The 973,752-nt window shown below is 38.9% G+C and overlaps 1 protein-coding gene across 12 annotated transcripts; it reads right to left on the bottom strand.

Moving 5' to 3' along the window:
- Positions 1-69,142: 69,142 nt before the first annotated feature.
- On the bottom strand, positions 69,143-915,969 carry GPC5 (glypican 5). 12 transcript variants are annotated; one of them, XM_075423644.1, is made up of 8 exons: positions 915,801-915,969; positions 888,575-888,736; positions 780,090-780,784; positions 759,190-759,317; positions 754,934-755,059; positions 654,022-654,142; positions 486,987-487,149; positions 69,143-69,215 (listed from the first exon to the last, which is right to left on the bottom strand). In XM_075423644.1, exons 1-8 carry the CDS (start codon positions 915,964-915,966, stop codon positions 69,160-69,162), a joined length of 1,617 nt encoding a protein of 538 aa, XP_075279759.1. In that variant the 5' UTR covers positions 915,967-915,969; the 3' UTR covers positions 69,143-69,159. The 12 variants fall into 12 exon arrangements, with proteins under 12 accessions (XP_075279759.1, XP_075279804.1, XP_075279750.1 ...); XM_075423635.1 differs by lacking the exon at positions 69,143-69,215 and adding an exon at positions 128,596-135,285 and having other exon boundaries at positions 486,987-487,098; XM_075423620.1 differs by lacking the exon at positions 69,143-69,215 and adding an exon at positions 128,597-135,285.
- Positions 915,970-973,752: the final 57,783 nt, after the last annotated feature.

The following is a 973,752-nucleotide window of genomic DNA, read 5'->3' as shown; positions in this document are numbered from 1 at the left end:
AGAGTTAAGATTTTGCAACGCATCTACTTGCCAAGTTTACCACAAGTGTGCCTTTTTTTTTTCAAGTTATTCCAAACAGAAGGTGTTCATTCGTATCAAGTTCTACGGACTGAATTTTTTGCAAACTTTTTCCTAAGGTTGTGCCAAAAATGTGGAAGACAAATGATTTTTAAGCTTTGTTTCCAAATACTTCTACTAAAAAATGGATTAAAAGTAATCATTTACACTACATCATAATAAAAACATCAACATAAAGTGGAACAGCAGCCAGTGTTAATTCCTTCAACCACTGGAACACTTTGCCCCACATGGCTGAGGCAGTTTTATGGGGTGCAGTAAAGGAGCTATGGACTCTCTAAACAATAAGGACAAAAATAAATATTGAATTGCTGCATCATTTGCCAAGCAGCCGACATCTTAGGCTCTGAACAATTCAAGGACATGGAAAAACACATGATTATGGATTTTCAACATTATAACTTGTAGTACATAGGAGTTAGACTGAGATTGTACAAGGAAGTTTTGCCTGTTTTTTCATATTTTTTAGTTATTTCATTTCAGAAACAGGATATATGGTGCTATGTTGAAAGATACACTGATTTATTATCAGGTGCTATCAAAAAACCCTCACTGATGTCATGGGTATTAAGGGGACTGCATAGACAAAAGCATCTTTCACTTGACTTGACAGTAAAGCTTTGGCAAATGTCAAAACGCTCTATAACTCAACTTCACAAAAAAAAAAAAAAAACCCACGCAGCTGACTTCTAGGTTCGCCGTTAAATCTGTGTGCTCCGCAGATTTGCAGCTTCCACGTAATGGATCTCTAGTAAGAAGTTTTCACGGGTGAAGGCAATAATCGGTGAGATTCTCGGATGTCCAATAGCTTTATTGCTGCTGAAGTGGCCATGATGTCATGATGTTGCAGTTGATTTCTGTGGGAGGAGAACGGCTTCTGTGCGATTACCCCCTGTCGGCACTACCAGGCCCTGAAGCACCGCAGCAGCTGTAGCTCTGTAGGGACTGGCAGGATCCTGACTTCATCTTAGGGTGCAATCCACTGCCACGCACGTTTCCAATGCATTTTTTTAGAGACCAGAACACATGCTTGATACTGAGGGCCAAGTCACCCACACTGCATGCTGTATGTCCCAGACAGGGAAAACTCAACACCCTCCTTTTTCTGTAAAACTGTGTGGACTAATATGAAGAAATTATGTGAAGAAACAGTCTTAATCGAGGTCTACAGTGTCTATTCCAGGTGGATGTGGTTCTTCAAAAGCCCAGAAAGCGCTAGTTGTGTGGTGATGAGGTGACACTCTGAATGAAGTTGAGTATGAGTTTGTCCCAATAAAACTTTCCGGAGACCAGTTCAGTGAAGCATCAAAAGGTCCCTTTTAACTGGTTTTTTTCATGTTGTGTCCAGAGCCTTCATAGAAAAACTTCCTCCGCACAGCACAAACTGCTCTTCCTTGTCACTCTACCCTAGAAGAGGAAACATTTTTTCCTCCTTTGCATTGCATGGTATTTGCTGCAAAATTAATGCAAAGCCCGGTTCTTTCCAAAAAGTAAGCTCTAGGGGCACAGGTGTGAAGAACTCATCTTGCTCTTGAAGTTGTACTCAAAAATAGAATAGTGAGCACAGCTGCTAGATAAGTCCGCTTAGAAAAGGTTTTCAGACTCATGGCCAAGAAAACAGACCTGCTAAATATACAGAATAATGAAATACAGCTAGCTTTCTTTCCTCTGAAAATTTTCAGAGACAGAAGGTAAAAAAATGATCTAAGATTCCATATGTTCCGTTACACATGATATAGGAGGCTTAGGCTCCCATAAAAAAGGTTTATAAGTGGTAATCAGTGATATCATATTAATTAGAAGCAGTAGTGGTTGCTCTTGAAATCTGCAGGCTATGCTATTTTGGGCAAATAGCAGCATTTTATTTTAGCTGTTCATTTTATGAAACCTTTTGTGAACAAATGCTAGAAGTTTATGCATAGCAACTGAATGGGTGAGTCGAAATGCTTGGGCTTTGCAGCAACAGCACATGAAGGCTGGACAGAACCATTGCTCCTTTTAGGTGAGGATTACAGCAAACAATCCAGGGCTGTTGTTCATAATAATAATTTTTTTAAAAAGGTTTTTTTCTGTCTATTTATTCAATGTAGCATCATTTAACCTGCCCATTTTTAATAAAAACAATGGCCCACAGCTGCATTCTCTCTGAAATAAAACGTTTACAATTTGTATTTCCTTAGAAAATGCCAGTTCCAAAAAAAGGGGGAAATGAAATTATTTTTAAGACCATAACTTTTCATTGCAATAAACAGTGAAACCAGCAGACTGAAGTGCACATATGTAGATGAGTTCTGTTCTTATGCTCAATTTCACTGAAGTCAAAAACATTTTTAAAGCTTGAATAAATGTTGGCAAAGTTCCAAAATCCAACTCTTTATATATTTGTGTAGATCTTACATTGACCAAAGAATAGTATTTTAAATATTATGTACTCCTTCTTTGGTGCCGTTGTGATGCTTTCCTTCTAAGTGACTGGTCTCCAGCTCAGGCAGGATTTTGACATTATACTAGATCTTTCAAGAGCAAATGCCATTTTTCAGAAGAACAAGTACGTACAAGATCAAGTTCATTTTCAAACATGCACTTTTATGAATCTGCTCCTCTCTGGTTAATCTATGGATAAGATGCAACATCTGTTCTGATTCTTAACTGTACAAGAAGATTACCTTAAAGATTCCTAAAAATGGCCAAACATTTTTTTATCCTTGTTTTCCTGCATCATCTCACTATCATTAGAAAGCAACAATTAAAACAAAAGAGAATTTCATATATGAAGTCAAATTGTTAGCTTCCAAGCATCATTTAGACTGTAGATTAATATTTTTGAGAAATGTTACTTACTTCTAAACATGCATATATAAGACACCAAACTACAAGGTATATTGTAGCAATATTACAGAGTTTAAAATATTCAATATACAATATAGTATCACTAGAGAAACTAGCCTTATTTAGATCATAGGTCTGAGTAATGCAAAGCCCAGCAGGTGTCCATTGGTGACAATTTTCTTTCATATCTTGTCAGTTTGCAGTATCATGTGTTTTTTCTGTTTGGGTGAAAGCTGAAGCAATGTTATACAATAGACAGAACATGGACATTATTTTTAGTAGAAAAAGTACAGTCTAATATATGCATTAAAGCTGTGAATGTAGGGTTTATAGTTTTTAAATTATTATTTCTGAGCAGTGTGTTTAAAACTATATGACATGTTCCCTGTCAAAGATCAAAGGGCTTAATATGTTTTGTAAATTATAGCTGTAATGATTCCATTTGCAAAAGATGTAATTTACTGGTCTACTTTCACAATGAATGGGAGCCTAATGAATCACACAAACTTATACATTCAGCAATAATATAGGATATCTTAGACTTGACTTGGAATATGCATTATGATAACAGTTGAGATTTTATTGGAGAGTAAATTTTCTTTTCATTTCTTGGCATGCTCACCTTGACAGCTTTTCTTCAGTGTTTTAGTTTTCCAAAACAAACTATCTTTTAGGAATATCAGCGAATGAAGTGCAGGAGGAGGTGGCAAAGGCACATTTGTTGCTGTGCATACACACGTGTACTGGAAGGTGCTGAGAAAAGAAAGGCCAGATTCTTAGGTAAAGATAAACGAGAAGCCTCTTGTGAGGCGTTAAAGGATAATACACCTCAGGCACAGTTATTTCAGTTTTTTGTGACACTTTTAACAGAATGATGTAATCACCTTCTTGTCATGAGGTGGATATGGTGTAGGTAATAATAGCAAATAAAGTATTGTATAGCATGTAAAGGAATGGACAATTTGGTCTCTTTCTCGTAAATGTTTAATACAGATTTACGTGGGTTCATGATGAGACTAGACAAGCTAATGGGAAAGAAATTAGCTGAGAGTTGCTAAATACACAGAGTTGACTTCTGGCTCAGGAATAACTTGAGAAACTAGTTGCTCAGGATGACAGATTATCTCTGTAAATTTGTCCTTTTCTGTACTTTCTATCAGCAGGTGCTTTGGGCCACTGTCAGAGAAGGAACAGCCAGCTAGGTCTACCCTTTGCTGAAACCTAGTATGGTCATTTGTATTGTATATTCTTAAATTTGGTTTTCATCTTGTGTACCTAAAATGGAAGATAACCTAAATAAAAAGCAAATGCTTATCTCTTTGCGTCTGGAAAAATATACCAGTTTCAAAAGTGCATTCAGTGAACTCAGACCTCCAGCAGGAAGCCATGCAGATCCCCCCATAAACATGCATGCCTTGTAAATGCCTCATAAAACTCCAGTTTCCCAACTGTACCCGACAAGTGTTACAGAGATTGCCAAAATCTGACTTTTTTTCCACTTCCCACAGTCAGGGCATTTCACAGGAATGACCATATTCTGCAAGATCACTGGCTGGACAAATACAGTATCTTCCTTCTAGAAGTATGTTCTGCATCACAGGGGGAGGCTCAGTCCCTCTCTCCCTCCCCTCCTTCACTTCCAGTAAGTGCCCCTGACTTGCTACTGAGTGGTATTCCATGGGAGGGAAATTTTTTCAGTCCCAGCAGTAGCTTCTACTTTGATTCAACAGAGCTCATGTCCGTTTGACCTTTAAATGGCAAAACTGCTATGATTTTATTAATATCAGTGTAAAAGTCTTAGGTTTTTTTATCCTCAGGACACTAAATTCCACACATTTAATTGAATAAAAGGATCGCTTCTCCTAGGGAGAAGAAAGCTCACAGAACCTCTCTTCTGTATTTACCTGCCTACTGTTCAGATAAATATCTGTCTGCTACAGCCTCATGTTCGTGTTCAGCAAGCTACAAACCCAAGCTTGGGGGTGGGGGGAAGTTTTTTTTATAAGAAGTCTACCTCACTCCCTTAAGGACACTTCTTGCAGATATTACAAAATAAAGGACTGTATTTTTTTGACGGTACGCATGTTCAGGGAGCTCTCTTGACTTACAGTTTTGATACAGAAAAATCAGATATGAGTATTGATCTGTCCTTATTCAATTCTTTGTTGGTTAATTTAGTGGCAGCTAGTTTTTCCTGTGCTGCTTCACTACTGCTTTGCAGTTCCCAGTATTACCTTTAACTCTTCTATGAAAGTTGGGTATCGTTTCGGCCTCCCTCCAATCTTCAGACAGTAGCTGGCTTTAATTATAAAATGTCTTTGTTAAGTAGCTCAGATGCTTTATTTTTATTTCCAGGCTCACAGGTTTTAGGAGAATTCCTCCTTCTCTGGAGATTATTTTCATTACCCCCACGTGAACCCGTCATCACGATGCTTCAGTGTATCTTCCTTTGATACTTTTACTTCTGTAAGCAAAATTATCATTAGTGTAATCATATCACCATCCTTCTTTTTTTGCAAAGCTCAGTCTTAATGTTAGGATTTCAAAGAAGTGCTTGGAGTGGGAATGGCAGGAGTTTATTTGCAGAAAGCAAGAAAAAAAATAAACAGGACAGTTTCTTTTCCTACTGCAAGAACTTCTTTGCAGTTTCCTCTGCAGCAACTACAAAACTGAGACCCTTAAAAGTAAATCAATTCCCAAGCAGATAAAACACAGTAGAGAGACTGTGGGAACCCAGCAGATAAAGGTGTGCGCGTTTGTACAGGGTCCAGCAGTCTACCTGGTCCTTACGCGTGGCTTGATCCCCAGTGATACCGAAGGGCCCTGTGGGCACGTAATGCAGCATGGCAGGTGGGCAGCTGCCTCCAGGCAGCCTTTGAAAGACATTTGCCTAACTTGGCAGGCTGCAGATAATTGGCTAAAACATTTCTGTTGTCTGATAAAGTCTTAGGGTGGTGCCTTTGTGAAGGCAGCAGGCCTGTGCCCTGCCTTCCCTAGAAGAGAGAAGGTGCTGAGGTGAGAGAGAGCCTGGAAATCAGTGGCTAGGGAGTCACTTTCAGCCTCAAATTTTTGAGGGTAAGTTTCTCTGCAGAGTCAGAGCATGAAGTCAGGTATCCTTTAGAACAAATAGAAGAAATGTAAAATACATTTTTCTGTGTTATCTGCAATTCCAATGGGAGTTCCATATACGAAGATCACGGAATATGCATAAGGTCATTTTTAAGTCTGTTTGTACTGTTCTCTGATTACTAGAAAAAAATCCCTTGGAATTCTTACACGTTAGTATCACTATTTTCAGTAGTGGTGGGACAAGATGACATTCTGTCATTTACTAACATGAATTATTCTATGACTCTGTGACCTCAATGTGATATGCTGGGTTTTGGGTGAGAAATAAAGTGATACAAAGAAAAAATAAAAAGATCTCTGAAAATAACTTGGGACCAAGCTCCACTGTTCTTTGTGGTTCTGTAGTACAGATCTCAGCTGTAGGAGTCATGAGCTTGACTATTGACAGCAATGATTCCTTTCTTGCTGCTTGTCAAAATGGAACAATGAAGCTGGCTTTGGAGGACTGAAACTGGGATGCACTTGTCTGAGGCTGAGCAGAACAGCAACTCTGCAATGTTTATGCTTAGAATGCAGTCTTCTGTATTTGTTTCTTCCTGGACATTTTCATCGGCTCCTGATGTCTTTCAGTGCACATGTGGAAACTGGACTCATCTAGGCTCAAGAATAAGCATTAGCTCATACCCTTTCTATGTTTCTTTAATTAGAACATTCTTCTGTGTAGCTAAAATGGCTTCCTGCTGCTTGTTTTCAAGCTAAAACATGTATAAATCCTATCACTATAAATATTTACAAAATACACATCTGACAAAACTCACAAGTCCCAGGGTGCCTTTGGAGACCTTCTTAGAAAACACAGGTATCTTAATGGCAACTTAAGTGAGCCTTGATATCTTGGCACATACACTATGTGGATCCCTTTGTAAATCTGGTTTCCTTTTTTTCCAGCAAAGAGATATATCAACAGTCTCTTGATGCTTTTCCTACATCAAGTACTTATTTTTTAAATGCAAAGATCAAAAAACTAAGCCAAGCTCTTCCAAAAACCATGAGTTAAAAAGAAAAAGCTTTAAATCACTCTGATCTCAGTAGAACAATTGCAACTGATCTCTTCACACATACCGTCCCTGATTGTACCTTACTAGGTGTATACAGATTGCATATGTTTAAACTGGTATGCTGAAAATTGTGTAGTCAGTCCAGCCATGTGCAGTAGACTGCATTTAGACATGCATAGTCCATCCACATGCAGAGTCCTTTTGTCTGGATTTGAGGTTAGAATTACTGAAGTCCCGTCACACTAGCTGCTGAAAAACTCCAGATGAATAGCCAGAAAAATCAACTTGGGTCACTGATTACACATTAAAAACATATTGCCAAACAACAGATGCTAACAACCATAACAACTGACAGATACAGAATGGACTAATGCACCTTAAGGTATCTAACCAGACAGTAGAATAAAATATGCGAAGAAAAGAAGTAAAGGAAAACCCCAAAAGATTCCTTGCTATGGCTAGAATTTGCACATTCCTCTTTCTTTTAAGTCTGTGCACTCTTTCAGATTATTTAAGGTTAGTGTTGCAAACCAGTCCAAAAGGCAGCCCTTGTTGCTGTTGGGGAAGAAGAGTCATGCCCTGAGTACCCACTGCTACAGCTCAAGAACTTCAGGGAGCCCCTGAAGTTGTGTTTGTCCATGTCTTAGTGATTCCTCTTGGTCCATCTGCTCAAGGTCTTAATTTGCATGCAGGCTAAAATTTTTGTACAATCTTGTCAGAGAAGTTTGGGGTAAAGCTTTGCTGCATCGTATCTGTGATCTACAAGTCTGAACACCACTTGAATACTAAACCACACACATCTTGCAAAAATGCAAGGATAAGCAGGAGACTCAATAATTTAAGTCTTAATGCAGGGGACATGTAAGGCACATGCAATTATTTAGCTGAAGAGCATGTTTCCATGCCCAATACGCAATATGTGCATCACATGATCCTCTAATTTTTGTCGCTTTGTAATAGTTACAGTAGCATTTTGAAATACAGTGTGATTACTGGAGTGACAGAGAGCAGCATGAATACTGTGCAGTGGTACATCTTCTGCTGTGGTACGTAAGAAAGATTTTACTCACTAACTCCATTACCATCTTGAGTTCAACCCTGAAATACCCTTGAAAATATTCTAGAAATATGTTTATATGTTGTCATAGAACTGGCAGACCAGCTGAATTTGAAAACCACAACTTATTTCGTATTTTTCAAAGTGTATGTGGAACTAAGTACTGATAACATGAGAAAGTAATCTGCTTTGCACCTGCAGATGTAGTGTAAGGTTTCTGAAGATTAAAACAGGATAGTGTTTTTAAGATAATTAATGACAAGACATTGAATACTGCAAATAGGCGTATGTGTCTTTATAGAAGCTATACTCATATCCCCAAGAAATTTATGCTCAAGTTGCTAGCTTAGATTTATCAATGATTTTATTTTTATGAATGATAGTTTATCATGAATTTATGGGATAGTACATAGATGTATCATAGTTTTATCCCATTTGATTAAAAAAAAAAATCAAGAAAATATGGGATCCGTTCCCTGACCATCAAGAGCAATGGTGCCATTCCTTGCTTTGAAAGGAGATTTGAATGATAAATTTACTTCTTTAAAATGATGCTTTAGGTTTAGACTTTTCAAATGTGTATTCTACATATGATGCACATATACTTTGCATTATGACCTGAGTTTAGGCATTTGTTACACAGACAGATTTATTATTAGATTTATGGCTAATAAAGAAGTCAAGACAAATATCCTGGCTCTTTTTTTCCTCCTGAAAATCCTTGACAGCTTAATGCAATTTCCACAAAAAAAAAAACAAAAGAGTTGTAACTCAAAAGCTCATTTATCACATTTAATACTTCGGAGTTTTGTTTGATTTTGTTGTTGTTTGTATTTTGGGTTTTTTTCCTCTGAGATTTACAAAAAATTAGGGGAAAAGAGAAAATTCAGTTTTAAGAATTTTACGTAACATAGAGGAATTAGATTGTAGTTTTTTAAAAAGGTTATGTACTGTAACATTCCCAATAACAATAAATTTATCTGTTAATTGGAAAGCAAAACAAAGATGTTCAATGAAAATATTTGATCACTTTCTAGAAATGCTTTAAGATATGTGGTTACCTGAAATGTTAAGTTACAAAAAAATTCTAATGAGGAATGATGCAAACTTCAAATGAGTGTGCATAAATGATTTGTCTACAAAATAATCCCATAGTAAGGGACATAAGAAATACTTAAAGAACAAAATACGTCAAGTAAATAAAAGTAAGGTTTAGGAAACATACCTGAGAGGAATTTCTTCAGTGGTTTTTTTCTTGGCAATGTTTGATAATAATCGGCCACTCAGTTCTGCAGGATTCTGTTACCAGTAAAAAATATAACAGCTGAAAGTCTGGATGGGAAATAATCACCAGATTTTATCAATAGACTTTTAGTCCCCATCTATATTTCTTCATTGTATCTGCAATTTTATTGGTTACATTTCTCTGTTTATTGCAGAGTGTGTGATTAAAGACAGAGCTAGCAAAGGTGACCAGTGTTAATCAGACCCTACCTCTCCGCGCAGCGATTACTGCAAAAATACTCTTAGTGTAAAATGACTGTCAGACGTGTACCAGGGGCATAGTTATGGGGGTATTAGTTTAGCAGTAGGCAAGATGTTCCGCACCTAGCAAATCTTGGCCAAAGTGTTAGCACCTGAGAATTTTACAAGATAGTTACTTTCCAAAGGAAATAGAATATTCTAAGCTCAACATGGGAGGATGATGTTTAAAAAGTCTCGAAATAGATAGATGGTGACCTCAGTTTAAACGAATGTTAACAAAACATTAGTGACCTATTCAGTGACCCCATATATTTCTGCTTTACTTTATCTGTTTAGCCACTAAATACATCTTAATCTCCAAAATGGCAAATCCAGAATGTTAGTGATTGTAGCTGATGAGTTAAGCCAGACATTTACAACTAAAAGATCCCACAAAATATAAAACTGAAAACTGTTTCAACTTCTGAAGCCCCCAGTATTGGTTATCGCATCTGCTACTTTGGGAAGGTAAAGACTGCACATAATATACCAGGAACTAATATTCCTCCTGGGGGCCACTCCTGATTATATTAGTGTTTTCACTTTTCTGATTTTCCTATGTACAGTATTCTGTGAATGCCACAAACCATAAGGTACACAGCACACCTATACAAGTTTTATCCACATCAACTCAAAGAAAACAAAGTTAGCTGCTCTTTTCTGGAAGAAAACACCCTCATAAAGCTAACTGGTTTGAATTCTCCCAAGACACTATTTCTCACTAAGGATTACGCTGATGCAATGAAATGTTGACAGAGTAATAACGATATTAATTTTAATATTACAGTTGAAAATATATAGAATGAATATTCACAGCAAGCAATCAAAACCTTGCATAACAGGAGAAAAATGGGGAAAAGTATATTCATTCCACAACAATAACACTATACAGGATGAATAAATCCTTTTCTTTACTGAACTTCATAGAAAACAAGGAAGGAAATAATCTTCTTCCAAAAAAAAAAAAAATGCTTAAAGTAGATGTTCTTTTGATACAACTTTTAGCATCCTCGCAATAGATATGTTCCTCTAACACATTCATTGCTAGAATATGTTTTTATCATCTCAATCTCTCTGTGAATTCTAAGCAAAAACTGTCTGTGGGTGTTACAATAATGCCGTCTGAGTCACAGCATAATTCTCCAGATGCTGGAAAAGGACAGAGTTTTACTGACAAATATTTACCTATTTAAAGAAGCCAACAAAAGTACATAGTATTTAATCATCTCAATTTTATCACTTATCTGAGATGGTTTAATGTACTGATTCCCAGCCTAGAAAGCATTTAGAATTCCAACGCAGAAACCAGTCTCAAAAATCACATCCCATCTCTGTGATACAGGAGATACACTATGTAAATTTTACAGTGGCATCAGTCTTCCCGCTTTCACCAGTGTTCAAAGGTCTTCTAAGTCAACCCTGAAAAAAACAAAGAACAGGAAAAGGAGAAGATTTGAAAAGCAGAAATTAACATTCCTATTTTCAGGAAAATAATTCCTTATCTTTCATTTAAGGAAAACCCACACTTGCTAAGCTATGCCCGCTTTCCTGTACCTACTTACTTTTATCAGATTGAAAAAACCCAAACCCTAAGACATTATATACAAAGGAAATGGAAATATACTCAATGTATGTTAGCACAAGTTTTAAGGCCCCTTTTCATAAAATGAATACACTTCAACAGAACTTCAAGACAGCCGTTTTTAAACATTGGTAACAGCTTTTGTGTCTCTAACCATGCAGGGTAGGTTATTAACAACGCTTGATCCAGTCATTTACAAACATATCTTATGCCATGAATCTCTGGTGAGAGTTACCAACAACTGTTATTTGGAATAAATGACTCTGACTGGAACACCATCTGCAAGTCTGGTATTCACCCATCAGGATACCTATGGAATCATTAAAGCATGGGGGAGGACATGAAAAAAAATCTCTCATAATAAAAGATTTAAGAAGCTTAATTTCTGTCAGTTTACCTAAGAGAAAGTTAAGAGAGTGTTGGACTACAGTCTACTTATACCTGTATATGATAAGACTTCAGATCAATTGCTCAAAGAGACAAAGGCATTACGAAGTGCAATGCTGCGGAACTGAAGTTGGACAAATCTGAAACAGAGGACGTCATAGATTTTTCTTTTACAATAAGGTTATTTAATCCTCAGAAGCTTACACTGGGAGGTGGTCAATTCCTTATCACTTGAAAATCTTTAAATCAGTTGTATACGTTTAAAAATACGATGGAAGTTATAGACTGGATACAGAGATTATTAGGTAGGTTCTTATGCAGTTATGAGGTTAAGCCAGGGTCAGGTTGTTGATATTTAAATATGTGTCCTATTTTTAAGTGTTCATTTGCATATAACTGAGCTGGGGCAGAAACTGTCAGTGAACCTTGTAGTCCTCTTCATGTGTAGAAAACATAGCTTGTCATATACATGTGATTTATCAGGCTGAATGCAAACCCATTCTGCTTCCCTGATGCACCTATCACCTGACAGAGCTTGCAGTGAGCAGGTGGGAGCTTCAGTGACTGGAAACATGCTGCCAGCAGCAGAAAGCTCTAGACTTTTTTTTTTGTACCTGTTCAATCCAGCATGATGCAAAGTGATTTTTACGTAAAAAACCAGTTCAATGTCCTTTCTCATACTTTTGCCTGGGAGACAGAGCATGGTTTATACTGGGAGATGTCCCACTTTTTAGTGTCTCTTAGAAGAGGCAGTTTTTATTTTTGTCACGTTGTGTACACTTTAGAAAATTTGGACAGACTCCGCTAGATATGGCTTTTTAGATATTTAAATCTTTCTGAAGTGTCTTTTTCATCCTTCCTGAGTATGTAACCATATAGCTTGCTCTACCTCAAGGTGAGGATTAACAGAGGGAGTTTTCATTATTTCTACCTCATTTACTCTTGTGCTCTTTTCACTCTGTGTGTCACCAACACAACTTGCCCTCACCGCTGATGTCCTTCTCCAATTCCATAATATCACAAACCAAATGTAAAATGTAAAATGACCCAAACTTTGACTGTGCTTTGGGAAAAGAAGTGGTGGCAACCCAACAACGCAGGAGGAGGGAAGCAGGCTATTAAGATAGCAGAGGGTGGGGCTGCATCCCATTTTTCTGTCCAGGAGACCTTGGATGAAAACTTGGGGAATGCATACACCCTACTGCAGTGGGTGCATCAGAATTTATGTAGGCTGGATTTCCACAGCATTTTTTCCACAGCAAGAGGCTCCAGGTCCTCTTTTGTCACCAAATGCAAAGCAGAAGGAAAATGATAGACAGTAGCCATTATAATGGGAGAGGGGACAATTCCTCTTCCCAGCCAAAGCTCTGTAGCACACGTTACCCCTCCTGCTCTTGGTGGCCTGGTGGAGGGACCGTGCTCCAGACATGGATGCCTTGCCTGCCTAACCTGCTCCCCACAGAGCAGCATCTCTCCCTGCTGTAACCTCAGTGACTGCAGCTTGCACTATCAGACAGTATTAATGTGTCACATATTAATGCACTAACCTCTACAGGGTTAAAGATAATAGGTTAAAACAGCAAGTACCTATCCTTTACAGAACAGATCTTAGCAGATTAATCAGTTCATGGCATACGGTTTTACAGAGATTCAGTAGCTGAACAGAAGTGTGATAATCAGTATATTAAAAATTTACAGGAAAGATTTTTTTTGGGTGACCAATAATCCCAAATCAGAAAACTTGATATGCATCTTTCCACACCTGCTCTTTATCCTAAGCAGTGCTGCTTCCCTTTTGTCTGCAGAGAAGAGACAGATTCAAACCACCCAGCTTCAGACTGTCTGCTTCATGACACCACACTTTTTTCAGACAATATTCCATACTCTCCGAGACTGGGATTTCTTTATCCTGTTTCTTACCATTTGGGATTCAAATACGTGGCCAGTACAAGAAAAACAACAAAAACAACAAAGAGACTATTCACTCACCTGATCCAGTCCGACATGATAAAATTTTAATTCAGCCCTTGCTATGTTTCAGTCAGTAATAAAAAGATAACAGAAAAGAACACAGCTCACTGGGCGGTATGTAATGTAAAAATACATCAGTAGCATATGACAATGTACAGAAGCAAACCCTTGAGAGAAACACCAGTAACTCATTCTTGCCATAACAGAACAATGTTTCAAATCCATTTACTTTATATCCATGCAACTTGTTATCGTTGACTATTGCAAGGTTCTGAAGACTGTCAGTTGTTGACAAAAAATACATTGTGGATTCAGTTAAACAGACTAGGGGGATTTAAAAGATATAACCAGAACATTTTGAAATACTTCCTTTTATTAACAGTTTGGAGTTGATTTAGTAAATGGGGAGATAGAATATTAATCAAACAGCACTGAAAAATATAAGATGACCTTAATAAAAACAGGTAGGTGACATTATAAATTAGTTTAATTAGCAGAAATTTAATATTAGCTGATTCAGACAACTTACTGTGCTGACCATTCAAGCTTATTTTACTAATGGAGATGGAATATAAAAAAAAAAATGCACTACAGCAAAATAAGTTAGTATGATTTCATAATTTTCTCCAGACCCCGTTAGCAAATTGCAAATCTTCAAATGAAATTCCATTTTGCATTCACACAACAGCATTCAAACAGCACAGAAGCTTTGAGATTATCAGTGACCTACTTGCATAACGCAAATTCTGTAAAAATACACAGGGTCTGTAGTGAGTAAAACCAAGGACTTGATTTTTTTTTTTTTGTTGGGACAGGTAGGGAATCGGAGAACAGAGAGCTACATTTTTCATGCTTATAATTGCAAACATGCATTATTAAATCACCTCATTATACCAAGTAAAGCTTCTAAAACTTTGTAAATCAAACACCCCAATGATTTTGCTCTACAGCTCAAGGCTCACTCTGGGCGCCAAACTTGCAGCCACCTCAGTGTATACCAAGTTGTAAGAAACAACTTGTCAACCACAGTTGACAGCATGGTTTCTGTGTAATTTCCAAGCAAATGTATGGGAGCAAGTCACACACTGCATGCATGAAATTATGATACTGAAATCAGTAAATGAGGCACTAATGGATGCCTCATGTTTTTAAGACTAGAAGTTATTCATAAAATGATTCGTATTTCTTTTGTCTTTTTCTCTTAAAAGGGTAGTTAATTGATATGGTTTGAAAGCTTACATTTGCATTATTTCTCATGGTCTAAGCAGCCTTCAGGTTTTATAGAATTCAATTAAATCTGAAATTTTCAGACCTCTTCTCACTTGTTTTCTTCTTTTAAATAGATGAAACAAAAATTAAGGCAGTATCAAATGTAAAATTAACATTGGCATTCTTGCTTTCTTGGTTTTTACCATGCTTCTCATCCAAGGACCATAAGCATCTTTTCTGGCTTTTGGACCACATAGGTCCTGTTTCGCACCTGAGAATTTCAGTATCTTGAAGCCTTCTAGTCATTCTCCTTGCAGCTGCCGCTCAGGGACAGTCACAACTGTACCATCCACATTCACAAGCAGAGCGTTGTTTGCTAGCATAATGTATACACATCCTTGAGAGCGTTCGCAGCCCAACTGACATAGATGATGACAAGTTCCCAGAAATGTCTGACAACATCAGAATTGTCAGGGAGAGTTTTGGAGAACAGAATGAAGGTCTGGCCTGCCTTGGTTACTGTGCTGCTCTGTACTACCCTGCAGCAACCTTTAGGCTCAAAACAAGACAAAACTTTGAAAGTGTTGTAATTTAACGTTAAATAAAACTCCAGAACTCCATGACTACAATGTTCGGAGTTCCTCCAAGGAATCATGAAGCTGTGGTTGTTGTTTATTTGTTTCTTCAAATAATACCATTTAAAAAATTTGATAAGCATAGAGGTCTTTGTTTTCGCTCTTTCATTTTAGCATATAATGTAGAAAAGGACCAAAAGTTAAAATTTCTAATCAATTAAAGCATGACTATAATTATGGTTAAAAGGAACAGAAGAAAATGAATCTTATTGAAGCTGAATCTTAATCTGTCCTGTTGGTATTTGACAACATGTTATTCATCTTCGTATTTTATGAAAGTTTGGGCTTCAGAAGCTGTGGCTTTTCATGTAGTGCAGGCTGAAACTTCACAGAGGCACTTAAATCAAGAAACAAAAATGGCAGACCAATAAGCAAGCTGAGGTAACGTTTCAGAGAAGTGTACAGCATGCGAACATTAAAATTTATCTGCTGCATGAAAAGGCATAGCTTATAAATAAAGCCAATCTTAACTCAAAATCCTTGATGCACTTTTATTCTAATAAAATAATCTATATTTGTTCCAAAACAAAGTAATTTTAGCTGTTTTCATTCAACATTAAACTAAATGAAAAATCGTTAGTAATTTTTACTGAGAAGACAAGAGAATAGTTTCTTGATAAACATTGACCTACTCCACAGTGCCGTATAGAAAAATTATTAACTAGAAAACTAGTTTATTTGCAACATAATTGCCAAAACCTGATCATTCTTCCATCACCTCCTACCTCTTTCTGCATTAGTCTATCAGAAATAATGCAGCACACCTATTTATTCAGGGACCTGTTCCTGCTAAAAACTAATTTCCTCACCTTACTTCTGAAAAAATGCCAGCAAAAGGGAGGGGTCTGGGAACATTGAGAGGGGACAGGGGACATGACACGTCAGGGAGAAGAGTGCACCATCTCTGAAGGACCAAGACTGAAATGCCATGATACTGCACATGGTATTGAAGTGAGGCAACAAAAAGTTCAAGAAAACAGCAGGAATTATAAGCTTGAAGAAGGCCATACAAGAAAACACACTTGGTGTATTTAAAAGCAAAGGAAAAGCCAAAGACTGAGGAGATTCACACTTCATTGCCCAAAAAGCCACGTGAACTGGTTTGGCCAAAGAAGAACACTGTCCAAAGAAATCAGTTCACCTTTAAGGAAAGAGAATACAGCCCTGTACTTCGATACTTCAAGCTTTTTGCTTGTTTTCATGTCCTTAGGAATCCTTGTTCCTACTGGCGTTAGGACAGTTGCCTCATCAGTCTGCTCCAGCATCCTTGCAGAATCCCAGGTGCCAGACCCAGACCATCACAGTAACCATGGGGATGTAAGGTACAAGAGACAGTACATGAGGTCGTACCCAGAAGTATGGGAACTGGGAGATTTTGTCCTAGTGGGCAAAAAGAGGAAGCCTGCCATCAAAGCAAATGCAGCTAGTGCCACCACAAATAGTACACTATACAGCTAGCCCTTTGCAACTGTTCCACCTCTATGTTGTGATGAAACATGATGATTGCTTTGTATTTAAGACTTGCAGCAATAGCAAAAAATCAGGAAAATTTACTTATTTAGCCATAGTAATTGTATTGTACCAGGAAAGGGATGAGAGATCCCATAAACCCACAAGACTATGTGACCTGTGTACCACATCGAAAAAAGTTATACCACAGAACAGAAGAATTGAGTTATATGAATTTATGCCCGTACTTATAACTCAAGTAACTACTCACAGCTGATCTGTGGAAATTCCGTCCTTGCCACTTTCCTTTCAGTTTGGATGCCTATAGGAGAATACAGCAAAATATGCTGTTATTCCCTTTTGTTTTATTTTATTGACATATCATACCCTCTGTGAAAAACTTTTCTGTTTTAATGTTTAATAGTTGTAAATTATTTATGTACGCCTTTTTTTCATATGTGTCGCCTAAGGATAAAACTCAGGGTTATTATTGCTGGTACTGGGAGAAGCAGTCCTTTGGGTATGATCTTTGTTTTCACTCTCTCCAAAACCCTTTAGCTCACCGACTACAATGATGCTGCGTGCGAAGAATGTACCTGTCAATCATCTAGGGATTTAAATCTACCAAACCCTGCTAGCCATGCAACTAAGAAAATACTTCTTCACTCTCACAAATTTTAAAATAACCTTGCAGCTCCTTTTTGGAGAAGAGAACATGAATACAGAGATATCCAGAAGAGTAAAGGTAAAGAAAAAAAGAGGAATTCAGCGTTAAAAGGCAAACACTGCAGTGGGGTTAACCTATTCCACAAATTTCTCATTTATGAGCATGCATGTGAGAATATAAGACTAAAGAGAAGGCTATTTATAGTGCTGAGAGTGCTCAGGGCTCCAAGATTTCATTTTCAGCTGAATGGGTGCGTGGTATCAGTTAATATCCAGGGGATATAAACACTGAACAATCCATTTTGAGGGAACTGAGCCCTATATTAGAAAAATTCAAACAACATTTATAGGAACACAGTTCTACAAGGGCACAGAATTTTACTATGGTTAAAAAAAGGAAAAATAATAGAAAATTATCTCAGGTAACCGTCTTTATCCTCATGTATATTAGATTAATTAGTATTTTTGCAATCTTTTGGGAAAAGCTGATAATAGTAGCTGCATTGCTTATGCAAACAGTATCAAAATATGCAAAACGGACATAACCAGATTATATATTAAACTTCAGCTAAATGATTAACCTGAGGCTATCTCTAGAAAACAGAAAACCTCATTAAGAGCATTGACTTTACACTAGAAAAAAATGGACAAAACTTCTTATTTCTCTTTTATAATGTGTGGGAATAGGACATACAGAAAATTAATCTTAACATCACCTTAAATCTTCATTTTTCTCTCATTTGGAATTGATTTTGAATCAAGGAAAGTTCTTTGACAGAACCTGTTTTCCAAAAGGACAAGCAGTTTACTGTTTAAATAAAATAAACCAAATCTTCCCATGAGCTAGAACTCAACAGAATTCTAAGTTCATTATGTAGCAATATCCCTTTTCCTGAAGAAAAATATGAAAGAATAGCTGTACTGGATTAATTCTGTGGCTTAACAGAACAAACATATTATCAGGGAATATTCACAGAAGCTCGTCAGGCTTGTTTACTTATGCTTTGCCTTTAGTTGGAAGTGCAGAAAAATTAGGAGATAGTATTTTACTCAGTTATGAATTTTTGTGCATGTGTTAAGTTTTGTAAAGAGTAATGATTTTGCTTGCTGAATACTGATCTTTTTAAAAGCAATAGCAAAAAAATCAGGAAAATTTCTTCATTGTACTTCAAAAAGTACAAAATCAGTATTTTGAAAGTGTCATTTCTCTGAAGATTTGAGTGAAGAACTCAGCATATCAAGACAGATTATTGAAACTTGAAATGACCGTAAGATCGGCCTTCAAAAATCAAACTTACTGTCCTACTCCCTTACATCTATTATTTTATCTTTATAAATTTTCTTCATTTGTCCCTCACCCAAAAAAAGATGAAATATAGAGGAGTAAATACATCACACCATGATCTGAAAGAGCTGGAAAAAAAAAATCAGCATGAAAAAAAATGTGTGACACAGTGAACAATCAATGTGCTACCCAAACTTGCATCAACAGTGTGCCACAACTACTTGCAAAAATCAGTTCAAGTTCCAGTATCAATCCTGTGTTTCTGGAAAAAGTGTTGATCCCAACTCAGAACTTCCAAAACCCTTAAACAATAAAAGTACAAGACACAGCTTGATCCCCTTCATCTTCATACGCAGTCTCATAGACGTGCCCTAGGAATTTCATTTTAATTTTTGCAGGAGGAGATAGAATTTTTCACTTAGTTAGAACAGAAGGAAGGGTAAACTTACTTCAAAAAGTGTGCATAAAATAAGTAGTCTGATGAAATAATTCTGTGAGCTTCTGAGGTCGGCAGGTTTAAAATAGAGTGGTACAGTTGTGTATTCCAGCAAAAGAAAAATAATAAAAAAATAAAAGGAATCTTGTGCCTATGATAAGCTACCCCTTATTTCAATTTTCCATTTTCCTCAACTTAACTTTTAACTGGAAAATAAATTGGTTGTAAGCTTCTGGGGTGTTTTTTTTTTTTTTCTACTCACAGTTCTGCATTGATTTTACACCTAACTAATACATAAAAAATTTTAGCTGGAGAGTGAATTATTTTTGGTTTGTCAAGCTAACAAGAATTGAAATCATGTTTTTCTTTCATTTTTGTGCAGTCTGCATATGCACATTCTTTTTTTAGAATGAGAGTGGTTTTTTTAGACAATCATGAAATGTTGATATTTCAGATTTTTTTTCATCTTGAACTGGGAAAAAATCCCAGACTACCTGCCCCCAAATCAAAGAAGGGGGTGGCAAAGATCTTTTCCCATCTAAACATGTTTCTTACGATGATTATGGGACCTAAGCATTTGCAACAGAGGATCAGTACGACTGCCATTATATTTACATATGTCTTTGGAAAATGTGGCTGCTTTGAAGGAAATGATAGGCAAAAAGACCATAAAAAAGAGAATTAGATCTAAATATGTTTGAGTTATTATGGGATGTAAGTGTTAGGAAGCTCTGTTCAATGCTGCTAATATTTTCGCCACCGTCTAGCAACAAAACAACAAAATAGGAGTTAAAAAGGCAATATGAAAAGTAACGATACTTCAGCAATTAAAGTTCTCAGATGTTAGAATATGCAAGTGTTTCTCAGCATAAACACAAGTTATGTGTTCTGATTTATGGCTGGATGACTTGGGACAAGTCTATTTGACTGTTTTTGCATAATTCAAGTACTATGTGGTTGTACTGTTCAACACACACATCAAGTAAACGTATAAACAGCAAAGATCAGCTTCCACTCTGAGTGAAAGACAGCTAAACCAAATATATGGTAGTTTATAATAAGATCATGTTTATCCATAACAAGCAAAACCAGCAAGGATCAATAGCTACATTATACTCAGACTTACAGGCAAGGAAAGAAACAGCAGACCCAGCGTCCACTGGAAGCTTTCTGAAGTTCACAGTATCAAAGCCTCCAAGCACTAGTCTAACTGTATGTAACGTTACTAACTTCAGCTGTATTCCAGGAAAACAAGCAATGTACAAATGACTACCAATAATTCCCTCACAACACAGCTTCTGACCTCTTCAGGCAACATTTCTGATCTACATCTCACTCTCTCTTACTGCCCAGCCTAGTATTCTTTATCATTTTTTCTAAGCAGGCTTGTTAGCTAGACTTGAGGCTACCTGCCCTGCCTGCCTGCCTGATTTGGTAATAAGGCTCAGCTGCCCTTTGTAAATGTACATCAGCTGCAGAGAGACTGATAAAATCTAACCATGCTTGTGAGGTGTGAGAGCTTCTCTTGAGTCCCTGGCTGTATCTGAGGACTTCATCCAGGCTGGAAAAGGAGAGCTTTCCTTCATGTTGAACATGGCCAGATTGACTTGGCAAATCCCGCAACACCTTTCACGTTTGCTCACCAGAAGGATACAACCAGCCCCCAATTCTTCAGGGGAACATTGGCACAGAAAAATACAGGATATGAAAACATTGTGGGCAGCTTTCAGCACTTTGGAGACTCCACCAAGTAGGTTTATGAGGAGTGATTCACAAGAATGTGACGTACAGGGTTTCTCAGCTCATCTGTAGGGTAGGTAGCTTGTACTCACAGTTAGGGGGTTTGTGTTTACATACAGAGTTTATACGTTCTCAGGGTATAGGGGCTTGCAATTTGGGTTGTTGGTTTTTTTAGTTCTAACTAGGCTCCTTGTTAGCAGACTTTGTCCCTGTGTCAGGAAGGCGAGGCTGATGCCGTCCCAGAGCACATCACAGTTTTGATCCTTTTGTACAGATCAGAGGACTCACCTGAATGCAATACAACACCACCTTCCCATAAAAATAAAAATATTAAAAAACACAACACAAAAAAAAGTCTGTGGAGAAGGGAGATGGTATGCACATCTGAGGTGAGCTCAGAATGTAGCTGGGATGGACTAGGAAGAGGTTCCAAATCTCACAGATTGGGACAGACGTGCATGCAGTGACCTGCTGATTTTAACATGCATATTGGTCACAGAGACAGGCTAAAGGGAAGTTCCCTTTCATTCAGACAGAGTATTAGTCATGCTTTCAAGTACTGTATGACTGCTGAATACTCCTTGAATCCATCATTCCCAGAGATGGAGGCCAAACGCCATGAAGGCCTGTTCTCTCCTCTGCCGGAGAGGAGCTCTGAACAGGAATCTTAATACAGCCAAGAGGAGACAGTCCACTCCGTCAAAAAAGAAAAAAATTTATATTTAATCCAGTGGCAGGCCTAAAGGTAGTCAATGGCTACCCATACCTGAATTTCCAATTGCTTCAGAATTGTTGGTGTCTTAGGAAACTAAAATTCTGAGAAAAAACCACGAACACCTTCACCACTTAGAATCCAGATCCTGGGAACCACATATATGACTATGCGCTGAAAGACTCAAGTGAGCTGATGAAGGATCAGGAGAACACAGCTGTGATACACTTTCTGCTTTTCAGGACTTGTTTACAAAATTAGTAAAGCATTCAACCACAAAATAAAAAGCCTGGATTCCATTCCCTGCTCAGCTAGAGTGAAATCGGAGCCTCATCTCCCAGTGGACACATTGATTTTCTTGTTTTCTGGCCTCTGGAACTTTATATTCTTCAACACCCGCTGCCGCAACCTCATCACGTAGAAAGGAAACTAGTTTCTATCTTGATGCTCTCATAGTGGCCTTAAGATGTAAATTTATGGTTCCTTAGCCTGAGGAGGGACAGGAATCTAGATCACCTACATCTATTTGATAAGATAGAGGGCATATTGATCCTCATTATTTTAAAAAGAAAATAATTTACCTTTAGTAAGGCCTGTACACTAGATGTGTTTAAAGCATACCTACTTTATCAGGCTTGCAAAGATCTAAAGCGCTGCTGCTGCAAAGCAAACTTGATGGTGAAACCACCCGAGGCAGACGAAGAAGTGCCCATCTGTAAATGCTTGTAGAGATGGCTATCTGTTAGTTTGGCACCTGGGCATTTAAAATTTGCCGTATACTGACGTAAAAAATCATAAACCTTTCTTTAAGCTGGTCCAGATTTGTCTTTTTACTCAACTGTTTCTAGTCTGGCACCTCAGATTTTTGTCAAAGACAAACATACATTGAACAGGTCAATGCTTTGTTTAACCATCATAAGATTATTTTACACTACTCCAGTTTTGCCAATGAAGCAGTAAAAAGGCAGATTTTCTGTACACTCTGATTTAGAAGCTTACTGGAATTGTGTATAAAATCCAGTGACAATTGTTTCAAATGTGCAGAAATAAACAGAGTTAAAATGCTTTAGAAAATTCTACTGTTTCTTAGGGAATAATCTGCATAAAAAGAAGAAATTAGAATATGAAAAAAGCATTCATCATGGAATTACTAGCCAACTAAATCAGATTAGAGGCAGTGATAAGAAGAGGTGGGTAGTCTTTGGAAGTCATTTACTGATAGTCTTTTATTTTTCTCAGTTTCGTGACAACTAAGACATCTAATGAAAAGTAAAAGACTCTCAGTCTTTGAGCATTGGGATTCTGATGGAAGGATGTTTTTATTTGAAAAGTAATGGCAGAAGCATCTGTCAATAGTGTAAGAAATCATACATGTGAAATTGAAGAAGAGTTCAAGACATAATGAATTTGTGATTAATATTACAAATTGTATTACAAAAGTAACTCCAGCTTTGATGAAAGTTGAGGCCACAGTCCGAATTAAGAACTTGTACCTTCCAGTGTTTTATTCCTTCTGAAATAATTCACTAGCTGACATCAGGGAGAGCATCTTTGGTGATCTAGTACATATTCTGCCACTGACAAGTTAGCTGTCTCCGTAGCCCTCAGTCACCTGGAAAAGTGGACTTTCATGTGGAAGTTACATGAGTACATAAAATTCGTAAATAATGTAAGGTTCTTGCATAAAAAAACCCCTCTGTAAATGCAAAAATAATTTCATTTTTTGTAATGGCCATCTCCTTTCTAGCTTTCCTTTGCTCAAAAGAGGGAAAAGTGGAGAATCTTCCCATAGATCAAATTTTATCAGGCTTCCTCAAGGCTGTCCAGTTTTTACCAGCTGAAGATTTCAGTGGTCTCACTGTCAGGTCCAGAGTCTCTAAGTAACAGTTTACTGTTACTGTAACAAGCGACTATTATACTACTATAATAAGTTATTCTCATAGTTAAAGAGGATCTCAAAGCCAAGTGACGCAGACTGTCTTGCTTACAAACTGCTTGGTTCTGTCTCTACAGAAGCTGTGTCTTGGAAACGGCTAGCTGGAACAGTCCATAATAGACATGAAGGAATAAGTTCAAATATAAGAGCTGTGGATGGTCAGGGATCCAGGTCTTGAGTTCTGTCTTGACAGTGTTTGTTAGCAGTGCCCAGAGTTTTGACCAGTGTGACATTCAGCACAATACCAAACTTGAAAGTGCCAACCTTGTAGCAAAATTCAGCCTCTGGAGTATGGTAGGACCTAAACCCAATCAAAGGCCTAAAGTTAGGTAACTTGACACTTGATTTTCAAGTATCTGACATCTTCAGTAGAACCCACATCTTCCTACCTAAGCAGCTCTTCACAGGAGCATAAATTCAGGATGATGACAGGGCACGGTAATTCGGACAGTTTTCTTTCATCTACCCAAAGGTTCAGTATTCTGGTTTGTCCTACTGGGCCTCTAATGAGGAAACGTCACTGGTTTTACGCCTGACATTATCCACATATTGCATCTGTAGGCAGTATGAGAAGTATAGAAATAGACAGAGTGTGGCTACAGCCATTACCAGGTGTCTGTACATCTCAGTTAGGTCCTTGATGCACAGTACTAAGGGTTCTTTGGAGCTCAAACTGCCCTTTCTCCCCCACACACAATGTTTTGAAGCTTGCTCAAAGCCTAAATACGAGACAAATTTAAGCTTGAGCACAGGAGGCTAAAAAATGGAGTAGTCATAGCAACAGAGTATGAAAAGAATTGAAGTATGGTTTCTTGGCGGGTCAAGGCCACAGGAATCATATCTGACACTATCCTCCTACCTCTTTTCTTGAGCCCTTGTGCTTGTGTGGCCTGACAATGAATTGATTCAGGGACCTGACGTGGCTTAAAACTTACACTTTTGCCAGGCTACTTTTTGACTGGTCATTCACAAATTCAGATGGCAAGAATCCCGAGGATGCTCTTCTTTCTCACTGTCATGACTAAAAAAAGACTGTAACACTTCTCTGTAAGGTACACGCAGTCTCTGGACAAAAAGGTCTGTTATTGCATCCAACTTTTTTGAAAGCTAATTTTGAGGTAACAGACCTAGGAAAATGAAAGGACCAGTTTTGATATCTGAAGGTAAATTGTTAAAATACCAATATATGGAACACTATGAAGCTAATTAACTTTTACAGCCAATATATAGCCAATTAACTTTTTCACATTTACCATATGTTTATCTTCCTGCAGGGAGTATTTCCAGGAGGAAATCATAATGGGAGATAGTTCTGCCTTTTATATGGGAATAAGATCTGTTGACGATAGCTACAAATTTTTACATAGCTCATGGTAGCTTCAAAAGAGGGTGCTGTTGAAATCTGAGAAGTGAAATGTAGGAATTCAGCAATTAACTTCATGGTTTCATGATGTTCATTTCCATAACTGGTTAACTTTAAATGGTCCTTTGTCTTTTTCCTGACAGCAATCCAAAGCAGTCAGTAGCAGCAACACTCAAAAAAGAACAGGACATCAATTCAGACATGACAGTAGCTGGAAAAATTATTGTCACACAGTGGTACAGTGTGTCTCCAAGGTCCCTGACTGCTCCTTTTAGGAATAACCATATATTACTGTCTGTAATACAGTAAATGCACAGTTCCAGGTCAAGTCTTAGCCTGTGTTACTGCAGTGAAGGCCTTTGCTCAAGCTTTTATCTGAGAAATTGTCCCCTAAAATCTTGGTAAACATCTGCTCTTGTAAACAAATTGTAGTAAATTTTCCGTTCTAGACTATAGTGATAGTACTGGCTGGTGCTGTTACAGCCTTCCTCTCTTAACTGTCACCAGGGAGAAACATTACAGTCCTCTTGCAAACATCTGAAACCTATTACATGCAGACAAACTTGGCTGGAATTTCAAAAGCTATCTTGAAATTATAAAGCTAAAATACATAAATTAATACATTGACCAACTCCAAAGTCTGCAATTGCTTTTGAGTTGTTTGGTAGTGTAGCTCCCCAGTTCATTTTGCAGTCCTCGTCTTTTTCCGAAAGAATTGTTAAAGCACACTGAAGACTTTTTTGCAGCTGTGGTTGCAAAAGGTGGTCCTCCAATGGCGATCGTAGGGATCAGGAATGATGAATGCCCTAACTCTTGGCCAGACATGCAATTGGAAGATGCTGGACTCCTGGGCCCCACAGCAGGGTTGTAGCCTACGTGACTGGGTCACTGGTGTGACAGTGCTCAGATGAGGGAAAAGCACTGTTGTCCTTTGCCAGCCAAATAAGCCCTTGCTGATCTAACAACAATAGTGGAAGGAGAGATGGTTTCTTGGGTGTTCAGGCAGTTAAGTTCTCAGATCAGAGGAAATGCAATGAAAGGAACTAATGAGGAGGAATTAACTACTGCTGTGGTGAATTGGTTGTTGTTTATCACTGTCCAGAGTTGAATAGTCAGCCCATAATTAAATAAGACTTGCCAGAAAAGGTGCAGCAGTGTTTACACACTGGGCTGATTTTATTATATTTTTTCAATTTATTCCAATACAATTGCTTATACATTTATTTGATTAACAATTACATTTATCCTGCAGGAGCAGTGGTAGAATATTTATTGGGAGAACTGAGGAGAAGAATATGAAGGATTATTTTAGTTACGTCTGGCTTAGTCTTTGATCCTAGAATTGAATTTTGTTATTTAAAATGTTATTTGAAGTATCTGACATGGTTTTTAATATAAGTATATAAATAACTATTAAAAGACTAATTTTACAATTATCATTGTTTTAGACATGAAATATTCTGATTTCAACACTGTAATCTGACAGTGAAAGCAGAATATCTAACATGAATAAGATGACAGGAAAAAAATATTTTTGTTTAATGCTAGATACTTCCCTTGAATAGCTGTGGGAAATACACTTCTTGTTGGTCAAACTACCATACCTCCTCCCTTTTCTTTTTGAAACATGAAAACTCTGCCAGTCTTTCTAATGTCAAACACTTAATTTTTGTCATATGAAAGTATTGGTTCCATTTTCAAGTTATGGAGCCCTTTTTGGTTTTAATGAATATAAATATCCAAAGGAAACAATATATTAAAAAGTTTAATTTAAAAATATCAGAGAAATGTTTTTCATTTTGAGGACAGAACAACTCATTCTTGAAATACAAATTTTAATATTTTTATTAAAACTCTTCACTAAATTTGTAATTTATTTTGATTACTCCAAAATGTCACTTCTACTGAATTAAATACTTTGGAAAACATGTCATCTAGCACTGACAATGATCATATCTTAACACAATAATCCATTAGTTCTGCAAAGTTCTTTTTAATTCATTTTTACCTCTGTTATTGACAATCTTCTCTGAATATCTAATTTTGGAAAAATAAATTCTCAGTCCTAAGTGTTTACATCTGAATACCTTGAAACACCTGATGATGGAGGAGAATATATCTGTATCACCTAGGAGGTACTCCAAGCACACTATTGGATAAGATTAAAATTAAAAATTATCTTGATAAAAGGGATAAATAATCTGGAAAAGATCCTCAATCTGAACAGGTTGCAATTCTCCAAACACAAATGGAAAGGTCTGCCCCACTTCACAAAGATAAGAATGATAGGCTTGATAGCATTGTGCAAAAAAGTATCCAGATGAAAGCTTAACAACAGTGCTTAATGTCATGCAATTGCAAAAAATGTAATTATCATTATTATCAACATATATAAATAGGAACAGTCTATCAAAGGCACGAGATGTACCCCTTTCTGCTCTTTTTGGCAGAGTTCCTTCTTGCATGGTCTTGGCTGAAATGCTTTCACCTGCAATGTAGGGTAGAGAAACACCAGGTAGAGTGTCCAGAAGGTTGCAGTTGTAATGTTCCTGTAATGAAATGCTCTTGTAATGCAATGAAAACGTGGTAAGGTACAATTGTGAATGCTAGATGTGAAGAAAACATTCTCCTTGTTTGTTATACACAGACTATAAGGAGTTTAATTTCAGAAAGGGAAGATTTATTTTATATATTATGAAACTTTAAACATTCAGGAGACTAAAGAATTTCCATTCTGGAAATTTCAAAGGACATATGTTGGTCAGGAATTACAGGTAGAGTTTATAGAAACTACCATTTATTATCATGAAAATCAAGAATAAAACCTGAAATATTTCCAGTTATTTGTAACTGGATTTATTACCACACTTTTCTTCTGTGAATATCTTTTCAAAGGCAGCACATTAATCACATTAACAAAAAGCAGGCATTTAAAACTGCCTTGAGACACACTGAGAATAATTTTTGACATTTCAGTATGCGGTTACCCTTTTGTTCCATAACATTTACAATAGACTTATGGTTTTGTCCTCCAGTTCTGTACATACAGTCACATAAAAGCCAATTAATTTGTTAATTATGCATTTGTTGTACATGTTTTTTAATTAATCTTCAAAATAAAATAGTAAAGAAATTTAATGTCTGCAATAAGGATGTTTGCAAATTAGAACTGGAGCCATCAGAGAGCAACTGTCTATATGACAGTCTTTTTTTCAATTTTCCAAGCTGATTTTAATGTCTGTGTTAGAATACAACCTATTCAACTGCGAAAAGTGCTTGTGAGAGAACTAAATTAGTCAGTTATCCTAAATTTTCTGAAATGAACTGAATGAGTACGAAGCAGTCATGGATGTTAAGGCCTAGACAGCAACTACAACACTGGAGTTCCAAGTTCAGGAGTTGACTGCTGTTCACTTGCCATATAACTTGGTGCAAATATTTATTTCTTTGTATACTTTTTCCATGAAGAGACTAAACTCTCTTGCGGTTCTCTGCCGTGGCAATTTGTTTGGCTCAAAAGTTCTTGATGGCTGTTGTCTCAAATACCAAAGTGAGACTTTGCACTAATAAAGCAAAATTAAAAGCATATATTATATTTTTCTACTCGTGTTTCATTGAAAAATAATATTTTGCAAAAGATAGGAATATAGCTGGCAGACGAGTAGTCATGTCATTTTGATTGATGTAATCTCCAGTCTTTGGGCACAAAATTGTCTGCTCCACAGAAAGCACAACAAGTGAAGATACATTTTAATTATACATTTAGCAAGTGTCTGCATACATGCTGTCAATGTGCCATTAATGGACACTTGGTTTCCTGGAACGATTCTTCCATTTCTCTTTTAGATGACATCCAACCCTGGGCATTCAATTGCATCAACAGCTTTGGTTCTGGAAGCCTTATTCCTGTATTTATTTATTTCAAACCATCTAATGATGAAACATCTTAATTGCTTGCAGCCTTTCTCACTATTTTGCTTTAGTAACTATTTGAGAAAACTGATCACTGAATAAATGTTTGTTATTAATAATAACAAAATACACTGAGAAAGTGCATCTTTGTTTTCTATTGTGTGGAAGATATGCACGAGACAGGTAGAACTTTATTTAGGAAAACAAATGGCTAACGACTTTGGAATGAAATGCGTTTTTCGCATTAGCACTTGGCTTGACAAAACTAAGAGGTTTGGCGTGTTGTTGTACATCCTGTTTTCTTCAACCCCCAACATTATAACCTTTGAAGATTCTGAGTACAGCCACTCTTTTTTACATTTGTTTCTCAAATTCTTCCATCAACATGTCACACTCTTCATATGACTTCTGCTTACAATACTCCTCAAAAACTAAAGCCTTGGTGTTATATTACCCTCTATTGACTCCATCACAAAGGTCTTGCAGATTAGTTGGGACAGTAGAGAGGAGTCATTGAAAAAGGATAGAGGTACATACCTTTTGCACTCAGATTTTGCTGATTTTTTTGTTTTACTGTGGTAAATATGTTTTAAACCCACGCATATTATATTTATCAATTTAAATTAAAGACTAATGAGCCTAGATGTAGTATATCTAATCCTTTTTTCATCTTGCTTTCCCTCTTTTAAATTTTAACATGTCATTCTTATTCATTAGCTTGATCACTATTTCTGTGCTATGACTTTATAGCAGTTCACTAGTTAAAGACTTTATCAGAATTATTTCTTCATATTAAACTTATTTTGATGTAATTTCAATGTGGTAATTTATAGGTGTGTTACTATTAAAATAGTGGTGCGAATAGTATAAACAATTTTATCCCAAATGTGTGGAATTCAGTTTTTTTCATGTAAAAGCAACATGTCTATGTTTGTTTTACGACAGGTAGTGCATCACAGGAGCTAAAATCTTTGTATTTGGCTGTTACTCAGCTCTGTTTTCTTCTAAACTCTCTTGCCCTGATTTTACTTTATTTTTATTATTCATTTTTGAATTGGTTGTATTTCAAAAATAATTAACTGCTGGTTTGAAAGCTAGACAATGTTAAGAAACAAACAGAAATCTCCTAAAAAGTTTAGTTTGAGTCATCCAAATTTATTAATGGATGCCTATTCAAAAAAGCACAATATGCAGTTGAGTGAATGTATATAACCCTTTCAAAGACAAGTAGCTTATAGTTGAGCTAAGAATGGGCAGTCAAATAAGGGACTCGGAGAAGCAGGCAATACGATCAAGCTGAGCACAAGGAGAATAATCTTTGTAAGAGCATTTTGAATGGATAGTTTGATATTGCAATTTTCAAGGCAAAATATTAATTCAATTAAAGTGAGAGATGAAAAAAATGAAATCAAGCTGTTTACTTGTTTTCTTTTGCAGTGGATAGGAAAGGTTTTAACTTAGAAACGTTATACATAAGAAATCTGTAAGCCATCAAGTCAGTCATAATGTATTAGCTATAGCTGACACTATATCCACTTCTCTTGCAAAAGTTGTGTCAGAGATTTCCAGTAGTGCAGTTGCATTGCTTTCTGCTGCCTTTTTGTACATCTAGATTTCATATTTTTTTCCTGTCTTAAAACATTCCCTTTTGATCTTTCTGTTGGCCAGGTGACCTTCAAGGTTCATGGAACTGGCAGAGGTAGTTGGGCTGAAGTGGGAGCCGAAGAAGAAATGTAGGCAGGGACGGACCTTGGAGGCAGGACTGGAGCCATAATGGGCCGGTGCCAGGGCGCGCTACGCTGACTGCATGACAATTGCCTGGGAATCGTGCAGAATGCATATTCTCAAAATTTTCCTCGAGGTGAACCAGGGAAGTCATTTAAAAGCAGCCTGGGAAGAGATATGGCTTAGAGTAGAAATGAAGACTAAATCTGGTCCAGGGTGTGGATTAATGTGAGGCAGAATGTATTGCTTCAAGGCTGACTGGACTGTCCTGGGGATCAAATGCCAGTCAGGGCTGTAGTTAGGCAGCTGAAGCTACATCTACAATGCTCAAGAGAGAGATTAAAGATAAGTAAAGTCTGATTTATGTTTCAGTTAGGGACATGGTTATTTATAATACAACATTCTTGTTTGATGTTCCTGTCTACATTTAATTTTATTTCTGATAGTCATATCTCTTGTTGCTGTTATTCTTCCAAGCCTGGCTCATTTTTCCTTTCCTAGTCATATATAATATATTTTTGTGAGGTCCTGCTTACACATAAATATTTTCATTTCGTCAGTGTCCATTTTACTTAAAGGAACAGCTACGGAAATATTCTACAAAGGTAACAGTAAAGCACTATTACCTTTGAAAAATAGTTCTTGATATCATAAGAGGAAGTAGTTAAAATAATTCGTATCTAAAATATAGCTAACCATGCTAATTGACATCTTTTACTGTTTTAGCTATGATGGGAAAATTCCAAATTTATTTGGGTAGTTGATCAATGCCAGTTTAAGCTTATTGCAGAGAGAATTTCCTTTTCAAATAGAGTGTGAAGACAGATTGTGTTTTAATCGAATGATGCTAAGAGGAGAGTGCTATAGATCGAAAACTATTATTTCAGATGTAGTAGTCCTGCAGAAAAAAAGACTACGTTTATGGGGCAAGAAAGGAAAGATATAGAAATCAGTCTAAAAGGTAACCAGGCAACTTGCCTAAATAAATTATGAAAATAATGGGCTAGTTAAAATACTGGGAGTATATATACTATAGAATGCTTATGAAAGGGAGTGGTTCTTACTTGGTTGATAAATATTACCCTCAGCAGCATGAAGAGAATCAGTTCAGGAAAGCTGAATAATTCTGAAGGCAACATTTGCCTGTTTCACAGTTTGGATGTCTGAAAGTTAGGTTGCTAAGCTGGAAGCAGTCATGATAATTTTTTTTTTTGTGAAGATGGAAAGAAACAGACACCTTCAGATTAATCTGGCCTGTCTTAGGTATCTATGTTAGGGTGAGCTAAATTGTTCTTTGGAACTCTGTTTCTCCCTACCATCAAAAAAAATTGGTGATGACAGACTTAAATAACATTTTAGATGTCTCTAGTCAGGTGAGAATAATACCTTTCCTCCACATCTCCCACCCATATTCATAAAAAAAGACCTGTATGCACACCAGTCTCTTTCTTCGAAGTGCGACATTTTCCCTCACCAAGTACATGTCTGCTTTCGATTGTTCCAAAGCTGGTTGCACCACGAAAGCACAGAGGAGCAGAACTCTGAATGAAGAGCTTTAACAGGACTCAGAAGAAACAGCTTCTAGTTCTTCTGTAAACCAGAAGAAAGGAGTAGAACTTGAAAAAATAGATAAGTCATCTGTGAAAATGAGATAAGCTGAGCAGGTAAGAACTGTTATTTTAAAGGAATATAAAAAATAGAAATATTTATAAAATACATAACACAAAACTAGTATTGAGTTAGTTTGGAAAAAAGGTTTTTTCTCCCCCTCTCTGAAGGCTGTTTTTTTTTTAATGCAATTATTTTGTCTAACTTATTTTTAATTGTTATTATTATTGTTTTCTGTCATTTGTGGCTATGGAGGGAGCAGAAGGAAAGGGTCGTCAATAGATCAGTCAGCCAGACGATGATTATTAAGAGCTGATACGTCCTTGAAGACAGCTGCATAAGATGAAGGAGTTTTAACAGTGTTAGAGAATGTTGCTCTTACTAAGTTATCCCTTGGTTTGGTAAAATATGTGTAGCATATGCATCTGGATTTTTTTCACTTTCTTTTGGGTGTTTCACTTTGTAGAAAGGCTTGATTATGTTCTTCAGTTACAAAGAAAACTGTGTGATCCCATGAAGTCTTCTTTCCATCAGTGGAGGTTAAAATGACATGCACATTGCTAAATCCCAATAGGCTTTCGTACCAGTTGGACTGTGATGTTTCAGTGGTGTGCATTAGTCTGAAAGTTATGTGTCAGCCAGAGAGTTTAAATACATGAAAAAGTTCCCACAGGGTAAAAAGCTAATGAAAGAAGGATAAGATATCTTAAATTACTTTACCACAAGCTAAGAGTGTGTGTACAGGCAGCTAACACAGATCAGCTAAGGTGTGTGAGGCTGTTGCACCAGAACGGCTTGTTCTTTTGTAGAAGCCCTTGAATGCGCTTTGAAATCTACTGTATTTTGACATAGTAAGCATCTCAGGTTGTAAATGCATAGTTAATAGACTATTTCTCTGCTTACTTTTTACAGTTCAGTTTCCTCTGGCTGAACTACATTAAACTACTACATTTAAAAAAAAAAACAACCCACACTCATGATTGAGTTATGTTGATTTCACTTAAAGTTTTTAGCTGATTTATATTATTGATTTTATTTAGTATTAGATTACTAATGTGTATGTAGAATGATACATAGCAGTGATACAACATTAATTATTAATAATGAGTCAGGTTAGAAGAAGTTAATTTAATACTCTTTAGATGGTACACAACCCACTTTTTCAATTTATTCTTTCTTTAGTGCACAGCCTGGTAAAGTTCCATATACAAGTTGTATGTAGCAGGTCACCAGTGGTAGCATGAATTATTCCTTAACTCCAAGCTTGCTGCCTGAGCAAATTTTAGAGCTTTAGGACATGCCTTTCTCACACTGCTCTGATCCTGTTTGCTCAGTGACTGGAAGAGCCACTTGTGCCTTTTGTGCTGGCTGGCTGTGCTACACTTCATGTGAACATGTTTTGTGCCTGCCAGTTTTACCCTAATAGAGACTGAAGAGTCGTTTAGACTCCTACACTTGCACCACTGGACTGCAAGGTAGCTCAAGCAAGCCCATTTTCCCAAAGAGCAGCATGATGACATGTTCGTTTGTTTTAAATGCTCCAGACTTTCAGTCATGATTCTTTCAGTGTTATGAAAGGGAAGACAGGGCTGTCCTGTAAGTTATGGTCCTGCAGTCTGTACATACAGTCTACATATATGGTCTACACATACAGTCTGCACTGCCTCTCCTTCTCTTTCCATTAGGAGTGTCTGAAATAATGCAGGGTTGTGATGCAGCTCAACAGAACGATGTCTTAGTGCGAAACTAAGGGTGCCAGCTGCATGCCTTGGGGAAAAAATATGGGTCTTCACATGTGTTTGAGACTGCAAGATGTCCTTGGGTTTTGCTGGAGGAGGTGGGGAGCGGAGGAAAGCGATCCTGGTGTAGTCTTATCCTTATGCTCTTGGGAATTGACTATTTCCCTCATCCAGCTCAGGTTTAATCTTGGAAAAAGCTAGCAGGGGCAGATGAATAGTGAGCTAGTTGGGAAGTTAGAATTATGTGGTGTGATAATCAGGGGCCAGTGCTTGAGTTTGCTCCCTAGCCTTTTTGCTTTGCTATGTGGACAGCATGAGGTTCTTCTTTAGGACTTGGGAGAATATAGGTGGCCTCAATCAAGCTATTAACCTATTAACCATTTGTAAAGAGATCTGCAGACCTTTTAGGCCAACATATTGATTACTTGATAACTTTAGCATACACTTTCACACTACCACAGGGATTATTATGAGTCATCCCTCTGAGGGCGTGAGACATGATAAACAGGGAACGCTCAGCGGATTCAGTGCAGCAAACTGATACTGTCAATAACCTACCCCAAGCAACTGTTGCCACAGTTTCTCTACTATTTGGTAAAACTCTCCAATGTTTAGGCAAATGTCCTTCAAGGAGCTCAGGATCCTACTCCTCTGCCAGAGGACTACAAAGCCTGTCTCTTCTTCTTCCTCATTCCTTCTCTTCCTCATTCTTTTTCTTTCCCTCTCTTTCTCTTTGCCTCCGTGAGGTTTCTGGAGGACATTATTAACAACTCAGTTGCTTTGTTGAACGCTGAGAGATTTTCTCCAAATTGCCACACCTGCGAAGAAGCTGGAGCAAGCTGTTCTGTCCAGCTTCAGCTAGAATAGGTTATCATTAAAATTTGACTGGCATTGCCCTTTTCTAGTAAATACAACACTGACAGCCCATGGTGTATTACACTGTGTGCTCCCTTCTTCCTCTGTAAAACAGATGATTTTTAAACACCAGACGAACACACAGACCTTCAAAGGCAGATTCCCTTTGCAACACAGTGTATGTTGCCCTCATTATCCTCTCTGATATCACTTCACTGTGATACAGATATATATAAGACATTTAACTGCAGCAAAAAAATATTTCAGAATTTTGGTTATGAGTCATAGGTTACACCAATAAATTCCACAGACTTTGGGAACTCTCAGGAGAGACTGAGGTCAGCTGTAGTACACAGCATTAGGAAAATGAATCACTCCCATCCTCCCATTTATCAAGGCTGATATCCATGACAGGCTGAAGGAGAACCAACAGTTGTAGAAGAATACTTAGCCCTGGAGTTAAAAGAGCATTCTGAATATTTGCTATCAATGCCTAAGCCTACCCAAAACTGCCCTTCCCTTGCTCTGTCTTTTGTCAAATACTGATGAAGCACCAGCTAGGTACTGTAGCAGTGTTTTCATGTAATATCAGCATTACAGACATACACTCTGTTTAGACTTGTGAGACTTTTTCAGTTAATCTCAGAATTACACATCTGAATTATTTCTGTAAATCTTAGAATTCCTAAGTGAGGGAGACTGGAACTTAAATGCTATAATGAAAGAAATTTTGGTTGGTCCTAGCCAGTGAAAACAGACCAAGTGATCAAATTCTCAAATGATTTACACTTGATCTTGACATGGGGTAGGATTATAGATACTGCTGCTCATTGAATGCAGCCTGAAATCTCTGTAAACATTCAACTTGTGGACAAGAGAATACCTTGTACCATTAAAGGGTGGAGTCATGCTATGTATGAACCTTAAAAAGAAATCCACAGAGCAGGAAATATATTTCAGATCTGAATTCCTAAGTCTTGTTGAAAGACAGCCTGTGTTGAATACTGTACAGTTGCAGGTGAATAAGCACCAGATGAATCATTAACAGATTCTTTGTTTCTTTTGATTTTGGGTTCCCCGATGCAGGTTAGGGGAATTTTCGTTGGGAGAAACAGGTCAAGAGTTATCATATGAAAAAAACACAATAGGCAAGCATGGCGTAATTATTATGTTACCAGTCACACAGTAGCCCTCCCTCAAAGGAGAATACACTGCAGTATTCATTTACAAGATCTTTTAACAGTCTTGTAGGATAAATGTCATTTTGATTTGGTCTGGTATCCTGTTTTGTTTTGAGATGATTCTTCTTTGCAGTTTAATTTTATTAACGTAGCAAGTTAGAGAATGATGTTCTGGATCCACATAGTGAATTATTCATTACATTTCAAATATTAAGTTGCCATCAAATGCTTTCTGATCTGCATTACATAAAGTCATGCTGAATCTGTAATGTCTGGACTGCCTGTGTAATGAAGAAGCTCTCAGGCAGTGTTCAATCAAAATACACTTGAGAGAAAGCAGACACAGTGTTTTGATAAGCATCATGACTACCCCATAGTTTTGTTTTGTTTGGTTTTTTGTTTCCTAAGCAGGAGAAATCCTCAGAGATCTCCACATCTCTTCCTCTTAAAAGTGCCTGCTTAAGCACAAAAGTTTTTATTTTAAAGCTACTAGAATTGCATCATTTAGTGAGTTTCTAGGGCTGCTGTTACTGGTAAAGCAGTTAAAATAGGGTCTTACAGATCTTTAATTTCTGAGAAAAAGACCGTACTCTCATGATTGTATGTAAGAAATGTGATGCTGTGTTCAAAAATCAAAACACCTCTGCAACATGGCCTTAGCTTGCAGCCAGAAAGAGGCACTCTCTTCCAGTTCCTGTGTTCTCTTAGAAAATAAAAATGTACAAACCCAGAACTCATATGAATAAAACCTTATTGCTTGAACTTGTAGCAAATATGCTATCTTACTTTTTTTTCATTATTTGTTTTTGTGGTTTTGTGTTTTTTTGTGTTTTTTTGGGGTTTTTTTTTGTATTTTAATATCTGAGTGACCTGATCTCTGTTTCAGCATTTCAGATTCACGGGCACAAACAACAGAAGACAGGATTTGGATTGTTCAGATACATCTGATTTTTTTGTTTTGCTTCTTTGTCCTTGGAGATCTGTGAGAGAAATTGTGCTCAGAAGTAAAGCTGTGCTTCATGCTGTGCCTTTAGCTGTTTCCATGGCCGGTTTTATGCCCTTAAACGTTCAGAAACAATACCGTCCTTGTGATACGCTGTGATTCCCGGTCAGTCTTAATAGCTTTTAGGCTGTGATTCAGCGTTAAGTCACTAGGTGGCATGTGGCAGTGAAGGAGAAGGAAGTTGGGAAATTCTGGTGAGCGCAGCTGGCACTGGGCGCCTTGGAATAAACTCGTTCGTGTATTGCCATCTGCCTCTATTTTACTCATTTGTTGGACAACAGACCATAGTTTTCTATTGCTCAACGTGCTTTTTCTCATAAATGATACTAAAATGTGTTCAAATATCTAATTTTGGTTACTTTATGAAAAACCATTCTGTGTGCCTGATTCTTGTAGAAACTGAGTCTCTCCCTTCTCTCGCATCCTCTGCCTACTAAAAGCAGACATAGTGTGCTTCTTGGTAACAGCACAAGTAAAGTATACAGAAATAAAGGGATAAATCAGAGAGATGTTGGGAGCAGTGAGAAAGAGATGCCAGTATTCTACTGCACATATGGCCACATTATTCTGTGACTCTGGTATGATTATCACAGAATCACAGAATGGTAGGGGTTGGAAGGGACCTCTGGGGGTCATCTAGTCCAACCCTCCTGCCGAAGCAGGGTCACCTACAGCAGGCTGTAGAGGAACTTCTCCAGGCGGGTCTTGAATATCTCCAGAGAAGGAGACTCCACAACCTCCCTGGGAAGCCTGTTCCAGTGCTCTGTCACCCTCAGAGGGAAGAAGTTCTTCCTCATGTTCAGATGGAACTTCCTGTGCTTCAGTTTGTGCCCATTGCCCCTTGTCCTGTCACTGGGCACCACTGAAAAGAGCTTGGCCCCATCCTCCTGACACCCACCCTTGAGATATTTATAAGCATTTATTAGGTCCCCTCGCAGCCTTCTCTTCTTCAGGCTAAACAAGCCCAGCTCCCTCAGCCTTTCCTCGTAGGAGAGATGTTCCAGTCCCCTCACCATCCTTGTAGCCCTCCGCTGGACTCTCTCCAGTAGCTCCTCATCTTTCTTGAAGTGGGGAGCCCAGAACTGGACACAGTACTCCAGATGAGGCCTCACTAGCGCAGTGTAGAGGGGAAGGAGAACCTCCCTCGACCTGCTGGCCACACTCCTCTTGATGCAACCCAGGATGCCATTGGCCTTCTTGGCAGCCAGGGCACACTGCTGGCTCATGGTTAACCTGTCGTCCACCAGGACATCCAGGTCCCTCTCCACAGAGCTGCACTCCAGCAGGTCCACCCCAAGCCTGTACTGATGGATGGGGTAGTTCCTCCCCAGGTGCAGGACCCTGCATTTGCCTTTGTTGAACCTCATCCAGTTCCTCTGTGCCCAGCTTTCCAGCCTATCCAGGTCACGCTGAATGGCAGCACAGCCTTCTGGTGTATCTACCACACCTCCCAGTTTGGTGTCATCAGCAAACTTGCTGAGGGTACATTCTAACTCTTCATCCAGGTAATTGATGAAAAAGTTGAACAAGACTGGGCCCAGTACTGACCCCTGGGGGACACCACTAGTTACCGGCCTCCAACTAGACTCAGCGCCACTGATGACAACCCTCTGAGTTCTGCCATTCAGCCAGTTCTCAATTCACTTCACTGACCACTCATCTAGCCCATACTTCCTGAGCTTCCCTAGGAGGATATTATGGGAGACTGTGTCGAAAGCCTTGCTGAAGTCGAGGTAGACAACATCCACGGCTCTCCCTTTGTCTACCCAGCCAGTCATGTCATCGTAGAAAGCTATCAGATTGGTCAGGCATGATTTCCCCTTGGTGAATCCATGCTGACTACTCCTGATAACCTTCTTTTCTTCCACTTGCTTGATGATGGCCTCCAGGATAAGCTGCTCCATCACCTTTCCCGGGATGGAGGTGAGGCTGACCGGCCTGTAGTTCCCTGGGTCCTCCTTCTTGCCCTTTTTGAAGATTGGAGTGACATTGGCCTTTCTCCAATCCTCGGGCACCTCTCCTGTCCTCCAGGACCTCTCAAAGATGATGGAGAGTGGCTCAGCAACGACATCCACCAGCTCCCTCAGCACTCGTGGGTGCATTCCATCAGGGCCCATGGATTTGTGGACATCCAGATCGCTTAAGCGATCCCTCACACAGTCCCTCTCGACCAAGGGAAAGTCGTCCTCTCTGTGGGCTTCTTCTCTTACCTTCAGGGCCTGGGATTCCTGAGGGCCTGTTTTGGCACTGAAGACTGAAGCAAAGAAGACATTCAGTAGCTCTGCCTTCTCCACATCCTCTGTCACCAGGACACCCGCCTCATTCAACAGCGGCCCCACATTGTCCCTAGCCTTCGTTTTGCTGCTGATGTAGTTGAAGAAGCCCTTCTTGTTGTTTTTGACATCCCTTGCCAGCTTCAATTCCAGGTGGGCCTTGGCCTTCCTCGTCGCATCCCTGCACGCTCTGACCACATTCCTGTACTCTTCCCAAGTGGCCTGCCCCTCTTTCCACATTCCATGGACCTTTCTATTCCACCTGATCTCCGCTAGAAGCTCCTTGTTTAACCATGCAGGTCTCCTGCCTCCTTTGATAAATTTCTTTCTCAGGGGGATGCATTGCTCCTGAGCATGGAGGAAGTGACGTTTGAAAAGCGACCAGCACTCTTGGACCCCCCTGCCTTCGAGAGCCCTGGCCCACGGGATTCCTCCCAGTAGCTCCTTGAAGAGGCCAAAGTTAGGCCTCCTGAGGTCCAAGGTTTTGATCCTGCTTATCGCCCTGCTTCCTCCACGCAGGATCCTGAACTCGACCATTTCATGGTCACTGCAGCCGAGTCTACCTCCAACCTTCACATCCTCCACCAGTCCCTCCTTGTTTGTTAATACAAGGTCCAGAAGAGTGCCTTTCCTTGTTGGTTCCTCCACCACTTGCATCAGAAAGTTATCATCGATGTTCTGTAGGAACCTCCTGGATTGCGCCTGCCTAGCTGTATGGTCTTCCCAGCTGATGTCAGGCTGGTTGAAGTCCCCCATGAGAACCAGGGCCTGTGATTGTGAGGCCGCTTATTCCAAGCATTAAACTTCCAGAAGAAAAGTTTCTGTCCTAGCTGCACAAGAGATTGAAAGGAAATGGGTCTACCAGTTAACACAGCTCTGTAGCATGGCAATCTGTGTAAAGGTGGTAGTTCTGCATGTAGAAGCACAGGTATGATACATATCCCTATCGAAATAAGTTATAGGAACAGCAGCCAGCTACAAAAAACACATTTCTTTTACTCCTTTCACCCCTTAAAAGTTTCTACCTGTGTTCTAGGATAACATTGATTATGCATTGCACAAAGGTCAGAGACAAAAAAGTGGGGTTTTTTGTATCTTTGCCTTAGTCCCTTTAAAAGTGGCAGTCTGTGGTGGTCTACGCCAAAATACGTGGGGAAGTTGTGGTCTAAAATTTTTGGTCCTGTATGCCATCCCTTGTCTTTAGAAGAACAGCCTTCTTATTTCTAAAGTTAGTGCGCTATTGGTCTCCTGGTAACTGATGGCAGTCAGGTGTTTTAGCATTTTTGGCATCCTGCCCTGTGGGCTGTGTTCCCTTCTCCCACTACCCCAGAACACTCTCTCTTTGCAAAGACTTACAGGTGTGAGAGTCTCAGATGGTGTCTCTGGCACCACAGAGATACCTCTCCTGATTTTGGTTTCTTCATTTGCTGCCACATCAAATTGCAGGTGGAGATGTGGCAAGGCTTTGAGGTACACAAGAGATAAGAATTTGGGGAAATGATATGTGGTGGTACTGAATGCAGAGAAATTATGAATTCCAAAAATAAAACCAGTGAAAGCGCCTGTGATAGATGTGTATAATGCTTTGTCTCAAGCAAAGTGTCAAAACAACAGCAAAAGACTAATCTCCATTATGACTGTTTGAAAATATCAAGTCCTATGGAACCGTAGCAAAACCATATGTCATCAGACAGTGCCGGTGGACCTCAGCACCAATATGATCCATTTCTTGTTTCTGTGCCTTGTGTCCCTGTCAGCAGCACTGCTAGCTACGTGGCATTGAAATGCACACATTCTTACTTTATTACACACAAAGGAAATGAGTATTTGCACGTTGAGTGCCCTGAACATGCAGCAAGAAAGGCCACAATGATGCTTTTATCAAAAGAGACTCTTACTGTGAGCTAAATCACTCAGTTAAATGCACTCTGATAGTGCAGACACAAGAAGAACACGAGAAGTACTGCATTGTTTAATCTACACTCACTTGGACAGTCAATTTTGTGTGTAAATGTCATCATTAACCCCAGAAAATGGGAAAGGTGATGTGTTTACCCTTTGCTTGTGAAGCCCGTTCGTCCTCTAGGATTATCTCTGATTTGGGCTCAGCCAGGAACCTCCCAGTCAACCAAGCTGACTTTCTGGTCTGCCTTCCTTCCTGCTGGCAAATTGAGGTAAACCATTTTTGTGCTTTGGGGAAGCTGTTCTGGAAGAATAACCAACTCTCTGGGGCTCCTTTGCCCTTCAAGATAGCCTCCAATTGCTATCACTGCCTACCAGTTAACTGAATAAGTCAGGCAGGTCACCTAAAGTCCAGCTTTTTAGTCAGCTACTCGGTTTCCTTAGTTTTCCCAGGATCTAAAATTCCTCCATTTCATGATGACCACAGCCAAGGCTTACAGTGACTACCACATACCCAGACAACTGTTCCTCATTTGTGAGAACCAGGGCCTGTGATGGGACACTTTTTCTGCTGGTTTAAGAAGGCATTATCCATGTTTTCTTCTTGATTTGCTTAGACTATATGAGATGCCCACTACAGTGTCTTGCCTCTTGGCTCTGTGGTGGATTAATCTTGGTTTGCTTCCAGGTGCCTACCAAGCCACTCTATCACTGACCCTCCTCAGCAGGACAGGGGGAGAATATAAGAAGAAAGACTCAGGGGTTAAGATAAAGACAGTTTGATATAGAAAAGCAAAAGCCGCGCAGCAAAACAAAGAAAGTAAAAAGAATTATTCTCTGCTTCCCACCAGCAAGCGATGTCCAGCCATTTCCTGGGAAGCAGGGCCTCAGTACATGCAGCTTTTGCTCTGGAAGACAAATGGCTTGATAACAAATGTATCATGTCGTCGCACCCCCCTGTCCCCTTCGCTTAGCTTGTATTGCTGAGCATGATGTCATATGGTATGGAATATCTCTTTAGTCAGTTTGGGTGACCCTTCCTGGCTATGTTCCCTCCCAGCCTCTTGCCTACTCCCAGCCTACTGGCCTTTGGGGTGGGGGCTGCTGGAGAGACAGCCTTGATTCTGTGTGAGCACTGCTCAGCAGTAACCAAAATATCGGTGTGTTACCAACGCAGTTCTAGCTACAAATGCAAAGCACAGCACTATGAGGGCTACTATGGAGAAGCGTAACTCCTTCCTAGCCAGACCCAATACCGGCTCTTCTCTGATCCTGAATCGTAAGATCTCAGTAGGCTGCTCCATAGCAGAATTCCATGCTCCATAGCTGCTCCTTTGTGTTTGCACAAGTCTACACTGTGTATCTTTTCCACCTATGTCCATGTAAAAGCCTGTCTATGTCTATTTATTGCTGCACTCCAGGTGATAGAGCTATCCTGCCACGTCATCCCGGTGGTGTCAGAGCTCAGTGACTGGGTGCAGGCTTCTGATTTCTTTTGTTTACATCATAGGCTACTGACACTTGAGATGAGTTTACAGCCACCTTGCCCTCTCAAGGGAAGTCTGAGACCCTTTTCCATCATGTTGTCCCCAGTGAGCTTCCCCTCATCCCTTTTCCCCCATTTCTCTGAGGTTCTTTTGCCTCCATCCCCACCGAGCCTAGCTTAAAGTCCCTCTCACTAGGTCAGCAATGCTGCTGGTAAAGATAATCTTGCCTCCTGCCTTCGTTGGGTGGATCTTGTCTCTTCTCTCTGCAGAAATTCTCAACCATTGAAGAGGACTCAATGGTTGGAGCAGATAAAGACCTGCCAGTGACCCCCAGCTGAGCAGCTGGGAGTTGACTTTCCAATCCTTTCCTTTCGACCATTGAGGAGGATGCTGTCTGAGCAGCTATACCTTTCATGCTAGCCCCTAGAGCTATCTTTTATCTGCTCAAGTTCCCTCTTGGTAGTATTATTAATGCCCACAAGGATTATGAGCAAAGAAAATTTCAGATTTTGCCCTGTATCACGGAGCACTAATTCTTATCCATCACCTGATGTGTGCTTTTTAAATACAGATTAAGAATCATTAGAAAGATTTCTTCTGAAGCCACCTGTACATCAGAGGTGGCAAATCATCCTATCGGTTTGGCATCATTAAAGAAGTAGATAGATGATATATGAAGTCATAAAAAAGGAAGAAAAATGGAGCTTCCGTTAGTCAGAAGGGAAGAAAATGCTTGGAATTTAAGCAGATGACTGAAGTAACTGACTATTTCTCAGTACAGGCCTTATCATTAACATAGCCCAAAAAAATCCATCTTATAATGAAGTAAATATTCTTTCTTTCTGGATAATTTAAGTGTGAAGTCAGGAGGTCATGTAAGATTAAGCAAGAGATTCATAAAACATAGTCCTGCTCTGCCTATATTGAGACATAAATTACATCTGTGATTTTCACTTTGACTGTTTGTGTGTAGTTATTTCTGCTCTTGCTTGATCTGATACATTTCTTTCTGAACCTGACCTTGATGAACTGCCCTGAGTTTTTATTACATACTATATCCCAGTTTTTGGAGATGGCTAAAATTAAATTTCTCTTTAATAAGGTGATCTGTCTTAGCAGACGTTGATTATCTACTTAAACTAGTGTTTAATCACTTTTAATAGGACTGCAAAGTATCTTCATAATGTAGTGAGGAGTAAGAATTGTGAAGGGAGAGAAAAGGCAAAAAGAGCTGTGTTTGGTTGTCACTGAAAACATTGTATCTAGACTTAGCAATGTATTTTAGGACTCCAATAAGTAAATTAGGATGTCTACATTTGATTAGTTGTCCAGACTGTCTTCATAGACAGTGAGTCTGATTCAAGATGCCTGTTTATCTCTATTAACTCTAAAAGGAGCATAGGAAAGTAGTTCAATTGTAGTTGTCTAAAGTTAAGTGAGATGTATCCTACCCGTGAGGACAAAATATTTCACTACTAAGGAAAGGTTCCTTGTTGGTAGATACTCAGGAACAGCCTAAACAGAATCTGTTTCAGAATCACTTAGGATGAGAAATATCTTTCTTAATTTTGGATGTCTAAGTCCAAGGTGGACACTTTCAGAATTAATTCACTTCACCTGGTTTTGACATTTGTACTAGGGTAAGTTGAATCATGTCTTGGAGATGTGAGCAAAGAGATTCATGCCATTATTGTCTTCCCTTATAAGAACACTATTGCTTGATGTGAATGTGAGTGGTTGCTTGCAAATGGTTCATCTTCATGTCAGCAATAGTCCCGACTATTTTGACTCCAGTCGTAGAAGAATTGATACCCGACAGTAATAGCAAAGGGAGTATTTCTACCATTATCAAGGGTAGTTCAGTAGAGACAGAAGCATGGCCAAAGTACTTCTCTTGTGCATCTCCAAATGTTTCCAGCATGTGACCACTTGAATTTGTTCTTAGTTCAATGTAATGTTTGTTGCATTAGCTTAACTTTTACTTATCTCCACAGATATGCTCATGTTTTAGTATCTTTATGATTTTTCTGTGCTCATAAATTCTTAAAATGTGGCTTGTGGCTGCTATGAAAAGAGAAGATAGTCCAGGAAGAGCTTTGATATATAGTCTTTTTAAAGTTTGTTAAAGATATGCTATAAAATGTTTCATATTTAGAAAAAAGTGATTGTCTGTAATACAAATATTAACATGCAAATTTACAAATGGGACAGACTGCTACTTCTAATACAGTCATTGTCACAGCTCTTGTTTTGGATTGGGATATATCTGACAAAATAACCAAGGATCAAATATCATGTTATATTCCTCCTTTCTACTTACATTACTTCTAACTTTATTGTTATATTTTTTCCCAGTTACACTCATACAAACATATCCAGATTTCAATGAGTATCTTCTGTATCAGAGAAATGGGAATTTAGCCCACTGATTTCATAGTCTAAAAATTACTTCCTTTATTCAAATGCTGTTTAATTTCTAAAAAATGAAGTGGTCGTTAGATCTTTGAAATAAATAAACAAATCAATGTCCATAAATAAACTCAGAAAATGTGATTGTGCTAAATTTCAATGAATTAATCTTAGTTAATCAGTTAATCATGAGCATTATCTCTTTAGAGGAGGACTATTTTTTGATGTGCAAGGCTTCCCAGTTTTATCAATAGTTACACACTTGGATTAACTGACCAACTCCAGTCAAATTGAGACATTAATAGGGAAAGTTCACAATACTGCCATAAGTATAAGCATTACTAATAACTGAAATTTTAATCTGAGATTTCTTGTAGGAGTACATTTACTGTTCAGCTAAATGCACCCAGAGTCTGGTTTTGAATTTCAGCCACAATTTTTGTTTTAAAATCATAATTTCTAGTTTGCTACAATGTTTTTTCTACTGGTGAAGGTACAAACATCCTACCATAAGCAAATTAGGGATGTACTGGGGAACATAAAGAACTGCCTAATGTAAGTCCCACTCCAATGAGATAATTGTAATTAAATTTTAGCACCCTTAGTTATATCTTTACACTTATTAAGACTGAAGTGTGATTTACTTGGTCTTTTGTTAGATAATATCAAAAGTATGTAAATAATCATTTTGTAGTGTATCTATTTCCTGTAAAATTAAGAGTTTAAATAGGTATAAAAATAGGTATAGAAGTGTGCTAAATAGCTGTGAATGCAACCCCATTTCCAGTCAGAAAGAGCATCTTACTTCTGGGCAGCGGGGAGTCCCAGCTGACGCAGAACCACGAGTCTAAAACATCATCCTCAAGTGCTGTGGGCTTGACATTTTGCTTCTGTTTTCCTCAGCGGGTGGCTAGAAGCCATAGCCTGGTACGGTGGGACACCCAACTGCAACATGGCTTGTTTGGGTATCTGCTTGGCAAGCAAAACTTTCCAGATGTTGCCAGTAATGATACAGCTCCACAGGACATTTTGGTTGGTGAATCACTGATACAATGATCTGGCAAATTTGTTTTACTTTAAAACTTGGCTGCAGTAGATTTGATTAACTGAATATGGATAATTGCATGCATGTAACCTTGCTGTTAGTGAAACGATTATTTTCTGAAAGTAAGTCATCGGTGAGTGTCTTGACAGGATATATTAACAGAGAAAAATATGTATAAAAAGTTTTGTGTCTATCTCAGAGACGCAGAGACTGGTCATGGACATCAAGCATTTACCTCTGTATTTTCATATGAATGCAGAGTTGAGTGCCACTGGAGAAAAATTGCTTCCATTTGAAAGCAGCTTTCACCTCTCTGTGCAACGGAGTGCATGTTCAGTTCATTTCCAAATACCCGTATCACTGACTAGCAACGCATCTGATTCCAGCTGTCTCAGAAGAAAACAACTTCCAAAGCAGAGCTTTTTAAAACTTTCCAAACATGTAGGAAAACAAAACCTATCTCCACGCAGCTCCAAGTTCATGAAATCTTATTGAATACAAATTTAAGATTATCAGCTGTCTTGAAAATATTGGCCATAAGCCTATGCAATTAATTTATATTTGATTGGATTAATTTGAAATAGGAATTGTGTATTTCTTCTGTGCAATACTGGTTATTCAGAAAAAATATGTTCACAGTCCTGCTTCTCTCTACACAGCTGGAATAAAATTGCAGAAAGGCTTAACAATCTGGAGCAAGAAAATTCCTGTGTTTCTCAATGAGCCCTGTGTTCCAGAGAACTCTCTTGTTCTCAATCTGAAATATCCTGTGTTTCTCCTTTGCTTTCTATCCGTGATATAGCTCGCCAACTGTTAGCTTTAGCCCCTGCCTTTGCAGCTCTGCCCCTAGAGCCAGCTATCACACGGGGCTGCCTGCATTAAGAAAGAACCATCCTGCAATATGACGTCATCTAGAGGCCTGATTCAATTAAGTGAAAGATCTTCTTAAGGATTGATTTGTGCTTAGAGAGACTGGTCTTCATTTCTTCCTTAATAGTCAATGGAGAGAGACAAAGGCTTCTCAGCTGCTAATTTAGTCTGTAAAGTTAGTTTCTTCCAGAGGATGATACAAAGCAGGATCCTGCCTTTTTCTCAATCAATTTTTCAATGGTCTGGACTTTGTTAGTGCTATTAAAACTCTCCCTGAAGACTTCCTTTTGACAAAAGCGAACGCTCCATAAAATACGAAAGAGGCTTGTCCAAAACCTCCTCCTGATTCCAGCCTTTATGTAAACTTCAAGCTTTTCTCTTTTCACCTCTTATTCTGTGAGATATTACCTCCATGTGGACAGTAACAATCGCTTGTGTCATCACTGTACATATTCATCCTTCAGGTACAAAAAGGTGCATACTCTTCATTGGAGAGTATCATTTCATGTTACAGAGTCAAGGGGAATAAAACATTTAAGGGAAAAAAAGGATCAGTGTAAACTGGAAAATTTCAGTCAGCTGTCTTAGCTCTCACAATCCCTTCTCTCTTGTATTGGCAAAAGAATTTTCATACCCTAGGATCAGATAATCGTGTAAACAAGCTTACATTACTACACCACCTTAGTTTCATCTCCTTGTCCATCTTTTTTATTTGCTTTCATTTTTTGTCATATCTAAAATTTAACTGAGGGAAGATTTTTATCTTTTTGCTTGTTCCATACTTTACAGAAGTGCAAATATACAGCTTATATTGTCAAAGTGAGTAGACAGAACTTAGATGCCAGAAATGAAGGTGTAAATGTTAAACCACAATGTCAATACAGAATGTTTGGGCACAGTTTCTCAGAAGTTACTGCGGAGTCCAAACCTAGAGTTTTAGTTGAAACCAGATGTCAATTTACTAGCCCCTAAGTACCTTACCGTTGTTCTTTATTGCTGGTCTTCCCAATAGACAGAGGAATACTATTTTGTTACAAAAGTTCAGAAGTTTGTAATGTGCTACCTCTACAAATGATGAAAATACCTAACTCTTAGAATCATAGAGTCATAGAATGATAAGGGTTGGAAGGGACCTTGAAGATCATCTGGTTCCAACTCCCCTGCCATGAGCAGGGACATCTTCCATCAGACCAGGTTGCTCAGAGCTCCATCCAACCTGGCCTCGAGCACTTCCAGGGAGGGGCAGCCACAGCTTCTCTGGGAAACCTGTTCCAGTGTTTCACCACCCTCATGGTGAAGAATTTCTTCTTAATCTAAAATTGATGCTACTTTTAAAAGGTCAAACTATGTTAGATTGTTTGTATTTTTCAGCCTGGCAGTATCATCATGATCACTCGGAGTAATAGTGGTCTCAGTATACATGCACAGTTAAAGGAATAGAGAGGGAAAAGTTTTTCAAGGAAACACATTAGACTCTTCATAATAAGGCACAGGTTTTCAGAAGTGATTAACATTTATTTTAAAAGTCCATAATGCTCTTTAGAAATCATGCCCATTCATCTTGATTCGATGTCAACACAGTCACTTCTGAAAATGGGGGTTCTTTCACAGTTGTCAGACTGTGCGCCTCTCTTGTTACTACCAGTGTTATGAACAGCATGAAAAACTTGACGTTTTTTTATTATTCTATCGTCGAAGTCTTGTTAACCTAGCAAGGTGGTAAGTTCAGAGGTGCCCTAAGTGAACAGATAATTGCACTTCAACTGCAGTCTGTGCCAGCAAAGACTATGTAAACAGAGCTAAAAGGAGAAACAGATGATCTAAAGTTCCAGTGGAAAAGCTCATTAAATAATTTGTTATCAGCAAGAAAGAAGCACACTTGTAACATACTAATATCACCTAGCTGGCGTATCATACCAGATACAGTTTTTAAGCAAGCACCTTATGAATAATATTATGTTTCAATAAAAGTATAGGTTCTTTGCCTAAGAAAAAAGAATTTCCATCAAAATTATTCGAACTGTGTGACTGAATAATTTATTGTGCATTGGAAACAGAACAAACTCTAGGACTTTGAATTAACCTTTTAAAAATCTGCTATCTAAAACTCTAAGGTTAATCACTAAATTAAAAAATAAAGATTTAGGTATTCTACTTCTGAAGGGGTAACCACCCAAAGGAAGTGTCTTTGAAGGGTCTAGTACAGTCCTGTCACAATCACTGAGTGTCAGTAGACACTTCAGAAGTGAAACGGGTTAGGTAATTTAATGGAAAAAACAGTAATATTTATTTTCTCTGTCATTCCTGATAGGAAAAAAATGGATCAAGTTAAAAATACATGGAAAGTGACTGTTAAAAGGACGTAATTTTAGGATTATGCTAAGGATTGAAGAAGATTTGTAATCTAAAGGTAAAGAGGAAACCTAGCAGGTTACATCTACTAATCTCATCATTCCCATACGTTTGCTCAGATAAAATGGTTCATGTCTATGTTCATGAAGACAGGAAAACTTTTCAGTTTCCTGTATGAGTGTATTTGCAGGTTAAGAAAATTAGTATAAACTTGACCTTGTGAAAAAAAATATTTTGTTTTTGTTTTGGGTATATCTGGGTATTTTTTTAGTGCTCTGCACAGTCTGAAATTTATTTTCAATAAGTAAAGGAGTTACAGGTTAAATTGAAAATTACCTTTGAATGATGGCATAATTTGACTCAATTTTCTTTAAAAGAAAGAAATCAAGATATATTGTTCCAAGTATCTTGAAAAATGTTAATAGAAATGTAAAAGGAGAGTTGGCAAAATTCACAAATATCAAATTAATCAGGAAAGGTCACTCAATTTTAAATCCCTGAAAGTGCTGCGTTTATTTTAGGCTCTGTAAGAGGCTTACCTGCACAAGTGATGCAAACACAGAGGTCATCCAGAATGGTGTATCCCACCTATGGGATTTGAAAACTATTGAATACTTCATGAGGATTTTCACCTATGTTATGAACAGAATTTGGTCAGCTTTAAATAAATACGAAGGACAAAACAACTGCAGTTATAAGATAATTAAAATGAAAAAAAAATTTACTTTCTGCTAAACAGTTCATCTCAATGACTTTGTTGCCTAACATAAGACAGTTTAGACAACTGAAAAGAAGTGAATAGTTTCATTTATTTTAGGGCCTAAATATCCAATGTATTTACAGATATTCTGTTTTCTAAAATACATATTCAGCCCCAAAAAGCATCAGGTGCCTTGTTGAGACTGTTGGCTGGAATGCACTAATTGCAGTAATTTCTGTTTTCCAGCCAGATGTCTCCACCAGACTATGGAATCCTTACATATTTTCTCTTATAGCTGACTTCAAAACTTGAGGTAATTGCTTTATCACAGCAGGTTGGGAAATCTGTGTCTGACAGAGGTTGAGTCCTGAAAAAAGTACAGGCTTATGTTTTATATATCTCTTGAAGATAAGTTAGCTTGCTTCAGGAATTTTGATTGTGAAAGATTTAGCTCTGGAAAATATGGACACTCTTTTATCACCTATTCCAACTGATGCTTCTGTTAAATATTTCTTTTCCTTTTATCAGAAACTCTCTTACAGGATTCCTGCTTGCCATAGAAACATCAGCACACAGAGCGTGTGAATAGTGGACAATCTTTTGAGAACAAAACAGAAAAAAAAATAATGGAGATTTTACTGTTTGGTTTTGAGAGTCTTCTCTTGTCCCTTGAGCTAGATTTGGGTATGATGACCAACGTGACAACCATGCACACCACAGTCATTTTGGTACTCTTTTTTCCTGTTGCAGCAGCAGTCAAAACCCTCCACAACTTAGATATTTGGGAGTTCCCATCCCAAAATGGGCCTTTGCAGCGGTATGCAGATGGGCCAGGTCTCTAGCACCTCCATTTCTCACGTAAACCTGCAAGCACACAGTGAAATAGATTACGAAAAGACTCTTAATATCATGATGTTAAGGAAAACTTTACAAAAGAAACCTTAGGGCAAGAAAATTTAAACACAGACCGTCCTTGAAGTACTGCCTGAAATGCCTCAGTGTCTCTTAGCTAGTTTAGGCTAACCAGGCTGTCTCTGTTTTTCTTTCTAACAGATTAAAGCTAAAGACTTCAACTTGCTGTTATGAGAACCTGATTCCTAGTTCGCTATGATTGGTCTTTTGGATAATCCTACTCTGTTTCTTGGTTCTTTAGGCTGAGTCTTTTAGTTTTTTTCACCAGCATTTCCTGATTTACAGTTTTTTTCTGTGCTCTTTGTTTACAATCTTCTAAAAGGCTTTAGGCTGTTTTCTCACTCTTATCTTTCTGAAGACACATTTGTGAAAATGTATAGCTGATGTTTCAAGAATCAGTAATTTTTTAATCACCATAAAAGACTTCGATATTAATTTGCTCTAAGTGTTGTATAAAGACCAATCATAATTCAACAGATGGCAAATTGGGAAGGGTATCATTACAGAAGTGTTTAACTTGTTAAATGCAGTGTTGGAGAACAAATGCGACTAATAATGGTATTAGTGCTGAACAACCTCGGCTATTCAGATTTGTGACAGATGTCAGATTTCTCTGCTAAGTCATTGTGAATCAACAAGAAGTGGTGTTAAGTTTATACTTATCTGGATATCCATGTGTCCTGGTTTTGATTAAAACAGAACCGATTCTCTTTTAGTGAATCTTCTTTACGGCTAAGTTCTTCTAAGCAACTCCAATTTTCTGAAACTGGCTGTGTATTTTTCAGACAGTGTCTGCTCCAAAGCTGGGAACACCTAATGTTTATAGTTATACTGAGCTAACGGTAGGAATGGAAGGCAGGAAAAGGCCTCTGTTTATAATTATCACTATAGCAACCAAGGTCACCGACTGATCCCTTAGGTCCCACAAGTGAGGGGTCATGCAGGGTTGCACTTGCAGGGAGGGGTGGACAGGACAGGTGACCCGACATTGACCAGCGAGGTATTCCATGCCATGCACGTCACACTCAGTTTAAAGCTGGGGGATCACGAGGGTCTCGCTCTCTTAGTCCATGGCCGGCTTCTGAAGAGGACCCTGCTCCTTCTTCTGCCTGGGATCCTGATCCAAATCCTGATCTGTGCGTTCCTGAGTCCAGTCCCCATCTGCCGCTGAGTCTGGTCCAGGACTTCCTGGTGCTGCCTGGCAGCTGCTGTAGGGATGCCAGTGCCCTGGCACCCAGCTCTGGGAAACTCAATATCGGTTCTCTACGTTTTGTTTTATTTCTCTTACCATCAATTTTATTAGCATTATTAATGTTATTAGTAAAGCTGTTTTAATATTCAGTTTGTAAGTCTCTCTCCCTTTTCCTCCTTTTTCCACTCCAGTGGTGGTGGTGGGGTGGGGGTTAATAGAGAGCATCTGCCACGCTGTTTTTTGCCACCCTGCTCAAAATGGTGACACCTTGTAAAGATCCAACAGAAAATAACCTGAAATCATTCAATTTAAATTAATTAAAAAAAAAACACAAAAGGAGTTCTGTAATACATGTTATTTGTTCGAACTGGTCAGATTTCAATGACTTTTGGGAATTAGTGATACTGCACTGAGAAGATTAAAGGTATTGATTCATAGAAATTCCAGCACTCCTTCACTTTTAAAAGAATGATCCATATCCTGGAAAAATCTTGTAGAAAGCCATTGTGGCCTTTCCTGACTGAAAAATCAACTGTAAGGTTGTCAGGAGTAAACTCTGAGGGAGAAAGAAAGAAAATACTAGTTAGGAAAGAAAAGTCGAAAGTGCAGGTATAAATTTCCCAAAGTAAGTCCGAGTTAGACTGCTGGAAGAGAAGTAAGAACAAAACCCAAAAGCCATTTTAATTTTATAAATATCTGTGAATCAAAAAGAATCCAGCTTGAAAGATCTACCTCATACACCAGAAGCAGTATAATCACATTAGCACAGCACTCTGCCAAAGCTGATATACTGTCCTCCTCCATTTTCTCTCAGGAAGGTGGCATAGAACATGGGGAACAGCTTACAGAAATATGAACATGTCCATATGGAAAGGGAAAGTAAAACTCAAAAATTCAATGGCTGAAGTCAGAAACACATGTTTATTTCTGTCACAGGACCCTGGAAAACCCAGATCTGGAAAAAAATACCTTACATGGATCTACAGAGTTAGGAGAGAAATTTCTGAAAAAATCTTTTACAAAAAAACAGGAAAAAAAAGAAAAAAATCCCTCAAAACTCCCCTAGTCAACTGCAGTCCTGTTAAACAGAGTTAAGTGGCATGACAGGAAATGGAGAAGTATGAATACAGCCATCCAGATGGTGATTATTTGCAACTATGAGCATTATTGCTTCTACTGTACAGGTTTTGATCTATGTTTGTACTTATTGTAGCTGTTTACTCATGACTTTTAGATAAAAGTAGGGGTTTTAGGTCAGAGTGGAAAGATATTGAAATTATATAAAGCTTATACCTGAATCTAGACATGAAGGTTTTGGAAAGGTATATCTTCACTGCTAACTTGTAGAAATGGGACAGCTGCTTCATATTTTATTGTATCCAAACAGCAGTTAGAATAATTTTCAAAGATTTTTGTCTTGGCCAGTATATTTAAGTAATATACTTTCTGGGTACAGTCCAAACTCAGCATGCATATACAGAGATTAATGACTTTAATTTGTATCTGCTGTCATCGACTGATTTGTAAGCAAGTAAATCGAGTCATTTGCTAAAGGTTTCCAGGTAAAATAAGATATTAAATTATCCCTAAACTTTTTATTATATCAAAGCTATGTTTCTGGTAAGAAAAATAAATTTAAGAGATCAAATAAAACTAAGATTATTAGTCATACAGATTACATTTCTAAAAGTCACAGGGTCAGAAACTTTCTGTTACATATTTAAATCAGGTTTACATTCATTAGGAGTCTTACAATGGGTTTTACTTGTATTAAGGAAAAAAGAGCTCAAACATTCATCATATGGAATAAATATTCCAATCCTTTCTCAATTGTACTTCCATATTAGTATTATATTGCTGTTAGGTAATTTCTAAAAAACAAATAAATTCTAAAATACACTATAAAACAGTCCTGTAGAAAATGGAAAATTCTCCTGTAGTGAAAAACAAAATATAATATTTCATGAGTAACCCTGAGATTCAGCTACTTTGGACCATTCAACAAAAGAAAATCCCAAACATCAAAACAACTCAGCCCAACTCCCAAATCCTCACACGCCCCCCCCAATCAAAAAAGCCCATAAAGATTAAAAAAAAAATAAAGAAGACAAAACAGCTTAAACAGATGCAAGCGTTTGCTGGAATAGATTTTGTACCTCAGAAAAAGGTACATAGGCAGTCAGCTTCCTTCTAGGCCAAGAAGTACCTCCATTCTTTGTTACATGCTGGGGGAAACTTAGTGACAAAGGGTGAGGAAAAGGCTGAGGTACTTAATGCCTTCTTTACATCAGTATTTGACAGTAAGGGAAGTTATTCTCTGGACACCCAGCCCCCTGAGCAGGAAGACAGGGACGGGGAGCAGAAGGAAACCCCCAAAACCCAAGGGGAAATGGTCAGTGACCTGCTACGCCACACAAACACACACAAGTCTATGGGGCCACTTGGGATCCACCCAAGTGTGCTGAAGGAGCTGGCAGATGTGCTCACCAAGCCACTTTCCATCATCTATCAGCAGTCCTAGCTGACTGGGAAGGTCCCAGTTGACTGGAAGATGGCTAATGTGACACCCATCTTCAAGAATGGCTGGAAAGAGGATCCCGGGAACTACAGGCCTGTTAGTCTGACCTCGGTGCCAGGGAAGCCTGTGGAGCAGATCATCCTGAGTGCCATCACATGGCACACACAGAACAACCAGGTGATGACGCCTAGTCAGCATGGGTTTATGAAAGGCAGGTCCTGCTTGAATAACCTGATCTCCTTCTATGACATGGTGACCTGCCTAGTGGATGAGAGAAAGGCTGTGGATGTTATCTACCTGGACTTTGGCAAAGCCTTTGACACTGCTTCCCACAGCACCCTCCTGGAGAAACTGGCTGCTCATGGCTTGGATGGGTGTACACTTTGCTGGGTAAAAAACTGGCTGGATGACTGGGCCCAGAGAGTTGTGGTGAATAGAGTTAAGTGCAGCTGGTGGCCGGACATGAGTGGTGTTCCCCAGGGTCAGTATTGGGGTCAGTTCTGTTTAACATCTTTATCAATGATCTGGTTGAGGGGATCGAGTACAACCTCAGCAAGTTTGCAGATGACACCAAGTTGAGTGGGAGTGTCTGCTTGAGGGCAGAACGGCTCTGCAGAGGGATCTCGACAGGCTGCATCGATGGGCCGAAGCCTTCTGTATGAGGTTCAACAAGGCCAAAGGCCGGGTCCTGCACTTTGGTCACAACAACCCCATGCAACGCTACAGGCTTGGGGAGGAGTGGCTGGAAAGCTGCCTGGTGGAAAAGGCCCTTGAGGTGTTGGCTGACAGCCGCTGAACATGAGCCAGCAGTGTGCCTAGGTGGCCAAGAAGGCCAACGGCAGCCTGGTTTGTATCAGGAACAGTGTGGCCAGCAGGAGCAGGGAGGTGATCGTGTCCCTGTACTCGGCACTGGTGAGGCTGCACCTGGAGTACTGTGTTCAGTTTCAGGCCCCTCACTACAAGAAGGACATTGAGGTGCTGGAGCGTGTCCAAAGAAGAGCAATGAACCTGGTGAAGGGTCTGGAAAACAAGTCTTATGAGGAGTGACTGAAGGAACTGGGGCTGTTTAGTCTGGAGAAGAGGAGTCTGAGGGGGGACCTTATTGCTCTGTACAACTGTCTGAAGGAAGGTTGTAGCAAGGTGGATGCCAGTGTCTTCTCCCAAGTAGCGAGTGACAGGACCAGAGGCAATGGCCTCAAATTGCACCAGGGAAGGTTTAGAATGGGTATTAGGAAAAATTTCTTTACTGAAAGAGTGGTCAGGCATTGGAGCAGGCTGCCCAGGGAAGTGGTGGAGTCACTATCCCTGGAGGTATTTAAAAGATGTATAAATGAAGAGCTTAGGGACATGACTTAGTAGTGGAATTGACAGTGTTGGGTTAATGGCTGGACTTGATGAGCTTGAAGGTCTCCTCCAACCTAAACAATTCTGTGATTCTATTTCTCACTAAAAAAAAAACGAAAACAAACACTTCAGTCAGGAAATTCAGCAATCTGGAGCAGTGTTTGGACATTTGATATTGTCTGGAGGAGATTGCAGTGATAAAAAATCATGGAGACAACACATGGCAATATAAATATTTTAAATACAGGCCACAATGGTGTTGCAGAAAGTGGGTGCACCAGTGGATTGTACAGGAAGCTCCTCTGCTGGCCTCACAGTCCAGAACACGTTCAGTGCAGACTTGGTTTGAACCTCCCAGTCCCCTGTGTGCCTTGAGTATCTGAACCCAGCTCTCTCAAAGCAGTCCAGGATGCTGGGTTACTGTTACTGGTACAAATAAAATATGAGCGAGAAGGTTGCTGTTGCTTTTTCTGGGCATTTTTAGGATAAGTGAGAAGTTTCTACATGTTGTGGGAGACATGCTGTTTTCCTTATTAATTTTTCTAGATCTGCATGATCAAGTAAAAATTTAACTGTTCATTTGCTCATAAAAACACAATTAGGAAAACATGAACCTCTACATTGTATGTATGCCTTTATTGTAAAAGAAGAGAAAGAGGGTGAATGCTTTGTTCAGGATGACATATTCACAATGGATAATAGTAGTGTTTGCAAAGTTGAGTAATTATATCTACAGTGTTTGTCTGAGTTTTAATACCATTATATGTTTTCTTTTTATACTGCTCCGGGGAGATGAAACTGATACATTGTATGCTCAAATAAATGTAATGGAAGCTATTTAACATCTCATTTCTGTGTGTATCTTTTCTTGCTTGCAGAAGGACATTTTTAAGGCAATTTTACACTTCTTTCCAAGACATTTGTATTGCCTGGCAGAGCTGCTGCTACTTCATGCGTGAGGTGAAGCTGAAAGCAAAAATAAGTTTCCTTGTATCAACATCATCAGCTGGTCTACATGAATGTGGTCTACTCAACTGATTTGTCTTCAAACTGAATTGAAGAGACATAAGGAATCATTTGCAATACCAATCGTTGTGCAAGCTGAATGCGAGTGCGTAGGAGAGCTAAGTACTTCAAAGAAAATTTTGGAAGGTTTCTCAGGTATTCATTCACAATATTAATAATATGACAGAGGAGATTGGGAAGCATTGTATAACTGCAGGTAAAGGATTTTTCTGAACTCACCATCACTCACCAGCAACATTGGTTCACATGACAGTCCATGAAACCATTGCTCAGAGTCACTAGATTTCACAAAATCAATGATTTTCTTTTCAGATGTCCTAAGTTCTGTATCATTACCTGAGAATGTGAGCTTTTAATTAAAAAGAGGCAAAGAAATATGAACTTCTTACATTGACAATACTGAGGGCAAAGGGAGAACTAACAGAGATGGTTTTAAACTTACCTTGTGATTCAGAATGATTTTTGAGTGCCAGTGAATGACAACCCTGTATCAACAATAGCAACAGGTGCTTTCATCCTGAGCTGAGAAAACAAGCACAGATCTTCAACAAAGGGTTAAAAGAAAAACTAGTAACTCTGGTGAATCATTATGGAGACAGAAGGTGATCCCCAGTTTTGGACAGTGAAGAAGCTACCTGCCAGGTAGCCTGTCAGGGACTCCCAATTTCTTTGCTCAGGACCTGCGTTTAAGCCTCTGCCTTTGTTCCTGGCCTGTGCTATGTTGCAGTTGTGCCTGTACCCAGCCTTAAGCTGAGGAGCCCCTTTGTTCCAGGAAAGGAGTCCTGATCCCACCTGTGCTGCCCTGCCTGAGGAAGCTCAGCAGCAGTGGTAGCTCCCTCTGAACGTCATCATCTCCACTCCCCCCACGTGATGCCAAAGAAGAAAACGAGGTGGACAGAGCAGTGGGCTATTGCTGGGAAGAGCACTGCCCTGCAGTATGTAAGTAAGAAGAGAGAACAGGACCAGTGATGGTCACCATGATCAGCCAAGAGTCCTGTGAGCACTGAGTAGCCAGTCAAGTCTGAGCAGGAGCCAAGAAGTTGAGTCAGGGGGTTGGGATCAGGTGGGGCATGGTCTTACCTACAGCATAGCTTAGGCAAGGGCCAAGGCTGTGTGTCTGAGCGTAAGTGCAGCTTTGGAGCTATGGGGCAGAGGCCTCCAGCAAAGCCTCCATGAGGTCCTTCTGCCACCCAAGCTGTTCTCCCAGCCGTTTGTTGCAAGGTTAGATGGCTGCGCCACATCAGCACTGGCTTTGAGCATAGGCAGCCCGACTCCAGGAGCGAGAGGCGCTGTAGAACCCCCGTGCGAATTCAGGCCCATGATGCCAACCTTGGCTTTTCTCCAGTAATGCCATTAATGAAACAATGAAACAATTGCTGTGAGGGGCAATGAACTCAGAGTAACATTAAAGCACAGGAAAGGCTGGCACTTAACACAAGTAAGGGGCAAGTAGGTACCTTCTGGCCCTCGTCCTATGCTACCTTCAAGAAAAGCTGAGCAAAAAACTCAGGAAAAATCAGTAGGTTAAAAACACTATGATTTTATAAATATCTTGAAAAATCGAACTTTACAATAGAAAGTAGACATGTCATGTCAGAAGGTGAACTCTCTGATACGTTCATTTTACCTACAGCTTGAGATAATGCTACCAAATCTGATGGCAAATTCAAACGAATGTTCATCTGTGTTGAAATTTTTAGATTGCAGGTGTTTATCTATCTACCTAACACATGATGGGCAAAGTTCATGTTTGCTGTTAGGAACACAAAAATACTGAACTGTTTTAAATGGCTGCTAAACTTTTCTGATCTTCACATTGCAAACCTATTAATTTACAAAGCCATTAATTTGCAATTGTTTCCATGTCTTTATTTTAGTGTTGGTTAATAACAGTTTTTACTGCAGTGAAGAGTATTAATTACTCTTCTGACCCATTCTGTAAGGCACATAGTAGAGATCATGGAATAGTTTAATTATAGACAGTTGTTGCGGGTATAAATGGTATTCATTTCAGAAGTGCTAAGTGACCCATAAGTTTAATTCAGTGCAGTATTGGAACAGCAAGATCAAATGCTGAATTTATTGTGGCAAGGAATCTGGTCGCCTTCCTGCTAAAATTCACAGGAAAGACTTTATTCTCAGTTGTCTCTCCACAAGTGCAGTTGCACAGACCTAAATGCTTACTAAGTTTGATACATCATTCTTATCTCTAATTTTCAAAGGGACCTCATTTCCGTGTTCTTTCAGATCTGTAATTTTTTTTTCTACAGAAATAGTCTGTGCACGTTTCTCCACAAAGTTGGTAATGTATATAGTCACACAAGACCCTACCACACATCATCCTGCATATTTGAATAAAATCTATAGGAAAACTAAGTGTTAAATGCATAAAAAATGCCCATAAATTTTTTTTTTATGGTAATTCTTTTGAAAGTATGAGATTGTGAGAGATTTTAGCTTTTAAATCTTGTTTTGAAACTACACTTATTCAACTCTTTTACATCAATGACAAAGCTTTTAACTAGGGACTCTTTCAGGTGCTTAAAGATAGGTATCTGGGGCCTTTTTTACAATCTTAGAGCATGCTGCCCAGGCTGTTGTTTCCACTCCGGAGAGGCACAGGTCTGCTATACATCCTCTACCTTCTCATCCTTCTGTCTGCCAACTCTGTGCACATGTTTCACCTAGTCTCAAGTGGTAGTAGTTGTTGACATTTAGACATAAAGAAAGGCATTCAACTTCCTGGAAAAACATGGATTTAAAAAAATGGTACTTCGTGGCATTCTGAGAAACAGTTGGGAAACTTTTATAAAGGTTTTAGTACCTGCTGAACTATTTATTGTCTGAAATCAAGTACACAAAAATCTATTATATAATCATCAGTATCCCATTCTTACATTATATATAGAAATTCCAGCTGCTGGAACTAAAAGCTATGAAATATGTTTCCAATACTAGTGGAACAAGAACAATAATCCATCAGTGTGAAAATAAATAAAAAACCACAGATAACTCTAGAAACTGAATATTAAATTTAAGGAATTGTTATAAGAAATGATGCCTGAGAGAGAATATTGAAAGTGAGTTATCTGAAATTTTATTGTTGCAATTCAAGACGATACTGACTATTTCATATACAGAGATAGTAACAAGGACAATATCCAGAAAGCTGTGATTAGAAGAAAACAAATCAAAATCCTCTTGTGATACAGAGGTTGTAACTGGCCAGAACAGACAGATAGCTGAGTCTAATAAAGTAATAAAATTTAAGAAATAGAAAATATTGATTTCGAAGATTCTTCTTAATGTGGCACATCTTCATTTGATAGCCGAAGAGCAATGTCCATCCACAGAACTCTCATTTCTGCTTTCTAGGAAGAAATTGCATTCAGCAATACTGTAACCACTATAGCATAACATTGTCATTGTAGTGAATAGAGGCATCAGCTATCTCAGATTAATTTATTTCACTCTAAGCTCTTAGGGCTTTAAGGACATGCTTACAAGAAGCAATACAACAGTCCGTTAGAAACACCTCAGCTATCTCTAAAAGATGCAATGTGCATGCACACTGCAGTACCATACTATATTTGCAGATTTATGCTCCATTAGATCTTGGAAGCAACAGAAGCATGCTAAGGTAACCCCTGGCAGGTACAGGCACAGCATGAAGGTGCCTCCAGTTTCAGAACTAGCTGGAATACAGCCTCTGCCTGACATTGTACTATGCTGCATTGTCCAAATACCCTTACAAATTCTCACATGTGGGGACATCTTCAGGAGGACCCTCCTGTTCAGCTATTTCAGTAGATTAGTAATGTATAATAAATGCCCTTTGTGGTTATGTGTTTAAAAGCTGTAGTGGCAGTGTTCACAGTCTCCAAACACCAGGAGCTCCTGATCTAAGGATAGCCCTTCTCTATTCTTTCTGCCCCCAGGTTCTGAAAAGACTACCTCAAATCTTCTCTTCTTTTTGTGTAACTTCAAAACCAGACCTGGAATGAAGGCCACAGCAACTTAATGTTAGTTTTGGTGCACTGGAGATTTTATTGATGTTGAAACCATTGATAAACCTAATAAAAAGGAAGCACCTATACACCCCTGAAGAAGATTTGAGCTGTGCGAGTGCTGAGTCTTTGCTAATATAATTAGTTTTGATTATCATTTCATTAAAAATATTATACATTAACAATAAAAGCAGTATTATCTAAACTGCTGCAGTAATTAATTATAGATGAGAACTAAAAAAAAAATAAAGTCACCTCTTTTAATCTAGGAATATAACATAAAAAAATATAAGGAATGTTACAGATTGAATAGCTGCTACAGTAAAATAAAAATTTTACCCAAGGCTTATAGGTATTGTATTCTACACCATACACTTCTCCTGAAAGGCAATAATTTCTTGACAACAGTATAATAATTTAACTGGATGAATACTACAGTTTAGTCTCATTATATGGCACTATACAGTATATTCTGTCAGCCAAAGGTGAGATTCATTTATCTATCCAGACACAGGCATGAGGAACCTGTAACTAGGTGATGATTCAGACCGCAGATGTTCTGTGTTTAGCCTCTCATCTACAGGCAAAGGACAGACCAGGGAGCCTCCCTCAGAGGATGCTGGAACTCCTCCAGCTGAGGAAGGACCTCCCACACCCAACAGACAGGACTAGTGGAGCACAGGCTTGTCCCAGATTCAGTATCCGAAGTCACGAGATGTCTACTAAGCACCTGTCATGTTGTAGAGAATTAGGTCTGCCTGTCAGTGTCTGAAATAACTCTCACAAAGACTGTAAGTTCCCACCTTTTGAATAACAGATTTCCCTAGAGGAGCCTGAGTTTCTTCTTTCACCTCCTAAGGCACTACCCTAAGTATTAGAATATTTTGGAGAAAGAACTTTGATTTTCCACTTTTTAAAAAGTGTTTTTCCCTCTGTAAGCAGCGATACAAGAGACATGGAGCCAGAGGGATGGACAGCAAGGAGAGAAGACCTGATTATATGGTCTGACTGGGGTATTCAAGCAGAACTAGTAAAAACGACCTCTATACAACTGGGCACTGTCTGAAGTGAGGAGTGCTTAGTGAGCAGGAATCAGAAGCCTGATATGCCTGTGAATCAACCAGAAGACTCTTAAGAGAAGAGCAATGAAGATAACAACTGCTCAGGCAACAAATCTGCAGTCCAGAAGAAAACATAAAAAGAAGAAAACACACTAAAGCCAGAAAATCTCAGCTGCTTACTGTCTGCATGATAAGTTCAAGTTCATAAGGTCAGTTACCTAGTTGCAGTAATCAAGTGTATGTGAATTGCAGATAATGCAGCCATGCTAAATTAAATAAATACAGATAGTTAATAGGAGGCACATGAAGTCAAAAGCAAACACCGGAGAGAACTGAAATTTGGAATGAATACTATGAATAAAGCAGTGCCTTATAACAATATAATTAATTACAAACTATATTTGAAAACAATGAGGGCAAAATGCTTGAACTTTGCTAGAATTATTCCAGGGATACTTTAGAAGTTTAAAATTGAATGTAACAGATGAGAAGAAGTTGTCCAGAACTTAGGCCTTGTCTTCATAAAGAAGTTGTACTATCTTGAATATACTGGTACAAGACCGTATATCTGGGTATAATGTGAATATATAGATGTATATGTTTACATATACTATATAGAGTATAGTGTTATATATTAGATCTAGGTATATATGTACGTGTATGCATGGTATCGAATGCACATTATTTACCTATATTGTTATGTATCCATTAGAGTAGCACATTTTTGGTAACTGAGAAGAGAAAGGTATGAAATACTATCATTTCTCATGTTATTCATAATAAATTCAGTTCATATTACAGAGCACTGTCACTGACATTGGACTAAGAGCAGTGGCAACAGGCCTAGTAGCATCCTACAGAAAGCAAAGGAAAATAGCCTCCATTATACAGACTACTCCATAGAAACATCTTTCCAGTATATCACCGTACAGAAAGTGGCATCTTGATAACCACATCATAGATTAACATCACTGCAGTCCCCAAAGAGTACTTAGTTCTCCCCAAACTCCCTGACATCATCTTTGAATGAGGGTGACATGAACACTTAATTTTAGAGCCCCACATCAAACTCATCGTGATGTTATCCTTCTGTGGCTCACAAATCCTGCTTCTGCCATTCTCAGCTTTTCCTCCACACAGATGCAAAGGAGAGAGGGTTCTTAGGGATTTTAATGCTGAATTCTTATTCTTGTAGACTTAGTCTAAATTACACTCAAAATTTTTATCTGTAGAGCTTTCGTAGCCGAGCGTGTGAAAAAAATCTTGCCCTTTACTGACATTGCTATGTCAGAAAAATACCTTATGCAGAGACATGTATGCTGATAGAGGAGAGTCTTTGTCAGACTTAGTTTATGTCATTCAGAGGATTAGTGAGACTATGATGTCAGAAGACCCTTTTCTGCTGCCACGCACTGCATATGCGCTAGGGGCTCTGCTGACAAAGCGCTTGGTGTAGCCAAGCCAGTGATGAAGACATCAGCTCAGGTTTGTGTCATCTGCTCACTTTTAATGCACTGACACTGCAACACTGTGTTTTCACCCTGCTGTGGGTGCTGAGGAGTCTCACACAGCCAAGGTGATGCATAGAAACTTACAGAGTGTAACAACTGATAAAAGAGAAGCAAGACATAGTCCTGGACTAGCTTTCCATCTTAAATCCCTTTATTTTTCAAGATTTTTTTCATTCTTTTAATCTGATATTTGTCCAGATCTTGACAATTTATTCATGATTGTGTCTATACAGTCAGGAAAGTGGAAAGGATAGAAGATACCTTTAGATCTCCAAAACAAATGCATGGTACACACTATTGAAGGTAAAAGTTGTCTTTTTTATGTAATTTATTTACTCACTAAAAAAATAATGAAACTGATAGCCCTTATCTAAGCAGTGAATTGGCAGAGACATTATAACATGTCCTTAGCAGTATCTAGAACACATTCTACTTTGATTACCGCCAGGATTTTGGGTTAGCACCTTCAACACCTTCATTTATTTGTGATGAAATCATGCCCTCAAAATTCTTGCAGACACCGTATTTACTTCCTGAACTTCTGGCTTGATTCGCCTTTGACAATTCAGTTGGAGGCAACTGTTTTAATAAACTGTTTCACTTGAATGCTTCATGCTTGACATGTAAGCATCTGATCATCCGCACCTTTCCCAAAATGACACAGATGAAATGCCTATTAAGGTAAATAGGTATTTCCTTTCTCCCCACACTTTCATGCGTGTTCTTCCCCTGTCATTTGTCCCCAGACCATCCTCCATGACTTTTTTTTTTTTGATGGGAAACTTTGATAAAATCAGAAGACTATACATGTATGACGTATATAAGATTATATACATGGTTACGTACATATGTATATTTATCAATGTGATGAGGTCCACAACTCTAAATTATTGTAAGTTTAGTCCTACACTTATGGAGTGAATTTGAGGATAGCAGTTCTTCTGAACATTGAATTTGTATTTGTGTCAAAAAGATATTCGTAGGGATTATTTAGCTGACTGGAATGAGTTACTTTCTAATGAAGTATTAACTGTACATTTGAACATCTCAGGTACCTAAAGAGTCTCAAAACAAAGTTAGATGATGAACTTTGAAGAAAAGCAAATAAAAGATCCCAAATAAGCAGAGTACATTTGGATTCTGAAGCCGTCAATATGTCTTGTTATTCCTCTTAAGTTCATACACGCTAGTACATGCAGGCTTTGTGGAGAGTTCCCTCTGGAGACCAGTCAGGAGGAAAACAAGCATCCGTTGAAATGGCTAGCAAATAACTCCTCTCTGACTACAGCTGGGCAGGAGGGGCTGATAAAAATTCAAGGAAGAAATGACCCAGAAGAATGAGCATTAACCAGTCCAAAAGTTAGGATTCCTTTTATGTATGGCAGCATTTTAGAGCCTGTCCTGGCAGACCATAACTTACTTGGGTGATCTGAACAAAGTCAGTGAAGACCCTCATAGGAAGGAGCCAGTAATTCCAGGCAGTTCATGTAGTTTGTGGTTGCTAAGTGAGTGGAGCTCTGCACCCGAAACAAAAGTCTTCTTGTTAGGCATGTGTCACCATTTAGAGCAGGGTGGCTGTAGTTTCAAAGGCAATATAAGCTCTACTCATCTCTTTATGCTGTTTCATCTCTCAACAGGCCGCACCTTTTCCAGATCAATCAATTTCAGAGAACTGGTTACGTTTCTGTGTGTGCAATGAATGCACACCCACATATACTAGAAAATAATGAATACATTGTAAATGGGAACTTTTTGGTGTACTTGCTAATTCACTAGACACTGTCTTGAAACCACACATTCACCTCACTTCTGTCAGTTACAATTTATAATCACTAGCAAGCATCTAAAGCTGGTGGTGGTGGTAGGAACTGTCTGGCAGAGACATTTTCCGGCTTCATGCTCTCTGTCTTCTGCTCACAACTATCCAACTCACCTACGCATTGTGGAAACTTCTACTCTTAACTATCGAACTCACCTATGCATTGTGGAAACTTTGTGAGGAGAAGTTAAAAATAGCACTTCTTAGGCTCAGATGTTTAAGGGAAATACAGTTTCACAGTTATCAGCATGCTTATTTTTGAGGCTCTTTGCTGTGTTGCCTAGAAGGGATGAGAGGAGGATTTAGATCACATGCTAGTCCTAAAAACTGACTGTTATTGCTAGATAGCAAAGGTAAACACCCGTGAGTCAGCTCAACGCACAGATGCAAATCAGACAACATATGAATTTCTCTGTTATGATAGGTCTCAAAGGGGATCTATTAGAGCTCAATTAAGAAACAGCTTGATGTAAATTTTCTTCTTCCATTTACTTGTTTATGTTTTCCACACGTGCTGCATAGGAGAAAAAGAGGTATCTGTGAATTTTAGAAGCAAGTACGGTCTCCCTTTGACCATTTCATTTTTATACAGCTTTCTGTTTATTTTTCTCTTGCACATTTTACTTGCAAGGGTGCACTTTGCCTACTCCCAGGTCTTTCTGGAAGTTTGTTAAAATAAAAAAACCCACAACCACCAACTCATTCCTGACCTCAGACCTTGTGTGTATTACACAGTCAGCAAAAGTAAATGATATGGAGACTTCCTGGAATGCCTAACAACAAAACAATAGAAATTACATGCATTTTTTTGGGTCTAAACAATCTTAAAGGTGAAGGACAAGCAATATTTGAAGATAAAGAAAAGAATTCTCAAAGTGAAGTGTTGTTCAGATATTTTAGAAGTGTGATCTCCTTTTCACTCATTTGTCTTTTGTGACCTCTTAAGAAAACAGCAGCTCAATGCCTTCAAGGCAGGGTGGTGAAAACTGGCTGTAATTACTGGTGACAAGTGTTATTTTCTTTACCTTGTCCTGAAGTATTTGAACTGTAGCTTGCAATTAAAGGTACTGAATAGTAATTAACTTCTATCTTGCCTGTTGATGTTAAACTCTAAGTCAATATACTTCAACAAAAGAGTTTAATAAGCCAACAAAAACCTCTCTTTCTTATTACCAAAGCCAAATTCACTCTGAAAAAAAACTCTGGGTCTGCAAGACTTCTATAAAATAGTAAACCAGCAACATCAGATATAGTTGTTTCTTTTAAACTTCTTAAGCTGTGTTTTTCTTCACAGATTTAATTTAATTTATAGGCACATTAGGTGGAATATTATGCAGACTAAACCCAGGAACATTAAGTTTCAAAGAAAGCTTATGCATCTGACAAGAAGGGAAATGATTGAGACACACTTTTATACTGGATACAAAACCAGCACAACCTTTTTCTTTTTAGCAACGAGGGTTTTGGTTGGACACTGCTTATTTGTTGTACTTACAGAGTGGGCAAGTATCCTAACTGGAAATTTTGAGTTTTAGGCACAAACATGTAATGTCAACACAAGAATGGCCCCTGTGTCTTGCAGCAAATTAATCTTATCAAACAAAACAACAAAGCCTTAAACCCAAGCTGACACAAGTATGCAATTTAAATGGAGGGTGAACGCATAGATGTACTGGAGGGTGAGTGCAGAAGACTAACAGAGAGGAGGCAGACCAGCAACAGTGATGTCTCCTAGGCATTCAGTTAATCTTGCCTGCTTCATCATTTTCCAGTTCTTATTTAAGCTGCCATAAAAAGCTGAACTTTCCATTAGTGTTGTGGAAGACAGTAGTAATAGAAAGAGATTTATATCCTCAATTTAGTATGCTGTATTACTTTCTATATTCTGTTCATTATTAGAGTTAGGTAGGTCATCCAATCAGTTATTACTCAAGCACCCATAACAATTTCAGAGAAGCATGTTCGAATAACAGTCTGTTCCTACAGAATGAAATTATTCAGTGTACTCTTAGACAGTGATGGGGAGATACAATGCAACAGATCAGTGTGGTTTAGTGCTGTTGTACAAGACAGTAAACTATGCCCTTTACATTCAAACAGCATAACTATGGTAGGTGCTTTAAAGAAAGGAATATTTCTGTTACATTCATCATGTTTTGAAATTCCAGGAGCAGATTAAAACCTAAGCTTAGGCCTTACCTTCTGGTTCTGCAGGATTTTTGGACTGTCTACCTTTAATTAAAGAAGACAAAGCAAAGGTCTGAAGAGAAAAGAAAATCTCCCTTTACCACGCTCAGGTTCTAACTCACACAACAGTAAAGAAAGCACTAAAAACCTGTGCCAAGAGCAGCCAGTGCAGTGATGTCTACTTACATATTTGGAAGCAGTAATCTTGTGTTTGTGTGGATTTATCAGTGAAATAACAAGCCTGACAGCTTTCAGTAGTCCTGTCACAAGATGTTGCACTGCAGTCTGCCCTTCTTCCAATGATGTATAAGTCCTGAATTAAGTAGGGGGCACTTAATGACAAAATTTTCCAGTTGGAAAAATTAGTCTTATAGCTCACTCTCCTTGCAACCAGTCCTCCTGATTTGTGCATGAGGAGCATTGCATGATATAGTAGTATGGTAGTTTTTCTTGTTTTGCTCTGATCCTTATTTTCTTTCCAGTATGGGCTGTTATGACCTGTCTTCAGTTCAGCCACAAACTCCTTGAAAGGTAGAACAGGCTTTAGAATTGCAGATTCATAGGATTATTTACTTGGAAGGGACCTCTGGAGGTCATCTCCAAAACCCCACTCAAAGCAGGGGCATGTTTTCCCAAGAGGTAGTATAACAACTGTCTTTAAAAGTACCTCTTCCCAAATTGTGTTACAGCAGCTTTCATAATGGAATTCTGATCTTGATTTCTCCATATGTTAGGTTAGTTTATCTTCTTGGTGGGAAGGGAGAGGAATAATTCAATTCTCCAAACAACTTTAGAATGACTACAAATGATGCTGTTGAAACTAGAGAGATAGAATTAAGATACCTTGGGTTCCAGCTAGCAAGATATTATTCTATTTAATAGTCTGCATGGGAGAACTGGCATTAAAGCAAGCACGTCACCTGATATTTTATTTAGTATGATTTATAGATCTTATGACTCCCTCTCTTTTATGATTTTCTTCCACCTTTACTGTATTTGTCCGACCCTCTACTTTTGTATGCTACAGACTCGAACAAAACAGCTGCAGAATTTTCATTTAGAGCTGCTCCCTCCATTGTCCTTTCTCATGACACTCACACTAGCTTAGACTGCATTAGAACTAATTGTAAAGTATAAATGAGAAAGGGAAAATACTGTTTACAAGGGTGGCAACAGCAAGCCTAAGGCTGCCTAATGTATCTGCCAATCAGCCTGCAAAGTATGATTGTTTTCTAAGATACTTCTAAGACACTTCTTAGATAATTCTCAATTTATTCTAGAATCAAGTGGACAGCTGATTAAATAAACTCTGATTAACAGAAACTATATGTTAATCAGAGATCCATTAAGACTTCACTGATATTTGCACTTGGGATACACTCACTTTGCTCTTAGAAGGTCCTAAAATTTACAGAGGTAGAACACAGCTTTTTAGAAGTAGTTGTCTCCTTGTACTTCATATGACTTCTGAATGCAAAGCCTCCAACAGTTCCTTCTTCAGGGCAGTGCAGAAATTAATGACCTTCAGCAAAGCTTTAGAAATTGAAATTGCCAGACCTAAGCAGTTTTCTCCATGAAGAGCCTACGAAACCTGCGCAAAGAACAGTAAAGGAACTTCAATGAAAAGATGTTTCTTTACAGTTTTAGCATAAAAACCAGGGTGATTATGAAGCTAGATATTAGTAAATACACTCTAATGGGAGGGTTATTTGTTGTTCAGTTAAAGATTCTTAATGACTTGCACTGGTGTGCATACATATATAAAGTTTTATAGGCAGTTGTGCGTTGAACTTCATTGGGGAAAAAAAAGCAACTACGAGGACAATATTTTTTTGATCTGCTTTAAATGTCATTACTGATCAGCAGTGGACTACCGACTATACATTAAGAAACCTGTAGAGCAACACCTCGTAATCTCGGAGTCCCTCCTCACTTCCATGAGGAATGGGCTAGAAGTTGTCTGAGGTAATTTGGACTTTTTTACCTCAGTTTCTGGCATTCCAGATGAAGTGAATAATTTTTACATTTATAGTATGCTTGGAAAAATCTCACCTGATTGCTATATTCTTGATTTGCAGCCTTTCTTCAAACGAGATTGAAATATTTGTAAATTTTTTGAGGCTGTGAAATGAAGTCTTAAGACTATCTGCATAAGTTTCCTTCAGAGGAGAGGATGTCTGCAGGAGGTACATACAATGCTAATTCAAAACCTATCAAGCAGGAGTCTTGAAACACACCAAAACCGAAAAATCTTAACCAAGCCAAGGAAATAGTATGATGATGCTATATGGAAATTCTAAGGCAAAGGGAAAGAAAAAACAAATTATGTATCCTAAAATGGTCAGTGGGTGGTTTTTTGGTTTGGTTTTTTTTTTAATTGGGCCATTGAAACAAGTACTGTGCATTCGATAGCAGTAAAAAAAATATCGGATGCTGACTATAGCCTTCTGCTACAAAACAGCTGCAGGTACTTACTCTACTAGCTTTTAAGCATATAAAGTGGTGACTGTCTAGAGTAATGAGTAAAAGACTTCTGATTCCTATCTACTTTAAATTACGTGAGAAATTTAAAAGGTGAATTGATGACTTTTATATTTTAATTATTTAAAATTAAAAAGAAAACAAATACTGATACAAGACACTTTTAAGCACAAATGCCATGAGCTACAAATAGGGACTTCAAGGCAAAGTAGCTGAGAAGTTTAATGCAATGTAATTGAGAAGATCTCCATGTTTAAAGGTTCTTGTTATCTTGGATCTGTAAGCAACAGTATCTGAATTTAGACTGCATTACAAGGAAGCTTTCTTGTGCAAAAGAGATACTTTTATTAATAGTTTCTATTATCTTTTATTTTTGATATTACTATAATTTTTGTCCTTTAAATAATTTCATGCAAAGTCAGCTCATGCTCTGTTTTTAATTCATAGGGTCTTGCTAGCCAATGACTCCACAAAAGTAGCACAAACACCATGCGCTGTAGGGAAATTAAATTGAATATCCTCAATTTTAAAACAGCTGTTGTATGTGGTCTCCTTTATAGCAAAAGCAAGACAATTGCCAATGTGGATAAGCTGCAAAGCAGATTTAGACACCTACATTTAGGTGTCCACTTGTAAGCTAGTGTCTAAGATGCCACTGCGTTTGTGGAAGTTTTTAGACTTTATTCAGGTGCCCACTCAAAGACTTCTGGTGCTTTTCAGATATTACTCATTGGCAGATCTTACACAAGATCTATGAAAGTCCCGTGTCCTTCTGGAAGAGTATGGTCTGAATAGAATAACATACGGTATTTCAAATGGTGCCAGTCACCAATGTCTTTTCAACTGCTTTGTAGCCAACAGAGTCTACAGAATGATGTAACTGATGAAGTGATACCACCTCTCATTGGACTGTAATGGGAAGGTAGGCACTTAGGTGAATAATAACTTTGGAGTAGGAGTTGAGTGCCTGTACGTGGACACCAAGTACAATTTTAGATACTCCTGGACATTTCAGCTATCTACACAAGGCTAGCTGATACGAGATCTATGGATAGCCCATGTACTTTTAAGGAAGTGTCTGTAGACCAGAAGGAATTTCGCAAAGCTTCTGAAACGGCACTTGAGATCTATGTTTGGTCAACTGGATCTAACCCTAAAATTCTGTGTTTTGCACTTACAGAAAATCTATCAATACGTGGATTTAGAACAAGAGTTAATACTCTACTACATTAAACAGAATACATTCTTAGTATGTTAGTATTAACTGATCTCATTTATCATTGGTTCCGTTAGTGATTATAGGGAATTAATTTTTATAGGAAATAAAAAGGAAAATGTACACTTAGATATGGCTAAGCATGTTGAAACCTTCATTCATAACCAGGTAACTGTAATGCAATGTAATAAATACAATTTTATATGCAATGGATAAACCATTTATAATTAAGCAAAATACTCCCATAACTGATTCGGAAAAGTAATCTTCATAAGAAAAAAATGATCATTTGAGTAAAAACATTTTTTACTTTTTTCCTGTGTTGATTAAATGTATATCTGTATATGTAGAATGGAAATATTCACTATCACATTAGCTGCAGAAATAATTATATTAACAACAGCAACACAGTGTGTGGATTAGTTGAGCCTACAAATATTGACACCAATTCAGAGGAAGGCAGATGAGGGTTTTGCTTGCCTTCCAAAGATCATATAGTTGCATTGTAAGACTGACTTTCATCTCTCCTACATTGCTGCAATTCAGGAATCTCTTTGTGTTAAGTCATTATAAGGGTTTGAGGCAAGGGAATGGGGCTGGGAGACTGTGGCATTCATAAACTGTTTCTCTTTGCTGAACAATACTTCACTGCTCCATCGGAGTGAAAATACTATGCATGTACCCTACCAAACACCGTCTGTTATGGAGTTGGCAGGCATCTTCAAAATAAGCTACACTGCCTAGATACTCACTTCTTTCTGAAGAAACAAAGTGAATGACACCAATCTGATTTCCCTCTGAACTGTCCTTACAGTTAACTTGAAGAGAAATTAAAAAAATAGTATTCTGTAGTTCATTGACTTGTGTGGTAAAATTTTTAACCACAGAATCACAGAATAGTTGAGGCTGGAAGGGCCCTCTGAAAGTCATCTGGTCCAACCCCTTTGCTCAAACAGGGTCACCTAAAGCCAGCTGCCCAAGACTTTGTAACCAAAGTTACAAACAGGAAAAAAGCTTATAAATACTTCACACTTATCGTCTGAGAGTTAATTTTGTGCTTGAAAACTTCTACAGGACTTTTATTTTCTTTTTCTCATTTTGTTCCTCATACTTAGACATTGTGGCTGCAAGAAGGATCACGTTTTTGTCAAATTACCTAATGAGAGATTTCCTGAAGAGCAACAAGAAAATCCATTTTTCCCCAAAATATCAGTTCAACTCATTGAGTTCTATTACACTTCTCTCAGCCTTTCTGCTCTTCTCCAGATCCTCTCTGACACCACAAATAAGTTTCCAATGACGACCAAGTAACAAAAATGTTAAAATGCAATAAAACAAAAGCATACTAAAAAAAGCCCTAAAACACACGGCCAAAACCCGTGTGATATTCACTTTTGTTTTCAGCCTAATTTTTCATTGTTTTTATCAGTATTGTAATCAATTCATCTTCATAATGAGTTCCATGGGGATTTTAACTGTGAATATTTCCCTCATACCATTTCTTTCATACTAGTTAAAACAGTACAAAACCCCATCTCATAATATATTGAGTATAGAATGAAATAATTATTAGTTTCTAGTTATCTATGAATTCTCATGAATGTCAGTCTTTCTGCCAACCTTGTTTACTTCGATACAAATGTACAGTTCAGTTTCCAATGAAGTCAGTAGGAAAAATCACAGATTTCATGGCTGCAGAAATACACTTCTAGACACAGAATCAGGTGTCATATGATATGAATGTGTTTTAAGCCCTTAGCACCTTCAGAGAGATCATTAGTATCTCAGGATCAAACCACAGAGAACACCTTTTTAACTAACCAACTTCCATCGAACCTCAAGAGAAAACATCGTAAAATGAGTGCATGTGTGTTTGTGTATGTGTGTGAAGATGAACAGTATACATTAGTGATGTACCAGAACACTGATTTTGGTCCCTTGCTTTATCAGACAGCTTCTAGCAAAAACCAGATTAACTCCTAAAGATTTATAGCAGCTAGTGTTACTTGTGACATTTCATCTGAGTAGAAGGACTAATCAAAGAAACGCTTGGAGCAGCCAGATCAAAGGCTGTTTCTCAACTCATGATCTCTGGATTATCAGCAATCTGTAGGATCTGAGAAAGTAGTTCGTGAAAGGATACCTGTTTACAAGCAGGCAGGGAAACAATCAAAATGGGAAAACACAAAAATAATAAACTGAGCATTCCATGCTTGGTTTAGTTTTTTAATAGTATGTAGATGAAAACCATTCTGCCAACATTGCATAAGATAACCTTTGTATTTTTAGAAGAGTAGATTGTTTTCTGATTTAAAAAGGCTGTGGTTTTGAGGCACTGGTCTAACAATTATAGCATAGTGTTTCTGTACTGCCATCTTTTAATCTCTTATCACCTTTCTGTTAACTGAATTGCATCCTGGAAGTTTTATATTGCGAATTCCTCAATGTATAGCTTTCACAGGAAAGATTTTGCATTTTTGCACTGTTTTTACACATTTAGTTTACTAGAGGTTCAAATTTGTTTCATAATTTCTACTCAGATGATAGCAACTCCTAGAAAATTTCATGTCTCTCTCCCAGACTCCTTTACCTATCCTAATTTGAGTGTAAGGAGCATAATGAATTATTCAGGAAAGTACAATCTAACATACGAGCAAGCTCAATAAATGCCAAATGTAGGTAACTTTATTCATTACCTGAGAAACAATAGGTGAAAATATGTTGTACAGTGTGAAATTACTTCCCTTCCATTTTACCTGACACAAAGAGAAAAAATCCAGCAGAACACATATCTTGACTGAGTAGAAAAGGAAGTGAGCTAAACAATACCGAGAAAAAAGTATCTGGAGTTTTCTCTGTGATACATTACATCCTCTTCCACATCCCTGTATGCCCTTGTGAATCAAGGTCCTGCAGAATATTGACTGAAACTACTTTATAAAAGTTGTAATAATGAGTGCTGAGCTAAGGGGAAAATGAAATGAATTGCTTAATGGTAACAAAGATTATGACTATTGTAAATTATTATCTCTGTAGGACTGAGCCATGTAGGATCAAAGTTTAAAACTTAAAGAGTCTGTATTGTTATTTAACAACAGTCCCAGAATACTTCATTGCCTCTCTTCACAGCTAAAGTCCTAAAGTTTTAGTAACTATCCTAGCGGCTAGGAAACCCAGTTGGGAATCAGTCCTTTACACTACTACAGGTGTTTTGAAGTCAGTGACTCTTAAATGTAAAACACAAAACAGGGAGCATAATCCAGGACTGCACAGCCTGATGGAGTGCTGTAAGCATTAGACTGTGAAGTCAAGATCCCTCTTATCTTCTAAATCTTTTCTACTTAGTAGTTGAGTACGGAGTTTTCAACAGGAAACTTCTGTATGTTTGTCTTTCCCTTCTCATACAACCTTCCAAATGGGGGGTGAGGTAGAGGAAAGAGAAAGTTATATGGGCATGTTAGCGTTTGGCCCTGTCACAAGAACACAAGAAATTGTTGATGAGGGGAGCTGCTCTGGAGCTGGCCCGATCCACAGCAGAACGGCAAATCTTGCACACATGGGGGTTTCCTGAGACTGGAAAATGCCAGGGCAGCAGAGAGACCCTCCAGGAGCCAGCAGCTCTTTTGGGAGATGCTGACAAGACCTGGGCTTTGCCAGAGCAACTGTGACCACCCCTACGCCTATGAAAAGCAGCCTAGGGAGTGTGAGCGACCAGGAGCGCTGCCAACAAAGCGGGTGGACAGGGTCTGGTGCTGCAGGGAGGTCCTGGCGTGGCGTGGCGTGGCATGGCAGTTTGCACGGAAGGGCATGCAGGAAGGGTGTAGTCACCCTACCAACTGAAGATGTGAGTTCAGCTGGGGGTCACCACCCCTTCAGAAGGAACGTAGCTACGATTTCCACCTGACAGAAAGCCATGTCCTCGCAACTCACCAGAATGGATGTGGCAACCCAGACAGAGCTCCCACAGAAACATGCAACCATCCAGGTCTCAGGCTGCAGCGAGTGCCACAGGCTTTCACTGGCAACAGTAATGAGAATAGCTGTGTGAGATGTGACCAGGTGGATGATCTGCTCAACCTGGTGGCAGAGCTGTGAGACGAAGCAGAAAGGTTAATAAGCATCAGAAAGTCTGAGAAAGAGATAGACTGGTGGAACCAAGTTCTACCCTTCCTGAGGCAGAAACAGGAACAGCCATCAGAAAAAACCCAAGACCAAGGGGATCCTGTATCCTCCCCCTGCCAGACTGAAGATGGTATCTTAAAGGAAGGAAGTGAATAGAGGAAAGTCCATGCTCAGGGTGGCAGGCGAACTCCCTCCTTGCCTACCTCGCCTTATCAGGTGCCTCTCTACGACAGCTATGAGGTTCTGGATGTGGAAGACCAGTCAATGGATGATGTGGATGATGGTCCATCTACACCAGAGGTGTTGCCAGAGTCAGAAAGGCCTATCCCCTGTATCCCGACCACCTCCACAAGGAAGAAAAGATGGGTTATAGTTGTAGATGACTCCCTTCTGAGGGGAACAGAGGGTCCATTGTTCTGGACAGGCCCTTCTCTTAGGGAAGTCTGCTGCCTCCCTGGGACCTGGGTTAAGGACATCCCTGGGAAAACTCCTAGCCTGGTACGGCCCTCAGACTATTACCCATTCATGCTCTTCCAAGTGGGTGGTGATGAAGCCACAACGTGTAGTCCAAGGGCTATCAAAAGAGACTTCAGGGCCTTGGGATGGGTGGTAAGAGAATCTGGAGCACAGGTTGTTTTTTCCACTCTCCTTCCAGTTGCAGGTGTTTGTCTAAGAAGGCGACATGGTCTACAACCCAGCTGAAGTTCCTCTACACCAATGCATGCAAAATGGGCAACAAACAAGAGGAGTTGGAAGCCATCACGCTGCTAAGAAGCTACAACCTAGTTGCCATTACTGAAACTGGGTGGGATGAATCCCATGGCCGGAGTGTGGCTATTGATGGTTACAGGCTGTTCAGAAGGGACAAGTGAGGAAGAAGGGGCAGAGGTGTTGCCCTCTACATCAAGAAATTGATAAAGTGTGAAGAGCTGTCTCTGAAGGGTAGCCACAAACAGGTTGAAAGCTTATGGATAAGAATCAGACAGTAAGGCAATAAAGGCAACCTTGTGCTTGGTGTCTACTACAGGCCACCCTCTCAAGGGGAGCCTATTGATGAAGACTGCATACTCCAGATACAGGATGCATTGCACTTGCAGGCTCTTGTCCTGCTGGGGGACTTCAATCACCCCGACATCTGCTGGAAAAGTAGCTTGGCAAGCGTAGGCACTGTAGTGCATTGAGGACAACTTCTTAAGACAGGTAATAGACAGCCCTACCAGAAGGGGTGCAATACTCGACCTGTTGGTCACCAGTGCAAATAAGCTCATCGGTGACGTCAAGCTTGGAGGTAGCCTGGCCTGCAGTGATCATTCATTGATGGAGTAGGGAGTCCTGAGGGATGTGGGTCAGGCGAAGAGTGAAGTCAGGACCCTGAATTTTAGGAGAGAAAACTTCCAGCTCTTCAAGGAGCTAGTCAATAGGACCTCCTGGGAATCTGCCCGCAGGAGCAAGGGAGCTGAACAGATATTTAAGGATGCTTTCCATAGAGTGCAAGAGCTCTTGATATCCAGGTGTAAGAAATCAGGCAAGGCAGGCAAGAGACCTGCATGGCTAAGTTGAGACATGCTGGTCAAACTAGAGGGCAAGAAGGAAATGAACAGGCAGTGGAAACAGGGACAGGTATCTTGGGAAAAGAATTGGGACACTGCCCAGTTGTATAGGGATGGCATCAGGAAGGCCAAGGCATAGATGGAGCTGAACTTCGCAAGGGATGCAAAGAATAATAAGAAGGGCTTCTACAGGTATGTCAGTCAGAAAAGGAAGGCCAAAGAAAGTGTACTGCCCCTGATGACCAAGAATGACAAACTGGTAACAACAGACAAGGAGAAGAGTGAGGTACTCAACAACATTTTTGCCTCAGTCTTCAATGGCAATCTCTCTTCCCACACCTCTTGAGTGGATGGACCACAAGACAGGGAAAGGAGGAGTAAAGTCTCTCCCACTGTAAGAGAAGATAAGGTTCGTGACCACCTGGGGAACTTGAACATACTTAAGTCTATGGGAGCTGACGAGATGAATCCCACAGTCCTGAGGCAACTGGATGATGATGTTGCCAAGCCACTCTCCATGATATTTGAAAAGTCATGGCAGTCAGGAGAAGTCCCTGGTGACTGCAAAAAGGGAAACATTGTGCCTATTTTTAAAAAGAGTAGAAAGGAGGACCCTGGGAACGACTGACCGGACAGCCCCACCTCTGTACCTGGGAATATCATGGAATGGCTATGCTAAGATGCATGTAGGACAGGAGGTGATTCGAGACAGCCAGAATGGCTTCACCAAGGGCAAGTCCTGCCTGACCAACCTAGAGGCCTTCTATGATGGAGTGACTTCATCAGTGGACAAGGGAAGAGCTATGGTTGTCACCTATCTGGACTTCTGCAAGGCCTTTGACACAGTCCTGCACAACATAGTTCTCTCTAAACTGCAGAGAGATGGATTTGATGAGTGGACTGTTGGGTGGATTAGGAATTGGTTGGGTGGTTGCATCCAGAAGGTAGTGGTCAGCAGCTCAATGTCCAGATGGAGGCTGGTGACAAGTGGTGTCCCACGTGGGACCAGTAGTCTTTAACATCTTCAGATAGTGGGATCAAGTGCACCCTCAGCAAGTTTACAGATGACACCAAGCTGAGCTATGTGGTCAACACGCCTGAGGGATGGGAAGCCATCCAGAGGGATTTTGACAAGCTCAAGAAGTGGGCCTGTGTGAACCTCATGAAATTTAATAAGGCCAAGTGCAGGGTCCTGCACCTGGGCCGGGGCAACGCTTGGTATCAATACAGGCTGGGGGAGGAAGGAATTAAGAACAGCCCTGTCAAGAAGGACTTTGGGGCACTGGTAGATGAAAAGCTGGACATGAGCTGACAACATACACTCGCAGCCCAGAAGGCCAACAACATCTGAGGCTGCAACAAAAGGAGCATGGCCAGCAGGTCAAAGGAGGTGATTCTGCCCTTCTAACCTACTCTGGTGTGACCCCACCTGGAGTACTGAGTCCATCTCTGGAGCCCTCAGCACAGGAAAGACGTGGACCTCTTGAAGTAGGGGGACAAAAGTGATCAGCGAGATGGAACACCTCTTCTATGAAGAAAGGCTGAGGGCGTTGGGCTTGTTCAGCCTTGTCCTGCGTTCGACCAGGACAGGGTTAATTTTCACCAGAATCCAGGAAGGGGTACAGCCGGGTGGGCTGGCCCAACCTCAACCTAGCCAAACAGAGCCCGGTATTCCATACCACGTGCCGTCATGCTGGGTTCCGGTGGGGGGGGGGGGCAGCGTGGCGGGAAATCTCTTGCGGCTCGGGAGCGCGCGGCGCCGGTCCTGTTCGGGAGAGCAGCTCTCCGGGTTGTGCGGTTCGTGTTGTGTTTTCTCCTTTTCTGTATCGTTATTGTTCCTGTTCCCTTTTGTTTGCTGTTCTGTTAAACTGCCCTTATCCCAATCCACCAGTTTCTGGCTCTTTCTTTTAATTCTCCCCTGCACGCCAGCAGGGGGAGGGGCGACCGTGTGGCGCTTTTGTTGCCAGCGGCAGCAGAAACCAAAACAAGCCTGGAGAAGAGAAAGCTCTGGGCAGACCTTATTGCGGCCTTTCAATATATAAAGAGGGCTTATAAGAAAAATGCGGACAGGCTTTTTAGCAGGACCTGTAGCAATAAGACAAGGGGTAATGGTTATAAACTGAAAGAGGGTAGATCCAGATTAGATACGAGGAAGAAATTTTTTTCAGTGAGAATGGTGAGACACTGGCACAGGTTGCCAAGAGAGGTGGTAGATGTGCCATCCCTGGAAGCATACAAGGTCAGGCTGGATGGGGCTCTGAGCAACCTGGTCTAATTGAAGATGTCCCTGCTTATTGCAGAGGGGTTGGACTATATGACCTTTAAAGGTCCTTTCTATGATTCTATTCTTCTATGATAGTCACAACTATTCTATGATTTTATAGCTCTTTAAATGCCCTCTCAAGTGAAATCAGTGGTTTGTCTTGCCCAGTGTTTCTCTCCAAGATCAGTAGGAATTGCCATTTAGGAAGACCTTACAAACCAACCCATTTTTTGTAACGAGTGGATTCCCTTATACTCCTCTGGGATTCCACTGTTGTATTGGAGATGCTGGAGGACACATCCTTACCTAAATGCTGCAAAGAGTAGCTAGTGCTAGTGAATGCCATTTTGTTCAGGAACTCTAGGAACACTCTGGCATTACTTACTAAAGGCAGCATGGATGTTTTCTTAGACATGATCTAGCAGATGCCTCAGTGACAGGTACTTCTTTCCAGAATGAAAAACTCCATAACAGTCATGAAGCATATTCAGGTAAAAAAACATTAGTGTCAATAATCACTGTATGATGTACCCCTAATCCCTATATTTTGCATTATTTTCTCAGTTGCTTTCTGTCGTTATCTATCACATGTATTGCGAACAGTGCCTGTGGGTTCCAGTGCGTCTTAGATTATTCAAGTCAGTATGGACAAGTTGAAGAAGCCAAACACTGGAAGATATCTTTGTGCAAGAAGTCATAACAGGAGGTTAAAAAGACAGAATAATGTAAGGGAGAGGGAAAGGAAAATAGTAAATTCAGACATCTTTGCACAAATTAAACAACAGAAATAACACATTCCTTCCACTACCATTTAAAGTGATTTGCAAGTACATCAAAAGCAATTATAACATAATGAAGCCAGTTGAAATAGTGAGAGCTGTACCTTTATTTTGTAACATGTTCTAAAGTGGGCAGATGTATTGTGGCATTGTCATACAGTCATCTTGGGTTTTGTTTCATTTCAGCATTAATTTCATTAACTGATAGTCTCCAGTGCAGTTGTCCACACATAATGAGACATGAGGACAGGGCAGGAGCTCTAACAAAATGTGACACTTCTGCAGGCTGCTCAGCAGAACTTGGTCTGTGAAGACACTTACCAGTATCCACTTTTAATAGAGTGTGTCACATTCCTGACAAATCAGGAATGCATTGTGTTGGAACGGAAGTGTCTTCGAGTCAGTTCTGGAAGAAAATACTTCATATGACAGGGCAGCTCTGTGGGCAACGTGACTTCCTCCATTTACCAAATCTCTTGTCTCAAACTGACCTTCAAATTCTTCAACAAGTTATTTCAGTTACAGTACATTTTTAGGAGAATTTGTTTGTCATTACAGACATAACTGTGCACATTGCCAAGCATTTACCCTTTTATTGCTCACATTCAAGATTTTTTATTATTTTCAATGATGTGTAAAACCTGTCACAAACGCTAGTAGGGTTGAAACTATGTTCTTCTGATTAGAAAAGGGGCTATATTTACAAAAAATTATTTGTTTTGAAAATATGTTTCTTTTTGTTGTTAGTTCAAAATTAGTGAAAATCTCTGAATATATCTCTACCATGAAGTCTGCAAAGGGAGTTAGACCTAGAGTTGTGCTGCGTCCTCATTTGTCCAAAGCTGTAAAAAGCTGAGATACAGAACTGTGAGTTGGACCATGATGGAGATTAAAAACTATGTTTTCAATTTGCAAATCTACGTAAAGTGAAAGTGAATACATATTAACATCTGGGATTTTAGTTCAGAGCAATCATTAATTTGAATGAAACAAATCTGGAGGAAGCACTTATATTTTTGGTGCATAGTTCACTGGATCTCCTCAAACTGCTCAGGAAAAATAAATGTTAAAAAAAATAGTATTTTTTTGCAAGGAGTCAGAAGAAAAAATTAACAAATTATTCACATTTTGTCCATGTTTTTCATACTTTCTCTAGCTCTAAGGCACTATAATGCTGGTCTCTGCAATTACATTATTCTCCCGAGTTAACCAGATTCTCTGGGGATACTGTTGTAACTCTAATTACACTGGCTGTAAATGTTTTACTGAGGCAGTATATGTGTGTCCGTGTCTGTATTTGAGATACATATATATCCAAGAAGAAAGAAAGAACATGTTTAGATCTAGGTTTAGATAAAAGCCTTAAAAACAAAGTAGCTTGAAGGATAAAATGAAAACACGCTTTTACATTTTATGTTATATTTATATTACATTCTACTTTGCTGTGGCTGAAATATGAGTATTGGTCTCAGGCAACCTGGATTTGTAGCAATCATAAATGTAAGCATAAAATTAAAATTTTTTAAAATGTCCCAATTTTAGTTTTGTATACTCATAAGGATAATAAGATCTATGAACCAAGGATCAGAACACTAACCACTAACAACCAAAATCCCAGTTAATTTGTTTTTTTTTCCTTGGTTTAATGCAAAAATTTCTACTGCTTTTTCTCTGTATAAACACCAAAGAAAGGTCCAATGTGCATTCAAATTTTGTATTTAATAATACCGTATTATGGATAGATATGAAATGTAAAATCAGAGCAACACTCTTCAAAATAGTTTAGCTTCTTTTTTTCTCTTTAATTCCTGTTTACACTCTTACTTTCTAAGGAACAATACTGTGAAATGTGAAAGTTTCCGTTTGCAAATTCTACCCATCACAACCTGGGATCTATAAAATTAACTTATTAAAGACAAACAAGCAACTGAAACTGTTTGTATGGCTTCTTGTAACTTGCATGATCAGAGTAGAAATAGGTAATATTTTTGCAAATTCCCTTGTTTATTTCTCATTAAACTTACAAAGATTGGAGTATTTCATTTGGTTTCTGACAAGAAGCGAAGATCTTCAAAACTTCACTAGTTGAACGTGAAGATGTTTTTACACATGTTCACCAAATAATTTGGGCTTGCACAGTCACAAAATACAGGAAGCAGTTGCCTAAACATAGACATACAGGATTCTTTGAGGTACCCATCTGTTGCCCGTCGCCTTGGTCAGATGTGCCAGCTCCATGCAACCATCTGAAAAAGCATCAGAGCATCTGCAATGGCGTTAGTTGCCCATTTTTAAGCAACTAAGTTGCTTCTTTCTGAGTCAGAAAGAAACACTGAATGTATGAGAAATATATCTTAATGAAATGTAAGAAAAAAACATCTGTAAAGATTAATCAAAACATTCTGCTGCAGTGATTTCTACAACATTTCATCTCAGTTTTGGCTTTTATTTCTCACTTCATAAATGTATTTATATTTTAATTTTATTTTAATAATAGAAGTCTTTTTATTCTGAAGAACAGAAAATTGATTTTTAAAGCTGTAAAAGCTCTGACAGTTATAAATTTATTTTTACCCAACAAATTCAGTCACACTGTCTTACTAAGAGATTGTTTCAATAAATCATGACTTTTTAAATTGAAAAATACCACATGAAAGTTTGTGACTATTTCCATCTATGATATTTCTTTCAGAGGTCACAATATACAGTACTTCTATGAGATGCAAAGGAGTTTGCATATCATGGAGTTGGCATTTGCTATATTAACCTGGACATCAGCTGCTTCTCATAAATCTCAGCGTAATACATGTGAAATATACACAGCTAACATGATTTTTTTCTAACGGCATAATAATTATTACTTAATTTAATAATTTACTTATCCAAAGAAATTGGGGTTTGTCCTAAAAACAAGTGCTTGCTTGCTGGCTTCCTGCTGTGCTTTTCTAACCACTGTGGGCGGAAGAACTCCCTGATAAGCTACTTTGCAAGGAAATTTGTTGTATTTGTCTTCTGTAATTCTCTGTAACAAGTTGCTTGATCTTTCTTGATAGGGAATAGTTTTTTTAGCATGCCAGAAAGTGAGTGATTTAAACAAGTCTATGTATTCACAGTACACATCACAATTGTCATCATTCCTTTGAAAGTTGTCTTGTCTCAAGCTTGTGGTTTAAACAAAGATTATCTTAGAATCATAGAATGGTAAGGGTTGGAAGGGACCTGAAAGATCATCCGGTTTCAACCCCCCTGCCATGAGCAGGGACACCTTACACTAGACGAGGTTGCTCAGAGCTTCATCCGACCTGAACTTGAACACTTCCAGGGAGGGGGCAGTCACAGCTTCTCTGGGCTACCTGTTCCAGTGTTTCACCACCCTCACGGTGAAGAATTTCTTCCTAATATCTAATATAAATCTTCTCTCTTTTAGTTAAAAGCCGTTCCCCCTTGTCCTATCACTACACACCCTTGTGAAAAGTCCCTCTCCACCCTTCCTGTAGGCCCCTTTCAGGTACTGGAAGGCTGCTAGAAGGTCACCCCGGAGCCTTCTCTTCTCCAGGCTGAACAGCCCCAACTCCCTCAGCCTGTCCTCATAGGAGGGGTACTCCAGCCCTCTGATCATCTTTGTGGCCCTCCTCTGGACCCGCTCCAACACATCCATGTCCTTCCTATGTTGGGGGCTCCAGATCTGGACGCAGTACTCCAGGTGGGGTCTCATGAGAGCGGAGTAGATGGGCAGAATCACCTCCCTCGACCTGCTGGCCACGCTTCTCTTGATGCAGCCCAGGATACGGTCGACTTTCTGGGTTGCAAGCGCACATTGCCAGGTCATGTTGAGCTTCTCATCCACCAGTACCCCCAAGTCCTTCTCCTCAGGGCTACTATCTTGTCTTCTATCCTTTCTCTTTCACTAGCAGGGAAAAAATGAGTAAATAGTGGAGCCCAACCTTACTACAGGTGTCATTTTCTCCCAAAATTATCTCAAAGCTGAGCCATATGATTACATGTACTAACATGTACAAGAGAGTTTTAAGTTCCCTGAAGAGCACATCACAAGTTCCCAGAGTAGGGAGTGCTTCCCAGTTCAAATGCTTTGACATTGTCAGAAGTCATATGTATACCAACTGTATATTGGAATAACAATGGAGAAAGTGCACTGTCCCATGCTATTCTCCAGATGAAAACCAAACATGCAGACACAGAAGGAGACATGGGACTTCTAATAACTTGATGTGCAAGACCTAAATAGCCTTTAACAGCCTGGATAAGGAAACGCTGTTCACAGTTAGAAATGCTTTATACTTTTCTTACAGTAGTGTCATGATTTCTGAGTATCTATCACATATTATGCATCTTTCCAGTCTTTAACATAGGGCAATATTATTGTTCCCACTTTTCAGAGGACTGGGACAAGGAGAGGTAAATGTCTCCTTCCAGACACATGTACCAGCTGTGACAACAGTCAAGTACTTTGCTTCAACTCTTTTCCTCTTAGGCTCTTCTTAAAATGAGCTAGATATTTTTTCAGGGAATGGCTCCTAGCTCGCAGCTAAAGCACTGGCCCTTGCTGACCTTCCTGCTCCCAAGCCTCCCAAGCATGTTGCTCACACCCCGAGTGCCACATGTTTCCGATGTGACCAAATAAGCTTTCAGTTTTCAGTATTGGGAGTACTACTTGGAGTATGTTAGGTTGTTCTATCACAACAGCCACTAAGGCCTGGTGAGAAGCAGAGGAACAACGACAGGCCAAGGACACCAGTAACTCCATGAGTGCAAGAAGACGCTATTTATCCCAGGGCTGCCCAAGAGTAACAGTGAGACCAGTGTGTGGGTGTTCATCCCCCAAGATAAGTCAAGGAAAGAAGCTTCCTCCCCAGATGCTTTGTGGAGTGAATGGGGGTATTGCTGAAGAGGTGTATAGGATTAATTATGGGATGCAGAGGAAAAAGCATTTTAGGACTGTCTATAACTTGTTGTGGAATATATTCAGAAGACTCCAAGAATGTGAAAGGTTTATTGTAGAACCTTTATTGGAAGGACTTTTCAGATACAGCAAGTGTTTCAAGCTTTTAAATACACTACCTGTTAGTGTGTAGCAATTGTATTTTAGAGGATTCTTTGGTTAAGACCTTGAACTGGGGAATTATTCTTCAATATTTCACAATTCTGGTAAGCTGTAGAAAGTATATAAAGAAATTAAGAACCTGGTGAGACTTTTTTATTGGCCTCCGTATGTATAGTTATTTGAGGTTTTATTTATTTTTAATGAAACAGAGAAGGCAGAAATTATTTATGGTGTACTGTGTATCTATGATCTACATTCTTCAAAATTTTAACTGCTTGAGGATGAGATGATTAGAAATCTTACAGAAAATTGTCAGTGAGTTGCTTCCAGTGTGTGTGTCAGGCAGCAAAATATAGTCATCATTTTTTACTAATCACAATCCCTTTACAGTTTAATCCAGGACTGACACTGTGTCTCTCCACTGCATTTTCAGTTCACTTGCTATCAAGCTATCTACATATTGAATATTGCAATTAGTAGTTGCTTCATAATGCCATTTCCAAAACGGCTGCAGAACAAGTTACTAAGGTGAAATTGCAACTAAATTTTGGAACTGAAATTTCTGGATTTAATCTTGTAAATGCTTGACACTGAGACCAATACATATTAAGGAAAGTACACTTAATGCTGATGCAGCTGCTCAAATTAGCAGTCAGTAAGATCAACAAGAAATATGGTTTGGGATTTTTCAGTTTCTTCTTGCATCATAATTATGTTTCTTTTTTCTGTTCTCTCAGTTTTCACCTGTACTCTGTCTTTTCAGAAAAAAACTCTCAAAGATCTGTTCTTCTTTTTTTCCTTCTTTGCTTCTCTTCTCTCCTCCTTAGCTTCTTATCTGCATTTTCCACATTTTCTTCTTCTGCAATTATAGTTCATAAATTAAATTAAATGAAGTAAAAGAAAAGAGAAACCATGCAATATCAGTTTGATCTATAGCCAAAAATAACAATACGTTCTAGAAGGTCTTTTTTTCAGGGAGCTCCAACTTTCATTTTGCAAATGGGCTTCTATAAATATAGCATACTTTTTCTCAGTAAGAGTCCTGTAAACTTATTGATAGTTTGTGACTTGGATAGGATGTATTTTTTTCCAAGAATGCATTTCAAGGAAAAAAAAATTTGGAAAACCTTAAAAAAGCAAGCTCCAGAATTGGAATTGATGAATATTTTCAGTGATGTATGTGATTCACGATTTTGCTGAATGACACCTTTTGGAAGAAAGACTGGACATAACTCCTCATTACCACAGATGAGTGAGTAAATGCAGGCTTGTCTGCAAAGTTGAAGACAATGTGTACAGCCCCAGGCCAAAATGAGCAATTGTCACAAACATCCGACTTGAGAAACTGAGACAGAGAAGTACGAATTAAGCAAACTTCTAAATCAGGCATTGCACTTTGGGAACTTCCTCATCTTGGTAAGGGAGCATGAAGATGAGCGAAACCCTGTGGAGGCAGGGTGCCGACTTGCAAAGCTCACCTCTCCCTCTCTGAAATGTGAAGTTGGCAAGGAAGTTAAGCACTTGCACAAGGCAGTGACCAGCCTTACAAGGGGGTGATCTGCGAGACCACCGAGACCACCAACACCACCCCACATCCACCGACTCATTTTCAAGAACTTTCGGGAAGCTGTGAGACAGGTGCCCAAAGGGTATAAAATGGGAGGGGGCCAGCCCCTTCCTGCACGTGCCCAACAGCGGAGGATTCCGACCACCAGCTCAGAGACCGCCGCTAGAGCCGAGGGTGGTGATACCTGTTCTCTTATTTTTTTGTCATATCTCTCCTTTCCTTTTCCTCTCTTTCTCTGTCTCTGACTTTCTGGGCACATAAGGGGGATGTTGTTGTAGGTTTTTCTACCTGCTGTATTCTGTGGTTTTGAGAAACCAGACTTTGTGTTGTTTTAAGTTTGCCAAGTCAATATCCGTTCTAACCCCACTGCACTACAAGTAATGATACGAAGTTGCAAAGTTACCAGCCTTTGTAATTCCGCTGCATTCCAAGTAAAGCTTTGTTTTTAGTCAGGCTTCTTTGGGTCATTGTTGTGATTCCTGGGTACTGCACAGAGAACTGAAAATCTCAATTTCTGCTTACCCACTGAGTAGGACGGGACACAGTGCTGACAGTTCTCATAAGCGTGTGCTGCTGAAGTGGAACTAGATCAAGAGGTGTCAGAGGAGGATGTATCAGATGTAAAGAGGACTGTGTACAGAGAAAAGTCGAAAGCCAGAAAACATTTCATAGAGAGCTATGAGACACATGAACCTTTAGATACTTCAGTTTGAGATGTTCTCTCTGAAGTAAATCAACTTCATTTTCCAACCTAACAAATGTGCAGAATGAAAGGCCTACCAGTGGAGTTACTATGAGACATAACTTTTTTGATATCTGAAATTCACTGATGTGTACAATCAAGCTAAATATTCTTGACACTTAGATGAATAAATACCTAGTCATTATATAGCTAAAAGACAGAGTATGTATGTAATGCCACCTTGTTAAAAATTAGGTCTGTAAAAAAGTGCATTGCTGAGTTATACATGATTTAAAAGCATTCAGTTTCCTTTAATACATTATGTAAATTCTGTATATAATATAATAAATTGTTACAGAAGTACATACATTTTAGTGCAGCTCCTTAAATATTAAAAATATAGAATAAGGATTTTTCCTAGATTGTGTGATTCTTGAGGTTGAGAAGGTCCTTGAAATGAGCTGAGGTACTGATGCATCTACAGATGTCCTAATTGTTACTGATGCTTTTACTCCAAATGTCCATTAGAAAAATAAGTTGTAGGGCAAGGCTCTCTTCACTTAACAATGCTTCATTTTTTGTGATTTTTTTTTTTTTTAGCCATGGCTTCTAATGGACAGAACTTACTTGTGTTGTGTTCTGTTCATGTGTTTCCAAGGTTACCAGAAATGGCTCATTCACAGAACAAAGTGGAACTTTCTGAAACACTGGTTTTGCTATTGGGGTAGCTCTGAAGATCAGCAAAATGTATCAGGAATTCCTGCTGTATTGAAACCTATAGACCACAGGCTCTAATGTTGAAATCAAGAGTTTAATGATGTTTACTGCTAAGAGTCATGTCCATTTTTAATTCTAGTTAAAATCCGTGTTTAATCTTGAAAGAGGAGGAAAGGTATTTTCTTTGGTACCTTTCCACAAAATGTTTCTGCATAAAAGGGTTTCATCAAGACTAGCATACAGTAGGAGACTTTGTAACATCAGACAGAGAAACGAGAGGCTTTCCTCTCACCTTTACTATCACCTGCAGGAAAAAAGAGGGAGAAATCAAGATTTTATATTTTATGATTTTTTTGCTTGTAAATAGTTTTTAATAGGGCTTTGTTCTTGCAGAATCAGAAAGGGCTTCTGAAATTTTAGAAGGTTTTAGTAAAGGAAAACTTTATAACATCAGAGCAGTGATCAATACAGGGCATTGGGGGCTTCTGACTCACATTCCTGGGTAGCTCAGATACGACCTCTGGGTCTTCTAAACCAGAAGTACAAGCTTTCAGATAAAATTTTTATTTTCTCTTTTTTACTTCAGTATAAGCTGCTTGAATGACTACACTATTTACTTAGTCAGAAGTATTTGTTGTCCTGATTCTGCCTTTTATATTCACAAGTTTCCTACCTGCCAGTCACAGGATCTTTAAGTAGAATTCCAAACCCCAAATTTTCTGGAGATCTGATAGCCCTGATCTTTTAACAGATACTGCTGCAGAGAAAAGGCAGAGTAAATCACACAAAACAATGTTTTGTTCTATCACATAGCTATGGTGTTACCAGATATTTTAAAGTGTGGTTGCCCACAGGGGAGGTTGTTCTAGTTAGGGACCATTCCAGCAAATCAGTGGACTGAAGGGAATACACTTGAGGGTGCTGAGGGACCTGGCTGCCATTGCAGGGCAACTATCAACTCCTTCAAAGGTAATTGGTAACTGGGGGAGGTCTCTGGTGATGGGCAAAAGGCAGACATCACTCACACGCCTTTCAAGATGGTGAGAAGGAGGCCACCAGCCTCACCTCAATCCCTGGGAAGTTTACAGGCTAAATTCTCTGGGGAACCTTGCCCAGGCATGTGGAGGACAAGAACGTATCACGAACAGCCCGTATGACTTTACCAAGGGCAAACCATGCCTGTGCAGCTGTTTGTTAGAGCCAGGACCAGTTACAACCCTGTACCTCCAACCACTTCCCTGCAACCAAGCTGGAAATGGCCTCGTGAGAGCCTTCCGAGGGGCGGGAAGAGAGTAGCCGCAGTGACAGCCAATTGCCAGGGGTGGCAGAGCCCTGAGCCAATCACAGTCTGGTACCCTCTGTCCCGCCCACGGTGCTGAGGCACGAGCTTTTGTTCACCTAGCTGAAAATCAGGCAAAGGATCTTCAGCATCCCGGCACAGCTGCCACAGCCTCTTCATGCAAACAACAGTTCCTCTGAAATTGTTTGGGGAAAATAGTCTCATGAGGGAAAACATATTTGCTTTCCCTAGAGCTAACTGAAGAAAATTAATCAAGGCACAGACTAAAAAGGGTTTTTTAAAAAAAAATTCTATGAAACTCTTTAACTCATAAGTTAACATATATAATTCTATATACAATTTTAATTTTTATAACTATATGAACTAGATTATGATAGAATAAAATTTTATTGAACATAAAAAATTTTCTGTAAAGATATTTAGTAATTTTTGTTGACATATTTTGTAATTTTTTGAAGCCCATCATTTTTTGACTTGGATATTAATAACAGTTTCGCTTCCCAACAGCAGACTTCTGCAGAGAGTATTAAATTTATTTCTTAGCAGGAGATCTGGATAGTTGTAAATGTCTTCTTTAGAAAGGGGAATTGCAAATTAGGAGGCAATTTGAAGTACATCCTACTTTCAAAACTGCCTTAAGTTACAGTGTTACGCTTTTTTTATAATTTCTTTGCTACTTCAGCCAATTATCAGAGTTATTGGGCATATTTTGTCTCATTTCCTCTGCTCTTCACCTGGTTGATCCTGTACAGAAATACTAATGCTACGAAAATGTGTGACATCCTACTTAAAAAATACAGATTGCTCCTGCTATTGAATGCCTTAGATTTTTAAAGCTTTGCTCTTTTAAACAATATGTCAGTGTCTTAGGCAGCTCCTGCATGAAACTGTAAATGTCTTACCACAGGTGCAATAACAATATCTTGTAAGAAGAGTAATTGGAGGAGTTTTTAATAGTTCAGATTACTCATTTAAAAAAGCACTGTTTGTAATAATTGAAGAGCTGCCAATAATAGAAGAGACAGAAACATGCAACAAGAGCAAAGGTAGCTATAACAATGTTTTAAAATACTGGATTGAGTGATGAGTTTTCTCGGATGCTTACAGTATAGAAACTGGGAAAATGCATGAGGAATGCATAGTGCATATATTAATTTTTTAAGTATTTAATCAAATTGCTTGTTCTGTATTGCCCTCTTGTTTCTTTATCAGCTAATCCCAGTCATCTTCATATATGTTTCCTGGAAACAGAAGTAGGTAGGAAGACTTTATGGAAGAAAACTTTTGAACTAAACTTGTAACTCAATTTATGCACAAAAAATTATTGCTGCATATATTTACTCATATTTAAGTCACATGCTGTAAATAGAACAAGTTGCAATCGATAGGACTAGTCTCAGCATGTACAGTTTTACATAACAATAGAGTAATAATGATAGAACAATTGAGGTTTGAAGGGAGCTCAGGAGGTCATCTAGTTCAACCTCCTGCTCCAAACAGGGTCAACAGGAAATATACTGAGATTAATGTGAGTCTTACAATGGATAAACGGAAGAAATAATATATGAATTACTTGGGTTTTTTTGAGGGGAAAAAAAATTCTTAGTGAGTCTCTCCTGTCAAAACTTAGTCAGTGAGGTCCAAATTCTTAAAAAAGCCTATTCAAATGGAATCTACAGACTAATACCTATCTACATTAAGTAGCCTACAGGTAAGCTGAATTAATTTAATTTGAAATTATGAACTTCCAGTTGATACTATGTTAAGTTACAGAGAGATTAATTTTGCAAGTTTTCGGTATTCAAGTAGGAAACAATTTGCTTAGGGAGTCTTGCATAGATCCTGAAAAAGGAAAGGTGTTATGTTTATATGATACTTAAGGAAGCTGCCTTCTTGTTCCTCTGACAAAACTGATTTTAACTAGTGTTATTTGCAGTCTACAGGAAGTCCCATGATAGCCAGCTTATATATAGGATTTCAGTCTTGTGTGATTGCTTCACTGCAAGACCGAGCAAAATAAGAACAAGCAGGTAGTGCAGTGAGATAGAATGCTCCAAAAAACACAGATATTTCTTGAAGCAGAAATGGGAATAAAAACCAAACAGCTGCTTCATTTGTCTAATCACTTTTTACAAAATTCCTTCTTAGTGTTAATCTCTCTTTACTTATGTATTCCCTCAAAATGATAAGATAGCATTTTCTGCATAATAAAAAAGTGATCTAACATAGAGAAACAAATTTTTATTGAATAAAATAGATATGATTACATTAAAATAAAATCAACATTCGATAAAATGTCAGTCACTTTAAGTGCTTTTCTTTATTTTTTATATTTATATCTCAAAATTCATCTGTCAATAAAACAAAAATAATTGAAATTCCAGGAAATCTCTGAAATGGGGCTACAGTGGAAAAGGCACGAAGACTTTCTTCATAAATAAAGCAGTCTGACTGATTTAGGTTTTTTTTCCATCTTTTATCAGTAATTAGATATATAAATGATCATTTCAGTATGAATGTTAATTATTTAAGCCACTGAATAATGACAGTTATCATAGTTTTAATAGGTATATCATCCACAATATTTTTTTAATTAAACTTATATTGTCAACCTTGACTCAATAACCTAATATTTAGCTATATCAAGCCTTCAACTTCCTCATTGACTGCCATTAGCTAAGATCTTCAAAGATTAAATACTGGGCTTTAATACTGTGCAACTAGTTTAGATATTTCTCCGATGGGAGTGGCTGCAGTATAATCTCTATGGAGTCACTGCAACATAATGTCTTCTTTCTGTACTTAATGACTTGTCCTTTCTAAATATGAGATGGAGAAACAGGTGGTAAAAAGAATGAAAGGTTTGCTTCTCTCAAAGGAAATTCTGACTCATGTCTGAGGATTACGGCTCTGAAATTGCTGTATATCCAGATGATTCCATCATTTCTTATCATTCCTGCTTTCATTTCTTAGTCTCGTGAAATACTGTTGGTCTATGAATTAGAGATTGTTCATTTCAGTCTTAAGAGTAAGCAGAACATGTGAAGATGTGTGCTTTTATTATACAAACTGTACTCTTGAAACAATTTTTTGAAGAAAAGTTGAATTGAGATGTCCTTTGATATCCAAGACCATCAAGATTTTACGCAAGATCCCTAAACTTCTACTACATTTAATTTTGCTTTTCATGTTGTTTTTCTAATTTCATTTCCTAGAAATTGAACTCTTTTGACCTCTCTTAGATGAGTCTTGTCAACAAATCATACTGTTTTGGGTTTAGTGTTCTGGGCTCCACCTCTCTGTCCAGACCACTGAAGAAAAGCCAAAGGTAGTTAGCGCTTTCTGTTAGCATCAGATTTGTGCTCCTTTCACGTATAGTCATGAAAAGAATCATCATCATCTAAAGTGGGAGCAACTTGATTATCTGCCCAAAATTAGACGTGATGCATCACAGTCTTACCACCTATAATGACTGGATAGATATTTCGTTTGCACAAAAGTTATTGCTTGACGGTGCTTGAAGTTTCTGTCCAGAGAAGAATGTGACGTAGAAAAAAAAGACGTTGCCATTATAGATTATTCAAAGCTTGACCAAGTAGGAAGATACACTTTTTTTGTAGTTTGTAAACAATGTTTTCAGTATTGTTCAGGTTTTTTTTAATATTTCATTTTGCTGATGAATCATTTGTGTTTCCTGTTACTGAGGAGTGAAACCTTATGCCTGTCTTCAACATATATTAAGATCTAAATCAACCTTTCCGATTTTCTACGGCCGTGTGAACACTTTGAAGATCTTCTGCTATGATAGATAATACATGTAGTATTATCAATATAATATTTAATTCATTGTCAATATTTAGAGGTTTATAATCAGTGATCAAACTGGCATATGGTCTGCGATACTGAACTACAATGAAAGTCTCATGGAGTGATGATACTACTTCATTGTCAGATATAGTGTCTAACATATTGAAAGGAAGCTAAGAGTCATTAAAAAAAATGCTTCTTTTCTTTTTTAATTTTCATGCAGGCAACAATTACAGAAGTAGAATCAGTTAATAAAAAGACAGAAACAATCAGACTATGAAATTCAGAACAAAATTTTAAGCATCACTTCAGAGACAGTAACACAACAGACAGTAGATAAAAGCTTCAACAGAAACTACAGTAGAAGTAAAATGAATTCTTATAAATGTGAGGGTCTAAAGTCTAGCTGCATTTAAAAAAATGAGCAATAAATATATTTTATAAAAACCTCATCTTCCTACTGCATTACTCCTACTGGAGTAATGGATAACTGATACTGTTCATAGAAATGTTATACAAATTCTACAGAAGGTAGATATATGACAGGACTGATTGTTTGAGGCTGTATTTGTAAGTAAATGGCTCACTCAAATTGTCAGAAGAGCAACAGAATATGAGAAAGAGGGCTAACTAGAGAGACATTTCAAAGACAGAAACACCGGAATCAGATTTATTGCATTTACTTTGAGGTCTTTAACTGAAGAAATTATATTTGAAGCCTGTACCACTGCATGTGCTAAACACCTGAGTGACTTTTAAAGTAATTTACATTATTACTTAAGCTGCCATGCATTATGCTAATCAATTTCATTTATTTTATGTCTTGAAAGAAGACATAAAATATTTAAGACAGAGCAACTAGAAAACAAGCCTGGAGATGAGTTTTAGTCATCTAGGTGTCTTCTGTTATTTCAGAGGCAGTGAGGCACCCCACCTGGTCTCCAGCAGCTCTTCCAGCAAGGCATAGATCTCTGGGAAGTCCAGGAATCTGGCTGCAAGTCTTACTCACAAAACTTGAATACCTGTGGCACCTCAGATCACAGAATCATAGAATCATAGGTTGGAAAAGACCTCTAAGATCACCAAGTCCACCCATCCACCCAACACCACCGTGCCTATTAAAACATATCCCAAAGTGCCACATCTACACATTTTTTAAACACCTCCAGGGATGGGGACTCAACCACCTCCCTGGGCAGCCTATTCCAATGCCTGACCACTCTTTCAATAAAGAAATTTTTCCTAATATCTAATCTAAATCTCGCCTGATGCAACTTGAGGCCATTGCCTCTCATCCTATCGCTTGTTACTTTGGAGAAGAGACCAACACCTGCCTCACTACAACCTCCTTTCAGGTAGTTGTAGAGAGCAATAAGGTCCACCCTCAACCTCCTCTTCTCCAGACTAAACAGCCCCAGTTTCCTCAGCCACTCCTCATAAGACTTGTTCTCTAGACCCTTCACCAGCCTCGCTGCCATTCTCTGGACACGCTCCAGCAGCTCCATGTCTTTCTTGTAGTGAGGGGCCCAAAACTGAACACAGTACTCCAGGTGCAGCCTCACCAGTGCCGAGTACAGGGACACGATCACCTCCCTGCTCCTGCTGGCCACACTGTTCCTGATACAAGCCAGGATGCCATTGGCCTTCTTGGCCACCTGAGCACACTGCTGGCTCATGTTCAGCCGGCTGTCGACCAACACCCCAAGGTCCTTTTCTGCCGGGCAGCTTTCCAGCCACTCTTCCCCAAGCCTGTAGCGTTGCATGGGGTTGTTGTGACCCAAGTGCAGGACCCGGCCTTTGGCCTTGTTGAGCCTCATACAGCTGGCCTCAGTCCATTGATGCAGCCTGTTGAGATCCCTCTGCAGAGCCTTCCTACCAACAAGCAGATCGACATTCCCATCCAGCTTGGTGTCATCTGCAAACTTACTGAGGGAGTCCTCAATCCCCTCATCCAGATCATTGATAAAGATGTTAAGCAAGACTGGACCCAAAACTGAGTCCTGGGGACCACCACTCATGACTGACTGCCAGCTGTATTTAACTCCATTCACCACAATTCTCTGGGCCCAGCCATTCAGACAGTTTTTTACCTAGTGAAGCATGCATTCATCCAAATCATGAGCAGCTAGTTTCTCCGGGAGGATGCTGTGGGAAGCAGAGTCAAAGGCTTTGGTAAAATCTAAGTAGACAACATCCACAGCCTTTCCCTCATCCACTAGGCGGGTCACCTTGTCGTAGAAGGGGATCAGGTTATTCAAGCAGGACCTGCATTTCCTAAACCCATGCTGGCTGGGTCTGATCCACTGGTTGTCCTTCACATGCCTGACGAGCGCACTCAGGATGAATCGCTCCATAATCTTGCTCGGCACCGAGGTCAGGCTGACAGGCCTGTAGTTCCTAGTATCCTCCTTCCGGCCCTTCTTGTAGATGGGTGTTACATTGAGAATCCTCCAGTCATCTGGGACCTCCCCTGTTAACCAGGACTGCTGATGGATGATGGAGAGTGGTTTGGCCAGCTCCTTCTCCAGTTCCCTCAGCACCCTTGGGTAGATCCCATCTGGCCCCAGTGACCTTATGACCTTAGGTGCTTATCTTTAATCAACAGAACCCAACCTGTGATAGCCACTAAAGCAGAAATGCAATCTTTTGTGCAAACCAAACCCTTAGTCATCAAAATAAAAATTATATTTTACATGAATTTAGGGTACAGTTTTTTTTTCCCTTCAAAAAAACCTTGTGAATACCTAGAGTAATTTTTGTGAATTTGTGACATCATAAGAACTATAAATAATTTTTGCTCTGTTTCTAGCAAATCAGTTTATTATTCTTATAAATATATTGAAATACAATAAAAGTAAGCAAAGTCTCCTGAGCGTGATGCAATATTTTTCCTTGCATTAACAATCTGCCATTTAAAGCATAAGAGCATTCTAGGCATGCTCCCTGTTTTGATATTTGAAATCACAGTCCCCCAGACGACTGTTTTAACTGTATTAGTGAATCTTTTTATGTTGAACTTCTTTTCACACGAGCTTTCTTCCTTTGAATAATATCTGGTTGTTCTCTTGCAAAATAGTGTATGTGTTTATAATCAGATAAGGGAGGCAGGAGACCAGCATCGATGAGTAAGGACCTCCTGGTCAAACTAAAGCATTAGAAGGAAATGTACAGGCAGCGGAACCAGCGACGTGTTGTGGGAAGAATACAGGGTTGCTGCCCAGACAGGTAGGGATGGGATCAGGAAAGCTAAGGTGCAGTAGAGCTGAATTTGGCAAGAAATATGAAGTATAATAATAAGGACTTCTCCAGGTATGTTGCTCAAAAAAGAAAAATTAAGGAAAACATACACGCTATCCCCACCCCTGATAAAGAAGACAGGAGAACTAGTGACAAACGATATGGAGAAGGCTGAGGTACTCAACAAATTTTGCCTCAGTTTTCACTGGCAGGCACTCTTCCCACGTCTCTCGAGTCCTTCAACCTCAAGGCAGGAACTAGGAGAATGAAGTCTCTCCCGTTGTAAGCGAAGATCAGGTTCAAGACCACCTGAGGAATCTGAATGTACACAGGTCCATGAGACCCAACAAGATTAATCCCAGGGTCCTGAGGGAATTGGCTGATGTGGTTGACAAGCAATTGTCCGTCATATTTTGAAAGTCAGTAGAAGTCCCCAGTGACCAGAGAAAAGAGAAAATTGCACCCATTTTCTTAAAGGGTAAAAAGGAAGACCTAGGAACTACCAACCAGTCAGACTAATCACTGTACCCAGTAAGATCATGGAACAGATATTCCTGGAAGACATAACAAAAGATATGGAAGACAAGCAGGTTGTTAGAGACGGTCAAAGCTGTCTGACTAATCTGGTGGCCTTCTACAACGGAGTGACTGCATCAGCGGACAAAGGAAGAGCTACAGAAGTCATTACCTAGACTCTGTAAGGCCTTTGATACTGTCCCACACACCTTTCTTGCCACTAAATTTGAGAGATAAGCATGGACTTTCAGACGGGTAAAGAAATGTCTGGATGGCCATGTTCAAAGAATTACACTCAATGGCTCAACATCCAAGCAGAAACTAGCAAAAAATGATGTCCCTCAAGGGTCTATATTGGGACCTATGCTACTCAATATCTTAATCAATGACAGATAGTGGAATTGAATGCAAGTTTGCAGTTGACACAAAGATAAGTGGTGCCGTTGATACGTTTGAGGGAAAGGACCTTGAAACTTTTGAGGAGTGGGCCCATGTGAACCTCAAGAAGCTCAGCAAGGCCTAGTGCAAGGTCCTGCACCAGGGTCTGGGCAATCTCCAATATCAATAGAGCATGGGGGATTAGTTGATTGAAAGCAGCTCTGCAGAGAAGGACTTGGGGATAGTGGTGGACAAAAAAGTTGGATATGAGCCAGTAATGTGCACTTGCAGCCCAGAAAGCTGATCATATGCTGGGCTGCATAAAGAGAAGCATGGCCAGCAGGAGATTCTGCCCCACTACTCTGCTTTGGTAAGACTCCACCTGGCCTACTGCATCCAGGTCTGGAGCCGTCAGCACAGGAAAGACATGGACTGTTGGAGTTGGTCCAGAGGAGGGATCAGCGGGATGGAACACGTCTCCTATGAGGAAAGGCTGAGGGAGCTGGGGTTGTTCAGAGAAGGGAAGGCTCTGGAAAGACCTTATTGCGGCCTTTCAATATACAAAGAGAGACAGAGAGAGACTTTTTACTAGGACCTGTAGTAAAAGATCAAGGGGCGAAGGTTTTAAACTGAAAGAAGGTAGATTTACTTTGGCTATAAGGAAGACATTTTTTGCAATGAGGGTGGTGAGGCACACCACCCTCATTGCCCAGTGAAGCTGTAAATGCCCCATCCCTGGAAGCGTTCAAGGTCAAGCTGGACTAGGATTTGACCATCCTGATCTAGTGAAAGATGTTCCAACCCATGGCAGGGGGATTGGACTAGATGATTTTTAAGGTCCCTTCCAACTCAAAACATTATGTGACTGTACGATTCCATTCTATAATTTATGAAGTCTCATAACTCATTACATATGCCAAGCGTTCACAATACAGAAATCTTATAGAATGGGAGTAGAGTTTTGATTTAAAGAAAAGTGATCATTAAAATAAATTCTGACTTGTGAAAAGGAGTCTTTTTTAGTTGTTCTCTGTTTTGCATTTTGAGTAGACAGGTACAAATAATTTTTTTTGTAAGGATTAAGATATGATGCTATAAAACCCCCATTGCTTCAGTGTTTAGTTTAATACCAGGGCTAAATTTAGAATTAATGAACAAAGTAACCTAAGCTATAGTCCTTCATTAAATTCTGGCTCCAAGGAGTCTGAGCTATTCTAGCTTACTTGCACTCGAAATAAAGGAAAACACAAATTAAAATTGTCCATATATGTATGCATGTAGGGAATAATATATTCTGCTCTATAGACCTAGCAACTGGAGAATTAAAAATATACCATATTAAGAGAAGCTACTAAATCATCACAATATGTTCAAAATACTTATTGGTGCGATTGTTCCAATAGTTTTATGTGACATTTGTTGATTGTATAATAATCAGCCTGTGACCTCTTTTCTGCTAGAGGGAGTGACAAGCAGAGTATCTTTCTGGTACACAATCCAGGATGCAAATGAAGAGTGACTACTTTCTTTGTATTTTCTATTAAGAAAAAAAAACTGCAGACATACATAGCATGGGTCAATGATTCATACCAGGCTCTGTTCATAAAGCTGGCATAAGGAAAAACATTTAGGAACAAGATCAGCAAGGGGGTACAAAGATTGCTGAGGGGACTGATCCATATGTCCTGTGAGGAAATGTTGAAAGAATGGAGCTTGTTTGGCCTGGAGAAGAGGCTAAGGGGGATCTTATGGCTACCTACAAGCACCTAATGTGAGAAAGTAGAGAAGACAGAGCCAAACTTTTCAGAGGTGCAGAGTAAGAGGTAACAGATATAAAAGTTGGGACACAGGATAAGGAAATGACATAAAATCTTTCTATTTAAGAAAAAAAAAAGCCATTAAGCTGGTGAAACAGGGTAGCAGGCTACCCAGAGATGCTGTGGAACCTGCATCTCCAGAGATATTTAAAAATAGAGTAGACATGGCCTTAAGCAACCTGCTGGATGTGCGCTGAGCAGGAGGTTGGACTAGAGGACCTCTGGAGGTCTTCTCTGATCTATATGAGTCAGTGATTCTGTCTTCAGTATAAGAAGAATCCTTCAGCGACATGAGAGATTTTAATTTTATTTCCTTTCTTATTGCACTGGGTACGTAAGGAAGGCAATGCAGTGTAGAAATATTAGGCCAAAATAAGGCATTGGCTAATCTTTTGCCCATCCATCCAGTTTCTTAAAAGATAAATAATACAAATCAAATTCCCTGTAAATGGCTGGAGATCTTAAAAAAGATTCAGAGCAACTCCAGATTAGCAGAAGAATTCTAAACTGTCAATTGCTTCATCATCAAATGGAATAATTCCAGTAGGCTAGATTCAGGCAATTTAATTCTGGCTGCACAGAGGTCAAATGTAGGAGGTCAACCTGCAAGTAACAACAAGTAATGTCCCCTCTTCAGACATAGCCTGGTCTGTCTTAAAATTGTCTTGTTGCTGTGGGGCATTTGAAGTGTACAAGTCAACTGCAGCGTAGGTTTTTTTCGGGTGATGACATGACTAACAGTCTGTAGAGCAACATAATCAACAGAGTATCACTTACATGCTGTGCTGAAGCAGCATAACTATATCTCAAAATATAAAACCTTCAGTGTCAGGAAGAGAGCAAGATACACTCCTTTGATGAAAGAATGTCACATCCCTCACTGATGCTTTAACTTTATGAAAGAGTCTTTTTCCAACCATAAAGAAGTGAAAAAAATATTTTTAACAAAATGCAGTATTTCAGCTTGTGATTTTAATAACCTTTATATTTCTGAGTTTTAATTTATTAGATGTGTTTATTCAGGTCATTCCATTTGAACAATCTAACTTAGGTGCTTAGGCTCCCAAAACAAGCAACGATCAAAACTATATTTTCGGCGTATTGACTCTGTGGGGAACCTAGGCAGCAGAGGTATGTTGTCAGAATCACCACGGCTCACCCTAACACCTATTTTTCAAATAGGTTGGTACCTAATTTAGGAACATAAAATGGACTGCCCTAATTTTTTATCACCTTAGCCCATTCTTGTAAGCAGAAAGAAAGCTTTTAAATGAGGGGCATTTTTATCAATGACTTGCATTGCAATTTACAGGAGCCAGAGTGCTAACTATACAGCCTGAACTAATTATAGGAAATGTTGATGAGAAGAAAGCATCTTAAACCCTTCTCTTTTCATGGCTGTGAATGCTCTCTGAACTGAACTCTGAACTCATGGCATGGAGGGCAAGACAAACAGGACAGAAAGGGGAAAAATGCCATTCAGTTACAAACCATTTAACCCTTGATTTTAAGGTTAAAGCCAAATTTTTCTTGGGTAATGTTATGCAAAACCTGAATTAGAACATTTTGATCTAGACATTTACATACCTTCCATAGCTGATAGACTGATTTAAGCACTTTCAGAAGATAGTTCTCCCTACTTGTCCTAGGGTTTTGTTTCACAGTTAGCTTATGCTGAACTAGGACAGTGATCCTACTGAGAGAACTGATTCAGCCTTCGTTTCTGCCTGTTTCCTTCTGTCTGCTAGCACTTGTTATTGTGGTGCTTTGCAAGGCATGAGAACAGTATACCCGTTGAATCCAACTGCTTTCAGAAAAAAAACCCAACATTTTTGTAGTGATTTTTAGCAAGTTCCGCTGCTTTTGAATCTACTCCCTGAAACATGTCTCTCAGAATATAATAACTTCAGTTGCATTAAGGCTTTTCAACAGACAAATATAAATGAGATTGGTAGCATAATTAATATTATGGCATCAAGTATACTTTGATGTTTATTTCTGTACTTCCTAAATTACTGTTCAATCTCAGATTATCCAGAAGTTTGAACCCAGGCCAAACTTCTACAGCAGGGTTACATAGGAATGGCAGTTTTGGCTCTTTCATTTGTAAATTATTTCCTCATTGCTAGAAAACAGTTTCTTTCTCTTTTTCTTCTGCATTCCTGAGCAACATCTGGAGAAAACAAGAGTCTGGATGACTTTTAATTTTTTTTCCCTATATGCTTGCCATGCTTGCTTCTTTATAGCACAAGTAAATGCAAATGGAAAAGAACAAAACTTTCCACATTGGGTCAGATTCTCAGGTACTATAAATCAACAAAAATCATTACCTGTCAATCATTTCAATATTTTGAATGACATTTATTTCAGGGAGATAAAATTTAATATAAAACCAACATTCCTGAAGAACAGCAAAGTACATGGTATATAATTAAAATGTTTTTATTTTTCAGGAACATTGACTAATTTACACAAATTAATAGTTTATACAACTGTACTTGCATCATGAAGTTCTCTCCAGAAAAAAAAATTTACAGGTTTGGAAGAGATAGGCAGAGAAGAAGGAGTTTTGGTGTAAAATGAAAGTATGTTGATAGCACAAGAGGCAATGGCCTCAAGTTGCATCAGGGGAAGTTTAAATTAGATATTAGGAAAAATTTCTTCACTGAAAGAGTGGTCAGGCATTGGAATAGGCTGCCCAGGGAGGTGGTTGAGTCCCCATCCCTGGAGGTGTTTGAAAAACATGTAGATGTGGTTTGGTTTAGTAGGGATATGGTTTAGTAGGCATGGTGGTGTTGGGTGGATGGGTGGACTTGGTGATCTTAGAGGTCTTTTCCAACCTATGATTCTATGATTCTATGATTCTAAGATCCTATGATAGGTTGTTGCGTGGTGGGTGTCAGCCTCTTCTCCTAAGCAACAAGAAGTAGGACAAGAGGAGTAGTGTCAAGTTGTACCAGGGGAAGTTTAAATTGGATATTAGCAAACATGTCTTCTCCAAAAGAGTTGTCTAGCATTGGAACAGGCTGCCCATGGAGGTGGTTGAGTCACCATCCCTGGAGATATTTAAAGCTGTGTAGATGTGGTGCTTAGGGAGAGAGTTTATTGGTGGACTTGGCGGTGTTAGGTTAATGGTTGTACTTGATAATTTTAAGGGTCTTTTCCAACCTAAAATATTCTATGGTTCTATGATTTTATGATTTTATGAAAATAGCAACTGTGATGTCACTTATATTCTTTGCCATTAACATATTCAGTTCACTTGCTATCCTGCTTGTTTCATTCTGCAGTGTATTTCTAAGATACACATACCTTGTCATGTTTTCATTCTGTACTTTAACCTTCATTGTCATTTATATTTAGTGATGTATGTATCTTCCACATGACAACATGTATTTTCACTAATACATGCATTTTATTACTTCTATCATTACTACAAAAGACATATGTATTTATATGCAATTATTAGTCAGCATCTCTACCTTACTTATTAGGACGTGCAATGGCTCATAACACAGGATTCAGAATCCTATATTCATGCACACCCCCTGCAGTGTAAAGATAACTACTCAGAAATTAAGTCCTTAGGTTCTAATTCTTTCTGCCCCTTTCGAATTATAACGGGCATATTTAACTTCCATTTGGCAATAATATCTGCAGTTTTAACTATATTGCTAAAATGATATTCCATCCATGTTATTCTGTACAGCATGTGCCACAGTTTCTTCAACCTTGTAATTCACCATACAGATGTCTAATTCACGATTTTTCCTCTCTAATGAGGTCAGTGTGTCTTGTATAGTCTCAAATAGTACATGAAATTACTTCATTAGATGTACCTTGTTATGTGCAGAATGCAAGCAAAGTAGAATTAGAAAGCAATAGATGTTCCCACTTAGAAAAGACACTCCCTTCCCTTCCCTTCCCTTCCCTTCCCTTCCCTTCCCTTCCCTTCCCTTCCCTTCCCTTCCCTTCCCTTCCCTTCCCTTCCCTTCCCTTCCCTTCCCTTCCCTTCCCTTCCCTTCCCTTCCCTTCCCTTCCCTTCCCTTCCCTTCCCTTCCCTTCCCTTCCCTTCCCTTCCCTTCCCTTCCCTTCCCTCTTTTGCTTTAGTCATATTGTGCTTTCAGCTGTCAGAGTTTCTCATTACTTGTCTATCATTTCAATATTTTCAATGACATTTATTTCTGGGCGATGAAATTTCATATAAAAACAATATTCCTGAAGAACAGCAAAGCAAACAGCATTTTGCCCCACTACTTCTTTTCTCGTGTCTGTCTCTGACCCTAGCCCTATTTCTTTTTATTGTTTTGATACGCACAAGCCTCCTTAAAGGTAAAGCAACTTGTTCTACAGATTACTGGTTTCATCATTGTTAGCCTCAGGTTTGAAACGTCTGCACAGAATGTGATGGGCAGATGAGCTCAGAAATTGATTTGAATTTAATTTAAACTCCATGACAAGGAGTGAAAGATGTTTTGAATCAAGTTTATCCAACTGGTTTGTTCTTTTTGATTCTATTAGACTTCTCATAAAGAAGACTTGAGATTTTATCTTTATTGGAGTTTATTGCTGTTTGGATTATTTGTGTGTGTGCTTATTATACTCAACCTATTGTTCAAAAATATATGTTTATAGATGACCTGTGACTTTCACTTCTTTAAAATTTTGGAGGAGTTTATTGCCTGTAATTAAGCCTGGACTTTGTCATTCAATCTCTAGCAAAAATAATAAATCTTGTGTGGTGCATTTGAGCTTTTGACAGCATTTGGGGTGATCTGCACTAAGCAAATAGTACTCGAGAACATGCAATGAGCGTTTTCTTCCACTGGACATAATAATGAATCCTGTTCTTGAAATGACTCATCTAGTTGCAAGAAATAGCTTAAAGGTTAAAGAAAAGATTTTAAGAGAACCATTGTCAATCAGTGTGCATTGTACCTAAAACTAAATATATTATTTAAGGTGATTTATTGATAAAGACTCCCTAAATTGTAACCTTACCTGAAATATGGGACTGTGTTCTGGATATCCTACAAGCCCTCAAAATCAGAAAGCAGAAAGCCCAACAGCAAGAAAACCTGACTTGCAGGTTATTCCCCATGGCAAGTAACCTGCTACAGACCTGTGAAAGAATGGCTACTCATTTAATATCTTGCTACCTTCCAAAGCCATTACAAATCTGTGATTTTGAAGTTCTGGGATTTCTGGGTACTGCTGTACTTACCAGTTGTTTTTGCTGTCATTTCATGACTCCCACTTGGAGCTGTCGTGTTTATTAGCTGACACTCATCATCCTACACTACATGTTCTTGAAGCCAGAGAACATAAACAGCACTGGAAAGTAATTTCCAATATTATTTTAGACACTGAGCTCTGCTGCTTCCAGAGTTCATCCTTTCTAAACTGTTTCCCTAATCTGCTCCTCCTGCAAAGAGAAATTGTCTGTCTGTTTCTTTTCTAATAACCTTCAGATTCCAGGGTAAGGAAACCAGTAAACTACTGAAGCAGGAAGACTGTTAGACTGGAAAGATTTTGCAAGTAATGAGACATTATTTAATTGCAGCTTTACTATGATAGATTTTAAAGAGTAGACAACACCACTCTGTGTTGTTGTTCTGTCCGCAAATTTTTAATATTTGCGTAGAAGAAATCTTGGCTGGATAAAAGACTATTTGAAATACATTGCCTGTTAATAAAACAACTGTAAATGGAAAAGGGTCTTTCAAAGAGTACAAATTCTGGAACTCTTAGTAAGAAAACAGGAAAGTCTCACATCATTTTTATGAAATACAAAATCTCAGCTTTGAACTCCTTTGTTGTATGCTTTCCTTAGTCGACTATGACATGAGTTATCTATTCATTTTTGATGTGCTGATCATAAAACAGCATTCCCAAATTTGAATGACTTCCCAGAATTGCATTATACTGAGACAGGACAGCTCAGTTTTTATATACTTATGTGGGCCAAAAAATGTGTTGATATGTTCAAAAGAAAAAAATTGTACATTGAGGTATTAAGACTGCTGGGTATAATTTATATTATTATTTCAACAAAAGTCAAGAATGAAAAAAATCAGCTTCACTAATTTTGCTGCAAGATTCATATCAGGATTATCTAAATACTTCTACATATGTTGATGACATGAAAAATACTCTTCGATTATCAGTTGTATAGCAGTGAAAGGGATGTTTATTCATAGCAGAAAATAAGACTATATGGGGCTTTTTTTGGAAATTCTCCTTATAAAAAGTCTGATATTATGGTTATTTGAAAAATAAATTTCTGTTATGATGTTTCTTGTACCATTTCAGTAAGATTCTTTCAAACACTTACCTTGTCAAGGGTTATTGACATAATCTTTGAAAGAGTTTGAAATAGACCGTCACTTCCCCCTTCTAAATTTTTTTCATTACCTATTTGTTTTTTCAAACAAGGTTTAAACTTTCTGTGGACTGTAGCAGAGCAATACAACATATTATTGTAAACATTTCCCCTAATTGGGTTGGAAGTTGGACTGAGAAGTTAGTAAGTTGTATATAGTCTGAAATACTTAGCTCTTGGTAGATTAGAGTGACAGTCCCTCAGCACAGTGTTAGACTGCAAGAATTGTATTCTGCTAATCCAGCATTGGAATGGTCCCTACCTGAAGGGCAGGGGTTTATCATTAACTGCTATACAATAGTGTAGTGTTGTTGGCTGATAGAGTTCGGCTAGAGTTAGTTTTCTTAGCAGTATCTAGTATGAGGCTATGTTTTGGATATGTGGTGAAAACAGTGTTGGTAACAAACCCATGTTTCCGTTACTGCTGAGCAGTGCTTACTCAGAGTCAAGACTTACTCTGCTTCTCAAACTGCCCTACCAGTGAGTAGGCTGGGGGTGCACAAAAGTTGGGAGGGGACACAACTCAAACAGCTGACCTCAGCTGACCAAAGAGGTGTCCCATACTATGTGACGTCATGCTCAGCAGTAAAAGCTGGGGCAAGAAGGAGGAATTGGGGACACTCATAGTTATGGAGTTTGTTTTCCCAAGTAACCATTACACGTGATGGACCTCTGCTTTCCTGGAAATGGCTAAATACCTGCCTGCCAATGGGAAGCAATGAATGAATTATTTAATTTGCATTTCTTGTGCACGCAGCTTTGGCTTTCCCTGTTACACTGAATCTCAACCCATGAGTTTTCTCCCCTTTCAGCCTTCCGATTCTCTCCCCCATCCAACTGCACGTGAGTGGCTCTGTGGGGCTTAGCTGCCTACCAGGGTTAAACCACAACAAGCGATGTTTGAAATGCTGTGATTATTTTTAAGGGTAAAAACAGAGTCTCAAAATAGTCTAGAATAAGTTAGAGGCAAGCAGGAACTTCTTTCCATGATTGCTGCAGTGGTGAGAGATTATGAATTTTTCTATATGAATACTTAAAAATCCAAGGAATATGAGAACAAAAAAAGGAACAGCAGCATTTTGGCAGCTGATGTTTGTTAGACAGCTGACAAATATTAGGTTGAAAAAGATGACTATTGAATAGGACAAATTTGGACTAGGACACATTTATTTTTCAGCTAACCACATTACAGCAAAAATAATAATATAGGTATGACATTCATACAGTGGGTCCTCTTTGAAATGGTTTCTTACCTGATAAAAAGCATCTGAATATTTTTCACATTCATGCATCTGGGAGACTTTCATGAGAGAAACCTGCACTGCAGAAATACCACAAAATTCTTGACACAGTCTGTCTAATTTATCAGTTTACTAATTGAAGAATCTTTGACCAACAGTTGTTGACTGCTTTGTAGAGTAGATGAACTTTTGCTCTTTGTCATCTTATATCCGTTCCCTGTTTATTTTCAGACGGAAGCTAATTAAACCTGAAGTTGTGAAGAGCTCCTGTTCTCACTCTGTCTTACAATAGACCCAAAGATTCTATGTAGAAATCCTGAAAAAAAATGAAAGATTTGTGGTTCTCAGCATTGGTTCTTGTCTTTGGCTTTCTATGGTTGTCGCTAGCATTGTATCCTAGATATTCAGATCTGTAGTCATTTATCAAAAGTGATGGCTCCTGTGCTCCAAAGGTCCGCTCTTGTGTAACTGGGAGTACAGAAAAGGGCTATTATATAATTATAACTTGTCCTAATGTGTGGCTGGGATGTGCCTTGGGCATTTACCAAGATGTAGGAACCACAAAAAAGATGTCTTGTAAGCAGTGTAAACATGGCCTCTATTTGCTTGACAAAGATGGAATCTGGTGATGAAATAAATGAAAAATTTGTAGTTCAGGTCCTTTATCACTGTAACACAGGCAGATGTGTTTACAATACAAATAACAAGCAATTTTTGCCAAATTATCTCAACCTTGAATCAGAGAAGCAAACTTAGCAAATTATTCCATCAGTCTGTTCAGCTTTTAACTTTTCTTTTGTGATTACCATTAGTAGTGTCAATTGTGATAGTTACTTTATAACATATATTCTTTCTGGCTTTTGTAGAACATCATTATAGATCACACAGATCATAGCTCTGATAACACACAGCTTCTGCTTCTTTACAGTTTTCCCCATCTAAGATCTGCTAAAACCTTTTGCTGTCTTCCAGTAGAAGAGGACCACTTTGTGTGCATCCCACTCAAGGATTCTTTATCTTCAGCACATTCTACATGACACTGACCGATTTGTTTTAAACACATTGCCTAAAGGATTCAAAAAATGAAGGAAAACAAATAAATAGTTTTCAGAAACATATGGCATTGAACAGGAAACACTGGTTTTTCATATACAGCTTTGTCAAAGTTCTATGGAACAAAGTGAGCTTAAATAGAAAAAAATAAAGATACACCCATCCAGAAATGAAACGCTAGGTGAAAAATGTAACCTGAAATTGTCCTTCATATTATCCTCCTTTTTTTTTTTTTTTAAACTGGATAATTTATTTTAGAAGTAGTAGAATATGGGTCATGTGAAGTGGTTGAAAAAAAACCATAACAGGTGAAGTTGCACCAGCATTTCCACAAAATAAGTAAATAAATATATATTTATCGTTCATACTAGGAAAACTGTCTTCTCACCTTTCTGTACCCAAATGCAGTGTTTCACAGATCACTTTGATCTCTATCATTTTAGATATAATCAGTTTTCAAGGTGATTTACAGAGATCACAAGTTTTTGTCAAATCCTCTCTACTGTGGAATATGAGTTATTGACATGCCCAAGGCCTGCCGTGCTGGCTATCTCATTCAGAGTAAATAGGCAATGACGTGCTTATGTGTATAGAGAGCACACTGACAGAAATGAGAACAAAAAGATGAGGACAGAGAGTGTGGTGATAAATATCAAAACAGAAAAGACAATGACAGAAGAGTGTCACACGTGGTAAGCCAAAAAAAAGTGTCTTGCAAACCCAACATTAAGTTAGGTTTCTTTGAAGTATGTTCCAATTTACAAAAAATAGGAGCCAAAATATTTTGAAATATTTGAAATTTGAACAAACGGTTGTGGGATTTTAACAAGCAACCCACAGAAATTAGTGAAAATTGTGTTAAATTTGTACTAAATATGAAAACCTCAATTTTCCTATTAATCTAGCATAGCAAGTGTGCATATAGAAAAAAGATGGTCTGTGTAATGGTCCCTACACCAATGCTAAGAATGAACATCTCCAGGATAAGGTGTCTCTGGTTAACAGAATTGAAGATGAAACATACGTTAGTCATTACATAAGACATTAGTTTATAAAAAGATGTAGTAAGAAAGGCTGTGCGATACATATATGACAAGAATACTCAAACTCTATTTAAAATATTGAGAATACATATTCTTGAGATAGTTTCAGTATAAATTCTGAAATAAGCGGCATACCTATCCTATTTTTCCTCATGGTCCTGACATTCATTATTATTTTCCAGAGAGGTTATAAAAACTTTTGTAGTCCATAGAAGAATTAATATAGATTGTCTCTGTGTCCTTTTCCCCCCCTGTCAGCATAATTTTATATTTAAGTTTTTAGTTTAATTTTTTGTAGTTCTCTGGAGTATGTCTCTGCTTTTAAATGCCACATTGGAAGGAGAAGAGTCTCCCGTATGTCTTTTGTCATAACTGTTAGACCCATACAGAAGTCTCAGATACCCTTTGGGCAAAAGATGATAGGTTTCTTTTCAGGCAAATCAATTTCCTATGAGGTCTTTGTGTTCATTTTTAAGTTAAACCAGGACAGTGTTCTGTGTTTCTTTCCTGAAGTAAGTTTCTTTTAGAGGAGCTCTTCAGAACAGCGTCTTCCAGATGATGAAATTCTCAAACACGAAAGCTAGTGAATAAAGAGGTTCTCCCTCAGGTTTGGATCCAGAGGGGTTATTGGGTACTGGGCAAAACCCAGTCTGTGGGTACAAAGCCTTATAAGACGTTGTCTTCCTTTGCTTCTGTGGTTGCATATAATGACCAATTTAAGTGCTATTCGCTTTGGTTGATGTACCACTATTTTCAGCCATTCCCTCTGATACTAAACTTCGATATTCTAACTACATCACTTAATGAAATGAATAGGTCTTATATATTGATCCCTCTTCCCTTTCCTTGTCAATGATGCACACTAAAACTGAGGAATTCTACTGCTTTGGTAACAGAAAACATAACAAAACACTATAACCATCTTATTTCATAAGGAACAAGTTTGAGCATTCCAATTTTGCGTCTTATATCTGTTTTGAAGATTGTTTCCCTTCCAGTGATTGTCCAGCATGGCAGATGTTTAAAATGCACGTTGCTGCTTTCATTTCCAATTACGTGCCAAAAGAGGTAGTGTGTCTTTAATGAAACAACACACAAAATCCTACAAAGCTCTATTTGGCAAATACTATATCTTCATAATTCAGCTCTTTAGACATTTCTCAGTGCTGCACATTAAGTTTATTATCACAAATGAAGTTTGTAAAATCATTGTTTTGAATGCTGTGTTGTCTCACACATAATAGAGTAAGAAATGTCTAATAGTGATGTAATCCCACAGGAATATCTTTTTACTTTTGAAGTAATGCAAATAATATTCTGTGTTGCATTAAATTAGCATGGAGCTGATAAAGGACAAAAACCTATCAGCTGTATCATTCCCAGTTTCGCTGTTCACTGGTAGTGCTAGCAGTAGAAGTAGCAAATTCAGACTGATAAACATGATGAATAAGTCCTTTAATAGAAGCTCTATATCTGACAATAGTAATGTCATGCCAGAACACCAAGAAAACATAAATAATCCAAGAAGTCATTTATGTATGCATCTTGATGAAATGAGATGTTAAACGTGGAAATATTATCAATCTTTAAGCACTATCTGACATAAGCCTTGTCTATCTTTGGCTGGCTTTTGTAAAACTACTTATTTTGGAGTATTTTTGCACAGGTTATATAAACATGCTTTTGTGTTTGTTTTGGGGTTTGTTTTGTGGGGTTTTTTTTTTTCTTTGAAGATAAATTGTAGGGGATGAGCTATATTAAAGGACAGCTTTAGATGAAACAAATTAATTATGTGTATGTATGACAACCAGTGGTTGATGTTGGGAGAACGTAGTGTTTACATTACAACTAAATAAAATCAGTGATCCAGTTATTCTTGACTAAGCTTGATTAATCATGAAGTAGTTGTTCAAGTAGGCGTTTTGTTTATAGATTTTAGCTTTATTAAACCTGTTTATTAATTTTAACTTTAACATGGAATGAAGTTCTGTGCATTGTTCTTCCCAGTTTTCCCATGTGTTTTGGGTAGGAATAAATGAGGTTGTCTTTTCCTGGTCTAATTAACTTTCTTTGAACATTGTACCAGCTACACCTTCTAGTGTTTATAAGGTTGGTTCCTATCCCCTTCCCATCCATTACCTGTCAAACCCACATCATCTTCCTCACAGTGGAAACAGAAGAGCTATTTTCTCAATATTCCAGTCCAAGCAGAGGACTATAAAGAAATCCTCTTTTCCTTAAATGTCCGTAAGAAAGTGTATGTTTATTCCTACATGCTTTCATAAATATAAATTATGTTACTAATTTCACCTGTAAGTATAACCGTCATCAGAAAACTCCCAGGCACTTTTTGCTTTAAGCCGTCTTAGAAAGTCTAAATTCTTTACTTCTTTTCTTCATCCTCAATGTTCACTGTATCTCTCTGCTTTATTAGGTACACTTTCCTTAACCTTTGTGAAGAAATAACCTATTTAGGAAGTTTCATTTTCAACCACCACACAAGTAAATTTCCTGCAATATCAAGGGACTGGAATATCCCTGTCTTATATTCCTATCTAATGAGAGAATTGATAATACGGCAGACAAATAAAAGAGATCCATCCTTTATTTATAAAATGGGATTATTGAATAAACCTGTCTTGATTTTTTTTTTTTTTAATTCTAGTAACTTTATTTACCACTCATAAATACAACCTTTAAATATTTTACATGGTTGTGTTAAAAGAATGCTGAAATTAAGAAACCGAGAACTCAAGAAGATACAAATAGTTAGAATTAAAACTGCCTGTGGGTCATCATTTTGTTCTCTGCACTGAGGTATACACTTAAACTGCTGGATCATACAGAGAGTTTTCTATTATTCAGAAAATTTACCACTCACAAAGAAGCTTAAAATGAAATACAGGAATTTAAAATTGGAATTTAATGCCTAAATTCCAATTCAAAATCCCACTAAAAATCCCCAAATCTTCATGATCAGGTAGCAGATCTTGAAATTATTTGAGGAAATGTGCTTATGGGCTTGAATACACATGACAGGCAGAGGTTTGGTCTTTGCTTCTGAGGTATAACCGTACTGTATTCCATCACTGTCTCAGTGAGAATCAGTTCCTCTCTGGATCTGGATTTTATTCTGTACTCTTAAATCTTGCACTCCTAATGCCACCATGACTTGACTTCAGTGGTAGAGATGGCAGATGATTTGGAATAAAACTGAAGTTTGGGAGAAAGAGTAGTCTCCTCAAAATTCCTGAATGACTTTTCCAATCTTATAACGTTCATCGCTATCCCTTAATCCTTCTTTATTTGCCATATTTTTCAGAGAAAATTAATGAGTTAGGTTAGGAAACTCATTTTTACAAAGGCATTTATGCCAGCGCTATGAATAAGCACCTAGAAAGTTCTCACCGTGCTTGGCACTTCCTCTCAACTGTCATAGTCACAATAATACTGTATAACTGCAACAGCAATAAATCTTCCTAATGACCATTTGATAATTTATCTTACTCTCACTGTTCTTCAGAGTGTGACCTGTACCTCATTTACTACTTATTTAAACCTTGTTCTGAAAATGGGACAATTTCTTTTTGGTAGAGTTTATTTCTGTGGTTGCTTCATTATTAGCCTGTCAGTTGGGATATTATAATCTGTGCCTCAAAATGCAGAACTAAAAAACACCGGTTGAGGGCCAGCGTTGTCTATTTATGTGAAATATCCGTGAAGAACCCTAAAGAGGTGAAAGATCACGTAAGGTTGTATTCCTATTGCCTTGTGCTCTGTAGCAATATCAGCTACTGATGCAGAAAAGCAAAAGCTACATAATCCATAAAATGGTGCAAATACTGTTCTTACCGCAGGTGGAGGACAGTCTGGGATCAAATCTCACATTGATCTATGGAGATGTTCTCTTTCTTCAGAAAATGGCTCTGGTCATGATCTTGTTTAGTTCATTGATTGTAAGCTTCTTAGAGCATGAACCATGCCCTCTTTCACACATAACTGAGGATAGAGTCAATATATAACGAATGATAATGTTTTATTTTACGTTCTAACCTTTTAGCTTAAAACTGAAGTTGTGAAAAGAGTTCAGAAAATGCATGTGCAGGTGCCACACAGGTGAAGTCTTCTCACTGGCATCATCACATTTTAACATTATTTTAAATAATATAAATGAAAATTATACATTGCCGTGAAGCATGAAAGAGCGTTATAGATCTCAGAATGTGTATCTTTTTCTTGCCAATGAATCCGAAGAACATATGAAACAAAATTTGTAGAACCACATTTGTAAGTTCATCTGTCTCTAGTTTCAGCATTCCAGGAGCTCAGAAATTTCCTCTTTACATCCAAAAACAAATCACATGACAAGTTAAGTCTCTTGACGGTTGTCTAATAAAATAATGGAATGAATTAGAGTTGCTTACAAACAGCCTGAGTGGACTATTTCTCACCTAGTCCGTCTGGCAATATGAAAATATTCCATCTGCTTCCAAAACTAAGTGGACAGTTTGGCAAAAGGTATATCTAATTTATCTGATACCAACACTATTTCACATAAAATCAACTGAAATCTGTCCTTCCTTACATGTAACCTGCAAGATTTTAAAGTTATCTTTCTTTTTTATTATTTCATTCTCTTCTGCTTATATAGCCTGACAATCATCAAGTTATTCATATCATCCACTTACTACTTCTCAGTGGCTGGAACCAGTCTACTTTTTGTAACAAAATGGAAAAGTGCATTAGATTGGTTTAGATGAGATAGATGGCATGCACCTGACTGCGTACAGAATAATCAAGTGGTGACATTTGGTTGTGACTTTGCTTGATGTAAATGAAGTGTATACTTTCCTTGATGAATCAGACTGAATAATAATGATATACTTCACAGTAACTAAAATCAGTGTTCCCAGGACAGCACCATGTGATTTCGTCCTCCAAACCAAACTGGAAAAATGCTCCACGGCTCTTACAGCTAACAACTTTATTTTCACATGTTCAATTTAGCAAAGCTGAAAAGGAATTCTGAAAGTTGTCTGTCTCATAAAATATTAACTAGATCTCTCTCCAGCAAAACTGTTCCACTATAATGTTCCCAAAGACTGGAAAATAAAATAGATGAGGAAAACAGAGTGATTTGGATAAACAATCGTATTCACTAGAGATTGCTTACAGGCACACACGGTACAATAAATTTTTCTTTGCACTCAATTTAAATAAATGATTGCTATTGTACAGAGGAAGAAGCTGTCTTGCAGCACTGAGCTAATGCTTAAGCCTAGTCTTAAATTGTTCTAGAGTTAAGTACAGTTTACTTTGGGTCTTTAAACTGTTTTCCAAAAAAACTCCAAATAAAATCACACATTCTACTAAGAAAGGTTTTAAGGAAGCAAGATTTACCAGGTGCCAGTCCAAACCTTCTTAAAATGTGTGTAGGAGAACAAGCAAAATCATAATACAAAATAAACCTTTCCCAAATATGCACTTAAAAGAATTTGTAATTATTAAAACTTGACGGGCATATGCTAGGAATAGATACCAGGCACAGCTCCTCTGTATTTTGTAAACAATTCTAGATGACGTAAGCAGAAATTGTTATAGGTAAAATCATGATTACTATTAAATCACTTGTTTAAGTAATTATTTAGTTATTGAATTAATATTTTTATTAAATAACAGTTCTTTCCCCTTCATACATTTTTTCTCCTTTCAGTCTTTTCCTGATAAACACCTTTCTTTTTCATGGTGCAATGTTGCAAACAGTAGAACTTAAGGGTAATACCATCAGTATTATATTAATGGCATCACCTCAATGAACAGCAGAAAAGACCCAGTGGTACCAGCCTGATATATCAAGAAGATACTTAACATTTACGGAGACTGTTCTCTTCTAAAGTGGCTGCTGTTAACTTGTATGATATTAAATTTTGTCATCAATCATTCTTATTAACCATATAGCACTTTTTCATATTCTAAGATCCTTACAAACCTCCTGCAAGTTCAGTTGTTTCTCTAACAGGGTTTCATTCAAAACGTGGAGAGAATCATTGCTTTTCCTTCTTTCTTATTGAGATGACCTACGCCTACAACACTGGTGACATGTGCAGTGTTTAAAAGCACACTGAGTGTAAATGTCATATCCAAAAGACAAAATCACTGTTCATAAAAACTCAATGTAGGGTTCTAATTCAAAACCCACTGACGCACTAACATCCCTCGAGGAAAAAAAAAAAAAGATTTCAGTGACCATGGAGAAAGTCAAGAAATGCAGAAAATATGTTCATTACAGTGCTCCTCTGTACAGCATTAAGGTACATGCATTGCAAGGAATGCAAGTCATGGATAAAGGAAACCCGTAACAATGCACTTAGCAGCGAGAACAGTCCTCACAGTGTAAGCGGGGTTGAGGGAGCAATTTGACAAAGAAGGAGGTCATACAGCAGATGATTATCAGCTTGCTCTTACAAGCACAGAGTGTTGTTTAATAGAAAATGCATGGTGGATTGTGTCAGAAGGAAAGATTCTCTACTGTTGATAGAAAGAAACAAAATGAGAGATAGCAGAGAAGGTGGAGCGATAGAGTGCTTTAAAGAGGGTAAATGCAAAATTAAATTAGCGGAGTCATTGACCAGATTGCAGAAAGACAGAAACCAAATTTTGAACAATAAAACAGAAGACAATTTTAGTAGCAGCATGTCAGATCTCAAAAGATAGACACTGATGAAAAGATCACCATTCTTAAGACAGAAGATAGCTACAGCATCCTTGAAAACTTTAGTTGTGATGTGTTTTCGTCGCTGAAGTTTTGAAGGAACTCTAAAAGAAAATTGTACCACTATCTATTAAAGAACTGTCATGAGGAATAATAAATGAAACAAATCAGAGATAACATCAAGTTCTTGAATCTGGGAGTTAAATATCCAGTTAGTGATTTAGAAGTTCTCTGTAAGGCCTGACATTTAAGACTGCAGGTTTTGTTGGGTAGCTAATTTCCCCATGTAATATACATGAAGACCTCATATCCCACACATTGTGCAGGGAACTGCCTGCCAAGAAAGACGAGGACAGAGATATATCAGAAACCCCAGTGTCCTCTGGGACTGTAGGTGTATACATTTGTGTGTGCACTTTCATCTCTTCATGAACCACAGAAGAGAAGTGTATTTTGGCCACCACCTGGCTAAACAGCCTGTGGTGAAGGCAGATCTCTTCATTCTTAAAAGACAGTCAAGTGATTAGAATGATTGATCAGTGAAGTATCCCTACCTTTACAGGCCAAGAAGTTTTAATTTCACATCTCTGAATATCTGGGAGAGAGTCCTCATCACGCTAATTTTCAAGCTACAGTCACTTCTAAGATGGGGATACCATGCATTTCTTGATCTGAAGTGGTGCTTCTCCAAGCAGTTGCTGCTAGAGCAAGTGGCACCGAGACTGAAAACAAATGTTGATTTTTGCTGCATAAATTTCCAGTAGGATAGACACATTGATCTACCTCACTGTGCAGTCAGCTGAAGTGCAGGAGGCAGTGGGAATGTGCAGTTACAGACATGGGGGGAGGTTGGCACTTGTAGCATAGCACTGTCCCACGTGGTCTTGAGGCACTCAGGAAGCCTCACTGCCAGTGGGGATGGAGAGAGATCGAATCACATTTTATCGTGCTGATCAAATAGGGAAAGGAAATTAAAAAAGAACAAATGAGGTAAATAGTAAACCAGAAATAAAACAACAAAGCAAATATTAGAAGTAGGTATTTCAACCAATGTAGTTAACAAAAATATTTTGTGTTATGCTTTACTAAAGAGTAACTGAACTGCATGAGGGAGTACATGTGGGATTGTTGGAAAGTTACCAGGAACAATTGCTATGGCTCCAAACAGAAGCAAGCACAGAAGATCGTGTAAATAGCTTGAAATGTTTCAGTAATGAAAGCTTGCAGAGAAAAATATCTAGAAGTTTTTATGTTTGTGTATCAGAAATTGAGAGATATCTGCAGAAATATATACCTTGCTGTATTCTGACATGTGAAGAAAAGACAGAGAATAGAGACTTTCTTACACAGTGCAACAGAGATACTCAGAATCAGAGTGTAAGGAAACCTATGAATGTGCGCAAGTATGTGGCAGTATATGTACCAGATCCATGAATTTTTAACACCTGAGACACTGGTGTTTAATTATTATTGAAAATCAATTTTATTTTATTTTTTTCTTTTATTAAAGAATAAACTTACGTAACGTTCATTCTGCATAATGCATTGATAGCATTTATTTTTTAATTCTAGAGAAATAAAGGTTTACTTCTAGCAACAAAGGTGTTGAGTTGTAGTTTTTCCACAAAAGATGGGCACTCTATGACTGCCTAGAGTCCATTTAGTTTTTATGAAATAGGTACATGTACATCATTTAAATAGATGAGAAACTGGAAGTAATATAAAAAAAAGGATTTTCAGATGTTGTAGGAAATGGCAGCTGTCCTGGAAATCCTAAATATATCTCTTTAGTTTTGATGAAAAACTTAGTGTATATCCTGTCTAACAATCCTTTTCTTTTTAATTTGCCACTTGCTTTTAACGGCTGGCTTTATAAATAGAATGCAAATTTTCCTTCTGAATGACACTTGAAAGAGAAAAATTTGAAAGAAAAAAGGAAGAAAAGCAAAGAAACACCACATACCTTCATTGTATGCCAATACTACATTTTGGTTTATGTTTCATTTTTTCAGAATCTCGTAAAGACAGATAGGTGTTAGCAGAAAAATATAGTTCCTAGCACTGAAAGTCAATGATGCAGATAACAGAAATTCAGAATATCTTTGCAAAATGTACACTGTCCTCGTCAGACCCAGATGTTTGCAAAACCAGGAAACTGTATTATAAGACAAACAAACAAACAGCTTGAAGGAAAGGTCTCCTTCGCTAGATTTGAGAAGTAAGATCTTTGATATTCCATATGGCTGCTTGGCTCTTCCAAGAAGCACAGATCTGTGGATGAATGTAGTGAAGCGTGATGACCAGCACTAGTGGAAAAATTGATGTCACCCAGGGGAATGAAGTGCTTTCAGCAGTATTTTTCACTAGTGTCACTTGTGATGCATTTCCAGGTAGTCCGTTTTGCCCTAGTATGTTTTCAATCAAACCAATGATCTCCATTTACACTGTTGTTTAGAGGGATCCCTAGACATCTTGGCTGAAAGAAATGGAGGACATATATAAGATTCATCATGTTATGCAACACAACTTGCTTGTGTCAGAATATTTCATGCAGGAAATCCAAACAAAAGGATTTACAAATGTTTTAAAAGCTATTATTCAAGTAAATGGAAAATAGGCAAAGCATATATTGTTTAAAGTGTTGAGCAACTCAATAGAAGTTTCTCTTTTGCCTGAAATTAAGTGAATATAGATGTTTTTTATTTATTAAAGTTTTCTGCCATCCATGGATAAATGCTTTTATTGCAGTGATTTCTGGCAGAGCTTTGTGCTTCCCTTTCATTAGGATACTGTAGGATTTTATAGTTGCTTTTCATAGGAGTTTGGAATATGAACTGTAAAACATATACTAAATTAATTCTTAAGAATACTAAATATAGTCTTGCCTTCTCTCTACAAACTGCTAGACCTTATTTTGTATTATTATGTGCCTTTTTTATTATGACATTTTCTCTCAACACCACATTACTTGACATCTTGTAACATCAACCAGCCAGTGAAGATACAAAATAGAAATACTTAAAAAATTCAGCACATGTTTATTAAGATGTTTATCCTGCCTGTGAAGGCAGCAGTGAAAGGAAAATGGAGGTCTGACTTCCTTCTCTGGCCATGCAAAAATGTAAAGAAAAGTTACTGTTGCCTATAAAATTTCATTAGCTTTAAACAAATGCACTATCAAACAATGGAATTCATTGTCTGTAATACCACCAGGATGAAATCTTAGCAAATCCAGAAAGAGAGTGGGATATTTATCGGAACAACAATATTCAGAGTTCTGAAATACATGGTCAAGAGAAAAGAAATGTCCTTCCTTCCTTCCTTCCTTCCTTCCTTCCTTCCTTCCTTCCTTCCTTCCTTCCTTCCTTCCTTCCTTCCTTCCTTCCTTCCTGTTTTTTTCTTTTTCTTTTTCTTTTTCTTTTTCTTTTTCTTTTTCTTTTTCTTTTTCTTTTTCTTTTTCTTTTTCTTTTTCTTTTTCTTTTTCTTTTTCTTTTTCTTTTTCTTTTTCTTTTTCTTTTTCTTTTTCTTTTTCTTTTTCTTTTTCTTTTTTCTTTCCTCTTTCCTTTCCCTCTTTCCTTCTCTCCCCCATCTTTTCTCTCCATCTTCCTCTCTCTCCTTCTCCCTCCCTCTGTCCTTCTCTCCCACTCCTTTCATTTGTAAACAGCTGTTTTCACATGTTACAAAGAAAATTTCCCTGGAGATATGGTAACTTTTACAGTAAGGAAGAAATCACATTATCAAATGTACTCTTTGGCAGAGATTTTTCTCTAAAATTAGACTTAAAGCAAGCTGGTTTGATAGAAAAACGATACCTGACAAGGTGTCATTAAATTCACATCATGTTTGTTATCCAAGCCAACTGTTTTCAGAGAAGAGTTTTTGGAGATAAAACAGAAGCTAATGCAAACAAACACAAGGCTCCATTTGCTCACTTCTACTCTGTCATAGTAAACCAACAATTGTTCAATTTAATCAAAACTTCCTGCCATTAATTTTTATATTCTTCTTTAAGAGGGCTTCTACATCAATAAAGATAACAATAGATGACAAAAATATGTCCCACAGAAATAAATATTTTATTTACCCTTTGAGCATTATTAGAGGATATTTGTATAGCAGTACTTTCAGGAAAACACTTGTGTTTATAAGTTGGCAAGCCATTAGATCTTCCTCTCAAGCAACAAAACTAGAAATCACTTGAAGATACTACAAGAATCTTGGCTTGTTTATTGCCTTTTAGTCCTCTTCAGTGTTCATTTCTAAATCCAAGCAAACAGATTTCCTTGACTCAATATTTTAGAAAAGTTTCTTTCATATTTTCAGTGATATATTTGAATTTCAAATATTAATAATCCTGTCACAAAACCACTTAGAGTTATGACATATTTATATGCCTTTTCCATAGCAATAGATTTTTCCCTAGAAGCAACACTGTTGGAATTTATGAGCTAGTGAATGAAGAAAAATAACTGGCAAATTAGTGTTAATATATACTTACTCTTAGTTTTGCCATTGGCAAATAGTGTTTTCAGTACTGGCAACTGGCTCATTAGCCTTTGTATAAGGCATCTGTGATACTGGGTCATATCCTGAGGCATCATTACTCTGTAGTCTTGCCTTCAAGCAGAACTTTACCAACAAAAGCCTTTTCTTATTGCTGTTTTGTTGTTGGTTGTAGTGGATTTGGTGCTTTTTATATTGCAATTTGGCAAACAAAATCAGAGATGTTCAAATCTTCAGATTGCTAGTCAGTCTTACTTGTCAGTTTTAAATATCATCTGAAACAAGCAAGGAATTCATAAATCCTTTGGAAATGGACTGCTAATGTAATATTTAATCTATTAAATATTATATCTTTATTCATTAATTTCATTAGCAAAGATCTAAAATGCACCAACCTTTCTTTTTAGGTCCAGACCGTCTCCATTAATATCCTTTGGAAACGACTGTTGCTTTTGAAGTTTACAGCTAGTAGCAGAAAGCTGAATTTATGTGTCCTGTTGCCAAATTTGGTTTGTAGCAATGGTAATTGCTAGATGGAAGGACAGGTTATGATACTTTCTGCTGCCTAAGAAATTTTTCTCTTTCCCTGGTCTCATCGTGGCCCTATGGATATAACCATTCCAAAGTCCTATTGCCAGTTCGTTCCTGCCACAGCTATAGCTGCAGTGTTGATTGGGTGGAATAAACACATTGGAAAAATAAATGTATTGATGAACTTAAGGCTATGCTTTTTATTTAGTCTCCAGACCTTGGAAAGGCATGACAATTTGTAATCTGTGTGTTTAACACCAATTTATTTTCCTTTTAATTTCCTTACATAATAATAACAGAATCACAGAATCACAGAATGGTAGGGGTTGGAAGGGACCTCTGTGGGTCATCTAGTCCAACCCTCCTGCCGAAGCAGGGTCACCTACAGCAGGCTGCACAGGACCTTGTCCAGGCGGGTCTTGAATATCTCCAGAGAAGGAGACTCCACAACCTCCCTGGGCTGTCTGTTCCAGTGCTCCGTCACCCTCAGAGGGAAGAAGTTCTTCCTCATGTACAGACGGAACTTCCTGTGCCTCAGTTTGTGCCCATTGCCCCTTGTCCTGTCCCTGGGCACCACTGAAAAGAGCTTGGCCCCATCCTCCTGACACCCACCCTTCAGATGTTTATAAGCATTTATTAGGTCCCCTCGCAGCCTTCTCTTCTTCAGCCTGAATAAGCCCAGCTCCCTCAGCCTCTCCTCGTAGGTAGTTCAGAGACTCACTGTTCTGAAGCTTTTTGAATAAATGAGATTCAGCCTGAAAGGTAGAGAAATAAAGGGCAGAGCTAGGTCTGCAAGCAAGAGGTTTGTTTCTAACTTCACAATTTGAGAGACTCTCCATGTGCATACATCATGTAGCAAAATTATAATTTGGTGAAAAGCCAGTGTCAGGCTTTGATGAAAGCTATTCCAATACAATGCACTGTAGATCACAAATCCCCAATAACATTTTATTTAAACCAGATAGCAATATTTGAGAAATGATAATTACTAACCTTCATGAAAGGTAGATTTAATTTTGTCTTAACATTTGATAGTTTTATGGGTCTTTCCTACAAGCCATTTTTGTGTTTCTGAAATGTGTCAGAGTGACAGTGCAAGAATCTAACATCTTTTATCTAGACACTGAACAAACAACACCCCCAGCAGCACTGCGGGCTTCATGACATTGCCCTGTCAAAGCATCATCTTCAGCTCCGTTTTGGAAGAATCAGTGATAGATGTTGGTGCAGTTCAGCTTCTGCTTATTCAAACCTCAGCCTCTTTGCTGAAACTGCCAATCAAATATACTAGCTGCAACATGCCTAAAACTGCAGTGTTCTTCAGTATAGTCCAGCAAAAACCTAGCAAATCAAGCTATTGGTGTTGCTGCTTATTTGCCTAAAATTATACAACCAGTCTAAAACTGAAGCATCTCAATAGCACCTTATCAATTCCTTGGCTTATTGATCTCCTGTGATAATTGGGCTATATTCCCTGGTAAAGGTTGGCATATCATAGAAGTAAATTTGTCCTTCTGGATAGTAGGTTCTCTGATAAGATATGTCTTACCATCCTGTTTTGTTTTGGCCTGGATAAATGTCATGTGCCCACCAAAGCCGCTCCATCACTCCCCCTCCTCAGTTGGACGGGGGAGAAGAAATATGATGAAAGGCTCGAGGGTCGAGATAAGGACAGGGAGAGATCGCTCACCAATTACAGTCACGGACAAAACAGACAGAACTTGGGGAGAAAAGGAAAGTTTAATTTATCACAAATCAAATCAGAGCAGGACAATGAGAAATAAAAGTAGATCTTAAAATACCTCCCCCCCATCCATCCCTTCTTCCTGGGCTCACCTTTACTCCCATTTCTCTACCTCCTACCCCATCCCCAAGAAGCACAGGGGGACATGGAATGGGGGTTATGGTTAGTTCATCATATGTTGTCTCTGTCGCTCCTTCCTCCTCAGGGGGAAGACTCCTCACACTCTTCCCCTGCTCCAGCGTGAGGTCCCTCTCATGAGAGACAGTTCTCCACAAACTTCTCCAACAAGAGTCTTTCTCACGGGCTGCAGCTCTTCACAAACTGCCCCAGCATGGGTCCTTCCCACAGGATGCAGTCCTTCAGGAACAGGCTTCTCCAGCGTGGGTCCCCCACACGATTACAAGCCCTGCCAGCAAACCTGCTCCAGCGTGGGCTCCTCTCTTCGTGAGTCTGCAGGAGCGGACACTTTCTCCAGCATAGGCTCCTGTGTGAGTGTGCGAGTCCTGGCAGGAGCCTGGTCCAGGACAGGCTTCCCACAGGGTAACAGCTTCCTTCAGGCATCCACCTACTCCGGCATGGAGTGCAGTATGCCCTGTTCACAGATAGGTCCTGTTGTATTGTGGGGAAGCAGCGGAGGTGGAAGGATGCTCTATGGAGCCCTACATGACAAGGCGCAGAAACTACAGAAGGAGAAAGTGAGTCGAGCCAGTTTGCAGAGGTGAAAGCCATCCAGCTGGCTTTAGATATTCCCAGTCAAGAAAAGTGGCCAGTGCTCTATCCTTACACTGACTCATGGGTGGTGGCCAGTGCCTTGTGGGGGTGGCTGCAGCAATGGAGGAAGAACAACTGGCATCGCAGAGGCAAACTCCAAAGAATAGAGTTGGACAACGGGACTCACTTTCATAACAGCCTCATAGACATCTGGGCCAAGCAACACGGTACTGAGTGGGTGTATCACATTCCCTACCATACACCAGCCTCTGGAAAGATCAAGCGGTACAATGGGCTGCTAAAAACCACTTTGAGAGCAATGGAGGGGTGGGACTTTCAAAAACTAGGATACTCATTTAGCAAGGCCACCCGGTTGGTTAACACCAGAGGATCCACCAACTGGGCTGGCCTTGTCCAATCAAAACTTCCACGCCCTGTAGAAGGGGATAAAGTACTTGTAGTGCACATGCGGAACATGTTAGGGAAGACAGTTTGGGTTAGCCCTGCTTTGGGCAAAGGTAAGCCCGTCTGCAGGATTGCTTTTGCTCAAGGACCTGGGTGCAACTGGTGCATGATGTTAAAGGATGGCGAAGCCTGATGTGTGCCTCATGGGGATTTGATTTTGGGTGAGAACAGTCAATAAATGAAATTTTATCATGTTAACTGCTAAATGACCCTGTCACTGTCTGTTATCACTACTATAGTTGATATATGTTATATCAAGGATATTGTAGTCAGAATCACCCAAATGAAGGATGGACTTTGATGCAACCAAACAGAGCACAGTGGTGATGGGACTGGACCTGGCTTCCACAACTGGCACCCAGCAACTTCATCAAGATCGACATCTTCAACCCACAGACTGTGGGCACGGGCCGCACCAAATAAACCATCCGTGAGCTCCAGATGCAGCATGTGACCGCCCATCACCACACATCATCTCTCCTGCCCTGAAAGGCTGTTACGACAGATGGAGCCCGAAGTCATGGTTTAAATGAATTCAACAGACATTTTAGGGGGATGATCCGTAGACTAATATTACACACTATCTGTGTGTAATATTAAAGACAGGAAAATTGGTGGTGATCAACTGGAAAATGGGGGACCTGGGCACGATGTACATGGTATAGAATATGGGGCGGATGATGTCTTGGGTTCATCCAGGACAGGGATAATTTTCACCAGAAGCCAGGAGTGGACACAGTGGGCAGGCTGACCCAAACTGGCCAAACAAAACTGGGTATTTGATGCCACGTGCCATCATGCTGTGTTCCGGATGGGGGAGCTGGCCGGGGGGAAGGGATTCGCAGCTCTGGAGTGCGCAGGGCATCGGAGGCTGAGAATCGCTTTGTGCATTTCGCTTTTTGTTTTGTATATTCTCCTTATCAGTATTATTGTTATTACTATTTGCTTCGTTTGCTGTTCTGTTCAACTGCCCTTCTCCCAACCCACGAGTTTTTTGCCTTTTTCTTTCCATTCTTCTCCCCACCCCGATGGGGGGAGGGGTGGTAGAGCGACTGCGTGGCCCTTTGTTGCCGGCCACAGGCCAAAACTGTAACGCATTCTTTTTCATGTTAATTATAACTTTACACCAGTGTGGCTTAAGTTTAACTGGGAAAAATAAGAACAGTGCATACTGATGACATTAGATCTTTTTCAGAGTCAGATTATGGTCTTTGAAATCAGATGTTTTAGTGCACAGCTAACCAATGTTTGTCACTGAAGATTGGTATATTGACACCTGATAGAAGTAGCTATGAAGTATGCTTATTACTTTAGAGATCAAAATGTGAAAGCGCATGTTTATGTTGTCTTTTGTGATTGCTTAATCAGTTACATGTTGCCTTTTTTTTTTTAATACAGAAAGATGCTTTTCCAAAGTCCTCTTGTAACTCAAACGAAAAGAAACCACGTCTGTTAAGAAAAATAAATTAAAGAAAAAAAAGAAAAGAAGAGACACTGCTGGTGATTCTTAGCTTATATATTAGTACATGCATGTTTATGCATAGATGCGTGTTTATATATCATAATACAAGTTAGCACACAATTTTTCTTTCCTCATTTCTGCTGAAAGTGGCACTTGGCTAGAGTTTCAGCACTCAGAATTCCGATTCCCATTAGCAGAGAGTTTCCACTAGGGCCAAGGAAAATATTACTGGTCTTGGCTCTTCTCTCAAGATTACTGTCTTTTCAGCAGTGATATGATTGTTTGTCCTCGCAGAAGCAATTTAGACCCTAATGTGTTGTTGCAGATTTTCCAGGCTGAAAGCTGTGGCAGAAACAGACATGATGCTTCCTAGGCAGACATTAACATCTTTTAGAGGCACATAACAAAAAAGCTGCTCCACCATCAGATTTACTCACAGACTGTCTGAAATCTTACTGTCTTCTCTCTGGATTTTTTCAGTATTTTATCTGGGAACAACTACATTCAAAACGAATAAACCACTTAGGGAACAGGAATTAAATTTCTCAGGACTTCCATCAAAGTTTTCTAACTATTGGACTAGTATCATGTTCTCCCTCTTTTTTCTTCTATTTTTTTGGTCTTTTTTTTTTGTTGTTGTTTTGGCTTTGATTTTATTGAGTGACAATGAGTGAATTTGGCTTCAAGCTTTTGTACTAAATTAACAGAAAACTGAAGAAAAAATCTCAGTAGACACAAGAAAATTTCATCCACATTTCTCTGATAAGCCACAAAATTTGACCTTGTCTATTTTCTTCATTATTACACTATCTAAATTTGAAACAATGATGACCATTGCTCAGATTAGCAAGTATGTTCATGGTATTGTAAACTCTTCAATAATATTATCTGAAATTCCAGTAATTTTCCAGAAACATAGAAGCCAGTGGGTTTTCTGTGGTTTACAGCTTTGACACAAATACTTTGTACAACTTTGTCATTGGAGGAGCCTTGTTTTCACATTAACATTTTTTCAAAAGTTGAAATGATTTCATAGAGTTAAACCACAGTGTGCTCAATACAATATGTTGATTTTCCAAAGTTTTCTTATCTTCATCTTAATTTAAAAATTTGGAGTGAAAAGAGAATAAAATTATCTGGAATTCTTTCTCTTGCTCTTTATTGATAGGACTGTTAAAATTTGTACCTCCTGCTGTCATGTGTGTGGTGTCTGATATGCTCCATTCTTAATGCAATAAATCCCTGGTATTAGATGTGTTTTATCTCTGTATGTGTGTTGTCCATCATTGCTGGAAGGAGAAAAAGTCTAAGAAAAACACATCAGAAAGCATTAGTGTGAGTACTGAACTGTGATTTGTATGCTGAAAGCTGTCATATAAGCAGTTTCATGAGCAAAAGGTGCAAAGATGGTCATCAAAATACAAAACTAGCTGAGAAGGATACTTAGGAAAGTGGAGCGAGGAAGAAATTTAGTGGTGAAATAGGAGGAAATAACTTTAGCACTCATGCTGTTTATAGCAACATTAATCCTGGAAGAAACAGGTTCCAAATAAAAAAGTTCAGATTCAATTTATAGTCCTCTTCATTAAACATGTATGCAAGTGTGGCTAAAAACCCACCCAAGAGAATGGAAAACTCATTTTCACTCTCTGTGAGCCCAGTGAACAACATTTATCTGCTCGAGAGTGATGTTACGTAAAAATTTACTTAAGCAGTACTTTAACAAGGTCAAGGTGGAAATAAAGGATAAATAACCTATCAGTTTGTCATGGCTCAGAAATCTTTGAAAAATAAAGTTACTCTTTGACAAAGTTCCTCAAAGTACGCTTGCAAAACCATCTAAGGCAGCTAAGGAAGGCAGACACTACTCTCTCTATCCATTTCTGTCTTATTCACAGTTTATTGACTAGCCTAGTGCTCCAACCGTTCGTCTTAGCAAAGCCCATCCATGAAGCAAAGGGGTCATTACTGCCACCGAAAGAGGTGGTTTGCAGGACTTTCCTACTACTATCAGCTTCTACAGTGCTCGTCTTCCCACTGAGCAGAGGTCTTGTGGGCAGTAACAGCCTGAACTGCTCATACCCTCTTGTACTAGTATGATCACTGTTAACTGTTCGTGAGATGTGAGATATTGTCAGTAAGTAAATTCTGTGGCAATCTTTCAACCTAGCTAACTCAGTTCTCCTCTGGCCCGTAACTCTCCAAGGCCACATCTGGCTAACCAGACCTGTGCTGCCTTCAGCCGTGCTTGTTCCCACAGCTACTTCTCTACTTGTCTCTTCAGTGACCCTCGGCCCTCTCAGTACTTTGCATGCTCCATTCTTCTTTAAGAAAGGACTGACATACAGGCTTTATTCAGCAAAAATGGTGTTTCTTGCTGGCTTTCTCCCCCCCAAATTAAGAAGAAATAAACTGGGGGTACTGGTGGATGAAAGGCTTGGCGTGAACCACTAATATGTGCTCACAGCCCGGAAGGCCAACCATATCCTGGGCTGCATCAAGAGAAACGTTGGCCATCAGATTGAGGGAGGTGATCCTGCTCTTCTTCTCTGCTCTAGTGAGACCCCACCTGGAGTACTGTGTCCAGTTTTGAGTCCCTCACTACAAGAAGGACATTGACTTGTTGGAGCATGTCCAGAGAAGAGCAACGAGGCTGGTGAAGGGTCTAGAGAACAAGTCTTATGAGGAGCAGCTGAGGGAACTGGGGCTGTTCAGTCTGGAGAAGAAGAGGCTGAAGGGAGTCCTTCTTGCTCTCTCCAACTACCTGAAAGGAGGTTGTAGTGAGGTGGGTGTTGGTGTCTTCTCTGAAGTAACAAGTGGTAGGATGACAGGCAATGGCCTCAAGTTACGCCAGGGGAGATTTAGGTCGGATATTAGGAAAATATCTGTACTGAAAACGCTGTCAAGCATTGGAACAGGCTACCCAGGGAGGTGGTGGAGTCACCATCCCTGGAGGTATTTAAAAGACATGTAGATGTGTTGCTTGGGGACATGGTTTAGTGTTGGACTTGATGGTGTTAGGTTAATGGTTGGACTCGATGATCTTAGAAGCCTTTTTCAGCCTAAATGATTCTATGATTCTAAGTAGGTTATGTATTACAATATATTTGTATTATCACTCTTATTGACTGTTTTTCTATGTAGAATTTTTCGAACCAGGTAATTATGATTTCTGTCCTTTTATGTAATAATCAAATCTAGACTAATAATTACTTTTGAATTAGATTGTCAAGGTTTTAATTAAACTAACAATAAATTCTTGGCTTTATATGTATACCGTGTTTCCTCTTTGTCCGTAAACAAAAGTTTATGGGTAAAACTAGGCACCTATGTTTCAGCAACTGTACTAGTCCAAAGTGCAGAAAAGGGTCAGTCAATGAGAGTGTAAGTTCTAGATGCAGGCGTTCAGACTACTTTTCACCCCTGCCTAAAGAAACAGATCAGTCTAAAGCAGTTTTGCTTTATTCTGTTTTTTTCAGTCAGTGGGTTTGTGGTGTTTCCTGGGATTTGAAATTGCATGGATACTTAACAGCCTTCCTTAAAGCTGATCTTTTGCAGTTTTTTATTCATAGAACTCCAAGACTGAAGTAATATAGTTTACAAAACCAGTATGCCTGTCAAGAGTACACTTCAACATTTCTCATGGTAATTCCATTGTCAACAGCTGTCATCGGTCTTAATGGTTTTCTGTAGTGTTACAGAGAAAAAGGATTTTCAGGGCAAATGATTGAAATCAAAGAAATTAAGACATTGTTTCAAAATACTCGTTTAATCAGGGATTAGTGTGCAAGTCTACTGACATATTGCAGCACAAGTGGTTTCCTCTTACCCTTGCTGTTTAGACTGTGAAAATGCTGAAAATTTTAACATCAAGTTACATATTGCATAGGAAAATGCATAATTTTTTCCTTAGAGTCATATAGGTAAGAGTTCACAATATAAATTTTGATTTGCTAAATTAAATTTTTATTTGTCATCGTATACATATAACCAGTATAGAACAGAGAAATACAATAACTATTACCTGTAATATAGTGACACCTTTCTTAAACAGTCTTCTTATATTAAATTTATTAATTTAGTTTTGCATGTATATAATACAAAGCCAATCTATTCTTGCAGTTATATCAATGGATCTCAGTAGTATCACAAATGTTTAAAAGAAAAACCTTGCCCATGCACTAATTACCAGTCCTACCAATGCTCTGAAACTACAAACACAGTATTTTTTTATAGCTTACTAAAGATATGCATGAGAAGCAACATTTATTCTTCAATATCATGTTGCTTTTTACCTTTTTGAAGGCCTGGTATCCCACTTTTTGTTTTACTTGATAAACATCTGATCTTTTTAAAAATAAAAATGTGAAAGACAAGGATTTCACAAACAGTTCTGTCTGCCAAAACCAGAAATGTGAACAGACATGAAAAATATTTTAACAGCCAGTACAAAGGTGTTAGCTAGATATATAAATAAACTGTAAGTAAACAGGAAAGCACATTTTCCTACTACGCAACCAGTCTCCTATAGACACAGCTATAGGGGACAGAGAAAAGGAAATGGCTCAGGGTAAGGTATACTGATGTATGTATTGGGCATTATGATTTTGCCCATCGGCAAAAGAGATCTGTTGTAGTCTTCAATGTGTGCCGCGTGTATGAATAAAACCAAACTTTGCTATGATTTTTTTAATGGCCATATCCTGCTTTATATACCAAAGTATGAATCCTTACACAAGGTGCAGCTGTGAAAACAATTTTCTACATTATGTGTTTATGCTATTAAAATGTTTGTTGTACCTAACATTGTGTCCACTTGCTATAAATGCGTGACTTTTAATGGCCATGAGCACTATGACCACACTGCCTGTTGTACTGGTGCCATTCTCTGTGGAAATGCAAGGTGAACTGGATCAGGGAGATCCTTTGGGACAGAAATACCCCGACCACTTTCAGTGCATGGTCTTGTAAACTCTTGTGCTAGCACAAACAAGAGATACAGTGACACTGAGAGAAGCAGAAAAATCAGAAACTCCACGTGACTTAAATTCAAGAGACTAACAATTGATTTAGACTGCCTGATGAAGCTGGAGAGACATAGATGTGACACCTAAATTAGGTATACACAGCAGGTGTTCTTAGCACAGCCCTCTGTGCAGTCAGAGATGATGAGATGCATCGACCGAGTCCTCCTAACCACAGAAGATCAGCATGTTATTCCTCTTCAGTGTGAGCTGCTAAAAGTGCTTCATGGGGTACCAGGCATAGTGTCTCTAGTATTTCACATACACAAGTTCCAAATTAAAATAAATGATAAAGCTTCTAACTACGAGACATGCAAATTTTCTCTGGCAAAATCTGTCGTCAGATTTTTTGTTCATGCATCACCAGGAAGAAAGAATCAGGAGTAAGAGCTTGATTAATAACTTGCTGAGATTTGCAAGAGTAGAATCTGGGTTTTACTAGAGCTACACTAGCTTTTTAGTCTAATGTAGTTAGAAACAACTTTTATCTAATTCCTATTATAATCAGTTGTGACCTAGAGCACAGAGAATACCTCATGATTTGCTGAGTAAGATTTCTGTTCACACAATTATTTTAGAGTAGAACTGAAATTAAAAAAAACAACAACTAAGCAGAGATATCTTGAACCTCTTATTTTAATTCATGCTCTTGAAAAGATGCTGTGAAAATACTAAGGTTAATCTGAAATCTTTGATAAATTAATCTAAACCCCTTTATAATCTGGACAATAATAATATTTTAGTAAGCATATAAAAATAAGAGTATAGAGAAATAAACAATGTATATGTGTAGCTACCTACGTATAGAAAGAGAGGTATCTATCTATATAGAAAAACAAACATAACCTGTTACATGGCTATAGTTAAGCTTCATCTTTTATCAGTCCTGAAAGAAACAATGATATTTGCTTCCAAAGGAAATAAATGCTTTTTCTTCTGTTTCACCAGGTATACTCAGGAAAGTTGTCACCTTAAAATATGTATTTAAAGTGCTAGCACATTAGTTATGAGAAAAAGTACTTCAGTACTTTTTTCCTAGGAGGTACAAGGTGCATTTAAACATACAGGTACATCTAAAGAGAATAAAAAAATGGATGCTCAAGAAGAATAGCTCAACGTTACCAAATAAAAATATAATGAATTTTTGAAACATTGTGTTTTTAGAATTCTTCTTTTTTTAAAATATTTTTTTACAGGCAACTACGCTGTCCTCCAATAAAAAGTTACACAACTTTAATAGCCATATCCATTGCAATTTTAGTATAAACAGCATTTGAATGAGCGTCTGCCTGAAAAATTGTATACATTGAATAAAGAATTCCTATTTTAAACCATATCAGCTATAATACATAAAAGGCTTATTTAAAAGAAAGCAAAACAAAACCAAAATCTCATTCAACAAAGGTTTGTGAGATATGGAGAAGTTTTAGACTGCTAAAAATGTCTGAGTAAAATCAAATGACAGTACTCAGAGTAACCCAGACCCAGGTGCCATTTCTCAGGTCATCTGTGGAGCTCAGTGGCAGCCCTGTGCTGCCTGTATGACCTGTTGTTGGCACTAGCCTCTGCATCCCAAGGCAATTGATTCAGAGTGACTCACATACATACTGCATATGGTCCACCATTTTATGTGGACACAGAAGTTTTTACACTGTATTATCATGATGTCCAGTTTAACCTTTTTTTTTTTTTTTGTCCTCCTGGTTTCTCTAACATACTCTGTATTTTTCTGCTCAGTGCTATTCCTCACTTCATTGCTGGATTTAACACAGGCAACGTTGAAGTGTTTTTTTATTTCCAGTTGCCAAACTTGGAGCTACACTTCAATATCCTGCCATGTTCTCCCAGCTTCTTGCAAGGGTACCTCCTTTAAAATGTAACCTGGAGACAAACTGCCAAACAGCCTCAGCTTCCTGTGAGGCAAATGTCCTCTCCTTGCTCTGAGACTATTTAAAGATTTTTAAATAGTTCTTTAAGAAACAAGAATATGTCTTTACAGCATGTTAGATATGCTGAAAAAAACCTGATGCAGCCTGGCAGACATACAAGTCTAGGCAATGACATGGAGTGTGTGGTGGTGCCGAGAGATGGATGGGACAGGAGGGTAAGTGAGTTCTTGTGGCTGAGGCGTGAGTGAGGGAACTCCAGACCTGCCACTATTGTATACATATTGCCTGTGTGAGTGGCCCCAAAACCTGAATTGTTCATATGTATCTGGGAGCAAAAGACCTCATTTTCCACTCCAGAAGGAATTATGGAAAGGATTTTACGCATAGGTGCAGTGTAGACAAGGAGGGAAACAGGCCGTGAAAAAACTGAGGAGTAGAACAGACTAATTAACATATATCTGAAGAGGTCTTAGGACCTAACTACTATCATTATTTGAAAATCGGACTTCTGTTTCCAAGGTGCTGTAGAATAAATTATTATCTCCTTGACTACTTGGAGCCATCAGCAAGGTCTTGAATTACACACAAACATAAGGAATGAAAACAGAGTGCTTTAGGATATAAATAAAATTTTAAGTAATGGGTATTTGTAGAATTTTTTTCTGCTCTGAATCTCCTGCTCAAAGATTTGTTCTGTTTTTAGTGAAGTGACTGGTACTGGTCATTGTCCAAAAAACATTTCTGGGCTAGATCGATTACTGGTTTGAGCTGGTGTGAAAAGGAAAAGAATGAAATCATACTTTCTTTCGCTGAATTACCGATGTCCTAATTTCAGTGTATGCTGAGACAACAAGACAAGTGAATTAGAAGGACTGGTTTACAAAACCTACAAAAGAAAAAGAAATCAGGTAAAATGTACACACCAGCACGCATGCCTACTAGTGATGTTTATCTGGGCATGGAATTGCTCTTAGGAATGTTCACGTGCTTTTTAAAGTTTTATATGTGTTTACCTCTATGTTATACTGTGTGTAATAAGGACTAATTCATTCATTTGGGAATAATAATATTTACATATGTTTCTTTATATTAGTCTCACATAAAATTAATTTCTTTACAGTCTAGGAGGAGATTTGGGTGCAGTATGTGCACGCAATGCAGTACCTTTTTTTTCTCGTAAAGGACTGTAAAGGAGAAATAACTAAAAGTATTTTTAAAAATTTTCTGGTCAGAATGACATAGGAATTAGTCATGGCAGGATAATCAAATCTTACAGCAGTAATATAAAATGTATCTTTAGTACTGTGGAACACTTTAGTTTACCTGGCTGTATAAAGCATAAGAACTTGATCTGGGATTCCTGTTGTGATTCAGATTTGCATTCATGTGTCAGCACTTCAACTAGGTATGTCAGATCCCCATAATACTGATGGAGACCCTGTGTATGGTTTATGGGCTTACATATGCATGCTTAGATGTATTCGAGATACACAAATGTGCCACAGCTACCAGCTGTCACTCTGGATGGCTCCTATTTAAGGAAGCCTCTGGAGTTTCCCATAAGTCCTGTGTCATATATGCCAGTCGCATGACTACGTCTTGGATACTCTGAGAAATCTTAGCTGGCACAGGACACTTTTGGACAACTGAGTTGCTTTCCTCAGTGTCTGTTTTCATAAGAGCTGAATAACTCACTGGACTTCGTTGACTGTGTTGACAAACAACTCAGGTCACTTGCCCACAGAAAGACCTGAGACCATTCAGAGCAGTAGCTGTACACCAAGTGGGTTTTCTTACAACACCTCAGTGGGCACTCATTGGTGGTATTTTAGCAATTGAAAGTTACCCTGTATTTCCACTGACTGCAGTGACACCTTAGATAAGTCACGCATATGTAACAGATACGTAGCACATATGTAAAAATTTTTATGTAGACATACAGATAGATATCTTCATCCAACACTGAATCCTAATCTTGCTGTTATCTCTAGATAAAATGCAGTTATATGTATATCTGTGTATAAGCACACAGTATTTAACCTGTAGTTTTTCTGAACTGTGAAAAGCAATTCCTACTAAGAGTAGCTGAGTTTACACTGGAATTTTTTTTGCTTTTTGGAAAAGGGAGAAGGGCAAATTCATCATTTTCTGTTTTACAGGAATTACATCTCGTAAGGCAGGACTTCAAATACAAAACTGATGAAGTGCTAAGCAACCGTTTCATCAGTTGCTATCAGTTGTATGCAGGGTTGTGAATAGTAGCACAAAGTCCACATGGAGACCAGTTACTCTTGGTTTACCCCTGAGGTTGATAGTATTTGACTTCTTCGTTAATGACTTAGAGGATGCAACAGAGTGCACTCTCAGCAAGTTGCCACAGAGGATACAAAAGTGGGAGGAGTGGCTGATACAGTAGATAGTTGTTCTGCCATTCAGAGGGGCCCTGGCAGGCTGAAGAAATGACTTGACAGGAACCTCATGACGTTCAAGAAAGGGAAATGTCAAGTCCTGCATCTGGGGAGGAATAACCCTATGCAATCATGAAGATTTTTTAAGGGATGGGAACATGTATCCTATAAGGAGAGGCTGAGAGGGTTGAGACTGTTCGGCCTGGAGAAGAGAAAATGCAGCGGGGGTCTTACCAATGTATATAAATGCCTGATAAGGGGACTAAAGAAGATAGAGCCAAACTTTTCTCAGTGGTGCCCAGTGACAAGACAAGAGGCAATGGGCACAAACTGAAATACAATAGATTTAAATGTAAGACAAAACTTTTTTGCTGTGAGTGTTCAAGCACTGGAACAGGTTGCCCAAAGAAGCTGCAGAGAGTCCATTGCTGGAGACTTTCAAACACCAACTGGACTTGGCCTTGGGCAGCTTGCTCTGGCTGACTCTGCTCTGCACAGGGTTGGTCTAGATGATCTCCAGGGGCCCCTCCCAAGACTCAGTGATTCTGTGATCTCTTTTTTACACATTGCTTCTAAGAGAAAGATTACCATAGTCAACTTATTTTTAACATAAAATATTATAGAAGGAAACACGATTTTGCATGAATAAATGAGTGTTAATAAAATCCACAGGAAAATTTATGCAGACAACTTTGTTAATATTCAGGCCTAAGATCAGAAAGGCTGATATTACACAAGCTATCATAAATATTATTATATCCACCAGATCCCTTATTCCTGGCTTGTGAGTGGGGATAAACAGATGACAATGATACATATATATCAAGCCAGAGCTAAACAGTTATCAAAGACTGAGAAATAGTGTTACCAAACTAATCAGCATAAATGTCATATAATCAGCCATTGTTGTACATCCTGCTCCAGTTGTGTCTAAAGTGCTGCCATCGTTGTTTTGATAGATTTTCTTTACGTCACTGAGGTTCATCTTGTCTGGCATCCCTGCTGAGACAAATAAGAAAATGTAGTATGATGCATGCCTTGTCATTACTGGCAACATGTTATAGCTAGAGCAAATTTAAATATCCTCAGCACACATACTGTCACAGTTTGGTTTCTAATTCTCATGTTACTGCCAAATTCAAAATCCTTTATAACTGCTTCTAGAAAAGCACACTATACTATACGGCTATTCATCATTAAAAGCAGTTCAGAGGTCTGCCAGCTCTGAACAAAGTTGTTCTTGTAGAAATATATCTCAACAAACATTTGCAGACTGAAGTGAACAGTTTTGCAAGTCCCAGTAGTACCTAAAAGTCCATTGCTCACATCTTTCTTGGATTTGAAGGAAAAAGGAAGTAATTTAATGTGAAATTGCTTGTGTCTGAGTCCCAATATTATTCCAAATTAACGTATACCTGATGGAAGGTGTGCATCAAAGTATACTTGTTGCTGTATAAAACCTCCATTTTGGCACTATTTAAACAGACTTTAAAACATTGTAAGGCAAAATTGTAAACTAACTTTAAACAGGAGCCATTTTACCGAGTTCCCGGCTGAATATTTGCACTTTTTTGGTCTCAAAACATTTTCTGTCTCAAAACAGTGCTTTGTATGGAACAAGTAATCATCCATTGTATTTCCTCTGCCTGGCTAAACAATCAGAAACAGAAGGTCTTAGAGACACATTCACATTTGGTAGCATTGTCAGCTGCTTGTGTTTGCTTTGAATAGTTCTAGACTAACTGTCTTATCCCATATAATAACTTGTGGCATGCCACTATCAATCAAAATTAACAAGTCTAAATTTGGTGTTATTACGTGCAACTAATATTGACATTGTAATTACACTGAAACTGAAAAAGGCTTCATACAAAGCAAAGTCAATATTTATTTAATTAGGTCAATACATATATAATTCAGAAGGTAAGTTCTGCTATTGGAACAGCAGCATTAGAAAAAAGTTCAGCTGTGCTGAGATGACATATTGATTTTACAGTCTGAGTTTCTGCATTATTATTCCTTGTTTAGGTACTTCTTTCCTCTCTGTATCATTAGGAAAGACGAATAAACTAGTGATTTTTTTTTATTATTATTATTCTAGGGGACCGTGATGAAGTATAAATATTTTAGTCATGATATTATCCTCTTTCTTAAGCTGGTTTGATGGAAGCTACAGAGAATCCTTATTTTTAGAAGTAACAACTTTTTTGGTGCTTAGGTTAAAAATACTCTCTTATCTAAAAGAAGTTTTAAAGCTCCTCTTTGTGAACTTGCTGTACGTACTCAAATATCCTTCCGGTAGCTTTGAAAAAATGCATTAAGGGAAGAGTCAGCTAAAGTCAATCCTGTTGTCTGAAAAACCTGCTAGAATGAATTCGTCATCTTTGCTGCTGTACTTAGACAGCAGAATATACTGCTATTTTGTGTGGATTTATCGATCCAGAGCTCTTGCCCGGAATTTGTGAACATTAGCTGTATGAGTACAATGCAAGCGGACAAAGAAGTAGAAAGAGTGACAACAGATGTTGAGAAGGAGGGAATACAACTTCTCCTTATGCACATGCAGCAACCTGTCTAGAAAAAGATCAGTCACTCAACACTTCACTGAATGGATGTTTGGTGGATCATCAAAGAGGGTGTGTCAATGTGTTTTTTTCAGGGAAGATTTGAAAGTAGATCAACAACAAAAGAATGGTTTGGGTCATTTCTCCAGAGCATTAGTGAGGATTTGCCATATTAAAAAAGCTAATTTCAACAGACAGTAAAAAATTCAATTCTCACCTATACATCAAAGCAGTTCACCAGGTGCTATAGGTATGACTAAGCAGATTTTTTCCATTTTATTTACAGATACACTATTACAGTAGTGAAAGGTATGGCCTTATATTAAACATACAGGATATCACTCATTATAAAAGATAATCATAGTGAAAAGAAAAATATTCCTAGATCTTGCAGTTAAAGAAATATCTGGCTGCAGTTAGAGTATGTGATCTGAATCTGATGACAATGTGACTAGATATTAATTACTGACTGAAGAGTTCAGATTTAATTTCTAGTGAAAATTTTATTGACAATATTATGGAAAATAGAAAGAGAATTGATTTAATTTTATGGGAAATGTTGTCTCTTTTTTTTTTCTCTTTTTTTTCCAGGCTCAAATGAGAACTTCACATTTTGGAAGTTCCTATGCACAGAGTGTTTTAAAAAAATGTTCCAACCCACCAATACATTTTTCTTTGATCGATCAAAATGCCATAAAGAATTGAATATAATCTCTGGTGCTACATGCATGTACTGTTAGGATTGCAGTGTAAACACATAGCAAAACTTTCACCTATTCAATCAGTCCCACAGGTCTATGCCAGAACTTTGACTTTATTGAAATGAGAGGTTCAAAAAATAAACTTAGACATGCTCCTTTGAAAAAATCACTGAACAGAAGAACACTCCTAAAAAAAAGCCTGCTTTAACAGAACTGTGCTTTTTTTCCCCACAGAATGCTAGGTCTTTTTTTTTAAATAGTTCTAATAAGTATAAATTTATTTTCTTCTAGGCTATACTTTCTATTCAATTAATAGGTTCTGTTGCACATTATGCATCAGGATTTAAACATATATGTCACCTTTCCACATCATTATCAGTAATGGAAGTGATCACTTCCTCTAAATGAATTTAACTTTCGTAGTTCACAACGAATTTGCAATGAGAGCTATCCAAACATTTATAGCAGAAGAGACTAAAACCAAAAGCAGACTTGTTTCATTTTAGTTTCCCACATACTAGAAGCTGAATTATGTTATAGAAAAGGCATTTAATTTTCCCAAATATAAATGTCTTGTTTAATATAACAATCTTCTAGATTGTTACTAGAGCTAATATTTTGACTGGAAAATGGTAAAATGCAGATGTTTCAGATGAGATTCAGAGTTTTGTTCTCAAAAAACGTTTCTGAAAAGCTGGAATTGCAGCAGAGCAGAAGATAAATCTCTTAGGAGTTAAAATGTTTGCACAAACACAAAGCTGCCAAGCATCGCATACCTGTCCCCAGCATCAGCTGTGAAACTCACTTAGTGGCTGCAGTTTAAAGTAATGTCCTGCTCCATCTCAGAAAAAAATTAATTAGTAAAAAAATTGCACCAACCATTGTGATAAATATGACTATCTCATTCTAGTACAAAGTTGCAGAGTATTTCTAACAGTCTTTAAGATCTCCTAAAGTTATTTAAAGTTTGTGAGAGTTAAGAGTACTGGCAGGCTTCAGAGTTGACCTGTTATGTTTGCCAGAATAGCTCCAGCAACAATACAATTTCCTTCTAACATTCAGCAAGAGCCTTTAACATTGATTTGAAATGTCAGATCTAAAGTCATGGAAGATTTTCATTTGACATGGAGTTTTCTACTGAGATATTGTCAAAATATTACAAAAATGTGCGGTGACTTTTGAGCAGCAGATTCTTGCCTACCATGGACCATACTGGGACTTCAAGCATTTTAAACATTTTAAATGGAACATCCTCTAATAATGACCTGGTTTGAAACCAAACCAGAAAGTAAGTGTGTAACTGTAGTCTGACCTCAAACACCTCGCTGTATCTTCTTCTGTCTGCTGAGTAACTTATATTGGAACTAACAAGGCTCTTCAAGGAAATTTGAAGCTGCCAAATAAGCTGCTGCGGGAATCCTGTTGGATATGAACCCTGTCAAAGATTTAGAGAGGAGTAAGAACTGGATTTCACTCTGTGAATTGTTCTCATGATGTTCTGGGAGATTCAAAATACAGCTTTTGTGGCTCAAGTATTTACCTTGAGCCTCAAATATGAGAAAGAATTTGCATAAAGATAGTACAGTGTTTCATGCAGGAAAAAAACATGGAATGTGACTTCTACTAGACAACACTCCTTTGAAGTTATATGCAAAAATTCTTCTTAGAAGGGCAAAAAATTATTTCAATCATTATATGTAAGTTAAATTTCAGGATCGTATAACACACAGGCTGTGAAGAAATGCACTGATAACTAGTTGAAGTCTGCCTCAAAATTTGTGAGAAAGATCATGAAGAAGATTTATGAGAGGTTAAAAGAATAAATAAGATCAGGTGAATAGACCAAAAACCTCATGTGTTGTGGGTGAATGTTTAAATACTAAGTTGGAAATGCAATTTACAATAATGAGGAAAAGGATGGAAAAGGATGACATGTAGGCATCCTGTTCATTAATTTATATTATCAGTAAGAAGAAATAATATTTTGCGGAGGTAGAAGATATGTTTGGATGCAACTGATAAAGTAATCTGAAGAATTTGTAGGCAAAGGCAAAAAGCAGAATAGCGTAATGATTAAGAGGAAGGAAGGGACAGAGATTTCAGAGCAATGGGTTCAGGAATCTACAGCTAACAAGAGGTAGGACAATCTCCTTATTGTGGCAAGTAAACACCAACACTGACTAATAGTGAAATATTTTTGTAGTATGAAGGAAGACATAATATTAGTTTGATTCCTGCAATTCACAGTGATGAGGTCTCAATAATGACTTTATGCAGTTAAACTTTTAAAAATGCATTAATTGATTTTAACAAAAATGAAGAGGAGGAAAGAAATTATTTACTAGGCATTATCATTCCATAAATTAAAATAACACAGTAGTTACCAAACTTTTTTTTTTTGATTGGTCAATCTTTTGCCATCTGGAACTTTTACGGCTTCTAATGGATGTCTCCTTCCTTTCTTTTACTGCTCTTTTGCCAGGTTTTATTCCAAACTACATAATATCATGAAGATGTTTCAAAACATAGCTATGCTAGTTGGATCACAGAGATATGTTTAAATACCTCAGATATACTTCAGTTTATATGTAGTGGTTGCTGTGAAAACTTGTATTTCCTACTTTATATAGAGTTCTTCACTGAACAATAGATGCATGTGAGAAAAAAATATTTGGTATCTGTCAGATCCTTTCCCAGCTAGTGTGTTTAAGCCATTAATCACAAAAGCATCACAAAATACTTAAAAGTATCTGGTGTTTAGAATGAAAAGGAAAAAAAAAAAAACCTGGACTACCTCTACTATTATTTGAAGAATATGTGAAGTTCATGTGATGTTGGCCATAAGGCCTCAATAAGGAGAGAACAAGACACCTGAGGAGAACTATATTATGAAGGGTACCTGGCAAAGGACTAATTTCTTGTGGCCATTTTCATGTCTTTAAGACTACATCTGTACTTGGAAAAGCTAAGGGATGTCCCTGAAAGGAAAGCATATGCTGTATTGTGCTTGAACATATACCCTTCTTATGTTACACATATAGCTGTGCATATATTCACCTTCTTCAGGAAATCACTGTGTTATTATGACATAGTGCAACTTCTGCCCTTCTGGTCTCAGAGTTCCCTTCCAACCTCAACAAGTCTGTGACTGTGATTCTAAAAGTATTAAAATTTCACAATTCAGCACTAGCCATGAACAAACAAGCAAACAAAAAACCCCCACTGGATTTCACTGACAAGTAACACAGAGGGAAGGTACCTACATAGCTTTGCCATTCTCTGACTACAACGCTTTTGAAGATGTGAACAATGATATAAAAGATAACTCTGCTGAGAATTAAGTCAGGAATCAGCCTAGTGAAAAATGTATCTCTGCTTTATTTTGTTCAGTTTTCTTTTCATGAAGGAGAAATTAACAGCTGATCCACAGAGACTAAAGAAATGTCAAAATTTTCAAGCATTTTTGCAATGAAGCTTTGGGGATTTTTAGGCTTTAATTTTAAAGAAAAATAAATTATCTAGCATTGCACATTTGTTTGCCATATCTGAATTAGAAATCAGTTTACTCAGATGAATTTCTTAATACTTCAAACTTCTGTTTTTTGGTGAAGCTCTGTTTGCTACAAGGTTCATGAGAAAAGAACATAAGAGTCAAAATTATTCATTAAGAATGTATGAAGGCTTTTGCGTTATGGAACTTCTTATTACACAAACATACATATAACTGTGTATCAATGGAATTAATGAATTAGCACAGAAAACAAGCTTCACTGATACTAAAATTTTGTGTTGTAAAATGATTTCTGATTCCTGTCCCCTAGTGTCTTTCTGTGAGATCTAAAATCTTAATTTGGGTTCAACAAATTATTGTGTCTGATTGTGTAAATTCCAATAGTTTATGGGTAAAATGAAGGTGAAAGAGAAAAGAAGTTTCAAAACCAAAATGAACAGATTTTACCAAAACAGTAATGTCTCTGTTTCACTATTTGAGTCTGCCTGTGACCACTGCCTGATGCTTTTGAGGTGGGAGAAACAAGAAGATACAGTGAAGAATTTAAATAATCAGTCCATTGGGACCCATAACTTCTGGCATCCAGTGATTAATATATGCCTTGGAACATAGGGATACATATTTATTATCCTTCTGAAGTAGAGTGAATGATTCTCATAAATCTCATAAATTCATGCTACTTTTTCTACAGCCACTTCACCTTATGCAAGAAGAAACCAAACAAAAAGCAATGAAAAGCCAAAATAAAAAAACAAAAGTGCTTACGCTTTCTCAGTTGTATGAGATCATGTTTAACTATGAAGGCCGGAATCCTCAAAATACATCCATTGAAAACAATTCAGTACAGCTTTTTTAAAATAACAGATGAGCTCATATTTTGGCAGAATAGAATTTAATGTGCTGTGCTGTAGTGTTGGTATGGGTCAGTTTGTGTCAGAGATTATAAACTTAAGTGTGAGCACCATCCTGAATGCAGCATAAACTAGCATCATTCTGATGCTGAAGTGGTCAGCTTAAGAGCATAATAAAAGATGCTGTATAAGGTGTGATTAATTCCATTTAGTTCTTCATACCTCTACAGTCTACATCTACAGCTAGGGTTCAGTTGGTTAAACATAGAAGTCTACAGACATTTCTGATGTAGGGAAGGGGTGTATTGCAGTTGGCATACAGATGCCCATCCAAAAGTAGTGTGATTGTTATAAAATCATTCAAAGATGTCTTGGACATCCTAGATCATCTCCAGTGGCTTTTGGGCACTCTCTTTAGACAACTGAATCCTGCCCTGCATCAAAGTTAGTTACTGCAGCTCCCATTACAGTGAATGTAGAGAAATAAGTAAATGCAGAAGAAGGAGATGGAGTACTCAGATGTAGATATTTAGTCTGAATTTGAGCAGATGAATCCTATACTTAGTCACATAACTGTTTCACCACTGAGTGACCAGTGAACGTTTTCAGACATGTTTCCTGTCATTATGCTTTTTATCTTTGGTGCAACAACAGAACTAAATACCGAATCATGTAGTTCTGGCAAAAGGATTACCTTTTAGAAATTCTAGGTAGGGAAAATAAAAATATAAAAAAAGAAATTGTTTCACCTGTAATCTTCTATTTTCACTTTTATACCTAAACCCCGGCCGTTAAACATTTTTTGTTTCAGCATCTGGAATTGAAGGGCAGGATGAAGGGCTACCATATTGCTATGAAAACAGTTAATATCTGATGTGTGCAAACATCTCTGAGAAGCCAGTACTTTATGAAAGTGTTTCCTGCTAAAGTACAGAAAGAGTCATTGCAGCTATATTTACACAGCTAAACACACATCCCAGAAGGAGATCCTTCAGGCAAAGTGGTGTTGAGTGGCTTATGTCTACTGTGTTCAGTGATAGCAATATCTATAAGAAACTGCTAAACAAATCTCCATTACGTAGTACAATGTGCTGATTCTCTTTTAAGCCATACACAATGGTATCTTAGCTCAGAGACCTAGTTATCATTTTGTTTGTTTGGTTTTAGTCTAAAGTGCCTGAAAAAAACACAAGGGCTGTCCTGGAACCCACCAGGTGGTGTTTTTATAATATGAAACTGAAGGAGAGCATTACAGGCTCTGGGATGTGATATTCAGGAATGGGGAAGTGTTTTGTAAAAAAAAAGCTTGCTGTTGAGGGACTTTGTAGGGCAGAGAAATCTGAGCGTTTGGCCGTCTGGTTTGTGTTGCCACTTGGAAGCAGTCCTTGGAATGAATAATCCACAGAACCTGAAGTTTATTTTGGAGGGATGGAGATGGTTGTCCTTAATGCTGAGCCATGGAGTGAACTAACATTTATGCAATGTGAAATCACTGAAATTTGGAGAATTGCTTAGTCTCATAGGGAGGTTCTGTACTGTGATATAATTCTAGGAGCAAATTCTTAATGTCCTCATGACTGTCATCTCTGTAATTGGCCAGTCATTTCTTTCAGTGAAATGCAATCACGTGTGTTTTCAAGGCTGCTCCTAAAAAAGGTAGCTCAGGAAACCTGTATCTGATCCCAGGCAGGACCTTGAGTAGGAATACCAAAGTTATGAATCTGGTCTATATACCGCAAGGCGATGTGGAACATGGAGATGAAGCTCACACAGGAGTCAAACCAACTGATAATTTACGTTTATCTCACCTCCACATAGGGCGATCATCAATGAGTGGGATTTTTGTGTCTATATGTGAATTGTGGTGATGATCAAGCCATCGTGAGATTTCTTTATCTCTCAGAGTAACTTTCCTGTGCTTTATCCACTCTATTCTTAAGTGACAGAGTTTTCACCGGTTTCCCCAGGGAAAACTATGTCACTGTCCATATAATGTAGTATGCTGTACCGTGATGCGGGTAAGAACTATTTGAAAAAGTGTACTGAGCTGTTGTCAGTTTTTGCTCTCTGTCTATGCACTAAGCATAGATACTGTTGTGAAGAAAGTTGCTGGAATAGGTAATTGATGTTTATTTGGAGGAAATAATTTGATCTAAAATCCTTCTTTTTGACCGTATATGTTCCAACAATCTTTGGTAATAATACACAAATCGAAACAAATAGCGATTATAAATGCACAGGGAATATCAAGATGGAAGTAATCTCACCTACAAAGAAAGGAATACTATTACTTTTATTGTCAGAAAGTAATTAAGAAGTCTGCCTAATGGCATTAGCTAAGAGAATTCTGCATGGTTAACCATATATTGGAAAATGAATCCAAGATATCATGTTTAACTGCACATATTTAATGAAATCTGTATATATGAGAAATACAGTGTATCCATTGGTCTTAACATAAGTCTGGCAAGTCGTTTTAACTACAAGAGCAGCAGACATTAAGTCTCTAGTCTAGTATTTGAAAGTTTTCCTTCAAAGTTAACAGTGGCATTTGTTTTGCATTATGCATTAATGAACTCAGTATTTCCATTTAGAAAACAAAGCTTTTATGAGTTAATATAACACAAACAAATGGTGTCACAAACCAAAACATTTCCATTTATTGTAAATTCTTAAGAATCAGAAAGAGATAATGTTTTTTGAACTGGTTAATGTATACCTTTTTACTTGTAGGTCAGTTCTAGCTTATAGCAAAGTATTAGATATCTAAAAGACTTGGTTTTATTTTGCATACAGACACTAAAACCTAACTGTATTTTTCATCTAAGGTAGAGAGAACCAGAGTAACGCTCATTAGATCTATTCCTATTGCTTTCTCACTCAATAGCTTCTAAATCCATGTTCATTAGAAGACATGTTCATTAGAACTTCAGTGCTCTAGGGTGCTGGAATCAGCATTGTCAATAATGCCTGTTTTAAATGAAGAAATCCATCTTTTCAATCCTTTTCACTCTCGAGGAACTTCTAGCCTTTATCATTAACCTATGCAAAGGCTTTGTAATCAATACAAAATTATAATAGGACTAAAGTCCCATAAATCAGATTAGGTAAAAGTAAGCAAATTCTTCATTATTTGAATTTTCATCTAAGAAGTACTAATTTCCTTCCTGTGAGTCAGATGTCCCATATAAATTACTGTCCTTTGGAACACTTTACCCATGTGTTAATTTTTTAATCCTTTTTCAATTTGCTGTAGGAGATTTATAATCAACAGTTCTGGTTTATACAAAACTACTATCTAGAAGAGAGAGATGAACTTGAACTGAAACTCCTGGAAGTAGTGTGTGAACTTGGGTTGAGACAGAATGTTACAAATTAGGCCTATTAAAGTAATGAAATATTTTTCAATTTTTTTTAAAATCATTCAGATTCCCAAGATTTATGGCCCAATTTCACTGTAGCAGTTCATTATTTTACTGTTTGTGTGTCTGCATGTTGTTTTTAAAATGAAGGTATAAAATCAGCCTTTTCCAGAAAAGAAATCTGAGCTAAATCAATTCCCATTGTTAAGAAGATGAAGTTTGGTAGTGTTTTTCAGGTCAGTCCACCTAGTATTCCAGTCATTCCATTTTCTGTTAAAAGAAACGTAGCCTCTAGATTAGCTTGAACCCCCCAAATACTGATATATTAAACTGTCATTCGTAATTTTTCACTGTAAATTTTATTTAATGACATATTTTCACAATTTAAGTTGATATAAGGGAGAACTGCTTGCAGTCATTTCCTCGTCATGTTTGCCAGGTCAGGGCTATAAACCCACCTGTTGCCATGCTCTGGCATGTGCAAGATCCCTGTAGTGAACCTGTTCCCAGAGATGAGACATCAGATCTGTGATTTTTCTTGCTGAGTTAGTTTTACTGCAGCTTGAGCTTACTTTTAGAACTGCCCCATGGTGAGTTCAGAGAAGTGCTTGCAGGAGGAAGAAGGATCATGCTGTTACAATGTGGGAAAGGACTTAAGCTGTCAGCTGACCGTAACACCCTAAAGCACCCAGAAACAGACTGAGAAAACCGTATAATCCACTGTTGATATCTGACCTGATCCATATGAAAGACTGGATTGCTGACAAAAAAGGAAGTATGGAACAGTAAGAAGGGAGACATCCTTGTGTCCATGCCTTCCCTATAAACAAAAGCACAGCTTTTCTCCTTATAAATAAGAATTCAACACAGAGATTCAGTTCAGTCTCTGATTTCTCTTCCTTTCTGGGATGACTTTGGTTCCCCAAATTTTAGCTCAGCTATTATGCTGAAAACATATCAAAAGCATATGATTCAAAAGAATCTAGTGTCTAATGTCTTCTTAGAAATGCATTTTCTGATCAGATTACGAGGCTTAAAAAATACGATTTTTCATAGACATCTTTTGCTCTTCAATTTGAATTTCAGAGACAGTCCTTTCTGGCAGAGCATTTCATTTTTGTTGAGGCTAGATGAATGTCTGTGATAAATACTGTGGTGCTTGCAGTTGAATATTGATCTCCATCCCTCAGTGTTTAGTGTTATGAAATGCCATAGGAAGTCTTGTGTCTCAGTGCATCCAACAATTAAAAGATCTTTGATCTGAGGTCACTAAAAATGGACAGTTAAACATCAAAATAAGTGTATTCTTTAAGTTCATAGATAATCATCAAGCAATTCAAAGACTAAACGTTGTACCTGTAGCAGTTTTACCTCTCCCTAGGAAAGCTGACATTGCAGGATTTGTATCAAAAGGCAGGTTTCATACAAATATACGGTTCCCATTCAGCAACACACGAATAGTGTGGCTTCTGTTTGGCCCCCAAGCATCCGTCCCTGAACAGAAAAAAAATGGCCTCCCCTTCACGCTCCCGCAGTCTGACAAGGCTGACCATTGACTTGATTGGCTCTGGTCGACTGGCTGGGGGAAAGCAGTTTCTAACGAAAGCAAGATATCGGTCTCCAGTCTTGTAACAAAAAAGCGAGTAATATAATAACAGGTCTCAAGATAACATGTGGGGAAAAGTAAAAGAAAGATCGAGGAAAATAGATTATCTCTTTGTTTTCCAGATCAGTAGTATGGATATGAGGGAAGCCAAAATAAAAATAAAAGCTGTATGGTTTCAAGGATTTCTTCTTAAAAAAAATACATAAGCTCTGTCTGCTGCTTACTTCTAACTGCAGGGAAGGCCCATCTAACTTAACTTACTTGACTAACCTAAGTATAAAGAAAGAAACTGAATTGCTATTTCTGGTTAACTGGATAATTTAGACGTATTTTCAAAACAGGCTTTTAGTCACAGTGCAGCTTTTCAGAGAAGTACAGATGGATGAGAAACTGCTGAACTTTCATAGTTTAGGTTTTTAGCCTGAAGATATTGATCCAAGAGAGAAAGAATTGAGTAAACAGTGAATAAGGGATGAAAAGCAAAGAGAAGAGAAGAGAGAAAGGTGACTTCTGTTTAAAGTAACTCTGTGTGGACCCGTAAGTTAAAGACACCATAAGTTTGCACTTTTTTTTGTTTGGGAGGCACTAATTTTGGCTTTAGAGCTACTTCCAGTGCGGCATGGTAAGTAGAGCTGTGCCATTGTCAGTGAAGAGTCACGTGAAAATGTGAAAGACACTAGTTTTTCATGCATGGGTGAGTCATGGGAACGGATGGGATACACTGTGGAGTCATTCTGTGAGCTTCCTTTTCATTTGAAGCTACCAAGGTCTTATCCTGACCATTCACTGTCCTTTAAGCATAAATGTTCTTCTTGAGCCTAACTAAGTATCAATAGACCAAGACCATCTCCTCCATCACACTCTTGTTCTCTGTTAAAGCATCAGCATTTGTCAGCAGAGGGGGAGATGATAACAGAGTGACCTTGGCAGACAACACTACTCCTCTTTTTCTTCTTTTAGATGATGAGAAGGAAGGTTAGACTCAGATCCCACAGGCAGTGCAACAGAGAAAGCTTTGCAAGAAACTTGTACCCAAAAGCTGGTGAATGTATGCCAGACAGCATGAGAACAGTAATTCACATCCCTGTCCTTTGTGTATGTTTCCTGGAGGCTCTTTTAGGTTGACGAGCCTACCTTAACACAGCTGTCATTTATTGGGAACTAATAGTGAGGGGAATCCTTCCAGTGGAGTAGAACCTGGATATGAGACAGTTTAAAGCACATGACAGCTCTTGGTGCCCTGAAACTGTTTTTGTTTTTAAATAGACCACTTCCAGAAGATGGCAGCTGAATAATGAGAGCACTGCTTCACAGACCACCAGAGGGTTGTTTTTCAGCCTGACACGTGGGATTTGTGATTTTATGGAGTGATTAGAAGCCATGAAGTTGCTGGCATAGGTTTGAGTGATTGTTCAGGGTGCAGAAAGCAAAATCTGCTACAGATCGTATCTATTGCTAGCAAAAGAGTCAGTCGTTAAGCAAGCTATCTTCTCAGGACGATTGAACCTTTCCCTTTTGAGAGACTCCAAATGGGAGCTCTGAAGGAAATTGGCATGTAGATTAGAGTGCATGGGTCCTAAAGTAAAAAAAAATGTTCACTATACAGTGAAAAATCCTACATCATTGGAAAAAGTTATTTAGTTTCTTAGATCTCCTCTTATGCATTCAATGTTAAAATAACTTCTTGTATACTTTAAAGCATTTGATTTTGAGATCTATATCCAAGTTTGGTTTATTTTTATTTTACCACTGGTGTATATTTTTTAAAGGCTTATGGCAAAATTGGCAGATGATGTCACACCTTAAGGTAAGGCAGAAATGGATACATGAAGAAAAGTAGACTACTGAACCACTACTGTCAAAGTCTACAACCAGAGTAAGAAGATCAAGACTGAAGTTACACAAAGTAGAAAAGATGGAAGTTCTTACACAACTAAAAAGGCAGAATTGGAGCAGAATGAATGAATACACTCAAAAGCTAATGTAAGTTTAACGATGAAGGAAATATTCCAAAAATGGTTCAGCAGAATAAGCAGATGAAATAAACTGCTGAAAAGGCAGAATCTGGCTTTTTAATAAGTCAATAAAACTATAAGCCAGGGAATGTCAAGTAAGATGAAGTGGTAGTCTTGACATGTCTTTGCTCCCTTGTGATGTGCCCACCTCCTGTGTGCCCTCCCTTTCCTTCAGGCTCAGGGATGAGTCATATCATATCTTGCTCCCCCTCCACAGTCCCAGGACATTTTCAGTAAACTCTGGTCATGCTCCAACAGTTTCTACAGTCAGCAGGGAATTAGGGAGCAGCAGAGATGGTCAATGTGTATAGCAGGAGAACAGTATCGAACTCCAACAACCTCCCATACACTAAATCAAGATGCTGTCTCCTCTCTTCACCAAGAAAGCTATCAAGTAACACAGCTCTGAGTTCAGGAGCAGGGTTACAGAAGGTTGAGAGGTGAGATTAATTCTCCCAGGGTTAACTGCTGTATCTATCTGGGCAGAGGGTGACCCTAGCACAGGCTGTGCTTTTGCTGTTGGGGTGCAGTCCTACAGCACCTGAGCAAGCCTGGGTTGGTGACAGTAACAGTTTCTGTCAACTGTCCAGCGATCCCCAGGCAAGGTGAGGTGTTGAGTCAGACCCAGGTCCATTCAGCAAGACCTGTCAGGAACAATAGCGTGAAATGTGGCCAGAGACAGGACTGGAGAAGGTTTCCTTCAGCATTGTCCTAGAGCCATCCAGGAGACAGCACTGGACTTAATTATATTTATAGTATAACTCAAGGAAGGACTAGGTATGCAGAACTGAGCTGAAACTGGGCTCTTGAGTTCACGGCCAAGAAGGCATGGGTGGAAACCACAGGTGAGGCTGGTCAGGGCCATTAAGGCTTAGAATAGGGAACATGGTTATACCTCTGTAGCAACTGTCTGAAAATAGTTCTTAGTTTGCGTAAGTGTCTCAGCATCCCCAGCTCCCAAGGAACACCCCAAGACCTCACCCACGTTCCAAAGGGCTATCTAACACTGCAAAAGGTTCTTGTTCCCCTTTTTCCTCTGAGCATGGCACAGGCACACAGTTTGGATGAGTGATTGGTAGTGTCACTCATACAGCACAAGTCTCCCTTCATTCCTCCTATTGCATGCACCCATCTCAGCCTTCTGCTGCTGCAGTACCAGCTATGCGGTTTAGAAGAGACAGGCAGGTTGTTAGAGCCAGACCCATGGAGTTTCTGATGGCATTGAGGGTACATGCTGGTAGGGCACTCTTTGGGGATTATCTCTAACCTGTTTTTCTAGAATACAATCTGCCTGTGAATGACTGTGGTCCACTCATCTATATATATTGCTGTGAACTTTGTCCTCCAGATAAACATGCTAGGAGGAAAGTGAGAAGGCATCTGGGGACAGAAATACAGCAGTCAGTCATTATGAAGGACTCCCATGCTGGTTTTAATTCTTCAAATATATGAGGACAGATTCTGTATCCAGCTATTCATGGACTGAGTCTATGTTCCTAGCTGACATTCAGCAAAGGAGCCTGAGGAACACAGTCCTCCCAAAGAAATGGAGGCCTTTGACATACTTGTCTGCTGCCAATGTGCAGTGAGTTGACACCTCTTTCCAGGAAAATCTAGGGGTAAGAGAATGGAGACTAAGAACTATTTCCAGCCATTCTTCTGAAAGCTATGCTTTATGAACTCTTCCTAAGAAATAGGATTGTGTGTGTTTCTGTGAACTTGTTGGTGGGTCTCTCTGCCCCCTTGCTTGCCCCCAGATATCTCCTAAGGAAGGGAAACCCAAACATTTTCTTTCACTCTTCTAGATGTCAGCCTCACAGCAGTGTGGTTGTATTGGGACTACACATCTTTGAAGGAGGAAAAGGGATTAGTCAAGAGCTTTCTTTTAAATGGATGGCTAGTTTTTTGTTTCCAATTCTAAATTATCCATTGGATATATAAAATAAGCTAAAATTTTCAGGGATGTGTACCTCTTTGTTTATGGGAACAGAGTGGAGCACTTTCTGTGTGGCTCTGTTCTCTGCAGTATAGACTGGCTGTGTGGGAAGAAGGGTAATAGCATTAGCTACTAGAGAGGACAATATCTGGAGATGACCTCAGTGTAGGAATGTAGCAAGTTAATACAGCCAGCTCCTCTGACAGGGACTAGGGCCTGACCCTCTGCCTTGCAGGGTCTTACACTGACTTGTTGATTCCATCAAATGGGCAGGAGAACACAACCCCTATCAGAAGATGCTAATCCATTTGAACAAAACCACTGAAATGACTCAGATTTATGCATAAGAAAAGATTATTTCAATAGCCTGACTGTTTAGCTAAATGTGTGCTGGTAGCATCACTGAAACATGCACCTGTCACTTGATCCAGTCATTCCATGGTGTGGTCTTCTCATTCCTCAAGTCTCTCTTTAAACTACTCAGTCTAGCTAGCTCTGATTTATAGCATAATGTATCTTTTGCTGAGATTAAAGGTAGATGAAAATATTGCAAATAATATAATACTTCTTGCTGGATCAGTATCAGTCTTTTCCATGGGCACTTGTTCCTTTGTTCAATCAAAACCTTGAATTTCATATTAAAATACAAGGAAATGAGATCAGCCAAGACTACGTAGGCTTCTGCAAACATTTTTTTATATGTACTACTATTAAACAGAAAGGTGTAAATAAAAGAAAGAAAAATCTCACAATTATTTTCAGCATAATCAAGAATTATGACCCTGTTACAATTTTTGGTTTACAAATAGAATTGTTCTTAACAATATGATAGAAAAAAAAGTATGTGCTGAATGGCTTTAAAAAAAATATATTGGAAAAAAAATTGTGTCTGAAAGATTGACTGTTTTAAGCAAATTGTGTAAGCTTTCTGCATTCTCAGTGATGTTTTTTATTTCCCATAAAACATTATCTGTCATAAATTTAGTAATAATACTGTTGGTTTTCAAGGGAAAAAAAACCTGTGTGGCAGTCATAATGCTTGAAGACATTGAATGATATACACATAATAAACAAAATAGATCCTCTGTCTTGCTAGACATTACTGAACATAGAGCAATATCTTGCTGTGTAATCCTTTTATTGTCACAGTGATCAACTAGCCAGATGCAAACTATTTTTGGTGACTTTCTCTGCTTACGGACTGTGAAAGCACACATAAAGGAGATGGTACAACAGTTTTCTCCACACAGGTGGTCTGATTTATAAATAGGCAAGGAATAACTAATGTATTTTACACCTTGTATCAATCAAAATCCTAAGGAAGTGAGATTAGGCATTGTTCTAAAACTGGGACTTCAAGGACTGATTTAACACTGAATGTAAAAAAAAAAAAATATTTCACTTCTGTATTCAGTGAATTGAAACCTTAGTATTCTTTTAAAATGCATCAGTAAACCAGATTTTCTTTTTTAATCTGGCACACAGAAAACTCAATAAAAAAGTATTACAGATGCATTCTATTTTGACTGTGTGGTATTTTTAAACTGTCTGTTGTTTTACAATTGGACTGCAATATCCAAAATAGCTTGTTAGGGACTGCTAGTCAATCTCATTCAAATTTTTGTCTGACATGAAAAGAAATTGTAAACAGGAAAATGAAGACACACAGACCTAAATTATACAGTCCCAAGCATATTTTTAGATGACACATCTGGAATGTGTATGGATATCAATAGTGTGAAGCTGGTGAAATTGAGTGGCCTGCATTATGCACGACATCAGACTAAATGATCAAAATGGAATCCTTTTGGCTGCAGACATGTTAATCTATGTGCAGACTGAAGCCCTCTTGAACTGAAATTAATACTTATTAGCCAGACTTCCACATTATCTCTCCAACTGAAAACTCTCTGGTTATATGAAATCAGATGTAAATGCTCACAAACAGGACAGCCTGACCTGATGAGCTTGTCTTGAGCAGGCTCATGGAGCTGATTTTTAATTCTTGAAGTACTTTGAAAGAATTTTCTTTTCTAAAATTGAAAGCAGTGTGGACTCAATGTTTATCAATAATTTCTTAAGTTTACTCCCTTTGCCGTATTTTGTTGAACTTACATACTTTGCAAATGACAATCATCTTTCAAAGCCAGGCAAAATTAAAAATAATTTAAAATATTTCCTATGATGAGACATTATTTATGTCAGGAACACTTTTGTGTCAAAATGAATCCATAAATTCTAAAGAGATACATTTCTGAGAATAGGGCTTTACAAGCTGTATGCTGACAGACGCTTACCTGAAGCACTGCACTCAGCACTGTCATAGCCAAGTCCCCAAGCACAACCTAGGCACTAGAAATTCTGTACCTAGTCTCTTTCCAATGCTTTGTATGCAGATAACATTTTTCAAAGTGTTCCTCTGTGCAAATACTTTCCCCAGAAATCTATTGTACCTCTGGGAGTGTAGATGGTTTCTGTGGGTTCTTTATTGGTGCTAAGAACCTGAGGAACAGATGATTAATTATGAGTAGCCTTCCTCCATGCCTATTGTGTAACTGTTCTACATCTTTCTCTCTATTTTTAAAGGAGTATTTTAAAATAGTTCATGGTCTAAATGTTCAATAATAGTAATAAAATTACAGCTAGACCGTCCTCAGCATTTTTGCCCTGTGGCATGAGTATGAAGGAAAAAGAAATGTCTACTGAAGTCTGCATGTCCTAGACCAAACTTTCAGCTTGTGTAACAGAAGGTACGTGATTTTTTATTTTTAATATCTTTTCCATTATACTGTGGTCTTAGCGCAACAGCGTGATTCTGGCCCAGGTTTTCTGAAATATTTGACTCGAATTGAAATGCCACTAGAGGTGATCATATGGCTGAAGGAGTTTCATTGTTCTAAATACACAATTATTTTACAGTTTTATTATTTAAAAAAATAGAAAAAAGAAAAAAGTACCTACAATTATCAAGTTAGGCATGTTCATGTAAAGTCAAGATTACTATTAAGGATGGTATACGTTGGAAAGGTGTAAGATTTTCATGGTTGCCTAGTTTGTCCATTTTCATGTCACTTGGCTTATTCATGGCTACCCCCTACAACACTGTCCCCATAGAGAAACAGTACAGGCGTTTATGGACATACTGCCTCTAACATTTTTGCATGACATTCAAGAGACTGAAAACCCAGAAAACCTCACCCAGTGGTCAGTCTACATCCACAGAAAGTCAGGAAAAGCAAAGCATGTGCCAGCAAGTCTACCATAAGATTCATTATACCCACTTTTGAGTCTACCAGTGATGGCAAGACTGGATTTATAAGATCAGTGATGTACTGGCTGCCTCTGAGCATTAAATGTGAAAATGCTGATATTTTAGCAAAGCTTGCTCTTAAAAGAAATATATAATTACTTTCTGGTGAGGTGCACTGACATTCCTTCCCTGAGCAAAATTGTAAATTTGCCATGGGGTGGAAATACGGTAAATTTACAATTTTTTTAATGCGTGCATTTTTCAAAGATATATCAGTAGCAGATATATTTTTGTGCCAGTATATACACTTTCAATACCTACCCTTCTGTAACTATTGAAATATTAACACTTAAGAGTCTTGATTATTGAGCCCTTTCTGTGCACAGTACAGGTTTCTATGTATCTGTATTTATTGGATTAACTTTCTTATAAGCTCTGCAAACAAAGAAAAAAAAATATAATCTTTTCACCATAAAGCAAGCTAGAAATTCAACACCTAAGTATTTTTATTATAAATTATTTAAATATGAAATATTTTACTTTTTTTACTCTTTATCCACAGAAATTTTTACTGTCCACTTTAAAAGTATTATACTGTAAAACTTTATAAGATCCATTCTGATTTATGTTCTTCTAATACACATAACAATATGTGTGGAGTGTTCTTATAGTTCTCAGCCTGAGACATCTCCATACATGTGTTGCTATACTTCCATGTTACAGAAGTAACATTCTGTGCCAGTTCTTAACAGACAACAGAAAAAGGTACTAAGAGAAATATTTTGATTAAAAAAATAAATGTAAGATCACAAAATGTAATGAGATAGATGCTTTTCTTGAAGTATTTTGGGAAGAATTGTTAGTAAACCGAAGTAATGTTAAAATTAACTTCTTTCATTGTGGATTCACTGTAATTAAGAAATACCATAATGTAACATGTAACTCTCCATTGTATTGAATCTGAGTAATTTAAATCTATTAGGGATTATGAATTTCTCACACTACCTGATGAATGGAATTCTCCTTTCCATGCCAAACTGTAAGACAAATACTTCTGATGGAAACTTTACAGCAGAAGTATTTCAGTGTTCTTTGTAATGACTTTTTTTTTTTCAAATGACCCCTTCATCTACAGAATGAGATTAATGTCAAGATCTAAACCTAGAGCAAACATGACACTTGAAGAACTGTCTTCAGCTTTCTAGACAAACAGAAGTGCTGTGAAGCTGCCAAAATACAGCTTAGTGAAACAGAAAACTTTTTTTGAAGTAAGATTTTAAAACTTTTCTGTATTAAAGCAACTTCATAGTTCCTTGCCAAAATTTATTTCTGGTTTACACAGCAATGACTAGCTGATGTGCAAGAATTATTAACAGCTGGTATTTATTTATGTATTTAATTTATTTATTTATTTATTTATTTATTTATTTAGAGATGGAGTGATTGCTTTTTGTCTGTTATTGAAATCTAAACAAGAGAATTTCCTGACTACATTATTTCTGTTAGATGCCAATAAAAAATGAATAAGAAAATTTTTATTTATATGCAACTTTTATGTAATTATTTATGAACTGACAATGTTGAAAAGTAATGTATTAAAAAGAACTGTTGCCCTGAATATCTGCTGCTACCAAAATATTTTCCAGTGCAGTACATAGCGGACTTCTCTCCAAGATCGGAATTCTTCTGTGATCTTTTAAAAAATGTGAAGTGTAGTAAAAATCAGTAATGTCTGGAGGTTTTCAGAATCCACTTAATTATTCAGAGAATCATTGTTTCAAAATTGTTTAGATTTTATCAAGTCTGCAGTAATATCTAGCTTGAGACTGTACTTGCTATCCAAACCACTAAACTATCCCAAAGGGAGAAGAACTGGAAGAATAGAAAACTGTCATGAAGCAATTATTACTGGGCAAACTGCTTCATGTCCCTGTACTCAGCACATCTATTTCAATTTGTTTCTGGCACAGAGGAACACAAAATCCAGGATTCACACAGAGGAAGAAACAGGAATAATATTCAATGATTTCAAAGTACCCAATAAACCAATTTAGCCAACAGAACAAGTATGGTTACTTTCAGCTGAATGTAATTATGTCAGAGCATCTGGAGAAAAATTCTGGGGGTAAGAGGGATTTCTAATATTTAGTCCAAGTAATTGTGTAAATCTATGTATTTATACCTTGCCTTCTGGGAGTACACATGTGCATTAGGCAAATGATACACCTGGCAGAAAAATAAACAGATGTGGGGAAATGTTTTTAACATATTTCCATACTAAAGTGAAACTGGATGTAAAATTCCTTCCAACTGAAATGCAGATTTTGTAATTTTTCACCTTAAAAAACCACTGTGGGGTTTTGTTTGGTTTTTTTTGAGGGGGAGTTGCATTTTGCATTTTTTTTTTTTTTTTTTTTTTTTTTGTCTTGAACAACACAGATTTTCAAACACTTACAAACCGAAACTGATAAGCTACCTTTGAGCTTGCTGCTGAGCACCTCTGTATGGATACAGAGATACAGACCAGACTGCTGGGAGATGGGTAGCCAGGAAGAGCGCGAACAGCCCCAGCGCTGCCTGCTGCCTGTGCCGAGTTGATAACGGGGACAAGAGTCCACCTACACTTAAAAGGTTGCACGAACTAGGGATACAGCTGAACAGCCAACAGGTTCAAAACTTCAGACCTTCAAAGATATCCCAAATGCTGGGATCAGTTGTGCCTAGAGACCCTGGGCATGGAAGGCACCTTTGCAATTGATAATAAAGAGATGTCCGCGTGGTAGAATTGCCTTGGGACCTTGGCTACAGTCTACTGTTTTTTAAAGCAATTTCTGACTAAACTGCAGGCACTGCAGACTAAGGTGGACAAACTTCCAACAGAAGATCACCTAACAGAAAAACGATAATAAATTGAAGCTTTATGGTGTTCAGCTGGAAGAGATGTTCAGCTGTAAATAAGCCCAGCATTATCTACATAATTTCTAGGGAACAAGAATGGATTCAGCTTCCTGTGTCCACAGGTCTCTTCCATGACACAGGTAATTCCTGCGTTTCCATCACAGCACACTCAACCCAGTACCTGTGAATTTACTGGGAAAGCTTGGTACAGGCCAAAAGTGTTTTGGGTACTGTTCAAACAATTTACCAATACTGATCTCCAAACTCCACTGATTACTGCTGAATTTACCGGCAGCCGAAGAATCCACATGAGAAAACAGAGCCCTGGAGCATTGCTTCTCAGTGCATGAAAGATTTTTTTATCATCCCTTAGACTTTTAGAGGCAGTATGGAAAGACCACACTGGTCAGTCAATGTAATAAGAAGAAATGAATTGTCAGCATATGCTGAAGTAAAGCAAAGTATCAAGATAAGAAGGAAAGCCTCGTTCAAGAAAACACATACTTGTAAGCATATCTGGGGCTGAACAAAGGGAAATAATTTCCAGGTGGAGTTGGTTTGGGATGAGAATAGTTTAGATGAATAGGGTCTTCAGAAATTATTTCAGGCTTTTGCTACCAGTCTGTTTGTTCTCATACCTCGATGATGAACAGTACCATGTACCTTACTGCCAGAACTCTATAGCAGTGGAAGCTTTCAGCTCTTGAGATTCCTGAACAAAGATAACAGACTTAGTGCTTTTAAACAATCCTCTTGGTGTTTCATCCATATGAACCTGGACACGACATGCTTTTATATCTGCTCCAGCTATACTCAGTTTCCCTGCAACTCATTGCTAGGTGGGTTTTGGATTTGGTTTTTTTTTCTCTTTCTTTTTTTCTAGTATATCTCCTGGTGCATTCACTCTCTGCCATTTCCTGTGTGAGTATTCTAATTGCATAAGCAGCACCTTGAATTTTCCTAGCAGCCTGTTGTGGTTAGAAAGAATAGTGATGGAGCTGATGGGACATGGTTTCTGAATGAAGCTCAGAATGGAACCAGACAGAATGTGGATTCCCACATCCCTCATGTGCTTTTGCAATACAGACCTGGACACATAGACCAGCCAGCTATAGAGGGATGCCTCTCACATGATACCATAGAAAGTACCTGGCATATAATAATCACCCTGGAGAGTGAACAAGTCCCTAGGGCTTTCTGATCTTCTGTGCATCCCAGCTGTGGAATCACTTGTTCTGTAAAATAGCAGCAGCATTCATCTCATCATTCATTTAACAGATGGACCACTTGGTGGAAAACGAATTAGCTGGATGATCGCACTCAAAGAGTTGTGGTCAATGGCTCAATGTCCGAGTGCATAACAGTGACGAGTGGCATTCCTCAGGGCTTTGTATTGGGACCAGCACTGTTTAATATTTTTGTCAATGACATGGACAGTGTACCCTTAGCAAGTTTGTTGATGACACCAAGCTGTGTGGTGCGGTCAGCCCACTGCAGGGAAGGAATGCCATCCAGAGGGACCCTGACAGGCTTGAGAGGTGGGGCCATGCAAACCTCATGAAGTTCAACAAGACCAAGTGCAAGGTCCTGCACATGGGTCAGGGCAATCCCAAGCATAAATATAGGCTGGGCAGCCCTGAGGAGAAGGACTGAAGGACTTCGGGGTGCTGGCTGACGAGAAGCTCAACATGACCCAGCAATGTGCACTCACAGCCCAGAACACCAGCCATATCCTGGGCTTCATCAAAAGCAGCATGGCCAGCAGGTCCAAGGAGGTGAGTCTGCCCCTCTACAGTGCTCTGATGAGATCCCATCTGAAGTACAGTGTCTGGCTCTGGAGCCCTCAGCACAGGAAAGACATGGACCTGTTGGAGCATCTCCAGAGGAAGGCCAGAAAAATTACCAGAGGGACGGAACATCTCTTCTATGAGGAAAGGCTTAAAGAACTGGGGTTGCTCAACCTGGAGAAGAGAAGGCTGTGGGGATACTTTACAGCAGCCTTCCAGTACCTGAAGGGGGCCTACAAGAAAGCTGGAGAGGGACTTTTTACAAGGGCTTGTAGAGATAGGACAAGGGGTAATGGTTTTAAAATAAAAGAGGGTAGGTTTAGATTAGTTACAAGAAAGAAATTCTTTCATATGAGGGTGATGAGGCACTGGAACAGGTTGCCCAGAGAAGTTGTGGATGCCGCCTCCCTGGAAGTGTTCAAGGCCAGGTTGTATGGGGCTTTCAGCAAGCTGGTGTAGTGGAAGGAGTCCCTGCCCATGGCAGGGGTGTTGGAACTAGATGGTGTTTAAGATCCCTTCCAAGATAAACTATTCTATGCTTCTAAGATTCTATGATCGCCTGAATGTAGACACACTATGATTCAATTGCCTACATACAGATATTAAGGATTATTTCAGGCACTGCCAGGCATCCTACTTAGCTACTTGTTGTCAGTCTAGAAGACTGATGACTCCTGTAAGACGTGTGTTGTAGCTATCAGCCTCACATCTTGGATAACTTTCGTGCCATGCTTTAACCGCAGCTGGCAACTCGCTCACTCCCCACCTCGGTGGGGTGGGGGAGAGAATCAGAAGAGTAAAAGTGAGAAAACTTGTGGGTTGAGATAAAGACAGTTTGATAGGTAAAGCAAAAGCCACACAGAAAGTAGAGCAAATAAGGAGTTCATTCACCACTTCCCGTCATCAGGCAGGTGTTCACCCATCTGCAGGAAAGCAGGGCTCCATCACATGTAACGGTTACTTGGGAAGATGAACGCCATCACTTCAAAGGTCCCCCCCTTCCTTCTGCTTCTCCCCATTTTATATGCTGAGCATGATGTCATATGGCATGGAATATCCCTTTGGTCAGTTGAGGTCAGCTGTCCTGGGTATGTCTTCTCCCAACTTCTTTTGCACCCCAAGCCTGTTTGCTGGTGGAATGGTGTGAGAAGCAGAAAAGGCCTTGATGCTGTGTAAGCACTACTTGACAATAACAAAAACATCTCTTTATTATCAACACCGTTTTCAGCACAAATCCAAAACATAACCCCTTACTAGCTACAATGAAGGAATTAACTCTATCCCAGCCAAAACCAGCACACCTTCTATACCTTGGAAGAAGCTAAGTACCTACCAATATAGGCATAGAAAAATCCCACCGTAGTTGTATTCCACTCTAGTATTAACCAAAATTGGTGTGAATCGGCATCATGACAATACTTGTATTTAAGATGCATTTTCTGCATGGTCCGTCTCTGGTTACTAATGTCTATAGGTATCATAGATATTCCTGATTTTTGGCAAGATTAGTTTATAGTTTGTCTTGCTCTTTGCCTATGGACAAAGCAATTTCACCAAATGACAATTAAGATGAAATGAAGAGATGCCTCATCCAGATGAATATTAAAATGAACATTTATCAGAGGCAAAATGTTTCTAAATTTCTTCCAAGTCTGACTACCAGGTGCAGCACACATCTGGGAGAAAGTGCAGTTCTGTTGATTATCTGACTACCTGCTCTCCATGGCCTTCATAAATGGGATGATAACAGAAGTTGATGCAGCACTCATGAAGTCATGAGAGAAAATAATACACTGGTAGCCTGAAAGAGTTAAGGCAGTTTCCTATTTTTCTTCATTTCACAGATTGCATCATACTTTGAAGTTATTCACTTGTATTCATATGCAAGTGTGTACAAGAGGACTTTTATCTTTTAATGTTTCATACATAAAATGTCTGTTTTCTTTCATATCTTTTTAGCTCATATTTTTCTCATTCATGGATTATAATGTATTTATATATTATTTTTCTATGTCTATAGCTTATGATCAGTTGCTGTAAATCACACTTCACACAGTTACAGTTATGATCATGTAAGTTTGGATAAAGCACTGATATTAATTAGAAACTCAGGTTTTGTTGCATCTTTCTAAGTGGTGTGTGATGATGATAAGTTGAATAATGATGTTCTGATGTACATATGTTAGTGGTACCTGAATTTTATCCCAACACCCATAACCAGCTAAGTAAGTCTAATTTTTTCTGCACAGCTACACTGTGTTTAGTTAGCAAAGAAACACATGAAGGCATGTATTTAGGCACAATAATCGAGGACTGGCAGAACCTTCCATCTGTAATTGAAATTAATCCTACCCAGAATGTCTGGAACCAAGAACTGTTGAGACCTGTATCTTGGTCATAACGACCTTCAGTCAAAGTGAGTTTCAGTTGCAAAGAACTGGATAATGGATGCTTATGTATCAGTCCAATTCTATAAGTCATATGGCACATTAATGCTGCATTCATCCCCTTCTGCAGGTTGTACCTTTCGGAACATAAAGAGAACACTTCTTTTGCAGGTGTTTTCAATCTCTGTGTTTTCATGAGTACACATCTAGTACTATACAATCCTATCTCATGAAAGTTCAGAACATATGTTGTAATGACAAGACTCCGCTCTTTAATCTACACTTCATTACATGTTCTTTGATAGTTTTATAATCCTTTTGAATTTTATACCTGCACAAGAAACATCTGTTTCTTCTTTGTTTTGAAGTACATTGCGACACATATATTACAGTAACTGATTTACTTCCTGCTTTCACCCTCTACAGTGCACACAAAAATATTGCGTGCATCAAGAACAGTGGAGAGTAGGACTATTAGGAGCAAAGTGAGCATCTGAGGGTCTTGTTTTATTTCTGCTCCAATTGCTTCTACATACAGGTCAAACCTGTATTTATAGTATTTTCTTCAGTATTTCCTGTAAATTTAATCTCTGCAGGGGGTAAAAGTGATTTCATTTTTCACAGTCTTGCACACTATTTTTCTAGAATCGTGTGCTGATTTTAAGTGTATATGACATCTCAAGTTTAACAGAACTCCTTTATCAAGATACCAAATTTCACATAGTTATTAAAACTGAGTAATAATATCTTTCTTGAATACATATCGAAAAAGATTGTATGACCTGAAGAATTCCTGAACAGTAATATATGTCTTGAAAGGAGTTTAATATTTTCTGCCATCTGATGTTCACTGATGCTAGCAATATCCCCTGTAATTAAAGACTTCTGGACCTTCATTCTTGCCAGAATTGAGTTATTCAGTCTCAAAAAATCTCTGAGAATCAGCTGTAGAATTAATTCCAATTCAATTATTTATTTGGAATTGTTCAGTCATAACTATTCATAACTACATACCTGAGAGACTAAAGAAAACATACATTAATTCCCCAACATTTACATCTTTTGCATTTATATCTTCTGTTGTGGGATCATCAGTCAAGTTTTGTTATGAGGAGGTTCCACTGGTTGTAAACCTGCACTTTTCGTGTCTTGTAATGTCTTCTTTTTCCCCACTGCAAATCTGTAACTATGCCCAATTAAATAATTTTGAGTATATTTATGTAATAGAAAGTTGACTTATCACTCACATTTCTGAAGAATCCATTCTCTTCAGGTTCTCCTTGTTATGACTAAAATCTGCCCACACTGTTAGTCAGGTAACTGACCATACTTCCTGCTTAAAGTGGGTGCAATTTCAAAACTTCCCTCTAGAATTTTTTCCAAAATTACTATTCTTAGATGTCGTTTGCTGAGCTGGAATTCAAACCGCGGTCTGAGCATCATCAACGAAAACAAGGATGGTCTTCTCTCTATAACAGTGGTGACATCAGACAGCATAGATGTGTGGCAAAGAAATAATCTGATTCAAATGGAGTGGAAACAAGTATCCTATTGAGAAGGGAATCCACTTGTTAAAGGCATTAACTGATACCAAGGCTGTGAAACTATGGAAGGGGAAGGAAGAACTTGGAACCTGAAGAAAATATGGGGAAGACTGGAAATTGTTTGGGAAAGGACATTCAGTTCAAAAGAAGAAAGTGACAAGGAAAGTGGTGGGACTGACAGGAAAGTAGCTGAGCAACCAGTGATAGACCAGAACCTGGTGAAAGGGAGTGGATCAGCTGGTGGAGCAAATTGACTTTGACATGAAGCTGGAAAGAAAAAGGTGAAGGAGTGGGAACAAGGTGGAAATTGAAAAAGACGTACATTAAAAGTGTCAAAGTTGCTTCTACAGCATTGATTTGGATCTTCTTTTACACATTTATTACTAATTAAGCACTGTGAGGGAGTGTTCTGAGCTGCTGAAAAGAGAACATTTGCAATACTATATTGTCAGAATGGCCCCTGGCAATTTTTGCTCTGAGCTGACCAGAACTCTCCAAACCCACTTCCAATCACAGGCTGTAAGGCAGTATAGAAGAGAGACATGCAATCAAATCGTCATTTTGGATATGGCCGCCCTGTCTTTGGGGGCAAGAGGGTTTAATTTTTCCATGCCAGTTGGCTTTAGTGCTAAGTAGAAGTCCTACACACATTTAGCTTACAGGTATGGACAAAACCTTATTATCTAGCCAAAGAGTCTTTACAGTTCGACTTCATATACTACTTTTTTTCCTGTCTGTCCAAATTCAGAAAGATATGTAGTGTTATATATTCTGAATTAGTAATCAGTTGTATATACAGCTTACCATGAAAGTGCTTCTAGAATTTTCATTGTTAACAAACTAATTCAAGTTTATTTTTAATAATGAAACATGCTCAGAAGAACAAGGAAAATTTTATTTGCAGTAGTACTGATCAGACTAGTTTTTCAGATGTGCATGACAAGCATAAAGAATCCTAAAGATCCAGATGTAGGATCAGATTTTGAATTTGGGAGTTCCTTTATATCACTTAGAATATATCTGCTGCTCTGTTATGTGCCTTTTGTAACAGCCCACTGTGGACCATTACAAGGTGAAAATAAATTACACCAGTCTGCCTGAAAAAAGCCTGCACCTGGTTTTAATATGTCTGCAATAGTGACAGAAAGCATGGATTGTACATTCTCTGCAAACTGCAGAAATTGAATGAAAGTCTTTTTCTAAAGTCAGCGAGGAATAGTTGCTCATACCTATCCCATTGAGTCTGTTACTTCAGGAGAAAAGAAATCTAAGATAGGTTTATAAATTACATAGCAACTCTCCCCTACAGGCATAGCACAGTTCAGGCATCTAAATGCCTTTAAAAATCTGGCTATATCCTCTAGGCGGACAAAAAAATGTAGAGCAGTCTCTACAAGAAGAATATTTTTATTTAAAAAATATAGAAGCTTTACACTGTTTTTGTACTGTGCTATGAGAGAACTACAAAGATTTTTGGGATCTGGACAGGCTGGGTCAATGGGCTGAGAGCAGTTGTATGAGATTCAAGAAGATCAAGTGCCAGGTCCCGCACCTGGGTCACAACAACCCCATGCAATGCTACAGGCTTGGGGAGGAGTGGCTGGAGAGCTGCCCAGAGAAAAAGGACCTGAGGCTGTTGGTCAACAGCTGGCTGAATATGAGCTGGTAGTGTACCCAGGTGGCCAAGAAGGCAAATGGCATCCTGACTTGTGCCAGGAATAGAGCGGCTGAGGGAGCTGGGGCTGTTCAGTCTGGAGAAGAGGAAACTGAGGGGGGACCTTATTGCTCTCTACAACTACCTGAAAGGAGGTTGTAGTGAGGCAGGTCTTGGTCTCTTCTCCCAAGTAACTAGTGATAGGACCAGAGGCAATGGCCTCAAGTTGCAGCAGGGGAGGTTTAAATTAGATATGAGCAAAAATTTCTTCACTGAAAGAGCTGTCAGGCATTGGAACAGGCTGCTCAAGGAAGTGGTGGAGTCCCCATCCCTGGAGGTGTTTAAAAGGTATGTAGATGTGTTGTTTGGTGACATGGTTTAGTGGTTGACTTGGCAGTGGTAAGTTAGTGGTTGGACTCATTGATCTTAAAGTATATTCCAATCTAAATGATTCTATGATTCTATGCTCTGGGTTTTTTTCCACAAAAAGTAACAAAGGCATAAATGCCAGGATAAATATAGGTAGGTAGATTACTTGAAAAGAGGCAAACCCATGTTCAATTATCTGCCCCAAATAAAACAGGGACTTGCAGCGTAGTATCAATCAGCCCATATGGAGCCCTAATCTGTAAACTATTACTCTTCCAACTTCTGTGTCTCTTCTAAACCATTATGAAATCTCCAGTAATACCGTTTCTGACATGTTCTCATTCATAACAATAGCATTTACCATGGACAATAATTTTATCAAAACCAAGGCAACATGGAAAATCTTAAATAACTTTTCTCAGAAAGTAATAGGGATGGTAGGCCTAGATCTCCTGTAAAATGATCACTGATAACAGGTTTCTATAAATAATTCACTTTACTTCTGCTTTTCATTACTAATAGAGGAATACTTAATTTCTTAAATAAATAAATAAATACATAAATAAAAGATTATTATATTATATTACCTATATTTCAGAAAATAGAGGAATGTTTTTCATGCCCATTTGAATTGTTGTATTTTTTTTACGTTGGTCTTCAAAAGTCGTGTTGTGACACTTGCATTAACACAGCAGAAAGTAACTTCTCATGTGCGAACCATCATTTCCCCTGTCACATTGTATCACTTTATTCCAGAAAGAGAAGTAATCATTTTTCATCTTCCTAACTGGTCAGCCTGTCCTGTAAGCAAGTCACAAGCTGAAATATCAGCACATTTGGAAAAAACTAGATTATGATGGCGTTTCCTTTGGGAACAGAATGGTGAAACAGTCAACATGAGCAGTACTGTTGCATCTAAACGCCACAGAGCAACAGATTACCATGGCCATGACATCTTAAGAATCATAATGAAATGGCAGAGACTGATTCTCGTTGTCTCACCATTTCTAAGCAGGCTCATAACCTGAAACAAATCCAGTAAAAACTGATGAATTTTAAAAGTAGATATTAAATGTAAGTAGATATGCTGGAATCTAAAACAAAGATTAAAGCAGAGATTTAGAAAAACAAAACAACAAACCACACAGCAGCAGTAGATAGATGTGATGACAACATTCACAAGCCTAGACCCTCAACAGAAAACCCAGAATCACGAAAGCATCTTTTTTCATTATCAGCCACTGAGGTGAGTTAATCAATGCAGCTTTCTTTTCCATTGCTTTTAGAATGATGGCATTGTACTTTACCCCATCTCCAAGGCTACAGGAAAGAAAAGACAAAAGATTGTCCCAGATGGGGAACTGAGGAAAAAAAAAGCTGCGCAAAACTTCTTTCTCTGTACTTCAGTCCACCTTCATGGAACAGTAACAATAAATGTTCAAAGTTTTAGTGTAGTTTGATGCATTGCTCTCAATAATATAACTTCATCTCTGGTGAAAATGAAAAATACACAGTACTTTCCTGAAAGGAAACTTGTGTACTTATAATGAAAGTTTCCTTAAGTTTCTGTGGGTTTTCTTCTTGTTATTGTTTTATTATTCAGGAGATGAAATAGGAGGCTAGAGGAGAAATAGGAGGCTGGAAGAAGTCTTAATTTAAGATTTTTACATGCTCCAAGGCTAGAATACTTGGTTACGGTTTTGGAAAAGTACATTGTTTTTTGAATTATTCTTATTTGTTCTGAGAGTCTTTAATACTTCTGATTCTGCCCCAGTCATATTCTTGACTGGAGGAAGCTCTACTATTTATCAAATATTTCAAGCTGTTGTCTGTCAACTTTCTCTGCTCATTTACTGAGGGTAATCCTCAAAATACAGCTAATCATAATTCTGTGTCAGCTAAGAAAAAATCCTCAAAATGAACATTGAAGACAGGTTTCTATATACAATAATAGATATTTTGCAGCTGTGCAAATCTGTGATTTATTATATTTTTTATCTTTTGTTATACAAGTGAAAACTATATTTACTGTCAATTAATTTTACTCATCAGGAAGAATCCAATTTGCATGTGGAAATTTAAAGCAAAATGTTTACAGTTCAAGTCAAGTACATTCTCCAGGTATATATAGACATTCATGTGAAAGATAAGTGTTTCTATTGATTTCAGTGCTGCAACAAACAGAATGTTAGGTGAGAAATATTTTCAGCACTGGTCAAGAGAAAATCTCATTCAAGACTAGAGGACTTATTCATACACTTTGCTGTACTTTTTTTCTGAAATATTTTGGTACAAAATGCCAATGAAGACACATCTCTAAGGAATTAGGCGTAACTGTGTTTTCTGCCTCTTCAGGGTAAACACTGCTTCTTGTGAAGGGCCCTTAGAATTCTCCAAATTTTTATGCTACAGAGGAAGATGAATAAACCCCCACCCAGATTTAATAAACAAAGCCTCTCTGTCTCTCTTAGCAATGAGATTTTTTTTTGCATCTACCTGCCTACCTGCATACCCACTTAGCTATCTGTCCTGGTTTAATTGGAATGTTGGAAAGCTTGGGACCTGGGCATGCCGCAGATGGTGTAGAGTAACGGGTGGATACTGTCCTGGTTTTGGCTGGGATAGATTTAATTTTCTTCCTAGTAGTTGGTATAGTGTTGTGTTTTGGATTTTGGATGAGAATAATGTTGATAAAACATTGATTTTAAGTTGTTCCTAAGCAGCCAAGGAATTTTTATCTTCTCATACTGGCCTGCCAACAAGGAGGCAGGGGGTTCACAAGAAGCTGGGAGGGGACACAGCCAGGAGAGTTCAGTCAGACTGAATTCTTACTAAATCTCTACAAAACTTGGCAGGTGTGATATTCTGAGTTTTAACTCTTTTTTTTTTCCACTCCTTATCACAGTTTCTATGGATTTAAAGTTCAACTTTTGCTGTAAGTTTTCTAACTATCTGAATACAAGGCTTCATGAGAGTGCCTAACGATTTCCTTGGGTTAATTTCTTTAGGTTTTGCTGGCCAGATTTCTTTTAGGAATCAATGTCTTGTTTTCAAAATATATGTTCCTTCAAAGAGGCAGAAAAAATGTTTTGCTTAGTTTGGTCTTCCACAAAAGATCATGGGTTCCAAATTTTTTGTTTAAACTATGCCCATTAGCTAGCCCATATCTTAGTCAAAACTGAGTTTTAAATGATTTCCAGTTTCATTTGAAATGTCTTTCTAGCTTTAATATTTGTGATTCTAACAATGATTTTATTGAAATAAATGAACTCATAGAGTAAAATTACAAAAAGAATCATGTCAGTTGAGAACACTAGCAGTTTGGGCATCATTTCAGAAAAGCAATTAAATATGTGCTTAAAAGGAAAATAACTTCATTTAAGACAGACAGTAGACAGTGCATGAGACAATGTAGACAACTGTCTCAAAAGGTAAAAGATCCCAAGACAGTGAGAATTTGGCGTGAGAATTTGGCAAGAGGATAAAGCCTCAGTAATCAAGCAGATGGAAATTGGCCAAGACTGAATGAATGGAGTTTTGGGGCAAATAAGTTGTTTGGAAAATTGCAACTGAACCTGTAAGATGTGTTTCAAAGTTTATAAAAAATTATATCTAGGGTATTCTAGATACAGTCATCAATGTGAAGCCCTAGTAGCTGGAGAGGTCACTAGATAATAATGCAGTCTACAAAATCATGATTAATTGAATAGAAAATGATTGTTCAATCTTCCTGTTACATAAAGAGTCAAAGACAATGACATCAAGTCAGCAACTGTTAGATGCAAAACATAGTAAGGTGAAACAGAAACAAAAAAAAAAGCAAACAAAGCATATCCTCACACAAAACATACGTGAGCTGTGTGGAACACCTTGCCACAAGATGTTGTGAAGTTGATGTATTACTGAAGTTCAAGAAGCAGCTGGGTAAACCTGATGCAGGAAAGTCCAGATGGAACTATTAAATACAAAAGTCTCAGCTTATTTGTTTTAACTTTGGCATTTAGTGTCATCTCAGACACCTTGCAACCTTGCAGGTGGATGTTAAGCCTGAAAGATACCTTTCCATTCTTGACCAGAGCTGGTGCGATAAACTTGGGTACTTCATATGACACCAGGCATTCATGCTTATACATCTGAACCCTGGATGTTTAGTTTAGCATGAACTCAATCTCTCTTGAGGTTCTATTGACTGTCTTGACTAGGCAGTTCATTAACTTCATGTCAGTTTATTAACTATAATTAAAGCTCAGACATCTAGCTCACATCTAAGCAGCTGCATGGAGACATACAAATGAAAGTGTATTAATGATTTGCTAAATACCAAAAGCAACTACTTCTGGCTCAATAAATCCCTGAGTTGCAGACTGACAGGAACTGGGTAAATATTCCAGGAAATGATCAATGACCATTGTATTCTTGTTGTTTTTGTAAATGCTTGTCCAAGCAGCTAATATTAGCCAATAGAGAGAGGTGCTAGGTAAAGTAGACGAGATCGAGACTGATGCGTCCTGATCTGCTTTAATACAGCAACATAGATGTCCTTATGTTGTTCTCCATGAACACAGTGAGATGTGTGTTGCTAGGAGCTAGGATCAAGTCAGCATAGTGAGAAAAAAAAAAAAGGATTATCAAGCAATCCAATGAAATTCAGGTGAGATCAGAAGAGAAGTTTTTAAATGTGTGCTCTATGAAACAAACTGTTCCTCTTGAAAGGGTTGGAGTCTTGTTAAAAGACCTACTTGCTCCAGGTAGTGCCTTGACTTGTTTGATCTACTTCATAGGAAGGCATGACCACATGTGAAATACCAAGGTACTACTAATTCTTCATATCTGAAATGAATTATTTTCCTCTTTCTGTCTCACAAGTCACCTCTGTACTGAAAACCTTTGCATCTTTACCTCACAGCTATTTCTAACACTTTCTTTACATGTTCCCTCAAGCTCCATATATAGCACCAATTTACACAGACTGAGAGCACAGGTTTGATCGCTGACAGATGGGCATCTGTCCTCAGTAATGGCTAGCACACTTCCTGGCATGATTTTGACCCTCTTTTCCAGACAGAGCCTAGGAGTTGTTTAAAGAAGAGAATACACCACAGGCTGTTCTCAACAGGCAGGACGAATAATACCTTTTTCTTCCAGGGGTGAAAAGGAGGAGTTTACCTATCTGACTTCAAAATGCCTTGACATTCATCTTCCCATCAAGACCTATCATGTTTTATTTACTAATACAGATGTAACTGAGTGGAGTTTTTTTCCCAGAAATTATTTAAACCACTCCTCAAGCAAAGCTCCAAGATACCCCAGGATACCAGAACATAACACAGGTTTATTATCCTTTTCTCTCTTATTTTTGTGCTTTCCTTGTGCTTATTATCACACTTATGTTTTAAGTATCCTCTGTGGCTGATCCTACAATGAGCTTCAGGTGATTAGGTCAATCTTAGTGTCCGTACAAAACCCCACTGTGTTTTCTGTGAAGTAACTAGTTCAGACGTAGATCCTATGAATTCTACTGCTGTAATCCTCTCTCCTTGCAAAGGTAGGCAGTTTTTAATAACAGCTATGTCATGACGCAGTACAAAGACAATGTATTTCCTGTAAATAATGCATGGATTCTCAGAAAAGAGTGTACCAAGAAAAGTTTTAGCTTTATCTCTAGAAGTATAAAGAACAAAGTCTTTGGGGAAACAACGTATATTTATTCCTTTCTCATAAATTGTCTAACCCACTGATTTCCACTGGAATGGAGATGAAACAAATCAGTACAGTTACTGTATTGCAACACCAATATGTGCACTGGGTATTATGTACTAATAGGTATGCTACAGTGATAAATCTGATCATTAATCTGTTAAATAGACTACCATTGCCTGTGAATACTTATACTTTTGCAATCATCATGAACATATTTCCCAGTAACAAAGAAACCTTTACATTTCTAACAAGTTTTAAAGTGCAAAGAATGAGTTAAAATCTTCAAAACCTGACATAGTGGAAGTAATTTCTCAGGTTGCTACTAAGAACACTCGCATAAGCCACAAGTTGTTCACTCAAGAAACTTGGGAATTTGTGATTGGCAGATCTAAGACAACCGTATCTAAATTCACACTGAAGGCACTATTACATGACCATTTAATTTTTTCCTAAATTATTTTTCAAAAGTTCCCAACTATATGCAATAATTTTTATGGTCTTCTGTGCCCTAAAGGAGAAATGTTAACAGGGTCCGTGATTGACCCTGCATGATTAATCGATTTGAACTATATATCTCACTTGATTGCAAGTAGCAAATATTTTAGAAACAGATGCAAAGGAAGTTACAATCCTTTTTTTTGTTTATTATGCCAATAGTTATTTAAACTACATGCAATTTTTAATTCAGCAAGGTCTACAAACCCATGCAAAGAAAAAATTTCAAGCAGGTATAACTGTGAAATTCTGAGATAGAAAATCTTAGTGAACTGCAAGTTGACCTTCATTTACACCACAGGAATAATGATTTTCTTTGAGAAATTATGTGGGTAGACTAATTAAGTGTACATTTAGATCCACAGGGAACATGGGTTACTTTTGCTTTCAAGGAATCAAATATTTTCAAAGCGACTTAGCATGTCTTCCTTCATGAAAGTCACGTTACGGAAAAAGAGATTTCAAAATAAGGAGAAACAATATAGAAAAGTAGCTAAATAGTATTTCCTTTAGACAATATCAAGTACAAAAAAAAAATAATAGGAAATTTAGTGTCAAGGAACTTTGCTCCTAGCATTTAGTTGTGTTATTGGCGTAGCTGACAGGTAGGCTACAGTACACAGTCTTTTGCTCTTCAAAATAAGTAAGTTGCATTTAAATAATTATATCTAGCAATTTAACTCCATCATGTCTGGGTTCCTTGTAACAGACCACCTATTAAGTCAACAGATGAGTGGACATAAAATGAACTAGAGATGAATTCCAAAGGAAATAGAAAGCTCTAATTTACAACAAGGCTTAGCAGAGTATATGCAAAATTGCTTTCTTTTTTTTCAGTGCAAAATATAAATAGGCAAAATACATCAAGTCACAGATGAAATTACATTAATTAATCTGTCACATGTTAGTTTACATAAAGATCTGGATGTTAGTCATAGAAAACCGTTTTTGGAGATGAAAGTAATCAGTGAAAACTGATGCAGTGTGCGTATGTGCCAAATAAACACAGCTTGTTCTTTGATATGTGTCAGAAATATTTAAACAGGCTAAATGTCCCCAGTTTAAAAATACATTTACTTAACTTGCTAAAGGAAGAAAAAAACTAATTTTAAATTGTACTGCGTATTATTTTTTTCTGTATGCTGTATTGATTGTCCTACTCAGTATGTGGAGTTAGGACATTTTAGAAACGTTAACAGTCTGAACCTCTCTCATCAAACAGAGCTCTCTGAAAATAAACACACACAATGGATAAAATATTAATAACAGATTTCAATTTAATTCCTCCCCAAAAGTTACAAAAAATGACTAATCCTAAAATAAAGAATGCAGAGAAGTACAGACATGCCATTAGAAGGAATTCTGGTCTATACTGTTCGCTTCTGTGCAAAGTTTTTAAGGGATATATAAAACTACTTGTACTTTGTCTCCCATACCAGTGAAAAGAAACAGTTGTTCTGGTTTTTTTTTCCTCTCTTTCCTTTTTTTCAGAATGAGTAATCATTTCTGGAATAGCATTTTACTCTGTGTGTCACCACTGGACATTTTATCATAGTATTAAGGTAAAGACTTTCCCTCTGACAAAAGAACAGCTAATCAACCCACCTAATTTTTATCAAAAGAGGACATAATATGAAGATCTTTACTTCAGTGTACTGTATTTATAGAAAAATGGGTTGGGAGAAACTTTGAAGGTGTGTCCATAGAAGTAAGGAAAATGTCTGATTCCTGACTATTCCTACTGTTTAATTCCTGACATGGTTTCTGTTAATGGTTTTGGTCTTTGCCAGCTTCTACAATTCCAGATGATACCTGGGCATAACTCTTAAGATAACTTAGGTCAGGAATATTTCTCGTAAATTTGAGCACAGTCATCATCTCTTTTGGCTGCAAGAGGGTTTAACTGTGTGGATGTGAACCAATCTGTACCTACGACATAATGCCTTGCTCATACTGTGTTTCAATTTACAGCACAAACATAGCCAGAGGGATGATCTTACCCATTTTTACACCCCAAGAACAGCTAAATCTGAAATATCTCTTGAATATATTTGTGTAAAATCGTGTACAGGATCTGGCTGGGGTGAAGTTAATTTCTTTCATAGCAGCCCATATGTTGCTGGGCTTCAGATTTGTGACCAGAACAGTGCTGATAACACACCAGTGTTTTAGGTACTGCTGGACAGTGCCTGCACAGCATCAATGTTTTCTCTGTTTCTCACTCTGTCCCCTCAGTGAGTAGCCTGGGGTCGGGGGGGAGAGGCTGGGTAGCAGCCACAGCTGGGACAGCTGACCCCAACTGACCAAAGGGATCTCCCATGCTGTATGACATCATGCCCAGCAATAAAACTGGATGCATGCAGGGCAGGGAGTACTTCCCAAGTAGCCATTGCTCAGAGACTGGCTGGGCCTTGGTGGTCTGCTGGTGGGAGGTGGTGAGTGATTGTCTTTGCATCACTTGTTGGTTTCTCTCTTGTTTGGTTTTTTTTTTTTCCTTTCTTCTTCCTTCACTTATTAAACTGTCTTTACTTTGACTCACAACTTATTCTCACTTTTGCCCATCTGACTCTCCCCGATCTCACTGCAAGGGGATTCAGTGAAGCAGCTGGGTGGGGGCTTAGCCAAAGTTGTTTGTACAACCTCACTAGCAGCCTAGATTAGGGCTGGCTTTCTAGAAAGGTTTTGGTGGTTTTTTTTTCCCTGATGTGTAGTTCAACTATTCCTGCTGCAATTTAAACCCCTTCAACTCTTGCCCTATTCACAGTGAGCATAAATGTAACCTTATTACTACCTGCTGTAAAGATTTTTGTAGAGCAATCTGGAGGTTGTCATGAATGAAGTAGGAATGGAAATACGTGTTTAAAAGTACCAAAAGAGACTGCACATCAGAGAGTTGTAAGAGTGGCCTGTATTGATAACAGATGTCTCGTCAGTGAAGAACTTGCATACAAACTCCAGGAGGATGCCAACAAGATTTCAGCATATCATATATATCAGTCCTTTTCTTTTTAGCCCATCAGAAAAACTCAGCATATGAATGAAGGAAAAACCCATAATAGGCAGCAAAGTTTCCTAAGATTTAGGGAAGCTGAGTTAAGCAAAGTTCTGGGAGAAAAAAATACCCAGCTGCTGACTCCTAGAGTGTATGAATGAATTGTCAAAAAAATAGTTTGTTGCCACCAATTAGAGAAAAATAGAGACAGGACTAGGACTTGTCGCTTGCTCTCTGTCTTGTGCACAAGTGATCCAGAATAGACCACTTTGAGAATGTGAGTATGTTGAGTGAATGAAATCTATGAGAGTATGAGTGTGAAAAATCAGTCTATTTACATATTTTGAGAGGGAAATAAAAATCACTTTCCTTTTCTAGAAGACCTTGCTTAGAGTTTTATTACGCGAATTTCTCTATGATTCCTCTGTGAGCTACTGTAACATATTTGAAAGCTGTTGTCACAGCACCGTCCAGGCTTTCCTTCTCTGACTCTTCAACACAGATGTTATAATTTTTTTCCATAGGTTACATTGTCTAAAGATTTTTGGTTCCTTTTGGACAGTTATCTACATGTCCAAGCCCTGTCCAGCTGATGCCCATTCTTAAAATCGCACCACCTTGGACTCAGAATAACGTAAGGCCAAGTGGATAAAAAGCCATCTGGATAATAGGGCTAATGGGTCACACCCTACCTTTGGCCATAACAAGTAGAGTACTGCAGAGACCCTGCTTTGAGCAGGAGGTTTGATTACAGATACCTTCCAATCTGAATTATTCTATGTTTCTTTGGCTCAGTGCTCAAAATAAAGAATTGGCAGGGAAGGAAAGGAAGTGAAAACTCTTTTGGAAAAAACTTGTATGCCATTGTGGCTTGTATGTCCCAACAGAGAAGCTGTTTCTTCACAATACTACAGAAAATGGTGGCAAGTGTTTATTTTGCAGCCCATAATAGCCCTCAGGTCCCTTTCTGCAGAACCTGTTATTTCTCATTTTGCATTTGTGTCATAGTTTATTCCTGCCTAAGTGAAATAATTTCTTCCTACCAAGTTACATTTTACTCAAGCGCATTACTACCACAGGTGAATTTTTTTTTTTAATTTATTATCTTATCTTCCAAAGCACTTGCAGACCTAGAGTTTCATAACATCTGAAAATTTAATAAAGATGCTTTTTCTTCCACTGTCATGAGTGAAAAATATTGCCGAGCCTTGGATAGACTTTTTTGATATCACACAATAAACATCTTTTTACTCTCACAATAAGCTACAGTTAGTTCTCTCCTAAAATAGTTTTCCACCAGTTTCATGTTCATACTACAGTTATTTAATCTGGACAGTAATTTCCCTGACTGTTTATAAGACTGTCATGTGATAACTTCCAAAGCCTGTCTAAAATAAAGGTGTATGACAACACTACTCCCCCTTTATCGACTGGATGCATTAAAATGTAATGGATGTTTAATTGGAGAGGTCTAGTTTCTGCCCATATCTATATTGTTGCCAATTACAGAGTGACAGTTAAGTATTTCTGGAAATTCACGCTTTCTGAAGGCATTTAATGGAATTCTAAATTTCACCATTATTTGATATGGTAAAGATTAATTGAAAGTACTGCCTGTCTCTTTGAATTAAAAGCAATTTGGCAGTACAGAGTGCTGACACCACTTTAATTCACTTCATATTTACTTTTCACTTGCAACTAAGTGGATTTTTCTCTATGAGGTACTTTCAGTTTAACATATTGTGTGAATCAGTACTGGCACGTAACTCCAGGTAAGTGATATGTTTGCTATGACGTGTGCTTTTCTTAGCAGTGAAAAAGTTTAGTTGTACAGTGTACTGGAAGTAAAGAATACCAACAATATCTACTGACACTACGTAGATATCAGCACCCAAGGATAAACCACCATTTATACTGGAGGCAGTCTAAGACAAGTAAAAATACGAAAGACAGATGTCCCATAAACTCATTTAACTGCAGAATCTTTGGCTAAAGGCCTGAAACAACTTCCTGCTATCACATTAAAGTCCAAATTATTTTATTGTACAATGCAATTCTGCCAATGATGAGGTCCTATGTGTCATTTTTCCCAGCTACATTATTATTCCTGAAGATTCAAAGACAATACATGTCGTAGCACTTGATGTCCATGTGCACCACTAGCTGCAAAGCTAGTTAGTGCTCAGAAGCACCTGGAAGAAAAAGCAAGAGTGTGTCTTCAGTCTTTTACTGAACTATTCCTGCAATACTGAAGGCAACTTCTGTAGTAAAAGAGAAAGGGAAGCTGTTTGCAACTCAAAGCAACATTTTGGTAAATAAAGTCCTTATCTTTAAAAAGCACATGAAAGACACTGTAAAGCTAGGTGGTGGCTCTGAGCAGACCCATAGGTAGTGAGTAAGTTGAATCATTACTGGTGCAGCTGTACTTCAAAGAGACTTTGCTGAGGGTTTGTTTTTTTTCCCACTCGAACTTTGGCACAAGGAAAGGCACGAGGAAGCTGGTTGCTGTTGGATTAAAACAAAGGGCAGAAGGAACAGAGCCTTATTATTCCCTGGTCTTTACTCCCCTGATTCCCTGGCCTGCTCCATGTCACTTTGGTAGGGAGCTAAGGGCATCGTGCCTACAGCCCAGCACTACACTCCCAGACAAAAATGCTACAATGAGCTGACCCTTGTTGGCCAGGAACATTGCTAGTATGTTTTCCCAGAGCTCCAGCTCTTCTGGAGCTGTTATGAAGCTTACCAGATCTGTGTCCTACCCTATTTTGCTAGATTCAAATGCTGCAGAGACTGAGAAAAGATACTGGCAAGTAAGGTAAAATTCGTTACCCTCCTGCCTAGGCATATCTAAATGAGAATTTAATGCTTTCGAAAAGGCTTTCTAGAGAAAACTGCCATCACAGAAAGAACAGGATGAAAATGTTGCACATTGCAACTGGTGGCAACCTACCTTATTTCCCAGGCTTTGCATGGGGACTAGACTTGTCTCTGTGGTAATGAAAAAATGTGAAAAGCCACACCTTAAACATAAGCATTTTTAGAAGAGTGCTGGGAGTTCTGCTGGTGAAAATACCAAATTGAATGGCTTATTTTGGGAGATTGTTAAAAAAATCTGAGGAGAATAATTATTTTTCTTCTTGTTTTCAGTCTGTTTCTGTTTAAGAGTTGACAAGCACACAGCTACAATTATATTTTTGTCCAAAGAAAGCAGATACTTCCCTATTTGCTTCCTCCTAAGTAAAAGTGATCCCACCAGAAAGGAAGAAAGATGCTCCTTTCATTTCATTTTCAATGAATGGCTTGCTTATGCTTTGCTAGGAAGAGGTCAATGCCTGCCCCAGGGACCCCAGTCTCATAGTGCAAGAAACATGAATCTGAACAAGGTGGGTAACAAGGGCAAAGGTACCTGAAAGTATGTATTTTTCTGGTGCTCATGGGATGCAGCTCAGCATTCACACGTCATAGGGTGCTGACACATGCAGGAATTCAGTTAATGATGTGGGGTTTTTTAAAACTTCTCATATAGACACAACGATATACTAAATAAACAAAGGGAGAACTACTATTAAAAGTCTGTTCCTGATGCAATGTAAAAAAAAAGAAAAAATTAGCTATAGATATAGATCTGCTTTGTACTGTTCAGTTTCCGTAATAAAAAGAAAATAGAGAACGCTGTAATTTCATCTTTGTTCAGATTTTGTTGATCAGCTGCAACAACAGTAAGTATTTGATAGTGTAACTTGGAAATAATCAGTCAGAACCATTTAAATTTTTATTCAAACCTATTTGAGTAGGTGAGGACATAAAAACTCACACCACTGAATTTTCCCTGGTTATTTGGGGGACCACAGTAAAGCTCCTTATCCCCTTACTCTCCTCCCATCACAGTTCTTGCTCTCTTTCTGACACATCGGCAACCTGAAAAGCCCTGAAATCTCTGTCAAGATTTGGAACAAGATCCACCCACCCAGTGGTCAGGTGGTACTGTGCATTGCTTCCATAAGAGCCTCATTCACCTCTAAGGTTCACGGGCAAGATGCAATGCTGAGAGCTGTCTACTGTCTTCCTCCCCATAGGACAGAAAAAGCAAGTTCCACAGCAGAAAAATGAAAGCTGTGGCATTATATATCACCACTGAGTGGTTTTGGTAACGGTTTTTGAATTCAGACATGAATTTTCAGAGCCGGCGGGTGCAATACAGTTGCGTCCTGACAACATTTAAAGACAGAGCATTAGACAGTCCATCCCATGCCTCAGTGTCCTTACTGAAAGAACTAACTGAGTCACACCAGATATAGGCAGTGCAACTGACTCAAAAGTAAGGTTTGTTTGAGCTTAAATGCTTACTGCATCCAGTCCTGTGATCCCTAGTACAATTAAACATAGACGTTTTAAAACAGGTCCAGAGGAGGGCCTCAAAAGTGATAGAGGGGTGGAACACCTCTCCCGTGAAGAAAGGCTGCAAGAGTTGGGGTTGTTCAGCCTGGAGAAGAGAAGACTCCAGGGAGACACGATTGTGGTCTTTCAATAGTTAAAGGGGGCTTGTAAGAAAGACAGAGAGAGACTTTTTGCCAAGCTCTGTAGTGACAGGATAAAAATAAATTATTTTAAACTGAAATATTGTAATTAAATTGGACATAAGAATGAAATTTTTTATGATGAAGGTGGTGAGAGGCTGGCACAAGTTGCCCAGAGAGGTGATAGATGCCCTGTTTCTGGAAACATTCTAGATCAGGTTGGATAGGGCTCTGAGCAACCTGATTTAGTGAAAAATGTCCCCGCCCATGGCAGAGGGGTTGGACTAGATGATCTTTAAAGGTTCCTTTTGACCCAAACCATGTGATTCTATAAACATGATGTCATAGACATGCTCCAAGAATGCTATAAGAAATAAGAATTTCTTGAATAGAATAGACTATTTCAGTTGGTAGAGACTTACAATGAACATCTAATCTATTGCAAACAAGATATTCCTGGATTCCAATGTCAGTTACGTGGGGGTAAAAGGGCATGTAACCCAGACTTTGTTTCCAGTAGCCATTGGATGAAATACTAGTACTGGAATGGGAGAAGGGAATTCTTCCTATGTGGAGTCCTGGTTGGACGAGAAAGGATGTAGTCTGGTGTATTGAGCAACCCAGGCTTTGCCCCAGAGATGGACCTGGAAAGTAGCGAACGCAGAACCCTGCTGAGAGAGTAAAGTGGCGAGCACGGAACACTGGTGCCGCAGGGCTGCCGCATCACCATTTCCTGCCGCTTCACTGCTTCCTGCCACAGCGTTGCATCCAGCCACGTCGCCGCTTCCTGCCACAGTGACACTTCCTGCCACAGTGCTGCTTCCGCATCAAGAAATGAAGCTTTGCACCAATTGCAGCAGTTTTGACTATATATGGTTAAGAGTAACTAACCAATTAGAAGCCGTAATTGCTTTGCTATATATACCCTGTTTTGATGACTAATAAAGCAGAACGATCTTACTCACATTGGGATTGCATTGTTTCTACCAGTTCCGAGTTCCCACTCCGACAAATGGTAGCAGAGGATGGTTAGATGATTTATGGATTAACCTCTCTGCGGCAGAGGATGGGCGATTTCCCTGCCTGGGTCTCCTAGACTGCGGTAAGCAGTGAAAGGAGGGGGTGGGAGACGTCGGCTGGGAGTGGGGGCTGCCTAAGCAGGCAGTCACGTACGGCCGCCTCCCAGATAAGGGCCTGCTGGTGCTGCCTGGCGCAGGCACAATTTAAGGTGGAGGCCGAAGCCGCAGGCATGGAGGTGGACGCTGCGGCAATGTTGCTCGTTGGTATACTCTCTAAAAGAGGAATAGACGCAACGGCAAAGCAACTCGTGAAGTTAATTAAGTTGGGGCAGCGATGGGGTCACTTTGCGGACACCCAGCTACAGTTTTCTGTCTCGGAATGGCAAGAGTTAGGAGAGATCATGTGGGAAAAGACAATAACGGGAGAGGAAAAGGAAGAAAAGGAGATAAAAGCTGTCCGGGAGCTTTGGCGAACTCTATTAGGGACCTTAAAAGCTATGAAAGCGGAACGGGAAGTAGCTTGCGCAGTGGCACAGATGCTGGCTCCTGAATCTGGAAAGGGGAAAGTATCTAAGCCTGGGACATTAGCGCGGGTTTTCGGCTTAACCGCAGTAAAAGGGATGGCTGGAACTACCTGTAAATCGATTGCCGAGATTCGGGCGAGTGCAGAGGGTAATTCAGACACTGTGAAAAGGGGTGGACGTCTTGCCGGAAGTTGCTGTTAGAGAGACCAGGCAGAGGACTGACCTCTATCCGGAAATGCCGCAACCCCCAGGGAGAGGGGAGGAGTGGCTAGTACCACCCACAGAGGGGGCCGGGGAGGAGGCGCGGCCTGACCTGTCGGCCCTCCCTCTCTATCCTCCATTGCCACCGTCCAGCGAGGCGTCTTCGCCCTCTACCCCATCTAGTGGCGAGTGAAGCGAATTGCAGGAAAAGAAAGCGTGTGATCTTTTACAAGCGGTTTTGGAGCGTCTCCAGGAAGTGAGCTTACAATTGCAGCATACGTCACCCACCGCCAGCTCCTCTCGGCAAACAGATGAGACTCCTTTTCCCAAATGCTTAATCAGGCCTCCAGCTTCGGTCAGACCTAACCACTGGAGCGGTGTCATAAGGGATGCTATCCTAGATGGACAGTGGAACGTTGCTTCCTGTATTGGGGATATTCAGGAGTCAGCCTGTCCTGTGGTACAGGTTAATGGGCATGGCAAATGGGAACCACATGACTGGAAGATTTTGCAACAGGCCCGTAGCGCCATAACGCAATATGGGGTGAAATCTGAGGCCGCTCGACAGATTGTTACTTGGATTTTTTCTGCTGACTTGATGTGTCCATATGACTGTCGGAATTTAATGCGATTGTTGCTAACCCCTACTCAGTTCTTATTGTGGGGATCGGGGTGGCAGCAACAGGCAATAGATGAATCAATGCGACATCAGAACCAGCAGAATCCTTATCATGGAGTAACACCAGAGATACTCATCAGACACGGCGCATACACTAGCTTGGAAAGGCAGTTAACCTACCCTGCCCATGTGCTTCAGTTGTCGGCGCATCTTGCTCTGGAAGCTTTCCTGGCGCTGCCTGGTTTGTCTGCTCCACCCTTTGGAACCATAGTGCAAGGAGCCACCGAAAGCTACAGTAATTTCATCGACCAGCTGTGGGACGCAGTAATGAATCATCCAGATTTAAACGATGAGAGCAAGCAGCAAATGCTTCAGGTACTGGCTTTTGATAATGCCAACAAAACTACAAAGCAATTACTTGCCAGTTTGCCAAAAGGAGCAGGAGTTGAAGAGATGCTGTCCAGAGTAGAGAGAGCTGGTGCACAGAAGCAACAGGCGACAGTTGCTGCTGCCGTGCGAGGTGCAGTTAGAGAAGTTGTCCAGCAACGACCCAGCGCTCCGCAGATGAGACGGCCATACCGTGGTAGCTGCTATCGATGTGGAGAGGTGGGGCACACCCAACGTAACTGCCGTAGCGCCGTCTGGTGTGAAAAATGCCAAAACACTACCCACGCCACAAAAGCATGCTCGGGAAACGGGAGGAGGAGCACAGAGAGAGGCCGCGTGCAGAAAGAAGTGAATCCTCCAGCCAGAACAAGAGTTTTTTGCAACAGCCTCAAGCCGCAACCAGAGGCAGACTGGGAACTGACTTGGAAATCACAACAGACGTCACCCTTAACGACACCACCATGCATGAGATTCCTAGCAGTATGGTCGGGCCATTGATTAATCAAACCAGCAAACTAGAAGGACTTTTGGTGGGACGTTCCTCAGCAGGCGTCGAAGGACTACTTGTCATTCCTAGAGTCATCAACATCGACTATGCGGGGCAAATTCACGTCATGGCCCATACCCTTTGTCCTCCTCTGTTTGTCCCAAAAGGCAGCCGCATAGCACAAATTGTAGGGACAAGTAATTCACTCAACCATTCTTCATCGAAAACTCTCCGTGGGGATCAGAGCCTCGATTCCACGGGTCCTGCTGTATGTTTCACTACAAAGATGGACCACCAGCCCACCATGCGCATCATAATGAGTCAGAGAAACGAGTCAGTACAAATCTACGCCATGCTAGACACTGAAGCTGATGTCTCGATTGTAAGTACAATTGTCTGGCCTGAAGAGTGGCCAGTAAGTGCTCCCACAACAGCTATCGCAGGTGTAGGGGGACACTCTACCACCATGATGAGCAAACACCCTGTGCAAATGACTTTTCCCGAAGGGCAAGAAGTTAATTTGAGGGTCTATATTATGCAACTGCCTGGAACCCTTACAGCCCTGATTGGGCACGATGTTTTAAGTCAAATTGGAGCTGTGCCAACTACTAATCCTTTTTAGTCATGGGCACTGGCGAGCAGTCGCCCAACCCACCATTAACCTGGCTTTCCAACGAACCCGTGTGTGTTGACCAGTGGCCCATGACAGAAGAGCGACTGCAAATAACAAGACAATTAGTAGCAGAGCAACTCGATGCAGGCCACATCAAACCTTCAGTTAGTCCGTGGAACACTCCCATATTCGTCATTCCAAAGAAGAGTGGTAAGTGGCGTCTTTTACACGACCTGCATAAAATCAACGAACAAATGCAACCCATGGGAGCCATACAACCTGGAATGCCATCACCTGCTATGCTACCGTTGGGTTGGCACATAATCATTGTTGACTTAAAAGACTGTTTTTTCACTATTTCTTTGCATCTGCAAGACACTCAGCGGTTTGCCTTTTCAGTACCAGTTACCAACGAAGCAGCGCCTTCAGAACGATATGAGTGGGTTGTCCTGCCACAAGGCATGAGAAACTCACCCACACTGTGTCAACTCTATGTGGCTTGGGCCTTGGCCCCACTCAGGAAACAGTGGCCGAACACGATCATCTATCATTATATGGATGACATCCTTTGCTGTCAACAGGAAGCATTCTGTGACAATTCTTTGATGCAGCTGACTACTGTTTTAGCCAGAAAAGGCCCTGTTGTCACTCCAGAGAAAATTCAGCGATCCACACCGTGGAAGTACCTTGGATGGCGTATTTCTGACGCCAAGATCCAACCACAAAATGTGGAGCTGGCAACGAACTTGTGCACACTAACTGATGTGCAGACTCTACTCAGAGATATCCAGTGGGTGCGCAACTGTGCTGGTATTTCCAATGCTGAGATTGCACCGCTGACGTCGCTACTACGCGGCTCACACCCCAGCACTAAGGTCACACTATCAGAGATACAACAGACGGCTTTGCAACACATCGTACAGAAACTTCAGACAGCCTGGACTGCTAGACGACTTCTAACACTACCCGTCTCCTTGCTTCCTCACAACCAAGAAGGGTCACCCTGTGCCCTTGTTTGTCAGTGGCAAAACAAGAAGGGGGAGACACAGGACTGTGTAGTGTCATCGAATAGCCTTGACTTTGCCACTGACAAGCCTGCAAAGGGCAATGATCCATTTTACATACTAGAATGGGTATTTTTGAGTGTGCAGCCGAAAACTAGGATACAGACACGGTCAGAGGCCATAGGAGAGCTAATCAGAAAAGGCAGGACGCCGGTAGTGGAAATGACAGGACAGGAGCCAGACGACATCAGCATACCTGTCAAGACAGCAGATTTAGAATGGTGGTTGAGGCATGCCCTACCTATACAGGAAGCCTTATTAGGCTATGGTGGGAGGATACATTCTCAGCAACCGAAGGGGAAATTGTGGCAAGTCTTGAAGCGTAATCAATGGCTTGAGAAACCCAGAGTTCAAGAGAAGCTGCTGGCTGAAGGGGTTACAGTATATACAGATGCAGGCAAGAGGCTGCGTAAGGCAGTCTGTGCCTGGCAGGAGGGGGGCCAGTGGTGTCACCACATGATAAAAGGACAGGATGGGGATTCGCTACAAACCTTGGAGCTGACCGCCGTGGTCTGGGCCTTAACTAATTGGCTAAATGAGCCTTTGAATGTAGTAACCAACTCCCTCTATGTGGCCGGAGTGGTGCCACGGGTAGCAGATGCCCTTCTCAGGGAAATGGTTAACCCTGTATTAGGTAAGATATTTATCCACTTGCGGACCGTACTGTCCCAATGGGCCGCGCCTTGTTGTGTCATTCACGTGCGTAGTCATCAATGGGATCTGGGACTAGGGCATGGTAATCAGATTGCTGACAATTTAGTTAGTCCCACATGCCCTATGCCTCCAGTAGTTTCAGCAAGCCAGACAGAGTCATGAGAGTTTCCACCAAAATCCGAAAGGTCTGCGAAGGCAATTTGGGCTGACAGAGAATGAGGCTTGTTATATTGTACAGGCCTCTCCCAAGTGCGGAAATCAAGGTCCAGGGGTAGGCCAAGGGGTCAATCCAAAAGGTCTGCAGGCACTTGCGTTATGGCAGATGGATGTGACGCATGTTCCAGAATTTGGGTGACTGAAGTACGTCCATGTCACAGTAGACACCTTTTCAAAAACGATATGGGCTACTGCTCTACCTGGGGAGAAAGCACAACAGGTTTGTAAGCACCTACTTGCGTGTTTTGCGGTACTGGGAGTGCCTGAAGAAATTAAGACTGATAATGGACCTGCATATGTCAGTCAAAAGCTATGATCGTTTTTATTGACGTGGGGAGTTAAGCACACCACAGCGATCGCACATTCCCCAACAGGGCAAGGGCTCATAGAGCGTACTCATCGTGTGCTGAAGGACTATTTAGACAAGCAGCGAGGGGTTGAAACAGAAGCGCAACCAAGGTTGCATTGAGTTCTTTTCACATTGAATTATTTGTGCCTTATGGGTGATCGGGAAGCACCGCCGGTGGTTATACACCACCAGAACCTAAGGTTTAATAGCACCACGACTTTGCTGCGGTTTAAAGTAATCTATAGAGACCCGACTACTGGAGAATGGGCTGGCCCAGTACCAGTAATCTTTAATGGTCGAGGATATATGTGTGTTTCCACAGATCGCAGTCCAGTCTGGGTGCCTAGCCGAGCCGTGAAGCCTGCTTTGAGTCAACAAGGACAGTTAGCCGAGGAGCAACAAGCAGACTCTCACGAACAGAACAATCAAGTAGAAATAACCTGAATCAAGGGAGAGATATATGAACGGTCACAAGGAGATATTTGTTGCCAATATCAACTGTGACGTTTGTAAGACCTGTAAACCTTGGATTTTGTGTGTTTGCTACACTTGCCAAGGACAGAGGTGGTGTCGAACATCGCTTGCAAGGCGCTGGTGTGATCATTGCTTTGTAGAAGAATGCAGCGTAGCTCGTATTTTAGTTGTTACAGGGCACGAGGTGGAAGGGAGTGATAGTTACTTTAATAACTGTGCGGACTGGGAAAGATTAACGAACCAAAGAGCTAGAACTGTATTGGTAAACTGTCTTGAATGTAGTCGAAGTAATCTAGTACCTGCTATTTGGACCGTCCCTAAAGCAGAATGGGAAAAAACGAAGGTACAATGTTTACGTTGGTTTGGATGGAAACGACAAAAGAACAAGCGGTTGTCCTGTTAGTCGTGCCTTTTGCTCTTTGCCAAATAGCTGTAGGAGGAGGAGTCCTTCACCGCATTGAGCCCAGACAGAACCTATGGGTTACTTGGGCGAACAGAACGGGTCAATCAGCATTTTGCTTATCTCTTGCTTCTGCAACAGAACCTTTTCGCACTTGTTTAATAGGTGTACCTAGTTATGATGTTAGTCATTTTGCTAACTATAGTACAGGCAGATGTGCGAAGGAAACTCAGGTGAGTAATTGTAGTGCAAAACTCAAATGAGGTCTAAACCGTACATCACCTTGGGATCCTCAAGAGTTGAACTTGTTAGGGTCAATGAGAATTGGTAATACGACCAACAACTGGACTCAAATGTGTTTTGTGTTCGCAGGGCCCGCCTTTACTGGAACCAATCATTTCCGTTCCTTCAGCTGGTCAGGGTGGACTAATGTCACTCCGACTGCTTCTTATTATGACTACCAAGGCCGTTCTGGAACTGTCACCTTTTGCGGTACTAATGATACAAACAAAAAGAGCCCCCAAAGCTTAGGCACCTATGGAATGGAAATGAGAGGTGGTTTTCCCTTGTGGAATAATGATACGCCCAAGGCCCTGCCTCCTGACGTGTTCTTAATCTATGGCGACAGGGCCTGGCAAAGAATTCCTCGTAAAGTCTATGGCGGTCCGTGTTACTTAGGTCAGTTGACATTACTAGCTCCAGATCAACAGTGGTGGAAAAGTGTAACCACGCACCCTAAGCGAAGCATTACAGGTCTTTCTCCTAACTGCGATGATCGAGTTACCCTTTCAAGTGCCACGGAGCACATATTCATGGCGCTGTTCGTGCCTGGTGGCGCCGCCGGCTCAGCATTAAACCAATTGGGAAAATTGGCATGTTGGGCAGCAAAGCAGGCTAATGTTACCACAGAAGTCTTGTCATCTCTGTTAGAAGATCAGGACAGTCTACGACATGCAGTGTTACAAAATAGGGCAGCAATTGATTTCCTACTATTGGCCCAGGGACGTGGTTGTGAGGATTTCGAGAGTATGTGCTGTATGAATTTGTCTGATCACAGCGAGTCCATCCACAAACAGTTACAGTGGCTTAAACAGCACACCAACCAAATACAACAAAATGAAGGGTACTTTGACGGATTGCTCACCTCGATCTTTGGTAATTTGCCTGATTGGCTTAAGGCGTTAATTGTAGAAGGCTTGCGTATATGTATCGTGCTGATTGTAGTTGGAGTTATAATATGTATTTGCTTTAACTGTCTTAAGAAGGCTCTTTCCAGGATGATCGACTATGCCTGGCTCGCTCATAAACAAGAAGGGGGAATTGTGGAGTCCTGATTGGACGAGAAAGGACTTAGTCTGGTGTATTGAGCAACCCAGGCTTTGCCCCAGAGATAGACCTGGAAAGTAGCGAACGCAGAACCCTGCTGAGAGAGTAAAGTGGCGAGCACGGAACACTGGTGACGCAGGGCTGCCGCATCACTATTTCCTGCCGCGTCACTGCTTCCTGCCACAGCGTTGCATCCGGCCACGTCGCCGCTTCCTGCCACAGTGACACTTCCTGCCACAGTGCTGCTTCCGCATCAAGAAATGAAGCTTTGCACCAATTGCAGCAGTTTTGACTATATATGGTTAAGAGTAACTAACCAATCAGAAGCCGTAATTGCTTTGCTATATATACCCTGTTTTGATGACTAATAAAGCAGAACGATCTTACTCACATTGGGATTGTATTGTTTCTACTGGTTCTGAGTTCCCACTCCGACATTCCTACAGTGTTGGTTTTTTTTTTACTGCTAATCCCTCACCTCTCTATCTGCTCCTCTGAGCCATTTCTTTTTATGTATTTTTGTATAGCTTCAGCAGGCAAGTGTTAAAATCTTCAAGGACACTTCTTTTTCACTCCCACAAATAGCAGAGAGAAGTTCTGTCTGAAGAACTAGTGTAATTTGCTTTTAAGACCTTGCCATCACCCACCTTTTAAATAGAAGCCCAAAGCTACCTTTCACCAGGTGAAAGCTTTTGGTAGTAAACGCACATGTGACTTAAGTTCTGGTGCCTGTATTAGGAAACAAATCCTTTTCCTCATTGTTCTCGCTGTTGTTATTTGCAGTTCATCTTGCAGCAACCTAGCTACTGCTAGTCTACTGGAAAAGGTATAATTCCTCCAGCTCCTTTTTTTTAGGAACGTTAGTGCCTAAAATGGGCTTAAGAGAAGCCAGACACTAGAAGACCTCATATTTAGAACATCTCCCAGCTCACTTTCTGCTGTATAAAAGTTACACATTTGAGTATGAGCTATGAGCATAACCCAGGACAGACAAGGAAAGAAGGAATCATCCTTAGACAGCCCATTAGGTAAGTGGCTTGCATCACTCTATAACTTCGTTTTTATTTTTGCTATAATCAATGGCTTATCAGTGTAGACTGAGGTTACTAACGTTAGTAGACTGAAGGTGGGTGAGGTGAATCTCTTCTCAATGTCTCATAGCCAAACTTTCTTTTTGGATCTCATCCTAAATGTTTAATTTTTTAACCATGCATTTAAACTTGATTTAGACAGTACAGATGTTTTCCTTTTTCAGAGCATCACTTGCAAAATTTGAATTGTTATTCATATTTGTTTAAAGACATGCTTATCATGACCTGCACACAAAACAAAAGTGCAAAGACAGGAATACAGCAATACCCCATTATCCTGGGTTCAGCCAGGACAGGGTTAATTCTCACCAGAAGCCAGGACGGGACACAGCTGGGTGGGCTGACCCAAACCGGCCAAACAAAACATGGTGTTCGATACCATGTGCCGTCATACTGGGTTCTGAGTTGGGGAGCTGGCCGAGGAAGTTAATTCTGTCTCAGAAGCACACTGGGCATCGGGCAGTGAGAGTTGCTCTGTGCATTCTGCCGTTTGTTTTGTATATTCTTATCAGTATTGTTGTTGTTACTGTTCACTTCCTTTACTGTTAGTTAAACTGCCCCACGATATCTTCCCACGCCCCACTGGAGTGGGGAGGAGAATGGAAAGAGAAAGGCAAAACTCGTGGGTCAGGATGAGGGCAGTTTAACAGAACAGCAAATAAAGCAAATGGTAGCAACAACAATACTGAGAAGGAGAATATACAAAACAAACAGGGAAATGCACAGAGCAACTCTCACCACCTGATGACCAGCGCTTTCCCGAGCCACCATTAACTTCCCCCCAGCCCCGAGTATGATGGCACATGGTATCGAATACACTGTTTTGTTTGGCCAGTTTGGGTCAGTAAAGCTTTAAAGTGCAAGGACATTGGATTACTGGCAATGAGATATCAGGATAAACTGGCTTGATACCATGGAATATCTTCCTTACTCATAGCAAGTTGGGCAGGGCAGAACAATAGATATAGCACAAGTCTCACCCCTAGTTCCGTGTAAAAAACGGATGTAACCTCCTTTTAGGCAGATACAGCAGAAAGATGCCAGATGGGTAGTCTTGAGTGGCTCTAACACTCAGGATGCTGCACAACTGAGGTTTGATTCCTGCTCCAAATTACAGAAGCGTAAGCACAGAATAATTCCAGAAAAGTTCACAGCCACTGTTAACTCAATTTAGCTGAAATAAGCCAACATTATTATACTGCTAGTTCTCCTGCTCTGCTGGAATTTTCAATGTTTTTTCATGTCTCAAAATCATAGAACATTTTTGAGATAAGAGGACTCTGTTAGCACTGTCTAAGGAATTGATACTTGCTCCCACGAAATAAGTCACAAAACCTTTTAAAAGGACTGACTCCTAAGTGGAAATGTTTTCCCTTCTAAAATTATTTGTCATTTCTCTACTGATTCCTTTGGATTTCAGTCCCAGGATATCCTTTCCTCACTAGCAGAACCTTTGGAAGAACTGTTAAGTCAGATTGTATAAAATGCTTAATTTAATCTAGGATCCTTAAACTTGGATTTTGTAAAAGTGAGCCATAGATATACCTTGAAAGCTGAGATTTTCCTTCAGTGACATAGTGTTTTTGCTCCAGGAAGTTCTTCAAAATGTGAAGAGCTTTACCCTGATGTTTCAGGAAAGCCTGCTCATAAGTTTTTTAAATACCAAATGATCCTTTGGAAAATTTTATATCCCTGAAACTTGTATGTATCATTTAACAGTCAAATGCCATCTGAAACAGACAAGAAAGAGCTCTAACCTGTCTATCCAAGTTATTTAAAAAAGTAGATGTTTTGTTCAATCAAGATGAATTATCCACTTTTTTTAACCTTTCATCCTCTAGTCTTGTGTCTAGTCTGCTGAAAACTGTTTATTTTAAACTAAACCTTGAAGTGATTACTCAAGATTCAGATCAATTAATTTTAATTTCAAATCCAGTACAAAGCTTCTTTCAACACTGTGAGACAAAATTGAGGTTTGCTTTCCCCAACGTGAAGGCAAAACAAGAATTTTTCTTTTATCCTTTTCTTGGAAACCGCGTACAAATCTGTGACAGCAGACCAGGCATAGAGTTGGAGAGTGGGCAATGGTGAAGGCTGGCTGAAATGAAACAGGCAGATTTTGAGAAGCATTTGGCCGGGCTGGAAAGCTGCTGTGAAGACTGAGGATGTTTGTGGCAAGGAAAGAGGGCATTGGGTCGCTGAGGGCACCAAGATTCCCCTGAGACTTCTGTTATAGAATCATAGAGTCGTTTAGGTTGGAAAAGACCTTTAAGATCACCGAGTCCAACCATAACAACATTCCATAACCAAGGGGCTCCTTTAAGCTCAGCCTGAGCCTCCGGTCCTTCCAGTCCTCCAAGACATCCATCAAGATGCTTTTTTGTTGCCTTTGGCAGCAGCAACAAAAACAGAGGACCATGCCAACGGGAAATAGAGATCAGATCTTTAGGCAGTGTGCAGTGCTATAACATGTGATACATGAAGGTTCTGGCTAAGACAAAAAGGGCAGATTTGGGGTACAAATCCTACTATTGACAGCACATATGTCTTGGTATTCGTTAAATGATTTTGACTAGGGGAAAGTCAACACTTGCAAAAGACTTCTGTTCCCAATATTAATATTTGAAATAGAGGTTGGCAGCAGCAAAGGGTGGACTCAGAATTTCTAAAAAAATATTAAACAGCTTATTTTTAGTGGTGATTCATTTATTTGATGGTAGAACACTTTTATGTATTCTACTTGTTTTCCTGAGGATACTTCCCTAAAGGTAGATTTATACCTATGTTCCCTGTAAACAGTGCTTTCTTAATCAGCCTCTTGCTGGGAGTGGGGTTGAGAGAGGGTGGGTGACGCAGGGAGGGGGAAAACATTGCCTGCTTAAGTGTAAGCAGCAAAATTTCTGAAAGTACAAAAAACAAATACCAGCCCAATCAATACGAGGTAAATGAACTGAGAAATCATGCCCGAAGTCAACAAAAGGAGTTAACTGTTCACAGTCTCAAAGTGAATCCAGTCATAGTGTTCCTAATTGCACACTGTATCCCAGAGCAGTTAATTCACAAAAAAATGTGATGTTGAAGTAAATATATTATACTGCAAATAGTGCTGTTTGCCTAATTGATGTACACAGTATAGTCTTCAAATTGTACTGATAAAAAAGCCATTTCTATAAATTTACCGCTTGTGTAGGAAGCTCAATCCTAGGTACTATTTCCTTCACATGGGACTTGAAAAGCTGCCTTTGCTATTTACATTTACTGATCATTGAGGACAGTGTTAAAAGGTTAGAGCATGCAGTTGCTTGCCAGTCACTGCTGGCATCTCCTCTGAAGGTTCCTGCCACCTCCTTCCCAAGTGCAGTTGTGAAGTTCTCTGTTGCAAATTGTGCTGCTGCTGCACTGCTCATGGTCTTCTATCAATGGGGGCCGTGTGTCCTCTCTAAATTTGTAACTTCTGGCCAGTTCAAAATTAACTAAAGTAATCATACTAAATATTTCCTTGGCTATCCAGGCACATTCTGCAGCGTTTTGGTATTTGCTTTTCTTCTCACATATTGACGTCAATTCTGCCATTTTAATACTTGCTCTGGCACTGCAGTATTCACTGTACAATTTTGCTTTTGTGACACTTTGATCCTACTGCTATGGTCTCTGCCTTATTGTCTAGCACTTTCCAAAACTTTGTATGACCCCATGGACTAATCTGCTTGCCTGTCTGCTTTCGATGCTCCCAAAAATTGATGTACATGTTCTTTATATATGTTATATTCTCAGAAATCTCAACACATGCTACCTGTTTCATGTACCTGACTATTTTGATCTGATTCATTCATATTTGCAGCACCTAACATAGATCCCTATGGCAGCAATGTAGTCACCCACAACTCCATTTGTAGTTAATGGGAGGCAGTCAAGACCTCACCAGAGCAAATCAGGAAGTTGTAAAAAAGTGTTTTAGGCAACAATGCATTTCGTTTCTCCATTGCCTATATAAGAACCTAATGTGACTGGAGTCCTAAGTGAAATCCCTGCAGTAACGTGGTACGGATGCACTAGTTCTACTTGATTTGGGTTTTCCTCTGATTTACCCTCGTATGATGAGGAAGGACCTTTATGCTCCCAGACCTAAGCTATATTTATGAGGGACAGCTACTCTTATTTGGTTGTTAGGGATTTTCTTTGCAGGTGTCATAGCATTCTCCAAAATATACTGGAAGTATACCATGTCTTGTTTGAGCCACCTCAAGGAAATTTCTGTAATCTAACTGGATAATGCATCAGTACATGACTAACAAGAATACAGGAGAACATGCATAAAAAATATATTCACATATATATTACTTGTTCCTACTTTACTTGCATTAGTATTAGTATCCCTCTTTGTCTTAGCATTAAATATTAAAACATTGCAAATAAAAACATGGGACATTTATACTGTTACATAATGGGAGAAAAACAAGCATCTGCCATGGATTTATGTTATATTTTTGTACTGCTAATGTCTTTTAGCAGAAGCTGATTCAATCTAAAGTATGACATTTTCAGGTACAGTAATGACAGACATGAAAGTCACAATAGTTTATACAGTATTTCTAGTAGAGATTTTGATGAAACTATATCTTCTTGAACACTGCTGGAAGAATTTACCTGAATATATATTTCCTGAAGAAATCTACTATATTCCTATATTTTGATCATGTGTGAATACGCTCAGACACTTAAGTGTCTGAAATGTATTTAATAATGTGTAATGCCATTGTTATTCAAAATAACGAGGCTGGACAAATAGAGGAAGAAAATTAGTTCCCTGGTTCATATCCACAGAAAGACTTATTTGATATAATCTGCACTAACCTATGAATAAATACTTCTGTATGCACAGCGATAATCTTTGGTTCACTTCCTTTTTTAAATTTAATTTATGAATTTATGTTTTATGTTGCTAAAAGCAAGACATCTACCATAAACTGCCAGGCTAAATGCAAAGTGTCACTGGACATCTGCTTTGTTTCACTGTCTGACTGCCAATGTGTGTTAAAGCCCACCACCTCTTATCTGAAGCATTGATTTATGTTCAGGAAGTATATGACTCATCTTAGGCTGTTAAACTTAGGAACTTTGCTCTTCCTTTATTTTCCAAATAGATATGTTTGGCAAGTTATAAGAAGCCTAGAAATATCTGGGATATGTTAAGTGGGAGTGTCGATCTGCTGGAGGGTAGGAAGGCTCTGCAGAGGGATCTGGTCAGGCTGGATCGATGGGCCGAGGCCAGCTGTATGAGGTTCAACGAGGCCAAAGGCCAGGTCCTGCACTTTGGTCACAACAACCCCATGCAACACTACAGGCCTGGGGAGGAGGGGCTGGGAAGCTGCCTGTTGGAGAAGGATCTTGTTGTGGTGTTTGACAGCTGGCTGAACATGAGCCAGCAGTGTGCCCAGGTGGCCATGAAGGTCAACAGCATCCTGGCTGGTATCAGGAATAGCGTGGCCAGCAGGAGTAGGGAGGTGATCGTGCCCCTGTACTTGGTACTGGTAAGGCCGCACCTGGAGTACTGTGTTCGGTTTTGGGCCCCTCACTACAATGACATTGAGGTGCTGGAGCAAGTCCAGAGAAGGGCTACAAGGCTGGTGAAGGGTCTGGAGAACAAGTCTTATGAGGAGTGACTGAAGGAACTGGGTCTGTTTAGTCTGGAGAAGAGGAGGCTGAGGAGGGACCTTATTGGTCTCTCCAGCTGCCTGAAAGGAGGTTGTAGTGAGGCAGGTGTTGGTCTCTTCTCCCAGGTCGCTAACGATAGGACCAGAGGCAGTGGTCTCAAGTTGAATAGGGGAGGTTTAGACTGAATATTAGGAATAATTTCTTTACTGAAAGAGTGGTCAGGCATTGGAACAGGCTGCCCAGGGAGGTGGTTGAATCACCTTCCCAGGAGGTGTTCAAACAACGTGTAGATGTGGCACTTCGGGATATGGTTTAGTAGGCATGGTGGTGTTGGGTTGACGGTTGAACTTGATGATCTTAGAAGTCTTTTCCAACCTAGAATTCTATGATTCAGTGATCTCATTAGTAGAAAATGGTTCGCAAATGTAAGTTTAAATCCCCAGCCAGAATGTCATTAACGCTGTTCACTGAGTGTCAAAGACTCACAAAGAAATTATTAGTTCAGCAAAATGCAAAGCATCTTCCGTTCCTTTTGAATGTGGTGGAAAATGAAGTTACTCAGCAGATTAATAGAAATATTCAACACAGATAAACCCCAAATGGAGGAATTTCAATGGTCTGGTGACCCATTTTACTTGTACTGAGATTGTTTGTTTCCTGGTACCCCTGAAATTAGCTTCTAAAAAAGTAGAGAACAATCCCAGCTTAATTAGTAAGTCAGCACCACAAAGGAGTAAGCTTTTCAGAAAATGTATAGAATGAGTATTCTGATCCTTTTGCCAATCTATTAATTCTCCAATTAAGAAGAATATGCTGGGGTGATACTTCATTAGAGCTTAAAAGCAGCAGAGAAAAAGCTGCAAAAGATGAAAATCTTGCCTTGAAAATCAAAGACAAAACATTGAAGTAGTTTTGTAAAATAACATCAATGTTCACGAAATATGCTTAAAGTGGAAATTGCTTTGGGAAGTTGGGAAATGTTCACATAGCTCTGGAAGTCACACACAAGATGCAGACCCTAACAAAGTTTAAAAAGACACAATGGGTCAAGAGCAGAGTTAAAGAAGGAGGCACAGTATTAAAAGAATGTCAGGAAAAAAAACACTGAAAGGCTCCCCAAAAGGATATTTTGCTTGGTAACTGCAAGATCTTTTTCCATTGTCAGTATTGCGCTTGGTTACCATCCTCTTTGACCCTTCTCAAAACAAACAACAAAAGAAGCATTTTAATCTGGGATTACTCATATTGGATTTATTTCAAGACAGGTGTTTTCTACTTCATTTATTTTGGGAAGGAGGGTGTGACAGTGGGATTTTGAAACTAAACAATATAATTTAAAAGCCTCTTTTTTGGAGAGGAAAAATTTTGAACGTTTTCCCTTTTGCATTAGCTGTAATAACTTGAAATTAATATAATGGGCAGGTGATGTTTGCATGTCCAGATTCACTAGGATTCTGGGAAATCAGTAAAACACACTGATTGAGGGCAGCTTCTGTCTTCTGGCTATTTTTTTTTTTTTTTCAAATGTAGCACCTGGTATAATAATACATATTCCCCCTACAGCCTTCCTTGCTTTTATGTTTATGTTATCACAGCTAAGACAACATTATTACCAGAAAATATTACAGTGCCGAGAAAGTTGTTGAGATCCTCCCTGTTGTATGCTATTTAGGCAGCCGAAAACAACAGGCACTGGTGTAACATCACCAGTGGAGCATCGCTTTTAGACATTAAGGGCCTGGGCAAACAGGGCTCTTGGTCTCCCCCAGGGAGCTGCATCAGCTCTGCAGCAGAGGTGAAGGGGGGCACTGGCTGGAGGGCCCACGAGATGAGCTGCTGGTCGGGTCGGAACTCACCATAGCTCCTGCTTGTTTCAGAGGAGCAAGTCTCCTGCTCCTACAGACCTGCAGATCCACCTTCTCAGTGGGGGCAAATGCACCCAGGTCCTGCTTATCTGGCCTTGCACCAGTGCAGACCACAGAACTGGTGTGTGGGCCAGTATGGGAGTGGGGTTGTCCACAGTCATCATTATTTACTGGCAAATCTTTAATTGCTCATAAATTATAAATTATTGATAGATCTTCTGTTAATCATTGGTAGATACCCTGGCATAGTTTTGGCACATGAAACGAACTGTCCTCCAGGAATGGCTAGGCACAAGGAAAGCTCTGGTTATCTGTTCCTGATAGCTGTTTGGGTGCAGCCATCCTCTTCTGATAAAGAACTGTATGGGATGTGAGGCACCCTGGCACTTAACTCAAATATGATCCTGGTGTAGTCTAGGTACAGCCAAAACAAGGCTAGGACTGTGGCTGGATGAACAGTTTCCAAGCTTACATAACAATAATAAAAACCCCATCCTTCACACCAGAAAATCCACACTGCACTAACCCATGCTGTTTTCAGAATGACAATCTCTCTCTCATGCGTACAGCACACATTATGCTGTGTGACAAACTCTGAAATGTATTTGTGGACGGCTACACTGTGCCACCTGGAGTTTTAATAAACCAAAACAAATTATTTTCTCTCCATCTCATATCATTTTATTTATGAATAAAGTATTCAGATTTTGAGCAAGAGTTTACTTCCATGAATCATGGATAAGGAATTCATGAATAGATTTGCAAGTGTTCTGAGGAAGGCTCATCAGCTATCCAGAAAGCACTATTAACTGTGTAATTTGTCAGTATATTTTGGGTGCTGGGGAAAAAACAAAAAAAAAGAGAGGTAGAGGTGGGTGTAAGACCATTACAGAAGTGGGTCTTCCCGAATATTTTAGAATGCTAATATTGTGGGTAAGAGTCATGAGAACTACCACTACAGGGACATCCATAACAATGACTTTCAGGCATTTTTTAATCCCTTTCCTCCCTCTCATTCTTGCCTGCCTGAACAGCTATTTTGGCTGTTGCACAGCTTTACTGTGTCTTTAGGATTCTGTCTGGCTCAAGTACATTTAAACATATAAGTACTATGCTGCTCCTGGTGTAATTGCCCTTCTTTAGGGAACACTTACTCTTTTTTGTCCTGTCTTTTCACCTGGGAAAACCACTGTCTGAGATGAGAAGACTTCTGTTGTGTAAATGTTTCTATAAATTTTTATTTTATACAGAAAGAACAAACAGCTACAGCTATTTTGTCAGTTAAAATACTTCTACACTTACAACATAGAAATGTAGCAAGTACAAACATGTCAATAGAAATCACATTCATTTCCTTAACAAGATGTTTCCATTTTCGTCACCTGAAGAAAAAGTCCTACTTTAGCAGTATGAACAGCTCTTGAAATTGATAAAGGCTTTCTAAGATAAGAAAGTTTCCAGCCGAACCTGGATAACATCCGTATATTCAGAAAATTAATACGGTTTTGAGCTTTGCCTATCTAGTAAACACAGAAAATGAACTACACAATCTGTGGGGATCTACAAGCATAGAACCATATATTCTTGCTGATTCTGGGAGAATTAAAAACTCACTTGAACTGTCAGTTTACATATTCTATTCCTTTCTGTCCTTGTGAAAGTCAAATTACTACTATCACTAGGTTCAGAAGAAAGTTTAAAAACCTTCACTAGATCGATTTTCATTTCTTTCTAGTAAAATAGTAGATTAATTTATGTGAAAGTAAAAGGGATCAAAACTTACACACACAAACATTTTTAAATATGAAAGGTTTCTGAGGTACAGTTACCATTGAACAGTCTGACGAAACCATGTATTGCTGCATGGGGACAAAAGTTTTGAACACCAGCAAGTGCTTGCAGTAGGATTCAGTATTAAATGAGACCAGTGAGTCAGCTGTGTGGGTTGCCATATGGAGTCTCACGTGTTTACTGACATGGATAGAAAAGAAGAAATACTACTATGTCCACTATACAATGCCTGAATTTAAATTGTTCTTTTTGTTCAACACTGTATAATTTTAGTCCCTGGCCATGAGTCTACCTCCTCTTTCTTGGTCTGTAGTCCCAAATGAGTTGCTGTGGCAAGGCAAAGGTACTCCATGGGGCAATTATTTGTGCCCTAACCCAAGTACTGAAGCCTGCGTACTGGGGTCAGAGCACCAGTTTCTCCTCACAAGGCAACCGTAGTCTGCTTTCCTAATAGAAATACTTGCAAGAATACATGGATAGGTGACTTAGGAAAATTTTACAATAATGGGATTTCATATAAATATGAAGGTTTTTTGTTTGTTTGTTTTAATTTGTTCTTATTTTATTTGAATTGCAACTTAGATGGGGATCAATTTGGATGATTTCCAGGTGTAAGAAATCAGGAAAGCAAGGCAAGTGACCAGCATGGCTGCGTGGAGACAAGCTGGTCAAGCTAAAGGGCAAGAAGGAAATGCACAGGCAGTGGAAGCAGGGACAGGTATCCTGGGAAGAGTTTAGGGACACTGCCCAGCAGTGCAGAAATGGGGTCAGGAAGGTCAAGGCATGGAAGGAGCCAAACTTGGCAAGGGATGCAAAGAATAGTAAGAAGGGCTTCTACAGGTAGAACATCCTTCTCTCTAAATTGGAGAGCCATGGATTTGATGGGTGGACCGTTCAGTGGATAAGGAATTGGTTGGATGGTTGCAGCCAAAGGGTAGTGGTCAACGGCTCAATGTCCAGATGGAGACCAGTGACGAGTGGAGTCCCTCAGAGGGGTCCGTACTGGGACCGGTGCTGTTCAATATATTTATCAATGACATGGACAGTGACATCGAGTGTACCCTCAGCAAGTTTGCAGATGACACCAAGCTGAGTGGTACGGTCGAGACACCAGAAGGACGGGATGCCATCCAGAGGGACCTGGACAAGCTGGAGAGGTGGGCCTGTGTGAACCTCGTGAGGTTCAACAAGGCCAAGTGCAAGGTCCTACACCTGGGTCAGGGTAATCTCTGGTATCAATACAGGCTGGGGGATGAAAGGATCAAGAGCAGCTCTGCTGAGAGGGACTTGGGGGTACTGATAGACGAAAGGCTGGACATGAGCCGGCAATGTGCACTGGCAGCCCAGAGGGCCAACCTTGTCCTGGGCTGCATCAGGAGAAGCGTGGCCAGCAGGTCGAGAGAGGTGATTCTGCCCCTCTACTCTGCTCTGGTGACACCTCACCTGGAGTACAGTGTTCAGCTCTGGAGCCCTCAGCACAAGAAGGACATGGAACTGTTGGAGCGGGTCCAAAGGAGGGCTACGAAAATGATCCGAGGGCTGGAGCACCTCTCCTATGAGGACAGGCTGAGAGAGCTGGGCTTGTTCAGCCTGGAGAAGAGAAAGCTGCGGGGAGACCTGATTGCAGCCTTTCAGTACTTAAAGGGAGCCTATAGGAAATATGGGGACAATCTTTTTAGTAGAGACAACAGTGACAGGATGAGGGGTAATGGTTTTAAACTAAAACAGGGTAGGTTTAGGCTGGATATAAGGAAGAAATTCTTTACAATGAGGGTTGTGAAACACTGGAACGGGTTGCCCAGAGAGGTAGTGGAGGCCCCATCCCTGGAAACATTCAAGAGCAGGTTGGACAGGACTCTGAGCAACCTGATCTAGTTAGCGGTGTCCCTGCTCGCTGCAGGGGGGTTGGACTAGATGACCTCTAGGGGTCCCTTCCAACCCAAAACTTTCTATGATTCTATGATTCTAGGTATGTCAGTCAGAAAAGGAAGGCCAAAGAAAGTGTACTGCCCCTGATGACCAAGAATGACAAACTGGTAACAACAGACAAGGAGAAGACTGAGGTACTCAACAACATTTTTCCTCAGTCTTCAATGGCAATCTCTCTTCCCACACCTCTTGAGTGGATGGACCACAAGACAGGGAAAGAAGGAGCAAAGTCTCTCCCACTGTAAGAGAAGATAAGGTTCATGACCACCTGAGGAACATGAACATACTTAAGTCTATGGGAGCTGACGAGGTGAATCCCACAGTCCTGAGGCAACTGGCTGATGAAGTTGCCAAGCCACCCTCCATGATATTTGAAAAGCCATGGCAGTCAGGAGATGTCCCTGGTGGCTGGAAGAAGGGAAACATTGTGCCCACCCATTTTTAAAAAGAGTAGAAAGGAGGACCTTGGGAACTACCGACCTGTCAGCCCCACCTCTGTGCCTGGGAATTTCATGGAATAAATCCTCCTAGAAGTTATGCTAGGGCTCATGGAGGACAGGGAGGTGATTCAAGACAGCCAGTAGGGCTTCACCAAGGGCAAGGCCTGCGTGACCAACCTAGTGGCCTTCTGTGATGAAGTGACTAGTTCAGTGGGCAAGGGAAGAGCTATGGATGTCATCTGTCTGGACTTCTCTAAGGCCTTGGATACGGTCCTCCACAATGTCCTTCTCTCTAAATTGGAGAGACATGGATTTGATGGGTGGACTGATTGGTGGATAAGAAATTGGTTGGATGATCACAGCCAGAGAGTAGCGGTCAATGGCTCAATGTCCAGATGGAGATCAGTGACAAGTGGTGTCCCTCAGGGGTCCACACTGGGACCAGTACTGTTTAATATCTTCATCAGTGACATAGATAATGGGATTAAGTGCACCCTCAGCAAGTTTGCAGACTGGTGTGGTCAACACGCCTGAGGGAAGGGACGTCATCCAGAGGGACCTTGACAGGCACAGGTCTTGTGTGAACCTCATGAGGTTCAACAAGGTGAAGTGCAAGGTACTGCACGTGGGTTGGGGCAATCCCAAGCAAAAATACAGGCTGTGGGGTGAAGAGATTGAGAGCAGCCACGCTGAGAAGGACTTAGGATACTGGTGGATGAAAAGCTGGACATGAACAATGTGCACTTGCAGCCCAGAAAGCCAGCCATATCCTAGGTCGCATCAAAGGAAGCATGGCCAGCAGGTCTAGGGAGGTGATTCTGACCCTCTACTCTACTCTGGTGAGATCTCACCTGGAGTCCTGAGTCCAGCTCTTGAGTCCTCAGCACAGGAAAGACATGGATCTGTTGGAGTGGGTCCAGAGGAGGGCCACAGCAATGATCAGAGGGCTGGAACACCTCTCCTATGAGGGAAGGCTGAGAGAGTAAGGGCTTGTTCAGCCTGGAGAAGAGAAAGCTCCAGGGAGAACTTATTGTGGCCTTTTAGTACTTAAAATAGGACTTGCAAAAAAGACGGGGACAAACTTTTTAGCAGGACTTGTAGCGATAGGACAAGAGGTAAAAGTTTTAAACTAAAAGAGGGTAGATTTACAATGGATGTAAGGAACAAATTTTTTACAGTAAGGATGATGAAACACTGGCACTGGTTGCCCAGACAGGTGGTAGATAGCCCATCCCTGGAAACATTCAAGATCAGGCTGGACAGGGCTCTGAGCAACCTGATCTAGTTGAAGACGTCCCTTCTTGTTGCACGGGGGTTAAACTAGATGACCTTTAAAGGTTCCTTTCGATCCGAATTATTCTATGATTCTGTATTTAGGACAAATGCTCATTAGCATGCCATAGTCGAGGATTTCTGGGCTACATCAGCAGCAATAGAACAGCAAAGCCTTTGGGATATGAAGAGAATCCAGCAAGACACTTTTTGTCTTAGGAGCTGTACTTCCCAGTACACTACATCTGAAGTATTCCCTGAGCTGGGTAGCACATGCTGCTGAATGAAAGTACCAGTCCTAAAATCTTAACATCCCTCCAGCATACTCCCAGACACCATGAAGTGACTTAGAAAGAAGTTTAAAAGTAGTCCTCAGTCAAAGTCAGTAGCCCTTAGCATCTGGGTCAGTAATTTCCCACACATGCAGGAGACGTCTTCACCAGCTGAAGTTGCCGTGTGCTGGGGTCACTGAAAGGACGTAGCTCTGCCAGCCCCTCCATAGGTGCTGCGTCACAGGGCAGGCTGAGCAAAAATACTTAGAAAATATGAAGATGAAGCTACTGCTGATGACATGTGAGCTGCTCTAGTGCTTGTCACTCAGACTGAAGACCTGCAGTCTGAGGGACAGAGGCCAAGAAAGTCAGCACTGGTGGCAGACACACTGTGCATGTAACCATTTCTTCCACAGCGTTAAACTGTTGTCTCTGCAGAGCAAGGGGGTTGTCTGACAACATGCCACAGTAAATTCCCATCTTTGATACCCAGCAAGCAACCCAGCAAAGTGTCTGCAAGCAGGAGTTCAGGGCTGATCAAACTGCTGTGAGCAAGTGCGACGGGAGATGAGGGATGATGGATGCGTACAAGATCGGACTTTGATAAAGAGGTGCTGAGGAGAAATCTCGTTGGATTCAAGAGGAGACAGCTGCATTTCAAGTGAAAGGCAGGCTGTTTCCAACGGCTAGCTGTGAGTGAGGTGTTTTGCCATCTGTCAGGATTACGGGCACATGAGCTTTGGTTCATTTATATGTGAAAGAGGCAAAGTGAGGAAGAAGGAAGGAGACCACACTGTGCCCAGCTACTATCAGCATCTTCTGGTAGTTCAGAGTGCTCTGCATTTTGGAGCTGCACACCTGGGCTCCCCCTTCCTTTGGTTTCTCCCCTTATTTCTTACTCCTTTATGCCTGGATCCTGCTGAACCACCCAGACCAAATGGAGAGGGAGGACTCTCACTTGTCTTCACCTGGGTCCACCTGTGCTGTTGATGCTGCCATTCAAAGCTGTTGTCCCTGCTGTGACCTCGCCCCTAGTAAGGCATGGTGACCCTGATTTAGGCATTGCTACTGCTATTCTCTAACAGTGTTCCCCAAAATAGATTCTGTGTTTCCAAGAAAAAGTGCAATTTTAAAATCTCCACCTGTAGACAAAAGTACATAGAGCAATCAGCTTAATGGTTTGGCATCATGGATGGAAAGCCACTTTTCATCACTCTTGTGTCAACTTTGATTTCTTCCTGTCATAAAGCAGCAGTAAAAATGTTTTATTGCAAAGGGCTTCAATTAATTTTTTCAGCTGAAAAAAAAATTAATCAGGTATTTTTAACCGAAAACAATGTTTTTGACAATAGGTCAAACAAAATATTTTCTTCTTTGTTTTAAACATCAGCTATTACCTATCGAGGTTAGTGGTTTCAAACATAAAAGCAGAAATACCACATAAGTTCTCATTGCCTCATATACATTTCTTGTTATTTTCTCTGGTCCAAGTTTGACAAACTGTTTAGCAATCAGTAAAACAGTTTGTTTTTTCTTTGGAAGTAAAAGCAAGTGCATGAATGTGAAAATATGGAAAGTCTCACCCATATTTTATTAATAAATGTGCTATTACACCTTCTTTAGGGAATTTCTCAGTGTAAAAATATGCAAATGCCATTATTTTTAAAAGCACAGAGAGAACTTCAATTACACTGATCAAAAAAATAAAGCCTTTAGAAAATAAAAGGCAACTCACTTGGGCATCACTGACCTATTCCTTTCTCACTTATTAAATGAATCTGAGGATGGTTTCAGGATTGTATTGATTGCATTTTTAAAATGACAGATGACCTCCAAATCAGTTCACACACCAGTGTCTCTTCATGGAGCACAGAGCTGCTTGTCAATGGTGCCCTCAGAATTGAAATAGACGTTGATGGACAAGACCTTCAACTGGCTGTTTAAAACATGCAGAGTTCCCTGATTAAACTGATCTTTTTTTGTTGGGTTTTTGTTGTTGTTGTTGTTTCAGTTTTTTTAATGAGCCTGTATTGATTAGGTGTTTGCTGCTACAGTAAATTCAAAGAATATGTGCAATGCCATAGCTAAAAATTTGTTAAACACTGACCTTCTAATACAAAGATTTTCCTGCAGGTTTATGAAAAGGGTTATGAGTTACTAATGTATCCTTCCTTAGCACAGTACTAAGTGTAAAATCTTGAATCTTTTTTCTGTTTTGAAAAAACATACATGAAATTTCTGTAAATTAAGCAGGGTGCTCTATTAAAATATAATGAGTATTTTACTACTTCTAACACAGTTCAGCAAGATTAGTTTTAGAGCTGTCAGTGTAATTATGGTATCTTAAAATATGCTGCAGATTTTCAGTCTTTGAACGGTGAAACCAAAACAAAATCTATCTTTTAGGCAACATCTATGACATTTTTATATATGCATGCAAGATATATGTTAAACAGAGCAACAGCGTAAAACAAGTGCTTGCTTTAGAAAAAGTGGGTATTACATGCATTTTCTTGGAGCCTGATTTTACTGTCGTGGTATCCATTGTCTACGTAGTACTTCACTATGAAGTGCTATTCAGAAAACGAAATCTTGATCACAGTTACAGCAAATATTTTTAAAATATGGGTGGAGGAAGAAAAAAATCAGTTTATAATTATTCCTTTCTTCCTGAGCTACCCTGCAATGAAGTTTTCCTGGTTTTGTTTTTCCTTTAAGATAAAAGTGAGTGTTATCAAATTGTAAATGAATCTAGGTTGAACCATGTTACCAATTCCTCCAGCTTACCAAGATAATACTTCTCTAAATTTCTGTTATCAAAAGCATTTTCTTCAGAAGTATTTCCATTTTCTCTCAGTTTTTTTCCTTTTTGAATTAGATTACTCTGCTCTGTGTTTCACCCAAAAAATCTGTTAATGAAAAAGGTACTGGACCCAAAGTGGACTCCTATGTGAGGTTATAGCACAGCTCTTTCTGTCTTGACAATTTGTATGTAACAATAATTCTCTGTGTGATTCTGCCTTATGTCAGTTACACACACTTACTCTTTCACACGGTAGGTAAATCTGAACTATTTCAGTACTTTTTTCCACATTTTAAAGTTCAGCTCTCATGAATTCTAAGTGAAATTATTCACACCATTTGGCATGAATCCCATTTATCCTTTCCCAAATCCCATATTTTTAAAAGTTTAAGTAGAGCCATGGATATTGTATATTAATTCCAACAAAGGGAAGAATTTAATCCCAAAACTCTAGAGGTGACATTTAGAATTATCGTATTCTGCCCAAGACTAGTACAGGCAGACTTCAGACACATTTGCCCCAGCTACATATGGGTTAGGATGGACACAAGCTTCTTTCTCTGCAGTTTGAGCTGAACAGCCATGGCCCAGCTCAAAAGTCGTACAGTTGCATTTATCCTGCCCCTGAGCTAATGCATCTTGCCTCTCAGTAAAGAATATCCACTCTGTTACAGCATGCTGTTAATGTGTGTGGAGCATGAACCAGACCCAATTTAAGTTCAGCCAGCTCGGAAAACAGACAAAGCAAATTCAGAGCTGCAGAAGGCAATTCAGACTATTTATTTTTCAAACATCACCACTGAAAAACATCTAAATCAGTTCTTACAAGTATCCTCAGACAAATCTGTTCAGGTGAGCACTCTAGAAACAGAAAATCTGTGTTCTGCCCCACCTTCTTTCTGCTTGAGAGAATTTGTATTCTTAGCTACTGAGACTGCATTGAACTGCATGTGCAGAGCCTGAACGCTTTCGTTTTCTTATTCCAGGCAAGCATAATTTCAACCCAGGATGGGTGGGTGACCATGAATAAGGAGCCTGATTCTGTCACCTGATGGTTAAGACAAGTTATTTGGAGGAAGTCAGCACCAGGTCCTGGCCCTTGCTCCAGGTACTGTTGTGCATTTTACATTGCCATTAATAGGTAGAAGAGATTTTGAACAGGGATGGGAAACATGATATTCATTCTCCTTACTCCCCTAGAAAACACGGTGATAAAGTGAAAGAAACAAAATCACAAGAATGTCAGAAAACAAATGTTACTCTAAACTCAATGATTCCTTACCTTAATACTATTTGTAATGCATAGCTGAATCATTATCAGTCGGTAAATTTCTTGCTAGTCTCATAATGAAAGTACAGAAACAAATTTTGGAATTTAGAGAGTGACCCTGAAATCCAAACTGCTCATAAACTCAGCAGTATTAAAAAAGGAAAACATGCAAGAAATAAACCATCTCAGAAACCTTCAAACAGTATCCACAGTGCTGGAAAATAATTCTGTGTCACCAGGGTGCCAAAATGATTGCCCAGTAGAAGTCCTCTGACAAAGTTTTTTAAAAGCATGTGTTTTTTTATACTTTTCCAGTTATGAGAAAACAATGCTTTACAATTTTAACATAGGTGAATCAACTAATTGATTTTCTTTTTCTATTATTTTAAGGGCTTGAAATAGGTGAAATATTAATTTGAAAAATGTTGTTTTCAATTTTTAAAAAAGAACAGCAACTTTTCTCAGCTGTGTTTATTTTCATGACATTTCCATATAGAGTTTTTGAATTTGGATTTATAAACCCTACAATATTTTCTTGAGCAAAGAGCTTCATCCAAGGTCTTGGCAGTAGTTTAAAAATTTATGCTAGGTTTTGCTTAATTCTAAGGTGATGACCAAAGAGTAAAGGCACTTTAACATAAAAAGCAAAATTCACAATGGAATTGTGTAAGTAAATTAATTTTAATGGTTACTCTGTCTTTTATTAGAAGTTATTCCCACACCAGTTTTGCATATTATTATGCGATTTAAAGATATTTTGATTTACCTTGGAGTTTTGACTGTTTAAGAGGGGAAGGGTTTTGTTTAAAATGAAATCCCTATAGTTATTCTCATGAGTTCTAAGTGTTAATCAAAAGCTGCTATGTCTAGTGACATAACCACTTCATTCTAACTAATTTTTTGAAGTGAAGGGATGCTATCTATTGAAATGCTGACATGTTAAAAAAAATACAGATTCAGAAAAGTTCATGTCAAAGTACTGATGTTATTCAAGTATGTCTTAGATGTATTTACAAGATCACAATGAAAGTAGGGGAGGGACAAAGAGATTTCCTAGCTACCATTGCTGTGTACCTGTGAATAAAATTTTAAAGGTCTTACTAGCGAGGATTATAATAAATACAGAAGGACTTGGGGAAAAAGGCAGTCCACAGCAAAGGCAAGTTTTCTGGTGGGTGACTATGGCTTCACAAGCTGACAGGAAAAAAAGAATAAAAAATCTAACGTGAAAATAATAATTATTCTACTTTTACTTTTAGAAGAAAACCTATTTAAATATCCCTTTCCTTAGGCTGCTCCTTAATACAAGCAAGCATCTATGGAAAAGCAAAGCAAAACTAAGGAGGCTGCCCAAAATTTGTAGCTTCTGAGGTAACATCCCAGTACACTTCATACAATAAAGTGACATCATTGTTGTATCTGTTAGGGTTGTCCTTCTCATTGCATCCCTCATGTTTACTAATCTGCTGCATACTTTAAATGGAAATGTAGTTTACAGAACAATCTGTTCATTGTCTTCATTGGTTCATTTCCCACAGTAGAACTTTTGGGATGAAATCCTGCCACTGTTAGTATTTAAGCCTTTATTACTGACATTTTAAAAGTCTCATATTATGAAAGCATAATGAGAAGCTGATCTACTTGTACCATTAGCAATACAATCCTAGATCAGTGCTTTATTCTAATAGAAAGCTTTGTGTTGACTTCACTATTGAGGTTTCCTTGTATTTCAGTGAAATAGAATATTCCACAGATAATAATATAAAATATCCCATATTAAGATGGTGAAAATGAAACATGCTTCTGTTACTTCAAGGACCTAAGAACCCTTTAATTATTCTGTAAATACAATGGGTACATGATTTAAATGGAATATGACTGTATAACACAGTGCGCTAAGACTTTATATTCACTTTTGTCTTTAAAGTCTTGGGGTAACATTGACTAAGTACCGTAGGTATGCTGATAAATTTGCTTTAAATGAAGGAATAGCTTTTCTGGGAAGGACTAAGAGGGAAAATTGACATGATAATGTGAGCTATGTATAAGGGTCAAAAATGAAGGCTCTAGAAAAGTAAGATGAAGAAGTTGACTTTAGAAGAGGAAAGAAAAAAAAATCCAGACAAGAGGATTATACTTTTCAGCTAGCATAGAGTTGGTGATATTAAACATTAAAAAAATGAGTGGATAATTAAGTGTGAGAGAAGTAGTTTGAGCAAACAAGAGAAAAAAGTACTATTTAGAATTTCAACACTTCTGTTCATAATAAGCCCTGTTAAACATCTGAGTGCATTAACTTCAATTCCCCTGCTTCGTTTACACTTCTAGCTCTTAACATTTGTTTGTTTCACTTATATTTATACGTCACACCAAATGTCATGGGTCTCATCAGGAAAATCTTTAATCACAGCTTTGTTGCAGCTTCACATTGACAACTTCAACCACTCAAAAAATAGGGAATCTGACACAAAAAATCATAACATTGTCTTTAAATAGTCAAGAAATGACATAAATAAATTTGAGGTCTCTGTGTAGGCTGCCATCTCATTTCTGAGCTGTTATATTACACTCGCTTTACACATCAGAGTTTTTTCCCTAATCATGAGATCTCTGAGTGTATTTGAAAAATAAACAAACAGATAAAAGATGAGATTCTTGGATTACTGTGTCAGCATCTGGGGTTTGAAGAAAAACAGTTAAATTTATTGACACACCATAATTCGGAGTGTGGATAATACAGATTACTGAAAGAATTATCTTTACTTCTGGGTAGTTCTTTAAGTTATTGAAGGTTTTAAAGATCAGGAAACTGTGAAGACTCAGGTTAACAGCTGGCCAAGCATACTTGTTTGAAAGGACCAAGGTCAACAAGTTCCGCTAAACATATCTCATTCTGAAGTTGTTGTGCATCTGTGTATAATTAAATTCTAGTTATTACTGAATATTAATATAATATTCCTGAAAACTCTATACTGAGATTGATTATTTTAGAAAGAAATGCTAAAATAATATCTATTATGTTGCGCTTTTTAATTAGTTCTTCCAGAATACAATAAAAAATGGAACAAGCCGTGCTAAGTGATTCAGTGATTTCCCCAATGTCCTAGTGTGTGTTTTGTTTACAGCTAGGCATTGCAGCAATCAAAGCTTTTCTTCTTTTTTTGTGTGTGTCTTTTTTTTTTTTTTTTCTGTACAAAAACATTAGAAATACTGAGCTTTTAGAGACGATCAGAAGACATCCCGTGGTCCAGGTTATAACATTTCTTCGTCCATTTAGATTTTATAGAATTTAATAAAAATGGTTTCAGATTGTAAAATGTAAGTTCTGAATCCTCTTGTGATGAAAACCATAGATGTGCAATGCGTAACATTGATCCACATTAAGCATTTAATTATTTACTTAAATAGCTACACGCCTGGATTCAGGCAACTAGTGATACAACATATGATAGCTAAGAAGTATTTCACAGAAGTGTCTCTGCAGCTTTGAGGTGGTGCAGACTGCAGCAGCCTAGTAGAATTCTACATTCCATGAACAACACTCACTGGACAGTGGTTTCCCGATTGGAGCTGAAATTTTGGGGTTTGCTCTGTAAATCCCTAACTGGATTGGCATTTACCATTTCAGAACTTGCTACTTTGAGCTGGAGAAAATTCCAGAGACGGACTAAGCAATCACAGCCACGTTTGCTTCTACTTTCTATAAAAACACATTCTTATGCAAAGGACTGCTCATTTGACATGTTTCTTACCATGGTCTGTAATTTTTTTCCAACCAAAACAAGAAAAAGCTTTTGTGCTTCAGTGAAAGTGCAGGCAACTGAGTGTAGGGATTTATGTTTGCCAGGGAAACACAAATAACAATTATAAACCATGCTCAAATTCTCAGTGGAAAGAGGAAAAAAAAGAGGTGTTCTCATCTATTTTTAATTCCCTCATCTCTTTTATGTTTTAATATGTCCAATGTACCAAAAGTTCCTGGTAGCACTGTGGCAGCACGCCTTGAAATATATCCGAAACCAGAACCTAAATAAATATAAATAAGTTAGCATTTTAAATGCATTTTTGAATTTAAATTTTAGTTTACATAATTAGTAGCTTATGTATGATGGTAAGTCAATCACTAATTCTGAACAATATCACATTTACCTGTAGTAAAATGTTAATTTTAATATTAACTGCAGTGAGATAGTCTTCTATAAAATACTTCTATTTTCAGCCATTCTTTGAAGTATAATATGTTTATTCAATTTAGCAGCACAGAAGGCAACTACTGTAAACACCACAATCCTTTTAAGAAAAGTAAAAATAATTCACAGAGTTTCTATTTCAAGAAAGCAAGCTTCAAGTGTCCAAATGGAACTACAGACTGACACTTGGCTACTATAGGTCATGCTGTGTTAGAGATTTACTGTAAAAAAAAAAGAAATTAAAAAAAGTGGTTTAAATATTAGTTACTGGTCTCCTCAAACATTCTGCCTGCCAGGAAATTTGTCTGGGGAAGCTGAATACTTCCCAGTTAAGCTATATGGGCACAATTCCTATCTTTTGAAATCAACCATCTATAGGAGTGTCTTTGCAGAAAAAATCTTTACAGTGATTAAAATGTAATTGCTCACTGGGAACTTCTTGCATAATTCAGTATCTGTCTCTATAATGGGAACAAACTGTACGGTTTGAGCATACTTTCAGATGCAGATTGAGCTCTTTTCTATATCCAAGATGAAAAGCAGCCTTGGACTTGCCTGATAACTGCATTTGATTTTAGAATGAAAGTAGGCAGACAAATGGGGAAAGTAAAATTTCAAGATCAAAGCTCCATCACAGAATCTTTTACAAGCCTGAGAAACAGAATACAATGGTAAGGGTGCTTTTATTCAAAGGTGTATCAAAAGTAGATGCTTGATTTTAGAGACTATTTCTCTTTATTCTTGGGCTAGCACAGAGTGGATGCAACCTAGAAGTCAAAAAAACTAGATCAGAGGAGAAAAATAGCTGTGCTCAGAAAAAACTTCTGCTTGCCCCTGCCTGAGGTCATTGAAGTAAACTTCAAAGGAAAGTATTTATAACCCTTGTACTTTAATATATTAGTGTTTTCTTTGTATTCTATCTGCCAAAGGTCATTAGAAGGCAAGGCCCAGAAATGCTCAAAGCAGTTCCACTTAAAATAAAAAAAACAACCAAACATTTTATTAAGCTCAGCCTCAGTCTAACATCTTTAATTTCTGTTCCAAAGCTTTAGAAAAGTAAAAAAGCAAAAAGGAAAGGGAAAGGTAAGGGAGCTCCAAAAAGCCCTTTTGACCTAGCTGATCCATATCATTATTAAATCAGTGTTTAGATAACCTTAATCACTCACTCTTACTGCTGTTATTCCCTTGTTAGACAGTTTTAGTGAACACAAAATAATTTCTTTTGTTCAAATAAAAATGAAATTGAGAAATAAAATTTCAGAGAAAGAAATGCTTAAGAACCTAAGCATATACATGCCATACATTTATGAGGATCACAGCCTATTGGACCCAGTGCTCTTGAAAAATTCACGGCTTCTCAGAAATGCTGTCAGAATCACTAACATATAGACTCAAATCCACAACTTCACATCCACAAAGACAACTTTGCCACTTAAGATCTATCAACGATCAGTCACTGTATGTTCCCAAAAGACTAGTTCATCTGATGCAGTGGCTAGGAGTTACTGCTTACATAGCTCACCCTCCACCATATTTCAATATTCTGAGAAAGCAAAGATGAGATAATTGGGTGTGTTTGCAGTTGCCAATTCATTTGGTGAGAGGATGTGCCACAAATTGTGAAGCATCTGGAGTTTCCTACAGACTGATGGTTTCATGCCCAGGTATGTTGCATTGTCTTAGTCCAGCTTGTAAAACGCATATATGTGAGAGCAGGTCATAACCTGCTAGGCTTTGGGCAACTGGCTGTAGCTCATTCTTAGAACTGACGACGCCTCTTGTAAAGCGATGCAGAACCCCTCCCAATCTAATTAATTTAGGCCATGGAGCATCAAGCTCTAGCTGCAAGCACTTTGAAGTGTTTTCTGCACTTGACATAACCTCTGTCCTGTATGCCGTCAGTATCAGCTGCTCAATTTTTTCATCTGGGAGCTGGTAACTGATAAGGACGGGTTTATTTTAGTGGTGCTGGTTACGCTGGGTGAAGACCAGACAGAGGGGTATCTTCGGTGCGTGAGAGATGCTTGAACTGGAGTCCAGAGTACTTCTCAATACAGATTATGTTAGGTGTTATACAGAGCCAGACCCACTCAGTGCCCAGCGGTGATATCTCTGCTGCCACGCCGTGTGTGTTCATGCTTGTGAATATAAATGTATGCAGGTACAGAGAGTCTTTAAGATGACGAAAGATATATGCAACCCCTGCTGCCTCCTCCACAGAAAATATTTGAATTTCAGCTTCCGAAGTGTAGTCACTGAGCATATGAAATAGTCCAGGAAGAAAGAAAGCATGGAAATCAGTTCCCTTAACCTCCTTGATCTTAGATGGAGAAGTTTAACAATTGAATATATAGCCTCAGCATAGGAAACATGATTCAAGCCAGCCTGAGGGAAAGGAAAAAATAAGAGAAATGTGGAACAATACTGATCAACTTCTTCCCTCAGGATTTATTTGTTCTGCTACGTGTTTTCCATGCAATTGACGGCTGGTTGTTCAGGCCACCTACTGGCAATTTTTTACCGCTCTGAAAAAAAATTCTGATGTAATTATTTCATGACTTTGTAAATGTTAGTTGTGTTAAGGAACTGCTGGGTTTAGGAGCATTTCAGGGAAATAATCATAGTTAATTTTGGCTTAATAAAATGAACAATTTATTTAATTAAACAGTAAATGTGGTTTAGACAATACAAAGTACATGGCAAACAATATAAGAAATCAGAGGGTTTTCTTCCTAAAGCAAAACTTTTGTTACTTTTTTGACTACCTCTCAGTCTGAAGTGTACTGTTTACACAAATGTATCCTTTCCTTTTAGTTTTACTCCTCTCGATGTAACAATAATGATTTGAGCCACAGCTGTTTCACTGGAAAAGCCTCCTCCATTTCAATGCATAGGAGTAAATTTATTTAAAACAGCTTCAGTGGTAGATTAAACTAATCTATTTCACTTCGCACAGAAATGGACTGGAAATTAACATGATCAGTTATGACACCTCAGCTGTGAGGCTGGTAACAAGTAACTGTGAGGGATAACTTCATAAAATATTTCAGCTGGAGACATAAAAGCATTTTTGCTTGTGTTCTGACATATTGAGGAGTCCTGTAAACTCCTAGTACGTGGGCTAGTTACAGGGAATACGAATTTATTTATGTCTGCATATAATTAATAAGGAAATAGCCACAGACCTATTGTGAAAGTAGGTTGCCCCTTGCAAATGACTGTGGATATCTGGATACTTAAGGAGAGCATCTGCAATAAAATGCATCTGGCCACAACTGAAGAACAAGTCAAGAAAGTAGACTGTAAGAGGCAGAGAACAAGATTTACTTGTAAAAAATGCAAACGCATTTCCAACAAGGCAAAAACTATTAGCACAAGGAGTGCAATAGCATGAAGCAAGAAAAGCAAAAATCACTGAGTGATCTTCCATCAGCCATTGAATTTGCCATTTGGCTGCTCTTTACCAACTTTATGGTAAAATGAAGACGTGAAGGACATGTCTCAGTTATTGTCAGATAATTGATGTCTAACTACAAGCATCTAGCGATTTGAGATGCTGTAAGATATCCTCACTGGCTTTTCAGCTGCTGCTTTCAAAGGGTGCAGAACTCCCGTGGCTTATGCGTCATTTTTACCAGCCTTGTGTAACACATCTGAAGTGGTACATGGCAGATCTGTTTAGGTAACTGAATTTAGGGATCTGAGCTGAAATCCATCCACATGCCTCTGATCCTGACAAGGGTTTGACTTTGGTAAATGTTTTATCTCGGTGATGACTCAGCTTTCAGTAAAATGACCTGAACCAGATTTTGGATTGTCTTTTCTGTATAGAGAGTCCAAGAGTCTACAGTCTATTGTTCTGAGCAAATATTGCAAAACATGCAAAACTAAAGTGAATCTATGAATTTCCAGCTGTGTGAAAAAACACCTGTTTGCTTAATACACCCACAGAACAAGAGTCTCAAAAAGCTTGGTTTATGCAGTTGAAAGAAATGCTGAAAAATTAAACTTCAAAACAAACACAGTCTGACATAATCACAGCTTTCTTACAGATAAAAGCAGACACAGTGACATGCACATGGTCCCTGTTAACATGTTATTAAATTGTTTATCTTAAGGCAATAATTCTACTTCTATCATAAAAAAATAGAGCTTACTGGTGGTGACTAAAGGTTATATTAGAATCAGAAAAAAATTAGTTGGCAGGAAATGCAAGTAATCATGTAGTTCATCTCCTGTCCCCACAGAAGGCTCAGACATGCTTAAATTGTTCCTGACAGACTTGCCTAGCTTGCTTCCTAATGGTGGAGGCTACACAACCTTCCCAGCCACCTATTCCTGTACTTCACTGGTCTTACAATTCAAAAATGTGTTTGGTTGTTTTTCCTAATATGTCTTTCCTGTTTTTTGTTTGATCAGTTATATGGAAAAAGAAAATTCCCTTACTCTTAGCTTGTTCCCTCCTTGTTGAGATGAGGATTTTTTCCCTATAGTTTAGTGCTTACTAAGCAAACAGGAGTTTATCAGGCAAAGGTTACCATTCCCTTAGAAGTACACTGACTGTGTCTATACAAATGCAGTCTTCTTTTCACTGCAAACACTGAACATTGTCCACCACTTAAGGCTATGAGACAACTAGTACAGGTACAGAGAAATTCAATAGTAATACTTTCCTAGGGCACATGACTACCTGTGCCTATTAATGATGTTCAGGAATTATTTTGTCAGGAAGTAAATCATAACTTCATACAATCTTATGATATGATTTTCCTGCATTCAGTAACTGTACCAGTATATACCTACACTAAATGACCTTTGCTTAAGATACCAGCCTTCAAATATGATGATTAAATTTTGGAAGAAATACCTGTACTTGCAGGATTGCTGCATTGTTTTAGAAAACAGTAGTCTTGAAACTGGATAATTCAATAAGTATATATTTTAAATCAGTTGAGACATATTGGAATGAAGCCTTGAACGCCACATAATTATTAACTGTTATTGTCCAGCACTTTGTCTTGAAAATTGAAGGTTCAGCTGTCTTGAAAAGTTGCTATAACAGCAGGATATTGCATTGACAAAACAGCATATCCCAAAACATAAAGTATTATTTGGAGCCAGTATCTGTGGTGGGATTTAGCTCCACAGTGGATGCTGTGTGAACTATTGAATCAATACGAGCATCTCAAAGTTTCTTTATCTTCCCCAGATCTGGGGGACTGTGGTGAGCTGACCAGCTCACCAGGTACTAGTGCTTATATTAATTAGACAACCTTTAACTACAAGGGCATTTAGTTACCTCACTCACAGTTAGGAACCTACATTTAGGTGCCCACAAATTGGAGCTGCATCATATCTCTAGAGTGTGGATAAGTACACCTGAGCTAGGTGCTTGATTCTTCAAGAAGTTCATAGAAATAACTATTCAAAGAAAACTATGACAAGTTAAAAAAAACACCGCCCAGTAAGGTAAGCCAAAAATTACTTTGACGAATACCTTGTTAAAAGTGTGAAGCTTAGAATTTGACTTTTCCATATACAGTAATTAATCCTCTAAAGAACATCAAACCCAGGAAATCCAATAGATGATTAAGATGTAAATGTAATGCTCAGATAGAAAAAGGCAGTAGCTGAGAAGCTAAGTGAATTCATTACACTGAAGTTCACCATGACAGAAAGAAGGAAAACACCCAGACTTCCAGCTTTCTTACGAGTAAACACAGAGGATGTTGGCCAAACTGGAAAATTGGGAGAAATATTTTAGGAAAAATTGACAAAGTGAATTCTAACTAATAGCTAGGGCCTCAGAATGTTCATCCACTTACAGATTGCAGTGTGTAACCCAAGCCTTCAGGTGACCGTTGGGATTAGAAGAATGGAAGGTGATAAGTGTAACCCCACTTCTTTCAACCAGAGATGATTCACACTTACAAATCAGTACAGCTGAACACTCTTCTATCCTACTAATGAAAATCACAATAAAAACTATGTTTGAACAGGAATAAATCAACAAGAAGGAGGAGATCTTGCATAACAAATCATACAAACAAAGATTGACATCATATACTTAAAATTTTCAAAAGTAAATTTTGTGGAATCCTAGAAAGGCTATTAAAAAAAAAAACCCAAATGAAAACAAACACAAAAATCTTATTTTGTCAGTCACAGCAGATAAAAAATTAGGAAACAAACCATAAAATAAGCAGTCTTTTTTCCTAGTAGAAGGCATTCATATTAGGTGCCTCTTTCTCCTAGTATGTGTTGTTCAGCATACTAATTAATTATCTGAAAGAGAAGATAAGTAGAAGGTAGAGAATAAAATTTGCTGATAAATTATTCAGGATAATAGAAGTAAAAAATTACTGTGAAAATGTGCAGAAGGATGTCAAAATATTGACTGACTAAGCAATAAAGTGGCAAATTAAATTCAATGTTGATTAGAGCAAATTGGTACACATAGGAAAACAAGCCAAACTATATACAATGACTGATTCTAAACACTTATTGCCACAGAGGGATGAGAGGTATGATTTACTAAAGATAGTTCAATGAACACTTTGATTCAATGTTTATTGTTTAAAAAAAAAGCAAATTATAAGCACTATCAGGCGATAAATGGGAAAGAAATCTGAAAACATTCTTATATCACACTGTGTTTATATCTTGAATGTATGGACTTCTGATTCCCCTTCATGAAAAGAGTACAGTAGAACTAGCAGAGATACAGAGAAAGTAAACAAGTTTTATTGAAGATTTCTGTACAATGATTTCTGTATTAGGGGAAATTAAATACACTAGAACTCACAGACAGAGATAGCTGGAAAAAAATTTAAATAGAATCACCTATATGAGTTATTAAATTGGAAATGCTTATTCAGTTGCTTACAGTGCAAGAAGTCAGGTCAACATGATATTTTTGGAATAGTGGACTTTTAAGTATACATAATTAATCCATTGCACCCATCATTCAAAGATGTTAAGAAATTTTTAAACTCACGAAAGAAAAGCACATTGACAGCTATGAAATATTAAGATACAACATTGGACTCGGCTGCAGATCACCAGAAGCGAGGACTGTTTCATGCAGGCAAGTATCACTGTATGTTCTCCTCCTTTACATCTACTTAAATTTTGTGTAGGAGATTCCCTTAAGAGATGAGTTACTGGATTAGGTAGGCAGGGCTATGAACTTGGTGGAACTGCTGTAGAAGCTTTTATATTCTCGTATCAGCATTCAGAAAATAATTCAATGATGACAACAGTAGAGTTAGACCAAAGACGCATCCACCACAACACCCTGTCTTTGAGCAATAAGTTTCAGGGGAGGGAAAGGGTGCTGGTGATGGAGTGGTCACTCTTGGTTCATGTGTTTTGTCACATCTCTGGACAGATCCAGCACCCTTGTGGCCTTAAGAGAGTGAAAGACAGCTCTGTTTGGTGTCAACCTCAACCTCCCTGTTTTATGCTTTTTGTTGCTTGATCCTCATCCCTTTTTCATTTCAGGGCACAATTGATTTTAAGCCGCCTTCATACACCAGTACTCTGTTCTGAAAGTGTGTCTAGCACATCTGAGGGCAGCTATAGAGCATTAGAATGTCCACCAACATCCATGCTGGTGCTGAGGCTCAGAGTGCTGTGTAGCCTCACATCACTGGCTGTGTGCTATGGGAGCAGAGCCACCATTACAGGGCTTCACTAGCCCTCTTTATGAACACAGATAAAAATATCAAGGTGCTTTGGCTACCACAGTTTTCTCCTTTTAGGAAAGATACTAGAACTCATGTTAGAGACTGGATGTAATGAGGTCTTCTTCCTTCTTTTGAAGGATGACAGCGTTTGCAGAAAGCGATCAATACCAGCCTGCCCAGTGGAAGCCTCCCAAATTACGGTAGCAATGAATTTGGAGGAAACACAACAGATAGCAGACTGCAAACATAGTGAGAAGCTGCTTGTATTTGCAGTACTGGTTCTTTTAATGAAAAGCCCATTTCAGAAAGAGTGAATGCTCTCACATCATTAACCAGGAGGTGGTACATACAGCAACACTATAGCCTAGGAACGGGAAGAAAAGAGCAGTCTTTCTTGCTTTGTGAGAACAACTGATGGCCCTTGCTTTCTGCCTGAATTTAAACTGGAAAAATATCTGAATTCAGAATTGCTTTAACTGTACTTGCTACAGGCAGAAGCCAAAGCAGGAAGCCTTACTTTTGCTTCTGTTTTAAATCTGCCAGTTAATTCCTCTGTTTCACTGACTCAGTTTCACTATGTTTTTTATACAAACACTGTTTTACTTCAACATGAATGATGTTTCATTTTCCTACTTTTCCATTTTAGGATTTTTTTTCTATATATGTTTGATTGTTGAAATAAATACATAGATATAGAAAGTGAAACATAAACAAATAAAACTCCAGACAGTGAATCCATGCTCGTATTATGTAAACGCTCTACTTTGGAGTAATTCTGCAACAAAGCTGTGGTAGAAAGTTGACCTTGCTGAATTTGGAGACTAAATTCTATTACTGAATCTGGAGACTAAATTCTATTACTTGTCTGTTTCACAGATGCCAATTTCTAGGAAAGTAATGAAAAAATCCCTCTGTTTGGACTACATCTACTTTGGTAGCTGAAAACATCTGCCACAGCTTAGGATCTATGCCCTTTTGGGTCAAACAGTTCCTTAAGGACAAGATCCTCTGGCCTGACAGTAATTTTGCACTGAGGCTTGGTGCAAAGGTTTTGCATGATGTTTTGGTTTACACTGGTCTGTTTATAGTCTTACTGGTAAAAAGTAGGGAAAGACACCCCAGACTGAAAGTATAAAACTGTCTATGTAAAACCCAATCTGTTGCCATTATGCGAGCCAGCTATCATCCAAATATAAGCTATACATACAACATACTCATTAACATGGTAGAAACCTGGTGTAGCGCCCAGGTAATAATGAATTCAATGTGTTTGCCAGGGTGTAGCAACAAGTTGGTATAGCCAGGACAAATTGAATGTGCACGCTGCTAGGTCTGCCTGGTGTAACACTGAGCCTAACAACTTCAGTCTGGTCTGTGTTAGCTCAGCTGCTGTTGTACTGCACTCTGTTGTGCACTGTAAGCGTGGCTGATGTTTCTTCCCAACAAACAAGAATTACTTGTTCTTGAAATCCAAAGTAATGTACTTTCACATCCTTGGTTTTTTTGCACCATCTTGCGTTTATGTTCCTAGTTTATGTACTACCATAAAACCTGTTTGTGTTATGAACCATTTTTATGCACCAGATTCCTTGTTTATACATCATTGATGATGCCCATGTTATAGAAAAAGGTTTTACTTTTATTTTTAGTTTTTTAAATGTTACAATATAAAACCGAGTCAGTTATTCTATACTTAGTATACTCTTAGTTGAGCTATGCGTGCAATACGTCTGAAACTGAATCTCCTGTATTGATATGGCAGTAGCAACCCGCACTCTATAGAGTATAACACAAGAATACTGTGTCAAAAAAAACCATGCAGAGAGAAGTCCATATCATATCACAGGAAAAAAAGGGGGTGTTTTACTTAAATATGAAGAAAATCAATATAGTTTCAACATTACAAACCAGGAAAAGGATTACAAACCAGGAAAGCAATACTTGAAATAGTTAATCTTTTATCCCTGTTCTTCTGTAATGTTACATCTGTTAGGGCAAAACTGCAGATTCATGACAAAAAATTGAGCCCAGGGAGGTGTATAAACTCTTATACTTTACGCCTCCTATTTCACAAGTACTTTCATTCTGAAACGAGAGAATTGGTACACCTAAAGGTAGGATGAAGAACATGATCACAATCAACCCCTCTTCTAAGGATAGCAATACTATGTCCAGATATCAAAAGGCTGATATTTGGCATTTGCTTAATGCTCCAGATTCCATAGTCATGACAATCTTATCTTTCATTAGAATAAATCCCTAACTTTCATGTGACACAATGCTTCTAACATCAGGATTTTTTAAAGAGGGTTGTTTACATTCTCAGAGTTTTTGAGAACCTAATCCGTGGTTATTGTATGTTGTCAGGTTAACAGTTCCTGTATGTTTCTATTTTCTCTGTTTAGCTTTTTAGTTTGTCATTAGTCATTACAAACTAAAGCTACAGCTGTGTTTTTATTTGGATACAAGGCCCTGTGCTGTCTTTGGAATCCAAACTTTGTCTCAAGAGAAGTTTTACAGCTGAGATGCTTGCAAAGCCCTCAAATAACAATTCCTAGGTCAAACAGAATGGTACATTCATAACAAAACTTACAATAACTGAAAAAGAAAGGGATAATCTCATGCACAACTAGTCAATGAACTACAGTTCCCACAAAATAGCAGATATTCCAGTAGTACCTGAAGGTCCTGAATAATCAGATAATTATTAATTCAAACCTAGCAAGTAAAAAATTAGGACTTTCTTCACGTAAAAAAAAAAAAAAGATTGGACATTCTCTGTCAAAAAGGCACTAAAACTCAGATGATGAACTTGCTGCTGTTTTAACATGACTTTGAATAAAAAATGGAGAAGATGGCATATATGACTTCTCAAATTCTCTAGCAAAGCTTTTCAAAAGATTTGAAAATAAAAGATATCCTTTCTCAGAATACTGACAGTTGGAAAGCAGAATTTTTAGAAAATAAGGCATGAAAAGAACAGCAGACTTTTTTAGAAAGATGTAAATGTATACAGCTGTTACTTCTTTAAACATTTTCAGCATGCAGAGGTGCACTATACTGGACCAATAAAAGCAGGTGAAATATGAATAAACACACCAATCAACTTTATGTCTAATCCTTTCTCGCAGAGGACTGTACATTCTTTTAAAGAGCAACTAGTGAATTCTATATACTAAACTTTTGTAGTATTTTCCATGCCAGCTACTTACAATGATCACTAAATTATTGACAAACAGTATGGTGCTTTGCTCTGTGACTCTCTTACTCCAGCTGACTCTGAATTTTTAAACCATGCTTATCAGAGTTTTATGGAGAGTAACCCTGGAGGTTAACTTCGTGTAATGCTTCTCATAAGCCCTGAAAAGACAGAATTTTGGCTTGTCTTTTGGCGCAGAATTAAGTAAGCTGGTGTTAGAAAACAGGATTTAAACAGAGCTATGCCCAAATGTGACTCATCATTGACCTTGCCCATGTACGAGCAACATAAGGTGAGTAAACATGATTATATACTCCCACTCTGGTTGGTTGTGTAGCAGATAGTTCAAATAACAGCATCTTAGCTCAATATATTATTGCTTGTTTGTGCAAAAAAGGGAAGGTTCTATAAAAGGGGATAAAGGGAAAAGAAAATCGGCTCATGATGCAATATTTTTCCTTAATCCATCGGAGAGTCACAAAAGGGTGTCAGGCTTCTCCGCAGGATGAATTCTCCTTCCCAGGGCTCAAGGCATTCCAGCAGAGAGCATGGCACAGAGACCTGGAAGAACTTGCTCTTGTAAACTGTATTTCCTCAATCACAGTGAGATGCCTGACTGTTTTATGTCCGCTAAACTGCTACACAATCTCCTTCCTTTATTTCTCAATGTGATGAAACATTTTCATAATGCACCACATAGTGTTAGTGCAGTCTCTACCACTGTGTTCTGTATTTTACATCCCAGAATGGACTCTGCCAAATGTAAACAAAGAAAACAAGCAAACAAAACATCCTTTTATCCTCTGCCCTTTTTCTTTCAATAGAACGTAAATGCCACATTTTATTCAAGCAAAACTGAAAACAACATTGTCACTAAATATGCTGTCTGTTGTAAAGCTCAGGGTGTTTTGAGCTAAGCGCAAATATAATTAAAACCAATAATGTAGTAAAGGAAACCACAGGGAAATTTAAGATGAAAGTAAAAAGCAATGCAGAATCCTGCATATCAGATTTGTAATGGAGTTTGCTTTCTCTTCAGGGGAATAAAAAGAAAGCCATACAAAACATTTACACAATGTGCTGAAATTCATTTTTGTAAAGATATGTGCATTGCAACAGTCTTATTCAGTATAGAAACAGCTGAGTCTATCAAAAGTCTCTAAAACTGTGCTTAGCTTTGGCAGCATAAGTCAGAGTTCTCATCTTTTAACAGATACAAATATAGTCAATAGAATTTTATTATTCGTTCCATGATCAGTGCGATCTCCTCTAACACAATTACATAATTCCAGCAAAGATGGTCCTTCTTTGAAATGCCTATAAACAAAAATGAATATGTATTCAGGACTGCAGGATATTATACTTGTCATGGAGAATAAAACAGCAACCTCTGGATATAACAGAAGGATATAAGTGAGGTGAAATTTGTAGGGAAGAGTAGTAGGAATCTAACAAAGCTAAAAAAAGCTCAGAAAGACATTAGACTTGCAAGACCTGGCTCAGGTAGAAATTCCTTAATGGCAGATTGCAGAGCAAAGCTCCAAGCTCATTATGATAAACGAGCAAAAGAAGGTACCGTACCAACATGAAGACACTACAGGCTCAGTTGCATTGCCTAACCAAAGATGCCTAGTGCTGTTTGGGCTACGCTGGGCTGCAATTCCAGGACACAAGTCTCTTACACCATATCTGCCAACCCTTTGTGAGGTCCTAGATGCCTTAAGGAATGTCACACAGCACTAGATTCCTGTATGTGGTCAACTGTGTTGACAAATTCATTGTTCTGTGTATGTTTTAATACGTGCAGTTTAATTCCTTTTCTTAGTATTTCATCATATCATAACCATGGAAAATTTGAATTTACTCTTCCTGGACTGGCTATAATTCTGCTCCATAGTACATTGATAATCAAATAATAAAGGAACAGAATCTTGAAAATAGGACAAATATCTCAGCAAACATAAGTGAAGTAGGTCAGACCAAAGTTCACGTAGCAAGGGACATTTCATCTAATAAGGGGTTGTAGGTGATATTTAGTGAAAAATACAGAAAGTGTGATACTTCTCAGGCCATTTTCCCAGCTTTAAACAATCTACAGTTTCAGGACTTCCTCCGGCATAAGTGGTATCTTTGTGTTAATAGATTTTTCTTCCACAGCTATCAGAGGTCAACCAATCATTTATTCCAAGCGAGTGACTTGATGGTTTGCAAGGAGTTTATTGACAAGAAAATAAATTCTACTGTTAAGGTTGAGAATGAACTAATTGAGCAGTTCAAGTGATCGAATCAGTTTCTAGATAGTTCCTTTGGAGGAAAAAAATGTTTTTCCATTTCTGAACATAATGTGCTTACACAATGTGACTCGGAATGCGTAATTTCAAATGTCAGGATGCAAAGGTGGCAAAATGTTCTTGGTGTTAGTTTCACTGTCCAAAGGAGGATGCATTGCATTTTCTCAAAAAGGACTCTAATGTCAGCAAGGTGAATGACAGTATCTGTTCAAGTATGGCCCATCAGAGAAAGAACTTCAAAAAAAAATTTGAAAGTGCTAGAAAATTTAGTTGAAATATATATTGGTAGTGACAGTCAGCTTCTTTTTATGTCACGTCAGAATAAAGTTGCCTGGCTATTAAGAAAAAGCATACCAAAAGGGGATCTAAATCCAGGATCAGTTCTGCCCCACAGATTACCTCAACAACTTTAGCCTCATATGGAAATAAAATGGTATTTGCTCTGTGTTTATGCATAGTTTATAGAATCACCTAACAAAATCATAGCATAATACATTTTTTTTAATGTACTATGGGGATTGTTAATAACTAAACATATTTTTTACATCAAGAATTTAAATCCTGAAGATCACATGGTATAAAAACACTGAGTCATCACACTTAAACATTAATATTTAACTGCCACATAAGTCAGGGAAAAATTTTGCTTAGTTCATTTTAGATGAATCCGTTTGTTTATGCAAAAAGTCTCACTTTTCCATGTCTTTCCCCCTGGAGAAGCCTAGGGTGTAACTCTTACCAATCTGGCTCACCTACCTTCATTAAAGCTGAAAGAAAGAATAAGTGAAAGAAAGTATACTGTGCTTTCCCACGATCATGCACTATAGCATATTGTTTCATCCGTATGGCTTATAGCCATATCTCAGGAACGTATACATTGGTTTGACCTCTGGATGACCCAAGATTAAACTGTTATAGGAAAAGATAGTTAACAAGGGACAGCTTAAAACTAACCATTCTCTGGGATAGAGAGCCTGGCAACACATGCAGAGGAAAGCATCTGGCTGAGTAAACCTCTCATGGAGCACACTGGTGGAACCTTTCTCTCCCCTTACAACAAACCACATAAACTTTCATCGTTCCTGCAGACATTGTGCTCATAAGCAAATGAGCTCTTGAAGCGTTTTAGGGTTTTTACTTACAGAAACTTTGTAGGATATTTACCCAGAGTATATACACTCTGCTTTAAACACGATGCGACTGCATTCCTGGCACACCCAGTGTACCAGCAAGAGGTTTGCTACCAGATCTTGCTCCCACTGACAAATGAGTAAGAAGACATGACAACTCCTTGAAAGTCTCACTGAGGAACAACAATTACATTTCAGGATCTCTATGCTTGAAATCTACGTCATAGAAATAAAACCATGACGACAATGTTTTTACTGTTGAGTTTTAGTGTATAACAAATCATGTACCAGTTCTTCCTTGGTGGACAATAGAGTGGTGTCTGAGTGTCTAGATGTACCTCAGAGCTATAGCCTGAGACCAGTAAGAGTTTGCTTGTGGTTCATTTTCTTCTTTTTCCCTGTTAAAATTTAATTTCTTCAAGTTTTCAGTTATTTCTTTACCTATTTATTTATTTTTAATATTTTCACCTCTCTTTTTTTGTTTTGTCTTTTTTCCTCCTAGATTCCTACTTTGCTTTTCTCAGATTCTTCTTTTTCTTTTTGTCACTGAAAAAGGAACAGGAATCGATGCTGGTGAAAAAAAATACAGAAAGTATTCTCTGGTTTAAAAAATTAATCCTTTAATGGTTTTTTTTCGGTAATATTTATTCCTGGTTTATACTGCATCTTATTTTTGCAGCAGGCTATACTAGCCCTCTCATGTTTTCCACCTCATACAATGTGGAATTTGTACTATGCTGGAATGTTTTTAGAAATAGATAAAGTTCTGAAGCCCATATTTTTCAAAAAAGCCAACATACCTTGTCTGAAATACAGCGGGTGTTGAATCTATAAGTGAAATGTTGGCATTGCGCAAGAGAATGGCAAAGCTGTCTGATTTCAGCAGAGTGTGAATTTCATCACTACTTTAATGAAACAGCTAAAGAGCATTGCATTAAACACATCTTTTTCTCTTCACAGATGCAGGTTTCAGACTTGCTTTTACTTATCAGTATTTAACCTGTCCTTGTTTGATCACCTCAGAATATATTTCACTGAATGCAGCACTAAAAGGAAGTCTAAAATATTGGGTGGATTATAAAAACAAATGCCAGAGAGAAAAGTAATATTTAAATTAAAAAAAAATGTATTTTTTAACAAAGTGCTATTTACACCTCTTTTTCTAACATTTCTGGCTGTTAGAGCAGACGTTGGTTTACTAAGATAACTTCCTCAGTGGTAGTGAAAAAGAATGAGTGACTATGAGTTTAAGGAACACTGCTCTATGCCACTTGATTTTCATATCACAACAGCAAAGGGACTCTAGGAACTCATACGTACAATTGTCCTCTTGTTCCTTGTTTTTAACAAACTTGCATAGGCAGCATTGTCAGCTCATGCTGCTGTCGTAATTCTCTTAATAGCTAATGTTTTACATAAATATCTAGCTCTTGAAAGAGATGACTGTGTAAATATTTCAGATTTCATTACAGTGAAAAAGACTTGTCTAGTGTCTAATCTTTACAGTTTTAAAGACCGAAATAGTCCCCACCTCACAAGGAGGAAACAAAGACTTTTGCTAGCTCTCAGGTCTCACAATTTTTGGACATTTAGGATCAGAATTGCTGAATGTTTGGGCAGAATTCCCTTATATCAAAAGGTTTATTTCAGTAGGACTCTGGCTTAATTCTTTTTTCTTGGATACCTTCTTTCTCTGCCCACAATTCTTTTTTTTCTCCATACACAATATTCCTTCAGCAACACTTCAAAAACTTGACTGGGTGCCAGTATCCACTTCCACAGAATTATTCATCTTACATTCACACTAGTGTTAATAAGATATGGAACACGTCATGTGAGATGACAGTTCAGAGAGAATGGGAACACCCAAACAACTTCTCTTCCTTCTCTGTCATTTTTTCACCTTATTGGTACGCCAGTTCCATTGGTCCAAGGAGATATTTTTTCTAATTCACAGGATGTCTTGTAATTAAAAAGTGATTAAAGATTCTGTAACCAATAAGTTAATAAGCTGTCTTCTGCTCTTTTGAATTCAAGGCAGTAGACTTTATTCCCTATAGAAACTTGTTTGGAACTTACATGGCAAATTTTAAAAGAGAACAGGTAATTTTTTAGAGGTTAGGTCATAAATCTTATAATAATAACAATAAAGAGTCTAACAAACTAAGAAAAAAATCCTGTTGTACTCTATTCTCAGATGTGTCTGTGTATAAATTGACAGAAAGAAAAAAGCAATTTAGTAGCAGGGAATTTGCAGTACACAGTAATGCAACAGAATCATCTTACTATAGATTGTTATTGGCAATAAAAAGAGAATAAAACTCAATAAAAGAGAAAAAGTGATAAAAAAAAATCTTATGAGTTCTTTTATTTTTTTGTGTTATCTTCTCCAGTAGCATTAGAGTTTTCATTTTTAGAGAACTAAAATGACTAAGGAACACTTCATTTTCACATGGGTCAACACTATTTTGTCATTACTATTTCCTGGTTTTATATTAAATTATCTGTCCATTTTATTAGATACAAAATCTAGATTATTGCTTAGAATGCACTTCTGCTTTGTCGAATAATATATTTAAGTAAATTAAGGAGCAATTTCTCTTTTTTCTGTTCCTATCGTTATACATGCATGCATGCATACATACATACATATACATACATATATGTATAAACACAGATAATCTTTTTTTCAATGGCATTTCAAGACATTGTTCTGGGAAGACTGTTTTCTTTACCCTTGACTTATGTTAAGTATTCCACTCAGGTTAGGGGAGATGGTTGTCTGATTACCTGCCCTATTTTTCTTTGCCTGAGCAGATAGAGTATGCTTATCTATTAAAGACACTCCAGAGCTACATTAAGCTTGGATACCTGTGGAGCTTGTCTGCACAGGTTCTCACACAGGTCACTAGTTGCTGGGGCAGCCTCAAGAACTGAATAACAAGCATTATTTGATGTGGGAAACACACATCTCTGTGTCTTTTTCTTATCAGCATACTTATAAAAACTCCTTTGCATAATGAAAGAAAATCTCTCTAGACAAATTTGGTGCCTTTTTTCACTTTTCTAATTTTTGTTGTCTTTGATACAATTATTTTTGTTCTTCAATCACAGAAAGATTTAAATCTTTGTAGTGGTTGGGTTATTTATGTATGCACTCCAGTTCTTCTTGGACAGATGTCTCAGTTCAGAAAATAAAGCTCACAGACACTCATAAGTAATTGGCCATATGAAAAAAAAGGGAGTGGAAATAGGAGCTATCAGACATGATTTGGCATCAAATCATACTATGACTGTAGGTTTATAAGAGTTGTATTCAGTTGTGCAAGCATAGGTGCCTACTGACTTAGGGCATCTGAGAAGCCTGTTTAGATATTTGCTACAGACCTGAATTGTCAAGTTATGTGTACATCTATCCATAGAATGTCACAGAATCACAGAATCACAGAATGGTAGGGGTTGGAAGGGACCTCTGTGGGTCATCTAGTCCAACCCTCCTGCCGAAGCAGGGTCACCTACAGCAGACTGCACAGGACCTTGTCCAGGCAGGTCTTGAATATCTCCAGAGAAGGAGAATCCACCAGCTCCCTGGGCAGCCTGTTCCAGTGCTCCGTCACCCTCAGAGGGAAGAAGTTCTTCCTCATGTTCAGACGGAACTTCCTGTGCCTCATTTTGTGCCCATTGCCCCTTGTCCTGTCACTGGGCACCACTGAAAAGAGCTTGGCCCCATCCTCCTGACAGCCACCCTTCAGATATTTATAAGCATTTATTAGGTCCCCTCTCAGCCTTCTCTTCTTCAGGTTGAACAAGCCCAGCTCCCTCAGCCTTTCCTCGTACGAGAGATGTTCCAGTCCCCTCATCATCCTTGTAGCCCTCCGCTGGACTCTCTCCAGTAGCTCTTCATCTTTCTTGAACTGGGGAGCCCAGAACTGGAGACACAGTACTCCAGATGGGGCCTCACCAGGGCAGTGTAGAGGGGAAGGAGAACCTCCCTCGACCTGCTGGCCACACTCTTCTTGATGCAACCCAGGATCCCATTGGTCTTCTTGGCAGCCAGGGCACACTGCTGGCTCATGGTTAACCTGTCGTCCACCAGGACACCCTGGTCCCTCTCCACAGAGCTGCTCTCCAGCAGGTCCACCCCAAGCCTGTACTGATGCATGGGGTTGTTCCTCCCCAGGTGCAGGACCTTGCATTTGCCTTTGTTGAACCTCATCAGGTTCCTCTCTGCCCAACTTTCCAGCCTATTCAGGTCACGATGAATGGCAGCACAGTCTTCTGGTGTGTCTACCACTCCTCCCAGTTTGGTGTCGTCAGCAGACTTGCGGAGGATACACTCTAACTCTTCATCCAGGTCGTTGATGAAGAAGTTAAACAAGACTGGGCCCAGTACTGACCCCTGGGGGATACCACTTGTTACCAGCCTCCAACTAGACTCAGCGCCGCTGATGAAAACCCTCTGAGTTCTGCCATTCAGCCAGTTCTCAATCCACTTCACCGACCACTCATTCAGCCCACACTTCCTGAGCTTCCCTAGGAGGATATCATGGGAGACTGTGTCGAAAGCCTTGCTGAAGTCAAGGTAGACCACATCCACGGCTCTCCCTTTGTCTACCCAGCCAGTCATGTCATCGTGGAAAGCTATTAGATTGGTCAGGCATGATTTCCCCTTGGTGAATCCATGCTGACTACTCCTGATAACCTTCTTTTCTTCCACTTGCTTGATGATGGCCTCCAGAATAAGCTGCTCCATCACCTTTCCCGGGATGGATGTCCTCCATAAAGAAAGTAAACATTGTGAAGATACAGGTAAATTCTTTCAGCAATAGTAGAAGAAGATACTCTCTACCATTCTCAGCCACTCTTGTATAACAGGAGGTGTGGGATATTGCACTCATTTCCCACGATTCTGGAACTTCAAGATTCCTTCTTAACTAAATGCTTTTATTACCCTTTTCTACAAAAATTCTAAGGCAAACAGAACTGCTGTATCATCATGTAAAGATCAGTGTATACATGTTTCTATTTTCAGGGTATACTTGAAATACCATGACGTTTTTCTTTCATATATGCCTGCTGTTTTAAACCCTTGACCTTTCAAAGCAAAAAAATAACTATAAATTTACAAATTAATGTATTTTCTGGCACTTTCCTTTTAACTCTTACTTCCACACTGTTCAAGTTTCAAAGTGTACTAGAATTTGGTTGTAGATAAATGTTTATCCATATAGCTATAAACCGTAGCAGATGTGCTATTAGACTATGCTGCATAGCCCTTGCCTCAAACAATCACATAAAACAGATTCAGTAACTTGCCAGTATGCATAGTGCCTGGTTATTGTCTGCATGACAGTCCCTCATTTTATGTGTCTGTTTCTTGATTCACGAAAAACATTCTAGGAAGCTTTTTACAAACTCCAATTGCATTAAGCAGACGATGGAAAAATTATGATTAATAGAAGCAAGTGAATCTTCACTACAATAGTTTTGAACTAACTTGTTTTATATTTTTTTCTTAACTTTTTTTTTTAAAGAGCTAGCCAGTTTGACTCCTTTCTTCTCTTTCTTACAAAATGATCCCCCATGAGGATGGGGCCAAGCTCTTTTCAGTGGTGCCCAGTGACAGGACAAGGGGCAATGGGCACAAAATGAGGCACAGGAAGTTCCGTCTGAACATGAGGAAGAACTTCTTCCCTCTGAGGGTGACGGAGCACTGGAACAGGCTGCCCAGGGAGCTGGTGGATTCTCCTTCTCTGGAGATATTCAAGACCTGCCTGGACAAGGTCCTGTGCAGTCTGCTGTAGGTGACCCTGCTTCGGCAGGAGGGTTGGACTAGATGACCCACAGAGGTCCCTTCCAACCCCTACCATTCTGTGATTCTGTGATTCTTAGACTTGTTCTCTACTATAACATTTTTTTCTTCCAAGGGCTAGGTCAGAGCTGTCCAAAACAAAAATAGAGAGGGAGTTAAGAGTTAACAAGTAAGTACAATCAAGCATCCTGTGCTCTAGTTCACTCCCTGATGCTCTTTTACTTAGCAGTATAGGTGCATACATCCGTGAGGAAGCTGAAGGCGCCACAAGTTGGTGTCAATCATTTAAGTGAAAAAAAAACAAGAGAAACTAAAAATTTCTTTGCGTATTCCTCACCCATGTCTCCAGATTTATGTAACAGATAATTAGATGTTTGGAATAGCAGATTGTTGATCTTTTTTGCAGGAAGTGATGGTTTAGGAGACCATTTTGTTTCCTGCCTACTCCAAAGTTATGTGCAGATAGTATTTTAAATTTAAGTTTTGCAACAATGTTTCATACTTAACATTAACCAGTGACCATGTGCTGGACATGATATCTGGAGAAGCAAAGAAATAACTCTATCACACCAACACTTTCCATCAACTTTGCAATAAACTAGTACAGAATTAAAAGAGAACTACTAACTAGTAAGAAAAATGTTGAAAACTTCATAACTTGAGTAATGCACAGTACGACACAGAAAGAATACAAGCATTGTTGCTTTCTCCTGGGCTAAAGATTCTTGCCATACCTCATATGGTTGTTACTGCATTCTTCCATTTCTCTACATTTTTTCCTCCTAGCTGACAGACTTGAAGGTCAACTGGAGGCTAGTCACTTTCTAAACAGTACGTGAAGCAGCTTCTGTGGAACAGTATTTGCTATGATGAATTGAGGACACCTAATGTTTTTCCAACACAATAATAGCATACATTGATTTACTAAGCATCTGTTAATATTCACGCCAAATATAAGCTAAAATAAAGATAAACTAAACCTGTTAAAATACTTTTAAGAAAGCAGGCTGCAAAACCTTAGTTTGGAATTCAAGCCTTCAGGTCATCAGGTCACCATAGCATATTTGAACTCCTTTTCTCACTTAGTAGCTAGATTTTGACAACAGTGACTTACCTTATCTCTTTTTTTTTTTTTTTTGAGTTGTGTTTTTTTTTTTACTTTTCATCCCATACCAATACTTCATATTACATTATCAGTCTGGAAAGTGAGAACTGTAAGACCCAAAATCTATTTGAATCAGGAAAGGAACTTGTGAAGTGTGCAGTATGAGATGCAAAAGTTTATAGAGTAGTCATGTGACAACAATGTTTCATACAATTAGCACCTTCATTAAGTGACATTAAACATTTTGTTTTGGGATGCAATGATGCACAAATGTAAACAGCAACAGTCCACTTTACCTTTTTTCTTCTCCAGCATATGCATCCTCAGTGAAGCACAGGCAAAATGCCACCAAATAAGAGCAGTAACAACAATTGCTCTAGGAATCTTCACAGAAGGAAGACATTAGTCTTCTAAATAGCACATGCAAAACAGGTTACATACATTAACTCTGAAGACACAATTCGAAAAAATTGCGATTGGAAGAGTGAAGAGACATTATATATTAAGAAATTTCTAACATCGTTTTTGAGAGCCTTTGTCCCTTATGAATGGATTTGATCTGAAATATGTCATGCAAATAATTATAGGACCCTATTAACAAAGTCTATCTTTAGTTGTACATTTGTTTCTTCTCCTGATTCTTTGGGACCTGTATTTCATAAATGTCATGTCCTAGTTTCTGGTATTGTCAGAAAAGTGTTCACCTTCTATGATACTATTCAAAAGTGCTTAGCACTCAGCTAGAACAGTGTGCATATTGAATTGGAGATAATGAACAATTCATATAGTCCAATTTAAAGGTTTTTTTTGGCATTAGATTACAATTTGGCATAGGGAGTAATTAATGATTTCTAAGATACTGACATTCAAGGTTATACTTGGTAACATCTAGAAAATGTACAAAAACATGCTTTCATAGTCAATTTAATGCAAGTAGATACTCTTTGTCACTCTTATGGTATACGAAATTGGACTGCATGTGTTTATAGTTTCCCTAGATACTTAGAAGGCGCTCAGTAATGCTAGCATGGAAATACAAGATGAAACATTTCTTAATATGCCATCAGCAGGTTTTGACAACCTTGGCATTTTCATATTGGCTTTGGGAGGACTTCCAGACTGGTAATATCATTTTATGTCTGGGTATACTGCCTTTTCCTTTTTGCATAATGTTTTTACATATTATGTCATATACAGTCTAAAACCAAGGGCTGGGACTGAACTGAAGGAGACCTATTATGAAATACTAATAATAAGCTTATTAAAGACTATTGATTTTTGCCACTGTTTTAAAAAGAGTCAAGATATCACTCCTTTGTTCTGTGCCAGATTCTGCTGTAGATATTTGCACATAACCTTGAGAAAGCAACTTAAGGTCAGTCTTTCTGTATTGAGTGTGAGGGTATGTGTCTCTTGTGCTGATTTCTTTCGAGTCAAATGGTTTTAATTCCTTGTGCCCCAGAAGGTGTGAGACTTTCAGTGTTTAACATTCATTTGCATCAGACTGAACTGAGGCATCACAAGTGGTCACTCCAAGACACATTTGTTCCTTTTCTCTGTGGGAAGTAGTAGTAAATCTTGTAGCAAGGAAAAAACCTGGTGCAAATTTACTTAGACTGCTGTGAGAATGAATTTTCATCTGTAGTTTGGTTGTCACCACCACGAGGGCCACAGTCACTTCGTGTGTGGTGGGGGAAGCAGCTTGGGTGAAAACTGCTCCAGATGGTCTAATGTTTTTATGATGCTGAATGTATGTTAACTAGACTGTCTTGTCACTTTTACCAAATACAAAATTATATTCTGTTTCTTTTTTTTTTTTTTTCTTCACAATACTCAGAACAGGCTTAGTAGTAGGCACATGGAAATATCAGGTAAGTGTTCTTGTAGAACACCTATTGTCAGCAAGCTCAGACAACCTTGGGGTTCAAAGATAATACTCAAGACAGCTTTGCTCTACTTCCACAGTTTTAAACCCATTTCAGTTATCTGATTTTCATGTTGTTGCTAATGAATCCCACTAGCAGGGTTAAGAATTGTGTTTAAAAATACACTTCATTATTACTCTCTAAAGCTTTCTACTCTGGGAGGTGACAGTGGACAGCAAATGTTCTTGAAAAACAATACCTGTTGTGTTGCATAGGTCAGACAATCATATTGGTTTAGGGAGTGTCACTGATCCTCATTTTTTCTTTCTGGAGACTCATTTATCTTCTAGGAGTCAATCCCTTTCTGAGCTAGAGTCAACCCATTAGTGATTGTCATCAGAATGCTGCTGAGCCAGCTCAGGTCTGCTGTCTCCTTGTTTCACGAACTGTGATGAACAAAATGTACTTTATTACAGTGAGTGTAATAATTTAGGGCTGGAACTGCTTTGGGGGTTTCCAAAATAGTTAATTTGTGAGTTGACTTTCAGTATTATAAACTACAGAATCTCTGAATTTATTTGGTGAAAAATCCTTCAGTCTTTATTCTACTCTCAAGCAAAATACTGAAATACCACACTTTTTCTTACTTATACTCACTTACATTGCATGAAAAATACAGTTAATTGGAATATAATAATTTGTATTAGAATGGAGTCTAAGAAGGAAATAACTTAGAAACCGTCTTGTAGTTTAGACAATAAATGAAAAACAAAGGTGTTACCCTGGGAATCATAACTTCTAGCACTGTGCTTGATATAGCAACACTTTCTGTCAAAGGAAAGTTGAAGCCCTGCAGAGAAAATGAACATATTATACTAGCATAGAAATATTTTTGGTTAGATTTTACATTATTCATTAAAGATGCTTTTTCCTCCATTTAGAGAAATTTCTTATCCTACCCTACTGTTCAGAATAACAACAAACTTAAAATGTCATATTTAGCACTTTTTTTGTAAGTCAGACAAACATAGGGTTGAGTGAGAAATAGCAAAATTAACCTTAAAAGAATATATAGTGCATTTTATGGCCTTTTTTGCACTTCAGATGCAATTCGTAGCCTGACATAGGAGCCAAATGCTTTTTGTCCTTCTGCAACCTGACTAAAACCTGAGTTTTGAAAAGCTTGCCTGGTTAGGCCTGTGAGAATCAGTTTTCAGTACCTAAAGCGTAAGTACTAGTCTCCTGAATTTCCTAACTTTATAAATCTAATGAATGTGCATAATTTAGCACTGTATTTGCTCTAAGTTCTCTTTATTACCACAGAGTAACAGGCATCTCTGAGTGATTTAGAACTTCTTTGGATAATTTCTCTCCGTTGACTGCAGTAGGAGATATTACTACTTCACGTGAAAATCATAGTGCTGTACATAGTGTTTATATGCACTTTGCTGCTATGCTAAAACATTGATAGCTCCTTGTGCTATAGACAAATACCTTTACACTAGTAGAGGCACAGAGAAAGACAGCTTGGATTGTCCAGAAGACTGAATGTCTGAATAAGGAGTATCTTTAAATGGACAAAAATAATTTCATTTATATAAACTAACAACAAAAGATAAGGAATATTTGCTGTTTATAGATGTTTTGGAATGCAAAAGAGGTCACTTCAGATAAGATACATTGTTGTTGAAGAACCTGAGGAAAACTGGACTGTGCACAAGATACATTGAAACAGGAAATTAGAAAAAAATTCTTAACTGCTAGAGTACTGTGACTGTTACAATTTTCCAGCAAAACATCTACTTTCAGAGAAGAAATACATTCAAATATTTATGTAAATGAATTTGAAGCCGCTATGCATTATTGTGGTAGAATTTGAGTACTATCTGCCCTATAATCCCCCCAAAAACCCCACTTTGTGTTACACTGGATACTAAAATAACAATAAATTTTTTTCCACTGGCAAATTAATTTGTGATTTAAAATGTAGTCTTTAGGCTATATGTGTGTATCTTTTATTAACTGCACATTATACCTTATATGTTATATAGTATTCATTATAAAATTCTCATATAAAATGAACATGTGGGTTTTATACAGTACATACACATATTTTTCCAAAATGTTGAAAAATTACTCTCTAGATTTTTTTGAGTCACATACACACATATATATTTACATGCACATACAGATATGCAGACTTATTTTTTACATAATCCCTCAAACTTCCTGATTTTAGTTTTCATGATTTTACACCATACCATCAGCACAGTGAAAATTATCAGTTTCTTTCCTTGTTGTTCCATCTTTTATGTTGCCTACCAAACTAGCAGGGAAAACAGGAGAGAAAACCAATTACTGGAAAGCAGAAGATACTTAAGAGAGAAGATCCAGTTTAACTAGAAAGGAATTCTGAAGGAATTCTACTTTTTTCATGAATCAGCAGGAATTTTTAATCTTCTGTGAGGGACCAAAGGCAGGTGGAAGTTTATATTGCAGGTAAGCAATGTAACAGTTAAAATGAAGGGACGGAATTAATTAAGTCAAAAGCAACCAAAAATTAATTAAAAAATAAATCAATAGTTGAAGTTTTTGAAGGAACTTTTTATATTAAGTCTGCAATGACTTGTTAGATCTTCAGACACATTTATAAACTTCAGTTTTGGCCCAGTCCAACTTTGTTCCCTTTTAAATATAAAGCAGTTACAGTGTCAAAGTCTTTTAAGAGCAGAGCGAAAATAACTAGGGGGAAATTAATATTAAAATATGTGACCTCATTTAGTAATAAAAGTGAGAGCTCATGTAGGTATTCGTTACATTAAATAGTACCAAGTGGAACTAAGTTGACTTACACAAGTGGACAGAAAATATAATTGTTGTTTGTTTTAATGACTTACTCAAAAAACATATAGTCATGCTCTAAACTGCAGGTCAGAAATATAGTTGGGGCAAACTTTTAAATCTGTAAGGTTTTGATCACATCATTGTCATTTATTTTAATGGTATTTGGGCAGTGACAACCCAACAGACATCCTCCAGACAGTGGTAAGAGGTGGACTGCATCAAGAATTTCCAAAATCCTTTGTAACAAGTCTACTTCTTGTATTTTAGCTGAAAGTCGAATAGTATAACTAAAATAGCTCAGTGGGTATCATGAAGAACATTTCACACGCTTCATATATTCCAGAGCCTAATGGAAGGTACAAGAGAGGATAAAATGTATTATAGAAAAAGTAGTCTGATTAAAATAGAAGTGACAGGTTCATTTTTGTGAGGCATACCCTGTGCCTACTGCAGACAATATTTTGAGTTATTATATACATCTAATATTATAAAATCTTTCCCACTACTCTTTTCCATTCACTAAAGGTCTCAAAAAAATGCTCTATGTACCCGCCCAGGAGGCTATTTTTGCTGTCCTGGCAAGTTCCCAATATAGTTGTTTTTTTCCCAGTATAGGAGAAAAAAAGTCTAAGCAGAAATACAGCAAAACTTCTTCAAGATCTGTCTTATAATGATACAGATTGACAGTGAGAAAGGAAAAAGGTGCAAAAAAGAATTCCCCCGTCCATTAGAAATCTTCCCAAGCAACCTGCTCTATTAGAATACAGCTAGTGAATGAAGTCTGGCTAAAATTAACTCTAATGTAACCATAGAAGTGAATTGTAGAAATCTATGGCTTTGCTCTAAGGAGAATGTGTCACCAGCCCCATGACATTTAATCTAAATATAGAAGCTGTCAGTTTAAATGTCCCAGCTGATCAATTACTGATATAAAGCAAAGAGACAGGTCTTTAAGATACCCAGGAGTCAAACATTAAAAGGTTTTATGGGCAAAATACAGTACCTTGAACTGTACTTGAAAAAAAACGGAAATAAACAGAAAATGTTGTAGGACTGGTGCAACTGTTCTTTGCACGTAAAACACTGCTAGTAGAAGAACAAGTGTACTTTTTTGTAAATATATTTTTTGTGTGGTTTTCAGATGCAGATTTAAAAAGTGACTCTGGTAGCATTTTGTAAACAAAGAAACCCCAACACATACTTGCATCAAGACCACATACATTCTGATAAAGGCTGATTCAGACATTGACGATAATAAGACTTGAAGTAATAAAACAAATTGAGAAGAATTACTTTAACACACTTCTGAAAAGATGCTTTTTATTTTTGTGTAATTAGATATATGACTGCTGTTTGTTTCTGGAACAAGACCCAGGTGTATTTATTATATCCACACAAATCTCATGTCTGTTGTATTTGTATTACTTCAGACATATTCTCATGTTGGAATGAGTAATCAGACGAACAGAAAACTCTGATGTGCAAATATTTAGATAACAGAGTATCCATTCACCTCTCTAAAACTACAAGACAAATGTCACATATATACAATGAAACAGTTTTAATCCCATAAAACTATTTATTTTAAAAAATCAAACAAAGAGAAGGCAAATACATTACTCATCCTTCAGGACTTCATACATCCTAAATGATATTATAACTTACTGCTGTTTAGCTGCAAAAATTACTTCTTTTTAAGTAGGTATTAAAAAAATCCACTTTACTCTTTAGTGTATATTTAACTGTTACAAAAAAATTGTCTGTTTTTTTCAAGCACATTTTTACACTTCTAAATTTTAGAAAAAAAAATAAAACTAGCTATTCATTAGGTCATCAAATGCTTATCAGCTAGTGCACTAAAAAGAGCAGTCTTGCAGTGTCTGAAAATCCTTCAAGTACTTTCTTTAAAAATTGCAGATTTTGACTCTAGCTCTTGTTGATATGCTAAAAAGCGCTTGTTTTTTCCATATGTATGGCATTCTTTATTAGTATGTGCTTAATAGACCTGCTTATGAATAAACATCTTTGTTTTTCTGATGAGAAACCTAAAGCATAAAAAAATCTTTCATCAAGTCTCACATCTTATTAGCAGGAAAAATAAAACAAAAATTCCTACAGATATCTTGATTTCTCTTATCCTAGCCCGACTAAAAAGCAATCTTTCTTTCTCCTTTGCAAATACATTGGTGAATAGTAAATGATAACTGAAACAAAATAACAGATCTCTTCAAATCTCCGTACCTTGAAGTGTGTACTTTTGAAAAAATTCAGCTTTAAGCATTGTTTTAAAGGGTATTTATGTTTCTTAATCTCCTAGTTAGTGAGTCCTGGTTGTTGATTATCTCTGCTCATTTTACTTACGTGACTAAAGGTCATTGAAATGTTTCTTTCCTCAAAAAAATAATGTAGTCTCCATAGAGTAATTCATGTTAATTCATGGTCATATGGCCCTTCAATCCGTTAATTAAATTAATGAGACTTCATTGCTTTCACCCATGCACTCTTAATTAAAAACTCTGAGAGGGAAAGGGGCACAAAGAAATAACATATGGCATTATCAGTGTGTTGCCCAAGAGAATTATTTAATAAGAGCTCAAGCTAATTTATTGTTAATAAAATCTAGCCACTCTCTCAAAACACATACAATAATATGGACAAGCTGTGAATATTCCAACTTATAATATTTGTTTGCTATTCTCTGCATCAGCCTTGATGACTAACAATTCATACCTTTCAGTAGCAGTAGGGTGGAATATTCACAAGCCAGAGTGATGTATCTGAATTTGATCATAGCAGAACAGATTTTGATCAGAAGTCACGGTGTCTACTTGCTCTTTATTACTGCTGATGAGTTTTGGGTTGCTAAAACTCGTTGCAGAATGAGTTAAGCATGTATTCCTGACAGATCTGCCTGAAGTCTATTGAAGAAAATATTTACTCGGTGTGTGATGTACTTTGTTTCTTACTGCATCATTTTCTGAGGCTGTTGATGTAGCATAAATAAAATACTAAATCTTAGAGACCAAAGGAAAGAGCTAAAACTAAGAAACAGACACTTCTGTTTGTCATGCAAACAAAAGGCAAGTGAAGGTATCTGGAATAAAACAAATGGTATCTGGAGATTCTGGGAAAGTGAAATTAAGAGCTTGTTCCCTTCCAGTTTCCTGAGTATGAAGAGAAATGAAGGTTCTGCACAATCAGTACTCTAGTCTGTAACACTCACAAGCCACCATCCCAAACAACTTCTGCGACGAATCTACCAGGAGGCTGACGCTGAAGCCCTGCCTGAGGAGCTCTTCAATGCACCTGGTGCACAGCAGCAGGCAGAAGTCAGCGGTGGCACAGCCCTGAAGGTACTTAGATAGCCAAAGGAATAGGGACAGAGAAGGAACAGCTAGAAATGCCAAGTCTCTTATTCACAAACATCTAAATTATCTGAGCTTTGCAGTGGTTCCCTGTATGCAACTACAGCTCAAGAAATGTTCAAATTTCATTCACAAGAAAACCTCTTAATTCTTGCTGTGTCAAAGCTGTGGAATAGAGCTAGAAGTCCTTCCTTTCAAGGACAGCACAATCAATCATTTCTCAGTTGTCCCCATTCACACAGAATCATCTGACTCCCTCTTTGTAGGATTTGCTAGGTTTCCCCTTTAGGAACTAAGTTAATGCTCTGCAGATGGATTTTAGTGGCTCAATTCCAAAGTTTTTGTGTTCACAGGCAATCCATTATATCAGTATATGTCCAGAATAACTTAAGTGAACTCCAGGACTAGTTTTCAGTGAATGCTTTAAATATTCAATGCTACATTATATTTCTACTAATATGAAAAATGTGCAAGTTGTTCACATCAAATAAATGTATTAATGCATGGAAAAGGAGAGACATTTTAATTAAATGAATCTCTATTTGAAGGCAAATAGTAACAATTATAACAATTAATAACGGATGCAATTGGCCCTGTGGTGGATATATTGCAGTATGTGTTTTAAATTTTTTCCCTCAGGCTCTTATTTAAAAGTTTTTCGTTATTACTGACAGAAAAGTTGGTTAATGGCAGTTTTTAGAACTGAATGAGAGAAAACTTCTTCCCACTTTCAACTCCTTCAGCAGTTTTCTAGTGGTGGGAAATATCTAAATCTTGCTTATTGTTTTTCTTCTTTTCAAATAATAAAAGTTAATAAAAATGCCAAGAAAGTATGATTTCATTCCACAACAAATGTGACATTTTTCTCCATATCGAGTTTACTTTCTCGTGTTAAAGTTTAACGTATCCTGGATGAGGAGATTTCCTGACAATAATCTGCGTCATTACTTAATCCTGGGTGTTTTAAAATTAAAACTAAACCATAATTTATTTCATTAGATTATTCCAAGATGATCTTCCTCCTTCCCAACACTTTGTTTATCATTCTGGCCTTTCAGAGTGTGGGGGTTTTTTTGCCACCCAGAGAGATTAGGTTTCTTCTGCTTTAGTTCTCTGAAACACCCACAGGTAAGGATAGAGGAGCATCAGCTACTTCAAAGGAGAGTCAGAAATGCACAAAGAAGTAGAGGAGGGAAGAAACAATTGCAACAGCACCACTTTAAATCCTCCTGAACTGTTGTAGAACTGTACTTTCAGTTGTTTCAAAAACCTGTATTATACATGTTTTACATTCACTTATAACTGTTATCTTCAGAAGCTAGACACAAGAAGCCATTTTATCTCTTTGTTCTACATTCATTTCTTTCAAACCCTTAACCGTGTCCTGGTTCTTCTTGAAACTTCATTTTACTTCTTTTATGCAATTATTGCTTCCATTAGAAATGTTCACAACTATGGAATTTCCTCTACAGAAACTTACTAATACGTATAAAAGCCCTGCCTAATTTGCATGACATTCAAAACAGGCCACCTCATCACTTGTGGTTTTAGGAGGAATTCTTTGAATTATGTTAAGAAAGCAAAAGAGAGAATGAGAATAGTAATTGAATTGTTTTGGATCCAGGAAGAGGATCAAATTGTGCCTGCATTACTGCTGATTTTTTTATCTGATCACTTTCCTGGCACAAAGGTTATTAGTTACACTGACTTATAACATTTTGACATGGATTTTTTTACCTCCCTTTTCAAACATCTGTTTTGAAATAATATTTATTGTTTAATGCAAAGCAAAATTAGTGAGAGTCCACAAACAAAACTTTGAATAAAATAGCACCATCTGTTTGGAGACCTGGGACTGTTGTTTTAGGAAAGAACTCATGCTACACTGTGAAAACCCAGAATAATCTTTCTGACAAATGCACACTGTAGAAATTCGCGCTATGCAATATATGGGTAAGACAGCAGCCGTTTCCAGCAAACACCTTGAGCAAATCAACTGGACAGTCCCAGAACTACCTTCTTCTTTACCATGGAAGGAAGCCAGGATCCTGCTACTTGCCTGCCTCCTTTTCCTCCCTCGTAAAACATGCACACACACCCCCGGCAGCTCACTGTTACCCAGACTTCCACTAACATAATATATTTGCCACGCAAACTGGGAGATTCCACCCAGATTCTAGTATCTTGAAACGCTGTCTCTTCTTATTTGACTGGAGATAAGTTTGGTCCCATGTAGTATACAGTAAAAAAAAAGGAAGGCAGAGAAAGAGACTCTAACATTTCACTGGCAAAGAGACAAAATGCAGTGAGCCATATGGAATATAAAGGCAAGGGGATTAAACAACAGTTTTTCCTTTTGTACTGGTAGTTTTCTGTGCTATCGGAAATGTTTCTTCAGTTGTCTACGTGACAGTAAACAAAAGCATTTCAAGCTAGCTTTTGGCTTCTGCTTCAACACAGCCATTCAAACTACACAATAGCTGTGTTTGACTGGCTTGACTAGTTCAGGTCACTAAAGACAGGTCTCAAAGATGCATTATCAGTTCTTAAAGAGGCATAATAAATGTGTCTGAGGAGGAGAACAAACAAAGAGTAGTAATGTTCAGTGCTAATCCACAAGTGGAAAAACCAGGATGAAGCCAGGACAAAGACTCAGATGAGATGATTTTTAAGCCTTTAACTAAAGCTGAAAGACTATACAAAAATAAACACCACATGCAAAAATGCAGGAATATAATAAATAAGCACAGATTTGCTTCTACTTCCCAGTTACAAAATTATTTGTTTTCATGTCTATGTTCCAAAAGCTCTCTTTTTTATTTGGTAGCAAACACTAAACACATAAGCAGTATTTATAGCACGGAACAGGATGTAAAGAATGGAAATATATTGCAAGGACAGATCAAAAGCTTAATGATGTCAAGAAATCTTTTTTCCACTCTTTATTGTCTGAGATTTTGAGCAAGGCCTCTCCAAAAGGGTTCAGATTCTGTGAATTTATCATCTCAGATATTCTCAGTGTTCAGATCACAAGATATTGCAGTATAGAGAGATAAATTGATATTTTTGGTGTTCTAAATGTATAAACACATGATTTTATGTTCTTTTTCCCAGTGCTGGCCTTAGACTGAGACATTTATGTAGTCACTCACTTGAGCTTTTATAAGGAGCTGTTCAGTTTTCAATCTATTCAGGTGTTAATTTTGTATTTAAAAGGTAATTATGATATTCCTAATCCCAGGTGCATTATTTTCTCTTAGTTGAGGATCATAAAAAGCGGAGAGTGGGGGACAGCAGAATTTTATTTTTCAAATTATAAGCTTAGCAGGTCACCTTTTAATAGATTTATCTACACACAGGGAATTATATATATTCAGTAAAGACATAAAAGTAGAGATAGCAATTAAGAATTGTCCTGAGGGATATTATTACATGCAGCCTTCCTTCCCCATATATAAAAAGCTAAGTGTTTCTTATCAGATGTCAAACACCCTAAGCACCACTGTCAATAGACATTAAAGGAGTAATCAGTTTGTAAGGCATGCACAGCTCCACGCAGCATTGGATCCTAAATACAATGAATAACCTTCTTGGGTTTCAAATTATACTTGACATCATACAAACAAAGCAAAGATGAAAATAATTTTATTGTTCCTCTACACGTGGGCAAAGGATGAAAGTGCTGGTACTGTAATGAAAATTCGGCCCTGGAACACCTCTGTCCAGGGAGCTGGGTAGAGGGGGACAACTGATCAAAAATGTATTTGGTCAAGCTAGCCTGGGATAAATGATTCAGCAAAAGAAGATGTTTGAAAGACCAAATCCTTTGGTTTCTTAAAATATAGCTGAATGATTGTAAAGCGTGAAATAAGTTGTCAAGGATAGAGGATGGGGAATCACACATCATGTTAGAATAGATGATCAACTTTTAAATTAAGGCTAGGTGAGGTTAAATCTGCCTCAGAACAAGGCAGAACAGAACTCTACTTTAATTGTATCTTTAGCTTTGTAAATCAGTCCTTTAATTTGCCCTTTGCAAGCATTCTGGATGGTACCTCAGAGAGGGAAAGCAGACCAGTGATTTTTGGAACAATGCTAATTTCAAGAAGTGATGATATCCAGTAAAGCATCAGCATAATGCCTGTGCTCTTAGGATGCGAGTCATTCTGACCTTTATGAAAATTGCCATGGGCAAGCCTTCAGTCTTGTAATTACAGGAGCGGTTGAAGAATTGGCCTTTCTGACAAAGCTCATAATTCCTTTAATCACTAGTCTTCAAAATCAACAGTGTTCTTTAGACTTAAGAAGGAAAAAACATAATAATTGAAATGCAGGTTTATTATTAAAATGCTAATGAACTCAAAATGAGGAAAATTACAAGTAATGAAAATGTTTTCAGGTTTTTTTTCCTTAATTTCTTTATTTCAGGACTCAACCTCATTATTAATTTAGGAATATTTAAATGCTTATTTTGAGTGATTTATATCTCTATAACAGTATGTTTGATACATCGGTTGCCTCAGCATCTTCCTTTAAAGTGCCTTACACAAATGACAACCTTCTTTGACGTTTTTTTTTTCATTAGAGCCAGGATACTGGTATTCAGAAAGGTATCTGAAGTAATTCTGAACAGTAAATAGTTGTACAGGGAGTTAATAAAGAACTGTGAAGTGGAGCACAGATACAATAAAAGATTATATCACAATAGATAAAAGGTGCAGGGGTGCTTTTCTCACTGGGTTTTAAAAAGGACGAGTTCAATTACAGTGTTAGGTACTTTAATCCTCTTTCTCTATTTGATATAAATAAATCAAGAACAAATTTACTGAGTCAATTGATGAATATAATGAATATTCATTATTTTAGACTACATTAACCACCAAACTTCTACAGGGATAGGAGTGATCCACCTAGATAGGTCATGTCCAAATGAGGCCATTTCTAAGAGCTTCAGAGCAACATAAAAGAGAAACACATATGCTTGTGTGTGGAATATTGGCTGTTGATTCCTGTATTACACAGAAGACAGAGAAAAAAGGACGTTTTCTTTGCTCAGTATTCCTTTTTTCAAAATTCAATGTTTTATACTTTAACTGTAAAGGATTTTGTTATTCTTATCATATCAAATTCACCATCATCACTCTCCGTACCTAGCTAAGGGAATAATGTTTGAAGTCTAGAGTATTGTCTTGGAATACTTTTACAGTCACTGAGAGAGATGTGTATCTCTAGAGCACAATTTTGAGTATCCTCTTGCATTTCCCTGTAGAGATATCAATATAATAATGTAAGTGTCTAGTACATAAAGTGAAATAAATCCATGTGACAATGATTAACATAGACTTTTGTTCTGAATCTTCAAAAGCACTTGGCCTCCGCAACCTTATGACTGGAAGTGATGGATTCCACAGGTTCTTACTGTGCAAAACCATGCCGTGCTACCTGCAAGGGAAAGGCAGGCAGGTTGGCTTAACTCTTCCTTTAAGACTGATGAGAGCAGAACACTTCCCCAGGATTTCTGAAAACGAATGACCTGGCCTGAGCAGTAGCTGCAACTTTGATCAGTGGCCAAGTATTTAAAAGTTCTGGATAACAGACTGCTGAGCATATGCAATCAATGGAATGCATCCAGAACACATAAAGCGTACTGTATATGTTCTGGCCATCTGTGTGGCTCATAGGCAATTGCTCAAGTACATCCCGATGTGTCAGGCTAAGTGTACGTGCCTTGTACATCACATACACCCAGCTTTCCTGAAAACAACATTCACAGAAACGGAAGAGATACTTATAATATAATTAGATGTAGTTACACCCATGTTAAAACACCCTCTCCTCAGTTAGACTGGACATCACTAGCTATTGTTTAGCTGCTATGAGAAAGGGACATAGAGCAAAGACTGTCATATAACCAAAAATGTACCTTGTGTACAGTTCACTCATCTATCAATTTTTTTTGCTTCTCTTAAGTTAAACAGTCCAAGTAAATAACCTAAATATTTCCTCCTAGCAGCTATGATAAGGTACATGGAGGACAAGGAGGTGATTTGAGACAGCCAGCACGGCTTCATCAAGGGCCAAGTCCTGATGAGATGCATTCCAGAGTCCTGAGGGAATTGGCTGATGTCATTGCCAAGACACTCTCCATAATATTTGAAAGGTCATGGCAGTCAGGTGAAGTCCCTGGTGACTTCCCTTGGAAGAAGGGAAACATTATGCCCATTTTTAAAAAGGGTAGCAAGGAGGACCCTGGGAACTACCGACCTGTCAGACTCACCTCTGTGCCTGGGAAGATCATGGAACAGATCCTCCTAGAAGTTATGCTAAGGTGCATGGAGGACAGGGAGGTGATTCAAGACAGCCAGCATGGCTTCACCAAGGGCAAGTCCTGCGTGACCAACCTAGTGGCTTTGTATGGTGGAATGACTGCATCGGTGGACAAGGGAAAAGCAACGGTTGTGACCTATCTGGACTTCTGTAAAGTCTTCAACACAGTCCCCCACAAAGTCCTTCTCTCTGAACTGGGAGAGATGGATTTGATGGGTGGATTGTTAGGTGGATAAGGAATTGCTTGGATGGTTGCAGCCAGAGGGTAGTGGTCAATGTCTCAGTGTCTAGATGGACACCGCTGACAAGTGGTGTCCCTCAGGGTTCCGTACTGAGACCGGTGCTGTTTAATATTTTCATCAGTGACATAGACAGTGGAATTGAGTGCACCCTCAGCAAGTTTACAGATGACACCAAGCTGAGTGGTGCAGTTGACACACCAGAAAGATGAGATGCCATCCAGAGGCACCTGGATAAGCTCAAGAAGTGGGCCTGTGTGAACCTCGTGAGGTTCAACAAGGCCAACAGCAAGGTCTTGCACATCTGTTGGGGCAACCCCCGCCATCAATACAGGCTGGGTGATGGAGGACTTGAGAGCAACCCTGAGAAGAAGGACTTGAGGGTACTGGTGGATGAAAAGCTGGACATGAGACACCAATGTGCACTAGCAGCCCAGAATGCCAACTGTGTCCCAGGCTGCTTCAAGAGAAGCGTGGCCAGCAGCTCAAGGGAGGTGATTCTGCCCCTCTGCTCTGCTCAGGTGAGACCACACCTGGAGTCCTGCATCCAGCTCTGGAGCCCTCAGCACAGGAAAGACATGAACCTGTTGGAGTGGGTCCAGAGGAGGGCCACAGAAAAAATTCGAGGGCTGGAGCACATCTCCTGTGAGGAAAGGCTGCAAGGGACGGGATTGTTCAGCATGAAGAGAATTCTCCAGGAAGACCTTACTGCAACTATTTGGTACTTAAAGGGGGATTATAAGAAAGGTGGAGACAAACCTTTCAGCAGGGATTGTAGCAATAGGGCAAGGGGTGATGGTTTTAAACTTAAAGAAGGTAGATTTAGACTGGATATAAGGAAGATATTTTTTACAATAAGAGTGGTGAAACACTGGAACGGGTTGCCCAGAGTGCAAGCCCTATCCCTAGAAACATTCAAGGCCAGGTTGGATGGGGCTCTGAGCAACCTGGTGTAGTTGAAGATGTCCCTGCTCGTTGCAGGGGGATTGGGCTAGATGACCTCTTGTGCTAGATGACCTCTAAAAGTCGCTTCCAACTCATAGCATTCTATGATTCTATGACTCCCTTGGAATCATTTGTATCTTTCTAAATAGTTCTGTAGATTCTTTCTGGAAGTGTGCAGTCTGGAGAGCTGCAGGGAGGTGGATTGCCATGGGTAGAGATCTTGCTTTTCAGAGCAGGCTACTGAGAACATTTGCCTTGTTCTCAGCAGTGTCTTTTGGACCCAAACCCTGATTGCTAAGACAACTGTTTCAGTGGAGAGGTTGTGAACAGCCTGAGAATAAGAAGATAATACATCATTAATGTATCTTGAGGGTTGCATTGGTTTCTGGATCTATTAAGAATGAGGCCTTTGGGTGTGATAGGAGATGATTTGTGTGACAATTCATCTTCTTCTCTCAGAAAGATCCCCTGCTAGACTCACATCCAGAGCAGTGGTATTAAAGTGGTGTGTGCATACTGCTAGCACAAAGCATGGGGGGACAGGTAAATACTCTCTTGAGAGCAAGATGTAAATACCCACCACATGCACTGCAATGAGTGATAAAAAGCTTGTCACACATATTCAACTGATGAAAGCTAATTTATTAAAATACACATGAAAACAAGCTCTAGTATGTAGTATGCCATACATAAAAGAAAACTCACATCTCTCTCTTCTTGTGTGACTGAATTCTGTGTTTTGATTCAGATACGATCTTTACTGGTCACCATAATCTTATAAAATAAAAAGGTTTTATCTACAAATCCTGTATAAGAAAAGAATGTAGTTTGTAAAATGAAATTACTTTTTATAATTCCATGCTGCTTGCTTACCAGAACTTTATGATCTTGGAGCTGTTTGTGCCCTTGAGCATTGGTTCTAGTATTGCTGGAATGGAAGTCAAATGTGTGGGACTCTGCACACCATATTCACTTCTTCCTCTTTTTAAAAACAAAAAGGAAAAAACAAAGTACCTAGGTTTGCATTTAGACTGCTGCTACTGCTCCTCATTATTTATGACTCCTCAGAAACAGAATCATAGAATCACAGAGGAAGGGACCTTGAAAGATCATCTGGTCCAACTTGTCATGGTGAAGGGAAGTTAGATGAGATTATTTAGCATCATGTCCAGTTGTGTCTTGAAAACCCCCAGTGATGGTGACTTCACCACATTCCTGGGGAAGTTGTTCCAGTGATTGACTGTTGTCCCTGTCAAAAAATTCCTTATTATATCCAGATGAACCCTCTCATGTTAATTGTACCTGTTGCCCCTTGCCCTCTCCATGTGGCTTCTTGTGAAGAAAGAGCCTCCGTCCTCTTTGTAGCTAACCTTTAAGTACTGGAAAATTATGATGAAGTCCTCCCAAGCCTTCTCTTCTCTAGAGTGAAAAGGCCTAACTGGTGTCGCCATTTAGTAAGTATACCAAAATATACAGTCATTGGACTCTTGGCTATTGCTGACTTGCAGAGAGTAGGATACCATTTGTCCTTCACACCTTTGAAAATCTCTTCTACCTATTAAACAGACCCATTAATATCTTGGGAAGCACAGCATCTCAGCTGACTTATTTGCACATGTTCATACTTACCTTTACAGGGTTTTTTTCCTTGACAATTATTCATATTACTTCTTTTCTGAAGAGAATTTTTATATGAAAATAATGTCAGCTATTTTTAAATTACTATTTGTTTCACTTCTTGTACTAATTTATCCTTTTAATAGATCTACTTTCTCCCCAGTAATTCATTTGCCACTGATGTATTTGTATAAGATTGTCTCTTTCACATTGACCTCTGTCGTTAGCCTGAACACATTTTGATTTTTTGCTGCCTTTATCTTATCCTCAACACCAATAATGTGCATAATATTACCTGGAAATTCAGATAGCATTATTACCATTGCAAGTCAATGAATACTTTCACCTTAGATAATAGTTTTTGCTGGGGAGTAAAATCAACGATAAGTGTGTTAAGAATGCATAAATTATTTTGCTTGAAGCCTCAGCAGATACTGAGTCACAACCCATTAATCTTTTCATGTACTCCTCAGCACGAACAATGACTATCCCATTATAATGAGTCTATAAAAATAAGTCTAGTGATGTTAAATATTAAAACTTAAAACAAGCATGCAAACAAAACTTTAGAGAGTATTCAGTGAATCGTAAGTATTGCTAGCCAGAACAAAAATCAGTTCAATACATCTACACAGTATCTTACCATTAATAAGAGATAATGCATTTTCAACTCTGAGTACTATCCCATAAGATCTAAATTACAAATTTGAGCATAATTCACGGTGATGATAAACCAGATTTATATTGATGTAATTTCATTGACAGCAGCAAGGATACATCTGCATAAACCTAGAGTGATGTGGTATTATGTTGTTCATTTTACTAGCAATGGATGTAGCTATCTATATAGCCACTGGTTCAGTTGTAGAAAACAGAACAATGGAAGAATTATATCCAGAAAGATGATTTAATATTACAAAGCATAATGACTACCTTGTAAAATCTCATGACAGCCATTGCTGCACTTTTCATAAAATCTAGGGCCAGTGTGGGTCAAAAGACTCTGTTCCATAAAATGTTGTTAGATAATTTGGGCTGGCTGCTGTTGAAAAAATTAAATTATATACTGTGAAGCGTCTGTGGATTTACAAACCTTAGTGAACACTTTCTTTAATTATGTCTATAAAAAATCAGACTCTGTCACTATTTCAAACTGGAACATCAATCTATCTACAGTAGGCGCGCAGCAGCAGAGACACTGGTAAACATGCTCTGGAAATAAAGGTTGCCATTTATACTTATGGCCCTGCAATATATTATACTTCTGGAAAATAGGAAACTGAGTCTTGTCTTATCTAATTCTGTCTCTTAATTGAACTTACAATAAATAAATATAGTATCAACATGAACGAGTTCCAATTACTTGGAAGTTGATTCGTTTCAATTCACACATCACAGTTATTTTGACAACTGTAAGAAGCTCAGTTGTGACAGTATTCAATGTTCAAAGGCAGCAGGAGATCTCGAAGAAAAGCTCCATCCCTTTACCATAAGACAATGAGTCATTCACCTGAATTTATGCCTTAATGTTCATTACTTTTTCAATTGTAATAGCAAAGGCTATAACAAATAAAATGAGGACTAAACACTAATAAAGTGAAACAAAGTTTTTAGTTAAGACAAATCTATGCTTCAGGTCTTTTATTTTCTCTGTGAGTTCTTGCTGTGCAGGAAAATGGAAGCTGAGTTTCAAGTCAACAAGTTTTCTTCTGTTATGTCTGAATTGTCATTAAACTCATATTAAAAGATTCAATATGGAATCATAATGCTGTTAGATCAGGTCTACATTCAGGAGTGAAAGACTCCTTTTTCCTCTAACTTAGTTTCCTGAAATTATCTCTCTCCCATGATTTAGGGATGAACTTATGTAGGTTTTGGACTACACATTTGTCCTCCTAGCTGGCACTCCTGAATAGACCAGCTTCCATTTAAGCTTTATGAAAGCCATGCTGCAGCAACTATCTCTATTGCAGCAGTGTGAAAACAGATCTTACATATGAATGTAGATGAACTCTCCTAGAAGAGTGGGCAAAGAAAATAGTAATCTCAGCTATTTTGGGGATAAGGTAGGAGATGGGGAAAGGAAAAGAGAATCAAGCACAGCACGGATATTACTCATCCTACTCTTGCCTTCTCTTACAGCTGAGACCATGTCAAGCCTTTCTGCAGAACAGAAAAAGAGCGCCTTTCATTAATTTCACAGGAATGCACTTAAACTGCAGCTGAGATTCAAACTTAACTCAGGTGTCTACAAGTCAGATATCTGAGTGAATTAGTCTAGGTTCATAGAGGCCTTTATCTTGCTGTAGAGAAAAGTGTCTCCCGGGACAATTCTTCTCCAGAAATATGCATGAGATAGGTTAGATGCCTTTTCCGCTGGCTGTAGAAGCTTAAGGTGACCAATCTACACATCTAAAATTAGGTGAAATGAATTGCAACATGTATCAACAACCTCTGGAAATCTGTAAAATTTTATTCTTCAAGGCAAAATGTACTTACAGAAAAAAAAGAGAGATTGTATTAAAAATGTGTGGTTTGTTAGGTTTTCTTTTCGTAAAAATAGAGTTCTTGGTTTAGCAATCTGGGAACATATGACTTTAATCAAATAGCATATTAAGTTAGGTCAGATGAATAATCCCAAAAGCATGTTTTGCAAATGTCACCATTTTGCTACATGAGTCATCTTTAATTTTTTAAGATATAAATTATTGGAAATCATCACCCAAAGAATTTAGAATATAGTTCTTGCACTGTCATTTGTGGGAATTACAGCAAGTGTCTAGGTTATTTTGGACAGATTAGATAGATCTCATGGAATATTTCTGTTCTCTGGTGAGATTAATATAAATCCTGGGATATGACGTGTTAATGTATCTGAATATGAATTGGAAACTCACTTCTTGCTTGATTTATACAAAATAGATCCAAATAGGTCAGAAATATGTCTGACAATTTTTGCTAAAATGAAGACATAAAATTCAAAGCATTTGTGCTCTTGAATTTGCTTCAGTGAGCTGGGCTGAAGTTATTTTTCCTTACCTACCTCACAAAAAAGGTAGCAAAATGAGAAATAAGCTATAGGCCAGAACAGATATGGTGTCATGGGAAGAAACATATCTTTACCTGCAGGTGCTGCAGAGTAAGTGCTGTCTGACCACTGCTCTTATTCTCCCTTTTTACCTCCATACCTTCTGAATCCTTTGCTGCATGCAGCTCAGCTGCTGCCCAGCTAGTGGTTGCAACATCCCTCTGGGTGACCCAAACATCCAGTCTCCTCTTCCTGAATCAGTGCTCTCGCCAGAGCAGTTTGGCATGAGGAGAAGTTTTCGCTTCTGTCTCCATCAGATAAACTGAAGCCTTGTCTTTGACTCCATGGGACCCAGATAGGTGGCTGCAGGTGCTGTGAAGACCCCAGGCCTGCCTCCAGTCAGACATGCTCCTGTTCTCACTGTTTGCTGTTGATAAACTCATGGTGGCCATACACAACTGAACCACTTTTGAGAGGTGCCTATTTCTCTGCATTAATCATATCACACTAACAGCTTTGCATCCCTGTGCTCTGCCAGATCCTGTTATTTATGAGGGGGCTACAATGCTCAACAAGTCACTTCAGCATTCTGATTACAGCCATATGATCTTGTTGACAGTTTCAGGGTTGAAATATTTTTCAGTCCCACAATTGAATACCTTGCTGAGAAGACCCCTCATAAGAAAATTTTCAGTAAAAAAGATGAGAGGTAGACGTAAACCAGCAAGACATAGAGAAGAGAAATTCAATGACAAGAATTTGGAGGCCCATCAGCAATCCTGTCTATGCCCAGTATTTTCTTTCCCTCAGTTACAGAAAGCCAAACCTTCTCATCTGTGGCAGTCAATCAACTTTAGTCTCAAAGGAGTATTTAGTGTACATTGGAGGTGAAATTTTGAGTCACATAGTTTTGTTTTCTTATAACTTTTTTTTGGCCAACAAATCTTCATAAATTTAAAAATGAGATTAAATTTTGAGATTAAAAGCAACGAAGGTTTTTATGTTAACACAAAATGATACACACAGAGGTAAGTAGGACTGTAACTACTTAGTATTATAGACCAGGTGTTAAAATTTTATAAGTTTATTAAGCACAGAAATCAACTGGAAAGAGTTAATTTATTTTGAAAAATAGTTTATACTCATTTAGCTACTGCTTAATCATCTATGTTTTACCTATATTTTCCATGAGATTTTCTGCAATATTTGTTTTATCTTCGGGCAGAATTAAAATGAATATTGATGATGGTTAATTAATGACTACATATATAAAATAAAGCTCATGCAATAGTATAACAGCTGAATACAAAAATCATTCAAGAAGTATAAACAAAAATCTTCTCTATATGAAATATCATATTTCAGAAATACATCACTTGTTAATTGAACAGACAGCTGCTTTTAAATGCTATACTTACCAGTGACAAAATATCTCTATTGTTCTATCATTTTAAAATTTCTTATGAGATGTAACTCAAAACAAGTATATACAAAGAAAAATCATGATATGCCAATGATCAATTAGTAGAATTTGGATTGGCCTTTGAAAAAAAGGCTAAACTTAAACTTACTCTTAGCAAATATGCCTGTTTCAACATTTCTATATTTTCACCACCCATTCAACTGGTAACTGATTGAAATAAGCTGATTTTCTAAGTAAGCCTCACCTTTAGGGAAATGAACACCATGATGGATAAGTTAAACTTTGCATTACACGTAGTGACTCATCTCAAGACACAGCATACTGGTAATTTATACCTCAATTTATGCTATCCAGGAAAGTCCTTTGCCCAGCAAAAAGGAAAACCTGTTTTTAGGTGTTGGGTTTTTTTTACTGTGATTTGTCAGAGAATTGTGCTGGGTGTTTCTGTATCCTGGGTTCGGCCAGGACAGGGTTAATTTTCACCGAAATCCAGGCAGGGGCACAGCCGGGTGGGCTGACCCCACCTGGCCAAACAGAGCAGGGTATTCCATACCATGTGCCATCATGCTGGGTTCTGGTGGGGGGGAGCTGGGGCCGGGAACGCTCTCGCGGCTCGGGAGGGCACAGCAGCGGTCGTGGAGGGCGGCTCTCTGGGTCCTGCGGTTCATGTTGTGTTTTCTCCTTATCTGTATCTTTATTGCTCCTGTTCCCTTTGTTTGCTGTTCTGTTAAACTGCCCTTATCCCGACCCACCAGTTTCTGCCTGTTTCTTTCCATTCTCCTCCGCACCACGGCGGGGGGGAGGGGCGGCCGCATGGTGCTTTTGTTGCCTGCTGCAGCCAAATCAGAACATTCTGTAAGTCACTTCACTTTGTTTTCTTATACAAAATATAGGTTATATCCATAGGCGGGAAGTTTCATGCAGATGCTAAAAGTCCACAGTAGTAACAAATGTTATAACCCTCAGCAATGCTCTGTGCATGCTTCTTCATTGTTAACAATGCTATGTGGAGCAGAGATCGCTACCGAACGTCTAGAAAGCAGTCAAAGGCACAAGCAGAAAGTAAATTCACAGGGCTGGCTGCTGCTGTACAAAGCATTTGAGATAGATGCAGAGAAACCTGCCTCCACACTCAGGCCAGCTGGCTGAACAAGGGAGGGAGAAAGCGTGATGCTCTGCCAGAATCAGACAGTCCTGGGGAAAACAGAGATGGAAATATTCACAGGAAACCCAGCCACCTCACTGAACAGACTCGGCAAAATGGCTGTGATTAGTGGAAGTCATGAGAGGAGAGCTGGAAAATGGTTAAGAAGGTGGAAAGAAATGTCAGTCACACTCACTCAGCTGGTTACAAGCAGGTTACGACCAGTACAGAAACCTTCTGCTCATCATCTTACTCAGGATCCTTCAGATTTGTTCAAGGCTACAAGCTGTCCTCCCAAAGACTGCTCGCTTTCTCAGGTACTGGCATAGCATTCCTAGCAGTCTGTCCATCCTTCCTAGCCCCCTCAAGTGCAGGATCAAGTCATAGGTGTACTTTTTCCCTCTGCTGGTTTGCCTATTAGTCCGTTCACATCGATCTTCCTCCAGTTCCGAGTGGCATCAAACCGCTAGTATTTTTTGCTCAGCTGGGTCTCCATAGCAGAAAATTCCAGCCTTTTCAATCGGCTGGTGCAGCCCTTGACACTGCTGGCCCTAACTTAAAAAATATGAATAGATTAATCCTGGGATGGGCAGGGAACCTGCCTATGAAAGAGAAAGGGTAGCGCAGAGCTGGGGCATAGAAGAGACAAATAATAACACTCACTGTGGGCAAAATGTTTAAACAGAAATAGCTCCTGGTAACTTAATAATGAGGATACGCAGCTCATATGGAGCTTTTTTTTGCTAAAAGCTCAGAATTACTTTGCCGAAAAGGATAGGGAACGCAAAAAGTTTAATTACTATTTCCCAGCACAATAGGTAGAAAGGTTGGGCTGATGTTTAGGTCTTCTGAATCGCTGTCCGGTGGTCACACTAGATTGCTCTGGCAATGGCACAGATAAAAGCTATATACTAATTGGTGCTTAACAGGAATTTATCCCCAGTAGCTAATTTCACCACCTTTAAACTAAGGGTAATAATAACTGCTGTTCAGTTCTGACATACGTAACAGCATTACACTTAAGAGAGATTCATTTGGCTGGTGTTATCATGTTAAATGGTGTGTGGCCATTGGTAAACAGATGTAAAATTTCCAGCCTTTCAGTTGGAAAATGAAAATGGAGAAATAAAGATGAAGTTAAGTGAATGGGATCATTACTCCTGTGCCCTTATTTCTGAAGTTATGTAAATGCAAGATACATTTAAATTTTGCAAACCAGGACACTCCATTCATTGGAAAAAACAAGTGTGGGGAATCCAAAAATCCTAAAATCATAACATTTAATACCAGACAGAACTCATAACACCAATACAAACTTCAAAAATTTCACTTAATATATGGTCTCCGTATAAGCCCTGTGACAAAAGGGAAAAAAAATGAGGACGTATGTCAACTGTCTTTTGAATATGGTAAAAGTAAGCCTAGAAAACTTAGGACTGAGGTAACGACAGAAGTCCTATTTTTATCCAATGGCACTTGGCACTTATTTCTAATAACAGTGAGAAGCCAGGGGTTTTAACTCCCTGTTTTACCCCTTTACTCTCCCCACTACTTTGACCTGAAATGTACCATGTATGTGAACAGTGTAGGAGTTTCTTTAGTATGATGACTTTAAAGTATGTTTTTGTGTTGCCAAAATGAGAAAGTCTAACAGAGGGAAAAGAGGAAAAACCTGAAGTTCCCAAAGGAAGGAGGCTGCAATTTGTAAATAACTTTGTTGACAGAAGTATCACGTTAATTCAAAAAGCAAATTGCACCAGAAATACTCTGACTTTGTGGCATCATTTTTTCCCCAATAGAAATACTCTCAGTAAAGAAGAAAGGACTACATCGAGTATGTGGAGTTCAGATGCTGGATTTTATATATAGACAATATCAGCTTGTTTTCATGACTGAAAATGACAGCAGAACATGCCATTTTATGTGGTATTATTAGAACAATTGAATAGAAGCACACAGTGGGAGGTCTCTTTGAGGGCTTAGCAGGATTTCACCAGCTGAACTGGTTTTCCAGTTTTTGCAAGAAACATATGTAAATATATTTCAGCATGTGCAGAGGCATCCGAAGCATATATACTTCCATATGGACCAATATAATAGGAAAAACAAATAGACTTGATTGTGACTACATCGGTAGCCTTTGTCAAATATGGAACTTTTATTGCCTCTTCTTCACTCCTTGGATGAAAAGAGCTATTTTCACATCATAATCCCACTTGTTCCCACTGAGGAAAGAAAAGCATTAAATGAAAAACAGGCAGCCTACCCACACTTAAATATAAACACTGTGCTTCATCCAGCAGAAGCAGTGAAGGCAGTGTTGAAAAAGGAAGACTCCTTCTTCCTGACCCAGTCTTCACTGTTCCCTTAAAATATTTTCAAAGCAAAGTGAAAATAAGCTGTAAGACAATAGGTCCAGATTTATCTAAAGAAACTGCATGAGAGCAATGATGTGTTCTATAGAAATTGCTGTACTGTTCTAACTGCTTTGATCAGTAAAAAAAACCCCTCTATTTTTTGCTGGATATATTTTAGTAGGAAAAAAAGTTTAAGGCAGCTAAAGAGTCCATGCCACAAAGACCTTCCAAATTAAAATGAATGCTGTGACTTCACTAAACAAATACTAGGAAAAATGTATTCTGTGCAGTTGCCTTACACTCTAAGCAGCTGCTCTTGAGTCTGTGGGCTGCTGACGCTGTAATGAAGATATGATATATACGTTTTATCTACTGAAAAAACTTTGTAAATATCTCCACTAACCCTATATAAACAGAATTTGCAGTGCAAAAGTTAAGTGTTCACCCTCACCTTCAAAAAGAAGGTGTATTTGTGAAGTCACTAAATACCTTTTCTTCAGTGTTTATGGCGGTATTTTTAGAAAACAGGATTGGCTGTATAGTTTGCTGCAAAATTTCCTTATAACCAGATGCTCTTTTGAGACCAGAGTCCTGCTGACTGGCACAAGAAACATCTGGCCAGCTGTCAGGACTGATTTGGCTCAGTAGAAACTGGCAGCAATAACCGAACAGAGGAAGACTGCAATTACACTAAGGCAGTACCCCTTCTAATTTCAGTAGTTAGGAACACAACAAAATACCCATGACACCTGATAAAAAAGAGCTGATACAATGCTCTCTTCCTGCATTAGTGAAAAAAGATTTCATATAGTTTCATTGGCACTGCGTTGTCAGCACCCTACAAAAATCCCACAGGAGGAAAAAGTGGAAACCTGAGAAGAAGCACATTGACAGAAAAAAAAATGCTACTCTTCTTCCTTAATCCTTTTCACCAGCTGCTCTACGCATAAGCCTCCACATGTTTTATGTCTATTAATGACTCAGATTTGCAATGTCCTCATAAGACATTCTTTTTGAACTTTCTGGACTTTGCTTAAAGTACAGGAACTCCCACAGGATGAAAAACGCAGACCTTAAAGAGAAATGGGCTGGAAGGAGTGTTTCTGCTGCCTTCAGTGAGAGCTGGCGCGAGCTGTAGTCAGCTGGCACATAACAGACTCCATGGCAGTTTGCATGTGTCACTTGTGTGTTGTCAGCTCACACTGACATTAACCAGACAGCAAGGTGAGAAGAAGGAAGGGGAGAGGTGAAGAAGAACATATCTATAATACCTCTGTCTGTTACCTTATTCAGCTGCTTCTGTTTGTACTGGTAGGTCATTCTATACCCTGGTTTTGAGAACACCTGTGTAAATATATGGCTATTTCATCAGTAAGACTGCAAGATGTTGAGAGGATTTTAAAGAAAGAACAGAGCTTCTACAGACAGCAGAGAAGTAAAATACCACCAAATCATCTTTCAGAGACCTACCTCCACAACCCAAGTTAAGTGGATTATTTCATGCTTATCCAGGTTTCAGTCTGTTGCAGAGCCAACAGTAGCATAATAATCTCACTGAGAGCATGTACTAAAGTGCAAGAGACTGCAAACTTCCTCTTCTCCTACAGGAAGGGAGTACTACTCTTTCAGTAGAAAAACTACATTTTTTTCTGAGTAATATAACCTGGAAGACGTTAAATTCCTTATAGAACAAACAGAATATTAAAACTCCTGGAAAACTTAGATAAATATGCAACTTGGGTAAAGAACAAGATTTTCCCCTCTACACAGCTAGTTTGCATCTGAAAAAAAAAACAGGTAGCTTTCAAACCATAGATATTTCATGGCAGAACTATTTCCCTACTGCTGTTTATGCAGACTGTTTTAACTTTAATAGATGTATCTCTGTTATGCAAACAACCACACACCCCCATACATCTCCACCGAATGTGTAAACAGCACACTAGTACTTTTCTTTGCCACTGTTGAATATTGCTTTTCATTAGAACAGCCTGGACTCTTCTAAAAAACTCTTCCTTTGCACACATACATGCATCATTCTTTGACAGTCATACTGGGACAAGTATTTAAAAAAACATTAAGGAAGGAGGTGAATCAGCCTGCGTCCCTGAGGTCATGTTAATGGAGAGGGTGTGCTCTGCTGGTTCCACTGCCATTGTCATAAAGACTTTTTTTTTCCCATGGCTAAACATGCAAGTGCTCAGATACTACTTAAAACCTTATTACTTTTATTAATTTGTATTAAAAAGTTAAAGAAAAATTACTACTCTCTTGTTTACTGCCGTCTCTTACTATGATTGTTTACTTTAGCTGCCAAAATGCTCATGGCAGGAAGCTATTGCATTTCTTTCTAAGGCAGTACACGCTATAACTTTGGATTGACTCTGATATGTATTGTAACTCTTATGGAAAGTATGCATTAAAGAAAGACTTCCCCAGACAGGCAAAAATCAGCGTTGTCTTGAACAAACAGGACCTCTGAGCTTTCTCCAAAGATTTATCAGTAATACATGTTCAAATTACCTAAGACTTAATTTTCATTAACTCCTTCACGGAATCACAGAATCAAAAGTAATTAAGGTTGGAGGGGATCTCTGGAGGTCATCTGGTCAAACCCTTCCTGTGCAAGCAGGTCCATCAAGAGCTGGATGCCCAGGAAAATATCCGGATGGCTTTTGAATACCTCCAAGGATGGAGACTCCACAACCTCCCTGGGCAAGCTGTGGCAGTGCTTGGTCACCCTCACCGCAGAACAGTGTTTTCTGATGTTCACAGGGAACCTCCTGTGTTTCAGTTTGTGCCCATTGCCTTTGGTCCTGTCACTGGGCACCAGTGAAAAGAGCCTGGCTCTGTCCTTTTCTCACCCTCCCTTCAGGTTTTTATCTACATTGATGACATTTCCCCTGAGCCTTCTCTTCTCCAGCCTGAATGTTCCCAGATCTCTCTGCATTTCTTCATAGGAAAGATGGTCCTGACCATCTTTGTGGCCCTTCGCTGTAGTCTCTCCAGTAAGCCCTTGTCTCTTTTGTACCGGGGACCTCAGAACTGGACACAGCACTCCAGGTTTCTCCCTCTGGCTGGCAGCACGACTCTCTGGTGTATCAGCCACTCCTCCCCTTTGGTGTCATCCACAAACTTGCTGAGGGTACACTCTGCCCCATCGTCCCGATTATTCTTGATATCCTTATGTAGAACACGCTCTGTATTTGAAAAGCACTATCACAGGATTATGGTAAATGCTATCACTGTTGCCTTGTTGTCTGGAAACATATAGATCCTGATCCATATAGCCCATAGGAAAAGTTCAGTAGGTTTTGAGTATGTAGTCTTATTTAGAATATTAAAACTATTGCAACAATATAATATGTTAATTTTAATAATCTGAATAAATCACTTAAAGATTAACAGACAAAAAACCTAAAGTATCGATTAAAATTACATAACAGCTACATATTCTGCAATCTACCATTGGTCTCAGGGTTTACAGAAACAAAATAAAGGTGTAGAATACAGAATTCCATGACCTGTGTTTCCTAGAGTGGATTCTATTAAGCAAATAAGAAAGTGTCTGTTCACACCCTCTTAATGGATTTAAACCATTCGATCAATAGTAAAGGATAAAACTAAACCACTTAAGAAGGTATTGCATTAATAAAATCCCTTGCAGCTGTCTCTGTAAAAGAGGATAAACAGAGCAGTTTCAGGGGGTGATTAATAGAGCATCAGGTCACAGTGAAAGTCTTAAAGGGGACAAATTAGTCTTTGCTGTACATGGAGATAAGGCAAAGGGCTGCAAGGCTGAGCTACACATTACAAGCATGTACAGGCAGATTAAAAGGTTTCGGGTTTTTTTAAAGATGCAATGGGGATATCATATGACAAAATACCTTGAGGCTGTTTATGTAACTAATAAAAAAGATGGTGAACTGCTGTGCTGGAGCTACCCTTAGGGCTTCTTGTTGATCTTATTTATGGCAGCCAGAATTATACTTGATTCATAGCTGTTCTTGTATTCATTCTGTAGAATGCCTACTGGGACATGTGGGGAAAAAATATGAAGATTCAGTACGATTTTATTGTGTTTTAATAATAAAATGTACTAGTTGTAATACTTTTATGAGCTTGTTAGTTTATACATACGATCCTCCTTTTCTTAAGCCTCAGTGACTGAATCCCTTATGTTTATGCCCTTCCCATTCTTTTTCATTCTCAAATGGCAGCTGCCTTCAGAGTTTCACAGAGCTCTGGGACAAGGAAGCCCTTATATCAGCTGGCCTCACTTCTTTGAGGTGGATATCCACACTATTTCATTCCTATATTGTCATTGGGGGCGATCTTTTTAGTAGAGGCAACAGTGACAGGACGAGGGGTAATGGTTTTAAACTAAAACAGGGTAGGTTTAGGCTAGATATAAGGAAGAAATTCTTTACAATGAGGGTTGTGAAACACTGGAACGGGTTGCCCAGAAAGGTAGTGGAGGCCCCATCCCTGGAAACATTCAAGACCAGGTTGGAAAGGGCTCTGAGCAACCTGATCTAGTTAGCGGTGTCCCTGCTCGCTGCAGGGGGCTTGGACTAGATGACCTCTACGGGTCCCTTCCAACCCAAAACTTTCTATGATTCTATGATTAACTTTCTGTGGTTATAAACAAGCAAGTGCCAAAGAAGATCTGGCTGACTATGTCTATCATCAAAGATTACTAGGTAAGCTACAGAGTAACAGGTCTTTGAAAATATTTGAAGATAGTTATAAAAGAGAATCAGAAAATGGCAGTAAGTGGCCAGTTTTCACTGTGGATGGAGGCCATCAATGAAGTTCCGTAAGAGGTTGTGCTGGACCCCATATCATTCAACATGCGCATGAATGACCTAGAAAGAGGTGCAAAGCAAAGTGAAAATATTGCTGATGAGACTAAGCCATCCGAAGTCACAAAGACCAGGGCCAACTATGAAGGATCCACCAAAGAGTCTTATGGGATTTGTGAAGAAAATAGCTAACAAAATGCAGTGTAGATAAATATAAAGTGCTGTTCATGGCAAAGAATTGTCACCCACTCTGAGCTCAGAGTCAACCACTGTCAATCAGAGGAAATATCTTGAAGTCATAACAGTGAAAATTATGAATATAGTAGATGAATCTCAGTAACAATAACTACTGAGTTATTAGAAATGAAACACAGAATAAAATGGAGAATGTCACTATAAAGCTGTATAAAGAACTTTGCTTACTGTGTGTGGTGTAGGTCCTCAGAAAACAAAAGGATATAGAAGAAATGGATAAGGTTAAGAGAAGGGCAAAAAATAATATGAAAACTATGAAAAAGTGTCTGTACAAGGAATAAGTAAGTAGTCTGGGACTTTTCTGCTAGAAAAAGAAATGACTGAGGGGGAAACGATAGACCATGTAGAGAACTGATCTATTGTCCTCTGCCCCTTGACAGCAAAGAAAGTAGTAGGCATCAAATGAAGCCATCAGCTGTCAGGTTCAAAACAGTCACAGATAGACTGTGCACCACCTTGACACAGAGTTTACATAAAAATGTAAATGGACTCATAGGAAGACAGACAAATTCATGTCAGAAAAATTCATACAAACCATTTATCCCTCAGGTAGTCTTGTAGGCTGGAAGAAGTGTTACCATATGCTGTTGTGTTTTTTCTCTGGACATTCACTTTTAGCTGCTGTTGGAAACAAGCTCTTATGCTAACATAAGCTTTAGTTAATCTTGTTTGATGTCCTAGCATTAATTACCCCAGCAATGCCAAAATCTACAAAATCTAACAAGACAGCTGCCAACAAAAAATGAAGAAAATCAAAGTTTATACTGAAAACAAAACAATAAACCACATCTTTTCTCTCCCTTCTGAACTATCATTGGTGAAGTTTTTCACTTAAGGTTACCTTCAAATCACTTTATTCCTATAGGATTTCTTTAGGGACAAAAGTTTGTGGTCTAATGTAGATAATTACTATTACCCAGCCTATTTTTTCAATCAATCATCTCTATTGTATTTTATGAATTTGGGAGATTAATGATAACATAGTATTCATGGGGCAAACAAATCTAATATCTTCTAACTTCAGCTGTAGGTGAATGGGAGAGTACAATCCTAGAAAAATGACTCAGTGGCAAACAGTGGGCATGAGGTTCAACAGGCCCTAACAGCAAAAGTGCAGATGTTTACACATGAGCTATACTTGTCTAAATTAACACTATAGTCCACAGAGACTCGATGAATACCTCCATGAGCAGTAAGGGAATGATTCAACCAATGGTTGCTTTCTTCAGATATATAAGCAAAAGCATCTCATAGCATTTGAAGTGCCCCAAAACCTTTGCTCAGAGGTGACAGATATTATACTAGACCTACACCAGGACTGTTTTCTTCTGGACTCACAGCTGGAGGCCTGGCAGTATGCATTAAATCATCTCAAAAGTTCAAGCAATTTAATTACATGCTGTGCATTTCACTGAGGAAGAGGTGATCAGTCTCTACACTCCATCAACAACACCGACTATATTTTCATTCATTAAGAATGGAATGGAATGGAATGGAATGGAATGGAATGGAATGGAATGGAATGGAATGGAATGGAATGGAATGGAATGGAATGGAATGGAGTGGAGTGGAAGAGAAGAAGAGAAGAGAAGAGAAAAGAGAAGAGAAGAGAAGAGAAGAGAAGAGAAGAGAAGAGAAGAGAAGAGAAGAGAAGAGAAGAGAAGAGAAGAGAAGAGAAGAGAAGAGAAGAGAAGAGAAGAGAAGAGAAGAGAAGAGAAGAGAAGAGAAGAGAAGAGAAGAGAAGAGAAGAGAAGAGAAGAGAAGAGAAGAGAGAATGAAATAGTTCCTGTTGGAAGGGGCCTAGAAAGGTTACTTAGTCCAACTACCTGATCAATTCAGGGTTGACCAAAAGTTAAAACATTTTATTAAGGGCATTTTTCGTTACTCCATTCCAGCTGCAGAATCCAGCATTTGAACTTGTTAAACTTCGTGCCATTGATAACTGCCCAATGCTCCAAACTCTCTGGATCCTTCTGCAAAGCCTCTTGTCCCGCCAGAGAGTCAACAGCACTTCCCAGTTTGGTGTCATCAGCAAACTTGCTAATGGTGCATTCAACTGCTTTATTGAGATCATTGATTAATATATTGAACTGCACTGGCCCTAGGTTTGAGCCCTTAGGAACAACGCTTTGTCATTGGTTGCCAGCCACATGTGAGCCTATTCACTACAACATTTTGAGCCCTGCCATTCAGCCAGTTCTTCACACAGCAGTTACAGTATTAGTAACATGTAAACATTTACAAATAAAGTTAAAAATAGACAAAACTCTAAAAACTATAATTCTAAATATCTTCAGTGCACTTACGGTTGACACAAAATTCCACAGTGATAACATAAAATGCATTTTCGTATTTCAAAAGTCATTGTATCTATTTTAAATATATTCAGAAGCTGTGTGTAATGAAAATGGTGTTTCCTGAAATTGAGGTAAGAGTGGTAGTGGTTGCTGGCAAGTTAGAATAAACCATAAGACATTCAAAAATAAAGAAAGACACATATAAACACCATCTCATGATTCAGTAAGTCATCTACAATGAAATATGCATCTTTTAAATAAAGAGAATTCATTAGCAGTAGTTAACATGTTAAAATTATTCCTTTCTGTAAGTCTCTTATATTATGCATGTTTATAAATATAGTAACTTTTCATAAGTTGTTGACAGACAATCCTTTAAGACAGTTTGAGATATGTATTTCTGATTTAAGTCTATTGTCTTTTGCAGTTAAAGCAAGATTGTTTCTTGTATAACACTTTAAATTGGCAAATAGCTTGAAACTAATACTCCTTATTTTAAAAATCTATGAGATATGAAACTTAGAACACCCTTTTGAATTATTTCTAACAAGGAAGACAATGCATCTGTAATTTGAAAACAAAAAATTTTTCTGTCATAAGTTTCCCACTTCTAAAGGATACGTAGAATGATGCTAAATTTTGAGATTCTGAACTTAAGATACTCTGGAATATCTCCTTCTGAATTCTTACAAAAATACAGAACGTTTGCAATGTTCTTTATTTGGACATAACATCTTCCTAGCAATAAACCCACAATATTTGTAAAGCTGCCTTGAGAACCCTGCAAAATGATACAGAGATCTGGAATATGTCATACTTTATCAGTTGACTTAGCTGAACATATCCCCAAGTTCCTGTCTGTTTTTATGGCACATTATAATTTATGGCTTTTGCATTTTACTGTAGACATTGTATATTCATAGGACCGGCGAATTGTTTCGTGGATTACGGTGGATACAGAATTTCAGGAACTAGTTGTTGTGCAAATGCTTCAGGGCTAAATTCCTATGATATGGTTGCCTGCCGTGGGAGACAGATCTTTATTCTGACCAAGCCCCAGAAGTGTTGAAATGCTGTTTACGAGGCTCTGCAGTCAAAGGCTTGTCTGCCAGAGTGGCTGCTTGCCTCTAAACGACACAAGCATCTCAGAATTAAGACCAAGGAACTTGCAGGAGTGTGGGGATGGGCAATCATTATACTTTATGCTACCAAAAAGTAGCATAACTTATGTTTGTTGCATGTAAGATATAACTTTACCTAGTGAGCTGCTTTACCTGTTTTTTTCTATCTTCTGTTTTCTGTCTAGAGTCCTTTTTATGCCTGTTTCTGGAATTGTGAGATAAAGGCCACAATAAGGCAAAGAAGACTGAAGGAACAGAAGGGAAGTTTATACATTTTGAGAAAAGCGTTGTTGCTGTTTTATAGAATAGCAGACACAGATTTATTTAAAAAACAATACCTCAAACCTTTCAGCCAACATGGCAGAATAAAGGGGTATCACACAGATATAAAATGCATGTTTTTTCACAGTGCTGGTACTTTCAGCCCTATTCCTTGTTAAACTGTCATAGCCTAGACCTGGTGTAATACTGGTTTTATATATTTAAGTCATTTTTAATAACAGGATTTACTCATAGGACGAGCACCCTTTGTGTTCTACACTTCTAGCTTCTTGTAATAAATTGTGCCTCTGATCTTGTTCTCCATAAATTCAGTCAAAATTATGTCTTCCCAATTTCTTTCTTCCTACCTCAAAGGCCACTGAAGGAAATGTAGGGTGTTCATAGCTTTCCTGTTGCCCTCTGAAAATTGCACAGGGACTGGCAGTTGTATTTATCTTCTGTAATATATCAAAAAATCAGGGAAGTAACTTTCCTTTTAGACTTCCCTCAGCAGAAGTCTGAAAATTAAATCACAGCAAAGGGATACCCAAGAATTTTATTACCAGTTTCACCAGTACAATATTTGCATAAGGACTTCTCATTTATTTTCACTATGATAGCAATTTGGGAAAATAATTCCATACTTCTGTATCTCTTTAGTCATCTTGGACTGGGTACGTGTCTCTGAGTTATGAATAATGTGGTTTTTACTTACATTGCTCTTTCTAATAGGATGATATATATATGCCAAAAACACACATTTGTCTTAGCTAGGTCTGTAACTACTTGAATACTAGAGAAGGAGGGGAGTTAATATTATTTTCTAGGATCTTAATTATCATATAACTTCATGCTGAACTTCCAGAGCATCAGGCACTGCTGTGACTGCATTACAGCCCTTTTATTGTATCTGTGTGATGGAAGGTGGTAAAAAAATCAGATACTTCTTCTATTTCAAGTGATTATTTTTTAGGGAAAGATACATTTGAAAAGTTCAGACTGACTGAGCTCCTCTTTAATGCAGGTGATCAGGACCTGTTTGAAGCATATGCAGGGTGTTAATCTATAAGGACTGAATGTACCATAATGATACTTAGAGTATAAAAGGAGAAGCTAAGAAAACAGTGAAAGGTGGGATTCATCTCATCCACTTTCAGAATATGTGTTATAGACATAATATACATCATTGACATTTACATAGGAATTAATTGTTTTGATTCCATCTACATTCAGTGAAAGAAACACTTCTGGTCACAGTTCATACCATGTTAAGATAATAAAGTGTCTTGACATCTCATATTAGAAGACACGAATCGCATCCAACAGTCTCACTAAAATTTTGGAGGTCAATGCATCTAGGTTAGGATGACAAGTGAAAGTGGAGAATAAGTAACTAAAACAATAAATAAAATAAGAAGATCATCTAAATTACTCTCAGAGGCATTCTCTGCATGTTTTGCCTCAGCATGCGGGGGACCATGGGCCAAACCCATTGGACATTACTTGAGCCTCTTCACAGGCCCTGATTTATGTACTAGTACAGACATAGCTAAATATTCTTCCAGACTAGAGCTAGACTCATAGGATGCCAAAATGCATTGCCCAAACAAGACATTTGGAAGTTACAACAAAAAAGAAGTCTTCTGATTCCTCCTTTCTTTGAATTCAACAAAATCCAGCTGTTACCAATGTGGAGTAACCTAAGCCCGATCTCCAGGGTGTGGACAGTTCCCTGCAGCCTGTACAAAATTTCTTTCACAATGTCCGATCACTTGGGTTTTCACAGTATGTTATGAAAGAAGAGTTTAAAAGATTTCCATACATTTTCTATTACAGACTAATTCTTCTTGATTATCTGAGGTACAGATCAATGTGATAGTAGACTACCATCAGGGAAAAACACAACTGCAACATACAGCCAGGTTCAGTCTGATCCTGTCTACCATCTCCCAAGCAGACTTACAAAGGATACCAGCCTGGGGAAACGTTATATTGTTTCCTGACCCAGTGAAGAAGGCTGCATGGCACTGCACAGCCTGGCTCAAATACAAGTCAGAGGAATAAAAAAGGTTTTCATTTTGTGATGCGTACATGTCAATGGCTCCTTTTTGGAAGTTAGACTCTCTTATTGTTAGTAAAATGGCCTTTCCTTTTAGGAATGGACTCAGGCCAAATCCAGATATTTGAATAGCATGGTCTTAACTCATTCTTTTGGTTGCCTCTGATACAAAGATATTTCATTCCATTTCGTTGACCTTATTTTGCAACTTACTTTCCTTACTTGCATGTTCGTGTTAAAAAGAAACCAGATACGTATTTGGAAAATGTTAATGACTAAATGATATTTCTATTTGCTCAATTCTGAAAAGTAGATAAAGAAAATATAGTGCAGAGATAATTACCAAATTTCAATATTTATAGAAACCAGACACTTGTGCAGATAATAAGACAATTCTCAGTGTGCTTTGATGATGATGAAGTGTCAGTTTTCTGTAAATATTGAAATTAGGTAATTATCACTTGCACTATTCATTATTTATCTCGTTTGAAATCACAATGAATACAGTCAAATTGCCCTTTTTTTCATAGGAATGTGACACTAAAAATAAGTATGATATTAACCCTTTATATACTTGCTTTTTGGAAATAGCTTGAAAAGTATTTTACAAAACGTAATGAGAGAGAATCTCTACATACACGAGCAAGGACAAATTTATTAATTTACTCTTGAAGTTAAGACAGCAGGCTTCCTATAAAATGAACTATCCAATAACTATTTAATCTCTGATTCTGCAAACACTGACATCCAAAGATAAATCTATTTGACATTCATACGCATAAGTCTAGGTAAATAAGAACAGAAGACATATCCTGAGTCACTGAGTTTTGTACTTTACATGCCTGTGTAATTACATTAGTCAATCTGAAAAGCATCTAGAATTTTTTTAAAACCAATTGCCTTTGTTGTCTCTGCTAATTTGATAAGAACACTGTATCAGAACTTGTTTCAAAAGGAATCTTCTGATTTGCCCTTAAAATTAATCTTGAGTAGCTGATAAATATTTGCGCTCATGCAAGTATTGCTAAACACATATGTAGACATTTGCAAGAAAAAGTCTTGGCTTGTACTGTGTAAGGACTACATATTTGTTCTGTGCTTTATACGGTTTAAAACACAAAAATACTCATATACAGTATAATTTTCATAGAGATTAAGACACTACATCACTCTCTAAATGTATTTATTTTCAAGATTTCTGACAATGCATCCAGTGACACACAAAACTCTTAGCAAAAGAAATATGGTAATACTTTGGAAATACTGGAACAAGTGAAGCACTGAAATGCAAATTAGCACATCAAACAAAAAATTCACATATTATAAAACAATGCCTACAAAACATTAAGCTTTATGGTATTTTAGTAGCTGAGTGTACTGCACTTGGGATTATATTCTGTTCATTTAATGCCGTAAGGAACATGTATTTCTTTAAGTCCATATCCAACAGTATATTTTGCCCAAAGACTGGAGGAAGGAAAATGTCACCCCCTGTCTTTATGAAGATCAAGAAGGAGGACTCAGGGAACTATGCTGGTCAGCCTCACCTTGACGCTGAGGAAGATGATGGAGCAGCTAATCCTGGAAACCATTAAGAACAGGAAAATCATCAGGAGTAGTCAGCATGGATTCATCAAGTGGAAGTCATGCTAGACTAACTTAATAAACTTGTATGATGAGGGGAGAGCAGTGGATACTGGTCTACCAGGACTTCAGTTAGGCCTTTGACAGTGTCCCGTAAAATCCTTGTAAAGAAGCTGTTCATGTACAGGCTGGATGAGCAGACTGTGAGATGGATTGAAAACTGGGTTTACAGCTGGGCCCAGAGGTGGGTGATTGGTGGTGCAAAGCCCTGCTGGACACTTGTTACTAGTGATGTACACCAGAGGTCAATACTGGGTCAAAACCTAACTTCTTCATTAATAATCTGGACAATTGTGCAGAGTGTACCCTCAGCAAGTTTGCTGATGACGTCAAACTGGGAGGATTGGCTGATACACCAGAGAGTCGTGGTGCCAGCCAGAGGGACCTTCACAGGCTGGAGAAAAGGGGCAACAGAAACCTCATGCAGTTCAGCAAGGAGAACTGTAGAATCCTGTGCCTGGGAAGGAACAACCCAAGGCACCAGTACAGGCTGGGAACCAAACAGCTGGCCAACTGGAAAGCAGTTTGGCAGAAAAAGATGTGGGGGTCTAGGTTGGACACCAAGTTGGGCATAAGCCAGCGATGTGCCCTTGTTGCGAAGAAGGCTAATGGTATCCTGAGCTACATTAGGAGGAGTGTTGCCAGCAGGTCCCATGAAGTTGTCCTTCCCCTCTCCTGAACACTGGTGAGTCCACACCTGGAGTTCTGCGTACAGTTCTCTGGTCCTCAGTACAAGATAGACATGGACATACTGGAGAGATTTCAGCGAAGGGCCACAAAGATGATGACAAAGAGACTGGACAATGTCTCCTATGAAGAAAGGTTGAGAGATCTGGGAATGTTCATTCTCGAGAAAAGAAGGCCTGAGATGGATCTTCTTAATGTTTTCAGTGGTGACCAGTGACAGAACCAGAGGCAATGCGTACAAACTGAAACACTGTGAAAACTGTGAACATCAGGAAACACTTTTAGGTTGTGAGGGTGACCAAGTACTGGCATACATTGACTGGAGAGATTGTGGAATCCCTCCTTAGAGATATTCAAAAGCTGTCTGGACATGGTCCTGAGAAACGATGTGCATTGACTGGAGAGATTGTGGAATCCCTCCTTAGAGATATTCAAAAGCTGTCTGGACATGGTCCTGAGAAACGATGTGTAGGTGTCCCTGCTTGACCAGGAGGGTTGGTCCAAATGACCTCCAGACGTGCTTTCCAACCTCAACCATTCTGTGACTCTGTTTCTGTGATTTTTAAGCAAGCAAGTGGAACAGTTCGCTGTGATACCAAATACAACAACAAAAGAAAAGGTTATCTGATTTCGCCCTCTCTTTGAATATCAAATATAACCACAATCTCTTAAAATACAGTTGTTCAGAGGTAAATTTGCAGCAAGAGTGACTGGAGGCTGGATGCCCAGGAGAACTCTCTCAGTAAGGCATTTAACTGCTATAGAGCCTGGAGTCCTGGGAGTGATTCCTCTGCAGGAGCTGTACATCAGCAGCCTTTGTGAACTTTCCTGAACTCAACAATATTCCCCTTTTCTCATCAATATGCTGCCCTTCCTCTGGTTCTCAAGCACACCAGTTAAAAAAACTGAGAGCTTCAAGCTAATTATTCAAAGTGTTACTACTTTATTTTATTTAGGTAACTGTCCTGGGTTCAGCTGGGATAGAGCTAATTTTCACAACAAACTGGTTGGGCTGACCCAAACAGCCAATCCAGTGGGATGTTCTATACCATGTGATGTCACGCTCAGTGTTTAAGTGGGGAGCTGGCTGAAGGAGGGGCTTTTACTACTCAGGAGCAAGCTGAGCATCGGGTGGTGAGAACACTGCATGTTGTATATGCTTCTTATCAGCATTATGGATTGTTGTTTTCTTCTCCCCTTTGCCATTCTGTTAAACTGTTCTTATCCCAACCCAGGAGTTTTTGCCTTTTTCCTGCTGATTCTCCTCCCCATCCCACTGGGGAGGGGGAAGGAGTGAGAAAGTAACTGCGTGGTTCTTTGTTGCAAATTTAGGCAAAAACACAGCAGTAACAATGACCAGAGTTTTAACCTACATTGAAAAGTAAAAATGATCAGTTAGTTAAGCAACCCATGGGATGGTGTGCAAAATTATGTCTACAAAACAATTTCCACTTTGTTTCATTGGTCTTACACACTATGATTTTTATAATATGTGGCTTCATCATAGTTTTTCTGTTTGCACCTTGTAAATGTGTGTGTCATGGCTTATAGGCACTCAGGAGTGGTAGATACACCAGAAGGCTGTGCTGCCATTCAGCGTGACCTGGATAGGCTGGAGAGTTGGGCAGAGAGGAACCTGATAAAATTCAACAAGGGCAAGTGCAGGGTCCTGCACCTGGGGAGGAACAACCCCATGCATCAGTAATGGCTTAGGGTGGACCTGTTGGAGAGCAGCTCTGCGAAGAGGGACCTGGGTGTCCTGGTGGATGACAGGTTGACCATGAGCCAGCAGTGTGCCCTGGCTGCCAAGAAGGCCAATGGCATCCTGGGGTGCATTAGGAGGAGTGTGGCCAGCAGGTCGAGGGAGATTCTCCTCCCCCTCTACTCTGCCCTAGTGAGGCCTCATCTGGAGTCCAGTGTCCAGTTCTGGGCTCCCCACTTCAAGAAAGATCAGGAGCTACTGGAGAGAGTCCAGTGGAGGGCTACAAGGATGATGAAGGGACTGGAGCATCTCTCCTATGAGGAAAGGCTGAGGGAGCTGGGCTTGTTCAGCCTGAAGAAGAGAAGGCTGCGAGGGGACCTTATAAATGCTTACAAATACCTGAAGGGTGGGTGTCAAGAGGATGGGGCCAAGCTCTTTTCAGTGGTGCCCAGTGACAGGACAAGGGGCAATGGGCAGAAACTGAAGTAAAGGTATTTCCATCTGAACATGAGGAAGAACTTCACTCTGAGGGTGACGGAGCCCTGGAACAGGCTGCCCAGAGAGGTTGTGGATTCTCCTTCTCTGGAGATATTCAAGACCCGCCTGGACAAGGTCCTGTGCAGTCTGCTGTAGGTGACCCTGCTTCGACAGGAGGGTTGGACTGGATGGCCCACAGAGGTCCCTTCCAACCCCTAACATCCTGTGATTCTGCGATTCTGCGAGTCTGCGATTCTGTGATTCTGTGATTCTATTATTCTGCGATTCTGGTATTTGTTGGTGTGCATGAGGGTGTGCATATCTATTTAAAATTTCAGGGGGGGCAAAAAATATGTATGTGCGGGTGGCATAACAATGCTGCAAGTATGTGTACCTCAAATCCAGAAGTGAAGAACATGTAAGGAGAAAGACTCATTGTGGATGAAGATGTGCATGTACTCAAGTAATAGCCAATTATATATCAGTATTAACTCTGCAATGCTACCAATAGGAAGTAGTTCCTTACTACTGTTCAAACGGTTAATATCCTGGTTCCACATGGACTGCCTGTATCTGGAATTAATGCCAGAACCTACCATCTTCAGACAAGGATCATAAGTGTTCATAGTATATTTGTAACACTACAGTTTGCTCCAGTGTGTGTATTATTAAAGAGCACACAAAGCATACCATGTGTCCACCAGAATCAGAACAATTATTTTAACAGCATGTTGGTTTTAAGTATAGTATGACAAATAGCAGCTTTTGGATAGGTATAATTAAGTGCATTAAAGCAGATAGGTAGCACGGTGACTTGCTCTTACCTGTGCTTCTTTCATTGTTATTAAAACAAAATTTGATTTCATAATACTTCTGCAATTGTTTCAAGCCTTACAGGTGCCTACCTACTTTTCTACCTCAGAAAATGCAAGGCTTGAGAGTTCATAGAATAGTATCATACTGTGACTTGGGAGTTTGCATAACACTAAGCAGAAAGGATTACTTTTTTTTTTACAGAGTATTCCCAAGATGTGTATTATTTAGATGGATCCAAGTTGCTACATTTACATCATTGCCATTTGCCAGATGCATAGCTGACCTTTTCGGTTTCTACACGTGCATATGCTACATTCAAAAATATGAATTTTCTAAGCATGTACCAGAGGCAAGTTTAATAACCAGTGTTTCTCTGGTCTCACTCATGGGCATATAAGAAATTTTCTGGCTCAGTTCCATCCTTTCTCAATTAGCAAATCTAGATACCGTCATATATATAGGCCTAAGAAGTGAAAGGGCCCATCGCTTTCATCTCTTTCTAGATGAGGAACCTAGCAGCATAAGGTAGGTGCAATGTGGACCGTTTGATGGAGCTGAGTATGCAGTCTTGCTACAGGCAGACTTCAGAAGAGAGATGAATATCATCTGTAAATTACGTTTCTTTAAAAGAATGGTTTTGAGTCTATAGTAGCCTCTATCTTTGAAAAATTAAGCATAAATATAGTCAAATCCTAAACCAAAGTTTTCTGTGTCTAATTTGTTGTAACAGAAATGTTGTAGTTATTATGTCCTACATTTTTATTTTAAAGCAGATTATACCTATTGATTTGTCAAGGTTAATTTTTAATCGCAAGTTTCTGTTTTAAGAATAAGTGTATGGTAAGGAATAAAATTTTCTCACTGCTTACTTCACTGAAGACACGTGAAGTTAAATAGCTTGTGCCTTAGCTTGATATTTTTTCTGACTAATAACTTGCTGAATCAAATGAATGCATATACCTTTCCTGACAATTAAAAAATTCGGTCTCACTGAAACAGGTGATCTATTCTCCATGTCCTTCCCTTTTGCCTATGCATACCGTGACAGTTGGAGGTCACACTACCTATTTATCTATTCAGACCATGCTGTCTAAATAGGAAGTATAATACCTACACAAGGGATTATATTTCTGAAATAGTTACACATATTTTCCAGGATTAATGTAACAAAACTTCAAACTGACTTTTAAAACTGGCTAGTAAAGGCAGAAAGGTAGTTTGTGGGTTCTTACAGGTAAAGAGCCATAGATAATGACCAAAAATATGTGGTTGTTGAGAAAGCTGGAGGACAAAACAGTGAAAAGGAAAAACTAAGCAAGTTAAGGCAGAAATGAATGGTGTGGTAAAGAATTCGGGGAGCAAAAATATTTCTGCTGTTAATATGGTAGAATGAAAATGTCCTGGTTTTGGCCAGGACAGGGTTAATTTTCACCGAGCGGTACAATGGGCTGCTAAAAACCACTTTGAGGGCAATGGGGGGTGGAACTTTCAAAAACTGGGATACTCATTTAGCAACGGCCACCTGGTTGGTTAACACCAGAGGGTCCACCAACCGGGCTGGTCCTGCCCAGTCAAAGCCTCAGCGCCCCGTCAAAGGAGATAAAGTCCCTGTAGTGCACATGCGGAACATGTTAGGGAAGACAGTTTGGGTTAATCCTGCCTCGGGCAAAGGTAAGCCTGTCTGGGGGATTGCTTTTTCTCAAGGACCTGGGTGTACCTGGTGGGTAATGCGGAAGGATGGGGAAGTCCGATGTGTACCTCATGGGGATTTGATTTTGGGCGAGAATAGTCCATAAATAAATTGTATAAAGTTAATTGTTAAATAACCCTGTCACTGTCTGTTATCACTGTTATAATTGTTATATTTTGTACCAGTAGTAGCATAGTAAGAATTGTCCAGATTAAAGAAGGATGGACTTTTTCGATGATAACCTAGCAGAGCACAGCGATGATGGAACTGGACCTGGTTTTCAACAACTGGCATCCAGCAACTTCATCAAGATCAACATCTCCTGCAGACTGTGGGCACGGGCCACACCAGATACATCAGCCGTGAGCTCCGGATGCAGCAAGTGACCGCCCATCACCACACATCACCTCTCCTGCCACGGAAGACGATTACGACAGATGGAGCCTGAAGTCATGGATTAAATGAACTCAACGGACACTTTAGAGTGATGATCCATAGACTAAGGGAATGATATCTGGAGACAGGAGAAGTGGTGGTGATCAACAGGACAATGGGGGACCTGGGCATGATGTAGATGGTATGGAATAAGGGGTAGATAATGTCCTGGGTTTGGCCAGGACAGGGTTAATTTTCACCGGACTCCAGGAAGGGGCACAGCTGGGGGGTGGGGGCTGACCCCACCTGGCCAAACAGAGCCCGGTATTCCACACCATGTGACGTCACGCTGGGTTCCGGTGGGGGGGGGGCGGCACGGCAGGAACTCTCTTGCGGCTTACGGGGGGCGCGGCGCCGGTCCTGTTCGGGAGAGCGGCTGTCTGGGCTGTACGGTTCGTTGTTGTGTTTTCTCCTTATTTGTATCTTTGTTGTTCCTGTTTCCCTCTGTTTGCTGTTCTGTTAAACTGCCCTTATCCCGACCCACCAGTTTCTGCCTTTTCTTTTCATTCTCCTCCGCACGCCAGCAGGGGGAGGGGCGGCCGCATGGTACTTTTGTTGCTGGCGGCAGCCGAAAGCAAGACAGAAAAACAATGGAGTTCTTTGTGACTTGACAGCTTTTATTTTATTATGAGGCCAAAGGCAGACAAGATCTGGTTTGGAAAGTTATGTACATGGCCAAGAGACTACAACCAAAACATTTCCCTTGGAAAATGCATATATAGCAAGAAGGATCAATAGAGATGTGTAGCTCATTTTCTGAGCTGGTGTTTGCTGTAGTCTGTTTGGCACCTTCTGTAAAATTATATTTGCGAATAAAATGAACCCAAGAGTGGGTTCAGTAACCTAAGAATAGGTTTGAGTGCCATTTTAGATGCCCTAGGGTGTCCATATGGCCTCCATCTGTGTCTCTGGAAGGACATAAAAGGAAAGTTCGTAGTCATCACAGGGGAATATTAAAATAAAAATCGCCTATTTTCCAGCTTATAGCATTATTTAAAGTTTAAAAAACGAACCAAATACCAGGAGCTTCTCAAATACACATGGATATCTATCATCTTTAAATTGTGTAGAGCATATTCTATTTCTACACTGCTTACTTGGATTTACATAAAATGCTGAAATCATCATGGCCAAATTCAAGACCATGTCTAGTAACTTCAGCCATCTCCTATTCAAAATTGTCCCAGGGATCATAGCTCTAGTGACAATATAGACAGGGGTTTTGAAACAAGATATAAAAAATTACTGTTTCCTTGAACTTTAGCATGCTACTTTTGATGGCTGAATTAGCCAAAAGTGTAAATATGGCCCTGCTTCCTTTGTGGTAAAACAGAGGATATTATAAAACCGACCTACCCCATAGGATAGTTATTGTGAAGTTAGAGTAATTTAAGTTTGTTAATAACATAATGGGGTTTTTTACATTTATTATTTATGTAGGTTTTGAGGCCAGCTCAGAGAGGTGAACAAATATATGCAAATGTTGTTCCTCACAGCCAATGGAGAAAGACAGACACTTTTTGAGATTCAGAATAGAAACCTATTGTAAATGTTCTGAAATCTTGCTTCTTTAATCAAAGTAGGAGCCTGGGTAATTAGCTTATTGAGATTAGCCGTAGCCCGTTTAGTCATGTCTGTACTTATACATAAAAGAGGAAGGAGGAACCTCAAGCAGGGGTTGCCCATACTGACTCTGTCAATGTTCCTGGCTAAATCCTGGCCCTTCTGGTCAACATGCTGCTGGGGAACACTCATGCACAGTTCAAGGGAAGCTACTTGGAAAAAGTTACTGCCTATGGCCAGTTTTGGTCAAAACTGATATCCTGTCACCCTTGCCAGTCCTCCAACATTATTATAGCAGACTTTGCACCTTCAGCTGTTCCAGCATGTCTCATGCCATAATCAGGACATCCTGCACATGCCTATCCTCAGTTTCATGCTGTGAAAAATCTCCTTGTGATGAGCTACAAGGCAGTCTTCATACTACCTTAGAAACGACACAAAAAATAAGCACAAAATCTAACTGGCATTCTTCAGGGACAGAGGAGGTCCAGGACTAGATGTTATGAAGGGAGAACATGGCAACTCTGTTTTCCTTCTGACTTCAAGGCCAAGAAAAAGCTCATGGGCCTTATCTAACAGCAGTATGCTCAAATGCTGTTGATCCCCTGCTTTAGCTTCCAGTCTGCTCTATTCTTGACAAAGCAGCACCTTTTATACCATGCTTGTGTCCGCCCTGTTTATAATGTGAATTAAAACACTCATGCTGCACTGATATCAGATCTTGTGAAGGTGTTTGCAGGGCCATGTCCAAAATTACTGGTATCAAACCTTCCTAAATAATTCACTTGAAGCTACCTTCTTCAGAAGGTTTGATTTGGCCCCCAAAGTATTTCAGATATGAGTATGTGTGTTTATAATATCTCAGATTTCTGTTTTGAGAACAAATGTATAAGCATCCGTTAAAACTCAGTAACAGAAGTAATATAGCTTATCAAGACAATTTTTAAAACCTCAACAGACATGCACTTCTTCCCCCCCCTTCATAATATCTCTTTTCCTGTTAACATATTTACTTCTGTAAGACACATAACATTTCTTGAAGTTTCGTATATTTACTATCACAATGGATCTATCAGAAGTCAACATTTCCATCCTTCCTTATTGGATTTTTATGAAACAATAAACATACGACGCTGGAAATAGACAAGACATGCATTTCACCTTGTAATTCTTCCAAAACACACTAGATTCCCTTAATCTCCTCTGAAGTCTTCTCTTCACATGTCTGAGCATATCATTATTGGTAATCTTGTTAAGTGGAGTATGCTTAATGCATGACAATCTCTTCAGCGTCTCCCCTCCATCTGGAATTTCTTACTATGGATTTACCTGAAACTCAGTTTCAGTTTGTATCTTCAGAGAATGTTTCTTCTTTAACATCCTTCACCAAATAGCAAACATTACTTTTCTGCTTGATTTTTTAAAAACTTATACTGAATAAAAAAAATTTTTTTTAAGTGAAATGTATTGTGTTTACTAAATTTCAAAGCTAGAATTGTAAGTGGATTATGCACACATGGGCATGTTTGACTAGCAAAGCCTTATTTCCAACAAGCTCTTAATAGAGTGAAATTATCCTTACTGGATTTAAAAATGAAGATGAGTTGAATAACTATGCTAGTCACTTGTCTTTGTTGATCAAAAATCAGATTAGTTATATAATTTCTTTGGAATTTCTGTGAATTTTGAAGTGTTGGAATTGGTTTTATATTCCTGTATTGTCACGATGGTGCAGTTTTACAAAACTTTACAGTTAGCAGAAGATCCAACTGCTCATTTGTTTTGCAAGCCTTTCTGATAAGAAAATGGTTCTGCAGGAGAAGTAACAGCAGGAATTGTATTTTACTGTTTGTGAAATGCCACTGCCTTGCCAGACAGGTTGAACTCCAAAGCCTGACTAAAACCCCGTACATAATTTATTTGTTCGGAAGTTACAAAAATAAAAGCCAGATCTGGGGTTGCTACAATGGTATTTCAAATAAATTATAGTGACAGCCAAGTATTTGTCAAGGGCTGAATAAGCTTTTCATCAGCCAAACTACTTCTCTGTTCCTGAAGTTAGTAATTGATAGCTAACTTAACTGCTTTATTGCTGCTCACACTGTCATACTGTATCCAGAGCACAGAAAAAAAGAATTCATATTTATGGATATATTCCATCTTTTTATTTTCTTTAGTAAGCAGTGTTTTTAATGGTTGCCTCATCATAAATTCTAGTCAGACTCTTTTAATTGGTTTTTGACCTACATACTATTATGGGCCTGATTAACAATTCCCTAATCAAAGTTGCAAAACATTCTTCTTTGTGTTCAATAATTTAGAGATCCATGTGGGAGATGTATTGTTGCTTTTAGTCTCAATGTGAATTTAGTTCATTCTATGCAGGTAGACGTGAGATTTACTTGAGCAAAAATAATTTCAAATTCCCAGAAAAGCCCCTAATACATCAAAGAATGAAATGAGTCTGTAAGCTGTATTTCTTTTTCATTGTTAAAGACACCTACAAATTCAATTGTCAAGTATTTTGCTAATTAGCAAAATGACGTATTTGTTCTACCAGAGGCACCTAGGACGAAGTCAGCATGATTACTTTGAACCTTGCTGCCAGAATGCTTTTGGATTATCAAGTTGTAACAGATAGGTTTAGGAAGAGCATTCCCATTCACAAATGAGGCACAGAAGATGACATATAACCTCTTTTACCATCTTCTTTCCCTGGTGTTAGGAAAATGGGAGCAAGATGTGGAAATATGTCCTGGCCACAAAATACTGAAGCATTGTGACTAAAGGTTTTTAAGGCCAAAGGTCTGCCGAAGGCCCATTGGCCTGTAAATCACAGAATCACAGAATGGTAGGGGTTGGAATGGACATCTGTGGGTCATCTAGTCTAACCCCCCTGCCGAAGCAGGGTCATCTACAGCAGGCTGCACAGGACCTTGTCCAGGTGGGTCTTGGATATCTCCAGAGAGGGAGACTCCACAACCTCCCTGGGCAGCCTGTTTCTGTAGCCTCCAGAAAGAAAGACAGTGATGTATGCAGCTTAAAGGCCGCTCAGTCTTTTCCCAGAGGATCGAATGCCCTTTAGAGAGGTTCTAGCTTACAGTACAGGTAAGGAGCAAGCCTGGAAAGCAAATCATTGATCTTACAGGCCTCTGTGACTTCTGCCCTACTGTGTACTTCTTGGTCAACCTAAAGCTCTTCCTAAATCAGGGACCCTACCACAGCTAGAACCTCCTGCTTTCCCTCCAGCCCTTTTCTTTTCCCCTTAATCCACACAGAAAATTGCTGGCTTCATTTCAGAATTGTTTTAAATTTAGGGAATTCTTTCAGATTACATATCAGTTGTGTTTCAGTTTATGCCATGTTCAGCATAAACACAGGCAAGTATTATGTATCTGATCACTGTCCCCTTACATGCTTACAGTGATTCAATCAAACAGTTGGACAAGGACTTTCACTACTCACTGGAAAAAAATCTCAGTGTTGTAACTCAAACTGCCCCTAAGTACACTGGAAAATAAAGAATTTGGAGAATAACACAGTGCTAAGGACATAAGATACATACCCAAGGCTAAGGCCAAAGTATTTCAGCTAATTTGCTGATGACCTTAGTTAGCTGGTTGGTGAGTTAAAACAGCACTCAAACCTTAGAACTACTTAATGAGCATCCTAAGACTGAAGATGAGGAAATAAGCTCACTTGTTGATAAACCTGTGAAATCTTCTTCACAGTCAGGAAATTTTATGTATCAGAACAGACTTTTTAAGGAATAGAAAATCTACCTTACATGCATATTCAGCCTGATGCCTGATGCTTTGCAAGGCACTTTTTCCTCTGGGAACTATGCTGAAATCCATTATAAATATTCAGCTTCTGACATGTCTGCAGATAAATTAATGCAATCCAGTAACTCCCTCCTTTTTGCAAGAATCAGACAAACTATTTTCATCACCAAGAAGACAGAAGAGTAGATTTAAAATATATGCCTCCTGAATACTGCGTTAGCAGCAACACTATGTGATTGAATTTGTTTTAAACAGTTATTAGTCCATAACATGAACATGAAGAGCTTTTGTCTCACATTGTTTTATAGTCTTAATTTTCTATAAAGTTAAAAAGTGCAAGGAGTTTCTTCTCACGATGTACTTCTGTACACAAATGTACACATCTATATTACAAAAATGCATTTGGTCCTTAATGTTATTTCCCTACACTATGGCAGAAGTAAACTTTTTCACATTTTTAACAAAACTAAAACTCACATCTTGCATAGCTATAGGGATTCTGATGCTATTAATAGAATCAACAGGCATACAAAATAAATATGATATGAAATTCAGAGTAAATCTTAAATGCAGCAGAAAGAATACACTAATGAAATTTAGTCCCTATCAGATAGGCATTACCAACACAAAGGTTATCAGGATGCCATTTGAATGTTTATGTTAAAATCCCCAGACTGCATGCAAAAGATAGAAACTGTTAGAGAAAATAAGTGAAAAACGAAGCATGAAAAGTACTTTTATGTCAAGGTTACAAAAGCTACCCTTTTATGTACAATACTCGCTATGTACCTGTAATAGATTATATGCTGTATAATTTAATCTAAAACACACATTATAATTTTTGAAGCTAATGAAGGATCTGGAAAAATAACTTCAGAGACCACACATGGAAATTTTCAAGAAATCACTAGGGGTCTTAAACTACAAAGGAAAGTGAACTGTATTTGCTTAAAATCTTTATCTAAATGTTTAGTCAAGATAAATGGTGAAGATTGCTACCTAAAAGGACATTCTTGCCTATCTGGTTTAAAGGCAGTCTTAAATGGCAATGGTATGATCACTTCGGAATAGCAACAGTAATAATATGCTCTATTCAATTACAGAATGAGAAAACACTTGCTCCAATATGTGCCAAGTTTCAGTTAATGTTTTTCACACAATGCTATTGAGCTTGTCACAGTATAACCTTTCATGGAAGAAAGTTACAAAATATTCAGACTATATAAAGATAAAATGGAATTATAAAATATTTAATAACAAGAAAGACAAACATCTGAATTAAAACCATGGAATGTGACTTTATGAGATTGAATGCTGAGTATTTAAATAAAAAACAAAAAACAAACCAAACCTAAACAACAGAAAAAATTACTTATTTTCTTATGATTGTGCTAAAATAACCAGCTGCTCCCATTTCCTTATGTATTTTTCAATGAGTACCTAAATGACAAAGCATTCAGAATTTTGAAGGAGGAATAGCTGCTGCTTAGAATGAGTATATTAAGTAGAGAATCTTAATCTGTATTGCAGTACTTTCTTTATTCTTCCGCAATACTCTAAATTTCCTATGAATATTGTAACAAAGTGATGGTAAATTTGTACAGATGCAATGGGTTGTCATCTATTCCTGACCCTGTTTTTGAAGTATATTACTGTCTTTACAGATGGAGAGATGACAGAAGAAAAAGACAAGGTAGGTGTAACATAGCACAGATTGTCCTATCTTTAGGCATAATGGCCAGTTTCAGCCATGACTGTTTCATACCTTTGTGAAGACAGATGATATCAGTATTGATCAAAGTTGAAACTAGAGGTGTATTTCAGTGGGTTCTCCAAGAGCTCAGTATCTAATATTATTCTGCTGTTTTCCCCTCACAAATGGTGGACTTTGCAGGTAATGGCATCCTTGGTAGTATCTACGTCAGAAATGTTTCAGTCTCATTTAAAGCTCAGAGATGGTTCCAAGCCTGACCAGTTAGAGACATCAACATCAGAGCTTCTGAAAAATGACAGCTGAGAATTGACTTCTGGTAAATAACCACTGTTGCTTAACACACATATTTGACGCTGTAAGATGACACCCTAAATAGCCGTGCTCCATCTGCTTCTAGAGAGTGGGCCATTGTATCGTGGAAGTGTGACTAGATCATAGATAGTAGAATAGTTTGGATTGGAAGGGACCTTAAAGATCATCTGGTTCTAAACCCCTTGTCATGGGCACGCACACCTTTCACTAGACCAGATTAGTCAAAACCCCATGCAACGTGACCTTGAACACTTCCAATGATGGGGCATCCACCTGTTCAGTGTTCCACCACCCTCATTGCAAAAAATGTCTGCCTTCTATCCAATCTAGATGTATCACCTTTCAGTTTAAAACTGTTGTCCCTTGTACTATCACTACACTCCATGATAGAGTCCCTGCCCCTCTTTCCTGTAGGCCTCCCTTCAGTACCGGAAAGCTGCTATAAGGTCTCCCAGGAGGCTTCTTTTCTCCAGTCTGAACAACATAAACTCTCTCTGCCTGTCCTCATAGGGGAGATGCTCCAGCTCCCAGTCATCTTTGTGGCCCTCCTCTGGACCCACTCGAGCAGCTCCATGTCTTTCCTGTGCTGAGGGCTCCAGAGCTGGACACAGAACTCCAGTTGGTGTCACACCAGAGTGGAGTAGAGGGGCAGAATCACCTCCCTCAATCTCCTGGCCATGCTTCTTTTTGGTACGGTTGGCCTGGGCTGCAAGTGCACATCAGTGGGTCATAATGAGTTTCTCATCAACCAGTGCCCCCAAGTTCTTCTCCACAGGGCTGCTTTCAATCCATTCTCTGCCCAGCCTGTATTTGTGATGGGATTGCCCCAACCCATGTGCAGGAACTTGTACTTGGCCATATTGAACTTCATGAGGTTTGCATGGGTCCACCTCTCCATCCTGCCATAGTCCCTCTGGATGTCATCCCTTCCCTCTAGAATATCAGTCATACCACTCAGTTTAGTGTCATCCACCTACTTGAGGGTGCACTCAATCCCACTGTCCATGTCCCCAGCAATGATACTAAATAATACTGGTCCCAATACAGACTCCTGAGGGACACCACTTGTCATTGCCGTCCATCATATGATACAAAACACATGGTAGAATTTGTGTGCTTACTTCAAGACACTTTCTTCTCAAATGAAAAAAAAATATTTCAAACTGCTGGGATTTATAATAAGTATGAAGTCTATTATTACAATAAAATTTTACTTTTCTTCATCTTTTTTCAGAGAGAGGAAATAACCTTTACTGAATTCTTTCTGCTCATCTTCAGGAATTCAAATTCTTTTCTGACAATTTACTCTTAAAAAAATATTAATTTTATTCTAAATGGGAGAAATCTAAGTTTAAGAATGCTGGATATAAAAGTTCATTTAATATTTATCTTTAAACTTCAGTGACTGGTCTCTGGGAATCTATTTAAACAGAAATAACATTAGTTTTATATTAGAACTAGTGCTCAGGGAATTGTGTATTTTTAAATGTTTTGCTGTTGTTTTTTTCTTAGAATCAATAACTGGACTTCCATCTCACAAAAACTGAAGGAAACAAAATATTTACTGCTCAGTCCAGCTATAGCACTTTTGCACTGGTGCTGTAATTCCCTTTGATTTAGCAAGTAATGCTGTCAAATTTCACATAAGTATAGAAATGATGAACAGAAAATCTTCTAGCTTTCAGGAAGATTAAATCATAACTCTGCTTGGACTGTTCTTTAGTTCCAGCTATTTCACGCTAATGGGTACATTTTATTAACTCCCTATAGTCCAGATGGGATACCTCATACCACTGGGATGAAATTGAACATGGAGTCTATTTGCAGAAATGCTTTCTGCTTGGGATTGGTAGGTAGCATATTTTTCACAAACCATACACAGGCCACTCTGAAAATTTTTTCCATGCTACAATTATTTTTCCATACACTTATAGATATCTTGAACTCTAAAAAGAAGACATCATGTACCTTGTGTTTAAGTGAGAAAAAAAAAAAAGAAATACCATCAAAGTTCTAGACTAACAGTCAAAGGGTCTGTTTATACTTTGATAAAAAGCATATTGGATTTAGTATAATAGCACAATGAGAACATTTCCCACTGAAGTTTAGATCATAAAGTGATATCACAGAGTTCAAATGAAAGAAACAAAAAGTTAAAGATTTATCTGATCAATTTAACTAATGTTATGTATTTTTATAGAAATTTTATAACAGATTGAACAGTTGTGGAAAAGCCATTTTTATGAAGGGTGTTCAGGTGTTTAGGAAAGAACTCCTGCACAGCCAATTTCAATTCCTTGCTATTAAAAGCAAACATATGAGATAATTGTTGTTCAAAACTGGTAAATATCCTTCTTAGAATTGCTAAACACTACTTTTGTGAGAAAATTTCTGTTTTCAAAACTAATATACATGAGTTAATATCAGCATACTTTTAAAAATTTTGGCAATCCACTAAAGTCAATCAGAAAGGCATACTTTCCTACACAGTTGCACAAACTTTTCTCTTTCATTAATGTTAGTGCATGAAAACTTTTTGAGACCTAGATATGAGTCTTCCATGCTAAATGTACTACACAGGTAAATGGAAGGGGGTCGAAAGCAATGTCTTGCCTAATTGAAACTGATGATAAGAAGTACATTTCAAATGCTGTGGAACTAGTGAAGAAGCATAAGTTAGAAAGGTTAATTCTTTAAACATTAAAAGAAAAGCTGTTCAATTTCAGATTTTATTGACATATAATCATAAAGTGTATTAATAGCTGGAGTATTAAAGAACTGGGAACTAGTCTCATTGTGATATGCAATGATATCTTCAATAATACGTTCCACATCAAAAAGAGTTCTGAATGTCAGAAAGCTTTGCATTCAGTGAGTGTTTCCTGGACAGATTTATTTACAGCAAATCTTTCTCTTTATTGAGAGAACTGTCAATGGTTTGTGGGCAGAAGACAGAGTGGGAACACAGCTCATGGAAAGACATATGTATTTTTGCTACAGAAAAATAAAATAATAATAAGAAAAGTTGTCCTCAAAGTTTTTCATACAGAAACAGTCTCTCTTTTCCACTTCTACTCAGTGTTATAACTCAGATCTCATAGTGGAGTGAAGCAGTGTAACAGTCAGCATGGATTTAGCCTAGTTACCCTTACAGTTAGCATAGAGTAGTGTACGAACCTTTTAGTGTAGTAGAGATAAACAAAATATGATCAAACATCTGTCCTGAGCAACAGGATGTTAGTTTTCTGAGCTCAAGGAGATAGACAGCCAAACTATAAAATCAGCCTGCTAATCATCATGCTCAAACACGTCCTAGAGTGTCCAGAACAAGCAGACTATGTGTGCCAACCACAGTGACAGCAAATTGGGAAAAGACAGCACAGTTTGATCAGACTAATCATCAATGACATATTCTCTACCCAACCCTATAAAAGACAATACTTAAGAATACTCAGAGACACCAGAGAAAGAAATTCAAGAGGAGACCCAGGAAAAGAAGAACTTTGATGGGAATCCATGACCAGGATTTTGGACCATCTCTCCAACACCCCAGCCAAACCTGTAGCCCAGATCCAGAAATACACATCACATGGCTGGGACTACTGCACTAACCTGCCTGACTTCTAACTGCACCGTATCTCCCATGGAACGGGTACATGGTGTAATTCATAAAATTACATATGTCTGTGATTAAAGCATTTTGGTATCCAAGTCCATTTAGTATCCACACTGTGATTTTGTCTTAAACCACAAGAAACGAGTCTCTGTTGTTTTCATTTTGTTTACACTAGCAAGAAAAGCAGAAGGGAGTTTTATAAGTAATAGTTCAAGGTGTTTTGGGCCCCTGCTACATTGTGAAACATGTCCATTAAGTTCTGGAGAGGCTCTGGTCTTATGACCTGTTTTGGAGGCTGAAGAAAAAGACCGAGCAGGGCCAGAGTATGTAGAACTACATGTTCACCAGAGCACTGCTCTGGATGGTTGGAACTTCTGCACCTCATCTGTACTACAAATAGTTGTCAGTATGCAAGCTTAACCTTGTAGAAAGCATCTTATCATCCTGCTCAGGACTAGGTATTTCTCTGTCGTCTAGCACTTCCTCTGCGTCTTTTGTGGGCTCAAGATATAATAACTATTTCGTGTGCTTCTCCAAATACTCTGTTACTCTGGGAGCAGTGTGCTGAAACCTGCCAAGCTGAGTTTTACTGCATGAAACTGGAGATATGAATGATATATTGGAGACATGGCATGAAGAGATACCATGTATTTTGAAGGCCTAGGGGTATTTCCTGGAAACCAGAGGACATCAGTGTTGTCTCATTCATATTGACTGTAAAAGACAGGAACAAAGTATCCTCAAAGTCTTTTGGCACTTTGAATCAGGGACAAAATTAGCAGCTCTACTCCTTTTTCTGGGCATCTAGTTTTCTGACACATCCAATTTTTCCAGAACAGTCTAGAACTGAACAGTTATAAAGGTAGTTTATACATGATCATAAATCCTACAGATTGTGCCTCTGCAGGCATAGAACTTATTTTCACTCTGCTTAAAAATCACAGCCAATCTCACTCCCATGGAACCATGTCCTATCTACCTCTAACACCCCATTAAAATCTGGTATGCCTGGTGCCCTCAGACTATATCTTCTGGCAGTCCTGCACAGCTACTGGGTTATTGTGTTAAATAATTGTCTTTTGAATTGAGAACCATGTTAGGCATTCAAGTCCAGAACTAAACTGTCACTCTCTATACTATTTTGTACTGTATATGCTCTGTCTTTTTCAGATAACAGAGACATAGGTCATATCCTACCATGTGACAAATTCTTGTTTGCTTTTACAGAAGCCTGCACTTTTAAAAAGTAGAAGTCCCCTAAAAGTTATAGCAAGTATGTCCATACAGAGAAATACCCAGTTCTTCCACATTTGTTTAATTCTGCAGCATACTTATTTCCTTCTATCTCCTGAGTAAAAAAAGGTACCAGCTGGTGCAAGTCAGGTCTGATTGCTTTTAACTGGCCTATCTGGATTTTAAAAGTAACCAGACAGATGGAATCAATTTACAGAAGTACTTAGATAGCTATTTAAAAATAATAATACACTTATTAAAGCCTAATAAAGAAAATCTGAAAAGGAAAATCACGTTTATTGTATTTTCAGAATCTATATTAGTAGTTTGGCTATATTGAAAAATATTTTTCAGTGAATTAAAGTGTCACCGATACCCCAAAACACTGGAAATGTAACTGTGAGCCTAACAACAAAATTCTCCAACAGATGTGACATTTTAAAACTTTAATTTAATTATTTAAATAGCCACTGGAAAGGTAATTTGAATATGTCAGAATTTTTCCTTCTTCATTTAGCAGCACACTGAAGCAGCTGAAGTCAACAGAACTAGTTATAATCTATTTCTATTGGAAACATTTCTCAACTTGATTATAAAATGAAGACTTTTATGCTTTTGGAATTATATTCCACAGATATATTTATCTATTTTGTATCTACTCCTGATCACATAATTGTTAATTAGGAAAAGAAAACATGCACATTTACCTTAACTGTAACTTCAATGATGTGCAAATTTAGATTGATAGCTACAAAAATATCAAGGCTGGAACACAATTATTTGGGATGCTGCAAGTTTATTTGCTGTTTAACCATGGAGCAAGAAAAAGAAACAAATCAGCTCTATGAAAAACAGAAGCCACTGACAGCTTCTGTTCCAGAGTCTGATCTGCACTTAAATGCAAAATTTCTCTATAATGGGAGAACAAAGGGGTATCTGTTAATTCCTTGAAAGCTGAAAATGCAAACTGCACGTTTCCGAAACACCAGTTTCTCTTTCCCAATTTATTAATCAAGGTACAAGATTTCTGTAGAACGGAAGAACTTTAGCCTGAAGAAACCACCTTTTCCAAGAGCAGAGACAAAGTCCTTTTGATCAGAAATATTTTGACCTGATTAGACAAATTGATGCAGCATCTGCTTCAGTTTTGCAAACAGGTATGCACTCACTGGTAGTGAAGGTGACTCCAATTTTTTCTTCTCCATTTTCTCCCCACCCTTTACTATCTACATATCCAACGAAAAGGAAGTGTTAGTTTAGAGAGCAGGGACACTACACAGTGACCCAGTAAAAATGCAAACAAAAGCCTATGCCAGCTGTGCAAAGACTCTGTCCTGACATTTTAAGTGTGTTATCAACTTGTTAAGAGAACTTGCTGTGTAAACTGGAGCTTGGTACCAGGTGTCTCTTGTTATGATGTAGAGTTTAAGCATGGGATAATAGCACATACCTTGAAAATATAGTGGAAAACAGAGGACCTAGACCAAGAAACAGCCCACAGATGGTCAATTAATTACCGGTTATTGAAGAAATACAACCTTGACAGTGGGGAAAATACTGCTTTCAGCATTCTAAAGAAACAGGTAAGCAAGAAAAAAGAGCTGAGCAACAGGACAAGGCACCTGCCTGGGAAAGTAACGCCCTCATTGTGCAGTGTATAGTCTAGGGTGCAGAGGCTAAAGGCTAAAACTGCCTAGAAGCACAAACGCTGTATAAAATAACAGGATTCGGAAAGGGGGTGGGGAGGAAGAAGAAGTAGTTATGACAAGAACTGTTTCTGCAGAAGTGGTGTGAGATCACTGGAATAGCAAGGGAGCTGCCTACTTTCCCTGCCAGCTCTCCCTCTCTCTGCCTGCTCCAGAAGCCTTTCATTCCTCAAAAACCTTTTGATCTGCTAAGACAATTGTCCAAGATTGTGCATGGGGGGGTGTGTGTGGATGTGCATGTTCATGCGTATGTGCATGTCTGTCTTTCCCTGCAAATGCTATGTATTTCTTCTCTGTTACTCTCTTGCTAGTAAAGCCTTATTACACATAAACACAAATACAGTTTTATTGTTTCCTCCATTGCCTTTTACCTGACTGTTTTCTTCCTGTAGCCTTACATTATATAGTTTGACAATGACTAGGCTGGTTTACATCCCAGAAGAAGTATTTTCTTGAATCCTAGCACCAGTCAAATTATTACACACACTGTATGCCAGGAACGTGTTAGGAAAGGATGACTTTACGTATACCTGTCAGTCATTTTGGTATCTTCTAGCTAGTGGTCTAATAATGTGTGTAACCACTAATCTCATGTTCGTCCCCGACCTGTTAATTTGAAAAATAGCCTATCTTCCTAAATCCTTCTGTGTAAGTCACAGGTCAGTCAGAGACAGGACTTGTTCTGCTGCTTATGGAAGTTTGTTCCCTCATTGGGGGCTGAAATCTGATGCCTCGTTAAGGTTACATCTTACTACACTTAACAAGTCTCTTTATTTGTCTCAAATCCATTTTCTCAGTTTTTAATAAATCTGTCTTAGAGAGATTTGATGATTGTGTGGATATTTCAGTAGTTCATTTTCAAGAGCAAGACAATCTTGCAACTACAAAGAGGAAATGCTAAATGAGAGCTAGATGACACAGTCAAAATGAACAGGTAGGATTTGTCTTTACCTCAGGAAAATGTGATGAAAAATGCAACAGCAGATTTCACACTACAGGTAATTAAATTAGCATCATAGAAGGAATGAGCTTATAAGAGAAGTAACATCCCTAGTTTGTAGTGAACTCTCTTGCTAGCTTCTAGCCAATAAATGTTATTGCTTTTGTTATGTTTTTCCTCTTTCCTATTTCTGAGAAGGTGAAATATCTTCCCATGATTGAATAGAATAAAGATTCCCAATGGTGAAATTTACGTTGTGACATAGTCTCCAAAGGGAAGTAGTAGAAGCTTTATTGCTAAGTACATTTAAATCTAGATGAGACAAAGCACTGAAACATATTCCTTAGGGAACAATCAAGTGACTATGTGAAACAGAAGACCAAACAGGTATTTTCACCTCTTATTTCTACCATTACCATCTGTGTTATCCTATGAATCAAAGGTTATTCAGAGAAAAACGTGTTACAGAGCTGCTAGATGAGACATTAATTATGTAAAAATTCTGGTTTTTACAACATTTTGCTCATTATTATAGATTCCAGGGTTAGTAATTTAACCATAGTTAAAAAGAAGCATACATTAATAAGGACTGAGATGCAGCCAAAAATATTCACCTGACTCTAAGTGGTTGATTTTCACATAGCAACTATAAAGTCATATTGCTAATCTGGCCTTTCCTCATAATCATAGATATTGCCTAGGAATAGCAATTTAAACAGCACGTCAATGAATACATCTACTGATGTTCTAATAGGGTGGAAATAGACAATGGAGATGGAAACAAGGAGAAATGTAAAATTGTTGTCTGATGAATATCTGCCTAAAAAAGAATATTTTTGAGGGCTTGTGTAACTGAAATACTTATATGGTTATAAGCTGTAATTAAGGAGTATAACAAGGGCGATATGGTATAGATTTCTTCTTTAGATTTCTTTTCAGAAATGCAGCCAATTCAGACAGAATTGAGTACTCCTGACACAACTGAAGGAGTTTCCCAAATACCCCCTCCAATAAACAAGAAACCTATCTGCCCATTCCTAACACTTAGAACCAGGTGAAATGGACTGAAGTCTCACATCTCAGTTTCAGATCCAGAAACTAATTTCCTCACTGTTTGAAAGACACTTTATTTTGTTTCTTTTTTTCGTATTTATTTTGTTTCTTTCTTTTTTTTTTTAGAAGTATGGGCAGTGGGGATCTGCTTTTGGGTCTGTTTTGGCACTAGTCTTTCCCTTTGATCCTTCTGCACATAAAAGATGTAACCTTATATATGAAAAGTGGCAACTGAGAAAATCAGTCTTACCTTTTTGGTGCTATGTAGTCAGAATTATTATAGCTTCAGGTGAGTAGTAATTCTTGAGCATGTTATAGGAAGAGACAGATGGGTAAAAATCAGTGCAATACAGTACCATTATACTGACTCTGACAGTGAAAGAAGAACTTGAAACCATAGTAACAGCCACCTATAGCTTTTCTAACATTAGAGAAGATCCATGGCTTGTAAACTCTCCTTTAAATCACATAGAAATGCTTTAATGTTTAATGTAGAACACTGCTAACAGAATGTTAAAGATAGAGCTAGAAGAGATGTGGCCACATGCTAGCTGCTGTGACAACATGAAAAGTAATTCAGTAATACACCACGGAACAGGTGAAGAGGGGAGGAGCAAGGAAAGGACGACATTAATTCTCTCTGCAGGTTGCAGTCTTGAAACCTGGAAAGAGGTTAACACTGCAGAAAGAATGTGCTATTCTTACAGGACAGAAAAGGCAGAAAATTTTGGATGGACTTGAATTCATGCTTTGAGGTTTTCAGACATATGTTGACCTGCCCATGTTCCCATGGATTAGCCTTCCTGATGATCATTTGGCAGGTTACCTAATGTCTTTGGCTTAAGCCTTTGTCCATACCTCCTTCCCCTTCACATCCTCCTGCCACTGGCATACACATAGCAAAGAAAAAAAAAAATGCCTATAAGCAGAAAGAAATACACATTACAGTGTGGCTTACCAAGCTGTCTAATTCGTGTTGGTTGAAACACAGCCAGTGAGGGAGGAAGAACATTTTATTAGACTAGCAATCAAATTATTTAAACTAGAATGAAATTTCGTGTTTCACTTGCTATCATTTTTTCTTACAGAGTGAGTTTTATTAATTTTTAATGTTTAACTTGCAGATTTTAACTTCAAAAAAAGTATTAAAGGAATATTCTGCACCTTTTGTAGAAAACAACTTCAGCTGTTCTGGTTTCCACTTATTATCATTTGTAAAACTCTGCTGATTTGCAGGTGGCTTATGACTCCCATAGGGAGCAACTAAAAATCTTTCTATTTGAATAAGGTTCTTACTGAAGGCTAAACCTGAAAGTGCCTTAATAAAAAATAGGTTATGTTATCAGTCTCTGCGTCCCTGAATGGCTTCTGCATTCACATAAAACATGTTGATTTACCAACTTAATCCTCTGCTGGCAGAAATGTAATGCTAGCCTGTATTAACTGCAGGGGTAGTGGTGAAAGAACCTGGAAATAGCACTGTCGGAAAATGCGTAGATCTCATCCAGAAGGAGCAATGTTTAAAATTCACCTTACAATGGGGACTTTAACCTTTTTTATTGTAGGGGGTTTTTGCTTTCTTTTTTTTTAACTTGTGATTTCCAGCTGTATTTGAGACTGGGGCTGAAGTCACTACAGTGTTTCATCTGTGCTTATAAATAGTAAGGTTATGTTACATATAGGAAGTGGAAAAGTAGGGGAACTCAGCATTGGAAATTTGCTAGCTTTAATTTCCTGATACATAGAAGTATGCCAGACACTTATCCAGCTGCTCTCTCACTCCCCCTCCTCAACAGGACAGGGAAAGAAAACAGGATGAAAAGGCTTGTGGGTTGAGACAGACAAAGGGAGATTACTTATCAACTACTGTCATGACCAAAACAGAGGTCACATAAGGAAAGGTTCATGAAAATGATCAGAAGGCTGGAACAGTTCTTTGAAGAAAGACTGAGAAAGTTGACGTTGTTCAGCCTGGAGAAGAGAAGGCTCTGGGAAGACCTTATCCCAGCCTTTCAGTGCTTAAAATGGGGCTTAGAAAGATGAAGAGAGACTTTTTTTACCAAGGCCTGTAGTGACAGGACAAGGGGCAACAGTTTTAAACTGAAAGAGGGTACATTTAGTTTAGACATAAGGAAGAGATTTTTTGTGATGAGGGTGGTGGGACACTGAACAGGTAGACGTCCATTCACTGGAAGTGTTCAAGTTCAGGCTTTGAGTAACCTGATCTAGTGAAAGCTAACCCTGCCCATGGCAGAGGGGTCAGACTAGATGATCTCTGAAGGTCATTTCCGACCCATACCATTCTATGATTCTATGAAAATTGATAGAATTTATTGTCAGTTAAACCAGATTTGGATAGTGAGAAGTAAAGGCGAAAGTTAAAACAACATCTTCCCTCCACCTTCTTCTGGATTCAACTTCACTCCTTCATTCCCATCTCCTCTACCTCCCCCTGCCTCAAACGCCAGAGGGAGATGGGGAATGGGAGCTCGCAGTCAGTCCATAGCACCTCCTCTCTGCCACTCCTTCCTCTTCACACTTTTCCTCTCCTCCTGAGTGAGCTCTCCAGGGACTGAAGTCCTTCAGGAGATATTCATGTGTTCTGGCATGGGGTTGTCCACTGATTGCAGTGTGGACATCTGCTCCAGTGTGATCCTCCAGGGGCTGCAGGGGAATCTCTGCTTTGGCACCTGGAGCACCTCCTCCCCCTGCTCCTTCTCTGACCTTGGTGTTCATACTGCTGTTTCTCCCTTTTTGCCTCCCTCACTCTGCTCTCTGCCTGGCATTTTTTCCGTTTCTTAAATGTGTTTCCACAGAGGAACCACACACTTGACTTATGGGCTCATCTGTGTCCTGCAGTGGGTCTGTTGTGGAGCCAGCTGGCACCAACTGCATCTGGCACAGGGCAGCCCCTGGTTTCACAGAGACCACTCTGCAGCCCAGCTGCTGCCAAAACCTTGCCACTCACACCCACTACAAAGCTACATGAAGTGGGGTAACCAGTCTGGCCTTCTGGCCAAGTATTAATTTTAAAGATCTACCTAAACTAGTTTTATTTCCTTTCAGATCATCCTCTACAGGTCAGAGGAAGTCAGCTTGTGAAGTCCGTCCCTTGGAAAGGACGTCACAGTGTTTCAAGGTCTATTGGCTTCTCAGAGCTATTTCTCATAACAGATGGTCTTGATCCTGCCTTACATACGGGTAGACAGAGTTCTGAGGAAGGCAGACACTGACATTTGTGATGTTCACAGCAGGATTTGTTTAAGCACTGGTCATGCACATGTATGTGACTTTTCCTAAGAAAGAATGACTAGAATGCTGAAAAAAATCTAGAGATAGATTTTTACCCTATATTACCCAGTTACATAATGCACTGCGACCTAAAAACATTCCTGAACTCAATGCACAATTCAAGTCTGCAATCTGAGATACCAGAGAATGTCTCTATCCAATACTGCTAGTAAGGATTTGGTGTTTTGGTGGCTATTGTTACGAAGGAAAAGAAGAACAAGTATAATTCAGCCAGGAGCTTTTAATATTCCTCGTCATGAGTTGGTAAAGCAAAAGTTAATGTAAATTTTATGTCTATTGCCTGGTTAAACTCTTTTTTGTGTTCAGATAACTAAGACACTTTTGAATTCAGAAAATAACTTGAAATATGCTGTTGTCTTGCTAGACATTTGCAAAAATAACATCATTAAAAAAATTGTTGGCTTTTAGCTCTCAAGGACAATGCAGCAACAGAAGTAAAAGTCATAATCCAAAAATGCAAGAGTTTGTATATGCATAAATTATGACATCATTCCCAATCATATTCTGTATCATTTTGCTTCACCTTTTATAGAATACTGCTGTATTCTTTTTTTAGCTCATTGAATTGCTATTTTTAAGATAACCATTCTTGTTTTTGGTATAATAAAATGCATTATGAGGAGTTGTTTAAAATAAAAAGTTTAGGGAAATTGATGTTGCTTGGGAACGTGTTGTTCTTTTAAAGTAATTTGAAAATGTACAGTCAAATGCCTTATTGTCCTGCTAAGATTTATGTTGAAACTGTAATTTTACAAGATAATGAAAGGATGAACTAAAACAAAGAGATACTTTTTTAGAAAGAAAATATTCTCTCTGTACCAGTTTACCAATACAGCTATAAAACGAAGCATTCAGTTAGACTGTTTTTTCCACTCTCGTGACTTTATCTTTGCAAGACCATGGATTTAGTGGGAGAAACTTTTCACTGAGCCTTACCTTTTTTTTCATTTACATTACAATATATACACTCTAGGCACATTCAGAGCACATAAATTTGTTCATTGATACCAAGGGAAGCTCAGTTTGCATACTGGTTACATAAAGACAATCTGAACTCAGAAAATATAATGTATGATGTGACAGGGTTGTTTTTGTTTTGTTGTTGCTGTTATTTTAAGAAAACCATTAATCCATATTTCTGAAAGAGATCTGGATAAAAAAAATCATTATTACCCTTAACATGAATCCTCCAGAAACACTTTTTTGTACATTTAAATCACTATATGGTAACTCATAAGACAGAAATAACCTCTATTGAGTAGCTAAGTATTTCACAGTCCTTGGAATATTTGCAAATGTACATTTAAATCTTCCTAGGAATGATAGGAATTCTATGCTATAAATTCCTCTAATACTAGAACTATAAATATTACTTTATGAAGCCTGCTCCTGCGTGAGATTTGCAGCTTGCCCTGATTTGGCTTTTCTTTTCAAGATTTCAGTTATAACCTGTGAAAGACGTTAAGCTTTTCCTTTGTAAAACCATATGCTTAGAATCATTCCAGACATACTTAAAACCTTTTTATTAATAGTTGTGTTTGTATGAGATCAGTCACTTCTGAAACAGAGCTCATTTTCAGTCAAAACAGGAACAGAATTAAATTAGAAATTAATGAGAAAAGTTTCCTATAGTAGAAAAAAAGAGTTGTGTCAGAAAAACATCATCTGAAAAATGGATTTGTCATTTCCAAAACAGATTATTTCTAGATTCTGTACTACCTAAGCTTTACCAAGTTAAAAGTATAAAGCCATAAGCACAGGTGCAGTAAAGTACAGCACCTCTAAAAGCAAGCCATAACTTATATGTAGGGAAGAAGATAAAACAGGATGTGTGTAGGGCTGGCCTTGCTCTTCTACTTCCAGCAATCATCAGTGTGGGACTGTTATAGCTGGAACTTGTAGCTGAAGTGTGATGTCTGATGGCCACAGATAGACCATTCCTCCATAAACTTGTTGAATGCTGTTGAATGAACTTGTTGAATGAGCTTCTTGAATGTTGACTTTTTTAGAAGGTGTAATATCTTGTGCTCAGTGAAAACCCATTAAAGTTGCTTATTTTAAACCTATTACCTGAGAATTTGTTTAGATTTTTGCAAATTCTCATATTCTAAGACATGGTGATAATATTCCTTTTTCATCTCCATGATTTACAGCACTCTTGTATACCACCAGAGTCATGCAACGTTTTCTAAAGGAGTGACAGAAAAGAAATATAGCATAACAGTTGCAAAAGAGAGACTTTATACTCAACTGAATGGAGAGGCTTCACTATGTGTCTTTTTTAGATTGCCTGGGAGTAAGTAGTAGCTAGTCCTTGTCAGCATTCTTCGCTAAATTCTAATTGTGTGATTATAGAATCTCCCTTTAGGAAAAAAACCCCAAACAAACAACAAACCGAAAACCAGCTGCCTAGCATCTAGCATGCAATCTCTTCAAATACTTGTAAAATATTAAAATTTTTATTCTTTCTGTTCATTATCACTCCATGAACTCTCAGCTCCTGAGTCCATTTGCCATTATCCCCGATTCTCTTCAGTGTTAGGTAATGAAATCTCTTCCCAGAAAGCACATTTTATTTTTCTGATTCATTTATTCTACAATATTTCCCTCATCCTCCAATATTTTCTCTTCCATCTCTGTTATCACTTGATAAGGGTATAGTGTTATCCACATGCTTTTGTCTTCACTGCAATTGCCCTCAAAATTTTCACCATTACTCCCATGCATCTCAGGTGTATTCAGAGATATGTGAGTTGCCTCCAAGATTTTTTTTTCTAGATTTTCTGCATTTCTCATCAATTTCCTAATTTCTAGTTCCTGGAGAATCCATGACTTCTGTCCACATCCTTTTGCATGATACTGTCTCATCTTTGTCGAAGTACTTTGCTTATCTTCTTTAAGCAGAGACTAATGATGTCCTCAGATATTTTGGAATCATAATGCCTACTTTATTCACAAGCTCCAGCCAGATATACTGTAAATATTATCCTGCAATTCATTCTTTTAGAAGCCATGTCAAAAGTGTCTTAACAAAAGGAGCCGAACAAAGGTATTTTATTTTTATAGTAGGTTTCAGGGTCACTCTTCAATTTCTAATACTAACTAAATCACTTCATTTTATTTACTCAATTGCTCATCATTTTGTATTTTGAAATTGAGCCAATGTAACAGAGTAACATCTTATTATTCCCTTTTTACAAGAGTTCAAGTACTGCAGGAAAGCATACAGTTCAAAAAGCCAATACTAGATATTAAAATAGAAATTTAAGTTTGATGGTGTGCCATGTTTTGGGGTTTGCCTTGGAAGAATGTTTGAGATGTGCTAGTACAATAGCCATTAGAAGTTAACTTAAAGAGAATTTTGTCTTCGAGAAAAACATGTCTCAGTTGCCTGGGAAGTGTAGTTGCAGACTATTGAAAAGTCATTTTCTCCCTCCTCTACAGTTCTGCACTGAGTGGCAGGGTTTTTTTGTTGGTTTTGGTTGGATTTTTTCCCTAAAGAAAGCTAGAATAAGGAGAGATTTTGTTCTGCATATTAATAGCTCATTGAAATACTCATATAACTCACCATAACAGTGCAAGATTATCGTTCCTCTATCCCTCTCCCTTTTACGGTTCCTTGTTTGTCTACTCAGTTACAGGTCACCATTTTTCAACAACAGTGGAATTATTTCAAGTTTAATTCAGACTTTTTCTAGACTGCCAGTAAACTTCTGTCCTTCTGGTTGTGAAAAGCATGTGGTGCATTATCATATAATTCAACAACCTAAATAGAAAAATTTATTTCCTGTGTTTTACATTTAAACATGAGAAAATAATAGTCACTTGTACAATTTTCTGAATAAAACACCTGATCCTGCTGTTCCCGTTGTCATTGAAATGTTCTCTATCTGCCAGTAAGACCCAGTAGAGTTGTTAGCACAGCCTATGGCAACAACACTGAACTAGATGCCCTTTCTATAGCTCAGCCATAAAGACCACCTCATTGTCACCCTAAGTAAAGAACATACTGCCTTCTCCAAAGAACTGCCTGAGAGTCTGAAGCAGAGCATAGAGTGGAAGGATTACTCTGTGTTGACTTCTTTATTTCCCTTTCTGCACAGTTATTTTTCTGAACAACAAGGGATTTGTTCCCTCTGAGGAAGATTTTGATGTTTTCCAATACACTGAAGTACTCGGTACATCAGGATATTCTCAACATGGAACCACTTAATTAATACTGAATTGCTCTGGAAATCCTACCAAGGTACTTACAATAATTAGAGTAATACCAAATGAATTTATCACTAGTAATGTTATCACAAGACGGTTATCACCTATGGAGAAGTACGCAAATTTAAACTTGTAGCACATATGTGGCAAAATATATCCATATTACTTGGTGAAGGAGCTAATGACAGAACAGAGTTTTATGCAAGGCATTTCCAGTGGTAAAGATAAAGAGGAGCTAGAAATGTCACCTTGGCATTTCCTTAAATAAGGGAGTACTTAAGAAAATGGGAATTTCTCATTAATCTACTTCTGTTGTTTATAGGTGTGACTGTAAGAAGAGCAGCTGGAGTCTTGTGGATTAAGAATGCTAAACTTTCCAGTAACGTTTTGAAATTGGAGATACTCGATCTACTTTTGGTCTGTAGAAAAAGGTTTGTGTAGGTCAGTTGTCTGTCTGTGTCTTTAATGTGGAGGAATAATACATCAGAAGGCCAACAGTAATCAAGTAGTTCACAATACAACATTGCCACAAGAAGGGAAGATAAAGTGTGAAGTGGTCTAAGAATACATTTTTAGTGCTTGATGGACAGGCACATGTATTTTTGATAATTCAAATCTTGTCTGCAATTGCCCGTAGATAAAAGTTACTTCACTCCCGAAAGCAGACATGTTGTCTTATTGCAACTTCCCAGAAGTAAATTTTACCAGACATCTATTTCCTCTCTACCCCCACCCCAGTATTAGTAACACAATATTTAGAAGAGCAGCTGGCTATGTAGGAAATGGGTAATTTGCCAAAGAGTTCTAGGCAGAAGCAAACTGTTTGGAGCCTGTCGTCAACAAGGGACAAAATTATAGTCAAAGTGTGTTTTGCAGTGCATGTATTGTATGACATTTATGGTAGGGGTGAAAAAGAAGGTGTGGGTTTTTAAAATCTAACTCCTTCAAGAGGATTGGTATGAATGAGGACTAAAATAATTCTAAATATCCTTAAAAACAAACAAAAAAATCTCACTGGATGCCTCAGAGGAACAGTTTCCAACTGTTTTGCACAGAAGTTGTATGTGTTTATTGGTCAGCAAAGTAAAGAGGGAAACACTAAGCTTAAATGTAAATACTGAAAATTGGAAACACAAAACTATGAAAAAATATTAAGTCCAATGCCAGATAAAATAAGCCTATTAGGAAAGTTCAAAGCAGTTCTTAGGATTCCCCAATTTAAGCCCATTGTATTATGATGTGCTAACTATATAGTAATTCTGTTATGTTGAAAGAAGAGTTTTGTTAGGTACCTAGATGCAGATTAGTTACCTAAACATATACCATTCATGAGAAGAATTTGTTAAAAACTGAGATTTCTACTTTTTTTAAAGGCACAGTTTGACTTACATGATAAATATTTTCAAGTAAGCTGGATTCATTATCTAAGCTGAATGTTTTATACCATTTAAATGAAAAAAAATCTTTAAAGTAAATTTACATTTGCTTATTTGTTTTTTACTACTACAATTACCACTAAAATACAAGCCAGATAAATTCTATTACATTCTTATTCTTTCTTATCTTTGGATGGAATAATGAATTATAAAAATTTAAATCCTGTATCTTTGCTGGGTTGATTAAACTTCAGCTATATACTTTCAATTTACCATGCTGGTTTGGTGCCAAACGAATTCCAAACTTACCACAGCACTTCTTATCACGGAAACTTCTACCTGTAGTATAACATAATTTAATAAAATTGTATTTTCTTCTAAATTGTATAACAGAAACAGATAGCTTAATACAAATATACCACTACCAATTAAATAGGTAATACAAGACCAAAACTCCAGGTATTTCTTGATAATGAGGACACCCAAGAATTCTCCAGGTCGTTTGTGATACAAAGTACTTTTCTTATCAAACAAACAGGGCATCTATTTCACTCAAATTGACTGACACTGCTCAAAGGGGAGATATTGACCTTTATTAGTCTCTTTTTCTTCTAGCTTTTTCTTTGACTCTGAAAATCTTCAAATAAATTGTTTCAAATGACGCATACAAAAGGAAATAAAACTCCTTTGCCTTCTGATAGATCCTTTGCTACAAATAATATTCCCTGCAGTCATAATGTGCAAACTCCAACAGAGCAACAATTCACATAAAAGTATTAATTTCACAATGCCCAGAAAAATTAAAAATTACAAATTGTGGATATAGAAAGAAACAGACTGAAAAGATGCTGTGGTCAAATGGAGCCCTTACTAGAGATCTACAAAGTTTTGAATACCATTTCCAATTTCCTCCTAACATAGAAACAAAAAGATGCCTTTTTTTTTTTCCTCAAGCAGATATTGTAGTGGAGGTGTTCATAAACATTAAAGAACTAAAGAAGTAACTTTCAAGTAGGTGTCCTTCTTGAGCTGCACTTGGCTCAATGTTTATGTCATTTTTATGCTGCAGCATACGTAAGTGATTGGCAATGACAGCCTCCCGTATGCTTTCTGACCATTCAGAGTCAATTCCTTAAAAATTAAAAGGTTACTAAAAAGATTGAAGTTTAATCTTTTGTTATGCTAATTAGGTGTACCAAGCAGTTAAAAAATAAATTCTATATGTGTAAGGACCAGATTTTTATACTCTTACTGATAATGAAAACTGTATTTACTTCAGTGATGATTTCATTGATGCTGTTTACCAAGGGTGATGCTCCTCAATACAAAAAAAACATTAAAAGTGTCTCAAATAAGTCTCTAAATGAATGCAAATATTTTTTTCTAAAACATACAGAATTGTGAGGGCTATCTGGAATAATTTTGTATTGTTTTGTTTTAAGTACTTTTGTTTTTTCCTAACTGTATCAAACCCTACACCCTATGATTTAGTAGGAATGAACTTAATGATAGGAGACCAAAAACAAGTCTAGTTATCTTTTATTAATTAAAGAAAGCTGAAAAGGTCAGAACATGACAGGAAGAAGCCTTGGGAGATATGTAACAGGAACAAGAAACTGATGTATTTCTTGCTGGTATTTGTATCTATTTGAATGCCTTCCTTGCCACTGTAAGAACCTCTGATAAAATTGTGAGAATATGAATGACTGCAGAAAAGGTGACCTTATGCTCTGATGAGTCCACGTTCAGTTCTAGTTACCTTATCTCCTAGCATCTCCTGGAATAAGATTCAAAAGAACATCTGAGGAGAGAAAATGTATTTCAAAATACAACAATCTTTTTAGTCTAAAACATAGGTAAAATCCCGTTTTTTTCCTTGTGTTTTTTCACCTTGTGTTTTTTCACCTTGTGTTCTTTTCACCTTGTGTTTTTTTTCACCTTGTGTTTTTTTTCACCTTGTGTTTTTTTTACCTTGTGTTTTTTTTTACCTTGTGTTTTTTTTCCTCGTGTTTTTTTTCCTCGTGTTTTCTTCATGTGTTTTTTCCTCGTGTTTTCCTCATGTTTTCCTCGTGTTTTCCTCGTGTTTTCTGGTGTTTTTTTCTTTTTTTTTTTTCTTTTGGTTGGAGAAACAGAAGACGTAATGATGAGAATTTGTTAAAAAAGTAGGGTCTGTAACACAAGAAATAATACCTGATGGTTCCTATGCTATCCTTTCAAATATCTCCTTTTGAAGAATGATAATTTCCTTTCTATGCTAGAGAACATAAGTGTTTCTAATAGTTAAATGCAGGCATAATCCTCAAAATAACAAATTTATATACTCCCTTATAAAATAAGTGTTACTGATTGTAATAGTCTTAATATTGATAGAAATCCTTTCTGAATCTTACCAAATTCTCCTGTAGCAATGCATTCCATAGTATAACTAGACACTGAGTTACCTATTAATAAGAACTAAAAAAATTAAAAATTCTGATTAAAGTGTTCCTCCTTCTAGCAAAATATTGCATAAAATTGTCACAAGTCCATTCTAACTGAAATAAAAAGTGTCACAAACTTCTTTCCTTTTGAATTCCTTTTCTAAGTTTTTGCATAAAAATAATCTCCATTTATCCTTATTCTTAAGACAGTAATTTTTAGTTTTTATTACTAACTTATTTACAGAATTTAAAGCCACACAACAGAGTTTAAAGTGTTTGCCAGATGTTGGCATAACTGATAAATTATAGTTATTTGTGCTTTCTAAATGTTTTTTTTTCAGTATTGGGGAGAGATGGAGCTTCTGTTTCATTGGATGTTAGAGCCTCCTGGGTAATTTCAGCCTGTCATCATCAAAGTAGCATAAGGCTCCAAATATATTGTTGTATAACTTCCTGTGTAATATAATAAAGATCTTGCCACTGTAACAGAGATAGAAATGTACAGATTAGAGTAAGAGACTGATATGACTCAGAGCGATCACAGGGAACAGCAAAGTAGCAGCAATGGTAGCGCCAATGCAAATATAAATTACAGTAACTAAACTTTAGGTCAAGTCAAAGGAAGCAGTGTAGGCAGTACTCTGCAGCTGCTTTAAGAACATCTCTATGGATAATTTAGGGTTCGTCTAAATGAAAGAAAGAAGTTCCCACCAGGAGTTAGTTTTCCTATGTACTTTTGTAAAACCTTGTCTTATTTCTTCTCTGTTGCTTTTTAGCTATTCTAACCTCATCTCTTCTTTCATGCAGCTCTTACTCTGTAATGTCAAAGGTCAAAGCTGGGTTCACCTACTGTACTAGTTGTCGTGGTTTGGCTCCAGATGGCTACAAAGGGCAACACGGTCGCTCTGTCGCCCTTCCCCCTGCTGAGGTGGGGAGGAGAATGGAAAGAAAAAGGCAAAACTCATGGGTTGGGGTATAGGCAGTTTAACAGAACAGCAAACAAAGCGAACAGTACCAACAACAACACTGATAAGGAGAATATACATAACAAACAGCAAAATGCACGGAGCAGCTCTCCGATATCCCATGCGCTCCCGAGCTGTGATGAACTTCCCTCCCAGACAGCTCCCCCACTCAGAACCCTGCATGATGGCACATTGTATCGAACACCTCGTTTCTTTGGCCAGTTTGGGTCAGCTGGCCTGGCTGTGTCCCCTCCCATCTTCTGGTGAAAATTAACCCTGTACTGGCCAAACCCAGGACACTAGTTGATTTTTAGCTTTACCCCGACTCTCCCTATGAGCTTTAAATCCAGTTCAAGCCAAAACACATTCTCCAATTGATACAAGTGTTGATCATCATAGAATCATAGAATGCTTTGGGTTGGAAGGTACCTTTAGAGGTCATCTAGCCCAACCCCCCTGCAGTGAACAGGGACATTTTTAACTTGATCAGGTTGCTCAAAGCCCCGTCCAACCTGACTTTCAGCATTTCTGGGGATGAGGCCTCCACTACCTCTCTGGGCAACCTGTTCCAGTGTTTCACCACCCTCATGGTAAAAAATTTCTTCCTTATGTGCAGTCTAAATCTACCCACCCTTAGTTTAAAACCATTACCTCTTGTTCTGTCGCAACATGCCTTATTAAAAAAATTTTCCCCATCTTTCATATAGGCCCCCTTTAAATACTGAAAGGCTGAAATAAGGTCTCCCTGGAGCCTTCTCTTCCCCAGGTTGATGAACAGCCCCAGCTCTATCAGCCTTTCCTCATCAAAGAAGTGTTCCAGCCCTCTGATCATTTTTGTGGCCCTACTCTGGACCTGCTCCAAGAGGTCCATGTCCTTCTTGTGCTGAAGGCTCCAGAGGTGGACGTAGTACTCCAGGTGTGGTCACACCAGAGCAGAGCCCAAGGACAGAATCACCTCCCTCAACCTGCTGGCCATGCTTCTCTTCATGCAGCCCAGGACACCACTGGCCTTCTGTGCTGCTAGTGCATATTGGTGGCTCAGGTCAAGCTTTTCATCCACCAGTATCGCCAAGTCCTTCTTCTCAGGGCTGCTCTCTATCTCATCATCCCCCAGCCTGTATTGATAGCGGGGGTTTCCCTGACCTAGGTGCAAGACCTTGCACTTGGCCTTGATGAGCCTCAGGAGGTTTACACAAACCCACTTATTAAGATTGTCCATGTCTTTTTGGATGACATCCCGTCCTTCTGGCATGTCAATTGCATCACTCAGCTTGGTTGTCATCTGCAGACTTGCTGAGGGTGCATTCGATTCCGTTGTCTATGTCATTGATGAAGATGTTAAATAGTACTAGTCACAATACAGACCCCTGAGGGACATCACTTGTCATTCATCTCCATCTGGACACCAGATTGTTGAACACTACCCTTTGGCTGCGACCTTCCAACCAATTCCTTATCCACCTTACAGTCCACCATCAAATCCATATCTCCCCAATTTAGAGAGAAGGACATTGTTGAGGACCATGTTGAAGACTTTACAGAAGTCCAGATAGATGACATCAGTTGCTTTTCCCTTGTCTGCTGATGCAGTCACTCCATCACAGAAAGCCACTAGGTTAGTCAGGCAGGATTTGCCCTTGGTGAAGCTATTCTGGCTGTCTTGAATCACCTCCCTGTCCTCCATGATCCTTAGCATAATTTCTAGGAGGACCTGTTCCATTATCTTCCCAGGCACAGAGGTGAGGCTGAAAGGTCAGTACTTCCCAGGGTCCTCCTTTCTACCCTTTTTAAAAATGGGTGGACATAATGTTTCCCTTCTTCCAGCCACCACCTGGCTGCCATGACCTTTCAAATATGATGCAGAGTGGCGTGGCAGCTCCATCATCCAGTTTCCTCAGGCCTCTGGGATGCATCTCATCAGGTCCCATAGATTTGTGTACATTCAGTTTCCCCAGGTGGTCACAAATTTGATCTTCTCTGACAGTGGGATGAGCTTTAACCCCCTGGTCCCCATCTTGTGGACCATCGGCTCAGGAGGGGTGAGGATAGAGGTTGCCAGTGAAGACTGAGGCAAAAATGTTAAATACCTCAGCCTTCTCCTCTTCTGTTGATACTAGGTCACCATTCTTGTTCATCAAGGGGGCTAAAATCTCTTTATACATCCCATACCTATATGTCCCTGCTTCAACAGCCTGTTCAGTTCCTTCATGCTCTTTAGTTTGAGCAGCAGGTCTTGACTCAGTCATGCAGGTCTCTTCCCTTCCTTGCCTGATTTCTTATACCTGGGGACCGAGAGTTCTTGTACTCTATGGAAAGCATCCTTAAAGATCTACCAGCTCTGTTCTGCTACCCTGTCCCTGAGGGTGGTTTCCCAGGGTGTCCTATTGACTAACTTCTTGAAGAGCTGGAAGTTTGCTTTCCTAAAATTTACAGTCCTGACTGTACTCCTCACCTTTCCCATATCCCTCAGGACAGTGAGCTCCATCCATGCGTTACCACTGCAGCCCAGGCTGCCTCCAATCTTGACATCACTGATGAGCTCACTTGTATTGGTGGCCATCATCAATCGATGCATATTATTTAAATGAGATCACAGACTTAGTCCAGGTACATAAAAGGAGAAATAAAATGCAAAGTACAGACAAGCAAACATTTTATGTCCTCCCTGTACTTCAAAAATCATTGTTGAATCAGATTCTAGCCCACGAAATATCTGATTCAACAGTTTAATCAACCAACACTGGTAACACATGTTTTCTTTGTCAGAATTTATTTCATCTCATAATCAGCAAAACCGATATTACAATGACAAGTCAGAGCTATCATTTTAAAACTAACACAGTTTCTTGGTGACAGCCACAAAACTACAAAGGTTTTTCATTCGAACTTTAGCTTTATTTCTTTTCAGTATTAATTTGAGACCAAACTTTTTAAAAACTGTATAACTAAACTCCCAAATAATTTGTTTCAAAATAAGGAGGTAATATTATTAGAAAAATATGCTAAGTTTTACACATTGTAAAGCTGTGTCTGCTCAACAGATAATAGAGTTTCTTGAGGATATATAGAGCAGTTGACACAACTGACCTCTTCCACAGCTGTCACAGCTTGCAATGTAAATATGCATGAGATCCACATTTTTAGCTGATAAAAGGCAAATTTAACATATTTGAAAAGTAAGGCTCAAAGGTAAGTGCTGAATCAATGAAAAGGCAAACATCATCACAAAGCACAATGAGAGAAGAAGAAGCCTGGAATTTGCTCAAGGACAAAATTTCAGAAAAAATGAGAGTCGTTATACTGGTACTGGCTAATTAAAAAAAAGACATAAAGAGTACACATTGCCATCTAATTTTATTCACAAAATATTCTCTCAGTTGCTCAAAATCATCTTAACAGAGAGACTGAACACATGAAAAAGAAAAAATCGCATCACTGACAGCACAATGATAAAGGTATCATAATCAGAGAAATAAATAATATTAACCTCATTACTACTAGTTCCTGCTGAATTTTATGCATTGTGACAATGCTTTTTCTAAGTGTCAGCTGTGTGGAATCTCAGTGACATACCAGATGGACACGGCATTGCAAGTGTGGTTTTCTTATTGGTGTGGTTTTGCTAATAAAGAAACTGCAATAGGGAAAGTAAAACTACAGGCTTGTTGTTGGAACCCAAACAGCACTAGTAAACCAAGCATAGTTGCTGTCTAAAAACACATGAGAACTATAAACAGATAAAGAATAAAGACAGTAAGAATATTGCATGAACACAGCAGCCCAAACAAAAAGTGGAAAAGATTTTCTGTATCCTTGTATTTATTTTCCTTTATCTGTGAAACAAAACAGAGAAGAGGTAATAGAAGAGAGGGAAATGGCAGAATATGATCAGTTGGTAGAGAAAAGATAAAAAATAGTAAAGAATGAGGAAAGAGAGTTTGTGATAGAAGGAAAGACAAGAAGATGTTAAGGAGTGTAGTAGATAAATGTTCTGATTTTTGCATAGAGAAATTAAAGAGATTAAATGATCACTAAAACAAATGCATACTATAAAATTACAACCATGAAACTGGATCAGAACAAAAACCGTTCTTTGGTCAGTTGCAAATATGTTGTTAAAGAATATAAGACACAGGATGTGTATAAACTGATCCTTCCCTAGACTACCTCTCAAAATCTAACAAATGGTAGTTTAAGAACTTGCTAGGTGGAAGCATAAGTATGTGTAAATTTCATGCAATAAACTATATGCCTGACATCATTGCTGTGCAAGAGGCTGCTGGTTTTGTGATCCTAAACAATGGGGGAAAAGTGAGTGGGAAAAGGAAACCATGCAAATCTTTTCCTCTAACTTTCATTCCTTCTATACCTGCCATGTAGGAATGAAATTTTTAATCAGTAAGTGCAACTAACAACAGGCTGTGTGAGAGTGATGACAGGTGATGGGCAAGTGTTGTGCTGGCAAGGACGGTGAAGATACCAGAAGAAACAAATTAACTGGGGATCCGTAAGAACGTGGAACCCAAGAGCCATTGACCGATGTTTTTTTGTCCTACCTGCCATGTAGGAATGAAATTTTTAATCAGTAAGTGCAACTGACAACAGGCTGTGTGAGAGTGATGACAGGTGATGGGCAAGTGTTGTGCTGGCAAGGACAGTGAAGATACCAGAAGAAACAAATTAACTTGGGATCCATAAGAACACGGAACCCAAGAGCGATTGACCAATGTTTTTTTGCGAACCAGTTTATCAGTCTAATCACTTAATGAAAAATAAACTTCTTTCCCACAGTACGTTTGATGTACATGATTACTTAACTTTGCTGAATCCATGACTACAGGATGATGTTCCCTGAATTTCTGTCATACTGAATGAAACTCAAACTCAAAGCTGGATTTGTCAGAACCCACACAATTAACACTATTTCTATCTGTATGTTTTTTGATAATTCTGTCTGTGAAACTCCATAAATTTTTCACTTGATTTTCATATTAGTGATTTAAAATTGTAGAAGGTTAAATCTGCTTTCTAATCTCAATATATGTCTTTTATTGTAAAGATAGCATGTTCATGATATTTGTAGATCCAAGATGCGATACAATTTGGCAAAATCCAGAGAAAAAATCTGTAAGGGTGACAGAGTTCTAGCTCTTATGGCTTAGTAAGAGAGTTTTAGTAGCTTGAAGAGAAAACTGAAGACGATAGCAGTCTTAATGTATGTAAAAAGGTTCTGTGCTCAAAGTCCATAGTGGAGAGGAGAAGTATCAGACTTAAAATAAAGCAAGAAAAATTTAAGCTAGACTTTAAGAATTATTTTCTATTGGAAGGACTTCTAAATACTAAAGAGGTTACTGAGCTAAATTGTAGACACTCAAGACTGGCAGCCCTTAAGAACAGATTTAACAAAATCTGTCAGGAATGACCTTCCTAGGGTTGATGAAGATTAACTCAATGAAGTGGAAGGATATCCCTCCAACTGCTGTAACTCTGGCTGTACCTCATTATTTCACCAGGGAGGAGATTGTACGTGTCTATTAAGCCACAAGAAAAAATGGTGTTAAGCATGGCTTGAAGGACATAAATGCTTAAATACTGCCAGACTTTCAGCTTTCATGAGAGAGAATGAACATATTTACATGAAGATAACCTTTCAATCTCATTTACATTAAAAAATCAGTCTCTTCGAAAAGAAATTGCTACTTGTAAACAGGTTGACCATCTAGCAAAATTTACGGAATGAAACTTATAATTGTATGAAATGGAAATTCATGTTACATTTGTGGAGTAGTGTGGTGGCAGGTCTCTATCTGTGCATATCCACAGCACATTCAGTCATCAATTCCCTGAGTGGTTCGGGAACTTCACGTTAGTCATCAGTGAAGATGAGACAAGGGACTGATGTGAGACAAGCTGGTTGACTGAGCTGCTACCTGGTTTCAAAACAATGTGTTTGACTCATTGTCACAGGACCTCTTCAAGTAGGAATTTCAGACAGTCCTGACATCATCATCTTCTTCTAGGAAGCTCCTGCTGGACTTGAACCATTTGGTAGGCACCATTTGTATGGATAGAGGTACTGATAATCGTCCTGGGTACAGTGTCAGACAATCACAGGGGCTCTCCCAGACAGGTCTAGCTGCACATAGCTAAGATATTTCTAAACAGTCAGCAGAATTTTTTCCTGCAGATAAGGAAACATTTAAGACAGTCTTTTGTGCACAGATAATTGACATGGTTTTTTATGCAGTTGAAGATATTCAATAGAAACAGATCATGTATATCCTGTACCAATCATGTAAGACCTCTGACAAGCTGGACTGTAAGAATTCAGAAAAAGCAGGCTTGAGGAATGTCATTCAGTCAAGCTAAAAATCTGGTTACAGGGATCCTTGCAATGGAGACTGCTGTCACATCCAGACAGCAGCTGAATGTCCTGTTCAGGAGATTAGACTTCTCATATAAGCATTACCTTCTGTAGAAGATGTGAATAAATTAATTTTCTTTCAGCAAATATTCTGTTAATAAGTGTCTGTGTGACTGACCTGTTAATCTAAAATTTGCAGATTAAATTGCGAGGTTTTTTTTTAGTTTAGTTAAACACTTCCACCAATATTGTGATATAATGGGGAATGAAGCAGACACGATACCTTCTCCAAAGAACTTTGACATATGAGCTATTTCTAAAACCAAGAATGAATCTTCTTTTAGCAATGCTCTAGAAGGCATTTTAAGTTGTCTTTAAATATATCATTGATAAAAAAAAGAAAGAAATACAGCTTATTGTTACTCTTGGACAGTATATTCTGGGTTATGTTTTTAAAAAAAGCTTCCATCTTAAAGCTTCAGCTTGTTGTCTAAATTATTTATTTTCTTGTGCTTTCAATGAGCCACTCTTGAAAGTATTCCCCCACTCAAGTAAAGATGAATGTAGTTGGGCAACAACACATTTGATACTTCAGTTACAAAAGGGAGAAGAGTGGTACTTGGCTGACACTGAATGCTGTCAGTCACACAACCATGCCAAAAGAAACTGTGTGTTTGACAAAGAAGTCTGGAAGGTCATAGTTTTGCTAGCAAAAGAAGAAAGTAGATTTGTTTAGTCTATAAAGCAAACCTAGAAACAAACACATACCCTGATACAGTACAAAATAATCAGCTCTGCTGACCTCGTACTTCTAGGATCAAAGAGAGATCTATGTATACCAAATAATACAGCAATGAATGTGAATCCAACAGGTAGCAACTATGAAAACACCCGTCAATAATCCCCAGCAACATACTAGACTACCTCACCCCTCTAAATATTCAACAGACTACCTATGGAAATGAAAACCCACTCTTAAGTACAGTCATCCAAGCAATAAATGAAGAAATAATGTGAATGAGGGGGTGGAAACAACATGCCAGTAGTTACCTGCCACTAACCATACACTATGGTTCCTTTCTCTTGCTCTTTTTTGAGTCACTTCTATGAACTGAAAGCTCTTCTCAGTGTCACACTCTTCTGATGTGCTTTCATTCCATTTCAGCGTGCAGCCAAGCCATGTGATGGCAGGCTGCAGGCTGTTGAAGGCAATCTAAGGAGATGGACAGACAACTGGTTGTATGTGTTGCTGTCATGGTGGTTGTGGACAACAGGATCGCCTACCCACGTTGTCTGGAAAGCTGCATCCAGCCCCAGCTGGGTCTATGCCATTGGGATGTGTGGGACAGGCACCAGCTCTCGTGGTGCCCCTCTGATATCTCTTTGGTCCTCACTGTCCAAAGCTGCAGAAAGAACAAATGAGCTTCAAACTGAAATATTATAGAAGAAAAGAACCAGGATTGGGTAGTTGCCTGACAGTCAAATTTGTGTTAATGGACTCACTCCTCTTTGTGCATCATAGTTTTATTGAGACTTTATATTTTGTGGTATACTTTGAGCATAAGCAAGTTTGCTCTCTTAAAGTAGCATACACGGACAGACTCTTAGATTTAGTATTGTACTACTTTTGGCTGGGATAAAGTTAACTTTCTTCATACTAGCTAGTATGGTGTTCTGTTTTTGATTTGTGCTGAAAACAGTATTGATAACACACCCATGTTTTAGTTATTGCTGAGAAGTGTTTGCACAGCATTGAGGCCTTTTCTGCTCCTCACACTATCCCACCAGCGAGTAGGCTGGGGGTGCACAAGAAGCTGGGAGGGGACACAGCTGGGGCAGCTGACCCTGACTCACCAAAGGTACAGTCCATGCCACAAGAGGTCATGCTCAGCATATAAAACAGGGGGAAGAAGAAGAAGGGGGGGGGGGGAGATTTGGAGTGATGTCATTTCTCTTCCCAAGTAACTATTACATGTGATGGAGCCCTGCTTTCCTGGAGACAGCTGAACACCTGCCTGCCAATGGGAAGTAGTGAATGGATTCCTGCTTTTGCTTTGCTTGTGTGAGAGGCTTTTGCTTTACCTATTAAACTGTCTTTCTCTCAAACCAAAAATTTTCTCACTTTTACTCTTCTGATTCTTTCCCCCATCCCACCAGTGGGGACTGAATGAGCAACACTGTGAGGCTCAGCTGACTATGGGGTTTAACGCACAAGTGTAATGAAAAAAAAACAGGTAATAAAAGTAAACAAAAAGTTCAGTTTTATGACATGTTTATGTATGTGCATATATATATATATATAAAACAACAAACCTTGTATTTGATCTAAAGAGTGTTGGAGAAATTCTTGAGTTCTTAGGATCATATGATAACCCCTTTCTTTTGTGTGCATTATCTTCAACATTTTGACACTCATAGTTTATATATTTATACTTACATTTTAACTTCTTATTTGGTTTTGTAAATAGTGAATATATATCTATTCCACTTCTAAAAAAGTAGTATTATTTCCAATTACTTCAAGCAGTACAGTAACAGAATGTATTGTAGCTCTTGTAATGTAGCTCTTACAACTGTTGTTGTATTTTAAACTTTTTTGATTCTTTAACCCTGTTGGGCTGCAGTAAGTCATGGACTTGTTATATAAAATATTCACATGCTTAACTTTGAGCACAAGTAACGTCATAAAAATCAATGAGCCAAGCAGATGTTTAAAATTAATCATGACAACAAATCTTTGGAGACTCAAGGCCTTTAAATTATATGGACTAAAGGTATTATAGTAACTTGCAAGGAATTACAAGAATTTTTATTTAAAAAAAAGCAGCAGCACCAAATTACAAAACACTTCTGTATACATTATTGAGTAATAACTTTGGACATTAATTTTTTCCCTTAAAAATTCAAACCCTAGGCCAAAACAAATGAAGCTTGTAATTTCTGTAATGAAGAGCCCTAATTAAAAACTACATGTGGTGGAGGGAGGGAAAAAAGAGGGGAATAGTACTCAGAAAATCATAAATAACTTAAAGATAATTTCTGAGCAAAATTTTCTTCAGAAAAATTTTAAGGTTAGATTCAAATGTGTGTTATAATCAGGTAGTGCAACTTATGCAAAAATTTAACACTTTAAAATGTGATCCAGACTCCTTCACCTTATGTTTGGTCTGGGTTTTTGCAGATGCCTCTGATCCTACTGTGTCAAATTACTTTCATAGTTTCCACAAAAGAGCCACCAGATAAAATTCATAAATGGATTAAAAGAACCAGTCATAACACAGGACCTTTTCTTGCTCCTGGTACACCCACAAGGCCTGTCTACAGTGTTATATTTATGCTTTCCTACTTTTCTCCCTGGTCCAGACTTTCCTGTTGTTATTGGTTGCGCAATATGGCCCAGCTTCAACATGAGCTGTGCCTCTGTCCCATCCTGTATTCCAGCTGGAGAGGTAGGAATTGCATGCATTTGAGTTGAAGAAGGGATAGGACCCAGACCTTTTGATTCCTCAGAAAAAGTGGCAATACAGAAGGTGAGAAGTAAAGGCAGTTTGCCCTGTGCACAAACTCCTCCTTCTCCGTGGGCATATAGTGAAGGCAGAGAACCGGCTGTCTATATCTGAAGAGGTTATCTGAAGTGCATCAGTATGGATCAAGCTGAGTTCAGATGCCAGCTGCCCATACTGGTAGAAGACAAGCTAGTGTCGGTCTGGAAACCCTGTAGCTGCTCTCTTACAGGTGATAGCCCCAATAGTGACCTCTTAAGTTCAGTCTGATTGATCAATATGCAGGCACAGGCTTGGGGTAACGTGTATACCTATTTTTGGACTGGACCTGTCTTCTATTCTGCCTTCTCAAAGTGCAGGTGGAGACCATGTGCCGTGCCTGTGCCTCTCTGTGCTAACACGTCGTTAGGTGCTAGCTACTATGAAACTTCCTGGGCAAGGATTTTGGGAAACATATGGATTCCACTTCAGGATCCTAAATACTACATGCGGGCACGCTATTTCACTATACACAAACCCTCAGCACCCCATTTTCTTACGAATTCAAAAAAGGCATTTTTCCATGACTTCAATAAAGACATTTTCCCTGACCATGCTGGGAATTAGAGATTTTTGCTAAGGCCAAATATAAGACCAAATTTTCACCTATTTATACATTAAAAATTCTTCTAAATGAACCATCCTAGAGCAAACAGCCTGGTAATCAAAATTAGAGAGGGGAGCAAGTCCTGAATTCTTAACAGACTGTAAATCCTGGAAAGACATCTTTTTCCTTTAAATGTGGACCACAACAACTATTATGGCAATTATATAGTACCTTTAAGATTACTTTGTTATGACTTTGAAGATGGCAAGTCTTTACTCCCCCACCTCCTCGTTTTATAGCAAAAGACACAGTAACACTGGCCTTCATCCTTCAAATAAATCAACAGGTCAGCCTGTGCTGTTAAGTAGCATGGTGTTAATTCCTACAGTCAAGAGATAAACTGGTAAGTTTGGAAAGTAACATTAGGAAAGCAATTTCAAATTCACAGAGTGCTATTTGTTCTTTTCTGTTGTCAAGGCAATCCTGATAATGTGAAGATGTGTGCTACTGCCCTGTTAATCTGTTTGAACAAAGAGCTGTCCATCCTCCAATCTTGCTCAATTTAGTGAAGGCATTCCGCTTCTTCTCTGCAAGAATTGCATTGTAGACAGACCTTGTAGGTCAAAACGGAGTTCTTGGTACTATCCTTTTACTTTTTCAGTGATTTCTTGTCGTAATGGTTGTACAAAAATCTAACACTAATTGACTGGAGTATGAACATCACTTAACTAATGTATTATCCTTAAAATTCATGGCCAGTTTCCTTATTTTTTTATATACATACCCACATGGAGACTCACATAAAACACCTTCCATAACGTGCTGAAAATCAGAGAAAACTCTCGATGTCCAAGCTCCCTGTAACAGAACCCAGAGCCCAGCTGAAGTCTGTCAAGTACTTCAAGTTCCCATCTCCACAACAAAAAATGTTCTGATATTCCTGGCTGTATTAGACATATTTGCTTCTGGCATCTTATAAGCAGTTAATCTGACACACTTCTCCAAAATTATCTTGTTATGTTGTCTGCCCTAAAGGCACAGGTCCAAAATTATTCGGTTGCACAAATCAGGGACTTGTGGTAACCAAACACCTCCCAGGCTGAAAAAGGTGGTGAGTCTCTGGCTCTAGGGTAGCTAGGCAAGAATGTAACCGAGAAAGACTTCAGGGAATTATTATAAGATCCATAGAAGTAAATATGGTAATAAAATGTAAAAATGAAAATAAAATATTTTGGGCTTAGCAAATAGATTTTCTGCTGAAAGTTGTCTCAGAAAATGTCCATTTAGTACTGTTTGTTATGGAAATCATCATGAAGCTGTATGCCTCCCAGTCATGGGATACATAGCAAATAAGTCTATGTGTATATATGCATATATATGGTATATGTATCAGGCACATTTACCCTTTTTGTGACAATTTCCTGTGCCCTTTAATGTGACAGAACTTCTCCCAGATATGGAATTCTCAAGGTCAGTAGGAACAAACACACACCTGAAAAGGTGAATATAGGTAAATGATGTGTTCAATCCGGAATAAAATAGCAATTAAATCAGAGATCTGAAACAGGTCTTGCATCTTCAGAAAAGGTAATGAGGTCCCAACTGACAAAAAGTTTTGAGATGCTTGACCCTGCTTGCCCAGCATTAATTCATTCAACTGTGAGTTTACTAGAATAATCTGCTTCTCACTCAACTGTTCATTGCAGGTCCACTGAACTACGCTTGCAGCTAGAATTATACAAACAGAGTAAATTAATTATTAAAAGAATTGGCATATGAATGGAAGATATTGCTCATTTCTAGTGAAGAAAATTGTATAGCCAGTTTCTCCCAAATTAAATTATTCATATGTATGCACCCTTAAAGACAATCTACAAAATGATCTTTAAACCTTATCTGTATTTTGTGCTTGCAGCAGTCTACGACGAGACTGCAAAGTCTACAAAGGGCCTTAAAAGATTATTTCCTTCCTCCGTTCTTCAGAATATTTCTGAAATTGTCATACTCTTCTCCAGATGCGAGTGTAGCCACTAATGCTTTATATACATTTCTATGATACAGCTGGTCTATACAACTTTTTGCTTCTCTTTTGATATTAGATTATTAGCACATCTGCAAAGTCTGTCTATAAACATTATAAACAGTGTTAGAACAAAAGTAGATAAAAAAAAAAATATGTTAGTTCTTTTCACTAGATTGTTCTTTTCAAAAGCTTCTTGAAGTATTTCATTGAACAAAGATGGCTTTCACCTTCACACAATTTCCAAGATTTTATAAGAAGGAGCGAGTTCTCCAACAGCAACAAACTAGCAGTGCTGTGGCTGGGGCACATTTTAGCACATAGAATCTGTGAAAGCAGACTTTGTCCAGATTTTTATCCACAGAACTCTAATACTTTACCCTTTCATTTTTTTTCAGTTCCTTGGCTCTGTTCTGCCTCCTCTATCCTAACAACAGCTAAGAGAGCTCAGCTGCCTTCTGGTTCTTTCCCTGGCTTGCAATTGCACACTGCACTCTGTGTCTTCTGATCTGTTTACTGACCGACAGTAGGTGTTGGCATTTTGTGGCTTTTGGATAGGATTTGTGAAAATATTTGCAAATATTCCTGCATCAATGTTGCATAACCAACTGTATGAGGAACTATTTGCATTTACAGGCAGAAAAATTATTTCATTTGTAACTTTTTCAGCTCTCCTGTTCTGCTTATTCATTAAGACCATTAATCATTTCTCCCACCTCCCCTTTTTTTTTTTAAAGGTCACGTTTGGTTTCACATCAAAAAAGACCCTTTCTTAAAAATATATATATATTTACATATGTAAAATTTGTTAGAATCTGTAAGTAACATGTTTCAAGTCATCCACTTCACTAGCAAAGACCAAGCAGTACTTATTTACCTTTCCACTCTCTCTCAGACCATACCCTTTTAAGACCGATTTCATGGTCTGTGTGACACGACTCACAGTGGTAGGAAAGAATGCCTACAATAACCAAGTAAGAGGTATTTTACAAATTAGGTGAAAAATCTGGTACACATACAGATACAATTTTTAAAATTTTGGCAGCCTGAGAGATCTCTAAAATTTACACGTTGTGCTTATATTAGGAAAAAACTTTTCCATCGAAATGAAAAAATTTTCAATTGATGTGTATTTTGTCACATACAGTATCGATACCTGCTCTTAGCTGTAATGTTTTATAATTTTTTTTTTAATCTCCTTAACTTGTGTGGAATCTTCTTAACTGAAGTGTCTAATTCAGAATCTTAATTACCAAGGTTTTCCTTTATAGCCAGTCACACCTTCGGGGAATAATTTAGCCCACCTAAAAACTCTGGAGTGGTTTATCACTTCTAATTAACTGTTGAGGTAGCTGAAAGAGGAAACTTTTCTAAATCACATGCTCTATACAAGGAGTAGCATGAATTCTTGCTTTCATATGAAAAGGAAAACATGAATCTGTTTACTCTGATTGAAAGAGCTTTGTGGTACAATGTTCAACTTATATTTTTCCTTGTCAGCTGGGGAAAGGCACCTTCCTGTTGTCAATAACCTTCCTCTTTATTCTTACTACAACAACTGCTTAAACTTTGCTCATGAGAGTCAGAACGGAGCAATACAGGGTATTTAAGCTAGCCTTCCTAATCACCTTCAGGTGGCGCTTCTTTCCTTTCCCATTGATGGGAGCCTGAATATTGTAAACCTTGTAACTGAGACACTTCTTGTTAGATTCAACTTCCGACACCTAGATTTGAGCATCTGTATCTAGACCTGAGTACCTTCCCTGTCTTAACAGAATGTCATCTTTATGCATTGATCTTTGGGCAGAGATCTGCCAGATTTCTAGATGTCCAGAGGTTGCCCAGTTGTCTAGGTTTCCACTGCAAACAAGGCAAGCAGGTTTCCAATAACCTCAAGTGAGTGAACATGGTTCAGAGCTGGAGAAGGTACCTCATGTGCTTCACAGGCGCTGACATGCAACCTCACCTCAAATATGATAGGCAGACTTGCTACAGAGTATTCTGGGTTTATCATACTTTTGCAGACACTTGGTCAGATTGCCAAAGATGCAGAAGTTCTACTGTGTTTCCACTTGTCAATGTTGGCAGGACAGAGGTAGGTGCTAGAAGGTGTCTTCTTTATACAGTTCAAACACCAAGGGGTCCTTGTTTGCCTTAGATATAGATACATCACTGAAATCTGGTTAACCATTACTGTGCTTTAGAAACTCTCATACTGAAAACCCTTCTGTCATTTGACATGTTTACGTTGTTTGTGAATACAAAGTTTAAATTTCAAATTTATTGTATGCTCAGAAGTCTCTTTTAAATTTAAATTATAAATTAGAAAATGGGATCTTAGAATATATTTAATAAATCATTCTATGCTGGGCTGAGACATCTAGCTCTTGTGAAATAAAAATATGTTTTCTATAGTTTCTGTTAAAAAAAGAAAGTAACAAAGGATCAATATTTTTCAAATTAGTAGATCTTTAACCTCTTTCTACCATTTTTTTTCAGCTTTGTGTTACAGTTCTTCTCAATTCTAAGCAGGACTGGAAGTGAGAAGCTGCGCTAGAAATTTTACAAGCAAGAGGGTTGACATGAGAGCTTTAGATCAACTGTGAAATCTCAGAGGACTGGATTTTCAAGTGTGCTTAGCACTGTCAACAAGGCAAATATCTCCAGTGTCTCTCATCTCCTTGTTTTCTTTGGGCATGATGTGTACTGCAGCCCAAGGAAAAGCTTCCTGTTTCAATTAAGGGAATAAATGGGAAAAAGGAGGGAGATTCTGTCTTTGAAAATACAGCTGAAGAAGCTTTAAAAAATTGCTACTGTGTTTAAAGTCTGACCTATTGGGCCTTTTGCAGTTTTATGATAAAGATAGATGTTAGTTTTTTATATTGCTAGTAAGGAAAAATATTAAAAATTAACCCAGTGTAAAGAACATGGTTTCTAATGATGAAGTTGGCCATTATCACTTTTTTGTCCTTGAGAAACGTCTCGTAGATAGTGCTAACTAGAGTCAATTGCTACCCACTGTCTTGTGCTGACAGATAGCCACTCTCCTCTGGAGGGCACTTGTACAGAGCAGAATTATTTTTAGTTGCAGATACTTGGAGCCTCAAGTCATTACTATGAATCATGTGACATTAAACACCTGCGGTGAACTGCCACCTCTGACAATCTCTTTACTGTGACCCATGAGTATATGCACAATTAATATCAGATTGTATATCATTAAATTATCCTGTCTGACTTATGAATGAGTTCTGTCCTACAGGTGCAGAAAGAAGAAATAACAGTGATCCTGCTTACCAACCCAGAAACAGCTAACCTACTTTTGATATATCTTCCCCCAGACTTATAAAATGACTGTTAATTACATTGATGATATATCACTACACTTTTTTTTTAATAATAGGGATATCAGTAAAAACTTACAGCTATTTATATCAAATATTACTTCTTCCATCACAGACTGAAATTTATGTAATTTAATTAACTTATGCCTTGGTGATATTTTGGAAATGAAGTAGCTCTGAAGTAGGCATTGAATGGAATCTGCTTAGTATTCCATCAGAGTATACTGCAGCATAAACCTAGTTCTCTTAATAAGATGACACTCTGAGTATAAAAAGGTAGGAAAATTGGACCTTAGGAAAATTGGACCTTATTGCATAGTATGAAAAAGAACATGCAGTTCAGATATCCTGGCAAGATAATTGTGCTGAACAAGAAAGACTCCTGGAAAACTAAAATTTACTTGAGAGTAGCTGGCTTCCAGAGAGGGTACGCTTAATGGCAGTGGTGATACTGCATCTTTTGCATATTCAGTCTCTCAGAATCGATAGATGCAACCATTAATTCTCATTATTTTTTGGCATATGTTCAACAGAGCTAATTTCATTACCTTGTCATCCATCTATTGTCAGGATTCAAAATATTCTTCTCAGTTTTCTTATTTCTTTATAATATGCTCTTTTATTTCTCTAAACTCAGACCTAGCTGTCCAGGCTGCATATGGACTATTTCCACTAGCTAGTGATCTTAACTTCCTTTTCATTCATCCTGTCATATGGGCCTTTTCTCTGAATTTACAAGTAACTGTGTATGAATCTAGATAACGACTGCAAATTAACCTTTATGAAACTTTAATGACAAAAAATTCCCCCTTTTTTTAAGATAAAGTAACTCCTGCTATACATGAAACCAATTTTCTCTGATTTTAAACCGACATTTCCCAGAACAGAATTTTGCAAATAGAAAAGTGAAGTTTCTTGTAGTAGGGGAAGCAAATTACATTATCTTTTGTAAAGGTAATTAGATATTTCCCACATAAAGAGAAGTTTGAATAAATGAGAACATGATATTAAAACCTGAATATGTAGACACATACGTAAGCAAAGACAACATTTTTTTGTCAGATGAATGTATCTAAATATTTCAGGGAAGGGAAGGTATTAATTAGCATTATAGTGACAATTTGTGAGTTGGATACCGTGTAGTTTTTTCACTTAAAAAAAGTATTGGTCAGTACAAATTTCTATATTAATAATATTGAATATGAGTCTCCTAATTAATGCAACTAAATGTAATATGTACAATATATGTCAAATAAAGCCTCTTGTTCTTCTGCCTTGTTAAATAACTACAGAGTACTATCAAAGTGATGCAAGTTCCACCAACAGTAAAACCGTATACAATTTAATTTCTATAATTTCAAGTGATTATATTAATGTTTATATAAAAACAATGTATATTCACACAGAATCAGACATTTTGGATGTTTGTGCAGCATATCCACTCCACTTGATGACCAACATCAACATAAAATGGATACTCAATGTTATTCCAGACAACAGTGGGCATGGTGCAGCACGAGCCTTCTGCTACCATGATTCAGAAAGTCAGGCTATTACTCCTTCTCTTCGACATGAACAGGAAGGTAAGTACATGTTTAAAACAAAGCAAGTGCTATGAGATCTCAAAGAGTCATAGAAAAGCTGGGGCTGAAAGAGACCTTTAAAGATTGTCTAGATCAAATCCCCATGCAATGAGCAAGGACATTGTCATATACACCAGGTTGCTCAGAGCACCGTCCAACCTGACCTTGAATGTTTCCAGGGATGGGCATTACCACCTCTCTGGGCAACCTGTTCCAGTGTTTCACTACCCTGATTGTAAAAAATGCCTTCCTTGTATCCAGTCTAAACCTACCTTCTTTAAGTTTAAAACCATTAACCTTTGTCCTATTGCTACAGGCCCTGCAAAAAATTTTGTCCCGATCTTCCTTATAAGCCCTCTTTAAGTACTGAAAGGCCACAACAAGGCCTCCCAGGAGCCTTCTCTTCTTCAGGCTGAATAACTCAAACTCTAACAGCTTGTCCTCATAGGAGACATGCTCCAGCCCTTGGATCATTTCTGTGGTCCTCCTTTGGACCCACTCCAACAGGTCCATGTCTTTCCTGTGCTGAGGGCTCCAGAGCTGGATGCAGGACTCCAGGTGCGGTCTCACCAGACTGGAGTAGAGGGGCAGAACCACCTGCCTCGACCTGCTGGCCACACTTCTCTTGGTGCAGCCCAGGATATGGTTGGCCTTCTGGGCTGCGAGTACACATTGGTGGCTGACGTCCAGCCTTTCATCCACTAATACCCCAAGGTCCTTCTCTGCAGGGCTACTCTCAATCTCTCCATCCCCCAGACTGTATTGATATCGGGGTTGCCCCAACCAATGTGCCAGACCTTGCATTTGGCCTTGTTGAACCTCATGACATTCACACAGGCTCGGTTCTCGAGCTTGTCCAGGTCTCTCTGGATGGTATCCCATCTTTCTGGTGTGTCAACTGCACCACTCAGCTTGATGCCACATGCGAACTTGCTGAGGGTGCACTCAATTCCACTGTCTATGTCATTGATGAAAATATTAAATAGCACTGATTGCAGTGTGGACCTCTGAGGGACACCACTTGTCAGCGGTGTCCATCTAGACACTGAGCCGTTGACCACAACCTTCTGACTGCGACCATCCAACCAATTCCTCATCCACCAAAAAGTCTACTTATCAAATCCACATCCCTCCAATTTAGACTGAAGGAAGTTGTGGTGGACCATGTCAAAGGCCTCACAGAAGTCCAGATAGACAACATCTGTAGCTCTTCCCTTGACCACTGATGTAGTCACTCCACCATAGAAAGCCACTAGGTTGGTCAGGTAGGACTTGCCCTTGGTGAAGCCATTCTGACTGTCTTGAATTGCGTCCCTGTCCTCCACGTGCTTTGGCATAACTTCTATGAGCATTTGTTCTATGATTTTCGCAGGCATAGAGGTGAGCCTGACGGGTTGATAGTCCTCCTTTCTATCCTTTTTAAAAATGGGAACAATGTTTCCCTTCTTCCAGCCACCAAGGACTTCACCTGACTGCCATGACTTTTCAAATATACTGGAGAGTGGCTTGGTAACTGCATCAGCCAGTTCCCTCAGGACTCTCGGATGCATCTTGTCAGGTCCCATAGACTTGTGTATCTTCAAGTGGTCATGAACCTGATCTTCCCTTGCAGTGGGAGGGACTTTTCTCATTGACATACCTGTAGAAGAGCTTCTAATTATCCTTTGCATCCTTTGCCAAGTTCAGCTCCATACATGCCTTAGGCTTCCTGACGCCATCCCTACACAATCAGGCAGTGTCCCTACACTCTTCCCAGGGTACCTGACCCTGCTTTCACTGCCTGTTCATTTCCTTCTTTCCCTCTAGTTTGACCAGCATGTCTTGACTCAGCCATGCAGGTCTCTTCCCTTCCTTGCGTGATTTCCTGCACCTGGGGACTGATAGCTCTTGCGCTCTATGGAAAGCATCTTTAAAGATCTGCCAGCTCTGTGCTGCCCCCTTGTCCCTGAGGGCAGTTTCCCAGGGTGTCCTATTGACTAGCTCCTTGCAGAGCTGGAAGTTTGCTTTCCTAAAATTCAGGGTCCTTACTTCATTCTTCGCCTGACCCATATCCGTTAGGACTGCAAACTCCAGAAGTGTATGACCACTGCAGCCCAGATTGCCTCCGATCTTGATGTCACTGATTAGCTCACTTTTTTTGGATGTTTCCAAAAAAAGATGTTTTTTTATAATTATGTGCTTTCTTGAATCAGATCTCATGGTTTGTGACAGAAGCAGAGCAGAAAAAGTGGTAGTTATGACCATTATAACAACTGCAAGTATTGCCGTTGGTATCTGCGGTGAGAATTGTTCTGTACCCTTTTTCCATCTAAATACTACACAGAAAATGTTAACACAAGGGGAGTCTGTTTTTTATCCTCTCTACACCAGGGTGAGAAAATACTGCTCCCTTTAACCTTTCTTACAGGATTTTTGTGTATTTTTTTTAAACAGTGACATTGCTGCATATAAGTTACCAATGGCTGAGTTTTCAGAGCGTATAGAATAAGACATAAAAGGGTTTCATCATAACAGACTTGAACAGGAGAAAAGTTGTGTATGGGTCAAGTGTGGGCCATATGCACCAGGCAGAATATCACCAGGTGTGAACAGGCTTCAGTGTAACTGCTTCTTGGCACCAACTTTGCAATGAACCCTGCTGAGGTCATTTCAGTGCATTTGACAACTGGGAAAGGGCAGCTTCCCTTCAAATCAGGGAGCAGTTAATGAAGTCTATTGCAAAGATATCAGAGCCAGCTTGGCCATGGGAGGAAATAAAACATGCAGTCATTTTTGATATGACTCAGGTTTTAAGTAATTGGTAGTTACCCTCTAAACTACCTGGCACTCAAAATACAACACATTCTAAATTTCTGCCAGCCATTAGAATACAAATGTTTAAGGTTGGCTTGAATTATACCTACTTGAGCCAATCTATTACATGCTACTCTTACATGGTTCGGCTGAATGGTTCAAGGTTTTGTTACTATTTGTTGCAGATTGCCATATTTTCTTTATTTCTGTGCTCCAATACAAGTGATTTTTGTTTTAATTAAGTCATTACTGCTATTTTGTCAATTTGTTTAGCACTTTCAATGTTTAGCTGTTATCTACATGTATAATCTTTATGTCTGTAATTAATGTTTTTTTATGATATGTTAATGTGAATTCAGTTTGAGAAAGACATCCTTTAGCTGCTAATACAAGATTTAAAGAGATAAAGCTCTAAAGGCTGGAAAAGGCTGTGATCTTCAAGGCTTGGTAATGAGACCAACACACTTAGAAGTGTGCTTACATATTCAGATATTTTCAGATAATCTGAATTGAGTCTCCAGGCCATACAAATTCACATATGAGCTTCAAATTTCCAAAAGCTCTCAATAAACTGGCAACCTGGTGGAATAACATGAACTTGAAGTGACACACGAGGGATGATACTGAAGTTTTAGCAATCTGGAACAACACGTGTTCACTTTTTAACTAATAAAAAGAATGAAATGTGGGCAGATTTTGAAATAGAATAAAACAAAGCATGGAGGCAAATAGCTGTCATAGGATCTGCAAAAAAAATGCAGAAAATTTAGTTTCTTATTTTGAAAAAGAAGTTTTGCCTTCATAATCAATTCAAAATTGCTCTGCTTCGCATAACCACTAAACCATTCATTCAGTTATATCTGATTGACACTTACTTTGTAACTATGCAGCTGAAATTCACTCAGGGAGAAGGTATGTATAAAAAGACAAGAAACAGGGCGAACTGCGCATGTTCTCATTGCCACAAGCATAAACGATGCAAGAAGGTGTCCACCTTTTGCAACTAGTTCTTTTGACTCCTTGATGATTCTTCACAACAGTCATTTTCACTTTCATTTACTTAGCACCATATGCCTGGGGTTCTTTTCCATACCCTTTGAGCAGCTATAATTTTTTTTTTCTAAAATATTCCCTGGCTCCCTCACCTTTTGATTAAATTAACTAGAAACCAGATTGAGCTTTAAAACTGGTATGTAACAACCAAATTCATTATGTGTGTTATGTGGCAGTGTAATTTCAATTGATTTTATACTGTAGCTGTCCTAGAAGCTTTAATCAGGTTTCTTTTTTCCATTTCTAATATAAAACTGTCTATTAATAAATAAGAGAAGGCAAAACCACAACAACTTAATGTCACACATTGAAGTTCTTTGCAACCAACATATTATTTTTGAAAGAATAGAAAGATATCTTACATTATAGAAGATTTCTTATTCTTTCCTGCTGGCAACTGTTGCAGCTTACATTAAATTGCAACCTCCTGTAAGTAAAAGCCCCTGAACAAAGAAATGTAGGGTGTTTTCTTCTGAGAATAAAGGAGGCATTTTCTAGGCCACTGCACAACCAGGTATTAATACACTGTTACTTAAAAGCTTTGTATTTCTGTGTACTTTTTTCATCATTATTATTTTCATATAATTTTCACTCTGGAATTTAAACATTATGAATAAATAGATAACAGTTTTTAATATATCAAGAAAGGTGAAACAGTTTCATGTTAGAATGGAAATGAAAGCTTGGAAAAAATATGAATATTCTTATTCAATACTACCATAAAGAATCTAATTCCAAATAATTATTAGATTAATAGAATTCACAAATTATTTTGAAATTAAATATTAAGTTGATTGATAATTTTCAAAACTATAAACACAAAAAATATTATGAGTTGTATCTCTATAAATGTTTTGAGCAGCTTATGTAAATGATATATTTGGATTTTTTTAATGACCACATTTAAAGACAGGAAAACTGCCTTTACAATGGAACAAAAAAATAACTTTATACCACTTAATTTTGTTATTAAGCTTTCAAAATAGCAGCTAAGTAATGCAAAAGCTTCTGCAATTGTTCTCTATATAGTAATGAAGACATGTTGCCATTTGTTACTCAAATAGATTGTAATAATAATACATTCCTTTGGCAAACAAAAAACCCAGATATCCTACATTCCTTCATAAGAAATCAAACTGAGATTTAAGTCTTACTGAAGTGCACTATTGAAATAAACATTAGCAATTTTTGCTATCATAAGAGCCATTTACCAGCATGAGAGCGCAGTTCATCGTATTAATCAGTAACAAACACGTAACTGCTCTCTACTACTACTTAACCGGTCTCATTTTGAGTATTTGTAGTAAGATGCAGCAGGTGTTTTGAAAGTTAGGTGGCTCAGTCTGCTTGACATACATTCAGATGGATAGACCTATTTTAGTCTATCTGAACAGGAAGCCAGGTCACTCAGTAAAGAATGGTCAATAAAAATGGTGAAATAGGTTTTCTCCTGAGGACTGATAGCTGGATAATTTGTGAAAAGGATGGAGAAGAATCATGAAATACCTCTGGATCAATGGCTATTAATTTAAGAGCAGCACATTTCCTGGAATGAAACAGTTGATGATGTTACGTGGAACAATTACCATTTTCAATTAACTGATATTTCACATAGCTTTGAGACTAGAGGAAGACAATAACCCTCAGCACCTAATCTCAGCTCTGCTGTTAGGTGAGCCTTTTGTCAATAGTTTTGTGGCATTATTTCAAAGGCAAACCCAATACACACTGAGCAGCTACTTTCTTTGTCTTCAAACATTGAGAACCACACAGACACAGTTCAGGCAGAGTTCAGATGCAACAAGCACTATGACAGAAAAAGTCTTTCATGCTAATGTGTATAAATACATGTCTATATAGCTACATATGTGTAAAAATACATGGTGTGGGTGTGTTTGTGTGTGTGGTTTTATCTATCTATGTATGTGCTAGTTTTTCTTCCATTTCACTACCATGAGCAGCTCAGTGAGCTGTTGTGGTTGTTATGGTGTGTCACAATAAGAAGGCAAAATAATTATCAGTGCTACAGCACGCTATCTTGTTAGAATCAAATGAACTTGCCTGCTCATCATCACTGTGTTTTATATCCTGCTGAATAAACCACCATTTAATTCTCTTAAAACACTAAATACAGCTATTGGGATAATTCAATGAAATTGTCTCAAATGGCTTTCTTTTTCTTTTATTTATATGGATGGTAGATTAAAACCAAACCAAAACAAACCTGTGTCCCAAACTGTAAAATGTATAGAAAGAGATATTAGGAGGTTGAAAACAAACAGTATAAAAATATCAATTATACTGTAAACTTTCTGCTAGTAAGGCATCATCTATTACTTGTATCCAATTATTCTAATACTGGTATCGAATTATTCTGTACCTACACCAATGGAACAAGAAAAGATTGGTTAGTCAAAGGTTTATATATTCAGTAATTCCAGTGTGTTCGCTTTAAGTCTTTAATAAAATTTTTAATAAAGTAAATTGGTATCTCTGCTACAATCTCCCCCCTGATCTGAGCCTAGATGACTCATGAAAGCGAAGGATCAACTGTTTCAGATCAATGTTTTCAGCCAGAGTGCAGAGCAGCACTGTGCAAAGCGTTCACACAGTTGATGGCTCTCGCTCCAAAGGTCTCTTGAGCAACAACTGCAGCTCATCCCAAACTCAGGATTGTTGTTTGTTTGCTTTGAGAAAACACAGGGAAGATTTGGATAACTGGGCTGAATTAGGTACCTAAGTCAGAGAGATATGAAGAAAATTTACTGACTGGTTTCTTATAGTCCTGGAGGAGATTATGTTCAACTGGTGCCAGTTTCATTTGGCAGCAAAACTGAGCATCAGGCATTTAAGTAAATAAGCTCCATAATGTCTGAGAAGAGAGGTGCTCTCATGCAAGCCATGATGATGCTCAGGCCCAAAGTATGGGTACAGATCTAAGTCTCTGAAGGGACATAATCCACTTAGCATGCTCTGAACAGGCTTAGCAAATCTGACAGCACAGAGTTCAGCACCAGACATAGCTCTTCTCATTCAAAAACTTGGTGGGGGAAGAAGAGAAATCATCAGTCTTTTAGATGATAAAATAAACTAAAAGTAGTCACTAGGAAGAGGAAAACATACGCTAAATTCTTACCGTAGTTTAGGGAGACTCAGATAATTGTCTCGAATGACATAGAATATTACCCTTTTTGGCTTAAATGACATCCCTACAGAGTCAAATATCTCAAAGGGAGAGAAGAAAAATCCAGAAGTAAGAGACTGATGCAGGCTACGAGCCCATAGCCGCCATCTGTTGTAATTTTGTGCTAACCAAAATCTCGACTGTGTGTTGATACATCTTTCTTGGTACTCAGTTCAGTTATCTTTGGTTCCTCCTGAGAGTAAAGCAGTCATTTTTGTGGCATTGAACACAGTACAGGTGAATGAAGGGCCCAGCAAACCCCAAAGCCAGTTCAAGAAGGGAGGTGGATCACATGAACAAGAAACACAGCAGAGGATGGGACTGCAGCAGTCAGTATTTATATCCGGTTAGGCTGCTGTGGAAACACAGGTTTACTAACACAATATTTAAACAACTCATCTAGAAAAATGCAGCACTGTGTTAAATTCCTTGTGCTTTCAGTTATTTCTGTTTTTTACCAAGTGACTGTTTCGAATAAAAAGGATAAACAGTCCAAGGCTCAAGCCAAGCACACAGAGTCATTCTCGCTTATTAGTTTCAGCCACATTAAGAAGCAGTATGGGCTTTAATTTTGAACAAAAAGTGCTCTGTAACATTTTTAGATGAAAATAAAATAGTTAAGAGATATATCCAAAGTAAGTCACAAAGCGAAAAATAAAAACCACCAAACCCACAACCAACAACTTATAATATATTACAAAATTATGAAAAAAACCCATAGTTGGATTGTGAAAGAGGATGCGCTCACCTTATCAGCTTCTGAATAGAGTTCTGAAGAATTCAGATATCCACTGATGCAAGGTTTGACTATCAAGAGATAAGAATTTTTTTCTACGATGTAATTGAACAACTTAAATGTCTTTTTGATATGTTGGGCTTTCTTAAAACTTGCTAAAACATTAGCTCTTGGTGCAGTGTAAAAATCATAATTGGTCAAGAATTTCATGAGGAAAAGTATAAAATAAAAAGATTAAAGAATAAAAAGGAATAAAAATAAACATACCTCTACTTTCCTAACAGGTGAAAATGTTTTCATTTTTAACCTATTTCCCTGTGCGAGATCGAATTTTACTCCTAACCACAGATGTTAGTTTCTCCTAAAAAAACCCTGCAAGTATTGATACTTTCTTCACATGTGTAAAATCGACTTTGCAAGAAACTGTTAGATATGGAATTGTCAGAAGGTATTGCAATTATTTATTTAGACTGGAATTACAGCTTGGATGAAATTTTGTGAATAATAAACTAATTTTCATGTAAGTTCAATAACCGGCATTATCTTAGGTTTTAAACGTGTAGCCACTGGTTGTAAAAAAAAATTTACTGAGCAGTAATGACAACAGCTTTATTTTTTCTATAGTGTAGAAATTCCTATTTTATATTTTTTTTGTTTGTAACGGTGTGTTCAATAGCATCCTAAGCAATGGTGCTAACATCTGTCACAAATGTGTTATTTACAGATGTGTTCTCATCCTCTCTTTAAGGAGAACACAAGTGCTGCTTTGTTTTAAATGTTTCTAGTTCTGTTTTTCTCTAAGATCAGCAGACAAATGCAATTCTACACTGGAGAAGTCATGCTGGCAGGCAGGTGATGTTCATTTTCAGGAAGGATTGGCATGGTTTGTGATGATTCCTAACTCCACTAGGTGATAATTCTAGAATATCTGGAAATTTTATACACAACAGGAATTATTTCCCATTTTGAAAGGTTTGTGAGTCCCAGAATTGTTAAAGTATCAGCCCTGTTTTTCAGCCTGGAACTCTTAGATACCATTGGCTTGGTCCACTGAACAGGTGTTCAATATCATTTAATATTTGTAACAGAAAATGTTTTCAGGAATTTAAAGACACGTTAGATTTACTGTAATCCATGTATGGTACAAGTATCCTTATAATAAGGTTCTGTGGAGATCTATCTTGCTGCAGTTAATGAAAATGAATAATGATCTTAAGATTGTTGGCTTCTTTCACAATGGGTGGAGTGCTGTTCTTGGGAATTTTGTACAATTTATAGGCTTTCATATTAAAAACAGGATGTCATATGCCTGAGAATCAGAAGACCTCTCTTCAGAAGTCAAGACAGCATCAAAGCTGTGGTATAATAAAAAAGTTGAGCACTAAGCTAAATGACAATCTGTTACTGTATATCAATCTTAATCCTAGTATTTCCCTACTCTATGTTCTATTTCTCCCCTAAATTTGAGAAAGAAAAAAAAAGTTTGTAGCAAACTACAGCACAACATCTCCCTGCATGCCACTCTGTTTTCTTAGTTGTTGCTGATCTTCTGACATTCCGAATTTGTATAATGGCAGATATACAACTGGCCAGTGCAAGGGAAATAAGAGAGGAAATATTCTTTGAAAACTATTTGAGTTCTATGGAAACTCTACTAGATAAAGTTACTTGTTTCTTGTTAAAGTAACCTATACTTCAGCTACTTGGCAAAATGTCCAAGAAGCATCAGTTATAGATTTATCAAATTCTTGCATTAGAAATGCTGTTGTGTAATTACAGTAAAATTATTCCTAATTCAAACTAAATTAATGTCAACTGTAAATTAAACTAATTATCCAAAACATCTAAAATATATCAGTGTTACAAATATATATGGAAGGCATAAATTGAAAAGTAGAAGAGCAATAAAATTGACCTTCATACACTCTGTCTCCCCCTTATCCGTACGACTTTCTGCCAATTTTCATGGCTTTCAGATATTCCCTGTTTCTTCACATTTTACAGTAACTATAGATTAGATTTTCTTCCTGGACTGTGGTAACCAATCTCTCTTTTGAAATCCTTCGAGGGTCCAGACACATTTAATCTTTCTGCCTGAAACTTTTGTTTCCTCCTTATCCAGGACATAGTTTGCTTATTCTTCTTAATTGAAGTAAGCCTTATTTTACTTACTTAGGGATCTCTCTTTGTTAGATTAGATAACACCTCCTGTAATGTAGTGACTAATTAATGTTTTCTTAATGAGTTGTAGAAAATCTCATTTCTCTCTTTCTACTTTGCCATTGAAGACTAAGTTCCACAAAATAGGTTGAGACAAGTGAAGTCTATGATTTTGTGTACGTCTAATTCAGGCACATGGGTTATGAATGACAAAAGAGTTAATCATTCTTGAACCCAGCTCCTTCCTTTTCTCTGGTCCTCATTCTTCCTTCTCCCATTCTAGTCTCTTCCCCTTGCTTCCTACCAAACAACACTCTTCCTTCTTTTATCTTTCTTGGGCCCTTGTCAGACCCTTCACTGAGCTGATTTAACTCACTAAAACTGTACAAAACATCTGGAAAATTTTCAGAAAACTAGGTCAAGTCATATGAGAAAGTGAAATTGAGGAGAGTGGAAGGGAAGAACAAAAGCTCTCCTCTGTAGTTCCAGTGAACCAAGAATCCTTGCTAAGCATCAGGAGAATCAGGCCTCCGTGTTAAATGAAACCAGCTTGTCCTCCTCTCCTTTCTTTTCCTTTCCTTTGCCCTGCCTTGCCTTGCCTTGCCTTGCTTTGCCTTGCCCTGCTCTGCCCTGCCTTGCCTTGCCTTGCCTGCCTTACCTGCCTCTCCTTTCCTTTCCTTGCCTTGCCTTTGCTTTGCCTTTCTTTTTCTCCCCCTAAGCTGCTCTATCTGACTATTTTTGGACTCTGCAAATTTGTTCAACACACTAAATCAATGGATAAGTAAACTTCAAAGTCAAAACTGGATTGTTTTCAGCTGAATTAGTAATTTTGATCAAATCCTGGCAGCGTCTGGTTGTACTCGGCATGGAGGAGGAGGTGAAACTGCACTGCCAGTAGGGGAAGTAGAAAGACAGAAGAACAAGGAAAGAGAGAGCAGGAACAAGAACCCTTGCTGTTGCCAGCAGCAAGCCATTAGATTGACCCACGGTTTTGTTTTGCTGTTTCAGGAGTAAGATGTTCTTGCACTGAATCTTACTTTGTGTACCATCTGGACATTAACAATATATACCATGTAAACACCTAAGTAAGACAAGCCTACGTAACATGAGTGGCTCTTGCTTAAGATCACCCACAACCAGTTTGAGGTGACTGTTCCTCATTACCCGTCTTCTAAGTTGGCTATAAGTATGGGTGGGATTTCCCTTGCTTTAATATATATGTCCACAGTGTAGGTGCCTACATGTAATGAGCTCAGTTCAGCCACCTGATCACAGGTACCTAATACACTTTGAAGTGATATATGGTGTCTGAGATAGCCACAGGTAGCACACATGACATAGAAGCTACAGAAGTAATACCCACATCCTAAGGCACTAAAAATGGTACTACAGACTTACAGTCAAACAGCTGAATCTCATCTGTTACACCCTAATTTGGACACTTTCTTGAAGACTTGGATCCGCATTTTAGAAACTCCTATTTTATAGGCCCGTCTAAGTCTTGTATTTCTTATAAACAGGGCTGAATCAAACAGCAAAGGAGGGAAATCTGAAGATATTCAAACCACGCCTGGACAGAGTCCTGTGCAACCTGCTGTAGATGAACCTAGTTTAGCAGAGGGGGTTGGACTAGATTATCTCTAGAGGTCCCTTCCAACTGCTACCATTCTGTGATTCTGCGATTCTGTGAAAGAGATGCCAGATAGCCCTGTGAAAATTCTAGCTAAGGACATGTATTTACGAACAGAAATACAATTATTGTATATGTTATATGCAAATATACTGTGTGCCAAATCGTAACTCGGAATCTGACCCACTGTACTGATTCAGGTCTTGATCTGACATACATACACACATATGTGTATTTATATGCAACGTGAGTAGTAATAAGCCTGAAGCTAATCATGTGTGTAAAATGTTGCAAGATTTAGATCTTGGGTAATAGGCACTACCATCTTGGAATCCGTTATGTTGAAAGCTAAATTAAGGTAACTACTAGACTGAACTACTACTTTAAAAAGCCACTTTTTATATGAATGTCATGTTAAATAATGGGGTCAAAGTTCTTTGTGATATATTCCTCTTAGCATCAAGGACCAGTGGAAATCCCATGAGACACAGTCACCTATTTCACTTCTTAATATGAATTTTAATTCCATATGTTCTGTAATTATGTGAAATAAGTTTAAAAAGCTAGTACATTTTCAAGTCTTCTCCATATTTTAAAAGGCATCAATCAGCTTCTTAATTAGTTAGACACCCACTCGTGTGTTGGTTTGTCAGGACGATCTGATATTCTTGGTACGCCATCATTTTTCAGAAGAGGAATAATAATCTGCCTTCCTACACTGATATTTAAGTTCTTCCTTATTTCTCTAACTAAACAGTCTTCTTAACACTCGAATTGTTTGGATGAATGTTCCTTTGAATTACGTCTTCTTTATTGAGACTCATACTCTGAGTCTTTTCTGAAACTGCTGGTTAAAGACTGTATATTGCCATTAATGTTATGTCACAAAGGTCCTGATTCTATCAGGAAAGCCTCACAGAGTTTACACAGTCACAAATGTTCTACATTATTTAACTGCCTTTTCTGAAAGTTCTTCTGCAAGGTTTTTACAGGCTCAGATGTTATCTTTTCCAAGTATACACTTTGGGCTAAATCTTCCATTGGGGCCAAATCAACCAAAAGGTTGTTACACAGTGTGAAAGGAAACATTTCCAAGGCTCTAAATAATGGTATAGTTAATCTGAACATCAACAGAATTGAATGTTGTGTACACACATGATTCCAATAAAAATGTGGAGGCATTTTTTATTATCAGAGGCAGTTACATTTAGCTGCATGAAATTCTCTAAGATGATGTAGTTGTACTGTTGGAACAGAGCCATATCTAATGTTACAACTGCACTCCAGGTGTTAGAGGGAAAATTCATCTCAGGAATTTACCCAGAACTACTAGAAACAAGAGGAGATGGATAATTTCCTGTGTTACTTGGACAGATGTTTAGGTATGGATGTTCTGGAAGCTTATAATTTTCATTCTTGCCACCACAAAGGATATATCCTCAAGGGTACACAAAGAATTACTGGCCAAAAACTAGGAAAATTAATTATCAGGTCAGTGCTCCATACTGAGAATTAAGAGAAAAATGTGCAGATCTAATGTCTAGGACCCTTTCGAGAAGCGAACAGCTACTACTAAGAGCCTCCTCTCTGCAAAATTCCTTTGAGAAAAAAATTGCAAATATTATCCAAAACCAAATGGATTCCTGTTTATTATTTTAATACACTTGTGAGTTGGAGAGATTAACTATTTCCTCACTTCTGTAAGGCAGTGGTGAAAATTTTGGAAAGTGACACACTATCTGCAGAATATAATGATGCAATCTACAAGTGAGTGAGAGGTGGAAAAATACATAGCAGTGTAAATATTGATTGATTATCAGCTGCTCCATATGGTACATTATATTACAGAAGTAGTCAAGCTCTACACTGTAGCTCCAGTTCATAATGGCTATTAAAATACAATAGGCACTGTTATTATGTAGGGTTCATCTTATTGTACAAGTTTATATAAAAGGCACATGATCATAGAAACAGACTGGCATGGCAACTGTAATTTATTGCAAGCCTTGGTACCTTACAAGAAACAGAGCCTTTCAAGAAACTGTCCAAAAGTACCTTGTATGTAAACTGTCACTTTTCTATCATCAAGCCCATGAATTACTGCCAGAGGAAGAAACTCACACCTTTATTCATATTTTCAGAGGACAAAACAGCATATGTACTGTGATAACAAAAATTATAGTTGTACTATATGTATATTATAAGCTGTATCTTATATGAGTCTCCTCTTTTCACTTGTATGTATTGGTCTCATTTTTTCGTCAGTGGCTGAGACTTTTCATATCAGTCTCTTGATAATGGATATACAGCCAGTCTAGGACATCGATACCTAAAACGAACATTTCATATTTTAGACAGTCAGCCACTGGGACAGACTCTAGAATCCTGCATTAGGCAGTTAATTCCCTCTGTAGTGTATTGAGAGAGTAAGGCGCTAGCTAATAAAAGCCTTAGAGAGAATTGAGTCCAAAACTAAAGTCCAAAACTGTATCCAAAACATTTCTCACACAAAAAACTCTATTTACTAAATACCTGCCCATTTCACTGAATTTCCTAAGAAACTTTGAGTCATGCTTCTGAACATGCCCTGAGCTGTCGCAATTTAAAAGTCTCAATATTTATTTCCCATCTAAATGGGTTCCATTAAGATGCAGCAATAGAGAGTAGAATACTGCCTAACTTGTGTCTTCATTTTAGGGACCTCATGAAAACAGTTATTACAGCCAGTTTTTACATTCCTTGCATGATCAGCTTAATGGCTTCCCGTTAAAGCTTCCAGAGGAAGGTTTTATTTTCCTAACAGATTTCTAAAATTAGGTGGACTGGATCTCATTGTGGGGATGACTTATCTGTCATCATCTATTTGTAAATACCTATTTTATCAGGAGATTAATAATGCCTTAGACGAACCTATTTCTTCCTTTGACTGCAAAGAGAACTTCAGGTAGCTGACCTTGATGTGGATTCCGAAACTATAAATTTGGTCAATTAATATCACTTTACATGTTATTCTGCCTCCTTCTCTTAAGAATGCCGAATACTCATCAGTAACACAGTTTCCTGTAGCTGTGGGTATTTTCTTTCAAAATGAAAGGTAGAAAGGGTGTTTTACCCATTCATTATTAGCAATATAAATTGCTATATCTGAAATAGATGCCAAATGAGCTCTGTAACTGCAATATTAAATCTCTTTGGCAAGTCAATGTTTCATTCTACGTTATATCTTAAAGATGGATGAGGCATACCCCATAATCAATTGGAGCTCAGGGCATACAGGTAAGAACTAGGAGACGCAAGTTTCTACATACTGAAGACAGTGCTGAAGCAGGAAGATCTCCTCTTCATTTTCTTACTACTCTGACCACTAGGGTACTATCTAAAAGAGGAGCACCATCACATCACCTGGCCACCTTTAGAGAAAAAAAGTGGGAACTGCAACATTTTGTGGAGCCTGATCCTGCCGACTTCATTAGGCATTCTCAGCATATGCAGCATGCAAGGCATGTGAGCGGTAAACCTGCTGATTCAGACCCCAAACCTAGTTGTCGACAAGTTGCCCAGATATCATATTCCTGTTCTATATCAATGGCTGTTGCCTAAATGCAGTGATATCTAAAAGCTCTGTGCATTTTCAGACATCCACATAAGGCTGCCAGGCTTGTTGAAGACCTATGGGGGAATCAGCCTTTTTAAGTTGAGGACTGGAGGTTACCCTCGGTCTAAGAGGTTACCTTAGGATTTCTCAAACGGAACTAGATGCCTAAATCAAGGCTAGTGCATCAAGCTGTAGATCTCAATTGATTTCTGCACCTGGTTTACATGTAGACACCTAAATTGGAACATCTTAATCTGGCAGGTTAAACTCTCCCTAGATTCTGAAGCAAAGCAAAAAAGTCATGAGTTTGTTTTCAAATTTAGATAACATCTGTACAGGCTCGCACTGAGTCTAATCCCAGATTCTTGCACCCTAAATGAAAGCTTTATGCCTGGTTCAGATTCTGCATTGAGGTATGGTCTATGACCTTTCTAAGAACACTTATGGATCATTAGGTGGTAATAATACTTGATTTGCCTGCAAAGGTGATGCAGAGTGGCAGTGTTTCTAGATGGGGTATGTACAGGACTTTAACATACATATTTGTGATTGCAAATTTGATCCAAATTGTAGCTTTCTAAGATCAGTCTTTAAAAAAGCTTCCACTTGCTTTCAATTCACTATCAATAGGTGAGTCTAAACAAAAATATTGAGGGGAATATTATGGAAAGGGTAAGAGGAATTTGTTTGCAGACATGAGTATCACCAACAGAACTGTTAAAAAATCTAGAAACATTTATAGCTTTTCTTGGGGGAGCCACTAACAAGGCCCAAAAAAATCAGATCCCATCAACTGCATTGGAATTTATTGAAACTTAATTATACTTGGTCTTAGTACCACACAGGTTGTATGAATTCATGAAGAAAACAGTGCAAAAGAAGCTGGACAGTCACAGATTATGATTCTAGGCGGAGAAGCTTCCTCTAAAATATATGGCCTTGGCACATTCTTACTGCTCTTGGCAAAAACCAGTATCTTCACAGGGACTTTCTATCAAATCGGTCAGGATTTCAATTTACCATGCTTTCCCTAACTCAGCTTTTGTATTGCCCTTTGAGAGAAATTAATACATCACGACCTACACAAACACATTTCCTATCTTCTTCTCAAGGTTAATTCCACAAAAATTTGGTGAGAACTGGGCTGTGACAATGCGTTCCGCAGTCCAGATAAAGAAACCTTGTCCTTATTTTCATGGGAATTGTGACATTTCCTTTCCATTTTCACTTTCTTCATTTGTGGAAAAGGACTTTAAAGGTTCTCTGAGGAGAAACAAAATAGCTTTCATGCCATGGACTTTAACTCTTGCTCCTCTAAGCAGAACAAGCAACACTAACATTGAAAACAGTGTTAAAGCACTTCAGCACAATGTTTAATGTGCCAAACATTTCACTACCTCGTTTTCCACTAAAATTAATTAGAATTTGGCAATGTTTGTTAGATTAGGAGAATGAAGAACACTTTTCACTTCTCACTTTCAAACTCTTGTGTTATTCTTTTACTTCATATTCTAATTTAAATTATAAGGACCAAATCCTGGTTATAGGCTCAAATACTCCTGTCAAATTCTCCTTTTGATGGTAATAAAACCTAATTGCATTTACCAGAGAGACAGTTAAGTATTAGGACCAGAGCAAAACCAGCAGAATTCATATGTGGAACTCCAGATGTACTTCTTCTCAGAGAGCTTACTCCTAATCTTCTTTTGCCCACAAGCATTTACAAGATTTTATCAGGAAAAATTTCTATAGCTGGAGTACAATTGTGAGGAAGGCTCACTTTTTATTTGGTATCATTCCATTTGTCTATCTTCATATCATTCTTGTCAAATAAATAAGCAAATGAAAGTCTTGTATTGACACAAGGAATACTGCTCCTAGCAAAACATGAACCAGCAGGAAATTCTTGTCTCATTGGTAGGCCTCTATGACAAACATATGAGACTGGTATAGTTTCAACAACATCAACATCTGTTTGTAAACACTCTGTTCATCTCGCATAGAATTGCATTACTCTAGCACTTTTCTTTCTCCTATTTTTCTGAGTATTTGGTTTAGAAATCACAGCTGTCCTTTTAAAGAGAAATACCTGTACCTAAGTAATAAATGGTGAAATCGAGTCAATATCCACACTATGCACTCGACTACTATAGTCAATATCATAAGTATCTGTAATTTAAACATAACCAAGTGTTTCTTTGGTAGTTTTTGTGTTACAAAGCCTAAAATCAATTTTATCCATCAATGAGATAGTGAAGAATTTCATATGAACCATTTCAAAGAAGATGTTTATTTGAGTTTATTTTTTTAAATAAGTGTAATTAAAATCTTTCTCTAGACGCAACACTTTCTGCAGGAACTTCCTCTGCCACGGATAACTATATACCCATACTTTTTTTGTACAGTAAGGTACTTGAATTTGCATGTTCCTTTGAACTCCATTTCTTTGTGTTGCTCAGTTGTATGAACAGTTTTCTGGATGGAGTAACATAGAGTTTTTTGGTTACAGAAGATTTTTAGACCTGTATGTGGAGTTTTCCACCAACAAGTGTTAGGTTTAGCAGAAACAGGAAGGTAAGTATTAGATCACAGTGAGACATATTCTGTTTTTTTCATTCACCATCCAGCTTTGCAGACTGGTGTCATACAGAAACTAGGTTCATACAGTTGTGTTCTATGTGTGTGTGTGTGTGCGCAACGCTTTTAGCTGTGTTGTCCACAGTAAATTTTTAATCCGAACCTAGCTTTAACAAAAAAAAATGTTGAAAAAGTTTTTAAAAAGGTATTGTTTATGTGTTTTGTGAAAACAGCAAATGGAGAGAAGAGGAGGAGCCTATACCTGCCCTGTCTGATAGAGAAGCTGATGTGTGCATAAATACTTCATTTGCGAGTTCACACTTTAGGATATATCTCAGTTGACCTTCGATGCACCCTGGCACATACTCCTGGGATTCTGATTCGCAGGTAATTCATGATGTAAGGTCTTTCCGATGCATAACAAGATTTCATCTGTATGGATTACAGAGTAAAGAAAGGACATAGCCATGACAAAGGCAAATGAGGAACCCAGGTCTGAAACTTTGGAGGCCCTCCTGGCTGCTGGACCAGATGTCATCTAGACACCTTAGAAACAGTTCAGCCAACAACAGAAACTTCAGTCAGAAACTGCAAGCAGCCACAAGATGCAGAATTGTGGGAAATAGGCTTCGCTATTTCTGATGGTCATAGAAAAGAAAATTATCTGTATTTTCTTTGTGAGAAGTTTAGTATTATTGCGTTTATGGAAACATGGGTTAATTATCCCAGGGGGTAATATTTTCAAAGGCCTTTTGTAGCAATAAGCTTAAGCAAGTACCTCCCTAAAATTTTCTGTATAACAGGTATAATGTGAAGTAACATTTTAATTCTCATTACAATCCTTTGTTTTCAGCTCTATAAAGAAATACCAGGTTTCTATTCCTGTGCTAAAATAGTTAGGTCAGTTAAGCAGTTTGATTGTTAACATCATTGTCATTCAAAACAAAGGCAGTTGTTTTTCTCTGCAGTAGATATAATAAAAGACTGTAATAGCTATAGACTCTGTGATAACTATATAAAACCAAATTAACTCCATCTATGTTCTGTATATTCTTTAGACCATACACAAAAAGTTTTCAATTTTTTACTTTCTGGGTATCACATGGATATTAATTCTGATTAGAGATGAATCATTTTCTAACAAACTGATATTCTGCTTAGTACTTTGCATGACCATCATCAATGAAGTATTTCCATGTTTTACAAACAGTAGTTCATCTATTATTACAAAATCCCAGGAAGACAAGAAAGTATCACCTCCATTTCTACAGATGTGGCCGAAGACCACACAGTTAAGGCTACATCAGACCCTGGAACTGAACTGAAGACCGTAAGTCCTAGCTAAATGTCCTCCTGTTAAGACTATCCTTATAAATTTCCTTACAGGCTCCCTTTTTAGTTGTCTTTTCAAGCAACACTGTACAGCATGAAGTGATAATTATGTAACCTTATTTACAGCTCATCAAGAGTTTCCACAACTTGAAACACAAAACATTTTCTTTAGTATAAAGGAACCCAAGGTCAGATGTTTTCATCTTTCCTTAGAGGCTGAAGTCCAAGTGAAAACGCTTTCAGTATTGCTGTGCGAGATTAATGCAACATAGTTGACTATCTGGAGTGTGTGTAGCACAATATGACTTCTAATAGGAAGAAGAGAGAACATTTTAATATATAGACCCTTTGGTATAGCCGCCAGTGTCCTCACTTTCCAAAGTCTTTCATGCCTGTTTTCTTGTGGTTGCATTTAATAAAAGGATCTGTTACCAGACTGTTGAGACAAGGTGTTTATTAAGGAAAAAAAAAGTAAGAAGTCACTCTCACTGTACAGTCTTTTGTTAGTTTCTTCCTTATTTATAGTTTGTGCACTTTTTAATGGAAGAATTACATTTACATCTATTAGGAATTTGCCAATTATTAGATATGCAGTAATTAGATGTTTAAGTCTGAACAACATAACGGTGTCCCATTTTACAGTCAATGGAGAAGAATCTGCAGTAGATTGTTCATCTGACCCATCTGGGAAAGAAATTTATTCTGGAAATGGCTGTATCTTTCTACTAGGTAAATAAAGACATTTTTGATGACTCAGATTTTGACATCCAACCTTTGGATACATGAATTAGGACAGATTAATTCTATGCCTACCTGTGAAAATAGATATGTCTGATCTGACAGTAACACCCTCATGTTTTTCCACTTCATTGCTGTTTTGCAGAGCAGTATGTATCTTGGTACTGAATAGAAATACAGTTTTTCAACTGTAGTCCTTGGTATCACATAAGCATTTTATTTTAGAGAAAAAATTCAAGATAGTTTTAGTTATTTCAACTTTTTTATGTTATGTACAATGCTTTAAACATTTCTTCTGTTTCTAAATTGAGAACTAACACTCTTTTTATTCTGTCCAAAAGATTCTACTGCTTCACAAAACAGGTTTAAGAAAGATGATCCTCCAAACTGCATCTATCATATAATGTAGATAACTTCATAGTTCACATCTATTTCAACAAAAATATAAACCAGAAACTCTTTAAAGAGTGCACTTTCAGAGCAACACCTAATTTCTAGATTTCGTTATCTTTCTGTGAGAATAAGAAACACTTTATGTTTCATGACTTGAGTCCATCAGGCAATATTGAAAAAATGCTTTCTGTGGTGAGCAGCTAAGACCATGGACGCTTCACTGTGTTAAGATGCAAGATGCACAGACGCAAGTCATCCAAAGAGATATGGCTTATACCTCTAATTTGATCAGGAACTCCCATGAATTTGTCAGTAATTCTTGACAAAAATTTATAGAATGTTATTGTATTTGTAGTTTAGAGTAAGTCTAAGGGACGACCAGAGCACTACCAAGGCAATTCAAATAAATGCATTTTATTTGCAGCGCAGTAGATCAGTAAGAATCCCACATTTGGTAACTGTTCTTTCAGGAACAGTAGTAATCAAAAGATGTTATTAAATCGTATTATCAAAACAAGTCAGCAGTAATCTGACCGCAACCTAAGCAGGGGAAGCATGTACATTAGGATAGAAACTGGAAATTCAGGCCCATCTGGCTTTTTCTGGGCATTGCCACAGGAATAACCAAATTTTTATGACAAGCCCTTAAGTAGTGTATTTTCAGTGGTGTAGAGCAGTCAGTACGTTGGACTCCCAAGACTTAATAATATAAACAGAAAGCGTCCATCAGTGTCCAGTGTCACTTTTTTTACCTCATTCTGGGCTTATGCAGATACTGAAATACTCCAGTGGGAGTAACAAGTGGGAAAACTACAAAGCAAATAGTTCTCACTCTTTAAGGCAAATTTGAGTATAATTGGTCCCATGAAAAATATGTCCATAGTACAGTACATCAGTATTTAGATATACTTCATTTACTGTTTGATCAGCTTTCAAGATGTTGTTTTATAGAAAGTCTGAATTGTATTTTCAGTCTTTCTGTACATTTACTATACAATTCTGCCTGTTCTCAACACTTGGAAGCTGGGTTAGTTTAGCATCATATTTAATTAACACTTTGAGGTTTTTTCCTGTGACTCACCAGTTCTTAGAAACTAGTAAATAATCTAACTACTTCTCAGATGTAATTAAAACTGATATTGCATCTGATAAAAGCCAGCTGCTTCCAGCTATCACCTTTCCTATACATGCCGTGAGCACATACCTCTAAAGTGATTTTATAAATGGTATTCCTACTTGTGTTATGCTTTCAGGGTGTCAGTGCCAAGTAAATTATGAAATGAGTTTCTTAAATTGTGATAGGGTAACAGATTCCTGGTGTCTTGGATGGAGATTTCTAGGTAGGCTTACCAAACCTTGCATTTTTTATTTTAAATTATATTCCAAAAAGTATATTAGGAACCACATAACTCTAAGGCACTTCTGCTCCATATCAAAGTATTTTACCTCTTCGCAAGATCTGTCAGAAGGCAGAACTCCAGAAAGGAAGGTGACTGTGCAATTCCCAAGGATTTCAAGGGCATTTAGGGTTCTAAAAAACTTCAGGTATCTGGGCCTTATTTCGTAAACTATTTAGGGATGTACTTAGGTATTCTGCTGACTCAGCACCTGAAGTCTGAGTTTTTCCCATTCATCTTTTTGCCACTCATTTGTCAAAGGCAAGAATAAGTAAGGTATTCCAACTTTAAGCAAGCTTAGTTATCTTTTTGTCAAATAAGGATAGCACAGAAAGAGACTGAACTATAATAGGTAGTTACTCAAGTGTCAAAAGTTACGCAGGATGAACCAGCTGGCATAAATGTCAAGCAATATGGATCTACTGAGTTTGGTATGTTTTTAAGTAAGCCCTTCATCACCAGAAGCAAACAATTTTGTTTTGACAAAAGCAAATAACTGACCCTCTCCTTTTCTTTTCATACAAAACAAGGCTACCCTTTTAAGTAAGGAAGAAAAGAAGGAGCAAAAATTGCTTAGGAATATTCATTTTTGTTAATGAAAAAAAGTAGTTAGATAAATATCTTTCCAGAATAATTGGACTTTAAACAGGTTTAATACTAGTACGGGTTTGTTCTGAATTGGTGAATATATCCTTTTCTACAAAGTGCTATCTTATTTAACACATTCATTTATCCTCCCCAATTTGCTCAGCCTACAGAGTAGTGAATACCAGATTATTTTTCCACAGTATAATATACACGTGATTAGTTTTCATTCACATTTTACTAACAATGTAGTTTTTTGATGTAAACTCCAAAGAACAACCTTGTCAGTTTATCTAAGAATATCAGTTTACACAGCTCATGACAATAACCTTACTCTTTTAAAAATTAACCCTTCACTCTAAAAAGTTTAATTCCTGTAAACAGTATGTATTAAGAACATATTATCATAATCCATGTTAGTTTAAATACTGGCAAGGCAAGAACTGCAGACATACCGGAATACTATAAAATAAATTTTTACGTTTATTGTCTTCTTAGAATAAGAAATGAAAGGAGCTTTTATAAAAGATTAAAATGGTCATTATTTGGTTCATAACACAACATTACACTCAGCAAAGGTTTTATCTTCCAGTATCTGAACTGTGATGAAATCATTGTGGTACTATTAACATCAATATTTATTTTGCTACATTTCTAAGGAAACATCATATAAAATTTAACAGAAAGGGGGGTCATTTTTCTATATGCTTATCATGATCATAGAATTTTCAATGATCTCACGGACTGCTGAATTCAGTCCCGTTATGTTACAGGTACATCCATCAAAATTTTTTCAGGCATTACGTGACAATGAATTAGTTTTCCAGTTGCTACTCCTTCTATTGCAAAGATATACTGGAATTTTGCTTACACATCACTAACAAACCATTTCCTAAAATTCCAGACTAAATTTATTCATGACCAATGACAAATGCTTGTTCTCTTTCAACTCCATTCTTTAGCTTAACATCTTCCTCTCTCTTCAATGTTTACTCCCCTGATGTCATTGTAACGTAATTGTACCTCTTCTCCTAAACTTAATTTTTGGTAGGCTAAGTAAATTAAATTCTGTTACTCTCCTTTTATAAAATAAAATATTCTTCATTCTCCTGATTGTGTCAAGAGCCGTTTTTGCTTCTGTTCCTTCTTAAATTAACCTTTTTTGAATGTGAATGACCAGAAGTGCACACAGGACTCTAGATAATGTCTTATGAATACAATGCCTTGTGTCACAGTATTGACGTTTTTAATACAAACCCTTCAGCTAATAACTTTAAGACTGCACTTTGCTTTTCATCAGATGCACCACCTTGCTCATATGCTTCAGATTAATCATCATAACAAATCTTTGACTGACAAAGTCCCATCTTATAGCAGAACATCTTCCTTGTAGATGTCTTAGTTTTGTGTTCAATATCATTAGGTTTCATGACATTGTCACTGCTCCAGTCCTCAAGGACAGTGATATTCCTCTTTTCTTATACATGAATGGTGCTTCCAACTTAGTCAACAGTGAATTTCTTCAGAGTTTTCCTGTATCTCATGTTTAAATTCTTACTGAAAATATTAAGTAATATTAGTCTCAAGGGTAACGCTAAGAAACACCACTGTTCACTTTCCAGCTCCATATTTCTCCTGATGGACCAGTTGCTATCACTCATTTTCTCAACCCTTCACCACTTTTATAATACTTGAGTGAAATCCCATTTTTCCAACCTTGAGATATGAAATCTTCTGTGACACCAATAAAGCGTATTGCTGAAATACAGCTGATAAAGTTTGCTGTACTTTCTTGCTCTGGAGGGTCTGTTCATATAAAAAAGAAAAACATTAGATTACTCTGGCATTATTTATATCTGTAAACCAAAACCTTATTTTATTTTTTTTCCAGATCTTTGATTATTCTTTTCTTTCTAATGTAATCTAAGTCTTACAGAGGACAGCCTAGTGAGATTGCCTGGATTGTTTTTCCCAACTTCTTGAGTATTTGCTCTTCTTCGTATATATGATAATACACCAGATTCTAAAACAATTGTATTCAAACTGATTTTGGTTTCAAATGTCAGTTATTTCTGAAGAGTCAGTAAGATATAATTCAGTTTTTGAGAAAACTAAATTTTAGTGCATTGCACTTTTCAAGTTTTATATCTGTGTTAGCAGTGGTAATTTTCATTTCTCTACATCTTTTCCTCTTAACTTTCCTGACTTTATTTCCACATCTAACATCAATTCCTTGGTGAGAATTGGGACATATTTAAGGTAGGAATAAATGGGCACCGATTTCCAGGTTACACAGCATGTATCAGATGTCAGTCACCAAAATCACAAGAAAAAGGAAATCACGTAAGTGAAAAGTGGAGGATCTTGAAGCATTTACAGCACTGACCTGAGGGAGACCATGAGGGAAGGGAGAAAATAGCCGGAAAGAACACATGAAGAAACATATGTATAGAAAAGGTGAAGATGATTTGGCTGGTATAAAGATTAATATAGACATTTATTTGACAGATAGAAGAGGGAGAGATTTTCAGACACTAAGAAAAATCTTGCAAAGACCTGTTTCTGTGTTTGACCTTGGGTATAACAAATAGCCTTATAATGATGAGTACTCATGTTAGATGAGACTCTTTAAAAGCAAATTACATCAAACAAATTACTGTGAAAGAAGACAATGTCCCTGTTGTTAGCATATAGTAACAATAACACATGTAAATTACTTTCAGATTTTACTTTCTTTAATTCTTAACAGCGTTTGACACATTGTATCCTCTGAAAAACAGCTTGAAAAATTATTTGTGTTTTAAATATTTATCCTGAGGTGTTTTTATTTCAGAAATTGAATAGTTATCACAAACTGCTGGTGTTTTGTTTGCTTGCTTGTTTTTTCTTTGTCTAGTAATAATAGAGTGCTTCAAACATCAGCAAATATATTTTGTACAGTATGTGCTTCATTGCAGATTACTGGTTACATGACTGTAATTTAAGTATTAAACAATGCCCATTGGTCTTTGTATATTTTCAGAGAGGATGTTTGTACCTGGGCTAGTTCCCTACACAGAATGCAGAATGCATTTTTGAGTTGCATTTTCCTGACATATTCCAGACACTCTGTTTAGGATAAAACAGGTGGGTGTTTTTTTATCTTCCCATTTCCTATAAAGCCTACAGGGGTAATTCAGTCCCATATTCTCAACAATCCTGTTTGAGTATATATGTACAGGGGTTTCATGTGAACTAGAAGTCTAATCTTCCTTTACAGTAAATGGAAACTTACCCAGGAAATTGAATGCAGCCTCAACCGTGTTGAGCTCACAAAATCTAGGTGTCTACTTTAGGATGAACCAAATAACTTCCACTTCTGGTCATACTTTACACTGTGTTGCATAGATATTTATAATCTGAAGAAGCGAACGCTAAATGACTACATTGGTCATGTATATCCAATGCGGTGCCTTCATGTAGAATTGCATCATTGTTTTGTTTAATATAAAAATCTTGCCCAGTCATGATCATGTCAATTTATTGCAGAAAGAACAAGATAGAAGCAGAAAATAAAATATTATTATCAGCAGGTTAAAGTGTGTGGAGTGCCCGTGACAAAACTTTAGTGTCAGTGTGAAGTCTGAATTACAAGCTCTGATATTTATTTGTATTCCCTGAATAAACAAATGTGAACTGGAGAGCCAGACTGGCAGAAATGAAGCTCACAGAATCAGAGTCACAGAATGGCTGAGGTTGGAAGGGACCTCTGGAGGTCATGTGATCCAACCTTTCTGCTCAAGCAGGGCCCAGGATCATGTTCAGATGGGCTTTTTTTAAAATAGAATCATAGAATCATAAGAATTTTTTTCATACTTTTAATATTTTATTGTGTTCTGACTGCATAAAGAACATACTTTAAACTGGCTTATTAAATTAATCTTTTGAATTTTGTATACCTGATTTAGATTTTTATTATTCTATCTAAATCAGGAAATTTGTTGAAGCTTGCGGGTATGCTGTGGATGTACATGAATGACTTATAAAGGAAAGTCAGTTGTAATATCATGAAGAAATGAAGGCCCACTATAGAGAATTGGTGAAAGAACTTTCTGAAATAATGCGTGAACAAGTATGTGCTGAAATTAAATTATACATATCAGCATTCAGAATGTAGCTGCAATGTGAATTCTGTAGGAAAAGTGTATTTAATGCTTTACATTAAAAGACTGGGGCTTTTTTGGGGGGGTAGGTTGTTCGTTTGTTTGTTTGTTTCTATTGGAGTATGAGCATATAATGGAATTCTGGAACTTCATAATTTTTCATTTGTTTGTGAATTTTCTTCAGATGCTTTCTGAGAATCATAGAATCATAGAATGGTTTGGGTTGGAAGGGACCTTTAAAGTTCATCTGGAACAACTCCTCTGCAATAAGCAGGGACATTTTCAAAGAGATCAGGTTTCTCAGAGCCCCTTCCAATCTGAACTTGAATGTTTTCAGGGATGGGGCATCTACTACCTCCCTGCGCAACCTGCTCTAACACCTGTTCTACCCTCTTTTAGTTTAAAATCACCACCCCTTGTCCCGTTGCTACAGGCCCTGTTAAAAAGTTTCTCACCATCTTTCTTCTAATCCTGAAAGGCTACAGTCATATCTGCCCAGAGCCTTCTATTCTCCAGACTGAACAGCACCAACTCTCTCAGCTTTTCCTCATAGCAGAGGTGTTCCAGACCTCAGATCATTTTTGTGACCCTCCTCTGGACCCACTCCAACAGGTCCTTGTCTTTCCTGTGCTGAAGGCTCCAGAGCGGGACGTAGGACTCCAGGTGGGGTCACAGCAGAGTGGAGTAAAGGGGCAGAATCTCCTCCCTCACCCTGCTGGCCACGCTTCTCTTGATGCAGCCCAAGATATGGTTGACTTTCTGGGCTGCAAGTGCACGTTGTCAGCTCATGTCCAGCTTTTCATCCACCAGTACCCCCAAGTCCTTCTTAGCAGGGCTGCTCTCAATCCCTTCATCCCCCAGCCTGTACTGATATCAGGGGTTGCCTCAACCCAGGTGCAGGACTCTGCACTTGGCCTTGTTGAAGTTCACAAGGTTTGCATAGGCCCACTTCTCGAACTTGTCTGGGTCCATCTGAATGTCATCCCGTCCCTCAGGCATATTGACCGCAACACTCAGTGTCATCTGCAAATTTGTTGAGGGTACGCTCGATCCCACTGTCTATGTCACTGATGAAGATGTTAAACCACACTGGTCCCGGTACAGACCCCTGAGGTACACCACTCATGTCCATCAGGACATTGATGCATTGACCACTACCGTCTGGATGTGATCACCCATCCAATTCATCATTCACCAAGCAGTCCATCCATCAAATCCATGCCTCCCCAACTGAGAGAAAGGGATGTTGTGGGGGTCCGTGTCGAAGACATTGCAGAAATCCAGACAGATATCAGTAGCTTTACCCTTGTCCACTGATATAGTCACTCCATCATAGGCCATTAGGTTTGTCAGACAAGACTTGACCTTCTTGAGCACTTGGTACACTGGAACAGGTTGCACAGAGAAGTGGTAGATGCCCCATCCCTGCAAACATTCAAGATCAGGTTGGATGGGGCTCTGAGCAACCTTACCTAGGGGAAGATGACCCTGCTTATTGCAGGGGAATTGGACTAGATGAATGTTAAAGGTCCCTTCCAATCCAAACCATTCTATGATTCTATGATTTTATGATTCCAGGATACGATTAGCCGTCTTTGTGGCAAGGGCACATTGTTGACTCATGTTCAACAAGCTCCTCCATCACGTTAGTGAAATTAGGTCTTTTAAACAGGGACATCAGATGCTGATAATAGGGATGGATGTAGGAGCAATCAATGAGATACTAGCAAGATGAAGTTAATAAAGCAAGTCAAGAACTTCATGAGTTAAAGGTAAGCAGTTTAGTACTGAGTAGGAGAACTGAAAGGGTTCATATCACTCACATGTGGGGTTAAGATGAGGGTGTATTGAGACCAGTGTAAGTTTTGAAGAGCTAGTAAAGGGTATGGAGACTCTCAGTGGGAGAAAGAAGCTGTGTCAGCAGATTTTGGGGCATGTGAGAGTAGAAGTATGGCATTAAAATGGGAAAACATAGATCCTGTCATTTATGTGCTTCTAGGGAACTCCAGAGCTTTGGGAACCTTAATCTCCTTTAGCTTATCTGTCCTCAAAACCCCTTTCACAAACTCACTGTAGGTATTGGAATGACTCTCCATCTTGGTACTGGAGGACTATTTAATCCCATACACCCTTTAATAAGCAATTTCATTGCCCTACTCTCTCCTTCTGTGCTACAACTATGTGAGCTGATTGGACAGGAAAGAGGCAGTTGTCACCATTGCACATCATGAACATGGAAAAGAAAGAAGTTCTACTGAGTTAAACAAACTTTTAAAAAGTCTGAAAAAATGAGGCCTTCTTCTTGAAAGGTTATCTCTTGCAGTGGTATTTGTCACCCTGTTTCCCAGCTTCTCACTCAGCACTAAAGCAGAAGATCATGTTGGCAAGAACTAAAAATTAGCTGTTAATTTTTGTGGTAGTGGGCAAATGTGCTCTGACAGCAGAGACCTGAGGGGGTAGTGGGATTCTCGGTAGCACAGCTGACTTCCAACTCCTCAGACATATAGAACAGGCAATCTTAATTTTTATTTTAGTACTTTCCCCTCTCCACTGCTATGACCTGGCTCTGGGGACTAAAGCAAAAAATGACATAAAGAAAACGAGGTTTAGATTCTGGAATTGCTTTCTGTTGTTTTATGTTTCTTCAGATAAAAAAAAAATATGTTAAGATCTTTCAATATATTTTTTAGAGCATAATCTCTTCATGCTTTTGACTCCCAAGTTGCAAATAATAAAACGTATTTCAACAGCAGTGTGGGTTATTTTATGTCTGATTATCAGAGAGATCTGTTTATGTGAAATTTATTTGACTGGGATTGATTTATTCAAGAGCTCTCTTTCCCACCTAACATTCTTACTTCTACTCTCCATAGCATGGATTCCCTATATCAATCCCTACCTTAGTACACTTTAGCCTGATGTAACCCAGTAACTCTCAATCTCTGATTTTGCCTGGGCTCCTGAATAAGGTATTTTAAAGCACTACTTCTTTGAAAGAAGGTCAAGTTACTTTAGCTTGAAGTTATATGCATGGCTTTTAAAGACAAATATAAAGTTAAGATCAGAAGTACAAGTAAATCATACTGAACTCTTCTAGAAACAACAGTCAAAGCAATATTAGGAGAATATAAATGAAAAAGTAATATTAGAAAAATATAAATGAAGACCCTTTACTCCAAAATTATTTGATTTCAGGTTTTTTTGTTTTGTTTTGTTCTGTTTTCAAGTATAGGAAGCATTCCACTAGGACAAAGTCATTTAATAACAGTCAAACTGAAATTCTCATCAAACGCCATGGAATTTTAACGTATATAGGGATTAAATAAGCATGACATTTGGCCCTGTTTGAGACAGGAACTCTGAGGTGTGAATTAAAACAAAAATAAATGGATATGACAGTATAGGAATATGACAGATACTGAGAACAAAACAGAGTCTTGGAAGATAAAATTAATAAAAAGAATATGTATTTAATACTTAAAGTATATTGTATATTTCAAAAAAATCAATTTATTTCATTGATTTTCATATGGGTCTAAGTACATTCATTCTTTCTTGACAGATGAGTTAGTCTTTTTGAAATAAGTATAAAACAGAGCATGTTCATGTTGAGAATAATTTCACGGTTATAGAAAAAAAAATAACCACAGAGTTCCTAGAACCAATTCCTGAAGGATCATGACACACCTTTTTATCAGTTCCTTGGGAATTGAGGAAAAAGAATAAAACAATGAAATATATGTTTTGATACATTCTAATATCAGAGGAGACACATTCTAAAAGACTGGTAAAATACACTTTTGATAAGGTTAAGATGTGCCAACAAAACTGACCCAATACATTCCCAAGGTAAAGAGAACTCCTGTATGCACCTGTTAGGTGCATTCTTGGGCCACAGCATATTGCCAGAATAGATATGTTTTTTCAGAAGTAGTAAGTTGTGAAAAGAACATCAGTGAAGAATAGCTAAGTGTACACAGCACCTAGATGACAGGCAGACAGCTCACCAACCTTTTAGACATTTACAGAACTTTTTATTTGGAAAAACAGTAACACTTTAGCAGACTGTATAAAAATGCAAATGATAAACCAGGAAAATATACAGCTGAGGAAGTGTATAACAGCTAAATTTCTGCAAGACCCACATGGGTTATCAGGATGTTTCCCTAGCAAGGAAGACATTGCTTCCCTCTAATTTGCATTTAGTTAATGGAAGTTTTTCCCTGATAGAAAAAAATTTTCTTCAATTTACTTAAATAAATACCGTTCCCTTGACCTCCAGTGTTTCAGGAGGGAGTACTTGTATTGATTTCAGAAACTGAATTAATCACAATGATTTACATGCATAACTAGCTTCTAGTGTCATTTTTGTTCGATGTGTTTGTAGTGTGCCCTGTCCTTTATGTCAAGCTTCACCACAGAAAGTATGTAGCAAGGAACTGACTTCAAAAATGTTCATGTTGCTTAGATAATATTCGCTGTTCAGCACTTGGTTTATGTGGTAGCTCACTGTCAGGATGGTGATTAGAAAATGCATAATCTACTTGAAATATATGTTGTCTTATCTAGAAATACATACCAAGTTAACCTCTTTCAGTTTTACTATATTTATAAGCAAGTTTCAATATGAAAACATAATCAGATGATAGGCAATGATAATATATATTTCTTCCACTGTAAAATGTATCTCATGTATTCTAGCTTTTTTGTCCATTATGGAAACATATAATTAAAAGATTGTGAAGAACAAAACTAACATAGCCTGAAGATATTTTGGAGAAAAACACAACCTGTCACACTCTTCCTGTCACCCCATGTTCAAAGATGAATAAACAAATTATTTTATTTTAGCTGACATTAGTAGTTTCTGTAATATTCATATAATTGATGTTTTGGGTTGTTACTTTTTTTGCATCTTTATTCTCTCTGGCTGGAGTGATCATAAGCATTTTCTGTAATGATCAGTTGGAAGTCAACATAAATTACCATATACTTTAACGTAACTGGGTTATTTAAGCTTGCAATAGACCCAGAAAGTACATTAACAGTCATGTATTTTATGAAAGGGACAAGAGCCTCCTCAGACTTTCAGTCTTCTTTATTCTCTCCTTTTGTTGGTTCGTTGTGCCCAAATTTGTATGCTCTAATGCTCTTCACTTGTTTTTGTAACCTGGTCTCCCTAGCGACCCTCATCATCTCACACCTTTGTAAGTCTATGTCCACCAAAATCCCATCTGTATTCCTAGTCTTTAAAAATCCTGAAGACTTGCTTGTCTATTTCCCAGCTTGTCGTTTAATAGAGGAGAACTTTTTTTCCCTTAGAGATTTCCAGCATCTATTATTTCTGAGCTCCTTAATCTGTGTCTTTTGAAGTGCTGCTCAGGTATTTAAATACCTGTAGAAGAGGCTGCTTTGCACCAGTGATTACTTTTCAAAAGAGATTCAGTAGTGGTCCCTAAAATTACATAACACCTTTGCCGTTTTTGAAGTGAAAGAAATAAAAAAATCTCACAGTGTTTGGCCACAGCTGAGAGTAAATCATTAAAATTTCAGCACTGACCTAAGATCAAACTCTATACAATGGTCATAAATAGATATCCTTTGATACAACAGGAATCTGTGGAAGAATCATGAATACTTCGAAATGCTGCCGGAACACTTACGTACCTCAGTCTGGCACTGAATCCCACAGAATAAGGATTATATTTCATTAACCTCTAGATCCAGAATCATTCTTCCTAGTTCTAGATAAGTGATTTAGGTGACTAATTGAGGACATAAACTACCTGAATTATCATTACGGAGAGACAGACACTCTTTATCAAAATTAATTCCCTTCCAAAGGATTCAGAAGTACAAAGAATGTACGGATATGCATAGGTTGCCTCCATACAGTGTCTCAACAGAAATGAGATGAATCAGTACTCTAGGTATCATGATGCACGTACAGTCTTGTTTTAAAATAGAGATTAATTTTTAATGCAGTCTCCAAAAATGACTATTCGACTAAAGACTGTCAGTTTAAAGTAACCTGCAAATGTAAGCTGTGGTATTGTGAAGTAAGTTAAACAGGCATTAGACTGGTAAATAAAAATAAAAGATATTCCAGCTCTAAAATGAAATATTTAAATAGATATTTAATCAGGGTAGTTAACCAGTAATGACACCAATTAATCAAGAAGTGAAAGCACATTCACCTTGTAACCCTTCCCCCACACCAGACCCATTACATTTTGAAAGAGATTGATTGTGTTTATAAAAAAGCCAAGACTGTAATTTAATTCTTACAAGACAATGTCAAACAGCTTGTAAATTCTGTGAGTACCAGAAATACAGTCCTCGCTCAGACTAAAGTCTTGTACAGTCAGTAGATATTTTGCTATGTAAGGAGTACAGGATCAGGCACTACTTGAATAAATAGGAGCTATAAATTATCATAGAAGGATAGGAGAAGGAAAAAAAACATTTTTTTTCCCCCAAAGAAAACAGAAAAGTAATGGTCTTAAAGTATTCTAAAAACAAACCACACAAAACACATATACTTGCCAAAAGACAGATTTCATCCTGACACTCATTTTTATGCAGATAATCAAAAGAGGTTTTACAACAAGGTAAGATCAATTTTTCTAAGCCAAAGATGTCAGAAGATGGAGAAAGCTGGAATTGTACAAAAGCAAAAGAAGACTTGGCTTTACTAATGAGTCAGATAAGAAAATAGGCATACCAATAGAAAATACAACAGCACCACTTGTCTCTGACAGAAAGTATCAAGCTGTGTTAGTAAGAAACATAATTTTTAGATTTTACTTTATTGCCACAGTGACTTGCTGGGCAATATTTAGTCCTTTTTCTCTTCTACACAAGTTAATTACACTTATTTGTTTGCACATATCTCTTTTGTAACAGAAACAGTGATGACTGCTCAGCTCCTTCCACAGTGTTCTATTTTTTTTTTATAACCACTTGCGATCACAGTGTAGTCCTGCAATGCCAGCAAGAACAAGCAGCACACAGACACATGCAGGATTTTGAGAGACAGAAGTAACCAGGAAGGGTCAAAAAAGAGAAAACACAGTTGGGTTACATCTGACTGATATGCTGTTAAGAGAAAAAAGCAATCTGAGAACAAACACAGGACTGAATTATCCTCTCCTCTATTTAGAAAATTTCTGCAATTTTTTATAGTTTGAAGCATCGTATTCACAGAGTGACAGATCTGATAGGCAATGCTTTTAGAGAGAGGAAACAGCTAAATGACTGATGTGTGTAGTAAAGGTGAAGATCTGCGAGCTTCACAAGAAGATCAGCTGGCTTGAATCTAAACTGCACTGAGTGCCTCAAAAAATCCCAGTAATTTCATCAGTGTTGTATTTTTAAGCAGCTAATGAAGCCAGAGAACGCAACACTATATAGTTTCAAATAACTATGAATGATCCCTAGGGAATCATTATTATTAATATTTAAGATCATTATGGCTTAAATTTCCAAGATTTTTTAAGATATTGGTGAGCCATGATTTTTCAGATGTTTAATTCATCACATTTAAGAAGTGTATATTCAAAAATTGCCCACATTCCCATACTTCAAATACCTTTTGTATCTTGACTTCATTCTAACGGAAGTCTATTTTCTGAAGGAGAATGGAGGCCCTATATGAGAAAAGACTGAAGAAAGGTCTCTCCAACTCAGCATTGTTTTGATATGACATATGGTGCAGCAGATCATCACTGACCACTGTTAATGATCAGAAGGAATGCTAAAACCCTTTCCTTCTCCCACCAGTAAATTTCCCACCCGTAAATTTTGAATTCTTAGCTCACATATGTAAATCAGACGTAAATGACTATGTTTCCTTGATGGTTTTGGATTTTAACAAAGCTTTTGATATTGTCTCTCACAGTATCCTTCCACACAAAATGGCCACCATATAGCTAGAAAAGTCCGTAATACATTGGGTGAGCAATTGGCTGACGGGTTAGGCTCAAAGAGTTACAGCAAATGGGGTTATATCAGGCTGATGGCCAGTTACCAGTGGGGTCCACTGGGGCTCAGTTTTAGGACCAGTGCTCTTTAATGTTTTTATAAATGATCTGGATGCAATCTGGATGTGTCTGGATTATGTTCTTAGTCATATGGTTTAGAGCAGGGAGTTGGACTCCATGATACTTATGGGTGCCTTCCAACTTTAGGTATTCTATGATTCTATCACTTGACTTTGTGCAGTTTTAGAATTTGATGTTTCTGGGGAACAAAATGTGTTTCTTATTGCATCTGGCTGAACAGCAGTTATTGCATGCCACAAAACTAATTGATAATTGCTAAGGATGAAGAATCAGCCCTTTGAATACAGATTGGCAAAAGTAAGCTCGAAGACTGCCTCAGAAAAAACTTAGGAAAGACACTGAGCAGGTAGAAAGGCTCTTTCAACCCTTAAAAGAACTGGACTGCTGCTAAATTTAAGATCATTTCTAATAGCTCTTGGCAAGAAGCTTGACATATTCTCCAGCAATTACAGTAATTTAATTGTAGTTATCTTACAGTATTAAAGTGTACTAGGCAATTTCCTGTAATAAGCTTGATTAAGATACCTCTCATACATCTGCTGTCAGAGTTTTAAGTCTACTTTAGAAGAAGACGAATCACGCCCCATAGAACCTGTTTCTTTTCGTTGCATGTAAAGAGTGCCCAGATGGCTAGCTCTTAAGTAGAAGACTACTTTACAGATACATGTATTTGGACAGTTGAAGATTATCCTTCATGTGTACTATACATGTTTGGACAGGAATGATTCAGACTTTGAACTCATATTTTGCCTTTTTTCCATATGAGAAATATCAGTGTTACACTCCAACATAACTTCCTGAAATAGGAACTTCTCTATTTACAAACGTAACACTTCAAGCCACAGCAATAATAACATATAAAAGCAATCTCTAACAACAAAAAAAGAAACAAAAAGCTTCAGTGTAACGTCACACAGCACACACAGGTAGCAGTAGGAGGCATAAAGTCATATCAGAAAAGTAAAAGATCGCTTACAGGCATTAGGTACTTGAGCTCCTGGCTTATCTGTCATGTTTCCAAAGAGTAAATTATGGTACCAACCTAACCACAGAACCGTTAGGTAAGTCCTAAGTAATTTATCTAAATATCCCAAGACTTCAGAGGCCAGTCCTTTTTAGTTGTAATGAAGTAGTAAGTCTTGCAATGTCTGACTGAAATTAAGACCTTTCTAATGAAATTAATTATTAGCTGAACCACAGCAAAATTCCAGTCCTGACAACACCAAAGGATAATATTTTTGTGTATAAAAGCATATACACTGAAAGTTTAATGAATGCAAGTTTTTATGTTCTTCTTACAAATTCCTTCATCTACCTATCAGTCAGAGTTACCAGTTAGGGGCTATGTAATAAGCAGAATCTCTTTGTTGAGATTATACTTGAATTTTGTGTTGATACTTTTTTTAGCTCTGTGAGATATAAATCATTAGACAGACTTATTTAGAAATGTCCAGGCTCTTTGTTATTAATGTCTGAAGATAAGAATCTTAAGGTGCTCTCTTTTCACCAATTCAGGCTGAATGAAAAATCTATGTATTGTATTCTTGAAAAACGTTTCCTGTATTAAACCAGCCATGAGCACAGGAAGAGGACTTTTGTTAAAATTGTCTCAGGTTTTAATATCCTGGAGCCTGAGATGAAAAGTGACTTTGTTAAAGGTCAGTTTCCTGTCCATCAACCCATGAAGTTACCTGGAGATTCCTGAATTTCTATTTGTCTTGTTTCTCACATTGTTATCAACTTTATCGGTTTTCTAACTGTTATGATTTTGTTTCACATTCTGTTTCCAAATGAATAATCCTTTGACAAAAGTGTTCATATCCTTGAGATGTAGAATGAAGAGATATGAACGAGGCAAAGGTTGGATTTGGTGCCTCTACCATTTGTACTTCGCATTCACAATGACAAAGGCTGAAACACTGAAAGTCTAGAAATACGCACTGTTGTTGTTACAGAGACACAGCACATGGGAAACAGTGAAGTAAAAGAACTAACAGTCACTTATGGGCAATAATTCAAGGACTAATATGGTTCATAGGTATCCATGGCAAATGGCATTACTCTTGTTAGCAATGCTGGTTGCTTTCTTCAGGTGTTTACTGCAGATGGCACACTGTTTTCTCTCTGATAATGGTTCGATCTTGTCCGGATATAAAATTATTTGACAAAGGCCTGAAATCATTGTAGCACAGTTACTCCAGAACTTCTCTGTTCCAGTGTGAAACTGACAGAAAATCTTGAAAGAACTAAAAAATCTAAATAAAAATGTTGGACACTCATCTTTTTTTCTTTCACTAATTAAAACTGTCCATTCAGTTCTTCTGTTGTTGGTACAAGTTTGGCCTACCAAGGCTTTGACAGCCTAGGACTACGCATTATTTGTGCAAGTGGTGATCCAGGCTGAGACCTCTTTGGAGCTTGCTAAGAAGTTAAGGAATGCGATATTCTAAATATGAACAACTTTATTAGCTGAACTAATATTTTTTGCTTGGGTAGCTACATTAGCCAGAATTATATTGATCACTTAAGTCTTTTTAGCATGTTTGCATCACAGATGAAAGCATGAACTACAAAATAGCTGTCATAAGATACTTGAAAAGGAAAAGCAAAGGAATTAGCTGTAAGTCAAACACGGCATTTTTCCCTATGGGAAATGCTATCATTTACTATAGGTCAGCCACACATTTAATCTCAGATATGCTTCTGCTAAAACACGCAAAATATCTGTTTCCATTCAGCTGTCTCAAGCCTGTCTGCAGTATGGCAGAATAAATTATGTATAGAAACATAGAATCATAGAGTAGTTTAGATTGGAAAACACCTTTAAGATCATCGAGTCCAGCTGTTAACCTAACACTGCCAAGTCCACCCACTAAATGAATCTGTAAGTGACACATCAACACATCTTTTAAACACGTCCAGGGACGGTGACTCAACCACCTCACTGGGCAGCCTGTTCCAATGCTTGACAATCCTTTTGGTGAAGAAATTTTTCCTGATATCCAATGTAAATCTCCCCTAACGCAACTTGAGGCCGTTTCCTCTCATCCTATCACTTGTTATTTGGGAGAAGAGACCAACACCTGCCTCACTGCAACCTCCTTTCAAGTAGTTGCAGTGAGCAACAAGATCTCCCCCTCTCAGCCTCCTCTTGTCCAGACTAAACAGACCCACATCCCTCAGCCGCTCCTCGTCAGACTTGTTCTCTAGACCCTTTGTCAGTTTAGTTGTCCTTCTCTGGACACGCTCCAGCACCTAGATGTCTTTCTTGTAGTGAGGGGCCCAAAACTGAACACAGTGTTTGAGGTGCGGCCTCACCACTGCAATACAGGGGGAATTCCTACTCCTGTTGGCCACACTATTTCTGATACAAAGGGTTATGCATATAAATAGTGTATGTTCAAATCAGCAGTGGTCATACTTTATATTCCTTTGCTGTCCTATAAAGAAATAGGATCAACATTTTAGAAACTGAAAGAAATTTCAGTGTCCAGGTTGGCTCTTCTCGTCTTTTCCGAGTTTCTGACTAAAAGTCCTGAAATAAACAAGGATTTTATTAAATGAAGTATTCAGGAACCAAGTTTTCTTAATTTTATGGTCTATGATTGATTGGTAATACAGATAAAAAAGGGGAAGGAAATAATGTAGTACATATGAATCTAATAAGTATGAATACAACATATTCATATATATGTATATATACATAAGTATATGTATATATATACAACACATACAAAGAAAATGTTGTAATGTATACAAGGAATCCACAGAGAATAAGCAAGAGAAACTAAAAGAAACAGAAACATGATGACAGAATCTTTGGAAGGTGAAGATTACTTTGTGTAACATTTAAATAAAAATACGTTTTTAATGAGGACTCTTAAACACATCGTGAATTGAATTCTTAAGTATATAACACCCCCAGCATTATGAGCTCTCTCTCCATATTTGGTGCCATGATAATATTTCCTACCTCATTATAATGCATTTCTATTTTCATGCAGGTAAAGTAACAGGTGGTATAAGATCTTTTCACATAGAAGACAGAAACATCATTTTTGCTGTGTAGGTGTTTAGATTTTATTAAGAAAATTGGTAGATTCAAGCTCCACTCCTTGAAGTCTTCAGATCACAACTTCAAACCTTCTCTGAATGTATGCTTTAGTCAAACATGGTTAAGAGTTAGTATGTTAATTGCTGTTAGTAGTTAATTAACACTATATGTATGAGTAATGTACAGTTATGCCTTTCTCCTATGTTCAGTGCCACTCATGATTTTAGAGAATCACCTGTTTTAGTCTTCTTTCATCTCTCCCTTTCCCTCCCTCCCATTTTCTAGTGTATTTACTGATTGCCTCTGCAGAAATGTGCTTTGATTACCTACTTGCCCTTATGAACCTTATCTAGACCTTTTGCAATGGGAAGGGAGGAGAAGTTCCCTAACTACACTCAGTCATCCAATGGGTTAACAGAATACCTTTAAGGATATTTTCTGCTTTGATCTCCATTCACATCCTAGTTCTTAGCATTTGGTTTACTTTCACGCTCATTCCTACCGAGCACTGCTAGTTTAACTGAACCACCTATCACAATCTTAACATCTAATTCCCAAGTAATATTACTAGTCACTTTGCCCAGGGAGGTGGCTCAGTCACCATCCCTGAAGGTGTTCAAAAGAACATGTAGATGTGGCACTTTGGGTTATGGTTTAGTAGGCATGGTGATGTTGGATTGATGGTTGGACTTCATGATCTTAGAGGTCTTTTCCAACCTATGATTCTATGATTCCCTTAGTGCTGTGTGGTCCTTCTGCATCTCTCAACTGTGAGAATAGTTTTGTATCATTAATAAATGTGTTCACTTCAATACACATGCTTTTTTCCATATCTTTTATTAATATACTGAACAGCATGGGATATATACATCCAGATCCTTAATGACCTCCTCATCTTGAAGAACTAGTCATTTTCTCCCTATGTTTTTTGTTGTTGTTCTTATAACTTAATTCCTAGAGCTTTTAGAAATCTTTATTGTGGACTTGACCAACTGTTTTTTAAAAGCCAAGTGCACTCTAATAGGCATTGTGAGTCTTGGGTTCTCTTTGCAAAAGGCATTTCAGCTCTTTATCAGTGTATCACCTTAGGCTGTGTGCTAGTTAATCTATTCTTTTAAACAGTCTCTACATTTTCCTCAACAAACTCCTCAGGCTTTTTTGGCTGTATGTCTTGGGATTTCCTTTGAAACTCCCTTTAAAAACTGGCATTTGCCACCTTTGTGACAGTATCTTGGCCACTGTCAAGATAGTTTCAAGCAAAAGTGTCTATGCCTATTTTATCCCTGAAATGCTTTAAAACTCTTAGGTGACTACCATGTGGTCATGGTAATTTGCTATAACTCTTTTTGTCAACCTGTTCTGCAGTGTCTTCCAGCAATGTTTTCTGATCTGAAACAATACCTCTATTGCTTTTCACATTGGGTTGGACTAGATGACCCACAGAGGTCCCTTCCAACCCCTACCATTCTGTGATTCTGTGATCTCCTTTCGAACTCCCTCCAAGCTTCTCTGTGTGTACCAAGGACTAAAAAAAATTGTATTTTTTTTTGCTGTGGCCTTGGATTATTTGAGTGCTCCGTTGTACTTTACTTGTATATTGATCTTAAAAGTTTCGGATGTAATTAGAATGGCCAGAAGTCATTTGCAAGTGAATTTTGTAACTCTTCAGTTTAAAAAAGATGAAAAATTTATGAAAATGAGGATAAGAATTATTATTTTACAAAAGAAACATAGGATATAGACTTACTGTGATAATGTATTTTTTCCTATAAGGCATTGCTGTAGTTTAACCCTGCAGCTAGCAACTGAGCACCAGACAGCTGCTCACTCACCCCTCCCCTTCCCCCACTTGGGATGAGAAGGAGAGTGGACCATGAGAAACTGCCAAACTCACGTTAAAAAGACTGAGCTCCTGGAATAGTTCAAACTCCCTGAAAAGAGTATTCCTGCCACCTGGCCAACCCCCATTTATAAACCAAGCACGACGTCTGTGGTATGGAATATTTCCATTGGCCAGCTTGGCCTAGCTGCCCCCTATGCTCCCTCCCAGCCTTCTCACTAGCTGAACAAGGGAGACTGGAAAAACTCCTTGATTTCTTAGCAGCAACTAAAACCATCAGTGTATTATCAACATTCTTCTCATACTAAATCCAAAACACATCAGCTACTGGGAGAAAAATGAACTCTATCCCAGCCAAAATCAGGGCAGGCATGTACTTGTTTCTCCGTCAAAGCTGAAAATGAGACATTTTCTATTGAATTATATGTAACACCTGACATTGGTGATTAACATTGCAGTCCAGGACACACAAACTAGCATTCTGTGATTCAAATGCTTCTGGTGGGGAAGAAGGAAATATATATCTCAACATTTCACACCCATCCCTAAAGAACACACCAACCCTAAATAAGTTGTAAAAAATGCATTACAAACACATTCCAGGAGATGAAAATTCACCAGAGCATTCAAAGAAAATAAAACACCAGAGCAAGCCCTCTGACTTTTTGACCCACATTCAGTCCTGTCTTGTGTAAACAAAACTTGATGTAGGTCAAAACATTGAAAATTCTATTCTGAGTAAGCTTCTTTTGGGTAAACAGGATGCTTGATTTGAATATTTTTATTTTTTCCTCATATAATATGTTCTCTAAACATGCAAATATATATGTGGGTTTTTTTTATAAACATAATATCGATATTTTTAATTTTCACTAACAAATATTCTGGTGTTATTTTAATACTCAAGCTCTTCAAGGTAGTGATAAGAATCTCCTATCTTCTCTTTATTATTGTAAAAATGGTTTTTCTAGTCATTCTGCCCTTTTTACATTGTGAGCAAAGCTGAGACTAGATTCCAGTAACAGATATGTGTCAGCTCTTTTATCTTGCTAAGGTAACATAAAAATCTCCACGCACAAATGCAGCAAACATTACTATTTTTAATAAGGTAATGGAAAAAAAGAACAAGCAGTCTCGAATGAACTTGCATGTGAGTAAGCTAATTTTCAGAAGCACTAGCCTTAAGAATTGCAGTTGAACAGACCTACTTCTCTGAATCAAGTAAATATTTATTTATCAAAGATAAATTGTGAATGTGTGATTCCTGATCATGGGTGTATTACAGTTCAAAATCAGTTTCCCACAGGATCTTTCTCACTGCATTCGGACTACCGAGCATCTTCACAGAAATACTCCTTTCTGCCTGTAGCAGTAGAATAGAAAAAGGTAAAAATTGAGCTTGCACTGTATTTTAAAAGTACTCTTTGTGACTACAAGACCAGCTTTAATTTGCAGAACTATGACACAGATACATGAGATTTTTTTTAATTTAAATGAGATTTTAAAGATGTTACTGGAAGTCAATTAATTTAAAACAATTCTAATCAAAATTTGATTTGTTATGGTATGTGAATGGGAAGTCAATTTTTCATCTCCGTGATTTTTCCTCAGAGACTATGATAATTCTGTTATACATCATTATAACTTTGAACACTGCTGCAGTTTGATGAGATCAAACAGAATGATACAGAACAAAACAGAACACTGTATGGTGTGTTGTGGCTCAATAAAACAGCAAAATATTTGTCTAGTTTTCAAACTGTTTAAAAAGTGAATGAGAAACCTTGTTTAGAAAGCTTTCAGGTGGTTCTTCAAGAATTTTTTTTAAAGTATTGATATATTTTTTAAAGCATTCAAATTTTTTTTACATAATTTTACATAGAGATAAAAAATCCAAAGACTAAATATTTTTTTAAAGATTCTCTAGAACTGTAGAAGGAGGTTTTACCTTGACAGATTTGTAAGCAAGTAATTTACAGCATGAAATGTACTCTGCTAGTACTTTACATTGGTAATTTGTAGTGAGCCAATATTTGAGGTTCATCCCACCTAATCTTGGACAATTAATTAATTGGCCTACCTTTCCTTAGTGACCATAGAGAGAGTTTGACATTTTGCCTTCATCTGAATGTCAAGGGTAAAGCCCTGAGCATCCTTGTCTGACCTCATGGCTGGCCCTTCTTTGAGCGAAAGGTTGCGCTGGAGAACTCCTGAGTTCCTTCTAAATTGAACCATTCCACGTTTCTGAGAAGAATGATAGTCCAAACTACATTATGTGAGGTTCCTTTTTACACTTTGGCATTTATTATGCTTCTGTTTAGGTTTCTCACCCTGAAGATGGTCTTGTGGCACCACAGTCACATGACTGTCGGTATGAAAGGTGGCTGATTTAAAACTAGTGTTATTACACCATACATTGTCACAACAATGAGTATAATGGAAACAAAGTGCTGGGAACAGAATGGGAGAGGTTTTGGGTGAAATAATAGCTTTTAAACCATCACATACATCACAGAGTATTGGAAATTATTACAAGCAGAGGTTTTGAGTGCATTTTTTCTCATCTAAATATCGCATAGTTGAAATTGCCCTTAATTTTGAAAAGTTTTGCTCCTTAAATATGGAAAACAAGGTAAATATCTTAGAAAGTCTTTATGAAGTAATTGAAATTACCTAAAAATATTTAATTCACTGTCTGGTAATACAATAATTTTTTAACAAATCTACAATTATTTTGCTACTACCTATTAACATGTATCACTTTGATTCTCAGAAGACGTATTAAAATCTTGTAATTTCTGTTTAAATGTATGCCTGTATACAAAACTGTGTAGTGCACTATATGACAATTATTTTCCCTGCTAGGCAATATGTGTCTATTCATTTTAAGCAACTACCTCTGAAGGAAACAAATGGTAAACAATTTATGTGAAGAGGACCTAAGAGCTATCACAGTCCTTTGGAAAATATGTTTTGATCACAGATTTGTTTAATGGTTGTAGCTTATAAGTTCATAAAATGAATGTAAAACATTTAAAACAGAATAAAATGCTCTTATATAAGAGAATATATATTGCAATTCACATTTTTAAGAAAAAAGTAAAGGTGCTTGGACCTGTCAATTTTGATCTTGGATAAGGATGAGTGTATGTAGTTGCTGGTAACTGACAGTGCCTGAAATAATAACAGTAGCAAACCCATCAGAATCTTGAATCACAGATGCGCATATAAGCTATGGAATCTTTATGCATAAAATTTTGGGGAATTATTCATGCATATAAATGGCATTGTATATTTATTTATATTTTGGCAGTAGAAAGTTTTCAGTCTGGCTTGATTTTTAAGGTTGCTCTTAACCTAAAAATTGCATGTCTGTTTAGTTCTTTTTTGCCTTTTATTCTTTTAATAGCTCATCCTCTTACAACTGTAAAATATCCCAACAAATACATTGGAAGCACAACCTCAGAACATTTAATATGAATAAGCTGTAAGAAATACATCGGAGTTTTTAAAATAGATTATAAGAAGAAAATCTCAACTTACTATTGAATTTTTACGCAGACTGAATATTGAAAACTGTCCTGAGTTCGGCTGGGATCGGCTTAATTTTCACAAGCAGCCAGCTGGGCTGACCCAAACTAGACAGTCAAATGGGATGCTTTGTACCATGTGATATCATGCTCCTTACTGAAGCTGGGGAGATGTCTGGAGCAAGGTGATTTGCTACTTAGAAGCAAGCTGAGCATCGGGTCATGAGAAAATTACACCCTGTATATTCTTTTTATCAGTATTACCGTTGTTCTTTTCTTCTCCCTTTGCTGTTCATTTAAACTGTTTTTATCCCAACCCACAAGTCTTGCTTTTTCCTTTTGATTTTTCTCCCCACCCCACCATGGGTGGGGAGGAGTGAGAGAGCAGCTTCGTTGTTCTTTGTTGCTGACTGGGGCTAAACCATGGCAAAAATGAAAGACAGTCTCTTTATTTTGCCTGCCATTTTTCATTTTTTCCCACTGTGCTTCATAAGAGATCTTACAAAGCACAGGACAGAAAACAAGTTTTTGTTTTTATTAAAATTTACTAAGTTTAGTGAAATTTGTATATTGCTCTTTGCGCTTTCCAGGTATTTTTCCTCGTTGTTTTTCATTCTATGTAAAAAACTGGGTGACTAACATAAACAGATGTGGGAGTAAATGTGCATCCTACAGATAAGTTGTAAGATCTTGTATGTTGTTATAAAGACAAAGCAGAATGTCCAGTAAAAAGTCCAAAAGCCTGCTGTTACTCGAGAAATTGCAGTTGAATAAAATTCATTTGGTGAGGTTTTTCATAGGTGGATTACGAATAATATACAGTGTGTACACACACAGCATATCTAAATTACTCTAATTTTTCTTCAAGAAGGTTCTGCTGTGATTTAATCTATATTACAAAATTTGATATTTCTAATGCTGGTTACTGAATTCCAGTACTATCAGAGCATTATCTGAAAATGCAATATCACAGCGCCCTTTGCCTGCAGTGGCAAGCTCTGGCTGGGATCCAGTGCTGCTGGATGATCTCAGGTGTGCCTATGTGTGTGCAACATGTGGTGGAGTGTGTGACAGGAAGAGCAATTAGGAAGACTAGGGGAAGTCCATCCGTTTTCTTTTGGTACAACTGTTGGCTTACGCAAGCTTAAATGGATTGTAAGTTTAAAACTCTATATTTGTGAACACTCATGCTATTTTCAGTGGTAAGAAATAGCACTTCCAGATGTGTCAGGCCACTTACAGTCTAGAGGTATATAATTTCTTCATCGATTGGGAAACAAATATGTTCCCATCTTTGTAGTTCAGTTAAGTACTGAAGTTAGCTGAGATGAAACTGAGCCTACGTAACTGACAGAATTTTCCTTCTGAATGCCTATTTTTCTATTTTTCTCCGAAGAAAAGGTAGACAATTTGTTGATAGGCATAAACAGTAGTCACCTGAATTCCAGCATAATACAAATATTATGCACATTCAGTTAGATTTCAAAGATTATAACGCAATACCAGATTTTAACTGTTCTGGATCTAAACAAAAATATTTTAATTTATTTCTTAAAGTCTATTAATATGGAAAATAACATTAATTTAAGTGATAGGATTAGGGTTTTTTTAAAAAATATTCCTCATTATTTTTAACCACTCAGCCATTGCCTCATTTCCCAGGTACAGAGGTTGTGTTTATGTCAGCAACTTGTATCACGTACTGTGTATTTTTTAATATTCTGTAGTGCTGAATGAGCATCAACCTTAAAGATTCTCCAGCTGTCTATGGCCCCCTTTTTGCCTTAGCAAAACAGAACAATCTGAAGGAAAAAATACTACATCATACTATGTAATAAGTACGTTAAAGAAATTTGAAGTGCAGGATAGGAACTTTCCCAAAGCTACATGAAGCACATATCTGAGGTTCGCTATGGTTGATGATAAAGTAAAATTCAAAGAATTCCAAAATTTATACTTCTTGGCATCTGAAAATTCTCCAGCACTTTTCCCCAAAAATTACAGCATAAGGTTAGGAGAAAAAACTTTCTTTTCCCATCTACCAGAGAACCACCCACTTAAAACTGCCCAAAGAGAAACATTACAAATCTTTTGGTGTTTCCAGGGTTCCATTTCCTCCAAAACCTACCTATCTCACACACAGCTGCTTCCCCAGTCTCCCCAGTGAGACTCTCAGCTTCCTTCTCACTTCCCTGGCAGAGCAGACACTACAACTCAGTCTTCTTACTCTAAGACAGAGAAGAAAAAGCCTTACTTCTTTCTTTGAATGGGTAATGGCGAGAAGAAAAGTTATTTTAAAGAAACAGAAGTAAAACATACATTTTTTAAATTAAATAATACAAATAATACATATAATACTTCTGTCTTACCCCTTCAATATCAGTAGTGGCACAAATCACCAGTGTCACTGACACACTTAACTGTGTTAGTACTTGATTTTTATAGCTGGCTGCATTGATAATAGCACTTCGGATTAGTTGAAACGCTGTATGCTGGTGAAAGCAGAGCTATTCCCTGGAAGGCTATCAGTACATTGAGCAGATTATGATTACTACTTTAAAATAAGTTGCTTTCTGAAACTCCCTGTATCTTCTTCCCCAGATTTTAAAATACACAAACAAATAAGTCTTGTCTCTGAATTCCATACTGGCATGCACAGAAATATCAAGCAAGAGGATGAGACAGAGCAAGGGATAACTATAGTGGAAATTTTACATGTGTTACAGAAATGAGAGTCTATCATGCCAGTTCATTTAAGCTCCATTTATACTTGAAGTACTTACCAAGAAACTAAAAATGAACAAACGCCCTGTAGGGTCTATTCAACAGCATTAGCAGTAAACTAGCCCCCACTGCATCAGTTAAAAGTTACGAGTTCTAAATTCACGTGGGAGTTAGGGAAAGTTTATCTCTACTATGATTATATCAGACTGATTTTATCCCCTCATCATATGAAGTCTCCATTCTTTTTCATGCATAATTGTCATATTATCGTGGATATGTCACTAATCTGTACAATTATCCACCTACACTGCTTTTCAATTAAAGGATCACAGTACGCATTGTGATAGCATATTCTTGAAAGGCCACAGTTTCTGCCTGCAAGCTAAGAGTTTTGCTGTTAGAAAAAGGGTATGCACTGATTTTTACCAGACATTTCATCTTTGGTATAGCTCAGCATGTACAAGAAATATGAAAGAGGCAATCCTCAGTCTCTTCCGCTGACAAATATTTAATAGAACAGCAGTGGCTGTAAGTGTTGGTGGCCTTGGTTCTGAATTGAAATGTCAGTAGCAGCAGTATAATGCAGTGTCTATCTCTTCACACACTTCAGAGAATGAGATCTGAGTGCTATCCTTCTAACAAGTCACTTTAACAATTATCAGTGCACACAGGGACACACCAAAGAAACTAACGGCACAAAAATGTTCGAATCATTGCAAGAGGATTTGTGATACACCATTTGCTGCCTTTTCAAAATTCAAAAAGTTATGCATATTGAACATGGAATTACATACTGCAAAGTACTACATGTTAAGTAAATTAAAACATTTTTAGTAAGATGGATGTTGTCCCTCCACAGATAAAGTGTAGATTCCAAAGAGTCAGTAATTACATTTTGGAGGAAAAAGGTAACAAATTCTGCTTAATTTTTTTTCAGGGAAAAAAAAAAAAAGTGCTAGATGTTTATAGGTCTAGGAAAAGAAAAAACATTCCAAACAAACAGAAGTTGTTTTAGTATCATCTTGCTTTTTGCATGTATCTTCATCTTGAAGACGAATAACAGTTTTCTGTATGGTGTCCAGATCAAGAGTTAATTCCAGTTGATTTTTCCTGTCTAAACAGACCAAGAAGGCAGAATTTTACTCACAATCCAGCACATCAAATTCCAATCTGTGAACAGACTCTACAGGGTCTGTGAATGAATCCACAGGGAAGAGTGTCTGGGAGCCCATCTATGTTGTCAGTTAGGTAGTAAAAGACACAGTCGCTGTCTCCGATGCACTTGCCTCTGTTTCCACAAGTGATCTACGTGGTAATTTCTTGCCCAATGCACTCTTGTGCATATACAACTATTAACTTATTCATTTCTGCTTATCACTAAAAAAACCCCATTGTTTAATTTCACTGTTTCTCTGTACATTCACAACATGCTCATGTGCTTTATGGATTACTTCAGTTTCTGCTATCTAACCTATCATTATTTTTTCACCTTTCATCTGAGCTTTAACATTTCTTCTGCTTCACCTCACCAGTAAAAAAACTCTTCCTCCACATTTCTGGGTAATCATCTGGGTCAAAATCATGTACCCTTTCAAAAAAATTCATGCCATTTTTCATATTGTCTTCTCTAGTCTACTATTTAATAAATGACATACCCATGTCTTAATTAGGTCTGGATGCTTTCAGACCTCAAAGGGCTAAAGTGGGGTCTGGGGTGTTGATATCACACTAGCCACATACAGACTGGAGTACTGTGTGACTGTCTCATCCCTACTTGTTTTATTTGTCTTGAAGATATGAGTTAACTCTGCCATGGCCACTCTTCTACCCAGATTGTTATTCAGCTGTGTTACTGTGATCATTTAATGACTGAGTTTATTTCCTCTTCCCCCACCTACCTTCTCTGATGAAATTACCTGTTATATTCTCCTATCTATACATTTAGCATGGACTTTCTCCAGGAAAAGGTCATGAAACAGTCTAGCAAATATTACTTTCCTGTTATAATCCCTTCACCTGTTACCAATGTCAATGCTTCTCATCTGCCTTTTTTAAGCATTTTTTTTTGTTCGGCTGTATCAAAGTAACAGATTTTAATACACTGTTAAAAAAAGGGCAGATGCTTTGGTTATTCTTCCATCTTGAATCCTAGTAGTAAATTCTAATGTATTAATTCAGTACTACTCTGTGACCCAGAGAACAGATATAGATTATGTACATAAAATATGCATAGTTATCATGTCATCCTCTGAAGACTTTTTCTCCAATTTATTGTGCTGTATATATTGTTGTATATTAGTGTGCATTGAAGAAAGAGAGTGCTGTAACTTTCTCCTTGTAGAGGGCTTAGTAAAGTAGATTTTAAACCTTATAGGCAATTCTAGCTGTTACCTCCTTAAGGTTAGTATTAAATACTAGAAAAGAATACAAAGCCTATACTTTGGCCCAGATGAACAGCGATTATGTGAAAGAATAGGTTCCATTCTGTGCTGTCAATATCTAACTGCCTGGAGGTTGACTATATGTGAATCATCTATGCATCTATTGCAGTCAGAGGATGTCTGGGGATCTATTCCATTTCTTAAATATAAGCACATAGTGTAATTTGAAATGCTTGGCCAACACCATAGCTTCTTTTTTATTTCTGGTATGTGGCACTGGACCACCAAATCCAGGCTCATTGGCTCAATGGATTCCAAAGACTCCAGATTCAGGTGACTTATTTTAGGGATGGAGGAGTAGCTCTCCAAACTCTGCTATGCCCATCTGGCAATATTTTCTTAGGCTCCACTAAAGAAAACCCCAGGAAGAGAGAAAATGGATAGGAAGAACTATGTGATAGATATGACAGCGGAGATATGGCATGCTTATGTCTTTCTGGAAAGCCAGCAGGGTCTAGACAGGATACCTTAGGGCATCTCAAATAGTACATTTGTGTAACTAAATCCCACCTTACACTGTTGATCTTCATTGACTATAGCAGGATAGAGTGGGTTGACCCTGGCCAGCAGCTCACTTAGTCCTGCTGATCCCAGTGGAATGGCAAAGAGCATCAGAAGGGCAAAAGTGAGAAGAAATCAAGGGTTGAGATGAAGGCAGTTTAAAAAGTGAAAGAAAGAAGAAAGAAAGAAAAAAAACCAAACAAGTGATACAAAAGCAATCACTGAGAGCACTTCCCACCAACAGACCAATGTCCAGCAGACCTCTGAGCAACTGCTACCTTGGAAAGACTACCCCCAGCTTTTGTTGCTGAGCATGGTGTCATATGGTATGGGATATCCGTTTGGTCACTTGGGGTCAGCTGTTCCAGATGTGTCCGCTCCCTTCTTCTTGCCCACCCCTAGTCTGCTGTTGGGGGGGGGCAGAATGGGAAACAGAGAAGTCCTTGGAGCTGTGCAAGCACTGTTCAAGTAACAGTTAAAACATCGTTGTGTTAGCCACACTGTTTTAGTCACAAATGTAAAACATATCATCACAGAGGCTGCTATGAAGAAAATTAACTGCATCCCAGCCAGACCTAGCACACAGAAGCTCAGACTAATCTTGATCTCTAAAATCTGGAGTTGAATCACACCCACATAATATTTTTTTTTTTGTTTTTTCACCCAGCTCTTACTAAGTAAGAAATTTTACTCATTTTTGATGCAGGCAAGTGAGCTGTGGACCTTTTCAAGAAAAAAATTCAGTAGTGTGTGCTTTGTCAGAAGGCAAGATGTAACGCTAATGCTTTTCCAATCCATATCAAATGCAATCTACATAAAATATGTCTTTTACTGGTCCTTTCATTAGAAAAATATTTTAAAAGGGGCAAAGGAGAGAGATAAATGAGTGCTAAGCTGTCTTAGCAATGATCTCTCCCGATTAATTTAAGATCATATAAGCAGAGGTAAAATAAGATTAAAAAGAATGAGTAAATTAGCCAAGTGAGCTGGGGAACAGAGAAAGAGAAGTAAGCTTCACCTGCCATAGGTATCATTGGTTTCTGATGATTACGTCACAAGAATAATAATCAATACTACATTTTAAAAGAAAAATCAGTTCTTTTAATTGTAGGTCATCGTCAGAGTGTGTCTATAGTGGTCAGAATTGCATAATTTCTCTGATTGCAAACAGGAGTTAGATTACTCGGAAGAAAAAAAGTTAGATTCTCAGGAGAGAAATATACCATTATGAGAAAACTTCAGATATTTCTGTGTCTTTTTCTGTGCGGTAAGAACACTGAATTTTATCCCAGAGCTAAGATCATGGTTAGATTGACAAATGGTACTGAAGTAATCTGTTCTCCTGACAAAAAATTATTGCAAAAAGGAAAGAGAAAACCACAACCTTTATTTGTCCTTGTGACTATAATAGCATGACTACTGTATTCAAAAGGAATTCTTGTTAAAAAGACCTGTTATAAAGACCATAATGAGAATGAAAAATGTTAAGGAATCAACCAATTTATCTTGCAAGCTTTATATCCTTTTCTCATGGTGCTTTTCTTTGACTCTGGGCGTGGGATTTTCATGACACTACTCCAAGTTATCTTGCTCTTTTGTCTGGTTAAAGATGAGAGACAAGAATTTTTTGAGCAAATCTATGCTGCTCCATTTCAAGGGTGGATGTGGGGAAAAAATGCATCATACATTTCACAGAGCGATTAATCAACATTTGGTTTGAGATCTTCCAGTGAATTTAAAAACTGAACAAGAGTAATGAAGTGCAGGCTAGAGGGGGAAAGTAAAGTCATTATTTATGTAACTGAGTGAAATATGAACACGTTTATTGGTTACTTTCATCTCCAGAAAACCTGTATGTTACTTATCTTTGCTGGGATTTATCTTAGGCAACTTTATCAGTCTAAAAAGTAAGTCACTGTGTTAGCGTTTGCCTTAGGTTCTCTGGAGATTCAGTGGGGAAAGCAGGTATTTCCAGCTGAAGAAGACTACTCCTAACTCAGTAGGAGCTCAATAAAATTCATTTTGTTTGTGCTATATGGCTACCAATATAGTTCACACAATAAGTGCTTTCAGAGTATAGCTTCCATTTCTGTCTTTTCATGTGCCTTTCACATTTGTTGCCTCGGTAAGCACTGCCTCAACCTCTAGGAATAATTTTAAATTAAACAATTCTTTATTCTTTATTTATAAATGTCATGGGTTTGTGTCTTAAGAAGGTGGCAGCGTGATTCCAGCTCACCATCTATCTCACAGTGTAGTTTTGTAACAAAGCTCTCACATGTTTGTCTATAGCAAATGTGATTAATGATCACTTGGCAAAACTATCTGGGTTGATGAATTTGAGGTTTTTCCAAAATGTCACTTTTAAATATGATAAATATATATTTAATACAACAACATAACTAGGTTTAATCATGTATTTTAAGAGTGTATTTACATATTTTAATTTTGTGCTACACAGAGGACCGTCAAGATATAAACACTCTTATTTCAAGTTAAAAGTACATGATAAAAAGTAAACATGCAATTTACAGGACAAGTTGTCTCAAAAGAAATCTGCACAAAATAAATACCCAAAGTTATATAAATACAGCAATGAAGAGACCTGGGTCATGAAACTACAGCTTTTGTTTTTTTTTTACATGTCTCAAGAAATAACTGGTGGCTGTAAATTTTTAAGACCGGGATGAAACTGTTGTGGTAAGTTGAGAAATTGGAAATCAAGAGGAATCAGACAGTACCTTTATAAGTATCTGTGTTATAATATCCTTTTCAACCAAATATAACATTTTTGAAGAAAAAAGTTTCTGCTTCTCAACAAGGATTTTATAGTCAGATCTTAACAGAAAGATGCCATCTGCATCTTTTCACCGGATGAAAATGGCAAAAGTTGTATGTTTTAATCAACACCAGAACTCTAAAGAAAACATTTATTGATAATTATTAATTTTTCAAACACTTCACTTTATTTTTGCAGAATACAGTCGGTGAGTTCATTTTGACTCCCACCTGCCATGTGGTGGCCCGAGTAATCTTTCCATCTACAGGTAACTACAAGGTTGCATACATATATTAGATACTGACCTTTATCCAGGCCTATATTAACAGGAATTAATTACAACAGTATTTAGTTGCTGAAGAATTAGTAACCTGCTTTAAACCTATTGTTTGGCTTTTGTTAAGACAGAGAAGCACCTCCAGAGGGTGATTCATCCCTTATGATGACAAACATCTAAAATAATTGGGAGGAATCATCATCTCAGAGGGTCTATTTCTTCCCTATGACTTCAGAGCAAGCTGATGTGACTGTGAAAGGGATGGAACAGATAGTGAAAGGAGTTCTACCCATTGACACCTGAGTGTAAGAGTACCACATAACTCAAGGAAGAACATACTGAAATACCTGAGCATCACAGGATGGGACTTATATCCAAATTTAACCATCTGTTCTAAACTTGCCATCCAGGTTTGCTCTGTAGACAAAACCACTAATACTTTCAGTGGCTCACTTCTGAGGTGGTGTTTTATGATGTGAAAGTACTAAAACCAGTAACGGTCTCCAGGTAATTTTGAAATACGGGTACACAAAAATCATACTGGCGTGGCCTTAACACCTAGGAGATTGCTTCATCTTCCAGAATGCACGGCTGACATCTAACAAGTACCAGCGGAAAAATGTTCTTGGCATGGACGAATTTTCTTCTTTCCCAAGTCAGTAACAACCTGTGCATTTCTCCTTTAGCTTTCAGGAAAAATAAGCAGTATCAGTGGTACAGTATTCCAAGGAATTAGCATCAGTTAATACCTACACTGATGCTACCTTTCAGTTACTTAAGGAACATTAAATCAGTTCCATTTTATTATAATTTTTAAATAGAACAGTGAAAAATTAACCAGTCATGTCATTTTCCAGGGTAAAATAAGTCTAGGTCTAGATATAGGCGTAGGCATAGGTGTAGGCGTAGGCATAGGCGTAGGCATGTAAGACTTTGAATTTTATGACTCATATTTAAGTAAGTACTTAATTTTACACACACACTTACTCAGTATTCGAATTCCAGTTTAGTATTATCTTGAACTGAGACCTGAATATTGAAAGGTTGTCTATGTGAATACATTCTGTACTGGATTTTTGAAGACAAAGACTGTCATTAAAACACCTCCCATCACCACCCAGTCTCTAAGAAATTAGTACTAACTTTCTTTTAATTCTTCTGGGCACAGTTTCAAATAAAGCCAAAAAACAAAAAACTATTTGCCCAATAAGTTAACTTAACTAAGACTGATTCATTTTTAACTCACATTACCTAAATTTAATTTCTTCAAATAGTCTGCTGAGTGTAATGTAAAAGGAAATCTCAAAATTTTATACTTTTATGTAAGCAGGTTTTTTTACAGATGGTAAATCATTCTACCTAATGAAAAGTTTACTGTCTACCTATAATTCCAGACAGTAACAAAACATCAAGAGTAGCAAATCAGGTTATATCTAGACAAGATAAGAGAGCATGAAGTCCATGTTTGTGTGTGGGATATGGAGAACCACTGTGACGAAGAGAAGCATAGCTAGGCAAAAAAAACAGTTGAAGATTATGCATCCATCTAGAAGCTAGACTATGTGGTAATGTAAAGAGGGACAACATTCATAACATTAATGAAAGTCAAATTTTCATACTAGATTCCCTGGTCTGATCCACTCCGCATATAGGAATCTGGTCATTTTCTATTGATTTTAGCTAGCCTTCTGAAGCCCCTGCATTACCTGCACAGTAAAAGTGACCCAGATTTGGCCCAATGTTTCTGATTCAGAACTGTATTGTACTGTTATGACACACAGAGTTATCAGTAAGCACTGGAGAAGTAACTGAATCTGTTTCTCCACCACACTAAAGCCTTTTTTAACTCAGTGACAATGAAATAATTAGTTCATCTGATAACCTGATTATCTTTGTACAAAAATAAATAAAATTGGGTAGGTTATTTTACAATTTTCATTTTCAGAGTTGATTTTAAGGAAATCTCAGACACACCATCTAAACTCAGCTGAAATGTGATCTGAAATTAATGAGCAATAAGGCTATTGCTGGATTTTGATGTATGTTAATATTTCAGTATAATTCATTAGTTTATGTAATCAAAGAATCTAATTTTCATGGTAATATTTCAGGTCATGAGATATCCCCAAATTTTATTTTAAAAAGGTAAGTTTGTGTTGAATACAGTGCAGTAATGAAATATTAGCCTACTTAAGGCTTACTTACGAAAAAACATTTTTAAAGGAAAATTTGAGATCTAAGAGAAGGAAATAACTGCAAAGAATATGTGCAGCACTTAAGCAGTTACAACATTAATCGTTTATAACTAAAGCAGCTGTGCTGTGTCAGTAAGAAATAAATATCAACCGCACTTCTAAGGAAATGCATGTAAATTAAGATCTATGGATCAATGTGTATCCATGGAGCTTCAGTGTCAGAAGAGTGCCCAGCCTATCACATAGCAGGGCTACTCAAGAAACAAGATTTTCATATATCAAACAACAGAAAACAAGGACAATCATACAAAGAATCTTCTATCTGCAATCATTAAATAAACACTCCCCCCCAAAAAAAAGCATTTTGCAGTTTAGTTTGATAACGCAAATCTCCAGCAAATCTCACAGCAGTAGTGAAACAAAAAGTGCTCATTTTCCAATGGCGGAGAATTTCATGCGATCTTCTGAACTGCAACACCAATAAGCAATTTCCTACCTTCTATGGCTCCTGGGATGAAGAGGCAGACATATTGATCTAAATGTTAGTAAAGCATCAATTGGCAAGAGAAGTCTGAGTGGTATTTCAACACTCTGCCCTTTTCATCAGATGGAGGGGGAGGTGAGAAAGGAAAGGATTTTCCTACTAGACTATTATTTTTCTGAAATAAACATACATATTCTCCTTCACTCCTTCATAGAGAAGGTAAAAAGAGATTACAAATATAAAATCTGTTCATTACTTTTCATACACAAAATCTTACATGAGATACACACCAGAGAAGAAATTCTAAACAGTATTTTGTATGATTTTGTCCTTCAAAAAGTTAAGAACTGCAGCATAGTTTTTACGATAAAAATTTCAAGTGATTAAACAGTGGGAAAAATGTTATGTGACTTTTTCCATTACTCTGACTTCAGAGGCAGAAGACAAGTGTAAACTATAAACTAGCCTTCTGATAAAGTCAGACTCTGAAGCCCGATAGCCTCAAAATGCAGTCTTCTCACTGCTAGCAGGTCTCAAGACTTCCTGGGGTTTGTCAGGGATATTCTTGGTCTGCTTGGAGAACAACTAGAGATGACTATTGCCCAACTTGTTTTAGCTTTAATTTAGCTTTGTACAACTGTGTGGTGCAACATTTTTTGTTACAATAATGTTGGTATATTTCTGTAACTAAGCAATTATAAAAAGTAGTATTTATTCTCTGTAGCTATAACACCATGAACTGCACAAATAGTAAGTCAACAATGCCCAGTAACAGCTGGGCCCATCTGAGTTAAGGGATCCTACCTACCACGACACGTTTCTCACTTGTTGCATAGCATCTTCTCGTGTTGAGGCTAGATAATAAGGTAAATTTTCCATCCTGTTTTGAATGGACTATTGCTGAGATACTTCTGATAGGGAACTTCTGGACATACCCATTGGGAGTATTTTAAGAGTCCCCTGAGAACAAAGCAGTGTTTACTCTCAGCTGTTTATTTAACCTGGTAATACAGGTGTCAGGGAAATAATTCCCTGCAATTAAGGCACTATAATTTTCAATGTGTTAAGTACCTGCTATTTGTTAGGTACTTTAAGAAAGTGCCCAATTACAGAACTAATGAACTCAACTCCTTTTGTATAAACTTTCGATGTTAAGCTCCACAGTAACAAGAGACAGTTCAGAGACCAACTTATCCTGTCCCAAGATTTGTCCATTCTTCTCTTTGTTTATACAGGGAGGCTACAGATGTAGCTGAGACTGGCTGTCTGTCCTTGAGATCATTAGTTAAATGAGATGTATTATATTCATAACAAAGAGCATTCAACACCCAGCTTCCCCCTTCCTTCATGACAGGAGTTTCAGTGTGCTTTTGAGTACCACTGTGTGCATTTTATTTGAGCATTCAGAAAAAAAACAGGAAACGAATAGCTTTTTCAAAGCTGGCCAGATGTTAATTTTATTATTTGTATCACAGTATCAGTAACAGCTATGTCTTTCTCTTTGTTGACAAAGGGCAGAAAATAGCCTCTAGCCCAGAGATTTTTTATTATTTTTATTGGATTTTATAGTATTTTGCAGGACTCAGATACAGAGTTTGCAGAAAGGCTTCTTTTTTAGAAGATTTTTTTTTCTCAGAACTGCTAATGCTCTGGAACAAAATGTTTCTCAGTTCTGATGCTGTGCTGTAAGCACTTGAATTTGTAAGAAGCATGACATGATACACATTTTTGTATATATTATATCAATAAATTCACCCTTGACTAAAAATATTCCCAAGTTGCAAGTTTAAATCAGATTCTTGATCTTCCCCATGTTTAAAAGGTTCTGATATAACCATTCAGGGCAGTCTCATCTCCATCTTTAATAACAGAATGATTAATCTGGAAGAGTTGAGAAAGCTGAAATTGTTTTACATGGAAGTGAAAAACCACAAGTAGTAGAGCTAGTCAGAATGTATTAATCTGTCGATCATCCACTAGGAAATATGAAGTCAAATTCATAGTATTACTAGCGAGAAATAATATAGAAATAAATTTGGAACAAAGTTCTGTCTATAAATTTAAGATATAGAAGAAAGATTACTTAATGTTCAAAAAATTTGTTATCTGATAAATTTTCATAAAATCATCAACTATCAAATTAAGGAATTTTACAATTCTAATTTATAATTTTGAAGTACCAATCATCATTTCTGCATATGGGTCTGTTTTATTCTTTCTGCAAAACTTCATGCAGCAGTAATATGCATGATGTTTAATTTGTTCAACAAAAGCATGAGTTTTCAACAGAAAAATTTAGACAGCGTAAGATGGAAGTTATTAACAAAAATTAATTATAAATATGAGAAATGCACTAGCAAAAGAAATGGGGAAGATTTGAGTCCACAGAAGAAAAAACTGTGCATACATTATTTCATTTTTCATTATTGAGTAGTCTATCTGAAGAGACTTCAAAACCAGGAAAATACTATAAGGCTATTTTCCTCTCATTACTTTCACCCACTAAGCTCAAATTGTGGTTGTTTTGGGGTTTTTTTAATATTTATTTTCCTGGATACTCATATGCAAAGATTTCATTTTGTAAAAATGGATAGACAACAGTTTTAAAAAGTCAATACATTCTTGTATTTAATTTCATATTCTGATGGATTCATATCAGAACTTTTCACCAGTACAAAAAAAACATGATTGACTGATTTAAAATTATTTGCTAGATTATCAAAAAAATGCTAAAAATGCAAAAAAGTTAGACATTACACACACTGTATTCTACTAAATTTAATTCCCTTTTTCCCTTCCTAATGGTTTTATTTCTTAAAGTTCATTATTTACTTGGTTTAGAAAAACTGCTTGAAACAGTAATAAGTTGCAGGAAATATACAAATGTCATGTAATGAAACACGTGCTTAGTAAGCCCTTCCTCATTTACGAACATATTTTAAAAAGTATTAAAATCACAGATTACCAAAGGAGAAGATTTTGAAGTATATTCTGTTTTTGAAAATGCATATGTAAAATACACGTGGAATCAAAATGCCCTGTTGTTACATAATAATACTGCTATTCTTTGGTGTTCCAGAGTTTTCCCCAGAGATAAGAAAATAATTTTGCGTGTCTTCATTTTATTACCTTACCTGTTTCTTCTTCATTTCATTCCATTTGTTTCATCTTTTTTATTATGCTGCAGAAAAAAGTAATCCCCTTCGTATTATGTGTCCAGAACATTTACAGATGCATTCAGAACTCTTTTTACAGCACCTTAAGGATTAGACAGTGTTTTATTTCTGCTATTTTAAAAACCATTCTTCCAATATCTGGCAGATATTCTGCTGATCAGATTCAAACAAGCTGAATAAAAATATTCCCTCTGTTGCAATGACTTACAAGTTTTATCACCCAACTCAATAAACTCAGAATATATCCTGTATGTTGTTGAACATTGGTGAGCTGTATGATATAAAACGTTTTCTCCTAGCTAGTTTTATAATACCCAGTTTAGAGACAAGAAAAGTCCAGTTTTACCATCCTGGTGATTTTTACTTTATTGAAACTGAACAGTATTCTTGAAAAGTATAATGTTGGAAAATTTGGAGTCCTACTTTTAAAGACTAACAGTTATCTATAAGACTAATAAATAAAATGGGAAAGTGCTGTCATACCAATAATGCTTCCCCTCCCATATTACTTTACAGTGGGTCCTAAACAGAATCGCAGAATACCTATTCCAAATTTAACTCGCCTTAAAAACCTGCTCTGAAAGTAATTTTTAATGCTAACTCAATATCTAAGTCGATTCACAAAATGATGGTTACTTCAATTTGGCACATTTTTTAAATGTAATTCTGTTGATGAGGCATATATATTAAGGCAATTAACTTATTCAACATTACCTATTAAAGACTTGCTACTCCTCCTGAGAAGTGCACCTCAACAAAAATCTTGCAGCTACATAAGCACCTGAAAACCTGGATACCATACTTCAGTTACTGAAAGTATCAAGTCTATAAAGTTGATTACTGGATTCTTGATCAGCACAATGGTAAACAAAAAGATCTTAAGTTCAATAAACTCACTACTCTTCTATTTCAAATGGAGCAATGAAGTCAGTAAGAATTACAAGCTGATAAATGTCACCTGGATCCCTGGAAGGCGATGGAACAACTAATGCTGTAAACCATTTCCAGGCATATGAAGGACAAGAAAATAATCAGGAATAGTCAGCATGGATTCACAAAGGGAAAATCACGCTTGACCAACCTGATAACCTGCTATAATTCAATGACTGGCTTTGCACACAAGGTGAAAGCAGTGGATATTGTCTGGCTTGACTTCAGTAAGGCTTTCGGTACTGTTCCCACAAGATCCTCTGTTTCAGTTTCGGCTGCCGCCGGCAACAAAAGCGCCACGCGGCCGCCCCTCCCCCCGCCGGCGTGCGGAGGAGAATGGAAAGAAAGAGGCAGAAACTGGTGGGTCGGGATAAGGGCAGTTTAACAGAACAGCAAACAGAGGGAAAACAGGAACAACAACGATACAGATAAGGAGAAAACACAACCACGAACCGTACACAGCCGCTCTCCCGAAACCGGACCGGCGCTGCGCCCGCCCAAGCCGCGAGTGCGTTCCCGCCGCGCCGCCCCCCCCCCCCCCCACCGGAACCCAGCGTGACGTCACATGGTATGGAATACCGGGCTCTGTTTGGCCAGGTGGGGTCAGCCCCCACCCCCCGGCTGTGCCCCTTCCTGGAGTCCGGTGAAAATTAACCCTGTCCTGGCCAAACCCAGGACATTATCCACTCCTTATTCCATACCATCTACGTCATGCCCAGGTCCCCCATTGTCCAGTTGATCACCACCACTTCTCCTGTCTCCAGATATCATTCCCTTAGTCTATGGATCATCACTCTAAAGTGTCCGTTGAGTTCATTTAATCCATGACTTCAGGCTCCATCTGTCGTTATGGTCTTCCGTGGCAGGGGAGGTGATGTGTGGTGATGGGCGGTCACTTGCTGCATCCGGAGCTCACGGCTGATGTATCTGGTGCGGCCCGTGCCCACAGTCTGCAGGAGACGTTGATCTTGATGAAGTTGCTGGATGCTAGTTGTTGAAAACCAGGTCCAGTTCCATCATCGCTGTGCTCTGCTAGGTTTTCATCGAAAAAGTCCATCCTTCTTTAATCTGGACGATTCTTACTATGCTACTACTGGTACAAAATATAACAATTATAACAGTGATAACAGACAGTGACAGGGTTATTTAACAACTAACTTTATACAATTTATTTATGGACTATTCTCGCCCAAAATTAAATCCCCATGAGGTACACATCGGACTTCCCCATCCTGCCGCATTACCCACCAGGTACACCCAGGTCCTCGAGCAAAGGCAATCCCGCGGACGGGCTTGCCTTTGCCCGAGGCAGGACTAACCCAAACCGTCTTCCCTAACATGTTCCGCATGTGCACTACAGGGACTTTATCCCCTTCTACGGGGCGCTGAGGTTTTGACTGGGCAGGACCAGCCCTGCTGGTGGACCCTCTGGTGTTAACCAACCAGGTGGCCTTTGCTAAATGGGTATCCCAATTTTTGAAAGTCCCACCCCCCATTGCCCTCAAAGTGGTTTTTAGCAGCCCATTGTAACGTTCGATCTTTCCAGAGGCTGGTGCATGGTAGGGGATGTGATACACCCACTCAATACCGTGTTCTTTGGCCCAGGTGTCTATGAGGCTGTTGCGAAAATGAGTCCCGTTGTCCGACTCAATTCTTTCGGGAGTGCCATGTCGCCACAGGACTTGTTTTTCCAGGCCCAGGATGGTATTCCGGGCAGTGGCATGGGGCACAGGGTAGGTTTCCAGCCACCCGGTGGTGGCCTCCACCATTGTGAGCACATAGCGCTTGCCTTGGCGGGTTTGTGGCAGTGTGATGTAGTCAATCTGCCAAGCCTCCCCGTATTTATATTTTAGCCATCGTCCTCCATACCACTGAGGCTTTACCCGCTTGGCTTGCTTGATTGCAGCGCATGTCTCACATTCATGGATAACCTGTGCGATAGTGTCCATGGTCAAGTCCACCCCTCGGTCACGAGCCCATCTGTATGTCGCGTCTCTTCCTTGGTGGCCCGAGGTGTCATGGGCCCACCGAGCTATAAAGAGTTCACCCTTATGTTGCCAGTCCAGATCCACCTGAGCCACTTCAATCTTAGCAGCCTGATCTACCTGGTGGTTGTTTTGATGTTCTTCAGTGGCCCGACTCTTAGGGACGTGGGCGTCCACGTGACGGACTTTTACAGCCAACTGCTCTAGCCGGGCAGCAATATCTTGCCACAATGGGCCAGCCCAGATAGGTTTGCCTCTGCGCTGCCAATTGTTCTTCTTCCATTGCTGCAGCCACGCCCACAAGGCATTGGCCACCATCCAAGAGTCAGTGTAAAGATAGAGCACTGGCCACTTCTCTCGACTGGCAATGTCTAAAGCCAGCTGGATGGCTTTCACCTCTGAAAACTGGCTGGACTCACCTTCTCCCTCGGCAGTTTCTGCGACTTGTCGTGTAGGGCTCCATACAGCAGCCTTCCACCTCCGCTGCTTCCCCACAATGCGACAGGACCCATCCGTGAACAGGGCATACTGTTTCTTATCTTCTGGCAGCTGGTTATACAGTGGGGCCTCTTCAGCACGTGTCACCTCCTCCTCTGGCGATGCTCCAAAATCTTTGCCTTCTGGCCAGTCCATGATGACCTCCAGAATTCCTGGGCGACTGGGGTTTCCCATTCGGACGCGCTGGGTGATCAGAGCGACCCACTTACTCCACGTAGCATCGGTGGCATGATGCGTAGAGGGGACCCTCTCTTTGAACATCCAACCCAGGACCGGCAATCGTGGAGCTAGGAGGAGCTGTGCTTCAGTGCCGACCACTTCTGAAGCAGCTCGAACGCCTTCATATGCTGCCAGAATCTCTTTTTCAGTGGGAGTATAGCGGGCCTCGGATCCTTTGTATCCCCGGCTCCAGAACCCCAGGGGTCGACCTCGAGTCTCCCCTGGTGCCTTCTGCCAGAGACTCCAGGTTGGGCCATTCTCCCCGGCTGCGGTGTAGAGCACGTTTTTAACATCTTGCCCTGACCGGACTGGACCAAGGGCTACGGCATGAACTAACTCCCGTTTAATTTGTTCAAATGCCTGTCGTTGCTCAGGGCCCCATTCAAAATCATTCTTCTTCCGGGTCACGTAGTACAGAGGACTTACAATCTGGCTGTAATTTGGGATGTGCATCCTCCAAAAACCCACAACACCCAGGAAGGCCTGTGCTTCCTTTTTGCTGGTGGGTGGAGACATAGCTGCTATTTTGTTGATGACATCCATTGGGATTTGACGGCGCCCATCCTGCCATTTTATTCCCAAAAACTGGATCTCTTGCGCAGGTCCCTTGACTTTACTTCGCTTAATGGCGAAACCGGCTTTCAGAAGGATTTGAACTATTTTCTCCCCTTTCTCAAAAACTTCCTCCGCTGTGTCGCCCCATATAATGATGTCATCGATGTACTGCAGATGTTCTGGGGCTTCACCCTTTTCCAGTGCAGTCTGGATTAGTCCATGGCAAATGGTGGGACTGTGTTTCCACCCCTGCAGCAGTCAATTCCAGGTGTACTGGATGCCCCTCCAGGTGAAAGCAAACTGTGGCCTGCACTCTGCTGCCAAAGGGATGGAGAAGAATGCATTAGCGATGTCAATTGTCGCATACCACTTGGCTGCCTTTGACTCCAGCTGATATTGAAGTTCTAGCATGTCTGGCACAGCAGCACTCAGCGGTGGTGTGACTTCATTCAGGCCACGGTAGTCTATTGTCAGTCTCCACTCTCCAGTAGATTTTCTCACTGGCCATATGGGACTATTAAAGGGTTAGCGAGTTTTACTGATCACTCCTTGACTCTCCAGCTGGCGGATCAGCTGATGAATGGGGAGAAGGGAGTCTTGGTTGGTACGATACTGTCGCCGGTGCACCGTTGTGGTCGCGATGGGTACCTGTTGTTCTTCAACCCTCAGCAACCCCACAACGGAAGGATCCTCCGAGAGACCAGGCAAAATGGACAGCTGTTTAATTTCTTCCGTCTCCACAGCAGCTATGCCAAAAGCCCACCGATACCCCTTTGGGTCCTTGAAATAGCCTCTCCTAAGATAGTCTATCCCAAGGATGCACGGAGCCTCGGGGCCAGTTACAATGGGGTGCTTCTGCCAGTCCTGCCCAGTGAGGCTCACTTCAGCCTCCAGTACACTCAGCTCTTGGGACCCCCCTGTCACTCCCGAAATGCAAATGGACTCTGACCCTTTGAACTCTGATGGCATTAAAGTACACTGTGCACCAGTGTCCACTAGAGCTTTATACTCTTGTGGATCTGACGTGCCAGGCCACCGAATCCACACCGTCCAATAGACACGGTTGTCCCTTTCCTCCACCTGGCTGGAGGCAGGGCCCCTCTAATCCTCGTCAGAGAAATTGCTGCTCACCTGCTGTAAAAATGACTTGGAGGTCCCCTCCAGAGGATCAGAATCAAGGTCAAACTTTCTACCTGGTCTGGAGAGCTGGCTTTTGGAAACAGGAGCGGCACTTTTCCTAACAGAATCCCCTTTGGTGATTGTTTTACCTCGCAACTCACGTACTCGGGCCTCTAGACTTGAGGTGGGTTTTCCATCCCACTTCCTCATGTCCTCTCCGTGGTCACGCAAGTAGAACCACAGGGTGCCCCGGGGTGTATAGCCTCTGTATTCCCTCTCCTGAGCAGAGAAACGCTTGCCCCTAATAGCTGAGACACTGGCCCGTACAGGTGGGGAGTAGGACATACTCTGTTCGAGTCGCTGGACCTTCTGGGACAATTTATTTACAGCTGAGACAAGGGAGGAAGAGAGACTTTCCTCATATTGGCGGAGTCTGACAGCCACCTCGTCCACTGTTGGTGTGTCTTTACCTTTCCAGTTTACAACTGCCAGTGAGTTGGCATGCGAGGAGGGTGCACTCCGCACAAACTTCCTCCACATGGATTGTGAGCACTGGAGTTCATCTGGGTCTGTGGGTACCTGCTCATCGTCTGTGTCACAGTAAACCAGCTCCCGCACAGCTAATTCCCTCAAGTACTGAATACCCCTTTCCATATTGGTCCACTTGCCAGGATAGCATACAAAATCGTCACTGAAGGGGTACCTCTCCCTCACGCCTGATAGAAGTCTCCTCCAGAGGCTGAGGACTTGTTCCTTTTTCCCAATGGCCTTGTCAATGCCCCCATCCCTGGCCAGGGATCCCAGCTGCTTGGCTTCCTTGCCCTCTAATTCCAAGCTGCTGGCCCTGTTATCCCAGCACCGCAGCAGCCAGGTGGCAATGTGCTCGCCTGGGTGGCGGCTGAAATCTTTCCGCATGTCTCGCAGCTCGCCCAGGGACAGGGACCGGGTGATGATCTCTGTCTCTATCTCCCGTGATGACCCTGGCTCATCATCATCCCTCCCGGAGCGATCTGCTCTCTTTGCGTCTTTCTTTAGTTTTACAGGGGCGACTGCTACCAGCACAGGTTGGTCATTGGGCTCAGTCACTGTGCCTGTGGCTGGAGCTGGGGCTGGAGCAGCTGCTGTGCCCGCTGGGGAAACCGAGGCAGACCCTGCAGCTGTGGCTGCAGCAGCCGTGGTGCCGGTCGGGGGGGCTGGGACTGCCTGCTGGGCTGGAGGGGCTGCAGGGCCGGCTGGGGAGGCAGCGCCAGCTGCAGTGCCTGCCGCTTCGTTTCCCCCCCTTTCCCCTTTAAGGCACTGAACAGTGTTGAACATGGCTCGGTAGGCGTGGGCCAGACCCCAGCACGTTGCAGTGATTTGTGTCTCTCTGGAGTTCCCCGGGTGGCAGCACACTCTTTGCAGATATTTTACTAGACTGTCTGGATTCTGTATTTGTTCAGGGGTGAGTTTAAAAAACACCGGTGGTGCCCACTGCCCTAGGTACTTGCCCATGCTGTCCCACTCACCCAGCCACTCACAGCTATCCGGCCCCGGGGCAGGTCTCTGCACGATGTTGTTAACGACTGGCTTAACCCTAAACAAAACCTGCAACCCATTCAGGAGGCATAACAAAAGGAGAGTGCTGCCCTGAGCATCCCATGGGTACTCAAAATTCTCAAAAGCCGTTAGGACCAGCCTGAGGGAGAGAGGGGGGGCGAAAGAGTGGGGGAAGGTATCCCCTTCGGTTTTCCCCACAGATTGGGTTTGATTACTAACAAAATCTAAGACATAGGACCCGAGGTACGGAAATGACCGTAGTGCCGCATGCAAACACAAGCCTAATTTCATGCACATTGACGTTATCATGTCATAAGTCGACATCATACAGTATAGCAAAATCATCACCCTGATCCTTTTCCCCGAGGTAATGAACAGCACCACAGGGAAAACATAGTGCAAGTACGGATTCAAAAACCACAGCCATCTGATCACAGACAGAAACATTTTTACCGGCGACTTTAACTAACACAGTAAATGCGTATGATAAATTTTAACAAAATCTATGAAAGCAGTTTTAACACCCGCTGCTCAGCCCTGCCGTTATCCCCGCTCCACGTCTGGCGCCAATTTAATGTTTCGGTTTCGGCTGCCGCCGGCAACAAAAGCGCCACGCGGCCGCCCCTCCCCCCGCCGGCGTGCGGAGGAGAATGGAAAGAAAGAGGCAGAAACTGGTGGGTCGGGATAAGGGCAGTTTAACAGAACAGCAAACAGAGGGAAAACAGGAACAACAACGATACAGATAAGGAGAAAACACAACCACGAACCGTACACAGCCGCTCTCCCGAAACCGGACCGGCGCTGCGCCCGCCCAAGCCGCGAGTGCGTTCCCGCCGCGCCGCCCCCCCCCCCCCCCACCGGAACCCAGCGTGACGTCACATGGTATGGAATACCGGGCTCTGTTTGGCCAGGTGGGGTCAGCCCCCACCCCCCGGCTGTGCCCCTTCCTGGAGTCCGGTGAAAATTAACCCTGTCCTGGCCAAACCCAGGACATCCTCGAAGACAAGCTGATGAAGTATGGGATGAATGGGCAGACAGTGAGGTTGACTGAAAATCGGCTGACAAATGGGTCTAGAGGATGGTGATTGTGGTACAAAATCTAGGTGGAGGCTGGTAACTAGCTGTGTACCCAAGGAGTCAATACTGGGTATAATCCTATTCAACATCTTCAGGAATAATCTAGATGGTGGGGCAGGTTTGTTGAGCACGCAGAATTGGAAAGAGTGACTAGTACACCAGCAGGTTATGTTCCCGTCCCTAAGGACTTTGACAGGCTGGAGCAATGAGCCAAGAGGAATCTCAGGAAGCTCAACAAAGGGAAGCAAAAAAGATTCTGCTTCTCCTAAATGATGATAATCCAAAAGATCTTCTAATCCAATTTCAGATATTCTGTAAATAAATAATATTTTTCTCTTGGAAACCAGTCATCATATTATCATCATATGCTTTTCATATGTGATATTCTTAACTGTTCCTACTACTGGACTGTATACTTGAACTTATCTGTGAAAATACAGTGATCTAAATTACCAAAGAGAACCATTGATTTCAATCTTCTTAAAATAAATATTACAGGAAGATCTCTGGTGTTTTCACACTGAGACACTTATCTCATTTTTGACATATGTTGTTTTTATATGATAAGGTACTGTATATCAGATGGACCAAAGCTGAAATACTAATGAATTACAGCCTGAGCCAAATTCAGAATGCATAGCTTTGTTATGCAAGAATTCAACATGTAATTGTACATACTCTACACACCTACACGATGATAGCATTGTTGAAAAAAATTGTCTTCTTCACAAGTATCAGCGAAACAATATTTGATGTCTATGTTAGTTTAAGAACTTAAAGACATTATGTGCCAAAAATTCCACAAATTCACATTGCTGTAAAACTCTTCTGTTAGTCATATTTCTCAGTAAATATAGTTAGAACTTTAGAAAATTAAATAATACAAGAGTTTTTTTCAGTGCATTTTGATCTCTACAATTGAAATCCCTTTGATCCCAATTTTTGTACTATTTTGTATCTCAAGATTCAATGACTGCGTAAATAGACTATAATCATAAGCTTTCAGTACTTTACCACTCTATTTCTTCTGATATACTGTGCTCCACAATCCAGCTTGCTACACCCTATACTACGTTTCCATCTCCTGGACTTAGACCTGCATATCTTCTCCAGCTGATTCTCATATTTGTTAACCAACACACCACTTTTTCGGAGTTCACATTCCTTTCAGATGCTCACTTATGGTGTATAGCACTAAAAAAAAAAAAGTGTGAAAATCTTATTTTTAAAATATCACTTTCTCACTGCCTGTTGCTCCTTCTTCTAGTAAGGTCGTGCCTTCTCATTCCATAAAGCATGAAAAACACCTGAGAAACTTGTACTGAGATGTAAGTGTCTAGAGAACAAATGACAAACAGGACATTCCACATTTCTCTGTGCTTTTGGGGGGTTTCCTTTTGGTAAGATCTGATATGAAAACATGGATAATTTAAGAAAAAGCTTAAATCACATCTTATGTAATCTTTTTTGTCTTAGTTTTAAAAATAATTTTTAAATGCATTTTAAAAAAAGGCTTAAAAATATTTTACTTCTGCTTCTTAATCTTTCATAATATTTCAATAACTACAGGGTATGGCAAATTAGTTTGACTTTTGACTTCAAAGCTCATAGTTTATAATAAATCTAAGAATAGTAAATTATAATATGTCGAGCATTCTTAAGGTCTCGTACACATATATACATATATGTACATACTTGCACACATATACAAATATATATAAAAATAACTCCATGTTTTGTAACTAAACTGTTTGCTTGTATGCTTTATGATTATTTTTATGTATTTTCTGGATGTCTGGTATTTAGGCTTGTGTTCAAATTTACTATTTGACCTTATTGTTATCTGTCAGTCTACTCTGTAGCAATTAATATAGAAATATGCTGATAATTTTCCAGTTTTGTTCGAGAAAGATTAGTTCCCTTTGTACTTGCAGTCTAGTGTCACTGTAAATTCTACTTCACTTTCAGTTTAAAACTAAAACAACATTGAACATTTTTTTCAAGCACTTTGCCTCCTGTTATTTAATCCCTTTGATTTAAATATTATGTCAGCGAACATGTACAAAATAATAAATAAATAAATAAAGATCGTACTGAAGTTCTTGTATTACAGTATTATCCTATGTCCAAAGTTAGGTTTGCAGATTTCAAAAAAAGGACCATATAGTTCCTTTTATTTAAAAAATAGATCTCACTATTCTTGATAACCAAATTGCATGTAATATACTCTTCATTCATGAGAAGATGACTTTCTAGGAATAAGTAACTGTAGCAAATACTTGATAGGTGTTCTACCTCCTAGGCATTCCTGTTGTTATCTGATTCCTATTTTCTTCTTTATTCACAAAAATCAGAGGAGAGATGCATCCTATTATTTGGTAAAAGATGCATGATCTCAGCACTCTATTAAATCCTCATCGTTGTCACAAGCTTCTTCATTCCACTGAAAGGCACTACAGAACTTTGCAGTTTTTCCTCTGTGTGCACTAAATGGGAAACTGTGTCACAAGGCAAATGCTTTTGCTACATCCCAACAGAAACTCCCGGAACAAACTCTAACAAATTTTCAAAAGAATAGTACATTAAAAATCACTTTCTGAATCTTCTTTTCATCTTGTCATTGTTCTACTCCCTCAAGCAACGACTAGTGGCATCACATCTTACTATGAAACTCTAGCAGAAAAGATTCACACACATTCGCCTGTGCATTGTTGACCATCTCAGTGATCCTTTTCCCAGTGCTTTGAATGGCCCTGCAGACCTGAGAAAAATGTAGTTTTTAAAGAGGCTGAGTAGAGCAGGTTACGAAGTATCCTTCTCCTTCCACAGGCACTCAACAATAATACCTGTGCCAATATTTTTTGTTTTGCTGAAAAGTAGTGCCAAAAATGGCTGACTGCACAGAATATGGTTTGGTAAATTTCTGTTACCAAAAAAACCCCGCTAAACCCTACAAAACTCAAAAAGACTTGAGCAAAAAAAGCCTTTGGACTGGGTCTGGCAATGGTGATATGCTTCGTGCTGGCAGGAAGGAAGCCCAGCTGGGAGGGGTTTGTCAGGGATTCCTCAGGGACTGGCAGGGGTCCTATTTCCAGTTCCAGAAAAATAAAATGGGAGTAGTGAGCTTTGCTCTCCCAAAGGCTGAGTTACACTTAGTCTCATGCCTAGTCTTAAGAATGCAGGACTTGAGTGATTTCATGGCCTGTGTAAGAGAGAGCTTAGCAAGACGTTTATATACAAAGTGCAGTACGCACTGTCAGGCAAGAAAATGGGTGCTGCAAGATATTAGCTGACAAATGCAATGTGCTGTGGAAGCTGCATGAAGACTGCCTAGATTTGCAGAGAGTTTTCAGGATTGCTTCTAGTAATGTTGCCTATAACAGAGGGAAACTAGAGAACCAGGGGCTCTACTGCAGGACCGAAGACGAGGAAGGAAGGTGGCAAATAGACTGGCAGTCTTCCACTCTTCTTTTTCTTACAGTGCTTAGGATTACAAAGAGGGGATTCTTATAAAGCTTTCCATCATCTTTGTGGTTACATCCAGTCTGTCATATTCATCAAGCACTTCAACGGTAAAAGGGATGAATTCTTTTAAAGAAAAGAAATGTTCTGTTACCTCTATAGTTTCACAGTATCAAAATATGTATTTTCTATTCAATTCAAAATTACCATTTTAAAAAACAAAATGTGCAGGTGATGGGCTCTTTTTAACATTAAAAATTTGAAATATTCAAAAGACCCTGAGGTTAAAAAAATAAAAAAATAATGAAACAGCAAAGAGAATTCTTTTCAGCAAATCTTTCTTCATGAAATAGTTTCCATGTTTCCGTAGGCATTGTATTTTGGCTGCTAGGACAATCTGTGCAGGTGAAGTAAGAAGTCTGATTTTGCAAACTGTCTCTAATTGTAAAGCTTAGAAAAAGACTCATTGCCTGTTTCTCTGCATAGAAAGCAATTACTGTTTTTACCTTAATGATTTTCTCTTGCTGTGCTTGATAATGTATTACATTTATTTATCCCTTCTGGAGTTCATCTTAAGATGTACTGCATTCTTTAGCCTCGTGTTATGTTGAAGTGTACTGGATGTTAATGAGATGTGTTATCATCATTCATCCAGACAGATCTGATAATTGTTGCAATGTCTAAATTGTTCTATCCTTGCACTATGTTTTTATCTTTTTATTTTTCATTAACATTATCCTAAAGTATTAAACAGGGATCATGGTCCTAAATTCATGACTCTGAAATAATTAGGTATTTATAGACTGATCTTTCCTTAACATTAAAATTGTATAAAATGCACAAACAAAGGAATAGGTGTGAAAACATTAGGTCTTGTCAGCTACAGCTGAGAGTCCTAATTACCAGCTGCAGAAACTTGTTACCTCATGCAGTTTTCCCCGGGGTTCTGTGAATCTGAACTTCCTGGATGCAAAGAAGTTTGGCTTCAACAGGAAACAGAGCGGCAGCTCTCGTGCTCCACCCTAACCTACAGCAGGATTTTCCAACTCAGTCCTGATTTAGGCTGAGGAGAGCCAAAAGTCAGATCCCCAGTCTTGAAAAACCGCCCTATCAACAAAGCTACTACACATTTCAGCAATGTCAGGATCACAAGGCTGCCTTTTAAATGTAAAGGAGTAAAGTCAGAAATGGTAACAGAGAGCATAGCTGTCTGAACATAGGAGTGTGTTTCAAATACTTCCAGTTGAAAGTTCAGAGGCTAAATCCAAGTGAACCACCAGAAATACCTCTCTCTTCTGTCCCTTTTGCACGCACCTCTGTACCAGGAGGGGTGCAATGCCACTCCCTGATATTCCCTTTCCCCAGTTACATTCGTAAGGTGAACTTAATATGAGGTTGCAAGTTCATTTTACCATTTTCACAACCAGAGCCAGACACCAGCATCTTACAAGGACTTTAACATTATAAGAAGAAGGGAGTCAGAAGGAGCAGAAAAGGAATTGATGTTCTTGTGAAACAGTTCTAGACATGAGAGGTCTGATTCTCTTACAGACATGAAAATGGGGTAAATGCGACTTCAGTGTACTTGAGAATTAAGGCATACATATGAAAATCATTTGATCACTGCCCACCTTTAGAAAAAATTTTGAGACTCCTTCCTACAGAAATTTATCATAATTATTTTGACAAGATAATGATATCTGACTCAAGAAGTATGTTGTGTTCTTCACTGGTCATTTTCTAAAACTGTGATAAAAGCTCAGACCTCTTAGCCCACTTAACAGCTTCTCTGGCTTGAAGTTTACTAGCACCACGCACATGAAAACAATTAGGAATAGAGTTTAATAAGAAGACAGACTGGTGATCAGGCCCAGGGCTTGGCCAGAAAAGAGAAAAAATGAGCAGCTGGTTTAGATGCTCCTGGCCACCTTTATCCCTTCTCCTCCTGCATTTTTTTTGCTCAATCTACCTTGACCTTTCCTTCACCTTGCCTTCGGCTTATCGCATAAGTATCGTATAATGAGTTTTGTTCAATCAAACAATCTCCTTCAAATATCCCAAAATATTACTTTTCCCATAACACCCGTGGTATTCATGATTCCCCCTTTTATAACCATTGCAAAGTTATGGTTAAAGCTCCTCAAGGTTGGGTGACTCCTTCGAAGGCCCATCAGGCAAAGATCTGAGAGCTCTGGTCTATTCTAGTATATCTGTTCTCTCCTGGTTCTTAGAGTTTGTGTGTTTGGCTTCTTAATTATTACTTCTCATGCCTCCTGCCCTGGTGATATGTACTGAATAGTCATTCACAAGTTAACCTCACAAACCAGATACCCTTACATAGCACATACCCTTACACTCTGAGGCTGCAGATCATTCTGCCCACCTGTTGGGACTGAATCATTACTCCAATCACATACCGCAGGGCAGTGTTCAAAGAGAAATCCAATTTAACTAAAAGCAAGCCAAGAGAGTTAATGAAATAAGCAATACTGTCCACAGGTTCAAAACCCATACAACATGAAAATCAAACCATAGAAGGGTCCCCAGAACTGAGTCCCGATTAATTTTTTAATATCTAAACAGTATACTATTTTGAAAAGAAAAAAAAATCGACTGCTTTGTCAGTGACTATTTGGTTAACAAATCTGTATAATACATCACAAATCAATATTCATATCTCATTAATAAAGACAACTGTTACTTCACTTACATCTCTTTTTACTGAATATTTATTTTTGGTGTGTAAGCATCAGTTTTGAGGAGAATTCTAGCAACAGTGGAAAACAGATACTATTCTTCTATTTGTACTTCTGAAGGTTCATAAAGTTTCTACGGCTTCTAAAATGAAGAAACTAGAGTCAAAGACCTGGGAGATTTCCCTGTTACTAAGTATATATATATAAATACTCACATGCACATATATATTCAAACATTCTTGTGTAAATGCACCTAGCTGAACACAGAAGTGCAGAATTGACTCTTGGGAGTCCTCTATTGCTATAAAGCTGAAAAAGGCAAATATTGTGTTTTCTCCCATGAGAAACTCGTTTATGAGATGCCAAAAGCATAACACACAACAGGAGTATTTCTACAGCAGGGCATGTGTGGGAGTGGAGAAAGAGAGAGTACTGCTTCATTAAATTCATTCTCCCACAAAGTAAGGTTCTAAGAAAAAATATAAAGAACTGAACAACAAAAAGCAAAGTAAAAATGCACAAAAGACTGCATACTGTAGCCTAGTGAAAAAAAATCCTAAAGATTGTAAGAATTAAGCATATAAAGAGGAACAATAAATAACCAGAAAAGAGAGGTATGGTCTATTATAGCTGTGCCATAAATGTCTGTGGCTGTTAGACAGAGGGACATGGGTTGACTTGTGTCCAAACTGCTCAGCTAGCCCCTGCAACTAACCTCACTTATTGAAAGTCAGCTGAAAATGTCCAAAATAACATCATAAACCTAAAAATGAAGCAATGAAGACCATCAGGGATTCTTCTCTACACTGGCTCCTGAGTTTTAGGATTGTCAATAAGCAATTCTATTTTTTCAAGCAGTAACCCGTATTTTAATCCATGAGAAATTAGTAGCTCTTACTAGCATTTTTTCAAGTAACTCCGTTGCTCCAAGTAGCACATGTATAATAAAATGTGGATCTGTTGATTTATAGTTACTTTGACAATCAGTCAATGACTTCTACCTGCAATACCATTTTTTACTTCTAATCCATAATTTCTAAGGCTATGCAAACTTCTAAATATTACTAAAAAGTAGTACAGAAGTTATATTTACTTCTCTAAAATAAAAGCAAGACTGCTGCCAACCATTAAAAAAAAACCCCAATATTGAGTATCTTTATATATGTATTTGTGTAGCTAGTTCAAATTTATTAGTTGCAGTTTCTCTGAAATCATAGTTTAATTTTCCTCTTTAAAATGTGCATGATTATGTGGGAGGAAGCTAAAGACAGAGTAGTATCTCCCTGCTGCACATTAACCTTGACTTGCATACCATCATAAAAGTTGTATGAAGAGAATCTGAATAATATCAGATTAAGTTATGATTTTGCAAAATGAGCAGAAAATACAAATGCTACAGCTGTATTGTAATTAACTATACTTATCAAAGATATGGTGCTCTTATGTAGTTCAAGTACACAGCCGGGGAATTTTAAAATGTCACTTGGGTTTCCCAGTAAATAAACTCAATAAATGCTGTTCTTTTGAAATAAGAGACATTGTCTTTCCACTAGATTGAAGACTTCTGTTCAAACTCTAGGAATTAATCTGCGCTGTAAATTATGATCAGTAAATTATGCTTCATATGCTTCCTACTACGTATAGAGCTAAAATCTAAAGACAAATACTTATTTTAAAAACGTTTTATAGACAAGTATAATAATAACAATTAATTTCCTAAAATAATATTGAACTCAACAGAATTTTCGTGAAAATACATAAGGCACAGGAAATAGTATTATGGGGAAAATACAGATTTGAAAGAGTACAGTGGAACTAGCATAAAATATGGTTTCAAGAAGTACCTGTTGCACTAGAGAATTAGCTAGGAAATTATAGTGAGCATTGACCAATTTATTACTGTAAAAGAAAAATAGGCACTTGAGTACTTCAATAGATATTTTTTTAAAGATTTTCTTTATGTAATGCTTCTATTTTTCCCTGTTTTTAAAAAGTGTGACAGTAAGAGATCTGTTTACTTATTGCAGAAGCTCCTAAAGGTAACTACAAATACTTTGAGCAGGCATAATTCATGAATTTCAGCCCTTCATGTTTAACTATCTTAAGTTATATTACTTCTGTGTGATTATCATTTAGTTCAGTGTGGATTGTAAGCTGTGTGGTGATAAAACAAACACACACAAGTCATATTTGCTCTGCATCTCCAGTCACTAGTAATCTGCTAGAAGGGATTTAAGTGTCGTTCACTGCACAGTTACTCATGTGGTGTTATACTAATAAAAGCAAAACAGAAAATGTTCACCTGAAAGCATCATCTATTACCACAGATTTAGTCTGAGTGTATGATCTACATTGCAATAGTAGAGGAGATAGCTGTGTCTTAGTGTTGACTCAGCTAACAATAAAACAGTTATCTTGGGTACTGATAGTGAGGTAACAAGGATGGCACGGAGCCCTTTGTGAGCTAAATTATCGTCATTGTCTGATGGCTTTTAAGACCACACATCCTGACTTAAGGTGTTCCCTTATTTAAGGTCATAGAATCGTGCAATCATAGAACCGTAGAATGGTTTGAGTCGGAAGGGACCTTCCAAGATGATCTAGTTCCAACCCCCCTGCCATGGGCAGGGACACCTTCCACTAGACCAGGTTGCTCAAAGCCCCATCCAGCCTGACCTTGAGTACTTCCAGTGAAGAGGCATCCACAGCTTCTCTGGGCAACCTGTTCCAGTGTCTCACCATCCTCACAGTAAAAAATGTCTTCTGTAGATCTAACCTAAATCTACACTTTTTCAGTCTAAAACTGTCACCCTTTGTCCTATTTCTTTATATATTGAAATGCTGCAATCCAGTGTCCCCAGACCCTTCTTTTCTCCAGGTTGAACAACTCCAACTCTCTCAGCCTTTCCTCATAGGAGAAGTGTTCCATTCCTCTGATCATTTTTGTGGCCTCCTGTGGACCTGCTCTAACAGGTCCATGTCTTTCCTGTGCTGAAGGCTCCAGAGCTGAACGCAGGACTCCAGGTGGGGTCTCATCAGAGCAGAGCAGAGAGGCAGAATCACCTCCTCAGCCTGCTGGCCATACTTCTTTTGATGCATCCCAGGATATGGTTGATGTTCTGGGCTGTGAGTGCACACTGCTAGCTCAAGTGGAGCTTCTCGTCAACCAGCACCCCAAAGTCCTTCTCGGCAGCTCTGCTCTCAGTTCATTCTCTGCCCAGCCTTTATTTGTGGTTGGGGATTGCCCCGACCCACGTTCAGGGCCTTGCACTTGGCCTTGCTGAAGTTCACAAGGTTTACACAGGCCCACCTCTCAAGCCTGTCCAGGTCCCTCAGGATGGCATCCCTTCCCTCCAGTGTGTTGACCACATCACAGAGTGTCATCAGCAAACTTGCTGAGGGTGCACTCAATCCCATTGTCCATGTCCAAAGATCTTAAACAGCGCCAGTCCCAATACCCACCCCTGAGGAAAGCCACTCATCACTGGTCTCCACTTGGACTTCAAGACTTTGACTGCAACTCTTTTAGTGCAACTATCTAGCCATTTCCTTGTCTGCTGAGTGGTCCATCCACCAAATCTATGTCTCTCCAATTTACAGACAAGGATATCATGTGCACAGTGTCAAATGTCTTGCACAAGTCCAGGTAGATGATACCAGTTGCTTTTGCCTTTCTCATCAATGCAGTAACCCTGTCGTAGACAGCCACCAAATTCTTCAGGCATGATCTGCCCTTAGTGAATCCATGTTGGCTATCACCAGTCACCTCCTGATCTTCCATGTGTCTTAGCATGGTTTCCAGGAGGATCTGCTCCATGATCTTACTGGGCACAGAGGTGAGACTGACTGGCCTGTAGTTCCCCAGGTCTTCCTTTTTACCCTTTTTAAAAATGGGGGTTATGTTTCCCCTTTTCCCATTAGTGGGAACTTCACTGGACTGCCATGACTTCTCAAATATGATGGAGAGTGGCTTATCAACTTCATCCACCAGTTCCCTCAGGACCTGCAGATACATGTCATCAGGTTCCTTGGGCTTTTTATTCACATTCAGGTTCCTTAGGTGGTCTCCAATCTGATTTTCTCCTACAGTGGGCAGTTCTTCATTTCGCAGTCCCTGCCTTTACTGTCTGTGACTTGGGCGGTGCGGCTGGAGCACTTGCCAGTGAAAATTGAGCCAAAAAAGTCATTATGTACCTCAGCCTTCTCTATATCCCAGGTAACCAGGTCTCCCATTTCCTTCCAGAGAAGGCCCACATTTTCCCTAGTCTTCCTTTTATCACTGACATACCTATACAAGCTTTTCTTGTTTCCCTTCATGTCCCTGGCCAGACTTAATTCTATCAGGGCTTTAGGTTTCCTAACCTGATCCCTGGTTGCTCGGACAATTTCTCTGTATTCCTCCCAGGCTATCTGTCCTTACTTCCACCCTCTGTAAGCTTCCTTTTTGTGTGTCTGAGTTTGTCCAGGAGCTCCCTGTTCATATTTACATTGTCATATTTTTTTTGTTATATGGGTGATATTTACATTGTCATTTTAACAGACTATCAAACAAAAAACAGTATTTTAGGCAGTATCTACATTAGCAAAGACTGTAGCCCATCAGAATTAGGATATTTAGAGAGCAGATTTGTGGAACTGGTTCTCTGTATCTAAAGTTCACATTATACATTTTCCAGAGTGTTTTATTTTGGATGAAGTTTGGTTTGCCCTGTCTTTCTTCTAGCTGCTGAAATGTATTAGGTGTGCTCTTGCAGAGTAGCTTCCAGTTTGATTTATTCTAAAAGGAATCTAGTTTGTGTATTGTAAAACAGCTCAACCATAAGAAAAAAAGAGCACTCTCTGGGGCAATCAGGAGATATGTTTTAAGTGTGCTTTCCTGATCCAAAATAAAACGTTAAAGTAGGTGAATTCTTATGACACCTTGCACCTAAAAATACATAGCGCTACTACAGGAGAAGGCTGAAACTTTAACAAAGATAAAGTAGAAAACCAAAGCTCTAGTCCTATGACTTGTTAGTTACAGTCTAATTTTCAGCTGCATTTATTTTACCTCAGCAGAAATATGAAACCTGTATATTTTAATGCAGCAACCTGTATGTCAGGGCAAAACCAACTACAGCAAGAGCAATTTAGGTTAGCCCTGCTTGACTTACTTGGGAAATACATAAAAAACCAGTCCTACAATCACGACAGCTGAGTGGCTGAGAACCTAGTGCCTCTCTGCTGTTAGTGAGAGTCTCTTAACCTAGACTAGGCAAATGACTACATAAGCATTTCTAGTCTGTATCAGGACAAAAACAAGGGCATTTATTTAAACCAGGAAGTCAATCTTGCCTTCACATGAACGAAGCAAGATCATACAGTTACAGAAGAGAGACATTTCAGAACAAATTCCTCACTGCCTCTCAGCAACCATCTCTTAGCTGAATTCCAGTATCTGAATATAACAGTGTGAATGGTTTTAGGAAACACTAAGATATTAAATAAGGATATAAATTAGTGCACTAAAAAAAAGTGCACAGAACAAAAAGCATGGTCTTGCATATGCCCAGATTTATTCTCAACAACTCAAGAATCTAACTTGTGCCTAATAATAATACAATAATAGTAACTATTTAATACTGTGCCTAAGTTACAGGTATTGTCCCTTTGGAGTCTAAGAAATCTTGCTACCAAAATTTTCTGTACAGTCAGTAAAGAGAAACGGGCTTTTCGTAAGATTTCTAGATGACAATGCAATCAAATTAAGTTAGGAATCTCCTTCTACCTATTAACCCTAAGACTGACTATAAAAATGTCTTACTTTTACTCAAAATTTAAATCTTTAACTGAGGGTCAGTAACCAATAAATCAGGGCTGATTCCTCTAGAAAGAGGAAAGAGCAGCAATGTTCTCTCTCCACAACATTTGTACAACTATTGACACATTCACTCTAGTAGTGGGCCAGTAGGTCCTCCTTAGCCTCACAAAGCTAAACCCAACCTCTGAAGAGTCTCCTAGCACTGGGCACTCTCCACTCCTTTTGTTGATATGGCCAGCCAAGGAACCAGGAGAATAACCAAAAAGGTTTTGTGCCTTTTTACAAGAGAATACACAGAAGTGGGGTTCCAGTCTTTGCTCTTTGGAATCTGGATGTGACGCTGTCCTAGGAGAAGGAAATTGTTGAATTCAACCCATCTTTCTTTGTGTTTATTCATACTTAGCAACTCAAGATTTGGATTCTTGCCACAGAGCGTCTGCTATAATTATTGTAGCAGACATTTTGGTAGCCCTTACTTAAATCTGGGCTGAAAAGGATCAGGTTATATCTGCACTCTTAGGTAGTGTTTGAAAGTTGGTTTCTGGGACACTTTTGGGTCAATGAGGTAAGTGCCTTCTGATCTAAGTGCTTAAAGAGTTGGATGCTGCTGACAAGTACACAGAATGAAGTGGTGGCTGAGACCCAAAAGGAAATTTAGCTACCTGGTGTACAAGGTAGGCAGGATTTAAAGAAACCAGGTTTACTCCTTTCTTCCTGTGAACAGGTAGAACACGCATCCCACAACTTAGATTTCTCACTTTAATTTCAACACTTAAAATCAGTTTTGGCTGGTTTGGGGCTTGTGCGTGAGTGTGTGCACGTGTGAGTGGCAGTCTCCGAAGAACTCTCTCAAGTTCTTTGATGGAGGCCAAATATGTAAGAGCATCTGTCTCACGCACTAGCTTCAGGCTAATCTGGCTGCTGATCACATACGATTATTTGGCAAATGACTGGATGAGAAGGCCTCTACTCTGATTAAAGAGAGATTCAAGACAATGTGATTTTGTGTGTTAATGGTCAATATATAAGAAAAAGCTTCTTACAGCACTCAGGCTGAAACTCATTACAACCCTAATAAAATACTTATGAGGGGAAAAAAGAATCTATTGAAGTAAAAAGAACATTTCCACAGTCTTTTCAATAACTAAACTAACCCATGCAATACAATTTAAAGATAATATGGAGGAAATAATAAAGAAGGAAAATTAACTAGGAAAACCACATACACAAAATTTACCATACTCCAGAAAGCATATATCCAGAGATTTAGGGCAACCAAAATGTACCATATTATAGATACAACGCTTAGAGAATGCTCCTATTTAAGCCAATTTGAGTAGTTGTGTTTTTCATACATCAATAATATTTCCTGTTCTATAGAAAAATGACATGCTAAGTTGTTCACTGTATTAGAAAAGAAGATCTTTAAAAACCATTTTCCAGTTGGCAGTTTTAAGAAGGAAAATGATATCATGAAATATCAGGCTTGCCCCATACCTGGAAGGAATTGCTTTGAGTCCAAGAAGGAAAAAGTCTAAATGATTCTGACTCTAATCTAGGCGCAATCAAGTTCATTCACTCTATGTAATTTTTTCTTGGAGGAACATTTTTCTGCTGAAAAGCAGAATACAGCTAATTAGATTGGAATGAAATCTGTGTGTTTTCATCTGCTGGAGAAGAACTGTAACTCAAAGTGATGTGAGAGAAACTGACAAGGTGAGTAAAACGAAGCAGGGTGGTTCTCTGGGCCAGATAGCACAACATCCAGAGGAAGCTAGGATCACTTTTTAACACATGGACATTCATCATAGGAAGGGTAATTCCTAATATCTCATCTTGTAACTAGATACGTTTCAAAAATGAGAAAGTGATTATTTTAATGCCAAACAAGCACAGTAGATTTATATGTGTTTCAAAAAGCAGGAAAACAAGGAAAATTCATTAGTTATATGCAGGACACTGACAATTGCTATAAAGTCTATGAAGATGTGGAAAGATTGGTAAATGAGAAAAGAAACTCATTTATTTACAATGATAAACTAAGAGTATAATTAATGACTATCTTGCAATTTTAACTGAAGAAATAAGCCCTTTAATTTATTTATTATGTATCTGGTCTTAACTCACCAGGGAACAGCATCTCATGCAAAAGTAATTGTGATGTAAGAAGTTTTACCATTTTTTTCCCCACATTTGGTGTATTATTTCATTATTTGGAACATTAAAAAAAATCAATTATACACCAAAAAAGCAGAAAGGTCATTGAGAAGAAACATGTATCAGCCATTTACTTGGCAAGCTGAAAATACCTAGAGTTCAGACTGAATGGGAGTTTATGTTCAAATGTATTTTAATGTCATATATTTAGGAAACCCTCTACTGCAACTTCTATATAATGGTGGTTTTTTACAGCCACTATTTAAAGAAAACAAAATGAAACCGCTTATAAATATATCACTACCTCAGATTTTGTTATAATGATTTATTTTGAATTTCCACTTAACGTGGTATATTTGTTCAAATTACTTAGCTCTGTATGTTCTGTTTCTCTCATGGAAACACTTTTTTCTTCTCTAAGTTTGATATTCTCTGCCTCCAAGCTAACAAATGAGAAATGTTCTTCTACTGTGTTCTTCCACAACTGTCAGTATGAAGCCCAACTTCAAAAATGCCCAAAATACGAGGATTTTGGTTGAACTTCTGGGACTTCATTGCAAGCCTTATTTTTGTTCTTTCTGGCTAGGCAAAGTTATCTGCAAGTAGAAGTAAACAGGTTAGGAAAGTTTTCCCTGCTAGATTAAGAGTTTTAAGGAAAAAAGAAAGCTATAGTAAGGTTTAACAGGTTAAAATATTGATTACAAAACCCCTCTCAGTACAAGAACAGAATAAAAGCAGAAGAAATTAAGCTCTTAAGTTTCTCAAAGTTAGAATAAGTCTTGAAGGAAAAACCTTGATGCTACATACATGAATGAATAATAGCACATGAATATGCAATGCAGTATCACAACAAGCAGTTACTTTGTGTGAAGCATTAAAAAGTAGATGGATGGAATATTGAGGGGAAATTGAATCAGTATCAATTTTTCATTGGCAAATGAATGATTAATTGTCATATTTTTTCCCCCTCTTTCTTCTGCAGTCTAACTGCACACAGGGAAATTCAGAAATTAGGTTAAACCAGTCAAAACAGGACATTACAGTCAAAACTTTTTAAATATTTTTTTCTCATGCTGATACACTATGAACTTCCATGAGCAATGATTACAGGAAAAAGTCTGCCTAACTAAATTGCTGTGGACCATTTATTTTTACTGCAGTAACTAAAAAAAATCCAAACTGAAAATATTAAGAGGTTATTAGCTCATGTGTCTTGGCATTTAATAAGTTCTAAGTATGACATGAAAATCAAGCTTTTATGAAACATTTGCAACTTAAGCTGTGCTGTGAATAGTGCAGCCTTAATTCTTACAGAAAGAAAAACAGACAGTGGTCAGTATAAGGAACATTGTAATAATGCTCTGGCTGGAAATACCTGGCAAACTTCTAGTTGGAAAATCCTGTTTCCTAGGCCTAGGAAGAAAGCTTAGTTAAAACTAATGAAGGCAGAATGGGAAGGGCAAAAGAGTGACTCTAGCACGCTCTCCTGAGAGCTGAACGAGGTGGCTCTTGGACCTTTGGTCTCTCACATCTCCAGCGCCTGCTGTGCAAACAAGGGTGCTTCCAGCACTGCCTGCCTCACCTACTCTTTTGAGAGACTGTTTTAAAACAAAACATTATTCTCCTCCCATGAAAGGGCTCAAATTCTTAAACTAAGGCGAGGAATAAAGGTTATATATGATTTGCTGACTCAGGTCCCTGGAGAGAAGCTGCAAACACTTCTGTCACCATCCTCATAATTTCTAATAAACTAGTTTTGGCAGCTCACTGTCCTGTGCTGGATTTTGTTAATATTATTCTATCAGCTGTCAAAGGCATAGGCTACTCTGCAGCTGCTGCATTCTTCTAGTTTGCATCTGTGGATGAAAGCAAGCTTCTATCTGTTCAGCTTCAGTCCAGAGTAGGTATGTATTCAAAGACAAAGATGTGAGACTCGGATAGAATGCAAATTACTCTTGCCATGGCAATTGCTGATGGCTATTCCTGCAGTGGTGATAATGCATCTCTAGGCTGTGGGAAAGTCCTCTTTGGTTATAAAATGGGATTTTCATGAACATTTTTTAAGGAAAAGTCTTAAATATTAACTACTCTATAAAGGAAGAAGTTAAAAAATTTCTTAAAACTTCTAAACAAAAATACTCTAAAATGTTCTGAAAGTTATGAAAAAATGTTTCCATTTACCTTACAAAATTCTATAGCATGAAAGCAAGCTGCATTTGAAAACTATGTTTTCTCTTGCAACACAATTTTCAATAAGCTTCTTGTTGACTAGGTAGTATCAGTGGCCCATTAACCAGCATTTTATGATAAACTGAGCTGTATTTGAAACCCGAGCTGGACTGGAAATGAGAAAAGTGAGATTACTGCATTCAGTTGCAGAAAATAAAGAGGAATATTGCTGTGTTATCTGTGGAAAGGTGTTAAGACAATTTATAATCCTTTGCTATAAACTAGTAAATGAATGCAAATAGTTCAACTTGTCTCAACAAGGACAAATCAGACTTTTCAACCTTCTCAAACCATTTTACGTGTTTGTGTTTATCCTGAAATACTAATACTCTACTATTAATTCAGACCAGGAAATACAAACTATAATGGTCATTTTTAATAGAAGCTTGCAGGAAATTTTATTTAAAGGCTGCCAGCCAAGGGAAACAGTGCTGTTATATTCCAATTTGAAGTCTGTTTCTGCCTTTAAATTAATCTGATTTTGACTAATTCTGATACGGGTTAACAAAGACACATGAAAAATTTAATTACAAAGCATATAACAAATGCCTTCTGTCGTAGCCCTTCTTCTTCTTCTGTCACTTAGACTTTGGCAGATCTAGAAGGAGCGCAAAGGGGAATGAACCTTGCCTTTTAGAATCTAGGATACATATGACTTGCATTCAGTTTAAAGGCATAATAAAGATTTTGTTTCTGAAACTGTTCTAAAATGTTGAGAATTTATAACTGCATCTGTCTTGAAAGTACTATTGTATTGACAACTGAATAATAGTGACCAAGTTAGATTTCAGACCACTTTTACATTGGGGCAAATCAACAAATACTAAATACAAATGTTACATATTATACTTAAAGAAGAACATCATTAGATGTCTCCATAGACTCGTCTCATTGAATTGAATCATTCCATGCTGAAAAAATATTTAAAAGTATCATTCACTAGAGAAAATGAAAAAAATTTGCCTCGTTATATTACTGGCAGCTTTACAGATTTTGCCAGTTTAAACTTGTAAGCAGAGAATCCACAACATTTTTTTATCAACTCATGAATGTCCTTAATGTTTATATAATGATTTCTCTCCAAAGATGAAAGAATGCATGAACAATAAATAAATAGTGACCTTCCTGCTAAACAACTTTACCTTTAAAGACAGATCATGTAGGGTGATGCTTGGCTGCATCCAGTACATTAGTATTTATTAAGCTGACAGAAAGTCAATTTCACCATAACTTGATCTGTACCAGAAAGCAACAGGAGAAGATGTGCCAGGATTTAAAGCAAAACAAAACAAAACAAAACAAAACAAAACAAAACAAAACAAAACAAAACAAAACAAAACAAAACAGAGGTCATTCAATTTATGCTTTCTGTAAATGTCATGGTACATATTAATAAGAAAAAAATCTTCACAGACTTTAATGAATAAGTTGTACAAAAAATGAAAAAAAACCCCTATATATTTTCTTGTCATGCACTGGTTTAAGAGTTTACTGATTTACAATTTCAATGCTCTTTTGAAGTCAAGCAGGTCAAGTGTCTTAATAGCCAGCAGTGACTGATATGAGTATTGTTTCTGCAACTCCTAAAGCAGTACTGGGAGAATGTGAAATCATATAGTCATTGCTACTAAGCATAATTTAGAAATAACTGATAATAAAGGGCAGCTAATATAATTTGTCATGCCAATAAGTTACTTAGATAGTTACAAGGGTATATGAAATAAATAACATTTGAGAGAAAACAAAACCATCATGGAAGCATTCCTCAAGATAACAAAAATACACAAATTAATGTGCTAAGAGAGATAACCCAGAAATGCAGAAAACAGGATGTTTTGGACCACGAAAATGAAAAATACCATACAGATTTATGCAAGGATTGATTTATCATGGTTTTACTGCACTGAGATTTAATGTAAGTATACGATGAATATATGTTCAGCCTCTCAGTCATTTTAGATGAACACACACATGAGGTGCAAAAAGTAACTGTTACATGACATGGTCATCTAATTGTCTAGTGTATTTTATTAATGGATTCCAAATGATAGAAACTACAAAACCTAAACATACTCTGTAGGCTACAGTCTCGTATTATGAAGGCATTAAAATTAAACAAGTGACAGCAAGAATCAGGCATAGATATTCAGATCCTACTTTAACTGTTCCTAAAACTATAATCTAAAACTAATCTTTGCATCTGGTCTTGAAACACCAGTGTTTTCACAGCTCAGTCATCTTGGAGTTGTTTTCTTCTAATGAGATGAGTAACACAAGCCATTCACAGACATCATGAGAGCTGAGTTTATCCATATGGTGACTTTAATGTGCTATCTAAATACACCTTGATGCACATTGCTGTTCCAGGGGGTCCAGAAATGCCTTACAGAGAAGGGAGAGAGAAGTATTTCCCAATTCAGTATGATTAAGCACTCCATAAATCTCCTCTGTTTGCAGAGATTGACCATTTTTAGAGTTTGAGCTGAAGTCACAAATGCTATCCCAAATATGCTATTTCATAACTGCTTCTTAAAGCTTTACTCTTTCAGGATGACTTTTTTTGGTGCTGACTTTTAGGCATCCTTACCATAGCCTCAAATTTTCATTCTATAACTGGATTTAATTAAAAATCCAGTATCAGTGGCTTATTGGAAACATGAGTACCTACCAATTTTCTTCTTTTCGTTGGATCTGTCTAAACAAGTAGATAATACATCAAGAAGACAACTGGGTACCATAGGCATGCAAAGCTTTGCCCACAAGGAATTGTTTAGCAAAGTTTCTCAGCAATCATTCTTAGTACTAAGACATTAAACAACTTTGATTAAACGACCTTGGCACAAAGACCACTACTGTACTTATGAGATCTGCTGATGATGTTCACATCAGTATGGAGAAGAACTGAAATATCTCAAAGGAATAACTGGATATTTCTGAGACTGAATAATAGTAACTGGATGAAAATCATCAGTAGTATAGACTGACAGAAATACTTGGGGACCGAGAAGAAACAATAAAGAAATATTGCCAGTATTAGCTAACTGCAAGATGATTATGAACCATCAAGACAAGGCAATGATGGAGAATAACAAGTATTATTCTGGATGCATCACATGAAGTATTTTTCCTGTAGTTCTACAGGACTTCCGTAAAACAACATGTGGAAATGTAAAAATTATTACTTCATATTGGACTTAGTACAGTAAAGGTACTTTGCTGAGGAGGGAATTAAAGAACTTGTTTTAAGTAAAGAGATAAAACAAATTTGACTTCCTTAGTCAGGTAGAAGAGAGGCTGATATAAAATACCACTTTCTATAAGCATATCTAGTGGATAAAAAACAATTAAAGGCAAAAATCTAGTTAAGCTAAAAATAAGTTTTCTTAACAAGTATAAATGATTAGTAACTGACCAAAATTTGGGAATCCAATGCATCTAGCAAAGCAAAATAATTCTGGTACAATCTTCCACTACAGGTGGTACATGCAAAATCATATTACAAAACCAATTCATCGTGAATATAAGGTAACCTTTAGCTGCGTCCAGTGTCTCTAACTGATTTCCTACTTATACATTTGGAAGTAAATAGACACAGACTGGTTCTGATCACAGCAGGTGAGGCACAGCTCACCTACACACAGTGAAATTCTCTTCCCTTGTCCCAGAAATACGTATATGCAGGCGACCTATTCAGACTTACTCTGCATTTGTGCCAACATGCAAAGCATACCCAGAGTATTAATCGTTTCAGACCAAAATTGTGCCATCTCCATGCTAGCAATTCAATATCATGGATAGTCAAGTGACAGTGCCGCAGCCTGAGCTTTGACTTTCTTTAGTGTAACAGCATAGAAATAACGAGTAGAGACTGTGAAGCTTTGTAGCTAACATTGCAACACAAAACGGAGCTGCTACTCCACCAGTGACCTATTCAATGGAGCGCTGGTAAGACACTGTATGTCTGTTGGGACACTTACTAAACCTTTTCAGTTAAGCAAGAAAGTTCCAGGCTCTAAAACTAAAGCAAACCAAGCAAAAACCAAATTAGCATTTGCATATATAAACCACCAAAATTACAGATCCATACCTTCAAAGTATGTTTACTAGACTCTTGATTCAATACCACTGAATCTACACCATGATGAGCTAATGCTGCATCACTGCGTGTTTCTTGGCTGCATTACATAGACATTTGATCTATGCTCTTCAGTAATCATTACCTGAAGTGTATCATACGTGGAGTTAGTTGAAATAATGAGAAATACACACTTCCAGATTTGGTTATGCAAATTTACTGTGACTGTCCCTACTTCTAGTGCCTCTTTGACATAGGAAGTAGCTCTCTGAAATCGTTTCTCTAACATTTTAGGGGTGGTGCTGGGGAAAATACGAGTGTTTATATATACAGTTAATTTAGATCAGTAAAAGCTTTCAGACTGATAGAAAAGCCTGGCTTTCTAAATCAGTTATAAATTAAGTACAGTAAATGTTATTCTGCAGAAAAATAATGCTTTCTTCAGTTTTGCTCATGGATTAAAATATTATTAAATAAGAATATTATCTGTGGTAGAAAAAGTACTATTAAGCTGACTTTCGTAACAGTGAATGCTAATTATAGCTGTTAATCCAATGAGACGTATTTCAGAGGTGTGGATAATCACCACAAATTTCACCTTTCTGTGAATACATAATGAAGCATCAGAGACTTATTTCTAAGCATATCAACTTCTGTCAAGAGATTTTCATTACATCAAAAGTTGATTAAGTCTACCATGCAATAGATGGCTTTGAAGTGCTGATAGGCATCGTTTAAAACGTATCTTTGCAGAGACCTCTATTACAGTGTGTGAGAAGAAAAGAAGGGAATATTGTCAACTTGCATAATGTACGTGGAGAAAGATTTTGTGCTCTTTGATAATTTAAATCTGGAGACTGGGAAGAAGTAAAGCATAAGGAAATATAGAAATTAACACCTTTGATCTTTGTTTTCTTCACTAATGAAGAACTGTTAACAAACTGAGATAAACTTGTCATGCTATGATCTGTGTGGGATCCTGTGTATGGGGACAAGAGTTTATACATATACATACACTCCATATACAGAGGAATGTATATACACTGTGCATATACATACACTGATACAGAAGAATGCTTTCCTTTAAAGAGAAATTCTTCATTGTTTTATGCAAGTTTTATCTACTACAGACATAAACAAATGCTATCCTAGTAATATAGTCTTAAAGCACATACATATAGCACATGTATATATTTATATATTTGTGTGTGTATTTCTGTTTTCAAAAGATTTTTTTTACATTCATTTCAGTAAGTTCAGGAATATGCACAGCAATCATCATTCTGCTCCATGAGCAGCCTAGTGAATTCGCCTTTCAACCATCAGTTATATAAAGTGGATGCATCTCTTTTAACCTCTGTGCCATAGCATGTACATTTCTGTCACAGCAATTTCTGCTAATTAATTTACTGAATAAAATATATAAATACATATATTCCAACATGCTGTGTTGTATCTTTATCCAGTTCTCAGTGAAATCAATGAGAGTGGAAGCACATTCTCAGTACTTTGCTACACTATACATGTAATCCCATATTTCTATTTTTACATCACTCAGTTTACTGTAGATTTCGCTATTATTTTCAGTATAAATTAAAAACCCAAAGTACACAAAAATCCTACTCAATATCTCATTAATTTGTAAAGAACCTCCTGTCTGCAAATGCAATAAATCTTTTGGAAAAAGAAGAATGATCCTTCAGTTTGTAGGAGAATCCTGTGGTAAGTTGAGCTCATTTCTTTCAGCACAAGGAGACCTTCTTGTTTCACTAGTTCCAGTAACTGTTCAGAGCACTGTGTCTTGCAGGAGCCGCTGTTGCAGTGTTTATTAAAAGTCTGTTCAACACAATACTGTGCTCCAAAGAGTCTTACGCTCTCAGTACAGTCAAGAGAAAAATGAGGTGCTCAAAACAAAGTCTTTAATGTAGTTATTATCAGGTTGAGGCCACATGTGTTATTTTTCATTTTGAATAAGCTGGGCCTGTCCTGTCACTATTCTGCTGAACAGCCACACCACCACTTTACAACTACAGAAGGTTTTTAGTACTAGGGATTTGCATACTCCAGGTTAACACTAAGTCCAACAGTGTTAAGGAAGGCCATTTAGCAGCTTCCAAGGATGATTCATCTAATCAAATATACATCCAAGCTAACTCTGAAGGCTCCTTCCACAGGAAATGGAGAGAAACGGGTTCATCTAGGAAATGTTTCACCTCAATTCCAGGGACTCAGTTAAATCTGCTAAACAGGTAAAGTGACATCTGAGGGGATCTAGAATATCCTACGTGGCCTTCCACTGGTGTGCCAGAGGGTAAAAAACTGTTGTAGAACCTATAATATCTGGATTTTTTCCAAGTGTCAGGAAAGCAGTTTCAAACACCTCCCAGTCCCCGCGTTTTGGATGTTTTAGTGCATCTCAAATGTCTTTGAGTCTTTAAATTCAGGCAACTGTGTTAAACCCTAGATGCCTATATTAGAATGAGATGTGCCCTAGGAATATCTATCTCTTTTTCTGAGGTGTGTAATTACTGCATATTGTTCTTTTTTAAGGAATGGTTTTATTAAGAAAACTACATTTGCAGGTATGTGAGAATAGCAACAGCAAAACTATGAAATTTCAGTCAGAACATTCCTTTGTCTTTTGCACCCCTTCCTTACCTATTTTAACTTAACTGCAAATCAGCAGCAAATGCAATGCTTCTCACTTTTGCTTTGAATAAGTACTGTATTTTAATGCAATATTGTTGATCTAATAAGATTGTCTGGCGAGCTGTTAACAAATAATACAGAAAGGAGAAAAAAAAGAAAATAATTCAACCAGACCCAGTTTAATGAGGCTGCTTACAGATAATGTTGGAATTTTTGGGTTTCTACTATTTTTAAGACTATAAAAAGACATGGTAAAGGACCTTTTGTGTCTAGTAAAACATCAGAGGGTGGCCTGGAGTGGTATGTATATCACAATTATTTGTGCAACTCTACAATACAGGAATCCATAACACATGCCCTTCAGAAAAGGAAGCATTCCATAATCTGTATTAAGTTTTTGGGATATAATTTAAGTTACGAATTTTGAACAGCAGAACAAATTACTAGAGACTTCATGTCTACTCCGTGAAATGTTGCTACAGCTGCAACAGAGAGCATTGTTGAAACTGAATACTAGCTTTAAAGTAGTGGGGCTCCTGTTTGGCAGGACAGTTTCTGGAGCTTCAGAACTGTTGTACTTAATCCACAAAGGCAAAAACTCAAGACTTCCAAATGAAATTTCCAGAACGTTTTTTTCCTTGGACTTTTTGGAGATGGGACAATAATGAAGAAGAACTATAAATAACTTAATTTTAAAATTTTTTAGTTTCTTTAATTATGCCTGTAACATGGGGAAGTTGCAACCACATCAGGTTTTGCTGCTGAACTACTTGTTTGTTTCTACCGTCAGTCCTACCATTCACGATCTGGAATAAGCAAATTCATATTTTTACGTAAATCTAAATACACAATTTCCTCCAATAAATCAATAATACACTATTCTACTAGGATTTACACTACCATGACACAGTTGAAAATCCCCCTGAACAGTAAAATGTATTTTTTTTTCAATGAGCCAGTACCTGAAGAACAATATCTCTGTTAACAAAAAAAAAAGTTAATTAAAATCTTTAAAAAGCATTTGTCATCCAGCTATATTGACTGGGGATTATAAAAGACCATAGATTATAAGAAGAAAAAATAAATTTAAAAAATGAGAAGTTCACACACAATAAAATAGAAACTTTAGAGTAAAAATAGACAATGTTCTGACCTTCAAAGAAATGCATGGATGTACTAAACTGAAAAAAAAAAAAGAAAACAACTTTAAGTACAATTTTGATGTGTAAACAAAACAGTCACCATGTAGCATTTGCAGAGAAAAATCAGAATGATGAGATACAGTGTGGATCACAGATTATTGCACTTTAATTTCTAAATGAGCTTAGACATCTGTGAAATTAAAACCCCAGGGTGGACAATTTATGTGACACTATGTTGAGAAAGGAACAAAGCTTTGAGATGCAAATTCCAGCTTTCCATTGCGTCAGAGCAGGTAACCTTGCAAACAACCTTCACAGAGACCAGTCCTCTCCACTCTGACTGATGTCTCCTGTATGTATCTATTTCTCCTCTCAGTTTTCCAATCAAGTTGACAGCAATTCCCATTTCATTTTCTGAAGGGACTGATAAAAGCCAGGCTGGACCTGTACCTGTTATTAACCTCTCTTGTACCATTATTACTCATTTTTCTCCTTGGAGATAAGCAGTTACATTGCACTTGCTGATCTTTGCATGTGATGTGTTATTGCATAAAAACAGTACTTCAAATGTCAGCCTGTTACTGGATCATTAAAGTCAGGTCATGATATTTGAGAATTTGATGTTCTTAACCTTTTCAGGAGTTAACCAACATATATTATGAGTTTATTTGTCTTTGTTTGTTGGTTTTGTCATTGTTGTTGTTGTTGCTTGTATTAATTATTCATGAATACAAGGGCATATATCGTGCTAGAAAAAGCTGTAAAATTTAATTGATTTATGTATGTTATTGAATAAACCATGATTTAATCATTAACAGTATTTATATAATTGTTTTCACTGGCCAGTTTGAGACTCCTTCATTATATTGAAGGAATAATTTTGAATTCTGTATATATATGCACAAATAATTAGTCAAATCACTTCCATATATGTACTACAAGATGAGATGGGACGAGATAGGAAATGGCATCAAGTTGCACCACAGAAGGTTTAAATTGGATATTAGGAAAAAATTTCTTCACCAAAAACTATGTAGATGTGGTGCTGAGGGACATGGTTTAGTGGTGGACTTGGTAATGTTAGGTTAATAGTTGGACTTGATGATCTTAAGGGTGTTCTCCAACCTAAATGATTCTATGATTTTATGATACATGAATAGAAATGCCATTGTTTTTTCTGTATGGAAATAGAGCTTTCCTGCCTACCAGTAGCATAACTGAATCTTCTTCTCAGTTACATGCACCTTTGTATTTGTTACAAAACAAGGCTAAAGAACTTTGAGCTAAGCAGAAAATGGATATTGCTCACCTTCAATTACAAATTAAAATATTTGATTAAATATATATATAAAAATGGATCTGTAAGATATTTTGCAGGTATGAATTTACTGCAAATCTCAGCTGATGTCTGAAATCTATTATGTGTCAGAGAGGTATTCTAAAATGCCAAAAATTATGATACTTTCTTATGTAGTTCCAAAAGTCAAATATCTCAAAAGTTGATTAGTTTTTGCAAGAGTGGCATCACATTGTGCCAACCTCTGGGAAAAAAAAAAAAAAAAAAAAAGGTGGGTTTCAAATACTTGCCATGTTTCATTTGACAAGGAACCAAAATTCATCTGGGAAGCCATTCAGAACAGAGTTCATGAACCCAGACTACATCTTCCACTCACTTACTCAAATCAGAAAGTCTAAATAAATCAATCCAATACTTTTTTTTTTTAATTATTATTTCTTCACTTGATTATATAACACAGGAGTCTGGTTTCTACAGACAACATATTAATAAGAGTTATCAGGTGCCTTCTTTTAGGTATCATATTGAAATTATTCTTAAGTAAACAAGGTACAGAGAATATGTTTTCTAAATGTATACCTAAAATACATGAATTTATATGCATATATTTTAAAAAATGTTAAGTTTTATTACTTTGTTCAATGTACTTGATAAAAAGATGTCATTTAGAAAGTCTTCTATGAGAACCTACTTCAGTTTCCAGTATGATAATTTTTAGGAAGTTACTGAAGAACCCTGTGTACATATTTTTTACTAGATTTTTATATATACTTTTATAGAATAATAATACCAATGACCTGCTGACCATCTGCTGTCCAGCTTGAAGAAATGAATTGTCATTCCTCAACACTAAGAAGATATCACTCTTTTCCTGATATATCGTTCACGGTCAAATGCTCTTGAAAACTTAAAACAACTCCCAAAGGCACAAGTGATTTTCTATAGTGACAATATTCAAACTCACTTAAAATATGCAGTTGAAAATACCACGCTAGAAAAAACGGTTTGTGTGTCTTTTTCACACTGTTGAGAACCACTACTGAGACAAATTCTTCACAGATAGAACAAAATAATAGGACATTTTAACAAACTAATGGTTAAAACAATCAAGCAGTTTTTAAACTCAAAATACAAACTGCACAAAATTGTCATATGACTATTGCAATAACTCTTATTTATGACAAAAATGGCACAAACCTACCATAACATGTAAGCCAAATAAGCTGTATGAAAAATCACATGATAATGACTCCAGCAGTTAGGAAGATCTAAGCTACCGAAGTGCTTTATTACTTTCTTGGGAAAGTGAATGGGCATCATGTGATAAACTAATTCTGAGTATGAATATTTTTATGGAAAGCTTTTGCTTCATGTTAGCACAATAAACTGTTGCCTCAGTTGCTGGATGTGACATAACCAACAAGGAACAGTTAGATCTGCATCAGAAGGTCATTCACACAGTGAAGTACATTATTTGTCCTGGTAGTACTGGGGTGGAAAAGCAGTATGGCTCTTCATAGCAGGGAGGTTATGCCTTCAGTGATTTTTCTGGGGCATTTTCTATAGCAAGCTTCTTTTGCCTTTGGTTATTGTGTTATTCTACCAATGAAATCCAATATCAGTGAAGTGCTAATGACAGAGACTCGGATGTTTGAACTGGGGTGGAGGTATTTAAGAAATGCTCATCTTCTTCGTGTTGGTCTTAGATCTATGGACCAAGGCTATATAGTTTACTGGTGGCTTGATCCCACCCATCTACAAAAGCTTTTATACCTTTGATTTTTTTTAAAGACAGTGCGTGTCTTCACTTTACCTTTGCTAGGATAAGACTGCATAATCTATGTTTACTTTTGAAATAAACATTTCTCCAGAGTTTTGACCCTTCCTTCAGGCAAAAATTCCCCTGACACATTTGAGAGATAAAATGTCTAAATGAACTTTTTAATAACTTTTTATACAGTATCTAATTGTGGACTAGCCTAGCAGGCAGCCTCCGCAGGTGCATTTCTATCAAAAATAATTTCACTACATCTTCTGTATAATTGAATTGACTAAGTTCTGCTGCATCATGATGTTTTCTCTTATTATAATGACAGCTGTGATATATTGGAAGTCAGTTGCTTGAGTAGAAGAAAAAAGTGAGGCCAAAAAATATATATCTCAACCATAATTCTTAAATCAGGAATCTGAGGAGAAAAAAACCCAAAACCAGCAAATCACTAACTCCAAGAGAAATGGCAAATAATATGGAATATTAAATATTTTTGTTCAAAAAGTACATATACTATTTTTGGACATTCACCATATTAGAAGTCAAAAAAATCTTTTAATGTTACTACCCATCCTCAAAATATTATTCCTTGTGGAAAAAGAAAAAAAATACTAATGCCTTAAAAAGCCTCACACTGTTCTTCAGTTTCTTAGCAGGTTAAACAAGCTCTGAAGTTCTGCATGGTAGTGTAAATGGGTTTTTCTTCCTCTTTTCTCACCAGGAACATCCATTCCAAAAGATTTGATTAATATAAGCAGAAAATATAACATAAATCATTGGAGTGTCATACTGCAAATGTAGCAAATCACTCTTTAAAAAAAGAACTTATTAAAAAAAAAAAAAGTAAAATAACTGTGTCCCTTCAGTTGTTTTCAAAAAAGTACAAGGAGTGATTCATTGTCATTGAGAATGAACTACTGAATGAAAGTGTGTTCCTATAGTAACAAAATTATAAGTAGCTTTTATACTCAGCTGTATTGCAGTGTGTTCAGTTTTCTAATGATCAGAAATAACCTTGCTGAAATAGGATTTATTACATTCCATAATGGTTATTTCTTAGTCTGAATATTATTTTCTCTTTCCATTTGTAAGCATATGTCATACGGGTATATACCGTTGATGAAACTACTGGGCTATTGAGTAACAACTAATTCATTTGTCGTTACCAGCTCTCAAAGATTTCACCTGAACTGAGAAATTGCTATTGTTCCAAACATCTTAATGCTTATCAGAAGAAGCATTTGTATGCTTATACTATACCCCCCAAAAAAAAAGAATTTCACCTTTTTCGAAACCTTTTAGATACACAGAACTACTATTTTTCACTACTCAGTCCAGTACATTTCAGAAAGAGAAAGAAAGATGAGGTTAGATACTTAAGGAAAAAATTCAGTCTTTAAGGAAAGACAGGCCCAAATTAAAAAAATATAAATTAGTATCATGCATCCTGTGTGAGGCCCTTCACATACACATGGCAGGTGGGGCGTGTGTGTACGTTTCTTTTACAGTCCTTCATAAGAATGACGTAGAGACCATACGATCTGCCCAGTGGTCAACAGCCTGCTCCCAGCTGCCAAGTGCTCCTCTTTGCGTCTAATGCCAGCTAAAAGTTCAGGCATATGACAGTGGAAGGCTAGAGAAACCTCTCAGGATATAGAAATGCATGCTTGTAGGGAAGTTGCTGCCCCAAGGATAATTCAACAGATTTACTGCTTGTTCACTGCACTGACTGATATTTTTTTGGAAAAGATGACAAGCAGGAACAGACTGCAACATCTAGGCTGTAACATTGGCTTCAGCGGAAAACCCCACTCCAAGCTGCAGAGTGGACTAAGCCCTTGATGTCTACTGACTTTGCTAAAAATTTATAACCCTAACTCATATGTAGACACAAGCATCAAATATCATTTGAGAAACCAGAAGTATCCAAAACCTCCGCTGGGGTTGGCGTATAATATAGAAGTCTTACAAGAGATCTGTGTACATCTGTACTGCTATATGTGGGCACTACCTGATTATACTGGGACAACTGAATCAAGGGCCTGCATTTAGTTACTTCTTTGTAGATGTCTACAACCTGGAGTTTTACTTGTGGCACAAGTTAATCAGTTACTTAACTGATTACTGATCTTACTTTCAGAAAACATGATTTCTGGCTAATCTTTCTTAGGATTCATTGAAAAGAAAATTTGAATACTATAGAAAAGCAGAAGGGAGGTATGACGAAGGAAATGTATTGAGAACAGCATTTTCATAGCGTCATAGAATAGAATCGTAGAACAGACCTTTACTATCATCGAGTCCGACTGTTAATCTAACACTGCCAAGTCCACCAATAAACCATGTCCCTAGTGTCACGGTTATACGTCTGTTAAATACTACCAGGGATGGAGACTCCACCACTTCCCTGGGCAGCCTGTTCCAATGCTTGACAACCTTTTCAGTAAAGAAATTTTTCCTAATATCCAATCTAAATCTCTCCCAGCAAGACTTGAGGCCATTTCCTCTTATCTTATCGCTTGTTACTTGGGAGAAGAGACCAACACCCATCTCAATACAACCTCCTTTCAGGTAGATGTAAAGAGCAATAAGGTCTCTCCCCCTCACTCTCCTTTTCTCCAGACTAAACAGCCCCAGCTCCCTCAGCCGCTCCTCGTAAGGCTTGCACTTCTAGGCCCTTCGCCAGCCTCGTTGCTCTTTCCTGGACATGCTCCAGCACCTCAATGTCTTTCTTGTAATGAGGGGCCCAAAAGTGAACACAGTACTCCAAGTGCTGCTTCACCAGTGCCAAGTATAGATCACCTCCCTGCTCCTGCTGGCCACACTATTCCTGATACAAGCCAGGATGCCATTGGCCTTCTTGGCCAGCTGGGCACACTGCTGGCTCATGTTCAGCCAGCTGTTGACCGACACTCCAAGGTCCTTTTCTGCCAGGCAGCTTTCCAGCCACTCTTCCCCAAGCCTGTAGCATTGCATGGGGTTGTTGTGACTCAAGTGCAGGACCCAGCACTTAGCCTTGTTGAATCCCATACAGTTGGTCTCAGCCGTCAATCCCTCCTGTCCAGATCCCTCTGCAGAGCCTTCCTATCCTCCAGCAGATCAACACTCCCACCCAATTTGGTGTCATCTGCAAACTTACTGAGGGTGCACTCAATTCCCTCATCCAGATAGTCAAGAAAGATATTAAACAGAACTGGCCCCAAAACAGAGCCCTGGGGAACACCACTCATCACAGGCCGACAGCTGTATTTAACTCCATTCACCACTGCTCTTTGGGCCTAGTCATCCAGTCAGGTTTTTACTCAGTGAAGTGTACATCCATCCAAGCTGTGAGCAGCCAGTTTCTGCAGGAGGATGTTGTGGGAAGCAACCATCAAAGGCTTTGCTAAAGTCTAAGTACATGACACCCACAGCCTTTCCCTCATCCACTAAGTGGGTCACCTTATCGTAGAAGGAAATCAGGTTAGTCGAGCAGGACCTGCCTTTCATAAACACATGCTGACTGGGCCTCATCATCTGATTGTCCTGTTGACCTGGTGCTCAAGGTGACCTGCTCTATAACCATCCCCAGCACCGAGGTCAGACTGACAAGCCCATAGTTCCTGGGATCCTCCTTCCGGCCTTTCCAGTAGATGAGCATCACATTTGTTAACTTCCAGTCAACAGGGACCTCCTCGGTTAGCCAGCACCGATGAAAAGTGGTTGAAACTGTCTGGTGAGAACTTCCTCCAGCTCCCTCAGTACCCATGCAGCCCCATAGACTTGCATGTGTCTAAGTGTTGTAGCAGGTCACTAACCATTTCCCCTTGGACTATGAGGGTTCCTTTCTGCTTCTCGTCCCTGTCTTCGAGAGCAAGGGGCTGGGTGCCCCAAGAACAACTGGTCTTACCACTAAAGACTGAGGCAAAGAAGGCATTAAGTACCTCAGCCTTTTCCTCATCCTTTGTCACTATGTTTCCTCCCACATCCAGTAAAGGATGGAAATTTTCCTTAGCCCTCCTTTTGTTGCTAATATACTAACAGAAACATTTTTTGTTGTCTTTTACAACAATAGCCAGATTAAGTTCTAGGTGGACTTTGGCATCTCTAATTTTCTCTCTGCACAACCTCATGACATCCCCGTAGTCCATCTGAGTTGCCTACCCCTTCTTCCATAGGTCATAAACTCTACTTTTTTCCTGAGTTCCAGCCCAAGCTCTCTGCTTCTTCAGGCATATCAGTCTTCTTCCCCACCATCTTGTCTTTAGGTACATGGGGTCAGCCTGCTCCTGTGCCTTTAAGATTTCCTTCTTGAAGAATGTCTAGCCTTCCTGGACTCCTTTGCCCTGCAGAACTGCCTCCCAAGGGACTCTGTCAAAAAGGCTGCTAAACAGGCCAAAGTCTGCCCTCCGGAAGTCCAAAGTGGCAGTTCTGCTGAACCCCCTCGTTACTTCTACAAGAACTGAAAACTCTGGCGTTTCATGATCGCTATGCCAAAGATCATCACATTATCCACAAGTCTTCCTCTGTTCGTAAACAACAGGTCTAGCACGGCACTTTCCCTAGTTGGCTTACTCACCAGCTGAATCAGGAAGTTATCTTCCAAACACTCCGGGAACATCCTAGACTGTTTCCTCTCTGCTGTATTGTATTTCCAGCAGACATTTGATAAGTTGAAGTCACACAATTGTGAGACTTGTCCCAGCTGCTTGTGGGATATTTTGTCTACATATTCATCCTGGTTGGGTGGTCTGTAACAGGGCTCCACAATGAGAGCTGCCTTGTCGGCCTTCCCCCTGCTTCTTAACCATAAACACTCAACCCTATCATCACCATCACTAAGCTCTAGACAGTTAAAGCGCTCCCTAACATACAGGGCTACCCCACCAGCCCTCCTTTCTTGACTTTCCCTTCTGAAGAGTTTATAGCCATCCATTGTAACACTCTGGTTGTATGAGTCATCCCACCCTGTTTCCATGATGACAACTGTATCATAGTTTTCCTGCTACATGATGGCTTCCAGGTCCTCCTGTTTGTTGCCCACGCTGCATGCATTGGTGTAGTTGCACTTCAGTTGGGCTATCAATCCCACCACTTTCTTTGTGGTGGAAGCCCCAGATCCTAAGTGAACATTCTCAGGTGCTTCTGTGATTTCTAACTCATCAATAACCCTTGTGTCTTTGCTTCCGCATGGATCTCTATTCCCTACCTCCACTGAGATTACAGATCGAAGACCTCGCTACCACACTGTCCCTCAAACCCTGCTGTGCTGACTCCACGCTTCTCTCTAGTGAGCCTGGTCTTACCCCTTTCCACCTTCAAATCTATTTTAAAGCTCATTCAATGAGCCCTGTTAACTCCTGTGTAAAGATCCTTTTCCTCCTTTGAGATGGGTGCACCCTATCTGTAGCTAGCTGGCCTGGTATTGTGTAAACAAACCAATGATCAAAAACCTCAAACTTCTGCCAGTGACACTAGGGTTGGAGACAGGTATTGATCTGCTGTCTCTTCCTGTTTCTTCCCTCATCATTCCTGGAAACTGGAAAGACAGAGGAGAGCTCCTGATCCCCTAACCAGTTGTCCCGAGGCCCTGAAGTCTCTTTTGATTGCCCTCGGATTTCTTGTTGCAACTTGGTCACTGCCTGCATGAAAAATCGGTAATAGATAATAATTTGAGGGCCATATCAGGGTAGGAAGCTTTCTCTTCACATCTTTAACACAGGCCCCAGTGAGGCAGCAGACTTCCCTAAGAAGTGGGTCTGGTCTGCACATAGAGCTTTCCATTCCCTTCAGAAGGGACTCTCCTATGACGAAGACTGCTCTTTTTTTCTTTATGGAAGGAGTTTTGACACAGGGCATAGGCCAACGTAACCTTGGCGACACCTCCAAGCTGGATGAACCATTGTCCTTGTTATTATTCAGTTCCACTTGCGGGGCCTCATATCCATTCTGCAAGGGTACCAGTGAAGGTGGGGTAGTTGCAGAAGAGACGTGCCTGCTGCGCCAGACAGGAATTTGTCACCATTGCCCCCTATCCCTTAAGTCACTGTGTTCAGACAGGTGGAGAGAGGATAGGGAATCCTCTGTATCCTGTGTCTTGTCTGCCTCTTGGCCTGTCCCAGGGAAGGCAGGGTGCAATTCCAGTAGCATAACTCTCTCTCACACTCCCTGATTCTCCTCAAAGGTTCAAAGGTTTTAGGAAATATTTCTTCAGGTAGGTAGCCTTTTGTTTCCAAGTATAAACAAAATGTTTTCACAGATTTGTGGAAGGACTTTGCACAGGAATCTCTGCAAACTTCAAGATGTTCTTTACAGGAAGCATTGTTCATCTTTTACAGACAGCAGAATTTATACAAGTTGCACATCAGCACTTACTCTAGCAGAACTTTAATGGACTCAAGAAGCAGAAAAATACATTTAAGTTATAATGCAAATTTGATTTAATAAAATGTTGGTGCAAACCTTAACATTCTACATAAAATTTATTATAATCAGATAAAATATAGAATAATTCAAAACCTCTATTTTTCAACATTGGATGGGATATTAATGTAACAGCAAATTATCTGTCAGATTCTGAAGCTTTTCTGTCCAGTGTTATTATTGCTGAATCTTATAAAGGAAACTACCATTCTTTCTTTTTTGTCTTTGCCACTGACACTGTTGCTGTCTCTATTTCCAGCTATTATCACAAATAAATTGGTATAATCTCCATGAATGTTCAGAATAATTTGTATTCTTTCCTTAGCATTGCATATTAAATATTATCAATTAAAAAGAAATATTTATTTAAAGGCAGTATTTCTTCTAGTATCTCAGCACCTAATTTTGATTCTTAGATAATAAAAGCATTATTTGAAATATACCTGCTAGTATAATGTCATCTTGGAGGATATTACCTCAAAAAATGTGTATTTACTATTTTTTCCAAAAGTATTTACACAACTGCAGTCCTATTTCAGGTGTGCCTTTACCTGTATTTTGTGTAATTTCTAGTTCCAGATCTTATGAGGATTTCCAGAGATGAAAAAATCACTGCAAAATAGAAGTTCCACTTTACATGAAAATTTCTGACTGCACTTCAGAGCAAAAGTTTTACTTGTCCTGAAAATTACTGAAGACCTAAGTAAGTCAAAGGATTATGGGAATTGGTTAGGCTCTAAGGGACCTAATATGATCTTAAATTGGAAGTGGGTTTGTGTAAAATTCAGTAGACTAGACTCGAAGAGTTCATCTTCAGCTAACCTCTGAGACAATGAGCTCGTGATTCATCCGGTCTACAACAAAAGTGTATAGATCTGTTAGTGGGAGGCTGATGAAACTCCCTGAGTGGAGATAGGAACAAGCTGATCTCTGTGACCCTATCAACCTATCTTAAAAGCTGATGTGCCGTTTCTTTTCACATTTTGCCACAGACCAGATGTGCTTTGATATAGAACATGTTTAAACAGCTAATTAATATTTAAAAGTGTAATTCTGGCATATTCTATATAAACATACACTTGGAATACACAACAGCCTGTCAGCAGGCCACAACAAACTGTCATATACAGTTTGCCAAAAAAATCCAGCTAAGTGGCTCATGTTCAGTAAAATGGCTATGAAGGCCTATGTAGTTGCACGTGATGCATATACTTCTGGCTTTATTGAAGAAAACACAAAATATTTCTGTCAGTTTTGCTATTTCCTTCCTCAGAAAATTCGATTCACCTTTAAGCATTTAAATACAATGAAAACATACTTCCAGTTATCAGCCTTTGGAAAACTGTCGGTTACACCTCTTTTTTTCAAAATAGTAAGTTTATTCTTCAAAGTCAAAAGCCATGCATAAAAACTTCCTTAGAATGGTTTCAATATTTTAATTCATATACAGTTTTAAACTTTAAACAGTCTCCTACTGAAGAAAATGAATATAGCAGTATGTTAGATTTGTAGAAAAGAAAAACAAAATTATACATTCAGTTCTGAAATAGTACTTAGTCTGAATAAATGTTTAATAATTATATAATTATATTTTGAGTAAAATATAGTTAAATGAGGAATTTATAACCTCAGTGGTACCGTTTTCTTCAACGGTGTTTGTCAAAAGTGTTCCAGCTACCAATTGTACTAATACCTACTCAGAAATGTAAATTTTACTTTTTTTTGGTGTTGCCACAAAAAAATGGACCATCTGCTTCAGGTTACAGACCAAATTTACCAAACAGAATCATCCAGCTCCTGTACAATTCCAAACCAGCAGCCTTTAATCATAGCTGCAGCTAAGATTACAGAAGCACAGAGCGCTGAGGAACTAGGCATGATCTTCTCTGAAGCTGATGTTGTTTTTATCTGAAATTTCAAAAGGGTGGGCAATGCCATAATGCTCAGTGGTTAGTTGCCATTCTTCTTTACCAGTTCTTTGAGTTTTAACAGCTCATTGAGTGGAAGAATGGGGATGTTCAATAACATCTTAACTTTTATAGCCAACATCATCAGGACCTTTTCTGCAACACTGGATACAGTACAGCTACAATCAAAGATGATGAACCATAACATATCCTTTTTAATTAATTAGTTAACCTTGAATATGATAAGCCATTTCCTGCTTTGTAACTTTTCTCAGTCAGCTATATGCAAAATTTCAGCATACTTAATAAATATTTACATATCTATAGATATAAGCTTAATCACAAATAACTTTGTGAGCAGCAACTAAGCTGAGAAAACATCTTTTTAATCCAACATTACTAATTAGTATTAGCAGTAAATTACAAAATCTGAAAGTTAAGGCACCTAGTAGCTTATAATCAAATTAGGATAGTTTGTGGAACTGCACATGTGGAAATCGTACTTTGTAATGAATAGATCAATGGTGTGGGAAATAGAGGGTGGTCAGACTATTTTAATCATAAATTGGTCTCTCTATTCAGATCATGAACACTGGCATTATACCTGAATAGAATCATAGCTTAATAGTTTTGCAAGTTAAACATTTCCTACAAAAGACCACACAAAAGGCATAGACAAAGAAGGGTGAAGAGAAAATAAATATAAATCCAAGATAATAATAAACAGTTGCATTTTAACAACTTATCCTAATAACAAACCTATACTTTGCTAGATTATTTAGTAGTACAGTAGTAATACGTATGACTTTTTACAAAAATACTAAATGGCAAGTAGTGATGTACACTTTTTTTGCAGGAGAAAAACTAAGGGTACAAGTAATTTACCCCATAGCACACAATATGTAGGAATATTAGATTTTTGTTTCCAAGTAAAATGCTAAACTTTTACCTTCTCTTCAGACGTTGAATAGGTCAGATGAATCATTCTCTAAACTGCTTATTTATAAATCAGAAAATTATCTAGTTTATTTCAAATATAGATATTCTAGACTACAGGCAGTGACTTAGAGAATTAAACTACAATCAGTCTATCCATTTTCTCAGGCAGTGAGTCTTCTTTAGTCAAATCTTTCCATTTTATTTTGGTTGAAATTAGCTATGCAATCAGATATTCCTTAAGAACATCTAGAAATCAAACATGGATTCTTCTTGACATAATTTCAGTATTTTCCAAAGCCCTGCTTGAAGTTGGTCATCTGGTTTGTATTTCTGTTAAGGTACTGAAAGCTATGTTGCTGAGTCTTCTTCCAAGTGTATTTCAAAACCATTTTTTTCCTGCCCCAAACACACTGTATCTAAGCAACTTTGTGTGACTTCCGTATTTAATAAAGAAGCAGTAACGTGTTGCGAACAATTGTCAACAGCAACATGTTGATTTTTTAGAAATCAGACATTATTGCTGACTTGCAGAGATGCATTTGGTTATATTATCATTCATTAAACAGTTAAAAAAACCTCGGCTGCAGAATTTCAATGTTTATCCAGTCACAGTCTGAAATAATTTTTAGGATGCAGAGATCCTGGGAATGATGAGGCTTTTAACTAATAGTTTTCATTGTCTTTTAAAACTCACAGACTACTTCTGTAAAAACAAGCATCATATCCAAGATCACAGATTGCTTATTAATATGAGCTTCATATTCTGCAATTTGTATATTTCTTATTTCTTGCAGTGAGTAAAGAAAGGAAGGGTTTTGGGAGGATTTTTTCCCCAGTGTATTAGTTGGAAAACTTCCATGAAAAAATGAAGACAAAATTTTTCCCCATGTAAAGAGAAAAATTATACATTTTTGGTACATACACACACGTGGACAATTCCAGTCTGAACAAGCTATATATATATATGGGTGAAGCAAAAAGCACCAATAAAAAAAATTCTCATAAGTGACAAAAATCTATTTTCTTACTGACTCCAAAAACTCCAGGTACAAAAAGCTCTGAACTATAAATAAAGAAAAAATGTTGAATCACATCTTCTGTAGAAAATACATGATAAAAGAAGAGAAGCTCACATTCAGTAGACTCTTTTCTATCTGAATCTGCTGTTGCAGCAATGTGAAGATAGCGTTAGATCAAGAAATATTTCAATAGCAGTCTTTCAAAGGAGATCACTTGTGTTTATTAAGGACATTGACACTGTCCTCAAAACAGGATTTTCCCCACCAAATTATGATTTAAGTAGCTTTGTCATTGAAATTATCTGTGTGTTTTCTGTAGTAAAGAGTTATGTATTGCTGGATTGCTATGCTGAAAGTTTATACCTTTTATCTTTGATGCACTTGCATTTCAGAGAAACATGAACTCTGTTTATCATATGAAGTTTCTAAAGCCCTTCCCTGTGGAAGGCAGATTGTACATAAACATGAGATGCTATATCATAAAACAGGAGAATTTTTCCTTTATTCATATTCAGCTCATATTTCTGGGGGAAATCCTGACTCCCAATGAAGGAAATGGGAATGTTGCCATTGACTTTGTTAGAGCTGGCATTTCACTCCTCAAATTTGTCTCCTCTTATCTTCAAGAATCTCAGATGATTCTTGTGCATTTTTCTCATACTCCTGCTTTACTTATTGCTTATTTTCATTCCATTACAAATTGCCCTTCAGGTAAAAAGGAGGCAGTGTATCTGCAAACTCATCAAGAGCTATGCAATAGGTAGGCACATAGCAGAGCTCGATCACAGCCCAATTCTCTTTTGTATCCTCACTTTTCCAATGTCATTGTAGCTAAATATAATATGAAATTTCATATTAAATATTAGGCAAGATATTTGCCTCTAATTTCATGCTATAAAAAATTCTGGGATAGCTCAGATGAAGATCCTGGAGAGGTCAGACCTGACATTTTACTGTATGTATCTGGTAACTTGGGAAAGTCTATGAGTGGTAGGGGCTGAAGGACCCTTAACACTGAAAAGGAAATCATCTGTGTTCTTCTGTCACCAGACACATGCCGGATGCCTGGCTTTGGTAGTCAGATACTGTGAGGCTTAATTGACAATGAATTCTAACATGAGATATTATTTAAGGAACACATGTTGAATTGTACAGGTAATGAACTTCCAAATCCAAAGAACATGAACCAATTCAATCTCTTCCATTACAGACGAGACTACTTCTGTTGTAAAACAAATAACAAATCTCTTTTTAATTTCTTGAAGCCCATTAATTCTACATGCATGATTAATATTTGCCCTTTGTGTGTTAAAGCAAGTACTCCCAATAAGTGTTCGAGTTACTATAATACAATCCCTATTAAGAGAAGTATGAGGCAATGAGCAAACCGACTTAGATAAAACGTATGCTGAAAGTAGATGCTGGATAAAATATATGCTTGATATCCTTCCCTCCGCTCCGTGTTGTACTACGCTTTGTAATATCAATAACCTAAGAATACAGAAGAACAGATGAGAGGCAGGAGACCCACATGGATGAGCAAGGAACTTCTAGTAGAGCTCAGGTGAAAGAGAAAGGTCCATGGAATGTGGAAATAGGGACAGGTCACTTGGGAAGAGTACAGGAATGTGGTCAGAGCATGCAGGGATGCAACGAGGAAGGCTAAGGTCCACCTGGAACTGATTCTGACAAGGGATGTCAAGGACAACAGGAAGGGCCTCTTCAAGTACATCAACAGCAAACGGAAGACTAGGGATAATGTGGGGCCACTGCTGAACGAGGTGTGTGTCCTGCTGATGGAGGATGCAGAGAAGGCAGAGCTACTAAATGCCTTCTTTGCTTCATTCTTGTGGAATTATTAGTAAAATTAAGATTTTACATCTGAAAATTAAGGTTTATATGAAAAACGTAGCAGTGTTCACCCATCGAGGAAAAGCAAAAGCAGCTCTGAGGATGGGACACAGCTGCAGCAGGCATGCGAGGAATCCACTAACACAGCAGCTCCCTGCAACGTACCATAGAGGATGGAGCGGAGTGGAGGCTTGGTGGCCATGCTGCGTGATGATAAAGTGGGAAGAAATGGTTCTCTAGAACTGATAAGCAGCTCATCCGGCCCCCTGAGCCAACAGGTTTTCAAAACCTTGGCAAAATGCTATCCTCTCGTGATCTTTGTTTGTTTTAATATCATTTTAATACCAAAACACACCTCCATCCCAAAGGCTACCCACCTCCGAGGTGCGACCACCCCTCTTTGAGTCTGCGCTCTCGATTTTTCGTAAACTATACCTTTAAACGTGAAGCGAGAAAATTTTACACCAATCATGATAAAAGGTATGTATGTCTACAGTCACTCAAAGTCCACCTTAAATGTAGAAAGGATATAAAAATAGCCAGGGAAATGGGGGAATTTTGGAGAAGAAGATAACACTGTAGATTTTCGGAGGAGAAGAAGATAACACCGTGAGCAAGTCAAGGGAAACTCCACCTCAGACTGCCTCCGACAGCCGGGATTGGCCGACGGGCTGAGCCTTGATTCTGCCCTCCTTGGAACACCTTGGGTGAGACTTAAACTAAGCACTTTTCTGGGGAATAGTTACTCCCTAATGTTTATCACCAGGCTGTATTATTTATAACCTTTTCACGCTTTTTATATTTGCACGTGCTTTCTTGCAGACAGTCACTATCACCGGCAATTCAAAAAACCTATATATGTGTTGCACAAATAAAACTGCACTGTTTAAGTAGCCAGTCGTCACAGTTTCTCACTGAACACGACCAAATGCAGCCGTGCTAGTTCATGAGCACGACTGGACTGAAGGTGCAGACTGCTATTAGTGTATCCAGAATCGTGGTAGTTTAATATACGTATTAAACGCGACTAGGACTGGTAGTGGTAAATTGGATATCACTCAGAATTTAAACCTAGTCACACCTAGCGTCCCACTCCGGTGAAGAGAGTTAGAACGCAAGGAGGTTTATTTTCTGCCAAATTCACGTGACAAGTCTTCAGTGCTAACACTGGCCCTCAGGAATCCCAGACCCTGGAGTTAAGAGGGGAAGCCTGAAGAAAGCATGAACTTCCCTTGGTCTAGGAGGATCTTGTGAGAGATTATTTAAGCAATCTGGACACCCACAGACCCATGGGTCCCAATGGAATGCACCCACGAGTGCTGAGGGAGCTGGCAGATGTCATTGCTGAGACACTCTCCATCATCTTTGAAAGGTCCTGGAGGACAGGAGAGGTGCCCGAGGATTGGAGAAAAGCCAGTGTCACTCCAATCTTCAAAAAGGGCAAGAAGGAGGACCGAGGGAACTACAGGCCACTCAGCCTCACCTCCATCCCAGGAAAGATGATAGAGCATCTCATTCTGGAGGTCATCATCAAGCAAGTGGAAGAAAAGAAGGTTATCAGGAGTAGTCAACATAGATTCACCAAGGGGAAATTATGCTTGACCAATCTGATAGCTTTCTAGGATGATATGAGTGGCTGGGTAGATGAGGGGAGAGCCATCGATGTTGTCTACCTCAACTTCAGCAAGACTTTCGACACTGTCTTTCATAACATCCTCCTAGGGAAGCTCAGGAAATGTGGTCTGGATGAGTGGTTGGTGAGGTGGATTGAGAACTGGCTGAATGGCAGAACTCAAAGAGTTGTCATCAGCGGCACTGAGTCTAGTTGGAGGCCTGTAACTCATGGTGTCCCCCAGGGGTCAGTACTGGGCCCAGTCTTGTTTAACTTCTTCATCAATGACCTGGATGAAGAGTTAGAATGTACCCTCAGCAAGTTTGCTGACGACACCAAACTGTGAGGAGTGGTGGATAGACCAGAAGGCTGTGCTGCCATTCAGCAAGACCTGGACAGGCTGGAGAGTTGGGCTGAGAGGAACCTGATGAAGTTCAATAAGGGCAAGTGCAGGGTCCTGCACCTGGGGAGGAACAACCCCATGCACCAGTACAGGCTTGGGGCGGACCTGCTGGAGAGCAGCTCTTCAGAGAGGGACCTGGGAGTGCTGGTGGATGACAAGTTAACCATGAGCCAGCAGTGTGCCCTGGCTGCCAAGAAGACCAATGGGATCCTGGGATGCATCAAGAGGAGTGTGGCCAGCAGGTCAAGGGAGGTTCTCCTTCCCCTCCTCTCTGTCCTAGTGAGGCCTCATCTGGAGTACTGTGTCCAGTTCTGGGCTCCCCACTTCAAGAAAGATCAGGAGCTAGTGGATAGAGTCAAGCGGAGGGCTACAAGAATGGTGAGGGGACTGGAACATCTCCCCTACAAGGAGAGGCTGAGGGAGCTGGGCTTGTTCAGCCTGAAGAAGAGAAGGCTGCGAGGGGACCTAATATATGCTTATAAATATCTGAAGGGTGGGTGTCAAAAGGATGGGGTCAGACTCTTTTCAGTGGTGCCCAGCAACAGGACAAGGGGCAATGGGCACAAACTGAAGCATAGGAAGTTCCAGTTGAAGATGAGGAAGAACTTCTTCCCTCTGAGGGTGACGGAGCACTGGAACAGGCTGCCCAGGGAGGTTGTGGAGTCTCCTCTGGAGATATTCAAGACCCACCTGGACAAGGTCCTGTGCAGTCTGCTGTAGGTGACCCTGCTTCGGCAGGAGGGTTGGACTAGATCACCCCCAGAGGTCCCTTCCAACCCCCACCATTCTGTGATTCTGTGATTCTGAGTAAACCCCTTGTTCCTGTGTACTATTCAACTAGATAAATATGAAAATTTGAATTTGTTTCCAATATGTTGTAAACCAAACCTGTGACTGTTACAAAGAAGTGAAAAAGTATATATTTTTTAAAACAGACATGTGTTAAAAACAAGGCCGGTTTTCACAGGATTCTTTCAGTATTCTACCCATTAACCATTTATTTTCATCCTGTTGTCACTGACACTTTTGCCTTCTAATTCTTCTGTAAAGTTCAGTGTTTTCATACTAAATATTTTTCCCTCAAGAAACAAGAATTCTTCCAGTTCTAAATTCTGTAACACACTTCTTAATTCATTTTATCTGCTCACCCTCACCTCAGGTCATCTCAGGTCAGTACTACTCACCTGCCTAGCTGGCCCACCCTGACTGTGAGGCACAGCAAAAGCCTTACCCACCTAACTGTCTAGGCTTATATTGGTAGATGGAACACGGACATGGTCCATTTTCTAATTTTGAGGCCAAATCTATGGCTTAACTGGGCCATATCCACACTAGGCTTGATCCTGCCTGTCGTAGATATCCCCCTTAGATTTATCATATAATTAGAAATTTCCTTATTCTTTTCGTTGTTGTTGTTGTTAAAATGGACAGAAATAGTTCGAAGGCTGTGCTGACACCTACAGGCCCAGCTTTCTCATAGCACGAAACCAAGGATGTGGGTGAATGTTTGTAGCAACATTTCAAGGTGCAAAGCCCATAGGGATAGCACTGAGTGACTAGGCAGGATGCACTGCAGCAAGGAGCTAAATTTGCCTCTGCTCCCCACTGCTCACACTGCCCAAGAGAAGCCCAGCATAGCCCTTGCCCACACTATGCCTGAATGGGATGCTGGAAAGGACAACAATTGCTTGCTTCCTATAACTTTTTTAGCAACATAGATATATTCCCTGAACCCACACAATTTCAGAGCTTACATTTGTGCTTAGGGAGAATAACCTGAGGTTCTCTCTTTTAAGATGTTCCAGATCATAGATCATAGATCATAGATCATAGATCATAGAATCATAGAATGGTAAGGGTTGGAAGGGACCTTCAAGATCATCAGGTTCCAACCCCCCTGCCATGAGCAGGGACATCTTCCACTAGACCAGGTTGCTCAGAGCTCCATCCAACCTGGCCTTGAAGATCATTTGCAAGATAAAATGTCTGTCCTGCAGGAGAAGAGGAAAGGACAACTCTTGAAAACATATAGAAAGGCTGTCAGGAACTGTCAGCTTTCCTGCTGCTTTACACTTTCTCTGAAAGTAGCTGGCTCTAAAATGAGCTCAGGCTCTGCCTGTAAGATAAGAGCTTAATTCTTTGTTCCATTCAGGCAAAACAGAATTTGGTCAACTTTATAACTCGGAAGACAACACATTCTCTTTAGGTCTCCCCACTCAAAAAATCATTAAGGCAATTTCAAATACAAATTAAGAAAAAGTAATGCAATATATAAATAGTCAGAACCTACAAAATATCACATTACAAATCAGAGGTCTACCCCATTTTCATGTTTAGATCACATAAATTTTGAACCTAGGAATTCCAAATTATTAGAATATCCCATGGTTCATCCAACATTGCTAACATACAAAAAATATTGAGCTGTCACTTCCATATCAGAATTCAAGTAATCTCTACTACTAAATGTAAAATTTTAATACACAATTGTCTATGCTGGCCTTTATGTGACTTAATCACAACAAATCTCATCTCTGTACTTTTTTTTTCAAGTAAGCTGAGGTTAATCAGGTTGATGTTAAGTACTTCTGTAAATCTCTTGGAATCATCATGGTTACCAACTTTCATGTTTTTTAAGAACAGACATTAATGGTGATGTTCTTTTAATAAGGTCTGTATAGCACATACATAAACCTTTAAATACAGATTGTAATCCTGATAATTCACTGACCTACCTTATTGCTCTAACAGGCTCCTCTACGCTTAAAAAACCATTGGCATCCGGTAAACAAGTAAAGCCAGCCTGCAGAATTGGAGCTGAAAATGCTACGAAATCATAGCAGTGAAGGCATCATTTGATGCTGGCATATGCATAATCTGGTATGAAAGGTTTACTCATTCTTCAAAGACCATCACCATATCACAGGTGGACAGATGTAGGTACCAAGATTTTTATCGCATTTAATCCTAGCAGCCCGTTTTCCACCGTTTGCTTATCTAGCTTCTATTTTCTAGTATTCAAGTGCTAATATACCTCACTAATTTAACTGAAATGTGCAAAAAGATTTAGTGTGATGGAAAATAAATTCTAATTTCAACTTGCACAGCATATCTGTTTTATTAATAGGTAAGCAGTTACTAGAATATACAGGCTCATCATTTATTCAGGAACATACAAAGGTATATGAATCACAGAAGGAGGTAGGGATATAGTTCCCATTACCACATTTTCAGTATAAGTAATACTTCATCAGATTTTATAAATCTAAGCTCTTCCATGTTTTATTTCTGCTCAACTGTTCATAGTTTTCCGGAATGAAATTTTTATTTCTACATGAACCTCCTAGCAAGTTTTGTTAACTTAAAATATAAGGGTTGCCATATACCTTCATAAACAGAACTAGCCACACTTCTGTGTGCTGTTATTAGTTTGCTGCATCAACACAGAGCAGATTATTTTTGTAAGGTACAGTTTCATAATGCCAAAGAAGCTCCAGAGAAGAATATAACATTTCAAAACTTCTGTCTGTTTCATGAGGAGCGAAGGGCCAAATGCAAAGTTGAGACTACAGTCTAGAAAATGCTTGGGCTCTTTTATTACCCTCTGAAATATTTTTCACAAAAAATGGTATAACCAGAAAAAGATGCATATATTATAGCAATAAACATATTGAAGATTATCATATCAAGCATACTGAACTGTCTTTCCTTTACCTGCTTTCTTCCCTGTTGCTGTACATTTTTATTTGCAATATCAAACATTGAGCTCAAGTTCTCTAGATTCTGGAAGTTATAGAAAGTTGTTCAATACAGTATCAAGACAGATGATAGTATACACATACAAAATGGATATTTCTAACTACTAGATTAGATTTTCAATGATCTTGCCTGAGTATAACTGTCTATTCAGAATGCAACATCTCATAAAATGAAACACAGCTTCAGTGATAATTAGATTGATAAATATTCTTATCTCTTTCTCACAGGTAAATAGTGATAAATATAAAATGTTTGCCATTTAGCAATCTGAATTGCTAATTTCAGTTTCTTTTCCAGTACTTACAGTAATATATTCTTTATTATTTTCAGTTCTTTGCACAAGGTAATTTTGGTTAATAACAGCAAAGTAATTCAAAATTGAATGAGGAAGATATGATATGCCGTAATATCATTCCTCATAATACCTTGTTTTTTACACAAATTTCTAAGATACTTAAAACAATCATTGAAGAGATATGCTTTTTTATTTTTTTAGCAATCATAAAATTAGAGTACAGAAATGAGAATGTTTAAACTCAGGGATAATTATATTTGTTATGCTGGCTGCGTTGGCATAGAAGCACCATGAAAAATCACAGGTAATATAGTTTCAAATATTCTTGATACATATGAATTAAACTGAAGTAAGACAGTTTAACAGACTATTCAGTAAAACATCCTTACACAAAGGGAATATTCACATCATACCACTGTCACTGAGAATAAACTATACACCAGACACTGACAATTTTAGCATTGCCAGTTAATGAAAAGATAAGAATTAGTGTACCGAATCTTCTACAATTAGGATGAATTATTTAAAAATCAGTGATGAGAAATAATATAATAAACTTGAGACGTAGTGGAAAATAGCTTTTTTCTATCCAGAGATTTTATAAATTAACATTTTCTGAACACTTATCAAGAGTTTTTAGGGAGTTTAAAGATGTATGTGCAACACTAAACAAAATGTTAATCTTAGTTTAGGAAGAAAAATTACCAATTTTTAATTTCTGAAATGAATTTTTAAGCATTACATCGTATTGGGAGTTAGTGAAAATACAAATAATTCAAAATTTCTGCATGTAAATAATATGAATAGGATTTTTTACTGAGCCTCTAGAAGTGACATCAAGAAGAGCAATGAAGTATAGAATGAGTACTAATAACAAACGCTTATGATATTGGCACATTTGAATTTTACAAACCTAGAAATTCAAAATTCTCTAGATGTATCCTAGGTGTTCCAAAAAAGTAGGTTTACATTCAGTACTAGTTTAGATAGCTGTCTCTTACTTTCATCTACTTTGGTGACATGCCCTACTTTCACCTGGAAAAGCCGTTTGTGTGACTGTACAGAAAACTTTTTTTCACAGTTTTCATTTCAGATGGCTTAGATGCCCAGTCTAGAACTATGCACAGCTGCAGAAATGCCCATGCTAGCACAGAACTGATGCAGGAGCAGGAAGAGGTAGCTGGGGTGCAACAGGGATTCACAGGATGAAACCAACACCAAAAAAAGTTGATGATAAGCCACAGCTAGGATCACCTGAAAGCCCCATGAAAATTACAGGAAATTAGGGTTGATAATGAAGGTATCTGTTAGATACATACAGGTAAGTAGTGTCAGTTTTCCTGTCCTTTCCTCCTCAAAGTATATGTTTAATGTCAGTAAATAGCATAAAAGTGAAGAAATATAAAATCTACAAGTCTCGCTGTTTGTATGAACTAATAATTTTACTTCTAAGGAGCACTCCAGAGAAATAAAAGGAATGTTTTCAGGTATATCTACCAACAGGATTAAGAACAAAAAATGTTTCTTTTCTTCCTATTTAATACCATTACAGAGCCTGTACCTTTTTTTCCTCTCTGTTTTTCAGCCTAGTGAAGAAGCTCATTTTGCCAATTTCTTTCTAGAAAGTCACAAAAAAGAAAGCGGTAACATTTTCTTCATTTTACTGCAGTGTTGCTTGGAGAACTAACCATAGGCCTTCTCTTTAGACCCACATTTCACATCTCTACTGTGAAAGTCTTCTGTGTTTTGCATGAAGATCCTCTGCTAGAGAGATGCCTTTTCCTCCATGATGTTGTGAGATTTTACTAAGATCAAAGCAGTTAAATTGCCATCTTTTTTTCTTGGTCCCTGTACTAATAGAAAAACCTACCTGTCTGCCAAGTAACACCAAATATATTATGGTTTAGGGATTCAATTTTCATTTGCAATAAAACAACAGCAGCAGCATCTAATACAGTAGAAAATGTGAGGGAGTGAAGGTGCAAAATGAACACGATGCTCTTTCCAAACTTCATAGGTCCAAGTCAGTTTGCATCTGTATTTTCGGAAGCTGGAACTCCTCTAAATCTTAGGTCAGAGAAAAAAACTATGTCAGACTGAAATTTTCTTCCGATCATCTTGCTTCTGTTGCTAGGATAGTCCTTTAGTTCCAATACTCAAATGGTAGGTGCTATATTACTGTTATATATGTGAAAAGTAATGTGGTGTGGAGGGCAAGGGGACTCTTAAATTACACATAGGAAATGTTTGCTTTTTTTCCTGAAAGAATAAATGCTAAGAAATTGCCCTGAAACCCTACTTTATAAAAGCTATGCAGCACAAGGTAGTAAGTTTCCACCTTATGAGCATTTCTATGGGATCCCAGCACATTCAAGCTCATTCAAGCACATAGGACAAAAATTAAGATTCACCTCTATTATTTCCTAACTTCCAGGTGCTTGACTTTGCGAAACTAAATTAAATTCTTTTAATTTCTTTTTTATATACAGTATTTTATAAAGGAATTAACTGGATCAGAAAGGAGTTAATAACTACATTGCTGCAACTTGTTTGCTCCTGGGCACTCTTCGCATGTAAAAGTGGAAATAATTTAATTAATTTTTGTTTCATTGCAGCAGCAGGGACAGCTGACCCTGTTACTGAATGAAGCCTTCTATTAATGAACAATTTATTTGATCAAATTATCATACAGGCTTAAAAATCTTTACGTTTGAATGATATAATGTTTCCTTTTGTATTTGTCTTCTATTTCTAATACTTAGTGGGGGGGGGTGTCTTCCAATAACAGACAGAAGCTTTATTTCCTCTCCCCTTTACTTCAGATAAAAACTGATTTTTCTTATGTATTCTCAGAAGAGAGAAATTAAGAAAACTCCCACACTTCGTGAGATCCAAAATAAAATCAACAATAGCAATGACTGATCTTTTTCAGTGGTAGACTAGCAAGCTATACAGACACATTTTGGGCAATTAAATGGTTCTCTGGCAGAAAATGCAATAATCACATGACTTCTGGATGGACACTGATTCAGCACAAGTGAACCATTAAGTGAAATAAAGTCTTCACTAGACTCACATGTTCAGGATGTTGACCTCAGTTTGCTCCCTCAATTATCTGAATACAAGACAGGCACTCACACACCAGAGAAAAAAACCCCGCAGCTAGTAGTAAGATGGACCCCCATCTTCCCATGCATATTTGAAGAAGGAAGCTTTCTGTCCTCACCAAGTAAGATAGTACCAAGGTCTAGCTACTTACTGGCTTCAACAAATCTGAAACTACTCCTCTTTGGAAACACAGTAGATCACAAGGTGAATCCTTGCTTTTATGTTATCATCCATGTGCAAACTAATCCATAACTTAAAAAACAGATCTAATTAAATACAGTATATCTGCCCACAAATCTGTCTTTCTTATGCCCTTAGATCACTAGAGCTGTAACAAAACTACACCTTCAGAGTTAAGTTTTTGTTGAATTAAGTCTGGATGACAGCACTGGGCCCAAGATATTTAGGGGAAAAGAATAACCTGGAAGTGTTACCCAGAAACACTGTTTTTTTCTTTTTCTTCCCCACACCCATCCATCCCCCCAGTCTGATCAAGTAACAATTGGGTTACTTTTCTTCCTCCCTATGTTTGGAGGAAGGGTGCAGGATCTGCCTGCAGCCTGGATGCCCTGGAGAGAAGGTAACTATATGCATTGACCAATGTATGGTAAATGCTACTTATTCCTCTGAAAGATGAGATACAAGTCATCTATATAAAGAACATATATAAATAAATCAAACATCTTCTAAAGAACATGTGACTTAATTGAAATTCATGTAATTCCATTAAAAGATATTTTGAAGGCCCTATGACTGAGAAATGACAAAATGGAAGGAAAAGGAAGACAGGCAAAGCAAGAACTGCACCGCTTTAGCACCCTTTGTAATTGCGGGTACAGGACTGCCTTAAACTTAGCTCTTTCAGTTCTTACCAAACTCTCTTAATTTTGGGGAATGGGAAGGCCAGATTCTGAGCTCTATTCTAATAATTTGTCACAGGGAGTTATGCTGGGTTTTTTTGCGGTTGTTTTTAACCTTTTATCTTGCTGGACTTCTGGTCTTTCTTTTTACTCTGTTGCTGTCTCTTCCACTAATGACTTCAGTTGTTATTTGTGTGAGGATATAATTTAGGATTTGATTAAAGGATATTCAGGCTTTGATAAGAAATCCTCTGAAAGTAAAAATTAAATTATGATGGTCTAGAAATTCAAGTACTGAAAATGAGAATAGCCATTGTTTCCTATCAAGTTTCATATTTAAGAAAAGCTCACAAACTCTACTACGTGTTTAAAACTAACAGAGATATAAGTTCTGTGGGGGTATCTGGGGAAACTTCTCACACTTCAGTAATGCAATACAGGAATGCATACACAGGTAAAGTGTAATTCTGCACACATTTCTATGGAGGCAGATAAATGTGAGGTACAGTACACAAGGCATTATTGAGGGAAGTAATTGTAGTCATGTAAAAGTAATCAGATGCTGTACTGAGGGAAACTAGAAGCAAGAGCTTGAGCCTGAAAGACGAAAGTGGGTCTTGTGGTGTTTGTAATCAAAATGTCAGATGAATTAAATGAACATTTAACAATTTTGTTTCCTTCAGGAAGCCCAAAGAACTTTGCAAGCTTAGAAAAAGAAAGAAAAAACTTCAAAAAATAATGACTCTTGCTTCATTATCTCTTTTTCTTTTTTTGTCTCCTATTCTTTGTGCCCAGCATTCATGAGATAGAAGTGAAAATGCGCTCTGTAATTTAACTGGTGAAACAGGGCCATTACCTGAGCATAACTTCCTTTCTGTACATCATATGTAAACTTACAGATGTCCAAAACCTAGAAACTTTGCTAGAAAGCAGAATTTTGTCAATGAGGTTTATTTGGCTGTAACAAGGAATATAATCAACAGATACTCTGGAAGGTCTTGAACAAATATCTTCATTTAGAAAGTACTGTGGCTAAAAAAATGAGAAATGCTTCTGCTACATTAGCAATAGGGTTCTATTCCTATAGCAGCAAAAATTTATAAAATTGGAGACTGCTACTTGCCTGTCTCCTCAAATGAGAGATGATCTTTTGATGAGTAGTAAAAGGGAGTAATGCAAATATAATTTTCTTATTATCCTGTTCCAGCCTCCTGCTTCTAATCCAAGAAGTATTCCCCTAGATCAAGATACAGAAATATTTCTACTCAAGTTGCAACGTGCTCTGTGTAGAGAATTAGATTTGCACCTACATGCATATTAAGAGTACACCACCAGGAAACTCATACTATTGTGTTGAAAATTAGTGGTTAGAGACTCAACAGGTTTTAAGAGTTTAAGGTTTCATATCAGTCTGATGTGGATGGGTTGACAAACAGAATCTGGTGACAGTCAACGCATGAGCTACTCCAAATTGTAGAGATTCTTCAACTGCATGAAATTCAGCAAGGCCAAGTGTAAGGTCCTGCACGTGGGTCCAGGCAATCCAAGTACAGGCTGGGCAGAGAGTGGCTCAAGAGCAGCGCTGAGGAGAAGGACTTTGGGGGTGCTGGTGGATGAGAAGCTGAACATGAGCTGGCAATGTGCGCTTGCAACCCAGAAAGCCAACCATATCCTGGGCTGCATCAAGAGAAGTGTGGCCAGCAAGTCGAGGGAGGTGATTCTGCCCCTCTACTCCGCTCTCGTGAGACCCCACCTGGAGTACTGCGTCTAGCTCTGGAGCCCCAACATAGGAAGGATGTGGATGTGTTGGAGTGGGTCCAGAGGAGGACCACAAAGATGATCAGAGGGCTGGAGTACCTCTCCTACAAGGACAGGCTGAAGGAGTTGGGGCTGTTCAGCCTGGAGAAGAGAAGGCTCCAGGGTGACCTTCTAGCAGCCTTCCAGTACCTGAAGGGGGCCTACAAGAAGGATGGAGAGGGACTTTTCACAAGAGCTTCTAGTGATAGGACAAGGGGGAATGGCTGTAAACTAAAAGAGGGCAGATTTAGATTAGATGTTAGGAAGAAATTCTTCACCATGAGAGTGGTGAGGCACTGGAACAGGTTTCCCAGAGAAGCTGTGGATGCCCCCTCCCTGGTAGCGTTCAAGGCCAGGTTGGATGGGACTCTGAGCAACCTGGTCTAGTGGAAGATGTCCCTGCTCATGGCAGGGGGGTTGGAACCAGATGATCTTTAATGACCCTTCCAACACTTATCATTCTATGATTCTATGATTCTGTGTTTGTATGATTCTGAGGGAAACAAAAATTCTCTCATGTTTTCACTGTCTTGGAAATGACTGAGATATTTCTTTTTCCTTCAGATTTCCACACACAGAAAAAACAAACCTTAATCAGAGGAGTAAAACATTTGGCAAGGCTATAAACATGTAAGTGTAATGATTTATAACAGAAATGACTACATAACCTTGATTACCTACAATTTGTCAAAGGGAAAACTATGGAGATTTGTAAACAATTGAAGTAAATAAACTGTCTTCCCCCTCTTAATCTGAACATGTTCTGAATTAAGAGTGCACATTGGAAGCAACAAATGGTTTATAAAGTTTAAAACTGCAATCATAACTTGTTTGTATAGAAAAGGTTTTTCATTTTGAGTAACACCTTCCCCTGCAAATCCTTAAAATTAATTCCATGGGATTATGGTGGATTAAGAGATTCTTCAGGGTACGATTGGCAGAATTAGGTCCTAAGAGACTTCTTGTGCTATTCTGTGATCCCTGAAGAGAAGGAGTAGTAATTACACTACTAAAATTAGTGAAGCTAACCAGGGTTTATTATTCAATATGCACTTTATAAAACATTCCCACATGGGCATAGGCACAGCCAAGATGACACAGTACTGCATATTTTTCTTATGGCTAATCCATTTGATGTATTTAACTTGATCCTCGTCAAAGGTATTGCTATATAATTTTATTTTGAAATCCAAGAAAATATAATTACTTCCATTACTGGAATATATTAAATTTATCAGCTCTTAAAATGACTCCATTTTCAGTTAGGTTGAGTTTTTTTGATTGCTTGTTTTCATTTCGTTTTTTGGGAGGGAGTTGTTCTTGGGGTGGTGGGGTAGGTTGACCATGAGCCAGCAGTGTGCCCTGGTTGCCAAGAAGGCCAATGGGATCCTGGGGTGCATGAAGAGGAGTGTGGCCAGCAGGTCGAGGGAGGTTCTCCTCCCCCTCTACTCTGCCCTAGTGAGGCCCCATCTGGAGTACTCTGTCCAGTTCTGGGCTCCCCACTTCAAGAAAGATGAGGAGCTACTGGAGAGAGTCCAGCGGAGGGCTACGAGGATGATGAGGGGACTGGAGCATCTCTCTTAGGAGGAGAGGCTGAGGGAGCTGGGCTTGTTCAGCCTGAAGAAGAGAAGGCTGAGAGGGGACCTAATAAATGCTTATGAATATCTTCAGGGTGGGTGTCAGGAGGATGGGGCCAGACTCTTTTCAGTGGTGCCCAGCAACAGGACAAGGGGCAATGGGCACAAACTGAAGCACAGGAAGTTCTGTCTCAATATGAGGAAGATTTTCTTCCCTCTGAGGGTGACGGAGCGCTGGAACGGGCTGCCCAGGGAGGTTACGGACTCTCCTTCTCTGGAGATGTTCAAGACCCGCCTGGACAAGGTCCTGTGCAGCCTACTGTAGGTGACCCTGCTTCGGCAGGGAGGTTGGACTAGATGACCCACAGAGGTCCCTTCCAACCCCTACCATTCTGTGATTCTGTGATTCTGTAGAGGGGACAGTAGAAAACCATGGACCATGTGAAGGGAAAAAGTAGAAACTGGAAAATTATACTGTGATTTATTTCATGAGAAGAAAATATAACTCCTCACCGTACACTGAAAATGAGACATCTGAGTTACTAAATAAAGTGAAGATGCTTAATACATCAATCGCATCAACAGAGAAACATCAAATCAAATAACTTGAAAATCTACCCACTGTAAATATTTTTAGTGTTCAGTAACTTTCATTTCCTTTTATTTTGTCTGCTGCTGCAGTCCCCAGTTTCTTACTGAAATATTACAGTGTTCAAAATTATTCAAAATGCTTCCTGTAAGATTTTTTAGGAGAACAAGTAAAGCATTGTAAGTGTACATCAGGAGCACTGTAGAGACCTTTGAAACTATAAATACTCTACCAAATTGTGATCCTGATTTCATTCATATTTCTTCATAATTATAGCTAAAAGACGGAACAATACATACCTTTGTCCTGTGTTCAGCTGGGATAGGGTTAACCAAACCAGCCAATCATATGGGATATTCTACACCATCTGATGTCATGCTTAGTATTTAAGTGGGTGAGCTGGCTGAAGGAGAGGGATTTGCTACTCAGCAGCAAGCTGCTGTTATTTTCATCATTTGCTGTTCTGTTAAACTGTTTTTATCACAACCCATGAGTTTTGCCTTTTTTTCTTATTGTCCTTCTAATACCACTGGGGGGGGGGGGAGTGAGAGAGCAACTGAGTGTTTTTTTGTTGCCCAATGAGGCTAAACTACAACAGCCTTGCAACCTGAGATATCTGTAAACAGCAAGTCTATGAACCTAGGTGACTTACAGTTTCCTTACGCTTGTCTTCTCTTATTTACTTTTCCTTTATGTTACTAGTTGTGTTTTGCTTTGTTTTGGGGATTTTATTGTCACTCTTTAAATTTGCCTAGTAGTATTTGACACTCTGTTATGGTTTTTGTCTCTGATATAATCTATAAAAATATGTGTAATCTATAATGACATACTAAATCACATTTAAATGTGAGATGGTGTTGAAGGGTAGCATTTCTGGAACCACCGTGAACTGGAGGGCATTACTTACCGAGTTCAGTGGTGTGACTGAAGGAGTGGAATCTGTGCCTGTGAGAAGCAAGAAGACTGGCATGTTTAAGAGCAGATGCTTCTTCAATAAATAAAAATGACAATGAAGTAGCACAATGATGTCAAACTAGGAAAAGCTAACCTCAAATAACTTTTGCTTTTATTTAAATTTCCTTTATTTGCCTTAGTTCAACTCTGTTTCCCAAAAACTAACAATAATTATATCTAACTGGAGGAATTTGTATAATTCAGAAAAAGTAGGAGAAACTGAAGGAGATTAGTATAATACAGAAATAAAACATGATGTATAAAATCATTTGCTCCTGCGAGGAAAGTGTTCAAAAAAACCTAAGAGTTAGTACATCATCCAGCTAGTAATATAGGTAAAATACTGCCTATAATAACATGTGTATGACACCTGGTATGTGTTCAGAATCACTGTTACTGCATGCAAATCAGTCGTTATACAAACACACTCTTGAGTACGTAATTTCCTCATCTGCATGGACAAACTAGGGTCTCAAACATACAAAGCAGTTTTTCTTTCAAAATGCAAATTTGATTCTCACACCTGCTTGAATCTGTGACCTTCTTTAGAGACCTATTCCTTTCTTTTCATTGCCTCTTCATTTATTTATTTTATTCTGACCACTCATTATTTACATTCTTTCTCTAGGTCTCTGTTTCTGGTTTTTGTTTTTCTCTGCTTGTTTCTCTTGCTTGTTTATTTTTACATCTTTTAAAAACTCTGCCATCCCATGTAGCTTCTACTGATTGTGCTTCCTGCTTTCCCTTAAGCATTGCTTGAGGAAAGCGGGACATGATGTAGCTATGACTGGTGGATGAGAAGCTGAACATGAGCTGGCAATGTGCGCTTGCAACCCAGAAAGCCAACCGTATCCTGGGTTGCATCAAGAGAAGTGTGGCCAGCAAGTCGAGGGAGGTGATTCTGCCCCTCTACTCCGCTCTCGTGAGACCCCACCTGGAGTACTGCGTCTAGCTCTGGAGCCCCAACATAGGAAGGATGTGGATGTGTTGGAGTGGGTCCAGAGGAGGACCACAAAGATGATCAGAGGGCTGGAGTACCTCTCCTACAAGGACAGGCTGAAGGAGTTGGGGCTGTTCAGCCTGGAGAAGAGAAGGCTCCAGGGTGACCTTCTAGCAGCCTTCCAGTACCTGAAGGGGGCCTACAAGAAGGATGGAGAGGGACTTTTCACAAGGGCTTGTAGTGATAGGACAAGTGGGGATGGCCGTAAACTAAAAGAGGGCAGATTTAGATTAGATGTTAGGAAGAAATTCTTCACCATGAGAGTGGTGAGGCACTGGAACAGGTTTCCCAGAGAAGCTGTGGATGCCCCCTCCCTGGTAGCGTTCAAGGCCAGGTTGGATGGGACTCTGAGCAACCTGGTCTAGTGGAAGATGTCCCTGCTCATGGCAGGGGGGTTGGAACCAGATGATCTTTAATGACCCTTCCAACCCTTACCATTCTATGATTCTATGATTCTATGATTCTATGACACTTTACAGAGGTATTAGCCAGATCTGAGGCTATGGGATTTCTTTCCCCAGGCTACCCTCTTTCCAGAACTGTTTCTGCCTCCTTCTGCATCTCCAAGGTATGTGTTTCTCTCATCCTCTCCTCCTCTCCTGAGATCCACTTCCTCCCAAAATCCTGCTCCTCTTCTTCAAAACCTGTCCTTCTCCAAAAGCTGCCCAATAGACAACACTGATATTTTTCAGTTCTATTTCCCACTACAGAGCTGTTCAAATGAGGCAGACACAGAGGCAAGGTCTTGGTTCAAGCTGTTCCACTCAAGGAAATGAGAAGGAAGAATAGGCTGGACCAAAGACCTGGTAGAAGGATTAATGAACATTATACAGGGCTGAGAAACTGTGATCATGGCAGCATCAACTAGTCACCAGTCTTCCCATGTATGTAGCTGCTTATGCAGAAAGTGTCTGTCTTTTTTTTGGATTGCAAACACTTTGTCCTCCTTCCCTTGGATAAAGTCCTCAAAATAAGCACAGGATTATTGCTACCTTAATCTAGATCCATCTTGTCCCTATGAGCATGAGCATGTTATGCCTAGACATGTGGTGGCCCTGGCTGAACCAGAAAGATTTGCCACAGCAGTAAAAGAGGGGGTTTTTTTAAGGTTGATTAATCTATTTCTGAGGCAGCAATACAAAGAAGAGCTGATAGTTATTCCGCTGACATATATGTGTTTACCCAGAAAAAAGCTGTTATTCTTTCTGAGATCTATTATTACGCCTTTTCTTTTAAAATTAAGTTAAACAAACTATACCTAAAATACATTTGCATAGATTAATGAACTACAGTCAAACACAAAGTGGCCTAAGTTGTACTTTAACATATTCCTATTTCAGTAATAAAATCAAAATCCTGGCAAGGGGAGGAAGGAATAAAGGCAAAAATTGTCTTTGGAGAAATTACGCAGAATTTGGGGAGAAAAGTCAATTTTAAAACCTGTGAGGAGAGTCACTGAGCAGATGTGAATTGCCTATAACTTATGTGTACTTTTTTCTAAATACCTATGTCTTTGTGTCACTCTGGCCATCAGTGTCCCTTGGACTGTACTTTGAAATATGTAGGCAGAAACAGTAATGAAGTATTACTGAGAGGAATGCTTTGTACCAGTCCTGTGACTGATCATATATACCACAAGTTCAAGTCATCTGCCAGCAATGAGGTTTACCAGACCCAGTGCTTTCAGCAACAGACACATGAAAAAGTTAAAGAAAATTAGTTCTGTTTTTACTTCCAAGACTGGTTAACAAGATATCCAAAATCTCTCAACCACTATCAGAGAGATTTGTATCTTTATGGCTGATTTCCCCTCATCTTCCTTTCCTTCTCCCGCTCAAACACCTTACTGGCCACATAGTTCCCTCCAGAATTATTCTGGCACCGTTTTCGTTTTTCTTTTTGTTCTAATTTTAGTTTCATTTGCCTTTAGAGTACTTGTTTTGAATCAGTGCGGACTGGTTAATATAATAATATGCATTCCAGAAACCAGAAGAAAACCAGCAAAATATGTGTGAGAGAAAAGCAGTCAGAGTAGTTAGAACAAAACTTGGTTTGGAAACAACTTGCAATGTACAATTAGCACGTACTACATTCTAAAATCTAAACAGGTTATTAACTCTGTAACTTAATAAAGTAATTAATATAATTCTGAACTACTAGGCATGGGTAGTGATGGAATAGGGTAGCCTTTTTGTATTTAGGCATGAAGAATACAAAACACTGCCTCTCTGTTACATAGCTTCACCCTTGTCCAAATTAAAAGATCAGTCAAGTTTTTACACTATATCATCCAGGATGATATAAATGCACATTTCATGGTAAAATAGTCTTTCCTACCACGACAACATGCCTTAAGCTAGCCAAGTTACGACCTCTAAAAAGTGTTTTTTCTTACGTCTCATAAAGGAAAGAACTGCAGACATATGTGTTGTGGTATTCTAACCAAGCAAGCAGATGTAAAGGCTTCTAAGCAATCTCATTATATAACATAACAACTTACTTCTGGTCAAAACATACAAGAAGGTTAGTGATTAGGAAAAACAACTATCAGGAAACAATATAAGGAACATCATCATTTAAGAAAGATGTGTCTACAGTTTGCAAGCTTATTAAGTTCACAGCCTTGGCCCGCAGTCCTTGGTCTGCTACCTTTACAAATGTCTTGGGAATTCCTTTAAAGGATTTTTATCATGAACAAAATTATAAAGAAATTGTTCATACTGCTGCAGTTAACCTTGCATCAGCAATTTTACTGTTACCCTTGGTTTCACGGGTTCATAACTCTATGGTAAACTTCTGCTTCAGACAGAAGCTTGGCATACCAAAGAGTAATCATGAAAACAGTAATTCAAATATCACAAAAAATGTGTTCATTCACTTTCAAGTTTTGAAAGGAGTTCAGATAAGTATGGTAGTCTAAAAATTATTTTACTCTTTGAAAACTAAGAAGCGTGTTAAACTATAATGTGCCTTTTTATGATTGTCATGGTTTTTAATGAAAATACGTTCATCATGACAAACTGACGGTATTTACAAGTTTTCAGAAGTATTTTAAATTGTTCACAATCCTCTACACATGTCCACAACTTTGTGTCAGCAAATATTCTGCAGGGATTTTTAGCCTTTTAATAAATGTCCATGTGTGCAAAAGGTACGTTGTCAAGGTTGACCATAACATCTTTAAGTCTCTATTGTATATTTTGTTGAGTTATTCATAAAATAAGATGAGTAACGGTAAGTAAATGCAGAGATAAAGAAGTAACAGTTTATAGAAAGAATAATGGCTTATCAAAATTAATATTATTGTTCTGCCATATTGATCCTCATAGAGCTGTGAAAACTTCATCATACAACAACTGTACCACATAGAAAACATAAATAAAATCAATAATTACCTTAAAAGGAATTAGATATGGCCTTGACCACTCACTGAGTCCAAGGAGTGGATGCCTTAACTGCACTAGAAAGACTCTACTGGGCAGGAGGTGAAGATAAAGGATCTGGTCCTATTGCTTACTCTCTGACAACTATGAAGGGACATTTTCTGTGGCAAAGAACACAATTTGCCAAAGCAAAAAGCGTAGTAACTTCTCTGTTTTGGTCAGTAACACTGGGGAGCTTCTTTCAGAGTGATGCACCTCTGTCCTCCTGTTAACATCAAAGCTCAGTGAGGGTTTTATTTACAGAATCACAGAATCACAGAATGGTAGGGGTTGGAAGGGACCTCTGTGGGTCATCTAGTCCAAACCCCTGCTGAAGCAGGGTCACTTACAGTAGGCTGCACAGGACCTTGTCCAGACAGGTCTTGAATATCTCCAGAGAAGGAGACTCCACAACCTCCCTGGGCAGCCTGTTCCAGGGCTCCGTCACCCTCAGAGTGAAAGGCCTTGCTACAACAGACCTGTGTCTGCTGCAGGACTTCAGATGAGCTTCAAGCTTTTTTTGCCTAGAATTTAAATTCTCATATCCTTTATGGAAGACAATCTTATTTCTGTTGAGATGCCTTATCACAACATACTAGTCATTGCATCCTCAACGATTTTCACTTTGCACTGTCCTCAAATAATTAAGTGTCTTCACAATTATAAACTGGCTCCTTTTAGTTTATTTATTTATTGTGTAAGAACAAAGAACATTTTAAGCACCGTACAAATGCTGAAGAAGGGACATTGCTTCAAGTACTTCTTAATTTAAAGCTACATTATAAGTTTCCATTTGAAATATTGCATTAAACTAACTGTTCAAAAATCACCGTAAAGAAAGGCAGCAATAATTTCTTCTGCTAGCAATACAGACAAAAAAATTTGTAAAATACAAAGTTAAAGGGACACTGGCAGGATAAATGTCATATTTTTAAAGCAGATGTCATTTCCTCTATTATTAATAACACTAGATTTAGAAGACTGAGAAAGGAAAACATAATTTAATTTTCACCTTTTGTGTTGTCCATTGGCAAAGGTCAGTCTCTTCACAGTGCAGTCTCTACCTGCATTTGGTAGTATGGAAATCAGCTCATAATAAATTCCCCCAAAAGAACTAAAAAAAAAATAGCATTAAAAAAATCTAATGACACAATTTATACATGCTAGGAGGGATGCAGTTTTGTGAAGAACTGATCTTTGGAGTGATACTGAAGTTTGCTGATGACACCAAACTGGGAGGAGTGGTAGATACACCGGAAGGCTGTGCTGCCATTCAGCAAGACCTGGACAGGCTGGAGAGTTGGGCTGAGAGGAACCTGATGAAGTTCAATAAGGGCAAGTGCAGGGTCCTGCACCTGGGGAGGAACAACCCCATGCACCAGTGCAGGCTTGGGGTGGACCTGCTGCAGAGCTGCTCTGTGGAGAGGGACCTGGGACTGCTGGTAGATGACAGGTTGACCATGAGCCAGCAGTGTGTCCTGGCTGCCAAAAAAGCTAATGGTATCCTGGGACGCATCAAGAGGAGTGTGGCCAGCAGGACGAGAGAGGTTCTCCTCCCCCTCTACACTGCCCTAGTGAGGCCTCATCTGGAGTACTGTGTCCAGTTCTGGGCTCCCCAGTTCAAGAAAGATGAGGAGCTACTGGAGAGTGTCCAGCAGAGGGCTACGAGGATGATGAGGGGACTGGAGCATCTCTCCTACGAGGAGAGGCTGAGGGAGCTGGGCTTGTTTAGCCTGAAGAAGAGAAGACTGAGAGGGGGCCTAATATATGCTTATAAATATCTCAAGGGTGGGTGTCAGGAGGATGGGGCCAAACTCTTTTCATTGGTGCTTAGCGACAGGACAAGGGGCACACAGTTTAGAAATCCTGGATTAATGTTTATTAATTTACCCTAGACTACCTTCTCAGGTTACAACAAATGCATTTGGGGCTGAAAGAAATCTTGTTGCTGTCTGGCTACTTATCATTATTAGTGTTATGGTATGTAGAGGATGTTAACTTAATACAAAGAAAATAGTTCACTTTGTTGTTCACTGCTTAAGTAGTAACCCTGAAGAGAGCAACTAAAATCTGTTATAGTAACCAGTAAATCTGTACTGTGTCTCAGATCATTGTCCAGAAGCAACAAGCTGCTACCACGTTAAATATTGTCTTCTCCACTGAAGAGTTAAGGCAGTCATTACAAGTAGCAGAAAAGATGACAGCACGACAAGACAGTTTTGAGAGCTCTTGGCAGCAAGTGCACTTGGCTAGAAAATGGAAAGAATGAATATAGAGAGACCAATAGTGCTGGAGTGCAGTGAGAGTGCATAAGCAAGGCACACACACTTCAAAGATTTTTAGTTTCATTTCAGAGTATAGCTGGCTCCAGTCAAGACCAAAGGCACCAGAACAGAGCAAATCCTAATATAAGAATACAGAAGACAAGTACTGCTCTAAGCAGGTGACAAACTAGAAGTCTTCTGCTCCATAAAATTTTTTTACTTTTCCACAGAGCACTAATGTTTCTAGTAACAAATATATCTCCCATAGGACACTACTGGAGAACATGGGCATTTCAGTTCATTTGAACAGACCATTAGAATAATATACTTAAAATGCGACCAGATTTTTAGAACTTTGTTAAATGTTATCAGACTTCTCCTTACAATAATATAAAGAAAAATGGTGAGCTAGAAAAGGTTTTGAAAATAGAGGTACAAGTGGAATCACATCAACAGATCCAAACAGAGTTTCATGAATAAACACTGAACTTCCAAAAGAAAAAAATAATACCTTTAACTTTATGAGCTTTGTTCTTACAGATGACTAGAAAATATTTAGGATTGAAAAACAAGATTCCCAGGTAAGTTATTGGCTAGAGTTAAAAATGGCAGTGCTTCACTCCACAGTAGACTAAGCAAATCCGTGATCTCCACTCTACATTTTCATTACACAAAACCTGGTCAGCTTCCTGTGGGTTACAGATCACTGAAGTTTTTCTAATCCATAACAATGCTGTAGACTTGCTCAGAAGGGATGAGGGGTTTCATGCCTATATACATTTAATAGGATCACTGAGAAATTCTGTGACCAGTCCCAGGGAGGTGGGGCTGGAGGACTGCTGTTAAGTGCTTGGGTGTTCAAAAGCACCTTAGTCAATACCTCACTTTAAAATAGATCACTGAAGGAAGGTGCCTAGAACAATATCCTCAGAGCCACGGTTTGTGAAAGACTAAGTTGCATCCATCCAGAACAAGATACCTTAGCAAACCTTTACAAACACAGTAAAAATAAAGCTTCTATCCAGAAAATCACTCTGATTCTAAACACAGAGTCCCATTGCTGGTTACAGAGGAACAGCTACAAAAATCTGACTGTGGTATAAATGATACAAATAAACAATCTTTGTCTTCTAATCTCATAGTATGAAATTATTGGTTGAGGTTTTGCTTGGCTTGTCAATTGTATAAGGTTCAACAAGGTCAAGTGTCACGTTCTGCACTTGGGTCACAACAACCCCATGCAACGCTACAGGCTTGGGGAAGAGTGGCTGGAAAGCTGCCTGGCGGAAAAGGACCTTGGGGTGCTGGTCGACAGTCGGCTGAACATGAGCCATCGGTGTGCCCAGGTGGCCAAGAAGGCCAACGGCAGCCTGGCTTGTGTCAGGAATAGTGTGGCCAGCAGGAGTAGGGAGGTGGTCGTGCCCATGTACTCAGCACTGGTGAGGCCACACCTCAAGTACTGTGTTCAATTTTGGGCCCCTCACTACAAGAAGGACGTTGAGGTGCTGGAGCGTGTCCAGAGAAGGGCAATGAGGCTGGTGAAGGGTTTAGAGAGCAAGCCCTACGAGGAGCGGCTGAGGGAGCTGGGGCTGTTTAGTATGGAGAAGAGGAGGCTGAGGGGGGACCTTATGGCTCCCTACAACTACCTGAAAGGAGGCTGTAGTGAGGCAGCTGTTGGCCTCTTCTCCCAAGTGACAAGTGACAGTATAAGAGGAAATGGCCTCAAGCTGCATCAGGGGAGGTTCAGACTGGATATTAGGAAAAATTTTTTTCACTGAAAGAGTTGTAAAGCATTGGAACAGACTGCCCAGGGAGGTGGTGGAGTCACCATCCCTGCAGGTGTTCAAAAAAGTGTAGACGTGCCACTTTGGGACATGTAGGTTTAGTAGGCATGATGGTGATGGGCTAACAGCTGGACTTGATGATCTTAGAGTTCTTTTCCAACCTTAATGATTCTATGATTCTGTGATTTTAGATACAGAGTTCAACAAGCAAGAAATGTCTAAGTAGAAAGATAATATATTGCTGCTTTGCAAAAGATAATACAAAAATTTTTCAGGATGTTAGAAGTTCATCATGTCTATGTACCAAAGCAACAATTTCACTACAGGCTCAGTTTTACATTTAACAAAAACTAAATTAAAAAAAATTCATGAAAGTAAATTAAATCTTGTAGAAAAATAAACACATTTTAAAAGATAATTTCCTTCGTAGTTCAGTTAATTTACGTTACTCACAGAGGTATGTTTCTTTTCACTGTCTCCATTGGGCATCCTAGCTCTTAAGTAGAGACAGATGTTTTCTTTGAGGAACTGTTTTAGAAAGTGCATAGTTTGCAGGTAACTGACAGGTCATGTCTGGAGGATCCCCTCAGATGTTGAAAATATTCTTCTACATTTGTAAAGTAATGCCTAGTTTATCCTTGCACAGAAGGAAAGACTGTTTCCTGTGTAAGCCAGAAATCTCTTTTCCAATCAATTATGTGAGAACTTTGAGTTCTGAGCATAGACTGGCATTGTCCAGGGTAAGAAATGGAACAGACTGGATTTGATTTATTAGGTAGTTGTAATAGTCATGTTTACTGGAACAGACAGAACGTATGAATCTTTAGACTGTGAAACCAATCTTGAAAAATTATACGAGAAGTATGAAGAAAATGACATGCAGAAATTATTGTACTACATGAAACAGTCTCGAGATATTAATAATTTTCCATCTGTTTGCTTATGTTCCTAGAATTTTCCTCATGAATGTACTAGAAATTCAGCTCTCCAGTGCTGGTAAGAAAATTTGCATAAACAGTGAGTTCTCAAGGACTTCTCAGATGTTAGTAATGAAAACTTGGCAAGCATGCCCGCTATCATAGTTTAGTAAAATTAATACAAACATAGTTGTTTTTTAAAAACAGAAGACTGAAATGTCATGTGCATAGTTGTGTAAAGCACTGCTTGCAAGGTATTAGAGTCATTATTTTTAGAAAACAAGAATTATTTTTGGCTAAAAAGCATACATCGTTATTAGCTGTATTGTCTTCACTGTCCCAGTAGGCAGTGTACTGAATTAATTTAATTTTCACCAACATCAACTCCATTGACAAAAAAATCTCAAACAGTCATATGTATCGCTAACTTTGTCATACATTTGGAAGTCCAAATCTCCCAAGTCTTGTCTAAAAATGGATTTCTATGTTATATACCTATAATCTGTGTTTATTAAACTCGGCCTTTTTGCAGGTTAAACTTTTATTAGATTTCTTTGGTTCATCAGAAATTAAAATACATTATTTCCAGTGCTTTCTATTATTTTGCTATACAATACCTGTTAAATTACAAAAAGAAAATTTTCAGAAACAAATTAGATTACTTTTCTGAAAAATAAATAATGTTTAGACACATAATTATCTTTGAGGATGAAGTCTGTAAGATTCCTAATTTCCATGAAGATAACCAAAAACTTGTGCATTTAGGAATCAGGAGAAGTTTGGTTAAAGTGCCCAAGTTATTCTTTGAAAATCAGGTTTATTCTTAAGGCTGGATTTTCGTCTGAATGTATTTAGATATCTGTTACTTGTCTGAGTAATCTAGAATATCTCTCTTGTCATCAAATTAAAATAGCTATATATGGAGAAAATAACATCCCGGTTTTCTTAATTAGATAACCCGATCAAGCAAATTTTGTTTGGAGTTGTCCAATTTTCTTGATAGAATATAAAATGAATATAAATTGCTCTATATTCCAGATTTAGGAAATACCTTTTAAAGTGAGACAAATGCCATTTTATATCACTTACATTCATTGTTTGAACATTAATAGAGTAAAAAAAAATTTTACATCTTTCAGACTTGAATTGAAGGTTACTTATACATAAGCTGGCTAATAAAATTTGGACCATATATTTCAGTCATATATTTGGAAAAAGGATTAATAAAAATTTTGGTAAATGAAAAAAATAAAACTTATCTCTCAGCATAAATGCTTTGGACTGTTTATAGTGTGATGCATCGCAACTTTGGAAAATGTCTTTATATTGTAGGCGTACATAAGGGCATGGTATCTTAAAATTTCTTTTTCTGTGGCTACACAAATTCAATAGGGATACAATACATGGCCTTATTTACTCAGTAAGCCAAATAAAAACTGCACAAAAATTGTCTTTTCCCTGTAGCCAAAGACATAGCATGACATTAAATAGAATGTTAAGTCACTCTTTAATAACTCACGCTTCATTATAAATACAAATACATCATGCAACAAGAATGTGTAGAGCTCATGCAAAGCAGGTCAGTATTTTATTTGTGGGACAAATGGCCTTACAAGCTAAGTAGCAGATAAAAAAAAAAGTTAGACATGTCATAGGACTGGAACTTAGAGATTAAATGTGTAGTATTCATAGCTAGCATGTACAGGTACAAGTATCTGTCAATGTATATGCAGTGAGTTGACCTCAGCCAGTAGTCAAAACCCTCCAAGCCTCTCACTCACTCCCATCTCCCACGGGATGGAGAGGAAATAGAAGGAAGGCAAGAAGGTTCTGGGTTCAAGGCAATGACAATATATAGCACTGGTTTCTTTGAACACAGTGTCTGAACAAGTCTACATGAATACCTAGTCAACAAACCCATTTTTGTTGTTATTTCAAGTTTTAGGCAACCCAATCATTATTGACAGAAATGACAGTAACTAAAAACTGGAAGAGCCATCAGTAAGACTAATATAATAGAGTGGCAAATACCAAGCTATTTGACAGCCAGAAAATTCTGTCCTAGGAAGGATTTAGTTTTATTTGATTCATAAATATTTCTTTTAAATGAAAAGTAGATTTTCAAATATATTTAAATTATTTTGATTTCTTTTTAAGTTTATGGTGTTTTAAGAGCACAATAAAAAATTTAAAAAAGGTAACCAGTTTGTTCAAAGACAATGATTTAGAAAAGAATCCCGACAGATATTAAGCAGCAAATAGAAAACTTTCTGTAATAAAATCTGAGACAATTACTGTACCTGTGATTTAATAACCTATTCATTTACTCCTTTAAAGGATAAAAAGAAAGAAAAGAATTTTACAAGCTGAACACTCTTAGATATTAAAAGTAGCATATAAAGTCAAGATGTCCCCTTTCAGAGTCCAAAACGCCCAATGGCAAATGCTCCATCTCATTCATATTTAAATTATATGGCTTCATAGCAACCTCAGAAAATCAGAATCAAGGGGGGGGGGGTGTTAATGTTTGCAGAATGTGGATTATATCAGAGTCCTTAAATCTATTAAGTCTACAGATCAGCATGACTCCAAATGACAAGCAATGTATTTATACCAAACTTCATAAGTGAAAATACATAATTCCATCACTGACTTCAGTTTGTCATATATTTCTAAGTCTACTATTACATAATCTTTCCTTTAGCACTAGCACATGCAGTTCATACACGTTACAGTATACTCCAGGCCAAACTGAAACAAATACAAACAAAATATGACACTTTCTTCAAAAAGCCTACAAAAAAATTTTCTTGAGCTGTGTCTTTAGGTTTAAGAATGAAACACAGAATCTAAACCATCTTGTACAGAAATAAGAGTACTGTTTGTCACATCACACTTCTACAATGTTATCCACAGCACCTCAAAGCTAAAGAAGAAAAACCTATAAATGAAAACAGGAAAAATTCCCCATTTATGATTTTGTGTCCCTAATAGCCACGTACAAATTACTTCTATACTTAAATTTATATTTCTTTATTGTTTTAATGTACTTGTTTAAATATTTATAATTTTAAAACATTATGTAATAATTGTTTCATTTCCAGTTTTCTTCTCATGTAATTCTTATGCTCAGTTAAAAATAAGAAAGAAAAAGAAAGTTTGAGTATATAATGCTCTTCGAGTTATAAGGTATAATAGGTCTATTATGTCTGATTACAGCTTTGAAAATTTATGGTTTCTTTTCAAATAATTTATTTCATATCAATATGACTTTCATAAGTCCTTTCAGATTATCCAGGCTCAAGCAATTTTTTTATTCTAAAAGCAAATTTTTATATTTCTTCATATGGTTGTCAACATATATTTTTTTTTTTCTGGAGTTTGATTATTTTAGAAAAATGTTAGTGGCATTGTATAGCCTGGGATATAATTCAGGACTTCAATAAGTTCCTTTATTAGAAGACCTTTCTCTGTGATATGGATACATAACAAAATTTCTGAAGGGATAAAGATATATAGGAATATACCAAAATAAGATAAACCGCATTAATTTTCACCGATGCAATTACTTATATTTAGGAGATTTCTGCTGCCTCTCAAACTGATATATGTGTCTAATACTGTTTGGTCTTGGGGATGGGCCAGAAGATTTTACCATCACAAAAACATGCATTCAATCCCATATCTACTAAATATTCGAGATATTAATCCAAAGTTCTAGTATAGGAAAAAAAAGCTTCTAAACTCACTTAATCTTAGTTACCAAATACATTTTCTGGAGGCTCTTGTGAAAGCATCATCTTCATATTTTTTAACTATTTAGCACTACGAACAGGTACAACAATGCTGTATCTTCACTTTCCAAAAATCACAGAAATAAATTCCTGCTACTGAAGTTCACTATAGGTTTCTTTTAGAGTGTTGTAATTTAGTTTATCTAATCAAATAAATTTGAAAGATAGGGTGGTTTTTGGCAGTGGCTTCATTCCTTTAAATGTTACATCTGATTAATCTGTAAAGGCTTACTTCTTTCATAGGATTCTCTAACTAGCCATGCTTTAGCAAAACAAAAATGGCAGAATGCCAAAAGCACGCCAGCTACCATGAAACTGAGATAAAACAAATGGGAACTTAGATTTAGTTCTAAGGAGAAGACTTTTCACAGGATTTAAGAGTAAGAGCTCTTTTGTTAAGAGTAAGCTAGGACATAGTAAGAGAGCCTATCAACGAGGAAGATAGGTAAGGAAAAGTCTGGGAAACACAGAGTAGTTTATTAAGAATAAGGCAGAGTAAAATCATATAAACGATGCAGGATTTGTAAGCATTAGGTGATTCATAGAAGTTTAAAGTAGAAAACATGATTTAATACCGTGAGAGTACAAGATTGGCACTAATTTACTGTACTTGAAAAAAAAACAAAGGCGTAACAGCCTATGTTCTGACTAGAATGTTGTTCATAACATTGAAATACATTGCCTCACTTGCACCAGTGCCGTATTGCACATCCTATGTTAAATAAATAGACTGAAACAGCCCCCAAGAATAAAACAATAAATAAAATAACAACGGCTTAGAGACCTGATAATGCTGGTTGAATACCTTCTGAAGACACTTTCTTACGGGATAGGGCAGAGAAAATTTACTTCATCCTCTAGAAAACACAAAGATTCCTCTCGAAAAGCCAGAATTTCTGGTCTTTGGAACCATGCCTTGTTGGTAACAGATCCACGTGGAAAATTTCTTCTTGACTGATAAAATATGCTATACCAAAGGAAGGACATTTCTGAAAGTAGCCTAGGTTCAAAACAAGTTGTAATATCTTGTAATTGGGAATGGTTTAAAGCCTACACTGACAAATACCTGCTGAGACTCAGCTGGGAAGTGACAACACGTCAGGCTGCTAAAACTCAGTTGTGGCTTATAAATTTAACCGAAGGAAAAGACGTATGCTGATTTGGTTAAAAAAATTCATTTAACCTGTTCTGTTCTTGTATTTTCATTTGTAGGCATGTTATTTCAATTATTCAACAACGGAAGGTCAGTTCTTAATTTTATAGCCAATGAATGTTAACACTTGTGCAAGTGAAGATTTGAAAATCTCTCCAGATCTACTCAGAATAGGTAAAAATAAATCTAAAATATATTATTCAAGACTGTATTTCTTTAATTATGTAGGTTAGACAAGTCTGAATCACACTACATTTGAATGATCTGGTGGGGTTTAGTTTTGAGTAGGAAGCTCACTGGCAGGAACAGTCTTTCACTGAAACAAAAAATTGTTTGGCCTTAGAGTTTCCTCAGATCCATTTTTACCCATGTTCTTGTCTAATGATCTTATCTGAATGTCACTTTTTCTGCAGTCATCTTTCTGCTACGGGAGTTTAAAAACATATGGGTATCTTCTGTTTGGAAGGTAAACTTTATACTCTGCTTTTCAGGGTCCTATGAAGAGGTGATGGGTAGCGTGCCTTAGTATACTTTAAGTATTTTTATTTTAAATGTTGCATACATACACTGGGGATAGGTATAAATTTATCTTCGACTGAGAGAACTGCACTAAGCACATACTTCCTTTGAAAAGTTCTCTTTAATGGCAAGCCAGAGCAAAATTACAAACCATACATTAATTCCTATCAATCCTTGGGCTTTCAAATTATCCATATAAACATTGTAGCTAACTGGGGAAGGTAAAGGAAGATAATTACATTCACTAAGAGAGTAAATAGCTTATACCTTATACTGGTGTTGTAGTCTAACCCTGACCAGCAGACACAACCCCACACGGCCACTCATTCACTCCCCAGTGGGACAGGGGAGAGAAAGGGAATGGTAGAAGTTCAAAAACTCGTGGCTTGAGATAAAGACAATTTAATAGGGAAAGCAAAAGCTGTGTGCTCAGGCAAAGCAAAACAAGGAATCTATTCACCACTTCCCATCGGCAGGCAGATGTTCAGCCATCTCCAGGAAAGCAGGGCTCCATCATGTGTAGCTGTTTCTTGGGAAGACAAATGCCATCACTTTGAACATCCCCTCTTCCTCCTTCTTCCAGTCCCCCCAGCTTTTATCATTGAGCATGACATCATATAGTGTGGGATATTCCCTTGGTAAATTGGGATTAGCTCTCCCAGCCGTGTCCCCTCCCAGTTTCTTGCCCACCCCCAGCCTACTTGCTGATGGGGCAGGGTGAGAAGCAGAAAAGACCTCGACTCAGTGCAAAAACTGCTCTGCAATGCCTGAAATATGGGTTGTGCTATCAACATTGTTTGGGTCACAGATCTAAAACATAACACCATACAAGCTATTATGAAGAAAATCAACTCTATCCGAACCAAAACCAGTACAGCAAGTAACTTTTTTCTATTCTGGTCGGGGGAGAGATGTTTTAGAAGGAAATGTGCAGTTGTATCTTGGTCTCTCAATAGCACAGATATTTCTGAAGTCCTTAGCCAAGCTAGATAAAGATCATCAGAAGCACAGCTTCTTGCACTTCAGATAGAAGATGTAATTCTTTGACCTTGGTTTGTAGTAAAATAAAAATTCTAGTGCACACATCCTTCTTCCATGAGGAGAGAAGGGGAAAACAAGTATGATGTGACAGTCTATTAGTCATGTTGCTTAAGGTAACTAGTGACCCTGTGATGATAACCATGATATAAAAACCTTTGTAGAAGATAAAATCATAGCAAGTTCTGCTTTCAGTAATGAGCTAGTAGAACAGAATTATCTTTTATCTATTCTTAGCATCAATTTCCTCTTCTACAGCTTCTTCAGACACTATGCATTCCTAGATGATCAAAACTAATCCACATAATTTTTACAGTACAGAAGAAACAATTCTCATTTTCAGTCTTTGACTGCCTTCTCTTATAAAATACATTCCTGTTCAGTGTGGGTCTATTCTTTCACTTGAGCAACAAAGTCATTTTCTTATTTTTATTACAAGGCACCATACCAGATTTTCCTGTGTCTTTAGTTAAGCTGTATAAAGCAGAAAGAAGGATATATGTAGTTAGTCAGTCTATGCTATTGTATATAACCTGAAAAATCACTACTGTAAATTGGACATAAATTTCAATGCAAAGAATAAAATAATTCCAATAAATACTCATAGTTTATGTAATTAAATCTTTATTAGTTTAGTTATTTATATTTTTATGAAGTCTTATTCTTAAAAAATAAAAACCTTGTAGCTGGAATGAATTTAGCAGACAAATCAATATTTGTTATTATATGTACTAAAAAATTTCATTTGGTTGCTTTTTATACAAATAAGTGTACTCAGACCAAACAAGCTATGTTCATAGCCACACTGTGTGGCTCACAGCCAAATACTCTACTAATAAAAGAAAAATAAAAGAACTGGTCTTTTTCACAGAACCAGAGTCTGGCCTTTGACTGCTTTTTCACTCTTCATTTTGTCAAAATAATCAGGAAAAAAGGGAACAGCAGCCCATTCGCTATGTTTTAGGGGGGGGTTGAACTCTTGGTGGAAACCTGTTATCTTCTGATACAGATTAAGAGCAGGAAGAGAGCAGATGTGTGTGTTCTATAGTCACTGAATTCATCAATATGATCAATACAACCTAACTTTTTAAACCAATATTTACTGAAGCTGGAGATGGAGTCTTTGGCTTAGGAAACAAGCTTACTGCCCACACAGGAATGCACGGTAATACCACAGTATGTAATATCCCCTTCCTCCTTTCTTGCCTTTCCTCTCACTCATTGTAGAAGAAAGCTTGGAAACAGGAATAAATGCAGTAAGGATTATGGTGAGGACTATATTTCTCTATGATCCCAAAGTCTGAAATCTGTTGAAAGCATTAGGGTAGCTAAAGCAGTGTCAGCTGTCTCAATTTATCACAGTTTCTGGATATTTACTGCCCTGTTAAAGACAGAGCTCCATGAGTAGTGGGATTAGATGAAAGTGTCCTTTAATACATTTTTAGAATTGCTTATAGTTGTGGAGAAAATTCAGAAAATTTTGCAGCTTAAAACAATAAAAGTGGAAGAAAAAGAAATAAAATGCATTAAAATACTCAGGAGGAATTTCAAACCTATTAGAAATTTGATTTGTGAGCTGTTCATTTTTCCAATGCATATTCAGTGAAACCTTGTTAAAGCAGAATGAGGGACTCCTTGTTCAAAACAGGACAGCAGTGAGATTATGTCCTCAGCAAAGGGGACCTAGGGACTGAAATTTTCTGTACTGTGAACAGTCAGAAAGGGCAGTAGGAAAGCAAAGGATATGGTGAGAATCACCAAATACACTGCAGAAAAAGAGACAAGGGATAGAGTACTTAAGACAGCCCTTCTGAATTATGAACAGAACAAGCAAATAAACAAGACTCACTAAATACTTAGGTCACAGTGAAAAATGAAGCACAGACAATGTAACGAAAATTGACATGTCAAAGATTGCAAGACAGGATTTTCAGTTTCCCATGGTAAGAAAAAAATAAAAGATTCATATTACAAGCAAGAATAGACAACTGGAGAAACTTTTTATTTTTAATATTTTAATATGAGAATAGCCATTTTCAATACTAAGGCTCATACAACCTACTAATTGCTAAATCTGCTAGTATACTAAATATATTATTCAATCACTTCATTGATATTTACAATTTTTAATCCTGCTTTAGTTAATTCCTGGATTACAAATAACTGGATACAATCTAAGTACATGCTAAAAAGATATGTTTCAATTAAAAAAAAAATCCTTTGAAAAAGAAATTCTTGGTGAAAAATGAACCCTTTGTAAACTAACAGTGAAAAAAATGAGAAGGAACACTGTCTGAAAAAAAACAATATGGTTCCCTACATAATGCCAAGAGATATTGACCACACACAACTTTAATGAAATACGCTATATGCCAGTTCGCCTTTGTATGACTCTTACATTGATGTGCTGAAAAACTCTGCTTCAGAGAGTATAATATGCTGATACTTCGGTAGACGTCCTGTACATAAACTACTAGTTCACTTGTAAAATGTCTCACTATTGTGGCTATTGTGAATTAAAAGGATGGAAAAAAAGAATATGCAGAAAAACTATTCATTTTCATTACTCCTTGCCTTTGGGAACTGTGATTAGATTGATATAGTCCCATGTTTAAAAACAGAACACATGGAAGTTAAAAAGGTTGCAATGATGATCTGCTTCCTATTTCTCACATCTATATTACCTTTCATGTGGTAATAGGTATATATTGGAATAAGAAACAAGAAAGGTGTGATAAAATGAGGCAATTTTTTTTCATTTCTTAATTTTAGCCACCTTAACCTCACCTCATGGGCCTTCAGATATTCTACTTTCAATCTCAGTTTTAACTTTTTTTCCTAGCTACATGTAAAAAGTATCAAAATCAAAACACATGAGAGGAAACACTCCCACTCAAACTGAAAAATGAACTAAAAGTACATACATGTTCTCTTTCTTTCTGCTTTTTATCTCTGCTGTAATTTAATAAAATATTAGTGAAATGTAGATAATTTCATAACAAGGAATACTCAAGAGTGGTCTATCAAAGAGGTTAATTTTTATTACTTCGAATATTTTCTCACATTATTAGCTAGTGCTGGTTTCCAAAATGAGAAAAGACTGAGAAATGGGCACAGTTGGGACTAAATGCTTTATCACAAATCACAGAATCACAGAATGGAAGGGGTTGGAAGAGACCTCTGTGGGTCATCTAGTCCAACCCCCTTGACAAAGCAGGGTCACCTACAGCAGGCTGTAGAAAACCTTGTCCAGGCGGGTCTTGAATATCTCCAGAGAAGGAGACTCCACCACCTCCCTGGGCAGCCTGTTCCAGTGCTCCGTCACCCTCAGAGGGAAGAAGTTCCTCCTCATGTTCAGACGGAACTTCCTAGGCTTCAGTTTCTGCCCATTGCCCCTTATCCTGTCGCTGGGCACTACTGAAAAGAGTCTGGCCCCATCCTCCTGACACCCACTCTTGAGATATTTGTAAGTATATATTAGGTCCCCTCTCAGCCTTCTCTTCTTCAGGCTAAACAAGCCCAGCTCCCTCAGCCTTTCCTCGTAGGAGAGATGCTCCAGTCCCCTCACCATCCTGTAGCCCTCCGCTGGACTCTCTCCAGTATCTCCTCATCTTTCTTGAACTGGGGAGCCCAGAACTGGACACAGTACTCCAGATGGGGCCTCACTAGGGCAGAGTAGAGGGGGAGGAGAACCTCCCTCGTTCTGCTTGCCACACTCTTCTTGATGCATCCCAGGATCCCATTAGCTTTCTTGGCAGCCAGGGCACACTGCTGGCTCATGGTTAACCTGTCGTCCACCAGGACACCCAGGTCCCTCTCCGCAGAGTTGCTCTCCAGCAGGTTCTCCCCAAGCCTGTACTGATGCATGGGGTTGTTCCTCCCCAGGTGCAGGACCCTGCATTTGCCTTTGCTGAACCTCATCATGTTCCTCTCTGCCCAGCTTTCCAGCCTGCCCAGGTCAAGCTGAATGGCAGCACAGCCTTCTGGTGTATCTACCACACCTCCCAGTTTGGTGTCATCAGCAGACTTGCTGAGGGTACATTCTAACTCTTTGTCCAGGTCGTTGATGAAGAAGTTAAACAAGGCTGGGCCCAGTACTGACCCCTGAGGTACACCACTAGTTACCAGCCTCCAACTAGACTTAGTGCTGCTCATGACAACCCTCTGAGTTCTGCCATTCAGCCAGTTCTCAAATGTTTTTGGATCCACCATACTTTTTTATAGATAAGCATAAAAATTAAACCTATGCCGTAAAAGCAGAAATTAGCAGTTTTTCATTGCAAAATTGATGTGCACAGTGACATAATATTCATTTGCCCTACCTATGAGTCATCAGAAAAGTCTCTATTGAATATTAAATGTTTCAGCCACACAGTAGTGTGACTCATACGTGACTAATATTTGGGGCTTCTGAGTAACACATGGGTCACTGGACAGCAGTAAACATGGAACCCATAGGCTATGGTAGAAATTGTGTTAGATGTTTGCTAGTATCAAAAATTGATGCTGGGGATTTCTATTTTATTTCTAAATATAACTTTATTCACGACATTTTTAGCTGTATATAAGGTAGAAATACTTTGAATAAATTGATTTTTTCCAGATAAAAATGTCATAATTACTGGTAAGAAGACCCTAAGTTTGAAACAGATTGGTGTCATGGTTTGACCCTGGCTGGCAACAAAGGGCCACGTGGTCACTGTATCGCCCCTCCCCCCACTTGGGTTGGGAGGAGAATTGGAAGAAAAAGGCAAAACTCGTGGGTCGGGATAAGGGCAGTCCAACAGAACAGCAAAGGAAGAAAACAGTAACAACAACAATACTGATAAGAATATACAAAAACAACAACACGTACAGAGCAACTGTCTCACTGTCCAATGCCCCGCGTGCTCCCAAGCCATCATTAACCTTCCCCTGGCCAGCTTCACCACTCAGAACCCAGCATGAGTGCACATGGTATCGAATATCCCATTTGTATGACCAGTTTGGGTCAGCCCATCCGGATGTGTCCTCTCCTGGCTTCTTGTGAGAATTAACCCTGTCCTGGCCGAACCCAGGACAATGGGATTTAAGATTTATTTACTTTATCTTCTTTGTCAAAATGCAATGTTATTGTGCATCAAAAAATTTCTGCTGGTGCATCTATGTCATAATTTTGCCTTTTAATTATACAAATATAACTTAAGAATCTAAGTGTATTTTATAGCCTTAGCTTTATGGTGTGTACTTGGTATTCACAAAAACAAAAGCTGCAAAGATCACACACTATGAAGAAGTAAAGAAAAAAGAGTTACCAGGATAGTAAGTAAAACAAAAAGTCACTATGTGTTATGGTGAGTCTAGATAGGCTAAAGTTCAGTCCATAGAACTGCCATCAGGTAAGATCATTTGCTATTATTAGACCAACTTCAGAAGAGTATTCAAGTAATTTTACTGTTCGAGCAAAAATGTTTGATGTAAGAATATTTAATCAAATTACAATAGGCAGATGATACGTGAATTGTGGTTGTGTCTCATAGTAATTAACTGTTCAATATTCTGTCACTTGATTAAACATCCTTTCTGGTTCCTCCCTACATTTTGAAAATTTGAAAGAAAGGACAGAGTGGTCAGCTAGTGTTTTATAAAGATAGCTAAGAAGGCATAAATTTCAGTTGTGTAAAAGGCATTCCCAGTTTCCCCACCATGTGGCAGTGCTCAGTGCACCTGGGATAGTGTGTTCCTGGATGGACAGGAGACAGGAGTGCTTCCCTAGAAAAGGGATCTGGGAATTTTGGTTGATGGTAAGCTCAATATGAGTCCACAATGTGCCCTGGCAGCCAAAGAAGCCAATCGTATCCTGGGGTGCATGAAGCACAGTGTGGTTAAACGGTCTGAAGAAGTGATCATCCCACTGTACTCAGCACTAGTGTAGTCTCACCTCAAGTACTGTGAGAGGTTTTGGGCTCCAGAATACAAGGATATAAATATATCAGAATGTGTCCAAAGGAGGGCAACAAAGATAGTGAAAGGACTACAGGGCATGATTTACGAGGAGTAGCTGAGGATATGAGGATACTAGACTTGATAAGCCTAGAGAAGAGGAGACTGAGGAGTGACCTCATTGCTGTGTACAGCTTCCTCATGAGGGGGAGCAGAGAGTGAGGTCCTGATCTCTCTGGTGTCCAGCAACAGGAAGGAAGGGAATAGCTTAAAACTGAATCAGGGGAAGTTCAGATTGGATATTAGGAAAAAGCACTTCACTGGGAGGGTGTTCAAGCACTGGAAGCTTGAACAAGCTCCCCAGGGAAGTTGTGATGGCCTCAAGACTGTCAGTGTTCAAGGAGCACTTGGACCTTGCTCTGAGATATATGGCTTAAATTTTAAGTTGCCCGGTGTGGAATCAGGAGTTGGACTCAATGATCCTCATGGATTCCTTCGAACTTGGGATATTTTGTGATTCTATGACTGCCTGGAAAACTCTCCCTTTTTCCCCCCAATCTTACACAGAGTTAAGGTGGGCCTGCTTCTAACCAGGCACAAGTATCATAAATTCTAAATGTTAGCTGATAAACCTGGTTGATCTCGAGACCTGAAGTCTGTAACAACAAAAAAATTCTTTTTCACTGATAATATGTGGCATAGAATTTGCATTGCACATTGTTTGTGATTAATTAATGTTTTCCACATTTCATATCAGAAAACGCTGCATAGCTTAAGTTTCAAGAATGCATTCTGGTGGTCTATTTGATGGTACTCACATTTGACAGTGCCCTGCAGCGTGCCATTGGAAAACATATGTGCATACACACTTTGAAAATATTTGCTTGGTTTTTTGTGTAGGCACCACCCTGTCTCTGAGGACAAACAATTAATTAATAGAGAGCTTGTTCAAAGGAAGTGCTTTTAAAGTTCTTCCTCCTATTGTATTTCTTTATAGATTATAATTTTGAGATTTTTTGACCATCAATGAGGCACAGTAAGCTTCCTCCCTCTTCTCCTGTCACCAGCAAGTAGCATAGCTGTCAAGAGATAAAATGTTCAAATTGTTCCCAAAATAAAAGAAAATAAAGCATCTTTTTAGATAGACTTCTTGGGGAAGTATTTTTTGGCTGTCCTGTTTATTGCCTGGGGAAAAGCCTAGTTTCTAAAGCTAGTGATGGACTGCTCACTACCAGCATTTTTTAAAAAGAAAAAGAAAGAAAGAAAGAAAAAAAAAGAACCATGACACTGCAGTAGACAGATGATTTCAAACCTCTCTGCGATTAACTAGGTGTAGAAGAAAATGAAATAGTAACCTAGGGAGGTCATTTTTTAAAAGTGATTTATACAGTATATTAAACAGTGGGGAAATCCTTTCTAGAAAAACCCTTTGGAGAAAGAACATGTACTCATATTGATGTTTGTTACAAGGTTGTAGCACATAAATATTGGCAAATACTGTACTTGGATTTCAGTTAATGAAATGATGCCATAAAATCCCTATTTCCTTTAATTCACATTATCTAGATGCTTTTATTTCTTTTTTGTAAAAATCAAAAATATTGCAGAATCTCATTCTCTTACCAAATTAAGACCTTGTACTTTTAGGATGCTCACAGTAATACCTGTTCAGGAGCAATAAATCAGGTGCTGTACCTCATAATATTCACATTCTTCTCCCCTGCCATTAGTCTTTGCTGTTTGTCAGTGAGTGTTACAGTGGCATCTTCTGGCATACACACAAATTAATTGCCTTCTTGCTGTGAAAGAACATAGCTATTAAAAGGGTAAGGTAAGAAACAAGCTTAAAGAACTGAAATAAAAAGCACTTGCTGTTCTTCAATTATTCTGTTCAGACCAATCAAAACAGTAATGAATGAGGAGAAATAAAAACCTAGTTCTTTGGTAGTGGCCAGTTGGGCATGATAGTTTATATGTGAGGCAACTGCTTCTAGGACTGCTAAGTATCCTAAAAAATGACTTATAATTGTATCAGTTGACTTAATGGCAGTTAATTAGAAAAAGGAGGAGCAAAAAAAAGGAAGAAAGGCAATAGATAGGACTGACAAGAAGAGAAAAAAGATCTGATTACTCACTTTTTTAATCCATCTCTCTAAACTGTTTCTTTTACATTTTATGACTTACATATTGTAGAAGTTGCTGTACAGTAAAATAAATTAATGTTTATGGATTTAGGGATAATGAGAGCTGTTAATGAACTGAATATTATGTTTGATACTTTACTAGAAAACTACTTTATAACTTCATAAAAATGTTACTGAGTTCACAGATTTTATCACAACCTCTGTAATTATATATTTTAGTTTCCTTTTTTGTGATATATGCTATGACATTACACATCACACATCTTGCTCAGTGCATTCGAAGAAGTGAATCTTGAGAAACAAAAGAAGCAACTTCCTCAGTCCGCAGGTGAGAGCCTTGAAGTGTGATCACTGGCAGCTCAGTCCTGGGCCACTGTCGCTCAGCACAGGTCATGAGAAATTCACATTTATTTCTAGCATCTATTGAGTTTTTCCATTTCTGTGGATGTTATTTACAAAGGTATCAGTCACAGGACCATTTTTCACAATGTGAAGCTACTGGGATTCTGGTAGTTGGTGACTGTCTTAGAACTACTCCTGAATCTGTCAAAAATACTTGGCATAGGAATGGGAGCAGATGAAGTCCTGACTATACATAAGCAGGTCTACAAGCAAAATGTTATTTTTGATTTTTACTTTTAAAAATCTGATCAAATTAAAAGCAAATAAAAATAATAATTAATGTAGCAGCAAATTTATTAACTTACACCAGACAGAGCTGTAAAAAATCTAACAATTTTTGCCTTCTGACAGGCCAGACTTTCCAAATTTAACCCTTTGTGGAGTATGACTACAGCAGTGGACTCACAGTTGAGGCCATGGGGCTGTCCAGAGCACTGGCTCATGACCAGGGCTGGATTAAGCAGCAAGTGATTAAGCAGGGCTGATTACTTCCTCAACCTGTCCACATGGCCCCACTTCCAGAATTAATTCCCCCTTGATAAGGACAGAGAAATCCCCTGTGGTACCTGACACAGCAGTGCCTGGTGTGCTGTTGCAGCAGGTTTATGTGGCTGGGGTGCTGGCAGCGTGGGGATGCAGGGGTGGCCTCTGTGATGAGAGACCGGGGCTGCCCCATCAAAGACACAGCCAGCTGCAAGGTACCCACCACAGGGCACAGCTGAGCCCCATCGGTCAATGTGGTGGTGCTTTAACAAAGGGCAAAATGCTGCTTGGCAGTGTGAGGAGTGAGGGGAAAAAAAAAAAAAAAAAAGTAGAAGTGAGAGAAACAAGCCTGTGAACACCAAGCTGAGAGCAGAAGGAGAGAGAGGAGGTGCTCCAGGTACTGGCGTGGATACTCCCCTGCAGACCATGCAGAGCACCACGCTGGAGCTGATAATCCCACTGCACCCTGTGGAGGACTCCATGCTGGAGCAGGTGGATGTGCCCTGAAGGAAGCTGCAGCCTGTGGAGAGGAGTCAGTGCTGGAGCAGTCTTATCCTGAAGGACTGCAGCCTATGTAGACGACCCACGCTGGAGCACGGAAGAAAATAATGAGGAGGAAGGAGCAGCAGAGAGGAGTTGTTATGAACTGACTGCAACCCCCATTCCCTGTCGCATCTGCGCTACTCGATGAAATTTTTCACTTTATCATATTTTTTTTAATCACTTGTTCTGGAGGAGGAGTGAGAGAGCAGCTGGGTAGGTATCTGGCAACCAGCCAAATCAACCCACCACACCTATATTAATATATGAAAGAAGCACATTCAATTTGCCTTAAAGTGTTGGTCTCTGAATAGCTATGGTGTGGTGCAACTACACTTGCGAGAGGAAATACAGCTCCAGAGGATGAGAAACGTGGGCAGCAGAGCACACCTTCTCAGCTAAATTAATTTGAAAACAATAGTCAGTGCTCTTAATTTGGCTATATTTAAGATGTGTGTAGGTGCCTTATGTGTCAAAGTCTTGGAATTACCAGAGACCAGCACATTGTAACTGGAAACCTATTCAAGTTCCTTAATATCTTTACTTAAATATATGAGCAAGCTTGTTTAATTATTGAGTACAAAATCCTTTATGTGCACTTTTAACTCACCAACATTAATAAGCAATAAATGTTTTAATAAATCTCAAGTACTTCTGCAAGTCATAATGTACAATAAATATTTTTGTCTATGACTAGTTTTTGCTGAACAATTTGATTAGCAAATCTTCACTTTAGTTTATAGTTCCTTTTTTTTGTTAAAGACTGAATTTATTTATGTAAGGTCTCAACACAATGCGTACAGTGATTATTAAGTAGTATTACTTTATTATTTTGTAGCTATTTAGCTCATACGTGGCATCTTCATTTAAGACTAACTGTCATACTCTGATTTTGCTTCCTGGTGTTTCATAGATAGTATTTTTAACAGCTGACTGTCTCCGCTATGTCTAATAACTGACAGATTGTCCAAATGTCACTGTTACAATCTATAAGACTCTCTTCAGGTTACTGTGCTTTCCATATCACTATCATCTATGCAAGTGTCCCAGACTGTTTTTCTCATATCTTAAAGCTGGTCACAGGATCCACGCTTTGGCCTTGGAGCTAAAGTTTACACATATCAGCATTTTTCTTTAAGCTTAGAAACATTGAAAAAAAAATGAAAAATGTGGAATAGACACAAGAAAGGTAGTGAACAAGGACATTTCTGCCTATTTCTCATACATCCTTCTGTATTCAGACTTCTTCTCATTCAGACATCTCAATCAGACTTTTACCTCAAAAAATTCCTTTCTTCAGGACTATTTTCTTATTCTTAGGCATTTTATTTCAGTCTACCACCTTTTGTCAAGGTTACATTTTTGCTCCTCCAGGTTGGGTCTGAGACCTTTTGTCCCTGAATTAAAATGGCATTGATTGATTCATATCCATAATGCTTAGGACATTATTTATAATACAATAAAAACAAGGGGTCCGTGCCCTACCCAGAAACCTGACACACTTTTCCGTATGATCTGTCCATACTCACAATGTTCATAAGAAGCCCAAATTTTTTGTCTGAATGAGAAATGTACCAGATACAGGCGGGGGGGCGCTTAATTTAACCTTTTGCTATAAAAGCGGTTACCTGAGGATGGCTGCATGCAACGTATGATGGGAGAAAAGATCCATGTTTCAGAGACCTAATGGATTTGACATAAAAAATTCTAGTGACTGTATGATGCCACAAAGGATGCCTTTGATGAGGTCTGTGTCTATTGAACTGTGGCATAACCCTCTGCAACTGATAATCCCACCGCACCCTGTTGTTTCTGCAACTGGGTAAATCACAATGAAGGAGGAGATTTTCCCTTCCTTAAGCACTTCTACTGGCCCTGAGCAGAATCTGGGTTGTTCTAGTTAGCCAGCCTCTGAAAACACAAAGAGTGAAATTTGTCTCCAGATTCACTTGTCTAAATGTAAGTGTCTACAATATAGGGTTTAAGGCCAGAAACCTCCTGCTGTAGTCACTGGAAACACAGTTCATAGTCAATAGAAACTAGTGAGCACATACTGAAACAAAATACTAAAATGATCTGCTAAAATTACAGCATGTCTAGGCAACTGAGTCTCATCCCTACTCTAAGGTGTCTGATCTAGAGGGGAATCCTTCCAGGAGGATTTGAGTATAAAGAATATTTTTTTCCCTTGCGTTCTCATTTTCATGCATTTCTTCCTAGAATGTAAAAAACAGTACTTGTTCCTGTTAGCAATCTAATTCTAGAAAAGAGGCATCACATTTATAGGCCAGATTGAAATTATACAGAAGTCTAACCACTTCTGTTTAGAAGAACTGAAGAAAAAGGAAACTGAATTGCTGCCTTGCTGCATAGAATACAAGTCATAACTGAGTGTTTTAGAATAAATTCACCCTTCTCTGGGAATCTTGCTGCTGTTTCTTTTTTATGTTCACAGGTTTTGCAGATTTTAAGAATTAGAGCTTGCATAGTCACACCTCCTTTTTCCTTTTTTCTAGGAAAAAAAAATAGTACTGAACTTCCGTAACAAAGAGAAATTAATTGATTCTTTTTTGTTTAAAAATTAAAAAAATTGCCTGAATTACCAAGAAGCAGATTATTCAAGGCATTGGAGTAATAATCGTCAATAGTGTAAGACACAAATATGAAATTAATCTAATTTAAGTCTCTGCACAGGTTGCAATGGGAACTCTCAGGAGATCACACAGTTTGATTTTTTTAAAGAATATAATAAAGACTGGAGACACATGACAGGCAGAGGAACTACTTTTGATTATAAACTACCTTTGAGTATAGAGAATTGTGACATTTATCATGGCAACAATCTGTTTAAAAAGAGATCGAAAGATAAAGTTCTCATGTGATTCACAGTTTTGAAAAAGAAGTAGAATCTCTCATAAGCAGATTAAAAAAGTGTTTAACTTTTTAATTCAGTGAAATAATTCCTTTTTAATACAATGGTCATGAAAGTTTTGCTTTTTTTATAATTTTAACACTTATTTTTCTGTGTTCCAATTCTAAAAAGAGAAACAGATAAAACAGATACCAAGACAGTTTGATAACCAAACACACCATGGGATTCACAGCCATTCCCACATCCTTTTGCACCAGTAACCTTTTTCCCCATTATAGATGACAGAAAAAAGGAATTATTTCTTCTCCTAGCAAATGAGGATTTTTAGAGAACGTGAATTCCATTTTACAGGTCTTATTGTCTGTATTTGCAAGTAGCCCCTCTATTTAATATATTGTAACAAATCATTGGTGATAGTGACAATAAGATTGTAAAGTAAAATGAAAAATATTTAATGCTTTTGGGTGGTAAAAATGAAAGGTTTTTACTGTCACATTAAAGTAACTAACCTGATGATTTTAGGGAATTGTTATTAGAATATTATCATACTTTCAAACTGCATAGAGGTTAGCTTTTTATTTTCTTTCTCTCAAAATAATAAGAAGAGTCAATTTCTACCAAAAAAAAAGCCCTCTTTTTTTATTTAAAAATTTTCATAGAGGCTTTATGTCGGTAGAGTAGAGTAGAGTAGAAATACACTGGAAGAATAAAAATGTCACCAGAATTGGATAGTAAAATCTATCAATCACAGACAGTACAAGAAATCTGACAGCAACAATGGGATACTGCTCTTCCCACCCCGAGATAAAATTATATTAAAATATGGAGTAAAAATACAGAGAAAGCAAAATTCCCAAAGCAAATATTCAGATCTTCACTAATTTTGCCTCTAACCCAGCCTCTCCGAAACATGAATGAGAATTTAAAGATCTATTCACTAGTGGCAGACTTTAAATGTAAAAATCAAAACTGTGAGTTAAAGAAAGATCTCATAGAGATAATAAAATCATACATGAGGCCAACTAGAGACAAAACTGACTCTTCAGAATGTCTTTTTTTCAAAAATATCCTGAGTCTTGGATGTTTATCTGAAGAAAAATCTCATAGTTTTTTGAGGATTAGACATAACTACTTAGAGAAAAGGATTGTTTTAAACATGATTGCTTGAAGAGAACGTATTTTTGTGGGAAGGCTCATGATCATTTTTGTTTTGTAGAAAGGAAAACAATATAAATCATCATTCACTACATTCATGGAAGAACTCGATAGAAAAATAAAGGTGATTTCGATATGGTGATCATCTCAACAGTCATTAAAAATGTTTTTTTTCAGATCATCAGTACCTTACTATTATAAAAAATTGTGACATTTTTGTTTTGTAGAAAGGAAAACAATATAAATCACCATCCACTACATTCATGGGAGAACTTGATAGAACAGTAAAGGTGATTTCAATACGGTGATCATCTCAAAAGTCATTAAAAATATTTTTATTCAGATCATCAATACCTTACTATTATAAAAAACATTTCAAACAACACATTAAAAAGAAAAACAAATATAGCAGCCTTCCAGTACCTGAAGGGTGTCCACAAGAAAGCTGGAGAGGGACTTTTTACAAGGACATGTAGTAGGAGGACAAGGGGTAATGGCTTTAAACTGAAAGAAGGTAGATTTAGGTTAGCTACAAAAAAAAAAAATTCTTTCCTGTGAGTGTGGTGAGGCCCTGGAATAGGTAGCCCAGAGAAGCTGTGGATGCCCCTCCCTGGAAGTGTTCAAGGCCAGGTTGGATAGGATTTTGAGCTACCTGGTCTAGCTGGAACTGGGTGATCTTTAAGGTCCCTTCCAACCCAAACCATTCTATGATTCTATGATTCTATATTGATTCACTGAAATATAATCAATGAATAACTAGAAATATAAGTAGAATATTACACATTGATTCAAGGAAATAATACATGCCCTAAAAGACTCCAGTTTTCTGACAATTTCAGAATTACTGTGGCATTATAAGGTAATTCCTGTTAAAATATAATTAGAAATTTATAACTCTTACTAAAGTCATTATGTGGTCTCTCTGGAAAATACAAGCTCCTTTGAAGTCAGTGAAACGATGCCCACTGACTTAATGAAGAACTTAATACTAACTCATTTAAAATGTAACATGTATTAGCCTTATTATTTAAAATTAGCTGGACTTTGCATAAACCAGCAGTATATTTTGACCTGGTTTTGTGTAACTCAGATGCACGTGCAAACATAAATGATACATAACTTAATGTAGAGTAGATAAAGAATGTTCATATTTTGTATTAAAAAATGCATAAAGGCGCACTCCCTTTTTTCAGAGTGGGACACAGTATCTTCTTTTATTCCATGAAATCTTCAAAGTTCTTATCTGTTAATGGGATGAAACCAAAACCTTTGTAAAGTTGTTTTAGGACAACAAAGACCTACATTCAGGTCAGACACTAATGAAGTGGTCATTCTGTTTTTCACCCATTTGCTAGCTGAATGACTTTAACCACAGCTTCAGATTATTCAGATTATTATCTCTCTCCAGTTTTTCTAACTCTATCCAAATAACTAAAGTGTCTTTGGACCAGAGACAGACCAACTTATAATAGGTAAAGACAGGGATCAATGTACTTGGGCATAATCTGCTGCTTTTTGAATGGCTAAGCTTAACCAATTTTCCACTGGCTCATTTGAGGGGACTGGATTAGTAAGTCACACAACTTCAATGATATCACAAAACACATTGATAATGTTCTCATATGCTAATATTAATTAGGAGGCTAGGGGTATCCCACCCTTCCTTCTCACAGGAAGACTATCATAATCTGAGCTCTTCTCTCGTTCCCATGTCCTGTGGGGAACTGGAAATCTTTTAAAGAGAAAGATTTATTGTAATCAATAAATTCCTGTGGAAAATTTACATTTCAATGAATCAGTATTTTCTTTCTGCAAGAAGATATATATTATCAACACATATGAAGTTCAAAGATTCTTCTGTATGCATGATCAAGTGTTGGCACGGAAATACATGACGATATGAATCATTGAAACATGAACAAAGCCGCAACGATACATAAGTTCTAATGACTTCCACAAAATAATTTTCTTGTGGATTCCTATGTATAGACCTTCACCAGCCTATGAAGTTTGCACAGGTAAAGTTGCTGGATGTATAATGATATGAAGCAGTGAGAGAAAAAACAAAGTAATTCCATATGAAGTACCATGTAAAACCTGAGAAAACATATAAGACAACTTCCTTGTATATTACTTTGCAAAAAGGTGTGACTTGCATATTCAAATCATGTATTGGAAAAAACACATGTTGAAATTTCAATTTTTTAGTTGTTTCCTGTTTAAAAAGTATCATCTCTCTCTCTTGAATGCAATCTTTTTTTAGGAGTCAACATCTGTACTTCTTGAGGGATGAATTTATCCTGAGTAATGGATTAAAGCTGTACTGTCAAATTGGATCATTAATTCAAAAACAAATAAGGGGAAGGTTTGCCTAAAATTTGCAGAGGGAATTCACACAGAGGCAGAAATAAAGTCAGCTAATATAAAATTTTGTACTTTTCAACAGTGTATTGCATGTTATTAAGATGTTACACTCAACAGGAAGATTGTTATAACAGCCTACCACAAACACAAACAAAGAAGCACAATTACTCTTTAAAGGTTTTAACCTATCAAAAAGCATTTAATGAGGATACTCACTGGTCTAAAACACAGCATATGAGAGCAGTGTAATTATTACAAATTACTTGCATTAATAACATGAGGTTATATTTTAATGCGAATTAACTTATAATAAAGCAACTAATTCTAAAGTTACCAGAAAACTGGAGTCTTTTACTGCATGTATTATTTATTTGAACCAAGATTTAAATATTCACACTCACATTTACCAGTAAAGAAACAAATTTTCCAGCAAAGTATCAATTTATATTGCTTTCCTATTCATGCTTTTATATTTCCTGAGGAAAAGGAATAAAATAATAGACATTATAGTTATTTATTTGACTGGAGAATGGCCTAAATGCTTTCTTATTTCCACAGCAGTAGAAGGAAAGTAGCTATTGCCAGTCTTACAAAAGTGACAGTGTACAGCACCTGCCTGTTGAACAAATTCAAACTTATTATTTCTCAGTTTTTAGCAACTTTCCAAAAGAAACTACTGCCTATGACTTTATGCCTCCTGAAGTTGAAGACAGAGGACTTACTTTGCTATGTCCTTTTATGACCTGGATTCTCCTGTAAAAATTAAAATTTTCAGGAGCATCTTTTTTGAATAATCAGAGAAATACAGAATACGATATTGTGTGGTCAAGGTATAATCCACAAAGTTGTGTATCACCTGAACTGCCTTTAAACTAATTAGCTACACATAGGAATAAAGTTGGCATCCTGGAGGAGATGGCCACTTTGTGTGGTACTGGAGTAATAAAAGGGTAATTTACTAGCCTGGAGAATACTGGGATTCCAATTAACGGGGCAGGAAGGAAAGATCTCTCATCTCCATGGGTTCGTTCACTTCCATCTAACTTTTCCTTCTCCCTAGCAGGGGGGTCCTTCAAGGTGTTTCCTTGGACAAAGAGGGGAAAATAACCCAAATTCTTCTGACTGGTCTTCAAGGTATGTAGACACTTTTGAGCTTCTTGAACCAACAAGTTATAAAGTAAGTGAAGAAGTAATATGCCGTACGCTTGTTTCACCTAATTTTGGGCCAAAAAGCACAACAGCAATCACAGAGGAACCAGAAAGCTAATTAAAGATACAGTCCTTGCTCAGACAGACATGATGGTTAATAACATGTCAAGCCTCCCATTGCAGGCTATAAACTTGATTCTGAATGGTACTCCAATGACATAGTGGATAAAAACACCTTCTACGCGAAACCATGTTTTTGTCTGAAATTAGTGCAAAAGTCACAGTGGGTGCTACAATGGGGCAAGGCACTCTCTTGTCACATTTCAAAATGGGATGAATTATTCTGTAGGATCCTTCATTTCCTGCTCTCCCTCCACGATCATCTTTCAGACATGTTCTCTCAAAGACAGACCACCATCACTAGACAGACTTATGAGACAGGGAATACACACAGTCTATTTCTGGACAATTTTGCAAGGTTAAAAAAAATCTGCATTATATTCCATTAAAATACATCATGCATCATCATTAAACGTCAGTTCTTCTGGCTAAACAAGAAATGGTTAATCCATTCCACAAAACACTGTGTAAAATCTGAGTATAAAAGCAAGAATTAAAAGTTAGGGCAATATTTAGACAAAATTTGAGGTTCACAGCAAGAACTTTTTTTTTTAGTTCTTTTTTGGTAGAATTGAGGCATCCTGAACCGAGTGAACATATAAAGAGTGAAGTCGTGTAGTCCTTCCAAAGACACCTGAGCAAGAACACTTTGCATTAACAATGGGGGATTAAGAAGAATATTGTTGTGTGTAAAGAAAATAGAACCTTAAATCCTACTTAGGGTTCTCTTCCTTTACTGAGGTAATACAGAATTCAGATGAGAGTTTAAAACAATATAACAGACAACAAATATCATAAAGGAGGTCTTTTTGTGTTTACTATCTGGCGCATTCCACCTGTCTTCTTAAGTCTTTGAATCCTGAGACACTCACAGACAGCAGAAATCTAATGGGAAACCCTTCACATTGCTTCCACTATGGTGTGGACCCCAGTGCTTTACTTTTGGAGCTGAAGATGGTGAATGGCATAGAAATAGCTGAAGAGGTTTCCCAGAGCACACAGGAACAGATTAACTGTGTTACTTCTTACCATGTTGACAATTTATAAGACTGAAAGTACAACTTTCAGAGTTGTTTACTTATTAGTCTTTGTCTTCTTTGTTTAATTAGACAATAAATGACTAAGCAAAAGGGCTGTGAACTGTGCTAGAGACTAGTTTTGGACCATATTTATATTACTTTAATATGATTTACTTTCTGAGACGAAGATAGTGGCCTTCCAGTGCACTGGGATAAAGGTGTGTCAATAACAAGCCTATTGTTAAATGGCTGTGGTAGAAGCGTTGAAATATGTTGAAGTAAATCAGCAGATCCAGACTGGATTTTTCAAATACAAAACCCCCCAACATATTTTGAGGGAATATCAGTTCATTAAAGAAATTATTATTATTCATTTGAATGTTTAGTCTATTTTATTTGTATACATATATTTTAAAGTTTGTTTCCTAATGAGTTAAAATAGAGATTAAGACTGCTTAAAGATTAAGTTGTATAATTTTTTTAAGATGTTTAAAAGTAATCCAGGGCTCTTCATTTAGCATTTGACAGTCTGTGTGGTTGTATATCACCTCCACTTCAGACCGTGAATCCTCATTCTTCATATTCAACTCCTTCAGTGAATCTCTCTCAATCTGTCTTGTGATGATTCATTTAAGTCCTATGTGCCTAATAGCAGATGGTTTTTTATAATAAACACAGTTCAAGATAAATTCACTCTTTATGTCACATTTAGATTTTCTGCCTAAAACAGTCTTTTCCTCTTCTTGTGTCCCAGTCAAGTACTTTGAATGACCATTACCTGAGTGCAACCATGTGTTATAGCATAGCTAAGATTTGTACTCAGACTAGTTAATTTGTTCAGTGAACAGTAACAGTTCAATCCAGCACATTTAGGGTGGGAAAGGCTGATGAAGTAACAGAGAGAAGCAGCTACACAAATGAGCGATACCATGATCACTGTTGCAATTGCACTTTCTTCCAATTCCACCTGTTCATGTGAATTGGTATGACTGAATTGATATTACTCTTCTAATTTGGGAAAAGATTGTGCCCTGACTTGCGTAGGCCTGTCAGTGGTGAGAAGCGAGATGGAGAAGTCTCTACAGAATTTGTACATTTTCAGGTTGTCCTGGGTTTGGCCAGAACAGGGTTAATTTTCACCGGAATCCAGGAAGGGGCACAGCCGGCGGGTGGGGGCTGACCCCACCTGGCCATACAGAGCCCGGTATTCCATGCCATGTGACGTCACGCTGGGTTCCGGTGGGGGGGGCGGTGCGGCGGGAAGGCTCTCGCGGCTTGGGCGGGCGCAGCGCCGGTCCGGTTTCGGGAGAGCGGCTGTTGTACGGTTCGTGGTTGTGTTTTCTCCTTATTTGTATCGTTGTTGTTCCTGTTTCCCTCTGTTTGCTGTTCTGTTAAACTGCCCTTATCCCGACCCACCAGTTTCTGCCTCTTTCTTTCCATTCTCCTCCGCACGCCGGCGGGGGGAGGGGCGGCCGCGTGGCGCTTTTGTTGCCGGCGGCAGCCGAAACCAAAACATTAAATTGGCGCCCAGACGTGGAGCGGGGATAACGGCAGGGCTGAGCAGCGGGTGTTAAAACTGCTTTCATAGATTTTGTTAAAATTTATTATACGCATTTACTGTGCTAGTTAAAGTCGCCGGTAAAAATGTTTCTGACTTTGATCAAATATCTGTGCTACGTAAATCCTTACTTGCTGTATGTGTTTACTGCCATGCTGTTCATCATCGCTGGGAAAAAGATCAGGATGATGATTTTGCTCTACCTTACGATATCGACTTATGATATGATAACATCACTGTGCATGAAATTAGTCTTGTATTTGCATGCGGCACTGCGGTCATTTCCGTACCTCGGATCCTATGTCTTAGATTTTGTTAATAATCAAACCCAGTCTGTGGGGAAAGCCGAAGGGGATACCTTCCCCCACTCTTTCGCCCCCCCTCTCTTCCTCAGGCTGGTCCTAACTGCTTTTGAGAATTTCGAGTACCCGTGGGATGCTCAGGGCAGCACTCTCCTTTTGTTCTGCCTGCTGAACGGGTTCTGGGTTTTGTTTAGGGTTAAGCAAGTCGTTAAGAACATCGTGCAGAGACCTGCCCCGGGGCTGGATAGCTGTGAGTGGCTGGGTGTGTGGGACAGCATGGGCAGATGTCTAGAGCAGTGGGCACCACCGGTGTGTTTTAAACTCACCCCTGAACAAATACAGAATCCGGATAATCTGGTAAAATATCTGAAAAAAGTGTGCTGCCACCCTGGGAACTCCAGAGAGACACAGATCACCACAATGTGCTGGGGTCTGGCCCATGCCTACCGAGCCCTGTTCAACACTGTTCAGTGCCTTAAAGGGGAAAGGGGGGGAAGCGAAGCGGCAGGCGCTGCAACTGGCGCTGCCCCCCCAGCCGGCCCTGCAGCCCCTCCAGCCCAGCAGGCAGTCCCAGCCCCCCAGACTGGCACCGCCGCTGCCACAGCTGCAGGGTCTGCCTCGGTTTCCCTGGCAGGCACAGCAGCTGCTCCAGCCCCAGCTCCAGCTGCAGGCATCGCAGCTGAGCCCAATGACCAACCTGTGCCCGTAGCAGTCGCCCCTGTAAAACTAAAGAAAGACGCAAAGAGAGCAGATCGCTCCGGGAGGGATGACGATGAGCCAGGGTCATCACGGGAGATAGAGACAGAGATCATCACCCGGTCCCTGTCCCTGAGCGAGCTGCGAGACATGCGGAAAGATTTCAGCCGCCACCCAGGCGAGCACATTGCCACCTGGCTGCTGCGGTGCTGGGATAACGGGGCCAGCAGCTTGGAATTAGAGGGCAAGGAAGCCAAGCAGCTGGGATCCCTGGCCAGGGATGGGGGCATTGACAAGGCCATTGGGAAAAAGGAACAAGTCCTCAGCCTCTGGAGGAGACTTCTGTCGGGCGTGAGGGAGAGGTACCCCTTCAGTGACGATTTTGTATGCTATCCTGGCAAGTGGACCAATATGGAAAGGGGTATTCAGTACTTGAGGGAATTAGCTGTGCGGGAGCTGGTTTACTGTGACACAGACGATGAGCAGGTACCCACAGACCCAGATGAACTCCAGTGCTCACAATCCATGTGGAGGAAGTTTGTGCGGAGCGCACCCTCCTCGCATGCCAACTCACTGGCAGTTGTAAACAGGAAAGGTAAAGACGCACCAACAGTGGATGAGGTGGCTGTCAGACTCCGCCAATATGAGGAAAGTCTCTCTTCCTCCCTTGTCTCAGCTGTGAATAAATTGTCCCGGCAGTTCCAGCAATTCAAAGAGGATATGTCCTACTCCCCACCTGTGCGGGCCCGCATCTCAGCTATTAGGGGCAAGCGTTTCTCTGCTCAGGAGAGGGAATACAGAGGCTATACACCCCGGGGCACCCTGTGGTTCTACTTGCGTGACCACGGAGAGGACATGAGGAAGTGGGATGGAAAACCCACCTCAAGTCTAGAGGCCCGAGTACGTGAGTTGCGAGGTAAAACAATCACAAAAGGGGACTCTGTTAGGAAAAATGCCGCTCCAGTTTCCAAAAGCCAGCTCTCCAGACCAGGTAGACAGTTTGACCTTGATTCTGATCCTCTGGAGGGGACCTCCAAGTCATTTTTACAGCAGGTGAGCAGCAATTTCTCTGACGAGGATTAGAGGGGCCCTGCCTCCAGCCAGGTGGAGGAAAGGGACAACCGTGTCTATTGGACGGTGTGGATTCGGTGGCCTGGCACGTCAGATCCACAAGAGTATAAAGCTCTAGTGGACACTGGTGCACAGTGTACTTTAATGCCATCAGAGTTCAAAGGGTCAGAGCCCATTTGCATTTCGGGAGTGACAGGGGGGTCCCAAGAGCTGAGTGTACTGGAGGCTGAAGTGAGCCTCACTGGGCAGGACTGGCAGAAGCACCCCATTGTAACTGGCCCCGAGGCTCCGTGCATCCTTGGGATAGACTATCTTAGGAGAGGCTATTTCAAGGACCCAAAGGGGTATTGGTGGGCTTTTGGCATAGCTGCTGTGGAGACGGAAGAAATTAAACAGCTGTCCATTTTGCCTGGTCTCTCGGAGGATCCTTCCGTTGTGGGGTTGCTGAGGGTTGAAGAACAACAGGTACCCATCGTGACCACAACGGTGCACCGGCGACAGTATCGTACCAACCAAGACTCCCTTCTCCCCATTCATCAGCTGATCCGTCAACTGGAGAGTCAAGGAGTGATCAGCAAAACTCACTCACCCTTTAATAGTCCCATATGGCCAGTGAGAAAATCTACTGGAGAGTGGAGACTGACAATAGACTACCGTGGCCTGAATGAAGTCACACCACCGCTGAGTGCTGCCGTGCCAGACATGCTAGAACTTCAATATCAGCTGGAGTCAAAGGCAGCCTAGTGGTATGCTACAATTGACATCGCTAATGCATTCTTCTCCATCCCTTTGGCAGCAGAGTGCAGGCCACAGTTTGCTTTCACCTGGAGGGGCATCCAGTACACCTGGAATCGACTGCCCCAGGGGTGGAAACACAGTCCCACCATTTGCCATGGACTAATCCAGACTGCACTGGAAAAGGGTGAAGCCCCAGAACATCTGCAGTACATCGATGACATCATTATATGGGGCGACACAGCGGAGGAAGTTTTTGAGAAAGGGGAGAAAATAGTTCAGATCCTTCTGAAAGCCGGTTTCGCCATTAAGCGAAGTAAAGTCAAGGGACCTGCTCAAGAGATCCAGTTTTTGGGAATAAAATGGCAGGATGGGCGCCGTCAAATCCCAATGGATGTCATCAACAAAATAGCAGCTATGTCTCCACCAACCAGCAAAAAGGAAGCACAGACCTTCCTGGGTGTTGTGGGTTTTTGGAGGATGCACATCCCAAATTACAGCCAAATTGTGAGTCCTCTGTACCACGTGACCCGGAAGAAGAATGATTTTGAATGGGGCCCTGAGCAACGACAGGCATTTGAACAGATTAAACGGGAGATAGTTCATGCCGTAGCCCTTGGTCCAGTCCGGTCAGGGCAAGATGTTAAAAACGTGCTCTACACCGCAGCCGGGGAGAATGGCCCAACCTGGAGTCTCTGGCAGAAAGCACCAGGGGAGACTCGAGGTCGACCCCTGGGGTTCTGGAGCCGGGGATACAAGGGATCCGAGGCCCGCTATACTCCCACTGAAAAAGAGATTCTGGCAGCATATGAAGGCGTTCGAGCTGCTTCAGAAGTGGTCGGCACTGAAGCACAGCTCCTCCTAGCACCACGATTGCCGGTCCTGGGCTGGATGTTCAAAGAGAGGGTCCCCTCTACGCATCATGCCACCAATGCTACGTGGAGTAAGTGGGTCGCTCTGATCACCCAGCGTGCCCGAATGGGAAACCCCAGTCGCCCAGGAATTCTGGAGGTAATCATGGACTGGCCAGAAGGCAAAGATTTTGGAGCATCGCCAGAGGAGGAGGTGACACGTGCTGAAGAGGCCCCACTGTATAACCAGCTGCCAGAAGATAAGAAACAGTATGCCCTGTTCACGGATGGGTCCTGTCGCATTGTGGGGAAGCAGCGGAGGTGGAAGGCTGCTGTATGGAGCCCTACACGACAAGTCGCGGAAACTGCCGAGGGAGAAGGTGAGTCGAGCCAGTTTGCAGAGGTGAAAGCCATCCAGCTGGCTTTAGACATTGCCAGTCGAGAGAAGTGGCCAGTGCTCTATCTTTACACCGACTCTTGGATGGTGGCCAATGCCTTGTGGGGATGGCTGCAGCAATGGAAGAAGAACAACTGGCAGCGCAGAGGCAAACCTATCTGGGCTGGCCCATTGTGGCAAGATATTGCTGCCCGGCTAGAGCAGTTGGCTGTAAAAGTCCGTCACGTGGACGCCCACGTCCCTAAGAGTCGGGCCACTGAAGAACATCAAAACAACCACCAGGTAGATCAGGCTGCTAAGATTGAAGTGGCTCAGGTGGATCTGGACTGGCAACATAAGGGTGAACTCTTTATAGCTCGGTGGGCCCATGACACCTCGGGCCACCAAGGAAGAGACGCGACATACAGATGGGCTCGTGACCGAGGGGTGGACTTGACCATGGACACTATTGCACAGGTTATCCATGAATGTGAGACATGCGCTGCAATCAAGCAAGCCAAGCGGGTAAAGCCTCAGTGGTATGGAGGACGATGGCTAAAATATAAATATGGGGAGGCTTGGCAGATTGACTACATCACACTGCCACAAACCCGCCAAGGCAAGCGCTATGTACTCACAATGGTGGAGGCCACCACCGGATGGCTGGAAACCTACCCTGTGCCCCATGCCACCGCCCGGAATACCATCCTGGGCCTGGAAAAACAAGTCCTGTGGCGACATGGCACCCCCGAAAGAATCGAGTCAGACAACGGGACTCACTTTCGCAACAGCCTCATAGACACCTGGGCCAAAGAACACGGTATTGAGTGGGTGTATCACATCCCCTACCATGCACCAGCCTCGGGAAAGATCGAACGTTACAATGGGCTGCTAAAAACCACTTTGAGGGCAATGGGGGGTGGGACTTTCAAAAATTGGGATACACATTTAGCAAAGGCCACCTGGTTGGTTAACACCAGAGGGTCCACCAACCGGGCTGGTCCTGCCCAGTCAAAACCTCAACGCCCAGTAGAAGGGGATAAAGTCCCTGTAGTGCACATGCGGAACATGTTAGGGAAGACGGTTTGGGTTAGTCCTGCCTCGGGCAAAGGCAAGCCCGTCCGCGGGATTGCCTTTGCTCAAGGACCTGGGTGTACCTGGTGGGTAATGCGGAAGGATGGAGAAGTCCGATGTGTACCTCATGGGGATTTAATTTTGGGCGAGAATAGTCCATAAATAAATTGTATAAAGTTAGTTGTTAAATAACCCTGTCACTGTCTGTTATCACTGTTATAATTGTTATATTTTGTACCAGTAGTAGCATAGTAAGAATTCTCCAGATTAAAGAAGGATGGACTTTTTCGATGAAAACCTAGCAGAGCACAGCAATGATGGAACTGGACCTGGTTTTCAACAACTGGCATCCAGCAACTTCATCAAGATCAACATCTCCTGCAGACTGTGGGCATGGGCTGCACCAGATACATCAGCCGTGAGCTCCGGATGCAGCAAGTGACCGCCCATCACCACACATCACCTCCCCTGCCACGGAAGACCGTAACGACAGATGGAGCCCGAAGTCATGGATTAAATGAACTCAACGGACACTTTAGAGTGATGATCCATAGACTAAGGGAATGATATCTGGAGACAGGAGAAGTGGTGGTGATCGACCGGACAATGGGGGACCTGGGCATGACGTAGATGGTATGGAATAAGGGGTGGATAGTGTCCTGGATTTGGCCAGAACAGGGTTAATTTTCACCGGAATCCAGGAAGGGGCACAGCCGGCGGGTGGGGGCTGACCCCACCTGGCCATACAGAGCCCGGTATTCCATGCCATGTGACGTCACGCTGGGTTCCGGGGGGGGGGGGGGCGGTGCGGCGGGAAGGCTCTCGCGGCTTGGGCGGGCGCAGCGCCGGTCCGGTTTCGGGAGAGCGGCTGTGTACGGTTCGTGGTTGTGTTTTCTCCTTATCTGTATCGTTGTTGTTCCTGTTTTCCCTCTGTTTACTGTTCTGTTAAACTGCCCTTATCCCGACCCACCAGTTTCTGCCTCTTTCTTTCCATTCTCCTCCGCACGCCGGCGGGGGGAGGGGCGGCCGCGTGGCGCTTTTGTTGCCGGCGGCAGCCGAAACCAAAACACAGGTATAGCAGTTAGTGACGTTTGCCCTCCTTGAATTAGAGAGGCTAAATGTAGTTTCACACATGTGCCAGCTTTAAGTAGCTTTGCTCACAAATGAAGCCATTAGAATCAGATTTGAAAAAAAGAAAAAAGCAACTATACTGAAGTGGGTGAAGAAGTAGAGAGAGGAGAAAGTATGTATGAGATTTGAGAACGTAGTATAACATCAGGTAAGAGACACAGATTGGTTTATTTAATCACAGTACTCTCTTTTTGTATGGAGATCATAGCATAAAGCCCTTTCAAAGTTATTTTCTCTGTGTCACATAATCTGTAGAAAAAAATAATCTACTGCTTAAGTAGTGCTACAAATACAACATTTTGGAGACTTTTTTTCCCTAAGACATCATGAGTATCAAGTGAGAGAGATAAAAATCAGAGAAGTGATAGACAACATTTGCCTGTGTATACCTTAAGCACAAAGACACCCTTGATATTTCTACATATATGAGCCCCAGACTAGAAGATCTCTGGCTATAGTAAAGAAACACCCATGTTGCATGTTAAAATGAGAGAAGAAAGACAAAGCAGTGGTATAGCACTTTTCAGAAAATTAGTGGTTGGGCTATAAGTCTTATGAGAATTTTCGTAGATGGTGTTGAGTACCTTAGAGGAGTGGTACCAGGATTAGTCCTTCCTCACAGAGCTATTTGAAAATAGATTAAAATCAATAGATAGGTGATAAGTATTTGTTGTTATTACCTCTTGCATTCTGCAGGGGGTTTTGAGGAGGTAATTCATTGTGACGCATGAAATAGTCCTGCGGGAGCTCCTGGGTTAGAGTAAAATAAAACTAGCAAATGAAGTGTCAAGACTTTATACTACTGTTTATTTTATAAATTTAAAGTGCACAATCCTTTCTAGTACCATTTCTTCAAACAACAGCACAAATTTACTGTATTTTAAAGGCACTTAGGAAGAGCGAAGCATTCAGATCAATTGTTGGGCTTTGAAATATTGACTGTAATGTAAGGATTGACTGCTTGGTATGAAAACCAGAATTTTTCAAAGTGCAACATATTTTAAGCACTAGTGTAATGCTAGGGCTATCACTTCTGAGTCATAAATACCAAATCTCTTCACTGGCCTTCCAAAGCCTAAAGGCTGTCACCACACATTTGTCAGTCTCCAACACTAAGTGAAAACAATTCTTACCACTGTAGCGCTGACTGTAGAAATAAGTCATCTTTGACTTCAGAGGCTATGTGTTCACATTAAATTGCTAGAGGTTTGTCTTGGCAGAAACATATCTCCTCCCTTTCCCTCTGTTCCTTTCAGGTCTGAGGATCATAGACATGTTCAGAAGGCAATGACATGGTGCCAAAAAAAAAGCAGATGTGTCTTTACGCTTTATTTTTATACAAAGCAAGGTACTTTAAGGGCTGCTTCTGTATCATATTTTATCAGCTTGTTGAAAATGTCTGGAACAGCTAACAAAAAGAAGCCTGGACTTTGGCTAGGACCTCCAGACTCCTTTATAGTACAAAATAGGTAGCATTCCCCCTTTCTTTCCTGGATGATGATGAGAGAATGCAAAGTTGCCCAGAAGAAGACTGTCAAGAGTTTCTTTGGTCAGGAAAAATAATACTATCTGTATGTCTCCCTGTATCAAAAGAGTACAAGGTAAAGTGAATTAATCGTGGGCAAAATGGATAGTTAAAATGTGTATGTTACTAAACCCCATAAATAATCATTTTTTCATCCTTTTTAATGTGACACATTAAAAGGAAATAGATATGAAATAACTTATCTTTTGTATAAGTTGCAATTCTTTTTTGAGCTTCAAAAAACATAAATGCATTATAAAGTCTTTTCAAACTATTTGGTGTTTCAGTTCAGTCTTGGTGTCATTTTGTGTCTTTTACAAATTTACTGTCACCCATCTAGCAATACAGATAGAAGACTACATCATGGTACTATAGAGAAAAAGGAGTACGACCCACATTTATGTTTTCCTCGCCCCACCTTATTTCTGCCCTCTGTCTCTATGATTTTCTTACTGTTTTTCACAAATTGATTATTACCAGCAATGAAATACTAGGCCTCTGATATTTGTAATGTGTGTCATTTTGGTTCTGCCATGATTCCTAAGTAGTTATGTGGACATTGGCCAACTCAGTCCATTGTGCCTCTACCTGTCCAGTTCTACTGCGAGATCTGTTTTTCAGTTTTAAAATGTGGTCATGTTACGCTGATGAGCTAGCGTTTTATAATGGATAGAAGCAGCATGTAACAGTGGAAAACCTGAATAATGATCTGTTACATATCAGAAGAAACAAAATAATATTGTACAGATGTACAACAATTCTTGAGCTTGACTTCTGAGTAAGATTACAAGCATTTGCAGATCACAAGCTTATGAAGGGTTGGATTTGAACAAATCTAACTTTTCCATCTTGTTCACACTGCAAGTGTGGCTTTTTTTTTTTAATATCAGTTTATTGAGGACTACAACTTAAAGTTTCTATACCGCAAATGAAGTTTGGTTGGTCTTCCATCACACATATGATAAAATACAAACCATATATATGTACAGGAGAGTACTCAGACATGTCTGGCTATTTGGATGCAAATAAAAAAAACTGGGATGTACAAAAAAGGACTAGAACTAACAAACCAATATTGAGGATCAAGCTCATTGTGATCACCCTCCAGGTTCAGCTGAAGTTCAGTCGTGCTTTTCAAAGACCAGTAAGCAATATCAGCAATATCACCAGAGTACATCTAGCTTTTCAGTTTGAAAACAAGGAGTTCAGGATCTGATTTAGCTTGAAACTGATACCAGTCACCTGAAGCTATGAAAATTTCACCAGCTAAAGTCAAGATGATGTTTACCTTTTAATTTTTTAATTCTAGTTCCTCATGTGAAATCATAAATCCTGAGAAGAAAATTTTGTTTGCTTACTAAAACTTTTTTCACTTTCAGTTTCACTTTTAATTCCCAAAGTCCTACTCATATATCACAATGATGCAAAAGAAGAATTTTTCAAGCTCCTGTTTCACTTATCTCAAATATACACTGCAGCAATTTCTGCAGAAAAAGATCTTCCTGACTCATATTGTAACAAAATTCTTCCTAATTGCAATATTTTAACAGTTTTATTGGACAAAAAGTCCACATCATTAAGCATGTGTGATACCTCAGAACAAAGTAACATTGTCTAGGACTCTTTCTGGTATGCATTCAAGACACCTTTTAAGGTGCATTCCAGACATTAAATGCACGCCAGCTTAAATCTGTAAAATCACAATAGCTCATCGAAGGTGCTAGTAACAACAAATATACGAACAAGTCATAATATTAAACAGTATGGACTCATATTTTTGCTAAGTAATAGCTTAGAAAAGGTTCAAATGAAGCAGCATTAAGTGTAAAATTCAGTAAGCCTGATAGGTAGTTTGCAATTCTAGAGATTTATAATACATGTAGCATAAAGAGAATATGAAGGCTAATTATATTTTGACATTTTGAAAAGATTACACTAAATATGTCAATATGAAGAAAATTCTAATGCAGTAGAAGCAGGTGAAAGAAAATGTACTATTCTCACCATTTTTTTTGTCATTTAATACTTGCTTAATAGCCCTAGTCATATTCTAAGACTATTTTACAGTCTTTCCATAAAATAGAGTGTCATTATCAGATTGATGCAATACACTCAGTATTCCAAAGTACATCTGTTCTTAAATATTTGATTTCTAACTTCTTTTTTCAAAGTTAAATCTTCAAAGGCACTCTCATGAAGTAAGAGTCCAAACCTTTTTGCAGATCTCTTAAAATCCCACCTAGAGAAGTACAGCAGGACTTGAAAATGTGTAGACTATGTATCAGTGCAACACCATTTAAGGCTGAATCCAAACTGACCTAATAAGGTGTGCCCCAGGATGCTCAGAGTCTCATTTCTACAGTAATTCAAACCAGAACTGGGCACGCATACATTGCAGCTTCTCTATAGCTTCATTTCCAAACTGTCTTTTCACCGTCAGGTCAAGAAGGACCTGGGGTTCTCACCTAAGCTTGGAAACTTGGAGTATATTCAAATCTAGTAAATATAGGTAAATTCAGGGATTGACACCAATCTTAACTTCTTATCTATTAGTAAGGTATTTTGCAATGCAAAATGCAGAAAAACACACAAAAAAAATTCAATATGCAGAAAACAAAACATAAAAAAGCAAAACAAAGAAATGCAGTTTTGTTGATACCAGACATCCATTCCCATCATCTCTGCTTGCATTTCTACACAGGCAAGAAAAGTAAGAGATGCAGAATAATGTCCTGATGCAGACAAATATCAAACTTACTTGTGCTTCATTCCAGTTGCTCATGCTCACAGTTCCATGCCACTGACATGCACAAATAAATGATTTTTTGAAGTAAATTGTTACAAATGTGGTTCGGGAGAAAAAAAAAGATAACAAGCAAATAAAAAATACCCCACAAAAAGTGAAACAGCAAGAAAAGCAGAAAGAAGTGTAAGAAGTAGCAATGACGTTGATGCTGAGTGGACTACAGTACATTGGTTCCAGTACTGCTCTATGAAATTCAGCTACCACAACTAAATCTTATATTTTCACATTATTCCATGAAAAATTAGAAGAATTTCTCTGCTTAACTGCCAAATTTTTTATGTTTTAGTGGTAACTCACAGGAACATGTCATTGTAACACCTTTTATTTGAATATAATACTGTGTTGAAGTCAGTTTACATTATGCCAAATATGTGTTAATATGTTTTATGGTGTAACTGTTACCCATATTCATACCATGCTCATAGAAAACCTATAATTGTAGTCCCATTTCTGTAAATCTTGGAAACATTATGCAGACAACTTTTCCATACCTTTTCCAAGATAACTCAGTGGTATTTCTTAGTGGAAAATATGCCAATTCACTGTTTAAATGCACAAAGGAAACAGAATCATGGACTTACAGTCTGTAATTTTCAGGACTCTTTTAACTTCTCCACTTCCTGAGCCTCCACAACCATCTTCATCATCACAGTCTCCACTGATTTGTTCATCCATGCCTCCACCACTGCCTGTCTGTTGGAGATTCCATTTATAATATTTAGGAAATGATTTGCCCTGTAACAGCTGAAGACAAGATACAGTATACAAGTTAGCAGTACAGATGCAGAACTTCAGTTAGTGCCCAAAATTGCATATATCTCTCTCTAGTAATTATCTGATTTAAAAAGAAAACTCCAAGATCCACAGAATGAGAATTATCTTTTTTTTTTTCCTGCTTATAAACAGATTTAAGAGAGTGGTATCTGGAGATGTATACTTCCTTTTTAATTAAAAAAAAAAAAAGTCTGTGTCTTCATTGCTAGATAGAAGAAGATCAGGCTCTAATTGCTGGCCCAGAGGCCAAGTGGAATGGACAGGGACATGTCCTCAGTCTTTCAGGTTAATCCCATTTAGAGCAGACAGACAGCAATAGCAACTGGCCCTGAATCTTTTCAAGACCCATGCAGTGTACACATAGCCTTCATATACAGTTATTAATTTGCATGTATTTTTCAGTCTGCAATATCTGGAATAGTATGAGACCTGTGCTGCAGCTCTATATTGGTGAATTCAAAACATACATGTTGTGTGCGCTGGGTGTGTCACACAGGCATCTGGTAGAACCTGAAGGAAAAAAATGTGTTGGGACAATATAAAATGCCTAATCAGGAGCAACAGACCAAACTAGTACAGCTGGAGCCAGTACTAGCCTGGAGAGAACGATTTCCCAAAACACATCCAGGCTTTGTTTAGGGGGAACTAAGAAGGGTGACCAAAAACAAAGCTAAGGGATAGCTGATCCTGGTCTAAGAGGTGTGGGTGATTTGGGTCCAGTACACAACCTTGTTCTCCAGCTCCTTTTTATTTATCACTATAGACATGGCCAATGATGCCAGCATGATCTACAAGGCAGCAGGTAGAGAGTTCAAGATTTGACTCATTTCTCCGTTCTGCTGAGCAGAGCTGAGCAATCACCTGAATAATGTTCATCTCTCTTCTATCAAATGTACAAATGCTGTCATCCCACTTTTTAAGTACTAAGTGGTAGGACAGGTAGGTGTTTGAGTCCCCATCCCTGGAGGTGTTTAAAAAACGTGTAGATGTGGCACTGCAGGATATGGTTTAGTAAGGATGGTGGTGTTGGTTGGATGGTTGGACTCAATGATCTTAGAGGTCTTTTCCAACCTATGATTTTACGATTGTATGTTTCTATGACTGTCATTCATACATACACAATGTGCCCTCTGCCACATCCAGATTCAGTTCAGTTTATATGTCAGGTTAGTATAAACTTCATAATCTCAAAAGGAACAGGTTCTTACAAATGTTAAGAATTCTTACAATTTTATCTGGTCCCAAATATCAACTTGTGCAGGCTCGTGCATTGTACTTGCTTCAGTCTAGCAGGATTTCTTTAAACTGGCCAAAATTTCAGTGGCTCAGATTCTTTAATTCAATAATCAGGTATTTTTTTCTCCTAAAAGGAGCTACTAATTTCTGAAACAGACTTAATTGTTTTATACGTTCAAAAATTTTGTTGCTTTCTTGTTTAAGCAAGATGCTGGGCTTATGTTTTTAGATAATACATTCAGTTTATTTATGGAGTATGGAGTCACTTACCAGACTACTCGATCTGTTAAGTGCTGTACAGCGTGCAGCAAAAATATTTTAATCACTACTACAAAGACATCACTCAGATAAATCTCAGTAGCTTAATAAAAGCCACTTGCAACAAACACTGTGTAACAGGAGAATGCCATTCACCACTGAATCAGCAGAACCAAATTATGCAACACTTTTGAATCAAAATTCTTATTAGACCGTAATAAGCTACCTGAAAGACAAACTACCTAGCTAAGAGAAAAAAAGTTTCTTTGTACAGTTTGCCCTCCTCCTTGCTCATTGTGTAATCCATGCCATACGTTTTCCAGCTTAGTATTTATGGAAAAAAAAACACAGCCAGTTTAATGAACTACACCCAGTTAAACAGGACATTTTTCTTATTATTTTGGCCCAGTTCAAGTCATGACACAGTTCCAAACTCAGCTCTATGACAGGGTACTCTTTATCTCTGAGCTCTGTGGCATTAATTTGGGAATGAACCTCCAACAAGACAGTTTTTCATACAAGAATTGCTGCCAACATTTCCACAGTATAGTATATGCATATATAAATACACACACACACACATATTTTCAGCCTGAAAACGTGCATCCCCCTCTACATTCTTTATCTCCTTCTCAGCCTTTAAATTGTATTGGCTTTATATTTTGTCACTTCTCTAAATTTAAGCCCAAAGTAATTATGTTCTCTTTCTTTTTTATCCCTTTCTACTTATTGTACATTATTGACGTATGACTAGAGATCTGAAACCCCAGATGAACCCACTAAATTGCTTTAAAAGTAGGTTCAACGTAGAAAAAGTATTCTATTTTTTCCAAACTTTTCACTGTACTTGAAAGAGTAGAGATTAAGGAATGAACAAGCTCATTTGTAATTTGGGTTTTGTTGTTCTCTTCAGTCTCCTTAACTGTACAAGAAGAAATATTGTATCCATATAAGTTCACAAATATCAGTGCTGGTTCTCTACTAAGCATGGCTTAGATCTAATATAAAATCTTTATTAAATTTATACAATCCACGTACTTCTTCAAAGCTAGCTTGATTCACACTAGAAATAAAGATAAAATGAATTTAAAATTGTTATTCTGTTGTACTGTGATTTTTATAGATCTATTATTTAAGAGGAAAAGAAGCACAGGTTATAACTGCAGGATTTGGTTGTAGACACTTACCTAGTCTTCCAGCTAAATAAGGAATATTACTAGCTGTATACTGTATGCCTAAAAAAAATAGTTCAATGAATGTTCTTCCCTTCGTATTGCAGGCTAAAATAACCTCTTTTTCTTTTAGGTGCCCAGAAAGGATTTCCATTCTATCAAATTAGTGTCTTAAAAAAAAAATACTGTGAGTTTAAACATGCATCATTGTCTTTCAATTTCAATCAAAATAGCAGCAAATATTATTGCCAACCATGTTAGTTAGACTGAGTTATGGCAAGGGTGAAGTCACACATGCTGTGAGATTGCAGTAGGCACTCCTATGCTCCAGGCCAGATTTGCTGGATATTTCCCCTGATTTTGGTGAAAGTCTGTTAAACTAAGATTTTTGTATTATAAACATGTCATCTGCTGATGTCATTTTATTTTCACAGAAAATATGTGTTTTCTTGCCACTGCTGTAGTACATATGCACACATGCACAGGTAAACGATTCAGGTGTAAGTCGGCTGAAAGGTCTTTGGGAATCTCCAACTTCACACCTTGCCTATGTAACTTTGGGACACTGGGCCTCCAGCTTAGATCTTTCACTGCCAAATCACCTAAAAGCCCCTTGGAATTTTCACTGATGCGTTAGTGGAAAGCTTTCTTTAACACAAACAGCATTTCTGAAAAAGGTTATAATACCAAAAAGAATAATTAATGATTGCTGTGATATTTCATCTTTTAGGACGAAAATACAGGTTTGTGTGGCAGCAATTACACTGTTGTAATGAAGTAGTTAAAGGGTTCTGTAAATATATGACTCAGTATTATATAACATATCAGTACAAAAAAGAACTGCTTACAGCAACCACAAAGGTATCTATAAGGGTATTTGAAGCTTCCTGACAAATCTTGGAGCATGTAAAGCATATTCAGGAAAGTTATCACTAAGAACATATGTTTCTTGTACAGTCACAGAATCACAGAATCACAGAATAGTAGGGGTTGGAAGGGACCTCTGTGGGTCATCTAGTCCAACCCTCCTGCCGAAGCAGGGTCACCTACAGCAGGCTGCACAGGACCTTGTCCAGGTGGGTCTTGGATATCTCCAGAGAAGGAGACTCCACCACCTCCCTGGGCAGCCTGTTCCACTGCTCCGTCACCCTCAGAGGGAAGAAGTTCCTCCTCATGTTCAGATGGAACTTCCTGTGCTTCAGTTTGTGCCCATTGCCCCTTGTCCTGTCCCTGGGCACCACTGAAAAGAGCTTGGCCCCATCCTCCTGACACCCACCCTTCAGATATTTCTAAGCCTTTATAAGGTCCCCTCGCAGCCTTCTCTTCTTCAGGCTGAACAAGCCCAGCTCCCTCAGCCTCTCCTCGTAGGGGAGAGGTTCCAGTCCCCTCACCATCCTCGTAGCCCTCCGCTGGACTCTCTCCTGTAGCTCTTCATCTTTCTTGAATTGGGGAGCCCAGAACTGGACACAGTGCTCCAGATGAGGCCTCACCAGGGCAGTGTAGAGGGGAAGGAGAACCTCCCTCGTCCTGCTGGCCACACTCTTCTTGATGCAACCCAGGATCCCATTGGCTTTCTTGGCAGCCAGGGCACACTGCTGGCTCATGGTTAACCTGTCGTCCACCAGGACACCCAGGTCCCTCTCCGCACAGCTGCACTCCAGCAGGTCCACCCCAAGCCTGTACTGGTGCATGAGGTTGTTCCTCCCCAGGTGCAGGACCCTGCATTTGCCTTTGTTGAACCTCATCATGTTCCTCTCTGCCCAACTCTCCAGCCTATCCAGGTCACGCTCAATGGCAGCACAGACTTCCGGAGTGTCTACCACACCTCCCAGTTTGGTGTCGTCAGCAAACTTGCTGAGGGTACATTCTAACTCTTCATCCAGGTCGTTGATGAAGAAGTTAAACAAGACTGGGCCCAGTACTGACCCCTGGGGGACATCACTAGTTACCAGCCTCCAACTAGACTCAGCGCCGCTGATGACAACACTCTGAGTTCTGCCATTCAGCCAGTTCTCTATCCACTTCACCGACCACTCATCCAGCCCACACTTCCTCAGCTTCCCTAGGAGGATATCATGGGAGACTGTGTCGAAAGCCTTGCTGAAGTCCAGGTAGACAACATCCACGGCTCTCCCTTCGTCTACCCAGCCAGTCATGTCATTGTAGAAAGCTATTAAATTGGTCAGGCATGATTTCATCTTGGTGAATCCATGCTGACTACTCCTGATAACCTTCTATTCCTCCACTTGCTTGATGATGGCCTCCAGGATAATCTGCTCCATCACCTTTCCCGGGATGGAGGTGAGGCTGACCAGCCTGCAGTTCCCTGGGTCCTCCTTCTTGTCCTTTTTGAAGATTGGAGTGACATTGGCCTTTCTCCACTCTTCGGGCACCTCTCCTGTCCTCCAGGACCTCTCAAAGATGATGGAGAGTGGCTCAGCAATGACATCCGCCAGCTCTCTCAGCACTCGTGGGTGCATTCCATCAGGGCCCATGGATTTGTGGACGTCCAGATCGCTTAAGCAATCCCTCATACAGTCCTCCTCGACCAAGGGAAAGTCATCCTCTTTGTAGGCTTCTTCTCTTACCTCTGGGGCCTGGGATTCCTGAAGCCCAGTCTTAGCACTGAAGACTGAAGCAAAGAAGGCATTCAGTAGCTCTGCCTTCTCTGCATCCTCCGTCACCAGGACACCCGCCTCATTCAGCAGCGGCCCCACATTGTCCCTAGCCTTTCTTTTGCTGCTGATGTAGTTGAAGAAGCCTTTCTTGTCGTTTTTGACATCCCTTGCCAGCTTCAATTCCAGGTGGGCCTTGGCCTTCCTCGTCGCATCCCTGCACGCTCTGACCACATTCCTGTACTCTTCCCAAGTGGCCTGCCCCTCTTTCCACATTCCATGGACCTTTCTCTTCTGCCTGATCTCCGCTAGAAGCTCCTTGTTTAACCATGCAGGTCTCCTGCCTCCTTTGCTAGATTTCTTTCTCAGGGGGATGCATTGCTCCTGTGCATGGAAGAAGTGTTGTTTAAAGAGCGACCAGCACTCATGGACCCCCCTGCAATCGAGAGCCCTGGCCCAAGGGATTCCTCCCAGTAGCTCCTTGAAGAGGGCAAAGTCAGCCCTCCTGAGGTCCAGGGTTTTCATCCTGCTTATCGCCCTGCTTCCTCCACGCAGGATCCTGAACTGCACCATTTCATGGTCACAGAATCACAGAATCACAGAATCACAGAATCACAGAATAGTAGGGGTTGGAAGGGACCTCTGTGGGTCATCTAGTCCAAACCCCTGCCGAAGCAGGGTCACCTACAGTAGGCTGCACAGAACCTTGTCCAGGCGGGTTTTGAATATCTCCAGAGAAGGAGACTCCACAACCTCCCTGGGCAGCCTGTTCCACTGCTCCGTCACCCTCAGAGGGAAGAAGTTCCTCCTCATGTTCAGACGGAACTTCCTGTGCCTCAGTTTGTGCCCATTGCCCCTTGTCCTGTCCCTGGGCACCACTGAAAAGAGCTTGGCCCCATCCTCCTGACACCCACCCTTCAGATATTTGTAGGCATTTATAAGGTCCCCTCGCAGCCTTCTCTTCTTCAGGCTGAACAAGCCCAGTTCCCTCAACCTCTCCTCGTAGTGGAGATGCTCCAGTCCCCTCACCATCCTTGTAGCCCTCCGCTGGACTCTCTCCTGTAGCTCTTCATCTTTCTTGAAGTGGGGAGCCCAGAACTGGACACAGTGCTCCAGATGAGGCCTCACCAGGGCAGTGTAGAGGGGAAGGAGAACCTCCCTCGTCCTGCTGGCCACACTCTTCTTGATGCACCCCAGGATCCCATTGGCTTTCTTGGCAGCCAGGGCACACTGCTGGCTCATGGTTAACCTGTCGTCCACCAGGACACCCAGGTCCCTCTCCGCAGAGCTGCTCTCCAGCAGGTCCACCCCAAGCCTGTACTGGTGCATGAGGTTGTTCCTCCCCAGGTGCAGGACCCTGCACTTGCCCTTGTTGAACCTCATCAGGTTCCTTTCTGCCCAACTTTCCAGCCTATCCAGGTCACGCTGAATGGCAGCACAGCCTTCTGGTGTATCTACCACACCTCCCAGTTTGGTGTCATCAGCAAACTTGCTGAGGGTACATTCTAACTCTTCATCCAGGTCGTTGATGAAGAAGTTAAACAAGACTGGGCCCAGTACTGACCCCTGAGGGACACCACTTGTCACCAGCCTCCAACTAGACTCAGAGCCGCTGATGACAACACTCTGAGTTCTGCCATTCAGCCAGTTCTCTATCCACTTCACCGACCACTCATCCAGCCCACAGTTCCTCAGCTTCCCTAGGAGGATATCATGGGAGACTGTGTCGAAAGCCTTGCTGAAGTCAAGGTAGATAACATCCACGGCTGTCCCTTCGTCTACCCAGCCAGTCATGTCATCGTAGAAAGCTATCAGATTGGTCAGGCATGATTTCCCCTTGGTGAATCCATGCTGACTACTCCTGATAACCTTCTTTTCTTCCACTTGCTTGATGATGGCCTCCAGGATAAGCTGCTCCATCACCTTTCCCGGGATGGAGGTGAGGCTGACCGGCCTGCAGTTCCCTGGGTCCTCCTTCTTGCCCTTTTTGAAGATTGGAGTGACATTGGCCTTTCTCCAGTCCTCGGGCACCTCTCCTGTCCTCCAGGACCTCTCAAAGATGATGGAGAGTGGCTCAGCAATGACATCCGCCAGCTCTCTCAGCACTCGTGGGTGCATTCCATCGGGGCCCATGGATTTGTGGACATCCAGATCGCTTAAGCGATCCCTCACACAGTCGTCCTCGACCAAGGGAAAGTCGTTCTCTTTGTAGGCTTCATCTCTTACCTCCGGGGCCTGGGATTCCTGAGGGCCAGTCTTAGCACTGAAGACTGAAGCAAAGAAGGCATTCAGTAGCTCTGCCTTCTCCGCATCCTCCGTCACCAGGACACCCTCCTCATTCAGCAGCGGCCCCACGTTGTCCCTAGCCTTCCTTTTGCTGCTGATGTAGTTGAAGAAGCCCGTCTTTTTGTTTTTGACATCCCTTGCCAGCTTCAATTCCAGGTGAGCCTTGGCCTTCCTCGTCGCATCCCTGCATGCTCTCACTACGTTTCTGTACTCTTCCCAAGTGGCCTGTCCCTCTTTCCACATTCTATGCACCTTTCTCTTCTGCCTGATCTCCGCTAGAAGCTCCTTGTTTAACCATGCAGGTCTCCTGCCTCCTTTGCTAAATTTCTTTCTCAGGGGGATGCATTGCTCCTGTGCATGGAAGAAGTGTTGTTTAAAGAGCGACCAGCACTCATGGACCCCCCTGCCTTCGAGAGCCCTGGCCCAAGGGATTCCTCCCAGTAGCTCCTTGAAGAGGGCAAAGTCAGCCCTCCTGAGGTCCAGGGTTTTGATCCTGCTTATCGCCCTGCTTCCTCCACGCAGGATCCTGAACTCGACCATTTCATGGTCACTGCAGCCGAGTCTACCTCCAACCTTCACGTCCTCCACCAGTCCCTCCTTGTTTGTTAACACGAGGTCCAGCAGCGCGCCTTTCCTTGTTGGTTCCTCCACCACTTGCATCAGAAAGTTATCATCGATGCTCTGTAGGAACCTCCTGGATTGCGCCTGCCTAGCTGTATGGTCTTCCCAGCTGATGTCAGGGTGGTTGAAGTCCCCCATGAGAACCAGGGCCTGTGACTGTGAGGCTGCTTGCAGCTGCCTGTAGAAGGCCTCATCAACCTCCTCCTCCTCCTGGTCAGGTGGCCTATAGTATACACCCACCATAATGTCACCCGTGTGAGCCTGTCCCTTAATTCTAACCCACAAGCTTTCAACTCGTTCCTCATTTGCCCCCGGGCCAAGTTCAATGCATTCCAGTTGCTCCCTCACATATAGAGCAACTCCCCCACCTCTCCTTGTTGGTCTGTCTTTCCTAAAGAGTCTGTAGCCATCTATGACAGCATGCCAGTCATGCGAGTTGTCCCACCACGTTTCTGTGATGGCGACCAAGTCGTAGCCGTCCTGCTGTATAATGGCTTCCAGCTCCTCTTGTTTATTGCCCATACTACGTGCATTGGTGTAAACACACTTGAGCTGGGCTGTCAATCTCACCCCTGGCCTTGGCACTCCAAGCCTAGGCTCATCCCTAGTGAGCTGGGCAATATCCCCTTCCCCCTTCGAAGCTAGTTTAAAGCCCTCTCAATGAGCCCCGCCAGCTCGTGGCCAAGAATTCTTTTCCCCCTTTGTGATAGCTGAGCTCCACTTGTTGCCAGCAGGCCCGGTGCTGTGTATACCTCCCCATGATCAAAAAAGCCAAAATTTGACCGATGGCACCAGTCCCTGAGCCACCTGTTAACCAGGTGAGTTTTCCTGCCCCTTTCAGTGCTGTCCCCTGCCACTGATGGGATGGAGGAAAACACCACCTGCGCCCCTGATCCCTCAACCAGTCGCCCCAGTGCCCTGAAGTCCCTTTTGATGGCCTTGGGACTTCTTTCTGCTACCTCATCCCCGCCAACCTGCATTACCAAGAGGGGGTAGTAATCAGAAGGCCGCACCAGACCAGGGAGTTTCTTCGCAACATCCCTAACCCGGGCCCCAGGGAGGCAGCAGACTTCCCTGTGGGATGGGTCCGGTCGGCAGATCGGGCCCTCTGTTCCCCTCAGAAGGGAATCACCTATGACAATGACCCTCCTTTTTTTCTTAGTTGAGGCAGTTGTAATACGTGGGGCTGTCTGACTCGTTCTAGGCAACCCCCTGGATGGAGCCTCACCTTCACCCACATCCTCTGTGGCCAGTCCCTCACATTCCAGAGCCCCATACCTGTTGCTTAAGGGCAACTGGGCAGGTGAGGGAGGCCGGGGGGAAATTCGCTTGCCCCCCCGAGATGGTCACTGCAGCCGAGTCTACCTCCGACCTTCACATCCTCCACCAGTCCCTCCTTGTTTGTTAATGCAAGGTCCAGCAGCGCGCCTTTCCTTGTTGGTTCCTTCACCACTTGCATCAGAAAGTTATCATCGATGCTCTGTAGGAACCTCCTGGATTGCGCCTGCCTAGCTGTATGGTCTTCCCAGCTGATGTCAGGGTGGTTGAAGTCCCCCATGAGAACCAGGGCCTGTGACTGTGAGGCTGCTTGCAGCTGCCTGTAGAAGGCCTCATCAACCTCCTCCTCCTGGTCAGGTGGCCTGTAGTACACACCCACCGTAATGTCCTATAGGGTCTGGTAATTTTTCAAGATTATTTAAGACTTTTATCAATGACCTGGAGAGCAGTATAAAACACAAAATGGTAATGATAAATCTTTCACAGCTATGAGAACTGGAGAACTACTAAATAACAAAGAGAAATTACAGAGTACCTAAGAAAATACCTCATCTTGTAAGCCAGGCAATCGAATGAATTTTAAAATGCATACTATAATAAAATAAAGACTAATGTAAATTTGCAAGTCTAAACATTGTATTACATGCATATTAGAAGACAAAATATTCTGTACTGTAAAATAATTGTGAGTGTCCTAGATAGCCGGAAGACTATGAATTATCAAGAGTAGTGCTCTAGTCAAAGATTGTAATGGAATATCTTTGGGGACAGAAATAGAAATACTAAGTCAGATTAGGGCTGTTCTATTACTCCCAGAACCAGTTCCTGTTTCCTCTGTTCAGAAAGGATGGCAAAGAAGTGAGCTCTATTTATAGTGGTTAAAAAGGAAGAAAAATTTTTTGTTTTTAACCAAGGAGCTCATCCTTCTGTGCACCAAAATAAACCCCACCTCAACAATTTATTTAACCAGCCTTGCAAGCACATACATGGCAAACACATATTTGACAGGTTTGTGTAGCAGGCCAAAGCATGTGAAAATAACAAACAAATCAAGCCCTTTTATTTACACATTCAAAGTGAATCAAACAAATCTATATTATCAAAAATGTACATTTGAAAAAAAAAGAGAGTTGTTTTATATCAAAATAATTTATTAACTGTTCTGGTCAGGTTTGTGAAAAAAAAAATACATATATATGTGCTGGATCAAGCAGTTTTTGGTCTTAAAGCATGAATTAATTCAGGGGTTCAAGGAACGCATATGCAGGAGGTTAGACTAAATAACCAAAAAGGTCCCTTCTGACTCTCAAGAATCTATGAATTCACGTAAGTAATCTGGTTTAAATAAGAAGATCTTTTTACTTTCTTGTGCTTGCATAAAGTTACAAGTGATTTCATCTCTCATGAGTGATAAACACTGAAAGGCAAGGGAACTTTTGCTTACACTACTGAAACTGATATGATATTGGTTCTCTTTGAACAAAAATCTAGTGTCCTATTTACTTATCTTACACATCAAATACCTTCAGGGCAAACATTGATTTTCTATGAATTTTATTTTATTCTTTTTCAAAAAAAATATCTTGATGATACTCCGTTGCAGTCAATGTGAACTAAGCTCAGTCACAATGTTTCCTCTCTTTCATTTATGTGTGTATCATAAGTACTTCTGGAGTGAATCCCAAAGGAGCCCAGCAGTGAATTCAATTTACCTAATCAAATCAAACCTAGAAGAATTTTTTCTAGAAGTATGACTATTATGAACTCTTTCAAATGAAAGGAATAAACTATGCTAAAGTTTATTCCTCTGCTTAACGTTACATATCTGAATACTTAAAAATACAGCATTTCTCTTTAGTGATCTCATTTAAAAACTACTCATGCCTCTGCAGGCCATGATCTCCTGCAGCGTTTCATTTCCAATAACGCGAAAGATCCTTAACATAAATCTGTATTCAAATTTAGCAGTCCTGCTTATACTGGAGACTGGTATTTAGATAACTAGTATTACAGCACTTTCATGATAATGTCCTGTGGCTTTTTCTGATAAAAAGCTGTAGTTCTGCGTGAAGTATGTCAGCCTCTTTTTATTTTTTTTCTTTTTCAGTGTAATTTTCAAAGACAGAATGAGATTTCTAATCAGCTATAGCCTTTACGTCCCTGAGATGATGCAGAAAGTGCAAGCAATGCACACACTGCTATGTCAAACCCACTGCTTTCTGCCCAAGATCCAGGGCTAAAACTCTACATTTCAAGCCTGCAGACTCATTCCACTCCATAAAATCACCAGCCAAACAGCACCCTGAAACTCTGATGGAAGTAACACATCTCTCTACTCTAAGCCAACTCATCTGAACACAGAAAGAAATAGAGATTCGTTCTGCCCACTGAACACGAGCAAGAACCAGTACGTTGGCTGTGAACCAGCACTGCACCACACAACCTTTGTGCTTTTGTGATATACCTTTACTACCTCAGGATCAAAACAGTTGCTACTTGAATAGTAGAAACAAGAATTACTCCAGTTTTTTATTGTAATACTACTTCAAAATCCAGGCATTTCTTCTCAGTAGTTATTCAGGTAGGATTCAAAACCACTTAGTAAGCAAACAAAATTTTCACAGGCTGCTCCAGTGCGAGTCCCCCATGGGGTCACAAGCCCTGCCAGCAAATCTGCTCCAGCGTGGGCTCCTCTCTCCATGGGTCCACAGGTCCGGGCAGAAGCCTGCTCCAGCGCAGGCTCCCCACGGGGTCACAGCCTCCTTGGGGCACATCCACCTGCTCTGGCATGGGATCCTCCACAGGCTACAGGTGGATAGCTGCTCCACTGTGGACCTCCATGGGCTGCTGGGGCACAGCTTGCCTTTCCATGATCTTCATCACAAGCTGCAAGGGAAGACTATCTGCTCGGGTGCCTGGAACACCTCCTCCCCCTCCTTCTTCACTGACCTTGATGTCTGCAGAGTTGTTTCTCTCACATAGTCTTACTTCTCTCTCCAGCTACATTTGCTGTTCCACAGGGGTTTTTTTTCCCCATCTGAAATACACTATCACAGAAGACCTACCCCCGTCGCTGATGGGCTTGGCCTTGGCCAGCAGCTGGTCCATCTTGGAGCTGGCTGGCGTTGGCTCTATCAGATGTGTGGGAAGTTTCTAGCAGCTTCTCACAGAAGACATCCTGTAGCCCCCCTGCTACTAAAACCTTGCCATGCAAACCCAATACACCAAAAGCATACCAAGGAAGCTTCAGAATGGAAGAGAATTCACCGGCCTGCAAGATATCATGTGTATGGACATGAGTACACGTCTATTACCTCATTATCATGCACTGGTTTGTACTGACAACATTATCAATCAGTTATTAGTCTGACTGTTTCTTAGAAATAGATATCATGACAGTAGCAAAACAACAAATATTTTTTTATTCTTTTAAGAATAAATTATGTATTTAATGCTTCAGCAGCCATGTTTATATAAAATTGCTACTGTGAAAGTAAGCTAGGATTGGGCTTTACAGCAAATTGTCTACACTACATCACTTGTCCATCTGTGTATTTCCAGTCTCTGGAAATTCTGAGCTAATATCTACAAAAGCAGAAGTTCCTTCACTTTTATGACATGGATTGTTACTTAAGCAGAGTTAATGATCTGCAAACCCTAATTTCCTTTCAGCATTGCTGAAAACATAAGACTAAAGTTACAGCTCAAGTGACTTAAACAGCATGACAGATAATGAAAATTGCAGATAAACTGTTGTGTTTGATTTCTCCTTATACTTCACAGACCTGCAGGTGAAAGGGCATGATATTAAGCCACTTAAAGGATAAATTTTTAAAATATCAACACTTTCTGGAATGCTTTTCACTTTATAAGAACAACATATTACTTGACATTTCATCTGGAGCGCCATTCAGAAGACATTACAGAAAAAGATATATTATGATAATCATTGGTGCCATCACGAGCAAAATTATTACCAGATTATTAGAGGTACATTATATTCCCTATTGCTACTCTACTGTGAGTGGATAAATTGGTAATTTACCCAGATAACCAATTTCAGTGAATGTAAATCAGTGGATGGTCAGTAGAAGTGAGTCACGAGCAGTGCTGACTCACAGAATTCTTTCTTTTATCCACCAGCAACATGATAAATCTACTTTCTTCATTCCCTTCAAAACATTTCCAGCCCTCACACAAGTGGTCTCTGGAGTCAGTGAGGAAAAGCAATAGCTGCTGTGTAAAATACATGAAGACTAAGTTGACAGCAGGGCTAATACTGCATTTAAGGTGATGTTTGAATGTTAATAACCATGCCTCTAACAGTTTGTGCTCTATCATTCAAAGACAAATTTGGGAATCAAAAGGAAGAGCTTCACAGAATCACAGAATAGTAGGGGTTGGAAGGGACCTCTGTGGGTCATCTAGTCCAACCCTCCTGCCGAAGCAGGGTCACCTACAGCAGGCTGCACAGGACCCTGTCCAGGCGGGTCTTGAATATCTCCAGAGAAGGAGACTCCACAACCTCCCTGGGCAGCCTGTTCCACTGCTCCGTCACCCTCAGAGGGAAGAAGTTCCTCCTCATGTCCAGACGGAACTTCCTGTGCCTCAGTTTGTGCCCATTGCCCCTTGTCCTGTCACTGGGAACCACTGAAAAGAGCTTGGCCCCATCCTCCTGACACCCACCCTGCAGATATTTGTAAGCATTTATAAGGTCCCCTCGCAGCCTTCTCTTCTTCAGGCTGAACAAGCCCAGTTCCCTCAACCTCTCCTCGTAGGGCAGATGCTCCAGTCCCCTCACCATCCTCGTAGCCCTCCGCTGGACTCTCTCCTGTAGCTCTTCATCTTTCTTGAACTGGGGAGCCCAGAACTGGACACAGTACTCCAGATGAGGCCTCACCAGGGCAGTGTAGAGGGGAAGGAGAACCTCCCTCGTCCTGCTGGCCACACTCTTCTTGATGCACCCCAGGATCCCATTGGCTTTCTTGGCAGCCAGGGCACACTGCTGGCTCATGGTTAACCTGTCGTCCACCAGGACACCCAGGTCCCTCTCCGCAGAGCTGCTCTCCAGCAGGTCCACCCCAAGCCTGTACTGGTGCATGAGGTTGTTCCTCCCCAGGTGCAGGACCCTGCACTTGCCCTTGTTGAACCTCATCAGGTTCCTTTCTGCCCAACTTTCCAGCCTATCCAGGTCACGCTGAATGGCAGCAACCAACTTCCTGAGAGTTGAATAGGATTCATGTCATTGAATTATGAATAATTACATCTGAGCTACTCATCCTGATATCTTCTGGTCAGCAGAAAGAAGTAGGAATCCTTAAGGCCCCTTCTCTAACATGCTTCACGTTTATCTATAGGATGAGGTGGAGTGCATCCTAAAACCACTTATTTCTCTCTATTGGTGAGAAAGATCAGTTCAGATATGACTAGATATATGACTACGTGAATCCTAAAACTTGATACGACTGAGAAGGTGTGCACAGCAGTTAAGGCATCTCATAAGGAATGCAGTTTTTCTGTGAAATCATGCCAAAAGCTAGCCACAGCTGATTCAGCTGGAAATCAGATCTCATCATTTGACCCAGGGAGTCAAAAACATCCAAACCTGCTGCTAAGATGTAATTCTTTTGCTCCTGGCTTTAAAAAGGCCATGAAAGCTCCGTGAGCTGACTAAGCTTTCAATGATATTTTCCACATTGTAGCACACAGCACAGAACGTTGCCTTAAAGCAAAAAAACTTCAAGCTTCTGTTTTATCTGTACCATTATTTGCTTATATGAAAAATGAACAAATAAATTCAGGGGAATAGAATTATTCCGTTTCCTTCAGACAAAGAACTAACTGAATTTTGGTCAGCTTGAGGTCTTTGCACTCTAATTTAGGTTATTGACTAACTTTTAATAATCCTTTTTAATTATTGTATAGAGCTTGAGAAAGAAAATTCTTTCTATTTGTTTTGACATGATAATTAAGCCTCACATATGTACACCATTTTATAAATTGAATAAGCTCTTGTGAAGCATCAAAAGTATATTACATTCAGCTGAGGTACTGTGTGTGTTTAACACGCAGTAGCAATGAAGCTGCTTAGAGCCTGGAAAATGAAAATATATCCTGGAAGAGGATACAGATATATTAAAGAAGCAGTTACATAATCAATTTTTGCCACTTTCTGAAGCTAAAGTTCTTTCTACAGTTCTATGACATTTTCAGAGATACCGCTTATCCAGATTTTTGTGAAGAAACAAAAAATCAAGACAGTATATTTGTTTAAATGAAATGGAAGCTGATTGTCCAACAATAAAAAAAAAAAAGATTACTTATCTGAAAGATTAGTGTTAGAATTTGGACAAACTCATTTGGACCATGACTGTTAACAAAACACAATATGGAAGATGCAGATATGAGGAGTAGCAGCTCCTTGTAAGACACACTATATGGAAGGACTCCATTGTCCTGTTTCAGATATGAGGATCTCACAAAGCAGTCATGCTCACTTTATATCTCTCAAATTATTTTTTATAAAAAGAAAAAGACTAAAATAATATTGCAGCAGGAAATAAGAGTCAGAAAAAAGTAAATAAACCAGTTTCTGTTCACATATCATGCCAATCTGATATCATACTCATTTGCAGGCTCTATGCAGCTGAGTTATTCTGTCAGGTATTCTGTGTGACATAGTTCAGTTATGTCTGTAAGTCATTAAGACAATGAATGGTTATAAAGCCTGTTCTCTGACAACTGATGATGACATTGTGAAATAATTCACACATGGTTTATCAGGGCAATCAATGATAGATAATAGAGACCATTATCATTGGTGCCTAGCACATAACAGGGAATAATCAACAAGTTATTGACAAACAGGATAGTAAATCTCTAATTCCTTGATGAGACGAAAACATCTTTCTTTTAGCCCTGGGTAATGCATACTGGAAGTAAGTTAGAACAGCAAGCCACATATGAAAGGTAGACTTGATATGCATACACCCTACTGATCCCCACAGCAGAAGAGTGGAAGTGACCAGTTCAGACCTACAGTCAGCTCAGCCAGGAGACATGTTTGCGGAGTTCTCAGCATTTCAGAAATCTCACACAAATCATAGCATAAGCCTCCAAGACACTTCTCTCTAACAGCTAATAACTACTGCAGATGGTAGGTCCACAAAAGACCTTGTGGCCTGCACTTAATCAGTAATACAGATTTTTTTCCTAATCTATCTGCACGTAAATTGTTGATCCATATAGTCTCTAGGTCTAGAAGTGGAACTACAGGATAGTATTTTATGTAGACTTCAGTTATCCCCAGTAAAACTGAGGCATATACAGATAACAAAAGTTGCTACCACAAGTGATTTATTCACCCAGACAACCAACTCTTATGCACAGTTATCACTAAATTTTTAACATCAAAGTATGACATTGCATCCCATTATGACAGAATTTTATAGGTTTTGAAACAAATGGTAAAAGTCTTTCAGCAAGAAAAAAAAATATTTCAGGCTTAATATATCTTTATAAAACTAGTACAGTCCCAGAAACATTTGAAAGGAAGTTAAATACATGAAGAAAGACGGAGACCTTTACTTTTCCTTTAGCCATTGTTCTGTAGATAATACAAGCTAAAAATGGTCTCTCGTACTTAATAAAATGTAAACATAAAAAATACATTTCCGTCTTCAGCAGCTGCACATGTACTTTTTCCTTAGATCAGAGCATTTTAAATTGATCTAGAAGATGATGTAGGAGTAGACACCTATAAAATTTAGTACAGAACTCAATTACTATGAAACAGAACCTTTCAGTATTCATTTGTCGCACAATGGACCATAAGAATGTTGTCTACAGCACTGTTTCAGTGCGAAGAGATTCTTTACGCAAAAGTAGTTTACCCCTCAATAGAAAATAAATTAAGCAGGACCTTAAAATAATTTATAAGCAAGAATCTCCTTAGGTTCATGGTATCAATTGTAAAAGCATTCCACCAGCCCTTATCTGTGACTTCGTCTGGCCCAATCTTATAAAAGAAGAGCTTGCACACAACACACCACAGGAAAAACGTACATCCAGAGTCTTCTGCATTATTTACCAAGCTTTTCTTAAGGTCCTATATGTATCTTCTTTTCATTTCCAACATATCTCTTTCAGACAGAAAGCCAGTACAAACTCTAGTACACTATTTATGCCCCACCTAAGCTTTACACTGAAAGTTTTCCAGCTGCTGAGATTGTGTGCTGGCACTCTTCAGAAGGCAAGGGAATTCTCAGTGAGGTTAAAACAAGGCCTTCCTGCCACACAATTTACCCCCTGTTCCCACTCTTGAGTTGTCATTTACTTTCATGACTTCTGTATTTACTATACTCTTCTGATCATTCTCATTGAGTAGTAAGGCTGCTTTGCATAAATTGAGACGCATGTATGGAGGGCTATATTTTTAAATCCTTTTTGCCTCCAAACTGTTCTTAAAATAGTTGCTACTGCCTAGTCTTGTCAAAATGAATCATGCCTGTTTTTCAAAATCTTTAAGAGAATTAAGGTATCCTTGAAGTATGGAAGTGATGGAGGAGGGGACACTTCCATTAGTTGAGAACTTCTTTCTTGGTGCATAAGGAAGTGGACCATTTACAATCAGACCCCTCTCAGAAAGGTTTGATAGAACTATTCTTTAGACCCCATTGAGTCTTTTTATGTGTGATAAGATTACAACTTTTCTCAGAAAAGCTAGCTTAAAGTATCTGGCTACGCTATTTCTCTGTGACATTACTTATTCGGATGCAATCAAATACCAGGCAGAACATTATTAAATAGAAGAAGCATTTTTTAAATTTCTGAGAAAGCCTGGCTCATCCATTTTGCAGCTGTAATACGTGCACAATGAGTCTAATTATAGTAATCCTAATCTATGCAGACTATGTTATTAAACGTGACATACACTTTAGTTGATGACAGATGGCTTTGAACCCTGCATAAATATTTATAATGTCACATGTATTCCTATAGCTAGCACACATGAAAATTCCAGGTACATTAGTCAGTCTTTTCTGAATTCTTTTATATGCACGTGCAAACTGAGAATTTACATTATGATAACTATTGTATTGTTTAGGTTGTCTGAAGACTTAAAAAGATCATTTTATTTTTAAGTGACACGAATAGTGCATAAAATACAGACAGTTTTGATTACTTTGGAAATCAGAGTACTTTTTCAGCAGTACTTTATATTGTTTTAGCCCACATGCTCACAGTTTTTACATATTGCCATCGTGCTATTTATTCATAATCACCAATCTCCACTGATCACCTACATAGGAGATTATCAGTATAAACCTTCAAATCTCTAAGAACAGTGCAGAGAAACAGGATTAATCCAGCAACACCATTCGTTGACATGTCAGTCTAGTGCACATGTTCCTTTTATTCAAAACCTAGAAATCCTTGTTTAAATCACATCTAATGGAAAACCTGGTTATTAAAAAAACACCCAAAACATGTACAAAATGGGCAACATTTACAAAAAGTATCATATAGACAATTGGTTGAATTACTTGAGATTTTCAAGGATGTCCTAGGATAGGCTTAAACTAATGAATAAGTTGAAGACTGAGGGGGTCACACAAGTCACAAAAACTGCTTATGTATCTTTTTAACTGTTAGGGTGGGAGTCACTTCACATAGCCTTATCAATCTAAACTTAGGCACCTGTCTCTGCAGAAAGACAGGCAAGTCCAGTGAGTAATTCATCTCAGCCTAAAGTTAACTGAAAGGTGTTTATTGAAGTAAAAAGTCACATTCCCTGCCCATATTCTCAGTTTTGAAAAAAATAAGCATCTGTGCATGAATGAGGTTTATTTTTTTCACTGTAGGATTTATCTACTCAGTTTAGACATCTGCAGTCCAGTTAAGTGATACTAGTCACCTTTTAGAGTCACTAGACCTTTTACATTCAATGGCAAGAAAAAAGAACCTTCAGAAGACTGACCTCATCCTAAAAATCACCATGTAAGAATGCGTGGACATACACATTACTGATTTTGGAAGGGTGTTAGCTGGTACTACATATTCCAAAGAGGGTTGATTTTTTTTCCCCTGAATTCTTGCACTAAAAGCTCCTTCTGGCAAAAATGACTGTCCTTCAGAAAATGAAGGGATAGGGTGACTATTTAAAAGAATAAGTTGAAAACAAAAAACTTTAACATTTAACTGGAAAAACTGTAACCATGAGGTCATAGAATGTTAAGTTCTTTCCACGGAGTGTGACAATTTCTTCCTTGAAATTCTGGCGAAGGCATCAATCAGAAAGGAAGGAAAAAAAGAAAATGTCAGCCATTTGATGACACTTTTCCTACTGTCTCAAAAAGACAGAGAAAAAATATTCTAAAAGTTCTAACAGAGAACAATTTGTAAAATAATTTGTTGTATTCATTTTCCTTACAATTAATATAGATATTTATAGTAAGTCTTATGCATTTCTTTAGCATAGAAACAGTAAGCTTTTAATTATTTTCCTCATATCAGAAATATTTCACTCAAAGCATGCCAAGAAATAAACATCAGAAATAGATGAGTCAGCATACTAAAGCTTTTGTAAAACATAAAAAATCTTGAATTCCTTTGAGATAAGCCATGTTTATTGTACTATATTTTCTCTCACACAGAGCACCTCATTAGAAAAATAGTAGAAACTCCTATTCAATGCAGTTATATATTTTTCATTTTATTGGAAGTATGAATTTTTAGCATTAAAGACTTTAATACAAAATTAAGAAATCACTGTTAAAGCCTAGAATAAATATCATAACACTTTTTATAAGAAGCATTGCGTGTTCAATTTATCATAATCCCATTATACACGTGTATGTCCTAACTGCTCTGGAGATAATATATGACAGATGGAGTTTGAATTTTATTTCAAATGCTAGTAGAATTTATATATTGAACTTAACATTATCGCAATGCATTCATTTCTGCATGGTTCTGTAATGCAAATTTATGTAGAAATGAGAATCATTAAGAAATCAAGTATTAATGCAGAAAAATACAGAATACCTTTGATAACATGAGTCAAAATACACTATAATGTTAAGTCTGATGTTAGTTTCAACAGTTCAGTGTTCCCATTTCTCTTTATATCTTTTAAAAAATGAATGATTGTAACCCCAGAAGTTGTTCAAGTCAACAGTGTTCATACAATATTTGGAGCCCTCAGCACAGTAAAGACATGGACCTGTTGGAGCAGGTCCAGAGAATGGCCACAAAAATGTTCAGAGGGCTGGAACACCTCTCCAGTGAGGAAAGGCTTAGACAGTTGGGGCTGTTCAGCCTGGAGAAGAGAAGGCTCCAGAGACACCTCATTGTGTCCTTTCAGTACCTGAAGGGGGGCGTACAAGAAAGCTGGAGAGCGACTTTTTCAAAGGGCTTGTAGTGACAGGACAAGAGGTAATGGTTTTAAAATAAAAGACTGTAGGTTTAGATTAGGTATAAGAAAGAAATTCTTTCCTATGAGAGTGGCGAGGCACCGGAAGAGGTTGTCCAGAGGAGCTGTGGATGCCCCCTCCCTGGAAGTGTTCAAGGCCAGATTGTATGGGGCTTTGAGCAGTCTGGTCTAGTGGAATGTGTCCGTGCCCATGGCAGGGGGGTTGGAAATAGATGATCTATAAGGTCCCTTCCAACACAAACAATTCAATGATTGTTCTATGATTATGATAATACACTACTTGGATACTTGTAATATAGACATTAATAAAATGCAGCTCTATTTAGAAACCAATACACACTAACAGATCTCTGATCTATAAGCTACAGCAAAAATTGATTTTTTTGTTTAATTGTAATGTTCTTTTACATCCAAGTCTGGGCTATACTACTCTATAAATTGCAAAGAAAACAAAGCAGTTCTAAAGTGAGCTGATATAGTGTAGTACAGTACTGGCACTACTAGTAGCTGTGCTTCAACTTGGGAGAAAAATAACCCCCATAATGCCCCCAAGAGGCAAACACTATCAGTACAATCACAGCATTATGGAAGAAGATATGCGTCAGAAATCAAGAATTCACACGTCTCATGCTTCCTTAAATTTCCGTCAATAGAAGCACAGACACCACTCATTTTCTTTGATATAATACTTTAATTATTAGGGATCTCATGCACAAAACAAGAGATTCAGACTGAAGCTTTTTCCCTATCCACAGTGATTAATCATCTCACTTTCTTCTGCTGTCCTAACTCTTATGCTATAGTCTAGTTTCATTAAGAAAAAGAAAGGCATGTGCTCAAGATATTCTTACAAAAATTCATCAGTGAAGAACAAATTCTTAATATTTTATGGGCCCAAAGTGCTGAATAGAAATCACAGATTTGTAACCTCACAGTTAAAGATCTGAAAATTATACTCTCTGGAGGATAAATAAAGTTATTCCTCCTCAAAGATCCTGTAGCTTTGACATAGAGGCACTCTCACTGGAGGAAACTAAACTAGGATCTCTCACCTTGCAGGATAGTACTTTAATCATCAGGTTGTTATTTGAGGGAAAAGAAGAGAAAGAGTAGCAGCTTATTCTCTCAGACTAAGACTAAAAGACTATACTGCTCAGAATATGTGATTAAATGCTCATCTTCATCAATATGGAGGAGCACACAGACACAATGGCTGGAAGGGAACCCAAATAAGCCAGTTAGATATGAGCCCCTGTCCCATCCCTCCCATAAAAGCCTCAGTCCCATGGGCTGGGGGGACACCTGTCACCCTGACTGAGTTGAGGAGGATGTCCGCAGATCACTTCACAGACTGAATCATAGAATCACAGAATCATAGGTTGAAATGACCTCTAAGATCATTAAGTCCAACCATCTGCCCAACAACACCATGCCTACTAAACCATATTCTGAAGTGTCATATCTACACGTTTTTTAAACACCTCCAGCAATGGGGACTCAATCACATCCCTGGGCAGCCTGTTCCAATGTCAGACCACTCTTTCAGTAAAGAAATTTTTCCTAATATCTAATCTGAACCTCCCCTGACACAACATGAGGCCATTGCCTCTCATCCTATCACTAGATACTTGGGAGAAGAGACCAACACCTGCCTCACCACAGCCTCCTGTCAGGTAGATTTAGAGAAAAAGAAGGTCCCCCCTCAGCCTCCTCTTCTGCAGAGTAAACAGCCCCAGCTCCCTCAGCCACTCCTCATAAGACTTGTTCTCCAGACCCCTCACCAGCCTTGTTGCCCTTCTTTGGACACACTCCAGCACCTCAATGTCCTTCTTGTAGTGAGGGGACCAAAACTGAACACAGTACTCCAGGTGCTGCCTCACCAGTGCTGAGTACAGGGGCACGATCACCTCCCTGCTCCTGCTGGCCACACTATTCCTGATATAAGCCAGGCCGTTGGCCTTCTTGGCCACCTGGGCACACCGCTGGCTCATGTTCAGGTGACTGGCGGCCAACACCCCAAGCTCCTTTTCCACTAGGCAGCTTTCCAGCCACTCTTCTCCAAGCCTGTAGCGTTGCATGTTGTGATCGAAGTTCAGGACCCAGCCTTTGGCCTTGTTGAAACTCATACAGCTGGCCTCAGCCCATCGATCCAGCCTGGCCAGATCCCTCTGCACAGCCTTCCTACCCTCAAACAGATCGACACTCCCACCCAGCTTGGTGTCATCTGCAGACCTACTGAGGGAAGACTCAATCCCCTCATCCAGATCATTGATAAAGATGTTAAATAAGACCCGACCCAAAACTGTGCCCAGGGGACACCACTTGTGACTGGCCATCAGCTGGATTTAACTCCATTCACTACTACTGTCTGCACTCAGCCATTCAGCCAGTTCTTTATCCGGTGAAGAGTACACCCATCCAAACCATGGGCAGGTAGTTTCTCCATTAGGATATTGTGGGGAACAGTGTGAAGCGGTTACTTTCTCGAAGATGTGGGACACAGTATGGGATGCAAGGGAAGAGCATTTGGGGATCGTACAAGACTTAATATGGGATGCTTAGGGGCAGAAATAAAGATGGAGAAAGGAAGACCTCAAGGGGGCCTGGGGATGAACAAGCATGGGAAAATAAAGGGATAAAGGGATGAATAGGGCCAGGCATTTTTTAACAGGGTCTTATATGTACACTTGTCTGGCTATGCCCTATACGTGACCTGCACAGCCTGCCCTGTCTTCTCATTCAACTCCATCTTTAACTACTATTTAGGGTGAGAGACTCTATAATCTGTGTGTACATGCATGTATGATGGTCTGAGTGCCATCTTCTGATGTGGGGACTGTCAGTCGTGCAGAAACATGTGTCCATGATGCTAGCACCTGGAGGGACTGGAGTGCATTGATATTGTGTGGGTCCATATGTTAGTGTGTAATTGCTGGACTGGACTAGTTCAAGAGTCAAATAAGAGGCCTTGGAGCTAGGTATTGAAGCAGACATAGGTCTGGGCTGGGTACTGGAGAGATCAGAGATTCTGTGAGTTGGCTAGTGGAGGGGACAGGGGGCCATTTGAATGTTCATGTTGGTGTGTGAGGCCACTACAGACCAGAGGATCCAAGGCTGCTGCATAGATGATGAGTATCTAATGGTAGTTACTGAAGGGATGTGTAGTGTGTGGGGGGATGTGTGTGGAGAAAGGGCCTCTGTACCAGTAGCAGGAGTTGGCAGTGGGGTAGCACATCAAAGTGTCAGCAGCCAGGGAGGCCAAACATCCAGGGTCGATTAGTGGACAGGCTAGATGTCCAAAGGCCAGTTATCTGAGGGACATTGTACATATACATGTATATATATACACACACACATATATGTACGTATTTTCTAGTAATAGGCTTTCATCCTGACCAGTCAGGGAAGTTAACAGGATCAGGCAATTGATGTTGTTTGTGTTTACATGAGCATTGTGTTTTCTGTCTGTGTTGATATGTTGCATATACACCTGTTGTGTGTATATGCAAGTGGGATATTACAGACTCACAGAATCATAGAATGTTAGGGGTTGGAAGGGACCTCTGTGGGTCATTTCGTTCAACCCCCCTGCTGAAGCAGGGTCACCTACAGCAGGCTGCACAGGACCTTGTCCAGGCGGGTCTTGAATATCTCCAGAGAAGGAGACTCCACAGCTTCCCTGGGCAGCCTGTTCCACTGCTCCGTCACCTTCAAAGTGAAGAAGTTCTTTCTCATGTTCAGGTGGAACTTCCTCGGCTTCAGTTTGCACCCATTTCCCCTTGTCCTGTCACTGGGCACCACTGAAAAGAGTCTGGCCCCATCCTCCCGACACCCACCCTTGAGATATTTATAGGCATTTATAAGGTCCCCTCTCAGCCTTCTCTTCTTCAGGCTAATATTGTGAACAATTGTTCAGCTTTGGTGTTGGCTGGACCTGGGGACATGATGCTGCAGCAGATTTGACAACCACTGACACATGACAGTTGCATTCACATTTTTTAGGACACCTCACTCTCAGTCCATGTGTGTTCAGCGGTCTTTGAGAATGCTTGATAAACTGAGCTTTCCAGGACAGTTATGCAGAGGAATGTCTTATTTCTGTGTCTGCATTAGGAAAGCTTTGTGGTAACCACAATGTTCTTCAGGGTACGGTGACTTCAGAAATGTACAAAAACTTAATCTTGGAAACCTGAGAATCTTTGAAGTGTCAGTGCAGCCTAGGTGCTTCTGCAGCAACCAGAAAGTGATTATGGGAAACAAAGCTTTATTCAGATTCTCAGCTTCTGTTTCATCTTTTTCAGGGTGAGGGGAGGTCTACCCTTTAGGAAAGATGAACGGAGCTGTCAAGAATGGCTACGATCACAGCAGATACACATATCTGGTCAGCGGGCTGTGCAAGTTCTATGATTCTGTTAGAGCCCTGTGAATGCCAGCAAATACAGGACAACAGTACCAAGTCAGCATCAGAAAAATGGCTGTTGTTTGTGAGGCACATTACCTTCCCCCTGGCTTGATGTCTAGAGATTTTGTCGGACTCAATTCCACAGAGCAATTACTTTCCAGACTCAAAGTTGAGATTGAAGTTCAAAACTATTTTTTCCTTTTTTTTTTCCCAGTTGATATAAATAAATAAGCAAGGGCTGAACTTCAAGATAAAATGCATATACAATGCTTCGTACAAACTGTTAGTGTGTCTCTATGTTGGCTAGCCCCATATACGCTTCAATATAACTCTACGGTTTTAAATCCGTTTTGATAGAAGTTATCACTCTTGTTTTATTATGGCTTAGTGTGAGAGGAATCTTTATCCCCTCTTTGTATACAGAACAATGAAACATGTAATATAAATTAATGTTAGAGTTCTAAAAGCTTCTCTTTTCTTCCAGAAAACACTCTCACCATTTTCTTCCTACTTCCCAAGCAAAATCTAGACTATGCACTATTTGATACAGATACCTAAGTCAATATAAATTAGGGTTACTATCTGGCCAATTAAGACTTAGAACTAATAATTTACTGGTTATATAATTTTAAGAACACCCTTTACCTTACTAATTAAAATGTAAATATTGGCAGAGTAGATAATATTTACTACACAGATCTGAAAGACAAGTTTGTGTTTCAGCCTATATTTCAGCCTTACTTATGTGAAATTCAACTTTTCATAGCTCTTTTTAACATATCATATACTATGTAGATTATCAGTGAGAATTTCCTGATTTTTGTCTATGTCCTGTATTATACAACATACAGATAATCTATTCTTGATTAAAAAGGAGTTGTTAATGATGGGAAAAAAACACTCTCTGTTTAATCAAATTGAAATTAAACCTTGTCTTTTGACTTTTCAACACAACTATTTCAAAGAAGAGTTCTAGCACATATTTCTACCTAAGATATTATATTATCGCACAAAGATACAGCATTGTTGTCAGTTATCATCTACGTGTAGATTTGGACCAACTTCGCAAGTCATTTAACCATAAACTTTAAAGTGAAATCTTGGGTTATTACTCAGTCAATCATGAGATCAGACAGTTGGCATATGACTAAAGACATTATATTCAGAAGATCTTTCCATCAGTGCCAAGTGAGTAAGTTTACAGTATTGCTAATTATTCAAGGCTATAAAATAAATATACATCCAAACTCATTTTCCTTAGTAGGATTACTGGAGAGTCTCTTTGATGCATGGACCCGATCAGCTGTTTGACTCAACATAACAAAATGGAAAAGAAACATATGGCATATAAAAGAAAAATTTTGGTTGTTCCTAGTATTCTTTCCTCTAAGTTTGTTAGACATAGTTCTACCAAAACAAAGAAGGATATATCAACAGGTATTCAGCACAATTTCATTGAAACATTTCAAAGATTCACAAAACATCTTGAAATATTGGTCTAGCTATACTTTCCAGAAAGAAAGAAAAAAAGTAGCTTTTCCTTGAAACTGTATCATAACGGTTTCTGGGTCTGCAGGTCATGTTATAGCTGTCAAAGTCAGGTGTTTAATGGGTTCCTTGTTTCAACACTCTTTTCTCTGGTTGTTTGCAAAATATTCTTGGCATGTGGAGCCTGGAAGATTTCTTCCTTGCCTAAGAAAAAATATTTCTCTAAACATAGATTTGTTTTTATAAATTTTCTGTGAGGATGTGACTTCATTGAAAAGCCAACTATTTGTAGTTGGTAAAAAAGAAAAAAAAATATAGATCTCTTTGTGGAGTAGGATTGCATTATCAATTTCCCTTCCTCTGCCCCCGTTAATGAAATTGAGCTCTCATTGTTGCAAGTAGAGGATGATAGGGTTCAAATGAAGGAGACAGGTCTAATCCATATCTAGCTCTTCATTTTTTGGGGGGAAATACAAAGAGAGTTCTAGAATTAGCACATTGCTGGGAAAAAAGCTGAAGATCTCAGGTTTTACTTGGTTCTGCAAGTCTAGTTTTTGCCCTTCCTGACTTTTACAATAGATGCTCTACTTCCTTGCTTGGAGCTTCATGATTCCAGCCCTATCAGCATTTGGAAGAAGCATTCTGCATCCTTTACTTTTTACTTTCCTTTATATTAATGACAGCTGAAGGGCATCCTTTAAGTTGAACTTTTATGGCAGATGTTGTAAATGCAGACTTTAAGTCTTTGTTTTCAGGACAGATCACATTCCCTTTGTTGCTCTAAGAATGCAGTCTTCTCCCCAGGTGTATTCCACTGGTCTCCAGAAAACGTAGATTAGAGGATATACTTACAGGTTCTGCTACATGAGTCCTAAAGAGTTCAAGTATTTTCTTTAAGCATCAAAATGCATTAAGACCATTTTGAAGATGTAATAATATGCAAGAAAGTCTACTATTCCATATTCAACTTCTGTGCACAGTGGCTACACATTTTTTCTTCTATCTACAAATTGCATAATTTGCCTCACTGTTGGATTCCTAACATTTACTATAGATTCCTTCCCTTCCCTCCTACACAGAGATTTAACAGATGTAGCTTAAGGTAAATGTATCCTAAACTTCTGGTGTGCTCACATCAGTTCCTAAAAGCTTTGACAATCAGTTAACTCTAAGTAGTTCACGAAGTATATTTCATGTGTTTCATGGTTAAATCATAAGTTAAAAATAGAGGAAAAAGATGTGGTTACCATAGAATAACAGAGCCATAGAATAATTTGTGTTGGAAGGGACCTTATAGATCATCTATTTCCAACTCCCCTGCCATGGGCACGGACACATTCCACTAGACCAGACTGCTCAAAGCCCCATACAATCTGGCCTTGAACACTTCCAGGGAGGGGGCATCCACAGCTCCTCTGGACAACCTCTTCCGGTGCCTCGCCACTCTCATAGGAAAGAATTTCTTTCTTATACCTAATCTAAACCTACAGTCTTTTATTTTAAAACCATTACCTCTTGTCCTGTCACTACAAGCCCTTTGAAAAAGTCGCTCTCCAGCTTTCTGGTACACCCCCCTTCAGGTACTGAAAGGACACAATGAGGTGTCTCTGGAGCCTTCTCTTCTCCAGGCTGAACAGCCCCAACTGTCTCAGCCTTTCCTCACTGGAGAGGTGTTCCAGCCCTCTGAGCATTTTTGTGGCCATTCTCTGGACCTGCTCCAACAGGTCCATGTCTTTACTGTGCTGAGGGCTCCAGAGCTGGACGCAGGACTTCAGATGGGGTCTCACTAGAGCAGCATAGAGGGGCAGAATCACCTCCCTTGATCTGCTGGCCAAGCTTCTCTTGATGCAGCCCAGGCTACGGTTGGCTTTCTGAGCTCCGAGTGCACATTGTTGGATCATGTCGAACCTCATCAGCCAGAACCCTGAAGTCCTTCTTGGCAGGGCTGCTCTCAGTCCATTCTCTGCCCAGCCTGTATTTGTGTTTGGGATTGCCTCAACCCATGTGCAGGACCTTGCAGTTGGCCTTGTTGAACTTCATGAGGTTCACACAAGCTGACCTCTCAAGCCTGTCCAGGTCCCTCTGGATGCCAGACCTTCCCTCCAGTGTTTTGACCACACCAGACAGCTTGGTGTCGTTGGCAAACTTACAGATGTATTTTGATGATTATCAATGTATTAAGTAGTTAGTTCTTTTATATTTAATGGCATATGTGCAATAAAATGTCTTTCAGTAGTATTTACTAGTGTGATCAAACAAAGTTCTAGTTGGATAAAATTTGAGATTTAGAGATTACATAGTCAGGTGTACAAATTCACTACTCATGATCGAAATACATTACACTGACTGACTCAAATGCAACACAATTTCTAATTCAAGAAAACAAAGAACAAAATAATTACAGAGGTCTCCAGAGGCTTTTCTTTTGTATTTTCTGCCTAGTTAATTATAAAAGAATATATTGAGATGTAAATTCATGTTGTTCAAGACAGGCTTTCTAGTCCTGTAATTTTGTCAGTGTCCACAGTTCAGTTCAGGCACTGATCTATATTATTGCACATCTAAGTGAAATTAACATACATTAATGAAGCATTGTTTCTGTTTTGGAGAGTCCTTTGATTATGCAAACATGAAGAACTAATTGCTTTGGCTCCTGTCATAGAAAGAATGATACTACCATATAAAGGTAAAGTCAAAGATAGGAAGAAATCTAAGCTTTTTATCAGCCTTCCAATTAATGTGCATCTTACTAATATCTCTACTTCGTCCACCAAATGAGAAATAAATAATATCAACTTTATAATAGTAGTTACATTAGTTTAGTACATAGTTGGTTTTTAGTACATTAGTTTAGTACACAGTTTTTTATAAAGCAATAGAAGACTTTCCCTTGCTTGTAGTAAGGCATTAAAAAAAAATTTCCTAGATGGCTATAAATGTAGAAATGCCATGGTATGTTCTCAAACTTACGGACATATAAAGAAAATATATTTCACAGAGCGGGCCTGAAAAAATACTATGATCTTTTTTTTCCCTGTGGATATTTATTCTGTCTTAAATGATGTAACATCTTTCATATTAGTTATTTATGAATGCCTCATTTATTGAAATAATATCACAAAATAAATAATAAATACAAAACGAATTTATAAAAAGGGTCACAGTAACTTTTAAAAAAAATTAAAGCACATTACGACCACACAATGAATTCTGATAAATGTTGACAATACTTTATAAACTGTCACAAGTTCTGAAAGATACTGCATTTAAAACAGGCCTCTAATCCCAGTAGCTTCTTTTAAGATGCTGGGAAGATGTACTGCGTGGTGCAACCCACAGTCCTGGTGGCCTGATTGTCCCATGTCTAGTAGAAGCAAACAATGGTACGCTACGGTTACATCTATGGTAGTACTCATCTATAGTACACATCTTTAGCAGCTCGGGAGACAATCTTGGGCATTAGAATGCAATTGTTCATATATTATAATTGCTAGTATGGCTTTGGAGCATGACAATCACCAAGTATTCCCTTTGGTAAGAGGTTGAATCAGTTTTGGGATTCATTCAGAAATTACAGCAAGACAGAAACCAAATTCCCGTTGTCAGTTTGGGTGCAGCTTCCCTATTTTGGGGACCACAGGAATATCTGTATGAAACCAAGCTGTCCCATGGCAGTTAGCCTCAGCACTAGAGAACAAGCTCAAGCATGTCAATTTTGTTAGAGTGCTTACAGCCAGAGTGTCTCTCCTATCAACTTTATATCTTCAGAACTCTTCCTGAACATTTTTTAGCTTTGAAAACTATAATCTACCTCCACAGCTTTCAACATTAATGCAAGTCCTCTTTAATATGCTCATGAGCAGTGCATCAACAGAGTAGATTAGGCAATATTAAGAGCCTTTTTCCTTAGGTAGAGTTAGTGTCATCCCATTTCCTGATAAACAAGAACATAAATAAAAAAGCAGTTTCTTCTTACCGAAGACACAATAGTAGAGAAGAAACAACGAAAAAAGAAAAAACTGTGGGCAATTATCATATTCAGATCAGCAAAGTGATAATACCTGAATGTTTTAGATTTGTATCCCCATTACAAAGATTATAGCAGTAGCAAGACCAAGAGCTGCAGCAAATGAAGAGATTGCATCTGTTTCTTTTAAATGGTAACTGCTGCTGTAATCAAGGCCTCCATCTCACAACAATTGCAATATGCTGAATTGAGATGAATCCCACTCTAAGTATCAAAAAATCTGTGGTAAGGGTCTATGTGAATGATTTCAGGTGATACAATATTACTTTAATTGGGTTAGTTTTCTATCACTAAAGGCTATACTAACACTTTATCTCACTCTTGTCAAGTATTAAAAATGTGTATGCTGATAATCGCTGCATACTGTAAGTGGTTCAATTGGCATATAGCAATTCAGTCCTGTTTTTGAGCCTTAGGTCCCCAACTTGGATTATAGTTGCTGATATAAGTCTTTACCTCCATTAGCAAGTTCTGTGGATCAGCAGAAACAGACTCAAACAGCAAAGAAGTTGGTGCTGACAACCTGCTCCACACACTTAATATATTTCATTTTCGACTTTTGAAAACTCTAGTGTAGTCCTTTGTACTGGATAATCCTTTGTGGCTGCATTACATTGGATTTGCTCCAGGACTGCCTCTTCCACGTGAATTTCATCTAAGAGAAATCAAATTTTTGTGTTCTGAGACTCTTCTGCATGTTCGGTGGTGACAACTAAGGGGACTCCAGATAGACATTTAAACACTAACGCAGCTGCACTTTTAAACGTCTTAGAATAACATCAAGTGTACACCCATTTGTGATATTAACACGAGTAGCCATGAAACAGATATATGTGGATTTTTACAGTAGCCATTCAGGTTGGTAGAGGGTGTTTTTGCAATACTGAATGGAGCAGGAAGAGAGCAAGAGAGGGAGGAGAATGGTATGATAGCGCAGTTATCCAAATCTTTTATGTGTTCCAATAACAGGTGTAATTTGGAAGGAATGAATATCTGTTTTACCATCTTTTACATTGTTTAAACAAAAATCCTATACTCTCCAACTTGTAGTCACAGAAGATGATGAGAATACACATGGTAAAATACACAAAAGAATTGTTCATTTGGGGCGGTTTCAAATACTCAGCTCCAACAGAACAATCAGAATTGTGGGAAACAATGAAGCATGCAGTAGCCCACCAGATTTTGAGATAAATATTGTTCTGGTATGATAAAAACCATCTGCTTTCACACTATTACTACTTCTGTTATTAAACTGAGTCACTATCTTATTTTCTTTTACAAGATCTTTTTTCTCTGGTTCACAACTTGCAAGTAGCATAGGTCAGGAATATCAAAATAAAGGCCAGATACTAGTACAGACGTATTTTCTATCAAGAGACCTCAGAGCAATAGATGATGTAGAAGAACATAATTTCACCTATGTAATTTAGACACTGGGGCCTCATTTTATGATTTTAATTATTCTGTTTAGCTATTACAGTTTTAAGTGTTTTGTGGTAATCAGCAGAAACTAATTAGACATAAAACTATAAGACATTCATTTTCAAACACTTTATCTTAATTACATTGTAAATGCTGATATTAACAGATTACACAGCAGTTTGTTTGGCTGCTTCATTAAATGATTGCTAGAGAGCGCAGCAATAAATGCATACTAATACCCTCAGAGTCTGCAATAGATGTGGACAATTGAGGGAAAAACACAGAAATTATGTACATTTACTTTCAAGAGATAGGGAAAGGACCATTACTTACATCCCCAAAGTTGCTACCAGAACCAACTTTCATCAGTAAGGACAATAAACTATTCCCGGACATGAATGGATTAACAGAAATGGGTCTAGCGTGTTAGCTCTGAATTGTTAATCCTCATAATTAAAAAAAAAAAAAAAGAAAAAAAAAAACACACAAAAAAACCACAAAACATTAAGCAAATAGAAAAAAACCTCAAAACAACTAAATAGCAACTAAATACATCAGTGGAATATTTCTTTCAACAGTGATAGTACTACTTCAAGGGCAAATGCAGCCCAAAACCTGAGAGAACATATATTTTAATTATATTCAGTTATTTCTAGGTAATTACTTGGTTTTAAAATGCAGACAATTTGCTTTGACAGTATCTCTGTGGCAAATTACTATCATGCTAGTCAAATTTTTCTTCCTGCTACATGAGGATTATAAAAATACAGACAAACATACCAGTGTGACATGCTATTAGGACAAATCACACAGAGAACCTTGGCTTAACCCTTGCAAATACTTCTTTGGGATACTGTGTTTATTCCAGGACTCTGATTTAACAACAGAATAAACTCTTGGCAAACAAAAGAGAAGACAAAACAGCTGGCTGCATTCCTGCCAGGCAGTTTCATAGTTCATAAACCCCCAAAAAACAAATGAAATACAGTAACATCAAACAATTCTTGGATTTTACCAAAAATCTTTTTCAATTTTGAACACTATAACCTCATTTTTATTAAACTGACCCATGTTCACTTCTAAGTCTTTCTGCAAAACAATCAGCATGCTGAGAGATTCAACAAAAAACAGTAAGTACAGGGCTAATCTTACTCTTTCAGGAAATCATGGGAAACCATTAAAGACTGCAGCCAAATTCAGGTCACTTTATTTTCTCTGCTTTGAATGCAAGACATGAAAGTGAATTATCATATTTTTGTGTGAGACAAAAGTCGAAAGTATAGGCAATGACAGCATGTATAGAATTTTATGAAAAGTTAGTGTTTGATCACTGATACTAAGCAATTATACTATTTATTATTCTAAATATAAAACTCTCCACATATAGACAAAGCAAAATTTTAGCTGTATCAATGGTATTTTAAATAGTCTAGACACTAAGGACTTCTTTTAATGCTGGCACAGATAATAAGCAGAACACTTTCAAAGACTGCCATGGAATCTACGAAATAGATTTTGCTGAAACCAGTAAAATAGGAATACCTTCTGTGTTATATGAACAACTGTAATAATATAATGAATAACTGTGTAATACAACTATATAATAACTATATAATAATGAAGAAGAATAATAATATATGTGAACAACTTCTATAACTTCCAAAAATATTTGGAAGACTGGGAAACAGATGTTGTTTTGACACTTCTTTCACTTCTGGGTTTAGGAATTTTCTCCCAAGTCAGTGTCTTGCAAGGATTTACTTGTGTAATTTACTTGTACTCTGTAGATTCCATGTAAGGATGTCCACACCATTTAAGAAATGAGCTGTGGCCATTGCTCAGTTCTCAGCCATAATCATCCCCTCTTCCCCTAGAATGCTACTTTCTTGGACAGTCCTTCATCTTCATTATCGTCCAGTCTGCATCAGTTGACAAGGACCACAACTTCCAAAGAGCATATTAACCTTTAAACACCGTAATTGACCTCATGTCAGTGCTTAGGTTGTCCCTGTGCAATTTCCTAGTATGGATGCAACCATCCAATCTAGCGGGGTGATATTTCATGTATCAACATGAATCCCATATTACAAAAAGAGCATTGACAAACAGATGACGAAGATACTCAGTAATGATCACATAGCTCTTGATACCAAGGATTAGACTGCCCAAAGTTTTGAACCTCAATTTCGTAAAAAAGGGGATTTGATAAATTTGAGTAGCAAAGTCTGCAACCGCAAATTTTGACATTCTCTATTGCAATACTTAGTTTCTTGCGAATCTATTCCTAAAAAATTAAAAGCAAAAGGCTTGATACAAAGCTTGTTGAAATCAAGAAGAAGACTTTATCTGATTACAGAGGCTTGCAAATCCAACTCCAAAAGTGTGAAATAGTAGTCCGACACAGTGAAAATTTTGAGTAGAATAGCCTAATTGTTTTAAATCTATGCTCTGTAAAAAGCAAATGAATGTTTTAGTATGCAGAACTCAGACTGGAAGCAACTGTCAGAAATAAAAATCAATAAACAGGAGAGGAATCTCAGAAAGACATTCCAGAGTATGACACACATTACATTAAAAATGTGCAACAGCCTCCTTGGAGAAAAGTTGAAAACTGAATTATGTGAAACTTCTTTCTGCAAAACACAAGGAAATACCAGTGAAAGCTGGTTGGTTTGTTTTTTATTTTTTCTTTTTCAAATTCGTTGAGCTCAAAGTAAGCTGCAGCATAACTCAGTTTGAAATTCATGATTCATGTTGTTCTCAGTGAAATACTTTCTAATCAACCATTATTCCCTATAGGCTTGAAGCCAAAGAAATCAGCAGAGTAGAATGTATTTATTTATTAATTTTAATCAGTACAGCTAATGCCAGGACCTTTAAACCATCTGCTTCAGTTAAGGAAAAACTATGGACCACTGGTGATGTTACTACTGAAAAAAACATTTAGAAGAGAAACATATGTTCCAATGGCAATTTGCCTCCTGAGTGCAGAGGGAAAGAAGCACACACTTAAAATATAAGAGCAGGCTCTATGGTTACCGTTTCAGAGTTTTGTACATTCTGAATCACCTCCCAAGATATTGAGGGTTTTTTCTATATGTCTGCTAGTGCTAAAAGGAGCAGGGGGGACAGAAAAAAACCCCACTGTATGCAACCAAAAAATCTCATTATGTACGTATATGCACATTTCAAAGTGAACAGACAAGTGTTTGTATGCTGAGAACCAAAAAAACTACCTAATCATTCAGTCAGACACAGACAGAACGAGCACCCTAGAAAACTGAACTTGCAATTAACATTATGGTTTAGTGCAGATGCAAATTTTTAACTTAACCTCTGTCACTGCTGTTTTTATTATTTCCTGGTTTATCCATACTTTAAATTCCCCAGTTGAAATGATTGTATAAGACCAGAGGGCACATACTCTTTTTCAAAGCAGACAGAATTACCCTCTTTCTCCATTCTGAACTGAGTTGGTTCTGGGAACCGCATGCACAGTTAGGTATAATGTGGGCGACCTGCATGAGATGCCTTGCCAGCATCTTAGCTGCAACTCTCACCCTTCCTACCGTACTTTGCTATGACTAAGAAGACTGAGAGCATTTCTTCACTTGTGATTACTCTGAGGCATGTCTCCCAACAGGACATGTAAGCAGGCAAGCATAGAAAGAATCTCTCATGGAAAGGGAACTGACTGAGAAAATTATCTAAAAAAGAGATGTCTATGACTTTGGTATGGCTAATTAAATGGGGACAAAGAATCAGTCTCTCCTCTGAGCTTCATATTGCTTTAAGATGTAACAGTTCTTTGATGGGAGTTTTTTTACTTCAGTGTCCAGAATAACATGAGCGAGCTGTGCCAGCCCATCAGATTTGTAGGTTTTATGAATGAAAGAGCAAATATGTGTGGCAACTTCTTGTGGCATGTGACTATGTGGTGGTGCCTGGTGGTGGTGCCTAATGGTGGGAAGCCTGCTGAGGCACTGCTGAAGGTCCACACAGACCCAAGGAGCCAGACATAGGTGAATAGCAGAATTGCCTAAACATAGAACTCCCTAGAGTGAAGTAATCTTGGGCTAAGCATTGGAGAAAGACTGCTTTTTACATATGTAAAAAATACATTCATGCAAATGGTATTTACATATATATTTGTTATGTTTAACAGTCCTCACACACAGCCTTCATAATAAATCAGTACAGTGCAGTAGGCATCTGAGTACCAGACCAGTTATCGAGAGGATGTCCATCTGAAATGAACGGGGTTTGGTCTTCATTAGACAGCACACTCTTAGACAGTATATACATGACATATTGTGGTACAAGTTTTTTTTTGTAAGAAAGAATAACTTTGGACTTCTCAGTTTCTACAGCTCAGGAATGGTTTATGTGAAGAACACAGCTGCTATCCATTCTTTAAGAAAACTGACCTGAGATGACTGTACACCTTGTTAGGATCTACTTATGACATCAGAATTTGCTTACCTTTTATTGTACCCATTAGGCATAATATGAAGTACCTAAGGAAAAATTTCTTTCAAAAGGTTTTCTGAAGGAAAATATAATCAGAATCCTAGCTACAACAATTCTTGTGAAAACTGCTAAAGAATATGGTCCTTTCAAAATTAAAACTCTAAGTGCAATGAAAATTCATTGGGAGTATATACTCATGCCTGAAATATAAAGATAGAAACATGTATCTGAGATATGCCATCATGTAAAACTAAACCGCATTCAGCATTTATGTATTGCAGAATCATATTGCTTCATCAAAACATAAGAGTTTGCAAGTATCATCCTACTGCAAAAAAATGGCAATTTGGGGTGGCTTTTTTTTCATTCAGTCAATTCCTATAAAAACAACTAATGTAACAACTACCTAATTTTCAGTTCTGTAGAGAGTAATAAGATTTTTCTGGCATTCAAGTGCAGTGTCAATGGCAAGGCATTCCAGAAAGACTGTAAAAGACTGAGGAAATGGCAGATATGATTCAATCTAGGTGAAAGAAAGTAATGTCACTAGAGAAAAATCTTCTAAATCATGCCTACATGGTGCTCGGAACCTGCAGTTACAATTCAAGAAGAAGATCTTGAAGTTAATTTTGACTATTCTTGAAAATTTGCTGTCTCAAAAAAGTTAGCAAAATTCTAATGATATTTCAAGTACCATCAGAAAGCGTCTTGAGACCAAGGTGCCATTTTGTTGCCATATCAAATTTTGGCACTCCAGCATCTTGCATGTGTATAGCTCCGGTCTCCATATCTCTAGAAAAAAAAGAAAAAATAGAGGCAGAAGAAGGTACAGATAAGGACAAATAAGGGATAAAGAGGATGCAGTGACTGCCCTATCAAGAGACAGCTTGGATAAGTTGGAACTGTACAATTTTCAAGCAGGGCAGGTGAGCAGAGATGTGACTGAGATGCTGTCAGGTGACAGATACAGATGTAATTGAGATGACAGAAGCAAAAGAATGGTGGATATGCTGAATGCAAAGATGTTTTTCACCAAATCCTGCAATGTTAGAATTGCACAAGAATGCAGTTGAAGGAACTAGTAATAGATAATTTAAGACAGATAAGAGAAAGTACTTTGGGTAGAGCAGGAAGTTAATTTGTGGAATTTTTGCCATAGGAGATTGTGAAGGTGAACAATATGAGAAGTTTAATAGAGGAATTCAACAAATTCAGGAGTCCCCTGAAATGGACAACATGCCCATATAAAAAGGGACAGACTTCTATGTAACTTCTAACAGCTCTAATAGAACTATCGTGGTTCCTGGCAGAGTAGAACAGGAATGGAGCACGGATGGTGACTGGGATCTCTTTCTCCCTAAACAGCATCTCCTATTGCTACTGCAAGAGATAGAGTACTGGACTCAAAAGAACACTGATCTAAACGGAAAGGATATTTCTGGTGTTCTTAATCATTTGGCACTGAAGCAATAACCTTTGAGGGGAAATAACAAAACATACAATCCTATACATAAGATTAATTAATATTATATTAGTTTGTGATGAAGAAAAAAAAAGTAGAAGAAAATCTTTGAAAGGCAGAAGAACTGCTCTGATTCATGGCTAGAATAAAGATAATGCTGTATTTCCATATATTTTAAAGTTGTCAGTGTAATTTGCCTATTTCTGAGTAACATCACGTTCTAGTTCCCATCCTAGGCATATAAACAGGCTTGATATAGTGTGTTTCTCCAAATGCATACAGCAACTGATGACATAGACATCATTGTGTATAAGCACCTTACTGAGTTAAAGACATTTGAATTATAAAAACGAGGACACAAATACAAGGCAAACATTTGCATAGGAGTGACTTGGTAAGAACATATGTATTTGAAATAGCTTTTGAGCATTTGGATTAAGAATCCAAGCTGAGTGGGAGGGATGGAGACAGATTAGATCAGAGACAGTTGTCTTTCAGCAATATGCCTTGAGATGCATAACCATAACATTTGTGAATTCTAGGAAGAATTTACACTGGAGACATTATCTCTCGAGAATACCGAAAGAAAAGCTCAGATCTTAAGTAATTTCATTATTTGAATCCTTTACATTTTTCTTCATATTGATTTGTCCATCTCCCATTCTTAAACTGAAACTTAAAAAAAAGCAATAAATCTTGTCACTGCACGACAGTCACAACTGCATTAATTAGCAGAATTATTTTTAAGAAAGCATTATTTATTCATCTCTTTGGGCACCTACATTACACAAAAAGTCTGAATTAAAGGCCAGCATAAAGGTTAAGTTGCTTGCAATTTTTAAACACGGTCAGATTCAGTGATATTCCAACAAATTTCTGACTAGTCATACTCAAAACCAATATTTTATTTTCCTACATAGATGTCATGATTTAACATAATGCAACAATGAAGAAAGAAATTATCTCTACAAGAATTTCTTCTTCCATCTAGAATTAACTCTCGTGGTACAGTAATGATGAATTAACTACTCCTTTTATTATTCATTGGGAATAATGAAGGTTCACACTCCTTTCTGTAGGCTCCTTCTTCTGGAAGATTCAGGCATTTGGCTGCAAGGCCAAATACAGCTGATCCACTGACAGATATCCTAAGCTTTACTATTCCTAAGTACCATGTGAACGTGTTTCAACCACATTAAAACTAGCAATATGGATGGAAATATTCAAATCCTGATTCTCGCATCTTTCAGTTTGCTGTTGGTCCCTGGATTCACATACACATATCATATATAGCAACTAACAACACAAAACATTGCAGTATAAAATCAAAGCCTTTGCAGTCTAAGCCTTATAACCACTGTGGTGGTGTCTGTGAGAGCTGACCAAAGATCTTTTAGAGGTAGATATTGATAGTAACGTTAGAAATGCAGACTGATACTGATAGTAATACTGAAAACGCAGAGAGAAGGTGCTGCTGCTATTCCTGGTAAACTGTTTAAAGTTCAAGTAGACCTTTCAAACAGGTCTACTGCTGGGTGGCAGTATTGACATGTGAGGAGAAAATATGGTTATGCTTTTGATAAAATATTTCATGTATAAATCAAAATATTTCCCCTAACAAATATCTTGTCAGTAACATTACAATAGTAGTTATCCATGGAACTAGTAATATCACAAATGAAATTTTTTTTAAAAAAGGAGTAAACCCAAACACCTGCCTTTTTTCAAAACAATCCAAAGGAATGATATTCTGGATTCCATGACAAAACTTCCATTGTCTTTAATGATGCGTAATGGGGCCCTCAGTCATAGAAAGATGGCCACGTTACTGTCTGGTACCAAGAACCCTTTTACCCTAACAAAAAAAATAGCCACCTAAAATTAAAAGTTTGTGTGCATAATAGCTTTTTATGGAAAAGACCTATGACCCAACTTCGTTTTGACAGAAACCACACAGTGAAATGGCCATCTGAGGGAAAATGTTTCTATTAAAATTCTTTTGTGCTGTGAGCTTTAATTCTTACTATAACTTGGGCTATACAGCATTTAGGCACTAATGCAGTAGCTCTTAGTTCATGCAGAACTTAGCACAGAAGTGATAGTTAGAATTCTTGACTTAAGGAAAGAAATTGTCTAACACGATATTTTGCTGTAGTTAACTGTGCAACTGAAAGGCCAAAACCTGCTCTCCTTCCAGGCAGAAAAGAGAACAAGTCTGGAAGAAAACAGCCACTTGGTAGTTCTTTTCAGGGCTTGATTTTAAACAGGCTGAATACACACCCTACTCTAGCAAAACATCTATCTACATATTTAGCTGTTTTAATATTTCCATCAAAGTCAATGAGATAATTCAAATGTTTTCAGGATGAAATAAGCATTTTGAACATTTTATACCACCTAACAATCAGTTAGAGCAACGAATAAGTAAGTGTAAATTGCTGTTATCCCCTGAGTTTATTTTAACTACACAGATTTACAGCCATTGAAGAAATAAGGGTCTAAAAAATGTTTCAATTCAAGATATGGAAGAAATGTAACCATTTAATCATTATTTTCTCTCTGAGAAAGTGGAAAGATAATTTAGAAAGTTATTAATAAGGTCATGGTTACATGCTGCTTTGTGAGAATATTCCATTCACTTACAGCATATAACATAAATATCCTATTAAAAGTGAGTTAATAGATTCTGTAAATTTCATAACGTAGTAAGATCAAGAAAAATAGTTAAGCTATTAACAAATAAATAGTCATCTTACAGTTTTCCTCAAATAAAAGGGTTTTTAAAATGACAGTATTTAAGCATTGAAATATACTGTATGCAAAACCACCCTAGAGAATATAATCTATTTGGGATTTGTTTCTTTTTTCTTTTCTGATCAAATATACGAACTGGCTTCTACTGACATTTTAAAATGCTACTTTTAGAGTCATGCCATGCTTTAAATTATTCCAGTTTGAAAGAATTCATTCATGACCAGTTTATCTGATTTACTTCATTGCCAGATGAGTACAAAGAGACAGAAATGCTCTGTGTCACCAGCTGCGCTACTGGGTCTGGGTAAAAGACTGGATTATTTTATGCATGGCACCTGTAGTGGATTTCAGTAATAACTCTGTAAATCAGCTTAATAAATAAATTTAACCTTTAGCTTGCAATAATGATTGATTTTTAGACTACAGGGAAAGAAATGTGTTTCTTGAGTTATGTTAACAGTTATGTTATAACAGGTTCACTCCTAGGTGTCATGGACATACACTTTGAACAGAGACTCATTTAGTGTAATCAAATACAGGAATGCAAGCAAAACCCTAATTAATGATTTCCCATATGGGATACATAAACTGAATAGTCCAAAAGATTAAGATATGACAACAAAAAAGAAAGAACCTGCCTCAAATTCTGCATTTCAGTATTCAGTCTGAAAGAAAACTTAATTTGGCATCAGTTTTTGGACCATCATAAAGTGCCACATTAAACTTTCCTTACCAAAATTATCTACCATCAAACACAGTAATGCTCTGAAACAGAAAATTAATCAAAAAAGATGAATATTTAAACTTCATGCAGTTAAACATGGATTTAAATTCTTTCTCTTTTTCTCTGTTCATCACTTAACTACTTCATAATAATTTACAAGATGAATACAGGAAAAACAGAAAGAACTACTCTAACTAGGAGAAAACACACTTCAGTATTTTATCTCCATCACTATGTACGCAAGCGCTCTTTAAAATCTTCACACTTATCCATAATACTCACTTCTGATATGCAATACACACTTCTGATATTCAGAAAGATTTCATTTTTTGTTATTTTAATTATAAATCTGTGCTCCTTTTCCAATCTCATGCATTATTTCTGTATCTTAGTCATGCCTGTAGATTTGAAATTATTGCCTTTATTGTAAAATTAGAAAGGACCAAGTAAAAGTCTGGGGACTAGTAAGTGAAAATCCAGGGACTACTAGTGTATAAATAATATTAGTCATTGTAATAGGAATCTTCATTTGTATCCTCTCTTGGCTTTGGGGAATTTGAGGATTTACTCTGTTATTTTCTGAGTAGGGTACTTTCTTATGTGAAAGTAATAATGACAATTAGACCAATTCAGTGAAAAACCTAGGTTGGCAAGGAGAAGAGATAGAAAGAATAAGTAGAGAACTTTCAACAGACTAAAACCTCACTGTCATTGATTTAGCTGTTTCAGTCCACAACCCTGGAAGAAAAAGCAGCTAGTTAGACTGTTTTGGACACTTTATGTATTCAAAACATTAAAGAGACTGTGCATTTTTTTCTAAAGCTGCACATATCTGAGCATCTTCCTGGCATCAAGGTAAACATACTTTCGTTATCCAACTAGTGATCTAACCAGGAAAGGCATGCTGCACCCAGAGAAGTCCCCTCCTGGAAAGTTCAAGAATGAACTTTTTTGCAAAGTTCATCTATTAAAAGCTCCTGATGGAACCTGCCATAATGGAACTGCAGCAACCTTTAAAAACAAAGTCGCTCACCCATGTCATGAAAGAAAAAAAATTACAAAGTGTCTTTATGCCCAGTGCTGTAATTAGTAAGGAAAGTATCATTTTCTTTAAAAATACAGTGTTGTGCACAATTTCAAATGAATCATAGAATCACAGAGTCATAGAATCTTGGAATGGTTTGGGCTTGAAGGCACCTGAAACATCATCTATTTCCAACCTCCCTGCCATGGGCAGGGACACCTTTCACTAGACCAGGTTGCTCAAAGCCCCATCCAACCTGGGCTTGAACACTTCCAGGGAGGGGCATCCACAACTTCTCTGAGCAACCTGTTTCCAGTGCGTCACCACCCTCATAGGAAAGGATTTCTTCCTTATATCTAGTCTAAACCTACCCTCTTTCAGTTTAAAACCACTACCCCTTGTCCCATCACTACATCCCTTTGTAAAAAGTCCCTCTCCAGCTTTCTTGTAGGCCCCTTTCAAGTACTGGAAGGCTGCTATATGGTCACCCTGGAGCCTGCTCTTCATGCTGAACAGCCCCAACTCTCTCAGCCTTTCCTCACTGGAGAGGTGTTCTCTCCCTCTGATCACTGTTGTGGCCCTCCTTTGGACCCACTCCAACAGCTCCATGTCTTTCCTTTGCTGAGGGCTCCAGAGCTGGATGCAGGACTCCAGGTGGGGTCTCACCAGAGCAGAATAGAGGGTCAGAATCACCTCCCTCGCCCTGCTGGCCACACTGCTTTTGATGAATCGCAGGACACGGTTGGCCTTCTGGGCTGCAAGCACACACTGCCAGGTCATGCTGAACTTCTCATCAGCCAACACCCCCAAGTCCTTCTTGGCAGCGCTGCTCTCAATTCATTCTCCGCCCAGCCTGTATTTGTGGTTGGGATTGCCTCGACCCATGTGCAGGGCCTTGCGTTTGGCCTTGTTGAACTTCATGAGTTCAGGTCCCCATGAATGAGCTGAGAGAAGGTGCAAAAACTTTTGAGGTAGATCCATTAGTACTAAATCTGTAATCATCACAAATATTATCTTTATGAACCGTGATTTGCATGCTGATCTGTGACGTATGTTGGGGTTTTTTTTCTCTTTTAATCTAAAAAAAAGGGAGAGCAGCAACTGGGAAAAAAATAGTTTTCTGGTGACTTTTCTACCCACAATCTGAGAGCAGTGGAGTAGGTCTCAAACTGGGGCCAGGGGTGAACTGAAAACTGAAAACATGGCAACATATCACTAGATCCTGTTACTTCTTCCCCACAAGGCGAACCACATACTAAGCACAATCTGGAGGTGAAGAAACCAACAGATGGAAGTTATTCAGAGAGGAACTGCTTTGGGAAATCCATATCAGGCATGAAGGTTTCTTACTACACCTCTGAGGTTTGGAAATATCAGTAGCTCTGTCTCAAATCATGCAGATAAATTTCTATTATGGAGATGTCCCCAGTGGTGGAGCAGCTGGAGTTCAGTGTAGGGAATGGAGGAGACTCATACACCATTTTGTGATACCAGTGACCAGGTGATGTAGAACTGATGTGTGGGAGGCTGAACTGCAGATCCTGAGCCATCTGGTCAGATTCCCTGCTTGGCCATTTGGGTGGCTCCAGGGACAAGGACATCTGGCAGTACCATACGTACAGATTGTTGAGGAGCTTCTCAGGGGGATCAAGGAAAGCTGAGGGACTGACACTCATCCCTATGATATCGATGAAAAGCACACATTTCTGATACCAAAGAACAGAGAAGTAATCTCTGTGAAATCGAAGTGTTAAGTGTTGGAGTATGCTCTGAGGCATGTGCTCCTGTTGAAACTACGAGAGCAACAACTAACGAGAATAAATTCCCCAGTTCAAGAAAGATGAGGAGCTGCTGGAGAGAGTCCAGTTAAGGGTTACGAAGATGATAAGGGGACTGGAGCATCAGTCCTATGAGGAAAGGCTGAGGGAGCTAGGCTTGTTCAGCCTGAAAAGAGAAGGCTGCGAGGGGACCTTATAAAGGCTTAGAAATACCTGAAGGGTGGGTGTCAGGAGGATGGGGCCAGACTCTTTTCAGTGGTGCCCAGTGACAGGACAAGGGGCAATGGGCACAAACTGAAGCACAGGAAGTTCCGTCTGAACATGAGGAAGAACTTCTTCCCTCTGAGGGTGACAAAGCACTGGAACAGGCTGCCCAGGGAGGTTGTGGATTCTCCTTCTCTGGAGATATTCAAGACCTGCCTGGATGAGGTCCTGTGCAGCCTGCTGTAGTTGGCCCTGTATTGGCAGGGGGGTTGGACTAGATAACCCTTCCAACTCCTAACATTCTGTGATTCTGTGAGAATATATAGTGGTAGAAACCAATGACAAAATTATGATCATTGAATGACAGCTATGTAAGAAGATTGCATAGATATTTCAACTAGGTGTTTCAGGTGCTTTTTTATAGGTGAAGATTAAAGGACATTTACATGTCATATATGCTGATCTTTAAGAAATGTCATGGTGTGTTATCTCAGCAGTTGAACCCTGTAGCATTTTTTAATCACTTAGAGAATTTTGACCTATACTTTACCAGATAAGCAAGCTGAAGAGCACCAAACTGTTTTATTTATGTTATCTTATCTCCTCAACACAGTCCACAGGCATTTAGGAATTATCAAGACTACGTAATGTAGGAGCACTTCTGATTTCCTGGATTTAGGCATTAACACCAACCATACTACCTCCACCCTTGGGAATAAAAAGGGGTCATATCTGATGTTGAGATCGTGCTCCAGAAGAAGGAAAACCTTTTCACAGAAAAGAAATTTATTTTGAATCATCTGGTGAAAAAGATGTGTTCTGGCTCTGCCAGCTCCAGCATATAAACACAACCATAGTCTTAATTTTTTTCTGCTTTTAGACACAAGACTTTGTCATAACACAGGTGATACCGCTGCTGTTAGCGCACAATAACAATACACTCAGATTTGGTTTCAGTGGAGTACACTTGTGCTTGTAACCTTCTACGTGACAATACTCTGGCAAGGTGTATTCAGAAATTATACTGACTGTATATTTACTTTAAAAATCTAACTACTTCTTCCAGATATCATACTTCAAACAGCTTACATATTCAATGTCAGGTGAGAATAGTTTCCATATTTCATTGGCAGATTACAAATTTAATCTTCATGATACGGGGATTTTGTTCAGGGATCTGCCAAGCAACTATACATCAGGATTATATTTTCATGTATTATAGTTCATTTTAAACTTCAAATAATACCTATGATTAAAAGACTGAAATTCTGACAATATGTCTTTGATTGTACATTTGTTCCGTGGTGTTCTTCAAGGCTGTAAAGTATAGCTCAATAAAAAGCTTGATATAATCATGTTATTCATCGTTTAGAAAATCAGTAAGTCTAACATTTTAAAAAAATTAAAATGATCCATTAACCAGTTCCATAAATTTTTCTTTACCAAACTATTTAGATTTTTTTTTACATTGTTATTACTACTACTATCTTCAAAGACATGGAAGAGCAGATCTGGACTGTTATTTCAGTTTATGCGGAAAACTGCCTTGTGCAACAGATAGCACTCCTGTGAATTTTAATTGATTTAGTCTGCTATACTTCCAGAAGACTAACACCATTATACAGATACTTTGAAGAGCAATCAATCAGCCAGTGCTCCAGCTGAGCTGGAGCTGTGCTCTGGACCCTTTCCCCAGCAGGATCACAGCTTATGCGCTTCTAAATGAAAAAAGGGTTCTTACTGATTCTATTGAGCAAAACGATAAAACTAAAATATAAAATACAAAATGGAAACCAAAATCCATTCCAACTGGACTAAAGGGAAGGGAAAAAGTCAGCAGATTATTCAGTGAGGTTCTCTCTCCTGCTTACGTCTTCTTGCTCTGAACAATGTAATCAATCTCTGCATTATCATATTCATTTTACATTTTCCCATTTCACTGATTTTCAAATGGAATCACTGTCACATAAGGACACTAGACAGGATTGCTGTACCTTTTCTGCTAGCTACAGCATTACCTTTACAATGTAATATCAGGTCTCCTTTTTTTTTTACTTCTTCATTGTAGCTGGTCTTTGACCAGAGCCACCACTATTCCCAGCTACACTCAATACTTTGTGTGCACTTGAGGATGGATTTTCACTATTTAACAGTAATTTATCTCCTAAGTGCTCAAAATTTACAAGGTAGCTTCACAGCACACTGTGTACAGTAATATGCATATAGTAGTATAATAACACTTTTTGAAGCATTTTCTTCATGCTGTCTTACTCTCTCTGACATCTTTGCTGCATTAGTCTTGACTCAGGACAAGAAATAGATAGGTCTACTATTATCATAGTTTTTGAGAACTTCCTCTTATTCCATGAAGAACAGTTGAAATAGTTGATTTTAGAATAGCTTTTATAAAGTAACCAGCAGCTTTTACAATTATTTGGCTTACTCAGCTTTGTTATCGAAACTGAAAACCGCAAAGATTACATTTCAGCATGTCAAAAATTGTTGACACCAAACCATGAAATAATCAGAAAAGACACAAAAAAAGCTTGTTAAATTAAATAATTTGAATGCATGTTTCCAAGTTTTCCTCTATATTATAAATTCACATTAAATATTACAGTATTCCTAGGTAACACTGGTGCTCACAGCTCTTGGTGCTAGGAGGTACGAAGCATATGGGTCCCAGACAAGTTCCTTCTACCATACAAGAGGAAAACATAACCTGCTTACCCTGCACTCTCCTATTCCTGCACTAGGATCCTAACCATCCGATTTACAGTTCTCAAGGAGGAGTCAAACCCCAAGCCACCAGTTTTTCCTACCGCTTCTTCAAACAGGTACCCTTTCCATCCATTTAACTTACTGCCTTCTTCCTTGTCACTGATAGCTGTAATCATCTATGGGAAGGTGTGTAGTCCCACAGCCAGAAGTCAGCACCTCCAGACAGTCAGTTATTACTCTGAGATTGCTGAGTCTCAGAGGTTTAGATTTAGTACCTTCACAAATGCAATTGTCTGATCTCTATTATCTGGGGGATCTACCCTGCAACTAAGGTGAGCTTCTCCACATAGGCAGTGGGATCGTATGGATATGGATTGTATGGACATGTTTCCTGTAATACCATTTCAGGGCTAAAATAAGAATGGAAGTTTGTAGGGTGGCAGAACCATTAGCTTTTATGAAAGATCTGTAAAGCAGTGATGTCATATGTTCCAGAATTTCAAAATCTAATCAGGATACTGTTCCTGAGAATCATGCCTGGACCATACTAGTCCAATCCAGAATACTGAAAATAACAGTATGTAAGTGATTTTTTGGGGAATAGTATTTGCATATTTCAACTTATCCCCAAACACAGGAGAGCTAGAAATTTTTTTGTCCTGGAAGACAAAAAAGCAGATTGTGCTGTTTCATTGCCTGCCTCCCAGTACAACCCTAATAATTTTTAAAAGCATTAGTGAATTGCAGACAAATTAGATAGAGGGACTGGAGCCCACCATTTCTGTAAACATCTTTGGAAATCAATGATTAACAGCCATTTCAAAAAGCAGAAAGGAAAGTTTAATTGTGTTTAGCCACGGCCAGATATTCAGCTAGGGGAACAGCAACCTAACAGCACAGGTGTTAGGTGAAGTAAGTGGGAGTGTTCAGAGGAGATGTCTGCACTATACACTAGTAACATGCCCATGATGGTCACGGGTTAGAACGGTGCCTATATTATTGATGAAAAGTTCTTATAGACCAAATTAAAAGTGTAAAAATAATCAGAAACTTTAGCCAACCTAACAAAATAATGCATTTTATTCCTTCCTGCTGAGGTCTAGAGGGAAGAGACATAAAAATATGCTGAGAAGTTGTAATTCAACTAAAATACTTAAATTTTTAATTTAGTAATCTAAGTTGGTACTGAAATACCATTTTCTTTTGAAGGAAATATAAAACCACTCCGACTAGTAAAGGCTCACAGAGATTTATTAGACATGGATGCCACCTACTGGAAATCAATAAAGGCAGAAAAATTTCAAATCTGAACAGTGCTCAAATGCTGGAAAGAAAATGAGTGAATTACTGTCATGTATAATCTCTAAATGTATAAGCCTGGGGTTAACATGAGGGCAAACTCGTTGACAGAATTAAAAACATGATAATATCTAGGTCAGTAACCTTAAAGAGTTCTAGCAATTGCATGTACCAAAGCAAAGAAATCTGTCAGTTCCCAACTTTGAACTCTGAAATAAACGACAGAAATGATCACCTGTACTTACAGGATTCTGAAGTATTAAGTGTTTTTTGTACAAGGGACAATCATATAAAAAATAATACCATGTGAGACTCCTTGTAGATATAGACCAGGAGAAAATATATTTTCTTCGGAGAGAGCTGGAATAGACCTTCCAATCACATACGGTCAACAATACATTAGAACACATAACAATATCTTTTTGTAGTAACTCAAAAAAGCATGTAGCTGTAGACTCTGAAAAATTAAGTCATGATATTACCTCAAAACTAGAATTAGTAAGACCTCTAGCCACCTAAAAGCAGCAATTAGACCAAAATACAAACTTCCTTGAATTTAACTTTTTAACTTGAATGGCAGCTAGTATAGCTGCTTAATCAACAACCTAAGCTGTAAAGCAAAAAGGGTAACACTACCACTCAGGTGATTTATGTCTTTTGTTCTTTTTTCCTCTCACAGATAAATTTTATTTACACACACACAGAGACACACACACACAGAGTGCACGCTAGGCATGTATACTTTGTGGCAGTTCGAAGTTTTGGGGCAGTCAAGACACTCTGAGCATCCTAATGTTATACCCAGCGACTAACACCATTCAGATCCCACCTGGCAAACTTCAGAACAATTTTTCATGACAAGCAAAACAGTGAAAGCACAAATTGTAACTGAATAAATTTATCTTGGGTATTCTTAAAGGAAATCAATTTGAAGTCATTGCTGTTTCTAAAATAATGTTTCATGGTTTTGTGTATTGCAGTCTTTTTGACAAAACTAAAACTTAAAAGTTATACTTGATTCATAGTGTCTTAGCTGTTCTAGTCTCCTTAAACTATTGCAGATAACATATACAAATGTAATACTCTAATCAGAAACAGAACTGGCAAGAAGCAAGAAAGGACAGTGTAAACTTGATGTAATAGCTTGTCCTGGTTTTAGGTGGGATAGAGTTCATTTTCTTCACGGTAAATATTGTGTTTTGGATTTAGTACAAGAGAATGTTAATCATAGACTGACTTTTTTAGTGGTTGCCGTGAAATCAAGGACTTTTTTCAGTTTCCTGTGTTCAGCTAAGGGGCAGGTGTACAAGAGCTGGGAGGCAGCTGACCCAAGCTGGGAAACAGAAATATTCCATACCATAGATGTCATGCTCTGTATGTAAGTAGCTTTGGCCGGGGGGCAGGAACTCTTTATCTGTGAGTTCGGTGAAATCAGCAAGTTCATCAAGGTCTGCAAAATCCATGAGTTTTGCGAAATCTGCAGTTCCAAGATTGCTGCCTGGGGACAGGCTGAGCAATTGGTTGTCAGGCAGTGTATTGTGTACTGCTTGTTTTGCGTAGTCTTTATTATTATTACTATTATTACTACTTGTTTATTTGTTTGTTGTCTTATTAAACTTTTTATCTCAGCCCACAAGTTTTATGTTTGTCCTCCTGACTGGGGACATGGGACGAGTGAGCGAGCAGCTGTCTGGTCCTAGTTGCCAGCTGCTGCGTTAAACTGTGACATAGTTCAACTAAAATATAAAATTATAAAAAAAAAAAGTGAAGTAAAACTTGACAGAAAGAAATCCTATATCAGATGTTTAGTCGATTAAGAGTTAAATTTGTTTTAATAATGCACTACAACTCAAAATTAAATAATTATATTCACTGTATGTCAATTCCTTACCAGCCTCATCTAGAGGATTCTTGTCAGACAAGACTTTATTAATTTGATACAACATATATTTCAAGAAATGTAGACCTACTCCAAAGAGAACTCTTCTTCCCTTAGTCTCAAAAAAATTCAATATTTATGCAGTATCATTGGCAAAAGCAGCAGGGAAAAAATATGAAAAGTGATAGTATCCTGTTAAGTTATAAGCACATTCTAGTGGTTATTGCACAGGGAAAAGCCTTGTGAAAGGTTGTGTAAGATAGTTATATGCTAAACAGAAAGTGTAAAAAACAATATGTCTGGCCCTAAAACTATGCAGAATATACTTCTGAATTACTACCTGATCTCATACATGCACATTCTTGCCAGTGTAAGGGAACATGTGTCCAGTTTCCATAACCTTAGCATAGTTACAGCAACAGCAAAATAGCTTTAAAACAAGCGCAGAGTGAAAGTCCTTTTCTCACTGTGGCTGCATTCTCTGTGCATCAGTTCTTACTGATTTCAGAAAGAATTTTAGAAACAAGTACAGGAAAGTTAAGCCCCATGTCTCCTTATATGTTTTCAAGTACTACAGATGAGTAGAACAAGTCTGATGAGGTACAAGTACCACTGAACATAGCGGATGCTCTGAGGCATAAAATGAGGTCACAGTAGTTCAGAAAATTCAAGCAAATAAATAGAGCTGCGAAAAGAAAGAGGGAAAGGAAAATTCCAAGAAAATAAAAAAATACAACTACTGGACTGGAAGAAAAATTGACAGCTCCCTGCTCTCGACACTCAGACACTACGCTCATAAGTTAGACTTCCCTCATCACCAAGCATTTTCATATTCTTGAGTTGTATAAACAATGTGTAAGACTTTATCACAAAACTCATAACCATAGTTAGTGGGACAATAATGCAATGTGACCTACTAGAGAATTTCTCAGAACTGTATTGCTCCTTGCCTTCTTCTTCATCTTAATTAGCATTTCAAGTACAGCTTGTGACTTCACTGTAAGTCCCCAGTAGTTACTAAATCTGCATTTACTTACACAGGAAAAAATCTGAGTCCATAAACTATTTTGTCCTTACTGCTTCTTCTTGTCTTCAGATTTCAAAATGGTATATAGACTCTCCATTCAGATTTCAAAATTCATTCATTTTCTTCCCTATTTCTTCTGTACTCTTCTCTCAAAGCCCCAGCCAGAAAGCTCCAGTTGTCCCAAACAGCTCAGACTAATGGTACATATTTCTAAGTCTTTGGTATCTTCTGTTCGTCTTGTCTTTCCTTGTCGTCTGTGTTTTTTTAGTTTATTTTTATCCCCCATGTGGCTCCTCTTCCTTCCTTCCTTCCCTCCTTCTCCCATTTTTTCCTTCAGCTTTGTTTTATTTCCTATTGATCCTTTCCCAGCCCTTTACTTCCCTTTAAATACTTCTGTATTTCGCATTAGTGTTTGCATACCTGTAGCTGTTATCCCTCTTTCTAAAAATCTCAGACAGTTTTTCTCAGTTGCTGTAGAGGGAAAGCTGATTGATAGTCACAAACACCACACACTGTAAAATACGTTTATTAAGATTGTATAACATCATTGATATGCTGCACATGATACCAGTGGTCTTTCTAGTAAACAATATAAACTTTCAGTAAAAAAATCACAAGAAAACAAACATAAGTTGGCAGTTGGATTTCAGTGGTCATATGCCTGCTTCAAGCCCTCGCCGTGTGTACTGATCTGCATAAGTAAACCTGGGTAGCAGGGCTGGAGAACAGTGATTTTTTTCATCTTATCTTTCAACAGATAGCTATGGCCACTGTGCTCTAAACTTCCCTTCGGAAAGAGAAATTTCTGGCTTCCTGTCAATGGCTACACAAACAAGTACACAACATTAACAGCACATCTATTTCTTAGAGAATAATATTGATGTTTTTGATCAGATGAGATTTGGGACTCTTTAACTGAGGTCTTCTGAGAGTAGGTAAGAAATACATCCAATGGCAATGCTTTTGTTTTGAAGGTCTTTCCCATAGCGTTGTCTTCTAGGATCCCACCTGTGCATTTTTTCACCCATCTAAATTTTAGGCAAATCACTATTTCAGCTATAAAAAGAATAACTTTACAACAAAATAATCTAAAACCAAGAAACTAATACACATATCACAACACATACACATATACACATACATTCAGGGATCTCTAAAGATATCATAGAAAATACATAACAACCTGGGTCAACTGTGTCTGCAGAGATCTCTCACTACATCAGAAAGTCATTGTTTTAGATTACTTAATCTTTCCTTCATTTCTTTGTTACTTCATGTCTGATTCTACTCCTGTTTCCTAACCTCAGATTTTTCCTTCAATGTACATTTCAATAGAAAAAAATGTTTTCAATTAAAAGATTTTACAAATCCCAAACATATTTTGAAGACCAAGAGCACCAAGCAAAATGAAGAATTTAAATATTTCAGTTTCATTATACAGCAGCACTGTTTTATCAGAAATAGAGTTTGATTGCCTCATGTCTCCACTATCCAACATAAAACTCTATTTTCCCAAAATGAAAAAATAGACCTCCACACCATACCCTATTTCTACAACGACTCAGACCAGAACTGAAAGTGTAGCCATAATAGGCAACAGAGCCAACAAAGAAAATGACAATTGTAGACACCTGACTAGCAACTCCTCTTGTTCATTTCTGTATCAAAATAACTTTTTAAAAATGGAAAACAAATGTGTAATTTACAACAATTAAGTTATTCAGGTTTCACTGTGGAACTTAAAAATGGAAATTATGATAGTGAATGAGCTGATAACTATGGTGTTTAGGTAGAACTTGGACTAAGGCTCCAGACTTCTCTGAGATGAACAAAGCACAAACAAGAAAGTGAACAGCCCACCTTCAGCTGAGTGGTTTAATAATTAGGATAACTGATTGCGAGTCAAACATTTGATGTCACATTGCTAAAAACAAATTCCATTAAAGGATTCATTTTATTCTAATATAGAATGAGAAAAAATTTTAGTGCTGAAAATTTACCTTCATTATTTTATACTGAAGAGTAGATTAAGTGATAGCAACTTTCAGTATCATCCTGGACATTATATCATTAAGTGTTTCAGTCTCAGTAGGTTATTAATAAAGTCTACATTTGCCATAGGACCAAAATATTCTGAAGCATGGCTCCTCCTTCTCAGTCTCGAACAACACATACAGAGCCTTATGTCACACAACCCTGTTTTGATGCTGCATGTGCATTGTTTTCACTGAGCTATGTTGTTTGGACAGTTAGCACTCAATTTCTAAGTCTAGCCTGCTGTCATTCTTTAATACTCCTGGTCCCGAGAACCAGAGGTATGTTCAGTTATATTTAGAGCATAATTCAACAAAATATTTAAGTGCATGTTTAAATCTACTGCTGTAAGTTCTGTACTTAAATAACTTAGAAGACAGATTTTCAAAGTATTTCTTTGCTTTTATATGGAGAGTAATATTCATCTTTTATATAAAAAACATGCTTTTTTAAAGAAATGTATTGTCAAATCTTGTGCTCTCAGTTAGCACTGTGGAGAAGAAAGTGTGAAGAGTAAATAATAGCTGACATACTGTCAAATCACAGTCAAAAGCTAGACTTTTTAACCTCAAAGTAGTCAACTCACAAACACTGAATCATGATCAGCCATAAAAAGAACAGATGTATAAACTAACGAAGATTAAGTCTGGACAACTATTAATTGTGTTGCATTTACACCTATAGACACCATTATTTATCTTTCATTTTGGTACCTACAGCAAGGAAAGGAAGGAAAAAGTCGCTGGTCTCATAAGTTTGACAGTCTAAACAGGGTGCTATAAAAAGTAATTGGAAGCATCTGTAAATTTATAGAAAACGATATCCCTCTCACAGGATTCTTCTGATTATACTGTTAATAGAGTTCAAGAAAAGACATACAGTGCCAAATCAAGTGAAGGTCCCTATGTCTCCAGCAGAATGAACACCAAGCTGTGTAACTGTGCTCTACATAGAGCTAGTGATGATAAATCAGTATTTTAGACACAAAGCTTGGAGAAGTCCATTGGCAGAAAGGAGAGCTCATAGAGGAAATGCACAGAGAAAAACAGAAAAGGTTGAAATCCCATCATTTTTTCCAGACTTTAAGCATCCATTGTGGATTCCATTACCAGGAATCACAACCGTTCTTTCAGATAAGTAACCAAAGCATCCACCCACTCTTAGGTTGTGACTGTGATACTGCATCCTATGTACACAGGGCTTCTCATTCTCTTATTGGAACTGCTTTTACTGCTCAACAAAGAATTTGAGGAACAGAGTGAGTAAACACATGAAAAGGTCAGTTGGGTAGCCTAATGGTTATGGCTGAGAATATACTTGGTATGAGTTCTTGCTGCAAGGGCTCCATGTACATTTTTATGCAGTGCTATTTTAAACAAGAACTAATAGTTCCTGAAAAAAAACACTGGGCATTTCCATGTTGAAAAGTTGAGTTGTTTATCTTACAGTCCTTATGAACTGCCCGTGGTTCTTAGATTTGACACATATGTTACAGCCACATTCATGAATGTAGGAGAGAAACTCATCTTTATTTTTTTCATAGAAGGCAATGTCTTTACAACGGAAATTTTACTGCTGTCGATATCTCTGCTACCATTGTTGTCCCTAGCTTATTAATTAAAGACTTCTGAATTGTCCCTCTGACTACAAATTGTGGTTAAACTTGTTTTGCCATGGAGTTACGTCCACCTTTCCATATGTTCCCTCTGCCTATTTTCATTGAAATAAAATTGGATCTCACCTCCATCCTATGCTTACAACAACCTCCCTGCAAATTTTCTGTTCTCTTCTGGCAGTTACCTGTCCCATAACAGTAATGTCAGGTTCTCTCTACATCCGCATCCCCTGCTTTTCATAATGCAGCACACTTCGATCACTATTTCATCTCTGCAGTGTCCTCAGTCCCCTTTAGCAGTAGTTCCTCTGGCTTCAGTACTACTAGCTCCCTTCCTTTATAGTACATGAATAAAGTTAGTCAAAATCATTGCAATGTCCTGTGGGTGAGTGACATCTGTGCCTTTGTTAAATGTGGCTGAAGAAGGCTATCAGGTCCAGAAGTTACTAGGAATACTGGCAGACGTCATGTCACTGCACAGGCTCCAGTTTGTTAGAAGGCTACAAAAATGTTCACTACTGATCAGCAAATCTATGCGACTGGAAGCATCAACATTTGTATACTCCTGTTTCTCTAGGCAAAAACTCTTTTCTGTCGCAAAGGTTCTTCGGACTCATGGTACAAATGGTACAAATGGATTAATTCAAAACATTTTGATGCAGTGCTGCTGGGAAACTATCACGTTGTATTTAATGAGGTCAGTTACTGGCATATATCTGCACTGTAGTCAGAAATACCATATTTTCTTTTTTTTTTTTCCCCAGCAACAATCATGTGTCTCTCTATACACACATATGCATATTGGTGGTGCATACTCAATTTTCATACTGTAGGGATGCACACTACAGGCATATCAATTTTAAAGTAAAAAAATTCACAGATTGACTCCATCTTGAATCCATCGTGTTACTCAGACATGTTAGTCCACTGAGTAACGCTGCCTGCTGTTCAGGTTTGGCTTGCAATGTGGTTTCGCGGCATTTTAAACCCCATCTTTCTCTCATTTGAATAGGCGATTTCCTCATCTGAAAATAAATTACTCTTTGAGATATTTTGGTGAGAGAAAAAAGTTTCCAAGCATTTCTCATACATAAAATATATCAAGTCCACGCAAAATGTCTCAAACCGAACACTCAGCTTGTAGCAGAGGCTTTCAATTTTACCTTTTATTCTCTGTAATAGTTACAAGCAGTTTTTCCCTTCTTTTCTGTATTTGAATGGCATATTTCATTTCACACATCCATTGCTTTCTGCCCAGCACTGTAATTCAGCTAGAGGAAAAAGCTTAGTATTTTAAAATGTCAGCTGCCCAGAAGATATTTGGAAGTCTGTGAATGTTAACCTTTCTAACAGTTGCTTAAAGCCATCTGAAATTAATTCTCCTCTCTTGCCTTCCCGTATCTAAATAAGGAAAAAGAACTATTCTAAGATGCCTATTTAAGCAGAAACTGATAAAAAGTGTATAATCTCTTTGGGTAAAATGGGCCTCTTAATACATGTAAATAACTCCCATTCACATTGCCAGAACTGCAGAGGAACAGATTTTCTCCCAAGATTGTTATTCAGTAAATTAAAGTCATGCTCGCCCCTCTCAGTTCCTCTTACTTATTCTCATAAAAAGTATTTTTTTTTACATCCTGTGCACACCTTCCGATCAGTTCACTGTGCATAAATTTAAATGAATAGACAGAGATATATAAATAGACTTAAATCATCTTGGAGTTCAGGATATTTGTTTTAACCACTGATTATCAATTCATCAAGTCAAGATTACTGGCAAAGACATAAATCCTAAAGAAAGTTTTAAAATTGTTATAATTTCAGATAGGGCTTTACAGTTTAACCACAAAACACAACTAAACAGAGTAAAATGCCTCAATTTGCTGGATCATCGTTAACATAAATCTAAGACTGTGTATTCTATGTTTGATTGCATCCTCTCAATATAAAGTAAAATGAAACTGCAGATCTGATTTAAAAAAACCCACCATGTAATCATTTAAATGAAACACAACAGAGCTACAATTGTTTGTAAAAGACAATAATGATCTTAAAATGATTTATGCTTGAAGCAAGTAACTTTTTGCTACTGATACAGTTTGTTCTCTCTGTCACAATAGGATTTTTAAAAGTCTGCTCCCAAAAATAAATAGCATTTTCTTGACATTAATCGGTGCCATTTGGATAAAATGATACACATCTACTGAGGAAAGACTGATTTTTTTTTCTTTTTTTTCCTGCTATAGTCTTGAGAAAAGGAAAAGTTACACTGCCTCCTGCTGATACGTAATCATAGCCTTCTGCAGAAAAACTGCTCTGAGCCACATAAGTGGAAAAAGGACCAAGGCAATAAGGGTCAATATTAGACAATGTGAGGTCACAACCAAGACTGACATAAAGCTCTACTTTTTTTCTTCTGAAATACTTGTCTTCCTCTTTTCCTTTACAAATCACATCAGAGCTCCATTGACAACTCCACATAATCCATCGCATTTTCACAAATCATTATCTTTCCAAAACATGCTAGAGCTTGACGTCTAGCCTCCCAACTCCACTGTCTTGGCACAGATAGAATCACAGTATCATAGAATGGTTTGTGTTCGAAGGGACCTTTAAACATCATCTGGTCTAACTCCCCTGCAATGAGCAGGGACACCTTCCACTAGACCAGGTTGCTCAAGGCCCCATACAACATGGCCTTGAACACTTGCAGGGAGGGGGCATCCACAGCTTCTCTCGGCAACCTGTTCCAGTGTTTCACAGCCCTCATCGTAAATAATTTCTTCCTTATATCTAGTCTAAACCTACCTTCTTTCAGTTTAAAGCCGTTACTCCCTGTGCTATCACTACATGCCCTTGTAAAAAGTCCCTCTCCAGCTCTCAATCCATTCTCTGCCCAGCCTGTATTTGTGCTTGGGATTGCCCCATCCTGTATGCACGACCCTGCACTTGGCCTTGTTGAACGTCATGATATTCGCATGGGCCCACCTCTCAAGCCTGTCCAAGTCCCTCTGAATGGCATCCCTTCCCTACAGCGGGTCAGCCACTTCGCACAGCTCGCTGTCGTCAGCAAATTTGCTGAGGGTACACTCAATCCCACTGTCCATTTTGCTCTTAAAGATATTAAACAGAGTCAGTCCCAATTCTGACCCCTGAGGAACACCACTCATCACTGGTCTCCGCTTGGACATCAAGTTCTCGACCACAGCTCTTTGAATGTGACTGTCCAGCCAATTCTTTATCCACCAAGTGGTCCATCTGTCAAATCCATGTCTCTCCAATCTAGAGATGAGGATTTTGTGCAGTACAGTGTCAAATGCTTTGCACAAGTACAGATAGATGACATCAGATGCTCTTCCCTTACGCATGAACATAGTAACCCCGTTGTAGCAGACCACCAAATCTGTCAGGCATGATTTGCTATGTCTCAGACACAACTCATCCATGACAGTCTCTTTCCTTCCTTTCCTCATTGCTTACACCTGGGGACTGAGAGCTCTTGCTCTTTATGGAAAGCATCCTTAAAGCTCTGTCAGCTCCATTCTGCTGAGGGCAGTTTCCCAGGGGGTCGTATTGACTCACTCCCTGAACAGCTGGAAACTTGCCTTCCCAAATTTCAGGGTCTTGACTTTACTCTTCACCTGACCCATATCCATCAGGATTGCCAACCCCACCAGTGCATGATCACTGAAGCCCAGGCTGCCTCCAATCATGATGTCATGGATCAGCCCACTTGCATTGGTGACCAACAGGTCTAGTATCACATCCCCTCTGGTAGGGCTGTGTATTACCTGATTTAAGAAGTTATTCTCAATGTACTCCAGGAGTATCCTGGATTGCCTGCAGCCCACCATGCTACTTTTCCAGCAGATGTTGGGGTGTTTGAAGTCCCACAGCAGGACGAGAGACTGCAAGTGCAATGTGTCCTGCAGCTGGAGTACAGAGGCTTCATCAATAGGCTCCCTTTGATTGGGCAGCCTGTAGTAGACACCAGCCACAAGGTTCCCTTTGTTACCTTGGTCTCTGACTCTTGCCTATAGGTTTTTAACCTGTTTGTGGCTACTCTTCAGAGACAGGTCTTCACACTCTATCCATTTCTTGATGTAGAGGACAACACTTCTGCCCCTTCTTCCTCGCAGAATCACAGAATCACAGAATGTTCGGGGTTGCAAGGGACCTCTGCGGATCATCTAGTCCAACCCTCATGCCAAAGAAGGGTCACCTACAGCAGGCTGCACAGGACCTTGTCCAGGCGGGTCTTGAATATCTCCAGAGAAGGAGAATCCACCACCTGCCTGGGCAGCCTGTTCCAGTGCTCCGTCACCCTCAGAGGGAAGAAGTTCTTCCTCATGTTCAGACGGAACTTCCTGTGCTTCAGTTTGTGCCCATTGCCCCTTATCCTGTCACTGGGCACCACTGAAAAGAGTTTGGCCCCATCCTCCTGACACCCACCCCTCAGATATTTGTAAGCATATATTAGGTCCCCTCTCAGCCTTCTCTTCTTCAGGCTGAACAAGCCCAGCTCCCTCAGCCTCTCCTCGTAGGGGAGAGGTTCCAGTCCCCTCACCATCCTTGTAGCCCTCCACTGGACTCTCTCCAGTAGCTCTTCATCTTTCTTGAACTGGGGAGCCCAGAACTGGACACAGTACTCCAGATGAGGCCCCACTAGGGCAGTGTAGAGTGGAAGGAGAACCTCCCTCGTCCTGCTGGCCACACTCTTCTTGATGCACCCCAGGATCCCATTGGCTTTCTTGGCAGCCAGGGCACACTGCTGGCTCATGGTTAACCTGTCGTCCACCAGGACACCCAGGTCCCTCTCCGCAGAGCTGCTCTCCAGCAGGTCCACCCAAAGCCTGTACTGGTGCATGGGGTTGTTCCTCCCCAGGTGCAGGACCCTGCACTTGCCCTTGCTGAACCTCATCAGGTTCCTCTCTGCCCAACTCTCCAGCCTGTCCAGGTCACGCTGAATGGCAGCACAGCCTTCTGGTGTATCTGCCACTCCTCCCAGTTTGGTGTCATCAGCAAACTTGCTGAGGGTACATTCTAACTCTTCATCCAGGTCGTTGATGAAGAAGTTCAACAAGACTGGGCCCAGTACTGACCCCTGAGGGACACCACTTGTCACCAGCCTCCAACTAGACTCAGAGCCGCTGATGACAACCCTCTGAGTTCTGCCATTCAGCCAGTTCTCTATCCACTTCACCGACCACTCATCCAGCCCACACTTCCTCAGCTTCCCTAGGAGGATATCATGGGAGACTGTGTTGAAAGCCTTGCTGAAGTCCAGGTAGACAACATCCACGGCTCTCCCTTCATCTACCCAGCCAGTCATGTCATTGTAGAAAGCTATTAGATTGGTCAGGCATGATTTCCCCTTGGTGAATCCATGCTGACTACTCCTGATAACCTTCTTTTCTTCCACTTGCTTGACGATGGCCTCCAGGATAATCTGCTCCATCACCTTTCCTGGGATGGAGCTGAGGCTGAGTGGCCTGTAGTTCCCTGGGTCCTCCTTCTTGTCCTTTTTGAAGATTGGAGTAACATTGGCCTTTCTCCACTCTTCGGGCACCTCTCCTGTCCTCCAGGACCTCTCAAAGATGATGGAGAGTGGCTCAGCAATGACATCCGCCAGCTCTCTCAGCACTCGTGGGTGCATTCCATTGGGGCCCATGGATTTGTGGGTGTTCAGATCGCTTAAGCAATCCCTCACGCATTCCTCCTCGACCAAGGGAAAGTCATCCTCTCTGTGGTCTTCTTCTCTTACCTCCGGGGCCTGGGATTTCTGAGGGCCTGCCTTGGCACTGAAGACTGAAGCAAAGAAGACATTCAGTAGCTCTGCCTTCTCTGCATCCTCCATCAGCAGGACACCCACCTCATTCAGCAGCGGCCCCACATTGTCCCTAGCCTTCCTTTTGCTGCTGATGTAGTTGAAGAAGCCTTTCTTGTTGTTTTTGACATCCCTTGCCAGCTTCAATTCCAGGTGGGCCTTGGCCTTCCTCGTCGCATCCCTGCACACTCTGACCACATTCCTGTATTCTTCCCAAGTGGCCTGCCCCTCTTTCCACATTCGATGTACCTTTCTCTTCTGCCTGATCTCTGCTAGAAGCTCCTTATTCAACCATGAAGGTCTCTTGCGTCCTTTGTTCGATTTCTTTCTCAGGGGGATGCACTGATCCTGAGCATGAAGAAAGTGATGTTTAAACAGCGACCAGCACTCATGGACCCCCCTGCCTTCGAGAGCCCTGGCCCATGGGATTCCTCTCAGTAGCTCCTTGAAGGAATCCCGTGGGCCAGGGAATCCCATCGCCTGTGCTTTCTGAACAGTCTGTAGCCATCGATAGCCACACTCCAGTCATGGGATTCATCCCACCAAGTTTCAGTAATGGCAATCAGGTTGGAGCTTTCTAGCAGCATGGTGGCTTCCAGCTCCTCTCGTTTGTCACTCGTGTTGCATGCATTGGTGTAGAGGCGCTTCAGCTGGGCTGTTGACTATGTCACCTTCTTAGAGGAACACCCCTTCATTTCTCCAAGCTATTTCACTGGTGTTTCCTTGTTGTCCCCTATTACCTCAGGAGCCCCTGGTACATCTCCATAAGACTTTAAGTATGCTGCAGTGTAGCCAGCACATCTCAGAGCAACAGGCTGAGGGGCCTCTCTAGCACCCCGTCGTTCTTGGCATGTCATCTCACAGCTGGTCACAGGCAAGCCTGATATTATCCCCCTGCTCCTATGTTAATGCATAGGTAGTCTGAAGACATCACCACTGTAGCTGACATTGATGGCCCTGAAATTTTACACTCTGTTATGTTTCCATGAAACAGGAAATCCACTCTTATTTTCCACCCAGGGAATAAAACCAGGTTAATAGAACAGACCTCTGCATCACCCAAACAAAAGGCTTTGGGTTTTGTTTTTTTTTTTTACATCAATGCAGATGTGCATGCACACAGCTAGATGATGTGAAGTCACTTGCATCCCCTCCCATGTGCAATATAAGCTGGGTACTCCCTCCAAACCCTCAAAACCTCACAAGGGTAAAAGGTTGATAGTATTTTGGCCTCTCCACTACACCCAGATGTTGACCCAGTCAGACCAGAGGTGGATTTCAGGTCAATCTGATGTGACAAATATTGGTCAAACAAATGACAACAAGCCCAATCAGACAACCCTGAAGACAGGCGGCCATCACTTCTCTGTGGCTGCTTACTTCACTGTCTATGAACCTATGTAGCTGTGAGCCTGTGAGGGCTCATGCCTTCCAAGAAGACTGCCTGTGCCTGCAGAGAGATATAACTGCAGGGAGAAAAAGAAATGTCACAGAAGTTTCCAGAGAAAAAAAAGCACAGCACATGCCTTCAAAAAGCAAATTGGTTTACAATAAACTATTCTAAAAGGCTACTGTAGCTCAAATTAAAGGTACTTGTTAATCTGTCATTGACTTACAGGATCAATCGCTCTGGATGGGAAAAAATAAAGGGGAGGGAAGGGGAAAGAAAGCACAGCCTATCTGCCTGTCTGCATCAGGCACATAATGCGTCAGCCTGACTGCTAAAGTGAGGTGAATGATAGTGTCCATACATCTGTCTTGCCCCTGCGTCTCATGAGATGCTTCACTTATAACCCAGATGTTTCTAGGCCTTGGCAGGGGTTTGGCAACTATTTTACAGTCAAAGGCCTGAGGAAGGTCAATATAGCTATAACAAATGGATAATTTTTAGAGACTTTTTTCTGTAGCCCTCTACTATTTTAGATTTTGGAACTGCAATACCTCGTCCCTTGGACAGTGACCATTAGGGCTGAGCTTACAGATGCCAGGAAATCTTCCATGTCATAAAACCTGAGAAAGGGTTAGATTTCACCAGATAAAAACCAGTGCCTTGATCCTTTCTGGACCTCAGTACTTCCTCCCTGCCATGACATTATTCAGTGAAGTTCTCTTCTGCACCCACAATGTGGAAATTAAATAGCCACTCCAGATTGGAGCCAAGGAAGAAAACTACTCTAGATGTAGGGTGAATTATTTGAGCCCCACATCAAAAAGTAAAGCAGAAAATGATTCATCTTGTAATAAACGCTCTCAAAGCCTCAGACACTTAACCTGAAAATGTACAGGAATGATTGATACGTAAGCCCCATATGCAGAACTTCAGCTAAGTCTGACCCCACAAAGTCCCTGAGGTGTGATGACTTGTCAGAATAAAAGGTATCATCCTATGCAGCTTTATCTTTCCTTCTCTGTCACATTTCTTTTCTCATCCAATACAGCTAGCTCTTCTGTATATGTTGCCAGTTCTTCTTCCTTTTTGTAGAGTTTCAAGTGATGCTGTCTAGAATAAATATTGTAATTCTTCTGGTTATTTGCAAAGTAAATGGTGTTTAATCATTGGCAGAGATGATTTGGCCTGACACTTTCAAAACTGATTTATTGAACATTTTACACTAAAACTGGACCAGTTCTAATCTCTTGCATGCAAAGACTCTGGTGATTATGATCCTATATCTTACAGTCTACTCTGCTTTCTATAATCATTGTTTATCACCTGTTTCTCAGAGAAATTGCATCCCCAAAGCAGAAGGTTCTCTTCACCAGGAGCCTGTATGTAACCTGTATGTATGAATTCAATAAAACTCTTAAACAGACACAGTATATATAAATTCATTCTGTCAAAATCGCTGAAGCTGTACATGGCAAGGAACTACTAAATCATTTATTTTTTCTTTAGAAGTTGACAAAACTTCTGCACTGGAGTCTATTCACCATTTGTTGATTCTTTGTTTGAATCTAATGCCTGTAAATATGTTTAATTAAAAGTCACATAAAAGGACAGTATATCAATGCAATACTTACAGATATGCCTATCATCAATCACATGTTTGTATGAAACAAAGATACTGGCCATTCTATTTTAAAACACTTCAGTTTTAAAATAGCTCTTTAAAAGACTGTTATCTGTTTTTTATAAAAAATATTACTAATCATATCTCTGTGTTATGATTACTGGCCTTTTTAAAACTTAGCTTAGATGGGACAGTTATGTTTCATACTGGGTAGCTTCAAGATGTATGGCTGTTTTTATTCAGGACAGAATAAAATCTACAGGTTCAATTTGATAAATGACACCAAGCTTTCATAATTAGTATTAGAAGAAGTTGAGTCTGATTTACTGTGCCTTATTTTCATCTACTTTTCAAATACATGGGGAAAATGAGAAAAAATTGCTTTTTGTACCACTGAGAGAAACACGACGTTCCCTGATGGCGATGGTTCAGTGTCACATGGGAAACCTGAAATTCCATTCAGGTCATATTGAGCTCAAACACAAAATGTGACAAAACTCTGGTTTAAATGGAAGAAAATACCATGGTTTTTTCCTCATCTAAGGGAAAAGTTAACCACATCACAAGTGCAAGTATATACCGAAATGACTTCAAGATACCAGGTGACAAAGTAGAATCGTACAAAGGACGTTAGAACAGACAAACAAAGTCCCTTTTTTCTGTATTATATTTTTATTAGTATTTTATTATAAAAAAACAGGTGTCGATGACTATTCACCTTATTTTTTCTTTCCTGGTTTTTGAGATCTTAAGCTGCTTTTCTCAGTCTGTAAGTCGGAGTGGTATCAGGGAGGTGCCCGATGTCCAAGGCTGGGGCAGTCTGAGTGCCTGGTGACTGCCAGGCTGCCCATGGGGGACCCTGCCACTCCCAGCTGCCCAGCCCCTGGAAGCAGGTGGCCCACGCTGAAAGAAACCTTTTTTTGGGGGGTGGTGATGAGGGTTTAATCAGCTGGATTTACTCTCTCTGGAGGCCTGTGATCATCAGCTCCAGAGCCAGGAAAACAGGAGGGCACACAGGCAGGGTCATGGTGCTGCTCTGAGAGCTTCTCAGCTTCGCTTCCTCTGAGACTTGAAATAAAAAAGGTACAAGATATGCCTGAGCTAACAGTCTGCTCCCATAAAAGAAAAAAGATTTAAAGCCCTAGCCTCCCCCCAGCCCTTCCTCACTGCTTTCAGCCATGTGCTGCACCTACTTTCTGTTGATTTTGCAGCTCACTGTGTCCCTACACAAAATTGATATAGTTGTCTACACAGTGAAACATAAGAGGAAAGGAGGTGAAAACAATATAGATCATGTAGATCTTCATGCTGATACCAGTATCACGAACTCTGTAATCATCATCTTGCACTGGTGCCGAGTTTCAGCATCCATGCAGGGACAGGAATGACTCTCACACATTGATACAAGGCACAGCCAATCCCCCTTTATTGGTCTGCTTGCGTGGTTATATACATTTTTCATATCTGCACACACGATCATGCTTATTCGGATAGGCTACAGACATAAATCACACGCTGTTCACACACCCCATATTCCCTTATGATTGGTAACTATGCACTAACGCCAGTAGCAACAGACCGCCTCCATGTCCTTGAACACATCTTGTTTTTGCTAACCCACTTCATGTTTATTCTTAGCTGTCCTTTCCAGCGGCCTGTCCAGCTATGCTAACTGTTTCGCTTAAGCGGCCTAGTCATGCTAATTCTCAAGCTACATCGACCCCAACACACTGGTACTGAAAGAAGACCCCCTGTCTCTGCCTTGTCCCTAATATTCCAAATTTGTTGTGTTCTCACAGAGCTTGTGCAGACAGACAGGGAACTGAATCTGAAATTTAACTACTGCTAAAAGAATTCGTCCAAATATGTCAGTTTTAACTTGCATCAGTTGCCTGATCCAGTTCACCGCATGGTTGGGTAGATGTGCATCCAGGTGCAAAAGCTGCAGCTGTGTTGGGCAGGGGAGGGGAGAAGCTGTCTCTTTCAGAAGCCATCTCAGTGGATAACACCATAAAATGTGACAGTCCAATGAAAGGTGGGGTAGAAGAATACTAGCCAGGTACTTTCAAAGAGCAATTGGGAAAGATACATATCCAAGAGGTGTAGAAAAATGTGGCTAGATGTCTGCAGCTCATTACAAGCCAAAGACAGGAAGACCAAAACATGAATTTCAAGTGTGAAAATCTGTGCAGTCTATTGAAAAAAGATCTGTGATTTAATCACTCTGATATCACGGTGATACTGACAAGCTGAAGTGTGTGTTGCTTATTTTATTAACTAAATGTGTAACAGAGATTGTTATGGGCACTAGAAACCCTCTAAGTTCTACTGACAAAATAATACTTGTAATGATGGTGGAAGGCAGACATCCTATTATCCTCTGTTGACTCTTCTTGCTTTTTGAAGACTGGACTTCTATAATAACAGCAATAACAAGATGTTTAGAATACTACCCTCCTTTCTGCTCTTTTATGATAAAATTAGATTTTCTATAAATGACTTCAGCAAGATTTTGTTGTAAAATGTAAGTAAAAGTTCTCATGTCCTTTCTCAAACTGATTTCTTCTAGAAGTTCTCTCAAAGATTTTTTCACCCAACATACCAAAAGCAACTACAATTTTGCATCCTTTCAAGTACACTTTCTTGTGTGGTGAAATGTCTGTCAGCAGGCCTTGCTTTCAAACAGTTCAGACAGAGCTCTTACCTGAAGTCAGTGCATGTTCTGCTGTGCAGACAAGGCCAATGAATCAGATCCTGAGAGAGAAACTTCTTTGAATAAGAAAATTAGTTATGAAACTAATATTATGTGGGAAAAAATATGACAGAGCAGAGTAATATTTTTAATATGTAGGGTGTTTTAGTTATTTGGAAATAAAGTGAAAATGCTTTAAAAAACTGCTAAAGGAAAAAATCCCTGAAAAAAGTATGCAGAGTACTTTGACATCTATTGTGTGGACAAAGTGAAATTGTCCGCAACATTTTGAGTTGTATGTGGGGTTTAGTTAAAATTAATAAATTTAACTAAAACTGTGAAACAAAAGTCACTTCAAATTGAGAAATTATAACCTTTAATTTTGAAACTATCAAACTATTTTTATTCCTTTTTTTCAAAAACACAGGTTTGGTCACATTCATAAATATTCACAAAACTGACTACTATTTTTTTTCTTGTTTTGTCAGAAAAAATTTGAAACAAAAATTGCACTTTTAATACTCTGTTGTATTATTGTATCTAATACTTCATCTTATTAGATATAAATTACAATCTTGTACACTGCAATAATACATGAATGAAATAATTCAGTAAGAGTGAAATGTAAAGTGTCAGTATGAACTCTGCACCAAATGATCAACTACTTTGTATAACTAAAAGTGAATCAGCTTTTCTCCATAAAGCACACAATTATACTGAATGAGGTAACTGACTGGACACTTGGAGACAGAAAATAAAACAGAGAATTACTTCATACAGATTGTGTGTCAATTTCAGGCATTTTCAGATAGTCTTGTCTGAAAATATGGGCAATTTTTGTGAGGTTCTTCTTCAGTTTTGTCTTAAGAAGATAATCATCAAATACTACATCATATAAATGAACAACAAATTCTGTTTTATGTAGTCTCATTTCAAAGCATTCAATATGTTAGCATTTTGTTTGGCAACAAATTCTGTCTCCTAACTTCTGGTAATGATGTCACATGAAGAAAAACAAAATAAATGACAGAAGTCCACAGCTGTTGCCTAAACTTCAAAGCACAGGACTAAACATACTGCATATTTTAGATCATAAAAATCTTCGCAATAAATTCATGCACTCACTTACTTAGAAACACTAGAAACTAGAAATTTCTACAAAGGTTTTATTAAATTCCTTACCGACAATGATGAAAAAAACCCAAACAACACCTTAAAGAGAAATGAGGTGGTGCCTGTGTTCATCCATATATTTGTGCACACACTGCTTTTTCATATCTGAACACAAAGAGAAATGAGGTGGTGCCTGTGTTCATCCATATATTTGTGCACACACTGCTTTTTCATATCTGAACACTTGTGAATAAAAAGTAAAACAAAATGATCAAAGCTTTCACAAGTTAGGATGCCTCAGTTAAAGATTTTCCTTAGACTGTGCAGAGGTGTAAGGCAGGCTCCGTGCAGCTAAAGCCACCTGTTCATGCTGTTGGAACAGAAGTTTGCACTAGCACTGCCTGTAAAACCTAAAGCTGTGTGATTTGTATTATTTGGTTGATGATAAGGAAGATAAGCATCAGAAGGTCTAAGAAGTAAGTATGTTTTCTCAAATGACAGAAACTTGGTTAGTCAGAAGCAACCCAGTCCAGTTCCAGCTGCTGGGGAATAGATTTGTGTTTTTAAAGATATAAGAGTGCTGCTCTCCTCAGAGTTTTAGGAAAGAAAGCATTCACATCTAATATGGTATTAGTGTCCTGTGGAGAGTGGAACAGATGTTCTGTGAGGTCCTTCTAACCAGGCATCTCTTGCATGGTTGTGGACTGGGGGCATCAGGACTCAGTGATCCACACAACACCTTCCTAGCCTATATTTTGATACAAAAATAATAATAATAGCTCTATAGTCAAAGACTGAGCAAATGTCATGTAAGTAGTAGTACTGAAATTTCTGTTACTGTCCAAAAGATGCAATTTTTGTAGATTTGGCTGTCAACAGGGAGTGGAATAGAGTTCACACATGAAAGACCTGTAATGCTTTAAATGAGTACATACAGAAGCAAATTACTTGCAGATAAAGAAGTAATACATCTGTTCTGACTTTCAGTTTTTATGTAATACATATGGGACACTGAAATTTTAGAAATTCGTCAAAAGAAATTAAATCAAACATCTCACAACAGATTATTCCCATCAACTTCTCACTTTTTAATTGACCTTTCATGACCACAAAGTCTTAGTGTAAAAGTTTATAAAAACACTGAACCACATATCTTGATTTATGGCTTCAGGAACACTGAAAATTAGTTTAGATGACAGTGATGCTGAATTATTTAAGTTGAAACCCATTTCAATCGACATTAGCATACAAAAATTATTTCTACCACAGACATATTCATAATGTACTATATAGTACACGCACCTCAGTGTGAATGGACGCAGCAAATAAAATTTTAGAAGTGTCTGTTGGGGAATCCCAGTCTTTCTGATGGAGTATTTGGAGGAATTCATATCAGCTGAGCTTTATTTGTAAAACACTGTTATTTGATCATGACATACGAAAGCAGGTTACAGAACTTAACTGACGCATTTACTTATAATGCTCTTAATTAAACCCTGCTGTCATAGTTTAACCTGGCAGCTGACAACTAAGCACTAGACAGCTCCTTGCTCACCCCTCCTCTTCCCCTCCAGCAGGACGAGGAAGAGAAATGGACAAAAGGTAAACCTCATGGATTGAGGTAAAAACAGTTTAGCAAGAAAACAAAGGAAATACTACTACTAAAATTAATAATAATGATAATGATAATGATAATGATAATGATATTGATAATGATAATGATAATGATAATAATAATAATATAAAATTTACGATGAATAAGCGAAACTAGCTATACGCAATACAACTTTTTTTCACCACCTCATGACTAGTTGTTTAGACAGTCCCTGAGCAGTGATCCTGGAACCCACAGGCTTCCCAGAACTCACAAATTTCGCAGATTTCACCAAACTCGCAAATTTCACGTAACTCACTAAACCTATGGAAAAAAGACCGAACTCATTAAAAAGTTCAAATTCCCAGAAAAAAAGAGAAAAAAATAAAAAAGATTCTTGCCCCCCAGCCAACCCCTCTTTATAAACTGAGCATAACATCTGTGGTATTCCCATTGGCCAGCCTGGGTTAGCTGCCCGGCTATGTTTCCTCCCAGCTCCTGCACACTCCAGCTGAACATGGGAGACTGGAAAAAGTCCTTGATTTCTTAGCAACAACTGAAAATATCGGTGTTATCAACATTCTTCTCGCACTAAATCTACACCACAGCATCTACTGGGAGGAAAATGAACTCTAGCCTAGACGAAAACAGGATATCTGCCTACTTAATAGGCAGATTCTCGTGACTTCATTAAGTCTACACAAGGGGAACTAAAGTGATGTAACTGGTATTTACAGATGTGGGCACATGTCTACACTTGACAAGAGGAATAATAGGCTAAATTGCTAAATAGTATGCATCATTTATTTACTTACTAACTATTAATAATGATTTTTTTAAAGTAAGTTTTATCTTTGTAGTGCCAAACTTCAGATCAAGATTACAGTTCAATGGGTAGGAAAAAAGGAAAACCTAGGGAAGCGCCTAGCAATTGAGGATGTGACTTTTTAGGATGAAAGCTGGTTACTTACAGCGTAATTTGAACTGACCTCTTATAACCCCTAGCCTTGAAACCTGTTCTACAATATCAGCCTATACATATGAAAAATGTAAAATTCCTTAATCACAAAGAAGCTAAAAGCAGAATGACATTATAGAGCAGCAATTGGTTTGCTGGGGGCCAAAGAGAAATGTCACAGTTAAGCTTCTGAATTCTTACTCTTGCCTCCTTGCTAATTATTTTTTAACTTCACTACAGTTCTGTGCTTTACTCTTGCAGGCTTCCTAGTGGTTTAAAGTTTAGGTTAGATCAACACATACCGTTACTCATAATCGCCATGGGGTTCACATCTGTGTTGAGAGGGAAAAAAGTCAAAGACCATCATGTAGAAGGCTGTCAAGGTAAAACCTAGCCTGTAGGCTACTTCATAGACCAAAGAGGCCTTACTTTTCAGCTGTATGTTGGAGGATAAACTAACATGTATTTCTACTGCAGAAATCTCCTTTCTGGTGTCTTGATTAAAGTTTCTACTTGGAAAATGAAAACAACAAAAAACCTACCACAGAAATCTCAGTTTGCTCTTTAGGCCACAAAATGTTTCTGTCTCTCTTTAAATGATATAGTTAACAACTAATAACTCATAACAAAACATTTCCCTTAAAAACAATTTGTGCAGTGAAACAGCTAGCTACAACAACGCTTTAGCTAAAGACAACTGGGACTCAGGCTCCACAGTTTTAATTAATAAATTAGCAAATGTCATGTAAAATATGTTAAAAAGATGTCTCACAACTAAAAGTAATTGCATTTATTCGGAAAGATATTTTTCCCAGTTAGTAAACTGAAGAGTTTATCAAAAACTAACAGTGTTAGACAGCATGAGAAATAATGTGTCCCATTCAGTTGCAGGAGCTTTTTGCACAAATGAGGTCTGAATATAAGGAAGAAATAAATATGGCATATAGAAGCTCTTAAAATTATTATGAGGAGAGATCCCTAAGTACCCCTAGCAAATTTTCAAGTGCAAGTCTCACCAGAAAAAAATAACAAAGATATTTAGTTCAGCATATACTGAAGGAATAACTAGAGTCTTCAGAAACAGTGTGTCCCTGTTGATTAGAGGGGGAAAAAAAAAAGTGTTGATGTATTAAACAAAAGGCCAGATCATAGCTTCTTTGGGAATAAAGAACATTTACCTCTGATGTTCTACATCAAGCTGTTGAGAGCCACTACTTGTTTTGCCATTTTACTCTGAAATTAATAATTTTTACAAACTTACGAAAAATAGATATTACATGGAGTTTTCTGCAATTACAGAAAATTGTTAGATCAAACAGACAACTAGAAAAAATCTATAGGAAAAAAACCATCACTTGAAGAATTAAAAATAACCCAAGTTGTAGATTTTGGAAGTTATATTTGTGTCTCCATACTGATACAGTGTAGGCACTCCAGACTACAGCAAAATTCAGTCATGAGCAAGCAATACTTTTAGTCATTTCCATTCACACTGCATACACAACAAATACCACTCCACAGTTGTTCAAAATAAGGCTTCATCTTTTACCTAATTGCTGAATATCTCTAATTTGAAATAACATTCTACGTTATCCCTCCAAAGGGAGCCAATTCATTCTGGTTCAACTTTCCTCTTTGAAAAGTTCATTATGCAAGAAAATGGCAGTCCTTCAGAATTTTAACTTATATCTACAAGAAACAGCAAAACTAGGTAAAATGTTTTCATTTATCAAATTAGATCTGATCTTTTTAAATTATTGGCTTCAAAAATCAGTAATGAAATATGTTTCCAGCCCTTCTGCAGCACTTTCCATCAAAGAATGTGTTCTTACGCTAGCAAAGTAACAGAAATGCAGCTGAAGTCTTCAGACAGTTAGAAAAAGGTTTATTCAACACACCTTTTGAATTTGCGCTTAGTAATGAAGATATGCAATTTCATAAGTGGATAATGCATTTTCATGACATACATGTTGCTTCACTAGTTCCAGCTACCTCTATAGGTGGCCTTTAACAACAGCTTTTTTTGTTTTTTTTTTTTTTCACTGACTTTCATTCTGTGATTCTGTGACTTGCTGTGTAAGAAAAAGATTCAGGTTCTTATTCCTGTGTAATACACATATCACTTGCTGTTACCAATGGCTTCTGAAATTGAAGATATAAAGTAATTATTTGTCATCACTCCCACCATTCAACACGCTGCAGTTGTAGATCAACAGCAAAATTGCACTTGTCTGTATTGTCCTAAAGTAAAATTAAACCATGGGTTTATCAGTAAAAGGCTAAATTTTAGTTTTATTTTAGAATTTCCTACTTAAAATTTATTGAAATAACCTGAAAGGAAACTGGGGGACGAGAAATCCACAAGGTTCTCAAACATAAAATATATATTTTAGGTTTTTGAGTGGTATTTTCTGCATATAATTTCAGGGCATGTTGCTACAAACAGACCTGAAATCACCATTATCAACTCCAGAAGATAAAAGAGGCTGGGGAAGGAAGTATAACTCCCTTCTTCATGACCAGAGAGAACAAAGATTCTATTTGTTTTAAAAGGACATTTATACAATCTACAAGGTCTCTCTTTTGTTCTCAAAATTCGCAACTTCGTGGTTTTTGGTGGGGGTTATTTTCTCTATGAATTGTAGTAGTCCCTATAAACTCAAAGACAGAATGATAAGCCTATAAATATATCTCACAGAAATGCCAGTGAATCATATTATATCTTCTAACAATGCATGTTTTGACCTCAGGATATTTCCATTTTCTGCAGAGACCTCTTCTACACAGCATGCTCCTTTTAGAGGCCTCAGCATATAAGTTGAATTTATAGCAGAAGCGTGTGGGTTTTTTCTCTTAAAGACTGTGATACTGTGAAAGAAAAATGTAATGAGTAAAACATATTGCAGACCTGTGCATAACTTCATGCTGCTTCCTTGCCTTTAAAGTCCAGTCTAATTAAAAAAAAATCCTAAACCGCCCTCTAAAAGGAAATCAGTTTCTATTAGATTACAAAGAAAAAAAATAGACTTTTACAAGAAGCATAACAGGGCATAGTTTAAAAGGTCTTTATTACAATTCTTGATTGCCATGAAACATAACATCCCAAAACCAAGCACATAATGTAGGTTGCAATTTCAGGTGGTGGTTTGTATTTTGCAAAAATTTACCAGAAGATCACAGTTTTAACAACAGCATTGGGCTGAATACTTCTCTTCATTAGTAATTTTTTCTCTAATGGCTGTACATTCTCTTGCTGCCCAGGGGAAAAATGAAAAAAAACTCTTTATTTTTTTAAAAAAATCTGTAAATATACCACCTCACAAAAGAAAGCAATGCTTAGGGAATACTCAAATTACTTTAACTGTGTACTGATTACCTCATAAGACTATATGTTTCTCATACTATGTTCATACAATAATTATATCTAAAAAATAAACACAAAAAATACACTAATCTGTAAAATCACTTAGTTAAATGTAATTGTTGGGAATAAATTTCCAGTGTACTCAGAAGAGAAATTAAATAAATGTGAAGAAATCATTTAACTCTATTGCATTTAATTAGATATTAGCAGATCTCATTAACAATTTTGAACTACTATTCAACTCTGGATGGAAAACAAACAAACAAAGTAACAGTAGTGATTATTTCTTAGTATTCAAAGGTAGAGTAAGTGTCTGTTGCCTAGGCATTCAGGATTCAGCTGATTCTGGTTTTGTACCTAGAAGAAAAGCAGAGTATTTCTTCTTGCGCATACAGGAATGTCTGGACTTTTTAAAATATAATGTTTAGTCATAAAGTAAAGGAAAAGAATAGTCTTTCTTCAAGCAAATTATTTTTTGAATTATAGTTAAAATATGCAACTATTCTTTGGCTAAACGCATGTAGAGAAAGAAGGGCATTTAGTACTATTTAGTTGTATATATATTATATATGCAAATACATTTAATTTTTTAAATAATGCATAAAATATTTGTATGTTTTAAAAATAATTGTTGCCTTATAATCAGAAAAGCAGCCCTTTTTTAAAAAATTTACTGTACAATTAGCCACATGTGTCTCCTTTGGAGTTTGAAAATTCTTCAAATTTTGATTGAAAAACATGGGCAGTACTATCATAATTTGAAAAACCTATTGAAAATTTGAATCAGCTAATTTGATTAATGTAGGAAGGGTACAGGATTTTTAAAACACTACGTGTTCTAGTGTAAAACTATTAAACTGAGAAATGGCAAAATATTTAGTATCAAAATATTTAGTAGTCACTTGTTTCTTCATTTTTCTTTAACTGCTCAAGCCAAAACAACTGACTGTGAAAAGTTTCAGAAGATGTTGAAGATGGTGAATTATCAGGAGAACTAAACAGCTAATGAAAGTGTTGAAAAATGTAAAGTAATATGCATTAACAAAACCCTGCTGCAAAATCACGCTGAGATCTGTATTAGCTATTATTACATAGAAAACTGATTGTAGAGTAATTATGGATAGCTTGATTCTTGAAATCAAGAAGACAAACAGCATTATGGCATTATTAGAAACTGAAGAGGAAAAAAATATCACTAAAGAATTACAGAATTGTTCAGGAAAGGACCTCTGGGAATGTCTTCCCTCTGCTAAATGTAGGGTCAGCTAGAGCAGGTTGCTCAGCACCTTATCCAGTTACATTTTGAATACCTCTAAGGATACCAACCAACTTTAGCAAAAACACCAAGGATACAAATCCATAGCCTTACTGGACAATCTGTTACAGTTTTCAACAATTCATTCAGCAAAAGCTTTTTTCTTATGTTTAAATAAAACTTCCCGTATCTTACTTCATGCACATTTCCTATTGTTCGGTCACTAAGTATCACTAAGAGTCTGATTCTTTAGTAGCCCCGCATCAGGTATCAATACATACTGAGATGATCCCCCTGGGCCTTCTCTTCTTCAAGCTGAAGAGTCCCATCTGTCTCATCTTCTCTTCATACGACAGATTTTTAAATCATTTCATCAATTTCATGGCCCTTTGCTCTGGAATTGCTCTGGTGTGTCCATATTTCTCTTGTACTGGAGAGTCCAGAACTGGACACAGGACACAGCAGTCCAGGTATGGCCTCACCTGTGCTGCTTAGATGGGAAGAATCACCTCCCTTGACCTGCTGGCAACACTCGTACTAATGCAGCCCAGGAGGCTTTTTGGCCTTTGCTGCAAGGGCACACTGTTGGCTCATGTTCAACTTGTGTCCACCAATACCTTGAGGTCTTTTTCTCCCTGTCTGCTGGCCAGATGACCTTCCACCAGCATGTACTGGTGTATGGGGTTATTCTCTGCGAGGTGAAGATATTTGTCTTTCCCCTTTTTGAACTTCATGAGGGCCCTGTCAGTCCATTTCTCCAGCTTGTCGAGGTCCTCCTGAATGGCAGCACAAACATCCAGCATATCAGCCATGTCTCCTAATATTTTATCATCATCTCAGTTGAAAAAAGCAGGCCTCTCCAAAGGCAGTTCACCACATCTGTACTAGAACAAAATGAACGGTCTCCTGAGGATGCCTATCTCTCAGCACTAATTACTGCTGTGCCTAGATGACTAGCTTGTACTATACACAATAAATTTCCAACTGTCAAACTTAGGCAAGGTGAATTTATGCTGATTGCTTATATTTTGTGTCAAAATGAAGAACTATGGGAAATCCAGAAGTGTATAGTAAGCTCAACAGGAATGTGCTACACTTTTCTCAAACTTTCTCTTTTTAGTAGTGGAAGTCTTGGATTCAATTCTAGGACAACATTTGTCATATATAACATATTAACATTTCACATAGTGAAAAAAAAGAAACAAAAATCCTCCCATTCTTATTTACTTGGTGTGACATTTGTGTATTTGTTCAGTAATTCAATTCAGCTTCTTTTAAATTTCATTAACCTGATGGTAGTCAAATACTTATTTACTGAAACTTTGCTTCTTCAAGAATGTCCAAAGGAAAGTAAGCAGATGTGTCCACAGTGTAAAACTTATGTTTGTCATTTAGCTGCACAGAATGAATGATCTTCAAGACCTGAGGAAAATCCATACACCATGGGAACAGACAGCATCCATTACAGTCTACATATTCCCACAAGTAAACAAGTTTTTCTGTTTAGGTATCTGGATTACACCTACTCAAATACAATCAAGGTGAGTATTGGCCTTATCACCTTTTACATGTTCTGTTTGATTTTATATTATATTTTTCTAGTACTGATACCTTCAGCAATGTTAATCCTTCAGACTAAAATTCCAGACTAGAACCAATAATGTCAAAGTAAATAATAAAAAATGGTGAAGTTCAGTCTCAGACTGTCACAATAAGCCTTACAATCATCAGATACTTTAAAGTTTAAATCATTAATACCTAGCTGCCTTCTAATTTTCAATTAGCTGTACTTGTACCACATCAGAATGAACAATACAGCATTTTGTTCTGTACTTCCCCACCACTTCATTTTGCAGCTTCTTCACTGATATATAGAATGCTACATTTCGTACAGCATCATACCTTCTCATGGCCTTTCTTTTTACTTCCTCTCTTTCCAGTTGTATAAATGACAGTTTGGTGTGTAAGGATAGAAAAAAATGAAGGTGGCAAGGGAAGAATAGCAAGGGTCTGAATAACTTTTCAAAAAATGGAAAAGGAAAAGAACCATACTGCTCCATAGGGTCCTTGCTGCTGCTTCTCTTTCTTAGGAAAAAAAAAAAAAAAAAGAAGCTTTTCAGTCACTTTGCCTGCATATTTCTTTGTCAAAAAACTGCATGGTTCCTAAAAGATGAGTTTCACTTTAAAGGATGTCTGTTCTTTTCTGTGAGATGAAGTTAAAAAAAAAAAATAGGCTGTTCATAGACTTGACAGTCTGAAGACCATGTTCAAATTTCTAAGATCTACCATAATTTGATGACTAGAATCGTTTGAGGCCCTGATCACTTCTAGGAAAAGACTGTCCTGAGTAAAAAGGGAGCTAGAGCATCTATCGCCGTTGTTGCAGGCATCGCCTGATACAATGCATTTTCTCTCAGTCCTGCAATGTTCTTACAGCCATTCGACTGCATAGCTTCCTCTTCCCACACTACCATTTCAGAAACCCTCCTTCCCCTCCGGAAAGCTCAGCTCAAACTAGGATTCCTGGCTGTAACTGTTCCTCTACTTGCCAGCTCACTCCTTAATTGTGCAATCATTTAGCAAAGCTTAAGTCTTAAAAGTATGCAGAGAAGATGATAGCCTACTGTCTATTGCTGTCAGTTATTTACTTCACCGCATGAGAGGCTTAGAGAATCCACCATTGTTAATCTGAGGTGATTTCTAAGGGGAGGCAAACGCAGCTGTTTCTGTTTTCTTTTCCAGAAATAACTGTGCTATAAAGCAACTTTGTCAAGAGTTGAAAAGGCAAGAGAAGTCAGACTTCAGATTGACAACTTATTTGCGAATAACACAGCCTGCCCAAGTGCTGTAGTAACAAGTGGTGTCTGCAAATATGGGATTTAGTGTGGCAATTTGTCTGGATGCAGATGTGGGTAAAAAAAATACAGGCATTTTTGCCTAGCTTAGAGGGAAAAGTTACAAAGAATTTCTCCTCAGGAACATATGTAGGAGGCAAACTAGTTGAAATCGTGTCATCCTCCTATCTGCCCTGTTAATAGTGAGTTGTGCGTGCTCTGGATAACATCCTATGATCCTGATTCTATGACTATGCAGACCTCACTCTACATTCTGGATGAATCTTGCCCTGCTTCCCACTGTATATCTATCATATGTTACAGGGTACAGGATGTAATTTTTGATAGTAACTTTTTTTTCTGTTAAACAGTATTTCATATTGTCCATAGTAGCATTCAAACATGATTAATTGTTGTTTGTGGGTTTTGGTCTTTTTTTAAAAAAGTAGGGGATATAAGCGGGTGATTTTGTGGCCCTTCATCTACATGTCTATCAAGGACTTGCATCACTTGTATGAAAGTGTCGCTCCATTCCTCAGATACAATCAGATCATACTTTAGAGATGTATCCAATCTTGATTGCTAGTTAGCAAGGACAATTATAATATATGAAAAGCAGGAAGTTGTAGGGTACATTGTTAATCAGGAAAGAACACAATGCTGAAAGGTGCTCACACTGAGGTCAGAGATAGTTAATGGTAGAGGTCACACTCTGAATGGTCCTAATGGATTTTTGTAGAAAAGGTCACAAAAGAAGCTGCAAAGGGCTCTGCATGAGATCCTTTGGATCCGAGGTGAAGAAAGAGATCAAATGCTCCTTAGTCAAGGGTGGTTAGCAAACACAGTGACAAATATCCATCAGACATACAAATGTCAAGAAAAACTGGCAGGGAGACCAAATTATTTGAGACAGAGTTATCTGGGTCTGAAGGGATGTAGGAAACAAAAAGCAGTGATGTTAAGATTTTCTGGAACACTTCTTTGCTGGGAAATAGAAAAGCTGAGAGAGATAGCATCTTTTTCCCTTCTTTTAAACCAAAGAAGAATTTGGTTTGGATTATGCAACCCAAAAGAAAACCAGCTGTGTTTAAGAAAAGTTTTGGGGACAATAAGACTGCACACCGTAAAGTATCCATTGAACTAAGAGCAATGATCAATCAGCAGAATGAACATTTGCTCCTAGCCTTGGATTCCTGGTATATTGCCTCAATATAATATGGATACCATGTCACAAATCACAGAATCACAGAATGTTCAGGGTTGGAAGGGACCTCTGTGGGTCATCTAGTCCAACCCCCCTGCCAAAGCAGGATCACCTACAGCAGCTGCACAGGACTTTGTCCAGGCGGGTCTTGAGGAGACTCCACAGCCTCCCTGGGCAGCCTGTTCCAGTGCTCCGTCACCCTCAGAGGGAAGAAGTTCTTCCTCATGTTCAGACGGAACATCCTATGCTTCAGTTTGTGCCCGTTGCCCCTTGTCCTGTCACTGGGCACCACTGAAAAGAGTCTGGCCCTGTCCTCTTGACACCCACCCTTAAGATATTTCTAAGCCTTTATAAGGTCCCCTCTCAGCCTTCTCTTGTAATCTCTGAGAATCTGGGAATCTGAGAATCTTTGTTCAAGTCACGTCTCTGAACACATTTTTGAACGAAAATATAACCACTCTAACCTAGCACCTATATGGAGTGTTTGGCATATGTAACAAAACAACGTTGTCCAGCAGTGATATTAATCTCCGAAAGTACGCCAAGATCCTTTTGAAGAATTTTTTTTGTTTAAAACCTACTCATTCTTATAAGTCATTTGAATCAGGATTTTTTAAAAATGTATTTTCTATATCTTTTTTCTGTCTTTCAAGTCTTTGTCCAAACTCAGTATCAGAACAGTTGCCTACAGGACCCAATTTATTTTTTTGAAAAATATTGGTGCAATGTTATCTATTTATCCTCTTCTTTCAGTACAAAAATATGCTCTTAATATAATTCTCCTTTTTCTACTCACAGTTTCAGTGTACATAGCCCTCATCATGCTGACTGCGTATTTCTGAAGGTTATCTGTAACCTCATTAAAGGTATTTTTCAACTCATGATTTACATTAATTTCTACCTTTTGTTCTTTTTATGTATTTACATACACATTTCTGCTCTTGTATATACGTACAGAGATTTTGAACTTAAACTTCAAAATGATGGGTATGATAGTAGCATCATCAGAGGAAAAAACACAATAGTAAGCAATTCTCTATGATTTTGTGGCTTGGATGACTGGCAGCGCTACATGGCATACCAGTTCACATAGATTTTTTTTTATCGTCTTTTACAAATTTTATTTTTATTTCTTAGTGGCTGAATCAGATTATTTTTTAGGTGAAGAAACTTTCTTACATGCAAAACTGTAATTTGTTGTTATAATAATAAAGCTCTCTTAAATTAATTTAAAACTACGTATATCTTTTCTTGCTCGATTTTTGTCATAATTTTTGACACTGTTAAAACATCTCAGGTTTTATTGTATATATTGTTTGTCTCCCTTTTTCATTGCTTGTCACAACAACTTTCTCTTGTGTCTCAGCATCTGAGGATACAAAATGCTAATATGTGAAACTGCTGTACTCCCATGCTGAAAATGTTTTTATGTTTTTCTGTTGATTAAGAATTCATATGACAAATACAAAGGAAAAAAAAAATTGACCGTGAACTTCCAACACTCAAAGAAGAAAGATTTAGCTGTTTTAATCAACAGAAAAATGCTGGTTTGGATGATTCAATGAGTAGAAGTAAATAGAGGAGATTTATTTTCACTGGAGGCAACGGTGAGGAATGACAGCTTGGCTACCCACTTGCATATATATCCACCTAACCGACATGCACCTGTCTAATTCAGATGCAGGTCCTTTTTCTGTTAGTACATTTGCTTTGTTTTCGCAGGTGAAGGAAACCATAGGGGAGATGTTTAATTGAACTCTGGTGTGGAGGACAGACACAGAGGAAGCAGAATGGCTTCCAGCTTTCCCTTACAAATTAAACAAAATCCTCAGGGATCTTTAACTGGCAGACATTTGGAGGAAATTAAATGCTAATGTGTGCAGTTGTACTTTTTACACCCTCAGACATCAAATATATAAAGACATTAACTTCTCTTCTGTTGCAGCAAATTCATAATATGTGCACAAGGTATAAGGTTAAATCTTTTGAAGTAAGGTAAGAATTCAATATCAAATCATGCACTTGCAATACAACTTAATCCCAGACATTTTCAGCCTTAAACTGTTTAAATAAATGACTAACACTTTTTTATGTGCAAAAATATGGCGCTACTGCAGAATTAGACAAGGTCCTTGTTGAATACTACAATGTGAATTATGCCCATGAGAATACAGTAAATGATGTTCTGGGATGGCATGAAAGCTCTTGTGCATAAGCTCTATCTAGAGAAGAAAAATGTTTTAAGTATTTCCCACTTAAGAGCTTTGAAAAAGACTTCAGCAGCTCAGGAGAAAGATTATCTACCAGTAATGGTACAAGGTGAGTGCTGGTCACAGTGATTAGAAAGTTCATTTGCTTTTTTAAACTCTTCTTTTTTGTAGATTACGACAAATGTGTGCATGTGTATAAATGACAAATTATGGTTTTATTATGTATGTCTGGTTACTGTCCTAAACTGTCAGAAGGCTAGTATATTCAGAAGAGTGCAGTGTGTAAACAGTTCACTTAGGAACTAATGGTTTGGGGAAAGCGTTGGATAACCACATGAACGGACTTTTAGAATCTAGTCAACAGCTGAATATATAAAGAGATGATGAATTATATAAAACAGATGCTTTAAAATAGGAGGGAAAACAATGGAATTTAAAAGGAAAAAGTTAATCCTGTGGTTTCGGTTTTCTGCAAAGAACAAAAATATCCAGATGTTTCCTTAGAAACATAGTATTGGATATTAGCCAAATTCCTCACTGAGTTCTCCCTTAAGCTTAAGGGTTGCCTGAAAGTGGGATTTGTGTGACCTGAATGTTATCTATACCTGATCATGGCTCATTTTGTAGTCAGTGAAAAGAAACAGCTACTGAAAAGATAACTTAGATGACTAATCTTTAAGGTTTTCATGCTGAGATGGATGATGTCCCAAGTTCTTACCAACACTAGTGCCTGACATTATTGAATTGCTTGGTATGGAAGCTTGTAGCAGTGAGCGTGAGTTAGGCCTAGTTGAAAGCAGTCTTCACGTATGTGGATAAGCTTTAATAGACCCTATAAGAAAAAGGAGTAGCTAAGCAGAGAAGTAACTTGAACGTAAACCTTTGAAGCATCATGAAAGTTGTGGTTGTTGATGTCCTTTGAGACAGGAAGACTGAACACCAGCACCAGTCATTTGTTGGGCATCCAGTGAATCTGAAAGGGCCAGTTAAGATTTGAATATTCTCTACCCTATCTCAGCATGGAGACCGTCCAGAGTTGCTCAGGGAGAAACCCTCAGGGACCCTACAGCCCTGCAACAAGGCCAGGACCATCTCTTTGACTTCTGGAGGTGCCAGAGAGGAGAAGAGCACCTGAAGTTAAAGGAGCATGCATGGCACATCTGGAACCCTTGTGCTAACCCATCAGTCTCTCTGGGACTTCACATTCTCTCACAGAGAACAGGAAAGTCATGTAACTTGTAAAATTATGTATATCTGTGATGAAAGTGTTACATATCTGAATCCACTCAGACTCCAGACTATCATTTGATGTGAAACCACAACAAAACCACAGCTTGTTTCTTAAAACACATCTCTTCCACATTGCTGCAATATAGAATACAGACAGGCTATAATTTTGAGCCTGGTAGAAAGTATGGACAGAGATGGGATTTGTTTGGTACTGCACATATATGATCTACAATAGATTTATTGCAATTTATATTATATAATCTTGAACAGATTTTTAAGACGGCTATCTTTAAGTTAGTATACATAGCTACATGGTATTACCTACAGACCTGAGTCAGCAGCTCCTGTTCTTATGTGCATATCTTTCCCACTTATATTTCCTACTTACATTTCCTGTATTTTGTAGCCTTGAAATCACTGACCTGAAATTTCAAACAGCATGACAGATAAAGGTTAGGTGTTTTGATGTTAAAGTTCTTTTTTCAATCTAATCTTTTGTAAGCACAGAAAACTAAAATAGAAACTTACGGTAGAAGCCTCACCAGATGTTAAAACAGTCTGACAAAGAAATAAATGGGAAGCAAAAAAGTGTACTGAAAATGCCATAGGCAAAGTTAACAAATAGTGCAAAGTACAGTCAATATCTCTAGACTCAGAAACATCGAGGACAGGTATATGTTAGTAATTCTGCACAGCTTTGTTGGATTTCTGCCTCAGCTTGGTCTTCTCCCTGCATCACTGTGTGATATGAGTCTTCTAATTATGGTTCCTTGCATGTCTCTCCTCTAGCCTCAAATGTCTAAAACACTTCAGTCTGTCGCTCTTTACACCCAATGAGCAGGGCTATAACACTTCTATTGGAACTGTAAAAGAGCATTTTCTATAAAATAATAATAGAAAATCTCCTACAATTGCAATGTGTTTCCCTATTGGTATAAAAAAGCACAAACTTTGGTTAACTTTTTGCTTTTCTTATGATTTTGAGGAATGTGAGGATCACTGCATGATTTTCTTTAAATATAGAAAATAATGATTCAGATTTTAATTTTTTTTTTGTATTTTTTTGCCCGATATGCAGTGAAGAGAATTTAGTAATTTAATTTCTCTATGCTCAGAATTCTGAAAACTGTAAAGAAGAAAAACAATTCATTTCAGGACAAACAAAAATTTCTTTTTTAAAACTTTGAAAAAAGGAAAAAATTTACTTAAAAAATCTGAAATTAATGTGTTTAATTTTGAAAATATTATAGAAATTCTAATTTTAACTTGTTGTATCACCTATATTTTTAAATTTATTTGGTCACAGGTTTAAAAAAAAATGATCAAACATGTTGCCCAGATGAACTTATAAAATTTTTTTTATAGCAGCAATCCTTACAGCTTAGAAAACACAGAAATACCTAGTGCATTCAAAGCATATTGTTCTCAGACTCTGGGGTAATGTATCAATGTATATAAATACCTGATGGGAGTGGGTAAAGAAGTCAGTGACAGACATTTCTTGCTACCACCGTGTCACAGATGAGAGGCAACAAACACAAACTGAAGTTCAGTAAATTCCATCTAAGTACAAGAAAAAACACTAAACAGTGATAGAGACCAGAGACTGGAGCAGATTGCTCAGACCAGTTTGGAGTCCCCATCTTTGTAGATAATTTAAACCGAACTGGACAAAATTCTGAGCAACCTGTTATAGTTGGCTCTGCTTTGAGCAGAGATGTTAGACTAGATGATTGCAGTGGCTCCTTCCAAACCCAGCTACCTGTCATTCATTGACTGAAAAAGCAGTAAAGCAGCTAAAGTGTTAATCCAGTCATTTAAATGAAACAAACAAACAAGCAAACCCCTGAAACAAGAAATTACAATCAAGACATATCTTCCTGCTGAAGAGTTTCTTAACACAGATGATCTAACAACTGTCTCAGTGGAGCACTTTTCATTGAATCAAAGCGGAACCAAGTAAGGTTCCAATTTTCCATTTCTGGGATTAATTTGGTGTTCAAAATTAAGTCTCTAGATGCATTGGAAGAAATCCATTCTGACACCTGCAGTCGAGTACAGTCCTTGTGGTTTCTGAAAGCTGTTGTGAAATAGTAGGCCAGAATGAGAGTTGTACTCACAGTGGCACAAAGAGAGAGAGATAATTACAACTCTGAAGATAATTTGATTGATTGGCCAAAAATTATCTTTGCCTTGCTGGTAGCACATCTTTTATTCTGGCCTCCCACTCCTGCTGCTGCCAGACTCAAATTCTTGCAATATGTGGAAACAGAACCCTCAAAGTGGTCACTGTTCCTTTTGTTCTTGTTTAGTAATAGAGCATTCAGTTGCTGGAGATGTTTGTTTTAGGTTAAGTTCAGAGTTTAAAGTTGAAATGCACTAGAACAATATTTCTTAGTGCGAGAAATATATATGCTACTAAAAATACAACACATTTTTTTATACATATATATTACACAGAAAAAAGTGCATGAAACCAAAGCACATCAAGAAAGCAAATTGTATGAACACCAAGGATATTTTTCCTCAGCAACGAGGATACTGAGTGGCACTGCTCATTCACTATCTTTCAGGTTAATAATTCTGAGAATTGTTTCATCAAACAAAGTTAGCAGCAAGACTGAATGCATTTCAAAGCTTTTAAGAATACACTTGGTTTTCTCTGCAAATTGAATCTCCCACCACAATAGATTAAACGCTAGCCTGCTCTCATGAGGTATATTTAAATACTAGACTAGTATAACAAAATTAAAGGGCTCCTATTACTTTGGATTTTAAGCCTAGTAGGTAATGAGAATATTGTAGAGCATCTTTAATTCACTGTGTATAATTAGCTCATCCACAATCAGGAACTTGAGAAAAGTCTTTACTTTACAGGAAAACAAAAAGACTTGATATGTTTCTTTGATACCAAAATATTTTCTTGTTCACAGAAAGATATCAACTTTACTAAAAGTTCCCAAACTCCCCATCTCTTCCAATATTCAAAATATTTAATAGTTTGAGTAATTGTTCTCCCATAGTCATGCTGAATTGTGCCTTCATTGAAGCAGAGATGTTAGCCAGATGGCTGGAAGCTATCCAAGGGCTACTTAGGAGAACCCAGCCAAGATTTATGAAAATCTATTTCTTATAGTACAGTGTTCATTCTTGCGAAATGTCAGTGAGTTAACTGGTTTATATCAGAAAAGTGAAATTCATATTGCAAGTCGTAGCGTATTTCAGATATAGTTACAGCCATGTACTCGCATCCACCATCATTCATTTTCAGGTCAGGCATATATGCATTGACTTTACTTTTGTTGAGGGATCTTATTTCCCATGGTACTTGGCGGTTGCTATAGAAAAGTATAGAAAAATTGCTGAGGAAGTATCAAATTCTGGTAGTTCATGTACAGTTTAATTACTTTTCAGGAACTTACAAAACCAACTTGTTGCAAACCTAGTCAAGCAGGGTACAAAGAATACTTCTAAAGAAGACCTTTCCATTTCAGGAGTTTATCTTTCATGAAATTCTGGAAAAAGCCTAGGACTCAACATATAGAGAAGCTTTGAGAATTATTTATTAACCCACAGCTCTGAAGAGAATACATATTTCTCTGGACAAAGGGATTAACATTCATGACTGTAGAAGTATAGTCACTTACTAGAGTTTGCATGCCAGAGTATGCAAAGATGAGTAATTCTATTGAAATTCATCTGATTAAAGTGCAAATAGTCTAAACGTACCTTTTCATCTTTGCAGGTTGCAATGCATTTCGTGATCCAGAGGATTAAATAACAACTTCGCCTACAGAAACCCAGAGGACACCTCCACACAAGATAAGTTGTATTTTAGAAGAAAGGACCATTTCTCTTTCTTGACTTGAAAGACAGAACAGACATTATCTCCAGGGCAGACTTTCAACCCATAAATATGGTTCCCCAGGCTGTGAGAAAGACTAGAATCAAACCAAGCTACTGTCAGCCCACATATTCTGCTGTAGGTAGTTTGAGGCACTTCTGTCTCTGTGCTGCATATGACAGGGCTTATTCTGAGGCACCTAAGCATCCACAGGATACATGTTTTGCTTAAAGTCCAATGATGGAAAATTTAGGAGTTGCAGTATCAGCTCAGGATTCCCCTCCTAAACCACATGAAAATGAATGTTTTCTTCCAAAAGCCCTGTTTTGATATGGCCTGTCTTATTTGAATCAAAAAACTGCATTTTCCTACCTCCAGAAACTATCCCACTCCCAAAGGCATTGAGCTGTCTTTCCTTTCTGTTTGGTGTTCCCTGCATCTTCTGGAACAGGGAGACGTCTAAGTAAATGATCTAACTTCTGAGTGGCAGCACCTTTTTCTCCCTTTCAGACCCAATACATGTATTTGGGATGGCGACACATACATGTACTCACATAATTTCTAGCCATGCATTGCTTTCAAAATTCCTACGGGAACAAGCCCCACTAAAAATGAATCTAAAGAAATTCATACACTAAAAATGAATCTAAAGAAATTCATACACTAAAAATGCCACTCTAGGTTTATGTTTTGGTTTTTGTTTTAATATAAGCTTTGCTGATTCAAGTTACTTAGCATGCCATTAGCTGTTGATATTAGTCTTAGGAAGAAAGCTATTACCTACTCCGATTTGGGGACTCAAACTACTACTTCTATGGGATCCTGCACAGCCCTGTACTGTACAGATTTATCAACTACCTCAGAGATCTTGGAACAGCACTACACACATGTTACTGTTTGCTTCACAAAAAAAAAAAAAAAAAAAATAATTCTTCTCGGTGATTAGAACTGCAAGCAGAACTGGCCCTGGCACAAGGAGATGAGCTATGGATGAAGGAATGACAGGACTAGGGCTGTGAGCTCGAGGCATAAGGGGAAAAAACTCTGAGCAGAATCTACCCGTGATGCTGACTGGGCATACGCGTTACAGAACAGGCTTTACCTCCGGAGTGGCCCTGTATAGTAGTCGTGCTGTTACGATTGGGGTTAACAATTGGAGTTTATGAATATTGTTGCCTTAAATGTGGATTCAGCAAATATACTGACATAGCAAAAAAACTCCATACTAGGTTTGTATATAAAACCCATTTTGATTGCTTTGGCTTAAAATATTGTTTTCCATTTATCTAAACTGTTGACAATTGCATTGGAAAGATTTTAAAGAATAAAAGATATACTTCAAGGAAAAAATATTTTTTAGTATCTCGCCCAAACTAGCCTTACACTGTTACAAGGAAGAATGTGTTGCTTTCTGAAGCACCTTTTAGAAGCTTAACGCCTGTCATTCTGTCTTAGATTATGGGACTGGATAAAAAATGTGCAAGTTGTGAAAGACATCGGTGAATACTATGCTACAAAGTGTAATGAAGAAAGTTCACAGACCATTGTTAAGATACAAGCAGTGTTGGAATAAAGAAAGCACACTTTATAGCAGTGTAGAACACTGCTTTTAGAAAGAAAAAGTCTCAAGTTTCAGTTTACAAGCAAGTATTGCAATGGAGCATCCTCTTGCTATTGGATAAAGTGAAAGCAAGTTACAATTAGAATATCAGAGTTTCAGAATTAAAGCTGTAATGCTGAATGTCATCATTTTCGTAGGATCACAGAATGTTTGTGACGGAGCTGTACACAACATATGGAAGACAGATCAAGAATAAGCGCAGGAACACAGAGCTCTGAGCAGGCCACATGGGAAATAGTTATTCTGTGCATAAGTGGATGAAAGGGTCAAGCTGGAAAACCACCTGGAGCACCTGGATGGTTGTTTGTGACTGAGGACAGTCACCAGGGATGATTGTGTGAGAAAGCTAACTCTCTCTGATTAGCAAGTGTGAGAAAGGAGGGAATCATTCTGTTTGGCCTCATAACTCAGACTCATATCTGTGGATATAAATTACTTTCTTGACTGTTTTGTAAGTTCACTCACTTGTTAATTCGCTTGCTCACTTGCTTGCTTGGCTTCGGAATAAAGGAAACTTGCCTTGGGAAGAGAGAAAGTCCAACTGATTTCTTCACCACATTTGGTGATTTCAGTCGCCACATTGGGCTGATTTCTTTGCTGCATATTTGAGGTTGAAAGGGACCCCTGGAGGTCAGCTGGTGTCCCCCCCTGCTCAAGCAGGGCTACTTAGAGCAGGTTGCCCAGGGCCATGTCCAGAAAGATTTTTAATATCTCCAAGGATGGAGACTCCACAACCTCTCCAGGCAACCTATTCCAGCACTCAGTTGCCCTCACAGCAGAAAAGGGTTTCCTGGTGTTCAGAGGGAATCTCCTGTGTTTCAGTTTGTGCCCATCGCCTCTAGTCCTGTCACTGGGTACCAATGAAAGGAACTTGGCTCCCTCTTCTTTGCACCCTCCCTTCAGATGTTTGTACACATCGATAAGATTCCCCCCAGGCCTTCTCTTCTCCAGGTGGAACAGTCCCAGCTCTCTCAACCTTTCATCATACGACATATGATCCAGTCCCTTCATCATCATCTTTGTGGCCCTTTGCTGGACTGCTTCCAATACGTCCATGTCTCATTTGTACTGGGGAGCCCAGGACTGGACACAGTACTCCAGGGGTGGTTTCACCAGTGATGAGTAGAGGGGAAGGATCCCCCCCACAGGACCTGCTGGCAACACTCCGCCTAATGCAGCCCAGGATACCATTAGCCTTCTATGCCATGAGGGCACATTGCTGGCTCATGTTCAACCTGCTGTCCACCAGGACCCCGAGGTCCCTTTCTGCCAAGCTGCTTTCCAGCATGTACTGGTGCCTGGGGCTATTAGTCCCCAGGTGGAGGACTTTGCACTTTCCCTTGTTGAACTTAATGAGGTTCCTCCCAGCCCATTTCTCCAGCCTATTGAGGTCCCTCTGGATGTATCAGCCATGCTTCCCTGCTTTGTGTGATCAGTAATCTTGCTGAGGCTACACTCTGCCCCATTGTCCAGATCATTAATGCAGTTGTTGAGCAGGATTACATTCCATATTGACCCCTAGGGTACACCACTATTTATTGGCCTCCAAGTAGACTTCACGCCACTGATCTACACCTTCTGGGACTGGCTGTTTTTCTCTTCCAGCCCAAATACTTCAGTTTTACATCAAAAGAAAAAATGACAACAGTGAGTGAACTGTGTCAGATACTTGTAAGCATGGAATTAAACCTTTTAAAATAAAACCTTTTAAATGATTTCACACACCTATATAAAATAGAGGCGGAGAAAGCAAATACAACTTTTATTAAAACACATTGTTGAAGACGTCATTTGTCAGCATTCGTAGAATCATAGAATCTTAGAATGGTTTGGGTTGGAAGGGACCTTTAAGACCATCTAGTTCCAAATCCCGTGCCACGGGCAGGGACACCTTCCACTAGACCAGGTTGCTCAAAGCCCCATCTAACCTGGCCTTGAACACTTCCAGGGAAAGGACATCAGCAACTTCTAAAAGCAACATTTTCCAGTGCTTCATTACCCTCATAGTAAAGAATTTCTTCCTTATATGTAATCTAAATCTACCCTCTTTCAGTTTGAAGTCATTACCCCTTGCCCTATTACTACATACCCTTGTAAAAAGTCCGTCTCCAGGTTTCTTGTAGGCCCCTTCAGGTAGTGGAAGGCTGCTGTAAGGTCTCCCTGGAGCCTTCTCTTCTCCAGGCTGAAAAGCCCCAAATCTCTCTCAGCCTTTCCTCACAGGAAAGGTGTTACAGCCCTCTGAGCATTTTTATGGCCCTCCTCTGGACCCCCTCCAGCAGATCCATGACTTTCCTGTGCTAAGGCCTCCAGAGCTGGACGTAGGACTCCAGATGGGGTCTCACCAGAGCAGAGTAGAGGGGCAAAATCACCTCCCTTGACCTGCTGGACACGCTTCTTTTGATGCAGCCCAGGATACTGTTGGCCTTCTGGGCTCTGAGTGCACACTCTCAGGTCATGCTGAACTTCTCATCAGCACCCTGAAGTCCTTCTTGGCAGGGCCGCTTTCAGTTCATTCTCTGCCCAGCCTGTATTTGTGCTTGGGATTGCCTCGACCCACATGCAGGACCTTGCACTTGGTCTTCACAAGGTTTGCACAGGCCGACCTCTCAAGCCTGTCCAGGTCCCTCTGGATGGCGTCTCTTCCCTGCAGTGACTTGACCACACCACGCAGCCTGGTGTTGTCAGCAAACTTGCTGCGGGTGCAGCAAGTTTTCAGCTCTCAGAATTTTCTGAACCCAAGAACAACAACAAACTATAGCAAAAATGACAGAAAGAAAAGACTGGGCAAGGGGAAGTTTTCTGTGTTGATATCTGACTTGGGTAGCTCTGATATCACTCACCGCATAAAGTTTCAGTCTCAGGTGTATATACAGACCTCATGACTATCTAACTACAGTAAAAATTTTCTTTTAATTTTTTTGTTGCTGTTGACTTTCTGTATATTCTCTACTGTAATCTTATGAAAATAAGCTAACAAATCAAATAAAATCCTTCAGTTCACCTTAAAAACTCTTTCCTTTTGAATGGAATTAATTCATTTTCAGATATTTGTAAGGACACTATAGCATACTTCTTTGTCTTGCCCTCTTTAGCTAGCTTTTCACTGCTCTATTTACCACTGACCTTCACAGCTGAAGATTGTTTCATGATTTATAGAATTCACTTCTTGCAGGTCATTACTGCCTTCTGAACTGCCCCCATCAGTATTGTTTCTATATAAGGTGATGGTTCATGTCCTTGATTATTTATCTTGTTCAAATAAAATATTTTGTAAAACATATCCAAAAAGGTATAAACCATTAGTGTTGTTTAGTTCCAGTATTTTGGGCTCAGCTACACAAACTAAGTGTCCAGTACTATCTGAGAAGTCCCAGGGTATCCAGGATGTACACCTTGATCTGGAATGTTTGACACAGGAGGAATATGAAACTTACAAACTATTGTAGAAAGAGCTGAAAGCCAGCAGAAAATCCCAGTTGACATTGGATGTTTTATACTAAGGCAGCCAGATCAATCCCAATGGATGACTTCCCTGTGCAGAACATAAGACTTCATTTGCCTCTTTGTTTTATACCCACTGCTATTTCTGTGCGCTTCCCCCCGTCCCCGCTCTGCTAGTGTGTTTCATGTTGTCTAAAATGCATTTGGTAACATTCCAGAAATATCTTCAGTTCTCTGCCTGTCCTGTCTATTTCCCATTCTGTTTGCTAAGCTGCTTTAAACTGCTTTGTTCTCCATTACTTAAGGGATGACTATGATTTCAAACAGAAGGAACAATAACAACCTAATTCTTGCACAATGTAATGCTCTCTGGCTGTTTAACTAACCATGTAACAAATATGGCTAGTCTTTCACTTGTTAAAAATAATCCAGCTAGCCAAATTGCAGGAATCTATCAGTAACTTATTGGATGAATATTCAAATAAAGCAGTAATAACAATGTGTGCTGTTCTTAATGGATAGTGCTTCTGGTGATTTTTCAAACTCTCATGCTAGGCTTCCTTTTATTTCAACAGAAGTTCAATGTACCGAGGGCTAACATGACTGGAACCAGAAATTTTCTGCTGCTTCTTTTTCCTGATCAGAAATATTAGACACTCATTTAAATTAAATCATAACTTTACTATATATGATTCATAGTCTACTTATCACATTCACTTTAAATTTCCTTATATATACAAATATATGCATGTGTATGTATAAGGAATAACCTCATGTCATTACATGACATTTAAAACCCAGAAAGTTCTTTCAACCTTTTTACAAGTTCCACAAAATAGTATTTCAAATTTATTTCTTTCATATAAATGAGCAAATGAAAACAGAAAGCAAGATTATAATATGTATGATCACAACTGAGTAGCAATCTTCTGTATACTTTTGCCCCTCTGTTTCAGTGGAACTTCTTCCAAAGTCAATGCATTCTGGAATAAGTATCTAATATTATGATTTCTCATGAAAACAGTGTGCAGAGTGTTACTTGGGAATATACACATTTGACTATATTGGAAATAGAATTTATCATTGGTTATGAGATCATGATTAATTTTTATTTATTGTTTGCTATTGATTCCATGCGCTTTCCACAACCACAGCAGTTTTAAATGTAATAAATAATAAAAACAATGTTTGATTTTTATCTTACCTGTTTCTACAAAAATAAGCAGGGCATCACGTTTGAAAACAAACTGCGGAAAGGTGGAATAGTGATAGCTTAGTAGATCGGGGAAGATGAATTGCTACAGTGCCCTTTAAGCACAGAATTTTAAACCCTGATCCTATGTCCAACTATTCTGCAGGGTCCTTTAGCATGGAAGTTATCCATGCATTCCAATACTCTGCTTTTGTGGAAGCCTGGTAAGAGTTATCAAAATATTGATAGGAACAAATATTTGCTCTCCAGGATTTCTGTAGGGAAAACATGACCAGAAAAATATGCAATAAACACTTTTCCAGAAGCTGCATTCAGTTTTGACTTAATGACAAGGAATCGCCAACAACATATATCACCAGTGGAAAAATGGAGAAGCTGACAGCTATGTGTACACATTGATAACTTGGAAATACAAGAAATTGCTCAGGAAACTAAATGTATTAATGAAACTTCTAAAGAAAATATTAAAGCTAATAAATACTACACTACATTGGAAACAGAAAATATTCTAGCACTGATCTATGACGTAAAGTTGACACAGACAGCCAATTCATCCATCAATCATAATACAGCATGTCAAAATAGTATAAGAATATTTTGTGTCTGGAACAAAGCCAGGTGAAATACTCCACTGTAAGTGATAAGAAAATACTTTCTATACCATGACTAAATAAAACTATATTAAATGACAGTTGTTAAATGTTTTAAATCAAGTTTAGATCCAATTTTTAAATGATAAACTATGGGCATTGAATTTCACCATAGTGCAAAATGAAAGTAGTGAAGTCAGAATATATATGCAAGCTAATCAGGCTAACTTGCAGGGATGAACATTAAAATTATGAATCAAGGAGCGGTCTGGATGACTGATGTTGATTCTGTAATTAATTTCTGATGACAGTGTAGAGTCTGGAGAATTTGGACAAGCTAATGTTCTCCCCAACATTTTAAAAGGGAAATCGGTTGACCAAGGCAACTATGGGTCTGTTAGCTTCACATCAATCTCACAAAAAAACAAGAAAAATATTATATGTGATATAGTCTATAAATACTTAACAGCTGGTAGTGAAATCATTTCCAGTTTAACACGGCTTTTATATATATGTCTTCTCAGACAAGGCTTACACATACGTGTATTCTGATATACACTCATGTTTATGTGCACATATGAACATTTATATAGTTGCATATATTCATATGCATAATCATCATTCAAGACAAAGAAAACTACTGATAAAATAAGTTTTCTATAGAATAAACCACTTAGGTTTCAAAAGTATTTATTAACCTACCTACCATTCCTTTCAGCCTTGCATGACATAATAATAAAAAGTTTATTCTAAATAATTCTTATGTCATCTTAAAATATATGAATCCTCTATTTAAAGGAAGCAATATAACATTAAAAGTTCTTGCACTGATATCTCAGGGAGGAAAGTGTTTTAACTGTCTGTTGAGACTCAGGAAAAAGAAATCCTGTGTAATAGTTTTGTGGGGATTTTTTTCTTTCCTAGGACAGAAAGGTGTAATGGGCTTCTGTGTCCCTCTTTTTCCTGTTTGCTTTCATAAAGCAATAAAGTATAAACATTACAAATTTATACTTTAACAAATTACTGCTGGAAAAAAAAAACAAAACACTTTGAGATAGCTTTGTAGAGGCCAGACAAGATTTGCTTGCTAAAGAGTTAATACTGCTGTGGTTTGGGGAATTTCCTGCCCAGGAATAGTTGAAGCAGGAACAGGGAATGAAGGCTGCGCATGCAGGTGAAAACATTCCTGATTATAATGAAGCATCTAGCTAACTTAGCATTTGGCTAGAACAAAGAGGAATGCAGACAACAAGGTGTGCAGAACTTGTCACAAGGTAAGGAGAAAGACTTTCAACTCAAGAGAAATAAATACATGCTGACTCATCAAGCAGCAGTTCTCTGCAGTGACATCAGTGCAGGAGGAAGGAAGACTAATTTCCTTCCCTTTAGGATTCCTCTAAATCCTAAATTATATCTTAATCCTCATTTAGAGGAGTGTAGAGCTTGCTTGTTTCTCACCCTCACTAAATGCCTCACATAGATCCAAACTGTAGGTACGTACCAAATTTCTATGTCATTTAGAACAAGATTTGACCTACAAGCTTTGGAGGAAGAAATGCAGCCTGAGTGAGAAATTCATGTAGAGATCAGCTAAGTGATCTTTGCTATTATATGCTTTCTCTCTTAATAAGTTCTGGTTTCTGTTCTTCTTTATAAAAAATTAAATGTTTACAAATCATAAAGCATTGATTCATATCTAAAATATGTGGATTACATGAGGACAAATGTACTAATATAACACAAACCTGCAAAAACCTGCAGTCATGTATATTGCAAGGTTCTTTTTACACCTGAAAATCCCATGTAGAATGCTGTAGTTTGTTTCCCTATGAACAAGTGGTGAAGTGTCTTGCATAATGGATCAGTCTGCCTCAAAAGGTAATTGAAACTTTTTTTCACAGAATTGAGAAACTGATCTGTGAAGGTTCTTAGTGAGAATACACTCACTCATAATAGCAGGAGGACAGACAATCTTTTGCAATTTTCCCTTTACTGCCAAAAGACATCTATAAAAACTGGAAAGGCTTGTTCATATTGTGTACATGCAGTTCTTATTTGTTGTTGTTATTTAGATAAAATGTAGATATTCCTTTTACAACCTTTCATGAAACGACTGGTAAAACATGTCGACCAAACATTATATAAAGTTGTGGCACAGTGTAATTGCCCCCCTTACAGTCCACACAACAGTATTCTGCTTAATAAATTTTTGGAAGAAAAAAATAAGACACCATGGAGTGACAGAATTGTAAGCATGTTCATATTACTATTACAACTTCTTATTACTATTAAATAAAATACAGGTCCAGTTATTCAACTCATTCAGTAATGAACAGTACATGTACGGGACAGACCTGAGTTGTCTTGTAAACTCCCTTTAGGTTTATTCACTACCTAACGTGTGAGAAACAAATCCCTCCTCTTTAATGATCCCACGGTATCATTAATGGTAATCTGAAATCCCTGAAATATTAGGTTTAGCAGAACTTCAGAACGTTTTTATGAAACCCACTCTGCTTAAATAAATACTAGTTTTGATTTTGATTTCACCGATTTTTAACTTCTTTGGCTGCATCCGTGTTTTCCTTGCAACCTCTACGGAAGTATCTCTTCTTTGCAGTTCTTTTGGTATAGACTGCTTCTATACTAACCATTGCTAGATTCCTCTAGAGAAGACTGGCTACAACTCGCTCCAGGACCAGGAATTCTCCTTGGCTTGACACCTTACCTACCCTATAGACCTACTTACCTGCAACTTCTTCAGTGCCTTCCACGTTATGCAGAGTACTTTTCTGTTCCACAAATTCAACAAAGTGTGCCAGTTCTTATATTCCAATTTTTTATTTCCATGAGCATAGCTTGGGGCTACACTCACAGAAGTCAGCACCAACTTCTACAGATGTGAAAGGAAATTCTCACAACTGTGAGTTGTTGATTTGGTATGAGAACCTGCGATACCCTTTCTAGGCCTGAAATATTTTAAGATTTTTAAGACATTTAATAACTTATTAAACAATGCGTCAAGAAGAATGACTTGCTAGTATTGGGATATTACAGCACTAAGCATTGGGATGATGCCTAGGTTTAGTTGTGGACAGAGGATCTTGCTCAGGGTATTCTTTGCTTCATTTCTTAAGTTGTATCTTAAGCATAACTGAACATGCTATTTAAACTATTAAATGTACTGAGCTAACTGCAAACTTTGAAGAACGCTTCACTTTTCTTCTCAGAATTCATTCTGTCCCCTTCAGATTCATTACACTGCGTATATATTTGGAGCTAGATATAGATGCCACTATCTAAGAGTCAGAAGTTATGAACAGATTTCAAAATACCAGATTATGCTAATGGAGGAGTCATTATATTATCAAAAGAATCTTTCGTCCAAAAAAAAATGACAATGACATTGGGACAGGAATCAAGCCCTATCCTGTTTCTAGATACAAACATTAGGATAGAGAAAGATGCCCTCTTTCGCTCAGTCAGTCATTTTGTATCACTATTATTTGTGGGACAGTAAGACACCTCAAACAGGATAGTCAGAGCTCTCTCTCAGTCCTAATCACAAGACTTTCTCTAAGTCTGTCAATTGATGAGACAGGTGGTTTTGAACCTCTTCAGGCAGAGGAAAAACGGAATTGGTGACCTCACTGAACCCTCTTCATTGGTCTGTAAAGCCCTGTTATAGTTATGGTAATATGGGCAATTCCCCTTAAAAGTAAGAGATGGAAAAATCTGTATTTTCTTTCATTGGTCTGTGAAGCCCTGCTATAGTTATGATAATATGGGCAACTCCCCTTAAAAGTAAGTGACGGAAAAATCTGTATTTTCTTTCTTTTTTCTGTTAGGTGTATTTCATACTACATCAGGCCTCCAGGAAATAACAAGGAAAAAGTTACTAGTTTCTGGCCTCATTTTCACTTCAATACCACATAAGGCACTGCACGTGTTTACTGATGCTTGCCATTTGTGTGATCTGAAGATTATTTTGCCAGGCTCCTCATCTCTTTTCTATCTCGCTCCTACGTCTATATTTCTTTAGCATGAAGATAAATTAAGGAAGGTGGAATTCTCTCCACGTGCTGTATTACTCACTGCCTTAAAATCAACAGCAAGTCACAAGGACAACAGAGATGCATATTAAACATAACCTACTGTTAACTCTTTATCTCTTAGTTTTTCATTCAGTTCCTTTAAGAAACTGTTAATTTCCTCTCTCTCTCAAGCTTTTTTTTTTTAGCTTTATTTTCTTCCCCTTCTTTTTCTCTCTTTTCACTTCAAGCTTTGATCAGAGAAATAGAAATTCCTAGTTTTGGCACACAGGAGCTAGATTCAACCCCATCAAAGCCTATCTATTCAGCTTCCAGCGGTAGTCAGAAGCTGCTGCTAAGACAACTTGCTTTCACTCAGCAAGCAAGTGGCTTTAAAAATAAAAATAAATAAATAAACAAAGACTTGATATAAGATGCAAGTAAAGACTATCTTATGGCAACAAATCTTTTCAACCCCAACCAGTTCATCACTTCAAAGTTTCATGCCTATGTTGTCTTATTTGCTCTTGAAATTATCAAACTTTGCTAAAAAAATAAATCATTACAAGTGGATAACAATATTGTCATTTACCTTAACTTACTTAACTCTCTTTCTACTTTCATTCCCATTGTTTGTAGATAATGGAAAGAAATATGAATCTGCAGGTGGTAATTCACCTCTTTAAGACAGATGTTCCACCATTATCCAAACATACTTTTCTAGAAGTTTTCAATTTCTTCCATTTGTTGTAGAAGAAACTGAAAGGCACTAGCTCAACTATTTGATTTTTAGACTTTTTAAGTTATAGGATATAAATCCCCCCTAGAGTATATGTTTTCATAGTTTGCATTCTGTGTAATTCATAAGAATACTGTAAGATGCTGTGGGTAAAGAGCTTAAATGATATAGTTAATTAGGTGATTTAAAAAGTGCTACAGAATTACTTTAAACAGAGTTCAATCATTTTGTTCGTGTGCGCAACTGAAAGAAACATTCCCACCGACAAGACATTTATTTTACAAGTAAAAAAACTCCAACTGTTTATCACAATTAATGGCAAAAAGGAAAGGAGATAACTTCTGTGTGAAACATATACCTTTGGTTACCACTTTATATGATGGCAGTGACAGTGTGTTTTTTTAATAATTAGCATCCTTAAGGAAGTGGAGATTGAAATAATATTTGAAACACTGATCTTTTCAGTATTGTGTTCATCAGGAATCCAAGTCAGAAGGTAGAAAACCAAAGTTCATTCTCAGGAATATCACATTTTTAAGAAACAGTTAGATGGCTCATTAAAATATTCTTTTATATCAGTTTTATAAAGAGTGTAACAAAAATGCTAGTGACTGTGTAAGTGTATTATGATTTTTCTGCACATAGTTTTATATGTAGAGCTCCTTGGGTATTTTGATTTGATAAGCTTTATTGTAAAAAGTTGACTTACAGCTGGTTTTGGCAATGTCAGTTCAGCCTTTGCGTATTGTGAAGGTTACCAAAGACTTAAAATAAGATGATACAGTTAGATGCAGAATCTCTGTTTCAAAAGTAATGTCATTATTACAAGAAGACCACATAGTAGTTTCTTCAAAACTATACCAGCTACAAAAATACAATGAAAATAATACATATAAATAAAATAGTCATATTACAGTACTCTGTCGTCATTAGAATATCAGACGAGAGGTCAAACCTTTAAATTTGGTCAAAATATTATTAGGACATGACTGAAAGAACTCAAACTTTTAACTTTTTTTTCAAAACAAAATAAAAGTTATTCAAAATGAAAGTACATTTCTTTTTATTTTTCACATATAAAACCCCCCAAAATATTCTTTTCTTCCCCTTTGTTTTTTATTCTTTTGCAGAGATGTGGGGGAAAGTTTAGTAATGTGTTACGGTTTGGCTGCGGCTGGCAACAAAAGCGCCATGCGGCCGCCCCTCCCCCCGCCGGGGTGCGAAGGAGAATGGCAAGAAACAGGCAGAAACCGGTGGGTTGGGATAAGGGAAGTTTAACAGAACAGCAAACAAAGGGAACAGGAAGAGCAACGATACAGATGAGGCGAAAACAAACCACACAACCCACAAAGTCGTTCTCCCGCACTGCCGCCTTGCGCTCCTGAGCCGCGAGAGAGTTCCCGCCGCCCAACTCCCCCCCACCAGAACCCAGCATGACAGCACATGGTATGGAATACCCTGCTCTGTTTGGCCAGGTGAGGTCAGCCCACCCAGCTGTGCCCCTTCCTGGTTTCCAGTGAAAATTAACCCTGTCCTGGCCAAACCCATAACATAATGACAGGGAGAAAAAACATCACAGATCCACAGAAATTGCAAATGTAGTAAATGGTTCACACTCAGGCACAATTTCTGTATTATATTGACTGTGGACAGACTAAGAAGTGGTCATGCGATAATAAATACATATTCTCAAGGGAAGTACTGTTAAGTAAATTGTCAAGATCATTATGCTCTAAGGACAAACATATCTTCATTGCCAGCACAGTAAGTGATAAAATATGTTTACTGGAAAAGGCAATGTGCACTTTCAATATACAGAAAGTAAAAGAATTTGTAAAACCACTACACTTTTTCAGTGTCGTTTTTACACCTTTTTTTTTTTAATAATGTAAACAAATTATTGCAAATTAATTGTGGTATTGTAGACTGTGAATTTGTCAGTTCTTTCTGTTGATGACAGTGAAAAATCAGCCCAACTCAACATTGCAGTATTTATGTTAAGAAATGTAACATTTATTCACTGCACATTGCATTCAACCACTTTATCCACTAATTATTCCCTTTTAATTTTCAATGAATATAGTATTTCTTAATTGACCTTAAAATTATGAAAATAAGAAATATGCATGCAAACCTAACCTCAACTGTTTCTCTGTAAGCCAAACAATGATAACTTTTAATGCAGATGCTACTTAGTCATATCATCGCCTTCCAATTTTCAGATCACCTGACTGTGGGTGATTAGATACACTGTGGCTCGTGGTGAGTGTTAAGCTGGGACTGTCTTAACTTAGGCAAATTAAGACAGATATTTTAAAGTTAAGACCCTCTTCCTTCATTCAGTTCTTTTTGGTATTTACAAGATTCCTAACAACCTCCAGAATCTTCATAAATCTGATGGATCTGAAACCATTCAAGCCAACAGGGAGAAGCTTAACTAACTTCACTGTGCTCAAATCAGACTCTAGATAAGAACAGAAAGACCTTTTTTTTTCCCATAAGTGTTGTTTCTTAATTCAGCAACATGGAAAAAACAATTAAAATTTTAATCTAAAATATTGTACAGACATAGAAATATGAAAATAAAATTATTTTTCTTTAAAAAAATCTTAGCAAAATATAAAGATGTTTTTTGGATAGTGTCTCTTTAACCAATTCATTCACCCCACCAGGTTTCAATATGCCACACTTTAACAGGCAGCTAGATCTTATCCGTATTATAGAAAATCAATGAAAAATGTATCATTGATTTCAGGTAGAAGTGAAGGATAGCAGGGAGTCAAGGCATAAAAGGGCGAAAAAGAGACCCTAACACATTTGTTTTATTGATTACTGTTGACCATAACTGCAAAACAATTAACAACTTGATCATAGGAGACAGGGCCTTGGTTTTCTCCACGTGTTGGACAGAAAACCAGGGACAGTGCATCCAAAAGTGAGACAGTAACAGAAATGAAACAATCTTGCAGAAGTTCTATTTCCTGAGCGATCAAAAGACTTAAACAGGAATTCTGTATATGTACATTTGCTTAAAGCAGTCGAGCTTTTTAGGTATAAATACACCTTAATGTGTTTACATCCTTCAGAAAAAAGTTGATAACATAAACTGAATTATTAATACTTCATTAAACAGTACTACTCAATTCCTCTTCATAAAACAAAATTGTTTTAACTTAATCCAAAGTGATTCTTTAGTTATAGTTTGTATGATACAAATAGTTACTTAAGCCAAAGTTTACAAAAAGCCTAGTAAATGAACACATTAAATGATGCATGTGCACTTCTATTTATTTTAATTCCAGAATTTAAAACATTAGAGCAGACTAGAAATTAACAAATTGGACCCAGAGCAGATACTCAGGATTTGAAATCCCTAAAGCAAGACTTTCATGGGAGTGGGAGGGAACAGAAGAATATCCCTTTTTTCTGGTAAGGAATCTTTAGGTGGTAGTCAAAATATGGTGGCCGATAGATCGGAGATTAAAGTGAGATGAAATGTTAGTAGAACTCTCCAGTGCAGTGGAGAGATGGCTACTAGTAAGTTAGTGAAATAACTCATGAGAAGATATATTTCCGTTATCAGCATTGTCTAATGTACATTTGTTATGCATGAAGAATTACTAACAAGATTATTGCTTTTCAGTAGTTTCTGTAGTCTAAACGTTAAGTAACATAGCCAACTCCCCTACACCTAGTTGGATCTGTACGGAGCAGTAAAAATAAAAGGTTCAAGAGAGTAAAGGTTCAACAGAGTAAAGTGTTTACGCCTAACCTGATGTCCTCAACTTAAAAATAGGATTCTGTGTCACAAAATGAGCTGCTAAACTTAGGCGAAGAGAATCCTACGCTGCTTTTGCTTAGAGATGTAAGACAGGAAGAGGTCAAATACAATCTTACTGGCAAAAGTTGGGGGTGAAGGCCCTATAGTTCATAAGCACTTGCTGTTGTGGTGTTCACACTTCACCTATCCAAGGCACAGCCACACAGTTGTACAGGTGTGCCTGCTTATATCTGAGCTGAGTCTGTCCTGAGCAGATGTCACTAGTTCTCTGAAACTCAGAATGCAGGGGAGATTAAACCCAGAAGGTGCCATAGGAGTATCTAGTCTTTCCCTGTGCCTTACCAAAGACATACAGCAAAACCTCAAGCACAAAACGTGTGTTTCCAAACTATGTGCACCAGAACATACTACGAAAAATCCAGGCCTCTGTCAAATATCCTGGACCATTGTCCTCAATAACTGAGAGACGATAGTAGTACTTCACTTCTTTACCACATTTTGTGCCGGTTTAGCCCATATAGCATGGATTCTACTGTGCCACGATGGAGAGAATGATATGGAGGGGACCAGAAGAGCAAGAGTGACTTATTTCACTTGGCATGGCTGAGGGAATAAGTGGGTATAAGGTAGGTTTATGTTCCCATAAATTCTGAGGCTTCCTGATGCCAGCTCAGCCCAGCATCAACTTGAACAGCGAAAAGTCTTCAGATTTAGAGCACCCAATAATAATTCCCTAGACACTGTTGTGGTAACTAGGAATTCCTGAAGCACAACCAGCTATTACCTATACACCTTCCTTTTCTGAGAAAGTCAGGACAGTCTGATATGAAACTGCATAGCCAAATCATTATCCTGGCCCTAAATGCAAACAAATGTATTATCATTTCAGCAGTGTCTTCCAATCTCTGCATTATTGTGTTATGTCAAATGACTCTGCATTTAAAAAAAAGTTGCAGCAGTCTGCCTTTATGCAATACATTACTAGTTCCCTACCTGAACAGCTCTAATAGTGCCAGCACAGAAATATATTCACTGTCATATGTCAAACGAAAGAATGAAGCACCGATGTGTTGTGCACACGATACGCACAGAAGCACCTGTGGTGCATGATTAGCATAATTTTGTGACATAGGTTGAACAATGAGGCAATTACAGCAACGATCCTGCATTTCACAATGGCCACTTCAGAAAGCATTTTGTATACACAAACAGTCATGCTGTTTGGAAAAGAACGTACTCTCAGGAGAGAGAAGAGCTGATTGATTGAAGTCTACACCGAGAGTATTTTAACCAAGCATGCTTTATTACAGCTCTCTGCACTGTAGTCTGTGTTTCTGAATGCGCAATGCTGAACATTCCTTGATAGACAATGGTGATGTCTCTGTCTGACATGACTATTACGATACTGTGACTTGATTAGCACATAAGCATTTTTTCATTAATTTTTTTGGATCATATTCAATTCTGATGTAACTTCAACGGTTTCACTATGCTAGGAGACAATACAGAGTGTTCTTCACTCTGGTATGTTATTAGCCCCAAACTAAGTAAAAACCCTTGAAAACGGGATGTTTTCTACTGCTGCAATCAATGGTGGCAAATCATGCTATTCGCAAAATGTAATTTGGATTTAAAGTTATCTTAATTATCAAATTCACTTAAAGTTAATTATACTTTAAATCCACTTAATACTCTGTAATAAATGTTATACTTGTAATGGATAGGTTCAGCCCATTAAAACAATAACTTTTTATGAGTGAGATGAGGCCAATTTAAAAAAAAAATTATTCTGTGGGTGGAACAAGGATTGAATTCCAATAGACTGATATCTCAGACACAATACCCACTTGCCAAGGGCACCTCCATCAGTATGTACCATACCATTCTACAGTACAAAAAATACAGAATTGGAAAGTCTTTTTATTCCATTACTATGGCCTCCAACCACTGGCTTTGCTTTTCTACAGTGTAGGAACTATTCTACATCGAGCAGTATTTTAACATAAAAACAAGGAGACAAAACCCAAAATCTCAAACACGAAAAGTTCATTTTGGAAACAGTTATTTTTAATTTCAATAAGTCCCAGTGAAAAATGGCAGCCAGTTCCGGGCCTCCATATAATTGATGTCAACACTTTCAAGTGAAGCTTGTGTTTTCTAATACATTTGCAGAGCACAGTGAACCTGCTGTTGTAATATACATAAGCAAAGACATTTTTAGACTATTTTTTGTATAGGAATTAATACTTGCTTTTTTCCCAGCAAATTTCCAGACTCCTCGGGAAAATGCTAAAAGAATTCATTGCACCACTCCTGCCAATTCATGAGTTCTTTCAAGACTGGTTCCATTGAGAGTTTAATAAATATTTCTCGTTTACAAATCAGCATTTTTACTGCCTAGCTCTCTTCTCTGGATTTAAAAGTCAGGTATTTCACCTGCACTCATAGCCAGTATTGTAAGTAACATTATACATTAGAAAACTTATTTAAATGTTATATTTGCAAAGTCAAACAGAAACAAGGCTGCCACATTGATTCAGTTCAGTTTCTTACTGCTCATGTATTATAATCATCTTAAGAAACTAAAATGAGAGTCCATGACATAGCCAAGAAGACACCTCCATAATACAGGATACTTGTTCTATACTTTCAATACCAAACAACACAATGTCTTATCTTGAAACCCTCTGGCTTACGCACCCTGTCCTCTTCCTCATCTTCAGTCCTGTCTCTGAACAAAGGCATGTTTTCCAAGGCTTCCAGAAGGCATTCTTTTCCTACTCGAAAATTTCAACCCAAAGGCCTTAACTGGATTTTGGCTAAACCTTTAATTTCACAAAACAAAATGAAACATTCCTTTAATTCAGAGTAAATTGGCAGCACAGAGTGTTTGTTTGTATGAAACTCTATTGCCCATTTTTATCCTAAATCCAGAAGTTAAATGATTGAAGAACTCTGCCAACCCTTGGAAAATGTTGAGTCATTTTTTTTCATCTTCTGGCTTTAAATATAAATTTCTCCTAACAATGCTGTAATGATCAAGTCTCAGTATTTGGGGTAGGAGGGAAGGTACTTCATAACTCTGCAGCTGAAGCTCATCCTCCACACATTAACATACACACACAAATATTTATTATGCTAGAACAAGCATGACTCTTGTGTCTCACTGATTAACATACTCGAGGGAGGAGTTGTACAGCAGTCATTTCTGAATTGGCTGTTTAAATGAGTTAAAACTAACCATGATGTTCTTGTTTCAAATGCTAATTTATTTAATGGTAAAGACTATATTATTGCTTGTTATATGCACATAAAATACTGATCAATTTCCTCCTAGTCATTCTCTTTTCTCTTCCATTCCTCTTCCCTTTTGATCTTATTCCCAGGTAAAGGCATTAGATAGCACACACAATGCAAGCTATTTACACTTCATAAATAGAAGGTTTATATCATGCATCTTGATCCCATACAAGTACAAAGGAGAGGAAATTAAGACTCATTTTGAGTCATCCTTCCTTATATACAGGCAGTAATAAAGCTTAGTTAATAAAATGCGACTAATATTATGGCATTGGACAATAATTATCCCAAACCGATCTGATCCAAGCTTTATAGAGTCACATGATCAAAGTTCTCCAAGGAGCATCCAAATACTGTTTTGGCATGCTTCTTTAGTAGTTCTTCTTTGCTTATTTAAGATGGAGTTATTGCAAATGTTTCCATGACGGGCAAACACCCAAGTGTTAGGAAGAGAATCAACTTACAAAGTACAATGTTCTACCTGTATTGTTCATCAGTGGGGTTTCTAACACTTTTCTGACTTTTTTTTTCTCTATTCTTGCAGTCCTTAAAATGTCATCAACAGACACTTTTTCTGTTTATGCCAGAATCAACTTTTCTATATTAGATAGAAACTGTTACATAGAAAGTACTTCTCCAGAATTCAGTTTAAATCTGCTTCTTTATGATAGGTTATCAGCTCTTCTTTTGCTTATTTGATGTGTTTATGCTGTGTTCATTTAATACAGATTGTTAGTGCTGATGTATTATAGAACATTTTTGTTACTGAAGAATTTAGCCGTAAAAATCAGTCAATAAATAAATAATCACAAGATTTAGATACAAGTCAACTACCTTCTTAATAAAAAATAAAGCAAAAAAACTCATTTCACCCCTTTTACTCAAACACACAAAATTTCTGTGTGAATTTTGAGGTCTATGTCTGAAATACAATATTTTTACCACAGCAAATGATAAAGTATGATCTCCACAAAGTTCTGGAGATTGTGCACATATTGGTGTTGAAATATCTCCTTGCTTTTTAAGTTACATTCATTAAATAATGCAGTTATATTAAAGACCAGGACCATTTCTAGACAGCTTTGAAAATGCAGATGTAACTACACAGCTGAAACTGTAGTCTGCATGTGGCAATATTCTATATTTACATTAGATAACAAAATACATTAAACATACTAAGGTGGATTATCTGTGCATATCTCAGCTAGACATCATATTTGGCTTTGGAGAAAAAGAAGTACTTTCAGGGCATAGTTTTAGACTGCCACCACCAGACAGTATTTATCTAAGAGATTCAAAAGAATAAAAAGATAATATTTTTGAAATAATAGCAATCACATGTAATGTGCTATCTACAACAGCCTTTGTACCTGAAGACTGGGAATGGCAAATATAATGCCACTGTTTAAAAACCCTTCTGAGATGATCTAAGAATGTAAAGCCTGTAATCCTGATTTCTCTCCAGCCCATGGAAACCATAAAACAGAATAGAATAAGTGGATAGCTGGATAAAAATACATCTACATGAGATGAGTCAATTTGGCTTTTATAAATGGAAGTCTCATCTTAGCAACTTGATAGAGGTCTTTTCAGAGAGCACGTAGATAAAGAATGTTTCCCAAAAGCTGTTGACTGAGTCCCTCACCAAAGGTTTTAAAGCAGCAGTAATAGAATAATAATGGTGTCTGTGCCTGGTGGGTTCAGATGTTCATAAAGTTTGAGCCACTGCTGGTCACCCTCACTGTGCGCGGCTTCCACAGGAAGCTCCAGCACACCCTGAGGATAGTGCCCAGGGCATGGCGTGGAACTCATCCCAGCTGTCCTCCAGGGGGAGGTGGCCACCGCCCTGGGATGGTACATAGGGCCAGGGGTTTCTTCCTGGGGCTGGGAGGCAGCAGTAGCCTCTCTGATAAGAGCTGCTCTCCAGTTGAGATGCTAAGCTGTCCAACAAAGGCACTGAAGAGATGGGCAGGACACATATCATGAAGAAAACTGAAGAGATTTACCAAGTCTTTGCAGAAAGTCTGCAGAGACAAGACCCTGAAACATACAAATTAAGCAAGCAAGCAAAAAAGGAAGGAGGGAAGGAAAGGCAGACAGCTGGAGACCTTGGCCACACAGGCACTGGAAGGTAGCTGTCAAGAAAGAATCATAGAATCATAGAAAGTTTTGGGTCGGAAGGGACCCCTAGAGGTCTTCTAGTCCAACCCCCCTGCAGCGAGCAGGGACACCACGAACTAGATCAGGTTGCTCAGAGCCCTGTCCAACCTGCTCTTGAATGTTTCCAGGGAAGGGGCCTCCACCACCTCTCTGAGCAACCCGTTCCAGTGTTTCACCACCCTCATTGTAAAGAATTTCTTCCTTATATCCAGCCTAAACCTACCCTGTTTTAGTTTAAAACCATTAACCCTCATCCTGTCACTGCTGTCTCTGCTAAAAAGATTGTCCCCATCTTTCCTATAGGCTCCCTTTAAGTACTGAAAGGCTGCAATCAGGTCTCCCCGCAGCCTTCTCTTCTCCAGTCTGAACAAGCCCAACTCTCAGCCTGTCCTCATAGGAGAGGTGCTCCAGCCCTCAGATCATTATTGTAGCCCTCTATTGGACCCGCTCCAACAATTCCATGTCCTTCTTGTGCTGAGGGCTACAGAGCCCTCCAGACGGGGAGGGCTGGAAGCTTGTGACTTCTGGCAACAGGAGGGAGGTTCCTGCTCCACCTGCAAATCAACTACAGAATAGGCTGAGTGTCCTGACCACTGGTCAGGACAAACAAGACCTGTCAGGGGATGCATCAGAGCCAGCCAATGCTGACAAACCTCATGTCTGCCCGAAAGACAAGAGATGAACAGCAGTTAATGGAGATTCCCTCCTGCAGAGAGGACAGAGGCACCAATCTGCTAACCAGATCTGATGTCTTGGGGGATTTGGTGGTTAGGGCCAAGATCTGTGAAGCCCCTTGCAGTCCCTCTGCAAGGCTTGTCAGCCTGTTGAACAGCAGCCTCTTGCTTATCACAGGCACTGATCATGTTGCCAGGGGTAACCTGGAGCATATGAAGAGTGTCTACAGAGCTCTAGGGTAAAAACACTTGGGCCCAGGTGTTACTCTCCTTAAACTTCCCACTGGGGTGGGAAAGGCTTAAGCAGAGATCATAGAATCGTAGAATCATTGGTTGGAAAAGACCTCTAAGATCAAGTCCAACCATCCGCCCAACAACACCATGCCTGCTAAATCATACCCCAAAGTGCCATATCTACACATTTTTTAGACACCTCCAGCAATGGGGACTCAACCACCTCCCTGGGCAGCCTGTTCCAATGCCTGACCACTCTTTCAGTAAAGAAATTTTCCCTAATATCTGATTTAAACCTCCCCTGACGCAACTTGAGGCCATTGCCTCTCGTCCTATTGCTGGTTACTTGGGAGAAGAGACCAACACCTGCCTCACTACAACCTCCTGTCAGGTAGCTGGAGAGACCTACAAGGTCCCTTCTCAGCCTCACTTCTCCAGACTTAATAGCCCCAGTTCCTTCAGTCATTTCTCGTAAGACTTTTTCTCTAGACCCCTCACCAGCCTCATTGCCCTTCTCTGGACTTCAATGCACTTCTTGTAGTGAGGGGCCCAAAACTGAACACACAACTCCAGATGTAGCCTCACCAGCGCCGAGTACAGGGGCATGATCACCTCCCTGCTCCTGCTGGCCACACTATTCCTGACACAAGCCAGGATGTTGTTGGCCTTCTTGGCCATCTGGGCACACTGCTGGCTCACGTTCAGCTGGTTGTCGACCAACACCCCAAGGTCCTTTTCTGCCGGGCAGCTTTCCAGCCACTCCTCCCCGAGCCTGTAGCGTTGTATGGGGTTGTTGTGACCCAAGTGCAGGACCTGGCGTTTGGCCTTATTGAACCTCATACAGCTGGCCTCGGCCCATCGATCCAGCCTGGCCAGATCCCTCTGCAGAGCCTTCCTACCCTCAGGCAGATCGACACCCCCGCCCAGCTTGGTGTCATCTACAGACTTACTGAGGGAGTCCTCAGTCCCCTCATCCCAAAACTGAGCCCTGGGAAACACCACTGGTGACTGGCCACCAGCTAGATTTAACTCCATTCACCACCACTCTCTGTGCTTGGCCATTCAGCCAGTTCTTTATCCAGCAAAGAGTACACCCATCCAAACCATGAGCAGCTAGTTCCTCCAGCAGGATGCTGTGGGGATCAATGTCAAAGGCCTTACTAAAGCCCAGGTAGATAACATCCACAGCCTTTCCCTCATCCACTAGGCGGGTCACCTTGTCAGAGAAGATCAGGTTCGTCAAGCAGGACCTGCCTTTCCTAAACCTGTACTGGCTGGGCCTGATCCCCTGGTTGTCCTTCACATGCCCAGTGAGCGCACTCTGGATGAATCGCTCCATAATCTTGCCTGGCACCGAGGTCAGGTTGACAGATCTGTTGGTAAACAGCAAGTCTAGCAAGGCACCCCCCAGTAGGTTCACTTACCAGCTGCATCAGGAAGTTATCTTCCACACACTCCAGGAACCTCCTAGACTGTTTACTCTCTGTCATGTTGTATTTCCAGCAGATGTCCGGTAAGTTAAAGTCCCCCATGAGAACAAGGGCTAGCGATTGTGAGACATCTGCCAGCCTCTTGTAGAAAATTTCTTCTGCCTCTTCATCCTGGTTGGGTAGTCTATAACAGACTCCCAACAGGATGTCTACCTTGTTGGCTTTTCCCCTCATCTTTTTGCAGATGGACTATCCCAACCAGTTAGAACCTGGCTATGTGGTCAGTGTTGCAGGCAAGGCTTTGGCTTTTGTGACTGTGGGATCTCCTTCGAGAAAGAAGAGTCACTGAGCAGGGATGGGTTAGATCTGAAACAATTAAACAGCTAAGAAGGCGAATCACATCCTAGGGTGCATCAAACACAGCATAACCAGCCCGTGATTACTGTATTTAGCATTGGTATGGCCTCGCCTTGAGTTTTGCGTGCATTTCTGGCCCCTAAAATTTAAGAAGGATATAGAGGTGCTCAAAGGTGTCCAGAGGAGGGCAACAAGGCTGGTAAAAGGGCTGGAAGGAATGTCCTATGAGAAGCAGGTAAAGAATTTGGGCTTGTCCAGTTTGAAGAGAAGGAGGCTGAGGGGCAACCTCATCACGATTTACAGCTTCGTGAGGAGGAGACTTGGAGAGGGAGGTGCTGAGCTCTTCTGCCTGGGATCGAGTACCAGGATGCGTGGGAATGGTTCAAAGCTGCACCAGGGGAGGTTCAGATTGGACATTAGGAAGCATTTCTTTACCGAGAGGGTGGTCAAAGACTGGAACAGGCTTTCCAGAGAGGCAGTCAATGCCCTAAGTCTGTCAGTGTTTAAGAGGCATTTGGACAATCCCTTAATAACATGCTTTAAATAGATCAGCCCTGAATTGGTGAGGCAGTTGGACTAGGTAATCATTGTATGTCCCTTTCAACTGAAAAAGTCTATTCTATTCTATTCTATTCTATTCTATTCTATTCTATTCTATTCTATTCTATTCTATTCTATTCTGTTCTGTTCTGTTCTGTTCTGTTCTGTTCTAAACAAACTAGGCTCGGCAAACGAGTGAGGTAGGCTTTAAACCAGATGCACTAGGAGGGAGTTACCATAACCTGAAGATAAGTGAGAGTATAAGGTGCAGTGCAGTTGTGTATGTGGGACAACGTGACAGTTTTCCTGTAAAAGCAGCACAATTTGTCCTATCTCAATTGCCTGTACAACAATGCAGATAACATGGGAAATACACACGAGGAATTAAAAGTTTGTGTACAGCTGCAGAGTTATCACTTCACTGGGACTATAGAGACATGGCAGGAGAACTGATGACTGAAGTACTGCAGTGGTGGAATACCAATTCCTTATTAAAGATAGGGTGGGTAGGTATGGAGCAGGGTTTGTACTTTATACAAAGGAGTGACTTGAATGCATGTAGCTTTGCTTTGGGATGGAGGAATTGATTAGGGGTGGGTGAGGCTTCATGTACAGACCAGCACAGCTGATGTTGTAGTAAGTATCTGTAACACGCATCCTAATCAAGAAGACGAGGCAGATGAAGCCTGCTTTGGATAGCTGGAAAAAGCCTCACAGTCTTAGGCCTTAATACTCATGGGTGGCTTTTAACTACCATGATGTCTGCTGGAAGGGCAATATGACTGGCTGCAAGCAACCCAGGAAACTTTTGGAATGTACTGAAGACAATCTGTTGATGCAGGAAATCGATGAACTGACCAGGGGACATGCTTTGCTGGACCCGCTAACCACAAACAAGGAAAAAATTATTGAAAATGTGAAGGTGATAGGACAATCTAGGCTGCAGCAACCATAAGACTGTGGATTTTAAGATCCGGAGACGAGTGAGCAAGACAAAATAGCAGAATTACAACACTGGACATCAGAAGAGCAGATTTTAGTCCCTTTGGTGGGCTGTTTGGCAGAATCCTGTTGGAAACAGAAGGCAAAAGGGCCCAGGACAGCTGGCTAATCTTCAAGGACAACGTCTTAGAGCACAAGATTAGTTCATTTTAATGAGTAGAAAGTTAAGCAAGCATGACAGTGGACCAGAATGGATAAACATCGAATTCCTGACAGAGCTCAAACACAAAAAGAAGGTGGAAGTAGGAATGGGCTGCTTGGGAGCTATGCAGATACATTTCCTTCAGTGCAAGAATGGAGTCACCAAAGCCAAAGCTCAGCCATAGTTCAAACTAGCAAGGGAAGAGGAGGGCAGTAAAAAAAATGTCTGTAAATACATCAGTACCAAAAGGGCCCACTCTTCTTTAGCCTCCTATCATTCAGTGCAGCATGAGAGCTAGTGACAAGTTACAGGTAAAGGCTGAGATACTGAATGCCTTTTTTGCCTCAGTTTTCACTGGTAGGACTTTCTTGTGGGTACCCCAGGTCTCTGAGCCTGTGGGAATGAAGCAGTATCCACAGTACAGGAAGAAAAGTAAGAGGTCACTTAAGCTGCTTGGATGTATAGTAGTCCATGGGGTCAGATAGGGTGCACCTGAAGGTGCTGAAGGGGCTGATGTGATTGAAAGGCTGCTCTCTGTCATGACTGAGGGGTCTTGGCAATTGATGGAAGTCCCTGAAGACTGAAGAAAAGATACCACATTAACCTTCAAGAAAGACAAGAAGGAGGAGCTAGGGAACTGCATAAGCTTCATCACAGTCTCTGAGAAACTTACAGACCGAATTCTCTGAGACATCATTTTGAACCACTTTGAAGACATGGTGATTGGGAGAAGCCAGCACAGGTTTACTGAGAGCAAATCATGCCTGACCAATCCCCTTGCTTTCTATGACAAGCTGACTGCCACTATAGACAAGGGGAGTACAGCAGAGATTTTATACCTTGAGGTTAGAAAGATCTTCAACACAGTCTCCTGCTGTGTCCTTATCATCAAATGCATGAGATATAGACTGGATAAATGGACAATTAGCAGGCAGAAAATTGGCTGGACTGCCAGACTCAAAAAATTTTGAACTGTGGTGCAAAGTCCACCTGCTGGCCAGTAACCAGTGGGGTCCTTCAGGGCTTAATACTGGGGCCATTACTGCTTAATGTCTTGATTAACGACCTGGATGACAGAACAGAGGGCACTCTCAGCAAGATTGCTGACAACAAACTGTGGACAGCAGTCAACATATTGGAGGGCAGAGATGTTGTTCAGAAAGGCCTCAATAGGCTGGAGAAATGGGTTGATGGGAGCATCGTGAAGTTCAACAAGAGCAAGTGCACGTACTTGCAAGTGGAATGGAATAACATCAGGCAACGGTGCAGGCTTTTGGTAGACTCCAGAAGGTAGCTTTGCGGAAAAGGACCTGGGGGTCCTGGTAGACTGGCAGAACGTGAGTCAACAATGCACCCTTTCAACAAAGAAGACCAAGTGCATCCTGGGCTGTATTAACGAGAATGTCAGTAGGTCCAGGAAACTAATACTTGACATTTATTTGGTTCATGTAAGAATGTGTCTAGAGTGCTGTGCTCAGTTTTGGACTGCCCAGAACAAGAAGGATGTGGATGTACTGGCTCACCACAGTGCCACCAACGTGGTCAGGGAGCTGAATTACATGACATTCCAGAGAAGACCAACTCAGAGAAAAGAAGGCTCAGGGAAGACTTTACTGTTGTTTACAACTACATAACCAGAGGATACAGAGGTAATGGAACTGGACTCGTGGGGGGTGCATGGTGGTAGGTCAAGAGGCTATGGACAGAAGTTGAAACATACGAGGTTTTGATTAGATACAAAGAAAAAAACATTGCTATGCTGGTTAAACACTGGCACAGATTGCCTGGAGAGGTTGTGGTATCTCCATCCTGGTAGGTATTCAAGACTCCGTCAGATGTTACCCTGAACAACCCGGTCTAATTAAATCCTCTTTGAGCAGGCAGTTGAACGAGTTGACCTCTGAAGGACCCTGCCAACCTAAATGATTGTAATTTATTTCAATGTCTTCATGAATACATGCCTTAAAAAGGGAATGGGCAGTGAAGGATGAAGAATTGTTCATGTTATGTAGTTATTCATATTAATAAGCTCAAGGCTCAACTGTGATCACCTGCAGAAGTATCTTATGAGTGGTTTGCCAGTAGAATAACTAGTGGAATTTAATGTAGACAAATGTAAATTGATTCATATTGTAGAAAAAATAATTCTAACTTAATATCTAGGACAATAGGTTTTGATATGATCCTTACCAATTTAGGATATTAGGCTTATGACGGCTAGTTCCATCAAAATATCAGATCAATAAGTAGTATAAATCAAAAGTGCATACCAAATGCTAGAAAGTGTTAGGAAATAATAAAAAAAAAGATACAAAGAGCCTTAGAGAACACTGTCCACCACTTCAAAATTCATGAGTGAAACATATATTTAATCCTGTGTGCAGTCCCGGTCACTCTTACTGAAAAAAGAAAAAAAAAAAGAAGACTTTTGTTCTATGAGCAATTACTTAAGCAGGCATTTTAAACAGGGAAAAGAGATACTATCAGGTGGGTGATACAATAGAGATTTAAAAAATGACTGGCATAAACACGGTGGCTTGAAACTGACTATTCATCATCTCTTCCAAACTAAGAATCAGGACCACCAAATGCTAGTTGGAGCCAGGTTCTTAAAAAGCAAAAGGGCCATATTGTGGAATGAAGCACAGAACTGCATAGTGTTGGGGTTGATGTAGCTTGAGAGTTAGCATGACTAGGCTGCTTACGCAAAACAGTTAGCATAACTGAACAGGCTGCTGGAAAGGGCAGCTAAGAATAGCCATTGAGAAAGTTCTGATAGTGCACGTGATGTCGGTTAGCAAAAACAAGATGTGTTCAAGGACGTGGAGGCGGTCTGTTGCTGTTAGTGTTAGTGCATAGTCATCAATCATAAGGGAATGAGGGGCGCATGAACAGTGCATGATTTATGTCTGTAGGCTATCCGAATAAGCATGATCGCGTGTACAGATATGAAAAATATATATAACCATGCAAGTGGAGCAATAAAGTGAACTGACTGAGCATTACATCAATGTGTGAGAGTCGTCCCCGGCCCTGCACGGATGCTGAAACTCAGCAGCATAGCTACTTGATATACAGTGTTGTGAATGCTAAAAGTTATATGGATTTAGAGGGAAAACTTGACCAGTCAATGAAATGTAGTTGTTATTGACTATCTAAAAATGGCACTGCAGTTGAGTGTTAAGGAAATGTATTTTCATTTTTCTTGCTCTTCTTTAGGCATTTGTTTTAGCTAATATTGGACATGGGACATGAGATTTCACAGACCTTTTAGTCTGACTCAAGACAGCCATATTGAGTTTTATGCTATGGCTCATCTGTACACCATAATAAAGCTGAAACCTCCTCTAAGAGGTGCTTGATCTCTGTACCACAAGTCACCCTATCAGACAAGGTACAAAAAATGAACATACATCAGTCAAAAGCAAATACTGCGTTTACTTTTGATTTTATACTGCATCACTACGAATGAGAAGGGAAACTTTCAGATACGTATTTTGTGCTGGATCACCAAGGGATGTTTATTAAATCACTGTAATTTAAAATAAAGTACTATGATATTCTGTTTCAATTTACTTAAAAAAAAAAATTCTACTTATTTTACAACTAGAAATTCCCCATGGTTATAACATGGAAGGGAATAATTTCCCTGTAGTACTTGCCTGGATAAATAAGAGCTGACAGATGGTGTAATACACAATAAAACTTTCTATTAGGTTCAGAACACACGTTACACAAACACAGTACTCATGTTTGTATATTCCCAGTGGCCCTAATCTAGGTCTTAGTGAAATCAACAAGGCTATTTCCATGAAATCTGGTGTATAACACAAGAAATTTAACTCTTTTCCAGTAATTTCCTACTTTTAATAAAAAAAAGAACAAAAATTTATTGCTTGTATAGAGTATTGAGATGCATTGATTTCAATAATTTATGATCCCTCTCATTATGTTTATGTACTGCAGGCTGAAATCACCTGATCAAGCTAACTATACATATAGTTAGGACAGCAAGAATGCATAAAATAAATGTAGTAGTAGCAAAGGAAAGTGATGTGTTCCTTTTAGTTTGACTCTTTGGGCATGCATTCACTCTGTGATGATCAGAGGAAACTTGAAATGGTGTATAAATAAAACAACATAAAAAATTGAGTAAAGTTAATTATGAGTAAAATAATAAAGAAGAGAGAAAAAAGGGTAGAATTTTAGTTGCTGATAAATGTCCTAGCTCTAACAGAACATCACTTGCCTACAGAATTTAACTTATCAGTACTATAGATTCTATTCTTCTGGGGTTCTGTTGTAGCTGGTTAACTGTTAGCTAAATTTAATTAAGCAATGAAAATTTGGAAGACTGCGTTTTATGCATGACAGGAAAAGGGACACGAAATTGTTCTTCATCTTTGTATGTGGAAAGTCACTTGATAGCTGTGACAGAAAAAGGAAGATTTCTTAAGAATTATTTGCTTTCTTTTCCTAGAACTTTGTTTCCTTTTGAAAAACCAAAGTAGAAAAAAGTAACAAGTTCAAGGAAAAATGAAAAATAACTTAAAATTTTAAAGGTCTACACTTCAGTTACATTAAAACCAACCAGTTGATACACACAATGAATGAGAAAATATCAAAAAAACCTTACAAAGTCCTTCAAAAGATGACAGACACCATAAACCTGGAGTTTCCCCCTCTTATTTACCCCTTTATTTTTTTCAAAAAGCAGGAGAACCTTTAGAAAAATCAAATTGTTCAATGTGACAAGTTTAGCAAAACGAAACTTCTAGCTATGTGTCAGAGCTCAGTTATTGGTTTCATAGTGTTCACTTAGCTGTGGAAATGTTAACTTTGACGAAAACCCTGTTCTCTTGTAGCCAAATAGAGTGAATTCCGAAGGGCATCCTCTAAGTGTCATCCTCATTGTGCTTTTTGATCTGCTCAGATTGAATCTTTTGTGCTTACTGAATACACAGGTGGTGTCTTGTAAAGTTTCCTGCTCCTTGGATTTTCCATATCTGTTCCTAGGATTTATGGTTTCATAGGTTATCAGTGCCCTTTGGGGCAAAAACAGCTCCACCTACTTTAAAATATTTAAGCAAGTTTAAGTATTTTTATATTTGTACTCTTGAAATTTTTTTCAGCTTCTATTTTTTTAACAATTTTCAGGTTGGAATTCTTGTGCGTCTTGCAGGCTTGCAAGGAGAATTTGAGAGGCCGGTAGTTTTGAAAGACACTCATTCCAGCCCACCTAGCTGAGTATTAAGTGCAAGCTCATGTACTACATAGAAGAGAAACCATGAATATGTGGCAAAATTGTAATGCCAGAGAGAAGAGAATGTTAAAAGGGTGGGATTTGTCAATAGTGGTGTTTGAAAGAAGCATGGTTTTTTCATGGTAATCTACAAAGAAAATAGGTGAACCATTACAAAATAAAGTAGCCAGGGCGGGGGGAGAGGACAACGATGACACTCTGGTTAGTTAAAAAAGATTACTTGAAAGAGAAAGTGGAAAAGACAGACCTTCAAGAATTTACATATTACAGTAATTCTAGGCAAAACAATACTGAACTATGAAATTGCCAGAAATGGAATTGCTAAAAATTTTTCAGAAGTACTGCTGATGCTAATTTCATTTTGTGAAGTGCTGTGATCTGCTTTTGGGGGGAAGGTGTTTTACATTTTAAGGTAATCATGATAAACAATTTTCAAAACAAGAAAAGGGTTGTAAAAAGATTTTGGAAAAAAATAACACTGACTTGGAGCTCACATAGCTCTTTTACCGATCCCTTCTTCCTAGGCTTTTAGATTAACCTTTCATATCTTACATTTTTGGTTCCTGCACTAAATGTAGAAAGCTACATGAGTGAGCTCCAACTCAAGGATCACTGATCTCAGAATTAACTATACACTTAAAAGTTAAGAAATCTGAATGATTTATCAATAGGACAATGAAGGTTAAAAGTTAAGAAATCTGAATGATTTATCAATAGGACAATGAAGGTTCTTGGATAATGAGCCAACACTGCTGGAAGAGCTAAAGTACAAGGAAAGGAAACTCCAGTAAAACCAAGAAAGAGCATATCTCTGGAGTTTTTTCACACTGCCATTTCTGCACTTTTGGCAACCAATAGTTACAGCATCATAATGCATAGATTTGTAGTTAAATACTTGATTTTACCCAGTTCTTAATATTCAACCACTTGAGCTTGGAATAAATCCATTAACTTTGGTGTGACTGAAGTATACAATTCAGAAAGGCATTCACTCACAACTTCCTGATCTCATAGGATGAAGAATTAATTTTCACTTTATGTCATTGGTCAACCACCTTTAAACATTACTTTGCCCTCAAATGTGTCTGGCTCCTTTCTCTCATCATTATTTTTCAGAAATTCTAGACTAAACCTGAATTTCCAGATTTTCCTTCTGAAAATTATTATAAACCAGGAAAAGAATTCCCAGATCTTCCTCATATTTGCTTGCTGTAAATAACAGGCTCAACATGTTTAAGCAACATGTAGTAACTGAGGGCTATGTTTTTTAAACATAACTTCTCTATATTCCTCTGTACTTTTCCACATCCATTTCAAATATTGACCTCAGCTCTGTATTGTAATATTGGTCTTCTTAATCACACATTTAAATGAAAAAGACTGTTTCTTGTCTCTACTGTACACACTTTCGTTTATTCTTTCCAGGATGGCATTAAACCTGCCTGTACTTATTGTGATCTAAAACCACTAAACTTTTTCCAGGGGTACCACTTGCAAAGGTTTAGTCACTGTTCTGTGGGTATGGCCTGCTTCCTGAGAATATATGCATATTTATATTTTTTAGTAATAATTATACAACATAAAAGTGAGACACTAGCTTAAATTAATTGTTTATTTAATGGTACTGAAATCAAGACACATCAGGGCATAGTCTGGGGTTTGTCTTGCTATTAGCAATGAGTAAAACAAACTTAGATAGTGAAAAGACTGCAGTTCATTTTCAACCACAGATTAGTTGTAGCAGTAATACATAAGGGCATGTGTTTTAAGGCTAATGGCCTAATAACTCACCTTTTTGCAGTTTCTTAAGATGAATTTAATGCTTTGGTTCTGTTTGGGGTTGGTGGTTGAATATATTATTGCTTAAGTCTCTACGTCATTTAAAAAAACAACCAAACAAAAAGAAAAAACCCAAACCATAAAACCTCAGCTGAAAACGAACACACAACAGTTTTCTGTTTCTTTCTTAGGAAAAGTGAGAGGAAGCAGGAGGTGAAAGCAACTATTTAACCCGCATCTCCCAGTTCCTTGCCACAGAGCCATTCACATTCCCAGGTCACAAATGAGAATTTTTCAAAATGCTCAACTTAACCTAAAAGATTTTAAATGCCTCTGAGAATTTCTAAAACTCTGTTTCAAAAAGAAGCCCTGCTTGTGCTACAATATAGAGCAAAATATGGAGACTGACATGAGAATCCAATACCTTCCCTGCCTCGAGCAATATTCTTCTTCACTCCATCATCCATCATAAAGAAATTCATTTATGCAAGAACTCAGATCTAGGTAAAAATGCATGTGTTACAGGACTGTGTTTATCTCCAAGCTAAGAATCTAAACTATCACTGCAGTCAATGAAGATCCAGTAAATACAATCAATACAGTCTACAGAGCTATTTGTGTCACTGTAAAACCAGACATTGACATTTTGGTTGGCTGGTCCCTAGACACGATTTGTGTGCTGACAAGGGGCTCAATTCATTTGACCACAGGTATTGATTTAGTGTCCTGTGAGATGGCAAAGTCTATCCTTCATGGCCTGCAACTGTTGCTCCTCTACGACACCTGTAGGTCCCATGTCATATATGCCAGCCACATGCAGGTGTCTGAGATATCCTAAGTCGTTTCAGAAGTCTGTGTGAACAGCAGAACTGACGCTTCACTGTCTGAGTATTTGAATCGCAAAGAAGATTAATGTCATGGCATATCCTGATTTCCCGTCACATTTCTCCTCTCTCTTCCCCATCTAGACCAAAAGATTTCAGGGCACAATGAAGCTCTTTCTTTACCAAGTACTGTCATCAAATCATGGTTTGGGAGGCTAGGCGAAAAACTTAAATTTGGGTTACAGTCCTAGCACATACTCTCTTGTATGAAACTGAGATACTGTCCAACTACCACTATTTAGACATAGCCTTAGAAAGCAAGGTCAGTGATACTATTCACATTTAATCTGAGCCTTTTTTTAGCACATTAATAATGTATTTCGGATGCAGAAATATTCACTATAGGCAATTAAGTAGTCACAAGCATAAACGAGACTGACTTACAGTCACTACAAAAATTACATATTTATTTTCCACTGAGTAAATCACTTATTTCTACTGGTATTTATTCTAATTAATTGCATAAAGATTTGGAATATACGGAAGTGGGTTTTTAGCTATTTATATTTGCGAATTATATTGTAGACACTACATGAGGCAGCCATTAATCTTTCACAGCTAGGAAGCTTCGGTAAAGTTAAGAACAAAATTCTTATACGTGACAGGTATAAACTAACATGACAGCAAATTTTTATTTGGAGGATTTTAAAAAGGTAACTTTCAATTGTAAATTTTATAACTTTGAACATCTAAGCTTTAGGTGTGCTTTGAACATTCGTTTAAAAACAGCAAAACAGGATTAAGTTAATCTGTTTCCCCAAACTTCCATTAAAAAACCTCTTATTATCAGATTTTACAAAATATAACATAAGAAAGAAGCAGTATAATAAGCACTTTAGATTATTAAAACTTAGTTTCAGAAGCCTTATTATTTTTTTCATTATTAATGTAATTTGTGATTCATTTATTTACAATAAACTATCTAGTCAATTTTAATTTTGGTTATGTATATTTCAGCCTTTTAATTGTTAGCTCTGTGCCTCACTTTCAGATGCATAATGGAATTAGAATAAATAATTGAAATATTTTGAGTTTGGGTCCACAAATGTACTTTTTTTATGCAAGGGTTAGATTTATCTGTAAATTGCAGTAACAATTAGAGTTTAATACTTTTTTCTATTTCAGTATTTCATCATATAAAAGCAGAAGCAGAGTCAACAAAGAACTTGGAAACTCTTTTTTTTAATTTAAAAAGATCCTACTGATATCAATAAAATTACCTGTATATTGTTTTATTCATTCTAAAAGGTTGTTGAGTGTGTATTTAGATTAGGTAGCAATGCTCATCATTACTGAGGTAATAGAATTGCAAATACGTTTAAGTATATGCTGGAGGAAACAGAATTTTAATATAAAGGCTGTGTTTACCGTAGCTTCTGAGAAAAGAAGTCAGGCTATAATAATTTATGTGATTATTATTATTTATTTACTGTTAATTTGTTCACTGTGCACTCTTACAAAGCAAGTTACTTAAAAAGCACCTGAGTTTTTTAGACCCTTGGGATATCCAAGGGTGCCCTAGGATATCCAAATCATCTACCCAGGCCTGGCAGACATGCTGAGGGATGTGTGACCTACCCACAAACTTCTGTTGTGGTAGCTAGGGGTCAGGCATTTCAGATTACACAAGACACCTATATGCAGTAGAATGAATTGTGCTCTAGGGACATTGAGCTCAACTCACCCTCAAGTCAAAACCTGAACTTAAACATCTACTGTCATGTTAGGTGCTACAGGTTATCCAAGCTCCAGCTGCCTCTACAGAAAGACAAGAATCTCGTCTAGGTTCTGTGTTTCCAAGGTGTCTGAGCTCTTTGCAGATACCACTCAGAAAGGTCATCTGAAACATCACTAGATACATATTTTCAGGTAACCAAATCCTGCCCAATGTACCTGACAAAGCTATTTCACTGAGTATATGTGGGTACATGTAGAAACAAGCTGTAGTGTAAATACCCACATTTATAATACCTGAATTTAGAGGTGAATCCTGTTGCTGGTTACAGGCAATCTAAATGACTTCTGAGAATACCACCTTCTCCTTTGATCAGAATGTACTTGTGTCTTGCTAAGCACTTCTTTGACTCAAATCATTAGCCAGAACTCAGGGGCAATTTTACTTTGTCTACAGCTGTTTCAACTATCAAGAACTCTTATGGAAGTGTTAAAAGTTCAACGTGACAACTGTTTTTCAATTTTTGGACAAGAAAAATTTCTTCAGTCATTCTTTATGTTGAATACAAATGGGTGACACAGTTTGTGATGCTTTAATTCCTTCTTTTTGCAGTACAGATATTCAAATTACATAAATCTGCACCAGTACCAGCAATATTTTACGTATTTAAAATCAAAATTGCCTGTATTTCTCCTTAACCTTTTTGATCAAAACAAGAGCTCTGAAACTTATTCTGCAAGCACCAAGGTTGCTCTTTTGGCTTCCTTTCTCCATTTTTTTGTTTGTTTTGGTTTTGACTTGGTTTTTTGTTTGTTTGTTTGTTTGTTTCACAGTATGAAAGAAACAATCAAGCTCTGTTAACTGAGCAAAACTTGTGCTTCTAATGATCCTGTTTCTTGTGGAATTCTCTTTAAAATAACAGCTGAGTTGCTAAATTTTCAGTTCATCTAATGGCTTATCTTAATATTCACATTAATGCCTTTAAATAAATAATAAATTCCTTTATTTCACATATCAAATGCATTGCTTTTCCTTATCACTGTCTGGAACAATGCAAGTAGCTTCAGAAGCCCCCCTCTTCAATTTTGAACTTATAGCTGTACCTATAATATTCTTGGGCATTAGTTCCCATCTTCTTCACTCATCACTGCTTTCTTGTTGATTCAGTGAGCAACAAAAAGTTTATCGCACTCTTGTTATTTTTTTACTTATCTTAAGCTGCATATCCAAGTTGAGTTAGCTGTCTATAGCTAGTAAGTCCTTATATGAGAAATTAAGGTCTCCCAATTCAAGATTCTTTTTTCCTGCCTTTTTTCTACCAATCATCAGTGGGTTAGGCAACTTAGACTGATGTTTACCTCCAGATCATACATCAAGAATCTGTATGCGGACAAGATAGCCCAGTCTGTTTTCTCAGTGTAAGGTCCAACACTAAAATCTTGCTTCATGGAACACGAAACCCTCATTTTACCAGTTTTGTTCTTTATTAATATAACTTACTTCAAACATTTCATGTTCTGTTTCTGAAATGCTAAGGGGTTCGGCCTAGCTCTTCTTTTTGAGATTACGAGGATAAAAAAATGCTGTAAATACATCTTACCCATGTATTTGATCTAACTCAATTTCTCATCTTAAAAATGACTTCCATATTGACCTTTGCCTCTGGGATTTGTTCTCCCAGTGATTTCCAGTTCTGTAAGTCCCTGCTGCAGATACCCTGATTTCCTGGTTGACATTGTTGCAGCTAGAGTGTCCTTAAGTGATTAGAATTTTATAACTGCTGCCTCAACTAAGATTTCATCTCTGACTGTAAGTTACCTACTAGAACGCTCCCAAGCAACCTTTGATTTGACTGATTGGAATAACTTCTCCCCTAGGCTTCGTCTGTTCTTGTGCAAGATGTTACCATTCCCAACTTAGCGACAGTTGAAGAGTGTGTGCTGCTGGTTGCTGAAGCATTCAGACTCACAGCCTGGCACACTCATTTCCTATGCCACTGATTTTACTCTAAATAAATATAGCAAGCCATGAACTAGGAATAGCCGGCATGCACTTGCTTCTGGCAACTCTGGTTTGATTGGGACAACTTCTGGAGAAAGATACAGCAAAAGAGATGAAGGAAATGACCTTTTAAACTGTGTAAAGAACAAGTTTGTCTGGAGCTATTGCAGCCTTCTTGGAAAATATCCAGATATCAAAATCTTGTTTTAATTCCTTTTGTGAGGCCTTCAGCTAACTTTAAATGTTATTTTAAATTTTCTGGGACATACTTGGATGCTCCATCCTCTGTTTTCTGTTTCACTTTGGTTCAGCAGTGTAGAAGCTCATGTATTTTCTCCATGGAAACTGAATCCTACAGTTCTCATATTACTGCCCTTTTTGGTTACCCAAACACTGGGGCTGCGTGGGGTCAAACAGTCCCTATGTAAATCTGTTTATTTGCAAAGAATATACATATTTCTCTTTCCCTGGACACAACAGAAATCAAAGGAGACGCTTTCTACATTTAGCATCAAATCTCTACAAGGCAATTCTTGGACCAAAAATCTTCCCTAGCTTTCTCTATATTGCAGTCTAATCACCTTTTCACTCCTTTTCTTCTGACCTCCTTTTCTTTTCTGGGAAATATTAAGCTCTGGAAAAAAATGGTCAAAGAACATTTTCTTAGTGAGTGCCAGCATATGCCTTTATCCTGGGAGGTGACACCATCCTGGGTTTGAGGGAAAGGCTGCTATTGTTTCAGTTAACTACCTGTATTGAAGGTCTTCTTACAGCTCCTATCAAATCAGGGAAAAGGTTTATATTGAGCCTCAGCGAGGCTCAGTGGGGCTGAATCTGGCCCAGAATAGTTCCAGTAGTCACAGAATCATACTCATTTCTAAGCCAGTTTACATGACGGCATTGCAGATGTTAAACAAAGTAAGTTTTATTTTATCTACCACCACATATCTACCTTTCTTGTGACACATCTAATATTAAGAATGCTTATGACTTTATGCCAGAGTAATAAAAATTCCAGTGAAAGGAAATTTGAAAATAGTCTTGCTCTGGTATAGCTAAACAACTTACTCTCTTTTGTATTCTGTAGAATAGGAGGGGATGAGAAAAATTGTGAGGAATTCCCACAGCTTTTCACTAGACATGGTTAGGACTAGATGATAACTCTGCCAGATTCTTTTCTTTTGGTGGGTGATTTTCAGTTACCACAGCTTGCAATATCTTATTAAAATTCTCTTTGGGTGTACAGAGATGTTTCAAAGAGCTTATTTGTTCACACTGATGTCTAGCTATCTGATTGTCAGTTCATTTATGCTTTCCAAGGAAACGTTCACTTTTTTAAGACAGTATAATTTTTGTGCAAGCCTGACTGTTATCTCATTTGCTTGCAAAGTGACAATTAGTTCCTGATATATAGTCTCTAGTGTGCAGCCCTTGTCAGTTACACAATGAAATTCTCAGTCACTGATCTTGAAGTCCATAGGAAAACGTACTAAAACTTGTGTAAGGCTTGGAGTTTTTTGTTTGTTTGGAGATTTTTAGTACAAATAAAATTAATGTTGACACATAGGCTTGCATATTATCTGTTCCAAGGCAGTTTTTATGAATTGCATTCACAACTACATTACTCTGCATCTGATTCTGCTGTTCTTTCATTTTCTTTTGAAATTTTCCAGAAGAATGATGTTTTAGACATAAAGTTCCTTTGTGCACTTCCTTCAGATGCTTGCTATAGAAAGTAGCTGTCTAGTGCAACCATTCACTTGAGAGATATTTGCGTTAGCAAATTGTTTTCAGCCAGAAAATTACATTTAAAATCGTTAAAAAGGTATCAGAAATTCTTCTGAACAACTTAATTACTCTTTGACACAATTATTTAGAATGGAGGGTTCTACAACTGAGGTTAATAGTAGTTTTGTCTTTGACATCAGTGAAAACCTTTTTCGGAGAAATCTGGGAGCTAAGAGAAAATCAGCTAACACAGCAGATGTCTTTAACTAGATTGTGTGACCGATAAACTTTTACGGACTGGAGCAATGTGATGGTATAAAACCCAAGTATCATTTTTAACTGAGGAAAGATATTGAGCCAGGCAGGCAGCTAGTGGAAGACTAAAGAAGCATTAGTATAGTATGTAAGAAAAAAAAAATTATGTGGAGAGGAGGGGAACATAGGCTTGGGTGAAACTTACACATTTGCATCAGTAGGAATAGTCCAGATTTGAAAAGACAGGGGAAAAAATAAAAAGACATAACACTGCTCTGCAACCCTGAACTGAATTTTGTTCCCATCCCCACAAGTGCCTGGGCTTTTCTCCTAATGTTTATGCTGTAGAATTAGTTTATTTGCCTCTAAGTTAGAACAAAGCAACCTGCTAAATATATGTCATTTAAAAAATATTTTTCCATTAAGACAAACAAAGTCTTCATAGAAATAGTATACGGGGTCCCATTCTACTCCTGCTGAAAGTAGCAGTAAAATTCATAGTGTTTTTAATGAATATTGTCAGCATTAACGAATGTTTAACCAATGTAATACATCTATCCCCTTATCTACAATAATGGATTCTAGCAGCAAAAACAGAAGGAAGAAAAACTATACAGTATTAAAAGATAAGACCAGAATAAGTCCAGAGCTAACACGTATTATTTACCAGACACAGGCTCCAATCCAAAGCCTAGAGGAATAAACAGGAAACTTTGGGCTGATATTGCTGAGCTTAGCATGACTACCATGGTGACCTCACTAATCTACAATTGCAAAGATACATTTTATACCCTGCCCAAATTTTTTTCTTTTTAAAGATCCTATGCTGGTCCATTCTTTACAAAGGCAGGTTCTTATGGAAAGATTTTATTTACATACACATATCAACTTCGAACTATACTTGAAGATCAGTGATACTAAAATGCCAGGATGGGAAAAAAACTTGTTCCGTCAAAACATTTGGCAGAACAAGCTTACCTTTGAGCTCTATCAGGCAATTGCATAAGGACATTAAAAACTTAAACTATATACAGTCACAGCTGATGTCATGAAGTGATATGTACATGTATACATGCACAGTCTGCACGTTACAAGAAAATGTCTCATCTCTGTAGGCACATGCACACACAGTAACATTAACTATTCCTTTCTGTTTTTTCCTGCCTCTCTTGTACAGTTTCTCTTTTCAACCCCATCCTTTTCTTTCTTTCTTTCTTCCTTTCTGGGACTTATATCGTCTTCCATTTTTTTTCGGTGTTTTTTTCTGCTTGTCTGTCTTGCCCCATTAAGTATTCTGTAGCATTTACCTCATATTCTCTTTTTCCCTAAGATCTTCTGTTCAGTCTTGCCATGATTTTACCTATCTTTCAGTGAGTCTTTTTCACTTCTGTTTGTCTTTTACGCTTTTCCAGACCCTCTGTTCCCTTTTGTTTCTCTTCCATTCAGTTATTTAGTTATTACTATTCAGCTTTCCATCTGAAATATTTATCTTCAGGTCAGACTTATCTGGGAAGTCATGCAGTTCTTTCTGTGTAGTTCTAAACCGCATGCAGCACACACATATAAGGATCACATGATAGTTTTAGGATGGGTTTCTCTGCAGAGCTTAACTTACACTTTAATTTGTTAAAATATGACAGCAATAGATGAAACTAGGCAGAAAAAAATCTGCTTCAGCATATTTGGGAGTTGTAGTGAGGGGATATATTACTTTAATAACTTATTTATTTCATCCAGTTTCAAGCGTGTTTTGAAACATGCCCCATTGTCATTCTATTCATACTCTGCTCAATGTAGCACTTCTTGTTGATCTCTAAGACTGTCAATAAGAACTACTGCAGCATTCCACAGACCTTCTCTATCTTTTGTTTTCTGCATAGATATCAGTTTGTTAAACAACCTAAATCTTTGACGATTTACTTATACAACAGTTCAGCTAATGGTCCTTGCTTTAATGCATCTTATCAACAGCAAACATCTGCCTAAAAATGTCAGTGCTTTCATGACTGTCAAGCTCTAGGGGAAATGTGAAGTTAGATGTCATTTTGCTGATCAGGTTTAAAACAAGGACTGAAAGATAAAAGATTCCTGGCTTTAAGCAGTAATTCTATGTAAATAATTCATAGTCCAAAAATAATGTGCTATTCAACACTCGGAGGAAGGAGTCTTCTTTCTGTGTCTGTTTTCTAGCCGTTCCTTTAGAATGATTCCAATTAATATTCAAAGATTACCAACCTCCTATCTATAAATGAGTTGCTTATTAATATTACATAAGCTGTCCTCCTTTTTTCTGATGAGGCAGTGCACAACATGCTGTAAACAGTATTGACAGGAAAATACATGGTCTGGAACTGTAGTGAAGCCCTTTACCATTCATGAAATAACTTACTAATAACAGTTTTCTGCTTATGAAATTCTCAGTATGGCACTAAGAAGAAAACTCTAATGTTAAGGTTTTAACAGGGCACTGAGATCAAAAAAGAATTGTAATAAATGACCTAGAATGGAATTCTTTTTTCATACAGCTGCATAGAATAAAGCATTCATTTTGAATTGCACATGCACATGTAAGATGTGTACTTTAAGTTGGTTGGAAAAATCAACAGAGTAATATGGCTTTATGACAAGCAAATGCAAAGCTCAGAACAACTGGTTGTAAATACCTTACCTACTGGCCATAGCTATCAATAAATAACAAAAGGGCATCTTTCCATCAGGGTGCCTTTGAGGAAATAGGGGAACTATTCAAACAGGACAAATCTAAAACAGTTAACAATACTCTAGCTCAATGGACAAAAAATAAGTAAAGATTGCCTTCCATGATTATTGGACAAGTAAAGAAAGCAAAAAAAAATAAAAAGAAAAAACCCAACAACCTACATCAATTTGTCTAAAGCATGTAAAAATCAAACACAATAGCACTAACTGTAAAGCAGTGATGTACTGAATGCAACGTCATAACTACATGCTAATTATTTTGACAAGTTCAGCTGTTTAATACCATGCCTGACTGCTCCTTAGTGGCTGACACTTTTCTTTTGTTCAATATGACAAGCTTAAATTAATTTGAGTCCAACTGAATTAAAACTCTGATTCATTTACTTTGGCTAAAATCCCCCATGCACAAATCAAATGTGTGTTTTTGCTTCTGCTAATTCATTGGTAGAAACATATGACTGTCTAAGAAGACATCTAGTTATTGCATATTCTGTGGTTGTTATGCAAAGGCTTATAACAAGAGACAAGAAATTCAGACATTATTCTTTGCAGGAGTGACCCAAGCCATTTTATGGACATTACTTGTTTTTTTAAATAAATAGAGTCACCAAGACTTTGTTGGCTCTTAACATAAATTCAAACCAGGTTTGTATATAGTAAATGTTATATAACATTGATAATAGAAACTAGTATATTGTTATCATTAGAATTGCATTTCCTAAACCACACAAAAAGGATGACAAACGAATGAGCAGTGTCTGTTCAGGTAGCATTGCTAAACCATACCAGGATCTAGTATTTTAAAAACCAAAGTTAACCAGCACTACATTGGGATGGGAAGAAAACATGCATGACAGCACTTCCTCTACTTGATAAAATAAATCTTAGTGACTGTTCAGTTCCTCTTCCTCTTAGGAGAATCTCTGCTACAATGCTGTCTTTCAAAATAACCCTAGAATGAAAATAAATTTAATACAGTCTATTTCTATATTTTTTTCCACTGCAAGAGGCAGACACACAAATGGGTAAACAACATTGTTCTCTAAAGCAGCTCTGATTTTTGCCCAGTTCTTCTTACATAGGTGACATACATGCTTATTGCATAATGTCGTATCACTTTGCATATTTCCTCTACACATTGCAAAAATGCTGAAAAAATTGTAGCAGGAGGTATAAAACAGTCATAATAAACAAGAAACTGGGAAAGACAAAAGAACTAGAGGTATAAAAAAAATAAGAGGTAAACCTTGTATAAAACAAATAAGAAGAAGTATTCTTTCTTGAGTGGGAATTATTACAAAGTTTTCAAACCTACATAAATATGTGTGTTTAGCCAACAGAACCTTGAATAAAAACAACAGATGCCTAGAGAAAAAAAAATGTGTATAAATTGTTCATATTTCAATTTATCAAAAAGCACTGTTATCTTCTAAAACATCCAGAAGCATTCTTGACATTAATTATAAATATAGGACTTGGCTTAGCCAAGAAAATTAAGTCCTCACCCATAAATCTCTTACTAAAATCCCTACTCCTCTATCCTTCCATCTCCCTCCTCCATCCTCTGGAAAATCTTCAGATAAACACACATTGCAGTCACTCTTGAAGGTATGCAACTCAAGCCATTTCAGATCAAGAAGCAGAAGGTAGAGCTGTAGATTACTTTAGTAAATGCTTAAGTATAGTCAGCCTTTCTATATTTCCAGACTAGCGCTCCAAGGAAGACGGGACTTGAGTGCTATCAATTCAGTATCAGAATGCTTAGAATACAAGTTTCAATTCATCTGGGAAGTCACTTTCTTTTTTCTCAGGATTAGTCATGGGCACAGAAATAGAAAAAAAGACAGCAATCATGTTAGTGAGGTCACTATTCAATGATAATTTGTTCCTCTGAGAATTCACCAAAAGGCCAATCGGAGTTTGACATGAATAAATTGCAATGATATTGAATATCTGATAAGAATTTTTCTAGGAAGCTTGGAAGGATCTTAAGTTTTGAGTTTAAAAGCTAGTTTTCCTAACCAAGCATGAAAAACTCCACTAAATTCTACACTTTCTATATTAAAATAATAATCGATGAAAATCTTCAAAATGTGAGACAAATGCTGCCTGTATGTCTGCTATGTTTCTGCTGCCTTGGGCATGAATGCAGATGTGAACATAGATGCCTCTGGTACATAGAAAAACCTGTAGGGAATGCTTTCCTCAGTGCTACTCAACAAACTTCAGAACAAAAAGAGAATTAGATGTGAGGCCTCCAGTTTCCTTCCAGTGGAATAAATTTCTGTGCAATAACTTGTGGATGGGGAAGAATCATAGAATCATAGAATTATAGAATCATTAAGCTTGGAAAGGACCTCTAAGATCAAAGCCAACTGTCAACCCAACACCACAATGCATACTAAACCATGTCCCTAGTGCCATGTCTCCACATTTTTTGAACACCTACCACCTCACTTTTTGTGAAAACTGCCATCCTCACTGAAATAACACCAGTAGAGATAGATAGTTACTAATCTAGAACTTTAAATTAATTTCAGAACACCCGCAGCAGCAGCAGCCATGACCAACTCCCATGTAGCAGGAGAACCACCACAGTGATGTGTGCTAATGACGAGGTAGAGGGTGACAACAGTAATAAATCCATTCCTGATGAGCTCGCAATTCAGGTTCTGCAAGAGTTTGCTGTATTTCAAAGCTTTGGGCACAAGAATTTATTTCACTTACTCTACAAGTATTTCTTTCAGAGTAAGGCAGATACTGTCCACTTGTAGTTGCCCTTCACCACTCTCTTGCAATAAAAGCAGATAGATGTGAGTTTATATATTCAACATAATGCTTTTATATTTATATTATACCTATAATATAATGCAATATAAAAATTATATTGAATATATAATAGACAAGTATTATGTATGTGTTTAAACCTAGAAAACTTGATTTTAGCATGCTGGAAAGAACTCCACTGCCTAACATAAAAGGAATTCAGTTTCTTTGTTAATTGAAAGCTGTTAGCTGATTCATAAGCTGGTTCAGGCACACATACGCACAAGACTTCAACACCCCTTTTTCAAAAATGAGTACTTTAAAGCAAGACGGCTGCTTCCTCAGGGAAAAGATACATTTACTCCATAAACATGCTACACTCATTCCTCTCAAATTCTGGCAAAACTTTGCCCTGAGTAGGAGCCTCCTTTTAATTGTTTCATGAATGGTATGCTTTTGGTTTGGTTGTATGGAAAAAATCTATTGGCACCACATATTATCTTGGGGGAACATGCTGAAAACATATTTTTTCAAGTAGCTTCTGCTGATTTTTTTAAAAGGAGCACTTTGATTAAGGAATTAAATTTGGGGATTTAAATCATTGTCTGTTTGGAGATTTGTAACGTGCAATATGCTGCTTTAGAAACAAGTTACAGAAAATCGAAGGGTTACTGAAACAGAGAAAAACATTCTCATGGAAGAATAATTCTTCATGGAGAAATTTTGCAGTGAATATTTTGGAGATATTTTCTCTTGAAAATATAGTAAAAGTTTGGAACATCTGTACTAATCAACCGTGTGAGGGCTCATATTGTTTACATACACCTAAAATAATGTGGCAGGGTACTGCATGATGCATCAGCTCTAGCAATGCAATTTTAAAATAATATTTCACTCAAAAGCTGGAGTTCCATTGAAAGGTTCTAAATACTACCATCTGACAGTGACTGTTCAGGAAATTTCAGCAAACTGGAGCATGCAGTGGATATTAGGCTTCACAAATCTTACTGAGCTAAATGATTTAAAAACCAAAGAAAAACCCTTCAAATATTTTATTTTTTGGAAAGCAAGTGGTACAGTATTTCCTGCTTGGCTTTCACATAGTTTAAGGTAGTAATATTTTTTCTTATTCTTTCCTTCTTTCCCCCTCCCTCCTTTCTGAGAGAATGAGCAGGACTTTTAAATATTTAAAATACTTTTATTACTTCAAATACCTTTTTCTGGGCTGTGCATTACCCAAAACCCCTCCTTTCCAGCATCCCATAAATATTCTGCTATCACATCCTCTCGTAAAGTCCCTTGCAGAAGATTACTCCCAGAACACCCTCTAACAAAGCATTACTCCATGCTTAGCACCATCATGCCACAAAACTTTATTCATTTTTTCACAAGGTAAAAAAACCCAAAATTCTGTCCTTTTCTTCTTCCCTTTCATTTTTTCAATTCTAATGTGAAAAACTGCAAAAGCAAAAATAATACTGGGAACTCTACAGCCAGTGCAGAAAAGGAGCTATTCAGTAAAAAATATACAGATGCCTGAGCAAAGCTAAGTAAAAAATCTGTCTTCTGAGCTGGCTGAAGTTTGGAAATCAGACAAGCTTTTCACTCACTAGAAGGAATAGATCATTTTGTTTGCCTGAACAGCAGTTTCCTTAAGTGTTTCAAAAACCTAAAAGGTATGATCTTGCTCATCAGTTGTATTCAAAAGTGTAGCTAGGTAGCAGACTAATTGCTGCAACTTGGGATTCATTTGTGCCCTTGTGGAGCAAGGGAACATCTGGTTTACATTTCTGTCGCTTCATCCTTTAACACCACGATGAGCTGTGTCATCAGTATCATGTATGCTTCCTCCTATGTTACAACCTTTTTTCTCCCCTACACTGTTTCTGTATCCCATAAGCTATACAAAGTCATTTGAATGCGTAAGACAGCAGCTCATATATAATGCTGTTATTGCTCCTGGGATTCATCTGTATTTGAACATAACATATTGACTCTGAAAAAGCATTTTCTGTCTAATTACAATTAAAACTGAGAATACAAAATGAAAGTGAAATTGAAAACCTTAAGAGGAAAAAGCGAACAAGTATTCTTTCATATATACCTTCATTTCACTAGCCAATAAATAAGGAATTAACTTTGCATATATTTGCATAAAGCTCTGATCATGCAAATAATCCTAGCACAGGTCAAAAAATTCTTAGATTCTTATCAGTTTGTACTATGCGGACCTCTATGGATCTTAGTAAAAGTTGTATTGACTGAGAATTAAGTAAGGTCTTCACATTTCAGCTTTATAGGATTACACTTCTGGATAAAGGCTGGGTGTAGAAGCAGGTCTACAGGATATTAATGATGCAGATAATGCCATAATTTCTGTGACTTACTGCTTTAACATGATAGAGACTTAAAGTATTGATGTTTAAAATCAGGAAGAAAAGCTTTGATGAGGCAGTTAGGGAAGCAAGCATATCATAGAATCATAGAATCATTGAATCATAGAAAGTTTTGTGTTGGAAGGGACCCCCAGAGGTCATCCAGTCCAACCACCCCGCAGCGAGCAGGGACACCACTAACTAAATCAGGTTGCTCAGAGCCCTGTCCAACCTGGTCTTGAATGTTTCCAGGGATGGGGCCTCCACTATATATACTTATATGTACATATACACACATACGTATAATAAATACGTAGTAATGTCAAAGAAAATAGAAGGAAAGAAGTGTGATGATCTTAAGTTTGAAATTACAGGATTGTTCTCCAGTCTTAAAGCCAGTCCTAGTTTGTAGATATGCTCTGACGTAATTTGTTTTGAGAATACGGGCATCCTCAAGGACGCTATACTCCGTTTCTTCCCCTCCCCCTGCCCTCGTCCAAATACTTCTCTGTAAAAGGTAGTAAACCTTACCTATTACGAACCCATTTGTCATACTGTCCCTTTTTCAGTCATTCCAGATAAACCCACAGGACTGATCAAGGATAGTCAGTCCTGAGTACTAGACAGCAGCTATTTTCTTTTAAGAGCCCTAAGATTCCATCAGGATAGAGACAGGAGAAATGCAATCCAGTTCCCATCTAAGTAAAAAAAGCAACAGTAATAACTATACTTTCTCTTTATACTTTTTGCTCACTTTTATGCAGTGAAAGAAAAATAAGAAGAAGCCACACGGTCCATGCAATTGCACAGTGATTTCTGAAGCTTTGGTAAGGCCGTACATTGCAGAATTCCAGTTCAAAGCTATTAACAATCAGCTACAAAAGAATTAATACTGCCAACAAATTAATCGGCTTCTAGACATTTTCTTTTATAAATGGTCAAAGGATACTGAATTTCAGCTTTCCAGGCTTTTTGATGTGAGTGTAATCTCATTGGTTGCATGGATGTACAAGGAGAAACTATTAGAGAATTCTATGTTGTTCCTCCCTGCTTGAGACTGAATAAAGTTAGCACACTATTATAGAATCCTATGCATTTTTTATTTTTTTTGAGAAGTAACAAGATGGATAAAATCCTCTTCCTAAGAAAAGTCTGCACATCCTCACTTGAGAAGTTACAGCTTTTAATGAAATGAAATTAAAAATCCTTTATTGTTTATTATTTTAGGTTTTTCGTTTTTAAACATACACTGAAATTTCTCACCACAGTCATGAAGATTTTTTTTTCAAAATGTGTAGGACATATTAATTGTGTTTTCTTTTCACAGCATACTGCAGGAAAACTAATTTTAGTTACTTGATTGTATTTCTTGTTCCTCAAACTAGAAAGGCCTAAGAGAACAACAGAAATGATCCATTTACTTCCCAGGGAGTGGAATTTAATTTGATTTGAAACTGACATTTTGTGGCTATTTGGGAGCAGTATGACTAAAGATCTTAAGTGTTCATAGTAGGCAAAGAGAAAATGTATAAGCATTCCTGAAACAGCTAAGAGATTATCTTTACCCTACAAATAAATTATTAACACAATATAATGTAGAAAATAGCTTTCTTATATAGTTACTAATAATGAGGCCAATGTAGTCTAGATTATTCTGACTTTTAAGTGCAATATAGACCTATGATGACAGTAATTACCTGTATGTGTTAGGTGGAATAGGAGAAACTAGTCTATAACACCTTGTCTAAGCCCAACAGCAAGCAGACATGAGGTCAGCAATGAGAAGATTCTCTTCACATTCTCCTCTTGGACGCTTGTCCACATATACTCTTACATGGGATTAAATAATTTGCTTTCCATCTTATTGTGAAAAGAAATTCTCTCTAAACATTGCAAGTAAATCCAGCAGTGAAATAATACAAAGTATCCTGGGTTTTGGTTTTGATTTTTAGCTTCTTTCCTTTCAGAGAAGCATAATAAATAAGTGACTTGTATTCTTGCTAAAGCAACAATAACATTGGAGATTATGGAGTTTAAATTATGCATACAATTTTTTACTAAATATAGCGTCTTATTTTTTAACAAAATCATGATAGGTCATACATGTCAGATCATGTAATATGCTATACCACATGTATGCATGAATTTAGGACACAGACTTCTGCAATACAGTGTCTCACCTGAGAAATGCTCTAATACACTGTGGTATTATAGTTTGAACTCACTGGAGGGAAAGACCAAGACATCTCTAAAATTGACGTCTTCTATTTCACCTCAAATCAATCAAACCTTTGTCTTATAAAGAATTCTATTACTGTTGCACTATCAAATTATTTTTTGTTTCTTCTGACATTTTCAGTGGAGAAAATATCAATGGCTAGAATAGAATCTTAGAATCCTAGAATGGCTTGGAAGGTACCTTTAAAGATAATTTAGTCCAACCCCCCTACCACGGGCAGGGACTTCTTGTGCTAGGGTTGTTCAAAGCCCTGTCCAATGTGACCTTGAACATTTCCAGTGATGGGGCACCCACAGCTTCTCTGGGCAACCTACTCCAGTGTCTGACCACCTCCTTGTAAAAAATATCTTCCTTATATCAAATACAAATCTCACCTTTTTAAGTTCAAAACCATGGCACCTTGTCCTGTCACTACAGGCCTTAGTAAAATGTCTTCTCTGTCTTTCTTATAAGCCCCCTTTAAATATTGAAAGGCCACAATATGGTCTCCTTGGAGCCTTCTCTTCTCCAGGCTGAACAACCCCAACTCTCTCAGCCTTTCTTCATAGGAGAGATGTTCCAGCCATGGCAAGAGAGGAAAACAAAAGACAAACCTTCTTTCATGATTAATCCCATAGATATGTGCAATTTTTTAAAATGTGACTAATGAGTTAAGGATAAAACAGTTAGGATCCTGAATTTAGATTTAAAATGATCAAAATGTAAAGCTTCTCTTCAGGAAGTTCTTGTATTTTGCTTTTTTTTTTTTTTGTTATCAATGGTGGAAAAAAAAATAGGACTTTTGCAAACAAAGAATGCAAACATATTTTTCAACTTGTGTAAGGGTAACTTCTAAACTGTTTAATTTTTTTGTTAAATTCATTTAATTTTTTTTTCACATATTTGTTCCATTTAAGCTCAGATCAATAGCTATTAAGTCTCCTCTGGTACCCAACCTTTCCAGACCACATTATCCCAAGTGAGATACAAAAGTATTATGGGAGTCAGTGTTGAACACCTTGCTAAAGTTGAAGTAACTGACCTCTACTTCTGTCCCTTTGCCTGACAATGCAGTTATTTTATCACAGCAGGAAATCAGGTTGGTCAGGCATGGTTTACACCTGGTAAGAAGATTTCAGAATTTTCCTAGAGAACTGAGTAAAGTTGATGAACCTGTAATTCTTTGGGTTGATCTCTTGGCTTTTCTTTTTTCCAGTCATGGGGTATCTGCCCAAATCTCCATGACATTCCAAAGATGACAGAGAGCAGCCTTGCAGGGACATCAGCCAACTCTCTCAACACAGTTGATAGCAGCCTGTAGGGTCCCAGGGACATGTATGTGTAAATTTCTCCTTTGCAGCTGTCCCCGTTTCCACCCCTGGTAGGCTATCTTTCTGTACTGGAGTTCTCATGAGTTCCCAGTTTAGCCAAGCCAGTCTCCCAGTGCGTCTGTTTGCTTTCCTGAGTATCATGATGAACTGTTTTTGTGCTAGAAAAATCTTGTACTTAAAAACCTGTTATATTTCGTGACCTCCTTTGCCCTCGAGAGCTGCCTCCCATGGGATCCCACCTAACACTTTCCTCTATAAACCAAAGTCTGTTCAGCTAAAGTCCAAGATTTGAACTCTGCTACTGTTCTTCCTTACTCCCTTCAGGATCCCAAACTCCATTTCAGAGTGATAGCAGCCAAAGCTACTGCTGACTGCCATGTCTCTAGGAAGTTCTCATTACTTAATATCAGTTCCTGCTGTGAGTCACCCCCTAGCTGGTCCATTTGGTACCTGTACTAGGAAGCTATCCCTGACACCCTCTGGAAGTCTTGCCTGCGTTTTGCCATGTTGCCCTTCCAGCAGCTGGAAGGGAGTTTAAACTCACCTGTAAGAGCCAAGGTCTGTGATATAGAGCCTTTCTCTTGTTATTTAAAGAAGAATTTGTTGGCTTCCTGACTCTGATCAGGTGAACTGAAACAATTTCCCTCCACAATGTCATGCTCACTGAACTCTCCTCTAATTCTAGGTTACCACAAGCTCTCAAACATCCTGTTGTCTGCTATATACAAGAGCTGCATACCTTCAAGCTGCTCCTTAATATAAAGGGTAACCTCTGCTCCGCTTATTCTCTGCCTGCCCTTCTATCACTGCATTGCATCTCTCAAGTTATGCAAGCTATCCCATCACATCAGCTATTGAAGCATCAATAACACCACAATTCAGCACCCGCATGTGGAGCTTTAGTTTTTGATATTTGTTTCCAAAGCCATATGTGTTCATGTATATTTGGAAGTGCTTTCTTTTTCCGTGTTTTATTGTTGAAGGAGCATCTCTTGTTCTTGTTTCAACATTGCACCACTTGCTCTCCACCCCTGTCCACTGCTTCCACACTTAACTGGGTTGTAATTTCCCTCCACCACTGGGTGTAGTATAAAACTCCGTTCACCACTTTTGTCAGCCTGTTGGCAAAGATGCTTTTGCTCTGCTTTGCCAGGTGAGTCCTTTCTTTACCCGTCAGTCCTCAAATTTGGACCACTTTTACTATGGCCTTGTTTAAAAACAGAATTAAAACATGGTACACGGGGCAGAAATAATTCCTGTGAAATCACAAAGAAAACACTTTCATGTACAGGAGCAGAAAAAACACATTCACAAAACTAATAGTAATCCAGCTATTGAAGTAAATGAAACTGAAAAAAGTGGACAAAGTTGAAAATTACTAAACATTAAAAAATATACTGGGCCAACAAACAGCATTTTACCAACTACAACAGTTTTTGATAAATCTGTAGCCCAAGTAAATGTGAACTTTTATTTTGGTAATACATTGCATCTTAAAAATGAGCTCAGTTTTTATTGATTTTGAAATTTACACTTGCAAGTATGAAGGTAATAGCTTTTTGATTAATTCAGTCAGGATGAGTTAGTCTTTGTGAATAAGGGGGAATTAATTAGTAAGGGTTGATTTAGGACCTCTTTCGTAATATGGACTTCCATTTTTTTGTGTCATTGTTCTGTTGTTAAAGACCTGATGGACTGTTTGCACTGAGGTGAATGATTAAATGACTGTAACTGGGAGTGACTGAAAAGTGAGTCCATCTCACAAGAATAAAGCCTTGCTGAAATTAAATGCAACAGTCAAACTTAATCTGAGAAAGTTTGCAGGAACCTATATTGTAAACAAGCAGAAATGGAAACCTTTTCCATTCCAGACAAAAGAGCTCAGACAAGAGACAGAACTATTTCAGAAATCAACCTTCAGCGAGTGAAAGAATTGTTTAAGAGGCAATCATAAAGACATGGATTGAGGTATTTGTGACAGGCGTTCTAGCAAGTGACACACTTCAGTGTACATAGTAATGATGTGACAAGAATCACCACACTAAGTTGCTCCTAACTGGCCTTTGAGTGTCTTTTTTTTGCCCCAACGTAGATAGATGATATCTTGACAAGGTGAAAAATATTATTTGCGTTGCTAAGTAAGACTGTGGGTGAAACACAGGCTATTGGATACCGAGCTGAACAAGAAACAAAAGTTTTTTCTTTGCCTTTTCTGATTAAAAATAATTATTCAAGAGAAGTTGAAGTATAGGAAGTGGATACCACTTTTATGCCAAAATTCCAAAAATAACTTTACTTTTATGCTATTGGACTGTCTATAAGTATATACATATACATAACTTGATAAAAAGAAGTAACTTGGTAAGAAGATAACCTTTACAGAAACAGTTACTAACTAGAATTTTTTTATGCTTGTTTATGTTAGCATGTATTTTCTCCCATAAGTATCTGTGAGATGACTACTTTAAATGCAAGAGAATATAACAAATCATGGAATGGTTTTGTGTCATAAGACTTTGTTAATAATAGCAGATATTGTAATGATTCATGAACTCATGGCTTTCAAACTGATATTTCATCTGTTTCCTGGAGCTGACTTAGCTGCTGATGAACAGCCAGTGCCTTTTAGAAATCAGTCTTCTTTAAGATAACATAGTTTAAGAAAAATGGCAAAATATGGTTTCAACATCTTGAGCTGTGATACTGTGACAACAGAGCATCTGAACAGAAAACCTGATCACGGGAAATAGCCTCCATCACACACAGAAAACAACCAATATATCTATATTGTGATGGAGATGTGACAGAGAGCAAAATAAGAAAGATGGATGAGTACAACAATTCAGTTGCTGTGATGAGTTCAGCAATGATGCCCTTGTGGTGGTGGGGGGTGGTGGTGGGGGGTGGTGTTTTCTTTTCCAGATTACTGTATAGTTACTACAATTTTTTATTTACTGTATTCTATTAAAAAGGTCATGGTTAGGCAGCTGGGAGGAAGTCAGCTTGTTTATGATGGTTGCTGCCTTCCAGGTCTGTTGGATATGTAATAGTACAATCTAGTGAAACAAGATCAGTCAGGTTCATAAACAAGCACAAAGAAACATTGGCATGACAGTTTTCTGAATGACTGATCGTTGTTTCCTGTGTTCCAAAGAGGGATAAGTCATGGCTAGCACTCTCACCAATGTACCACAAGAAAACTGTAGGAAGAGACAGAGAGAACCCTGTGTAGTTCATGACAAAGAATATATTCCTGTAGGCTATCATATATGCAAAAAATAAAATGGTTGCGTTTTCCCTTGAACATGTCAGATAACTGTCAAATTTATCACCACTCATATTTGGCACCACGGCTGACCAATTTAGAAAAGATTCTGGGTTAAAACAAGATTTGGAGATGCTTGCAAAAGAAAAGAAACAGATATTTCTAGAGTTTTCTTTAAAAACCTTGAATATATTTGCTCTTTTACAAGGTAGCTTTAAAGACAGTATTGTTACAAAACACTAAGATACATGGTAGAACATTCTTTGTTTCTGAATGCACTGGAATACAGATGTATACCCAACAATAAAGTTATTGTAACCGCTTTCCCCAAAAAGACCAGAACTATATGAAGACTGTGGTGTGCTTTATTCTGCTCTGTCCGTGTATTTTATAGATCTTGTTCCAGTCAGCTAAGCTAGTTAGAAGAAATTATGTATAGACTGCATTACGAAAGGCAATACAAAAGTTATAGGGAGTTGCCGGGTGAGGCGGAGGACTCAGTTAAGGGTCCAACAGATTTCTTGCCAAGTACCTGCAGATCTCTGCTATTCTGTCAAACTATGTCATCAGGCAGCTGAGAAACAGTCTTTCAAAGTCTAGGGGATATTCCAAACTTGAGACTGAAGACTATTGCTGGCAAACAGTCCAGTACGCTGTTTGGACAGGCATCCTTTTTCCAACCTCTCAATATTCTGACACCTCTACTCCCCATGACTTCATGCTGTGCAGCACTCCGTAGAAGGTAGGCTGTACTGGGAATGTCATGACTATTCTGCAAGCCGCCACTGATGATGATATCTTTGTTAACTTGGATACTACCTCAGTATTCACTACAGCTTGGATTTCCATTAACCACATATGCAAAATGAAACCTACATTTTGGGTGCTTTCAGATGTGTTATCAAGAAAGCAGAAAAAACAGTGCTAAAAATAACAGAAAAATGGCATGACAGGAACCAAAATCCCTTCTTTTGCTGAAGCAGAAGTATATTTTATGAAAATTTGGGAGCATGCAGTATTGAGTTAATGTTTTTTCAGATTGAATATTTTCAAAGACCTTTTAATACTAGCTTCATTATCTTACTTATTTTCTACTGTTCATTTTATTCTAATTTTTTTTCTTGCTACCAATACAGCAATAGACTGCTCTCTGTGACCGCTGTAATAAAGATCTTTTTAAGAAAATGATTTAATTTAATCTGGGTATTTCTGGGAGAGAACTGTGCTATAAACACTTTGGCATGCATTTTTTCCCCTCCTCATGTCGGATAGGATATTGCAGAGACAAACAAACCAAAGGAAGGAGAAAGAAGTGTTAATATAAATCATTATGGAATAAACACCATATACATTTAAGCTAAATGATGGTACTTACAGAACCAAGCTTAAATGAAAATATATGGCGAAAGAGATAAAAACTTTACAGACAGACAATAAACCAAATTCCACCAACAATCAGGAATCCACAATTTCCCATCTTCCAGAGCATATTAAGAACCCTGTCCTTTACTGCATCTTCTTATCACACACATATTATGTTATCTTACTGAATACACTTTAATTCAAACTTCAATTAAAATAAGAAATTAAAGAGACTGAGTTTGTTCTTGATTGTAGACAACTAATTGTGATAAAGAAGCAAGAAAATGCATGCCTTTTCATAATTAATGGATTAATATTCACATTTTCAAAAACAAAAACAATTATTATATTAATTGAATTTATTAATAAGAACAGAGTTGTGTTAAAGTGAAATATCAAATCAAATACTATTTCTCAAGAAAATAAATATGATAAAGGGAGTGTGATTATATAGATCGATCTGAGTAATTTTTGTTCTAACACAGATAACAATATATGCAAGATGGTCAGCACTTATTGAAAAAAAATATTATAAAAGGAAAAATTTTGAATTTCTCTTCTTTTGTTTCAGATTTAGGAGACTTCTTGAAAATAGCCTGTAAAACCAGTCATTTTAAGCTATGCTAATTTTACAAAACATTAGTTTGGAACTCTCAGTGGCAAAGGGATTTCTGAATGAAGACCGTGCATTTTTTATAAACAAAAAGAATCACTAGCTGTTTGAAAAAAACATAAAAAAAGAAACACTGAAAAATATGTTTCGCAAGAATAGTTAATATTCATAACTGCTGTTCCTTATGTTGTGCAAATCTCTGCCGAAAGAATAATTGCTACTGAATCAAAATAAAGATTACTGCTAAATATTTTTCTTTAAAGTACTCTTAAAAAATATTTGAATTAACTTCCAACAGCTGAGGTTCAACAAGGGCAAATGCAGGGTCCTGCACCTGGGGAGGAACAACCCCATGCATCAGTACAGGCTTAGGGTGGACCTGCTGGAGAGCAGCTCTGTGGAGAGGGACCTGGGTGTCCTGGTGGACAACAGGTTGACCATGAGCCAGCAGTGTGCCCTGGCTGCCAAGAAGGCCAATGGCATCATGGGGTGCATTAGGAGGACTGTGGCCAGCAGGTCACGGAAGGTTCTCCTTCCCCTCTACTCTGCCCTAGTGAGGCCCCATCTGGAGTACTCTGTCCAGTTCTGGGCTCCCCACTTCAAGAAAGATGAGGAGCTACTGGAGAGAGTCCAGCAGAGGGCTACGAGGATGATGAGGGGACTGGAACCTCTCCCCTACGAGGAGAGGCTGAGGGAGCTGGGCTTGTTCAGCCTGAAGAAGAGAAGGCTGCGAGGGGACCTAATATATGCTTACAAATATCTGAAGGGTAGGTGTCAGGAGGATGGGGCCAAACTCTTTTCAGTGGTGCCCAGTGACAGGACAAGGGGCAACGGGCACAAACTGAAGCATGGGAAGTTCCATCTGAACACGAGGAAGAACTTCTTCCTTCTGAGGGTGACGGAGCAGTGGAACAGGCTGCCCAGGGAGGTTGTGGAGTCTCCTTCTCTGGAGATATTCAAGACCTGCCTGGACAAGGTCCTGTGCAGCCTGCTGTAGGTGACCCTGCTTTGTCAGTGGGGTTGGACTAGATGACCCCCAGAGGTCCCTTCCAACCCCTACCATTCTGTGATTCTGTGATTCTGTGATTCTGTGAATTTATTATTCAAAACAATTACTTCAGAATTGCAGTTTCAATATTTTTCTGTGAAAGTAAATTCACAACTAGTACTGTACAAGCTTTTGAAAAAAAAAAATGAAATCCAGATTTACATTAAGCAGAATCCTTTGAAAAATAAAACAATCCTTGAATGCCATATCTAATGGAAGTAGATACTCTAATTAATCTTTTTCATTATTATTACATCTTTGAGTGAGTCTGATGTGAGTGAAAATGGCGCAAGAGATAAATACTTAAACAAATTATTCAAAGCATGTTTGGTCTTTTTTTCCATCTCATAACTGCTTAACCAAACAATCAAGTGTTGGAAAGCGCCTTAGTAGTTTTACAGGTTTTTTTTTCCCATGGATGATCATTTTATTTCTGCAATGAAAAAAGAGGCTTTTTATTTTGAAGCCTTTAGACAGTATCAGCCAGCAAAAATTACATATTGGCTTACAAAGAAATGGCACAAAAACAAGATGAATTTTTTCTTTTTCATTTTGCAAAGTCTCATATCACCTACAAGGAAACATGGCTCAAATTTCACCACTCCCACTGTTCCAAATGTTCACGGCCGTAAGGATAGCAAAGGAAGTTAGATGTTCACAAAAACCTTTCATAAGATACTTCTGACTGCAATTCTTTGCTATGAAAAGTTCAATGGAGGGAGAATAAGTTCCTTATGGTTCTATTCTACCTTATTTTACCTACACATTTGTGAAATTACTTGTAGAAATATAAATAGAACAGAAAATGGTTAAAATAATTCTACATACTTATTCAAGAGTCAGCAGATACTCAATTTTAATAAAAACTTTTAAATGTATTTTAGGACGTGTGTGGAGTTTGGGGAATAATCTGAGCCTTTTAATTTTACTGAATTTACTAATAGGAGGGTTATTGATTCTGTCAAGGCAATAAGCTCTGCAATAAAATAATTTCATCAACAGCATCCCAAAAGTATTCAGTAGAATGTGGAAGATGATATTACAGTGTTTTTTAAAGCACTATTGATTTTTCTCTAAGTCCCAGCCATTATTATCTTCTTGGTTTCATGAAAAGCACCTCAAAATAACACGATCATCATTTCCTGAGTTTCAAAAAACAAACGAACGTGAAGATTTTTTTCATTGTTAATACTGGAAAAGCGGATCATATATTTGTAATCTCTTATTTTCAGAAAGCAGACTATCACAACCAACTTTAGAACAGAACAAAACAGTTTAATATTTATATGTGGATTAGAAATAATTAAATATTTAAGCAAAGCAGAAATAACTGAAAATGTAAATTTACACTACCATTGCATCCTTGTAATTATACGAAATGCTAAAATTAAACAGTCAATCTGAAAAAAAATAAGGAAATATTGAAAGTAATTCTGTTGTGCAACTGGGTTCATTAAATAATTCGTTAACATGTTTATGCAAAGATTCACCAATCACATTGAAATATACTAGTATATTAATATTAATAATACTCAAGATTTTATAAAATAAGGTTTAAAAATAAAAATCTATATGGAATAACATATGGAATTTGCAGAGAATATTCAGTAACTTTATTTTTGTCTGGTTTGTAATTCTAAAAGAATACTTGAAGTTGTTTTAAAAAAAAGCAGTGAAGTCCCATGCTTTCCTGAATGCATACATCTCCACGTTTAAATATTATACAGAAAATAACTGGAAAGAAGATGAATGTGCGAGAAGAATCTGTCCCTGGATCTACAGCTGTGCCAAAAATAATAAGCCTTCTATGAATCCAATTTACTGGGAAATGTGGTGGCTCAAAGTCATATTTTGATCAGTACCAGACCCAGGTCTTCCCTTCCTCAATTACCTCCAGCTGATGTGCTTCAACCTCACAGAATTTCTTAATTCTAACTGCAAGGTTGTCCCTTATAGAGAAGCTTACATTTCACATTTTTATATTTCATTCTATTTCTGTTACTGCAGCCCTTAAACAAGTTAGTTGTTTCTATATGATCTAATTTGTTTCTGGTTGCCAAATCATGGTGTTTCCAAATTTGCAAAACACCACCTTTTTAAACTAAGATCATTTAATAGATCATTTAATATTGGCTGCAGTGCCAGTCTCTGAGGAACTCTCTTAGTAATCTTCCTCCAGTCTAATAACTGCTCTTTAAATGCAGATGGCAGACTTTATTTTTCCTTTCTCCTTTCTTTTTTTCTTAACTACAAACTTTGTTATCTTTCCAACTAGGCTAAACTGAATTCATATGACATTTTAGCGGTCATCTTACTGCACCTGGAAATTATTCTACAATATTCATTTAAGAAAAAGTCTACAATATGTTGTAGACTTGGAATATTGGTAGGACACTACGTTGCTCTGTAATGGTAGGCTCTCTGTAAACTCAGATTGTCTCTTAGCATGTTTTCTGTTTTTTCCTTTCCTCCCCATTTTTCCTTAAATTGATTCATGGTGGTGTGGTCCGTCTTTTAAATATATAGATGCCTAAACGGAGGCTTAGAATTTTTTATTTGATATTGATCATCTACATTTTATTTCCATGGCCTCATTCCCATAATTCATTCCCCTTTATGTTTCTTATTCAGCATAACATTTTTTAGTGGAAATGGATGTACCAAGGCTCAGTTGTCTCTAACTGGCTTTTTAACTAATCTTGCTGAAGATTTTTGTTACTCTTTGTTTTACTATTCTCCGCAAGCTTAAGTTTTGCTTTTGGCAATTCCATGTAACCCCTGAACTTTCTAACAACAGTCTTCCATCATCTGTCTTATTTCCAATAGGCTTTCACATTTTTATTTATCCATTTTGATTTGGATCCCCACTTTGTTTTTTTTACTTTTTCATCTTGTTTCTTGACATTTAAATAAGAGACAGTTTCTATAATTCAGATATGTTTTGTATTCAAAATCATTAACTTCTCAGCAGAGTTGCTTTCATATCCCTATTTTTTTCAGTTTGCCCTTTGAAAAAGAAAAATGTTAGCTACAGAGCTTTTGTGTATGAATGGCTTCTAACTTTTTTGGCAGCATGTTAATTTAAAATGTCAAAAAGCTTTTTAAGGTGACTAAAGCACTTCAGGAACATGGGAAATGATGTCACTGGCAGCAAAGCAAGCAGGACTACATTCAACTTCCTTCTAGTAAAGAAGAGCACATTTGTGTGCCATCTTTTTAGGTGAATAGGGTATAGACTGTACAAAAACCTTAGTGGAGTGACGTAACGTTTTCTCTTTGCTTACTCCTTCTCTATAATTAAAATGATCTTTCTTGAAAAACAAGTGACACATGCTGGATTCCTATTGTGAACTTTTGTTGTTATAAATATTATGATCTTCATTTTTTGAACTCACACATTCCAGTAATTCCATTTGGGACTTATAGAATCCCAAGCTGTTTATAGCATGACTTTGGGGTTCATTGTTTCACAGCTTTACAGTCATCTAGAACTAAGGTTTTATATTTCCTGGACAAGCACTGTAACAACCAATTTATTAGTAAAAATTACTTAATTTTATATCAATCCTGTTCTTCCTCTTCTTTGTAGTTACTTCACTGAAAACATAGGGTGTTGTATGGAGCATTATGGGTTTAAAAAACTGTTTTCTTATCTCAGGAGTGCTGAGATAACTAGGGTCTCATGTCTATGTGCACAGATGCAAACAGAATTTGCATCTGTTGCCCACAATGACTGAGATACTGTGTCTTTGGCAAAATATATAAGAAAGATACCTCAGTTTGGACTGTAGTCATTCTAGGATGCAAAAACAGAAATATGAGACATTCTAGAGTATGATTCAGACAGTGTCAAGTCTGAAATGCCTCTAGAGGTGCTTTTTTGCCTTTTTTACAGAGAAATTCTCAGAAATCGATCCCGGGAAAGGTGATGGAGCAGCTCATTCTAGAGGTCATCATCAAGCAAGTGGAGGAAAAGAAGGTTATCTGGAGTAGTCAGCATGGATTCACCAAGGGGAAATCATGCTTGACCAATCTGATAGCTTTCTACAATGGCATGACTGGCTGGGTAGATGAGGGGAGAGCTGTGGATGTTGTCTACCTTAACTTCAGCAAGGCTTTTGACACAGTCTCCCATAACATCCTCTTAGGGAAGCTCAGGAAGTGTGGGCTGGACGAGTGGTCAGTGAGGTGGATTGAGAACTGGCTGAATGGCAGAACTCAGAGGGTTGTTGTCAGCGGCTCTGAGTCTAGTTGGAGGCCTGTAACTAGTGGTGTCCCCCAGGGGTCAGTACTGGGCCCAGTCTTGTACAACTTCTTCATGAATGACCTGGATGAAGAGTTAGAATGTACCCTCAGCAAGTTTGCTGATGACACCAAACTGGGAGGTGTGGTGGATACACCAGAAGGCTGTGCTGCCATTCAGCGTGACCTGCACAGGCTGCAGAGTTGGGTGGAGAGGAACCTGTTGAGGATCAACAAGGGCAAGTGCAGGGTCCTGCACCTGGGGAGGAACAACCCCATGCATCAGTACAGGCTTGGGGTGGACCTGCTGGACAGCAGCTCTATGGAGAGGGACCTGGGAGAGCTGGTGGAGAACAGGTTGACCATGAGCCAGCAGTGTGCCCTGGCTGCCAAGAAGGCAAATGGCATCATGGGGTGCATTAGGAGGAGTGTGGCCAGCAGGACGAGGGAGGTTCTCCTTCCCCTCTACTCTGCCCTAGTGAGGCCCCATCTGGAGTACTCTGTCCAGTTCTGGGCTCCCCAGTTCAAGAAAGATGAGGAGCTACTGGAGAGTGTCCAGCAGAGGGCTACGAGGATGATGAGGGGACTGGAGCATCTCTCCTGTGAGGAAAGGCTGAGGGAGCTGGGCTTGTTCAGCCTGAAGAAGAGAAGGCTGCGAGGGGACCTAATATATACTTACAAACATCTGAAGGGTGGGTGTCAGGAGGATGGGGCCAAGCTCTTTTCAGTGGTGCCCAGGGACAGGACAAGGAGCAACGGGCACAAACTGAAGCATGGGAAGTTCCATCTGAACATGAGGAAGAACTTCTTCCCTCTGAGGGTGACGGAGCACTGGAACAGGCTGCCCAGGGAGACTGTGGAGTCTCCTTCTCTGCAGATATTCAAGACCCACCTGGACAAGGTCCTGTGCAGCCTGCTGTAGGAGACCCTGCTTTGTCAGGGGAGTTGGACTAGATGACCCCCAGAGGTCCCTTCCAACCCTGAACATTCTGTGATTCTGTGATTCTGTGTAAAGGACTCAAGACGATTTGGGCCCAGGCTAAAACTTTTCTTTCAATATCAAGTAATGATAGCTACTCTTCTAATTTTTTTTTTTCTTCTAGAAGTGCACACTATACCAATATACCATTTACCTATCTTGAAGGAACTTGCATGTTTCACACCCTGAATACTGGAGCTGTCATACAAGTTAGAAAGCAACGCAGGTAAAACTCAAAAATAATTACTGTAATGTTTGAAACATTATTTTGAATGCATTGGCAAACAAAAAAAGAGAGAGAGAAAGAGAGGAAAGGCAAAAGAGAAAGAAGTTGAGCAGCATTAAAAAGAATTTTATAATTTTAAGCCTTTCACCTGAGTCACCCATTCCTGTACAGTACAGGACTACAGAGGTAAAGAACACAATCTCAGGGTCCATAGATGATATTCCATGTTGATCTACAATACCAGAATGTCTTATGAACAATAGCCTTGAAAGTAATCAAGTGAGCTGTTAGTTATAAATTCTAGAAATAATATATAGTAATGAAAATAATTTCCTGTAATTTGCGATGACAGAAAACTAGAATCAGCATTTCAAAAGCCCTAGATCTCCTGACAGCACATTCTGTGAATTTCATAACAACACTACTGAAGTCTCAGCATCATATAAAATGTAACAAATGGGAGAAATAATATCTTTCTTGTGAATATCAGATAAAATTAAAAAAAAAGGAAAATATAAATAATACAACTTTTTGATATCTTTCCCAGAAAAATCATAGAAAGCTTTTTTTTCACATGGTCTTCAACTGAAAATTCTAGAATGTTCAAGAAAATACAGGCTACTGTTATTTTGGAAACAATGACCAAAACACACAAAAGAGGTATTTATACTGATATGCAATACACTATAAGATGAGGCTAAGATACACAAGTTTGTCAAAATGAAAAATCTTCAATTATGTCTTTTTTAAAACTGAATACAGAATCGAAAATCAAGAGAATGGCTGAGGAAAAAAGGTTTCAAAGAGAAACTATTATACAAACATAAAACAAAGGAGAAAATAGAATGTAAATATTCACAGCTTATTATTTGTTCATACTTTTTCAATTGTTAACATTTTCACTTTATTCAAGAAAAATATTAGATTTTTATTTCTATTCAATCATTTGTTTCTAGGTGTTTTTTTTTCCTTCATGTTTAAAAACAGTATTAGGAAAAATTAGAGACTGAATGAAATAGGAAACAGAAGGCAGTGAAAAGTAGAACAATCTTTTCAATTTAAAGTGTCATTTAAACCCAATGCTTTTTCTCTTTTTAAAACTTCCAAATAAAAGCTTTCTCAAAACTCCCCAAAACTTTTAATTTTATTATTTGCTAGATTTTCATACACTATCACATCTTGATAAAAATTCTATAATTGAAGAGATATCCTCCTATATAGGAATATACAAAAATTTTCACTGATGTCTATGAAAATAATTTTCTTACAACTGAAGTTTTTTGAGGTGACTTCTTCACATATATGCCCTCTGGATATATCAAACTGACTATTATATTAAGTTGAGTTTTACTTAATTCTAGACACTAAAATTACAAACATCTGTCTGTAACATATGCAGAGTTTAGCTACAGTCATCCAAGAAAAAAGAAACTTTAATGTCACCAACCAAGTGCCCTGGAACTGCCAAAGGAAGCAAGTTGTTTCCTTGATTATAGAAGTAGGTTCTGGAAATGGAGATGTCAGCACTTCACCAGCTAAATCCTATCTTTACACTCTGATCTTAGCAACTTCCTCAAACAAGACTTCCTTAAAAGAGGTGAAAGAAAATTGAACAAACATAATGAGTGGTTTCTGGAAGGACCTGCACAGAATGCTAGTATAAGAAATATATGCAATAACAAATGCAATATTAATATTCTCTGTAATAACTAACCGATCATTTGCAATAGAGGCTTTCACTTCTTTTATCTTTTTTTTTTTTCCAGTATTCCAGCATTATCTAGATAAACAATGCTATTTTTTTGCATTGTGATACTGGAATTAAAATATCATGACTGGACATTCCTAGCATTTTTCCAGCTATAGCCTGTAACTACTGAAATTCTAATAGGAGATGCTTAATAGATTTGAACACCCGAAGTTCTTCCTGACCTTATTCCTTTTGACCAAATACACGGAATTTTGTGTGTGAGCAAAAATGTGGACTGTCTCCAAAAGCATCTTAAGTATTTTGTGGTTCCTATTCTGGCTTACCTGGTAGTCCTCTTATAAGGTTCAATGAACGCATATTCTCCACTCCAAACATGACAAGGTTTCCAGGAGAGGCTGACTGCTTGCTTGACTTCTAGCCATAGTGGCCCATTTCATGAAAGTAATAGTTGAGAAAATAAGCAATATTCCTGAAATCCCCAGCTGAGTCCAATGTCTGCATAAGTCCTTCACCAGTCTTGCACAGTATGAGCCATATGTTTTCCTGATCATAGGCTTTATGTCTTCTTGACCATCACAGAGTTAACTAAGGTAAGGACTTTTAAGAAAAGCAGAACATCTTAAATAAAGTGGAAACATGAGAACTAGCTGTCCAGATTGATTCTGCTCTGACGCCAGAAATGTCAAGGCAGAAAAAAGAACCTACCTTCTTACTTCCTTGAGTAAGAAGTGCTCCAGCACTTCCAGAGCCTGGGAATTGAGCAAACAGATTTCAGCAGAAACATTCTCTCTCTTGAAACTCAGAGGCTAGTCACATAAAGAGAACTCACTTGAATGAATCAGACACAGGCATACATTAAACCGTTCATGCCTTCATGCAGACACACAGGAAGACAGTAGTTTCCCAATAAGCTGCATTTAGTATCTGTAATACATCTATGTGATTACCTGCTCTGGGGCAGTCACCAGATGAGTGTGCATTGCATAGGCAGCCCACAGCCCTAAAAGACAGTCTTGACACTTGAGACCAAGCTGTTCAGAAGAAGCCCGTAACGAACACCTGGATACAGCAGTCTGATCTCTGAGCTAGCAACACCAGAAATTAACCAGAACAGCAGTGAACTGTTGAGAGGAAAAGTAATCCCAGTGACAGATCCTCTTCACACTCTTGCAGTTATCCTCTCCCTGAAAGAAGGGATCTCTATTAAGGACTAGATGTAGGCTGAAACGGTGGGCAAATAGTTGGGTGTGTGACGCCAGAGAAGAAATCACACTAAATTACCTGTCTGTGGTGAACCCTGTGAGTTGTCTAGCTAAAATATATCCAAAAATTGCTGGAAAGGAATGAGTATTAATGGTATATACAGATATATATTTAAAAAAAAAAAAGGCTCTGAAGATAACCTCTAAGCTTTTAGGAACAAAACTGAAGACCAAGACCCCATGGTAACATTTACTCACATACTTGCAGTATCACACATAGTGACAAAAATAGAAGTATAGAGGCAAAGCTTTAATCTACAATTAAAGAAAGAGTGAAAGTCAAAATCATTCAATTAATCAAGAACAAGCTACACTTCAGAAATGAAGTGAGCTGTTACAGAAAGGACTAACTGCAGCTGAACTGTAAGTGAACCAGATGGCTGGCACTTCAAACAAGGCATCAAAAAGGTTGTAAAGGAGCTCTTAAATAGAAGAATGGGGAAAAGCTGACAGCTACGATAAAGTATGTACCAGGTACAAAGTACTGTGGAACACAGGTGCAGATGTTTAGAGAAGGACCTCTAGTGAAGGATTCACTAGGTTTAATGAGGAACCTTCCTCAGGTTTGTGACCCTGAGGAACGTGAACATATAGAAGTCTATGGGACCTGATGTGAGATGCATCCCAGAGTCCTGAGGGAACTGGCTGACATAGCTGCCACACCACTCTCCATCATATTTGAAAAGTCATCGCAGTCAAGCAAAGTCCCTGGTGACTGGAGAAAAATAAACATTGCACCCATTTTTAAAAAGGGTAGAAAGGAGGACCCTGGGAACTACTGACCTGCCAGCCTTTCCCCTGTGCCTGGGAAGAACATGGAACAGATCCTCCTAGAAGCTATGCTAAAGTGCATGGAGGACAGGGAGGTGATTCAAGACAGTCAGCATGGCTTCACCAAGGGCAAGTCCTTCCTGACTGACCTAGTGTCTTTCTATGATGGAGTGACTACATCAGTGGAAAACGGAAGAGCGATGGATGTTGTAAAGCCTTTGACATGGTCTACCACAACATCCTTCTCTCTGAATTGGAGAGAGATAGATTTGATGGGTGGACTGTTCGGTGGCTAAGAAATTGGTTGGAAGGTCGCAGCAAGAGGGTAGTGGTCAATGACTCAATGTCCATATGCAGATCGGTGACAAGTGGTGTCCTTCAGGGTTCCGTATTTGGACCAGTCCTGTTTAAGATCTTCATAAGTGACATAGCAGGATCAAGTGCACCCTCAGCAAGTTTACAAAAGTATACCAAGCTGAGTGGTGCTGTCGACATGCTTGAGGGATGGGATGCCATCCAGAGGGACCTGGACAAGCTCGAGAAGTAGGCCCGTGTGAACCTCATGATGTTCGACAAAGCCAAGTACAGGGTCCTGCACATGGATTGGGGCAACCCCTGGTATCAATACAGGCTGGGGCATTAAGGGTTTGGGAGCAGACCTGTTCAGAAGGACTTGGGACTACTGGTGGATGAAAAGCTTGACATGAGCCTGCAAAGTGTGCTCGCAGTCCAGAAGGCAACTTCATCCCGGGCTGCATCAAAAGAAGGCATTCTGTCCCTCTACTCTGCTCTGGTGTGATCTCACCTGCAGTCCTGCGTCCAGCTCTGGAGACCTCAGCACAGGAAAGACATGGATGCTTTGGAGCGGGTCCAGAGGAGGACCACAAAGATGATCAGAGGGATGGAACACCTCTCCTGTGAGGACAGGCTGAGAGAGTTGGAGTTGTTCAGCCTGAAGAAAAGCAGGCTCCAGGGAGACCTTATTGCAGCATTTCAGTATTTAAACGGGGTTTATAAGAAAGATGGGGACAGGATTTTTAGCAGGACCTTTTGCAATAGGACAAGGGGTAATGTTTTTAAACTAAGGGAGGGCAGATTAAGACTGGATATAAGGAAGAAATTTTTTACTTTGAGGGTGGTGAAACACTGGAACAGATTACCCAGGGAGGTAGTGGAGTCCCCATCCCTGGAAACCTTCAAGGTCAGGTCAGATGGGGCTGTGAGCAACCTGATCTAGCTGAAGACGTCCCTGCTCACTGCAGGGAAGTTGGACTAGATGACCTTTAAAGGTCCCTTCCAACTCAAACTGTTCTATGATTCCACGCTTCTGTGATAAGATCGAAGATAGCAATAGTCAAGTGGAAAGTAGAGAAGAACAGATGGAATGGATAAAATTATTATAATAAATGAAAGTACTTCTACAGCACTATTGAATGTCATGCTCTAGGTTTATGACAATATCTAACTGTTAAAATCAGTGTGAGACTTGGAAAGCAGATTGTTACATCTCTGCATATTACAAGGGTGTTAAATAGAGGATGAAGAAATAAAGTAATGATGGCTAGTGTTATGAAGAGTAGCCTTAATGCGATACAGGTCTGATACAGAAGTTTGCATATTCTCACTAAAAAGTAATGTTGTTGTATTTATTCACATATTGTGCTGCAATTTTTTGTTTGCACAGATCTGTGTGCTTTGACATTAAAGCCCAAACAGAACAAATTTAGCATAGACCTGAGTAAATAGTTCTGTTGCAAGGCAAAGTCAGGGCAAGGCAGCTAATTTAAGAAGGAAATTGCAGTTTAAGGTAACAGAATTTGGACTTTGTAACCTCTTTCAACCTTATCACTGTGGTTTTATCACAGTCATTCATTAAAATGCCTCCCTATCTCTCACCACAACCCAAGCAAAAGTTTTCACAGAGGCTATAATATACTTTCTCTCCTACTTTCCTGTATTGTTACTAGCTAAAAGCAAGACCTTCATTCAGATACTTAAAACTAGTTTTTTCTGTTATAGTCATAACAAAGCATGATCATAACAGAATTTCTGCTGTAGTCTTGAAAAGCAACTTTTCTGTGTTCGAGCTGTGCTGTCACTGTCACAGACATGCATACCAATGGGAAGCACAGAAGGGCAGAAATACATTAAAAGAAATGCTGAGTAAGACAGTGAAATATTTTATGGAATGAGGTGAAAACCATGGGATTCTTGAAGAGGACGGGAAGAGGAACTGCAGAGTGTCAGGAAACAAAACCAAGAAGCTGATAAAGGGAGACTGGACCTGGGAAAATAGTACTTTAAGAAATGTGGAAGAAGGGTAGGACACTTCAAATATACATCCCATCAACTGGCAGAAAAGAAAGGAAAGAGAGACTTTTATCTAAAATTAACTTACAGCACTCCTATGAGAAAAAGCCTTTAGTCCCCACAAAATTTCTTTTGATTTGCACAGCTTGGATTATGGGGGCTAGTGTATCTATGAGCAGATTTATGCAGTAAACCGATTTCAAGTAACACTAGATATGGATAATGAATATTTTTAATTATTTTGTTCAATTGAAGTGAGAAGCATGTTATCAGAAGAGAAGCTTCTAATCAAAACATCATCATACATGAAACACTGGGTTCTATATACTATGTTTAGGAAATTGTAGACAACATTATTGTTTTAGGGGTCTCTCTAGAAGTATTTTACAGATTCAATTCAGTGTTTGTTTTTTGGGTTTTTTTCTCCAACAGCTGTTTACGTCAGTGCAGTGAGGCAGTCTATAGATCAAGCTGAACTAGTCCCTGAGACAAAAAAAGCCCAGGGAAAAGAGGAAGCAGAGGTGCCTCATCAATGTCCCACTACCAGGAGAGTGTTTCTACTGTCATCAACGGCTCCAGATTAGGAAGGAGAAAGAGGTATCTCCATTTTCTCTACAAAGTATGACTTAGATGAATGGAGATAATGAACTTTGAACACAACTTAGAGTGGGTCCTTGACAGCAGCATATCTAGATCTTCCCCAAAACTTTAACCTGTCTGCTTTTAAAGATAAAGCCCATCAGAAACAGGCAAGGGTTAAGAAGGGCAAAAGACAGGCAAATTTCTGAGCACTAAGGAACTGGCAACTATGCTGGTTTTAAGCCAACAAATAAGACAATATTACTTGTAGGATGTAAGGTCTTGGAAAGTCATTTAAAAAAATGGATGCATTAAAGTAAATTTAAGTGGGACTGTACCATCTGTTTAATAAAGTATATCAAGATTCATTTGGCTGTACATTTTAAAGACAAAATTTGAAAAAGATTTTCAAAAGTAGTAGCTAACCTGCCTTGTAAAATCATATATAAATGTCTATTCAATCACATTACTATCAAAGTTATGATTTGTTATTTATTTAATGAATCTTGACAAGTTTTATTCTACGAATACATTTTTTTATTATGTGTTTGTTTTAAAAGGAATTTAGAATCAGCATATTTATCAGGCTTTTTTGCTGTTTTGATTTTTTTTTTTTAATGTATCAGTTCAATACAGAGCAGTGTAATATTTCTCTTTCTGGAGAGAATCTAACAAATCTAATGACAAATCTAACAAATAAACATACTCTGCCAGGACATACTTGCATTTGTTTGTATTATCTCTTGAAGCAAAAACAAAATTAAAACTTGCATAGCATAGCTTATTTCTGACACTTGTCTTTAATCTGTAGTGATGAACAGCTTTTCTGAGGCTTCATGCAAATTATATACTTCCCCTTTGCTTCTAATTCTTCAACCACTTGCCGGATGACTCCCTTAAGACAACACTAGGCTTTTGCGGAGCAAAATTTGTGCCCTTAAAATATTTAGTACAGATTCAATTATGGTTTGTGTTGTCCACGTAGATTTTATATGCACACTACAGGAGTGAAAAGTGGTTTAATGCACCATATTATGCTGCCTTTTTCTACAATTTCCTACACTTAGAGAGAGCAAAAGAATAGGTAGATGAGTTCTTCAGGCAACAAACAGCCCTCATAGATATCATGGAATTCCTGTTTATAAGATTTCAGAGCAAGAGATTGTTTTCCAGACTGATATTTCTTGTCCTTGAAGAATGCATTGCTTATTGTACAGACCGACAAGAAGAACAAATTATGATGAGGCCTGCAGCAAATGACTTGCTCTGTATTGCTGCCCACAGGCTACTGACTCGGAGGATTTCCCGGGTCTGAGACTAAATGGGAATAGGTCATCTCAAATAGGAAACATTCAATATGGTCACAAAGGATGAATTACTTTTCAGGCCAGAAAATCTGCAGACATCAAGTTTTTTCTCTCAGCAGTTAACTGCATACCACTGAATACTGTTGCATTTCCCTTTTGCAGTGTTTTGTGCTACTATGGTACCTGTTTCGTTTTAGACGTCGTAGTTTTGCACAGTGTTTCACATATTCTGAGAAATGGTCTGATGATCACTGATGATAAAGAAGCCTGTTTCCTTAATGCTTTCTGTTTTGATGACAACCTGTTTTCATGGCCATAGCATTTATGAAAACTGTTCCTTTGTATATTACCTGGTGCTAATAAAGTACAAGTTCATACATTATCATCATAAAATCGTAGACTAGTTTGTGTTGGAAGGGACCGTTAAAGGTCATCCAGTCCAACCCCCAACCCCTCAGTAGTGTTTTGCTCAGCTGTGGCACTTGGACTGACAAGAGGCAATGCATTTCCATGTTGCCAACACTTATATAAATGCGATTATCTTTGAGCTGATCTCTGCTGCTGTACAAAATCCACACCCAGTAAATTAACATGGGAAATGCACCTATCAACCAGCACTAACATACAGATGTATGCACAGTACAGTTATCTTGCTTATCCCCTTAATATACCAGCTTAGAGGGACTGCTCACTCATTAATTTACATAGTGTTGGTGAGATCTTATGCCACTCTATGTGTCACTTAGATTTTAATGTATCTGCTATAATACCAGTTACTGCTCCACTCTTTTTTCTTCCTTTTTCATGAATTTGCTTGCATACAAGGTATTTTGTTAATGTTTTTATGATAATGACAGACCATATCTGTCATTAATTAATACTAACAGGAACAGTAAGCTGCTACTGAAATTTTTGTTGCTACCTTCCATCCCGATGTGATATTTAATTGCTGAGTCTTTACTCAGAAGAGGTTGTCAATGAAGCTAACTATGGGATGGTTTTGACCACTAGTTTGATTTTCACTTCTGACAAGAGAGTTGATTTCCTGCTTTACTTAAATCTTTTAAAGTCTCGTTTGACATCAAAGACTACACTTCTCTTCCCTTTTTACCGAATATGTTGTTCCCAGTGTGTCAGTTTGGGAATATTCCTCTATCTTTTATTAATGTAACAGAATCATAGAATCATAGAACATCTCAAGTTGGAAGGCACCCATAAGGATCATCAAGTTCAACTCCCTGCTTCTTGCAGGATGACTTAAAACTAAATCATATGACTAAGAGGATTTTCCAGATGCTCCCTGAACTCTGACAGGCTTGGTGCCATGACCACTTCCCTGGGGACCCTGTTCCAGTGACCTACCACCCTCGCAGTGAAGAGCTATTTCCTATTGAGCATATTGATTTCAGAAGTAGGTATTACAATGGTATACTGGATGAAAATGCCCAGGTGTTGGTAGTGGGGGCTGCAGGGTGGCCTATGCAAAGGGTAGCTGGGGCTGCCCCATGTCGAGCGCAGATGGTTCCAGCTGGCTCCAGCCGACTCACCTCAGGGCACGGCTGAGACCCTCAGCCAAGATTGTGGCACCCTGGGGAAAACTTATTTAAGACAGGATAAAAAACCCTGGGCAGCTGGGATAGACAGCAGTGAGAAAAATGCTAGAGAAAGGCCCGCAAACACCAGGGCTGGAGAAGAAGGATGGGGAGGAGGTGGTCCATGCACTGGAGAAGAGATTCCCCTGCAGCCTGTGGTGAAAACCACGGTAAAGCAGCTTGTACCCCTGCAGCCCATGAAGGACCCCACGCTGCAGCAGCGGGGAGTGCACTGAAGGAAGCTGCAGCCCATGGAAAGCCCATGCCAGAGCAAGCTCCTGGCAGGAGCTACGGCTGGTGGAGAGGAGCACACACAGAACCAGTCTGTTTCTAAAGGACAGCAGCCCATGGGAAGGGCCCATGCTGGAGCAGGCGAAAAGTGTGAGGAAGAAGGAGAAGCAGAGATGAAGTGTTATGGACTGACCACAACCTCCATTTCCATCCCCCTGTACTGCTCAGTGTGAGGAGGTAGAAGAGTTGGGAGAATGGAGTGACAGCAGCGCTGAGGAGAAGGACTTGGGAGTGCTGGCTGCTGAGAAGCTCAACATGACCTGGCTGTGTGTGCTCGCAGCCCAGAAGGCCAACTATATCCTGGGCTGCATCAAAAGCAGTATGGCCAGCAGGTCAAAGGAGGTGATTCTGCCCCTCTACTCTGGTCTGATGCTGATGACACAAAACTGGGAGGTGTGGTAGATACGCTGGAAGGCTGTGCTGCCATTCAGCGTGACCTGGACAGGCTGGAAAGTTGGGCAGAAAGGAACCTGATGAGGTTCAACAAAGGCAAATGCAGGGTCCTGCACCTGGGGAGGAACAACCCCATGCATCAATACAGGCTTGGGGTGGACTTGCTGGAGAGCAGCTCTGCAGAGAGGGACCTGGGCGTCCTGGTGGACGACAGGTTAACCATGAGCCAGCAGTGTGCCCTGGCTGCCAAGAAGCCCAATGGCATCCTGGGATGCATTAGGAGGAGTGTGGCCAGCAGGTCGAGGGAGGTTCTCCTTCCCCTCTACTCTGCCCTAGTGAGGCCTCATCTGGAGTACTGTTTCCAGTTCTGGGCTCCCCAGTTCAAGAAAGATGAAGAGCTACTGGAGAGAGTCCAGCAGAGGGCTACAAGGATGGTGAGGGGACTGGAGCATCTCTCCTGTGAGGAAAGGCTGAGAGAGCTGGGGCTGTTCAGTCTGGAGAAGAGAAGGCTGCAGGGACACCTTATAGCAGCCTTCCAGTAACTGAAAGGGGCCTACAAGAAAGCTGGAGAGGGACTTTTTACAAGGGCATGTAGTGATAAGACAAGAGGTTTTAAAATGAGAGGGTAGATTTAGGTTACATATAAGGCAAGGAACAAATTTTTTATCATGAGGGTAGTGAGGCACTGGAACAGATTCCCCAGAGGAGCTGTGGCTGCCCCTCCCTGGAAGTGTTCAAGGCCAGGTTGGATGGGGATTTGAGCAACTTGATCTAGTGGAAGGTATCCCGGCCCATGGCAGAGGGGTTGGAACTAGATAATCTATAAGATCTCTTCTAACCCAAACCATTCAATGATTCTATGTTTTTAAAAATTCTAAATTATAAATAGGAAAAAATAATTTCTTTTCCACAGTTTTGCAAGTAGTAAAGTAGATCAGATTTTCTAAAGTAAGCAACACAAAATCTGTGCCACAGATCATATTTTTTGTCATAGCTATAACTCTTCCAGAATCTCAAAACTCTCCTTCACTTAATATCATACTTAAAAATGAGAAGATAGAACAATGTTCCTGTTTTGCTAGGAAACTCTTACACAAGCAGTTTTTATAAGCCATAGCAGCAAGCAATTTAGGTGCAAAATAGGCTTTTGTAGAGAGCATCTGCACCATAATGAATACTTTGGTTAGCGTCACTATTCACCTAAGTAGCTAGAAAAGGCTGTCTCATTTTTTGTGCCACTGTTGTCTAGACTAAATGGAGAAGACTTGACGGTATCTATCTCCCTGTTGCATCAATGTGTATGTTTTCTCACTGTGTACTGTGCAGTGCTTTATAAGCAACGGAAAAAGAAAAAGTAGCAAAAATACAAATGTCAGGGTTTAAAACTTTTTTATTGTCACATCATTTACAGTTTTAGACAAATTTGAACCTTAAATTAGTTTCAGAAAGCTCTGTACAATGTGTACTCTTTTCCTTTTGTTATTCACATAAAGAGAAATGAAAAGCTTTTCATTTAAGTACAAATTCTATCTAAAAAGATACTACACAAAAATGAGAATCATTTGTGTTGAATTATGGGACTCTGATTAGTCTTTAATAACCTTGGTAAGCTAGTAAGTGAAAAACAAAATAAACCAGGAAAAAAGATCATTGGGTTTTTATTTAAATCACTGACAAAAAGGACTATGTGGCTGATGACCTGTTCTCAATTTACCTCCTAGGCATCCTAACACTGGGAGACGCATGGGCTCAACTTCATGCCCTCCTAATCACTTTTTCCTTCTCTGTCTTCTACCCGTAAACCATATGTAAGTTTGAGTTTGCACATAATTTTCCGTGACATACAGTCATCTCCAAATGTTCATATAACTTTCAGTGTTCTGTCTTACAAATACAGAAAGGCCACCTTTGTGAGCAACAAAAAGGGCATATACCTTCATTATCATCACAGAACTGTGAAGAAAAGATCTTCACTCTCAAGAGATACAAAAGCATCAGCGATCCTGCACTCTACTGTGCATTTCTGATGTTGGAAGTTGAAATGTATTTCAAAACGAGGAAGATGAAACTTAGGAAATTATTTCCCATATCTTTTCTAGCTGTTTAATATCTTTAATATAAATTATGCCAACGTCTTACATGCAAAGGTAATATTCAAGTGTTCAATATATCTTTGGCACCAGCTAGCAATCAGAGGGAGCTGAAGTCAGCACATTGTGATAAACCGCTTCTCCACAGATGTGTCAAAAGACAGGAACTCTGTCAAGTAGGAACATCTAATGCAACACATCACTCTAATACTCTGCTATCACACCTTGCAAAAGATGGCATTTGTCCAAGGGTTTGATTTCAAAAAGACAGTAATATTGTATTAATTCCAGAAATAAAAGAAAAGAAGAAGCCAAGAGATCAAATATGAAAGTGAGAGCCAACAAATCATTGGGGAAAAGATTAACATAATCAAGATACTGAGCTATTCTGTACCTACAGAATTGCTCTAACTTTGGAAGAAACTAGAAAGTGAAAAAGGCAGTAAAAAACATAATCTAAAGAAAAATTAACATCTAGATATGCATTTGTAATATGAAAAACAAAACAAAGCAAAACTTGTGAGGCAGTCTTTCCTACTGTAACAAAAATAATAAATAGGCAGTTTAGGAGCAAACACATCAGAAAGCAATTCTAACACCACTGAATACTGAATGGCTGTTGCACAAAGTGCATTGAAATTCTACTTCCCAATTACCTCTGTGGGGTATCTGTCATTGAACAGTGCAAAGTGTGGGATACAACATATCAACAAAAAAACATTTAAGGAAAGAAAGGAGAAAAAGTGTTTTGAAAGTGACTCTCCAAGAGCATATTACTGAAGAGTGTATCAAACTAAGGCCCTAAGTATCTGAGATTATTAAATGCTGTACTCTCGAGAATTCTCTTGTTCCATGAGAAAGAATTGCATTTCAGTCATCAACAGAGTCATCAGAATGTAAAATTTGTTAAATTTATACAGCAGTTTGAACTATTCTAAGAGGCAGAGGGAATTTAACTATTACATGATTATCGTAACACTAAAGAAGGCACAGACTTGATATCAGTGATCAAAGGGAAGCACTACTGCAAGTGCCACATCTTGCATATGAATAATTTAAAAACATGGTACTTTGTATGTATAGATGAGGACTCAGGTAATGTATTCCATCACCGTTTCCATTATGTACTTGAACAGCTCTTATGAAAACAAATATTAATTTGCCCATGCCACAGTACATTAATAAAAGCTTTAAAAAATACAGCTGGAAAGTTTAGTTGTTAGTATGCCAAATCAGTGCCAAAACAAAATCTCATCTCACTATTTTTGTAACCTTTTGAGCTAGGGAAATGAGCAAATGATAGCAGGGTGAAACATGGTGCTTAACGACCAGCAGTAAAGGAAAAAATAGATTGTCACCTACATTTAATGTCTTATGAAGTAGTGGCCTCTATTCACTGAAAGGATGTAGTCGTCACTTCCATTAGTGACAGTTTTCAGCCCTTTGTGGCAAAAGTAAATATTATTCCATACATATCAGCTAGCAGTTCAGTGGTATAGCAGTATGAGACAGGTTCCCTTCCAAATAAGTTCAGGCACATCTTTTGCTGCATCTAGAAATATGAAATCATTTATCCTAACAGAAGCAATTAAATTTCCAGTATAGTCAATAGAACAGCAGGTGCCTCTGGAGATCTCCAGAGGGACGTTTGGTCTGCCTAATTTAGACAGACAGATATAGGGATATTTTCTACTATGGCAGGATTTCAAAAAAATTAGGAAGTCTTTATTTCACCTGCAAATATGAGCTCCAAGTAATGTACATTATTTTCAAAAGCAGTATCTTTTCTGAGATTGTCTTCTGAAAGAAGAGATACATTATAAATGACCAAGGTCCAATCACTCCTAATCACAGCACCAAAATATCATACTTACTTCATAACCTCATTATTTGTACTTGCATGAAAGATAAATGAATCATGTTTTTAAATTATTGGGGAAGAAGGAAAAATAATTACCATTATTATTGTTGCCATATGCAACTGACTTTGCTTATCATGATTGCCTATTAGAGTGATAGTTGTAGACTGCAGTACGTAGGAGAATATGCACTGAACCCATTATTTGCCTACCATGAAGACAAATGAATGAAGAAGAGCCCATCATTTAAAACTCTCCAAGACACCAGTCTGTGCAAGTAAGGATTTTTACAAAAGAAGGTGACTTTGTCAAACCATTTTCGTCACTGACTGGTTCAGCAGAGTTCATGTTAGTTCCTCTAATTGCACTTTGTTGCTGTGAACACAAACTTGTGGAGTCCAGAGCACAGCTTATAACAGTCAGGGTCCAATGGAATCAGAAAGTTCTATTGATTTTTGGCAAATCTACTATTTACAGAAAAAAAAAAGGAGGATTACTGTGAGCCTCTCACAAAGGAGAACTGCCCAGAACCCAGAGTCTTCTGGGAAAACATACTGTCACTTCTGCAACAAGTTTGATTTCAGTGGTTTAAAGGTTTGAATAGAATCTAGAAAACAGAATATGTTTAATCATTGTATGTTTACATATTTTAAAGCTGATTCTTTGCTTTGGATTTTCATGCACTTGTATATCTAGCTTGAGAGAAAAGAGGAGGTAACAGGAGACATCTGTTCTTTTCTGTATGCAGGGCAGAATGGTCTTTGATCTGTTTTCTTATGTACATATTAAAGATAAGAAGGAAGGGATCTTTAAGATATCTGTTCTTCATTTGTTATTCAATAATATTTAGTCATTTGTCCAATAAATATGTACAGTATGATTTTCTGAGAGCTCACTGGACCCACCCTTAAATGGGCTCTCCCTTTAAATCTCAGAATATCAACTTCCTTCTTGCCCTCATGCTGGGATTCTTGAAATTAGGAAAGGAAATTTAGTATAATTAGTGAGAAAAGGGGTCATCTCCTTTGATGACAAAGAGCAAAGAAAGTTTCAGAAAATATGGAAACTTTCTAACAGAGTTTTTCTACCCTGGATTTACTAGGGATAATTACTTTTTCTGGTCTGGAAAGACAAAATGTAATCAGGATATATTTTTCAATCTGACTTAAATTATTTATTCTAAACGCAAAACTGGTCATCTACCTCAAATGAGTCCTTCTTTAGTTTAATCATCTTTTTTTAACCACTAGAAAATAATACAGAATCACAAAGTGAGACTTTTTTTAAGAGCCCCCCAAATGTATGTGTATGTATATATAAATGTTTGTATACGGTAAATATTTCTCTTTAGAAAATCACACATTCCTGATTTTTGTGTTCAAACTGACAACCTCTTGGAAAGGGCTCAGAAACATCAGACGGAGGTGAAATCCTTCAGACCAGACACCTAACTGCGGGTGTCTACAGTGTAGAGGTCAACATGTGGGCAATGTACCCAAACTCCTTTTATACTGTGCCTGACTAAAGAACTACTGTTCTCCTTATCCTGAATCATACACTTACACATGGCCAAACTGACAGCTCTCCAAGATCCACGGACTAGACTCACATAGAAGGGAAGCTTAAACACCTAAATGCAGGTATGTGACTAAAGGATTGAATTCCACCCCTGCTGCAAACAAATGCCACAGGTTATGACTAATTAAGTTACTTTTCAGTGCATTTCACTATTTTTATTGTGAGAATTACCTGAAACAAAGCTTCTGATTCTTTGCCACCTATTGACATTTACAAAGTGATAGAAACTATTCAGTCCTGAGGGCCTTAGTACCCTGACAGGCTGTATAAGCAACAGAAAATCAGGCTATACATGCCACTGGTATACAGAGCTCTGACTAAGGTTGAGAAGGAGGACCATATCCTATCCTGACATTACGAAACAGACAGAAACGCTACTTCAGTATCCTGTGTCTTGAAATATTTAAAAGCTGATGTAAAAAGTCATATTAAGCTGAATCACCACTCATTTCCTTTCCCCTAACACAGAAAGCAAATGGCTATACACAAAATACAACTAAGTAACAAAAATGTACTCGTTTAGCAAGCAAGGTTACAGCGACACAGAATTTATATTAAAACATATGTAGTTGCCTACACATATAGCAAGTCATGTATCACCCTGCCAATCTGTGTCACCTTAAAGCTAAAGTATATAGACTTTTACAGATTGCAGGAATTATTGGTTCTAAAAAATTGGACAAATATGATTTTTTTCTACTAAATTAGCTATTTCAACTTTGCAGTGCAGTAATACTGCTTAGATAGAGTGCTGGACGTAAGTATGACTCCATGTATCTCTGAGGAAGCACTGCAATCCTTTAAGCTCCCCTTATTTAATCTGTCCATCACAAGCTTAATATGTGATTCATCTTTTTTGTGTCACAAAGGACATAAAGGTAATCTTTTGTATTTGAATCTCTAATTTAAACTGCCCATCCTCCTTTCCTGAGCAGTAAATGTTAGAGAGGAAAGCTTTTTCTGCAGTTTCTTCAGCCCTTTTATCTGAGGAAAAGCAGTTCTATGTTGGGTCTCTGAGGAATTTGATGTTCTCTTTATCCCCTGACCCTATTTCCATACTCAGAACTGCAAGAAAGGAAACTATCCCACAGAAAAATGACATATTTGGAGGTTAGCAAGACTTGCTGTATGTAAATTATATGCCCTTCTCCCCAAGACCCACTCTAGTCTTTTGGGACAAGGGCAAAAAAGCCCTCAAAATGAAATACCTTATAATGGAATTGTTCTATTCCACTCCTTTAGTTCCTCACTTCAGAATAAAACAACACAACTCCTAGTCTCTAGAGAAAAACAACACAATAAACTATACAATGCAGATTTAATATCAAAGAAGGAGGGCATTCCTGATAGATGAAAGACCTTGAGACTTACCCAGCAAGATTTGCAATGTTTTTCTTTGCACAGAAATTTGTAGTTCTTAATTAAGTCATAGCATCTCTTTGGAGGGAAGATTGTGTTCATTTTCTCAGCATTGTAGTCACCATTTCAATCAAGAAAGAGAGACAAAAGCATACTAAACCTGGAGGGCTACAAAAGATATTTCTTTTAAGGAGGAAGGAATAATGATTGCCTTTGAGCTTCAATCTGGATGCCACTTCTCGCAGAAAACAACCCTATTGATGGAAAATAAATTTTTCTGTTTTTTTTTTCTATTTCACCACTCTTTCCTTTGTTGTCAGAGAAGAATTATTTTTCACAAATAGAGAAACCAAGAGAGTTTCTCATGAAGCTATCAGTAATGTTAGAATGGCTCACTTATTTCAACTCCAGAAACCATTTGGGAAACTGTATTTGAAAGATGCCAAGAAGACGGAAAAACAAGATTAAAGCAAGTCCTTAGATGTAATTAAATTCAATAAGCAAGCAAGAGCCTTCTAGTATCTCTAATTCTTATGACTGGGGAATGAGGTAGAGAACTAGAGTGGAGATCATGATGGTGCCAAGCTTGCATGCCTTCCCTAAGTAGTCTCTCCTTTCACCAGTGCAGATGAGACGATACCTGGTTTGAACACTTCTTATCTCTGAGTCTTCAAATCAGAGTGGAAACATATATTATTAAACTGAAATACAGAATTTTCAGCAAAATAACTGTTGGTTTCAACACAATCAGGTTTTTGTCCCGTAGTTCTGGCTATCTATGCTTAGAGATAGACCATGTAACAAAAAAATCCTTTAAACATATTACAGTACTTTGATTGTGCAGAACCATATTGGAACTGGCTGCCTTGTAAGCCTTAAATTTAGTAACTCACGGATATATACAACAGGTAATGAACACCAACTCCCTTAGCAAGCATGCTGTTCTTCTTCATACTTTCTAGTTTTTTTATCTGGCATCTAAACAAAAATCCTCACAGCAAGACTAGTTAAGAAGAAACCTAGATTTAGTAAACTGGGAAGAGTGAAATTATGTTTGATTGTTTTTTAAACATATGCACCCAGTTAATATCCCTAAATTATACTGATTGTGCTTCTGTACGCTTACTGCAATGCTGAGTTGTACTCACAGGTACAGATGGCCCAGCTGCAAGAGCCTCACTTCCTACACTTGTTTACCATATGCAAACCTTTTAACTAAGTCATTTTAATAACTGAAGTGAGACAGAGAGCAAGTAGTGTTTTGCTGCTGACGTGCACTGAGCAGCAACTTGAATTAACAACTAACCTTCAATGTACAGTAAATTAATACTTTCACTACTAGAGCGATCTTTAGTACTGTACTATATCTATAGGCAAAAGCAGCTTACCTGAATAACATGCTTCAGCTTGTCAATAATTTGACTTATTACAGGATCTGTTCCCTTCACTTTTACTTCTGGATTTGCAGTCTGAGCTTTGATTCCACTGCCAACCACACGATGAGTATAACTAGTTTAATAAACAAACACACACACAAAAATGGTTTCGTAAGTTATTCTACTCTCAGAAAGTCATCTTCTAGTTCACTTTAATTCTCATAACATCAACATTCCACTTTAAAAGGATGCATTAATTTTGTGCACGTATTTTTCACAGAAAATAAATACAGCATAATAAAATTCCTACATTCCACAAAATTGTACTATTTGTTATAGCTTAAATTTTGCTACAAACTTTAACAAGAAAAGAGTTATCTACATTTTCAAGCAAGAAACATTCAGCCCTATGCCTGTTTTTTTTGTGTGTGTAAACATTGTCCTCCATTTTGGTTTTGCTAAATACAAACTACATGGCGATTGCCTAAATGCATGGCATTTCAGTTTTTTCAAACAAACTCCAGATTCTACACACACTGTGTGTTCAGAACTACACCTCAATTGTCCTAGCGTTCTTGTGAATGCACATATATATATAATATTTATTGCAGGACAGCAGCCAAATTGTACATAAATTATTCAGTATTACGTAACTGATACAGGTAGAGAGTAGGCCAAAATTTACTTAGTACATAGATATGTAAAAAAGAAGCAACAGAAACCAGATATATGCTCATTCAAGAAAGAACTGCTGTAGTAAGTATAACATTGTTTCTAATATATCAAAAATCAAAATATAGAGACAAAAATTAACCACCTAACAGAATTGAGGCTTATTAAGATGTAATTCTTCATTCAACTTCCCATGTTATATGTAATACTCAAGTTATGCAAGAAAAACTGAACATCTACGTTCTCATCACGATACCATACATTATGCAAATACCCTCCACATGTTAGGTTTTGTCTGTATACCCTACAAGAGGATAGCTCTATATATCTTTGTCTCAAAAATATTTTGCCAGCTGTTACGCTATAAGAAAAAGAGAACAGAGAACCTTCTCAGGAACAGAGTGAAAAAATGCCTAATTCCTGTCTATTAGATCCGCATATGAGCATAGACAACACAGCATATTCAAATTTTGCAGAGTCTGTTTTATGAAAAACGTTGCAGGTCCTTTTAGCTCTGGAGAAAATCTTCCATGTATGTTAAACAATGAACACAGTTCATTAAAACAGGCTGTCACATAACAACAATATTTCGCCTTTAATCTTTGCTTAAATATCACCTGAAGTGAGACTGAGCATAGTCCTTAAGGAAGCGTACACCGACCCAGATACCATTCCTAAAATTGGCCATGATAATAGATAAAAATCAATTCTGTCATACAAAATGAATCTAAGTTTTGCATGGGTCCCAGAGAGCACAATTTGCCTTCTATATGTGTGACAAAAATTAGTAGCTCCTTTAGGCTTTACAAGAAGACAATTTTTGGAGTACGTGTTCTGCAAAATACTTAAAAAGTGAACTAATTCTAAGGCTTACTAAAATTTTCCCTGACTTTGAAAGTATCAAGATTCAGAAGTCCCTCATCACTTTAGTCTTTCAAAGCATTCAGTTTCACACAGTAAATACTAAAATTCTAGACCTTCTACATACAGCTCTGCATGTGCTACTTAGAGCAAGTGTACTCTCTATTTCTTCTGCAAGCAATCAAGTTCACTGGAAGCAGATATAAAATTGAAATTCAATTTTGTGTCAAGATATCACAGCACTGATCACCTAGGATTAGTCACAAGTTAAAATTCCATCTTTATTCACTCTTCATTTGAGAGAATAGTCAGCTGTACCCAATATTCAGGACACACTGTATCAGCTAAATGTAAATACTAAAATTAATAAACTCATTACCGAAAGCCATTGTGGAACTCTTTACTGATTCACTAGTCATAGTATTACTTGAAGATGATGTTAATGCTGCACAATCAGGACAGCAAGGCTTAATGTACTTAATGTAGTTCACTGGAACATGGTAGTTGAAAGGAGTTTAAAACAATCCTCACAGCACTGTTGAATACACTGAATATATGAATGGCTCATATTCTTCACAAAGAGTTATTCTGGTTTACAGCAGACAGCTTTTTGTGCTGTCTTGCAGTGATGGGGCAATTTGCCAGCTGGTAGTAATGGGGTAAAGTTTTTTATAGGGTTGTGTACAAAAGCTGCAGCCTGCCTACTAGACATGGGAGAATGTTTAATGCAGCAGTTTGAGTAGGGTCAACAAATGTTCTGGTAGCTTTTAAGGATAAAAAAAGAAACAAACAACTAAAAACCTTCTCCAAGTTTTTCCTCAAGAATCCTTCTTTCACATTCGTCTATATCAAAATAGATAATTCAATATGGAATTGATTCATTCCTTCACCTCTCCAGTTGAGCAGTACTGTGCTCACCAGATGGACAGCTGGTTTAACTCAACACACTGCTTTAATGCAACACAGCAATTTCATACTGTAACTCTACAAAAACATCATACAGGTTACGACTATCCTTTCTACACAATGCTCCCGTTTTCTGTTTCACAGCGTGCAAAACCTATGTTCTCACTTTCTGTCACTCACAATTCTTCAATTAACACCTTTTTTTCAAATGCTGCAAACTCAGCTATTACACATTTGCCTGTGAACTGCATAACTATGTGAAAAAGAAGACCCTTTCTCTTTTTTTTAGTTCAATAGATGATACTCATTTCTCTAACTGTGCAGGAAGAAATATACCATACAGAAGTTGAGACTTCCCTAGGCTACAGTTTTATTAATCCAGCTCATCTGGGAATGATCTGTCAATGACTCATTTAACGCTGACCATCACGACTTTTTCAGGTACTTCCACAATGAAATCCACACCCTTGCAAAGCTGATATTTACTGTAAGACTAACTCCCTACTTTCATGTGAGGGAAAGTAGCCAGGAAAGAAATACTGTCTTGTGAGTGGACCAGACATTAGTTTTATTTGGGTTCCCCAAACTCTTTAGACCTGTCATCCTCTAAATTTGTCTTCAGCTGTCATTCATAAGGAATAAGTGGGTTTACTCACCAGTAAAAAGTGTTAGTAATTAATTTTGTTCTCTCTCTTCTACTCCTAGTCATTCTGTTACTGTCGTTCTTTTCATAGTCTTTCAAAGGCAAAATACATATCTGCTCCTCAGGGATAATATAATATTTAATATTATAATTTCTTTCTAGACAATGATTGATTCTCCTTTCACACAAAAAAATATATGCTTTTTCTGATTCACACATATTCAGCGCTGTCAACCCTGTGTGGTCCAATGACTCTTTATCATTTTGGGTTGGAAGCTCAAAGTTATTCCAGAAACATGTCCAAAATCCATTTGAATGTTCTCTCAGTTCTCATGACTAAGGCAAATCCTATACAAAGTCCAGATATTCTTACCAAGTAACACAGCCTGTAGCAAATCTCATTTAACCTTCATGTCTTTTGCCCACTTGGGTGAGAAAAAGCATCTCTGCTCAGAAAGCAGATGTACAATATGAGTGGGCATGCTTTAGTGTGGGAATATCCCTGTCCATTTGTCCTGTCCTCGCAGCTTTGTAAAGAAGCTGAAAGTCTGATAAACATTTTCTGATTTTATAGTCACTACCAGGCTTCTTTTTCTTCCTTTCAGGAACAAAATCCACTCAGTCACTTACCTGTCAGAGAACCTACTCACCTGTCACCCCTGCGCCCCTCAGGGGGGAGGAGGTAGAGAAAGTTGTGAGTAATAGGTGAAGGGGACAGGCAAAGGTGTTTTTAAGCTTTGGGTTTATTTCTCATTATTCTACTCTGATTTGATTGGTAATAAATTAAACTAATTCCCAAAGCTGAGTCTGTTTTACCCGTGATGGTAATTTCTGAGTGATCTCCCTGTCCTTTGTCATATTTTTCTCCCCCCGTCCAGCTGAGGAGGGGGAGTGACAGAGTGGTTTCTGTGGGCACCTGGCATCCAGCCAGGGTTAACTGACCACACCAAATTTGCTAATACTGTCTTTGTGTACCAGTTCACAGCATACATATAGAACAACATTTTGCATGTGATGTTGCATCGCTAAATGATGGTCATCTCAGTACAGAACATCCGAGTGTGAATACACTCAACACACTGCAGTAAATAAATGCATACTTTTTCCTTCTTTCCTTTTACTGGAAACACTAACCCATATTAAATTTGCTTTCACTGCAAAGTGATCTGGCTTTGATCAATTGACATTAAAAACTATCATTCAACTTGGAGTCTTTTGTAATTACAGGCTCTGACAAGTCACAAGGCAGATTGAAAACCCTTTTTCTTTCTTCAGGTGTATAATAACACATTGGCAAACCCTTATGAAGGATTGCTTTATTGATTCTTATCACCAAAGTAAGATTATGGCAGTCAACCTCTTTTTGTTTAATCTACTCTTGCTGCTTAAAATTATGTATTTTGTGTACAAATATTATAAACTTACTTATAAAGTTGTTGTTTTATTTTCCACATATTATTGTGTTTAATTAACAAATGTCTATAAATCTAACATCTTCAAACATTCTAACATGAATTAAATGATCTGTCAGAGCTAAATGGGCTATTGGGAATCTAAGCATGGTACACAAAATTTCATCCCTGTAGACTTCATTCATTACAAAGTTTTAATACAGCATTAATCATTTTCTTGGGTTTTTTACTCCTAATATACAAGTAAAGGAAAAACAGTTTAAGGATCCCCACAGAGGCAGCCTGACTTGAGCAAGTGTTGCTCAGATTTGAATCCTAGGGAAAAAAAAAAAAGATGAATTTCTTGCTAGAGAAGTAATAGACTCGCCATCTGTGCTCATTTCTGTACAAGTATGGTAATGTATCACATCACTTTAACAGGCAGACTTGGTCCCCAAGTACTATTCATTTTCATCAACACTAGGAAAAAAAACAAGCACCAATACATTTGTATTTCACAGACATATTTTAAAGTGATGAATAACAAGGTGCCCAATTTCTGAGCTCAATATATGAATATTCATAGAAATTTCCTATTACTCTCTGTATCTATGAATACAATTGGTGAGTTTTACCTTTGATTGTATCAATATCTCTGCTGAAAGAGAAGATCATGCTTTATTGGCTATCACTTTATTGGTACATGCAGTTGGAAAAGCTATTAGACGTAATGAATGTATTAATTCTCATAAAAATTAGTCATTTTGGACATGGTGCTTAAGGCAGATCTGTTCCTCAGTATCCCTCCAACACAAATAATCCATATTATATTATGATGACAGCAAATACTGATACATCATATTTATTGTCAACAGCTGATCATGATTTTTCTGTTCCTTCACACTAGCTTTGTAGAGTAACATCAACATAGAATAGATAAAACAGAGAAAGAAATCAACACTAAAAATGGGTCTGAGCCATAGAGTTTTGATCTAGATCCAAACTTCTACAGAGTTCCTCTCTCAGTGCTGGTAGCATTTTGCTTCAGCCCTGTTACTCTTTAAATTTACTGCTACTTATTTCTGCTATTACTTCAATATGAAAAGAACACAAATTCTTGGTTAGCAACAGATTAGTTTCAAGTAAAGCCAACCTTATTTAGGGCAGCCTTTCACAGAGTTAATAAAGAGGTGTTAAGTAACCACTTATCTAACTACAAAAAGAAGAAACACGAATTAAGGAAATAAACAGGGAAAATTTTGAGTTGAAAAAATCTATTTCAGCGCTTTCAAATAGAAATTCCTGCAATTTGTGAAAGCAGAACTGTGGTATACAGATGTGCATGAGAACCAGAACTCAGGCAGAAACAAAAATACATTAAAGTTCAGAGCTTCACCCAGACAAATATTTGTAAACAGTACGATCATTTCAGTTGAATCTTATTGTAACTAATAGTTAAAATGCCTACTTTTTCCCTGGGGAACCACGTAGAGCTGGACAACCAGACATCACTAGCTGTTTCAAGACCCTTGCCTAAGCTTGAAGAGTCAATAGTTTTGATAGGTGTAAAGGATGGTCATGAACCAAACCCACAGTGCAGATAGCCCATATTGCACAACATAGGCCCCAGAGATATCCTCAACATCCACTCCCAGATATTCGTTCTGGAATTCTGGACTCTTTTTTCAAACCTGTGACTCTTTTTTCACTTGGTTTGATTGGTCTATTTTGCCCAGTCACAACCTGAAATTAACCACTGAGGCAAGGAGCAGGGCTTTCTAATGTGGTTGTAGAGGCAGAGCATCATGGCTCCTGGATCACAGCAGCACAGCATAGCCCTGCCACTTAAAAACACAAGTAAAATGAGAGCACACACCCCGTAGACTTACAGTGAGTCTGAGGGACATACAGAGAGTGCAATCATTCACTAGAGATGGGAAGTAGATACATCAGTAAAGGGAAACTAGGAGGGAAATACAGTTAAGACAGACTTGTTTCTGATAATCTGACATAAAGTACATCAGTGTCATGATTTATGAAGAGTGCCATCTTAACAGATACAAAAAAACTCAAAAAAAACATAACCAGTGGTTAAATAGAGATCTTGTGGTTTTCCCTCTCCAACTTAAGAAGAACTTGAGACGTAGTGGCTTAAATGTTTTTAGGGCTGAAAAAAAGATGACATAGCCACAAATAAGCCCAGATGTGGAATCAGACATAGTCTGACACTTCCTAAAAATTGTACCAGCAGGACCCTCTCAACCGTGGAAAAGCTGCATCTTTCAAGTACAGGAAGATTTTAAACTGCTGAATACATTCCAGATGTTGACAAAAAATACATATTATTAGATCAGAATACGAAGTATTATCTAGTCATGGCCATGAGGGCCAAGTTCCTTAAATAACCATAACGAATATTCACAATAGTCAAATATTTAAAGAAACTGATTTTGACTTGAGATGAAAGACAAGGTGCAGTTTTACCTGAAAAATAGAGTATGTACAGATGTATACATAAAGAGTATATGTACATTCAAAATTTTTAAAGATCAGGTTGTTTTCTCCCCAGGACTGGCTCATTATGCTGACTGCCTGTAGGTTTGACAGGATTCAAATCCACAGGACAAATGTATGCAACATTGTCCCTCCAAATAAAGAGAAATATTCTTCAGGCAGTTCCAAAAAGCTGGGAATGGCTGTCTCTGACAGCCATAAGTCTCTCACTATGATTTCACAGTTGTGTAGCATCTGAATAAGGGTCTAGCATGCATGATCTCCTTTGTCTAATTGTTCTGTATCCATGCCTTTCATATTCCTGGTTACAGGGGAGCCCAGCTTCAACAGCAGAAGGAGAATGCCCTATGGTTTTTAGAAAACTCTTCTACTAAGCAATCATTATGGGCTGACATGCCACCAACAACAAGTTTGCAGGGGAACTGCACACCACCAAACATTGTGGTTTCATATTGTCTTTTTGGTGAAAATGATCCCTTTAAATGAAAACAAATTAACTCAGAGCCACTACAGACTTGAAGTTTCCTTTATCACAGATCAGACTCTCGGAGAACTCAGGAAATGTCTATGTACCTTTCTAGAAAATTATTTTTCTGCATGTCCTTATAGTCCTAGGTATTTCTGCAGACAAAAATGTAGTCACAGGTCAAGATAGTCACCTCCTCCAGTTACTGGCAAAAAAAAAAAATTAACATCAATACAAGATTGTTATTTCACTAAAAAATGAAAAAAAACCCAAATTAATATAAGTAAGCTTGAAAGATGTACAGACAAGCATGTTAGAACTGCACTCTTCCTGAAAACACTGAAGGTAAGAAGCGAAAGACAGAGGGACTAACTTTGCCTTTAATGTTTTCAGGTTCACTAGGACCTGAAGCAAACAAATCCAGAAGAAGAAGAACTGAGGATACTGAGCGGGATTCAAACCTGTTGCTTCTTCCACTGCTTGGAATAAGTGACGTCAAGCTTCATTTAGGCACTTGGACCATGTTCCAAGTGGGAGATTAAAGTAACAAAAGATGTATTTCACTGTAAATGCTGTTCGCCAGAACAAACCTAAGCATCCTGGCAGTCAAGCCCCTCCCAAGAAAAGTGGTGATGTCTTGCACTTTAGCAAATTTAGCTGTTCGCCCCACACTGATGCCTCTCTGCCAGCTGCTGCCATCACCGTCTACCACCACCTTCTCAGGCTTTTCAGTGTTTCACTCAATTGACTTTATCAAGAGCTACTCCAGAACCTCTGCATTAAGTTGTCAAGTTACAGGGTCATGATACTGAGACAGCTGCTCTGATTGTGAAGGGCTTAATCACTGAGTTGCTTTCCCTTACTTCTGAAATACTCATGTGTATCAGGTAGTCACAATGCTGTAGGAGGTTGAAGCAGTTCATAGCTGCTGCAGCTGTACAGAGACACTGTCTGACAAAGCTTATTCTTTGCGTCATTTTGTGGCAATAAGATTCTCGCCTCCATTTGTGATATGTCAGCTCAAATGAAATCTTAACTGGAAGCATTACAGTAATCTCCATGAGAGCAAGCAGACAACAACCACTAACTCCTCATCCGGTAACAATGGAGAAGTCTCTCCATTGACTTATTTTTCTGCATTTGAAACTACTTTGATGTAAATGAAGCAACAATCATACTCATCAGTTGACTGTTTGAAGAAAGCACCGAAATCTTAGAGAAGTTGTTTGAAACTAGGTGTTTACTTCCTGTGGGTTCTTTGGGAATCTGCAGACAGAGAGAATATAACATACAGGAGACCAAATAACAATTTTTTAAATAATCTATTTATTTACTGTATTTGTTCTCCAGTATTCATCTCCTTTAACTGGCATTGATACAGTAACGAAGATGCAACTTTTGCAATATGCTCCTCCTTCACCAACTGGATTTCCTTGTTTGTACGTTCTAGTTTGGAAAAGTAGGCATTAATGTACTGGCATTGCTAAGGGATTTGTTTTGTTTACCTTCTCACGATAATTGAATTCTAAATTTCTTCACAGTTCAGGCTGCTGGCACTTACAAGCAAGTACCTGCATTTATATAGTCTCACTGTGTTTAAGAATGGTAAGCTAGCACAACGTGCTCGTTACATTTTGTTTTATTTCAAACTCAGGATATGATATTTAATAACTTCTCAGCTTGCTTGCTTTATGATTGCTGATAACTGCTGGTTTACACCCGCTGTTGCTAGCATCTTCATCACTGGTGGACATTTCAAAATTCTTGGTAACTGTTAATTAAGAAATTAACAATTACCTGAATACTACTAACAAGTAAATGTGCAGCAGCAAACGAGTAAGAGTCTTTAGTGATGCAAATTTTAATTAATGAAGCTGAACAAAGCAAAGAATTACTGCAATCATAAAAAACACTTGCAGCTTGGACAGGTATGTTGGCTGTTTTTGTCTAGTCTTAAATAGTTTTCTAAGAGTGGATGTTGCAAAGCCAGCCTCAGAAAACTCTTCAAAAATGTTTTACACTTAGATTTCAGAGACAGTATTTGTAGTAATTCTAGGACAGATTCCATTTTAACCTAGACATTTTCAATACTTTTTAATTGATCAACAATTATTTTTAAAGAAAATAAAATGCCTTTGAATTTTTCAGTGAGAATTTATTTTTAGATCTGTAATTTGGTATATATTTGGAAAAAACTGATCGCATATACACTTGTTAAATTTACGGAAAATAAGTGTGGAAAACAATTGAGTAAAAGTTATGTTATTTGTGCTTCAGATAAAAATATGTTCCTGTAGTCATTTAGGCTAAAACACATCCAATAAAAGATAGGTATTTAAGTTTTCATCATTGACCAGACCTGGCTTATTAAAGAAAAAAACCAGTAGGTCAGCCTTTGGGCTTTTCTATACTTGATAAACTAAGTGATATGTCTTTGGAATAGTTTTTAAACGGATATTTCACCGAAAACTTTCTTATTTGGAACTAGGTTCACAGGAATAGGACAAATGACACTGAAGTATGTAATAACATAACTATTACAGAGCCTTTCAGAATATCTCTTTTAATGAATTTCCAAGTGTCTTTATCTTCACCAACAAGTTTTATCTTTTTTCCAGTTCTCTCCCCCATCCCACTGGAGGATGGTGAGCGAATGGCTATGTGGTCTTTAGCTGCCTGACAGGTTAAACCACAACAATGATCTTAATTTGCACACCAAAATTTCTGAGAGGATTTTACATATAGTGATTGGAAGCCAGTTCATCACAGTTTTGATGTTATCTGTATCTTCCAAAAGTGAGTTCTGAATAAGCAGTAAGAAACGCTAATGGAATAACTGAATGTCCCAAAGGCTTCATTAGGCAGACAGGTCTCCCTCTGGAGACTTCCAAAAGCACCAGCTTCTCTCCAATCGCTAATTGTGTAACGTATTTAGAAGGATTGTTTTACTAAGTATCTGAAATTCAGTACGGGATATGTGTCTGTTGAGTAAGACTATCCTTTTAGTAAAGAACACAGCTTTTACTGAAGGGAAAACTACTACAGCTAAATTTTCTTCTTCAGAAGAAAGGCTATATTATACACACTGAAAAATCATGTTTTGAAGCTTTCTTCTAGCACATCAAATAAATTCTGATCACACTTAAAAATTGATCAGTAACACAGTTGTGATAGTTTTGAAATACGCCAAATTTGCTTGGATCTGCAATAACTCATTAAGGGAATCTATTTCAAGCTAAGGTTACACAAAATGTTTTTCAAACACTATCTTTTCTTGCTAATTTTCCGTCTTCCTTTTCTTGGACATCATCTGAATGAAATAGGCCATGTTAACTCATAGAATTCTAGAACAATTCTGCCTAAGTGTTATGAGTCTTTGGCAACAAGCTAGCCAGCCTGGTGTGGAGGGCTTTAAACTGAAGGATTCCGGGGGTGGGGGCAAAGTCGCAATGCTCAAGCCATACCAACTGGCTGGGGATTAAGTGTGGCCAATCAGAGCAGGGACAAATGTTCCTCAGCTGTGTCCCAAGCAGAGAAGCAAACAACCAAAGACCAACAACCTTAATGGTAGTCATGGACATGGCAGATCCTCTTGCACCTCTCCAGGGAAACCAGCATGTGCAAGTTCCTCTCTGAAATGCCTCTACACCACTGCACACAGGATGGGCAAAAAGTGGGAAGAATTAAAGATCCGTGTGCTGTCGCAGGGCCACAATCTCATTGCAATTACAGAGACATGGTGGGACAGCTCGCACGACTGGAATGCTGTCATGGACGGCTACATACTCCTTAGGAAAGACAGGTCAACAAGGCGAGGTGGTGGAGTTGCTCTGTATGTGAGGGAGCAACTGGAATGTATTGAGCTCTGCCTGGGGGTGGATGAAGAACGAGTTGAGAGCTTATGGGTTAGAATTAAGGGACAGCCCCATATGGGTGACATTATTGTAGGTGTGTACTACAGGCCACCTGACCAGGAGGAGGAAGTTAATGAGGCCTTCTACAGGCAGGTGCAAGCAGCCTCACAGTCACAGGCCCTGGTTCTCATGGGGGACTTCAACCACCCTGACATCAGCTGGGAAGACCACACAGCCAAGCACACGCAGTCCAGGAGGTTCCTGCAGAGCATCGATAATAACTTTCTGATGCAAGTGGTGAAGGAGCCAGTGAGGAGACGTGTTCTGGATCTTGTACTGACGAACAAGGAGGGACTGGTTGAGGATGTGAAGGCTGGAGGCAGCCTTGGCTGCAGTGACCGTGAAAAGGTGAGCTTCAGGATCCTGTGTGGAGGAAGCAGGGCAACAAGTAGGATCAAAACCTTGGACTTCAGCAGAGCTAACTTTGACCCCTTTGAGGACCTGCTTGAATGAATCCCGTGGGTCAGGGCCCTAGAAGGTAGGGGCATCCAAGGGAGCCGGTCACTGTTTAAACATCACTTCCTTCATGCTCAGGATCGGTGCATCCTCCTGAGGAAGAAATATAGCAAAGGAGGCAGGAGACCCAAATGGATGAGCAAGGAACTTCTAGTGGAACTCAGATGGAAGAGAAAAGTCCATGGAATGTAGACAGAGGGACAGACCACTTGGGAAGAGTACAGGAATGTGGTCAGAGCATGCAGGGATGCAACGAGGAAGGCTAAGGTCCACCTGGAACTGAATCTGCCAAGGGATGTCAAGGACAACAGTAAGGGCTTCTTCAAGTACATCAGCAGCAAACGAAAGACTAGGGAAAATGTGGGGCCGCTGCTGAATGAGGTGGGTGTCCTGCTGACGGAGGATGCAGAGAAGGCAGAGTTACTGAATGCCTTCTTTGCTTCAGTCTTCAGTGCTAAGCCTGGCCCTCAGAATCCCAGGCCCTGGAGGTAAGAGAGGAAGACTGAAGAAAGAATGACCTTCCCTTGGTCGAGGAGGATTGTGTGAGAGATCATTTAAGCAATCTGGACACCCACGTATCCATGGGTCCCGATGGAATGCACCCGTGTCTGTTGAGAGAGCTGGTAGATGTCATTGCTAAGGCACTCTCCATCATCTTTGAGAGGTCCTGGAGGACAGGAGACGTGCCTGAGGACTGGAGGAAAGCCAATGTCACTCCAGCCTTCAAAAAGGGCAAGAAGGAGGACCCAGGGAACTACAGGCCACTCAGCCTCCCGTCCATCCTGAGAAAGATGATGGAGCAGCTCATTCTGGATGTCATCATCAAGCAAGTGGAGGACAAGAAGATTATCAGGAGTAGTCAACATGGATTTAACAAGGGGAAATTATGCTTGACCAATCCGACAGCTTTCTACGATGGCATGAGTGGCTGGGTAGATGAGGGGAGAGCCATGGATGTTGTCTACTTTGACTTCAGCAAGGCTTTCAACACTGTCTCCCATAACATCCTCCTAGGGAAGCTCAGGAAATGTGGGCTGGATGAGTAGTCGGTGAGGTGGATTGAGAACTGGCTGAATGGCAGAACTCAGAGGGTTGTCATCAGCGGCACTGAGTCAAGTTGGAGGCCTGTAACTAGTGATGTCCCCCAGGGGTCAGTACTGGGCCCAGCCTTGTTCAACTTATTAAACAATGACCTGGATGAAGGGACAGAGTGTACCCTCAGCAAGTTTGTTGATAACACAAAACTGGCGGTAGTGGTAGGTACTACCCTACTGTAGATAGGGTCCTACGTCTGGGGAGGAACAACCCAATACAACCCAATACACCAATACAGGCCTGGGGCTGACCTGCTGGAGAGCAGCTCTGTGGAGAGGGCCTGGGTGTCCTTCTGGATGACAAGTTAACCATGAGCCAGCAGTGTGCCCTTGTTGCCAAGAAGGCCAATGGCATCCTGGGGTGCATTAAGAGGAGTGTGGCTAGCAGGTTGGTGGAGGTCCTCCTCCCCCTCTACTCAGCCCTAGTGAGGCCCCATCTAGAGTACTCTGTCCAGTTCTGGGCTCCCCAGTTCAAGAAAGATGAAGAACCACTGGAGAGAGTAAAGCAGATTGCTACAAAGATGGTTAGGGGACTGGAACATCTCTCCCATGAGGAAAGGCTGAGGGAGCTGGACTTGTTTAGCCTGAAGAAGAGAAGGCTGCAAGGGGACCTGATAAATGCTTATAAATATCTCAAGGATGGGTGTCAGAAGGATGGGGCCAAACTCTTTTCAGTGGTGCCCAGCGACAGGACAAGGGGCAATGGGCACAAACTGAGGCACAGGAAGTTCCACCTGAACATGAGGAAGATCTTCTTCATTCTGAGGTTGACGGAGCACTGGAAAAGGTTGCCCAGAGGTGTTATGGATTCTCCTTCTCTGGAGATACTCAAAACCCACCTGGACGAGGTCCTGTGCAACCTGCTCTAGGTGACCCTGCTTCGGCAGAGGGATTGGACTAGACAATCCACAGAGGTCCCATCCAATCCCTACCATTCTGTGATTCTGTGATTCTGTGAAAGCTTAAATATATTTTTCTGTAACTGCTGTCATTTCCTACTGTAAAGAAAATTTCTATATCATGTTATCTATGTCAGAGAATTTTGAGGTTTTTTTGCTTCAAAATTTAATCTTTATACAATTTCAAAAGTTCAAGGACTTTTTAAGAATTGTCTCTTTAAAAATACCATGGAAATTAGTCTTCTCGTGAACTAATGGCAACAATCGTAATACTTATCTATATGCATGTATCTCAGCAGTGTGTTGCTAAATTCCAGATGGAGACACTATTCTTACATGTGATGCAAAATGAACACATAAAGAGTGAGACAAAATACCCCAAACAACAGCTCTGTTTTGCCAAACAGAAGCTTAAACTCTTCCAAGCGTCACATAGTATTGGGGGAACTCCTCACTTCAACAATGTCCAAATTGTCCACAGAGGCAAAAGAAAATGAATTTGAGAGGGAGCTACTATCAATCTGTCATGCAGCTTAACAAATAAATGTGTTATAGTAATTGCAAGCTCTATTGAAGAGAAAAGAACTGAAAAGGAGCTTTGAGACAGATATTTCATTTAAACTAGGTGCCTTGGGTAAGTCACATGTTTAAAACTGAGAAAATAAATTCTTATTACATTAGAAAACAGCTAAAGAGCAGACATAAGCAACCACACTAAATCTGGATAAATAAGGACAACTATATCTTCTTCTTCTTGTAGTATTCTTGAAATCTTCTTACAACCTTAATAATTCTACTGTACTTCCATTTAATGGAGCAAGGAAATGAGAGATATTAATTATCATAAACAAGCACATAAATGTTTATAGCAAATAGCTGGCAAAACAGAAGGAATTATCTTGGAAAAACAATTCAAACAACTTAGAACACAAAGCTGTCAAGCCTAATTAGTCTCAAATTGAGAAACCTGCTTCCCTTATAGGACACTAAAATATCTCTGCTTGGAAATGGCAAACAGGTCGTGTAACTATGGCATTATGTAGGACACCAAACCTTAGAGACAGAAGTCTGACATTTCATATTTTGTCCAACGTCATGCTTCAGCACACAAACCAAAGTATCCTCTAGGGACCTGGAATGCACCTGATAATTTTGTGACTGATGCCTGACACAGTGCTGGTACAGTCAATATTTATCTCACAGCCACATGGGGACTACGCTGCTACAAATCATGTCAAAGGTGCACTCTCACAATCCATTTTGTGTTATTGAGTTGTTTGTTTTTTCTGAGGTAATTTATGGAAAATTAGCACAAAATGACAGTTAAGTTATGGTGAAGGACTATCGAGCAGATAATAAACCTGAATATGATTATTGACAAAAGAAAAGAAGGTGATTCAGCAAATAAAGGTCAAATGAAGGAATCAACCTTAGTCACTGTACAATGTCAAGAGTGAAATGCTATTTCAGCAAATTCACTGACATGAGCCACTTGATAGATCTTTTCCTGTTTATTCTAAACAGCAAAATTCCCTATGGCAGTGAAGCTGCTTTTTACTGGCCCGCTTTGTTGTCAGAATACACTCAGAGTTAGCAAAAGATTGGTGGATTAGTAGTACGTCATTTTAAGTGGCCAGTCCATCTCTGTGGCTTTAGATTCATTGCATCTTCTTAATTTATCTAAATGTGCATGAATGACAGTGGTGCAAATTAGGAATTGATGACATGTATCCAACACATGTTCTTTTCTTCTTAAATGTTTTGTGACACCTATGTGCTTAATATTAATTGTGTAGGGTGGTGGGGTTATTTGGTTGTTTGCTGATTTTTTTGGTTGGTTTTTTTTTTCACAAACAAAACCCTGACATCTAATCTATTGCCACTTTCAATACTGTTTAATCCTACAGAATGTAACACTATTTTGAGTCAATATGGGGTTTAATTCTTACTTACACAAGCATGCTTACTTCATGTACATCTGTGTGGGAGGAAAATAGGTCCCCAGCTGTATTACTATACAATTTGGATTGATTTCATTTTTATATAAAAGGTATCAGGCATTTTACTGAAAAAGAGTTTTTCAGCAACAAGAAGCTTGTTCAGGTGCTAGCCTGTAACTGTTTTCTTATTTCACAGCTTTATTATTCACAGCACCTTTGCTGGATTCATGTGTATAACCTGATTTGCAAAACACCTGCATTGCCTGTTCTTAGAGTACAGTGAATAGCTCACATGAAGAACAAATACAGAGTTATGGATCAGAAGCTCTACAGAATACTGTATTTTATTAAATAAGAGAAACAAGCATTACAGTATAATGCCAGTTATGTGCTAGTGTTACTTATTAAGTTCTTTCTGGATTGCCATATTTTCTCAATTCCAGTTGAGTAAAGGTTTCATTCTGCACTGGTCCTTAACTATCCTTATATCAAACATAAATACGGTTCCCTTAACTTTTGATACTTTTCACCCTGCATGAGAAGCATGTAATTTTTAAAGTATTAAAGTACAAGTCACAAAGAATATGGGCTTTAAATAAAGTCATATTCAAAGACAGTGGCATATGCATGAAGAGCTCCAGTTTCAGAAGCCACTCGTAGCAGAGTAATCAAGTGAAGCATCTGGAGAAGGCTGAAGGGCTGTCTGTGAAGTCACTAGAAAGGTATTTGGTCTACTAAGGCATGTATCCTTCATTTCAAATTTTGTTAGAAAAAATCATATCAGTACCACAAAAGAATAGTTTAAATGCATATTCTTAATATCAGACAGAATAGGAATAATGTAAACACTATATACAAAGCACATCACAGTACTGGGGACATAAGAAGGGAAAAAACCACATTTGAGAATGTTCCAGTGTTTTCTGCAACATTTCAGCCCAATGCTTCTTGCATCTGTTTGATGTAGCACCATCTTTTAATGTTTCTTCAAAAAGACTAACTCATTCTTTACCCTATGTTGCCACAACGAATGAATATATGAGCTGAGAGCCATACTAACTAATATTAAATTCTTTAAAGATAGAGATTGTGTTGGAGGCTTAAAAGCTTTCATAAACTTTTGATTTTCCATTTCCTCCCTAGCACCCCTTTTTTTGTCTTCTTTTTACAAATTTCACTTATCACATTTAATTATTTTTTTTCTTTTAGATATAAATGTGTAGTTGTAAATGTGTTTGTTTTCAGTGGATAAAGGTTCATGAGACAACAGTAGTAAAAATATTTTTTACAGAAGGACAGAGAATATCATATTTCCAAGTCCCAATAAAAATAATTGGTTCAATTTTATTGTCATGTGAATCTCTGTAATTGTTCTTTGTTTTGCCCTGTCGTGACAAAATTAAGATGAAAATGTGGCTGTGACTCAGTTTCACCTTCTTCTTCCCATTCACCCAAATCGTAATAAAATACAGATTTTAGACAAATACAACATAGCTTTCCCCTGACAGTGCACCCAGAAGAGGGAAGATGACAAAATGATTATCAGTTGTATTCCACTTACCTATCTTCAGCTACATAAAAATAAGTCATCTATTGCCTAGGCATCCATTGCCTAAGCTTCCCCTGCAAAGTAGGGGAAGAGAGAGAAAAGAGAGAGAAGGGCCTCTAGAGGGACATATAGTACCTACTGTAGGATGAAATGATGACTTGCCATCTCCACTGGATATGCCTCCTAGACAACTAGTCTAGACACAACACTGAACTTTTAAATAACTAAACTGAAATGAGACTGCATTAGCCTTGGGGTACTCATTGCTGAAGTCATAAGCTTCCTGCAGCAAGCCCATTATTCCCTCTGGTTTTCAGTTTTCCATTTGTAAAGTCACCATAATTCTTACTTACCTGTATTACAGAAGGTACTACAAAAAGGCAAGAGCTAAATATTATGATCTGTCTAGCTATTGCCATAATGGGAACTGCATACCTGAGCATCAGTAGGATGCCAAAGAAATTTGCATTTTTTCTGGAACATGCAGTTCAGTGTAATCTAGAAAACAGTGCAGCTAATGACAAGCTGACACCTTCCTTTTTGTTCCTAAAGAAGCTCAAAGTATTTCATGTACTGAAATATTCAGTAGAACCTGACAAATTGAAAGACAAAATTTACGAGAAATTTATACAGATTATAAGGGACTGCTAGAAGCTAAAGCTCTTCCTGAGAAAAGAAGGGTTCCACTTTCTTCCTTTGGCATTGGAAGGAGAGGAAATATATTGTCTATTCTAAGTTTCAAAGCTCTTTGTGACTGCTTCATATGCAGTCTGAATGGAGACTCAATCTACACAAGGCTGTTCTCAGAGATCTGATTTTTAACTTCACTTGTGATATTGCCTTGGTTACAGAAATTAATGTCAAGTAAGTAACAAGAGGTTCAAGGATAATGTAAGTCAAACCGGCTTTCTTCCCTATGGGAAAAGCTGTCAAAAGATGACAAGAGAATGGGGTCAAAGTGTTGCCAAAAACATTCTCCAGGGAAACACCACCCTGCAGCAAGTAATACACGTCTGAAAGTATTAAATGAATCCTGTGTTGCAAACATATATATAATTCCTGTGAATAGTTACATAGTTGTAAGTGTAAATTATATAGTTGTATGTGTGTGTATATACACATATACGTACAGATGAGTACATTTCTGTTATGATCTCCATACTGAGCCAAACTTGAGTATCTCTGTTCTGTACCACAGACCCTAAGAAAACAATCAGAATGCTTATGAACAATGGTTGGATTTTAAAGACATTGTAATAACGAGGACCTTCACTGTGAGAAAAAAAAAATGTTTCAGTATCATGGGACTTGGGAAAGCAGGGTTTCACTTTGATCTCTACATATTCCTGATTTAACATTGAACAAGCAATTGGAAACTAGGTCTTCACAAGAGTGTTGCAGTGACATTTTAGTCAGAAGTTTTAGGTCATTGGCTGATGTCAGGAAAACCACAGCTTAATTTCTTATGCAAAATCTCTGGAGAGAGAGCAGTTTAAGAATGGGATTCACCATAGGCAGCACAGTCAGTGTTGGTAAACAGGAATTAATAAGCTAAGAAACTAAACATCATTTTGTTTTTACCAATACACACAAATTTCAAGCTGCCTAAAAAGTATTTCTCTTCACTGAGCTGTTTTATATAGATTCTATTGATTCTGCGGAATTTACTTGATTGTCAACTGAGAGGATTAAACATAATGATTCAGGTGACTGATGTGCCTCAGGTTTATTCCATGCTGTACCACAAGAAAGAGCTGGACACAGGAAAATATCCTCTCTATTGACAGAGTGTTAGTAAGTCAGTCACGTCAGTAGGTCGTTCATTTATAGACTAATTTGGTCAGAGAGAAAAAGGACTGTGTTTTTTTGTCGATAGTTGGGGAGGAAATGGAGAAAGATAAAAGTTCCCATATCTTTACACAAGGGTTCATATTCTTTATTTTACAGTTACTGGATAAAATGATGAAATATTCATGACAGCAGGAACTATAGCTTTGACATCTAATTCCTAGCAAGACATTCTAATCATTAGGCTAGAGGCCCATGGTCATTCCTGCAATGCTTTTTGAACTCATGAATCTCGAATTACTCCATACAAACTGAAGAAATACTGGTGCGACAGACTGAGAACTGTCTTTTCTGATGCCTGCAATGGCCTATATGCCTGTGGGTTTTGAGACGAATAGTGGCCATGAACTTGCAGGCATTAGAAATGACCTGTAGTCCCTACCCTGGTGGCACATTTGTAACTGCTGAATTAAAGGAAGCAGGAAACTACCCTTTTAACAGCACCAAATCCCCCTCAGTCTTTCGTTGTTAGTTTTTTTTAAATTCAAACTAATCGGTTACACATGTTCTGATAACACTTCACAGATTGCACATTGCATATAAAACAGCCAAATCTTTTAAACTCTGAAGCCCAAAGATGCTGGTGCTTGAGCTGGAATTCAGCTGTTCCACACTCTTATCCCTAAAATAGGTCTTTAACAGCCAAGGATGAAACAGAACTTGACAAACAGTTTGAAGAGGAAGTTCCATATAAAGGTAAGCAATAAATAGATGGAGCAGCATGAAGAGCCATGCAAACTTCTGCTGTACAGAGGGTTGGACTAGAAACTGAAGAAGAAAACAGAGTAGCTCTGAACAATCAGACTGCATCAAAGAAGCAAGAAAAAGTTAAGTTCATTAAGATTTTTGAAAACTAGGATGGTACACTTCATCATTATGGATATGGATCAAAAGAGTAAAAAAGAAAAGAAAAGTAGAATTCTGAGTCCTTAATGTAAGGTATTCAAGTTACCAGAGCACAAATAGAATCGTATTTAGTTTATGTTCCTGGTAAATATCCTTTCCACCCCTCAAAGTCTCTAGCTTACACAGTGAGATAAGTAGTTCCATACATTTGTTGGCTCAGAGGCCAACATAGGAGTCAGCAGTAACACAGAGCTCAGAAGTAATTGTTTTTATATTAAAAAATGAAATTGCTAAATGACCTAACCTTATCACTCCAGAATTTTGAAAGTGCCACTTCAGACCCATTTCAAACAATACTCTTGCAGCCCACTTTATAATGTAACTTCTTTATTTTTGTAGTGCTTAAAATAAACATAATATAATTTGTCTATGAATCTAAGTAATAATAATCTCAAGAAGCACTCTATCTTCATTGTATTGAAAGTCTGATGTGACTCAATTAGCTGCCTATAGAATCCAATAAGATAAACAATATCCAATGAGATAAACAATAAACTGTAAGGCAGATATTCAGTATATTGTAATAAACTGAATTGACCATGATTTTTTTTAGCTACACTTCAGAATCTGTCTAGAATATATAATTATTCAGGAATACATCCCTTTGTAAGTATTTCTTAACATGAGGTAATGTATCTGCAGCTTCCCTGGAAAGGACCTGGGGGTTCACAAAGTTAAACATGAAACAGCAACATACCCTTGCTGAAAAGTGGGCGGCTGGTTGAGGGAGGTGATCCTTCCCCTCCACTCAGCACTGGTGAGGCCACACCCGGAGCACTGTGTCCAGTTCTAGGCTTCTCAGTACAAAAGGCTGGTTTGGGTCAGCCCAGCCAGCTTCTTGTGAAAATTATCTCTATCCCAGCTGAACCCGCAACAACATACTTGAGAGAGTCCAGTGAAGGGCACGAAGATAGCAAAGGTTGAGAGAGTTGGGACTGTTTAGCCTTGCAAAGAGAAGGCTCAGGGGGAATCTTATCAATGTATGTAAATACCTGAAGAGAGAGTGACAAGAGGAAGGAGCCAAGCTCTTTCCAGTGGTGCCCAGTGACAGGTAAAAAGGAAGTGGGCACAAGCTGAAACACAGAAGATTCCCTCTGAACATCAGGAAACACTTTGTCACTGTGAGGGTGACCAAGCACTGGCACAGGTTGCACAGGGAGGTTGTGGAGTCTCCATCCCTAGAGATATTCAAAAGCTTTCTGGACATAGTCCTGGGCTTTAGGTGGTCCTGCTTGAGCAGGGGGGGTTGGACCGGATGACCTCCAGAGATCCCTTCGAACACCAACTGTTCTGTGATTATGTGAATGTATAGTTACTGATTTTTCATTTCTTGATGTTGAATTGTGCATTACATTCTTCACAGTGTTACTCATATGTACAGTTCTTCGTTACTGATCAGTAATCTTCAAACCACTCATTGCAACCATGTGGTAATTTGGATTTCCCTCAGCAGGAAAATTATTTTTTTGTATGCATAAATTCTCTTCAAGATTAGAAGGCTGTAAAAAAATGTAGGCTTTCTATGTTATTAACAAAAGGGTTTTTTTCTGAAAATTCTGGGCCTGCTACCAACTATATGGCTACTTTATTAATTAAGACAGCCAGAAAATTGAACAGCCCATTCACAAAGTAGATCACTTTAGAGTTTATTCTGCTCAGTGGATTTGAGCAGAAAATAATTTTCTTAAATAATAGAACGGGATGCTAAATAGCCTTCGGACTTTGCTTTCTTGTAAACTGCCAAGTAAGTTCCAGGAAATGAGGACCTACCTACACCTGAATGATTTATTTCATAGAGTGGCATCCTTGCCAGAGGATAGAGTGACTGTCTCTGTGTTCTGGGAGGTCAACAGCACAAAAAAATGGCCTGTCAAATCACACAGGTAGGAGGAATAACCCAGAGCCCCACAAATCAAAAGAGAGAGCATAAAGCTGGTCAGGGCAGCAGGGCTTGCAACAGACTAGATCCCAAAGGAAGAAATTAGGAGTCTGTGAATATTTTGTTTCTAACAAACCATCTTTCTCCTACAGAAAACTATTTCATCAGACAGCTTTTGCTCATACTTACCTATTGCTAATAATAAACATATATTAGCATATCAGATAGTTTGTGATTCTATGATTATGAACAGTAATTGAGATGCTTTAAGATCTTGGTGAACAGGTTGCACAGAACAGAAAATTACAGTGCCAGCTCTCCAATACATTTTCAGTGTTGCTCATTAAGTGGACGAGACTCTGTGGATGAATTAAGAAGAAGTGCTTTGGCTGCAGTTCAATCAGACTTTCACATACCTGAAGCTCAGTGTTAAGCATAACTCTTAAAATTTTCCTTAAATTATCTTAAACTCTCCTACATGCTGTCAAACAATACCTTAAGCCCTCCAGCAAAGAAGACATGAACTTTGGTTCAATCCACCCAACCTGAAAGCAGTTTTCCTACTGGTAGTAAAGACTTACTTCGTTCTGTATATAGAAGACAAAAAAACCCTCTGAACCCAAAAGCATCACTGATACATACTTATTAGTTTGCTTTGAGAAATACTGAGGATCTAACCAGAGAGTAACTACACAAAAGGAGCTAGAACAAATTCACACACAAAAAAAAATCATATTAAAATCATAATTTTTCAGAATCCCTGGAATCCATTAATCTCAGGCTTGTTCTCAGAACTGTAGGATGCATACTTTTGGGAAAACACCTACATTCATGTGCTAGTAATACGGTCTCTGTCTCAAGACCCTAAACACTTTTTTCAAGAAACGAAGTTAACAGAGCTTATTTTCTCCTTGTATTTAAGGTTCTCACTGTGCATAAATCTATCAAATAACTTTCAGAGTAATTAGAAATCTTTAGAAAACTTGATAATATTGATACATTAATTTTCAGAATGCAAATATGAGATAAGGAAGTCTCATTTCTGATTTATTCTCTGAAAGAATGATTCAAAAACTTGTGTCCCTCTAGACAAACATTGTTTTGAATGCTACATTTCTTCCTCCAAAAGTTCTCCAAAGCTTCTGGTTATTACTTATTTTTGATACTTTTGAATATGCTTCATGGAGATGTGAACTGTAACTTCTAGATCTGTTCAGTCTTTTGTTTATTTATCCCATATGGCTAATCCTGCTTTTCCAAAAACATGATCTCCTCATTCCTGCTCATGAGTTTGTTTACTGCACAGCTTCACTGGCATAGCCTTGAATTTTTTCTGTGAGATATATTCTCATTTTGTCTGAATAGCAGGGTAATGCTTGGTACTCTAAAGACAGCCAAAATTCAGGAGAGCAGTATTGTCTTGTTATAGTTCTTAGTAGTAGCTGAGGAGAAATCCCATCTTGTCCCCAAAATTCCTATTTGTAGCCTTGTAAGCTCATGGAAGGCTTTCACTTTCCAGACCAGATTTTGCTCCTCACTAAAAATCATACTGGCATTGCTCTTTACCAGATTGCTGGTACACTCTTCCTGGGTGTTGTCTGAACAGTTTTTAAGAACTTAAGATTTTTCATATTTTCTTATACCCAAAGGGCATTTCTTCCCTTTCATTGAGAAGTTTATTTCATTGTCACATCTTGTTAAATAATAGTAGTCACGAGCCCAATGACACTTGCAGATTTTGTGGCCACAAGTCTCAGGATGTACGCTCTCTTGAACAGGTTGGCTATGTCCACGTTACACATAACTTGATCCTGGAGCCTCTTTTTGGTCTGTTGAGGTCCTGTGGTCTGCTGTCTTTTTGGGTGAATTTTAAAGTAAGACTGACTGGAACACTGTGAGTACTCGGTGGCAACCCGCCAGAGAGGTGTTTTTATTGCATGAAAGCAAGGGTATGCAACTGATGTACCTGGAAGGTACCTGGAGGCATTTAAGGATGCAACACTTCATGATGTAACTCCTCAAGGGTGTGTACGGTGGACACAGCCAGACTTGCTGCCTTACTATCTTTTAGGAATGGTTCCTGGAGTGAAGTTTATTGTACGCTGTGCATGGCATTGAGTGGTTCAAAATAAAGTCAGAGAGTGGACTAACAAATTAGCCATGAGAACGAATCATGTCAATACTCAAGTTTATTGCCCAGACATCTTTTACTTCATGGTGTGAATATACTCCAGTTATTTTTCTGGTAACTTCTTACTATTTGATGGCTTTTACAGACTGATAGCTCCATCCAACTTTTTTTTCTTGTCTTTGTCCCACTACCTGCTTGTATAACCCCACCAATATGGGTCTTTTAGACAAGTGTAATACACACTGCAGTCATGGTGCATGAAAAAAAAATGCTGCATTTTAGACTACTTCAGTTGCTCTTTCCATGCTTACTCTTCTGCTTTGGAGCTTCTTTCTGATTACATTCAACTGTTGCTGTACTTTCCGCTTTAAATGCAGTACTGCTGACATTTTTCTCCTCTCTCTGGCGGCTAGAACTAATAAGTGGGCCTTAGCCCCACCATCTTCAGGATATTCTTCAGACTTTGGGGTTTTTTCTACTGAATTTATATTTTCCTTAAGAGACTTGTATTCTGCCAATAAAATACCTGTTAAAGCAACAGTATTCAACCATTCAGAACTATTTGTACACAAATGAAGAAATACTTTTTTCTTTACTTGAGCATTCTCCTTAAAGCATAAGACCTGATTTCACTAATTATACAAAAAACATTTTACTAGAAAGTAGATGAAAGCCTAAAACACTGAAGTGAGCTATTAGGCAAACTTTGTCACCACCACTGTGAAGCACTGGAACATGTTCTGGGGAAGCTGTGGCGTTCCCATTTGTGATTTGATGCTGGCAATCCTGTACTGCCATAAGTCTGCTGTAAACTAACATGGCTTGGAAGCAGCAATTTTGTCTAAACTGCTGAGCTATACACACAAGACAATCAGGCAAAATTCTAATGCGCCCATTATTGCAAGTAATATAGTAACAAGGTCTATTATTTCAACATTTTTGGCCACTTCCTACTTCATTTTGAGCAAGCATTGGGATGCATTTTTCATTAGGATATAACTTTTCAACCAGTGTAGAAGGAACACAGTGAATAAGTCACAGAAAGAACACTTAGGTCGAAGTATTCAGGACATATCTCAGAAATACTCATTATTCAGGTCATTGGTTTTGTTACTTTATTTTCAGAACAAGAGCAAGTCGCCAAATGGCACTGAATAATTCTTTCAGCTCGTAGCATTCACAGAGACCAGTACTAATGCAATCTATATCTTCTGACATAATCAAGACCCAATCTCGTGCTCTTCATTCAAAGGATTTTTCAATTTAAGGTCCTGATCTTTCAATGAGTCAGTTCAAAGAGGCCTCTCTCCAGGCAGATTCTGGAAAGTGCAGACCTTGATTGCAAATAGGGTCATTTTTGTAACACCATTGTTTTGGACATCTTAGACAAATATTGAAATAAAGAAGTGCCAATATATCCTGGTATTTTATTTATTTGCTGGAGTACTTTTCAAATATATCAGCAATATTATAAAACTGAAGTTCTAACAGGGACTTCCTAAACAACCTCTAATATTATTAAATGAGCGTGTTTCCCACCAAGACAGATGTACTCACATCCTGCCCTGGAACCCCAACCTTCTTTTGTCTGAAGTGAATTTTGACAGATGTCACCCAAGTTTCTGAAATCAAAAACCATTGTTCAGATGGTGAGAAGTAGTTTCAGACTCCTTTTGACATCCTGCTTTAGATCTTCCACCTCAACTATGCTTCCAAGGACAGTGTATACTAACATACTGGTTAAAATGCAGTTTAAAAATATTTTGATGGAAGTCAGCCCCTGATTGAGACACTCAAATTCAGATGGGAAGACTATCTTCCAGCTGCTGCTCCAGATACACAGAAGTACCTTCTATGCCCTGCACCATACCCGGTAGCCTGTGCCTGCCTCCAGTATCATATTGCTCAGGGACAAAATTACTCCCTGGAGATCTACTGACATTGGAGTCAAGAAAGCAACACACCTCAAAAGTACATTTCATCAGCTCAACCACTTTGTAAGCATCACTAATTGTATTGATTAGGGACTTATCTGAGTTGTGTAAACAAGGGTGTCTAGTAGTATTTGAGATGCTGTCAGGTATCACATCTGGTCAACAGCTGCTGCTCCAGAACTGTGCTGGTCTTCCATGGTATATCTACCTGCTCCACACAGCTCATGCCAGTTATTCTGGGTATTGCATATAGCACACTACAAGCATCGTTACTAAACAAAAACTCAGTATTATAAATCCCTTAACTACAGTGGGAACACCTGACATGTTTAACCACTGACGTAAACTAATACTAAGATTACTGTATTCAGCAGTTTCTAACATCTGTATTGAACTTGATAGTGGACTATTATTTATTATTTAAATAAAGATTGCACTCAGATAGCTATTTGACATAAAGTAGACATAAATTTAACCCTTGGATTTGTTGTTTTGATTTTGGTTCTTTGTTGTTGTTTGTTTTTAAATATCTGCGTAGCTTTCACATGAGAAGTTCTCTAATTTTCAGTATTACCCCCTGGGTCTTGCATACCTCTTTTGCTTGTGCTCCAAGTTGGATGGATGCCAGACAGCCCAGATCTGAGGGTTGTGAAACTCAAGCTAATATGGTAATCCTAATAAGAGTACAGCACCTTGCTAGCAAAGACACACAGCTTTCTGATTGAAGCTTGCTGGCCTTTAGCCAGCTCTGAGCACAAGTCAAATGAGTGTAGGTTTGTCTGCAAAAGGCCAGGAAGATATGCTGTGACTTGCAATAAACCGGATTCCCAGCACTTCATAAAATGATCGCATTTGGCACAGCCAGGTGTTGAAGGGCAAAATCTCTGAAAATATCTGTGGCTAATGTTTGAACAAATATGCCATATATGAAGTGACCTTTGTTGACACAGAAAGACTTCTAAATTTACAGAAATGTAAGATGCAAAAATTAAGTCCCAGTGAGATCTAGGAAACTGGAAAGTGTCTTTTTGATATAAAAATTATAGATACAGCCTTTTTTTACCCAGAGAGACTATGTTAATTGGGGATGAGGTGCAAAGACAAAAATGCTTATGCGTCAGAATGTGTGGACTTAATACATGGACTATTTCAGAAGCGGGTGTTTTACAAGCCACTTAGGCTAAAATAATAATGTACTTGGATTAGACGACTTTTTATATAGATTTGACAAATATATCATTGAATGACCTATGTAACTAAGGAGAATGCAATTCCCTAATTTCGTACTTACATGGTTTACAACTGTTTGGAAAATGAAAAACTTGCAGAAGATAAACTATGACATAGGTGCTCATTAGAAATTGTATTTATACCATTGTGAGAACACATTTTGTCAAGACACTTTACAGAAGAAAACAAAACTTCGTATATAGGCATAAATAACAGGACTTGAGAATGTTTTGTCTGTTGCTATGCATTTTTTTTGATGGAAGATAACAGCTTGACACTGAAAATAATGTCAGCTCATGACTTTTGATTTCTGCAGTAAGAAACTTGTGACATTTTACAATCATTTCAGTGGCTGATAAGAGATGAATGCAGCAAAAGTTTTTAGCTCTATCTAACATAATCAGAATCAGTTAAGAACTTCAGTATTAATTCTATTGATGCTACCACTTCATTACATACAAGAACGTCATTTTCCTATTCTCTGTTGGTTTGCCACCATATATGTTTGGGTAGTGGGAATAAATGGCACAAGATTGTTTTGTTCCCTTATGTAAGCATGAAGTCAAAAAGTCAAAAGACAAAAGCTTTCTAAAATGTGGTATGAAAGAACATAATAAACAATCAACTGTATTCTTCTTCCACTAACTATAACATTTGCACACTTTATATTAGCCTCAACCAGTTGAGTAGAGCTCCTTTTGTTTGGGGCAAAATTATGTAAGTTTGTGCCAATCAACTTCATACTTAGTAGGCAAAAAAACGCCAGCAGATTTTGACTACTGTTCAAGTAAATTATCCCAGGAAATGTACCAAATAAAATATGCATCTATTTAAATGCCAAAAGATATTAAAATTCCTTTTGTTTCTCACAGGCTTCTTACAGTGAAGCTTGTGATTTAATCCTATGATATTTTCACCATCTAGCATATACACAAATTGTCCAATACCCACACATACAGTGAACATGTACATACCTGGGGAATGAACATATGTATTCAAGAATAGACACATATGTCTAACAAACTAAACATGTGGCAATTGATCAAATCCCCCAAAGCGGGATTTTACACACCATTTCTTGGGTTAGTCTGATATAACGTACTGTTAACAGAACAAAGTGCGGAATAAAGCAATCAAACAGTGATTGCAATACAGAGTAAAAAAAAAAAGACTTTTGATCTGCTTAAAAAACTAGCATTATCAGCTAATAGACAGCTCTCCAGTAGGAGGTCATTATCTGGAGGTACATAGGCCTGGGTTAATTCTGCCTTACCAAGTAATTGGTTAAAAGTGCTAATGCTATATGCCCAGTTGCCCAAGAGTCCCTCTGTAGCCAGTGAAGAGATGGAGGTAACTTGGAAGGGAAAATTATCCCTCGTAAGTCTGATTCAACTTTTATAAGTGCCTCTATCTCTTCACTTGTGACAAACAACACAACCCCACAATGGAAGAAGACTCAGAGGAGATGGGCAAGAAATATGAGCTCAGGAAGAAGATGTGGAATGACTGCCAGTCACTACACAGAAAGCTGAACTTATGTCAGTATACAGGGGACTGGAGGGTAACCTTTCTTGCAGATATACGGCTGCACCAGCAAGTCTGCAGATTGTATAAACAGCCTTCACTGAGATAATCAGTAGGAAGTAAAGTCCTCCTGAGCTAGCCAGACCAGGGTGGGACAAGGGGGAAATGTATGCAAGGATCAACCCAACATAAATATAAAAATTGGACAATTAATGAAAGGGACTTTGGAGAGAGAAATGAGCTTGAGTTGGCTTTTACCAACATACTCCTTCCCAGTGACTGGGGATACCCAGTGTCATGATGGTGAGCATATAGGGACCAGTAATGGGAATCATGTTTGCATTGTGATTCAACTGCATATTGCAATGATATTATAATTCGTGTGCTGTGATTTCCATATATTGCTGTATCATTTTGTTAAATCAAAATCCCATGTAATGTCAAATACCTTCAGATAAGTAAATTTGATATTAAACATTAAACTCTCCTTGTGTGGAGTATCTAAAAGAACTTGGTCAGACAGTATTGGACTGACGCCACTGAACACAGGAGACAGGAGGATACACAGGCTCCTTGTTTAGGAGACAGGCAAGTCTTTTAACTAAGATTTGATGAATGACTGCCAAATGAGATGTTGAGGATTCAGGTCACAGTATTTCAATTAGCATGGTGCCTAATAGGAATTCAGGTACTATATGTAGCTGTGTTTGATCAATACAGTACAGTACAGTCACTTAGGAAAGAAAACAGCACAATCACATTTTGAGCAGCATTTTTCCAAATGGGTGTCTCCCTGTATACCAGGTACACCGGCATTTTTTGAGAGCTTATGACATTGAGTGATTATCTTTTAGTAAACAGTAAAAAAACAGAAATAAGTGAGGAAAAAGGTCTCTCTCTATCATCTGGGGCTTACCCCTACCAAGTAATAGACATTTTCCTCATAGTTCTGTGAGCAAATGGTGACCATTATACACCTCTAGAATACGCAATTATATTAATCACATTAAAGAAAATGCAAGTGTTCCATGTGTTATTATAAAAAAGACTGACATTATTATCAGTACAAGAGTTGCACTTCAGCAATCACTTCTGGCTGTCAAAATAATCTATTCTAACAGGAAGATTCAAGGCAGGAGAGAAAGTGCAACCATATATTATGCAGGGAAAAAATTCATCACAGTATCATGTAATTTACAGACCAATGAACTGATTACCCCAGGTTCCTCAATTTATAATTTTATCTACTGTCAGTACAACCACTGTAGTTCATGCCAACACCAACTGCTACCTCACATATATGCCATTCCACTTCTATGCACTTTCATACAACAAGGATCTAGCAGAACTCTTTACTCGCTTGGATGAATCATTTATAAGGTTTAAAGGAATTTGGCTCCATGCGTTCATGTGTTTCTAAAGATTGCATTAGGTCTACAAGCAGGCTGTGACTATTAGGTAGGAAAACAGATATATAAATGAAACTTTCTTTTGTGAATAACCCCTTGCAAAAAGGTTGAAAGAGGAAGAAATACTTATAAAACCTTTTCTGGGTAGATTTGTGTTTTCAATTAAAAATATTCTTAAAAGCCATTTGAAATGAGAAGCAAATAATTTAGCTAAAATACTAATGAGAGTAAAGATGCAATAACTCATTTTTCTTCTATGGTATGATGAACTCTAAAATTTATATAGGATTTACCAATATGGTTGCCAAACAAGTAAAAATAAAAGACAAATTTATATTTTATTTTTTTATTTTAAAATAAAACCTAAAATATATACTTTAACAGTAATGGAAACAAAGCTGGTCTGTATAAGAACTCAAAAACCAAAGACAGACATGAAAATGAGAACAGCTGCAATTTGTTCTAGAAAATAATATTAAAATACTTGAAAAAGCATGCATAAATGAAGAAAATTTTAAATTTATCTTCTCCAAAAGCTACAGAAAGATACATTTATCTGTGGTGTTATTTCAACTCTACAGTTATAGATAATTAAAAATTTGTTATAATTTTATTACACTTCCTTCAGGCTTGTTAATGTCCAGCCACAAACACAAACTGTCTATTTGTTGATACATATACCTATATAGGCTTACATATATATGCTGCCTTATATATCTTATAGCAAGCAATTTTCAGACTGAGCATTACTGTCATAATGTGTGTTAACAAACCATCTACAGGACCTTAAATAATTCGAAGCAAACTGGGTCTTTGTTCTCTTATATACAGCATAAAGCAAAAATAAAGCAAGACTGAACTTTGCTTAAAGATGTTATGAGCTGTAACAGCAAATGAGGAAAATACTGTAAGTTTTATTACCAAAGTAGAAATGAGATTTCATTACAGTGCTAAGCTACGGAACAATTACTTAAGAGAATTAACAGAGCAAGTGGCAGTTACCACCTTTTTTAAAAATAAAACTGGCTATCACTATTGTGTTAGGTGTGGATCTCATCCAGAAAGTGTTTGATAGGTGTGTTGAGAACATGCCTTCAGATAGGGCCTGTAGGGGATTTAGTGAGAAGAAAACCTAATTTTATGTTCAGTGTTTGGATTTGACACAAGATAATCACGTAGCTGCTCAGCTTGAAATTGCCTAAGATAATTTTGCCTAAGCGCAGAAGCACAACTTCTGGTTCCCAGTTAAATTTTCTGATGACTGTTGGTGCCAAGGTAGGTACTGTGATGATCACAGTTTCTTCTAAGTGCACATAAATCCTTCTGTGGATCAGAGCCAAATTTATTAGCCGACTTGTGATGCAGAAAATCTCTGGCAGAGGCAGGGACTGACTGGATATGTGGAAGCAAAGGCAGTTCATGATTATAGACCAGATCTGGAATTGAGGCAATGGCTAATTTAATTCCCCACTCTGTTACAAACTTCCTGTGACCTTCAACAGATCCTGCTGGATACATCTATATATATGTGTAGCTGTCTCCAACTTTCTTTTAAATGAATCAGCATGAATCTCTGAAGCAGCGCAGCTGCATCCACACAGACAGACCTGTGAAGCATGAAGCTCTCTGGAACCTAATTCACTCCAATTCTCTTTCAGTATCTGCTTATCAGCCAGATTCCAGGGCTGAAAATATCTAAATAATATCTAAAATAATTAAGTTTTAGTAGCTATGAGATTTTCTTAGTGAAAAAATAAGTAATTTAATTAGCTTCTTTTCTGCTCAACATGAACCAAATATTTATCTGAAGAGACTTCCATCATTCTGATTCAGACACAATCCAGATGGTATTTCTGGTTATATTTTACTTTTTACAGAGCTGCTACTTCAGTATTGTAGCAAATGCGATCTTGGAAGGTAACTTCACTGAGTCCCGTGCATCCGAACAGTAAGTTGTTCATTCCCACAGTAGACAGCCATGGTTCCCTTCGTCTTTGGCATTATTGACTAGGATTGAGTTGTGAAGCTGAAATTTGCTGTTCAAATGTCTTTAATGAAAACAATTCAGTAGGATGACTAGAGTTTTGCTTTCTCACTTCTTCAGTTTAAAGTAATAAAAACATTACATTGAAATACAAAGAATGAAAAATTAAACACTTCAAAAAAGGGCTGAACAAGTTTAATGTGATATTACATATTTCCAGAAGTGAGACACTAATGCATAGGTGTCCCAATCAAAGGTCTCAAAATCAAAAATATGGTTACCATTACATTTCTATTCTTAATGTAGCACTGGCTTTTGTTTCAGGCTCTGGAAGAGCTGGACAACAAAGCAATTGCATAAATAAACATAAACCTGTCATTCTTTTCAGCTGTGTTTTCAAAAAAAAAAAAAAAATCATGATTGTGAGTTTGGAAGACTTGAGGAAGGCCATTCATGTTACCCAGGAGAATACAAATCAATAAAAGTTCATGGCTCAGAGGTTCTCATTGATTGGAACATACTGGTAGCACAGTAATTTCAAAAACCAATGCAGGGTTTGCCAACCACACCACATTTTGTGATCGTACACAACAAAATGTTATGACCTAGAAACAGCTCTCTACAGTACAGGCCTTTGAGTGTCTTACTGTGTTTGACTCCAATATGGATCAGCTAAACACTGACCATTTGAAATGTATTTCAGAAAATTATAAAACTCATAGAACATAAAATGTTTAATATAAAAAATCCATAAAATATCATGAAGACAAAAGAGAAAATTAATTTTTCAAAGAAAACTGTATTTTGTAAAAAGGTACTTAAATGCCATGTAAGACCCCATAAAAACATACCCAGCTAAACTCTTCTGTTCATTCATTAGCTGTTGAAGACATTATTGGCTGTCACAGTCAATTCATGCATGTTGCTATGCCAGTAATTAAATTCAAGTCAGCAAGGGAGAAAAAAAAATTCCACTCCTATTGCTCAGAGACATATCTCAGTTAAATTCTCAAGCAAAAATAGCCTTCTCTATCAGTTATTGCTGTGAAAAAAAGCAGATTGTGTCTGACCTGTATTGTAGCTTATTCTGAGTCATGGGATACATTGTGAAAGCAATGTCCACAGTTCCAAATCATGTAACAAAGTTCTGCATGGTACATTCACTCCTGCTGAGCCAAAACACAATATTTAATTGAAGTATAAATAAATAACATATGATTTCATGCATTTAAATTTATTTCAAGTTTAATTATTTTTGAGTCATGATAAAACGTACTGCTTGGGAAAGAAAAAAGTTAAAGATAAAAGGTAGAAACATTAAAGTGATTGTACAAAAAATAGGATGCAGTCTCTTAAGTATTAGTGAACCTTATTTGAATTTCAGACTAAATGAGAAGATAATTAATTTTCAAGCACTTGCTTGGTGTTGGCTCTTAGCTATAACTAATGGGTTGGATGCAAGTCCCCAGCACAACAAGGTGAAAGACCAAGACTGGTCTGGTAAATCCAAGAATGTGATTTATCTCATTTTCTCTTTCATGTACCCTTCCACCACTGACGATAAAATAAAACCTGTTGAAGCAGTCTCTTTTCATCAGTTAAAACTTGTTTTAATAATGTTACATGCAAAGTAGCATATATAATAAAGAATAGAATAAAACTGATTATAAAGTAAAAACATCCTTAGAAAGGATACAATGAAATCGAATGTTTCACTTGGGCCCAGAAAAGTCACCCCTGAGTTAGTCAGTCAGTGGTCTGCAAATTACCCATCTGCCTTTTTCTTTTCACATTTATGCCAGACAGGCCCTTTTATACCCAGGGAGGTTGCGCACGACACTCAGGACAAGGAAGACATGCACAGGATGTTTATATAAAGCAGTTAAACAGGTAAAGAAGCAACACTAGATCTGAGGGGGGTTAGCTATTTGATAAAGTGCTGTATGGCGGTCAGGCATTCAGGACTCCTCATTTCCTGAGTCAAAAAGCTGAACAACTGAAGAGCAACTACCCTACAAACTACCCTGTTTTTCTGCTTTTATATGTGTTTTAGTTTCAAACGCAAAAGCAGGTTTTGCATAGATGGAATACATCCATGATCCATCAGGAGCTGTTGTTCAGTTTGGCCTTAATCCTGTCTAATTTTCACAGTCAAAAACTGCATATTGCTTCATTTTCCTCCATCACTTGTGCCATGGCCACAATCTATATCCACAGAAACTGCTCTGGTCTGCAGCTTGTGAAGAATGATTCCTCCCTCAGCCCAGTCTAGATAAAAGACTTTGTAAGCTCCTTCTTTAGTGTCTGGAAAAAAGACTTGACAGTGACTGTTTCTTTTTTTTTTTTTTAGTATGTCTACCGGACTGCTCTAGATAGCTCATACTCCACCTCTGTCTCTAAAGCCGTACAGCAGGCAGAAGAAATTGTCCAAGCATGGATCTACTGCTGAGTGAATGTGGTTCATTTGTCACCCGCTGCCTCTGCATCCCTTGTTAGAAGAACTGGCTGCCAAGAAAGGCAGACACTCCTACACCTTTCTAGCCTATAATGATTATTTTCTTCTTTATTACTTTCAGATAAATATTTCAGGCAAAGAAAACCCACATTTTGTCTGTTTGTGTATTTTTGCTTTTCAATCTACTTTCTTTTCTTCTTTTGTAATTGAATTATATTTGGGTGTTATCTGAAGGCCCATTAAATCCTATCCTTTAGCAGTGTGCCAGAAAATTATTTGACTTCAGGCCATGTGAACAAATATTCTGCCAACCTTTTCTGATTAGCTAAGCTGACTGCTTGCTGTAGCATTTTTCTCTCAAACACCTGACATGCTTTCTTCACCATAGGTGGGGTCCTGTCCTTGTATAATACACAGAGTCCAAACAGTCCTCCCATCTTCCATCTTCTCAGCATTTTTCTCCTCCTCCTCCTAGCAGCTCCCCACTTAGCACCTTACATTGTCCAGAAGTGGAAGGCTGTGTGATAGAGCCTAATCCACAAGCGTAGCTGACTTTTTCCTAGTCGTACTGGACTCAAGGACCAGCAGAGTATGAGACACTCGAACATCTGCACTGTTATGGAGTGCCCCTGTGGCTGCTCCAAGTGGTGTGGTTTTGGGCAGACTTCTGGGTGAACTTTAAACGGGGTGGAAAGTAGTGCAGAAGGGACAGACAGTGTCTTTCAGAAAGAAATAAAGGTAAAAACAAGAGGAAATTCTTCTGTTAAGAGTCCAGAAGATAGGAGATGCAATAATACACCACATTTCTTCTTTAATGTAGGAATAAGGATTAGAAAAAAGAAGTGGGTAGTCTCAAGATGCTTACCTCAGAACCAGACATTAGAGATATTTTAGGCTGAGATACAGCACAATTGCTTATTTACTGCACAGATCTCCTGTGGGCTGATAAGGAGGTACCTTTATGGGGAAATTTCTTAGCATTTTTGTATGCCTGGTCAACTCCTCCTGATAGCCTGTGAATTTTGTCTCTTCAACAAAATTGTCTCATTGTCCAGGTCAGCCTCATGTTATTATTTATTATCAGTTACCAATTACCAATTTCCTATTATAAACTCTCTATTATCTATTGTTATCTATTATCCATTATCAATTTCCTGTTATCTATTATCTGTTATTATCATCATAATCATTGTTATAACTCCCAAGTAGGTACAGACTGACAATATAGATTTTTGCAGGATCCTGGACATTGAAGTTAGGCTGACTCTATGGTCTTAGCATTAAAATTTTGACATAAACTTCAGAGACAAGGTCCTTAGAGGTGTTGCAGATGCTGAGACCAAGCTCATAAAAAGCCTGTATATACTGGATGACCTTGAAGCCTGTATATACTGCATGATCTTGAAGCTAAGCAAATACTTTTTAACACAGGTTCTTCTGTAAGGATGGCAAATCTGAGGAGAAATAAACATCACTAGAGCCACGTAGAAACATCCTCCCAGCTGTCCCAGGTGGCAGTGTCCGTAAAAGTAAACACTGGCTGACAATACTTGTCTTCATTGTATTTCAGTGTACTCCATCACAGTAGAAGGGTCTTACTATAACCTCCATCTTGAAATGCGTTATACGTTTAAATACAACTAAAGTAGAACAGAGGTTAGGTTAGAAAAAATACCTTCACATGCAAAAGCAATCCCACCACCCTGCAAATCACTTATTTTTGTTTTTAAGCCAAAAGAACAGCACATCTTACTGCAAGGAAAACTCAATTTCCAGATTTACTGGGCTACAAAGTGAATACAGATTCCCCATGTTCCAAAATTAAGCATGAATTGCTGAGATTTCCTTGCCTCAAATAATTATGACTTCTAATTACAGCAAGATTTCATTTGCATATATCCCAACCTTACCATGCAAACTAAGAAGAGTTAAGGTATATTGCAAAAAGATATGTCTAAGAATAGGCACCCAACAGGATCATTATAAAAATATGTTTCTGTATCACCTGTAAGTTCAAAACACTTCCACATATGGTCATGGCTTAATGCTTCCTGCTGCTCTTCTCATGCTCATGTTCTTCTTTCAAGTCCCCTCTGCAATTACTAGTATGTTGGAGCCAGTGAGCAGGGAGTAAATCACCCCCAAACTGGTTCTTTTATGATCCCTCCTGCTGTTGTTCCTCCTCTTCCAGCTGCTTCTCCTTCTGTTATTTTGCCATTTTACAGAATAAGCGTGATAATATGAATTTTGCAGGCTCATCAGTTGACAAATATTTTTGAAAAAGAGTGCCAGCCTTTAAGAATTCCAGTTTCCATAATGTTTGTTTGGTAATTTTTATAATAATTTCCAATCTGGTAGCCAGTTTAGTACTGAGCACTATATGGGGGCTAATTTGGCATTGCTTTTGCCTCTATAAAGTCATACAAGTTGCCAACAAGAGCGTGACAACATTATCTGTAGTTGAACTTCACATGGGAAACACAGTAGAACGGACTTTTATGAGTGTTACAGAATTTTAAAGATTTTATCTAAAAGTCTTGTGGGTTGGGTTTTTTTGTCCAATTACCATAGTGTCATCCAGTATAATTCAAAAAGCTCATGTTATCCTCTTTACTATGCAAAAGCCATAGAAAGTGAATACTCCTCTATCCCCACATTAAAGTTTGGGAGTCTCATTTGGGAAAGACAAGTTGTCCCAGTGTGCCATCTTTTCCTCATAAAGCACCAGCTTCAACAGAACAGCCATCAAGTATTCTCGCTATTATTTCAACTAATAGAGCTATTTAAGGCAGTAGATAATTGGGCACATTGTGGATTCATCTGCCTTTCACTTCCAGTACTTCAAAGATTAACAAAATTAATCCAACAGGCAATAAAATCTTTAAGACCTGAAACAACTATTTGGAATACTGCCAAAACTAAAGGTAGTATCTGTATCTTAAAATGCCTCATTTGCAAAGCAACTCTTCTGTAGATCTTTACCCTAATGACATTTATCACATGTTTTCCCTTTAGATACTCAGAAGAAATCATGTGTGCTCAAAAAAGACACTGCTTTATCGGTTATGCAGGCATTTGGGTTTTGTCTCATCTTTTGTTCTGCATTCAGTGCTCCAGCAGAAATCTGAATGGCCACCTGCTTTACATCCAAGATCATCATGAATTATACCAGGTCTGTGTTGATAAACGCCATTTGAAAGAATTTTTCTGGATTTACCTAAATTGAAATAAATTATCTTATGATAACAAAACACAAAATTATGTTTAAAAAGAAAAACTGAATGAAAAAAATGTAATAGGATAGGCCTACCGTTTAGTATATTTCCCACTTAATGCAAGAATACTCTTTTTATATAGTTTCTTCTATCATTTTGACCCTAGTTAACAGTATCTCATTTGATTAAATTCCTCCTTTTTTTTATACATTATAACAGGACATATCTCTCAATAAGAATATCTTTATTTTCTTACTTTCATCGCTTTTATATTCCTTGCAACACATTGCAAAAAATCTCTTTTATCTTTCGATATTAAGGTTTGTTATCTTATCCAATTAGCCAAAACTAAATTGAATTCTCTGTACACTGGTCATATCTTTGTGATGTCTGGGTATTGAAATATGAATGCTATGTCACTAGATTACATAAAGAAGGATACAGCCTCCCTGTTTCATGTTCATATTCTCTTCATATGCATTTTAGAAAATCACAACAGATTTTTCCTTCTGCCATGTCAAATTGCAAGGTAATACATAATTAACTAGGTAGGAAATGTAACAGAAAAGAGAATATTTATATCCTGCAGGGTCAAATAATATTTTGAACTGTTCCTTAACAAGGACTTTGAGTTTACAATCCTCTCTTTAGTGGACTTAAAATTGCCGCCAGTTCTATTCATATCATATGCCTGCAGAGACCTTTTTTAGTCTTTAGAGAACAATTGAAACTTTCCATCTTTCATCAGGAGTTTTTGATGGTGCATTGACTACTATGAGGTGCAGAATTATAACGGCTTCTTCTGTCCTTCTCTGACCTGTTCTTTACGTGAGATATCACATGAGCAGCCTTTGGAACTCCTTCTGAAGTTCTGACCACATGGAAAAGAAATATGGCCACAGAGCACAACAGTGGCTTCCTGTCTAGATGACCCATTTTCAGCCCACTCCTGTCAGGTTTTCTTTACACTCCTATCGCAGTTGAATGATCTCCCTGAACTTGGTTGTTCTCTGTTGTGTTCCTAAACCATAGGGCCCCATATACTGCTACTGAATTTTGCTTTGAAAACCTTTTGCATTATTCTGCTTATAAAGATTATACATTTTTTTCAGGAATATTCCGTGATTGTTTTCTCATCATAATTCTTCTACGCATAAAAATACCTTCTGCCTAGAATATCATCCTTATCATCCTTGAAAAAAACAGTGAAAACTGAAAAAACACAGAATTGCATCTTTCTGATTATATTTTCTCACCTAAGATTCTACCTAGAGTTTAAAAAGAGTGTTCATTATATAGCATATGACTTTTAAAATGTAAGTTTATGTTTCATTATGTTTTTCTTTTTCCGCACATGCTAGAACACAAGTGTAAGTCCTGCACAATACCATGCATCGAAAGTAAATGTAAGATTCATATTTTAAAGATACACCATTAAGTACAGTACTGTTTATCATACTCCGAGCTGCAGATAACGTCATCACAATGTTTGAACAGCCACTTGCAAATCAGGATGCGATAGATAATGAAATGAAAGTAAGGCCATTATCTGCTTTCTTCCATTTTGCTCCATTTAATTTGTAAAAATTAATGTAAAATTCAGTTTTCCAATTCTCATTGTGAGGTCACATAAAATTAAAACTATTCATTTCCATAAACAACAAAACAGTGGAGGAAAAGAAGGTTATCAGGAGTAGTCAGCATGGATTCACCAAGGGGAAATCATGCTTGACCAATCTGATAGCCTTCTACGATGGCATGACTGGCTGGGTAGATGAGGGGAGAGCCGTGGATGTTGTCTACCTGGACTTCAGCAAGGCTTTCAACACAGTCTCCCATAATATCCTGCTAGGGAAGCTCAGGAAGTGTGGGCTGGATGAGTGGTCGGTAAGGTGGATTGAGAACTGGCTGAATGGCAGAACTCAGAGGGTCGTCATCAGCGGCGCTGAGTCTAGTTGGAGGCCTGTAGCTAGTGGTGTCCCCCAGGGGTCAGTACTGGGCCCAGCCTTGTTTAACTTCTTCATCAACGACCTGGATGAAGGGACAGAGTGTACCCTCAGCAAGTTTGCTGATGACACAAAACTGGGAGGAGTGGTAGATACACCAGAAGGCTGTGCTGCCATTGAGCGTGACCTGCACAGGCTGGAGAGTTGGGCAGAGAGGAACCTGATGAGGTTCAACAAGAGCGAGTGCAGGGTCCTGCACCTGGGGAGGAACAACCCCATGCATCAATACAGGCTTGGGGCTGACCTGCTGGAGAGCAGCTCTGCGGAGAGGGACCTGGGTGTCCTGGTGGACGACAGGTTGACCATGAGCCAGCAGTGTGCCCTGGCTGCCAAGAAGGCCAGCGGGATCCTGGGATGCATTAGGAGGAGTGTGGCCAGCAGCTCGAGGGAGGTTCTCCTTCCCCTCTACTCTGCCCTAGTGAGGCCCCATCTGGAGTACTCTGTCCAGTTCTGGGCTCCCCACTTCAAGAAAGACGAGGAGCTACTGGAGAGAGTCCTGCGGAGGGCTACGAGGATGATGAGGGGACTGGAGCATCTCTCCTACGAGGAGAGGCTGAGGGAGCTGGGCTTGTTCAGCCTGAAGAAGAGAAAGCTGAGAGGGGACCTAATAAATGCTTCTAAGTATCTCAAGGGTGGCTGTCAGGAGGATGGGGCCAAACTCTTTTCAGTGGTGTCCAGGGACAGGACAAGGTGCAATGGGCACAAACTGAAGCACAGGAAATTCCACCTGAACATGAGGAAGAACTTCTTCCCTCTGAGGGTGACGGAGCCCTGGAACAGGCTGCCCAGGGAGGTTGTGGAGTTTCCTTCTCTGGAGATATTCAAGACCCGCCTGGACGAGGTCCTGTGCAGTCTGCTATAGGTGGCCCTGCTTTAGCAGTGGGGTTGGACTAGATGACCCACAGAGGTCCCTTCCAACCCCTAATATTGTGTGATTCTGTGATTCTGTGATTCTATGATTCTGTGAAAACATCGGGTTTTGTTATTAATAAAAACATCTTTAGTACTTTTAACTGAATTTTGGAAAAATTGGCTTGTTGAGGAACAAGGTTGCAATTTTTAGTAAAAGGCTGGTATTTTGAAATGAAAAAAATCTTGTAAAGAATATTTGACTTAGCAATCATCTGCTGTGTAGTACTTTCCGTAAGCCGTGATATGCATATATATAGAGATAAAATATACATGAATTAATTATAACTCCTCACAATGTAAACTCATTATAAATGATGTGTTCATCATTTTACATTTACAAATGAAAGCTTTTCTGTGAACACACGCAGTGGTATAGTAAATTTTTATGTTTATACAGGCTACATAGTCACATTGGTCTTGGCATATTTTCCTACATCCAAAACCAAATTTTCTCCATCACAAATGTAATTCTTGTAATCAAATGCAATATGGTGTTTCTGTCTCCACTTTCATGTAAAAACTGAGGTCATCAAAACCCCACACAGTTGTTCTGCATTATGGAAAAAAAACCATTAATTTAAATTCCATCTGTATCTTTACTACTTGGATAAAAATGAATTTATTTAAATAAATACATGAACAGCTTTTAAATACAGGCATAGGTCTTAATACTTAAATTTATATTACATTCAGTTCAAAATAAAGGCAAACTAGTCTTATTCAAGAGCAACATGTCCGCTTAAAGAGGGCAGAATCATGCCCTCAGTAGAGTAATATGAAGTAGTATATAAAGTATATAAAGTAGTAGTAGCTATGTCATAGACAATGGGAACTTTATCCACTTGCATAAATACAAGCCTTGAGCAATGTCTGAGACCTGGTGTATCCAATGCGTCTATATGGAGCTGGCAAATGTGACCCAGAACCTAACCTGTACCCATAAGGGTACACCCGTATGAACTGCAGCTAAAGGCTTGGCAGGAAAGACTACAGTAACTCTACCAGTGCTAAGCGCCTCTCCTCAGACAACTCAGTAGAGCTTCAGGTGTCTGACCAGCTGGATCATTGTCCAGGTGCCACTGACCAGGCTGATGATTCATTGGCTACAGCAGAAGTTCAGGTGCTGAACTTACCTGGAGACATATATATAGATATCTAAAATAAGTGTCATATCAAATAACATCCCACTCACAAGTTTCCTTATTTAGAACCACGTGGAAGATGGCAAGCATACCACTGTGTACTAAAAAACAAAGAGTAGATGACAGGAAACCTCAAGCCAAAGGATCTAACACACAGTTATTCTTCATTTTGTATGTACATATATATATGTTTGTATGCATATATATATATAATCAGTTCAGCAAAGGATTCTATAGACTATTATGCTCATGTGAAAAGCTCTCATTTTCCAATAGATTAATCAAATTGTCTGTAAGTATAAGCATTCCATAGCCTTGAGCAGTTCATGTTTATCTTGATGTGCCATAGTCAAACATCTCCCATTTCATCCTCCATTGATATATCCCTCTCCATAGAGTACCACAGGTACCAGGTGGTCACCTCTGTTCAGTTTTTGATGAAATATATACATCCTGTTCATTAGCTCAGGGTTAAATCTTAGCTGTCTTAAGCTCATCATTACTTCTGTTCTGCAGGTCTCGTACCACTTGGCTCCTCCTAAGAGAAAAGAAGCCTTGCATTGTCCCACAGATCCTGGGCTCCTTTACACACAAATCAGGAGAAGAAAGCTCCCACCTCAGGTTTTCTGAATTACTTTTTAAAGGCTCTCAGAGGCAATTCACTTTCTGGGAAAAAAAAAAAAGGTGAGCATAGGCCTCTAATTTTGGCAGCGTTAACCACATTGCTTAAGCGTAAAATCTGCTTTATAAATGCAGGATCCAAAGCATTCGGGCTGTACTAACAAATTAAATCCCATGACATGCAAAGCAAACTATAACGTATATGTTGAATTTTCCACATTAATTCCAAAGTCCTCTCTACTAAATATAACACATTTTTCTTTACCTGCTATGCTTACTGTTGCAGAACCCTATCTCCACTTCATTTATTGCAAGGCATGGTTAGATGTGGTTTGCATTCAATTTATGACAAGATTCATTGAATTCTACATCCTAATCTGTGTTTTCAAAAACCATGTATTTTCCAACTCTGCACTAAAAATCTATTTTTCTTATCAGAAGTGTAGTAACAATCATGTCAGAGAGTATCTCAATTCATCTGTTTCTTTGAGAAGCTCCATCCCTATGTGGTTTCAGACTACCTTATTGGATAATTCTGTATGCAGAACCACATTCCATAAACCTAGCGTTCATCACACATTGAAAAATTGAAATATTTTGCAGTTCTTTTGCTGGCAGATGATGAATTCCTTGTTGCTCATTTTTCTTAGAAAAGTAGCCACTACACAAAACATGTGTGTGCATTCTACCTAAAAGAAGCTGGATGTCTGCACCTACTTTAAATATCTGCAATTATTTAACTTGCAGTTGTTGCCTTTGTCTTCAAATGTTTAAAAACATTCCCACCAGACCAAAAAATGGAACAAAAAAGTGCTCATGATAATTGACAGAAGAAAGGTTTTATTCTGAAAACCAGAAAGAAGACCACAATATGGAAGGAATTTTTAATTAAAAAATATAATAATCTTAGATGGAATCCCACAAAAAAATGTTTGTGGAATGATTCTTCAGCTTTCATTATAGATGCATAGATAAATTCATAAATTGATAGACAGATAGATAGATTGATTGATTGATAGATAATTATCTAGTAAATATTCACAATGTCATGAATTCACAATATCATGAATAATGGGCTACTAAAATATGTTTTTTTTAGTAATGGGAGGTCACTGAAGATTTAACAGCGAGTACTTTATTTTCTCTATACAACAAAAATTAGGACATTTCTACCAGTTTGGTGGTGAACATTGCAGAAAAAAAAAAAAATATTATCTCCCATATTACGGTGGTAAAGTGGTTAAGGCCGAGACAGCTGGGTGAGTATCAACCATGTTGGTCCTTGGAGGAGATCATGACTTCAACTCAACCAACTGTTTCAGATTTGTACCCTCAAAAAATGTGTTTTTTCTGGTATATAATTTGATTGAAACAAACACGTTACTTCTGTCCACTAACTTTGTCTTATCAATATTTTGAATGATGTTTTTACCTATTCACCTGAGATACTATTTATCTGTAAAATGTAGTACACAGCATGGTGAATATCTGATTTTAAGTCTTCTGAGTCACATTAAATAGAAGAGTTGGCGAAACTAGAGTCTCCTAGGGAAGCTATTTAAGATTGTTATCAGTACACCATATTCTCATTTACATATAACTCTGATGAGAATTTTCTGAAACTTTTGGGCTTGTCCTGAATTAATATATTTACTATGATATATGGACCCCAATTATTAAGATAAATTCTCTGAGTCTTTCTAACCAATAGCCCAACAGACACATGGTTTCTTTTGGATTTGTGCGACAAACAGATATACTTTTTAGCAAAATTTGTCCTACACTGAAAGTACCTCACAATGTACTCTTCCATTAACAATCTATAAATTCTTATCATAGAAAAAAGAAACAAAACAGTGTAGTCACAGAATCACAGAATCACAGAATGGTAGGGGTTGGAAGGGACCTCTGTGGGTCATCTAGTCCAACCCCCCTGACAAAGCAGGGTCTCCTACAGCAGGCTGCACAGGACTTTGTCCAGGTGGGTTTTGAATATCTCCAGAGAAGAAGACTCCACAAACTCCCTGGGCAGCCTGTTCCAGGGCTCCGTCACCCTCAGAATGAAGAAGTTCTTCCTCATGTTCAGGTGGAACTTCCCATACTTCAGTTTGTGCCCATTGCCCCTTGTCCTGTCGCTGGACACCACTGAAAAGAGACTGGCCCTGTCCTCCTGACAGCCACCCTTGAGATACTTAGAAGCATTTATTAGGTCCCCTCGCAGCCTTCTCCAGGCTGAACAAGCCCAGCTCCCTCAGCCTTTTCTCTGGGCACAAACTTGGGAAAAGCTATACTTTGAATTGCTTGAATCTTTGCAAGAACAAAAAGATGCCTTGTCTTCCACTAAAATTGCATAAGAAAAATAACTCCCGATGGATTTCAAGAACCACTTTGTAGGCTACACATGAAGTTCTAACTCTATCCTTATATATTGTAATGGAGTACCATATTACTCAGTTTGGCCTTCTCAATTTCAGAACAAACATTTTCACAGTGCTGTATAGTATATAATGAGGTTCTTAAAAGAGAAAGACTATCGTAAAACTCTCTTTCCATAATATTGTTAAAATTCATAAATTAACGAGGGGGAAAGGAAAAGTGCAAAGGCTTAGTTATTGGTGCAATACAACATTTAAAGGATATATTGTAAATATCTTTAGTATGTCTAAGTAAAACACTTCCTGATGAAGTAACAGTATTTGTACACTTAGTTCCTCATTTGAAATATTTAATTTTAAGTTTCTAAAATCAAACAAAGAAAGCAAAGCTTTGACTTCGTTATGAAAAAATTCTACAGTGAGCCTGATTGTCATTTGTACTGAAGGCCATTTACACATTACTGGCAGGGTTAAGGGGACTTTCAGTGAGCGTAAATGTAATTTATGTTCAGCCAAAATTGAAGAGTTGATCTCTCCCTGTTCTGCAGTTACATTCCAATGCATAATTTACATATAGCTGAAGCATTAATGTCAACTGAAATAATTAATTTCCAAAATCCTATATAAACTTAGTACCAAACTTCATTCGTAAACTAGTTGCTAGATGGCCTTTAATTTATATGATGTACAGTAACCTTTTCCACTGGTAAATGTGCAGTTTGATCTGCCAATTAAATTAAAAAGCTGTTCATGCCAGGGAAGATGTTCAAAGGATGAGTGCATTCCTGATATGAAGATCTGTAAAGCTTCTTTTCAAAATGTAACAAGATAACACTTCATCTGTAGCTAGCATTAACACAGATTTTATTTTACTTGATCCTGTCCTTTAGCAAATATCACAGAAGAAAAAAACAAAAACAATTTGATAATACATCATACTAACCACAGTATTACCTAAACCTGTCCAATCCATTTAAGAAATTTCTTTGGATTATTGCTACCTTATAATATTTTGTTAATCAGTTGAGCTCAACATCTGAAGACTGAGAGAAAAATTTAACTTATTTCTCAAAGATGATGCTGAGCGTTAAAAATAATCATGAGCTACAGAGGTTATACATTAAAATATAAATAAAGAAATGTGAATTATGAAGTCTTTCTTTTGTTGCTGATAGGCCTCAACTTTGGACTCCTTTCTAAACAACAGTAGCAACCAGCTTCTATGCATGTCCATACATTTGTGCATATTCCTCTTTCCCTGGAGACCTGACCATTGAATGAAGAGACCAAAAGCTAGAACTGGAAGTGTAGTTGATGGCCTTGCTGGACTTGTCACTGCAAGATGAAAGACATGCTTGGACTCAGGTGCCAAGACCCAAGGAGTTAACAAAGGGAGCAATTGACTTCTGCTTATCTTACCAGGCAGAAGAAAAGGGGAATAGCCCATCACTGTAAATCAAGCCATCTCTGGGACGTGACGGGGGCCAAGCAGCCAGAGGTTGCTTAGACATTTGGCCACCTTGAGCATATACCAAGATGCCTGCTCCATAGGCATGTGAAACTGCTGAGTCCCACTTCTGACGACATGACACTCCATGCCAAGAGCCAATCAACACATAATAATTGATATAGTCCCACCTCGCCAAAAGATTTTCACACATATAAAAATTGGCACTCAAAAGTTCTCTTTAGGATGAGGAGCCAAGCAAGAACCTTACCTGACAGATGGGTTGATGGACCTGAACCTCTCACCACCCCCCAGGAAGGGACGCCTTTTTGGTAAGAGTCACGCCTCTGACTTTGTCAGACGTATCCCCAGGAACAAATTGCTAACTAAAGTGCTAAACTGTTACCTTGAGCTCAACTTTTGTAGACAGTGCATTTATCAATGGCAATCCTGAATCTGTGATACTCGTCACTTGAATAAATTACCTATTGTTTAAACTTTGCAAAACTGTTTCAGTGAAAGTCCTTGGAGGGGGTCTGACAGGCAAGTTGAATCTGACAAGTGGCTACACACTTAGCCCTTTACACATAACTGGTTGACCAAGTCTGGGAGTAGGAGGAGATCCAGCCGCACTCAGACTCCTCTCTGAGAGAGAGTTTAGAACACAAAGGGATCTGCTCTGAACGTTGTGACTCAACGGGATGGCTTTCCTTTTGCCGCTTATCAGACTTCTTTGCCCCTTTTAACACGACAGGAAGTTTTGTAAAAAACAAAATTAGAAGACACGCAAATCCAAGAGGAATTCACAGACATGTCGAAGTGACACATAACCCTAAGTCCTACTTTTGAAAATAACCAGAAATGCTTAAAAGAAGCTCCCTGAAGACCTCTGAAAATTTATACTGTAATAGACTCAGCCACTTTTCAACAGAAAATTTGCTAATTTAATCCACTTAGATACTTTTGCATTTCACGACAGGTGTCCATTGGCTCAATTTTCAAAACTGTGGAAAAGCATGAAAAAGCTGAAACACATGCAGTGAGATTGATACAGATCTTTTGTCACTTCTGTCCCAAAGGTTTTTTTGAATGGGACCTTTTTTTGAAGCAGGGATGAAAATCCATTACATAGTACACATGTTGCTGTGTAAAAAATGAACCTGAAAAATTTTTATTTTCACTAAATCATTATGACAGCATCTGCTGAGCATTATTTTCATATCTTTTGGCCTATTTCCATATATCTCAGCAAAACTGGTCAGAACAGAAAAAATATTAACTTTATAGTAATGGATGAAAAAATAGGTTTTCTCCTATCATTGCTATGATAAAACTTTAACTCATCACAAAGCCATATTTTAACAACATACCTAAACACAGAATCTATTTGCTACATACAGTTCATTCACTGCTAATGACAAACACTCAAATAGTCTTATTACCCACTTTTCAGAGCCACTCATACTTTTTTCATAAGCCATACATAGCCATGTCAGCAGTTTTGCAGAATGCTGGAGACAGAGCTAAAGAAAACACTCAAAATGCATACAAGTGAACATAAATATGGATTTTAAAGCATAAGCAATGAAGACATTAACAACATTAAATGCTGCTGCCTTTCTTACAACCAGAACTAGAGTGGATGGCAGCAGAACCACTGCGGTTTTAAACAGTGAATGAGATGCATGTCCCCTCAATCCTAATTCACATTTTCTTCTGTTTTACTCTGAGACTGCATAATGAATGTATGTATCACTTGAGATGTGATAGAGCAAGTGGACCTGACATGAAGGCAGAAGTCCGAGAAAGAGTGACCAAGCCAAAGCATGATCTAAGAAAATGATCGTTTCAGAATGAATGACTAGAGCAAAATCAGACATGTCAGTCCAGTGATCCTAGTTAGTGTAGCTATTTCATTAATCTTATTGTATCATTAGCAATCTGGAACTACATTTGAGAGAGTTTTGCAACACTTGGGCCAGATTCTGTGCTGCTGTAAACACACATTGCCAGTTTACCCTAAATGAGAATCTAGTCCACTGGTTACAGCAAATTCTTTCTACTTAGCTAATCAAGTTTGCTGTGTTGAGTGTATTCCATTCCCTTTATTAGCAAGGAAAATAAGATCTATGACCTTGGCTACTTTCCTGTGAAAACAGTCCTTTATCTCAGGATACAGAGAAGAAGTGTGTGATTTGAATAAAGCTGCTAACTAGAAGCCTGAGCAAGAGAGTTCTCTATGGAAACTGTGGAAGTAATGTGTTGGGAAATCCCCCATGAGCTTCACAGGCTGGCAGGTGTGACTGAAGGCCCTTTTTCTCTGTAATGGTGACAGGCTTAAAATCCTGAGTGTATTGAATAAAGCAGACAGCTTCTAGGACAACAGTATTTTGACAGATGCAAGCAGGTTAAGGCTGTGACAAAATGTAAAAGCAAAATGCAACAGAAATTGACACTTTTTTTTTTTTGTCGTCTGATGTTCTGAAACTTGCAACTGGAATGACTGGAGTGTGCACAGAGATCATATGGAAGTTCTTTGGCTTCTTCTGTAAAGATTGCTGCAATCTCTGTCCCCAAATTACTTATTACAAATTTATACAGAACAGCTGGTGTTCTGTATGAGCCACTGGGCATTTGTTGACACTACACTGAGCTGGTATATTTACAGCACTCAATAGAAAGTGGTGTGATATGGTATTTGTTTTCAAAAACTCCTAAAACATCTGCAATGTACAATGAAAAAAAAAAATAGAGTCTACACCACCTCACTTCAGTCGGCAAATCGGCAAATGCTGACTATTAGGAATTAATTTACCTTCTACTATACCCTTGATAGATTATACTCATTTATCTTAACTGCCAGGTAAGGGAAAAGCAATAGCAGATTAAAGTTGCCCCAGCAATTCAGACATTTCAGGATGGTAAAAACTATATGAAAGTATAAATGGAAAATTCTGGCACTAGACATCATTGTTCAGCCCTAGTATAGAAAAAGAAATGGACACAATCCAGTTTACTTAGAGCAGGTGAACCTAGTAAAGGTTATGGGTTTACTACTTGAGGGAGCTATTTTAAAAATCACCACCTGAAACAGCAAAAAATGTCACCTTAACCTACTCAGAATGACAGATGCCACGTAAACGAAGGTCATGCTTATGACTTAAGTAATTTTACAACATTGAGTATTTATTATTGAAAAGAAATAGTAAAGTCTATGTCTGCAAAGGCAATTAATCAAAATGGTGAGTAACTAGAAAAGGTAAAGGCACAGGAGGCAAGAAAACCTATAAACGACAGTGTTTCTGATCACTGAAATGAGTAGCAGTAATACTGTGTTTTAGTATACTTTGATTTGCTGCAGACAAATTCCTGGAAACAACTTGAATGAGAAAATTAAAAAGCACCTTTTGAAGAGAGCGGAGAGATTACACAGCCTAACCACTCAAGAGCGCAGAGCTTGATAAACATGCAGTGGTGATTACATAATCTTGTTTTTTGTGGCAGGGCACAGCTGAGGTTCAGCAGACATTTTCCAGGTCTGTGTTCTTATGTCTGGCTAGCTGGGGTTTGATTAAGCTGCCTAAGCATATGAGTTTAGCACAGTTAGAGACATCCACTCTTCTACCTCTTAGATTTCATCCTAATTATGGCAACTAGATTTACTGAATGTCTTTAAAAGATTTAAGATAAAAATATGTGCTCCTTGATGCACTTGAGAGCGTATGGTAATCCCAGTCATCTTGACTGTCCCTCTACTGGTAAATAAACTGGACCAAGACCTATCCCTGCTCCCGGGAAAAAGTAGCATGATGCAGTTCTGTATGGCTATCTGCTTCTCCTTCCCAAGGTGAGGTGGCAGTCCCCAGTGCAGGGATGGAGCTCAAAGTACTTCTCCACTGCCTCTTGTATCCTTACTGTTACAATACTGGGTGGAAATATCTCGTTGTACTAGTCTGCAAAGACCCTTGATACTAACTACTGACTATTAATTTTGTGCTTTAACTCAATTCAGTCTAATACACAATAATGATGCTGTGTTGTGGATACTGCTCTGCAAGGCTTATGGGATTGTTTAAGAAGACAGTCCAAATAACCCATTTCCTATAAAAAGACTGATTATTTCTTCTAGTATTTTGCAGTATCTGTCCTCTCCTTAAGAAAAACTGGTACATCTCACAGTGCAGCTTCCATGTTGTGAAACATTTAAGATGAGCTGCACATTTGTGTATCCTTTTTAAAGTTGCAATTTTAGGGGTCATATGTTCAATGCCCTTAAGAGGTTAAGTGGCATGTTTCAGCATATTTTAAAGCCTGCACATCTTTTTGTTGTTGCACCACAAGTCAAAAGTGCAAGTCCTGGCAGGTCACTAGTTGCCCCTTGGTGGTAAACTGTACTACGTGCTCTACAGGAGATTTCACAGCTGCCACTGAGAAGACTAATGCCCAGAGCCCACTTACTAGGGTAATATAGGCTCTGCCTCGACATAATCTCTACTGCTACAAGGTTCATTTGAAAATATTCTTCACTGATATTTCACTCATTGTAAAAAATATTCACTTTTGGGAGAGTAGGAGCACAGACAGCATTTCTTCTTTCCTTCAATTATATAAATATATTTGTATAGATTCTAGTTTAGAACAAGTCCACCTTCTGCTTTTGTAAATCAGAGTCCAGGAAGAATTTGCTATTATAACCCAAAGAGAGAAAAATCAATAAACGTTAAACTTGTCTAAGTGCCTGCTAGACAATGTTTATGAAAAATGCTGACTCCAACAATACGGATGGAGCCCATGCTTATCTGTAACAGAAAAGAAAGAATGCATTACTTTTCCTGTTACCTCGCATTCTGTTTCAGAAAATTGGTATCCTAGGTGCTAGAGCACTTGCTTAACTCTCCAGGTTGATTACTTGGTAACAGAAGTCAGGAAGGAAAGATTTATCAGCATAATTAATTATTTTTGCTTTGCATACAGTACACTGATGCCATCTACAGACACATGTAAAAGCATTCCTAAATGCATGCAATTCAATCAGCGAAGCTTCTGTCCTGGATATTAATTAATATGTTTAATTCACTGACTATGACTGGAATACTAATAGCTTAGCCACTGGAGATGAGATCCCCCTTGACTGAAATCAAATAAAAGGCTCTCACCAGTTTGGCAGAAACTGAACCAAGCCGTGAAAGAGTTTCTCGATCTTACAATACGCCCCCACCCCATAAATCAAATTATTTCCTCTAATTTTGCTGCACATGACAAACTGTTCCCTCATGCCTAGATGATTCATTTCCTTTTATTTGGACAGACTGACCAAACCCTTCTGAGGGGCAAACTGTTCTTCTACATCATGTATATCTTTCCAGCACACTGTCTCTTAGTTGAGATTATCCCAACAAAACAGTTTTGCTTGACAAATGCCAAGAAAAGACTAGTGCTGTAATGCATACCTTCAGGCACAGCCCTGCCTTGCTTTTACATTCACAGATCATCCAAACCTTTGAGAAGTTCCTCTTCCACTCACTTATCTCTGTTTTAAGACCAAACGAAAGTAGGCTGATCTGGTTTGGATTTTGGTTTGTGGCTTTTTTTTCTTTCTCTCAGCCTTCATTACGTCCCCTAGGCAATTCCGTTATCTCATCTGTCACTAACATTTTATTCAAGATATACTTTGCACTCCAAAAACAATGACTGTTTATTTCTGGAAATACAATCCTGAATCCATACACAGTCACTAGTTCATTCTCAACAGATACTCTCTGTTTGCATTTTCAGTAAAATCGGCACTGGAAATGTACCGTCTCCTGTACAACGCCTGATGAGACAGGGAGGTTCTAGCTGAGATATGGGAAACATGAATGTAACTGCAGTGTGCTCCTTGCTCTGAGGCTGTACTTTCTTAAATAAAATTATGTAATACATTTGACATTCTTTATTACTACTAATCATGACACGAGCTGCTTACAAAGCCAAACCTTTCAAAGTCATTATATTCACAAACTCTTTTTCTGTACAGGTAGAAACATGAGAAAGGAACAGCAGCACTGAGAACAGGCAGCACAGGTATACAGAAGGCAAATTGTGCCTGATCCTCCTGGTAGTCGTCTGTGATGATGGCTCTGTGGAAGAGGGAAGAACAATTAAAGTTGTGTAACTTGGGTTTAGCAAAGACTTTGAAATGGTCTCTCATAGTATCTTCATAGCCAAGCTGGTGAGATATGGTTTGGGTAAATGGACTGTAAGGTAGGTGTACAATTGGCTGAATCACTAGGCTTAGTGAGTTGTGATCAGTAGAACAAAGTTTAATTGGAAATCACTTCAGTGGAGTCAATAGTGGGGCTGATGCTATTTAATGGGTTTATTAATGACCTTAGCAATGACAGGAAACACACTATCAGCAAGTTTGTGGGTGATGTCAGATTGTGGAAGAGCAGTCAATCATCTGATGGAAAACACGGCTGCAATTCAGAGGCATCCCTACAGCCTGGAGAAATGGGCCAGCAGGTATCTCTTGAAGTTCAACAAAGGCAAATGCAAAGTCCTGCTCCTGAGAGGAATAACCCACGTCTCAATACAGGCTGGGGGCTGGAAAGCAACTCTGCAGGTAAGGACTTGGGACTCCTGGTGGACAACAAGATCACTAAGTCAGCAGTGTGCCCTTGCAGCAGGGAAGGCCAACAGCGTCTTGGGCTGCATTAGCAAGACTGAAGTCAGCACAGCAAGGGAAGTGAGTGACTGTTTCTATTCTCCACTGACCACACGTGGAGCACTGTGTCCAGTACAACAGAGATACACACGTCCTGGAACAAGACAAGCAAAAGGCTTCCAAGACGATCAGGTGCTGAGACACAAGACAGACGAGGACAGTCTGAGGGAGAAGCGTCTGTTCAGTTTGGCAAATAGGCAATTTGAGGGGATCTTACCGCTGTCTGCAGTTACCTAATGGGAGGGTCCAGAGAAGACAGAGCCAGCTTCTTCTGAGAAGAGCCTAGTGATAGGACTACAGGCAACAGACACAAGCTGAAATGAAGGAAATTCCATGAAAAAAGTTCAGAAGAAATTTCATCAACCACAGGAACAAGTTGTTTAGAGAGGCGTGGACTCTCTGTCCTCAGAGACACTCAGAATTCAAATTTACATGGCCTTGAAAAACCTGACACAAGTTGTCCCTGATCAGAGCTGGGTTTTGGGCTACGTGACCTCTGGGCGTCCCTTCCAACTTAAATTACTCCATGACTCTTATGTGGGATTTCTAATGAACCTTTGTTTTTTCTGTGTAATGAAGTTGTTTATATTCCTCAATCTGTGTAAGCTGTACATGCATTTATATACTTTATCTATGCGCAATTATTTCACAATTTACTTAATATGCCTTATTCTACTGCTTAACAGTGCAGCTGCAAGATAAAATCAGCAGAATACAAGCGTTAATAAAAAAAAAAAAGTGAAAATATCTGGAAAACACACCTAATTTCCTTACTGTCTCCTAGGTCATCTAATGACTATGGCTTACCAACACCTTAAACTAGTCTAGAAAAGAAAGAGAATGGGGAAAAAGAAAGCAAAAGGAATAAATTAGAGAAAGAAAGAAGGAGGACTAGAGAACACAAATTGAAAATATTGTTGGATTTAAGATGTATGAGAAGATAAGCAGTTCATATAAGCTTAGAACTCTGGCTGGAAATAACAGAACTTGAATACATTAGTTGAGCACAAGAAAATTCGGCAAAGGGATCATGAAGAAAGGCAAACAAAACTCTGATATATTAGATAGGAGAAAAAAAAAATCATTGTGAAAAGTCCTTCTCTGGAAAAATGCGCACAGTGCCTAACATCATCACCATGTCGGAAAGATGAATTCCAGCCAGAATAGTGCTAGAGTATGGCTGCCAGGTTGATGAAGTAAAGATTAATGCCATCAAATCAAAACATACAGGAAGAAGGAATTTTTTTGAAATCTTGGCAATAATCTAAGATGGAAGGACTAAACAGCCTAATATTACAGTTGTCTCTTTAGAAAAAAAGAATTATTTAAACAGAAGGAAAATGTTGACAAAAGAAAAAATTATTGTAAACAGGATAATGAAAGAAATTAAACGACAATCAAGATGCTATTAACCATTAGTAAAGCATCGTTCATAATAGTATTCTGAACATGAAATGTGGGGAAAAAAACTAATTCCTTTAAACTAGAACTTATTAGGATTACAAAAGGACTAATACAGCTGACAAAAAAGTGTACAGTGATCAAAATTGCCTATTCCAATCCTATGCTTCTTATGTTGGTTTGCTAAAGTGGCTCCAAAGCTCAAGCCTTATTTTGCACTGTTTTTGCAAAAACGCATAAGGGCTACCTGGACCTGGTTGAGGGGTTAGGATCTCATCCACAGATTGCCTTTGCAAGGATGAGCATTTTTAGGAATTATCAGAGGCTGTTACAAATTTCATTAATGATGGAGGGAGCTATAAGGACAGACTCTGTGAGACAGATTAAGAGTGTTCTGAAATAAAAAGGATTTGAAAAGAGAGTACAGGGAAATGCAGATTGAAATGTCCAAAATCAATAAGCAGGTGAAGGTAACATTTTTCTTTAAATACACTTTATGTAACATAAAGCATTAGTGCCTACAGCTTCAAAGTAAAGTACGAGTTACTTATCGCTAGAGGCACTAGCTGTTCCACCCTTGCCCTGTACTTCCTCACAGTGTGGTGATGATGACGATTAATATTTTGTCAAAACTGACAGAAAGGAAAAAACTCCTGCACCCTTCATCTTTAAGTGCATCTACATGAAAAAGTCAATGTTTAGATAATTATTAACCAAATAACCCCATTTCTTTGTATCACACTTTTATGAAGAAGTGTGTGCTTTCTTAATACATCCCTCTTTTATCATTGCTAGATGACTGAGCTATAAAACAGGCTGTTTTGCTTCCTACGGCAAAGCAAAGAAGAAAACAGTTAAATCTTGCCAGTTTGGATAGGTTTTGGTGAAGTCTTTTGAGTAGATGTATGTGTGCAATTGGAACATATATTACAAAAGAAAACGGTACTAGCATACATAATCTTTCTCTTTTTTTCATATTATATTGTGAAATAAGACGTAAACATAGCTGTCAGAGCTGCAGCTCGCACGATTTAAAGCAATGGGAATGTATTTGCTGAGAGAGACAGCGAGACTCAGCTGATGCGTGCATGTATAAAAATTTACTATAGCACAAATGTAAAGGGACTGGTTTCATTAACTGTGCATTCAAAACGTAAAAACTCCCCCCTAAAATGCACTGGCTAGCCAGTTCATTAAAAAGCATACAAAAATGATTATATAGTTGCACAACTCAGGCAAAATCTTAGTACGGAACAATACTGAGAAGAGAGCACTAATGTGCCCATTTGCACAACTAAGTCTGTGAAAAATCAAAAGAATCCAAGAAACTCAGACTGAACTTAAAAAGGACTTAGCCTTTGGTCAGAGACAGAAGTGCAGCATAATCTTGCGCCCTGCACAATGGTAAAGTGAAAGTCAAAGTTGTTGCACTGGGCAGACTCAGATTGCAAACTGACATTTCTCTTGGTCAGACTGTCCTTGTAATCAGAAACGCAGAGGCAGTTGTTTCTTCTGGAATTCAAATGATTAAAGTTGCTGTGTAATATTTAAATCCAATGTTTTACATCACATTACACGAATCATCTTTTTTTTAGGCAGAAAATTCCTCAGTCAGTAAACTATAAAATGTCACTTAGAAAATTTGCTATTCAGATTTTTGTCATTTAATTTATTAATGAAACAAAAAAGATGCAGCAGAACAACTAAGAGAAAAGACAAACACGATACAAAAAAAGATGTGATTAACTGAAAAAGTCTACAGCAATTTCATAATTCCAAATCTCTAAATACCTGTGAATTCATACAGTTGCTACAAATTGACCATAACCAGCATACTCTATCCAAATCAAAATATTTATACCTTTGAATGGAAGACAGATATTTCTAAAGCTGAACTTCTCACAACCGTATTATTATATGGGATCATTTTACTGTAAACACTCAATTATATGTTAGATTCCTAAAGAGATTACTGACATAAGCATAGCTTTTGCAACAGTTATTTTCCAGTTTTAAACATGTATGATTTAATAAGGTCTTGAAGCTTGAAGATCATATAGATTGAAAAACATTTGTAAAAAATATGTAAATACCAGTGTCTGAAAGTCATTTAAAACCATTCAGAGGGGTATTACCTCTGAAATCTGTCTGAATCTGTGTTAATGGGAGTGCCTAAAATACTCTGAGGAAATATTAGCGTGACTATAAAGAGCCACTATACTAACTGTCCTCCAAAACACATGCAATGCAAAAGAATTCATGAAATAAAAGTTCATATTCTACTTGTATGCTATATATTTCAGGCTAAATCTAAGTATTAAATACTTCCTTCTTAATAAAAGCAGGGACATTGTATACCATATAGTGTGCATTCACATTTCTTTTTAAAGATGATACATATGACCTTAAATCAGCAAAGTATTTAAATATCTGTAGCATATTTTAATGTTCAATTTAACAGCTTAAGGTAGACATCTAAAATAGGTACCTTGAACAGTACTGCAGAACTGTATTTATACAAGAACAGTAAGTGAACCTGGTAGCACTAATAGGATAATTTGTCCTCCAGTACGGAACCAGTCAGATCTATATGACGAGCTATCTTGAGCTCTAAGGCACAAGTGGCCATATGCAGGCTCACTATTCTGAATAGTCCTTTCCAACCTTGCTAACTCCGAACTATCAGAAGTATGTCCAGCCATGACCTGGGATACTCATTCATGGCACAGGTCAAGAGTGTCCCAAGCCACTGTGATCGATGTCTAAATAAAACCCACCCAAGGATTTGAGGATTACAGAACTGATGTAAAATATGGGTAGCCTACATTATCTAGACTGTGAGCAAGAGACTGGAAGCAGGCTAGCAGGAATTTAAGGAATTTTTGAACATATATTGGTTGTTTCAGACTGTTAGTGGAACATCTGGGTTTCTTCTGTGCTGAGGACTACAACCTAGATATGCAAATGACCACTAGTCAGCCAGAAGAAGGGCTGAGAGTTTTGTCCCAAAAACATAGATTAGGAGAATGGGTCATCCAGATGGAACATTGTTTGGAAGCAGGAAGTTATTATTGATGAAGATGCATCAAAAGAAACAAAAGTCTACATGGGTATCACTAAACTGAAGCCATCTCAGCTGCAGCATAGAGTTTATCGGAAGTTGCACATAGTTTTAGTCCATTAAAAACAGAAAAGAAAGGATTTAGGGAGAAAAACAGGAAACTGGAGCTGAAATTCAATATTTGATTAAGGAATAGAACAAGAAATCTGAGGCTGGGCTGTGTGCTTCCACTGCGGAGTCTGCACTGAGCACCTATGACACATTGCACCCACTGCAGTTGTATCACAGGGTGTGCAAACAAAGGTGCGGTCGAGGCTCAAGCAGCAGAGTTAGACCAGAACTTCGTCTCTGGATGGAGAGTGGAGTGTTTTGTGATCACAGAACTGATATACCAGACACATTCCTTTAAACTCTTGTTTACATTTCAGAAGCATGTTGGCAGGTATAGCACAGTTGTATGGCTTTGGGAAAACCTCTTCAGTTCTTGATGTTTCTATTTTCCATCTGTAGAGTGGCAGTGATATTGTCTTTCTGTTACCGAAATGCTGGGAAGACAAATCAGCTAATGGATAAATGACTGACTAACTATACTTCGACTGACTATGCAAGCCACAAACACTGGTAAGTTCTCAAGTGCAGTTGAGTATTTGTCTAATTGCATATGTTTACAAGGTAAGACAAATGGGCACATTGTCCACCCTCTCACTCCCCTGTGTGATCATTCTCAAAAGAAGTCCAGGAACATGCCCCAGGACAGCAATCATGGTATATTCCAGCAAATTCCAGATGTGGATGGTTACTTTGCTGCTATAAATGTATCTCAGAAGCTGAAAAGATGAGTGTAATATAAGAACTTCTGAAGGAAAAAGGAGCTCATTATTCTAAGCATACTGCATCAGTTTGGTACCATATAATTGTATTCTCTGTGTCACTAAAAAAAAAGATAAGAAAAGATTTTGTGTTTTCTAATACTGACATCATGGATGCTGTTACCACATGGTGTTGCCATGCCTCAATTCAGTATCTAATTCAGAATGCATCTATTTAGATGTATTCAATTTAGGATACACTAAACATTTGCTTTAATGAAAAAATGAGAAAATTAAACGTTAAACTCTCTGGCAAAGACAACGTGAGTTTGGGAGATGGACAACTGAAGGAAAGATAATTAATCTGAAATGGTGAGTATCTGACACACACAGAGCTTGAATATTTCATTTCACCCTCTGGTACACATGATCTATCTGTATTATATTAATTGACACTTGTGTGCTATGAACACTCCCTGACACCAGGATAAACAGCTGTGAAACTGCCCTTGCCTATGCTAGTAAAATCTCTTAGCTTTCAAAACAGGGTGACTGCAGCATATTGCTTACTGGGAACAGTGCCTAGAACCTTCTAACTCCCATATTATGCCTGGGAATTTTTGGGGAAAGTGCCAGGTATCACAAATCAAAACTCTTCAGGGACTGTTCTAACAACACAGCAAGATAGATGATCATTTTCCAATGCCCGCATACATTTCTGAACACTATTTACTTTAATACACATATAAAAAAATACATACATTAGACATATAAAATATGTAAATATATGTATCCCTCATGTGACCAGAAGTTCTGCTTGGCCAGGAGACCCTGATTTCCCAGAAACTCCCGTGAAAAACTTCAAAAGACGATTTGCTTTACCCACCTTCTCCTATCAGACTGCACTGGGAATTTCCAACAGGGAAGCGGGACACCTGGGAACGGATACCAGGTCAGCCTGTTCTAACTGGGAACTTTTATTTGTAGCAGCATAGTTCATCTGGATGTGGAACTGAGTGACTGGTACAGAATATAACAATAATTTAAATTAATTTGTTTCTGCATTTTAAATACCAAACAAGCAATCACTGTGAATAAATAAAACAGAGAACTGTCAGCAGGGGAGGTGCATGTCAGCTTCTACAAGAATATTGAGACATAAACTATCTGGATTTTGGTTAAAGCATATAATTTCATTTCTGATCTACAATTTCACTAATGTCTTGCAATTCACTTGACAGACTGCTCTTGTCCTCACTTTAAGTAGCACTGCAATGAGAAGCAATGGGAGTAAAAGACTCCCTGCGTATGTAAAAGAGGTGGCTGCCAAGGCAGCTTCATATGTGCGATCCCCTTCCCTTTGAAACGATCTCTTTATTTCTGGATCTAACACACACCATAAGCTTTCAAAAAGGCTGCACAGCCCATCTTCTCAAGTCAGTACCGGGGTGGAATTTCTATTGGGAAAAAGAAGGGATGCAGTGGGAAATTTTAAAAGTCAGTTCACTGCTGATGAGCACCATCTGCCTGGAAGGAAAGCAAAAAGCTGCTGGTTTGATCAAGTTTGTTTTATACCTGCTTTTTGTTGTGTTTTGAAAAGGGAATACACAAACTCTGGACAGCCAATCTTCGGAAAGGACCTTCTAAAATGAAAAAAAAAAATAAATTTTTTAAAATTACAGAAAAAAAATAACTTACTGATAGCATCCTTAATAAGCGTAATCTCTCCTAGTTTGCACTGTGTATACCATAAGCAAGGCAATTATTATCAATTTCATTACTCCTTACAATATCCAGATGAAAGCACTATGACTGCACACATTTCCTCAGCTACGTCTTGTGGTCTCCTGTTCAAGCAGAGACTTAGCCCTGCTCCAAACAGTAGCTGTATTTCCTCTGAATGACAAAGTACTCTGCAGCAACTCGTGTTTAATGGCATTACGTGGAGGACAATCTGTGTGTGATGCTTTTTAGCAAATACCTATCTAATCTAATGCTACCACTTAGTGTAATCACAGACCTGTCTACAGCTGGTATATACTCAACTGACTGAAATCCTGACAAGGACGTGATTGTAGGGTTTTTTTGCAGCCAGGAGCTTGACTATTCACCCAGGTTCTTTTGTAAGTCCAACATGTCCTGGACTCCACACTACCTAGTTTTAAACCAGTCCACTATATATACAAACATACATACTGGGCAATGAATTGCAGTCATGTCCTTGAATGTAATACAGATACAGTCGTCAATAACACCATTGGTGTTTTTCATTCATCCTTTTCAGGAAGGTAGTTAAATATATACCTAAATCAATGCTACATACTGTGTCCAACCCCGTTACCAGGCATCATGCCTTCCATGTTTTCCTTCCTTTCACCTCTGACGGAGTAAAAATTGTTTCAGTCACTGTTAAATCCAGTGGGCTTTGGGGGTTTGGGGTTTCTTTTTTCGGTGGCTAACTATGCCAGCAGTAAGCTGTGAGTCCCTGCTGTGCCACTAGACCCTGCAACTAATCAGCCAGTGAAAATATAGTTAAAAGTGAAGAATGCAGATACCTTCGCTCCATTCAGGAGCTTCTCTCCCTCTGATCTGGAGTCTCTGGGCTGGCAGTACAATATACTACTATTGCATCACCAGACTACAGTGGCAGAAATCTTGGCAGCCAGAAAAAAGGTAATAAAAATTTCAAAGGTACAAGGCTCTTCTTGGAGCTGCAGAAAGTGACAGGGTTGTCAGTGGAATCATAACAGAAGCATCTAAGTAAAAAGAAAACAACATGAATAAAAAAAAAAGTTTGGTTTTTTTTCTGGATATAACTAAAAGTCAAGTTTACAAATACTGTCTATGTATTTTAAGACAAAAAGTCCTTCCCAATGCTCAGGAGGTTGTTGCTATTAAAGGAACTGGCAGAGGAAGGAAAGTAATTTTTTTTTTTTTCTAAGGGCAGAAGAAATACCTCTCACGTTAAACATTTAAGAGCCTGTCAGGACTGAAGAGTAAACATACAAACAGGGATGGCATTCTGTGTCCTGTAGTGTAAATGCCTTCTGAACTGCAAATATCTAGCTGGTCCACAGTCTGCTCTTTAAAAAGTGAGTTATATTTTCATCCTGCAGACAGAAGAGGAATCGGATGCCATACTTGCATGTGTACTGCATTGTATATTTAAAATTCCCCATGTACTGCGCTGAAAAATTACATTAAAATTATATGAATTTCCATCTACCCATGGACTGACATGTCATGATGAATTTTAAATTATGATGATTTTTAAATTTTTAGTTTATTAACTTTAAGTCCAAGACTTGAATATGCTTAAGAAGCATTATTTATCGATTATTAATCTCATATTTTGTATAGAAAAATCTATATTCAAAGCAAACATGAGTCAAGCTTTCCGATACTAATATTGTGTATCATTTTGAAAAGGAAATGACAAGTCACAAACAAAACAAAACCCAATGCTTTCAGTTCTACATATGTATGTACTTTTTATACAATATTTACAAAATAGCCAGATTCAGGAAGGAATCCAAGAGCGAGGGAAAACTCAGTTCTGCTTGGCATGCTTCAATCTGGTCCAAAGTGTCGTTTCAAGCATAAATCTTTTAGTAACTTCACCAACAGTCACATGAGCAAGGCAAGGGTTAGAAGAGAAGTGGCCAGAGGGATCACTACAAAACGCTTCCTAAATCTCCCTTCTGCTGTATGGCTTAAATCAGCAGCACAAGCTTTGCTACAGCTGCCTCTGCCACAGCCAGTGCAGCAAGAGCTCCCCCCTTCGTTTTTGCAAACTTTAACCACTTTGCTCACTTCTGTCTCTTGAAAGAAAGCAGACGGAAAAAAAAAGGCAAAAAGAAGCTACTATGCCCTATCAGAGAGGGGGAAAAAAGCGAAAATCAAAACTGTAGTTATTTATTTCAACAGAAAATATACAACATGTATACTTTGGGATCTTTACAAAACCATACACTTCAAGCGAAGTTGGGATCGCTTAGGGAACAAGATGTTTTGAAGTAGTCAGCCTGGGGAGAAATGACTTTTCATGGCAAATACTTCAGAAAACCTGTCTGATAAGTCAAAATCATTTTTTCATCCCCAGATCAAAACACAGAACCTTCTGAAAACAAACAAACACCTGGCGTTTCTTAAAAGATCTGAGTTTCTCCAAGCTGCTACCATTTCAGCCAACAATCTGACCACTGAGCCTGGGCCTCTTAGGCTAAAGTGTTTTTCACTGAAAGCTAAAGCAGATGTTTAAGGACCTCAAGTATACCCTACGAAAACCAGTAATGCACGTATAATGAAATGCAGTGAAAATGACAAGAAAAAGCAAACAATTGTGGAAAGTCACCTGAGACATCATCTAGTAAAATTTCCTAATTCCTCTCTAAAAATATGACCAAATGCTTGAGTAAGAATAGTAGCTGCAATTTCAGTAACTATTGTAATTAAGGCAGAGACTGTCAATCCAGTTTTTCTGGGCATAAGCTGATGATAATAAGGAAATTTTCTTCTGGTACTATAATACTGCTTGCTTATAGTAACATGCCTTATTCTCAAACTATAGCTGCATGAGTCAGAAAGAAAGTCGAGGTGCATCTTATTTTTCCAAAGCATGCTTTATCTCAGTCTTAAAAATAGTAGAAGGTGTTTATATTATCACATGACTTTAAAGAAAAAAGATATTTTTTAATAAAATTACAATGCATTTGCACATACTACACACTATTTAATGCTTTGCCTTACGTACTGCTGTTTCTGTGAACGCTGCAGGTTACATCAGTTTCTGACTCATTTAGTTGTAGCTCCACAATGTGGCCAATGTGAGAATATATTGAAGGATTTTCCAGTTGTTGTGTGTATGCATTCCCCAGTTGGGCATCAACAGCTTTGTCCATAGCCTTCTCTCCCGCCAGGAAAGATTACAGGCTAAAGCAATCTACTAATGGGCTTTTTTCCTGTATTAACTTCTGGGACTTCACAATATTAACTTCAGAAGCTTAATGACTTTTTATATTCTGAAAGATGACGGCTTCTTTATAAAATACCATACTGCAATAAAGAAAGTAAATACAATTAATATAGTATTGAGAAAGACAAAAGCTACATCTGCCTAGTAGAAGAGCTTTTAATTTTTTAGGCAAATTCATGGACTGATAAGGAGAGAAACCAGATGTTTTAAACACTGTAAGCACGATTGCTTTTTCCCCTGGAACAATCTGCTAAGCGAGATAAACATATTACTTTGAATTACATGTCATTGTTCATTAAATTCACTTACAAACCATTATTTTCCTATAGTGAGTTATTTCTTTGAGAAGCTTAAAGGTAAATCCATTCAGGTTATTTGTTGCAGTATCTATATATGTGCAGAAGCTTGTTAAATGTAAAGTTGGACCACAGATCTAGATTCTAATATTCCCTGCAGGTGTTTGTTCACTCAATATAAGTACTTACTGAAACGAACTATTAGAATAAATGCATTAGAAGTTCCTTCACTGTTAACTGCAAAAGTGATGAATGTTCTGAAAGTTTAGGAATACAGTTAGTTCCATGCTACCATAGCTGAACTGATTCACCCAAGCAACAAAAATTTAAAACTGGGAAATTACAGTACAGTTAAGGTTGCCAGTCTACATTATTTTATTCCTTGTTAAACCTTTCAGGCATTCATAAATTGACCATTAAAATTTGCTCTGCCCTGAGGCTACTGTGATATATATTAGGCTGACAATCTGTTCTTTATTCACTTTGCTATGTCTAGATAAGAAATATCACACATTATCCTGAGTCTGCTTGCAAAGTCTGACAAGGGTATCAAGTTAAGGATCCAATGACAAATTTTATCCTGTCTTTTCTTACATCAGTTGACAATGTTCTGTAAAATTTTGGTCACCCAGTTTTGATTATCCTCAAGATAACTAAAAGAGTAATGATACTGCATCAGAATACTTTACGAGCACAATTTAATTGATATTATTATACCCCCATAATGTAGATGTGTGTTATTATCCATATTTAGGGAAACAGAGAAAGGCAAAATGACTCGCAAAAGGCTGTACAATGAATTAACGCCACATCAAGATTAAGACCAGGGCTTTTCTGACATAACCCTATATCCATTCTTCTGGATTATGGTTCCTTGAACATTTATTAGTCAATATTTTTAATTCATAACTTTTTAATATCATTTATTGACATGCAAATGATTTTACAAAGCAAATTTACTTTTTTTCATTTATAGTATTAATTTTTTCACTGTAATGAATTACACATAACAACAGTAAATTTTACCTTCTGTCTCTCTTACAATGTAATGGAATTCTTCCATATTAAAGTCTTTGATACTAGGGATAATATTTGTACAGCATATAAATGTAAGTGCATTGGTGTTGAGTGACACTTTTTCGTCCATATTTAGTTCTCCGATTGAGCCAGCAGTGTGCCCAGGTGGCCAAGAAGGCCAACGGCAGCCTGGTTTGTATCAGGAACAGTGTGGCCAGCAGCAGTAGGGAGGTGATCGTGCCCCTGTACTCGGCACTGGTGAGGCCGCACCTGGAGTACTGTGTTCAGTTTTGGGCCCCTCACTACAAGAAGGACATTAAGGTGCTGGAGTGTGTCCAGAGAAGGGCTACGAGGCTGGTGAGGGGTACAGAGAACAAGTCTTATGAGGAGTGGCTGAGGGAGCTGGAGCTGTTTAGTTTGGAGCAGGGGAGGCTGAGGTGGGACCTTATTGCTCTCTACAACTACCTGAATGGAGGTTGTAGTGAGGCAGGTATTGGTCTCTTCTCCCAGGTAACTAGCAATAGGACGAGAGGCAATGGCCTCAAGTTGCATCAGGGGAGGTTTAGACTGGATACTAGGAAAAATTTCTTTACTGAGAGAGTGGTCAGGCATTGGAACAGGCTGCCCAGGGAGGTGGTTGAGTCCTCATCCCTGTAGGTGTTTAAAAAATGTGTAGATATGGCACTTTCGGACATGTTTTGGTAGGCATGGTGTTGTTGGCCAGATGGTTGGACTTGATGATCTTAGAGGTCTTTTCCAACCTATGATCCTGTGATTCTATGATTCTATGACTCTGTATCAGTCAATTGAAAATTGGGCCTGAATTACAGTTTCCAATGTCCCTCTTAATGGCACACCAGCAACATAAAATATACACTCCTTTCGGTCATCAAGCATCTGAAATAACTGTGTGTGAAAGAGATTGTAAGAAATAACATTGGTTTTCTAAGTCTGTTCATTCTGAGAGCACTTTAGGTACTTCGGGTTTATTTGTTACTGAACCTGTTCATGACTTCTCAATCACTGAAAATGCCATCAGTAGGAGCATTGTAACAAAACACCATCTCTTTTTCTGCTGTTTTTATTATTATGTTGTATTGAATACGCAGAATGACATCTAAGATCCTAAAACATTAACTCATTAAATGTGTCCAAACCTGTTACTTTCATTTAAAAAAATACCTGAGAGAATTTCAGCCATTAGAACTATGTGCTGTACAAAACCAGACTACCGAACGCAGTCACAGACTACATTTCACTTCAAGTTTATATGATGCCACAAATACTGCCTCGGAGTTCACCTTCATCAAGAACTGTTTATTCTGTGTTGCAGCATGCTTCTTGCTACAGCCTGATTCCCCCCGCACATCATCCTGATTTAAGGGGCACAGGGCTATCTCCCACCTGTCTCATTTCGAAAAATTTGCTTGAACACTTCAGTTTTAGAAAGGTTTTTAGGAAAATCTGGTTTTGCTAAAAGAAAGAATAAATTCATTTTTTGAAGAAAGAGAAGAATGTGAGAGAAAAAGAAACAGTTTTCAAAAGAAATGTACTGGACATTGCTTTAGAAGAAAATCCTCAAAATCGTGCACCAGTATTCATTTCTGATGCAATGGTTGCCAGTATGACATTTAGCCAACGAAATACATAGCTTTGCTGAGTTTTAAATTATTATTATCTGTGTATCTGTGGATTTGCTTATCCAAGATCAGCTGCTGAAGTCAGTGAAAACAGAGTGTCTAACATTTCTAAAACTCCACTGATAATTGCAGCTGTGTCCTTCTTTATAAGCTCTCTGTTTGCATGTTTTTGGGAGTATCTTTCAGTGGCAAAGAGTGGATCATTTCCTTCTATCTTTCATTGTCACTTCATGCCTTCAAAGGCTGTGAATATACCTGTATTTTAGTCTGTATAATTCAACATTTGTTTTTGTCTGAAAGAATAGAAAAATATAAATTCAGGCTTTGTTTCTGTGTTTCAGAGACAGGGGAAAAAATGTACTTAATGCATTGAAAAAGAAGATATAACCTTGAGTATATTATACTAACATATAATATAGCATACACATATATATATCTATCGTAACAGCATAAAAACTGCATCAGAGAAGGACATCTCCTCTAAAGCATTTAGAGGCTGTGCCCAAAAATCATCCCATTAAAAAAGAGAGAGAAGGGGGGAAAAAAATCCACATGACTGAGTATTCTCATTAAAGTCAAAGTCTGTCAATGAATATTTATCTTTATTCTTCTGCCCAGAAGGGAGGCTGGAGAAAGAATGAGCAAAAACACTTATTTCTGTCAGCGAAGCTTAGTAATCAACTCCATCACCAGAAGTCCTCTTACTGCCAGCTGTCACTCAGATGACAGGTTATTTCAATATATCAGCAGAGGGCCAGCTGGCAGGGGGATAGAAATGACAACCTTGCTTGAACAGTGAAAAATATTTCCAGCAGAATTAGCAAGGCTGAGACGTCTGTATATGCCTGGGGATACAAGTAAGGCCAGAGAACGGATGTATTTGAGCAAATAGGCATATTTATTCTATCTTCTAGTGAATGTAGAGAAATATTTTTTCCAAACAGCAAAAAGTATGCCACTCATAGGCAATTTAATGTTTGATCTGTTTGACAGATTACCTTTTCTCCGCTATGTTTATTTCACAGTGTTACTCTCCTGTCTCATGTGTTTAACTCTTAAAAGTTTCAACTCATCCCCTGTTTCATTGCATGACATACAGTGGTTTCTTTGGACTTCTCGTCACCTTTGTGACTTTCCTTTTCCTCCCTTTCTTCTAAAATCTCTAGCTCTTATTTTACTAGTTACTTCAGACTCATCTCAGTCTCTGCCACTTTTTCTCTGCTGTGCATTCATCCAACTTCAAGTCCCCTTAGAGGTTTAACTCGAGCTGACTTTGAAATTATCTGCCCATGGATGAAACTTGTATTTTATGGAGGAAGCAGGGTGATAAGCAGGATCAAAACCCTGGACCTCAGGAGGGCTGACTTTGCCCTCTTTAAGGAGCTACTGGGAGGAATCCCGTGGGCCAGGGCTCTCGAAGGCAGGGGGGTCCATGAGTGCTGGTTGCTCTTTAAACAACACTTCTTCCATGCACAGGAGCAATGCATCCCCTTGAGAAAGAAATTTAGCAAAGGAGGCAGGAGACCTGCATGGTTAAACAAGGAGCTTCTAGCGGAGATCAGGCAGAAGAGAAAGGTCCATGGAATGTGGAAAGAGGGACAGGCCACTTGGGAAGAGTACAGAAACGTGGTGAGAGCATGCAGGGATGCGACGAGGAAGGCCAAAGCCCACCTGGAATTGAAGCTGGCAAGGGATGTCAAAAACAACAAGAAGCGCTTCTTCAACTACATCAGCAGCAAAAGGAAGGCTAGGGACAACGTGGGGCCGCTGCTGAATGAGGCGGGTGTCCTGGTGACGGAGGATGCGGAGAAGGCAGAGCTACTGAATGCCTTCTTTGCTTCAGTCTTCAGTGCTAAGACTGGCCCTCAGGAATCACAGGCCCCGGAGGTAAGGGAAGAAGCTTACAAAGAGGACGACTTTCCCTTGGTCGAGGAGGACTGTGTGAGGGATCGCTTAAGTGATCTGGATGTCCACAAATCCATGGGCCCCGATGGAATGCACCCAAGAGTGCTGAGGGAGCTGGTGGATGTCATTGCTGAGCCACTCTCCATCATCTTTGAGAGGTCCTGGAGGACAGTAGAGGTGCCCGAGGACTGGAGAAAGGCCAATGTCACTCCAATCTTCAAAAAGGGCAAGAAGGAGGACCCAGGGAACTACAGGCCGGTCAGCCTCACCTCCATGCCGGGAAAGGTGATGGAGCAGCTTATCCTGGAGGCCATCATCAAGCAAGTGGAAGAAAAGAAGGTTATCAGGAGTAGTCAGCATGGATTCACCAAGGGGAAATCATGCCTGACCAATCTGATAGCTTTCTACGATGACATGACTGGCTGGGTAGACGAAGGGACAGCCGTGGATGTTGTCTACCTTGACTTCAGCAATGCTTTCGACACAGTCTCCCATGATATCCTCCTAGGGAAGCTCAGGAAGTGTGGGCTGGATGAGTGGTCGGTGAAGTGGATAGAGAACTGGCTGAAAGGCGGAACTCAGAGGGCTGTCATCAGCGGCGCAGAGTCTAGTTGGAGGCTGGTGACAAGTCGTGTCCCCCAGGGGTCAGTACTGGGCCCAGTCTTGTTTAACTTCTTCATCAACGACCTGGATGAAGAGTTAGAATGTACCCTCAGCAAGTTTGCTGACGACACCAAACTGGGAGGTGTGGTAGATACACCAGAAGGCTGTGCTGCCATTCAGCGTGACCTGGATAGGCTGGAGAGTTGGGCAGAGAGGAACCTGATGAGGTTCAACAAGGGCAAGTGCAGGGTCCTGCACCTGGGGAGGAACAACCTCATGCACCAGTACAGGCTTGGGGTGGACCTGCTGGAGAGCAGCTCTGCGGAGAGGGACCTGGGTGTCCTGGTGGACGACAGGTTAACCATGAGCCAGCAGTGTGCCCTGGCTGCCAAGAAAGCCAATGGGATCCTGGGGTGCATCAAGAAGAGTGTGGCCAGCAGGACGAGGGAGGTTCTCCTTCCCCTCTACTCTGCCCTAGTGAGGCCTCATCTGGAGTACTGTCTCCAGTTCTGGGCTCCCCAGTTCAAGAAGGATGAAGAGCTACTGGAGAGAGTCCAGCGGAGGGCTACAAGGATGGTGAGGGGACTGGAGCATCTCCCCTACGAGGAGAGGTTGAGAGAACTGGGCTTGTTCAGCCTGAAGAAGAGAAGGCTGCGAGGGGACCTTATAAATGCCTACAAATATCTGAAGGGTGGGTGTCAGGAGGATGGGGCCAAGCTCTTTTCAGTGGTGCCCAGTGACAGGACACGGGGCAATGGGCACCAACTGAGGCACAGGAAGTTCCGTCTGAACATGAGGAAGAACTTCTTCCCTCTGAGGGTGACGGAGCACTGGAACAGGCTGCCCGGGGAGGTTGTGGAGTCTCCTTCTCTGGAGATATTCAAGACCCGCCTGGACAAGATCCTGTGCAGCCTACTGTAGGTGACCCTGCTTCGGCAGGGGGGTTGGACTAGATGACCCACAGAGGTCCCTTCCAACCCCTACTATTCTGTGATTCTGTGATTTTGAGAACCTCACCACCAGACTTCCAAGGTCCGGTTTTCAGTGCTGCTGTGCAATCATATGAGACTTACACTGACTTTACTTGTAGCTGAAGGTATCAAAAATTGTTGAAAATCAGTCTCTGACTGTGAGTATAGGCAAATCCAATCTTGACTTTCTTCTGCTACTCATTTTGTGCATTTCTTTTATTTATATTTAGTTTTGAAAGTGTCTTTTGAATATTTCTTTTCCATCCTGACTTTTTTTCCATCAAAGGGTTCACAAACTCCTTTACTGAAGTCTCCATTCCCAATTTCAATTGCACAGTACATTTACAACACTTTCTTTGGCCAATGAATTTTTTAATGTAGTTTTTAATTTGACAGCCTTTGATTTGGTACATTTATTTTGCAAGCAGCTTTGAAGATATGAATACAGGTATCACTTAATATTCAAACAATATATTTTATTCTAAGAGAGAGGATGGATAGCTGAAAAGAAAAATAAAAAAGCAATCAAATAGAAAATAATAAAGACCAGTAGCTTATCTTGATTAGTGTTCTGCTACTGCAGAACTATTTGCTGCCATCAATTTATCTTTTTATGTGCCCATGAAACAATAAAAAATAAAAAATAACTTTTTTATCATTTTGCTTAGAACATTGTTCTTAACACAAGGCATATTAAGATTTCTCAATATTCACTCAGAGTCTTTGTTTTTCCCTTTCTCCTACCACAGCTGTAGCCTATCTACAATCCTAATTCCCTCTTCTGCTTCCAACACAGCCAGCTTCCAACATGGGAAAGGATTCACCTCCAGACTGCAGACACACAAGTGCTGATGTCTGCCAAGGAGGCAGGCATCTACACTCCCACTACGGTAAATGAAAATTTAGGGTTTGATTCGGAAGGTTGAATAAAGGCATCTAGTGCTATTTGATGGTATCATGTATGGCCTCCAGCTACCAGTCCAAAAGGCCTGGGTCGCTCCTAGATTTGTGTCACTAAGAGCAGAGGACTTGCACTAGGCAATTGCTACAGGTCCTTTCCAATCAATATTTGAATGACTCCGTATTTGCCAGCCCTGTGCAATATTTCAGATACCCTTGGCATCTCAACTGGTATGTGGTACCTGTATGTTGTACTCAACTGAATCAGCTCTCTAGTCAATAGAGTCAATGGAGTTTAGTTCAGCCCACTCAGAAGAAGACTGTAACTTTCAATCAGCCTACAGTCCGCAGCAGAGTCCTACCAAACTGTATAGTTTTTCTTGGTGTATTAGTTATAACTTAGGCCAGCTGATCATGAATAAATTTTTCCCACACATTCCTTTTAAATTAACCCCTACAACCCCATTCTAAGTGTCTATACAATTATTTTTAACTCTTCCTGAAATATTCACCATTATTATTTTGTTTTCCACACAGATATGTGTGTGAGCATGTTCGTTATTAACAAATGTGTGGGAACAGACTCACTACAAAACATTTCTATGCAGATATTAGTAGTAAATCACATCAAATTACGTCAAAGGCAGGTCCCAAATACTACTTTATGAAATACATAACATTCCGACAAATCTCATGAGGAATTAGCTATGGCTTTACATTAAATATTTTAATTCGATTAAGAATCACACAGGGCATATGGATAGTACCCTTCCACTCCGAAGTAAACCACAGTCACAGCTATTCGATAACAGGAATGATCCTGAGAGTGTCATGATTCAACAAAAAGTGTGGATTAGAGGTATTAGGAACCTGATGAAGTTCAACAAGGGCAAGTGCAAGGCCCTGCATCTGGGGAGGAACAACCCCATGCACCAGTACAGGCTTGGGGCTGACCTGCTGGAGAGCAGCTTTGTGGAGAGGGACCTGGGAGTGCTGGTGGAGAACAGGTTAACCATGAGCCAGCAGTGTGCCCTGGCTGCCAAGAAGGCCAATGGGATCCTGGGATGTATTAAGAGGAGTGTGGCCAGCAGGTCGAGGGAGGTTCTCCTTCCCCTTTACTCTGCCCTAGTGAGGCCCCATCTGGAGTACTGTGTCCAGTTCTGGGCTCCCCAGTTCAAGAAAGACGAGGAGCTACTGGAGAGAGTCCAGCGGAGGGCTACGAGGATGATGAGGGGACTGGAGCATCTCTCCTACGAGGAGAGGCTGAGGGAGCTGGGCTTGTTCAGCCTGAAGAAGAGAAGGCTGCGAGGGGACCTAATAAATGCATCTAAGTATCTGAAGGGTGGGTGTCAGGAGGATGGGGCCAAACTCTTTTCAGTGGTGCCCAGCAACAAGACAAGGGGCAATGGGCACAAACTGAAGCACAGGAAATTCCACCTGAACATGAGGAAGAACTTCTTCCCTCTGAGGGTGACGGAGCACTGGAACAGGCTGCCCAGGGAGGTTGTGGAGGAATCTCTGATTGTTTTTTTAACAAACTTTTTTTTGCATAGATTTTTTTTTCATCGTTATAACCTTCTAGTCAATTCACTGAAAGAAAATAGGACGTTACTCCGTTTTGAGGCATTCCTACATCAAAATTTCTATGAATCTCACTGACAGTACCTACTGTTTCTGTCTATACTGGGATGCTAACACCGAAGTCTTACAGATTTACCTGCCGTGCTTCTATAAAAGATCCATACTTTAGAGAATATCACAGCAAAACACAGCTTTTCTTAGTAAAATAGTGAGCTCTCTTCCTGGGTAAAGGGAGGGCCTAGGAATCATAATGACCACTGAAAGGCCTAGTGCATCACATCTTTACCCACAAAATCTTCTTTGAGAATGGCCTAACTCCACATCCTTAAACAACCTCAAGCCAGCTTCCATCCCTAAGGGCAATGCTGCTATTTTTAAAAGTGCAACTAAGCAAATTGCAGACACAACCGTTCCCTGTTTTTCATGATAGAAGAAAAGATGAAAATGCTACTTACACTTTGACCTAGCAGTATTCAGAATTGTTTGGTATTTGGATATCAGAATGAGAGGTGCAATATAAAAATACAAAATTGCTCGAAAACATACAATAAGTATACTGATCAACGGTAAACCAGTCTTTAAAATGCATGACTGCACTACGTTACTAATAAAGGCACCTTGGAGATAACGTTACTGAGAGAACAGACTGGTTCTGAGTACCCTTTCCCAATTCACTGGGGAATTTATTACATTACAGAGAGAAAGGACAAAAGGTGGACTCTTCTGAGACTGGACACCTGAGAATTCCATACTGTAGCTTACGGCACAGTCATCAGCATGTTATTTCAGATATAAAAGAAACATTAGAGGATACTGTAGGAAAATGAACAGAAATGAGCCACAAATCATTAAATTAATTTTTCATGTTCTGGAATGTATCCTTTTCTTTTCCCTCCTATCAGCCTTTCCTTGATATCATCAAAGACTGCTTCAGATCAAAACGAACCCAGCTACGATGGAATATAGTGTTCAAGGCTGAAGTCAGCCCCAATTTCACTGGGACAGCTGCACATCATGTGTTTAGCACCCCATTTCCCACATTTACCACACGTGTAGTGTATTACAAGAACAAATATTCACATGGTGGTACCTTGCAGGTTACAAGTGAAAAATACAAGAAAAAAAAAGTGACGATTATTAAAGAATTAAAATATTGGTGCTTGGGAAAAAACAGCCAGAAATGATAGACACATATGAATTGAACATATTGCGGAAAGAATCTGATGTTCTACACCTTTTGAAAGAACCCATCTCTGCAAATCCAAAGAAAAAGTATGTTAAACCACTGCATTCTAAAATACTGTATAGAATATATATTTCTGTATTTAGGCAAAATAGCCAGAACCACTAGCTATTTATGTTCCTAAAAGCTTCTGACAACAATGTTTTTAAAAGCTGATTGAATGGTCATCTTCAATGATTCCTGAAGGCTTAGGGCAAAAGTGAATGCCGCCAAGCAAAGCAGATAGGCACTCAAAATGCTGAAATGACTGTCAAATGCTACTTCTGAAAGACACAAACTGATAAACAAATTAATAGAACTGAAATCAGTAAGGAAACAAACTCCCTCATTTTTCAAGGTAATGCACAATCCCTCCTTCACTGACCTGGCTAATGTAAGAGAGTTAATGTAGCAAACAAATGCTTAAATACCTTCCGGGACATCTGCTCTTACTTTTTAGGAATCTTTGCCTGAGTACAGGAAGAAATAAAAATAGTCATTATGCAATATTATCTTAAATGAATATTTAAGGAAAAGTGTCAGCATTTGGTTGGTGGTACATTGTAGACATCACTATCTGTTCAGTCATTAAATTTGCTCAATGGCATCTGCATTTTCTAATTTCTTGTTTCTCTGATACTCCCTGGGAAACAGTGTTATATAGTTTATATATTTATAACTCCACCAGATGTTGACAAGTTGTCTTAATTTCTTAGAGTCTCTGTAGCTTTAAAAATATAGATGTGACCCCTTGTTTCACATGCAGCAGGCTAGTTAAAATCACGAAAGGATGCCATACTGATGTAACTAAACTGATTTAAAGAATTGTTGCCACTACACAATGGTCTTCAACACATAGGCTGACTTTTCTGGACTTTTTTTCCAATTAATTTCCTTTCCTCCTCTTTCCCCATTCCATGCAGTTGGTCCATCTGTCCTTTTTATAATTTGTCTTATGGCATCTTTCATCTTCTGTATCCTTACCTGAGCAGTAGTGAAAAATCTACATATCTGCTCTTTTTCCTGCCTGCCACAGCATGACAATAGTCTCCAGTCTTGTCTTTGCTCTAGCTCCCACTCTGTAATTTTCCCGTTCAACCTCTGTTCTGCTCCAACGCTAACGGTGCCTTTTTCCACAGCACATTTCCATCCAATGACTGGAGCTCACAGTGACCACAGCTGATCCACCGATCAGATCCTCAGGTGCTGGATTGCTTTACTGGCCTGGGATTTCATCAGGCCACAGCACCATGTTGTACACATCACCCTACTCCAAGGATTTTGGCAGCCAACCAGGGGTGTTGGACCTTCTGCTTTCTGAATCTGCTCAATCCATTGGTAAAAGCTTGGCTTTGTACCAAATCACTTCAAAACAAATAGTGTCTGGTAAGATATTCAGCAGACTTATGGAGGTTTCTGTAAGAGTAATTAAAGGTTGTATGTGTAAACATAATTTAAATATGCTCATGTGATGCCATGTCCAGCTGTACTCTGTCCGAAAAACTTCAGTGATTCGAGCCTGAATTATTGCAGGTTGATATAAACATAGCTTTGCAGCTGTGCAACTGCTGCACAACATCAGTAATTGTTTTGAGGTTTTATGGTATTGTCAGGGAGGCAGGAAACAGCTGATACTTAGAATCGAGGAGGCCTTTTTATTAACCTATTTATTCAACTGATGTATTTAAACCGCAGTTAATCAAATAATTTGTGGAACCCAGTATTGGTCCCCATTCTGCACATTTGACAGTTACAAGCCTAACCAAAAACAAGTAAAACATTTGCATAAGGGTATAAATGCACAAATAATTATTTTTATGCATAAATAATTAAATTTACATCCTTGGCTATTCCACCTATAAACAGGCAACTGTTTCACAACAGTTTTATACATATTCCCAATGTTCATACACATTTGCATACAAGTACATTCTAGAGATTTATAATTTGCAGGTATTTTATTTTATTTCAATTTTTTCTTCTCTGCACTATATTATTTGATATAATAAATACCATTTGGGGGAAAATGGGCAGGAAATTTTAGTATGTATTGAAATTTATTTTTTTCTAGTAAAGGGAAGGTAAGGAAAATGAGTTTAAGAACTGGGTTTTATGACTAAACTTTTGTTTGGCTGGATTTTGTAATTAGTGATTGATACATCCTTCTAGAATGAAGGCAAACCTATAGCTGTAAATTTAAATAATAATAGAAAAATACAAAAAGCAACGTACTGCAATTCAGCACAAAAATATCTTAAATTCATAAAAAATATGGGCTAAACAAAGGAGTTTGAAATTTTCAAAACCTAAAGTTTTCAGACAAACAAGTATTTTAACAGGAATCTTTTGAGCATATTTTAATATCTTAGATGGAATGTTTTAAATAAAAGCTGTTGCCCACAGATTGACAAATCACCAACTTCAATATTAATATTCTCAAGCATGTGATTTGGGCATAATTTCCCACTGGTAGGAATTTTTCAGGTAATATTTCACTACTCTGTGATCTTCACTCCCTGAAACCACACAGAAAATACTTAGAACCACTTCAAGAGTTTAATTGCATCTTCACATGAGTTAGTATTTTTAACATTTCTTTCCCAGGGAGCCTGACATTTAAATTCCATCATTTTAGTTTTTAATTCATCTGCCTTCAAAGATGCTCCATCTTTTAATATTTTTACCACCAATGGTAATTCCAAAAGTCAAATTAATGATGTGGATATGCCATCTAACTACTAGTAAAGGTGCTGAGAAAAACTGATGTTGCTTTCTGTGACAGCAAGAGCAAATATGACTGGATTTTAACAGAAGGAGATTGATCCTCTTAAGGAAAAAATTCCTAATCTGTGGATACTTTATCACATCAATCACTTCCAAGTTTCCTTCACGGCTTACAAAATATAGAAGTTATGCTTTTAGAACAAAATTCAAATCTTGACTACACATATGACTACTGTATCAATACAATGAAAAGCAATTACTCTTCTTGTGAAACTAATGAGCATTTTAATTAAAGAGCTTGTGAGAAATTAATGGTATTGGAGTCCTGGAATGGATATTTAATCGACAACACAAAGAAAAATCTTTGAAGTGCTATAAAATTGTTTTTACAGAAAGCCAAATAGGTTTATTTCAGACAATCTGTATCAGCTCATGCCACATAAATAGAATTTCATAATGGAAATGTAAATAATTGCTTTCTACCCAGTTTGCCTGCATTGTGTGTCAGATACTCCTATGAGAGCTGTCACAGGTGATTAATATGAGTAGAGTAGAGTAGAGTTGAGTAGCAGGAGTCAGAAATTGAGTAATGGAGCTTTGTATCATTACCCTCCACGCTATTTGTATTTTTCCCAAGATTAGGTACATGTACTTAACAGAAATACTCTCAGGTCCCTATCAAATGTACTTGATCACACAACCACAATAAACTACCAAATGCTGCAACCATGAAAATATGATCTTCAGATCCAACAGTAGAAAGAACATTGGTAGGCATGACTTAATTTAAGAAATGCTGTATTAAACGATACTGTTGCCAGTGATTGGCATCTCCACACAGTACAGAGCAGACATGCTAGCTTGATTAGGCACTAGCTTGGGAACCTTCTGTATTGCACTCCTTCGAGCAGTGAAGATATGTCCTTAAAGAGCTTCATTAGTTTAGCAGAGCAACACACCGGCTAAGGGAAGATGGTTGCTTCTGAATGGACTCACTGTTCAAAACCAGGAATGGACATGAGGCATAAAACTATAATTTAAAAGTGAGGTTGATTGTGGCACAGGAAGAAATAGGACACAGACTCAACATCCTGCAAGCTGTGTAGCAATGTCTGCAGCTCAGCTGCCATGTATGGCACCTGAAAGATTACAAAGCAGCTTAAAACATACTTTCTATTAATCTCAAGAGCCCTGCTTATCTTAGTAGAAAGGAAGAGAGAGCAGACTTTGGCCTGTTCACAGATCTGCTTGGATGATTGTCATGAAAGACAATTATTGGGAAAGGACAAGTCCAGGAAAGCTGGTTGATTTTCAAGAATCACATCCTCCAAGCTCAAGAACAGGCCATCTCCTTGTGTAAGAAACCAATGGACTGAGCAGAATCAGAAAGCAGAAGGTCCAACACCCCTGGTTGGCTGCCAAAATCCTTGGAGTAGGGTGACGTGTACAACATGGTGCTGTGGCCTGATGAAACCCCAGGACAGTAAAGCAGTCCAGCACCTGAGGATCTGATCGGTGGATCAGCTGTGGTCACTGTGAGCTCCAGTCATTGGATGGAAATGTGCTGTGGAAAAAGGCACCGTTAGCGTTGGAGCAGAACAGAGGTTGAACGGGAAAATTACAGAGTGGGAGCTAGAGCAAAGACAAGACTGGAGACTATTGCCATGCTGTGGCAGGCAGGAAAAAGCGCAGATATGTAGATGTGTGTGGCAGCAGGCCTACGTGCATGAACAAGGAGCACCTGACTACACTCAAACATGAAAAGAAAGTCTGTAAAAGGTGGAGGCAGGGTCAGGTCACCAAGGAGGAATATAGATATGGGGTGCAGGGATGGGCGTAAGAGAGTCAAAACCCACCTGGTGTTGAATCTGGAGAGAGTCATAAAGGGCAACATGGAAAGCTTTTACAAGTACATCAATAACAGAAGAAAGCCTAGGGAAAATGTGGGCCTGCTGCTGAATGGGGCAGAGGACCTGGTAATAAAGGACATGGAAAAAGTCAAGGTCCTCAACGCTACCTTTACCTTGAACTTTACTGGTAACACTGGCCTTCTGCAATCCCAGGTCTTTGAGGCCCATGGAAAAATCTAGAGCAAAGACGACGTACCGTCAGTGGAGGAGGAACAGATTAGAGAACAGTTAAACAAACTGGACATACACGGAAGTCCATGGGCCCTGACGGGATGAACCCATGGGTTCTGAGGGAGCTGGCAGGTATCACTCCACTCTCAAGAATGTATTTATGAAGGGAAAATCACGTCTGATCAACCTGATAGCCTGCTATGATGGGATGACTGGCTTAGTCGATAAGGGGAAGGCAATAGATTCTGTTCTTCTCTACTTTAGCAAGGCTTTTCACTTTGTCTCCTGTAACATCGTTATTGAGAAGCAGAAGTGCGGGCTGGGTAAGTGAATAGTCAGGTGAATTCAAAACTGTCTGAACTGGCTCAAAGGGTTGTTATCAGTGGCACAAAGTCCAGCTGGAGATGAGCCACTAGTGGCACTCATCAGGGGTCAGTACTGGGACCCACACTCTTTTACATCTGTATTGATGTTCCTAGAGAGGCAGAATGCACCCCCAAGAAGTCTGCTGATAGAAATGTGAGGAGTGGTTGGCAGACCACTATCAGCCATTGATCTTCTCAAGGTATATAAGTAACTGAAGGGAGGAAGTAAAGAAGATGGAGCTAGTCTCCTTTCAGTGGTGCCCAGAGGCAGGACCAGAGGCAATGGGCACAAAATGAAACACAAGAAATTCCATTTAAACATATGAAAAAACTTTTTTACCATGAGGGTGGTGAAACACTGCAGAACGTTGCCCAGAGAGGTTGTGGAGCCTCCATCCTTGGAGATACACAGCCCTGAGCAACCAGCTCTAGGTGATCCTGCTCTGAGCAGGGGACTGGACTAGATGTTCTCCAGAGGCCACTTCAGCTGTCCTATGACCGTGTGATGATCTCAGGGTACTCACCTACTATATAGCTGTAAAATCCCTGAGCCATGGCTAACTCCAAACGACTTCTGGTTCTGTTCCCCAGGAATCACTGACAGTGCAGGATTCCTGCTGCACTTTTTTGCACCTTCCTTCTCTTGCAAAGAAAATATGAAGAAATAACTGATTTTTATCCTAAGTCAGATAAAGACTTTTCCAACCTGTGCAAAAGCCTGTAGAATAATAACTGACTACCAAAATACAGAAATTTTCACCGTTAATGTTTTGCATATCAGAGAACTTCAGGAAGACTTCTGCCTTTACATAGAGTGGCATTATACCTATTAATTCTATTTCAGAGATACTTAATTTACTGTGGAGTGAATGGAGGGCTGCCAAAATAAATCACATGAAACTAAGATATCTTAAACCTCCATAAATCACCACTGTTTTCTCAGACATAACTATCATTATTTACCTCTGATATAACCAGTGTTACTTCTTTCTGTATCTTTCCCACAGTAATCCCTCCCTCTTTACCTTGTAGCAACCTCACTTTTCCGCATCTATGGTGTCAGTATCGTAATGAAATGACACAAAAACGTTAACTACTGAACAGACCCAAATTTCTTGCAAGAATGCCACAATCTGACATTGTTGTGTGAAGACCCCATCTTATAGACCTTGGCAGGAACTTGCTCTTTTCACGTGCTGCTTACCCTGGCTGGCCACACTGTTCTGACTGAGCCTTTCTTAGTGCTGAGCAGAGTTGAAACTACACGACTGCTTGGCGTACCGTGATACATGCTTGCCATTTTCCCAACAGCATGTCTCTCTTGGAATATATTCCAACTGTGATCCAGCACAACTTCTTTACCTTTTCTTGGAAAGCTACTATCTAAACAGTTCATCCAATAAGTGCATGGCACTTCTTTCTGCTTACTTACAGTTTCTTGGACTTTTCCCTGCTAAATTTCATTTTTTTTTCAGATATTTTCTCCAGTATGCTAAGATCCTTTAAAATTTTAGTGTTGTTCTGTACTCCATGAGCCACTAGGGATCCTACAAAAATACCCAAAGCGTGGACAATGTGAAGATGTAAAAATACGAGGAAAAAAAGTAGCTGCAACACATAAAAGCTGATGATTAGGAGATGCCACCTTATATGCGAATAATGCAGCATTTGAAAATTAGTCTAAGAAAATACCAGCTACGAAATTGGCATCTGAAGAGAGAGGTGAGGCAAGATTAAAAAAAGGATGCCTCAGAGTGTAACAATTAGGACTACAAACCTTCCCATCTCATACTATCTGTTTGATTAGCACTGTGACCAACATTTGTTAACGGATCTACATAAATCTGATACTTTTGAGAAATCAGAAAATTTCCTATTTTGTTATGACTTAGATTTTCTTTACTATCTTCTGTGTCAACAAGCAACTCAGCTACTGGGTATGTCTAGAAAATTTCACTCCTTGTTTCACCTTCCTGGATGAAGCACATGCCAAGAGCACAGTACAAAGAATGTGCTTCTGCATGCATTTTTTGAGTAAATACGAGAACTTCAGGCCAGAAGCTTATGAATATGACTCTTTCTTATTATTCCTTTCAATCCAGAGAAGTAAATAAATCTATTGAGTGAAAAAAATGCACTAACAATAAACTATTTTCTTTAATTATTTTTAATTTTTTTTTGGGGGGGGGATTGCTTTCCTTTGATATTGTGCTACATCAAGACTTAGTTCTTAGTTGTTTTACACTCTGCTTGCAGTATCCAGTGACTCCAATGAGCACAAATAATAAACCAACAAAGTAGTAAATCTCTGGTATAAGAAACACACTAAGTAAACCAATAAATAATTTTTTCTTGTTTTTGTGGTAAATCAACTTGTCCAGTCCTTACATTAGCAAAACATCCATAGTAGTTATGTTTTCAACACAGGGCTCTTGTCCAGAAACACATCAATGCTACATCTTCCATCCTGTTTCAGGGTGCCATTGGTTTTCCACAGCTTAACCTGCTGTTTCAGTCAGCAGGTTAGTAGCTGAATTACAGATTCATTAAAGAAAATAAAATGGTACAGAGCCTATGCTAATTTATATGAATAATAGAAAAAATGTAATAGAAAAAAATTATTATTTTATAAAAAAGATTTTCCCATTTGACAATAATCCCAGCTCTTACAGTCTGATGGAATATCTACCTTCTTTCTTTCCCTTGAACACGCCTTATTATAGCTTTCTTCTAGATATCTATAAGCAAGATGGGAAGCAAATGCTGCAGTTAAACAACTTCTGCTCTAGAGAGCAGAAACAGGTCAAGTGTAACTGAAACAATAGCGTTAAATAAACAGAAATGATGTCTTTATGTATGTGCACATTGATACAGCGATGTAGTTGAAAATTCTTCGCAAATACAGCTGTATCCATGAAATACAGTAGCATAGTTCTTTCTCTGTTTAGCATAAGACCCTTTACATAAAGGTCAAACTGTCATCCTCTGGTGAAAAGCACATGTAAATATTTGAGTGATTATGTGGCTTTCAAAGTTTCAGTCAATCTTTGCAAGAGCTGAAGAATAAATATATTTTTATCTAAACACAAACATGAAAAGAAATACTACAGTTATTGGTTGCAGAAGTAGAGCCTGATGGTTACTATTTACTTAACAAATAACTCTGCCGAACAGAGCGCTTTTTCCTCAGAGACTGCGTTATCTAACACCCCAGCTTTGCAAGCACTTTTTTTGTGTGTGGTTACACACATAAGCATTTCCTTTGATTTCAGCAGTATTCTTCTGACTGCATTTACCTTCCAAAATGCCTTTTCGTCATCTCAGTTTAAGCTGATGACAAAGTCAAGGGAAAGGAAGCCTGCAAGAAAGACGAACCATGGGGATTTGGGCGAGGCTTCCAACGTTACCATGGGAGAGAAGTAGGTGCTTCTTCAAAAGAGCGGCTTAGAGAAGAAGCTTAATTCAGGGCTTCCCAGTCACCTTTTCTGCAGAATCTGTCCAGCTCTATTTGCTATTTAGGAAGACTAAGATCAGCCTGGGAAAAAGCCCAAAGTCACAGGTCTAAAGCACAGGTTAAAACCATTTTCCATTATTCCCAGTGTTTGCAGGCCAGGAACTGAAGCACTTAAACAGCCTTGTTGTGGCAGTATTAAAATGTAGCTTTTTTAGGCTCTTAGTCCACTTCTCTCACTAGGCTAGAGATGTAATGTCCTACAGTAGGAGACATGAAAGCTTCATTCTCAAGATAGTTTAGAACAGAAAGAGGTTCTGCTTTCTTTTTCTCTCATGGTCCAGGCATGCAGAGATGCCAGTTTGGGAAAAATTTCCCTCCAGTATGAAAAATATTTCACAAAGTATATTTATGGTGATACTGTTATTGTTGCCGTCTGGCTCTCAAAATACTTTCTATAGCTAAGAAACACTGAAAAACAAACTGTGACAATATAAAATGTTACAGTGCTAGGCAATTTTAATTCCTACATTCTGTAGGTCAGACAAATTTGCTACTTGGTCTTTAATATCATGCTAAGTTGATACACATACTCAAACACACATATATGGGAATGACATATCCATCTAATAAGACTTTTGTTGGTAAGTACCATGTTAGTTTTCATTTATATGCTATGCACATAGCAGTGATACAATCTTTTTAGTCTACTTGGTGAACATATTAATGCTTTCCGTTTACAGAATTTTCTTTTTTCCTACCTCAAATGTGCCAGCAGGCACACAAAGAACATAGATATACACCTCAGTGTCTACTCCATCTCTAAAATAATGTATACTTGTCATTATGCAAAAAACAAAGTCTTAGGAGTTACTAATATTATAAAAGTATTATCATTTCTCATGGCTTAATTATTGTAAACAATTTTGTCTTTATGATTCTTAACAATTACATAATTTTAGCAATTGCTTATTTGTTTGGCTGAGATAAGAAAAGTTATGTAATTTAAAAACTGCCCTGACATACAAACAAGTACTTGCCTTCAAAATTAAACAAAAATTGCCTCTTTAAAAATGTTTCATGTCTTTTAAGAGTAATGCTTCATTCCTTTTTTCCTATTTTGAAAATATTTTCAAATCCTGACATCTCCCCTTATAAGCAAAGGCTGAAGGAAAAGATCTTAACACTCCGGCTTTACAGTCATTAAATTTACCTTTATTTTAGCAGGATACATATACTGCACAGGTAAAAGAACAAAAAGATATTAAGGAGAAACTATTCCACCTGGATTAATCCCATTTAAAATCTTAAATGATCGCTTTCAATAATCAGTTGTTAATCCAAAGAAACAACCAATAATGATGACTGATCTTTTAAATTGCTTCACTAAGCAGTATCTATTCTTCAAAACTGAATAAACAGGTGATCTGTCACTTTACCTAGTCATCCATCACTTGATGATTACACTGAAGTGCCCCTCACTGTGTACCATTTACTCAGTGTTCCAAGATTTCAGGCAACCATCCCACAGTGAGTCTTTTTCCCAGCTCTGAAGCGAAGACTAGGGAGTTTCACCTACTCTCAGAGACATTTGCCCTTTCAAAACGCAATGTAATCTCTAAGACTGCAGAAATGCAGAGCAGCTGTTTCAAAACAAAATAAAGTAAGTCTATTAGTCCACTGAATGATTGCACTTCGTAGCTTTTCAGCAGCGGAAGAAAATCAAATCTAACCTACAACACAGCTAGGAGCACTTGGCCACTCTTCTACGAGTGTCTTGCATTTCATCTTTTTCTCAATCTACCACAAAGTGCACTGTCATAGCATTCATTCCCTCATTTGATTTGTCTTCTTTGCTGTATTTACTAGTGTTGGACCAGGTAACCTTTTGATTCTGCTTACTGAAATGAAAGGACTAGCAGATCACTATCCTCATTGCCCGACATTCAAGTTCATGTTTCCTCCAACAGTCAAAAATTTCTCTGTCGTTCTGCTAAGACGATCCCTTTGTTCTAGATGATCACAGTGGTAGGATTCTAAAAAATGTCAAGTCATTTATTATAACAGAAAAAACAATGGCAAATGCCTATAGATCAGTAAGCACACACAGAACTGTGAAAATTGTAGGTTTTCATACTAATACCAACTTTGGTAAAAACAGTAGTTTTTTAACCAGTGCAGCTATATGAATCCCTATTTTAGCTGCAGCTATTTCAGGAAAAATGCCTAATACATGAAGATTTTTCCCGTTGCTTTAAAGGATTAAGCCATTTTGCTGCAGGCATCTTTACACCCATAATACTGAACCCACACTGAGTGAATAACTGTACCCAGGGAGTAAAACAAGCAAACCTTAATAACAGACTCAGCACGAGATCTCAGTCATTCTGATATCTTTTTTGTGCAAGACAAGGCTGAGAATGTGCAAGGATCAAAAGCCACAAGTAATTTGTAGCGTTTCACAATTACATTAACACCTCTAATTGTAAGTGACAGGGCAATTAAGGCTGAAAAACATCCCAATGCAGTGGCTTGTACATGATGATTGTCCCACTGAAACTGCAGATTGTGTATTCTATTTGGAGGAAAAGTGTTTCACTTTATTTTCCTCCACTGAAGTAGATGTCCCAGTTCATCATGCCTCATTAAAAGGTTGTGTTGCTATAAACATGATTATTTAAAACAATCACAAGCCTTTACATCAAGCACATAATTTAACAATTCCCTTCTCTGTACAAGTAGCAAGATTCTTTTTTAAAAAGGACATTAATTGTTATATATAATCCATTTCAATAATGAATCTTAGAATAATGAACAGGCAATGTTCTGAATACAAATATATTTAGGACACATGCCCCCCGCCCCTTTTTTTTTAGTTGTGTTTTTTTAACAAAATCCAGACAATTTCCCTCACGTGCCTGGATCTGCCAGGTTTTGTACAGTGGTTTTCCTCCCAGCCTCCCTTCCTCCCCCCCACACACACAGCTCCCTGTGGCGAGCCATAACAAGTCATGTCCAACATCAGCAAGTAGTTAAATTTTGTAACAACAAATTTACAGAAATTTGTTTCTGTAAAAACTTGGTGCTCAGGGTCCAACGTCTATAATATCTGTATTTGGAGGGGAGAGAAGACTTGATTAGACCTACTCTAATCCCAAGACACTGAATGCTTATTAGTAGTTAGGGTGTATTAGGTGCAATCTTCAGGTACACCTTATGGTTTGATCTGAAAGGAATCCGGTTTATTTGCCCCAAAACTGCCCCACAGCATGAACTGAAGTGCAGCAACTGGAGATGATTGAGAGGTTTGCTTCAAAAGCACACTCCTGATCCAAATCAAAATGCTAATGTAGATGCATCTCTATTTGCTTCTTCAAGTGGAAAGCAGGTCGGTAACTCTCATAACTTGGAGGGAAAAAATTCCTCCTCAATTTCTGCACATACACTCAGGATTTAAAATGCGTGGTATTTTATTTTCTTCTCTGAGAACTCTCCCACATACTAGCTGTTGACTGTTTAATTTCTCAGTTGCATCCTACTAATCCTTTACTATATACATTTGTATATCAAACATTTAAAATATCTGGCCATGCTTTACACAGCTGTGATTATAAGCTCACAGGGGGAAAACAAACCCAAAAAATTAAGCCCAAATCTCACAACCTTATGCTGTACTGCAATCACAGAATCACAGAATCACAGAATGGTAGGGGTTGGAAGGGACCTCTGTGGGTCATCTAGTCCAACAAGAACATATATGAACAAAAATCATCTGAAAGCTGAATAATGATACAACTAGTTCTGAAAATTAATAAAATAGATTAAGAAAATTATTGGTCTTAGAAAAATACCCAGATCTATGTCCAAAGTATGACAGGGGTCATGTTAAAGGTGAGCAGTGAGTTTCAGAGTGTGCTTTTGTTACCTTTCCCAAATTACACTCAAAATAGTGCATTGAAGGAAAAAAACCAGCCAAAAACCATAAGTGCAAATGTCACAGCAACATATGGGCCTTGAAAGGCCTGAAAAGCAAAGTGAATCTATTAAGATGACACCAAGATGTCTAGGGAGCTGGAGAACTTGACATATGAAGAAAGGCTGAATGAATTGTGTTTGTTCACCCTGGGAAATGGTCAGGCTTAGGGGGGATCTCATCACACACTTTATAAACTATCTAAAACATAGGTATGGAGAAGGAGCAGATATTCTTTGCACAAGGATGCACAGTGACAGAACAAGAGGCAACAGGGACAAGTTGCCCAGGGGAAATGCTGTCTGGCTATACAAAAAAATTATGCACCCTGTGATCAATTAAACACTGGAGTAGGTTGCCTAGAACATTGGTGAAATCTCCATCACTGAAAATCTTAAAGACTTATCTTGATAGAGTCCTGAATAGCCTACTCTATGGCCCCGACTCCTTACTGAGGTTTGGACCAGCAATTCCAGAGGTGTCTTCCAAACCCAGGCTTTTCTCTTGTTTCTGAGCCCTGAGCAGCAACAGAAGTTCTACATGCAAGGTGAAAAAAATATTGTCAAAAACTACTATCTTTGTTTCCCTTTGGAATCCTGATCTGCATCAGTTCATGCATGTTTTTACTTTGAAAAGGATAAATTACAGTTTAGTTCACACTGTAAACAACGAGAAAAGTACTGAAGCATAGGGTTATATTCTCAAACATTTCTACCTTATCTGCTACAACTCGGTTCCATCAGTAACAGACAGAGGTACGCTAACATGAAGAGGGCTTTAAAGAAGGAGAACCTCTCAGGACAAGTTTGGAAACCCTATATGAGCCATTATGGGCAGAATCAGCCTTGCCCTCCTCTTTTCCTCTCTCCCTACAAAGGCTGTGGGAGAAGAATTTGAAACATGGAAATACTGGCTAATAGAGTAGATCGGGAGGCTTTGCTCTGCTCTGGACACCCTTGGGCTCATGGGGCAGGGCAGAGTGATGGCTACTCAGGAGTTGCTTGTAATGTGGAAGTTACTGGTCACTGTCTTCCATGTCTCTGTTTCTTAGTGTGGTCAGCATCCTTGCTTTTTTCTGTACTCTAATGCAACCTTCTCTGCTGTCATCCTTCCCTTGGATATTCAGAGTATTTCCTCATGGTACACTACCTAAATATTGGTGGCTGCCAACATTTGCCTACATTAGCTTTGCAGAGCAATTGCAAACACTTGGATGAAATAAGTAGAGAATGAGTCAGACAATTCGGTAATATAAACTGGAAGCTAGTTTTGGGGTTTCGGTGGTTTTTTGTTTTTACTCAAATCTGTGAGCTGCTTGTTTAAATACGGCTAAGGCCAAATGAAGCTTCTATTAGAAGAGATTTTAACAGCACATGGCATAACTTCTAAGAGTTGAAAATAATGTAATCTTCTCGTGGAATTCAAGACACTGTCACAAATCATAGCTCTGATCCGCTGCCATATTAATCAGTTTTTTATGTTAATATAAATGGAGCTACATCGTTGCATTAGGCTGTTATATGGCGTATAACATGGTGGTCAGAACCAGAAAATATCTAGAGAATTGAGGCAAACACCAGAGGCCTTTATCTTAAGATTCCTTACTATTGCTAGTTCATCTTTAAAATCTAAATTAAAGCAACTGAAAACAACAAAAGCAAGCACTGTTTTCACAAAAGACCACCCACAGGTATTTCCTTGCAGAATAAAGGGCTGCTGGCTGGTGAGTAAGAAGGCTTCTCTTTTCTGAGCCTGAGACAACTAGAATTTACAGTCTTCTCCACTGGATGGCAACCTAGGCTGCAGCAGCAGCAAGGAACTGCTCTCTCCGGAGGACCACCGAAAAAAGAGAAATCCTCCATCGCTTATGCTCACTTAAAGCTTTTGTTTCTGTTGGTGTTATACTTGGCAATGCTATGAACACCTGGGAATAAAGAAATGTTGGACAAAGGTGACTGATTATGGCCTAATGGCATTTCAAACGGGTACTAACACAGCCCCCCCAGAATCCCATTTTTTGTTTAACTGTTTCTCTTCGATCATAACAGGGCAGTGAAATGTGAACTATAGTTGCCTGTAAGTGTTTGACACTAATGCTGACTTCTGATAAGTGGTTTCTCACATACATAGTGATTACAGTTCTGCAGTTTTTTTAGAATGAATTATTTTAATAGTCACTTGAATTTATAGTAAGAAAATGTAGATGCAAATAGGGGACAAAACCCAAACACTATGTCTCTGATTTGTTTAAAATGCAGAATGCCCTTCCCCTGCCAAAATTCCCTAGAACAAGAAGGATTCCTTTCCAAAATACTTCTAAACAAACTCATTTAGTTTTCTAAAGTTATTTTTTGGCTATCGGAAGAAAAAAACAATAATAATAAAAAGTCCACTTCGTCATTGTTGCATCATGATTAATGTGACTCCAATGAAGTGAAAATAAAGAAATGGAGTGCAAAGAAGAAAGGCTTGAAGTGGAAGACAGAGACTAGAATTTGGAAATCTATGGGAAAAAGACGGGAAAAATGCTGGATGGGAAAGGTGTGCAAATACAAGGTAAACTAAAAAAAAGTTATGAAAAATCAGAGGAGGATGACAGATTAGAGGGAAAGAAAGAAAAAAATCACACTGGTATTTTCTTCCAGAGAAATAACAGGATATAATATATAGTCTTGAGCTCTTCATAATATATGAAATTACAAAGAAAAAAGTCTGTATCTTTTTGTCACAGATGGGAAGCCCATAAAACCTCAAAACATTTCTGCTATAACTTCTGGCTCTCACTTCCTAGTTCTGAGGGACTGCTGTGAAGCAGGACGTTGTTGATTCACAGTACACACGCCTTGAAGTGTATGCACGAGTGTGAACAATCATTAGATTACAGTTGTTTTATATTCGAGTGCCCAACAATATCTTTCTTTCTCTTTGTAGAAGAAAATTGTTCACAAATACCCAGTATAGTACCACGGAGAAGAAGTTCAAACGGAGAAACGTCTCCACTCAGGAAGCTCCTCTCTAAGCAGCCACTCTCTAAGGTTAGCCAGCAGGGACTTGGAATAAAATATATACTCCTCCACTTTCTCCTTCTCTTCCTTGGGTACAGTCCCCCAGCTTCAGGTAATTTATAGAAAGAAGAATTGTATTGTAACTTTACCAAGAGTCCTTGAGGAATTATTCCATGAATATGTCTAGCCGCTCTTTGAACGCAGATACTCTTTTGACTTCCATAACATCCTGGGACAGAGATTCTATGATTTAGGTATACACTATGTGAAGAAGTACCTTTCTTTTGCAGTTGGCTGACTGGACATCATTTACTGTTTGCAACTGTGACGGACTAGGCTACTCGCTTTCTCAAGTTTACGTGCTGGAAATCTCTTTTGGAGTTAGATCTCCAAATGTTCCAGGAAAGTGGTCTTGTTTAAACAGAAAACCACAGTCACAGGAGGACATACTGTTGTCACTATTATCCTGGTGCCCTTTCTTTTTTTTTTCTTTTTTTTGTGATGAAAAACATGTCACAGGGTTGATAGTTTTAACATGCTGTAACATAATACTTTTTAATGTGGATTAATCATGGGTTATTTTAATTTTGATTATATTGGTGCTGAATCTTTTTTATGTTTGGAAACATAGTTTTGCAGTAGAAAGTTTATCTATTTTCCAAATTTTCTGATGTTATGAAGGTATTATAATTAGTTTGAACTCACTACAAATACTAACGTAAAAACAAAAATGTATTTTCATTTTACTAAACAAAAATTTTCATAGAACAGCAATGATACTTTGAGACAGATGTGGGTAACAAAAATATTATGCCTTACTGGAAATCTGGCTTGCTTTCCAGGTGTTCCCTTCAACTACCAGCTGACCTCCAGACTTTTAGTACAATTTCCCATAGCTGGGGTCTATCAATTTGACAATGTCCTTATGCTTATCTTCCCCAAATGGTAACTAACTTCAGGGTGAAATCTCCACTTTTGTCCTATCATCTCAGCAGATTTCAGCTGACGGATTTAATTTATCCCCCAGGTTTATCTCCTCCAAATTAATAGTTAGGGAATTCATCTACCCTCACGACTCCTGAAAAGCTCCTCCCAATGGAGTGAATTTAGTTGTGTTCAACATGTAAGCAACAGAAAAAAATAAATCTGACTACAGGATGCATCTTTTCATTGCAGGCAGACAGGAGAAAGTGAAATAGCATTACTTCCAGATGCACACAAGTTCAAATGCATGGGCTCAGAATTATTTTATACACTCATATAAATGAGAAAAAAGAATTTATTACACTGCATATTTATCAGAAGATGAGACTTGCTAGGACATGAGTTATTCTGTCCCTAAAGAAAGAATTTGTTTTCTTTCTACAAAATTATAACCTTCATATTCAAGGTCTAGTTCATGTTGATAGAAAAGGTAAAAAAAAAAAAGGCAATGCAAATCCCAAATATCCTAAATGCTTTCCAGAGATGATGGAAGTATTAGAGAAAACTGCTCATCTGAACAACAACTGTAGGATCTTTTTACATATGGCTTCTCTTCATGTATTCCACTACAATTTGTGTACACAGCTGAGACAGGAGTTTTTCTTGTCATGAGCATCTGTTGGACACATTGTGTGTGCTGTATCTGTCACTGTGAACCATTCCAATGGCAGTGCTGAAGCATCTGCCATGTAGGCTCTCTCTACAGAGGAGTTCAAAGCCTAGTGGAATCTGAAAGAAGGAAGCAATGTAAAGCAAATCAATGAGCTTCTGCTGATGTTCAGAAAACTTGGGGTTTCTTTTACCTTCAGTGGTCATCTTCTGGTGACATTTACCTAAGGATGGTGCACAGCAGTGCACCTGCAACAACAGCACCCTGAGGCACAGCGTAGAAGTGATCCATTTCCATACTTTCTTTCTGATAACCATGAAAAATGCTTTGAACTATCTCTATTTGTGATTACAGTGGTTAGAAACAGTCAGTCCACTCGCACTAAGTAGGACACGTCTCTCTGCATTGACTATACAGTCTCAAAAAGTCCAGATTAGATGCCTAAGTCCTGCATAGTTAAAGATGTCAGTTGAATCTCAGCACCAAAATGAAGTCTTCCTTGTATACTCAAATATGGCACTACCAACATACGAATCCAAAAGAATCAACTGTATTGACTGAAACGAGCTACGTTATTTTTCATTTTAAATCTTTCATAGGTGTCTAAGCAAATAAACAACTGGCTGTTTGACCCAACATTTTCTTTTTGTGCAAATGAAGTATGAGTAAGAAAGTAAAAGTACAGAAGAGGTGGCAGAATCTAGCTATCAGCTCTTGAACTGGCAGGTAAGAAATTCTCCTTTGAAAAACTATTTCTCTAGATAGAAAAATATGGATTTGAAATTGAATGATTACTGCCAAGATCTCTGTGAATACAGTCTGTGCTGTCAAAAGGCTGAAGGGCAGTACTCCAGAATAAGCCTTCACTGGTTTGGATCATAGTCAAATCTTTCCTGTGCTAGAAATATAGGCAGTTGAGAGCCAGTTGCCCTTGTCTTGGAATTCCTGTTCAAGGAATTGAAGAAAATATAGTGGCAATCTGCAAATACAGGAGACTTTTGCTCAAAAATAAGTGTAAAGGTTTATGCAGTCTCTCTCCATTAGCTACCGTCTAGAACCCTGTACCATTCAGTACTGCTCCTCTACCGTTCAGTACTGCAGCGTGTTAACTGACCATGCTTATTACTTTTCAATAGAAAATGAGACTTCCTTATACCAAGACCACTATTTGTTGGGTTTTTCTTTTAGTTTTCATTTCTTTTAAACAGCTTCTGTACAAGGATTTCAGGAGGCACTGATAATGTATTTTTCTCCCCTAAGTAGAACAGAACACGTTGCTTTGCTGTGTGAACTGAAGACAATAATATTAGCTATCTGCCATTCTACACTCATAGATTCCAGAAGTGTTTCATTAAAGAAAAAAAAAAAAAAATGAAGTTTTCTTAGACTGTAACATAAGATAAGCTTATTACTTCTTCTATTACTGTTGTACTTATATGTTATTCAGAGGTTTTAAAGACATCAGGATATGAAAGTGAGACATACTAAAAAAAGCATTAGTAGGAACATACTTGTGTACAGGAACATAAGCTTCTCTCAAATATTATCATATTTGGAAAAATGACAGGAACATCCCAATTTTTATAGCACTTTATAAGAACTGGAGACTTAAAACCTGGAGTTCTAGATGCCACAACCTCTCCTACGCTGAAAATAACACTTAGGAAACAGGGAAAATTAAAGAGAAATTTCATATTTTTTCCATAAACACCCTAAACCTCTCCATATCCATTCCTAATTTTATTTAGCCTTTAAAACAAATCTTTAAGAAACTATGGAAACCAGAAAGTTTTATACCTTATTGAAGAATATGTTCAATCTTTGACGAAAGGTACTGAGAAAGAGCTAGAGCGGTTCTTGGTCCTGCACAATCCTTTATACTCCTTACCCCAGTTACCTTCCTACATCACTTTGACCAGAAGATCAGCACGAGCAAAAACTGATCAATATTGTTATATGACATTACTTTCAGTATATAGGTCAACATGTGTACCTGGTTTTCTAGTGAAATAGCTCAAACTTCCAACTCAAGCCATTCTATGATTCTATGATAATGGCTCTGGATCAATCTCCCAGGTTTAACACTCACCGTTTAGGGTATTTTGGTTTTTAATCTCAGTATAAATACTTTGTATTGGTTGTTAAAATACATCTGAGATTCTAGATATTTTAATCTTAGATAACATCAATTTTACCGTCTTTAGACTGATGCCCTTTACAGCCAAAGGGGATAAACAAGTCCTTCTAGGAAGTTCTATCCAACTATTTAAAGACTAAATGAATTGAATCGTACAAGGGTCCTCTGAAAAAGAGGCTAAGAGGTCCATTCAGGTGTGCATGTCTTCACAAAAATAGCTGGAGTAGAAGAGATGAAGAACATCACAAGCTTTAACATAGCAAGCTCTTATTAACATAAGACATACATGTGTTTAAAAATTAAATGACAGAGATTCACACCTCACACTCCTTAGAAGGAGTAGCTACACCTTACTACACAGCAGTATGCTATAGTGCAATCCCTTCATCCATAAGCATGGGATTTTCTCAAATATACATTATGATCCCTAATAGTCTGAAGAAAGGTCTTGCTGGTACTCCACCCTGTTACAGGCAGCAGAGAGGTCTCTCTTACTGTGGAAGAAAACAGTTCATTGTGAGTTTGGACTGTGTTTTATGCTTCATATTTCCTTTCTCTGCCTCATAGGTATCAAGCATATATTTGGGGGGAATCTGCACAGTCTCCTGTTGCATGAATGTAACAATTTAATTCTGTTGCTTTGATCTGTTGTTCATAATAGCTTCTCTTATGAAATCTTAGGCACTATCTGAACATGAAAACCTTTCAGGTCCGGACACGGCTATTCACACCAGTGCTTGACTCAGTCATTTACTAAGCCTGCAGCACTGTGCATATAAGCATGTTCATGTTTCCTTTTTATTAGTTTTTGCTTCAGTCTTTTTCAGAGATAGTTGTCACTGAAGCACTCACAGCAGATACGTGCTTGCCTTCATGGCTTCACACAAAATGTCACTTGGAAGATATTAAAGATGCAAATGCATTAACAGGGACAGCAAAACATTGCTAAATTTCTGTGTGGGATACTACACATTCATAATTAAAATTCTTTCTGAATTAAAGTAGCTTCAGATTGGTTTATTCATTCAATGAACTAAGTGAAAATGAGCTAACAGCACTGATTTCTGAATTCACAGTCTTCATTAATTCAGCTTAATCTTCCCGAGTGTCCACATGTGGACGACTGCTAAAAAACTTTGGCCCTTGAAATGTAGTTAGAATAGAAACAGTTAGAACAAAATAGTTGTTTCAATGAATATAAACCAACTTGTGCCTCCCATCATATAATTCTAAAGGAATCTAAGAAGCAGCCAAGCTCTAAGGAAGATAAGAAACCATAACCTTCATTAAAGAGAACAGGCAATATGGTATTTTGAAGTAGATGCTCTTAGACTCACAGTTGTGAACGGCAGATTAGTTTTACTTCATTAATGAGGATATAATGATTTTTTTAACTACAAAAGTTGCAAGAAGAATTTGATACAATTACTAAGAATAATATTAATTTCTAGAAAAAATAATGAAAAATGAGTGAACTCATTCTTTGAATGCAGTAATAAAACTACATGAATATCAATTTTTTATCATCTGTATTACATAAATGACATTAACAAAATCAAGCTGTACACATAATAATCTACAGAATATTCACCAAAAATAGGACTATATAACACAAATTTTTTCTTATAGAGAAAAAAACTTACCACAAACTTTCACAATTAGACACATAGGAAAAATCAGTGGTTTTCACATAAGACTCCCAAACAATTTCCAGATCTCTAAAATCACCCTGCTTAAGTATCTAAGTCAGCTGCGAAAACGCAAAAAGCAAAAACCCTAGCATAGCCTAAGTTTCAGTAGTGTATTTTCACAGTCAGTGCAGGATGCCCTATGAAAATCTGACCTATTTTTGTGAAAAGTCTTCAGCAGATGCAGCATAGCAATAAGAAGGTTGAAAGGAACATCTATAAATGCTGTGGTGCTGAACATCAGGACTCAGAAATTTCCTGTCTGGACTGGTAAGCCTGCAGTGTTTATAGAGGACTGCTGTGAACGTTACAGTGAAAGAGGACCCTATAGAAGATAATTCACAACCCAAAATATTGTTTAAATATGTAAGAATAGATGTGAAAGCTGTTGTATTAAATTGCCATGGCTAAAGGTGATAAACAATTTGTTTCTAGCAATATAAAATATTTCAGAACATCGCTGTGTGAAACGGGCCTCATTGTAAAATATCGCTAAACTTACTATTTGAAAGGCATCCTGTATATCAAAGTTGAATTCAGTTAGATCATCTTTCTTTTATAAGTACTTCAGTGAGGCACAAATGCACAAATCTGTCTAGTATAATCCACTATTTTATATATCCGTTATTTATTTTATGTTAGGTTTATTTTTGAAACATGCAGCAAAGCCTCTTGCATAAGTTTTCCTTGGTATTAACATGAAACCTTATTATACAGAAAGGACATGATAGATTTTGGGATTTTTTACCTCTGTTGTTTCATGTCATAAACTATCGTGAAATAGTCCTGAATTCCCTAGGAAAACCTCTAGTGTCATCAGATCACTAATACTAAATGCTGGAGTAAGCTTATTTTTCCATGGCGGTGTAAAATGAAAGAACAAAACACTCTGAAATGAAGGTATGATAATACCATAATTCAAACTCTTAGAATATCCTTGGTCATTATTCTTTCTCATGCCTGTCTTTCAACAGTCTTCTGTGTCTTTATAAATGTTCTTATCCATTTAATGTGGCTGTAATCATCTTTTTAAATTTAAAAGTCAATACATTTTGTGAATTACTACCAGGTTAATAAAAATTAATTCACTTGGTGTAAGAACCCTGCTATTACAACCCCTGCTGTACATGACAAATGACTCAAATGTTTCTAGGACAAACACTACGGAAAATTATATATTTGCTCAGGCAAACAAAAGGAAGAATGGTTCATTTATTTGAGGTAACCAAAAGCAATACATATTTTGATGCTTTTACATAATTAAATAAATTCCATCCTGAAGTGTCATAAGATTTATATAAGCATATATTCAGGACTGGTATTACCATTATTCAAGCAGGAATACTTTTATTTTTATATCTTGTGAAAAAACACTGAACAAACCCCACAATTAATATAAACAAAGGGATCATATGCCATTTCAAATTTTTCCCTAATGTCAGACTTGGATCTCCTAAAAACAGGGATCTGAATTTCAGCTTTTATATAAACTACCTAGTTTTTATATAGTCTATCCTCAAGCTAGTATCATTTCTTCTAATTTTTGTCTTTCTCTGGAATAAATAGTTCTGATTATGTTCTTCACTATAATTCCTAAATTCATTAAGCTATCCTAAAAGTAATGTTTCAAGTTTCTCAAAACCAGCAACTAGAATAATATATTTATTTTTTATTATTGAATTAAGTATTGAAGCCAGAAATAGAAATGCCTTTTGTTTTCCACATTGGCACAGAAAAATTTACTGTAAGCCTCTCATTGTTCTGACAAGTGAAGTAGGATCAGTAAGAACTTATTTGTGATTAAGGGAGCAGTGGTAAAACTAATGGTGTTGCTGATTAGTCATTGAATACATCCTGATGTCAGCAATTTTCCAAAAGAAAATGTATAAATTGTAATGAAAAAATCCTCCTGAATTCAGGGAGGACCTTTTGAGCCCCATGTTCTCATAGGCCAGATTACCTGATTTTTCATTACGGCCCAGGTGCCATCTGCTGGTGACTTCACTTCCAAGCAGTCCTAAAGGAGCAGCAGCAATTCAAAACAAAAATACTTCCGATTTCAGGCATTCAGATTTCACAATTTCTTTAATTTTACTTTTCTTTCAGCCTACAAATACCTTTATCTGTCATTTACCTCTTGGGTTGACTCGGTGTTTTGGTATCTGAAAACTTCTCATTAGCTTGCGGTGGAATGCTATTGCTGCTAAGAGTTCATGGGAAGACTGAACATTCCCAGTTCTGGGTCAGGCATTTCCAAATTTGCAGATTGTGAGAAAGCTCATATTTACAATTATTTTTCTCTATGCATCTGTTGCTGGTCCTTGTTGGCAACAGTATATTAGGCAAAGCAGAAAAAGCCATAATGGGCTGTTCCCACATTTCAAGTTGCTCAGGCAAATCTTCTGCATAGATGGCAAGTGGTGCCTTTGATGGCAGTTTACATTCTGCCTAAATTCTACATAAAGGGCTCAAACAGAAGAAAACTATGAGGAATTCATTAGATCTCCTTGTATCGCCATTTATCTTCTTTCGTTGGCTAAGAATGGATTCAGGATTGTACTCTTGTTTCAGAATATTTAAGAATCTAAACAGAATATTCCTTTTCCAAGCCTAAGAGGTGTGCTAAAGCTAAGCATTTTTTTGATGATAGATGCTTATTATAATCACTTTCTAACAACTTGTTCAGCAATTAAAATCAATCATGCTGTTTAATTCCTCTTAATTTGGATACTTTAGATATGTGTTTCATATGAAACTCTTCCTTCTAAACTTGATTAGCTGTTTTTAATAATCTTCATTACTCTTGAATCCTTTAGCACACATAATTTTACTGTTTTCTTCTCTCATATCTATTTTTATTTAAGTGGAATCACGGGTCTCAAAATGTACACTACATACTCTGCTCTCGCTTGTGGATTTTTCATCCATCTCTCTTCACATTCTAGGCAGGCACTCTGGACTACCAAAACTATAAATGTCAGTTAAACCACTTTACATTCATGAATGAGAACAATCTCGGTCTATTTGCACAATTCCCGCTATTTTAGCTTTAATGCTAACATTCCACTGAAATTCTGAACCGTTGCATGCAATTCTTCTTGTGTGCTTTTGGTAATTTGACTTATTAATTGCATTTCCTCTTTCCCATTGAACTTAATGAATCCTATAACACCAAAGTCCAAGTACTTTATTGTGGCACTCAGTTATGCCTTTAAAACTGAAGTTTGAATTTCATGCCCATCCACTGTAGTCACACAGTTGGGTAAAAGATTTGAAGGGCTGCAGGCTCCTCTGAGATGTCCTCTCCCTTATTCTGTGATGATGTGGACCTTGCAAGCATAGTCTTACTCCCGCAAGTCCTGCCCACCAGCAATCTTGTCTGACATGAATACAGGAATTTGGGGATTCTGGTCTCTTTTATTGATAAAAGTATGAGCCTACACTATGTGACAGGGTAAATTCAGAACAATTTCTAGTTTCAGAATCAAGGGCCATACTGCCATGACTTTACAATTTTAAAAGGAAAAAAAAAAAAAAAGGAAGAAAAAAAGGCTTAACCAAAAAGGAAACAGCTGAAGCATATTAAATGTAAACTGTCAAGTAAGCTTTCATTTCAATAATACCCTCCTTTTCTTTTTTCTGACCTTTCCTCATCCAGACTTGGTAATCTTTTAGATGGTATTAGAAATGGTAAAGACTGCAAGATTTATCTGAGATACGATATTACAGCTGTTAAAACCTTGAGCTACTTCCTTTAGAAAAATGCACAGAAAAGCAGAAAGAAGAACTGCGAAGATTTTTTTAAAGCATATCTATTTTCTGTCTCCAGGGCTTATTGCTACTTGCAGCTTGAAACACAGATACAGCAAGCAGTCTTAGCAATCTCTTCAGGTCCTGATACACTCACACCAGTATTATGTAGCTTATGATATTGCTTTCCCACGTCAGGCCCAAAATTGAAGTCATCACCAGCTATGGCACATGATTTTTAAATAGAAGGCTAAACCAGACAGAAATCATGAACAATATGAACCCAGATAAAATCTATTTATCTTTGACTAATTTGAACAATACAGACTTTCCCCCATCTGTGCCAGGAACACTGCACAAATGAATTCACCAATATCTTTATTTATTGCTATACTAGTGGGTGGGAGGAGGGGGAAGAAAAAGAAGAAAAGCAAGTGAGTGTGCAGTTTCAGGTGTTCTTCAGTATTTACAGAGATCTTACAGCTTCTAAAATGTCACAGTATCCTGGGATCATGGCAACTGAAGTTGACTAACAGGATTTAGATAATCCTAGATTCAGAATCAGAGGGCTGGAGGAGAATTTAGGAGGTTATCCAGTTTATCTCCATATCTCTAAGGAAAAAATCATTTTTTGCTGCATCATTTCTCAATGCCTTACTTTGCCTGTTCTTAAACATCCTCCTTCCGGCAGACACTGGACCACAAAACTACCTATTTTAGTCCCTTATGGTCCTTGCCACTAGAAAACTCTCCCTAATATTTACTCAGAATACATTTAAAATGTTTGCTATGTGTCCTAGCCATTATGGAAGCACATAATATATACTATCCCTGCCCCTAGCAACGGCCTGTTTGCACTTTGCATTTTCTCCCAACACGTTCCCAGGTTAAACAAATCTGATTCTTTGACTATCCTTTTGTAAGCTGAATTTCCTAGATTCTTGATTGATCTCTTACTGCTTCTGGGAATACTCTTCGAGTATGCCACAGCTGCCCTGAAAATGCTGAAAGTGAGCTCAGGCTGTTTCATCAAGATCACTTTGAATTGCTTACCCTGGTTTTTGCATGTTACTAGTCTCTTCTAATCTGATTTGCCTGCACAGTGGTTAGGCTCATTGTCTCCAGTCCACATACCCAAAGCCTGACAGCTTTATTTCCCTTCATAACAACCCCAAACACCATCACTTCTGACGTTGCTCATCTCTATTACATCTCTTCACTAGTTGATTGATTCATTGATCCATTTCAAATGTAATTTCCCAGCACAATCTGTGGGGCAGATCAGGAGCCTTTCTTGTTCAAACACATCCTCCTTGTCCCTGAATTTGCAGAATTTGTTTGTTTGAGAGTGTTTCTGAGGCTGAGTTTGACTGCCCATAACCAAGAGAAATCTCCAGGCACCGTACGCCCAGCGTGTCCGCTCCTCTCCCGCGTGCTGGTGTCACACATGCCTCACTTTCACAGCGGGCACACAGACATGCCTAAGCACAAAAAGAAAAGAGTGCCCAGTTTTCCCTAGATTAACAGTTCTGTAATAATAATAATAGCAAGAAAGTCCTGATCTCAGTCAAAGCACAGGAAAGATTTTGTTTCCCTTTCAGTTACACAAGAACAAATACAAACAAAAAAAACTGAAGACATTTTGACTGAGTAAAAACCACACATTGGGCCTCAGCACTGCGAAAGCATTGGATTACCCAAGAAGATAGAGAAAAGTAGGCCTCTAGCTGTTTGCTCAAAGTGCATCCACCAAGTTCCCTTGCGTATCATTAATCAATAAATTACAGCTCCTACGTAACCTTTTTAGAGATACCTGAAGGTGCAGGCTGTCACTGCTCCTTCTACTTGGTACCAGCTATCTCCCACTTTACTAACTCACCTCACAGCCTTTAGCCACCTTCCCTGATATGACCTTTCATACTACCTACTAATAAACAATGTATTAACAGCATGGTCTTTATAAAAAAATAATTCCAATGAACCTTTTAACATTTTGGTCTCTGTCATCGCAAGAACATCCTGCTCAGAGAAACACTTGTTTTGGTGATGAGAGCAATAAAGCAAAAACATAGAGATCAGCTCTCTGAAAATCTCTCTGACATCCGCAAATGCTAGTGTTTTGTAAGCTGTGAAATGTATCGATTCCAGAGATACACAAGCAGGAGCACAGCAGTTTATTCTTATCTCTTCTTTACCATTGCTGCTGAATGATGCCTCCCAAGGTCCTGCATACATAAAACTACACATGTGTCTCACCTTTAAAATGTTTTATCTTTATGTCTTAACTTTGAGCTCTCTCCTGAGAAACCATGTATATTAAGAGACTACTTCATTCTTCAAAGCCAGGGAAAGTTTTAAGCAAACAGCTTGAGTTTGATATTACACACTATGTATTAAAAGCAGCATTTTATAAAGATCAAGCTCAAACAAAAAAACCATATTCTTTTTCTCCAACTGTATTTTATAAATGCCAGTCCGGCTTCTTTTCCAGTATATGTTTAGGTGTCATAAATTTGGGGGAGAAATGAAGAACAGAAGAATTCTATTTTTTCTCAAAACAGAGATGCAGGGAGACTTTTTTTTACCATTTACAGCTGAAGCCCGAGAGAAGGAAACCCATGCTGACTTATTTTTCGAACAAACCTTGACGCATACCTAGGGAAACAACGTACTTGACTCAAGCTGGAAGCTACTTTAGAGAAACATGAAACAGAAAGGGAAAGACAAAAGTGAGTCAGAAAGGTACCTTCTTACAAGATCTTCTCCGTTCCAACACGGGAGTCCATCGGCGGCTGCCAACTCGTTACCGCACAGCTGATCAGCCAGGCTGCCGTAAAACACTCTGTAGAGCCGGAGGTGGCTGATAAATTCTCTGCACAGGGGAACACAGGAAATAATTGACAGTGTCAGTCAATAACGTTAAGCAGTGCTGCTGTTGTGCGTTTCTACAAGAAGATATTGCTTTCCATTGGTTCCAATGATTTTTAAAATCAGTTTTGTCAATTTCCTGTTACATAAGTTTTATTCTCTCAGATACACTTCAGTAGTTTACAAAGCTGATACTCTCACTAGTCAAAGTGAAAAAAAAAAAAATTTCTCATGCTTTGGAGCAGGAACTAATTTCCTCCAATGTGGAATTTTCTTGCATTGTTGTGATGCAGTTTGAAATGTTATACTTGAACAAATATACACAAAAACATTCAAAAAAAGTGCATAGCAAATAAAAAAATAGGTGTATATGAATAAGTCACTGTTTTTCAAGAGTGCTATCAGCTAGCCTCCTACACAGTGTTACAAATACTACAAAGTAGAGTATTTGTTGGAGTTATGGAGCAACTCAAGATTTAGGTAAGATGGGTTTAAGATCTAGGTGTTAAATATTTAGTGGATATTTAAATTACTGTCTGAAAAATGACATCAGGTTTATCGTGTGCTGGGCTGGTAGGTTATAAATTATGCGCTGCTATTTTAAATAATTGTCAGGATGCCCAGAGCTAATGATATGGTTTTGTACTTAAATGAAAACAAATGAATGAGTTTTTAGTTAGTATGTTTTTAACTGGATTGTGATATTTATGTTTATAAATCCTTTGCTTATGTATTGAAAATCTCTTCTTGGGAGACCCACTCCTGCTGTGAAAAACTAAAATATTTATTCATTCTGGTTTAGAACAACACACTATATGAGTTCTCCATGACCCACAGGCACAAAGAAAGGCACCAGTAAATGCTGTACTCATTGCTCTGTAAGCCAGCAAACTTCATTTTATGTTAACTTCTTGAACGGTGCCTGGAGTTGTAAAAAATGCTAGAAATATTCTATACATTTTCTTGTATTTAGTCAATGTAGGCCTGAAATGACATAAGGAATCAAATTGTTAAGTATTGTTTACTCCAAATTAAAACAGGTAAAATATGATTGATTATATACAGTTTGTTATTTAAAAAACCACGTTCTTTCTTTTAATTGTAGAGCAAATATTTTGCACAAATCACAGTGCTTTAGATTTACTATGCCTAATAAATGTGATACGAGTGCCCAACTAAGTCTAAAATAGAAGACTGAAAATCTTGGGTAGGGTCAAGTTTAACTATGTGTCATATAATTGTCCATGTGAAATATATTTTAAATATCTAAATACTATTCATCCGTACTCTCCCAGCCACGAAGGGTCATATCTTCTGTTTCTCCATCCCCAGAACTGCATCCAGTGTGCACAGGATGTTTGCAGTTTTCCTCCATTTCTCACTGAGTGGGATTGATTTTGATTTTATCTATGATTTGAGTTTACATTCTGGATGAAAACTAATGTTTAGAGAGTCCTCTCATCATAAATAGTTGAAATTTCTTCTTCTGAACAATCAATGAATGTATAACACAGAAATTAAAATAAATACAGCTACCATATTATCTTCTGACAAACTGCATTCTAACAGAAAGGTCAGTTATTCGGTTTATTAGTAAACATATCCTGAGGCAAAGCTAAAGTTAATACAAAAGTAATAGCTGATTTCAGCCCCTGTTGATGTCTGACCAAAGTAGTTAGAAGGGCAGATGGTATGAATGTCAATTTTCACATCATCATCTTCTAGATCAGATCGCATGTAATTATAGGCATCTGAGCACAAATGTGCATTTACAGTCAGTGGAAGCTGCAGATACTTCTCATCATTTATTTGGAAATGTTCATTTCTTTTCACAACTTCATTCTCCTTGCTAAAAGCTGTCTGCAATGTTAAGTTGTATAAGTTATATACTTTCAAGTTCGTATGTTACTATGGAAGGTTATGCTTAGATTATTTTTAAATTCGTCTAACAATTTTTGGTGTCAAAAGCACTGAGAAATTTCCTTTTCTTCTTGTACCACATCATACTAGAAAATAACAGCTTAGGTCTGATGGTAAAAATAATTTAGGAAAAGTTCAGGCAGAGGCAGTCCAACATGCACTTTGAAATGTAAATTTTCACCTGGAGATGCATTTAAAAAATATTAGGAAATTAGGGAACTCCTAGGAGTCACACATTTAATTGAGTCTTTCTGTTCATTTGTTTTCCCTAAGATAACTGTCATCAATCCAGTCTACACGGTTTGGGAGAAACCTGTTCTTTTCTGCTAAAGCCTGTGAAAATGGCTTAGAGCAACTTGCTGCCAGAAGTCCACGGGAGGTAAATAAAGTGGGGTTGGACTCAGAGAGCAGCACTTCCTTAAATGCAGGCTGTAAGCATCTGCTGAAGTCACTCTTCCATGTAAGGAGTTTTTACAGTTGCCATGGGAATATAAAGTGAACTATAAAGTGATTGTGACTAACAAGGAAGGAGGTGATCCAGGAGGCAGCAAATGAAGACGCTGTCAGCTGTGAAGCTGTTAAACAGAAATCTGTGTTAGTGGATCTCAAACTTTCTGCCCCCTCCCCCTTTTTTGAGTAGCGCCTGTTGCACGCCATAAAGTGTTTCCAGCACCTCAGGCAGGGGGAAGTCATGGGAAAACAACATTGCTTTGTGCTGCCCGCTGCCTCTGATGCCCCTCAGGGCTTTTTGGGCAATCTCCCTCAGGTCAGCCCAGACACCACTTACTCTGAAACATGGAACAGTCCTAGATTAAGTGAGATTTTAGAATATGGGTTCGTGTTTGCAGACAGCTAGCAATCAGAAAGCAAGAATTGCTTAGCTACACAACACAAGAGAAAATGTGCCTGTATAATCGGTATTGCCTGATGAACTTCTGTGCTGGCTAAAGCAAAAACTTCGGCTTTGCATCTCTTTCCATTCCCACAATGTTCTCTAAATCCTGTGTTTGGTTGTTTGGGTTTTTTTTTTTCTCTACTATTCAGAACATGAAGGACCTTGCACTGACAAGAACAGTCTGTCTTTGAAGCTCAGAGGCACTTTTTGTTTTCCAGACATCAGGAGTGAACAATTATTCCCTACAATTCTCTCGCTTCAGTTTCCTTCTGTACTGCAAAGTGAAATGAAAGGAAAAAGAGGACAAAGAAAAACTTTCTGTATTCGCGCAAACACTATGACAGAAATGAAATTTCTGATTTTAAATTTGCTTTATTTGCATAATAGAGCCTTTGGTCTCAGCTATAATACTATCCTTACTCCTTACAGTGCTATTAGTCCTTACAGTCATTAAAGACTTGATTAATTTGTCTAAAGATAGACTGGCCTTTGAGAAGCCCTCAGCTACCCAGGATATCTGCACAAGGCTGGAATATATGATACAACTTACAGAACACCTGCATCTTCCTTGGCAGCAGAAGATCAGCTGGGATACCCAAGAGCATCTTCAAGTGCTGCTGAATGCTTGCAGTCATGTGGGTAGCAATTGAGTCCTCCATCCATGGACTACAAAGGCAGCTTAAACACCTAGCTTATATGCACTTAGGCTAATTTTACCCTGCAATGCTCAGCCAGGTATAAATCAAATCTCCAACTCTTTGCAGTTACGTCAGTTCACTATATTCTGGCCAAAGAGCCAGAGGAAAAAATCAGCTGGACTTTCTTGAAAGAGGATTTAAAGATTTAGCCCTAAATGCTTTGCTATCTCACTTTTCACAGTAGAAAGGTATGTAAGAACAGTCATTCATTTTTTTCTGTCTGATCAATTTGTACAAATAGTCTTCTGACAAAAGTCACAATTACTTCTTGACAGATTTCATAATGCCTGCTGATGTGCAAGTTAAATGTAATTTGAAAATTTACACACAAAGATAGAGCTAACGTTCACATTTTATTAATGTTATCCACTCTGTCAAATACTTTAAAACACACCAAATGGCTCTGGTAATATGTCCATTACTTCAGAAAACAAAATCTAGTCATGAAATTACTCTTTTCAAAATGTAGCAGAGTCAATTGTGTTACTGAAATGCTTCGTTCTTTGTGGTCTTTATTTATCCTCTAGTAATGCATGCCATTGCACTGAATATAATCTTTTCTTTTGTAAAATTAATGCCTTACTTTATTCTTTCTTTCTGGCTGTAAAACTAATGTCTTACTTTCTTCTGTTGGCGAGGGTTTCTTCATTGTCTCTTGAGAACATATTCAGCCCTTGACTGTTCTGATCAAAGGAGCAACCTGGAGACTGCATAGGCTTCCTTGCAGGAGGACCACATACCTTGTTCACCTAAAAGAGAAAAAAGCCACAAGAAAGAGGAAAGAACACATGTAGACCAAAAATTATTATGTAACTCTCAGTTCAGTTTAAGTCCATTTTAATAGGAAAGAAAGTACTGTGGACATTAAGCTAAGAAATGTACCATTAATTATCATACTTCTCAACATTATATCCATAACGAATGCAGTAAACACATAACTAGTCACTTTATACTAGGAAAAAAAGCAAGCAAAATCACTCCTTTTGAAGGAATACCAGTTGCATAAGCATGTCACTGCATGTATTTTATTGGTTGCTTCCTGTAAGGCAAGTGTTTTGTTATGCAGATAGCAACAGCAACCTCAGAGAATATGGTGTGTTGTGAACAGTGGATTATTTCCATTATTGCTGTGTTATACCCCAATCACATTCTTAATGTGCATTGAACTTTGTGATTTCTTTCAGGGTTGATGAATTATTATGGCATGTTCAGCACAGTTACCCAGAGCATACAGCGAACAGTTAGCATGGTGGAAACTTGCATTACAGCTTTGCAAGATGTAAACTTAATGATCCAAGATGTAAGTTTAATGACTTGGACCAGAGGTGCTGAAAATATCAAGGGGTTTTATATGTCTGGCTTTCTGATCTAGATGTCAATAGATACAAATTCACATGAACTCCCATTTTCTGCTTTGTAAAATGTGATACAGAGCATTTTGCATGATAGAGGATATCAATTCATGTTCATAGCTCATTATTTTTCCTAGTCACTGAATAAAATAATTAGGGCCATGCATATTTATTAAATGAGACACTTCATGCTGTGGATCACATCAGACATGATCTTCAGCAGACTGAACAGCACATATCTTGTGTAAGCTAGCACACCTGCACTACTGAAAAACTGATACTGTACATGATTTTTGAAAACTTGGTTTCAATAGGCAGTCAACTTTTTAAAAAGAAAAAGGCAGAGAGGATATCACTATTGGCTCTAAGACAGGGATCAAATTTTCATATTCAAAATGTTACCAAGAGGAAAGGGTGTGTATGTTATACAGCAAGCATTAGTTTCCTGTCGCATTTTATATCCCCAAATGCAAGAACAAATAAACCAAATAAATCTCATGGTTCAAGTTACCATCACGTACATTACAGAGAAAAGTGCAAGTCTTAAGGGCCATCTTTCCAACTCAGAATGGCTGCAGTTTTAGTTAAGAAATACATTTAAAATTTAAAATAAAATTAAAATATCTAATTTTGATGAGTTTCTTTGTTGTTGTGCATAGTGTAAGTGGTGATAATGAAAGAGTTATTGAATGTACTAGCTTAGGCCAGCCAAAAGAAGAATCACTATTATTACTGCACATGAGTAAGCGTTCACTTTATGAACTGAAAGTCAGGGTAAGGTTGAAAGTGAATAGTCCTTTTTGGCTGCAGTTCACATGTCTTAATTTAGGCATCCAAGTTATAGTTTGAATCCCCTTCAGATGAGATGCATGAATTTACTTGCAACATAATTGTCCCTGGACATATGGCTAATGTCCTTTAAGGGACTTAATGGGACACTTTAAACATCACTTGAAGTATGCACCTCACCATTTCTTATCAGAGGCGGTGACGTCTTGGACTGCATCTTAGTACATATGTTCTTGTCCTCACATTCAGTTTCAAGCCTCCCTCACACTTTTTCCACTATGACCTCCACTAGCTCTTCTTCAGAGCACATTATCCCATGTTCTTCGTCAGCTTATCTGGACTTCCATTTCTCCCCCTAAGTCTCTACACTCTTTCTAGGCTTCACCCGTCCTTGTGTGAGTCTGCTCCTTGAGTGCTGTATTTTGCCAGCCTCTGCAGCAGTCAATCCCATCAGCCACTCTGCATCAATATAATGCAGCTCTAAAAATGCTTTTGTCCTTTTACTTGTCTCAGTTTGCTCATATGCTCTTATGCTCACTGATGTGACACGGGGAGCATTACGCTTATGATCTGCTTTTATGATGAAACAACTGATGGTTTAGGTTGTCTCACTTCCAGCTTGCCATACACTTTTCAACAACTCCTTGTCTTACCAAGAATAAAAATAAGGGTCTAACAGACAGAGAGAGTCAGACCCAGATGTTTGGGAAAGAGGCTCTGTCTCATGTCAGACATGGGTTTGGTGTGTAGGTTGTGTAGGTCTTACGTGCCTTGCATATCTGAAAGAGGCACCTTATCTGTCCAGGCACTCTTAGAGACTGACTGTAGGGTGGGAGCCTGTGAGGGGAGGAGGAACATGGTGGAGATGAGTTATTATAACTAATACAGACCCTAAGCAGATAAGTAACAGTCCTTTGGGTCAGGAGAAAAAAAGAAAGAAAAAAATAAATTGACTCCAGTTATAGTAAGCTGAAAAAAACCTATGCATTCAGCTCCTCTAGGAAGGCAGGAGAATCCACAGCTATGTATATTTTTTTAATTTATAAAAGAATCTCATTATATTTTACTCTAAGATGAACAAATAAAGAAAATCAATAATTTTTACAGTCATTGCGTCTTGGAATATGGATAATATTTGTTTTGTATGTATTATGCAGCTGCTTCAAAATACCGTCTCTGTTTATTCTCTTGGAGTGAATGTCTCCATGAGTGACTGTCTCAAGAAATGCACTGCGCAATATCAGAAAATTTGCATTCACTGATACATTTAAAAATAAGCATTAATTTCAGATCTAAAATATTTCTTAAAAAAATAACCTTTGATAAATTTTATATAAATACCATAAAAATCCAGACATTATCTGAAATGTCTAAGTACTGATTTTTTTTTCCAAAAGCCATTTTTGGAAAATTCTGAAAACGCCATTAGTTAAATGGTAAAGTGATTGTACAGCACCACATACACCTCTGCCATTCCCGCAAAGTGCGTGACAGTAATAACACTGCCGAGAACTCCATTCTGTTAATCACAGCAACCGTTCTCACAGTTGAAAGTTAGCTCGCCAGTCCTTAGCAAAGTCACTTCCTTCTTCAGACGTAGTTTCTGCAGCATGAGCTACTTCAGCATGTACAGTGATGATATCATCACCTCTGTTACCTTTCCCATATCTCTGATATTTAAACCCCTGGGATCGCTGACTGACTGACTTGATTTGTGTGGTGTTGGTTCTTCTTTTTGTGTTTGGTACATCGCACTGGTGTCGTTCACTCAGCTGAACCTCATCTGTCTTTTTTAAACTGTTCACCAGTGGCTGTCACTTTTACACCATGTTTAAACTATTAACTGTATATGCACGCCACATGTACTTTGGCCTCCTTCACTGGCCCAGTCTTCACTGTTACCCATTTTCTTCAGTAAACTTGTGCACGTCAAAAGGTCACTCTTATCTTGCCTTCAGGTGCCCGTTCTGTCTGTGAGCCAAATAACTTACAACCAAAATGTCAGTGTCTCATTTCCATGTACATGGCTGATGATTGTCTAAAAAACAGATAAATACACTTTCCATAATAATGTCTGCTTTTTTTTTGAAGCATTTTTTGAGTCTTCAGGAATTAGCACGTGGTATAAGTGCAATAGCATTTAGTTGTATTATTTCCTGTATTTCTGAAGGACTACAACTAAATCCATTAGCTACACTGTTTCTTAATTTTTAGTCTTTGGGCTGCAAAATTAACCTTCCATGTAAAAAATGCAGTGCTATTATCGCCAGCCTTCAGAGACACAGACTGGAATCGTAACTTTGAGAGGAGGGGAACGCTGTCACTACACTAATGATCTAACAAATTACCATTTTGCAGCAGTATCTGATCAGAATGTATTCCTACTATCTTCCAGTTTCACTGAAAGGATATTCCCACTAAGTGTTTCCACAAACAGCATTTTTCTTGGCTTCAAACACAAAATACTAAAAAAGAGTACAAAATTATTTCGAAGGGAACTGAAAATACCCTGAGAAAAGTGAGACCGAAAAATCACCAAAAATATTATTCAGGAGAGAATTACATGTCTCACTGATTTCCAGGAAGAATTAAAGACTGCTACAAAATCTAAAAACAGATGAGCCTCAGCAACTTACTAGGGGTATTTTGCTGTTTGGTTGGGGTTGTTTTGGTCAAATGTTCTTAAATACTGCCCAGTAATTAAGGGCATAAAAAGAAACCTCAGAAAATGATAAAACTCCTGATTTTCCCTGTTCAGACTATTGTCATTATACTCAGCATGCTGTTATTATGCACAGTTTATATGCCACAGTATGATGACTGGGTTAATTAAAAGCTCTTGTAATAACCATGCAGTTAAATTGCAATTAGTGCCACACATGAACTTTATGGCAGTTTGATTTTGCTTGGTGCAATTTCATTGAATGCCTGCTTATGGTTGCTTACAGTTTGGAAAATTAGAGCATCATAAACCTTTACATTTACACAGGACTGGACACTGATGTTAGGATCACATTGATAATGGTGGGATACAGTCCTCTAAGATCACATGCTCGATAGGAGAAAACAGTTACATTCTTTAAGAATTTTTTTCCACTATAGGAATGGTTCTTTCTGACCTCAGCATTTCTACTGAAATTATTTTACATCAAATGACCAAAACAAACTGAATGCATGGTCCTGTGGTGCACTTGGAACTGGATATGTCAAGTCTTGGTGATTAACGATGCCATAATTTTTAAACGCTGCCACTGTGCCAGAAATCAGTTTCAGGAATCAGGAACTCTGTGCTCCACTTTGGGTCATAGGCTGTTGTGAAACACCCTGAAAAGGTGAGCATCTTCTACTCCTGCAGTGTGTCTGTAGCCTGCTTCGCTAGCTCTTACTGCTGTGCATAGAGTAACAGGGAAGAAAACACTTCTCCGCATACAAAACCTCTCGGGCTTAGACTCAGATCTAGCTGGGAACCAGATTTTGGAGTATGAAAATTGCTCTTTCTTTTATGTTTAACTGTTTCATACTTGTTTTGGTGAGTTCAGCAAGTACTGTAAGGTTTTGACACATATATATCCAGGATTTCCCGTAAATGGGGTATGTGTCATGTATCCACCAGATTATGACACAGACTCTCCGACCTGTCAGCCATCAGTGTAGCTACAGTCCACGTAGCCATTAAAATCTGCTTTTATGTAACGCATGTTTTAGTTAGTGATTAGTCTAGTGGCTTTCAGTTCTATCCATCCCATCACAAATTTGCCACCGCCCATTACAGTTAAATCCTCTCAAACCTTCATGAGCAAATGGACAGCTGAAGTCCAACAGCTCTAAAACCAAGCTAGAATGAGATGGCAGACAGTTTGAAAACACACTTGTTACAAAGAAATTGTGACTAAGAGAATTTTGTTTGATTTTCCTGGAATACACAAATGAACACTTTCTTCCAGAAACAGATTCTTGATGCGTCACAAGCAATTCCAACAACGAATTACTACTCAAACTACCCCCAAAACCCCAGTGCATTAAATGCTTATGAAGTTTCCTTGACTCAGATTCAGTCCTTGCAAGTGGATGTGTAATACTTTCAGGCAGATGGCTGTGTGTCAGACAGAGGAGGAAAAGCAGACTGATGCAGCGTACTCGTTTTTTACCCGTCTTTCTGCCAGCCAGCCTCTGCCAGCAGCACAGGAGAGGACGGCTTCTCTGTCACCAGGCGACACCGGGGTTTGGCACCTTCTCATCCTCTATGCAGGTGAAAATGAAGGTAAGCTCAGCTTCTCCTTTTGAGCTGTAACAATCTCCAGCCGAGCTCCTGCTGCAGGAGCCAGTCCGCCCAGACGCCCAGCCCTGGTTGAGCTGGTTTGTCTCCTGCTCGTTTCACCACAAGAGGGAGCTGGAGCATTTCAGTATTTCCGAGCACTCACGCAGGCTGCTTCTATCGTTTGCTGCTTGTAACAGTTGCTACTTTAGTATCAAACTTCTGTTGCAACGAAAAATGTATTTTGACACGTGAGAGCGTGCATACGTGCATGTAAGATTAAAGTATTCCCTACCGAGACAAAATTCAAGTTCCTGAAAACAGGGAGAACAAGCACTTGGTACAAGGGGCTGTTCTTCCTCCAGAATAGGAAAAAGACGTTAACCAGGTTGTGTTCGGACAGAGGAGTACCAGCAGTGTTTACAACACAGGAAAATCATGCAGAAACAGTGTGTTATTTCCTTTGTTTTCTTTGTAAATTTTGTGTTCTTCATCTGTGACTACTTGTCTCTTTTTCTCCCCTGTAGCTTCAGGACTCTTGGCAATATGTCTTCGGCATCCAGAACTCTAAGCGAGCTTTAGAGTTACAGTGGCAACCCAAAATATGATGAGTTTTATACATAGATTAATCATTTTACAGAACTTGCAAGAGAAGTCCAAGACAACCTGAAAGGGGAAAACATTGCAAACTACAGCCTAGCGAATTACAGACTAAAGCTTATACTTAAACTAATGCTTGCACAAATTATTAAGCACTCAATTTATAATCACCTGCAAGACAAATCTTCAATGGACTTGCCAAATAATAATTTCAAAACAATTTTATTCAAAATTGCAATTAAAAGCTCAGATGATACATGAAAAAGTATATTTAAAATTTCTCAAATGAGAGAATTGGAAGTAGTTTCAAGCTCAAGAAATGACCCATCCAATTCAAAGTAACCTTGTTAAATGTAATAGTTTGCCCCACACCCAGCCAGATGGTATTGAGCAAAGATAGATGCAAACTGCAGATATACAAAATGCAGACCCACCAGCAAGACAGCAGAAGCCTTATCAGAAAAAACTGAGAGGAAAACGTTGCAAAATAAAGGAAAATCATTCTCTGTGATATATAAATAATACTGAACTAATTATTCCACTCTGTTTGGCACTAGTGTGGCATCAGTGTCATTGCTGTACACCTTTTTTGGGGAAATCTACAGTCAAGACGGAGGACCAAGGAAGAGACAAAAATGCTAAGCATTTGCAAAACAGGTTTTTTTTAATCAACCAATTTTTTAATAAGGTTTTGCAAAAGACTGCTGTCCAAGATGTTGGATTCTGGGAGCCACAGTCCACAACTTCCATGTGACTGAGACTTGCATCCTCCTCCTACCCCTCCATCTACCAAACCAGTGCTCCAGCCCACGTTCTTGAGACTGTTCTCATATCTTGTAAGGTTTTAATTATGTCTGATTTCCTTCATAGTTTTGCACATTCTGATTGTGAAATAAAATCTAACAGCACAGTAAATTTGAGTTACTTAATATACTTTTAATTTGTGTCTTCTGCTTTTTAATTACCAAAACCTTAAATGGTTTTAATTCTGCTGCTCCTTTCATGAGGGACTAACACTCAGCAAGTCTGGCAGTAAAAATAGTTTCTCCTTCTGAATGGGGGTGGGAGGGAAGGAAATGATTTTTTTTTTTTTAATGGCTTAGTGTCAGGGGAAATCCTAATGTTCTCAGCCAAGTTACCCCGCAGCCAGAATAGAGCACTGCCAGTTCAAACTCTTCAAAGGCAGTTCAACAAAACTGCTTCTTGTGAGAGGTAGCCAGCTCTCCCAGTCCAAGTCTGCTTTAGTGGATGCCAAGGTGTTTCATTTACGTTCAGTGAAAACACTCTGTGGTTCTCCTCTGAAAAGCAACTATATAAAACCGGCAGTAGCCCCTTCCGAAGATCAGCTGCCTGAGTGTAGTTAGACTGATTTATCTGTGCTCTCTAGTGGCTAAAATAGACTTTATTGCTTCTTACTTCTGTGTGCCCTGCAAGTACAGCCCTGACGTAGAGGGCTAACATTCTGCCTTCTTGTATGATACAGGCAGAATTGTTCATTAAATCTAAGTACAAATCTATCCAGGGTCACCTGTGTAAACCAAAAGAAAATCAGCAAGAATGTGACTGTCAATAAAAGCAGAAATGGAACTCTATAACCTTTATCAGGCGTGTTACTCACTTAAAACAAAAAATATATTCCAACTTACATACACAAAGAATTTGTGGAAGGAAAACAAGTTGGCTGTATCAGCATATCTGCATGATGTGTTTACACTTTGTGGCAGGCTGCCATTTATGTTCCAAAATTGTGAAGAGGAGAGCAGTTTTGTAAGAAAGATCTGCAACAGAAGTATGTAAGTCAATAAAATCATGCACACCTACAGTAAGAGTCATAATATATTATTTTATTTAGCATACGACACTGCCAACAACTCTTTATATAACTGGAGGGTCACCTTTTGATGGCAATAAAGCATCAGAAACCATCTGAAAAAAAAAAAAACTAACAGATGAGAAAAACCCCCACTATCTAGTTTAGTCAGTATTTCAGACAGCCTAGGTGTTTCTCCCCCTTTCCAAACTACACCTTAGGAGTTTTGGTTCCTGTATCTGTATATTCAGTGTTTCAGTGTCTCCTCACCCTCTTATTTGAACCTGGGCTAACCAGTTTTCTTTGAAGAGCTTTTGTGATGTACAAGACAGTCACTTATTCATACATGTTCATATCACTTCAGGACCACAATAGTCTGAAAAACTCATTTGCTTCACAATCTCTGGATTTGCCTTCACAAAGATTTTGTCTTCCAGTACAAATGGTTGGGAGTGATTTAAGGGCCAGCTTGAGATACCAGAAGTCTGCTCAGCTCGGTAGCTCTCTTTGTGAACAGTTATTCTGCTTCGCAATGAAAAAGGAAGAGCAGAGAAAAAAGAAAGCACATACACAGCCTACAGAAAGGATTCTCAGTTGACTTCTTCCTTTGCTCTTTTTCATGCCTCTTACTTGGCTTTGGGGAAGGAGTGAAAAGTCTCCTTTCTTCTCTTTCTGCAAATATGAAGAACCAGACTACAGCATTTTCAGCCTCTTGGAGCATCTTCCTTACCTTCAGTTCAGCTATCCAGTGGACACCTTTACAGAAGCCTGCCACGGTACCAAAGCAGAGTTAGACATCTAGCACATCACCTAAAATCAGAAGATGATGGAAGCCCAGACTGCTTACTCCACATTTTCCAGACCTCTGAGTCCCTATGGAGTCAATGGAAAGAGCAAGGCCATTTTGGATCCATGCATTTTGCCCAAATTTTGCCTAATCTTCTGTTAAAAAAGAAAAAAGGGAAGGTATATTAAAGATCCTATGTTTTCCTGACAAAACACAACTCAGTGTTAAGAAGGAAGTGCAGCAAACTGGAAGACTTAACAAAAGATTCAAGTCATTTCAAATTGTGAAGTGGATTTGCTCGAAACACATTAAATAGGAATGCATAATGCATGTCGTGATATGTTCCTACATTATTTACTTGGCAGTCTATACTGAACGTACCTTACGCAACCCTGCTCCGCTCAGCGTTGCTTGCCAAAGCCATGTGCGTGTGTTGATCAGTGCAGTGGGCTGACCTCGGCTGGCTGCCAGACCCCCACCCAGCCGCTCTCTTGCTCCCACTCCTCAACAGGACAAGGGGAGAAAAGAAGATGAAAAAGGTTGTGGGTCGAGACAAAGACCAGGAGATCACCCACCAAATACTGTCACGGGCACAACAGCTTTAACTTGGGGAGGATGAATTTAATTTATTGCCGATTAAAAATAGAGTAGGATGGTGAGAAACACAGAGAAAACTAAAACAACCTTCTCCCTAGTGCCCCCCTTCATCCCAGGCTCAACTTCACTCCTTTGTTCCCAACTCCATCGTCTCCCCTCAGGCCCCCACGTGCTGCAGAGAGATGGGAATGGGGGTTGCGGTCAGTCGATAACACTTCATCTCTGCCGCTCCTTCCCCCTCACACTTTTCCCCTGCTCCAGCATGGGGTTCTGCACGGGCTGCACTGTGGAGATCTGCTCCACCATGGTCTTCACTATGGGCTGCAGGGGGGAATCTCTGCTCTGGCGCCTGGAGCACCCCCTCCCCCTCCTCCTTCTCTGGCCTTGTACTTCTCTCACTATTTTTCCTCACTCCTCACTGCCGTGCATCATTTTTGAGCTTTCTTAAATACGTTCTCCCCAAGGTACCACCATATTGACTGATGGGGCTCAGCCATGCCCTGAGGTGCATCAGACCCTGCTGCCGGCCCCCAGGCACCTGCACCCCATACAAATAACTCCACTGCAGGAGTTGCAGGGGAGGAACCTGGGCAATTTGGCAAATGAATGGAAAAAAGCACTTTTCAGAAAACTGAGACATGAACTTGACACTTGATTTGAACCTCTTCTCACCAAAGGTGAGAAATATGTCCTCTTTCATTTCCATAAATGAAAGGAAAATCGGCTGAAAGAAGAGGAATTGGAAACGATGTGGTACCAAAAGCTGTGCCACCATGTGCTCACACGCTGAGAAGCTGAGGAACTTAGCAACTGACTTATTTAGACAGATGCAGTTTCACGACTTCATGTTCTGCTAATATATTTAAGAAGTTCTTGACAGAAACGAGTGCTTCCAGAGTTTGCCACACATCTGCCAGAGTATCATAAACCTTAAAATAAAGACACTGACAGAATATTAGCAAGTGTGTGTCCAGCAATGTGTATCAAATTTATTTTTTCTTTCCAATTTGCATAGGAGAATTAATGTCCTGCTAAAAGAAAGGAGCAAATCATACACTAACACACATTTTTCCAAAAAGTGTGCATAACTATGTATGCATTATTGCCTCTGTTAATATTCTCTCCATGATTTGAAGCCCTTTTTCTACACATTAAAAGCAAGTAGACCAATTGCACTGGAAAAGGACACTGATTTTTGGCAGAATTCTGCAGCACAGCGCTTACAACAGGGATTCCAACATACATGAGATGGTCCGGGATGTGTTTACTACTATTGTTATGTTAAATGTTGTAGCAGAGATTTTGTTATTTGGAAAACACCATTTTTGGTTATAAAATCCATAAAACAGCATAGGCACTTATAGTGGCAGTATATAGTGTGTAGTATAGAGGACACGACTACAGAAATTAGGGTGATACTTCCAACCTCAGTAAGTGCAAGCTATTGAAATATATAGCAAGGATGGATCAAACCAGAAAAGCTGGGAAGAGCTGTGAAACCACTAGGTATGTTTAGGTAGGAAGACAGCCTTCTATTCAGTGAAAACAACTTTTCATTAGTTACAAACAAGCCATAAACACTTGCTTTGTTTATTTTCGCTTTCTTTTCAAAGGTCTTCATTCTCTTTTCAAAGGTCTACATTCTCTTTTCTGATGAACGAAAGAAAACCTTTTGACAGAAGCAATGTGCTTTTCCACTTTGAAACAATGGGGAAGTGAAATATAACTCCAGAACAATCTGAATTAGACAAAGATCATGACTGAAGTACATTTACTCCATACTACATTAAAAAAAAAAAAGATTGATGTATAAAAATTTGCCATACTAGATTATACAAGCACCACAGTTTTTCACAGCTACAGCTGGATGCATATGTGTGAATGGAGAAGAAATAGAAAGTGATGGTGTTCAGCTGCATGTTGGGTTACATATCAAACCTTCCTTTAGAACACAATGATATTAGAATACAGACAAGTAAAAGATGAGGACTTTAAATCCAATTACTGTTCAGCAGTTTCCACAAATCAGTTTATATCGATCTTGTGAAGTAATTTAAATTCACCAATTTATCAAGTAACTTAAATTCAGCAAAGTAACGATGGCAGCGACATATGCCAAAAGCTTCAGACAGAACTCTACAATTTTATTCGAAAGTCTGCTTTGCTGAAAATTACGTATGAAAGAACTATATGGCATGTTGCTCACTTGGGGTCTATCTTTTACAAATTGGTAATGAGAATGCACACTTGCTGAAAGTTAAAGGAGTACAAGGCTGAGGCCAGTTAAGACAGTTTGGTGATAGGAACAAGATAATTTTCCCACAACACCACGTTTAGGCTGTATCTGTGCAAACTCTAAAACAAGGCTCATTTTTCATCCACTGTTTCTCTCAAGAACAAGAGTACATATAGTTGATATACAGCTTTGTGACCAACTGCTTTGAGAACCTCTGGGCTATCACTCTGTTGGCCTCAATTTTTATCATTCTGATCTGAGGAATTTCATCCAGGCATTGAGACTGTATGAGAGGCAATTGATTCACTTTTGCTTTGACCAAGTATCTGTGAAATAGACAATGCGTACTGTCTTATGCAGAGTCAGTTTTACCAGCATGCCATGGTAGTCAATACTCTGCATGGCAATGTTCATCAGTGCCCACATTCTGCACTAGAAGAAGAACACCATGACCACGATAGGTTCCTGCCTTGTCCATGATGTCTGTGTGTGGGTCCTAGCCCACCACAGATACTGATTTAAAGATGGTTGGCTGCTTGGTAAGAATATTCCCCTGATGCACCCACTTTCTAAGTAATTTCACAGAATCACAGAATTGTTTAGGTTGAGAGGGACTTCTTGAGGTCATACAGTCCAACATCCCTATTCAAGCAGGGTCAACTACAGTTGGTTGTCCAGGTTCATGTCTCATCAGGTTTTGAATATTTCCAAGGACAGATACTCCATAATCTCTCTGGGCAACCTGCTTGATGGAATTTCACGTTTTCTAATTTCTGCCCATTGTCTCTTGTCCTGTCAGTGGGCACCACTGAAAAGAGCTTGGCTCCTTCCTCTTCATTGGCTCGTATCGGGTGTTTATACACATTGATGAGATTTCTTCTGAGCCTCTTCTTCTCCAGAATCTCTCTCAGCCTCTCCTTATATGAAAGATGCTCCAATCCCTTAATCATCTTTGTTGCTGCACTCCAGTCAGTCCATATCTTTCTCATACTGCAGAGCCCAGAACTGGACACAGCACTCCAGATGTGGCCTCATCAGTGCTGAGCAGAAGGAAAGGATCATCTTCCTCAAACTGCTGGCAACACTCTGCCTAATGCAACCCAGCAGGCTGTTGGCCTTCTACTGTGCAGGGGCATTTCTCATGTTCAACTTGGTGTTTACCAGGACCCCAAGTCCTTTCTCGCAAAGCTGCTTTCCAGTCAGTCAGTCCCCAGCATGTACTGGTGCATGGAGCTATTCCTCCCCAGGTGCAGGATTTTTTATTTCCCTTTGTTGAACTTCATGAGATTCCCCTTAGGCCAGTTCTTCAGTCTGCCAAGGTCCCTCCGTAGGGCATAACCATTTGGTGTATCGGCTACTCCTCTCAGTTTTATACTGTCTGCAAATCTTCTGAGGGTGTACTCTGTCCCTTCACCCAGCCCATTAATGAAGACATTAAAGAGTATTCACGCCAGTGTTCCAGTTTAACCTGGAAACCAGCAGCTAAACACCAGACAGCCGCTCGCTCACCCCTCCTCTTCCCCCCCAGCAAGACGGGGAGGAAAAATGGGCAAAAGGGGAAACTCACGAGATGAGATACAGACAGTTTAATAAGGCAACAAAGGAAATACTACTATTAATACTACTACTACTAATAATAATAATGAATATGCAAACCAAACTATATACAATACAATTTTTCTCACCACCTGACAACCGATTCACAGCCAGTCCCTGAGCAGTAATCACAGAATCCTGGAAATCCCAAATTTCACTAAAGTCCCCCAAAAATTCAAACTCCCGGACAAGAAAGGATTCAAACTCTCAGAAAAGAGAAGAGCCAAGAGCTTCCTGCTCCCCTGCCAACCCTCCTTCACAAACTGAACATGACATCTATGGTATGGAATATTTCCACTGGCCAGCCTGGGCTAGCTGTCTGGCTATGCTCCCTCCCAGCTCCTGCACAACTGCTCATTAGCTGAATACAAGAAAACATCAGTGTTAGCAACATTCTTCTGTACTAAATCCAAAATACAGCAGCTACTGAGAGGAAAATTAACTCTATCCCAGCCAAAACCAGGACACCCAGTATTAAACCCTGAGGTACAGCACTAGTGACTAGTGACTAGCCTCCAACTTTACTTTCTGCCACTGATCACATTCCTCTGGGCCCAGCCACTCATCTAATTTTCAGTCCTCCTAACTGTGCACTTCATCAGCTTATATTAAAAGATGTAGTAGGAGACAGCTGCAAAGGCTTTAGTAAAAATGAGGTAGACATCATCCATTGCTCTACCCATATCCCGTCAAGTTGGCTGTCCTACCAAGGATATCAAGTTGGTTAAGTATGGTTAACCTTCATAAATCCATGCTGATTGCTACCAATCACCTTTTTGTCTTACTCAGAACGAGTAAGAAAGGGTGAACAGGGACAGATTCAACAAGGACTTTTGTCCCCTGCAGTCCTAGCAGACGCTGGAGCAGAGCCCTAGCAGCAGCAGCACAATGTTACTCAAGAGCTGGTACACTGGATGACAAGAGAACAATGTCACACATTTTGCCATGGAAACAAGGCATGAAAACAACCAGAAGGTGTCTGCTTTTAAAGGAAACAGCACAGGTAGAGAGACAGGTCAAAAGCCAAGTGACAAAGTAGTTTGTATTGCATACAGTCTGAAAAAATGAGAGGAATAGCTAAAGAAGAGGAAGATGTAATACAGCTGAGCTATTGTATCTTTCAGATCACGTGGTTTCTGCCCGTGAAGATTGTGGTCTGTCCTTGGTGGGGGTTCTTCACTGGAAAGCAGCACTGTCTACATCCCCCCACAGAAGCAGCGTGGTCTGGCCTGGCAGTGGGATCCTGGTGCTGGGTACTCTGCTGACCTCCTGTTACCAACTGCCCAGCCTTCCTGCCCTCCCCTATGGTGACACAGACTTCTTGCCAGTGACACATTCTTCCTTGCTGATGTCAATGAGGTGCTTAAAAACAGCTCCAACTTACCCCACCTGGAATGTACACTGCATTCTTGATAAGCTATGGGGTGCTGTTGACAGTGAAACCTAGCAGTGCCCTGGCTCCTGTGCTGCTGTTGAAACCTAACCCTGTAAAGCACAGAGGGGTGATAGCGCAGGGGGGACCTGCAAATCATACCCAGGACCCCATCCACTTCCCTCAGCCTTACTCCCACTCCCTTTCTCACCATCCCTCTGCATCTCATTTCAGAGATAATCCTCCTTTAAATTTGCCTTTTTTTCTTTCCCAGTGAGAAACTGCAAGCCAGCAATCCACCATATTCACTACATGGGCATACGTACATACTTACACATACACAGAGTAGTTTGGCTGTTTTGATGCCAGAAGTAAGGGCACTGTTAATCATCCTGTTTCCCTGCTGCCTCCCTGACTGTTACTGGCAATAGGACCAAAGTTTGGGAGGAGCTAGCGGAGCTAGGTCAGTGGTCCATACCGGGCCATCCTGAGGCACAAAACTCTGCGTCCAGCACTGACAGTGCCTCCCTTTCTGCCCATGCCAAGTGCACCTGGAGCCTTAGGTTACACAGGGCTCTCTTACGAAGGGAGAGTGACTGATCCTCCAAGGTAATCGTAGCAATCATGATGAAGGAGCAGAAGCATGTAGAAGCATGAAAGAAGGAAGTCTGGGATTTTAATATGCTAAGTTCTCCCTGCTCTCCAGTTGCTTTTCTTTTACTGCAGCACTGGAGAACTCCCTCAGAATGATGCCATCTGCATGCCTCTGCATTCTGCAAATGCTGGAAAAAGTTGTCTACACAGCAGCAGATGAATCACAGACAAATGCAATCAGCTGTTTGGAAGAGCCAGCTATATATTTGTCTAAACATACCTATTTCCAATCAGATAAAGTATACCTAGAATGTTTGCAATAGAAAAATATATTGTGCAGTTTAAATATAAACAATATGGGTAATAAACCAAAGCAGTCATAAATTATACAATGCTGTGTAATTTTGTAATTTGCTTAATTTATAAAAAAATAAATGATTAGGTTATTCTATAACAATTGCCAGTTTTACTCTAGTATATACAGTAAATTAGGCTGTAAAACTATGTTTTCACATAATTAATTCTTCTTGTGTGTAGAGCTTTTGTTTCTTTTTAACCAAGGCTTTGATTTTCAGTCTATGCCACTTCATAAAAGCATTTACAATAGATTAGACTAGAATAAAATAGAATATTTCAGTTGGAAGAGATACACAATGATCACCCAGTTCAACTGCCTGACCACTTCAGGGCTGACCAAATGTTAAAGCATGTTATTAAGGGCAATGTCCAAATGCCTCTTAAACAGTGACAGGGGCATTGACCACCTCTCTAGAAAGCCTGCTCCAGTGTTTGACCACCCTCTCAGTAAAGAAATGATTCGTAATGTCAAGTTTGAACCTTCCCATTTGTAAAATAATGCTTTAATATTTATTTTAAACATCACAAACTCTTGAATGCATCACTTCCATATGGTATATTTCTTATTTCATTTTAGGTTAAAGTCGTGAGAAAATTAAGGTGGCAAGAGTAAATGTGCATTATTTCCTTTTGAAAGTTTCAAAATACAAAGGTAGGAGTCATAGGAATAATGCTACGATGGTGAAACAAGAAAACAAAACACAAAGAAGTAAAATTAAGGTTAAAGCCCTTAACCATTTTACTGAAGGGTATGCAGCATTCACAGTTCTCAAAATCAAAGAATGATGAAAGGTTCCTCCACTAATGAGGCAAAACAAGATAAGCTAGTAGTAAAATAGTCACTAAATTTGATAATAAATGTATGTCACTTCTGTGTACATACTGTCAGCTGTACTGAAACATGTGCACTTCCCGCAATTAGAAATGGTGTTAATCTGGTCTTTTGTTGACAATCAAGCTTACTTGTTTCCAAAAATAAAATTTGCAGCTATACTACAACATGCAGGTGTATGTTTTGTATGAAAAGATATTTTTTATCATGTTCTTTCTATTCCTTTTTTAAATCTAAAAAATTAATTGGTTTAGTGCACTTCTACAGCATTTCATTTTATGGAATGGCAAGGAATAAGGCTGTGTGACTTTTTGCTAGAAAAAGCCCAATAAAAAGTAGCTACATAAAACAGATCCTAGAAGGCATAGAAAAAAACCCACAAATAATCTATTTATATTGTTTGTAAATATGTCTCATCATGGGACTATTAAATTTGAAACACCACTATATTACAGCAGTTCTGACTGTTGAAGTGTTTATAGCTAGTCATTTCAAGTAAAAATAATCAATAAAGAAAAAAAGCCCTAAACACAGTCTATTAATTTCTTCCTGCTAGCACTCTATGACAGAATAAAGATGCCATTTTTTATTAGTATTAGCAACAGGTTAAAGAAAAGAGTAAGACAAAAGTCTCTTTTCATACAATATAATTATGCGTATTTTTTAGAAGATGTATAATTTCAAAATTCTTTTAGGATTAGACTAAAATCAGTGAAAGGTCTTGAAAACTTCCAGAAGTTCGACATTTTTGTTATCTCCAACTGTTTGGAAAACTGATCCCGTAAAAGTCTACATGGGCTAGAATACAGTGAAAATACAGTGCTTTTGAAAATACCATTCCAAATTTTTGTAGGCTTATGTTACATACAAAAATACATATAAGAATTTTACCAAACCTATAGTACAAATTCCTCACTTGCAAAATAAGGACATTTCAGAACCCTTCCAACCCCTACTATTCTGTGATTCTGTGATTTAAAATTTTTCTGTTGTGTTTCTGATTCCCACATTTTTATATGCATATATAGTTTTTAACATCATGGTCACATACTTCATATTCCTCCAGATCCTCAAATCATCAGTGCCCAGAATACACAATGAACTACTAAATCAATGTTCTTTTTCATCTCTTTTCTTTAATATTAATCCCAAACATCATTGATCCTTCAGGAATCAAGAACAACAGTTTCATGTAAAGTTTGGAGGATCAATTTAATTATAAAGTCTTTTGACTTTTCTCTTTCTCTTCTCTCCTGTTCCTTTCCCCTTTTGCTTCAGCCCTTGCCTCGGACCCATTTCACCTCCTAATAATGAATACTGATCTTGTTTTATATGATGCAGGTCTCTTAAACCTCTATTACTTTATATTTTCATGAGCATACACACACAGGTCTGCTAACAAATTTCTGTTCCAACTCCTACCAGCTACATCAGATTTAAATATAGATATCCATGTAACATGGTAGAAAAAAATCCTTTACACATAGTTATTTAGACAAATGTACCCATGATTACACGAAAAGCTGTATAAATACCTGTATCACTATGCAGGATACTCTGTTGATTCTCCTATTAACATTTGTATAAGTATATATCATACTTCAAACATTTAAAGATTTGTTTTTCTCTGTCGCCTTCTTTAAAACTCATAAAAGTACTTAGTGTGATGAAATCCACTTTTAAAACTGCAGAGATTGCTGTGTGCCTAAGCGAGCCATTATTTGCTGGCTCACAACCATCTTTTCTGTGTCTGTTGGAATCACTCATGCATTAATTGCTTATCAGAATTTGAAACAGTTCATGAGTCATTCTGAAGATAAAATAAATAGATGTTAATGAGCCAATTTCAACAGAATTAATATCCTCTGCCTCTTAAAGCTGAAAGTCTGTATTTATTACATGTCAGAATTAGGTCTTGATACCTAATGTATGGGCACATACGAAATACACTCAAGCCATACTCCACAATTCAGAACTGACTGACTAGATCAACATGTTTCAAGGGATCAATGCATCGTAGTCTTATTTGACCAAATTATGGATCAAAGAGAGAAAGGACTAGTCAACTATAACATTGAGATCAAGTGAAAGGCATGTCTAAATGCATAGATTTGATGCAAATTGTGTGAACAATGAAATATTTAGTTTTTAAAGTTTGGAAGTGATTCTATATGAGAAAATCTTAACACAACAGAAGTAAACGCTTGCTTTTCTAACAAAAACATTGGTATAAAATATCATTTATAAGACATTTTAGTATTCCTTCCATCGTATGAGGGGAGAATGAAGGCACAGAGTTTACAGGAGTATCAGAATAAGGCATTTTATTTTGGATCAATCTGAAATTTTCATTAAGCCATAAGACTGAGTGCAGGGCTCTTCACCCATTTAATTTCTTACTAAAATTGAGTTAAATATATTATTTTGGAGAATAAAAACTTTCTTTTTGAAAACATGAGTGAGCTAAAAGATTTTTAAGTCTGGGCCAATGCCAGTTCACTGTTGAAAATTCCAGTCTAAAACTTCTCAAACTAAACGATGCAGGATGATACAGGAAACAGAAACCCTTCCCTTGAGCCTTTAAGTCCTTATTCTAGCTTGTTCCTGAAAACTGTAGGCAAAAAAGATCCCCCAAAAATCTGAGGAAGAACAGGGAATATCCCTAAAAGGCAACTGTAGCTCTGAAACATATTAGGAATTAAACAGACATCAGTGAGCCACTTTTGAACCAAACTGTTAGTGAAAAATCTTTTTAAAAAAAATCAGTTTTTCTCGAGGAAGTTCAGCAGCAGGAGATTCTGGCTAATGTAGCTGGCTGGTAAGAATCAGATAAAATGGGAAATTCACAGAAATCAGCAATTTCTCTGTTACTCACTGCTTACAAGCAGGATGAAGAACCCATTTCAATAGACTGTGGGTTTCAGTAAGAAACGAAGAAGCCTGTATTTTATTATATTAGGTCAAGTTCGTTATTGTCAGAGGTCATATCAGCTGCTTAGCAGAAGGTGCCACTTCAGCTAGTCATGTAAAGGGGCAGAGTGTGGTAGTCCTAGAAGTGTTAATGCAGCTCAGCTGATGCCACACCACAGTCACACCCAAAAAGACCTGGGTACCCCGTAAAACTAAAGGCATCTCCCCAGATCAAGACATTTGACCCAGCTTTAAACACAGAATATGTCATTGTTAGTGAAGTCTGCACATAAGAATATAGAGAAAAATACAATTAGAAAACATATCGTGGATTAAATACAACATAGGAAGAATTAAAATTTTGCTACTTATATCACTTTCATAAATTTGCAGATATACTAACTTACTTAGTAATGTGTAGCTAAATAACGTGCATTTTCCTTGACAGCATCTTAAAATTCTTCACTTCATGTATTCACAGCTAACACAACTCTCACATAACTTGCTTTTTCTCTTAAGTATATGTAAGGAAGGATTTAGTTCATGTTAGAAATGAATTGTGCTACTTTCTCTGAAACCTACAAAATTATGCAAACAATACAGGCAAAGTCATAGGTTCTGTAAGACAGGCCTCGTGAGAAAGGAGGATTGTTTAAATTTATCTTTATGTGAATATAAGATAACAATGAAGTGATTAAATGGTTTACTTGTGTTTATGAAAAACATTTCTTGTGCTCCTAAAAATTATTCCTAGTATGTCATATAACAAGTTTCCAACCTGCAAACAAATATTATTGCTGAGATTTTACACTCTGATTTACACAAATGTCAGATTATTATTCATTGCTGTTTTTATAGACTGTGGAATTAGTTTTTCACCAGATAATTCACTTTCCTCTCATTAATAGTTTAAGCTTTCAAACTTAATGACACGTGCCATTGTTCACCCTTGTTCAGCAGAACTTTACAGACACAGTTGTAGAGTTAAACCTAAAGCTATTCAGTGCATCTACTGAAAATGTTGATTTCTAAATAAAAAGTAAGTAACTTCTAAATAGAAGTTTCCATTGGATTGTGCAACGGAAATTTTCACTCAGCAAAATTTTGAGAAAAGCTATGGTTTCATGGGAAACGGGAAAAGATAAATTCCACACAACAATTCTTTTCATTTTGAAAAGCCTTTACTGTAAACGCTGCCAAAATTCTAAGTCTCCACTTGACAATAAACTTGTGAACAGAATATGGGAAACTAGCAGGTCACGTCCATGATTAAAATAAAAACTGGCAGCGCTAGAAACACGCATTGTCGAATAACGTTGAACTTGGATACAAATGCATTCATCACCATAAAAATGGCCAAAGAAGTATTAGTTATCAATATTCCTTTCCTCAGTGTCATGTTTGCACCGAGAGTGGATAAAAACAGCTTCTTACCTGCTCCAATAATTCTGGTCCGTTGATACGAGCCTGTACAAGAGCATCATTAACAAGTGAAGGAAAGTTTAGAAGCACGTGCTCAACATCATATGTCCCACTCATGGCACTTGAGAGCTCCTCCAGGGACTGAACGTATTCCCTCCAGTGAAGATCAACTTCTGCCATGTTAGCTAAGCAGCCCCGGATGACGTTGAGGCAGTAGCCCATACAGGGCTTACTTAAAGTCAACCCTTGGCAATGGGCACAGTACTGCATTTTCAGTAACGCTCTGCCGCAGTCTTTCGAGAAACGCAGATGATCTGTTGTATTGATCACTTCAATCCCCAAATTCAGAGCCTGCAAAAAAGTCCGGCTGGGTAACAGTGATCTTCCCATTTGTCCTACGGCCTTTTGGGGAACGTTACCAAAGGGCCTGATGTCTCTGCTCGCCATGCGGAGGCACTCCGCATATTCCAGTGAAATATCAGTCGGGCCAGGGTTAATCACGTGGTTGTAGACGATTGGGAACAGGGTGTCAAAAAATCTGTTGACAAATTGCTCTGTGCTAATGTCTGCGCCAAAGACGAAGAGTCCAACATCTGTGAAAAACTCCTGGACAGGTGCAGTAGCCTCAGCAGCCGTGTTACAATATGCGTTGCAAAAAAGTGTGCTTGTGTAATTCTCAGCCAGTCTGATAAGCATCTCAAAGGTTTCTGTAATAAAAGAAAATCATTATTTTTAAGGTTTAAAAAATATGAAATTGGAGTAAGAATTTAAAGCAATTACATCAGGACATCTTACATTTATCCTGAATGTATTTTTTGTATTAGAATTTATGAATACACAAACTTCTCACAAACTGTGACAACCATCTTTTCTACATAGGCAAACACCTTACAATTCATGCTACAAGACAAGTAATAATCCATATGTTTTCTTGGCAGGATATATTAAACACAGTCTAAAAAAATATAAAAGCAAATCAATTGTAAGCTGAATTATTAAGTTACAAAATACAACAAAGGTCTATTGTATCTGTCCACATATAAACATATATTAGCGCTCTCATCTCACGATTCGTTATGCAACAGAAAGTTAAATGCTCTGTCACTCCAAGTCACTCCTCATACCATCCTAAATGGATGGGCAAAAAGTAACATTAAATAATTGAAACAACTCTTCCATTCCACTAAAACTGGACTCACAAAAGATCAAACAGTTTTGTCGTCTTGTCTTCCAAAGGAAGGAGCTGTACCAAGCGCACACAAGAGCGTGCTTTTAAACAATGCTGTTTGGTCTGGCAACTGCTACGGTCAAGCAAAGTGATGGACCGTGCAGAACTGCTCCCCTCGGGCACTGGGATGGATACGCTCTCCCCTAAGCCTCCAGACCTGCATAACCAGTAAAGCCTGAATGCATAAACTTCCATTTAGTTTCATGTGTTAGCCGGCAATCCTTAAGCACACTGAGTAGTTTTTAATACAAGTTAAAGTATACTGGAGAAGTGTTCTCTCCTGATCTGATCTGTGATTTCCAGGTAAGGAAAAATGCTGGTTTTCAAAACAGAAAGACTGTTTGCGTTGAGGAATTTCCTAGATCTGCCTGAGAAGCTTGCACTTCAGGGAAGGTGAAGGGGCAATATATAGATCAAAAGGAAACTTTCCTTAGAGTTGAGAATAAAAATACATAGAAACACATGTTATTAACCCATTTTATCCACTGGACTGCTATGACTCAGTAACTTCCTTTTATTTATTCAAACTTTACAAGTTTTGACGTATTTATTTTTTCACATTTACTTTTTCAAAGGGACTCTCTAGAAATAAAGTGAGAAAAAGCATCAAGTACTGTCCCAACAGTAACGATAAAAATAGGCAGAAGCAAATAGCGTCAAATTATGTAAGGCAATTACTGAAGCAGTCTGAAGTCTGATGTTAACTCACTGGCTGAAAGGAACGGTAAAACACTCGGAATAATTTTAATATAATAACCAACAATAACAAAGACTGGCTATCATATCTTTAATTACACATTTATGCATAAGAATAAACGTCTTATATTCTTATAAAAAGATTGTTCAGGTCGGTGAAATTATCATCACTGACTTCAGTGGGTTTGCAAGTGTATGATTTATGAAAAGAGCACAAAGACACATTAAACTAATCTGCTTAGACGTTCTAAGCATTCTTTGTATTCTCCAATAAAAATGAGATACATGGTTATAAATCTGAGTCATTACCTCTATTCCTCTGCTATCTATTAACTCTCAGTTTCATATTTCATGCCATCCTCAAGACTTATTTTGCTCTCTCTCTTTTTTCCATTCCTCTAATATTCATACAAGTAAGAAAAAAGTGTTGCCTGCCCACAGTGAAGAGTGGGAAAGTACATCCCATTTGTCTTGTGGTGTTTTTTTTTTCATTACTATGGCACATACATACATGCACCTCTCCTAAAGTGAATTTCACTATAAGCATTCATACGTGCCAAATATCATTCAGCAAAGGGTTTGATTTGTTCCAAAAGTCAGACTCCTAAAGTCAGGACCTTGGAAGCAGCAAGGCTCCCACCAGTGGAGATCTATTCTATGCAGCAAAGCCTCTTGAGTTTATCCCACGAGTTGACATGCACAAGTGAGAGCTGAGTAACTGCAGACCACGTGTATGGGAGACCCGCGTGCTTCTGGAGCAGCAGATGAGACACGACATATCAGACAGGGCATATCAGATCAGTCGAGATGCCCACTTTAAGGTGATTGAACCGAGGATGAGATCTCCACCAGCTACAAAGGCAGCTGGGACACCTAGCTCACATGTAGGCACGCATACACCAACAGCTAAACTACAGCCCTAAATATCCTACTGTACATTGTGTCTCACTTTTATCGGAGGGAACAAGCAATGCAAAGAAAGCACAATACTACTATGGAGGTTTTATTTAGTTGCCTAAGACTGTTTAGTACCATTTTCAATGGTAGATGCTATTTATCAGAAGGGCATGGGTATCCTGCAGGTGCTGTGTCATATCTGCAGGCTTTGTGTGGATGTTTTGCATTTAAAATGGTACTAGATGGCTGTGCCTAGACAACTGAACTAAATTCTAGACACCCACTTATCACTGACTCAAGAACCCTTCATACAAAAGCTCAGAGCAGCCAGAAAAACAAAGACAAAAATTGAAGTCAAATTGATTCTTGGTTTAGATGGTTTAAAATAATAAATTGTGAAGAATATTAAAGGAAAATGGCTATTTTTGTAACTGCAAATTCAGTCTTTCACACAAATTTTGCCAATGCTTCAGATGAAATTTGCTAATGTAGGTAATGTTAGTAAAATAATGATGTTATAATAATATCTTTAGAATGACATGAATAAAGTTTTTATGACCTTTCTCAATTTTTTATTATTACATTTTCCTAGATGAAAACCATAAAGTATGTGATCTAAAATGTCACAATCTGTGGCTGCAATATCCTATTACCAAGAGCACAAATATTAGATGAAAGAATAAATCATGCAGCATATGGATAATCAATAGATTCTACAATGTGGTCTAAACAATAACAAACCTTCAAGACTGAAATACATTGCTACTGCCCCAGTAACCCACAGATGAATGAATACAATAATCAGCTGCATGATTCATTGACTATTGGTGCTTTTCTAAACAGCATATGATAATACTGGCCACTTGTGTTTACGCTTCTGCATCATACTGTTTAGCTGTCATTTCAAGATTTCTTACAAAATTTGTTAATCAGGTTTACTCTGCTGGCATGGTTCCTACTTTATAACCACCAAAGCTATTTCAGGGCTTTGTTTTGCTCTCAGCTTGAAGAATGACAGACAGCAAAGCAGATGTATGTTTACTTTCAATATTGAACAGATCCTGTGAACACCTTATGATGGCAATCTATGTCATTTACAACACTTTCAGGGACTTCAATGACAAATCAAGTTATGCTGGTTCAGTACTGCAAGCATATCATAGATTTAATAATGTGTTTCTCTATCTTTTAATTCATGGGCCCAGACTAACATCATCAGTCTTAATTATTCAGCCACATAAAAGAAGCAGTGAGTTTTCAATCAGTATATATCCAATACATATAAAAAACATTCTAAATTTAACCAAGATGAGTGAGACAAGCTCTTTTTGTTGTTACTAAATTATTTTTTAATCTGCAGGGTCAGCGCCTGTTATCGCCATCCTTTATGAGACCTTCGTAGTATCCTACAGGTACCTTCTGCAGCACTACTGTGAATAACGTCTAGCATTTACCGTGGGTGACATGTCAACTTTCTTTTTCTTTGACTATGCTTAAAATTATGATTTGTACACTCCTAAGTAAAAAATCAGGGCTGTCAATATATTAACCCACAAATTCTTTGAAAGAACAGTAATATCTCTCTTCCTGGTTTTGCTAAGAAGGAATAAACCACAAGGCTAGGAAAAAAAATGTAGATGAGCACTTTTTTATGTATTGCATTTATTCAACTGATTCTTTGTATCAGTACTTACATACATTTTTTGTTGATAATTGCATATTTAACAAAGTGATCACAAAGTGATGTAAAATAACCATCAGATCACTGCTTCAAAAGGTTTTGCAAACTTTCATTTACTTCCTTTAGTCTTTCTGTTCCTGAGAGCCACAGGTAGTTGTAAATTACAAAGATACCACAATGTAGTATCAGTCCAGTGGATTACCGGCTTTAGAAGAGGACCCAAAAGTATACACACACCCTATTTACTAGAACAACTCACAAAGAGAACAAAAAAGAAATCTTGTCTTTTTATTCCTGGACATTACTCAAATTTAATGGAAATATTGCACTGAATTAAATAGGATTTGGACCGGATTTTAAACCAGCCCTGTAATTCTCATCCTCCCTAGTCTTGCCTCTGTACTACAGGTACCTTATAAAATTAATTTAAAACAAATTTCTATGACAACATGTTGTTATAAAAGCAAACACATTTTCTTAAGTTTACCATTTCATCGCACAGATAAATGTTCTATACAAGCTGCTAAATAAGAAAATGCATAGTCTAAATCTCGAGTATTAACTTTTGAAACATCTATAGTACTTAACACAAAGACAGTCTAATAAATTAAAAATCCAGTATTAGTAGTGGGCCAACAAGTTGTGAAGTTTTATAATTCAGTATTAATCATCAGCCTACATTACGTATTATAAAATAATTCACACTTAGCCAAGGTAAGATACAGAACTCAATAAATTATACCTGAACAGGTTCAAATCCATCCTTGAATTATGGCCATAGTATTTAGCAAGAATGCCTTTCACAGTCCAGAGGGGATCCAAAACTGATGAGTCTGAATTACCTTGAGTATCAGCCCATAATCCCACAAATGAAACCAGGAATCCAGATAACTACATCCAAGCAAAAGATTAAAAACTTAATAATATTATGAATTTATTATGACTTGAAAAATCCTATGGGAAAGTATTATCCTGTTGACAGTTTCCATTAATGTTCAGTGATCTCATACGTTTTCCTCCTGTTTATGGGTAGCACAAATAACCCAGAATCATCAAACTCTACTAAAGATTTATAGTCCGACAGAGTGTATCTTGCATGCATTGTCCTGCTGCAGTCAAGAACTCAGGTACAGTTCACAGCCTAGCAAACAAAAAGCATTCAAAATTTATGGAAAAGAACTTAATCCACCCAGTATTAAGATACATTATATCTTTGTTTAAAATGTATCAAATAGGGAAATAGGTATAGGTGGGAAATTCAGTGTAATTATCCGTAATTACAAAGGAGTACACAGTGCCAGATACACAGCAAAATCTCCTAATCATTTATCACATCAGAAAAATGAGCAGGAAGAATAAAGTCTTCAAGACATGTACCTGAATTATAAGGAACTAACTCATTAGGGCATTGCCTGTGAAGGTTATGTGGGAGAGAGATCAAAAGGATAAGTGCCAGCAGAAGATATCTGAGACTCACTAAAAGTGCTCCTCATTAACACATATTTCAAATTAATCCATTTCATAGATTATAGATTCACCACTAAAGTCAGTAAGAAAACAGGCAGAACAGATTAAACATGTAGCCCAACCAGCTTTGTGTTCCCAAGTGTTAGTGGTACACCTCAGGCTTTACAGCAATCACTTATCACAACAGACTTCAGAATTTGTCATGTCTTGTTTGGTTCTGAATTTATTTTAGCTCCATTTGAAAAAAATTATTGAAAAAACTTGAATTAGAATTAGCTGACCATTGTCTAAATTGTTCTGTGTTCAACGGCAAATTCCTCAGATATTCAGATGTCAGGTGTTACTTGCATGTCCTGTGATTTTGATCTTGGTTCAGCTCTACTGTAATTTTTTTTTTAGTTGTGTTTTTTTGGTTTGCTTTTTTTTAGCTTTGTACAATAGTGTAACTCTCACCCTTTACAATATTATGTGGAGGACTAAAAAAAAAAAAAATTAAGTAATCATGGTGTAATCATGGTGTGATCATCACCAGCAGCATCCTACTCCTCCCAGTGGAGAGCTCAGGGCTGCTGATTCATCTGAACAATGTACAAGGAGGCATGAGCATAGCACCAGAGAAAAACACAGAAACTAGAAAGCTGGTGTATGACAGTTTTAATTGGAATATTACTAGGAATTAGCAATCACAGATAATTTGGTCTATAAGCATTAGCCATCACTATAATTACACTACAAATAAGTGTTGCACTTTGAAAGGCTGTTAAAACATTATTCAGAGAAACAGCACATTCTCTCAGATCCATATGTAAGGTATGCTCTCCTTTTTGCGCATAACAAAATCGTGTGGACTCATAAGCAACTCATTCTCAATTTAACCAGTGTTTCTTTTAACAAATCATTTAAATTTTATTTGAAAATTTACTATGCTGAAGAATCTAGACAAACATGTCCCAAAGACAAGTGAGATGAATTCCACTCATGATTGTGCTTCATCTTTTCGCTGGTCTGAATCGCTAATCATACTTCTCATTCTTCTTTTATAGTCTACTTAATATCATCACGTGGTGTTCATCTTTTCTTAATAATTCTGATACTATTTTACTATGCAGAATTTGCTTGCTGAATCAGCAAATCCAGTTGTTTTTTTCTTCTCCTTCTCCATCTTTCTATTTATACATTCAAGAACAGGGGCCCAGCACTGCAACAAGACTCCTGTTCAGCTGATCTGACACTGTGATCTCCAAGTCTTGTACTTGTTTTTTACAAAATGCTGGAATAAAGTTATCTTTTTTTGAGTTCTCTAGAGCTTCATTAATTTTTACAACTTAATGAAAATCACCACCAATGGTTAGAAAGTCCCTTTTGAGCTTTCCAGTGAAATTTGCTACTGTTGATTTTAAAATATGTAGCCATAGAATCTGCTACTTAATATACAAAGTTGTAATTTGAATGTAAAGTACCTAATCATACATTGATAGATGATATTTTAATATTGAATGTCATATTAATGAAGGAATGAATAATAATCACTTGAATGAATATCACATGGTTATTATTTGATCTAGTTATAGTCACTGATTCCACTTTTCTCACAAAACTGTTCTTTTTTATTTCAGTCTGTTGTTACCCTTTTAATAGTGATGCTGATGGGACCATTCATCTTGCTGTTTCAGAAGCAGCAAGAGCAGATTGTTATGTATGGTGCCAGGAGAAGAAATGACTAGCAAGAAATAGATGTCTACCAAAACCTTTTTTTTCCCCCTTTGGATTCTTTTTACCTTCTCTCTGATTTTGCATTATTCTGTGTATTTCACAGGCAATGCTTCCTCACTGGAGGAAAATATTTCTAAATTCTGAATATCTTGCTTACTACTTTGGAATGAAATATGCTCAGAGTTGAAAGCAGATCACTCCAGGGGATCACACCTTTAAAACTTCATACAATGAAGTTGTCTGAAAATCACTTGACGTAAAATGTTGCGCATGGTTTGCAAAATGACAATAAATTGATAATAATATATGATATGCATTTTTACACATTTGCCATCATAAATAAGGAAGGCAAGTAATCTCAGATGTATGAAAAGGGTATTTTTGGAAAGATGAAATTTGGAACTGATAGCAGAATGATGTTGAGACAGGAGGGTCAGAAAAATAATTGGTTAGAAAGATAAAATTCATCTCACATAACTTCAAACATAAATATGTAAGCCAGTCACCTGAAGCTCCCTAAAAGTCCGGTGAGAGAAACAAGCACTTCTAAGGCATGATTTATCTGTCTGACTTAAGATGCCTACTTTTGATTGAGAAGAACTGCTCTCTGGAAGCGCTTGGACCTCTCCACTGACTATAAAGAGATGTTAGAACAAATCACTCAGTTACAAAGATCTGTGAATCCCCAAGATTTTTGTAAGGAACTGGTATTAAGAGAAAGTGTCATCAAACACTATACGATACTACAAATTCTGAATAAAGAGCTGAGATGATCATGCTTCTACAAAGTGGTCGTAAAGGTAGAGAAACGACAAACTTCTAGTATATTTACACAAATCCTCTTTCCTTCTGCACAGCTGGGAACACGTTTTTCTTAGAATGAAATAAAGTATATACTTGATTTCCAGAGGGTTGCCTGAGCATCATGACTTTGCATGCTTAGCCTTCTAAAAAGCAGTTATCAGGGAATCACAGAGGAATTACACATGAAGGGAACGAACAACCTCAGGAAGATTTCCATAAAGCTATGCTGATGAGTGACATCAGATGAAGCTTTTGTCTTTATATTTGAAAGTTTAGAACCTGCTATTATTTTGTTTCTCCACTTCTCCCAGTTTTATGCTGGCAATACTTACTCAACTTCAGTGAACTGGTTTTTCATTTATACAAGTTGAAGTGAAATGATAATAAGGTTCTAGCAGATGCAACACTACAGAACATTTCTTGTACATCAAACAAGTAAATATATTCATTTTGTATCACTGAATATTTAATCTGACAGCTTTCTTCTAAGTGTTGGTTGAGGTTTGGTGAATTCCTGCATCGGACAGTCTGAGGAATTCCACACTAAAAATCATCACACCAGTCAGTCAAAGAAATCTGAGGATTTTGTTTACTTAACATAGGACTACATGACATGGGTTTCAAAGAGCCTCCAAAGAGTTTGGTAAGGGACTAGATGCATTCATTATCTTTCATCTTACTTTGCTTCAGTTTACTTCCTTTTTACTGAGAAAAAGGGGATGAAAAAATGTCCTTTAAGCCTGCATTTCTTGAACAAAAATCCATATTTCCATGGAAGATTCCAGAATAATGAAGTTTATGACTGTATCTGTATTATGCTGAAGTAAGTTCTGTGTTCCTCTGTAACTACTGGATATCAAGCAGAAAAACTGTATGTCCCTCTGCATAGCTCTGGTATATTGATGATTAGTGATCTAACCACTATTAGTGATTAGTGATATGTGCAAAATTCTGCTTAAAGTATGCTATACAAAAGCATTTTGGTTTATGCCAAATATCCCAATACCTACTTTGCAGAAAGCTGTGAAAAGGAATTAATTTGAAGTATGCACTTTCAAGTTTCAGACAGGTTAATAAATGTACCATTTTTAACTTGACAAGACAGAAACTCTCAGGAAGTGGATAATACGGCAGATAAATATGCTCTTTCCCAATTACAAGAGCAAAATAGCACCTGTCAACAACAACTTAAAAATCCAGTTCTCTAAATTGGTTAGGAAAAAACATACAGTTTTAGTATTCTATATTTTAGTATTTTATATTTTAGACTAGACATAAGGAAGAAATTTTTTACAAGAAGCGTGGTGAAACACTGGAACGGATTGCACAGAGAAGTAGTGGAGGCCCCATCCCTGGAAATATTCAAGGCCAAGTTGGACAGGGCTCCGAGCAACCTGGTCCAGTTGAAGATGTCCCTGCTCACTGCAGATGGGTTGGGCTAGATGACCTCTAAAGGTCCCTTCCATCCCAAAGCATTCTATGATTCTATGATTCTATGATTCTATTATGAACTACTCATATTTAAGTGAAATTCAGAAGACATTTCAACACTACAGAAGTCTCAGGAAGGAGAAACTTTTTGTAGAAGGGTTTTTTTCTGACAGTTGCACAGAATATTCTGTGTAGCTGCACTTGATGATAGCATCTAAGGACGGATGGGAATAGTTCACTCTCTTCTGACTCACCCTTTCTTACCCAGTATGACTCCTGATTTTAGTACAATTCATTCCTACACCAATTCGTAACACACTCTAAAGAAACTAAACTAAACAATGACAAAGATGATCAGAGGGCTGGAGCACGTCTCCTATGAGGAAAGGTTGAGAGAGCTGGGATTGTTCAGCCTGGAGAAGAGAAGGCTGCGGGGACACCTTATAGCAGACTTTCAGTACCTGAAGGGACCTATAGGAAAGATGGGGAAAATCTTTTTAGCAAGGCCTGTTGTGACAACAGGACAAGGAGTAATGGCTTTAAACTAAGGGAGGGTAGATATCAATTAGATATAAGGAAAAAATTCTTTCCAATGAGAGTGGTGAAACACTGGAACAGGTTGCCCAGAGAGGTAATGGAGGCCCCATCCCTGGAAACATTCAAGGCCAGGTTGGACGTGGCTCTGAGCAACCTGGCCTAGTTGAAGATCTCCTTGCTCACTGCAGGGGGGTTGGACTAGATGACCTCTAATGGTCCCTTACAACCCAAAGCATTCCATGATTCTGTGATTCTACGTTAAATGACCAGGGTCTTTGCCTGACTGCCATGACCTTTCAAATATCATGGAGAGTGGTTTGGCAATGACATCAGCCAGTTCCCTCAGGACTCTGGGATGCATCTTATTAGGTCCCATAAACTTATGTATGTTCAGGTTCCCCAGGTGGTCTTAAATATGATCTTCTCTTACAGTGGGAGAGACTTTGCTCCCCCAGTCCCTGCCTTGTGGTCCATCCACTTGAGAGATGTGGGAGGAGAGGATGCCAGTTAAGACTGAGGCAAAAATGTTGTTGAGTACCTCAGCCTTCACCTTGTCTGTTGTTACCAGTTTGCCAGACTTGCTCATCAGAGGAATTAGATTTAAACATAAATCAATTAGGTCTACTGTAGTAGGAATACTTACAGAAATATGGGTTCATGAAACTATTCCCTTAAGCTTTATAGCTTAATGCTCTTTAACCTTTATGAAATTCTTTCCAAATATATACAAAGGATAATTTGCCTTTTTAAATGCTACATGTTTTTTTTACATTCAGAGAGATCATGTATATAACCAGTAGATTATCTACTTCTACTATACAACTTTACTGGGGGTGCTAATAGCCTTTCACCCTACCACTATTTGTAGATGTCTGCTAAGCCCTTTTTTGCAACTCTTGCTGTAGCTCTGTCAACTTACACATTCTCAAGGCATGTAGTGCTTTCCAGGAAGAAGCTGGAGCTAATAGCTGCTGGAAACACGTCTCTTCCAAACTATAACCCCAGTATGATTTCCACTCCATCATGTGGATGAGGGAAAGGCTGTGGATGTTATCTATCTGGACTTTAGTAAGGCCTTTGACATTGATCCCCATAGCATCCTCCTGGAGAAACTAGATGACCATGGTTTGGATGGGTGTACTCTTCACTGGCTGCATGGCCAAGTGCAGAGACAGTGGTGAATGGAGTTAAACCCAGCTGGCAACCAGTCACGAGTAGTGTTCCCCAGGGCTCAGTTTTGGGGCCAGTCTTGTTTAACGTCTTTATCAATGATCTGGATGAGGGGATTGAGTGCTCGCTCAGTAAGTTTGCAGATGACACCAAGTTGGGTGGGAGTGTCAATCTGCTTGAGGGTGGAAGGCTCTGCAGAGGGATCTGGACAGGTTGGATCGATGGGCCAAGGTCAATTGCATGAGGTTCAACAAGGTCAAGTGCTGGGTCCCGCACTTGGGTCATCACAACCCCAGTCAACACTACAGGCTTGGGGAAGAGTGACTGGAAAGCTGCCCAGCAGAAAAGGACCTTTGGGTGTTGGTCGACAGCCAGCTGAACATGAGCCAGCAGTGTGCCCAGGTGGCCAAGAAGGCAAACAGCATCCTGGCTTGTATCAGGAATAGTGTGGCCAGCAGGAGTAGGGAGGTGATCGTGCCCCTGTACTTGGCACTGGTGAGGCTGCACCTGGAGTACTGTGTTCAGTTTTGGGCCCCTCATTACAAGAAGGACATTGAGTTGCTGGAGCGTGTCCAGAGGAAGGCAATGAGGCTGCTGAAGTGTCTAGAGAACAGGTCTTATGGGGAGCGGCTGAAGGACCTGAGATTTTTTAGTCTGGAGAAGGGGAGGCTGAGAGGAGACCATATTGCTCTCTACAACTACCTGCAAGGAGGCTGTAGTGAGGCAGCTGTTGGTCTCTTCTCCCAAGTAACCAGTGATAGGATGAGTGGAAATGGCCTCAAGTTGCATCAGGGGAGGTTTAGGAAATGTTAGGAAAAATTTCTTTACTGAAAGAGTTGTGAAGCATTGGAACAGCCTGCCCAGGGAAGTGGTGGAGTCCCCATCCCTGGAGGTGTTCAGAAAACATGTAGATATGGAACTTCAGGACATGGTTTAAGTAGGCAAGGTGGTGATAGGCTGACAGTTGAACTTGATGAGCTTGGAGGTCTTTTCCAACCTTAATGATTCTATGATTCTACGTGATCTGCTCCGTCATTCAATGTGACAAAAGCTACGCATCTTTTGCATGACTCAAAACTGGATGGTTACCTCCCCATTCCCTTTACAGTCGTATATCCTAGTTTATGTAGGACTGGAATATCTCTCACTAAATGATGAAACTACACAGAAACACAGGTCTAGGAGGAACGTGAGATATCCTCTAATGCATCCTTTGAACCCAGCACAGGTTCAACTAGATTTATGGTGTCATATTTTAACATAATTATCTAACCAATTCCTAAAAAATGCACAGTAATAGAGAGGCCACAGCCTCCAAGAAATACATTGCAGTGTTTCATCATACTCTCATTTGTTCTCACCAATGAGAACAAATTATTTGCTTCTTCCTCTTTTTAGGTATTTCAGATTAGATCCTCCACACCTGATTGTAGACATCTCCAAAGACCAAATCTATCTCCAAAGTAGATGAGTCTACATTTCAGCTAATCAGTAGAGAGGATGATGGCATGATTCATCTGACCTAGTTTAGGTGTCCACATGGAAAGAAGATGAATCACGCTGCTTTTCTCCTCTATTTATACAGAGAAAGAGGGTGTTTTGTTCAGAGAAGCTATGTGATTAATCTTATTGCTGAAAACGGTTATAAATGTCTTTTCTTTTTATTAAAATGAACAGTCCTACTTCTTTCAGTCCTAAAGGGGGTCCATTCTGCCCTTTGTAGTTGAACTTAATCCTAAACACTTCCAAAGGGATGTCTAAATTGCTAAAATTATGTGCTTAGTTATATGTTATATGTTTTGGAGTTCCAAATTCATACTGGAATATGAATTGACTAGGTACTTCAAAAATGTTTTGTTAACCTATTTTGGAATAGCATCACTTCTCTAACTCAGGTTTACCTTGGGAACCACTGAGCTCTCTAGATCATTACAACAGAGCAACTGCTGAGCCAATCCTTCTCCAATCTTCAACTCATCTTGTTCCTACCTAAATGCAGAATTTGCATATGTCCCCATCGCATGGCATCTCACTATTTTGAACTCTAGCTCTATTCTCCAGTCTGCGCATGAGCTCTTCTTGCCCTCCCTCACTTGTTGAGAGCACACCGATTATTTGACCATTCAGCACAGAAGTGAAAATAGTGGCTGTACCTACCCAAGAGCCACAGCTGAAGTGTATCTCTATTCTGACCATGGACAACTGCTAACCAATCAAACTCAGGTTTCCAAACAGTTTTGCATCTGTTTAGTGCTAATTTAATCAAGATAATTCCCTACTTACTTATGAGAATGGCACATTGAATTGCATAAAATGGCTTAGGAAAGACAAGTGACTTAAAGTCTGTGCTTCTCACAGACCCACGTTTTGGTTCCATTTCCATACAGTGAAATTAGATTAGCTTGACCCAACTTGTCCCCAGTAAATGCAGTTTCATTGTTACTTATCAAGTTGATATGTTCTTGTACTTGGCTTCTAAATACTTCAGTTTTTTATTCCTAATAACTGAAATGAATCTAAGCAGTCTAAAATGCTCTAGCTTCCCCCTATTCTGTTTAACAAAAAAATAATTCGCCTTTTTCAGTCTTTTCCTACCTTTACACATCCAAAGACAACAACCAGTGCACTTCAGAATGTGTATATTGCCAGAAGAAACCAATCAGTGAAAATGCACAGCTGTGCAAAGAGGTCCTTTATCTGTTAACAGTCTGACCAGCGTTGGTCATAGCTGGGCTTGAGCAGAATTAACTATTTCCAGTGGAACTTGGTAGGACATGTGAGAACATTTGGCTCTTTTCTGCATTTATTAATGACTCTGCATGAGAATCTGATTTCTATTATTATACTCCTAAAGTAATGTATACTGCGATGTCAGCTATTAATACACATTTACCTTTGCAATACAAAGTAAAAGGCTCATTATGGGGCCTTCCAATTTATACTGTTCAGTTCATATATAATCTTGAATGTATGCATGCCAATAGTGACGAAAGCAATGTTTACTAAGCAATGCCAATGCCAAACCAAACACCCACAAGGAAGAAGGCAGCGAAAGATCACGTCAGTTTATCACACCTATCACACAAAAAAACATGGTAGTGATTCATCTGAGCTACCACCTCAGCTAAACACCATATTCTCTTTTTCTCAAGAGTAAAAAATTGTGCAGATTGATCTTCCCATAAACATCAAAAATAGGTCAGATGAATCATGTCAAAATATTTATGGCGAGATGAATCATGCCCAAAAAGTACCTCTCTCACTTACTTTTCTATTGAGGGAGCTGATGGCAACAAGCTCAACAATCTGGTCTATTACACCAATCATTATTAGCTTTGCTATTTCACCTGTATAGCTTAGTTATCTTAGTTACAAATTTACTAATAACCTCTGTATTATTGACATATTTAGTTAAAACTTCTGTATTATTATGACTCAGAACTTCTGTATTGTTGACCTGTAACAGCTGTATCTGAATTTCCACTGTAGAAAATTATACCAAACTCCGTAACCCTCCAGACATTTGTTTGTCCAGAGACTATTTTCTTGCAACTAGATCTGTTTTTAAAATGATATATTTGTCTAACTTCAACTGCATGAACGCAATCCATAACATAGAACCAATTTCTGGTGAAAGCAATGAACTTTTAAAGAAAACATGTCCTTTACAGAAGCTGAACAATATACCTCTGCAAGTTGGAAGTGACGACACATTTCTTACTGATGTCTACAGATAGTTTAACGTTGACTTAATAGTCACACAAGATAAATGCCTGTGCATCTCCTTTTATATATGCATATTTAACATACAGAAGCTTGAATGCCTCATGCACTATTCCTTCAGTAGAAGAGGCAATTTTGAAAAATATGCATTAAATAATCAAAGTTCTTTTATCTTTAAATTTGTTTCTTTCTCAAACTATTCTGATTCTGTGTTCAAAAACAAAACATACAAGATGAAAAAGATTTTAAGACATAACAGAGGCTATTCTTTGCTTATGTAGACACATGAATTTCAGTGCCTTTTGAATATGACTAACTCCACCAAAAGATAATCTCATATTTTCGACCACTCTTCATACAGTAAAATGTATGGAAAATGTAGCCTCAATTTTAAAAACCTGTGTTCTACGCATTCTTACCTCTGAACTTGACTGCATTCCACAACACCACTGCAAAAGACACATGCAATACATAATATAAATGTCAATATCAAGATGCTATAACATCAAGAAACAATTAAGCCGGAATCCCAAAAGGATCATGCACTGGCAGCATTTGCAAAAGATACATACAGAACCTCTTTGTTTGAAAAATCTTTATTTTCTAAGGCACTGAAGAAAGGCAACATATTTCTAATGTTAAATTAGACTGCACTGCCAGCATTTAACACAATCCTAAAGCTATCCACCAATAACGGATAACAAGCTGACTGAAGAGAAAAGGTCTAGAGAAAGAATTTGACCACTGCACCCATAACTAATAGCTTACTCCCATGTTTGTTTCAGATCACTCCTCTTAGTTCTTTCCAAGATAATCTTTGTGGTTCCACAGGTAGGGCCTACTCTGAAAAACAGTATGGATGAAACCATGTGAACTTTGGCATTCTCCACACTCTTCCAGAAACACACTTTCCTCCAGAAAGATTCCCATTCCCTGTATCTTCCTGGTAACCCTAGGCAAGTAGCACAGCACCTTGGGTTCACTTTGATGAGTGTGGTGCATCCTTCATATTATTTCAGACTGAAAAAATGCATTTAAAAAAATCATGTTAAAATGAAGAGTGCACACACAGCCAGGTGGTACATGAAGAGGATGTGGTCATTCTGCTCTAGACAGAGCTAGCCCTAAGTGGTGTGGACATGAGCCGCGCTGCCTTAATTGGCCTGTGGTCTGATAATGCCTCCCTAGACCTGTGTAGTCAGCAATGCTGATACAATTAACGTCCAGTTCTGGGCAACCTTCCTTCTGTCATCTGGAAGACATTGCTGTACTGCTCCGTCCCTCTTGTGCACTTTTCACCTCACTTCCAAATCTTGTACTTGGTTCCAGAACCGCTGGTGGGGCTCCCTCGCTCTCTACTAGTAGAGATCAAAGAGATAAAAGAGGTACAGGAGAGAAAAGTAATAAAAGCTGTGTGTCGTCTACATAAGATTGAAAGTGGCAGCCCCATTCTCCACTCAATGTAGCAGATGCCTTTTAATCCCCTGCCAAATCCAGTTTCACACGAAGATCACTTATTGAACTACTTCCTGTACTGGCCACTTGCCTAGCAGTGACAAAATGGATGTGCCTACAACTCTTCTCCAGATTGCAGCCCAAGCAGAATGGGGTGGGGGAAGGAACACTAATAACACTGATCTTCCATGACCGTCCAAGGAAAGAAAACTTCCGTTTCTGTTCCAATGGTATGTTTCTCTTACAAGAAAGCCATGTAAATTGCTCCTACTTTAATCCTAAGGGGTGAGTGATAATTGCAGTTCTCGAAAACAGACTGTTACTCTGAACACAGGATATTCAAAAGATGTGAAAGCTTTCTCCATGCCCATGAAAATCATCTGTCTAGAAAATAAAAAAATACTCCCTCCTCATATCCCATGCATGCGGGAAGGGTATGTTTCCAAATTTAGCAAATAACGTACCATGAAAACAAGAGGAAGGTGAACAGCCAGGGAACTTCTCAGTCTCCTGGGACTCTTAGAAGTGCCCTGCCATTCTCTTCTGTGACCAAAAGTTTGTACTGGAAGTTTGTGCATATAAAGTACTACAGGAATATTCTGTTGCGAGAACTGATTTCCTCTCTCTTTATTTGTGGGTCTTCATGGGATGACATTTACGGCAGAAATACAGGACCATCTTGCTCTTTCTTAAGACTCCTGTGTATTGTTACCAGTGGTTCAAGACTTCTCAAACCAGCATGACTCCTATGAAGGACTCCCTCTGTGAGGATGGGAAATTGCCCTCAGAAAGCTGTCATTTGATCTGAAGCAAATGGCATGGAAGGGAGCCCTTTCTGCTCCAGCTGGCAGTTAATGCAAATTACTATACCTTCATATACCTTAATGCTGTCCTATAATACGTGACTAGTCACATGCTAGGAGGCTCAAACACAGAGCACTTGTGCAATGAATGGCACTGAAGTGTACTTCGAAGCTGCAATGAGCATTACTGATCTGAAGCTGAGTACCAGAACATTCTTTAAACAACTATTTCTTAGATTTTCTGACTTATTCCTATCATAAAGGGTTTTTTCAAAAAGTTTTTTTTCATTTGATATCTTTCTGCATGGTTTGGTGCAGCTGCATAAATTACCTGACTTTCTGTATGGCATGAGAAATGATTTTTGGTCATTTAGGAACCATGGAAGAAAGTAGCATTGTAAGAACCATTATGGATCAACTGGAAAAATGGGGCTTAGGAAACTTGCAACTACATGAGAAAAGATGACACCCATAACTATTTTTTGTGGAAAAACGCACTGTAACATAAACCATTCAGCTGAACAGACAGAGGTCTGTGAACACTCATACTACAGTCATACGTCTTTATAGATGGCACATACAAAAAAGGACTCAGAGGAATAATGAAAAAAGGCCAAAAAAAATCTATACATAAGACACATTGTGGTTTTTTCTTTTATTCTCTCTTTCAAGTAGAATGTTCCCTGATTCTTGGGCTTTATGGGTTTTAGCTTTTCTAAATCTACAACAAATAAAAATACAGTTTAAAAATTGCAAAGTTCTGGCTTTATTCTGTCTTTTAACAGTTGATGCAATACTTTATGGATCGTTAATAACTTGCTGCTACAATCCTACCAAATCTATAGTCTTTGATAATAAATAAATAAATAAGTATTATTTTTAAATTTCTTCTGGATTGCTTGGTTAATATAGGTATCTAAGACAGGGATGTAATTGTATTTTTCCTTAATTATGTTCTGAGATGGGGGGCAAATAAAATTGATAATATTTTCTCCTTTCTACACGCTTCAGAATGATGATTTGCAGTGTTGTAACAATGAGACAATTCCTGCCAAAGTGTCATTTTTTCACAGTATAAAGCAGGATTCATTTCACCTTTCTTTAACCATCTAAAAGCCAAATACTTCACCTACCCTAGCAATTTGGATAGTCAGTGGGTTCAGATAGGCACCTCCTTATATTTTATCCCTGAGGCAAATCTGAGATTACTGATTAATTAAGAAGATGCTTTAACAGTTCAAGCTGTAGTTCCACTTCAGACAGACAACTTTGAAGGGCAACTCATCCTGATTATGGCAGCCATCCACCTTAGGATGGAATGAATTGCACTCTGGAGTTCCTTTTCTTTCTTCATGAACTATGCTGAGCCTAAATGAGGCAACAGATTAGATACTCTTTTTAGCTACTTTATATGTGGCTAAAATCAGAAAAGATTAATCCCACTTATAGGGTCTGCAAAGTCAATCAGGTTTAATGCTACATGAATTTAGTACTGAGCTTACCTACCACATGGGTCTCCAATTGCCACAAGGATATTTTCTTTGAATTAATGTATGGAAAAACAAACAAACAAACAAACAAACAAAAAATTACTATAAGATTCTCTAATGTTTGGGAACATTTGGGTGTTAAATTAATTTTGCAAGGGTCTTCACGTGCAAACAACTAACACAATTATGAAACATAAATTTGCCTCCCACCTCATTATATGCTAACTCCTGATGAAGTCTAAAAGGTCTAACCATTACACAAATTAACTACTTTCAGCAAAGATTCCCCAAAACTCAAGAATCACAAGGGAACAAAAAACCCTGGTAAAATCTGCTCCTGCTGACTGTGCTGATTTTGTCTGGCATGAATGAGATGGTTTGGTCAATCAAACCCTGAAATGCTGGATAACATTAGAGAAAGGGCAGAGGAAGCTCTTACTGATATTCTATTAAATGTATCAGGCGAAGTCAGTGAGCAACTATTAACCACATCCTAGCAGGTTTAATGTTTTGTAATTATTTAGTATATATCTACCAGGAATACATTTATTTTGAACTTTAATGATTGTGTGTTGCTTGATATAGAGATCAGTTATCACCCATTTAAGAATTTAACAATACCCATTTTCAGTTCCCAAGGTAAGGATGCAGCATGCTGTTCTTTCAATATATTTTTCCTAAAGAATACCATATTGATACGATTTTTTTCTGACACCTTCCATAGAAATAGGTAACTGGAAAAGAAATACTGCAGTGAAAAACAGTCTGTACTGTTCTGACTCTATTTAAGCTAACTTTTCCAGCCAACAACTATTTCTATAGCAGTCCATTTTGAAATTACTTTCTGAAATACATCTTTACTTCTAAAAAATCCACCTACAATTAAGTACTCAGAGTATCTTTATCTCCACATGCAGGAAGACTCCAGAATTACTTTTTTCTGGGTCTGGCTGCATGACCAAGTCATTCCCTGAATCTGTGCTGGGATAAAATCCAGGTACGCAGCAATTCCCTGTCCCAAAAAATAAACTTCATTTCCCTAACAAGGCACATGACCAAAACATCCAGAGGAGCAAGACCTGAAGGTAGGGAGCCACTGATTATTACACAATACCATTTCAATTTTTCAAGAATGCTTGTATACTAAGCTGAGCCAGCTATACAGACAGATTTCTAAGCAGCGTCCTAGCATACTGATGGTGAAAGAAAGCTTCTTCTGTAAACTGATGCTATCTGGTCTTTCTTAAGTTAGCAAGAATCGGAGGAAGACTGTGAGTTTTACTAACACTTTATCCAGCAGAGGTTTTTACCTTCAGTGGAAAATGGAGCAAACAGCTTGCCTAATTCTTCAAAGTATATCCTTTTCGGAGCATCATTTCTATCTTGCTCGAGGGACATTATTTATTATTTAAAAGCTAATATCCCAAAGATATTCTGACAGTTAGTCAGTTGAAAATAAGGCATAATGTAATGTATTGCTAATGTGTAAGTGTAGCCAAGGTTGTGGCATCCATCCATCCATCTCACACAGTAGCCTCCTGTACGGCACGGGACAGAATAAATAGCCTCGTTCCACTAATGCTCCACAGATAATGGTTTTCAGACCAGAAGAAAAATTACCCCGTAACAGATTCTAAGTTCGTCTGAGAAAAACAATGCAAGCCACTTCTGGGTTGGATCATCTACTTCTGCTTTATCACATAATCATTTGTTGATCTTTGATCTCCAAGGCCAGAGGGGAGAACGAGCTTGGAAATCTCATACTGTTCATAGTGATAAGGAAGTCAGTGTTTATTGATGTTACCGGCCCTTGATCTTTTTTTTTTTAATGCTGTACTGTGGTCTGATCCTTGACTGTGAAACACACAGGAAACTCATTCATGTTGTGTATTAGTGGAACTCGGTGATTACTTCTTCCCAGGAATGAAAAACTGAGCACGGGATGCTAGCCAGGGAGATCTTGGCTCAAATGTGGACAAGAAAAACTACTGTACTTTCAAATCATGTATTAAGGATGCTTATTTGAAGGAAATCAATTATTTGGATTAATAGTGAGAACAGCGTTGTTCTTTTATTTAGCGGGTAGGAAAGAAATCTATTATGGAGAACGGAGTTTGGAAAGTTTTCAAAGCTGCTTGAGTTTCAGCCTGCATTTTCATGCTGAGCAAGTCAAAAACAGTGAAAGAAATGTTTCTAACTCCTTCAGGCAGAAAGCAAGTGTACTTGCATCTCCTATATTCCATTCAGTGTAATAGATGAGTACACAAAATAAGACTATCGGTTCTGCAGGAGCCTCCAAGAAAAGCCAGGGCTGCTACAGTATTTCACAGGGAGCCTAATCCTGCACACTCTGTGAGAACCAAGATCCAAGGGGTTTTGGCATGGGGACCTCTAATTTTCGTTTGCCACTACAGTTAAGTTTAAAGCTTTTAAAACATTAGAAATTGAAGTGTTTCTACATATTTATGAAAGTGGACTTTCTGAGCGCCTTCGGGAATTTAGAAACTGCAGCACCTATAGAATTAGGTACTAGCCAAATGGCAGGTTTTCAGACTACAGTTCTGAATGTAGACAAATTTTCTGCAGCTTCTGGTGTTCACTATCAAAGATCAGTTTGTGAATGAGTCACCCCAAAACATAACTGTTCGATATGACTTGACTTCTTCCTGGCATCACATGAAAGTCAGTTAGCAGCTGTACACACTAAGCCTATTCCCGCACTTGTATCAAGAATGTCTGCCAGTTTAGGGCTTGATATGGAATACAAGCTTCAGCAGGCTGTCACGTATCACACTGAAATTTGTGTGTCGGATCCTGATATAGGAAAGATGCCTGAACCCGTGGAGGTTGGTGTTTAACTACCATGTTTGCTGTTTCATTCCTTCTCTGGACTTAGCTTCTTGATCCATTGTTTTAAAAACTATTTACAGATCTAGAAGCTTTACTTTCACTGAATGTCAGGTACTAAAATCTGAGCAAAACTTCCAGTTTTCTTACTGTGCAGTAGTAAACAATGCAGTATATAAGTCGCTTGTCAGTCATAGTTACAGAATAACGAGCGATTAAACGGCACTTTGAACTGTGTATTTCCTTGAGTGAATGGACTGCTTAGGCCACGGGAGTTGGACTGCTTATGCTATTCAAAGCTATCCAGTCTAAGACTGGATGTATTAGATCCTTATTTGTATTAACATCAATTAATAGTGCTTTGTAAAAACCCCCGCCAACAAAACAAGGAGGCTTCTGGATCACGCCAAACTGGCTTCATTTTCAAGTAAAGTTTTACTACGTTTCATTTGTGTTTCAGTAACAGAAATAGTAGCAGGCCCCATACAAAACTAGTTAGTACTCTTCTCATATATGCTGTTATGACAGGGTATCGTACAGAATCCGTTTCATAGTGCTGCAATGTAGTTAAGTTATAGTGGGAAGCTGTTTTCTGCGGTAACAGATTTAAATGTATGACATGTTTCTTAAGACTGAGAAGTGAGGATATGGAAATCGAAAAAAATTGCAGGGTAGTTTGGATCACTGAAAAGTATTGGGAATCAGGAAGTCTCAAGTTCCAGGAACCCCAAACTGCCCAGAGGTTGACTAGCCGTGAAGACTTAGGGAAGTCCTGTAATTCCCTCTATTTCTATTCCTTTGCAATGTTATATTAACATACCTGCATGAGAAGGAGGCCGTGAGGATTATTTATTATTTGACCACTATGTTTCATACATTAAGTGCCATAAATATTCTAGCTAGTCTTATGACCATACAAAGCCATGAAATTTGTCTGAAACATCATTAATAACACATCTTTGTTTTCATATTAAAAAAATAGATAAAAGTGTATGACTTTTCATATGTCACTATCATGTTTTCTATTACTGACTGCTTATTCTGTTATCTGTTATCTTCTATAACAATGAGGATAGGAAGGAGGGGGCTATTGCATTGGTGCCAAACCAGAAAGACTGAACAGATAACAATTATTACAAGTATCTGAAACATAAAAACAAAGATAATTCTGATGTCTAACTAACTAAATAATTTTGGAGGAAAGGAATATAATGAAATGCAGACTATCCAATAATTTCTTCGGATGAACTGATTATAATTTGTTACACAAAAAGAAAGCACCTTATGAAAGAAGACACATGGTAAGAGATTTAGGTAAGTGCCCACGGAATCATAGCTTTTTCAATTCTTCATATGAGAAGGAGGAAGAACAACAAAATAAATACAAACAATGTAAAAAAAAAAAATTCAGTAAACTCAGAAATTACAAGATCCCTTGGGAAAAAAATCAGTGAAGAATTTACCTAAAGAAATTCTATTTAAAATATGACTGTAAATTATCTATCACAGAAGAAAGATGGAAACTGTGTGAGAGGAACTTCATAAAATCATGAAGTCATTACTTCAGACACAAGAAGTATATGTACAGATAATGAGTACTATTCAAATCACTAAGGTGAGAAATGGAGAACAAAATAATAACAGAACACCAGGAACATGGAAAGACACATGAAGGCACAAAAATGTGAAACAACGAGCAAGGAACATGCAAGACAAACAAAGAAAAAGATCAGTAAGTACATTAGTTGCAAGAAGAAGACAAAGGAAAAAGCTAGTTCACTACTCAACAGGGAAGAAAGTTATCAAGTCATGGCACTAAGAAAAACAATGTTTAATGCATTTACTGCTTGTCTTTGCTAAAAAGATACAGTCGGGCAGACAATGTAATTAACACAAACAACAAAGCTTTTAAGATACAAAAAAGGAAACGGGTTAGAGAATGCAAACATAAGTTATTTGGCTTTAAACCATCCAGGCATGATGAAGTTCAGCGAGTATAGAGAATTGGCTGAAGCAATTTCTGAAGCACTTAGAAAACTCATGGATGATGAATGGGATTCTGGAAGACTGGAAAAAAAATCAAACAAGTTACCTGCCTATCCTTATAAAAGTAAAAGCAAAAAGAGCTGGAAAACTATAGATCAGTCAGACTACTTTCCATTTCTAGAAAAATACTGAAATATACTAGTAAACATAAAGACTGTAAGCCTCAACAAAAAGGATGTCAATGATGAGCCAAAACAATTTTTCAAAAACAATTTCTGTAGGTTGGGTTGTGGGGTGGCAGGGTGCTGGTGGGGGGGGTTGTACGAGAGAGAGCGTACTTTACTTGTCTAGTAGGCAACAAAAGCTTTAGTGAAGCTTCTGGTACTAACATAATATTCTCTTAAGATGACTAAAAATGGTCTAAATTAAGTTACTCTCATATGCAAAGCCAGTTGGAAAACTATATTCAGACAGATGTCAATGGTTCCCTGTTAAACAAGAATATACTGATTTGAGATTCCTGGATATCTACTGTTGGCCAAATCAATGTTTTTCTTAATGAGCAGTACGATAAAATCAAAGTTTTAAGAAAGTGAAGTTATGAAATCTGAAGGTGTTGCCAAACTGGAGACAGCTCAAGTATTTTTGCTGACGGAACTAAAATTCAAATGGACCACTGCATATTGGATACAGGTTCTGTAAAAAGTGGATGGATTTCCACAAAGACAAGTGAAAAATACTGCGCTCAGTCAGAAGTCGTCAATGGCACAAATCCAGGCTCTAGAATAACTGTCTGCAGGAAAGAAAACATCTGGGGGCTTTAGTGGATATCAAGTTGAACATAAGTCATCTATGCTATGTGGGAAAGGAAAAGGCTATGTTATTGGTGTATAAAAAAGAGAATATAGCCTACAAAATATACAGATATACTTTCTTCTGTAGCTGGTTTTGAGACACCTTTTGCTGGAATATTATATTTGATTTTGGTACCAGACTTCTAGGAGTATGAGGATTGTCCAGAAGGAATAGAGGGCACAACAAGAAAAATCATCAGAAATGACGATTTAAACGTGACTTGTAATGAAAAATAAAAGTAATATAAGTTGAATCTAGCCTATAACTGAGGAAAGACATGATAAAAGGTAACTGGAGAGAGGAACAGAATAAACTATTCTTCATGTCCACCGTGGGTAGTGCAAGTAATAATAAGCTTTAACTGTGGAAAGGGAGATTAATTTGGACATAAGGAAAACCTTACTAGAAGTGATAGCTACGGAGAATAATGAGTTTTAAAAACTTCCTCCTCGCTCTAACAATCTGTAACCAGGGCCTTGGTATGAAGAGGGATCTCACAGACAGACACAGCTCCTCCTCAAGCTGACATAAAACTCCTGTGCATGCTTTTACCTCCTTTCACATTCCTCCTTTTTTTTCCCCTTTTCTTTTTTTTTAATAGAGAATATGGTAACTTTACCTCACATGGGACTCTGAATTTCACTCTCAGAGGGATGCCTGAATTTCAAAAGCTTCTGTGCTGAACTTCTAACTTACGACGAATATTTCTCTCCTCTAATTTTAGATCTCTTCAGTGTAAACATCAAGGCAGGGGTCAGCCGTAGAGCCTCTCTTTATGGAGAGAAATACACTGAAATGTACTGCTGTGTGAATTCTCTCACTCCAAAACGTACATCCTAATAAATGGATGAATTCTTGCTAAAATTGAATAGGTATATTTTTGTGGTTGTCATAAAAATTAAATATAAGTAAGATTCTCGTGGTCCAAGTACATGGTCAAGATCTTGTTCGCATTTTTATGCAAACTTAGTCTGGTTATTATCTGTAATTGCATGCCCACAAGTGGCTCCCAGGTCTTGATTAAATATGGAGGCCAGACTTGCACAAACAAGTGACTGTCTTCCAACTTTAATACCCACAACTCATATTACAGAAGCTGACTTGTAAAACTTTACTACTCCTTTCTGTCATATTATTACAGTTCATTTCCACTCACACAGCCAACAAATGAATCCCTGCAAGACCTTAAGAGTATAACACAACTCCTGCACATCGCCCAGAAAAGCCAGTGATGCTAAGTAGATGGTGCTTCAGAAGCTGTTCTGTTTTGCAATCCATCTGCAGCTGCCAGGGCTCCCTCATGCATTTGTTATTACAATACTGGATTGAAATTTCTCTCATTAACTAATAACATTATGTTGTTTGTTTTATTACTGTCATTTGGAAGTACTGCTCTGTTCTGCGGAATCAGTCATGTATGCAAACAGTTAATCAACGGGCGGCAATCACTTTGTAAAGCTACATTTCTACACTTCTACACCTGTTTCTCATTCTTATCAGAAAATGCGAAAGCAATTATCAGCATTGTTCATGAAAGTATTTAGTTAAATCACTTTACTAGATATATTCTATTTATTGCTTACTCTGTACTTTAAAAACCCAAGATAACAGAACATCTCTCATCTGAAATGACTTCTCTGTATCAGGCATTTTAAAGGAAATATCTTGCATTCACCAAATCCTATTTCTAGAACTTCTCCACAACACACAAATCATAAAACATAGATGCTATTTTCAGATGGCATTTTCAGTATCACACTTGGATTTTTTTTATATTGAAAGAGCCTTTAAATACATATTCTCCTTTCCTCATTTCTCTGTGTTATGCAGTCATGTTCTTGATGACAAGACACAACAAATATAGTAACAGTAAATATAATCCAACAAATTAAGAGCATCATTACCTTACTTTTTAAATGTCTCAGATACTTCAATTTTCTTCAGAATTAATATTCAATGTATGACAAAAATAGATTTAAAGTAACTAAATTGCTGAAAAAGTACTATCTCTTTTCACCTCAAACTTATTCAGACTCCCATGTAATTCCATGAGTTGATGTAATAGTCTTGAACTTAAAGCCAGATACTGCTAGAAGCATTTACAATTACCAAAGATGCCGATAACAAAGTATTCACACTAGTTACTTCAAAATACTCCTTATGTCTTCTAAGATGGGGAGGAGGATGATGACTAAGGTCAAATTGCCATGAATTGAAATAAAGCCCTGCACAATTCCCAGAGAAATTACTCATGTTCCCAGGAAGAGTGATTTGAATAGGGTTTGTATAGGCTAGCTAGTCAGATTACAAACCTGTGTGGAGAGGGCTCTGTCCCTGAAGCCCATTCAGGTTAATTGAATTCTTTCAGCTGACTTAATCGGACTTTGGACCAGACCTTACCACTGGTTTTATCTTCTGTATACACTGCATGTGTAGTATGTACATATCACGTTGAGGCATACTATCAGGAGACTAAATTTTCTTCCAAGAATATAGTTCAAAATAATTTTTAAAGTCCAAAGTGAACAAAATTTCATGCATTAAATTCATTTTCATGTTCACAAAAAAAAGGAGAAAAAAACCGTATATATATTTATATTAGGATTTAATCTACTGGCATATCCTTGAACGACATTATGACATTATAATTTAAATTATATCTTCACTATGTGAGTTGTTTAGTGGAGATTCTTTTACCCTTAAATTCTTGTGTCACTGATGCTTTATCAATGTTATGTTTATTCATTTTCTTGCATGGCTGAAGAGTTCAGAGCAGCCTGACAGACAGCAACTATGAGGAAATATACAATCGCTTCCTCCTTTGCTAGCTGCAACAAATGAAAGGCATTTATCAGATGAAAAGTAATTTACAGTCTGGGCATATATGATTATTTTGAAGAAATTTTTTATTATACGAATCTTTTGAATGATGAGAAACTTCTGTGGTTCTCAAAGAATTGTTCACAAGGAAGGGATGTTTTTTAACATACTTGAAAGGAAAATAGATGACCAGTTTAATTGACAAGGTAAATGGTCTGACTTTGATTGTTAGAAAATACAATAGATGAAAAGTTCTACTTCATATAATGTAATATTGTTCCTTTACTCCCTTTCCTTCCTCTCAAAAAAAGCTTTTTAAGTATAACTTCTGCAACATCTGAACATATTTTGTACACACGCTCAGTGTAAATGCAGCTTATAACATTTTATTAACTGAACTAAAATACCACCAACATGATAAGCACATGAATTTTCATAAAATTTCATTAACAAAATATTTTTATGCATCTTAATTTTTATGTTCATATAATTTGAGCAGTGGTTTCAGTTTTAAAATAGGCTGTTCTAGATAATAAAAAGGTAAGATATGCAGACTAAAAAATATCATCAAGCATATCACAGAACTGAAATTAATTTTGTGTTGAGGAATGTCTTTGTATATATGCTGGTTATGCCAACTCTTTCATTCACTTGTTATAAATATTGTCCTTGTGTGAAAGGTTTCACTATGCATAATGCATTTTTCTTACTGAGACAATCTATTAGCTTGCAGTGCTTTTGCTCTGAATAATTCCCCTTTACTTCCATTTACCACATATAGCTAACATTTCTTGTCCTTGGGTATTGACAGGGCAGAGGGGTCCAGAAAGCATTGCTCTGTTTGGCTTTCTAGATTATTTTGAATATAAATCTTTCTGGATTTCTCTCCTCTGTCTCAACCCATCATTCTTGCTTTTAAATAACAAGCATTTTTTTCTCCTGGTACTTAGTATCATGAATCAGCTCTTTATTCACAAAACCATTGGCTCATACAACAGAGATGGATAAGCAATACGTGCCCTACTCCCGTGCTTCTGAAGTGGGGAGCCTGATGACTGCAAGCTCAGGTTTGAAACACTGGGAAGATTAGGTATAAAATTCAGCCGGTTAACTTGGCATCTCTTTGGCGTCCGTATTATTCTACATTATTTACGTTCCATATAATTATTGTGTCTAAACACTTCAGATGTCTACTCAGCATATGTTCTGGTCTCTTTAAAATCTACAAAAACGAAATGTTTTTAAGTGGCTAGCAACTACAGGCACATGACGACAAATCTATGAGCTTTCTGAGCACATTTCACAACAACGTTCAAAATCAAAAAGTCACCTCTTCATTAAATCCAAAGTATACCACTCGTGGTGCGATTAATCTAAGCAAAGATAGACATCTGCAGTGTAGATGTCTATGTCAGCCACCAATTCTAGATATTTTTTACAGTGGCATTCAAAGCAGTTCCAGTGGAGTAAGTCGAGAACGTGCTTCATTTTTAATTTTGACTGTAAAAGGAGTGGGGACTACTTGTAATATAAACATGAAGGGTAAAATGGAGAAATTCTGGACTAAGTTTCTGAACGTAATTTTTCCCTTTTCTTACTGTAAGGCAAACTTTCTTCTCAATGCTGGGACACCTGCACTTCAGTGCCTCCACATGTTGGAAGGCTCATAAAATGCTCAGTGATGAAATGTGCTACTGTACACAAGGTAAGGTCTACAAACCTTGGCTGAACTTTCTTCACTTTCAGCACATCCCACCTTCCAGGGTTTGTTATGTGCAGAATAAAATTAGTTTAAAGGACATACAATTTAAGTATTATAAAATGACATAAAGCAACGTACTGATAAATTTAAACCTGGATAAAATGTGGAGAAGCCCAAAAAGCAGTTTATGACAAGAAAATAAATTAATTCATTCCAAATGTTATGCTACAGTAGGTTATATGATTCTGCCAGCTGTCTCTCTTTACATAAATTTTATTATGCCACAAAGGGCAATTTCTTTTAATGAGAATATTTTTTGATGATAATATTTGTTCTGCAAAGCAGTACTTTCCCAGCTTCACATTCTAATGAGAACAATTTCGTTTGATTCCTTGGTGTTACCATTCTTTTGTTGACTCAGTCAAAACACCAATTAGCTGCACACACGCTGCAAGAGTAAGAAAGAAGGAAAATGCTGATTAGGGTCCCGATCCTGAAAACTCTTGAGCAGTATCGTTAACTGAGAGGAGCTCTTTGCATGAGCTAATTGCATGATTAGGAGCTTAAAAGCTGCAAAATTAATGTATCACTCCAAACATACAATTGATTCTTTGCTTCTGCATGTGAATATAGTTCTCATATCCACTTGGTATCTATCTTTTTATGAAAAAGCTGAAGTACCTCTCTTGTTTAGGCCATGTTATCTTTAGCTGTTTGTCTTCCCAGTGTGTACTATTGTAGCAGCCCTTTTTCTTCAACATATATTCACTGTGTATTTCTCTCTTAGGTGTTACATATTACTCAACTAGTGCTTCACATTTAGAATTTGAACTCTCACTGACACAGATCTGGGACAAAATTCAAATAGATATATATACAAGTGCTCCCTTATATCCACCTATATCTCCCTGCATTTTTGTGCACTCTTTCAAGCTGCTACCAAAAAGGCTACAGCAACCCAAACTATATGCTGAAAAAGCCAAAATGTAAAAATAGTGATTTCATGTAAGAAAACAAAATTGTTTTCATTGTGCTTTACCTTACAGGTTTTTTAACACCTTCTAGTCATTTTGGCCAACATAGGTTTTCTCAGGAAAATATTAAGTGGGTATTAGGTCTAGAAAGACTAAGATGTTTAAGCTAGTAAAAAGAGAGCCTAGTTTATCTTTCGTTGCACAAACGGGTCCCTTGAATTTCTGCACGTTTTATGAAATGTCTGTAAGAAACTGGGATCCCACAAAACTTCAGCACATGTATCATGCATAAACTCAGAATTATTCACATCTTGAACTACCAGGGCAAATAAAATTGGTTTGCTGTCTACAGAGTAATCTCTAGACGTAAAGTTGAGTTATAATATTGTATATTGAAAATGTATTATCTTTTAGTGAGTAGTAAAACTCATCATGTCAGTTTTCACAACTTGATTTCTAAAGGTTTGTCTTCTGCTGTTGATTGTAATGTTATAGCAAAATTATAGAGTGTCCTCTTGCCCTAAATCTGAATCATAAAAAAATCTTGTAGAGAACAGATTTTAGCAAACAGATCTATCAAAAGAAATTAAAATTATAAAGGATAGACTCTTTCATTTTTCATTTTAAATTCCAGTAATATGTAGCAAAGAAAACAGAGTTGCTGACTTAATGATTATTTTTGCATACAGTAGCTCTAAGGAACCACCTGCAATAAGTTAATGCAGCTTAACAGCTTTACAATAAACTCAATAGCATTATTATAACATAAATGAGATTTTTACTTTCACACAGCAATTAAGCAAGGCCATTAATCCAAAACTTCTATTAGTTTCTCTGGTTTATTTCAGAAAAAAAAAAAAGTCACTTATTTAGCTCCTTAAGAATCAGCTTACTTACTAGATAAATGAAGAGGGATCTATTTGACATACATGTGGGGTTTTTTTGGTTAACAGAAGTATGCTAAAGATTGTTAAAAAATATAAACTTCAAGCCTTCAAAACTATGATTTAGTAACAAGATCACTGAGGCACAATTTGAAAAAAAAAGGATTGTTACCTCTGTTATATCAATTAATTTTATTCTTATATATTATCATTCACAATGAAACATAGCTCTGTCTTTTGCATTCAAAATTGATCTCACCATGCTAAGCAATATTAAATACACATTAGACACAGTTCATTGTCTAAACATTGTGCAGTATATAGTCTAAATATATAAAACACTTCGCTCTATGCTTCTTTTTGAGTCCTCATCAAAGTCCTCATAGACTTTACGTGTTGTATGAGTTACCTGAAAGCAGTTATGTGAATATGTAGGTATCTCAGCTCACATATAAAGCCTGATGGTTATGCCTCATGCTTAGTCTGATGGCTGTGACCCAACAACATAGCAAAAGCTCAGAAAAATCACTGCTCTCCGTTTCATTATAGGTGTCAATCTCATAGTATTAGGGAGTTCCGCTTGTTCTTTCTGAGAACTGCAATCCAATAGCAGATCACAGTTACATACTTTTTTCCTAGAAGTACAATAGCCCTGGGAAAAGTTTCAATCTGTTAGTGTTTATGTCCATAATACTACCTTTCAGTGGCCAGACTGCAGTCTGCAGAATATCTGCATAAACTATTCCTCAACCTGGTATCACAGGATACTTGTTTTCAGGGACCACTGAGTTTTATGGGCTTTTATTACCTACAGAAAAAAATTACTGTTTACAAGCAATTTTCAGTACGGAAACCAATTGATATATCCCTTTTCAAGTTACTTTCCTGTGCTTTTTTAATAGCTAACTATCTAATTACAGCACTTCTTAACACATGCACACACACACAAAAAAAATGAAATTTCTCATGCTTGCTGTCTATTTTCATTTTTAAATTACTGTGAATCCATATTATCTTAATGACCCTAAGCCCACAGGCAAAATTCAGAAGGAACTTCAAATGCAGCAAACTGATAGCAATCAAGAAAGGTAACAACAACCAAGTGCCTGAAGGCTTTTCAGTCATTTGATACATACGTGTAATAATGTATGTAGCAAGTATAACATGCTGTACTTTGAAGTGAGGTTAAGCCTGTAACACTGTTAGCTTCATCAGCATGTGCCCTGCTGTTGGTTATCAAATCACTTCCCACAGAAAGCGAGGAAGGGAGTGACTGGAAACTGCTAAAGATGAAACAACTACAGACTTGATGATAGGTACAATTTCTACTTTTGCCTGTGCTATTCAACCCTGAAACAGGAAGAAAAACGCTAGTAGTTGTATTGTAGGACTGATCCTTAGGTGACTGGTTAGTTATTGCAGCTCGTGGTTTCCCCAGTGTGTCATATGCTCGGCTGCCTCAGCTAGCAAACTAGCAGTGTATTCTTGTAAAACCTGGCACTGTGAGCATTTCTGGAAAATTCAGACAGATACCTCAATTTCCTGGATATTTACCGTTCCTAGAAATACTCTTCAATGAAATCTGTAAAGACATGTCTTTACAGACAGTGTATAACATTATTTCCTATAAAAGTGGGGTTTCAATAAATATTTTTCAAAAGTAATGAAAATATTATAGACAGAAATAAAGGTTTATGTTTTTTAAACCATCAAATCACATGACATAACTGTAGAGAACTTAATGTTGAAGGAGAGGCACAGCAGCTATGCCAATTACAATAAAACTGTTCAGCTTTTCAGATTTCTCACTCTTGGCTGTGTTTGAGATTTTCTTTAGGTTTTGTTGGGGTTTTTTTCTCTTTTTCTTTCCAAAATAACCTCTCTCAGTCCCGTTGTATTGTTTACATCATAGCATACTCTAATCCTAAATACTATTACATATGTCTAATAATAGTTGGTTTAAAATAAATCCATTTGTCTTATCCTGTGTTCCTCCTTACTAGATGAATAGGTTATCTTCTACCTCTTATTAACATTATTAGTCTGACTGTCCCATTCCAACTGCACAGCCTGAGATATATTTTAAGGAAAAAAAAAAACATATAAATACATGTACATACACATGCAGAGGTAGAAAGATACATACTGTAAATATACAGTGATAACCTATATGTAGACATACATACATATACATGGATGAATGCAAAACTAACCTCTATTAAAAAGAACTGCTTTGAGTGAATACAGGGTGAGAGATGCCTTCTGGTTATTTTGTTATAGGCTGTCTCAGGGCTCTGAAGACAATTACCAATAGCTCAAAATGCCATTTGAAAGGTAAAAGGACTATACATAACATCACTTCTGTTCCCCTCTCATTCTTTTCTTTTTTAAATCACTGACAGTAATAACATTCTGCGACCATGTTTTGTTACTTAAAATATCATTTTGCCTAGTGCACACTGGGTTTTTTCTAAACTAGCTACCTATGACTCCTCAATTTACTATTTATTTAGAAGAGTATTTTTCTCACCCTTAAGGATTTAATTTAGACTGACAGAACAGGATTTACAAGGATCATTTCCCTCCCACCTTCTTTTCTTTCTGATGATCAATGCCATCTTAGCTTTCTGTCTTAATCCTCTAGTCCCTTCACAGTTTTTTATTTTTTAGAATAAATTACTGTTGTAACAAATTGTGATTAAATTCACAGGGTCCATTCACATTTATACAACTTGTAAGTTTCTTTTTGTCTAACTTGGTTGAAGTCCAGCTGCCATTTATCCCTCCTTATTTGCTAAAGGCAAGACCACAGTGCAGGCTGGAAGAGAGAAAAGCAGTGTAAGGAGTTCTCCTGGTCAAACAAACCCAGGTATCGAACAGTCAGCTGCCACGGAGGCAGTGATTCCTCATCAGCTGTCACTCCTTGCTGCACAGTGTGCAAATCAGTGTACCTGAAACAGCGTGCGCGGGCAGACAAACTGCGTGATCATGATTTGAGAGCAAAAAGTAAGCCAAAGCCAGCGGATCTCGGCCTCCTGATTCAGTATCTGCTTTTCGCCCAGGACTGTAAAACTGTGTCTCACCTGAGACGTGGGGTAGATTCCAGTGCCCCAGCTCGTTCCTGTTTGCTCATGACTTTCCTGGTTTTCTTCATTTTTCCACAAGATTGATTTTCTCTAAAGTAACTTAGGAACTTGGCTACTTAGAGTCATTAATCATTAATTTAATCTACCTTCTCATTTATTACTAAGCTTACTTTCTCTCAAGTCCTTCATTTTCCCTTGATATTCCTGTAAAAAATTTATTGACTCTAATTGCTCTGGTTGACACTAATCTGCTTTCATGTTTTGCTATCCTTATCTTTTCCCTGAATTTTAAAGGACCCTGTGTCCATTCAGTGGTGCCCCAAGAACTGACTGGAGTAAGCAAGTGTCACTTGCTTTCGTTTTGCACTTTCTTATATTTAGACATTATATATATAGAGACTGCATACGCAGTAATTGCTTTATTGGTGTACACATTCAGCATCTACCCCCATTATCCACTTGCTGGTCATCCAGCAAGGTACCTGCTCAAATACCTACAGCCTGGGTGGCTGAAATCAGCAGATACAGATGGCTGAAAGGCCTATGTGCAATAAGATAATTTTGGGAGCATAGAATTACAAAAACAATAATATGGGCAGAGAAATGTGACACTGAATCAACAAACTTGCAATTTTGTTCTTCAGTCTTGATCAACTTCCAGTTACAGCAGTTTCTTTTCTGATCCAACTATGGATCCATTCTTCAAGCAAGCTATAAATAAATAAGCAGCTCCTTTTAACGAATGAAATGTGAAATCACAGTGATTTTTAAAAACTTACAGGTACAATAAAGTATGTAAGTGATGAAAAGCAACATGAACTAACACAGATTTCAACTCTGAAGGTTTAAATGTATGCTGATTGCAGAAAATAAGATGTAGTTTACACAACAGTTGTGCTTTGAAGTGTATTCTCACATCTGGAATAGCTTGGGCACCGAGTCAACCTCTTCATGCAATATGAGTGGTTGTTCTTCTTCTATTTGTAAGAGATACTTGCATAAGCTTGTAAGATGGTAAAATCACTATTTTCTCGTTGGAAACAGACTTGCAGCATTGAACTGTAAGTGCGATAAGGAGAAGCTGGCCCTCACTGTGCCCTGATAATTGCAACCACCTGATATTTATGTATACTGCCGTGTAAATCTTGAACAGCAAATGGTAAAAAAGAACGTGTAATTTTATGTGCAGAAATAGGCATATAGAAGTTTCACATACAGCTTCAAAAATAATAGTTCTACTAAAACATAATACTACCAGAAATAACAACTCTAATTTCTATAAACATAACTATCATAACATCATTGTAGAAAACACAAGCTGCCTTCTAACTGATAGAGTATATATAATTTAAAAGGGAATGGAAAGACTTTACGGTGTTGCACGAAATCTTAGCCTTAAATTTGGGCTAGAAGGTTGACTTCAGTGAGACCAGCTTTTCATTGTTAATCTCTTCTAAGAACTGACACTTAAAAAAATAAAATAGGGAAGAGCAACATCTATTCTAAATCCACACTAATAGTAAGGACCAGATGATGCCATCACATAGTCCCAACGATCCCACAGCACCCACAGGTGTAGTAGCAAATCCAGTTTTCTTTAAAAAGTAAAAAACCTTTTCTTCTTTTTTCAGTATTTGTATCCTACTTATAGTTACAGTTACAAAATTAACAATGAAATGGGAGTTTTGTGTTTTCCCATAGAGCTTATGTGTCCTGTAAGAATCAGCAAAAATATATTGAGTTTAGACGAATGTTACCACCTATGCTAACTCCAGTCTGTGTTTTGAGGTAAGTAGGAATAGCTCCTGCTCAGATTCATCACCTTTGCCAATGCAGTAATCTTTAAAAGGAAACAAGTACTGTCAATAAATAATAGGTTAGCTCATTTTGGAATTTTTTTCTGCTGCATTTAACTAATTTACTTAACTCAAGGGCTGACTTTAACACTACAACAAAATACTAATTTTAAACTTTTAAGAGATTCAGTTCCTCTGCCGGCTGTATTACACAGGATGCGAATGAACTGTACATTTCTTCGATGTTTTTGTCTATAGGCCCGAACTACCCAATCCTTTGTTCTTTCTAAAATTCAGCTTTGTGCTGTATTTAATATTCTCATCATCATTCTTGTCACTCTTACAAAGATTATTTAATATTCTTAGCACCATTCTTATACAGATTTTGGAATTATAATATACTTTGATTCTGTGGGGAGTTTAACCTATGAGAGATGAGAACTACATAAATACATACTGTTATTCACTGATACTTCTCGGGGTACAGAATTACTGTGCTAGGTGTATTCTGCGGGGACAGATTCAGCTCCAGAGTCAGCAGAGCCCTGGAGCTGCAGTGCCTTTACACAGGTATGAGGAGATGGGAGGACTCACTGTATCCTGTGTCCTCTTGGTGAGGCTTCAAAGCCAGATATTATCTTTTACTGTGCAAGCATTAAAGACACATATTTGATGGCACTATTGTCTCATTTCTGTTATGAGAAGTCTCATTTACTTCACATACTTTGTTTAAAATTTTCTTCAATAGCATGAGGAAATTTTAGTGGGAAGCTACAGGAAGAATCACTAATAGAAACAACTTCATGTCCTACATGAGAAGAAGAACACAAACCGTAACATTTCCTAAACACTAGGCAGGCTGCTGTCATGAGAAGCTACAAAAAACACTGTAATATAGCTGTGGCAGACGGACAGGACTGACGCTGAAAGCATGCATAAAGGATGCCTTTCGGACAGGATTCAAACAGGTGCAAAGATGAGACAAAAAGGTAAAAAAGACACATAATAAATAACAGCACAAAGAATGAATTATGGACGAGAGATTTATGTATATATACAAAAGAAACAATGAAATTATGACTGCAAACAAGATATGGCAGTAGACACATAAGTAGGAATCTTACATTACTAGTTCACCTGTACGGCATAAATTATCCACAGAATCACAGAATAACAGAATGGTAGGGGTTGGAAGGACCTCTGTACGTCATCTAGTCCAACCCCCCTGCCGAAGCAGGGTCACCTAAAGTAGGCTGTAGAGGACCTTGTCCAGGCAGGTCTTGAATATCTCCAGAGAAGGAGACTCCACAACCTCCCTGGGCAGCCTGTTCCAGGGCTCCGTCACCCTCAGAGGGAAGAAGTTCTTCCTCATGTTCAGATGGAACTTCCTGTGCCTCAGTTTGTGCCCATTGCTCCTTGTCCTGTCACTGGACACCACTGAACAGAGTTTGGCCCCATCCTCCTGACACCCACCCTTCAGATATTTGTAAGTATATATTAGGCCACCTTGCAGCCTTCTCTTCTTCAGGCTGAACAAGCCCAGCTCCTTCAGCCTCTCCTTATAGGAGAGATGTTCCAGTCCCCTAACCATCCTTGTAGCCCTACGCTGGACTCTCTCCAGTAGCTCCTCATCTTTCTCAAAGTGGGGAGCCCAGAACTGGACAGAGTACTCCAGATGAGGCCTCATCAGGGCAGTGTAGAGGGGAAGGAGAACCTCCCTCGTCCTGCTGGCCACACTCCTCCTAATGCACCCCAGGATCCCATTGGCCTTCTTGGCAGCCAGGGCACACTGCTGGCTTGTGGTCAACCTGCCGTCCACCAGCACTCCCAGGTCCCTCTCCACAGAGCTGCTATCCAGCAGGTCCGCCCCAAGCCTGTACTGATGCATGGGGTTGTTCCTCCCCAGGTGCAGGACCCTGCATTTGCCCTTGTTGAACCTCATCAGGTTCCTCTCAGCCCAACTCTCCAGCCTATCCAGGTCACGCTGAATGGCAGCACAGCCTTCTGGTGTATCTACCACTCCTCCCAGTTTGGTGTCATCAGCAAACTTGCTGAGGGTACACTCTGTCCCTTCATCCAGGTCATTGTTTAATAAGTTGAACAAGGCTGGGCCCAGTACTGACCCCTGGGGGACACCACTAGTTACAGGCCTCCAACTAGACTCAGCGCCGCTGGTGACAACCCTCTGAGTTCTGCCATTCAGCCAGTTCTCTATCCACTTCACCGACCACTCATCCAGCCCACACTTCCTGAGCTTCCCTAGGAGGATATCATGGGACACTGTGTCGAAAGCCTTGCTGAAGTCGAGGTAGACAACATCCACGGCTCTCCCCTCATCTACCCAGCCAGTCATGTCATCGTAGAAAGCTATCACATTGGTCAGGCATGATTTCCCCTTGGTGAATCTACGCTGACTACTCCTGATAACCTTCTTTTCTTCCACTTGCTTGATGATAGCCTCCAGGATAAGCTGCTCCATCACCTTTCCCGGCATGGAGGTGAGGCTGACCGGCCTGTAGTTCCCTGGGTCCTCCTTCTTGCCCTTTTTGAAGATTGGAGTGACATTGGCCTTTCTCCAGTCCCCGGGCACCTCTCCTGTCCTCCAGGACCTCTCAAAGATGAGGGAGAGTGGCTCAGCAATGACATCCGCCAGCTCCCTCAGCACTCGTGGGTGCATTCCATCGGGGCCCATGGATTTGTGGACGTCCAGATCGCTTAAGCGATCCCTCATACCGTCCTCCTCAACCAAGGGAAAGTCATCCTCTCTGTAGGCTTCCTCTCTTACCTCCGGGGCCTGGGATACCTGAGGGCCTGTCTTAGCATTGAAGACTGAAGCAAAGAAGGTATTCGGTAGCTCTGCCTTCTCTGCATCCTCCATCACCAGGACATCCACCTCATTCAGCAGCGGCCCCACGTTGTCCCTAGCCTTCCTTTTGCTGCTGATGTAGTTGAAGAAGCGCTTCTTGTTGTTTTTGACATCCCTTGCCAGCTTCAACTCCAGGTAGGCTTTGACCTTCCTCGTCGCATCCCTGCACGCTCTGACCACATTCCTGTACTCTTCCCAAGTCGCCTGCCCCTCTTTGCACATTCCATGGACCTTTCTCTTCCACCTGATCACTGCTAGAAGCTCCTTGTTTAACCATGCAGGTCTCCTGCCTCCTTTGCTAGATTTCTCTCTCAGAGGGATGCACCGCTCCTGAGCATGGAGGAAATGACGTATAAACAGCGACCAACACTCTTGGATCCCCTTGCCTTCGAGAGCCCTGGCCCACGGGATTCCTCCCAGTAGCTCCTTGAAGAGGCCAAGGTTTTGATCCTGCTTATCGCCCTGCTTCCTCCATGCAGGATCCTGAACTCGACAATTTCATGGTCACTGCAGCTGAGTCTACCTCCGACCTTCACATCCTCCACCAGTCCCTCCTTGTTTGTTAATACAAGGTCCAGCAGAGCGCCTTTCCTTGTTGGTTCTTCCACCACTTGCATCAGAAAGTTATCATCGATGCTCTGTAGGAACCTCCTGGATTGCGCCTGCCTAGTTGTGTGGTCTTCCCAGCTGATGTCAGGGTGGTTGAAGTCCCCCATGAGAACCAGGGCCTGTGACTGTGAGGCTGCTTGCAGCTGCCTGTAGAAGGCCTCATCAACTTCCTCCTCCTGGTCAGGTGGCCTGTAGTACACACCCACAGTAATGTCACCCATGTGAGCCTGTCCCTTAATTCTAACCCACAAGCTCTCAACTCATTCCTCATCTGCCCCCAGGCAAAGCTCAATGCATTCCAGTTGCTCCCTCACATATAGAGCAACTCCACCACCTCTCCTTGTTGGCCTGTCTTTCCTAAAGAGTCTGTAGCCATCCATGACAGCATGCCAGTCATGCGAGTTGTCCCACCACGTTTCTGTGATGGCGACCAAGTCATAGCCGTCCTGCTGTATAATGGCTTCCAGCTCCTCCTGTTTATTGCCCATGCTACGTGCATTGGTATAGACACACTTGAGCTGGGCTGTCAATCTCACCCTTGACCCTGGCACACCAAGCTTGGGCTCATCCCTAGTGAGCTGAGCGATGTCCCCTTCTCCCTTCGAACCTAGTTTAAAGCCCTCTCAATGAGCCCCGCCAGCTCATGGCCAAGAATTCTTTTTCCCCTTTGTGATAGCTGAGTTCCACTTGTTGCCAGCAGGCCCGGTGCTGTGTACACCTTCCCGTGGTCCAAGAAGCCAAAATTTGACCGACGGCACCAGTCCCTGAGCCATCTGTTAACCAGGTGAGTTTTCCTGCCCCTTTCAGTGCTCTTCCCTGCCACTGATGGGATGGAGGAAAACACCACCTGCGCCCCTGATCCCTCAACCAGTCGCCCCAGTGCCCTGAAGTCCCTTTTGATGGCCTTGGGACTTCTCTCTGCGATCTCGTCCCCGCCAACCTGCATTACCAAGAGGAGGTAGTAATCAGAAGGCCGCACCAGACCGAGGAGTTTCTTCGCAACATCCCTAACCCGGGCCCCAGGGAGGCAGCAGACTTCCCTGTGGGATGGGTCCGGTCGGCAGATCGGGCCCTCTGTTAATCCATGCTCTTACACTTTTCCCTCATGAAACAAAATGTTGATATTGCTTTTCCAGAAATGCAAAGAATCATTCTTTATCTCTAGAAAAGCAACACAAACAAAAATACCTCAAAATAGAACTGTTCTATTGATCTGAATCACTCAGAGTCTGATTCGTGCTGATTTAATCCCGTGACTCTAAACTAACGATCCTTCCAGCCCTCCTTCCAGCCCTATTATGGCAGAGGTTTGCCCTTACTGAAGGGTGTGCCTGTGCCAGACTGGCAGGACTAAGCAACACACCTGAGCTCAACGAACTTACAAATGCTTGTAGCTGCAGCCCCTACAGACACATGCCATGGCATAGTCCAGGTCCCTGGACCTCACTACAAAGACCAAAATCGTGACTGATACAAAGAGTTTCAGAACGATGTCAAAATCTTAATGGCTTTCATCCAAGTGGCAAATACATGCACATAGGGAAATACAACACAGTGATGGAGTTTAAATTAACTATTATCCCTCAGGAAAGAAATCCTGGAATCATTGTGAGTCATTTGCCAAAAGCATCAACTAGTTTCTTGGCAACTGTCAAACATGGGATATTGAAAATTACTGTGACAGAGAAAAAGAAGAAAATAACTAATACCATCTTTCACAGCACAAGTGATTAGGCATGAAGTATTATAAATAATGAATACTGTACACAGCCCTAATCATCACTTATCCAGAAGAAAACAGGAATGAAAAAGGTAGAGAGGAGTGTAATAAGGAGTAACCATGGACTATTTCCTCCACAGAGATTAAACAGACCAGAACGATTCAATCTGGAAAAGAGAAATGAGAGGAGGGTAGGAATGAACAAAGATGTATAAAATCATGAGGAAGATGAACAGAGAATTAGTCTTCATAATTTGTAGCACTGACATGAGCGCATACGTCCTCTTGAGGTGCCCCACGGAGCATAATTAAACAAACAGAAGCAAATGATTTTCACAGATCTCGTTCCTACAGGAGGCCATGAAGACTAAAAGTAAAAATGAGTTCCAAAAGTAGTTAGACAAATCAGGGAGAATACATCCACCAGTGGAAATCTCTGGATGCTACCTTTGGCTTATTTGCCAGATGGTGTGAGGCTACAGTTGGGAAGGAACTGCAAATAATTTTGTTTCTCATATTCTTTTCCCAAGTACATAGGAACACAGACAAGGCAAGGCAAGGCCCAATGTAATTTTGACACTTAGAGTATTTTTTGGAACTCATTCACAGATGTACTTCAATTTCTGTTCCAATACCAGCTTACTGGTATGTCATGGCTGATGACAGGTTAACAGCAAAAGAAGTATATTTTATAACATAAACACACAAAATGTTATGAGCAACTGAAAACTGATCCTATTCCTTCTTCATATCTCTGTAATGAAAACTCCATAAAATTTTACCTTCAACAACTCACATATTAAAAAAAAAAAAAAAAAACAAACCAAGCCAACAGCTAACTATTTTCATGGTCACAGTATATTCCTCGTTTGTCAAATGCAAATAGCCTACCACAGTCTAGATCAGTCAGCTACGCTACAGTCTAGTTTACAGGCTAGCTATTTATACATGATTTAAGAATCTTTTGTTATCTATACTTTTGCATTAACCATAGATATTCTGAATTTCCACATTTTTGCAGTTTCTGCAGGTGAACATCTGCTGTCTTGCAGCAGACAGGACTCGGCAGCCCTACAGATACCCCTGCAGTGAAACACTGATGCATGCTGCATTGGGATGTAAAGGATAACTTGACAATAAGCTTGCTCTTTACAAGTTACTAACATCAACATTTTCAAAGCAAGACTTTTTTTAATGACACAATCACAAACTCTTACTGGAAATTCTCACGGTTAATCACAATGCTGTGAATTTTACTACCACCCCCGGTATTAGACAAAAGTCTTTGCTTACTCAAGGAATTCCATGCTCGATAGCACATCTCAAGAACAAAAGAACTAAAAAAACAGCCCAATGCAGTTCAAAAGATGCAAAGAAATGATTACGGATTCTGCAATATTACAAGAATGTCTTTGCTGATTTACATGACGCATGACAGGTATAATCCAAGCTTCCACAGGAAAGATTAGTAAAAATCCTACCACAAAGACATGCAAAACATCAAAATATGCTGCTATTAAAACATCACTTTTTAATATGCATGCAACAACATTTCAAATGAAGTAAATGACCCGATATCGCTAGGAACCTCTACTGCATTTCATACTGTATTGCATCATTCGTTAGGAGTATGAGGTGTAGAATGGAATAACGATAATACCGTGTATATAGTGAAATGTAAGTAATGGACACTAGATCAAAATTCAGAAAGACTGGTTTTGTTCTTTAATCTGTCAGCGATGACCTGTGGGACTTAAAGGAAATAATATGCACAGCTCTGCTTCTCTTTCTCATTTACTTACACTGTGAACTTTTTATAATTGAGATTTTCATTATTACATATCTGCACAGCACCAGAAGCATGGGAGTCTCAGAGAAATTTGTACTTTGATGTGATCCAATAGCTATTTTAGTCATAATGAGCCTTTCTATTTATTTTCCAGCAGTGCCTAATCTTAGAAGTTCAGACACTCCTTTACATGCTTCCTCCTCGGTTGTCCTGAGAGTTTTCTGGATAGCCATTGTTTGATATTCGCGCACCTGAGATCAGAAGTGTCCTGAACCAAGAACACAGTTGCCTGTTTCCCTCTTCCACTCCAAAGTAATCTAATGTCAAATCAAATAACATCCTCCTCCTGACTAAATGCCTGAAAGAACCCTCATTATTCACAGTCTTCATCACAACTACCTACATCTCCCGCAAAGTGATGCAAGTTAGACATAATTTTGCTTAACCGCCCAGTTTTTAGACCATTTCTCTAGAAAGTAAGACAACTGTAATCTAGATTTTCAGCTTGATAAAGTCTGAATACAAATTCTTCATCTCAGGTGGATGCCCTTGTCAGGGTCCAGGGAAGGAGGGTGTCTGCTCCTTTGAGAGTATCTTGTCAAAGAAGCTGTGAAGACCTGACCAACACATAATAAGGGAGGTCATGATAATAACAAACCCAGTCAGGGGCATGAACTGATAAGGATATGTGGGGTGTGAAAATGTTTATTTTTTCAGCTGGAGGGATAAGGAAAGGGAGGAAGACAAACACACAGAGACATAAAACCTGACCAAATAGCATTAACAAACAATAACCAGAAACAAACCTGGTCAGTCACACTCATTGATGGGCTATCAAGAAACTGCAGGCAAACCAGGACTTTGCAACAGCTGAGGATGCAAACCTGGGGGTCCTGCACATTGGAGGGGGTCGGTGGGACTGTGCCAGCTGATGAGGCAATGTGCAGGGGAAGGAGGATCAGGGGGGAGGCAGAAAGGGGTGTACAAGGGGCTGGTAGCACGTTAATTGGAGCTGGTCTGTGCACTTGTCTTGCTGAGCCCTGTGCCTGACCACCACAGTCTGTCCTGTCTTCTTATTAAATATTTTCTTAACTGTCTCTATGTAATCTCACTCTCTATCCTGTGTGTGTGTGTGCTGCAAGGACTCGGTGCCAGCTGCTGGTGAGACCTGAGTGTGTGTAAGTGAAATTTGGGGGCAGTTACTGGAGTCAGACCAGCAGTGTGGGCACCACTGGCCTGTGGTATCAGCTACTGGAGCCAGTGGGGTCTCAGTGTCAGCTACTGGAGCCAGTGGGGGTTTTATCCTCCAGCCACTGGGGCAGGAACGGTGGTGTGTGTCCCCAAAAACTAGCTACTGGGGGGACCAGGGTGAGGCGAGCAAGGGGCTGGTGCCAGCTGCTGGGGGCAAGTGTCTGTATCTCCCCAAACTGGGTGTGCATGGGGTGTGCATGTGCATTCTCCGGCAAGCTCCAAGCTGGGCTCACCAGTGAGTGTGGAGAGGCCTCAGGTCCAGCCAGGGGTATCTGACAGGCGGAGGGTCCATACTGGTATGTGGGGGGATCTGCGAGTGTGAGGTGCCTGTGGGGATGGGTATGTGAGTGCTGCATGTTTGCAGCGAGCACCCAGCTGGCCGGCCGGTGAGTCAGGGTTCTTTTCTTCATTTCAGCCTCAGGAAATAAATCTCTGAAGCTCTACCATTTATCAGCCTGGAAATCCTGAAAGGAACCGTATACATTTGAGGTGAACATATCATGTCTTGTCTGATAATACAGATATTTTTAATTTGGTTCACTATACTTAAGATGGTGACTTGGATAACATCAAATAAAACAACAAAAAACAAAGAGAAGAATTGAATAAGACATATCACCCTAGAACAGCCCAGATTGGAAGGGATCACAAAAGATCATCTGGTTCAATGTTTGTGGCAAAGGGAGCCTCGATAAGATTATTCAGCACCTTGTCTAATGGCAATCTTGCAAACTTCCAGTGATGGGGACTCCACCATCTCCGCGAGGAGGTTGTTCCAGTGATTGATTGTTCCCACTGTAAAAAACTTCATTATCTCAAGATGAAACCTTTCCCAGTGAAACCTGTAGCAATTGCCCCTTGTCTTCTCCATGTGGCTCCTGGTGAAGAGAGAGCCTCTGTCCTCTTTGTAGCCGTCCTTTAAGTACTGTCAAGCTGGATGTCAGCTGGTGTTAAAAGCTCACCCATTTGACTGAGAATAGCTAAAAATGTAGACCTCTTACTTTGTTTTTCTTGAACAAATTCACTTAAAAATGAATGAAAGACCCAGACAACGGGTCATTATGGAGAGCAGAAGCAGGAGCTGAAGAACTCCAACACTCCAAGCTGCACCTGGAAACTTCCTGTAGAGCTGTTCAGGTGCATTAGCTTCACTACCTGTCTTGCTTGCATTAACTCCTACATTAGTCTGCTAAGGTCATTGAGCTGGCAAGATGAAGGTTCCAATTCAACTGAGCATTTAAATACAGGCTTATGTATATTGCTGCCTCGGAATGGATTTAAACACACTGTTAAATGCTTGGTATGCCGTGCCATAATCTTTGCAAACCAAAGTACTATCTCATTTTCATATTACAAGCTCTTCTAAACATTTCCAAAGTCATATAAGATAACATTTACTCCATTATTATCTTTGGTTGTTTAGCTGTTGTAATCAAGGAGATATAATGCTTTGAAGAGTTTTAACTGTCAGACTCTGCAGAGCTCTATCAGGTCAGGCTTCAAGTGTGCAGCTCTCAGCTTACACTAAGAGGCTCTCCCCTTTCGGAGTTCAGACATCTGCAGGACTGAGCCTAAAAAGACCCCAAGGTATAGTCATAAATCCACAGCATCATTGGTGGCCTCTTCTGAGGTTGGTTTTTTTTTTGGTTATTATTATAAAATATAAAGAAACACCTAAAAAAAGTCACACAAATACTCCCAAACTAGCAACAAATATAGCTCATCTCCATTTACCTCATTAAACCAGAAATTAAACGTACTATGGTGCCTCTTGCCAAGATGATTAGCTGTCACATTAAATAGAAATGTTCATGAAAAACATTATCCAGATGTTACTAAAAGAGCTAAGTGAACAATACGTGGAAATTGCAAAGTTCTTGTACTTTGTAACTGGGATACAAGTTACCAGTTTTTACAGCATTTCAAATGTCCACCTTATCCTTCTGCAACACATCAAGCAGAAATTTCCAAAACAGACATACTTCATCCTGTAGTATATGATGCCTCTACACAACTTCCTACCAAAATTGAGAACAACTACTCCAGTGGTATTTTAATTTGCGGAAATATAGTTTCCCAGACGAACTCCATACTATGTGGGTCCGTGCCTTCCCTGTGGTCTCTCTGGGAAACTGAAGATCACTACCTGCAGTGCAGAGGTGCCACTGCTGACCTCCTCCTTTTCTTCTGAATTCTCTCCATTTACTGCCAAGATGTCACACAAGGTGATACTTGACCTGCTAAGCCTATAAAGAATGAATAAGAAATGTCATGCACTTTCACTTTCATGGAGTAAAATTTGTTTACAGTTAGTTAAGGAAAGAAGGCTATAGCTATCTTCTTGCACAGCAACAATAAGATTTCCCTCACGATAAACTTTTTGCAGTGTAAAGTACTACCTTCAGTGTAAGCCAGACCAGGGATGAGAGACCTCTTCTGGGATGTAAAAAAAATAAATCAAAATAGTTTATACTCTTGACCACGTCTAACATCTGGGTTTCTATCGAAATAGTTTATACTCTTGACCACGTCTAACATATGGGTTTCTCAGGTTGGAATTGGAAGAATTCACATGACTCTGCCTCGGGTCATCTGGTCCAAGCTCCCTGCTGAAGCAGGGCCAGCTAGAGTCAGTTGTCAAGGACCACATTCAGATGGCTTCTGTACCTCTCCAAAGATGGAGGAGACTCCACAACCTCTCTGGCCAACCTATTCCAGTGGTCGGTCATCCACACAATGAAAAAGTGTTTCCTGATGCTCGTAAGGAACCTGCTGTGTTTCAGACAGTGCCCACTGCCTCTTGTCCTGTCACTGGGAACCACTGGAAAGCACTTGGCTCCCTCCTTTTTGCACTCTCACTTCAGGTATTTATAGACACTGATAAGATCCCCCCGAGCCTTCTCTTCTCCAAGCTGACTAGTCCCGCACTTTCAGTGTGTCACAGAATCACAGAATCACAGAATGGTAGGGTTGGAAGGGACCTCTGTGGATCATCTAGTCCAACCCCCCTGCCAAAGCAGGATCACCTACAGCAGGCTGCACAGGATCTTGTCCAGGCAGGTCTTGATCTCCAGAGAAGCAGACTCCACAACCTCCCTGGGCAACCTGTTCCAGTGCTCCGTCACCCTCAGAGGGAAGAAGTTCTTCCTCGTGTTCAGACGGAACTTCCTATGCTTTAGTTTGTGCCCATTGCCCCTTGCCCTGTCACTGGGCACCACTGAAAAGAGTTTGGCCCCATCCTCCTGACACCCACCCTTCAGATATTCAGAAGCATTTATAAGGTCCCCTTCTCAGCCTTCTCTTCTTCAGGCTGAACAAGCCCAGCTCCTTCAGCCTTTCCTCACAGGAGAGATGCTCCAGTCCCCGCATCATCCTCGTAGCCCTCCACTGGACTCTCTCCAGTAGCTCCTCATCTTTCTCAAAGTGGGGAGCCCAGAACTGGACACTGGACTCCAGATGGGGCCTTACTAGGGCAGAGTAGAGGGGAAGGAGAACCTCCCTCGACCTGCTGGACACACTCCTCTTAATACATCCCAGGATCCCATTGGCCTTCTTGGAAACCAGGGCACACTGCTGGCTCATGGTTAACCTTTCGTCCACCAGGACGCCCAGGTCCCTCTCCGCAGAGCGGCTCTCCAGCAGGTCCGCCCCAAGCCTGTACTGGTGCATGGGGTTGTTCCTCCCCAGGTGCAGGACCCTGCACTTGCCCTTGTTGAATCTCATCAGGTTTCTCTCAGCCCAACTTTCCAGCCTATCCAGGTCACGCTGAATGGCAGCACAGCCTTCTGGTGTATCTACCACTCCTCCCAGTTTGGTGTCATCAGCAAACTTGCTGAGGGTACATTCTAACTCTTCATCCAGGTCATTCATGAAGAAGTTGTACAAGACTGGGCCCAGTACTGACCCTTGGGGGACACCACTAGTTACCAGCCTCCAACTAGACTCAGCGCCGCCGATGACACCCTCTGAGTTCTGCCATTCAGCCAGTTCTCAATCCACCTCACTGACCACTCATCCAGCCCACACTTCCTGAGCTTCCCTAGGAGAATGTTATGGGAGACAGTGTCGAAAGCCTTGCTGAAGTCGAGGTAGACAACATCCACGGCTCTCCCCTCATCTACCCAGCCTCACATGAATGATGCTCCCATCCCTTAATCATCCTTGTGGCCCTTTGCTGGACTGTCTCCAGTATGTCCACGTCTCTCTTATACTGAGGAGCCCTAAACTGGACACAGTACTCCAGATGTGGTCTCACCTGTGTTGAAGGATCAGCTCCCTTGACCTTTCAGTTTTGTGTCATCAGCAAAGCTGATAAGGGTAAACTCTGCACCATCATCCAGATCATTAATGAAGATGTTGAGCAGGATTGGGCCCAGTATTGATCCCTGGGGTACACTGCTGGTTAATGGACTCCAACTAGTGTTCCTGCCAGTGATCACTGCCCTGTGGGCCCAGATGTTCAACCAGTTTTCAATCCACCTCATTGAGTGTTCATCCAGCCTATACTTATCAGCTTCTCTACGAGTATTTCTTGGGAGACAGTGTCAAAGGCCTAACTGAAATCCAGGTAGGCAATACCCACTGCTCTCCCCTCATCTCACAAGCTAACCATTTCAACACAGAGGGTTATCTGGTTGGTCAAGCATAATTTCCCCTTGGTAAATCCATGCCAACGACTACTCCCTTCTTGTCCTTAATGTGCCTGGAAATGGTTTCAGGGACAGAAGTGAGGCTGATCAGCCTGTAGATCTCTGCATCCTCCTTCTTGCCCTTTTTGAGGACAGTAGTGTTATCTGCTTTTCTTTTTTCATCAAGCACCTCTCCCAAGCTCCATGATCATTCAGACATCAAGAGTGGCCTCAAAATTACATTACTCTTCTCCTTCATCACTCCCACCAAGGTCCGTGGACTTATGTATGTCCAGCTTGTTTAAGTAGTCTCTAATCTGATCCGCTTTTCCACCAATGGTAAGTCTTCCTAGCTCCAGACTTTCCACCTAATGTCCGGGTCCTCGTATTTCTGAAGGTTGGTCTTCTTAATAAAGATTGAGAAGAAGAAGGGATTGAATGACTCAGCACATTCCATGTCCTGTGTCACCGGGACTGCTGCCCATTTAGCAGCGGATACAGGTTTTCCCTAGACACCATTTTGCTGTTTATGTACCTATAGATTCCTTTATTATTGTCTTTGACATCTTTCCACAGATTCAACTTCAGGTGGGCTTTGGCTTTCCTAACTCTGTTTCTGTAAGAAAGATCGGACAGCAACTCTGTACTCCTCCTGGGTCACATGTCCTTGCTTCCACCTTCTGCATAATTCCTTTTTACATCTGAGTTTTGCCAGGAGCTCCTTGTTCATGCATGCAGGCCTGACTTCCTGCCCAGTGGGATGAACCGCTCTTAAACTTGGAGGAAGTGGTCCTTGAGTATCAACTAGCTTTCTCGGCCCCTCTGCCCTCCAGGACCTAATCCTCTGGGATTCTTTCAGGAAGATCCCTGAAGAGGCCAAAGTCTCCTCTCCTGTAGTCCAGACTCGTGGTCTTGCTTTTTGCCCCGCTCCCTCCTCTCAGGATCATGAACTCCACTATCTCATGGTCACTGCAGCAAGGCTGCCCTCAGCCTTCACGTCCCCGAGCCCTGCCTTGTTTGTGAGTAGGAGGTCCAGTAGAGCACGTCTCCTCATTGGCTTCTCTATCCCTTGTGTCAGGAAGTTGTCATCAATTCTCTCCAGGAACCTCCTGGATTTCCTATGTCCTGCTGTGTTGTCCCTCCAGCAGATATCGGGGTGGTTGAAGTCCCTCACGAGGACCAGGGTCTGTACATGTGAGATTGCTTCTAGCTGTCTGTAGAACTCCTCCACTATGGAACAAGGCAGGTGTTTTCCTTTCCTAGAATAAGCGCTACTTCAGGTACAGACTAAATTTGGGCTAACAAGTGATTTTCAGCCAAAATCTGAAAGCACCTAATGAATTTGTTAAGGTACAGAATGTTGGAAAGGAGACAGATGGAACTGCTGGCTGGGATTCAGGAACACTTCAGGTGCCCGAGTCCCAAATAAACAATGTTCAGGCAGGCTGGAATCAATGTGAATCTTGGGGAATGTTATATTGCAGACCCTGCTAGCAAATGTCATAAAGACCCAGCAAAATCTGCTATCACAGAACTTTCTGTAGTGTAACAGATTAATCTGTGTTTTTAAATAAACTTTAAGCATTTACATCTAAAATAAAGTATTTGCATGTGTGGAACTAAAATTTGAGCTTTGTGTGATTGTTTTGAGTCCTCCACTGTATGTGTATTTCATCCACTGCAGGATCAAGGAATGGGATATGAAGACATTTCATAACTGTTGTCACTGAAAGGCTAAATGAAGTCAATTTAAAATGCTGTGAATCGTTACTATAAATACTGTATAAGAAATTAGATTGTACATGATACGAGAAGTAGAAAACTGATGTACATCCCTTGCTGTATCACTGATGACCTCCTGAGCACGATACTGCTAAGCTTTTGTGAGAGAACATGTATCTATCATACTTGTTCGCTGGTATTCAAAACTAAAGATGTAAGGATATGGTACAGGTAGCAATCCAGAAATATCATTAATGAATATAGTATGAAAACAAGGCCATAGTGAAAAAAAAGAAAAATCTTGGAAAGGGAGAAGAACCTAAAGGCTGGAACAATGAGAAGTACAATAACATAATTTTGATAGGAAAAGCATAATTATCTAAATGTTCAAATGTGTGTGTAATGTTTTATCAATTATATTACTCATATTTTACATTCTGCTGTCATTTTACTTCATTTCATATTAGAATCAACACTCCTTAAACAATAGTTCCTGACACTTTGTGCTTTTCTGTAAGATAACAGACTTAAAACATTTGTGAGTCAACCAAAGAGAAGAGTCTGTCACAAAGGTCAATTACCTGCCCAGGAAGCCAGCTTCAAAAGTGAGTTTGCCTTCAGAGTATATTCCATGTCAGTCCATTCGTTACAGCAGTTGCTTACAGACAACGGTAGAGCACTGAGTAGAAAATACAACTGACAGCAGCTCTGAAAGGGAAGCAAGTTTCACTCTTCTTTGCTTTTGTGTGGTTCGTGGCCACCTGATTTCCTTATATGAACTAGTGTGAACCCAGCACATAGCAAACAAAATTAACAGGCCTGGTTAAGCTTTGAGCTCCTCTTTTGACATTCCAGGTCAATGGAAACAGACAACAGGCCCACATAAGGTTGCCAAAATACAGTAACATAGATGAGGGAGTGACATAATGCTTGTACTATGGATACACATGCACTGCACGCTCTTAAACAGCCTTGTTTCATATTCTTTTATTTTCAAAACTTGAATTTCCATAATTTTGTGCATTACAGATATTAATGAAATACTTCTTTTTCACAAAACGAAGGATAAAGCAAGTGACACGACAAGGAACCATTGCTGCCACACCATCAAAAAACGGCAGTGCCTGTCTCACCCACCAGAAATTACTCTTACAGCAACTTCAGACATCAAAAAACATTGCATGTGACTTATGTGATAAGCAGTAGGCAGTAGCATGTACATAGTCCATTGACAGTAATAGTTCTAGGAAGTTATTTTGAAAATAAACTCTTCCATTGTTTTCATTCACAAAATACACCAACTTTTAAATGGATAGGTAAAAAAAAACCCTAAAAGGTTCAATTAATACCAAAAGACAGATGTAAATATCTGCAGAAATATCTCCATGTAAGTATCTTCTTCATTCATGATTGGAAAAGGCAAAAGCGATTATTTATTTCAAGGTATTTTATCAATTAATGAGTACCCGAGAACCATACACACCTGTGTATGCTAATACAGAATATATTGAATTACTGAACTCAGTAAACTGTTCTTCAAATATGTACACATTCATAGTGCATGGGCTACTCCACAAACAGAGAGGATGCTGTTTGGAAGACAGTGGTATCAGTCTCTACAGTTCTGGGCAAACTGTGGGTAAGCTCAAGGGTTTCTCCAGCTCTCCAGGGACACGCATTGTGGCTGTGTCCTCGGTGCATGTTGTGATAAGATCTGGGTGTGCACTCCATGGTTGCCTTCACTGCCACTACCTGGTTGCCATTAGAAAAAAGCACTAACACGCAGGCAAAAAAGAAGCCACAGATATGCACTGTTCAGACACCGACTGGCTTCCCAGCTCTACAGAAGTTTCAATACTATCCCCAAAAAATCTAGAATTATCTCTTCAGTTTTCTCTATTTAAGTATTTCCAATGAAAAAGACTTGACAGATGAACATTTTTATATAAAATGGCAGTACCTCTTTATTTTGGATGACGCAGAGGCCTGAAATTACCAACTGGAATAAATTCAGAAAATATATCTTCTCTGTTCTCGTATAGTTAGATATTGATTAATATATTATACTGTTGATCTTCTTAAAGAATCTACCTCTAAATTCAAACAAGAGGCGTCTCTTGCTGGAGAGAAATTATTTTCACAAGGGAAGCAGAAATTTCTCCCCAATTTAAAAAGCTGTTCCTACATTCCTTATTTTCTGTAGTAATATCTCTCTCTAGTATCTCTCTGTCCTTAATATCTCTCTGCCTTACCAGCACGTTGAATTTTCAATATTTTATTCTAGAACATCATATTTTTATTATAATCTGAGGGGTTTTTTCAGTTTTGAAAGCAATTTTTAAGACTAATTTCTGTAAAATGTAAATAACTATACTTTTCATTTGTAGAATGATACAAGAAACTCGAATGTGAAGGTCTTCCTTATTGTGAAATTAATGATCACGAAAATAGTATAGAATATGCACAAGTAAAATTATTCTTGAAATTATGATATTGTAATAACTGAGAAGCCGACTATGGGATAATTCATGTTATTTTCTTTTTTATTGCTGCTATTAAGTTAGCAGGAAATAGAACGAAATAAGGTATAACACTTGCCTATTAACCAACAGTTGATGTAAGAAGCGATGCATGAATGCAGTGGAATATTGGACACTTGACTATTTAACTTCCACTTGTTTTTTCTTATTAAACTAATTATTCCTGCACTATCTAAATCCTTCTAAAACAATTTCCCACTGTCTGAAGCAAAACCCATCACTGGGAGCAAAATCAGCTGATTCTTTGAAAGCTGCCTTGATGCTGAACACACACACACAACATGCTACAGAACTCAAGCAGATACTTTCAGTTTCTAGGATTAAGGAAACTTTGTATTAATGTCTTCCAGTGGAATTATTCACAAAGCCTCACGTCCTTCAGCTTCCCTGAGGCCTGAGGTCAGCAAGAAAGTGATATAAAAATCTTATGATTATTAATCACCAACAAATAAACCTATGAGCTTGCATCAAACGCTGAGAACAGTATTTGTATTGCTACCTAACCCATTATTTTTGACAATGCAGCAAAATGAAAGCCTTTTGTCATCACAGACTTCTGAAGTGTGCTTTTTGCAACACAAAAAATAAACACTGTGTAATCACGTTTCATACTGAAAAATAAAAACTAGTATTACTAAATACTGCAAGAATTATCATTAAAATCTTTCAAAGGTATACATCTGAAAGTCTGCAAGGAAGTGGAATTCTTTACACAGATCCTTATAACAGAAGCGTGGCTTTTCTCTCTCACATTAGCTTTAGGCAAGGTACAAGAAATGTAAGTACTGGCACTGTAAACATGTTATCATTACAGCTTTGAGAGCCAACAGACTATGAAGAGTGATGGTTTCCACAGATAACTGCAGATCAGTCCAAGTGATGAAAAAGAAAACTGCAAGTTGTTCTCATTATCGGACTTTTTTCATCAGTTCTCTTGGAAATAAAATTTATTGTTTGCCTTTAGATGCACTTTCAACATTTGGAAAATTTGAAAGGAGGATGGAAGGCAAACAGAGTGTGAGGGACTTTGTTTTCCACGGTACTGTTGTCTTTGGAAACTAAAAAATTGTGAATTACTAAAAGGATGGCCATGAATACTAACTATTGCTCACATTAGCCAAGTGATCAGTCCCGAAATTAAAGCAAAAAGCCTACCACATATGGATTCATCCACTTTTTAAATTAAAATTTTTCTTTGACTTAATGATAGAAAACGGGTATGGGGATCAGTTTATGCAAATCCTGTTTATGTTTCTACAGTGTTACCAGAAATATTCCAGGACACAGTACATCCCCTACTTACAAGGGCTGCCTAACTTTGTGAATGCCTATTCATGCAGCGGCCTCTTTGCTCTGGAAGCTCCTTTGCCATTTAATTGCAATCTGCTGTATTTGTTTATTCCTGAGAGATCTGCACTTTTCTCCTGCCTAGAATGGCATTTCAATACATGTTTAGGTAGACAGGCATCCAAACTCTGCCTAAGATCCCTAGGAAAACCCCAAAAACGTGTGTCATCTGTAGCAGGACAGGAAACAGCTATTACCTACTTTTTCAGTTAAATTTTTGATGTCAGAAACAGATTCTAACTCCTATTCAAACCGAAGAGGAATTAATTTTTTTGAGCCCTGAACACTCAGGTGGATTTGGTATTTTCAGCCAAAGAAAGAGCCTAAATTCGGCAGACTGGACTGCTTGCCTGAGGCCACTGTCTCCACTAACTGTATAGGAAACACACAGTTTTGCACAGACTAGATTATCCCCACCCCCAGGGCCCAGTAATCTAAACATGAAGTGAGACAATGCTTAGTTTAGCATCTTAAGTTAGACAAACTGTATTCCAAACTGTATTTCTTTTGTGAACTTTGACTTCCACAAGGTTACTTAATTAATTAAAACTTCAAGTTGTGTGCTGTGTGGCCTTATAGAAGTTGAAGGAGTTCAGGTTCCTTTTATTATCCAAGGAATGAGAATCAGCAGTTCAATACTTCTGTGTTGGCAGAAAAAGAACAGTAGACAAATACCAGGTCCTTTTCTAGCATATATAAAAGATATGTATAAAGACTGTATAAAGATGGTACCATAAAGATTTGAACATCTGGATTTCTTTCATTTTACAAGAACATATCACACATGTATAAGTCCTTACTACACAGGTAGGAGTGCAGCCAATAGCTTCTCGAAGCCCCAGATATTTGTAAAAGAGACTGATTTACTCTTAGCTTCTCTAAGAGTGACATAGAAAATATCGAAAGATAAATTTACAGCAAGAACTGAAACTGAAAATAAGGAAGCTGGGAAACATAAAAATATAAAGGCTACAAATCTGGACAAAATAAGATACTGGCATTATTGCACTGTCAAATTCAGTATTGAATACACAACCTAGTGCATAACTGAAAATGATGAAAATTTAGAAGGAACAACACAATATTTACAGCCAATTTTGCAACAATATGGTGTAAGCCCCTTTATTTGATGAGGATTTTTTCTTTTATAGCACAACAGGTGAACTGTTGCCAGTATGTCAGTAGACAGCTTACACCTGACTTCTGGCAAAGTGAGATGACCCACAGGTATCCAGAGTTTTGAGACACGTCTGCCAGTATTTTTTCCATAAAGCAAACACCCAAAGGCACCAGAGGGTTTTGAATCTCAATACCTCTGTTTTACTACAACAGGGTACATTTTAAAATATACTAACTCTTCAGCAAGACAGAACAGCAAAAAAGAGTTGGTAAAAAATGTCTGCTGCCACAACAGTTCTTCAAGAAACGTCTTTCTTTTTGTCATTTTTTCTGCCTAGCCAAATACCTGCTTCTTTCTTCCTACCCTCTCTGTACTCTTATCACTTCCTAAATCTCTCCTTCTCAGCTTGGCCTTCCCTGCATCCTGGAAGACTCCCCCAGCTGCTACGCGCTGCTGCTCTCAGGAGAGCAGCACTCTGCAATCATGTTCCAGGAGGTTCACCCCTAGCTGACACAAAGCTATCAGATTTTTTACTATGATTAATTATTTTGTAATATAATTTAGGCAGGAAAGACGTGTAACAAACCTGGGCTTATCAAACTGATGTTAAAAAAAGGTGAAAATAGTTATAACCCTTTTTTCCTCTTTAGGTTCTTAAAGAATAAATAGAACGGTTTCTACCAAGTTGAATCAACACCATAACGATCTCAAAAACTTCAGAGAAGGATTTTAGAAATTTTTGCAACACAACTTGTTTTATAATGAAGATAAGAAACTCCATAATAAACTAATACTATCCCAAAGTAAACACTTAAACTAATAAAAAATACCACTGGATGTTAACAAATGATGATTTTTAATTAAACAAGATTTTAATTCATGCTTGAGATGGTCATATTCATGAACCATTTCTCCAAAGCTAAATAAGAAAGCCTCCAAGATCAAGGAATTCTGAAGATACAGCCTAATTTAAAATCACAGACGTACAGTGGACCTGCAACCCTACTGAAGATTAAGTATTTCTACAGCCACTGAAAGATTTAAGGATCACAAAAATGAAGCAGATTTAAAGTAATTTTGATTGTGTGTTTCCACTAAATAAGGATTATGTCTCCGTCTTCCAAATTCGTAATATTTTGCTAGTTTTGGTTGAAATTTTTCTTGTTTCTCTTCTTTTTTTTTTCCCCCCCTCAATCACATTGAATAAAGGAATAAGGAATAAAATAAAATGAGAATTCTAGGTTGCTTTTTTCCCTCATTTTAATCATTTGCTATATGCAGAGCTTTTGTTTTATTTGAATTTCCGAAAGTTTCCACCTTGCAAAATTCAGACGCCATCTGGGACAAAGAAGAAAAAGTACAGGGGAAGGAAATGAGAGCACTAATATTTGTGTGATGTTCAGTGCTCCAAACTCTCTCTGGATTTTTTTTTTTAAGTGGATCAAAGAACTTACCAGATATTTTGTACAACTAATTCCTCTAACATCAAAGTCCTATAAAATGTCACTATTTTCCTGTAATCGCCATTGAAAAATCTCATTGGTTTCAAAGTTTGTTTTTCCTACTCAAGAATGAATTGTAGTCAGATGAGAGTGACATGAAACAGCCTGAATTCCCTTAATTACTTGATTTTCAATTCATTTGAAACCTTTCATCTTCTACAGGCTAAGTCCTTGTGTTTCTTTTCTTTTATATAGCACTGAAAAACCTCAATTTATGACACAAATGAGAGAAGAAGACCACCAGCATGAATTAAAAAATTACTTTGTTGAATAATTCTTCCCCATACATAAGCTTCCTAATGCAAGTTCTTTTTCTGAAGAAGTGCACGGACTGGGCTCTGACTCTAAGTTTCACTGTCATTACTTCTGTTTGAATAGCTATCAGGTGAAGACAGAGACCTTAACATTTCTTAAGTTAAGGAGCATGCAACAGAGGTCTCTTTAACACCAAGAGGTATAACAAGAGCATGTAAATACAGTAAACCTTTTCCCTGAGCTTCCAGTTGAAAGCAATCATCTTTGTCAGGAACTGACAGCAATTGATTTACTGAGATCTCAACACTAATAACACCTATAGGGAAGTTACTGTTCTGATAAATTACTATTTACCTTCTCATGTGGATTCTAAACAAGGTGATCACAGGTTTCTACATGGCACTGTCTCTTCAAAAAAACCTCACGCACGTGTGTGAATGTATGAAGTACAGACCACTTATGAGTGTCTGTTATTTATTTCAGGAGTCAAAGCCCTGGTGGTGATGGACTTTGAAAAACATGAACAGAGGAACCACACTGTGATACAAGAAGCGATCGTTTTTCTTTCATCACAGTACATTTAGAAAAGGGAAGTTAACTATATGCTATCACTGCACAGTACCCATTCAGATGCTAAAATGAGGCTGCAGCAGCCTAAATTGTGAATTTTGGATTGCTTTAACAATTTCTTACACTTTCAGCTCAAATCTCAATTGAGCCCAAAGTGTAATGCTTGAGTTCTGCGAGAGCAAATCTGCTTGAGGGAAGTTGCTCAAGAGCAAGCAAACTAAGTTACACTGTAACAGATGCTTCGACAACCTGCAGTAAGATGACTTCACCTTCAAAATGTCAACCTTTAGCTAAAAAACAGAGTATGAACTACTGAACAGTGTGGATCCTTTGACTTTGTATCATAAACATCTAGAAATTACAGGGACAAACAACTTCTGTTGACATCAGGAGTGCAGCTTCAGAAATAATACACAGAAACATTGCAGATGAAACTGAGGAACTATTTTTGCAATTAGGTTAGTTGTCAGCATTTTCTCATCTATGTAAACTTTTCTGCAGGGTATATAAGCTTTAAGTGCCTATAATCTTTGGTTACTGCCAGCTAAGAAAACTGTGAAATGACACAAGGATTATTACAAGAAATATTAAAAGCTATGAACCTCGTGAAAATTCATATCAAGTTTTCAGGCAAAGGTGCAATCTGATATGTACACAGATTGTAGTAAACTTTCGAAAAACTTCAACATCATTAGAAAAGATAAAGCACCACTGAAGTCAGATAAAACTTTTACTGATGTGGAAGTGCAAGCAAAGAACTTGTAAATTTCTCTCCCGAAATTAACTACTCCCAAATTGTTTTTACATGTTGCAAATTTTTACCTTGTATATTTTTAGTAGATTTATTAATAAGGATGACTCCGAAGATCACTTGTGGGCTGATTTAAAATGAAAACGTCCTGGGAAAAGTCTGTTTCCTGTCAATCTAATTTCTAACTAGACTCCTACCTCAAATATAATACGAAGAAGGTAAAATAAAATGTAAGATGCAAAAATCAGCACTTGCTAGAGTACACTTCATTTTTTTTGAAATCTAGACATGCTACACTGCCACTGCATCCAGCATATCTCAAGTCTGATTAAGGAAATGTAGTGAACTAAATATCTCAAAGACTCAGCAGTTCAACTTCATGGCTGTTACATACTGCCAATGTGCTGTTCATGTTTTCCCTCTTCACACAATCACAGAATCACAGAATGTTCGGGGTTGGAAGGGACCTCTGTGGGTCATCTAGTCCAACCCCCCTGCCGAAGCAGGGTCACCTACAGCAGGCTGCACAGGACCACGTCCAGGTGGGGTTTGAACATCTCCAGAGAAGGAGACTCCACAACCTCCCTGGGCAGCCTGTTCCAGGGCTCCGTCACCCTCAGAGGGAAGAAGTTCTTCCTCATGTTCAGGTGGAACTTCTATGCTTCAGTTTGTGCCCATTGCCCCTTGCCCTGTCGCTGGGCACCACTGAAAAGAGTTTGGCCCCATCCTCCTGACACCCACCCTTCAGATATTTATAAGCATTTATAAGGTCACCTCGCAGTCTTCTCTTCTTCAGGCTGAACAAGCCCAGCTCCCTCAGCCTCTCATAGGAGAGATGCTCCAGTCTACGATGCATCATCCTCGTAGACCTCCACTGGACTCTCTCCAGTAGCTCCTCATCTTTCTCAAAGTGGGGAGCCCAAAACTGGAAACAGTACTCCAGATGGGGCCTCACTAGGGCAGAGTAGAGGGGAAGGAGAACCTCCCTCGACCTGCTAGACACACTCCTCTTAATGCACCCCAGGATCCCATTGGCCTTCTTGGAAACCAGAGCACACTGCTGGCTCATGATTAACCTGTCGTCCACCAGGACACCCAGGTCCCTCTCCACAGAGCGGCTCTCCAGCAGGTCCACCCCAAGCCTGTACTGATGTATGGGGTTGTTCCTCCCCAGGTACAGGACACTGCACTTGCCCTTGTTGAACCTCATCAGGTTCCTCTCAGCCCAACTCTCCAGCCTGTCCAGGTCACGCTGAATGGCAGCACAGCCTTCTAGTGTATCCATCACTCCTCCCAGTTTGGTGTCATCAGCAAACTTGCTGAGGGTACACTCTAACTCTTCATCCAGGTCATTGATGAAGAAGTTGAAGAAGACTGGGCCCAGTACTGACCCCTGGGGGACATCACTAGTTACCAGCCTCCAACTAGACTCAGCGCCGCTGATGACAACCCTCTGAGTTCTGCCATTCAGCCAGTTCTCAGTCCACCTCACTGACCACTCATCCAGCCCTTACTTCCTGAGCTTCCCTAGGAGAATGTTATGGGAGACAGTGTCGAAAGCCTTGCTGAAGTTGAGGTAGACAACATCCACTGCTCTCCCCCACACTGAACACAGAATTCTTCCACAGATCATAAAAGAGGTGATGATTTACTGCATGTATAATATCAGATTTTGAACAGAGAATACTTACTGTTTTTAACAGAGAAGACACTGAGTAATTTAATGAGAAGTGTTTGTTTTTAGCAAGCTATTTAGATCATTATACCTCTAGGACATGGACTTAAATCCTCTAACAAATAAAGCAAGGCATTCTTCAAACTACAGAAGTAAATAGCACATGGGAAGAAATTTATGAGTACTTTATGTCAAGCCTGGCCTGTTTCCAGGCAGGAGGTATTTGCGGATCTTTGACACCAGTGACAGCATCCAGTCCACATTCTGCTTAACTATTTGGAGACTTACAGATTGAAAAGTCAGTTATTCTGGTCAATGATATTTTTCTGCATGACAGCCTTGATTGGCAAAGACATTTCTGTCCATGATACCAAACAAATTCCTATCCTTCCAGAAAGAATAGTGTTGTCAATAAAATGTGGTTTTGCAAAATCTCAGTCCCAGAAATCTCACAGAAGCATAAGCTATCGAATCATTTATCAAAGGAATCTATCACGGACAGTGGGAAATAGTAAGAATAATTTTTTATTCTCATTTTTGTCAATATCACCTTGCAAAGTAGTATAATCATTGGCCACTTCCCTTCCCTACGTATAAGCATTCTACAAAATATAACAGTAAGATCTTTAAATAGAATCCACCACTTAAGTAGTTTTGCTTACTGTGGCTGGAAAGACTGATAAAACAGGCTTAACTACAGCACCTGCAAATGAAATCTGGCATGCTATATATTTACACGCCATTCTCTGGCTTTATTTTATTTCAGTTGGATTTGATTCTGTCCTGAGGAACAGAAAATGGATCTCTAATAAACGCCCCAAGAGAGTATGTCCAGTTCTCTCAAGCACTGACTGACTGTTTTAGGAGTGAATTCCACACAAAACTGACAGGTACAACATGGCACCTATAAGGCCCTTTCTGAAGCCACAGTTAGTGGTCAGATGGGGAGGCCTCTAAAATGGCACTGTCTCTATTTTTGCTACTGATTCCTACGCAATATCTGACGTTATCTCCTACATCTTCTGTATCTAAGGTTCAGGATAAGCGAAACTGTGTGGTTCCTCTCTTTGTGGCAACCAAGTAACTATCTTTCAACCACAGCAGATCAGTTACTTGTTACAGTTCTTGTAATGATGTTCTGCCAGCTTCTGCCTGCTCTGATGGTTTATTCAAACGTTTTCCTTTTACCTTTGAGTATTTTAAAGCAAGAAGAGTGTAAGACAAAATATTTTACTACAGGAAACAGCAGTCTCCTAGCTTAAACATCTGCGAGGAGAGTGATATCCCTTGCAGCTCCACAACATGAACTACGGTAGCAACTTGCAGAGTGATGTTGACTTCTTTCTCCTCATTCAGACACCTCTGGGTCTTGATGACTTAGTGTGGTGTGCTACATTTTACCACTAAACTAATTTTAGTTGAATACAGTTGGATTTTTAGGTTTTTGAGGAAGAAGAATCTTCAGTCCAGGCACTTGAATTAGCTCTGTCTTAAGCAAAAAAATGCACAGACTATCTCCAACCTTGCCAGAAATCAGCTGGACAGGATGAGTTTCATCTCACCTAGTTTAATACAGTTGTTTAATGAAGCTGTTTTAATCTAAATTGGTCATACGCGTTCACTTTACAGTAAACAAATGGAAAGAGATACCTCCAAAAGACAACTCACTCCATTTTTAAACAGGTTATACGATTCAGTCATTAGAAAGTGCTGATGATTCTGTAAGTCCTAAAAGAGCCTTTTCCAGAAATATGGAAACTGTGAGAGATATTAAGATTCATCTGCCCTGACGCAAATATCTATATTTGAACTGATCACACTAGTTTATACTTGTAGAATCAACATGGAGAACTTGGCATTTTGAAGCACAATTCCTCCTAAATGATATCGCAAAACATGTTGCTGTGTAAATGCATTTTCCCCTCCAGTGACCTGAAATGAAGTCTGGACACCTAGCTCAGATATGGACGTCCAAATCACTGATACCTAAATTTGACCAAAATTAAATTCCACCCAAATTACAAAATAACTCAGACCTGTTATGAGAGCAACACCAAACCAGTTTACATTCATCATTTAAGGAAAAATATTGACTACTTACAAGAAAACTGTCAGAAAAAGGTAAATTCTGTTACAGAAATAGAGAATGAAACCATATTGTGGGAAAGACATTTTATTCTATATAGTAACTATGCTGACTAACAAGCATTACTTTTATTAGTTGAACAAAACTACAGTGTTCATCCAAGACTATTACAAATTGTCTCTGAAACAAATAATCTGGATCTCTAAAAATACCTGATTCTGCAGAATTTCTGAAAGATTGAAAAAATACATATAATGTGATAATATATTAAAAAAAATTATAAAAAGCTCATTCATATAACTTGTGCTACCCTGATACTGATTACAGGCAAAATGATGCAGTATTTCTGGAAAAATGAAATCAGAATTTTCTTAAAAGGTGCAGAATAAAAGCATAATTAATTCCAAGAAACACGACTTTGTGGAAAATAGGTCTTCTTGGCAATGTTGCTATTTTTTAACAAGACCACAAGATCTTTTAGTTGATAAACATAAATGAGACAAGAACCGAAAATCTCTGCATTATTAATTCAGACAAGAACAAGTGTTATTTGAAGTAAAAATGGAGTAAACACCTCTGTTGGATCACTAAGATTAACTTGGTTCTTTAAGATCCTGTGTTGTGACTGTGTTTATTAGAACAAAAGACAAAATCATTCCTGATATAATTTGCAGATGACATAAAATTGGTGGAGATACCAATAATGATGTGGTGAGTCCCATCACATAGCTAATCTGGATCTTTTGGTAATATGCAGTTGTTTGCACAGCCTAAGACAAAATACAGCTGTGAAATGCAGGGCCAGAGGAATATAAGACAAATAATGCAGTATCTTGAACTAAATGGATACTGAGGGACCGAGGAATATTGGCATACAGAGAGCTGAGATAAGACTGCTTTTATGACAGTGCTGTTATAAAGAATAAACCAGTCCTTGGGAGCATATCAAGAATTCATGCACCCATCTACAAAACCAGTGAAACCGATATTAAAATCCTGTGCTATCTTTTTAAGGAGCACACAAGAAAGTTAGAAAGGATTCAGAAAACAGCAACAAGATCACATCAGATCTGTAACCCATGCTTTACACTGAGAGATATACAAAGTTCAGCCCAAATTAAGGAAGAGAAGTTAATAGATGACATGACCATAAGTAATATATTTCCACAGGGTTTTCCATATTTTTACAGCTTTAACTGCAGATGAATAGTGAATCCTACGTCTCCTGAATTCCTCAGATTTTAAAGAGTATATAAGGTTGTAGGACATTTGCACCAAGTTGTCACAGTAACTCACTACAGACTAAGTACACTCATTACCAGTGCATTAACAGTTTGTTTTCTCATGCATAATGCACTTACAACAGAATTCCAAACACCTGAAAATGGTGGTAGAAGTACAGAATCTTCAAAGCTGCCTGTACAGATTTTCCAGGCAAAAAACGTGCCCAAGAAATTTCTTACCCTGCACTAAATGAGTAAGAGATGCCTGACAGTAAGTGGCAAAAAACAAGCTTGAGTGAATGGAAGCTAATAGTAGGCTACACTATATCAGAAATAAGGTACACATTTTGCAGCACTGAGGCTAATAATCACTGAAGTAACTTAGCTAAAAAATACCATGAATCCTTCAAAATTTGAAGCTTTTCATTCCAGAAAGGAAATCTCTTTTTAAGATACACTATAGATGAGGAAAAAAAAAAGCTAAAAGCGTAGGGATGGGGTCAGGAAGGCCAAGGCGTGGCTGGACCTGAAATTGGCAAGGGATGCAAAGAATAACAAGAAGGGCTTCTACAGGTATGTCAGCCAGAAAAAGAAGATGAAAGAAAGTATTTCCCCCCGATGAACAAGAATGGCGACCTATTATCAACGGACAAGGGGAAGGCTGAGGTATTCAACAATTTTTTTGCCTCAGTCTTCACAGACAACCTCTCTCGCACATCTCTCGAGTAGATGAGAACCAGGGGGGTAAAGCTCCTCCCACAGTAAGGGAAGATCAGGTTCATGACCACCTGAGGAACCTGAATGTACATAAGTCTACTGGACCTGATGAGATGCATCCCAGAGTCCAGAAGAAATTGGCTCATGTCATTGCCAAACCACTCTCCATGATACTTGAAAGGTCATGGCAGTCAGGCGAAGTCCCTGGTGACTGGAAGAAGGGAAACATTGTGCCTACCCACTTTTTAAAAAGGGTAGGAAGGAGCACCCTGGAGACTATTGACCTGTCAGCCTTACCTCTGTGCCTGGGAAGATCATGGAACAGGTCCTCCTAGAAGCTCTGCTAAGGCACATGGAGGACAGGGAGATGATTTGAGACAGCCAGCATGGCTTCACCAAGGGCAAGTCCTGCCTGACCAACCATGTGGCTTTCTACAATGGAGTGACTACATCAGTGGACAAGGGAAGAGCTACATGTGTCATCTATCTGGACTTCTGTAAGGCCTTTGACACCGTCCCCCACAACATCCTTCTCTCTGAATTGGAGAGAGATAGATTTGATCGGTGGACTATTCAGCGGATGGGGAATTGGTTGGGTGGTTGCCTCCAGAGGGTAGTGGTCAACATCTCAATGTCAGATGGAGATCAGTGATAAGTGGTGTTCCTCAGGGGTCTGTATTGGGACTAGTGCTGTTTGATATAGAATATCTTCATAAATGACACAGCGAGATCAAGTGCACCCTCAGCAAGTTTGCAGACGACAGCAAGCTGAGTGATACAGTTGACAGGCCAGAAGGACGGGATGTCATCCAAAGAGACCTGGAGAAGCTGAAGAGATGGGCCTGTGTGAACCTCATGAGGTTCAACAAGGCCAAGTGCAAGATCCTGCACATGCGTTGGGGCAACAGGCTGGGGGATGAGGGGATTGAGAGCAGCCCTGCCAAGAAGGACTTGGGGGTACTGCTGGATGAAAAGCTGGGCATGAGCTGGCAATATGCGCTTGCAGCCCAGAAAGTCAACCGTCTCCTGGGCTACATCAAGAGTGTGGCCAGCAGCTTGAGGGAGGTGATTCGGCCACTATGCTCTGGGGAGATCCCACCTGGAGTCCTGCGTCCAGCTCTGGAGCCCTCAGCATAAGAAGGACATGGAGCTGTTGGAGCGCATCCAGAGGAGGGTGACAAAAATGATCCGAGGGCTGGAGCATCTCTCTTACGGGGACAGGCTGAGAAAGCTGGGGTTGTTCAGCGTGGAGAAGAGAAGGCTGCAGGGAGGCCTTATTGTGGCTTTTCAGTACTTAAAGGGGGCCTGTAGGAAAGATGGGGAAAATCTATTTAGCAAGGCCTGTTATGAAAGGACAAGGAGTAATGGCTTTAAACTAAAAGGGGACAGATTTAGACAGGATATAAGGAAGAAATTTTTTACAAGAAGTGTGGTGAAACACTGGAACAGATTGCACAGAGAAGTAGTGGAGGCCCCATCGCTGGAAACATTCAAGGCCAGGTTGGACATGGCTCTGAGCAACCTGATCTAGGTGAAGATGTCCCTGCTCGCTGCAGGGGGGTTGGGCTAGATGACCTCTAATAGTCCCTTACAACCCAAAGCGTTCTATGATTCATTCTATGAAAAGTGCCAATGCAAAAATTACTAGGCAAAAGTTGATGCCAAGTATATTGCAGCTATTAACACTAGATTACCACTGGCTTTTAAAAGCTCCCTGTATAAATCCTGTATAGATCCTTTACGAATATCAAAATGCTTCCAAAATGTTTTACATATATCTGAATGCTTACATACTTTTCAATGGAATTGTATCTCATTGCTTTTCATAAAACAGATTCCTGTCTTTGCTTTGTATTTTTTTCTGTTTCTTGTTTAGTGGTATAATTTGACAGAAGTTTGCAATACAAATTTGGAAGTTCTTAGAAGTGATATGAATGAGGCTATAACATGAACTGAAACTACCTTTCTTCCAGGTAAAGAGAGAAATGTTTCTTTGTAAGAAGATCATAGGAAGGGAAAAAAACCCATGACTTTGCCTGTGTAAGGACAACAACAACTACAGTAACACCTGACAAAATAACTTGTGAAATGTCATCTCTAGAAGTCGCATTTAATGTTGGTAACCTATGAGAGATTTTACATGTATATACAAGAGTAAGCATGTTATGACGAAGTATGTAGATCTAGGTAACGTAACTCATCAATTCCAGAAATTTAATTTACTATACAAGGAATGACATTTATCCTATATCAGCTATGTGCAAGTTTTGCTACTAATCACAAAGTTTACAAATAAATACAGGGTTTAAGGTTGAGGGGTGAAATGGATATAATTCAAGAACCTGAAATTCTCCCCTGCAAAGTGCCATGTTTTCTCTGCAGTGTTCAACAGTGACAGAAATTTCTGCTTCAACCACTGCCAAAGACAGAGAAACAAGACAAGAGATCAATCAGGTAGAGGTTACTCTGTGCAGATGACAGTAACACATTGTCTCAATATTTCAAGCACAAAGAAAACAAGCAAGACATTTTAAGTCATCACTCTTTCTGCATGTCGTATTGACAGGCAGTTAAGGACTAAGGTCACAATACCTGATTAAACTAATTTTATTCATACTTTTCTCCTTCTAATCTCATCCCACGTTGAAGAAGCAAATTTATTTTCTTTATGCCTTTTTATCATTGGCAAATGTTTATTTAGTTATCAGCAGGGTTGATTTTTCTTTCATAGTGTAGAAATATCTCATGAAAATAATCTGTACGAAAATCACCTTGTCCAGTCACTTTTTATCAACTGAGATAATTAGGATCAATTTGTGACTGTAAATATTGTTTTATGAACTTCACTCTATTTGGTTACACTTTCTTCTAGTTGATTAGACTGCATTTTTCTGAGTATTATGCTTCAATATTAACTGAAGATTATATAGAAATATTAAAATGATGGAGTTCTGATAAAATGTTGAGATGCTGCAATTATGCAATACATATATGCCACAAGTATAAAACAGCTAATAAACAGAAAAGCCACATCATCTTAAGTCTTACAGCCTATAAAAATATATAATTATTTTCAAGAATGCCTGAAGTACGTGTTCTTGCTTTTAGACACTTGGCAAATCTATTAACGTTCCCTCATGTGAGTGCAAATATTTTCAGCTCCATGTTTTTTCCATATTCTCATTTTGGAGATCACATCCTTTGATTATAAATAAAATGTGTAACTTCATCTTACTTGAGTCATGCCCAGTGCCTCAGCTAACTTCAACAGAGAACAGAATCTGAGAAAGGCAACCATTACAGATCCTATACGTGCTGAAGTTTAGAAGACTTACATGCTTTCTTTGTAGAAGCAGTGCAGAGGTGACGGAAAACCAAAATACTTCTTATGTTTGTTTCTCCACACTCTCAGTGCAATGGAAGTTTTCTATTTTTTCTAGCTCTTCGGCAGAGACGGCAGAGTAACTTACCACTAGACAGATTCTAGACTCCCAAGAGGCTCAAGAATCACCTAAGCCATCATTTCCTTACTAAGAATTAATTAAATCATTATAAATAATTTAATATTTGAATACTTATTAATTAAATAAATAGAAATTACTGGACTTCCAAGAACTTACCTGGAAAAACAAGCTGATCATTCCCCTACTTTTCTCAGCCGTGACTGGTCCTTCTCTTCTGAAGCAGATGTAATGTAGTGCCATTGCTAGTGAACTACTTTTTCATTATGATTAAGTTTAAGACTTAATCACTTTTATGTTAGAAATGAATGATAGGAGGATTCCACTGAAGTTACAGAAACTCTAAGCTATGGTTTATCACACGCTATTTCACAAAACTTTTCTGAATAATGTCAGGCTTACCTTTGGATTGAGGATTGTTTTAAAAGTCTTTATGAAATACAAAGTGCATGCCTGCTATACTGCAGCAGTGATTCCTTCAAACAATAATGAACAGCTCTGCAAGCAGTTTGCTGTTAAATGGCTTTGTGAACCCTTCACATTTGCTCAGCACATTCTTTTGCAAAGTCTAGGAGACTTATTCAATTGACCAAGATGTTGCTTGGTAGCAGTCTGATCATTTGATTCTTACTGGGAAGATTAAAACTAGAGCATTTCATCGTTGTAGTCAATTTCTACCACAGTGAGTCAAGAGAGCAAAGGCAAAGAAGAAAAGACCTAATCTGAAATTCGCATTAGCACAATTGCTAATCAGATGCAGCTTCTGATAAAATCCCACATTAAAACTTTTTGCTTTAGATATCACAGGCAAGAAGAAAGCACAGCTCAGCACAGTATTAAAAAACTACTTCAAACCTCTTGTGGTTCAAAAAAAGCCCCAACAAGGCCCAAATGCAAATGCTACTAGTTAAACTTTCTACGAATTTTAATTATTAAGTGCTGGTATAATAATGTTTAAATTAAATTAAATTAAAAGCAGACTATGAACAGATTGATCAAAGTGGTGTAAGAGTCATTTCCAGAACTTCACGTCTACAGATATGTATGACATTTAAGCTTCATCTCTACTAATAAATGAAACATGGCTGTGAGTCTCCTTTGTCACTGAAGACAACGAACATGGGATAACCTACATCCACTCCAAACCAGCATGCTGCCTGCCAGCAGCAGATGTTCTTGACCCACACTAGCTGCAGCACTATGCACAGGAAGGTTTTTGGTGCTGTGCAAGATGGCATGGTTAACAAGCAACCAAGGGACCGTTCTGACAATTAAACATCATAGACAGTCAATTCCAGAACAGAGGCACAGGCCCTGATGTTCCTTGATTGCTTTATTAATAACAACACAGCTTCACGTTTCATAAACTTAAAGTTCTTAGCTGGGACTTGGATGGAGCACAGGTGAAGACTGACAAGTGGAAAACCATTAGTAAACCTGCAATGATGATGAATCCAGTGAAACTGCTATAGTACCTTTAACTTAGACCACACAATATTTAAAAGTCCAGCCCCTGACTTTGGAAAGATGATCCACAGGAACAGCAGTAAGTGACTAAGCACCCACACAAATGGTGGGGCTAGGTGTAAACCGCTAAACTGTACAATGATTTAATATTTAATGCTCTAATACTTTATTAGTACTGATTAGATGAGTTCTGCTGTACAACCGGCAAAATGTAACTTCTCTTGAGTAAATGCTGGAAAATCCTGAACACAGAAATATTTTGGAGTTCCCATCTTCTGTAGAGTTTCAGTGCCTTAGTCAGAAGTTTGTATTAAGTATAACTACTTACTTGCAATAAGTAGTTGCCACTTACTCTCCGTAACCAAAAAACACTTTCTGAAATTCAGAATCAAACTCTTTAAGCCTTAAAATGTCACCAGTGGTGGTTGTAGCAGTGTACAAAACCTTTACCTTGTTCAGGGAAGAAGCAGTGTAGCATTAACTCCGTGTGTTGAAGCAAGTAAGAAGCTTATATCTTCAAATTCTTAGATTTCATTTTCAAGGAAAAGGAGATTTTTTAATGTGTAAACAAATTATATTTGGGGTGACTGGTCATTTCTTATTTGGGAGACAATGCATTATATTTCTAATTCTCATTTCAGAGAAGTGTCCACTAAGAGAGAAAAGAACATGCGTAGCTTACCCAACAAAATTAGTTATTCACAGGACACACAGAGGATATAGTTGGTAGGATGAAACATCATTCATTTAGTGAATAATAGATAATATTATATCAATATACCAAATAAATCAAAGCATGAGATTAGCAATCCAAATGCATTCTAATTTGCCATCTTGGTTTTTTTTAAATAATAAGCATCTTCTGACCTCTAACATCATAAAGAGAGAAGTCATGCTTTGACAGATTTTGTTACAGAACAGTATCTTGTTAGTTCACAATAATATCTGGCTCAACAATTATGAGCACCTACAACACTGCAAACTGGCACACAAATGCAAAAGAAAGTATCATTCACAACAACGATCCTTCGAAATTTTTTGAAGTATACTTTAGTTTGAAGCATTTATGAAAAAAAATACATTAATGTAGTATGTACTGTGTAAGTAGTCTACAGAATGCTTGTAAATAAAAAACATCTTTGTAACATGACCTATCTCTATCATATTCTGGTTTTAAAATCTTTAGCCAAATATATGAACTGCAAGTTATTGTAAGTGTGACTGACTTCCATGTAAATTCATTAAATTATTCCTCAAATGAATACAGCAACATTAAAGAAGATAAATTTAATTCTAAATTTTTAAAATGTATCCTTTAATAATTATACATATTTTAAAATCATAAATATTTTTCCTGATTACATCCTGTTTTAAAGAAACGTAGTTCAGTTTTAACTTACACTGAAATTTCCCAATGAGCATGTAGCAAATATAATGACACTTAAACTGAAAGAAAATTAAATTCATTTTTTCAGTGTAGTTCTCACAAGTGTGATACTTACAGGAAAATAATGATTTTTCCACTCAGAGGAACACAAATGGCATCTTGATTCCATTTAATCTCGTAACAGCCTGGTTGGCTCCAGTCCTTTTCTATCATAACGGAAGGGGTTGTGGACTATCTAATTTACTATTAAATGCAACACTTCTGTCTTCCTTTCCTTTTCTTGCACATTTACTGCTAAAATGTTTTTCCATCTTAAGATATTCATATAAAGATGCTGGGGAGACCCTTGACTCTGCTTTATGCTCTGGAAAATGCTTTTTTAGAGAGAAAAAAAAGCCTTTGTTGAAATGCTCCCCTTGTTGCTGATGTAAGGACTGAATACAATAATTAGACTCTCCTGCTTTTCCAATGAAAGAGTTTTATGAGCTTTCAGGGATATTGCCCAGATCACCAAGATGTTTAAGTTCAACATCTGGCATGTGATCCTTCCCATAAAGCTGTGCTGACAAAAATGATCCTTCACCTTAGAATAAATTATCCTCTCCCAGTAACAAACTAATGGGGTTCTTTGTTTATTATATTCTGTTTTGCAAGAAAAATACATGAGATCTGTATCAGACTACACATTTTACCTTTATTTAAGGCAAAGATATGGATCCAAACAAAATCTGCATGATTATGAAAACAAGTTATCCTTGTTAAAACCCCCAATAGAAAATTAGTTCATAGTATTAATACTTAAAATTACTGTATTTCAATATGTAAGCTAACAATCGTATTTTAAGGAAAACATAGCCCCAGCTTATGAAGCTGTTGCTTTTTGGTTTTCTACAGGTTTATTAGAAAATCACATTATATTTGATACAACAGGTAAAATCATTTTCCAGTGAGGCTGATGACAAAATCTTCATTAATTTCTTACTCCTAACATTTGGAGAGGCAAAGAAAAAGTGGGGAGGGGCGAGTGAAAAGTCCCGTCACTTTTTTGGATGGAGCTTCAGAAAAAGAACAGAGCTTCAAGGAACAGAAAGTACAAATACAAGGGAGATCCGCTGTCTAAGACTTGGGTGCTCAATGATAAAACAGAATGTCAGGTCTTTCTCCCCTCGTTATTTCTGTTTGTTTTTCTTTAAAAAGAACAGTGATGTTTTTTACTGAAAAAAAGAAAGATTAAGATTTCTGCTTTCAACAAAGCAGTTTAAACTGCATCTTAATAGACTGAGTTATCTCCTTGCTACTTTCACTTTACCAATGCTACTTTGAAGGTGCAAGGGATCAGACACACCTCTTTCATACTTTTTGGTATCTTGTACCCACACAGCAAAAAAGATGAGGCAGTCCCAAGTCACTACATACACTTCCGAAATTAACCTTCTCAACTCCCTAAGGCAACCTGCATTTAATCTTCTCTCAGGACCAGAGTAAATGCATTAGGGGCTGTAGAACTTGAGTTGCAAGTAGGGGCTGTGCACAATATTGGATCTGACTCCACAAACAAATTTAAGGGATTATTTCCACAAGTCATACCTCAGCCCATATTTCAATATGAAAATCCAAAAGTATTCATCAATACCAACTCAAATTAAATATTAACAAATCCTCCAGATTGTAATTTTAATTTACAAAATTATCCAAAAGATTCTTGTTGACAAATACTAGCAACATGCCAGTGCAAGATGTTGCATACCTTGTTACAAGAATAGACTAGACTCGGCTAGAGTTTACTAGATCTTGCATGCTTGTCTTTCAAAATAGAAAGCAAAAATGTCTGGGTTTTGGAGAAAAGGTAATATAGTGCCGCTAACTAAAAAAAAGGTTATTCTGTTGGATATATTAACTACAAATCCCTAATGGAAAATAATTTTTTATAGCACTTAAAGAATTATATAATGAATATTCAAAATTTTCTTTTGTATCTCATGACAATTAAATTTCTATCCAAAATTACTAAATAAAAAAGCACCTATTAATCATTATCTGTAAGAAAGAACTCTGTTAAGTTATCATAGCTTGGGATATTTATTTTCTTGTCTTTAAATAGTTGAGTTTAAAAGAACACCATTACCTGAATTTTACCCTTATTCTACTTAAAGTTTATGTAATTTTACGACCTAGATCAAATACAGGAAATAAATGCATCCGCTTATAATACTATATGGACAGGATCAGAAGAAAGATCCAGCTAGACCAACATGTTGTGTGAAGTGGTGGAATAGATCGCTATTGAAACTCATACAATAGAGCAGTCACTCTCCCGAGTACTTTACCAGTTTCCAACCATTTGAGACTGGAAGTCCTCCTTAGCCAGAGACAGCAACTTTGCATTTACCAGTGAACTACTCTGTGGAACTGAACTGACGTAAAATTTTTGCAACCACTCCATCCTGATGCCAATAGTGTCACAGTTTATGTGTTGTGAGAAGAACCAACTTCTAAGCAGCGCATTTGATGACCCCCAGTTCTTATACTGGAGGAGAGAGTGAAAAATTGATCTCTGTTTATTCTCTCCACGCCACTCAGAATTTTAGACATCTCTATCATACTCTTCCTTGTCAATTCATTTTCTAGGCCAAAGGGTCATTATTAAAGACTACTCCAGAACCAGTTTGTCATTCCTCATACAGATGCCTTTGTGCGTCTGTGACTACCTTGTTTCTCCCTCTGAACAATTCTACAGCCTACAGTATCCATTCTGAGATGGACAGAAAACAGCTGAAAGCTTTTCAAAATGCAAGCCTACTATGGCTTTCTGCTTTAGTATCCTAATGCTCGGTTTTCTTCTTTGTTTTGTTTCCAGTGTTTTTTCCCCCCTTTCTGAGCATTCTATTTTTTTGACCACTATGAGGCACTGAACTGACATACTCATAGAGCTAACGTCAACGCAACACCTCAGCACTGAGTGGAAACATCCAGAGCCACTATTTTTTACATGAAATGCGTTTTTTCTTTTTCCATAATGTCATTAAACATCCACTGAGTGTCATCTGGCCTTCTAACTTGCAGCTGCTCTACCTCTCAAAAGATACCTCTGCATCCCCGCACAGTTGGTCCTTTTTTTTACTACCCTGAAACATTTAGTATCATACGCAAACTTTGTCATTTTACTATCCTCTTTACAGATTACTCAGAAATATGAAGAACTATATCCCAACACATATTAATCTACAACTCCACTGGTGACCTCCTTCCACTTTGAGAATGCAGTATTTGTTTTTATCCCCCACTCCTTATCAGTTAATCAATTATTTATACATACAAGAACCTGCATCTTACTTATGACTGAGTTACTTGTCAAAAGTCTTTTGGATATCCAAGATATCCACTGTATCTCCTCTATCCAGTTAGCTGCTGATTGCTTCCGAAAACTACAATATAGATGAAGAATGACCTCTCTTTATAAATCCATGTTGACTCTCCCCCCACATTACTCATGCATGTATTCACTAACTCTGTTCTTTACTACAGCATCTACTGATTTGCCCAGTAAATCCTTTCTCAGACGAAAAGTATCTCCAAACCCTAAGCTGAATGGAAAAGATTGTGGAAGACTCTAAATATACAGAAAACTTTCCAAGCTCAGCAGTATGATACATGGTTCCCTATGTAACAGAAATTATATTACCTCTGGTGGCACACAGAACAAGTTGAAAATCAAAAGTGTGAGTAAATCCTATTATGGAGCCAATACGTTCTTACACGTACCCTTCATACAATTACATGAAACTTTACAACACATAATTCAAGTACACACATTCTTCTTGCATTTATTTGTAAAAACACCCCAACCAAACAACAAAACTACCAGAAAGACCCTAAAACAACAGTCTAGAGAAACAATAAAATATTAAATATAGCAGCACAGTGCTAGTACGTGCTACTCATTTTAGTAGCACAGTGTTAAGCATTTCTATGAAAATGTCCAGGATTCTCTTTATATTTCCGCGTAAAGTGTTTATTTCTTCAAAGTGTTCTGCATTGCACTGATAACTCCATATATTGTTTGACGCACGGCTCGTTACCTAAGTTGCTCTTAATGAATTCCCTTAGGGCAGCTATAACCTGTGCGCCCATATTAAAACAACAGACTAACTTCTTTTCAAACTAAAAGGTTGAAATCGCAAATCAATCTATAAATAACATGGTATTTTACACTGAGAAACCTCAGGACATTTTAAATTTTAATGTTTTCTCCATCTTTTATATTAACAGACTCTCAGCTGCAGTTTTGTCAGAAAATCACAATATCTGATTCAGTACAAAGACATGGAGAATTGTTTCTCACATGTTATTTTATATCGTTCTAAAATATATATCAGTACTTGATCATACTTTCATTAACAGGTAACAGCAGCCAGCTTCCCAGAACAGGAGTATCCTATAAATCACTGAAAAATATTGCAATGCATTTCCATCAGAAGACAAGTGTGTTGAAGACTGAAAACAGAAATCAACAAGAGTTTTCAATTCTGGTATTGATTTCCTTATAGCTCCTCAAACTCCTCTTGATTAAACCTTAATAGAAAAACAAAGTTCCCCTTTCTTCTGATTCAACACCTAAAAGTCCTCGTATTTTTTATCAAATTTCATATTATTTTCAACCACAGTCTGCCACCTCCCCCCCACCCTCCTTCCTCTGCAATGTTTTCCAGAAAGCTACACTACTTTGTGTCTCATGCTAACAGCAGCTGGGTCACACTATCACCAGTTTCAGAAATCCTGTCTCAGTCCAAATTCATTCCCACAGTAACTAGAAAATACTGTAATAAATGTAACTTGTCAGACTTCATTGAGCAGATGTCCATTAACATGCAGCATCAGTTATGTTTATATCTTCTGTTATAAATAAGAACACTCATACTATGATATTTTCACATGAATGAATGCCTTTTAACCTATAAAAAAATAAGACAGATTAATTTTGAGCTAACAAGCTAATTCCTGATTGCCACTATCATCTCATCTTCAAGCACTGCTTGCTTTTACTGTGCAAATTTGACTATCATCTCAGGAAAAATGTTTTCTGAAAATAATAAAGATTTTGTTAATAGTCTCATTAGTCCTCTCTGGGAACAACTGATGTGATCTCTAAACAATAAAACTTTGAGCTAAAATATACTTTGTTTAAAAGGGACAGAATAAAAAATAGAAATGTACTGAAACACCTAAGAGTCTATCTTATAGGAAAGATCTAAGGTAAAGAGTTAGGATTTGTGTATAACAGTAAGCAACCTTTTATACCAACTGCCAACACTGCACAGTCAAAGCCAACAAAACACGTACACACAGAATATATGTGTACCCAAACCCAAGTGAGACCTTCTTGCACATACATCCTGTACATATATATCCTATGTAACGTTAGGTTTTTCCCTCCTGTTTGGCCGTAATAATTATTAGCTAGTCTCTGAGACTTCTGTTAACTGATAAATGAAATGAATCTCCATGAACAGCCAAACCACAGTCACTTTTAGCATATACAGTATTTCAGAAGAAAGAGAAAGATGCCAGATGCCAGAGAGAAACTTTTTTAGTTATTAACAAGTATTCATTAACCATTGTAAAGACAAATGGTCTATGGCTTTGAATACCTAATAAATTCTCCCCAGACATGTGAAGTAAAAACGTACATACACCATTGAAGGTATGAACCTTACAAAACTATTATTCTTTGTGTGAACAGGACTCCTGAGGTACAAGCAATTAGGTTACTATAAACAGCCTAAAAATTTAAAATAAGTTTCAAAAAAACACATACATAAAAAAGTATGTTATCAGAGATATCAATCAGCTTATGATCCAAATTGTTTCTAAATCATCCTGTATCTGACAAATAAATACTCGATATCAGAAACTACATAAGGAAATTACTATAAGAATGTTTTACAGACAAATATCACTCTGTTATACAATATTCTCCTTGGAGATTTAAGATGTCAGAAGATAAAGGGATCTAGCAAGATTGTAATGAAAATAAAAGATCATATTTTCCCAAAGGAATTAGAACAGCATTGCAAATTAATAAATAGAAGACATTAATACTCCTTACAAAAGAAAGACTTCTTAATTTACTATGATGTATGCATAAATGCCTTTCATTTAGACTGTTGAAAGGAAGACGAGCAATAGTTAAGGGCAAAGGCTATACTTTCATTTCAATAAAACAAAGTGTAAATGAATGGGAATTAGATGAATGTATTAAATGCAGACAGAATATATTCTTTGGAGAAAAACTTGCAATAGGGATCTAAAAAGGAGAGCCATCCCTCATTTGCAATTTCTGTCAGCTTCACACACTGTCATTTGTCACAAATGCCTATTTCTCATGTCGTATCCAGCAGTTTCTAACACCCTTGCCGAGTTTCAGCATCCGTGCGGGGACAGGAACGACTCTCACACATTGATGCAATGCACAGTCAGTTCCCTTTATTGCTCCGCTTGCATGGTTATATACATTTTTCATATCTGTACACGCGATCATGCTTATTCGGATAGCCTACAGACATAAATCACGCACTGTTCACGCGCCCTACATTCCCCTATGATTGGTAACTATGCACTAACACCAATAGCAACAGACCACCTCCACGTCCTTGAACACATCTTGTTTTTGCTAACCCACATCATGTGCACTATCAGAACTTTCTCAACTGTTATTCTTAGCTGCCCTTTCCAGCGGCCTGTTCAGTTATGCTAACTGTTTTGCTTAAGCGGCCTAGTCATGCTAACTCTCAAGCTACATCAACCCCAACACACCCTGTTTGATTATCTCAGCCTCAGAACAGGGACTAGTCATTTGCCCACTGACCTAATGGCCCTATCTGCTTCTCTCCATGGACTGAACAAGTAAAGCCACCGTGTTTAAATTCACAATTGCTCTCTACAACTACCTGAAAGGAGGTTGTAGTGAGGCAGGTGTTGGTCTCTTCTCCTAAGTAACTAGCAATACAACAAGAGGAAATAGTCTCAAGTTGTGCCAGGGGAGATTTAGATTGGATATTAGGAAAAATTTCTTTACTGAAAGAGTGGTCAGGCATTGGAACAGGCTGCCCAGGAAAGTGGTGGAGTCACCGTCCCTGGAGGTGTTCAAAAAATGTGTAGATGTGGCACTTCCGGGAATGGTGGTGTTGGGCTGGACTTGATTATCTTAGAGGTCCTTTCCAACATTAATGATTCTATGATTCTATAATTTACATGACCAGAGTTGTGAAAAACGATTCTGAGGCAAAGGATATGTCCACACAGGACTCCACACAGCAATTTGAGCATGCTTTGCCTACAGACTGAGCCCACATATACACGGCACAAGCTGGCTTCTGTCTAAAAGCTGTTCAACTGCCTGTGTAGCCTCTGACCAGGGCTACCCTTCCTTGCACTCCAGATTTGTCCTTATGTCAAAATTCTTGACTTCCAACTTCATTCCTCGCAAGATCCCTAGTCTATATTCTTCTCCATTGCCCCCATGAAATACAAAAAACAAGTAGTGTTTCTTCACCTTTCACCTACCACTGTTGATGAAAATTCCAGGAACAGGGATACCAACATTTCCTTTATACCTCAGAGGTGCCAGAATTTGTGCCTACCTATTTTCAGTGTAAAAAGTCCTGGAGATTCTCTGCATACCTCTCTTCATCTGATGTGGGACACGCAGGCCTTCCTCTTTCCTCACACCCATGAGAAAAAAGAATGCGGGTCCCATTTTTCTGCTAGTTCCTCTTCAAATAAGTTGGAAATACTAGGAAAAAATAGGGAATTCTCCCCATTCTCTTACCACTGGAAGAAGATGGATGGATTTCAAGGGCGATTCATCTCTCAGGTCAGGAAGGGGTGATGTCATTATTGTCCCTAATGGCAGTGAAAGGACACCATCATCTCATCTTGTATTCATCTTGAATGCACAAAGCTCACAACTAGTCTTCCATAAACCCATACAGTCTCTGTGTTTTCAGAGAGCTGAATACTTCTTTATTATACGAAAAAATGCAGTTCATTGGACTTGGGATGATAATTTTGTTTGTATGTAACTTAGCTGGGTTGGTTTTTCAACTTTCTGCCTTTGACTTTTTATTAGTGTCAATTCTACTTTGCATATTTCCTGAATCAGTAGAGTAACATTATCTGTACATTGCAGGTATTGTTCCTTGTAACTTCTCCAAAAGCTCCACTGAGCAGCAGATGAAAGCTTCAAGATTTTGGGACAAAAACACCATAGGTGACACTGCAGAGGAAGAAGTGCAGTTACCCCTCACCACACTCAGCTAATCATGGAAGGAAAAATCGTAATATGAGATGTGGTAACAAATATCACAGGCAGGGCCAGGAAAAAGCCCAGGTATATACAAACATGTATTAATAAAAGTGTAGTAGAAGTATGGAGAAAATTTGACTTCTGTATATGGCACTATGGTGATTTATATCACAAAATCATACATAATTTACACTACTAAAACTATCTGATTACTGGATAAAGTGTTTTACAATAAGGCACTTAGGAGAATTGCTTAGCTTACTGAAACTATTCTTGAGAATTATATAATTGCATTCATATGGATAAAATGCTGGATATTAAAGGGGTCTTTAACCTAACAGAAAAGATGTTCACATGCAGTGTGATTACCTACTGGATCAAATTATCACAGAAAACAATGGGGTCATTTTCTCCTGACAACTTCAAACCAAAATCAGGTATCTCTCTGGAAAACAGTTTTAGTTAAATTTTACTTATTAAACTCAATACAGATGTAAAAACATAATGTTTGACTAGATGATCTGCTGATACATCTTAGCCAAAGATTTTATCACAGAACAGACAAGGCTCCAGCTCTCAAAAACTACAAGTACGGAATTATATGAACAGGTCTGTGGGAGAATAATATGCTCTTCTCACAGGCAGCTGGTGGAAGTGATGGTGACTCTCCAAAACTTCCAGCTGGTCATCAAAAAGTACAAATTAGCTACACGCCACACAGTTATGCATTCGTACTATAGTGCAGTAAGACATCCAAACTGGCTTAGAGAGTAGTGTCCATACATGTCTTAAAACATCTGGATTTCTGGAGAAACAGTAATGGGCACAAGAGGAATAATTCAGCCTTGCAGGCTTGACCTCATTTAGCATGTGTTTCCTTTCAAATTCACAGTCCAGAAGCTGTACATTAACACTACAGCTATAAGTGAATGAACGCTTGCAGTTATTACAACAGAAAATGGAAATTTCCTTCCTCGTTCTTATTACATTTAATCCATCTTGTAAGATTTCTTTTAATGTTGCTTTTCTCATATGTTGATATTTTATTCCCACAGGATTTTAACACAATAAAAGGAGGTTCTGTATATTTTTAAATTATTCAAGGAATAACCTGTGATTTGAAGGGCAGTTCTAAAATCAATTTCTGCAATGTGAGCGAATTTATGTACTACAGAGTAAGACTAACAAAGTCAGTATTCTAGATTCCACATTTTTAATGTGCATTACTAAAAGCTGCATATAGCCAAATGACTAGGGGGGAAAACAACTTTAACAGAAATGAAAAACAGAATGCATCTGTTTAGGTGAGATTTTAAGTGGAAAAGGAAAGCATGTAGTAACTGCAAGAAACTGGATTATCCTGATCTAATAAAAAAGCATTTAAAGAAATACATTAAAAAATGTCAGCCACAAAATGCAGTAAGGATAAAAAAAATGGGTCAGGTTCTCTCTCTATTCATACTCATCACCATAGCGTATAAGCAATTTCTAGCTCCTCACAATTTCTGATACCTACTACCAACTTTTTTATTTGGGCCTCTCTACCTCTACTCCTTTACATTTAGCAAAACTTGCAACCTGTTTATAGTATTAAGAGCACAGAGATTGCCATGAATTGGCTTTTTATTGATTTATGAGACTCCACCTATCACCGCTACAGTGTAAAGTCCCTTTTATTTGATCTACAAAGATACAGGCAAATGCCATGCAACTGTTCCCAGGTATATTACTAAGCTATTCAGCATCATAATAACTGCAATCACGAGTGCAATTACATACTATGCACAACAGACATTTCTTCTTCCCTCACTGGCAACAATACTCCCAATGTGAAGAAAAAAATTTATGCCCAGATGTATCTTGTGTGATCCCTCTCATTTGATTTTAGATGCTGCCAGTGTAGACAACTACATTTGGGCTACTCATTTTAGACCCTGCAGAATCAACTCACAGAGACAAGCATCCCAGTTCGCCTCTAGCTCACCTCTAGGTGACTGGAACTGAGCCTTTTGGGGAGAAGGGGGGAGGCATGTTGGAAATTGATGTTAAAGTCAACCTCATGTGTTTGACAAGTTCCAGCTGTCATTCTGAAAAAAAGGTATTCACAGTAAGATATTTCTTCCTCTTTAGTAGATACTTCAAATACAGATCTTTATAGAAAAACAGAAAGCTCTTACACGCTAGACTGAAAGTATAGCCATGAAAAATGTGCCAATATCACTTGATCTTCCACTTTTTATATATCAAGAAGTTCTCCAAAAAGCTCGGTAAGTTCAGACATAAAAAATTCAGAGTGAGCTGATCTCACATTAAATTGGGGTTGGGGTGCCTGAAAGAAGACCAGAGCCACTTCAGACTGCCTCCATACCAATGCAAGAAGAGAGGCATCCTGGAGAGTAGGTCAGCTTTGGGTGGTCTGTACTACCTCTGAAGCACAGGCTCTACGTACCGATTAGCTGGGGAACCCTACGGCACCAGCACTTCATTCTCATTTTGTGTTCAAAACGTCTGAAGGTGTGTCACGGCCAGCTGCGGTGCCTTTTCATAGCATATATCAGATCATTCTGTCTTACGACAATAAAGTCTGAGGATCGTGGTGGGTGAAGACAGCCAAATTTACCAGAGTCTCATCCATATGGCCTTTACGGATTAGTCTCTGTGATGAACATTTTCAGAGAGCACAAGGTGGCATAAGCAAAAACATTACCAGAGAAAATACTAATGCTCAGGCCACACAAGTAAATAGTAGCTTCAATCTTCCTCCCAGGCTATGTGTGTGCAGATGTAGCTCAAACTAAAGCTAGGGAGGATGAATATGAGCTTAAACCACAGTATTTCCACCCTGGGTGAGAGTATCCAGGTGCTGATGGCATGGCCATGGTGTGATGTCACCTCTCTGTGACCACTTATGAGGCTGTGTATGAGCTGCACCTCTTCCTTACTGAGAACTGTCAACATAAATATACCCATGTGCTCTCTAGATGAATTATTTTTGTTGGAAAGCCTGTAGATTTCCCATTTTATTCAATTGCTACCATTTTGTTTGCAAAAAGCTGGGAGCTGGTGCATTGGCAAGCAGCAAAGACTTTTCTTGGTTGGAACAACAGATATCTAGCAGGACCTGCCACATTTGGATCAAAAAAGAAATTGACAACAGCAGCTAATATAAACATTTACCTATCTGTTTCCCTCACTTTTAAAATCTCTCTAGAAATAGGCTTGCCTATGCCACATTTTGTGGGATACTTGCTCCCCTGGTAAAAAAGAAAAAAGAAAAAAAAAAAAGACATCTTTCACACTCCCAATTTATTAAAAACGCTATCTTATGAAAACAATGACACTAAAGACAAGCAGGCTCAGGGTACAACATTACTAAGAACTATTACAAATCTGCTGAGAGATAGCCACATTACGCAATATACTTTGACGAAGAACGACATATGCATGTATGCTTATTTACTGATAAAACAAAAATACCAGAAATCTTTTATATCCTGATGGAAAAAGTGAAGATACTTAACATATATCTGTTCAAAAGCTTCAGCTGTCCAAAAGTTCTCAGCAGTGAATGTATGGAGTATATGTAAACCAAGATTTGGATTGGAAAGACTTAAAGGAAAAAAAAACCGTATAAAACAGAAATAAAGTCAAAGCAAAGAATTTCTGGTACTCAAGCTAATTTCTAAACATATGTTTACTTATAAGCTAATTCCCATTTCTGAGATTTTGCTAGTCAGCTACAGGAGTAAGGAAACATTTTTCTTTCTCCTTTGATTCATAACTGTCTTCTGAATTATTACTTATCACCTTAAACCTAAATATTTATATTGGGTAAACCAGATGTCTATTACCTTTAAGTTGAGATAGATGCTAAACTTCAAAATTTTATTTTCTTTAGATGAATGAAACTTTGAGGGATAGAAGAAATACTTTAAATGAAATATTGGTCAGAACTTCCGTTGCTGTAACTTCAATACACCTTAGCACTCCTCCCAAGTTTAAGTTCTGAGAATTTCAGTTCAGTCCAGAAATTCCATAGTAACTTACAAATCTAATTTACAGATCACTCACATTTTATACTAGAATAATTGCTGTCTATAAATAACACTATATTTTCAGTCTGCACTGTACAGAACCTACATGACAAATTCGCAAACAAATCCTTATGAAGTAGAATACAGTTCAGATGCATTTTACTTTACATTTACTTGGTTATAAATATCCAATGTGAATTATACTATACTACAGACAAATTATGCCAGGATTTTTTTATTATTTTTTAATTAAACACATTTTAGTGTGAATTACACAAAGCACTTGAAGTGGAAAGTCTACTCTACTACTTCCCTTCCCTGAACTTAAAGTAGCCCGTTTTCACTTACAGTAAAACAGACGTGGTAATAATTGCTTCTTGGAATGAATGTAACTATCTATTCTAATAAGAAAGACTGCAAAAACAGAAGTTACAACAGACATGTAATCATAGCTGCCTTTTAATTATGAGCACTGGAAGCAGCTCAAAAGCACTGTGACTTAGGCTACGGTTTCACAAGTCTTTGGCAGCAGTACCAGACAGACACACAACTGTTTGCACAGCTGCTCCATGAAGCAGATCAGGGAAAGTATCCAATTTAAATATAATACAGAAGGAAAAACTATCCAGAGTCAGTCTCCCACTCTAGTTCACAAAGCAGCCACAAAAGTGGTTTGGCTACCACGAAGAGTGGAGGACACAGAACGTGCTGTCAAAGAGGCAGGAATATGAAGCAAGGAATAGGAATACCTTGAAGTTCATATTGATGCTAAAAATAAATAAATAGAAAATTTAAAAGAGCTTTATGAATATCCGTGATCAAAACTGGTATTAAACTGAAAAATTGCCAGTCAAAGCTATCCCATCCTGTTTCAACAGAATACTGTTCCTCAGCATAAATAATTCTGATATGTATCAATGAAAATAAAGTGGGGCAAGTCAAACAAGACAAAACTGGGTACTTTTGTTAAAAGACATCTCCGATACTCAGCTGGCTTACAAGCCTTTGAATGCAGTTTATCCTTCCAATACCACAGATACAAGGTAAGAAGGTATTATACACAAGTATGGAAACTGAAAATAAAAGCCATGCTCACAGAATGATGAAGCTCATACTGACTTAATGTAGGACCCTAAATTAAATAAGGAGGTCAGGATTGCAGTGCACCCCAGGAAGCCAACAGAGAGAAGCAGATTCCTAACCAAATCAGCTGAACCTCTATTTGCACAAGGACCCTGAACACAGATGTTAGAAACCAAAATATTTAAAGATCGTGAATATGTCTCTTCACACTCAAATTCACAATGGCAACCCAATTCCTACTGAAGTCAATGGCAATGATACCTCAATTCACATTGTCTACCTTCAGGTACCAACTGAGGCACTGAAGTAGGAGAAGCAGCAGCAGGCTAATCTCACTCTGCAAGCACCTTCCACTGCTGACTACAAAGGAGCCCTGGAAAGCTAGGCTCCTAACTGAGGCGTCCCAGTCAAGCAGAAGGAAGCAGAGCTTTGATACCTTTGTGGATGTAGTCCAGCCACTCAAATGCACTCCACTTAAGTACAGGCAGTAAGGAGTCTCCTGGCCCTAGGCTCTTTCTGTTGTTAACACAGCAAGGTATCTCCAGGAGCCTGACTTCGGTGCACTGCGTTATTCTTTCTTTCCGCACACTCTGAGTTAAAGTGCCTAATTTAGGACAGAATTACTGTCAGCAAATTTTCTAAATCTTATAATCACTAAGTGTGAGTGGAAAACAGTAAGAAATATGTACTTTTCAATGGCAAATTCATATGACTTGCCTCAGAAAAGCCTTTCAGCACGTCCTCAACAGATAAATTAATTATCTCTTAGTGGTTCCACTACTCAGCTGTCTTGAATGACGCAGTGCCAAATCACCACACTATCAAACTAATTTCAGCAAGGCATACCCTCCACTTACCACCTCATAGCCCAAAAAATATAAACCCTAGACTTCAAGTCTTCACACATTCAATGTATTAACAGGAGGGTAGGACAAATACCTATATTTTCTATGAGAATTTATAAAAAATAAAAAAGATGTAACCTGAACGCAATCGTGTATGTTGCAAAAACTCTTGCTTTTTCTGTACCAGAAGAAACAATATAAATTCAAGTTTGCTGGATTATTGTGCTTGTAGGTTCAGAGCTACAGTAGGAAAAACTGTTTAGTTGTAAAATGTTCCCCAAACTACTTTTCCTTCAGACTAATATTGCAGGCATTCAGAGCAAATAGTTTTAACTTATGAAGCAAATGTAACCACAATGGGGATTTTTATTCTTCTCAAAAGAGAAGTATTAGAGAAACTATATTTATAAACCATTACATGCATTACATTACATCTTTCATGGTTATTCTTAAGAGAGCTTTAAGTGAAAAATTTACAAAGAACAGAGAATATTGGTTTTCACTTTCATGTATTTATAAGTGTGAAGGAAAGGGTCAAAGGCAAGAATAGAATTTCTCACAATACTTCCCTTGTGAGCAACAGCTGAGAAGTCTGGAAAGCAAACTAATTGCTTAACTTCCACATTACCAACAAAGCTGTCCTTTGAAAGCGCAGTTAAAATCTTGGTCACCTGTTACGTTTGATCAAGTTAGTTTTGACTGAAATGTTCTCACCGTCTAAAAAGAGACCTCTTTATTTTTTTTATAGAGCTTCAGAGACACCTAAGAAAATGCTGTTGCTTTTGACTTTTAAACCTTTTTCAGAGAGGATGCAGGAAAAGGCAACCATTAGTACTGCCATCAGAACAACCAAATGATGAAACAAAATGGTGTCTACTTAGAAAATAACAGTACATTAAAACAACAAATGTACATTTATTATGCTATTTTGAGTTTCTGATACTTTAACACTAAAGATCAAGAGCATGTGATTCTATCGCTACATATGGAATGTCAAACAGAATTCATCTTTCAAGTCTTGATCCACATCAAGGCGTTGCGAAACACTCCCCTTGACAGGATGTGAATCTGGCTTCTAGGTATTTTAATGAGCAACAATATCTGGAAAATTTCCAAATACCTGACTGGGTATTAGCTCATCTGTGCAAGTCTAACTCTGACATCAAATCTCTCTTTGCAGGAATCAAAATACATTCCAATAATTACAGGCCTTTGACTGCTGGCATCTTCATGTGGCAAAACAACTGTAACATCAGCAAAGACCCTAAAATGATGCCACTATGTCATATATCTACTTGTTCTTACTTGGGAAGCCAGATTCCCGCATGCATTCCAGTAAACATATAAACAAAGACATATATTTTTTCATACCTGCCAAGTAAAGAATAGCTTATTCTCCCAGTCTCATTGCATTCAGCTAATTTCTAAACAGCAGTGTTAAAAACGCTATTGGTTCCCCTGCCATCAACACTACTGCCAATGAAGTCTGCTTAAAAGCAAAATGAATGGGATTCAGCTACCTAACCATAAACATACCATGTGCCACTGGAAGAGCCACAGAGTACCTGTGATAGCCAGGAAGACGTGGCACGGGATCCACAGGAGACTTGCACTTCACCAGAAGAGCCCCTGACACCAGGTAAGAGGTTCCAGGTCACCAAATGTAGTATTAGATGTTTGCACTTAGGAAACTAAATCATCAAAACTGGTTAATTTGTCTAATACACAGAACAGAATAGCTTTGCTTTTAATATTGCTGATTTTAATCTCAGCGTCAAATGAAAGCATTGACTAAAAACAGCCAAAATAAAAATAGATGTAGAAAAGAAAGTTCTGAGCAAAGAAGGTATACCACATAGACAGGAAATGAGCATGAGCAAGAGAATGAAGTATTCAACTTCAAGTAGTACAACTGATATCAAAAAAAAAGAAAGTAAGTAAAAAAAGAACCAGGACTCCTCGAGCTGGCTATGAACTTTTATCTTTTCGTGACTGGATGTGTCTTTGTTCCTGCCCATTTGTTTCTGCTGAGGAACTCAGCATATCTACCAAAGGTGTTATCAAGGATTCTCTCTGACCTGAGAGTGACTACCACCTGTGTTTCCTGGGCAATATAATGGGGTCTATCTTTGCAATAGATTTATTTTCTGAAATTGGTGTAAAGATGATGCAGACAGACCACAGTCTCTTTTTGAAAAAAAAAAAAACAAAAAACTTTTTGATAGAAACAAAGGAAAACTATTAAAAGAAAAGGTCTGTACACACACTGTAGCATTCTCCTGAAGTTAGATATGCCGGAGCTTCCGAGGACAATATTTGAGAATGGAGTTTAATCTTCTTCTCTGAAGAACACACTCCTCCCTCCAGCTTAGCAATAAGCCTTTCAATCACTTTTTACCTTACTGTTCAAGCTCTCCTATTTGCAGGGCCCTGGCTTTGTCTCTAGCCAAGCCAGTTGTCTGTGGCCTCCTCAGGCAAGGAAGAAGACGATACCTGTGCTGTATAAAGACAGAAAAAAGTAGCAGTAGAATAGATCTGGATCTCCATGGTTTTAAAATACCTAACACCTAAAGCATTGCCTGTTGTCTTGAAGGTGTATTAAAACCAACAGAACTGGATTAACTCTTCATACTCATCACTCAGAGGAAAAGCAATAAAACGATTAAAGTATACATAAGTACTAATTAAAAAAAAACCACCGTTCTTCTAAATTGCAAATTAAGGGATAAGTGGTCTGTTTACCTCGAAGAAATCTTACCGTTCCTATGACCATCACCACCTCCTTCTCATACACTAACCTTCCTTGTCATGTTTCTACCTGCCCATGGGCCACACAGACCTTTCCTTAACACATTTTATACAATAAACCACAACCACAGCAGTGTTCTCCCAAAATGACAGCTGATGTGGGTCTCTGTCCTGTGGTTTCTGAAGCTTATGATACTCAGATTCCCCCACAAATTTCCTTTTACAAAATTCACTTGTCTTACACTGAACTAAGTGCAACCCATACTTAGTTGTAGGTCTGTTCTGAAGAGCTAGTGCCAGGACCAGGGATACACTGATCTGCTCTCAAGGATTCTTGCACATACAGTGCCATGCTAAGAAAAACTCTGCACTCAAAAGGCAACCCAGTAGGGTAATTTGACTCATTTAGCACTACTACAGTCAATTTATGACTCTGTTTCTTTTTAATGAACACAGTAACTTCAGTTATCATTACAAGCCATCGCAAGAATCCTACATTGCTAAAGCCTATCAGAAGACCGCGCAATGGTAAAGATGGACCGCAGAATCACAGAATCACAGAATCACAGAATAGTAGGGGTTGGAAGGGACCTCTGTGGGTCATCTAGTCCAACCCCCCTGCCGAAGCAGGGTCACCTACAGTACGCTGCACAGGATCTTGTCCAGGCGGGTCTTGAATATCTCCAGAGAAGGAGACTCCACAACCTCCCTGGGCAGCCTGTTCCAGTGCTCCGTCACCCTCAGAGGGAAGAAGTTCTTCCTCATGTTCAGACGGAACTTCCTGTGCCTCAGTTTGTGCCCATTGCCCCTTGTCCTGTCACTGGGCACCATTGAAAAGAGCTTGGCCCCATCCTCCTGACACCCACCCTTCAGATATTTGTAGGCATTTATAAGGTCCCCTCGCAGCCTTCTCTTCTTCAGCCTAAACAAGCCCAGTTCCCTCAACCTCTCCTCGTAGGGCAGATGCTCCAGTCCCCTCACCATCCTTGTAGCCCTACGCTGGACTCTCTCCAGTAGCTCTTCATCTTTCTTGAACTGGGGAACCCAGAACTGGACACAGTACTCCAGATGAGGCCTCACCAGGGCAGTGTAGAGGGGAAGGAGAACCTCCCTCGTCCTGCTGGCCACACTCTTCTTGATGCACCCCAGGATCCCATTGGCTTTCTTGGCAGCCAGGGCACACTGCTGGCTCATGGTTAACCTGTCGTCCACCAGGACACCCAGGTCCCTCTCCGCACAGCTGCTCTCGAGCAGGTCCACCCCAAGCCTGTACTGGTGCATGGGGTTGTTCCTCCCCAGGTGCAGGACCCTGCACTTGCCCTTGTTGAACCTCATCAGGTTCCTCTCTGCCCAGCTTTCCAGCCTATCCAGGTCACGCTGAATGGCAGCACAGCCTTCTGGTGTATCTACCACACCTCCCAAACTTCTGCATGTCTGATGTTTCACGAGGGAGGGAGGGAGGGAGGAAGACCCTCCAGTCTCTTCATTATGTTTAAAAGGCAGTCTATTCTGAAGGGAACCCCAGCTAAGAGGTTTCTGTCCCTTTTGGACCTGGACTATGTAATGTGAGACAAAGCAACTTAAGACCTACAGAGGAGTTCTTCGTAGAGTAGGTCTACCTCAGCTGGGTTAGAATACACCAGAGACCCCAAGCAGTTGCCTGCTGGGCTTGCAGTCTTAGCAGGGCAGAACAGGCCTGTGTCTGGTTTCCTATTTCATGAATGCCAAGGGAGCACTAGAGATCAGAAGCCCTGGCACCATGGCAGGCTGGCATGGATTTCGCCGTTAACATAGACTTGGCAGACAGGATGGACAGGAACTGTGCAAAGCACTGCTGAAGCTGGGGCAGTGATGGCAGTGGCACACTACAGGAGGTGGCTGCCAGGACAGGGAACCTCCTTAAAAGTCAGAGCCTACACTATGCACAGCTGTACCATAACACAGTCCCTGGCACATAGCCTGCCAGACCCTGGGCAGTAGAGGAGGTAACCAGTGGGGCTACAGAGGGACAGTTACACATGAGACCTTTACTGAGTCATCTGAAGGGCACCCCTATGTTTAGGTATGCTAGGACAGTCAGATTTTGTGCAGTCACCAATGATGTTATGGAAAGATTCACCTGCTCCAGTTCTGAACCCTTAAAAGCATAAAACAACACAGCAATAGTATCTATGGCTAAATCTAAGTTAAACAGTCCTGGCACTCTCAGCCTTTCCTCATAGGAGAGATGCTCCAGTCCATTAGTCATCTTTGTGGCCCTTCACTGGACTTTCTCCAGTAGCTCTGTATCTCTTCTGTACTGAGGAGCCCAGAACTAGACACAACTCCAGGTATGGCTTCACCAGTGCTGACAGGAGGGGAAGGATCACCTCCCTTGACCTGCCAGCAACCTTCCCCCCAATGCAGCCCAGGAGGCTGCTGGAAGTCTTTGCCATAAGGGCTCATTGTTGGCTCATGTTCACCTTGGCATCCACCAGGATCCCCAGGTCCTTTTCTGCAAAGCTGATTTCTAGCCATTTGTCCCCCCAGTATGTCCTGGTGCATGGGATAAGCTGAACTTGATGAGGTGCCCCATCATCCCACTTCTCCAGCCTGTCCATGTCCCTCTGGATGGAAGCAAAACCCTCTCATGTATCAGCCACTCCCCCCAGTTTTGTGACATCAGTAAAATTGATAGGGGTATACCCTGCACCATCATCCAGATCATTAATGAAGATGTTGAGCAGGACTGGACCCAGTATGGATCCCCGGGGTACACCAATAGTTACTGGCCTCCACCTAGACTTCATGCCACTGATCACTACCCTCTGGGCCCAGATGTTCAACCAGTTTTCAGTCCACTTCATTGGCTGCTCACCCAGCCTATACTTTTCAGCTTCTCTGTATTTTTCCCAGGTTACTCATTCTTGCTTCCACCCTCTGTATACTTCCTCGGTGTGTTTGAATTTAACCAGAAACTCCCTGTTCATCCACATAGGCCTCCTGGCATTTTTGCCTGAATTGCTAATTCTTGGGATGCACTGCTCCTGAGCTGGGAGTAGGTGATCCTTGAATATTAACCACCTTTCTTGGGATGGCTTTCTTTCTTTCCTCCAGGGCCTTATCTCTTCACATAAATCTATTTTTATTACAAGATGCTACCCGAATGTATGAAAAAGAGAAGATTTGAGATCAACATCCTGGCCGCTAGCAGTTATTAAACAGCCCAAGATTCTGTGCAGAAGTAGCTTTGTGAACACTACTTACCTCACCTCTTTCCTGTTGGAATATACATCCTTCTCATTAGATAATTAAATATAATGTATATTTTCTCTATTATTTGAGTAGCCATCATTTTACCCACAGAGATTATTATATTTCCATAATGCACAAAATTTATTATCATGAAACGGTCACTGCAAAACACAAACTGCTTAACCTGCATTAAAGCTATTTATGAAGTACTAGAAGATGTCTTAAATGGCCTTCTGCCATCTTAACATAATGATATAAGATACATGAACATAAAGGCAGATATCTTCAGTCTTGAAGATGTTTTGAAACTAAAATCAGAAGCCTTTAAGAATTTGATCCCCAGAAATGCTTAATAATCTCACTTTCAAAAATGGTAATAAAGATGGTCAACTCCTTGCTGGATGGGGCTACTCTAGTCAAGATCACACAGGCCATGTACATTAACAAGCCCTGTGCCGTAATAGGAATGAATCTACAGAGTGACACAGTTGGCGCAGATGATCCATTGTTCACACTACTTGAATTCTGAAGGACTTTACTTCAGACAAGTGTAGCTGCACAGATCCCATGCCCACCAGTGGCTGGAGTAATCAGATGCAATCCTGAAAGGCATCTTTCAGCTTAGATTCATCTGTAAGGAGTCGAGCTTGTGAACTGTGCAACTGCTGAGTGATGCAAATCAAAGCAGAGTCCGTGAGGACAACTGGGAGAATCCCTTCAAAAGAGGTCTCTTAATCCAACCTAAATTGCTAATGTAAATACACCCACACAAGACAACAGAGCAGACTCTCCGAGTTCTCCTGTCCTCTATCCTATCAACCCCGCTTCACTTTCTTCCCTTCTGTCTAAACAGAAATACATCCAAGAACAGACACACCTATTCTGTTTAGGCACCCACATATCTAGGTAGTGTTGAAAAGTACTTGGTCTGTATCACTGTCCAGAATCCAGCTACACTTTTAGTCACTTAGCTCTGTTTAGGTAGGCCTTACACTATTCCCACAGAGTGACTAAATGACTACTTAGTTCATGTAGGAAATCTATGATATTATTAGGGATTGAACACTGTGGTCCAGTCTAGCACATTATTGAAAGATAACTATTGTTTTGCTACGGTATAATTTTAAAAGAACAATTCTCAGGTTTCCAACCAAACTACTTAAAACTTACTAAAAAAGCCCAGTGCTGCATTAAGCTTATATATCTACAAATAATAATTAAATAAACAGATAAATAGATTAAACCACTAATGTACATATACTGATACAGGCAAATCCAAATATTAAGTTGGATTCAGTCTGGAAACACACAAATTTTCTCCTTTAAATCTGGAAAGAGCCAGATGGGTCTCCCCCTTGGGACTATCAAGCAGTGTGGGAGAAAACATCTTCCACTACTCTAGTGAAAGCTCAATTAGCCAACTGCTCGCCTGGGATGTAAGCTTCTCAAGGGCAGGAAGGAGAGCAGGCAGAAGAAACTTAGCTCTAGCTTAATGACCAAAAACTCACATAAGGGTAGAAAGACCTACTGATTCAGACCCTGCTTCCAAGACACAGAACAAGGATGCCATGTCAGTGTTGGAAGCATTCTGGTTTCTACTGTTGTTTTGAATCCACTGACTGTTAAAAATAAAATATATAAATAGCACAGAGAACACAGTCCAATCCCCCTACTGTCCATTTCTAGGTAGGCACCTCTTCCCTTGAATGGAAAGGGATGAAGTATGTATTGGCATAAAAGTAGCATAATTAAAGCATCAAGGTAGATTTTTACCATTGTTCTTTCACCAGGTAAATACTTAGGAGCAGCTGCTAAATCTAATTTTTGAAAACTTGTCAAAGCGACAAGAAAAGTACGTCAATCACAAGTGAAAATGCTAGTCCTTTCACTTAATGCATTTCTCAAAGGTCCACAGAGGCATAACTTTACTAGGTTAATAAAAACAAATAGATTAGAACAGGCCTTGGTCTTCACAGGGCAACCAGATACCGGTGTTGGAAATAGATCTGGGAGTGGACAAAGCAAAATACTCTTTCAAAAATTCCTGAAATAGAACTTAATTGAGACAGTATTGAGTACAAGAATTTTCTCTTTGGATTAATTATTATATATCCGAAGTATGCTATCTAATATGGTACTATTCTTACAACTCTGGTGACCTAATGACATAGATAAGATCAGCGTTTGTAGATAGAGGTAATATGTTTTTAAGAGCTCAAAAAAATGTAATTGAAAGCTTATCCACTCAATACAGATCATAAGATAAATTACTTACAAACTTTTGCCTAACTTCTTTTATACAGCAAAATTCAGAAAAAACAGAATTTTAATGATATTTTATATGATAAAAAGTCCTATTTTGTCATCCTAGCATTTGTTTACCTCCTTCAGGTAGGCATGTTCCCAATCCTATATACTTACCATAGTAACAGTCATGAAGCACAAAAGATAAAGTGGCAAGCAAAAACGAACAGTTCCATTGATGGAGCTCAGGCTCTAAATATTACTTTCTTAGAAGCTGAAGCCAAATTCATTTAGACAGTATGAATCATGGTGAAGAAATTTTGGCCATTATTTGTTTTTAAAAAAGCCTTAATGAATAATTATACAAAAACTGACAGCACAGATCAATAATGTCTGTGGTGTACAAGTCTGTGATGTTGAAAGAAATCAGTGAAAGTGACTTCAAGACTTACATGTATAACATGAATGGATACCCTTAAGCCTAGCAATCCAGAAAGGATTCACTAAAGATACAAAAACGCATGGGTCCTATGGTCCTTAAAAAATGTATAAAGCATGCAAAGAGATTCCAAAGCAACCATAAACACTTGATATGACTTTTATACTTGAGAAGAATTTCATTATACACTTACCACACTAAATCCCATTTAGTCACAAAACTGCTTGGAGAACTTGAATAACACAATGGTCTTTCACTCTCTCCATGAGGAAGAATACTGTAGGAGGATGAGTGTGGGATAGACTGTATTCAGTTTTCTGATTAAATTGACGTTATCCATCTTTCAAGGAACCACTCTAGTCCCAGAGTGTACTGTGGTGAATGCCTTCATATGTTCACACTCACCATTTTTAAAACTAGAGTAAGATCACAGAATATGACTTCTGCACCACACCTTGGGACTGAAAAATATTTTTTTTACAAAATAGAGCAGTGGCTGGCACTTGATTACAGCACATCTTCAAAAGCTGATGCTAAATCTTAACTGAAGAACTTGAGAGGGGGTTGATATTCTATCATGCCCATAAATAGCCTGTTCCAGTGGCTGACCAACTTGACTATTAAAATTTATGGCTTATTTCTCTTTTGAGTCCATCTGGCTGAGCTCCCAGACACTGGCTGCTCTTATGGCTTAAAGTTATTAAAGATGTCATAGTACTCAGAATATTGTAGCTACTGATAAGCTACAAAAATAAAATCCCAGAACAAAATATAGATTGAAGCAACTCTGAAAAGTCATCGAATCTCTCATTCTTCCCCAAGAAGGGATAAATGACAACTATAACTTTCCTGGAAGATGATGTTGAAGGATTTGCCTGTTCGGAAGTTAGAGAGCTTCAATGACACGCGATTCGAAAGCCTATGTCAATAGTCTACCACACACGGTATTGCAGGAGAACGTGCATTTATGTAAAAACACACAATGGTTCCTGCTATGTTATCTGTTCCTTTTAAAACAGTTCCTAATACGCTATTTATTTTTTTAACTGATACAGAGCATCAAGCTTCATTTTTCACAGATTTACCTATTGCAGTCACAAGATTTTATTACTGGTCAACTCAGAAACTATACTTTTATACATGAAGTGGGATTTACTTTCCCCATACATATCATTTGACATGTAATTATACTGGATTCCATTTGCCATTTTAATTCCTGTTTACCGCATCTCATAAAGCCTTTCTGTGATTTTTCTTGTATTTGGCCCTCTTCTATATCGCCCTGTATAACTTATGAACATAAGTATCACTTTACTTTTTGTTCTTTCTTCCAGGTTTTTTTATTTGTTTTTTTTTTTTTGTATGTTAAACAGCACACACTCTTGAAGAGCCCTTTGGTGACCTCTCTTCACCATTTCTCCCCATTCTTTTTTTGCTAACTTGTTTTCTTCCCCCCCCCCCCCCCCCCATTATTCAATCACAAAAGGATTTTATCTTTTATCTTTTATGTTGTTTATCTTGTCTACTAAGCACCTTAGTAGAAGGACTTCTGTCATAAGTTTCCTGGAAGGCTAATCAGTGTACAGCTACATCTATACGGCCAAGTAAGTTAGCTCCCCAGTTCATTCCCATCTACCCTGATCATCTGTATTGTCCAAATGCCACTTTGCTCCTACGATTGCTTTTGATGTGAGCCAACTCGTGACCACTGAAACAAAACCCCACTTCACTCCAGCGACCTGGCACTAAAAAGCACTATAGGTGAGTTTCGCTCCCTCCAGCCTATACAGTTCACCATCACTGTTTCAGCCACTCTGGCACCTCCATTTACCCCAACTCCACACCCAAGGGCACACAACACGTAAATTTGATGCCATGCTCTAAAAACACTACTCTGATGGGTTACCATCATTATTTCAGACATCCTCAAGTGAAATAGGAAACCTGTGAAAATAATCATGTGTTACAGAGCATAAGCGCAGTAAATGGTACAGCTCAATGTTACTTACACGTACGTGGTTAGTCTACTGTGGAAGCACTGGCCTAGATTCTAGTTACACCTGGATATTGCATATGCAAGCCACCTCCACCAAGACGGGTACCTCCTCATGGCCAGAGACCACCCTGTTTAGAAGACACATTTACCAGTGTAAATTTACTTAATAGCTCACACTGACTGGACTCATATGCTGAGTCCTTCAGGTAACTGAGTATTTACTCTGTGAAAGCGGATACTATATGACAGCATAATAATCCCACTAACACTGCACCTCCATATTAAATAGATAGTGACGACTTCTGAAATTTAAGGTAATGGAAAATCTAGATGTAGCACTGTAGAGCAAAAGAGCACAGGTTTTTCCTCAGATTTTGTGAACGCTCTAAAGTTTTGAGTCAGAGTAACCACTTTTACTTTTTCCTGTATTATTATAGGCAGAATATAGGAAAATTATCATATTACAGAAGCAGGTTAGCAGCTTTTTTTGAGAAACTACTTATACTTTGAATTAAACTTGTCATGCTCTATTTAGAAACTTTTTCTTTCTTCGTTTTGCTAGAACATCAAATAGATTTCTTGGTCTTCAGAATTTTCATTTTAACTTCTCAGGAAAATGCTGCAATGCTGTTCTCATGCTGTATGAGATTTTACCTTTTCAAATGACAATTCAAAAAACTATCGCTTGTTCTGCACTCTCAACATACACAGTAAGAAGATGCCATGGTTGGCCCTCTTTCAGTGTTACAGAAGATACCTGCATGTAAATGGACCAAGTTAGGGAACTACTCCTTACAGCTTCTACCCATAATGTGTTTCACTGAAATCTAAAGCTAGATGATGCACAGAGGAGAGGAATCATAGTCACTAAAACACAATCAGATTTTCTTTTCTTCAGGTTACATAAGTAATAGTGTCCTCATTTGAAGAGCAGAAAAGAAACTTTCCAGATTTGCTACAACAACCCGCTGATAAATTGGATACAATGAATTCTTAACACTGTCTTTGTCTTCCTTCTTCCCTTCTGATACTTGAGACATTTTAGGTTGTAATCTCCTCAAGGAAGGACTGTTGGTTATAGTTCTACACTGCGCCAGCGGCGGAACTGAAGGTGTAAAATTCTATAGAAAAACAGAAATTCAGAAGGCCACACCTATTTGCCCCTTTCTCTCTTCTCCTTGTCTCTTCCTAACTACCATATTTCTCTCATTACTTCTCTAAGGTTTGGCTTTTTAGAATTTATTCACTTCTGGTACATTTATTTGTTTTTTCAATCCATTCCCCAGTTGACTGCCTTGATCAGTACATGGATAAAAGCTAATGCTTGGATATTTTTTTTTAAATCTTTAATTGGCATGGATATTTTTAATTATTTATGTCACTAGTATAAGTGCTCTTGATTGGTTTCATAAGAGGAGCTTCTTTAAGAAGATATGCAAAAAACTTGAGCCTGGGTGTATCTTCCCAAATCTGCTTGACAGTATGCTCCTGTTCCAGTTGCATTAGGTACCATAGCAACTGCAGGGAGGGAAGCTGAGTATCAAAGAACTATTTCAGCCAGGGAAGCAAATCTGTAGTTAGAAGCAAGAACAAACCTATGACCATGATTCTTTTTCCCCTTACTACCTTATCTGTTCTGCATCTAATTCAAAAAATGCTGCTGAAGAGCAGCATTTTTTTTTCCCTTTTTCCCCTCAGGCTCCAGTGGCTGTTCTGTAATGGTGGCATTGTCTAAGATTTTAATATAACATAGCCCCTTAGTTTTGAAACATAAATATACACTATATACAGTTCATGTAAGTAAAAATTACGCACTGTTAATGTAGGTCTAGTAACTGGAGTTACTTAACTCCGTTTAAAACAGACATCCTCACGGGATCAAATAACCCTACCTCACATGTAGGCACTAGACATGGACTTCTACAGTCTGAAAGACTGAACTTGAATCTTTAGCCCAAAATACAGTGTCATTTGCTTTTCTCAAGCTTATGCAGGACCTCCTCCGTGGGGTCAGCAGATGTGACAGAGGATAAACAGGATCAACACCTTTCTACAGAGGTAGGCCTGGATGACAGACAAGACACCCTATGACAGCTAAAACAGTACTAGATAGACGTCTGTTGTGCAGCTGAATTCAGCCCTGAATCTCATCCCAGTGATTTACTGCTAACACCTTTGCCTCTGGGAGGGTCCCGCCACACTATATCAGTAACCTTTTTTGTCCTTATGCAGTTACTTTCTCTTCTCCTCATGGCCCCCCTTCTAACTTTACACTATTTCATCTTCCACGTTCTTGGCTATTTTGTGTCACCGTAACACAGCACAGAGAGAGGAAGCAAAATTAAAGTTCTTTAAACCAAAGGAGTCACTAATCTGTTTCACAGTAAGGACTAAGAGCAGTGAGTGCAGGAAGGGCTATATTTAAATCTTACATTATAATACATAGTCAAGAAAACATTATCTTTAAAAGAAAACAGCAGGTTTATGATCACCAGGTGTAAATGAAAAAAAAACCACCAGCTTAATGAACCATTCGATATAAAATGGAAATATTAAATGAAGAATTAAAGCGTTCCTAAGGGGGTAATCACTACAAAATTTCCTTAAATATTAGCTTCTACCTAATAACACAATAAAGGAGAAATCCTTGCATACAAGAAATTACAGATTTTAATCCTCTACTCTGAAGGAAACCCTTAAATTAGATGGCTATTTCAATTTATTTTTAAAACAACAAGAATACATCATAAAGAATCAAGTCCCTCACGGGACTGATCAAAATTGAATTTGCAGTTTCCTCTACTATGCTGACAATCATTTACAATAAAATCAGAAAGAGAAAGGGAAATTGTCTGTGGGGACCACTGAGCCAGGTAATAGCTTCGGTATAACACAGTCACACAGCAGAAAGCAAATTAAAATGTAAATAGAATTTTAATACGGTTGAAGTAGGCCTTACTTTGCTTACAGGATTCTTGCTAACAGCTTTGAAGTAATGTATCAGGAGTGACAAAACTAAACACTCCTTGGTGATAATCAGGTATTTTACATTACCAGCAATTTATTTAAAATAACATGAGGTTAAAATTGTGTTAGGCAAAAGCACGAAAATTAGCTTACAAACTACTTAAGTTTAAAATTGCCATGACACAACGGGAGCACACTGCAAAGCCATGCTATAACTTAAAATTTCTAGTCCCGTTCTGTACATCTACAAACCTTGCAAATTGTAACTCCAAACATCACATCTTACAAATCACAAAGACCCTGTAGTTAGAACATAAAGAACAAAAAATACTTCAAATATTTAATGATTTTTAAATCCCTAACAATAAATAATTGTATTTATACATACATAATGCATTTTACGCAAGCATAGACCAAAAACATGCTATACTCCAGTATAAGAAATAAGACCTTAATTTGATTTGAAAGAAATTTGCTCAGCCATGTACTAAGCTTAATCCTGCAGAACATCTGTGCTATACTTCGCACATGTTTATCTCATTCAAAACAAGCAGCGAGCCCATGGCTACCACAGTGGTGGTAGTGGAGGAAAACATCCATGGGAATTTAGATGCATCTAAATATCCAGCCCAGAGTTCATACATGCCTTGACAAAACACTTGTTCTAAGGTGATTCAGGCCTGGCAAGTGAAACTGTGCCAGTGCAGACTATATTTATAGATTATACAAACAATTTAAAATGCTCACTGGAGCAGCAACACACCACCTTCCTTTGTTGCAGATGAGTATCCTAACCACTGAACTACAGAGCTCATTTTTCACTTTGCTTCTGTCCCAATGAATATTAAGTAGCTATACAGATCAGAAGAGCTGCAACAGGGAAGTCTAAGAGTTACACACTGCAAAATAAATAATGCAGAAAACAGCCAGCTCTCCTCAGTCATCTGCTGTACTTTTAAACACTATCCAAAAATCCTTCAGAAATCATAGAATCATAGAATGGTTTGGGTTGGAAGGGATCTTAAAGATCATCTGGTTCCACCCCCCCTGCCATGGGCAGGGACATCTTCCACTAGACAAGGTTGCTCAGAGCTCCATCCAACCTGGCCTTGAACACTTCCAGGGATGGGGCAGCCACAGCTTCTCTGGGCAACCTGGACCAGTGTTTCACGACCCCCATGGTGAAGAATTTCTTCCTAATATCTGATCTTAATCTGCCCTCTTTTAGTTTACAGCCATTCACCCTTGTCCTATCAGAAAAGGCTATTGTACATGTGCTGAACGGCTACGCAGCTGACCTACGGAAAATCTGTAGCATTCTGTGCTGTGACCTGCTATGTATATGCATTTTAAATGCACTTCCAGAGCGAATATAAAACGTTCTCTTCTGGAACTCCAGGATCAGCAGATCCCCGTCACCACCCTCCTCTAGTTTTCACAGACCTAAATTCAGGCCCTACTGCAGGCTGATATTTGTAGATTTATTAAAAATTAACAGTACTTGTATCCATAGCTCTTTTAAGACTCAAAATACAGTTCCTTACGCCTGCTGATGACCTGTTTAATATTCGTAAAGATTTATTTCATTACCACTGTTAAAATCACTATGCCACCTACTTCATGACAGGAGATGGACATGCCTTTTTGCTTCACGCCAGAAAAAGAACAGAAAGAAAAGCAGATAATCACTTCCCATTTTGCATGTAAGCAAATTGCCACATGATAAGCAAAGGGCTAAACAGTAGGTTTCACATTCTGTGTACAGAATCCACTTGCACATTTCTACCTCTGTGGTAGGAGGGAAGCCCACTCTGAGCAGTAAGCCAGGTTTCATTTACTTCAGCATAAAAGCAATCACCTGCAAGTAGTTGATAGGCTGGAAACTCAAATATTAGCTTATTGCTCAATAATCTGCTTGTGTTCCCAGCCCCTACTCATGCCCTTCAGCTACATTAGACAGGGTGGCTGTAACATCTCAGAGAGCAGTCGTTGCAGTCAAGGCTGACACCGGGCTCAGTTCAGCTGTCTAACCATAGGTTTCTAGTGACGTCTGACGTGCCCTAAGGTGCACAGCAACTTCAGATTTTTTTCTCCACAGGACCAAAATTATTCTTCCAGCTTTTTGTTTACTGTTCAGTTCTTTTTTTTTTTTGCAGATTTCCCATCTTAATTCTCACTTTAATACTCATAATTTACTTCTTAAAGTATAGGTGTAGTTATTTACAGGAAAAAGTCAGTATTTGGTTTGTTGAATTTTCTAATACTGTATTCTAATGTTTATTTGATTAATTCCTTTTCGATGCAGTTCTACCCTCCCTCACTTTTCCTCTTTGCTGTTTTGACAAGATGGTTTTCTACTTAAAAACGACATTTAAAATACAATTAGATTTACCTGCTTTAGATGTAAGAGCATCTATTATTAAAAATTCCACCTAAACTGATACAATTTTAGTTCACTTTTGCTGGGAAAGAGAATTGGTTTTACCTCTCACAAAGCCTTTGAAAATGCAGCAGATGATTCCATGTCTCCTAAAGAGTATGCCAGGTTCACCGAGATGCAATTTGAAAAAAATAGGGTTAAAAATAAGCCTTTCTATATTACAAAAACTGCAGAATTCCTTGAATTTACCATGTGGAAGAGGTAGTTCATAATAGCATAATCACTAAGTATCTATTCAAGTAAGAATAATAAATTATAAAATCACAATTCATCTACAAAGTTTTGAACAAATTGGTGTTCTTTTAATACTGAAATAGAGTATTCTAAATTTAAGCCCATCTGCAAGCATCTTTACGGCCGAAGCAGTCCATCCTGTTATGTTCTAGTAAACTGTGTTATCCTCTTGGAAAGAAATTAATGAACCCTTTTTTGTCAGATCATATAACCCGTAGATAAAGCTTAAAACTAGTTAAAACACTCAATTCCTTTGACCTTTCTTTGTGAATCATATTTTAAGCCCATTGTAGGGCTGAGAAAAGCCTGCTGAGTAGTCTAATCTATCCCCTGGCCCCAAAGCAGAATCAGTCATATCAACAACATATGGCTGCTGTTGTCTCTTTCAGCTTGTTTCCAAGACCTCTGGACATGGAAAGTCCTCAAAATCAAAATCAAAAGCATTTTTCTGTTGTCACTGGAAAATAATTCCTCATATTGAACCCACATTTCCTCTGCTACAGTATGAAACCATTGTTTGGTATCTACTAACATGGCAGAGTGCAGACAACTACTTTCTTCTATGTAGTTGTCACCTACGTTTTTGAAGGAATAGCATAATTCTTCCCTAGGTTTCTCATTTTAAAGGAACTAAGGTTGTCCATTTTTTTAAGCTACAGGTTTAGATTTCAGAGCATATTTTTTCTCTCTTTTTTCCAATTGGTCCATGCCTTTCTTCAAGTAAACTACCCAAAACTGAACACTGGTTCTCCAGTTTATCAGTGCAAACCAGAAAAGTTTCAGTTCACAAACCTTCTCTGCTGTCTTTCTGTTTGAGAATCCTACAACAATAGCTGCCTGTCTCACAACAGCATGAAACTGCCGACTTCTGTCAGCTTTTGATCCATCATTACACCAAGATCTTTTCCAACAGGACAGATCCATTCCAAGCTATCCCCCATCCTGTTATGTCTTCCACTGTTTCTCCCCAATTAAATGTAGCACCTTGCATTTGTTCCTGGTGAACAACATGTTTTTCAGGCTTTTTCTCCAACTTGTCAAGATTATTTTGAGTTCTGTCTTTCAACAAGATTTGAGTAGCTGATGTTTTTTCATTTTCTTAACAGAGGATAAAAATACTATGTAAAAACTTCCCCATATGTACTTAGAAATCTTGGAAATAAATCTAAATGACTACACAAGTGCTATCTTTGAAATAACAACATTCATTCTAAACTACCAACTTTATACTGCCTTCTTCTGCTGGAGTTCAGTCTTCTTTCAAATTCTTACATTTTTCCGTGAATCAGCTTCCCAAAATTCTCAGAATAAGCAGGAAGCAGGCATCCACAGTTCTGTGAAAACGCAAACTTTCTATAGACACCGGTCCCAAGGGAATGATGCTTTAAATTTGTACTTCACAGGTTTTTTCTACTGTACGAGCTCTACATAAAGTATCAAAATTCTAAATTAGCATACATCTGCACTGATCACTTTGTTACACAGAGGTAAACCAAAATAGTACTTAGCTGGATGCTAACAAAAATACAATTACGACAAAATCTTAGTATTCACCAAATACGAGAGTCTGAGACTTTGTCCAGTGTACCTATGTCAGCTTAATCATAACTCAGGTATTATTGCAATTAGGAGAAATAATTAAGGGACTGTAAATAACCACAGGCTGAGAAAAGAATCCATGAGCATAAGTGCACACTAAAGAAGTACAATTTAGGAAAAGATTGATGTGGTGAAAACTGTTATTACGGAAGCCCATTAAATCTCTGTGTATATATATCCCAGGAATACCTGTAGCACAGTATATATGTATGCAAAAAAGCATCTAGAAGATAAGAATGAGATACAATGGAAGTAAATCCCTACAGAATGATAAAAGACTTGCTTGCAATACAGAAATAAAACTCCACATTAATAATTAAATTTTTAGTATTAATCTAAATCTGCAGATTTCTGCACTTATAAAAGCCCCTTAATGCTGTGTTTTATGTATATATAGACATACTGGGTCCAATTCTAAGTTATACTAGAATACTGTTTATCCTGCTTTTTTTATTACAAAGGAATCAAAACACCATCTGAATAGATGAATTCTGAAGTTAATGAGGTTTGTATTAACAGCTTTGCTCCTTAGACCAACCAGTGGGTCTAGTAACTTTCCCACATTATCAAAATTCTCTATTTCCTCAGCCCATAGGGGAACACAACCGTAGCTGTGGGGAAGGTCTGCAGAGCAACAGAGAATGAAGAGCATGACTCTGGTGAACCAGAGACATTTTTGAGACTTTCACGCCCCAGCACAATAACAGCGTGACAATCAGGTCTCTTAGCCTGTCCACTTTTTTGACTTTTAATAGAATCATTCAGTTTCATTGAATTAATGGAAGTTGGGATTCACCATTATTTGGATTTTAGCTTATTTATATCACGCTTAAAATATCAAGGATTATGGAGCAAAGAAAGAGGAAAATGTTGGAACTTCAAAGTAGTTCTTCACATTGCAAATTATATAGAAGGCAAATGTATCATTTGAAACCGTGAGTGAGATGCAGCAGCTCTTGCTAAAAGAGTTTTCTGATCTTCAAATCACTCTTCAGAAAACTTCTCAAACAGAAAACAATTGAATCAGTGCCAGGGCAGATTTAGTTTCACAAGGATGAACATATATTCCATTATTTCTTATGGCTTAGCACGCTACCAGAGGAAGCAGCTCGGAAGATTTCAACACATTTTCTAGTTCACATAATTTATTTTAGCTACTGACTACAACTTCATCATATTTAAATGTAGTAATTGTGCTGTGACCTCAAACAATATGATATAACAGTTTGACTTCACTTAATTCTGGTCTAGGTTAAAGTGGACATTGATCTATGGTGTAGCAACAACTTCACAGAAGAACATGAAGCAGGAAAACCTAATTCAACATACTCCAAAACTTACAGCAGAAAGGCATTAGAGTTTTCCTACATAGCAGTAAAAGGATCAGGAAATACTACATTGACAAATGCAGTTTATTACCTCTTTCTTACAGAAGCATGGTTGCAAGTCCACTGTTTTGGTGAGAGGTTGCCACATTCATAAATGATTCACAGTTCCATATCTTTAAATCAATTGTACAGTACCAGAGTTGCCATATATAGTAGCACAGAGAAAAGTTCATTTGCTTTCAGAGTCTACAACCTAATTATTATCTCTATATTTCCCATTCAACCAGACAAGCTGCCATCTTGTTCTATGTCACATATTGCCACCTTTTAAAGGGTTATGAGTGCTCTGTGTGTAAAAATTTTGAAGTGACACAAGATGTGCTATTCTGTTGCACAGAGCTCCATACCACTCCACCAGATTCTCAGATGACTATTCAGTTCCTCTCCAAATTGTTACAAACCGTAGAGATTTTTTTTCCCTACACAAAAAATGGCACTGCATTGTGACTATATAAGTGTCGACCCTGGTGGCACTTGTTCCTTTCTTGTTTGGAGGTATAGAAAAGGGTCAGTGTGAACTTTGAATAACATCTAAGTATTTTGCAAAAGGAGTGTGTGTATATACATACAGGTCTACAGCTTATAAAATATAGGTAAAAAAATTATTTATTTTTATAGTTACCACTAGAATGAAGACATTATGGCAATCCCTGCATAGCATTCACAATCTTTTTCTCAGCTTTTACTAAGATAATAAATACTAAAAATGCGGAGATGTGCAAGAATGTTGCCCTATCAAAACAGCTGTCTTGAAACATGATTATCATACAGTTTCTCTAGTCACCTTTCCAAGAGAAGAATGATTTCTTGTTCTCCATAATACATCTCCCACTTAACAGATAAATATCTTATTTACTTATTTAATATCTTCACTCTCACCTATTCTTCTGTTCCCTTACCACTCCTCAAAGATATTAAAAAGAAACAAGATCCACAGTGAAAAAGAAAATGCACACTCTGAAACACCCTGAAGTGTAAGGAAAAATCTATAACAGCACTTGCTAGCAAGCAGTACACAAGTGGTACAATTTCAACCATGTAGCTTGACATGTCCTAAGAAACATGGAATTTTTTGCAATATCTGAAAACTGTCAATAGAGAGTTAATGTCAGCGGGCAGCGCTTACCACAATAGAAAACCACAGGATTTTAACAAACATTAGGAGGTGGCAAAGATATGTCTATATATATATCTATATTTACTCTTATATAGATACATACACATGTGTACAATCAACAGACAGACAGATAGATGGCAGACAGATGCCTTATTTCATGAATAAAGTAAGCTATCTTAAAGTATGGCACTCGGTCATCCTGCAGTACTCAGGATCTCTAGACTGTATATAATACAGAGAGAAAACACACCTCTGAAGACCTCCAGAGGCAGATACAGATTATTTATTTTAACTGCCTACCTCTCTCCATTGAATATGTAAGAAACTGAGACAAAACATTAGCTATTTATTCTGTTGGGACACAGTCCACGTCTTCTAGGCCAAGGCATCCAACCTCAACAGACTTTGAAAAGAGGCAGGTGACAATGGTGGCAAAATCCATGACACCTGCTCCCCTCCATACACACCCCAACAACCGCCTTCACGCTTTCTGTGTGACTGCTGAGATGTCTGCCCCACTGCCAAAGCAGCAGAAGAGGTAATTGCACTCCCAGCTGCACTGCCCAGCCTCAGCTAAATATAATGGAAATGCCTAAAGATTTGGTGGTGAACCCTACCATAGACAGCCTGTCCACATGGTAATTCAGATTGGAAAGGACTTTCAGGAAGTCTCCAGTCCAGACCTCTGCTTGAAGCAGGGTCAAAACTGAATTCAGACCAGGTATAATGTCTTCTTATGTTCCTGGACTTCAAAACCCCAAAAACCTCAGCAGTATCTTTTTACGGTTTCTGAATCTGAAATCATTTAGCTTGAATTTTAGTTAGCAATGGTAGCAATTCTTCAAAAACGAGTGATATGCTCAACAGCATGTTTTTCCATAAATAACTACTTAAAGGTTAAACAAGGTTTTAAATCTAAATAACCCCACAAACCTCACAATATTCTCTCTCAGTTATACTTCTTTACATGAAAGGAAATTAAACAGAAAAGTACTAAAGCATGTACTTCAAAAATAAACAAAGTGTATAAGGTATATAAAACATACATACTTTAAAGTACATGCTTTGAAAAATATTTGTTTAAAAGCAAATGATGAAAGCAAACCAGTGGGAGAAGTAATTAGTGTTAGGTTACTTATCTGGGCACGATGGCCTCCAGTTCCTGCAACAAGAACTGCTTACACATGTTTCACCAAAAAAAATGAAAAACTCTAATTCTCGAGCAGTCCTGAAACCACCTCTCTATAGGGAGGATGCATCATCACTAGGCTACAGAGGCAGGCTCCTTTCTTTGGGTCAGTGCTTCTACATTTTCTTTCGACACTGTAAAATGGCATTCGTGGGAGAGTGAAAACTGCCTATGTTCCACATCTGCCTCTGAATTGGTGTTTCGGGCATCCTCCTGGACTGGCAGGTGATACAAATTGAATCTTTACAAGAGGAGAAGGGCCAAGACCCACATCCTGAATAACTGCTCAGATGATTGTACCCAAGGGAAGCACAAGCATTCCTCCTCAAAGGCACGCGTGCATCCCTGTTGTTCAAGGAGAACTCACGTACGGGGGAGAAGTGCATTGCACGCACTCTGAAAATACCCCACTGACTGAGCCCCTCAGGACATGAAAACAACAGAAATGTAGTTTCTGGGTCCTAATTTCACTTAACTTCACTTAGATGTCACTTAAATACCAGTCTTGTGAAGACTGAGAAATCTTGAGATTGCAGAAGTATGTCATCTAGATCCCTACAGGGATTTTTGTGCACTGTTGTTTTGTTTTTTTTCTAGGAGTGAGGAAAGTAGGTGTTAAAACACCAAGGCAGAGAGTGCAACCCTCACTTAAGGAAAGCACAGTTGGTTACTGAGCACTACAGAATCTAAAGCCCTAGGTCAGCAAAGCAATGCAACCTATTGCACTGTTCTGGTGCAAAAAAAAAGAGTGCTAATATGCAGAAGTTGGAAGGAAGAACGAAGGCAGAAAAGAGGGAGGGAGAGATTTCTTTGCACACTTTACCAGTGATCAAGACACCCATTGATAGCTGTGTTAGGCAGGCTAAATAGCAATGCTCCCAAAAGGCAGAGACCAACTGCAACTTGGTTTTAGCACTATACAGCCTAAATTTCTAAAAGTGAAGGCTTTAGGACCCCAGAGTGAACTTTGCTGTCCATTTTATGACCCTTGGCAGTTGGTTTCATTCTGCTAATCATTTCAGCTTCACAAGTTAAAAACAAGAAAGACAACTTCCTATGCCTGGACGAGGTTACCATCTTATCCTGTCCCATTCGGTGGTCATTAAGGCCATAAATGCACATCAACAGACAAATGACAAGACTGTCATGACATGTTCTCAACATGTGTGAACTCTCTATCCCTTTCTATCACATACAACTTCACATTGCCACTATTTCTCACATATTCCCAGCTCCGAACCAATTTCTGCATTAACTTCTGCCTTATCAATTCAGAGAAAAATGAATGGTAGGCAGACAAATTGCTAAAAGGCAACCCTACCCCCAGCCCAAACAACAATTTATCAGATAGCTTCCTGTTGTGTATTGGAACAACTGTCACTTCACAACCAATTTTTTTTATTATTATTTTTAGAAACCCAGAAAATAATTTTAGAAACTCAGAAAAACTCTTCAAAAACTCAAAAGCTTACAAAACTAGATCCCCAAAATGAATCTCAAAACCAAACTATCCAAGTATTTCTATAAGAACAAGACAAAGAACATGGTGGGAAGAAATACCAGAATAAAAAGGTATCTCTTTTGTAGTGACCCAGGCAATAATTTTATATTTTAGTATTGTCCAAATTAAAGAAGCTTAAGAGGAACACCAAGTTATTGGTCTACAATTCAAATCAAAGTAATCTCTTGCTTTTTCTCAAATATAATTTTTTAAAAGTCAAAAATTCCGACAGCAATGAAATTTCTAATCACCTTCATGACTTAGTACTCCTTCTTTGAAATCATAAAAGCATAAGGAGAATTTAAAAATTAACACACATATTTTATTACACGGATAAACTAATCAAAGACTAAAAACAAGAAAAGCATGAACAAGTTTGGAAACAAAAAGCAGAAAGCTTTACCTTGAAAAGCAGCTGCATTACGAGCTATTAAAAATTTTAACGTAGCGCTTGATGTTTGAAGCACTTGCTGTATATCTTGCTTTGCTGCAGACTGGTATCTTTCTTCCATCTTTTTAGTACAGCATGTTGGATTTTTAGAAGCACAAACCTGGAGATCAGTCCCTAGAGAAAGAGATAATTACACTGATTACTACAAAACAGAAGTATGCAATATACAAATACATAGAAAACAGTTACTTTTTTTTAAACATAGGTATATACACATAAAAGAAACACTCTAAGCTTTAAAGACATCTGGTCATGTTAAACACAGAACAGAAGGGGATACTAACAAAAATTCTGTGGGAAGAGTACACTTCTTACAGTTAATTAATGTCATATAATATCATTTCTCTGACACCGTAATCTTGTTCCAGCTGTGAATATTGCTAACATATGTTGGTAAAATACATTGGATATGCATTGTATATCATCTAGAATACTGAATTGCTGAGCCAGCTCATGGCTAGCACTCTTGTTCATCTGTAAATCTTGGACTGGAAAGAGGTAACGACTGCTAAATATTACGAACAGACCAGTGGAATGGCCATTCCTGACAGGAGCAGTCCTAGACTCCAGTCTAATCCCCCTTACTGTGTCTTTCTCCAGTGTCTGACATTCCCATGTATCTGTCACACCGACTCACTACTTCACTAAGAGGTCGGGAAATGTTCCTAGAAAGAAATACCTTGTCAAATTTTGGGCACGCTGAAATTCAAGAGGGGCAAATCGGTACTGTTACAACAGCCGTCTCTTTCATAGGTTTTTTTTATAACTGGAGCGTAATGACTCACAAAAATACTTTATTCACCTTCCTTGTTATCACGTGGTATTTAAAATGTTTTTTACAATGTATCTAAACAATGCTTTCTAAAATGAGGAAACAAGCATTTAATGAAAGAAGAAATGTGAGAATTTAAACTATATTAAAACTTAACTGTTCAATCCAAATTGTGTTCTCAGATATGCTGTTTCACTGACAGATATCACAAGATTTCTAGCAAATATAGTGAGAAACATTTTTATCTGATCTGTGGACTAAATTCTAATTCTGTGGTTGTGGGTATATGCATCACTCTCTCTTCATACTAGGTAAAAAGGGAAGATCATGGTCAGAAAGAAAAAGTAAGAAATTCAAAAGTCAAAACTTAAATCCACATCGCCCTTGCCTCTATACTTGCTTTCAGGTCTTACAGTACCTCTTTGTACTTAACCTTTTATTTACCTACTACTAAACCTACAAGATTTAACATTCCCTTTAAGTCTTTTTTTTCCCCTATTTTTCTCCAAGAAATCATTCTAATGCAGTATGAATACAGTTACGGGGAAAGGGAGGCCTCAAACAGTTTGCACCCTAAATATTCCATTAGGTATCTTTTGCAAATTAGGTGTTTTAAATAATATGTTCCAGAAAGCTAAGAAAACTTTAGCTACTGAGGGTTGGATCAGAACACTCACTCTGGAAGAATGGCAAAATGCTCTAAATTCATTATATCCAGCTTATGTTCTTTTATCCAAGTGTTGATTGAAGCAAGCTTAATGAAGGCCCTAGAGCTTCCCTTGAGCTACACAGTGGGAAAAAAATATTATTTACATAGAGCAATTCCAATCCTGAAGCAGGAACCCACTATGTCCTATTTAGACAGGTAGAAAAGGTTCAGAAGATTCCTTAGAATTCACGTTTAGAAAAGCACGAGACTAGAATGAAATAGGTAAATTATATGTACCATGAAAAGGGGGGAGTTATCCAAGTCCAGGATGAACACTTGTCTCTTCAGCACTACACAGAAGTAATTTGATTCCCATGACAAATCAACAAATTTCCCTTGCTAATTGCAGGTAGTATGGTCCCAGTTATGCTGAACATTTCCTGCTGGCATCAGTGGTTTCTGTCTTCACAGTTCCTAGTCCCTCCATCCAACAGTAGGTGTGGAAGGAGGTTGTATTTGAAACTTCAGTATTATACACTACAGAATTTCCCTTACTTTTTAAAGGATCTTTTATGCCTCATGCTTTAGGTCACACAATGTAAGTTTTCAGACAAAACTAATTCATTTTAGTAAGGAGTGCTGCTCAGGAACCAATATAATTCCAGATTTACAAAGACAAAAGTTTGACTCCATATACACAAGGACAGTTTACTGCCCATGGTAAAAATGTGTACCTTGAAATAAATCCATTTCACAGGCACAAGCACCAGCAATTATCATTATATTATATTATATTTTCGGCGAAGCTACTGAAGGTGAAGGGTTCTGGAGCAGAGGCTCGCGCCGAGGGACCCTTTCTCCGGTGGCAAAACCGCAGCGGCGAGGCGGCAAAAAGCGCCGAGAGAGAGAGGAGACCCCAGCCCCCCCCCCCCCCTCAGCGGGAAAGCGGGAAGTGCCAACGAGCAGCAGCTCTGACTCAGCGGGGGCGGAGTCGAGTGTGACAGCGGCCAAACCCCCTCAGGGATAAGAGCAGCCCCCACGGAGCGCGGGCGACCAGGAGCGCGGGCGAACAGAGCCGGCAAACAGAGCCGGCAAACAGAGCCGGCAAACAGAGGCGGCAAACAGAGGCGGCGCAGCAGCCCGGGAGCGGCGCAGCAGTTTGCACAGCAGTTCGCGCGGGCAGGGCGAGCGGGGAAGGCGACTGGCAGGGTACAGCCGCCCCTTCTGGCTACTCGAGTAGTGGGCATCGCTCTTCCAGGAGATATTCTAGCCATGGTTACCACCCGTGGTAAAGCTGTGGCTCGAAGGAGTGTGGGGACCCAGACGGAGGCCCCATGCAAGAACGCGGGTGTCCAGGTCTCTGGCTGCAGGGAGTGCCTGAGCCTGGCGCTCGTACCGGAGGACAGCAGAGACAACGGCTGTGTTCGGTGCGAGCAGGTGAATGACCTGCTCAGCCTGGTGGCAGAGCTGAAGGAGGAAGTGGAGAGGCTGAGGAGCATCCGGGAGTGTGAGAGGGAGATCGACTGGTGGAGCCGCACCCTGCCCTCCCTGAGGCAGAGGCAGCAGGAGGCGGGTCCACAGAAAGCAGAGAACCCCCATCCCTCTTGCCACCGAGCAGAAAGAGGGGGCCTAAGAGATGGGGGGGAATGGAAACGGGTCCCTGCTCGGGGGGGCAAGCGAATTTCCCCCCGGCCTCCCTCACCTGCTCAGTTGCCCTTAAGCAACAGGTATGGGGCTCTGGAATGTGAGGGACTGGCCACAGAGGATGTGGGTGAAGGTGAGGCTCCATCCAGGGGGTTGCCTAGAACGAGTCAGACAGCCCCACGTATTACAACTGCCTCAACTAAGAAAAAAAGGAGGGTCATTGTCATAGGTGATTCCCTTCTGAGGGGAACAGAGGGCCCGATCTGCCGACCGGACCCATCCCACAGGGAAGTCTGCTGCCTCCCTGGGGCCCGGGTTAGGGATGTTGCGAAGAAACTCCCTGGTCTGGTGCGGCCTTCTGATTACTACCCCCTCTTGGTAATGCAGGTTGGCGGAGACGAGGTAGCAGAAAGAAGTCCCAAGGCCATCAAAAGGGACTTCAGGGCACTGGGACGACTGGTTGAGGGATCAGGGGCGCAGGTGGTGTTTTCCTCCATCCCATCAATGGCAGGGGACAGCACTGAAAGGGGCAGGAAAACTCACCTGGTTAACAGGTGGCTCAGGGACTGGTGCCATCGGTCAAATTTTGGCTTTTTTGATCATGGGGAGGTGTACACAGCACCGGGCCTGCTGGCAACAAGTGGAGTTCAGCTATCACAAAGGGGGAAAAGAATTCTTGGCCACGAGCTGGCGGGGCTCATTGAGAGGGCTTTAAACTAGGTTCGAAGGGGGAAGGGGATATTGCCCAGCTCACTAGGGATGAGCCTAGGCTTGGAGTGCCAAGGCCAGGGGTGAGACTGACAGCCCAGCTCAAGTGTGTTTACACCAATGCACGTAGTATGGCCAATAAACAGGAGGAGCTGGAAGCCATTATACAGCAGGACGGCTACGACTTGGTCGCCATCACAGAAACGTGGTGGGACAACTCGCATGACTGGCATGCTGTCATGGATGGCTACAGACTCTTTAGGAAAGACAGACCAACAAGGAGAGGTGGGGGAGTTGCTCTATATGTGAGGGAGCAACTGGAATGCATTGAGCTTGGCCTGGGGGCAAGTGAAGAAGGAGTTGAAAGCTTGTGGGTTAGAATTAAGGGACAGGCTCACACGGGTGACATTACGGTGGGTGTATACTACAGGCCACCTGACCAGGAGGAGGAGGTTGATGAAGCCTTCTACAGGCAGCTGCAAGCAGCCTCACAGTCACAGGCTCTGGTTCTCATGGGGGACTTCAACCACCCTGACATCAGCTGGGAAGACCACACAGCTAGGCAGGTGCAATCCAGGAGGTTCCTACAGAGCATCGATGATAACTTTCTGATGCAAGTGGTGGAGGAACCAACAAGGAAAGGTGCGCTGCTGGACCTCGTGTTAACAAACAAGGAGGGACTGGTGGAGGACGTGAAGGTTGGAGGTAGACTCGGCTGCAGTGACCATGAAATGGTCGAGTTCAGGATCCTGCGTGGAGGAAGCAGGGCGATAAGCAGGATCAAAACCCTGGACCTCAGGAGGGCTGACTTTGCCCTCTTCAAGGAGCTACAGGGAGGAATCCCGTGGGCCAGGGCTCTCGAAGGCAGGGGGGTCCATGAGTGCTGGTCGCTTTTTAAACAACACTTCTTCCATGCACAGGAGCAATGCATCCCCCTGAGAAAGAAATTTAGCAAAGGAGGAAGGAGACCTGCATGGTTAAACAAGGAGCTTCTAGCGGAGATCAGGCAGAAGAGAAAGGTGCATGGCATGTGGAAAGAGGGACAGGCCACTTGGGAAGATTACAGAAACGTAGTGAGAGCATGCAGGGATGCGACGAGGAAGGCCAAGGCTCACCTGGAATTGAAGCTGGCAAGGGATGTGAAAAACAACAAGAAGGGCTTCTTCAACTACATCAGCAGCAAAAGGAAGGCTAGGGACAACGTGGGGCCGCTGCTGAATGAGGCGGGTGTCCTGGTGACGGAGGATGCGGAGAAGGCAGAGCTAATGAATGCCTTCTTTGCTTCAGTCTTCAGTGCTAAGACTGGCCCTCAGGAATCCCAGGCCCCGGAGGTAAGAGAGGAAGCCTACAGAGAGGACGACTTTCCCTTGGTCGAGGAGCACTGTGTGAGGGATCGCTTAAGCGATCTGGATGTCCACAAATCCATGGGCCCCGATGGAATGCACCCACGAGTGCTGAGGGAGCTGGCGGATGTCATTGCTGAGCCACTCTCCATCATCTTTGAGAGGTCCTGGAAGACAGGAGAGGTGCCCGAGGACTGGAGAAAGGCCAATGTCACTCCAATCTTCAAAAAGGGCAAGAAGGAGGACCCAGGGAACTACAGGCCGGTCAGCCTCACCTCCATCCCGGGAAAGGTGATGGAGCAGCTTATCCTGGAGGCCATCATGAAGCAAGTGGAAGAAAAGAAGGTTATCAGGAGTAGTCAGCATGGATTCACCAAGGGGAAATCATGCCTGACCAATCTGATAGCTTTCTACGATGACATGACTGGCTGGGTAGACGAAGGGAGAGCTGTGGATGTTATCTACCTTGACTTCAGCAAGGCTTTCGACACAGTCTCCCATGATATCCTCCTGGGGAAGCTGAGGAAGTGTGGGCTGGATGAGTGGTCGGTGAAGTGGATAGAGAACTGGCTGAATGGCAGAACTCAGAGGGTTGTCATCAGCGGCGCTGAGTCTAGTTGGAGGCTGGTGACAAGTCGTGTCCCCCAGGGGTCAGTACTGGGCCCAGTCTTGTTTAACTTCTTCATCAACGACCTGGATGAAGAGTTAGAATGTACCCTCAGCAAGTTTGCTGACGACACCAAACTGGGAGGTGTGGTAGATACACCAGAAGGCTGTGCTGCCATTCAGCGTGACCTGGACAGGCTGGAAAGTTGGGCAGAGAGGAACCTGATGAGGTTCAACAAGGGCAAGTGCAGGGTCCTGCACCTGGGGAGGAACAACCTCATGCACCAGTACAGGCTTGGGGTGGACCTGCTGGAGAGCAGCTCTGCGGAGAGGGACCTGGGTGTCCTGGTGGACGACAGGTTAACTATGAGCCAGCAGTGTGCCCTGGCTGCCAAGAAGGCCAATGGGATCCTGGGGTGCATCAAGAAGAGTGTGGCCAGCAGGACAAGGGAGGTTCTCCTTCCCCTCTACACTGCCCTGGTGAGGCCTCATCTGGAGTACTGTGTCCAGTTCTGGGCTCCCCAGTTCAAGAAGGATGAAGAGCTACTGGAGAGAGTCCAGCGGAGGGCTACAAGGATGGTGAGGGGACTGGAGCATCTCCACTACGAGGAGAGGTTGAGGGAACTGGGCTTGTTCAGCCTGAAGAAGAGAAGGCTGCGAGGGGACCTTATAAATGCCTACAAATATCTGAAGGGTGGGTGTCAGGAGGATGGGGCCAAGCTCTTTTCAGTGGTGCCCAGTGACAGGACAAGGGGTAATGGGCACAAACTGAGGCACAGGAAGTTCCGTCTGAACATGAGGAGGAACTTCTTCTCTCTGAGGGTGACGGAGCACTGGAACAGGCTGCCCAGGGAGGTTGTGGAGTCTCCTTCTCTGGAGATATTCAAGACCCGCCTGGACAAGGTCCTGTGCAGCCTGCTGTAGGTGACCCTGCTTCGGCGGGGGGGTTGGACTAGATGACCCACAGAGGTCCCTTCCAACCCCTACTATTCTGTGATTCTGTGATTCTGTGATTAATACAAAAGCAGTAGATACTTTACAAAACCCTATTACACTACAGAACTCATGAATCTGAGATTGCCTTCATGGTAGCATGCACAACTAAGAATGTAACCTCTGGGTGTGAAAATCAACTAAGGCAAGTGATACCCATGTAAATCTCTTTGAAGTATTTTCCAGTAGCAGTTCAACACACAATGATTAGTGCACCTACAAGCCACAGTCCAGGAAGCTGAACACCTTCACTACCACAACAGAAAGTTGAAACTCTGTTCTAATGTAGGTACAAATCACTGGACTCAGCTCATCCTGGAGGTCATCTTCAACCAAGTGGAGGAAAAGAAGGTTATGAGTAGTCAGCATGGATTCACGAAGGGGAAGTCATGCTTGACCAATCTGATAGCTTTCTACAACGGCATGACTGGCTGGGTAGATAAGGAGAGAGCCATGGATGTTGTCTACCAAGGCTTTGGACACTGGCTCCCATAACATTCTCCCACGGAAGCTCAGGAAGTTTGGGCTGGATGAGTGGTCGGTGAGATGGATTGACAACTGGCTGAATGGCAGAACTTAGAGGGTTGTCATCAGTGGCGCTGAGTCTAGCTGGAGGCCAGTAACTAGTGGTGTCACCCAGGGGTCAGTACTGGGCCCAGTCTTGTTTAACTTATTACGCAGTGACCTGGATGAAGGGACAGAGTGTGTACACTCAGCAAGTTTGCTGATGACACAAAACTGGGAGGAGTGGTGGATACACCAGAAGGCTGTGCTGCCATTCAGCGAGACCTGGATAGGCTGGAGAGTTGGGCAGAGAGGAACCTGATGAGGTTCAACAAGGGCAAGTGCAGGGTCCTGCACCGGGAGGAAAAACCCCATGCACCAGTAAAGGTTTGGGGCTGATCTGCTGGAGAGCAGCTCTGTGGAGAGGGACCTGGGAGTGCTGGTGGACGACAGGTTAATCATGAGCCAGCAGTGTGCCCTCGTTGCCAAGAAGGCCAATGGGATCCTGGGGTGCATTAAGAGGAGTGTGGCCAGTAGGTCGAGGGAGGTTCTCCTCCCCCTCTACTCTGCCCTAGTGAGGCCCCATCTGGAGTATGCGTCCAGTTCTGGGCTCCCCAGTTCAAGAAAGATGAGGAGCTACTGGAGAGAGTCCAGCGGAGAGCTACAAGGATGGTGAGGGGATTGGAGCATCTCTCCTATGAAGAAAGGCTGAAGGAGCTGGGCTTGTTTAGGCTGAAGAAGAGAAGGCTGAGAGGGGACCTTATAAATGCTTATAAATATCTCAAGGGTGGGTGTCAGGAGGATGGGGCCAAACTCTTTTCAGTGGTGCCCAGCAACAGGACAAGGGGCAATGGGCACAAACTGAGGCATAGGAAGTTCCACCTGAACACGAGGAAGAACTTCTTCCCTCTGAGGGCTACGGAGCACTGGAATAGGCTGCCCAGGGAGGTTGTGGAGTCTCCTTCTCTGGAGGTATTCAAGACCCGCCTGGACGAGGTCCTCTGCAGCCTGCTGTAGGTGGCCCTGCTTCGGCAGGGGGGTTGGACTAAATGACCCACAGAGGTCCCTTCCAACCCCGAACATTCTGTGATTCTGTGATTCTGTGATTCTGTGACTTCCGCGTGTATTAAAAAAATTTATTTCTTAAGTGTTATGCTACTGCTACAAGGTATCTTTTTCCTCATACAGCTTGATGTTTTTGTAGGCTGTTTATCCTCATCATGTTCTTCAGTATGTACGTTTTTACAGTCTACAAACTAAAGAAATTCTCCTGGGCAGCCGCTTTTACAAATCTCTTGCTGTGTGAAAACTTACGTATTCCATCCGCTGACATTCCAAGTCAGTCAAAGAATTAAAAAAAAAAAGCTGAAAAATTAAGGTGGTCCATCAAATTATCTATTTATTAGCTACACTAGTATTTGTTATGCATGCCAAAGAAAAATCTTAGTGTGACAGCCATCCTTAAACAAAGTCCCTTGCCTCCAAGCAACATTAATGAGTATCTTAAACTAATCTTTATTATGAGTATTAAAAATACAGTTCACCGGTGTTCCAGAAGCTTAGCATCCATGTAACTATCTATATACAGCCTCCATCTCTTACTGCATGTCCCATGTTTCCAAAAGCAGGATTTCAGTCCTTTGACCTCACTGACTCCAACCCCCCAGACCATACCAGCTCTCCAAACACAGACCCCTGCACTGCTGACCATCCCTACCTTCCTGCAGCATTCCCAGTCCTAGACACCACGAACCCACCCCTAAAATACTGAAGACTCCTCTCCTCTCATCCTACTTTTCTCACAAAATCATGGCATGCCCTGGAACAGTCCAAATCGCAGCCCAGCATAAAACAAAGCAGACGTATAAACTGCTACATCACTTAAGAGTAATATAATCATAGAATGGTAAGGGTTGGAAGGGACCTTGAAGATCATCTGGTTCCAACCCCCCTGCCACGGGCAGAGACACCTTCCACTAGTCCAGGTTGCTCAGAGCTCCATCCAACCTGGCCTTGAACACTTCCAGGGAGGGGGCAGCCACAGCTTCTCTGGGCAACCTGTGCCAGTGCCTCACCACCCTCATGGTGAAGTATTTCTTCCTAATATCTAATCTAAATCTTCCCTCTTTTAGTTTAAAGCTGTTTAATATCTGCAGGTTAGCTGCTCTGGGTACAGGTCTCTGCAGAGGGCAATTGCCGCAGAGCAGCTAAAACGCAATTAAAAGTGGGGAAGGGGCAGCAGTGGGAATGGACCAAGTCACAGGACCCCAAGCAACCACTTCAGATGCTTGTGCTTAATGCTAGCCACATCTAGGATTTAAAACTGGCAAAGGTGGAACTTCAAGTACATGAAAGTTTATTTTTCTGCAACTTTTAGCTGTAGCTCTTATGATGGTTGTTTAAAAGTTAAATCTTTTTATCAGGGCAGTGTTAATGGCTTCAGCAAACTTTGGTCCTGGAAAGAGATAGCAAGTTACTCAAGGCAATGGGTCAAGAGAACAGATTAGCGGTGCATGAGTCAAAACAAGAAACGTAAGGATTAAAGCTATGTTAACACTACCTGATCCAGGGATGAGTTATACTGCATGTATATAAAACACATACACCTTCAGGTGCAATAAGTTCAAAGCAAAACATGTCTAAGTTGGTATTGTTTAAGGAAATAAAACACTGAAACTTTCTATTAATCCTTTTAAATCCTCTCTAGTGATTAGCTACATTTGCTGCTATGCTGAATACTAATTAATTTAAATATCAGCTACAGTAAATGAGACTTTTAAAATAACTTACTGCTAAAACAGCAAGCAGCAAATGGAACTAATATACCACCCACCCACGAACAAATTAAAGGAATGATAAATAAACCTGCAGCAATATTTACTCATCATCCCAGAAAAGTCTATCCACAGGTATGGCACACAGTTCTCTCTCTCCCATTTAATTTTTTTTTCATTCTCAAAGAGTTTATCACACAAAGAATATCACACTACGAGACAAGCCAAGGTAGAGTCTGTAGTATGCCAGCAGCAACACACCTGACAAACACCATGAGGAAAAATGTTTCTACTGATAGCAATATTCACAGTATTGCATTACAACAGCATTTTCCCTTTTTGGTTACTGAATATTATCTTCCTCTTGTAACAAAAAACAACTCACTACTGTCGAAAAAAGGCAGGCAGCTATCTAGTCATGTCACTGACACTGTAAAAGAGAGGACCCATGTTATCATGTTGTTTGGACACATTTCAATGCCATACCAATTTCAGACTTACTGCATTCTTTATTCCCCTATATATGTTCTTTACTTTCTTTTCTATTTATATTTGCTTATTTAAAAATAGATTCTCTGTTTAATTTTTTTTCATTAATTGTGCATATGATTTCTCTTTACCAACCTTCAAACAAATCAGCAAAAAGCTCAAAAAGAAAGAATTAGTCACATAATCTGACCTATCTGTTTGTCTATTGGTCTCACGTTGACAAACCAACCAATTTTACAATTCTTTCCACTACTTGTTTATTCTTAAAACTCCAATTCTGCTGTTCTAGGAAAGTCTTTTATCTTCATGAAGAAGTTTCTAGCCAGCATGACTTATGAAGAAAGAGTGCAGGGGAGACAGAGGTCACTTGTGATGCCACAAATCTAAGACAGAGAGATTTTCTAACCCACATGCATGAATTCTGAGGTGTCTGGTACATCATTATTAATACTGCTGTTCAAACTTACATTTGGTGACTAATATATCTATTCATTGAAGTACAGATGAATTGGGACTCTGTAATGGAAATATTGTACTATGATAAAATATTTGTCCTATAAGATGGCCTCAAGAAATAGAAGCTGAACAGTTAGGCACAAATTCATCATTTCATCAACTCATCTAATCAGACTAGCATCTGGATCAAATTATGAACTCTTATGTTGCAGAAACCTCCAGGGCTATTAAAAATTTTATTATGTGGAATGTGTTAAATTCATGTCTGACCTTGTCCGAAGCCTGTCTTTGTCAAGAAACATGCTCAGCACCTATCTAAGAGACTAACACAGAAGCTAAAGCAGAACAACCATGAGTTTGGCTTTCCCTCAAAGCTGAATCAGTTTTACAGAGACAAAAACATTAACCAAATTATTTCATCTCTAGATATCCAGAAGATTACACACTGTTCCTATATTAGTCTAAAAAAGGTCTCTCCAGTCTTCCTGAAATGTGCTCCTTCAGTTCACCATTAGCGCTGAGACTCCTCAAGGTGGCTTTGGCTTCCAAATCCTTTTGTTCTACCAGATGCTGGAAGTAATCATTCTCACCATGCTCCTCTTGCTTCCAATTTCACAAAGCAGCCTAGCAACTCCAACCCACTCATCTCATGTGCGTCTCTTTCACAAATATTTGATAAAATTACATATTTATATAAAAATATAAACATTTATTTTCTAGCACAATTCTTCATAATTTTCATATTTCTTGATTTCACTTTTTAAGTTTAGCATGCATAACTATCCTTATTTTCTTCTTAACTTCAGAAAATTTTAAGAACAATTACAAGAGCCCAACAAATCTGTCAGAATAAGAAACACAGCAGTACTTTGAACTACAATTAAACACCAAAGGAGGATAAATTAATCTAGATTAATTTTACTAAGATTTGTCTACATTAGGACTTCCTTCTATTTTTCTTCACAAGTTGAAAACATTACGAAGAAAAGAGAACTATGCAGTGTCACACTGAAGACTCACACACTCTGCTACACTTTTCACAACTTGCTTCTCTGTAGTGATGGAGTGTCCAATATATATGGACAGCATATATGTAGCAGTGGTGCCCAGCGAAAGGACAAGGGGCAATGGGCACAAACTGAAGCATAGAAGTTCCACCTGAACATGAGGAAGAACTTCTTCCCTCTGAGGGTGACGGAGCCCTGGAACAGGCTGCCCAGGGAGGTTGTAGAGTCTCCTTCTCTGGAGATATTCAAGACCCGCCTGGACAAGGTCCTGTGCAGCCTGCTGTAGGTGGCCCTGCTTCGGCAGGGGGGTTGGACTAGATGACCCACAGAGGTCTCTTCCATCCCCAAACATTCTGTGATTCTGTGATTTATATTTTTCAGAGATGAACTTAGACAAAAAAGTTAGCATATCAATATGGAATATATTTTCAAGGCCACAAACAGAATTAATTAATTCATAAAGCACAGAAACTCTCAAAAGCAGAAAAACTTCAAAGCTTCAACTGTTAATTTTCAGGTGGAACATAATGAATACACTCAAGTCTGTTTTTCAGGGCAAAGTTAGCTATTTCAGCACAGCTGAAGTGAAAATCTCACTGAAAAGAATCAGAAGGATAAATAAAAAAATTAAAATTAGACACTGTCATATTTAACGTTATCAACAAGAATTTAGATTTTTCAGGTGTTCTCTAGGGACTCATAAGCAGAGATCAATCAAGGTCTTCATTGACTGATGTTTTGAACTAGGTCTATGATCTTAAATTCTACTCTGAAATACGAAATACATCTTTTTTAGAGCATCACAGAAGTGTTTCCATGGTATTCAAAGTATTATGAACAACTCTTCTGACTTTCTCTACAACATATGCCATTGGTTCGTTAAATGAAGAAGCAAGGTTTGCAAGTGCTTGGAGTAACTCTGATCCAAATGGAGCGCAGACAATGTCTTTTCTTTTCTTCATCTATAAACATCCTCTGCTTCTATTTCTCTTCTGGTTTTTTTTCGCATGTGTGTATGGGGGGGAGGGCGGAAATCAGCTATATGAGATTGGTAATTAACTACATTCCTTCAACTATTACTGAAGAGTCAGAGTAAAATCTTTGGCTTGTTGCCCCTTAGGGAAAAGTATGGCAGCAGCCACAAGGCAAGAAAGACAGCACAACAAAAACCCAGGTAATGAAGCAAGCCTTCAAAGTATTCAGAGTGCTCACTTGAAGCTGATAATTCATAACTTCTAATGTTCCCGCTACCTTTTTTTCAGCTCTGAGTTGTGTGCAGAAGGGCAATGCACAGCAATCAGAGAACATCAGGAGAGAAAAGGAGCTCCTGAATTTTAACCTTTTCAGCACCACAGTGGTGGGATCTCATAAGAATTTCATCTGTGACTAATGAAAGCAGGCGATGCTAAAACAGGTTCACCTACAGCAGCCTGCACAGGACCTTACCCAGGTGGGTTTTGAATATCTCCAGAGAAGGAGACTCCACAAACTCCCTGGGCAGCCTGTTCCAGGGCTCCTTTACCCTCAAAGTAAAGTTCTTCCTCGTGTTCAGATGGAACTTCCTATGCTTCAGTTTGTGCCTGTTGGCCCTTGTCCTGTCACTGGGCACCACTGAAAAGAGTTTGGCCCCATCCTCCTGACACCCATCCTTGAGATATTTAGAAGCATTTATAAGGCCCCCTCTCAGCCTTCTCTTCTTCAGGCTGAACAAGCCCAGTTCCCTCAGTCTTTCCTCATAGGAAAGATGCTCCAGTCCCCTCATCATCCTCATCAGCCCTCCACTGGACTCTCTCCAGTAGCTCCTCATCCTTCTTGAACTGGGGAGCCCAGAACTGGACACAGTACTCCAGATGGGGCCTCACTAGGGCAGAGTAGAGGGGAAGGAGAACCTCCCTCGACCTGCTGGCCACACTCCTCTTGATGCATCCCAGGATCCCATTGGCCTTCTTGGCAACGAGGGCACACTGCTGGCTCATGGTTAACTTGTCATCCACCAGCACTCCCAGGTCCCTCTCCACAGAGCTGCTCTCCAGCAGGTCCACCCCAAGCCTGTACTGGTGTATGGGGTTGTTCCTCCCCAGGTACAGGACCCTGCATTTGCCTTTGTTGAACCGCATCAGGTTCCTCTCTGACCAACTCTCCAGCCTGTCCAGGTCTCGCTGAATGGCAGCACAGCCTTCTGGTGTATCCACCACTCCTCCCAGTTTTGTGTCAACAGCAAACTTGCTGAGGGTACACACTCTGCCCCTTCATCCAGGTCACTGCGTAGTAAGTTAAACAAGACTGGGCCCAGTACTGACCCCTGGGGGACACCACTAGTTACTGGCCTCCAACTAGACTCTGAACCACTGATGACAACCCTCTGAGTTCTGCCATTCAGCCAGTTCTCAATCAACCTCATTGTCCACTCATCCAGACCACACTTCCTGAGCTTCCCTAGCAGGATGTTATGGGAGACAGTGTCGAAAGCCTTGCTGAAGTCGAGGTAGACAACATCCACTGTCCTCCCCTCATCTACCCAGCTGGTCATGCCACCATAGAAAGCTATCAGATTGGTCAGGCATGATTTCCCCTTGGTGAATCAACGTTGACTACTCCTGATAACCTTCTTTTCCTCCACTTGCTTAATGATGACATCCAGAATGAGCTGTTCCATCACCTTTCCAGGGAAGGAGGTAAGGCTGACCTGCCTGTAGTTTCTTGGATCCTCCTTCTTGCCCTTTTTGAAGATTGGAGTAACATTGGCTTTCCTCCAGTCCTCAGGCACCTCTCCTGTCCTCCAGGATCTTCCAAAGATGATGGAGAGTGGCTCAGCAATGACATCTGCCAGCTCCCTCAGCAATCATGGGTGCATATCATTGGAGCTCACAGATTTGTGGGTGTCGAGATTGCTTAAACAATCTCTCACACAATCCTCCTAAACCAAGGAAAGGTCATCCTTTCACCAGGCTCTCTCTCTTACCTCCAGGGACTGGGATTACGAGGGTCTGCCTTAGCAGTGAAGACTGAAGCAAAGAAGGAATTCAGTAACTCCGCCTTCTCTGCCTCCTCCGTCACCAGGGCACCCAACTCCTTCAGCAGCAGCCTCACATTTTCCCTAGTTCTCTGTTTGCTGCTGATGTACTTGAAGAAGCCCTCCTTGTTGTTTTTCACACCCCTTGCCAGATTAATTCCAGGTGGACCTTAGCCTTCCCTGTTGCTTCCCTGCATGCTCTGACAACATTTCTGTATTCCTCCCAAGTGACCTGTCCCTCTTTCTGCGTTCTGTAGACCTCTCTCTTCCATTTGAGCATTGCTAGAAGCTCCTTGCTCATCCATACAGGTCTCCTGCCACCTTTGCTTGATTCCTTACTCATGAGGATTCACCAATCTTGAGCACGGAGGAAGTCATGCTTGAATAGTGACCAGCTTTCTTGGACCCCCCTGTCCTCTAGCGCCCTGACCCACAGGGTTCCACCAAGCAGGTCCTTGAAGAGACCAAAGTCAGCTCTCCTGAAGTCCAAGGTTACGATACTATTTATTTCCCTGCTTCCTCCATTCAGGATCCTGAACTCCACCAGTTCATAGTCACTGCAGCCAAGGTTGCCCCCAACCTTCACATCCTCAACCAGTCCTTCTTTGCTTGTCAGTACAAGGTCCAGCAGCACACCTCCCCTCGTTGGCTCGATTCTGTCAGGTAATTTTAGGTCTTGGCTTTGTCTGGCTCTGGGCACATCTTAGCTGTGGGATGCGACAGCACTCCCCAGACAGGGTGTCCTCGCATGTGTGCTGGCCATGTTTCAGCTCCATCCTGAGCTCCAGAAATCTGGCATACCCCTCCAGCACAAGGGCAGGAAGATTTACTCACACAGGCTACGAGGGAGCTGGGGCAGACACTAGCCAGCGGATGAGCAGAACTACAGGGTCCTGCCGTGCAGTTTTCATACAACATCTCTATTTCCCCCTCTCTCCTTGTGTAATTTCAGGACTAGTATACATTTTGGTGTAGTTGTTATTGTAGCAAAGATTAATTCACTGATGGTAAAAAGGGGAAAGTGCTATAGTTGTTTAGCTTCTAGCACTGATTAAAGTCAGTGACATTAAATACATACAGAGATATCATGCTTTTCCGCTGAACCCCTTCCCTGAAAATGTTAAACCGTCTATCCTCTTCATTGGCTTTAGGCTCTAGATTTCCTAATCAGAACTAATTTTCGTTCTTTTTGACCTTCATTTGAGAACACACCACAGCAAGGTCATTACGTTTAACTCAACTCTATTCCTAGTGCAGAATAAAAAGAGAAAAAAAAGAATGCCATGTTTTTCTGTTGCTATCCTCTGTTGTAACATACACCAATTCATTTCATTAGCAACATAAAAGCATTCACATTTTACAGGGCTGAATCAGATTAGTTACTAAATTTTTAGAGGTTATTTCTTTTAATTAAAAATTTCTTGAAACTACAATTTTTTCTCAAATTTTACCTAAAAAAGAACAAGTAAAGCACAATTTAGGCATTATGTGACATGTTTTAATTTAAGTTAATGCTTTTTATGATTATTTAAAACTAATTTAATTTATTCTTTTTCACGTAACCTATTTATTACATTAAATATGCAATAAAACATTCAGCACCCCTGGCAAAGCAGTCACTTCAGAAAAAAAAAAAATCACCATAAGGTTGATCAAACACAAGAAGAGGTTGCCCTGAAAGGTCACGGAGTCTCTGTCATTGGAGACTGGACACGGTCCTGAGTAACCTGCTATAGCTGACCCTGCTTTGAGCAGGGGACTCCCCAAAAGCATCTCCAGAGATGCCTTCCCCCCTCAGCTGTTCTGTCATCTGTGACAACAGCAGCTGTTAATACCAGGAAGGTGCACCAAAACCACAGAAGTGCCTGAGAGAGTCCTTTGCCCAAAGCTCATCGAACTGAAGAGGAAGGCGGCCATTAGCTGTGTCAAACATTAACTGGGGAATTACAAGTAATTTGAAACAAAGGAGTGACCTTGGCAAGAAGCACAAACATTTGTGACAGCCAGGAGCGATGGTGGAGAGGAAGCAGCAGGCATCAGAGGGGGTCTGTCCCTGCCGGCAGCGTCCCCGGGACACCCCAATGCCTGCCCAGGCCGGGCAGCGCAGCCTCCCCGTGGGGTGCCAGGAGCAGCCAGCAGTTGGCTGACGGAGTGGGGGCAGCAGGCAGGCAGGGACCCCACCCTGGGGCGCGGGGACACCTCCTCACCAGGGGATGCACACAAAGCTGGGGCAGCCATGTCTCCCACAGGAGGAGTGTGCACCCAGGGGAGCCTGCACAGCCGGTGTTGGGTTTGTGTATAACCGTGGCGGGGAGAGCAGACTAGAAAGTTTGGAATTAGTTAAAGGAAGGTGCTCAGAAATCTTCAGCTGTTTATTAAAATTTTGTGTCTAGTACAGTGTTTATCTCTTGTATTACTGATATCAATCCTGAATGTATAATTAACTGATTGACAGGTGTCTTTAGCAAACCAGTAAACAACTCTCATCCTGATTTGTCTTAGACTATTTGTACTGAGCAGCTTTTCCCTGTAAGTATCACATACAGCACTTTGGCTTTTACAACCACGGGTCCCTCTTTAAGGAAGGAAAGCGGAGTTAGTGGAAGACAGAATGCGTTTGACAGAGTGGAGTAAGAGCAACTTCACCACGAGGCTGGCCAGCCTGGCGAGGAGGGCTTTGACGCAGGCATCTCAGGGGGATGTTGATAACTGTTTGCAAGCAAGCACGGGAAGGGAGGTCAGCAATGGCAAGCATACGTGGCCCAGAGATGGGTGCAAAAGAGCCCTTAGGAAGGATAAAGCATGGTGAAAGGGGGCCCAGCTCCAGTGCAGGTACACAAATGCACTCAGCCCACGCGTGAGGCTACACTGAATGTAACGGTATCTGGCCCATTAAGTTGCCTGGTTGCGGACTATTCAGTATAAAAGAAATAGCAAGCAACAAGGAAAATGACAAATTAAATTAACACAGGCACACAAACACTAAAAACCAGGTGATAACAGGGACAGTAACAAAGACCGGAACTCATCAGCCACTGACTGCTGGGTTACGAAGGAACTCAAGAGTCTTTTAAGAGTGGGTCAGCCTGAACATAGTAACTGATGAGGAAGGGGAAACAAGACAAACTTGAGCATTGTTGGATGCTTTGGACTGTGGGAAATTTATTGTAGGATACCAGAAGGGGTTTGTGGGACTGCACAAAACTTACTATGGAATGTTGAGGGTAAGAGCGAAAGGTGGGGAAAAGGTGGGATGAGAGGAGAAACAAGAATGAGAAAACAGAAGGGAAGTGGGGATAAAAGGGGCTGCACACACGTAACCAAGGCCGTTGGTACACTTGCTTCACTGTGCCCTGCACCCGATCATTGCGGTCTACCCTATCTTCTTAACAAACACCTTTCTCTTAACTAACTTCTACATACAACTTCACTCTGGCCTATTCATAAGTGCTGCAAGATCTACACAGCAGCAACTGCAGAGACCAGGGACTATGTGCGTGCTTAGGTTTGAGAGGTCTAAATGCCAGAAACAGGACGTGTTTATAATTCCCTGCTGAATTTAATCCTGTGTGTGTTTATAGAACTGTAACAGCCACTGAGTAGGAGGAGGCCTGGCTCTGCAAAGACTGAGCCAGTGGTGACTAGTGAGACCCAGAGTCCAGACACGGGTAACGGGGAGACCGAGAGCCTTGTGCCAATACTCAAGGGATCTGCAACTATGGAGCAGCCTGTGAGACAAATGTGCGACTGCACCCATCTATTCACTAGCAAACATCAAACTGGACTAACTTGACAGAGAGGAGAGCAGGAGCGGATTGGCACAGCAGTTAAGGTGAATCAGTCATGGATATTAGACTGGGAGGCTGCAATGCTGACATTTAAGGGATCCATGAACGTGGGTGTGCTTGTGATTTGGAGAGGGAGGGTGTATTTTCACTAGCGAACTTCACTAGTGAACTCTCATTGTGCACGTAGCTGTGCTTCAGGCACCAGGAGGAATTTCCAGGAGCAGCATCTGCTGAATTTGGCAGTTCCTATGACATCCTTAATACAGGGAAACAAACAGGCAAAGCTGGAGCTCTGCACATGCCCGAAAGAACCAGATACAGTTGGAATAACTGAGACATGGTGAAACAGCTTCAATGACCACCGTGCAGCAATGGACAGATAGAGGTTTGTCAGGAAAGATCAGCAAAGAAGGGCCAAAGGACTTGAGGGTGTTGGTTGACCAGAATATTAATGTCAACAGGCAATGTGTGCTCGCAGCCCAGAAGGCCAACAGTATCTTCGGCTGCATCAAGATAAGTGTGGCCAGTAAGGCAAGGGAGGTGATTCTGCCCTCTGCTCTGGTAAGACCCCATCTGCAGTCTTGCATCCAGCTCTGGAGCCCTCAGCACAGGAAAGACATGGACCTGTTAGAGCGGGTCCAGAGGAGGGCCACAAAAATGATCAGAGGGCTGGAACACCTCTCCTAAGGAAAGGCTGAGAGAGTTGGGGCTCTTCAGCCTGCAGAAGAGAAGGCTCCAGGGGCACCTCATTGCAGCATTCCAGTACCTGAAGGGGCCTACAAGCAAGCTGGAGAGGTACTTTTTACAAGGGCTTGTAGTGATAGGACAACGGGCAACCTTTAAATTGAAAGAGGGTAGATTTAGATTAGATGTAAGAAATTAATTCTTTACTGTGAGGGTGGTGAGGCACTGGAACAGGTTGCCCAGAGAAGCTGTGGATACCCCCTCCCTGGAAGTGTTCAAGGCCAGGTGAGATGGGGCTTTGAGCAATCTGGTGTAGTGGAAAGTGTCCCTGCCCATGGTGCGGGGCTGGAACTAGATGACCTTTAAAGACAAATGGCCCCACTCCTCCTCCTGTCTCTTAGCTTCCATTGCTCAGCAGACATCATACAGTACGGAATATCCCTTTGGTCAGTTTAGGTCAGTTGCCCTGGCTATGTCCCCTCCCAAGATCTTGCCCTCCCCCAGCCTATGGGTGAGGAGGCAAATATTGGAGAGACAGCCTTGATGCTGTGCGAGCCCTGGTCAGTAGCAACCCAAACACTGGTGTGCTATCACCACCTTTTTAGCTATGAATACAAAGCACAGCACTGTGAGGGCTGTTATGGGGAAAACTAACCCCATCTCAGCCAGACCCAACACAAGTAGCTACACATAAATGTCCTTCCTCTGCTCGGAACTGAAAATGTAAGAGACAAAACTTGGTGAAGTGTTATTATCAAGTTGCCTCAAATGCAAATAACTTTGTTTTGCATACAGCATCATTGTAGTCAATGGTATTGTTGTACAATAAACCATAATTTCATGATCAGAAGTGTGTAGCCGAGCTGTCAAACCAAGGAAAAATTAGAACTTGTGATCACTATTCCCCATTCTCCTACTGACTTGAGATGTGTCTCACAAGTAAATAGCAGTTTTTATTTCTTAGAAGCAATGATCTCCTCCTTCCTACACGATTCAGAAAAGTAAATCTTGCACAAAACCTTTGTGTTACTTTTCCAATATGTATAACCTTTCCACTACTACATTTTAGTTGTTAACAAATAATATACACATCTGCTCACATGCAGTTCAATGCATATATAAGCACAGACATGCATAATACTTGTTTCGTATTAAACAACCTAAAGATTAGCTTTATTACCCAAACTGTGCTTAATATTTTAAACAAACGTTAGGCACTATTTAGCTTTCAAACCTTCTGGAGTTTACCTCTTGTAAAGCAGGAGCTATATATGAAATTTTCACTAGGCTTATTAGGGGCTTTAGTATAGCTTCAAGAAGCCGTTTAGACTTTTAGTAACACTCTAAAATAATAATTAATATTTGTTCATGGTTTCAGCTGACTGTTCAATATTCTTTTATTCATTTGATTTTATAGTAAATACTTTCTTTAAGCAGCATCTTTGTAACATGGATATTATTCCCAACCCTAAGGGAACTTTGTTTTATACTTAAAGACTGTTAATCACATATATATAAAGTACAATTTATTGACCTACTTCTGTTCCAGCTCATTAAACACAGCTACTTTCAATGGTCAGGATAAAGTAACCAAATACAACAAGCAAAAGAACCCAAATGACTAAAAACGGAGTAGTTACTCCAAATCAACAGAGTGGTTTTGTAGTTGTTTCTTTATAAAGCTACAGAACAAGCAACAACTTACAGATAATGTTTCAGAAGAGGGTATGTAAACCAGTCAGTGAAACAGGTCATTCCATTTCAGTACAACCAATGTTAAAAAACCCACACACTTATTTTCTGTGTTTTCACATCTAAAAATCTTCCTGTCTTCCACAAGAATGGGTTTGTCAATAAACAATTATTTTGAAACACAGTGAGAAAACACTTTCTGCTCCAATTAGGAATATTGGCTCATTTCAGTACCAAATTTTTAAGGCTCTACACTGCCAAGTATTTTTAGACAAGATCACAGAGCAGCAAGAAGTAGAAATAACTCAGCCTGTAATAAATATATATTAACATAAACAGTTACAGCATAGGAAAGGTTTTACAACTGAAAACAATCTAGATGGCTGTAGAAAAGACAGTTCAGCAAAAATAAAATGTAGTCATTCAGAGGTATATGTTATATAGATATATAGTTATATGTATATAGAAGATCTAGAGTTGATTTCAAACTTTCATTCATGGTCTCAGCCATACACATTCATATTTTCAGTACCTAGAGATAAACAAATGCTGACAGGATGAGGATGTTGATTACCAGCAAGAGAAAATACCAGATGTGTGGTAAATTTCTGCCTGTCTACTTAGACACTTATTTCCACGAGATCAAATCCAGAGCCTGAAAAATCGCAAAACAGATTTAGGATTGTAACAATAAACAGTCTTTTAAAAGGCAGCACTGAAATGCCATAGGGCCTGGAAGCAGTTGTTCAAACCAGTGGCTTACTGCAAAGTAGATCTGCAACCTGTACCAGACATGAGTCCTTCTGATGCTTGCCCTTTAATATTTGTTAACTTATTTTTGTTATAGGCGCCACCCCAGACTTAGCATTAATCACCATGACTATGACTGCTACAAAGGTCCTTCAGCACTGCTAAGTAAGAGAGGCAGGGAGCAGCCTCAAGCACCCGGCCCTGACTGTCCCTAGTGTTGAACTATCACCTTACTCCTTTCCACGGCTCCGTTGAGATGGCACCAGGATTTCTCTCCACGCAGTGGCAAGCTGCACTTCTAGAGACAGTGCGTTCTGCACACTGCTTTCAGCAGACACCGCAGGCAACACTGTAGTACAGGTTTGGTTCCTTCCTAACACCCTCTAAGACCACCCTCCTACTAGCAGGCACCCTAGCAAGGTAGCAGCATCCCTCCACACACCCACGCTCCAGCTCACGGCACAAAACATGCACCCATGCTACACTACAATCGCTGCCTGCGAAAAGCCTTCCTATTTTTAAGACTGTTTGAATTCAGGGGGAAGAGGACCCCCAAAATCCATAGTGCATTGGCATTACAAAAGCATCATATGGGATCTAGAGAAGAATCAAGGTCAAACACCACTGAGTGAGGACAGTCAGTCCCTTCTATGGGACACCAGCCTTAAGCAACATAGACATGAGCCAACCTATTCCACTCAGCATGAGGACCAGGAGTTGGTCCCCTGTACTCCATTTAGCATACGCACATCGCCTTCCAGGTCACCCCAGCCAGATCAAGCACCGCTGACTTCCTTGAGAAGCTGAAATATGGGAGACAGAGATGTGGAAAATTCTACATAGCTGAGTCCATTTTTTTGGTCTTTTTAATCCCAGAACATTTTAAGAATTGTTTCACAGTAATCATTTTGTGGATCCAGCGGTGAAATACTACTTGCATTCAGGAACCAACAGTGTATGTTCATGTACACAAAAAAGTATGTTGTAGGCAACAGCCCTCACAAAAACAGATGTGATATAAGGAACGTCAATAACTAATACAACAGAGGAAGTCACTTTATGTCTCTATCTAAAACCTTTTCCGTAGATCTGAACGTCAGTTAGACAAACAGAGCAACTAGAAGTGCCCCTGCCTGCACATACGAAAAAGAAAAAAAAAAAAAAAAATCTCGATGTGACTTCAGATAGAACCAAAACCCAAATTACCTGAATGTAACTCATACTAGAAACCCACATTAAAATTCAAAGATCATTTTTGACTAGCAACAAAGTAATCTTATCTAGATTTTAAACTGACTTCTATTGTTGTTTAAGCTGAATTAGCAAGAATATTTGAACTTGAATTAACAAAAGAGTATTACACACCAACTTTTTCTGAGATTGTGTCATCCTTCAAGAACAGCTTGTCTCATTTATTCAACTGCATATGCATAATGATTCTCTATCAAAAAGCCTTTGTAATAAAAATTATACTAATCAGAGTCTTCACTCCTTATTATGCTTCTTGTTCTAAAACTGCATACACGACCTCTCAAAGGTTGCTGAAAAGAAGCCTAGATTTATTCAGGGGGAAATGACCCAAAAAAACCTGCTGAGAATCTGGAAAAATATCTCCAGCAATTTTTCCCACTTCACCAGGAAATGTTTGATTCTACAGTTCCAGCAAATGTAACATTTTTCAGTAAGCCACGGAATCCAGCTTTTTGACGGAAATAGAAGCCTGACAGTTTGTTCACTGATGCACCGACCGGAAGCCCTTTGTCAACAAGACAAGGGTGACTGGTTTACTGTCCATCCTATTCTGCTGTTCTACGTATTCTGAGAGCAGGAAACCAGAGAAGAAATCTTTTTTGCAAGCAAGAGAACAAGGAGAGTTGAGAGCTCCCATTTAATCTGTCTGAAGACTGAGCTGCTGACATCAGCTAAAAGCTCTAGCTTTATTGGCATATATGGGGTCAATGAGCAGAATTCTTCAATGAGTACAATTCTTCAAGAAAGTTGTTTAGGTTACGATACCAGAAATTGAACATAGGAAATACAAATACACAGAAAGAAGTATTTTGTAGACCACAACTACTTTTTTTTTTTAAATAATCCAAGTTACATATATATCCATGAAAACAAAAAACTCCCAAACCAAACCTTTGAGGCCTTTTTATATTTAATTCACACTTTGCATACTGTTTGCTTCTCCATACAATGAAAATGGTCTTTTAGGATTTCTAAGTATTTGGGTTTTTCTGCACAGTGCCAACAACACTGCACTTGTAGCACAGAACCAGACAGGACAAAGCAAAGCATTTTTGCAACTAATACTTAAAATCAGTACAAAAGTGATAAATGTTTCAATATAGCATGTGACAGAGCTGAGCATCATTCTGTACTACAGCTGTAGGCAGAAATCACTGCTACAAAAGATTGAGCAGTTAGTCTGGGGAACAGCAATAAAAACCTTGGTTTTGTTAAGGATACTCATCTTTCTCAATGCTTAGTTGCCAGTTTCAACACCATGATATCCTGTGTTATGTAAATGGTAACAAAAACTCAAATTTGTGGTTCCTGTATCCCTCAAGATCATCTTTGTCCATGTATCTAGCATTTTTGCACATGATGACAGAGGTATTTTTGCTCCCTTAGAGACATGAGCTACATAAAATCACTGCAAAACTAATATAAAACAATGCATTTTTTTGAGCTAACGTATACTCAAAATATAGGCACCAGGCAGTCCCTGATAGAAACAGAATTATAATTTTCATGATTCACTGATATAAGGTTGTTTAGTTTTTATTCCCACGAAGAAGAGGAAGAAACACAACTGTGAATGTTAAAGTTTTTTATTTTAATATATGCAACAAAAACGAGGCCAATATAACACAACTTCTTCCCTATAATTTTACTGACTGTAGAGGTAGCCTTCCACTGTATACAAATCCGTACACCAAGTACCATTCCCACTTAAAAGCTGTGGTTCAGCTTAAGACATTTAAATGAAGGTGTCCTTATACAAGCTAGGTCTAAATTACCATTACAATACAGGAAAAAATGCAATACAATAGAGAGGAAGGACCTAGGCAGCTTGCTCTGAAGCTGACGCCTAACATTTGAAAGCCGATAGCTCCTGGACACCACAGGCTGCGCTGACCACACAGTGCCACTGCCCACAGGGAGCATCCGAGACGCCAAAGGCATCCCACCCGCAGCCCACTGCCACTCCAGAAGGATGCCAGTCCCCCAGAGGCTTCACATCTGCTGGCCCCACGGGGATATTCCAGAGACTCCAGGGAAACTGAAATGGTGCCAGATGCCTAGGTTTAAGCAACAGAATTAAGCCTTATAGAGACAGATTTCACACCTATTTTCACAAGTGGACACCCACAGAAAGTGTTTATGTGTGTGTGTGTGCATTACAAATGTATTTCTAAGTGCCATCAGAAAAAGTTTTAAAATATTTTTCACTTCTTGCCTCAAAAAAAAGGCTTAATAGAGAAGATCAGCAGCGAAAGTGACGTTTCTTTCCTCATTGCATTATGTTTCCAGCCTACGAATACCTTTAATCACACCTAAACCTTCTAAAATACTCATTTAATCCCCATTTTCTGGTCATCTCCAATTCTGAATAGATTTTACTGTTTGCAATTATTTGTTTCGTGCACCTCAGAGACCAAAGCAACTCAGAGCAGGAATTCTGACGCTCGCACTCGGCTCCTTGAGGGCCAGTGTTTTCCGGGCTGGCCGCCGCAATGAGACTTCCTCAAAAAGCCAAACAGGCTGCTGACCACGCAGCCATATCCCACCTCCTGCTGACCGCTGCTTGCAGGGGCAGCACCGGACAAAGGAATTCTTTTATTACTCTTATAATTCAAAATCAGCTTTTGCTTCAGGAACAGGAAGTACAGAAGAGTCAAAAGAAGAAAATGAGAGTGGTGTTATAAAAGTGTTATAGGGGAAGGGAGGAAATCAGGGAGCTGGGCAGAAGGAATATACATAAGGTGCCATAGTTCTTTCCTCTTGAGGCAACGTGTTTGCTCCCTAACCCCAGTATACAAGTGAAGGTATGTTATCAAAATAAATGACAATGGCAGAGAAAGTGCAATAGTTATGCTAGACTACAGAATGAGAAGAACGTAGAGAAACCAATACTGTATCATTCATAATAATGTTATTTGCACAAACAATAAGCACAAAACATTTAAATCACTGACAGGGCTTTGACTCAGATTTCACTTTGCAGACATCTTAATTTGCACAGTACCTATCTAATCAGGCTTTCGTAGCAAAGTGTTTATTTTCTTTTTAGTGAAGACAATAAAAAAATCTTTAGTGAAGGACAACGTAAGAAGACAATGCATGTTGTCAAACGTAATGGTAACCTAAATATAGCACTTTGGTTTGTAAATTGCACATTGCAATATCAAGCGTGTTAGGTTTCGGATTATGTGTTATGTTTAAAAGCAGAGTCATGAAAAAGCTCTATCCTTTAGGAATAAACATAGTATGCCTTACCTCAACTTGCAGAGTTAATAAAAACTATACAGATTACCTTAAAAAAGGAAGAGGCTATTGATATTTTAAAGTGAATGGGATGTTAATTCAGCTTTTGTTGCACTGAGCAGTCATTTTCTGTCAGGAAAGCATTGACTCACAGTTACCTGTTCACTTGTCATCTAAATACGAAGACACTATATGTATGTTAAAAAAAAAAAAAAAAAAGTACTTTCCAACCCTATATCCCTAACCATAAAAACATCTGCATTTTAATTTTGTGACTAGCACCACTGAGATGACCGAGGTTCTCAGGAGGCTGGAAACAAACCCCTAATCCAAGCAGGTACGTCTTCTTGCCTGCACGCTTTGCCACGTCGTTTGGCATCCGCTTAAAAAAAAGTTTCCCTGTTGGTACAAATGCCGGGATACACTCCAACTGCCGCTACTTCAGACATGGCTTTCCCGGGGGTTCTATTCAGCCGCCGCTGCAGGCAGACACCCAGCAGAGCAGACGCGCAGATCCACGGCCCGCAGTGCCGTGAACCTCCCCCGTTTCACACGGGAGAGACCCCACCGGCCCAGGGCGCGGCAGCGGGCGCGGGGGAGGTCGGGCAGGTGCCGGTGCGCTCCGGCCTCGACAGAGCCCGAGAACGGCACCTTCCCCCGACTGGGGAGCCGGGCAGCCCCCCCTCCGCCACGGCAGCGGCTCCCCCGGCCCCCGGCGCGGCCGCGGAGCCGGGTCCGGCCGGCACCGAATTCCCACCCGCCGCCCCCGCCGCGCCCCGCGCCTGCTGCCCCCCGGCAAGCTCTCCCCTCACCTTCCCGCGGGGACTCCGGGATCCCTCTGACGGGGCCGAGCTGCCGCAGCCGGAAAACTTTCCGGACGCCCTCGCAGCTCGGCGGCGGCTCCGCCAGCCCCGCGGCGGCGGCCAGCAGCAGGGCGGCCCGCAGCCGGGCGCCGAGCCGCAGGCTCCTTCCCGCCATGGCCCGCCGGCCGCCCCCGAGCCTCCGCCCCCGAGCCGCCCCCGCCGCCGCGGGGGGAGCCGCCAGCGCCGCCCCCGCCGGGACCCTCCCCCGGCCCGGCCCCGCCGGCTCCCCGGCGCCGGGGGCGGCAGCGGGAGGGCGCTGCCCAGCGCCGGTGCCTTCACACCGCCCCGTCGGGGCGTGGGGTGGGCACGGCCCCTTTGGGGGGAGGCTGGGGGAGGGGCCCCACCAGCTTCCTCGGCGCCAGAGTCAAGAATCCTCTCCACGCACAAACTTCTTGCACCTTACCCCTCACAGCTGGAAACTGTTCCTGGTGGTCACTCGGCACCGCACAGCATCACGTCAGTCTGTCCCAGCTTTCACTTTAAAATAAATCTTTTATCCGTGGCAGCAATTTCCACAAGACTGCAACGATAGTTCTACATGTGAATCATTCTATGCATCCACCTGAACACAGGTAACGAACTGACACATCAGTTATTAAAACTTGCACTAGAGATCAACCATTTCACTGCTGAGCAAGGCAATAACAGCATGGCGTTACATTAACGTTACCCAGTCTCCCGAGTGACAGCTCACAACAAGGGGAGAGGACCAGTAAGTCCCTTTTCTCAGTCACCTGTACTCCTGGACTTGGCAAGTCCCTTCTGTCAGCAAGTTCCAACATGCGTTATGTGAAATGTCCCTTAACAGAATTCGTTCTACTGTTCTTACACTGTTGATGTACAAAGCGTGAACACGGATGACAGGTTACAATCTTCCTGATAAAGCAAACTACAGCAAAAGACATTTAGGCTCTTCATGAGGAATCCCACTGCATATATAGAAATTTGGTTTCCATAAAAAAAAACAGAAATACTAAAAAATTGAGTCCCTTGTGTGGAAGCTGGTAGTAGGCAGTGAGCTCCTTGTCAGTCAGTAAAACTCTCTTTCTTAAATACAACGCTTATTTTCAAATATTGAAAAATATCCCTGGGGACAACAATCCAAATATGAGGGCCAGAGAACATAGGATCTTATTCAGCAACTTGAAGATGGTAGAGGAAGTTCTTGGAATCATGAAAAGCCAACCTCAGCACCTATTACAAGACGTGCAGCACTCAAACACCTGAAAACAAAGTATTAGGAGACAGGGAAAAAATCTTACAGGGTAAGAAACAAGCATTCCTACCTAAAAGATATAAGCACTCCTACGTAAAAAATAAGTAAGTTTCTCAATTACCTCACAACTGCACAGAAGTTTGACAACAGCAACAGATTTTGCTGGAAAAACTCTAGAACGCCACGGCTTTAATTCACATTAGTGCTTCCTCCCATCTTCCACTAGTGGCCATTCAGAGAAACCTCCACCCTCCAATGCTACAGGCTAAGGGAAAATGGCACTTTGTGGCAAGAAATGGAAAATACATGTTTTAACTAGGTCTCTCAAGATGTGGAAGATTCGAGTTTAGTCTAAAAGAGGGGAGGGGGTCTTTGTTTCTTGGGGGTTTTGAGGGGCTGGGTTTTGGTTTGGGGTTTGGTGGGGTTGATTTTTTTAGTAACTTCAGCATAGGGACTGTGAAGGAAATCATTAACTTTGGCTTAATTATGAGATTGAACTTGATTTTCTTGCAGGTTTTATGCTTGAAGCTTCCCTGATTTTAGTGTTAAAACGTGTATTTCAGTTAACAAGTTTCATGAATCAAATATTCTAGAAAAGGCTTCTGTATATCTGCAACCATATGCAGAAGAAACATACTTCTCTCATTTTAACACAAACATATATATATATGAACTTGACGAGAGAACATTAACATTGGCTACAAACTTGTCTCCTTTCTTGAGCAAAGCCTTGACATGTGCCCTTGGTGGCTCCTCATGGATATCTAGCTGTCAGCCCAAGATGACTGAAGAACACCGCTTCTACAAACTCTCCCTTTGTCTCCTCTTCTTAACCACTACTAACAATACCCTATCTGACCTGAAATGCTGGTGCAATGCCAGAGGAGGTTACACCTTCAATTCACCTCTCTGAATCACATCAAGCTAAAATGAAACTTTTTGTTATTTTTGGCACGCGGCACAAAGTTTCCTGCTCATCTACATAGATGGTCTCCTTCAAACTGTCAGCTTGTAACTGCTGAAAACCCTTTACTTGGCTGTGCCATCTTCTCTGTTTGCATCCTTTTGGAGACCTGCTATAAAAAAAATAACGTTTTCTGACCCATCGCTTTGACCACATCCACTTCTCCCACATTCTTTGTCAAGTCAAACACAAGTTGCTTGGCTTCAGTTGCGTATCTTTTCACCGTTCCCATTTCAGGATGCAAGGGGGAGTTTCCACTTCCAGAGGACTACAGCACCTGCCTCCATCTCCACCTCCTGAAATGATCCAATACTTATGTGCTGTCTCCTATTTAATTTCATTTCATTTCATTTCTTATATCTGAAAGTAGTTCAACCATCCATTAAGCTGCCACGTTCTTCTAAATCATTCTTCAAAGCTATCTTTACCATGAGTCTTTTAACTATTAAATACGCGTCACAGCAGCTAAGGAAGTTTTTCATTAAGAACATGGGCTGTTGTGTTGACTAGCATGCTCACATCAAGGTCCTCGTGGCAAATTCAGTCCATCTATTTCTGGTCTAATGCGTGCTTTCTGAGAGCTTGTCATTCTGATACTATCCCTGTGCTTTTATACAGCTTTGAACAGAGCGGAGATCCCAGAACCCAAATGGAGCTCCGTGAGGTTACAGCAACAGCACAGGAAAAAACCAACAACTTCTTCGGCTGTACAGAACTATTCCACAGCTAAAAAAAAAAAAAAAAAGAAAAAGTCTTCTTATTTTAGCTTGAGCTAATTAAGCTAGCAAACTAGGACTAAAAGCTAGGCAGCATTTGGATTCATAGCTCCGCTACCAATGACCCCACACTCTCACAGCCGGGCCAGCAGAACTTCCCACACAACTCTCACTCCGGCTCCTCCGAGGGTCCATTCACTGTGGTGCAGAAGAGAAGCTGATACCAGCACTACAGATACAGTCTGGGCGGTATTTGGAGGTAAATTCTCAAAAAGCGTATCTTTTTTTCTTCCTTTAAAAAAACGCACAATGAATCTTAACGGAAAGTGTTTATGAAATCTCGGTCAGAAACCAGCACGTTGTTTCACGCCTGCGACTCCAAAGCGTTGTGAGCCGCGGCCTCAGGCCGGGACAGCGGGAGCGAACCCCGAGGCAGCAGCCGCGGTCCACAGCGGAGCCCCCCACACCGCCAGCGCTGCCCGACCCGCACCCAGCCGCCCGCCCGCAGCTCCCCGCCGCCGCGTCAGCCCCACGCGCCGCGCCCCGCCCCGCGCTCTGCCGCCCCCTGCCGCCCCGGGAGAGCCTCCGTCACGCAGCTGCCCGCGACCAAGGCCGTGTTTGTCCAACAGGTATACCTCGGGCGCGGCTCTGACCAGCGCTTCCTGCGGGCAGGCGCGCTGTTTCCACGGAGGCCTCCCCAGACAACCCAGCGCGAACAGTGTTCACGCCGCCAACGCCCGCGAGTCCCGCCGGCCCTCCCCGCGGGGCAGCCAGCGCAGGGCCGGGCAGCGGAGGCTCCGCCGGCGGAGGGGCAGACCGGCGCCAGGACGAGCAGCGGCTCCTGCCCAGCGGCGGCACCAGCGCAGGGCAGGAACCTCCTGTCTCCTAGGAGGAAGCACGGTTCCGCAACCGGACCCCAATACGAAAGAAATCTACGCTCACCATCCGTTTCAGTTTAGCATCGCCAGTACTAGAAAAAGCCAGGCTTCTGTGAGTATTTAAATATTCTTTTGCAAAGCATCAATGAAAGGTCAACGCCTTTTTGGTCACCCCTAAACACAGATCACACAGGGGGTATGTCTTCCCTACATGCCATATTTTCTTCACAATAAATTCAAATTTCAGTTTCATCATGCCTAGAGATGTGAATTAATTTCCCTTAGAATCACAGAGGGGTTTGGGTTGAAAGGGACCTGAAACATCACCTCGTTCCATCCCCCCTGCCATGGGCAGGGACACCTTCCACCAGAGCAGGTTGCTCAAAGACCATCCAACCTGGCCTTGAACACTTCCAGGGAGGGGCATCCACAGCTTCTCTGGGCAACCTGTGCCAGGGCTTCACCATCCTCATGGTGAAAAATTTCTTTCTTGTATCTAATCAAAATCCACCCTCTTTCAGTCCAAAGCCATTGCTCCTTGTCCTATCACAACAAGCCCTGCTAAGAAGATTTTCCCCATCTTTCCTATAAGCCCCCTTTAAGAACTGGAAGGCTGCAATGAGGTCTCCCTGCAGCCTTCTCTTCTCCAGGCTGAACAGCCCCAGCTCCCTCAGCCTTTCCTCATAGGAGAGGTGCTCCAGCCCTCGGATCATTTTTGTGACCTTCCTCCAGACCCACTGCAACAGGTCCATGTCCACCTTGCGTTGGGGGCTCCAGACCTGGACGCAGGACTCCAGGTGGGGTCTCACCAGAGCAGAATAGAGGGGCAGAATCACCTCCCTTACCTGCCGGCCACACTTCTCTTGGTGCAGCCCAGGATACATTTGGCCTTCTAGGCTGCGAGTGCACATTGGTGGCTCAGGTCAAGCTTTTCATCCACCAGTATGCCCAAGTCCTTCTCAGCAGGGCTACTCTCAATCCCCTCAACCCCCAGCCTGTAGTGACACAAGGGGTTGCCCTGACCCAGATGCAGGACCTTGCACTTGGCCTTGTTGAACCTCATGATGTTCACAATGGCCCATTTCTCGAGTTTGTCCAGCTGCCTCTGGATGGCATCCCGTCCTTCTGGCATGTCAACCACACCACTCAGCTTGGTGTCATCTGCAAACTTGCTGAGGGTGCACTCGATCTCGCTAAGTCATTGATGAAAATATTAAACAGCATCAGTCCCAGTACGGACCCCTGAAGGACACCACTTGTCACCGGCATCCACTTAGACATCAAGCTGTTGACCACTACTCTCTGGCTGCGACCTTCCAACCAACTCCTTAGCCACCAAACAGTCCGCCCATCAAATCCATATTTCTCCAATTCAGAGAGAAGTACTTTGTGGGAGACCGTGTCGAAGTCTTTACAGAAGTCCAGACAGATCACATCCATAGCTCTTCCCTTGTCCACTGATGTAGTCACACCATCATAGAAAGCCACTAGGTTGGTCAGGCAGGACTTGCCCTTGGTGAAGCCCTGCTGGCTGTCTCAAATCACCTTCCTGTCCTGCGTGTGCCTTAGCAGAGCTTCTAGGAGGATCTGTTCCATGATCTTCCCAGGCACAGAAGTGAGGCCGACAGGTCGGTAGTTCCCAGGGTCCTCCTTCCTACCCTTTTTAAAAATGGGCACAATGTTTCCCTTCTTCCAGTCACCAGGGACTTTGCCTGACTGCCATGAGCTTTCAAATATCATGGAGAATGGCTTGGCAAGGACATCAGCCAGTTCCCTCAGGACTCTGGGATGCATCTTGTTAGGTCCCATAGACTTCAATATTTTCAGGTTCATGTCCCTGGACAGATTTAATTCTACCATGCCTTTAGCTTTCCTAACGTGATCCCTGGCTGCTTGGACAATTTCTCTGTACTCCTCCAAGGCAAACCATCCTTGCTTCTACTCTCTGTAGGCTTCCTTTCTGTGCTTGACTTTGTCCAGGAGCTCCTTGTTCATCCATGTAGGCCATGGAGGTTTTGCGTGACTTTCTCTTTCTTGGGATGCATATAGTCCATATCTGTTGTCTGCAGTATTTTTACTTCATCAGGACAATGATGCCTCAGGAGATCCTGCAATCAGCAACTATTTGTTCAACAAGATGACAGGCACCACCTTAGTAAGTTAGGAGGTAAGTCAATATGCACATGTATAGACCCTCCTACTGTAAATGGCATCACTCAGCTTCTGTTACTATTCCTCATGCCCCTGCAACTTGGGAAGCGTTTACTGTAACTCTGTGGCTGATACCCAGCTTCTCAGTTTTTGTTGGTGGGCAAAACATGTTTAAAAACTATTCTTAAGAGGTACAGACCACATGACATGCACCTAAGCAGAACATACTTGATGCTTCAGCTTTTAGCCCTCTGTCTTTTTTCCCCAAGCAGGTGGGGGGACACCGAAACATCCAAAAAAATGCAGCCTCACAAAAAAGGAAAAGAAAAAGAAGTCTTTATGGATTCACTAAGTTCTGAACAACGGTAACTCTCAGAAATGTCTCAGTTTTGCCTTGCAATTATAGATGTCAATCTTATCTACACAAGCTGCAAGGTAAGTAACAAGCTGGAGTCACATTCATTCTACATGGTGAAAAAAACATGCCTCTCGGGCAATTCCTGTAAGACAACAAAACCCAGGGTTATAGCATCCTTCAGAACTCCAGACCCTATCTTACAGTAGCGTGCCACTTCTACTAGTCATATACAGTCTTACAAACTGACATTCAAAGACAAAACGTGCCTATGTTCTTTCTTCCTTCGTGCCCATGCAGCCCTTAACATGCAGCTACCCCAAACAGCGAAGTTTGAAGACACTGTGTTTACCCATAGTGTTATTTCACTTATCACAGATAAACTTTACCCACAGACGTACAACCCTTCTTGATGTTTTTTCCTTCAGCTTCCCTGTTTTTCAAAGTGTGGTTTATTTTCCACAGAACAGAACTGAAAGTGATCCTGCCATAGCTCTCAAATTTAATTCTACACCGAGCCTTGCCCTTAGGGATCAACTTTTTCTTTCTTCCTAACTTTTCTCCACTGAGTCCTAGTTCCCAATTCATGCAACTTAATCCAGGTAGTTATAGGCGCATGCTTCACTGGCACTAAATTCAGAATTTAGTCATTTAAAAAACAGAGCGCAAACTGAGGTACTCCTAAAAGTAAGGGCTTAAGTTTCCATCAGTAATGACTCCCAGGAACTTCTTTTTAGATCATTAGTAGCTACATACTGCCAGTTGAGCAGGTGACCTACCTCCCCATTAGGTCCCAAGTGAATCAACAAACTAAGTGAAAGAATGCCTACCGATCTGGAGTTTAGACCGAAAGGCAGTGAGTAATCTGGTCACATCTTATGTAAATGAATATCAAAGAAAATGAATGCAGACACCCTCATTTTCTTTAATACCATTCACACATTCAAGATGCAAGTGACTGGCTGTCTCTGCTTGACACAGATTGAAACTTTCCACTCCTCTCCCAGGTGAACATGTGAGATATTAATGTATTTTTAAAGTGATAGGGCTATGCAATAAAGTCTTTGAGGTTATCCCAACATGCGCTGCAGTAGTTGTAGCAGCTGGTCTGGGGGAGAGCAGAATCTCAGTCTGCCAAGTTGGGGTACTGGAAGGAAGGAGTACTGGTCACAAATCTCTTTCTGCAGATTGTCAAGTATTTAATTTTAAAGTGCTAGCACTGATCTCTTTCTGCACTATAAATACACAAAATACAGCTGTAACTTTCTATTGAAAGGCTGTTGAACCTCCTCCCTAACTACATCACAAGTTTTTTATAGATTGTATGGTCAGCATGTTTCTCCTGAATGTTATACTTAGAAGTTGAACACATTTTTTCCTAAAGGTGGGAAAGGATGTTACCAGTACTGAAAAAAAGTTCTTTCTTCTGAAGAGTGATCTCTAGCTAAAAATAGTAGTTCTCAGATGGAGCTTTCATCTCTTTCTCCCAGCCTCACTGAGAGCATTCAAAGTTCAGGAGGCTTATAGCTTCCACATGTCTTATCAAGCTCTGAAAAGTTTCTCCCCCTCTTGTCCCAAAACCCTGGCTGGCATCAGACCGCATCTTTCAAAAAGCTCCAACTGCTCAGTCAGCTCTTTTAAGGCAACCTACTCCACTTGTGGTGTCAATTCTCTTAACCTGATACCATGAAAGAATTCAGAAGAGAACACACACAAAAAAGTGTATCTCTATATGCAGACCATGCTGAACATATTTGGGAAGTGCTTTATAGGCTTAGAGGAAAAGCTAAGCCAGTTCTCCAGTGAGTATTGTACCTGTAACTACATTCCAGCCTTGTCTTCAGGTGCAACCCTTCAATGATTTTAGTATAAAAAACTAGTTCAAAAATCTTAATTTTAAAAGCAAAAAAACAAGTCTGTGAGGGTAGGTGTTCAAATAATACCGGTTTTTGGCTTAATTTTGCTAGAATATATTGTTTGATGACACACTGCTAAGATCACAGAATGGCAGGGGTTGGAAGGGACCTGTGTGGGTCATCTGGTCCAACCCCCCTGCCGAAGCAGGGTCACCTACAGCAGGCTGCAGAGGACCTTGTCCAGGCGGGTCTTGAATATCTCCAGAGAAGGAGACTCCACAACCTCCCTGGGCAGCCTGTTCCAGGGCTCCATCACCCTCAGAGGGAAGTTCTTCCTCGTGTTCAGACGGAACTTCCTATGCTTCAGTTTGTGCCCATTGCCCCTTGTCCTGTTGCTGGGCACCACTGAAAAGAGTTTGGCCCCATCCTCCTGACACCCACCCTTCAGATATTTATAAGCATTTATTAAGTCCCCTCACAGCCTTCTCTTCTTCAGGCTGAACAAGCCCAGCTCCCTCAGCCTTTCTTCATGGGAGAGAGGCTCCAGTCCCCTCACCATCCTTGTAGCCCATGATGCCATACACTAATCAAAACTGACATACAAATTCTGATCAGCAGGGCTATTTCTGTTCTTTTGTCTCCTCCAGGACACAGAAGGAAACAAAAATGAAGGGTGTTGGTAATGAATATTTTCACATTGCAAAGGCCCCTCACACCCCCACCCCCTTTTTTTACCCCCAAACAGAACTTGATTAGTACGTAACATTCAACTCTGGAGAAATAAAATGCTACACAGACTGCACTTGCATGTAGCTTTGTGTCACTATGTGATTTCATTGGCCCATGTCTTCTCAAGCTGCTTTCTAACCCTAATTCGGAGCGCTAAGCTGTACCTGCAAGGCAACGTTCCCCAGATACTGTCCTGCAGTGCTGTTGCCACCACAAGCTACACAAGTTTCAAGAACAAAGCATGGTAATATAATTCAGCTAAGAAACAAGGCACGAAAGAAAATAGGAACATAGGGTGCTTATAGTAGTTCAGGATGGCATTATACAAATATTCCAGTGAAAACAGATAAACTGTGGTTTTCCAATGGGGAGAGGGAAACCTATATTTTTCTTTTCCCTAGAACATGGAAAACTCAGGGAGGAATGTTCCATCTCTCCAGTCATACTTTCTGAGGCCAAAAAGCTGGGAAAAGCCATCACTGGAAGCTTCTAGTCTCATTTCTACATGTTTATGCAAAGCTTTCTAGAGACTTCTAGGACTAACACTTTCTACAAAGTTGTCTGTCCTGTTCAAGTATTGTATTTATTAAATGTTCCTGCAATGACTGAAAATGACAGCTAATCAGCACCTGCTCTTCTGTTAAGAAGTTATCATCTTGCTCTGTCAAACTCCACCGCCCACTAAATCCTTTATTTCTAAGTCTAAACAAAAGCACTTCCCTTTTCAAGTACACAAGCAGTTGTGTGAGCCTCCATTTAAAGACTGTCTACACAGTATTTGCTCATCTCTGCCTCTTTTCCAGAAAAGGATTCTTCAACTGTTCCCACCCTGCCTTTGTTTGGTCAGGAGAGCTGTCATCTGTCCTGCCTTTATAATCCTGCAATATGGAGCAGGAATGCTCTATCAGCTATGCTGGTTTTAAGAATATTGCTCCCGATTCTGAACTGACACTTTGCAAAGAGCCCCTTACGCTTTATCTTAAGCTATACAGGAACAGTGGAGTTTACATTTACTTAAGAACTAGAAGGGTATTTACATAGTGGTTTAAAATGCAAGTTGGAAGTGTTTGTCTATCTAAGTTACCGATTCTGATTTTCTTTTTAAATTTCTGACTAGTTCAATACAGCTAGAACTGAATTAACTTGTTTTGGCATTATGTATAGTGACAGCTGCAAAGCATTGGAGCCACCAACTGTTCAAATATGGCAACAGCTACCTAACTTCTATTCCAGAGTAGTTTATACAAAACACAATGTGCAAAGTAACTCCTGTCACCACTGAATATCCTTCATTACTTAAGACACAATATTATCATATGTATCCTACTGAAATTCTGAAAAATTTACATTTGACATAAAAAAATGTATATTTATCTCCCATTATTATACTGCTACCTCTAAAGACATGACGCGAAATTAATACCCTAGAAGCTCTTCAAGCTCTCCCTTCAATTAGGCAGTCAAATTAAGACAGTTACTGATAGAGGTAAACAGGAGATGCAGTTCCTGGTGCACCAGTTCACAGAAAGTAAGTTCACACAACCCTTTATTAAAGAATTCTACACATTTATCACTGCAAACATCTATAATTTTCAAATATTTAATGGAAGTTAATTAGCAAATTAACCAGCAAAATGGAGACAGAATCACTTCAGAGCATACTGGTAAAAAACCTACATGTTTCACTTAAAGTACACCTCAACACAATAGTCAATATTTTTTCTTGATTTTTAAAATCTATCCTGAACTTTTATCTTCAAATTCAGACATTTATTCAGCCCCCTACTTCATTTCATTTCCTCACAGTGCCTACTTGAACAATAAATTCCTGTCATTGAGCTGTACCAATTCAACTGAGGCAGCCGAACTCCTCAGCTGTTCCAAGCTCTGCTGTTCTGTGGAGTTGAATGCACCATTAGCAAGTTTGCTGATGATACTCAAGTGGAAGGTGCTGTTGACTCTCTGGAGGGACGAGAGGCCTTGCAGAAGGATCCCGATAGATTGGAGCACTGGACTATGATTAATGGGCACGAAATTTAACAAGTTGAAATGCTGGATGCTGCACCTGGGATGGAGTAATGCCAGGCACAAATATAAATGGTGAGAGGAGAGGCTGGAAAGCAGCCCTGCAGAAAGGGACCTGGGGGTGCTGGTCGGCAGCAGGCTCAATGTGAGCCAGCAGCATGTCCTGGCAGCACAGAGGGCAAACCCCATCCTGGGATGCATCAAACACAGCATAACCAGCCCGTCAAAAGAGGCGATTGTCCCGCTGTGTTCACCGTCGGTGCGGCCTCACCTCGAGTAGTGTGTGCAGTTCTGGGCCCCACAAATTAAGAACGATGTTAAGGTCCTTGAATGCCTCCAGAGGAGGGTAACAAAGCTGGTGAAGGGCTGGAAGGAATGCCCTATGAGGAGTGGCTAGGGACTTTGGGCTTGCCTAGTTTGGAGAGAAGGAGGCTGAGGGGTGACCTCATCGCTCTCTACAGCTTCCTGAGGAGGGGAAGTGGAGAGGGAGGTGCTGATCTCTTCTCCCTGGGATCCAGTGACAGAATGCTTGGAAATGGCACAAAGTGAGGTTCAGACTGGACATTAGGAAGCATTTCTTTACTGAGAGTGTGGTCAAACACTGGAACAGCCTTCCTAGAGAGGTGGTCGATGCCCTAAGCCTGTCAGTGTTTAAGAGGCATTTGGAAAATGCCCTTAATAACATGCTTTAACTTTTGGTCAGAAAAAAAAAAAAATACTATAAATACAATCGAGGCAGACTCCACAGCAAGAAGAAATATCTTATTAGATCAACTACGAGATGTTTCATGACACAAACCTTTCTTCAGATATTTAAGCCATCCTAGCTCTGTTACTATTGCGTGCCCACCTAACTCCCTCATGGAGAAAGACTCTCCCATGAGCATATAAAACGGGCTGTGGCAAGGTCACACTATAGTTCTGTTCACTCAGTATCCCAACTGTAATAGCAGATCCCCAGGGAAGAATATAACATTTCCTCCCCATGTCCTTCTAACCTGCCTGTACTACTTGAACTACTGGTCACACTTTCTTTACACATCCCTTAAAGGATTGCCCCCACCCTCAATTTTGTCCACCTGTACCCCTCACTGCTCCCACCACACTTGAGCATCTCACCATGTTTGCAATCCAGTTAAGACAAAATTTCAACATTTCAAAAAGAGGAGAACACCCTATGCACCTCCAGGTTCAGCACCTGCACTGTCCACAGCTGACTTCAGTCAACAGAAAACGCATTCAAGTAAAACCAGTCGCTTCCCCTCCCCAACAGGTTTTCCTGGAAGAATTTAGTTTCATAGATACCACCAATGAGAATGAGTGAATGCACATGAAATGCTGATGTTTTGTCAGGTTATGGTGATTCCTTCTCCATATCCTGACCATTTGTAGCAGGTATTACGCAGGAAGCCATTTTACTACCCAGCCTGTTCTTTGCCCTACATTATGCGGATATAAAGATACACTAGCATTAGTAGCATTCCCCATATGTATATATTTACACATGCAATAGTTACACGTACCTACACAGAGCCACATACACATACTGTAAGAGAGAAAAAATGTAGACTAGGGAAACAAGAAGCAGCTATGAAGACAGAACATTTCCTCAAGTTTGAAGAAACTATGAAAGCTCCTGCTTTGATTAGCACACATTTCTCAGGCCCCAAAAAAACAAAGATGCAGTGTCTTTTGTGAGCACAGTTAGTTTTTGACCCTGTATGGTCAGCAAAAGGCTAGCCCTGAAAAAAAGTCAAGGAAAACCAGAGAAATTGCAAATATCTGTAGCTTTATTAAACACCTCCCCAAAATGCTCTTTCGAATCCACAACATTTATTAAAATTGACTAACATACAGCAAGTTTAAACTAACATTTTAATATTACTAAGCAATGCTATAAAAGGTTATTAATGATCTCTATATGAACAGTGGGATGGATAGCTGTAAGTAAGAGGAACAACATTAGCACTTCCTGCAATGACAAATTCTAACTCTGCAGAAGCATGGCTGTGGTATGATTGTAAGAACAAAAATATAGTATGAAATGCTAGCAGTGCCTACATCCAATAATTTATTTCACTTGAAGCTAATTGAAGGTGAACTTCCAAAGTTATATTTGAATTTAAAAGTGGGATTCCCGGCATCTCAAAAACAAACAAACCACACCTCCCTACAGTGAATAAAGGTCCTTCCAATCTACAACCTTGACTCCTGTTACTCATATTGTTGTGCAAGTTCCATATATGAACACAAAACCACCTGCTCAAAGTGCTGGACAACCTGTTATTCGAATGTGACAATTTGGCAGCTGTAAAGTAAAAGCTATCTATCAAATGTTTCATCAAAAGTATTGATCAGCTTAGAAGTAACTGAGTTTTATTAAATAAAAGCAGGTCTAATACAATGAATGCTATTCACATCTGTTTAGGTTCATCTTCACAAATCAGAGCGTTGTTTTGGAACTACAGACCAAAACAGAATCTGCTTTGTCAAAGTCTGAGTGTTTAATCTGTGAGATCATAGCTAAGTATCTCAGTTCTTTTCTGGTATCCCTGGCCATATTAGTTGGGAAGACTGCAAGCTCCAAAGGCACTCAGGTTGGAAGCAACATGCTATATAGACACCAGTTAGTTGTGATTTTACTTGCTTATTAGGCTGCCTAAATCAAGGCATCTGAGTATCACTTCTAGGTCTGAAGACCTAATGGACCTTTTGCTAGAGGTTGTTCAGCAAAATAAGAAATGTAACAGGTACTCCTCTTTATCAACACTCCCCTGCTTAACACATTCCTTCCAAGTTACCTTTTATTTCCTTCCACCATAACTCACTTTTATTGTTAAGACAGTGCTACAACATTCCATTGCACTTGCACACAAAAAAAGTACTGGCCCTTACTACTCCCTCCACGTTTGCCCAAGAAATATGATTAGTATTTTGGTATTTTAGGCAGAAAGTCTCCTTTCACATTAGCATCACAGTGCACTATAAAAATTTTAAACATAACAAAGTCAAGGAAGGCTGATACAATTGCTGCACTTTGACTTGTTGGCACTTTTAAGAAAAGGAGTCTGAGAACTCTTAGCGAAAGGCAAACATAACCCTGACACAAGAACAGACCGACCAGATCAATCAGGATTACCAATGTCTACATCCTTTCCATTCATTAGACTCTCAGGACAAGGTATGCACAAACTTCCCCAACTATGAATCGGGAGCACACCAGAGACCCAGACACCTGGGAAGTGTGGATTTTGTGGAGGCCATAAAAAGTCAATAGACAAGGACGTTCCCAGTCTGGGTAAAATATCGTTCTCTCTTCAGTGAACACAAGAGTGAAGCAGCTAGCTGCAGCTCTGACAGGGTGTTCAAATCATACAGGAGATTCAACTACTGATTAATGCACCAGTTCTACAGGTTACGGCTATCACGTGAAAGAACACCGCGCATGCCCTCCCTTGCCAGTCAAACGCAAGGTGGTGGTGCTGCCCGATGTAATTGGCACTCTGGTATCTTGAGCACAGTGCACGCCAGCTTAAGTTCTGCCATATTGAAGTGCTGCCTTTATTTCTCCAAATAGTAGTGAACTTGGATGGACACCCACAAACAAGAAATTCAGGGTAACCTGGGTGAGCAGAAGACTTTGAAAGGTCATGCTTCCACAGGACTGGTCTTATCACAACAGCAAGGACCATTTAATCCCAGGCAATGATTCTGCCATAGCAGCACCTTGTCTCAATCTAGAATTGTGGTCTGGGAGTACTATCTAGTGGAAGCCGTAACAGAAGCTGTTACAGCAGTGATTGTAAGGGTGTTTGATCTGGAGTTTCCCGTTTTAGGCACAAAGGAAACCTCAACAGCTTTCTCATTGTTGCTCATCGCCCGAGGCCAACATAAAAAAAAAATGGGGGGGGGGGGGGGGAGACAGAGGGACAGGTATTTTAATTCCCAGCTCAATTTCATTTAAGCTTTATAGGTTTTCTCCTTTCAACAAGGTGACTTCCTATAACCAAACAAAATTTAGTCTTTACCAAGGAGGTACCTCTACACTTCCCCTCTGCTTCCTTCCCCCCATCCCTGCTCTCCAAAAAAAGTGGCTCTGCATGGAGCCTCTGGCTGAGAGGCTACTCAAGTGGCCTTAACACTACTCTGATAGCCACCTACAGCATCTAGCTCAGTTATTTCCTTCTCTCCCTATCTCTCAGCAGACACTGAAGATGCACATTTTTATACCACTTCGATCTAGGTTTTGTTCCACTGTGCTTTATCATAACTCTCCAGAAGATGACTAGTAAACAGCCTTTTTACCCATTTGTTGTTTAGATTCCCTGGCAAAGGCATGTGGCTACAGATACCTGAATATGGCTTCAAGATACGGACACCATTTACCCAGCTGTCAATACTGAATTCCTCAGTACATACAGTGCTGTTCACAGCTCCCACAAACTTATTTCCCCAGGTAACCCCTCACATTCAGAGGACAAAGTATGTCTGTCAAAGCTAGTGATGCTGCTTGAGTTTGGGTGGGAATTCTACCAGTAGATGAAGGGTAGAGCTCAGATTCCAGGTTGTGTCCGGACATGCTATTTTGACGATTGTTACATAAAAGTAACCCAGAGAAGCATCCAATCAGTGTAAGAAGGCTTATTTTTTTACATACTAGGCTATGCTGCCAGGAAACAACTTTACAATTTGGGGAGAAAGTGTTAACACAACAGTACAGTTATCTTCAGTTGGAATCCAGGACAGTCTTAGAACACACCATTGCAAAATACTGCAGAATGGATTCTCCAAGGCTTTGATTCCTTTACAACGACTACTCTCACAGTGAAAAATGATTAAGACAAAAGTTTTTAACTTTTGTGAAAAAAAATTTGAAAACCATCAATTTGAAGTAGCGACCTATAAGGATTCCAGTATCCAAGAAACTACAACAAACCCATGTCATAAGGAAGAGGAACTCTTCACTTACTCTCTTCATGGAATACTTCAAAACTGTAACACTCCTACATTTCCTCCTTGAAGTGCCAAAAAACCACCACCCCCCCAACTACACCCTCCCACCCCCAACAAAACCACTAAGCATCCCTATGTATAATACATCACCAGAGCAGAATAGGATACCTTAGCAAAGTCAAAATGCTCTTGGGCACACTCAATAGCCATGTCAGGATACGATACTGAGTAAGAATTGAAAATAGTCCACCAGTTCAGACGACAAAGCTCTGCAGGCTTTTCTTCACCTCTCTCACTTCTCCGAAAAAAACCAACCAAACCAAACAAACAAAATGAACATAAAAATGGACTTCACTCCCTTTTAATGAAACCATGTTTGCACTACATACAATTGTTGCAGTATTATAAACCCAGAGTGGCAAAATACTGCTTATCTCTCCAGTCACAGTCTAGTCTAACTTGACACTTTCTCGGATAAAGTATAGTTCTAGTCTCCCCAACATGCAGGGCTCTTCCACTAATTATTTATCTCCCCTTTCCTCCCGTACTCTAGCCCTAAGTTTTAACCTCTACCTATCTCAGCCTCCTCTCACATTTGGAAATAATTTATTCACACAAATATGATATGAATAAATGTATTTTTCTCCTCTAAATTCCAAGTGCAGCACATACTTGAATCCATGTATAACTGCATCTTTCTACTGGCTGGGTGTTTAATTATTGGCTGAATTTCATAAACAAATCTTGAAAAGGGACAAAAATAACTTGAATAGTAGATACCAACAAGTGAACATCTGCTGTCAAAGTGACTGGTACAATCCTTAGACATGAGTTGCTAGGAAATAAAGGTAAAAAGAAACCTTCTAATTCAGAATACAGCTTCAAACAAGAGCTGACTCAGACCTGGCCAGACAAAGAACATGCTCACTTTTGTTTGCACTGATCTCCGTGGATAACCCATATTACAGATTGCTCCTGCAGCCTCCCTGAGCAAAACCTGTTTTCACTACCCTGCTAAAGCAGCCTCTCAAATGCTGCCTACTGGGATCTATTCATAATTCAACCATTTGATTTCACCTGGGATCAGTGAGTTTCAGCACACGGAGACACGTGAACAGGGACAACAGGAAAGAACTACTTCCCTGACTACTTCCCCAGGCACCCAGATACTAAAGCACAGTGACCAAAGCAGAATTAAGAGCCAATTTTTTTTTTTTTGCATGTCTAGTTCCCATTTGCCACAAAATCAGCGGTGTTCCAAGCTTACAAGCTGACTGTTGAAAATACTTCAAGGACCTCTGGTATGTTTGTTCATCATGACAACTCCAAAATACTCTCTGCATTCATTCCTGAAATTATGTCAATAAGCGTATTTGGGCTAATACCTAACCAGTTCTTACAGCATACTCACATGCACTGAAATCTGTCCAATGCTTTCAGAAACGCTAGCTATCTGTCACTAAGATCAGGGCTAAATCTCTACTAGGAGATGCTGACAAATACAAGGAGCACATATTTGGTGACGTACAGAAGAACGCTAAAAGCCAGCTGTAGGACCTTCAGACTGGAACCAAATTACGAACTCAGCAGTTCAGAGAGCACAACTTGCTCATGAAAGTTAACCACCCTGTGCAATATCATACTGCAGCAAGGGCCTGCAGATTTTCTATGTGATGGATAAAAGGCGGCACTTCTTAACACAAAATGCTAAGAAAGGCTATTTCCTGCCACAGACCTTGAGAACATAAGCGTAACATAATTTTGAAGAGACTTACAACTTGCAGCAGTTGTTTTGATAGATGCAGATACATACACGATTTATTTTTATGTTTCGTCTGATAACATTTATGCAAATGAAACAAACTACATCCCAGAACTGTAGTATCTCACTCCTCATACGTCATATCAAGAACTATTTTAACGTAATGCACCCACACAGCTCCACCCCACGTACAGTAAATTCCAGTCATAAAATCTAGCTATCAATCACTGTTCAACCACCATGTTTTTCAAAAGCTTTTGCTAGATGAAAATTAAGATTTTACCTAAAAACCCATTAGCAGAGCTTATCACACACACAGGCACTCTCTTACGCAGTTGTTCGTTGTCCCTAAGCCATTCTTGTTTCATTACAAAACCTTTTGTTTCAATGTTCTTACCGAATAACATGAAAAACCTGATCAGCCACCTAGTGCCAATTTCTAGAATCTGACTGCAGAGAACGAGATACTTAAAAGAGGCCTCTCCAAGACACAGCACTTTTTTAGTCTTTGGAGAACAACAAGTAAAAAAAAAAAAACAAACTTAAGCCCACAAAGATTTGCTATTTCAAAGTATTTATAAGCTTTTCAAGTATTACAGTAACATTCAGAAACTACAGAGTTAAGGTTGATTTCCCACATAAAACATGAGCCTTTGCCAAAGTACTGCAGGGTGGGGGGGGGGGGGGGGAAGAGAACAAGAGAAAAAGATACACACATATCAAAACAACTAACTAGTGACTCAATGCTTCCTAAGTGCTCATATTTTTACTGTCCTCTCTGCAGAGATGTAAAGAACTAAAGAAGTGACTAGTGCCAGTCCTGTACAACAGTAGACGCAGCCTTCCCTCTGCATCAAGTACACTAACCAGGAACTAGTTAATTTGTTCTACAGAAAAAAAAAAAAAAAGCATTGCCATAAACGCACTTAAAAGATGTGGGTATCTGGAATCTTTTAAAGATTCTATAACATGTCACCCAAAGGATTTCTTATTGTTGTACGATGCCTTATCCATTGTTAAAATCCAGACCATTTCCATCCAAATTGCTGACATGCCCCACAGCAGGACAGTTGCTCTAACATTCTTGTCAGTCACAGCAGCGTACAGGGCACAGAAAATAAAGATTAAGTAACCCATGTTATACTAGTCTCCTGCTTTAACTCAGCTTTCTACCCTTTTTCTTTTCCCATCCATTCTTATGTTCATCTTCCCTACCTTTAACTGCGTTCTTAATCACCTTCCATCTCCCAGGGAATATCACACTTTTTCCAGCAAGAAACAGTCCTACATATTTCTACTGCAAGTGGGACATGACTAGCCACCACTTATCTGCAGGTTAGGTTCCTCGAAACACACATCTCTTCAATCAAACTCACGGGAGCAGACGTATTTTCCAGTGACTACAATATACAAAGACTAGCACTCAAGCATTTGTTACTGCTTTCTGTCTTTTCAAACACTGCTCCATCAGGAGTGCACACGTTACGTTAATAGCTAGCATTAATCAGCTAGCCCAGCTGACAGTAACCAAAACCGCAGCCTGAATACCAGATACACATGAAAGACCCATCACCAAAATAAGCATTTCTTCAGTTCGGATCTCACCTACCTCTGTTCACCTACTTCACGTAAAAATCCCATTCTACACAAAGCATGTTGGCTGCAAGTAATAGCCATTACAAGGTTTTAGGGTTGTTCTTTTGGTTTGTTTTTTTTTACATTAACTAGGGAGATTCCCTCCCTCAGTCGCAGTGCAAACCTAAACCTGGTACAATTTGTAATGCTTGAAGGCATCAGTCCTTCTAGTCATTAACAGACGTGCTAACCCCTTCAAGTAACAAAAAGACATCTAAGGCTACCCAAATTAGAGCTATTTGTATTTACAGCTTTGTCTGTATGCTTTGCTACCCATTTAAAGAACCTGATCCAGTTTCTAACAAGCCTGAAACCAGCTTGTAACCAAGCACTCTGTTTGGACACTTAGACTTTAATTACTCATGTGTTATGTCACCCTAGTGAGGTAAGTGCAATAAAAAACGCCACAACCGCCATCCCCAAGAAAAAAAAAAAAAAAAAAAATCACAAAACACCCCAAAAAACACCCCAAAAAACACCCGCTGAGCCCAAAACAAGACTGAATTCACGAAATTGTCCATCCATTAAATCACTTCAGGAAACTACACAAAATTAAGTTTTATTTAACAGCAAGAATGAAGTGCTATGTTGTTTGGGGTTTTTTGGGTTTGGGTTTTTTTTTTCAGAAAGATAGAAGATCTAGAACAACTCAGAGAAGATCCATTTCACAACTCAGTCCCTACTCATGAGGCCACTCACTAGTCAGCTCCTCTCCAGCCATGAATCCTACTGGCTGTAGCAACCAACAGCCTTGTACTAAAATCTGTTAAAAACCTAACTTCATTCAATGTATGTAACATTTTTTGTTTGCCCTCTGTTTAAAACTACCTTCCAATACAGGAAGCTTCAGAAGCGGTAGCAGGCAACGATGTCAGGGTGTGAACATGTCTAGCCTCACCGATTCCTGACTGACAAATCTCACGCACCATGCTAACGGGCACCACTCTCTTCTCCTGCTGACCATTATCAACTGAGGGAAGACAGATGTTTGTTAACACTGATACACAGATGTGAGACACACAGCAGATACTCCTCTTCCTGATGGATTATGTAGTAAATGGAGTAGAGAAGAATCGTAATGGTACATTTTTATTTTCTCCCCAGTATCTTCTCAGACACCATTCAAAAACACAAACAGGAAAGCAAACAACCAGAAATTCAGGCTCTTTGAGAACTGAACTGCCAATTTCATAGCAAGGCTGTGATGAAGAGTCACAATGCAATGCAGTCCACTGCTTTATGATCAGTTGATTTATCTCCTGTATCCACAACATTTCTGCGCTTTATAGACCAACTGCTATTCAGCTATTTATCTGAAGCTACTGAAACCAAACATTTAGATATAAGGCTTCAGGGAATGAATTCTAGTCTAGTGATGGGGGGGGGGGGGCAGGGGGGAAGGAATAAGGAAGAGAAAAGTGGTGTAGAAACAAGCCCTGTAACTCAAGTCCCAGATTTGAAGAAAGCTGTGGGTCTTTATACGCAAGACTTCATAGACAAGACTACTTATGAACTACACAAATACAAGTGATGTATTTTAAAGATGAGAATCAGCAAAAAGCAGAACATTGATTGCTGCACTCATTTTTTTTAGTATGTCAGCTATGCAGGAGATACAACTCTGTGCCACCACAGCAGGGGATGTCCCCTTCCAATCCTATGTTCATTTAATGCCTATGAACTAGCTATTACTCAAAATGTCTGCTCCTGACAGTCATCTCACTAGTTGCTTTCATATTCTAGGGTCAACACTAGAAAGTCAATTCTAAAGAACTGAGCTGTTTTTTCAGTATCATCCAGTAACAACTTAGTGAAAAACAACTGCTTCATTTCCCAGCATGCTTTCAGATACTAAGAGTGTACAGAGAAAAGTTTTCTATGCTTAACAGACAAGGTTTTCCTTATAAGGCTAACGGTGCTATACTAGAACTTCAGACAAGTATTACTACTGCTTGGAATTTATTGCTTTTCCTTTAGAAAGAAAGTTATGCTCTTCCTGTGTAATACACAAAAAAAAAAAATTCATTTTTGACAATTCCTAAAAATCCATGCAGGCTTATCTTCACTAGTGCTAAGCTCACAGAAGTTAATATGGCTTACACTAACTCATAGCAGTTCACTTCCACAATTATCACCTGTGTCAAAGCCATCAGAAAGAAACGAGCTTCTCATCTGCCTGACAAGTGTGTTCAGCAAAGTCTATTAAAATATCTGCAGAAAATGCTTTAGGTCCAAAGGAGGACCACAAAAATGATCAGAGGGAAGGAACACCTCTCCTGAGGAAGGGCTGAGAGTTGGGGTTGTTCAGCCTTGGAGAAGAGAAGGCTCTGGGGAGACCTTACAGCAGCCTTCCAATACCTGAAGGGGCCTGCAAGAAAGCTGGAGAGGGATTTTTTGCAAGGGCACGCAGTGATAGGACAATGGGTAATAGATTTAAACTGACAGAAGGTAGATTTAGATTAGTAAAGAAATTCTTTACTGTGAGAATGGCCAGGCACTGGAACAGGTTGCCCAGAGCAGCTGTGGACACCCTCTCCCTGAAGTGTTCAAGGCCAGGTTACAGGGGGCTTTGAGCAACCTGGTCTAGTGGAAGGTGTCCCTGCCCATGGTGGGGGGTTGGAACTAGGTGATCTATAAGGACGCTTACAACCCAAACCATTCCATGATTCTATGATTTCTGCAGGATTTTTAAACTGGCATTTATCACCCTAACCACTCCAGTCAACTTTCCACAGAAACAGTGACAAGGCTCGCCTTTTTTCAGCAAAACCAGCTGAACTTAGCAGCATTACTTCTCTCGTCTCAGCTACGCTGAAACTAACATACAGAAGATTAGCAATCATTTCTTAGGAGATGCTCAAGTGACTATAAAAAAGAAAAATAATGGACAGAACTTGATGTACAAGGCAAGATTATACTCACTTCTTAGACTGAGAAAGCTCCCGATACATTAGCATGAGTCGAAACAGAGTATAAAAGTATTACAGATATTTTCAAAAAAGCTTGCAATACCTTGAAACTTCTGATAATGTAAGTTACATAATTAATAAGCCAAAGCTGTATTGAAAGCATGCAATTAAGATTGATATTATAGTTTACACAGGCATTGTTGTAATTGCCCTTTGACTAAAGCATAGCTTACCACATCTTTTAAAATGCTGTACGAGTTAGAAAATTACTCCTCACAGCCTTGTACCATGCGAAAGTACTTACTGGAGTCCAGGCAATTAAAAGATTAAATGATGGGAACACTAACAAATGTCACAGTTTGTTTTCACACACAGGTATTAAAACTACATGCACTCCAGCATACCTGATGGACAATTTAAGGTTCCACGGGCATAAAAACTGCTTCTGCAAGCATTTAATTTTAACAAGCTTCATTGTCACAGTATATACATCTTCAGGCATTTCAAAATGTGATGCTTACATGGCAGTATAAACATGATCACATATTAAAAACGCTTCCTGCATTTCAACTTTTAAGATTACTGCAGAAACGTATCGTACAGAAATCGGGACGAGACACGCATCTTCATCTGCTGACTTCACTGACACAAGCTTCCTCTAATCAGCAAGACTAAAAAGAAAATTTTAAGCTTGGGAGAAGAGCATCTGAGCAATATATCCTGAAGAAACAGGGACAGAAAAAGGGGCAGAAATTGAGTAGCATATAGTAAAAGCCTAAGTTGACTTGGCTACTACTTCAGAAAGAAACCTAGAGACGCCAAACCCATCTAAGGACTATCAACATATTCCTAGAGGACAGAGTAATGTTCTGAGGCAGCACTACGACACACACTGACTGACTCTGGAAAACAGTGATCAACACTCTCAGGAACAACGACCCATTTAGCTTAGCATTCCATTTTAATTTGAAGTAAGAACAGCAAGGGCAGCATTGACCCAAATATTCTAATTTTTCCCACCACAAAGGAACTTTAGAATACTACAGAGCGTGATGGCTGTAAGTGACAAATTGAGTACTTTCAATTTACAGCAGTGGTCCTCTGGAAGCCTGTTTTAGGAAATAAAACCATTGAAGTTTGAGTTACAAGTGTAAGTTTACCAACATGCAGCTCAATTCGAAAAACAACACGTGTGGAACGCTGCACTCGCAGAGTTTACACTGACGCTGCCTTACAGAGCCAGTTACCACGTCCTCCCCAACTAACCTCAGCTTCTTTGAAGCAGTTATATGGACGAGTTTTCTCCCAGCGAGTTCTTCAGGTAGCTCAAGAGATGTTTTATTTCATTGCTATGCGTCACATGCTAAGTGATTCACTCCAAAGGTTATGAGTTGACCACTGTTACGCTTACCGCAAATGTAGATACCCCACAAGAAGTGGACACCTGACTAGTAGTAAAGATTCCACGGCTGAGGAATGATCCAGGCCCTGCCTGTAACCTTATTTATTACTCTCAAATTCGACAAATTCTGGATGAAAGAACCAAGGCTAACTATGCACTGTGTTACCAATTAGAACACACACAGAGTTTCAACTCAAGAAAAAGCACTACAAAAGAAAGCTGCCAAATTCTTTGGTGTAATTTGAACTTGAGAAGCAAGCTTACACAGAACAAGTTAGAGCTTTCATCCAGATTTCGATAGGTACCTAAGATCCATTTCTTCCCAAAAAATGATGAAGAAACTGTAAATCTGTATGCACCTCAGTTTAATAGAGAGCTCATAACAGCCTTCAAAACAAACAAAAAAAATCCACACTCAAGGATTTCAGTAAATACATATTATACATATTGTCAACAACAAATCTATTGCATACAAACAAGAAGCCAGATACAGAAAATGAAAGTCTGGTTACACAGAAAATTACATGACATTTTTAGACTTTTAAAAATCTAAAGTTTCCTGCATCAGTGACGGAGAAATTCCTGAAAGCTACGAAGGTGTTTCAGCCTCTATCCCCACCAACCTCAACAGGCCGGGACAAGTGCAATACCACAGACACACACAGCATTGCAACTGATCCCAACCTGTGTAGAAAGGGGTACAATTTTTCCACACTCACTGACTGACTTGTCACTGCCACAGTCAGTTTTGCATGGATTTGCACAGCAGAGTATCATACAGCTGGATGCAAACCTGCAAAACTAACCAGAGAACAGTGTTCAATTAAACAACAAACAAATCGTAAGACATGCCGAACATGTAGTTCTACAGCTAGCAGTACTTTAAGTGCTTATAATGCAGTAGATTAGTGAACACTACCTGCACTATAAGCACTTTAGTGCTACAAGAGCTGTCATTCACTAGGCTGCTGTTAAAATAAGGCCGCAAAATATCCCATCACCAGCAGAAAGCATTCAAACTCCTTGATGTAGATTATAACAGGCCACCATCAGTTTTGCATAGATTTGCACAACTACACTCTTCTTGTAGTGCAACTATGCAAAACTAACAGAAGACTGCAAAGCAGAAAACTACTGGAACATCTACAGTCTTAACCTGCGTGACTGGATGAAGACATAACTTCTTATGCCAGAAGGAGCACTTAGGGCAGTAGATGCTAATCTACTTCACTATCTGCACTAGATGCACCTTAGTACAAAAAGCACTTGACACCACCACACTGTACCTTTCCAAGCTCTGAAGTCCTTCCTCCAAGATTCTCCTGGGGCAGTTGTCAACATAATGCTACAAGTGCCTTCACTGCAGTAGGTTCTATATGTCACTACCTGCACTGTAAGCACTTTGACATTACTCTGACGCAACGAGCGTTTTTAGTAATTCAAGATATGTGGTCTACCTTGTACCTGCTGAAAGAAAAGAACAAAGTGAGTATTTGATCAGGTTTTGAATGGCACACCTTTGACTACCAATATTTACACTTTTTTTCTTGGGCTAAAGACCTCATTCAGAGTGAGCTGAAGCAGCACATTAGCCCAGTCCAAGACTCTCACATGCAATACTACGACTACCAACATCAATGTTGATTGACAGTAGAAAAGCCCAATTGTAAAAATAAGTCAACCGCCTCTCCCATACCATTCTCAGAACGCCATCACAACTTGTGGAAATAAAAATAACTATTAGTTTTTAAAGACCAATCTGACATAGGGTAAGAAGTTCTCCCACCTTTCCTCAATTGAAAAAAAAAAAAACTAAGGTCAATAAGAATTTAATCAAGTAGCAACAAAGTTTATTCCCAATACTAAGTAATCAGGACTTTAAGAATTATATTGAACAGATCATACCATCAGCTTTGTCAAGTCCAGAAAGCATCTTACCACATATGCCAGGTGCTCTCAAGTTTTCTAATTACTCGCTTTGCTCGCAGCTTAAGAGCACTTGCTGCCACTGACACCCCGCCTCAAAACACAATTCCTACCATAGTATTTAGATTGGCCTACCTAGCAGTTAAAAAAGAGTTCCTAATGATGGCTGTAAAATATACTACCACAACCAAATTACAGCTACTTATTACAGACCCGAGGATCAATAAAGCAGGATAGCGCTATATTCAAAATCTGAAACCGCATTTTATTCCTGCTTTAATACGACTATAGACTTGAAGGATCATGTAAAGTCTCTTAAGTTGTATTTATATAATAATAGCTTAATATAATACTTTGAAACTCAAGAAAACTGTAACCTTTGTTAGACTGAAAAAGGAGCTTTGCTGAAAGAAAAAAAAAACCCAGATACCAAATTTTAAAATGTTTTAAGACTCTCACCATCCAGCTGCTTTAGTTAGATAAACAAATGCTTGAAAAACTCACGTTATTCTCTAAAGGAGTGCAATTGTGGATGGCTACACATGCCTCCAATCCCCAGGAACTCTTTGGAATTTAGTGCTCCTAACCAAAGTCTCGGGCTTGGCCTCAAAAGCACTGGTTCTGCCTCTACATTTTAAAAAGTTGATTATTTTAAAAACAAAAACTTACCGGTTTTCTGTAAAAAGTAACTTCCTCCACAAATACACTGCTGCAACATCCACCGAAAGCTTCATTATTTCCTGCTGCACGTGTCGATATACTGCAAGAAAAACCCCAAGTTACTCGCTTTTTGTTGCCGAGGTAGAGAACAAAGTCACCGAGCAAGTTCCCGAACGCCGGGGCTCCCCATCCCCTCCCCACTCCACCCGCGGGGAGGGCTCGAAATGCTCCGGTACGTCCCCAGGCACCCACAAACCGCCCCGTGCGACACCCTACACGCGGGCTTCCCCCACCCCCCTTTCCCCGAGAATCGACCCCCCCTCTCCCGCCGGCGAGGATCCCCCCTCTCCCCCAGGCCCGGCCGGCGCAGCTCCAGCGGCCCCGGAGAGGCGGGGCCGGGTCTGGGGGCACCGCCGGGCCCTGCCCGGACCGGGCCCGCTCCCCTCACCGCGCAGCACGTGCTCCGGCGAGAACACAGGGCCCGCCGTGCGCACCGTGCCCGCCAGGGGGCGCTGCGCCGGCAGCCCGCGGAGGTCACAGCCCGGCTACGGCGTAACGCCCCCCCCCCAACCCGCCCGCCCGGGCCCGCCGAGCCCCGCAGCCCGGGCCGAGGGGAAGGGGCCGGGCCCGCTCCCGGGGGCCGCCTGGGCCGGGAGAGGGCCTCGGCGAGCGGAGAGGAAGCGGCTCCCCGCGGCCGCCGCTGCCCACACGCGGCTCCGGGCCTAACAGGGAACAATCGGCCCCAGCACGCAGCCGCCGCCATGTCCCCCGCCTCCTCCCCCTCCCCTGCAACATGGCGCCGCCGAGGCTCCGCAGCTGCCGCCGCGCCGATTTCGTAACGAAGCCCCGCGGCCCCCGAGCGGCGGCGGCACGGGGCCCGCCCGCTGTAACCCCCCGCCCGCCTGCCCGGGAGAGGCGGGGAGCCCGCGCCCGGCCGCCCGCGCCCCGGCAGGGAAGGGAGGGAGGGAAGGGGGGGAGGGGGGAAGAGGAGGGCCCGCCGCCCCCGCCCCTCCTGCGAACAAAAGCCCATGCGGAGGGGCCCGGGACGCGCTCGCAGCCCGCGGCGCTGCCCCCTCCCCGGGGCCCCGCGCCCCCTCCCCCGGGGGGCGGCGGAGCACAAAGCGCCTCCGCCAGGAACTCCCCGAGAGCACCCCCGCCCCCGCCTCCCCTTCTCCGCCGCCCTCTCCGCCCGCCGCCGCCTCCTTTACCGCCGCTGCCGTTCCCCGAGCTGGGCGTGGGCGGCGAGCGGAGCCCCCGCGCCGCGCGGCCTCTGCCCCATGTGCGGCTTTGTTCTGGTGCCGCCAACTCCCCCCCCATCCCCCCCCGCAGCCGCGGACGGGCACGCCGCAAACTTTCCCGGACGGGCCTTGCCCCGCGGGCCGCGGGGGCACCAACCCCCGCCCGCTCCCACCCCCGGACCCCGCCGGCTGCCATTGTGCCGCGCTCGTCGCCCTGCCCGCCCCGGGGGCTTGGCCGCCGCCGCCCGCTCCCCGCTCCGGCCCGGCGGGCGGCCCCGGGCCCGGAGCGCCGGCCGGGGGTGGGGGGGGGGCGGGAAGGGGGCGGTGGGACTCACTGCAGCAGCGAGCGGCGCGCACGCTTTTTCAAATCTCCCTCATTCCGGCCCCTCCCGCCCCGTGTGCGAGCTCGGGAGGCGCCGCCGCCGCGGCGGCCGCTGCCATGCGCCCTGCTCCCGCTCCCCTCGCCCCCCCTCCGCCGCCCACCCACACCCCCTTCCCGCCGCCCCGGCCACTCACAGCGGCCCGCCGGCACCCCCCGCACCGCCACCGCCGCCCCCGCGCTCCGCCGCCCCCCCCCCCCCCGCCCGGGCCCGCTCCCCGCGGCCGCCGGCGCCTCACAACAGGTTTCCTGTCAGCCACACGCGCGCGGCAGCGACACTCACCCGCCAGCGGCCGCCACCATCTTCCCTCCTCCCGCGGCCCCCGGCGCCCTGCGCGGCGCGGCCGGCCCGGCCGAGGGGAGCCGAGCCCAGCCGCTCCCCGGCGGGGCGGGAGGGGCGGGGGGAGGGAAGTGGCGCGAAGGCAGGTCCCGGCAGCAGCAGCGGCCGGGCTCGGGGACCATGTGGGTGAATGAAGGGCGGCGGCTCCCGCCTCAACGTAAATATCCACAAGCCCCGCTCCGCCCTCATTAGAATAGAAAACAAAGTGCTTCCGAGCGCCGCGCCGCCCAATCGCCGGCCGCGGCCCCCCGCCCCCGCCCGCCGCCTGCCGCGATTCATCCACACAGCAGGCACGCACCGAACTAGCCGCCCGCCTGGCCTGCGCTGCGCCGCCCCGCTCCGCTCCGCCCGGGCACCGCCGCCGCCGCCGCAAACTTTGTCTCCGCCGTTCTGCCGGGCCGCGGCGGGGGGAGCGCGGGGGCCGCCGGGCCGCGCGGGGCTCCCGCTGGGGGACGGCGGCGCCGCGCGCACCCTGCCTGCGCACGCGGCGGGGAAGGGGGGGGGGGGAGGAGGGCCGGGGGATGCACGCGGTGGCCCCGCGCGCACGGCTGGGCCGGGGCGAGGCCGGGCGCGCGGTGGGAGAGCGTGGGGTGGAGGGGGGGTGGTCCCGCGTGGGGCTTCGCTTGTCCGAGGGAAACTCCGGGGCGGGGGGGGGCAGCGTCCCGCTCCGCTCCCGAGTCCCCGCCTCCGCCTTGCGGGTCCCACCCGCGACTCGGCGTTCCCGCGGGGGAGGGCAGGGGTCGGCGGGACCCGCGGGGCGCTGGTCCGTCGTGGGCAGAGCTGCTGGGGGGGGGGGGGGGTAAGCGTTAGAAGTGACGTGGGCGAAAACACGAGTGGATGTTCATGCGTCCGCGTGTCACCGCCGGCGGCGGGACCCGGAGCGGGGGGGGGGTGGGATGTCGGCGTGGGTTCCCGTGACGCAGGTGCTCCCTCCACCGAATCCCCTGCCCGGAGAGGTGGGCGCGCCTTGACTCGCGTGTGTTCGTCACGCAGCCGTGCCCCGCAGGCCGGCGCCTCCGCGCTGCCCGGTGCTGGCATTGGAAAAAAAAAAGCGAGGAGCCACCTCGTCTGCTGAAGGAGAGCAACCGGACGACCCCCGGCCCGCGTCCGCCCGTTCCCCGAGGGAAGGGGGCTCCGCCGGGTCCCTGCAGGCAGCGGGGCCGTGGTTTGCGTCGGTTGCTTTGCTGCGTTTGAGCCTTCAGGAAGTAATAAACCAGAGAGGTGTCGGGCTTTTTTTCCCAGCGTTTATAGGTGATGTCGGATGTCATGGAAGTTGACTGAGTTATTTTCATCAACGTGCTTTCATCTGGGGCTGTTTTTAGCTCAAAACGTATTTACCGATAACACAAAATTTTGTTTTACAATACTATATTTGATAAAGGACCGTTTCAACTGAAAGCCATAACTGCTTTTTAAAACCGCAGTAATACAAAATGTAGTTGGTTTCGTATTGTATTTTAGTAACTGAAGTTGTTCTCCATTGCAGCTGAGGCTTCCTTCCCACTCCTCAGCCCTGTTCACCACCATGCCCCCATTTCTTTATTTTTCCTTTTTTTTTTCTGTTCTCCTGTAACTGTTGGCAAAAAGGCCAACAAAAGGTAATCAGTAAGGTGAAAATGTAAGCATATCTTTATTCTTACTCCTTTGAATGAACTCCAGGCCTTACCGAGGTTGATGGCGTTAGTCCTGTTGGTCGCACAGGTAAGATTTCAGTCCTTGTCTTGTATCCAGAGGTTCCACATTGCTTTTGCAATCTCGTCTCCTCACAATCCGGAGTAAATGAAGTGACAGGGAAAGTAACGTCACATGGTACCAAACTGTCCACTGGCCGGAGAGAGCCAACAAAAGTGTCAGCAAGAAAGAATACAGGACTGACTTTTTTCCAGTGACTTTATTTGTTTGCAGTGGAGGGGATCTACTGAATTCAGGACCCAGGTGTCTGTGTTCCTCTCACCACACCTGGAAGAAACGGGCCATCGATGAAGAAAAGGAAAGGTATTGTTTCACTGATCCAAATGTTTGCGCTCATAGGATCCGACCTGACTCCCGGTGAGACCAGTGGGATGGTCTCCATAAAGCCCCTGGCCACGCAGGCCGTCCACCGGCACAGGTCGCTGTGTTTTGTGTTTCGTAGCTCTGGTGGTTTCTCTTACAGGCAGCCTTCTTTGAATGCAGCTTTGGCATAGAATCCGCTAAAGGAGAACGGATTTCCTAAGAGGAAAACTGACACAGCTATGAATCCCCTTAGAGTAGAATTTTTTTAAGCAGTAAGTACTGTTGTGTATCTTGCAGAAAATACTCAGAAATGAAGGCGCTGAGGTTGCTCTCCTTTCACGTGTACTGACTCGTCTGTTTGTCCTTTATGGACTGCTGCCCATCTTACTTGTCTTTACTACAGCAGCTGAGCACATCACATGTATCACCGTATTTACCGTCACAGCGCGGTACGACATGGCAATTACTGTTCCCATGTAACAGATGAAGAATCTGACATAATGATCAACAGAAGTTAGCTCTTTCAAAGCTGAGGCTGACACCTTAACTAAGGCCGTTTTTTTCTGGTTTAATCGATACAAGTAATATGGAATAAATCGGTATCCTTTATACATTACTCAAGATGACAAGTAATGGGTATGTTATGCTATACACACTACTAAGAAGTCTTAGGAAATCACTAACTTAGCAAGCTGCTCCTAAAAAAAAATATTATCTGAAGTAAAACTAAAACTTTGGTAAGTTTGTTAAAAAAAATAAAAATCCTGATCTAATGAGACGTAGAGTAGTGATGCCAGCTCCTTGTCCATTTGCAGTTTGTAAACTAAAGAGAGTGATTTTACAGCATTCTTTTTGGTGATTTTTAGGGTCATTTGTTCCTAAATAAATAACTGAGCAGTGACAGACCAGCAGAAGGTGCTCTACTTTGGTATTATTATATATTATATCATATATTATTATATAACATTATTTATTATATATTATTATATATTGCTTCCAACTAAAAATGCTCCTTTTTTAAAAATTTGTGTTGTTATTTCAAAACTTTACAAGCTGTTTATCTGTAGCAGAGGTGACAGATTTAGTAGATTTCAGTCAGAAAGAATAAAACAGGATGAAAAATCACCCAAATACCTTACTGTATTTACCTATCACTGCTAATGCACGAGACAGTTAAAAAGAAATTATCTTGTCTAAAGTAAAACATTTTGGAATTACTGAGTTTTTAGAGCTAATTCTTACTATTCCCCTTACAGTTTCAAGAACAATAAACAAAATTGACAAAACAGCAAAGAAAAATGGTGTAAAGAGGCTTCTCTGTTTTTAAGATTAAAATTTACTTTCCAGTTACACCATGTTTTTAGAATCAAACCTTTAATTCCTGCACATTTTATCATACTCCGGTACACACGAATCATAATTTCAAATATTTAGAAGGAAGCATGCACTCTGTAGGGAGGTGAGTTATAACAAGATATAGGAGTCCTCAGTCACAGGCAGTTAAACATGTATATCTGATTATTATTCTTGGGAGTTTAGCACTGTTATCATTCAACCATTAATTTTATTTCACAGTGTTTATGATGTTACCCTATCTGGAGATCAGTGTTTGCACAGACTCTGCCTATTCATTTCACTTGTAAAAATGTTCCCCTTTATAAGTTCGTTTCATTTGAGGTGTAGAAGTCTGTAATTTGTGGGTATCACTCAGCATTTGCAGGGAGATGAAAATTTAACAGCAGAAGCAGCATGCAAAGAAGGAAGGCTTACAACTGGAGAGTGTCACATTTGCAGCAGCGTTTCCCTTGCCTCTGTCTGCCTCTGAGGCTCAAGATTTGCGCGCTCTGAGGCTGGAGGGGCTGGGTACAGGCAGGAGGACTCCTGCCCCCCTCTAGCTGGCCAAAAGCATCTGTGTCTGTGATTTTTGTGGAACTGGGTTTTGCTGCGAGGTGTGCCTTAGGTTTCTTGAGAATGCTAAGAAGAAACTGGAAATACTCTTTCTTGTTAGGATGGTGGGTTATTCTGAAATAATTTGGAGAGATGTTACTGTTGGTGCGATCCAGACCTAGCTACAGGATGCAAACGTGTTGCTGGGAAAAGAAGGACCGAAGATAAGCTGCTTCGTCTTCAACTGTTCTGTCCTCCGTCTCACAAGTTTACTTTCTTGGCTGTTGAAACTTTCTCACTGCTGACTGTTTCAAGCCATTCGCTGCCTTTCATTTTCTCCGTTCCTAAGTATCTTTTCCGTGCTCTCTTAAATGTGCAGTTCTGAGGGAGGTAGCATGGAAAGCACTGAACAGCTGGAAAATGGGAGAAGCCACAGATTTTACTTCTGGGCAAATCAGATATAAAAACTTGGAGGGGGGTGTACAGGTGTAAGAGTGGTCCGTAAAAGAAGGGATTTGGAAAGTAAGAAAAAGATGCTGAAGAGGCTGGGAAAAATAGGGGAAGAAAAACTTAAGAGGATAGAAACAGGATCTCTCCAGGATGAAGTTGTATTATGACGCTTTTTGCAAATATCCAATAAATCCATCCGTAGTTTAGCCTTTCTAGGTACTGGTAGATGCAGTTCTTGCCTTCAGATCCCTTTGCATCCATGCAAAATGCGTGTACTTTTTCTTCTGCTGTGCGAACATTCAGAATGATGAAGAGCATGGTTTCAAGCCTCACATTGCTTTATTAAGGCTAAATAAAAGAACGTGCCATGAGAGAGAAAGCAAAATGGCTGTTGTACCCTTCCCCAGCATCCCCTCTCCACACTCCGTGGGACAGTTTTTCCACTGTTGTATAGGAATGAATCATGGTGCATTAATGCATATAATTAATGTAATACACCTGCACAGATGTGTTAAGAACAATTACTGAAACGTGTGCAGTTATAGACACATGGTTATCTTTTAGGGATTCCTGTACCTGGGTTCGCTAACCCAAATGCTTCATACAGCTACCTGTCTCCTGGATTAATAAGGGAATGAAGATGAACGATGAAGGAGTGGAAAAGATTTAAAACAGTAGATGGAAGGACTGGGACAACACATGTACTGTAGGGATTTGGGAGTATGATGATTAATAGACTAAGGGAGAGAGAGAATTAGTATGGAAGGGGAATTATTGTGTAATGAAGAGAAAATTATGAGTTGTGAAAAAAAATGGGGATTTGAGAGACTGTATGTTTATGTGAGAGCAACAGATGAATACCAAGGCACAGTGGGACCTTTTGAATATTACAATAACACCTGTAGATATTATTATAGATATTCTTCAGAATAATACCTATAAACTCTTGACATTTGTATTTAAGAATTTCACACCTCCGAATCCCTGCCTCTGCAGGACTAATGTTAAATTGTACTTCAGGCCATCTTCTGGGATCCCTGCTCTGTTGGTGGCCTTTGACCCTGAAATTACTCAATGAGTAAAGCACCACCACGGCACTCAGACCAGAGTAATGCCTCAGAGGAGCCAATATTAATGTTTTTTGAAGCATTTGGCAACTTTGCTGACCAAACATAAGCCTGCTGTCCAACCAGAGGCCCAAATATTTGGGCTGCACGATGGACTGAGGTGACTTGAAAAACATCTGTTCAAGGACAACATGCGGTAAAAAGTGTTATACTTCCTCTTATTGCCTGCATCTCTGAGACATGCTTTGACAACCCCTCCTTAGGTGTGCACCTGGAGCTGAGTAGACCCAGGATGTCCTCATCCCAAGGGAGAATGAAGCCATCCAGCCTCTACGAGCTGTGTGCTCTCCATCATGTCACCCCCTGCCCTTATTTTGCAGTGCTGCAAACACTCGGTCCTGCTTGTCCTCTCCAGTGCCATCCTCTGCACCTACAAAGCCCTTCTTCTGAGGCGAGGAACTGTGAGAAGGATATAGATGAAAAGGATATACATACAACTGTATTTTCTTCTCATTTTAAATAATTTTAAGATATTAGTCAAGGCAGGAACAAACTTCAGGCATTTATTTCCTCCCCTTTTAATGTAGCTTTAGCTCAACCATCTTCCTTATCACAGCAAAACACAGTAATTTAATTCTTTTCAACATCACCTGCGTAGCTGGGCTAGCTGTGTGCAGACTCTTAAAAAAAGCACTGTCTCTTGCTAGTGAGAAAAGTCGCTCGGTAAATCCAAGTGGATGGTGATTCATATGTATATATTGAAGACCACAGTGACTCTACGCTTCATTGTGGGACTGTGCTTAAAATGCTGTACTGAAATAAACATACTGATGGATGCACGTGTACACCAATAAAAATAGTAGTGATGCCATAAGCATTCAGCTTGCCCTACTCTACTGTAGAATATTTGGCCAAGATTTTAGATTTCTAAGTAGCTTTGTGTCAGTGATACTAATGGTTCTTGGTGACAGTGTCCACGTAGATGAATATCCTTTGTCGGGTCAGCAACTTGTGCAAATTTACAACTGTTGCAAGCTGGGTTGAATACACTGGTTGTGGAAGAGGTGAAAGGAGCTTTTAAAAGAGGAAATTCTTCTGAATTGCTTAACTCCCATTTTAGATGGCTTCAGGCATTGAACTAAAATATTTTCATTATTCTAATGGTGATTTTCACTAGATGTTACTAACAACAAGTTGTCAGTCCAACTGACATGAGGAGTGTCTGTTGCTTGGAAGATATTCTTGACTAGCCCACAGCCCTCAGTAAGTGTAGAGCAGATGACTTTTTGCCTAATTCTGTGACTGTTCCTTGCCTCCTCTTCTTTCCTCCTACTCAAAGTGGCAGGGAAACCATTGAGAGGTTTAAAGTGAGATACTGGACTAGGTGGTCTCACTGTGCTGACAACACACAACTTGCCATTCCCCCGTTCTCCTTTTCTATGATTCATATTGCTTCGGTAGAAAAGATAATTCAATGCCTGCCAGAGATGGAGGCTTGGACAAGAGCTATCTGGTCAGCTAGAATTGCAGTAGCGGAGTGGGGAAAAAAGAAAAAAATGGTTCTGTGTCAGCACCTTTGATAAATAAGTTTGACCACCATTTGTCAGACATATTTTAGACATGCAGTCTAGTTGTGCAGATACATATGTATGCATCAGAAGCAAATAAAGACGTTTTCAATAAGTTAGGCAAATTCTATCACCTTTTTGTCAGCAAACCCTTCTCCAGTTGTGCACATCACTGTTATACCATCTCACTTATATTTTTGCAGTACAGTCTGCAGTCAGCTGCTCTGAAGCTACTCCAGATTCTTTCATGAAGAGAGATTAATCTGAACTGAATGTAGTGTGTGTGTGTTCAAGAGCTGTGCCAAATCGTAGCATGGAACTTAAAATATTGAACTACAGCAAAACAAATGTCATGTTCTGCGAGCTTTCAGATACTACAAGTCACTTTCATGCCCTTTACATATGGTGTTTATTAGCAAAGTAAATTTGAAAAAAAAAATCAGTCTTGATCATACTGTTTTTTCAGAACAAAATATATCCACATTTTTTTAACATCATAAATTTATCTGAAAAGTATAGGAACAATTGCAAGTACCTTTATATTAAATGCTATAATAGGGCTTAATTAATTTAAAAACTAATGTTGTTTATTCAAACATACTGTTAACTGTTTTGGTCTAAGAGAGTCCTTCAAATTCTATGGCAAATAATATATTCTTAACATAGGCTTAAGATTTTGCTTTTTAATATGTATTGCATGTTTTCAAAGACAATGAGAGAGCCCATATTTTGTTTTAGTGGAAGAAAGCAAAACTCTACTGACACTTAGGGAGTTCTTGTTACAATAGGATTTAATTTGACCAAGCTATTTTACAGTGTGAAGTATGACTGTACAAATAGACTCTGATTATTCAGTGGATCTGCTCCTTGCGTATAATCTGTGTCATATCTACTCTATTGATTGACAAGATCTGTTTGATATAATCCTTATTCATTAAACCTGATGAGAAAAAAGAGTGTCCGTGAGAGATTGTGGTGTATTTTTCCCAATTTTATTTTCACCTTCAACAGAGCTGTTAAATGACTGTAATTTGTAAAAGCTGTTTACTTCTTCAGAGACATCAACCAACAGTATAGTTTCATATATTTCAACATTCAGAAGCCACTACCCTAAGATTAAAAAAAACCCCAAACCTTTACGCAATGAATTACATTTCCTATCTTCATGTTTTTATTTAGGAAGATTTAACTACATATATTTCAAGTGATGAATTTCCTTAAATGAAAGAGAGCACATGAATAAAGTCAGAGACTTGCACAACCATGTGTTATAACTGTTAATCTTAACTGGCAAGTTAAAAATTGAAGCCAATAATGATGAATCGTCAGTATTATACATGTGTGCATGTAAAAAGAAAGATTGAGCAGCTTTGAAAACGAATGAGCTGTTGCAGGTTCAGTTAGTTGTTTGGTCATTTTTACAATGAAAAACATCTGAAAATAGTATTAAGTTCAATAAGTAGACTATGATCACTCAGAATTATTAAAATGAAACAATATATTAGTGAAGAAATCTGTCATCTTTCTTTTTGTCATGGAATGATACACTAACAATTAAAAATGTGCTAATTGGCTGATGTGCCAAATAATTTGAAATACTTTAACCTAACATCTTTTAAATGGAACAAATGCAAGAAAAATGCAGAGGTAAAAATAGAATTTTTATGAAGAGAAAGAAATTAAAATATCCTTCTCTAAGAAATTATTGTAGTCATTAAGACACATAACGGTTATGACTGTTAGATATACCTTTAAAAAATGTTTTGTAGAACTACAGGTTAATTAAGCTTAGTCATGTTCCTTTTGGAGCAATGGTAAAGCTATTTTTGACCTCAGCTGCACTATTTCCCTACATGAATAAACAATATTATATTCTACATTTGCAGCTCTGATCAAATGCTAATTGTCAAAAAATATCCTGGCCTCTTTTTTTTTTTTTCTTTTTTAAAACCAAGAATCAAAAAGAGCAAATCTTGTTCCACCTTGTAAGATAAAAAATGTTTCTAGGAAAACATTTTCGAGAAAAGTCTCAAATATGTACTTTCTCTACTTATCCTAAAAATACTTTCTCATTTTATTTTATTCCATCATCTTCTCTCCTTCCATCTGCATCACACTTTCTAGGTTTTTCCCTCAAAAAGACTTTTCAGCCCTATAATTAGCCCAAGCAGAATGAACATGGTAAGATTGTTTCTGGTACACAAACTAAGCTCACTACCAGCTATTTCAGTTATGACAGCGTCACGGTACATAGTAGCATCCTGTGGACACACTAGAAAGTGCATTTTATTTTTTTTTTCCAAAAGTGTTAAGCACCAGTAACTTGCAAGGTGCTGAGCGCCCTGCTCCTGATTGCTCACACTGAGGTGTAGATACACTCGTTACCTCACTGTGTGCCCAAATAAGAATAAATCAGAAATCTGAGCACAACATTTTGACCACAGCATCTTACTTCGTTGTTATGAAGTTCAGAAATGTACTTAGAATATTTGTGATATAGCTGTATTTGCACACTGATATGATCAGCATATCTTGTTGTGTCTTTCAGTCTCAAAGACTGAAAAGGATGTTTTGATGTAATGTCAAAATGAAAAATGTACAAATTTATTTTCACAATGCATGTATGCATGTCCTGTTGATAAAATTATATTGGTGACAAGAACTCTGCAGTGATAATTGTGGTTAGTAAGCTGAATATTTCTTTAGAGATTGTCTCATTTTTCTCTGATGAATGCAGCATGGAAAATTATCCAGATCTTTTATTTTGACAAAACTATTTCAGCTTTGGTCAGTTACACCAGTCAACTTCTTCCAGCAGACAAGTGATAGTAACAGTTTAAAAGTAATCTGAACTTAAACTCTTGCATTTTGTATAGGATGAACTGGATATATTTGGGGTTTGAAATGTACCTATGCCATTGTGGCAGCTGCAAAAAGGTTTACTTTTCTTCACAATGAGGAAGAAGTTTTTTAGGACCTCTGAACTGAGAACTTCAGGCTCAAACTCTTGTGAATAAGAAGCATATGCAATATGAAATAATGAGTTTGTACAATATGTAGAAATGATAAATTTTTTTTCAATTTGTAATCTAAGCCATTTTAACATACTGCTTTACCAAAATAAGTTGCACTATCTTTTTCAACAGCCCAGTATCTAAGCAAAATATTTAATGTAACATTGACTCTGCTCAATAGCTTTTTCTGGCCAGTAACCGTGGGACAGATTTATCAATAGCATAAATTCAGTAGACTTCTGACACCTTATGGTAGCTAGCAACTTGATCCAACAAATGCGAGACTGGAGAGAAAAACAAATTCCTTGCAGCATGTAGAAAAGGGTATAGTCAAACTGATACTGGCAATATGAAGTGAATTGCAGCCTGAGTCCTTATGCTCTACCAAACTGAGGAATCACCTTTCATAGACGACGGAAGAGAATAAGAATGTTCTAGATGTAATCACAATAATAAGGAGAACTAGAGGGAACAGTGGGAGAAACATGATGATATTTGACTATGTTTCAAAAGATACAAAGGTGTTCAGTTAGTTGATCTTTAATATCTTTGTGTTTATTCAGATTTAGAAGATCGTGGTTAATGTGAGATGTGAGTTCTCCCATTTCCTTCCATATGTTCGTAGACAAAAATAGTTTCCTGTCTTCATATGGATTTCTCCAAATAAGGAGCGAAGAAATTGTAAATTGACTTCTCATTACTACAGAACAAATGTATACTTCCAGTAGGCTGATTTGGGGGGAGAGGAGGAATGAGGAGACAGCTCTTTGGAAAACTCTGTTGAAATCTGTCTTCCAGAAATTTCCCACTTAATTACAGATTTTTTTTTTTTTTTTTAAAAACAGCATTTCATTGTTTGTCTTTACATATATATGAAAGCAAAAAACCAAAAACCCAACAAAATACCAAACACCAAAAAACCCAGCCCAAAACTTCCAACCTCAGCAGAAGGTCAATAAATTAATTAAACCAGATTTCCCAGTAAGTTTCATTATATTTGTCAATCCTCGATTCTGGTTCGAATGTGGTAAAACAATGAGATGGGACAATCCTATCAAAAACCCCACACTACAGGACAACAGAACTGAAACAGCAGAGGTGGCCAGATGGGACACCAAGATGAGAAGGTCAGGCCAGAACTGAGCTATGGAGTCTGTTGCAGAGAGATCCATGACAGAAAGCTAAGTAGTTTTCTCGGCGTGTGCTGTTATCCAGACCTGTGGATCTCAAGAAATGATCTTTGGGAACGGCAGATTCTACCTTCTCTTTCTGTTTTGGTGATTTCTTCAGGACCACTTGTACTTTAATGTACAGGAAATGCGACATCTGTTACAAGATGTGACAACATCTGTTGTCAGCTATTGAAGGCAAATAGACGGGGCTAGATGCGCCAAGTGATCCAGAATGACAGCATTGACGGGTCTCTTAACACAAATATATGCAATTAAAATTAACAACCAGTGTAGACTTTTACATACGCTGCAACATTAATCTCTACTGCTCTTCTCTGAAAAAAAGATGATATGTGGATGGAATTGTTTCAAATGGCCATGCTGTAGCTTTATGGAAACCAAATGCCAAAGTATAGTCTATTCAGGAAATGATGTATGTTCATATGCACATATATGTTTAGATTTAAAGACATCAGACATTATATTATGATAGTGTTGGCTTTAATACTTTATACTCTAAAAAGTACTAATGGTGCATTTTTTCATTCCAAATTTATAAATTGATATAAATTTCTGTAAATGAAGTTAATAGTCAAATAGTTAAACATGTTTTTGTCTTGTTAATTCAAATGTTTTGACCTTTACAAACAGACTATTTTCCTGACATTCTGGCTTGATATTCTGCGTGAGTTCAAAACCAGCGTTTGCTTCCCCATTGTTTTATAACAAATCTTCTGCAGAAAAAAGAAGTGCTACATTCATTGCAAACATGAAGGTTAAAAACGAGTTCCTGACCTTAAAAGTTGGTAAACAGAATTAGCTATTACGGTCCTGTTATTTTTGTCATCTTTCCTCATATCAACAAAAAGCATCCAGTGTCTCAACACTTCTAGCCCATTTTGTTGATGCCACTACCTTTCCTGGTATCTTCATGTTTATTTTGAAATCCTTGAATTTTTTAGTACGAACAATTCTGTACTTTTCAAGGTTTTCAATACTAAATTTTCAAATATATATTTTAATCTCCCACATGTAAAATTTGCTTTCCTTGTTCTTGTATCTTCCTTTACATAACAATCTCTATTTTACCTACTTCCCTTGAAATACATGGAAGTTGGTGTATTAGCTTACTTATGGCTTTTGCCTGAATTCACCGTGTTCTCAGTCTGTGATTTGAAGAATTAGCCGTTCTCCAATTATGAACTGCTGCTAAGTAGAGCTGAATTTGAAATTTGTGTAGTGTGCTATCTCATTTGATTCCATGTCTTACCAAATACAGACAATTTTTGTGGGATTTTTTTTAGATGCCTCTTCAATAATATGGTACTTCAACTCTCTTTTTAAAAAGTTTTCATCTTCCTGGATGCAGAAGAAAACTTGAAGCCTTATGTGCTGTAAAACGGAATGTAAATGAAAAGTAATATTATCTTACTACTTTGCATCAGTGTTTTGCTTTGGTGGGACTGTATTTTGACTCTGTATTTTCATTTTTTTATAGTTTGGGCTTTCAGTACGATTTCAGGTTTTGACTCTTGTTTCATCTTTCTGAGTTTGTATCTTTTATTTGGTATTGATGTTTCATCTTTTATAAATAGTGATTTAATTGATATATAGATATGCATATCTAATTGGATAGTAGATCAAAACTTATAAAGCCTGAAAATGGCGAAATAGAAGAAGGCTGCTGATTATGATACTGGAGACAGCCATTAAGGTCTGAGCTTCCCAGATGTGCTGGACAGCCTGCTTGAATACTTTGGCTTTACACATACCTAGCTGGAAATGGATAGAGAATAAAAAAAATAACTCTCATGCACTTCAAGCATTGCATGCCGTCAGATACTGGATGCTACATAGAAATCCTTACAATGTTAACCTATGCAGCAAAATTAGTTATATTAATATAGGTATCGTGACTGGAAACTAGATCTTGTATCTATGCAAAGATATCCAATGAAAATGAAAGGCAAATAGAACGATTCACATCTTCAGCTAAGAAAAGCTGAGAAACTGAAGGCATAATTTGGATGCCCAAATGCTGATATAATATGTGCAGTTCTCTAAGTTGCTGTTGGATGACTCCAGGATTGTTTAGGAATGGTCTCCTTTTTGTATGGATGAAATAGAAGACATGGTTTATGCATCAACATTTACAATACCTGAGCATCAGCAAGCTCAAATAGAGAGGAAATTTTGTTTTTCTTTCACGCATGTAACTCTTTCTACCGCTTTATTTATGGAGGGGCATGTGATCTTAACTCTCATTAACCAGAAAACAATTGCCACTCTTGTCAAAGAAGATCTAGCAAATGCTTTGCTGTACTCTGAGAATACAGAGATTATTTATTCATAGTTATAAATACAGAATGTAAAGGCCACATGCATATGAAATAAGGTGAAGGAATCCACACGTATGACAGAGGAAAAATGTTCTAAAAGCATATATATATTTTTACATTTTTTAAAAATACAATAGAAACCTGACTATTTTACTTGTTATAGACTTTTTCTCATTTTCAAATAGTAGCTCGACTAAAAACTAAATAGGTGATCGCTCATGTCTGATCTCTTTCTATAGATACTTGCCACTGTTTGATTGTGATTTAATGATCATGAATTTGATTTGAAATATAAGTTTAGATAGGCAAGCATGAGTCCACATTTACCTTATCTAATACGATGTGATTATTAAAGTAATTGGTAAAAACTGATGGCAAAACAGATTCTCATCCGTATTTAGCATTTCAGTTGTGTAATGTCACTTACAAAGCATGTATTGTCTTATCTTGACTTTTTTTAACAGAAACATAAATTAGGAGTGCCAGAGGCATCTCTGCTTGTGGATAAATAAGTGGATAAATGAAATAAATTAACCCTTAAAGATTCAGAGTATGTGGGACTGCACAGCCTCAGTACACCAGGCCTTAACATCTCCAGGCTACAGCAAGTCTGGAATTCTGGAGGGCTCATAATAATGACTACTTTCCCGCAGTGTTAGCATGGTTAGTGTCAAGCTGATTATAAGTATCCATGTAATGTATTATGTTAATGTTAGCTTTTGGTATGTTACATTTGTGTTTGGTATAAAAGACAATATGGGGACTCTCAGGGCCAGACTTCACAGAAAGGAATCTGGATGTCCAACATGAAAAGCCTATCAGCTTGGAACAAGACATAGCGAAACAGAGCTCTTGCAAGCACCATCAGAGGTAAAGGTGAGGTCCAAAAATGCATCTTTCTTTTGCTGCCAGATGTGCTCCTGTAGCTGAAGTTCTGAAGCCTGATAACGCTGAAGTTCAGAGGAAACAATTTAGTCACCTATCTTGTCTGCAGCCATTTAAGACTCATAAACAAAGTGTCTCCACAGCTACATCCCAGAAGAATACTTACATGAATGATGTTACATTTAACAGAAATCATTGCAAGCACGATTTCTATCATTCAATATGGTTGCTGGTTCCTGCCTTTTCCTGATGCTAAGTTGTTATAGCACTGACTACAGAGTGAGAGACTTGTCTCCTTAGGTCTAATATGAATCTAATCCTCAAGTTTCTGCAGAGAAAAAAAAAAAAGAAGAAAAAAACAAGAGAACTATCACATAACTGAATAGTGCTGGCATGAGATACCTCCACTTCTGTTGTCAAAATGTCGCCTCAGTGTACAAGGTAGTTTAGCTCATTCATAGGAGCGCAGATCCTTCTGATCGACACCAGTGGAGCCTAGCTTAGTGCATTCAATCCTATATTTCACACATTTAATAGTTAGATAAGCTGTTAAGTTTTGCCATGTAAAGTTACTTTTTGGATGTGGATCTTGAATACTCAGTGAGTGCTATACTGCCCATTTTTTATCCTACTGCATAAATTGAGAAGTACTATAGTCTGTGTTTTTTACAGAATGGTTCCTTTTGTGGCCACTAATACATACTGAATTTTTGGAAAAGTCCAGTATTTTTCATCTTGATATTTTCCACCCTGTGCAGAATTCATCTTAAGTTTTTTCTGAAATCTATAGGGTTTATCTCTATCTTCTAATATTCTTGTGGAGTTCATTTGCTGTATACATGCTGGATTTGTTGTTTTTTCTTAACAATCTTCCCATGTTCATACTGCAAACTAGACAAAAAAGGAAAAGAACTGTTAAAGGTTTCCTGCACCAAAAAATAACCAAAGAGTTGATGTGAAATCCAATCCATTTCCTCATCAGTCACTAACTGAAAAACAATTCCAGTATTTAGTTACTGTCAGGTGGTCAGCCAACATAAGACAAGTCAAGACATTTGTTGGCCACAGGTGAAGTCAGCTCCAACACTGTTGCTGGAGTTCACCTTATTAAATACATATATGTAAACTGTAGGTGTCTACACCTGATCTAGTAATCTAGGCTGACTTTTTACACAGTAGAGAACAACAGTTTATTCTAGAGTAGACTTTTACATACTAAAGTCAATTCAAAACTCCTGAAATTGCCTTTTCCTTTCCTGTAGCTATAAAGGAAGTCTACCCTGACTAGCTCAAGTTTAGATATTGTAGATACGTAAAGCTATATGAGATGTATTTACTACATACTACTAAGATGTTTTATTCAGTTTTCCACTCAAAATAGCATGTGTTCATATATCTCTGTATCAGCCACCAAGATCTAATCTAACAGAAGTAGGTTTCAGCCCTGCAAACCACAAGTACCTTTGATCACACGTTGTTCCCATAAAGTTAACACCATATGTAGGCATTCACGGTAACTGATATATCATGGATCTTCAAATTCCTCCTACACACCTGTTGAACAACATGCTTTTATGCTTTGGCATATAATATACTGTATGTGTTCTGAATTCTGACTGAATATGTTCCAACTTCCTTGGCATCTATATTGCCATTTTGCTCAATCTTTTTTTCAGGTTTTATGTCTCTAGAGTTTGAAACAATAGGATTATTACTTCAGCATCAATGTACTTACTGTACATATACATATACATGTTACTGAATATAGAATAATTTTGAAGAGCTTCAAACTGAAGTGAGAAATCTGTACAGCTTTAAAAGTTCAAAGCAGAATACTGAATTGTGTCACTGTATACCTTTGCAGTTTCAGTCTAGGACTATACAGACAGGATGTTTCTGTAGAAAGAAGATAAAGAGGCTCAAGGTATGTTACCAGAAACGTGCAGAGGCAGAAATAATAATCTTCTGGTGGCCTACAGTTGTTAGTTTTATGATCAGTTGTGGAGAACATTGATGAGAGCAGATAACTCCACTTAAAGCAAGGAAATATGTAGCTTTGTAACTTGCATGGTTCTGAAAATGCGATATAACAAAACTTGGTAGAAGTTGCTCAGACTGAAAAAATAGCAGGGGCTTGGAACCTCATTCTCTTAAAAAAAATGTTTTCTTTATAATTATCATGGACAGTATTATGAAAAATGTAGCATGTTACTCACCTGCAATCTTAACATCAGATGAAGGTAGCTGTGGCACCAACAAACTCGTTCTTTCACCCCCTTTTCTGCTTCCTTTAATTTCTGTCTTTCAGCTGTGCTGCTCAGGCTACAGAAAGAAAAATGTATTTCAAGACTATTTTGAAACTGAAGACAATAGCGCTTTAATGGAAACAACAACAATAATTGTATAGAACAACAATATTTATATAAATGTTTAAGAGTATATGGCTATGTCCTTAGCAAACAATAAATTACAAGAAAAGTGTGGTTAAATACACTCAGTATTATCTCAAGCCCCCTGAATAATGCAACAGCCTCTTGTCAGTGTAGCAGTTGCTCTATCATCATTCTCACTCTAGCTAGCTTCTGGACAGTGGTAAAATACGCTTTCTTAACTCAGTAAGAGATCCATGAGTTCTGAAATTATTTGATAAAGCAAGCTTCCTTTTGCTGTCATTGTAACTTGAAATCCCTTCCTGTTACTTTTTTTCCCAAGACTCATAGAAGACGTCTGGAATAATTAGCCTTTCCTCCACTGGTTCTTGAAACAGAACATTGTTTTAAGGTTGCAGATGCAACTAGAATTATAAGCTAGTTCCCTTTACAGTCAGTGATGCATGGTCTCTCTAATGGATGACTCTTGTCTCCTAAAATAGCTGTTCAGGATAACTGGCATGCAGCACCCTTACATGTTCTTGTTCCTCTACACTGACAAGCCTGGATGACGAGTATAGGCCAGCTACAGATTTAGACTGCTACAGCTGGGCCATGTTAATTCCATCCTCAGGAATAAGACTCCCATTAGTTATCCTTCCCAAACCCCTTTCCCTCCAGAAATATTTTGATTAGACAGAAGACAAAACCAGATTTCCTATGTCTTCACATTTTATTTTTTGAGAATGCAAACAAAATTTTTTTGTTCCAAAGTATCTACAATTGGTATGACTGTGCCACTGGGGACTAGTTTGACACTGTGAGGAACATCAAGCCAAGGTCTGGTCGCTGGATAATCACTCCAGTGATCGTATAATAAATTTGAAACACAGCAATAGAAGAGGATGGATGACTTGACAGTGCTGCCAGCAGTCGGACATGCCAATGAGATAAAAGGAGACATGAAGGAAAGAAAGAAATGAAGAATGGAAGGCAAAGAGATTGAGGAGAATCACAAAACCACCATAAAATACTGCTTCCAGAAGATCTCTAACATGATTACGAAATGCATGGATAAGACAAGGATTTTTCACAGGACATGCTTAAGAGAGTATGAAGTTAGAAGAGGGAAACCTCAGTAATATAAACATCTGTTGTTTTGTTTCTGCATAATCATGGACTACAAAATATACAAGCAATATTTTGGAATGGGAGAACTAGTAAGTGAGCCACAAACCAACAAACCATTAGCAACAGAGACTTCATTCTATCTTTATTCAAGGCTCTGAAATAAGAGCAGATGCAGTATAATAACGCTTATAACAGCCCCTAGTTACAAAGTTACACATATCCTATATGTGATGCTTGCACATAACTGACAAGAGTTCAGTGCAACTGTATGCATACTTTTCTAGATGAACTGAATTTAAATGCAAGTGAAGACAAAGGAGGTTTTACTTCCTTAGTAAGTTAAAAATATTATTACAGTTGAATACAAAGACAGTGGCCTCAGTGTACCATACAACAGTCCAAATTTGCCATGCCATCTGATCGTTCAACCTGATTGTAGTCTCCAGGCAGCTTGAACATGTGACTTCAAATAGCATCTCTAATGTCTTTGTAGTAACAGACCATGTCAGGAAGAAATTCAGTTGGTTGGTTCTATGTAAATGATACTTTTGTAGCACATAATTCTTAACATCCTAAATTTAGGAAGGTGATCCACCCTCCCTAAAGATCATAAGCATCACGATGTACTCACCATGACCCAATCAAATGAAAGACAGCAATAATGCTACAGTTCAGATGAGTCAATTAGAAATGCCATCTTGCTAGAGGGCACCTTTCACCACAATCTGCATTGCTCAGAAAGCAGTTCAATCAGACAGATAATGCAGTCCAAACAGAAAATTTCCCAGCTGTCTGGTTTAAAAACCAAGTTTAAAACTGGTGTACATCTTATTTTAAATTTGATTGTAACATGTTTTTTTGCCGAAAGGCACAGAAGTTGTTTTAAAGAAACATTTCAGTGATATATATTCATTCTTCCTGACATAAAGGACAGCATAGAAAAAAACATGAAACTGAAGGTAAGAGAATTTAAAATGAATTGTTTTAGACCAAAGTTTTACGGGAAGGAATGGAAACAAAAAAAAAATCTTTTCCATTCTGTTTATGTTAGGATACTGCTGCTTCCAGCTGGTTACATTTTTGGCCTTTGGTCTTATGAAGTGGTAAAAATGACACTAGCTGAAGTTGAAAGGTCTCCAAGAGAGTCAGTAACCTCACAGCATGATAAGCTGGGAGAAAAGCACATTTCAGGGCTTTTTCATGTTTTGCGATATGTGAAACAACTATAGTTACGAAGCTTTCATTTTGCTGTAACTCTTGGAAAACTTATACCGCTGTTCGAGTCTATTATCACCCTGTTGGGCTCTCACTTGTAATAGTTTGGGAACACTCAACCTAAGTGAATATATGTAGAAAATCTTCAGAATGACCAGTCCTGTAACTCTAAGGGTGGAGGTGGATGACGATAACTTTTGGAAATTTTATTATATAATGTCTGATACCTTTCTGTATGTTTAACTTCTACAAACACATGAAGCTTAGGTGTAAGGTATCTAATAAAGATGGATGGAGTTCTGCTTCAGATTTTAATTGATTCTGGTGCTTGCTGAACAACTGTAATATCATTAATTGAATCTGCATCTTATACAGTAGATTTGGCTGGGAGAAAACAAGTTGTAACAATCCAAGGCACTTCCAGGAAGATGGTAAGCAATTAAGTAGTGTGAGTAAGTGGGTACCCAGTGTTTGAGATCATTCCCTTACAATCTTTTATTTCACAGTAGGGTATCTATAGTCAGCGCAGCTAACAGGCACCTCCAGAGGATGAGAAGAATTATCCTTGGAAAGACTTACCTCTGCTGTTGATCTCTGCTGTTGATCATAGTTGAAATGTAAGCAATAAGCTTAGACTAGACAATCAGCTTTTAAACAGTTTAAATTAGGTATGATTAATCCCATCCTGTAAGCTACTGAACTGCTCTTAGGGCACCTGAGTTCCTTGTAGAGTCAATGAGGAAGGCTAGATTTTTTTGAAGATACCATAAGGAAATCCAATTACCTTAACTTCGCTTGTTAAACTGAAGCAGGAAGAATCACCCTCTTGAGGCCTCTATGTGAAACAAACTCTTACTATTGACTATCCAGGAAACTTAAGCACTTGTTTTAGAAAGATTGCTTCAAGAAAATCAGGGCATTTAGGTGTAACGTGTCTAATAAAGGCGAACAGATTTCTGTTTCAGATTTCATTAGTTCTGGTGCTCAGTAATGAACCTTCACATCATCAAAGCTATTAAAGTCATTTTTCTACCATCTGCTACCACAATGGCAGAAGATCAAAAAATGACAAAAGGCATGCAGGAGGAGACAAAACATTCTAAAGTGTCCAATTTTTCACCTATATTATTAACATTATTTGTATTATTAACATTAAGAATTTGTCTAAATTGAGGAACCTCGGAACACTTCCCAGCTAGTCAATCCAGGTGTACAATCCAGCTGCTTCCTAATTGGATGACACCAGTCATAGCCCTTTGGATAAGTAGGGAAGAAGCTGTGATATATTCAAGAAGGGCCCTTGCTTTGCACATCTTCTTCGTAGTTTAAGCTGTGAAGATTTAAACAAAAGTTTAAGAATGTCACTTTGGTGTGTGTGTGTATATATACATACATACACGTACATATATTTTAAAAATATTTCTTCGGGTATACATTAACAAAACATTACAGGAGTTTTGAAAACTTCTTGTTAACCAGAATGTTATTTAAGCTAGAAGCAACGTGCAACTAAATAATACAGTAGTAATTGAACAACCTCCCTGAAAGCAGGATGAGGTCTACTTGATGAATCTGCTCTGAACAGCAGGGTAAGTCAGGCTTAGAATAACAGCAGATGAAAAAAAAAAAAAAAAGAGAGGATACATTTGTACCAAAGGGAAATAAAATTGCTCAAGGCTGCAGCGCCGTGGAGGGTTGGGAGAAACGGTAATGTTTTCCCATCCCTGAGGAAGCTTGGAACCGATTCCAAAAGGCAATACTCTGGGATGAGCTGTAGCTGAATTATTTCCTCAGTTTTTATGGCTAACATACACATTAGGAAATCCTTATGGACAACCACGAGCAGACATTAAGGAGTTATTTTAAGGCATACTCTAATTTTGCTTTTTACTTTTTTTTATGGCTTTTGTAACTTTGTTTCCAACTCTTTCACTGAGCAGTTTATCCTTCTCCTGTGCTAAGACAAACTTGTTTCTTCCTTTAGGCTTGTCTGCAACCTGAAGCACAATCTCTGATAACGAACAGGTCCCAAGCACTCCCATTAAAGCCATGCTCTTTTATTTTGGTTATCCTCTGACTACCAATCATCTAGGGCAAACTCTAAGCCTATATCTATATGAGTAAATAAAAAGGACAAGGACTGGTCTGCTGGCCCTGATGGCAGTGGCAAAAACATCCATAAAGCTAAAATCTTTTCTCATTCTCACATGGGATGGCTTCATGCTTACCGCCTAGGAGAGGACAGTCTCTGTCTAGTGGTATTTCCTAGACAGCATCTAAACATTTGTGACAGCCTTAGTTAGCAAGGACCAGAAGCACAGGAGTTATATGCTAGCAAATCACATTGCACAGGAGATCGCGTGCTGGTAGCAGTTGAGTATCGGCTATATGCCCTCAACCTGTTTATTAGTACTATAGACAGAGCAACAGCGTCCAGGCATGATTCAGGGGATAACATTTTTAACAATTCTGCTTCCTTAATATCCTTAAGTTACTACAGCCTTTGTATCTGTTGTGTAATAGAAATTCTCCGTACAAGGAGCTGAGAAGTAGAGCTGAAAGAAAAATATCAATATCCTCCACTTCTCCCCTGAATATTTTAGGGTTCCTTCCAAGCCTGTTTTTTTTCCTTCACCTCCTTCCTCCAAAGTCATGCTAGAAAAAAATAAAGGGAAACAGCAGCCTTCCATACTAGAGTCACTATTTCCAATATAAAACAAAAACCAACCCCCAACAAGAACAGCAGTGGAATTATGTAGAAAGACCCACTTAAAACATATCAAAAAGATCAGCTTTATTAATTAGCGGTATTGAGAAAAAAAACCCTCATATTAAATTACATTACATTATAGATAGCTATGTTCTTAACATATTGAGAATAATCAATTGCTTTGGTTAGTGATGTACAACATACTACTTGTCTTAGCTATTTTATGTCACAAAATACCTAAAATATTTTGAAGTATTCACAAATAGCTGTATTCATCAAATTTTATACTTTTGGAAAAAAGTAATGAAACACACAGAAGAACAGACATGTTTGGAAGTGGATCTATGTTTTCAATACTATATTTTCAGTAGTCCAATTTTTGGCTGGAAACCAAGAATAAAAAGTTTTAGCTCATCATGGGTTTCTAAAGAATCTGGTTCAGATGAGCTGCCACTGTCAATGCTGTTTGAAGGCTGAGATTCTAACTCACAAAGCAGGATTTCACCTTACTCAAGGTTTATACAAGGATTCAGTACCTTTTTCAGTGTATAATATTTGGGATCTCTCTTTTACTCTTTGGAAAGGAATAGCTAACAAATAATTGAACTGGAGTTCAGTTTCGGTCTGTAACGTCATATACACAATACTTTCTCTCATGAGTTCAAGCATCCTTAAGAGATACATATGATATCAGGCTGTCAGTTCCTCAGCCAAAACTATTTACTAGTGCCACTGTGTAAACTTCAAGCAATCTGAAGTGGAGTAAAACTGATCCATGTAGTTTTTTGGTTTCTGGACAACCATTTGTTTAAGAGAAATAGACATTTTAGGGTAAGTAAGTAAAGTAAGTGGGTGCAAAACCAGCCAAAATGAAATGACTTTTCCTAACAGACATAGCAACAGTCACTGCACATACTTTGTCAGTTCTGTAATTCTACTTTCTATAAATAGGAAAGCTAGTAAGTTAAATAATAGTTTTCTGAAAGTTTCTATTGGCAATATTTTGATAAAGATGTCATTTGAAGATGACAGTGCTACTGAAAATTTTAGAGCTGCAAGGGTGGGAAATTAAAGGTTCAGCCTTGAGAAGATACGTTTATTTATCTATGAAAATATTAATAATGTATTAATCATTGTTTCAAAGTGACATCTGATGGATCACTCCACGCCTGCTATGACTATCTCTATAGTACATTTCAGTCTATAATCACCCAATATTGCCATTTTTTCCACCAAGGGAAATACTAACAGAATGGATGTATTGTAAAACAAAGACTGAAGCAGCTTCTCATGCTGATTAGCGGATAGCTGAACAAGATTAGTGAGCCTCCTAAAAATTGAAAGGTCAGAAAAAATAATTTGAAAGATGAATGCTTATCTGAACCTTTTGTGCCTGGAAGCCTGGGCTTGAGGTTTTTGTTGAAATAATTCTGATATAAAATCGATAAAACAGAAGAGCAGAGCAAGACAATGAAGTCAGAACCTCAGACCTGGAAAGAGCAGGGAGGAGACATTAGAAAAGGGAAAAATGTGAGAATAGGATAGAATATTTCAGTTGGAAGGGACCTGTGATGATCATCTAGTACAACTGCCTCTGAGAGCTTCCCTAGTCATCAGGCCAATGGATGTTTAATTTGTAAAGTTAGAGTTACTCTACTGAAGATGTCTCTCTTCCCTCTGTATTGCTGCAGAAACAGGGAAACAGGTCTATACAATCTGTTTAAATTTAGTTGTATTAGAAAGTCAGGTGACATTAATCCTGTTTTGTTTTTTTTTAAGTCGTGAGCATCTCACTAGGGGTATATTTTTTAGGTGTTGGTGAAGTAGATGCCTTAATACAACTTCACATTTGCACAAAATGAAATCTTCTGTTATATTTTTAGTTTTCAGGTTCCTTCTTCTACAAGGAACTGTATTTCACTGATGTACAAGTTGATGCTGACTGTCCACAAAAGCTCTCATAAATATATGTAACCCTTCTTTACCTTAACAGTCTGCAATAGCTTTGCTCATATTTTCTAGCTTTGCCTTACAATATACAGTTATGAGGTAAAATCCTGTAAACTGACATGTCTGTCAGTTATACCGATCAGATATACCTTCAAATTACAGACTGTGAGTGCTGTACTGTTTTTATATGTATGTTTTTGAGGTAGTGACATCTTCCAAGCACAGAGGAGCCCCAGGTAAACACAGCTTTGGAACATGCTCTTGTTACACTCTGGCCTTCTCAGACTCGGTATTGAGTACAACACACACCCAAATAGTAGGTCATATAGTTCTGTTCCAGTTACATACACAAATCTTCCTGCTTAGCTATTTCTGTATGAATTTTGGTTTTCATGCGTGCATTCTTTCTCTTGAAGTGATGAAGATTTCCATTTGAGACATACAGACACCCATAGAAATGGCTTTAGAGTATTTCTAAATATTTCAGAACAACTGTTAAAATTCACAGAGTTAAAAAAACAACAAGCCAAATAAAAAAAGAAAGGCTAATATTCAGTAATCCAAGGCACTGTAGATAAAATTAATTCTGGTGTATTTTCACAGTAATTTAGGTTCTGATAGACTTAAATGATGGTGAAACTGTTGCATGTCAAAATACATAATCCAATAAATCTAGCTTTCTAGGAATGCAGGCAAAATCTTCCCTACTGATTATATTTAAATACAAGGCAGTGTTCTAAAGGATGGCTGGGTGACAAAGGGTAGGATGTGTGCCAGGCATTTCTTTGGCAATCAGTGGAAAGAAACGGGTGATTCTTTGATGTAATTCATGACACATGAATAAAGAAACCTAGAGCTGGCTAGATGAATTGTACCCCAAAAAATCTCATTTCTTTTGATTGCAAGGAGAGCCTAGGATGACTAGAATAATAGAATCATAGAATCATAGAAAGTTTTGGATCGGAAGGGACCCCTAGAGGTCATCTAGTCCAACCCCCCCGCAGCGAGCAGGGACACCACTAACTACCTCAGATGCTATTGTTTATCATAGAATCATAGGTTGGAAAAGACCTCTAAGATCATCAAGTCCAACCATCAACCCAACACCACCATGTCTACTAAACCGTATCCTGAAGTACCACATCTACATTTTTTTTAAACACCTCCAGGGATGGGGACTCCACCACTTCCCTGGGCAGCCTGTTCCAATCCCTGACTACTCTTTCAGTAAAGAAATTTTTCCAAATATCCAATCTAAACCTCCCCTGGCACAGCTCGAGGCCATTGCCTCTTGTCCTATCACTAGTTACCTGGGAGAAGAGATCAACACCTGCCTCACTACAACCTCCTTTCAGGTAGCTTTCATGTAGAGAGTGATAAGGTCTCCCTTCAGCCTCCTCTTCTCCAGACTGAACAGCCCCAGCTCTCTCAGCCGCTCCTCATATGGCTTGTTCTCTGGACAAGATGCCTAAAATCTGCTGAGAGGAATTTTACACTAAAAATCACTGTGGAACTGAGCTTCATCAGTCATGTATACCTGAAAGTTTTAACTGTAAAAAAATTTAAAACCTTTTCTTTATTACTTCAGAGATTAATGTAACATGCAAAGTAACCTACCAATGGAAAGAATAGCTTGTCTTCCAGTTTTAATTTTTAAAAGCAATGGGAACTGTTACTATTTCCAGCTGTTTTGAAAGTAATGCATATAACGTATGGAGCATAATCATATTCTCTGTGCAGCTGGAATAAAGTCAGGTATTAGCTTTGTTTTATTTACATAACCAACAATGAAATGTTAAATTTAGCTGAAATAATTTCTCTAAATATGTCTTTCTAAAATTCCTTTCTTAATTACCACTTTGTCCACATAATGAATAAGGACTGTTTTGTTAATTTTCACAAGAACTATTTTTCTGTCTTAATACATTATGCAGTTTGTAAAATTATTTCTACCATTTAAAAATATTTATATTCTCTTTATATTCTGAAGAGATCCAACATTATACTTCTCATTAAACCTAATTTCTTCTGTCTTTATATGTATATATTGTCTTTTTGTAAACATGTAAGGTGGCATTTGTTTCATTAATTTCTTAAACTTAAAACCATTGGCACATTCTGAAATATGAAGAATAACCCCGTGATTGTCAGAAGACTGTTCAGAGCTTAATGCATGTTGCAATTATTAAGTAACCACTGAAGCATGTCTAAAATAAAACCACTCTGTTTATAGACTTGCTTCAAAAACTCACTCTCATATAAAAATGTAGAATCTATTAATAGCAAAATTTCCTGGTTGATGGAACTGGGAAAGTGATGTCTGTCTAAATGTCATTAAAAGCACCTGTCTGAGGCTACTTACAGGTCAGCTGTGTTAAATTCCAGAAGTGCTCAACTCTGTTCTCCATTATAAAAACTATGTGTTAACTTGATCATTCATGTGTTGGTATTTCCTTACCATTTTGAAAAGCTGAAAAAAAAATATCCATATAAACCATTAAACCTTATTTAAATAAGTTTTTGGATGCTTGTGGAAATCTTAAAATCTCAAAAGGTACATCTGCAGTATCAAGCGGCACACCTCCCCAGTTCACTCTTGAGCCCTCATCTCATCATTCACACAATGTAAATGTTAGCTCATTCACAGGCTTTCTGTTGGGAAAAATAATTACCCAGTTTCTTCTGAAGCAAAACCAGATACAGTTTTGGGGACAGTTCACTCTGCTGGCAGTTCTGATGTGTTTTAGGTGTAACGCCATATGGCTCTTAGCAGAAAACTTTGTAGTTGACTTCTATGAAAATACACATCCACACCAGAGGTTTGATAGGACAAATCAGTACAAAGCACAAACAGTACTGGTTATTCATTACCACAACGCTAACAAAATGAGAACATTCAGTTGGTTTATGTTGGAAAACATAAAAACAATGCCTTTATCCTTGTAACGTTTTCCTATGCTCCCTTTTTCACGTTTAGCTTGAGCCGCTGTCTGCCTGTCTCTGCGACGTTGGAACCAGTCGATGAAATCCCCGTGGAGGACCGTGCACACCCGCTCTGGTGTTTACATCTCACTCCCATCTGTTGCTCTGCCAGGCTTGTTGCTAGCACGTGCACAGTCTACGCTTAGCACAAGAGGGAAGTAAGACTGATACGGTTTTTACCAGGACTTCTGAAGGTTTGAGGGGGGTGGACCCCACCATCTGCAAAGCAAGAACCACCCCCTGGCTCACTGCAGAGCCTGTACGGATGGGACCAGAACCCTTCCATCCTCTATCAGCTTCTGACGCTACTCATTCAGACATACTGCTTCTTTCTATTACCACTTTGCTTTCAGAGAGGGTTGAGAATTGCCATCGCATCCATCCATGGATAAGGAATTCCCTTGGGCCATTCTTCACCTCTTAGAAGTGTGTTAGTATACAGTTCTTGCTTAGTGATCTTACATACTGAAAAAAGGAGCTTGTGTAGATAATATCTGCTTCCTAAGGAAAACTTGATATTCATGATCTTCCACAGATGAAGTTAACAGGCTAAGCCGTGGTACTCCTGACGGAAGCCAGCCGCGGGCTCGGAGCACAGAGACGATGTAGAATGCAACAGCAAACATTATTTTTAATGGCTACAAGGCTAAACATTATTTTATTTTAATGGCTATGAGTAAACATTATTTTTAAGGGCTACGAGGATGGTGAGGGGACTGGAGCATCTCTCCTACGAGGAGAGGCTGAGGGAGCTGGGCTTGTTCAGCCTGAAGAAGAGAAGGCTGAGAGGGGACCTAATAAATGCTTATAAATATCTGAAGGGTGGGTGTCAGGAGGATGGGGCCAAACTCTTTTCAGTGGTGCCCAGTGACAGGACAAGGGGCAATGGGCACAAACTGAAGCAGAGGAAGTTCCGTCTGAACACGAGGAAGAACTTCTTCCCTCTGAGGGTGACGGAGCCCTGGAACAGGCTGCCCAGGGAGGTTGTGGAGTCTCCTTCTCTGGAGGTATTCAAGACCCGCCTGGACAAGGTCCTCTGCAGCCTGCTGTAGGTGACCCTGCTTTGGCAGGGGGGTTGGACTAGATGACCCACAGAGGTCCCTTCCAACCCTGAACATTCTGTGATTCTGTGATTTAGCATGAGATCCGATGCAGGGAGAGTTCATTTTTACTTCCCGTCATTCCAATTGACAGAGAGACACTAATCCTAAAAAAAATTTCAGCAGGTGTCTTGATGTTGAAGAAACAAATCTTGCAAGCTGTATTCGCTCACTTACATAGATAAGCTTTTTGAAGAATAAGAAAAAAGATATTCTAAGTTGTAGATTTAATTTATAAGGTGTTTTTTTCATTAAGATCTTGAAGTGTATGTTTAGTCCATGACTGTTGAATCACAGAGAGATAACTTTTCAGGTCAAACATTTGTTACTTCAGTCACAAACTCTCACACTTTTGGATCTTACAAAAAAGCACCTTTTTTCTTGTCTAAAATGCAGCAAACCTGGGATGGTCTTTTTACATATTGACCATTACTTATCAATCAGTAATTATTTGACAAAAAACCACTATTTTCTTAACTGACACTGTTAAACACCATTGGCAAAAATGCAAGGAGATTTCAGCTGCTTCCTTGCTGAATATTTCAGTTAGACACTCTTGATTGAAGGTGCCAACAGTAATGCTTCGAATTTCAACTTCTGAGTAAAGCTACAGTTTCTGAGGAAACTGAAACTCAATTTTGCTTCATAAGATGAAGAGCATGAAAAAACATACCTTTGAGGACTAAACTGGAATTTGCTAGGTTAACTTTTTGTTTTTCAAGACTCATGTCTGCTTCTGGAGGAGGCCACTTGAATATCGTCAAGTATATTATCACAAATTGAGTTTTGTGGTTTATATGGCAACTTGATAAATTAGGCTTGATAGTCAGGAGTTAATAGTTACAGTTCCCATCAGTAGTGCTGGTCCTTGGTGATACTGAGGTAAAATTTCTGTGTCGTCTAGATTCGGATTTACAATTTGATTACTTCTACTATATATTCAGAGATCTACATCTTGCAACCAGGAGGCATAATATAACACTTACTTCACAGAATTATTATCTTTTAACAGCAAGTGATGTCGAAGGGAAAGTTATGGTCTTTTTAATACTGAGATTTAAAGTACTTTAAAAATCCTGCCCATATGTACTGAGCCAAGAGATTCAAAAGAGGTCAACTAATTTATTTCATAAGTAGTTGCAGAACAGGGATGCTTAGAAGCCAATAATTCCTGTGCTAAGGTTTATCCCAAAGGATTTTTTTTCTGTCATAGAGACAAATGAATGCTTAATCTCATTCACCCAGCTATAAATGCATTTACAAATGCTGGGACAGACAGCAGTAACGTGGAACAGTAATAAACCATGTGTTGTACTGTATACTTTTTTACAACAAAAATACAAAAAATTATTGGTAAATTACAGTACATTTTTGTGCTTTTCTGTATATTCTTAATTTGTGTAGAAAGCCATAACTGTCAAACTTGACAAGCATACAAATCATGGAATCACTAAATACTGGTTGGAAAAGGTTTTTGGAGATCATCAAGTCCAGCTTCCCGCTTGAAACAGGACTGTCGCCCCACTCCCAGTTCAGCTTTGACGTTTGAAACCCTCGAAAGACAGACTCCTTGATGTCACTCGGCAACCTCTTCTCATCTTGAACAACCCTCCCGACTGTTTTTCCCCTAATGCCCAAACTGAACCTCTCAAGATTAGAAGTGTAGTATTTGCCCACTCTTTACATCATCTGGAGCTACTGTGATCTTTGTAACGTCCCTTCAGGTAGCTACAAGCAATCACTAGGTCTCTCCTTAGACTCCTCTTCCCAAGACCTCAAAACCCCAAGTCCCTCAGTCCCTTTTTTGTAGGGTTTTAGGCCCCGGCCATCTTGGCCACCCATCACTGGACCAGTTTCTCCTGTAACTGGGGGCCCTCGACGCTGACTGTCGTACGCCAGCTCCTGCCTACCAGCGTTGAGCTGAGGGGAACCGTAACTTCCCTCAGCCCGTTGGCCACCCTTCTCGTAAGGGA

The sequence above is a fragment of the Opisthocomus hoazin genome, chromosome 1, assembly GCF_030867145.1.
Source record: "Opisthocomus hoazin isolate bOpiHoa1 chromosome 1, bOpiHoa1.hap1, whole genome shotgun sequence".
Taxonomy (NCBI): domain Eukaryota; kingdom Metazoa; phylum Chordata; class Aves; order Opisthocomiformes; family Opisthocomidae; genus Opisthocomus; species Opisthocomus hoazin.
This window is presented reverse-complemented; position numbering and strand designations above follow the sequence as displayed.

Excerpts from the sequence above, each read along its gene's own strand:
- GPC5 (XM_075423620.1), bottom strand. The coding sequence starts at position 915,966 with ATGGCGGGAAGGAGCCTGCGGCTCGGCGCCCGGCTGCGGGCCGCCCTG. Across the intron at positions 888,737-915,800 it reads CCCGGAGTCCCCGCGGGAAG|GGACTGATCTCCAGGTTTGT; the intron begins GTGAGGGGAGAG and ends CTCTTTCTCTAG. Across the intron at positions 755,060-759,189 it reads ACCCTCGCCAACAGAAGAAA|AGAATTTATCAGCCACCTCC; the intron begins GTAAGACATTAG and ends TCCCCTGTGCAG.